The sequence below is a fragment of the Ambystoma mexicanum genome, chromosome 3p (assembly GCF_040938575.1).
Source record: "Ambystoma mexicanum isolate Mex_15411 chromosome 3p, UKY_AmexF1_1, whole genome shotgun sequence".
Lineage (NCBI taxonomy): Eukaryota > Metazoa > Chordata > Amphibia > Caudata > Ambystomatidae > Ambystoma > Ambystoma mexicanum.
In genome coordinates, this window is record NC_090925.1 from 833,480,954 (window position 1) to 834,456,128 (window position 975,175).

Below are 975,175 nucleotides of genomic sequence, written 5' to 3' on the forward strand. Positions count from 1 at the left end.
AAAACAACGATCTTACTATGCTCAGTGACATTGAGAATTTGCAAGTGCAGGGGTGATGGAAGGGGAAACTGCAGGGGGTTGGGGGGAGGAAGTGGAAAGTGCTGAGCTATGGACAGAAAAAATAACAACAGTGGTAGTGCAGCCAGCAAGTGGCAAGTGCTAAGTTTAGGGCACAGACAGGGGGTGTCTGATAAGTGCAGAAAAAGGGGGGGACTGTAGGGTTACAGGTACAGACCCAAGTGCAAGGGTTGCCATGAGGCAGTGCGGGTGCGTAGCAGGGTGAGCAAGTTCCTGGGCCTGAAATCAGAGGGTAACCAAGTGCATGATGCCAGAGCAGAACAGATGAGCAGGAGAGAGGAGGAACGAAGGCAGAAGCAAAGAGGATGGTCTTGAGGTGCTTCCGGAAGCGGATATGGTTCTCTTCAAGTTTCAGAGCGGCAGGGAGGCTGTTCCAGAGCGAGGCCCCAGCCGAAACAGAGATCTAACCCCAGCTGGTTTCATTGAGAAACGACTGACCCTGAGGGAGTTGGAGGTGGAGGAGCAAAGAGCTCGAGAGGGAAGGTATTTACGGAGGGAGAGTTGAAGGTATGTTGGACCAAGGCCCCAGAAAGCCTTGTGGACAATGCAAAGGGAATTTAATTTAATCCTTGCAGCCACTGGGAGCCAATGAAGAGATTTCACGGCTGGAGAGATACAATCCCAGTGCTTGAGGCCAAGGACAAGTCTCACAGTCCTGTTCTGGATGAGTTGCAGAGGGCAGAGAGTAGAAGCAGGTAGATTTAGAAAGAGACTGTTGCAGTAATCAACCCCCAGAGAGAACCAGGGCTTCTCGTGGAAGGAGAGGAAAGGCAGAATACCTCTGAGGAGGTGCAGTAGGAAGTTGACTTTTTAGAGACATCAGAGATGTGCGCAGAAAAGGAAAGCGTGGAGTCGAAGATGACCCTGAGGTTCCTAGCCCCGCAGGTGGGGGTAGGCAGAGGGCCAAGGGAGGCCGGCCAGAGAGTGACATGAAAGGAGGGTGAAGGTCTGCCTATGAGAAGGATCTCCGTTTTGCTGGCATTCAGGCAGAGATTGTTGGCGGCACATCAATCCTGAATAGCAGACAGGCAGTCAGAGATGACAGAAGGAGAAGAGGTGGCCGAGGGAAGCCTGAAAATGAGTTGAGTGCATCAGCATAGTACTGAAAATCGGAGCAGAAAGCGGCAATGTGATGGGCGAGAGTTGCCAGGTATTGGTTGAAAAGCCAGGGTGAGAGGTTAGACCCCTGGGGAATACTGCAAATAGAGAGGGAGATAGAGGAATGGCAGGGCCCAAGTTGAACCTGGGAGGGTCGATCAGAGAGGAAAGAGGTCAGCCATGCAAGAGCCTAATCAGTGATACCCTGGTCATCATGTAGATGATTGAGGAGGATGGCATGGTTGACCGTGTCAAAGGCAGAAGAGAGATCTAGTAAGATGAGTATGGATGTGAGATTAGAATCATGGTTAGACACCAGGTATTCACAGATGTTCAGGAGAGCAGTTTCCGTGCGTTTGGCTGCTCTGAAGCCAGGCTGATGGTCATGGAGACAATCAACAGATTCAGTGTGAAGATTAAGCTGGGAGATGGCCAGCTTTTCCAGGTGTTTGCCCAGAAAAGGAGTGATGAGATCAGCCGATAGTTAGGTGGGCAGGAGGGGTCGGCTGAGGGTTTCTTGAGAAGAGGGTGCACAAGAGAGTGCTTCAGGGGGGGAAGGGAAGGCTCCAGTGGTGGAGGAGTGGTTGCAGAAGTCAACTAGGGCAGGAGCAAGGGTGTCAATGTGGTCCTTGATGGATTTGGAAGAACAGGGAAGAACCTGTTTTGACAAGACTTTCTTTCTAGAAACCTTGTCAAGGGAGAACAGAGGAAAGGAAGAGAAAGAAGAAGGAGAGGTGGCCACAGGGGGGCCGGAGGCAGATGAGGGAGCAGAGGGAGGAGGAGGAGTGGACGAGAGGGTGGACAGGATGTCCTGGGTTTTAGAGATGAAATGAGAAGCCAGGGTCGTGCAGAGGGTCTGGGAGGGGACACTAGAGGTAGAGACTGCAGCAGGATTGGCCATCTCCTTGCAGATTTTAAAAAGTTCGGCCAAGTTGTTAGATGCCCCAGAGATGGGGGCTTGGATGTGGGCTCTCTTCTTAGTGTGGACAGAGAGCCGGTATTGCCTTTGGAGTGGGCGGCAGGCCAGTTTGTCAGAGGATGCGTAAGAAGCTAGTCATTTCCTCTCAGCCACCCTTCACTTGTGTTTAAGGGTGACAAGGTCAGGGTCATACCAGGAGTTGTACTTGGCTTTGGGCTTCAAACAGATCATCATGGCAGGTTCAAGAACATCAAGGGTATCAGAAATAGAAGAGTGGAGCATGGAAAGGGCTGTGTCAGGATGTGAGTCAGCGAGAGGAGGAGGAGGGGCCAAATAATCTGAAATATTACCTGTTTGTGTTCTAGCTCCAAATCCCTATAATTGACCGTAAAACGACTGAAATGCAACCTTGGAGGGGGACCAACAAGGCTGATGGATCTAAAGAAGTCAGTTCCCATTGCTCACCAAATGTACCTAGCAGACTTCTGGATATTTGATGGAATGCTACTGAGGCTTCAAACCTATTGCCTGTCTGTTGTTGACAAGTACATTCTGCACTGATCAATTCATCCTGTAACGCTTACAATGTTCACTGTGCTATACATAGTTTGTGCCTTCAATACAACACAACTTGTATACCATCCTTACCTCTCTGTAGGAATTATATTGATCATGTGCTATAACCAAAGTTGAAATGCATATTGATAAATGTGAGTGCTGCTTTTCTTCAGTGGATATTAAGCTCTCATTGCACAGGTCTGTGTTCATATGCAAGATTACAATACCAAATTCCAGCAAGGGCGACTCAGCCTTTCCTATGTCTGAAGTTGATAAACCTACACTTTTGTTTGTGGCACAACAGGTGCTATTGTTAGTCATGTGCCTACATCAGATAGCAGTTTTGATTAAAAAAACGAACATATCATCATTTTGGTGAATATCTAGCAATCAGTTTGCTTCAGATGGGAGGGGTATAAATCCTTGGCAGCCACCCCAATGATGAGCATACGTGTTAGTCCTAGAGGTGATTAAGTATCCAAATCCAAGACTGAGGAACCAAGGCATTCCGGCTTGTATCCTGACTTTGTCAGCAAACAATACAGTAATCATGGATATGTCAACTTATTTCACTGACATTACTGTGCTGTGCTCTGTGAAAAGGTTTACCATCTGACGTGCGGGTGGCATTGTTTAGGCCACTACCTGATCCGTCGGGGTGGAAGGGGTTCTAGACAGAGGGGAGCAGACCAGATATCGCATCATCAATCAGCTCAACAAATACGGTGTAAGATCGTAATGCCAACTATACGGAGCGGCCTATTCTTGAATTTAAGCATCAAAATAAGGCGATTAAATCTTTCGCTTCCAAAATGGAATTTAACCGCTCAAAAGCCTTGATGAAAGATGACTCTCTTTCCCTGATCTCACATTTAATCCCGAGGTTTACTCAGGTGCAAATTAAAAAGGAGGGCAGAAATAAATCTGAAAAAACAAATTTGGGACATAAAAAGCATCAGCCCGGAAAAATAAAATTACTTCTTGAAAGCATCTTACAAGAAGAGGAGGAAGACAATTTGAACAGATGTAACATCATGAAACTTATGTATTGTGTACCCTCTCTCAGGACAATTAGATCAGAAGACATTGACATCGTAGAGTATGTCTCCGAAGAGCGGGCCGACCAAGTGATTCTACATATCCACTCTAAATTGATTGAAAACACCTTACTGGCTGCCAAAAACAAACTTCTTCTGTTTGGTTATGAAATTAGCAGACATCAAAACTTAGATTCTCCACTGGAAAATACAACCCATGCAAGTAAATCATCTAATTTGCCGAACTTAACAAGAAATGAACAAAGGAGACAGATCTTACATGACAGAAATGAGAAATCACATTCTAGGCTTGCTGCACCGGATCATTCTATTCAACCAAATTCCAGTCCAGACCTAATGTAGGTAGATGTGGCCACAAGTAGCTAAAGACTCAAAGAGCTCTATTGGAAGATTGCTCCTTATTGTCATGGAGCACACAGGGTTTTTTACATTTGTTCCAAGACTGTGAAAAAAGGAAGGAGAATTTTGCAATTCTTTGTTTCCAAGAAACCTGGCTTCGACGGTCACCAGTGTGCGATGGCTTCACAGTCTTATTAAATAAGGCCAAAAAGAATAATGCTGGACTTCCATTTTCTGGTCTCTTAACTTTGATCCGCAACAGATACGTTTGGTCTGTACTTGAATCAATTAATCCTAACATCTTTGTTCAAGCTAGTCCGATCAAACTGACGATACCTAAAAATAGTTCCTGTGCCCACTTGTTGATAATAAATGTATATTGGAATACGGGCATTATCGCTTCAGCTGACTTATCGATTCAGTTATGCAGATAATCAATGAGCACATGATCAAATTTCAGAAAATCTATATTTTGATCCGTGGGGATTTCAACTGCACCTGGGTTAATGCCAATGGATCACTTATGGATATGAGCTCAACCCCTAACTGCATCAAAGGGAAACGTTGGCTCAATGAGATGAATATAAGAAACTTCACGATGTTGAATGGTCAGGTTTTAGGCAATATTCCAGCGAGCCACACTTGGGAACGAAATGATGTCAAAAAAACATTGGATAAATCTGGGTCTCCAATGAATTTTTTCAGAAGATCAAATTTCTTAAAATAAAGTGCATGGATAAAAGTGACCATGATGCTGTTTTGACAACTTAGGTGGAGCCAGTTGGTCCTGAGTGCATATGCTATAAAGAGGCTTTGGAGATTAATCAAGGACTGAATTCCATAAGACTAACAAACACAGACATAAAAAGTTGAACTCATGCTTTTGCATCCGAAGATCAAAATGTCTCTGCAGCTCTGGAATATGATGCTCTACTATCCGAGTTTCAAAGTAAATCAAGTGGTTTTCGCTTAAACTTTGAAAAGCCAATTCATCCCTTTAGCCAAATAATTGTTGATGCCAAGGGTTTATTGCAATGAGAAATCCAGCAAATTAATGCTAAAAATTGCAATGAATACATTCTGGCTAGAAAGAAATGTCGCCAACCTTATCGAAACTGGGCAAAATCATTTAAAATGATCCGAGAACAAGAGCGCGCAGAGACAATGCTCAAGTTGATATGCGCTAATAAAAGTCATGAGACTAGGTCAATAATAAACACCGGCTCTTTAACCCGGCAAGCACACTTGAGTATTGCAGTTGATGCTAATACATGGGTCACCCATTTTACCAAGGTATTTAGTAATCTTTCCCATATACCTGTTGCTTTCACCATCGATGATACAGTTGATTGGGATCCATCGCCTACGAAAGAGGACATCAAGATCGCAATAATGAAGCTGAGAAACTCTGGTGCTGCTGGTCCCGATGGACTAACAAACATAATGTTAAAAATTAACATCAACGAGTGGTCCAGCTTTATGTCAGCCCTGTTTGGTTGCATAGTAAAAAGTAAGTCTATCCCGACCACTTGGCAATCGGTGGTGGTCATACCCATTTTTAAGAAGGGAGATCGTTCCAACCCCAACAACTACCGGCCGATTGCCCTCTTAGATGTGGTTGGGAAGATATTTGCTACATTCTTGGAAAAGAGGTTGGCTAAGTGGGCTTTGGAAAACGCCATTATTGATAAACGCCAAACAGGATTTACTAAGGGCATAGGAGTTGAATAAAATCTATCCCTCCTTTCGTTCTTAAAGATCGAAACGTTGCGTGATCAAAAGAATTTATTTGTTGCATTTGTAGATCTGCAACAAGCATTTGATAGCTTGAACATATCTCTGGTATGGAACAAACTCAACTCTTGGAATTGCCCAGCTCATTTACTGCAAGCTATAATGCTTTTACACACAAATACATCTATGCAAGTAAAAATCAATGCTCAAGGCGATTTAACTTCAAAGACCCCTACAGATAAAGGTGTAAAACAAGGCTGTCCCTTAGCTGCGACTATATTTAAACTATATATCTCAGATCTTCCATCAGCGCTATTGGACTGTCATTGTTTCCCTCAAAGATCAATGGACAACAATTGAGCTGGGTCACCTATCCAGATGACCTAGTATTGATGGACCGCACCCAAGTAGGGTTACAATGCCTGCTGGCTAGCTTGGAAATGTATCTGGTACAAAATGATCTAAAAATCAATGTCTTAAAATCAAAAATGTTATGTCTCGGTTCTAATCAAGGAAAAAAAGGGAAACATTTAAATGGTATGTTTCCAATCAAGCCTTAGAACGAGTTAACAGTATTTGATATTTGGGAGTACACTTCAACAACTCAATTAGAGAACATAAATGGGTTGTAGATTTGTCATCGAAAATGAATAATTTGAAGCTCCAGGGTGCAAAATTGCACTTTCAATATGGAAAGTAATCGCTTACTCCGGTAATTATGTTTTACCGCCAAAAAGTCATTGCAGTCATTGCAGTTGCTACATTTGGAAGCGAGGCAGGATTTAACATAAGTAGCCAAATTTGGCAAAAGGTTCTTTCCTTGCCTAATAGTGTATCTATAAAATCTAATAGATACAAATTAGGGTTGCAATCACTTCACTCATATGTGATTTGGAAATCTGTCTCGCTATTAAGGAAAATACTTATAAGCGACTCTCCAATTGCTTACCAAATACTGAAAGGTGCAACAACTATCGGACTATTAAAGACATGTTCTGAGAAGGTAAATCAAAATTGAATTGATGCTAGGGCGAACACACAAATGTTGTTGGAGAACCCTTGTAAAAAAAAAATGCACGCTCTGTGACTGGATTAAAACTATAGACCAAAGATCAAGTTTAAAATCTAGTCTAGTTTTAGAAAGTAAGGTGCGTGCTCTAAATGAGCCCTACAAATATCTAATAAAATTTCCATCCAAATATCATTGTAATCTACTATTTCTAAGACATACAAAAAACAGCTTTAAAAACAGCTGTCATTTTTGTGATCTCGCAAATGAATCTCTTAAACATTTGGTCATAGACTGTCCAGAGACCACAACACAAAGGTCAACATTCCTTGGAAATGTTGCTCCTTTGAATAATTACTTGATTGAGTGGTAGTCATATATATTGTCAGGCCGGAATTGTTTTTTAACATGTGCGGTAATAGATTATCTTGATAATGCGCTGCTGCCTAGAACATAGACTGATTGAGTGATGGTTTTGTTATAAATTACTTGTAACTTTTTTTTGGGTGAAATGATTGTATAGGACGGATTGGAATGTAAAAAACATTTTGTAATAAACTATATTTTACAATTAAAAAAAACATTTTGAATACTGAACTAAGATAAGGAAGTCACATTGGCATAATAAGAACTTTGTAAAAAGACAGGAAGAGAAAGGTTATAATAATTTCTACCAATGCCAACACCATTGACAAAGTAAAGAGTGGGCAATACTGAAGCAAGCTAACTATAACCACCATTGCCAAAGTAGGGAGGGGGCAAAACCTAGAAAACCATTCAATTCACAGTGGCAAAATAAGAAAAGAACATTACTGCGAAAAGATTGTAACCATTATTGCCAGAGGGATGAGGCGGCAACAGTTAAGCAAGATGTTAACAAGCATTGCCTAAGGCAAAGAGAGGCAAGTGTAATCAAGAAGCATTGTCAGCAATTATTTGATGTGAAAGTGGGAAAACAAAAGTGGCAGGAGAAAAGGCCTCCTCATAGAAAAGATCAAGGCAGAGGGCAGCATAACGTGCATTGCATGTGGCAAATACAAAAGTGGAACAAACAGCTCCAATGTGTATCATGTCTTCCCAGAAAGAGTTGTACATTTTGAAGTTGTTGAAAGTCTAAGACTTTTACAAAAGGTTTGAAGTAAGCCTCTACACAGAGAATTTGTAGTAATGTTAGGAGCGTTTGTCCTGACAGGCGAGAATACCAGGAAAGGGTTCTTTTAGTGGTAGTCCTGGCAGGTTCGTGGACCAGGAGGAAATCATTGAAGTACTGCATTGTGGTTGAAGGTTGGGCAGAAGAAGTGGTAAGACCACTGAAGTGTTTCATAAATTGTGGTTGAATCCTCCTGACAAAATATTGTTGTTGATACAGAAGAATTGTGAAAGTGTTTTAGTTTTATTCAGAAGAAGAAGTTGTGTTTCACTCTTTTCTAACAGTGGAGCAATAAACACTTGTCATCTGGTTGAACTTTTGGTTAAAGTCCAAGTGAAAGATTTTTGGAGTAAGAAGAACTTTATGATCAGAACTTTGCTACAAAATGGAACTTTCTTATTTGAACCTTTGATTGGAAATCCTGCTTTGAATCTGTGGAAGCGGATCCGACCCAGGTTACAAGGATGCACAGTTATTAGGTTTATAAAATAACCTAACTGTTATTTATGTTACATTTGAATTGCCATATATAAATCCTCTTTAGGTTAGGTATAGTGGGTCATTTGTCAAACCTTATGAGTTAATAAAATGGCTTCTTGTGAAAAACCTTTACCAAGTTCTCCGCCTCACGTTTCTGACCCCTCACATCTCCCAAACCATGACAATATGAAAGTACTTATCTGAAACTGTAAAATGAGACAGGTTTTGTAGCTGCAGATTGAAATATTCTAGTTGAAACATCAATGAAATTAAAAATTCTGGAGAGGTCTCCCAAAAATGAACATGCAGTAAAGAATCTGAAGATTACCTCCAGGTGTGGAGCTAAGGGAGGCCCTACCTTTGGCTAGAGGATAAATGACCCAAAATGAGATTAACAGAACATTAAAGAGAGTACAGCTTCGTTATGTTTCCACTGAATCTTTTTTATTTATATACCAAGGATTTCCAACCAGACGACAGGGAATAATGAGTACCATGTGAAGCTATGAAAGATGAATGCTGGAGAGTGCTATGCATTTTTGAGGGTATAGCATAACTTGGAGGGTTAATAGAACATTTTAATGTTGTGAGCGGACAGCGGTGTCAATGTGTGCATAGTAGGGAGATTTGGCAAGAGTCCTTGTGTGTGTGAGTCTTCGCAGGCAGTGAGCAGAGTGGGTGAGCAAAACGTATGCCAGTGGTGTAGGTGGAGATGCATGGTTGTCTTCAGCTGTTGGATGGCTACATAAGTGCTGCATAAAGACATTCAGAACCTCTATCAATGCTGCCAGAAATCCCAGGGAGATAAAGACACGTGCAGAGGAGCACACAGTGTGGCCATGGGGAAGCCGGGAGTATCTTGTATGCTTCCTTGGCTGCTGCTTCACAACATAAAATCTCTCCAGCTAAAAGCGTTGTCTGAGCACTGAATGTTTTCCTTACAGGAGGCTGCATGGTCCAATGGAAAATCAATGCTATTTGCTAGCAGTCTACCAAAGCATTGAGGCTGGTAGGGTAGAAGTGCAGTATTCATGGAGAATATTGAAATTGAAATTGACATGACAGTGGACGATTAACTGAAATCTTGAGACAGGCAGATGAGAAGTAGTGCTATTTAAACAGTGGTGAAGCTGGAGACCCTGCAGATTCTGAATATCAAACCCCCCAACCATATTTGAGAATGAGTATGCAGGAATGTGGCAATGGGTGGTCAAAGCAGGACAATCGCTATATTTCCTAGCCTCCACCCAGCATTTCCCTTTCAATGGCACCTCAGCTTTAATCGCTTTCTACTTTCTACTGAGGTGCAGGAGAAGGGAGGTGATAGGCAGGGTGTGGTGGAGGCTTTCAGAGGGTGTCTCAGTCCCATAATATTGCACCCAGAGACACAGCCATGTGAGGCTCCCATCAGTAAAGAGATTCCACCTGTGTTAAGTGGGTGTGTGTGCTTGTGCTGGGACCAGCCTAGAACAGCCACACAACTCTGCAGGTTTATAGTTGTCAAAACAATTAATTCACTAAGAAGAAAGTAAAACGCTTCATGACTTGAATTTATTTTGCAATAAGTATATATGACGGCAAATTAACACTACAAACTGCACAAAAAACTATGCTGACAGAAAGATAAATGCACAAATTAGATGAACACAGTCGTATGTTCTTCAGGTATTTGGCTATGCCAGGGACCCCCTCGACTGGACACCAGACTGGACTGCACATTTTGCTACCCCCTCAGGCCAGCACCCAACGAGACGCAGCAAACAGGAACCGCCACTTGAAGCCTTTTTCCCAGAACGCCCTGCATGCAGATGCTAGCTCACTGGACGAAGCCCCCCCCCCCCCACACAAGTAGGTTTCCTGCTTTTATCAAGTGTTCTTGTCTATCAAGTGTTACGCAACTCTTCTAGAAGCTTTGGTGACTTGTTTGTGATGGAAAAGCACTTGTCTGCACCTGGCTTCCCACTCACTCTCCCCCCTCCATCCCAGAGGATGGCCACTGTCTAGGAAGCACCTCTGGAATGCGGATTTATCACTAATCCAGATCGCGCTGGACCTCTGGTGCAAACCCATACCTGTTTACAGGGAACATCGCTTGTGAAAAAACAAGAAAAAGCAGAAATCTGTAAGCATTCAGTGTGCGTTCTGAAAATCAATTAGCCCTATCATGACTCAGGCAGGCTGTGGACCTGTGAACTGTTCTGTCATTATACAATACCACTACAGCAGCATTTCTAACATAGTGGTGACCTGTCCAGATGCTGTGGCCAGCACAACTGTCAGTGCTTTGAGCTGGGAGGACAAATCAGTCAGTGAAGCGCCTGTTGTAGCAAGCAGCTGTAACAATGGGCCTCATTACGAGGTTGGAGGTAGCCATGGTGCTAGCCATGGTGCTATTAGCACCATGGCTATCCCCTTACCGCATTCCGGGTCCGGGTTTTCGGAATAGGGACTTACCGGGTCATTCAAACCTTGCAGGACCCGGTAAATCGCCATTCTGAAAACCATTTCCCATTCCCATTTGAGCCCCCATAGGGCTCAATGGAAATGGGAAGGAGCTAATAACGGGCCCGCAAATAGCGGGCCTGTTATTAGCTCCATGGTCCCTTAGCGGTTCCCGCTAAGGGCAACTGGTAAAACCAGCCGGCCTTAGTAGGACCCGCTAAGGGACCTCTGAATACGGAGGTTAGGGGTTACCGGCACCGGCATCCTTACCGGTGCCGGTAACCCCTTACCTCCAACCTCGTAATGAGGCCCAATATATTGGAAGATCACCCTTAACATGGGAGGGGAAGCAGGACATTTTGGGGCGAGGGGCAACAGGGAGATGCTCCCTGTTGCCTCCCCACAATGGGAGGAAAAAAAAGAAAATGCCACCCTGGGAAGGGCCTCAGTTGGCTAGGGCAGCAGGTGGTGATTGTAATCACGCCCGCTGTTCCAGCCACCTGATGGGCTGAGCGCCCTTCCCTTGGTGCAAATGGGGGTTGATGCCCAACATTATTCTATTGGTTTAGGTAATAAAATCATTGAATCAATTGCAAACAACTGTTTCGACACCAGCAACAATATTGCTGCAGAAAACCGGTCATAGTGGGAATTTCCTGGTATACTCTTCCTGCCTTTATGGGGTGTAAGAGGTGACCTGTGACATCAGGAAGGATGAGGAGGTATTTGGTGTAAATAACAACTACCTCAAATCCAAGGTCCAGGTCAACACCGTAAAAAGAGATCTCTATACTCAACTGGAGGATACTGTTGAAATTGCCAAGCCTGAGGTCTTTCCAGGTTTCAAGCAGATTGGTTGAAGAACTGATCAATTCTGCCGATGCCTCTGAGACTGAGGAACAAAAACAAAAGCTGAAATGGGTATTCCTGGACTTCCAGGATATCTTTTCAGTGGACTCATATGACTGTGGATGCAAATCTATTTATTTCACCACAATACCCACGGACCCAGAGATGGTTCCAGTATTTGTTAAGCAATACCGGTTACCTCTTTCATCCATGGAGTCACTCACAGAGATTATTAAGAACTTAAAATGCTGTGGGATAATTGATCCAATCCACAGTACCTTTATCAACCCGGGGATACTAAAACCAATTGGCCAATGGAGACTCTTTGCAGACCTGAAGGAGTCAAACAAACGGGTCCGCATGTCAAGATAGCCACGTCCCTACATCGATTAAGGCTGGCACAGATCCAAGGGTCAAATGTGTACACAGCCATTGATTTGACCAACGGTTACTGGACAGTACCCGTGAGTAGGGAAGACCAATACAAGCTTGCCTTTACCTTCGGGGAGGCAGCAGTACAGGTGGACCCAAACCCCCTTTGGGTACATAAACTCTGGCAATGTGTTCAACATCTTTCTGCATAAGCAATGCCTGGTTTGGGTGAAAGGGGAAACCTGGCCTATGTCGATGATGTTCTGATCAAGAACTCAACTGTGGAGGAACATATAGCAGGAATTCGCTATGTTCTGACCCAATTGCAGAAAGCTGAACAAATCTGTCCTTACAGAAGGCACAGTGGTGTAAGTCCCAAGTGAACATTTAAGGGCACAAAATCACACCTCGGGGTCTCAATCCCCTGGCAAAGAAGGTAGAAGCCTTATTGAAATTAAAAGACCCTATGTGGAAATCTGGGTTCATGTAGAATGACTCTGACATCATGGTATGGATGAGTGACTTCTTTATTGTGTTTCCAAGCATAACATCCAGTTTCTAGAGTCATATTAATCAAATAGTAGATTCCAGTTCACATAGGCAAGCACCGGCATCCTCTCTCTCAGGCTTACATCTTCAACTCCCCTCCAGAGAACACCAGTCATACACAAACATTCCATCCAGTAACATTCCAATGTCACTCATAACACTCACTCCAGATTCCACTAGGATGCAGGAGAAGACAGATCCTTACATATCTCCCCTCCTTAGAGATATCAAAAACACGACCAGCTAACTCAGCATGACAGCTATATAAAACACCCACACACACAGACACCTACACGTTTAATGCACATGCATCATCTCACCAAACAAAGACATTCTGCTAACAACTTCCCAACACCAATGAACGTCCTCACAGCCGTGGGACACACTTTAAAACAATGCCCCTTCCCCTTTCTGCTAAGTGAAGAAGAGGCACCTCCGACTACTGAAATACCATAACTAAACTTTCCACACATAGAGGCACCCAGACCTCTCATACAAATCCTAACTCCAACATCCCACAATAGAACACACACTTAACTCCCTTACACACTGCAATCACAAGACCCAGGTGTGCCTAAACACACACCACTTCCAACCAGGCTGAGTATATCTAATACTCGGGTAACTACTTCACAAACTCAGTGACCCCACTACCCCTCATTTGCCCGTGTTGAAAGTTCTCTTCACACAAAAACCTAACTCCGGGAGTACTACACTACATACATACCACTAGTGTATCACATATCACTAGAATCACTCACGTTATACTCATTACCTAATCTTCACATATAATGTTCCTAACATTGCACTTAATAACAACATTGTACACACTACTTTAAAACTCTTAAAACTCTAGCATGTATAAACCGATCCACCTGAAAAATTAAAATATTAGTCAAGTCATAGCATTTGAATTTAAAACATCAGTGTTTTCCACTCTCAACTAAAATGTCCATCCTGGAAAAGAAAATTATTAGTGCAGCAAACACGTGTCATATCAACTTGAGCCAGATATCTCTACCATCCTGGTCAATCAACACTGTAATTCACTTTTGAGACCATCTGTGTGAAAAACAATTTGTTATACACGCCAATGACCTAGAATCATCATTTTGCTAAATACCGATTAAAAGCACAGCGGCTACTACATGCACTCTACCTTCACTCCATTTACTCCAATTCATTCACACAGAAATGACCAATTAATCAACAAGCCTCACATGACAATGACATATAAGTCAACAACTAAAATTGACTGCTTAAATCAAAATCATCAAAAGCAAAACTCAATTTTCTTCTTTTACTGTTCCTCGTGGCAGCATCTTTTAAAGTCAAAAGTACCTCTGGGGATTCTTGTATAACGCAGTTCCCAAAACAATAAGCACATAGTTCTCCAAACCATAGGCAAAGACACTGCCCCTCTGCTATCCGGCAAGAGACACCATGCCCCTCCTAGGCACATCACAAACTCCAAGCTCTCTTCAAGTCCAGTCAAAGCTCACAGGTGCTGAACCACGAATTCACAATGCCAGCAGAACGTAGCAAACCCACTTGCACAGGCTCCCAGCCCCACAAGACGCTACTGTTGTGGGCTCCAACTCATTATGGTGTTGCTGCAAATGGGCTCTGAGCCCCTTTATAAGCCCAGTCACAGGCTCCAAACCCCTCCAAGCGCTGGAATGGCCATCAGGACCCTCCTCTGCTCCAGGCGCCTTGCACATGAGCCACAAGTTTCTTCAGCTTCTTCATCCAACTTCTCTGTCACTTCTAGGCGCAGCTGAGGTTCCAAACCTCTTCTAATACTGCTGCCCTGGGCTCCAAGCCCCCAGCTGCGCAGCATGGCTTCCCATATTTCCAGGCGTAACTTAGACCCCAGGCCTCTTCACTTGCTACTGCCCTGGGCGCCAAGCCCTCCATGCCGCAGCTTGATTTTCCAAACCCCTTAAAACTGTTTATGGGCCCTCAGCCCTGCCAACGTCTCTTGACTTTCTCTGTGCTTGACCTGTCTAACTGTTGACAGGCCAGCTGGCATCTGGCCCTGGCGCAGCTCCTTATTGCCTTCGCCTGTGCCCTTGGCGCTAGGCCCTTCTGTGCCTACTGCATTTAGCGCTCGCCTTACCTGAGAGAGAGGGTCTTCCTTGGTTTGGGGGGCGGTGCTTGTCTCTTCTTCTGTGCTGTCCCCCCAGCACAGCCAGCATCCTCGTCGCCAATGTGGAAATCTGGGTTCATGTAGAATGACTCTGACATCATGGTATGGATGAGTGACTTCTTTATTGTGTTTCCAAGCATAACATCCAGTTTCTAGAGTCATATTAATCAAATAGTAGATTCCAGTTCACATAGGCAAGCACCGGCATCCTCTCTCTCAGGCTTACATCTTCAACTCCCCTCCAGAGAACACCAGTCATACACAAACATTCCATCCAGTAACATTCCAATGTCACTCATAACACTCACTCCAGATTCCACTAGGATGCAGGAGAAGACAGATCCTTACACCCTACTACCCTGCGTGAGTTAAGATGTCTTCTTGGACTCACTATAGTCAGAAGTTCATTGAGGACTATGTAGAGGTCACTCGAGCCTTGGTCCATTTATCAAAGGCCAGAATCAAGTGGGAGTGTGGTCTGGAACAATCTGAGGCAGTGAAACAAGTGAAAAGAGGCCTTTTCCAAGCTCCTTCTTTAGCTTGTCCCATCAAGAATAGGGAGTTCTTGTAGGGCTTTTAGATACATGCCTAACAGCTGTGTTGTACCAAAAGCATGACAAGGGTAACAAAGTTATCTCGTACGCGAGCAAGTCTTTTTCCTCTGTGGAGGAAAAATTCAGTGACTGTGAAAAGCATTCCTGGCAACGTTATGGGCATTGAAAAATGACCATCCATTTATCCAGGGGGAGCACATCATCGTAGAGACTCCACATCAACTCTTGAAATACTTACAAATTGATTGAATCCGGGCAGGGAATGTAAGAAATTCCAGAATTACTTCCTGAATTCGGTCTATCCAAGGCTTTCCTGTGGAGGCCAGATATGGCCAAAACAAGAAGAGTCCTCCAGAGCATGGTTTTGCGGCCTTGCATGATTGTACTCAAGAAAACTGTCTCACGGACAAAAATCTATTGTCCAAAAATAATATGGACACATACTTAACTTCCCCACACAAGGTCTATGAAACAGACACATGCCAGGGGATACCCAGAGTTTATGTGGATCGGTGTTCCTACCATGTTGGTAGTAAAGGGGAAAAATAACTAGTGGCTGGCACTGGGAATGCCTGGGTGAATGATACCCCAGAGCACTCTGCTGGTTACAAAATAGGACGCTGAAGTAGTCAGGTGGCAGAGTTGAGGGCCGTTTATCATGCCACCCAGCAAATCAAAGAACTGGTTGAAATCAAAGACTCTGATTATGTCAGGAGTGGGTTTGCGGAACACCTTATTAACTGTGCCAACAACAAACCCTTTAAGCATGGCAAACTGATCAAGTCGATCGATTATCTGGTGACCTCTAATGAGATGATCATCTATTGGAAAAAGACAAGTGGTATTACCTGGCTGACCAGCTGGCTAAATCCAGAGCTCTGCAAGGGAATTTCATGGATATGGAATCCCTGCTGGGTGAAATCCAAGTCACTGCTGTCACCATGTCACAAACACGTGCCAATAGTGAACTTTCGACTGCCCAGTGGAGGAAAGATAGCCCGGCCGGATGCAGATTTTATCACTGCACATAAAGAGGGCCCGATCATTGGAAAATTCTATCAACACATTGAAGACCCTGTGAGTTTTCCTCTAACAGAAGCAGATTATGCTGTTAAAGAGGATCTCTGGGTGTTGATGAAATTTTCCAAGATGTTCCGAGTCCAAGACAGTTTATTGGCACGGCAATCCCTATCTGGTTGTGACCAGTGGGTGGTACCTACCCCATTCAAAGCCTGAGGTTGAACCACACACATGACACAGCTGCTGCCATATGATACAGGGTTACATATGCCATTGGAAATCTTGCGTGAGGTTCCATACTGGCCACTCATGGGCCAGGACCTCAACATTTATTTAATAGGGTGTCTTGGGTGTGCTCAATTTCATCACAGTTCACTCACACACAGAGCTCCCCTACAGAAAAGGCAAATGACACTGCCTTGGTCATATTTGCATGCCGATTTCATCAGGCCAGTGACTCGCTCATCTAGAGGAAACAAGTACATGTTGAATGTTACATCCTTGTTTACGAAGTAGGCACAATGGGCCTCATTACAACCTTGGTGCTAAGTGCACCAACTTTATCACCATGGCGTAAACTCTGTTTACACCATGGTGGATGGCGGATTTACCGCCCCATTCCAAGGTGAGTGGGGCGGTAAATCCCCATTTCCCATTTTCCCTTCCCCATTCCCATTTTTGCCCCATAGGGCATAATGGGAGTGGGGAAGGCGCTAATTACGCCGCCGTAAATTACGGCGGCGTAATTAGCACCATGGCAGGTTAGCACCATGGATTTTAACGCCTGCTAAAAGCAGGCGTTAAAATCAGAATCAGGCGTTAAGGGTTAACGGTGGCGTTAACCCTTAACGCCTGAGTTGTAATGAGACCCAATGTCTTCCTGCTCCGAATTGTAAGGCAGAGACTGCTGCTGCACTAATGATCAACCACATCTTCTCTCCTTTCGGCCTTCCACAAAGGATTGAGTCAGACCGAGGAAGTCTTTTTACCAGTGAGGTGATGGCGAAGATGTGGGAGATGCTATGAGTAAAAAGAAAACTCCACATTGCCTACCGCCCAGCCTTGAGCATGGGGGTGGGGGGTGAGATACCTTAAGGTATTCTCACTCCTACTCCCCATGGATCCTCTGCGCAGGTGACCAGGGAAAGGTCATTGCTCTTGGATCCTCATCGTGGGAGTCGAAAAGCGAGAGCTACAACATGGTTGAAGGGTCCTAAAGGATTGGGAGTTGAGAACCCTTCAGTGAAACATGGTACCCCCCTTTTTCTATTGATGACAAACTTAACACTCCCCTCAACCTTTATGGGCTATTATAAGCCAGATCCCCTCATTTTCATTTTTCCACACATGACATTTGACAGTACTGAGACGAGGAAGAGACAACTAGGAGTTATGCACACCAACATGCAGCTACACCACTTTGGTACTGAGATGAGGAAGAGGGCCTGAGAGGAGTACCATTGCCAAAACCAGGCATGTCTTACTAATCAGTCTAACTATAGTCAGGCAATTAAGGGAAAGGACTCACACCTGCAACCCTTTTACACAATCCAGTTGTATTCAAGGGGTGTGGAGAGAAAGGTGCGAAGAGAGAGGCAAGATGCTGATGGGAGTCAGGGTGAGCTGTTCTGAGGAGTGAGTACTGAAGCAGCTGAGGGCCCCACGAGTATGAAGTGGGAGCAAAAAACTATGTGGCTCAGAGGTGAGGCAAAGGAAGGAGGCCAGATGATGAGTTGTCCTTCATTCCATCAAAGAGATTGCTTGTTCTCCCACAGCATTGTTAGAACGCGAGAGGGCATAAGGGGTGGAGAAAGCTCCCCTGGATGGAAGCCATCAGGTTTGTGGCAAGTGAGACATGGAAATGGACTTCAAAGTGAACCGGTGAGTTTCCCAGATGGAGAAATCCAGTATTACTGTAACCGCGAGGCTCGTAAAGTGAACTGTTATTGTTCAATGAGAGCTGAGACTGGTACAATGTAGCAGAGTGGTTGCGTGCCTTGTTAAAGGAACAAGCATGTTTTCGAAAGACTCCCAACATTATGAATCCTTCCTTTTGAACCAATTAATTAAAGTAAAACACGTGAAGCGTGAAAACTGTGAATTGGTTGAAAACCAATACATATTGAATATCGAACGTAAGGAAAATTTAACGTTGAAGCAAATGGGTACACTTTGAATACTGAATGATTTTTGCACAACGAATAAACCCAAACTTTGGAACTGAATAAATTAAAGCCTGAAGGAAACCCAAACAGCCAACCCTAATAAGTGAATACAGTGTGACAAGGCTACCATTTGAAAAGGGGTGTGTGGCACATGGTGGCAGATCAATTTAACAGATCACTGTTATATTTTCCTTTAGTTTGGTATTCAATATGTGTTGGTTTTCTCCCACTTCACAGTTTGTTTATGTGTTCGACTTTCATTAATGGGTTCAAAAGGAAGGATTTGTAACATTCAGAGACTTTTGAAAAAGTGCTTGTTCCTTTAACAAGGCACGTGACCACTTTGCTACATTTTACCAATCTCTGTTCTCATTTATCAATAGCAGTTACTTTTGACGCTCGTGGTTACAGTAATACCGTGTTTCTCGATCTGGGAAACTCGCTGGCTCACTTCGAAGTCCATTTCCATGTTGCGCTGGCCACAAACCTGATGGCTTCCTTCCAGGGGTCTTTCTCCACCCCTAAGAACCTCTCGTACTCTTGCAGTGCCACAGGTGAACGAGCAATCTCTTTGATGGAATGAAGGACGACCCGTCCTCTGGTCTCCTTCCTTCACCTCACCTCTGAGCCACAGACCTTGGCTCCCATGTCACACTTCCCGGTACCCTCAGCTGCTTCAGTCCTCAGTTTGCTTCTTCAGCTGCAGAATGGCTCACCATGGTTCCCATCAGCGTCTCGCCTCTCTTTCCTCACCTTCCTGTCCACACCCCTTTTATACACCTGGCTTGTGTAAAAGGGTTGCAGGTGTGAGTTCTTTCCCTTAATTGTCTGACTATAGTTAGGCTGATTACTAAGACATGCCTGATCTTGGCAACAATGCTCCTCTGAGGCCCTCTTCCTCATCTCAGTACCAAAGTGGTGCAGCTGCATGTTGGTGTGCATAACTCCTAGTCGTCTCTTCCTCCTGTTAGTACTGTCGATTGTCACGTGTAGAAAAATGAGGGGAACTGGCTTATAATAGCCCATGAAGGTTGGGGGGTAGATTTGTCATCAATAGAAAAAGGGGGTGTACCATGCCTCGCCCAAGGGTTCCCCATTCCCAATCCTCAAGGACCCTCCACCCAAGTGATCCTCCCTCACATTTCCACCCCCAGGGTCAGGATCCAAGAGCAATGGCCTTTCCCTAGCCACCTGCACATCCAAGGGGGTCTCACATACCCTTACACAATGCGGGTTGGACCGAGGTGCTTCACAGGGAAACCAGGAGAGGAAGTCTATGTTACCTTGCTAACAGCCTTTCCGGTGTTTCACTGTGAAGCAATACGGTTGAAGGTCCAAGAACCACTGCATTACCCGAGGGTTGGATTCTTTCCTCTGACTAATCCAAACTAGAGGAGAGTGGTCTGTCACCAAACAAAACCTAGGACTGAAGAGGTAATACTTTTGGTGGATTATGGCCCATTTGATCGCCAGTGCCTCTAACGCGAAGACTGACTAATTTTTCTCCCGGGGAGAGAGCGTTCTGCTGATGTATATGTTTGGATGTTCAAACCCCTCATAGTTTTGTGACAGAACAGCTCCTAGTCCTATCAAGGAAGCATCAGTGTGAAGAATACATTCTTTGCAAAAATCGTCAAAGCCTAAAATAGGGCTCTGGCATAAGGCCTGTTTCAAAGTCATATAACAGACTTCATCCTCCTGATCTTTGGGGCACAACATTTGTCAACTTGTCTGTCAGTCTGGATGTTTTTCTAGAAGAAGTTGGAATAAATCTGTGGTAGAACCCTATTAGTCCCAGGAAGACTCTTAGATCTTTCTTTGTTTTTGAAGGGGGTGTGTCCAAGACGGCCCTCACCTTCTACAGTTGTGGTAGGATGGTGACATTACCCACAAAAAACCTCAGATTCATTAACGCTGATTGGACCAGCTTGCACTTGCTTGGGTTAGCGGTTAACCCCGCTTTTATAATACTCTCATGATGGTGTAGAGGTAGCACAAATGGTCTTCCCTTGTCTTGCTATGTATTACAATTTCATCTATATAGACTTCGCAAAATTCTGAGTATGGTGGTAAGATTTTGTCCATGAGTCTCTGAAATTTTGCAGGAGCACAATGTAGCCCAAAAGGTAAAACCTTTAATTGAAACAACCCTATGGGAATGGCGAAGGCAGATTTTTCCTTATCAGGCCCATGCAAAGGAACTTACAAATATCCCTTTGTAAGATCAAGTGTTGACAAGTATACAGCATTGCCCAGCCAATCTATCAGAACATTGATACAGGGCATCGGGTCAGCATCAAAAGCAGAGATGGCATTCAATTTGCAGAAGTCTATACAGAATCTCCAACTTTCATCAGGTTTAGCCACCAACACTATGGGGAGGACAAAGGGCTATTAGAAGGTTCAATGATGTTAGCCTCTAGCAATATTTTAACCTCCTGAATTATGGTTTCTCTCCTAGACTCAATTAACCGATATGGTTTTAGATGTACACCTTTACCTGTGGGAGTGCAAATATGATGATAAATACCCTTCACTCTTCCTGGTTCTTCCCGAAACACATCAGTATACTGCCTTACGAGCTAATATACATTTTGTTTCTGATTATTATTGAGGTCATATGAAATTAGGGCCTTCCTTTCTGTGCCTTTGGGCAAGAGACAAGATGATATAATGGTCGGAGACTCCATGGAATTTTCTTTCCACTGTTTTAACAAATTGACATGATAGATTTTTGTTTTCAGGTGGCAATCAGGTTGTGAGATTTTATAATTACACTGAACCGTTTGTTCTATTACTTCATATGGTCCATGCCACTTAGACACAAGTTTATTTTCTGAAGTAGGTAACAGGACGAGTACCTTTTGACCTATCAAAAAGGACCTGAGGGAAACCTTTTTATCGTAAGAGACCTTTTGTTGTTCTTCTGCTTTAATCATGTGAGCCTGTACTAAGGATCTTACAACCTTCAAGTGCTCTTTTGACCGACTTGCAGTTTGAAAGAGAGAGGAATTGGGGCTTCCTCTTTCTACTCCCAGGTTTCGCTCAACCGATCCAGGACATCCTGTGGTTCTTGTCCATAAAGGAGATCAAACTGAGAAAATCCTGTTGAGGCTTGAGGGGTTTTCCGAACTGCAAACAAGGCCCAGGGAATCATCTGATCCCAATTGTTCCGATTTTCTAAGAGTGGAAATGTGTAATAGTTCTTTAACTTCCCCCATAAGCTTGTACAGGAAAGTTGAGCCTTGATCCATTGAGATCTCCTTCAGAAAACCCCACCCGTGAAAAGAAAGAGAGTAGGTGTTTCAAGATCTGCTGTGTTGGACTGGCTTTTAGGTGAAAGGCATCTGGATAACGTGTGGTGTAATCTGCAATAACTAATATATATGTATTCCCCAATTTAGAAGTCTCCAGGGGTCCCACAAAATCCATACCAATTCTGGAAAATGGTACCTCAATTATTGGTCGCTGATGCAAGGGAGCTGGTGGTGGTGTATGGGTACTAGTTTTCTGGCAGACATGCTTGAATAAAGGTTTAAATGGCAGCGTAAATTCTGAGCCAATAGAACGTATTCGCTATATGTGCTTGAGTCTTGTATTGTTCCAAATAACCTCCAGTCAGATGTGAATGAGCTATCTCAAATACCACTCGCTTATGACTCTTAGGTTTCACCAACTGAGTTTTTGCTAGATCCTCTGAAGTGATTTCTCCTCTACATAGAAGTCCATACTTAAAAAAAGAAGGGTCCCCCTTTCTCACCACCCTCGGGCTCCAATACTACCTGCATGAATGCTTCAGCCAACCCAGGGTCATTTCTCTGAGCAAAAGCTAAATCTGGGAGTGTTTTGGGCTCTTCCTCTGTAGGATTTCTCAGTTCAATTCTGGCCGGTTCATCTGTTACCTGACCCGCCTCCCTGAAAACGTGAGTCCCCCTATCTGTACTCTCCTTCCCAGATTCTTCTTTAAGTCTAGTGAACATGGCTTCTTCAAGTATCCCTTGAGTCACCTTATCCCTTTGGTGAATCTGGAAGTGGTATTTTCAGCGAATTTGTAACAATACCTTAGCATCCCCCTGAAGTCTGGGTCTATCACCCCTGCTAAAACATCAATCCCAAATATCCATGCTAACCCCAATTTGGAAGGTAGTCTGATGTATGTATGGGGGAGAATGAATATGAAGTCAGTGGGTATCAGTCTTCTTTCACCTGTAGTAATTTTCTCATTCCTGCTACTACAGATATCAAACCCAATAGAGCCTGAAGTGGCCACTGAGGGGTTTGATGCTCTGGTACTTAATGTTTCAAACTGTAGGATCCCACACCTTGTATCAGTTGAGCTGTATCCCACTCCGACACCATTTGTGAAGGCATCATGAGCAAGACACAGACAACAGACTTAAAGTTCAAACAATAAATATTTATGAAATGAAATGTCAAGATCGTTCAAGGCCTAATTTGCCACCATGATTGCCAGATGATTGTTGAACAACAAATAAACCCAAACCTTGAAGCTGAATACATTAAAGGCTGAAGGAAACCCAAACAGCATACCCTAATAAGTGCATACAGTGTGACAAGGCTACAATTTAAAAAGGGGTGTGTGACACATGGTGGCAAAGCCACAAGGCGGCTAAAGAGAAACCAGAGGAGCCCAAGAGCACACCCTAAACCCAAAAACCAATAAAGGAAAGCAAGTAAAAGCGACTTGGTGCACAGGAGTAAGTACCAAGGAACTTGTGTGAGACATTAAAGTCTTCGGGAAGGGAACCCTGAGATTCTGCAGGCCAATGTGTGTTGTCTTGGGATCAGAGTCTCAAAGCCCCTTTTTGTTTGGATTGTGTTATTGGAAACTTGGCGAAGGGAAGCCCAGGATTGGTTCTGAACAATAGGTACATCGCAAGACTCATTTTCATGTTATTTTCTTATGATGGGAAAGGGGAGCTGAGAGAAAGTTGTGAGCTGGAAGAAGCTCAGAATTTTGAGTTAAACATTGTTTCTTTTGACTTTGACATCACCACACATTTGTGTATTCTAGTTGTGAGGACAAGAATAGGTTTTGGACACAGTCGGACTATTAAGTTGAACCCTATGACTCAGACTTTCCTTAGTTTCATTCAGGTAGGGAAATCACACCTTAGCATAGGGCAAGTTAGTCCTTCAACCATCTTGACATTTGATTTAATAAATATGTATTGTTTGAACTTTAAGTCTGTTGTCTGTGTCTTGCTTCATGATGCCTTTACAGGGGGTAGTGAGGTACAACAAAACAATTGTGAGCATCTTAAAGATGTTTGTGGCAGACTCTGGGCCCAGTTGGGACATTCGATTACTGCTTGTCTTGATGGATATTAGGTCTACACCATCTTCTGCAAGTAAAATGTCTCAATTTGAGCTTATGATCGGACAAAACATTGTTTTACCTCAGCATTTGCTCCATAGAACTCAGAAGCAGACACTGATAAATGCGTCCACCAGGCATGAGTACATTGAAAATTAAAGGAAGCATCTCAAGCATGCTTTTGCTTATGCTTAGAGCAATTTAGAAAAGTCGTCTGAAGGAATGAAGGCATATTATGATCTAAATACCACAGGGAATGAGTACAAGGTAGGTGACAAGGTTTACATGTACAATTTTCAGAGAAATCAGACCAAGGAATGGAAATGTCTTCCATCGTTGAAATTGTAGATACAAACTCACCTGTTGCCTACAAGATCGGCATCCCAAGAGGAGAAGATACAGAAGGGAAATGGGTCCATATCAATCAGTTAAAAAGCTGTCATCATAGACAAGCTTTATGACTGACTGAGGAGCCCAAGGAAGGTCAAGCTGAGGAACCATCCGATGAACGAGAAGTAAGGATGAAAACCCTGGATGAAAACTAAAATATATATAACAAATGAGTAATTTAATTAATATTCATCGGAAATGTTAAGAAGGAAATTGAAATGTGATGTCTCTTATCTGCAACGTCGTATCCCTTTCTACATAATTATGCTTTTTCGAATTCTATGTCCTATTTTCTGGGGAAATATGTTTTGATGAAAATACTGAACCCCTCTTTTTATTCCTATCTATAGAAAATTAAACTCCTTCCCTTCCAGCCTGGGCAACCGCAGAAGAGGAGTGCGGGGAGGACCCCAAGGACTCGCTGGGGGGGGGATAAACGAACAAGGAAACACAAGAGAGTAAAGGGTTGCAGGACAATAGCATGGAACAGAGGTGGAGGCTAGAGCACCCACTCAGGAAGGAAGGACGTGCTCCATGGAAAAAAAATGGAGAGAGAAAAAAACAATCCCACTCTTCCCTGCTCTGTCCCAGGTGGGAATCAATGGACAAGAGATTAGGGGGCGGGAGAATCTTTTAGCCTAGGAAAATGAACTGAAAGGCCAGGTTAGGCCTATAATTCAAAATACATTGGTCTGATGAAAAAGGGCACACTGGAAAAATGGCATGCCAGCCCCAAAACCTTAACACAGCAAAGGCGTCTAGTGAATGCAGAGTATGTGTCTTGCTGAAAGTGACACAAGGATCATTGTAGAATGGAAAATGCAGATTGTTAATAACAAGGAAAGGGCAGCCTGTCCATTTCCGCTGCCACATTAAGAATACTGGAGGCGCAAATCAAGGGAAGCACACTGATGCAGAAGGGCCATGTATTTTTTGCTTTTTTTAAAAAAAATGTATTAATTTTATTCAAACCAAACAACAATACAAACAAACCCAACACGCAGTGCAGTTTACAACAATTTGTATTTCCATTTTTGCCACTGCTCCCATAGTCCCATCCTCCATTATGAGCCTATTTGTACTTCGCATTCAGTATCTGCTGCATGTGACCGGGTCTCATTATCCTCGGATTCCGTTGGGTCCGATATAGATCCGAACAGTTCCGCTATTAATAATTTCCATGCCATCAGGGTACCCACTTCTTCCTCCCCACTCATGTTGCTCGCCTCCTGCCATACTGTCGTTTCGGCCTCTGCCCATTTCTGTAACTCCTTCCACCAAACCTCCACCCGTGGCTTGTGGCACTTCTCCGTTTTGCTAGCACGTATACCAAAGTCTTTCAGTTTCTCAACATGTTTAAGTTTCCGTGGTCTGGGGAACCCTCCCAGCAAGCAAGCCCAGACCGTATCTATGACGAGCGTGACCCCCTTTGTCGCTACTTTTTATGCCACTTCACCCCAGAAACATTCGATTACTGGGCATGACCAAAACATGTGTGTCATGTCAGCGTTTTCCATGTCGCACTTAGGACACGCCTGCCGCCCAGCGTTTCCAAACTTGGATATCCTCAGAGGGGTCATGTATGCTCTCTGCGTTATATACAGCTGTATTTGTTTAAGTCTGGCGTTTCTTGACACTTTCTTGTGATATCCCACGGCGCGTTCCCACATGCCATCTCCCATTGGGGCCCCCACCTCCTCTTCCCAATCCAGTCTCAAATGTGTCAATTCCTTCCCAACCTTGGTCATCACCATCTCATACGATCTAGAAATCTCATGCCCCCCTTCCGATATGTCATATATTGCCCCCACAGTAGCATCTGGTTCCTCTGTCAATACTGTTTCAGGCCACGTTTTCTGAATTTTCTGGACCATCCTATGGTATGTAACATATTGGCCAGTATGTAATCCCACCTCCTCCCCAAGTTCTTCAAAATCTCTAATGGTCCCCTCTTGCCATATGTCCCCTAACGTTACCAGCCCCACCGATTCCCAGTAGGTTCTGATAATCACCCTCAGCTGTCTATCCCCTCCTGCTAAAGCAACCAGCGGTACTTGCGGGAAGCATGGGAATGGGTCCCCCATCACCCGACACGCTCAACGCCACATTTTCCACCCCAGCATCATCATCCTAGGGCGCTCCTTCATATCTGACTCAGATAACCCTATAATTTCCCTTAAGTAAAATAGGATACAATCCTGCCCAAACAACCTAAGTTCAGGGGTCACTTCGTCGGAGAGCCAGTTGGCCACATATTGTAGTTGACTCGCTACATAGTAGACCTCAAAGTTGGGCAGTTTAATACCCCCCCCCCTTTCGTAGAAGTTCTGCAACTTCCACAGCGCTACTCTATTCCGGGTACCATGCCACAGGAAGTCCCAACACACACTATTCAGTTTAGCAAAAAACTTCCTGGGTATCATATATGAGATGTTACTAAAATAATGTAAAAGCCTACGTAGGACCACCATCTTAAGCATTGCCCCCGTCCCATCATTGCTAGGGGCAACTTCTCCCAAAACTTCATACATTTCTGGATTTTCTCAATAGCTACCTCGGTGTTGTGCTTGTGTTCCTCTTCTGCCGTGTGATACACATCTATACCAAGGTAACGGAAAGAACTAGTCACCCGTGGTATCTGTAACACCGGTAGCCTTTCCACAGGGGTCCCCTTATAGCTACCTAGCGGGAATATACTAGATTTTTGAGGATTCACCGCTATGCCGGACAACCCTGCATACCTCTCTATCACTTCCAGGATATATTGAAGATTTTCTTCTGGGTATTGCAAGTAAAGTAGCAAATCATCCGCATATAAGGATATTAGGTGCCGCTCTCCCCCAACCTCAATACCTATCGTAGCATATTGTTGCCTGAGGTATATCGCTAGGGGCTCCAGGGCTAGAATGTAAAGTATCGGGGACCAGGGGCACCCCTGCCTGGTGCCTCTACTAAGCTGCCATCTCTCGGATATCACTGATCCCGTTCGAACTCTGGCTAGCGGCTTGCTGTATAGCATTTTCGCCCACCTAATATAACCCGGCCCTACTCCGTATCCTTCCAGGGCCGCCAGCAGCCATGTCCACTTAACGGAGTCAAAAGCTTTTACTGCATCTAGGGATACAATCGCCATTTCACCTTCATTCCTATCCGCCCATTCGATCACCCGGTGGAGTCGCCTATGGTTGTGGGTAATATTCCTATTCGGGACATAGCCCGTTTGGTCTGGGTGGATTAATTTGCTAATTACTCTTTGCAGTCTGTTTGCCAGGACAACCGTCAATATCTTGCTGTCCTGGTTCAGCATCGACAAAGGCCTGTAGGAGCTACAGCTATGCCCCGGTTTGTTGGGTTTAGGGAGCGGTACTATGATCGCTTCTCTGGGTGACTCCGGCAACCCCCCATCTCAAACGCCTCGTTAAGCATTTCTAGCATTGGGGGGAGCACTTCTTCTCTATACACTTTATAAAATTTGCTAGGGAACCCATCTGCTCCTGGGGTCTTACTGGTAGGCAACTGCCTCAAAAACCTCCTCCGACTCCTCCAAGGTAATTGGTGTGTCAAGCTCTTCTCTTTCCTCATCACTTATCTTGGGCAGTCCTATATCTTCTAGTGTTTCAGCTATCTCCTCTCGACTGCCCCCCTCCTTGTCTCTGTATAGCACCCTATAATAATCAGCAAATTCCTTGTTGACTCCTTCCTGGGTGTCTACTACCTCGCCATCTTCTCTAGTTATTGTCCTAATCGGGGGACTAGGGGTTTCGCTCTTGTACAGCCACACTAAAAGCCTACCCGTTTTATCCCCTCCCGTGTGCTGTCTTTCCACATACTTTTTATAATTGAGGTTGCAGAGCTTTTCCCAGTGTTCCGCACACTGCTGCTGTAGTTTAAGTACTAGCTCTGTGTCCACACTGCCATTTTTTAATGTTCTTTCTAGTTCATCTTCTACTCTTTGCAGGTCAGCCAGAACCCCATCTTGCAGGCCCTTTGACTTATCTATGGCTACTCCCCGCATCACGACCTTAAAAGCTTCCCATAGTGTACCCGCCGAGTCAACACTACCAGTATTCATTTCAAAGTAGTTAATGATCTCATCTCTTATGTCCTCTCAAAAGACCGGATCTTTGAGTGCCTCTGCTCGGAGGCGCCATGTCGGGATCCGTGCCCTCGGGGGGCAGTATTGCCACCCAAGGACCAGGGGCGAGTGATCTGAGAGGACCCTCGCCTTATATTCTATTTGTGTGCTCTCTGTCATTACATCCGGCGTGGCAAAGACATAATGCAATCTTGTGTGCAGCTGCTGCGGGGCTGAGTAGTGCGAATATTGCCTACCATTAGGATGTTTTGTTCTCCACACATCCACCAAGCCAAAATCATCTAGTAACACCTGCAATGCTTTGGCCGCCCAGGTGGGCCTGTCAATCCTGCTATCAGATCTGTCCACCTTGGGGTTCATTACACAATTGAAGTCCCCGCCCCAAATAACCGCATTTCCCACACACATACTAAGGTTGGTTCACAGAGTTCTGAAGTATGCCGCCGTGTTTTGGTTGGGGCGTACGTGTTTGCGATGCATACCTCTTTGTTCTCCACCAGCCCTCTCAATATAACCGTCCTCTCATCGGTTTCCGCCACTTCCTGCAGTAGCTTAAACGGGACGTGCGGCGCGTCCCAGACAAGCACTCCCCTAGCGTAAGCAAAGTACGATGAACCCACCACAATCCCTTTCCATTTTTTCCCCACTAGCTCCAGTTTCTCCCTCGTCAGATGCGTCTCCTGTAACAGTACAATGTCTATCTTTTGCCTTTTCAAATACAGCATGACCTTATTCCTCTTCATATAGCTGTTAAGTCCCCTGACATTCCACGTTAGTATCTTAAGATCTCCCATAGCGCGTTGGTGTCTTCCTCCCACATTTCCAACCAAACCCTCCCAGTTATGCTATGCAGATACAACCCTTCAGCTCTTCCATGTAAGCTCATGTTTGAACTTAAACTCCCCATAAGTATGTACACTCCAAACTTCCCACCTCCCTTCCCTCCCCCACACATCACTTCCCCAACAACGCCTTCCCCAACTGTTGCCCAGCTCCATCCCTGGATCTCAGGCACCCCCACATCTAGCCCTGTCCAGCACAAGCTTATGCTCAGGGCTCAGAAGGGTGAAGTCGCCCTAATGGTCACTTAACTATTAGTATTTCGGGGGTGGGTTGCTTCCATCCTGTTGCTCCCATTTCCAAATTTATTACGCATTGTGTTAACCCTTTGCAGCTTCCAATTACATTTTGCCCACTATATTCCAGTCCATGCCGAGCACAGGGCCTGAATGCTACCCAATGTTCAACCAGTCCCGCTTTGTGGTATAATCCGGTGCCCCTCCCACTTACCCCCTCAATGTCCGTGGCACCAGTTCTTCATTCGTCCTGTTCCTGCCGGTCACCGTCCACTTCTTGTTCCGGGCAGCCTTGAAGATCCAGCCACGTTACCACCTCCTCAGGAGTGTAAAGAAAAAGCGCTCTGCTCTTATGTAGCACAGCACCTTCAGCTTTGCCGGGTACAGAAGCATGTACTTGATGCCTGCTACTCGCAGCCTCCTCTTGAGGGCCACGTAGCTGTATCTCTGTCTCTGCACCAGCATCGTGTAATCCGGGTATGCTGTAATGTTGGCGGATGCTTCCTGTATTGTTCCGCCTTTACGAAAATTTTCCAGGATCTTCTCCCTGTCTCTATAGTTCAAGATCCTCGCAATGATGGGTCTCGCGGAGCCCCAGGTCGTGGTTTCCTCATTAAGGCGCGATGCGCCCACTCCACCGTGAATCCCTGCGAAAGCTTGTCTGCTCCTATTTCCTGTAGGATCATGTTTATCCACATAGTTTGTGGGGTCTTGGCCCTCCTCCCTCTCCGGCAGGCTGACCACCCGTATATTATTTCTTCTCGCTCTTCCTTCCGCTTCTTCCACCTGATTTTCAAGGTTGCCAACCTGCTGTTTGAGCATGTGAACTTCCTTAGCATTATTTGTGCTGACATCAGTATTGGTCTTTACAGCACTTTCCAGACCACTTGTTCTCTCCGCCAGCCCCCTGACATCTTGCCGTAACAGGGCAAGTTCAGTTCCTACTGCATCAATTTTGTTCTCCAGGGCTGTCTGTAAGTCCTCCATTGCCACGCCCCATTTAGTGCTCAGCTCCGTTATGGCCTCCAGGATCTGGTGCTTATCTTCTTCTGGGGCTTCTTCCGCAGTAGTTGCAGCCACGTTCTGCCCCGATGTTGTAGGGGTTCTCTGCGTTTTCGCGAAGACCTCCATCGTGGGTTGTTTGGTCTTGGTTCTCAGACTTTTTACCGACATGATACAACCTTGTCCACGTGTCTGGCTCCGGCTCGGGGTCTCTGTATACCAACCTACACCTATTGCGTCACATGATATTGTTATTCGGGTGGATTGTAACTTCCCACATCACAATTTCCTCTCAGTGTCCGTGCCTATTGTCAGCAGGGTGCTGACTTCTGCATCCCTGATGCTTCTTTCTGGTCTCTGTGCCTATCAAAGGCTGGTGGTACATACAAGGTGCGTATGCCCACTTACTGCGTCTGCAGGCCGCAATGGTTGATCTAAGCAGCATGTGCGTCCCAATCCTTACGAGGCCGCTTCACGGTCCATCAGTGTAATCCTTTGTTCAGGATCGGTCGCCATTTTGTTTCGGATGGTGCGGGTCTCGACGTCGCTTGTTTTGTCCGTAGTTGCTCTTCCACTCCTTGGTGCGGCTTCGGGATGTAATCCCTGCGTGCCCGTTGCCTCGAACCTATTGTGGGTACGTTGTCATTCCTCTTGTCCGTTCAGTGTGTACATCGTCCCGGTTCAGTGGGAGCACCGAGGACGTGCCGCCGATCTCATGGCCAGTTAGCCCGACACTGCATACGTCCCCTCGTCAGCCCGGGCTATTCGTGAGCTCCTCTTGGGTAGTCGGTCGCTCACCGTTCCATCAGCTGCTGCGCGCCTGCAGCCCGTTCACTACCCGCCTGGCACCCGATTTCAAGTGCCACCGAGGGTCTCTTTGTGTTGGCGCGCCGCCATCTTGATATCAATTATGCTGCTCCCGGATCAGGACACAAAGTAGCCTAACTCCCGCTACTGTGTCCACCTTCTCCTGCCGATACGCTCATCTGCTGCCTGAGGTATTCACGCAGATACAGTATCTTTTTCTGCTGGAATCAGCCGTCAACACATGGGCTTTGCTTCGGATCAATAAGTCGGATCACGGAGCTCCAAGGAATCACAGCCTACTCCATGGCTGCTTGGCCACGCCCCCATGCAGAAGGGCCATGTATGTAGTTGATAAGGCCAAGGGAAAATAATATTATGATTCTACATGAAAAGCAGGGTTTTGCTAACCCTAAAACAGCAATTTCCAGAGGTGTGTGCATTTCAAAAAATGGGGGAAAATGTTGCAAAGAATGAACTCATCAGGATGATCAAATGAACAGTGATGTGCAAACATGTTAAAAAATAAAAGGAAGACTTCAGGTCTAAAGCAAAATATTGTGAAATGTGAAGTAAGGTATTTTGGTCAGTAGGGCTGACTTCAACACAGAGATTCAAAGCCACCTTCCCCCATTACAGGCTATGTTCAGCTGTCTATCTGAAAAACACTCCTTTGAAGTCAGGACCAGAGCAAAGAGCTGCATTTACGCATGACAGAACCTTTTATTCGGGGTAGCTGAGTAAAACAGTCATCAAGCCCTTAAATGGGGTGAACTTTGAACAACCATTAAAAATACAAGATTCTTAATTTGAATCATGGTCAGTTCAGAGATACCGATCGCAAGCTTGTTCCCGGAGGAATTTTCCCTGAGCATGGTGGTGGGACATCTGCTGTGCTCTTTCAGATAAACAGAACTATGGCATGATCTTTGAACTTACAAGAATTCTAATGTACCGTATGGCAGGAACACTAACCTGGTGGCCAGACCACTAATTAAAGCTTGAAGAGATGTAATGTGAAAATTGAAATATGCATTGGATTAGGTTTCCATAGAGTTGTAACCACATTGTATTCATTTTCTCAAGAATCATCAGTGGCACCGTAATGGTTCAGGTATCACCAAAAAGTTGCTGACAGACCCACATATTGATGTGATTCAAATGCGATTTGGGGAATTTCAGTTACATCCTAAAATGTGTTTCTAGCTTCGCCGAAAAAGGTTATGAATGCGAATGTAGGGGAGCTAGTGGCTTACTAAATTTTCTATCCTGTTAGAAGTTTCACATTCCTGACTATAATAATCTTTGCATAAAGGGCAAACTACCATAGCTCACATGTGCAATACCCTGCTGAAACAAAAATGTGTTCCACATATCTGTCATGATTAGGGCAACATTAATATCTATGTATTATGGCATTTACTGGCAAATCTCTAATTTCTGCCACGTAGAGACCATTTGAGTGCAAAAGCTGACATGTAAAAAAAATAATTTAAAAGACAGAAGGTGTACCTCTTTACATCACTTTCATAATAGAACTCCAAGGGCCTATCAGCAGATAGGGGTTGGACCTTGGGAGGAGGAAGAGGGGATAATCCTCCAATGAAAAATCGGAAGCCATAAACTTGCACTTTCTAATTGTAATAAGAGGGGGGTGTCTTATAGAGTAAAGTGCCTTGCTTTATGGGAAAGGGGGACAGAAAGAACCTGCCTAAAAACCAACTCGGAGGAACTTGCCTAAAAAAACATCTTGATGGGGGAGCTGCCTAACATCTTGAAGGAGACTTGGCTATAATATGTCTGGGTGAATCCTGAGACAGCTGACCGATCTTACCTGGGTGGAGAAGCCTTAAAATTTATGGAGACTTAACCCTGCTTGGGATGCAGAAACTGTGAAAGCCTAAAAGCTGACAGGACCCATGATTACAGAGAGCCAAATGAGGGATGGATGCTGGTGACTATCTCTGACTGAAGTGCTTGATCAGACCCTGTGCTGTCCCAAAGAGGCGCCCTGACATCTTTCCTGAGTGCCCAAAAACAGAGGTTTCCATTGTAAGTAGATTTATCCAAATGTTACCAAATGTGCGGGGGATGTGCCTGCCTTAATATTTTCCCTCAATAGTGGGTGGGGGCAAATTGTGTAGAGACTTAGCATATTTGACTGAATATTTATTTAAGTAACTCCCAAATAGTTTGGCGCAGGGGGAGTTTCAAACCTCTGCCCTCTTTGCTAGTGGGAAGTTAAGTTGTAGGGCCTCATCACGAGTTGGGCGGTAGCCCTTAAATGCAGAGGTAACAGTATTAACACCTGGAATAGCACTTCGCTGATCACGACCCTGCAAAATTAGGGCAGGTCCAAAAGGGACCGACGTCAATACAGCTGGAGGTATTACAGCTGATGTTATTACAGCCAGCGGTAATACCGCTGTCAATACAGCACGTTATCACAGACCTATCACAATCCCATTTCTAGTGGTATTACCGCCTGAAAACCGGCGATAATACAGCTGGAATTACCCCCAGCCTCCAGCTGGAGGTAAATGAACCAAGGTGCCAGGAGTAAAGTCACAGGTGCATACAATGAACACCAGATGGCTACAAAAGACCCCAGGCACCCTTTAAACACCATGTTGCCATTCTCTGCAGGGAGCTTTGACAGGCAGTTACACATGCTGCACCTGGAGCTTTAGATGCTGGACAACCAGGGCAGGTCACAGGGAGCACAGGGGGGAGGGTGGAATGAGAATGAGGAGGAGGAGAAGGAGACCTGCAGCAGCAAGGCTTGCACCCATTCCCAGGGTCAGGCTATCACACTGGGCCTTCAGTGACACCCAGATAGTAAGTAGTACCGGCTGGATTGGGTTACCATCACTGAGCTGCAGGCCATGATACAAAATGACATTGAGAGCAGGATTGCCATCTGCACAGTGGTTCCCCCACTGATCAAGCTGGTAGCAGTCCTGCAGTTCCTCGGGATGGGCACCTTCCAGCACCCTGTGGCCATGATGCATGGTATGGCCCAGTCAACATTCAGTGCCATCCTGGGCCAGGTGCTGGATGCCCTGCTCCACCATGTCAACCTGCACATCGCACTGCCCACCACCCAAGCCCAGGTGAATGACCTCATGGCATGCTTCTATGCCACTGGACAAATGTGCCCAATGTTATTGCAGTCATCGACTGCACCCATGTTGCATTGGTTGCACCCCAGGCCCTTGAGGCAGTCTTTCGGAACCGCAAGCACCATCATTCATTGAATGTGCAGATGACCTGGGGACTTGACCTAAACTTCAGCCACTGCTGTGCCTGCTACGCTGGATCCACCCACGACTCGATGGTTTTACGCAACAGCACACTGGAGGTCTACATGGAGAGGCACAGGGGAAAACAGACCTGGATAGTGGGTGAGTACAAACCCTGATAGAAATGCATTTTTGAGCACAAGTAAAAAAGGGGGTATCGCCACAGGAAGAATTGCATGGCAACAGGAGGCAATGTCAGCACCTCTGCAGCACCTGTGCCATAAACAGGGGGCATCCAAGGGCACATGCACACGGCCAGCAGACCTGGACCCACACATGGTGATTGACACACATCGCTGCCCACACAACAAATCATCAGACCAGAATGCACCTGGAATGTGCTACAGTGCAGATCCATCCCCCATCACCCAACAGCAAGTCCACCCAGGGCCCCAGATAGGAATCTGAAGTGAGAGGATACCACTCCCTATTCCCTAAAGTACTGCATGAAATTAATACAGAGGAGTAAACATGAACATCACAAAGAGAGTATCCCATGAGTGCTATCAACTGTTAAACTAAATTGTTGGTGCAATGAACATTTACCATCATCCAGTGATACAGGCACATCAAAATATAAATGCCTACTTCCCCGGATCTTGCAGTCAGAACAGTAGCCCCAGCATGTGGGACACCATGCACCACTGACCCAACCATATCCAAGCAGCGTTGCAGGTGGAACCTGAGGCACAAGGTTCCCGGTGTTCCCTGTACAATAATGGAAGGGAATATTCCTACACCCTATTATCGGTCCAAAATGTGAGTTCATGCCTATTCATTTTGTGTAAAAGTGGCCCATGCACCCCCTTACCTGTAGTGCCGTGTCCATCCGGGACACAGCAGTCATCCCATGTGCAGTCAACCGTCAGCCGCCAGAGAAGAGCCACCTCAACAACACAGGGTGCATGTACAGGACAGATAATGCATAGCAGGAAATAGGAAAGATGGGTACCCTTCACACATTGCATGACTCTGTTACTCACAGGAATGCACACGGTGCGTAATGGCTGAATATTCTGAATCTGCAGATTCATGCATGGTACAAATGCCTGATGTTGTCATCCCAACCCAGGCATGTGACTCAGGATAACCGCAGCTCACCTGGCTGATGACCCCTGTGCGTGACCCTACAACACCACATGACCACGCATACAAGCATTCCCACAGCCGGTAACTCATCTGCATTGAACATGCTTTTGGATTTTTGAAGGCATGATTCAGGTGTCTGGATAGTACTGGAGGGGCCTCATGTACGCACCGGACAAAGTTGGCAAAATCGTCTTGGCATGTGCAATGCTGCACAACATCTGCCTCAGGTGAATGTGCCTCTACCCCTTGATCAGACAGGCAACCCAAGGGGCTGATGATGACGAGTACCATGTTGCCAGAGCTAGGGCTGATGCACAAAGGGATGGGGTGAAGGAGGGGAGGCTGGCCCGACAGGTAGTGATTGATAATTATTTTTAGCACAGTGACTGGACATATAACACAGTCTGCACATTTTGAATAAAGGGCACTAGTACACAATCATGATTGTCCTTGCATTTTGTCAGATTCCAATGGGCTTTAATGTATGTGAAACTAACCCCCTCCCCCCTGCCCCACCCACCGCCAACTCCCCTGCATAAAGTGCCCCCACCCACCACCAACTCCCCTGTACACAGTCCCTCCTGACCCCACCCACCACCAACTCCCCTGCACGCAGTCACCCCCACCTGCCACCAACTCCCCTGCACACAGTTCTCCCTCCCCCACTCACTACCAACTCCCCTGCACACAGTGTCCCCTACCCCTACCCACCACTAACTCCTCTGCACACAGTGCCCCCTTCCCCCACCACCACCAACTCCCATGCACACGGTCCCCCATCCCCCACCAACCACCAACTCCCCTGCACACAGTTCCCCCTCAACCCACCCACCACCAACTCCCCTACCCACAGTCCACCCTCCCCCCACTCACCACCAACTCCCCTGCACACAGTACCCCCTCCTCCCTCTCCCCAACCATCACAAACTCCCCTGCACACAGTACCCCCTCCTCCCTCTCCCCAACTCCCATGCACACAGTCCCCCATCCCCACCCACCACCAACTCCCCTGCACACAGTCCCCCCTCCCCCCACCCACCACCAACTCCCCTACACACTGTCCCCACTCCCTCACCCACCACCAACTCCCCTGCACACAGTCCCCACTCCCCACACCCAACCATGTGTCCATGTGATGGCCCTTCAGACCGACAGTGCACAGACCAATCACTCGGTACGTGGCTGCTTCCCATGTGCACCAGATTTGGGAGAGCGTTGTAGAAGCCTGAGCTGTAACCTTAGTCGTGGGGTTCCCAGTTGGGATTCCTGGGTGGGGGTGGTGGAGGTAGATGGGATGGAGGCAGGGATTTGTATTTGCTGCCAGAGGAATTGTTGGTTTCCCTCATTTGTTCTGCAAATGGAGAGAGCCCCTCACATAGCTCCCTTACCCTCTGCCCGAACCCCGTGAGGGATGCTGTGCATGCCTCGACCACCATCCTCTTGCAGGCATAGTCCCTGGTCATAGTCCTTGTCAGCCACTGGGGTTTAGGGGTGACAACGGCGTGCGCGGCCCTGTGGCCTTGGGATGTGCACCTTCACACGGTCATGGCTCTCTGGTGGTGTGCTCATTTCCGGCACTTGCATGTGTTCAGGTGTGGGGGCCACATCAGCCTGCTAGTTGTTGCTGCTTGCCCCTCCCTCCACTTGTGTTGTTGATACTGGGGCCGCTTCAAAAGCCTCCTCCTGGTCGGGCCTGGTGGGGTGTGCCCTCGGTGATGGCGTGGCCCTGGAGGGTTGGGCCGTTGCTGTTGGTGTGGCCCTGGAGGGTTGGGCCATTGCTGTTGGCATGGCCCTGGAGGGTTGGGCCGTTGCTGTTGGCGTGGCCCTGGAGTGTTTGGCCCTTGGTGATGTGGCACGGCTGCGGTATGGAGTGGTGTGGTGCATCTTCCACCTTGTGTGCCCTGTTGGCCCCTTCATGGGTTGCTGGTGGAGGCATGGGTGGGCGCTCGATGAGATGGCCCCGCTACCTCATCCACCATGGACACCTCAGGTGATGCCTGCGTGCCTGTAGGTGACATAGGGGATGGCATCAGGTCACATGCGCTCATGTGGTTTGGCATGCATAGCAATACTCACAGGGGGGTTTGCACAGGGTGGTTGGACACATGCACAGGACTGGCCTGCTTGCATTTTTCAGTGGGTTGGTGTATATGGGGCATGGTGCGGGAGGGGTGACACACTTGGGAATGTGGCTTCCCGGTGGTGGCATGGCAGGGGTTGATTGTTGGCATGGGCATTTATTGTCTGGAAAGCATCTGGTTTTCACGGCCAGCTGACAATGGTGCACTGCTGTGCCCACGCCATGGATGTGTGTTGCATGGCACTTGGATGTGTCCCTTGGCTGCCCTCCCCACAGCTCTGGCTCCCAGGGGTGGCCTAGGTGAACTGGCACATGGGTGCTGCTGTGGTTGCCTGTGGTGGCTCCCACACACTGCACTCATTCACAATGCCTGGCTCATGAATATCCACACTGGGGAATGGTGTGGGGGGCTGTTCACATTACATTTGGTATTGGGGGTGTTGACTCACCTTTCAGCCTCCTGAATGGCAGCGCCTGCCTCCGCTCCTCCGGCTCCCTCTATGCCTGCCATGTCGATGATGCTGCTGCAGCACTCCTCCCATGACATGAGCTCCAGTGGTGGTGGTGATCCTCCTCCGGTCGCCATGCAGTCTGTCCGGTGCTGGGCTAGGATGCCCCTGACCCAGAACCGCAGGTTGTTATAGCGCTTCCTGCAGTCTTCCCCATCCCTGGGGACAGGGCCGACTGCATACACCTTCTTGCTGATGGCGCCCTAGATGTGGTTGCAGTGCTTTGAGCTTTTTTTTTTTGAGCTCAGACTCTGTAAATTTTTTTTCTGATCCTGGGCTGACTTGCCCCTTGCACGCTCCTGTGACATTTTTTTCTATTAAATTGCTCTTGATATCTACCAGGGGCACTGATTTTTAATGATTGTGATTTCCAAAATGGCCGCCGCTTTGTTTCCACGGTGCCGGCAGCACTAGTGCTATTTAGGCTGTGAATTCGGCCGCTAGCGTTATTTGGCTGGAGCGTTATTAGCTTTAACGCCGGGACATGTGCCCGTGTCCACAGACTGGTGATACAGCGGTTTCTGTGCGACGAATCCCAACGTTAATGCTAATAACGCTCCATGGTATTTAAGCCCAGATACCACCCAACTCGTGATCAGGCCCATAATCATTAAAGTAATTGGGTACATTTATTTTTCCTGTCAACCCCAGACTTCTCTAATGAACAGGGCCGTCCTTGCCACAAAATGAAATTCCCAACTGTCCCTGACGCCCCCCAGACCTTGCCTTTAAGCAAAGCGGTATCCTTGTCACAAAACGAAATTCCTAACTGTCCCCACTCCCTAGATGGGGCCTTTAAGCAGAGGGGTGCAGCATATAATTGATGCTTGGGTTTTTGGTGCAGGTAGACGTACTTTGCAAAGTGAAACCAATTGCAATTCTCCATTGAAACATATGCACTCTTTACTGAGTGTGAGTAACCCTGATAGAACGATTTTGTATTGCGTTTGGGTAAAAAAGGAAGAAGTGTTCTATCCCTCAAAAGTATCCTGAAAAGGTCTGGGTGATTTTGAAACTGGTAGTATTTTTAAGTTTGCTGGGAAATTAAACATACCCAGTACTGCATGTGAAATTGTTTAAAAACCAAAACTGTGATTTGTTTTAAATGTAACCTTTATAAAGCAACATTGACCTGTTTATTACAAAAAGGAAAAGAAGTGTGTTTTGCATTGGGGCTTTGTTTTGTGCCATAGAGAAGGTGTGTAAACAATTAGTGCAAGATTGATTGAACCTATACTTTAAATACATATATAGTCTCTCTATACCCAAACCTGGTTCTTGGCTCGTTGTTGGCACAGTGGATGGGATCTACGTGGCTCTATATGAGTCATAGATAGGGCTAGCTGAAACAAAATAATCGGTGTGTTGTGGTCATCTTGACTGGGGGAGGAGGAACTCCCCAGGTTAAGTGTGGTCTCCCAATATATCGTTACAATTGACACTTTATTGTGTAAAGCAAATGAAAGATCCACAGGTGTGCACATACATGTTAACTTTTAAAACCAGGAGGGTTCTAAAAGAAAAATAATGTCGGAGTGTGGCTATGGGATAACGGGGAATACAATAACAGAGGCATAAACCACTTCTGAAACAATCTAAGCTTTCCTGTATTGTAAACAAAGTCTGTTTTAAAAGAAGGAAATAACCTCAGGCAACCTCCCTCTATGATTCCAAAAGACAGTGTGACGTTTTCACACACCCCCTTGAATATTGGAACTTCTTTAACCATTTTGAAAAGTCTTGACTCACCCCTCCAAGAGAGGGCCAGGAATTTCAACATGTGTGTATTAGAAGGCAATACAAAGACCTGTATTGGAATGAAAAGGGGTCAGGCATTAACAAAGTAAACACAAGCATTTGCAAAGCCATCGGTTTGGCTTTTGTGTAGGTATGTGATAGGCTTTTACCAAGAAATGCCATAATGGTACTACATGGCCATACAATGGAAACAGTTGCGTGTTTGGGCTTATAATGTCAGTGCCTAGCAAACATCCAATATTTGTATAAAAGCCAAAACCATTGGCTATGCTGATGCTTGTTTTTACATGAGTTCAGCACGAGGAATGGATGCCAAGTTTGCTTATTAACCAAGTGGCTGAAGGTGGACATTTGTATTATCCCAGCAATTCATATACATAATTCAGCCATCAACACCCAGAAGACTGCTTAGAAAAAAACACCGGAGGCCCTATACAGTACAAAGTTTAATGTTACTGCATAATAGAGCAGCTCATAGAGATCCCCGGGGGATGCTGTGTTTTTGGCCAGGAGGGGATGTAGTGGGTCAGAATGACCATAGAGATTAGGATGGCCATCGGCAGTGAATGGGTAGGAAAAAAACAACTGTAACATCCATTGGGCCTCATTCCGAGTATGGCGCTAACCAATGGCGCTATTAACGCCTTGGTTGACGCCGTACCCGGACCGGCAGCGCCTTGGTGGATGGCGGAATCACCGCCCCATTCCAAGGTTGGCGGGGCGGTAATTCCCCATTCACCAAGGCTCTTCCCCATTCCCAAATGAGCCCCCATAGGGCTCAATGGGAATGGGGAAGATGCAAATAACGGTGACCGTTCATTACGGTCACCGTTATTGGCTTGGAGGCCCCTTTGCGCCCTCGACTTTAACACCTGCTCAAAGCAGGCGTTAAGGGCGAGGGCGCAGAGGGAACACGGAGTATGGAGGTAAGGGATTACCGCCACCGGTCTCGTTACCGGTGGCTGCTATCCCTTACCGCCATACTCGGAATGAGGCCCATTGTCACTACCCCTTCTGATATTGCTGGGTACTATCTTGACATGTTCACCCATAGACAACTCACTATTACAGACGTAATTTGTATCTTTTTTGTGTTAATGTTTATTGGTTAAACCAAATTAACCTTCAACATATATATATAGCAAATAAGTAAACCTCAATTACAACACTGTTACTCCAAGTAAACTTACAAACAAAGGAAAACAAGAAACAATACATTCATTTTTTTCAAGCTTAAGAGATTATAAAAATGGTTGTCACAGCAACCACCGTAGAAGTAATATGGCCCGACAGACTTTCAGACCAAACTTGCTCACCCAGTCCCACCTCCAAAGCAGACCAACATATTTTTCAAATGGTTCCATCTGAGCCCCTTTATGACAGGGCATGCTATCAGTAGGTGCTCAAGAGTTTCATCCTCACCCACTAACTTATAAAAACAACAATCCAACTGATAAGCTTCCAAATGGCTGAGTCTGATCAGAATTTGTTTTGTCGGGTGCAAGTTACAGCAGAAACGCAGGAAGGCAAGCCTTTCCCATTTAGCTGGATATATGGCCAAAAAGGGGGCTAAAGTACCTGGACTCTGATGGTCCCCTCTCAGTTGACTCAAGGAGGGGTATCCATGCATGTTTTCAGTAGTATTAACCAAGTCATATTCAAGAGTTTCTTCACTCTACAGGGGTTCTCTCTAAGTTCAATTACAGACCTAGTTATTTCTAATAAGAGAATTTCAATGATCGAAGATCTCGTTCTTCCAAATACATTTCCCTGACACAAGAATGCTTTCCAAATCCTTAAACAGGGCATCAGGGACTGACATCAAATGTTCCTAAACAGGGACAGTATTTTCCATTGTGCCCGTGCTAATAACGAGATAATGGGCCTCATTACGACCCTTGCGGTAATCCGCCGTCATTACCGCCATGGCGTAATGAGCGTTAACGCCGTGGGACGATGGCGTAAAGTGCGCCACATTACGACCCATCGCGCACGAGCATTACGCCATGGCGGTAATGTAAACTGCGCCATGGCGGTAATGCCCCCAAAACGGCACCTACCGGCATCGTATGCGGCGCAAGGTGCACCACCGCCACCCCGACCACCGTACATAGCGGTGACCGTAGTTAGCGGTCACCGCAATTAGCGTTGACCGTAGATAAGCGGAACCGGAAGTAGCGTCACCGCGGCGGAACGGGAAAGAGCACGGCGGCCATCTTTAAAAACACAATCCATTGCCATCCTCCGCAACCACTGGACATCCGAGCCTGAGACCCCGCAAATACCAGCATCAACCTTCTACCTGCAGGAAAATGCCTAAAGTGGTGAAAAAAGCCTGTGACCGCCAGCGGCAAGACCGCTTCACCAGAGAGGAGCTTACCATGCTAGCGGAGACCCTCCAGGAGAACGCCGCAGTGGTATTCTCCAACCAAATGACAAGACCGGCCATATCCAAGAAGAAGGCCATATGGGCACTGGTAGCTCAGCGGGTCAGTGCCGTGGGAACAACACCCCGCAATGTCAGACAGTGCCGCAAGCGGTGGGACGATCTCCGGCTCAGAGTCAGGAGCATACTATCAGCAAACATGAACCAGGCCATGGCAACTGGGGGAGGATCGGAGTCCCCTATTAAATTGCAGCCATGGGAGGAAATCTGTGCCTCCACAATCGGAATGCAGAGCATTGAAGGAGTAGGAGGAATGGAGAGAGGAGCCCCGACATCAGGCGATGCAGTTAGGTGGCTCAAATCAAGGCATGCAAATCTCACCTAAGTCCATTCATGTGAAGTACAATGTTGGCCCATAGTGTAAATGCAACACATCAGCAGGAGACTGCCCACAGATACATCCGATCTGCACCCTCTACACATGCAGTATGCACACCCTAACTGCAGGCACCCACATACCTCCATGCTACTTCCACACAAAAGGGAGACAACTTTTTTCCCCTGCATGAAATGTGCCACATGTACTAACTGATAAGATGCCAGTCGCCACAATGCCCGGCCAATGTCCGCAGACCCATCAATAACACTCTCCCTCCTTTGTCCCACCACAGGCTCAAATTCCGACCTTGAGGAAGAGGACACCACTGCCTCCACACCCACCAAGAGGGCCAGGACAACTGTGCCAACACCACAACCCTCCACCTCTGCCGTCCCGAGGAAAACCCCACAGCAGCCAAAATCCATGCAAGGAAAACAGGACAGGGCACAGACAGCCACCCCAGCAGGCAGTACAGAAGCAGCAGCAGCAGCAGCAGCAGACATCACACAAATCATGCCCACAGAAGGCACAGCCTCTGCTGCAAGCAGCACTATTGGGGAAACTGCTGCCATTGCAGCCTCCTCCGATAGCGAAGCAGGGATCTTTGAGGAGAGTGATGTCAGAAGCCCCACAGCCCACCCTCATTCCCCCTACCTATCCCTAAGCAGCCCGCATGCGGATGCCACACAGGGTCAGCCAGAGGATGACGATTGGCCAGCCACTCCATCCCCGCTGCAGGGGGTGATCAGCCCAATGGGAATACCACTGCCATTAGCCATGGGCCAGAATACCAACCATTCCCTGGAGGCGATTGTCACCCGGCAGCAGCAACTTTCCTCGCTGCTCGAAGAACATGTTGCAGAATGTGGGGGGTCAAGTGCAGCAATGGAGAAATGTGCGGAGACAGTGAAGGCCGCTATAGAGTCCTCCACAAAGGACATCTGCGCGGAACTTGCTGCTGTGCGGCACGCCATCACTGAACTTGTGCAGACAATTCGGGACATGCGTCCAAATGAGCAGGCAGGATCCTCCTCGGTTGCCAGCTCGACACCGAGCAGCCCCATCCGCCGATCGGGGAGGAACCTGCGCAGCACAGGCAGGGGTGCCCCGGGGGCCAGTGGAGGGGGCTGCCAATAGTGGCCGGACAGTGTAGGAATCCTACTTCAGACACTGCTGCACAGACTAACTCACACCTTTGTTGGGATTCCAGGGGGGGGGGAGGGTGGAGGGGGGAGTGGGTGTGTTGGGGTGTGCAGGGGGGTGGCGGGGAGGTGTGTTGGGGAGTTAAGGGGGGAGTTGGGGGGGTGGGGTGTGCAGGGGGGAGGTGGGAGGTGGTGGGTCACGACGTTCCATGGCTTGAATACACTTTTACCTTGAAAAAAAACCCAGAGTGTGTTGAATTTTTCTTTGCGCATGTGTGCTTTATTGGTGTACAGTCCACAGTGTGCATGTCCCAGTGCCACACAGTGCCCCAAGTGCAGTCACCATGTGACACACACCAGCCATGTGTGCTAGAAGCAGTGGTCGATGATAGTTTGGCGCATTGCACGCCCCTCCTGTGCATCGCCTCCTCCATGGGGTGCCGCCCCATCTGCTCCCTCCTCATCCTCATCGTCAGGTGGTTGTAGTTCTGCGTCAGGGGGCAGGGGCACATTCTGCCTGACGCACATATTGTGTAGCATTACACATGCCATGACGATCTTTGCCACCTTCTCATGGCCATACAGGAGTGCCCCACCAGACCTACTGAGGCTTCGGAACCGTGCCTTCAATAGGCCGAATGTCTGCTCTATGACCACACGAGTACGTGTATGTGCACGGTTGAAGTCCTCCTCGTGCTGGTTCTGCGGGTTCCGGACTGGTGTAAGGAGCCAACTCTTCAGGGGATAGCCTGCATCACCTGTATGTAGGCGATAATGTATGTGTCAGTCATGTTGTCTGATCAAGAACATGATGTTCCATCATGGCTTGCATCCAACTGTTAATTTGGCTCACATCTACATGTCCTAATTTATTCACACAATGCTACCTGTATATGCTCATGGCTTCCATGGCCTGTTTTGCATGCCATCACCCAATGTATGCAGAGGGGTTGTGTGCATTGTGAGTGCCCATCCTCTGTCTCCGTTCTCCGTGTTACTCACAGCCAGGTGGAGTATGCATCCCCCCCCTTTCAGCCAGGTGGAGTATGCATCCCCCCCCCCTTTCAGCCAGGTGGAGTATGCATCCCCCCCCCCTTTCAGCCAGGTGGAGTATGCATCCCCCCCCCTTTCAGCCAGGTGGAGTATGCATCCCCCCCCTTTCAGCCAGGTGGAGTATGCATCCGCCCCCCCCTTTCAGCCAGGTGGAGTATGCATCCCCCCCCCCCCTTTCAGCCAGGTGGAGTATGCATCCCCCCCCCTTTCAGCCAGGTGGAGTATGCATCGGTACGTCATTCACCTGCCCACTTCCATTACATTGGACTCACCGAGTAGCCAGGATCTTGGGCCTGCATGTCGCTCCATGTAGCGTGGTATTGTGGAGTTCCTCAGGACCATGGAATCATGGGTTGATCCGGGGAATCGGGCACAACAATGTGTGATGATCTTGTTGGAGTCACAGACCATTTGCACGTTGATTGAGTGGAACTGTTTCCGGTTGCGGTACGGTACCTCCACGGCACGTGGAACCACCAATTCCACATGGGTGCAGTCGATGGCACCAATGCAACCGGGTATGCCGGCTAGTGCATGGAAACCCACTTTGGTGTTAGCTATCTCCTGGCCAGTCCGTGGTAATGAGATGTGGTTGTCTGTGTGCTTGAGGAGGGCATCGAGCACTTGGATGAGTGTTTGCGAGAATAATGGTTGTGAAATGCCATGCAGGTGCCCCACTGTGTGCTGGTAGGTACCTGTGGCCAGGAAGTGGAGTACAGCCACTACCTTCAGTAGGGGGGGGATGGCGGTTGGACTTTCTATCATGCTGACGATGTCGTTGTGTGTCATGTCTACGATGGCGGTGATGGTGTCCCGGTCCAAACGGTACAGGGTGTGGATCTGCTCAGCAGTGAGGTTGAATGGATTGGCTCTGATGCGTGGGATTGGGGGCTTGCGTGGTGGCACTGGCTGTGCTGGTGGGGCTTGCTGGGCCTGCCTTGCCCTCCTTCTCCTCCTGCGTCTCCTCTGTGCTGCCTGTTGTTGTTGTTGTTGTTGTTGTTGTAGTTGTTGTTGTTGTAGTAGTTGTTGTTGCTGTTGTAGCACATGCATTGCTATCAGGTCCTCCAGCCCCAACATTGCCATTCGAATTGGTATCATTGTGGAGTGTGTCTGGGTGTGGGAAGGGGTGGGGTGGGCTCTTTTTGTACTTCCTGAGTCTGTATTGCCTTCACCTGTGCTGTTTCAGTGCACCTGTGGCAGCTGCATTCACTTAACATGGCCCTTTACGGTTGCTTCGCGATGGCGTTGTTAGCACCATGGTGGTAAGGTACTTAACGGGCTGGGTGATGGCGTTAGGTGCATGTCCGCTTGGGTCGGCATTTGCGTACCTTTCCGGCATGGCGCTAAGTACGGTGTGGGCGGGCGCGGGCGCGCACCCTTGGCGCAGTTAGCGGCAGCGTTGACTACGATGCCGCTAATGGCATCGTAGTTAACGGTCACAGGTCATGATCGGACCTGGCGGAAAAAGATGGCGGTAACCATTTACCGCCATCGTTTTTCACTTAGCGCCAGGGTCGTAATGAGGCCCAATGTCCAGTTCATAACGAATTCCCTATATAGGAACAAAATTAGGAACATGCAGAACCCGATGCCAAACTAGGGCCTCGAGTCTAGGCAACATATTTATCAATGCTAGAGGGTATATATCTATCCTGTACAAGATATTGGGGACGATTTTGCATTCCTAGACTTTTAGTGCCATAACGGGCATCCACCTGAGGATTTGATTAGTTAAGGGCATAATACGCTCCCTCAGCCTCTCTTTCAGCCTAGTCAGCGATGGATTAGCCATATAAGGAATCCCAAGTATGCCAAGGAATTCACCATAGCCACAGATTCTGTACCTATGTGCCATCTAAAGGTTGATTTTTTGCTGCCTTTTGAGCATTGCAAGATCTTGCTTACAGACTTTAGTACCACTCCTGTGTCATTAAGCAACCATTTTGTAAGGTATTTTACTCTTGCATTTATGGTCAAATTGAGCAAACGGAATGAATCATGATCATTTAAAATCTCATATAGAAAATTCAAAATCTACTTAACAACGCGTTGCAATGGCTTCAGGCTGCCTTACCTAGCCCAGAGTTAAACTGTGAAAGATATCTAGATCAAAGTCTCTCAGTATTTCAACTGCTGGCTGACCAATTTGCCCCTTTTAAAAATGCTGCACCCAAAGGTAGGTATAAACCTTTGTACTCGTCCAGTTTAAAGATTCTCAAACAATAATTCAGGAAACAAACAAAAAAAGATGGCCTCCAAGAAAAGACTCCTCCTCCTGCCTGCTTGCATCTAACAGTTGTAAAACCTATAAAAAGGCAATTATGGAAGCTGAATCTTCACAATTGTATACTTTGAGTGGGTAACAAACCTAAGAACCATTTACTGTAATTATAAACGTGATATACCCAGACTGCCCAATGCAACCCCCAAGCCTTCCTTGCTGTTAGCTAATGATTTGAACACATTCTTTCCAGACATACCTACGCATGGACACAGCGGCCCAGGCAATCTACTCCAGATGCAGTATTCCTGCTGCTGCTAGTACACCCAGCTTTGCTATGGCACTTTCCCTGCCCATCATGACATGCCACCATGCTCCGAGCTTATCCAAATTTGTGTCTATGCTTGCCAATCTCTACTTTTGCACAGAGACCATCGCAGGAACCCTTAAATTGGTGATAATTTCCCCTGTGTTAAATAAATGGAATCTTGATACGAAGCCCATGTTATGTTATGTTATAGTGCATTTGTATAGCGCTTTAAGTACCATTGGTATTATCTCAAAGTGCTGTGGGTTGAATGCCCTCAGGGATCATGGTCTGTATCAGTTGAGAGAGTAGTGTAGCATATAGTGCTTGGATGCACTTGGTATGTGAGCAGCCAAAGTGGTTTGCAATGGTTGGCTGCATTCTTAAACTAAGTTTGGTATGGTGGATGTGAGAGATCAGTGTTATGAGCGCAGCAAGGAGGGTGGTCTCCAAGGCTGCAGTTTGGCTGCCGTGGGGCATGTGTAAGAGATTATGCGTGCTGCTGGCCGATTTTTTCATGGGGTATAGCTGCGTTCTACCGGGCTGTTGAGGTGTTCTATGAGCGATGTAGGTATGTGTGCAGCTCGGCCGAATCGATCGAGGGCTGTAGCTGCATTCTCTTGTTTCTTGATGTAAAGTGGAGAGTGAGCATATTGGTAGCAATGAGTGTCTGTGGCTATCGGTGGGTGGCCCCCTTACTTGGGATGCTTTTGTAGTTAAGTACTAGCCGTGTCTGCCCTGGGGGTTCATGGTAGTGGATTTCAGAGAGAGATAAACTGGTTGGTGGGGTATGTTGTGTTATCTCGGTCATGCTGTCCTTTTCCAGGAGCTCTGCAGTTGGACTCGCAGGGCCCATTTTTCAGGTCCCTGGAGGAATTATAAGCTGGGTGCTTCTTGGGTTATTGTATGATTCTTCAGAGAGTTTAGCCAAGCATGGTTACTTCTGTGCCGCCGGTGCAGGGTTGTAGGTTCTCATTCCTAGGTAGTCAAGGGTTGCCTCTATTGATCATATAGCACCAGCTGTGCTTTGGCGGTTGAGCTAGGTTTGTGCGGCTTGCAGCTGCATAGGCCGGAAGTCCTTGGTCAATAGGCCGACTTCCGTGCCCTGACTGTTCCTGCTTTTCCGGTGAGGTAATTAATTAATTGGTCAGCTGTCTTCCATGGCTCTCCTGTTGTGTTTCAGGTTAGTGCTGATTCTCACAGGCATTTGGTTATTGGGGATGGGTTTATGGCCTTGGGTGGACTCTTTCATGGATTCGGGAAGAGCCATGATTTAACATGTTTTTACCACTTTTCTGGTTGTGTCAAATAAGGGGAGGTAGTGAATTCTATAGAGTTGGTGCCAAAGTCAAGAAGGCTGGCCCTCTAAGCCTGGCTGAATTGGAGGCTGGTATCATTATTAGGAGGCCCATGCTTGACATTAGGGTGCGTGTTGGACCGGTAGCGCATAGCCTTCTCTTGGAGGTACGTCGGGCCAGCCTTGTGCACTGCTCGGTGGGTGATGCACAGGATTTTGAAAGTGGCTCTTTGTCCGATAGATAGCCAGTGGAGGGTGTGGACAACAGGTGAGATGTGGTCTCTTCGGCCCAGAACAAGGAGGAGTTTAGCAGCTGCCTTTTGGACTCTTTGGAGTTTGTTAGGCTGGTATGCCGGAGCACCCAGGTACATGGAGTTCTCATAGTCCAGTCTGGACATGACAATTGACATAATAGAGGTCAATCTGTTGGGGAAGGAGAGATAAGGGAAGATGCGTCTCAGCAGCCTGAGGTGATAGTGACATGGTAATTTTCTCTAAACAATCTCCCATTCAACTTTACTACCTAAAATACTAGACAAATTGGCGACGATCCAACTCCCGGAGTTTATTGAGGAAAAAAGCATATAAGAGATATATCTATTCAGCTTTCACTCTAAACATAGTACTGAGTCTGCATTGGTCAGAGTGGGGGATGACATTTTAGCCTTCGACATTGTGGAAGGATCATACCATCTTAATATTTCACCTCAAGACTTTAACGAGGATGACTGGCTCCTTGTAAGACTGGTTCAATGGTTTTCTCACTGAGAGACATCAACAGGCTCGGACTGGCCGATAGGGCAATAGGGCAAAACCTGAACCAAAAACTCTGCTTGTATGGGCCAGTTTTTTGGGTCAAAGTGGGCCACTTTTTTGGCCCATGTGGGCCAGTTTGATATGTTACTTCAACATGTGACTAGCAGTTTTGACCAGTGATACAGAATAAATATTCTTTAAAATGCACAATTTGCATCACATTTTATCAAAAACCTTCCCCTTGGGTACTACTCAAACAGCCTGTCACAAAAGGAATAAATGTAACACTCACCTGGTATCCACAGGGACGTCACTCAGCCTGTTCTGACCTCTTACAACCTCGAACCCTTCCCTGGAGTCTACTCGACTGGAGACTGGGCCTGAAACACAGGATTGGTAGAGTTTAACTCCCTATTGTCTCTGTGTGCTTGAACCCCTTCTTCCCCGGGGTCCAACCCTTCCCTTTGATCCACAGCTCACCTTGTTTTCTTGGAAAGTGTGCTCTCTGTCCTGCTTTCAGCGCAGGGGTGTGTTGATTGATGCGGGCTTGTTGCTGCCTAGTTACTTCACTGGCAAGAGTCCGACAGGTAAGTATAATGATTCTTTTGAACAGTTCTCGAACTTCGTTCCTTTCCTTCCTTAGATGATGGCCGGCGTCCGGGGATGGCGACGTGCTGGTGAGATGAGTAGCGCTGAAGGTGAGTGAGAGCGCGATGGGACCCTTTCGTATTTGTATTGAACTGAGTTCTTTTTCTGTGTCTTTTAGGTGCCGCAACGTTTTCAGCGTGGATGCCGGTTATGAAGAAGAAATGTGGTGAGTAAGCGCGGTATGCAGCGCCTCTAGATGTTTCCACACTAACCTGGAGTGTCTTTTCCCTCTTGCAGATGGATGAGAAGTTCTGGAGACAGAGTTCCAGAGCGGCTGGGATTCAGGTAAGCATTTGAAGCTCGTACAGTATTTAAAAAATAAGCGAAGATTTGCTAAATGCTTACTAATGCCTTTTTCCTGTTCTTTTCCCTTTTCTTTAGGAAGCGGCGTGCCGGGATGGGAATGACACCGCTGAAGATGCCCGCAGAACAGAAGGAGCGATGAATGATGGGCAGAAGCGCCGCAAGGTAAGGCTGTTCCTAACGGTGTTCTGAGCGCAGAAGAAAGATGCAGGCCTACTGAAGACCGATCCGAACACGGTGAGTGTCATGCTGCAGGTGCAGAAAACACAAAGCATGTTTCTCAGCCTGGGCGTGGCTTAAATAGTCTCTGGGTATCCCAGGTGTCTCTGGGCTGAACCACACCCAAAAGACTAGACTGCACATGCAGTTCTGGGAACCGCAATATGTGGGGGCATCCATCTTGTCCTCATCAATGCACTACAAGTCCAATCCCCAATGTTATCCTATGGGAGTGAGTCTCTTGCCACAAGCGCCAAGTCTGACTCCAAGTGAGTCTTTGGAGGGATGGAGAGGCCCTTGAGGGCCATGTAGGTGATTGTGGTCTGGCTCCAGCCTGATATCTTGGAGGTCTGGGGACATGAGGGGCAGGAATCATGACAATAAATTGCCATTTGCAACTGTGGGGCACTTTTTTATTGGTGCCCGAGACTATTTTATGCTCGAGTCTGGCCCTGGACATCAATTGATAAAGATGGAACCACACACATCTGGCCCATCTTGTATCAAATGTGGTGACCCTCAGGGTTCCCCCTTATTCTTCATGTTGTTGTAACATTTAAATGTAACCACTCATGGTCATCCTTTGTAATGTTCAGCTCATATTCCTCTCTTATGCTGACAATATGCACATTTATGTTAAAGCAGCTGGTCGCCCATAGAATTATTTTGCGCTAGACCATTGCCCTAATATGATTCGGCAACAGATGACTGTGATTGGCGTCCAATTGAACCTTTTAAAAGCCGAGATCATGCTACTAGGCCCAGTCTATCGGCTTAAAGACTTGGTATGCACACTGTCGCCCATGATTCTCTTTGACCTTCTCACCTCTTTCACCAGCAAAGTGAAGAATTTGGGGGGCATTTGGGACTCAGACTTCTCTCTTACAGCCCAAGTGAATGAGATTTCTAGAGCTTCTTTCTTCCGGCAGCAGCTGCTTCGCAAGACTCTCCAATTCGTCCCTAAATAACTACACTTTCTTGTAGTGGGCACATTAATAAACTCCCTTGTACACTATGCCAATGCTCTTTAGAATGGCATTTCTTAAACTTTGTTTTATAAACTTCAAATGATTCAAAATGTACTGTGTGGTTTATTTTTCATCTTTAATCTGCTTCAGTGTCTATGTACAGTATATAACTTAATTGGCTGCCAATTCAGCAAAGGATCACTTTCAAGCTCCTTTGCTTATTGATTGATTTGTTATTTATTATGCGCATATACACATGTGTTTCAAGGCGCACAAGGCAAGGGAGGGGGAACAAGGGGAGGACACGACAGCGATCTTACTAGGCCTTGTGTCATTGAGATTGTGCAAGTGCGCAACAAGAGGTTCAGGGACGAGGGTACAAGGAGAAGTGCACCCAGTGCAGCAGGGCCCTGAATTAAGTGCAGGCAAGGCTGGGATTACAGGGGCAATCCCTGTCATGATGCCCGCTTCCGGGGAGCCGGTTCAAGCCCTGCGTCCCCGAAAGCGGACATCCAGTCTCCAAGGAAAGACCCAGCAACCCCATATAGGGGCCCTTTGGACAGTGTCCTGGCGCCTATGGTGCCAGGCTCATAAAAGACATCAGTCCTGGCGCCATAGGCGCCAGGCCCATTATGGGAGTGCTTGGGTGCACTTACCTGATGCAGACCATGCTGCAGGATCCCGGCCTCCTTGAGGCCTGAAAGGAACTACTTTACCTGTGGGACTAATTTACCATCCGGGCGTGGTCGGGGAAGGATACATACCTGGAACTTCTTCCAAGGCTATTTAAACCCCACCCGAACAGCCACACGTGCTTCGCGTTGTTCTGCATCTAGCAGCTGGACGCTCACAGTGTCTGCTCCTGCATCCTGACTTCTGCCACGCCTGCCAGCATCCTGGATCACCTGCAAAGGAAGAGAAGAAGAGAACAGAAGAAGGAAAAGTTCTTACCTGCTAAATCCACATCCCGGAGACATTTCGCCGACAATCCTGAAAAGGAAGACTTTTATTTAAAAGCTCATTGCGTCGATCGCTGCAGCGCCGCATTCCACTCACCTTTACAGGGCTCCTCCATGTTCAGCAGCGATCATCCGGATTCGCAGTCACGCCCCAGCGCCTAGGGAGAAAAAGGCAAGAACAAAAGGTGAGAGAGAGAAGGGAATAAGGAAAGCTAAATCTCCATGTTAAGACTTACCTGTTGATTCATTCCCTCTTCATTTCGGGTCCGCACCGCATCCTGGCATTTCCGGACCCCGGCCCCTAAGGGGAAAAAAGGACATCAGCGTTAATGAGCGAATGAAAAGACATTACCAAAAAAACGCTCATTAAAGACTTACCTGATTTCTACAAGGATTTCACCTCTCATCTTGGGTCGGTGCCTGTTCCCCGGCATTCCGTACCCCGGCCCCTATGGGAAAAAGACACTAGCATTAGTACATTAATGCATGGACACAAGGGGAACCACTTATCAAAAAACTTACCTGGAAGCCAAGCAAGTTTGGTTCTCACCAATCCGAAAATCCAGTGAAGTAACTGGATACCAACGCGCCCCTGCATCAGAAGCAGGATGGAGAGCTTGTCCTTCCAGACCCTAAGGTGAGACGCAACGGGGAATCACAGAAGGGTTTCGAGGAGGGTGAGAGGGGAAAGCGGGAGGCTGATTGCATTACCCCGCAGACAGTTAATCCTCTATTTTCGCCTACAGAAGGATACTTCTGCGAGCCAGACAAGCCAGATTTGGGGGCCCGGTCCAGTCCGTCTTCCGAACCCAGCGCATCACCTTAGAAGAGGTCACAGCAGCGCGAACCAGGCCAGTGCCTCCGTGGGAGTCAGGTGAGCGTTACAGAACGCGAAGCCTTCCTACAAATTCCCACCCAGGCGTTATGGAAAGTTCTGAGACTGATCAGTTGGCCCAGTTACTGGGGGAATTACGGGCCGAAGTACATGCCGCTCGTCAAGAGACTAATGCCCTCAGGAGGGAATTAATAATATCAAAGGAAAGAACTGATGACCTGGCCAGACAGCTTTTGCAAGGTCAAGCTGGGCAAACTCCTCTACCCGGTTCCGGAGGGAACCCCGCTCCTGTGGTTTCCAGTAATCCTGTGCAGATTAATCTACCCGGAAACATGCCGCTGGCCCCACCCGAACGCTTTGCTGGGGACCCCAAACGATTCGCCGTATTCATGAATCAGTGTCGTTTGCACTTCCTATGCAGACCTGGGGCCTTCCCTAATAATCAGACCAAGGTAGCCTTTGTATTGTCATATCTCAGCGGCTGCGCTGCCGATTGGTCAGTTCCACTGGTTACTCAAGATGACCCGATTCTCTGTGATTTTCAAGGGTTTCAAGCAAGCATGGAAAGGTTATTTGCTCGACACTCTCAGGGGCAGGCTCTGGATGACGAACTTCTATCCCTGCGACAGGGCAATCAGGACCTCCTATCCTATATTGCAACCTTTAATAGACTAATTGTGGAACCGGGATGGCCAGAGGATAAAAGAGTCACGTTGTTTTATCGAGGCCTACGCGGAGAACTTAAAGATGTCTTGGCCCAAGTTGTAAATCCGCCCCAAGAATGCACAGAGTATATAGACTTAGTGGTCCAATTGGATCACAGACTTCAAAACAGAAAAGCAGATCGGTCCAGGTTTGAGACCCGGGTGTTGGTCAAGACCCATGCTAATCCCAAGGGAGTTGATGTCTCTGAGCCTATGCAAATTGGAGGGGTTAAAGGACCCTTAACTCAAAAGGAACGTGAAAGGAGGCGGCAGTTAAAATTATGTCTTTATTGTGGGAATTCTGGACACTTTCTACGAGATTGCCCGGCAAAACCGCCCCGAAATGGGTAGGAGCCGCTGATAAAAACCATGAAGACTCTGTTTCGGGAAACGACTCCGCCCGACAAGCGTAGGGGTCCGCTTGCCGAGCTTGAAAACTAACTCTCAGACCTCGCATTTCATTGTGCCAATGGTTCTCGTAGATCCAGAACAGCCTAAGCCGTTGCATGCAATAAAGGCATACATCGATAGTGGGGCTGTTGGAAACTATGTGGATCGTGAATTGGTCTCTAGGATTAACCTCCCTCTCCGTCCTAAAACCAGCAAAGATGTCATCACCACAGTCGATGGAACTGAAATTGCCTCTGGACCGGTAACACATTCCACTACTGAGGTGACTCTTATTGGTCCCGACGGCCATCGGGAGGGTGTTGTGTTTGATGTAATCAAGGCTCCACAGTTTCAGTTTATTCCTGGAATCCCTTGGTTAGAGACACATAATCCTTGAATTGATTGGCGAGCTATGAGAATAACCTTCCCGGATTGTACACAAACTTGCTACCCAGAAAACCTGAAGATAAATCTAGCATCTGTAACCTCTGCCTCCATGCAACTACCTCCGGAATACCAAGACTTTCAGGACGTCTTCCAAAAGGAACAGGCCAACACGTTACCTCCTCACAGATCGTACGATTGCCAAATCGATCTGGTGCCCGGTGCACAAGCCCCTTGTAGCAGGATTTATGCCCTTACCGAACCTGAGAACCTGCATTTGAGACAATATTTGGATCAATACCTAGCAAATGGTTTTATTCGCCCGTCAAAGTCCCCTGCATCCTCGGCTTTGTTCTTCGTGCCCAAAAAAGAAGGCGACCTTAGAACTTGTATCGATTACGGCGCATTGAACCAGATAACGGTTAAAAACCGTTATCCTCTGCCTCTGATCCCTGAACTTCTTGACCAGGTGAAGGACACCAAGTTAGATCTCCGGGGGGCTTATCATCTGGTACGAGTTAAAGAAGGCGACGAATGGAAAACTGCCTTCCGTACTAAATACGGATTATTCGAGTACCAGGTGATGCCTTTCGGATTGTGTAACGCGCCGGATGCCTTCCAATACTTCATGAATGATGTCCTTCGGGAACTCATAGATGTTTGTGTTGTCGTATATATCGATGACATTCTGGTGTACTCCTCTTCGGAATCTGATCACAGAAAACACGTCAGGGCAGTACTTGAAAAACTGCGCCAACACAAACTATTTGCAAAATTGGAGAAATATGTTTTCCATACCACAGAAGTCGAGTTTCTAGGTTTCATCCTGACACCCAAGGGAGTCCGAATGGACTCAAGAAAAGTGGATGCCATCCTCAAATGGCATTCACCTAGCTCTGTAAAAGGGGTTCAAAGTATGCTCGGCTTTGCCAATTTCTATCGCAGGTTTATCCCGGACTTTTCGTGGTACAACCCATTACTGCACTCTTGAGGAAAAATAAACGTTTTGAATGGTCTGAAGAAGCCGAGCAGGCCTTTCAGGATTTAAAAGCTAAGTTTACCTCTGCACCTATATTGAAACACCCGCGTCCAGATCTCCCTTATGTCGTCGAGACTGACGCATCCAGCCTAGCCATGGGAGCTGTCCTGTCCCAAAGAGATCCCGAAACCAACCAACTGCATCCCGTAGCATTTTGGTCCAGAAAATTCTCGGCACCCGAGGTTAATTATGCAATCACTGACAAAGAACTGTTAGCCATTAAGTCCGCTTTTAAAGCCTGGTGGCATTATCTGCTTGGCGCTCGACATACCATCACAGTGATCACTGATCACCGGAATTTACAGTATTTGAAAACCGCCAAGGCTCAGTCATCACGGCAGCTCCGATGGGCTTTGTTTTTCGCTGAATTTGATTTCGTGATTACCTATCGACCTGGCTGCAGGAATGGCAAAGCAGACGCCTTATCGCGAATTGGAATGGGAGAATCTGATACAAACTCAGAACCAGTACCAATAATTCCCGAACAGAGGATTCTAGGCATGACTTTGTTACAGACGCTAGAAGACATTCAAGCCAGAGTGAAACAACTCCTGGACCCTACAACCTTACAGGATTGGATACAAAAGGGATCAGACTTTACCATAGATAATGGTTTACCTTATTTCCGAGGATACTTATTCCTGCCACATAAGGAATTACACGAACTAGTTATTTCCGGTTATCATGATACATTAATAGATGGACACCCCGGTATTGCCAAGACAGAGGAAAAGGTGAAACGACAATTTTGGTGGCCCTCTTGGCGAAAAGATGTTAAATCTTTTGTGATGTCCTGTGGTGTTTGCGCCCAAAATAAAAGTCAAAAGAAAAGACCAGCCGGTCTCCTTCAACCTCTAGACATACCACCAGCACCCTGGCACACCCTATCAATGGATTTTATTACGGACCTGCCTCCTTGTTCGGGGTACAATACTATTCTGGTAATTGTGGATTTGTTTTCCAAAATGGCCCACTTTATTCCTTTGAAAGGTTTACCTTCAGCTTCTGTCCTAGCCAAAGAATTCCTCGAAAATATTGTTCGGCTACATGGATTCCCATCTATACTAATCTCTGACCGGGGAAGCCAATTCATTTCCCACTTCTGGCGCAAATGTTGTCAAATGGCGCAGATCGACGTAAGATTATCGACCAGTCACCACCCTCAGACCGATGGTCAGACCGAGAGGACTAATCAGACCCTTGAGCAGTACTTACGGTGTTTGTTACAGCAATCTGAAAGCAACTGGAAAGACATTCTTTGGATAGCCGAATACGCATATAATAATTCGGTACACTCTGGAACTGGCCACAGTCCTTTTTATACTTTGTTTGGGCATCACCCTCGAACCTCAAACCTTGACTCACCTCAGAACCTCGGAATGCCTGCAGTAGAACATCTGCATTCTACAATTACCCAAGCCTTCAAAGAGGCAACTACGCATTTACAACAAGCCAAGAGAAAATACAAGGAGAATGCTGATCTACATCGGAGTGAAGCACCTCAGTATCAGATTGGGGATCAAGTGTGGTTAGCTACCAGACATTTACCACTCAAAGGGCCTCGAACTTTTAACCCAAAATATCTGGGACCTTATTCTATTACGGCAATAATTAACCCAGTGGCTGTTAAACTTGATTTGCCAGCTAGTATGCGAATTCACCCTGTTTTTCATGTGTCACTTCTGAAACCAGTGGTACCCGGAACCCGACTACTCAAACCTCCAGAACCTATTCTAATAGATGGGGAGCCCGAATTCGAAGTGAAGAACATTTTAGACTCAAAAATGTTTAGGTCAAAACTGTTCTACCTAATTGATTGGAAGGGGTACGGACCTCAGGAGAGTTCGTGGGAACCCAGCGACCATGTGCATGCACCTCGATAAGTCAGGAAATTCCATCGACTCTTCCCAGACAAACCAAAACCCCCGGAGGGAACAACCTTGGGAGGGGCCTTGGGGGGGAGTGCTGTCATGATGCCCGCTCCCGGGGAGCCGGTTCAAGCCCTGCGTCCCCGAAAGCGGACATCCAGTCCCCAAGGAAAGACCCAGCAACCCCATATAGGGGCCCTTTGGACAGTGTCCTGGCGCCTATGGCGCCAGGCTCATAAAAGACATCAGTTCTGGCGCCATAGGCACCAGGCTCATTATGGGAGTGCTTGGGTGCACTTACCTGATGCAGACCATGCTGCAGGATCCCGGCCTCCTTGAGGCCTGAAAGGAACTACTTTACCTGTGGGACTAATTTACCATCCGGGCGTGGTCAGGGAAGGATACATACCTGATTGGAGGAAGGATACATACCTGGAATTTCTTCCAAGGCTATTTAAACCCCACCCGAACAGCCACACGTGCTTCGCGTTGTTCTGCATCTAGCAGCTGGACGCTCACAGTGTCAGCTCCTGCATCCTGACTTCTGTCACGCCTGCCACCATCCTGGATCACCTGCAAAGGAAGAGAAGAAGAGAACAGAAGAAGGAAAAGTCCTTACCTGTTAAATCCGCATTCCGGAGACATTTCGCCGAAAATCCTGAAAAGGAAGACTTTTATTTAAAAGCTCATCGCGTCGATCGCTGCAGCGCCGCATTCCACTCACCTTTACAGGGCGCCTCCATGTTCAGCAGCGATCATCCAGATTCGCAGTCACGCCCCAGCGCCTAGGGAGAAAAAGGCAAGAACAAAAGGTGAGAGAGAGAAGGGAATAAGGAAAGCTAAATCTCCATGTTAAGACTTACCTGTTGATTCATTCCCTCTTCATTTCGGGTCCGCGCCGCATCCTGGCATTTCCGGACCCCGGCCCCTAAGGGGAAAAAAGGACATCAGCGTTAATGAGCGAATGAAAAGACATTACCAAAAAAACGCTCATTAAAGACTTACCTGATTTCTACAAGGATTTCACCTCTCATCTCGGGTCGGTGGCTGTTCCCCGGCATTCCGTACCCCGGCCCCTATGGGAAAAAGACACTAGCATTAGTACATTAATGCATGGACACAAGGGGAACCTCTTATCAAAAAACTTACATGGAAGCCAAGCAAGTTTGGTTCTCACCAATCCGAAAATCCAGTGAAGTAACTGGATACCAACGCGCCCCTGCATCAGAAGCAGGAGGGAGAGCTCGTCCTTCCAGACCCTAAGGTGAAACGCTACGGGGAATCACAGAAGGGTTTCGAGGAGGGTGAGAGGGGAAAGCGGGAGGCCGATTGCATTACCCCGCAGACAGTTAATCCCCTATTTTCGCCTACAGAAGGATACTTCTGCGAGCCAGACAAGCCAGATTTGGGGGCCCGGTCCAGTCCGTCTTCCGAACCATGCGCATCACCTTAGAAGAGGTCACAGCAGCGCGAACCAGGCCAGCGCCTCCGTGTGAGTCAGGTGAGCGTTACAATCCCAGCCTAGTAGTGCAAGTTTGATCAGGCAGCAGTGCAAGTAGGGCCAGGCAAAAAGTGCAGGGGGACTGGTTAGGCGGGGCCTGGTGTCCTGTAAGACTCAGAGGACAACCGAGCAGCCAGTCAGCAGACAGAGCAGGAGCAAGGAAAGGTTACCAATGAGAGGGAGTGAGAAAGAAGAGGAGAAAAGGTAGGTCTTGAAGAGCTTCTGGAACTTAAGGAGGTCTGGCTCAAGATGGAGAGGGGCAGGGAGGCCATTCCAGAAGAGGGCACCTGCACAAGAGAGAGTTCCACCCCCATGCTCTGCTTGGAGAAGCGACTCACCCGCAGAGAGTTTGATGTAGACGAGCCAACGTCTCTAGCGGAAGGTACTTAGGAAGAGAGAGTTGAAGGTAGGGAGGGCCACTCCTTCAAAAAGCCTTATGGATGATGTAGAGTGTCATAAACCTGATCCTTGCAGCCATCAGGAGCCAGTTGAGGAATTTCAGGGCCGGCGAGATGCGGTCCGTGGGCTTGAGGCCAAGGATAAGTCTTGCAGTCCTGTTCTGGATGAGGTGAAGAGGGCAAAGAGTAGAGATAAGCCGATTGAGAACGAGACTGTTGCAGTAATCCAATCTAGAGAGAACCAGGGATCAGGAGAAAGTGAGCTTCTGGGGGAAGGTGAAAAAAGAGAAAATACCTCTGAGGAGGTACAGCTGGAAATGGACCTTCCTGGCAAGGTCTGTGATTTGTGGAGAGAAGGGGAGAGTGGAGTCGAAGATCACCCCAAGGTTTTTTGTTTCACAAGAGGGTGAGAGCATAGGGCCCAAGGAGGGCAGCCATAGTGTGAGAGGAAAAGGGGGAGTAGGGGTCCCAACAAGAAGGATCTCAGTCTTACTGGCATTAAGGCAGAGATCGCTAGAGGTGCACCATGCCTGAATAGCTAATAGTCAGGGATGAGCGAGGAGGATGATGTCGAGGGCAGCCTAAAAGAGAGCTGTGTGCCATTTGCATAACACTGAAATAAGAGGAAAAGGTAGAGATCAGGAGGGTCAAACGGGCCAGATAGACATTGAAAAGCCAGGGGGAGAGGATAGAGCCCTGGGGATTTGTATGTGCATCCACAAGCAAGATCCACCTTATCTTTGTAAGACAATTTCTCTGTATCTTTCCATGAGCGCAGAAGATAAGAGGTTACCTCTGGTTCTCCGTTCACGCTTCCATTCGCAGGGCAACATACGGTTTTCCACTGCACATTTGAAATCCTGGATTCTCTTTTGCAGTTTAGAAAAAAAGGTAATAACCTACCCTTTTCAGTAGTACTTTCTGGCTCACGCTCCTTTAAGTTCATATGCGTCCAGATGCAGACTTCCTGTGAGGTTCCTCACACGTGGGCATATGGGCACTACAAACGGGAAATAATAAAACATAACAAAAAAACTAAACACCACAGGCTGTGTGACCCTGTTCACATCCTGTCCCCCTGCTATCTAACTTAAAATTAAATAGTTTTGACTTCTGGGTGGTGCTTTTAACAAAAACTAAAAAACTTGCATTGCTGAAAAAACCCAAAATGACAGCTGAGCGTTATTGTTAAAGCACACCAGTGTCAAGCAAGTCTCACAGAGTAAAGGATGTGGAGTGTGCTCAAAATGCGCACATAGATTTAAATTACAGTAATTGATACTTGAAAATCTAATTCAGAATCCATCACAACATCAAAAATCATATTCATAGATAAAGCCATTGGATATGTGAAAGAGATTTTAATCTAAGCACAGCCGACACGTGTTTCGACCACTGGGTCGTTATCAAGGCAGGCTAATGAAGTTGGGCAAATTTCCTAATAGGTTAATGGTTCTTGAATAGAAAGAATGGATAGTGTGCTGCAGGGAAAGTTCCTCAGTCACAGAGACCTTTGTAGTAGATCATCTGAATTCACAGTATGAGTGCCTGAGTAAAATTTGTGTGTTATGGCATAGTGGCCAGTCAGTCAGTTCCAAGCTTCCTTAATTATGAAGGTGCCAATACCTCGAATGTGCGATTGTTGGGATAAATCCCAGAACCTGTTATCCTATTAGGAAATTTGCCCAACTTCATTACACTGCCTTGATAACGACCCAGTGGTCGAAACACGTGTCGGCTGTGGTTGGATTAAAATCTCTTTCACATATCCAATGGCTTTATCTATGAATATGATTTTTGATGTTGTGATGGATTCTGAATTAGATTTTCTAGTATCAATTACCATAATTTAAGTCTATTTTTGCGCATTTTGAGTACACTCCACATTCTTCACTGTTCATCGCCCTGGAGGTTCTGAGGGGAACCTTATGTGTACTCTTTGCTGCATACAGACAAGACTTTAGAAAGTTGAGAGCACCACACCAGTTATCTCCCCAGTTTCTGTTATTTACAAGTCTCACAGAGTCCTGCTCTGCCCTGGTAGGAGGCACCTTCACCTCTTCCTGTAGGCAGTGGACTTGGAGACTAGTATTTTCTCAGTCAGATTTTAAGAAAAAAAGGAGCACACACAGGGCTAGATTCATGGAATTATTTGTGTGAAAAAAGAGTACTTGCGCGCCAAACTACATGCAAATCCACGTTCGTCGATTGATATAATCGAATGCGCAGTACATTTCCTGGACTTGTGTGGAGTTTGCACAGGCTCGGCACAACTCTGTGAGCCGTTGATGGCCTTGCACAAGACTCCACGCATAGCATGAGCGTGGCTTGCGCAGAGGGCGGAGAAGGGGGCGGAACACCAGAAATGAGGAAGAGCCTGTGAAAAAGTCGGCATTCCGAGAGACGGCCGACAGGCAGTCCCTTGCATGCCCACAATTGCGCATCACAAGAGGTATTCATGGATTCGATTGCGCAACCTCTTGGCCTGACAATGTCCACGCAAGTCCTTCATACTATCTGCCACCTGAAGGCAGGTGTGAGTACACTTGCGCATAGGAATGGCAGATTTCAGTTACATGTACGCAACTGGGGTTTCGATCCAACGGTTTACGAGGTTCGCAGGCAGACTGTTTGAGATTTTAACTGAGTTGCGATTTTTCATACGCATGTTGTCGGGGTGCTGGATACGGTTAAGAGGGACCCTGCGTTCCAGGCACGACTTGCGAATACGGTTACGTTCCGCAGTAAATTCCTTGAATACGCAAGGCATACATTGTTTTATCTGCGCGCAGTGTCCTCCTCGGCGCACGGCCCATGCAGGATTTCTGTGCACGTTTCCATGAATCAGACCCACAGTATTTGGCACCCACACCATGCTTTGGACGCAAGTGTTGAGGTATTCCCTACCGAGCACGCATTTAATGCATGTTAAGAGATGAAGAGGGGGAATAGGTGCCTGATTTGCTGTTGCTCCTCCTAGGCGCGACCCATCTCTTTATCCCACATGCTAGTGCCTCGCAGCCAGTAATTCCCGTGAACCGAGAGTGAACTTCAATATGCAGGTTAGTTCCTTCTTGTATCGATTTCATGCTGTACACTTTTATTGATGTACGAGATTGCGGAAATATTCCTTTCTTGCCCTTTAGTCACTTAATGATTGAAAGGATTTAATTTTCCTTGCCTCTGTAGCTGATAAGAAAAGAATAAAAGCCGTGGCCTGCTTCCTCATATCCAGAGACGCTAATGGAAGAGCGGTCCTAAGGTAAGCTTGACCCTTCAATGATTAGCCACCCCCTGTACAGACAAGTATGGCGTAAACAAGACAGCAAACATTGCCCGCCGAGGCCCAGATCACTAAACGCCTCACCTCGGAGCCTATACGGGCTGTGGGGGAGAAAGAGAGGAGGCGGGGAGGACAAATGTAAGATTAGGGGTGGGCAAAACAGCGAGACTTTACTTCATGAAAAAACGATCAAATGCCGGGCGAATTGAGCCTGCCTCCAAGAGACCAACAGATCTGCCTCTCTGTATAGTGTCAGGCGGGACTGGCATGCCTCCGAGTCTCTGCAGCAAGCCTTCGAGCCTTTCAGAGGTGTGGAGGCTGGAGGACCTGCTCTGGGAACATCTCACCCACTGCATACTGGCTGGATGACAGCGTGCGTGGGTGTGGTTTTCTGTGAGAGGCGTCAGTGGCGGCATAAGAGACCTAACCTTCCGGATATTGGACGTTATTTTCCACGTCTGTCGTCTTGGTTGTGCTACAGTGTGTGGCTTAGACGGGGCACTGGAACTTTATACAGTTGGTTCTTGGGGGTTTTGGGGGCAGAGGTTAATAAGCCATTGGTGTGGTCCGTTTTCATGGTGTGGTCCTCATGGTGGAATGTGGAGAGGTTGCTTAGCAATCTGGTGATGTCATCCATGTTGGGGGAGGTGCCGCTTGTGCGCTGCACTTCATTGATAAGGTGGTGGAAATATTCCCGTCTGGTTTTGAATACTGGGGGGTCGGAGGGCTAGCAGAGGAAGGAGTTACAAGTGGAGCACACTGTTTGGGCGGACAAATACTGGTGGTGACCCTTGTCAGTTTGCTTTCTGGAGTGTGTTTCAATGGCCTTCCCTTTCTTTCTTTTATAAAGCGACGCCATGTTGCCTTGCACTCTCTTCATAGTACTCAATTCGCTTAGTGCAGGTACAGGTAATGTGTCTGGCCATCATTGCGGTTTCTTATGAGGTGGTAGGGCCTTCAATGATCAACTGTCGGTGTGCAGTCTCTTGAAACAAGCTTAAGCTTTACTGTTTTGACTCTCATGTGGGGGGGGGGGGGGCGGGGTATAGGCAGTGTCAATGGACTGTGTTCAGCCAGTCAAGCATATGAACTGGTCCGCGCTTTTTTACTCGCTAGATGTTACCGTTGGCAAACCCCTCGTTTTGGGATTCCGTGAGCTCCTCAATCACGCGCCCCTGTGCAGTTCCACCACGCCTCCCATATGTCAAGGTCGAATTGTTTTCCATAGTGTACCGCTCTCATTGGTATGGGTTTTCTAGTGCTGTAGCCTTGAATAACAAGCATTGGCAATGACAATAGTTTTGGCGTTTACGTCTGTTCTTTGCATTTATAGGCACCAGGTTGCAAGGAGGAGAGTGCAACGTTTGAAAGGCGGATACAATAATGGGTGCAGGTTTGCAATAGAATGAGAAGAGGAATAGAGCAAAGGAAAAAGCCATTGACAGAGGGTGCCATCGATGATGAGCAAGTGGAAATGTGAGCGAGAAAGGGTGAGAGTGAGAGGGTGAGAAATAAAGCGAGTGTGTGAGCAAGAAGGGTGGGTGGGTGGGGAATAGAGGAAGTAGTATGAGGTAGTGTGGGTGGGGAATGCAAGGTGGTTGGTGGGGGTAAAGAGAGAGGTGGTAGTGTTGAGTAGAGAAAAGGGGTAGTATCAGTGATGGTAGAGAGAGGGGGGTAGGGTGGGTGGGTGGGGATGGTGAGGGTGGGGTGGGTGCGTGTAGAGAGTTGGCTAGGCTCGGTGGATGGGATAGAGAGTGGGGGTGTTGACTTGGTGGGGGTAGATAGGGTAGAGGGGTGGGATAGAAAGAGTAGGGGTGGGTGTGGGTAGACAGAGTGAGAGTAGGGTGGGTGGGTGTAGGGTGTGTGGTATGGGGGTTGGGTTGTTGGGGGTAGAAAGGGTAGGGATAGGGTGGGTAGGAGTACACAGAGTGGGAGTACGCTGGGTGGTAGAGTGGAGGTAGGGTGGGTGGGGGTGGAGAGAGTGGGTGTAGGGTGGGTTGGTGGGGGGAGAGAGAGTGGGGGTGGGGGAAGAGAGTATCGGGGTAGGGTGGATGGGGAAAGAGAGAGTCGGGGTAGGGTGGGTGGGTCTAGTTAGGGTGGGTGAATGAGGGTAGGGTGGGTGAGTGGGGGTATAGAGAGTGGGGGTATAGAGAGTGGGGTTGGGTGGGTGGGGGGTCAGAGAGTTGGGGGTAGGGTGTGCAGGGGTCAGAGAGAATGGGGCTATGGTGAGGGGAGAGATTGGGGGTAGGGTAGGTGGGGGTAGAGAGAGCGGGGGTTGGATGGGTGGGTGGGGGTAGGGTGGGTCCGTGGGGGAGAGAGAGTGGGGGAGGGTTTGGGGAGAGAGAGTGGGGGTAGAGAGAGTGCAGTAGGGTGGTTGGGGGTAGCGAGAGTGGGGGTATGGTGCATAGGTGAGGGTAGAGAGTGGGGTGGGATTGCTTGGTGGGGATAGAGAGAGTGGGAGTAGGGTGGGTGGGTGTGGGTAGAGAGAGTGGGGGTTGGGTGTGTGGGCGAACAGAGAGGGGGGTAGGGTGGGTGGGGATGGTGAGGGTAGGGTAGGTGTGGGTAGAGAGAGTTGGCAGGCTCGGTGGATTGGGGTCATGAGAGTTGGTAGGCTGGGTGGATGGGGGTAGAGAGAGTGTGGGTTGAGTTGGTCGGGGTAGAACGGGTAGTGGTAGGGTCGGTGGGCGTAGACAGTGGGAGTAGGGTGGTTGAGGTAGAGAGATTGGGGTAGGGTGGGTGGGTTGGGGTAGAGAGATTGGGGTAGGGTGGGTGGGCCTTTGGGTAGAGAGATTGGGGGTAGGGTGGGTGGGTTGGGGTCGAGAGAGTGTGGGTTGAGTTGGTCGGGGTAGAATGGGTAGTGGTAGGGTCGGTGGGCGTAGACAGTGGGAGTAGGGTGGTTGAGGTAGAGAGATTGGGGCTAGGGTGGGTGGGTTGGGGTAGAGAGATTGGGGCTTTTTGGGGTAGAGAGATTGGGGGTAGGGTGGGTGCATGTAGAGAGATTGGGGGTAGGGTGGGTGGGGGTAGAGAGAGAGTTCGGGTAGGGTGTGTGGTGTGTTGTATGGGGTAGAGAGAGTGGGGGTTGGGTTGGTGGGGGTAGAAAGGGTAGGGATAGGGTGGATAGGAGTAGAAGGAGTGTGAATATGGTGGGTGGTGGAGAGAGTGGGGGTAGGGTGGGTGGGTATGGGTAGAGAGAGTGGGGGTAGGGTGGGTACAGGTAGAGAGAGTGGGGGTAGGGTGGGTGGGGGAAGAGAGTGTGGGGGTAGAGTGGGCGGGGGAAGCGAGAGTCGGGGTACGGTGAGTGGGTGGGGGTAGAGAGAGTGGGGGTAGGGTGGGTGAGTGGGGATAGAGAGAGTGGGGGTAGGGTGGGTGAGTGGGGGTAGAGAGTGGGGGTAGGGTGAGTGGGTGGGGGTCAGAGGGAGTGGGAGTAGGGTGGGGAGAGAGTGGGGGGAGAGAGAGTGGGGGTAGGGTACGTGGGGGTAGAGAGTGGGGGTAAGATGGGTGGGTGGGGGTAGAGAGACTGGGGGTATGGTGGGTGGGGGAGAGAGAGTGGGGAAGGTTTGGGGTAGAGAGAGTGGGGTATGGTGCGTGGGTGGGGGGATAGAGAGTGGGGGTAGGATGGGTTGGTGGGGGTAGAGAGAGTGGGGGGTGGATGGGTGGGATAAGAGAGAGTGGGGGTAGGGTGGGTGGGATAAGAGAGAGGGGGGGTAGGGTGGGTGGGTGACATAAGAGAGAGTGGGGGTAGGGTGGATGGGTGGGGGTAGAGAGAGTGGGGGTAGGGAGGGTGAGTAGGGATAAAGAGAGTGGGGGTAGGTTGGGTGCATGGGGTAGAGAGAGTGGGGGTCAGAGAGAGTGGGGGTAGGGTGGGTGGGGGTCAGAGAGAGTGGGGGTATTGTAGGTGGGGGGGAGAGAGAGTGGGGGTAGGGTGGGTGGGGGTAGAGTTAGTGGTGGAAGGTTTGGGGGTAGAGAGAGTGGGGTAGGGTGGTTGGAGGTAGAGAGAGTGGGGGTATGGTGCATGGGTGGGGGTAGAGAGAGTCTGGGTGGGGTGGGTGGGTTGGGCTAGAGAGAGTGGGGTTAGGGTAGGTGGGTGGGGTAGAGAGAGTGGGGGTAGGGTGGGTGGGAGTAGAGAGGGTAGGGTTAGGGTGGGTGCATGGGTGGGGTTAGAGAGATTGGGGGTAGGCTGGGTGGGTGGGGGTCATGAGAGTTGGCAGGCTGGGTGGATGCAGGTCCTGAGAGTTGGTAGGCTGGGTGGATGGGGTAGAGAGAGTGGGGGTTGGGTTGGTGAGGGTAGAAGGGGTAGGGTGGGTGGAGGTAGACAGAGAGCGAGTATGGTGGGTGAGGTTACAGAGATTGGGGTAGGGTGGGTGGGGTAGAGAGAGTAGGGGTAACGTTTGGTAAGGGGGTAGATAGAGTGGGGGTTGGGTTGGTGGGGGTAGAAAGGGCAGGGGTAGGGTGATTGGGGTAGACAGAGTGTGAGTAGGGTGGGTGGGGGTAGAGAGAGTGGGGGTCGGGTGGGTGGGGGTAGAAAGAATTGGTAGGCTGGGTGAAGGGGGTCATGAGCGTTGGTAGGCTGGGCAGATGGAGTTTGTGAGAGTTGGTAGGCTGGGTGGATGGGGTAGAGAGAGTGGGGATTGGGTTGGTGGGGGTAGAAAAGGTAGGGTGGATGGGGTAGACAGAGTGGGAGTAGGGTGGGTGGGGTAGAGAGATTGGGGTTAGGGTAGGTGGGTGGCGGTAGGGTAGGTGGGTGGGGGTAGAGAGAGTGGGGGTAGGGTGTGTGGTATGGGGGTAGAGAGAGTGGTGGCCCTAGAGAGACAGGGCCGGCCTCAGAATGCCTGGTGAGGAGGTGCACAGAGTAATGTGGGGGCGCAGCAGGAATGCACGATAAGCACACTGGGGCCAACTACAGATCCGCCAGCACCAATGCAAGGCAGAGGAACACACAGACCCGGCAATAACCCATAACAGACCAGTGGGAACACGAGTGACCCTAGGGCCAAACACGAGCTAGCAGCAAGGCCAGAGAGTGGTGGTGGCACCCCAGGGAAATGTCACAGACAGCAAGCAAGAACCAGGGGTAGAGAGACGGCCACCACCCCCCCTCCAGATAGACGCACGACAGGCTACCCTTGTCTGTGGCAAAGTGGGTAACACGGTGAGGCCACCAAGGGTTAATGGTCGGTGAGAGCACAGGGAAGGAGACAGAGGACACAGAGAGGAAGAAGGTTCCTCCAAGCCCCGCTACGTTCCGGTGTGAAACAGTGAACAGCAAGAGACCCAGATAGAAGAAAGACAAACAAGGGAAGATCATCTTGGAGGATACCCAGTGACACTAAACCCGCGCCAAGTGAATGAGCTGGAAGGCAGCTCTCTCGAAGGTCCACTACTCCGACGAGGGAGCGATGGTGGCAGAAAAGGTAGAAGAGGGATCCCAGCCATGTGCCACTGAAATAGGGGCCATAAAAAGTGACATCCAAATAATACTGGAGAAATTCTGCGGAATGCATACAGACATTGGGACTAAAATGGCAGAACTATCCGCTAAGGTGGTCACCCTAGTAGAAAAAATAGAGGGAGTGGAAGCTAACCAAGCGTCGGCAGGAGTGCTGGAATCCCAAATAGAGGTCCGCCTATGAGATATTGAAAGGAATGAGTACGATCAAGGGCTCAAAGTGGATGATATAGAGAACCATGAGAGGCGCAACAACCTCTGCTTTTTTGGACTAGAAGAAAAAGATGGGGAGTCCATGGCCGGACTAGAAAGAAAAATACAAGAAATAATGTGAATGGTCCGGGGGGTCAAAGAAGACGAGCAAGTGGCTATAGATCGGGTCCACAGGGCAGGTGGGGGCACCAGGGGACCCGAATCGGTCCTTGCCTAACAGCACTAATATCGAGAGAAGGTTGAAATCTTGGATAAAGCAAGAAGAATGTGGGCCATCGACTACGAGAACTCCAACGTGACCATCCTTCAGGACTTGTCAGAACAAACCCTCTTGAGATGCAAATAATGTGCTCCCCTAACAAGGTGGCTCCAGAAAAAGGGGTACAATACAGATGGGGATAACCCTTTGCACTCATATTCAAAATAGGGGGAGAGAAACATCACTGGGTGCACGAGGAGGACATCGAGAAGGCCACGAAGGACTTAACAGGAAAGGCCCAAGATCAACCGGGGGACAGAGGAGGGGTAGAGCTATCTAAAATATGTGAACCTAGAGGCCCAAGGATGAACCATGGCAGGCGCAAAACACAAGGGGCCAGGAAATATCAAAAGCTCAACACCACCCTCCTAGGCAAAGGATGACCTGAAGGGAGATATCTCGCCGATGCCATTGGATCACACTAGGGGGCCCAAGGAGCCCAAGTTGCAGGGGCCCGCTTGATGATGTTAAAGGCGAAGCGCGGGAGGACGGTAATGAATACAGTTGAGAAGACAAAGTTATTGGCACTTGCTATGTTACTGTTTGAACTGTTCACTGGGGGGAAGACGACTGAGAACCACAGACCAGGTAGCGGGGGAGGTGGGGAACTGTCCAATGGGGTGCACACCAGGAAGGTAAAACGGGGCAAGAGAGGCATCCAAGGCTCGAAAAAAATGTGCTATGGGGAAAGTTGCAAAATAAGGTGCAAGGGAGAATAGGACAGGGAACAACACCATGGTGGTACGCAATAATGCCCGGATACAGGACGACGGGAGGCCGAACGCCCCAACAGGGAAAGGGAGGGCAGGGGAAGGGAACGGAGAGTGGAAAAGGAAACAAGGGTGTGGGGGGGAAGGGGACACAAAAGGGGATTAGCAACATGAGCAGAAGTGAGGTGGACAAAGGGGGGGAGGTGGGTACATAACGTGGAAGAGGGGAAGGGGGAATGCAGTATAATTCCATGATCGCACCGGCGGAAATGTCTAACTATGGGTGGGCGCACAGAGAGAAGACGAAGAAGGGGAAATGGTTAAAAGAAAAGTAGCAACACTAATCATAAAGGGATTAAACCAGCGGTATTCAAACTGTGGGGCGCGACCCCCCCAGGGGTCCGTGGGTGCATCCCTGGGGGCCCCTGAGAGCTCAGCATGAAATTCTAAAAAAATATATATATATATATATTTTTTTTAAATTGGAAGAAATGGGCAGGGATGGCTCACATGGTCGAGCTGAAGCATGGAACTGTCTCAGGCAACAATGAAAAAGTGGCCCGCAGTTGTAAATAAATATTAATTTCTTTAGTCACAGACTGGGCCTCATTACAACTATGGCGGTACGGTAACAATGGTGCCGGTAATCTACCAGCGCTGTTGCTACCGTACCGCCATAGTAAGAGTTGTGCTCGCGGGTGCCTGACAGCCTGCCAGGTCTGACCTGGCAGGCCCTGCGGCACCCACGAGCACAGCTCGTTGGATGCACCGGCACCGTTATTAACTGTGCCGGTGCTTCCGAGCTCCCCATTCCCATTGAGCTCTATGTTTTAGAAGAAGACCACTCTGCTGGGAATTAGTAGAGACCAAGGGATTAAAGGGATTATTACTAACTGCATAGTTAAGTAACTCATCAAACTGGGCCTCATTGGCCAAAATGGTGGCCCATTTTGACTGGCCCACACTCGCATTTAAAATTTTTGGTACAGGCATTGCCCTTTAGGCCAGTCCGAGTCTGGCGGCTCATCCATAATGGCGAGGGGGCGCCCACCCAGTGGCCCCTCACCCATTATGGAGGAGCTAAGGTGTCATGATGCCTACCCCTGGGCATCCGGATCAAGCCCACCAGCACTGGGAGCAGGCATCCAGATATTTATTAAAACCCAAGCAGCCCCGGCTGGGGGCTGTCTGGGTTCAGTCCTGGCGCCTTAGGCACCAGGCTCATTATAGAAATCAGTCCTGGCGCCATAGGCGCCAGGCTCATAGACATTACTTACCTCATGCAGACCATGCTGCAAATGAATCCAAGCCAACGTGAGGCCTGGATGGGACTATTTTACTACAGGGACTATTTTTTACTCGGGTGTGGTTCTGGGGAACTTCTTACCTGGAACTACTTTGGAGGCTATTTAAACCACGCCCGAACAGCAGCACACGCTTCGCGTTATTCTGCACTCAGCAGCGTAACGCTCACCGTGCCTGCAAGTCAGCATCCAGTCTTCTGCCACGCCCGCCTCGAATCCGGAGCTCCTAGAAAAAGGGGAAAGGAGGAAGAAAGGTTAGATCACGGACATTATTTTGATTCCTTACCTGATTCCGGATCCAGCACGTCTCCGAGCCTGGCAAAGACATTATTTCTGCACGCGTCGCATCGCCAGCGGCAGCGCCGCGCCATACTCACCAGTCCTCACAGCACCTTTCGATTCAGCGCTGCCTCCATTATTTTCTTCGCCGAACTCCAGCACCTGGGGAACAAAAGAAATAACAAGGTGAGCCGAGAGAGCCAAATACAATCTCTTTTACCACCATAGACTTACCTGATTACCACCAGAGGCATTATCCTTTAACACGCCACATATTCTTATGCCGCACCTGTAAAGAGAGAGAAAACAACAAGTTAAACACATGCAACTTTTACCGGACAGTGTTGGGTAATACAGAGTCTTACCCGAACGCCATCAGTTGCCTCAAGGCAATATTCTCCTGGACCGCTGCAATTCAAAAGGGATTGGAACAAGAGTGAACATCGGACATATTGAACTCTTTGAACTTTATACTTACGGGTCCTCGCCAAGAACTTCAGAGTCAATATTCATCCAGAACTCTTCCAACACCTTCAAACCAGTGAAGTAACTGGTATCTACGCGCCCCTGCATTCCACGCAGGATGGAGAGCTCATCATTTAAAAACATATTGTGAGATTACTGTAAGGGGATATCGGAAGTAACTAGTGGGGAGAACAGTGGGGTGCCATCACTAAATCCACGGGTGGCTAAATCCCTTTCTCCACTTGCAGGAGAATACTTCTACGGGTCAAGCAGACGAGATTAGGCGGGCCAGTCCAGTCTGTCATCATTGCACCACGCATCACGTTGGTGGAGACCGCAGCTGTCCGGGTCCGATCGACGCCCCTGTGGGATCCAGGTGAGCGTAACATAAGGAGCCAGCCCAGTGAAACAGTGAGCACTCCCTCATCTGCTTTTTCCAGCGGATGGAGTGCTCCTGGGCTGGCTGAACTGCCAAAGGGAAACAGTGTTTCCCTTTGACACTTCAGTTTAGTTCCCCAGCCGCACATGCTCACTGAGCCATGCAAGCGCTGGGGCGTTTTGCTTCGTCAGCATTGCATAGCTCATTGGAAATGCTGGCTAGGGCACTGCATGTCTGTATGTCCGAGGGGGAGCTCCTGCGCCTCGCACATACGGACAGAGCAGCCTGGAGCAGGGCGTTTCAGCACCCACACGCAGGCCAATGCAGAAGGTACGTTTATGTTCATTGGCTTTATTTAAACATGTGTATGGATGCGTGTATGCTTATGTTATGAGTGAGTGTATGGTGATGGATGCTCGTGTGAATGATAGTGATTGCTGTATGAATATGCAGCACCTTGCATACACACATAATCATGTTGATTGTGTTAGGCCCAGTGGGGCCCAGGGGACAGGGATGGTATCTTTTTACTGGACATCTATAACAGATGTCCAGTAAAAAATCTCAAGCCTGCCCCCTGGGCCCCCCAGCACCAATTGCAAACTGTTTGGCTATTTACCAATTGTTTTGTTAAAAGTATGCTCTACAATGCAACATATTAACCCATTATTTTAAAAAAATTCACAGGGGGAAACCCCCCCGATCCCCTCTTTATTGGTTCGGGCTCCCTCACTATGCTCGGTCGCTATGGCATTTTTGGGGAAAATAATTATGCCCCTCCACTTAATAAAATCACCAGCCGCCACTGGCACTCAGACTGTGTTGGGAACCGGATGGGGGGGCCCAGGGACTATGGTGGGAGCAAAATGGGTGGGAACCATGGGATAGTGGTGGGAGTAGAGTGGGGAGAGCCCAGGGTCTGTGATGAGGTGAGGAGAGGCCAGGGACTGGGTAGGAGTGGGATGAGGGAGCCCAACGAGTGTGATGGGAGCAGGTGACAGCACAGAATATATACAGTCCATTTGGCATTTCTGGGGGATCCCGACCTGCCCAAATTTTGCTCCGGGGGGCCCCGGTCAAAAAAGTTTGAAGACCACTGGATTAAACTCACAGAATAAAAGGTCACTCACATCAAACATGCTCCACAAAGCCAACATAGCAGTGCTGTTCTTACAGGAGACACACTACAGGTAGGGGCAGGAACAACCCCTCAGATGGCCAGCAGTGGGACAGACTTTCGGGGCCTCACATAAGACAAGTAAAAAAGAGGGTGTGGGGATTGTCCTGTCAAGATCCATGCAACTGAGGGAGGTACAAGTTAAGAGGGGGTTTGGCGGGAGGCTGGTGGCGGTCAAAGGGCGGATTGAAGGACGCCTAATCACCCTAGCATCCATATACGCACCTAACACGCACCAGTTGGTATTCCTGCAATCCTGCGAAAGGTATTCTTGGAACTGGAGGAATGGGGGGAAGGCATGTTAATGGTGGGAGGGGACTTCAACCTAATAGCAGATTCCACAGTGGACTGGGGGTCGGTAAGGGGGAACAAGACTAAAGCAAAAGGAAAGGAACACAAAGCATTTGCCCAACTGCTGGAAGACCACTTATGGGTAGATGTGTGGAGATCCAGGTTCCCTCAGGCGGGAGGGTACGCCTTCTTCTTGTCCCCATACCACACATACACCAGGATAGACCTCCCACTGGTTCCAAAGCTACTGAAAGCCATGGTGTCATCACCAAGGGTGGAAACGGTAACCTGGTCAGACCATGAGATGGTTACAACAGATTGGTGGTTGGAGGAGGGGAAGAGTGGACACCCGCACTAGAGGTGTAACAATGGCCTCCTTAAGGACTCCAGACGTAAATCACCCAATATTTTGCAACAAATTATATGGGGAGACGGGTCCAAAGGCAGTATGGGAGGCAGTCAAAGCAACAGTGAGGGGCCTTCTCATAGCAGAAGGGGCATGGAAAAAGAGGGAAAGGACAGTGATGGAGCTGAAGATTTGGGAGCAGTTGAAAGACATAAGGGCGAGGCTTACACGACTGGGAGAAGACAGGTGTGGTCTACTGGACACAATGCGGGACAAGAGGCAGAAATTGCACTCGCTCCTGATAGGGGAAGTGGTAAATAAGTTGAGATATGCCAAACAGAAGTTCTACAAAGGAGGTGATAAGGTGGGGACACTGCTGGCAAACAGAATCAGGGAATGCAGGGCAGAAGGGTTCACCAGCTAAAGGACGAGAACGGGATGACACTCGGACCCGAGGACCGCATCCCAGACTGCTTTGCAAACTTCTGTGAAGCACTGTACTCCCAACCGGCAAGGCCTCAGCTGAAGGAGATTAAGGAATATCTGGGCAGGCTCCCCATCCCCTGCCTTACAGCAGAGGGGAAATCCATGTTGGAAGTGGAAATAACATGGGAAGAGGTCAAGAGGGCAATAGGCCAGTTGAAAACGGGGAAGGCACCAGGAGAAGATCGTTACATAGCAGGTTTTTATAAGCAGCTTCAAGACGAAGGCCCTTAACTCTATAAGGGGGAGGCAGAGGACATGCCCCCTACCTTCTGGAAGGCACTAATAATGGTGATCCCCAAGCAAGGCAAAGACAAGACGAACTGCACTCATACAGGCCCGTGTTGTTACTTAACGTGGACGCAAAGATCTTTACGAGGATCCTGACGTCCCGCCTGGAAGTACACCTCCCTGGCCTGATAGACCCAGACCAGACTGGGTTCATTCAAAATAGGCAAGGATCTGACAATCTGAGAAAGGCCTTACGTAACCTATGCAATCCAAAAACACAGAGAGAAGGGGGCGTGTAACTCTTATATGTTGAACCAGTTGGTGTTATTGTTGATGGATCGAAACTGCAAAAATGTATGATTTTTAAAAAAAATTAATGGTTCCTGTTATTGTTTTATATATAGGGCAATATCACGAGTGAGGCTTTATAAGAGTACCAGGCAGTATCAGCTGAATCACTTGTAGAGAAGTCTAATTTTGGCAAATAAAGTAATTTGCCCGAGAGCACACAACTTGGTTAAGTGGCGAAGCCGGGATTGAGGACTAGTCTGCAACTCGGAAAATTCTACACTTCTTACCAGTTGTAGTTGATAGAAATACTGTTTGCCGCAGGTCCTTTTGCAACTGGCTTTAGAGTGCACCGCTCGTGATTGTGTACTTCTATCTGAAGTAAAATGTTAATGTAGCAGTTGTAATGATTGCATTTATTTTTACTGTTTATTTATACTCTCTAAGCAGAGTTTTATGTTGATTTTTAAAACATAAGGCGAGCTACAGAGCTTAACAGTGTCTTCTACTATGACTGCGGGTTCCAAGGATGGAATGCCTAGGGTTTGGTTTACGGCACACAGAGCAAAGGGATTCTGCTGCAGGGTTGCCTTATCATGTGATCAGAACTGGACCTTCTTTATGGGAGGGAGAGAAGCAGTGGATGTAAGCATGTTTGTAGGTCTATAAACTGTAACAACATCCCCACAGGGCCGTGATCAGGGAAAATGTCATGATCACTGCTTCCAAGGAGTCAGGACCAGCCCAACGTCCTTGGAAGCAGGCCCCTAACCCTGATCCTAGGCACCAGCCGGTCCCCACAGGGACCTTTTGGACCCTGTCCTGGCGCCGGTGGCACCAGGCTCATCAGAAGCATCGGTCCCGGCACTGGAAGCGCCGGGCTCATCATTGGTGTGAAGGTGCTTGGGTGGACTTACCTGTGGCAGACCATGCTGCTTACTTACCAGACTCTTAGAAGTCCTCGGTGAACTGGGACTACTTTCTTACCTGGGTGGGGCAGCTCCACTCCCTGGATACAGCACTGGAACTCTTCTGGAAGCAGGAACTCTTTTCTTACCTAGGCGGGGCCGTGGAAGGAGACGCCTCATCACTCCTAGGCTATTTAAACCACACCCGATTGATGAAATGTGCTTCGCGTTATTCTGCATCTGCAGCAGAACGCTCACCGAGTCTGTTCCAGCCTTTCTTCTTTGGATCCTGAACCTGCAAGAATTATACTTACCATTCCTGTACCCGATCAACATCAGCACCTGCAAAAGACCAGAAACAACAGGTTAGCAGAACGAACTTTAACACGCAGTGTTTACTTACCTGATCCATCGGCAGCGGCCGTGTCTCACGCTGCACCTTCGCCTGCAAAGATAAACAGCATTATCATACTTACTGGCACGCTGTGCATTCCGGCTTCTTCACGCTGCATCTTCACCTGCAAAGATAAACAGCATTATTCTACTGACCGGCACGCTGTGCATTCCGGATTCTTCACGCTGCATCTTCACCTGCAAAGATAAACAGCAGTGTTACACTTACCGGCACGCAGCGAATTCCGGATTTCTTCATTCTGCATCGTCGCCTGCAAAGACAAAGAAAGAGACAGTAAGAGCGCTTGCCATACTTACGCAATTCCAGGCGCTTCTCCGCCACGCATAAAAAGACTATAAAGAGTAAAGGTGTCCAGAAACTTACCGGTCGTGCAGACAACGACGGTACCCATCCTCTGAAGTCAAGAGGCCAACGTTTCACCAGTGAAGGAACTGGCAACGGCACCCTGCACTAGACGCAGATGGAGAGCCCAGCATTCACCTATCTAAGGTGAGCACGTTGACCTGGGAGAGGGGCTCAACAGTCAGGCTGAGAGGAGAGAGATAGGGACATTCACAACCCAGACCTTTAACCCCCATATTATTTCACCTGCAGAAACCTCACCCTTCGAGTCCGACACACAGTGCGGAGAGGTTCGACCCCAGAAGCCAACCGAATCCTGCACATCACGTTTCGTGTTACAGACACCTTCCTGCCAAGACCCGTGCCTCCGTGGGAATCAGGTGAGCGTTACAGAAAACAACCTTTCAAGTCTCCAGGCCAGCAACCTCTCTTCCCACATCTCTCTAGCTGGCAAATCAGCAATGCTCACTTGCCCTCTCCAAATGCCCATTGTTTGGCTTTCAGCAATTTTACTCTGTTTTTGGGAGATTACTTGAAAAGTACTCCAATCATAATAAATCACTTGAAACATATATAAATCTTTACGGAAATATGTGAAGCGGAAATAGTATGACTGCAGTGCCCCCGACATCTTGAATGGAAGAATACCAATATCAGAATGCCATTTAGCATGGGGATAAAAAATGGCCTGTGGGTTTTGCAAATGTACTCTCAAGACTTAAAGACGACAAAAGGTACTGTGTGAATAGGTCACTTGGTTGATTTCCATTTTTTGACACAGGCATCCTTCACATATGCTATCATAAAATGGGACACTTTACACACACAAAAAACGCCTTTTGGTGTGTCAGAGAAGCATACATGAAAATAAGGGAGCTAGTTCAAAAGAATGTTGATGGCAGCATTTTAAATTGTCTTTAACGAAGGAATACCTATTGTATTTGTTATTTATATAGCGCTCTTTCCCCATTTGTATGGCCTCAATGTGCTTTGATGTTGGAACGCCCTCAGTGACTGCAGTCAATGTGTAGGAGGTTCTAAGAGTTTAGATTAATCAATGCTTGTGTGCATTTTCGCCGGCTTCGGACTTAGGAGGCTGGTTAGGCTCCAGTAAGCAGCTCAGAGGTCAGGCACGTGGGTGGGTGCTGTTAGTGGTTTAAGATAGAGTGCTATTGCTGACCATTTTGTTGGTAGTCGCGGTATGCTAGTGGCAGAGGTGTTGAGGTACACCAAGTGCTTCAGTATAGACGGCCATGTGCGCTGCTAGACCAGAATAGCATAGCCATAGCTGCATTCTATGGTGCATGGATGATGGCCATGCCTGCGGCCTGTGTCCACAGACGGGTAAGGTAAATGTACTGTATGCTTTGATGTAGTTTGGCTGCAGTGTTCTATTTCTTTGTCCAATGTGGGCGGCATGGTTTTGTTATTCATGGTCTCTCTGGAGCGAAAGTCTGAGCAGCGGGGCGAGTCCCGGAGAGGGGAGGGTGTGCAGGATGAGGAGGACAGTATGGGGAGAGAGAGGACAACTGTGAGCGCGAAAGATTGTTGTGGAGTGCCTTTGCGAAAGCTGCTGGCATTTGTGAGATATTTAGTGGGTAGAAGTATTGTATTTCTTCAGAGGAGTAAGGTTTATTACGGTGTGCCTCAGCGAATGCTGCCGGCTTCCCTCCACTATTGATGGGTAGGAGTGTTGTTGTGCATGGGGCGGGGGATATTTTGTAATGGTAGGCCGCTGCAAACGCAGCCGGCATCCATGCTGTAATTGGCGGATAGGAATGTTGTTGTGTTTGGGTTCAGCGATATAGTTGTGAGAGGGTGGAGGGTCCAAGTGGATGTTGGGAAAAGCAAGGTTTTAAGGACCTTTCTGAATTTCAGGTGACTTTCAGTATTGCGAATGTGCAGGGGTAGGGAGTTCCATATAATCGGTGCTTGGACAGAGAGTGAGGATCCACCCAGCCTGGAGGAGTTGTCAAGTGGGACCACTAGGGGATGTGCTGCGCAAGATCTGAGACACCTTAGGGGCTGGTAGCGCAGGATTTTTTCATGAAGGAATTTGGACTGGTGTTGTAGATGGCCTGGTGGGTGATGCACATGGCTTAAACGTAGTGCGTCGACCAATCGGAAGCCAATGGAGGACTTTTAATGTAGGGCTGATGTGTTCTCTGGGAGGCAGATTAATGACCAGGCGTGCTGCAGCATTTTGGATTCTTTGCAGTTTGCTTAGTTGAAACGCTGGTGCGCCTAGATAGAGGCAGTTTGTGTAGTCTAAGTGGGACAAGATGATGGAGTTCATGGCCGAGAAGCGGTGACAATAGGTTAGGTAAGGGAAAATACGCCTGAGAATCCGTAGATGGAAAAAACAGGTTTTAAATATGGAGGTGGTGTGTTGGGCGAGGGATAGGTGAGGTAAGGGAAAATACGCCTGAGAATCCGTAGATGGAAAAAACAGGTTTTAAATATGGAGGTGGTGTGTTGGGCGAGGGATAGGTCCATGTCCAATGTTCAGCCAAGGTTTTTGTACCAAGTTTGTAGTTGCCGGTGCAGGTCCTAGGGATTGAGGCCACAGAATTGGTTGGGGAAGGAGCGCTGTTTTTCCGCAGACTAGGATTTCAGTTTTCCCAGGGTTGAGGAGGAGGTGGTTGGTAGTCATCCAGTGGTCAATATCCGAGAGGCATGATGACAGGTCTGGACTGTGGTAGCATGGAGATTTGGGGATTTTAAGGATGATCTGTGCGTCCTCTGCGTAATTGTAACAAGATTGTGGGAGTGGACGATTGCAGCCAGGAGTTATAGGTAGAGGTTGAAGATTAGGGGAGATAGGGATGCTCCTTGTTGGACCCCTTTTCTTACTGGTCGTGAGATGGAGGTGAACAGGTGGAGGTTTGTGATTTGTGAGCTGTCGGGGTGAAATTCTCCCGGGGTCGGCTGAGCCGTCCATGGACCTCCGGGCAGGGAGGCCCCAACTCCTCCCGTGTACCCTAAAAATGAGTATGAGGCACACGCAAGAAGCAAGGTGATTCTGCTGTTTATTGGACAAACGGCAGGGATGGGTCAAGGATCGTACGCATCCGTCCTGACACACACTCTTCATCATGGGCTCGCAGGCCCTTTTTACCTTAGTATGACGCGCTACTTGCGTCACCTGGGAAAGTTAGCAAGAAACCTATTGCCACTCTGGATTGGCTCCTCGAGTGGTAGGGTTAGTATAGCATACGTATAGAGAGCATTGTTAGTGGTTAAGGGTTAGTCAGGTGGTATACTTGGGTTGTCCCTTCAAATTGATACATGAAAATTGTTACATGGAGACCCCTGAGGATTGGTCAATGTTAGTGGCGTCAGTGATAAGAGCCCCATGTTCTGATTGGTCTACACACGAGCCCCCCAGTCAGGGACCATCGCTGTTCCCAGCTCGCGGTGCACCTGTCATTTGCAACAATGTTTCACTATGGGTATGTACAGACAATGTGAGATTTATTCATGTGCTGGAAGGCCGGCTACTCCCACAGCTGCAGATGTCCTTCGAGACGCTTAATAGTATCTGCCTGAGTCTTGAAGCGGGGAATCCAGGCGTCTCCCTCCTCCCGGGCCTGGCACCCTGTCAGATTTGGCTTGATCACGTGAGGTGGGACCGTGGTTAAGGCAGAATTCTGCACGGTTAATATTGTTTTTTTTTCCACTCTATGCCTGGCTTGACTGCAGGTGTGACCTTGGCGTCGGCTTGTGGCATGCGAATTAGCAACATTGTGCCCTTGACTGTCTGCTTTCGCCGGGCTCATTCTGCGGGATCAGCAACTGAACTCTGGCTCATTCGATGTTCAAGGGACTCTTGCTTGAGGTCTACTTGGGCCTGGTTTATAAGTGGAGCCATCTGATACACAGGCGCTTTAGGTTATGGTATCATATTGCTTTATCTCCAGTATCGTGTCTTCATTATACTTTTCATTATTGCGCATGGTTTTAGGAGAAGCGTGAGCAAACTTTTTCAGATGCGTTCATTGTGCGTCTGGCGTTTCTGCATTTTGAGAGGCCTATGTGAAAAATAATAAAGATGCGCGTCTGTGGGTGTGTCTGTCACCTATGTCGTAGCACTGAGTATGTTCTTCGTGTGGATTGGTGTGGGAGTGTCCAGGGTGTATGTTGCACGGGTATTCTGACCGTTGGCTAGGCCGTCATGGCATCTCTAACGATGTGTTGAGTTAGTGCTGGATGATTCAGTCGAGTCCTTCCATGCCGCAGGCATCGGCAAGGGTATGGCAGGCTGGCGGGCACGCGGGTGGGCATGCGGGGGGACACATCCATATGTTCTTGTACCAGGGTATTTGGTCGTCTGGTAGATGGGCAAACTCTTCTCGTGGTGGGTGCCTGGGCCGCGATCGTCTAGGCCAAGGGAGAGAGGGGATTGGTGGGAGCCTTTTCTTCCATTCTCCCACTTTAGTCCCCCCTCTGGTCGACTTGTCGACCACAAACATATCCTTTTCCTTATCTCCTCTCACTCTCCATATTTTAGTTACTCCTCCCAAATGTCCATAGTGGTTCACATGGTCTTCGAATGACCAATACATATATAAACACGTTCCTCCAGGTGTGCAGTATACCCACTTCCCTATGTAGCTCCTTGGGTTTCTTGGGTTTTCGAGCTTCACAGATGGTGGGTCCAGATGGTTGGTGATGATCTGGTTGCGCAACCTCTCTCTTTCCTTTATTATTATGCCTGTGTGTTGACCGTCATCTGCTGGCATCAAGGGGTGCATACCAACCATTTCGATCATCTCGTCAGTGGTTCGTGCCTTCCGGGCCTTCCAAAATCTTACCAAGATCAGTGCAGCTCCAGCCAAAATAATGCATCCAACTATAATCTTCAGTCCATCTGACAGCCAAGATGGCATCCATGACCATAATATCGAAAACCAGCCGTCGTCCTTTTTCATGCCTTTACTTTCATCCATCATTTTGGAGTGCATCTGGGCCAATTGTGATACTGCTTCCGTCAGTGTAACATTGTCAGCATCGTTAGCAGGAATAAATGTGCAGCATGATTGTCCTATCTTTGCGCAAAATCCTCCTTCCATTGCTGTGAGGAGGCCCAGTACATATCTGTTCTGTAGTGCTACCATCCTCACTGCTCTTAGTTCTTCTTTTATTGCGTTGAATCCATTTACTGTAGAATTAATTGTCATCATTAGTTCCCATCGAGTTATCTGGAGCCATTTTGCGTTTGCGTAAGCCTGTAGTCCCGGATGTATTATTGAGGAGAAGAACATTGCTGCTCTGCTGAGTAGTCTGTGCTCTGGCGGGATTGAAGTGAGTGCTGTTTCCGACCGTCCCCATAGGTAATTTCCTGTCAAAGGTTCTCCTTGTCTTGTCTTTCTATTCAGGACAGTGTTGTTGCCGCTGTGTTGGTTTTCTGGTTCCTTCTGGGGGTGTACAGATCTCTTCTTCCTCTTGTTTCCTTCATCCATTTTGGGAAAGTTTGCCACATTCACATGTTTCTGGGGCACCACTAGTGATGGTACATTGACATGTACCATTGTGCATATGCCATTCCACAGAGGGGGCAGTGTGTGGTATGCCTTGTCTCCGCAGGCCCAGTAATGGTCCATCACCACTGCTGTTCCTGCTCCCCCCTCAGGTAACTTCGTCACACTTGCACAGTTGGTGTTGTATCCCACGTCCACTTCTCCTTTATGTTGGTAGCATAATTTAGGCGCAGTCAGCGGCAGTATTGTTATTGGGTCTTCATCCTTCTCTATCCACGTTAGCAGGGGTACGTACTTGACCCAGGTCATCCAACATCTGTCGTTGTGTTCAGCAATACTCTTAGTATCCTCTCTCGTTATCATGTTGCTGCCAACCACTCCTATGTCCCATTTGCACCCAGGTACACCTTCCCTGTTATTTTTATTATTAGTGGTCTTTCCCAACAGCTTGTTTGCCAGGAACTTCAGTGGCGTATCAATCACATGGTAGGTACTGTAATGTTACTTTCTTTGTTTCTCCTTTTTCAGGACCGCTTGTTATGTAGCTGAATGCTTCAGCGTGCAAACTGGCCTTGTGGTAACTCAAGTAACCCTTGAGGAAGTTGTTTTCGTACGGGTATGTGTCTCGTGTTTTCCATACCAGGTGCACTGTGTTCCCTTGAAAACTCCCTTTCGTTTGGCACAGTGCCAAATATATTATACATCGTGTTGTTTTTTCATCAATTTCCGTGGCAACGAAAGTTCGGGAACCGCTCATGGCGTATGGGATCAATGAGCAGACGTAGCAGCTGTCTTCTGTTGTCTGCTTATCTATTTGAGTCATGTGTTGGTACCACATGTTGTTCGAGACGTGTGCTGAATCTTGTATGTAGTTGTCAATACCTTTGTTGTCTGAGTATGTGCTGCGTTTAACTCTATTTCCCTTGTATGGGATTTTGCTAGTACCACCTGACGTTACACCTGTTGCAGCTGGGGGTGGGGGTATGTTAGATTCGGGAACAGCCAAAATATGGATAGCACAACTGTTCTGCCATACAGAGGCAGCCAAGAACCCAGTGATCATCAAAATCCCTATCATTTTTATTACAGATGCTAATCCCACCGGCATTTTGCTCTTACCTTGCTGCAGTCCGGCAGCTAATTCTTGCGACGTTAAAGTTGCCCGCCTGAAAATTCTCAATATGCTCGTTATTAGTGTTAGTTGTTGTTTTCAAGCTCTCCCTATCAAGTAGTCGTTCAGTGCCCAGGCGAAGAGCTGTTCCCACGCCAATCTAAGTGATCTATCTCTTAGGACAGGCAAGTAAGGGTGGAGATGGGGCATCGACTGTTCTATGGCCAAGAGAAATGCTGTGTAGTAGACACGTACCCTCCTTCTTTTTAGGTACTTTGGCCTTGTTATGTGATAGACAAATTGGTGTGATAATTCTTCAGGGTAGTTATCGTCTGATGGTAGCATCTACTCCTGGGCAGTGAACTTTGTTAGTTATTTCATTTCTTAGCAGAATAGTAATACACGGTACCTGCATGTGCGAGAGAAAAAAAGAGAACATTCAAGTGTTTACATGTGTAAGTGTGCAAAATAATGTCCTTCAGTTGGGTTACTGCTGCAGTGGGGGGGGCGTCGATAGGCAGGGGGTTTACGGCTCAGCTGGCGGAAGTCTCTTTACTCTTTGATCGTGTGACCATGGGGTGGGCGGTGTGGGAATTACCCTTCTCTATGCCAGTAGTTGTCTCTGGGGAATCTAGGGGGTGGTGGGGTAGGGAGACACTTGGGCCGTTGGCTGTGGTAGAAATCTCTTCCTCCGTCGGTGACGCTGTTGCTGTTCTTCCAATGGCCCTGTTGATGACGCTAGGGCGGGTCTGGAGTTTGCAGATCTTTACGTCGTGTAGGTGATTCCAGGCACGTTTGTCCTGTAGCTTTACTGCTCTTGTTGATACTTCCTCTACCAGGTGGGGGCCAGTGAAACGTGGGCTGTTCCACTTCCTGTTGAAATTGCGGAGTAATACGTGGTCACCTTTAGCAATTTTGCACAGTTTTTCTTTTTCTTGTTCTCTGTCCTCGTCTTCTTGTTGATCACTCTTAGACCCGCCCCGCGTGCGCTCGAGCTGTTGAGACACAAACACTACACTAGTAATCAAAGAAGACACATATTGGTACATTTCATCAACAAGAACAGCTGCAGTGCTCTCATAGTCAGTAAATGCTCTTGAGGTTGGCATCAGAGGAAGGCGCATTTGACGTCCGGTCACCACCTCGTGAGGGGTGAGGTGGTGGTCGGAGCCTGGTCTATTCCTCAACTCAAATAGGGCTAGTGAAAGGCAATACAACCAACTCTTCTTTGTTGTTTGCTGTATTTTTGCGATAGCCTCCTTTAGTAGGCCATTCAGGCGTTCGCATACACCGTTGGCCTGTGGGTGATATGCACATGCAAATTTGTGCTTGATATTCAGTAAGGATGTGATGTGCTGAAACATTTCATTGGCGAAGTGCGGGCCATTGTCTGACCGCAGTACCTCGCACACTCCCCACCTGGGGAAGACTTCCCTCACTAGGAATTTAGCTGCTCTGAATGCGTCTGGGTGTGAGCAGGGTCCAGCTTCAATCCACCTGGAGAATGGGCATACTACTACGATCATATACCTATTCCCTTGACATACGTTAATCATATCAACATAGTCAATATGGATTTGTAGGAAGGGTCCCTCTGGCCGGGGTATAGTACCTTTAATCACCTTCAGTGTGTGGCCAGCCGTGAACTGTTGGCATGTGAGACAATTGCTGATGAAGTTTGTCACATGGGAGTTTAACTCGGGACAGAACCAGTCTTCCCTAATACGTGCTGCAATGACCTCCTTCCCTGTGTGGGCTGGGTGGTGTAGTTGGCTCAGGGCGGTGTTCAATAGTGTCAGTGGCATTACCATCTTTCCAGTGTTACCCTGGCGCCATAGTGCGTCAGTTGGGGACATCGTACATCCTCTTTTTACCCATATTTCTTTTTCTGCCATTGGTGCAGCTGCTTGTAGTTCCATTATCTGTGTGGCCGGGAGATGTGTGTACCCTTCTCTTATCAACATCTCTTTAGCTATCCCCCTCCCTCTTCCTCTCTCTGACTCTGGGGGGTTCCATATCTCACCAAAATATGCAGCATACTTTGCATGTGCGTCTGCTGCTGCATTTCCTTTTGAGACATGATCTTCTCCATTAGTGTGTGCGGTGCATTTGACCAATGCTAACTCTTGGGGGTCATTTATTACTTCAATTAGTTCAGCCAACAAGAGGGCATGTTGTACTGGAGTGCCGTCTACTCTCCTAAACCCTCTTCTCCTCCATTTTGACAAACCTGAGTGGACTGTGGATGTGACATATGCACTGTCCGAATATATGGTCACTCGTTTGTCAAAACTTTCCTTCAACGCCAAGATCAGTGCAACTAATCCTGCTGCTTGAGCAGAATAATGCTGTGGTAATTGTACACATTTCATCGCCACACACACCGGTACCTCTGTCATTTTTACCACTGCTGCCCCAGTTCTCCTTATACCATCACTTTGGTCAATTGTTGATGACCCATCAATGAACAAGAGCTCACCTCCATCTAGTGCGTTCTCTTCAACCTTTCTAGTGCATGAGTATATTTCAGTAGTCTGCGTACAGTCGTGTACATAGTCTCCTTCCTCAATTATTTCTGCTATGAACCTTGCAGGGTTAACAGTGCTACATCTAACAATAGATAGTTCTGGTCTGGATAAAATTATCTCATAACCTGACGCCCTCTGCGTGGTCAGTGTGGACTTAGGCTTGTTCAATATAGCAAATAGTGCATGCTCTACAAACAGTGTGGTTGGGCACCCCATGGTAACTGCTGATGCTTTCTCTACCGCAAAGGCAGCTGCGGCGAGACCTTGTTTGCAGGGGAAATGTCCTAACATCACAGGATCCAGGTGGCCGCTGTAAAACGCTACTGGTTTGTAGCCCATGCTTGTTTTTTGAGCCAGTACTGCTTTCATCACTGCTGAGTCGCAATGTGAGAATATGAAAAATTGTCGTTCATAATCTGGGGTGGCCAGTACCGGGGCAGTGGATATTGCATCCTTCAGTTCATCAAAAGCCTCTTTCATTTCCATTGTCCACCCCGACCTTTTCTCCCCTCTGTTAGCTTCTTTCAACCCCTCAAGTAGGGGTCTTATGTATGAGCTGTAGTCAAATACCCATGCTCTACAGTAGTTGCATAGTCCCAGGAACTGTTCTAGTTCCCTTACTGTTTGTGGCAGGGGCGTTTTTGAAATGGCTTGTGCCCTTTGTGGTGCAATTTTTCTTCCGTATTGGGATATGAGCTGACCAATGTAAAGTACCTGTTCCTGACAGTACTGTAATTTTTCCTTGTCTACCTTGTAACCCTTTTCAGCCAGTATTGTCAACATCTTCACTGAGTCTTCTCTGCATCTCCTCTCACTGGTGCTACAAATTATTATGTCGTCAACATATTGCAACACTGTGCTTTCCTCTTCAATGTTGCCTAGATCCATCTCTATTACTCTGTTAAATATTGAGGGTGACTCGCAGTACCCTTGTGGTAATCTGGTGTGTTTCCACTTTGTGTTTCTGTAAGTGAAGCTTGTCAGGTCTTGTGAATCTGGGTGTAGGGGTATTGAGAAAAAAGCATTTTTGAGATCTATCACTGTGAATCGTGATGCCTCTGCTGGAATGCCGCACAAGATTGTGGCCGGGTTTGCTGCTATAGGGTATTCTGCTTCCACTATGTTGTTCAAAGGCCTGAGGTCCTGTATGAAGCGCCAAGACCCCCCCTTGGCCTTGCGCACTGGGTACACAGCTGTATTACATGGTGATTCTGATGGGACCAATATGCCATTGTTAATAAGGGCCGTTATTGTTTCATATATGCCCTCGTCTGCCTCTTTTGATAGTGGGTATTGTTTCACTCTGGGTAGTATTGCGCCATTTTTCAATTTTATCCTTACTCCCCCAATGCTTTTTATGCACCCCACGTCGTAGGGACTGGTAGTCCATAATGATGTGGGTACTTTTGCCATATCCTCCTCGAGGAAGGGAACTGGGGTGGACGTGGGTGCCTCAAGTGCCATTGCAATTTTCTGTGCCACTTGTTTGTACGTCACTCTTAGCCATATTTCTACAATCATCATAAACACCATTTCTCCTTCTTCCTTTTCTTGTGAGAAGAGCTCCTCATCTGACACCTGGGTGAGTCTACATCCTTCTGCTAGTGCTATCACCGCCCTCCATGCTCTTCCTTCTCTGTCTTGGGCATGTACTGCGATGTAATCAGAGTTGCTATTATACTCTCTATGTTCACCGAAATCACCTTTCCTTCTTGTTCATTTGTGGGCGTTTCAGGTCTAAACAAGTAGGCTGCTGGTCTCCTCCAAACTTTTCCTTCAATCCCTGGCATCCATGCAAATGCCATGTCTGTCCCGTATTGGAACAGTTCACCATCCACTGGCTCAGCCCTAACCACTGTCTGCCCACAGTATGCTTGCATAATTTGTCGTGCAGTGAGCATGTTAATTCCTGGGGTTGAGCAAATTATGCCGTCCTCCGTAAAGGAGATCGTCATATTCAGTCTGCTCATGATGTCTCTCCCCAGTATATTTACTGGTGAGGCCCTATGATACAAAAGTGGGACTGACATGTCATAATCCCCTATAGATAAGGGAATGTTATTAGTAAAGGGAACCAACCCTCTAGCCCCAGAGAATCCTTGGGTGTTCATGGCTTCACCTGACATCTTAAACTTACCTTCCCTTATGCAGGACCGGGTCGCCCCAGTGTAAACAAGGAATGATAATTTTTTGTCACCTATCGTTACCTCTATGCGTGGTTCCTCCGCACTATTAGGTGTTACTGACAGGATGGGACACACCAAGGCCGTCTGTGGGCTGTCCTATTGGGGGTATAATGATTGACCACTTCCTGTGTAAGGGTTGTGTCCCAAGACCGTCACCCTACCCAGTTGTGTTTGCTGTAGTTGTGTATTGGTAGACGATATGTTATTATCTTGTGTGGGTTGTTGTACCTGCTGTGTTTGGGGTTGTTGTGCTATCGCTACCTCTTGTTGTGGTAGTGGATATACCTGTGGCTGTGGTTGTGTTACCAGTTGTTGTTGTTCATTTCCCCGTTGCAATGTCTGCTGTTGCTGGATGCCCTGCTATTCCTCTGTGTGTCCTTGTTGTCCGTGTTCACTCCATGATGGTGTGCCTGTTCTCATTCTGCATGTGCGTGACATATGCCCTGCTAATCCACAGATCCAACACACCGGTGGTTCCCTGCTCTGCCATGGGAAGTTTCCTGTATTGTCCTGGTATACTGGTTGTCCGGTGGGGTAGTAATTTCTAAGTCCTCCCACCTGCTGTTGTGTATTATATCCGTTTCCTCTCCCTCTCATTATTCCTCCCTGCCCCCTGTTGTAATTATAATACCCAGCTCCTAGTGTTGAGTATCCTCCTCCCATGTTAGTTGTATATGGCGGGAGTGGCGGCTGCTGTTGTGTTATGATCTGTGATGATTGTATTTGAGAGGGATCTTGTGCAGCCACTACTTGTGTGGGGTTTTGGGTCATTGTTGTAGGTGTGGTTATTAGTGCACCTTCCATCGTATATTTATTAAGTTTTTTCTGTACTAATTTAGCCTCTTCCGTTTTTCTATCCTCTTCCTTTTGTTTCATCTTTTCTTGCCATGTTCTGCAATGATGCACTATCGTCAGTTGTATTTCTGGCCATGTTTTTGCTTCCACCCCTACTACTTTCTTCAGTTGTTTCTGAACTGCTTCTGGGAGCCCTTGTATTAGTATATGGTAGAATATTGCTGGTGTTTTGTCCCATTGTTCTCTAGTTTCCATGCGCCACTTCTCTTGAATTTCCTGGATATAATCAACAGGATCTTGCTCCTATGTCTGATGTGTCCGGGTACTGTACCCTTAGTGCCTGCCATAATGCATGCCTGCAGTTTGCGAATGGTGCCCCATCGTGTGATGTGTTTGTTATTGTGACCCCAGGGAAGCCTGCTCTCTTCCAGATGTCATCCGCTGCATCCCCTAATATTGATATTAGAAGGCCCTTTACATCTCCCACTGCCAACTTCTGTCCTGCAGTGTGTTTTTCCATTTCATATATCCATTTACCAGCACCTCTACTTAATGATGGGAGTCTGCACTTTATATTTTCCTTGTCTGCATGCTTCCAGGGGACGTATTGTGGTCTAACCCCTCCCCTCTCCAGGAATGGTATTAGGTTGTGTCCTTGTTGGTTACTGTTTGTAAGTCTATTAAATATATTCCTTCATTTCCTCCTTTGCCACTTGTTCCCCCTTGTTGTGATGTTGCTGCTGCTTCTGTGTCTCTGTATATGCACTTTCTTACTTCACTCCCCCCTTTCCTTTCTTCTCTCTCCCCTTCATTTTCTTTCTCTATTTCCTTACCAATTTCTTCTCTTTTCTTTATAAATTCCTCCATTGCTTTAATACTCATCTTTTCCATTATTCTTTCTTCTTCTCTCTTTCTTTCCCATTTCGCTCTTTCCTGTTCTAATATGCCCTCTATCATTCTTCTTTCTTCGTAATTCCTTGTCGTTTCTGATGGTAATTTTCTTCTATATATTTCCAATTTCTTTTCTTCTTCTTCTTCTTCCCTCATTTTGTCACACAGTGCTGCTCTGGATACCCTTTCTGCTACTGCCTTCACCCTTTCCGCTTCTCTCTTTTTCTCCTCGTTTCGTTCCCTTATTTTGTCCAGCTCATCCTTGCTTTCTTTCTTTTTTCGTGCTCTCTCTCTTTCCTCTTTCTCGAGCTGCTTGATCAGTGTATTCTGTTCATCCCTTAATCCTGCTAGTCGTTCTTTCAAGATCTCTTCCGTCTGTCTTAACAGCTCTTCCCCCTTTCTTTTCCCCTTTTCCCCTTTCCCGTTGCTCCTCCTGGTGTCATCCTCGTCCATCTTCCTCACTACCTCCTCCTCCTCTTCTGTTAATGAACCTCGTAATTTTAATAATATCTGCGCGGCTACCCACTCATCCTGTCCTATTCCTGCGATCCGTTCCTGGCCAATCCCCCCTTCGCCTGCGGGCATTTTCGTGCAGGCGGATCCCGTCGTGCTATTCTGTTCCCTTCCTGTGTGGCTACCTGAGGCTATATATGGTGGCGGGCTGTATGCCGGGTTCGAGTACCCCTCAGCCGCCCTCAATTGAACCATGTCTCATAGTTCTGTTAAAGGATACAACCCCCCTTCCTCCTTTTTCACCACTTTCGCTAGGGGTATATCGCCGGTCTGTTCCTTTTTTATTTCCTTTTCACTTATGTTGCTGCTCTTCTCTCCCTCTTCTCCATTCCCTGTGTTCTGTGGGCTTTCACTCTCTTTATCCCCATTCTCTCCTTCCTCTTTAATCTTTTCTCCCTCCGTTGTTCCACCCATAATAAACATTCCGTTTGGTCCTGGTCGGGACCCTTGGAACATTCTCCATAAGTTAAACACCTCCACGTGGTGTGTCCACTTCTTCCCCTTGTATGTGTTATGCAGATAGGTCAATAGCGAATGTTGGGTATATGGATCGAAACTACCATTAGGTGGCCATGGTGTCGTCATTTTGTTATCCGTCCCCTGTGTCCATTCAATGCTATACTTGATCAGTTTCTCCCTATGGGGCGACAATGTTTTACATATGTGTTGTAGCGGGGTAGTGAGGGTGTTCCCCCACCCTCCCGATCCTGCCCCGTATGACATGGTAGCTCTTTACTTGCTGTCCTTCCTCTATTTGGTAGCCGCTATCTTACTGACAGTTTATAATATACAGCCTCTTACCTGGCCCCGAAAATTTGGGGACTTGTGATAATCCGATAACCAAAATTAGTAAAATATAGCATTCACGTTTGTATATTCTTTTCTTTCTTTTCCACCCTTATGGCCCCCTGCGGCCGAGGCGCACGTTGCCCCCTGCGGCTGCGTGCCCCTTATTACGTTCTTATACAGCCGCCCCACTTCCACTTACTCCTCCTCTCTCCTTTACACTTGCCGTGGCCGGTGTTCTCCGTGCGCAGCCACGCCCCCGTTTCCGCCTTTCCCCCAGTCGATTCACTACCGTTTACCTTTGTTTCCACTCCCCTACCACAACTCTCTTCCCCCCCCCCCACTTTCAAAAATAAAAATGCCTTGTGCTCGAGATATCCTATGAAAACCCTACTGGTGACGTCACCGATTTTTCAAACTACTGGTAAGTTCTTCACATATTTTTCAAAGTTCAAAATATACTTTCAATCCACCCCCGTTAACCCCACAGCTGTCTTCCTGTCACGCCTGGAACAAGGTAATCAACAATATAATCGGACTGCGCACACTGCGTCGCCTCGCGTGTGATACGCCCCTCGACAGGAGGGCTTAACCAGCCAATTATCTTCCGTATTGGGCCACCAGCTAGCTACCGCCTACAGGGAACCGTCATCTATCTATCGAGTTTCCTGCTCGATCAATAGGGATCCTCATCTACTCATTGATCAATAATCACCAAATCGTAGGAAACCGCGCACGCACACACACCCTTACACGTGGTCGCGACCTAGGCCAATCAGTGTCTCCGAGCAGTCGCACGTGATGTTTTCGTGCTCCGCCCCCTTCTCTCCCGTAACGTAGCGGACTGCTCTCGCACTTGTATGGCTACCATTCACTTCATTGCCAACACTAATTTGTCAAACCTTTGCTGCACACCTGTGCAACACCTCCCACCTCCCGTATTCAATTCCTCCCCCCTCCCTCACAATTTCACATTGCTTGTTGTGCGTGGCATACTCACCAAGTGCTCTTGATGCGGGGCCACTCGACTGTGTGCACCCCTCCAAGCGGCTCGCCACCTCGCCTCGTCTGGACCACGTCTGGACACTCGCCAACCGCGGGCGGGATACTTCTCAACCGGCTCCCGAAGGCCAATATCCGGATTGCGCTGTCCGGTCTTCTCGCAGTTCCGCGATGGTCCTGTAGTCCTCAAAAGGGGGCAGCAGCAGAGGGGGCCGCGCCGCCGGGCCTCCTCGCAACGGGAGTACTCGGAAAAATAAAAATAAAAGCAGACCTCAAACAGATCTCAGCAGTGCCTCCAACTTGTCGGGGTGAAATTCTCCCGGGGTCGGCTGAGCCGTCCACGGACCTCCGGGCAGGGAGGCCCCAACTCCTCCCGTGTACCCTAAAAATGAGTATGAGGCACACGCAAGAAGCAAGGTGATTCTGCTGTTTATTGGAAAAACGGCAGGGATGGGTCAAGGATCGTACGCGTCCGTCCTGACACACACTCTTCATCATGGGCTCGCAGGCCCTTTTTACCTTAGTATGACGCGCTACTTGCGTCACCTGGGAAAGTTAGCAAGAAACCTATCGCCACTCTGGATTGGCTCCTCGAGTGGTAGGGTTAGTATAGCATACGTATAGAGAGCATTGTTAGTGGTTAAGGGTTAGTCAGGTGGTATACCTGGGTTGTCCCTTCAAATTGATACATGAAAATTGTTACATGGAGACCCCTGAGGATTGGTCAATGTTAGTGGCGTCAATGATAAGAGCCCCATTTTCTGATTGGTCCACACACGAGCCCCCCAGTCAGGGACCATCGCTGTTCCCAGTTCGCGGTGCACCTGTCATTTGCAACAATGTTTCACTATGGGTATGTACAGACAATATGAGATTTATTCATGTGCTGGAAGGCCGGCTACTCCCACAGCTGCAGATGTCCTTCGAGACGCTTAATAGTATCTGCCTGAGTCTTGAAGCGGGGAATCCAGACGTCTCCCTCCTCCCGGGCCTGGCACCCTGTCAGATTTGGCTTGATCACGTGAGGTGGGACCGTGGTTAAGGCAGAATTCTGCACGATTAATATTGTTTTTTTTTCCACTGTATGCCTGGCTTGATTGCAGGTGTGACCTTGGCGTCGGCTTGTGGCATGCGAATTAGCAACATTGTGCCCTTGACTGTCTGCTTTCGCCGGGCTCATTCTGCGGGATCAGCATCTGAACTCTGGCTCATTCGATGCTCAAGGGACTCTTGCTTGAGGCCTACTTGGGCCTGGTGTATAAGTGGAGCCATCTGATACACAGGCGCTTTAGGTTATGGTATCATATTGCTTTATCTCCAGTATCGTGTCTTCATTATACTTTTCATTATTGCGCATGGTTTTAGGAGAAGCGTGAGCAAACTTTTTCAGATGCGTTCATTGTGTGTCTGGCGTTTCTGCATTTTGAGAGGCCTATGTGAAAAATAATAAAGATGCGCGTCTGTGGGTGTGTCTGTCACCTATGTCGTAGCACTGAGTATGTTCTTCGTGTGGATTGGTGTGGGAGTGTCCAGGGTGTATGTTGCACGGGTATTCTGACTGTTGGCTAGACCGTCATGGCATCTCTAACGATGTGTTGAGTTAGTGCTGGATGATTCAGTCGAGTCCTTCGATGCCGCAGGCATCGGCAAGGGTATGGCAGGCTGGCGGGCACGCGGGTGGGCATGCGGGGGGACACATCCGTATGTTCTTGTACCAGGGTATTTGGTCGTCTGGTAGATGGGCAAACTATTCTTGTGGCAGGTGCCTGCGCCGCGATCGTCTAGGCCAAGGGAGAGAGGGGATTGGTGGGAGCCTTTTCTTCCATTCTCCCACTTCAGAGCAATTTGAGCTGAAAGAGGAGATCCATGAGAGGGCTGTGTTTTTGATTCCTAGTGTTCGTAGCCTGTCTAGTAGGATACTGTGATCAACGGTATCGAAGGCTGCAGAGAGGTCAAGGAGGATGAGTACAGCGTCAGGTCATCCCAGATGGAGACTAGGGAGGATTCTGCTCCTCTGAGCAGCCTGAAGCCCGATTGCGCAGGGTCAAGGAGGTTGTTGGCGTCAGTGAATAGACCAAGCTGCTTGTATGCTGTGCGGTCCATGAGTTTGGCCATGAAGTGTGTGTTGGCGATTGGCCAGTAGTTCTGAGTGTCATTTTCTTGAGGATGGGTTTGATGTAGGAGGTTTTATGGGCTTCCGGGAAGGATTGTGATGTGAGTGAGTGGTTGAGGATTGAGCATGCGATACTACCTGCACAGGTTGAGGCTAGGATGCTTTTGAGGAGTGTGGCTGGCCAGGGTTCCTCAGGGGAGCCTGAAGGGTGCCTTTCTGCTACGAGCAAGTGGAACTCCTCATCTGAAATGGGGGAGAAAGAGTCGAAGGTTTGTATCGAGGGGGAGTTTTGACAAAGGTCAGCCTGTGGGCGGGTAGGGGGCGGGGGCATGTATTCCAATTTAGAGATGTTGGCAGAGTGTCTGTCAATAGCAACATTGTGGAAGTATAATGATATGGTGTCACATAGGGCTTGGGAGATGGGTGGAGGGTGGCTTGAGCAGGCGGGGGACTTGAATTCAGAAATGATCCTATGCAGTTCCTTGCTTGGGTTTCGAGCATTTAGGATTCTGTTCCCATAGAATGTTTTATTGGTTTTTCTGATTTCCAGTCTGTATGCTCTGGATTTTCTTGCTAGGGCGGTTTTGTTGTGGGCCATAGGGGTGGTTCTCCAGGTCCATTCCAGGCGGTGCTTGTAGGTTTCTAGTGATTTGATATTGGCGGTGAACCACCTGGGTGTGGGTCCTGATCTCTGAGAGGTCCGTTTTGTTGAAGTGAGGGGTGTAAGGGCATTTGAAAGCCAGAGGTCGAAGATTTCGATCGCTGAGGTCCATCCTAGAGGGAAAGTGTAGAGAGAGAGAGAGTTGAGGAGGGAGTTTGCTAGATCTTGGGTGATTATGACTTCAAAGTGTGTTTGCAAAGTTTTTGTTGTAGCCAGGGGGTCTTGTAGATGAGTAGGAAGCTGTGCGAGGTTGAGGGTGAGAGTTGGATTTTACCATGAGGGATTCGTAGTCTGTGGTGTTGGTTGAGGTGTCCTTAATTATTAGTGGGAATTGGTGTTTGTGTAGTATCGCAAGTCCTCCACCCCTTTGCGATCTCTTCCAGACAGTAAGGTTGTAGACGGGTGAGAAGGACTCATGCAAAATGGACTCGTAATCATCAGCAAACTAGGGGCCTAGTCTGGTCTGACTACTTTTTTTGCTATTTCTTGTTTGTTAGTTCCATCTGGGCTTTTACTCTGTTGTTTTAACTAGGTTTAGGTCCTTTGTTTGTTTTGCCTTTGGCCGGTTTCAGCCATGAAGCCCGCCCAGGCTTCAGTGTGTCTGGAAAGGCAGGAAGTGACGGAGGAGCCCAAAACCTCACTGACCTTTGTTTGTAGGCACGCCTGACTGAAACCAGTTCCAACTGGGCTGATGGCTGCCCTAGAGGATAGCCCCCCCCTATGTGATTGACAGCGGTAGGGCTGTGAATGAATGGGATTTTGAATAAAAGCAGAGGCTTCTGGGACTACAGGCAGAGTCGAACACTGGAATATCATACCTGATGAAGCGGACAAGCAGAGATGCTAGCAGCACATTACAGGACTGCGGAAGCATCAGTGAAGCCTTGCAGCTGTGCTGGCCCCATTTTCATTTCAACAGGGAAGATCCGTGAAGGACGACTTCCTCCCTTGGGCTGGTGGGACCAACTAACCTAGAGACCTGCTCATTTTGGCTCATCCCCCGACTTGCTGCAACTTTCCTATGCTGCAGAATCCCAATGCCTGGGGGTCCCTGAACATTATTGAGTGCATCGTTGTTGGGAAAGATTTCCTTAGTCTTGCGATTTTGTTACTATCCTGTAGTACCTTATCACTTGTGGTAACTTTTTATCATTTTACAATGCATCTTACAATGCAGTACAATGGGGTCCACTTTTTGTTTTGCCCTAGACTAACACTCAAAGGACTTTTGGTTACTCTAGGTATGCTAAATGGACACACTGGTGGCAGCAGTGACTTTTTACCATTTTTTTATGCTTTTCGTTTTAGCCTTAATGCGTTTACTGGCTACTAAACGCATTAAGGCTAAAACGAAAACCATAAACCGTGAAAACTACTAACCGTGGCTAGTGACCAAACATGGCCATGCCACAAGGTTTTTGGCTTGGCCTTTGGTCATCTCGTCATTTAGCAAAAAAAAAGGATGATGGCTGGAAGGTTTAGTATAAATCTTAACCTCTGGCATTGCTCTATGCAACCCTAGAGACCATCGTTCTTCACCTGCCAAGCCATTACAAATGGGGAAAAACCATATGCAAATCAGGCTTGGTCCCACCCAAAAAGGGGCAGTTCAGCCCGAACTGCTTGGTCACATCCCTTCTGCATGAGACCACAAGCATCCCCAAACATGTTTCGGCTTTGTTGGGCCTCATCAATGAGGAGAAGCTTGGGTCTCTAGGCTCAGCAGGCACGGGATGCACGTCTGACCAAACCCTTCCCAGTCAGGGTGACTTATGCAAAACAAAAGAGGTGATGGCTGGAAGGTTAGAATGAATCTTAACCTCTGGCCTTGCTCTGGGCAACCCTCCAGACCATTGTTCTTCGCTACACCAAGCCATTACAAAAGGGGAAAAACCATATGCAAATCAGGCTTGGTCCCATCCCAAAAGGGGAAGACCAGCCTGAACATCTTATCTTTCAGCCTTCTCCTGGCCTGTGAGGCCAGGAAAATCCTTATATGGACTTCCATTGCCCGGGAAAGCAGAGGCTTTTGGCAGTCTACTGGAGGGGCTATGTGTGTTTTTGCTGGCAGGATGTTTGCTGGGACTGTCTGGTCCCAATCCACAAACTGGTTTTAGTGTGTCCTGCGTGAGAGGCATGAGTGTTCCTGCCAGTGGTCCTGATTGGACCACTGCTGGGGTGTGTGTGGGGGCTAGTTCTACTATTGGCCAGTGGGAGTTTCAGCTCTTACCTGGCTTTTGGGTTAAGAAGAGGACCCTTGCACCCACTCTAGAGAGATCCTGGAGAAACCCAAAGGAGCCAAGACCTGTCCAGCTGTGAGACCAGTGAGGAGACCCATGACCTGTCTGAAGGAGGCCTGGCAACCATCTTTTGATGCTGTCCTGGAAGAGCCCTGTCTTGCTGTCGATCTGCAGCAGTTGGAGTGGAGGGAACATCCATTCCCGACTTCTGCCCGGAACCCTGAGAAGAGCCTTTGGAAGTGTCCCGGGACCGTGCCTGACCAGCTCTGAGTTTGGGCTATCATGCTTCCTGAAATTGCAATTCCGATTTGAGGCCTGGAACTTTGGGGGTCCTCAGCTTGTCCTGCAAGACTTACCTCAGCGGAATTTCAGAGTCCTAGAGTCAAGGGGGCCCGAGATAGGAGGGAAAGTCTGACTGTGACAAGTGAGGTCCTTTGCATCGCTGTGCTGCAGTGACCATCCAAAACAGCTTACCTGCACTGAGTCTAGTCCTCAGAGGGGTCCTGCATCATGCTTTTCTGCATTCCTCGGAGAGTCCTTGCACCAGCGAAAGACACTGACCAGAGATCAGCTGGAACCTGCAACCCCTGCGAATCAAGTCATGAGGTTGATGGCGGGAAAAGCAACCTAAGACCTTCTTACATTGACCTGCCAAGTCTTGGGAAGAATGGGAGTACGGGGGTAAGTTACAGAGGTTCCTACCTGCCCTTAAACTCCCTTTAAAAGTTTTCCTAACTTCAATAAAACTTTTACTATACTTTGGTTTTACTGTAGCTTGCTAGTGCAAGCATTCTGAACATTGGGGACATTTCTATTAGTTAGAATACACCAGGCCTCATTACGAGGTAGGTGGTAAGGGATTACCGGCACCGGTAAGGACACCGGTGCCGGTAATCCCTTACCACCCTATTCCGAGGTCCCTTAGCGGGTCCCTTCCTTAATGCCTGGTTTTACCAGGCGTCATGGATGGGACCCGTTAAGGGACTTCAGAGCTAATAACGGTACCGCAAATTGCGGTACCATTATTAGCTCCATCCCCATTCCCATTGAGCCCTATGGGGGCTCGAATGGGAATGGGGAATGGTTCCCGGAATGGGGATTTACCGGGTCCTCCAAGGTTGGAATGACCCGGTAAGTCCCTATTTCTGGAACCCGGACCCGGAATGCAGTAAGGGGGTAGCCATGGTGCTAATAGCACCATGGCTACCTCCTACCTTGTAATGAGGCCCACTGACCTCTAACTCTTGAAACTTCATTGGACCCCGGAGACCCTACCTTTATTGTCCCTGCATCACAAACTGTATCAGAACTTTCCTGAACTTTTGGGGCATAAGGCTTCAGACAACTTAGGGAAGGACTTTTTGAAGTTAGGGTTACCTCTCTGTGGCCCTGTAGTAGATAACCTATTCTGCGCTTTCTTTTACAGAGGTTTGATTTGTCTTATGCCCTACATCAGTGACTGTATATATGTAATCTATTGTTAGTGTTGTGTGATACTTCTACCTGTTAGTAGTAATTTTTCACAGTGATATTTGACCAGGAATAATTAACTGTATTTCTATACATACTGGCTAAGTGTAATGTGTGATTCCCAGTGTGTGCACTCATTGTGGACCATTTACAAGCTCACCATCTCTTGAGCCTAGACCCTTGTCACTGCTACCTTGAACTGGTTTGGCTACAGCTCCCCAGAGTTGTCGTCACAATATAGGTTGGCCTTCTATACATCTGTCCAACAGACCAGAGTATAGAAAATCAGTCCTAACACTCATCTTCCAGAGAATGAATCAGGCCAAAACTCTGTGAGCACCTTCAAGGAACTCCAGAAGCAGGAATTCCTCGTCCAGAATCCCCTCACCAGCGTCCAGGACCGAGGAAACTACACCCAGAGAGAATCGTTTCTCTTTGGCCCTGAGAAAAAGGACCAAAGCCACAAGGAGCCATTCAATTGTGTGGATACCATTCATGCCAAGTCCCTCTCCAGAGTGCTGCTGCAGAAGCCCCCCAGACCAAGGGGAGTTAACTGCTGCTTTGCATGTGCATTCTGTATAAAAACACCCCAATGCAGTTATTATCTCCTAAACGCTAAAAGTTAAGGTCCTGTGAAAAACAATGGTTATTCAAATGAACCATCACGTACAAAGAGCTACCCCTCACATCTTCATGCAGGAAAAGTAGAAAAAAGCTGCTTACCTGGTAATCGGGACATTTGTATTCCGAGAAAAGCACAAACAAAGCACCAGTTAGCTACCAAAATCTATGATTTCTTTCAAAACAATTGAAATATGTCACACAGATTTTGTTTTTTAACATAGTCCTTATTTTCATTTACAAATTTACAATGAGGAGGGGTGGGTGCGGAGGCCCTGGCTGAGGGATCAGAGCCATTAAGGTGAAGACGGCCCCATAAAATGTACCAAAAAGCTATTATTACCCACAGCCTTCCTTCAGAGCGATAATAGTTTTTTAAGGACATCTGGTGCCATGCACACTTCCCCTAAAAAAAACTACAAACCAAAATGGCCCCTTCCAGAAATAGGAACAGGTGACACCAGACATATATCTCATCCTGCACAAGGGGGCAGTGTGTGCCCGGGAGCAGTCTATCCTCGAGTTGCACAATAGTTCAGTGTTTAGTTTATGACAGAACTGCTCTGATTATTCAAGTGTGAGTGTTTGGGCTATCAAGAGCAGAGCTCATCCTATTGCATGTTACAGATGTGTTGGGTAGCTGTGTGTTAGACAGGGCAGTTACTCCTTAGGAGCACATGTGTTCATGGAAAGCTGCGCTATTATTTGTTGTTCTCTTTTTATCCTAGGCTGGACGCCATGATGTTTTTCCGAGGAATGTTCCTTGCGTGGGCTTGTGGTCTCATGCCTTTCCTCCTCAGCCGAGCAGTTCATGTTCAGTACTCCGAAGGCACGGCTGAACGGTGCAGGACGGTAGATTTTGTTCCTGGTCACAACTTGGGAGGGGAAGGGTTCGACATCACAACCATGCAGAGAAAAGCTGCATACGTCATAGACATGGAGAGCTTTCTGACCAGCAATGGGACTTGCACTCTCTGCAAGAATTCGCAGTTCGGCAACCAAGAGCAGAAATTGCCACTGAACATGGTGGACTGGCGTGTGGAGGTCAGCTGCTCCCTCGAGGTTGCCAGCACAGTCCACGAGTCCAGCCTGTCCTTTGCCAACTCTACCAGCAGCAACATCGAGAATGACTGGCGCCTCGGACTCGAGGTGATGCCCACGCCGGGATTGTCGGTCGGCTTGGTGACAGCTGGCTCACATTCAAAGCTTTCTGAGTTTGCCATGGAGCGCAGCACGAGAGACAAGTACAGCTACTCCAGCCAAGAGGTGTTCTGCAAACTCTACAGGTGAATATGTCAAGATATAAAATATCTTTAACACCAAGTCTCCAAGATGGAGGTATCACACTAAAGCGATATCCATAACCATGGCACTTGGCCACTTCTTGGTTCATACATCCCCCCTTACTTTTCTGGTAACCATGTATTACTACCAATACCTGCAACATAACCGTTTTAGCATGATAACAAATGTCCAGGGCCAGCTTATTTTTTGTGGCTTAAAAGGCTGCACGTTTATTACATGCACACCAATCAAACTATATTCAGTTCTACTTCCTGATTGTCAGCACTGGAAAATCACACTTTGGTTAAACTAATACTCCTTGGTTCAAAACATTATATTTGCAATAAAAAATACTTTTCTCCTCATGCAGCGAACAGCCGACTAAATCAAAATGTTCGTACTTGCCCCTCGAAGCAATCATCTCCATATTTCATTAGGCCAAAGCTCCCCAACCGAAAGTCTCATTGGTCTGCCTACCCTTGCAGAAGATCCTGGGCTGGAGGATCGATGTTCCTGACGGGGAAGCTGAGCTTTACTCCTTTATTAAAGCCTCCTGGCTGCTGGACTTCCGAGGGAGGCCCACAAACCCCTCCTGGTTACTGCCAAGCTCACGACACAGGGCCTCATTACACGGTAGGCGGTAACCATGGCGCGATTAGCGCCATGGTTGCCGCCGGTACCGTACCGAGTCCGCCGTGGTGAATGGCGGAATTACTGCCACATTCCAAAGTGTGTGGGGGTGGTAATTCCCCATTCACCATGGCACTTCCCCATTCCTATTTGAGCCCCCATAGGGCTCAATGGGAATGGGGAAGGCAGCAATTACAGTACCGCAAATTGCGGTACCGTAATTGCCTCCAAGGTCCCTTTGCAGGCCCGTTCCTTAACGGCTGGTAAAACCAGCCGTTGAGGTCGGGCACCGCAAAGGGACCTCGTAGTAAGGCGGTAAGGGTTTACCGGTACCGGTACCCTTCCCGGTAACGGTAAACCCTTACCGCATTCCGTGCAATGAGGCCCACAGTCTTTTAAGTCCAACTGGTTGTTTGCATATGGCCATGTCACAGAGGAGTCCACGCCCTTCTTTGGCTCCCCTATGATGCTCCATATCACAACTCCACCAACTTGATAGTTAACTTCCATTAAATAAAATCCATGCCCTTCTTGGAAAGGTGCACCCCATCTTCTTCATAATACTCTGGTGTCTGTAAGTTAATCAGCCCATAGCGTATCTGTGTGGAACCCATTTCCTTGCAAAACTGTGCCATCACTTTCTTCAGTTGTTTTGGGGATTTTCTGACTGCCTGGTGTGAAACCGACCCTCTCCATACTATTCTCTGTATTATTTCCGACCATAAAATCTCTGTCCCCCGGGCGGGCCCCCAGGTTCTGCAAAATTCCCAGCATGCCTCTTAATAGCATCCCCCTCCCTTGGCTGGTTCGGTCATTGCCCACTAGGTGTACTATCAGCACCTCCGGTTTGCCATGCATCTGTGACAAAGTGTCAAGACACTCCTCCAGTTGCGCCCATCTCATACCTGGTTTTCCCCACCACTGGACCTTGAATGCTTGTGCCGTGATTTCCTCTCTCGGGCCTGTCCATTTCGGTTTGGCCCTCATCACAAACGAGTGGGAAACCACCCAAACTGATCTTATGTTCCTCCTCGCTCCGGTGAAGGGAGGCACAATATTCAAACCTTGTTCAGCCTCACATACATCTTATAACAATCCTTTTCCAACCTGCCACTCTCTTAATCAACTCTGGACACATGCTCACCCCACTGCTGATCTGTTTCTATACATCCTTTCTATAAATCCGATGTGATTTTGATATCAAATCATTTAGATATCACATTTTTTGATCTTGATATTAACAAACGGATATAATTTTTATATCAATTTGTCTGGTGATAGAATAGCCTGGAAGAAATGCCAGAGATAGTGCATGCCAGATTTTATATCAATTAGATGATTTTTAATAAACCTTACATCCACCACCAAGCATGACAACTCACGCTTCTTAAATAGCCTAAGGGCCAGAGGGCCGGTGGTCGAAGTGGGCGGGAGCTGTCGGGAGCGGTGCTCCTCTACTTCTTTTAATTACGCTTTACCGTTCCTATACTTCTATTTTAAAAAAAAAACCATTCCGGAATGGTTTCATTTTCAAATAAAAGTGTAGGAATAAGTTGAAGCTTGCACTTTCAATGCAATGCACTGGACGTTCCCTTAAACAACAGGCACATGTGTTCTGGGGTTTGTATCGTGCATGGGAGGGGGCGTGGTGATGGTGTTTGTGGGGAGCGGTGTAGGCCAGTAGGTTGTATAGTTCCACTACTTATTTTCGTACACTTCGACCACTGCAGATGGCATGATGCCCTGTGATTGGTAATGGCTTGAGCTATGTACATGCTATCAGAGAAGAAAGCCACGCTCCTATTTTGCAACTCCTTCTGCCACACTGTCAAAGGGTATCCAGTGATTTTACCAAAAACACTTTTTTCAATTGATTTTTTACCGAAACAAAATCGATCGAGAAAACATTGATTAAAAGAAAATACATATATGGGAGTGGGGTAAGGGGTTAAACCAGTGGGGAGGGGTTAGGGTGGAGTTAAAAACATAGGGAAACAGGCGGGTTGGGAGGAGGAACCCCCCAAATAAATTAAAATGAAAAGTTCTGTGTTTTTTCTGATGGATTTGTTCGGTAAAAAATCCTTTGAAACAAATGTTTTCGGTAAAATCACATAAAACCTGTCAAAGCTACTACAGTGGGGAACAGTTTAAGGAATGTTAGGTTTCACACAAAGCTCACACAAGACCACTGTACCACTCAATGTGCCATGCACCACTTTGTACCCAGAATCACCCCAAAGCCCAGGCTCCCGTCTGCATCCATAAAAGCCCCAGTGTGCTGTTTTATACCTACACAGGCATACCCACGACCCATCAAAGTCTGCCAAAAATGCCACTCACACCCTCAAGTCATCTTTCACCTCCAGCGACAGTCTTGTTTGATGGTGCTTCTCTCTCAAGTCCCTCATTGTGTACCGATATATAGGGAGTTCCTTACCCCACTTAAGAGAGCCCACACATACCCTTTGTTTAGGATCCAAATACACCCCACTTATGACTCAGTGCCTCAGAAGCGGTGCTGCTTGATCTAGATATTGAAAAAAATCGATATAATTTTTATATCAATTTTTTTTATTTTTATATAAAAAAGTGACATAATTTAGATATCATTTTTTTAAAATGTTGATATACAAATGTCTAACATTTTTATATAAACTTTTTTATTTTGATATAAAAAAACATTTGATATCACATTTCTAATCACATTTTTAAATTTTGATATAAAAAGTGATATCCAAAACATTTAATTTGATATAAAAAAATCTGATATTTTAATATTTAAAAAATCTGAAAACCAAAATGTTTGATATAAAAAACAAATTTTATATCAAATTTTAAAAAAGTTTATATAACATATTTTTTATATCAAACCTTTTTTGATATCAAAGCAAATTTTTTATAGCAATTTTTTATTTTTTTATTTTAAATATAGAAATAATATAACATGTATATAAATGTATTCAAAGGCTTATCAAAGGCCAGCTTTACATAACATCATGACGTCATACCATCACAGCCACAACCCACTCCCACGTCATAAAATCATCACCAACATCTCGCCGGCTAACTCCTCACAACTCACTATGCCCTCGACCAAACAACAGCGCACATGCGCTCTCCCACATTACAAAACATTTTAATATAAACTTTATATTAAAATCATTTTAATATAAACTTTATAGCAAACTGATATACATGATACCCTTTTCATATCAAAACATATCAAAACACACTTCCTATAAAAATATACATTTTGATATCAAACATTTTTTATATTAAAATTCATATAAAAAGCCTATCAAAAGGGGGCGGGACTAAAGACACAAAGGGCGTTCCCACCTGTCAAAATGTACTTGAAGAGAAAAGGGTGTCCCATCTACTACTAGGGCATGCAAGCGGCAGTCAACAAAGGGAGAGAGCTGATTAGCATGCAGTTGGAACAGTATGATAGGGCCACAAAGTATGTGTTACTAGATGACGAGAAAACTGGCTTTTTTAGGCAAAGAAGAAACCTAAGTATATACATACACATGGGTCTCAATTGACCCTCACTTGGAGCATCGGGCCAACTTTTTTCTCTCCTTATCTGTGAAAAAAATGACCATTTATACAAAAAATATTTGGAGTTCCTGGGTACTATGGCGGGGAGGTTATGAAGGGATTTAGAGTACGAAGTTGTTTTAAACTATTCCAGATGTGATTGATGTTTGCAGGGTTAATTCGAAAGAGATATGGTTACAGACTTCATAATAGTTTTGCCATGGGCTGCGCAGGCGCCAAAGGATGCCAAGAAGACTGACATAGAGATTCTTTTGGATGTAGTAGTAGGCAGTGATTATTATCAGCAAAACGCACCAAGAACATCGTATTCAAACATTGCAATTTCACGTTATTCACAATTTAGCTAGGTGGTCCATTTCAATCTGCAATCCCACAGTGTGTGTCATGGGGAGTGGGTCTGGATCCCTGAAATGCCCTCGGGACTCTGGACCTGAACCGAATGCTTCCTGATCCCAGTTCCCAGGCCCAAAGCCTTCCAGTGAGTGACTCTTTGTCCACTTCAATGGCTGACTCCAAGCAGTAGGCCCCCACAGGGGTAAAATACCATCTTATTAGACCACCACCAACAGCCACAGGGACCTAGACAAACCGGCCCGAGCACTCCACCATCCCATGCCACATTAATGAATGCCAACATGTCCTGTAAGAACATCCTTGATCTCTGCTCCCACAGGTGCACTCCGTCTTGGTGGAACATGTCAGAGTCTTTCAAGAAGTCCATGGTCCACTCTGAAGTGCCAGTGGCTAGATGACAACTGGGCCAACTTGCAAGCCGAAACATTCTGAGGGAGTAGACACCCCCCTTTGTCCCAGCATTCTGAGGTATTCTCTGGGACCACACAGTGATAGCCCCAGAACAAAACATACAGAAAAGGCCAAAACCAAGTCCTGTCTTAACTCCTTTCACCCCAAAGACAAGTTGTTGCCCCAAATTTGGAGGATCACCAGATCAGGGTGAGGCAGATAGCGTCTGCTTTTCTCTCCGACCACGTCTGCCCTCAACTGATGCACTCAGAAGCCATTGATGCTGATCCACTATACCTACACATCTCTGCTAAAGCCAATACCACCAGGACCTTGCTCTTGCACCAGCTGGAAGGCTCTTCTGGCAAACAAATGCCCCACAAACTATGCCACTTGTTGCATTGCCATGTCCTAAATACAAGAATAAAAACAACTTGTTATCGACCAAACCGAGATCACAATGCCTCCAGGCAATCTGTCCTGCCTGGTATGTATATTACTGCCGCAACCCTCCTCCCCGCATTAGATCTAACTCAACAGATGAGAAACATAGCGTCTGAACGCATTGCATTTCCACCTCCGCACGCCAATATCTGACTATCACCAAACCCCAGTCCAGCTGCCATAGTAGCTGCCCCAATCATGAATGAATGAGAAGCAAACCATGCTCCACTGCGTACAGCCCTTCCAGCATGCAGTAAAACACTCTCTTGAACTGAAATCAGGAGAGACTGAGAATGTCCCGGTGCACCCACAGTGGCACCTGTTTCTCCCCTCATTCCACTATGTAGTCAGTCCAGTCTGTCCTTAGGATCCTAAGCCAACACTAGAACGATCCGGGCCCCTCTCCCTTCTTTATCAGTCTTGGATCTCCTCACCCACAGGTGCACTACTGCATTTCCTACCAGCTTCACTTTGCTCCTTGCGATACCCCCTGTCACGACCCATATAAAAAAAAACCCTGGCCACACCAAACAAACTCAGGCATCCTTTGCTGAAGCCCTCTTGGGGCCAGTCCTGGCGCTGTTGGCGCCAGGCTCATACTTCGTGAGGACTTGTGTTTTGGGACTACTTTATTTCCAGTGCCAGCCAACATGGAGGCACCCACATAGCATGGTTCCCTTGGAACCAAGCTATGCGGTATAGTGTTTTGGGTGTGGTAGCCTAGGAACTACTTTACATGGACTACTTTTCTGAAGCTATTTAAACCACACCCGACTTGAAGGACACGCTTCGTGTTACTTTGCATTCCTGCAACGTGACGCTCATCGTGTTCAGCTGCACCTGCGAACCTCGTAAGAACAGCATCTGAAAAACAAAAGGACATCGTTAATAGCAGCAGCTTACCTGTGATTCCACCGCTAGCTGCCCTCCGCTCCTGCAAACAGCATCCAAGGAACAGCGAGCCTCTCGGACCGCCGGATCTGGAAAAAGGAGAGAAACAGGACATTTTACAATTGTGCCGGCAGCTTACCTCACGAGTTGCCCATCGACCAGCATCGCCTTGGGACTTCTTGCTCCGGGTGAGCACCGCAACCTACGGGAACAAAAGAAAACAGGTTAGCAAAGGCAAGGCATCATAGCTCTGCGCATAGCGCCTACTTACTGCATCAAGGTGCTCTCGAAGCACCATCCCCTATCGGCGAGTCCCAACTCAGCCAACGTTCCACAGTGAACTTCCGCGCACCTAAGGAGAGAGAAAAGACATTACTTAAACCCAAGAAAGGCAAACAAGTATAACAGTAATAAGACCTACCGGAAAGACTCTAAAGGGCCTGCATCAGTGAAGTAACTAGATCGCACTCGCCCACAAAGGACAATGCACCCCTGCCAAGAAGGCAGGGCGGAGAGCACGCCAAAACCCATAACAAGGTGAGGAAAGGTCCAGGGAGGGGCTGCGGGCATACGGGATGTTGGGAGGCTCTTACCCCAGTTGCCCAGTCTTGAACATTACCCACCTGTATTCCAGGCAGAACTTCTCTGCTGATCATACCTGGGAGTGGCTGAGAAGAATACCAGAGTCCCCACAGCTGGGTGGCGTCCCCGTGGATACCAGGTGAGCGTAACACCCACCCCCCCATGTGTCACATTTACTGGCAAGCCCCAATTCCCTGATATGGAATGTGGCATAAAATGCTCTGACTAAAGCCTTCTTGAAACGTGGAAGTTTGTACCCATCCCAGCATTTCCCTGTGATTTCCCCCACTACATGCTACCATTTTCCTGTACCCTGGCCTTTCCCCTGTACCTTACCCCACTATGACAGCGCCTTCCTGACTGCAAAATCACTGGATGGGCTGACCTCACCTACCAGGCCGGCAAAGAACCTAACCCTGACACATGTTGCCTAGTTTAAGCTACGGAAACCCTTTGTGAATGCAAAGTCCCCAGATATCGCAACATGGTTTCCCCGCATACCATGGGACATTGCCCTTTGCCATGCAGAATATATGAAAGTCTCTGAAGGCCCCCTCATAAGCCAATTTATTTTTACCCGCCCAGGACCCCATGATCAATAGAGAGAGTGCTGAACACCAAGCCTCCACAGTCACTGGAAAGGGGTCTCCTGCTCTGCTGCCTCCGTGTGCCATCCGCTGAATAACTCTAAAAATGAGAAAGAATCAGCAGCATTATTTTGAATCCCAATGACATGATTTGTTCTAAACCTTACATCCACCACCAAGCATGACAACAGACGCTTCTTAAATAGCCTAAGGGCCAGAGGGCATGATGCCATTTGATTGGTAATGGCTTGGGCCATGTACATGCTATCACAGTAGAAAACCACGCTTCTCTTTTGCAACTCCTTCTGCCACACTGTCAAAGGGTATCCAGTGATTTTACCGAAAACATTTTTTTCAGATGATTTTTTACCGAAACAAAATCTATTGAAAAAACATTGATTAAAAAAATACATATACGGGGGTGGGATAAGGGGTTAAACCGGTGGGGAGGGGGTTAGGGTGGGGTTAAAAACATAGGGAAACAGAGGGTTGGGGGGAAACCCACAAATGAATTAAAATAAAAAAGTCAATGTTTTTTCCGATGGATTTTTTCGGTAAAAAATCCTTTGAAACAAATGTTTTCGGTAAAATCACATAGAACCTGTCAAAGCTACTACAGTGGGGAACAGTTTAAGGAATGTTAGGTTTCGCACAAAGCCCACACGAGACCACTCTACCAGCCAATGCGCCATGCACCACTTTGTACCCAGAATCACCCCAAAGCCCAGGCTCCCGGCTCCATCTGTAAAAGCCCCAGTGTGGTCTTTTATACCTACACAGTTGGCCAAACGCATGACCCATCAAAGTCTGCCAAAAATGCCAATCACACCCTCAAGTCATCTTTCACCTCCAGCGACAGTCTCGTTTGATGGTGCTTCTCCCGCAAGTCCCTCATTGTGTACCAATATATAGGGAGACCACACTTAACATAGGGAGTTCCTTCCCCCACTTAAGAGAGCCCACAACATACCCTTTGTATAGGATCCAAATACGCCCCACTTTTGACTCATGTAGTGCCCTGTGGACCCCTCCCTCTGTGCCAACAATGAGCCAAGATCCAGGATGGTGTCCAGTATAGTTACAATGAAGTTTTGTTTATGTTACACACTCCACCTTCTTTGAGGCATAAAACTTCAACTCAAACTACTTTCTCCTTTTTGTTTCAGGTACAGGGAACACAGGCTGCATAAACTGTTCAAAGCTCCTGAGCCACAAACCCCTTTGGTATCAAACTGAAATATTAATGACACAGCACATTACTAAAGCATAAGCCTTAGCCTTTCTTGAAGCGGTTTAGTTTTAAAACGCAGGCACACTTTTTTTAATGTAAATTACATAATACATGGGGTTTCTCAGCACACTCGCAAATGCTTGCGGTTCTGAAAACACAGATTTTTAAAGATATGTGTGATAAATAGCACCCTGTTTCCTTGTCACCCAAAAGCAGTACACATTAGTTCTGCTCTCAGGGTCACTCACTCACTCTCATAAGTAAGTGTATATTGTTCAATGGAAATTTCACTAGTTTCACTTTGAAAAGCACTTCTCCCCCACCACCGAAAACCTGGGCATCAATTACATGCAGCACCCCTCTGTTCAAAACCCAGGTCTAGGGAGTGGCGACAGTTTAGACACTTTGTTTTTGGGCCAAGGGCACCCCTTTGTTAAATATAATGTTGAAATAGTGGTGGCAATTGGGATTTTAGTTTTGTGCCTACCCATCTTTTTGTTTAAATACAATGTTTAAAGAGTGGTGAGAGTTGGGAATTTTCATTTTGGGATGAGGATACCTTTTGTTTAAAAACAAGTTTTGAAAAGGGGTATCAGTTGGGAATTTCATTTGACAAACAGTACCTTTCTATTTCAAAGGTAAGGTTTGGGAAGGATGTCAATTATACATTTCGTTTTTGTGGCAGGGACACCCCAGTTTCTTTAGGTGACTATAACATTATTCCTGCTAGGAGAGAAGGTTGAAGTTTCAAACTCTTCCAAGCTCCCCGTGGGAGTTAATTACATTAATATATAGTCAAAAATGCTAAGGTCTACACAATTTGTCCCCAACCCACTATGATGGGAAGATATTGAGGCAGGCAGATTCCCCACACAGTTGCTTTTAAATGGATCAGTTCAACTTACATACATGGGACCTCTGTTGTGGGGCTCTCAGAGTAGACAGCAAGGCCCCTATTTGGGCAGCTCAGGGTCTGGTCACTTCAGTCAGAGAACGTCACCAGCTTCCCTCCCTGATCAGGCTTCCCCTTAAGGATCAAGGCCTAGTCAGCTGTTGACTTCCCCAGTTTCTCTCTCCCAGGCAAGGTGTATGGCCTCTCAATGCTAAGGCCTCTCCACCCAAGATTCTTTCAGGCAGCTGTCTCAAGATACCCCAGGGGCAGTTCTCCTTCAAGATGGCAGCTCTCCTTCCCCACAATGGTTATTAGGCAGGATCTTGCCTGTTCTGCTCCCTCTGTCCTTCTGCAAGGGCTGTGTAAGCCACACCCCAGAAATCCTGAGATCAGGAGGTGTTAACTTATTAGTTCTACATTTTCATTGGACATTTAATCTCTTCTCCTCCCCAAGCTCCAACTCCTTTCTCCCTGATAGGCCCTTAGATTTCTAAGTGGAATTGATACAAAGGATGCATCCGCCCACCAAAGTTGTCATTTAAACTTTTCAGACTTCTCACCCAAAAAGTCCCAACATGTCAACTATGTTTAATTTCCATTTACCTGCAACAATGTATATATATCTAAACTCTGCAAATCATGACGGACCGGGTGTCATGACTTCTGTGTTTGCACCATGTTGCATGCCCACTTGGTGGTTTTTCATCAATTACATGAAAACTTTACCAGTGGTCATCATCAAAAATACCTTGCGTACATCTGTAAAGCAAATGAGACCATCAGACACGGAGTAAGGTAAAAACAATGTTTTATTTTCACTCGAGTTGGCTCAGGTTCAACCACAACCCGTATCTCAGGGAGAGTAGTGAAGTGAGCAATTCACAGAAGAGAAATCTCCTCTTTTATACATATTGGCTTACTGAAGCTGTCAGTTGAGTAGACAGTTTATGATTTCCTGTAATGTACACAATTTCTGAAAAACATACATTTGTCAGTTCTTTGCACAAACATTCTGACCTTGCTAGATAACAGACAATTTCCAGAAGAGGAGGCGTTTCCACTCCTCCGATCTTTGTTTGCGCGAAAAAAGGTTACTCTGCAGCTGGAGCTATAGTTTGTTAAAATAATCCTTTCCTGTCTGCTCACAGAACTGTTTCAAAGAATAAGGGGGTTTTAGTTGTAAATCCTTCACACAACATGCAGGGGGTTTCAGGCATAAATCCTTGGTACATATACATACACCGCTTCTCACGCAGTTAGCAACTGTAGACGTCAGATGCTTTTCCTGTCCTGTCTCATGTCTCTGGCCTTTGGTTATGATGACGAAATTTAAACAAACATGCATTTTGCATTTTGCAGAAACCAGCATGTCTTAGGAGCAACATGTTGTTATGAAACAAATTTGCTTCATGCTTAAAGGAACAGCTAGCAAGAGTACATGTAGTCGGATTTATGAACAAAATGGAGTAGCTTAAGGCAAACCTGAATATGTACATTTTCACAATCAAACTTCACGACCAGTTATGTGATACACTTAGCCACCATTGTCCAGAGTTTCAGCTTCTTCCCACTTTCTGGGGAGCAGTGGCCACCTTTTAGCTTGGTACATGAGTTCTAAAATTCTGATTTTTATGCGAGCTACCCCCACAGAACCACCTTAAAATAACCTTTTATATGACACCATTCGCAAGTCTGTAAGAATAACCGTTCACTCATTAAGAAATAAAATAACATTTCCAATGTAAGTCTATGGCCCCATGATTAACATATAGAACATTTAGTTTCACATTCCAGCCTCCATTTCATGAGTTTCATTTCCTTGAAACCAAGTGGTTCAAAGTCTGTTGGGCTGCAATTTAGACATAGGGCCTCATTAGGACCCTGGCAGAATGGGTTTGATGGTGCCGGTAAAGGTGCCGGCGCTGTTAAACCCATGCCACCCTATTATGAGGTCCCCTTGCGGGACCTGCTCTGGATGTCTGGTCAGACCAGACATCCTTTGCGGGTCCAGCGAAGGGACTAGCATGTTAACAAGGGCCCGTCATTAACGGGCCCGTTGTTAACATGCTCCCCATTCCCACTGAGCCCTATGGGGGCTCAAATGGGAATGGGGATGGTTTGGGTCCGGGTTCACTGAATGGGGAAATACTGGGCCCTCCAAAGTCAGAATGGCCTAGTATTTCCCCATTCAGGGACCACGGACCCGGACCCAAGTTTGGAGGCCCAAAGTCTGCTATTAATGCATTAGCTCTCCTCTGTCCATGGCTAATGGTCATTTGTATGACTCCTGCCAGAGACCAAGCCCTTCAGATCATTTGATACTTCCTCAAGGGTTCTGCATAGTAATAGGCTCAGGAATCAAAACTCAAAGCCATCTGTTTCCTGGGCCCACCAAAGCCTTTCTTACTTCACCTGCTAAAAAATTGCTGGTTCACTCTATGACGTGTATTTTGCATGAGAAGCCTATTATTAATTGTAGTACATTGCATATTGCCGTCACACACCAACTCTTTTCCCTGATATTTGTATTTTATTGCAGTACCATTTTTCTTCATGTCTGCAAATGTACATTTAAGGCCCTTTACATAGAGTTCGTTTCTGGGCTGGTGAATGGCACATTTCCCATGGATAATGAGCCTTTCATTTGTTTGTGCCAGATACAAGTGAAATGCTGCTGTTGTCTCCCAGCCAACACAGTGATGTGCCTTGTCCATGTTACAATGCTCCCTGTGTCAACTGCAGAAATACCTGAATTTCAATTTGTTAGGCGCATTTAACAGTATTGAAGTTTTAAGGCAGGCTTTTCTTTCACCAGTGGGCCTAGCCATAAGAACTTGCATTTCACAATAAGGCCTTACCTGGCCTTGCAGTTATATGTGTTTGGGCTGTGATTAAACCCCACAATTGCCCCTTCAATTGATCTGGTGAAAGGCCTCCCCACTGCCCCACTAATCTTTGCAGCTGGCCCAAGGTCACCTTCCGGGCCCACAGGCAAAGGTCAATTGAAACCTGAAATGCCTGGACCTTTTCACCTGGCAACCAACATACCACTCCCAGAGAATCAATCTCGACCCCCAGAAATGTCAGCCTCATTGTGGGGCTTTCAGTCTTATCCATCGCTCTACGGACACCCAAACCCCATGCAACTTGCTGGGAGGTCCAAAGAGATTGTGCACAGTCACCCACCCCAGCTAGTAACCCACTTCAAGAATGTGCTACACAATACCAAACACATAATTTACATGCACTTGTCAAAGTAGTGCTGTTCATCGGCCTGGAAACACAAAAAACTATAGTCGTGCGGGTGCACAGGTAACAGCCGAAAGGTGGGCTCAATGTCAGCGTTCACCATCAGTGCCGCTCTTCAACAGTTCTAACGCTTTGTCAAAAGATCCGTATTGCACCACACGTAAACTGGCATCATTGACCGAGGACCCCCTCGGAAAGGAAAGGCTTGTGGATGAGTCTAAACTGCCCCTCTTCCTTTTTTAAGCGCTACATAGCACCTGCCATTCACCTCTGTCTAGTGGCCTCTGGGATTCCCATGCCAGCGCTCCCTATTCGACCCGCACCCTGTCGCTTCAGATCCTTCTCTTTAGCTTGTTTGAGGGATTGCACTTCTGGGTGTGCCCCAAGACCACAAAAGGAACATACATTCTTGAAATTACAATTGGGCAGAGAGCAGGCCTTACTATCGAATGCCCAAAAAGTCCCCTTACTATCAGAGGTTTGGCTACTGTTCTGAATGGCCTGCCCTGTCCTGGAGGTCCCTGCCCAGATCTCCCCACCATCACCTGTTTAATGGGAGTGCAGTTAAGCCAAATATGCACAGCCTTTTTGCCTCAGTCCAGCTCCCCAATCCTTACTTCTCATCCTAAACAAGCCATGCACCATGCAAACAATCTCGGTATGTAAACAAAATGACATGCTGATAAATACGCAGCTTCAGGGACAACTCATGAAATGTTTCTACCATGACTGCCAAATATCCAAAGCCCGGTTTACAATTGACTTTTCTATGGGGGCTTCCTTTTCCTTATTTTCAACCCCTTTAATCTCCTTGCCCTCCTTGGGCACAGTATTTTCGAGAAGAGAAAACCCATCTATGAATTTCTCCTTCCAAATGTTTTGCTTTATTTCCTGCGATATATCCCAGGTCAACATACCTGCTCTGCCGAGTGGGCTTGGGGGTTCGGGTGTTGCCCTTTTGTCACCACGAGCAGTCACCATTACCTCTCCCTGTGTGGTCTTCTTTGTGCTGTCTTTGCTGTCAGAGACTAGACCCGCTCCACCGTAAGCCCCTGGGATGAAGTCTCTTGTATCGCAGGGGCTGTGCCCCTGCTACTGGGAACCACGCCGGCTGCAACCATGGGCACGCCACTCCTCTATTCCCTGAAATGCCTGGACCCCTGACACTGCAGAAGGTGGTGCTCCCTGCTGACAGCCATTACCCTGTCGCCTCATCAATTGTTTACTAAGCCTGGCCAATGTGTGTCGGAGCCACCAATTGCCCACGTGGTGCGGCCCATGAGGGCGGAAACCCGGAAACCCTGGCCAAATCCCCCTTAACCCCTATGGGCACCGCAGGTGTAGACCGGTCCAGCCCCAATAAGAGGCCCTGCCTGCATCCCCTAGGCATGGCCAGCACTGTGTGACCCAGGCCCACTCCAGGAAGCTGGGGCCGGGGGAGCCCATGCCTGATCGACCCCATTAGTACCCGAGCCAGGCACCCCTAAATGGGTTGAAATAGTAGACTGGACTGCGCTCTTGCACTCAGGCCCTGATTCCTTTCAGTGCTATGGACCGCTACTACCTCCTCCTGTGCCAGAGCTTCCCCCTGCACTCTGCATTTCTAGTCTTCCTGATGATCAATCTTACCCCCTGCAATCCCTGTACTGTGTTGCTCGTTTTTTACAGTGCCCCATTTAGATGTTTTCAATGTGGGGGTAGAACATCCCTAGGAATCACAGTCTTTTGCCTGGGCCTGGGGGCTGGGAACCCCTCCGCTGGTGGCCCCCTTTACCCTGGTGTACCTGACCCATGCTCCCACTGGGGCACTGCAATTGGGAGAGTATGCTCCCCATACTTCTTTTCTGGACTAACGCCCGCAGAGCACTACATTGCCCTGAGGCATCAACTCATAGCCAAAACAGTTTAAGCCTGCCCATAAAGGGGCAGCTAAACCCAGATGACCCAGTTGACATAATGCCCACAACCAGTGATACGGTCCTCCCCCACAGATATAAAACAGGAGCAACAAGCTACGTCACCCCGATGACCCTTTCTCCCCTGCTGGACAAGTCGCACTAACATGGCAAATCCTTTCCTCTCCCGGCTCCCCCAACCACGTTCCCTGTGCCCCCTTTGCCCCAGCATCCATCGTCAGGCCGCCTCACCAAGGCCATCCCCCTCCCGCACTTACCTTTCCAGTCTCCCACACCAGGACTCTGTGCAGACAAACAAACTCCTCTTCTCCCAACCTGGGGGACTGAAGGTGGTGCAGGGTGGGCTTTAAGCAGCAGACAGACATGGCAGTTGTGCGATATGGTGGTGGGTGGGAAATTCAAGTGGCAAGAGGGGCCTGGAGAAGGGGCCTTATATGCCTCCCGTTTCTGCTGCAGCCCCCAAATGCCTACCGATTCGTCCCTCCACCTGGTGCTTCCCCATCTGGTGATCTATCTCACCTCACGGTGCGGGAACGAGGGGTGAGGGCACAAGGAGGGGACCAGGCATGCCCCTTGGCATCTCACTTCTTGGCATCTGTGCGGAATCTCAGTACGTTCTCACTTCCTTCCCCAACATATCTTCCCAGGTGAACAGGGAAAGACCATTGCTATCGGATCCTGACCCTTGGGTGGATATGCGAGGGAGCATCACCCGGCTGGAGGAGATTCGGGGATGAGGCAACCTTGGGTGCGACACAATATCCCCCATTTCCCTTTTCTGATTAATCCAATGTCCCCCAGTCCTTTGTAGGTTATTACCAGTCCCCTCCCTATCTTTTGCATGACATCTCTCAGTGAACACCACTGTGGTACTGGGACGAGGATGAGGCACACCAGAGCCATACATCACACACACAAATACGACTTTGGTACTGGAATGAGGAAGATGCAACAGAGGCGGACAACAAACTTCATAACTAAATCTGAGCAGCCTAGGTGTCGAATGCGTAATCCAGCTGGCAGGATTTTTTTTGAAAGGCCAGTGCTGGAAGCAGAAGCGGGGCGTGAAGGAAAGCAGTCGTGTGGAAGCAAGACAAGTCCAAAGAAGTTGGACAGGGATACAGAGCAAGGTGGCGCAACAAAGCTCTGCAGAGGAAAGCTTGTGCTTCCCTCTGAACTGGAGAAGCATCCAGAGAGGCTGGGGGAGAGCCAGAGGAGCACCGCCGAACGAACCCGCAGCAGAGAAGGAGCTGGCAGTGTCATGGGGGCAGTGAGGTGCATCGGCTATATCTGCGGGGTGAGAGAGAAGCTGTCCACAAAGCTGCGGAAGGACCGGCAGGACAGAGATGCTTCCCGCAGCCATGAAAAATGCGCTGCAGCTGCACACCACATGCCAGATATGCCAAGCAACATCAGTGAATCTGCCCAGGAGCCCTGGGAGCCCCAGGGCATACCGAAATGGGTTTCAAAGGGATATTTGCTATATATGAAAAGTAGATAAAGGAAAGAAAGTAATTATTTGAAATCCCTCATTTAAGTCAATTTGGGGACACTACAGGATAAGTACAACAATGGAACAATGAACAGTGTTAAAACCAGTGAAAGTATTAATACCAGTCAAGTGAATTGGCAATACACTGACATGAAAGCAAGGCTAAGAAGCAAAGCCAAGTAATCAAGAATAAGCAAATGACTTGGATGAACATTGCCAAGAGTCAATTGTGCATTGCCAAGAGTGAAGTAGATATTATTGCACATTACTGAGAGAAATGAATGGTTGAGAAAAGTAAACCTATATGCAAGAGAAACCTGGCAAAAGGGTGTCAGAGGCTGTAATCAGAAGAGTTCAAACAGTGATATATGTTTCCTAGCAGGAGAGTGTACTGGGAAGCTTATGATGGCTTGTGGGAAAAGGACTCTATACTGAGTTTCCTAGCAGGAGAGTGTACTAGGAAGCTTATGTCGGTCATTGCAAGTGAAAGCAAATATGCCAGCGAATTGTGAGAAACGAATAAACAATAAAGCTTCAAGGACAAGTGAAAATAATAAGTCAAGCCTTTTTGTAAAGCTGGAACTGTGGCAAAATACCTAAGAAGCAGATGCAAGTAAAGTGTGTCGGTTGCGTGACCTGTAACGGGTGGACCGTGTGGTCTGACAACTGCGCCTAGACCAAATACACCCACCTAAGGAAAAGCCACTTTGGGGTTGAATAATGGAAATTCTGTGCAAATTGAAATTGAGGAACTGAACTTTATAAACCAAACTGAAGAGCTGGGAAGTGCCCCAAGGAATTGTGCCATTTTGGAACATTGACAGACTTGACAGCTTGGGGGAAGTGAACTGTTTAAACCTTGGGGAAGGAAAAACCCCTTTCCATCCGAGAGCTGGAAGAAACTCTGAACTTTCATTTGACCACTTCATATTTGATGCTGACATCCCTACACATTGTATACAGTTAGTTCTGAGGACAAGTATAGGTTTTGGACACAGATGGACATTTGCTTTGGACTTGCTTACACAGACTACCATTAGCTTTATTTAGGCAGGGAAATCCCACCGTAGCATAGTGCAAGTTAGGCCGTTTTCCAACCCTCCATTTTTAGTTAATAAAAGTTTGTACTCAAAATCTTATTCAGTTGTCTGTGTGTACTTCTTGATGCCTTCACACAGCCGGACCTGCATGGCTAATCTGGCCGCCCTGCCAGGGTGCCAAACTTGTGACTGATGTTTTGCTATGACCTGATGGGTGTTTCTGGTGCTGCCTAATTTTGGCTTCCCGAGCTGACTCTATTAGTGCAGGGTGTGCTGGGAATGCTGGTGGGAGCTTTTCCTGCACATTTCCCAGCAACAATGGCTTTCATGGCTCAGAATAGGATGGTAAGGAAATTATCAATAGCACTGTAAAGCTTGGTGTGAATTTCTGTTCAAACATTTTTATTGATAATTTGAATAAATACAAAATACATAGGCATACAAAAATAGATTCGGTAAACTAATGGAATGTAAAACTAAAAACCTATAAATCAATCCTAGCATTAAATATGAGTGGCATACAAGCACAATCATAACGACCACTGATCATATTACATAGAAGACACTGATTATGCATAGTCATTTACATTACTTGATTGTAAATACAGGTCAAGACTAAAAAAGAGAGACAGGAATTCATATTGAAATGTCAAGAGGTGCCCTATGTGGGTCTAAGTAAGTGCTAACAGGATTTCAAACATTGGAGGAAGCATATCCCAATTGATTAAGCTTTTTAGTTTTAAGTATGTCAATGTCTCTTTTGATAAAGATTAGCCATGCCCACCAAGTATGTACAGAAATAGCACCAGCAGATTTCCAGCTAGATGTTACAGTTTTGATTGCTGTGGACGATAACAAATCCAAACATTTCTTGTGGTATGATTTTAGTGAGTGACAAGTATCTGGTGATTTAAGAATCATACATGCAAATTAAACAGTTCCTTGGATTGGGGGAATATCAGATATCATTTCCCAAATTATCTTTCCAGAAAGAATGAATGACGGGACAATCAAATCACACGTGCTTTAGGGTTCCTGAACCAGAGTTGCAATGCCACCAAGATGCGGAGGAAATCAGTTTCCTATTGTACAATTTGCAAGGCGTCCATAGATTAGTTTGAGATAGAGAGATGATGGACCAATTGACTTAATATTTGCCTTCCAGGTATTACTCCATGAGAACTCTACACCCACGTCTAAATCATCAACCCAAAAATTGTGTAATGAACCGTAGAATTTAAAGATAATCTCTAAGGTACTATAAACTTTAGTAGCCACATGTATATCGGCCCAACTCATCTGGGGAAAGTTTGAAAAGAGACTGTAATTGTGCACAGGACAAAGGCTTAAGTGAACCCCAGATACCGCTTACAGTAACAATGCCTTTTGAGATCAAAGAGTCCCAGGAGAGGACATGCCCTCCAATTCTGATATGAATTTCAAGTCGTTAACAATGGGAGATTGATAACTGAAGGGCTCAGCTGGTGAAAAGTAGTGGTCCCTTTTAATTAGGTGTGGTGGGGATTTCTGGTTCTTTGCACTATTGGGCATACAGATGGAGTAAAAGAAAGGGTAATCTAACCAGGAAGGTTGTTCAAGACTATTACATTTGACAATGCATACTTTAGAGAATAATTGGCATGAAATAATGACGAGTAGCTATGTATGTTAGATAGGAGATGCGGGTGAGCCATCTTGTGATTGGCATCTGTTGTCTGAAGGGGAATCCATGTGCACAGTGAAGAAGCCTAGAATTAGCGCTAGCATGGGTTCTGTGATTGACGAGTTAAGAAGTTTGGTAAATGAGGTGGGTAGTTGTGGTTAGCGACAGGTACTGTGCCAACACTGATCAGAGGGAAAATGGTTTCTCTGTTGCCGGCACACTTCTGTGTCAAAGGTACAGTGGGCAGTGGCGAAGGCAATTTTAATGCCTATTGCCCTCTGTTCTAGAATAAACAAAAGGAAAGATTTAGGGCAAACAATTCAACGAAAAAATTGCAAACTCCAGCAGAGGCACTGCTGAGAAAAACGGGACTTTACAGTAGTCACTGAAACCTCAGAAAGGCTACCTAAAAATATTAGCAAATCTGAGCAGTGTTATCCACGTTTGAGGGTTTATGTTGCTCTTTTGGCTCTGTATTCCTAATTATGGCTTTAATAAAATGCTGCTATGTCGATTTGTGCTTCTGATAAAGTCATGGCTAACAGCACTTTCTCCCGTTTCCCCGACAGGTATCGAGTACATGACTTCCCAACGCTGACCACAGTCTTCGCCAACCAGCTGAAGTTGCTTCCAAACGCATACAACTCCACGACCCAGAATCAGTACCGAAAACTCATTGACCGTTATGGCACCCATTATATTACTACAGTTTTCTTGGGAGGCAGGGTCAGGGAGGTCACAGCCCTGAGAACCTGTGAACTGACCCTTGACGAGCTCACCACCCACGAGGTGAGGGACTGCCTCGGCGTTGAGGCTTCTATCAACATCAAGGCCCTATCAGCCGAGACGGAGCATTGCAAGCAGCTTCGCGAAAAGAAGCTGTCCAACCGGAAGTTCTCTCAAAAATACAGTGATAGGAAGTCAGAGATCTTGGGGGGGAGCTTGGATGCTTATACTGACCTCTTGTTCCCCACTGAAAGCCAGGTCAGTCCGTACAAGCCCTGGGTGGAGTCTCTGAAAGCCCTACCAGATTTGATCACCTACTCCTTAGCCCCGCTACACGAGCTTGTGCCATATGGGGATCACAGGAAGGAACTGCTCAGACGGTCCATCACGGACTACGTCATAGAACGGTCCATTCAGAAAAAGTGCCCAGCCTGCCCTGGTGGGGCGGTGCCCAATGAGGAGGTGAAATGCAATTGTGTCTGCAAGTCTAGCAGCATACTCTCGGCAGACTGCTGCGCCAAAACGTGGGGCCAAGCAACGATGAGCGTAATGGTGGATAGAGGTACAGGTTTGAAGGGGGACCCGGCAGGGAACCCACCTGACCCATATGTGAAGGTGTTCTACAGTGGAATTATGCACCGCACAAACTGGGTGAAGGATAGCTCCAACCCTAAATGGGATGCAACGTTCTCCTTCGGGACTGTGACACTCCGAGAAACCGAGAAGCTGATTTTTGAAGTTTGGGATAAGGATATCACCTACGACGACCGACTGGGAAGATGTGAGGTAACAGCTGACGCTGCGCCAGGTGAAAGGGCAGGAACGTGCTATTTAAGCAACGGGAGCATGAGTTTCAGATACAGGATCGAGTGTGGGCCGCACCTCACTGGGCCTTATTGCTCTGACTACCAGCCTTCAGTGCAATGAGAAGGAGCGCGTGCTCCACCTGAAGATGAAATCCTGGTTACTTAGTTAAAACGTAATGTGTTGGAGATGTCCTAGTAGCAGTCCATAGGCTGCAAAAATAATTTACATCTAAATTGCATGTTTAAATTGCATGAAATGCGCTTCAACTTTTAGCCAATCAAGCCAAATAAATTCACGACAATTTAATCCGTCATGCAGAAGGCATCATTTTTCTTTAGATCCCAAAAGACAACATGGGCTGTCTCCACCATGATGCCTCTGGCTCCTGTTTCACCATTGGGAGCTCACATATTCTATTCAAGGCGTCATATATTTCGAATCATCCGAACTTTGGTAAGCAGATACAAATTGCTAAACTCTAAAGATATTATTATTCTGTTAAGCACACACAAAGTACCACTTAGCCACCAAAATCCATGCCTTTTACCAAAACAATTAACATATGTTGAACTACCTCTCTTAAATTCATGCATTCTCAGTTGACGCAAGAAAAGCTTCTTTTTTTTGGTGGAATGTCACATTTGCCTCTTATCATTTATGAAGAATACCCTTTTCAAACAATGAAAAACAACCAGGTTACCTTTTCACACATCATCTTTTAGTGTGAGGCTTTCTGGCTTGAAAGCACTCTTATAAAACCCACATGCCATTTGTTTAGCTTTCCGCTGTGTTGCATTTTGGTATTTGTAGTCTTGGATTCAGGGGAAAATAATGCTACAATCTAACTCTTTTAGGTTAACAGATCTCTGTAACGACGTACATATTTGTATAAATACTTTATCATGATGTGTACTTTTAAAGGGCCCGATTCATAGAAAAGTGCGCATAGACCCTGCAAAGTTGGCGCAGCGAGAAGGACTTTGCATGCTCCATCGTGGATGAGGCACCTGTGCGCGATCCGCATTTTCATGGAATCTTTCCAGCATACTAACCCTATGCACAAGTCGCAGCCGGAACACCCACGACATGCCCCTGCAAAGCAAATGTAGCCACTAACACCTACCTATGCATAGTTCTTCACCAGGAACTCATGCACCCCAGTAATCCTGCATGGGGTCCCCCGCAACCAAGCCAATTCCCCAGCGACACTGCGTAGGGTCCTCCATAACTGGGCACGGCACCCTGACAACATGCGCACCATGTTAACTCGCTAATTTCAAAGTCGATCTGCATGTGGATCCCCATAAACCGTGCCTGCACCCCGCTACACTTCTAACGCGCACCAGTAAATTCGATCGGAACCCGACTGCCTGGATGCACCCCTAAATCCAACATGCGATCTTACCTCTGCGCAGTGATTTCTATGCACAAGTGTCTGTATGCCTGCCTTCGGGTGGTGGTTAGATCGGGAGCTTTGAGTGGACATTTCACTGACGTGAGGTTGTGTGGTCAGTTAAATGAATATGCTTGGTTGTGCACAGTTGGGGGCGTGCGATCTCCTCGCGGCAGGTCATCGCTCGACACGCCCACATTTTCCCTTGTTCTTCCTCATTTGCATGTTCTGCCCCCTATTTCAGACTCTGCGTAAGCCCAACCGACACTGTACAAGGAGTCTTGCGCAAGGCGCTCAACTGCCCACAGAAGTGTGCAAGACCTGCGCTAAGTGCACGCAAATCCCAGAAAAATCACGCGCAGTTGATTCCATGAATCGACCAATTAGGTTTGGTGCACGGTTTGGGTTTGTCGCGCAAAGTCCCTATTTACCACGCAATTTATTCCATGAATCAGGCCCTAAGTCTTTATAAAACAGAGTATAGTTAGTATAGTTGACAGCAAACAAGGGAGTCAGCAAGTGTGGAGGAGGATAGGGAAAATGGGTCATGATGATTTGCCAAGGAAGAGAGGTTTCTATCCTGGAGACGTTGTTTTCCCTGGCGCTCCTGAGTGCTGATTTTGTTAACAAATGAAGATCTGTATAGTTGCTTGCTCCCCCTGCCTCTAGACCTACAGGTGTATAGGCTCTACTTCAATCACACTATAAAGCAAACCGCAGTAGAGGCGCTTGCCCTGTCTGCTCCAGAGCAAATCCCTGCCATCAATGGAACCTGTACCCACAGCAGGAAGACATAGGTAAGTAGCTCACTTAACGTTTTGAAAATAATGACAAGAAGAATTGCTTGGAGATTAGTTCCTTTTGCACGAAAAGTAATCCTCATATGTGGCTGTTGAATGAAAATCACATTGCTAGTTAATAGAAAATGCTAAATGTACACACCAGAAAAAATAAAACCAATCATGAAAATGTTGCAAAAAAATGTCCTTCAACTTAATCACATTTTTTTGTACTGCATTCCAATCAGATGTTATTTTCAAGCTAGAGTTGAAAAAGACTGATCACAAACACAGTTTCCAACCGACTAGGCGTGGGGATTTATGTTGAAGTGTTTCTGCAGACTGCTCTCAAATCCCGGCTTTGCCACTTATCCAAAGTGACAAAATAAGAAGAACCTAAAACGGATTCAGATAACACTCAGCTTCTGCAAAACAACTCACCCATGATATTGCTACATATGTACTAATATGTAAAGATTACAGTTCCCAGACATATACTAGACATCATAAAGTTTGTATTTTGGATGACTTCTGGTTATTTCTTTAAATATAACTTTCCACGATCCCCTTCATAAAGACTCGTTCCTTGAAGTTAGTTTCTGTGATGTCGGTAGAACCCCCCCCCCCCCCCCCCCGCCATCGTCTGCTGTCAATGGCCCGCAAATCCTAGGCTGCAGGGCTTTCAGTTTCTACGGCAGGAAGAGCTGGCCAGAGCACCTCAGCTGCCTTGCTGTAGCAGAAGGCACCTCCGGGGCACACTGTAAACAGGCGTTCAAAGTCGCCTCACCCCTGATCGCCAGAGGTCGCTCCTGATGAAATCAGTGCTGCCCATTTCTAATTTAGGAATTGGAGCCCAGGTGCACCTATTGCAGTACACATCATTCAAGCCCGTGGGAAAAGGCGCACGTGTTTGCTGCACCGGCGCCCGCCAACACCAGAATTCACGCAGGAGACTTGCTGTGCTGAAGTCACGCCCCCTCCTCCTCCTCAAGGAAGCCAGACCCCCTCCGTGGGAAAGGGCGTAGGTAGGTGTTTGCTGCATCCCGTTCCCACCAACACTAGAACTCTTCCAGGAGACTTGCCGTGCCGAAGTCACGGCCCCTACCCCATAAGTAGCCCAGACCCTCCCCACAGGGTGAAGGGTGTGGGTACGGGGTTTGGGTGTTTGGTGCCTGCAAGGCGTTTGGCACCCACAGGGGGTGGGGGAGGAAAACGCTCCAAGACAGTGGTGATCGATAAGGTGAAAGCAGTCCTCCAGCTACCGTAATGTTTTATCTGTATGAGACTCTTCCCAACTTACCTATCGCCTCTCCCCTGACCATGCTAAGCCACGCAATGCCAACATGGAAAATATTGACCGTCAAGCAGAACATTTGACCACAATTCACTCCAATTGGGGGTGAACACATACAACCCGCTGCCCCATAAGACATTCTGGAGTGGCATACACCTTGATCAACTAAATCTTTCAGTTTCTTGATGCCAACCAGGATGCATGGGGCACCAAAGACAAAGACAAAAAGTCCCAGGGTAGCCTATGTTCCATCATTAGCAGCAGAGCTGACACCTCAGCCCTATGCACTGGACCACTGACACCGCTATAGATAATGATACAACTCACCCACCAACGCCTGAGGCTCACCTTTGTGACTCGCTCATTGCCCCAGGTGGATCTATCCTTCAGGGGGTGATAATGAGGGTGTTAATGATACTACCTCGACCTAACCACTCTTGAAGGCCCTGCTCCACAACATGCACCTAGTGTCCAGTCTTGATCGCCCCGTTACCTCCCCGATTAGATCCTGAGTGGGTGAAGATGAACCTGTGGCAATGCGGGCCAGCACAGCCCAGAACCCCAAGACCAGTGTGCTTTTAAACTGGCCACAGGAGGAATCCATTGTCACGAACAGCACCAAAAGAGCCAAAACGGGTAATGTGATTCCAACAATGCAGAGGCCGCAACCTGATCTCACAACGCTGGCATTGCCCCCGGCCCCCAATGGCCCTGTGTCACCCACGGAAAATGCTGACGGCGAAGGTGCTGACAAATATTGTTTTGCTAAAGTTGCAATCCCATTGCCTAGGGGCCTCGACTCAACCAAGAAGGGGTTGGATAGCTGTAGAGGGTCCACAGAGAGCTGCCCCCTCCTGTGTGGCAACCTCCACTGTCCACCCCCCCCCTGCTCTCCCCAGAGTGCACAGCCAGAATCAGTATCTAAGGGGGTACCTGTGATCAGTGGGTGCAAATGTAGTCTTGTTTTGACTGATTTGGCAGATCTAAAAAGGCTACTCTTGAAGCCCAGCGAAGGGGGTGCAGGTCAATGGGGGAGCCACTAACTAGATTGAATGAAGTTGTGGAGGCCCTAAATCACTCGGAGGCTTCAGACCATGATGATCCCACACATATGACTAGCAGGCCCAGCAGGGAAATTGCAGAGAATTCAGGCTTGAGGGTGTCCAAGGCTCAAATCCATCTCTGGCCCCTTTGTCCTTCTCCCCGGAACATTGAACCCTGCAGGGCAATCCTCACAGCAGATTCCTACTCAGTGGGAAGATTGTGCCTTTAATGCTTAACATCTGGCCGGTAAACCGGCCGGCAGGGAAGGCTATGTGGCATCTAGCTCTGCCCCCCACGGTGCTCATCCTAGGACTTGCAGACCACAGCATGGGCAGGGTATGATAAACAGCAAGGTGAGAGGGGGCATCATGGGGACAGTATTCTTGCACAAGGTCCCCAAATTGGCCCTTGACCACTTGGAAACCAGGGAAGCGCTTACCAACAAATGTATCTCTTGGTTCTGTGCTGAATGTATCCATTGGCTCTGTGCTGTGCGCGGTTGTCTTTTTGTAACCCACAAGGACATTTCAACTGCACTAGATTTCACTACTGGTGGGCGGGTGCTCCAGACTGTGTTCTAGTTGACTTCATGGGCCAGGGATCAGCTAATGGCATATTGGGCTTTGATAAGAAAAGCTGCCCCTCGCAAAACAGTATGATCGAAATTGGATCCCACTTTACGCATAACAATGTCCACCCCCCTGATAATACATCACATTATTCTGTACTCTTTGGTGCCAATGCGGCCCGCTGGGGAAAGGAACTTGGGGAAATATCTCGAGAAAAGTGGAATCTGTGCTCTGGCAGAGCTGAAGAGATCTTAAACGCGACTTGAGTTTGTTGACTGATATTCGGGCATTGTTAATTGGCCACAATGTATTACGGAAGGATGTACATTAATTTGCTCTATTGCTTTTGTATGTGTTAGGATGTACTTTTATGGCGTCAAGGCCGAGATAAAGTTATTGACTGACTGACTGACTGATCATTCAAACATTCACACTTACCAGGAATGGTTGTCATTGGCAAAGAGGTCAAGTTCACCACATCAGAGGTTTTGCAACATTGTGAATAAAAAATGTTTATATATCACCCAACCAAATGATATTCATTTTATTGATTGCGTAAAGATGAAAGTTAGAGATGGGGTTGCCAGAATTTAGAGCGTATGCATGTTTTCCCCATCTGCTGCACCACAGTAAAATGCATGCTAAGTAACTACTGAGAATCAATATTCGAAAGCCTATGAAAGTTACGGGAGGGTCATAGCAAAAAGAGGGGAAGGAGTATGGGGACTTGCCCGCCGTATTCAATAAAAACAAAACAAACAAGGAATGCACACAACGATGCTTTAACAATGATACAAAGACATACAGATGTCTTTGCATCATCATCCAAATGCCTTTATTCTACTTACAGTCATCTCAGCACATACAAATTCAATACAGGATAAAGTGACATACATAAAATTGCATAATCGAGCTCATTAGCAGATTTTAAAAACCATAGCTAAGATCATGGAAATACAGATTGGTCTTTACAACACATGTAAGAGTCTTGCTCTATACAGATAATGGCCCTCATTCCAAGTACAACGGTTTGGAAATAAGGGTGCAGGTTTTTAGGCCCATACCGTCATGGTTGTCACGGAAGCACCAGCACCGTTAGCAACAGTTCCAGTGCTTCTGGGTCTCCATTTCCATGGAGTCCTATGGTACTCCACGGAAATGGGGAGTAACCAGTACCGCCGCCCAGTTTGTTTGATTAGCAACATTGCCTGATAAGTGCAGCGAGTACTTGATGGATTAAATAACTGCATCAAGTATTTCAATCTTAAAGCACTACAACCATTGCCGAACATCACTGCTAAATCAACACTGAACCGGTTAATCACTTCATACCCTTATATGGCACAACATAAGAAAATGTGCAAACTATCCTATGGCTGAACTGGTTTTAGACTGCCCCCAACAGAAAAGAGCCTGTGTTATGGTCACCTGTTTGCAGCCATTGTTTGACTTGTGCAATTATCTTGGTGCTAGACATACTGTGCATGACATTTGTAAATCTGCAAATAAAGGCGTTAAGTGCCCCTTCAGTAAAGGCCCAGTGAGAGACTCATTCTCTGGCCTTACTTGGGAATACACACAAGCAATAAGCCCCGAGCCGCAGGCCACTACCTAGTCAGGTAATGCCCCGGGGTCATAGTTACAGGCCTGAACGAAGCGGTAATGGTCCAGCAGCGAGGGGCTTATTGCTATTGGTACCCCGGCCCGCAAGACCGGGTTACCAATAGCATTTTTTTCTGTTCCAAAACACTGCAGCATTTCAGAACTGAAAAAATTTTTTTTCAACAAAATGGCCACCGGGGAAGGGAAAACAGAGTCCGTTTTCTCTTTCCATGGCGGCCATCGGGAGCAGATGGGCTGGGGAAAGAAGTGTTCCCAGCGCATTCAATATCGAAAACAGAAGAAAAAGAAGCTAAGTGGGGTTGGGAGGGCGGGCAGGGGATTGTTTGGGGGGGTTGGGGATGGGGGTGTGGAAAACACTTAGACGAATCCCCAGCGGGGGAGCATTGCAGCCTCCAGCCCTGCAGAGGCTCGGAGCGGGGATTACTCTGTTCTGCTAAAGCTTTGAGGGATTCTGCGTGGGTTATGGACCAGGTGATGGCCAATCAGATTGTTTGTAACATTCTGATTGACCCTCGCTGGGTACTAATTATCAGTAAGGCGATATGTTACAAGGCGGTGTGCAAACCTTGCCGGGGATGGGGTGCTGCCCAAATGAAAGGCCTGAGCAGAACAAGGGTTCCTTTACATGGGTGCTGGTGCAGTTAGCGCCAGGGTCGGGCCGCCGCCGAGATGTATGTCGCCTTTAGGACCTGTGTAATTACCTACATGGGTGCAAATGGTATATTTTTTTTTAAAGAAACACAGCTTGCTGGGCTGCCCGGCACTGTACCATGGTTCACAGGTCTGTTTTCAATGTTGACTGCACAGCAAGGTACGTGTCATGACGCCTACCCCCGGGCATCCGGATCAAGCCCATCAGCACCGGGAGCAGGCATCCAGATATTTATTAAAACCCTAGCAGCCCCGGCTAGGGGCTGTCTGGGTTTAGTCCTGGCGCCTTAGGCACCAGGCTCATAATAGGAATCAGTCCTGGCACCATAGGCGCCAGGCTCATAGACATTACTTACCTCATGCAGACCATGCTGCAAGTGAATCCAAGCCAAAGTGAGGCTTGGATGGGACTATTTTGTTACAGGGACTATTTTTTTACTCGGGTATGGTTCTGGGGAACTTCTTACCTGGAACTACTTTGGAGGATATTTAAACCACGCCCGATCAGCAACACACACTTTGCGTTATTCTGCATCCAGCAACGTAACGCTCACCGTGCCTGCAGTCAGCATCCAGTCTTCAGCCACGCCCGTCTCGAATCCTGAGCTCCTAGCAAAAGAGGAAAGAAGAAGGAAAGGTTAGAACAATGACATTATTTCAATCCTTACCTGATTCCGGATCCATCACGTCTTCGAACTTGAAAAGGACATTATTTCTGCACGCGTCGCATCGCCAGCTGCAGCGCCGCGCCATACTCACCAGTCCTCACAGCATTTTTCGATACGGCGTTGCCTCCATCATTTTCTTCGCCGAACTCCAGCACCTGGGGGAAAAAACAAAAGAAACAACAAGGTGAACAAGAGAGCCGACAAATACAATCTATTACCATCAAAGGCTTACCTGATTTATCACCGGAGGCATTACCCATTAATACGCCTCATCTTCATTTGCCGCACCTATAAAGGGAGAAAACAACAAGTTAAACTCATGCAACTTATACCGGACAGTGTTGGGTAATACAGACTCTTACCTGAACGCCATCAGCTGCCTCTAGGCAATATTCTTTTGAACCAGTTGCAATTCAACAAGGGAATGGAATAAGGGTGAACAACGGACATATTGAACTCTTTGAACTTACAAACCCTGGAGTCAGTATTCCTCTGGAACTCCTCCAGCACCCTCAAACCAGTGAAGTAACTGGTATCTACGCGCCCCTGCATGCCATGCAGGATGGAGAGCTCATCTTTTAAAAACATAAGGTGAGGTTACTAAAGGAGATATCGGAGGTGGCAAGAGGGGAGAACGAGAACAGTGGGAGGGGGCCATCACTAAAATCCACGGGTGGCTAAATCCCTTTCTCCACTTGCAGGAGAATACTTCTACGGATCAAGCAGACGAGATTAGGCGGGCCAGTCCAGACAGTCATCTCGGCACTACGCATCACGTTGGTGGAGACCGCAGCTGTCCGGGTCCGATCGACGCCCCTGTGGGAACCAGGTGAGCGTAACAGAACGCAAAGCCTATCTACAAATCCCCACCCGGGCGTAATGGAAACTTCAGAAACTGACCAACTAGCCCTATTGTTAGGGGAACCTAGGGCAGAAGTGCACTCCGCGCGCCAAGAAACTAATGCCCTCAGGAGAGAACTGATTGTGTCAAAGGAGCGCACTGATGATCTTGTTAGACAATTGCTGCAGAACCAAGCTAGGCAAACACCATTACCTGGACTCAGGGGGAATCCAACTCCTGTTTCTTCGAGCAATCCTGTGCACGTGGTTCTACCAGGGAGCATTTCTTTAGCTCCACCCGGACGTTTTGCTGGAGACCCAAAAAGTTTGCCATGTTTATGAACCAATGCCGCTTGCACTTTTTATGCAGACCTGGAGCTTTTCCAAACGACCAAGCCAAAGTAGCCTTTGTATTATAATACCTTAGCGGCAGCGCAGAGGATTGGTCAATTCCACTAGTCAACCAGTATGACCCTCTTCTTCGGGATTTTCAAGGTTTTCAATTAAGCATGGAAAGACTATTTGTCAGACATTCACAGAGACAGGCCCTGGATAACAAACTTTTATCCTTACGACAAGGTAACCAGGATCTACGAACCTATATCGCAACCTTCAATAGGTTGGTGGTGGAAACCGGATGGCCAGAGGTAAAACGAATTACATTATTTCATCGTGGACTTCGGGGTGAACTCAAAGATGTTTTGGCACAAGTTGTGAACCCACCTCAGGATTGCGCAGAACATATAGACTTAGTGGTCCAGTTAGACCACCGACTTCAGAATAGAAAAGCTGATCGAGCTAAGTTTGAGAATCAGGTATTGGTTAAACCCAATGTTACCCCCAAAGGAACAGATGCATCAGAACCGATGCAGATCGGGGGGTTAAGGGACCCTTAACTCAAAAAGAAAGAGAAAGGAGATGACAGATGCAATTGTGTCTGTACTGTGGGGCCTCAGGACATTTTCTACGGGATTGCCCTATAAAACCATCCAAGAAAATAGTCGGAGTTGCTGATAGAAATCAGACAGAGCCTGATTCGGGAAATGACCATGCCTGACAAGCGTAGAGGTCCGCTTGCCGAGCTTGAAGAAGGATACTCAGACCTCGCACCTCATCATACCAATGGTCCTTATTGATCCAAGGCAGCCATCACGTATGCACACAGTAAGAACATACATTGATAGCGGGGCCGTAGGAAACTATATGGACCACGAATTGGCTTATAGGATGAATCTACCACTCTGAAAAAAGACCACCTTTGATGTCATCACCACAGTCGATGGAACTGAAATTGTCTCTGGGCCTGTAACTCATTCCACCGCAGAGATGACACTGTTGAGTCAGGATGGGCATCGAGAGACTATTGTGTTTGATTTAATCAAAGCCCCGCAGTTCCAAATAATACTGGGGATACCTTGGGTGGAAACACATAATCCTTGTATTGATTGGCGAGAGAAGAGAATAACCTTCCCGGATTGTGCACACACCTGTTACCCGAAAAAACCCTTGAACAAAGGCCTGGCCACAGTCGCTACTCCAGTTGTGCAGTTACCTCAGGAATATCAAGAATTCCAGGATGTTTTCCAAAAAGAACAGGCAAACACCTTACCACCTCACGGATCATACGATTGTCAAATCAACCTCATACCCGGTGCACAACCTCCATGTAATAGAATCTACGCCCTTACGGAACCCGAAAACCTTCACCTATGACAATACTTGTACCAATGTAATGCTCACCTGGTTCCCACGGGGGCGCTGGTCTAGTCTGGATTGCTGTGGCCTCTTCTAGCGTGATGCGCAGGACCCGGAACACCGATTGGACAGGACCTCCAAATCGTGCTTGCCTGGCCCGTAGGAATATCCTTCTGCAGATGAGAAAGGGGATTAACAGTCTGCAGAATACTGTGCTAGCTCCCCCCTTTGCCCCTTCCCCCTTCGTTCCTCTCTAACTTCCTCCAAACCCCGGTTTAAGCTCACCTTATGGTTTGGAAGGATGAACTCTCCATCCTGCTTCTGGTGCAGGGGCGCGTGTTCGTCCAGTTACTTCACTGGTTTTCAGAATGGCGCTGGCAAAATCCACTTGACTTTCCTGAGCGATGCGCCGTAAGTATGAAAGTTCAAAGTTCAAGTGAGGCCCCCTTTATGTTGTCTTTCTAACCTGTGATCTGTCCTTTATTTCAGGTGCAGAATGAAGGCGATGCGTCGAGGGGTTAAACTGCCGAGGTGAGTAGTGATGAGGGCGATCCCTCTAAATGTCCTTATCATTCCCCAGAAATGTCTCTTGTCCTTTCCCCATAGGGGCCGGGGTACGGTATCTGCCAACGGGGCGGCGCCGACCCGAAATGTGGAAGAAAAGCCGGTAAGTATTATGGCTGTTAATCAGGCTTTCCTTCTGTGTTCCTTCTGCTCACCTTTTGTTTCTTCCTCTCTCCCCTAGGTGCAGAGATGTGGCGTCCGATGCTGACAGCCGCGATGGAGCCGGGAGATGTCTCAAGGACAGGTGAGTAAAGCGTGGCGCTGCAGCGAGCAACGCGATGCTTTTAAATGGAAGTCTTTCTTCAGGGATGCTGGCGAGAAGATTCCGGATGCAGGTAAGAAGTTTGAAATAGTCCTTGGTTTTCACCTTTCTCTTCTCTTCCTTCCTTGCAGGTCTTCCAGGTTCGACGCCGGCGTGGCTGGAGTCCAGGAGCAGGAGCAGACACGGTGAGCGTTAAGCTGCAGGAAACAGAACAACGCGAAGCATGAGCTGCTGTCTGGGCGTGGCTTAAATAGCCTCCAAAGAAGTCCCAGATATGTATCCTTCCCCAACTAGGTATGTATCCTTCCCTGGCCACGCCCCAGTGAAAAAATAGTCCCTATGAAAAAAATAGTCCCTTTCAGGTCTCAGGGAGGCCTGAAGCGTGCAGCATGGTCTGCATCAGGTAAGTGCACAAAACACCTCCCTTTATGAGCCTGGCGCCTATGGCGCCAGGACTGATGTCCAACATGAGCCTGGCGCCAAAGGCGCCAGGACTGAGTCCAAAGAGCCCCTATAAGGGGCCGCTGGGCTTTTACCCGAGGGCATGATGCCTGCTTCCGGGGGTGCTGGGCCTGGCCTGGTGCTCCGGGGGTAGGCATCATGACAACCAATACCTTGCTAATGGCTTCATTTGTCCATCCAAGTCCCCTGCATCCTCAGCTTTGTTCTTCGTGCCTTAAAAGGAAGGTGACCTCAGAACGTGCATAGACTACCGCGCATTAAATCAGATCACGGTTAAGAACCGATACCCATTGCCTCTGATCCCAAATTACTAGACCAAGTAAAGGACGCTTGCATCTACACTAAATTAGATCTCAGAGGGGCATATCATCTGGTACGTGTAAAGAAAGGCGACAAATGGAAGACTGCCTTTCGCACCAAGTACGGGTTATTCGAATACCAGGTGATGCCCTTCGGGTTGTGCAATGCACCAGCAGCCTTCCAGTATTTTATGAACGATGTCCTTCGTGAACTCATTGACGTCTGTGTTGTCGTATACATAGATGATATTCTAGTGTACTCCTCCTCAGAATCAGACCATGTGAAGCACGTTCGTGCAGTCCTCGAGAAACTATGCCAGCACAAGTTATACGCAAAATTGGAGAAATGTGTTTTTCATTCTACAGAAGTTGAATTCCTTGGATTTATCCTGTCTCCAAAAGGAGTTCGAATGGACTCTCGAAAGGTGGACGCAATCCTCAAGTGGCCATCACCCAGTTCAGTTAAAGGGGTACAAAGCATGCTTGGATTTGCTAATTTCTATCGCAGATTTATTCCTGAGTTCTCACATATTGTACACCCCATCACAGCACTTTTGCGAAAAAACAAACATTTTTTGTGGACTGAAGAGGCTGAAAGAGCCTTCCAAGAGCTAAAGTCGAAATTCACGTCTGCACCTGTTTTAAAGCATCCACGCCCTGAGCTTCCATACATAGTTGAAACCGATGCATCCAGTTTAGCCATGGGAGCTGTCCTGTCCCAGAAGGATCCTGAAACCGGTCAACTTCATCCAGTAGCTTTCTGGTCAAGAAAGTTCTCAGTACCCGAGTTAAACTATGCGGTAACTGATAAGGAGTTATTAGCCATCAAGTCCGCCTTCAAGGTTTGGCGGCATTATCTTCTCGGTGCTAGGCATACCATCACTGTAATCACCGATCACAGGAATCTGCAGTATTTGAAAACAGCCAAGGCCCAATCATCGCGTCATTTTCAAAGGGCATTATTCTTTGCCGAATTCGACTTCGTGATCACTTATCGACCAGGTTGTAAAAACGGCAAGGCAGATGCCTTATCCCGAATAGGGATGGGAGAAGCATATTCGAACCCAGAACCGGTGCCTATAATTTCAGAACAAAGAATTCTTGGCATAACTACTCTACAGACTTTAGAAGATATTCATTTAAAAATCCAACAACTTTTCGATCCTGCAGCCCTGTAGGACTGGGTAAAGAAAGGCAAAGATTATTCAGTCAGCAATGACCTACCTTACTATCAAGGGCGTCCATTTCTACCACACAAGGAACTACAAGAACTAGTTATCTCCAATTATCATGATGCTCTGATGGAAGGACATCCAGGTATTGCAAAAACTGAAGCTAAAATTAAAAGACAATTCTGGTGGCCCACCTGGCGAAAAGACAAAGTCATTTGTGCTATCTTGTGGTATCTGTGCCCAAAACAAAAGTCAAAAGAAAAAACCAGCTGGTCTTTTACAACTTTTGGATATTCCTCCTACACCTTGGCACACTTTGTCTTTAGACTTTATTACTGATCTACCTCCATGTAATGGATTTAACACCATTCTAGTTATTGTGGATCTTTTTTGCAAGATGGCCCACTTTATTCCTTTAAAGGGATTACCTTCCGCTTCAATTTTGGCCAAGGAATTTCTCGAAAACATTGTTCGAATACATGGATTTCCTTCTGTATTGGTCTCTGACCGAGGTAGCCAATTCATTTCTCAATTTTGGAAAAGATGTTATCAATTAGCGCAAATCGACGTGAGGTTATCAACCAGTCACCAGCCCCAGACTGATGGTCAGACGGAGAGGACCAACCAGACTCTTGAACAGTACCTACGTTGCATGCTACACCAAACCGAAAGCAATTGGAAGGATATTTTATGGATTTCCGAATACGCATACAATAACTCTGCACATTCTGGAACCGGACAAAGCCCCTTTTATACCATATATGGACATCATCCTCGAACATCAGAACTCGATTCGCCTCAACACTTAGAAATGCCCGCAGTGAATCATCTGCACTCTACTATTACACAAGCCGTTAAGGAAGCAACAGAACATTTGAAACAAGCGAAAGAGAAATGCAAGAAAAATACTGATCAACATAGAAGTGAAGCCCCACAATACCAGATTGGAGATCAACTTTGGCTGGCCACAAAACACATACCTCTAAAAGGGACACAGACTTTTAATCCTAGATATTTGGGACCTTACACTATTAAGGCCATTATCAACCCGGTGGCCGTCAAATTGGAATTACCTACTAATATGCAGATCCATCCTGTCTTTCATGTTTCACTCCTGAAACCAGTTCAACCTGGGACAAGACTAGCCAAACCACCCAACCCCATCCTAATAGATGGGGAACCCGAATTCGAAGTTAAAAATATCCTGGACTCTAAAATGGTTAAATCAAGACTTTTTTATTTAATCGACTGGAAGGGTTACGGACCACAGGAAAAGTCATGGGAGCCTAGTGACCATGTTCATGCACCTCGGTTGGTGAAATAATTCCATCGGAAATTCCCAGACAAACCAGGACCGAGGGGAAGAACACCTTTAGGAGGGGCCTTGGGGGGGAGTGCTGTCATGACGCCTACACCCGGGCATCCGAACCAAGCCCATCAGCCCCAGGAGCAGGCATCCAGATATTTATTAAAACCCCAGCAGCCCCGGCTAGGGGCTGTCTGGGTTCAGTCGTGGCGCCTTAGGCACCAGGCTCATAATAGGAATCAGTCCTGGCGCCTTAGGCGCCAGGTTCATAGACATTACTTACCTCATGCAGACCATGCTGCAACTGAATCCAAGCCAACGTGAGGCTTGGATGGGATTATTTTGTTACAGGGATTATTTTTTTACTTGTGTGTGGTTCTGGGGAACTTCTTACCTGGAACTACTTTGGAGGCTATTTAAACCACGCCCGATCAGCAACACATGCTTCGCGTTATTCTGCATCCAGCAGCATAACGCTCACCGTGCCTGCAGTCAGCATCCAGTCTTCAGCCACGCCCGTCTCCAATCCTGAGCTCCTAGCAAAAGAGGAAAGAAGAAGGAAAGGTTAGAACAACGACATTATTTCAATCCTTACCTGATTCCGGATCCATCACGTCTTCGAACTTGAAAAGGACATTATTTCTGCAGCGTTGCATCGCCAGCTGCAGCGCCGCGCCATACTCACCAGTCCTCACAGCATTTTTCGATCCGGCGCTGCCTCCATCATTTTCTTCGCCGAACTCCAGCACCTGGGGGAAAAAACAAAAGAAACAACAAGGTGAGCCAAGAGAGCCGACAAATACAATCTCTTACCATCAAAGGCTTACCTGATTTATCACCGGAGGCATTACCCGTTAATACGCCTCATCTTCATTTGCTGCACCTATAAAGGGAGAAAACAACAAGTTAAACTCATGCAACTTATACCGGACAGTGTTGGGTAATACAGACTCTTACCTGAACGCCATCAGCTGCCACCAGGCAATATTCTATTGAACCAGTTGCAATTCAACAAGGGAATGGAATAAGAGTGAACATCGGACATATTGAACTCTTTGAACTTATAAACCCCGGAGTCAATATTCCTCCGAAACTCCTCCAGCACCCTCAAACCAGTGAAGTAACTGGTATCTACGCGTCCCTGCATGCCATGCAGGATGGAGAGCTCAACTTTTAAAAACATAAGGTGAGGTTACTAAAGGAGATATCGTAGGTGACAAGAGGGGAGAACGAGAACAGTGGGAGGGGACCATCACTAAAATCCACGGGTGGCTAAATCCCTTTCTCCACTTGCAGGAGAATACTTCTACGGATCAAGCAGACGAGATTAGGCGGGCCAGTCCAGACAGTCATCTCGGCACTACGCATCACGTTGGTGGAGACCGCAGCTGTCCGGGTCCGATCGACGCCCCTGTGGGAACTAGGTAAGCGTAACAATATGTTTCTTTTTTACATTTTTGTTCTGTTAAATTACGTTGGAAACTAAACAGTCGCTAAGAGGTGAGGAGGACGTGGAAGAGCAGGAGGAGCTGGGAAGGGAACGGGGCGCTGGCTAACAACACCTAGGCTGCTCGGAACCAGACAATCTATCCTGCGTTCCAAGCATCCTGATTAGCCAGTGTGCTAGTGAGCTTTATTTTGCTTGTTTTCAGAAATGGAGTCTATTTGCAGATGATTCCCATGACTTCCTTTACAGCCAATATCTCCATATATGAAAGAGCATTTAATATGGAGCTTCAGCTCCTGTTCACACTCGTACATTGGGCTTCTAACGTCCTTCAGTCAGAGATGGGAGATACTGCTCAACAAGGAGGGGGGCACTGGAGGGATGTGTGTGTACCCAGGGTGTATTACCACCCATGGAAGAAGCAGCAATATCTGCAACTCTTTTATTGTACCCTATGGAGGAAATTGAGCCCCATACAGCACTCTATTCATTTATCTTGGTGAGATGCCACAATTATTGCAAACATGTGATATGCAATAACTTGAAATGTAGAATATTAGGTGTGCCTTTATTTGCTGTAATATTATTATTGTGATAAAGATTTTAGAGATGAAACAAGATTAATGCAGTGAATAAAATCAATGCTTTCAAAGTCATATAATCTTTGTCCATTGCAGATGTGAAACACACACCCATGTAAATGTCACAGAATAAATTAACTGCTCAAGGTGCTGGAAAATGCACGTGTGTGCAACATCTTCTTCTAGCTGTGCAGGTGAATTCAGAAAAGGCTCTCCTGTTTGAAACTGCATCCATAAAATGTCATGGTTTCTTCTTTGAAGGACGGGTGAGGACCATAATTGTGAGGCTGTGCTCGAAAAATGATCATGGGACCAGTCTATACCTGGCTTTAGAGGCCGGGTTATACATGTGATGGCAACTCGGCATAATAATTGTGGATTTCAGAGTGTTTATTCTGCTGTGGTGAAGTGGCTTTGTTGTGGGTGCGTGATCTGGGTTCATCGTCGCATCGCTCTCTCGTGGGTCAGGTGTTCTTTCTTTCACTGCAAGGCTTTCTGGGCTTCTGAAAAGGAAAAGGAGAACACTGGCCAGCATGGGGTATGGCAGGCATTGGGAGACTGACAGTGGTACTACCCATTTGTAACCAAGCCCATAAAGCATGGGCAGAGGCTGTGACCCTCCCAACTCTCTCACCTGCCACTCGAACAGGGCAGGCTGCAGCTCACAGCCTGCTAGCCCCCCCGTCATCCGCCAGTATGGGATGGCTTCCTGTCAGCGTCAGATTGACTGGTTGGGCATTCGGCCCCTGGTCAAATTGAATGACCTAATGTTGTGTGCCGGTATTATTTTACAGTGAATGGGCTGCTATTGTGACACTGGTTATAAACTCCAAATTGAACACTCCAAGACACTGGGCCTCATTACTAGTCTGCCAATAAACCTGCAAATAACGGTGCCGGTCCTTCCGTGAAGCCTGCAGAGACTACTGTGCCAGTCCGGTAACTTTGTTACCGGACCAGCATAGTCATAATGAGGCCCACTGTAGATTTCAGTTTTAATACAATTAAGTTAGCGTAATGAGCTTGTAACACCCGGGGCTTCATTACGTGTTTACCGGTATCCTGGCAGTATTACCGGCAGGATACCGGAACATGGAATTACCGTTACTGGCACATGCTCTACTTCGCCACGACGCGGGACGCGGAAACGACATTTTCAGTTGGGATTGATCCCAGTTATTACATCTTCAGTAATGGTTACAAGAAACAATGCTGGGTATGCTCTGATTCGAGAAAGGCACCTTGCCGAAACACGTGTAATCTATAGGGAAATGTAATTAAACCTTCCTATCACATAACCCTACCTGGATTCAGACTTATTTTCCTCTGGTGCAGTAATATGGTGCAGTCACAGCAGCTTGTTTTTTGAGTTACTGGCACATGGTCTGCCAGAATAACTGGCAGATTACAAGTGTTGGCAAGGGTGGGGTGAAAAACCCCTATTCCATGGAGTCCCATACGGGTAGTGCCGGGCCAAGCAGTTGCAAAGGCAGGATGCCTGTGTGGGTTCAGAGGAGGGCAGGGTGGCTTGTGAGGAATGGACCGCAGGGAAGAGTGGGAAAGGGAGTTGGGGGAGAGAATTGAAAAAATAGTGGAGGTTTGCAGAGAGGGGGTACAGTTGGTAAAAGGGGGAGTCTCAGTGGGGCAAAAGGGGGTAGTGTGGGGGTCGTGGGGTGCCATGTCTAGGCGGCGGATGGGCGCTCGGGCCCTGTGGGGGGCACTGAGCCTCATAAGTAGGGCATCAATGACCCAGCTGGAGGAGGAAGTTCAAGAGGTCACATGGGAGAGAGGACCTGAGAGGATAGACCTCAGCACAGTTCGGCCTTGGATGGGGCACTTGCAGCAGTAGTGACTTGCAGCCCTTCAGCTGGAACAGAAGAGGTTAGAGCAAAAGAAAAGATGAAAGGGGCCAGGAGAAGTAGGGTAGACATCCCACGGCAGCCAGTCGGGGGCGGGGGGCTTCCTGCGATTAAGGGTAGTGAGGCGAATGACAGGCAACGTGTAGGGGGCATGGAGGAAGGTGGTTTGTGGGAGAACATTGGAAGGGGTGATGATAGGGCAAGGGAGCAGAGGTTGGTGCCAATAAGGGGGGGCCAGTGGAAAAAGTACCTGCGGAAGAGTACAGGGTGTATGAGGCGGACACCCTCCCCGGTATTGGGTGAAAGAAGGGGAAGGTTCAGGTCTCGCCAGACAGTGAAGAGGAGCATGTTAGAGGGTGCATCACGGACCCTAACACCAAAGACAGGTATAATAGGGAAGGGATCAGGACGGTCCCTTAGGCCAGTAGGGATGAAATGCTTAGAGGACGCAGCATGGCCCCTAACACAACAGAAGGATGGGAAGAGGACGGGACATCTCTGCCAAGAAGAGTAGCGCAGGAAGGGATTGGGGCGGGCCCTCCACAAAGGCATCACAGAAGCATTGGGGTGGATGCCCCTTGTTGGCGAGAATATGATCTTCCTGGCCCAAGGGGGCTCCCGGGCCAAGAATGGTATATGGGGGTTGAGAAGGAGGGAGAGGAGGAAGACTGGAGAGTTTGGGAGGAAGGAGGTCATGGGGACTGGGGAAATGGAGAAAGCATGAACAGGTGTGGTAGGGTGGTGTGGGAGGATGGAACGGCGGCAGAGGAATGGCAGCTCTGAGGGAGTCGTTGTCTAAGGGTGGGCCCAGTGGTTGGGCAAACAGGCAGAGACAATCTGCCTCTCTGTTTTGTCCCCACAGTAGGAGTCCCATCAGGAAGGAGGGGTGGTGGCAGTGGTGCGGCCAGGATGGCATAAGTGGACAGCATGGGCCGACCGCTAAGAGGTGAGCAAGGTAGGGAATGGTCAACTGCGTGGGTTAGCTTGGGGGTGAGGTGGGTATCGCAAAGGAGTGGGGGCAGGGAGCAGATTTTGGGAGTGAAGATTGTGTGGGGATTCAGGGGCATTGCTGAGAGCATAGGCGAGGAGTGTGAACACAGTAGAGGTAAAGACAGACAAGGTACAGACAAGGAGGCAGTGGTGGTGGCGGAGGTAAGCGCTGCAGGGGTGAGTGCTGACACCCTTAGAACAGCCACGTTTCTTGTCAGGGAAGTTTTCCCGAGATGAGGTGTGTCTGAGGTCCTGCGGTCTGACAACGTAATTAACTATTTCAGCACATCACAACCTTGCTAGGCAGTAAGCACGAATTCGCCTGTGTGTCCCACCCACAAGCAAATGGGGTGTGTGAACGCTTGAATGAACTCCTAAAGGAGTGCATAGCTAAAACTCCAGAGCACCAAAAAAACGGGCTACATCGTGTATCTTTGGCCTTGTTTGAATTGCGCAATAAGCCAGGGGCCGAACACCATTTAACCCCCCCCCATGAGGTGGTGACAGGATGGCGCATGCATCTTCCCCTGGCTCCTCCCACAAGAGCATTGAAAGATTGTGAGAGCAGTGCAAATGTGTTAGGACAGGAAATGTATGAATACATTACTTCTCTGGTTTCTAGTACTTACCTCTCACCAGATACAGCGGATCCAGGGGAGCCCATAAGAGAGCGCAGACATCGACAGCGACGACATACTGCCAGACAATGAACTAAAGCACTGTGTAAAAGTGGGAGATATTGTTCTCCTGTGGAATTTTGTGCGCTAGAATGCGCCTCGGTTCACCAGCCCTCACGTGGTTGAGGTTGTAGCAGACAGGGCTGTTAAATCAGTAGGGAAGTCTGTCTGGAATCACCTTCAAGACATCAATGTCATGATGCCTGTCCCCGGGGATCCAGATCAAGTCCAGCAGCCCCGGAAGCAGGCATCAAGTTATTCCAAGCAAGCCCAACAACCCCTGCTAGGGGCCATTTGGGTGCAGTCCTGGCGTCTATGGCGCCAGGCTCATATGGAGAGTCAGTCCTGGTGCCATAGGCGCCAGGCTCATAGTTTAAAACTTACCTGATACAGACCATGCTGCAAACTCACCTGATGCAGACCATGCTGCAAGAACTCCAAGCCAAAAGAGGCTTGAAAGGGACTACTTTACCTTGGGACTATTTTCTACTTGGGTTGGGTCGGGGAGGAATACTTACCTGGGACTACTTTGGAGGCTATTTAAACCACGCCCGAAGAGCAGCACACGCTTCACGTTATTCTGCATCCAGCAGCGTAACGCTCACCGTGCCTGCAGTCAGCATCCAGTCTTCTGCCACGCCCGCCTCAATTCTGGAGCTCCTAGAAAAAGGGAGCAAGAAGGAGACAAGGTTAGAAAAGAGCAATACCTTTGATCCTTACCTGAATTCCCGATCCACTACGCTTTTGAGCTGGAAGAAAGAAGTTATTTTATGTGCGTCGCCTCGCCTGCTGCAACGCCGCGCTGAACTCACCGGCCTTCGCAACATCTTCATTATCCACCACATCCTTCTGCATGTTCCCGCTGCACTCCGGCACCTAAGGGGAACACAAGAACAGCAAGGTGAGCCAAGGGAATAAACAGAGGCAATATTAGTCACCCCCATAGACTTACCTGATTTTACCACCGGGGGTACTATTCCTCTTCACGGGTCGGCGCAGCCTCCACCGCATCCTCGCCGTACCCCGCCCCCTAAGGGGAACAAAAGGACAGCAAGGTGAAACAAAGGGACAAACAAGGGGAAACCTCCTCGCCACAATAAGCTTACCTAATTTTACCGCCAGAGGCATTATTCCCTGAGACTTCATACTTTCTCTCAGCGCCTGAATAAGGGAGAAAGCAACAGGTTACATACTGACATTATTTTATCGAACTGTGTTGGAAAATACAAATCCTTACCTGAATATTACCGGTTGCCACAAGGAACTCTTCGCTAGGGTCAAGCTGCAACCTGCAAGGAATCGGACAAGAGTGAAAGTCAGACATTGGAACTCTTCCGAACTACATACTTACGGCGTCTTGCCGGAAATCTCATGTTCTGGAACTCACTAATTCCTTCGAACCAGTGAAGCAACTGGTTATCTACGCGTCCCTGCACTCAATGCAGGATGGAGAGCTCATCTTTCCAAACCATCAGGTGAGACTAAAAGAGGGGACATCAAAGGTGATCAGTGGGGAGAACAGCGGGGGTGGGGGGTTTACGCTCAACTCCACGGGTGGTTAATTCCCATTCTCCATTTGCAGAAGAATATTCCTACGGGCCAAGCAAACGAAGCTAGGTGGGCCAGTCCAGTCCGTCATCTCGGCACTACGCGTCACATTGGTGGAGACCGCAGCTGTCCAGTTTAGATCGACGTCCCTGTGGGAGCCAGGTGAGCGTAACAATCAAGCCATACAAAGCAGTGTCCGCACCTGGTAGCAGAGTAGCAGTAACCGACAGGGCCAACGTTCAGGACCTTGATGAACTACAAATGCGTGTGGACCTCACCGAGTTAGGGAGACATGGTCACCCCGTAGTCAGACGATCCCAAGCAGCTGAAATGGCCACTGAAAAACAAGTACAGATTAATGAATGAAACACTGGGCCTCATTACAGGTTTGCCGGTTCGGTAACTACCGTACCAGTGAGCTTGCTGGTACCGTATTTACCAGACCAGCAACTACGAGTGCCGCTCGCGGGGGGCCTTTTTGCCCACCAGGTCAGACCTGGCAGGCGTACCGGCACCCGTGAGCAGACACTGCCGGTAGAACCGGCACCATTCCGAATGGTGCCGGTGCTACCGGCCTCCCCATTCCCATTGAGCCCTATTGGGCTCAAATGGGAATGAGAAGTAAAAGTTTCTGGCCCCTGGCAATGGGGAAATACAGGGTACACCAGGGTTGTAATGGCCCTATATTTCTCCATTGCCAGGGGCCAGAAAAATTCTCAAGTTAGGCGGCAGGGCTACCGCCGAACTTGTAATGAGGCCCACTGTTTGTTATTTCTCCTTTCTGCACGTGTAGGTTAACGTGTGTGTTGTGGAAATTGTATAAGTTGTTGTCTTGATGTTACCCCCATCCTTCATCCTGAACATTTTTCTAATCAGTTTGTGCACTATATAAGGAGATCCAGAAGATTCCGAGCACGATTCCCTGCAGTATATTATCTTGTCTTTGTAGAGTATTTGGCCCAAGCATACCCACAAATTGAACACAGTGTTTTCCCAGTGGTGGCTACATTGCGAGTCCCCTCAGTAAGAAATGTCTGGGAGGAGGTCTTCGACATCGCCATAAGTGATTATTTGGTTCGCGGGGCTTGAGGTTCTGACAAATACTAACACAGTAATGCCTTTCTTTGCGAATTTGAGGCAGGCAACTTTATCACCAGGCTGCTCGGATCATGCAGCGTAAGTGGATATAAAAGAAACAATAAAGAACATTATTATCTTGTCATGTCTATTAATTCCTGGTGGCTTGATGGGATTCATATTCTGGCAATTATATGTTGTTTTCAGCACTACCGCTGTACCATATACTAACATTCCCCCGACCCAAGCAGGAGGGACGCCCATTTCAGGTGGACGAGAAGACACTGCTGATAAGGTAAGGAGAGGTAGGCGCAGTGTTGACACAGATATGAAGGGAGTTGACATCGATCTCACTGACACAGCATGAGTATCTAACACCATGTGGTATAAACAAATGATCAAAGTAGGTAAGAATACCACCGGTGAGAGCTGTTACATCTACTCTTTAATCCCCTATGCCATGAGTGCCTCCAGAATGTTCATAACAACTGAAATACCAGTATCCAGAGCACAGTGCCTGATGTATCTCGCAATGGTGTAAATGCAAGGAAGATTCCAAGGGAGGACAGCAACATTGAGATGGATGTCTAAAGGGACCTTCCCATATGAAAACAATTACATAAAGACATTAGACATGATGAACAATTACTGGCAGCTAAATAACTGATGGGCCTGAGAAAGGAGAGCAGGGGCGTTGCTAGAGGGGGGCTAAGGGGGCTATAGCCCCTGATCTTTTGGTTGTAGCCCCGGATAGAATCTCAGGAGCTACAACCAAAAGACTAGCTGGCCCCCAGCCCCAACAGTTCCGACATCAGCGTAGCCCCGGATCTTTTCCAGACCTAGCAACTCCCCTGAAGGAGAGACAACGACTATCAAACTGAAGGAATTGTCATGCCCCTGGACAAGAGTGAAGGAGATAGGAGAAGAGCCTGGTTGCTGGGAAAGGCCACAGATATTAGTGTATGGACGAGTGTACACCAACGATGGATGGCAAGATGGAGTGATGAGAAGCAAGGCACTGACAGTAGCACAGTCATCACTGAACAAGGTGCAGGAAGAGAATTATAAGTGCCTGAAGGAATGGGACGTGAGTGCAAGGTTGCTGACATGGGTAGAGAATGAAGCTGGACCAATGCCAATTATTCCCCTGAAGACACAAGCCCTGTACTATGAGAACAATGGTGATGTCGAAATTGGCGAGAACGTAGAATGCAAAACAATTGAACAACTTGCAGCAATGAGAGCGGGAACGGCAGTGCTGATGGATCACTATTGGGCGTGTTGATCAAAGGCGTATGAGAAGCTGCCACCTGAGTGGGGAGGAGTATGTTCGTTGGTACACATCAACATGACTTTGTTGGTTGCACCCAAGAAGGATGTGAAGCTCGATGACTTCACAAAGATGAACAACAACAAGAGAAGGAAGAGGTTGGTCAGGGTGGTTCCAACAGCCAAGACAGAGAAGGCAGAGAAGCAGGATGGATTGAGCAGAGTGAAAAGAGGTGGCAATTACTTCTCCTAAGAAATGGCATTGGACGAGATCCCCGCAGAACATAGACTGTTTAGCAGAACACAAATGTTCTTTGCATCAATAATACCAGGAATACAGACGTACACAAATGCCAAGTGGTTACAGACCACTTGTTGGGAGCTGATGGTAACAATTAACTCTACAGTGAATGTGTTCAACGCCATAAAAGAAGAGCTCAGAGCAATGAGGTTGGTGGCACACCACAATAGGTATGTTCTGGATTTCTTCACGGCTATTGAACGAGGAGTTTGCCCGAAGATAGCGATTTCCTGTTGTACATTTATACCAGCTAACAACAAAGATAATGGAACTCTCTCAGATGCAGTAGCACAGTTGGCCCAGATGCATGCGAAAATGGAGGATGAAGCATGAGTAACAGGGAAGGACAAGAGCTAGCCAGCGTATATGGTCATGGATGCCATGATGGCTGTCAGAGGGACTGAAGGTGATAGCAGGAGCACTCGTGCTGGGAGCAGCACCAGTGTGCGGGATCAAGATCTGCATGGCAAGGTGCAAGAAAACAGCAGAGGAGGCTATCGGAATGCAAATCCTGATGGATGTGAACATAGGAGGGACAAAAGATGAGATTGTTGCAGAACGAGACAAGCTGAGAATGAAGATTGCATAGTGCAAACTATTTCCCGCAGGAATCATAAAGCTGGACAATCCACATGATCCAAAGTTCTATGAAGGGAAATGGGTTTGGTGCAACCCTGAAGGACTATGCTGTTACATGCACTGGTGATTTGATGATCACATAAACTATTATGGACATCTTGGAGGAATAACGGAGATATGGAACCCCAAAGCAAAAGGCCTGACATATAAGTATGTGGTCGACAAGTCGACCAGAGGGGGGACTGAAGAGGGATGGGGAAATTCACCCCCTCCTCGCCCTCCTATAAGGCACATAATGTGGAAAAAGGCCAGGAGAAACAGTGAATGCCCATACTATTTCGTACCAATTCCCATTGCTCCAATGATCGATAAGTATGTTGAGATGTACCCACTCAGCCAGCCCTGCAGGCCAGGTGCATACACGTCTACCCCAGAGTGGATGAGGAGCCCCAGGCTGCAACCAAAGAGACCTCAATTGACAGTATTGACTAAAGTGCTGAGAAGCCACATTACTGATGTCGTTAGAGACAGCACGACCTAGCAGCGTTGTACATGAAGCACACATGGCATCCGCACATCGGGACACAAACACACACTCGAATACATGAAGAACATGAGCGTACAGTTCTATAGTCAGAGGGCAGATACATATACATACTGCCATAGCTTTTATTATTTTGTCATTAGCTGAATGCAGTAATGTATAAACCGCAAGAAGCAAGAGATCCTGGGTAAAGCTTGCAGATGCTTACACGCAAATAACCTTAAGGAACTGCAGGAGCACCTATGGAATCAGACACAGCCAAGTGTGATGAACATATGGAGAACATAGAAGAGCATGGACACTGTAGGAACCGCATAATGGTTTAGGACAATTACAGAAGGCCACAAGCCCCTTAGCAAGAGCTGGGCTGAGTTGAATTCAGGCTGGACAAGGCCAAACATGTGAGATGGGACCCGCTGCTAAGGCCACTAGATACGAGTGACATTCCATTCCCTGAATGACAGTAACACCAGCGGCAATAAATGCACATAATTCTTCATAAATAAGAGCTGCAGAGCTCCAAATCATGGTCTCTGAACACGTGACCCAGCCGGCTCAGACAATGGACAGACACCAGCGCTGGGAAAGGGAGTTGATCCCACACTGCCAGACAAAAACTTACAACAAAGATGTTACAACATGAGACAAGTGTTGCACGAGATGAACGAGCACTCTCATAGTCTAAAGTGGTGCACACAAGCTACAATGCAGACACATAGTCGTTCTTATTACCTTGAGAAGGTACACCAAGAGCTGAGCACCTTTGCAGATCCCAGGCCTGGGGAGATCAGCTCTAGCCAATCACAGTTCAGGCTCCTAGGGGTGGGTTGTAACAGGCAAGAACCAATCGTAAGACCCTCACACTGCAACATTGTTAGAGACAGCAATTTGGGGATGGACCAGGCCAGCCACCTGACATGCGAGAGCCAGTAGATTAACATGTACAGTGTCCACTATAAGTGGACTATTACTCAGTAGCCAGCCCAGTAGTGCGATACGTTTTCTGGAGAGTGGCCCAGGTTGTGACATCACTACGATGTAACTATAGGGCAAAGCTGAGTGGTCCTTGGATTCCTTCGATCCTTGTATTGATCCCTGTTGGTTTTGCCACGGTTTCAACTTGCAATGCAGGCAAGCTCACATGACACAGGGCCTGATAGTGAACCGAGAAGACACAAGCGGGACGAGGGGGAATACAGCAGATCCCGCGCACAAGAAGACCACAGGCCGTCCAAAGGGTCCAAACACTGGGGCCACAGACGATACGTCAGATACATTGAAATGGGGTCACCCTCCAGTAGAGACTCCATATCTTCAGGTGATGAACAATGAAAGAAGGGATATGTCTTGGTGCTGAACAACATGACAGCAAAGCAACACAGACCAACCCTCATGCTCCACGCCAACGACACCCTATTGGAATTCCTTATAGACAAAGGGGCAACGGTTAACATCATCAGTGAAGAAGCGTGCAAGGCACTCCCGCAGCCCGGAAAACTCAAGCGGTCCACCATCAACGTTTATCCCGACAGATCAACCTCAGCTGTACCATGCAACATAGTCATCACCACCACATGCACTCACAAGTCACATGCAGCCAAAGTTCAACTACACATGCTCAAGACCGAAGTAAACAGCAGATGAAACCTCATTTTCAAAACTGCTGTAGACATGGGCCTAGTGCACATCTTGTACCAACTGATGGCCCACAAATACATTGCAGGACCGGAAGACATAGAAATGGCATTCCCAACATTTTTTTGAGGTTTGGGGAAACTGAGAAACCATAAGATTCAACTGCACATCAATCCCGACAGTTAAGCCCGTCAGTCAACACTACAGGGGCATACCAATCAATATACAAAGGCAGGTTGAAGAAGAGATCGACAAATTGCTGAAGCAACAGGTCATTAAACCAGCGACAGGACCCACTCCCTGGGTATCGTTCATAGTGCCCATCCCCAAAAAGTCAGCTGACGGCTCCATCAGGCTTTGCGTGGACATGAGGAGGGCGAATGAAGCAATACAGCGCGAAAGCCACCAAGCACCAAGGGTAACAGATATGATCCACCTGTTACATAGCGCAACATTCTTCTGAAAACTTGGCCTAATGAAAGGCTACCATCAAGTTGAAATCGCTCCCGTTTCACGATATAGCACTACTTTCGTGACCCATATGGGCCTTTTTCAATACAAGCGACTCAGCTTTGGTATCTCGTCCACAGCAAAGGTTTTTCAGGACGAGATCCATAAGGTCATACGGCACATTCCGAACTGCCTCAACTATTCGGATGATGTCCTTGTATTTGGCACGTCCAAAGAAGAACATGACGCTGCACTCCACTGGTTCTGCGCGGCACTCAAAGCAGCGGGTTTAACACTTAACAAAAGCAAATGTGAATTTTAGAAGGATTTGCTCAGATTCTTCGGACACATATTCTCGGAGAAGGGGATGCGACCCGACCCTGACAAGGTGGCAGCACTGAACACCGCCAGGCCACCAAAGACTGTGTCTGAGCTTCGCTCTTTCTTAGGGCGTTGCGAGCTACTGTTCGAGGAACCTCCAGGACTATGCAACCATCAGCACTCCTCTCCGATGACTCATGAAGAAGGACCAGCCCTTCAAGTGGTCTGTGGACTGCCAACACTCCTTCGAGACCATCCGCAATAACATCTCTAAAGCCGAAGACCTGGCATATTTTAATGCAGAGAGGAAAACAGAAGTGATAGTCCATGCCAGCCCAGTTGGCCTAGGGGCCATACTGACACAGCGAGATCCTACAGACTCGAACAGCACGTTCATCGTGGCGTATGCAAGCAGGAGTCTCACACACATGGAACAGGCGTAATCCCAGGCAGAAAAGGAAAGCATGGCTGTCGTCTGGGCCTGTGAATATTTCCACCTGTTCTTATACAGCAAGGCCTTCACCGTCGTCACAGACCACCAGGACCTCTTAATGATCTTCTGCGACCTAAAGGCATGGATGCCACAGAGAATAGCATGGTGGGGATTAACGCTGCTGGACTTTAAATTTGACATCATTCATTGGCCAGGCAAGGAAGACAACCCAGCCGACTACCTGTCGAGACACCCCACAGGGCCGGCACAGGCAGGGCCTTCCATTGCAGATGCGTACATCAACTACGTGATTCAAAACTTACAACCCCTGCCCATAGACTGGGCCACCCTCCTGAGGGAATCAGAACAGGACCGCACCCTTTCCAGCATGGCTCACTGCATCAGGACTGGGAAGATGAAACACACAAAAACTAAAGCAGAAGACGAGTCGGAGCACATGAGAGAAGATATACAGTGCCTGGAACTAGTTAAGGATGAGTTAACGCTAGTAGAAGACCACATCGTCATAAAGGGATGCAAGGTGGTGATACCTAGAGTGCTCCGAGAGAGAACGGTTATGCCAGCGCACGAGGGCCACCAGGGGATAGTCTCCACGTCTCCTGAGGCAGAGGTATGGTTCCCCAAATTGGACGCCATGGTAGAAGATGTCATAAGTTGATACAACACCTGCTGTCAAGTAGCCCTACCCCCTCATCCCAGCCCACTGCAAATGTCACCTTTCCCTGAAGCGGTATGGGAAGAGTTGGCCGTGGACCTCTTCGGCCGCTACGAAATTGAGCATATGTGATAGTACTGATCGACGAGCACTCATGCTTCCCAGACGCTCAATTGATAGAATCCACATCAGCCACCTGCGTCATAACAGCCCTTGACCGCATGCTCTCAACATACGGGATACCAAAGGTCAGTAAGTCAGATAATGGCCCACCCTTCACCAGCCAGGACTTCGCAAATTTTGCAGGGTACATGGGCATCCAATACAGGAGAATAACACCATGATGGCCTCAAGCTAATTGCATCGTCGAGAGGTTCATGGCCAATGTCAAAAGAATGCTACAAGTGGCCAACGTCCTCAACAAGCCATTTGCGCAAGCCCTGTTTCAACTCCTGCGAGAATACTGACACACTCCCCACAGCACTACGGGAATCTGCCCATTCGACCTTATGTTCCAGAGAGCCATGCAAACCTGGCTACCAGAAGGTATCACACAGCGTCGCACAGGTCTACTAGAAAAGCAAGCGAGCACCCGAGACCAAGAGGAGAAAAGGAAGATGAAAGTCCAAGCAGACACCAGTCGAGGAGCAAAGGATGCTGACATAGAAATAGGAGACCAAGTGCTGGTGCGTCAAGCAAGAATGAGGGAAGAAGACCCCACGTTCGCACCTGAATATCTGGTAATAACCAACAAGAAAGGAACCATAATAACCGCTCAAGGTGAACAGCACGATTCCATAAGGCGGAACTCAACCCACTTCAAGAAACTTCAGGGCACGACACCCCCTGCCTGATAATATTCCTGAGATTAGCAAAGTGACCAACTCTCTGATGACTCCTAGCAAGGGGACGGAGAGTAATCGAAAGAGGAACCCACTGATGGAGAATATGACAAGGGGAAAGGTTAGTGAACTGTACAGTGGTGTGTAATAAAGACGTGACGTCTTACACCGCACCTGTGTATGTGTGGCTATTGAAGGAGGCCCCATCTTGGAGTTTACCCCTGTGGTCTGTGGAAGGCTAGACACATACCTCGCATGGCAGGTTTTATTCAACAAATTAATGTGTTATGAAGGACAAAGTTCACATTTAAGTGGTGATGCATATTCATAATGTCATAATGTGTAGTTAATGCAATGCTAGACATATAGCTGCTAATCTGTACACTAGTACAATCATGTCCAACCATGGTCACACCATAAAAACTCTGGGTTCCAGGTACTACCTAGGAACACCAGTAGAGAGTTTAGCAACATAGACTAAACCCATGTGTGTCCACATCGCCCGATTCAATGGCAGTTTGAACTAAGCCACATAACAATCCATGTGCCTGCAAGCAATGCCCTTGCGGGTGACCTCTTGCAGAGAAACAGCAACCAGCCATTACAAAGTATACCATGCTAAATCATTATATAGCATGACATAAAATCTTGACACAGAGCATTGTGATTCAATGATGGCAGATATTCATGAATGAATACTTTCTGTCACACAATACCTGCATGCACATAAAACAGAAGAATGTATCCAATGCATGCATTTGCTAAGTGAAGATGTTAGTCCACTTTGAAGGGTCTCCAAACCCATGATCATGAAATTCATACATAACGCGTATGCTCAGATGCAGAAGACAACCCAATACGACCCACAAACTGCATGCCATAATAACAAGCCGATCGCGTGTGGGGGTATATGCTATTCACAACCTCTTTTCCTACTAAGGCCCCCATGGGGACGAGGGGATCTAGGACACTCCCATGCAGTTGGAGGGTAGACTCTGGGACATAGAGGTGACATGGACCTAGAATGCCACCTGCTAGCTGGCATTAGCCACCATACAAAAGCATATGGCAGACGAGAATAGACCTTACCGATGAAGGTAGCTGAGGCAGTCAAGTACTGCCCATAATACGCTAATACTTCTACAATCAGGTAGAACCATATACTCACTGAAAGCAATATAGCCCTGCTATAAGCCATTTAGGCAAAAATGCCTGATAGAAAATGTCCGAATGCGTGATTTGGCCGATTTTCGGCCGTTCAAAAATTCTGAACGGGCGAAAAGTTTGACCACATCACAAATTCAGTGCCCCACGCACCCTTGCTCACTATATTGTGAGCAGGCATTGAGGGGGTGTCCTTTGCAGCAATCCCCAAAAAAAACAACAACAAAAAAAAAAAGGACCCTGCGGCGCAGGTTCCCAACCACGGAAGTGAAAGCTAACAGGCGTTGCAGGGACACAAGGTAAGTAGGTGGGTGGGGATGTGGTGGGGCTGTGGGAGGCGGCCAAGTTGTAAATGTTCACGGGAGAAAAGACCAAAGATTATTTCAGAAAAATAATCTTCGGTCTTTTCTCCCTCGAACATTTGGATCGCAGGTTTTCAACCCCGATCCCTGTCAGCAGGCTGAGCGACCTATAGCGCATGCATGTGGGGCTGATGAAAAAAGTAACATAGGATCAATAGCAATATACAAAGGGTGAGCTTAGCTTGATATGTGGAGAGCATAAACAGCTGAACAGCTCCTAGGTATATATGTGGCCACCAAGGCGCTATAAGTGATTCCTAGCGGAGCAATCGTGTATTTGATATCTGTAGAAGCGTAGATAGGGAACTAGGTTCTGAATCTCGATGACTGATAATTGTGCTTAGCGATAGGGTTAATACAGCTAAACTTGATAGACCCTGTTTGCAATGGGGTACACAGGCAACTAGTTACATTCTACTAGAATCTCTTTCCGCAGACAAAACTAGAAAGAGTTCTGAACTCCTAGAAACTGCTGAGGTTTTCCAGTGTTCAGACATTCATTAAATAGACGTGTGAATACTATATGTTTCCTTAGGTGTTTAAAGATCAATGTGGGATCACCCAGGGACAGAGTACAGACTTTAATTCAAATGTAAATGAAGTTGTATATAGTGCAAACTAATACAACATAAGGTGTACATTTGAACATTGATATTTGCAATTATGGATTTTGTCGAATCAGCAAATTCCCCCCTCCCCAAAATAAAATCCAATCAATAACACAAATATAAGAACAGCCACCTCAAACGCTTGAGTAGGTCACACTGGGCATTGTAGTTGTGTAAAATGATAGCAAGAACCCATGCAATCACGTTGACACAAACTTAGTGCTTAAGCCCAGAGTCACATGACGACACTATCATTTTCAGTTTTTTTATCTGGCCTCTTGAAAACAATGGGAGGTCATTGATGCAATACCTCCTTATAGAGTGGCTTGTTAACATTATAACATGTTACATTTACCTTAGGGTATACAATCAAGCCTTCTCTGATGAGTAGAGAAACATTTACAATGTGTATTCTGCTTGTGCCACGCAGAGACACGTGTGTAGTGAAGTTGGGATCTATGTGATTATTGCGACGGCCGAAAATGTTGACTTTTTACACCACATAAATATGCGAGGGAAACCCCCGCAGCCACCCCCCATAGTAATAGTATACTCTAAACCCCCCCACATAAATATGTGGTGTAAGGGATGGGGGTTAAAAAAAAGTCGCCATCTTCGGCCGTCGCAATTCCCAGGTCGACAGTTTTGTACGATTCGGTGAAGTTGAGCTTTTCTTATTAGAGCCCGGTGCAATACTATAAATTGTGCATCACATTGCATGCACTCATTCTCACAAATATGTATATGCACTCTTACACTTTTAAATATAGGTGTTATACACATTGTGCATAGAGTCTAAACTCTAGGCTCCTCCATTTTAAATTTGCATTTGGCCTTCAGGGAAATTGAAAAGCAAACTAATATTGTTGCTGTTCAACAGCATACATGCAGTCATCAAGTGCATACATTATATTAACATTGTAGTCTTTATGATGTACTAATACGCCAAGGCAAGGGGAGCTAGAGGTTCCTATGTACTCATACAGCAATCAATGAGGCTACACATTCAAACATAGAGGAGGCATGTGCATTGGCCCTGTTTCAGCCATTTGAGCCTGGGACAATGGAGGTCAATAGAAAGCAAACGTGAAACAAATGCAATACATAGGGTTGGACAAGTGGGTCCCAACAAAATAGGTAGAGTATCAAATAGTTGGGTTGTCAGCAACATCACTATTTAAAGGTTACCACCTATCCACGCTAGATACACTAGCAGGCAATAATGTGTTTGAGACCTCAAAAAAGGGACCTCAATTGCAGCAGCATAGAGGAGTACCGAGCAACGTATCACAATTGAATCTTGTAATTCAGAGGATTCAGAGAGCTGTTTGATCTTGGGGAATTTCCTTTTTAAGTCTAGAGACAAAACAAGACACATTCGACGTGTAAATATGTTTAATATAGTTGACTCGCATGTCCCATATGTATATCAGCTTTCAGAAACGCCAAATCATATTCTCTAGCGGCACCCTGCATCTGGCAGACCTGGTCCTGGGGCGAGGCTTAGCTCTCTGCTGTGCACAAGGGCGACTGCAGCTATTGCCTACACAAGCATCCCAGACCGCACCAAGACGACTGCAGCAACTGCATCAGAGGTTTAAGCACAGCGCCTGGTTCCACCATCATGCTGGCCCAATAGGCACCACAATCTGCAGCCAAGCAGTGAACCTGCATCCAGAGGCATTGCTAGGGGGGGGCTAATGGAGCTATAGCCCCGGACCTTTTGGTTGTAGCCCTGGACAGAAGCTCAGGAGCTACAACCAAAAGATTAGCTAGCCCCGAGTCCCGACAGTCCCGACATTAGCGTAGCCTCAGATCTTTTCCAGACCTAGCAACACCCCTGCCTGCATCCATTCTGGGGAGACAATCAATCCCACATTTACAGAGATGTGAGAACTTAACTTGTATCGGTCAAGGGGAGAATGTCCTGAACATCCCCTTCCTTACAACAATCGTGGTCCAAAGCAGCGAGAAAAGTGTGTATCTTCCTGCTACATGTGGGAAGCCTTCGGCCTTGCAGCTTAAGAACAGCATGAGTCTTTCTGCCTAGAGAATAGGCTGGTGAGCTTCCCTGGGTTCAGAAAGACTTTGGCTTGTGGCCTACTACGTGTAGCATCCATGGTGCAACCAACTGCGAGAAGAAAACAACATTCCAGTCTCTTGTCATCCAGCCTCACATTCACCACTGGCAAGTGATGCCACCAGTCCAGTCTTTCCAACACAGCAAAGAAGAACTGATCCTGGCCCAGAAGCCCATCATTGAAGTGTATGAACAATCACAAACTAATGAACTGTGAGGTTTCGTTGGGGTCTGCACTGTGGATTGAGTAGCAGGGTATCAGGCCTCATTCACATCATCATTTTATTGTTTTGCCAAGACACAACAAAAAAAGTGATTACAAGGCCTACACAAGATCAGCTTAAAAAGCAGAGAGCTTCTGCACAGAACCCGACACTGGAAGCCAGAGGAACAGCATCCTGGAAGTATTACCATGCTGCGTTGGGGGGCGAGCTGATTGGAGACATCAAAACATACTACACTATGACGTTGTAACCTGGAAGAGTCGGGGTTCCTCTGATGGTACAATGGTCTTCACTAGGTGCTTTATAAATTAAATGTATTAACAAGACTGCCAAACTATGCTTTTGCATCAAGGAAACACTGCATACAGAAACGTGGTGAGTAGAAGTACCTGCTGGATCTTCATGTCCAGTGCGGTCACAGAGAAGAATTGCACATCGAGCAGATGCAAGAAGCCAGCATGGAACCTAAACAAGAGATGCCAGACGAATCAGTGAGGATCCAGCCGGCTAACGAACTGATTGATGATAATGGTCTCATAGATCAGGACCAGCTAGTAGATTCAGGAAATGGTTTAACTGATGTAATGTTGGTTGATAACAACACAGAGGAAAATGGCAATAGTTCCGCCACCGCAGCCAACATAAATGCGTTAATCAATGTTGTTGATAGTTTTGATGATTTAGATGCAAGCAAGGGTCTTTTAGAAAACAATATCAACCAATGGGATATACATTATATGCTCATTTATGTTATGAATGCAGATTCAGAGCAGGAATCACAAACTCTTGAAGAGTAACTCGAGACATTGATAGTCCAACACAAAATACTACCAGTTGGAACGCAATGGGGATGTATTGAATGTCAATTTGTATAATAGAATATAGAATTGTGGTAACACAAAGAAGGCATCAATTAGTGATTAAACATGGGTCCTGCCAAAGCATTGCTGAATAGGGATTTATATAGATCTAGGATGTATGGAAAAAGAGGCAAAACAGCACAAGTGGAGAAGGGTGTGAACTGGAGAACTCCCAGCCCTTTAAGACGTGTCAGCAATACATTTGAGAGGAATGGGGATGGAGAGGTTACTCAAACATCAATAAACAAAACGGCTCAGGAAGTTGGCAAAAAGATAACTGTTTTAAATCAATTATCTAAAACAAGGAGTACAACAAACGTCCTCCGACGTATCATAGTAAGGTCTCTCAATGAACTTCATAAAAAGCACACCTTTATACTAAAATCTCATCATAGGTGACGTACAACCTTTGTATTACTAACGTCATCCTACGTGGCAAACTTCAAAAACCTACTAAAGAGAGTGATAGGGTCTATGGGAACATCTAAGTATATAATCCATACTCGTCTAATGGGCGTGAGAAAGGTGATAGGTTTCTTAACATCAGGTGGGGCAACTAAGCCCTTCCCTCAAAACATGTCACTATGAACGTCACTAAATATACAACTTCCTATGTGTTACAAAATGATAGGACCCCCAATCATGTGATCCTCTGTCATTGGTTGGCTTCTAACCTCCGTCAGCATCCTTCAGCCCACGCTAGCCGCACGCAGGCCAGATTGCCAGGTGCTGGTGAGTTAGTCTTAAACATCCGCTTCCCACCAATTAGAACATCATCCATCATCGCCTCAATGGTCAGTTGTCAATTAGAGCCTTTGAAATTGTCCTTAGAAGTGTTCTTTTTCTCTGGAAGATACAGGGGAGTAGAGGCGCGCTCTGCCCTCATGCGTAGGTGTGACCATCATGCTCGTCCAACTCCTTCTCCCCACTTGACTGGAGACCACAAAATTGAAGTTTCAGTGTATTAAAAAGACTATTTTCCAATGAGCCTCTGACGTCTTCCTTGTTCTCTCCAAGCTTCTGAACAGGAGGTTCATTCCTTCACAAGATTGTAACTAATTTCTGTTCTTCTCAACTGAATATGACCTTGGCTTCATGGCTCGTTCAACCTCACCTTTCTGAAATTCGCTTGTAATCCATTTGCTTTGTAACTGCGCCATTGTTTAAATAATCATCATACTGGCCCTCATTACAAGTCAGGCGGTGGACCATGGTGCTATTAGCACCATGTACCATGCCGGATTCCGCCATGGTGGATGGCGGAATTACCGCCCCATTCCAAGGTGAGTGGGGCGGTAATTCCCCATTCACCATTTGCCCTTCCTCATTCCCATTTTTGCCCCATAGGGCATAATGGGGATGGGGAAGGCGCTAATTACGGCACCATAAATTACGGTGCCGTATTTAGCACCAAGGTCGCTTAGCGCCTTGGACTTTAACGCCTGCAAAAAGCAGGCGTTAAAGTGTGAATCAGGCGTTAAGGGTTAACGGCGCAGACGGCGCCGTTAAACCCTTAACGCCTGACTTGTAATGAGGGCCACTGTCTTGAATGCAAGTATGGTTTTCTCAACAGGAACCTTGCCGCCAGGATTTGCTTTGGCATCTGTCGTTTCAATTGTTCTTCATAGGTCACATACTCTGGTTTCCAACATATAGGCATTCTGGGCAAAGTGGTTGAAGTAGGGGTACTTAGCCCCTCCTCTACAGGTGAACAATGATGTTTCTATATTAATAACACAGAAAAGGTAGACAAATGATTTGGACTGCCAACATTTCATGCTTTCTAGGGGAGATGTAGGGGGCACACATGTTGTTCCCTATTGGGTAGAAAAGGTGCATATGATATACAATAACATGTATAGCTCCCCTCATATATGTACCCTAGCTTAGACTGAACAAGGTCTGTTAGTAGAATGTAGTGCTTTAAAACAACAGCGACCACTCAAGGCGCACAGTGCCTTTATTAACCAGTATTAGCTTTACATTTGCAAAGCAGCCTCTAGTGAGGTGTGTGTGTTTAAGTTACTTACACATAGATGTTTGATTGTTTACTCAAATATACATGAACAAACACCCATTTAGTTCTGCATAGAATCATATTACTTACACAATAAACCAGCAAGAAATGAAAGCATATTCATCTTTATTCTCTGCATGAATAAAAGTTAAGAAATGGCAATTTCCTGAGGAAGTCAGGGCAGTGAACAAGGCCTTGACATTTCACCAGACATAAATAAGAAATGTGCAGTGTTTGTGTAGGTAGGAAGGAAATCAGGGACAGAGAACTGTCAGAGGACAGCAGACAAGTAATTCTCGAGTAGCAGAGTTCTTTGCTTGTAGCCTTATTTTTGTGCGATTCAAACTTGTTTTCCTCGCAACAAATCTCTTGGCCTTTTTTTCCTAGCAGGTTGTATTTTTAGTGGCGTGAGCGTACAGGGGTGTGCCTTCTTTTGGTGATACTGACATGATCCCAGCACCCCTGTACCCGCAGAGGTATCCAGGCAGCCTCTCCGGAAGGGGCACGCCCACCAACAGCGACCAGCTCCAAAAACACGTAGTTCCAAGTGGCCGTGCAGGAGCCATCTTTACAGAATCCTTTCTGCTCTTTGCAGCAGGGTGTCTGTTGTTTGGAACGAGGTGCGGTCCCAAGGAGAGGTGTAAGCCGGTGTTGTTGGAAACAAATGATGGAGGTGTTTGGGTGAATGCGCGCACATAGGTATGGAATTGAAAGGGAAAACATGAAGGGGACAGATGCATGGGGAAGTGTGAACAGTGTGAACACAGAGAGATTGAATTTGGAAGTGTGGCATGTATGCGGCTTGCTTGGTTTTTTGTTTTTATTAACTTTTTAAGGAGAATAATAAGGAATGGAAAACGAAAGGGTAGGGAGCCTCCCCGAGTGAGGGGAGAAGGTGGCGCCACTCATGTTGTTTAATGAAGAACAAAAGAGGAAATACATAGGAGCCCCGTATAATCAGAGGGCTCGGGAATAGTAGTGATTGTTGTTTTAGCTTGTAATTTTAGTTTGTTTTATTTGTATATTTTATTGTGTGGGGAGGAGGCCCAGGAGTGGCGTTGTGTGGTTTGCGTGTATGTAGGGAGTGTGGTCTGTGTGAGTAAGGAGACCAAAAGGAAAAAGCTGGGGGGTGGGAGAGGAAAAAAAGCATTTTTTGACAAAAAAGAGGTGGGAAAATTGAATGTGTTTTTGACAAGTATATACAACTGTAGTGCACTAGCACAGGTGTAGCACCAGTGAGGGAGCACCAACGCGGCTATGGGGAGAGAAACGGCCATAGAATACATGTGCAAGGCCCTACCGTTGCACTGTGACAGGAACAAGAAATATAACAACCAATGGGTGACTGAGACTAGGGGATGGGGGATGCCCCGCTCGTGGTCAGAGCTGGGCTCCTATGACAGAAGTATTCTGGAACACATGTCCATCTTTCTGACAGCAAAGTACAAAGGGAAACACTTGCAGAACAGAAGGGAAATATTGAACTTCTGGAAAATGTTTGAGGATTCAGAGGAGCGAGAAGGAGAAGGAGGGGCGTGCAGCGAAAGTAAGGGCGCAGGCCGAAGCGAGGATGGTAAGACATCAGTGGGACACAAGGGAATATATCCTATAGCAACCCGTTCCACAGTGGGATACACAAACCCAACTTATGTAACAACACCGATGACAGCCGAATCGCCCCTGTATGTCTCCACTACAGAGGTCACAGCGCACGCAGACGTTAATCCTAGTTAGAGATAGCACTAGCATCAATGCACTCAGAACTCACCAGACTAAGGGCAGCATGCAAAGTGACTAAGGCAGACATACCAGTATAGCGGGGGGGAGAGGAGTGGAAGTCAGGGGAATTTATATTCAGGATAGACAAGGTGCCCATCAGAACTGTACACGTAGAGTGTGACGGTGAAACAGACAGCTTGGGTTACAAGAAAGTCGGTTCCCGTAGAGGAGACAAAGCTGAGTGGAGCATGTTTGATGAGATTTGGGAGGCAGAGCATGCTTCTCGATGCACCCCTAGAGTAGAGAACTTCTTGGACGGTAGATTGAGAGAGAGGTTTGGCGGGATGGCAGTAGCAAGAAAGAAGGAAAGTGCGAAGAAGGGCTGGAGAACCAAGCTAAAAATGCAAATGCCTCTAATACACAAGGGTACAGGGAGCCCACCCTATGTGCCGTGGGCACAGATGGACAAGAACAACCTGATAAAGGCATTTACGGCCCTTACGGCAGTCGCAGGGAAATGGATGTGCACATTTGAAAAGCAAACGGTGGGAGTACCCCAGGCAATAGGAGACATGAAAAGTTTATTGCTGGCCGCTATCAGAGATCAGGCTGCCGATGTGTGGGTGAAGGCGGATACCCGGGAATAACCCTGAGCAACGATGCACATGGCAGAGCATCCTTCAATAAAATTAGAGCAAAGGTGTGGAATGCATTGTGAAGTGGTTTCCCGGACACCCGATTTACAGTCCATTATGCAATGTAGCATGGGTGATGATGAAGATGGCGCCCAGTTTATTCTTAAGGTCCAAGAGATGTGGAAGGCAGAAACGGGCAATGCCCTTCTTTTATTTTATCATCAAACAAGGCCTACCCAAAGAGGTGCAAAAGGCACTCGACAAAATTGTGGGTGTTGAGGCAAAGGGGTGGCCTGAAATTTAGAGCATAATAGTGCACCATTGCCGAAGGATAAAAGAGAGTGAGAAGGAAATGCTTCAGAGGTGACAGGCAGAGGAAGCGAAACTGGTACAAAAAAGATCGCTAAAATAACTGTGAAGGTGTCAGTATCGACTCCAGCACAAACAGAAGTGGCAAGGTGCACTCCTGAATTCACAAACGCCTGAATAGCTGTGATGTGGGCTGAAGGAGGACAAGGGCAGTAGGGCGGAAACCCACAGTACCCTGAACCGCAGTGCCAAGCAGGGCAGCAGTGAGGAAGAGGTAGGTTCAGAGGAGCAAGGGGGGAGGGTTTGAAGGGATGGGACCCTGAGGCAGAGGAATGGGGCAATGTTAGAACTGTGAGAAGTGGGGCATTTCTCAAGGAATTACAGAAGCAGACAAGGAAAGGGGTACAGTTATGGCCAAAAGAACTACAGCTCACTACCCCAAGGGGCCCCTCAGTGCTCACTCCCAGAATGACCTCTATACCATATGAGATACACCAAGTTTACACACAGTTGCCCCTGCAAATACCGGGGCCTCCACCTCCCTCACAGCAACACCCCCAGCAGGCGATGCAACAATACCCACCTCACAACAACTTCCAGCAGGCAGGAAATGCAAATCCCTTTAATGGTGCACCCAGTGGCACGGCGGCCTCATTCCAAGGCACTACAGTGGTGGGGAGAAACCCCTTCTCATTCCCGGGGACAAATACTTATCCTGACTAGGACAGCCCACAGAGAGCACTTGCGTGTCTGGTCCTGACGATAACCCTCAACCCAGAAGAGGAACCCTTGGTGGGGGCAGAGATAGGAAACAAGCAATTCATCTTTGTGGTGGATTTGGGTGCTGAGAAATAATGCATCAGTGAAGGTGACTTCCCGTTATCTGGCAAAACTCTCGACACACAGGGATTCTCTTGGGCTATTTCTATAGTTCCATATACAAAAGATTTGGATGTAAAGGTGGGAGGAAGGGTAGTTTGGGCTCCCCTGTTGTATTCTGAGAGCTCTCCTGTCAACTTGCTTGGCAGGGATCTGCTTAGCAAATTAAACATGACAATCTCATTCACCGACAACAGCATTGTCTGCGCCACACCAGGAAAGTGCTCAATGAGGGTGATGCTCATAATACACCATGACATGTGACGTAGTATTGCGAGGAATACCTGTTGACCCAGACATGTTTATCTATGTCATAACAGTACTTCTGGAAGCAGTACCACAAATTGTCAAAGCCTGCTGGAGAGTCCAAACTGATTTCATTTTCCGCCCGTAGTGTCCCCAGAATTGGTAGCAGGCACAATATTATCCCTAGATCTACAAAGGTTGTTAGTATCTGCAAAAAGAGTAGTTGTTCTCAGAACAGACAAACAAGGGTGCCAGTGGTGTACTGTATTGTGCATTGATCCCACTGTATCCCTTCAAGGAAGTGACAGAGGCAGAACATTTTGAAGACAATGACAATTATGGGGAGATAGTACTCGAGATATGTATCCCCTGTGAAGTAATGGTGCAGTACAGAAGAGTGCAATGCCCCCTAATGGCCATTGTTGCGACACCTCCCTTCATCCAGGCTGACCTACAGTATGTGCCAGCGCAATTGTGGACAGCCAACCCGCATGATATAGGGCTATTGAAGGAAGTGGCCCCAGTGCAGATTACACTACAACCTGGAGCGCTATTACCCTGGGTTAAACAGTACAACTATTAAGCGAGGCAGAAGAGGGGATAAAAGACACAATACAGGCTCTACTCCACCAAGGTATCATAGTGCCCTCTACCTCACCTGGCAATACAGCCATATACCCTGCGAAAAAGGCAATGGGGTAATTGGAGAATGATCCAGGATCACTGCCCTTTAATGACATAGTACAGAAAGAATTTCCTTTCGTTCCGAACCCGTCTACCATTTTGTGCAGCATCCCCAAAGAAGCATCGCAATTCATAGTGATTGACTTAAAAAATGCCTTCTTTTCAATACGCACATTTATTTATTTATTTAAAATTTGTATAAAGCGCCACAAGCCCGTAGGCCTCAGAGCACACAAATAAACAAAACAAACGAACAAGGAGAAATCAGTGGCGAGAAGCCAGAGATCAGCATGGAGAGTTGAACAGTAAGGTTTTCACTTCCTTCTTGAATTTAACCAGAGATGTAGATGATCTCAGAGGAACGGGAATACCATTCCACTCCAGGGGTGGAGGGTTTCAAAACATACCCCCCTGAATGTCTTCAGTTTAAACCGGGGTTGGTATAGGACGTTTGTGTTGTTCGAGCGAAGTACTTTATATGAGTGTTGGAGGCAAATCCTATCCTTAAGGTATTTAGGGGTAGCAGAATTCAAATATTTGAAGGGCAAAGCAAGAATCTTGTGTTTAATTATTTGTTATACAGGCAACCAATGGAGTTCCCTCCAAGAGTCAGATATGTGGTCCGTTCTGGCCAATCCGTAAACATCCCTTATGGCACCATTTTGAGAGTATTGCAGTTGGGTCAGGTTGGCTTGAGTAGCACCAGCAAGCAGGCTATTACAGTAATCCAGTTGAGAATTGACCAGAACAGTAGCCAGGAGGGATCTGTTTCTTAATGTAAGGAAATGTCTAATCTGATGGAGGAGCATAGTAACATAGGCACAGGAAGCACGGATGTTAGAAACACCTTACACTCTAACTGTCAGTACCTCACAGCATTCACACATGGCAGAAAGTACTACAACTACACTTGTTTGCCCCAAGGGTATTGCGAGAGCTCAAGCATATTCAACAGGATATTACATAAAGACTTAGGCAATATCCATGTGCCCAGCACGGTCATCCAGTACGTGGGCAACTTATTCATTTGCAGCGACAGTGAGAAAAACTGTTGCAAAAATTCCACCATCCACCTACAACTGTTGGCCGGCAAGGGGTACAAGGTAGATAAGGCCAAACTCCTGTATTGCCAGCTTGAGGTTCTTTACCTGGGACAGCTCATATCAGAAGACAGCAAGAGGATAATACCAGACAGAGCAGCCACTGTACGCACTACTCCCAAAACTGTGACAGTAAAGGACATGCAGAAATGCATTGGGTTATGTAATTACTGCAGGACATGGATTCTGGACTATGCAGCATACACAAGACCGCTCTTGGAGGGTCTCAAGGAGGCACAAAAAGGCAACAATAAATTAGAATGGACAGCAGACATGGTACAGAATTTTAATGAGTTAAAAGAAGTAATTTCCACAACCCCAGTTCTTGCCACCCCAGATTACACACAAGTATTCAATGGGCCTCATTACCACCCAGGCCGTAACCATGGCTCTAGTAGTGCCATGGTTGCCGCCGGTATTTTACCAACTCCGCCATGGTGAATGGCGGAATTACCGCCCCATTCAAGGTTGGCGGGGTGGTAATTCCCCATTCATCATTGGCCCTTCCCCATTCCCATTTTTGGCCCAATAGGGCTCAATGGAATGGGTAAGGCGGTAATCACGGTACCGCAAATTGCGATACCGTAATTACCTCAAAAGTCCCTTTGTGGGTTCCTTCCTTAACGGCTGGTAAAACTAGCCATTAAGGTCGAGACCCGCAAAGGGACCTCGTTTAACGGCGCCAACACCTTTTACGACGCCGTTAACCCCTTACCGCCTGGGTCGTAATGAGGCCCAAAATCTTTTCACACTTAAATGGCACACTCATGACTGCCGTCCTAACACAAAAAAGTATAATAGGCTACACACCATTGGCCTACTACAGCGGTACACTCGATTCAGTTATGCAATGGCAATTTGCATGCGAACAAGCTCTCGCTGCTGCTGCCTTTGACATTGAAAAAAGCTCCACAATTGGGATGGAATGCTCAGTAACATTGTATGTGGAGCACTCAGTATTTGCGATCTTGGAAAGATCGTAGTCCACCCTGACCATCCAGAGAGCATCAGCCTACAAGATTATCACCTCCAGCCCAAGAGATGCAAGAAAGTCAATTCTGCTACATTCCTAATGGTAGTGTGCACTGATGAAGACTTGCAACAAGATGACTGGGCCACATATGAAGGCGAAGAGGATGACATCCCCAAAGCAAAGGACCGTCCACTAGAGGAGGGTTAAGTACTTTTTGTTGACGGGTCGGCAATGATTCACCAGTACACATGCCAAAGACATACGGGTGCAGCAGTAGTGTGCCTCAAAGGAGGAGACTATGAAACATTAGTAATGAAGAGATTACCCATGCACTGCTTAGCACAAGCAGCAGAGCTTATAGCACTAATCGAGGCACTACACACCTCACAAGAGTGCCACTAGACCATTTATTCAGAATAGGCACACATCACTACAACAGTCCATGCCGGTCTGTCATGATGGAAAAGGCGAGAGTTCCGCAGAGCAGACGGTTCCCCAGTACAACACACTGCACTCCTAAATACACTAATTTCCGCACTATCGCAACCCTCCTGTGATAGCTGTCGTCAAGTGCGCCGCACACATGGGTGGCACTGACGAAATAGCATTAGGAAAAGCGGCAACAGACACTGTAACCAAAATGGCAGCCTACTTTTCCTGTCCCCGTAATCTCAGAATACATCATAACTACACAACCGCAGGACTCCAAGCCAGCAGCGTACACACCGCTGACCATAACGCAACTAATTGAACTGCAGGCAAAAGCACCAAATGAGAAAAAATAACAATGTCCAAAAGAGGGTGTAAACAGTGCCCCACAGACCTACTCTGGAGACAAGAGTGCACTGTCAAGGCAGTGATGCCTGTAGAGCTCTTGCCAATAGCATTTGACCATTTACACCACTCATCCCACAGCTCCAAGCAACACATTGCTGCAGACATTCAGGAAGATTGGTTCATACCAAATCTTCAGGAGCATCTCACGAATCTTATTATACATTGCACCACCTGCCACATTTTCAGCACTGGCATGACGCTCCGGCCAATACGGGGAACAATGCCTTTCCCTTTTGGGCTGTTCCATGAGTTACACATCGATTATGCAGACATGGGAAAAAGATGTAATGGTTCATGATATCTAATAGTTGTAGTGTGCCCATTTTCATGGTGGGTTGAGGCTGTCCTTGTGCACACCCAGAGGTATTCCCATGATGCGGCATGTGCGATATGTTAAAGTCTGACAACAGCACCCATTTTTCAATTAACTCTCCAAAGAGATCACAGCACTTCTTGGCATTAACACTGGATGTGTTCAACTTACCACCCCCAAGCAAACAGCATTGTGGAATGAATAAATGGCCTCCTCAAAGGCAAACTCTCCAAACTCTGCCCCACCCTACAAAATAACTGGGTGCATTGTTTGCCCCTGACATTGTTCAGTTTGTGCTCTCAGCCAAGTAAAGACCATCACCTTTCACAACATTAAATAGTAACTGGCAGGCGCAAGCACACACCCATCTCCCCAGTAAGGAGGGCGTCAGATGAACATAGAGCTGCAGTGCTTTTGAGGGAGGAATTCAAAGAATATTTAGCAAAACTGACACGTGCAATGAAATATGTCTCTCGACAAACTGCACCACCTCACCCAGAAAGTACACAGGACCCTGCAGAGCAGTCTGCCACAGATACCACTGCCGCCCAACCAATACTGCCAGGTGACATGATATTCATAAGGAGCTTTGTGCACAGATGGAACAACCCTAGGTTCCATGCCCCTTAGGAAGCAGTGTTTTCCACACCTCTCGCAGGAGCTTTGATATTGGATATACCTCTCTGTATGGCACCCACAAACTCCTCACAAATACTCTAAAAGGAAACAACCGATATACCTCACAATAGCTGCCTCAGAATAAATAATACAATTGCATGTCCCAGAAAATAAAACATACATTGCTGCAATAGCATAATCACTTTGAAGTAAAAGAAATGTTCTGTATTTCTCTCTCTCACTCTCTCTTTCTTTCTTTCTCTCGCTTCCCTTCCTCTTTCTCTTTCTTGCTCTCTCTTTACCTTTCTCTCTCCTCCTCCCATTTTTGTTTCCCGACAGGACTATACGACATGGAGCGTTCAACGTTAAATTCTTAGTGCATGTTCACAGTAATACTGTTCGTGCCACCAGGTTATATTCCTTCAATTATGGTTTACACTTCGTCACAATCCTATTTACCCTATTAAAGATTGTGATGGGACTTTATTGGGGTACATCTTTTATCTGGGCAAGCCATCTAAAAGAGGGCGGTAGGAGGACTATGAATGGAAGTACTCACCTAAAGGCAAGTAGTCTGTCAAATGAAACCAGCAACACAACTGTACACTTGTATAATACTTCCCAAATAAGTAATAATACTGTCAACCATGTGTGCATTAGCAGAATGTTAGAAATATTTTCCCCCACAATTAAAAATCTTTTTTGTAGCTCATATATTAGTAAAAGCAACAATGTCAGCAGAAGTATAGTCCCAAGGAGATATGCATCGTGCTATGATAGAATGAAAAGACATCCCAAGCATTCGAATGCCTTGTATGCTGACATGAGGGCAGTAGGAAGATGGATAACCAATACCAACTGCTATGTATGCTCATTGATACCGCACGAATCAGGGGCACCCAAGGTTCTAGTACCACAAGAAGTACCAATTATAGAGGCACTATGCCTGGTTCATCTTGCGCTATGTAGGATACAAGGCAGCTTCCAGGCACACAACGTGCAACTAGAGCTTGTCGACCCAGATGCCCTGCAATGCAAGAGCAACCTGAAGATCCTCAACTGCTTACAACAGCTATACTTAGTGATTGATGGGGTGAAATACGTAAACAACAAATGTCAAGAAACTATGTTCAGTTGCCGAGCTGAAGGCCGTCTGGGGTACGAAGAGAAAACAGTTGCGTTCGTAGGGAAAACATGTGCATGAATATGGACAGGGCAAGTCACCAAACTGACATGGGTTGCAGCAATGGAGAAGCCAGTGAAAGTGCACAGAGCGGAGAGTTCTGAGCTGTGCTTCCACAGCCACGGGACTATCTTTGTCAGCTTCAAAGAGCGATGCATCGGGACATTGTTGATCCAAGACTTGAAGAGGGGCACGACAGCCGTGATGGACTACTACTGGGGGTGTGGCCAACAAGCATACTTGCACCTCCCACCATCGTGGAGGAGCTACTGTTTGCTGGCCATGCTGCACTCAGCACTACTGGTAGTCCCAGAAGAACATTTGAAAGGGGGGTCAATACATGACATAGCACCAACAGTTTCCCCAGTGGTCAAAGAGCAGAACCCAATGCCACCGCCAGAATTTAGTATCCAATATGATAAACTACAAAGGAAAAAGAGTGCCTCAAACTATCTATTAAAAGACTTGACAGCACCCCTTGAGAAGATACCTGAAGAATACTGGTTATTCAACTTTGCTGAAACATTTTTCGCATCGCTCTTGCTACCCAGCGTACAAGCCAGAACTAATGCTAAATGGCTGCAGATCGTACGATGGGAACTGGTTCAGTTGGCGATCAATACTGAGCAGGGGTTCATCAACATAAAGGTCCATCTGCGTGCCATAAGGTTAATGACGATGCAAAACAGGTACGTCCTGGATATGCTGATGATAATGGAAGGAGGCATGTGAAAAAACATTGGGGATTCATGTTGCAGATTCGTACCTCCCAAAAACGCAGAAAATGGGTTGTTGGCCCACATAGTAGCGAGAGTGCACAACCTGTGGGTGCGCCTGAAAAAAGAAGCTGGTATCCAAGGAGATGATTGGTTTGATACCATTTTCAACTTGCCACCAGCCTGGCTAGGAGCCCTCGTGAAGATGCTGGTTCCTGTTATCGTGTTCATCCTTGTTCTTTTCGGCACGTGCCAAGTGCGACTCCGATGTTGTGCCAAAGCAGTGCCTAGTAGTGCAATGATGATGGTTTCAATTGGCGTTTCTAAAGTACCTCATAATACTAAAGAAATAGACATATAAACTGACCACCCTATCCCCTGCATGGTCCCCATACGCTATGGAGATGAAGTAGACAGACTGTACCACACGGTCATTGTTCCTCCGCCTGAAAATTACAAGGAAGTATGGGTAGATTTAGCAGGGGATGGGGGATGTATCTACATGACATGCACCCCCAAAGAATATGCGCAAGCAGGAGAAAGCCTGCGGGGTGTATGTAGGGCATGGATGCCAAAAAAGGGAACGCCACCATATGAAGCTGGTGAAAGATTTCAAAATGAACACAAGTATGCAGAGGAATGTGTTACTGTAGAAGTAACGAAAGGGGGAATGTTGGGAAGAAAATGAACCTTTCCCACCCCACTAGGCACTTTAGAGTGAGGTGAGTCCCATAAATAAGATATGCGATATACCGGGGGGTAGGGCTCTGCTAGGGAACCCTCAACAAACACAATACTGCACGAAAAACAGATGTATAGACATAGTGTTTGCATATAAAGAGACGCCATTTTTGTAGTTATGGTAGATACATTCAGTCCTGCATGGCTGCACGGTAAACACAGCCCGAGCACTGATGGTAGAAGGACCTGCACTGCTAATTCCCATAGCAACTTCCCTATGTTCCCTAAATGTTGCAACTACTTGTTATCCCGAAAAGGAAGGCACCCTGCAAGGCCGCGATATAGCACCAGGCTCCTCGCTTTGCACATTCATCACAACCAGGCCACCAGCAGACCTCAAATCCCCACCCAACCCATCAGGAGTTAATGCACCCACAACCAACCCAGTCCTAGACCCCTGAATTCCGCGATAGTGGGTGACCTCAGACCAACAACCATAAAACCAGTGGTCAAGAAAGATCGGAAAGAACACGACCATTTCACATTATCCAATGATAACACACTTTGTAGTACGAGGTACAGGATAGAATACATTATAGTTCCAAGAGAGGGTGGAAACCTTGGGTGCGGAGAGTGCAATGTGAACTGAGTAAAGAATGTGTGGGTCAGCATGATCGTGATCCTCCTCCCATGCAAGTCCCAGAGTTTCCCAGGTGCACGTCAGAATGATATAGTAGCATTGTCTTGCAATAGTAACTTACAAGGAACACAACCTTCAGTCACTGGAGAGATGAGCCCAGCTGACCCCACATGATGGAAGACAGACGGACACGGCTGAAGTCAATCATAGCCTGGCATCCCCTATGGAGCAGGCCCATGTATAGGGTCTCACAAACCAGCCACGCAGGTTTTCTACTGTATGTGATGATAATGTGCTGCCTTATAACCTTCTGCTTGTACCATTTTTTGGCACAACGTTCTCGAGCAGCAGAGTTCTTTGCTTGCATCCTTATTTTTGTGCGATTTAAATGTGTTATCCTTGCAAGAAATCTCTTGGCCTTTTTCCCCTAGCGGGTTGTATTTTTTCTGGTGTGAGCGTACAAGGGCGTGCCTTCATCTTCAAAGGTGCATGGATTATAGTGAAGGGGCATTGTAATATAATTTCATTATATGCAGACGATAAACCCACTGTACCTCATCCCATTTTTGTTGGGGTGCTAGATAATTTTGGAATATTAACAGCATTTAAGATTAATCAGGATAAATCATGCATCGTCCCACTAGCCGGTCTTCAGACGAAGCCTAAAGAATCATTACCAGAGCTATGTATAAAACAGGAATGGGATTCATTTTGCTATTTCGGTATTCAAATGTTCCCCTCAATGGAGAAAACATGTTTGCATTACATAGGCAATGCACTCATAGGAATAGCCGAGCACATACAGTTTTGGAGAAAAAAACTCCCATTAATGTGCAGGATTGCAGTATGTTAATGGTCATACTCCGCAGACTGTTATATTATTCACAAGCATATGATATATGATAAAATAACCCTTCTTCAAAATGCTGGACATGAAAATAACAGATCTGTTGTGGGCAGGGGGAAGATACAGAGTAGCATCATCAACACTGCAGAAGTCAAACCATGAAGGAGGCTAAGCCCTCCCAGATTATGAATCATACTTTTTGGCAGCACAACTGCAATATGCGGTGAGATGGAAAGACATAACTGAACCAGGAGATGGTTAACTGTTACAGACACACCCAGAAAATAGAGAGGGACTGAAATTGATCTGGGACCTTTCTGGTGGGGTTTGGGGACACCTGTATTGAAAGAGTGGTTCAGCAAGGCTGGGAAAGGGTCACAGTTAAGGTAGGCATTGCAGAAGGCTACCGTTCGGATAAACCACCGCAAGCGGACACACATACAAGGACATACTTGAAGATATGAATAGGCTGAAGCTCTGGGGGCAGGATGCATGGATTAGAGGGATGTGTTTGTGGACTGGAAGTTATTAACATTTAACCAGTGGAGTTTAAGATAAAATATGCTGGAGGGTCAATTTCTGAACTACGGCAAAGTAGTGAAAAGACTGGGGGATAAATGGGCAATAAATGGCAACGCATACTGAAAAACCAGAAACAAACATGCCCTACATAAGATACTATCGAACAAAAAAGAAAGAGAACTCATCTCTAACCTATACAAAGAGATGATGAATGGCAAAAGAATCCTTAGAGCTAAAATATAGGGTAAATGGGAACATAACCTAGGAAAACCACCATGAGTGGAGAAACATTCGCTCTCAATTAGAAAAGGTTTCTAGAAACACAATTTAATTGCAGCACAGAGTGTATATAACACTGATAAAACTACATACATTTCAAGCAACCAGGTTGCATGAATTTCCCAGATGTCAACGGGGATGGGTGGGCTATTGGCATATGGTCTGGGAATGTCCAGTGATCCAGGAATACAGGCAAAGAATCATTAATAAAATCAACACCCTAACAAATGCAACCCACACACATGTTTATTGGGGGTCTTTCCCAGGGGTAAAGAAGAAAAGAAACAGTGCTGAAGATAGCTGCCTTTTTTGGCCTAATTGGCCAAACGGAGAAGGGCCATATCATGGAAATGTGAGAAGGGCCCACCAATTGAACAATGGCTAAAAGATCTTCAAAGATGGATAACAGAGCTGAGAGGGAAATTCTACAAAATAAGAAAACAGATGAAGAGGAAGGGGGCATGGAACTACACTGGGGCCGATTACTGAACAAGCACACATCTCTGCCAGATGATAAACCTCTGTAATCTGGTTATTTCAATGTACTGTTGAACGGTTATTGACATAGTTATGTAGAATGTATGCTCCAAGATTAAATAACTGCTGATCGACTGCTATCAAAATCTTCTATATATGTTTTGGGGTAATTAAGGATACACTGTATCAGATACATTATGTAAGTTTAGCACTGAAGAGTCAATGAGATGTAAATGACAGTGATTTTAACAACACCAGTAAAAGACTAACATACTTGGATGTGGAACCAAGAAGTACTATGTTTTGGGAGGGGTTGCGGAAGCAAGGAATAAGACGGATTGATTGATTGATTGTTTATTTATTATGCGCTTATACACAAGTGTTTCAAAGCACAAGATGACTGCACCGTTCCATATGCAGTATCACATTCCTTGTTAAGACATTTTTGTTTTGATGACAGTTATATGTAACTAAATGCAAAAAAGAAATGTTAAAAAAAGGAATCATGAATAAATGCGCCCAGGGTTGATGTATCAATTCAATAAGGTTGTAAGGTGAGATTTCCACTGGCTGTTTGCAATATTTGAAGCCTTTGCTTATAAGATTGAGGTTATTAGCTGAAATACTATAAAGTGAAAATATGTGCTGACAACTTTATAACCATGCAAACAAGGGGGGGTCTGGGAATCTCTCTACCAGCACGAACACAGCCCAATGACCTGTTCTTGGGTGAATAACCCCTGGGAGAGACTCTACCAAGTCTTTAGCTCACTTTCCTTTTCACAGAGAAGACATTTCCCCGCATATCAGCCTTTGTCCTGCCTAAGTTAACAGGGCAATCCAGACGTGGACCCCTTGCTCACTGTTCTTAGAGAGGCAACAGTTTCACCTCACTGATGATGCCCAACAAGGCTGAAACACGTGTATGGGGTTAGTGATGGTACTCTTGTTCAGAGGAGAATTGCCTAGCATTTTGACGCTGGACTGCCCCTGGGCAGGACAAAGGCTGATATGCGGGGAAATTTCTTCTCTGTGAAAAGGACAGTGAGCTAAAGACTTGGTAGAGTCTCTCCCAGGGGTTATTCACCCAAGAACAGGTCATTGGGCTGTGTTCGTGCTGGTAGAGAGATTCCCAGACCCCCCTTTGTTTGCATACATTAACTTTGGGTTTCACCCTAAGTTAACAGGGCAATCCAGACGTGGACCCCTTGCTCACTGTTCTTAGAGAGGCAACAGTTTCACCTCACTGATGATGCCCAACAAGGCTGAAACACATGTATGGGGTTACTGATGATACTCTTGTTCAGGGGAGAATTGCCTAGCATTTCGGCGCTGAACTGCCCCTGGGCAGGACAAAGGCTGATATGCGGGGAAATTTCTTCTCTGTGAAAAGGACAGTGAACTAAAGACTTGGTAGAGTCTCTCCCAGGGGTTATTCACCCAAGAACAGGTCATTGGGCTGTGTTTGTGCTGGTAGAGAGATTCCCAGACCCCCCTTTGTTTGCATACATTAACTTTGGGTTTCACCCTAAGTTAACAGGGCAATCCAGACGTGGACCCCTTGCTCACTGTTCTTAGAGAGGCAACAGTTTCACCTCACTGATGATGCCCAACAAGGCTGAAACACGTGTATGGGGTTACTGATGATACTCTTGTTCAGAGGAGAATTGCCTAGCATTTCGGCGCTGAACTGCCCCTGGGCAGGACAAAGGCTGATATGCGGGGAAATTTCTTCTCTGTGAAAAGGACAGTGAGCTAAAGACTTGGTAGAGTCTCTCCCAGGGGTTATTCACCCAAGAACAGGTCATTGGGCTGTGTTCGTGCTGGTAGAGAGATTCCCAGACCCCCCTTTGTTTGCATACATTAACTTTGGGTTTCACCCTAAGTTAACAGGGCAATCCAGACGTGGACCCCTTGCTCACTGTTCTTAGAGAGGCAACAGTTTCACCTCACTGATGATGCCCAACAAGGCTGAAACACGTGTATGGGGTTACTGATGATACTCTTGTTCAGAGGAGAATTGCCTAGCATTTCGGCGCTGAACTGCCCCTGGGCAGGACAAAGGCTGATATGCGGGGAAATTCCTTCTCTGTGAAAAGTACAGTGAGCTAAAGACTTGGTAGAGTCTCTCCCAGGGGTTATTCACCCAAGAACAGGTCATTGGGCTCTGTTCGTGCTGGTAGGGAGATTCCCAGACCCCCCTTTGTTTGCATACATTAACTTTGGGTTTCACCCTAAGTTAACAGGGCAATCCAGACGTGGACCCCTTGCTCACTGTTCTTAGAGAGGCAACAGTTTCACCTCACTGATGATGCCCAACAAGGCTGAAACACATGTATGGGGTTACTGATGATACTCTTGTTCAGGGGAGAATTGCCTAGCATTTCGGCGCTGGACTGCCCCTGGGCAGGACAAAGGCTGATATGCGGGGAAATTTCTTCTCTGTGAAAAGGACAGTGAGCTAAAGACTTGGTAGAGTCTCTCCCAGGGGTTATTCACCCAAGAACAGGTCATTGGGCTGTGTTCGTGCTGGTAGAGAGATTCCCAGACCCCCCTTTGTTTGCATACATTAACTTTGGGTTTCAACCTAAGTTAACAGGCAATCCAGACGTGGATCCCTTGCTCACTGTTCTTAGAGAGGCAACAGTTTCACCTCACTGATGATGCCCAGCAAGGCTGAAACACGTGTATGGGGTTACTGATGGTACTCTTGTTCAGGGGAGAATTGCCTAGCATTTCGGCGCTGGACTGCCCCTGGGCAGGACAAAGGCTGATATGCGGGGAAATTTCTTCTCTGTGAAAAGGACAGTGAGCTAAAGACTTGGTAGAGTCTCTCCCAGGGGTTATTCACCCAAGAACAGGTCATTGGGCTGTGTTCGTGCTGGTAGAGAGATTCCCAGACCCCCCTTTGTTAGCATACATTAACTTTGGGTTTCACCCTAAGTTAACAGGGCAATCCAGACGTGGACCCCTTGCTCACTGTTCTTAGAGAGGCAACAGTTTCACCTCACTGATGATGCCCAACAAGGCTGAAACACGTGTATGGGGTTACTGATGATACTCTTGTTCAGAGGAGAATTGCCTAGCATTTCGGCGCTGAACTGCCCCTGGGCAGGACAAAGGCTGATATGCGGGGAAATTTCTTCTCTGTGAAAAGGACAGTGAGCTAAAGACTTGGTAGAGTCTCTCCCAGGGGTTATTCACCCAAGAACAGGTCATTGGGCTGTGTTCGTGCTGGTAGAGAGATTCCCAGACCCCCCTTTGTTTGCATACATTAACTTTGGGTTTCACCCTAAGTTAACAGGGCAATCCAGACGTGGACCCCTTGCTCACTGTTCTTAGAGAGGCAACAGTTTCACCTCACTGATGATGCCCAACAAGGCTGAAACACGTGTATGGGGTTACTGATGGTACTCTTGTTCAGAGGAGAATTGCCTAGCATTTCGGCGCTGGACTGTCCCTGGGCAGGACAAAGGCTGATATGCGGGGAAATTTCTTCTCTGTGAAAAGGACAGTGAGCTAAAGACTTGGTAGAGTCTCTCCCGGGGGTTATTCACCCAAGAACAGGTCATTGGGCTGTGTTCGTGCTGGTAGAGAGATTCCCAGACCCCCCTTTGTTTGCATACATTAACTTTGGGTTTCACCCTAAGTTAACAGGGCAATCCAGACGTGGACCCCTTGCTCACTGTTCTTAGAGAGGCAAAAGTTTCACCTCACTGATGATGCCCAACGAGGCTGAAACACGTGTATGGGGTTACTGATGGTACTCTTGTTCATAGGAGAATTGCCTAGCATTTAGGCGCTGGACTGCCCCTGGGCAGGACAAAGGCTGATATGCGGGGAAATTTCTTCTCTGTGAGAAGGTCAGTGAGCTAAAGACTTGGTAGAGTCTCTCCCAGGGGTTATTCACCCAAGAACAGGTCACTGGGCTGTGTTCGTGCTGGTAGAGAGATTCCCAGACCCCCCTTTGTTTGCATACATTAACTTTGGGTTTCACCCTAAGTTAACAGGGCAATCCAGACATGGACCCCTTGCTCACTGTTCTTAGAGAGGCAACAGTTTCACCTCACTGATGATGCCCAACAAGGCTGAAACACGTGTATGGGGTTACTGATGGTACTCTTGTTCAGAGGAGAATTGCCTAGCATTTCGGCGCTGGACTGCCCCTGGGCAGAACAAAGGCTGATATGCGGGGAAATTTCTTCTCTGTGAAAAGGACAGTGAGCTAAAGACTTGGTAGAGTCTCTCTCAGGGGTTATTCACCCAAGAACAGGTCATTGGGCTGTGTTCGTGCTGGTAGAGAGATTCCCAGACCCCCCTTTGTTTGCATACATTAACTTTGGGTTTCACCCTAAGTTAACAGGGCAATCCAGACGTGGACCCCTTGCTCACTGTTCTTAGAGAGGCAACAGTTTCACCTCACTGATGTTGCCCAACAAGGCTGAAACACGTGTATGGGGTTACTGATGGTACTCTTGTTCAGAGGAGAATTGCCTAGCATTTCGGCGCTGGACTGCCCCTGGGCAGGACAAAGGCTGATATGCGGGGAAATTTCTTCTCTGTGAAAAGGACAGTGAGCTAAAGACTTGGTAGAGTCTCTCCCAGGGGTTATTCACCCAAGAACAGGTCATTGGGCTGTGTTCGTGCTGGTAGAGCGATTCCCAGACCCCCCTTTGTTTGCATACATTAACTTTGGGTTTCAACCTAAGTTAACAGGCAATCCAGACGTGGACCCCTTGCTCACTGTTCTTAGAGAGGCAACAGTTTCACCTCACTGATGATGCCCAGCAAGGCTGAAACACGTGTATGGGGTTACTGATGGTACTCTTGTTCAGGGGAGAATTGCCTAGCATTTCGGCGCTGGACTGCCCCTGGGCAGGACAAAGGCTGATATGCGGGGAAATTTCTTCTCTGTGAAAAGGACAGTGAGCTAAAGACTTGGTAGAGTCTCTCCCAGGGGTTATTCACCCAAGAACAGGTCATTGGGCTGTGTTTGTGCTGGTAGAGAGATTCCCAGACCCCCCCTTTGTTTGCATACATTAACTTTGGGTTTCACCCTAAGTTAACAGGGCAATCCAGACGTGGACCCCTTGCTCACTGTTCTTAGAGAGGCAACAGTTTCACCTCACTGATGATGCCCAACAAGGCTGAAACACGTGTATGGGGTTACTGATGGTACTCTTGTTCAGAGGAGAATTGCCTAGCATTTTGGCGCTGGACTGCCCCTGGGCAGGACAAAGGCTGATATGCGGGGAAATTTCTTCTCTGTGAAAAGGACAGTGAGCTAAAGACTTGGTAGAGTCTCTCCCAGGGGTTATTCACCCAAGAAGAGGTCATTGGGCTGTGTTTGTGCTGGTAGAGAGATTCCCAGACCCCCCTTTGTTTGCAACTTTATAACCATGCCATTGGATCCTGGCTTACCCCTTTATGCCAAGTTAAAAAGCTAGTGTATGCTTGGTTCACTGTCTGAAGACACGGTTCGGGATCTTGCCCATGTGGTAGGGATAATGGTGAGCTCATCATTGAGGGCTAACCATCCCTTTTCAAATCGCTCTAGACGGTCGGTGGGCTGATATTCCCCTTTAATGAATCCCCCTGAACATGATTGCAATCTCTAAGGCGCTTCAAAATCTCCAATGCTACTGTTTGCTTTCTAAATGCCTTGTTTAAACAACTTAACTCTTCTGTCTCATTGAGCATTTGGGCTTAGAAGGTCTTGCGTTTAATACAGAAGAACCTCAGGGACTCTTGGATAAAAGATTGGACTATGTGTCCTGACTTCAGGAAATAATTTTGCCCACAGCAAAATAACAAGCTTAAGTTTTTCATTAGCCCAAAATGTTTAATATATACAGATATTCAGATACTTCAGGTTTTGGTGTTAAGGAAGGATCTGGCAGAACATCTAAGACGTTTCTGGGAATCTAAATTTTTTAAATAAAAGTCTGTCTGAATCTTTGGAGTGTCTGGGTACATGTACATCTATATCTATAAACATATATTAATCCCCCACCCACTCTCTCCTCTTTCTCACGTATAACAATGGATAGAGAAGTCCGCTCTATGAAGGTGTCATCCAAACAGGCGTCCCCTTGTTCTTCCAGAACCTTCCAGTTCTTCCAGAACCATCAAGGACAACATCTCCTCCCACACTTAGGCTCTTGCTGACTTCTGCAACCACCCTCCTAGAATCTGGCTCTTTCCATTCCTCTTTCAAGCACTCTCTTGTGCACCCCCTCCTAAAAAAACCTTCTGCCGATCCCTCGTGTCCGGCCAACTACCGGCTTAAATCTACTACACCCTTCCTTGGGAAACTCCTGGAGAAGTTAGTCATCCCCAACTGACCCAACACATTGGGCGCATCGGCTGCTTACATGACCATCAATCTGGATTCCGAGCATCCAAGGGCACGGACATTGCTCTCTTGGACACCTGTGAAGAATTGCTGGCAAATGTTGACTCTAACTCTCCTGTTGTTTTCATTCTCCTTGACCTCTCTTCCCACTTTTTACATGGTCAATCATTCTATCCTCATAAAGCGGATGCAATATATAATTGGTATCTCAAACTGGGCACTGGATTGGCTGACCTTCCTTACTGACCGCCCTTCCCAGGTGCTCCTGGGCTCCTTCTCCTCCTCCACCACTCTCTCTACAGGTGGTTTTCCCCAGGGCTCTATCCTCTTGTCTTGGCTTTTCAACATCTATCTACCACCTCTGGCTAACATGATCTCTGCCTTCTCTCCTCATTCCCAGTGTTATGCAAATGACACACATCTCTTCTTCAGGTTCCCCTCTTCCTCCTCTATCATCCCTGATGGCCTGTCTGCTTTTCAGTCTTGGAGCACCTGCAATGATATCTCTATTAATGCCTGTAAGACCAAGATCCTGCCTATCGGGACACCTGCTCCCCATTTCCCTCTTGCTTTCTGGCTGCCCTCTATGGGCTCACCTCCCGCTCCTTCCACTGAGGCCTGAAACCGCAGGGTCATCTTCAACTCATATCTCTCCTTTACTCCTCACATATTGGACCTTTCCAAGAAGACTGACTTTAACTTCACCTCCTCTATGGCATTCTTCCTTTCCTCACCTACCACCAGAAGCTCAATGTCTCTACCGCTCTGGTCCTCTGCAGGCTAGACTACTCTAACAGCCTCTTCCTCAATCTGCCTATTTCTTCACTCTGTCCTCTTCAACTAATCCAGAATAGGGCTGCAAGACTTATCCATGGCCTCGAGCCCCTGGGACTGTATCTCTCCAGCACTACAATCTCTCCACTGGCTCCCGGTTGTTGCAAGGATCAAATTCAAGACCCTCTGCATCATCCACAAGGCTGTCTGGGCCCTGGGTCCACGCTACCTGCAACTCTCTTTACTAAATACTCTCCTTCCAGATCCCTTCGATCTTCTGGCTCCAATTCTGCTAATCAAATGCTTCTCCAAGCAGAGAGCTGGGGGCAGATCTCTCTCCTCATCTGGCTCCATCCTATGGAACAGTCTCCCTCTTTCTCTCTGTCTTGAACCGGACTATCTCAAGTTCTGCAAACAACTCAAGCCCTTTCTCTTCTCCTCCTTCCCCTTGCCCCTCCCATGCTAACCATCCCCTCTGCCGCTGAGATTGGCAGCCTGGCCCCTCAAGAGTCAAAAATGATCCTGGCCTTCTGGCCTATCGCCCACAGCATCGCCTGTACTGCCCACTGAGCCCACACCTGCCTGTCGGGTGGTTTTGCCTACGCCCCGGACTTGCCTGTTGGGCGGTAGACCTCCCTCTTCCCTGGGATGTCTCTGCCACGCACTTACCTGGTGCCTCCCCAATCGGGCACCTCTGCCACTTCCTCCCCTAGTGGGCCCTAATAGCACTTACCCTCGCCCCACCCCCCATTATTTCCTTTCTTTGTCACTGCACTGGAACACTCTGAATGACACAAGGCCTAGTACGACCGCTGTTTCTTTCTATTCATTCATAGTTATTTCCATTGTTTATTTTTCTCCCATGCTCCCTTCCCTTGTGCATTGTGCCATTTGAAACACTGTCTTGTTGTATAAGTCCCTTATGAATGTCCATTAAATAAATAAATAAAATCTGACAAATAACCGCCTGACTCAGCATTTGGAGAAACACAGCTTTTCCAGAGGCCTTTTAAGGGAATGAAGGATTTCCAGGGGAGACGTTCTTGTCACAACGAACCTCTGCGATGCCTATGGGTACCTCCGTCCCCAAGAACCAGCGAAGGAGAGAATGACTCCCCCGCCAGTTATTGAGGCCACCGGCGATAAAAGGGTCGGGAACACGGGCACCAGGTGCTGCAAAGGAAAAGCAGGTGAGTGTAAGTACAAGGCTATAAATTTCGGAATAATCAATACTCTTGATAATGGAGTGGGACCTACCGAACCGGGAGGACAACCAGGCCGGGAAGACAGCCGGGGAAGTTGGTGTTCAGGACCCCCACCCTTAGGGGCTGGACGTGGTGCTGAGCCGAAGTCCAAACCAAACACCCTTGAGCCAGGGAGTTTCAGAAGCAGGTCCAAGAAATGTCCAGAGCAAAAAGGGGTCCAAGATCCGAGGAAGATAATACTTGAAAGTTCCAAAAGCCAAGTCCGAAATCCGTATGAAGCAGGTCCAATGATGCAAGCCAGAAAGTCCCAAATTCCGTTTAGACAATAGTTCAGGCAACCAAATCCAAGGAGCAGGCAAAAGCAGTCCAGATAAATCAGAAGCCAGAGTTCAAAAAGCCAGAGGTTCAAGATCCAAGAAAACACAACGCCACTCGAAATTGCTGAGAACAGCTGAGAAGCGCGGAGACTCAGCTTCCGTGTTCATTTAAACCGGTGATCGAGTCACGTGATCGCTTCTTCACTGGGTCACGTGAGCGACTCAGCGTATCACGTGACCCTCGCAGCCGGGGAGCAGCAACATGATTGGATGAGCGGGCCGCTCCTACGGCAACACGTGGGCGTTGCCTATGTGACCAGGACGCCGGAGTGGTGAGGCTCAACCCACCCCAGCGCCATTGCGGCCACAGTCTCCAAGCTGTCGTGCGCCGCCTCCCTCTTCCGGGGAGCCCGGCACCATGGCCTCTGAAGGGGAGCGCCCGGCCAAGGCCACCGCCGCAGGCAAGATGTCTCTGGGAGGTGGGCGGTGTTGCGCGGCGCTGGGAGGTGGGCGGTGCTGCGCTGGGAGTCGGATGGTGCTGCGCGGATCGTAACAGAACCCCCACCCAAAGGCCCACGTCCACGTGGGCAAGACGGGTGCTCCCGGTGGAATCGAGACACTAACAGGGGGGCATGAACATGAGACGCGGGCTCCCAAGATCTCTCTTCCGGGCCGAAGCCGGCCCAATCAATCAGGTAGTACAAGACCGCTTTACGAAGGCACGAACCCAATATGTCCTTTACCTCATATTCATCGGAGGACCCTTGCACTAGAGGAGCCGGCGGCAGCAGTGGTCTCGTGAGGGGCCGGCAGGGTTTCAACAGGGAAGTATGAAACACGGGGTGTATGCGCCAAGAGGAAGGAACGGTCAGGCGAAAGGCCACTTGGTTAATGACCCTCGAAATTCGGTACGGGCTAACAAAACGGGGAAGGAGCTTACGGCAACCAGGTATCCGTAGGTGGCGGGTGGACAACCACACCCTATCCCCAACCGAGTAACAAGGGCTCGGGGCACGATGTCTATTGGCCGCACGGCACATGGCAGTCTGGGCGTCCTTTAAATGCACCAAGGTCTGAGCATGTACGTTTTTCAGATCCCTAATGCAGACAGCTGCCGCAAGAGTTAATGTATCGGAGAAGTCAGGAATGGGAAAAACTCTGGGATGTTGCCCATACATAGAATAAAATGGAGAGAAACCGGTGGCAGAATGAGGTGCGTTGTTATATGCAAATTCTGCAAGGTGCAAAACTTGGAACCAGGTATATTGATGTTGAAGTGAAAGACAGCGAAGATACTGTTCTAGTGTTTGATTACAGCGTTCGGTCTGGCCGTCAGTCTCGGGGTGGTATGAAGACGAGAACCGAGCATCAATGCCCAAGAGGCGAGTGAGGGAACGCCAAAACTTAGAGGTGAATTGGGAGCCCCTATCGGAAATGACTACTGAAGGCAATCCGAAGAGACAGAATATCGATTGAAAAAACAATCTGGCTAATGTCGGTACTGAAGGGATGCTGGTGCATGGGACGAAGCGTGCCATCCTGGTGAATGCATCCACCACAACCCATATGGTATCATGACCCTGGATCTTCGGCAAATCAGTTATAAAATCCATGGTTACAGTATGCCAGGGTCGAGGAGGAATGGGCAATGGTTGAAGCAGACCCAACGGGCGTCCTCTGGTATTTTTACATTGGGCACAGATTGGGCATTTTAGAACATAGTTAGTTACATCTCGACGCATGGACGGCCACCAACAACATCTCTTTAATAATGTGAGGGTTTTTTGTAGTCCTGGATGCCCGTTGACTGGGGCGTCATGAGACCACTCAAGAGCCTGAATGCGTGTGTCCGTAGTGGGGAGAAACAAGAGGCCTTGCATGAAGGGTAGCCCTTCATGATACGCTAAATCCCATTCACTCATTTCATTGGAATGCGTAGAAGCCCAAGTGCGAACGGCACTGACTAGGTCGGTTGAAGGGGTGCATAGACAGATGACATGATTCTTTTCTAAGATGTGTTCGGGGAACACAGGAAGAGACTCTCCACCTTGTAGGCGTGAGAGAGCATCTGCTTTACCATGACCGATGCCAGGACGGTGTCGTATGACAAAGTCATAGGCGGAGAAAAACAGGTGCCAACGGACTTGTCGACTGTTTACGCATTTCAGGTTCGCCAGATCTTGCAGGTTGCGGTGGTCAGAATAAACAACGATTTGGTTTTTTGCTCCCAACAGGTGGTGTCTCCAAACCTGAAATGCGTCCTTGACAGCGAGCAACTCTTTTTCGGTTACAGTATAATGTAGTTCTGTAGTGGTGAACTTGCGGGAGTGATAGGCGACGGGGTGTAGTAACCCCGAGATGGGACAATGTTGCGACAGCACCGCACCCAATGCGAATGACGAGGCGTCTGCCTCCACTATAAAAGGTAGCTCCGGGTTTGGGTGTTGCAGAATGGGAGCGGAAGTGAAGGCTGCCTTTAGGGTCTCGAAGGCCAGATCCTGTGCTTTCGTCCAAGTGTAGGACTCTCGGGGACTGGTCAGGCGGGTAAGTGGTGCAGCTATGGAGGAAAACCCTGCAATAAATCTCCTATAAAAATTTGCGAACCCGAGAAATGATTGCAACGCCTTAATTGTCGCGGGTACAGGCCAGTTCAAAACAACATCAACCTTGGTAGCGTTCATGGACAGACCTTTAGGAGTGATGCGAAACCCCAAGAAATCCACCTCTGTGACATGAAAGAGGCATTTTTCAGGCTTGGCAAATAAGGCGTTGGTCCTGAGTCTTTGGAGTACTTCTCTAACGTGAGTTACGTGTAAAGAGAAAGAAGAGGAGTATATCAGGATGTCATCTAGATAAACTATGACGAATATATCTAGGATGTCATGGAAGATGTCATTTATGAATCTCTGAAATGTCGCAGGGGCATTGCAGAGTCCGAAAGGCATGACGGTATATTCGAATAGTCCGTGTTGGGTACAAAAGGCGGTTTTCCACTCATCCCCTTTCCTTATTCGGATAAGATTGTAGGCCCCCCTGAGATCGAGCTTGGTAAACAGTACAGCGTGAGTAAGATTGTCTAGAAGGGGGTTTATTAAAGGAATCGGGTATCGATTCTTAATGGTGATTTGGTTGAGACGGCGGTAGTCTACACATGGACGTAGGTCCCCTTCCCTCTTGGGAACGAAAAAGATGGGACTGGCAGCAGGGGACTGTGATGGGCGAATGTGGCCTATTCTTAAGGCGGTCTGTAAGTAGTCCTTGAGAGCCTGATCTTCCGTGGGTGACAAGGAATAGAGTCGACCACAGGGAATTACGGCATCCGGGACGAGGTCGATGGGGCAATCATAAGGTCTGTGCGGCGGGAGTTCTTCAGCTTTTCCTTTGTCAAAAACATCCAGGTAATCCCTGTATTCCGCAGGTATGCCAGAAGCGGTGACACCTATGACATGGTTAGGAGGATTTAACTCCATATCCTGCTCATCCGTGAGTTGCAACTGGGCCAAAGCACCCAACACTTGGGAAGTGGAGGTCACCGATTCAGGGCATACCAAACAATGATCTTGACAGTATGGGGATTCAAAAAACACATTACTCTGGGTCCAATCAATGATTGGGTTGTGGGTTCGTAACCATGGAAGACCCAAGATGAGACCGTACTGTGGTGTCGTGATAAGATCAAATGGCAGGGTTTCTTTGTGTTTGTCGTGAATGACCAGGGTCAATGGAGCTGTCTGTTGCTTGATGGGGCCCGAGACGAGCGATGAGCCATCAACGGCTTGCACAGGCTCCGGTCGTCGTTTGTTCAGGACGGGTAAGTTAAGCGAGGCAGCGAGGGCGATGTCGATGTAGTTCCCCGTGGCTCCTGAATCGATTGCCAAACGCACCTGATGTGGAGTGTTGCCGGGGAAAAAGAGAAGGGCCTGAATATGCATGGGTCCCGCAAACGTTGCAGGCGAGGAGGAAGAAAAGGGAGGACCCGTCCGAACCCCCTCATTTAGGGACGGGCTTTCCGAAAAACCTCCGCCTTAGGTTTAGGATGTCGAGGGCACTCCCGGACATAATGGCCGTTCAACCCGCAGTAAAAACATGCGTTGGAGGTTCGACGGCGTTCCCTTTCGGTAGCCGTGATGGGACTACGTACCCCACCGATTTGCATAGGCTCAGGAGGGGAATCGCTGGTACTGGGATTTAAAAAGGGAACGGTTCTTTTAGCTTCAACTCTTCTCTCAGCCCTTTGGGCATCGACCTGTAGTGCCAGATCCACGAGTTCGGGATATTGAGCTGGCAGTAAAGGAACTACTGCTAGTGCATCTTTCATTGCCTCATTTAGGCAGCGATAAAACACCACAGCCTTTTTATTCTCTGGCCATGCTGTCTCTACAGATAATTGATTAAAGCGAGTAATGTAATCCACTAGTGGACTCTTACCCTGAACCAATTCTAACAATTCTAGATCCCGGGTCTGTGCTTTGTGTCTAGTATCAAACACTCTTGTCATTTCCGTGATTAACAAATCGAAATCATATAATACGGGACTGTTTGTTTCTAACAGTGGGTTGGCCCAGGCGGCTGCTATGCCTCCCAGGTGTGAGAGTGTGAATGCCGCCTTCGTTGTGGAATCGGGAAAGGCTAGGGGGTGGCATAAAAAATGGAGTTTACATTGATTAATAAATGTACGGAATTTACTGGGGTCTCCATGAAACTTTTCAGGGGGGGCCAAGGGAAACGGTGTGGGAACATAGACCGGGGTAGGAGTCGGAGCAGGGGCTGGTGGGCTCATCTGGGGAATGCTATCCCCAAATTCCGGATCGGGAGGGAGTGCATGACGTTCGCTTTGTATGGTGTCAAGCCGCTGATGAATAGCGGCCGTAGCGGCAGACATGTCGGCTCTGAGAACCGTAATAGCCTGTACCAGAGCAGCTACCTGGTCCCCGGCGGTGGCATCCATAGCCAAGGCAGAGAAGGCTTCTCAGTATGTCACAACGAACCTCTGCGATGCCTATGGGTACATCCGTCCCCAAGCACCAGCGAAGGAGAGAATGACTCCCCCGCCAGTTATTGAGGCCACCGGCGATAAAAGGGTCGGGAACACGGGCACCAGGTGCTGCAAAGGAAAAGCAGGTGAGTGTTAGTACAAGGCAATAAATTTCGGAATAATCAATACTCTTGATAATGGAGTGGGACCTACCGAACCGGGAGGACAACCAGGCCGGGAAGACAGCCGGGGAAGTTGGTGTTCAGGACCCCCACCCTTAGGGGCTGGACGTGGTGCTGAGCCGAAGTCCAAACCAAACACCCTTGAGCCAGGGAGTTTCAGAAGCAGGTCCAAGAAATGTCCAGAGCAAAAAGGGGTCCAAGATCCGAGGAAGATAATACTTGAAAGTTCCAAAAGCCATGTCCGAAATCCGTATGAAGCAGGTCCAATGATGCAAGCCAGAAAGTCCCAAATTCCGTTTAGACAATAGTTCAGGCAACCAAATCCAAGGAGCAGGCAAAAGCAGTCCAGATAAATCAGAAGCCAGAGTTCAAAAAGCCGGAGGTTCAAGATCCAAGAAAACACAACGCCACTCGAAATTGCTGAGAACAGCTGAGAAGCGCGGAGACTCAGCTTCCGTGTTCATTTAAACCGGTGATCGGGTCACGTGATCGCTTCTTCACTGGGTCACGTGAGCGACGCAGCGTATCACGTGACCCTCGCAGCCGGGGAGCAGCAACATGATTGGATGAGCGGGCCGCTCCTACGGCAACACGTGGGCGTTGCCTATGTGACCAGGACGCCGGAGTGGTGAGGCTCAACCCACCCCAGCGCCATCGCGGCCACAGTCTCCAAGCTGTCGTGCGCCGCCTCCCTCTTCCGGGGAGCCCGGCACCATGGCCTCTGAAGGGGAGCGCCCGGCCAAGGCCACCGCCGCAGGCAAGATGTCTCTGGGAGGTGGGCGGTGTGGCGCGGCGCTGGGAGGTGGGCGGTGCTGCGCTGGGAGTCGGATGGTGCTGCGCGGATCGTAACAGTTCTCCATTAAACAGGTCATAGACTTCTTTCACGTTAAGAGTAGTTTTTGGGATATAGCTCAGTTATGGGATAAGAATTCAATAGCTATTTATATGTTGTATGTTACAAAACATTCTCGTAAAATGTCTAAGTATCAAAAGAAGATATTGGCCCAGTAAAGTGTAACATTTACACTCAGAACCTAATTCTCAGTTCTCTAATATGCTTTATGATCTTAAATAGGTCCCTCCTAATAAAATATTGATCAAATGGCAGGGCAACCTCACACTTACTACTGGGAAATGGCATTACTCGCATGTTGAGGCTGTCAAAAATGTGGTCAACCCCGGGAATAAGAGAAAGCATCTCTTTGACTATTACCATCTGTACTAAACACCCTCCAAATATAAATGCTTTTGAGATTTGAGGGCAGAACTCCAATTGTGGAGTTCCTTTTACTAGCTTCAGCAGTGCCCTAAACATTTTGCTTGCTTGCTTGACTTCGTTTTTCTTGTCAGAGGGATTTACACAGAAGTCCCCCTACAGCAGCTGTAACCCGTGTATAGTGTGCTGCTATAAGGAGCTGATAGGACTACCTGAGCAGGTGTGCTCACATAGCACCCATTTGTTTCCTTGGGCGAGTGTACTCACCTAGACTGTGTGTCGTGGAGTAGGTTGGTGGCTACACATGATTTTAACCTGGCTACGCTATTCTGTGGCCTTTGTACTGTTTGGTAACCACTTGTATGGTGTCAAAGTGACCACCAAAGCATTTTAAAAGCTCTACTCCCCGATGTTTGCACCAGTAGTACATATAGTGCTCGAGGAAGAAACTACTATTATTACTGTCTGATCCAAGTGGTAAACATTTATCTTTCAATGTGCATAACAATTGTTTATTACAAAAACATTACTGATTTACAGTTAAAACATATTTTTACTCACTTATTAAAAATACTCCCATTGTGAATGGCACTTATTGTTTTACTGCCTACAAAATAATGTTATTCCCAACTTTAAAAAAAGTGGGTAAAATACTCCCACTGCAAAATCTTATCTGGAGCACTTCACCCACCAAAAGATCCATTCTTCAAAAAACCCCAAAGGAATAGCATTAGGAATTCATGCACAAAACTAGAGTGCCACTCTCAGGTTGCCTTGCCTAATGCTGATTTAGTAGTAGAAAACCACCTAGCGCATACTATTGTATTGTTGTATTGTACTGTATTGTTTATTTATTTATAGAGCACGCCAGGCCGTCAGGCATGTGGGTGCTCGCAGCAAAGATTTTGGTTACAGTTACTATAGTAACATTCGTCCTGTTCAACCCACTGCAGACATCAAAATAACATCCCACATGCCTATCCTTCAGAATTAGCCTGCCTTGACGGAAAGAACTGAGTGCTACACGGCCTGCTTGGCTTCGGTGTAGATCGTGTGAGGCACCCATGTTGATTTCAGGAACTCTGCAAATGGGCCTGGGTAGCACCAAAAGGGAGCCTAGGCAGCGAGTGAGCGAGAGGGAAAAGAGCATAGGCCTCAGACACATGTTCATACCATCCAGCAGCAATGTATGCATTTGAATGACAGCTCCTGTGACCATGGATGTTAATATTGGCACCGCTGTGGCTCATACACCATTGGTCGGTTACATTCCTCAGCAGTTTAACAGGGCTCCCACTTGCCAAGGATAAAAGTGTCTATTTCTTACTACAGTGTGTCCTCGGTTTCATTCTGGAAGAATCCTTCCCCTACGTGCTGGCGACTTTCTTCATCAATGATCAGTTAACTGCTAAAAGAGTTTAACGGCAATCCTAAGAGCACCCATGGATGTGACTATATGGTGCTTATAGAAATGGCTGTTGGATTATTTGCGCTACTGTCTTTTAGGCACAGTTGAAAAACCGGCATAGAAATTTGTAACATTCAGGCATTAACCATTGGTAGACCACAAACACAAACAACAAAGTTTGTGTTTGAAGTTTTTTTTTTAGAGTCTTTGCCAGAGAAAGTTACCTCCTCTGCCGGTGGTATTTCTTAAAATCAGCTTAATTCCGGGTTTACCACCGGCAGAGGCGGCCTTTCTGGAACACTCCAGAGGTACTTTAGAAATACCACCTCTGCCGGTGGGAACGTAAAAAGGGATTCTTTTTAAAACGTTTTTCAGTAATTTCCACCTTTAACCTGAGTGGTCCAGAAAAGTGTAGTTGTGGGCCAGAAAAGAGTTCTTGTTCCCCTGGTCAAAAGTTGCCAGGCCTCCCCTAATTGACCCCCATGCGATTGCAAATAGAGTGGGCAAGAGCCCTTTATATTAATAATTTACATACAGCAGAGTACAAGAATAAATATAACAGAAAATTGTTTAATAGACAAAACAATTGTTTTAAATACTAAACAAACTGCAATGGCACCCCGTGGACGGTGGTTTCCAATATGTAACTTCAAAGCTTTTAACAAAACCTCTATATGCCCAATCGCCATTAACATACCAATGGTTTTCACTAAAACAGGGGAGTTGGACAAGTTCCATGGGATAGCTTCAAATTCTCCCTTTTTTATTCAGTATCAATAAAAACAATCGTTCCTCAATAATAGCAGGTATTTCCTTCCAGCTGTCCCTATTCTGTATTAGTGCGGCGGTTTTTCTGCGACCTACCAGGGGTTTCATTTGGTGTTCTGCTACAAGGCACCCTGCTGATGGTAGACCCCAGAACAGAGGAACGTGTATGTTTGGTGAGTGGATACGACTGGTAGCACGTGACCCCGATTACTTAAAGTACCAGCAATCTTCATTGCTCAGGGTCCTAATCTTCCTCGTCGCAGTACTCAACATAGTGGTGAACTGGGGCCAGGAAGGTAGGATGATGGGGCAATCTGAGTCTTCACCACTATGTTTAGTTCTGGGACTGAGGCGGTAGATGGACCGATGGAACAATATCAGACAGTCCTCAAACCTCTGTTTAGGACTAGGACGAAGAAGATGGGACAACGAGGCAACATAACTATTTTTTTTCTGCAAGGTCTTGGCATAGCTCTCAACTCACACGCTTTTGGTGGGTGTCACTCACTTTGTAAACAACTGACTCACTCGTCAAGCCTCCTGCACGCCCATTCGTTTCAACGGGCCTCTCACCCGACAAAAATAAAATCTGGTGTTTTCACCCACCTTTGCAACATAAATGGTTGAGAGCTATGGGTCTTGGTGTTCCTGATCAGCTATCTCTCACTGGTATATATATATATATATATATATATATATATATATCATAAATGGACGGACGGAGTGCGGGGGGGGGTCGAGGGGGTGGTGAGCAGGTGGGGTGGCGGGGGGAGTCAGCTTCTTCCAGAATATCTCTATGACAGGATTAAGGACGGAAAACACCCAACTGGCACACTTTCCTTGGCAAAAGAGCATACATACCAACCCTCCCGATTTAGTCGGGACGCTCCCGATTTTAAGGTGAAAAATATTGCTATTTTTCAGTCTCCTGCCTAAAATAAGTGTAGCCTCAATGCATTCCTATGGTGAAATATGTGTCTTTCGATTTCCCTGCGGGAATCTCCCTCCCAGGTGCATCTGAATGTTGGCATGTATGTCAAGAGTAAAGTCTAAACCTATGGGGCCCCTGAGGACAGATACATGACACTGAGGCTTACACATCCACAGGGTGTGGACTCCAGCCACAGAAAGAACTGGTCAATGATTTACAGAATGGTCAGAAGGGATGTCAACATGCACGGCAAAGGGTGGGTCTATAGGTTAATCAGGGCTAATGCAAAGAATCGCGGATTGGCTCTCCTGTTCCTGTCCCCTTCAAGAACCCAGGCTGAAGGGCAGAACAAAAGGAGAGGATTGGAAGGCAAACAGCTGAAAGGTCACTGGACAGAAGGGCCTTCGAGCGCCTCGGCTGCAAGGGCAGCACACGGCAGATGCTGTCCCGGAAGGAAGGAAGTTAGGGCCCGGGTGCCACGTGACAGGACCACAGGCAGCTGAAGTGAAGCGCAGTGCGGGTGAGTGTGAAAATGGCATCTTAATTCCGCAAACGCAGGCACTTGCTGTGCTGTCTGTCTCTTTACATGGAAGACCTCGTTTTAGACGGTTTCCTCAAAAAACACGAGCCCTAACCTCCAACGCTGTGGGGCACTCGCACTGCACAATACTGAAAATATGTCAGCGCACAATTATAAAAAAATGATCTCAATGTTTTCAACAACAGTATAGCAAAGGATACGCAGATAAAAGAAAATGCAATCGTCTTTAAAAGTAAATTCTTGCAGAGCCGCTAAACCAAACACGAAAATGACACTAAGGGCCCGATTCTAATGTGGGTGTTAAGTACCGAAAAGGTCGGATAAAGCGCTAACAACCTTTTCCTGTACTTAAGACCTATTCTGAAGGTGGCGCATTCTTCCGAAGTCGGAATGAATGCGCCACTTTTGGAATAGATGTGGCGGTTGCTTTGGATGGGTGGGAAACCAACCTAGCGACCACCACATTCGTTACCTGCCATTTAAGACGGGTATTCTTGTGGCACTCCTCCACTTTTTTATGTGCGTTAAAGTGGCGCACAGAGACAGTACTATTTCGGTGCCGGTATTTTGGTGCCGGTATTGTGGAGGAGTGCCACAGGAAGCCGGTCGCTGAATGCATGTGGGTGGGCAAAGATTAATGGTCGTGGGATGGGTGGGTAATTATTAATGTAATAATCCACTGGTTTAATTGGGGGTTCAAAGCACATTTAATGCACATTTCTATGCATGCATACATTGATAAATTAAGCTTCAATCACGCACACACTTATACGGTTAGGTGTTTTTTAATAAATATGTGTATGTTTTGCCTTTTTGTAAGATGTGTGCGTGTTATTTTATCTTTATATTCTTTTTGATTGTTTGACAGTATTGCTTTGTTTCATTTTGAAATTAAGTAACCAATTGCTGTTCCATACTTAATCTGGGAGCTTTAATATTTTTTGAAACAGGTGTTTTTTACATTTGTAATAATCCACATGCTTCCTCAGGTGCCTTGTTTTCGGCAACACTTTTGTTAAATAATGAATATGTCGTTATTTAAGGAAAGTGCTGACGAGAATTTCCATTGCACTTGTTGCTGTAAAAAACAGCCGGAATGACGGCGGTGCACTGTCGTGCACTACGAGGACGCCCAGGACCACTTGAGAATAGTGGTGGAGCCTGGCCGTCCAGATTTGGCGCATTGTTTCCTGCTCTTTTGCACGCCCCAACATCAGAATCGGCCCGTAAGTGGTAAGCACGAGGAAACATACGAGATTTGAGAGCCTCACAAAACAAGCTTTGGCAATGGCAGCAGTTTTGCCTTTTTTACAGACATGGGAAAGGCATTTGCCAGGCAATACCGTAGTGATATTAACTGGCCACCGATGGTAGCAGTTGCAATATGGTGCGAATATCTGGGCATATAATAGCAGTGCCTTGTCTAATACTTACTCACAAGCTAAAACTTTTGGCTTTGACAATGCTTGTTTTTAACAGGACTTCAGTGAAGGACACGTGTGCTGCTTATAAATCAAGTAGCTGAAGGCAGACCTGATAAAGACACTTATATTACACTAGCACATTGACAGCTCTATTTAAGTCATTAACTCTCGGTCGACTGCTTTGACAAATCACTGGCAGGTACTTCGAGGGCAACGTTTGATGGTAAGGCTTGATAAAGTTAGATCAAAGAGATCCCTGGAGGCAGGGCCATCTTAAGCACTTTTGGGGCCCTGGACACGGACATCTTTGGGGCCCCCTCCACCAAACCAAAGGAATTAAGGGATCAAGAATACTGGTCACACCACCTACCTCATAACTGTTGCGCTCACAACCTATAGGTTGATATGCTGTCTCGCAGCATAATAAGCACGTTTACTCCCTTTAAGTGCCCTCGCCATCTTCATTCTTGCTCTAATCAGAATGAATGATAAACAAGTAGCATTTGAAGACCAACGTTAGCAGTCTACAAAGGGGTTACTGCTCTAGTAAATACAGGATACTTTTTATCAATTACATCCAGGAAGGTAGATGTAGTACTAATGCAGGACTGTATGTAAAAGGTACATGTAACCCATAATAGACAGATAACTCACATTAGCTGCCTCACAGAATGCAAAAGTGCTCATGCATGGATAGAGACCACCAATTGGAAGGAAGGAGAATGCTACACATACCGACGCATGGATAGTGGTGGCAGATTAGAAGCTACCAGGAAGGTGTCTTTATCCAGACAGACTGAGATTAGAAGTGGGATATGGTTTTCAAATAGTCTTGCCATTAGATATCAAAGGAACAAATGCCTGTGGAGTGCGATACAAATATGTTCACTATTAACACAGTGAAACCATGAATAAGGCTTTTATGAAGATCATACCATGAGAAGGAAATCACTCAGAAAGGCTGACAATTTTGAAAGGTTTAGGGACTGGCAATATGGAGAGGTTCGGCAATACAAGATTAAATGAGATGCTCAGGATCACAGATTGGTTAAGGGGTAAAGGGGTAAAGCTGGGATTTGTACCAACTCTGCAATTTCTGCATTTGAACACTTTCTTTTCCAGTTCTTACCATGAATTAAAATAATCTCATTTTTATTTAAAAAAAAAACAGACTTGGAAAGTACACAAATCACATTACCAAACATGACCATTTTTAAACAAAATATTATAGAAGAGTGTTATGCAAAATGGGAATGATTCTAGCTTCATTCTCTCCATCATCAAGGGAAGTATATAGAAACCAGCATACCAATCAATGTCATTTAACAAATTTAATTTGGGGTTGTCTTTTGTATTTTAAAGCTTTAAATACTTCCAAAACGATGGCTTGTGGCATTTTCATTTATAAACGTGCATAAAAACCTTTGACTTTAACCAAAAAGCAAACCGTTTTTTGTGTCAAACAAGAAGACCTTAAAATATGCTAGCCTGAGGCCTGCAACATATGGTCCGCTCTCTTCTGTCTACCAACCCTTCCACCCAAATGGCCTACATAAGAAGAAAGAGCAAGTAATGGGCTAAACGATGGTTTATAGTGTCTTTTTCGACAGTCAAAGTTTCGCAATACAAAAGTTTCGACAACAAAGCATCGAGAAAAAAAATGTTGAATGCATTTTTTTTATGGGGGGTGCCCCTCCAAACCCCCATTTAAAAAAAAAAACACTTATTTTACTATACAAAACTAAACTAAACCTTTTAACATTAAAAAAATGCATTCAAATTTTTTTTTAGAAACTTTGTATTCGAAAGTTTTGTGTTTAGACACTTTTTTTTTCGAAATTATAACTGGATACGCTAAACAATACCAGTATGCAAGAAGGCAAACCTCACAGAAGACAGCACAGTAATGTAAGATATATTAGATGATTTGACCAGGATCACTATCGTCTGCTGGAAAATCCAGGATACAAACATGAACGCTGTTGTTCCATAGTCTTGAAGTTGGATACTTATACACCTCTGTACACAAACACAAACAGTTTATGCCATTGTTGGAGGCAATTACCTAAGTTTTACATCACCCCATCTGAACAAACCAATTTCTAGACCTTCACCATACGAATATGTTAGTTTTTATAGCAACCCCCAATCTGGTACAGGTGCATTCCTGATAAAAAGCAGATGTTGTTCTGCAAAACCAAGTACATATGCAGGCAGGTTTATAAACTTCAGACATAGGAAAGGCTCAGCCAGCCTTGCTGGAATGTGATATTCTAATTTTGCATATGAACACATATCTCTGGAATGTGTGCTTCACACACTGAGCTAACTTCTGAACCAATGAGGCGCTCAATTTTTCAATATGCATTTCACCATTACCTATTGCACGTGATCAACCAAATTCCCACAGGAAGGCAAGAATGCTACAGAGTTGTGCCATAAGGAACACACAAACTGTGTATACCAAAGTGAACACAGAAAGCAATACACGATGAATGGATGAAGTCGGAATGCACTTGCCAAAACAGAAAGACAATGGGTTTAGAGCCTCAGCAGCACCCCATAACATATGCTGACGTGTGCTATTTAAGACTGGTGAACAATGCAATCTTACTTCTTCAGATCAGCTAGTCTTGTGGGGCCCCCTCCAAGGCGGGGGCCCTGGGCAAGTGCCCCTTTTGCCCTCCAATAAAAACGTCTCTGCCTGGAGTGTGTTTTTTGGGTAAGGGGGCGGGCAGAAATGTGTTGGAATGGCCACAGGGATTATCATCGCCATTGGCAGTCAATGGCTGGGTAAATAACCAATCAACACCTAGAAGCGTTGTGTCCCTCCTCATATGCCATTTCCCTGGGCTGTACTTTAGTGCAAAAGTTTCGACTTTTAGGTGTCGCTAAAATACCACCTAACAGACAAAACTATAAACACCTTTGGACAAAATGCCGATATTGTTGAAGGCTAGGGGGGAAAGTTTAAAGGGATACAAAAATAATTACGCTTTCACACCTGTAGTGGACAGGAGGGGAAAACAGGGGGAACAGTATAACCATAATACATATAATTGCAGCGCCTAGAAACCAGTAAAGTCCAGCATTGAGCATTATATTAAACGTGAAATGATTTTTATTATTATATGGTGGTTTCCCGCAGGGCCAATGATTATGTCACCAAGAGTTCGACAACGAGTGAGAAGAAAAGGCTCTTTTGGGTGGAGGGGGTTCAGTCCCCAGCAGAGGAGGAGGCCGCCCCCCCCCCCTTTCATCGGTTAGCGGCTAAAGGCGCTGCCACAGTTACCCACCCTACAGACACTAGGGGCCCGGAGAAGCAGGTTAACTGCTCGTGGTAACCTCGCTACTGGGGGTTACCTTAAGGGCAGAGGGCATGACACTCCGCCTGCTTCCAGGGAGGGGAGGGCGTGTTGCTTTGGGGGGCTCATCCCTCACAACTCAATGGATGTGGGCAGTGTTTTGAAAGGTGCTGATTTTTTGATCAGAGGGGTTCCATTGTAATCCACGGCAGGTTAGATTTCTTCGGAAGGTAAAGGTGATATCAAGGGAGTGTGACACCCTCCAAACGAGGATGGGCTGAGAGATGTGACCAGGTACCACTAAGAGCTCTCAGGCCAAGGTCAGAACGAGGGCGACACTATGGTCACAGGAGCGCCACTCGACACCTCTTCATCAGGCGTGCACATCGTTCGGCTAATTGGGCTTTAGTCTCCACCCCTTCATACCTCAGGAATTCTGGGCAATTTGTCACGTGATCAGGCTCGACTCCAGGTGATGGACACGCTGTGATGCCAGCAACTTTGGAAGAGCCTCGCAGTTACTTTTAAGAGCATCTCTTTGTATTCGGCCATGCCCAATCTCACGTGTTAATGAGAAGCAATTTCCAACTGAAAGCGCGCACACAGCTCCAACAACCTAGCAAATGCAAGCCTTCTTCCAAGACAATTAAAGTGAGTCACAAAATAAAGCCCTGTTTTAATACCCGGTTTGGATATATGACGTTTACCAGTTTGACATGCCAAACAGATTTTCCTTTCACACGGATATACAGAATGTTTAAACTTCATACAATAGGCAGGTAATCCTATCACACAATGAGCCTCATTACGAGGTCAGAGGTAACCCGCAAACACAGTTTCCGCCGCCTAATATCCTGGTGCTACCGGGATATTACAAGTCCTGGCGGCCCGGGATGTCAGGCAGCGGGAACTGTAAGTGCCCATTCCCGTGGAGTAGGACTCTGCTAACGGTGCCACTGCCTCCATGGAATCCATGCCTGCAGGGGGCGGTGCTCCCGGCAGATCAGACCTGGCACCCTTATTTCCAGACAGCCAGAGACTTGTAATGAGGCCCAATGTCTTGTATTGTATGCCTTTAAATTCGGTAACAGGAGATTATTCTGGCTTGCATTACATTGCATTATGGGAACTGTAGTCTTCTATTCAGGATGTGGAAAATCAAACAGTGGCCCTAAAAACATTATTTCTATACTTTCCCATTCTACTAAAGAGGCAACAGACTTTGCACATATGTTTGGCCACATATGTATTACAATATTCATAACCAATTTATCACAATCCATTCAAAGTAATCAGCAGACTTCTCAAGGCGCTATTGCGAACCGCAAACCATGACTCGGGCAATACCCCTTCATTAAAACAAAGTCAAATACGCAGCAGCGGCATCAGGCAAGCCAAGCTGCCACCGATATTCCCTTTGTTTCACTAACATTGCAACATGGGGCGGCGGCGGCTTAACAACATGAATCCGCCACGGCACATATTTGCAACGTTAGTAAAACAAAGTCAAAGTCATCGGTATCGGCATCAGACAAGCCGCAGACGACATTCTCGTTGTTTCAACTTTGTATTCCAACTCTCCAGCTGTTCTCATTCTACTTGATCTCTCCTCTGGATTTGATACGGTCAACCACGCCATCCTCATAAAACGGCTCCACGATACCCTAGGTATCGCAGAGCGGGCCCTGGACTGGCTGACCTCCTTCCTCAATGACCGTCCACTCCAGGTTATTCTGGGCTCTTTTTCCTCCCCCACCTCTATCTCCACCTGCGGTGTCCTCCAAGGCTCCTACCTTTCTCCCTGCCTCTTTAACACATATCTAGCTCCGCCTGCACACCTCATTTCCACTTTCTCCCTCAACTTCCAATGTTACGCAGATGGCACAACTCTTCTTCAAACTTCCCTCTGATCCTCTCCTTACGTCCTCCATCATTCCTGACTGCCTATCTGCCATCCACTCCTGGTGTACTTCCAATGATCTCTGCCTCAACGCCAGCAAGACTGAGATCCTTCGTATTGGGACTCCTGCTCCCTCGTTCTTCCCCTCACTCTGGCTATCTTCTATGGGTTTACCCCCTTCTCCTTCATCTGAAGCCAGAAACCTTGGAGTCATCTTCGACTCCTCTCCTTCCTCCTTCACATTCAGGACCTTGCCAAGAAGGCCTGCTTTCAACTACACCCGCCTCAAAGGACTTCTTCCTTTCCTCTCTTCTTCCCAGAAGCGCAATGTCTGTAGAGCTATGGTTCTCTCTAGGCTAGACAACTGCAATAGCCTCTTCCTTAATCTGCCCTGTTCTTCTTTACGACCGCTCCAGCCAATCCAGAATAGGGCTGCAAGAATTATCCTTGGCCTCAAGCCCAGGGACTGCTTCTCTCCAGCCCTAAAAACACTCCACTGGCTCCCGGTGGCTGCAAGGATCACATTCAAATCCCTCTGCATCATCCATAAGGCTGTCTGCAGCCAGGGACCACGCCCTCTACAACTTTCCTGTCACTAAATACTCTGCCTCCAGATCTTTATGTTCCTCCGGCACCAACTATCTGTGTGTCAAGCGCTTCGCTAAACAGCAAGCTGGTGGCCAATCTCTTTCCTCAGCAGGCTCCCTTCTATGGAGCAGCCTCCCCCTTCCTCTTTGCATAGAGCCGGATCTCCTCAAATTCCAGAAGCTACTCAAGACTTTCCATTTTACCTCCTCCCCCTCAACCCCCTCTGCTAAGCCCCACAGTTGCTGAGATTGGTGTCCAGGGCGCTTATGTGTCCACATGGGCCCCGACCTACCACACCCAATCGCCTTCAGCCTCCGCCCGCTCCCAGCACTTGCCTTGCCACCCACTGGCCTATGCCACCACAGGCCTATTTATTATTTATTGGCAGCTGACCACTCTCAACTAGGCACTTACAGCTGCTCAGTTCCTAGCACTTCCCTCTTGGTACACCTAACACTTACCCCACTCCCTCATCCCTCTTCTCTCTCTGCACTTGCATGTTCTGAATGCTCACAAGGCCTAGTAGGTCCGCCTCTATATTTCATTGTTACATTTTTATTTTCTTCCAATGTTCCCTCCCTGTTGATGTATAAGCGCCTTACAAATGCACAATAAAATAAATAAATAAATAACATTGCAACATGTGCCGGCAGCGGGTTAACAATAATTCACTGCCTGCACATATTTGCAATGTTAGTAAAAACCAAGTGAAAGTTGTAGGTGCCATCGGGAAAGCCAAGCCGCCACCAACATTACATTAATTTGACTAACATTGCAAATAGGTGCCAGCGGCGGGTTAAGAACATTAATCCGCCACCGGCACATATTTCTAACGTTAGCAAAACAAATTCAATGTCGGCGGTGGCTTAAAGCCGCAGACACAAATTGATATAAAAACATTAAAAAAATAAATTGAGTGCTGATGACGGCTTTATATCATTAGGCAAACTAATTCGTCGCCGGCACTAAATTAAAGCACATTTAAAAACATTACGCAAAATCAAATATGTACAAAGAAAATGGCTTACCAGAAACAAAATGGCTTACTTGTACAACAAACACACACTGCACATCCAATCATATGACAAACTGCACAGTCAAACCGGTGCTCGCTCCTTACACCAAAAACACTAAACCAATCCCCCACAAGTCACTAGATGTACATTTTCAAAGCTATTTTAAACCAAAACATACTATTACACTGCCTTGTTTATTTTTAATAAAAAATACTGTGAAATCTATAACATAACATGAAAGCTGCAATAAATATATTTTAAAGCATCAATCAAGTCAAATAACGTTTAAATAACATTAACAGATGGCACTTGCCATTATGAAAGTAAAAATGGCTGACAAATTCACCACACAGTAGACATTCTGCCAAAGAGTTCAGAAGGAGGTGTGGTTGGAGGGAAAATGGGTGGGAATGGGAGGAAAATCCTGTAGATTTCACTTAGCAATGGGTGTTAAATGGGTGGGACACATAGCCAAATTACGTAAATCCATCCTCATATGTCACCTCCATTGAAAAGCATTACAAACCTACATTCAAAGCCCCTATTTCAAGCTCTTTTGTTAGAGCTCTTATTTTAATGACAACAGTTTCGGCTTCATAGCTAGCGCTTTCAGCGCCACCTAAAAGCCAAAACAAAAGAATGGGAAGGAGTGAGGCAAATGTCAATTGTAAGAGCGGGCCAGGCTCCCTCTGAAATTAAAACTTGAGCAGAGAGACGAGACCTCAGAAACCAGTTCTGTACGGCTGTTTTTTCTACTCAATTGGGATCCTCAGTGGCTGTAACGCAGCCTCATGACTTCTTGAGTAGCCCTGATATGTAGCATTTCCGCGCTTGGGAATTCTCCGGTGCTATCAGTGTTTACATTACTAACTTCTTACCCCGTGTCTCTGTGTCTGATGCCTTCTCTCAGGACGTGCGGTGTATATTATCCATGCCTGGGAACTACCAGTGTCTGTCTCACAGTCCCAGGAGATGCTGCTGGGCTACACCTCCATTATAATTATAATTGTTCTTTTATAATGTGCTTAATACTGGGGACCATTTTCTAAGCACAAGCACGGGATTTGAACCTGTGCTCCTATGCGTTGTCTTGCTTCCAAGACAAACGCGTTGCATCTGAGCTATCCTCCCAGCCTTCATGCTGAAACACCCTCAGGGTCTGCACAAGTGATCAACTATAAGGAATTGGTTAATGTCCTGGGTTTGCGGGTTGCCATCATGCCTACAAGCCAAAGAGAGCACCCAAAAGAGGTCTCACACATTAAACTTAAAAGGAAAAACCATTGCTGTTTGGTTATATGGGATATTACTGAATCCAATTTCAGAGTGGTACATTTAATTGTGGACAAAATACCGAAAAACACAGTATTTTAAAAATGTAAGCCATCTGTTTTTCTATCCTTATAACCCAAGCCCAACCCGACCCATTTTAACCCCTTACCCCTCAACTATATATATATACTCTGGGTCCAGTGTGGAATCACCACGTGGGTTCGTTTTCTGAAGTGCACTCCGATAGCCTTATACTGTAGTACAAGGCTATTCTACATATATATATATATATATATATCAGTGTTTTGTCAGGGATGACATTTACCACTCTGAAATTGGCTTTGGTAAAATGACTAGGTACCCTGCTCTGCTTGGGTTACACAACAAGTAGCCAGACTATATGGCATTTGTGTAGATCCTAAAGGGAGCACACAGACAGAAGTCAGTTCCTATCATCTACTGGGCAGTAAGGCTTCACTGGACCTCTGAGACTATGCATCCAAGAGGAGTCTGTTTGCTGCGGGTGTTCTCATCATGGTGGGATCCTAAACCAAGGAACAAAGAAAGCTCCTCTACGGGCAAGGTGGTGGGTGTGCGGGGCACACACGATCCTTGGTCGGAAAATCCCCAATTCCTTTTCAACCGTTCTCCTCCGGGGATACCACAGCCTCAGTCTCACTAATAGACGCTAAAAAGAAGGTCCTGGTGCTTAGGGGGTACTACGTCTGCTAAAAATCTAATTCTGAGATTACAGAAATGTACTAAACTCCTCGAAAAACCAATGAAAAGCCAAACAACCTCCCCGAGTGTTCAAGAAGTGCTTAAATAGAAAGGCAAAAAGAATTCGTTTTTTAACAAATGGTGCAGATTTCTTGGAATATAGAACTGACTGACTTTTTGTAATACAATATTTACAGTTGTCGCCCTTTACCCATTGTCTGTACATGCTACCGTTTTAAGCTTTTACAAGATAACATCTAACAACCCATGGTTTTGCCAAGAGTTCTTCGGTCACCGTTCAGATATACTTGTTATACCCACGTTATGAATAATGTGTCATGTAATGTTATTTAGCTAAAATAAAACTATTGACAACAAAAGGAATTTGACATTGGCTGTAGCTGGCTACAGCCTACTCTGGTAGGAGGAGAGAGTCCTTTGAAACACTAACACCAATTGCTAGGCGCAGTACGCTACTGATGAGACCCTGGAGCGCGCACGTGTGCGCTGCTGCAACAGCGACACTCACTGGCTCGTCACAGTCTGGCGTTTGCCGGGTATTTGGTACACCTCTAGCAGTGACTGATGCAGAGAATGAAGATTACCCCTGCTAAATAGCGCAGGTACTCTTGATTCTATTAAAGACAAGGAGGCAAGCATTATGCTTCATCTTCCATTTTATTCCTTTCTCCAGCAGTTTCAACAATAAACCATTTTCTTAACATTTCTTCTGGAGTAAGAAAAAAAATACATCTTTTTTTTTTACTTTTTCAAACAAAAAACTACATTTCCCTTCTGTTCCAGGTCCACTGTAGTCCCCATGACCTGTCCACATGACCGTAGTCCATTCACTTCCTGTACTCTCCCTCCTCTTGACTGCTCTTTAACTGCAATCCAATTTGAACTGGGTTTTCAACTGGTCCCAACTTGAGATTTGTCCTTTTTTAACTGTCTTGATCTGCAATTCTTCCGCACAAGAACTGGTGGTCTTGCTCTCAACAGCTCTTCTGTCTCAACCCTTTGGTTCAACTGTTCTTCTGGTCCTCTCCTATGGAAAGATACAACAAATTATGTTAGGGAGGCGGATACACACCCTATTCTGAGAGAAATGTTTTCATGAGTGCAATCATTATCATTTTACATCAACTATCCCGTGTATCTAGGGCGGGAAAGTAATGCTTGCCTCCTTGTCTTTAATAGAAGCAAGACTAGCTGCGCTATTTAGCAGGGGTAATCTTCATTCTATGTCAAGACGGAGGCGAGTATCATGCTTGTTCAAAGTTTGTCATCACTGTCTCTGCAACTGACTGTACAGGCTTGAAATAGAATGTTCTAAAGGTGGTATCGCTAGCACAATCGGCCACTTGTAGTATATCCTGCAATCTTGTGCCCTGCGCTAGCGCTTTTGAAGCCATCGCGCTCCTAACAGAATGCGCTCCAAACTTAGCCATATTTATTCCTGCTAACTGCATTATTTCTCGGACCCATCTAGCTATAGTGGCTGTAGCTACTGCTTTGTAGGCTTTTCTGCACGCGATAAGCAACTGTGTTCTTCCCATTGGTCTCATCTCTGCTGTCCTACGCTCATATTCTTTTATGCAGGCTGCTAAGCACCACTTGGGATGCTCCTGCAAGTAGGGGTAGACAGTTGTCGCAGAGTCTGTCTTTGTTCTTCTCACTAGAGTGAAGGTTAATCCTTCTGGTCCGTATGGTCTCCTATTCACGTCTAAAGCTCTGACATCTGCTACTCTTCAACATGACACTAGGCATAACAGCATTGCTAGCTTCCCAGATAGTTGTTTCAGTGACAAATACCTATTCCCTGGCCAGTAGTCTCAGGACTACTGCAACATCCCATAAAGAATCATATTTTGGCTGTGGTGGTTTTCTAAATCTTATTCCTTTCAACAGTTGAACTACTGCTTCATTCTCCCCTACAGGAAATCCCTCTATGGTTGTGTGGCCTGCTGATATTGCTGATCTGTATACTCCAATTGTTCTATAAGCCCCCCAGTCTTGTAGTAACTCTGCAGAAAGTTTAATACCTCTACTAAAGGTGCTGAAATGGGATGAAGATTTCTCCTTTTTCACCACCTTGACCATCTATTCCAAGCTGTGTCGTAGCTCCTTCTAGTCGATGGTGCCCATGACTCAGCGATGAGGCTAGCAGCTTGCGCTGAAATCCCAGGGAGATGCCATCAGCGGGAGCATCTCTCTCACTCTCAGAGGATGATATGACCCAACTGGGTCCGTGAGTAGGCTGTCCCTTGTTGGTAGGATTCTCAGGTAATCTGTCACTAGTTCCATCAATGCCGGAAACCATACTTGTGACTTCTATATCGGCGCTGCCACTATCAATGTCGCTGTCTCCCTGCACACTTTCGTTAGTACTCTGTTCCTCATAATGAACAGCGGAAAGGCGTAGTGCATTTCTCCTCTCTAATCCTGCAAAAATGCATCTACTCCCGCCGCCGTCGGGTCCAGCCTCCAGCTGAAGTACTTGCTCTTTTGTGCGTTCAGTCTGGACGCAAACAGATCTGTATGTGCTGGTCCCCAAATCTCTTCCATCTGCCGAAAGATCTCCTTGTCTAGCATCCAGTTGCTGATATCTGATAGATATCTGGAATTCCAGTCCGCTATTACATTTTGCGAGCCTGGGATATACTCCGCTACAACTGACGTCCCTGACTCTAGGCAGAAATGCCAGAAGTCTTTGGCTAGTTCTGCTAATAACTTGGACTTTGTCCCTCCTAAATGACTGATGTACCAGACTGCTGATATGTTGTCCATTTTCAGCAGGATACACAAATTCACTTTGTATTTCGTAAAAGCTTTGATCGCAAAAGATCCGGCTAACAGTTCTAGACAGTTGATGTGTAATTTGAGTTTTTCCGAACTCCTCCTGTCTCTAGTTCTCTGCAACAGGCTCCCCAGCCTGCTCTGCTGGCGTCTGATTCTATCACCAGGTCGAGGCGGTCGCCGAATATGTCTTTCCCGTTCCAGGCCTCCAAGTTCTGCAACCACCATTCTAGTTCCGTCTTTGACTCCTCATCTAGAGGTACAAATTGATGGTATTGTAAGCCCTGCTGCAGGTGTTTTATTTTCAGCTGTTGAAGGGCACAGTAGTGTAGGGGTCCTGGAAATATTGCTTATATCGATGCTGCTAGCAGCCCCACTACTCTCGCTATCTTCCGCAGAGAAATTACGGTTTTACGTCTCTTATTTTCCTGAGTGGTAGTTCTAGAGTCGTCTTTCTCATATCTATGATGAACCCTATAAATTCCATCCTCTTCGCTGGTGTCACATCTGATTTCTCTTGGTTCACTAGGAAACCTAACGACCTCAGGAGGTCTGTCACCCAGTCTGTCTGGTATAGGACCGTCTCCCTGCTGTTTGCCATCAGCAAGATGTCGTCCAGATATATAATCATTCTTATCCCTTTCTCTCTCATCGTCGCGGCTACAGTCCTCATTAGTTTCGTGAATGCCCAAGGCGCTGAGGCTAGCCCGAATGGCATTGTCGCAAATTGCCAGAATTACCCGCCCCAGTCGAATGCTAGAAAGGGGCGATAATCTTCCTTTACTGGTATCGTGAGATATGCATCCTTTAAGTCTACTCTTGTGAGCCAGTCGCCCTGTCTGAGGGTGTCTCTGAGTTGATGGATTCCCTCCATCTTGAAATGGTGAATCACCATCCACCTGTTCATTTCTCTCAAGTTTATCACTGGCCTTACTTTGTCTTTTCTGTGAACCAGGAATATATTACTTATAAACCTGGGGGTTGTCATGCAAGGCTCTATCGCCCTTTTGCTCGCCAGACTTCGCAGCTCTGAGTTTAAGGTCTCCTTCTACGCTAATATTGAATACAATGGGCGGAGGGGAGGTTGGGATTAAGAGGGTATCTCTGTGAATTCTAGCTGCAGGCCCCTTACTGTCTGCAGTACCCAGGCGTCGCTGGAAAACGTGCGCCAGTTTTCCCAGAATCTCGATGTTCTCCCCCCCACTGCTGGGTATGTGTGCTGTCTCACCTGTGGGGAAGTTCTGTCCTCTTCCCTGTCCTCTGCCTCTCATTCCTCTTGGGAAACGGCCTCTTGGGGGAAAGAAGGTGTCCTGCTGCCTATTTTCCCAATAGTGGGCTCTGTTGTTGTGAGGCCTTCTCATGGCTTGGTAGCGACTGGTCGATCGGCCTCGGTACCGACCGGTCCCGGCAAAAACCCTCCCAGGAAATATTTTCTTTATTGAGGCTTGAGCCTCCCCATTTCCTTCCCAAAGGTTTCTCCGAATAGCAGTCCTTGGGCTGCTTCCCTGACCTCATAGGACGCTAGGTAGCCTAGTTTAGGGTCTATCTTGAGGAGCAGTCCTCTTCTGCGCTCGGAAGAGATGGCGCAATTAGTGTTACCCAAGAGGCAAACCGCTCTTTGGGCCCAGTTGGCAAGTACTTCTGGGTCTGCTTCTTCCCCTGTATCTTTTGCTCGCTCGGCTAAGTCCATGATCATTGCTAGCCGTCCCGCTATGTTGAGCACTTTTTCTTGGCAACTTCATCAGGATTGGTCAATCCCTTTTCTGGGATCCCTGGTGGCATTTGAAACAAAGGCCAACCTTTTTGGATCAAGCTCCGGTGCTTCCGCCACCTTTCCCGATAGTTCGGGTTTTGGGCATTCTGCCCTCATCCTCTGGCGCTTCTCTCTCTCTAGAGCTTTCTGTAGCCTGTTGGTCATGTATTGTGTGACCCTGGGCGATGGTAGCCAGTCTGAGGACCTCGGGTTCCATATGTCCTCTGGTTGGAACATATCTGATGTCCCTTCTTCCTCCTCAATGTTGTTGAGTTTGTTTCCTCAACTTTTTCTTGGGCCGAGGTTGAATCTCTTCTTCTTCTTTGTCTATCTCTTCTTGTGAGGATTGTGGGGACCCTGCGGGTTCCTCTTCGGAGCCTTGCTCCTCCTCGTCCATATTATCTTCCCCTGGGAAGGGGGTATTGAGGCTCAGCACTGCTGACATCTGGATGAATGCGTCTCTCAATTGTTTGAACGTTTCAGTAGCCTCAGGGGCCTTTGGTTGGTAAGTGTCTTTCAGAACCTCTTCAGGTGTAGTGGCACGTCCACTGCTCACTTTATGATGTGGTTGAGGCTGCACCTTGTTCTGCAGAGCAGATTTTGGAATATTGCCCTCTGTGCTACTATGAGCCAGTATGTTCTTAGCTCTGTGTATTGAGCGTTCTTTTAATGAGGGCACTGCTGTAGTAATCCCTGCTTGCGGGTGTACAGTACACTGATTGTGTGTGTAATGCTCTTAGGAGTCACTCGTTTGCCTCTGGTGCTCCACGCGAATACAAGCGTTGACATTTTCTTGTTGGCGTGCTGAGGCCCCTCCTTCGCGAGGGTGGGTGCTCTTCCCCCTCCAATGAGCTTCACACGCTTATCTGGCTGCCGCAGAACCTCCTCGTGTTTGTGGAGGTTTGCTCCACCCCCACGAGGGTGGGCGCTGCGAGCGCGACTGCGGCCCCTTTGCTTGGTTTGGCTCCGGCCTGTGTGGGGCCTGCTTTGCGTTGCGAGCGAGACTGCGGCTCTCTCGCCTGGACGGCGGGGCCTCGCTTTCGTTGAGGAGGAGGCTGGCGAACCCCTAAAGTGCCGGTAATGCGACATGGGGCCACCGCCTCCTCCTCACTCAGTAAATAACTCTCGCAGCCTAATACGCTGCACACTTACACGGACCTAGATTCTTGTTGTGAATGATGCGCGCGTTACTCTTTCTATCAAATTCCTTATCTACTTTAGAAATTCTTAGAACAATCACGTAACAATATTGAAAAGCTCTTGCTTGCGCTACTGGTGTATGTTAAGCAGTTTTCTAAAATACATTAACTCCTTAATAGCGTCTAACCTTACGCAGCTAGACATAAAGGTACTTATCTGCTTGGAGAGCAGGAAAAGAAGAGGGAGAGTACAGGAAGTGAATGGACTAAGGTCATGTGGACAGGGCATGGGGACTACAGTGGACCTGGGACAGAAGGGAAATGTTTTTATTTTAAAAGATAAAAAAATATATATATATATTTTACTCCAGAAGAAATGTTAAGAAAATGGTTTATTGTTGAAACTGTTGGAGACAGGAATAAAATGGAAGATGAAGCATAATGCTCGCCACCATCTTGACATAGAATTGTAAACATTGATAAGTCTCTTAGGGAGGAATGCTTCCAGTTCCTCGTCCTCTTTCACATAGAAATCGGGAGCCCGCCACATCGCAAAAGAACTTGTGAAAGGGAAGAAAAACACCCATGTCTTCTGTAACACTTCTGTACCGGCACGTTATAAATGGCATATAATATCATACACATCTCTGTTTTAGCACGCGAGGAGTGAAGGCGGGATGTGCAATCTTATCCACATGAAAGATGTTTTTTTGTTCATTAACGAAAGGGGCTTTTATTTCACAGTGGTGGTTCCCATTATTTAAGCTGACGTTGTGAAGGGGGTGGAGGAATTACGGCTGCCCATGTATGTCGTGGGGAAGCCAGCGTTTCTGGTTTTGGCGCTTTTTGACATAAGCCAAAATATCGCCAACACCATTGCTACAGTAAAGAAGGGTTCCAAGAAACAGTGTTTGTGGTTGGCATGACAACAAGAAATGCTTTGCTAAGTGTACATTTCTGTTGTACTTCGAGGAGGAAATCCAATAGTGGCTTGTTTGATGCCTTTTGCCCCATTCAGGGGTACGTCCACATGTCACGTGGATGTGTGACTTGAGGCCGCAGAGTGATATGTTTGCAAGACGGACACGCTCTTTCTCCTCGCCGACCCCACTGCTGCTGGCCAAGCTTTGTCCTGCGTTTTTCGTGCCATTTTTTCACTTGTATGCAGGACAGAGCGCAGTGGTAGAAGAGGGGCCCTCGCCGCACTTTGCACAGAGGACGGACGGCAATGAGCCTTTCTTGAAAGATTTCGGTAAGTTAAGCCCTGCATGGGGGCTGATGGTTTCGGTTGGCAGCGCTGGGAGACTAACGCCAGAGACAGCAGTGGCGAGCCGCAGCCCAGGGGCTATACCAGCAGCTGCACGCTGTGTGCAAAGCTGCAGCAACAGGAGCTGCCCTGCTGATAGGCTGGGCTGGGCCCTGGGTGGAGCCTGGGCCCCTCTATTCAGCCGCTGTCCATTCTGAGCACAGCTATTTACTATACTAGCGTGAAGTGACCAGCCTCTGGTAGTCTGCTCGAATTTACTTGTGGCACGAAGCCCTTAATAAACTCTGTTCTGTCATTTTTCGTTTATACTACATTGTGGACTTAAGTAACACAGGGTTAGCAGAGCCACCCGGAAAAAGGATTTTTCAGGCCAGGCATAATAGTGGCCTGAGCAGGGCTAGGACCGCCCGTTAGGATGACTCCAAGAAAGTGACCATGTGTTTTTCCAATAAAAATGACCATATGTTTTCCAATCAGAAAGGTTGTGTGTGGAAACAATGTTGATAATGTATTCCTGTGTTTGGGGGGCTGCAGAAGGGGTTACATTGCTTGTAGGTGAGCCACCTATTCTTTGTTTACCTTAAGAGCTTTTAACGGTAACGTGGGGTATTGCGACAGAGCATTGAGTGGTGTATAGGTTAGGTCCGGGGCAAGACCATATGGTTCGGGCACTGCATCTGTGGATAGACCTGAAGCTATTTACCTTTGCTTTTTGGCGTGCACTGAGATGCAAAATGAACTTCCTTGCGCTTTCGAGCTGCTCGACTTGTTGCAGTAACGATTGAATAAAGGAATACATGCCCAAAAGGCACCATTGATTGAGCCCGCTATTTTATGCTATTCAAAGTTTCTATAGTTCTGTTCATCAGTTATTTATTTATTTTTTAAATTGTAATCTCCGAACAAGTCACGAGAATACCTAACATAGGGCCTCATTACACGGTAGGCGGTAAGCCATGGCGCTATTAGCGCTATGGTTCATGCCGGTAATTTACCGGTACCGCCTTGGAGGAAAGGGGAATTACCGCCCTATTCCAAGGTTGGGAAGGCGGTAATTCCTCCTTCCTACATTGCCCTTCCCCATTCACATTTTTGCCCCATAGGGCATAATGGGAATAGGGAAGGTGCTAATTACGGTACCGCAAATTGCGGTACCGTAATTAGCACCCTGGTCCCTTTGCGGGTTGGATTTTTAACGCCTGCAAAAAGCAGGCGTTAAATTCCCCAACCCGCAAAGGGACCTCGTAGTAAGGCGGTAAGGATTTACCGGTACCGATAAAATACCGGTACCGGTAAACCCTTACCGCCTACCGTGTAATGAGGCCCATACTCTTTGGAAGGCTCACGGCCATACTTGAAGAAAACAAGCCTGAATGAGTGAATCAATTCATGACAAGGGCTGCACAGAAAGTCACAATTATTGTATCGACCTTCAAAATCTATCCAGTATGTATACTGGCTGCCAACAAAATCTGAAGTATGTATACTGGCTGCCAACTAAATCTGGTGCTTCAAGAGGCCCCACACTTGCACAACCTGTGTATATAAATGTGCATTCTGTGTATATAAATGTATATAAAGGTATATAAATGTGGACTGTTTATTATGTAAAAATGTTTCAGGGCAACCATGACGCCATGATCCAAACAACTGTAACCATATTCTTAAGCATGTAACAGCGCCTAGCTGCCTCTGGGCTTTGTGCGCTTTATAAATGAATAAATAAATAAATAAAGAGGGATAGCTCGTGGTTATTAGTAATGTTACTGCTAAACTACAACTGGGCAGGGAACTATTGCACAATATTGTGCCCGGAGTTGTTTCGACAAGATGTTGTTGCTGGGTGCTTTGCGGCAGGTGGCGTGTGCAGTGTGGTGTCTAAGCCGGACCGGTGGATATTGGGGGCTGATGGGGCAATAAAGACGCCGGCCAGAGAGCGAATTAGAAACGTTGGTAGTAGGTAGTGGGTGAACGGTTCGTGGGCTCCCGGTGCCTTGGCTTTATGGGGGCTCTAGGCACAACCTTTTTGTGTCTGTGAGTAACCCTGACTGTGCCTGCTGCCTTTTAGATCTGTGGCCCCTGTGATGTGAAAAGTATCCAGTGACTATGTATATAATGATAACACTGCATGCTTTAAAACTGAAGTAAATGTGCACAGTAGCCTAGAAGGTCGATGCTCCTGCTACAGAGATCTATACAATCAGATGTTTGTTTCATTAAAAGATGAGTATGTTAATGCAGCTGTTCTAGTTATCTGTGTGCCGGGACAGCCTCAGGGCCTTTCAACACATTCACATAAAAGGAGCCTCAGGTTGGCCTAGGAAGCTGCCCTCATTTGCCAGTTAAAAGTCTTCTCCTACAGCAACATTTTCCTTTAGTTCTGGGGCTTAAAATGTGCTCTGTGCAGCACTCTCATTACAAACTGTGTTTTCTGGGGCCCTCCTGGCTGTGACTTCCCTTGGGGCACACAGACGTGTTATCACCTCATTGCCTTTTAACCCTGAAGCTGAAGATGACAAAGAAGAATGTATAGCTTTCCAGCGGTCATTTAGTGTTGCAGCTCCCTGCAGGCCATCTCGCAACAATCAGCGGGTATCAACTTCTCGCTGTGTTTCTCTGTCTCCATTATAATGTATGCGCCTCCGACTGATTTCCTCTCTAAGCAAGGATGGCCCACAAACCTTGTGTTGGAATGGGCCCCACGCATCTTAAGCCAGACCTCATATCTCAGCAGGAAAATGTTAGCCCTGATGTGGCCCTCCGCTTGCTGTCGCTCTCTCTTTCTCTCTCCATACATGCAGCCACTCTCTCTCTCTCCATATGCGCTGTCTCTCTCTATGGCAATCTTGGAAATATCCCCTTATTCCATCTTCTCCAACTCTCACCTGTGCTCTCAGCCCTTATTTTTTCTCTCATCCTTCCTCTCACTCTCAATTTTTCTCATACTCTCACCCTTTCTCGCTCATGTTTCCTCTTGCTCATCATGGGCATCCTCTATCAATGGCTTCCTGCGTTGCCTATTCCCCTTCTCATTCCATTGCACCTGCACCCCTTGTCGCATTCTCCTTTAAAATGTTGCACTCTCTTCCTTGCACCCTGGTGCCTATAAATGCAAAGAGCAACAGTAAACACCAAAACTATTGCCATTGCCAATGCTTGTTTCATGAACTAAATGACTTTTAGCTTTTAGCAGGCGTTAAGGATGGGACCCGCAAAGGGACTCCGGGGTCAATAACGGTACCGTAATTTACGGTACCGTTGTTGCCACCTTCCCCATTCCCATTGAGCCCCATGGGGGCTCAAATGGGAATGGGGAATGGCCCTGGTGAATGGGGAATTACCGGTTCCTCCGACCTCGGAATGGACTTGTAATTACTCCATTCACCAGGCCGGAGTTTGGATGAGTTCGGAGGCAGCCATGACGCAAATAGCGGCGTGGTTACCTCCGAACTCGGAATGAGGCCCAATGACAGGTCGGCACTGGGAAAGGGGTTTAGCTCACAAAAATAAAATCGGTTTTGATTCAGAATGACAGGTGCAAAAAGGAATGCCACTGGCAAATGAAAATTCGCTTAGCAGGGCATAATTTAAACACATGGGGGGTCATTACGAGTTTGGAGGTAGCCATGGTGCTATTAGCATCATGGCTACCTCCAAAGTCATGTCCGGGTTCTCTGAATAACGGGTCATTCCAACGTTGGAGGACCCGTTAAGTCCCCATTCAAAAAACCCTTCCCCATTCCCATTCGATCCCCCATAGGGCTCAATGGGAATAGGGAGGGAGCTAATAACGGGCCGTAAATTACGGGCCCGTTATTAGCTCTCTGGTCCCTTAGCGGCTCCCGCTAAGGACGGCTGGTTTTACCAGCCGGCCTTAGTAGGACCCGCTAAGGGACCGCGGAATGCGGCGGTAAGGGGTTAATGGCACTGGCATCCTTACTGGTGCCGTTAACCCCTTACCGCTGCACTCGTAATGACCCCCATGGACAAATTCGTTTTTCAGCTAACAAGGGGAATGATTCTTTTGGCCAATGCTTTAATGACTATAATAATTAACAACAACACTGGGGAAAATATTGTTGGTTTTGAACACCACCAATTCCAATCCTGTGAAATTCAACTGGGGAATTAATTGATTGCCTTACAAAAATACTAAGGATTTACGCAGACAAATGAGGGGTTTTTCAATGGGGATATGCTAACATACACAGGCAAACAAGAGATTCTTCTATGGGGAGATGTCTGAACTACACTGGCAATTGGTGGTTTCAATGGGGAAATATTGGGTGCACTGCTACAAAATTAAGGGCTTATGCAATTTAGGGCTAGGGTTATTACTACTTACATAGCAAGCCTGTGTTTAAGTTTCAGGAAAGCCAGCTGCATCTCAGGACAATCTGGAAAGATAGGGCAGGGGTCTGGTCACTCCACTCTCACAGATGGTAAGTCTCAGCAGCCTTCTCTGTGTCCTCCTTTTCTGTCTCCACATTTTTTCCCTGTTCCTGTGTCCTAGTACACACCCCTTATATAGCAGAAATGACATAACTGATTTTGCAATCTAGGGCAAGTATCCTGCAATAATCCCTGCTGCTAGGATTCAACAGTTACCCTCTCTCTCTCTCCGCCCCCAGTCAGTACTGGTTTAGGGATTTTGGAGCAACATCTTTTCCCATTCATCACCATCCTTTGTTCTCCTTTCAACTTTTTGGCAAAAACTAGTTACGTATCATAACTTCATAATTGTACTAGCCACTGCCATATGAAACATATATTCTGTTTAAGCTGATCATGGGGAATCAGATAAGCCGGCCACCAAATCCGTACTATGTAGCATTGCCCTGTGTCATATGTTTGTCATTTTCATAAAATGTACAACAATTGTGAATATGTAAGTTATCAAGCATATTCCTAATTTCATTTTCCACCTTTTCATCAACTCTCATATTTGTCACATGTTCAGATCAGCCAGAAACGTAATCCAACTGTCCTTTACAGTTCCCAGAGTCACACGTAGATGCATTTTATACACCCAAACCGCCTGGAAACTACATGAAAAATGGGATCAAAGTGAAATTAATCCTCGATCCGGTTGTTGCGCAAAATTCCTAAAATGACTTTTCCCTACCCATTTTCCCTTTACCTGGTTCATCTCCTTGCTACCACTCTTTTTCCACAACTCTCCACATTTGGTACACGGTCAAACTGGCCCTGGGCATTTTCAGTGAGCAATACAGCCTTTGATTTTGAAGTGATAATGCCCTTCCTTTTTTTTTTACTCAATTTGTTAGTTTTATACATCAACGCTTGCTGTGTTACTCTGTTCTTCTTTTTACCACCTTTCTATTTTGCCTTGAACTGTCTCTCTGGAGTATGCCCTGTTAAATCAATTTGTTCCTCTACTCTATCATTATCATTTAAGTTTGTTTCTAATATATCTTTATTTAAAACTTTGGCAATTTGCTCCATGCGAAACGGATCTCCCCCACTAGTTTGTTCCTTTTCGTGAATTGAGACAGGATTCTCATAAATACTGTATCCCCTACTATCTATACCAAAAATAAGATTTGGAATTGTGTTGGGGGCCATTTAACTTTACATCCAAACCCTTGCACTTGTTCACCAAAGCAATGAGCAGATTTTCTAAAGCTGCATACATTGTAGTAGATGATCTGCTGTCACCACTTCCGTGCGAGACTCTAGAAATGTTAGGATGTAAATCAAGTTAGGATGTAAATCAAAAACCAGTATACCATCCTCTGTCCAAACCAACTACTCTATCCCCTACCATTAACAAATAAACCAAGAAACAAAGAGTTCAATGAACCTCTTACCCAAGCCACAAACCAAGAGAATGGCTCCCTTCTCCTGGAGAAACAATCCAGTCGTAGGTTGACTTAACAACAGTCTCTTGCAATAGGGTCTGATTTACCAAATATGCCTAGACCAGGAGAATGACTCCCTTCTCCTGGTCTATCTGGAAGAGCTCTGGAGACTGTTCTTTGACAGTCCTATGGACAAGCCTTTAGATGTCTCTTTACTTCCTCCCATGAGTTTGTGGACAACAGAATTAAGACTTTATCAACTTGTCTTCCTATTGCTGGAGCTTTGTTAGGACTTTGTGTATCTTGACTATTGGGGAGATTGCTCCCTGACAGTTCCTGGTCCTTTTGGTGTCTTTAACATATGTCGGGTTTCCCACTGTGAAGAGGGAGTTCACTCCCGAGCAGTACTGGGCTCTTGGTTTTCTGAGTATCACTACAGTGCTGAGGGGGATCACTCTCAAGGAATACTTGACTCTTGGGTCATTAGGTATCACTACTGTAACGAGAGAGATCACTCGTGAGGAATACTTCAGTCTTTTTGCTCCCTGGATGCCACCAGACTTTCCTGCAACTTCTGTTACCTGTATCTTCACTGGGGAATGCTGCCGGTTCTTCCCAGGCTATCATGTTGCTGTTGGCCCTGCACATGCTCAGCGCGTTTTATTGCTTTTCTCCTCTCTGGTCAGTGCAGCTTGCAGTAATGTTGCTGTGGCCGTGTCTGCTTATTTTATGGAACAGACAGTCCACCTCGGAGAGGCCACCCCATTGCTGGATTCTTCCTGCTTTTTCAGTGAGTCGGATTCCCCCTGGCTCCAGTAATTCCTTTCGACCTCTTCTTCAGAGACAGGCTGTCTCTCAATGGTTCGGGCAGCTCTTTGAATTTCCTGGGCCCTGCAGGACAGAGGCCAGCTTCCCTCGCTGCTCTTCCTGCTCCCAAACAATCTTAGTCCTACCCTGGTCTTTACTTTATACTGATTGGGCCGCCCCAGCATAGCATCAATGTTTGTTGTCAAAAGCTTTGAAGTTATCTTCATGCCTAGTAGTGCCCACCTCGTCCCAGTTCTTGGGCAATCCTTTCTACTGTTGTTCTGTATGTTTCTTTAGTTCTTCTTCAGCTCAGAACTATCTTGTCTTGCAGATGCAATAGTAGAGTATTCACAATAACACACAGTAGTAGTTTCAGGTATGGAGGGAAATGGAGTAAATAGAGCCATAGCTTCTGTGAACAATGGTTTAGGGAGGTCTTTCACAGGATTGGAGTCCTTATCTTCACAAGGGCAGTCACCCCCTATGAGGTCCTTCTGCTTTTTACCAGCCCTTGGGGGGTTATTGGGTAGTGACCTCACCTCCCTAGTCTCATAGGGAAGCGCTCTCCTCTGGGAAGAAGTGACGAGAGCCTGTGGATCGTCACAGTGGGCGTGAGAGAATTCAAAACCCTTTTAGTCATTTTGGCCCTAAACAAGCCAGAGAGGCCGTGAGTTCCAAATCCACTGGCCATACTTCGAAAATAATCTCATTCTCGTTCATTGGAAAATACTTTGTAATATACCTAGTTGCATTCTCTTTAGGCTCTACATTAGGGGCTCTAATAGTTTTGGGTATATACGTCCTTGTTGGTAAACACATTTTGGTGAATCACATTGACAATCCTTACTAATTCACTGTTGTCCATAAAGTTATTTTCTGGCTGTTTCTGTTCCACAAGCCCCCTCTAAGATGGAATGCCATCAGCCACCTCTGCTATTCCGCCTAACGGCATAACAGCGGAGCGGCGCTGACGTGCCGCTGAAGCATCACTGGCACGCTGCTGAAGCTCCACATCAGCGCTCTCAGCTGATTTTATAGCTGACAAATAGGCAGATCCAAGGGTCAGCCACCACAGTCGCAACACAGAAGTATGGAATCATTTCATCAAATGCATGGGTCAAGTACCATTGTAACAACTTGTTCACAGAGGACACAAAATTGGTACAGACAGAGAAAACCAAAAACTACTACCTATGATTTAAGTAACCATTACACCACTTTTGCAAATAAAAAATTATCCACGATTTTCATAAACAGATCACATGTGAAGTAGTTGGATGATCATTATTCATGCGTTTGATTGACAACACTAACCAAAACTCAAACTGGGTTAGCAACCAAGAACTCTGAATATCCAAGGACAGGAGTTGCATACCAAGCCAGAATACAGCTGGTTTTCTCATGCACACTTGTGAAGGAGAGGTAAACATGCTCACAAACAACAGGAACAGATGACAGCCATCTCACACTCACCAGCAAGACTCAGGCCCTCTCCACAGAGCCACATACCAGAACCATTGCTTTCACCTGACTTCAAAAAGAGGCACAAAGCTTTTGATTGCCATTGTGGAAGTAATCATGAACAGAAAGCTAGAAACCAGTCCCAGTCAGAATCAGTGAGTACATTAGGAAGAACCCTGGTGCGGATGGATATTGAAAAGAGGGAATAAAAAATCACTGACAGGGATGTCAGGGAGAGAAAAAGGAAAATTCTATTGGAAAACAGATTAGAGAATCAACATAATCAGCTGTCCAATAAAAGCACACAGAGCCCTGCACACAGGCGCACAGTCTGGCATACCGACTTGGAATTAGAAAGGAGGAGAGGGAGCCTGATCCATAGAGAGAGCAAGACTCAGGAAAACAGGCAGAACGTGGAAGAGACTTGAGGCAGAGAATGTAGAGGTAAATCCCAGAGCATAGGGCCGGCTATACCTCAGACACTGGCAAAGACCAGAGAATGAGTGAAGACCAGGAGCCTGCTGAGGGCTACATCTCAGACATTAGCAGAGTCCAGACCCCAAGGCAGAGAAATCTAAGAGCATGCCGATTGCGCTCCCTCATGCAATGGCAAAAACAAGACAAAGAAGGGTGGAGAGAGCCAAGAGTCTGCTGAGGTCTATATCGCAGACACCAGAGATGGGGAAGGCGAGTAAGACAAGAGCCTCCCGAGACACTGGCAGGGGCCAGATGCTGAGGAGGAGAGAATTCAGAGAGCCTATTGATAGCTATGTGATACAGAAAATCGGTCCAGCTGTGTCCCCCCCCCCCCTGTGGGCCAATACCAACCATCTCCCGAAGTCGGAACCCAACTGATTTCTAAGTAGGCAGTAGTTTAGTTTAGTTTAGTTTAGTTTAGTTTATTACTTGTATTGCGCACCAAACCCACAGGTAGTCGGGCGCATCACATAAGATTACTCACAGCTTAGTTGTACATAGATAGAATACAGTATAGTCAACAAACATAGTAAGGATAACATTTTTACAATTATTTACATTTTACATAAAAATAGCGCAGAGAATATATATACAATGTGTATAAGAAAAGTTTATGCCCAGTCTTTATAGACGGCATACCAGTAGGGACTCCCACTTGTGTAGCACGTGGGTAAATTGTGCCCTGAACAATCTAGTTGGGAAGAAACCAACATGAAATCACTGCATGAACTGCAAACCCTGCCTCATTCGACCAGACTATACAGAGAAGCACTTACCTGACAAGAGACTTTGATGATCCAAACAAGCTAACACAGGACAGGACCAGGAAAACCGACAACACGGCACGAGGATGCAAAACAAAAGAAAACAGAAGGACGTCCCGGGCGGCTTGATGACGAGAATAAGGGTGCTGCAGGTGATAATCCAAGGTCATGAAGTCAGGTCCAGACAGGAAACAAGATCAGAGATCCACAGGTAGGTACAGCAGGGAATGAGCTAGGCAATCCAGTAAGCAAGGCAGAGTTCAGTACACAGGTAGGCAAGCACTGAGAAAGGATATGCAAGGCAGTCCAGGAAGCAGATAGAGGTCAGTAAATACGTAGATAGGTATACTGAAGGGACAAACAAGGCAATCCAAGGGACAAGGCAGAAATCTATACACGTGTAGATAGTCAAGAATGGGTCAGGGAATGGCGAAAACAAGAAGGATTCACTGTAGCATTGTTGAGCGTGGCGTCGTTCTGCAGGGATTCTTTCTAGATACTGCTTGTCCGAAATAGTGTATCCTGTGATTGACACTACGTCGCATCTAGGGGTGTGCTGGAGACATGCCATGGTGAAGGTTATCCGGAAGTGTAGTACGGGCACGTAGACACCAGAGAAGGCACCATCTATTCCACTGCTGTCGTCCTGAGCTGGCAATAAGGCCTGCAATCTTGAGACTATGTCCTGGATGCTGTGGGGGGTGCAGATGTGAAGGGAGAATAGAAAAGACCCTGCCTCAGGAAAGCAATCCACGGTTCGTGGTTTAGAATAATATGGCTTGACAAAGCCACTAAGGAACGCAGGAGAAATATATGTTTATGGGAGTGGGCGAACATTTTTACCATCAGCTCTGAGTTTGGAGGGTTGTAATATTTAAGAGGGTGGCGGAGAAGTACATGCTGGTATGCAAAACCGAGAAGATGCTAGAAAAATTGAGACTAGAACGCCAAGAAGTGGACTAGGTGCTGTAAAACTAATACTGTGAGGGATGTTGTGCAATATAACCCTGGCTCCGTAGGTGTGAGTCAAGAAGTGTGTTGGGCTTAACCCTTATTCTGTACATCAGTGAGTACCATGTAAGATCAACGTTCCTATAGTTAGGTACCTTAAATCACAATGCATTAATTATCCAGACACCGAGTATCTTTTATTGATTCTGGTAAATGCTTCTTGTAGGAGTCAACACCAAACAAACTGTCCCATTTAATACAATTGTTGTACTTCACTGAAGACTCCTCTGTGTTTGTTGATATTTCATCACACAGCCTGAAAGCAAATTGTGGACAGTAATACACAAGGGGGGGTCAGAACTAGTTCTCTAAACCATGAATACATCACAAATCAATGACCAATTAACACCCAGATTATTTAACATGCAACACTGTAGAAAAACAGACATTTTATCCTAGTACATTACAGGGGTACTGGAGAAAATTGAGATACAGATTTTCTTTTTTTTAATAACAACTTTGAGGCGATTACCATGCAAGAAACACGGCTCATATGAACATAAGAACTTTGCGGATATTTGGATTTTACTAAATCTGCCATTACATCGAAAAAGAAAAGGAATCAGTAGGCCTCAACATTTCCCAAAGGATGAAGAACTGGAAATCAGTTCATGAATAGAAATCAGCCTGATTATGCAACCATAGGGGACGCCTGACTCCAAAAGGATGATTTATTGAGGATTAGAAGCATTGTTAACATACTTGCAGTAGAAAAAAGGGATGCAACAGATCCATTTAAAAAAAAAAAGATTTTCAATTAAAGTGTTGTGTGGTTAAATAAACATGTTAACACTACATTCTAACATAATATAAACATTACAATAATAATCTCAGACACTTGTCTCAAATTGTTAATAACTAATAGAAAAGAATCATAAAATCTGAATAAAATAACGATCAATAAAATCTGAATAAAATAACAATCTTAAGCATTATTATCATGTCATATATAATCCCATGTAAAAAAACAGATTAAAATACATCATTAAATAAGGATATAGAAAATAGGAAAGATCATATCATCTTATCACAAGGACCACAACTCTGGCCCGTCGTTTCTTGATTTTCAACCAAATATGATAGAAGGTGAAATGCAATATTGTACTACTACCAGAATATAAAGACCCCAGGGTTGATCTGATTTAAAATTCTCTAATGTAAAACGTAAATTGTGATACCCTTTTATTGCTTTTGGTAAATGCTACTAGTAGGAGTTAACCCCAAGCAAACAAGTAGAAACGTAATATCACACATTGATCGTATAAGAGAATAGGGATAAATTAAGGAAACCATACTTGGATGCACATGGCAAGCTAATTTCAAATCAGCATTTCCCCACCAAGGATGGATAGTGTGATTATTTGCCCCAAATCTGTGACTTGGACAGAACTTGTTACCTTTACCAAAAAGACTGGTGGATCCAACATACAATTCAAGAGGGTCTAATTAAATAATTAAGTGTATATTTCTAACCCTGAACCAAGAATATGAATATTTTGAAATACATAGTAGGATTGAAAGTGACCGTATTGCCCTAACTTTACAAATGGCACACTTTCGGGAGTGTTGGATATCCCATATGAAATAAAGAAAACATAAGTTGGGGTTTTAGTTTAGAGGAAGCATTATTGGAAAGGCTCTCATATATAAAAACACATTACTTACCCCCAAGAATTCAGGACAATTAGATACATCAAGTAAAAACAGAGACTCACAGGCTAATGCTATATGAGTAGCTAATGAGCTCACACTCAGTTAGTCAAGAAAGAGAAGTGGGTAAGAAATAAAAAGGTTGTATGTCAACATGACGGTAATGACGTATTTGATGAGGACAGTGCCAATCGCAAATCTGAGCTACATAAGAGCTACATAATTTAAAAAGTCCTGCGGGGAGAGGGCAGAAAACCTACAGGGCTGTGGACAATTGTTTTAAAAAGTAACACCCAGCCAGACATACTTATCAAACAGCACACAACAGGGCCCAGCCACCACCATGATTGCAGGGGTAAACATAGAAACTACCAGTGTGCGTAGTAGTTCCAAAAGGGCCGGCCGCAATTCCAATGGTTGGCAAAAGTTCAAATGAGGGCAACAACTAAAAGGAAACTTTTCATGATATCTTAATCAGGAACAATGATTCTAAGTAGGACAACGTGCACAAAGGGAAATCAAGAATCTGAGAGACTAAGCTGAGTTCAAAAAGGACATAAGACAAGCCTTTTAAAAAATGCCGAATTAATTCAACAAGTACATCATGTTAAGGCTTTCATCCTTGTCCTTGAAGTGTTGCAACCTTCGAGAGAGCACAGGATTCAGCCACCATAGACCTCCTCCGGCACCAAAGAGCAGAATGTGCAAACAAGCACTCTACCCAGGGTTAGTGGCCAAGGTAAGCAGGGAAAATCTAAATCCCCTGAATGCCACCTGCAAAACAGAAAGAAAAGAAACAGGATAGATAATTGAAAGTTGGAGAGAGGGAGGAGCAATCACCCTGTAACCATGGGAACATACCCTTGCGGCCCCAGGCCCCCTTGCTCCCCATGTTCCCCGGCTTCCCTCTTCCCCTCCCCCCGCCCGCCTCCCGGACCTCCCTCCCCCTGTGATTGGCCTCTCGGGCCTTGTACTGAGCGAGGGCCTGCAGCTGCACCTGGGGAAACGCCATTACCAGCACAGCGACCCCAGGTGAGCTGCAGGACCCTCTGCCCCACGCTTTCCACCTTGTGGCCAGGCTCGTGCCCCCTTGCGGCCCCAGACCCCCTCGCTCCCCATGTTCCCCGGCTTCCCTCTTCCCCTCCCTCCGCCCGCCTCCCGGACCTCCCTCCCCCTGTGATTGGTCTCACGGGCCTTGTACTGAGCGAGGGCCTGCAGCTGCACCTGGGGAAATGCCACTACCAGCACAGCGACCCCAGGTGAGCTGCAGGACCCTCTGCCCCACGCTTTCCACCTTGTGGCCAGGCTCGTGCCCCCTTGCGGCCCCAGACCCCCTCGCTCCCCATGTTCCCCGGCTTCCCTCTTCCCCTCCCTCCGCCCGCCTCCCGGACCTCCCTCCCCCTGTGATTGGTCTCACGGGCCTTGTACTGAGCGAGGGCCTGCAGCTGCACCTGGGGAAATGCCACTACCAGCACAGCGACCCCAGGTGAGCTGCAGGACCCTCTGCCCCACGCTTTCCACCTTGTGGCCAGGCTCGTGCCCCCTTGCGGCCCCAGACCCCCTCGCTCCCCATGTTCCCCGGCTTCCCTCTTCCCCTCCCTCCGCCCGCCTCCCGGACCTCCCTCCCCCTGTGATTGGTCTCACGGGCCTTGTACTGAGCGAGGGCCTGCAGCTGCACCTGGGGAACCGCCATTACCAGCACGGCGACCCCAGGTGAGCTGAAGGACCCTCTACCCCACGCTTGCCACCTTGTGGCCAGGCGCGTGCCCCCTTGCGGCCCCAGACCCTCTCGTTCCCCATGTTCCCCGGCTTCCCTCTTCCCCTCCTTCCGCCCGCCTCCCGGCCCTCCCTCCCCCTGTGATTGACCTCTCGGGCCTTGTACTGAGCGAGGGCCTGCAGCTGCACCTGGGGAAACGCCATTACCAGCACGGCGACCCCAGGTGAGCTGCAGGACCCTCTGCCCCACCCTTGCCACCTTGTGGCCAGGCTCGTGCCCCCTTGCGGCCCCAGACCCCCTCGCTCCCCATGTTCCCCGGCTTCCCTCTTCCCCTCCCTCCGGGACCTCCCTCCCCCTGTGATTGGCCTCTCAGGCCTTGTACTGAGCGAGGGCCTGCAGCTGCACCTGGGGAAACGCCATTACCAGCACGGCGACCCCAGGTGAGCTGCAGGACCCTCTGCCCCACCCTTGCCACCTTGTGGCCAGGCGCGTGCCCCCTTGCGGCCCCAGACCCCCTCGCTCCCCATGTTCCCCGGCTTCCCTCTTCCCCTCCCTCCGCCCGCCTCCCGGACCTCCCTCCCCCTGTGATTGGTCTCACGGGCCTTGTACTGAGCGAGGGCCTGCAGCTGCACCTGGGGAACCGCCATTACCAGCACGGCGACCCCAGGTGAGCTGAAGGACCCTCTACCCCACGCTTGCCACCTTGTGGCCAGGCGCGTGCCCCCTTGCGGCCCCAGACCCTCTCGTTCCCCATGTTCCCCGGCTTCCCTCTTCCCCTCCTTCCGCCCGCCTCCCGGCCCTCCCTCCCCCTGTGATTGACCTCTCGGGCCTTGTACTGAGCGAGGGCCTGCAGCTGCACCTGGGGAACCGCCATTACCAGCACGGTGACCCCAGGTGAGCTGAAGGACCCTCTACCCCACGCTTGCCACCTTGTGGCCAGGCGCGTGCCCCCTTGCGGCCCCAGACCCTCTCGTTCCCCATGTTCCCCGGCTTCCCTCTTCCCCTCCTTCCGCCCGCCTCCCGGCCCTCCCTCCCCCTGTGATTGACCTCTCGGGCCTTGTACTGAGCGAGGGCCTGCAGCTGCACCTGGGGAAACGCCATTACCAGCACGGCGACCCCAGGTGAGCTGCAGGACCCTCTGCCCCACCCTTGCCACCTTGTGGCCAGGCTCGTGCCCCCTTGCGGCCCCAGACCCCCTCGCTCCCCATGTTCCCCGGCTTCCCTCTTCCCCTCCCTCCGGGACCTCCCTCCCCCTGTGATTGGCCTCTCAGGCCTTGTACTGAGCGAGGGCCTGCAGCTGCACCTGGGGAAACGCCATTACCAGCACGGCGACCCCAGGTGAGCTGCAGGACCCTCTGCCCCACCCTTGCCACCTTGTGGCCAGGCTCGTGCCCCCCTTGCGGCCACAGACCCCCTCACTCCCTATGTTCCCCGGCTTCCAGTCCTCTGCCAGTCTGCCCTGCGGCAAAGGCCCCCAAGGAAAAGGGCGGCTCCTGCACTGGCATCTCCGAGACGTGACTCCGGGTGTCCGCAAAGGTAGCCAACAGACACCAACAAAACTGTAAGTGTGGCATGGGTGGGGTGTAGAGCCATTACTCTACACCAGAAAGCCCTCGCCACTCTACCTTACCTTCCATAATGTAGACTGCCATAGACTTACATCATGCATACTTGGAGAGATTTGTGACCACCAATCCAAATCCACTCTTGGGTGAACCGTAAAGGTTGCATTCCATCACACACTAACATACTAGCCACACCTATAGAAAATGATCAAGATTAGCCTGCATCACCTTTAGAGAGCTGTAACAATGTTAGTATGTGCCACACTTAGATGTCATCTCTAACTTAAGCACTCATTGCATCTAGATAGAATATGAATGTTAGCATGTGCCACACTTAGATGTCATCCTAACCTTAGCTTCCGTCACTTCTAGATAGAAATGTGAATGTTAGCATGTGACACACTTAGATGTCATCCTTAACTTTAGCCCTCATCGCATCTAGATAGAATATGAATGTCAGCATGTGCCACACTTAGATGTCATCTTTAACTTTAACCCTCATCGCATCTACATAGAATATGAATGTCAGCATGTGCCACACTTAGATGTCATCCTAACTTTAGTTTCCGTCACTTTAGCTCTCGTTGCATCTAGATAGAAATGTGATTGTTAGCATGGGCCACACTCAGGATTCTTAACTTTAGCGTGCGCCGCATTTAGATAGAAATGTGACTGATAGCATGTGCCACACTCAGGATTCTTAATTTTAGCTTGCGCCACATCTAGATAGAAGTGTGATTGTTGGCATGTGCCACACTCGGGATTCTGAGATTTGGCTCGCGTCGCATCTAGATAGAAGTACGATTCTTGACATGCACCACACTTAGAATTCTGAACCCTAGCTTGCGTCACATCTAGATAGAAATGTGATTGTTAGCATGCACCACACTCATGATTCTTAACTTTAGCTTGCACCGCTTCTAGATAGAAATGTGATTGTTAGCATGTGCCACACTCAGGATTCTTAAATTTAGCTTGCGCCACATCTAGATAGAAATGTGACTGTTAGCATGTGCCGCACTCAGGATTCTTAACTTTAGCTTGCGTCACATCTAGATAGAAATGTTATTCTTAACATGCACCACACTTAGAATTCTGAACTTTGGCTCGTGTTGCATCTAGATAGAAATTTGATTGTTAGCATGTGCCACACTCGTATGGAATTCTGAACTTTAGCTCGCGTTGCATCTAGATAGAAATGTTATTCTTAACATGCACCACACTTTGAATACTGAACTTTAGCTAGCGTCGCATCTAGATAGAAATGTGATTCTTAACATGCACCACACTTAGAATTCTGAACCCTAGTTTGCTTCGCATTTGGATAGAAATGTGATTGTTAGCATGTGCCACACTCAGGATTCTTAACTTTAGCTTGTGCCGCATCTAGATAGAAATGCGATTTTTAGCATGTGCCACACTCGTATGGAATTCTGAACTTTAGCTCTCGTCACATCTAGATAGAAATGTGATTGTTAGCATGTGCCACACTCAGGATTCTTAACTTCAGCGTGCGCCGCATCTAGATAGGAATGTTATTCTTAACATGCACCACACTTAGAATTCTGAACTTAAGCTTGCACCGCATCTAGATAGAAATGTGATTGTAGCATGTGTCACACTCAGGATTCTTAACTTTAGCTTGCACCGCATCTAGATAGAAATGTGCTTGCTGTCGCTCTCTCTTTCTCTCTCCATGCACGCAGCCACTCTCTCTCTCTCTCCGTATGCGCTGTCTCTCTCTATGGCAATGTTGGAAATATCCCCTTATTCCATCTTCTCCAACTCTCACCTCTGCTCTCAGCCCTTATTTTTTCTCTCATCCTTCCTCTCACACTCAATTTTTCTCATACTCTCACCCTTTCTCGCTCATATTTCCTCTTGCTCATCATGGGCATCCTCTATCAATGGCTTCCTGCGTTGCCTATTCCCCTTCTCATTCCATTGCACCTGCACCCCTTGTCGCATTCTCCTTTAAAATGTTGCACTCTCTTCCTTGCACCCTGGTGCCTATGAATGCAAAGAGCAACAGTAAACACCAAAACTATTGCCATTGCCAATGCTTGTTTCATGAACTAAATGACTTTTAGCTTTTAGCAGGCGTTAAGGATGGGTCCCGCAAAGGGAATCCGGGGTCAATAACGGTACCGTAATTTACGGGACCGTTATTGCTGCCTTCCCCCTTCCCATTTGAGCCCCATGGGGGCTCAAATGGGAATGGGGAATGGCCCTGGTGAATGGGGGATTACCGGTCCCTCCGACCTCGTAATGGACTTGTAATTACTCCATTCACCAGGCCGGAGTTTGGATGAGTTCGGAGGCAGCCATGCCGCAAATAGCGGCGTGGTTAACTCCGAACTCGGAATGAGGCCCAATGACAGGTCGGCACTGGGAAAGGGGTTTAGCTCACAAAAATAAAATCGTTTTTGATTCAGAATGACAGGTGCAAAGAGGAATGACACTGGCAAATGAAAATTCGCTTAGCAGGGCATAATTTAAACACATGGGGGGTCATTACGAGTTTGGAGGTAGCCATGGTGCTATTAGCATCATGGCTACCTCCAAAGTCATGTCCGGGTTCTCTGAATACCGGGTTATTCCAACCTTGGAGGACCCGGTAAGTCCCCATTCAAAAAACCCTTCCCCATTCCCATTCGAGCCCCCATAGGGCTCGAATGGGTATGGGGAGGGAGCTAATAACGGGCCCGTAAATTACAGGCCCGTTATTAGCTCCCTGGTCCCTTAGCGGCTCCCGCTAAGGACGGCTGGTTTTACCAGCCGGCCTTAGTGGGACCCGCTAAGGGACCTATGAATGCGGCGGTAAGGGGTTAATGGCACTGGCATCCTTACTGGTGCCGTTAACCCCTTACCGCCGCACTCGTAATGACCCCCATGGACAAATTTGTTTTTCAGCTAACAAGGGGAATGATTCTTTTGGCCAATGCTTTCATGACTATAACAATTAACAACAACACTGGGGAAAAGATTGTTGGTTTCGAACGCCACCAATTCCAATCCTGTGAAATTCAACTGGGGAATTAATTGATTTCCTTACAAAAATACTAAAGATTTACGCAGACAAATGAGGGGTTTTTCAATGGGGATATACTAACATACACAGGCAAACAAGAGATTCTTCTATGGGGAGATGTCTGAATTACACTGGCAATTGGGGGTTTCAATGGGGAAATATTGGGTGCACTGCTACAAAATGAAGGGCTTATGCAATTTAGGGCTAGGGTTATTACTACTTACATAGCAAGCCTTTGTTTAAGTTTCAGGAAAGCCAGCTGCATCTCAGGACAATCTGGAAAGATAGGGCAGGGGTCTGGTCAATCCACTCTCAAAGATGGTAAGTCTCAGCAGCCTTCTCTGTGTCCTCCTTTTCTGTCTCCACGTTTTTTTCCCTGTTCCTGTGTCCTAGTACACTTCCCTTATATAGCAGAAATGGCATCACTGATTTTGCAATCTAGGGCAAGTAGCCTGCAATAATCCCTGCCGCTAGGATTCGACAGTTATCCTCTCTCTCTCTCTCCGCCCCCAGTCAGTACTGGTTTAGGGATTTTGGAGCAACATCTTTTCCCATTCATCACCATCCTTTGTTCTCCTTTCAACTTTTTGGCAAAAACTAGTTATGTATCATAACTTCATAATTGTACTAGCCACTGCCACATGAAACATATATTCTGTTTAAGCTGATCATGGGGAATCAGATAAGCCGGCCACCAAATCCGTACTATGTAGCAATGCCCTGTGTCACATGTTTGTCATTTTCATAAAATGTACAACAATTATGAATATGTAAGTTATCAAGCATATTCCTAATTTCATTTTCCACCTTTTCATGAACTCTCATATTTGTCACATGTTCAGATCTGCCAGAAACATAATCCAACTGTCCTTTACAGTTCCCAGAGTCACACGTAGATGCATTTTATACACCCAACACCGCCTGGAAACTGCATGAAAAATGGCATCAAAGTGAAATTAATCCTCGATCCGGTTGTTGCGCAAAATTCCTAAAATGACTTTTCCCTACCCATTTTCCCTTTACCTGGTTCATCTCCCTACTACCACTCTTTTTCCACAACTCTCCACATTTGGTACACGGTCAAACTAGCCCTGGGCATTTTCAGTGAGCAATACAGCCTTTGATTTTGAAGTGATATCAACGCTTGCTGTGTTACTCTGTTCTTCTTTTTACCACCTTTCTATTTTGCCTTGAACTGTCTCTCTGGAGTATGCCCTGTTAAATCAATATGTTCCTCTACTCTATCATTATCATTTAAGTTTGTTTCTAATATATCTTTATTTAAAACTTTGGCAATTTGCTCCATGCGAAACGGATCTCCCCCACTAGTTTGTTCCTTTTCCTGAATTGAGACAGTATTCTCATAAATACTCTATCCCCTACTATCTATACCAAAAATAAGATTTGGAATTGTGTTGGGGCCATTTAACTTTACATCCAAACCCTTGCACTTGTTCACCAAAGCAATGAGCAGATTTTCTAAAGCTGCATACATTGTAGTAGACGATCTGCTGTCACCACTTCCGTGCGAGACTCTAGAAATGTTAGGATGTAAATCAAGTTAGGATGTAAATCAAAAACCAGTATACCATCCTCTGTCCAAACCAACTACTCTATCCCCTACCATTAACAAATAAACCAAGAAACAAAGAGTTCAATGAACCTCTTACCCAAGCCACAAACCAAGAGAATGGCTCCCTTCTCCTGGAGAAACAATCCAGTCATAGGTTGACTTAACAACAGTCTCTTGCAATAGGGTCTGATTTACCAAATATGCCTAGACCAGGAGAATGACTCCCTTCTCCTGGTCTATCTGGAAGAGCTCTGGAGACTGTTCCTTGACAGTCCTATGGACAAGCCTTTAGATGTCTCTTTTCTTCCTCCCATGAGTTTGTGGACAACAGAATTAAGACTTTATCAACTTGTCTTCCTATTGCTGGAGCTTTGTTAGGACTTTGTGTATCTTGACTATTGGGGAGATTGCTCCCTGACAGTTCCTGGTCCTTTTGGTGTCTTTAACATATGTCGGGTTTCCCACTGTGACGAGGGAGTTCACTCATGAGGAATACTGGGCTCTTGGTTTTCTGAGTATCACTACAGTGACGAGGGGGATCGCTCTCAAGGAATACTTGACTCTTGGGTCATTGGGTATTACTACTGTAATGAGAGAGATCACTCGTGAGGAATACCTCAGTCTTTTTGCTCCCTGGATGCCACCGGACTTTCCTGCAACTTCCATTACCTGTATCTTCACTGGGGAGTGCTGCCGGTTCTTCCCAGGCTATCATGTTGCTGTTGGCCCTGCACATGCTCAGCGCGTTTTACTGCTTTTCTCCTCTCTGGTCAGTGCAGCTTGCAGTAATGTTGCTGTGGCGGTCTCTGCATATTTTATGGAACAGACAGTCCACCTCGGAGAGGCCACGCCATTGCTGGATTCTTCCTGCTTCTTCAGTGAGTCGGATTCCCCCTGGCTCCAGTAATTCCTTTCGACCTCTTCTTCAGAGACAAACTGTTTCTCAATGGTTCGGGCAGCTCTTTGAATTTCCTGGGCCCTGCAGGATGGAGGCCAGCTTCCCTCACTGCTCTTCCTGCTCCCAAACACTCTTAGTCCTTCCCTGGTCTTTACTTTATACTGATTGGCCCGCCCCAGCATAGCGTCAATGTTTGTTGTTAAAGGCTTTGAAGTTATCTTCATGCCTAGCAGTGCCCACCTCGTCACAGTTCTTGGGCAATCCTTTCTACTGTTGTTCTGTATGTTTATTTAGTTCTTCTTCAGCTCAGAACTATCTTGTCTTGCAGATGCAATAGTAGAGTATTCACAATAACATACAGTAGTAGTTTAAGGTATGGAGGGAGATGGAGTAAATAGAGCCATAGCTTCTGTGAACAATGGTTTAGGGAGGTCTTTCACAGGATTGGAGTCCTTATCTTCACAAGAGCAGTCACCCCCTATGAGGTCCTTGTGCTTTTTACCAGCCCTTGGGGGATTATTGGGTAGTGACCTCACCTCCCTAGTCTCATAGGGAAGCGCTCTCCTCTGGGGAGAAGTGACGAGAGCCTGTGGATCGTCACAGTGGGCGTGAGAGAATTCAAAACCCTTTTTAGTCATTTTTGGCCCTAAACAAGCCAGAGAGGCCATGAGTTCCAAATCCACTGGCCATACTTCGAAAATAATCTCATTCTCGTTCCTTGGAAAATACTTTGTAATATTCCTATTTGCATTCTCTTTAGGCTCTACATTAGGGGCTCTAATAGTTTTGGGTATATACGTCCTTGTTGGTAAACACATTTTGGTGACTCAATCACATTGACAATCCTTACCAATTCACTGTTGTCCATAAAGTTATTTTCTGGCTTTTTCTGTTCCACAAGCCCCCTCTCCGATGGAATGCCATCAGCCACCTCTGCTATTCCGCCTAACGGCATAACAGCGGAGCGGCGCTGACGTGCCGCTGAAGCATCACTGGCGCGCTGCTGAAGCTCCACTTCAGCGCTCTCAGCTGATCTTATAGCTGACAAATAGGCAGCTCCAAGGGTCAGCTGCCACAGTCGCAACACAGAAGTATGGAATCATTTCATCAAATGCATGGGTCAAGTACCATTGTAACAACTTGTTCACAGAGGACACAAAGATGGTACAGAGAAAACCAAAAACTACTACCTATGATTTAAGTAACCATTACACCACTTTTGCAAATAAAAAATGATCCACGATTTTCATAAACAGATCACATGTGAAGTAGTTGGATGATCATTATTCATGCGTTTGATTGACAATACTAACCAAAACTCAAACTGGGTAAGCAACCAAGAACTCTGAATATCCAAGGACAGGAGTTGCATACCAAGCCAGAATACAGCTGGTCTTCTCATGCACACTTGTGAAGGAAAGGTAAACATGCTCACAAACAACAGGAACAGATGACAGCCATCTCACACTCACCAGGAAGACTCAGGCCCTCTCCACAGAGCCACATACCAGAACCATTGCTTCCACCTGACTTCAAAAACAGGCACAAAGCTTTTGATTGCTATTGTGGAAGTAATCATGAACAGAAAGCTAGAAATCAGTCCTAGTCAGAATCAGTGAGTACTTTAGGAAGAACCCTGGCGCGGATGGATATTGAAAAGAGGGAATAACAAATCACTGACAGGGATGTCAGGGAGAGAAAAAGGAAAATCTATTGGAACACAGATTAGACAATCAACATAATCAGCCATCCAATAAAAGCACACAGAGCCCTGCACACGGGCGCACAGTCTGGCATACCGACTTGGAATTAGAAAGGAGGAGAGGGTGCCTGATCCATAGAGAGAGCAAGACTCAGGAAAACAGGCAGAACGTGGAAGAGACTTGAGGCAGAGAATGTTGAGGTAAATCACAGAGCATAGGGCCGGCTATACCTCAGACACTGGCAAAGACCAGAGAATGAGTGAAGACCATGAGCCTGCTGAAGGCTACATCTCAGACATTAGCAGAGTCCAGACCCAGAGGCAGAGAAATCTAAGAGCATGCCGATTGAGCTCCCTCATACAATGACAAAAACAAGACAAAGAAGGGTGGAGAGAGCCAAGAATCTGCTGAGGTCTATATCACAGACACCAGAGATGGGGAAGGCGAGTAAGACAAGAGCCTCCCGAGACACTGGCAGGGGCCAGATGCTGAGGAGGAGAGAATTCAGAGAACCTACTGATAGCTATGTGTTACAGAAAATCGGTCCAGCTGTGTGTCCCCGTGGGCCAATACCAACCATCTCCCGAAGTCGGAACCCAACTGATTTCTAAGTGGGCAGTAGGTACTCCCACTTGTGGAGCACGTGGGTAAATTGTGCTCTGAAGAATCTAGTTGGGAAGAAACCAACATGAAATCACTGCATGAACTGCAAACCCTGCCTCATTCGACCAGACTATACAGAGAAGCACTTACCTGACAAGAGACTTTGATGATCCAAACAAGCTAACACAGAACAGGGCCAGGAAAACCGACAACACGCACGAGGATGCAAAACCAAAGAAAACAGAAGGACGTCCCAGGTGGCTTGATGACGAGAATAAGGGTGCTGTAGGAAATAATCCAAGGTCATGAAGTCAGGTCCTGACAGGAAACAAGATCAGAGATCCACAGGTAGGTACAGCAGGGAATGAGCTAGGCAATCCAGTAAGCAAGGCAGAGTTCAGTACACAGGTAGACAAGCATTGAGAAAGGATATGCAAGGCAGTCCAGGAAGCAGATAGAGGTCAGTAAATACGTAGATAGGTATACTGAAGGGACAAGCAAGGCAATCCAAGGGACAAGACAGAAATCTATGCACGTGTAGCTAGTCAAGAATGGGACAGGGAATGGCGAAAACAAGAAGGATTCCACGTAGCATTGTTGAGCGTGGCGTCGTTCTCCAGGGATTCTTTCTAGATACTGCTTGTCCGAAATAGTGTGTCCTGTGATTGACACTACGCCGCATCTAGGGGTGTGCTGGAGACATGCCATGGCGGAGGTTGTCCGAAAGTGTAGTATAAGCAGGTAGACACCAGAGAAGGCACCATCTATTCCACTGATGTCGTCCTGAGCTGGCAATAAGGCCTGCGATCTTGAGACTATGTCCTAGATGCTGTGGGGGTGCAGATGTGAAGGGAGACTAGAAAAGACCCTGCCTCAGGAAAGCAATCCACGGTTCGTGGTTTAGAATAATATGGCTTGACAAAGCCACCAAGGAACGCAGGAGAAATACATGTTGGTGGGAGTGGGCGAACATTTTTACCATCAGCTCTGAGTTTGGAGGGTTGTAATATCTAAGAGGGTGGGGGAGAAGTACATCAGTCATTTCTCCAGTATGGTTTAAAGTATGGCAAAAGGCATGTCTTTTCCAATTCTCCAGTTGACAAAATGTTCAATTGAAACAGCAACTTAATATGACAAAGTTCCTCTTTAACACACCAGTTCAAAATTGGTTTTCTGGTATACTCTCCTTCCGGAAAATGAAATTCTTGATATCCTGGTTTACTCTCCTGCCAGGAATATCCCCCTTTTGGCTCATGCAGATTCCCTGGTGTACTCTACTGTCAGGTATCTCTTAACAAATTAGGTTCACAACCTGGGCCTCTTGTCAGGTATTCCTGCAATATTGACATTCCTCTTAGGAATCACACATTTATACTTCTTCAATAGTAAAACTTTGATGACTTCAGTTATTACTTGTACCAATTTCCCCCATTCTGACATCCCATATATAATGGTTTGTTCAAGCTCTGTCTGGTCTGTCAACCTTTATTTCAACACCTCTTGTCTTATGGCAATGCTGGGTTTTCTGGTTTCCACTAACAGACTTCTCATATTAGAAGAATTGTACCATATTTGCCTTTGTTGTTCAATTCTATATGGTCGTTATTCAAAAATGCTTCCCAAATGTTCGTCATGATATTTACACGTCCATGGGCCCCCGACCCATTTAGGCTGACTCACTGGTGTCCTGTGCGGCTGCTGCCAGGAGGTACAGTCGGGCAAGCTTTCCTTTCTTGGCAGAGTCTTTTTTGGCTACATCGTCGGCGTGTCAGCCCTTTACAGATGGAACCACTGCCTCTATGCACACGGAGCACCTTGACTTTACCAGAGTTCCTCCTCTCGAGTCATGAACGCCTCCAGTTTGTTACCAGCAGAAGCTTCCTGATCTTCCCACTGCTCTTCTCTGTGAGTTTGCCTCCGCCTGCACACTCAATTTCCTCTTTCCTTCTCCGGTCTGTCAGCTGCATGTGATTTCCAAGTTTAAATGTCCCATGCAGCTGATTTGGATCTTGACAACTAGACTGCATGTTGTACTTGGTGTCACATTCCCTCCATATTGACTCCTTGTTCCTCTTCCTCGCCTCATTAATTGCTGCTTTCTGGCGCTTGGAGTCCAAGGAAGTTTCAAATGATCTTAAATTACATTGTTGGACAGTTGTATTTAAATTACAATTACCATAAACATTAGTTGTTAAATATGTTATAATCAAATGGTTTTGAATAAAGACAACAGGCCAACAAAAACTCTGGAATTAAGGGATCTTCTTCGCAAGAAAGAGAAGAATACTGCTTCTCTCCTGCTGGAGTCACCACTCTCCCCTGACAGCCATCTCCTCCCATGTGATCCACCCTTAGAATATCACCCAAGATCAGGATCAAGTAGCAGCTGCCTTCCCCTGGCCACATGGGAGGAGACTTTAGGCTGGGGATCAGTGAGGACTCAGCAGGATTCATCACACTGCCCCCCTTCAAGGGGAGTGTTTATTCTGATGCTGAATCCCTACCTTGAAGTTGGAGAGTATATTTTGCTACATAGCCTCCACCCATAAGTGGGATGATTTATTCTGACAAAGTCTCCCCTTCAAGGGGAAGAGTTCATTCTGCTACAGAGTCCCCCCCCCCATCAAGGTGGGATGTTATTCTGATACACAATCCCCCTTAAAAAATAAATGTATAATCTAATCTCTTAGAGTCTGTCCCCTTCAAGGGGTAAGCATTATTATGACACAGAGTCTCCCCATTCAATTAAGAGAGTTTATTCTATTATCAAGCCCCCCCCAATAAGAAGGAGGCTTCATTTTTTATATAGAATATTAAAGGGGCATTTAATCCGATACATCCCATTAAAGGCAGAGGGTGTTCTACTAGAGTATCACCCTTTCAATATGGGAGGGTCATTCTGATTCAGAGTCTTCCGCCTAAAGTGGGAATTTTTTATTCAGCCACAGTTTCGCCGTTATCAAGGGGTGGGGAAGTATTCTGATACAGCGCCCCATACCTTCAAGGGGTAGAGTTTGTTCTTCTACAGAGTCTCTCGAAAGACTTTAGAAAGTTTAATTTCTTTTTTAATTTTTATTTACCTGTTATCTTGGTTACAAATGTAACCTTTTAACATGAACACAAAACAAAATGTCAACATTACTTAACATCAATCAATCATTCAAATGCATTCCTTAATATCAATCACTCATTAATATGATCCAATATAATACAACTAAATAGCGAATAATCAGTTATATAAAAATGAATCATAAAAATTGTCAATTCAAAAATTGATTACCTATAATAAATATATCCACGCATAAACTTGGTTAAAATAAAATTGGTTAAAATGTAATTTAAGAATTATGAATACCTGTAGCAAATGTAACCAGACATAATACACTTTATAATTCAAAGCCATATTTTCCCCAGAATAAACTTAAATCCATGTCCGATCACTCCCCAAAATATTCTATTTCCAGGTAGCCCATATAGCTTCTTCTGTAAGCCTCCACCAATTGTTGGCACCCAGTTAGTAGGTGCCTTGAGGATTCTTTGTCCATCTTACAGTTTGTGTATGTTCTTTCTTGGAGAGGGTTTTCAGCCTATGCACCCAGACAGGCCATGGTAGGTAATTGTTTTAGGCGAAGTTGTAGTATACATCTTCTAGTTTTTGCGTTCTTAATTTTGATGATATATGTACAAAGCAGGTTTATTTTAAAACTCTGTTTAACATAATATATCAGAGTGATATTTTGGCTTAGTTTCATCATATTATTGTCTCTGCCCCATGCCAAAGCCTTCTGTTTGAGTTATTTTATATCTATCCCTAGATTTGTAGGGTAGATTACTACAAAATCAATATATTTGAAAAACGAGGTCATTTCCTGTATTCAAGGTCTAAGAGCTTAATGTGGGATTTGATTGTCCAATAATTTATCAAAGATCAGGTATAGTGACAACACTTCCCCTGTGCTGAAAGTACTTTCAACGTAGAAATTTCAGCCGCTGTTTTCTTTTGTAGAATCATCGATGTCAAATCCAATTTTCATCGAATTGCTTCGATAGGAGTGGAATGTGACAGGCCTAATGTTGGGTGCAAAAGTTTACCTTCTAATTTGGTCAACCATGTCGTCTCTTTATTGGTGAATATTTCAAGACCATAAAGGGCACAGGGAGCAATGTTGACCTATACACCGCTAGCAGACCTTCAGTGGAATGGCCGCAACGATTCGAAACAGCATCTTTTCAATGCTTTAAATCTTTTTTCCACTTTCCCCAGTAAGTGTGTCTGTATTTAACGTATTCGTAATAGGAACACCTAAGCTGGTATATTTCTTTACCTTCTCTATGGGGTCTCCTTAAGCTTTCACGTGTAGTCAGATAAGTTCTTTCTACTTGGGTTCACAACAATACATTTTGTCTGTCTGCGGTTAATGAGAAGGACATTCCTGTCCGCATATTGACTTAACGCGGTAAGACTGCTTTGGCGCCCAACCTTGGTGCGGTCAAATATTACAATGTCATCAGCATATGATAACTGCACCATTGATTGGGCTTCCATGCGAGGAGGAACATTTTTACATTTAGTCAGTGTTTCTCCCAAATCAGCAACATATAGGTTAAATAATAAAGGGGCCATCATGCAAACCTGCTTTAACCCATGGCTTGTATTCATCTTGGGGTTGAGCACACCTTCTTGATTCAACCTTATCTGTACGGTGGTATCTGAAAAGAGGGATTTATTGAAGGATATGACCATGAGATGGAGGCTCCCACCCATCAATTTTGCCCATACAATATCCCTATTCACAGTATCCAAAGCACTGCTCTAGTCTACAAAGCATATATTTTTTTTGTAATTTAAAGTGCAAGTTGGTTAATTAAAACCTTATACACTAAAATCAAAAATCATACACATTACTTTCAAACAATACAATTATAATGATTTCTCAACAATTTAAAAAGAGAAAATTGATTCATTTATGCATTTACTATATAATCCCTTTACCCACTATTTCCTTTCCATTAAAACAATTTTTCTTTTGTACCTAACTTATATTATTCATATACATACTTATACATTCATATACATTCTCTTCACCCTCCTCTATTTCTGTTAAAATCCTTATAGCACTCTAGCTGTTTCAGCCATTAATCTTTTCCAGATATAACATGCTGCCCCTATGAATACCAACGGATCTGCCATTTATATATAGGACCAGAATTGGTCCGTTGCAATAATGTTTACATTGTGTGTCAGCTCCTTATACCCTTTCTTGTAACTCTTGGCATTCTGTCAACAGGTGTGTTGAGGTTTCTATTTCTCTACAACCATACCTACACAGCCTTTCCTCTTTCGGTGTATCCAACCAAGCACCAGTATATTCATGGCAGGGTAGTATATTAAATCGTAGTATAATTATAAACCTTGCAAACTGTCTATTTCTGACCTTTATTAAATAGTTTCGGGGAACAGAGGGCTGTAGCCATTGTGTTGAGTCCATCTTATACCTCTGTCTTTTACTCAGAATAGTGAGGTTTTCAATGGCATCCCAAGTGTAAGCCTTCTTTTTCAGTTCTTTATACATCGGCCAAATATCATTGGAGGTTGAATGTAATTTCACATTAACAGCACTAAGGAACTTTAGGGTTGTGGATGTGAGGCCTTATATAAGTGTATTCCCCTTTATTTTTTTACTCAAGTCTTCACCTATTAGACTCACCAATGTTACCTCTTTGTCATTTTTAACCACCATTTAAGCATACAGTTTACATCAATTTATTTTCCTTAGTGTTTCCAAAGATGTGATGCCCAATTCACATCTGATCGCTTCTATAGGTGTGGCTCTGGGAAGACATAATGCTGTTTTCCACATTTTCCCTTCTATCTTTCCGAGATTCCCCATAATTCTTTCCCCCATAGTTTCCAATGCATATAAGGCCCCCAGTATTATACAGATTTTATATACAGATTTTATACATTTCTAGGAGACCTTCCACAGAATATCCTCCTTTCTCATTCATATAACTATGGAAAAGATTCCATTTTTTGGTTACTCTCAGTTTTACCATGTCGAAATAAAAATCACAGGTAGGTTTATTTACAATCAGCATTCCTAAATACGGATAGCTTTTCAACCATCTCAATTTTCTTGGAATCAATTTTCCATACACATGTGGGTTTTGAAGATCTAATTTTCCCTCCGCCAAAAACCATTATCTTCATTTTCCCAACATTAATACTAAGGTTATTCTCTTTTGAACATTGTCGTAACGCAGATTTACAGCAGTACAGGGGTGTTGCTAGGTCTGGAAAAGACCTGGGGCTATGCTAATGTCGGATCTGTTGGGACTGGGGTCTATCTAGCCTTTTGGTTGTAGCTCCTGAGATTCTATCCAGGGCTACAACCAAAAGACCAGGGGCTATAGCCCCCTCAGCTCACCCCTAGCAACGCCTCTGCAGCAGTATTTCCTTCGCTAATGAAAAGATTTGAATTAGGAATGTTAGGGTCCAGAGATTTGTTAGGGTGCCTATGCCTTTCCTTTAGAGAATTGACTCTGACGGAGAATCTCCCCCTTGAATGGAGAGGTTTATTTGCAATAGTGTCCATAACATTCAACGATAACGTGTTTTCTGATACAGGGTCCACAACTACAATGGGAAAATTGTTTAGAATCTCCCCCTTCAAGATGGAAGTTTTCATTTTGTTAGTCTCCACAGTCAACGGAAACAAGTTCTTCTGCTACAGAGTCTCTGCTTTAAAGGAGGGGGTTCCATTCTGCTGCGGAGCTTTCACCCTCAAGGGGGGATTTATTCTGCTACAGTCTATCAGGAAGTAGAGTTTATTTTGGTACAGAGTCTCACTTTTAAGGGGGAAGCTGTATTGTTACACAAGGTCTTCCACATCAAGGGGGAGACTGTATTCTGCTACAGAGTCACCCCCATTAAGAGGGAGGTTCTATTCAGTCTCTCCATTCAAGGGGAGATGTTCTAATATTCGACTTCAACGGGTGGATTTGTTTTGATACAGTGTCTCCCTATTCAATGGGAACCCTTTTGATACATAGCTTGCCTTCAAGTGGGAGCAGTGCTTCATTTGTGGGGGGGCTTGCGAGGGCTCAGCCCAGGCACTTCTTTATAAGCCCAGCACTTATTGCCTCAGACTCAGTTTGATTATAATGTGGAGTTTTGGCAACTCCTTTATTCTGGCTGTCAGTGACACAACAAGCAACAACAAGGTGCACTGGCCACATGTCTCTGCATCCTGGCCCAGCTCATTGGTATTCATGAATGGGATGACAAGCTCACGTAGCAATGCTAGTTATCAGTTTTCATAAATAACAATACGTTGGAAGGGAACAATGGAGGGCGCGCATGCTGGCCATGCTGCACACTTCTCCACTCAGCCTGCTTGACATTGGTTCAGCTCTGTACTCGAACAACTGGCAGCGCTCAACAGCAGGGTGAGTTGACAACAACAGGGCAGTCACCAGATATCAGTACCAACAATCGAGCAAGGCCAGGAAAAAGGACATGGTGCCTGTTTTAGAGGGCCACCTATACAAGAGGATTTTGCTGCAGTGTTTGCTGGCAAGGTCATCAGTTCAGTAATGATTTTGCCTGCACTTGTCCATCAATTCACCATAGAAGGAAAGCACGTTTACTCTATTTGCCGAGGCTAGGTGGTTAAAATGTTCCACTTGGCACCTTAAAATCCAGCGCAAAATGCTACCGATTTGTACGTTTAAAAATGCACTTAAATATTTGTCTTAGATCAAGATACGAATATGCTTTTAATGTATGTTTTGTTGATTGGCATTTGTAATTCACATATCTTCCATACTCAGTGCAGCCATCAACTACAAAGAGCCTGTGGGAGTTGCAGTTTTAACCCAATAAATGTGGACACTGTGCGTAGCAGCTGTGGGTTGTGGCAACTGTGTGTGGCAAGCAGAGTGTACTGATTTTGTCACAGGAGTACTAGAAATTATTTGAGCCCTGGCACTTATTTGTTTATTATTTTGACAAATTAAGCAATGAGGGAGAGATTTTATTGTGGTACAGTCTTTCCCTTCAAGGTGGACATTTTATTCAGATGCAAGTCCCTACCTTCAAGCAGGAAAGACTATTATGTTGAAGTCTTGTAGAAAAAGAAAAAATCCGGGACTCAGCGCCACCAGTTTAACAGTCATTTAATTGAGTACAAAGAAAAGCCAACGCGTGTGATTTTCTTTGCCCGCTGATCTAAGATTTAGTTCTGGGGATCTGACCCCGTTACTACCACATTGACATTTAGTCTTTCGGATTGGTTAATTGAAATTCCGCCCAGATTTGAAAAAGGCTCTGAGCGAGCCGAAACATGTTATCATTCATGGGCTTTACCTTATCATTTAATGTGTGACAATAAAACACAATTAAATGACTGTTAAACTGGTGGTGCTGAGTCACTGATATTTTCTCTTTTTCTACATTACATGTGGTGACGGTTAGGCTTTACTACCGTCTGAGTCCAGAGACTTACGACACCCATTTACTCACAGATGCAATTGTATCAACACCAGTTTCTCTATTGTCTATAATTGGGATTGTAAGGTGTCGCCCCACAGAGCAGCTTTCTTTAAAGCCAGACTTCCCTTTTTATTATGTTGAAGTCTCCCGCTTCAAGGGGGAGAGTTTCTTCTTGCACAGTGTCCTCAAATAAGGGGAGGATATTTTGATACAGAGTCTCTTCCTGTAAGGGGGAGAATGTATCCTTCTATATATTTTCCTCCATCCGGGAGAGGGTTTTATTCTGCTACAGTGTCTCCCACTTCAAGGGTGGGGTGGGGGATTCTACATCATTTGAATACAGGGACTTACCTATCCTGGCTGGACTTTTCCAACACCCTTCTAGGAAGGAAAGAGTATCACAAAAACTGCCAGAGGGAGCAGGATATAATATGAGGGCAATCCAGTTCTTAGCATGGGCAAGAAAATATTTCTTAAGGGGTGATTCTATTGCACAACAGATCATGTATTTCACAATGAAGCCTGTTAGGGGGTCTTTGTTACAGGGGCGGGTTTATTTCAAAGGTGTTGTTGGAGGAAACTGCAGTCTGCCTTTAAGCCACAGGAATTGCTGCTTGGTTCTTAGTACTACTGTTTTATTTTGAGAATAAGACATTTTCATAAAAGATACAATTACGACGAGGTTACAAATACACCACACGGACAATAGGCAGAAATTCATAAATACATGAGTACAATCGGAACATAAAAGCCATGCATAATGCGGTGCTAGAAACCGCTTACCTTTTAACAGGTGACTCCTTTAATAATAAAGAGCATTCAATATAAGAATAAATACACTGGGCCTCATCACGAGTTGGGCTGTATCCCGGCTGTAATACCGCCTGACTGTAATAGCCTTAGCACCCATCGGTCCGGCAGTATTACCGCCGAATCACGGGTTGGGCGTTAACGGTAAATCCCCATTCTCCATTGGGTCCATTGGATCCAATGGAGCATTTTCGGCGCTAATACTACAGCCGAATACAGTCGGCTGTAATACCGCTGAAAACAGGGCGCTAAATGGGATTATCACCTCTAGAAAAAAGCTGTAGGTAAAACAGCCCATTTAGTGCCCAACTCGTGATAGGGCCAGCCCTTAAATTCGACGGTAACACCGTTACAGCCGCATTTAAGGGCTACAGCCCGACTCGTGATGAGGCCCACTGTGTGGAATGTAGGTCTGGATTTGCTCAAATTAAATGAAAGGCTGTGTGCGCATGCCCCACACCTTAACTTTACAGCATTGGCAGGAGATATTTTTTTCTTAGGTCCGCATAAACTGGGCTAAGTAACATAAAATGCGATGTGTCATCAGCGTTGGGGCATTTACAAAAACATTTCCTTGTTCAGCTAGGGCCATTCTTGGCCTGGAGGGCTGTGCCTTTTGTGAATAGCTGACTCAATCGAAGACGAAGAAGGGTAGCTCTCTTCCTAGGATTTTGAAGCCATATAACATAGCTTGGTCTGCTTTATTTATATCTGTACTATGGGATTTATTGGGGCCAGGAAATCAGCCATGAGACCAAGGAGAGAGTTGTCAGAGGTTCTCGAACTTTCTCAAACTAACATACAAAATACTGGAGAATGGAAAATTCAACATGTTTGCATAATTCTTTGTAACATTGACTCTCTGCCTCTTTTAGGTGGAACAGAATTATAAGCGTCAACCAAAAGACTGGAGGAAACTCTTTGTATCGGCACACATTTCCTGAAAGAAGATGGCCGCCCGCTTCCTTCCAGCAGTGCTGCTAACCTCTTGCTGCTTGCTCACTTACCACCTTCCTGTGGTCCAACCAGACTGCACCACAGGGACTTACCAGCAATGCCTGGAAGCAGACTTCATTCCAGGCCATGATTTGACAGGCACTGGCTTCGACGTCACCACCCTGCGCCGGACAGCAGGCCGCATCACACCACTGGACAATGCTCTAAGTAGCGCCAAGACGTGCACGCTCTGCCCTAACCGGCTTCTGAATGGCAGGGCACAGAAGCTGCCACATGGCATCGCAGAGTGGCGTTCCTATCCCACGTGCGCCCTGCGCGTTTCCAATGAACTTTTCAAGTCAGCGGCCTCCTATGCGGAGTGGCTGAGTGCTGAGGTAGGCAGTGACTGGCGGTCTGGGCTGGGCGATGTGCTGCCAGCCAGCAATCCTGACGAGATGGTCCTCGCTGCTGGCTCCCGTGCTCCACTGGTTCAATTCACCATGAAGAAGGAATACAATGGAGGCTACGTATTTGCCACACGTGAGGTCGCCTGCGTGTATTACAGGTACAGATTTCTCCCCTTTATTGTGTTCTGCCATGTAGTTGACAGTAAGGTAAGTGGGTGAATTGGTGGGAACCAGGGGTATCAGGTGCTATCCCTGACAATCCCTCTTGGTATATCTGAAACTGCCTCTGTGATTGATGGCCCAGTGACCAAGCACTTAGATGTCAAAAATGTGATGTTCTTCAGCCAAACTGGTTTTCCAAAAGACACAGATTAGTCTATATGGTAGGCCCCACTTCAGGCATCCCAACCTCCTGCATCTGACTCCGGTTCGCAATTTGTTTCACCCTTCCAAACCCAGCAGACACCCTGGCCACCATCATCTCTTTAGACCGACTACTTTTTAACATTCGTTCGATTAATTTGTTAATGTTACATGTTTGCATGTTTCAGGAACATGCATACTTAAAATTCAATTTGATAACTGTTAGGAAGTATTTCCATTTATGTGTAATTCTCCCTCCAGTTGTGACCCCCCCAACTTTTTGCTGTTGTCTGACCATCCTAGCCTGACTTTTGGCAGTGGAGCCCAGCCTTCTGCTTTACTCTGCTGGGTTTTCGCTCACTTTGTTATGGGGAAACTGACAGTCCGCACTGGGAGACTTTGTTTCCCTTAGTCTTTCACTTTGTTGCTCCAGCATTTGGAGACTGTAAGCTCTGGGTATAAGGCACTCTCCCGCCGCGTTTTGTATACCTAGCATTCCTAGGTTTGGAATTAGGAGAGTACGCCTGAACCTGAGCTTAAGTGGTCACCCTGTCGCCATGCTGTGGTGATGAACTTTGTGGGTGCCTTGCTGCAGTGCCCTCCTCTGTCCTCAGACCTGCTACAGCAGAATTGGCCTGATCCCTTCATCAGGAGCAGAGAAATCGCCACTGTACCACCACAGAATCATCCCTGGAACGCAGCCCCTGAAAGCCGCAGAACCGCACAACTGAAGGATTCAAACCCACAACCAAAGTGTACTCAACTGCCGAAGTTTGGTCTGGAGTGCGCTCAAGGGTCGGTGAGTGCTTTCAACCCTTACCGGTGGCCCCAGGCTCATCGATCCATTTTTACGCATGAGTGTCCCCGAAGGGCCACTCTCCCTTATCGAGGTAGCCTGTGCTCCCGAGCTATTCGCAACTCTTGGATCCTGTTCGGCCCTCTTGGGGAGACCCTCCTCGAATAGTGGGAACGTATTCTTCACTGCCTCCCCGCCTTCCTGAGCTAGTACAGCCCCTGCAAGAGACCCTGTTTTTGGCCCAACCGCACGATCGCGTGCATCAGCACCGAAAATAATTTTGAGCACAAGGCTCCTCTCATCGTAGGGATTGGACTGCCTCTCAATTAGGGTTTGATAAGTGAAGGACTGCCAAAACGTTATTTGCACTGTATGCTCCCTTTCTTCACAGGTTATGGACCCTTACTGTGCACTATTCCTTTAGGCAATCGGTAACTGTATATATGCTCATTATTAGTGTTGTGTTGGTTTAGTTATTATTGCTGAGATTTGCTTTGTGTTTGATTTAAAAGGCCTTTAATAAATGTATATGTATTTTTGATACACCTGACAGAGTAATGTGTAGTGTCATTTACTGTGTGTGCTCATTGTGGGCTTTTGATCACTCTCACCCCTCCTGAGACCTAGCCTTGACCACCGCCAATGCTACCTTGATTGGTCTGGCTTGTCCTGAAGGTTACCCTGTTCCAAGAAACTTGGCTGGCCTTCTGAACCTCTGGCCACCAGGTCAGAGTTCAGAAATCCATCTTAACAATAACATACCATCAGGATATCGACAGCATCCCATGTACAACATTAGAAAGCACTTATCTTGGTGTACTTTTGTGCATTTCCGAAATAACCCTGTTTTTCTACAGCATGTAGAAAGGTGTGGCGATAGCTCAGCGGATTCCATGCTTGCCACTATGCAACCTGTTACCAGTTTGGATCCCAGCAGGGGCAACACAACCTTTCATCCTTCTGATGTTGAATCGTTTTAATCATTTAGTTTAGATGATAGTAAGACACATTATTTACATCACTACAAAATAGAAATATTTCTGCAAGCGCTATATAGAAATCACGAAAATTAAACATACCCCTTTTGTGCAACATGTTTCGATAAAGATTCCATCTATTATTTTCTGGTTGATTTGGATTGTGGTTTGGTTCTTTGCAAATCAGCTTTATAAAACACAAACAAATGGTGTGAACGCGCAAAACAACTTAAGTGCTTCATAAATGCTACATGACAATATATTGTATGTTGGTAAAAAACTATAGATGGTGTCCAGGGAGATGCAAATGACTGGAGAACAAGAAAGAGAAATCTCTGGCAACCCAAGAATGCCCTGGAAAATCAAGCCGTTCCACTCTCCTGCCCATGGGTAATCATTGTTCTTGGTTCAGCTATCTAGATTTGGGCGTCCCAGGTATATTTCTCTTGGATATCTATCAGAAAGAGATTCACCAGGCCCACGACAGGTTGGCTTCTGGGCCATCTTCCTGAGAGCTACTCCGAGTCACAGAGTCACCTCCAACAGTTGTAGGTAGTAGTGGAACTTCTGAAGGACGGAGAGTGTGAGCCAGGCGTTCTCCAATCTATTGCCAAGAGGCTCCTTCTCTGTTCAAGATACGTTTGAGATCCCACTGGCATCTAGAGCCCTCACTACTATGACCTTCTTGCCTGGCTCTCGTGCCTCCTCAAAATGCCTTTGGAGAACTTTGCGGCTTCCTTGCTTCCTGTTCAGACTGGGTGCATTATTTGCTTAAGCTTACCTGCCTCTCGCTGTTATTAATTACTCCCACAAGCTCTCCCATCCTCCTCTTTCCACCACCTTTCAAATCTTCCACTTTTCATCCACAAGTTGCCTCCTCCTCTGCTTTTCCCCCAAGTACCTCCTAATGCCACCTCCTCCTCCAGTCCTCCAGCTCATTCACAAGATGTCAGTCCTCTCCCTCCTGATGTGACATCCTCCAAAACTCGTTACCAACACTTAGCCGTACCTAATCCAGTCCTTTACCTCGTCATCTGACTCCTGGCTCATTCTACTCCTATTACACCCAGCAAACCCTTCTCCTGCACAGTCCTCACAATGCCTTTGATATTCCTTTCGTATTTCATTGCAAGCCACAAACAGCACCAACCACTGTGATGTGAAGTGCCCTGTTTGTCCAAGAAAGTGGGTTGTGGGGTCATAAAAGGGGGCCTTTATCATAGGATACTGGTTGATATGCTGGCCCTTTTAAGAAAATCAAGGAGCAGCATCCCTGTGGGGCCGGAAGCACTGGTACATATGGCTCCCCTTGCGGGGGCTGGAGGGGTCAGCTTCTCCCAGAACCTTATAAACCAAAAGAGGTACCTGAGCTAGACCAAGATGACCCCAAGACAGTTAGCCAGCAGCTTGAAGAATATGGATTTGGGAACCCCAGTATGGCGGATGTTGCTCTCAAAGATGCTGTCCAGGTCCATCCAGGCCCAGCGAACTACGATTCCCAAGTTTGGCACATGAGGGGCCAGATCCATATAAAATCTCAAGGGCTAAGCTACTAGGTGGTGGCTGGAGAGAGGAAGAGAAGAAGCTGGGATAGAGCAGGAGGCTGGTGACTGGAGCAGAGCCTCTGGAGCCTAGGGAAAGCAGGAGGCAAAGGGTTGGAGGAGTGACCCAGAAGGATGGGTGTAAGGAGGGAGTAGGAGGCTGCTGGGAGGACCTAGTTGGCTAGTTAAAGGAAGGCCCAAAGGGTGTGGAGTGTAGAGACCCAGCAGCCTCGGAGAAGGTCCAGAAAGAGACAGGGGAGAAGTGGATAACAGTTATGTTAAGCGTGAAGTGCCCAAAAGGATAAAGAAGGGGTGAAGAAGTTGGGAGAGTTCTAAGATACTTTACAAGCTTTTCATCCTTTTGATCTTTTCTCATCCTACCTTCTCCCATCATCCCCTCTCTTTTTCTTTCAGTCTTTCTTTGTTTCTTTCTTTCTTTCTTTTTTTCTTTCTTTCTTTCTTACTTTCATTCTTTCTTTCTTTCTTTTTTTCTTTCTTTCTTCTTGGGGATTTTAATCTCCAAGCTGCTAACTCATCATTTCCCTTGCTGCTTTCACTCGCTGACTCTTACCACTTGTACTTCCTTTCTTCTCCTACTTCTCGTCAATCTGGTTCTTGCCTAGACTTAATTCTCTCCTCACTTTCTCCCCCCCCCCACCCTTCCGGTCTCCTCCTCGACTACCTTTACTCGTCGTAATCTCTCTTCTTCCGATCCTCCATCTTTTCTCTCTTCTTTGCACTCTTCTCTTTCATCAATCTCGCTTTTCTCCTGATTCCGCTGTTAGCACTCTACATTCTTGTGTGCTAGCCGTTCTTGACTCAACTTTTCCTTTGCACCCGTTCTCTCTGACTCGTAAAACCTCCCAGCCCTGGCTCTCCCCAGGTCAGGTCTTATCGCCCTACACCAAAGGCTGCATAAAGCCGAGCAGCTATGGAAAATTCTCGTTACCCTCTTAATCACGCTATGCTCTCTATGTTGCACTCTTCTTTTGACTCTGCTTTACTTATTGCTAAAAAAATCCAATTTTTCAGAACTCACACTTTCTTTATCTCACCAACCTCATTGTCTCTATCAACTTCTTCACAATGTTCTTTCTCCTAAAGCGCCTGATCCATTTGCCTTCTCGCCTCTCTTCTTCTGATTTTGTGAACTATTTTACATCTAGGGTAGCAAATCTCCATTTTGCTTTCACCCCTCTTGCTACTCCTTCCCCTTCTTCTTCTCCTCCATCGCTACACTCCTTTTGATCATTTTCTCCCCTTGTTGACTCTGACACATCTGCCATCTCAACACATGCTCCCCCTACTTCCTCACTATACCTGGCCCAGGTACCTGCTCACCCTGCCACCCTTCTGCGCTGCCTTCCGGCCACCCCTTGCACTGGGAACTGTTTCTGTACCCATACACTCCCCCACGCCCCATTTTCTTCTTTTTATGCACTTATCAGACTTACCCAGTTCTGCTGCCGTAAACACAGCACTTGCCACTTGCTGGCTGCACTACCCGTTTATTGCTGCATTATCTATTTAATGTGTATTTATTATTATTTCTCTGTTTATCCTCTGCTCCGCATTTTCCACTCTCCCCCTTCCATGCACTTTTACCCTTTCCCTTTCCCATGCACTTGCACGTTCTCAATGTCACTGGGCCTAGTAAGATCGTTGGTTTGTTCTCCCCTGTTCCCCTCCCTTGCCTTGTTGCGCTCTGAAACACTTGTGTACGAGCGCGATACAAATAAAATATCATATCATACCTCGTCCTTTCCCCACTTCTCTTTTCCCTAAAGTGTATTCTCATCTTTTCCTTACCCTACCTCCCTTATTAACTTCTCTTTTGCACTTTCTTGCTTTCCTGCTGCCTTTAAGCACGCACTTATTCTTCCTATCTTGAAAAAATATTCTCTTGACTCATCTATTCCTGCTAATTTCCAAACTATTTCTCACCTACCTTTCCTCTCTAAAATTCTTGAACGAGCTTCCTATACCACAGTAACCTGTTATCTTAACCTCCATTCTCTCCTCCTTCCTCCGCAGTCTGGTTATCGTCCTTCTCACTCGACAGAGACTGCTCTTCTACATGTCTAAAATTCTCCCCTCACAGCCCGCCACTCCAAACATTCTTCTATTCTTATACTTCTCGACCTGTATGCAGCATTAGACATTGTGGGACACCCTCTTCTTATTGCCTCTCTTTCCACCTTGGATATCTCAGTGTCTGCTTTCGAATGGTTCCATTCCTACCTCTCGCTATGGACCTATTCCGTTACCTGGGCTGGTCATTGTTCTCCCTCACTCCCTCTTCTTTATGGTGTCCCTCAGGACGCAGTACTTGGGCCTCTTCTTTTCTCCCTTTACATTACTCCCCTTTCTGCCCTTATCTCTTCTTTTCATCTCTCTTTTCGTTTGTGTGCCAATGACACCCAGATCTTTCCCTCCTTTTCCTCTTTTAAAACTGTCTTTCTGTTGTTCAAAACTGGATGTCCTCCCAGTCCCTACATCTTAATCCCTCAAAATCGGAGGTTCTGTTCTTTCCTGCCTCTACCATTTCTCACACCCCATGCCCCTCTCTCTTTCCTTTCCCCCATTCTTTCTTCTCTTTTCGCCATCTTCGCGCAACCTGGGTGTTATCTTTGATCCTTCTCTCTCCTTTTCTCTTCATATTTCTTCTATTGCCCGCTCTTGTCACTACACACTTTTTAAACATTCATCGTGCTTGCCCCTATCTTTCTTTTCATGCTACGAAACATGTTCTTTTCTCTCTTGCCTTTTCCCGCATTGACTATTGTTCATCTTTATTGTTTGATCTTCCTCATTCCTACCTTCCCCTTCATTCCGTTTATAATTCCTATATGCGTCTCCTTTTATCTTTACCCCCTCAGTCTTCCATTACACCCTCCCTATTCTCAGTTTCCTTCCTTTTGAATCTCGTCTTCTTTACCACTTCCTCTCGATTGTCTTCAAATGCATTCATGATCTGGCCCCCCCTCTATCTTTCTGCTTTACTCTCGTCTATGTCCCTTCGCGCCCCTTACAATCACATAATGTATTTCTTCTAACTGTTCCTAAGCCTCCGTCTTCCGTTCTTTTACTCTCCTGGCTCCCAAACACTGGAAATGTGCTTCCTCTTTCACTTCGTTCCGCCTCATCTCTTCGTATCTTTCAAACAAACCTCAAAACATTAATCTTCTCTTGTCTCTTATATTCTCTGGCTTCTCTCCCTTCTCATGTAACGTGTCCCTATGCTAATTTTTTATCATGAACAATTGTACTGTTTTTTTATATTTGTAATTGTTCAGTGCCTTTGGCGAAAGGCGCTCTATAAATTAAATAAATTAAATGCTATGTGTGGGGGCCCCAAAGAGGTGAAGAAGGAAAGAAGAATAAACAGCTATTGAAAGAAACTATTGATGAGGGATGGATGAGGAAAGGCCATGAGATGGAGGAAAGTGAAGCAGCCGGGGAGGAGGATGTGAAAGAGCAGAGAAACCACAAGAGAGCAGAATGAGAGGTGACAGAAAGAAGTAAAGGGGGAACATTGGATATCCTTCTGTAGGGTGAAGGAGGAGAAAGTAGGAGAAACTGAAGGGGGAGGACTGTGAAAGGACTAGTAGGGTTGGTATTAGAGCAAAGTGGGGAGTGGAGAACTCTTAAGACAGAAATAGTGGACCCGAAGATGAAAAAGGTACACCCAATATGACAAATAAAGGGCAATGATTTTTAGGGGCAAAACTTGAGGCAAGACGTGGCACGGAGAGGGACTGGAGCAAGGCAGCTGGAGGAGCAGAACCCTCAAAAGAGAGGAAGGGAGTGGGAAACCTAAGAACCCTGTCCTATCATCAAGGCGGCCTCCGGTCATCCTTTGGCTCAAATCCATCCTACAAGGCCTACCTCTAACGACGCCACTTATGTAATCCACCCACAAGCACCAAGTACAGTGCTAAGAGCCAAGAAGAAAAGAATGCAAGAAGTGTGGGAAACAGTGTGTGGGAACTCTTAAACCTGAGAATGCACAAATGGTCTGCATCTGTGGACCCAGAGTGTTCGAGCATTGTGATAGCTTAGCGGCAACATGCTCGCCTTGGAAACAAGACGACACAAAGCAACACAGGTTTGATCCACGGGTCTATGCTTAAAAACCTCTGGGTATTAAGCGCATTATAAATACGCAACTAAAACCTATTCCTGTAACAGCGCCTTTTTGCCCCCGGGCTGTGTGAGTGCTTTAAAAATGCAAATAAATACATAAAAAAATAACGACGCTGATGGCCCGTCCTGAAATTATATCGGCTATGGTGGCTATTTTGGATTTGCTCAGTTTACCTGACTGGACAAGGAGGTGTTGGCTTTGTAAGCTAGTGGTCCCAGTGCTTAGTGAATAACCTTTCTTATTATGTTGATTGCCCTTGGGGCTGTCCTTCGGGTCTCTGGAGGCTTTTTTGTGGCCCCTGTCCACATGAATATGCCCGGTGTTAGGGCAGGCCATGGCTGCTGCATATGGGTTTACGAACCTGCGCAAGCTCATGAACTCTGTTGGCAGGTTGGTGGTCCAGAGAAGCTCCACAAACAGATGTAAGAGCTTGTGTATTTCGTGGATACTTGCCACCAGAGTTGAGTATGTTTTGCAGAACCTGACATGTGCTTCAGGAAGAGGTTGCTGTGTTGAATCTGGGTGGTGGAGGGATTCCGTAATGTCAAGCATACTATGGTGTCCCGGGAGGATAGCTCAGTTGCAACGTGCGCGTCTTCCAAGCAAGATGACACGAAGCAACACAGGTTCGATCCCCAGTCCGCGCTTAGAAACCTCTCGGTGTTTAAGCGCGTTATAAATACATAACAAAGACAAAAAAAGAAAAACAATTACAGAAGAAAAAAAACACACACTTTATAAATGTAAAAATATGGGTACAGGATATTGCGGTCCCACTGTGACTGTTCCCTGCCATGTAGCCTGAGCAGTGGCAGAATGTCCCAGGGATCCTCTGCATCCCATTCCTGGGCCCACCATCCACTAATTCAGGGAGGTACCTGGCTCCCCAAAGTCACTCGCCCATCTGCACGGAGAGCCAGTTAGGTGACTTCGTCAAAAAGGGATGGAAAGATATGGCCTACTGGCTGAATTTGAAACTATGAAAACAGGGCACTTGAACTCAAATCCTGGCGTCTCCACTTAACCGAACTGTGTGACCCTGGTCAAATCACATTAAAACAAAACACCTTAAAAAGAGTGGCCTAAACATTATAGAATTTTGCCCTTTTTGACATTCTTGACTGCAGGGCATTTGTGTTGATTCTGACACTATTTAATAGGGGGAGGCATGCATAGGTCTTGAACAAAATGTGCTACACTAAATATATGAGGGAAATACATATTCATGTGACATTTCTCATCATTATATGTTCCCTACATATGACTAAACCTAGCATAATGTGCTAGTTACTTGGGCAGTCCTGCACTTGGCATGCTATGGCAGGGCCTCTCCAAGTGAAGGTGTATATAGTATCATCCAATGATACCTGGCATGTAAGTCTGTAACTGGCATAACATGGCAGTAACTGGCCACACATTGCTGTACCGGCATATGAGTGCACATGGCCTGTAAAGGTCTGCTGTGTGTGACCCTGGCATCGAATTACTACATTTCGATTAATGAAGGAGAGTGAATTGCTTCAATGAGAACACTCTACAAAGGTCTATATTGGCGAAAGCATAGCAATACTGTTAGGGTGATTCTCCTTATGCCCTGTGGTCTTTACGTGTATCTTGCTGCGTTAGGTACTGCTAGCGATTCCCTCCAGCTCACAAGGCTCTGAAAGTGGTAGTCATGGATGGAGTAGGGTGGTACACAGGTACAGTACACATGTTTCATTAATACAGAGTAAGAGAATGTCCACACACTATGCTTTTAAAGAAACTACATCTTTATGTAATTAAAAGGCAACACAGTCACAGTTAAGTGACTTTCTATAACAGAAAATGCCACCATGGATCAGGAAAGTAATACCGTTTTCAGTAAGAGTCAACAGTCACGCCTAGAAGCAAAAAAAGCAGTAACATGGATGTAAATGCTTTTCTATGTAGGCTGGGGAGTACCAGAGGAGGTGAATGGGGACCAGTAGTGCGAATAGGGGCAGTCTGTGACAAGAAAATCACCTTTGTAAGAACATGGCCCAAGGAGCAGTTCTTGCAATTCCTTTGGAGGGAAGCCCTCAAAATATCAAGGAAGAAAAAGAAGTGGCCCAGAAATGAATAAATTCATGGATAAAAGACTAGCCAGCATCACAGCAGAGCCAGGAGGGAAGCACCCTTGGACAGAAAAGGAGTTCTGCAGCAAGCAGTCACTGGTTTCCAGAGGCAGCTGCTGTGCATGCAGTTCAGTGATCACTGTCCAAAAAGGAACCAGAGACCCTTGGGATGGGTGATTATGCTAGATCTAGTGATTCCCACGTCTGGGGTCTGTGCCAGAGCAGAGGAAAGGCGAGTTGGCTGTGGTTGCTGGTAATGAAGGGTTTCCAACTCATCCCTGGGTACAGGATTTGGTTTCTGAGAATGTGGTCAGCTCGGGGCGACCCCAAGGGTGAATAAATGTTGAAGAAAGGTTGAAGTCAAACCAGAGAGAAGCCAGCCATGGGAGAAGGACCCAGAAGGTGATTTCAGCCATGTAGTTGCAAGAGTTGAGACAGCACAGGCCCCTGGAGCTTCCTAAGGGACGGGATCACAGCACTTGCCTGATATGCTGGGATACAGATGCCTGGGTTGGTCTGGCACTCAGAGTCTCCGGAATCCTGGTAGTAAAGTGGCACCTGCTATGGGCCCGGCAGTGCAGGCATGGTCAGAAGCTTCAGTATACTGGGCCTTTGAGCAGGAACTGTGATCCAGTTGTTCCCATCGGGAAAGTGTGCCAATGTGTCTTCCTTTTAATCATCCTCGAGAGGTAGCGTCAAAGGATGCTGGGGCAGAGCGTCAGTCCTTCCTCAAGCAGCAGGCCTTCCAGAGTTCAGGTTCAGATTCCCAGTTTTCGACAAGGAAGGTGAAGCAAGAGACCTGCTTCTATCCCCCTCAGAAGGCAGTGAGTGCATTGAAACAGAGGGGTAGTCAGCCAAACCCTGGTGTCTGCTCTAAGCACACTCCTGCACAGAGGAAAGGCGCGGGCACGAAGGAGTGAATCCACACTGTCTCAGACAGGGATCTGCATCTTCCAGTCAGAACTGGATTCAGGTTGACGACAGTCCCCAGACCTGGGACACACATCCAGTGTCCAAAGGTAGCCACCTCCTCTTGCATGCAAAATAAAAAGGGACATAGCTAGTTTTGCGACCCCTCAGGTCTTCAAGGAAAACAAGGACAACCATAATTTTGATCAATGGAAGAGATGGGCCAAAAGGACCGAACCAGTGAAAATAGAATCCAACCAGTGGAACCATTTTACTCAGGAGAAAGAAAAAACACCAACAACCTAGCCAAAAGAGAGAGAGGGGACTCTCTGGGAAATTAAGGGGTACTTTTGGAGTACCCCTGCCTCATGAGTAATGATGTTGCTTAAGGCAGAGCAAAGAAAATTAAAAGCCACACTCTGATTGAGGCTTTGGATTAAGAGTAGCTGGGACAAAAGAAAGTAAACCTATTTCACTAACTTGAAAGAAAAACTGTTTTGGATGTTGTCTATGCCGTACCATCTTTTATTTACAGTGCCTGGAAATATAGAGTGCTATATGAAATATGTATTCTAGCATGAAATTGAGTTTGAAAACATTTAGTCAAAATCTATCTATATTAATTCCAGTTTGTTTTATTGTTGGTCAATGTGTTATTTTAGTGATGTATTTATAATTGTGATGACTTTTTCTGTCAGTGCTTTGATGGCAGTTTCTCGAATAAATCTATTTAATGTTATCAGTCAGTCACGCCATATGTATATTAAGGCAGCGAACTAGTTAATATATCATAAGCACCTAAAACACCCTATATTTAGCTATAGTACTATTAGGTATGATATAAATCTTGCACTCATTATTGGTGTTTTATTTTACATGTGTGATGTCACTTCCTGTGAGGTTATTGCTTGATTGATTAGAAATGTATGAAGTGCAAACATTTGCCCAAGGGCATCATGGCGCTAAGCAACAGTGGAAGGCACAGCCGGAGAGCAGTTGAGGATCAAAATAGATAGGTTTTCAGGGAATGCCTGAAGGATAGGTGGTCCTCAATAATACAGAGTGATAGGGGAAGGGAGTGCCACATTTTAGCGGCCACAATAAAGAACAGCCACAATAAAGAACGCACAGCCACCTATCCGTGCATACCTAGTTCGGGGGACCACAACTAGGCAGGAGTGAGCCGAGCGCAGGGCCCGGGCAGGGGCGTAGTGATCGAACCTTTGTTGCAGATAGGTTATGCCTCTGCCATAATAGGACCGATGGACCAGGCAAGATTTTAAAGCGATCTGCATGTCCACTGGAAGCCAGGGCAAGTGGCTGGAGAATAGGGTGGCATACGACAATCGGGGGACCAAAGTATCTGCCCTGGCTTCTGAGTTGTGGAGGACCTGGAGCAGATGAATGGGGTATGCAGGTTTCCCCGGACAGAGCACATTATAGAAGCCCAGGGCGGAAAGCACAAGAGAGGCCACCACCAAGGCCCTGAGCTGTTTAGGCATAAAAGGAAGAACCTTCCTTAGGATTTTTAACTGAAAATGGCCTTGCTGGCACACCGCACTAATCTACTTATCCGTGGTGAGGGTGGCAGAGACTTTAACTCTGAGGTCTTTCACAACTGGGACCAGAGTTGGAAAGGGACCAAGATAAGGGGGTCAAAACATATGGGTCCACAGAGCAGCTGCAGTAGGAGGGCCCAACACCTCCGTTTTGTTTCCATTCAACATGAGCCAGTTACTACTCATCCAATTTCCCACGGCTGCCAGGCATGCCCTAAAACAGGATGCGGTCTCCGCAGAGGAAAGATCCAAATGCACGATGATTTCAGTATCATTGGTGTAGAAATAGCAAAGGAAGCCATGGGAGGATATGAGTTTGACCAGAGGCTGAATGTTGATGCTAAACAAAATAGGTGAGATGACAGACTCTTGAGGAACACCACAGGTGAGGGTGAAAAGGGGTGGACCGGAAAGGGGGAGAGAGAGTGACTGAGTCCAGCCAGACAGTAAGGAACCAAACCAAGCTAAGATGGCACCAGAGATCCCTGCCCCTGCAAGGCACTCCAACAGGATCGAATGGTTGACCGCGTCAAAGGTGGCAGAGAGATCAAGTAAAATGAAAGTTCCCATGCTGCCTTGATCCTGAAGACGCATGAGGTTGTCCACAGCAGAGGCAAAATTCCTTCAGTGCTGTGCCCAAGACAGAAACTGGACTGAGAGGCATAAAAAAAGAAGAACTTTACAGAGAATAACTGAGACAGGGAACCACTAAAGATTGCAGGAGCTTAGCCAGAAAAGGCAGAAGAGAGATAGGGCAGAAATTGGCCAGGACCGAGGAGTCCAGTGAAGGTTTTTTCAAAAGAGGCATAACCAACGCGTGTTTTAGGGTAGCAGCGATAGTGCCAGAGCTGAAATAAAGATTCATTGCCTTGGTGATCAGAGGGGCAACAAGAGGCATAATTTCCTTCATCACACAGAGAGGAATATGGTCAGTAGGTAATGCACGTCTGAGCTTGGCCATGGCCACAATAATGTCCTGAAGGGAAAAGGCCGGAAAAGAGAACCAGAGACAGAGACTCAGAGGGCTGACCAGTGGAAGAAAACAGCTCCATTGACACCACAGGGGGATGAGATCTGATTACAAATGGTATAAATATTTTCCACAAAGAAAAGGGCTAAAGAATCACAAATCACAAAGATTGAGAAGGTGCAATCACCTCTGGGGATGGAGGGGCAGTTGAGAGGGAACATACAATGCTAAACAGCTCTCTAGGATGATTAAGGGAACCTTCAATCTGAAGGGAGAAGTAGGCACACTTAGCCTCACGAACAGCTCTAAAGCGCCCAAAGAGACAGTAAACTAAGGTTCAGAGCGACGGACTCTGGGTTTCTTGAGTTTAAGAGGAGCCAACGCCAGGCAGACCTGGGAGGCGCACTCCAAACACAGTATAGAATGGACTGCACAATGGGCAATCAGTGAGGCAGCAGTCTCGGCAGAGGGAGTGAGGCACCAGTTACGGTGAGCAGTCGAAGATGTTTTTTTTGAAGAGGTAGTGGAGGAGGATTTCCACACCAATGGTACACGAAAATGATTTGTCTAAGTAACTGCAAGAGAGGAAAAAGTAGCAGTACATAGTTCAGATGCAAAAATTAGATCCAGTGTATTGCCCTGAGTGGGATTATTCCCCAATTCAGGGAGAGCAAAATCAAGCAAAGCTGAGATAAGACAGTTACCAGTGGAATTCGAAGGATCATTACGTTTAAAATTAAAATCACCTAACACCCAAAGATTGGAAAAAGTGAGCTGAAGATCAGAAATCAGGTCCACAAAGGATTCGAGAAGCTTCGGGTCCAAACCTGGAGGGTGGTAGATAAGTAAAATGTGAACATAAGAGGTGGGAGTAAGGGCCAGATGAACAAGAGCAGCCTCCATTTTAAAGCTATGACATAGCGGCAGAAGGGTACCAGTAAACCTGGAATTGAATATAATAGCAACCCGCCCCCAGGATGTGTGGCTACCCTGTCTAAATAGAGGATGTTAAACCCCGGGGGAACAGAGTTGGACCACTGCCGGACCGGGAGAATCTCCTAGCCATGTCTCAGTTGAACACATAAAGTCCGCTCCATGATCCCATAAAAGCTCATAGCAGTCATGAGACTGGGCTCCCAATGAGTGAGCATTTATCAAGAAGCAATTTAATGTTTGATGTACAGAGCTGGAAACGTAGGGCAGGGATGTCTCACCCATCACAAAGCCAAATGGGAAATACGGTGGAAGGAGGAGTCAGCTGTATTAATCTCCCCTGTGGCAGCCTTCCTGTGTCCTCAATGTTAATAACTGCCATGGGGTCATGGCCCTGTCACCCTGCCCCGCCACAGACAAGCACCATCGGGTTCGCATTTTGCATGCCTTCGGCATACATTCATGAATAGCCATGTTTGCTTTCATGCTAGCTGTGAGGAAACAGCTACTGCTCGCACAAGTACAGGGATGAGTAGTTGCTAAACCACTTACTAAACCAGCAGTGAAAGGAAAAATAGACACAGCCAAACAGGTATACCTAATTAGCCTTCTGTGGTAACTTGGGCCATGGGCAGGCTATACTCTTCAGGAGGGCTGAGAGCTGATAACAGTATCAACCCAAACAGCTAAAGTACAACAACTCCAAAATAAAAGAAAGTCCAGTGTAGGTTCTATAAGAATGTGTACTTTAACAAAACATTACAAATGAAATCAACTAACTAAAAACACAAGCAAAAACCCACCTGTTCAAAGAAACACAGAATATGTAGAAGCGTTGAAGAATAGTACTCTAGGTAGATGAGCAGGGGTGTTCAGGCACTCAAATGGCACAATGTCAGTTTTTAAGAAGATATCTTCTATATATCCTATATGTTGAAAATCCTAAATCTCAGAAAGTTCTTCACTGATTGCTTTGAAATTTTGACACAACGTTGCATTCGAATAGGCACGTGTTTTTATGTACCGACTATACATCGATGTCACACCTGTGACAGGTAAAAGCATACTTTTTTCTGAAAAACAGTGCCATCTTTTGGACGTAAAAGCAACACATGCTATACTAAATATTTTACGATTCCATTTTAATGTTTCTGTGGCTCAAATACGTGCTGAGGAAGCAGCAGAGCGATGTGCGGCCAGACTTCAGGATGTACGGTTGCGAGCACGGCGATCGCATTCTGCAGCTTCAGCTCTGCTTTGTTCTCAACAGAATGAACGCGACAGGCTAAGAGTGGCTGAAAGATGTCAACGAGAAACAGCGCATCAGCATCACACACGACTCCATGCTCAGCAATAACGCAATTACAATCGCCTTGCAATCCGGTACAACCCAGCTGATGATTATAGTTTGAGCCGGCATGTTCTCATCGGCACTATGACTGATGTGTGTCCTTATTGCAAGGCTCTGAAATTTAATGGAGAAACTAAAGGAATGTGTTGCACCGCCGGGAAAATTAAACTGCCTCAACTTGGAGAACCGCCAGAGCCATTGTGAAATTAAACATATTAGAAACGTGCACTTTCTCTTTTCTTTCTTTCCATTTAACCAGACTATGCCATAGCAATGCGTGGCCGGGGGGCAGCTAGTCTTCTAAGAAAAAAGCAGAGAAGGGGGGCTTAAAAGATACTTTGGGCCAGTTCACAGAGAATTTTCCTATGGGTTTTTGCCATTATAAAACATTTCTCTGAATTAGGACAGAGCCTCTTCACAGTACCTTAGTTCTTGTCTTTGCGGCTTAATAGCATTGAGACAGATTTTTCATTATTGAACCAGAAGTCTGGGCGCTTTCGGCACCGGGCATCAGTGACCGGTCTATGAGACAGGCATGGTATCAAGAGATGACACAGACATCAAAGGTTTACGTTTTAAACAGTAATCTTCTTTATTTAAGGTCAGGATGGTGTCAGGCCTAGCTTGCCCTATGTCTAATTTTGGATTTCGCACAACTGATGCAACTAAGGAAGGTCTATGTCTGTAAGTCCAAAACAACAATCTGTCTGCGTCAAAACCTAAGCTTGCCCTCACATCTAACTAAACACAGTGTATGGAATGTTATGCTCAACTAAAATAGTGTTCAAAAGTAAAATGCAAAAACAGAGTTCTGCTGGAGTTCTTCTCTGGTTCCTTTCTGCAAGTTCAACGCATAATGGTTAACAAAGTTCACCAAGGTTTCTCAAGGTTCCCTTACTCAAGCTTTGAATCACTCTGATTCATAAAGGTCAATGGACTTGTTAGGGTTCTTCCCTTCCCACGCATAAACCCCCCTGGTTTCACAACGTTCAACAGGATTCTCAGGGCTCCTTTCCCCAAGCACTAAATGCCTTCTGGTTAATTTAATTGAATGTATTTGTAACACGCTGGGACAAGGCCCTTGGGCAGGGAAGCCCGGACAGTACATACAACAAATAACACAAAAGGAAGATGTCATGAAACATTAGTCTTCATGGCACGTTTTGAAGGACACCAGTGAGGAGCAAGACCTCAGATCCGGTGGTAGTGCATTAGGAACCAGCAGGAAAGCAGAATTGTTGGACCTTAAGGCACGTCTAACTGGGAGCTCGTCTAGCACAGAGGAGAGATAAACCGTGCTCTTCCCAAAGCGGCAAGTGTGCGCTATGCTGAGAGTACGACACATTATTTGTTCAGAGAATTCCTGGCCATCAAAACGTGGTCAAATTTGTGCAGTCTACAGACCATGCAGACTGCAATATTTTGGACCACCTGAAGGTGATTAAGTTCTCTCTGACCCATGCCCTGCAATGGGCCTGAGCAGTAATCTAAACGGGAACCGATGATGGCTCAAGCTACTATGGCACAACTGCTTGGATTAAGAAAAGGACGAATTGGAGCTAGGAGCTTCAGATAGTAGGAAGAGCATGAATCTAGATGGCTAACATGAGCTTTCATGCTCAGCTTTTGATCTAGTATGACACCTAATGTCTTAACTTTCAGTAGAGTTTTGAGTATGCATTCAGCCACTTTCAAAGACTGAAATGCTGGGTCTAAATTACATAGCCTGTGTGTTGTGCCCATAATCATGATTTCTGTTTTTGAGTTGTTAAGCATTAGCCCATTTAAGAGCATCCATCAGTGAATATGGTTATATGTGGAGTTGATTGTTACAGAATCATTTGCATGTGTTATCCCTGAGGGGGATAAGACACTGGGTGTCATCTGCATAGTTTGCGCAAATACCTTTGAATCCAGCATCTTGAACAGGGGCAAAGTGGAGATGTTGGACAGTGTGGGCGACATACATGATCCCTGTGGAACACCACAGGGAAGCACAAAGCCTTCTGCAATCGCCTCCTCACTGTACACCTTGGTGGTTCGATCAGACAGGAAAGACAGAACCCAACTTGCAGCTTCATGGGAGAAAGCGGTAGATTCTTGTAGCCTGGTTACTAGTGTGGCGTGATTAGAAAAGTGATCAATACACTAAGCACACCTTCTTCTGAATAAAGTAGTTTAGTTTTAGCCATACGAATTTGTTTGGCACTTTAGATTAGTGTTTTGTTAAGTACAGGTGCGGGGGAGAGGTACTCGGCCTTGGTATCTAGGCCGGAGGGGAGAGACAAAAGAAAAAATGCTTTCCTATTTAGGAAAGCTTCGTCCCCTGCACACTATCTGCGAGGCCAAGGCCTAATGGTTACTTAAGAATTAGGTGGCAAGAAACCTATTAAGAGGTCCCTAAACAATGGAAACACACTAAACAGGTTACCACCCTTGGTTAATTGAAATAGAAGACATTTTTTAGGCAATTTCAAACATATTTGTTCTGGGATCTAGATGTGGCGTGATTAACCAGATCAAATGCCGCTGTTAGGTCCAGAAGCATCAGAAGGGTAGTCTGAACCGCACTCAGCTGGTTTCTCAGGATTCGCTTCCCCAAGCTTTAAGTACCATGATTTACAAGTTTCAACAAATGTTCTCCATTATTCAACACAGTCTTTGGATTCTTCTTCCCAAAGTTCAAAATCTCTTGTCACGCTATTCAATAGTCTAACTATATTCCTTTCCCAAAGCTCAAAGCACTTTGAATAGTTCACAATATTCAACAGCAAATTTCTTGGTCTCCTTGATTACTTTCATTGTTGCTTGGGGCCCCCTGGTCTAGGCACAGTTGATAGATCGCACCGTCCACCCATCACAGGGAGCACAACCATATGCCCTTAGCTTGCTAAACTCTCTTTGTTGTGTTTTGCTCTAATTTTGCTCACATTTCATTTTGCTCACACTTCATTGTACTCCCGTTTTCTGTTGCTCATTAGTCGTCCTTGATACTTGCAAGGGTTTACCCATTGTTCAGAGACCTTCCAACACGTGTCCTTCCTTGTAAGTGGTCACTCTGATACAATGTTTTACACATTTTAGCTTTCAGGTCATTGTTCACCACTGCACTCGATTGCCCTCTTGTTAAGGCTCCTCGGCTTCGTTCAGAGACGTTCAACAACGTGCCGACTGCACGCAACCACTCTGCTATACTGTATCCATTCAGTTATTCACTTCTGCACTTGATTGTCCTCTTGTTAAGGCTTCTCGCCTTTGTTCTGAGACTTTCGACAACGTGCCAACTGCCCGTGACAACTCCGCTACACTGTATCCATTCATTTGCATTCACTTGCACGCTGGGTTTCTTAACACATGAAACCCACTGGTCACTCTGTGGGATCTCGCTGCTTCTTCGCTCCCACGGTTTCTGCCCTTGGGAACTCCAGGGTCACTTCTCCACCCAGGGGAATGAGCACTCTGAAGCCACCAGTAAGGGACCGCCTGCCAATATTGCTTCCTCTTACTCTTGCTGCCAGCTCTCTGGAGACCCAATTCTCCCGCCACGCCCCCGCAGACAATTACTTTCTGCTTCACCATAGCGTCCTGGCGTCCTAGTTTCTTCTGCTCCATGACATCTCAACTTGGCTTCCTTTCTGCTCCTCTCCCAAAGTGCACGACTTGGTCTCGGGAGTTTCTCCTTTTTTACAGCTGCCAGTAAATAATAGGTTGCAGGTGCAAAGTATCAGACTCAGTAGCCTGACTTTGCCTGACACTATTAATGGAACATGTTTGGTTTGAGTAATGGTATTCCTCTATAGCCCTTTTTCTCATGTCCGTACTATACTGATGTTTCCTAAGGGAGTTATGCATTACTCTTTGAGGCTTCTTCTTCGTCCCAGTACTTGATGTAAATTCAGAGAGTAGGACAGGATATGAATGGCAATATCCTATAAAGGCTGAGGAAGAGTAGGGCAAATCAGTGTTGTAAAAGGGGATACCACGTCTCGACCTCATGCACCCTCTCCACAATCCCCAAGGATGCTCCACTCAGGTAATCCTTCCTCATTTGTCCACCCCCAGGGTCAGGATCCAAAAGCGATAGTCCTTTCCTGTCACCTGAATACAAGATCCCTGGGGAGTAGGTAGGAGAGTGCCTGTAGGTTTCTCACAGGTCCCAATCATGTGGTACTGCTTGGCAGTGGCATCAGCTTGTGGGTCGAAGATACTGGAAATGGCAGGCAGTGTCAGCTCGGTGGTGCTGGAAGACTGTGACCTCAGAGACGGGGAAGCAGAGACTTGCCTTTGGCTGGGAGTGGGATCACCTACTCAGCCGGCACTCTACCACAAACCAAGAGTTACCCCAATCATAAAGGTGAGTCCATAGATGAACAAGTTACTTACCCCTGGTAAAGTTCTTTTGAATGGATGTTCTCCCCACATATTCCTCATCTTTGATATATAATATCCAGCTTCTTCGGAAAAAACTTTTCGGCAGATGGCGCTGTGCATCGATGCAGTCGGCTTGATGTCCCTCGAGGGCCTCCTTTTCAAGGATGATGTCATTGAAGGCATATATAGCACGTGCAGCGCCCGTTGGCTTTGGTTCTGTTTTTTTGTGTCATTCTGAAGTAGAACTACCCACATCAACACAGGTTTGACCGTACTAGCCTCTGAAGGAGCGAAAGCTGAAATAGCATGGGAAATTCTACTAAGGGGTATGTTGGGAGGGAGATGAGGAATACGTGGGAGGAACATCCAGTCAAAAGAACGTTACCAGGGGTAAGTAACTTGTTCTTCAAATGGATTGTCTCCTCCCACGTATTCCTCATCTTTGATAGACTCCCGAAGCAGTGTTAGTTTTGGTGGAAAGAGCAAGAATTTTGTCATCAATGGTTTCCATGAATGCAGGACAGCGTTTCCAAAGTTTCCATCCTGACTTAGGGTAGAATAAAGGCAGTAATGCTTAGTGAAAGTGTGTATTGTGGACCACGTAGCTGCCTCACAAATGTTTTTTATAGGAACACCTCTTTACAGAGCAGAGGAAGTAGCCATGCCCCTAGTGGAATGGGCCCTCAAGCCTTCTGGAGGATCCTTGCACACCAGTCTGTAGCATTCGGAAATAGCTAGAATTATCCGTCTGGATAAGGTTTGCTTTCTCACAGCCTGACCCAGTCTATGACCCGTATAATCTATGAATAGTTGGTCATCCAGATGAAGTTTTGACAAACTTGAGATGTAGAAGCTCAGAGCCCTTCGTGGATCGAGCCTGTGCAACCTCTCCTCCTCCTTGCCAGGATGAGGTGGAGGATAGAAAGTGGGTAACACAATCTGTTGTCCTAAATCAAAGACTGAAATGACCCTAGGTGAAGGGTTAACCCTCCGGTCAACCTTGTCCTTCTGAAACACTGTAAATGGAGGTTTAGAGGATAGTGCCTGCAACTCACTCACTCTACGGGCTGAAGTTAGTGCCACCAACAAGATGGTCCTCAAAGTTAGAAACCTTAAGAGATATGAATGGAGAGGTACAAATGGTGCACACATAATTTTAACACCAGATTGAGGTCCCAAACGGGAACCTGAAAAGGAGAGGGAGGGAACACATTAGTGAGTATCTTCAGAAATTATGTCAAAGATATCTTAAAATAGGAGGTTTCCTCCGACGAGTGCTTGAAGATGTATAGCGCCGCCAAATGACCTTTAATGGTTCCAACCTGGAGTCCCAGATTGGCTAGGTACAGGAGAAAGGATAACACCTCCAATGTTTTGCATAGCAGGGGTGTCCACATTCTTTTGCCTGCACCAGCTGCAGAATTTGTTCCAACAGAAGCAGTACAAAGACTTTGTTGCTGGCCTTCTGGCCAAAACCAAAATCTCCATTACGTCATCTGGGAGGTCCCAATCCTCGTACCTCAGCCTCTCAGAAACCATGCCTGAAGGCTGAGTGTCTTGACCTCTGGATGGAGAACCCGACCCTCCTCTCGATAGAGAAGGTCCTCTCTTTGTTAAAGACGTATTGGAGGGCAGATGGACATGTCCAGAAGGTCCGGGTACCACATCCTCCTGGCCCAATCCGGGGCAATTAGGATAATGGATTTCCTGAACTTTCTCAACCTCCTGATCACGTGATAAATGGCAGGGACTGGAGGAAACACATACAGAAGTGGAAAGTCCCAGTCCACTACGAATGCATCTCCTAGAGCTCCTCTTGGGAGAAATTCCCAGGAGCAGTACAGTTCACACTTCCGGTTGATACTGGTCACGAACAGATCCATTTAAGGGGCTTCCCAAAGGGTAAAGATCTCTTGAAGGACTTCCTGAGCTAGTTCCCACTCGTGGGAGACTGTGCTCTGCCTCCTCAGAGCGTCCGCCGCCGTGTTGTCCTCTCCGGCTAGATGAACTGCCGATAGGGAGATTCCTTCTTCATTTGCCCAAAACCAGAGCTGCATTGACTCTCTGCACAGTGGTAGTGACCCTACACCTCCTCTCTTGGTGAGGTAGTACATGGCCACTGTGTTGTCAGTCATTATCAGGAAATTCTTTCCTTGAACAGAGGGCAGAAAAGCCTTCAGCGCAACTCTGATTGCTCTCAGCTCCAAAAGATTGATGTGTAGTTTGGATTTCGATGGAGACCAAAGACCGGTGATAGTTAGATTGTTGGAGTGGGCTCCCCACCCCGTGAGTGAGGCGTTCGTCACTACTGGTATCTCAGGCCATGGTTGCCAATAAGGTTCTCCCTTCAGAGATCCTGTGTGACCCTGCTTGGAACCTGAAGTAGGTCTGACATGTTGCCGAGAATTGAGACCATTGTTTGTTTGTTTGTTTATTGATTTGTATGGCGCACCAAACCCTAAGGTAACTGGGCGCAACAGAGAACAGAAAACATGGGCATACTTCAAGTTTAGTTACAGAGTAGGGCATAAAGGTACAGATTGTGACCTGAGAGCCCATTGAAGGGATCTCACTCTCAGGTGAGCCTCTGGCACCAGAAAAATGCAGTATTCCATGAGGGCGAGCAAACTCAAAAAGTCAAAGGCCGGGAGACGCTGGGCACTCTGAAACTTGGACACCATCTGCAGAATGTCTTAAACCCTCACCTTGGGTGGTAAGCTCTTTCCCAAGGATGTATTCAGTACAGCCCCAATAACCTGGAGCTTTTGAGATGGTGTCATATGGGACTTCTTGTAATTGAGAGAGAAGCCCAGTCTGTGAAGAGAGTGGCAGGTGATGTTGAGATGATCCAGGGAGAATGCCTCGTGATCAGCCGATCATCCAGGGAGGGGTAGGCGTGAATCCCCCCTTTCCTACGACTCGCTGCCACCACTGCCATCAGTTTGGTGAAAACCCTCGGGCAGAGGTCAACCTGAATGGCAGAACTCGAACCTGATAGTGAGAACCACCAACACAGAACCTCAGGTAATTTCTGTGCTTGAGAGAGATTAGCACATGAAAATAAGCATCCTGAAGGTCCAATGACACCATCCAATCCTGGAGTTGGAGGGCCTGAAGGATCTGAGAAAGTGTGACCATCTTTAACTTGTCCTTCCTGAGGAACTTGTTCAAGTATCTCAAGTCCAAGATGGGTCTCAGTCCTCCATCCTTCTTGGGGATTAGGAAATATGAAGAATACCATCCTTTGTTCATCTCCACTATAGGGCCCAGCTCTATAGCACCTTCTCTAGCAAGGTCAAATTTCCTGCACAAGGAACGGATCTGGAACCTTCACAAAAATTGCTCCGCTGTAGATGGTTCTGAGGTTTCTGAATGAAGGGAAGGCAGTATCTTTGGACTATGTTTTCTAATGGCCAGGCATGCAAAGTAATGTCTCGCCATTCTTGCAGATGCTGAGACAGTCTGCCTTCCACTGGGGTGCCGTGACACAAGGAGAGCAATGTGAAAAGTAAGATGGGATCCTTTTGAGGACTTTATCTAGGAGGTCTGTAAGGTCATCTTGTTTGAAAGGGAGGGCAGGTCTGCTCCATCCCAGGTAATCCACCATCCTGGTCATCAACTGCCTGTAAAAGGCATCTGCATGCTCATCTGACTCAGGATTTCCAAATTCTCATTCCGGTGAAGTGTCTACTCGACTGGTTGTCTGCACATTTTCATATAGATCTTTCAGTCTGGACACCTCTGAAATTAAGCTATCAGGGACATTTAGTGTGCCATACTGCAAACCAAAGGGCGCATCATTATCAGATGGCTCATTTTCCTCATAAATAGAGGTCAGAGATTTAAAGAAATCCTTTCTTGGTAAAGGAGTCAAGGTTTTTTCAGGTAAAGGCATCAAAGGCTTCGAAAATTTCGATCCCAATGCCTGAGGAGCCATCGATGTCTTTGAGGAACAGGTTTTCGACTTCGATGGCACTGAAGGCTTCGATGGCATTGATGGTATTGATGGCACCACTGGTGTCGATGGGCCCGCTGGCATCGATGGCACAGCTGGCATCGATGGCGTCGATGACCTCGACTTGTCTTTCAACTTATGACTCAAAGGAACCCTCAATGATTTCTCATCGTGCCGAGGCCTCAACAGCTCTCGGTGTGGATCTGGCCTTTGTCCCGGGCTCGAGGGCATGCAAGATTTGGCTCGAGCCCTTTCCTTACCAGCTTTATAAGGCACGGTTAGAGCATGGCTTGTCAAGGGTTTCTGGTTCTCAAATATTTTAAGCATTTCTTGCCTGAATGCTTCCCATTCGGCAGAAGTGGAGGCCTTAGTGGGACAGGATATAGCTCTCTCAGGAGAGGAGTCAGATGAGGACATCAAAGTAGGCGACCTATGGTCCCTCTTCTTCGACTTCCTCGATGATGACGAGGAGTGGTGGGAGCCACTCCTTGACCTGGACCTTTTTGCCTTCTTTCTTCAAGGAGATGTTCTGTTGCATCGTCAGAAGAAGGTTTCTTTGACGGGTAGCTGATATTTTGTAGGGAATCTACCTACCACCAATTTCCCTTTACACTCCCTCAGAGCTTTCCCAGTCATCGATTGACACTTTGAACACGCTGAGGTCTTGTGCTCCACACCGAGACACAAGCATACTCAATGCGGATCAGTCAGCGACATCTTGGCATCGCAGTCTTGACACTTTTTAAACCCGGTCTTCGGGGTAATCGGTGTTGAAGATGAAGACATTTTCGTATATTTCACGAGGAAATACTGTAGTGCCCCATAGTTCCCGAAGCATAAGCTTACTCGGAAAAACAGAACTGAAGCCAACGGGCGCTGTGCGTGGTGTATATGCCTTCAATAACATCATACTTGAGATGGAGGCCCTCCAGGGACATCGAGTCGACTGCATCGATGCACAGCGCCCTTTGCCGAAAACCTTTCCCAAAGCAGCTGAAGCTGAATATTATATATTAAAGATGAGGAATACGTGGGAGGACACAATCTATTCGAAATAACTCCTTCACCTTTTCTGGTTATATGGGTAGAGGGTGACTCTTAAGAGGAGTGTGAATGTGATAACACTGGCAACCCAAACAACAATACTAAAAAAGGCCAAAATAAATTAATGTCTAATCAAGGGTCCATAAAAATATATACTTTAAACCCATCAATGTGCCATAGAATTGTCTCTTCAAAACACTAGAAGAATCTCAGCCCTGTGCAGAATATACATGATGTACACACTGTGGGTAATGTAGCAGGGGTGAAAAAGAATACATATCAAACAATGGTACCAAAAAGGTTGTGTCTTGTTGAAAAAGGTGCAAATGAGAGACTTGGCAGTGTCTAGGGTCCCAAAATTGGACCAAGGACTAGGACCTCAAAACAGTACCTTTCTCAGTTCTTTGCGGTTCAACAGCATTGAACCAGGCTTTGGGATGTTATCTTTGTGGGGCCAACCAGGTTTGGGTGTGATGAGTTGTGCTGGTCCAAGCAGTGAGCTTGCATTGAGTTGGTGTGAAGCAGTAGCTTGTGAGGTTAGAAGATGGCGTTTGAGCGATGCACATGTGAAGTCTCACCAAGGACACTTCAAAGATTGAGCTCGTTCAAGACATTGGTAACCGATGGAGTCGGGTCAAAGAGTGGCTCCATGCTTCCAGCGGTTAAAGTCGAGGATCGGGGTGTACGAAGCTGTTACCTTGATGGTCCAACGTGATATTCAAAGAGGCAACAGTTTAAAGTCATCCGCAGTGTCAAGCTGGTTGTTACAGCCGAACAGGCGACGTATTTGGCATACTTCGCTGCAGCGTCGAGCCGTTAGAGAAATGCAGCAACAGTGCCTTATTTCATCATACCCAAAGTACTTTGCTCTGCAGAAAGTGTAGGAGACAGGAAGGAAAGGGAAGTGCACGGAAAACTAAGATGGAAGAACCTTTCATCCATTGCATTCTGCTCTTTCCAACTGTCCAATACTGCCCAGTTCCTAAGCGTGCAGTTTCAAAAGCTGTTTGGCATGCAACAATCTGGTGTGAGGCTGGTCCTTTTGTTGTGGGTGTGCCACTTTGAATCTTGGATCCCAGGAGGCTCCTGCTGGTAGTTTGGGGGTGGGAGAGGTGTTACTCAGCCACACAAGGGATCAAAGGAGAGACAGCCTTCCTGTCCATTGTTCTGCTGGCTGATGTGAGGAATCTGGGGTCGTCCTCATTTCTTTTTCCCCTGTATGCTCATCTCAGGTGGCCAGGGAAAGGCCATTGCTCTTGGATCCTGTCCCTGGGGGTGGATATGCGAGGGAGGATCACCTGGGTGGAGGAAACTTGGGGACTGGGGAGAGGACATCCTTAGGTGAGACATGGTATCCCCCATTTCCCCTTCATAGGCAATCAAATATCCCCAGGCCTTTATAGGTTGTTACCAACCCTGTCCCTATTTTCCCATTGACATTGACTCACACACCATTTTGGTACTGGGACAAGGAAGAGTACAACACAAACAACAACATGGAAAAGGCACTTCCGCAAAGACAATGAGCGGTCTAGTTGTAAGAAGACCAATCAGTTTTGCAGGGACTTTAAAATCCCCAGGACCCATGAAGGAGAGGTCAGAGTTGCTGAGGCCAGCTAGGAGAGCCGGAGCCACAATCTGTTGCATGCATGGACGCGAGAGGTTTTCAGGATACCGCAGAGTGCATAGCTGAGGCAGTGGAAGGAGGAGGCGGTGCAGGGCAGAGGTCCAGGCTGAACTGCTGGAGTGAAGCAGACGAGAGTCGGAGGACCCGCGAGTAAATGCCCGTCCCGCAGACAGCCTGCTGGTGGAAGAAGCAAAGCCGCAGAAAAACAGCACACCACAGATGCAAGACGCTGCACAGAGAAGTTGGACCGTGGCAGGCAGAAGACTTGCAGAACTGCCGTACGGATAATCTGGTGAATCCACCTAAAAAAGAGGGCAAGGGCACAGCGAGGGGGTGGTTGAGCCCGTATGAATTGTTGAACTATTGTATGTAATTTGGAATACTGATCTGAAACATTGAAAACTCAACAAGGCACATGAGAAATTGGGATAAGAGAAATCTGTTGTAATCAAGCTCTGGCTTCTGTTGAGCTCCAGCACGTGTGTGTGTGAGCACGTGAGCTGGTGGCGGTGTGACATGTGCGAGGTTAAGATTCCAGAGGAGACCGTTGACAGTGCTGAGGATTGCCGGGTGGGATGTCTAGTGTTTCTCCATCATAACATTTGCGTATTGCATATGAACCGTGTAATTTACCAAGTAAACTTACGTTAACAACACCTTTGGCTTTGTTGGTACTAACCCATGCAGATTACTTCAAAATCCTTTGACCTTGCAGGAGAGTGAAAGTCATTACAAGTACTTTTGAATACTGAATGAAGTGAAAGCCAAATGAAGTACTTAAGTTGAATACTGAATGTAATGAAAGCAAGTTTGGGCACTGTTGAATATTAAGCATAATGGAAGCAAGTTTGTGTACCTACTTGATATGCAGAACTGGATTATATGTGAACACAAGCATTGGCAATAGCTAAAAGAGTTCGAACAGCAGTATCTTATGAGGAAACAAGCATTGGCAAGAGCCAGGAGAATGCAAGAAAGTGTAAGACATTCATAGTGCCCAAACTAGCCACGATACAGTGTCAAGAGAGTGTGACACAGGTGAATAAACCAAGCATTACTGTCAAGTTGAAGCAGTGGTACTGTGTTGGTGGAGAAGCAGCTAAGAAGGGGTATTGGTTGCATGACCTGTTATTAGTGGACCCTGTGTTCGAACTACTGTGCCTAGACCGAGTGTACACCTGTATGGATGAGCCACTGAAAGCACCTATAAAGAAGCTTGGCTTTTACAATAACCTCTTATGTGTTTTTAAGTCAAGAGACTGAACTGCTTATATGAATTAGTGAAAAGGATCAATATCATAAGAGCTGGGAAGTGTCCCAAGGAACTGTGCTGTTATGAAAAGCTGGAGGATTTGAACTCTTGGGGAAGGGAACCGCTATTCCTTTTGAACTATTTTGCACTTGGGGAAGCGGAAGCAGAGTGCAAGCCGAGAGCTGGAAGAAGCTTGGAACTTTACATTGAACACTATTTATTTTGTTGCTGACATCCCTACACATTGTATACAGTTAGACGTGAGGGCACGTATAGAATTTGGACACAGAAGGACATTTGCTTTGGACTTCCTGACACAGACCATCCTTACTTTTCCTTAGGTAGGGAAATCCCTCCTTAGCATAGGGCAAGTTAGGCCTTACTCCATCCTGCATTTATAAGCTAATAAAACTTTGTGCATCAAACGTGAACCTGTTGTCTGTGCCTGCTTTGTGATGCATTGACACTGAGCAGAGGCAGGCAGTCTGACTGGAATCCACATAGCCTTTTCATGGCTAGCCTGGGTTGACAGTGTTGACATGTGTGTGATACAAATCTGATGTAGCATTGAAAATCATGGGAACAATCACTGACCATACCAACACCCAGGCATGGCAAGTTATTCAAAAGTACCCTACCACCAGGCAATAGTTTATCTTAGTTATTATAGTTTTGGATCAGAGGGGCAGATTAAAATGCAACCTCTGTCTGCAATGACTTTGCTGTCACAGCAGCTGTGACAAAAAGCAACTGCGACCGTTGAACCTGCTCTGTGCCAACAAAGAGCACAGATGAAGATCAGGGAGATTGATGCAGCAGGGCACAGGTGTACACTATGCTTTTGGCTTGAAGCGGTCATAAAAGGGGTTCTGATTAGCAGACCACCCTTTTCTGGGATCGAATTACCTGCATCATATTTTATTTAATTAAAAAAAAGAGGGTTGCTACACTCTTACCAGATGGCAATTCCTCACACACCAGTTTCTTTTCGAGTAACAGGAAATCCTCAGCGGAGTAAGTCTAATATATTTTCACCTTGTCAGAAGAACAAACAGAGTTCCAACTTGCACGAAGAGAAATTCTAGAAGATGTTTTCCAATGCAATGTGATTGATTTAAAAACGAAGGAAATAAATAAAACCATTAATGTGTAGTTAGAGCACAGAAAATACACACTATTATAAGTATCTGAAAGTGAGTCTAGGATAATGTTCGCGAATGGGATCCCTGTTGCAATTTTGAAAATAGATTGCATGCAAAGCCAGATACTACAAACTGTTGGGATAGTCCCCCTTTGGGGGATGAAGGATGTTCGGGGGTAGAGGGGTGTCAAGATATGGCATCTGGGGGCAGTGGGCGGCAACAATTGTTTTACTCAAGGAGGTTCTCTGCAACAACATGTTTACTGAAGGGGCCTCAGCATAAAAAAAGATTGAATATTACTGCCTTAGAATATTCATAGAGCATATGTTTTTATGAGTCGTTCTCGGCATTGCATGGCCAACCGTTGCTCTTCATGTTAGTCACAAATCTTGAAATTATTTATAGAGTAAAAGAGATTTTATGAAAAATGAAAATCAGTGATTGAGAAATAACCACTGCTACTGGGGTCTTGAAAAGATTTAGCCAAACCTTTTGCCAATTTTCTGAAGTTAAATGAAAATCCTTTTCCCAAGCTAGCTCTATAATGCTATTAACAAACAAGTCTCGATGATTAGAGATCAACTTATGAATCTTTCATGTTATGGGTAAACCATTCCAATAGAAGGGAGAAGACCAATGAATAGGTAATTATAAATTAGGAGAAGCAACAAAGTACTGCACTGCATCTGTAATTAAGCAACACCTAGAGGGAGGAGACCCTCAGATTTGAGGCCAAATCTATACATCAAAATATCAAAAGGTATAGAATAGTAGTTGTGCTTACAATGTTTAATCCTGTAAATCCAATTTTCAAAATATTGAAATGTCTTTTCCTCGGATATATTTGTTATACCACATAAAAGTGTCACGAACATCAAAATCATTTGTATTTTGTATTTTTATTTTATTGAATTTATATAGCGCTTTAATCCAAAGCGCTTTACAAGAGGAACAGGCAAAATACAACAAGCATTACATAATAATTGAATCAAAACCTGAAAACAGTACGAGGAACAATTTACATTATTGGTAAGGTTAAGCGTGAGTGGAGAGGGTAGTGGTAGTAGTAGCAGAAGTAAGAGAGGAAGCAAATGGTGATAGGGAGGTAAGTGGAAGAGATAAGAATTAGAGAAGATCGGAAAGTGAGTTAGGAGGGATAAGAGCTGAAGGAGAGGGTGAGGGGGTACTAAAGTGAAAGAGGGAGTAGGAGCTGTAGGTAGAGGTAGAAGCAGGAGTAAGAGAGGAAGCAAAATGTGTTATGGAAGTAAGGTAAATGGAAAATCATGTTTAAGCTTGGCAACAATTTCACACCGTACTTAAACATTGAATTTAGGGCAAGTCATTTTGGAGCTGCAGATATATGGAATATCTGTGTGAGCTTGAAAGGATCAACAAGGGCATTATCATCCAAAAACCATACAGATATGCTGATGTCATTAATGACTTAAGGAAGATGGAAGGTTTGTCCAATAAGAAAAGCTACATGATATCATTCAAAATTAGTGAAGCTGCCCCTGTCCAGATTTGAAGCAAACAAACAGTTTGCTGACATACTAGCACAAGAGGTTTTATTTTGTGAAACAAATCAGGATAAAAGTGAATCTAACTTTTGGAACAAACCTTCAGGGAGACTGAAGAGAATCATAGAAAGTGTGTATCCGAAGATAGGCACAATCATCATTTTAATTGCTTGTAGACAGCCCCACCACGACGAGCACATGGGAGACATATTCAAATAATGTTCAACCTTATCAAGAACATGTTTAATATTTAGTCTGATAGATGTTTGTATATCTTTGCCAAACATGATTTTCAGGCATTCAATTGAATAAGGTCACCAATTAATTCCTGGAAAGGAAAAATCAGATTGGATACAGTAAGCCATAATCTTGCATTTATTAATATTTAATTTCTAGCCTAAAACAGTACTATAATTATCAATTCATGCAAGTGCCGCTTTAATGGAATACCTAGGGTTTGCTGCATAGAGAATTACATCAGCATAAGCCAAAAGTTGAAACATGTTCTATTAATGCCAGTCATCCCATCAGGGATATCCTTGTAATGTGCCTCTCGAAAGTTTAAAAGAAATCAAAAAACAGCCATGAGCACAGTTTCGAAGAAGGAGGTTAATAAAGCATTTCTATATATGAGTAAAAATGAGGATCAATCCCATGCCAAACCATAAAATCTTTAAGGAAGTCCAATGATACACGATCAAACGATATTTACCAGCAATGAATAATCGGGGCCTATAATTTGACTCTCAAAGTGTGAAAACAGAAAAATAATATGAGCCCGGGAAGCCCAAAAGGAAACACACCAACACAGGTTACAAAGAAACATACAAGTACTTTATTTCAAGCTATAACAGTTACCAAGTCAACTGACAAACGGATAGCTATTCGGCTCTCAGTATAACATAACAAACTTCAACAAGGGTTCGATGTGTTCAGTGAGAGACCGCACATTGGAATACCCAGGCTATTTATACAATTTGTCCAGCCCTTGGCCAACCCTCTTGCGGGTTAACCATTCTGCGAAATACAATACTGGTCTTAGGGTTCCTTGCCAGGTCAACCTTTAATATATGCATTTTGATTAGTTTCGCTGATATAAGTAGTACATTTACATATAGGTCAACAGTAGGACAAGGTCTCTGTTCGCGACCCTGACAAGTGGCCTGCAGGCATATTAATCATTCAGCTGTACGGAGGTCACAAAGGCCAGAATCTTATTTGGAATGTCATTTGGCCTCCATTTTGATGTTCAGGGTGACTTCCACATAACAAGAGAACCTAAAATGGCGGCTTAATCCAAGATGGCGGCTTACATTGATTTCTCTGAGGTCAAGACCTTGCCGTGGAGTTTGTTCGCGCATGATGTTTAGACAACTTGGCGTAGGCCAATACACATACAACTATTACAATAGGAGGCATAATATTATTTCTATTCCGACAAACCCTCCTTTTGGCCTATGCCAAGTGCTAATACTATTTCTGATGTCTTTGTAAATAGCTCCATGCATTGTCGTCCATACATCCTGAATCGTTATCTGTAATATCTATAGCCATTAGGTCGTTCACCAGAACCTCTTGCAACACAAACTCTTTAGATGCTGTATCTGGGGCATACACTTTATGTCCTATCGTGCTCACCGCCTGAGCGCAACATCCCCCTAGCATTGCACATATACTAGGTAGACATTGGATACAGCAACAAAGGAATAGCAGAATTCCCAAAATAACCAGTATGACAGAAAGCACCTTCCAATCCCAGGATCGTAAGGAGCCCCAGAACCAAGCACTAATATTCCAATCTCCCACAGGAACATGCACTTCTGAACTAAGGACGTGCAAGTTCTGTATTGCTTTGAAAATTGTCGGTGAGGAATCCGGTACGAAAACACGACAAGCGGACCCCACTAATTTACATACTCCACCACGTTCTGCCAGAATGACATCTAATGCCATCCGGTTTTGGAGCGCTACCAATCTTATTGCTTTCTGTTCCAGTGTCATATTATAGAGTATATCCGTGGTCCGGTTGATGGTTCTCTCCAGTACTCTTGCTAGCCCCCTAATATTTTCAGAATTTGCTATCTGTCCCCGAAATGGCACAACTGATTTTGCTATATCTCCCAATATTTGCCCAGGGGTATCTCCATTCTCGTCCCGCCGTGGGCGAGCCTTAGAAACTTCCAATGTACTAGCTATAAATACCCCAGATAACAGGATTCCTAAATAACAGGTTCCCTGCCAATCCTTGGGCAACCAGGGAAATGCTGTACTACCGCAAACAAAATAGACAGGCCCCCCTACATACAAAGGCCTGTTCTCCCCGGTCAAATTTACAACGTTCACACAACCTTCAAAATCTCCCATTGACCGGGTGCCATTCCTTTGTACACAGAAGGGGACTGAATCGGGGCTATGGTTAATAGAGTAGGAAGGAGGCGCGGCATCCTTATTGCCTATCAGAGCCATTTTAAAGGAAATTAGAGTTTGGAAAGAAAGAGACAGTTTATCAGATGGCCTAATAGAAGCAACATTAGGCTTACTTCTATTTGCAAAAAGCGAGCATCCCAGGGGAGTCAATACATGTTTCTCAAAATCATTTAAATTAGTTCCATCAAAGTTCCCTGAGATGCTATCATTCCAACGGCCAAAGAATAGTGCTCTAAGAGAGGCATAGCAAGCAGTTGTTAAAGGTAAAGGGTGAATATACCATCCTAGCCCCTTGTTCCCATGTTGCGGTAAATGGGTGCAGATCCAGCAGTTATTCTTATTAAAAATGGCATGCGTTGAATTCATTATTATCATTAAAGTGTTATTATGATACTTTCGTCTATGCTGGGAGTCCCTAGGTGACAAAGTATGAAGGTGTACAGAGGGAGTCAGAGCAGTAGGTACAATTTCAATTGGCAAAAGAGGCTCTAGAGGATACATTTCTTCAAAGTACCAGAGTCCCACGGCAGTAACTATACAAATTCCAATCACTATCATCACAGCAATACGTTTTCGGGGCCCAGGCACATTGTTCATTGTCAATGTTCGTTGCTGGCGACACTACGGTCGCGCAACTTCTTAGTCCTTCCCCAACCCTAGCCAGCAGAATCCCTTTTTTTTTCCAAAATTTTCCTTGCAAGAACAAAACTCTCAATGACTCTTTTTTCCACATGCACAGGCAAAACCCGTGCCGTAGTTCTATTTTCTTCGTCGAAGGTCGTACCTTGTGGTTCCCGGTACTGTTTGATCCTGAAATAAGGTAACGCCACTTCCTGAGGGAAGCAATGTATCAGAGGCGACGGAAGTCGCAGAACTTGAAACAACGTTTTCCGGAAGTGACCTTTCCAAAGAGTGTGGAGACAAAATGGACTGTTCCCCAAGCTCCACAGGCTCAGAGAGATTTGCCGACACACTCACAGCGCTATTTGCTACTCCAGGATCTGAGATTGTAGCATCAGCAAGGGGTTCTGCTTCAACTGTAACGTGTGACGTCGGGTGAGGAAGTTTCTTGACATGCGTCACGTGGATCCAATGCTTCTTTCCAGCCACCCGCACTGCTGTCTGGGTGACCAACAGCACCTGGTAGGGTCCCCGCCAGTGAGGCGCGAGGCAGGAAGACCTTTCGTAGGCCTTCACCAGGACCCAACTTCCAGGCTGAATATTGTGTCCTGGGCCCGTAAACCGTACAGGTAAAGCTGATCGAACCTGATGATAAATGAGATACAGATTTTCAGTCAATTGGTTACAGTAGTCTACAAGCAATACATTTTCAACATCTCTGAGCGCTTTATGCTTCGGAAGACCCCAAATATTAGCAGGCCTCCCCATCACCACCTCGAATGGAGAGAGCCCAGTCTTAGTTTGATGTGTGGCACGCATGGCTAACAACACAATAGGTAAGGCGTCTGGCCATTTCAGTTTGGTGCCGGCACATGTTTTAGCAAGCTTATTCTTTAGGATACCGTTATGTCTCTCTACCAACCCAGCACTTTGAGGATGTCTAGCCGAATGAAATCGCTTTTCGATGTGTAATGCTGTGCATATCTGAAAAATTACTGCTGCAACAAAATGTGGACCGTTGTCCGACCAAATTACTCTTGGCAGCCCAAATCGTGGGAAGAATTCCTTTACCATAGTCTTCGCAGTGGTCATGGCAGTAGCATCCTTAACGGGGAAAGCCTCAACCCATTTACTAAAAGCACAAATGATCACAAGGACATATTTTAGATTGTTACACCGTTCCATCTCAATAAAATCAAAGTGGATGACCTCGAAGGGAACAGAAGGAGGCCCAAAACTACCCCTTGGAGTTACTGTCCCCTTCCCCACATTGTGCTGCAAGCAAATCATGCAATTTTGCACATAACGCTGAGCGATTTTCAAAATGTTATCATTTACCCAGACTTTTACTAATATTTTCATGATCTGCTGAGCACACACATGCGTAGGACCATGTGCCATCGTTACCATCATCAGCACATATGAATCAGGGAGCAACCATTTCCCTTCAGATGTATAAACCCAACACCCATCTTCATCTAGTTTCCCCATCCCTTCAGCCCACTTTTTAGACTCTTCTATTGTGGCATCAGCGTGGATATCTCGTACAGACCCAATACCCTCATCCATTACATAGGCATCTCTTGTTTCTCTTAGAGCATACATGTCAGTGCTAAGGTCTGTGGGCGTTTGCCTGGCTATCTGGTCAGCAAAAGCGTTCCCTTTCCCCACATCATCTATGACCTTACGATGCGCTGCACATTTCATGATCGCTAACTGACTAGGGAGCGCGAGTGCCGAGAGCAATTGCACTATCAGGGGGCCATGCTGAATCTTGGTCCCATGTGAGGTTAGGAACCCTCTTTCCGACCAGAGCCTCCCAAAGTTGTGAGCCACCCCAAAGGCATACTGGCTGTCAGTATATATATTTACTGTACGCCCTTCGGAGAGTTCACAAGCTCGGGTCAACGCTATAATCTCTGCAGCCTACGTGGAGTTATGCGGAATTCTCTTAGTCTCAACAACCATACTCAGTGTAGTGACTGCTTAAGCAGCTGTAGATGTACCATCCGGAAGTTTGAAGCAGGAAGCATCACAAAACAGCTCCCCTTCCGCATTATCCAAAGGAGTATCTATAAGGTCTATCCTGCCCTTTGTTTCCTGTTCAGTAGTATACAGGCAGTCATGTGATTCTTCGTCACCGCAAACAGTATTTTGCAGGAGAGGTAGGAGTTCAGCCGGATTAAGAACACAACACCTCTTAATTTGAATGTGAGGGGCAAACAAAGTCAATTCATACCTCGTCAGCTGTGCAGAGGTGAGGTGCTGTGTTTGGGTTTTATTCAATAGGACATCTATAGAGTGAGATACCATCAGGGTTAAATCATGGCCTAGGACCATTCCCTCACTCTGTTTTACAGACGCGGCAGCAGCAGCGACGGCTCTCAAACATCTTGGCAAAGCGCATGCGACAGGTTCATGGGCGGAAGAGTAGTAGCCGCACGGTCTATTCTTCCCTCTGTGTTCCTGTGTTAACACAGCCAAAGCACATCCATCACATTCATGCACAAACAACACAAAGGCCTTATTGTAATTTGGAGTACCCAGAACCGGTGCAGAGCATAATGCGGTTTTGAGAATCTCAAATGATCGTTGATGTTCCGACTTCCATGGCAGCGGCGAAGAAATGCCCTTCTTCGTCAAGGCCAACATCGGTTTTATCACTAGTGAGAAGTTCGGGATCCACAGCCTACAGTAAGAAGCCATACCTATTAAGGCTCTGACTTCCTTCTGTGTATTTGGAACAGACATGCCATAAATGTGTTTTATTCTTTCAGGTGTCAATCTTCTCCCCTCCTTTGACAGGAGATAGCCTAAATAGGCGACCTCCTGCCAACAATATTGACGTTTCTTAAGCGAAGCTTTATGACCATGTTCAGCCAAATGAATAAGCAACAATACAGTGCCTTTTTTACAAGCACTTTCAGAATCTGCAGCTAAAAGCAAGTCATCGACATACTGAAGCAGTGTACAAGTAGATGGCAATTCAAGGGTATCAAGCTGCTCTTTCAAAGCCCTACTATAAATGCTCAGACTTTCAGTATAACCTTGAGGTGCACGAGTAAATGTGAACGAACGTCCCCCCAAGGTGAACGCGAACAAATATCTACTATCCTTGTGTATAGGAATACTGAAGAAAGCATTCTTCAGATCCACAACACTAAAGTGAGTAGCTGTAGCAGGGATCATCGTTAGTATCGTTGTCACATCAGGCACAATTGGAAATTGTGGGGCGACAACTTTATTAATAGCACGTAGATCAATTATGAAACGGAATGGGATTGCATTGTCGCCTTTCTTGTACACGGGTAAAATCGGACTGTTACATAAACTACCTGCAATCTCTTCGATCACCCCTTGATGCACAAAATCGGAAACAATGCACTTCAAAGCACGCTCGCCTTCAACTGATAATTTATATTGCAGAATGCGTGGTAGTTTAACTCCATGTTTCAAAACTATTTTAACGGGTTCAACCTGTAATACCCCGACATCATTGTCGTCAACCGCCCACAAAAATTCTGGGACAACGCTAAACTCAGGAGGCAATGGTCGAGTCAGAAACTGAGAACCGGGAAGTTGCTGTGGTGAAATCGTCAGTCGCACTCCGTCAGAGGAACAATGAATCACTGCATTTAATTTCTTCAACAGATTTAACCCCAGCAAATTCTCTCCACAGTTTGAAGTCAAGAGGAATGGACAGTGGTCAGTAAAGGGACCCAGAGAAACAGGCACCGGCGAAGAAGCCGGACAAGCAACTGGTATGCCAGAAAACCCTACAGAAACATTAGTTTGCCCTGACAGTGGAATGTTTGGAACCCGAGAATGATCAATGGAGCACTTCTGTGCTCCAGTGTCTATCAAGAACTGATGTTTCCTATTCCCCACTAACAGTTCAGCGTAGGGACCTTTTTGAATAACGGGAATAGGTGAAGGTTCCAAATCCTGCTTCGGGCAATCCTAACGAAACAAAATGTCGTCGAAAGGAAGCTCTTCAGAAAGGTAGGCAGCAGAAGGGTGATCAAATATGTTTCTTGTGTCCACACTCGAAGTGTGATTATCCCGTGAAAAAGGTTGCTGAGGATCTTGTGAGAACTGACCTCTATCAGGGCCCCCCACTCCGAGGCGACCTCTAGGTCGTCTACCCATACTCCCAAATGTGTTGTTTGACCTCTGTCGAAGGATGGGGCACTGTGCACGCCAATGACCTTCCTGGCGACAATAGGCACATTGATTAATATTCACAGGACCCAAGGGGACGTTCCCCTTCGGAACATACTGACCTCTGGTCTGTGAATTACCCCCTCTGGGATTTCTAACAATTTGCTGTAACAATACTTTAGTCTTCAAATCTCCTTTCCTCTTCTCAATTCTCTCTTTTTCATTATTAACACGGTTCTCATAATACTGAGCCATGTGTAAAACTTCAGATTGGGATTTCGCCTGCCAAGCGCTCTCAGAGGTCATAATCTGTGACTGGATGTCAGGCAGCAATCCACGCACAAATTTGTCCACAAACAACCTTTTCCCAGACTCTATGCCCAAATCCTGTCACTGAAGTCAGAGAATACCTGTTCAAATCTATTAAAGAATTTGGTGGCACCTTCAGATTTTCCTTGAACACAGGCTGTAAGCTTGTCCCAAATAATTCTTTTCTCAGGAATTATGGTTTTCAATTTTGCAACAATTCTATCAGGCAAAGTGAGTATTACCTGAGGTGATTTCTCACCAGCTGGTCTTTCCCCATCAAACCTAGTTATGTTAGCCCACGTATCTCCCAACCCAGGCACATCGTCTATTGTTCGAACCTGCTTCCATAAATCTACGGGCAGGAGTACAGGGAATAGCAAGTCAATATCACTTAGGGTGAACACAGAGGACTGTAAAATGAACTCTATCTCTTTGTAGAATCCTGTCGGATTTTTCCTAATATCAGGAATTGATTGTCTAATAGTGTTCACTTCCTGTCGCGAAAACGGGACGTGAACAAATTGTGATACATAATGTGCGGGAATGTCCACAGCGGGTGCACCTGTCCCAACGTTAGCAGGAATCTCAACCTTTGGGACAAATGTCGGAGGAACCTCTCTCATAGGCAACTGAGATATAGGTCATTCCGATCGCTTACTAAGCAACAGAGCCAGGTCGAGCGCTAAGGCAGTCGAAGAAGTGTCGGGCGAAAAAGCCCTCTTACAAATACCCCATAACTCTGTAGGACAACTAACCTTCTTCCTTACACATTCATCCTGCAGGTTCTGCACCATTACCTGAATCACCCCCCTCTGCATTTCTACTGTATACTGACTATACGTGTCATACACTTCATCTAGCGGTATCGATGAATCCGAGATCCATCGAATCGCATCTTTTGTACAGATTCGTACTTCCTCAGATGCCGATTTACGACACGGAAGGAATTGTTTCTGTACATACATACTGTCGTCTTCATCATCCCCATCCCGCAATTTTTCTAAGTCCCTCCTATACTCAAATAACCTCTCAACATGACCATGTACTTTCTCCTCAGTGTCCCTCGAAAGCGCTAAAGTATTCAGATCCCTCAACCCTTGTGGGAGATCTGCATTATGGAATTTACCCCACATTACACATAAATAAGTCCCCAAACCTTCAATAAAAACATTTTTCTTGGGAAAATTGCCCATATTTGATAATGTGGAAAAAACATCAGCTTGATCATCTCTCTCCATGCAAGGCTTAGCCCATGCAAATAATTCCCGTTTCTTTTCTGCAGAGACAGTATTTCGAGTGACAATCTTTGACCCCGCACCCTGATCAACTTCAGTCGGTACAGGACCACTCGGGAGCGGAGGTGCGGGCAAATTCAATGGAGGTATTACTATCGGCGCAGGGGGAAGAGGTGGTAGCGTAGATGGAGGAACAACAACTGGAGGAATGGGAACAATAGGTTGTACAGGGGGAACAGGAATAACAGCAGGAATAGCAGCAGGAATGGGCAGAGCACCAGGGAGAGGATCATACGGAGGTGGCGCAGAGGCACCAGGCCTTCGTTCGTTTAACAATTTATCAATAAATTCTTCGGAAACATGAAAATCTTTAGAGGGATAGATTTTCTGGATACCGAGTGAGAAAGCCCTATCCATATTCCTGACTGACTCTGAATGTTTTTCCTTATCATATAACAACGCCTTTTCAGCATTCGTTTTATGAAGGCGTGCATGTTTATCCCTACTTTTAAGCTGCTGCAACGCTTCTTTTTTCCAATTCTGCAAAACATCAAATGCTGCAGGTCTGGCCTACTTCTTTAACAAGACCGTTTCTAGGTATTCAATGCGGTGGATCTCGAAACTACCATTGATTGGCTACTGAATTTCGGAGGCATGCCTGGTTTGTCTGTGCCAAATATCATTAAATACTATACTTCCAATGCCATGCTTACAGTACATAGTACACGCCGGCGACCACTCCTGTGGTGCCGGGCAGCTAAATTCCAAAAATTGTCGATCGCTGCGGAAGAGTGCCCTAAAGCAGCTAGACAATTTCCCAGGCATTTCACAAAAAATTGGTGTTACCTGGTCAGTAATTGTGTCTGCAGATACAATACGCCAAATTCAAATTGTCAGGGTTAAATTAAGAGTCGGGTCACGACTACACCTGACCAAACCTGAGGAGGACCGTACGGTTTACCAAAGAACTTACCTAACAAATTTTACCTTGTGTTTGGTGGTTTCGACAAATCTGCCCGCCTCAAAATTGGACCCTCGTCAAGATGCCGTGTCAGACCACACGACTATCATCCAAGGATCGGATCGTGCAGCACTGCCGAGGTATCGCGTCTCGTTCGGTCGGGCCCGCAGTATCACAATGTCCGATCCCTGTTCGATAGCCTGCGTCAACCTTCAATGATCCGGCATCAATCTTGAGGGTCCCTATTCAGGCGCCAACTGTGAAAACAGAAAAATAATATGAGGCCGGGAAGCCCAAAAGGAAACACACCAACACAGGTTACAAAGAAACATACAAGTACTTTATTTCAAGCTACAACAGTTACCAAGTCAACTGACAAACGGATAGCTATTCGGCTCTCAGTATAACATAACGAACTTCAACAAGGGTTCGATGTGTTCAGTGAGAGACCGCACATTGGAATACCCGGGCTATTTATACAATTTGTCCAGCCCTTGGCCAACCCTCTTGCAGGTTAACCATTCTGCGAAATACAATACTGGTCTTAGGGTTCCTTGCCAGGTCAACCTTTAATATATGCATTTTGATTAGTTTCGCTGATATAAGTAGTACATTTACATATAGGTCAACAGTAGGACAAGGTCTCTGTTCGCGACCCTGACAAGTGGCCTGCAGGCATATTAATCATTCAGCTGTACGGAAGTCACACGGCCAGAATCTTATTCGGAATGTCATTTGGCCTCCATTTTGATGTTCAGGGTGACTTCTACATAACAAGAGAACCTAAAATGGCGGCTTAATCCAAGATGGCGGCTTACATTGATTTCTCTGAGGTCAAGACCTTGCCGTGGAGTTTGTTCGCGCATGATGTTTAGACAACTTGGCGTAGGCCAATACACATACAACTATTACAATAGGAGGCATAATATTTCTATTCTGACAAAAGGAGGGTACTTTTAAGATATTACAAAGAAGTCTGGTGTTACAAGATAACATTCTACTTTTAACAAATCCTGTTTGCTTTTCACCATTCAAAGAGGGAATACATTTGTCGATCTATTAGCAAAGATTTTAGCATGCATTTTACTTTCAACATTAAAGAGATCAGTTTGTAGTTTTTGACATTGGATGCATCTTTCTTTTTTTTATGTATAAGGATGATATTCACATGTAGCAATGCATCAGAAGGCAGGCAAAATGCAGCCACGTTTTTAAAAGTGCCATCAAGTAAGGCAAATGATTATCACTAAATACAAAGGTGAATTCCACAGAAAAGCCATTAGGCCCAAGTATTTGCCTTCCTTAATATCAAATAAGGCTTTTTTGAGTACCTTCATCTTAATGTCCTCTTCCATTCAGGAGTAGCGGTACCACCCGGCGCTGCCCAGGTCTGTAGCTGACATGCACGTGGGAGTCTGCTAAAGCCTTGTGTGTGTTTTATTGGGTCATAACTTCCTATTTTTGAAAAATCGCAAAATTGGCAAACTCCCAAAATCACCTAAACTGATAGCACATGGCCTGACCTAGCTTCACCCCTGTGCATGGTGAATGGGTGGTTTTGGTCAAATTTCACTATTGTCAGTACACCCCAGACTGGTATGCCGACCTTGTGTCCTAACTTCCTATTTTTGGAAAATTTGCAAAATCGTCAATCTCCCGAAATCACCTATACTGATAGCACATGGCCAGAGCTCACCCTATGCAGAGTGAATTGGTGAGGTTGGTCAAATTTTACCATCACCAGTCCACCCCAGACTAGTGCGCCAACCTTGGGCCAAAATGTCAGCCCACCAACTGTTATGGGGCTGGAACCAACCGCGAACATACAGACACACTTTCACAAATATATATATATATATATAGATAGTTTTAAAAATATTTGTATTTAGTTTATTCAAACCTTTACAAAACATCAAAGACAAGTAAAAAAGATTAAAATACTTTGCAAAAAAAATGAACACAAAAAAACAAATTCCAATTCATCGGCATCATTAGTAAAAAAACACAATACAGAGAGAAAAGAAAGAAAAATGTTCAGTCATCAGTGCAACCAAGCTTAACAGATAATCATTCAAGGTAAAAAAATGTATACATCCTACCTAAAGCAGAATACTAATATACATCAAATAAAAACAAATATTAAATTCTTATAACCTAAACCATCCTCCTGACAAAATACATCTTTAAAAGTAAGAAGTGGAAGAGATCTAGCTCTGTGTTATAGCTTTACATTTTTGATGAATCCAGATAACGCCAAACCCTCATGGATGGTTTGAATGTTCAGGCACCATATCCATGCCAATTCCTCTTCGTATAGGATGGAATTTACATTAAGGTGCTCCAAAAATGTAGCCCTAAGTGGCTGTAATGGCACACATTCCATGACCAGATGTTTTAAAGACTCTCCCTTTGCCGAACAGAACCTGCATCCGGCTTGGTCCAGAGGAATCAGCGATCTTCTGACTAAGATATCTCTGGTAGGAAGGATATTCCATCTGGCTCTAAGAACAATACCTCGGAAAAATCTATACGGAAATTATAGGATGACCTTAGTGGGCGAGCCCGGGGCTCTATATTCACAGTTCAAATGGAAAAAGGAGGGGTATGAATGAAATCTGTCGACAGTTTGACACCAATCAAAGTCAAATAAGGCATGTTTTACAGACGGGGGATTAGAAATCAAGCTCTCTATAGACATTCCGATCTCCTCGAGGATGGCTTCTGACTGATCCCTCAAAGAGATCAGTGTGTAAGACAGATCCAGGTTTCTACCCATCAGATGGTAAAGTGTATTTGGTGATCCAGTTTTAATTTTGGAATACAAGGATATACAGGCCCTCTGTACCCGTGCCCACATTGAAACAATACCCAATTCAAACCTGATTGCAGACACATTGATTGCATTAGGCATGCCCAACAATCTTCTCCAAATGCGACCCTCAATCCGATTGAGTGTTTCGCGGACTCTCTCGGATAACAATTCAAGGCTGTGTATTAATTTAGGTAAGATTTTGCTCTCATAAAAAATTAGAGCAGGTTTCAGAGAGAACTTTCCAAACTTTCGGTCAATCCTGACCACCTGCGAATCGAGCAGTTTGGCCTTATGTAAAATGGGCACAATTAAAACCTTGAGAGCTGGGTAGGCTGAGAAATTAAATCCCCAATATCTCACTGCCCTAGCCAATTTCAGGGGAGCCTCACCCAATTTACCAAATAAAGCCTGAAGTCTTTACACTTGCTTTCCTGAAGGATAGAATTTTTGATTTCAAAGGATTAATTGTTAACCTATTGGCTTTAGCATATGCTTCGAAGTTGGTAAGAGACTGTTGCAGCCCTACCCTAGTATTGTCAAATATTAGTAGATCATCTGTATATGCAAGCCAAATTATTTTATCCTTGCTGATCTTAGTGGCCAGGATTGCGTCTTTAATTAGCCAATTAGCTACATCGGAAAAGTATTGGTTGAATAGCAAGGGCACCAATATACAACTCAGTCTGACCCCTTGAAATGATCTGATTCTCCTCGAAAGATCACCTCCTTGATTTAGATGAACGCCGACCCCACAGTTTTCATAAACCCTCCAATTAGCCTCAAAAGCCCTGAGGGCAGGCCCCAGCTGGCCTGTTTTTGCCATAATCTGACTCGATCTACCCGTTTGACGCGGCAGGAAGGTCGATTGAGGCCATGTACGTGCAGCCCCCTGATGTCAACCACGCTGCCTCTTGCACACACTTCAAGGCAAGCCCATTAATGTTGGTCGAGTAGCCCTTTCTGAAGTCTGTCTGAAATTGATCCAGCGAGTGGCACCTATGTGCCCACTCCTCCAGGTGTGAGAGCAGGAAGGATGAAAATATCTTGCAATCCTCATTGATTAAAGAAATCGGTCTATAATTCCACGGAACCGTCCTGCTACCACACTTGAAGAGCGGGACTACATGAGCCGTGTTCCAGGATACAGAGGTCACCCCTGAGGAAAGGATGTCAGTGAACTCCAGGCGCAAGAGATGGGCCCATAAGTTTGCATTGTCCTTAAAGGTATTATTTGTCAAGCCATTTGGTCCAGGGGCTCTTTATCGCTTGCACCTAGAGATCAATTTTTGGAGGGTTTCTAATTCCACATGGGGATTCCACCTTTCCTCTTTAGTTAAGTCCAAAACCAGTGGAGGGTCTATTTGAGACTTCCCAAATCTTTCTTCTAAGAACTCAATCCAATCTGGTTCAGATATCGAGTTCGATTGGCAGGTGGTGAAATTGGGATCAATTAGGGTCCCAAGCATCTTTTCTGCATCCTTCTGAAGCATTGCAGACTTAATTGATTTACAGTAGTTTCCATACGTTTGTTTGAGCTTCCCAATTAACTTCTTACGGATAACCTCATCATGATCAGTACACTGAATCTGTTTCACAGATCTCCGTAGGTTCTTTTTTGCAAGTGCCACATTGGCATTATAGCAGTGTACATGCCTAACTTGACCATGAAATGTGGCTCCACCCCTCAGAACCAACTCGTCAATCATCTGACCAACAAATGATTGGAACTCAAATGCATTGAAGTTTTTGAGTTTCCACTCATAAGTCGAACGATTCAGTATATTGTATATGTTGGAAATCAGATGTTGAATATTCGGTTCAGTCCATCTAACAGCATTACACCCTACCTTAGCAATCAATTGTAGTTTTTGCCAACATTTCCTGATATTAACAACCCAATCAAATTATGCATTGAGGATACAATGGTCACTCCAATCATTCTTAAAAATGTGAAATGCCAGACAAGAGTTCATTAGAAGAGTATCAACAAAAATATAGTCAATCAAGGATGAGTTATCCCCTCTGTGTCACGTGTGCCATTCACTGATGTTCCGTGAGTTGTTGGTTTTTCCTACCAAAGGGAATAGCCCCCGCCGCCCAAACCTATACTCCATTTCTGACCCACCAGTTGCTTCTCTGAGTTACCCGCATACATCTCTGCTGGTTCCCACAAATGATGGGAGTGAACACAATCTGCATTCAAATCAACCATGGCAGTAACCCTTCCATCAGGATGAATTCCCATCCACTCATCCACCACCCGGCAGATCCCATCTCTGAATGGATCAACTGGTTCGATTCCCTTATGCCAATAGATGTTAAGCAATAAGAGATTAATAGATCCGTCCACGGACCTACAGTCAACCCACAAGGCATCAAAAGGGAGGCCCTCCAAAACCACCCCACTGAGGCCCATAGAAATGTCCACTGCAGTCAAAAGGCCACCTAAGGGTCTCCCCCCATCCCATCCCTAGTGGGATGGATGAACACACTGTATCCATCAAGAGTGGGTACTGATGTTAATCATGTCTCCTGCAGGCAAATGCAATTAGCCATTCTCAACATATTCATACAAACAGTATTAGAAAAAAGATGGACATTGCCTCGGGTGTTCCAAGATTTTAAACATAGTGGTACACTCTTCCAAAGATCTCCTAGGGAGTTGTCCTTCTCATGGGACCAATTTTTGCCATAGGGAGGAGATGATTGATGCCCAATCCATATCGTTTGGCACTCCGCTTTGGGCCAATTTGTCAGGGATAGCTATAACCTACCCTTAGGTTGATTAACAATAGGTTGAATCGCCCCATTCTGATGAGTTCCAATACTTGGTTCATTGATCTGAGAGATTTCAAAACCCAATCCTGCCAACGCTTCCCTTTGGGTAAGAATAAGTTCTATTGCCGGGGGAGGGACAGAAACATAATACTCGTACTCAAATCCTCTCTCGCTGGGCAGGAGACCCTCCCAATATCTGCCGATGACACCAGGGTCAAACTTGGGATGGCAGCGAAAATGGCTAGAATATTTGGCCTATTCATACAGATCCGATAGTCTGGGCCCAGGTTACAATGGATCTTAACTTGGGGAATTTTACGACCACCACCCTTCTCAATTTGTCTTGTAATCAGCCCCTTATATTCCCTCACCCCCAGCCTGCATTCTAAGTACGGTGGGGATCCATTGGAATTCCATTCCTTCTGTACATAATTCTGGATACATTTCTTAAATCGACCCTAGCTGCCTGAGATCAGGCCAAAACGACTTTTATCTTAACTTTGAGGAAACTGCATTGGATTCGGCAACCCTGTATATTGATAAGTGCACCCCATTCTCAGTCCTATGCAGTCTTCAGGGCTAGGTTTGCACCAAAGTATGCCAAATCAATCAATAAGAAAAAAGTTAATAGACATCCATAAAGGAGGAATGGAATTGCTCACTTATACAGCTTACATTTGGTTACTGGAATCAAAGGATATACAGCTCACCAGACACCATTTTCGTCTCAATGGTGACCTAAAGGATGCCTTGCACCAGTTAACATCCCCACAAAGAATACAAGAAATGAGGAGTGAGTGGAGGAGGTAAAACCTAAGGAGTTTGTGACCCAGACAGAAAAAGACATGTTTGGACCAGAATATATGGAACTAGGTAGCACCAGGGATCCTCTTACTAACTATGAGAGAGAGCGAAGATGCAAACTAAATATCTGATTTTACTGAGTGGGGGGGGGTGCGAAACTACATAGGGGCATGAAAAAGAACACCACCCCCATGACGCAAAACGAGGTTGCTTGTCCATAATGGGGCATATATTGACAAACCAATTCCAAGTCTCCCCGATCCAGTATTGCCCAACGGGCCCCGGTAATTTCCTATATTATTATATTCTGGTTGATATCTGCACTGATACGCAGGGATGGTCTGGAATCCTATCCCTTATAGATTGTGGGTCTATGGATATTCCCATAGACTGGAGTATCTCAAAGAGAAAATAGGACTCTTACCCCTAAAAGCAGGGTTAACCTATCCTCTCAATTGACAGGTCAATGTCACGTGCAGACCTATCTCACTGCCGATGCTGTGTTCACATCATCAAGAAATACTTGAATTTGATATTGTTGTCATGCCCCACTTTCAGGTGATATTCTCCATTCACTGGTTGGGATTCCACAACTCACATACTGATTGGAAGGCCTGGAAGGTGGCCTTCCAGGTGGACCAAAGTCTGTTATGTTCACAATCAGAGATCCTAGTGATACCAAATAGCGTAAGTTTATCTTGTGTCTTCACCCAAATTCCTTTCAACATGTGTGTGGCTCAGGAGGGCTTCCCTCAAAATACCTTTACTACGTGGATGTCTTTGCTTTCAATTTAAAGCCCAGGTACATAGCTAACTTCTCTTATGTACATGTGCTTTGAGTTGAATATGATCCAGGTCAGGTAAATGACAACTCTTTACTATCGGAGACTAATATTTCTTCTATATTCAAATGTGCATTTACCTTGTAATGAAGTGCACATTCGTTGCAATTACCCAAAGGGTAAACAACCTTTTTTAATTTAATTTTCTAGATGAACATATAAGGACTTTGGAATCATGTTATTTGATACTTGCTCCTGATTAAGGGTGGAACCCCAAATATGTTGAGCTCAACATTTTATTTGCTTATCTTTCTGTTGGATTAAACTTTCTTTTTATCTTTGTATATCCTGTTTTCTTCAAATGTTGACTCTTCTCTACACTGTTGTATACGATTGACTGATTTTCAGTATAGTGCTGCGAGGGGACGCTACCGTCCTTAAGTCTAGGACTCTTATCTTTTTCTTCCGGACAAGCTGCAAGTCTCCCTGAATTGCCCACATACCTCTTATCCTCTTCCATCTTAGATATTCTCTTCTTACTACTTTCCAACTTCCAACTACATGCAGCTTCACTACTACTACCAGCATCTTCTTCCTCTGCCCCTCCGATGTCTCTCTCACAGTCTATGCCTTGCCTCCACCCTTAGATGTTTTACTGGCTCCTCCACACTAGTCCTTCCTCCACAGTTCAACTACAAATCCAACCCATCTTCTTCTCAGGCACCCCTCTTTCACTCTCACATTCACACCCTACTCTCCTTTGTCTAATCACACTCGCTAGTTTTTAACACACACTCACAACACAGTACCACTTGCATTCACCAACCAATATCTCACCTCTATAATTTTGCGTGCACGTTCCTCTCCACTGTCCGTCCTCCTGTTGGTTCCTTGGTCTGCAACCACCTCCCCCTCTGAACTCACCAGAACAACCCACAACTTCCTGCTTTCTTGGGGTTCTTTTATCCTTTTCCTCTTTCTCTGATTGGACATCAGGCCAATCTGGCCGTGTCTTCCCCACCCAGGATTGATCAGAATTGCGAATGATTTAAAGAGTGTGTTAAGCCCCGCCCCTTTTCTCTGCTCAGGCCCGCCATACTGAAACTATGGCGGCCCACACTGCAAGGTGTCTGTGAGACAGACATGGTATCAAGAGAGACACAGACTCAAAAGTAACAGTTTGAAAACCTTTATTGTAAAACTTTGTGGGGTTGGTCTAATGCCTACCTGGCCCTAACTCTAGGGGGTTGTTTCCTCAACTGATGCTTCTAAGGGCCATCGATGTCCGTAAGTCCAAAACCAAAATCTGTCTGTGTCCAAACCTATGCTTGCCCTCACTCTTAGACCAAATGTCATAGGGGGTTGTCTTAAAGGAAAAATGGTGGCTCAAAAAGAAATATAAACTACATCTGGTTTCAGGTAGCCTTACCAATAGGTGTGGTTCTGCCAGTTTCAAAAATATTTAAGTTGCCCTCAGAACCTTCCATGTAGGGCTTTTGCAGCAAGTCAATAAAGTTCACAAGTTCTCTGGGTCGGCACAAGAGCAGGCACTAGACTGTAGAGAAGACGCTTTACAGTGGCACCCAGAACAAGGACACTGTGACAGAGGGGAAATGAGCTGATGAATTGGAGCTTCTATTGTCTAAGGATTCTCAGCATGCGTCACTGAGACAAGTAACAAGACTTCAGCAAGACTGCAGCACTTTCACACAGTCAAGGTAAAGCGTGCAAGATGCTCAAGCAGTTTGGGCCCTGGTTTAAGTAAGGAAAGGGGTGAGCAGTTTGTTTATTCAAGCTCGGGTAAAAGAGTTACCAGCAAAGATCAATAAATTGAAATTACAAATGACCATTTTCGCAATAAAGAGAAGTGTAGGAAAAATCAGAGGTACGCAGTAAGTAACACAGAGATGGTGACTTAGCTTGTACTGCGGAGCAGCAAAGAAGAGTGATTCAATAACTGCTATTTTATTAAACCACTGGGCCGTGCCTAATTTGTTGGTTGCAGGGCGTTATCTTGTCCTCCATTTTGATATGAAAAATGTCTCGGTTTTTTTCAGATGCTGTGATTTTCAAAAAGTTTAGGAACAGAAAGCCTCCTGACTAGAATTAAGATCCAGGGAACTGTGATAAATCTATTATAGTTGCCAACATTTTATTTTTGAAGGACATTGTTGAAAGTCCTCTTAGACATGGATCTGGTTTAGGTTAACTTGGTAGCAACACTTACGATTCCACCGCAATGTGCAAACCTGTAGGTAATGCTGTAATTCAAAATCTGTGCTCTCAACAAGGGCCTGTAATCAGTATTTAGTCCACCTTTGGAAAAGTGCAGGGACTTTATGCCCTTGGGAGGTCTACCTAATGTAATGCAAGTGATGTTCTATAGTGCCCTAATGCCACTACTGGTGAGCTTGTTGCATGTGGATCTGTAAGAAAAATGGGAGGGTGGTGGGGATCATTAGAGTGACAGTGGGTGAGGCAGATGCAAAACCTGAGGTGTTGATGTGCACAGGTCGAAGTACCCCATTCTTGTGTTCCAATCCGCTTTCTCTGTATTTGGCACAGAAACATGGGAGAATGCTATTGCTACCCATAGGGGAAAACCCAGGATCTGATGGACTAGAGCACTTTGATTCTGGTAGCCTGCTGATATGGGAGACTGTGAAACGGATCAAGACGAGAACTTAGTCCTGGTTCTGTTAGTGTTGATGTGTGAATGGCTAGGCCTGTGGGGGAGTTTGTGGGGGGGTGTCGTTTAAAGTGCTAGGTGGATCTCAGCTGGGAGTCGGTAAATTGGGGGGAAAGTCAGAGTAATGCTTACAAGGAAAAACAACATGCAATCCTGCACTCCTACCCCAGGCCATTTGCAGACAGGGTCCATTTCTCTAGCTCACAATGCCACCTGCCAATCAGCTCTCTCTCTTTCCATCTCTAATACATTCTCTGCATCCCGTGAGGAACAAAAACAAGTGTCTGCAAGTTGGCAGATGAGGGAAAGATGCGGTCTGGAATCTCCAGACAGTACCATGAGCTACCTGCATAGGTTTATGGGAGATAAGCATGTTTGGTTCAGAGGAAGGGCTGCTTGAAATTTGAGGTCCGCATTCACCCATTTCACCTTCCTTTGTATGTTCGTTAGCAGGCCTAGAGATGCTTAAAAAAAACTCACTAACAGGCTCAGGTACTTTGCTTAGTGGTCTGCTGGGACTTTTTACCCATCGAGGGCAGGGCCTGTCGAAGCTGGGTAAGGTGCTTGTCAGGGGAATCGTACAAAAATGTTGACCTGAGAATTGCGACGGCCGAAAATGCCGACTTTTTTAAACCCCCCCTTACACCACATATATATGTGGGGGGTATGGGATATTATAGTAGTATACCCATACATAGTATTCACAATTCTCAGGTCAACATTTGTGTCTCCCCCCACATATCTATGTGGTGCAAAGAGGGTTTAATTAAAAAAGAAAGTCGCCATTTTCGGCCGTCGCAATCATGTGTGGTCTCAGTGATCACATAGATCCCTTGTCAGGCATTAGTCAGGGCAGGGGCCAGAATCCCTACTTGTATCTCCAAAAGGTCTATCACGCTGTCTCGCACAACCCCCAAAACATTTCCTGCACAATCCAACATGAAAATTCCACTCCCACCGACAATGACCACAATTCAGGTTTTGAACCACCAGGACTTGGAATCACAGGGGTGTGGTAGCCACATAGGATCTTTTCACGATAAAACAAGCAGAAAAATCATAGAAGTTGGAGCGTAGATTCTTCAAAATGAATGGTACTTTGGCCTAAAAGGGGCAAGAGTGCCGTGGCTGCTGGAGAGCAGTATATTGGCAGTGACAGAAAGGTGTGTTGGGTGGGGGGAAAGCGTGGACTTTCCAATGTATTTTTAATAATTTATAATTGTTCATTTATAACGCACTTAACACCAGGAGTGGTTTCTAAGCACGGTATCGGGATTTGAATCTTGTGTTGCGCTGTGTTGTCTTGCTTCCAAGCGAAACGCGTTGCCTCTGAGCTACTCTTCCTCCCCCAATAACAATGGAATCTTGGTTTTGCAGTCTCTCTGGCCCCTTGTCCAAGCAAGAGTATCAGGGTGATTTTCTTACAGATCTGTGTGTCACGCCTTAATGACATATCTATTGTTTGCTGCAGCAACCAGTGTGTCCCACACGACAGCACCTGTTAGGAAATATTTCCATTTATGGGTAATTTTCCCTCCAGTTATGAACCCCCCTACTTTTTGCTGTTGTCTGACCATCCTAGCCTGACTTTTGCCAGTGGAGCCTAGCCTTCTGCTCTACTCCACTGGGCTTTTGCTAATTCTGTTATGGGGAAACTGACATGCCCTTAAGACTGTCAGTACTGGGAGACTTTGTTTCCCTTAGTCTTTCACTTTGTTGCTATTTCTTAGTAACATTTTATCAGTGCACAAAGTACCTTACAGTACAGTGTGCTTGTGTCCCTTGTTCCTTTTTAAGGCCCTAGACACCCTCGAAGGATTTTTGGTGAATGTACAATTGTGCCTTGGACAGAGCTGGTGGCAGCTGTTACTTTTTTGTATTTTCAACTCTTTTGTATGGTCCCAACTGCGTTTACCACGTTTGACCCAGGTCAGTGGCCAGTGCCTAAAATGGCCAAGGCCCGAGGTCCTTTGTTCTGTCCTTTGGCCATCTTGCCCCTTTGCCTTCCCCAGGTTGAGCAGACGCGGGAAATGCCTTGTTTGGTCATGCAGACCCCTGCGCATACCAATGTTTTTGCAGGCTTCTGCCTGCCTTGTGTGTGTGCGCCCAGGATGTGGGCTGGAGCTGTCTAGTTCCAATAGACATCCTGGGTGGCAGTGGTCTGTGATTGGTCCACGTCTGGAATGGCTGTATGTGAGAAGATCTCCTATTGGTTTCTCTTCATTTTGGCACAAAGGAGATTTTGGATAAGAGAAGGCATCTTACACCCATTCCAGGTTGATCGTCTGAGTTCATACCAAACTTAGTAAAGGAGTCAAGTATCCTGAACCAAAGAAGCAGATCCGTGGAACCACTGGTGACCCGCTCTAAGGTTTGGCACCCTGAGCCTGCTGTTGTCCTGTCGGGCCCTCTGTTTCTGATCGAACTTAAAAGGCCTGCAAGGGCGCTTTGACCCATTGGAATAGTGGGACCAGCTATTCTCGGCACCACCTGCTTAACCTGTAAGCAAGCCTTTTCTGAAGTGTTCCTGGACCGCCCAGTGAACTGACCAGCTTGTACGGGACCTTTGCCCTGGAACCGCTGCCATCTCTAGTTTTGACTTGAGCCTTTGAAGCATGTAAGCTCTGGGTATAAGAAACTCTCCAGCCGAGTTTTGTACACCTAGAATTCCTAGAGTACGCCTGAACCCGAGTATGCGCGGTCACCGTGTCACTCAGCTGTGGTGACAAACTTCATGGGTGCCTTGCTGCTGTGCCCCTCTGTGCCCCCCTGTGCCCTCAGACTCGCTGCAGGGGAACTGGCCTGATAACTTCACCAGGAGCGGAGAAATCACCACTATCCTGCCACGGAATCATTCCCAGAACGCAGGTGCTGAAAGACGTAGAGCCACACAACTGCAGGATTTGAACCTGCGACCATAGTGGACTCAACTGCCAAAATTTGGTCCAGAGTGCGCCGAGGGTCAGTAAGTACTTGCAACCCTTACCAGTGGCCCCTGGCGCATCCATAGACTTTTACGCATGAGTGTCCTCTGAGGGCCACTCTTCTTTATCAAGGTAGCCTGTGCTACCAAGCTATTCCCAACTCTTGGATCCTGTTCTGCCCTCTTGGGGAGACCCTCCTCAAATAGTGGCAGCTTATTCTTCACTGCCTCACCCACTTTCATAAGTCGCTACAGCCCCTTGAAGAGACCCTGTTTTGAACTTAACCGCACACCCGCGTGCATCAGCACCGAATGTACTTTTGAGCTCAAAACTCCACTCATTTTAGGGACTGGACTGCCTCTTAGCTATTCGCACTGGGTGGCCTCTTTCTTTGCAGGTTGTGGATCTGTACTGTGTAATATCCCATTAGGCCATTGGTAACTGTATATATGTTTCATAGTGTTGCATTGGTTTCATTAATACTGCTGAGATTTGCTTTTTGTTTGATTTAAAAGGCCTTTAATAAATGTATATGTATTTTTGATATGTACATCTGACTGAGAGTAATTTGTGGTGTTGTTTACTGTGTTTGCTCATTGTGTGCTTTCGATCACGTTCACCCCTCCTGAGACCTTGTCTTGACCGCCGCCAATACTCCATTGATTGGTCTGGCTTGTCCAGATGGCTACCCTGTTCCAAGAAACTAGGCTGGCCCTCAGAACCTCTGCCCACCAGGTCAGAAATCCATCTTTACAGCACCTGTAACATTTCCATGGCCAGCCAATGAAATACAACATTGCACTGACAAATGGGAAATAGTCAATATTCACTGCACTTCTACAGGAAAGGCATTCTGCTTGATAAGTCTGTTCCAAATGTATTGTTTCATTGTGCTGTTTCCTGTGCTTGTATGTAAAAGCTGACAAATACATGCTCTAATTTCTGTATGCCTATGGTGCCCCAATCATAGCATGGAAGTATTTGTAATGGTTAACTAAACAATACAAATACAAGTCATACGTGGGGTTGTGGGTTGGTATTACCCAAATTGACCTTTTACAATTGGCCTTTTGTCCTAATTGACCTAATAATAGTGGTCCTAATTGACCTGTTGCACACTGGACCTTTACCTTAATTTTACTATATATATATATATATATATATATATATATATATATATATATATATATATATGTGTGTGTGGGGTGGGTTTGGGGTAATAAATAATATAATGGGATAGGTTAGGAGGTTGTGGGGGGTTTTGGATTGAGTGAGAGGTTGCATGGGGTTCCCCCCGCATATTTGTCCTAATTGACCTTCATTTCACGATCAATTGTGAAAAGGTTAATTCTCCCGCGAGTGAGCGGTAAACCAGGCATAGTCAGGCAACAGTATAATATATAATTACTTTGAATAAATGAAAAGCTGTGACTCAGCAAACATACTTTCTTTGATGGGGACATTAAAAGTATGGACCGAAAAAGTATGTACATAAAGTAAGGATGGAAAATCATGGTTGAACTTAAAATGATATGCAGGAGAAGTTTCTAGAGCTTTACTGTTTGAATATTGTAGAGTGAAAGGCGCACAAAGGGAACAATGTTACGGGTACAAAAGCATCACATCCATCTTGGGAAGGTGCACAATCAAAGGTGACTTAAGCTTAGTGTTTGGATTCCCCAAAATCCCTGTCCTCAACATGGTTCATCTGTGGAATCAAGCTCTTTGATGCAGCTCCATAGACCAGGATCTTGCAGTCAAGTCCTCTTCGTCGTACGCGCCGCGCTTCACCTGAATGCAGCCACTGCCCGTTGTTCAATGTTTCTCCTTACTACAATTCAATGGGTGGGGCTATTTTCCAGAATAGGCCCACTGCTACTTTTCTGAACCTTGCAGTCAGGTCTTTCCCAGAAGTTGCCAGCAGGTTCAGGCATTTAGACAGTTCTTCTGATCGCAGCTGCAGAGGTACCAGCAAGGACTTTGACGGGTTACTTGCAGTCCTCGCACGTGATGCATAAATCTACAGCGTCATGGGTTGTAGGTCAGCAATCAAGTGAACCCAGGAATACAACAGAGGTTGGAATAGGTACCCATGGGATATAACCAATTTGGACAACTTCATAGGAAATTCCCTGTAAAATCACAGGTCGCAGATGCCGCTGGCTCAGTTGTGTGCTGTCCTCATACATGTGGAGGCAGCCAAGAGTCTCAGAGCAGGGCGCTTTCGGGGGGTTCCAACCTGACCTCTCCTGCTGGGCCTAAGGTGGGAGGAAGGCACAAAACTGGTCCTACTCTTGTGGCTGGAGAAGGTTGACCCTTAGAGAGCTTCTCTGACTGCAAGGAGTCTTGGAAAATGTGTCCAACCAGAAGAGCTTCTTCACGAAAGGTCTTCAGATCAGCTACTTCTGTTCTGGGCGACTCATCCCCAGGGGCGGCAAGGTATGGGTAAACACACTCCAGCGAAAGAGGAGTCTTGGGAGCAAAGTGCAGACTCAGCTGCGACTGCGCCGGTTCAGACTGATGGCGGCCACCCAATCACTCAGGATTATCACTGTCGACCAGCAGCCATGTTGTTGTAATTCCTCTATGTCTGTAACATTGCCTAAATTCTAGCGCCCAGATGCCCCAGGGCTCGGTGTGCGATATAAATAGTAAACTAAACTAAACATTTAATATTTGCCGAGGCCTCTTCTGTGGCTTTCATTCCAGGAGGGGGTGCAAAGTTGAATGCAGATTGTATCCAAGTGTTCAGCTGTGTCTTGCGCACAGAGGCACGCAGAAGCCGTGGCCATCCATGGCAACGTCAGTATCCCAACCATTCTCCTGGGGCGGAGTGTTAGGCTAGATTGTACACAGTGGTTTCTAGAAGGGAGGGACGCGGCCGGGGCTGTAAACTGTATGCTGTCAGGCCCATTTCTTGGCCCGGGCGAAGCGGGCGGCTGCCTGGGGCACAATTGCACCGGGGGTGCGCAATTGCCTGCCCTTGTGCAGGCTTGAATTGCCTTGGGGGTGCGATTGGCTTAGGGGCGGGGCTGCGTGATTTCAAGGGGGTGAGGCGACCCGGGCGAGTAGCAGGCAGCCGGCAACAGGTGCTAGTGCTGCCACCTACGTTACGAATACTACGTGCCTGGGTAGGGCCCTGCCTTCATTTTCATCCAGTTCTGTCCTCGGAGAACACCACGCGGACAAAGACCCGAAAATGGCGTGTGCTGAGCACAATGGCAGAAATAGTTTGAAGTAAATTGAAACGACACAAAAGAGCATGCCCGATACAGCCATAGAGGGATTAAGGGGTAAGCATCATTGATGCAATTGGACAGAGCTTAGCCAGGCCCTGGGGATCCGAGCCACTGATTACTTGCTCATCCCAAAAACGCACAGCGCATGCGTTCCCCCCGATGCTTTAGTCGTATTTTTGGAGGCTGCCCGTTCACACCTTGCATTGTTCCGGGAGGCAGACCTCTAAATGAAAATACTGGCATTGAAACACTGCAGCCTTGAAGAGTGTCCCAAATCATTTTGCACCATTCTTGAAATGTATATGGATACGTCACAGGGAATGGTATTTCGCTCGCCCTTTGCCTGCAAAGAATGGCACTGAAATGAGGTTCTCCATCTGGCTTTGAATGAAGAGCACCTCAGACAATCTTTGATTTTGATGTCCATCCTGTTGTAAACAGACAACATCGAATTCTTTAACATATATTTTGTGTTGCTAAAGTAGGGTGACCAGATTTTCAAAAAAAGAAACCCGGACGGGCCACCGAAATAGAAGTAGGACTAAGGTAAACACACATACAACTTTAGTCCTCCTTCTATGTCGCTGGCCTATGGCGGGGGACGCGGATGGGGTGTGTAACATGCACACTCCTCTCATTGGAGGAGAGCGCGAGGAGGGGAAGGGGGAGAAAATGGGGGCGTGCAATACTTCACGCCCCCATTCGCGCAAAAAGATTTGCGCTGGGAACCGATTTCAGGATTTCGAAACCGGGTCCCGGCAAAAAAAAGTGACGATGTCCAAAACCCCGGACGGGGTTTATAAAAGTAAAAAACTTCCGGGACCCCTGGACATCGGGTGATTTCACCGGACTGTCCCGGGAAAACCCAGACATCTGGTCACCCTATGCTAAAGGCAAGCAGCACGTTCCAGCTTCTCGCTCTCTAAGCTTAGCTGACCATCTGTCGTTCAATTAAGGTTTAAAGGCAGTTGAGGGAGAAGCACGGTGGTCCTTCTGCCCACAAGCAGTGGAAGTTCAAGTGTTAAATGCTGCACACTTTCCTGAATCTGGCTCCACCCTGAGCATTTGTCTTTGGATACGGCAGCTCAGAGGGCAGCAGAGGGGCGAGGGCACTGGTCATCAGCACTTCCTTTTCAACCTGAAAATCATTGACCCCTGAACAACAGGCAGAGGTGGAAGACGTCGGTAGATCTAGCCAAACTAGCTGGTCCAAGAGAACAGCGTTTCATAGAGTGAAAAGCATATTTTAAACATCAACGCAAAAATAAATGATCGCGCAGCAGTGGGGGTCATGGAGTAAACTCGAAGCAAAGGGAGGGGGGCTGCGCAATCGCGATGCAAGACAAGTGCAGAAAGGATGATGGCATGCAAATGGTTCTCCAGAGTCGACGCTTCAATTGAGGTCACTGATTGGCTCAAAGGACTAGGCATAGGCATCTTCAAGTGTACTAGGTTTACATCATATAACCTATGTATGTGTATACTGGTACACACACACACACACACACACACACACAGACACACTCTCACTAACACTTTTATCCCACCACAACTACGAAACACTGTCAGGAGTTATTTACTCTAGTCAACAGGGTAGAGGCTGGACACGGTTTACAAAATAGTTGCTCACTTGTTGGTAGCTATGGCTGAGCAATCAGCCACACTTTCTGCAGTGGAGTGGATGGAGATAGCAGGTAACTGGCTATCACATCTTATAAGCAGATATCCAGAGGAAGGCTTCTTTCCCATACTTACTCACTCTACTATTCACATTGATAGAGAATAGATGGTCAAAAGTAGCCTTGCTCTCTGGGACTCCACATTGGCCATAGGTGAGGGAAAGATCAATAGACAGCTCTGTGTCTCTCCCAGATTGTGGTCTAGCTTTGGTCTCTCAGTTTAAGCCAACCCAGGGCTCATTGAATTCGCACAAGATGATTCTGTTGAGGAGTGTTTTTAACATGGAAGTTTATGGCAAGGTCGCCGGTTTTGCCCATGGCAGCTGGTTTGTCCACTGGTTCTGGCAGAGTTGTGAGCATTGGCTGCTGTGTGGTTTTAGGAGAGTCTGCCCCTCACAGTGCAGTTCTTTACAGCCCCCCTCCTGTGATTAGCTGATCCTCAAATGTATGGTTTTGAAGAAGGAAGATGAGTTCAGCCCAAAACCAGAGATTGTGTGGGTTTTAATTGCTGATCTGAATCTTGTGGTTGCAGTTAGGCTAAAGCTTTAAAATCCTTGGATCTTTAGGGTCAGGAAAGGCCACAGTCATACCTTACAGGTTCCATCCACCCCAGAAGTCTTGACTTCATCACAGTCCAGTTCCATCCATGTTGGTTCTGGTATGAAGTAATGGTCATTCTTGAAATTCAAGTCCTATCCTCAGGTCCCCAGGAAAGCTTGGATAAGGTCATCCCATGAGGATATTCTTTGGATCTCTCAGGGTCCTGCCAAACATTGTCATACCCACCCCCTGCGAGCATTGATTCACATATCGCTTATATGGATAGATGAAACTGTTGTGTGTTCTCAAGGACCCACACTAAAATGTCAGGCCTTTTCTCTGATATGCCAATGACACAAACCCTAACTCAGAGAGGGCATTGGCGCTCTCCTTCTCCACCATATGAAAGGCCAGACTGGTATTCTGGAGACAGAGGCTCTGTAAGACAATTAGGATCCCACCTTTGGTGGTTAAGGTCTCTGCAGATCAAGCAGCCCTCAGAGCCATTGGCCTTTCCATCATACTACTGATGTGTTCCTGCTTGCATGCATCCTCCATAGAATGTCCCATCTGGTTCGGGGTCCTTGACAGAAGGGGAAACTTTGGTGCCACTTGTTTAGGTCAGCAGTCTGCAAACTTTGTCTCACCAGATATTTTGGACTACAATTCCCATTGTACCTTACTATTGACTATGCTGGCTAGGGATGATGGACATAGACTACCAATTGACACAAACTTTCAAAATGAAGACTAGTATATACTGTTTGTGTACTCGGTCTGATGAATTACTGCAAAGTTCTTGAATCACATGTAATAAAACCTGTTTCATTTGTATAGCAGTGATTTATTGACGTTGGGTAGGAGATACTTAACCGTGGACTGTAGTTTGGGAGTGGCGCGCATGCCGAGCGTGCAGGGGCGGAAGGGGCGACTAGAAACTGCTCTGGCTACTGTAACACACAACGGCGCCATCTTTAACGGCGCCATCTTTAAGCGGAGGTTGCACGTCATAACGTGCAGGGAAACCTTAACATTGCGATGGTTAGCTTGTCTCAGGGGCACGCATTTCGATGTGCACCCCATTTTAGGGCCGGAGATTAGACCGGATTAGAGAAAGTCGGGATAACGAGCCAGGAGACTCGACATCTCGGGGGGCACTCCTGCCAGTGCGGCGGTTTAGGGTTTTCAATCGCACATTGATATGTTTTCGTCTTTGTATCAGAGTCATTTACAGTTCGCTTTTTCTGGGACTTGGATAATCTCGGCTGTTACTGGCAGCCAGTTGTTTTAAAAATCTGGCGGGGGCGGCGGCAGGGTCAGTCCCATGACGGCAGTCATCTGATTTCCACAGCCGTTCAGTCACGCGCGTTATGCGCATCCTCCTCGTTTTACCACAGCCCAGACAAATCCTGAGCTTGAGGAAGCCCATTCCTGGCAACACTGCTGATGTCCTCCTTATAGTTTCTTGCCCAGAGGCCACAGTCAATGGGGGTCATTCCGAGTAGGGCGGTAAGGGTTAACGGTCACCGGTAACAAGACCGGTGCCGTTAAACCCTTACCGCCCTAATCCGAGTTCCCTTTGCGGGTTGGTACTTAACGCCTGCTTTTTGCAGGCGTTAAAAAAACAACCCGCAAAGGGACCTAGGAGCTAATTACGGCACCGTAATTTACGGTGCCGTAATTAGCGCCTTCCCCATTCCCATTGAGCCCTATGGGCCAAAAATGGGAATGGGGAAGGGCCCATGGTGAATGGGGAATTACCGCCCCCGCCAACCTTGGAATGGGGCGGTAATTCCGCCATTCACCATGACGGAGTCGGAAAAATACCAGCGTCAACCAAGGCGCTAATAGCGCCTTGGTTAACGCCAGGGTCAGAATGAGGCCCAATGTGTGTTGCCCTGACTGCTGCAAGGTGCCCTGCCGAACCCAACACTATGTATGAAGGGGAGAGGGTGTAGTAGAAACGAGCTGTGCTCCGCGGGGACTGCACACCTACTCTACTCCAAGGTAGGAAAGTGTAACTTCATCAGAGGTCGAAGTGGGCGGGAGCGGTCGGGAGTGGGGCTCCTATACTTTTTATTTTTAAGTTTCACTGTTCCTATACTTTTATTTTTAAAAAGAAACTGTTCTGGAATGGTTTTGTTTTAAAATAAAAGTGTAGGAAGAAGTTGAAGCTTGCACTTCAGTGCACTGCACATTCCCATGTATGGCAGGTGTGTTTGTTTGGGGGTTTGGGTTGTGTGTGGGAGAGGGCGCAGGGATAGGGTTTGTGGGGAGCGGGGCAGACCAGCAGGGAACATAGCTCCACTACTTCTTTTCGGATAATTTGACCACTGAACTTCATGGGAGGATGATCCAAATAACCTCAGCAACAGCGTACGTTCAATCGAACACACAGCATTACAGTCAATTTAGAAAACAGTTAAGTTAACAGAAATGGGAAACAATTGTCAATTTTGCTGCTTTGGCCCTCCCGGGAAAACTGAAATCACTATGCCGGAGGAAGGAAGGGATTTATGTCGTCTTGAAAGCTAGACGCCCCAAAAGTAGTCCAGTGAACGTTGTTTTAAACATCATGCCCCTTTCTTCGTCACGGTTATTATCGCCGTTTCATATTTATTTTGGTTGATTTCTGGATTCGGTCAGTTCACTAGTGACATTCAGTGGTTATATACTGCCATCTAGCGGTTTATAACAGAATATCACTCCTCTAATACAGATTCTACCTATAAACCATATTTATTATATCTCTCAAAATCAATTTTATAGGCGCACAAAAATACCCCTCACCTCCGCCACCCCTCCCGTTGCTACTAAATATTACAACAAAATATATATATATATATATATATATATATATATATATATATATATATATATATATATATATATATATATATATATATATATATATATAATGTGCTTGGGGTTAATCAAAACCTTTTTGCACGTGACACAATATCAAATGTATCAACACCTATATATATATTTGAAACAGTGTTATCAAATATAGCATCATAAAAATCAACTTTGTATATTAAATATTAAGATCATAATTTAAGAATACATTAATATTACGGATAATAAATCCATACCATACAAAATGATAAAACAATTCATCAATAAATACAAAACAATAAGTATTACAATCATTATTAGACACACGACACAAGCATTCCCCAATTGCACGGCAAGATAAAAGAGTCACCTAAACCACATCTAGAGGGCCTAAATGATCCTTTTCCAAATATGATATGCTGCACCGGTAATAACCAGAGATTCAGCCGAGTAACGTGTTGCCCAGAATTGATCAAGAGAAATCCTGGACGGGCAGCTAACCAAATTCATATAACTAAAAGATAAAAGGACAACAAGGTATGGCAAGCCGTCAGAATGTGCCTTGCTGTTTCAATCTCACACTTAGAAAAGCGGCTCTTCCTGTGCTCGCTGGGAAGCCCGACCAGGCAGCACTATACTCATTGCAGGGGAGAATAGTCAAACGAAGATATACGATGAAACGTTTAAAATCATAATTACAATATTTCATCAAATAATCACAGGGTTCCCCCCCCCCCCCGCATAAAACCCCGAGCTGCATACTGTGTGTTGCCTGTCTCCCCTGTTGAGAGACATGGTATCGCCCAGTGTGTTGTCTTGGTCACGTGGGGAACCACGTGACCAAGTTAATAAAGAGAACAAACCGTTTCCAGCTCGTCAGTCAGACCATCTCGACTCCGCGTGGGTGTGTGTGTGTTAGCACCACAAGTCTGCCTCACCACGTGTGCTGGGCCCAAGGACGGGGCCCAGCTCCAGGGCGGTGCCCCTGCCGGGAAACACCGTCCGGACGGTGCCCCTGCTGGGCAACGCCGTCCCTGTGTGTTCCCCTGGCCCTGTGAGTCGGCCAGGGTGGCGACCCCGGCCTGGGTAAGCCGGTTGCCACCCGGCCATGTGCAGAGATCTGGTGATCCGGATCGGGTGGGGTGACCCCCACCCTTTGTGTCAGCGGCATGATCGCCGCCCCTGTGAGTCCCATCAGGTGCTCCCCAACAAGAGTATGGGGCTGCCCGGTGACCCGGAGCAGCCCCCAACACTCTGTATATCGTTTTTTTTTTTTTTTTTTACAAAGTCTATCAAGGTTTTTTGTGTCTTATTCAACTCCATCGCTTTGATTTTCAATCTCACCAGGAAGCGCGACAAAGATTCATCCTGGTCTGTGGTAAAAGTCAAGCAAATTTCCTGCAAGAAAGCATTCACCGTCCCACTTGAATCCTGCAGCAAGGCATTAGTGTTACTATCTCAAAATAATACCCACGAGTGTGTCCTGCGTGCCCTCCACATACATAATTTTGCATATAGTTTACATCGTGGAATCTTCCATAATGTGAGGGGTGAGGTAAGCCCCAACCTGCATCTTAACAGCTTCTACAGGGACTGATCTAGGCTACCTCAGAACCCCTTTGCATAGTTTTCCTTTTAACTTGTCAAGCCACAATGTATGTTTTCCAGCCAGAATCCCCAAGCCATAAAGAGCACTGGGGATTGCATGTGTCTTGTAAATCTGTAGGAAACCTTCTAGCCAGTGACCCCCTTACCCCCCTCCCCCAACCCTCTCTTGGAGAGAAACCTTTTGATCACATTCCATGTGTTCACAAACTTCCCAGTCAAGGCTTTTTCATTGAAAGGAGCAGTGGGTCTATTACCAATGGCCATACCAAGATAGGGGCAAGTGCCCGCCACCTCTAGTCCGACCCCATCAATCTTCCAACTAAATGGATTCTTACTGCGTGCCTTGGCCCCAGTAACCATCCCCTTGATTCTCTTGAGGTTAATACTGAGATTCCTCCTAGAGGTGAAACAGTAGAAAGCGCCCAGGGATCTCTGCACACCAGTGGGAGCATTATCAAGTAAACCGATGTCATCCGCATGGGATAACCACTGTATCCTTCACTCCCAATCCTAGGAGGAAAGCTACGAATACCCCTGAGCGCAGAGTCCATAGCCACAACATACATATTATATAATACAGGAGCCATAACACAGCCCTGTGTCAGTCCACTGTTCATATCTAAGCATCCTGTAAGGGAACCTCCCAAATCAAGGCTTACTGCCACTGTGGTCATAGTGTATATAGATTTGACAAAATGGAGTAAGAGGGGGCATACACCCCATCCTTGTAGTTTCTTCCAGAGTATTTATCGGTTAACACAATCAAATGCAACTGTATAATCGATGTAACCAAGATACAGGTTTCTCCCAGGCATGCCAAGAGTATTAGCAATAATACTATAACGAGGCGTCAGGATATTATCAAGCGTGCTGTATGCAGATCTAAAACCCACCTGTAGCTTATTCTCCGGAATCCACCTGTTAGTTCTATCCAAAAGCAAAGTCGAAACATTTTTGGAACAGGAGTCTATCATCGCCAGGAGGGGATAATTAGATGGTTGTGTCCTATCCTACTGAATATGCAAACATGGTGCCAAAGCGAGAGTGATGCCATGCACTTACAAAAAAAAAACACTGCATTGATACAAGTCTCATATTTTCATTTGGTGCCCCCTGCTCTCCCTCTTTCCCCTAACGCTCACCAGCCACCCAATTTGTAAATAGGTAATTTGCCTTGTCAATGTACAAAACGACATTTAACAATGATCTACATACAACACGTTCATTTGAAACGACGTTGTATGGAATCAATATTTGATTCTGTTTTTTTCAAACGGTGATTTTTTTTAAACAATTATATGACTGGATTACATACTTTTTTAATCTGGTTAACACGTTACCCCCGCCGCTCCCCAAGAAAAATGTTGACATATGTAATTCGTGTGCTTTGCAAGTCGGATAAATTGAACATAATATTAGGAAAAATAATGACACGAATTGAACTCTACACTCAACTCTATCCTCACTTGCCAACACTCTCTAATGATAGTCCTGGGCAAATTACACCACATCACTGTGCCTTATTTTCATTGACTTGTTGAAACTGTGAGCACCAAGTAGTCATTCAGTTAATATTTAGCGCTATACCCAAAATCCATAGTCTCTTTGATGAGCGGAGCGGGTGCGAGCATTCTCCGGTAGCCCTGTGTGTCCAGACTTCAGGCTAAACCCTGCCAGGACCCGTGGGCCTCCTGTGAGTGTTGTGTTTATTTTAAAAAAAAAAGAACTGCATTGTTTTTACTCGTGCTCCGAGCTCGTTGTACTGCCCTCTGCCCCCTGCCCCTGCAGCCACTTCCTGGTGGTCCTCTCCCTGCCTGCCCACACCCCCTCCCCTTCCTCTCCTCCTTCTGCCTTAAAACTTACCCTCCTGGGCAGCCCCCCTGCCTGGCAGCCAACTCAGCTAAGTGCCCCTTAGGCAAAGGGCGGCTCCTACAGGTGCGGCTCCCGTTGTGTCTGCAGGTGTCCGCAGGGGACACCAGGCGCCGTTTCATCATTGTCAGCACCACCTGCTCTCCCGGCCCACCCCACCTACACCTGTGTCACTTCATTACGCATTGTGCCTATACTTACTGTTGTTTTTGCAATGTGGTAAACTAGGCCTTTTTCTCCCCTCTCAGGATTCTCAAACTTAGGTGGCCTCTCCACTGGTTACCTAATACGCATTTACTGTTGTTCTGCAATGTGGTAAACTAGGCCGTTTTCTCCCCTCTCAGGATTCTCAAACTTAGGTGGCCTCTCCAATGGTTACCTAATACGCATTTACTGTTGTTCTGCAATGTGGTAAACTAGGCCTTTTTCTCCCCTCTCAGGATTCTCAAACTTAGGTGGCCTCTCCACTGGTTCTGATATTGAGCACTGTGAGATCTTTAACCCTGAGAGTCCTTCCTACTGCACTACTGGCTTGCCGCTCGCTATCTTGTCCGCTTGCTCTCGTCTGTCTTCCCCCCTTCCTCTCCCTCCTATTCTATGGTGCTCTCTATCTTGCCTATCTTCTCTAACTGCTTCTCCATCGACTATCCTGCTCTCCTCACTAAATCTGGTAGGAAAAAGTTGAAAAAGGACATCCTGGTCTCCAACCCAGGCCTCCCTATCGCTGACACCTACACTAGTGCCTCCTCCAAGGAAACTCTCACCGACATACTCTTTTTCGTGCCTTCACCTGACCTATGGACCCTTTGTATGGTCTCTGTACTTTCTCCTTTCTCCTCTTCTCCCATTAATGGTGGCACCCGTTGGGATGTCCTCTTGGCTTCCTTCCACTCCTCTAAGGCCATCATTAATGTCTACTCTAATGGGACCGTCTTGGTCCAAGGCCCTCAGGCCAACCTTCACCTCTTTGATAGATGCTTCCCGCACCTCATCAACATCCTTTCCTCTCCTGCTGTTCCCCCCTCCTCTGTCCTCGGCTACCTTGTGCCCCCCCCTCCCCCCCTCCCCCCCTGCCCCCTCTCGTGCTCCTTCTTCACCTCCGCAGGGCGTACCTCTGATCTGTACCCCTCCCCGGAAGTCCTTCAAGGAGGGCAACCTTCTCCACATTGCCACTCTTAACTCTCGATCTGCTGTCAAACATTCCTCTGATATCTGCTGCCTTCTTGAGGAACTGGACCTTGATGTCCTCGGTCTCACTGAGACATGGTTCATGGCCAGCTCTGTCACCAGCTTTGACACACTCCTACCTGACGGCTACAAGATCCTCTCCGTGCAAAGGCCCAACCGTGCTGGGGGGTGTTGCCCTCATCTTCCCCGAGTGGATTCCTGCCACTGTCACTCCTACGCAGACCTACTCCTCTTTTGAATGCCTTGTCTGCCGACTCTCTCCCTCTCCTAGCCATTCCCTTACTGTGGCTACTATCTATTGGCCACCCGGTCAAATTTCCTCCTTCCTCTCAGAGTGGGCGGACCCCTCCTCCTCACTCCTGTCCTCAACCACTCAACTCCTCTTTCTTGGAGGCTTCAACATCCACCTGGATGCCTCCTGCCTCCTGTCCCCCCTCTGGACACCTTTGTGACCTCTGCGACTCTCTCTCACTCTCTATTCTTCCATCTGGGCCGACTCATTCTGCAGCGCACAATCTTGATGACTGATCTCTTCTGACCTTCCCCTCTCTGTCCTTCTCTCCACTCCTCTCTCCTGGAGTGATCACTTTCTCCTATCCTCCCATCTCACCTTCCCTACCCCTCAGGCAAAGCCACCTTCATCACTGCCACCCTCCTTCTCAGTCATCTGACCCATGAAGCGTGTGTCAGTCGAGGCTTTCGCCGCCACCTTCTCACCCCCCGTCCCCCTTCGGCTGACTCCCACCATGACACAGCCCTCTCCACTCTCCACTCTGCTATATCTGATACTCTTGATGTCCTTGCCCCTGTCATGAGAATCCGCTTGAAGCCCAAAGCCAAATGTAACTCCTGGTATGACTCGGATCTCGTCACCCTAAAACGCAAGTGCAGGGTGGCAGAGAGGAAATGGCGTGCTTCATGTTCATCCTCTGAAAAACTGGCCTGCCGTCTGCTCCAAAGGCAATACCGGCTCTACGTTCTCACCAAGAAGAGAGCCCTTATCCAAGCACGCATCTCTGCGGCATCTAACAATTCGGCCGAACTCTTTAAAATCTGCAAGGAGCTGGCCACCCCTGCTGCAGTCTCTACCTCTCCTGTTCCCTCCCAGGCTCTCTGCACGGCACTGGCCTCTCACTTCATTTAAAAAACTCAGGACATCATGTCCTCACTCTCCTCCTATCACCTCCCTCCCTCTATTCTCTGCTCTTCCTCTGGCCCTTCTGCAGCCACCCCTCCTCCCTCCTTCTCATCCTTTCACCTTTTGTCTGCTGACGAGGTTTCCAGACAAGTCCGATCTATGAAAGTCTTGTCAAAACAGGTTCACCCCTGTTCCTCCAAAACTATCAAGGACCACATCAACTCCCTGGCTCCTGCCCTGGCTGACTTCTGCAATCACTCCTTCACCTATGGGGTCTTCCCATTTCCCCTTAAGCACTCCCTTGTGCACCTACTTATTAAGAAACCCTCTTCCGACCCCTCCTGCCTGGCTAACTATCGCCTAATCTCCATCACTCCCTTCCTGGGCAAGCTCCTGGAGAAACTGCCATCTCCCAGCTTAATCTCCATGCTGAATCTGTTGGTAGTCGTCATGACCATCAGTCTGGCTTCAGAGCTGCCAGAAGCGCGGTAACTGCTCTCCTGAACATCTGTGAAGACCTGCTCTCGAACCTTGACTCTAACACTCCGTGTGTTCTCAGTTTGCTCGATCTCTCTTCTGCCTTTGATACTGTCAACCATGCTATCCTGCTCAACCGTCTCCGTGATAACCTGGGTATCACTGGTCAGGTTCTGGCATGGCTGACCTCTTTCCACTCCAGTCAACCCTCCCAGGTCCAACTGGGTCCTTCCTCTCTGACATCTTTTTCTCTACCTGTGGTGTCCCCCAGGGATCTAGCCTCTCTCCCTGGCTGTTCAACCAGTATCTGGCACTTCTTGCCCACCACATCGCCGCTCTCTGCCCCAACTTTCAGTGCTATGCAGATGATACCCAGCTCATCCTCAGGCTACCCTCGGCCTCCTCCTCTCCTTCCCTCATCTCTGACTGTCTTTCTGCTATCCAGGAATGGTGTGCCGCCAATGACCTCTGCCTTAATGCCAGTAAGACTGAGATCCTACTCATCGGCACGCCCACTCCCCCCTTCCCTGCAGCTCTCTGGCCGGCCTCTCTTGGCCCTCTTCCTGCTCCTACCTTCAATGCAAAAAACCTCAGGGTCATCTTCGACTCCACACTCTCCTTCTCTCCTCACATATCTGATGTCTCTAAGAAGTCATACTACCAGCTGCACCTCCTCAGAGGTATTCTTCCTTTCCTCTCTTTCCCCCAGAAACTCACTGTCTACAGAGCCCTGATTCTCTCTAAGCTGGACTACTGTAACAGCCTCTATCTAAATCTACCTGCCTCTACTCTCTGCCCTCTGCAACTCATCCAGTACAGGACTGCAAGACTTGTCCTTGGCCTCAAGCCCAGGGACCGTAACTATCCAGGACTGAAATCTCTACACTGGCTTCCAGTGGCTGGGAGGATTAAGTTCAAAACCCTCTGCATTGTCCACAAGGCCTTCTGGGGCCTGGGGCCAAAATACCTTCAACTCTCTCTTCCTAAATATCTTCCTTCTCGAGCTCTTTACTCATCCGCCTCCAACTCCCTCAGGGTCAGCCGCTTCTCCAAGCAACGAGTTGGGGGTAGATCTCTCTCCGCGACAGGGGCCTCCCTCTGGAACAGCCTTCCTGCTTCCCTGAAACTTGAGGAGAACCATCTCCGGTTCCAGAAGCACCTCAAAACCTTTGTCTTTGCTTCTGCTTTCTCTCCCCCTCCTCCCCTGCTAAATTCCTGACTGAAACTGCACTGAATCTGCAACTGGGCGACTCTCACCGATCTCGGTCCTTGGCCCAGCCACTCTCCCCCTGCACTGCCTCCCTGGCAACCCCTGCACTGCGGGACTGTCTCGGTATCCTTACAGCCCCCCTTCCCAGCACTTGTCTGCACTTACCTTGCACTTGCGACCAGCTGGCCGTTATTATTTATCTTGTTATTATACTACCCGTGTACTGCACTTTCCCCTCTCCCTTTCCCCTTGCACTTTTCCCTTCCCCTCTACCCATGCACTTGCGCAATCTGAATGACACCTGGCCTAGTAGGATCGTTGTCTGTCTTCCCTTTGTTCCCCCCTCCCTGCCTTGTCACGCCTTGAAACACTTGTGTATAGGTGCGTTACAAATGCCATACCATATCATATCATTAACTAACATTATATTGTTGCCCTGTATCTTCTATCTGCCCTGTATACAGCTCACCTCATACACTGAATTGCCTCCTGCATCACTCAATACGTTGGCCCTCATTAGGAGTTTGCCAGTATCATCGCAGGAACTGGAAGTTTGCCGGTGGCCATTTTGGAAAACTCAATCCATTTAAAATCGTGCACTTCCTGTTGTCATCCACTCACACAAACACCAGCAAAATGGCAGGTACCACCAAGTATCATGTTCCAGAGGTCCGGCAACGGAAGCCCCACTTCACTGAGCCGTAACTGACAGCATTGACGGACAACATTGTGGCCAATGCAGATGAACTCTTCAAGAGGGACAATCGGCTAACCAGCCAGCACAGCAAGACAGCCATATGGGAGGAGGTAGCCCAGAAGGTCACACTAGGGGGTCCCGTCACACGCACACCCAGAGACTGCCACAAGAGGTGGGATGACCTACATCTCTGAAACATCCTATTGGCACATCGGAAGGAATCCTTGGCCACCGGAGGCGGGACACTCTCACCCCTTAAACTACTTGTGGGTTACTTATAGTTTGCATAGGTTTGCATGCAGTTTACCAAATTTGTAAACCATGATTTTCATGCAGTGTGTACATGGAGTGGATTGAGGGAGTTACGATCTTCAGAGGCCGGAGCAGGGATATAAGGAGAGGGCGGTGAGTACAACAAGCCACATCCAAATGCCAAACACGAGACGTATGTGAAATGCACCAAACTCATTAGGGAGATGTGTCCAAGTAAATGTGAACAGCACTTGACATGGACACCAATATGGCCCATGCACAGACAGATGCCAGGGGTGGGGGCCAGAGTAAGACATGCACAAGCATGGTAAACAAAATGCATGGATACACACATGGGCACATCAGTACTAGTCATGTGCGCAAAGGGACAACATCACAATTAACACATCCACGATGCACAGACCACTACAAGCCAGCGTGGCAGGACAACAAGCAATATGCACTCATACTACAAACATATGCAATCATGCATCAGAGCATATTTGACAACCAGCCATCATGTCCTGGCCAGGTCACGCACAATGACAACAAACAGTGAAGAAATGAGGCAGGTGGAGACCGCAGCAGGTAAGTGGGGGAGAGGGCAGGAGCGGGTGGAGGGGGGCAGATTGTGCCACACAGCTGTGCGGGGCTGGGGGGGGCACCTACCATAAAAGAGGGGTGTTACCTGAGGAATGCAGCCTTTCGGTCTGGAATACTCAGGTTCGGCATTGTGTATCTGACCTTTAGACTTAGATCCTTGCACCCGTGGCTGTTACGAATAACCTTGCTCCATGTATAAACGGCTGCCAGTTACTAGTGCTATTTCATGCGTCCAAGGGCCCGAGTCTTGTATTAGGAACTAGCATTAATGACGTATTAGCCAGAGTGGAAGATAGCCTTTCTTTCTATGAGTGTTAGTTGTGTGTTTTCTTTCCTTGTTATGTCTGATCCTTCCTTTGTTGGGTATTTTTAGCCCCTGCCTGTGGTACTATAATGGCAATAATAACACATTTGGTGGGCTTCACCGGCCCTGGGCCGAAGTTATAGGCCCGAGTGAAGTGAGTGCCATTACCGGCCAGGGCAAGGCCACCGAACATGTTATTATTGGCATTAACACCCCGAGGTAAACCTGAGGTACTAATAGCAATCATTTAAAAAAGAACCCGGCCACATTGCTTCGTTCGCAGCAACGGCCGGGGAGAGTCAGGATTGCCATGGAAATGGAAGGTGGGGCTCTTCCATGTCAATGGTGTACACTGGAAGCCAAGCGGAGTGGCCGGGCGAAGGAGCCCCGTTAAGGTAAGGAGATGAGGTGTGGGGTGTTGAGAGGCTAGATCTGGGGCGGGAAGCATGGGAAGAGCATGAATAGGCAGTGCCGGGTGGAGGGCAGGTGCGCAGAGCACTCAGGTTGCTCCATATCCGGGCTTGCAACATTAGATTCAGCCAGGGTGTAGAGCAACCTGACTTGGTGTCGCACCCGCCAAGGGTGCTAATGTTCCAGAAATTGGCTACGAAGATCCAGCCTAGCTTTTCCTTAACACTCTGAGATTCCCTTTCAGCTTTGCCCATTTATCGATACCTTTCAATATGTATTCTGTTGTAATATTAACCTGCTTCAAAGTGCTACCTATCTTTTACCAAGAGTTAAAATTAGTAGGCACACACAAACAACCCTATCACACTCTCCCTATAGAGATGCTGGGTCACTGTGCAAGGACAATGGCTGCAATGCAAGGAGTTGATCGCTCTGCAAGTCCACGGTGGTCACATTCATGCAGCTAATGAACACACATCTTTCCTGGTGGTTTGCCTTACGTGCTCTTCTTCTTTCTGCCTTTCACTGGTTCTATTTCATTTTGCCTAGGCCCTAATATTTGTGCCTGCTCTTCCTGTGCTCTTTACACTGCAGGTGCCAGCCGGTCACAGGCACCTATGCCAGTCCAGTTCTCATCTCAGTCCAGTCCACAGGTACTGTCCTGTCCTGTCTTGTAACACCATCCCGCCCACTGCCTTGCTACTCTACTACTAGTGACCCTAGTGTGGTATAAGCTAAACGATCACTCCTCCAAATTCCTTTGTTAAAGCTCTCTGTAGGGGCCTCTAACCCTGTCTTGCCCAGTGGGTCCAGATACCCTTGGTGTCCATCCACACCCACTAAGCTAGAGCCATGGTGGTCTAGCCCCCGTCTCCAAGATCAGAACCAGGCTGACCCAAAGGGCTGTCCTTCCTCCTTAAAGCCAAAGCTTGGTTGCACCGGCATGTTGCTGTCTTATTAATCCAGTGCTGGGATCACTGTGGCGGGTTATCCTGCCTCCGTAAGGACTGAGCTTAATGGCAGACTGACGGGACACAAGGAGTACAGTTTTACCCTGTGCTTTACTCACCAGCAGGAAGTTGTTGGGATAAACACATAGAAGTACTAGGATTTTATCTATAACTAAATAGGCAGTTCCTCTTGTGGAACGATTTAAGCTAATAGTATAAGGATGGGAAACTATAAAGTATCAGGGTTTCCCAGTAAGGTCCTTCTGCACTTCCTTGATAGATGGGATGCCTCTCTCACAGGAAAGAAAAATTCACTAGTGTGTTTTAGGTTACTGTACCGGGGAAGGGGCCTATGGAACCCGAGTTGTCGTTCTAGCTAAACAATGTACTACCCTCAGGATTAATCTAAGCAAAACAAAGTGTCAGATTGGGACAAACTGAAAAGTATCAGGGATCCCTCTCTAGCGGAAATACTGGCCTCCTCTAGTTTCTGGAATCTCAACACAGTCTCTGGGATAGAGCTGCCAGCTACTTCTTTGCCACAATTCATCTTCCCAAGACATAGCGCCCAGATCACATTATGTGATCTAGCTGAGAGGATAGTGCCTGGTGCACATTTTCTTGGTCAGTATGTGAGAGGTGTATGCCGAGGGTTGATTGTTAGTAACAGTTTGGGTTGTTAGTGACCGTTGCTGATCTTCAGCTTTTCCGGTTTATTAATTTTATTAGTTGTATCTTCCCTTCTTCCATGTGCCCTTTTTAGTTGTATCAGTAAATTCGCCTCTGGGTGAAGGGTTCTTGCACTACTTTGCTACTCTGTTTGTTGCCCGAATTCTGAGTGCAGTCCCTATTTCTGATTAGATGCCTGTTCCTAGCCCAGAGAGTGATCAGCGGGGCGGGGAGTTCTTTAACTGGATTCCCGTGGGGGGGGGAGGGTTAAGTTCTAGTAGGGGCGGGGTTAGTGTTTGGTCAGTTACTTCTTGTTGCCCTTACTCATGGCATGCCTGGGGGTGACCCTCCCTTTCCAGTTTCCATCCTTGGGTTTTCCTTGGCCTACTTCCTGGTATCAAGTGATTTTAGTGAAATGAAAATAATGAATGAAAAGTTACCGGAAAAAAAACAAATAAATATGTAGGGGCGGGGCTAAAGGGTTAAAAGGTGTGGGGGTGGTTTAAGGTGGGTTTACAGGCATGGGGAAATGTTGGGTTTGGGGGGACCATTTAAAAATAAATTAAAAGAAAATCGATATTTTATTTTTTTCTGTAATTATTTATTCGTTGAAATTCATTATGGTAAAATCACATGGAACCCTACTTCCCTGGCACTAGCATTTCTGGCTTATCAACCTCTCTTTTCCGGGGCTCTATGTTGGTCGGGGAGGTGGGTGGAGTGGTGGTCTGCTTCTCTTTCCGGTCCAATCACTACATTTATTTTCCTAGCTGGCTGATCGGTAGGTGCGCGGAGGCGTTCAGTCGGCTTGGTTGTATTCAGAGTTGAAGAGCCAGGTTTTCAGCAATTTCCTGAATTTTGCAAGGTCCTCCATGGTTTGAATTTCCCTCAGAAGGTAGTTCCATAGATTTGCGGCTAAGCAGGAGAATGCTGAGCTTCCCAGTTTTTCGTCTGTTACCATTTGAGTTCAAGACAGTAGTCGTTGCAGGATCTCAGGGTTCTAGCCGGTTTGTAGAAGGAGAATTTCTTTCGGATAAAGTCTGCTCCCTGGCCATTATGCACAGAGCTTTGAAGGAGATTATCTTTTTTGACCAGGAGCCAATGTAGCATCCTGAGTGCTGGTGTAATGTGATCTCTTCTGCTGAGTTTGAGGAGTCTGGCTGCAGCGTTTTGTATTCGTTGTAGTTTCCTCATTAGGTATTCTGGCATTCCGAGGTATATGAGGTTAGCATAGTCAATCCTGGACATAATGAGGGATATGATGGCCAGTGTTTTGTGCGTGAAGGAGAGGAACGGTAGGACCCTTTTTTATTGTTTGTAGGGGTAAGAAGCATTTCCAGATTATAGCATTCACTTGGGGTTGAAATGTTAACTCGTTGTCCATGAGGATTCCAAGGTATTTTGCCGCTTTGGATGGGGTTGGTTGGTTTCCCAGCTCTATTGGCCATCGTATGTGCTGCTTGTTCCCCCCTGTCTTCCGGTGTAATCATGATTTCAGTTTTGTCAGGATTGATTTTGAGTACCTTCCGCAGTGAGGAGGGGTTCATGACCAAAATAGTCTACTTCAAAGTTATTTCCCAAGTGATTCAGAGCATCCTGTTCGCAGGACTGCAGCACGTATTGCTCCGCTTGTAACAAAATGGGAAACAAGAACATAAGAGAATGTTGTTTAAAGCTCTGACTGAAGTTCTTGGAGTGAATATTTCTTTTAAATTGTTTCCCTGTGTACAAATTCTCTCTCATTGCATGTACTGCAAGGGCTGTAATGTCTGTTTTTCGTTTGCAAACAAATATCAAAATCCAACAACTCCTCCTTGTCTGTGAAACCAATTAGGAACCTGAACAATGTTACTGTGGGCAACTACATCTCTCAGAGTCCCTATTTTCCGATTACCTACCCAAGTACTCCCAGTCATTCTTCTCCCCGTCACTCTGATTATCATTTTCCGAACTCCCAGTCGACTGTGACAAAACACTATCATTCCCACAATCCCTCCTACAAATTGCACACAACCCACCCTTCCAAGCTCACCACAAACCCTAGGACGAGGGATAAAATACATTTCTTATGACACTTTTTCTCCATCCTGCCCAGCAGCATATTTAGAAATTCTACCCCCCACCCATCTACTTTTCCCATATGAACACTTTCTCATACATTGATTGACCATGGACTCACAAAAAAGCCGTTTACCTGACATGTCCCAGTCAGGCAGAGTCATGCAATTGACAATAACCACACACACCCGACGTCCCTTTCCAGTCCCCACAGGGATAAAAGGAGGAGCACAAGAGCACACTTCAAGCATGACAAACCACACAAGGAAGCAGCTATTGCAGGACAGCAGTTCAAAAGGAGGAGAAATACGGCAAGAGCAAAAAGGACGACAAGGAGGGAAGTGCCTTTGCCCTTTTCGACCCAGATCTGCAAAGCCTCTTTGAAAGGAACCATAAGACCGGTAACTACATCTAGCGTGTGGTGTAACAGATGTCAACGGTGCACGGGGCCCTCCCATACTGATAACCAAGCCGGGGAGAGACGCTTGCTACCGTGGTAGCGTCCTGGACTCCAGAGACAAGAAAAGCGAAGCGGTTCATCACAGCTGGTGAGTTGGAGGGAGAACCGATAGTAAATGGAACTGTGTTGAGTGAAGGTTGCAAATGGCAACATAATGTGACTCAAAGAGCAAAGACTTTGTGTGTTAAGGAGCTGTTGAAAAAGTCTAGGGAGAGACCAGCTGCGGAGTGGTCTGGCGCCACGTGGGCGCTCATTCGAAAGACTCTGACTGGTCCTCGTTTGTTAAAACTACAGATCCCAGGAGGCCCTAGGAGTGCTGATGCAAAAGGTCGTAGTGGTCATATAAGGGTCGAGTAAAAGCCCTTGTACAGTCAAAAGTCTTTGACCTGTAACCAAGAGGAAAGCTGGGAACTGTGGCAAATGTGAACCCAATGGAGGGATGCCAAGAGAAGGCTAGGGGAACGGAACCCCCGCTTTCTGGTGAGATTGTGAAATTGCAAACTAAGGCAAGTGTGAATCTGACGGAGGATGTTGAAAGAAAGCTAGTGGAAGAGAACACCGCTTTTCTGATGAGATGATAGAATCATGAACTGTGTTACAATGGCTATGTGAACCCAATGGAGGGATTCCAGGAGAAAGCTAAAGGAAGTGAATCCTGCATTGTGTAAAGCAAAGTGAACTGTGTAACTGGCAAGTATGAACCCGGCTGAGGGGTGTCTGCAAATGTGTTGACAAGAGTGAACCCGGCTGAGGGATGTCCACTATGAAAGATTGTTTAAAAAGATATTGAAACTCGTGAGTACAAGTGAAATATTCTGAGCAAAAAGGCCATAGTGAATCGGCCGAGGGAGGCCAAGGTTGCAAGAAGGATCGGAGCCCAGATGAGGGAGATGCAAGGGTGAAGAAAAATCGCCCAACGTGAAGATATATTGAAGATACTTTTTATTTGTTGTTTATGGTCCACCAGGCCTTGTAAGGCAAGAGACCTTTGCAGGAAAGAGACTTGGCCCAAGAAGATCCTAGTATTGTTGCAAGGAACTATAACCTCGTGCTGGCGAGGCCCAGGATTGTGCTGTGCTCAAGAGTCCCACCTTGTCCCATGCTAAAAACGTGGGGAAGGGAGACCCCCACCGTACCATCCTGACTTATTATTTGGTGAACACTTTTCTTTTCTGGTGAACATTATCCCACACTATTTTACAACTTAGAGGTAAGGATTGCCAATAGGTTTTTTAGTATAGGCCCTTTATATTTGACAAGACACCACTAGGACTGCATTATTATTATTTGATGGCTGTAGCTTGCTCCTGTCTTAGATTTAGGTTTAGATTAGGCGTTTTGATCACCCATTCCTACAGTTTAATAAACACCCTTGAACTGTGATCACTTGTGTCTGTCTTAACTGTTGCCACCATGAGTTCTTTACAACTGTCAAAGAGGACCTTAGCCTCCAGCAAACTGAGTGCATCCATTGTCATGGGTACAAAAGCCAGGTACATTATCCTAGAGCAGTGGTCTTCTAACATTTTTATGCTGAGCCCCCTTGACTCCCCCACTTTTCTTAAGTTAGGCCCCCCAAATGCTGGGCATGGGTTGGCAGTGATAAGGCATCAGGAACGATCCATACTCAGAGACCACCTGCCCCTGATCACAGTGGCTATCTGGAAAAAGCAGGCCAGCCTGAGGTGTAGGAAGGCCAAGCAGTGACACAGAAAGGTTGTGCTTCAAAGAAGTGGTTTTAATTATGTGTTGGTCATGGGAGGGGTGGACCAAATACGTTTTAGTGTTTCCTCAACACATTGGGATGAAAAAGAGTGATGTCTCTATCATAGGGACATACATCCAGTTTACGACCTTTTATTTTTAATCTACTAGTAATTTGGTTCTGCTCTCTTTTCCTTAATCCCATGATTTGTTGTAGTCTTTGTTTATTTTCTTATATTTTCTTTTTCTTGGGGTTTTTAATCTACTATTGGGGTTTTTGTTCTAGCCCCTTTTATTCTTAATACAAGCCACTTTTACTCTTGGAGCCTGTTTCTCCTCATGTGGTACCTTGGTAATCAGCGCCGCAGCCCAGTTTGCCCATCAGCTGTTTGGCTGGTCATCGTGGTTGTGAGGGATGCCGCCGACTCTCTTCATCTCGGAACTGCTGATACCAATTAAAGAAACTTCCGTTTTCTGGGCTTCTTCGCAGAGCTCGTACCGGAGTCACAGGTTGTGGCCCGGCATGTTGAAAATGGCTCCTGGTCTCCAGGTACCCAACCACGGTTGCTGACTGTGACCTTAATAGGTACACTGTGGAGCATTCCCCACATTCTTACAATGGTTTCCAGGTCTGTTTTGAGTTCGCTGTTTACGGTGCCTTGGAGCAGTGTTCGTGTTCACACACTGATGCTCCACTTCCACGTGAGGCAGTTGACCGCCCCGGAACTCATCTGCTCCCTCTGTGTCTCTCACTTGTCTTGGGGATCCCGAGTCAAATGCCAAGTATGCTACAGTGTTTTGTGTCTCGAGGAGACGATAGCCCCAATTTTCTTTATGCTCCCACTTTCCACAACGCCTCCTCTTCTGCTCACTTCCAGTACTCTGCTGCTCATACTAGACCGGACCAAGTCCTTTGTCTCTTTTATTCCCTCCTTGGTTATTGAAAAGAGCTTGTAGAGTAAACTGCGGTGGGCAGTTCTCTCGTTCCTTTCCATTAGCATTAATAAGCCTCCTCCTCCCCCCAGTACTGCTCTTCTACCTAAACAGGTTTACGTTACAGAAATACATATACCCATAAGGCACTTGAGGGTTACTGCCAGAAAATGATTTGGGAAATCTTTGGAACTGCCTGGGTTCGGGTCTGGGCATGGGATTCCACTTTTCTACAGGAGGGACGAGAATCTCCGGCTCATCACATACCCTTGCCTATAAGACAGAGGAACCGCCATCTAAGACTGATGACGGTGGGGTTTTAGATGTTTCTCCCCAGAAGCAAAAAGGTGTGTCTTCGACCAAATCCCCTTCTTCCCAATTATCAAATGGTGAATAAGAGGACTCTGTTTTATCGAGGTCACCTAAGATATTATTGAAGTTTGGGAAGTGTATCCCTATTATAACTTCTTTGCAGAGTCCTGGTAAAACTGCAGTGTTAATTCTCTCCTCCTGATCTCGTATTTTAATTACCGCTGGGGTTTGATGATACACTTCTTGGTCCCCATGTACACAGGTGATTTGAACAGGGTCCCTTCCCAGTAGATCTTCAGGATAGACAGTCAGGTCATACAGCAGTCAGTTTACTACCAGAATCTACCATGGCGATTACTGCTTGGCTGTTTACCATGGCTTTTTTCATGGTTCTTCACAGGGACTGGTAAGGAGAGATAATTGGTGATGTTATCTGTCTCATCCTCATTCTGTTCCTGTAGGTCATCCCAAGGGTCTCCTACCATCCACCCTATTTCCATAGGTTTTTCCTTACTGTTAGTGGGACAGTGTCTTGCTATGTGGCCCTTCTCGCCACAAAAAAGCATAGGACAAGGGGGGGGGGCTTTGTGCTGGCGTTTTTCATATTCCCAGATCTTTAGGAGGGGAAACATCTTTTCTTCTGTTTCTTTAGGTCTCGACTTAAAGGTTCAGGGAGTTATTTCTTGGGTGTACTGTTTTATTCTGGGTTTTCCTTCTATGGCTGGTGTAGCACGGGGACCAGGTTTCATTTCCCTCCAGGCCTCCTCTGTCTTAAGTAAGACCCTTATCCGTTTATTAGCCTCTTAAAAACCTTCTGCTATTTCTATGGCAATGGTTAGTGTCAGCTTGGTTAGTTGTAGAACCGCTTTTTCTTTTTAAGACATAGTGGTAAACTTTCTACAAATTGTTGCAGTGCTAGGGCTTCTAAGACTTCACCAAGGGTTGTCTTCCCCAACCAGAGGGATAAGGTGTTCTGTACTCAGGCTCCCAACTCCACTGGGGTTTCTCCTGGGGCCAGTCTGAGGTCTCTGAACCTATTCCGGTAAAAATTTTATGTCTGACCCACCCAATGCGACAGACCCAGTTTGATTTCATTGAAGGTGGTGGTTCCCAGGGGGTTTAGACTTTGATAGCCAGTCTGTAACTCTCCCTTCAAAATAAAGGGGCTAAGTAGCTTGTCTCGACTTCCTCAGCCCGATGGAATGTTGGTCCAGGCGTTCAAAGTTCAGGAAAACATTTCCTAAATCTAATCCCTCCTAATATGGTTGTAGAATTCCGTGGGGTAGGATCTAGTGTTGGTGGACAGCTGCACCCCTCTCCAAACCCTCCCGGGAACCTCCGTTCTGCCTGGATCTGATGGTCAACAAATGCTGGATTAAAGCCTCCAAGGTGGCCATATCTTCAGGTTCCTGTTCTACGGGCGCAGGGTGGGGTTTGGACCAAACAAGAAGATTTCTTCCTCGAACCTTCTTGTTCACTAATCTCAAGGGGTCCCTCTAGGAGTTCTTCTGAACGGTTCCCCTCCCGAATCAAAGGGTATTCAGGGACAACCTTTTCAATTATTTTGGAGGGCTTCAACAGACTGGGTTTAATTCCAAAGAACAATATTGGTCGAAGGCCGTCAGCTGCCCTGATGACAGGGATAAGTTTGCTATTGGGATCTATAGTGTAGTCTGTGTAGTCTGACAATTTTGTGGCATCGGCTAAAGGTTGTCCTTTAAAGAGAAGCCTTTGAAGATCGATTGGGATTTGGGTTTTTACTGAGACCAAATCGTTCAGATTCAGTATAGGCTCTCCTGGAGAAGCGTCTACTTGAAGTTCTTCCCTTTGCAGTTATTTAATAGTAAACAACATAGATGGAGTTGGCTGACAAACAATGTGGGTTCCCAAGTTTTTGTCAACTAGGCCACATCCCACGCCTGACACCATATGTGAATGATCTGTGTCAGGAGTCAGAAACAGTGCTGTTTGTTTGACCACATGCTTTTATTCAAATAATAATGGGTATTGGAAAAATGCCTCGCTAGTCCTAACTCTGTGAGGGGGTTCCCTGACTCAACAAAACTAACTGATGAAACTGTCTTTGTTAGGATGTCAAAATAATGTTCCTGGTCTTGTGTCCAAAACCTAATCTGACCCTCACACTCTATACTCTACCAAAAGGTGCAACAAGAGAAAACGAAATGTCTCTTCGCTAGACTCCTACAGACTAGCCTTCATACTCCAAAAGTGAAGTTTCAAGAATAAGCATATATTCCTGCCTTTTATCCAAGATATGCAGCAACAAACAAAAGTTCCAAAATGGTGTTCCCAAAATAATTTTAATAAAGGATGGCTTCCCTTGAATCTCCTCTGTTGTACACAAGAATGTCTCTCCTTCTCAAATGTCAATAACCTCCCAGGGTTTGTGGAACCACCTTTGTGAAACCAAATTGGATGGTATATTCTGTGGGGAAAAAGAGACTGGTGTGGGTATACTTCTCAGTACTGACTCACAGCTTTGGTTTACTCTCCTGCCAAGGTCTGTAACCTTTACTCCTTAGCCCAGTGTACTTGGTTTACTCGCCTGTCAAGTCATGTTTTAGTGGTTCCTCAACAAACTGGGATGAAGAAGAGTGATGTCTCTTTCATAGGGACATACATACCGTTTTTATGCCCTTTTATTTTTAATCTACTAGTAATGTGGTTCCACTCGCTTTTCCTTAATCCCTTGATTTGTTATAGTCTAAGTTTATTTTCTTATGTTTTGTTTTTCTTGGGGTTTTCGATCTACTATTGGGGTTTTTGTTCTCGGGGGGATAGCTCAGGAACAACGTGCTTGCCTTGGAAGCAAGACAATGTGTCACATAAGGGGGTACCCACCTAACAAAGTTGCACCATACTATAACTTGTGTATGTGGTGGGTATTATAAAATTGGTGGTCTGTGCAGAAATTAACCTATGATTCATCCTAGTGATGTAATCTGACATCCCCTGGGGGTTGAAAACAAGACAATATACTTTGTATTGTATAGGCAAGTTCTATTACAAGAAACCAGTTTTGTATGGTGCAGTTTATTTAAATTTTATTGCACTCAATTTTCTTTAACAAAACAACAAAAACAGAAATGCAGTGTTCTGATATGATGGAAAAGCAAAAGAATTTTTCAAGGCAATAGTAGAGCATTAGTCGCAAACCAAAAAGAAAAATTACTTATAGCATCATCATTTGCATGGTAAGATTCTTTTACCAGCAACAACAGGGTAACACTTGTTTTAGTTACAAGGAAGGTTTGACAGATTGTTTAACAAATTGTTTTCCCAATTGGGAAGCTCTGTAACACCAAATAAAGCAGGACAGAGTGGTGAATGTTAGTAGAGTAGTGTACATTTACATATAGGTGGGCAACAATTTTCCTCACAATATCAATGGTGAATCCTATGTAGTTGTACACTAGTATACAGATCTACAAGTGACCAATCCTCAGTCGGTTGGAAGCAAGACAATACAGAGCAACACAGGTCCGATTCCCGGGTCCGCGCTTAGAAACCTCTGGGTATTATGTGCGTTATAAATAATCAATTTTAAAAAATCCCCTTTTATTCTAAGTACCAGCCCCGTTTACTATTGGAGTCTGTTGCTTCCCATGTGGTAACCTGGTAATCAGCACTGCAGCCTGGTTCGCTCCTTAGCTGTTTGGCGGGTCCTGGTGGTTGTGAGGGAGGCCACCAACACGCTTCTACTTGGCGCTGCCGACACCAGTTGAGGAAACTTCCGTCTTCTGGGCTTCTTTGCCAAGCTCGTACCAGAGTCACAGGTTGTGACCCGTGTGTTGAAAACGGCTCCCCGCCTCTTGGTACGGTGCCTCCATTGCTGGCTGCGCCCTTGAATTGGTCCACTTTGGAGCATTCCCTGCATTCTTACAGCCTTTTCCGGGTTCGTTTAGAGGTCCCTGTTTGAGCTGCCTGGGAGAAGCATTTGTGCTCTCCTCACACTGACGCTTCACCTCCCTGCGAGGCAGCTGACCTCCCCGGAACTTCTCTTCTCTCTCTCTATCTCTCTTGCTCGTCTTGATGATCCCAAATCAAATGCCAAGTTTGCTGCAACGTTTCGGGTGTCATGGAGATGACACAGCCAGTTTTCTTTATGCTCCCACTTTCAACAACTTTTCCTCTCCTGCTCACTTCCACTACTTCTCTGCTGCTCATACCACACTGGACTATTGTCTCTTTAATTCCCACCTTGGTTTTTGAAAGGGGCTAGTAGAGTAGACTGCGGTGGGCAGTACTCGTGTTCCTTTCCATCAGCATTGATTAGCCTCCTCGTCCCAGTATCGTTCATCCACCTAAACAGGGTTACGTTACAGAAATACATATGCCCATAAGGCATTTGAGGGTTACTGTTGCAAGATGTTTTGGGAATTCTTAGGAACTGCCTGAGTTTGGGCATGGTCGTGGGATTCCTCTTGTCTTCAGGAGGGATGAGACCCTCTGACTCGTCACACTGGCCACTTTACAAATCCAGACAACATCACAAAGTTGGTAGGCGTTGAAACTGTGGGACATCTGAGATATTTCTCATTGACAGAACGAGAAGAGAGGGAACTCGGAAAAAATAGCCAATCATGCTGCTTATATAGTTCTTAGGTCTATTAAAATCTCTGACCATCTCTTATGGACTAATCTGAAATTTGAGCATCCTTTGATTACCGGACATAGATTCAACGTATTACCCCTTAGGGCAATAACAGTGAAATGGCATAGCAGAGGCATGATTAATGACTGAGGTAAGCTAACATTATGCAACCCCCCTGCCGGATATTTACTGCATTTGGTCTTTTACTGCCCAGTGTTTGCGGAAATTCTAAAAATCCACACTGGCGCCAGTGCTACTTAGACAATGTGGACCTGCCCTGGGGCACCTTTATTAGCAGATGCACCTCTGATTGCCTTGTACCTCCTAACATATTTGAGGCAGGCACTTAAATTAAGAAGGAGGTTTTTGAAATGCATATAGTAGCGTTTCTTCTTTACATGAAAGTTGCTCTCTGATTTTTTTTTTTTAAATTCTTCTGACATTTAAATTTTTTAAAAAAGACATGTGTGAGTATGTTATTCTAGAAGCTAAATCATGGATAGATGCTACTGACTCGGCATGACTCTTGATATAGAGGGTTCTGTTGTTGTATTATTGTTGTACAATAACTGTAATGAATGAAATTGTTCGAATAAATTATAGTGTATTGTATTTTAGATATATATATTCCAAAGTTTATTAATTTGAGTGCTTTCTAACATCATATACTGTACAATGCCAATATGAGACAGTAAATAAATTACTAATACTAGTGCAAGTTGCATGTGGACAGAGGCGTTGCTAGAAGGCCTGGGGGCTACAGTCACAGTTCTTTTGGTTCTAGCCCCGGATAGAAGGTGAGGGGCTAGAAACAAAAAGCTAGCTAGCACCGAGTCCTGACAGTCCCAACATTAGCATAGCCCCAGATCTTTTCCAGACATAGCAACACCCCTGAATGTGGAGACACGTATTTCGCCCACGTCGGGCTTTCTCAAGGCTGCAACACATATATGCATTGCAATGGTTGATTAAAATAATAATAATACGTTGGGATGCAAATAAACATTATTGGGAATCATTAAATGATAGTAAATTATAAGCATAACGAAACTAAAGGAAACAAGGAGAGTAGAAACAGAAGAGAAATTAAGATTTTTGATTAATCTAGTGTGTTGCAACATATGTTTATAATATAGTTAAATGCATTTTCTCAAGATATTGTTTTTCTTCACTACATATTGCAGCTAGAAAGCTAAAATCAAACAATTACAAAATGTGTTTGACGATAAAAATGATTATCAATTCTCTATAATGAGCAGCCTAAATTATACAATTTTGTGTAGGTACATTTATCTGCTGAGTTTACATGTTCCTGTGAGGTACAATGCACCACTTCATAGCTTGCTTCTTAGATAAAGTTCAGCATAGAATTACCCTCATCAAAAACATTCATTTATTAGTTTGTGAATCTAGAGAGATATATACATAAAAATGGCCTGGGTCAGAATTGTAAAGAAGCAATGAATAGTTTTAAAAATATTGATCGATATATTAAATATGCATACATATTTGTGAGTTAATATGCTTACCACAACAATTATGTCTGTGGAGTCAAAGAATTCATTTAAATATTCCAGCTTGTTCCAAGTAAAGTGTTTCCTTAATTCACTGTATTGCCAGGGGATCGGATGTGTAGAGTGAGAAATGGTGAACTCCGATTTTGTAGTTGATGGAACATTGAGTCTGCCAATTTAAAATATATCCTTTCTCCTTCTGTTTTTCAGATTAGAGGTGGCAGAGTGCCCGACGCCAGAAACCTACTTCTCCGATTGGCTAAAGCTACTTCCGCCAGTATACAGCAACAGCAGCAAGCCCCTCTTCTATTCATTAATTGGGAAGTATGGCACCCACTACATCAGAAAGGCAGAGTTGGGCGGTCGCGTTAGGGAGGTCACTTCCCTGAAGTCATGCGAGCTGGCACGGGACGGAATCTCTGGTGACGATGTTAAGGACTGCCTCGGAGTCGAGGCATTTGCCAGTATCAGTTCTGACCTGGCCAGCAAGACTGACCACTGCCGTGTGCTGGGTGCCAGTAAACTGTCAAACTGGACGTTTTCACATAAGTACAGCAAGAGGGCAATCGAAATCACCGGGGGGAATCCAGAGGTGGCCCCCACCTTCAGTGACACAGAAAAAGGGCAGACCTATCAGAAATGGGCAGGTTCCTTACACAAGGCACCAGATGTGGTCTCTTACACGCTGGCGCCCCTACACGAGCTTGTGTCCTTTGCAGGCCCCACAAAACAAAACTTGAAGCATGCAATTATGGACTACATCACAGAGAGAGCGGTGCACATTGACTGTCCAATGTGTCCAGAGGGTGCCCTCCCACGGCAGGTCGGAGGGTGCAGCTGCCAATGTGTACCCAGCTTGGAGCTTACAGAGGACTGCTGCCCAAGTCAACCGGGGCTGGCTGCCATATCCGTCATGGTGGAACGGGGCAATAGCCTACATGGGGATACAGTGACTCAGACAGATGGGTACGTCCGGGTCACTTTTGGCATGAAGCAAAAGCAGACGTCGGTCATTGACAACGACGACAACCCTCAGTGGGACCAGGAACTGGATTTTGGTGCGCTCCGGCTTGCACCTAATAAGCTGCTGACCATTGAGGTGTGGGATGAAGACGGCTTGTTTGGGAATGACCTGCTGGGGAGCTGCGAGTTGGAAACCACACCCTCACCGGGCGCAAAGCAACACACCTGCTCGCTGACAGAAGGACACATAACCTTCAAAGTAAAGATCCAGTGCTTGCCCAATCTGTATGGACCATTCTGTGAAATCTACCAGTCCACAGCATAGTGAAGCAGCTGGGCAGTCACAACATGTCAGATGTGAACAGTCTTTTGTTTCTGCCGAAAGTATGGAGTCCGTGCAACCGCCAAATAAAGGGGTTGAAACTAACATTGCATGTTAATTAGCATTGGGCAGGGGGGAGGGGGTTTCTGACTGTTAGCAACAGAAACGTTGCATTGTGTGATCTGTCTGAGAGCATGCCTTGTACCTTATAGTCTTCCATAACATGCCCAATTTCCTTCTAAACAGAAGGATTCCCGGCTCTGCCTGGCATGGCGCCTCAATCAGCTCCTTCCTAGGTTCACGCCTCGCCCCGTGGTCCTCTTTCCTTCCCTTCCTATCCCTCCCAAACTCCCGCCACAAGCTTTCTCACAAACCTCCCTCCCAAACTCCTGCCACAAGCTTTCTCACAAACCTTCCTCCCAAACTCCCGCCACAAGCTTTCACACAAACCTCCCTCCCAAACTCCCGCCACAAGCTTTCTCAGAAACCGGCAACCCAAATTGTCATGCGCTAAATCAAGCGTCTTGCATGCATGGAATTGACCAGGTGACTGTCAGTTTGTACTACAGCAATGCAGTACAAGACAACTCTTGCTAAAGAGCTGCAACCTTGGGAGACCAAACCCCCTTACCGGCTCTCTGTGCATGGGTGAATGTTTGCTTTCGTAATGTGCTTTGTGGCCACCAATGGCCAGAGTGGAGTGCAGACGCAGCTCGGGTACAGGACTGCATCAGCGGCAAGGTAAAACCTGACTAGTTCTGCATGCATTTATCCATACTATCGCATACTTCTGGGTTTCTTAAGTGAAGCTTCGCTCAACCCCATAGGGGGTTTGACCCCTTCACAGGCAACAGTGCGAGGCTTCTGAGGCCTTTCATTTGGATACCTCTGGATTTCGGTACTACAAAGAACTTCAGTATAAACAATGTAACCTGCCAAAGACCACTTAATATCCCACAGTGTCAGAAATCAGAGACAAAAATTACTTTTTCCTGGCTAATCCACTCTCTTTCAAAGGATGCTAAACTTGGCACAACGCCAGAGACATGTATATATAATACAGCACAAGGGTCCACTTTCGGTTCACACCAATTGGTTCAGAGGAACCTCTGACCAAAACATATCACCTTTTATGGTAGCATAGGTCTGTGTGCGTCTGCTAGGGGAATGGAGAACACGGAAGTCCAACAAAAACATCCTGGATTGTCCAAACCAAAATCAATGAACTAACATTGCAAAGAAAGTCTTAAAATAAAGCAGACTCATGGTAAAGGAAGGAGATATATAGGGGTTGGAACCAGGAAGTAAAACCTGCAGGGCACGACCAGGTTCAATGTTCTCATGATTCTGAAATGTTTACTCTGCAAAGGTAGGATATGGGCGGCTTCGACTCAAGGGCTCCTTGGCCAATCTAGAAACCAGTAGCAGTCTGAAGAGTGAAGTAAATGATAGTAGAATAGGGGCTGGAGGGCCCTAATCATATGGGGACTGCGGTATTGCATAGAATACACAGGTTATTCCCAATGGGAATCTCTAGGATTGTAACTTTAATAATAGTCAAAGAAAACACAAATGTATTATGTAAGGCAATCAGTATCAAATTGAATTCTATATTTACTGATAATATCACATTTGATTATTTTAATTAATATCAAAAATTAAATTTTTATTCTGTGTGCACTAATTTACCGGATGTATAAGCGCCTTACAAATGCACAATAAATAAGCAGTGGAATACTCGAATACACTTCCCATGACAATCACAGCTGAAGCCTTGTTTTTGTCGTTCAGAGCCAAGGTGAAGGAGCTACTCTCTTACTCAGCAATAGCCCATTTCTCGCCTTCTGTTAAGTCTCGATTATCCATAGCTGTGGATCTATTTGTAACCCGGCCCTGTTGTCATTTCTGCTGCCTCTACTGACATGGACCTGCCTGTTACCTGGTCCCTTATGCTATTTATTGTATTGTATCTTTCTATGTTGTGCAACCTTCTGTAACTTATGCTGTTCCTCAAGTCTAATGCGCCCAGTTACCGCAGGGTTTGGCTGCGCTATACAAATAAACTAAACTAAACTAAAATAAAAAAAAAGTGTCAATCATGAACACAAAAACAAATAAGAGAATATACAACAGAAATAAATTAACCTATTGACATGCATGGAGACATGCATGCACAATAAAGAAACCTTTAGTGACATTTGCAAGAGTGTCACGTGTCAATATTAGAAAAACAGGATTTTTGCATAAAGTTTGCAAATGGTTCATATTTCCAGTGGTAGAATGATTGTACCAAACTGTGACCCAAGGGGGTTTCTCATGTTGCCAGGTGCCTCTCTGTGCCAGTGGTTGGTGGATCCGTAGTGGTAAGGGAAGGGTCAATAACTATAGTAACCTATTTTGGACCATATGAGGAAGCCTTGACTCTCACCCCTGCTGTAGTAGGTCTGTACGGGACAGTCTGAGTAGGCTTTACTCTTCCCAGTCCTTTAGTAGCTCAAAGCAGAGCAGCCACAATAACCACGACCTGCCAAACAGAGACCCTAAAACTCTTTCTAGGCAGATCGAAAGTTGCAGCAAGCAAAAAACAAAGGCACCCCTTCCTCCAAAGTCGATGGATTTCACCCAGTGGTAGCAATGTTAGACCGAACATGAGTGGAATACAATGGGTTACGGAGAACATATCTAAATATATTGATTTGGCCATTAGGACTAAAGTATATGAGTTACCATGGTACGTCAGATGATATGCACATTCTCCAAATATTGGAAACTACAATTTGGGAGCCAGAGTATATTAGTCACTTTAAATGGCAAAGCACGTTATACTCTGATAGGGCATGGCTAAGCCATTGAGGCACTAGACTTTACATATGCTAATACCTCAACAACATTTCTGCTCCATTTACAAATCATCAAGGAACTACTCAGATTCACTGTAGAGAATAACATTTTTTATATTTAATGAAGTACTGTATACCCAGAATAAAGGTATAGCCATGGGTGCCAATTATTCTCCCACATAGGCCAGCCTCTTTATGGGCCAATTTGGAAAGAATGCATGCATGGTAATGATCTACTGCTTTATGACATGCCAAGGCTCCTCTTTCAATGATAGACTAATTCGTTTCTTCTTCAAAAGCTACTACTATCACTTGCACTTCTCTCATTTGTGTTAATGACGCTCCGAACCTCACACTACTGGCATTGGTTGTTAATATGGTCTTGTTCAAGGGACTAACATGCTCAATGATGGAGCTTTTACAATATTCCTCTTCATGTGTGTGGAAACGTGATGATGTGTTTCAGTCCATATGAAATTGATGTTCTTTTTTAGTAACTTTCGCAGTGAAGCACTCAGTTGCGATACCTTCAATACATTTGGAGTAGTACTCTGTGAGACCCAAGAATGCCTTCAGCATGTCTTTATTATGGAGTGCTGGTGCTTTTAATACAGCATCTACCAAGTTTGGTTTTGGCCAGATGCCCTGATCATTAATTACATGCCCTAGGTATGATACTTCTTTGACTTTAAATTAGCATTTTTCCTTTTTTAGTGTACGGCCTGCTTCCCTGAAAATGTCAGGTATCTGCCCTAAACACTTAGCATGGTGTTGTGAGTCTTCCGTGAATATCAGGATATCATACTGAAAGCATTTAACATTCAACATCTTGCTAAAAAGCTTTTCCATCCCCCTCTGAAAAACAGCTGCCGCCTAAGCAAGGCTGAAAGGCATCCTCTTGAATCTACAGGCCCAAATGTTGTCACTAATTACGTTAAGTGTATTGTAGGGGTTGCAGAAGAAGGAGGCTGACACAAAGGTGGCTTGATTGGGGCTAAAGACTTTTATTGAATAGGAAAGAAAAAGAAACCCCTATCTAGCCCTATTCCTAAGAGGGGGTTCCCTGCCTCAACTAAAGAGAGAAGGTTGTCAGGATGCCGGTCAGCTCAAAAGTGTCCACCGTCCCCCTGTATCTTACACTAGAAACTAAAGAATAGGACAGCACTGTTCTGGTCCCAGGATAATGACTCCCTTCTCCTGGGTTATATTTCCTGGGTTGTTCAAACAGTTCCCAAACCTTAGAACCATCTCATGTGTCACAAGTTGCAGGGGGAATGGCTCCCTTCCACTAATGGTAGAGTTCCAAACAATAGTTTCTTGGTGAGCCAGGAGAATGTTTCCCTTATCCTGCCATCCGGTCTCAAATAGCCTGGAGGAATGACTCCCTTCTTTAGGACTTTTTGGACCTTACTGCCAGTCCACGTTACCTGGAGAATGGCTCCCTTCCCCTGGTCTTCTTTTCATTAGGCTTCACACCTACAACACCCAATTCAAAGTGTTAGGAGGGTCTGCGTCCCTGGCTTCTCTTCTTCTTGAATCTGGCTCACTTGGTTCGTTCCCTGCCAAGTACTGCAATGAGAAAAATTACTCATTTTGTTTAGGGCCTGTAAGGGTGCAGAAGTATGAGTAGGACACAGTGATGGCATGTTTGTTGGCAAATACTTTTTTTTAATATAAATGAAAAAAAAGGAAAACCTACCTAGCCCTATTTCTAAGAGGGGTTGCCCTACCTCAACAAAAAGACTAAGGACTTGGTCAGGATGGCCAATAAAGTAAAATGTCTCCCGTCCTGTGTCCAAATACATTTCCATCCCTTACATGTTAACTAACGAAAAAGTGGGTATCTTGTTGATTTAGAAGGAGGCTTCTCTCGTTCTGTATACTGCGGTCAAAGTTCAGTTCTTGATGAAAAACACAACAAAGAGTTCTTAATGTTTGATGTTCCTCCAACGGGCACAAAACATAACAAGCGTTGCTGGGAATTGTCGTCCCTGCTCTTCCCTTTCAGAGTTCATCGTGATTATCAAAATACAATTTCCAAGTATCAAAAGGGGGGGGGGGGGGTTCCTACCCCTGTTCTTTCTCCAATTCACAAAGGTACTCTCAAGTTTGGTTCACTATCCTGCTAGACTTGGCTGTAGCCACCTTTTCACAAACACAGTTCTCAAGTACAAAGGGGGGATTCTCTTCTTCTGTACTCTTTCTCCAGTTCATAGGTGTGGTGTCAAGTCAGGTTTACTATCCTCGCCGACTTGATTGTACTACTTATGGCCAAAAATCATCCTTCTTTTAACAGTGGGCCTTCGACCCCTTATCAATGCTACTTGCACGTTTCTCTCTCTCATGTGGGTCCCAAAACCTTTGGTGTTCTCTCGGGTTCTCCCCGACTGGCTGTGGGCCTCAGCCCCATGGATCTGTGCTTCTTTTGGCTCTTGTGGGTTCCAGACCCCTGTACATTTCTTTGGCAGGGCCTCCCCGACTCTGTACGGGTCCCTTTCCCCAGTGTCATGCATTTGCAGGGCTTCGCCAATTTCATATGTGTTCCAGACCCTTCTCTCACATTTGCAGTGTACCGCACCCAAGCCTGGTTCACCAACCTGCCAAGCACTGGTTCTCATGTGTGTTCTTTCTACTTTTCCCGTAATGTATGAGGGGGATGCAGTGCTTCACTCTACCCCAACTGCCTCCTTTGGTCTTCTTTAAATCCACCACCCACAACGATAATCCAGGTACCTCTTCTGGAATTTCAAGCTTTCTCGGGCGGTTTAGCTGAACTGCTTCTTTCCGCTGCAGGCTCCTGCAAGCCTGCCAACAGTCTCTGTATGTCCTTGACACATTCCCAGGACTGGTCTCTCTCAGCTGGTAATTCTCGGTCCGACCCTCCCGGATGCCCCAGGACCTCCGATTCTCCAGCCTGGGCAATGTCTGACACAGCTTGTGTTCGGCAAATGTTCAGATAGCCACTGCTGCTCTCCATAGCAAGTCTCCAGCCGGCTCTTGGTTCCTCCAGTGCGGATCTGTCAACATGCATAGTCCTTCTTCCTTTTTAATGTTGTGCTCCAGCACTTGATGACTGATCCGCGTATGTTGGTTCTGCAGTGGGCTTTTGCCTCCTTGACTATTCTTTGTGTCAGTAGCTGTGTCAAGTCCATGTGGGTATGTCTCAGTCTTCCTCGTCCTAGTATGTCTGTATAGATGGGTTTCTCTATACTACAGTACTACAGACATACATAGGTGAGTGGAGTGGGGGATTACAGAGGGGTAAGTGGAAAGAGGGGACAGAGATGGAGTTCTGTATACTGTGTTCTACCAAAATATTCGTCACTGGTCCCATGGATGGTTTCCCTCCCCATAAGATCCACCGGCTGAGTACCACCCCCAGGGGAACTATTGGGTAGCAGCTTCACCACCCTGGCCTAATGGGAAGGGGCTCCTCCCATAGGAGCAGTGACATTACTCTGGGATTCGCACAGGTCTCTGACTCTTCTTTGGTTGTCAGTGGGCTCATCTCTACCACAGTCATGAGGGACTCCCTCTCAAGTCCTCTTTATAGTGCTTGTGGTCCTCAACGGGCCTCGTTACACCACTGTCGTGAGGAGGAGAAGGTTTGGAGGCTCTCTGCTGTGCCACCCAAGCATTATGCTTGCAAAGGGGCATAGGGACAACTGCATGCGCCCATCCCATGTCCACTGTCTCCCGGGCCACCCTTTACCTTGTTGGGGTTTTAGGCACGGCACTGGGGCCTTCTTGGGATTGCGGGCATTAGCTTTCTCCAGCATCTTGCTTCTCCTGCGGCGGCGTTCCCCGCTGCCTTCTGCGTTCCTTCCTCCTCTCGACACTGCTGCGCACATGTCCGCTCCTGTGGATCTTCCGATCATCAGATGCAGCGGTCCGACAGCGTCTTTGGAGCTCACTCCCTCTGGATCAGCGATGCAGGTTTGAATCTCCACTGTTCAGTGTGCAGCACACCTGCCGTCTTTCGTGACTGTCCGAGACCAAGTGTTTAGTCCATTGTCGATTTTTATACAATGTTGGCAGCAGTGTCTGGACCCACTGTATACGTCCTTCATCTCTTTCACAGGTTTCATCTTCAGTGCTCCATGGGGGCCAACTTGTCCCAGTAGTTGTATTACCTAGGTTCCTGTTGTCGCTCATCGTCTCAATAATTGGCACTTTGCCTTATAACAGTACATGGGTCTACTGTCTACAAAGAGGTTAGCATTAGCTAAATGGTCTAGCCTAGTCTTAACAAGAACAGGAGCTTCATTAGAAGTTTGCCTGTCTAGAAACAAGGGTGCCAGTGAGTTTACCGGCACCCTTGTTTCCGGACCGGCAAACTACGTGTCTGCCGTAGCCGCTCTGCTAGACAGGTCAGACCCTGCCGGGCTCTGTGGCCATGGTAGGCAGACTGTTCACGGAAGCACCGGCACCGTTAGCAACAATGCCGGTGCTTCTGAGTTCCCACTCCCATAGAGTCCTATTGGACTCTATGGGATGGGGACTTACATTTTAACGGCGCCGGACTTGTAATAGCCCAGTGGAAGTCGGGCGCAAGTAAAATATTACGATTCCGGTAGCAACAGCAGGGTTACCGCCGGATTCGTAATGAAGCCTCAGAACTAGCATACTTAGATGACAAGCTAGTACAAGAGCATTCTGTGGCACTTTCAAAATAACACCTCCCAAATATTATAAACTTAGGGTTCTCAAGGTATGGAGGGTAAGGGAAAGCTGTGACAGGACAAGAATCTTTATGTCTAGAAGCGTTTGCTGTGGTTGTCATCCAGTAGGGTTGAAAGTAAGAGAGTTTGCCTCTGACTTACGTCCTTACCCTCTGGGGTGTGGGGAGGGGAGCTCCTCTCCATGAGGTCCTCCATCATGCAGCCACCCCTAGGGGGAGGGACTATTGATTAGCAGCCTTACCACCATAGCCTCATGGAAAGGGGTTCCCCTCTAGGGAGAATTGACAAGAGCAAGTGAATCATCGCGTCTGGAATCAGGATGCAACACTGTTTGGTGGTATGCATTAGACATATCTGTGGTTGTAAAATATTTTGCTCCCTGTAAGACATCCTCTCTTGTACTTTAGGAAGGGGATGACGATCTACTCGTATGTTGACATTAAGGGCTCAAGTCTACAAACATCATTATTGCTCCATCCTGTTTCTTTGCTATTACTACAAGGGACACCCACTCACTGCCTCCATTGGTTCAATTTATCTTATTCTTCTTTCAATGTATCTCTCAACATGAGAGGTACTGGTCTCCTTTCATTTGCATGCTCCCTTATTTGATATCTTGTGATTGAAAGTCCTTAGACACCCTATTTTATTCTCAAAGGCTCTTTGGTTTTATCACAAATATCCTCTACCAGCATAACAGGGTCTGTAGCGTTAGGATATAATATGATCTTTAGATCTTTTTGCTGTTTCCAACTCAATAAGGATACTCCTTTTTCTGCTACATACAATTTTCCAAAACACTTTCTTTTCCTTAAATTCAATTCCTGCCATACACGACCGTAGGTATCTGATGGGCATTCCTCCATAGCCCTTCGGATTTATATCTGAATCCTTAAGCTCTGCTAATTGGAATCCTAACTTCAGATATGTATCCACTGCATTCACAGTGGAGCCCAAATCTGCCATTACCCACAACTCCTTTCTATTCAATTTCACCATCGACGAAAGAACATCAATATCATTCTCTTACGCTGTCACTATTAACAACTCACTCATATCGTCTCGAAGGAAATGCATTTCTTTATCTAGGTACTTCTCCTCTCCTCCTGACTTGCTTCTACAAATATTTTCTAAGTGGCCACACTCCTTGCATCTACTGCACATTATTTCCTTGGCTGCAGAGCGTGGGCTGGTAGCGATGTGATCATCACAACCCCCACATGAAAAACACAATTCTATTCATGGAGATCTGCCATTCACATTTGCATGAGAACTCTGTTGTACTGGATTTATAGCTCTGTTATTGGTGCTGCTCACTTCTGCCTTAGAAGTGTTCATTAATGTCAGAGATTGCTCTGACATTTTAGCCTTTGCTATTGTTTGCTCCAAAGTGAGTTAGTCTTTCTTACAATCTCTTGTCGGCCTGATGGGTGAGCAAATAATGAGATGCACAACTATCTGCAAGTAGTCCACAGTCACAATTCTTTGCTAAACCATGTACACGCTCACTTTCTCAACTTCTTGGGCAGAACAGAAAAACAAGTGGCTTTGCATAACTACATTTACACTGGGCTCAAACTGTTCCATCAAAGTACACTCTGCTTCCTGGTATATGTCATGTGCGTCTCCTGCTTCTTCCCCAACTGGGACCTTTGGCAAAGTTTGAAAAAAGGCGATTTCTCAGCCACAGCTCTCTTGGTTGCTGCTCAGTAGAAGCCAACAGTATATCGCTGAAGCATACCAATTCCAGTGTTCAAGTCAACGGTATGGGAGTTCCAGCATCTGTTACTGTGGACCGGAATGCCTCTCGTCAGGGACCACTAGGGGGAGCAGTTGCTTTTCCTAGAGCTTCAGTTGGCGCCCTGTGGGTCCTCTTCCCCGCTCGCTGCCAATGTTGTGGGATAGTGCCAATGGTGCAGCACCATTGAGCTGATCGGGCTATAACCCCCCCACCCGCCAGAAATTTAGGGCTATGTTGGACTTGACTTGGCTGGCCTACACAGCTCTGGCTGGACAGGACACAGAAGTTAAAAGGCACCTGGGCTTCATTGATCATAAACACCCTGCAATTTCTGACAAAGCATTTCACGGTTAGCACCTGCATTCATATGCATACATTTTTAGGCAATTGAAATCGTGATGTGAGGTTAGCACTTGCATGCCAGGGGAGTGATTGGAAGGGCAGTGGGGACATGAGACATCTCATTCTCACAGCAGTCCTTAAGTGGGTGCTTTCAGAGGTAAAGGGCAGAGGTAACTGCTTTTAACATTGAAGCTTCACTACGTGTAAAGAAGTTAGATGCCCCTACACAAGAACGTTTGCCCCACCCCCACATTCTCTGAAGTTAGTGGCTCTGCCAGCATTTGAGGCACTCTTAGCCTAGGTGCACCCCTGGAAGGAGCTGATGTGCGCACTTGCTATTTGCAGAGCAGTGAGGGAGGAAGCCTATCCTGAAACTGGTGGCAATAAAGTTTTACTGCGTTTGTGCAGATGCAGAAAAATGTACTTGCACAAACGCAGTAAAACTTTAAAGCTGCTACGATCAAGACTTCCATCGGCCCATCTACCTCAACAAAATCAAATGCTCACATCAGCCCCCTCCCCACGGATGGGAGCCAACATATAACCCCATTATGTGTACATTCACTTCCGAGGGTGGGGGGCCTTTGTGCACACCTGATTTTTCGGCATATGTATTATGTGGCTAGAATAGTATTTTGGTACAGTCAGTCTAGTCACGTATAACTGTAGCATGACCTTATATATATTTTTTATAACTTTTTTTAATAGGCATCTATAACAAAGTAGGCATGGCATCTGTTACTGGCTACACTGGCATGTTGGTGTAGCCAGTCTACTTGTTTATTACTGTTGTAGGACCTCATATGTACAAGCGTTATGGTGTACAGTCTACTTTTTTCCCCTCCAGAATATTTTTCAAAAGTTGGTGTCTATGGCCTGTACAAATTATCAAAGCAACTAAATGTGTTTCCCGTATTTAAATCTTACTGGCATATTGTGCTTTAAAATGTACCATTTGATTCTTGGTCCCCACACCACACGACCCTTGGGGGTAGAACAGAGGGGGTGGAGCCTCCATGTTAGCCCTGCACAGTTTTTGAAGTGGCCCCTCCCATTACCAGTTAGCCCCACCCCCAAAATGTAGGTTTCGTTGCACCCCTGGGTTGTGCACACAGGAACCGGAGGAAGCAGTGATGACACCAGAGGCAGAGAGGCAAGTACGTTTCCTTTATTTAAGTATTGGCATGGAGAGCCACGCCACACCTTCTGCACTGTATCCGCTCTTGACCGACCGACTGCTCACGTCCCTGCGCTGTAACCAACTGCCAGTGCGGCATAGTTTGAATACCGCACTGGCAGAGGGAGATGTGCAGCGAGACAGGCTGAGTCGCGGCTCAGCTCCCACTACAGAATACATAAAGACAAGGAGGAATTGTAGTCAAGAGACATTTTAAAGAATGTGACAAAACTAAAAGGTTTCAAGAAAGAGGATACACAAAAACAGACCTAAAAAAAAGGCAAAACAGAAATCCTCTGTGAAAAACGTATCACAAGTTACAGCAATGACCGCAACATGACACTTAAGATACTAAAGAAACATTGGCACATCTTAATGAAGGGTCGAAATCTTGTAAAGTTTATTGGCACTCAACGAGGACTGGCATATACAAGGACACCCACTCTAAGAATAACTCTACGTCCTTCATATATGCAAAAGTATGAGAAAATACACAAGCAAAGGATTGCATGGTGGAAAACGGAGGGTAACTTTTTTATGTGGAGGCTGTTCTATGTGTGATTACACAATGACAAATGCAAACACCTCACATGTTAAAAATGATGAGACAATGGAAATTAATACATTGTAAAACTAAATGTGTTGTCTATGCTACAATATATGTGTCTGTGAAATAATTTACGTTGGCAGTACAATCAGGGAATTGAGGATCACAATTCAGGAACATCTAAATATGATTGGAAGCCAGGACCCCAATTTACCACTAGCGTTGCATTGGCAGAAGTTTCACCAGAATGACAACAAGCAGCAAGTTAGATTTGTTGTATTCATATGATATGATAGGTTATTTATAACGCGCTTAATACCCAGAGGTTTCTAAGCGCGGACCCGGGGATCAAACCTGTGGTGCTGTGTCGTCTTGCTTCCAAAGTGAGCATGTTGCCCCTGAGCTATCCTCCCGAGACAAAGTGTAAGCAATGATCTCATTTTATTATTTGTTTTTATTGTATTGTTTAAAACGTGGACCTAGCTCAAGAGTAGCAGAGCGCTGTACAGAGTGGGTAGCCAGCATTTGGGCTGGCATCTTTTTACAGTAGAGCAGTACTGTGAGTTGAGGTCTGTGTTTCCATTGGAATTACTCTTTGGGCAGGTATTGTTGAAAGCCATGTTTGAGAGATTGGATAATTGTGGGAGCATTCTAAGTGAACACCGGGATCGAGTTCAAGAGGGCAGGTGAATGACAAGAGAAGGATTGTTTACAGGTCCTCTCTTTGAGGATGAGTTGTGATTCAAGGGGGTTAGTCGATTTGCAGCAGAAGGACTGTGTACCCCCAGATATGTGGAGCTTAACCACCAGGTGCTCTGCTGTGCTACTCGTGAGTGCTTTGTAGATGATACATGTAATCTTGAATAGTATCCTGACTTGGAGAGGAAGCCAATGTAGTTTGCATAGGGTGGGGGTGATTTGGTCAAATTTCCATGCTCTGTAGTAAGATGTGCTGCAGCGTGGTCGACTGCTTTCAGGGGAGCCAAGTGAGCAGCTGGGAGCCCTGTCAGGAGAGCATTTCTCCCATCGATGTGCAAGACCACAAGGGTCTGCACTACAGTTCGGAGTTCCTGCAGTGGGATGGTGGGTTTGGTTTTTCAAAGGGTAAAGATTCAGAGCCAGGCTGCTTGGATCTTCTTTTCTGTGCGTTTCTGGAAGGACAGGCAGCTGTCAATAGTGAAGCCTCTCGCATTCCGAGAGTTGTAGATCAAATTCTTCTAGGTGCATATCATTGAGCCACTGTAGGACACGTTGTTTTTTAGTGGGCAGACTGCTGAGGAGGAATTCATTCATGGATGGGTTTAGTTTGAGGTAAGCAGTCGACATCCAGGACTGGATGATGGCTAGGTAATCGCAGAGATCAATGATGTTCTTACTCTAATGTCCAACAGAGTATTGTCTGCGTATTGGTGGATGGCTATATTGGGATCTTTGAGGAGAGTGCCGAGAGGCTCCATGTAAAGGATAAAAAGGTTTGGTGACAGGATGGAGCCTTGGGGGACTCCAAAGGAGACCTGAAGTCAGTTAGAACACAACACGTTCATGTGGATGGTCTGGTGTCTGCCTGAGAGGTAGAAATTAAACCAATTCAGGAAGGTATGTTATCCTATAGATATTTGTAAAGCGCAGTATACACCAGCTAAGGCATCAAGGCGCTAGGGCAAAAACCGTGAGAGCAGGAGACAACAGAAAAAGGTGAGATTACACAGGCAGTTCATCAGAAAGAAAGTATTTTTTCTGCGACCGCCTAAATGCAAAATGATCCTGGATACAACAAAGAAGGGGGAGTGGATGCCACAGCCGAGCCTCACAGACCGAGAAATAGCGGTCCCCCGTTCAGGAGCACCTGACCCAGGGGACAAAGATGGACAGCATGGAGTGGAGTGAGTGCGAGGAGACATAGCAAAATAATTTCTCATGCAGGTATTCTGGTCCAGTCTTATGCAAATGCAAACTGCTTTGAAGTTAACCCGGCTGGCAACCGGCAGCCAGTGTAGGGATTTGAGAATAGCAGAAGCAGAAGTAAGACGTGGGACCCCCATAGCCAGGGGGGCCACTGAGTTCTGAAGAACTTGAAGCCGATGAACAAGATAGTCCGGTTGGGCCAGGTAGAGGGAATTGCAATAGTCAAGCAACACAGAGATGAGGTAGGTGACAAAATCCGGACAGAGAGAGGAGGGAAAAAAGGCAGTACTTTCCGAAGAACCCGCAGCTTGAAGTGGAGGATTGGCAGCCCATGCTCACTTGGAATAGCAGGGAAAGGGCAGCAGATAGCTTTCCGCCCACAATTTTTAACAACCAGGGTGTGAGAAGACAGGGGCCAAGCTCCATAGGCCAAAAAGTATCCGACCAAGGCAAGGTGTCAGACTAGGTGCCAACTAGGAGCACCTCCGTTTTGTGGCATTGAGCCAAAGCCAATTTTGGTCCATCCAAGAGTAAATAGCAGAGAGGCAGGAACGGCAGCGAGCGGCTGTATGGGGAAAACCAATGTCCAGACGCATCAGGATCTGGGTGTTGTCTGCGTAAGAGTAACACTGTAACCCAAAAGAGTGAATAAGAGTGATCAGAGGGTGACTGTAGACATTAAAGAGAAGAGGTGAGAGAGCCGAACCCTAGGGCACCCCACAGGTGATAGGAAGAGGGGTGAGGTGAAAGGGGACAGAAGGAGAGATTGTGAACGATCAGAAAGAAAAGAAATAAACCACTCCAAGACCCGGTCAGACACCCAACTGCGAGAGTCTCTGGATCGAGATTGCGTGGTCTACGGGTCAAAAGATGCAAGATCATCGACCACTGACACCAGTACAGACTCTTATTTCTTTTCTTTCTGACCATTCACAATCCAAACAACCAGAAACAGAGAAGAAGGGTGACAAGAGTCTCGAGGAGTTTCATAGAGTAGAAAAGAAGTGAAAAAGGACGGAAATTAAAGGAAAGAGATGGATTAGAAGGGGATAACCAGTGCATGTTTAAGTGAAGGAAGAATAAAGCTACTGCAGAAAAAGATTTACCGCTGATGACACCACAGAGGCACTGTGAGGGACAATCTCTTTCACGGGAGAAGTGGACTTCAGGCGTGTGGTGGCTAAGGTAATGTCAGCCGCGGTAAAAAACCAGGAAAGCAGACCAAGAGGATGGTAGTGGCTCACAGATGGGAGCAACATCCGATGCCACGGCCGGGAACATGGAGCAGACAATCTTCTGTTGAATAAGAGGGATTTTATCCTGGAAAAAGGTAGACCGGGAAGAACAGAGACCGAGAGGGAATAACTCAGTGAGCCGAAGGAAGAGAAAAGCGAGATTTTCCATTTTAAAAAGTACCTTGAGAGCATTAGACCCAGACTGAATGGGCGCATTTAGCCTCAGTAAAGTGCCAGAGAATCGTATCCTGTCAGCAAGGAGGGGGGAGAAGAATGCGGTGGTAGATGGTCTCGAAAGCAGTTAAGAGATCAAGGAGGAAGAGGCGGTATGAGTCACCCTTATCCATGATTTGGAGGGCATCCTCGATCACCTGGATGGTGGTTGTCTCAATGCTACACCTGGTGTGAAACCCTGACTGATAGTCATTTAGGAGGTGGAATTGGTAGATTCTGGCGAGTAGTTGTGTAGCAACTACTTTTTCCAAGATTTTGACAATCAACAGGAGGTTCATAATAGGCCAGTAGTTGGCTTGGTTTTCTGAATCTAAGCTTGTTTTTTTTCAAAAGAAGTCATATAGAAGTCTAGCCGGTCAAGTGGCACAGCGAGTAGAGCGCTCGCTTTGACATCGGTGCAGAGCCTGCTGACGCAGGTTCGAATCCCGGCAGCGCCAAACTCAGCGTTTCATCCTTCCGAGGTCGATAAATGAGCACCACACACCGTGGGTAATAATAAGCAGCGCTCAGATACCTGAGGGTTCGTAGCGCTATATAAATGCCGAATTATAAATTATTATATGAGAGGAGTCTTGGAGTGTCCGGGAATGACCCTTCTGTAAGGGAGGCATTGTAACGCTCACCTGATTCCCGTAGAGGCGCCGGTCTTGACTGGGCGTATACCGTATCTTCAAAGGTGATGTGTAACACACAGCTGGCTCTTTGGGCTGGACCTCTGTGCACTGTATGTCTGACTCGAAGGGTAAGATGTCTGCAGATAGAAAATATGGGATTAAGGAACTGGGTTATTGAATGTCTCTCTCTTCTTCCCTTTCTCTTCTCCTGTAGAACCCCAAAGGTTAACGCTCTCACCTTAGGTAAGTGAACGCCGTGCTCTCCATCTGCCTCGGGGCAGGGTGCTGTAACCAGTTTCTTCACTGAATAAGGGGAGCAGGCCTCTTGACTTCAGAGGACTGCTGTCCGTCGTTTACTGCACGAACGGTAAGTTTCGAGTAATTCTAATGTCTTTAAAGTCTTTAGTAATGATGTTTCTTGTTTTGCAGGGTTCCGGCGATGGCGGATGACGGGCTGAAGTGAGTTGAAGATGGAGCCCGTTTGATGAATAGAAGCGCCTGGAAGCACGTAAGTAAGCGCTTGTTGCCTGCTTCACGATGCGCTCCAACTGTCTTTTTATTTTGCAGGTACAAGTTCGGAGCGGCTGCAGGGTGCCGGAATACCCACTGGGTTAGATGTGGAAAGGAGTAATGGCACGTGAGTATTAAAGTTCCCCAATGTCTTTAAACGCACCTTGTTTTGTCTTTCAGATGCGGGATGCAGCGCCGAAGGCCTCCGGAGCGTGCAAAGAGTTGGTAAGCTTTTGTCTTTCAGATGCCGGAATGCAGTGTGAAGACCTCCGGAGCGCACGAAGAGTAGGTAAGCCTTTGTCTTTCAGATGCCGGAATGCAGCGCGAGGCGTTGGTGACAGCCTATGGACCAGGTAAGTGAAGAGCTGTCACTGAAGACCGTAATGCTAACCTGTTCTTTCTTGTCTTTATAGGTGTTGCTGAAGACTGGATTCAGGATGGTAAGCCTTTTTCCTTAGGCCCAGGATCAGATGCAGAAGACACGATGAGCGTTCTGCTGCAGAGGATGCAGAATAACGCAAAGCAAGATTCATCCATCGGGTGTGGTTTAAATAGCCTCCTGTAGTGCTTAGGTGTCTCCTTCCACAGCCACGCCTAGGTAAGAAAAGAGTTCCTGCTTTCCAGAAGAGTTCCAGTGTTCTGAATCTAGGGAGTGGCTCCTGCCCCACCCAACAGGAAAAGTAGTTCCAAACAGAAGAGGATCAGAGGCTCAACTGGCAGGCAAGTAAGCAGCATGGTCTGCTGCAGGTAAGTCCACCCAAGCATTATGAGCCCGGCGCTTCCAGCGCTGGGACTGGGCATATTTATGAGCCTGGTGCCACTGGCGCCAGGACTGGGTCCAAAAGGTCCCAATTGGGACTGGTTGGCACTCGGAACCTGGGTTATGGATCTGCTTCCAAGGGAGTTGGGAAAACCCTGACCTTTTGGAAGCAGAGCTCATGACAGTACCCCCCTCAAGGCCCCTCCCAAACCGGGCTTCTCCGGGGGTTTTGGCTTGTCAGGAAATGTTCGGTGAAATCTTTTGATTAGGCGAGGAGCGTGGACATATTCAGCAGGTTCCCAGGATCTCTCTTGGGGGCCGTAGCCTTTCCAGTCAATTAGGTAAAATAGTTTAGATTTGGAGATCTTGGAGTCCAGAATGCTTTTGACTTCAAACTCGAGTTCTCCATCAACTAGGATAGGTTTTGGAGATTTAGTTAGTCGGGTTTGAGGTTGCACGGGTTTTAATAGAGAGACGTGGAAGACCGGATGTATCTTCATGTGCGGGGGCAATTCCAACTTGACCGCTACTGGGTTTACTATGGTAGTGATGGAATAGGGACCAAGGTATCTTGGGTTGAATGTGCGTGGCCCTTTTAGAGGTAGATATTTGGTGGATAACCAGACTTGATCCCCTACTTGATATTGAGGGGCTTCCTTCCGATGTTGATCTGCTCCTTTCTTGTATTGTTCTTTAGCCCTTTGAAGGTGAGAAACAGCTTCCTTAAAGGCTTGGGTGATTGTAGAATGCAGGTAGTCTACTGCTGGTGTTTCAAGATCTTGGAGGGGATCCAACTCCGAGGTTCAAGGGTGACTGCCGTACAAAAGAAAAACGGGGTTTTCCCAGTTCCCGAATGGACAGAGTTATTGTAGGCATATTCGGCTATCCAAAGGATGTCTTTCCAAGTTTTTTCAGTTTGTTGCAGCATGCAGCGTAAATACTGTTCCAGAGTTTGATTGGTCCTCTCGGTTTGTCCGTCGGTCTGAGGGTGGTGACTGGTCGATAGTCTCACATCAATTTGAGCCGACCGACAGCAACTTCGCCAAAAATGAGAAATAAATTGACTACCTCGATCCGAAATTAGAACCGAAGGAAAACCGTGCAGTCGGACGATGTTTTCGAGAAATTCTCGGGCCAGAGTTGCTGCTGTTGGCAAGCCTTTGAGCGGAATGAAATGTGCCATCTTGGAGAATAAGTCCACGATTACTAGAATCGTATTGTATCCGGAGCATGGAGGTAGATCGGTGATGAAGTCCATAGAAAGCGTATGCCAAGGGCGAGGTGGGATGTCAATAGGGCGTAAGAGGCCTGCTGGTCTTTCCTTTTGACTCTTGTTTTGGGCGCATACTCCACAGGACATTATAAAGTCTCTGATATCTTTTTTCCAAGACGGCCACCAGAAGTAGCGCTTGATCTTTTCTGAGGTCTTGGCCATACCGGGATGTCCTTCCATTAAAGAATCGTGATAACAAGAGATTACTTTTTTCTGTAAATCTGTGCTGGGTAGGTATAATCGTTCTTGGAAATACAATAAGTTGTCCTTTACTGCAAAGTCCTTTCCCTGCAGATGCCAATTCTGTATGTCTGCTGGAGTTACAAGTTGCCTGGCTTTATCCTTAACTTCCTCTATGGATTCTGTGGCGATTACACCCAGAATTCTTAGTTCGGGAATGATTGGTACAGGTTTAGGGTTGATCAAGTGTTCTTCCACTCCCATCCGAGAAAGGGCATCAGCTTTACCGTACTTTGTACCAGGTCGATAGGTAATTATGAAGTCAAACTCGGCAAAGAATAATGCCCAACGGAGTCGTCTAGAGGATTGGGCTTTTGCGGTTTTCAAATATTGCAGGTTTCGGTGATCCGTAATCACAGTAACGGTGTGTCGGGCCCCCAGCAGATAATGCCGCCAAGCCTTAAAGGCAGACTTGATAGCCAGAAGTTCCTTGTCAGTAATCGTGTAATTGATTTCAGGAGGCGAGAATTTGCGGGACCAAAATGCCATGGGATGCAACTGATTGGTTACCGGGTCCTTTTGTGATAGAACCCCCCCCATGGCAAGGCTTGAAGCATCAGTTTCCACGATGTAGGGGAGTTCGGGGCGAGGGTGTTTTAAGATTGGTGCAGAGATAAATTTAGTCTTCAAATCCTGGAAAGCTTGTTCCGCCTCGGTAGACCATTCAAAACGTTTGTTTTTCTTTAACAAGGCAGTGATGGGCTGGACTATTCAAGAGAATTCGGGGATAAACCTGCGTTAAAAGTTAGCGAAGCCTAACATGCTTTGCACACCTTTTACGGAGGATGGTGATGGCCATTTGAGAACTGCATCGACCTTCTTTGAATCCATACGCACTCCGCCAGGTGATCATATGAATCCCAAGAATTCAACTTCAGTCACGTTGAAAACACATTTTTCCAACTTAGCGAAAAGTTTGTGTTGACGCAATCTTTCGAGGACCATTTTCACGTGTTTCCGATGTTCAGATTCCGATGAAGAGTAAACGAGGATGTCGTCAATGTAAACAACAACACACTCATCTATGAGCTCTCTGAGGACATCGTTCATAAAATATTGAAAGGCGGCCGGGGCATTGCAAAGTCCGAAGGGCATGACCTGATATTCAAATAGCCCATACTTGGTGCGGAAGGCCGTCTTCCATTCATCGCCCTCTTTTACTCGTACCAAGTGGTAAGCTCCTCTAAGATCCAGCTTTGTATATATGCATGTTTTCTGACTTGGTCCAGGAGTTCAGGGATCAAAGGTAACGGATATCTATTCTTAACTGTGATCTGGTTCAGGGAGCGATAATCTATACAAGTTCTAAGGTCTCCTTCCTTTTTTGGAACGAAGAACAAAGCTGAAGAAGCAGGGGACTTGGAAGGACGAATAAACCCATTTGCCAGGTATTGATCCAGGTATTGTCGAAGGTGAAGGTTCTCAGGCTCGGTGAGGGCATAAATTCTACTACAAGGAGGAGTAGATCCAGGTATCAGGTCTATCTGGCAGTCATAAGACCTATGAGGAGGTAGAGAGTTAGCCTGATCCTTCCGGAAAACATCTTGGTATTCTAGGTATTCGGGAGGTAACTGGGGAGTCTCTGAAGAAATTGCTGCCAGTGCAACACCAGGTGGAGGGTGACAAGTAGAGACACATTCTGGAAACTGGACCGTTCTTGCTCGCCAATCGATCAGAGGATTGTGTTTCTCTAACCAAGGTATTCCTAGAATAATCTGAAACTGAGGGGCCTTGATCACATCGAACACGATCTTCTCATGGTGTCCATCTTGACTTACTAGCGTCACCTCTTGAGTGGTATGCGTTACTGGCCCGGAGGCTATCTCCGTACCATCCACCGTAGTAATGACGTCCTTTACAGCCTTGGGACAAAGAGTTAGATTCATCCTCAAAACCATTTCATGATCCACATAATTGCCGATGGCACCGCTGTCGACGTAAGCTTCAATTGCATGTAATCGAACCGGATTATCAGGGCTAATGAGGACCATAGGTATCACGAAATGCGAGGTCACGGAACTGGTTTTCACGCTCGGCACGAGGACCTCTATTCTTGTCGGGCGAAGTCGTTTCCCTGCTCAGAGTTTGTAACTTTGGTAACTGCAGCTCCTACTGCCTTCTTGGCAGGTTTCACCGGACAGTCTCGAAGAAAGTGCCCTGAGTTTCCGCAATAGAGGCATAATTGCAACTGTTTTCTCCTTTCCCGCTCCTTTTGTGCTAGAGGACCTTTCAGACCCCCTATTTGCATGGGTTCCCCGGAGTCTACTCCTTTGGAAGGAGTTGGCGGTTTGCAAAATACTCGAGCATCAAACTTGGAACTATCGGCCTTCCTGTTCTGCAGTCTGTGATCTATTTGAACGACTAAGTCTATATAGTCCGAACAATCTTGTGGGGGATGCACTACTTGGGCTAACACATCTTTGAGCTCTCCACGTAGACCTCTATAAAACAGCGTAATCCTTTTGTCCTCAGGCCATTGAGTTTCCACTATCAGTCTGTTGAAAGACGCAATATAAGCCAAAAGGTCTTGATTACCTTGTCGCAACGAAAGAAGCTCATTGTCCAAGGCCTGCCCCTGTGAATGTCTTGCGAACAGTTTTTCCATACTGAGCTGAAAAGCTTGAAAATCATGGAGGACCGGATCATCTTGATTTACTAGAGGGATCGACCAGTCTGCCGCATTGCCACTAAGGTACGAAAGCACGAAAGCTACTTTAGCTTGATCAGTTGGAAAGGCTGCTGGCCGGCATAAGAAATGCAACCGGCACTGATTGATAAATACTGCAAACCTCTTTGGGTCACCAGAAAATCGTTCGGGCGGAGCCAGAGGTACATTCCCAGGTAGGTTGATCTGCACTGGATTCATAGAGGATGTAGAAGGAAGATTTCCCCCAGATGCGGGTAACGGGGTCTGTCCGGCTTGTGACTGTAGCAATTGTCTAGCGAGATCATCTGTTCGCTCCTTGGAAATAATCAGTTCCCTTCTTAGAGCGTTCGTTTCCTGACGGGCTGCATGCACTTCTGCCCTTAGTTCCCCAAGTAACTGGGCTAGCTGGTCGGTATCCGAGGTTTCCATAGCGCCTGGACGGGAGTTTTGTGGTAGGCTTTGCGTTCTGTAACGCTCACCTGATTCCCGTAGAGGCGCCGGTCTTGACTGGGCGTATACCGTATCTTCAAAGGTGATGTGTAACACACGGCTGGCTCTTTGGGCTGGACCTCTGTGCACTGTATGTCTGACTCAAAGGGTAAGATGTCTGCAGATAGAAAATATGGGATTAAGGAACTGGGTTATTGAATGTCTCTCTCTTCTTCCCTTTCTCTTCTCCTGTAGAACCCCAAAGGTTAACGCTCTCACCTTAGGTAAGTGAACGCCGTGCTCTCCATCTGCCTCGGGGCAGGGTGCTGTAACCAGTTTCTTCACTGGATAAGGGGAGCAGGCCTCTTGACTTCAGAGGACTGCTGTCCGTTGTTTACTGCACGAACGGTAAGTTTCGAGTAATTCTAATGTCTTTAAAGTCTTTAGTAATGATGTTTCTTGTTTTGCAGGGTTCCGGCGATGGCGGATGACGGGCTGAAGTGGATTGAAGATGGAGCCCGTGTGATGAATAGAAGCGCCTGGAAGCACGTAAGTAAGCGCTTGTTGCCTGCTTCACAATGCGCTCTGTCTTTTTATTTTGCAGGTACAAGTTCGGAGCGGCTGCAGGGTGCCGGAATACCCACTGGGTTACATGTGGAAAGGAGTAATGGCACATGAGTATTAAAGTTCCCCAATGTCTTTAAACGCACCTTGTTTTGTCTTTCAGATGCGGGATGCAGCGCCGAAGGCCTCCGGAGCGTGCGAAGAGTTGGTAAGCTTTTGTCTTTCAGATGCCGGAATGCAGTGTGAAGACCTCCAGAGTGCACGAAGAGTAGGTAAGCCTTTGTCTTTCAGATGCCGGAATGCAGCGCGAGGCGTTGGTGACAGCCGATGGACCAGGTAAGTGAAGAGCTGTCACTGAAGACCGTAATGCTAACCTGTTCTTTCTTGTCTTTATAGGTGTTGCTGAAGACTGGATTCAGGATGGTAAGCCTTTTTCCTTAGGCCCAGGATAAGATGCAGAAGACACGATGAGCGTTCTGCTGCAGAGGATGCAGAATAACGCAAAGCAAGATTCATCCATCGGGTGTGGTTTAAATAGCCTCCTGTAGTGCTTAGGTGTCTCCTTCCACAGCCACGCCTAGGTAAGAAAAGAGTTCCTGCTTTCCAGAAGAGTTCCAGTGTTCTGAATCTAGGGAGTGGCTCCTGCCCCACCCAACAGGAAAAGTAGTTCCAAACAGAAGAGGATCAGAGGCTCAACTGGCAGGCAAGTAAGCAGCATGGTCTGCTGCAGGTAAGTCCACCCAAGCATTATGAGCCCGGCGCTTCCAGCGCTGGGACTGGGCATATTTATGAGCCTGGTGCCACTGGCGCCAGGACTGGGTCCAAAAGGTCCCCATTGGGACTGGTTGGCACTCGGAACCTGGGTTATGGATCTGCTTCCAAGGGAGTTGGGAAAACCCTGACCTTTTGGAAGCAGAGCTCATGACAGGCATTGATGATTGAGGAGTGAGTTGAGCATTAAGCACATCAATTATTTAATGATGGAGGTTGGGATTATATAGTCAGAGTAAGATGTAGGTGTGTGGCGGGGCAATCATTTTTAGGAGATGCAGGGGACCGAGAGGAGAGAATTCTGTCCAGAGGGGCAGTGTGCATGCTGTGATACAGGGGGTGATAATGCTGTGAGAGGTTGATTCAATGGTCTCTTGTATTTTGTCTATTTTTTGTGTTGATTCTGCTGCATTTTTCCTGAGTTGCTGGTACCTCAGGGGTCAGGTGAGGGTTTGGTACAAAGCTTTACTAATTGAAGAAGGGCTTTGCACCTGTTAGATTACTCCAATTGTGGTGGAGTAATAAGCAGCTTTGGTCTCTATAATCAGATTCCTATGGTTTGCACTGAGAGATTTGAGGTTGGTGAGGTCTTCTGGGTTATTGTTTTTGTGCCACCGTTTCCCTAGGGCTCTAATTGCGCATTTGTTGGAAGCTCGCTTGGAGTGTACCAAGGAGCGGATGGTTTGGTCTTAAACTGGCTGGTGTTTAGGGGGGCATGAGTGTCACCAGTTGTATAGCAGAGTTGTTGAATAATTCTAGGAGGCCCGAGACATTCCCTTTGGCTGGGAAGTCTGCAAAGTTTGCTCATAGCTCATGGACCAGGAAGGTTTTGAAGGAGCATTGTTGATTGAGGGGGAGTTTAGCCTGACCTTTGTGGACATTAGTCCAGTGGGTGACGGATAACTGGATGGCATAGACAGACCAGTCAAGTGGGATATGGTCTGCACAGGTGACCACCTACACCTTTGTTGTGCAAGGGGGAGAGCGCAATTGCCTTAAGGTCCATGGAACTGGTCAGTGCAAAAAGTGTGCTTCAAGTGTGGTTTATCAGCCTGTGACTCAGGGACGTTAAAATCTCAGAGAAAGGCATTATTAGATTGTGCTAATTTGGCAGAGGACCATAAAGCAGGTGGAAGGTGATGGATTCCTTTGCGATAAAGGCAACCGGCAGACGAGTGATACAAACAAGCTTGTTCTTGGAGAGGGGATGATGGAGCATGGCCAATCGTGCATGTGGATGCTTGCCACTCCACCTCCTGCCCTGGCTGGTATGTTGGATGCAGTAGCCGTGGGGTAGGAGGGCATCTGTCAGGAAACAAGCTCCTCGTACCGCCAAATGTTATGCCAAACATGCAAGTCCGGAATCCCCAAGATCTTTGGAGCCGAAGCGTTTCATCTCCTCACGTTTCCAAACCCTCCGACAACGCTGGGGGTTGCCTTGGAAACGCTGGTTGCCTGAGCACGTACGTGCACGACTACGGCGTGTGCAACGTTCCCCTCACGGTCACGTGACTCTGTATAAATCTCCGCCCTGACCGTAGAACGCTGCTTCTGAATTTTGTCATTTTGGAGCTCTCTTCTAGTTGTTACCACTTGCCTTGAACCACGACCATGTTTTTGCCCTACGGATTGATATTGGACACCCCTGGCCTTGTACTTGATACTTTGTATTCATTGACTTCGGAACGAACAACCATTCCTCTTGCCTTACGTTTTTCTGTCTTGTCGCCTCAGAACTCACTTCCTGCACGTCCTGATACTCAGAATCAATCATCTGTTTTTTCCACGGACCTTTCGCGAGCACGAACTCTCCTCTTCATCCAGAAAGGAACTCTTTTCACTTTTGGGGACTTGTCACACGGAACGCATCACTTTGGGAACTTGTCACAAGGAACACATTTACTTTGGGAACTTGTCACAGACTTCCATTTCCCTACAGGCGTCCGCGTGCCGGCAGGTACAGGTTTAGGTTGGATTGTCTTTATTTTGGAACCACGTTCCTCGGACGGACTTCCTATTTCTTCTGGGTTTCCACTTCCACTGCTGGAACATTTTCACGGACAAACACCAAGACTGGTTTCCTGGATATCTCTGGCCTTCCGCTCTGTCTGACTTGCTATCATTGCCCAGAGGTATCCCACTACGTGAGTACTTTGGTTTGCTCAGTTATTGTTTTCTCTTGTTTGTTTCGTGAACCAAACTCCTGACACTGTGTTCTCTGTCTAGGCAGCTGTGTTCCGACTCACCATAATCTTCCGGGCAATTCCCCTTCCAAACAGTCCTTTGGTACTATTGGGAGTTGCATTGTCAGGAAGATTTCTACGGCTACACTACGCGCTCAACTGAACCCCGGTCTCGCCACCAGGTCTACGTGGGTGATTCCTCACAGCATCAAACACCTGGGTAGGATGGGATAAACCATGTTTCAATGATGAATAGGGCATCAATGTTGTTGTACAAGATGAGGCCAGTGATCTCTGTAGTGTCAGCGACTAGTAAGCGAGCATTGAACAACATGAGAGGGCATATGGTCTGAGTGTGCTGGATGGGGGCAAGGGCAAGATTAATGAGGTTCACTAGGAAAGTTTGCCAGGGCGCTTCGCCATTCAAACCCTAGTGGGGATGGGCAGTGGCGGGAGGAGACACATGGTGATGTCTTTTGGTGAGTAACAATAGTAGCAAATAGTTTGTAGGTGAAATGCAGGATAGTGGGTCTGGCCCTTGGCCCCATCACACCCAAACAGGTGAGGTCCTTGTCTTCGCCTTTCCTTTGCAGAGGACACTGGTGATTAGGACAGGAGAACTGGTTAAATAGGAGATGGGCAGAGCAATTGGGTGGCAGTGCCAGGTCACGTGACCAGTAGCCTACCTAGAGCTGGCCTAGAGTCCTTAGGTAGATGCTTGGAAGTGCAAAAACTGGTGGTGGTAAGAGGTGGTGATGAATGGAAGCCAGACTGATATGCAAGTTACAAACAGTACAAGAAGGTCTTCATACAGAACATGAGATGGATGTCTTTCTATGACATGCTAGTACCGAGATTACCAATATTAGAGCAAATTAACTTTAATTTTATGTCTCATTTGCCATATTATATCAGAACATAGGGAGGTTTAATGGAATCTTGGATAATCATAATGTCACACAAACATGAAACAAAGATCCGATTAATTAGTATTGAGTTGCATGAAACTAAGGTACTGATTGATGGTTAGATTGGCTTAGTTTGATAATTATCAACAATTTTCACTGAGTGAGAGACTATGATAGAAATGATCTCTTATAAATATAGAGTAATTAATGTGAGAACCTATTTTGATTTATGAACATTAAAAGAAGTTACCAGTGATAAATGATCATCGAATAAGAAAGGAGCAAATAATGCAATGATTATTTTTAAGTGGGACAAGGAAACGCTCAATGCACCTAAAATGAAGAAAGACTATAATGCATCAACAGTACAATAAGAGCCTTAAATAGAACATGAGACAAAGGTCTTCCTCCAACAAGTTTGTCTATTAGACACCTGGAATAAAATCAAATTAATTCTAACTGGATGCAGTCTGTATAATATTTTAATTTAGATCCTCGGCCTTTATTATGAATGCGTTATACTAATATGTAACAATGCTGTATGATTGACATGGAGTTTAATACCACAACCAAGGCCAGTTTTGACCTTCAGTATGTCTCAGTCTTATGTAAATAGAAAAGATTAAAATAATGAAATAAGTAGACTTTTATAATGTGGAGCATGACACATTTTTCAATAGATATATAAGTAATAATAGTTTGCAAAAAGAAAGATGGGAACAAAATAATAAAATTGCATTAAGAATCATTCCACAATGGCAATATGTGATAAAGATAGCATGTTTCGTAGTGTCATCACACGCAATACATGCAACATCCACTTTCGTATATATGTTTCAACAAAATGGCGACTGTGGTACAACCACACGGTGAGCCAATGCTGAATACGGCAGCGATGAAGCATATCCGGCAATGCAAGTAAGATTTTTCCCTTATTTTTGAAAAAAAACGGTCTATTTCAAATAATGGCAACCAGTAGGATTAACTTCCTCAAAGCCATTTTGTGGAATTTATATCAATAGTGTCATTCATCTAAAGTATTGGATCGAAGGAAAAAATGAATAAGGAAATATCAGATGTTACCAACTGAACTAAACTTATCTGAAACATTTAAAAGCGTGCTAATAAATTAATATTTGTAAGAATTAAAAACTTTTCCCATAGAGTAAATACATCAGTCTTTCAATTGCAGATTAAAGGATTGAAGGGAAAACTAGAACATATAGACCGAACATGATTAGTTCTTCACATAAATTATGATAATTTATTAGGTAAGACTAATGTTTGGGTCGATGGAAGTCAAAATATAATGAGAATGAACCAACATTCACCAATTCTAAAACTAGAAGGTCTTGTTGGTCTTCCCCTACCTTTATTTACCCTTCTTAATCCCTTGCATTAGTGTTCACTTACCAATGTTTTGTACTGCATCAATGCTTTGAAAGGTTTTTTAAGGATACTAGCTCAAGCAATACTAAAATGAGACTTACCTTTCATATTGTGTAAATAGGATAGAAACTGCCTTAATTAGCCCTGAAAAAGAACTTACGGTTGAAACACGTGTCGATTCAAGGCTCAGCTTAACATAATTATCTTAAGGTATAGCTCAACATAATTGATGTGGCTTAAGGCTAACATTAACATAATCAATGTATGAATATAATTATTTGGAAGAAGGTAAAACTACTGGATACAGGAATGGATTAAACTGGCCTTTTGGGTCTGCATGATTTGAATTTAACATTGTTTGAAAGAAATGGTTACATGTTCTAAATGTAGATTGGAGCAAACTTTATTGGCAAGAACGCAATGTAGTAGGATTGAACAGATTAGAACATAATTGGATTGAATGTGTTCATTTTTATAATTAGACTAAATTGAGTGATTACAACTTTTTTGTTGGTGTAAAACATATAAGACCTCACGAAAAATACAAGAATAAACTCATGTAATTATAAACATGAACATTGGAAGTGTGCATTTCACATACCTAAAAGTTAATAGAGTAGTGCAGTTGAATATAGGACAATTATATATGTTCATATTAGTGGATTAGGGTACAACCACTCTTCCAATAGGTACACAGTATCCACTTCAACTTGTACTAAGATTCTCTGGCGCAACTAATGTGTGTTTTTGCCCAATCTTCTCATTACATTGCTCTGGAATCAGCACGTGGAATCAGAGAGGACCCTGCCAAAACCCACATGGATGCTGAAGGAGCTCTGGAGACATGCCCCTGATACAATATTGCAATTTCACAGGTCTCCGACATCTTAGTTTCTATGAATGTGAGCAGCAGACAATTTTGCTTGAAACAATGTTTCTAGATTGCAGTTTCCCAGCTGTGGATTTAGTTGTGCGATACAAAAGTAAGTGTCTTCCAACAGAGCATTCCCTTCGCTGGAGATACAATGTTGTCCATTCACAGTGGGAACATATTCTGTAGACATTCAGAGATTTTGACATACATTTTTGAGCCTATGATTTGCATGCTGAAGGAAGGGGAGAGTCGAGTCCTAAACAGGCAGCCATAGAGAGAGGAGAGAGTGCAAACCAAGATGGTGGAAAGGTCATTTGAAGGCTTCATCTAAGGCCCCTATGCCCAAAGTTAGGCCAGGTGTATCGAGGAGCAGCAACCATTACCAACAATGCCACAATTACAAGGCACAGGTGCATACACTCTCTAGTAGCACAACCCATGAGGAGGGTGAGCGAAATCTAAAAAACAGAGACCCAGTCAACTAGTGTGAGTTAGAGGAGCAAGAGGATCAAGCTAGGCAGTGGCTGGAAATCGGAAAGAGGTGAAGAAAGCAGAAGCTGTAGAGATGGAGGAGCTTCAGGAGGTGACAGCAGCGGAGAGAAGGAGGAGTTGTTGAGAGCTGAGAGAATGAAGGTGGAAGTGACAACATTAAGAGGAGCAGGATTTAGTCAGGAGGAAGTGGTACAACCAAGGGAGAATAAGGAGGTGGTAACATTTAGTGGAGAACATGATACATAGGAGGTGGAAATGCCAATGGGGAAAGGAAGAACTATGAGGAGGAGGAGAAGGTGGTAGCCCTGATGTGAGAACACCAAGAGATGGAGGTGGTAATGTGCAAGGGATTGCATCAGGAGGTGAAGGCGGCACAAAGGAGGTTTGGATATCAAGAAAAAAGGACGAGGTAACTCCAGGAGGGTAAAGTAATACAGAAGAGGTGATGGTTAACATCACATGGTGAAGGTGGGACTGAGGACATACATGCCAACCCTCCCGATCTAGGTGGAAGACTCCAGACTTTTGTGAGAAAAATATTGTTATTTTTAACGTTCTCCCACCTAAAATACTTCTAGCCCCAGTGTATTCCTATGGGAAAATTTAAGTCTCCCGATTACTCGGATGAAATCTCACTTCCAGGTGCGTTGGAATGTTGGCATGTAAGTTAGGAGGAGGCAGCAAATAGTCACATAGACAGATCGGAAAGGAAGGTCCCTGTGAGCCAGGTCAGTTGTAGGCAAGACCATGTGGTGGGAGCAGAACAAGAGTGTGCAGGGGAGGCATGATACGATCAGAGATGTAAGCGGGGAAGCAGCAGGAGAGTCCCTGGTTAAGGACGATGTCAAGGGATAATTCTTCAGCTCTCCCTGCCAGCTATTCCCACTGACCTATCTGCTGGGCAGCCTATGCACCCAAATGGGTTTTGGAGTATATAATCCCAGAAAGCTCGCAACTAGACAGACAATCAGATCAAGGTTTTGGGCACCTCGAAAGCCCACAACTCCGAGCACAAGATGGGGGTGACAAAAATCCTTTCGGAACTGTAAGGAAATGGGCAGGACATTCAAGAAGCTGTGGTGATCTGAAAGCCCAGAGGATTCATTGCGGGTGTCTTACAGGGGTGCACAGACCTGGACATCGAGAAAAAAAAACATCCTGACAATTCTGTTTATTAGAATACCAATTATAGTCTGTGTTTTTCTTTTTTATAACCTATCTCCCTAATAAAAGGTTTTCAACCCAAACATATGTTCTTCTTGGTCCCAAGCAAACATGCAAAGGTTGGTGTCTGAAGTGGGAATGGCTGATGACAAAGTGCAAAGACCTCTTGGACCCATGAGAAATCGATCAACATGGAGCGGCAACTGTTGGCATCAGAAAGAGCTTGGGCCAGACTATGGCGCTCATCTGGGAAAACTCTGGTGAAACAGGTCCTGCTGAAACCGCAGCCTCAGTTTCCCTTGTCGAGTGCTGTGCACAATTCCAGGAGGAGGAGGAGAGGGGCCAGATGCAGCAAGGGAAACTTGTGTCTGCCCATGTCAACAATATCTTTAGACAGTGCCAGTGCTTTGCAAGCCCTGGCAAGCCGCAAGTTGATGCAGCAGTCTCATCACCAAGGACAAAGAAGAAACTTCAACAATGGCCACTTTCCTATACAAGCTGGTGACAGGACAACTGGCACTTCTAGGGCAACAGCAGACTGAACACCAGTGCCCTTGGTACCAATGCTGCAGAAGTATGTGGAAGGAGGGGACCAACATTGAATGCTGATGGCCGAATCGACTAACACACCCTCTGGAATGGCAGCCACAAGCGATTCAGCCGACACAATTTCACAGACTGCATCTTAGCAATGTAAAGCTACAAGATTAGGATATACCAGACAGAGGTCATACAGGATCCACTTTAGGAGGGAAATAACATATGTAGAGGAAAGAAAACAGAAGAAATGCAGGAAGAAATGGTCCTAGAGCAGTTTATGGCCTCTTTTTTAAATTTTTTAATGTAACAATTTTATTGAGTTTTATCATTCATAAATCGAACAACTGGGTGAATATTACATCTTCCATCTATGCCTCAGAGCTGCGACAACAATATTAACCACCTTATCTCAGTCGGTCTTGTAGCTTTCAATTATTTTGCTGTGCCTTTCTGCTCTCTCCTCCCACCTATGCCAGAGTCTGTTTGCCTTTAGAGGACATCCCTGTGCAGCGTATACACTTTGTTAAATAGATATATAGACATTCACATCAGCAACCCATTGTGCAAAAGTAGGACAATCCAGAGCACCCCTCTCCCCCCCATCTTATTGCAATATTCAGTCTGACCAGGCCGATTGTCGTGGATAAGAATAACTTTACATTTGAGGGCGTGGCTAGATGGCTACACGAGAGGACGTGCTCTCGATGGGCTCCCATAGATCCGCCACAGATCATTAGGATTAAACTGGGTTTTCCGGATAAAAAGCATGCTGGCAGCACACCCCAAGATGTAGGAAGGTCTGGTTCATGCATCGAGCGACGTGCAAGGCTGATCAGCGACAAGCTAGAGGAACCATGGCCACGGAAAAGAAGCTGGGCTCTCGGGACTGGGGGACGTACAAGATGGCGGACCGAGGACAAAGTGCCATAAACTGACCGCAGGGTCCCGGCCGTGAGCGCAGGCTGGTGCAGCCCGATTGAGCCTGCTGCGGCTTTGTGTGAAATGTGGTGCCCAGCCCATGAACAGCACTAGGACCCGGTCCGGGAGAGCCTATCGGACCAAGTGACGGACTCCGAGGCCCAAGATGAGAAGATGAGCGACGGGAGCGCCCTGCATATATCGATTCCTGGACACAGCGGAGGGCAAACGCAGATCGGTGCGGTGTGGTGCAGCGCAGCGGCTGGCACTGTGCTTGCCGAGCCCCGCAATTGGATTACGAGGTGCCCGACAGAGCGTCGGGTGGACAGTGCTGGAGTCAGGCTAGGACGACCGCGGAGAGGTCTAAGCACAGCTGACTCAGGCGGGGGCCCTGACTGGGTGTGTCGTGACCTGACACGCCAGAGGCGGGTGCAGGGAGGCCAGGAGTGGAGGCCTCCCCGGACACTGAGGCTCCAACGGACGGTGGATGCGCCCCGAAGGTTGCACCCTGCCGGGTCCCTCGGCGGCACATAACAGGATCGAAAGGTGGCATTTGCAGCCCTGGAGTGCGCAGGTGAGCACGGGTCCCCAGCATAGTGCGGCATCTGCAAGAGATGAGCAGTTGCTGCAGCAGAACACAGGTTGGAGAAAAGGGGACCCTGTGTACCCTGGCTTGAGGACGGAAGAGGGTTGCAGCGGGGCTAAAGCCATCTACATGGTGGCGGGGCTCCCACACAAATACCCAAGCAAAGTAAACAAAATAACAAGCCGCCTGGACGAGATCCGAGTTCTGTGGGACGCCGCCACCAATTGAACGTGGTAGAACAGGCAGCTCACCCCGGGACATTTGCTGAACCCCAGGGAACACACAAAAGGCAGCCTGTGCTGGCACAGAGTTCGACAAAGGCGTTAAAGACACTACTGTGGGCCACATGGCTGTGGGGTCCTGTCGGGTCCCGGAGTAGAAGTGTGTGGAACCAGCAAATGCGCGCGACCACCAGTAACTGAGGGAAACATGGCGTGGGCCTGCAGAATAATACTGAGCTAGAGCAGGCACGTGGGAGGACACAGCCCATTCCAGGAGCGCACAGGCAGTAGGCATATACCCCCAACACGGTCGAAGAGGGCCCTAAACATCAGGAACAGTCCGACACTACGCAGACCTTCATGCGAGAGGTTGCTGTGCTGGCCCACATCTAGTGGGCGCAGCACGATGTCTAACAAAACTAAGACCAAAGAGCAAGCAGCCCACGCTGGATGCCTGTGCCAAGACATCTCCAGGGGCAGAGGGGGCCAGGACTAAAGGACAAAACTACCACTGTGATGGAGGAAGCTCCGGGCACAATCCAGGAGGTGCTGGCTGCGATTGCGGACCTGAAAGTTGCCTGGGAGAATAAATTGGGCCTGGCTATGAACGAACTGAAAGTCGCACTGGACCTTAAGGTCGGAGCGGTTCAGGAAGATGTGAACCTACTTATACTTAGACAAGATGTGAGAAAACTTGCGCAGCGCATTGGAAACTTGGAAAGGAGATGGCCCCGAACACAGCGGAATGCGCCGCCCATAGATCGGAACTCCATGCCCTTGTGCAGCAAGTGGGCAACCTAGAAAACAGAGCGAAAGAAGCAGAAGGACGTGCCAGACGCAATAACATCTGCATTGTTGGATTGCCAGAAGGAACGGAAGGGCCTAATCCAACGGAATACGTAGAAATCATGTTACTGCAGGAAAGAACTGGAGGTGTACTGACCCAGGGGTTTGCTGTTGAAAGGGCACACATAGCTTTGGCGAGGAAGCCGCCCCCGGTAACCCCTCCCAGGCCATTGATTGCAAAGATACAGAACTACTGGGATCAAGAAAAAATACTCAAATTCTTCCGGAAGGGTGGAACGAAAGGGGGCCAGCAAAAAGTACTGCATACCCAGACTACACCTTGCAGGTACAACGCAGCAGAATGAACTTCGGAGCGGTGAAAAGAAGATTGCGGGAAACAGGCTACAGATATATGCTGCTTTATCAGGCCAAACTGAAGGTGTTCCACAGGAACAAAGCTTTGTTTATTGAAACTCCAGAGGATGCCATGGAGTGGCTGGATATGCAGAGCCGCCCCCAAGAATCTGGTATCCAGACAGGAGCCGAAGAAGATAAGTAACATGCGGCTGTGGCGCCGTAGGTGACATAGCGCGGTTATAGGTCAAAGGATCGAAAAAAAGGGTCGAATGACAAAAGGGTCGAATCAATTCGACCGAAAAAAAGGATCTAATTTATTTTTTGGGGTAAAAAAACCCTTTTAAAGCTACACTAGAGCAAAAAAATATATATATTCTAAAAAAAATGTAGATCCTTTGGTTTTCAGTCGAATGCACTCGACCCTTTTGCATTCAACCCTTTTGCTTTCGACCCTTTAACTGGACACCACATAGCGCAAGACACTGGGACTGAAATATAGCATTAATTATGGCTCACAGGGAATGTGCTGCTTGGAAAGTACATGCTTGCAAGATCCGTTTGAACTGACTAATCCTATTTGTATAAGCGGGAGCTCCTGGGAGCCAACCCTTTAACCCCCATAGCATTACGCTTAGTTAGGTCACTAGTAGTCCGGTGACACCCCGCAGGGTCCTAGTCCTCGGTGCTCCGAGGAAGGACCAGACGCGTGTGGGCCTAAGATCCAGGGAGGGGGAAGTTGTTGGGGTTGGGAAGGAAGTGAGCCAGAAAACGAGTCACCGGGAACGACATGGGAAGCGGAGGGCAGAGGGAGGACATCAAGTCAATGGAATCGAGTAACCTCAGAGTTGTGACCTGGAACATGCGGGGCCTCAATAGTTACCTAAAACATAATAAAGTGATGATGTACCTAAAGAGGATGAGGATTGATATAGCCTTGCTACAGGAACCCACCTCACCAAGGAGAAACTGGAAGTGGTTAGGAGAAAATGGAAGGGAAGCGTCACGGCAGCCACATACTCGGCATATGCAAGAGGGGTGGTCATATGGGTAGCACCACATGTGCCGTTTCATCTGCTCCGGTCGACGACAGACCAGAAGGTAGAATGGTAGTGGTGGAGGGACTCCTGGAAAACAGAGAAGTGAACATCATAAACTTATATGCCCCTAACCATGATATCGCAGCTTACTTTAGGTCTTTATATAGTAAAATTAGCCCCTTGTTAGGCGGCACGATATTGTGGGGAGGTGATTTCAATTGCACCCTGTACCCCGGGATAGACAGGTCAGATAGCAAGCTAGCAAAACCCACTCCAGCAGCTAAAGCGTTGGGTACACTGTTTACAGACCTCAGACTGGAGGATGTGTGGAGATGGTTGCACCCAACAGACAGGCAATACTCGCATTACGCAGCGCCGCATGACCTGCATACTAGGCTGGATTATGTGTTTGCCGCAGCCGCCGAGATAGCGGGAGAAATGGTGGCCGCAGAATATAAAGAATATAAAGCCAGGGTACTTTCGGACCATTCACCTTTGGTCCTGGAGTGGCGACACCACCCCGCTAGGGCGATAATCCCAACGTGGAGGCTCAGAGCTGAGGCCTTACAGGACCCGAGAAGACCTGAGGGACGCCATCACAGAATATTTCAACATTAATACCGGCAGCGTACGATCTGTGGGAACAGTATGGGAGGCATTCAAGATGGTGGTGCGTGGGGTAGCCATATCAAAATCCAAGGGGCTCCAAGGGAGTATAGAACTAGAATTGCAGGAAACAGAAAGAGAGTTAGAGGACTTGATGCGAAGGGGGGGGGGGACCACCCGGTAAGACAGTGCAAAGACAAGAGAGTTACAAAAGGCTAGCAGCGAACTCTGGGACAGGTTGTGTAAACTGAATTATAAGAAATATACAGAAAGGCAACATGCGGGTGGAGACAACCCGGGCAGACTGCTGGCCCGGTTATACAAAAATGAGACACCCCGTCCGGTGATTAGAGAAGTCAGGGATGCAGAAGGCCAGATCCGCAACATCCAGGAAGGTGTAAACGAGGAGTTCCTTAAATATTATTATAAATGTTTGTATGAGGACGCAGGTGGAGACATGGGTCAAGAAATTCTGGAAACACTAGAAGATATAGGTCTGCCCACCTTAGACGACTTAGAACGAGCAGATTTAGAGGCCCCAATCACCTCAGACGAACTGGAGACAGTGATCCAACACCTGTCCACGTGTAAAGCGCCTGGGTCGGATGGGTTACCCAGCGAATTCTATAAAGCGTATAGGCAGGAGTTACTCCAGCCGCTCCTGGCCATGTTCAATGAGGCCTACGAACAGGGGGAGCTGGCAAAATCCCTCCGAGAAGCGGTGATCATCCTGCTCTTGAAACCAGGCAAGCCGAATGTGGACTGTGGATCCTACAGGCCCTTATCGATGCTTAATCAAGATAGCAAAATACTCACGGTGGTGCTTGCCAACAGGCTTAAGCGAGTAATTGGCAGATTGATAGCCTGTTTGGTCCGGGTGTATGTCCCCGGCAGAAACATCACGGACAACCACAGGAGGCTACACCATATTATTGATCAAACTGAGAAAGACCTGGGCGAGCTGGCCATTGTGTCGCTGGATGCGCTCAAAGCCTTCGACTCCGTGAGGTGGCCATGGTTGATGGCGACCCTGAAAGGGTATGGGATAGGGCTGGTGCACATTAGATGGGTCAAGATGTTATATAGCTCCCCGATTGCAAGGGTCAAAACAGGCGCTATAATCTCAGACAAGTGGCGACTCAGTAGGGGGACTAGACAGGGATGTCCCTGGTTGCCCATGTTATATATTATTGCGTTGGAGCCGTTGGCAATTTGCCTTAGGCAACAATACGGTGAGATGGGGATTCGTAGGACAGGAAACACACACTTCATATCACTGTATGCTGATGAAATGCTCCTCTATCTGCGCTTCCCGGAAGAGAACCTGCAATATGTGCTGGAGGTGATGGATCGCTGTCATGATGCCTACCACCAGGCATCCGGACCAAGCCCATCAGCCCCGGGAGCAGGCATGTAGACATTTAGTAAAACCTCAGCAGCCCCGGCTAGGGGCTATCTGGGTTCAGTCCTGGCGCCTTAGGCGCCAGGCTCATAGTAGGAATCAGTCCTGGCGCATAAGGCACCAGGCTCATAGTCATTACTTACCTCAGGCAGACCATGCTGCAAATAACTCCAATCCAACATGAAGCCTGAAAGGGACTATTTTTGTACAGGGACTATTTTTTTACTCGGGTGTGGTTCTCGGGACTTCTTACCTGGGACTACTTTTGAGGCTATTTAAACCGCGCCCGACCAGCAACACGCTTCGCGTTATTCTGCATCCAGCAGCGTAACACTCACCGTGCCTGCAGCCTGCATCCAGTCTTCTGCCACGCCCGCCTCGAATCCGGGAGTTCCTAAAACAAAGAGGAAAGAAAGGGACAAGGTTAGAAAACAAACTTGTTTCTATTCCACACCTGATTCTGGATCCATCTCGTCTCCGGACCTGTAAAGAACATCATTTCTGCACGCGCCACACCTCCAGCTGCAGCGCCGCGCCATACTCACCGGTCTTCACAGCATCCTTCGGGTCGGCGCTGCCTCCATCATTTCTTCGCCGAACTTCAGCACCTAGGAGACAAAAGAAAACCACAAGGTGAGCCGAGGGAACCAACAAATATAATTCTTACCACCATAGACTTACCTGATTTACCACCGGAGGCATCCTTTTGTGACTCCATATTTTCACGTGCCGCATCTCTAAAGAGAGACAAAAACAACACGTTTTCCTCGTGCAGCATTTACAGGACAGCGCCGGGTAATACAGACTCTTACCTGAGCGCCACCAGCTGCCACAAGAGCATCTTTTCATGAGCCAGCTGCAAGACAAGAAAGGAAGGGGGGAACAAGAGCGAACATCAGACATATTGAACTCTATGAACTTAATAGTTACTGGTCCTCACCAGGAACCTCAGAGTCAATACTCTCTGGAACTCTCCCGAGCCTTCAAACCAGTGAAGTAACTGGAATCGACGCGCCCCTGCAAATCCACGCAGGATGGAGAGCTCATCTTTCAAGAATATAAGGTGAGATTGCTGTGAGGGCATTTCGGAGGTGATTAGTTGGGGAGGACTGTGGGGGTGCCATCACTTGAATCCACAAGTGGCGAAATCCATCTCTCCACTTGCAGGAGAATATTTCTACGGGTTAAGCAGACAAGATTAGGAGGGCAGATCCAGTCAGTCATCGCTGCACTACGCATCACGTGGGTGGAGACCGCAGCTGTCCGGGTCCGACCGACGCCCCAGTGGGAGCCAGGTGAGCGTAACAGAACGTGAAGCCTATCTACAAATCCCCACCCGGGCGTTATGGAAACCTCAGAAACTGACCAACTAGCCCTATTGTTAGGGGAATTTAGGGCAGAAGTGCACTCTGCACGCCAAGAGACTAATGCCCTCAGGAGAGAACTGATTGTGTCAAAGGAGCACACTGATGATCTTGCTAGACAATTACTGCAAAACCAAGCTGGGCAAACACCATTACCTGGACTCGGGGGGAATCCAACTCCTGTTTCATCGAGCAATCCTGTGCAAGTGGTTCTACCAGGGAGCATTCCTTTAGCTCCACCGAATGTTTTGCTGGGGACCTAAAAAAGTTCTGTGTTTATGAACCAATGCCGCTTGCACTTTTTATGCAGACCTGGAGCTTTTCCGAACGACCAAACCAAAGTAGCCTTTGTACTATCACATCTTAGTGGCAGCGCAGCGGATTGTTCAATTCCATTAGTTAACCAGGATGACCCTCTTCTTCGGGATTTTCAAGGTTTTCAATTGAGCAAGGAAAGACTATTTGCCAGACATTCACAGGGACAGGCCCTGGATAACAAACTCTTATCATTACGACAAGGTAACCAGGATCTACTAACCTATATCGCCACTTTCAATAGGTCAGTGGTGGAAACCGGATGGCCAGAGGTAAAATGAATTACATTATTTCATCGTGGACTTCTGGGTGAACTCAAAGACATTTTGGCCCAAGTTGTGAACCCACCTCAGGATTGTGCAGAATATACAGACTTAGTGGTCCAGTTAGACCACCGACTTCAGAATAGAAAGGATGATCGAGCTAAGTTCAAGAATCGGGTATTGGTTAAACCCAATGTTACCCTCAAAGGAACAGATGTATCAGAACCGATGCAGATCGGGGGGTGGTCAAGGGACCCTTAACTCAAAAGGAAAGAGAAAGAAGACGGCAGATGCAATTGTGTCTGTACTGTGAGGCCTCAGGACATTTTCTACAGGATTGCCTTATAAAAACATCTAAAAAAGTAGTCGGAGTTGCTGATAAAAATCAAACAGAGCCTGATTCGGGGAACAACCACGCCTGACTTCATCATACCAATGGTCCTTATAGATCCAACGAAGCCATCACGTAAGCACGCAATGAGGGCATACATTGATAGCGGGGCCATAGGAAACTATGTGGACCACGAGTTGGCTTCTAGGATGAATCTATCTCACTGCAAAATGACCACTTCGGATGTCATCACCACAGTCGATGGAACTGAAATTGCCTCTGGGCCCGTAACTCATTCCACCGCAGAGATGACACTATTGGGTCAGGGTGGGCATCGAGAGACTATTGTGTTTGATTTAATCAAACCCCCGCAGTTCCAAATAATACTGGGTATACCTTGGTTGGAAACACAAAATCCTTGTATTGATTGGCGAGAGAAGAGAATAACCTTCCCGGATTGTGCACATACTTGTTACCCAAACAAACCCTTGAACCAAGGCCTGGCCACAGTCGCTACTCCAGTCTTGCAGTTACCTCAGGTATATCAAGAATTCCAGGATGTTTTCCAAAAGGAATAGGCAAACACCCTACCACCTCACAGATCATACAATTGTCAAATCAATCTCATACCCGGTGCACAACCTCCATGTAGTAGGATCTACGCCCTTACGGAACCCGAAAACCTTCACCTACGACAATACTTGGACCAATACCTTGCAATGGCTTCATTCGTCCATCCAAGTCCCCTGCATCTTCAGCTTTGTTCTTCGTGCCTAAAAAGGAAGGTGACCTCAGAACGAGCATAGACTACCGCGCATTAAATCAGATCACGCTTAAGAACCGATACCCATTGCCTCTGATCCCCGAATTACTAGACCAAGTAAAAGACGCTTGCATCTACACTAAATTAGATCTCGGAGGGGCATATCATCTGGTACGTGTAAAGAAAGGTGACGAATGGAAGACTGCTTTTCGCACTAAGTACGGGTTATTCGAATACCAGGTGATGCCCTTCGGGTTGTGCAATGCACCACCAGACTTCCAGTATTTTATGAACGATATCCTTCGTGAACTCATTGATGTCTGTGTTGTTGTATACATAGACGATATTCTAGTGTACTCCTCTTCAGAATCAGACCATGTGAAGCACGTTCATGCAGTCCTTGAGAAACTATGCCAGCACAAGTTATATGCAAAATTGGAAAAATGCGTTTTTCATGCTATGGAAGTTGAATTCCTTGGATTTATCCCGACTCCAAAAGGAGTCCGAATGGACTCTCGAAAGGTGGACGCAATCCTCAAGTGGCCATCACCCAGTTCAGTTAAAGGGGTACAAAGCATGTTCAGATTTGCTAATTTCTACCGCAGATTTGTTCCGGATTTCTCACATGTTGTACACCCTATCACAGCACATTTGCGAAAAAACAAACGCTTCTTGTGGACTGAAGAAGCTGAAAAGGCCTTCCAAGAGCTGAAAGCGAAATTCACGTCTGCACCTGTCTTAAAGTATCCACGCCCCGAACTTCCATACATAGTTGAAACTGATGCATCCATTTTAGCCATGGGAGCTGTCCTGTCCCAGAAGGATCCTGAAACCGGTGAACTTCACCCAGTAGCATTTTGGTCCAGAAAGTTCTCGGCACCGGAGTTAAACTATGCGGTTACCGATAAAGAATTATTAGCCATCAAATCCGCCTTCAAGGCTTGGCGGGATTATCTTCTCGTCGCCAGGCATACCATTACGGTAATCACCGATCACCGGAACTTGCAGTATTTAAAAACAGCCAAGGCCCAATCGTCGCGTCAACTTCGATGGGCATTGTTCTTTGCCGAGTTCGATTTCATGATCACTTATCGACCAGGTTGTAAAAAAGGCAAGGCAGATGCCTTATCCTGAATAGGGATGGGAGAAGCATATGCGTACCCGGAACCGGTGCCTATAATTTCAGAACAAAGAATTCTTGGCATAACCACTCTACAGACACTAGAGGATATTGAAGTAAAGATCCAACAACTCTTCGATCCAACAGCCCTGCAGGATTGGGTGAAGAAAGGCCCGGATTACACAGACATCAATGACCTACCTTATTATCAAGGGCGACTATTTCTACCACACAAAGAACTACAAGAACTAGTCATCTCCAATTATCATGACACCCTGATGGAAGGACACCCAGGTATCGCAAAAACTGAAGCTAAAATTAAGAGACAATTCTGGTGGCCCACCTGGCGAAAAGACGTAAAGTCATTTGTAATGTCTTGTGGCATTTGCGCCCAAAACAAAAGTCAGAAGAAAAAACCAGCTGGCCTCTTACAACCTTTGGATATTCCACCTATACCATGGCACACCTTATCGTTAGACTTTATTACAGATCTACCTCCATGTAATGGATTGAACACCATTCTAGTTATTGTGGACATTTTTTCCAAGATGGCCCACTTTATTCCTCTAAAGGGATTACCTTCTGCTTCAATTCTGGCCAAGGAGTTCCTCGAAAACATTGTTCGAATACATGGATTTCCTTCCGTATTGGTCTCTGACCAAGGTAGTCAATTCGTTTCACATTTTTGGAAGAAATGTTGTCAACTGGCGCAAATCGACGTGAGGTTATCAACCAGTCACCATTCCCAGACCGATGGTCAGACGGAGAGGACCAACCAAACCCTTAAACAGTACCTACGTTGCATGCTACACCAGACCGATAGTAATTGGAAAGATATTTTATGGATTTCCGAGTATGCATACAATAACTCTGTACATTCAGGAACCGGACAAAGCCCCTTTTATACCATATATGGACATCACCCTCGAACCTCAGAACTAGATTCGCCTCAACATTTAGAAATGCCTGCAGTTAGTCATTTGCATTGTACTATTACACAAGCCTTTAAAAAGGCAACAGAACATTTGAAACAAGCAAAAGAGAAATATAAGAAAAATGCTGATCAACATAGAAGTGAAACTCCACAATACCAGATTGGGGATCAAATTTGGCTGGCTACAAAACACATACCTCTGAAGGGAACTCTGACCTTTAACCCTAGATATTTGGGACCTTACACTATGAAGGCCATTATCAACCCCGTAGCCGTCAAATTGGAATTACCCTCTAATATGCACATTCATCCTGTCTTTCATGTTTCACTTTTAAAACCAGTTCAACCAGGAACAAGATTAACCAAACCACCCGACCCCATCTTGATAGATGGAGAACCTGAATTCGAGGTAAAAAATATCCTGGACTCCAAGATGGTTAAATCAAAACTTTTTTTATTAAATCGATTGGAAGGGCTACGGACCACAAGCAAGGTTATGGGAACCTAGTGACCACGTCCATGCACCTCGGTTGGTGAAAAGATTCCATCGGAACTTGCCAGACGAACCAGGGCCCAGGGGAAGAACAACTTTAGGAGGGTCTTGGGGGGGGGGAGGTCGGGGGTGGGAGTGCTGTCATGATGCCTTCCCCCAGGCATCCGGACCAAGCCCATCAGCCCCGGGAGCAGGCATCTAGACATTTAGTAAAACCTCAGCAGCCCCAGGCAGGGGCTATCTAGGTTCAGTCCTGGCACCTTAGGCGCCAGGCTCATTGTAGGAATCAGTCCTGGCGCCTAAGGCGCCAGGCTCATAGTCATTACTTACCTCAGGCAGACCATGCTGCAAATGACTCCAATCCAACATGAAGCCTGAAAGGGACTATTTTTCTACAGGGACTATTTTTTTTCTCGGGTGTGGTTCTAGGGACTTCTTACCTGGGACTACTTCTGAGGCTATTTAAACCACGCCCGACCAGCAACACACGCTTCGCGTTATTCTGCATCGAGCAGCGTAACACTCACCGTGCCTGTAGCCTGCATCCAGTCTTCTGTCACGCCTGCCTCGAATCCAGAGCTCCTAAAACAAAGAGGAAAGAAAGGGACAAGGTTAGAAAACAAACTTATTTCTATTCCACACCTGATTCTGGCTCCATCTTGTATCCGGACCTGTAAAGAACATCATTTCTGCACACGCCATACCTCCAGCTGCAGCGCCGCGCCATACTCACCAGTCTTCACAGCATCCTTCGGGTGGGCGCTGCCTCCATTTCTTCACCAAACTTCGGCACCTAGGAGACAAAAGAAAACCACAAGGTGAGCCGAGGGAACCAACAAATATAATTCTTACCACCATAGACTTACCTGATTTACCACCGGAGGCATCCTTTTGTGACTCTCCATATTTTCACGTGGCGCATCTGTAAAGAGAGAGAAAACAAAACGTTTTCCTTGTGCAACATTTACCGGACAGCGCCGGCTAATACAGACTCTTACCTGAGCGCCACCAGCTGCCACAATAACATCTTTTCATGAGCCAGCTGCAAGACAAGGAAGGAAGGGGGGAACAAGAGTGAACATCGGACATATTGAACTCTATGAACTTAATACTTACTGGTCCTCACCAGGAACCTCAGAGTCAATACTCTCCGGAACTCTCCCGAGCCTTCAAACCAGTGAAGTAACTGGAATCGACGTGCCCCTGCAAATCCACGCAGGATGGAGAGCTCATCTTTCAAGAATATAAGGTGAGATTGCTGTGAGGGCATTTCGGAGGTGATTAGTTGGGGAGGATTGTGGGGGTGCCATCACTTGAATCCACAAGTGGCTAAATCCATCTCTCCACTTGCAGGAGAATGTTTCTACGGGTTAAGCAGACAAGATTAGGAGGGCAGATCCAGTCAGTCATCGCTGCACTACGCATCACGTAGGTGGAGACCGCAGCTGTCCGGGTCCGACCGACGCCCCTGTGGGAGACAGGTGAGCATAACAATCGCTATGCCGCCCTCTCGGGCATATCGGTAAACCCCGGGAAGTCCAGCGTGTTGCCCTTGGAGAGATACAAAAGTATTCCACTAGAAAAAGTGCCCATTCTGCAGATACCCTGGCAGACCGAGATGTTTCGATATCTAGGCATAAACATATACCACAAGATAGAGGTATAGCACAAACACAACACGAAGCAAGCCGTTGAAGGTATTAAAAATAGCATGGTGTTTTGGTCCAGATTGCCCCTTGCCATGATGGGAAGAGCAGCACTGCTCAAGATGGTGGTTTTGCCCAGACTGCTACACTTTTTTGTGAATGTCCCGTACTTGATCCCCAGACGTTTGTCAGACTTCATAGCCTGTGGAGGGGCTTCATATGGCACAATTCCCGGAACAGGGTGGCCCGGTGGCCCTTTGGAAACTACAAAGCCTGTGTGATAAGGGGGGCATAAACCTGCCGAATTTTGAATTGTATTACTTGGTGGTACTGCTACTATATGTAGCTAGGTGGTTGTCCGAAGAGGAATCTGCGGAAGCCAGACTTTTGCAGGGTGATTCTGCCCCATACTTCCTAAAAGAGACAGTGTGGCTGCACAAAATGAAAGTGTCGGAGATGGGGAGACTGTTGGTGCTGGGCTGGGAGGTCTGGCGCAGGGCATGGAGAACTGTGGGTGACCCGGACCCGCTCTCTCAGCAGGTCCTGTTGGTGGTGTTATGTGGGGGAGACTCCCAACTGATTAAAGGGGTCCGCAGATAATGGGAACCGGTGGGCCTGGCCACCCTTGGAGACATATGGAAGGAGGGGGAGGCATTGGAATTCCAGAGGTTACTGGAGGAGACAGGGGTGCACAAAGGCCAATACATTACTTAATCCAGGAATATGAAACGGGTGAGGGAAAGATGGCCTGAAACAGCACTTGCAGAAGAACCTGATGTCACCATAGAAATTATGTACGATGTCTCGGAGGGCGGGCACGAAATATCTCGGATATATGAGCTCTTGAGTACGAAGGCAGGGAAGGAGCTGCTCTAATTGAGGCTTGACTGGGAGGAGGAGGTGGGGGAACCCATGAAGGATGGACAATGGGATAGAGCCCAAAGGTACCACAAGAAGGTGTCCCGGAATGCGAGACTCCAGCAGATCCAGCTATATGTCACCCACAGAGCTTATTGGATCCCCGGCAGAATAGCCAGGTTTGGTGGCTCGGCTATACAGAAATGCCCCAGGTGCGGGGAGGAGGAGGCTGGGCTGTTGCATATGTTCTGGGCTTGCCCAGAAGTGAATAGATTCTGGGTAGAACTGAAGACTAGAATGGCCAGCCATGGGGTGGTGCTTGACGTGGGGTCTGCTTGGGCATGTATGCTTGGGAGCTTCCCTAGGCCACGTAATCTAAAGCATATTAGCAAGATGAAAGACCTGGCTGATATCTTGGCCAAGCGCAGAATTGCAATGTGCTGGAAAGTGGCCCACCAGCCTAGAGTGGAGATGTAGTGGGCAGACCTCCTGAAATTGGCTGAAGCAGAAACTGCGGCCTGGTATGAAGCAGTCACTAGAGGGGGGGGGGGTGAAGAGGTGGTTCCCCCGATAGCCTGGAGACAATTGGTGACTTCGATGGCAAACCCCCACCAGGTCAAACACAAAACAGAAGACTGGGATGGGTTGACGATAACTGAGACACCTGAAGATGCTCAGGTGGATGGCACGGATACGACGGCTCGAGATATTGGGGAGGGAGGGGGGAGGGAGGATGGAGGAGAGCATTAAATAATGTAATGTCTTAACATTGATCACGAACGTCCTAAATGGTTGTAATGTGTGGAGTGTTTGTTTAAAATATTAAAAATAGTTCCAAAAAAAAAAAAACCTTTACATTCGAAAATTCCTCTCCCCACATCTCCAACAATAGTAATTTGGGATCCAGAGTTCATGGCCTCTTTAACCATTCCCCTGCAGAGACCAGTTAGACAACCAGACAAACCAACCTTGGAGATTGCCTATCAACATGCCATCGGAGCAGAAAGGGCACATCGGTGGAGACCTGTTGAATGAGGCCTGCCAACCCAGATACAAGATCCAGTACCACAAAAAAAAAGAGACCTAGGGTTTGTTGGAGGACTGTGGGCAGAGTTTGATACCAGACCCAGGAGAAGGGCCCGACCAAGTACACCATTTAAACCCTGGAATATTTCTATAATTGAATAGCAGTATTGAATAGCAGTGAAATCCAAAGGCCAAAACCATTGAACACATCAGTGTCTCCTGGAAGTGGCATTGATGTATGGAAGCACGCTACATCACCAGAAAACACTACTATTCAGTGTTACCCCTGCGGTCAACTAGAACATCTGATGGTGTCTGTTCAACCATAACATCACCAGAATAAACAGATGTGTGGGATTGTGTCACAGATGATACAGGCAAGGCAGAAGTGACCTGGTAGTTGAAGCAGGAATATCAACCCTAGAAATAGCTGGATTAGCAGAAATTCTTGTGCAAGGACAGCCAGGGCAGACCTATTATATTTCCAACAACTTCAATGTCCAGCTAGTATTGATGCTGTCAGACTCAGGAAGCTGGCAGATCACAGTACAGTTGGACCTAGTACTTGTGAAGTAGGTCATCCCACTCTGCCCGGTGCGAGTTACTTATGGCCGCAATGAACACGACATGTTCTTGATGGTCTCCTGACTGAAATTTATCAAGAGACCAGAACAATGTGAAGCAGAGATAGTAGTATTTCCTAAGAAAAGGATAAGGTACCTTCAGGAATTGAGGGTTATACAGAATAGAAGGAGGTAGCAACATCAGGTACTAAGGGTGGGACTGGGGAGAAGGAGGGGAACAGGCCCATAGGCAGACATGAGAAGAAGGCTCTAGTGGGCTAGGTTAGCCCTATGCAGGACCAGAGAGAGGGAAGGAGGAAACATCCAAAATGCTCCCAAAAATTCATACTGGATGCATTTATTCTTTCTCCCTTTCCTAGGTGGCACAGTGCCAGTCTCTAGCTTGATAGGACTTTTGTGATAATGCAACGCTCCTGCTGTATGTTTATTAGTCAGAATGTCCATGGAAGAATCATCCAGAGCAAATGTCAGAATCTAACCAAAAATACTTCACATTGCATTTGCAGAGACGGCCTTCCTCAGCAGCCATCGGAGGGATGGAGGGTCCATTGACACTGCAATATGAAACTCCAACACTGCTGAGCACGTTTCCTAAAGCAGAGGCGTGCAGGATCATTCAATTAACTCCCTGAAAGATTCTATGTTTCTCTTGTTGACAATGTATTCCAAACACAAACTAAAGACCACCAATTGATTTAGGTACGTACAGTAACTTTAGATTTTGTTTGCAGGAATGCAACTGGTATTAACTTTACGCACACCATACAATGCGGGCTGTATCAAATCATGACTAATAGTAGGTGATGTTCACACATGCGTAACCCAGAAGAGACAAAGACATCTCAAGATGGCCATCCCCAAAGGAAGATGCTCATAAAGTGCTAGCATTTACCCTCCCAGTGCATTGTATTCTGGTATTTTTAGTTCAGGCACACATTGTTTAGTCAAGCCCAACTGCAACAACACTTTTGAGCCAATAAAGATTGCTGACCACGCCTTGCTTCTTGCTCCCGCACTCCACCTCCCATCTGCCCACCATTTCCTCTTTTTGGGATGCAGCAAAAGTATTTTCCCCACTTTGACCACTGGCCAGATCAAGCCTTCATCTAGCCTATCCACCAGCTCAGCTTTCCGTCCCTCTCTAGGACTGGTCTCCTGTCCCCCTTAGCATGTGAGCACTATTCCGAGAACTCTTGGTAAGGTATTGCTTAGTTAAACTCGTTGATGTTTAAAGAGTGTTGGTTTTGCTACAAATTGGAACTGTATCCGATGCAAAGCTCCAGAGCTCACCCAGAAACTCCAGGTCTCAAACCCATGCTCTTGCATTGGTCTCCAGATCTCATGGAGCATTTCACTGGTGCTTGGAATGGATTTCGCCAATGCCAGGCAAATTGGAACAGTATCCTAAAACACATGAGGGGTATCAGGAGAAATTAATTTACTTTGCAGGAGTGGAGTATTTGCTTTTCCTTGCTAGAAATTCGGGTCTCACTAGAGCCCTTTAGGCGCTCTGTTAGGGAGCAGGTCCATCGCTGGGAATTCTGTAACTGTCTCCTCTCAAGCAACAAGATTCAAGGGAGGGTGATATGGGTACCCTGATGCCTTCCCCAGATCATCATCCAGAAGCTCGCAGAGATACGTACTGCCTTCCCTAATTCTACTAAAGTGGTGAGCTTAGGGCCCTTTAGGAATGTGCATATGTAATGGATGGGATCACATAGAATAACTCCAAATCCAAATAACTGAACCAACTCAGGAAGATGGCAAAGTACTGTTATATGAGCAATTATCTAAAACAGGGAGTTTACAACGAACATCAACTGATGTACGCTCAGGTTCCCTCAGCAATCTTTTCACAAAACATAGTTTAGATATCAAAAATACATCAGAGATGACGTCATACTACATGGCAATAATGAAAAACCTATTAAGGATCAGAATTGGCTTAAGGGGAACATCCAAGTATGTTTTCTGTAGGAACTAAGATTGTGATTGGATGCCCACTATCAAGTGGACATCATATGCCTACCTCCAAAACATGTAATCTTTAGAAACATTAGATACACAGTTTCTTATTGGTTTTCAAACTATAAAGGTCCTTCGTTATGTGGACTACAATTGGTTGGCCTGCTTGTGACAGGTCTGGAACATTTGGTTCACTTGGCAGCACGTAAACCCAGACCCAGGTGCAAGGAGATGAGGCATGATACTACCTCGCCACCCAATTAGCCCAGCATCTCTCATCGCCCATGCCTTCTACCATAAAGATCGTCTTTGAACTTGGCCTTGCAAAGTATCCTTGTCTTTAGAATACATGGGAGTCAGATCACTCACTATTGTGTTCTTGGTCTCCAAGTTCAAACTCTATTTTTACCTTTGGCTCATGTGACAGGAGACCATGATTTGGTCTATTTTACAGGTTTTAAATGCTCTAAAGGAATTAAACTTGCCACTCCTGGTGTCCTTTCTCTGCGCCTCATTTTTGTGCACGTTCGCTCCTTTCCAGAATAGATAGCTGACCTTGGCTGCTTCAGTCTTGACTGCAGGCCAGAAAACCTCATCATGCAGCTCCACGATTCTGCTTATTCTTGCTGCGACACAGATTTCCTTTCCTGCTTCATGGGTCCTGCTTACTAAATTCATGATACCGATGTCCAGCTTCTACACAATGGCAGCTTCGCCTGCGCTCTATTCACTACGTATAGCCAGCTTCTATGATGACTTAGTCTACCTTGCGTTTCAGCATCTGTACAATTATTGAATGCTTAATTTTCAGCAGCACTTCATGCACGTGTATTCTCCTTTTTCGTATTTAAAAATTCACTTGATTCTTTACTTTGTCATTAGTCTCTTCCGGATCTATACATCTTCTTCAGCCAGTATCTTGGGACATTGTACAAGCTTTTTGTAATATCACTAACTTCTTTTGTTTGCTATTTCTCATATTCCTTCAGGGAATTCCTCCCTTACGTTGTCATCACTTTAGGGAAACATTTGGTAGGGTTGTCTCAATGGGTATCTTCTTTCGAACACTCGCTGCGGTATTGGCACAACTGCTGGTGTCAAACACGGCACAATCTCAGGTCTCCAAAATATGGAAGGAAGGGGGGGCAGGGTTTCCAGCAAAGGCATGCAGCTGTTCCTCTACAGTGGGCATGGTTAGCTCATTGGAGTTGGGTGATTAACATAATCTGCCCAACTGTTGTAGATCAAATTGGATTATTTTGGCAATACCATAAAACATACACATTAAAGATGTATCAGCCCAAATTAAATTATGAATTGGTGCAAAATGCCATAAAACAAATGAATTGCAATTTGGTAAACCACACATAAAAGTGTTCCTCACAATGTAAAATACAAAGTCATCCAAAGAGCCATTAAATCATAAATGTGCATTATAAAGTGCCATGTGCAATAACAAATGAATAGAACATCACAATATCTTCCCATGGAGTAGGCTGAAGTTGTATACAATTAGTCGCCTTCCCTAAGATCAGAGTTAAGCTTCAGTGTTACAGCTCAGAGAGATTCATAGAATAAAACTGAGAATACAAATACTATAGCTGCAAAATGCAGTAAAACAGTTATAGAAAGGGGAGGACATAGGGCTAGATACTCAAAAATAAAAAGTGGGCAAATCTGAGCTGTGCCACAAACGTCCCACAAATGTGCCAGAAATAGATGCAGCTCATTCAGAGAAGTGCACATCTCAGAGATGTATCACTTGTGAAAAGGAGCGCAAAATGTGTGCAAAGGATGGGCAAAGTGGGTGAAAAGCATGCACATACACCAAATTAAGGGGGAGTGACCAAAGAAAGTGAGTAAAGATGCACCAAAACCCTTATTCACACAACCAGTTTACTGGATTTTCTGCACCAAATGCTTTTCAACACGACTTTGGTATTCAAATAGACCAAGGGCCTCATTACAAGGTTGGCGGGAAACCGGCGGGTTGCCACCAACCCTGTATCACCATTTATGCCACCTAACTTCCCGGTGCCGCCGGGACATTACAAGTCCCGGCGTGCTGGGCAGTCAGGCTACGTAAAATGTTAGTCCCCATTCCCGTGAATAGGACTCCACGGGAATGGGGACTCGGAAGCACCGGCACTGTTGCTAATGGTGCCTTCCACCACAACTCTGCTTTCCGGGGCCGTTGCGCCCGACAGGTCAGACCTGCAGTTTGCAGAGGCCCCTGAAAGCAGAGTTGTAGTCTGACAGTCCGGAAAGGGTGCTGGTACATTGCTACCGGCACCCTTATTTCCAGACCAGCAGACTTGTAATGAGGCCCTAGCACTGGTTAGGGCTTGAGGTGCATGCCAATTTCTTCCCTATCACCATAAGGACCAATGTAGAGACTATTAATTTGGTAATATGTTTGCTCCCCATATAAACACTGACCGTCTGAGATTAAAGTAGTCTCAGGTTAAACAAACGATGTGTAAGGGATCAAGAGTAAGACTCAGACACATTGGCATCTTGAGTGTGGGTTACATTTGGCATGAAAGAAAACAGTTGGAGAACTCCTATCTGTCTCTAATTTTAAGAGGGGGTTCCCTGCCTCAACAAAACTAAGGAACGTCTATGTCAGGATGTTAAATCATAAAGCGTCCCTGTCCTGTGCCCAAAATCTCTAAACTGACCCTTAGACACTAAACTTAATATAATGTGTACATGGGGTTTTCTGTAACTAAACACTTGTAACTTTCCCAACATTACCAAAATAAAGTTCTAAGATGCAGCAAAACAAAATAATAGAGTTCCACTAGGAAAGGGGTCTTCCCTTACCCTACATTTCCTCTAGTGGTCCAAATGTCACTTTGTTAAATTTCCAGTTTTGTTCAAGGGGGGAAATGCTCTTCTCTAGAATTTCCTTTAAGTACACAATTAACTTCAAAGTAGATCATTCTCTTGAATACACACAGTTCTCTTCAATGGTTTACTCAAGGGGGAATGCCTTTACCTTGAATGTCCTTGAAGCACATACAGAACTCTTGTTACTGTTTTCACGACATTATAGATGGGTATTGACCCCTATACTTTCTCAGACTTTCTCTTATATTGGGGTACCCTCCTGCCAGGGTAATGCAACTTTATGACTTCGCTTTTCCACATTTCATTGACTCTGGTGTATCCAGAAAACAATCCTGTTCATGTACTGGATCACTGACCCTTTCCTAACAATGACTGCATCAGTTTTACTTCTCTTGCTTTGGCTCTTAATAATGTGGATCTTAATAATGTTCGTATCAGTTTCACTGCTCTTGCTTGGACTTTTATCAATGTTCGCATTGGTATCAACTGTTTCACTTCCTTTGCTTGGGCTCTCGCACACCGAGTATCGTACGCAGCATTCACCCTGAAGCACCTCGGTAACCTGTTCACTCTCCCCGGGCTTACCAGTCTTATGTGGCTTCTTCAGTGTTCCTCATGTTTCACCATCAGCTTTCGGCCAGATCACTAACAATGAGTTCTGCAAGCCACTCTGCTTCCGCCTTCCCTCCATAAGCAAGCCGCAGCTCCAGATGCCGGCGACAGATGCAGGCAAACTTCTCCCGGTTTTACTTTTCTGCATGCTGTGTCTCTCCTCTGCATGGCATTCCACAGTCCGCTCCTTCCCAGGCCTTCTGAACAGCACCAGAACAAGTTAGCCACTGCTGCAGCATCTGCCAGTCTCGCTTCTTCTCTGCTTGCTTCTCTCCCAGTTTCTGATCAGCTGTGTGTATTTTAAACTTCCTGGCTTCATTTAACACTTTCATAAGACTAGAATGTGGCTCTTGCTTACCGTTTCTGATCACCCTCATCATTCTATCCCTCTTCCTCATCTCAGTATTGTTGGGAGAAAGCCTATAGTTAGCTGCTTGGTGAAGTAGAGGCTGAACGGAACTATGACTAGAATACTTAAAGGAGAGGACATCACAAGAGTATATTTTAGTAGTTTCAAATCGCATTAAGGCTTTTCATGGATGGATGGGCAGCTTTTCCGCCCGTTCACTGTACAGGCTTCACCAATTCCAGAATGAAACATACTAGGAGTTTCGAAAGGGGAGGCAGAATTGTGGTTAGAGCATGTGGGGAAATAGTCTGTGTTAAAGGAGAAAGGGGGATGGGATACCATGTCTCAACTGGTGATGTCTGTCCCCTCCCCATGAGGGTCATCTCCCCTCATGTGGTCCTCCCTCAGATAGCCATCCCTGCCCACAAGAGATTTTCTCTGGGAAAGGAGTGATGGCATGGCCAGATTCATCACAATTGTTAATGTAAATCATTGTTATGTCGTTGTCGTAAATCATAGTCCCTTTCGCCATGCTGCTACCATGTATAGAGCTATGGTCTTTATTTGGTCCATATCTTGTCTAGCCTTGCAATGGGATATTGCACTTATATTCTTAATTCCTTTCGCATTAAATGGGGGTTTAAGCCATTGCGCTCTCATTCTCCTATAGAGAAGGCACCGAATTCAGAAGTGAGCTACCGTTTTGTCATATGATACACAGTATTGGCACTTTGCAGCGTAGTTGCCCCGGGACCGTGCAGTAAAGGCTTGTAGAGAGAGACCACAACCTTAACTTTAGTACATGGGAGTGTTCTTTAATTTACAGAATGCGAAGGTAGTTCTTGAAAGCCGGTGTACTTTTACGATTCAGGTAATCTCTTGATAGGCGAGCTCCAATGCCGCCTGACCAAGCCACATATATTGCCCCTTCCTTATAAGCCTCCTTAACGATGGCTTTAGCATGCATTCCATTGCAGCATGTATTATCCCACAATTACTAAAGACAGATGACACATAGCATTGGCCTGACATAGTGGAACCACAGCAATTTGCCAACACCTGTCGTAGGCAGGAGGCCTTGCAGTTACCAACAATAGACCCCGAGGTTCACACAGGTCCAGGTCTTCACCCATTATGTGTGAGGTGTTACTCTCAAGGTATATTCCATTCTATACAGCCCCAATTTCATCCTTATTGGAAGAGATGGATAACTATATGGGAGCCCCAACAATCTCTTTAGGGTTTTGTCTTCTTTAATGTTTAGCCCGTTTATGTTATTAAGCCCCCACAATTCCAATCCATATACGCTAGCAGATAACGCATGTATACCATCGCTGCACCTGATATTGCCCTGACCCCATTTTGTTTAGAATTAAGTGTTTTGCCCCTTCCTGTCAAAATATGAATGCTTTTGTCTAATTGAGGTGTCCAATTAATTGAGCTATCAATTTGTATCCCTATGTAATCATATACTTAAGAAGTCACTTTGGTTAGGCCGTAAACAGCAAACCTAGGCTGTGGTACCCTCTTCATCCGCAGTGGTTGACATACCATGACCTTTGTTTTAGCGAAGTTCAGATGTAAGTCTCTAGCTTTAGCAAGATCATTAAAGTTTACTGTTTGTCGCTGGAGACCCATTAGTCTTTTTGATATTAAGACAGCATTGTCCACAAGAAAATAGAGCTGCTTGTTTACATCCCTCTAGGCTTAGTGCATCGGGATCCAGATTTGAAATAATATTAATCACACCATTAATATAGAGGGAAAACAGGAGGAGCACCAACATACAACCCTGTATGACATTCGCCTTAATCTCGAACAGGGTAGTAGGACGTATATCGAGAGTTCACTCACATTCTGGATATCTATGCAGAATTGCCAACTGTAGTCAGGTTTGGAATCCCCAGCAATTGACGATGGTTTCATTGGCAGTGCGTGATGACACAGGGATCCAACATCATCTTTACTTCTGGATCTGCCTGCTCTATGCATGCTTCTGGAAGGCAATGGGGTAAGGGCCAAATGGACTTTCCTGGTGGTGTTCCAGCGTCATTGTCTAAGCCAAGGGTTTGCCCAGTTACTCAGAGGAAACATTTGTAGATGCACCCATAAATCTTGTTTCTGGTCACTCAGGATCAACTCAACCAGACCAGTGAATTTAGGAGAAGTTGCCAAGGGGGCCATTTGTGCAAATTCACTGAATTGTCACATATTCAACCAATTGAGGATGTACACATGACTGGTTCTTCTACAATCATCTTGTTGAACAAAATATTTGTGGTCACTAGCACCTGTGTAATTAAATTGCATCCATGTCACTTGACCAGCAGCTTATTCCCCAAGTTAAGTAGTAAGACAAACAAAAGGTAAGGGCCCTCCCACCACCTTGAACTCTTAGTTGGGTTCCTCGATTGTACAACCTCTTCGGTTTCTCTTGACTGTTCTTTCAGCTGTTGAGCCAAGCATCTGAATATTCCTAGTCTTTCTTTGGTGACTTGGATGAACTCTCCAGACTCCAAATGTGCCCTCTCCTCCTCATCCTTCTTTTAGAATGCCCTGGGGTTCCCTTTGATAGACCACTTGGGAGAGAAAGAAAGCTGTGGAGGCTTGCAGTGTTTTCATGGCAACAAACCAGGCAGCAAGCTTAAGCCAGATTCCAGAACCCATCAATACCAATTGCCTGAGAAGGTTCTTTAAAATCCGGTTAACGTGCTTCACTAGGCCGTCTGCCTGTGATGCTAAATGATGTAACGGTTTATTGAGAGGCCACACTCAACACAGGGATTCCTTCCGTCCCCAATCAAGGTGTCGCACAGCAAATTGTTGAATTGATTCTTTGTTCAGAGCTGTTTCATATTCTAATCATGCGCCTTGAATCCCTCCCCCTGTGCCACCGATGAGCCAAGAACCAGGCTGTTGTACATAAAATATATTTATATTTATTTGAATTACAAGTAATGGAGATCGCACTAAAATTACACACACCACCTTCTCTGTGGCTCACAATGAAACTTCTTTTTACATAAATGAATCACACAAGTTGGTTGGTAAAACACAAATAACAATACTTAATACAGATTTCAATTCAAGGATTAATCAACACTGGTCAATGAACAAAATCATTGTACATATGCAGTGCTGTGCAATTTCAATTTTCCTGCACGCTTAAAAAGGCTAGCAGTTTGGTTTCCAGTGTTGGATACATGAGGTCTCACTTTTTGCAAGTTCTTCGCCCTCAAGCCCCAAAAACCCAAGCATCAACTGCATTAAACACCCTTCTATTGAAAGGCCAGGTCTAGAGAGTGGGGACAGTTAGGTTTTCAGACTACCCCCCCCCTCACTAAAAGGCCTGTGTTGGGGAAGTTGACCGTAGGTATTTTTTTGTAGTTTAGGGATAAGGACACCCCTCTTCCTCAAAGAAATCAGGTCAACAGGAAACATGGGATTTCACAATTGCATTACAGGCTATAGATGTTAGCGTACAATAGGTATGAGCTTTGTTAATTTTGAATGTTAACTAACATTGTTTTGCTAAAGGGAAATTCATTCAATTAATATTCAGTCAAATAGGCTAAGGATCGGGGGGCGCTGTTGTGCTCGAAGAAGATGGCCACCTGATGCTTTGCTCCGCTCCATGAGGCACCTTCCTCTCACAATCCTGCCTTGCTGCCTGCACAACACTAATACCCGACCACCCACTCAGGCTGCTGGAGGTATCGGACGTGTGCTGCCTGAACGCCGCCCTTTAACTCACCCCCGCTGCGGAGCTACAGCCCACTGAAGGCGTGCCGGGAGCTGGCGGTTCTCCGGCCCCGCTCTTGGTTCCAGGGGATCGCGCCTGTGACCCACGGCTCTGAGGCCTGCTGTGGGGAAGGGGCGCTGTGCCGCCCTCCCCCGACTGTCGCGGGACCGCAGCGACTCGCGCTCTGCCCTTCTATCCCACCTGAATGCACTGCAATTTGTGGCCTCCCACACCGCCTTCACTACCAAGTCAGGACTCCTGGTGCCCCTGCTGCCCCTTGGCGCCCCACGCCTACTGGACTGGGTGTTTGGCCGCCCCATTGCTCGACACAGGGACTGTGCCAGCAATCCGCTCTACTACACCAGAACCCAAGGCCTCAGCTTCTTTCATCTCGGCTGCGGAATACTGATCCCCGGGCCCCGGCCCTCTCACAGGACTTTTGGGGCCATCTGCACCGGTGTGCTCATTCACCGACTACTTGGTTCCCCATGCACCTACTGGCCGGGGAGGCCTCCCCGGCACTTGATCTGTCAGTCATCGGTGATCAGCCCCCCCCCCCTTTTCAATCTGTGACACTACATTCTACCTTGACATTGAGGCCCTCTGAGCGTCCACAACACCCAGGACAGCCCGATTGTCCCTTCTCCGGTGCCCTGTCCGCTCCCTCGTCCGGCCCGGAGCCCTGGCCACCTTCTGGGCTTAAGCCCACCCTTCATCGGCATCATGAAAAAGGGAGCTGGAAAGAAACAATCCTCCATTAACATGTTTACAAAGACCCTGGTGGGACCAGTGGCGGAGGCGTCGGGTCAGGAACCATCCACTTCACCAACGCCGGAACAGCCTGACTCCCAGAAAATGATGGAATACATCCGGGAAGGGTTCACTACACTCCATAGCAAACTGGACGACATGAACGGCACGATATCCTCCATCAAGGGGTGTCTAGTCAAAGGATCGAATCTAAAGGGTCGACAAGTCAAAGGATCGACACCAAAGGGTTGACAGGTCAAAGGGTCGAATTTTTTTTTTGTATTATATATGTTTTTTTAGGTTTTCGTTTAGGGAAAAAAAAGTGTTTTTTAGCAAAAAAGGGGGTTGGGGGGACCGTCCCAAAAAAAAAAAAATATGTGAAAAAATATCATTATTCGATCCTTTGACCTGTCGACCCTTTGGTGTCGATCCTTTGACCCGTCGACCCTTTCACTGTCGATCCTTTGACTGGCAACCCATCAAGGCACATATGGAGAGGACCGACAGCTTGAGTTCCCTCCGGGCGGAGGTCTCCACGCTCTCAGCCCAAGTCACTGAGGTGGAAAAGAAAAACAAGGACCTCGAGTCTTGCTCGAGACGCAACAACCTCTGCATTATCGGTGTACTGGAGGACGGTATACAGGAACCCATGGAGGACTACGTAGGGGGCATGCTATTACGACTGCTGGACTCCCCAAAACTCTCCCCGCAGTTCGCAGTCGAGAGAGCCCACCGCACACTCTTGGCAAAACCAAGACCGGGCGCACCACCACGGCCTATTATAGCCAGAGTCCTAAATTTCCGCGATCACGACGCCCTCCTCACGGCGGGGAGGGCCAAGGGTGAACTTCTTTTGGGTGCGGCTAGGATCCACCTATACCCGGACTTCTCGGGGGCGGTCAAACGTCAGCGCAAAACCTTCCTGGCGGTGAAGAGGAGGCTGCAAGACCTGCAGGTCAAATATGCCATGCTATATCCCGCCAAATTGAGAATTGAACATGCCAACCGGGTGTACTTCTTCACGATTCCGGAGGAGGCCTCCAGGTTCATCGATGAACACTTCCCTGGCTGAACCCCATTTGCAACATATATTGTCAATGTTTTGTTCCTTATCGCTTATGCTCACGCACTGAGACATTGATTCACTACAACATAGACTAACTGTTGAGCAGATGATGTTGGGAACCGTTTCAGAATTCATCTAGCACCATGACATGCCCTTATTACGTATTGTTGTACCCACACATCGTCATGATCCGATAGAGAAACCATTCATCCCGGATTTGTGCAAGCTGTCTCCCTATGGTGCTACCGTGCCTTGCTAATCTGGAGAGATCCTTGCCCGGGTCACACTTTATACCACCACTAGGCACCACGTTATCCTCATATTGCCTCCCGGTTCAGAGCATCGCCGACAGGCCAGCTCACAGGCCCCCCAGGCGTTGATGCCATTGGTTTGGATTTGGTTGTTTGGTTATGGGGTTGTTATTCCTCTGTTTGGGGGAGGGATGTGGGTGAGGGTGGGTGGTTCTGGGTTATATGTTAAAAAAGACTTGGCACACGCAGTTAGGGTAGAGTACGGGGCATTATGGATCCAATGGTATTGCAGACCTAACCAGGCTGTGCACAGTCCACGGGGAGCACCGCTCCATTTACTTGCAACTCCCAATGGCTGCCCCGGACCCATTGAGTAAAGACACTTTGACATTTATGAGCTGGAATGTGCGGGGGCTGGGAAACCACAAGAAAATGAGACTACTTCAGCTCCAAGCCAAGTGCCATGGGGTTAAAGTTCTGTTCCTACAAGAGACACATGCCCGCACTGAGTTCTGTGAAAAGTTTGCTAAAATATGGGGCCCTCAAAGGTATTATACCAACTACTCCACCCAAAGCCGTAGGGTTATGACTCTAAGGGCCTCATTACGACCCTGGCACTAAGTGTTTAACGGTCTACACCAGCCGTTAAAGTAGGGACCTGCAAAGGGACCTTGGTGCTAAGTACGTTACCGCAATTTGCGGTACCGTACTTAGCGCCTTCCCCATTCCCATAGAGCCCTATGGGGCGAGAATGGGAATGGGGAAGGGCCATGGTTCAATGGGGAATTACTGCCCTGCCAACCTTGGAATGGGGTGGTAATTCCCCATTGAACCATGGCGGACCTGTTACAACACCGGCACCAACCATGGTGCTAATAGCGCCATGGTTTAGCGCCGGTGTTGTAATGAGGGCCTAATTCACAGGAGCCTTAGGTTTAGCCCCATAGCCACATTGATCGACCCCCAAGGCAGATAAGTACTACTCCATGGTATCTTGCAAAGCAAAGAGGTGGTCCTGCTAAATATTTATGGTCCCAACATTGATGATCCAGAATTTTATCTACACCTCACGTCTCTCCTTGATAGTTTACCGTTGTTACCAATCCTTTGGGGAAGTGATTTCAACACAATATTCGACGTAAACCTTGAGAGATCGGGGTCTAGACCCCGTCGGCTTTCTAAAGCTGCCTACTCTACACTTTCGTCTCTCCCCCGCCTGTCCCTTGTGGATGCGTGGAGGCTCCTTTATCCCGAATCTCGCTCTTACTCCTCCTACTTCTCGGTGCACGACTCCTATTCCCGAATTGACAGGTGGCTGGTGTCTGATATACTCATAAGGAGTGTATTGTCCCTTGCGATCCTACCCAGACCCTTTCTGACCACTCACCGGTGACCATCACCATGTGCTGGGGCCCAGACCATGGTCGGACCAGGCACTGGAGAATGAAACCACACTCTCTTCTTGACTCTGTTTTCAGCTCAGAGTTGGAGTCGGCGATCAAGGAGTTCTTCGAGATCAACACCGACTTGGTGTCCTCACAGACCACCCTTTGGGAGTCCTTTAAAGCCTATATCAGAGGTATTGCCCTCTCCAAGGAAAACGGTATCCTTAAAACTATTCAAAGGGAAATTGCCGAATGTGAGGCCACTTTGTCCGCACTGGAAGCCCAATGCGCACTACACCAAACTCCCAAAATCCTTGCGTCAATCGGTGTAGAAATGGATACCTTCTGTTCCCTTGCGGACCGCGAACTGAGTTTCCTGGACAGCCCAGGCTTTGCGAGGAAATATGGTGAGGGTGAACGCCCAAGCCGCCTCCTGGCTAGACTCCTTTGCCGAGAATTTGGCACCCCTCCCATCCCTGGGATAGAAAGACCTGACGGAACCCTGGCTACTTCACCCCCAAGATATTAACTCTGAATTTCTCTCCTTCTATGAATCACTATATGTCCAAGCGGACAGTGCCACGACGTTGTAAATCGACGCCTACTTAGATAATCTCGCCCTCATGATCCTTTCCCCCCCACCCGAGACCATTGGCTCCCTTGAGAATCCATTCACCCCTGAGGAGTTCTCGGAAGCTATAGACTTGCTCTCCTCAGGTAAATCCCCAGGTTCGGACGGAATCCCCATCAAATTTTACAACATTTCAAATCACTCCTACTTTCAAACTTGGTGGCCCTCTGGGAGGAGTCCTTGGAAGTGGGTCAGTTCCCCCCCTCGCTACACAAAGCCATAATAACCGTCTTGCTAAAACCTGGTAAAACCCCCACTCAATGTGGTTCCTACCTCCCACTTTCACTAATCAACTGCGATGTTAAGATCTATGCCAAACTCTTGCCTTACGTCTCACGCCCTACATGCCACACATCATTCACCCTGATCAAGCGGGATTTATTCTTGGATGCTCCACCTCCCTGAACCTGAGGCGCTTCTTCAATATTATAAGTGGGGTGAGCCCAGATGTCCACGCAGTAGCTGCGACACTTGATATGCAAAAAGCTTTTGACTCCGTCTCGTGGAAGTACCTTTGGCGGGTGCTTGATAAATGTAAATTCTGCCCCACCTTTCGTTCCTGGGTCAGGTTGCTCTACTCCAACCCTGTGGCCAGAGTTCATACCGAAGACCGATGGCCTCCCCTCTTTCACATAGCTAGAGGTACAAGACAGGGCTGTCCCTTTTCTCCCTCAATCTTCGCTGTGGCGATGGAGCCATTTGCGCACATGCTTCGCCAATGCCATGCACACAGGGGCCTGCGTACCGCCGGTTCTTCGGACATAGTTTCCCTATACGCCGAGGACGCCCTCCTCTTCATCCGCTCCCCGGATACTAACCTAGCCCCGATCTTGGAGGACTTTGTCCTCTTTGGTCGAATCTCAGGCATCAAAGTGAATTGTTCTAAATCCATCCTGTTTCCACTCACTGCCAGCACACCCCTCTCCCACTGATACCTTGGGATTCACATGGGCCCAATCTGTCTTTACCTACCTGGGCATTGTCGTGTCACGTCAGACTGAACAGGTCTTTGAGGAGAACTACCAAAAATATCTCAGAAATCTCACAGTTAAATCACAGGGTTGGAGCAAACTCCCACTCTTACTGGCAGGCAGTACCATCTGACTATTCCCATTTTCAATCAATTAACTTTGTTTTTTGGGTCGTCTTCGAAAATGTTAATCGTGATGCACACGTTGTTCTTTTCGCATACGCAAAGATTTTGCTTTCCATAAAGCAACCGCTTCAGTCGCACAGTGATTTCCAAGACTTCGGCATGCACTTCGGCCAACACCACCATAAAACAAGGAACAAGTTACTTACTTGTAACTGTTGTTCTCCAGCATGGGTCTGGCATGGATTCACATGCTCATGAATATTCTCCGTCGTCAGGCTGGGAATCCTCGGTAAAGAAAAAATCAGTATCAGTTTCGTTATTGATCTGTCTTTCGTATTAGTAACCAATCACTGACCTCTGCGTCATACTGACCACAGCCAATGACTGCCCTCTACCTAAGCCCCGGCTCTGGCAGCCATCTTCAGATTTGGTAGCACTTGAAGTGGCAGTATGACCAATTGAAGAGCCGCAGAGGGGTAGGCGGGAGGGTTCGCATGTGAATCCATGCCAGACCCATGCTGGAGAACAACAGTTACAGGTAAGTAACTTGTTCCTTCTCCAGCATGGGGTCTGGCATGGATTCACATGCTCATGAATATAACAATAAATAGCAGTACACACATACACAACCACGGGGGGTGGTAAAAGGCTCAACATTAAGCAATACAAAAACTCAACATTAAGCATCTCTTACCTCCTCATCAGGCTCACCTTAAGCGAACAGGTTGCGCAGCACTGCTTGGCCGACCCTGGACTCCTCCCTGGAATCCCGATCGACGCAGTAGAATCTCGTGAAGGTGTGCGTCAACCTCCACGTAGCAGCCCTGCAGATGTCCAGCAGGGGCACACCAGATCAGAACGCCGTAGTAGCAGCGATTGCTCTGGTCGAATGGGCTCTCGGACGGCCTGGCAGCGGTCGGTTAGCCGACCGGTGACAGTGCATGATGCAGCCGGAGAGCCATCTGGAAATAGAAGACTTCGAGAGAGCCTTCCCTTGATTCACAGGTCCAAAGTTCACGAACAGCTGTGATGTCCTCTGGAAACTCTTTGTGCGATCCACGTAGAACTTCAGCGCTCTAGCCACATCCAGCGAGTGCAAAGTCGTCTCGGCCGGCGACGAAGGAGACGGGAAGAAAACAAGTAACACCAAGGGCTCGTTAAGATGGAAGTCCGACGGTACCTTGGGCATAAAGGAGGGGTGCGTCCTAAGCACCACCCTCGAGGCATGGAAAGTCAAGTACGGTGCTTTGCAGGATAGGGCCTGGATCTCTCCCACTCGTCGTGCAGAGGTAATGGCCACCAGGAACGCAGTCTTCCACGACACAAACTTCATCAGTGCAGAGTGCATCAGCTCGAATGGGGGCCCCATGAGGATGATCAGCACCACGATAAGTTCCCACGCTGGGGCCGGGGCCTTCACCGGCGGGAACGACCGGAACAGTCCTTTCATAAATTCTTTCACCAGTCGATGGGACCACAGGGACGTCCGTCTTGTGGTTCTGGTATATCTGGAGATCGCCGCCAAATGAATCTTAATGGAGGCATGGGCTAGCCCAGCCTTTGCCAGCGATAGCAGGTACGGCAGCACTTGAGGGGCCGTAATCTGTAGGGGGTTGATCTTCTGTGCTCGGCACCAGATAGAGAACCTCTTCCACTTATGACAGTAGCATTTGAGAGTCGAGGACGCCCTGGCCTTTGCAAGAACCTCTCTGCAATCGGCCGGTATATCGTAGCCTCCAAACTCTACCGCTGCAGGAGCCAAGCCTGCAGGTTCAGCGACACCGGGTCGTGGTGGAAGATGGCGCCTCCTTCTCTGGAGAGAAGGTCCGCGTCCGCCAACAGCTTGATGGGAGGGGACGTTGACAAGTCCAGAAGGTCCGGGAACCAGATCTGCCTCGGCCACGCCGGTGCGACGAGGATCATCCAGCACCGGGACCTCTTGAGCTGTCGAAGTCGAAGCAGCAACGGCAACGGAGGGAACATATACAGGTATAGGCCGTCCCAGGGGAACGAGAACGCATCGCCCATGCTTCTCGGCTGGGGAAACCTGCTGGCGAACCTCTTGCACTTCGAGTTCGTCGCTGTTGCGAACAGGTCGATTTGGGGTTTGCCCCATCGTCGGAAGAGTTGGTCCACCTGATCCTGGCGCAGTTCCCACTCATGACACACGCGCAGCTCCCTGCTGAGCGAGTCGGCGATGGTGTTTCTTTCTCCTGCCAGGTGGAAGGGAACCAGGAACATCCCCTGGGTGACCGCCAAGTGCCACAGATCCTGTGCCTCCTTGGATAGGGCTGGGGATCTGGTGCCTTCCTGCTTCCGTATGTAAAACATTGTCGTGGTGTTGTCCGTGAAGATCCGCACCACCTTGCCCTTGAGCGACGGGAGGAACGATTTGAGAGCCCAGAACACGGCTCAGAGTTCCAGGACGTTGATGTGCAGGAGCCTCTCCTCCGGGAGCCAGAGGCCTCTTGCGTGGAGATCTCCGGTGTGGGCGCCCCAGCCTTCCAGGGAGGCGTCCGTCATCACCATCTCCTGGTACGCTGGTGTCCGAGTCCTTGCCCGCCGTGAGGTGCGCTCGAACGCCCCACCACTGAATCGCCCGCCGGAACCCCTCGTTGAGGGGGACCCTGTCTTCGAAGGTGCCCGTCGCCTGCAACCAACGGGCGTTGAGAAATTCTTGAAGAGGGCGCATCCGTAGTCTGCAGAGGCGTACCAGGTAGATGCAAGAGGACATCATCCCCAGGAGGGACTTGATGGACCTCACCCTGGCCATGTCCGTGTCTAGCAGGCGCTGGACTTTGCCTAGAATGGTGTTCGTCCGTTCTTCCGACGGGGCCGCCAGGCGCCTCACTGTATCGAGCTTCGCTACCAGAAACAGGGCCACCTGCGACGGCACCAGGTGGGACTTTGGGTAGTTTATGGCGAATCCCAGATCTGTGAGTAGCTGGACGGTCCTCGCAGTGTGTTCGACGGCGAGTTCCCTCGTCTTTGAGCGGTTGAGCCAGTCGTCCAGGTAGGGGTAGACGTGAATCCCCTGCAGGCGCAGCCGCGCCGCCACTGGTGCCAGGCACTTGGTAAAGACCCTGGGGGCCGACTTCAGTCCGAACGGCAGTGCTCTGAATTGGTAGTGGCGTCCCTGGACGACGAACCTGAGGAACTTTCGGTGACTTTTGAGGATGGGAACGTGGAAGTATGCATCCTCCAGGTCCAACGACGATAGAAAGTCGCCCTCTTCCAGCTGTCCCAGTACATGCTGGAGGGTGACCATCCTGAACTTTTGTGATCTGACGTATTTGTTCAAACGAAGAAGGTCCAGGATGGGGCGCCAACCGCCCGTCTTCTTCCTGACGAGGAAGTACCTTGAGTACACCCTGGAGCCTCTTCGGGACCAGCTCGATGGCGCCTTTCCTGAGCATCGCCCGTACTTCCAACAGCAGTTGCGGGACGTGATTTTCCTTCCTGGCCACAGGTGGAACCTGAAGGCACTTCTTCAGGAATTCGATAGTGTCCTCTTGCCAGGGTATCCAGCACCCAACGGTCGGTGGAGATGGATTTCCACACGCCGACGAAATTCATCAGCCGGCCTCCCACCGGGGTGCTTCGGTGGGGGCCCGAGACCACGGCCGGTTCAGTCCTGCTTGGAGGTGGAGGCCTTGCCGCCGTGGCCACCTTGCCGATGGCGGCGAGGCACTCCCTGCTTGCCGCGGCCCCTGTAGGCCTCCTGAGACTAGGAGTGTGCCGCCTGGCGGTAGGACAAGCCACCGCTGGATCCCTTGGAGGCACCCCGTCTGCCTCCGGGGCTCCGAAAGGGCCGTCATTGCTGAAGGGCTCCTAGGGCGCGGGCCGTCTCCGTTTTAATGGCTTGGAGGGATTCGTCCACCGCCTTCCCGAACAAGTTGCTGCCGTCGAACGGCATGTCCAACACCCTGGTCTGGACGTCCCGAAGGAAGTCGGTCGCCCGGAGCCAACCCCGTCGTCGCAGGCAAACACCGTTGCCCAGCTGGCGGAACCCGCTAGCGGCAATATCGGTTGCCACCGTTATGGCGTGGTCCGACGCCACCTCGCCCTCCTGCAGTATTTCCAGGGCCTCGGACCTCTTGTCGTCCGGCAGGAAGTCCAATATGGGGGCCAGCTTAAACCAGAGCACCCTGTCGTAACGGGCCACGATCGCCAGGGCGTTGGCCGCTTTGATCGTCGTCGCCACCAACGAAATGACCCGCCGCCCCATGGCGTCCACGAAACACGCAGTAAAAGCTCGAGAGCTAAGCACGAGGACTCCCAACACTTGAACGTGCGGTAAAAATCTGAAGATGGCTGCCAGAGGCGGGGCTTAGGTAGAGGGCAGTCATTGGCTGTGGTCAGTATGACGCAGAGGTCAGTGATTGGTTACTAATACGAAAGACAGATCAGAAACGAAACTGATACTGATTTTTTCTTTACCGAGGATTCACAGCCTGACGACGGGGAATATTCATGAGCATGTGAATCCATGCCAGACCCCATGCTGGAGAAGTTATGTTACTCCTAATGGCCACTCCAGCGTATGGACAAATGTGTCCGGGCCTGTCGTCCCACAAAACCGTAACGGTTAGGCAGCCGGTCACAAGTACGTGCATCTGGCGTGGAAAGAAACCATCACTTGGCATTTGGAATCCACGGCAATCACAGTACGGCAGAATGTAGCTGGTCGGAAAACGTAACAGAAAATGCGTATCAAAAACCAACCTTCATCATACAATTGCAAAAAAGACAAAAATAACATGGAAACGGCTACACAAATCGATGTGGTCATAAATGATATTTTAAAGAAATAATAGCGGTGAACATGGGTTAACCTAGTGATAGTCTACAAAGGGCGAGAATCTGCACTCTCCATAAGTAACAAAAAAAATGCCAACTACCCCTCTGTTACAATGCCAAATTATTGTTGTGGTAATAAAAAATTAAAACTCGCTCCGGTGTAGAGTCATCAAAAATAAACAAATACGATATTCACCGTCTCCATTGTCTTCTTTAAACCCATACAGCAATGTACGTGCACCAAAGAATCTTTTTAGAACAGATATTACATGAGTCTTACAAACCTTTTTCAATACGCAACCTTATCAAATGGTATTTTGTCCAAACTTTCACTCCCTGCATTCTTACTGAATTTTCCCTCTGGTTCAAGGTCAGAAAACAATTGACCCTTATAGGTTCAGTCGCATGCGTGGGCCTACTGAGCTTGCAACCAAAAAAGCAAACCAAGTGACCTTCACTCAGAATGAAAATACATTCTGCTTTTGCAACAACATATCTGAATGCATGCATGACAACTGGTACTCCCATACACTTGCAGGCCCGCTGTTTCCATCAAACAGTGCAGGTGGCTGCCTCAGATTTCAAAGTCTGGGACGCCAGTCTGTCTGCAATATCATTTTAAATACATTGTAACACAGACACAGTAATCCTTCGCCTGTACTTAGTGGACACTTTATGGAGCAGCAAATTCCAATTTACTGTATGACTTTGGTGACAAACCCCACTTTTTGACTTTCTGCTGCCACACCCCATCCCAGCCTCATTAATCCTCACCTTCTGAAACAGTATTTCCTAAGGTTAACAAGTGGAATGATGTTTTTTATATGTGTTAGCAGCGATGTCCGCATACACCAAGACACGAATGTAAGATGGCGGGCGTAGCGAAAGAATCTGACGCACTTCACGCCGTTCAACATCCAATCAGTGAAGGTGCCACATGTCTGCGGGCAGGACGCTATTCAGGGAAGTGTGTCCCGGGAGCGGACATAGATATCACTAATTTTTTGAGACACACTTTCTGGTCATTTTAAAGAAAATTACTGGACGGATTGGCACCAAATTTACAAAGCACGCTTTTGGGACCAAGCCGCTGCTCCTGCCGCAAATGTGGTGAAAATCCATCCAGCGGTTTGGGCTGTAGGCGTGCACAAAGTTTTTCCCCCATTCAGTATATGGGGAAAAAAAGACGTTTTGGGACCCCTCTGAATTTTTTTACAAAGTTTGGAGATGTTTGGGCCGGGGGGGGGCAAAGCTATGGGGGGGGGGGTCCGAAAACGTCTTTTTCCCATAGACTGAATGGGGGGAAAAAAACTTTGCACACGGCTACATATGAAACCGCTAGACGGATTTGCACCAAATTTGTGCCAGAGGCCGGGGCTTGGATCCGAAAGCGTGCTTTAGTAAATTTGGTGACAATCCGTCTAGTACTTTCCTATAAACCAACCAAAAAATATGTCTGAATAAATTAGTGATATCTATGTCAGCTCCGCAGTCACATTTCCCCGTTCGCTCCGCGGACATAATAACCATTGGTCAGGGGGTTGGAGTCATCACCGCGGACACGCGACGTCTGTGCCGATTGGCTACAGTGAGCCGTGATGTACGTCAGAATGTGTGGATGCGCCCGACATCTTGTTCCGAAGACAGCAAAATACTTACCAGAGGCGAAATGCTGTTTTCGAAACTCTCCTACAGTGCGTGGGGAGGATCACAGAGTAAGAGACGGATTAAATACTGTACTTGTTTGGCCCGCAATTGTCTATTATATATTCTGCATTGACGCCTTCTTCAGGATGTTTGTACGTGGAGAAAGTGAGGGATCTAACAAGGCTACTATTTGAGTCCGTGCTGTGTAACAGGCACCTTGAAAATGTTCGCAGGACACGCATGGCGTTCGTGACCATTAATTTTGAGTGTATTTCCCAATTACATTACATTTTCCTATGGGGGTGTTATTCCTTAGTACGCCACCATGGTCGTGACATGCTGCAGTGGTTGTGGACAGGGCCTAGAGTCTTGGATACATGGCCGTAGGCCGAAGGCCATATTTCCAAGACTGTAGGCCCTGCCCACAACCACTGCTGCATGTCACGACCATGGCTACACGTGTACTATTCATTATCGCTTACATGGTTTAGGGGAGAGTGTACAGTGTTGGGTGCATGGCCTTAGGCCATGCACCCAACAAGAAAGTTATAAGCACTGGAGTTATAAGCCAGTGCACATCAACACATTGCAATAATATCTATGTACAAACAGGTAGGAGTGCAGTGTCTGGCCAGAATAAGTGAAGCATAGCACACCTATCAATACATCCGTACTACTGTACATCACTGAGGTGATTGTGGGCAGGATATAGAGTTTTGCTTCCATGGCTGCAGCACGTAGCCCATACATCATTCTCGTAAAACCCTAGGCACTGCCCAGAAACACCACTTCATATTACTGCAGTGTATACACTCGTCCTATAGGTTAGCATGTCAGATGGTTCTGGGGAGGGTGTACAATGTTGGCTGCATGGCCGAAGCCCATGCACCCAGTAACAACCTTGTTAGCGGTGGAGGTATAAGCCGTTGTACACCGATACATTCAAAAGTACGTGGACATATATCTTAACCTCTAGGTCCTGCCGGCACCCACTGCAGCACATTCGAAAGGGACGTTAGTGACTGTTGCTTTGGTGGAGCGGCTAGTTTCAATAGAAAGAACTGTTTTTGGCTGCCTTATAAATGTCCTACCCTTGGACTAATCGTCGCCAAACTTTGGAAAAAAAATATATCGCCCACTCTGACTTTGGTTGCAATGTTTGGTGCAGGGGGCGAAAGTTAGGGGGAGGGGTTCTCAAAACGTCTTTTCCCCTTACACTGAACGGGGGAAAAGGTTGTGCGCACGATCATGTGGCCCTTTCCCAGATTGTTTGCAAAATAGCATGCTTTAAGGTAGGTTTGTTCGGTAGCCCCCTCTCTTCTACTAATGTGTTCATGTGCGCGGATACCGGCAGAAACAGCTCCAAAACAAGAGAGCATTAGACTTTTCACACTCAAGTAATAGTATTTCACAAGGTGACCTTTGAGGGGGCCCAATGAGATGTGGAAGCACAAAGTGAAAAAGTGCAGTTTTCTTGTCTGCAAAATGATACGTTTAAATTACATTTTCCTATGGGTGTGTTATTCCTTAGTACGCCACCATGGTCGTGACATGTTGCAGTGGTTGTGGACAGGGCCTAGAGTCTTGGATGCATGGCCCTAGGCCGAAGGCCAGACTTCCAAGACTGTAGGCCCTGTCCAAAATCACCGCTGCATATCACGACCATGGCTACACGTGTACTATTCATTATCGCTTACATGGTTGAGGGGAGAGTGTACAGTGTTGGGTGCATGGCCAAAGGCCATGTACCCAACAAGAAAGTTATAAGCACTGGAGTTATAAGCCAGTGCACATCAACACATTGCAATAATATCTATGTACAAACAGGTAGGAGTGCAGTGTCTGGCCAGAATAAGTGAAGCATAGCACACCTATCAATACACCCGTACTGCTGTACATCACTGAGGTGATTGTGGGCAGGATGTAGAGTTTTGCTTCCATGGCTGCAGCAGGTAGCCCATACATCATACTCGTAAAACCCTAGGCCCTGCCCAGAAACACCACTTCGTATTACTGCAGTGCATACACTCGTCCTATAGGTTAGCATGTTAGATGGTTGTGGCGAGGGTGTACAGTCTTGGCTGCATGGCCGAAGCCCATGCACCCAGTAACGACCTTGTTAGCGGTGGAGGTATAAGCCTTTGTACACCTATACATTCAAAAGTATGTGGACATATCTTAAACTCTAGGTCCTGCCGGCACCCACTGCAGCACATTAGAGAGGGACGTTAGTGACTGTGTTGCTTTGGTGGAGTGTCTGTTTCCATTGAAAGAACGGTTTTTGGCTGCCTTATAAATGTCCTACCCTTGGACTAATCGTCGGCAAACTTTAGAAAATAAATATATCGCCCACTCTGACTTTGGTTGGAAAGTTTGGTCATGTTTGGTGCAGGGGGGCGAAGGTTATAAGGGGGAGGGGTTCTCAAAATGTCTTTTTTCCCCTTACACTGAACGGGGGGAAAAGGTCGTGCTCACGACCATGTGGCTCTTTCCCAGATTGCTTGCAAAATAGCGTGCAGTAAGGTACCTTTGTTTGATGGCCTCCTCTCTTCTACTAATGTTTTCATGTGCGCGGATACCACCAGAAACAGCTGAAAAACAAGAGAGCATTTGACTTCTCACACTCAAGTAATAGTATTTCACAAGGTGACATTTGAGGGGGCCCAATGAGCTGTGGAAGCAAAGTGAAAAAGTGCAGTTTTCTGGTCTGCAAAATGATACGTTTAAATGGAAGTTCTTGCTCACTCCACCACGACCAATTACAGTGTGTGGATTAAAATGTGCTTTGCACTAATGTTTCCCTCAGATAGGCCTCTACAGTTTTGAGAAATAAGGCTATCATCTGCACTGTTTGCTTGAAACAGCGCTTCTGAAGCTGTATGGGAGTACAGGTTCTCATAATTAGATTTCATTATGTTGCTTAAAAGCGAGAATGTATTTGCCTTCTGAGTGAAGGCCACACGAGTTGCTTTTTTGGTTGACCGCTCAGTATGCCCGCGCATCCGAGTGAAAGTAAAGGGGCAATTGTTTTTTGACCTTTCGCCCAAGCGAAACTTGTGCGCTATTCGCGGAATGAAAGGGTAAAAAAAAATAATGGATTGTTTGATAAGGTTGTTTTAAAAGGTTTGTAAGTGACATGCATATCAGTCAAGGAAGATTCTTCGCTGCAAACACATTTGTGACTGATTTGCCAAAAAAGAATGGAGGCTGTAAATATTTTGTAAGTTTATTTTGGCCCACTCTACAGCAATCCATGTTTTATTTTTACATAACTGCCCATCTAATTGTGCTAATATACTTAACGTATTATTTTTCTGCCCTTGTACAATTTTCCTGTAATGTTGCAGAGTGCACACATTGCTCATTTGCAGGGTATGACTGTACTCAACCTTTTTTACTATTTATATTTCTAATTTGAAACGCTTACTTTGTCCACATAGATTTGTGTATAACTTTTTTTGGTCTTCTTTGAAATGACGAGATGAAATGTATTTCTTATTTGGCCACTCTTTTTTGTTTCATACCTACATTATCGTCTTTCTGTGTACTTGCCATTTTGTTTTCTCTTACGGCGCATGCAAAATCTCGCCGTTTTTCTAACCTCCACCTATAGGTACATTTGGACATTAGTAACATATTACTAAACTGTCAACTTTGAGCCCGTATTTTTGTGTGACACTTTGCACAGTTTCAATTTCATCTTTTAAAACATTTTGGTACAGGTTGGTTACTGACACTTATTTTTTGTAACTTTTACCGAATGGGTATATTTTGCCGTACTGCGCGTGCTATGGTTTTCAAATCCCGAGTGAGGGCTTCTTCGGACGGCAAATACAACTGCTGGTGAGCGGTTGCCTGTCCATAACAATAATGTGGAATGACACTAAGCCCGCTTTGTCCGTTCGCTGAACTCATTATTCGGAGCAACGTGACATCATTTATGGTGATGTAGGCTCAACGTCATGACGTTATGACGACTTTTGGGAAATAACTGTGGAAACAAAGCGACTGCTTCAACGAAGACCCCAAAATGTTTGTTTGCGCAAAAAAAACAGCCTGTTTATCTTCAACATTTGCAATGTCTCCCTAACCAGCATTGTAATCATTGCATTGATTATGCGATTATTCTGATGGTCTCTGCAAGTTTGTTATTAAATAAATCTAGTTTGTAACCTGTGAAATGGTCACGTGTTCTTTACCATTCCTCTGTTTTATTTGCAAATGTAATTTATTACCTTGTACGTCGCTGAATGTTTATTTACAGGTTCTGCGTCACGCCACATCCTTGTGCTTTTTGCAACCTACAATGGAAAGGGAAGAGGGGCTATGTATGCAATAACCGCCTTCCCTTTCTATGGCGGCCATCTTGAAAGAGGATTTTCTTTTGTGATCCTTACTGCCAAAGTCGCCTCGGATTACAACAAGTACACGTCCTTTTTAGTAGCACACGTTACTGCATTCGTAATTTAGACTATTGCTGGCAAAGATTATTGTGCCTATGTACTTTACAGAAAAATAAGGAGTGTGTGAAGTGCATTCAGGTTTTATTTTTTTTTCAATTATACTGTGAAAGGTTGTTGCTAACCCAACTTTGTTTACGGGTGGCTTTATTTTTTGCCATGGCAGGCAATAAGGTAATATGCGCCCGGCATTGAGCAAACAGGCATCAAACAGTAATATGAGTGACTGTATGTGTGGCAACAATTTTTTCCATCTGTTATGTGCTAGATAGCAACACAGTTTCTTATGCTTTTGCAATACACCACTGCTGCTGTTTCTTAGGGAGGAAGGCTGCATTTAGCGGATGTCTTTTTCAGATAAGTACAACTTTCCCTACCAATATATAATGTGTAGTGCATTCGCAGTCGCTGCATACCAGTATGTGTTGGCGTTTTTTAAGGCAAATGTTGAAGGTGGACATTCCTACATAAATATAAAATCCATTTCCACATTGCCCAACAGGCATACTTCGTTCAGGTAAGTGTGTACTGATTCTGGGACATGTCACGGTGCTGTACGACAGTATACTTTCATGTGGCATTCTTCGGAAGCTATATATTGTTAACCAAACAACCCTTCCTAAAGGAACCTTTTGGTTATGTTGCACTACTGAAAATTTGTGCCATGCAGTACAACATTTTTTTCTTAGGTACACCTTATACGTAAATTGTACTACTAAAAACCCGTACAATTCACTAAAAAAAAAACTTTGTTGAGGGGACGTTATGGTTAAGTTGCCCTAACAAAGACTTGTACACTTCACTACAAAAATACTTTCCACCTCCCCTTTATGCTTCAAATTACAACCGAAAACCCCTGAAATTCGACAGTTAGGGTAAACTAAGCCCCCAACCCTGCAACACCCAGACCATGAAAGATGTCATCTGAAATGTCAATGATGATATCACTTGTTTAGCCCCTTTCTTTTCCTTCCCTGCCATACACATATATATGTGCGTTCACTAAAAACATTTCACTAAAAGAATGTTATACTTCACAGTGCAAATAAACACCACTGCACATTCCCCCATTATAATAAGCTAAGCAACCATAACTCGCACCATCTACGTGCATTGCTAAGACTAACACCCAGGACATCAAAGATGACATCAAAAATATCATTGATGATATCACTGATGACATCACATGTGAAAATAATATCCCTAAAAAGTTCCTGCCTACAAGGGGTTCTTTCTATTATGTTGGTAGCAAGATGTCAGGGGTGATTGTGTAATGTTACACATGTAATAACTAGCTCACAAATGTACACTTAATACACACTTGTTCTAAAACAAACAATATATATGCCGACCCAATGCATCTAGCTGAGTGGCACATACAGGGATATTGAAGTAGGGTAGAAAGAACTAGCAGCATTTCACAGTTTATCTTCCTGTATACAAAGTAATTGTGTGTTTGAGGCCTGCCATTGCCCCATGCATATGCATCATGAGCTGACACCAGACCCTAAGGAATGTACTTTAAGAACACACGACAAGGGTAACGTTTTGGTATACAGCACCTTTTCAATTTTCATATTGTTCTGGTCAGTGAATAAAACCACCTAGCCTACATTTTTCAATGCACCAAAATAAGTGAGGCACACATGTGATGTCATCAGTGATGTCATCAATGATATTTGTGATTTCATCTTTGATGTCCTGGGTGTTAGTCTTGGCAATGCACGTAGATGGTGCGAGTTATGGTTGCTTAGCTTATTATAATGGGGGAATGTGCAGTGGTGTTTATTTGCACTGTGAAGTATAACATTCTTTTAGTGATTTCTTTTTACTGAATGCACATATATATGTATGGCAGGGAAGGAAAAGAAAGGGGCTAAACAAGTGATGTCATCATTGACATTTCAGATGACATCTTTCATGGTCTGGGTGTTAGTGTTAACAGTGCACAGGGGCGGTGGAAGGGTTGGGGGCTTAGTTTACCATAACTGTAGAATTTTAGGGGTTTTTCGGTTTTAATTTGAAGCATAAAGGGGAGGTGGAAAGTATTTTTGTAGTGAAGTGTACAGGTCTTTGTTAGGGAAACTTAACCATAACGTCCCCTCAACAAAGTTTTTTTAGTGATATATATATATATATACATATACACACATTATATTCTGCTTGAGCTAATCATGGGGGATTTAATGAAACGACACCCAGGTTTTCACCAGGTTGCACAGGCATATGGCAAGATTTTGCTGTTTATCCAAAAAGTATAATCGTTTAGAACATACAATTTACTCTCACAATTCTTAAATTCAGAGAAGCCAGAAATACATTTTAGCTTGCTAAATATCCATAAATTGCATGTGGATACATTTTATTTCAACAAACTCACCTTGAAATTATCTTACAAATTACACATAAATGCAGTGCAACTTGTGGTTACTGAGAAAATGCATCAGTTATGATAGTCCATTTAAAATAATCTAAAATCTTCATATATATATGCAAATCTGAGATCTCCTTTCTTCATGCCAGTTTCCATTCTTGGGCAGCATCTGACCATAGCCTCCTGGACTGCGTTTTTTTTATGGCCGGGGTAAAAGTCATTAGCCTCTTTGGTTGTTTGAAGTTGGTGTGCTACAGCACCGTAATTAGTTGGGATGCATTGGCTACACAGAGATTGCCCACATTCCAGTCACGCACTGGATAGACCATTTGTCCTGCAAAGAAATTAGCCTTCAGAGACAACCAGTGTTGCCATGGGGGGAAGTAATTTCCAAATTCTGCCAAGGGACCCACGTGGTTGAGTTTGCTTTTGCATCAGTGGATGTATGCTTTCTTTTCACACAGCAGTGGTTTTTAAATAGGACAGCTGAAAGTACAGGGCTGTTTTTTTCAGTCATTAATAAAATGCATTTTTATTTATTTGCTGTTTGTTTTTATGCCGAAAAGTGGGTCTGAGATGTCACAGTGCACCACCTTTTGATGGGGGGGCAGTTTCATTGAAAATGTTGCATTTTTCTCAGCCAGCAATGTGATGTGCCTTTCCAAGCTTTCTCTGGGTTTCAACTACAGAAAGACACCCACATAGTCTGCCTTAATAGGCTCATTTTTAGTGTGCAGATTTTTAAAGTTTGGCAGGTAATTTCTGCAGTGGGCCTTTGACTCCTGTTTGTTTGGGGCTCTGATCAATCCCGCAATGGAGGTGCCAAAGGTCTTGATTTTAACAATTGTTTTAGTTCAGTCATGACACTGATACTCCTTTCATGTCCTGAATCTCTTTTGGGAATACCACCCAGGTGAAGTATGGTATCTGGTACATTACTCTTCATGGGGAGTGCTTATGGGTACAGTGGCAGAATCTAACCTGACTAGGATGTACTGGTTCCCTGCTTTGGAGAGGTTCAGGGGTCCCATGATATCTATGTGAATATGGAAGAATGACAGGAACAGGCTGGAAGACCCCCCCCCCACAAAACATTACTGAGGGTTTTCTGGCACGGGGGGCAGGCAGCTCAATATTTCTGGATTTGCTTGTGGACTGTGGGACAGAAATATATACTAAGCACATGTTCCTGGATGTTGGTGACCCCTCCACTGCCCTCATGCCCTGTAGCGGTGGATTTGAGCACAGTTGAGGACAGCTCTATGAAAATGGAAAGGGCCCATTAGTTGACTTTTTTTTTTTATAAATCTTTTTTTATTGATTTGTTAAACAGAGAACAAAAGAAGAAAAAGAAAGGCAGCACGCACAGTCAGCGCACAAAAGGACATTAGGAGACCTATCATCGAGAACACAATAGATAGCAGAGCTTAACATATTCCTTGGCATAAATCCGCACCCCCACCCGGCAGCTGCGTAGGGCGTCGCCGCTGTCCCTTGTTTTAGTCTTAGCATTTATAGTTCCCATTTTCCCCATATTTTCTGGAACTTACGGGGGGAACCCCTTGCATTGTAAATTCGCCTCTCCAGGGAGGCGCATCTGTCCATTTCATTGGACCATCTGTCAATGGATATCCTGTCCCCCGATCCCCATGTGGCTGCCGTGAGTCTCTTTCCTGCACCAAGTGCTACTCCCAGAAACAATCTCTCATACTTGTTAAGGTCAGTTTCACCTCCTATACCCAGCAGGATAAGCTTAGGGTCTCTCGGGATTGTGGAGCCAAGTATTCTGGAGAGGCGGAGTAAACACGCAGTCCAAAACTCCTGCAGCACCCCGCATTCCCACACCAAATGGTAGAAGGTGCCCTCCGCCCTTTTGCATCGACTGCATTCTGCGTTTCCATCCCCACTCCAACTGGCCATTTGCGTTCTGGAGTAGTAGGACCTGTGCAGGATTCGGAGCTGAATCAGCCGGAGTTTGGCATCTATCCCTATTTCCCTCTGGGACATCAGGGCTTCCACCCACTCCTCCGTCTCTAATGGCCCCAGGTCCTGTTCCCATTTAGCCCTGAGGTTGTCAAGCTCCCTGGATCCAAAGGAGTTAATTGCCTGATAGAGGGTGGAGGTTACCTTGTGGGGGATGTGGTGTGGAAGTATGTTTGTTTCCAGGGGAGAGCAGGCGGGTATATCGGCCAGGTTCGGGAGTTGGGTATTAATGGCGTGTGTAAGCTGGAGGTATCTGAAGCGGTCCATGGGTGACAGCCCGTGTCTCGTTCGCAGGGTTTCAAAGTCTGTTATTCGCCCCTCCTGGACAACGTCCGCCAGAGTAGATATCCCTTTCCTCTCCCAGGTTTCGAAGTGACCCATTTTTTGTATTTCGGGAAGGTGTGCATTACGCCAAAGGGGTTGGATCAGGGTTGGTCTGTCTGCCCAGCCTAAGTATTTGTGTATCTCCCTCCAAACTCGCTGTATATGACGGGACCCGGTCGGCGCTGCTCTTAGGTTCCTTGGGCTATCATATAGTACGTGCAGGGGGGATGGCAAGCCAGTGTCCCCTGTCTCCACGCGGATGTGTGGTAGCAACGGGTCTCCGTGTAGCCATTCATTTGCCACTCCCGCTTGTGCCGCCCAATAATATGTGCGAATGTTGGGCAGTCCTATACCCCGATCCCACACAGAGCGATAGAGCGTTTTTAGGGCAATGCGCGGCGGTTTCCCTCCCCAGAGAAGTGTACGGAGAGTCCGGTTTATATCTGCGAATATTGTGGCCGGGATAGGGAGTGGGGCATTTTGGAGGACGTACAGAAATCTCGGGAGTGCCAGCATCTTAAACAGTGCCGCCCTCCCGAGTAATGAAAGTGGGAGGGAGTGCCAGTGGGCGACATCGTTCTCCAGTTTTTGCATTATCGGGTGTAGGTTCAGTTTGGGGAAGTCCTGTGTTTTGTTAATACGTATGCCTAGGTAGGTGAAGCCCAGAATTGAAACGGAGTATGGACAGGGATCTGGGATTGCTTCCTCCCCTCCCTGTACCGGGAAGTAAATTGTTTTCTGTGTGTTGACCCGTAGTCCCATGAAGTGTTGGTATTCCTCCAGGGTTCTGGCCACAATCGGACAGGAGATTATTGGGTTGCTCAAATATATCAGGTGGTCATCTGCGTACAGCGAGACCCGTTCCTCCCCGCCCCGTGGCCAGGCGAATCCTGTCCATCGTGTGTCCGTTCTCAACCGGATTGCCAGAGGTTCAATGGCGAGGAGAAACAGCAGGGGAGAGAAGGGGCATCCCTGCCTGGTCCCCCTACTCAGCTGGAATGTGGCGGATGATGTCCCATTGACTCTTACAGAGGCCTCGGGGAGGGAGTAAAGGAGTTTAACCCATGACATGAAGTATTGTCCAAAGCCCATGCGTTCCATTATGTCCCACAGGGCTTCCCATCCCACCGAATCGAAAGCCTTCTCGAAGTCCACCGCCAGGAGGGCTAGTGGAGACTGGATCTCGTCAGCTCGGTCGAGGGCAATCTGGACCCTGCGGAGATTCATTCGGGTGCACTTGCCGGGCATAAAACCACACTGATCTGGGTGAGTTAGGGATCCAATCACCCCCAGCAGTCTATTGGCGAGGACTCTGGCTAGCGTTTTTGCCTCCCCATTTATTAAAGAAATGGGCCTGTAAGAGGCGCAGAGCTCCGGGGGCTTCCCTGCTTTGGGGATCACCACTATTGTCGTTTTCCGGAGGTCTGGGGGGAGGGTGCCCTGTTCTCTGCTACGGAGGAACATGTCATGCATGTGTTTCGTTGTCGTTGCGCTCAGTTTTTTCCACAGTTCTACCGGGACCCCATTGGGGCCAGGGGTCTTCCCTGTCTGTAGTTGTGAGAGGGCTTCTCCTACCTCATCCTCAGTGATGGCAGTGTCTAACTGTTCTGTCTGGAGTTCAGACAGGCGGGGGATCGTGATCTCGTCCAGGAAGTTCGGGACGTTTATTGTGGGGTCTCGTATTTGTGGGGAGTATAGTTCTCTGTAGTAGTTTGCGAATTCCCCTGCGATCTCAGCTTCCCCCGTTAGTAAGTTCCCGTCTTGGGTTTGGATGGCCCGTACTTGTCCTTTGCTCTGTTCCCTGCGTTCCAGCCAGGCTAGTGTTTTAGTGGCTTTGTCTCCTCTCTCGTATATCTGGCTCCGGGCCTGCCAGTGGGCAGTTCGGGCATTATCTAAGGCCCTGTCTCTCAGGATTATTTGGGCTGTTACCAAGGCCTCATGCGCCTCTTGGGTTCCCTCTTCGAGGAATTGCTCCTCCCGCCTAGTTACCTGGGCTTCTGCTTCGGAGATTGCCTCGCTGTGTTGTTTGCGGTGAGCTGCCACCAAGGATATTGCTTCCCCCCGTATGACGGTCTTGTATGCCTCCCACCTTGTTATTGGGCAGTCTACTGCCTCCATATTTAAATCGAAGTATTCCGATGTCTTGTTTGCAAGCCCCTCCAGTATTTCGGGTATCCCTAAGTAATAGGTGTTTAGGCGCCAGGTGGGTTCTTGTTTTGCTGATAGGCCCTTGAGTTTTACCAATAGGGGGGAGTGGTCAGAGATCCCTCTCGCCAGGAATTCTGCGGACAATAGTCGATGGCCCATATTCATTGGGGTGAGGATATAATCACGTCTGGATAGGGACCGGTGTGCGCTGGAGTAGAACGAGTAGCCCCGATCTAGTGGGTGGGCTGCCCTCCATGTGTCAGATAGCCCCATAGCTTCTGCAAAGGTGTGGAGTTTGGTCGGGACGTCTACCGCTCCGCTGCCCACGCGTGTTCTGTCCCGAGCTGTCTCCATGACTTCACTGAAATCCCCCCCTATCGCCCATGAGTCCGCCCGTTCTTCCAGTATTATATCCTGGAGCTCGGCCAGGAGTTCCGCTGTGAGCGTGGGAGGTGCATACACTGCCACGAGGCCCCAAGTCTCCCCCCTCAGTTCACCCAGTACCATCACAAACCTGCCCCGAGGGTCTGCTTTAACTTTCCTCGTAGTAAACGGAAATCTCTTATGTAAGAGGATCATTACACCCCTAGAGCCTCTGGAGAACCCAGCAAGGTATGTGTGCGGGTAATTTGATTTCCTAAAAAGCCCACAGTTAGTACCGATCAGGTAGGTTTCTGTTATGAATGCAATGTCTGGGGAGTGGCGGTTAAGATATTGGAGTACCAATTTACACTTTATGCCCGACCCCAGGCCGTTCACGTTCCAGGTCAACAGGGATATTTGTTTCTTTTGTGTTATATCAGCATGGGATTTGGATTGGGGTCATATGTAAGGATGCGGAGTGGTTCCCTTTTTTCCCCCCCTATCTTGTCTGCCGTTCTAGGGTGCAACAGACTCCTGAGCCCTTCTGTCGTGTTCATTTGAGGATCTATGTCGTGTGCTTCATGTGCAAACTCTAGAGCCCTAACCTGTGAATCGTAGGCTACGTCCGTGCAGGTGGGTATGTGCTGGCCAGTGGGGGGGACGTGTCGGTCCCTCTCGTATCTTGTACAAGGATTTCTGTGAACTACTGTTCTGCTGCCCACTATTGCTGGTGGTTGTGACATGAGGCCCGTCTCTTCCTTCTCTAAAAACCCCAAACTCCCCCCACCCCGCACTTCCCCCCAACCTGAAGTACCTGTTCCCCTAACCATTTAAACTACTAAAGAGGCGAAGGCCCCAACTCGAAGGCGGGGGGGGGGTCAGGAGGACCCTACCCCGCAACTCGTGTGGTTCAAGAACCACTGAACTTAGAGTAAAGCTAACAGTGAAGGGTTCCCCTCAGGGGGCACAGAGGTGGTAGCCGGCCAGGGCCGCCGGACGCAAGGATCTCATACTGTTCCTTATTCCTGTCCCTCAGCAGCTGCACATTTTCAGGTGTGATCTGTGTGACCTGTGTCGATCGGGGGGCCGAGTCCTCCCGTCTCCCCACGTGGTGGGATGCCCTGTCCAGTAGGGCGGTTGTTGTCTCCATCGTTGCTGCGGGGTGTGTTTCCATCCGGTCTATTCGGGCGTGGAGTAGAGAGGACCTGTGTTTCCAACCAGTCCCAGGCCTCGCGGGGTGTGTAGAACACCTGGAACTTGCCGTTGTGGTATACTTTGAATGTTGCCGGAAAGAAGAGTGCATATTTGATGCCCAGGGGTGACAGTTTCTTTTTGATGGAGTCGTAGGACTGACGCGCATTCTGGACCTCCCTCGTGTAGTCGGGGAAGAGCCCGATTCTGTGACCATTGTAAGTGATGGGGCCGGTCGCCCTTGCCATGTGCAGTAGTGTGTCCCGGTCCCTGTAGTTCATGAGTTTTGCGATCACCGTTCGTGGGGGGGCCCCCGGGACTGGTCTGCCCGTCGGAACTCTGTGTGCTCTTTCAATTGAGAAGAATTTTGAGAGCTGCTTGGGAGCCATCAAGTCTGCCAGCCAGTGCTCCAGAAAGAGCTCCATAGAGGGCCCTTCCTCCTTCTCGGGGAGGCCGAGTATGCGGAGGTTGTTCCGACGGGACCTCCCCTCACTATCTTCGGCTCTGTTTTCCAGTGTGGTGATTTTCCGTTCCATTTGCTCAAGGCGGCCTCCCAGGTTTTTAACCGTGTCTTCTGTGTCTGATATTCGTTGTTCCGCTTCTCCGACCCTGGTAGTGAGGTTCCTTAAGTCCTGCCTCACAAAGGACACCTCGGAGGCCAGCCCGTCTATTTTGGTCTCTACCGAGGTTCTGGAGTCGTTGATTGCTGCCATGATGTCGGCGAGGGACAGCGTTTGGGCCGCACCCCCCTTCATAGCCTCGTTGTCCACCCCACTAATTGGGTCCGGGAGAGCCGCCGGGGTGCTCGTCGTGTATTTGTCTATTTTGTTTTGGGTCGCTCCCCTGCGGGGCTGGTCCTTGCCCATCCTGACCCTGTGGGGCGGCTCTTGGTGCGGGTATGTCTCCTTGGGTGGAGGTTCCTTCCTGGGTGGTCCTCCGCCTCCCGCTCCGTCCCTGTGGTCTCCCGTGGGCCGCCGGTTGGTGGCCCTATCACTGTTTGCGCCGCGCCGCTCAGACCTTCGTCGGGCCTTGGTCTGCGCAGTTTGGTTCTATGTTCCGTATAGTCCAGCTCTGGGCATGCTTTGGCGTGTGGTTCCGGAGGTGCGGGAGATCTGCAGGCAGAGGGTGGTGTTGGCCTGTGCCTGGGGGGGGGTGGGGCGAACCCCTAGTTTCTTTCCCAGTGCGTGGCGGGTGCTTTTTGGGTTGCTCGACCGTTGGCAGAGGACCTCGGTTGTAGCAGGTCCGCTTCGCTCCGCTGGTAATTGTCACCTCTCCCCTCCAACCGCCGCGTGTGCCTCCCCCGCACTCGATGTTCCCCCTCGACCCAGGCGGCCCGCGCACAGCGGGGGCCGGGGAGGGAGAGCCCGCACGAGAGTCGCACCGGGGCAGGGGGGGGAGGAGGCAGCCTCAGGTCTGGCGGGCGGCCCACGGGAACGGCCAATTCGGCGGTGACGGTCCGCGGCGGCTGCAACGGAGGCCCAGGGGGGGGGGGTCCTCACCTCTCGCTTCGGTGGGCGACGACTCCGGTCCCGCAGCAGCAATCCCACAGGCCCTGGGGGGGGGCGAGCCCACAGCGATCTCCGATGCGTCCTCTACGGGGCTGCGCCGGTCGCGGCTGGTGTTCGCGCCGGCTCGCTTGCGCGGCCTGCCTCGCGGCCGGGGCTTCACACGGTGCGGGAGGCTCAGGCAGGTCCGATTTTCTTCCGGATTTTTCGGAGGGGATGCTGGTGCATTCCCCTACCGTGATACGTGGTGCAGGTCAGCAAAAGGTTCGGAGAAACGGCAGGATTATGGAGGATTTAGGCGGCCCTGGCGGAGCGACGTGAAGCTAGGTCTTCATTCAACGCCCCCTGGTGATTATTCTCCCCATTAGTTGACATTTGATCTGACCATCCTCCTCCACATTCTTGGTAACCTGATATAACAATTACCTATTTTCTACAAAGTAAATCCCCCCTTTGTGTTTGGCCTCTTCTTTGGAGAGCAAAGTATCAAACAATTACTTCAACCAGGGGTTGCAATATTAGACAGAGAAGAATATCTCCCTGGATGTTGACAGATGTTGCCTAAGGGGGCAGGGGTGTCAGGTGATGAGATGAGGAATGGGGACAAGATTCACCCTTAAGGCCTCTATCTCTTTTTCTGGAAGTTGGGAGAAGCCAACCCTCCAGTGCTTTCCCTTCATCCTTCTCAGTCTCCGGGGTCTCATCTGCATTTAAGTGTTGCATTATTCGTAAATCAACTAAGCTGTAGGACCCCCTTCCCTTATTGTCTGGGCCAATGACACCGGCCTACACATTCATGCCTATCTAATGGCTAGCCCAGACTTTCAGGTGAGACGGGCTTTAGTCCATTCGAGTGGTGCCACTTTCAAATCAGAGGAGATCAGGACAGGGTCAATAAGAGGTATATGCAAGGTTCTGTGCTGTGTTGGCCCAATCCGATAAAACCTTGGGTGGTTTGGTGGGGAGTCAAGCCAGCGAAGGGGGGGGGGGTCTCGGGGGAAAAATCACTCGAAGGCATGCATAGATTTGGTCACATACCCGTGAACTTCTTCATTCCTGCCATGTAGTACTGTGCTTCTGACCCACGATTTACAGGCAGCGATACAGGAGAAAGAAAACAATGTGGCATGATGAAAACTGCCCCTCCTCCCCTTGTCCGCCCGGTCAGCCCTCATTTGCCACAGAGGATCCATACCCTTGGTTTAACCAAGGTCCTTCTCACAGACCTGTAGGACAAGCACATCAGGACCCACCATAACAACGGGCATTACAAAGCCTCAAGTGGGCATCTTTCTCAGCCCATTTAGGCCAATGATATCCATGTCAGTGGATGTGGAAGCCAAGGCGTTCTACCAATCACACACCTTGGTTAAAAGGAAAGCACTGGAGCAGGTGGTTCCAAGACTCCCCATTATTGAGATACTCTTCAAAAGCACACGGGAGGACCAACAACTTAAAAATGAACTAATTACACACTGGACGCCAACTAAAAAACACACACACAGGATGCACATTCAAAGCTTTCCTTGGTGCAGTAAATCATTTTATTAACATTATTGTCCTAGCAACCTAAATAATATGCAACATGTGGCATGCGCAATGCAAAGGAACACGCAATTAGACCAATGCCTCACATTGCATAGTCACCACCAAAGCCTCACTGCAACCATACAAATTGCATAGCCACCACCAAAGCCTCACTGCAACCATACACATCGCCTAGTCACCACCAAAGCCTCACTGCAACCATACACATTGCATAGCCACCACTAAGCTCGAACTACTGGCATAAGCGTCCTCTGCATATTCGCTCAGCATGCATGCCCTCACAGCTGTTACAACAATTACCAAATTAAAGTTTTTACTTTATACAAATGACACTTCTACATATATTCGCACACTCTTATATCCAACATACAAAAGTACAGTGTTCTCCTTTTATGTCACACAATGTCTACCATACAGAGACTTTTGCAATATTCAAACTCCAACAATCAGGCTGGTAAAGCCAGTGCACACACCAAACAGGGACCCGAGTATAGCAAATTGCCAGGGTTAGCGGAAGGGACATCACACACCCAATGACTTCACAGAAAATGGCATCACATAGCCTTTTGACTGATTTCACATGAGATGGTGCCATATGACGGCTGACCGTCATGACATCACAGGAAGTAGCACCACCAGTAGAAGAGTATGTAAAAACATCCCAATGTGGGATATATATATATATATATATATATATATATTTTTATTTTTTTTTATTTGTGTGTAATCCAAATTGGATTTTTACAAAAGAAGAGTTGAGGGTCAGACGTTTTCTTGCATAGTATTTAGAAGTCAAGGTATTTGCCAGGTAGCTCTGTCACTGCCTATCATTCTGTGCCACCATTGTTCTTCTTCCAACTGTTGGCCGTCGGTAAGAAAATGCTGGAGGTAGGCCGATCGGATTGTCTGGTTTTTTGGGCAGGACAAGAGCAGATGGCAAATTGTCTAATTTCCTGACCCGCATAAGCGGCACTCGCTGGTCACAGAGATGCCTCAAATTTTCAGAATTTCATTTGTTTCCAGTAGATTCAGTCTGGCCCTGAGAAGGCAGTTGCGAGCTGGTCTACTTGGAAATTTTGCTATATATCCTTTAACTCGTTGATCTTGCACAAAGTTTGTGGTATGTGTGTGATAAGTTTGTTTGCAGCCGCAGCATCTTGAGTTGTCGAACAGTCTAGGTTTTTCAGTTTTTGAATTACTCTGACCGGGTTTGTGAGGAGGTCTTCTTCAGTGCAGGCGACAGAGTTCAGTAAGGATTTATTGTCATTCTTCTATGTAGATAACATTTTAACCGTTTCCTCTTGCATTTCTTTGCCCATCAGTGCGTAAATTGTTTGGCTGCTTTGAATGAGGCATTTTCGGTACAGAAGTAGTGAGTTGGCATTGATTGTTCCCATTAGGGACAGAAGACTGAGTTCTCGCCGTACTGCGGGCATCGATGTTGATTTAGGCAGGGACAGAATTGTCCTCCGGAAGTGTGCTTCCAGCCTTGACCAGACTTTCTTTGGTATTAAGGACATTGCCGCGGCACCGTATGTGATTGATGGGACGACTTTCATCTTGTAAAATTGTATTGCTGAAATGGTTGAGAATCGGACGAATTTCAGATCGATTACCTTTCTTTGAGCGGGCAGTTTTTTTATTTTGCATTTGAGGTTTTTCTGCATTGAGGTTTCTTGTTTTGAACTGTCGATGCTTACACGAAGATATTTGAACTCTTATTTTTTCGCTTTCTTTGAGATACCATCTTTGTTTTTCTTTTTTTCTTGGGACGTTTTCCAAAGTCATTATTTTTGTTTTTTCTTTGTGGATTTTCAAGTTGTTTTCTGTGGTGTAGCGGAGCAAGTTGTTTAGCTGTCTCTGGAGACCGAGTGGGGTCTGGTCAAAGAGGATAAGATCGTCCACGTACAGAAGTCGACTGATTTGTACACTGGCCAGTTTTGGCAGAAATATCCTGGAGAGATCTTCAGTTGCCCTGTAATTGCCCATGTAGGCTAGGAACAGAGCTGGAGCAAGGGGACATCCTTGTTTGACCCCTCTTCCGGTGGGGATTTCTGCAGAGATGTGGCATATGATATTTATAACGTGCTTAATATCCAGAGGTTTCTGAGCGCAACCCGGGGATCAAACCTGTGTTGCTTTTTGCCGTTTTGTTTCCAAGGCGAGCATGTTGCAGCTGAGGTATCCTCCCGTGGATATTGATCAAATAAAAAAGGTTATTAAAGCAGATGTTGGGTTGTTAAAGCAGAAAAAAGACTTGGAGTAACCAACCAAGCTTTAATTAGGAGGCTACTGGGATACGTTACTACCTTCCATTTCATCATGTCTAGGCTGACCAAACCAACATGCAGGGGATGATGTGACAGCATGGCTAAGCCGGCCTGCATTTTGTCTCCAATCTTCATCCCATGGCTTTTTATAACTGAAATGTATAGTTTTGTTTTAATGGCAACAATGTAATTTTTAAACTGGAATTGATGAATCCAAAAGAAATTCTACATGTAAGCTATATGTAGGGTTTCAGCAGAGCTGTGCAAGGGTAAACCAAGCAGAGCCATCATAGGCCAGGGAACACGCCTTCATGTTACACTGCATTAGCTTTCTATGTCAGGTACAGTCATCATATTCTAAATGCAACGTCACATGCTCACAGTTCCTCCATCATACGCAAAGCACTGCAAACCTATTACAGATAAAGCCTCATACGCCAGACACTATGACCCGTTGAAATACTGCCGTAATATGCCAAGTGCAGACGCCAATAACAAAAACATTTAGTGTGCTTGGCAATTATGTCACAGCATTTCAAATTGTCATGCCAACCACAAAGTCGGCTTTCTGGCACCCCTTTACTCTCCCTCTTCTCTGTAGCAATGGTGATAGTGATATTTGATTTGCTGTGCTACGAAAAAGCACCAAAACCAATGATGTGTTGTGTTATTTCAAAACGGGTTCAGGTTCATTACCTTATCTTTCATTTAGATCAAGAGTATTCTCAGCCCCACTTGAATTGCTTTTTCTCTCCCCAACGTTTTACAAAAATTGCTCTACAGCAGAATTCTTCATTAATGTGCTGCCATCTGAAAGAAACCGACTAGCCAGTTTGCCCATAAAAAAATACCGAAATGCCAAAGGTGAAGCTTATATTTAGTACAATCGTAAACGATCATGAAGGTATGGCTGTAACAGATTGGTTTCGCAGATTATAAAATGCACTCATGCTTTACCTGTCCTTTGTTTGAAGAAAGTTTCCTCTGCCTTTATTTATTTTATTGTTCATTTGTAACGTGCGTTATACACAAGTGTTTCGAGGCACAGCAAGGCAGGAGGCTAGAGGTGGCTGGGGGGAATAGGTAGGGGAAAAGTATCGATTCTAATAGGCCTTACGACATTCAGATCGTGCAAGTGCAGTAATGAGAAGTGCATGGGTGAGTGGGGGTGGGGAAGGGCAGGAACTGGGTGGTAGGGCCCATGAGAAAGGAGAGCGCCAGGTGGACAGGGCCAGCGGGAAGCAGAGAATTAGGGGGTCCACAACTAATTGCGAGTTAAGGGGCTCGAATGGCTCTAAGGGGTGCAAGCCAACCAGCCAAGTGTATGTGCAGGATGAGGGTTCGGGGGGGGGGCGAGATCACGAGAGAACAAGTGCAGAGGTAGACTGGGCAGGGGAGGCCTGGCACCCTGTATGACTCTGCAGGACCAAGCCACCAGTCTCAGGCAGAGGGGACATTAGCGGGGGAGGGAAAAGGAAGGAGGGGGAAAAGGAAGAACAGAAAAGGAAGGTCTTGAGGAGCTTCCAGAACTTAAGGATTTCCGGCTGAAGTCTGAGGGGGGGCAGGGAGGCAGTTCCAGAGGGAGGCACCTGCAGAGGAGAGAGATCTACCCCCCATTCTCTGCTTGGAAAAACATCTGATTTGCAGAGAGTTAGAGTTGGAGGAGCAAAGGGCTCTGGTAGGGAGGTAAGTAGGGTGAGAGAGTTGGATATAGTGTGGTCCCAGGCCCCAGAAAGCCTTTTGGATTATGCAGAGGGTCTTGAATTTGATCCTGGCAGCAATCGGGAGCCAGTGGAGAAATTTAAGGGCTGGAGAGATGTGGCCCCTGGGCTTGAGGCCAAGGATAAGTCTCACAGTCATATTCTGGATTAGTTGAAGGGGTGAAGGGAGGAGTTGGGTAGGCTGAGGAAGAGGCATTTACAGTAGTCCAGCCTGGAGAGAACCAGCGCTCTAATTGAGTTTCTGGGGGAAGGTGAGGAAGGGAGGAATGCCTCTGATGAGGTGCAGCTAAAAGTGGGTCTTCTTGGCCAGGTCCATGATGTGTGGAGAGAAGGAGAGGGAGGAGTCGAAGATGATGCCAAGGTTTTTTGCTTCACACGAGGGTGAGCAGAGGTGGCCAAAGGAGGGTGGCCAGAGTGTGGGAGGGAAAGAGGGAGCAGGGGTCCCAATGAGAAGGATCTCTGTCTTATTGGCATTAAGGCAGAGATCGTTAGTAGTGTATCATGCCCCAATAGCAGACTGGCGGTCAGGAATGATAGTGGAAGAAGAGGAGGTAGACGAGGGTAGCTTGAAAGAGAGCTGTGTGTCACCAGCATAACCATAAAAATTAGGAGAGGTGACGATCAGATGAGCTAGAGTGGTCAGGCACATATTGAAGAGCTGGTGGGAGAGGATAGAGCCCTGAGGGACACCACAAGCGGAGAGTGAGATGGTGGAGAGAAAAGGGCCCAAATGAACCTGGGAAAGGCAGTCCGAGAGGAAGGGGGTCAACCAGTCCAGAGCCAGGTCCTTGATGTCGAGGGTGTCATGGTGCCTCTTTATCTGGGTGACGTGATTGACCAGGTCAAAGGCAGAGGAGGTCAAGAAGGATGAGAACAGAGGAAGAGAGCTGGAATTGTGATTAGTGAGCAAGTCATCACAGGTTTCAGGAAAGCAGTTTCCGTGCCCCTGGCAGCTGCAAAGCCAGACTGATGATAGTGGAGGCAACCGACAGTTTCATTGCGGTGGACAAGCTGGGAGATGGCAAGCTTCTCCAAGAGTTTGCTCAAGAAGGGGGTAGTGGAGATGGGGCACTTATTTGCAGGACAGGAAGGATCAGCAGAAGGTTTTTGGAGGAGGGTGCATAAGGGAATGCTTACAGGGTGAGGGGAAGAATCCAGTGGCAAAGAAGTGATTGTAGAAATCGGTCGAGGCCGGAGCAAGGGAGGCAATGTTGTCCTCAATAGTTCTGGAGGAGCAGGGGAGCACCTGTTGGAAGAGACTTTCATAGAGCAGACGTGTCTAGAAACCACATCAGGTGTTATGGGAGAAAAAAAGGGGAACAGAAGGGGAGAGGAGGGGGGCAAAGGAGGCCTGAAAGAAGGGGAGGGGGAGGGATGTGGAGTAGTGGTAAGTGAGGAGAGGATGACCTGAGTTTTGGAGATGAAGTGAGAGGTTAGAGAAGGCAAGAGTGCCGGAGAAGGAAGTGGAGAATGCAATAGGGTTGGCTAGTTCCTTGCAGATTTTGAAAAGTTCAGCCGTATTGTTAGTAGCCTCCGAGATGTGGGCTTGGATATAGGCACTCTTCTTAGAGCAGATGGCAAGTCTGTATTGCCTTTGGAGCAGGCGGTAGGGCAGTTTGTCACAGGTTGTGCTCGAAGCCTGCCACTTCCGCTCAGCTACTCTGCACTTGCATTTCAGAGTAGCCAGATCGGAGTCATACCAGGTGTTGCACTTGAGGCAGGCTTCAAGCGGATCCTCATTACCGGGGCAAGGATGTCCAAATTGTTGGAAATTGAGAGTTGAAGGTGAGAGAGGGCTGTATTAGAGCAAGAGTCCAGGGAAGGAGTAGGAGGGGGCAGGGGAGAAGGTGGCAGCACATATTCCGTGTGCAGCAGTAACAAATAACAATTCTGCCAAAACTCATATAGCTCCTATGCAGGTTGTATCGTCTATCTAAAAAAAAAAACAAGTGTACAGTTTGGCGGCCGCATACTGTGCTGCTCTGTAAGTGCAGGACCTATGTACAGGGGCTGTGGCTGTGCTGCTCTGTGGACCAAAGTGGTTTCCTCGCAGCAATTTCTTCGAAGCCCATTTACTTGCATTTTCTTTACCACATTTTACCACAGAAAATGTAGGAGATACCCCCGCCCCAACATCCCCCAGCTTTTCTAAATACCTAAACCCAACAATCACCATCAACTTTTTGCGGTAACATGTGGTGAAAAACCTGCGAGCAAATGGGATTCAATCACACTGTCCTTCAAGGAGACGAGGTAGTACACCTTTAGGTAGGTATTACAGTAGCAGCTTTCTAAATACCCTGCTTCCATGAGGAAACATATATTTGCCCAAGATCACAAAGTATATGATGTGAGTAATCAGGAATTCTACATACTATTTAAGTAGTAAGATACCTCCGTAACGTGCGGTCATCTCAAGGTTACAGAGTTGAATCCCTTGCCAACTCTGCGTTTTACTTTTAAGGTCTATGAATGACTTCATTAGTTTGAATTCATTTAATACCATGTTCTCGTTGGCTAAAAGAATGACCTATGCAAACACATGATTTATTGGTTTTCGATACACCATCTAAGCCCAATCACTCCCCATGGGAAACGAACGTGGAACACAGCTGCACTGAGATTTTGGGGTCTGTTTAGAAATTGCTCTTCTCAATGCCTGGGTACAGCGGCATGAACATGTGGCATCAAGCCCAGTGACAGGAAACATTGGGTGCTGGTATTATAGCGCCAAGAGCGCTGGTGACCATTGAATCTCCACTGAGGTCGACCGTTGTGCTCGTGGTTTGTTAGTTCTCTTTAGAGACCTTAAATACTGTCATAGATGTGGTCTAGTGGCTAACCTTATGACATTGGAAACGGCAGACAAGCTTTAATCTCATTGTGTGATCCCGGGCAAATAACTAGCTCTCATGGGTCTCAGCTCTCGCATAGGCCAAAACAGGTAGTGCTTTGAAATACCTAGAAAAGACAAATGGTTTACCCTTGTGCTATAGTACTGCATCTTGAGAGTTAATGCACTCACATACAGAGCTATGTTTTAAGAGTCCATGAACGCTGGGCCACCCGTCCGAGATGAGGGACAATCAAACAGGGGTAGGATGCAAGACGCATAAGGCTGGGTGTCAAAACTGGTCAAACAGGCAGTGGGGAGCCAGGACAACATTAAAGTCAATGAGGGAGCATCAGCCAGGGGAAACCGGAGCATAGTAAACAGAGAATCTAGCTAGTCATATACCCCAGGGAATTATTGAAACTACAGTTGGAATAGGTGTGCACAAAGTGTTTGCTACAGAGTTGGATTTTGACCGGGCATTGTCAGCCTTTCCGACTTGATAAGTAAGCACCAGAAAAGGATGAACAGCCTTGCCTTCAATGTACAGCACTGCAAGGCAGGACGACTCTGGCCACAAGCACGACATAAAAAAGAAATCATGTTTTTTAATCTGCTGAACAGGGATAATTGACGAAGTAAGGGCAGTGCAAAGGACACAGTTCAATGGGTGCCTGCCTGCTCTGCATGAAGGAAGCTTGCAGTGCAGTAGGCCATGCAGTGGTGTTCTATAAGTACACAAGGCTTGCGTTTCGACAGCCCATATTGCATGCATGCCATTTTCCGATCTGTTATGTTAGTTCAGATTGTTTTTAGTTTTGGCTGTTGGGTGGTACATCACTGCCACCTATACGCCGAAACTATTGCTAGGAGGGACATGGCGTATGAGCAGCGACACCCAGGACATGGGTGTTGGTTATTCACCTCCTCATTGACTGAGCACAGCCGTACCAATCCCTATGGCCATTCCCACCCCCTCTCCCGGACTTAAATGCATCTTAACTTTACTTTAGGAATGTATAACGCGCACCTCAGAACCCAGAGGCTTATAAGTGCAAGCAACACATACAAACATACAACAGGGAGGGATGCCATTAAAAACCAAAAGGCAATTCTTCATTTACTTGAAGAGGAAAGTCTTCAATTTCTTCTTGAAGTTTTCAATCAGGCTGGTCTTTCTGAGCTCTTCAGGGGGGACATTCCAGGCCATAGGAGCTGCTGCATCGAAGGCCCCTCATCTTGGCTCTTAACTGTAGTATATTATTTGATCGGAGCATTCTCGTGTTAGTCTTCACAGACAAAGTCTCACTCAAATACCAGGGCCCAGTACATGCGAGGCTTTTGTGCACCATAGCTAAAAGAGCACTTAATCCTCTCTTCAATGGGTAACCTGTGTAAGTTTCTTCTTGTTTTGGTTACATGATCACTCTTTCTGAGCTCCGCGATCGCTCTACCTGCACTGTTTTGTATGACCTGGAGTATAGAATACTCCGACTTGTTAATGCCCACAAGAAGACTGCTACAATAGTCTACCTTAGACCCAAAAATGGCTCTTGCAATTATCTCGACATTTGTTTTTCAAATGAGAGGCAGGATTTGGGTAAGCAATTTGATATAGTATGCTGATGATGACACCAGGCTACTCACTTGCGCCTTCATGCGAAGATGTTAATGCAGCACGATTCCCAGGTTTGTAACCTTTGTTTTAACCATCCGGCTGCCATCATTTTAAGGTGGTGTTATCAAGCAGGAACATCAAACTTTAGTCTCCCAGTGTTATTTCTAAGCAGTCTGCTGAGAGTTAAAAGCTTAATTCCCTACTTGTGCAAATAAAAAGTCTTAACTAAGTGTGCCTTCAACCACTTGATTTATATCTGTTCCTTCCTCTTAAAAACAAGCATTGAAAAAGCCAACAGTTTTGACTTTTGTGTAGGCATGGGATAGATTTTTGTCTTGCACTGCTATCCTATACCCAGGTCACCTCACCATATTCCAGCTGTTACCATTTTATGGCCAGGTAGCACTATAATAGCACCTGGCAAATGCCCAACAATGCCTGTTGCCTGGCATTCTGGGGCTTATAGTGCTGCATTTATAATGGGGAAAGCCAGAATCAAAAAGCAAAGAAAAAACAAGCCGGGATTATCATAGCTAAAAGCAGAGGGGGATGCAAGAGTTAAAGGCAGGGGAACTCGTGTCTCTTCTCGTTGTGGGATGGGTCCCGCTGTGCTGGTGCTATCTTCACTCAGCTGGCGCGCTGACTGGCGACACTCATTTGGACCGGAAGTCAGGGCCTGGGCGACGCCTCTTCCGCCTTTCAGGGGACGAAGAGTAGAGTGTGACCACCCACGGAAGGGTGCGGCCAGAGGGGACAGCCCGCTATGTAGCCTGTCCCTCTGGTGCCCCCTGCGGGAGCCGGTCAGCCTCTGAACACACATCTCGCCATCAACAACGGACAGTTTGTGTGCCAAGCCGTGGCAATGCTGGTCGTTAGTTTCCTCCTAGATTCACGCTGCACTGCTCCCTAACGGCATCCATACTGTCCCAGCGCTAGGAAATCTCGTACCTCGAGGACAGCCAGTCCTTGTGTCTAGCGCGTAGCAGGCAGTGCTGAAAGGACACACGCAGCTATTCCCAAGAGTGGAGAAGCAAGCGGTCTAGGCCAACTTTATTGGGTCCAAACACCAGATAGTTTGCACGGCCGAGCTGGCGCCGCCTCGGCACCCCAGAACGAGCACAAATAAGCCCAACAATACATAAACACTGCAAGTGTGTGACTGTCCTACCAGTCCCATCAGCTTAAACCTCCTGGGATTCAACTGCCTGCTGCCTAGTGCTGACCCTCTAACATCAGACCCAAGGGACGCGAGGGCAGGGCCAGGGGTAGCTACGGAAGAGTCGGAGTTAGCCTTAAATGATGTCCAGGTCATCAAATATGCAACCTGGAAATTCACCTAAACTCATTGAAGCCAATGCATGCAGGAACCCCAACTAATAGAGAAGCCATGATCACATGTGCTCCATATACCAAACCAATCACGCAGAACAAGTAGCAGCCACAGAACACATCATTCCCACTGCGCTTAACATGCACACCGTCGCCAGCAGGCAGGCCTGCAACATCACGCATGTACCATCTGACAAATCACATGAAAAAAGTTGCACTTTCACAGCACATGAAAAAACACACTGAAACACTTATTAGCAAGTGATAGATAATCCCTCAGAGACCCCCAGCATTGCTCACACCCTACTCAAACACAATATGACGTAATCAAGCCACACTTTCAAGCATGCAATATGAAAACAAAGGTCACATTTGAAGTGCATCAAAATCACAATTTAACAACTGTGATGATGCCATCACACCTTCTCCTGAGGTCGCCTCTCCCTATGGGGCCAGGGGACGGCAGCCGCAACCTGATCCTGACCCTGGGGGCGGCTACATGAGGGAGAACCACATTGGGGGAGGCGACTCAGGGGGATAACACAACATCATTGGAGGAAGTCCTATAGCCCCCATTCCCTTTTAGGGAAGTTTCCTCCATTCCTCATGCCTTGGCATATTTTAACACTCTCCCTCAACCTCTTACTAGATCTACTTTAAGTATTCCTCAACACCCCACCAAGAACACTATATTAACAATTGTGACGAAGGAGAGGCAAGAAGGAGTAATGGTCACTCCCAATAAGGCCCAATATCAACTTCAACATCATACCATGAACAGCCTAGTAACGACTAAGACGAGAAAGTGCAACAAAGCAGTGAAGATGAGTAAAACCAGTAAACCAACTTGACGGTCTGGAAACGATGTAATCATGCCAGGAAGTTTTAATCTGCTACAGCTGGCAGGCAGAAGAGAGATATGCAGACGCTGGGCGGCACCGCAACCTGTGGTAACATCGAGCACCACACTGAGGGAAAGCACACTGTGGGAAACGGTATGAAGGCGAGTCCAAACAGCAGGGAAAGAAAGCCGGTTACAGATGGCCCGAGAACAAAAAGCAGCAGGAACCGTGCATTGTGAAAAAAGGACACAGCGAAGGCGCAGCAACTAACAGGAGGCACGCCGAGCCAGCAAGTTGAAGGTAAGCAAAGTGAAAGAATGCAAGAAGCAACCAATAAGCCCAGTGGCGACAGATGGGTTACCGGTTTGCCTGAAAGCATTTGACACTCCCTAAGAATAAAGCGAGAGAAGCAAAGTGAAGAGATCTGAATCGAAGGAACACGCAGAGCAACCAGTAAGCCCATGCAAGACAGATGGGTTACAAGGTTGCTTCAAAGTGTGTGCTGCTCCATAAGAACTAAGCGACAGACCAAAAGAGGCCAATAAGGAAGTTAAAATCTTTGTGAAGCATACCACAAACAGCTTGTTGAACCAATATCTCAGGGGAGAAAGCAAAGTAAAAGTGAATGCTCTTGGGAAAGGGGCCAAGAACTTTTTGGTGAAAAAGGCAACAAATATTGAAATGAACTCTATGAAACAAGGGTTGATAAGCCACCGGTGGGCTAATCTCATTTCATGGATAAAAGGAAAAGTCATAGCATAAGGTCCTGGCCATAGAGTACACCATGTGAAGCTGAATGGAAAGTGAAGTCCTGGCAGGAGAGTGCACCAGGCTAACTCAAGTGTGTGTACAAGTAATAAGAGAAGGAGAATCTCAAGGAAGGCCCCATGCCCTTGGGAGTGTCAACTGTTATAAAGGAATAAAGGAGACTCTCAAGGAAGATCCTTGAGATTGTGAACTATTGTAAATATGGAAGAGGAGCCTGGTAGGAGAATATACCAGGTGACCGGCAAGTCTGGGACCCACATTCAAGTTGCAATAAAGTGAAAGGAGAATCCCTAGGAATCATATAAGCCCTTAAGATTTTTAATTATATTGAAGGTGAAGAGAAACCCAGGAAGGGAGCTATTTCCATGAGAACTTTGAACACGCCAAGAGGAGGGAGTGATCCTCTTGGGTCCTAATGGACTTGACTAGTCTTTATTTTGAACTTTTCATATTAGTAAAAGGAGTCTAGGGAAGGGAGGTATTCAGTGGAACTGTGAACATTGTCCATTTGGAACCTTTTGGTTGGGTGTATACCTTTCATTTGTGCACTTTGGAGACCCAGAGACAGTACCCTTTGCAGCTTAGAATACGTTTTAGAGTGTGAGGGCCAGACTAGGATTCCATACACAGGACATATTTTTGTTTGGACATCTTGACAAAGGACAGATCTCCTTAGTTCTTTGTTTGAGGTAGGGACAACTCCTAGATTAGGGATAGCGAGGCATTTTCCAACGCCATTTGTTTCAATAAATGTTTATAACCAAAAACTGTACATTTTCTGTGTCCATGTCTCATTCATGGCTCTTGACACAACCCAAAAGTTAGCCGACAGCCATCCCCCTGCACTCAATCACACGAAACCCAAACACAACATCACATAAGATTTGATATATATGCCAAGCATCAGTAGGATGTCTCCAAGCGCATGGTAAAAGACCCTCAACTTCATATACATCCCCAGCTCCATGCTGTACTAGTAAATGATCCAAGACATTATACCAAGGATGTACAACATGCAGGCACTTCTCAAAAAGAGGAAGAAGATACCATTTACAACATTAAAGGGGCATGATCCCACACACAGCCCTCCAATACGCATATAAGCACTTAATCAGTGCATAGCACTACATAAGGTAACAGACCTACAACTACATACAAGTCACACATTCACATCACACCAGAAAATATGAAAAATTACACCACTGATGCATGAGGCTGCAACATGCACCCCTGAAAAAAACAGCACATGGAATAAATGATCTGCACTCAAAGCCCAGTAAAAAAAAGCACACATTTTAATATAAAGGTTTGGCAACAGTCCTCTATACACTCCAAAGAAAAGCCACACGTTCATGTCACAGCTTCAAACTACAAACAACATCACTTCACTGCTTATTAACAGATCTAACTACAAGGCAACACAAAAATAATCAATAAATGCATTTTAACCATTTTCTTTTTTTTAGTAAAGTACATGTATTTACAGAAACACTGTCTACAACCCTTCAGTGAAAGCAAAGCATGACTACAATAAAATGACATTAATTAAAATATCTTCCTACAACGGGATCATTTAATCCGTGTATCTACTTCAAATCCATATCTGCATAGAAACAATCATCATTTTCATAGACATGGCAGATAGACTTGTAGAACTCAACAAGTTAATGATTTAAGAATCTCTACACATTTCCAATACAATTTCACAAGATAAAAAATCATATGATCACATCCATTTAAAAACACTGGCCACACCAAGGATAGATCATCCCAATTAAAACCACTGTTATAGGATTTCAGGTATCTACTATCAAAAAGGAAAGGAGCCTGCAGTAATGGAAATCAGTGCATGCCTACAAAAGAGTACCCTCTGTTACCAAACTTAGCAAAAACAACTTTGCACTTAAATCGCATGTGCAATTATACATGACATTAATTCCATTGGAAGCAACATTGTTGAATCATGTTCCCTGGTGGAAAAGAATGTCATCAATGAGGACATCGATCTAAAACACCTAGATAAACCAAATCCAGAAACCTACAGCAAACAACATATTTCCAAATGTAGTGCCTGAAAAGAGCATACACATGTGTAAACCTGCCCCCCACTTACAGAACTGCATAATAGACCCACTTGGTGCATCTTCCTTTAGCAGTGCCCCATTTCATGGAAGCTTCCTCCAGCAGTGTCCTGTCAATCTACAGAACCCGGCAGGGGGAGCTCTCTCCACTTCTGATCGGTCAGTGCTCTTGTGTTGTAGTACCGAGGCGAGAGCCTCCACCGGAAGTACTTGCATTGCCATAGGACCTGAGCAGAGCCATGGCAGTGCCACAGGACACCCCTGCAGGGGGAGGGTGGGAAGGGTGTTGTCACTTATGCGGCCCCAAGTAACTGATTGGACATCTTTGGAGGAAGGAGATAGCAGGAGAGGGAAGATGTTAACATAGTGTTGTGTTGGCTACGACATAGCTTTCAACTCACCCGCTTTTGGCGGGTGTCACCCGCCTTCCAATGGGCGTCACACCCACCAAAAACAAAATCGGGTGATTTCACCCACCTTTGCGAGACAAATGGTTGAGAGCTATGCTAAGAGAAGAGGGCGGGTGCCACTTCAAGTGCTCTTGTGAATAAAATGAGGTTTAGATCCCATATGGGAGACACTTGAGAGCCTCACTCAGCCCAATCCAATCAAGGAAGAAAGGTATTATGAACTGCCCAGAGACGGCAGCCTGAGGGGATGAAGGGTGAGGACAATCGGGTAAGAAACATTTATAAGTATAATGAGTTATTTATAATGCGCTTAATACCCAGAGGTTTCTAAGCGCGGACCTGGGTATCGAACCTGTGTTGATTCTCGTCGTCTTGCTTTCAAAGGGAGCGTATTGCCCCTGAGGTATACTCCCGAGAGAGGAGCATAGCTCGTGGGCTCTGATGTAGCCTTTGTATGTGTACACAGACCACCACCTATTTCCATGTTGCCTGGAACATTCTTTACACTTTTCTGCAGCCTTACACTTTGTGCTATTGTTGATATTTCTCCTTAATACAATTGATGGGCTTGTTGTAGTTCGGTTATTAAAATTGTTTTTATATTACTGCAGCTGTTAATGTGGCTCAAGCCTAGAATAAGCAGGTTGCCAACTAGATGCTCTTTGATGGAGAGATCGCCTTGCAGCTTAAGGAAAGCAGTGTTCCCACCAGTGCCTGGGATTATTGGGCCTGCCAGACAATGTTGCTACTTGTATAGGTCAGCTCTCTGATGTTCCTACTCAGTTTGGGTTTCTGTTATTAAAACACTGAGCGCTGCAGCGTGTAACAATACACTTTAGTGAATGGATCACTGAATTCTATTGTAAGAAACATTAATGCTGTATGTTTTAAATTTGATCTCTATGACATATAATGAACAGGTAGATCTGTCTGTAGGAGAATGGTTACCCCTTCCTTAGTATAGGAGCAAAAGCAAATTTCGCACACAGTCTAATAAGACCGCTGTATGCTGTTTCTAGTACATGCAGCTAGAGAGAGAGTGAGGACCCCAGAAGTCTTATATCACTGATTTATTTATGAAAATTCATATCCAGTGTACAAGACTAGCCGTAAAGATTGGCTAAACCAAAAACATAAAATAATCAACATTAACAATATTTCAAAGATGAAAAAATCATTCCACATTACTACTTAAAATGGAACCTTTTAACACAAAAATGTGCGACTGGGGTTAGTATACAGTGACTTTTGCATACTTCTTAACATGGATAGCACAGTCCAAAACCGCTGTTGGATGCAATTCTGTGTTGTGATTTTGTTTTTCAACAGATGTCTCTTATGGCACGTTGATTTAATAATGCTGCATGAAATACTGTGCTATTACTCTGTGTCCTTTCTTAATTTTTAAGAGCACAGAACAGAAGACCATCTGCAAAATTGGCAGAATGACCACAGCAGTAATTCCACCAAAATCCCCAATGCACTTCAGTGGACTCCAAAATCATGGGGACTAACACCACCACTTATAATCCGCAATAAATCCCCCAGACCAAGAGGCGGTAACAGTATTCCGTTGGGCAGTATTCCACCGGATTTACCAGCGGAATAGCACCCAACCCGTAATGAGGCCCATTACAGTGAATAATTCTCTGCAAAATATTCTAGGAGAGCTTTTTTAGCTTACGCATTGTTATTGCAAGATACATGCATTCAGCGGTGCCCAACAAATGGCCTGTGGACTTCATGCAGCTCTTCAGAGCATGATCAATGACCATCCAAATCACTAGCATTTCACAATGAACTCAAGTTGTTTGATCTCTACAGCAACCAATCAATGCAAGAGCTGAATTCAATATAGCAGAAGAACACATTCACTAAACAAAGATAGAAAACATGTCCATCAAAAGGCCTTATTACAGCTATGGAAATAGCACCTGTCTTAGCAATCGCCCCTCCCCCCGCTACACCACAATAAACAGATGGAATATTTACCACTAGTTATATTTCAAGGGCATGCCACCAGCAGTAAATACAGCCCGATTATAAGGTAATTACTGCCACAAAAAACACAAATGGTTACCGCAGCTCAAAAGTGTCAAACATTTTAAGAGGTTACGCTGAGGGTTTTAAGTATTTTTCCCCAATGGTGGTTGCTCCCCTACGAAGCTGTGGACCTATGAAGCGGGCCTGGAAAACAAGGGGACATCTTTCAATTCTTGAAGTGTGTTCAGTAGAAGGCATCATACAAAGAAAATGTTATATTTGCCTTCGGTCAAGGGTCTCAACCCTGTGGCTCTCCATATTTCGAGAAACCCACAGGATCTCTGACCGTGGCCTATGCTGCCTAGGTCTGATGGGAGTTCCAGCCCAAAACATCTGGAGAGCCAAAAGGTTGGCGACTCTGACGTAGGCTGTTAAAGGGGCAGAAAGACATGCGCACAAATTCCGATCGCATTAAAAGAAAAAACTGTTCTGGTCACACAAACACTTTCACAGGACTCAAACAAGCAAGGTCCCTTACATTTATATCTCTCATAAACACACAAATTTACCAAAGTGTGGTATATTAATCGTACTTCTAGAGAACAACCTATCTCTCCAAGGAGGACTCTTGGCATTAAGGAGCTTGAGTACCCCATCCAGCTAGCAGCCTAAAGGAGTGCCCTCCACCGAGTAAAATAACATTATTAGAAAATGCGTCAGTTAATCAAGGAAATAAGGTTTTAAATGCCCGTCAGAAGAGGAGATATGACTGTACCCTGAGATCACTAGCTAATATATTCCAGAGTTGGGCAGCCTGCACCATGAAAGCTCTCCCGCGCCAGCACACCTTGTCACTATTTGGTATTGCTAGAAGTTTTTGATTTGGACTTCCTGAAATCTGACAAGCCCCTTTAGTTGAGGGTCCTATCCTATCGAACGATTTCTTTATGTCCAAGACAAGGAACGTGGCCATGTACAGACAACAAATAAAACACAGTGCTTTAAACTTGGCTCTGATATTGGTAGCCAGTGTGGTCTACGAACAGTCAGCGCAATATGTCCTCTATTGCAAAGCTTCACAACAAATAAAGCTGTAATTTGTGAATGGATGTGTTGGGAAGGCGTGGATATGGGGCATTACAGTATAAGAGGTGATTTAAGATGAACAGATTGAATAATTGAACTCGATCTTTACTAACAAAGAAAATCATTATACCGCGAAGCGTACGCAACTGGAATATGCATGGAAGAGATGACGCTAATTTGAGGTTTTATTCAAACTAACAAATTCCGAAATAGAGCAGTTTTATTTTAGCAGAACAGGGCAGTTGCCGAAGATCTCTGGTAAAATCCTAGAGAGGAATGATGTTGCCTCTGGGTTGGAAGCTACTTAGTCTATAAAAAGTAGTTTTTTGGTTTTGGAAGCTCACGGAACATCCACTCAGTTTTATTAGGACGAAATTGTAGCCTATTTTATCAAAGTTCAGTGGCTAACTTTACCCATAAATTGTTGAAGTACTTCTGCCGTCAGCATCACTATCATCAGCAAACATGAACAACCATAACAGGGTCTCGTGTTTAGATTGAAGAGTAGAAGATATAGTGTTGGGAGCTCTACACGTCAGTGCTGTAAATGTTGCTGAAAGTGGGGGAGTGCAATCCTCTAGGATCCTGGACAAACTTGATGTTATCCATGGTGGCAATGTTCTGTGCTTGCCGCAGATGCTTTGGATGACCCACACGAGTAGGATGGCTGAGTGCGCATGACAGGTCTCATAAAATACATGCAAAACCAGTGCCCCCATCTTACTGCTCTTTTCCATCCACCTGATGAACCAGTACTGTGGCAGAAACCAACTGGAAAAATCAAAAACTGCAGTTATTTGCAAAGGAATAAAGCTGTTGCGTTAGCACGTTCTCCAGCAGGTTAACATATGAAAGCAGTGAGATCGGGACAAAACTAGCGGGGTCTGCTTTTAGTTTTGTTGGTACTATACCCTTCTCAAGAAGCTTTTAAACTGAAAGAAGATCTTCTCCAATGAATGATCTAATATATTATCCTGGGAGGACATGAGCATGAGGGGAACCAGTCGGGAGCAGAATGTACTTATTACATGATGCAATACCTAGAATTCATTGGTTGGAAGTGTGACGAATCACAGGGATTCACCTCTTGTCCCCAAGGTGGAGACTCGCCTGTGAGGATAGGGAGGTGAGCCAGCTCCGCAAGACCCTCCCTAGGGGTCAAGGCAAGTGGCACCTCACGAGGAGAGAGACTGCCTTTGGGGACATGGACTCCTGTTCCTGTGAGGAACTACTTAAGTCAACTACCATAGCCGCCTATATGGACTATATTCTATAAAGAGTAGTGTGGCAACTTTATGTTTGGCTGAAGACAATTTGAAAAAATATATGTGGAAAAAAAAGGAGGCTGTCTCTTTAACCAGTGATGTGTATTTAACCGAGACGAGTCAGGGCAGAAAGAGTAGGAGAGTTCTATGCGCAGGGGAAGCCCCCAGACATCACGCCATGTGAAGGTGGAGTCAAGGCAGGTTGCAGAGCCCACGACTTTCGAAGAGCCAGAGGGAAACACAGTGTGAGACTCAGGAGTTCTGGTGTATGCAACCACAAAGGAAGCGGTACAAGAAAGAACAGAGGGAAGATATACCTGGGAGTGGCATGACTATGCTTGCAGAATGGTCGGGAGGACACCTGAGGAACAGGGCCGAGACTACCAAGACGGGAGGCGTGAACATAATCCGATTGCCATTATTCTGGAGAAGGCAGGCACCCAGCGAGGAACCGAAAACGTGAATCAAGCAGCGAGAAACCATACCAAATGAAAGCTGAGCCCTGCAACCTTACCCTGCATAGTGAAAGGTACTTGGGGAAACAGGAATAGCTGGAGGCTGCCGGGTAATCATATGCGTGAAGGAACTCGTCCCACTCATATGGACAAGAGCAAAAACATAAAATTTAATGATTTGAACTGTAAAGACCCAAAAAAGCAAAAACAACCTGGTCAGGGAAGAACGGTGTCACTTGAAGAGAGAAACTCCTCCCAGTCCTGAGGACAAGATAGCATTGAAGAAAGCAGTTTGCAAGGAAAGTGAGCAATATATAAAATATTTAACCAACCAAGGTGCAGAGCCAACAGACTGGGAACTAAAACCCTTGGAGGAAGGGCAACCATATCTGCAGAGTTAAAGGCTGGAGAAAGTACAACCCAGAAACATATAACAAGAAAGGCAAGATAAAGCTTGCCAGTGAACAAGATAAAAGAGCATACAGCTTCATAACAAGAATCCTTGGCAAAGAAAGCCTTAAAGGGAATCAAGGCAAACAATTTAGGAAAGCCTAAGCAAACAGACTGGGAAGAACATATATGATGACAAGAGTGTGTGGATTACTGGAAGGAAAGGTACTCCAAAGATAGGGCCACATAAAGCATGAGACCCTAGAGTCATTATGAAGAACTACAAGAGTTGATAAGAGAGGCCATCAAAGGAGATTATGCTAAGAATTATATGTGCCAATAAGAAACCTGTATATAAAAAGACTATTCAACAAGAAGAAAATACCATGGGAAGAAGAGACATTCTATTGGCCTATTCACTTTAGTTCTATTTAGTGATAGGGTCAGATAGAGTTAGTTTGGACAGAGGAAATATTTACTTTGGACTTCCTGAAATCTGACAAGCACCTTTAGTTCCTATTGGATAGGGAATGTAGTACCTTTAGCAATAGGGAGAGATAGGCATTATTCTTATACTTTTTATTAAAGAGTACAGAATGTCCTCACCGTGTCAGACTCCTTCTTCCGACCCACCCCATTTGGTGTTAGAAGTGGGATGTCAACCAACTGACAGAAGTTGGCGACCCGTGCGGTTTACTTAAGTAAGCCCTAAAGCCAGATCTCCTAATGTAGCCACGGTAGAGTCCATAGGCTCTGACTTACAAAGTACAAAATAAATCAGGATTCTTCCAAATGAGACGATTGATACCCATGGGACTTACTCTTGACCCACCCCAGGGTACCTTTATTAGGCTAACCTCAAAGACAGGATTAGCTTGATGATATGGCTTAGATGTTATAGTAGGAGTCAAAGACCCTGAATTTAGGGGGACATCAAAGTTCTACTCCACAATCTCAGCAATAATCCCTATACCGTTAAAGAGGACAAAAAGGTGTCCCATGCATCATCCCTCGTCGGTGATGATGACACAGTAGACCGGGTGTCCTGTGGAACACTTGGTCCAAATCAGGTAGCTGGCCTTCTTCAGGATGAGACCATGGACGACCCAACCCCACCAGCAACGGCAACGGTGCCAGAGGAGACTTCCTAGGCACCTCACCATGCAGCACCTCGACCACCGCTGGACTCTGAGGAGGCAACCTTGCATCCATTTGCCCCAACAAAGATTGAAGCATAGGCAGTACTTGCTGCAACAGCAGAGATTGAGGGTTAACCAATGGATAAAGGGGCAGCCCAGCCCCTACCCCACTCGACGTCAAAGGCATCACACTCTGCAGACCCAAGACCGACGGGTCAAACACCGGCTCCTGTTCCTCGTCCATCCCAGAAGAAACAGAAAACTTGGCAGGATCTTGCTGCAAAATGTTCTCAGGAAGGACTGAATCAAAGGCGGTGGACTGCCACGCCCCACCTGTCGTGAACAACCCTTCCAATTCCATCTGTGACGACAACAGCAGCGGACCACTATCCGTCACAGTTGTGGATGGCGCCGATGACACCACCGCCGACGACGGGCACGTAGACTGCAGCACTACCGTTGACAACGGAACAACCGTCAACAAGCTCGTCGTCGGAACCACGTCCCCAGGCCTTGATTTTACCAGAGACCCAGATTTCTAGGAAGACCCAGAACGATGTTTCGAAGACTCCCGGCTTGACGAAGACTTGTGATGGTCCCTGGACGACAAGTGCTTCGATGAAGATTCCCACGGCTTCGCCAGGTCTTTCTACGACACCGTAGACTTCTTGGGCCTACTCCCAGACCCCTTGAACTTGTCTGGCCGACCATGCTTAGACAACGAGGAGCCATTCGCCCCCTTCGACTGATGCGGCCTCGACGAAGACTTACTGCCACTCCCCACCAGCGATGCAGGCACTGCGGCCCGATGCTTCTTAGCAGGGGGTTCTGCCGACACAGCTCAGCGATGCTCTGCGGATGTCTCTGCCCTTCTGGAAGACTGGCTCCCTGTGCCAAATCCATCTCAGAAGCCGGGTACGTGCCCTCATTAAGCCAACCTATAAGCCGTCGATGCTGGTCCTTCAAGGTCTTCTGTGAAAACCCCTGACATATCTCGCAGGTATCCGCTGAGTGATGAGGGTAAAGACAGTAAAGACAGTCCATATGACCATCCCCTTCGTACACCTTCATGCCGCAGGTAGCACACGGCCAAAAAAAAGATTATTTCTGGGCTACAGACGACATCCTAGCCCACGAACCAAACGCACGTGCAAAAACATAAAGAAACACGAGGTGATCCCAACAGTTTGGCGACGGTTGAAATCTGAAGGGAAGCCGCGGAGGCAGGGCTATTTATACCAGGCGTCGCATTGGTGACTCCTAAAGCACCCAAAAAGGACATTGATAGGGCACTAAAGTGTCAAAGTTTTCCATAGGAAAAAGCCAAGTTAAAGTTACTGAGGTTTTGCAGCCTGACGACGGGGAAATATTCACAGCATGTGAATGAATGAAAGATCCAATGCTGGAGAAATTGAAGTATCTGCTACCCTTTTTGTCCAGGGTTGGGCTTCCCAAGGAGATACTTCCTGATTAAGGTACCAATTTTATGCCACGCCTAAGGAAAGAGGTAAAGGAGTTGCTTAACATCAAAACGTTCTGAACATTGGTCTACCATCCCCAAAATGATGGTTTAGTAGAGCTGTTCAACCAGACCAATTAAGAGAATCCTACAGAAGATGGTGGAAACCAACGGGAAGAAATAGGATTTAATGAGGACCTGGGCCCTATTCACAGTCCGGAAAGCCCCTCAGACTTCCCTGGGATATTCCCCCTCCGAGTTTCTCTAGGAGAGGGAACCTCAGGATGTTTTGGATAGGTTACAGGAAACCTGGGAAGAGAGAGGAGCCATCGTATCTATTTCCCAATCAGCACAAACATTGAAAACACACATGGCAGCATTAAGGTGGATCGGTAAAAAAACTAGGTCAAGAGCAACAAAAGGCAACATATAACAAACATGCTGTGACCCGGTTCTTTTCCATTGGGAAATCAGTTTAGTACTTCTCCCAACATCTAATAATAAGATGATTTCCAAGTGGCATGGATCATGTTAAGTACTCAGGGGGATGGGGAGAGGGGAGATCCACATGACTATCTGATCCCTCAACCTGATAGACGTCAGAGAACTCAAGCTGATCATGTTAATTTACTGAAGGAATGGAAAGTAGATCCTCAGTGAAAACACCACAGTCACTATAACTGCACTCCTTGTTGACCCTGAAATTGAGACCCAATTGATTTTGCCTGAATTGCTACTATCCTACCAAGAAGATCTGGGCGACGTACTGGACAAATTAGCCAAAGTGTTTTCAGAACAATCCAGCAGAGTCCCTCATTTCTTCCATTACGTCCACGCACCACCAGGGAAAACTGTTAATCTAAAGCCTTATAGGATCCCTAAGGTCAGGAGAAAAATCATTGAGCAGGAGGTAGAGATGCTCACGGTGGATATTATCGGGCCCTCTTAAAGTCCTTGGTCCTCCCCTATTGTCCTAGTTCCCAAACCTGATAACTCATAGCAATTCTGTATAGACTTCAGGAAACTAAACTCAATTTCCATATTTGACAATTATCCAATGCTGCATTGATGATTTAATTGAGAAGCTAGGTACGGCCAAGTACAATTCTATTCTTGATATAACAAAAGGATATTAGCAGGTTCCTTTAAATCCAGGAGATGGGAATAGTTTCTTACCTGTAACTCCATTTCTCCAGCATTGGTATCTTTCATGGATTCACATGCTTAGAATATTCCCCGTCGTCAGACTGGGACCCCTCGGTACACATATATAGCCTTTTCCAATAGGAAAACTTACGACACTTTTGTGTCCTATCTACGTCCTTTTAGGACCCACCTACGCATGCTCCGTAGGCCGTCCCCGTATAAGAGGCCCGCCCCCGCGGTTCCCCTTCAGATTTCGGCCCCTCCAAAGTAGGAAGGGTTAAATTTATCAATCAAATACATTACATTCCGGGGAGGTTGGCGGGCGCATGTGAATCCAAGAAAGATACCAATGCTGGAGAAATGGAGTTACAGGTAAGAAACTATTCCCTTCTCCAGCAGTGGATCTTTCATGGATTCACATGCTTAGAATAGATTGTATAGCAGTAACACTTGAGACGGCGGTGAGAATGTAATGTAATATACCCTCAACATACTACACAATGCATATGTACAGTAGGAATAAGTTACCTCATATAACCTTACCCACATAAAATAAACTGTCATTAAAAAAGGTAGACCACAGATTCTCCACAGCGTGGAGCTTACCTTACTGAAACAGATGGCGCAGGACAGCTCTTCCCATCTGCACCTCGTCCGCATGCTGCCTGGCAAGGCAGTAGTGGCGGGTAAACGTGTGGGGCACTGACCATGCCGCAGCTTGGCATATGTCCGTCAACGGAATTCCTGCCCATAAAGCTGTTGAGGAGGACATCGATCTTGTAGAATGGGCTCTAGGATGTCCTTGCAGTGGCCTTCCGGCCTTAGAGTGACAAAACGCAATCGTCGATGAGACCCATCGAGCCAATCCTTGTTTAGAGATTGCTTTTCCTCTCGTCGACGGACCATATGTGACGAACAGTTGTCTAGTAGACCTGAATTCCTGTGTACGATGTAGGTAAAATTTCAGAGCCCTCTTAACGTCCAGGGTATGAAGAGCTTTTTCTGCTGCCGATGATGGTGTGGCGAAGAAAGTAGGGAGAACAATGGACGAGTGTTTGTGATACACTGTCGGAACTTTTGGGACGAACATAGGATTAGTTGCCAGGACTACTTTGTCCTTAAAGAATCTTAGGTATGGCGGGTCTACGACCAGCGCTTGCAGTTCCGAGATTCTTCTAGCTGATGTGATAGCAATCAAGAATGCCAACTTCCACGAAATGAATTTTATGTCGGACGTGGCCACAGGCTCAAAAGGCGGTTTCATTAAGCCTGCCAACACTGTGTTGAGACTCCAAGTCGGGGGGAAACGTTTTTCCGGGGGAAAAGCTCGAAATAAACCCCTCATGAAGTGTTTTACAAGTCTGTCGCTAAATAGAGGAGACGACTGCCTTTTCCTTGTGAACCTCGAGATGGCCGCCAGGTGCACCTTTATCGATGTGAAGGATAATCCCCTCTCCGCCAAGAGGAGCAGGTAAGGTAGAACTTGTTCCGGCGTCACCGACAAAGGTTGTAGGCCCTGTTGTCCCCTACACCATTCACAGAACCTCTGCCACTTATAGGAGTAGGATTTGTTTGTAGAAGGGGCTCTAGCCGCCTGCAGAATTTTTTGACAATCCTCTGAAACTTCTAAGGCACCGAACTCTGAGAAGTCAGGAGCCAGGCTGTAAGGTTGAGACTGTCCGGGTCGTGATGCCACACTGTGCCTTTGTCCCGGGATAGTAGGTTCGGGACTTTCGGAAACCCTATGGGATGTTCCAGCGACAAGTGAAGCAGGTCGGAGAACCACGGTTGCCTTGGCCAGTATGGCGTCACAAAATTACCCGGCAATTGTATCTGCGTATCCACTGTATTGTCCTCCGTATGAGGGGGAACGGGGGAAAAGCATAGAGGAACATGTCCGTCCATGGGAAGGAGAATGCCTCCCCCCTGGAGCCCTCTTGAGGCCATCTGCTTGCGAATTGCTCGCATTTCTTGTTGTCTTTGGTCGCGAAGGCGTCCAGAGGGGGGTGACCCCATTTCTCGAACACTTTATTCAGGTGAACTGTGTCCATTTCCCACTCGTGTATCTGGGCCATGCTTCTGCTGAGGGAGTCTGCTTGGGAGTTCCTCACTCCTGGAAGGTGATGAGCCACGATGGAAATTTCGTGCTTTAATGCCCAATGCCATGTTTTCTGAGCTTCTATGGAAAGAGTTCTTGATCGCGTCCCTCCTTGTTTCCTCAGATAAAACATGGCCGTTGTATTGTCGGTCAGTATTCGTACTCGCAAGCCCTTGATGTGTGGTAGGAATGCCTTCAAGGCCCATCGTACTGCTCTGAGCTCCAACACGTTTATGTGTAGGAGTGACTCCGTTGGAGACCAGCGACCTTGCGTTTGGAGAGCACCCATGTGAGCTCCCCATCCGGTTAGGGACGCATCCGTGACTATGGTTCGCTGAAACTCCGGCTCCTGTAGGGGTACGCCGTTGTTCAGATTGTGGAAACTCTGCCACCACTGAAGGGTCCGAAGCAGCTTGTCGTCGTCGATGGTTATCTTGTCTGACCACGATCCTTGAGCCTGCGTCCATTGGTCCGCGAGGAATTCCTGGACTGGCCTCATGAATAGGCGACAGTTTTCCACCAGATGGATGCAGGATGCCATGGCCCCTAGGACCGAAACGTATTTTCCCACTGAGATCTTGGTGTTTCGCCGTAGTCGGCATGCTTGTTGATTGAGTCTTGAGGTTCTGTCGAGAGAAGGTTTCACTAGCCCTAACTGGGTCTCGAACTGTGCCCCCAGGAATACCAGCGATCTCGATGGCTGCAGAGAAGATTTTTCGAAGTTTATGGCGAATCCCAGCTGTTGTAGAAGCTGCATGGTGGCTTGTAAACTTGTGTTGGTCGACGCTGGGGTGGATCCCCTTACCAGCCAGTCGTCGAGGTATGGGTATACATGGTGGCCTTGCTTCCTTAGCCAGGCCGCTACTGGAGCCAGGCATTTCATGAACGTTCTGGGGGAGGTCTTGAGCCCAAAAGGAAGAACCGTGAATTGGTAGTGAGTCCGCCGTATTACAAATCTTAGGAATTTTCTGTGTTTCCGACACATTGGAATATGGAAATACGCGTCCTGTAAATCCAGGGACGCTAGAAATTCCCCCTCTTCAACGGCGCGGATCACTTCCTGCAGAGTGAGCATCTTGAATTTTAGGCTCTCTAAAGACCTGTTGAGATCCCGGAAGTCTAAAATGGGACGCCATTTGCCGTTCGGCTTTTTTACGACGAAATATCTTGAGTAGACTCCTTGACCTCTCTGTGATGTTGGAACTAATTCTATCACGCCCTTTGCTAACATGAGTGTTACCTCTTGTTGCAGTATCTTCAGATGGGAATGAGCGGTGAACGCAGGTGGAATTTGCAGAGGGCTGTGTTTGAATTGTAGAGAGTGTCCGTTTCTTATAGTATCCAGCACCCATTGATCCATCGTTATTCGTTCCCATTCGTCGACATATGCTGAAACTCTTCCCCCCCCAGAACGGTGTGTTTTATGTCACTGCTGATCTTTATTCTGCTTGTCTCTCGACGACGACGGATATGATGGTCTTTTCCTGGAAGTCTGGAAGTTCCGTCGACGGTTTGCCGTTTGGGAGGCACGTCTGTATCCCTGGGAGGGGTAAGCTGATCTGCCAAAGGATCTGTCTCCAGATGCAGAGAATCTTCAACTACCTGAAGCCCCTCTAAAGGGACGAAAAGACTTGTAGTTTCTGCCACTCTGGAGGGCACCCAATGAACGTGCCGTGTCCGAGTCCTCTTTCATTCCCTTTAGGGCTTCGTCCACCTTCTCACCGAAAAGAAGGTCTCCCTCAAAGGGCATATCTAAAACTTTGTATTGTACTTCTGGCCTGAAGTAGGTACACTTAAGCCATGACTGTCGACGTAATACGACCCCATTATTGACTTGTTTGAAGCCTGACTCAGCGAGGTCCACCGCGATGTTTATTGCGTGATTTGAGGCTTCCTCACCTTCTCGGACGAGTAGCATCGCTGCCTTCCTATGCTCTTCCGGAAGATGATCAAGCAATGGAGCTACCCTGTGCCACATCTCCCTATCGTATCTGGCAACAATTGCCAGAGAGTTTGCGGCCTTTACTGTGGTCGCTCCCACGGATAGCACTTTTTTGCCAAAGGCATCTTGTCGTCTCGCTTCGTTCTCAGGAGTCGTCGTGCACTTGTGCTGGGCCTTCGCCTTCCTCGCCGCTGCCGCCGACACCACCGAGTCTGGCGTTGGTTGGGAGGATAAACACTTGGGGGTAGACTCTGGAGCCTTAAACTTTTTTTTCCAGGCGTCCTTTCACTGCCGGCTCTGAAAACGGGTGACGCATTGTCTGCAACCCCTCCTTCCATACATGGTCTAGTATTGGTATCGAGAACACAGACCTCCTTCTCTTACCCATGCGGTCGAACAAAAAACAGTCCTTTTTCTGTTCTTCCTGGGACAAACCAAATTCTTTGCATGCCTTCTCCATCATAGAATGGAATGACCAATGTCGTCAAAGTGGACGGGTGAGCTGGGCTTCTAGGGGTTTCCAACTCCACCTCTGACTCCCAGGTTGGATCCCTGGAGGGGGATGATGAGATATCCGACATGGCTCCCCTGTCAGACTCCGAATCTGGCAGCTCACCTTCCTCTTGTGCCAGTGCTGAGATTGGCGTGCGTAGGTGCGTCGGTTGACGGGACGGGCCTGGCTCGTCGACTGGTGACTGTGGCAGGTTTGCCTGAGGTAGTCTCTGGTCCAACGACTAACAACGACTGAAGCGTGGACAGAATTTCCAACGACAAAACAGATTGAGGATTGAGAAGAGGGGCAGATACCGGTATAACGGATCCCCTCGTCGACGACTTTTCAGCCACTCGTAGCCCTAGGTCTGCTGGGCCAGCTATTCTTTCATTCTCGTCATCCGAGGACAGCAACACAGCCTGTTCTTGTAGTAAAGTATCCGGGGGGGTCGGATCAAAAACTTCAGGCCTCCAGGCCTCCTGTAGAACCCCCGTCGACGAGGCCATCGTCGACGTCGTCGTCGGTGGGACGGTGGATGCCACCTGCGTAAGTGGCAGGGTGGAGGCCGATGACTGGGCCGCCGTCGACGACGGTGACTTAGCAGGTGGTTTTGGCGGTCCCGCCTTTTCCACACTTGACTTGCTTTTACTCGACTCTCGACTCGTGGTCGATCTATGATGATCGCCCGAGGAGGATTTCCTTTCCTTTTCATGCTTTTTTGATGAAGATGATTTCTTTGACGAGGAGTCTCTTCCAGACGACTCTTTTTCCGTCGGTCGAGATTTCTTCACTGGTGGTTCTGACGAGGTAGCGCGTCGTGATGTTTTCGCTGATTGTGTGGAGCCTACCTCCGAAGGGGGGTATGCCCCCGCTCCATCATTCAGCCATGCCACCAGTCATCGACTGCGGTCTTTGAGGGTTTTTTGAGAAAACCCTTTGCATATGTCGCAGTTATCCGCCGAATGATGAGGGTGGAGGCAATATATACAATCCATATGTCCGTCCCCCTCGTAAAATTTTTCAAGCCGCACGTCGCGCATGGGCGGAACAGCGCTTTTCCTGACACGGAGGACATTTTCTGTACTCAAATTCCAGTAATGCAACCTTGTACAAAATAGTAAGACAACGCGAGGAGATCCCACTACTTTGGAGAGGGTTGAAATCTGAAGGGGAACCGCAGGGGCGGGCCTCTTATACGGGGACAGCCTACGGAGCATGCGTAGGCGGGTCCTAAAAGGATGTAGATAGGACACAAAAGTGTCGGAAGTTTTCCTATTGGAAAAGGCTATATATGTGTACCGAGGGGTCCCAGTCTGACAACGGGGAATATTCTAAGCATGTGAATCCATGAAAGATCCAATGCTGGAGAAAGGGAGAAGACCACTTTTTCAGCACCACAGGGACTTTTTTAGTTCAAAGTCTTACCCTTTGGACTGCACAGAGTTCCTGCTACTTTTCAACAACCGCTCATGGATAGAGTATTGCAACCATACACTGCTTTCTGTGGAGCATACTTAGACGACATTGTGGTCCATAATAACAGCATGCCTAGCATTTACACCATCTTTACTTGATAGCCCGGGCTCTAAAATGCCTCAGATACTTTGTGGGGCATGGTCTAATCCAACCTCAAACTGAGAAAGTGAAGGCAGTGTAACAAACACCAACCCCTAAAACCAAGCATGATCTTCGAGCCTTCCTGGGTCTAACCAGATATTACAGGAGCTTTATCCCCAACTACTCCACCCTGGCCGATAATCTAACAAACAGACAAACATTTGTATCCCCAGAAAATAGTTTGGAGTAAACAAGAGTAAGCAAACTTCGAAAGCCTGAAAAGCATCCTGTGTCAGGAACCGGTTCTCAAGATGGCAGATGCCAGCAGGAAGCTCTTCTCCTGAGAACAGTCCAATGCCACAGCGGGCCTCAAAGCACTAGCAATCATGTGGGTTGTTGGACACCTGAAATACTATTTAACATGAAGGAAGTTAAGACTGATTACCGACCACACTCTGTTAACCTGGATGAGCCTAAAAAAATATACTAATCTAAGGGTGTAGGGTGAAATAGCCCTGCATGCGAGAAATAAAAAGGCCAGAGTCGTCATTGGGGAACATGCCTCTAAGTAAAAGGCCTGCCCTGAAATGATGTGGAAAATGAAGCCCATGAAATGAAATCAAGGAGGAGTGAAATTGGGCCTCAAAACGTCAAGAAGATGCCAACTGCCTGGCATAAGGGAAAGACGTGTGTCAAGGTTTGACAAATTCTTGGAGAACTGAATTAACATTCTCAGAAACAGGAGTGCCCAGCATTTTAAATGAAAATGTCAAGATTGTGCTTCAAGCAGCTGCTGTAAAATGGAGTTTCTTTTAATGGTGAAATGAATCACATTTCCTTTCATGTGTCCCCCAAAGTGACAATGTTCACCAAAGCCTTTAGAAATGTAATCATGATGCCCTCATTTAACCACTTTATGCAGGGAACAACTTTACAGTGACACTTATACATGTTAAAATTGTGTGCCTTTCAAGAGTTCATTTTAAAGTGAAATGTGAATTAAAAAGGCAATTTTGGTTAGGTGGGGGGGAAGGCCGTGGGTTGCTTGTCATTGCTTAAGTGGTTAAACTGCATTCCTTCCCTTGGTTGTCCTGGAGACCTGGGCCTGTAACTTCAAACCTCAGTGTAGTCCCTTAAAAATACAACTTTAAATACTGTTGGAGATCAAAGTAAATGAGGAAAAACTATCTCTGCACAGGAATAACCTACAGACTCCCAAGTAGGGTCATTGGGCTCACAGCAAAATATAGGTTTCGCAAATGCATTAATAACTGTCAAAACATGGAGATTAAGGGCACTTGTCATGCAGTGAGATTTCTATGTTCCTGAACCAGACAAAACCCCCTGTCCAAGTAAGATGCTGGAGTGCTCTCCCCCCAATCCAAAGCTCTCCCACAGTCCCTGGACCTATCAGCACAAAGATGGGAATGGACTTGTGACACTCAACCAATTCCTTCTGTGGGAAGTATGACACATTTGTGATGTCATTTGCACTATAACTAAGGTACTCCGCCTCAGAGCAGGGCTCTTGCCACTAACCCCGGAGGTGAGATGCTGCTGAATCTGGAGGAACATCCCAGCACTAGCAGTGAGGCCTAATCTTGCACAGTAGCCAGGAAATTTAGAAGCTGGCTTGGGATCCCTTGCAGGACTCAGCAGAGACCTTGACTAACCCGTTTGCTGTCCCAGCAGTGTCCTGATGCTCTGGTGTGCAGCAAAGACCTCTCCTGTAAGTAGAAATACCCCAAGCCATAGATTGCATAAGCCCTTTATTCTTTCAGCACTTGCCTTAGAGATTTCCTCATTGAAAATACCCTCCCCTGTTTGCCAGTGAATGTTAGCAAGTCCATATTAAAGAATCCCCTGCTTGCCTGTATATTTCAGTCATTTCCATTGAAGAATCCCCAGCTTGCCTGTATATTTCAGTCATGTCTCCATTGAAGAATTCCCATTTGCCTGCGTAGATCCTTAGTATCTTTCTCTAAGTAAATCAATTAATTTCCCCATTGATTTCACAGGATTTGTATTGTTGGAATTCGAAACCATCCATCTTTCCCCAGTGTATGGTCAACTGGTATAGTCCTAAAGATTTGCCAAAAGACTTGACTTCAAAAAGCCCTGTTTCCATGTGTGTGCCATTGTAAGGTGCAAACTAAATTGTTCCCATTGTAAGGGGCCAATCGAAATTGTCCCTATTTCCCCATTTTAAGGTAAAAATGAATTTCCATTTGCATTTTCTTTCCAATTGAAAGTGTGCGCAACATCCCAAAAATCGATTTTCCCATTCTGTTCCTCTTTCCCCATTGTGAAGTACAAACAAATTTCCATTTGCATTTTCTTTCACATAAGCCATGTGTTGAAAATCCCAAAACAGATTTTCTCTCCTTGTATGCTGATTAATATTCTCTAAAGCCCTGTTGGTCTTTCTCAGCCCAAGCAAAATGAATTCAATTTCTTTCTATTCTTTCCCATAGCAGTTGTGATAAGTAATACAAACCCCTTCTTCTGTAAGTGCTCTAAAAACGAATTTCCCATTCTTTGCTTGCTCCCCATATGGTTTCTGTGAACCCTATCGCAAATCCGAGTTTTTCTTTGTGTTCCCAATCCTTGCCACTGCCTACAATCCAAAAGAAACAAGCCTAGTGGATGTTTGGGAGGGGGGTTGGCGGAGAGGTGAGCGTTGCTGGGATCCAAGCATAATTCTGTGTGCCTTTATTTTCCTGTTTGTTTGCATTCATTTTGTTGGTTTGTTTTGAACGGTTAACTGATTGCAGTGGTGGGAGAAGTAAAAGGAAATTCATGTCACTGTATATTGTTGAGTTATCTCAGTGTGCTGCTTGACCAAAAAGGATATTTTGTCTTTGTGTTGCCACAATGTTGTTGGCTCATATAAGCTGTTTATTCTAATTTGACATTAGATAATAAATTAATAAATATCTTTTTAATACACACTGGCCTGGTTCCTCGTCCATTGTGACACAGGATGTTTGTGGAGGTTGGGTGCAAGACAGGTTGGAGGCCTTCTCAAGAAAGAATCAAAAATTTAGAAATAAAAGGGTTTTTATTGTGCGCCACATTCCTTGTCTGGGAAGGAGATCTCTGACCTGTGTGCCGTGCAATAAACTGTGACAAATTGTGGGCTTGTGTGCCAGGATTGATGAAGTGTTTTAACCCATGACAGTGCAACAGAGCAGACTAGTCATTGAAGGTATGGTTACATTTAGTGAATAGAAAGCTGGGTTGCATTGTGAAGGCACCATCCAAACCTGTACCCTGGGTTTCAGGGCTGTGTGTACACATAAAAATAATGAGCAAGTCCATTGTTGTGAATACAAACTAAGCAGGAGCAGGGTGGAGATTTTGTTCTTGCATAGAGAACCGATTGGGTGCAGAACACATTTCATAATGAGCACCGTAGAAATTAACATGGCTGGGAAGCACCTTTTATTCAAACTGTTCTTTAAAGGTGAATGGATAGAACAGGAACCTGAAGCATGGCAATCTAGAATGATGCAAGAGGTTACCTCTATAAATATGAATGTGCGGCAGAATAATAGCCTGTTCTATCAATCCCTGGCAGTTTTTTATATGACAGACCACCAGAAGTGAGCAAATTAAGATGGCTCAGCTCACAGCATATATGTACTTCCATATGATGATCATGGAAGACAGATAACAGGAGAGTATAGCCTCTGTGCAAAATTAAATCTGAGCTTTTGGACCAAGCCCAGAGAGTTGAAACAAGTACAGGAGAAAGCGCAGAGTGAAAAGTCTGCGCTACAATTAGAAAACATCATTCAGCAGCTAAAGGATGAGTTAGTGGGACAGCAACAAATGAATTTAGAGCGAGAGTCCCAATTTTCTGCACTAAGAAAAATGTCAAGAAGGAGTTGAGAACCTGAGAGAGAGTCAACAAGTGGTACACACTAGAGCCTGCTTAGAGGACATGTGTGCATTTCAAATACAGATTAAGCAATTGAAAGTGGAGAATAGCCAGTTTATCATAAGGGAGGTTCATTCCCAGGCGGAATTCGATCAGGAGCGCCAGAACTTGAGCACTATGAAACAGAGATCACCTCAGCGAACAGAATAGCAAATGTGTCAGGCGAAAATTGCCCCATGTCAGGAAGTGTGCCAGTTAAAGACATACATGGAGAAAAGCGAGTCATGTTTCCAGGAAAAGACTGACACAAGGGTAGGACATGAAAAGTTAATGGGGCATGGGAGGCAAGTAGAATTTGGCCTAGAGCAGGCAACACAAACCAAAAGTGCACAAAGTGAGGAGATTAGTCTCTTGCAAAAGAAGAGGTCCGAGTATGCTGTGATAATACAGGCCTCAGAGATGGAAAATGAGTCCCCTTGATAGGAAAACAACGGACTGAATGGCCAAGCAGTGGCACAAAGTATGGTAGCAGAAGCTACTCAAGCCCTGATAGAGCTCAATGCTCAGGCCTCTATATATCACCAAGAGGGGCTGAGAAATATAAATCAGAGATTGGAGAATGAAATGGCTAGATACAAACAGGCTTTGAGGCACCCTGAACAGTTAGGGTATGAAGGGCAACCCCTGACCATTGTGTGATGTCCTCTTTACCGGGGGCCTCAAGTCAACTCACCACATCATATGCGCAGGGCGCTGCTAACAGCATGCCTGCAAGTTTAGAACAGGGAAACATGAGGCAGCTGGACTCAATCAGGCCTAGCAGAACTGACCCGGAAGGCCAGTCTCTAGCAGATATTAATGGATATTCATCTTTATCCAGGTTTAAAAATACACTAGCAGACACTTCTGACCAGGAGGGCTCCTTTGATGAGAAGATCAGGGAGTTGTACTCGCAGAAACTAACTGCAAAAGGGACCACTTGGTCCGCTTTGCAGACAGAAGGATCTGAGTCCAGGCCTCAAAAGAGCATCTTGAAAGCCTTCACCCCGTCAGGGGATTGGGGGGGGGGGGGAGATCTCCACCACACCCGGAAGAAGGGAGGAGGAAGACAAGTACTCCCCTGTGCAAAAGACAGAGCCCAAGGGAAGTGACCCGGAGAGCCCACAGTGCCACACAGGAGAAGAGACCAGACCCTGTCATTCTGGGAAGGATTCCCAGTCTCATGGAGGCAGGGAGCACCTAGATGACAGGGAAGTGGACCACAAACAGTTGCAGCTCTGAGTCAGGTCGAGTGGACTCCGGTGCACCGGAAGAAGGCGGCTGCCAAACAAAAGCAAGCTCTTTCCAATTCGGCAAATAAAAGCCACCTGAAGCTTTATGACACCCTCTCACAAAAATGCAAAATACTCAGTATGGTAGCATCTGGAGCTGTAGGACCAGATGATGACATAATTTGGCATCAACAATGATCACAATTCCATGGAGTTTGTCAAGTGGACATTCAGCCCGGAATACTCCAGCTTCTTTGCTGGGCTGGAGGATCAAGATCATCAAAGATGGTCCACATATAAGGCGGCATCTTGAAACACTTCTCTGTGCACAGGAACCCCAAGGAGGCACGCAAAGCGGACTACAACCTGCAATGCGGAGAGGATCAGGCACCCAGAGAGTTTGTACAATAACTGAAGCAGGCCTTTGTCCAGACCTCTAGATGGGTGCGCCCCAATAGGATGGAGTTCATTAATACTTGTTTTCATGCCCTCCCTAAGTAGATCATGACCCAATTGGCAGGGGACTTCCATGAGCAAAGGACCCTGGATTGGATATTAGAACAGGCTAACCAGATCTATGAAGTCCAAAAGCCAGTGTAAAACAAATCATCCGAAAAATCCCAAACCATCAACCACTCCCACTGCTGCAAAGGTGTCGGAGGTGAAGAATACCCCCATTTTGGACTAAGAAATGGGGGGGCCTAAAAATACTCCTCCGACTAATAAGCCAAATGAGAGGCAGAGACCCTCTGATCCATCACAATTGGGTGGTAAACAGGCAGGGTATCCAACAAATGTGTCACCTGACCCTGTTACCTATATTAGCCCGAGATACAAGAGTAACAGACCCATCTTGGGGTATGTGTGAACTCCCCCGGCACAAGGGGTGGGGGTCCAATCGGGTAAGTACGGCCACAGGAAATTTCCCTCAAAACTTCCATCAGGAGGGAAGAAATATTCCACCTTCAAACCTGTTTCTTTCCCAGGTACCCTCCAAATCCCAACTTCCAGAACAATCCTCTCTCTCCCCGCTTTCAGGATTCTAGTCCCCCAAGTCAGGGAGAAGGGAGACCAAGCATGGAGGGCTACCAGGGAAACCCTCAATATCCAAGCTACTCTGGGAGAAGGGACAGTTGCCATTTCCGAGAGCAGCAAAGGTATGACTCTAGATCCCCATAACAACCAGAAAGGATGTCGCAACTGGAGCGCCAGGTCCAAAGTCCGACACAAGACCTGGGTCGCATGTTCAGCGCCCAGCAAAGCCCTCAAATGGACATGGCTGCCCAGAACAGCTCAAACCCAGGGTCTGGTGCCCGGGAGTAATGACAGGGAGAAAACCCTGACAACCAACAGGTTCCAGAGGAGGAGGCCCATAGGGTAAGGGGTGTAAAGCACTAGAGGAAACGTCCATCCTTAACCATGAAAAACCCCTAGAAACCTCTGAACCTGAACCCAAATCAACTACCCCGAAAAGCTGCAACCTAGGGAACAGAGGGTAAGTAGGAGAAACCAAGGGCAAAAGAAAACCCATTTCGTGTAGGAGGTCCGCGTTATCCAGTTTGTAGGGGAAGAATTCCTGGAGGATTCAGGGAAGAAAATCTTCTTTCAGGGATGGGGGATTCCTCCCAAAGACAAATGGATCCCAAAAGACCCTGCTTAGACAGGGTAAGTATGGGGACTGAACCAGAACCACCAATTCCTGAACCCCAAAAAGGTCACCCCAAGGACTTTGAAATAAATGAGGGCCCCCCCCCTGCCCTTCAAACCGGTTCAAGTGACTGTCTCCAGGAAAAGGGGGACAGCAGAGAATCAGGGGAAAAAGGGGATTCCACGATCTCACAAATATCTGGGTGCCAAATTGTCTGTAGAGATTCCTGGACTCTGACACAGAAAAATGCCCAAGATCACACAGTGTCGGAGTTCAAAATAAAGAAATGAACTGCCAAGCTAGCCCAAAATGCACATTTGCTTTGCCCACTTGAGGAGAGAGAAGGCAGATATTATGCATCCGTCAAGGTACAGGCCCAAGATACATTATCAGCGCTGGTGGACACTGGATCCCAAGCCACGCTCCTGTCCAAAAAGGTATTTGACCTAATGAATTCAGGAAGGGGGGAGAGTCACCAAATTCCCCTCACACCTCTTCCTAGACAACTCCAAAACTTTGACGGAAATTATATTTCCGTCGAGGGGACTGCAGATGTGGAGATCAAAATTGGGCGACATAGGGTGAAACACCCGATAATAGTAGTCACTCGAGAGGGCACACCTTGTCTACTGGGGAATGACCTCCGGAGGGTATCGCCCCTGATTGATTGTGTGAAAAAGGTCCTCTGGACACAGACTAACTGACCAATAAAATTGAAATAAAGCACAAACTACGCGAGTTTAAACGGCACATGCCACATGGCTGAGCAGCGGTCTGACCAAATCAAATTCCAATTTAGGAACAATCAAGTCCCTGACATCACTGTCATCTCTGTAGGAGAGCAAACTGGTGATGGGAACCCTTCTCAATTTTTGAAAATCAACCCCTTCCTTCCAGTTTTAGGTGGCATTTCACACTGGAAGGAAATACCTTGAAATATTATACCGATCCACAATTTGAAGATAACTCAAATCCCATGATAACGGATGATGAAAAACCAGCTCAAAGGTCGACTGACATCCAGAAAAAGGGTGAACAGTTCTTCCTCCCCATTCAGGTAAACGAGGGGGTTGAAGGGGCTTGTCTCGCCAGAGTATGCCTGAATAATGGAAAAAGCTTCATCAGCAAATCATATTCAGGAAACTCCCAAAAGATCAAATCATTCCCACATTTAAGTTGATTGATGAGTGGGAAATGGGCCTGGAAACTCCACATTCCGAACATCTCCTGCCTAGCAGGTACATGCTAAAAATGTCTGTTGTCGACAAAAGTATAGAACTAATTGCTGGGTTTTAAGAGATGTCCCCTCTGCATTTTAAATAGGCAGTGACATTCTCAATTGATTCACAATTCATTTGGACTTAATTACAATGTCTGGTCCTGACTGGGGGGGGGGTAACCCCATCAGCTTTGACAACCCTGAGAAAGCATTTCGGTCAGCTCAATTGCTGCCGTATGCAGTTGAAGTTCAAACGGGAGAAGAGGTCACCATCCCAGGACTGGTATGACCATTTACAATTCTCCTATAAATTAAGAGTGGACAGAACCTCAAAAAACAGGACGCTTACATACATTTGAACTATCACCTCCAGCAGCAAAGGTTGTATTTGAACCCGACACCACTAGTTGACCTAGAACATGACACCATACGAATATTGGTGGACAACAGAGACCCTAGAAGAACAAGTTACTCACCAACTGTAATGTTCTTTCGACTGGATGTTCCTCCCACATATTCCTCATCTTAGATATTGTCTGCCAGCCTTGCTGCTGCTTTGGAAACTGTTAGTCATAAGGTGCTGCGCCTGAGGCCGCGGAGTCGTAGCCCCTCGCGGGCCGCTGTCGAGTGTCAACGTTATCCGTCATATAAAGGTCTCAACCCACGCCCATTGGTCTCAGTTCTGTTTTTTCGGTAATAATGGTTGCATCAGTTATCGGAAGGATGTCAGGCTCTTAAGGAAGTACAAGTGCAAAAAGCATAAAAACTGTACGGAGGGGTAGGTTGGGAGGGTCGATGAGGAATATGTCGGAGGAACATCCAATCTAAAGAACATTACAGTTGTTAAGTAACTTGTTCTTCAAATGCATTGTGCCCTCCAACGTATTCATCATCTTAGATAGCCTCCCAAAGCAGTTGTAATTTGGAGGAGGGAGTACCAGAGTTTTTAATTATGTACTGAAAGGACGGTTTTTGCAAATAGGCCTCCTTGGTAAGAAGTGGAATCTAAAGAGTCATGTTTTACAAAGGTGTGCATGGATGTCCAGGTGGCCGCCGCACAAATGTCCTTCGCCGGAAGACCCCTCTTAAGAGCCGTAGAAGTTGCTATACCCTTGGTTGAATGAACCCTTAACCCATCTGGAGGCTCTTTCCCAGATAATTTGTAACACTCAGATATTGTCAGAATTATCCATCTGGATAAAGTTTGTTCAGACACTCCAACGCCCAATTTGTGTCCAGTGTAAACAACAACTGGTCAGTTTGTCTAAATCTCTCTAGTCTAGAGATATAGAAGCTGAGAGCCCTTTTAGGGTCCAGCATGTGGAATGTTTCCTCCTCTTTACTAGTGTGCGGAGGAGGGTAAAAGGAAGGTAAAGTGATCTTTTGTGACAGATGGAAATCAAACTATTTTAGGTAAGAAAAAAGGTTTGACCTTCAAAATGACCTTACCCTTGTGGAAAATGGTGTGAGGAGGCTTGCAAGAGAGCACCTCCAAATCACTCACCCTGCGGGCTGATGTTAAAGCCACTAGTAAAACAGTTTTAAAAGTTAGGAGCCTTAAAGGACAAGAATGTAAAGGCTCAAAGGGGGCACCCCCAAGACATTTTAAAACTAAATTTAAGTCCCAGATAAGAACTTGAAAAGGTGTTGGAGGGAACACATTTGTTAGCCCTTTAAGAAATTGAACAACTAAAGGCCTTTTAAAATAAGAAACTTCTTCGGAGAAGCGATTGAAGATAGCTAGCGCTACTAAATATCCTTTAATAGTGCCAACTTGGAGCCCCGAGTTGGCCAGATGTAAAAGAAAAGAAAGCACCATGGGAGTGCTATATTGAAAAGGGTCCAAGCCCTTATCCCTGCACCAGTTACTGAATTTCTTCCAACATCGGTACAAGGAATTTGTTGCTGGCCTTCTGGCCGAAAGCAAAATCTCCATGACGTCGTCCGGAAAGTCCCAATACTTATACCTCTGCCTCTCAGAAGCTATGCGTGAAGGCTGAGAGCTCTGGATGGAGAACTTTACCTTCCTTTTGCGAGAGGAGATCCTCTCTTGGTGGAAGACGAATTGGAGGGCATATGGACATGTCCAGAATGTCCGGGTACCACGTTCTCCTGGCCCAATCCGGGGCTATTAGGATCATGGTCTTCCTGTACTTTCTCAACCTCCTGATTACGAGGAGTCACGGGGACTGGAGGAAACGCGTATAGGACTGGAAATACCCAGTCCACTACAAACACGTCCCCTAGAGCTCCTCTTGGGGGAATTTCCCTCGAGCAGTACTGTTCGCGCTTCCGGTTTGTTTCGGTTGCAAACAGAGCCACTTGAGGGGTTCCCCAAAGGACTTCCTGAGGTAGTTCCCACTCGTGGGAGGCTGCTCTGCCTGCTCAGAGCCTCTGCCGCCGTGTTCTTTTCTCCGGCCAGGTGAACTGCCGATAGAGTCCTTCTTGCATTGCCCAAAACCAGAGCTGCATTGCCTTTCTGCACAGCGGGAGTGAACCTACGCCTCCTCTTTTGTTGAGGTGGCACATAGCCACTGTGTTGTCTGTCATTATCAGGACATTCTTTCCCTGTACGGGCAGAAAGGCCTTCAGCGCTAGTCTGATTGCCCTCAGCTCCAAAATGTTGATGTGTAGTTTGGACCCGATGGAGACCAACGACCGCTGATTTTCAGATCGTTGGTATGGGTTCCCCACCCTGTGAGTGAGGCGTCCGTCACTACTGTTATCTCCGGCCATGGTTGTCAAAAAGGTTCTCCTTTGAGGATATTTTCCTTGCAAGCCCACCATAGAAGATCTTGGGCCAATCTGGCCTGGACTTGCAGAAGATCTGACATCTCTCCCAAAAACTGAGACCATTGAGTCCTGAGGGCCCATTGAAGGCAATGCATCCTCAACCTGGCCTCTGGCACCAGAAAGATGCAGGGTGCCATGAGGCCTTGGAACATTAGAAAATCAAGAGCCAGCAGATGTTGGGCATTTTGAAACCTTGTTACCATCTGCAGAATGTGGTGAGCTCTCTCCTCGGAAGGCAATGCTTTCCCTGAGGTTGTATCCAGGACAGCGCCGATGAATTGGAGTCTTTGGCTTAGAATCATTTGTGACTTTTTGTAATTGAGGGAGAAGCCCAGCTTGTGAAGGAAGTGACAGGTCATGGTTAGGTTTTACCGGGCTCGTTCGGGTGAACTTGCCCTGATTAGCCAATCGTCTAGATAAGGGTAAATGTAAACCCCCCCCTCTCCTGAGACTCGCTGCCACTACCGCCACCAGCTTGGTGAAAACTCTTGGGCGGAGGTCAGCCCAATTGCGAACCTCAGGTACTTTGTGCTTGAGATGGATTGGCACAAGAAAGTAAGCATCCTGTAGGTCCAATGATACCAGCCAGTCCTGAAGTTGAAGAGCCTGAAGGATCTGAGAAAGGGTCACCATCTTGAACTTGTCTTTCCTGAGGAATTTGTTCAAATTTCTTAAGTCCAAGATGGGTCTCAATCCTCCGTCCTTCTTGGGGATGAGAAAATAAGGGGTGTACCAACCCTTGTTCCTCTCCACTACAGGTACATGTTCTATTGCACCTTTCTCTAGCAGGGTTGACATTTTCTGCACAAGTAGCAGGTCTGAAATTTTGACAGAGTTTGCTCCCAGTGGATGATCTTGAGGCCTTTGATGAAAAGGAAGGCAGTAACCATGGGTCACTATCTCTAGCGCCCAGGGATCTGATGTAATGCCCCGCCATTCGTTCAGATATCGAGTGATCCTGCCTCCCACTGGGGTTTTGTGGGTAAAGACTTCAGAGTGGCTTTGCAGCAGCTGCAGAAGCGGCTGAGGAGGAAGTAGCCTCTGCTGGGGCTGATCTAGCACCTTTTCCCTTTCCACCATGAAGGGGTCTTCTCTGTTGTCCTTTTTGACTGGCCTGCCTCTTCCTTCTTCCAAAAGAGTTGTAGAAACGAAAGGGATGGTTTCTCCAGGAAGAGGACCCTGCATATCGATGTTGTTGGGGCTGTTTTAGAGTGGTGCTGAGTGATTTAGTTGCTGCTTTTGAGGTCTGCAGCTTTTCCAAACTCTTGTCTGCCTTGCTCCCAAACAGCATCAAGCCGTCAAAGGGCATATTGAGTAAACTGGACTGTACATCAGATGCAAAACCAGATTTGCTCAACCAAGCAAATCTGCGTAAAACTGTGCTAGACGCCATGGACCTGCTCACACTTTCAGCAATGTCCAGTCCTGACTTGAGGCATTCCTCCATAGCTTCCTTTCCATCCCTTACTATCGCCAGGAAACCATCCCGTTCCTCACCCTCCGGGATATGTTCAGCCGCTGCGTTCAAACAGTCCCACAAGGTGTATGTAAATCTAGCTAAAGTACAAGTTACATTAGTAGATTTAAGGGCCATACTGCCCGAAGTAAAGACTTTCCTCGCCCAAGCATCAATCTTCTTGTCGTCCCCCCTGTCAGGTGGCATGGAAGGTTAAGCTGATTTCCTATTTGCAATCGCAGCTTGAATCGCCAAGCTCTCAGGTGAGGGATGCTTAGACAGATATTGTGGATCTGAAGATGAAGGTCTGTACTTTCCCACAAATGTTTTATTGACAGCTGGTAAAGATTCTGGGTTTTCCCAATTTGCCATTACTCTTTTTTGCAGAGCTTTGTGGAAAGGAAGGATCGGGTTCTTCTGTGACCCTTCATCAATCATATCTGTCATGTCATCCTGGTCGTATCTCGGGGACACTGTCTTCCACCCCATGAAGTCGATGACTCTTCCCATGAGATTCCTATACCCAGGGTCTGGTCTTTCAAATTCTACCTCAGGTGAGGTATCTAGGCCACTGGCCGATTGAAGACAGTCATAAAGGTCAACTATTTTGGTATTTGGGTCTATTAGTTCCTCAGGAACTTCCCTTGTCCCAAATTTAACACCAGCTGATGTAATATCCTCATCAGAGGAGTGTTCCTCAAAGATAAAGGACATGGATCTAAAGAATTCCTGCCTGGGCTGAGGATGAAAGTCTATCTGGTAAAGCTGGTGGCATTGATCTAGATTTAGCCATAGGTGTCGCTATGGGTATTGTTATTAAAGATTTCCTCGACAAAGGCATCGAAGGCGTTGATGGAATAGACGCTGGCTTCGATATATTCGAGGGAATTCTCAAGGTCATTGAGGGAGGCTTCGATGTCTTCAAGGGAGGCTTCGACACTGTGGCCGAAGGTATTGACACCATCTTGGCTAATGGCTTTTACGTAGTCGTCGAAGGACGCGTCGAGTCGATACTCTACTTTGACGACACCATCTTGTCCTCGGTCAACCTCAATTTATGCACCAGAGGTTTTTGTTTTTTTCTCATGAGGCGCCAGAGAATTGTCCTCTGAGGACACCCTCGACTTTTTGTTGGATTTTGCATGTTTAGTTTTAGATTTCCCTCTTGTTACTCTTGGAGTGGACAGGGGAATGCTCTTCACACAACTTTTGAGGGGTTCAGGGCCACGTCTCAAAAATTCTGAGTATTGAAGCCCTACAGGCCTCCCATTTTTTAGGCAAATCATGCTTTGAAGGACATAAAATAAATCGTCTCCAGGCGAGGAGGAAGAAGAGGAAGAAGATATGTGACGTCACTCCTTCGATTTTTTACAAGGTGGAGGAGGATTTCCTCGAGCGACTCTTCGACCTCGACTCGTGTCGAGATTTTCTACTCTACTCTCCCGAGTCTTTTTGTGTTTTTGCAGACTAAAAAGACTCCTCTTCCACCGCTAGCTTACCTTGGCGTTCCTTAAGAGCCTTATTCGACATCGCCTGACACAAACCGCACTTGTCGACCCGATGGTCAGGGCTGAGGCACCAAAGGTAGTTGCGGTGAGGATCGGTAATGGACATCTCATCTTCCTTCCACACTTCAAACATTTTTTAAAATCCATCTTGGGTGTGGTAGGAGTTGAAGATGAAGACATTTTTAATGAAAGAACTGACACGCTGTTTCGAAACACAAAGCAGCAGCTCTGAAAAACGGAACTGAAACCAACAGGCGCGGCTTGTGCCCTTTATATGACAGATGACGTAGACACTCGACGGCGGCTCTCGCGGGACTTCGACTCTGCGGCCTCGAGCACAGCACCCTCTGGCATAACATTTCCAAAGAAGCAGCAAGGGTGGCAGACAATATCTAAGATGAGGAAAACGTGGGAGGACACAATCCATTCAAAGTATCACTTTGGGCGCAGACACCTTTATTGGAATGGCTGGTTGATGCCCAACACTTGCAATTGACTTAGGGAATGAGATCATGGGACAAATTCCAAATGACTTACCACTGTGACAACGATATACCTCCAGAAAAGATTTTCACCCGACAAGGGGGGGGAGATTTCTTGGCATGCTCTTCCTGCCCTTATGTGGGTAAAGAGGGGAGTAACCTGTGACATCAGAAAGGAGGAGGTGGTATTTCCAGTGACTGCCTCCCCTCCTTGAACCCTCATGTCCAGGCCAACACCATAACAAGACTCTCCACTCAACTGGAGGATACCGCTGAAATTGCAAAACATGAGGTATTTCCAGGCTTCAGGCAGATGGTTGAGGAACAATTCTACCTCACGGATGCCTTTGAGACAGGTGCAGAAGCTGAAACTGGCATTTTTGGATTTTCAAGAGATCTTTGCCGTGGACTCGTATGACTGGTCACATTAAGATACATTCCACCTCCATACCAACAGACCCTGGGATGGCCTCCGCGTTTGTAAAACAATACTGGTTGCCTCTCGTGTCTATGGAGTCACTCACAGAGATCATCACTGCCCGGCATCTAGTGGTAGAGTATTGCATGGCTTGTTTTTGAAATTCGAAAAGGGATGTTGACTGGGCGTGTTTGTAATACTATCCCTAGTGTGAAGTCTACTGTACCAATGGTCCTTCACGCGTCGAGGTCCCTCAGATTGTATTGTTTCCGACTTGAGGGTGAATGAAGTGTTTGCACGAGTACAAGAAAGGTAATGTAGAAAGGCAAAGAAAAACATCTATGCACCTTCAAACTCCAGGAGGGGAGAAAGGGAGGGTGCAAGTGAATCCAAGCAGATACAAGCATCAGAAATATGATTACGGTGAGTAATGTATGGCTTCTGAGGCTTGTGGATCTGCTTAGATCACAAGCTATGCATAGATTAGCAAGCAGTACATGGGAAGGAAGTGGGTTGTGAGACGGTACAGCATCAAACAGATGTTTCAATACCGCTTGTCCCAAATGTGAATCTACTTTAGAGTGTGCGTCTGAGCAGGAACACTGCATATAGGTATGAATGGTACACCAAGTAGCAGCCTTGTAAATTGCATCGAGGGGTACATTTGCAATAAATGCCAAGGAAGCCCTTGTCACTCATGTAGAGTGAGCTCTTGGTGTAAAAGGTAAAGTCTTTTTTGATAATGTGTAGCAAAGCTGCATGCATTTCACTACCCATCTGTAGATTGCATTTTTAGAAACATGTTCTCCTTCTCTGCCAGCTGCTATGGAAATGAAGAGTTGATCTGTTTTCCTTAGGTTTAGTTTTGTTCATGTAGTACAAGATCTCCCACCTTGAAAGTAGGCTGAATTTGAAGGATGTTGGAAAAAAGTAGGAAGTTCAATAGATTAACATGGAACTTTGATATGAATGTAGATGACAATCTAGGATGTATTTGTTTTTTTAATAAACGCGCCTAATATCATACCTGAGTGCGGTTTCTAAGCGCGGATCCGGGCTTCGAACCTCTGCTGCTCTGCATGATCTTGCTTCCAAGACCAGTGCGTTGCCCCAGTGATATCCTCCGTTCACAAGAACCACCTTGTCTTGTGGATGATAATGAAAGGGTCTTGTACTGAACATTCCTGTTGTTCACCAACTTGTTTTATGGAAGTAATAGCTACCAGTAAATTTTATTTACATGCTGAAGCCACTTCCTTCCCAAGCCAAAAGGTTTCAGTATGTAAATATATCAGACACGTTTTCTGTGCTGCTTGGGCATTTTCTGCCCGATTTGTAAGAGTGAGGGCTCGTTGGAAAGGAGAGACTCCCCTTTCCAACGAGCCCTCCCACAAGCAGACTTCTGTTCGAAGTTCATTTGATCCTCGACCACTAGACCACCAGTACATTGATCCCCCTACCAGGCCAAACAACCCCCAACATCCACCAAAAAAGGGCACAATGGTTTGCCTTCTTTGGGACAGATTGGTACTGTTTTGCACCCATTTGCCACCAAGGAAGGCAAAACAACATTACATGCCAAATATAGGGTAACGCTTGGGGATATCGGGGGGGGGGGGGCTGGCCCCATGCCTGAGGCCCAGCCTCCTTAGCATTCCCCCACAGACCATTGCAACTTCCTGGGGGTTAGAATTGGAGTCCTAGCACCATTTTGCCACCCAGGGGAAGCAGCAAGGACCATTAGGCCACAAGCGATATGATCTTGGGGGTGTGCTCTCTGGTTGGGCCCCCCAGGCCAATCCACCCCTCACCCCCAAAACATGGCAACCAGATGGCATAATGTTGATTTGCCTTCTTTGAGGGCAAGTTAGTGCTGTTTTGCACCCATTTGCCCCCAAGGAAGGCAAAACAAAGCAATTTGCCAGAAGCACACTTGGGGGAGAGGGTAGATCAGTGGGCTGGCCCTATGCCTGTAGGTAACAACAAAACTGGAGTCGAAATGTGGTCGCCTCCCGTCTATACCTTAATTGTTATAACACAAATGACAGGATGATTGTTAAAAAGTTATTCCTACAGCTGGGTCCCTAGTGATAATTTGGTTAGCCCTATTTTTAGGGCTAACCAAATTATCAGCCGCACTAGGGACCCAGCTGTAGGAATAATTTTAACAATCATCCTGCTGGCGGACAGCCGCCTCAGGATTCCCTCCCGCCCCCCATGGAGGGGGCAGATCCTTTCAGCTTCCCTGCGGAGTGGGGGGGCAAAATTAAGGGTCCATTTTGTCAACCCTGGGAAGCAGTAAGGAGCACTAATCCACCAGGGAAAATATTTTGGCATTGGGGTGCTGTGTTGCCCGTTGCAGTACCCCAGGTCGTCCTAGTTCTCTGGCCGGGCCATGTTAGAGCTTTTCCCTCTGGAAAGGGATTGGGACCCAGATAGGGCTCCCTGGGGACCCTGCTGTGTCTGGGGAGAGGCGACCCACATCGGAGACTGGTGCCCAAGGACAGAGGGTCCTCGGCTATTCTAGAGCTCTGGCCATGCTGCGTTACAGCTTTTCCCGCGAAGGAGGGATGGGGACCTTGCCGGGGCTCCCTGGGACCACAGCTGGGCCTGGGGAAGCACGACCCAAATGGTGGACAGGCGCCGAAGGCTGGGGGACGCACCTCCGGCTGTCCTGAAGCTCTGGCTACACTGTTACAACCTTTCCCTACGGGAAAGGATGTGGACCTGTCTGGGGCTCCCTGGGACCATTGCTGGATTTATGGACAGTCGACCCACATGGGAGACAGGCAACCATGGCCAGGGGCAGCACCCCCGGCCATTCTGGATCTCTGGCTGGGCAGCGTTACAGCTTTTCTTTCCAGTGAGGGATGGGAAGCCTGCCGGGGCACCCTGGGACTGCGGCTGGACTTGTGGACGGTCGACCTACATGGGAGAAAGGCGCACAGACCCGACAGCCACACCCCTGGTCGTCATGGAACTCGGGCCATGCCATGTTACAGATGTTCCCTCCTGGGAGGGACAGGAACCCCGTTGAGTCACCCCATAACCACCACTGGGCTGGGGGGCAGCCGACACGTGCAAAGCAGATGCCCACGGGCGGGGGCAGCACCACTGGCTGTCCTGGAGCTCTGGCAGGGCCATCTAACAGCTCTTCCCTCTGGGGAGGGGTGGAGACCCTGCCAGGACTACCTGGGACCACGGCTGGACTTGTGGACGGTCGACCCACATGGGAGATCGGCACCCATGGACGGGGACATATCCCCCAAACATCCTGGAGTTCTGGGTGCACTAGAGCTTTCCCCTCTGGGTAGGGATGGGGACCCTGCTAGGGCTCCCTGGGACTGCCACTGGACTTGGGGACAGTCGCCCTACATGGGAGAAAGGCGCACAGGCCAAGCAGTCGCACCCATGGCCGTCATGAACTCTAGCCATGCTGCGATGTTCCCTCCTGGGAGGGACAGGAACCCTGTTGAGTCACCCCATGACCGCCACTGGGCTGGGGGGCAGTCGACACGTGCAAGGCAGATGCCCAAGGCCAGGGGCAGCATCACTGGCTGTCCTGGAGCTCTGGCAGGGCCATCTAACAGCTCTTCCATCTGGGGAGGGATGGAGACCCTGCCTCGGCTCCATAGGACCACGGCTGGACTTGTGGACGGTCGACCCACATGGGAGACAGGCGCCCATGGCCGGGGACATAACCCCCGAACATCCTGGAGTTCTGGGTGCACTAGAGCCTTTCCCTCTGGTTAGGGGTGGGGACCCTGCCAGGGTTCCCTGGTACTGCGGCTGGACTTGTACACAGTCAACCCATATTGCAGACAGGGACCCAAGGCCGGGGGCAGTAGCCCCCAGCCATCCTGGTGCTCTGGCTGTGCTGTGTTGAGACCCTCTCCCTCCGTGAAAGGATGACGACCCTGCCGGGCCTCCCTGGAACTGCAGCTGGGCTTGGAGACAGTCGACCCACATGGGAGACAGGAGTCCAAGCCTGGTGGCAGCTCCCCAGGCTGTCCTGGGGCTCTGGCCATGCATCGTTAGAGCGTTACACTCCTGGGAGGGATGGGGACCCTGCCGGGTCGTCCAATGATAGCCGCAAAGCTGGGGGGTGGTATACCCACGTGCGAGGCAGACACCACACAAGCCTTAGGACCGCACCCACAGCCAGCCTAGAGCTCTGCCATGCTGTTACAGCTTTTCCCTCCGGGTAGGGATGGGGACCGTGCCAGGGCTCTATGGGACTGTGGCTGGACTTGTGGACGGTCAACCCACATTGTAGACAGGCACCCAAGGGTGGGAGCAGCACCCCCCGGCCATCCTAGAGCTCTGGCCATGCCGTGATACAGCTTTTCCCTCCGGGGAGGGATGGGGGAACCTGCCAGGGCTCCTGGGGACAGCTGCTGGGTTTGGGTATGGTCGACCCTTGTGAGAGGCAAATGCCCAGGTCCAGGGGGCACCACCCCTAGTTGTCCTGGAGCTCTGGCTGGACAATGTTACAGCTCTTCCCTCTGGGGAGGAATGGGGACCCTGCCAGGGCTCCGTGGGGCCGCCGCTGGACCTGGGGACGGTTGACCCACATGGGAGACAAGCGCCCAAGGGCAGGGGCAGCACCCTCGGCTGTCCTGGAGCTTTGGCCATGCTTCATTACAGCTTTTTCCACCTGGGAGGGATAGGGACCCTGCCGGCACTCTGGGGCCGCTGCTGGGCTTGAGGATGGTCACCAGGTGAGAGGCAGAAACCTAAGGCTGGGGGCAGCACCCCCAACCATCCTGGAGCTCTGGCTGTGCTGCATTAAAGCATTCCCCTCCAGTGATGGATGGGGACTCTGCCAGGCTATCTGGGGCCGCAGCTGGACAATCGACCCACATGGGCGACAGGAACCAATGGCCGGGAACATCACCCCAAATCTGTGGATTGTCCAGACGGCCAAATTCTGTATTCCCCAGGGCGCTTGATGTACCAGTGGTTTAGCCTTTTCCATTTGCGCCCCGGTCAGTGCACCTACACGTGAGGTACTGTTTTCATCAGACCACCTGTTGGAACGTGGGAAGGCAGGACATGTGTTGTCGCCAGCATGTTTCGGTTGTTTTCTGTTATGAAATGCATGAAAATTGTGTTTTTCTCTACATTTTAGACTTTGCCGGGCCTGGTGGGTAATAAATTCTAGGGCGATTTGTGAAAGTCAAACCTCTATGGATTCCCATGGGTGCCTTTCCAGAAATGCATGGGATTCCCCGTTTCTTTAGTGGCTGTGACAACACGGGGCCAAATCTGTGAGTTGTCCACAAGACCAAACAACAAACATTTTGTCTTCCAAGCCCCTTTTTGTTATACCTGTGGTTTAGCCTTTTCCCTTTGTGCCCAGGTCAGTGCACTGACACATGTGAGGTACCCTTTTTATTGGGACACCAGTGGGAAAGTGGGAAGTTAGGACATTTGTTATTTTCTCTTTGTTTTGGTAACACTTTCATACATTTCCTACTGCACTTTGTTACACAACCCTTTCATTTCCCAAATGTGACCTACATTTAGTTTCTGCTTTAGGCACTGTACGCTTTTGTAAACTGCGCAAGTCACCTATCCTTCAAAAGGTCTGCTGTGTTCTTTCAAAAAATGTATGCTTGCCATTCGTCATCACATGTTTTCCTTATCATCAAATGCTAAGTACGTTTATTTAGGCTGTCAGCATAACATCCATGGCTCCGTTTCTGGCTTGTGGTATTGCTTGTTTTGTGAAACATTACGAAAAATGTGTTATTTCCTAACTAGAAGAGTCTGAGGAATGTAGCGATGCATTGCTTTTCTCAATATTCACAGAAGCCATTAATTTACAAGTCCAAACATGTCCACTGCATACCTTTTTTAATGCCATTTTTCCAATTTTTCCCCAAACTATGGCAATTTTAGCTAGTTGTTGCCTGACCAGCGCAAATGACCCCTTCCTGAACATGGAACTTTGTCTACTTTCAGAAATGTATGACTTTCTTTATTCCCATTTAACTTTAATACCCTCCTCTTCCATTCCATTCAAGCATGTGCTATTGAAAAAAAAGGGATAAATCGCCTCTCACAAATGGTGGCAACCTTATAAAAAAATGTTTTTCGTTTCCACTCGACCTGTTCTTGGAGGCTTTGAAAATGGCGAATTCAGAACAGCAAACCATTTGTTCCTAGCTCTTAAAAGGAAAAAAAACAGGCTTCTTTGTACCTCATTTTATTGGCATTTTCTGAAAAAACACAACATATGGTCACTTTTTTGTTAATTCTCATACCCCCCCCTGCAGCAAACTACAAATCCTTGGCGGTGTTATGACCGACTACACGTGAGAAGAAAAGGGTAAACATTTGGCTAAGATATCACTTGTAACAATGTCACAAGGGACTGAAATGTCCAAAAAAACAGCTAAGAGTTGGGAGCGAAAACCCTCAGTATTTAAGAGGTCAAGTATATCCATACACTTTTGTGGAAGATTTAAGTGCCCAAATTCAATGACTTCAGGAACCAAGTTGCAAAGTTCAGAGTCTGAGGGTTGGATGGAATGTCGTCCTTGTGTTGGGACAGCATGTTGAATGGGCATGGAAGCTTGATTGATTTGCCCATTGCAAGTTTGAGTAGGTGTGGAAACCATGGTTGTCGCACCCACATTGGAGCCATTAGGATTAGCGTGACTTGATCATGGTGCATCCTGCGCACTATTTTGTTCCGTAGTGGTGTTGGTGGAAAAGCATAAGCAAATTTCCCTGATCAACTCATCCACAGGGTGTTCTCCCTGGATAATGGTTGGGGAAACCTGGATGAGATGCATGGGAATTGTGTTTTTTGCTTTCTTGCGAACAAGTCTAGAGGTGGGCGCCCCTATTGGGTATGATATGATTATGGCATTTATAATGCGTCTGTACACAAGTGTTTCTAGGCACAACAAGACAAGGAGGGGGAAACAAAGGGAGGACAACTAGGCCTTGTGGCAATCAGATTGCACAAGTGCAGGGAGGGGAGAAGTGCAAAAAAAGGGGGGGGGGGAGTGCAAAAAAGGGGGGTGGAGAAGTGCAAAAGGGGAGATGGAGAAGTGCAGGTAACAGAGTGCAGCCAGCGGGTGGCTAAGTGCCGGTAATTAGAGGGTATAGCCAGGCAGGGACATGAGCCCAAATTCAGACGGTGGCCATGTGACCAGTGCGTTGAACAGGCGGGTCATCAGCAGGGTAGGGGAAGAGAGAAAGTGCAAGCAAAGAGGAAGGTCTTGAGTTGCTTACGGAATCGAAGATGGTTCTGCTCCAGTTTGAGGAAGGCTTTTCCAGGGGGAGGCCCCAAACGAAGAAAGATCTGCTCCAAACTCTCTGCTTGGAAAAACGACTGACCATCAGAGTTGGAGGTGGATGAGTGGAGAACTCGAAGGGAGATCCTTTGATTGATATTTTATTTCTATCGCGCTCGTACACAAGTGTTTCAGAGCGCGACGATACTTAGGAAGACAGAGTTGGAGGTAGTGTAGCCCCAGTAAGCCGTGGACAGTGCAGAGGGTCTTTAACTTGATCCTTGCCACCACTGGGAACCAATGAAGAGACTTAAGAGCTGGAGAGATACAATCCCTGGGCTTGAGGCCAAGGACACGTCCCTCAGTCCTGTTCTGGATAAGTTGTAGAGGACGGAGAGTAGAGGCAGGAAGATTTAGAAAGTAGCTGTTGCAGTAGTCCAGCCTTGAGAGGACCAGAGCTCTGGCGACAGTGAGCTTCCGGGCGAAGTGAGGAAGAGAAGAATACCTCTGAGGAGGTGCAGCTGCTAGATTGACTTCTGAGAGCCGTCAAATGTGACGAGAGAAGGAGAGGAAGGAGTCAAAGATGACCCAAGGTTCTTAGCCTCACAGGTAGGAGAAGGAAGAGGACCCAGACTGGGTGGCCAGAGAGAGATAGGAAAGGAGGGAGCTGGTGTTCGGATGAGGAGTATCTCCGTCTCACTGGCATTAAGGCAAAGATCATTAGCAGCAAACCACTCCTGGATTGCAGACAGTCAGGAATGAGAGTAGGAGTAGAGGCGGCCGAGGGGAGCCTGAAAGAGCTGGGTGTCATCCACATGACACTGAAAGTTAGAGCAGAGAGCAGCAACACAGTGGGTGAGTGGAGCCAGGTATTGGTTGAACAGCCAGGGGGAGAGGTTAGACTTCTGGGGAACACCACAGGTAGAGAGAGTTAGAATAGAGGATGGACCTTAGCTGGACCTAAAAGGGTCAGTCAGTGAAAAAGGAGGTCAGCCAGGCCAGGGCCTGAACAGTGATAACCAGTTTATTGTTAAGATGGATTTCTGAACTCGGTCCTGGAGGGGCAGAGGTTCAGAAGGCCAGTCCAGTTTCTTGGAACAGGCTAACCTCTGGACAAGCCAGACCAATCAGGGTAGCGATGGCGGCAGTCAAGACTAAGTCTCAAGAGGGGTGAGGGTGACGGAAAGACCTCAATGAGCACACAAAGCAAGGGCACTTACAAATTACTCCAGACAGGTGTTATATTAAAAATATAGACACATTTATTACAAGGCCTTTGTAACATCGACCATAGCAAAGAATCACAATAATACTAAAGTAAACCAACACATCATAATCAATACAATATATATACAAGACCGAGGGGTCTAAGGAGTTAGGAGCATGTAATATGTAAACCACCTAGATGGGGAGGAAAACTGGCAGTGCAAGTAATCATTAGACCCAGTTCGACATCTGAAATACACCTAACTAGGAGGAAGTCCGAGCCCTACGAAGAGAGGAGCCTTATGCTCAAAAGTACCTGCACGCACTGGTGCCAATGGACAAAAGAGGCCCTCCTTCAGGATATCAGGCAGTTCAGGAAGGTGAATGAAGCGATGCAGAACAAGTCCCCACTACTCAAGCAAGGCCTCCACTTGTGGGCAGAGGCAGGGTGAGAGTTGCTATTTCGTAACAGCGGTAGAAAAGAAACGGGCTCCTGCGCGAGAGGCCACCGGTTGGGGTATGGACTACTCACCGGTCCCCGACGCAGGCAGACCCAGACTTCTCCAGTTCAGTTCACGTTGCTGGCAGGTTCAGCTGCGATGATCAGGACGTCTTGACACTGTGTAGATTCTGCGTAGCAGGATGCAGGGTCGAGGGTGTCCCAAATGCTGCAGACGTGCACAGGTTGTTACCACAGCCGGGCAACACGGCCACCACATTTACTCTGGTCCGGGCGCCCTCGTCTCACTTCAGACCTGGGAATGCCAAGTGTACGAAATTCGGTGTGAGGGTGCCGTGGACGCAGATCAAGCAGTAAACCAAGTTGAGGGCTTCCCCGAAACGACAGCGGTGACAGAGCAAAGCGTCCTGCGTAAGCTGGTCAGCCCACTGGCTGGCCCAGGGACACTTCCGAAGAGGCTTACTTGCAGGGTTTGATGAAGGTGCCGGGAATAGTTGATCCCACTATTCTAATGGGTCGAAGAGCCTTCGCAGACCTTCTAGGACGATCAGATGCAGAGGGGTCTCGCAGGACGACAGCAGTTCAGGGTGCCAAACCTTCAGCAGTTCCTCGACTCAGCTTCTTGTTGCAGGATACTTGGCTCCTTATCCCTTGTTCGGAGTGAACTCAGGAGATCGACATGGTAGTGGTGTTTTCAACCTCCTCTTATCCAAAGTTCCCTTCGCGCCAAAACGGAGAGGACCCAATGGGAGATCTGCTCACAAACACTCACAGCATACGTGGACCTATCACGGACCACGGTGGTCCCAGGCATTCAAGGACACTCCAGACTCTCTGGCACCCAGGATGTGTATTGGGAACAGACATCCCTGCCCACATCCTGGAGGCACACACAAGGCATGCAGAAGCCGGCAAAAGCTTTGGGGTTTCGGAGGAAAGTGCATGACCAGTTAAGGACTGCCCTGGGTCGGCTCGACCTGGGGGAAGGTGAAGGGGCAAGACGGTCAGCGGACAGGACAAAGAACCTCGTGGCATGGCCATTTTGGAGCCAGGCCACTCATTTGTGCCAAACGCGGATAACATGGCGAAAAATGGTTCAAAACACAAAAGAAACGATAGCTGCCACCAGTCCCGTCCGTGACACACTTGCACAGTTCATAATAAGTCCAGCGAGAGTTTCTAGGGCCTTTGGAATGACTAGAGACCTCAGAGCGCAGTAATGTAAGTTACGGTGCACTCTTGTTTCATGTTACACAAAATCTGCAACATGAGAAAAGGACTAAGGGAAACAAAGTCTCCCAGTACTGACTGTCTTAAGGGCATGTCACTTTCCCCATAAGAATCGAGCAAAAGCCCAGAGGAGTGCGGCGGAAGGCTGCGCTTCTCTGGCAAAGTCTACATCAGGGTGTAAAACAACAGAAAAAAAGTTTGGGGGTTGCCACATGGAGAGAAAATTACATACAATTATGAAATCTTTCCTAAGATTTATCATGGAGGCGCTTGAGCAGGATGGCATGGTTGACCATGTCGAAAGAAGAAGATAGATATGGAGAATGAGGACACAAGGAAGGTTACAGTCAAAGTTGGAGAGCAGGTCTTTACAGATGTTCAGGAGAGCAGTTTACGTGCTTCTGGCTGCTGTGAAGCCAGACTGATGGTCCTGGAGAGAACCAACAGATTCAGTGTGAAGGTTAAGCTGGGAGATGGCCAGCTTTTCCAAGAGTTTGCCCAGGAATGGAGCGATAGCCGAGAGAACGGATCGGCAGATGGCTTCATAAGGAGGGAGTGCACAAGGGAGTGCTTCAAAGGGGCTAGGGGGAGTTCCAGTGGCAAAAGAGTGATTGCATAAGTCAGCCAGGGCTGGAGAAAGTGTTGATGTGGCCCTTGATGGCTTTGGAAGAACAGGGAAGAACCTCTTTTGACAAAACTTTCATATATCTGACTGGTCTAGAAACATTGTCTGGGGTGAACAAGGGAAAGGAAGAGAAGGTAAGAGGAGAGGAGGCCACAGGTAGGCCAGGCATGGAGGAGGAGGAAGAGGGTGGACAGGATGTCCTGAGTTTTAGTGATGAAATGAGAGGCCAAGGCCCGGCAGAGGGCCTGGGAAGAAACAAGAGAGGTAGAGACTGCAGCAGGGATGGCCAGTTCCTTGCAGATTTGGAAGAGTTGGGCCGAGTTGTTAGATGCCGCAGAGACGCAGGCTTGGATGTGTGCTCTCTTCTTGGTGAGGACAGAGAGTCTGTACTGCCTTTGGAGCAGGCGGTAGGCCAATGTCAGAAGGTGCTCCTGTAGCCTTCCACTTCCTCTCAGCCACCCTGCACTTGAATTTCAGGGTGAAGAGGTCTGAGTTATACCAAGAGTTGCACTTGGCTTTAGGCTTCAAGCGGACAGGGCAGGTGCATCAAGAGTGTCTGAGATAGAAAGATGGAGGTTAGAGAGGGCCGTGTCAGGATGCGAGTCAGCCAAAGGTGCAGAAGGAGGAGCAAAAGCCTCAACTGGGTAAAGATATTTCTTAAAAAAATATTTGTGAATTTGCCACTCGTGGTCTGTGGGTAGCTGTAGGCTTCTGCTCAGTGTGTCTGCTAGTGAATTGTGTTTCCCTGGAATGTGTTTTAACACTAGGACAGGTTTCATTTGAGCGACCACTTCCAAATCTCTTGAGATAACTTGAACAGACTTAGAAGTGTGTGCCTGCCCTGTTTCTTTAGATAAAACATGGCAGTGGTACTGACAGAGGACTAGCACTGTTTGCCTTACTAGGTGTTGTTGAAAACCTTGCAAGACTTTAAGGATTGCTAGGGATTCCAGTAGGTGTATGAGGTTTTCGTTGCCGTTTGTGTCCACGCGCTATGTGCAGAATGAAGGTAATGAGCTCCCCATCCGAGAGTGAGGGGTCTGTTTTTAGAGTGTCTTTTACTGGTGCGGAAAGGTTTCCCTTTTAACAGGTCTTGTCCACCAGCATAGAGCTTGTAACTAAGGTTAGCAAAACTACTACTAAATCGTCCCACTGAACGCTTGCCTGAGACCATCGTTTCGCTAGCCACTCTTGCATTGGGCGTATACGCAGCCGTGCATGGGGAACAAGATAAATACGTTTAGCCTTCATCCCAAGCAGGCACATTCCTTAACACATGGTTATCTGACAACCATGTAGCGAGGCACTTGAAATAAAATGTTTTGCACTCTCATTTGAGGGGGAAACTAACTCCTCCGAGTCTTTATACTTGCTCCCAGGAATTGTTTTACTTGACAGGGGAACGAGATTTGATTTTTTCCTCACTGTTGAGAACCCCAATTTGAACAACAGATTGATTGTTCTTGGGTGTTGTGTTGGCAAATGTGTGGCGTTTCCCCTGTTATAAACCAGTCGTCGAGATAAGGGTACACAGGGATAAATTCTCTGCATAGATGCACTGCTACTACTGCTAGTGTGAAATGCTGAAGGGGAGGACTTTGAATTGGTAGTGATTGTCTACAATCTTGAAGCGCAGGTATTTGAAATATGAAGGTATGCATCTTTCATATCCAATGTTGCCATAAAATCCCTGCTTAAAAAGAGGGATAATCTCTTACATCGTTGTCATGCAAAGCTTTTGAGGCTTGGCATATGCGTTTGCTGGACGCAAGTCTAGTACAGGGCGCATAGTCAAGTCTTTCTTTGGCACAAGGAAGTATGTTGACTAGATACCCTTGTTTACTGGTCTGCTGGGACTAGTTTGATTGCGCCTTTCTGCATCAGGGACTTTTTTTCGTCTAGAAGAATTTGCTTCTCTTGCAGCAACATCTTCCGGTGTTTTGGAGGATGTTTTTGGGGTCTTTTTAGAAATTGGATGCAGCAACCCCGTGCCACTGTGGATAACGCACACTGATCGGACGTGATCCCCTCCCATGCATGGGTGAACTGGCAAATGCGACCTCTGACTGGAGTTGCATGGGAGGGAACATGTATCCGGGCATCATTGTTTAGAGGCAGGGGAACCTCTGGTGGCGGAGGCTCTACCCCCAATTCTTGTTTTTTTATATCCTCTTTGAAAGGTGGGTTGGTAACTGGTGCACGGACCCTGCGTGTTGCTTCAGGAAAATTTCCCTTCATTATATCCCATAGATCGTGGGTAACCTTCCCCGCCAAAGGAGTGTCTGGTATTGAAACCCCTCCCCTCCCCCGTTGAACAAACAGTTTGTTATAAGGCCCAATGATTTTAAAGTTTCGTGCTCCATCTTCGCACTCTTTAGTGCATCATCGACTGCCTTGCCAAATGGCGCATTAAGTTCTATCAACATATTCAAAAGGGTGGCCTGGGTTTCTAATTTGTTATTTTGACTGTCATAGCCATGTGTGCAGTTTAATTGGGGTGCCTTCTGCTATTTTGCATCCAGCATTATGTGCAGCATCTAAATTATTCTTTAGGAGGCTGCTGGTGACCTGTTTTCCTCCTGAGATGGTCTTTAGGAGCTGAGATGTTCAGGACTCTGGGACAGTGTCAATTTATTGCTGTATTGTATTGCAGATATGGCTGTTATAACTGGCAAGCATAGTGGTGTTATTGGCAATACAGGTTTGGTATGCCGAAGAGGATGCTCCCTTCCTATCGAATGTATAGATGTTCTTACTCTCCTTGTCTGGGGGTGCCCACTCTTTACCTCGTGGTAGTTCCCAATAAGGAGTCAGGTTTTAGTTCACCCCTGATATAAAGGGGGTCAGTTGGAGCAGGCTTGAACATCTTTTCTATGCCGGGTTAACCACTCTTGTCAGGGTGGGATTAACTAGAGATGGTTGAATGAGTCTCTGTACAGACTGGAGAAGGGGAATAAACTGGGTCACAGATTTTTTTTGTCCCAAGATTGTTGTCCACAAAGTCTGCATCTTGTGTCTCTGCGTATGGATTTTAAAGTGCTGGGCATCGTTAAAGAGTGAGTCGCAAAGGGTTGGTGTGTGTGGAAGTGCTAGGTTGTGAGCCGTCTAGTCTCTGTACCTTGGAAGGTGGTTCCACACTTGCCTCCCCACTACCCTGTGGCGCTGCAGTACCCCGTGGGTGCAGGAACCCTTCTGCATGCCTGTCCATAAAATAGACAAAGCAAGACATTGGGCCTCATTACTGTGTGGCAGTAACCCTGCCGACGCTACATCTGGGTTGCCGCCAGACCCATAATAATTTACTGGCGCCTGACCTCGTGGGGCCACCAGCTAATTACAAGTCCGGCACCCTGGAAGTCAGGCGCCAGAAAATTGTTAGTCCCCCAAAGGCACCAACAACATTAGCAATGGTGCCAGTGCTGCAGTGAAGCGTCTGCCTACTGTGGTCGCTGCGCCCGGCAAGATCAGACCTGTTGGGCACAGCGGCCGCGGCAGGCAGACCCTTGTTACTACCGATCCAGAAACAAGGGTGCTAGTGAGCTTACTGGCACCCTTGTTCCCAAACTGGCAAACTCCTAATGAGGCCCATTCTCTTCATCACCTTCTCAAACATTTCAGTGGTCTACTCTGTGGATCTTGGAAAGGTGTCTGGGTGTGAAGCCCGTTTTTTGTAGTGTAAAGCCTCTATCAAGGTGTCTTGAGAAGGTGTATATTGTATTCTTGCGATTTTGTTTTCAGGCATTGAACTTTTTTGCGTGTTTTCATCGTTTTACTCTTAAAGTGTTTTTGGCCACGTTTTTGTATTAACTGTTGTATTTCCGACAGGCCTGAAGTGTGCGTCGAAGATTTATGTTTCGACGTATGTTCTTCAGCACATGAAAGATGCGCCTTTTAGGAGCGGCATTGACAACGGCCTACTTGGTGCCTGTTTGGGAGTTGTCTTGCAGTGATCGCGAGCGCAAGGACCCAGAGGACAGAGGGCGTTTTGATTTTTCATTCTCCCTCAACACTGCATGGCAGTTTTGCGACAGTGTGGTCGGTAACCCTCTTGACATTCTGGCCCCAGTCATGAGGATCTGCCTAAAGCCTACCAAAAAGTACAATTCTTGATACGACTCTGCCCTGGTTGCTGAACGGAAAAGGGGAGCTTCAGGTTCACCCTCTGACAAACTGGCCTGCCGCCTACTTCAAAGGCAATATAGACTATCTAGCCTCAAAGTCTACATTCAGGCCCATATCTCAGTGGCATCTAACAAAACGGCCAAACCTTTTTAAAAATCTACACGCACTGGCCAAGCCAAATGCAGTATCTTCCTCTACCACGCCCACCCAGAAGCTCTGCTCGGCCCTGGCCTCTCATTTCACTACAAAAACTCAGGACATCCTGTCCTCACTCATCTGCTCCCCTCCCTCTCTCAGGCCCTCCTTGGTCACCCCTTCTCCCCTCCTACCAGTCTCCTGCCACACCTGATGAGATTTCCTGACAGGTCCGGTCTAAGAAAGTGTCATCCAAACAAGTATATCCCGGCCCCTCCAGAACCATTAAGGACAACATTGACTCTCTTCCTCGAGCCTTGGCCGATTTCTGCAACCATTCCTTCGCCACTGGTGTTTTCCCCTCCCCTCTACCACTCCCCTGTACGCCCCGTGCTCAAAAAGCCTTCTGCTGACCCCTTCATCCTGGCAAACTATCACCCAATTTCTATTACTCCAACTAACCATCCACGCTGAATATGTTGGTTGTCTCCATGACCATCAATCTAGCTTCATTGCAGCCAGAGGCACGGAAACTGCTCTCCTGAACACCTGTGAAGACTTGCTCTCTAACCTGGACTCAACTCTCCCTCTGTGCTCATCCTCCTTGACATTTCTTCTGCCTTTGAAACGGTGAACCACAGCATCCTGATCACCGGTCTTCGAGATACCCAGGGCATCACGGATCAGGCTCTGGCGTGGCCATCCTCTTTCCTCATGGACTGACCTTCCCAGGTTGAACTTGGGTCCTTCCCCCTCCTCCATCACACTCCCTACATGTGGTCTTGCCCAAGGATCTATCCTCACGCCCTGGTTCTTCAATATCCATCTGGCTCCATTGGCCCGACTAATCTCTGCCCTTTCCTCCTACTTTCAGTGTGATGCGGATGAGACACGCAGCTCTTTCAGGCTACCCTCGGCCTTCTTCTCCTTCTCATCGCTCATCCATGACTGTCTTTCTGCTATACAGGCATGGTGCGCCTCTAATGACCTCTGCCTTAATGCCAATAAGAGAGATCCTTCTCATTGGGACCCCTTCTCCCGCCTTTCCCCTTTCACTCTGACCGGCCTCCCTTGGCCCTGCTCCCTCACCCTCTTTTGAGGCACAAAACCTTGGGGTCATTTTCGACTCCACTCTCGCCTTCTCTCCACATATCAAAGATGTCTCTAAAAAAAGTCCCATTTCCAACTGCACTTCCTCAGAGGTATTCTACATTTTCTCACCTTCCCCCAGAAGCTCACAGTCTACAGAGTCCTGCTTCTCGCAAGGCTGATCTATTGCAACAGCCTCTTTCTCAATCTGCCTAACTCTACCCTCCGCCCTCTGCAACACATCCAAAACATGACCGTGAAACTTATCCTTGGCCTCAAGTCCATCTCTCTGGCTCTGAAATCCCTAACACTGGCTCCTGGTGGCTGCAACTATATAGTTCAAGATCCTCTGCATTGTCCACAAGGCCTTCTGGGGCCGGGGCCCGCACTATCTCCAAAGCTCTCTTCCCAAGTACCTTCCTTCTAGAGCCCTCCGCTCGTCTACCTCCAATTAACTACAGGCGAGTCACTTCTCGAAGCAGAGACTGGGTGGTAGATCTCTCCTCTGCAGGTGGCTTCCCCTGGAATGGCCTCCCTGCCATTCTCTGCCTTGCACAGGACCTCCTTAAGTTCTGGGAGCTTCTCAAGACCTTCCTTTTCTCCTCTTCCTTCTCTCTGACTCTCTCCTGCTAACCTTTCCTTACCTTCCTTTTCCCTTTGCTTTCCCTCAGCTATCGCCCTCTTCCTCCTGAGGTTACTTTGACTGGCTGCCTGGTGCTCCTCTTAGTCATATAGGACACTTGCCCCTTCCCTCCCCACCTGCCCAGTCCCTAGCACTTGCCTCCAGGCCCTCTTGCAAGGCCAGCTGGCCTTCCTTGCACTTCCTGGGTATGTTCCCATTGGAGGCCCTGCCTTCCTGCACTTATCCCAGGAAACTGTTCCACTGGGTGCACTTCTCCCCCTTCCCCGCTGCTGTACTTCTTGTCTGCGCACTTGCACAATCTAAATGATACTAGGCCTATTAAGATCGTTTTTATCTTGTTCTCCCCCGTTTTCCCTCTCCTTGCCTGGTTGTGCCTTGAAACGCTTGTGTGTAGGCTCATTATAAATAACCCATCAATCAATCATGGCTCGGGTTGTGTGCTTAGTGTATTTTTGGTAATGTATGCTTTTGCCGCCAGGTGCTGACTCCATTACAGGGCAGCCGGCCTGTTTATCGGAGTCGGGGGCCAGCATATGGGGATCCGCGGAACCCTGATCACCCTCTGCATCACTGTGTGCGCTCTACCTGCCTTCGTTGGATTCACCTGCAACGTCGATGGACGCTTCAGTCAGCATGGAGTTGGCAGCCCAATGCTTTGTGCAGCGATCCTCTAAAATGTTGGGCTTGAAAGGTTTGTAAGATTTGCAATGCTTTTCGGCATGGTCTTGTGGAAGACAAGGATTGCACACATGGTACGTGTCTTTACAGGGGTACTTGCAATTGCAAGGACAATTTTAAAGGAGTGTTTTCCATCTCTAAATGGAAAGGTAGCCTGACTAACAGGAAGTGGTGTGAGGGAAATAGGCATTCTCTAAAAGACAGAGCAGATATCCTTCCCCCACTACCTACTGTGATGTATTGAAGCCTGGTGAAGGCACGTGTAGGCCGATGTCAACAGTCATCGAAAAAGAGGATTTCTCATCTATGAAGATAACTGGAGTAGTCTGTCGAGATTCGCCAAAGGTTGCTTGATAGCAAGAGGCGAATAAAGGATGGAACAGCAATATAGTAAACTTTGTAATAATACCAGCGTACAGCCAGGAATCTCAAAAAATATGTGACAGTAGGATGGCGGCGAAAAAAACAATCGGAGGGACCTCGACATGTGAAGGACCATGGGTAAAGTAGACGTCACACACTAGTGATAGTATTACCAACACGCCCAGTCGACAACCCTTTTCGAATTTCAAAAACAAGTTGTGCAATACTCTGCGACTACCACTAGATGTAGGCCCATGCATAGCATGCGATCTAAGCAGATCCACAAGTCTCAGAAATGTATATAATTTATATATAAGCAATCCACTCATTCATCATTGGCCAGTTAATCTTTTATGTTAAATTGTTAATAACTATTACTTCAGAGTACACACTCTAACCTGGTCAGACCGCAAATCCAGTTGAGGAAACAAACGCAGAGTTGAAAGATCTCCCAGGCAGTCCTGCGCCTCCCTCACCAGGAATAATAAGACCAGCGAGGGAAGGCACAAGGCCCCCCCCAGGGAAACCCTCGGGGGGGGGGGGGAGGGAACCTGTGTAGGCGCAAGCAGCAGGACTTCAGGATCAGGTCTTTGGGATAGGTCACAGTCCTCTGGAGTATGGAAGGCGTGATGGCTGTGGTAGATTCTCGAAGAATGAGAGACAGAACAGGTAAATATTCGGAAAGGAGTAGGCAAATTGAAAATAGGAAAGGCAGGAAAACTAACACTTACTTAGAAATCCTAAATGGGGTTTGATAAAGTGCATACACAGACCCAAATTGCTGCAGATAAGAGCACCTATGTCCAGAAGAGCTGGAAGATAAACAACCCTAAGGAGAGAGAAAGCGTTACTGTCAGAGGACAGAGGATGAAGATCTAATGAGTGAACTATTGGCAGTAAATGAAGATTCACTTTCCTATGAAAGGCGGGAAATGCTATGTGGTAGATGAAGACGAATAGCTTGGTAGAATGAGCGTAAGGAACGGAAGCCGCTTTGGGATTTCGATAGATGAAGAATGCTGTTGGGAAAGTCTAGATGTAGGAAGAGTCAGACAAGTAAGTTTAGAAAGGAGAAAGTTCACACTTTAGTGGAAACAAAGCTGAAACCTAGGGACGAATTTACGGAGCGCCGGTATACACAATAGCAACACATCGGGTTGCTGTCCTCCCATCCGTATATGGACTCACGTGATCAACCGGTAATGTCCCTTGTGCACGTGAATTGACTGGACCGCTATCTCCTGCCCAGTCAAAGAAGTCGGCAGCCATATTGGGCGTATTCATTCGTATCTATCCACATAGCCGTCTGCGCTGCCAAAGAGACCAGCGCCGGAATGGTGTAACACTTTCAGCATTATCAAAGTAATTCAAAACACCTGATCTTCCTCTCCTGCCCTTCCTCTTGTAATACCCTTCCCTCCTCCAGCTCACCCTCTTTTTTCCATCAAAATTCCCCCAATGTGCCTTTCTCAATCTCGCATCTCTCAGTGCATCTTTGTATCCTCCAGCCTCTGATCTCTATCAATTCTCTTTCAAGCCCCCCAAACTCTCTTCACTCCTCATCACTTTTCCTCTGCCCCTCCCTCTACCCTTTCAGCCTCTCACCTATTTCGGCCTTTAGTTCTCCTCCCCCTTACTGATCATCTCCTTCCTTTTTTTACCCCTTCAGTGGACATGGACACCTGTAATGCTCACCTGGTATCCACGGGGACGTCATTCAGCCTGTTCTGACCTCTTATGACCTCGAACCCTTCCCTGGAGTCTACTCGACTGGAAACTGGGCCTGAAACACAGGATTGGCAGAGTTTAACTCCCTATTGTCTCTGTATGCTTGAACCCCTTCTTCCCCGGGGTCCAACCCCTCCCTTTGATCCACAGCTCACCTTGTTTTATTGGAAAGTGTGCTCTCTGTCCTGCTTTCCGCGCAGGGGTGCGTTGATTGATGTGGGCTCGTTGCTGCCTAGTTACTTCACTGGCAAGAGTTCGACAGGTAAGTATACTGAGTCTTTTGAACAGTTCTCTAACTTCGTTCCTTTCCTTCCTTAGAGGATGGCTGGTGTCCGGGGATGGCGACGTGCTGCTGAGATGAGTAGCGCTGAAGGTGAGTGAGAGCGCGATGCGCGATGCAACCCTTTCGTATTTGTATTGAACCGAGTTCTTTTTCTGTGTCTTTTAGGTGCCACAACGTTTTCAGCCTGGATGCCGGTTATGAAGAAATGCGGCGAGTAAGCGTGGTAAGCGGCGCCTCTAGATGTTTCCACGCTAACCTGGAGGGTCTTGTCCCTCTTGCAGATGGATGAGAAGTTCCAGAGACAGAGTTCCCCCAGAGCGGCTGGGATTCAGGTAAGCGTTTGAAGCTCGTACAATCTTTAAAAAATAAGCAAAGATTTGCTGAATGCTTACTAATGCCTTTTTTCTGTTCTTTTCCCTTAGGAAGCGGAGTGCCGGGATGGGAATGACACCGCTGAAGATGCCCTCAGAACAGAAGGAGCGATGAATGATGGGCAGAAGCGCTGCAAGGTAAGGCTGTTCCTAACGGTGTTCTCGTTCTTGCAGGAGCTGAGCGCAGAAGAAAGATGCAGGCCTACTGGAGACCGATCCGAACACGGTGAGTGTCACGCTGCATGTGCAGAAAACATAAAGCATGTTTCTCAGCCTGGGCATGGATTAAATAGTCTCTGGGTATCCCAGGTGTCTCTGGGCTGAACCACACCCAAAAGACTAGACTGCACATGCAGTTCTGGGAACCGAAATATGTGGGGGCATCCATCTTGTCCCCTTCAATGCACTACAAGTCCATCTCTGACGCCAAATGGTTCTTTGGAAGGATGGAGAGGCCCTTGAGGGCCATGTAGGTGATCGTGGCCTGGCACCAGCCCGGCATCTTGGAGGGCTGGGGACATGAGGGGCAGGAATCATGACAACACCACACAACCCTCAACACTTCAAATAGATGATTCACATACACCTATATTGTACCATCCCTCAGTGTACCTTAGAGACACAGTCCTCAGCTACACAAACTCAATACACTGTTTTACAGCTTTCCATATCTCGCCATGCTCCTAGTGCAATCTCTGCTGCGGCTGGGCCTCAGGCCCAGGCCACACCACCACATTGCTTCTGGTCAAGCCTAGAGAGGTTGGGCTATGGGGTATGAGCTCTGCCCCACCGCAGCGTATCGGGTCTGGATAGCGATGGGCATGGTGTCTGGATCTCCAGCAGAGCACATGTTTGTACTGTCTGCCAGTGGCTCCATCCATGCTTGGCCAGGCATGGCATGACCACCCATCTGTGGAGACAGAAGCTGGTTTCCATTGCTGCAGCACCCTATACACTCCAGGTCTTCCTCCCGCAACAATCTCCTACCATATACACTCCTCATTTGCAGGAAGGCCCACTCGTGCAGGAAGAGATCCGTGCTCTCTGACTATTTTCACGACTTCAGAGGCCTGAAATTTCATTTAAATGAAGGTTGAACTATTTCATTTTACCATAAAATGCTCTCTTGTTGGAAAATGCTCTATTTTGTAATCTGTGAGGTTTATTTCTCTTAATGAAGTACGTCAATGTCTCATGACAGGTTATAACTCCAGTCTTTGTAATATTCTTGCCACACTAACATAACATATTTGAGCTTTTTGCATAACTCTTGTGCGTTTTACGATACTTGCTCTTACAACGAATTATGTACACATACCTGCACATTCAATGTTTGGGGAAGCACTGTAGTGCCTGCAATTTGCAGGCAGTCCGGTAGTGCCTCCCTAAAGATCATCCACTGGAACTTCTGGGACAAACCTAACTGCAACTCTAGTGAGCCTCCTTGTGGGTCACGATTGTACCAACCACATACAGCAATTAGGTGCATAGCTACCACCAGCACTACTCTGCGGTCAGGAAATGGTAAGGGGTACATCACTATGTAGTTGCTCTTCATGAATGATTTTCTTGCAATATTAGGCCAATGGCCATGTTCTCCAAACATCCAATTGTTAAAATGTATATTAAACTGCAATATATGCATGTATTTTTGCAATGCAGGGCTACGGACCCTCAGAATCCTAAAACCATTAACCACTGCACATGCAGACCTTCCAGTGCCACAATGCCCGATCAATGGCTGATGAGCATTTAACAGATGACATGTAGCAACATTGAAGCAGCTCCATTAAAATGATCGCTTTACAAACAACCTAAAATAACAATTTGCCTCAGTTTTACAAAACCTTACAAGTGGATAAGCTACAAAACAAACCTAAGCATTTGTGACTGATGGATTTGCTAAAGAGACAACACTTTTCATTCTGAACTTTAGCGAATTTAAGGAAGCTTTGCATTGGAACATAAACCGAGGCAACGTGTATCGGAGCATAAACAGTTATTTGGAGAACAGAGGTTACTGTTAATGTAGACCAGGAGGGCTACTTCTCCCATAATTGCTGCATTTCGGCATCAAGCATGTCCCCGTAAAAGGGTGAAGGTGGCCACTCTCCTGTATAATCGGATGTTTTGGTTTTCCCTGCAAACGGAATCGTGTCTCTTGCTTCAGCTCATTAAAAATATAGATTAGGCACCAATGAACAAAGACACTAATTTGTTTCATGTTTTTTTAATAACATTTCATATACAATAGACAAATAAAAGGCAATTTATCCCAACAAACTTGAGTGTACACGATCTGTGCAGTGTTTCGAAGGCAATGATATAAAGCAGTATCTAACCCCTGACTGCTCCCTCCTTCCCCAAACTCCTCCTCACCCCGCCAACACCAGAAACAGAGATTCATCTAGAAACAATGTAGACACAATTGGGGGCATTTCCTGGAGACATGACCCAGGTCAACCTAAACGACGAAGCTGCCAAAAATACACTGACCCAAAACAGTGACGAGTCCAATCAAGGCGCAAGTGCTGAAATGTTACAGGCGAGGGCATCTTAGGTTCCACCCGATGTGTGGTCTATGCTATGCCAGCACTGCCACACAATCTACAACTCTTACGGCAGTAGAATTAACCCTCCCTAACACCACATAAATGTGTTGGAGAAAGGATGGGGGTGGTGTTGGAAAGCTGATGCCTTAGCAACTCCTCTGCACTCCAGAGTGGCAGACGGGAACGCCAAACAATTGGGCCAGGAGTGTAAGTGTCTGGTAATACACCACCCCAGCCAGATTTCCCTGGTAACCGTATAAAAAAAAAAACTGTCACAGGATGTGCATTCTGGCCCCAGAGCAGAAGCCAGGTTTCCTCTTGGAGTTGTTCCACTGCCCACCCCACAACACCTGGGGAAGACTGTAAGAAGAAAGAATTTTGAGGATGTGGGCGCAGAAGACATAAGCATCAAAATGCTACTGATGGAAAAGCAAGGAACCGGCAAATTCAAAGCAAAGACGCATGTCTTTTAGTGAGAACGGCAAGTGGGTCCACAAACACCAGCCCAAATAGTGAACAGTCTCAGCAGGGTTTCCAACTTTGCACAGCTATGAAATTCTCACTTCCATTCACTGCAGATACAAACGGCACCAATGTGAACAGTGGGGGCTGGCAGGGAGGATGGAAGTGAAGGTGGGGGGACTGCAGCAGTGCTTTGGACAGCTGCACTATTATGCAATGCCTGGGCATGGAGGAGAGAAGATGGGAGAGCAGCATCATTAGCGGCAGAGAGTACAGCACATCACTAGCACATCCATTTTAAGCAATAACGTTAGGTTAAGAGCACAGTCCGAAAATTCCAGAACAGCTATGGCATTCATAGACAGAGCCCATGGTCCTTTCCACAGCACAACCTGCGAAGGTTGCAGAACCCCGCTTTTGGCGAGTAGGCAATCATCCATGCCTTATCCATTGGCCCCTCCTCCGACACTGCACCAGCACGGGCAATTTAAGCATAGCTTTTAATCGCCACTGTTGAGGTGCCCAATTTCACCAAACTAGGCTGCTAAACATGAAGACTGGCAGCATTTGAAACAGCAAACACACCAGTGACATCTGGGACTATGACAGTCCAGTTCTGGTGCTCAGGAAAATGCTGCTTTTTAGCCAATGTCATTTTAATTTTAATATTTTTTTTTCAACTATCTGGTGTGATATTTTCTTGAATGATCAGCCACCTCTCAAGCGAACTCCACTAACATATGGCAGAGTAGCGAGAAGAGGCAAGTACTGGAAACTGCCATGTCAAGCAGTTGTCGTTGCCACCTTCCTCAGGTCCCATTACAGAAAAGGCAACAGGTAGCTTAAGGCACCATGGATACAATAGAGATCAGAACCACTGAATAGTACACACTATTCAGGATGTTATGAAACAGACTCATGCAAACACTGCCCCAATATCCTCAGAACCAAACAATTCCACCCATAACCAATCCATCCAGACCCTACCCAGAGTGCATGCTACACCTGGATCCAGAAAAAATGTTTTGCTTCGATTTCTGGATTATTAAACCCTTCTTAAAACTGAAATGTATGCTCGTTAATAAAAGTTTGTTCATATTCTCATTTCACAATTAACTGAGGGGGGAAATAGCCAGAAAGGAGTGTTAAAACCCGTAATCCTAGTCCGGCAAGGGAAATTTCATTTTTTTAGTGACCTTTAGGAATATTCCTTTGGGCAAAGGATGGATTGTGCAAATTTGCTTTTCTCAAAATGGCAACTTTCTTTGTTAAAATTAGAGACCTCCATAGAAAACAGAGTGTCTGCACCTTGAAAATTGAGGATCATAGAACCCACATAATGTCTTGCTCATCGGCATTTCAGGTATAATTCAAAGCATAGTGATCAGTGACCGATAACTTGACAGTCAGATGTGGATTGCATGGGGGCGGCTGGATAGAACAGGTTGTCAAGAAACAGGATTCCATCTAGCTACAATCCTATTCCTAAATTTCTATCAACGGATCATCATTTCATGACCACTCTAATAGATTAGCAATCAATACTGTGAATATTCATAGGGAGAAGTGAACCTGAAAGAAAACGAAAATAGGACTATTGTCCAATCCAGGGGTACAAAAACATGCTCCGACGAAGTGAGTACATTTGCTGATTGCAGCACATGCAATCCTGTAGTATTTTATGTCGCACAGAAGCTAGAGAAGATATTAGATCAACTATATGTGAAGTCTGTTTCGCTGGGAAAATGGATTATAGACTACAACTAGTAGGCCAACTGCTTTTCATGAAAGCCCAAAATGGTAATGAGCTGGGAAAGAGACGTGGGCCCAATTTGCTTAGGAGGCTTGCATTTTACTAAACCTTCTACCTTGTATGGACAAACTGTAATCGAGAAGGCATTTAATAACTGTGTACATTTTACATGCGTTAAGAAAGAGGGCTACTAGGTTTAGAAAATGCTTGTAAACAACCCAAAAAGGCTTTTGATCAATTTGTTAACAGAAGTAACTAGGCTTTTATTCAGCATTCTTCTGTAAGAGGCAGATAAGACCCCCCCCCCGCTTCCCGTTCCCCCAACTCATCCTTTGACAGAGTACTACATGCAGAATTACACAGAGTAATTCCTGTAAGCAGTGGATAGAAAATCTTAATTAAACACAGATTCTGGAGAATGATCGCCTCAACCTTTTTCAAGCTGTCCGTGCATTTATGCTTAAAGTGCAAATGGCTTGGGAGTCAAGCACTTGAGTTTAAAATTGTCAAGTTGGCAATCACTTTCTTTATGGATAGAAGGTCCTGCTGCATAGTAATCTCACAAGAGGAACTTTAAATGGGTAGAGGAGACTGGGTTACCATAGTTGGCGGAGACTTAGAAAGGAGCCTAAGGGAACATTCATGTGTGTAGGTTTTCGCTTTGGAGTAACACTCCAAATCTGGCCTATTAGTGAAAAGACAGGTACAAATCTTCCTTCATCACTAATGCAATCTGGCATCCCTCAAAGAGTTTGAAAATCTAGATGCATAATTTTAACCGTGAAACTTTCGAGGTGTCTCAGTAACAAGGGTTGTAGAAGTAGTGGTGACCAAAGATCCACTCAAGAATATATCAGGCACGATTGTGAAGTCCAGCATCAATTTTATGTCATTCAAGATACCAACTGGCATGCTAAAGAAAGACTCCTATTGCCGTTTGGAAATTAGGATTTGGTCCAGTGCCAGAGAACAATTACAAGTGCTCCAAGTATCCCGGTAGAATCCCATCATGCAGCCTAGTATAGGAGAACTGAAGCAAAAGGCCATTATAATAAACAAGGCCTTCACAAAGCATTTTGACGGAGGAAAACTCTCCCCTTCAACAGAAGCACTAGCTGATACCCTGTTAATCAAGGATAAGTGTGCTGAGTTATGCTGAATGAGATTGAAGAGTAAACTCAGTGGGAATAGGAAGGCAGCGTTTCAGAACTAAACAAATGCTTGTCAGGACAGATCCATAGTGGTACTGGAAAGCAAAAAGGGGAAATGCTGGTGAACTAATAGTTACAAATGAGGGGGTGGTGAGGGAATCACCTCTGTTCATGGAAATGGAGATATAATAGGTGCGGAATTAAGAAATATAAACATGGCCTTTTACCAGAGCCATGTGACCAATGGTAGCAATCTCACTCTATACAGTTTAAAAATGAACTAACATTTGAATGTCAAGTCCAAGTAAAACGTCTTCAGTTGCCACTACATTTTAAAAAGATAAGGGTCTGGAGGATATGCATCTCTCTTTCAAGAAGAAAACGGGCTTTCCTACTAAAACTCATACATGGCAGCCCACATTAAGCAGAGGACTGGCCCAAACAATGTAGGGGCACTTACAGGCTTTTAATTTAGTTGAGGATTTAGTGGTTTCCAAATATATATCCAAAAGTCTTGTGGGGCAAGGTACTCCCATTTCCCTGTGAAGGAAACTGCACGAGGGAATAATCATTTTAGAGGACTCTTCTGAATTTGCTAGATGAACCTGGGCGCAAGGTTCAGCATTGTTACAACCCTGCCCCGCTGGAGGAGGAATAATCCTTCAGAGGTAGGTGCTGCCTCCATGACCACAGCTACAACAAAGCATTCAATGACCTACTGTTATTGACGGGGAGGGGGCAAGGAGGATCAAAAGAAAGACACCCAGTGAAGTCCAGCAGAGACGCAATCAAAACGGTGGCTAAAGGAATGACTCCCTCATTCCCCTGATTGTTTACATGTGGCTGGAATGGGTCTTTCTTTGTGTAACAGATAACCTAAAGCAGACCCAACAGATGTTGGTGCCAAGTCTTTTCCAGCTCTGCCACCTTCAGGCTAACGTAGGACATCATGCTGCAATGTGGGCAAGCACTCAATTTGTAGCTCTTCTTGCAGAAACAAAATACATAGAGCAAATTCCCCATACTTTTTAACACTAACATTGGAGTAGTCAATCCTAAAGAGGTTTGATGGTCAGACAATTCTGGATTTCTGAGAAAATCCTGCCAGTAATCACTGATCTGAATGAAAAAAATGAAAGACTCGGAAGCAGTAAAATGTGTCAAAATACGTAAAGGGTACAGATCTGGTGTAAGAAACCCTAAGAAGGGGAAGTGGGGTGCAAGAACGTCCAGCTGGGTGTAGCTAAAAAGGCTTATACATAGAACAAGCATTTGAATTTACCCATCTCAAGAGGAAATCTAGAACAAAAGGTGGCTGCTGATGAGCAAAGTATTATGTGGCTTCTTCAAGCTTCGTTTTTGTCATATGCAAATCAAATGGTTTCAATGTTTAGAATTGTATTGGCCAGTGGTCCAAGATCTGCCCTAGGCATGTGTGCAATTCTATGATAAAGATTAACCTTATAATGGATCAAAAGCAGAAGATAATTGTTCAAAATAACTGTAAAAGTACAACAGGGAGGCAGCATTAGAAGTCAATGAGGAAGGGGCAAGTCATAGAAGACGCACCCACAAACCAATCCTACTGATCACATACTGTACGAATATACACAACAAACTACACAATTCTTCTCAAATTGAACATAGAAAGACTGCTGCACACCCAAACGAACTGACTCCTTAAACAGTGTTTGATAACGAGAAAGAAACCAGCCAGAAAGATATTGTAGAAAGAGAAAGGAGAAGGATGAAACAGGTAGATGCAATAGAGCAGGAAGACTTCAATGCACTCAAATCTAAGTTATCACCATGCCAAATGTACGCCAAATACCAATCCATCAATTGCCAAACAAAAATGTATCCTGAAAAAATGAATCCAGTTTATTTAAAGCAACCAAGAGGAATCGATGAACAGTGAGGATTCTTGATAGCCTGTTTCACGTCAGGGGCTTCTAGGCGTCTCAGCTTCCTGAATGGGCTAATCTCATGATCATGCTCCAAGGATACCTACCTCACCACATGTTTTAAGACACTCAACAGCTATGTTCAGTTGTGGAGAAATGGACACAGCCTGCCTAAAATGTGTTTTGAGGGGTGGAACTCTGCTTCCTTGGTGTACTAACCTTCGGACCAAATCAGGATGCAGGATAGACAACCACCATAGATCCTCAGGTGGAGGGGGCCTGAGCTTTTTGTTATAATGAAGGTTGACCCGATAACTTTCAAGCTAAAGTGTCTGATAAATGCCAATGTAGATCAGATGATAAATTAACAGTCTTGTTTGAACTGCCCCACAGGGAGAGGCCATTGCAGCAACACAGTGAGCAAAGAAGGACATGTTCAATCCAATTGTGCTGTTGTCAGCTGAACAAACCATGGGCAGCCAGGTACTGTGGAGAATCTGTATGCTTAGTAGGACCTGTGCTGCCGGTCTGAAGAGGGTCACAAAGGTTCTGGATGCACGCACCCACACAAACACCATCCTCCGTGAAGTCTGATAAGAATCAGAGTCCATAATACAACTATAAAAGAACAGGATTATGGCAACTCATGCCACAAAATGTTCAAGCACCTTAAGCCAGCAGATACTGTGTCCGACTGCCTCCAAGGCGAGGAGGGGGGGAATACCAATATAGAGCTAAGTGTTAAGGCAAATGGTGAAAGAAGCATAGAGGATGGTTTCGCCATTGCTCAACAACCTTATGTGGCTCGGAATATGTCCCCCTTGCTCAGCTCGGTTCCCTCATGTTCTGTGGTTTGGTTTATTGTCCTTTTCTGTTAAATGTCCCATCAGTCAGTGCGGGTATTTCCAATGGGCATGGAAGTTCGTCTGACACCACCGCCCCTGAAAGAGAATATATAACTTTAACAAATGAGGCAAAACAAGCAGAGCAAATACAAGTTTCATACAAAGCATCCACCTAGCCTAGTTCAAACATACAAGAGCAACACATATTCCTCTCCACATTCCAGGCAATGGTAGACCTACAAAAGGAACACAACCCTTCTGCACAACCTAACCAATGGCTGTTATCAGTTGGTGTTGGGAAATTTTGTGTGTGTGGTTTTCCTCCCTTAGACCTCAATGGGACACCCTTTCTTTTTGCTTTGTTTTGAACCCTGTCCTGAGTTTTTGGAGGCGACTAAAGTTTTCTGCTTTACGATCATTGCCCGTTGGCTCATTCTTATCGGGAAACTGTTTAGTCCCTGAGATTATCAGCACTGAGAGGCTATGTCTCGCTTTGTGAATTCTTGTATTGTTACAAATGCACACATCACTTTACAGTGAAGTTCAGTGAGGACATTTTGTTTCCTACTTTTTTTTAATATAATGTCATTTTGGTTCCTTGTACAATGTGCCCAAGACAAGCTGGTCACAGCTACATTTGTACTGTTTGTGTCATTTTACCAGTGCACTTTTGCATTTACTGTGAATGGGTACTAAAGGTGGCTTGCAACCAGAGATGGCCGTGCCACAAGTTTTTTTGTTTGTTCTTTGGAATGAATTCCTGCCTTTTATGGAAATTTCTACTGGGGAAAGCTGTGGCTTTCACAGGCTACGGGCGGTTACTAGGTGTGGCCAGAGGAAGGGGCTGGGACCGTCTAGTCCCAGTCCAAATCCCTGGTGTTTGAATGCTTGTTGCTGGGCAGATCTTGTGGCCAGTGGCTATCCATGATTGATAGACACTGCCTGTTTAAATTGTGCAGATCATTACCATTGGTGGGCTTGGGCGTGCTACCAGCCTGAATCTTGGATAAAAGGAAGGATCTTTCAACTTTTCATCAAATCATCGTTGGAGCCAAGTCCCACACAAAGAAGAGCAGCCTGCTGATGACCCGAAGACTACCTTTGCAGCTGGCAGTGCTGTCCTGGTGAATCCCTGCTCCTCTGCCTGATCTTAAGAAGACCATTGTTGGTGCTTCAATCCCTGTGGGAACAACCAGACTAAACCCATGCTCAGTGATCCATGCTGGCAGATCCTTTGGAAGTGTCTCTGGATCACCTGGTGGACTGGGCAGCTCTATCCTGCGCTACCTCACTGCAGCCGTTGTGTTCAGAGTACATCTTTGGAACTTTGAGATTCTTCAGTTTATGGAACAAGATGCCGCTTCCTGCACTTTCATATTTCTTGAATGTACGGAAACTGTGCTGGGCCTGCTCATGTATTAGTCACTGGAAGATTGCCTGTCGTTTCCTGACTGTGGTGACACCCTTGGCAAAAAATTACTTCCCCTAAATCACTCTTTCCTGACTTTGGCCAGTGGAGGCCTGGTTGAGGAACCCTTCCTACAACTATCCCAATGACTGGGATTTTGTGATTTTACTTACTGAACTTTAACATTTTGACTCTTGTTAATCAAAACCACTGGCCCTGCCAATCTCTTTAAAAACCTACATTAAAACTACTTTGGAACTGGTGACCTTTGGGCACAAGGTCCCAAACCATCTTAGGGTTGGACTTTATACAAGCTAGGAAGCGGTTTTAGGATGGTCTTGAAGACCTTCTAAGGCACATAAGCACTTACCTGTGTTTCACTTGTCATTTAATCTAATGGTATTCCAGTTCTCCTAATGGCTAGTGTATATGTCCGTTTATAAGGTTTTACTTGCTTAGTGTGTATTTTAAAGGCCTAATACAATATTGTATTTGTATACTTTCCTGTCTAACTTAAAGTATTGGTGTTGCTCTCTGTGGACTCATTTTAGCACTAGACCACTCGCACCATTCCTGAGACTATGCATTGTGCTTTGCTACCTTACATTTGGGTTTGGCTAACATTCCCTAAAAAGACAGTAGCACTAATTACATTGTGGGGTGGGGAATGTGACCTGCTGCTTAGATCTATACGCTGAAGGCATGTTAACCAACTGAGCAATGTTAGCAGTTAAAACCCTATTCACTTTGAGGACTAATGTGGTGAAATCATAGTCCCCCCACCCCCAATTGAATTTAGAAATTAAATATTTGATTTATTCTGTTGTCTTTAACCATCTTGTTGAAGTAAAAAGAAACAAAATTAGCCAAGAGGTGATGTGGTCTAGTGCAGTGTTTTGCATACTTTAATGTTCACTTACTTTCTCCAATTCACCAGTGTAGCGACACATTCTCAACATTACTAGATTGGTTAGGACTCCCAATTGATTCACCTAGCCACACCAGACTATCCCACCACAACCTTCTATCAACCCAAGTAGGGACCTGACATGTGATTTTCCGAAACCCTGCGTCTACGTTGCTGACAATCCTGGAAACTCGTATTCCAATGCTGCATTTAACAGGCTACACTGTGGAAACCTGGACAAACTACAGCTCCTTGGGCATCAGTTACTATATCTGTCAAAATAGAGCCTTTAAAGACGACAGTGGCAAGAAGTGTTCCATACAAATTATGCTATAAATTAGCCCTCAACTCTAACGCAAACCGATGTTCGAGGCCTTACTGTGTGCCAGCCTTGTAGGCTAAATGTAAAGTTGTAACTACTTTGAGGTGCTCATTTCCCATTAGTTCTGTTTGTTCCCAGGGGCTGGGAGGAGGACAGGTAAAAATAGAATATTGCCAACAATGGGGAGGCAAATACCCAAAACAGAAGGATAGCTATTTAGCACAGTGGAATTAAACTAAGGATTTGCTGATCATTTGGCCCCATTTTGGCCCTTCGTGAGAAACCTTTAGAATATGTCTTATTTATTTTATTTATTTATTGGCTATTTGTAAGGCACCTATACAACAAATGGTGTGTCAAGACACCACAAGACTAAAAGTTTGCGCGAAATGCAAAGTGCTAGGATGGGCAGGTGGTGCATGGTAAGTGGAGAGTGCGCCAGTTAAGTGGGGGTGAGGAGGGGGGGGGGAAGAAGGTGGTGGGGGGAAGAAGAGGGTTAGGAAAGTGCAAAGGGGAGGCCAGGAAGACAAGTGCCAGGGATTGCATGGTGTGCAGGGGGTGAGGATTCACATGCTAAGTGCATGGAAAGGGGTGGACTGGGCAGGAGCAGGTGGGGCCTGGTGCCCTGTAGAACTCATAGGGAGACCAGGCAGCCAGTCACTGGTAGAGATGATGGCGTTAGCAGTGGAGGGGGAGAGGGAAGAAAAGAGAAAAGGAGGCTCTTAAGGAGCTTCCAGAACTTTAGGAGATCCGGCTCAAGCCTGAGAGTGGCAGGGAGACAATTCCAGAGGGATGCTCCTGCGGAGGAGAGAGACTAACTCCCCACTCTCTGCTTAGAGAAGCATCTGAACTGCAGAGAGTTGGAGGTAGAAGACTGAAGGGCTCTAGCAGGGAGGTATTTAGGGAGAAAGAGTTGGATGTAACAGGGTCCCAGGCCCCAGAAAGCCTTGTGGATGATGCAGAAGGCCTTTAACATGATCTTCGCAGCAACCGGGAGCCAGTTGAGATAATTTAGGGCTGGAGAGATGCAGTCCCTAGGCTTGAGGACAAGGATAATTCTTGCAGTCCTATTCTGGATTAGTTGAAGGGGACGAAGGGAGGATAGAGGAAGATTGAGAAATAGGTTGTTGCAGTAGTCCAGCATAGACAGGACCAGAGCTTTGGCGCCATTGACTTTCTGGGTGAAGGCGAGGAAAGGGAGAATGCCTCAGATGAGGCACAGCTGATGGTGGTCTTCTTGGAAAGGTGTGCAATGTGAGGAGAGAAGGAGAGAGGAGTCAAAGAAGACAGCTAGGTTTTTGCCTCACAAGAGGGTGAGGGGAGGAAATCCATGGAGTGCAGCCAGAGGTTAGGAGGGAGCTGGGGTCCCTATGAGAAGGATCTCAGTCTTACTGGCATTAAGGCAGAGATCATTGGCAGCACACCATGCCTAATTAGCAGTCGGGGATTAGAGGAGGAGGCAGTGGCGGGAAGCTTGAAGAAGAGCTGTGTGTCGTCTGTATAACACGAAGTGAGAAGAGAAGGAGGAGATTAGGTGGGCCAGAGGGGCAAGGTAGATGTTGCAGAACCACAGCGAGAGGATAGGGCCTTAAGGGACACCGCAGGTGGAGAGTGTGATAGGAGAGAGAAAGGGCCAATTGAACCTAGCAAGGTCTGTTGGAGAGAAATGAGGTCAACCAGTCCAGAGTCAGGCATGTGATTCCAAGGGTATCCCAGAGCCGATTTATTAGGGTGGAATGATGGACTGGGTTGAAGGCAGAGGAAAGATCCAGAAGGATAAGAGGGTTATGGAGATAAGGTGTTAGTTAGCAGGGCAGGCGGGGCAGACCGAGGGCTTTTTTAGGAGAGAATGCACAAGGGGAGTGCTTGAGGGGTAGTGGGAAGGAGCCAGTGGCAAAGGAGGGATTACAGAAATCTGCCAAGGCTGGAGCTATGGAGGCAATGTTGTCCACGATAGTTCTGGAGGAGCAGGGGAGCACCTGTTTGGACGAAGTAAAAATATGTGAGAGCAGCCTTAAAGCAACCGTGGGCGAATCCTATGGTGTAGATTGGTAGAATGTGGTGTCTTGATGAGGTAAGAGGCAGCAGTGAAGGATCCCTGCTACTGAGGCTGCCCAGTAGAAAAACTAGAATTTTAGAAAAGAGTTGGAATCCATTTGTTGCGCCAATTAAGGTTTGTTTTTAATTAAGGACTTTCAAAGTTAAACTGAAGAAAAGAAATTTGAATTTTACATGTTGCCAATTGTGGCAAGTTTTAGTTTAGCTTCTCCAAAAACTAATTCTTTTCAATGTTTAGAATCATATTTAAGATAACATACTCCGAAAGGTATATCCTCAACACGTGTTTCCCCGCATTAATTTATGCGGTTCATCAGGAGGAAAAGTATACTGTTATGTAGTCTAGTCACCAATTGCAGTTTTGGTTTTCTTTTTCAGATTCAATAGTAATAGTAGTACTCCACTTAGTTCAAATTGCTATTGGTGGAGGTACCAAAATGTTGTGGCTAGCAGGGTTTCCCCATATCATTTTTGTACATTTCACAAAATTTACAAAAATTATATGGGGATGAGGGAGCTTGCTGCAAGGGAAAAAGAAACACCCAGCCTGAAAAGGCCCCAGGTTTTGGGAGCTCCGTCCCCGGGGCTTCGTTGCCATCTGCCCGACCACTCCACTGCAGACAATGCAAACGCCCAGATAAATCAACGCCTCCGTCAATAAGGCCCTGCCAGTAAGGCCCACTCCGTGATTCAGGCACTGTAATCCACCCCAGCAAGCAGCAACGATAGACCATGTGGGCCAGTAAAGACATCACTGCATCTCAATCAAAGAGACAAGGAGGGTCAAATCCCAGAGGCTGCAAGAGCATGGTTTTGCCTGCAATCAATCCTTCCATTTGAGGCTAAAAGCAGAAGTTGGGGGTCTGGGGCACGCACTAAGTGCAGCATTAAGGGGACAGAACAGAGGTGACAAGGCCCGCCGCGCACCCCCACATGCCTGCCCGGAGCCATCAGGTGGCCAGACCAGAAGCCTGTCCGCGGCCGGGGAGCCGGGGGACACATACAAGATGCAGAGCTAGCCCCCTTAACACTGTGAACCATTCTCTCTGAGCTGAGGCTGAGGCTATTGCATGCTTAGCTGGGCATCATTTCATCGTGGTGAAACGATACACCACCACAGCAGGCACAAAGTAGCGCCGAAACCAGGGAAACACCAGCACTACCAACCAGGTCGTAAGCTGCCCACCTCCAGTATCGGCTGATCCTAGGAGCATTTTCCAGGTGAATTAGATCCCGCAACAACACTCAAGTTATAGGGATATCGTCGCACAAGCCTCAACATAGCTGCCCACACCTCAACAGACCCACTGTATATTCCAGGAGCAGACCAGGATACTTCCACAAAAGCAGACATTTGCCTACTCTTGGATGAAATCAGGTCCCTAACTAGCAGTATGGCAAATATGGTAAATGCCCTACAAGACGGAGTGGGCCAAATTGAGGACAAAGTTGAAGCCCTAGAGAACTATCAATTGTCAACTGACCTGGTAGAAATGAATACAGAGGGTGGCTTCCAAGACCTATAGCAAAGGAACGCAGATCTAGCGGCAAAGATCGATCTTGAGAACAGGGAGAGGAGATGGAATTTTCAAATGCAAGGCCTCAAGGAAACACCAAACGAAATCCCATCAAGCATGGAAAGGTAGGTGAAAGCCTTGGTCAATTCTCTATTCCCCCCCCCCCCCCCCCGACACTGGAACTTGAGAACGAGAGAGTGCATCGATCAGGAGGCCCTCAAAATGGACCACGGTCTGTTCTGGCTAAATGCCATCACTACAGGCACAAGGTTATATTGTACAACGGGCAAGAGAACAAGACCACATCGTCTTTGAGGGCTCACGTGTTAGAAATGTCCGGGATCTCTCAGCATCTACCCTCACCAAAAGCAGAGATTGCCGCCCCCTAACCACATGGCTACAAGAACAGAACATCTGATATAGATGGGGGAATACCCCTTTGCGCTGTCCTTCGAACACAGCAACGAGGAATACAGGGTGGTTTCGGCAGAAGAAGCAAACAGCGTCTGACAGCGGGAGTGAGTGGAGCTGACATGGAAGAACTACCGTTGTGCTCGGAACCATCCAGGAAACCTATGGGCCCTTTACCTAAGAGGGGGCCTGCAAAAGGTACAAGGCAGTTCAAGAGATCCAACACCCCATGAGACGCTGGTGGTACATAAACCGACATGACCGGATCACCTGGCGGTCGAAGGAAACAAGGAGGAACGCCCTGCCACGCACTTGGAGCTTTCCTGCAACAGCAGGAGCCCCAACCTTGGTCTGTGAACTAAGACCAGATCTTCTAGTGTTCTTTTTGCATTTATCAAACCAGGCTAAACAGTTAAGTGCTGGTATTGAGATAAGCGCCGGACATGAAGTACATTGCAATCTGAAGTTATGGGGTTCAGAGTATTCCCTGCATTGTGGCCCTATGTTTTTTCCGAGGGCGTCTCCAGTCTTAAGGGGAATTTGTCTTACCTTCTTTTTGGGGCTTCTTGGGGGTAGGGGTGAATTGAGGGAGGACTAATGGGAGTGAAGGGGTCAAACACAAGGAAGCTTCAGCATACATCACTAACTTAATCCCGTACGCAGTACACATACACGGGTAGCACATCGAAAGAGACGCAATATGGGCCAGGTCATAGCGATTGAGAATTTAAGAAAGCAAGCAAAGCCACAAGTATGGTTTACCATAAAAATATTAGCAAACCTGGGGTATGGCAAATAACTTGGTGAGATTCGGGTCACTAAATGTGAAGGGCCTTAATTCCTCCCAAAAGAGATCAATGCTGATGAGCATTCAACCAGACCAGCATAGTTGTACTCTTTGTACAAGAAGCCAGGTTTTGAATTGGAGAGGAAAGTCTCCTGAAGGGAAGGCACTTGGGAGGAGCAATATGGGCATCGGGAGCAGTCAAAAAGGGAGGGGGGTATTTTATTACAAGCATCATTGAAGCTCTAAATCTCACACCCACAGAAATTCGGATGGGAGGTACCTGGTAATAAATGGCATCATTCGAACCAGGCAAGTCAGATTGTGCTCCGCGTATGCGCCCAACAGCCAACAAATCTCATTTAGTAGATAACTCTTTGCCTTCTTAGAAAAATTGAGAACCGAGGATCTAATCTGTGGGGGTGAAGGGGGGTTTCAACATGGTGATGGACCCGGCCATGGACTGGGTTTCATCCAGGAGGCGAGCTGTACCACCACAAGGGAGGGGTCTTTCCAGCTCCTTATGCAGGAACATTTCTTGATAGACACATGGAGATCCCGTCAACTACAAACAAAGCATAGATTATAATTTTTTTTTTTTAGAGGCGGCACTGGAACATAATGTAGAGAGGGCAGCCATTGAACTAATGGGCTGGTCAGACCACAACATGAGCACCTGGACTTCGGTACAAGCACGAGGATGGATAAAAAGTGGATCTGTAACGATACACACTGTTTAAAAGATCGGGTCTTTAGGGAATCACTTGATGCTGCCATTAGGGAATTATTTAAACAAAACATAATGGATCCTTCCAGAACCATAGTGTGGGAAGCGGCGAAAGCAACAATGAGAGGGCTTCTGATAGCGCAGTGGACATTGACAAAGAGACCCAGACTCCTGCGGGAGACCAGTCTGAAGGGAGAAATTATAAAAAAGAAAGGCAACCTGTTAGGAGGGGTAGGAGATGCAGCTAAAACATTGGCAGATATAAAGGAGCTTAGAAAAGAGCCAAAAGAAGTGTGGAGTGGGAAAGCATTGACACACCTCCGATACACCAAGCAAAACCTTTATGAAAGATGAGACAAAGCCCACACCCTACTAGCTGTGAGTCAAAGAGGGCAAAGAGTAGTAGTGGAGGAAGTGAGTGCCGCCATCTCCAAATTGAAGGCAGGATCAACTCTGGAGCAAGATGGCTTTACCCCTGCTTTCTATAAGACTTTTAGCAGTGCCATTGCGCCCTTCCTGACACTAATGATATCATGGAAATGGGACAGGCCCAGCATCCTTCACGGAGGCTAGAATTATTGTTCTCCCCAAAGATGGAAGTGATAAGCTTGAGCGTGGCTACTACAGGCCAATATCCATGTTAAATGTTGATGCCAAAATGTACGCCAGCATACTTGCTAATAGGCTGTCAGTGGTATTGACAAAGCTCATATATAGCGACCAAGTTGGTTATGTAAAAGGAAGGCAGGGCTCAGATGACATCTGCAAAACCCTAGATCTAATTGTTTCGATTGACCCCCAAGACTCATGCACCACCCTAGTCTCGTAGACGCAGAAAAGGCTTTTGACAGGGTGGTGTGGCAGTTTATGCTGCAAGTCCTGCGGAAGGCGAATCTGGGTGCACACTGAATCACGGGGGCACAGGCCCTATATCGCAACACCAGAGCAAAGGTAGTGGTCAATGGGATGGCATCTCCCCCATTTGCCTTGAGTCAGGTAACCAGGCATAGCTGTCACTTATCGCCCTTGATTTGTGTGCTGGTGATGGAGCCTCTGGACCAATCCATCCGGGCAGATGCCTCACTCATTGGGATTAAAAGATTTGGGAGGGAATACAAGCTGGCTTTGTTTGCTGAGGTTTTAGTTTACCTGATGCACCCGTCCCGGGCCATCCCTGCACTTTCTGCCGCAGTAGAGGAATATGGGGCTCACTCAGGTTTTCCTGTGAATCGTAGTAAAACGGTTGTCCTACCGCTGAGTGTCGGTGGAACTCAGCAAGACAACCTCCTGAAAACCTGGGGTCAAACAAAAACACAATCACATTCGATACCTAGGGGTCACCATCACAAACGATTAGAAGATTTACATCAAGCTAACTATGCCCCACTCTGGACGGCGATTAAAGTGGACATCCAAAAATGGTCAAAACTAAATCTCTCGTGGGCGGGGAGGTTCAAAACGACTAAAATGAATGTGCTACCACGGCTTCTCTTCCTATTTCAGTCTCACCCAGTAATACTCCCAGACTCCTTTCACCTAGAAGTCAAACAGTCCCTATTACACTTATGGGAAGGGAAAAGACCATGAATCGCTTACAAAACTATGATCCTCCCGAAATACAGGCGGGGGGCAGGGTATGGGATATCCTGATATCTACGACTATTACAGAGCAGCACAGCTCTGTGTGCTACTGGACCATTTAAGGGAATCAGAGGAAAAGCAGTGGGTACAATTGGAGAAGAACAAGTTACTTAACAACTGTAACGTTTTCGACTGATGTTCCTCCCACATAGTCCTCATCTTAGATATATTCGTCAGCTTGCTGCTTCTTTTGGAAAAATTTTCGCCAGAGAGCGCTGTGCTCGAGGTCGCATAGCTTGGTCCCTCGAAGGCCTCCGAGCATCGATGTCATCCGTCGAATAAATGGCTTGAGCCGTGCCCGTTGGTTCAGTTCTGTTTTTTCAATATTAATGGACACATCAGTTGTATTCTGTGTCAGCAGATGTCAGGCTCTTAAGGAAGTACAAGTGCAACACGCTTAAGAACTGTACGGAGGGGTAGGTTGGGAGGGTCAATGAGGAATGCGTGGGAGGAACATCCAGTCGAAAGAACGTTACAGTTAGTAAGTAACTTGTTCTTCGAATGGAATGAAGGACGGCTTTTACAAAAAGGCCTCCTTGGTACGAAGTGGTGTCTAAACAATGTTTTGCAAAAGTGTGCATTGATGACCAAGTGGCCACAGCTCAAATGTCTTGCACTGGGACTCCCCTCTGAAGAGCCATAGAAGTTGCTATGCCCCTGGTTGAATGAGCCCTTAAACCATCTGGACGCTCCTTCCCAGCCAATTTGTAACATTCAGATATCGCTAGGATAATCCATCTGGGTATAGTTTGTTTGGACACACCAAGGCTCAATTTGTGTCCAGTATACCCGACAAACGTCTGATCGGTTTGTCTAAATCTTTCTAGTCTAGATATGTAGAAACTGGGAGCCCTTTTATGGTCTAGTCTGAAATCTTTCCTCCTCTTTACGAGCATGCGGAGGAGGATAAAAATATGGTAAAGTTATTTTTTGTGACAGATGGAAATCCGAAACTATTTTAGGTAGGAAAAAAAAGGCTTGACCTTTAAAACAACTTTATCTTTATGGAAATCCGTGTGAGGAGGCTTGCAAGAGAGCACCTGCAATTCACTCACCCTGCGGGCAGAAGTTAGAGCCACTAGTAGAACCATTTTAAAGTTAGGAGCCTTAAAGGGCAAGAATGTAAAGGCTCAAAAGGGGCACACAAACTTTAAAACTAAATTTAAATCCCAAATGGGAACTTGGAAAGGTGTAGGAGGGAACATATTTGTTAACCCTTTAAGAAATTGAATAGACATTTTGAAATATGAAACTTCTGAGGAGCGCTTGAAGATGGATAGCGCTGCCAAATATCCTTTTATAGCTGCAACTTGGAGCCCCGAGTAGATAGGAAAGCACCATGGGAGTGGTACATTGAAAAGGATCCACATTCTTATCCCTGCACCAGTTACTGAATTTTTTTCCAAAGACACCAGTATAAGGATTTTGTTGCTGGCCTTCTGTCTGAAAGCAAAATCTTCTTAACGTCATCTGGGAGGTCCCAATCCTTATATCTCAGCCTCTCAGAAACCAAGCGTGAAGGTTGAGTGTCTTGACCTCTGGATAGAGAACCAGACCTCCCTCTTGCGAGAGAAGATCCTCTCTTTGTGCAAGACGTATTGGAGGGCAGATGGATATATCCAGAAGTTCCAGGTACCACGTTCTCATGGCCCAGTCCCCGGCAATGAGGATCATGGTTTTTATGAACTTTCTCGACCTCCTGATTACTTGAGGAATCACGGTGACTGGAGGGAACGCGTAAAGGAGTGGAAATATCCAGTCCACTACGAACGCTTTGCCTAGAGCTCCTCTCGCGGGAAATTCCCTTGAGCAAAACTGTTCGCACTTCCGGTTGGCCCCGGTCGCAAACAGATCCACTTGAGGGGTACCATAAAAGGGGGAAGATCTCTTGAAGGACTTCCTGAGCTAGCTCCCACTCGTGGGAGACTGTGCCCTGCCTGCTCAGAGTGTCCGCCACTGTGCTCAGCTCTCCAGCTAGGTGAACTGCCGACAGAGATTTCTTCTTGCATTGCCCAGAGCCAGAGCTGCATTGCCTCTCTGCACAGTGGGAGTGATCCTACGCCTCCTCGTTTGTTGAGGTAGTACATGGCCACTGTGTTGTCCGTCATTATCAGGACATTCTTTCTCTGTACAGAGGGCAGCAAGGCCTTCAGCGCTAGCCCAATTGCCCTCAGCTCCAAAAGCTTGATGTGTAGTTTGGATTCCGATGGAGACCAACGACCGCAGATTGTCAGATCATTGGTGTGGGCTCCCCACCCCGTGAGTGAGGCGTCCTTCACTACAGTTATCTCCGGCCATGGTTGCCAAAAAGGTTCCCCCTCTGAGGATATTTTCCTTGTGAGCCCACCAAAGGAGATCTTGAGCCACCTTGGACGGGACTTGTTGAAGATCTGACATCTCCCCTGAAAATTGGGACCATTGAATCCTGAGGGATCCTATCCTCAGTCGAGCCTCTGGTACCAGAAAAATGCAGGATGCCATGAGGCCTAGCAACCTTAGGAAGTCGAACGCTGGTAGCTGTTGGGCATTCTGAAATTTTGTTACCATCTGCAGAATATGGTGAGCTCTTTCCTCGTGAGGCGAGGCTTTCCCTGAGGTGGTGTCCAGGACTGCAGCGATCAATTGGAGTCTTTGGGTCAGAATCATTTGTGACTTCTTGTAATTGAGGGAGAAGCCCAATTTGTTTAGGAAGTGACAGGTCATGGCTAGATGTCCCTGAGCCAGTTTGGGTGAACTTGCCCATGATTAGCCAATCGTCCAGATAAGGGTAGATGTGAATCCCCTCCCTTCTGAGACTCGCTTGCACTACCGCCATTAGTTTGGTGAAGACCCTCGGGGCGGAGGTCAGCCCAAATGGCAGAACTCGAAACGGATAGTGAGATCCACCAATTGCGAACCTTAGATACTTTCTGTGTTTGAGATGGATTGGCACATGAAAAAGCATCCTGAAGGTCCAATGAAACCAGCCGGTCCAGAAGCTGAAGAGCCTGAAGGATCTGAGAAAGGGTCACCATCTTGAACTGGTCCTTCCTGAGGAATTTGTTCAAATTTCTCAAGTCCAAGATGGGTCTCAAACCTCTGTCCTTTTTGGGAATGAGAAAATAAGGGGAGTACCAACCCTTGTTCCTCTCCACTACAGGTACATGTTCTATTGCACCTTTCTCCAGCAGGGTTAAAATCTCCTGCACAAGGAGCGGGTCTGGAATTTTGCCTTTGATGAAATGGAAGACAGTAACCATGGGTCACTATTTCTAGTGCCCAAGCATCTGACGTAATGCCCCGCCATTCGCCCAGATACTGAGTGATTCTGCCTCCCACCGGAGTCTTGTGGGTTAAGGCCTCAAAGTGGCTTTGCAGTGGCTGCAGCAGTGGCTGAGGAGGTAGTAGCCACTGCTGTGGCTGATCTAGCACCTCTCCCTTTTCCACAACGAAAGGGTTTTCTTTGTTGTCCCCTCTGAATGGCCTGCCCTCTCCCTTTTCCAAAAGAGGAATAGAAGTGAAAAGGGCAACTCTTCCAGGAAGATGACCCTGCGCAAGAGTGCTGTTGAGGTTGCCTTATAGCGGCGCTGAGTGATTTTGCTGCCGCTTTCGAGGTCTGCAGCTTCTGCAAGCTCTCGTCCGCCTTGCTGCCAAACAACCTAAAGCCGTCAAAGGGCATATTAAGTAACCTGGATTGTACATCAGATGCAAAACCAGATTTTCTTACCCATGCAAATCTACACAAGACTGTGCTAGATGCCATGGATCTGCTTATACTCTCTCCAGTATCCAGTCCTGACTTGAGGCACTCCTCCATAGCCTCCTTCCCATCCTTTACTATCGCCAGGAAACCATCCTGCTCCTCACCCTCCAGGATGTGATCAGCCGCTGCATCTAAACAGCTCCACAGGGTGTAAGTGCACCTAGCTAATGTACAAGTGACATTAGTATACTTAAGGGCCATACTACCAGTAAAAGCCTTCCTCGCCCAGGCATCAATCTTTTTATCGTCACTGTCAGGGGGCATAGAGGGATAAGCCGACTGTCTATTCGCAGTCGCAGCTTGGATTACTAACTTTCCGATGAAGGATGCTTAGACAAATATTCTGGATCTGAGGGAGCAGGTCTATACTTTTGTTAGGGAGAATTCTCTGTTTAGGCTGAATTTCCTAACCTAGTGAGTCCCCCAGCAGCTTTGCTGGATTTCTGGAGTTTATTTGTTTCTCCTGCCAAGACTGAGACTCTTTCTCCCACTCTTGGACATGATTTGTGGTGTTCCTTTGACTGTTAATGTGTTTTATGGGCTATGGGGTCCTTTAGGGTCTCATGTGTTTTTACTATGTGTGTTACACAGTACCCTCCGTGCAGTGACACCCCACCATAGACTCCATACCCTGGGACTGACTACTGTCTCCCAGGGCATGTAAAGTCACCATTGGCTTTACTAGTCCCAAATTATGAACAGAAACCAGTACAAACCATCATATTGTGGACGTACTGGTCGGGGCAATTCGATTGCCCCGGGGTCTGTTAGTCGAGGGGGCACGTCTCCGTCCCCCCTGATCGAGTTTTGGCTGGTGGCAGTGGATACTACTTTTTATATTCGACCGCAAATATATCTCTATGGGATTTTCCCATTGTTCGAGGCTACCAACTTTAATTATTTAATTCTCATAGCCTCGAACATACTGCCCGTTTATTTAATATTAATTTGCCGGTTGGTATTTTTTGCCAAGACTCAATTCTAAAATGGCGTTTGTGTTCTCTTCTGTGACTCCAACCCAAGTCGAGCCCTTTGTTCCACTTTTTTGGCGGGCTTCTCCACAGAAGCCTCCAAAAGTGGTGCCACTGTCTGTGTACCACAGGGGTTGTGGGAGGGGGTTTAGGCACCCTGGACTGAGTTACCTTGGTAACTCAAGTCGCACTCTTGTGTGATTGGCCCAAGTGGTGAGCAGGCCGGCTCACCAATTAGCATGTTTGATTGACAGCTAGGCTGAGTGAATGGGGGTGTGCTGCATAAAAGCAGGGCTTTTGGGACTGGAACTTTAGAAGTCGCCACAGGACCTGAGAATCCGACGAGGGAGAAGCTGAGCCGACCTGCTACGACGACACCACCGATGGAGCCCTGCAGAACCGACTCACCACTTCCCGACGGCAGAAAAGATCTCACGGCTGGAGAGTCTTCTTCCCCTGACTGGTGGGCACAACCAGTTTACCTTCTTTTCCTCACATCCCAGGACGTCTTGTGGTCGAACAGCCCGTGCCAAGCACCCCGGCAACCGGATAGCCACTTACCACTGGACTGCGAATAGAAGGACCGCTCCTTTTTGACCCGAGAACTCTGCGGCTGGTTTCTTCCCTGGCAGTGCAACGGACTCCTGTCTTCCTCCCCGACGAGATCCTCTCTTCCCCGGACGAAGCACCGACTTGCATCTGCTGCCAGGAACAACTGCCCCCGCTGGAGTATTCTCACCACTTTAAGGTACCGAGTCCACCAGGCCTCCCTTTCTAAAGATTTCTACAAGGTAATAATAATCCCTTAACATTCTGGACTGGGCTGGCCGCCTTGACCATCTAACTGGTCCCTTTCTTTTGGTCCAACTCTTTCTGAACCTTTGAGACTTTTGTGCATTTTTCAACCGTGTGACCTTGGACACATTTCGTTCTGATCCTCTTAAAGTGGATCCGGATTTCTGAACTCTAACTTCACGGTTTGACTCTGCCTTCCTCTCTTGCTGTATTCTTTTGAAAGTGTTGGGATCTGTTTCAATTTATGCTCTGCCTTTCTCTCCCTTTTAAACCAAATTATTAGAGTGCCATCTGCGTTAAGCGCTCACCGCTGTCTGAAAATAAGTGGGGCTTTACTTAAGACTGGTCTAATATTCTTTTAAGGGAGAGTATATCTTTTAGTGACCGTGTTTTTGAACTGCTTAATATTAGTGCCTGTGTGTTTTATTAGATGTGGTTTCAAATAAATAATGACATCTCTTTTACACCAAGCTCTGGTCAGTGTTTGCTTGTTCTACTGTGTTCTTTTTACCTATTGTGAATACTCTGTATACTGCCTAACTCTTCTTGAGGGAAGTCTGACTGCTCGGCCACAGCTACCAAGTGAATTTGTGTGGTACAGACTGCTACCAAGTGGGTTTACTGCCAAACACCTGTAGTCTTAAATCTTTTGCAGTGGTCCCAGAGGGAACTGCACAGGTTTCTGCCTAACAACTTTCCTACAAATTTCTTATTTACAGATGGTAGGGATTCAGGTGTCTCCCAATTTGTCATAATTCTCTTTTGAAGAGCCTTGTGGAAGGGAAGGACTGGGTCTTTCTGAGGTCCTTCATCAATAATGTCTTAAGTGGTCCTTGTCATATCTAGGGGACACTGACTTCCACCCCATAAAATCTATCACTCTTGCCATGAGGTTCCTATACCCCGGTTCAGCATGGTCTGTGGGGTCAAGCCTTTCAAAATCTACCTCAGATGAGGTATCTAGGCCACTGGCCAATTGTAGGCAGTCATAAAGGTCTGACATTTTTTAATTAGGATCTACCAGTTCCTCAGGGACTTCTCTTGTCCCAAATCGAACACCAGCTGATGTAATTTCCCCATCAGAGGTTTGTTCCTCAAAAATAGCAGACAGATCAAAAAAATTCTTGCCTGGGCTGAGGGTGGAAAATAATTTCTGGCAAAGGTGGAACAGACCTAGCCTTAGCCATAGTTGTCATCTTGGGAACCGGTATGAAAGATTTCCCAGACAAAGGAATCGACACCGGCTTCGACATACTCTAAGGAATCCCCAAGGTCATCGATGTAGAGTAAGGCTTTGACGCTGAAGGTATCGACGCTATTTTTTGGGGTCGTCGGACGAGTCGATAGCCGACTTCGCCAATGAGGATGCCATTTTCTCCTCAGGCAACCTCGATTTATGAACCAAAGGTTTCTGTACAGTCTCATGAGGCACTTGAGAATCATCGTTCGAGGACGCCCTCGACTTTGTCGGATTTAGAGTGAGACGTTTTAGATTTCCCTCTGTCACCTTTAGAGTGGACAGGGGCATGCTCTTCACGCAGTTTTTTTGAGGGCGTCGGGCCGCCTTCTCAAAATGTTTTACCATTGAAGCCCTAAAGGCCCCCCATTTCTTTGTGGAATCATGCTTCGAAGGACAAGAAATTAACCTTCTGTTGGGCGAGCAAGAAGAGGACGAAGATCTATGACGTGGCTTTTTTGATTTTTACGATGACGAGGCAGAGGACTTCTTGGAGCGACTTTTCCACCTCGATCGCCTCATGACGAGATTTAGATCGCAATTCTCTCGAGTCTTAACCTTTTAACAGACTTGAAGGACTCTTCCCGCACTGCTAGCTTACCTTGGCGTTCCTTAAGAGCCTTGTTCAACATCGCCTGACACGACCCACACTCGTCGACTCTGATCAGGACTAAGGCACCAAAGAATCGGTGAGGATCCGTAATGGACATCTTTCTTCTGCCGTCTTTGGTGTTGTCGGGGTTGAGGAAGAAGACATTTCTCGTTGAAAAAAACTGACGCGTCGTTTTGATACACGAAGCAGAAGCTCGGAAAAACGTAACTGAACCATACGGGAGTGGCTCGAGCCATTTTTACGACGGATGACGTCGACGCTCGACGGCGGCCTTTGAGGGACCAAGCTACGCGACCTCGAGCGAAAAAATTTCCGAAAGTAGCAAGCTGACGAATAGATCTAAGATGAGGAATACGTGAGAGGACACAATCCATTCGAATGGGTACTTTGCACCAGTCACACTAGGTGAATGGCTTTGGGTCCCCCAGAAATCTCTGCCGAGAAAAGTACGTCAACACCCAATCCTTGCTGTTTTGTGGCCTCTTTGGAAAAATAAATCAGAAATGAGTGGTGTTACCACATGGCCCTCTCCCCTAAACTGCATCTGGGCGCTCCCGGTCAGAGGTCTCATAGCACACCTAATACGCTTTCAACCGCAATATGAAAAGGGTTTTGTCAGGATGGGGCAAATGTGGAGGGAAGGAAGTTTCCTGACCAAGGCAGAGTTGGACAGCGCTCAGCAGGGCCAGCAGATCCAGCCACTGTTATACTTGCAATTAAAGGGCGCACTCACAGACCCGCGGTGGGACAACCAGCCACAGAGGCAACTTTCCCCCCTTTGAAATCGTACGCAACTCACACATGGGCACCAAAGGGTTAATGGCAAAATTGTACGGTGCCTTATTGGAAAGAGGGCATTTACCAACACCAAATACGCAAGTGCAGTGGAAAAAGGACTTGGGATGGGAAAGTAATCAAGAGGGAAGGGCTGCAGTACGTAGAGCAGTTTGGAATTCCACCAGCTCGTTACAATACAAAATGCACAACTGCAGGCTGCGCATGCAATGGCACCTCACTCCGTAGAGATTAGCAAAAATGTACCCGGAATAAGCCCTCACTTTTGGCAGGGATGCTGACAGATTAGCAACTATTGGCATCAATGGTGGGACTGCCCCATGGTTCAAACTTCATCGGAAGGAAATCTTGGTCTTGGGCTGGATCCACAACAGAGGGAGTTGAGGGGAGGCCTGTGACCCCACTCCTGATGTTGTTCGGGGTCGATGACCATTATTTAGTCTTGCCCAACTTGCCCAGGAACTTACTCTTAGCAGAGTGAGTGTGTTTAACCATACGTTGGAAAGGTAACATGCGCCCGACAAAAAATGAATGGTTGTGCAAGGTCATAGAAATATACGAAATTGAGAGCCTCACTAATGGAATCGCATTTGCACTTAGATGCAAAGTGGCTTCCATTTCTAGGGTATTGGGAACAGAATAAATTGGTGCTCTAATGCCCTGAACGAAAATGAATATGAAAAATGTTTATCTTTGTACTTCAGAGTAAGTTTATCATTCCATTCATCAACTCAAGCAGCTACGCAAACAGAGACAATCCTGAACAAAGCTGCAAATCAAATGTGAAGTGTACATGCTAAGTGCTGAATGTTTGCTGTCTTTCTCAAAGCTTGCTATGCGCTGGGAGGTAGGGAAGGGGAGGTGGGGGAGGGAGGCAAGAAGTGGGGGAACAAAATGTGATCAACCATTTGCACTGTTTGGTTACTGTAATGCACTTATTTTTTGCACTTGTTGGTCCTTAATAAAAATCTATTTTTCAACAAAAAAGAGTAAATAGGGGAGATTGAGAGCACCATGGTCGGAGAGCATACAATGTAGCAAAAGCTGGGTCACCACAAGCAGCTGTCCTCCAAAGGGGCAAAGAGTAACAGTCACTCTAGCAGAAGTGTAGAAAGTCTACCTTTAGGTAAACCAAACAAATTCTCCTCGAAATCAGGAAACATTTGAAATAGGTGGTGTTTGAAAGGTGTTCCGCTTTCTGTTGTAGTTTCTCCCAATGTGACAGATTGTTCTTCCTCAGGACACAAAACCTGACACTTTTCCTTCTAATATTGTAACTGAATGAAAAACGCTTCATCATTCCCCTAATTCTAATAATTCCAATCAAGTTTACTAGCAAGTTTTTGGAAGTGTTTTTTTTTTTTTTAATAGCATCTTTCCTCTTATGAAATCCCCTAGTGATGGCCTTAAGGCACCACTTACGTCTGACCCTATAAAAACAGCTTGACCTCAAACGCTGTCAAAGCCTGTTTATCCTCACAAAGAGTTGGGTGGGAAGATGGAAAGGACCAGCAATTAGTCATACAGGTATGCCTAATTACAGGTGTATTTAGAGGGATTGTCCTTGATTGGACAGCAGCAAAAACGTAAACACACTACCTTGCGCAACTCCTGTGCAGATATTTTGGGAGATTTAAAATAAACATATTTGCAACGCAGCAATTCAGGACAAAGAAGGGGCCATGATCATAAAGTACACTAGTGAGAATGAATAGCAAAATCTACCATAAGCATACAGAAGCAAATCCAATTCTTCATACCAAAAGGGCACACCGGACAAAAGTAATTCAAAACATCCTTTAAGATTAATTTCTATGGGCTGAGAGAAACCACGGTGTGACTGCCCAATCTGAACAGGAGGTCAAAAGATGCACATAAAAATTCAGAAATCGAGAATGAGGCCACTACCATTAAGAAAGCGATCACAGCAGTAGCAAAAAACCTTGCACTGACCTGCCGGAAGCAAAACCCAAACCAAGGCCTGAAGATCAGCCTTCACCAAGAAAATAAATCACAATGAGCAGTTCTCAGCATACAATCGTGTGATTAGAAAACGTTTACAAAAATAATGGAACTTGTTACTGTTGGACAAGGACTTGGGACAGTATATTGGTGATGGACCAACCATGGTGTTTACCAAAGTTCAACTCCTTAACCAGGTTGTCAGTTCAAGCCATCTTAAATCTCCAATAGCACAACCAACCACATGGCTTGCTAATACGCCACTCGGCTTCGACAAATGCAGCACCTTCAGCACTTGTGAACATGCAATAAATAGGGTAGTCTCTGTAGCTATCACTTAATTAGAAGACTGCAACTTTGAATCATTCATTAACTGTAGGGTCACATTTTGTCAGGAATATGGGGTGGTGGAGGCGAAAGAGGTGTTTAAATCTGAAAAGAGCTTAGTATTTGTACGCTTAGTATTTATACTTGGGTTGGATAAACTACATTTCCCAGCAGCCCCTTGTCCATTTGCACTCCTTGCCGTGCACGTTGACCAGCTGTCAGTAATTAATAGTTTATCACGGGCGCACGGCAGGTGTGGCTTATTGTTTCACGAGGCGAAGCCATGCCGGAGGTTTGTGCGGTCTGCGCACGCCTTACATCAGGATTCCGGGTATGTGGTCTCAGCAGCACACGGTGAACTACGCGGTCCTAGCAAGAACAATCGGCGAAGCAAGGAAGTACAAGGAGGACTCGCGTCGCTTCGTTCAGGCTCCGCTCCCATACCGGTGCTGACTCTGAACGGGGCCTCGCTCGCTTCTATCAAGGAGTCATCATTTCTCGTCTGGGACGGCTTGCGAGTCTCCCAGACGCACAGATAAGTGCTCAATGATTTTGTTGCTTTCCGTGTGTTAACGTGGGGCAATGCTTGCATATGAAAGACTTGGAGGAGCATATCATATGGGCCGAACACTTTGATTAGTCCATGTTTAGGGATTACTGAATGTTTCTACTATGGAGGCAATAAGCGGTCAGGATGTAGCACACAGCTTGACATTACGCTGCTCCGTCAGTGTATATGCTTGTTGGAATCCATTCTCTGTTGGTGTTGAACTCGCACCTTTGGTCCTACATGTTCTATGAATGTTTATGTTGCTTCTGCTTGCCCAAAGGGCCATGTCTCATGTTCTTCATGTTGGGAATCATATCCCATGAGTTTGTTTCATTTACGCTTGCATACATGTATTCTATGTCTTGGTAATTACTAAATGTGCCTGTACCCAGTGGCTATTAGAGAGCACAATTACACTAGCTAAGGTCCTTATTCAGCCTGTATTAAGGGGGCATATTTTGTGATCTATATGTGTGTTGTGCCATGGTTTACTAGCTACATATTAGACAGTGTAGGGTTTTTTTCCCTGGGTTTCCCCCTATCCTATCCACTGTAGACGTTTCCTAAACCTCTATCCGGTTTCCCTTAAGCTCCCCTTCCCCGTCCACAACCTCTCCCTAACCCTCTTCCCCTCATTGGCTGCCACGTGGTATCCTGTATTTTAAATATCAGGTATCTGTGCCAACCACGGGTGGAGGGTCGACTTCATTTGGCTTCCCTCTCTTATGGTGTTTTTGACACATTTTGTGCGTAAATCATTGTATTTGCAATAATAAATACATAGGCAGCACTATGCAAGCTCTCAAGGACAGATTAATGTCAGATTTATGGGCTAACAGAAACTACGACGCACGCTACACCTTGGAAACACGCTGGATAGAACATCACAATAATGACGAATACAAACTGATACAAATTCTGGGCCTTTATACATAGGCAAAATGGAAAGAGGAAGCAACTGAGCTTACACACCACCAATGTGAAACAAAATGGATATACAAGATCCATGCATGCAGTGGATGACTGAAAACTGTAAACCAAACGTCTATTGTGAGGTTGTGTGTTCAATTTGACATTGGTGCATTTGTAACCAAAAACGCCTTTACAGAGCCTTTATCTTATTGAATACTCTGTCAAACTATGTACCGCATGCCTGTATAATACAGCACATCTGTGAACAGCAGTGAATGACCTAACAAACATTTATGAAAATACTCTGCCTCAAAGTTAAGACACACTCTTGTATTGACATTTAAAAGTCTGACGCCAAGAGTTAAATATAATTTCTTGATTGATTTACATTCAGTTAAACATCGATTGGGAGACTATGTGTAGCAACTAATAAGTGGATAATTCCCAGATATCTGAAAGCACACAAAGTATGATTTAATATGGCCGATGTACACATGCTTCAAATCCATTTCAAGCCATTGGGGTTATTTGAAATTCTTATAAACTTCATAATTCACTTATTGCACAGTTCTACCTCTTAGATTTATTACATGTCCAACTGTTAGGCCATGTAATATGAATGCCATTTGTAATCAATAGTGATAATTCTCCAACACTACATTTGTTGACCAATAACTCACTCCAAAAGTATTGCAATGCTATGTTGCTCCTCCATCTCTGCCAATGATCTCTGCCTCAACGCCAGCAAGAATGAGACCTTTCTCATTGGGATGCCTGCTCTTAGTTTCCCCCTTATTATCTGGCCAGAATCCTTGGGCCCACACCTACCTCGGAGGCAAAAAACGTGGGATCATATTTGACTCCTCTCTCCTCTATACACATCATGGATCTTGCTATGAAGTCCAATTTGCATCTCCTCAGGGCCATTTTACCTTTCCACACCTTCCACCAGAAGCTCAATGTCTCCAGAGCTCTGGTTCTTTCTAGGCTGGACTACTGCAACCACCTCTTCCTCAACCTTCCTCAGAATCGTAACATTACTGCGACTTCATAATATCGCCCGATACGAAAATCACCTTTGTGAAGATCTCTCTCTTCTGTGATGTGTTCTCTTTTTGTTTTGCCAGTTATGGTTCTTATGGCGTTGTTCTGAATCACCTGGCACTGTTTGATGCATTTGTTACTAGCGCCCAGTAACAGGGTATTTCCATAGTCTAACCGTGAGAGAATAGTGGCCCTGGCAATTGTACTGTTTTGTTTATTTAGCAGGGGTCTCATTTTCCTCAGGAGTTTCTGGTGGTACTGACAATTTCTTTTGAGGTAGGCCACTTGAGCCTCAGCTCCCAAAGAGGCCTGCAAGTATATGCCTAGGGTCTTAACTTTTTCTGTAACTGGAATTGATGTCTCTTTGATGTCAAATGTGGAGTAGGCTGGGCTATGTTTTTTTTCTGGCACAGGGAGAGCCAAAGATCATTAGCTCTGTTTTGGTGCCATTAAGACACATCCAATTAGCTTTCATCCAGGATTCGATTGTATTGTATATAGATGTTAATTTGTCACTATCTTGGTTGTAGTCTCCACTGAGTTCAAATACCAGTTGGGTATCATCAGCAAAGTCAGTAAAATATATACCGAGATGAGTCAACAGGGTGCATAAGCAACGCAGGTATAGATTGACCAGTAGCGGGGAAAAACTAGCTCCCTGTGGGGCGTCACAATACACTGGTTTGGATGATGATGCGCGATTTCCCCAGATTATTTTGGAATGATGACACCCAATCAATGGCTCCCTGGGAGATGTTCCCCCACTGATTCCAGGGCCTCTCGGCCGCCAAGAGGTCCAATAGAAATAGTAAAACTGCTTTACCCTTGTCTAGTAAGCCCAGCATTTCTGTCTGCAGGTCGAGTAGTGCAGACTCTGTACTATGGTCTTTTCTGAATCCTGACTGTTGTGGATGGAGGAGATTATTGCTATCCACATACTCTTGGAGCTGTTCTGTAGCCATTTTATCTAGTATTTTCAATAGAAAATTACAGTTGGTGATGGGTCTGAGGGGTCCTGTTGGCTTAATTCTGGCTTTTTTGGTAGGGGTGTGACCGTGACCTTTTTTATAGCCATAGGTACAATGTGGTCTCTAAAGGAAGCATTTACCATTCTTCAAAGGAATGGGATGAATGTTTCCAGGTTGTCCAGTATCAATTTTGGTGGGAATATGTTTTCTGTACAGGAAGTGCAATTTATGTTAGAAAGTGTTTTCCTCAAGTTGCCTATAATGATAGGTGTGAACTGGAATTTGGGACTGGTGGGTTTATGATTTTCTTTCTTGGTGTAATTAGGTTGGAGGGGACTAGTTGTCTTGCAATTTGTCATGGTTTCTCTGGCTTTGAGTATTTTATTTTGAAAGGCAGTTTGGACATTTCCACAATCATTTTCTGTGGGTTGAAATGGCGTAGAGAGGATTGTGGGTTGCTCTATGGTTTTGAGTATCTGAAAGAGCTTCCCTGTAGAATGTGTCGCTGTGGCAATCTGTTGTAGTGATTTTTTTTTTTTTGTAGTTCAGTAAGTTTGATCTTATATTTAGTGTCTGTGTTCTTCCAGTTTATTTTTTCTCAGTGGGATTTTTTATCCATTTCCCTTCTAGTTTCCTTTTCTCCTGTTTAAGTGCAACTTAATCAGCATGAAACCATTTTTGATGGTTTATGTTAGGCCTCACTTGTTTGTCTTTTACAGGGGCGTGATGGTCTAATTTCTGAAAGTGGTTATTGTATATTTTTATAATTTTGTCACGTGTCGTCATCAGTGGTGGTGTTCATGATGTGCACGATACCTTTAGAAAGTATAAAAGTTTTGATTTTCTTTAAATTCCGTCCTTGAATCTTATTTGGAACATTGTTAGGTTTCTCAATTTGTTGTTTGGTGTTAGTCTGGCTTTGATTTTATAATGGTCAGACCAGATACAAGGGTAGGTTAATAAATTTGTCACATCAGCGTTGTTACTAATGACCCAATCGAGTTGATCTCCTGAGATAGCGGTGGGATCTTAGTTTATGATTGAGTAGGAGCAGTTCAGTAGTTCCTATCCCAGATTGATAGCTCCTGGATCTTTAGTGTTACCTCGCCATCTGTTGAGGTCACCAAGGATTATCGTTCCTGCATTTGGTGCTTTGAGAGTATTCAAAATAGATGCAATGAAGTCAGACCAAAGAAGGTGGCTTGTAAATGACTATAATGTTCAAACAGCTATTATGGGTGGGGGTCAATTGGGGGTGTAGTACTTCGCAACCAGTGCATTGTAAGGGTGTGGGAAATAATTTGAAGTTTTGTTTGTCGATTGTTGCCTCCAACCTCCTTTTCCTGTTTCTCTATTTTTAAAGAAGATGGTATAATCCGCGGGTACTGCAATATTGATGGTAGGTCCCGTTGGCTCCTGAGCCATGTCTCAGTAAGACAAAGAATATCGATTTTGTCGTCCGCTATGTAAGACAAGCATTACTTACCGTAAAAGCATTTCTGATGATTGTATCTGCTTAGATTCACATGCTGTGCATATGGTCTGACATCCAGTGGTAACCGCAGAGTGTTGCATCTTGTCTTTCGGGGAACAAAAGGGGACGTCGGCACAGGCGTGTCTGCAACACTATCCCTATCGTGATGTGTGTAGTACCCAAAATCCCTCACGCGCCGAGGTCCCTCCAATTGTATTTTTTCTGCCATGAGGGAGCCCAAGGCTATATAGTGAGTGAGTACATGAAGAGAGAAAGTAGTAAGAAGTCTATGTTCCTTCCACCCCGAGCGGGGAGGCAGGAGGGCACATGTGAATCTAAGCAGATACAATCATCAGAAATGCTTTTACGGTAAGTAATGCATGTCTTCTGATGCTTGTTAATCTGCTTAGAATCACATGCTCTGCATAGACTAGCGAGCAGTACCCGGAGTTGGAGGTGGGTTGTGAGAAGGAACAGTAGAAAAAAGAGGTCTTAGTACTGCTTGTCCCATCTGAGAATCGGACCTAGAATGAGTGTCTAGGCAATAGTGTTTTGTAAAGGTGTGTACAGAACTCCAGGTTGCCGCTTTGCAAATGGACTCTAGGGGAACATTTGCAATGAATGCTATGGATGCCCCAGTGCCTCGAGTAGAATGTGCTCTAGGCTTGAAGGGCAGTTCTTGCAAAGAATGTAACATAGTGTGATGCATTTGACAATCCACCTTGATATTGCTGATTTAGAGACAGGGTCCCCTTCTCTACCAGCTGCCACTGAAACAAAGAATTGTTTAGTTTTCCTCAGTGGTTTAGTTCTATCCATGTAGAACATGACTGCCCTGCGCACATCTAGTGTGTGAAGGCTTCTTTCGGCCATGTTAGTAGGTCTCTGGAAGAACGTGGGTAGTTCGATTGACTGGTTCACATGGAACTTCGAAATAAATTTCGGCGCAAATCTGGGATGTGTGCGCAGAACTACCTTATCTTTGTGGACTGTAACAAATGGGTCCAAAACTGAGGGGGCCTGTAGTTCGCTAACTCTTCTGATAGAAGTGATAGCTACTAGAAAGGCTGTCTTGTAAGTCAGGTCTTTAAGACTAGCTTTATGCATAGGCTCAAAAGGGGGTCCCATGAGCCTAGTTAAAACCACATTTAGATCCCACCGAGGGGCTGGGTGAGTGATGGGGGGGGGAAGATACATTATTTTAACCCCTTCCATAAAGGCTTTAATCACAGGTATTTTCCACCACAACACCTTCTGCTGCGACGTGGTGTAGGCTGACAACGCCGCTAGGTGAACCTATAAGGAATTGAAAACTAACCCAGAGTCCAACAGATGGGTTAGATATAACAGAACGTGTGAAGGCGAGCAATCGGTGGGATTGACGCCTTTGGAACTGCACCAGATGACAAAATGTTTCCATTTGCTGGCATAGCAATAACGTGCGTTAGGCTTTCTTGCCTCCCTCAGTATGTCCATGCATCTTTGAGGGAGTTGCAGATGTCCAAAGTCTATGACCTCAGGAGCCAGGCTGCTAAGTTCAGAGTTTGTGGGCATGGGTGCAGAGTCTCCCCCCTGTCCCGAGACAACATGTTGTACGGGCAGGGCAGCTTGACTGGTGGGGAGAGGGACATTTCCATCAGGTGCGAGAACCTAGGTTGGCAGGCCCACATGGGAGACACCAGAATCATGGTGACTGGTTCCTGGTCGGGGGGGGGGGAGGGGGAGGGGGAGGGAGGTGGGGAAGCGTAGACAAATTTCCCCGACCAAGTTATCCATAGACCGTTCCCCTTGGATCGGTTCTGGGGGTACCTGGAGGCGTAATCTTGGTATTGGGCATTCTCCTGAGTAGCGAACAGGTCGATCTCTGGAAACCCCCATTCTGCAAAGACGTTGGATACAATGTCTTCGTGCAGTCGCCATTCGTACTCTTCTGGCAGAGGAAAATCTCTGCGGAGTACGTCTGCCAGAAGATTGAGTTCCCCTGAAACATGTTGGGATATCAGGAACATCTTGTGTTTGAGAGCCCATATCCAGATGTTTTGGGACAGCTTGGATAGCCCTGGAGAGTGAGTGCCCCCCTGTTTGTTCAGGTAATACATTGCTGTTGTACTGTCGGTTAGGACCAGCACTGTCTTCCCTTGCAGTTGCTCCTGAAAGGCTTTCAATGCTTTGAACACTGCTAGTAGCTCCAGTAGGTTTATATGGTTGGACGCTACCTAAGGGGACCACACTCCGTGCGCCGTCTGTTGAAGCAGGTGAGCCCCCCACCCCATGAGAGATGCGTCTGTCGTGAGAGTGGCTTCCACTGCAGGGGTGGTGAAGGTTTTCCCTTCAAGAGGTTCTCCCTTGACCACCACTGCAGAGAGAATGAGGGTTGGCGAGACAACTAACAGATCTTCCCATTGTTCGCTGGCCTGACACCACTGGCTGTTGAGCCACTCTTCCATGGGACGCATGCGCATCCGCGCGTGGGGAACCAAGTATATGCATGACGCCATCATCCCTAGCAAACACATAGCTTTGCGTACCGTCGCCTCTCGACTGGCTACATACTGAGGAACCTGAGAGAGCAAGTTCTGAACCCTCTCGCTGGAAGGGAAGACTAGACCGTCTTCCGTACGAATTAGAGCCCCCAGGAACTGTTTTACTTGGTTGGGGACTAAGCTGGATTTCTTTTCGTTGATAGAAAATCCCAGGCTGAACAGTAGGTCTACTGTTTTTTGTTTTTTTGGGTGTTCGAAAAACAAACGTCGAACGAGTTCCCCCGTGATGAGCCAATCGTCGAGGTAAGGGTAAACTGGAACTGAAAGTCTGCGCAGGTGTTCCGCTGCCACTGCCAGGACCTTGGTAAACACCCTTGGCACCGAGGCTATGCCGAAGGGGAGTACCTTCAACTAGTAGTGTTTGTCCTGAATCACGAACCTTGGGAATTTTGTGTGTGCTGGCAGCATTGAAATATGAAAGTATGCATCTTTCATATCCAATGTTGTCATGAAGTCTCCCTGTTTTAGCAATGGGATCACCTCTTGCTGTGTTACCATGCGAAACTTCTGGGGCTTTATGAACTTGTTCGCTGGGCGCAGGTCTAGAACAGGACGCATGGCGAGATCCTTTTTGGGTACAAGGAAGTACACTGAATAGATACCCTTCTTTACCTGAAGAATCGGGACGGCTTCGATGGCGTCCTTTCCCAGCAGCGCTTCCACCTCTTGGATCAAGATCTGCAGATGTTCCAGTGAAAGGCATCAATGTTTCGGCGGTCTGAACTGTGGAGGTTGGGCGAATTCCACGCAGTAACCGTGGGCGACCGTCTTTAAGACCCACTGGTCTGAAGTTATCCCCTCCCATGCCTTGAGGAAAGATGTTAATCGCCCCCCGACCGGGGAGACATGGGAGGGGACCTGGACTTGGTGGTAATTTCTGACCCGAAAATGATGCTCCTCTGGAATTGGAGCTTCTGCCTCTATTCTTTCCGCACTTCTGACGCCTATGGGGATAGTAAGTGGGGCTTGCAGCAGGTTGACTTGAGTTGAAGTTGCCCGTGCCGAAGTTGTTTTGAGCAGCGCAGGTTTGTCCTTGAAAGGACCACCGAGAATTACTGCCTTTCTGAAGAGGGTTTCTGGGAAATTTGGTGCAGCGACTTATTAGTCTCGTGCTTCTTGGCTGTCTCAAACGCATCGTCTACCGCCTTCCCCAAGAGGTTGGCCTCTTCGATGGGTTTGTTGATAATGGATGCCTGGGTCTCAGGCTTGAAGCCTGACGTGCGCAGCCACGCGTGCCTCTTTAGGAGAGTACCCTGTGCGAGAGACCTGCCTGCTGTCTCTGCGGTGTCCAAGGTATTCTTTACCATTCTGATTGGCAAGTTTGCCCTCCGAGACAATGGCGAGAAGCTTGGCTCTGGTTGGTTCCGGAACCTCTTGAAGGCCTTCCTGGAGAGGTTCCATTGGGCGTCGACGTAGCTTGCTAGTAACGTCGTGTTATTGGCAATCCGGACGGTATAGGCCGCCGCCGACGTAACGCGTTTGCCTAAGGCATACAACCTTTTGGACTCCTTGTCTGGGGGTGTCTCTCCCGTGGCAAGGGGAACCCCTGCTCTATTGCGAGTGTTGGTCACCACCAGCAAGTCTGGAATTACGTGTCCTTTGATATAAAGCGGGTCGGTGGGGGAGGGTCGGAAAAGTTTTGACCCCTGGGTTCACAGCCCTAGTCTGAGCGGGAGTAAGGAAGGGGCCAGCCATCTCTTTACAGAGCTCAAGAGAGAGATAGACTGGTTTGCTGGAGGCTTTTCATTAATAATGTACTCCCCGAAATCTTGTTCGGGCAAGGCTTCAAGCGTGGCAATTTTAAAGATTTCCGCTGCTTTTTTCAACATGTTGTTGAAAGCCATTTGATCATCCACCGGGGAAGCTTGTCGAATCGGGGTGGATGGGGGGGGAGAGTCGAGGCAAACAATATCAGAGTTGTGATCGTCCTGCTGAGTGTCCTCCCAGTTGTCCGTTGCTCCTTGATCTTCCCCATAGTTGTCCAGAAAAGAGGACTCTTCTTCTGTATAGATGTCTCTATACGTGTCCATCTGGACATCTTCTTGATAGTCAACTTGGTGTTGGGACATCTTGTGTTTGAGGGTTAGGGTCTACCCGAGCTTTTTTCGGCGGAGGTTCATCAGAAGCCCTGAAAAACTGCTCCAGCCAATCCATACACCTCTCGAATTGCTCCGTGGTCCACTTGGATGACCCAAATGGACCTAGCTGAGTAGGAAACGTGTTCTCCGCCCTAAGATGTTGAGAGGATCTCCTCAGGGTGCTTGAGAGGGTTACCTGGCTTTCTTCGTAAGAGTCTTCAGGATCGTCTTCCAAATCCGTGGAAAACTTTTTGGCTGATTGGCCCATAACTGTGGGCGGAACTGGTACTAGGCCCACTGCCGTAGCAATCCTATTGATGCTCTTACGGATAGTCACCGAATCTTCGGGAGACAACGCCTCAGATGATGTCGGCAGTGGAGATGTCTTCCGCGGCTCCAGAAGGGCCAGCGGATGGCTTCTCGGGTAGAGGCCTACTCTTAGTTTACGGGCCTGTACAGGCCTTGGAATCCGTCATAGTTTCTTGTTCTGAAACTTCGGCGCGTGAAGTTTGGGGAGTAGCGCCCTTGTTATATGTGTTATGCCCAGTCGTCATGCGCTGCTGCGGATGCGGGGAAGGCTTTGGACCCGACTGATCCGTGGGCACCGCTGAAATATCCGGCTGGCCCGTTGGCGCTTTCGCCTTCACAGACGATCTCGTCGAGGACGGCGTTTGGGTTGTGTGCTTGGTGCGGTGCGATTGTACGCCCCCGTCACCGGGTGTGTTCCCTGTAGCTAGACCGGAGTCGAGCCTGGAAGGGTCGGGGACGGGCGTGGCGGCCCTAGAAGTGTCTGCCTCAAGGTCTATAACATCTGCATTGGACGTTTGGTCCTCCGAAGTGCCCCCGTCACTTCGGCTGCTGTCGCTGCAGGGGAAGGAGGCTCCACGCGTGACATGCCATACGCAGCCCACCGCTTTAACCGGCGCTCCCTAAGGGTCTTAGGTTTAAGGAGTTTACACGCCGAACACCGCCTTTCGTCGTGCTCTAGGGGGAGACAAGCGTTACACGAGGTGTGCTCGTCTTTCCTCGGATACCTAACCATGCACACAGGGCAGAATCTAAATGGAGTCCTTTCCATAGCAGAAGGGAAAGGTGACCAGACCAAAAGGGAAAGCAGTGGAAAAGAGGAAAGACATAATAACAGTATGGCAAACCCCAAGCCCACTCTCCCTACTGTGTAGGTCGGCCGGAAGGCCCGACCACGTGAAGTCCGAACGCCGAATCTTAGGCGTCGGAACCCACAGCCATCGATGATTCCCCCGTAGTCTTCGTCGATGATTTCTTGATGGGCGAAGTGACTTAACGGGGATAAACCGACAATTCGGTAAGATAAACAATGTCTCATGAAGAGCTCCGCTATAGGCGACCAGGGGTCTGGGCGGAAAAAAACAATCTGAGGGACCTCGGCGCGTGAGGGATTTTGGGTACTACACACGTCACAATAGGGATAGTGTTTCAGACACGCCTATGCCGACGTCCCCTTTCGGTCCCCAAAAGACAAGATGCAATACTCCACGGTTACCACTGGATGTCGGACCATATGCACAGCATGTGATTCTAAGCAGATTAACAAGCATCAGAATCATATATATCCTGGGCGTGTTTATTTAATGATCTTGTATTGAGTAGTGCTATGCTGTAAGTTGGTGGTTGTATCCACTGTCTTGTTGCTTGTGTGTTTTGAGTCTGTCTCATTAAGATAAGCAGTTTGCTTTAGTATCGGCAGGTCTTCTGTAGCTTCCTGCAGTGGTTTATGGTTAACGTCATTTCTCGTGTTTAGGTAGGCTGTGACTGATTCTTGATTTTGTACTACTACTGTCTGGGCCAGAAGATGGCAGATTTTGGAATACCCCATACCTGTAAGTTTGTTTCAGGAGCTGCGAGAGGTGAGGCAGAGTTTTCCCCCCGATATGCCGATGGACTGGCGTAGACTGGCTTTGCCGCGAAGCGCCAGCGCTGAAGCGCCTGACGTTTCGCTAAATGCGATGTTAATATGCCTACTAGCCCGAGCAAGTTAAGGAATGAAGTAGAATAAAGTAGAAAAACGGTGAAGGTAAGAGATGGGTGGAGAGAGTGAGAAAGCGTAGAAAGAAAATAGGGGTATGGTAAATAAAGGACTATTGTGAGAGGTTAGAAGGGGGGGAGAGAGAGGGAGTGCTAGAGAAGGTTAGGAGGGGAGACAGTGGAAGAAAGGAAAGGAAGGTGGTTCGATCCGGGAGAAGAATAAAATTCAGGTCCCAGCGCATATTCCCACTTGTCGGGCACTGGGGACGATTGAGCTGGAAGTTGCTGCAGCGCTTAGTAGACACCCCGACCACCCCGCGACATTGCATACTTGGGCACACAGCCAATCTGGCACCAGCTAAAACTGAAGTAAAATTATTACGTTCCAATGGACTCTCTCCTCAATGGTTTGAAACTGTGCGAGCAGCGTCTGTTTCAGTCTGCTTATCTGGCATCCCAGTTCCCTGGCTCTTGTTTACCCAGGCTGCTGTGGATTACCCTACTGTGGAGCATCCCTGTTGGCACACAGCAATTTGTTGGACAGCTTACTTGGAATGGACCACAATCACACTCCTTGCACTGCTCCATTTGATCTACGTTTCTTTTGGGCTTGTATCACCTGGATTGGAGTCCAGCTTTATGACTGCACTCCCTTAACTCCCGCCCTCGTTCCATTCGGTTCAGGTCCTGTGGACGGTGTCTTTTTTGGGTAGTTTTCTTTACCCTTCTGCTAAACCTGGTGAACAGACTTGACACCAGGTGGTTCATCTGGTCAATGTGTATTTTGCGTAGGTTCCACGTTCCTTCTTCCGCCTCATTAAGATAGGATAAGAGAGGGAGAAGGGGGGGGGTGGAGGGAGTGTGGAGATTAATCCACAAGTGAATGACCGCATCTTTTTTCCCTTGCAGCCTGGGCGAGTTGTGCAAGAACACCTCTGTGTTTTCGCTGGACTCCTCCCATCAGCAGAGCGATAGTGGTTTGTAGGGGTGCAATCTGGAGGAAGAGTACACTCCTCCAGGGCACTGGATTATCTTGGTATATATGCCATAGCATATAGTAACGTTGACAGAGAAATGGAGTGAGACTGAACCAGAGCCCTTCAGATTCTCCAAGCCACACTGACAACCCTGGTGTTAGGTTAGGGCATCTAAAGAAAATTCCTGAATAGAGCCAGCTAGAAAAGGCTACTTCCTTTAGGCCCGCCTTACCAGCTAGACTTAGATAGGTGCTACAGATTGGCAGTGGGGAACCCTTGCATTGAGGGACGACTGGGACAGGGAGGGAAAGCCCACAGACTACAAGAGAGGGCCATTCATTAGCATATTTTCCCACCCCTTCTCCAACCCAATGCATTACATTGAACATCTGCCTATGAAACACTGAACAAATTGAAGATGGTTACAATGAACAATCTGCACGATTTATGTTAAAAAAATTAAAACCCTTGAACTTTTGGAGACACTGCACATTTTGAAGACCATCTGAGATAAGAGTATACTTTTGGTGTGCATGCATCAACAAAACCGCATAGCTTTCTTGCATTTTCCCCCTCTCCTCACTAATCTCACCCACCCACCTCTCTTTCAGATCCACCAGAGCACCTAGAGACAATGCAAATGGCAGTGGTTCACAGTATAAATCCCTGATATAAATAGAAGTGTATACATACACTTTAACACCAATTGTTCCAACTTAACCTTGAAGTGGATCCAACCTGGGACACTATTGATTTATGAGCAGTCTCAGACTAGAAATGCTTATGTGCTACAGGCATTTATTTCCTTCCTTCCTTCCTTCTTTCCTTCCTGTTTTGTAAACTAGGGATTTTGGTTGGTGCAAGAGCTCATATTTGCCATGATTGTGAATAGACAAAAAACAGGTGAGTAGACAAGAATGGAATCATCAGTATTTGTATATGTGCAGGGACAGTTCACATAGCCATGTTTGATTAATGAGATGCTTCTTTGCAAATGTTTGCTTAATTGTGAATTTACCAGTTGGTATTTGATAATCTGTAAATCGCCAACATCGAAATTATACATGTGCAAGAAGTCTCCCAGAACATTGATTGAATAACTAATTGGATTCTTGCAAATACGTTTGACAAGGATATGCTTTTATATGGTTCTACGACATTCGTAGACCCCTTTTTAAACATGTGCACCTTTGGTCGAAATTATTGACTTTTTTTCCTTTTTAAATGGGGGTGTCCATCCTCATGGCCCCACTCTAACCCATACCACCATATACGTCAAATATATATGAAATTGGTAGATTGACAAAAAATTCACATGTTCAAATAGGGGTCTACAAATGGACATATTACCGTTTTATCTTGCTACCCACATGTAGTGTTATGTATGTGTAGTAAAAGCTGTAACACTAAGGGTATGACTAATGACCTATTGGTCTACATTGCATTCCTACCGTTAAAATGCAACTTTGTAACGGTCTCTGGAGAAAACATAGAAATAACAGTGTGTAAGTATCACCAACTTGTTATTACTGTTCATTCACACACACATACAGACTGTCCCTGCTGAAAGAACACCCTGTCCCTATCCCCAACAGGCTCGCCCTAGGGGTCAGGTGTTGCACCGCCTATCTAAGAGGTATAGAGTGAAGAGACTTTCCCTAAACAGCAGTGCTTATATAAAAGACCACATACAAATCGCAAATACCAAATTTCTAGACATTCTACATTAGATAATGTCTAAATCTTGAGTTTACTCAGGCTCAATATTGGATGGAATGTATGCTCCTTCATTAACCAGTGTAATATCAGCTTGTAGATAGCTCAACTGACTTGTTCTGGTGTTAAAAACGTATCAGCTCCTTTGTCCAGGAGTCTAAAAACCAAAAGCTAGACCTCATGAGCCTCGTCAGCACCACATTCAGTTCCCACGCCAGGAAAGTAGCCTTCAGCGGCTGAACAATCAAAACAGTCCTTTGAGGAACTCCTTGACGAGACGGTGGGATCAAAGCAAAGATCATCCTGGAGACCTGGTGTAGCAGGAGATAGCCACCAGATGCACCTTGATAGAGGCATGCACCAGCCCCTCCTTGGCCAAGGACAAGTATGGAGAAACCGTGGGGCCGTGACCCTCAAGGGTTGATCTTCTGCACCCGGTACCACATAGCAAAACGCTCCCACTTGTGCCCGTAGCACATAAGAGTCGATGACGCTCTGGCCCTGGCAAGGACCTCCCTGCAGTCTGCTGGCAACTCATACCCTCCGAACTTTGGGGCTGAAGGAGCCAAGTCCTCAGGTTCAGCGATCCTGGGTCGTGATGCAGGATTGTGCCTCCTTCTCTGATGAGCAGATCCGCGACCACTGGCAGCTTGACCAGAAGTGATGGACAGGCTGAGAAGGTTCCAGTACCAAATCTGCCTTGGTCATGCCAGGGTGACTATTATCAGCCTGCATCGGCACCGTTTGAGTTGATCGACGGCTCGCTGCAGGAGCAGCAATGGAGGAAACGCGTACAGGAACAGGTCTTCTCACAGGAACAAGAACGCCTCCACCCACGCTCCTCGGCTGGTGGAACCTTCTGGTGAATTTCTGGCATTTGGAGTTTGTCGCCGTCCCAAACAGATCGAACTGGGGTGTGCCCCACTTGAGGAAGATGCGGTCCACCCTATCGTGTCGAAGTTCCCACTCATGGCATTCTTGACTCCTGCCAGGTGAATGGGGATGAGGAACCTCTTTTTGGCGACGGTCCTGCGCCTCTCTGGAGCGTGATCGGTCTGCCTTAGGTTTTACCCATCTAGAATAGCATTTTCATTCAAAAAGTGCAACATTGGGTTTTGCTTGCCCTGGTCTGTTTTTATAAAGATGCCAAAACAGTCTTAGGTTTATACCCACTTTAAGTTGCTGGTAGTTCCTTTAAAAAGTATATAGGTTTTACTTACCCAAGATAAGTTAGAGTTATTGCTTGCCTCAATCTGTGCTCCACTAAGCAGAAAAGCAACTGTAATGAAATACGATTACGGTGAGTAATGTATCCCTGGTGCTTGTATCTGCTTAGATTCACATGCTCTGCATAGTCCGACATCTAGTGGAAGTCGTAATTCAAGATTTGTTTGAAAAACTCAAAAACAGATATCAACAGGGCATGTTTAGTAATGCGATCCCTAATGTGATGTGTACTGTACCCATGGTCCTTCACGTGTCAAGGTCCCCCAGATTGTTTATGACATGAGGTTGCATGAAGTATAGCGCGAGTACAGATGTGAAAGCAGAAACCGTGATAACCCAGAAAGCATCTATGCACCTTCTACTCTTCTACTCCAACAGGGGAGGAAGGGCGGGCGCTTGGGAGGATAGCTCAGGGGCAAAGTGCTTGCCTTGGAAGCAAGACGACACGGAGCAACACAGGTTCGATCCCCGGGTTTGTGCATAGAAACCTCTGGATATTAAGCGCGTTATAAATAACTTACATATCATATCATGTGAATCTAAGCAGATACAAGCACCAGAAATACGATTACGGTGAGTAACGTAACCCTTGTCGAGCTCGTGGATCCGCTTAGATGATATGCTCTGCATAGATTAGCGAGCAGTATCTGGAGAAGGAGGTGGGCAGTAAAGAGATGTTTTAGTACCACTTGTCCCACCTGTGAATCCACTTTAGTGTTTCAATGCAATAATGCTGTGTGAACGTATTGACGGAGCTCCATGTAGCAGCTTTGCAGATGGCGTCCAGAGGGACGTTTGGGCTCTAGGTGTGAAAGGTAGAACTTTCCTGAATAGCAGAGTTGTATGCATTTGACTCTTCATACATATGTGATCGCCTTCTCCATCAGGCGCTATGGAAACAAAGAGCTGGTCCCTTAGGGGTTTTGTTTTGTTCACATAGTACAAGACTGCTCTCTGAAAATAGGATGCGTCCGGAGGACAACCTTGTCCTGGTGTATAATGAAAAAGGGGTCTTGTACAGATCAAGCTTGTAGCTCACCGACCCATTTTATGGAGGTCATAGCTACCAGGAATGCAGTTTTATAGGTAAGATCCTTTAGGCGGCCTTGTGTATAGGCTCAACGGGTGGCCCCATGAGCTTGGAGAGCACAACATTGAGATGCCAATCTGGGGGAGGGTTGGAAATTGGGGGGTATACCCCTTCCATGAATGCTTGAATGACCGGGACTTTCCACCAGCACACCTTGTTCTGTGAAGTGGTGTAAGCTGATAGGGCTGCCAGTTGCACCTTTAGGGAATTAAATACTAGGCCTGTGTCTAGTAAGTAACGCATGTAGCGTAGAATGTTAGCTGGAGAACCTTCTAAAAAGGCCTCAGTGATTGTGATGTGCACCAAATCACAAATCGTTTCCACTAAAACAGCAGTGTCTGGTGTTGGGTTTCCATGCTTCCTTGAGGATATCCATACACCTTTGTGGAAGGTTTAAGTCTCCAAACTATGACTTCAGGAGCCAAGCTGCCAAGTTCATTGATTGCAGGTGCGGGTGGAGGGATGCCCCTTTGTGTTGTGTCAACATGTTGTAGAGGCACATGAGCTTGATTGTGTCGCACATCGCCAGCTTGAGCAGATGTGGAAACCAAGGCTGTCTCGCACACATAGGAGCAACCACGATTAGGGTTACTTATTCCTGGTGCCTCTTGTGCACTATTCTGCTCAGGAGTGGTGTCAGCGGGGAAAAGCGTTAGCAAATCTCCCTGACCAGTTCATCCACAGGGCGTTCCCCCTTGGACACTGGCTGGGGAAACCGGGATGCAAAGTCTGGGCATTGTGCGTTTAGCTTTGTGGCAAACAAGTCTAGTGGGGGTGACCCCATAGTCAGAATATTCTGCCTAGGATATCTGTTGAGATGCCACTCGTGTTTTTCTGGTAGAGGGTGTTCGCTTAGAGGGTCTGCCAGAGAATTGAGTTCCCATGGAACATGTTCAGATGTTAGGAACATGTTCCGCTCGAGTGCCCACTGCAATATTTTTTGGGATAGCTTGGACAGAGTATGTGCCTCCCTGGTAGTTCAGACAGAACATGGATGTGGTGCTATCTCTGAGGACCTGCAGTGTTTGACCCTTGAGATTTTGTTGAAAGGCCTGAAGAGCCTTGAGGACTGCCAAGAGGTCCAGGAAGTTGATATGTTTTTGGGCAGGCGCGCGTGAGGAACTAAATGAATGCAAGTGGCCATCATCCTGAGCAAACGCATTGCTTTACGTACAGTCATCTGGTGACCGACCTTGTTTTGAGGTACATGCAACAGCATATTTTGTACTCCCTTGCTTGAGGGAAATGCCAGCTCCTCCCTTGTGGTTAAAATAGCCCCTGGAAATTGTTTTATTTGGCTGTTTTCTCATTGATGGAGAAACCCAGATTGAAGAGAAGGTTTATTGTCTTTTGCCTATTTAATTTGCAAATTTGAGGAGATTTCCTGGTGATTAGCCAGTCGTCCAGGTAAGGGTATACAGGGATGGGCCTTCTGCACAGGTGTGCCGCCACTACTGCAGGCACCTTGGTGAATGCTCTTGGTGCTGAGGCGATGCCGAATGGGAGTACTTTGAACTGGTAGTGTACTCCCGCCATGCTGAAACGCAGGTATTTTGTGAGTGCAGGGTGCATTGAAATATGAAAGTATGCATCTTTAATGTCCAATGTCCAATGTCGCCACGTAGTCGCCCCATTTCAGGAGTGGAAACGCCCCTGGAGCGTGTCATGAGAAACATTTGTGGTTTGAAATATTTGTTCGCAGGGCGCGGATCTGGTACTGGGCGCATGGTAGGGTCTCCTTTGGCAAAAGGAAGGACGTTGAATAAATACCCTGGTTTACCTCGTTTGCCGGGAGATCTCTATTGTGTCCTTGTAGAGTAGCGCCTTGATTTTCTCCAGCAGTATTGTTTGTTCTTCTGCTGTCCTCTTTTCTCGGTGGGCGGTAGGGTGGTCTTTGTACCAGCTCGAATTACTAGCCGCCTGCCACAGTGGACAACACCCACTTGTCCGATGTTCTCCCCTCCCATTCTTTGGTGAATTGGGCGATTCAGCCTCCTACTGGAGTGGCGTGAGAGGGGACCTGAAACGGTGCGTTATCGTTTGGAGGAGCTGAGCCTCTCCCAGGTGGGGTTCTGCCTCTACCTCTGTGTTAGGGAGAATTGTGCTAATTCCCCTCTACCTTATAGACCCCCAGCACATAGACCCTTTTTTATAACTCTCTCATGTAATTCTGTGATTTTGACTCCATATCCCCTTTGTCTAGTTTCTCATGTTACCCTTGCTTCAATTAATGGCTGGTGGCAGTGGTTTACTTTTTACTACCATTGTGTGTTTTTACCACGGGCTGCAATTGCAGCCCTGGTAAGCCACCCGTGGGTGCCGATTTTGTCAAAATGGCCCTGGTTGTCTTTTTTGACCATTTCTTGCTGGAAAGGTCCTTCTTGAGATTTACTCGGCGCGCCAAACCAGGTTTGGTCCCTTTGTTCGCTTTGTCTTTGGCAGGATTCACGAGTGAAACCCGCCTCTGGCTCCAGTATGTCTAGCAGGGGCAGGAAGTGAGGGAGGTGCCCGAAACTCCCTGTGCTTAATCCCCTTGGTTACAGGAATGTACCCAAAGTTGATTGGCCTGCTGTGTGATTGACAGCTAGGCTGGAATGAATGGGAGAAACCTGCATAAAAAGGTGAGGCTTTTTGGCTTGAAAGGCAGAGTCGACCACTGGACGAAAGAATCCGAAGACAACTTGGAAAAGACGACCTGCTGCAACTCCTGGACCGTTGGTTTGGCTGGTGAAGCCCTACTGCTGTGCTGAAGCTCCGAATTCATTTCGACTAGAGAAGCCCTGCAAGGACAAGTTGGTGGGACCAATCAACTCCAAAGTGAACTCGTTTGGACATCCTCTCAGAGCTGGCTGTACTTCCACTACTGCTGGAACTGAAGTGCCAGGGAGAGGAACACCTAACGGAGTGCATCACTTTTAAATTGGACCCGAGATTGTGGAAGATCCCCCGGACTCCCAGTAAGCAGGACTGATCAAGCCTGAGCAACCTCAGAGGGCTGGACCCCAGATGCGAGGAAAGTCCACAGTGGTATCTGTGAGACCACAGTGGTGCCATTTGCTGAGACGCGTGGAGCTGAAACCCCAAGTGCCGCTGAGTAGAAGTTGGTCCATTTCTGCTGCATACTGTCCCATTGCAGTGCAGGAGTCCCCAGATGTCCTCCCTCTTGTACCCATGACTGAGGCACAGGAACAAAAGGATATGCAGAGCTGTACAGGAACAGAAGCCAGCTGGAATAATTTCTTCTAACCAAAAGGTACTGTAAAGTTTGAGAGGACTTACCTCTTGTTGTTGTAGCCTCACTTGATCTCAGTTGAGACTTGTCTTGGTTGCTTCTGTAGAGTTGCTTGCATCTTCTACCTATCACAAGCCTCCCAGCGCGTGGCCCTACATTGATTCTTTTTTCTACAAAGACTTCTAAAACTTTGTGCAACACTTATTCACCTACAAGAAGTGTTTCATCTCACCTAGACGTTTGCCCAATTGACATTGGCTGGCCTGGCTCCCTGAATAACTCTTTCCTCTGACATTGTTTTTTACCTTTCCTTCGAGGAAGGGGTTAACTTACTTTGCATTGGGGGGGATCAAAAGTACCGCCTTCAGAATAATTGTGTGATCTCTTGTTCTATTCTATATCCCGTTTCTTTGACATGCTTCTCAGTATTGCTCTAAATTCAAGTTACCTGAGGGTGTAGAAATTGTCTGTGTGCACCCCCAATGGGCATTTACTGATTTAGAGAAAATAAGAGTGTGTATTTTGGAGTGTATTTGTATTTTATCTATATATTGCCCCTTTTGAAGAAGGCTTATTCAAACAGACTGTTCAATAAATTAATATTTGTTTAATCAAGAAACCTAGAGTATAAGTGTTTATTTGGATACTCGTTACTGTGTATTTCTGTTTAACCAACCTACTGCTCACATTGACCCCTCTTGAGATGAGCCTGGCTGCTCAGCCACACTACCAACCTGTGTAGTACAGACTTATACCAAAATTTGGGCTCCTATTGCCAGGAGGTCATGGTTGTTGTAGTGCACCCCAAAGGGTACTGCACAAAATCTTGCCTAACACTGGTCGCATGCAGTGAGGATCTATTGTAGAGTTGTTACACTAAGAATTTGCTTTGCTTTTGTTCAACTAAAGCCTTCACAAGTCTAAGCTCCACTAGAACAGCAATTGTAACATGCGAAATATGGATAACTTCAGTCAGGAAGCACTGATCATTTTAACAGTAGATCAACTGAAGGAAATGTGTAAAATCAGAAATCTCCCTGTTAAAGGAAAGAAAAATGAATTGCTTGCAAGATTGTTGAATCATCAAAGTCTGGGTATTAGGTCCGTCACACCTACTAAGCCAGGAAATGTGGAAATGGATACTGAAGATGATAATTCAGAGTCTAACTCATGTCTTAGAAGAGTCAGAGGAGTCCCAGCAAGGGAGCTCCTCTATGCCCCAGCCTGCCCTTTTGCCTCAACCCTTATCCACTGGGACCCCACAAAGTCCATCACTGTGTCCAGAGTATGTGTCTCTTGAGAAAATGAGACTTGCATTGGAATTTAAAAGGTTACAAGCTCAACCTGAAGCCAAACACATCAAACTCAGGGAACTGAAAATGCAACATGCTCTTGAAATGAAAAGATTGTCTTCTAGGTCTTCCAGCACAAAGAGGCCTTGACTGCCCAAAGAAGCAGTCAGTATGTATGATGTGAAACTTGATATTTTGGATTGGTTGGGTACTTTTGAATACAATCATGGGATTCAGGGTCTCACGTGGCATCAGTGGATTCCTTGGCTTTTGTCTAGGCTCCCCCAGGTTGCAAAAGATGCTGTAATGGAGGTGGGCGGACCTTTAAAGATTGGAGTATGAGAATGTGAAGCTGGCTCCAATAGCCAGATTTGGCAAAACTCCCCAGTACCTTAAGAGGTTTAGGACGCACAAAAAGACTGATGGTCCCCCTTGGGCTACCTGGGTGTGAGAATGTTTGAAAAACTTAGATGGTTGGATTAAGGGTTACATAGTGAACTCCTTTGAAGGAATGAAAAATCTGGGGCCACTCATTAAAAGGATGAGGGGAAGTAGCACAAAAAAGATGAGAATTCTAAATCCTCCCATCCAAAAGAGGGCCACAAACATAAGAAGGGTAAGCTATTTGGGAAACCAGGTCAGCCTAGTGAAACCTCTGGTGATAAACCAGATGAAGGTCAGCAGGAGCCCAAATTTGTCAAAATATTTGGAAAAGGTTATGCTTGTGGGTCAACTATGTGAAAGGGGATCCCAGATGCAAGGGTAAACCTTCAGGGGTCCACACTGCCTTCTTAGCCTTCATTCCTGAGGGAGAAGTCCATATGGCAAGTGGAATCTTTCATCTATTGGCCGAGGACCCCATTGGAGTCTTAGCCAGTGTTTTAGTGTCCCTGGGTCTGTAGGAACAGCAGAATGTAGATGTGTATAACTCTATTCCAGATAACACAAAAGAATATTACAAGGACAGTGTACTTCTGAATGGACAGGAAACCGTTGCCATTAGAGACACTGGGGCCAGCATTACAGTGGTGGATGAAACCTTTTTCCAACCTGCGGATTTTGCTAAGGCACCCACTAAGCTTGCTGGAGCCCTGTCCAGATGGTTCCAATACTACCAGCTCTCATCCAGTGCAACAATATGACTGCAAGAATACCTGTCAGTGTACAGAATGAGGTGCCTGGGAGAGACCTGTTGGGTAATGACTTAAAAGTTCTTGGAGTTGTATCAAGCTCACCCAGGCCTTCCAGCAAAAGGAAGCAGGAGCAGACTAGACTGGCCAGAGAGCAAACTTTGAATGACTCTCAATGGGAAGTTACAGAGGTACCTATAACTCCCAGTCCACGGGAAGAACACCCTTCTGATTCCAAGACAAGGACAGAGACAAAGGGGAAATCCAAGGTCTCAGGAAGGAAGAAAGGCAGCACCCATGTGCACAAAACAAAGACATCCCCGAGAGGACAGTCCAAGGTCTCACCTGTGACCCCACCACCGGCTGAGTGGGAGGACCAACCAGAGGATGGTGATCCAGTTACTGATAACAGAGCTGGAAGAAGCCCTTCCCCCCTGTTGGAGATCTGGATCCTAAAGACCATCCTGATCCTGAGCTGCAGACCTTGCTTGCAGAAGGTGGCATCTGTAGGGCAGACTTCAGCAGAGGAGTGTACTACTTTTGAAGGACTTTGCCAACAGGCAGCTTCCCGGCTGGATGGGCAAGAGCCAGGGAAGCACAGGCTGTACTGGGAGGATGGCCTCCTTTACAGTGAGCCTACTGAGTCTACAGCCGGAGACTACAGAAGACTTGTAGTGCCCCAGGAGGTGAGACCTCAGTTTCTACAGTTAGCCCATGAGATTCCTTTAGCTGGTCACTTAAGTTTTTAGAAGACCAAGGAAAGGATTTCTCTGCATTTCTACTGGCCCAAGATGGGATCTGATGTAGATAAATTCCGTAGAAGCTGTCACACTTGTCAGACATCTGGCAAGAGTGGAGCCAAGAATGTGGAACCCTTGGCGCCTCCTCCAGTGGTGGGAGTCCCTTTTGAGAGGGTAGGAATCGACATTGATGGTCCCTTAGACCCTCCCACATCTTCAGGCAACCGATTTATATTGGTTGTGGTACACCATGCTACTGTCATGCATGCTGGACGCTACGCTCGTAGAACAGCTAGACCGTTCTACTCCAAATGGAGGTTATTCGATACGTTACCGGGAAAACGACGTTTGCACTTTTCACGTCGCTAACTTCACGTGACTTTTGCTTCGTCACGTGAACTACGGTATTATGTATTATTACGTATTTAAGCAGCGTAGAAACTTCACTCGCTGCTTCTGATCGCATCTATTGGCGTTGTGTAGCTGAACCTCTGATCTGCATCCTGGCATATTTCTACAGCTACCTTTGGGCCTTCAATAGCGTGTGTTCCGCCACACGCTGATTCCTGGAGCTATTCCTTCGCGTGATATTTCACACGCGCTCTGTCTTCAAGCGCGGCTGGCCAAGGCTGCGTAAATCCTGCCCGCGTGTAAAATCCACACGCGCTTTCTGTCTTCAAGTGCGGCTGGCCAAGGCTGCGTAAATCCTGCCCGCGTGTAATTCCACACGCGCACGCTGTCTCCAAACGCGGCTGTTCCGGACTGCGGGAACACTGCCCGCGTGTTATTCCACACGCGCTCTCTGCCTTCAAGCGCGGCTGGCCAAGGCTGCGTAAATCCTGCCCGCGTGTAAAATCCACACGCGCTTTCTGTCTTCAAGCGCGGCTGGCCAAGGCTGCGTAAATCCTGCCCGCGTGTAAAATCCACACGCGCTTTCTGTCTTCAAGTGCGGCTGGCCAAGGCTGCGTGTATCCTGCCCGCGTGTAAATCCACACGCGCACGTTGTCTTCACACGCGGCTGGCCCAGTCTGCGCGAATCCTGCCCGCGTGTAAAATCCACACGCGCACGTTGTCTTCACACGCGGCTGGCCCAGTCTGCGCGAATCCTGCCCGCGTGTAAAATCCACACGCGCACGTTGTCTTCAAACGTTATTTTCTTCGCGGCTGTTTATAACCGCGTGTACTTTGTTTTTCTAACTCCTGCATCTGTGGAATTAACAGAAGGATTGATCCCTATAGTGGGAAGGACGCTTTTCAAGGATTATTGGAAGGTGACATTGAACTGAACTTTTGGACGCTATCCTGTGGTGAATTCAACCCGTATCTAGCGTGAGCCTCGTTCCGTTCGGGATAAGTCTCCCTTACTAATTTTCCCTTCCTTGTCGTTTGTTCTTCATTCAAATCCATCAAGAGACTTCTGGATTATTCTACCCTAAACTAAAGGTCAGTGTGAACATTCCTGTCTTTATCTAATTCATCATACTCAGGTTGGAGCAGTTATTCATGATACTTTAATTTGTCCTAGGCTGGCTTTCTATACCTTACCCACGCCCTTTCCAGTGATCCATCGCTCTGCCTGTTCTATCAGCCAGAGGGTTGTATCATTTGGAAGGTCTTCAATTGACTTCACAACTATCAAATCGTGTGAACAGGGATCCGGAAGACCCTACCTCCTGTATCCTTTTGAGTATTGTATCCTTTTCAGTTAATACTTTGGTACATTCTGACAGAATCAGAAGCCATGGAGGGTACGGATCCTTTAGCTGTTTTGACACAGTTGATCAGCGATTTGAGAAATGAAATGGTTACAGCACAGGACATGTTACGGCACCGTATGGACGTTATGCAAGACGCCCTACATGGTAGTCCTCAGGGAGCACAGATGCCGATGGCTACTGCATCTGGATCTGGGACTCCGGCACCCCCACAGGAAACTATTAATGTGGTTATGCCCACTCAGTTTCCCTTGGCCCCTCCGGAACGGTTCACGGGTGATCCCAAAACCTATAGAACCTTTGTAAATCAGTGCCGACTCCATTTTCTTTGCCGTCCTACATCTTTTCCTGATCTAACCACAAAAGCAGCCTTCGTGCTTTCCCATTTAGGGGGCACAGCTGCTGCTTGGGCTAACCCTTTGTTGGAAACAAATAGCCCTTTGTTGTACGATTGTGACGATCTCTTGACTGCTATGAGTAAAGTCTTTGACATGCGTTACTCTACTCAAGCCACAGATTTAGAGTTGCTTAACCTGCAACAAGGCAGCCAACCCCTTATGTCTTACGTTGCCCGGTTCAATCAACTGACGGCGGAGACCCAATGGCCTGACAGCAAGAAAACGGCTGTTTTCTACAAGGGTCTTTCTGAAGAACTGAAAGATGCCTTATCTACAGTTCCTGTGGTTCCTACGGGTTTTCCAGAGTTGCTCGATTTGGTTCTACAAATCGACGCCCGAAGGAATGCTCGAAAGGGAGAGAAAAAGCCCTTCATGCCAGTCTCGGGGCGGTCAGAGACACCAGCAGTCATCTCTAACGACCCTGAACCCATGCAGATTGGCGCCGTGAGAGGCCGATTGTCCAATGCAGAACGGGAGAACCGAAGAAAAAACCACTTATGTATGTACTGTGGTTCTTCCGAGCATTTATTGGCAACATGTCCTAAAAAACCCATCAAGCGTGCGGGAAACGCCAAAACTCGACAATAGCAGGAGTCCCTATGTCGAGTGTTTCACCGGACTCCAGTACCATTCCTAAACATGCACCTGTTATAGTTCAGGTGACGTTACGTTGTGATGAGCGAGAAGTGGTTTCCAAGGCCATGGTTGATTCTGGAGCCACCAGCAATTACATAGACATCACTTATGCCAAGAACTGTTCCTTACCCCTTGTAAACAAAAAAAGACCTGAAACGGTGAACACCGTGGACGGATCTGTTTTGACTTCTGGTATGGTAACCCAGGAGACGGTACCTGTTCAGATGACGTTATCGAATAATCATTCAGAAGAAATCATCTTCGATGTTATTGCTGCTCCACAGTATGAGATCATACTTGGTCTTGCTTGGTTAACCCTTCACAATCCTGCTGTTGACTGGGTTTCGGGATCGCTCCAATATCCTTCGATTCATTGCAATGCACATTGCTTTACCAGTCAGGAGGTGTCAAATAAACAACACATATTGGCCTCTATGGTGGAGGATTCAACTATCAGCGTTGTACATCAATGCGACAATATCATACCATGCGAATACGCTGATTATGCTGATGTCTTTGATAAAGGCCAGGCAGAACAATTACCTCCTCATCGACAGTACGACTGTCCTATCGAATTGATTCCTGGTGCCAAAATTCCTACAGGCCGTGTTTATTCACTAACACCTAAAGAAGATGTTGTGTTAAAAGAATACATTGATAAAGCGCTAGCAATGGGCTTTATACGGCCCTCACAATCACCTGCTGCATCTCCTCTATTCTTTGTTCCTAAGAAAGAGGGAGATCTCAGACCATGCATTGATTACAGGGCACTTAATGATATCACCATCAAAAACCAATACCCCTTACCACTAATAAACGTTCTGTTGGATCAATTAGGCACTTCCAGTTATTTCACCAAATTGGACTTGCGAGGTGCATACAATTTGGTTCGCATTCGTGAAGGCGACGAATGGAAGACCGCTTTTAAGACACGGTATGGTCTTTACGAATATTTGGTGATGCCTTTTGGTCTGTGCAATGCTCCCGCTACATTTCAATTCTTCATGAATGATATATTCAGAGACATAATGGACCAATTTGTGGTTATCTATCTGGATGACATTCTGGTCTACTCATCATCTTTATCGGAACACGTCAGACATGTTTCTACAGTCCTACGAAGACTCAGGGAGAACCATCTTTATGTGAAAGCCGAAAAATGTGTCTTTCATTCACAGGAAGTGGAATTCCTTGGTTACGACATTACCAATCTAGGTGCTCGAATGAGTCGTTCCAAGGTAAAGGCCGTCTTGAATTGGCCGATTCCGCATAATGTCAAGTCACTACAGTCTTTCTTAGGCTTTGCGAATTTCTATCGCAGATTTATCCATTCCTTTTCCAAAACAGTAGCTCCTTTGACGGCTTTAACTAGTTCTAAAGTTCCTTTCTGTTGGAACCAACATGCCCAAGCAGCATTCGAAAAGCTGAAGGAAGCATTTACCACTGCACCCGTGCTTCAACATCCGGATCCTGATCGCCAGTTTGTCGTTGAAGCGGATGCATCCAGTGTCGCTATTGGTGCAGTACTCTCACAAGTTTGCACAGAAACCAAGGAGGAACACCCAGTGGCTTTCTTCTCTCGCAAACTCACCTCATATGAACGGAACTACACCGTCACTGAGCGGGAACTACTGGCTATCAAAGATGCTTTCCGAGAATGGCGTCATCATCTTCTTGGGGCCAAACAGGTGTTGGTGTACTCTAACCATAGAAATCTCCAAGCATTCAAATCTATGAAATGCCTTACGGCCCGTCAGGCCAGATGGCATGTCTTTTTTGCCCAATACAATTTCCAGGTCACATATCGTCCTGCCCGAGAACATGTTAAGTTGGACGCTTTGTCCCGCATGAGTGAAGAGGCGCAGGAAGAAAAACAAGTACAGATTCAGCTGCTGGCAGATCATGTAATATGTAGTTGTTCGGTTCAACCATCCCTAAAAACCGAAGTACAAGAGTGGGTAAAAACTCATCCACAAGTAGTCCAGGATATGAATCTGGACGTACATAACGGTTTACCATTCACACAAGGAGTACTTTATCTACCAACTCCTTCAATGCGGAATAAAGCCCTCAAATGGAATCATGATTCCTTGATTGCAGCCCATCCTGGACGGAAGAAAACACTGGATCTGCTCAAAAGGTGGTGCTGGTGGCCATCCTTGGCAAAGGATGTTATAAACTATGTATCTTCTTGTTCTGTATGTATCCAATGCAAAAATACTCCTGGTAAACCAGTGGGCTTACTCCAGTCCCTACCTGTCCCTAACAAACCATGGGACATGATATCTATGGACTTTGTGGTAGAACTCCCCCCAAATCAGGGATATGATACCATATGGGTCGTAGTGGATTATTTCACTAAATTGGCTCTTTTTATTCCCTGTATTGGTTTACCAACTGCTGCTGTTCTGGCTGAACTATTCATCCATCATATATTTCGTTTCTTTGGTCTACCATCAGTAATCATTACTGACAGGGGCTCACAGTTTGCGTCACGCTTTTGGAGAGCTTTAACATCTGCATTACTGATTGATGATAGAATGTCCAGTGCTTATCATCCTCAAACTGACGGACAGACTGAAAGGGTCAATTGTACTATGGAACAATATCTGCGGTGTCTGTGTTTGCAATACCAATCAGATTGGCTCACGGTACTGCCGGCGGCTGAATTCGCCTATAACAACTCTTATCATAGTGCCATAGGCACTTCACCGTTCTATGCTCTCTATGGACAACACCCCCGATCAATACCTCTGGATTCCGGTCTATCCTTGGACACGCCTGCCGCAGGCCGTACTTTTCGTGATCTGAAGAGATTACAAAGAAAGGTGAAGCAGCAATTGGAGCAGGCTAAACGACGTGACAAGTTCTATGCCGATGCTCATAGAGTATCCGCACCTGTCTATAAGGCTGGTATGAAAGTCTGGCTATCCACTAAGAACTTAAGAATTCCAGGCAAAAAGAAATTGTTGCCTAAATACATCGGTCCGTATGTAGTGCTCCAAGTTCTTAATCCTGCTGCTATACGTCTGGCTTTGCCACAACGATGGCGGGTGCATCCGGTATTCCACGTGTCACTCATTAAGCCATTCTCTGAAGCCACTAGACTGCCTGTACGGCCTGTTGCTATTTCTGTGCGGGGTTCTGATGAATACGAGGTACAAGACATACTGGATATGAAACTACGTTCTGGTAGACCATATTATCTGGTGGATTGGAAGGGCTATGGTCCCGAAGATAGGTCCTGGGAACCTCTTTCTAATATTCATGCTCCTGCTTTATTGAAGCGCTTTCACACAAGAAGGGGAGAGGTTGTCCCTTTGGGGGATGGCACTGTCATGCATGCTGGACGCTACGCTCGTAGAACAGCTAGACCGTTCTACTCCAAATGGAGGTTATTCGATACGTTACCGGGAAAACGACGTTTGCACTTTTCACGTCGCTAACTTCACGTGACTTTTGCTTCGTCACGTGAACTACGGTATTACGTATTATTACGTATTTAAGCAGCGTAGAAACTTCACTCGCTGCTTCTGATCGCATCTATTGGCGTTGTGTAGCTGAACCTCTGATCTGCATCCTGGCCTATTTCTACAGCTACCTTTGGGCCTTCAATAGCGTGTGTTCCGCCACACGCTGATTCCTGGAGCTATTCCTTCGCGTGATATTTCACACGCGCTCTCTGTCTTCAAGCGCGGCTGGCCAAGGCTGCGTAAATCCTGCCCGCGTGTAAAATCCACACGCGCTTTCTGTCTTCAAGTGCGGCTGGCCAAGGCTGCGTAAATCCTGCCCGCGTGTAATTCCACACGCGCACGCTGTCTCCAAACGCGGCTGTTCCGGACTGCGGGAACACCGCCCGCGTGTTATTCCACACGCGCTCTCTGCCTTCAAGCGCGGCTGGCCAAGGCTGCGTAAATCCTGCCCGCGTGTAAAATCCACACGCGCTTTCTGTCTTCAAGCGCGGCTGGCCAAGGCTGCGTAAATCCTGCCCGCGTGTAAAATCCACACGCGCTTTCTGTCTTCAAGTGCGGCTGGCCAAGGCTGCGTGTATCCTGCCCGCGTGTAAATCCACACGCGCACGTTGTCTTCACACGCGGCTGGCCCAGTCTGCGCGAATCCTGCCCGCGTGTAAAATCCACACGCGCACGTTGTCTTCACACGCGGCTGGCCCAGTCTGCGCGAATCCTGCCCGCGTGTAAAATCCACACGCGCACGTTGTCTTCAAACGTTATTTTCTTCGCGGCTGTTTATAACCGCGTGTACTTTGTTTTTCTAACTCCTGCATCTGTGGAATTAACAGAAGGATTGATCCCTATAGTGGGAAGGACGCTTTTCAAGGATTATTGGAAGGTGACATTGAACTGAACTTTTGGACGCTATCCTGTGGTGAATTCAACCCGTATCTAGCGTGAGCCTCGTTCCGTTCGGGATAAGTCTCCCTTACTAATTTTCCCTTCCTTGTCGTTTGTTCTTCATTCAAATCCATCAAGAGACTTCTGGATTATTCTACCCTAAACTAAAGGTCAGTGTGAACATTCCTGTCTTTATCTAATTCATCATACTCAGGTTGGAGCAGTTATTCATGATACTTTAATTTGTCCTAGGCTGGCTTTCTATACCTTACCCACGCCCTTTCCAGTGATCCATCGCTCTGCCTGTTCTATCAGCCAGAGGGTTGTATCATTTGGAAGGTCTTCAATTGACTTCACAACTATCAAATCGTGTGAACAGGGATCCGGAAGACCCTACCTCCTGTATCCTTTTGAGTATTGTATCCTTTTCAGTTAATACTTTGGTACATTCTGACAGCTACCAGATATTCTGAAGCTATACCTATGAGAACTGTTACTGCTCAGGCAGTGGCTAAGGCCCTTTCTGGTATTTTTACCAGGGTAGGTTTCCCTAAGGAGGTTACCTCAGACAGAGGGACTGATTTTATGTCCCACTACATGCAAACCATGTGGGAAAACTGTGGAGTGACCTACAAGTTCTCAACAGCCTACCATCCCCAGACCAATGGGTTGGTGGAGAGGTTTAATATAACTATGAAGCGCATGATAGGTGCTTAGAAGAACATGGGACCTTCTACTACCATGCCTTTTATTTGCTCATAGAGAAGTCCCTCAAGAAGCGGTTGGCTTTAGCCCATTTGAGCTCCTCTCTGGTTATCTGGTTAGAGGTCAATTGGCCCTAATCAAGGAAGGGTTGGAGAGTGCTCCTTCCCACAAGCCAGTGAGAGTCACTGACTAGGTGTTAGGTCTCCGAAGGAAAATGACACACATGATGACAGAAGCATCATAACTTGAAAGCAGGTCAGGCTCTGGTTAAACACTGGTGGCCAACATGGTCGAGTTTACTCAAGACCAGCTAGTTCTAGTTATGGTACCTACAAGGCAGAGGGCCTTACAGGACAAATGGATTGGAACCTTCAAGGTTGTGGGCAAACTTGGAGAGGTCAATTATTTGGTGGACTTAGGCAATCCTAAGGAGGCCCCTAGGGTCTTTCACACCAAGCGCCTAAAGGCCTTCGTCTCTGGACCAGGACTGGGAGCTTTGCTTCAAGCCCCTGGTCAACAGGAGGAGGAGAGTGAACCTCTACCTGACCTCCCCAGGGCACAACCTTTGGATGGAAAGATAGAAGGGGTTAATCTCTTCTGATCTGACTCTGCAACAGCAGAGGAGTGCAAAGTTATGTTGAATCAGTTTGCCTCCCTGTTTTCACTAACACCTGGCTTGACCCTTGGGGCCAACATGATAGCCTCACTGGGGACTGTCCCCCTGTTAAAAGCAGAGGTTACAGAATGTCAGACCATGTAAGAACCCACATAAAGGAAGAGGTCAAGAAGATGCTTGATCTTGGGGTAATAGAGCCATCTACCAGTCCACGGGCTAGTCCAGTTGTGTTAGCACCAAAAGGAGGATCCAAGGAGTTGAGATTCTGTTGGACTATAGAGCTCTTAATGCAGTGACCACAATTGATGCCCATCCTTTACCTAAAACAGAGGAGCTGGTGGACAGATTTTGTTCAGTTAAGTTCCTCAGTACATTTTACCTAACCTCAGGCTATTGGCAAATAGCTCGGACAGACCATGCCAAGGAGAAAACTGCATTCTCCACCCCCAGGAGGCCTCTACCAGCTTAAGGTTATACCTTTTGGACTAAAGAATGCACCTGCTACATTCCAAAGGATGGTGAATCATGTTCTGTATGGGATGGAGGACTTCTGCATGGCATACTTGGATGACATTGCTGTGTTCAGCCCTAATAACATCTTGATCACCTAAGAAATGTTTTGCAGGCTCTGGAGCAGGCCCATCTGACCATAAAGGAAAGCACATGTCAAAGTGGTCTACCTTAGACATGAGGTAGGAGGAGATGAAATAAGGCCATTGCCTAGCAAAGTACAAGCTGTACAAGACTGGGCCAACCCTACTACTCAAACCTAAGTGAGAGCCTTTCTAGGTCTTACAGGATACTATAAGAACTTTATTGAGAACTATGGGACCATAGCTTCTCCCTTGAATGTGATCTCCTCACCCAAATTTCCCCAAGAAGGTCAGGTGGAATGAAAAGTGCACAAAGGCATTTGAAGGACTTAAGAAAGCCCTTTTTTAAGCTTCAGTATAGGTGCAGTTCTGAGTCAGATGGATGGGAAAGGCAGTGAACACCCAATCTGCTTCATCAGTAGGAAACTGAAGGAACCCGAGACAAGGTGGGCAACCATAGAACATGAATGTTTTGCTATTGTGTGGTCACTGAAGAGGTTTAGGCCATACTTGTATGGATCTACTTTTGTGATTCGGACAGACCACCAACCCTTGAGATGGTTAATGCAGATGAAGAGGGAGAATCCTAAATTGTTAAGATGGTCAATCAGCCTACAGGGGGTTGATTTTACCATTGAACACCGGTCAGGGGGTAATCACCAAAATGCTGATGGTCTCTCTAGAAAGTATGACCGACTGCAGTAAGGAGATTCATCCAGGGGTGGATTCAATCCTCCTGTCCCTTAGTCCACGGGGTTAAGGGGGGGGGGGGAAGAGAGAGTGTTAGGGAGACCCTTTTTCCCCCCACTCTCTCGTGTATTTTAATGTGATTTCTGAACTTTGCGTTTCTTTTGGTTATGGAGCCTGACAAACTCCATAGGCATCATCTTTTACATTGTGTCACACAACACCCTCAGTGCACTGGCACAGGGAACTCTTGAGGATTTCCCAAGGTTTAAACACCTTCTCTGGGATTAATTACTGTTACCCAGAGCAGTAAAGTGAAATTGATTTTATTTACATTTGTAAATTTCTAAACCAAGCACACACTATCTTACAATAGGGTGCTGGAGGGGTTACCTAGTATCCTCTTTGTCTAGCTTCTCATGTAACCTTTTTAATGATACCCTTTCCTCACTGAATGGCTGGTGGCAGTGGTTTACTTTTAACTACCGTGGTGTGCTTCTACGTTCGCAGCTGCAGTAAAGCACCCAAGGGTGCCATTTTTGTCAAAATGACGCTGGTCTTTTCTCGCATTTCTTTGTGGAAAGGTCCTTCTTGAGATTTACTCTGCGTGCCAAACCAGCGTTGGTCACTTTGTTCGCTTTGCCTTTGGCAGGATTCATGAGTGAAGCCTGCCTCTGGCTCCAGGGAGTCTGGGGTGGGCAGGAAGTGAGGGTGGTGCCCTGTGATTAGTCTCCTAGGAGACCCACATGCACTCTGTAGTGATTGGCCGGCTGACTGTCCGGCAAGGACAGCCACCCTGCTGTGTGACGGACAGCTAGACTGGAATGAATGGAAGAGAACTGAATAAAAGGCAAGGCTTTTGGCTTGGAAGGCAGAGTCGACTACTGGACGAAGAAACCGAAAAAAAGAACTTGAAGAGGGCGCCTGCTCTAACTCCTGGACCGTGTTTGCCCGGTGAAGCCTTGCTGCTGTGCCGAAACTCCAAATTCATATTGACAGATAAGCTCTTGCAAGGACGACTTCTGCCCTTGAGTTGGTGGGACCAATCAACTCCAAAGTAAGCCACCTGGACATTCTCTCTGAGCTGGTTGACTTTCCACAGAGATGCTGCTGGAAACCGAAATACCAGGGAGAAGAACACTAGATTGTGTGTGTTGCTTTTAAGCTGACCAAGACAAATTGCGGGACCCCAGCAGCAAGGAAAGACCATCTCAACAGCCAGGAACCGCAGTGTTACTATTTGCGGTAGAGGCGAGGAGCTGAAACACCGAACAGCCACTTGTTTGAAGATTGCTGGTTGCGAGGGGGGACCGTGCTATTGTAGTGCATGAGTCCCCAGAAGTCCTCCCTCTTATCCCCACGACTGAGGCCCAGGAACAGTGAAATCTGCAGAGCTGCTCAGGAATAGGAGTCATCTGCTGCACTTTTTATTCAATTCAAAAGGTACTGTAAAAGTCTGAGAGAACTTACCTCTTGCTGTCGAGTTGCTTGCATCTTCTACTACTCACAAGTCTAACGGTTTGTGGCCCTACATTGATTCTTCCTTTTCTTCAAAGACTTCTAAAACATTGTGCAAAGGCATTTCTTACTTACCTGCAAAGAAGTGCTTCAGCTCATAGACTTTTGCCCACTGACTTTGGCTTAGCCTGTTCTACTGAATGATTCTTATTGGGGGATCTGAAAGTATTTGCCTGCTTAAGAATATGTGTAGTGTCTTGTATGTTCTAATAACCTTTTTGTTTTGACTTACTCTTAAATGACTCTAAATGCAACAGTGATATATTAATGTCCCCCAGCACCCTAGCTATTGAAGTCACCTGGAGGGTGTAGGTTGTGTCTGTGGGCCATCCCGAAAGGGTACTTACTGATTTAGAAATATTAAGAGTGTATTTTGTGAAGCATATTTGAGTGTTACTATTATATTGCTCCCTTCAGAAGAAGGCTTACTCTGACTGATGAATAAATAATTGTTTATTCAAGAAACCTTGTGTGTAAGAGTTTATCTGAATACTTGTCACTGTGAATCTCTGTGTAACTCCCCTACAGCTCACATTGACCCCTCTTGATATAAGCCTGGCTGCTCAACACGCTACCAAAACTGTGTAGCACAAGCTTATAGCAAAGGTTGGGTTTCCAATTACCTGTAGTCAGGGTTGTTGTAGTGTTCCCAAAGGGTACTGCATACAAACTTGCCCAACAATCCCTGGTCACTCCATGGGCCTCGATATCCTTGGTATACTACAGGTACAGTGTACTTTCCTACAGCCCTCTCTCCCAAGATAAGCCTGGCTGCTCCGTCTACACTACCATATACTCAGGAAGTACAGATATTCCCCCAATCTAAAACAGTCTTGGGTGCTCCCGCTCCTCAAGAAACCATCACTAGATCTGCTTATCCCTACTAACTACCAACCTATTACTACGGTACCATTTCTATTGCAGATACTGGATAAAGTGGCTTACACCCAGATTCAGAAACATCTTGAACTGTACAAACTACTAGGTGCTAGACAATCAGGTTTCCGTCCCCTACACAGGACAGAAACAGCCCTCATCGACCTAAAGACCCTGCTACCTTTGGGTCCGGTGCGCATTACAAATTAATAAACAAAGTTGAGTCTTGTACTGTCTCAGTTGAATGGTTTTGCCAAGCCTTTAGTTGGACTTCAGAAAAACTGTCCTAACAATAGTCACTAGTGTTCTCGATTTACAAAAATGTTGCGTTTTCTGTAGACCACATGCTAACAGTTTACAGGGCAAAGGGTGAGGCTGAGGGGTCCTAAGGTAGTGAACTGCGTGTAATTTAGATGGGCTACAGTGCAAGGACCATTAATTTCTCTCATGTTTTTTGGGTGCCCCCCCCTTTCCACGTCTACATATGCCACCCACTTGGAACCGGGGCCTCGCCTATTTTGGAATTCATTGTGGCCGAGTAAAGACTAAACTAACTAAAACATTAGTAATACAATTTCTTTCCTTACGAAGTTGGTATACAATTGGGTGGCTGGCATTTGTTAAAAATCATTGGAAACAGTGAGCTTGTGACAGTGTTTTGATCTTGTGACAGTGTTTTGATAATCCTAAAATATTGTTGAAGTCTCAAAAAAGATCTTAAAACAGAGGTTCATGACCCTGAGAGGGAAACAAAGGGAAGATATGAATTCTGTGAAATCGTCAATTAGGCACCATTGTCCTCTTTCCGCTGCTTAAGAGCAGTAAGGTATCTTACCTTGGTCACATTCTTTACACTGTAAAAGCAATGACTGGTAAATGGTCAGGGCCCATGATACACAAATGATTTTCACTGCTTTTAAGGCATAAATGGAAGTCTAGCCCATTTTGGAAAGTTTTGTCCTTTGTACAACGATGTACGGAAACTATATTGTTTTAAGGTGATGTGGTCTCAGACAATGGGAACCTGTATTTATGTTGCTATTGTCCCTCCAAGAGGCGAAGATTGATTAAGACTTGCTTGCCATTTACAATTTGCCTGGAAACGTAGAACATTAATTTCTGCTTTGATTTTTTAGCTCTTTTTTGGGCAGGCTTTCACATGTATTATCAGTGCAAAAGTGTTTTTACTGTGTTTTTATTTTTTGCTTTAGTTGTGCCTTATGATTTTTATTGCACGATCCGGGTATTTTTACTGTGATGTTTTATGGGGTATGGTAAATTAGAAATAAAATGATTTTGACTGACAATTTGCTGCAAGCCAACTTGCTTTGATGATAAAACGTTATCACAGATACAAATAATTCCCTACAGCAAATCAAAGTCTTGGTGCTATAAAAGACCAACACCTATTCTCAGGGCACTTTATGCCTATATACAGCTCAGTCTGTGGAAAAGAATTGCTGCTCCATGATGCATACTGATAATTCCAAACAAAAAAGGCAAGGTTACAGTACATATCAGTTGGCCCCATAACAGTAATACCACCACAAAGCAGGTAAAAATACACAGAACAGGGAAATAAGGTTGTTTTAATGATTGAGCAGGAAGGGGAGCACAGTTGGTGGTATTGAGGAACATGTATACCCTCATCGGCTCTGAGAAGACAGATCTGGTCTCATCACATGGGTAAGGCCTCAAACAGTTGGTGGGAGCATGGTGGGAGCATGACATAGAAGGAGAGAAGTGTTGCAGACATACACCCCCCTTCTCCAAACCTTGCAGTAAAAGAGCAGATATGTGGAAGAAAAACACAATTTTTCAGTGCCCTTGCTGTTCTTCAAAACAAAGAGCGTATCTAATTAAAGGTGCACAACTTACCAGAACAAAAAGAGGCAGTGGGTAGTCGAGAGGCTGTATAGCATCCCCTATCCAGCAGCAATAGCTACTGCAATGATTATGGTGAGGATCAACAACAGGACAGCAACGCAGATGCCAATCATAATCTTTTTCTAATAAATGGAAAGGAAGAGAAAAGAGAAAGAGCAGGCACAACATTAGGGAGGAGTCTGTATAAAAATGGGACATATGACGGAACACAGTGGGAACAACAGGATGCATTGCCAGTGCAACTATTTCCACCACTCTAGGAAAAGATATATTTTGCATTCCCTCCTCCCCAGTGCCCTGCCGACAATCTGTGCCCAATTCTCCAATGTTGAACAATTTACATATACCATTACCACACAGCAACTAAACACGTACAAAAAATATATGCTGAACTGCCTCTGATTTTGTTCAGAGCGCCACATGACGCCTCTAAAGTTACTGGGGAGACTTAAGGAGTGCGAACTCCAACTCATTGCTAGGGCACAGTGCTAGCGAGATTTCAGTGTTATGCTTAATCCCCTCTCTTAGTGAGACCCCCAGCACCTTTTGCTGGACATCTGGACCTTTTTCTTGTTCTCCTGAATGAGGGGAGCCTTTTTCCGCATTGTTCGTTCTTTCGTGCTCTGATCATGGGAACCCTATTCTGTATGTTTTACTTTATTTAATGGAGTCTGGCTTTCCTCCATACCTTGTTAAAGTCATCTGTGTTTCACTTTTGCAGCACGCTATGTGCAGTGTTGTTGGGAGCACTTGGGGCTCTTCTTTTTTGTGTACTTTTATATTCCCCCAAGAACTACTGTTCATGGTACGAGGGGTAGTTTTTATCCTTCTTAGCTTTTCCTTTTGAGAGGTCAGCACACACCACCCTATGAGGAGTGCTGAGGGGTTACCTAGTATCCCCTTTCTCTCAGCTCCTGTAACCATTCTGTTACAGTAACAATGCTACAGTTATGGCTAGTGGAAGTGTTCTACCGACTTTTGTGCTATTTTCCACCGCAGGTTGTATTCACATCTGTGGCTTTTTAATTCTTTTCTTTCATTCTTTGCCATTTCTTGTGAGGTTGTTCTTTCTTGGTACTTCTACCATCCTGGGAGGGGGAGATCCTGATTTGAATTTTGTTTTCAGCAGGAACCCTTCTAGAAAGAACATGGCATAATACCCTGTTCTGTGTTTTTTTTCTCCCACTTTCAGTCTGCAGCCATCGCTTTCTGCTCACTGTACCTTTCAAAAAGGAGGAATATTTGCATATCAGTCTTTGTCCCGCCTGCAAGGGCAGTCCAGCACCGAAATGCCAGGCAAACCTCCTTTGAACAAGAGTGCCAACAGCAACCCGAGACACGTGTTTTTGCCTAGTTGGGCCTCATCAGTGAGTTGGAGCTGTGCCTCTGAGCACAGTGAGCAACGGGTCCACATCTTGGTTCCTCCGTTGTGAAAAGTACAGTGAGCAAAAAGCGATGGCTGCAGACTCTGAAAGTGGGTAAAAACCACAGAACAGGTTATCATGCCATGTTCTTTCTAGAGAGGGGCGCCTGCTACCTTTTTTGCAACAAAGAATGCATACTGCATCAGGTCACCACCACAGTAGTCTCGAGCAACCAAGGCTTGTTCATTTGTGAAAAGTGTTTAGGACATGAACACTGCTTTGGACCCAGTTAAGTGAGACCAGTTTCAAGGAGGGAGTCCCTAGAACCCTAGGTCCTTTAGGCATTAATCGTATTTGTGGACTGAGCCGGGAACTGTGCTAATCCTGCCACTTTGCCCACACCTTGCAACCCGCATTCTTTTGCACCTCAGCAAAGATGATTTCCCCCATAGGGCGCATGCATCCCTTAAGTGCGCAAGTGTCCTGGGTGAGCTTTAGGAACCCACATTGCTAACCACAATCTCATACCATTAAGGCCCTTTTCTACCTTGCTACTTTTATTTATTATTTGAGTGCACAGAGCTGGCCACTTGGCAGGTGTCTGGCTCCAGAGGTTGAGCAGCTGCACACTCGCCCCTCGCTCTGCAGTAGGAGCTTCTAAAGGACTTTAAAGAGTGGTGTTATGCATAATTGTTGCTTTAAAACATTCGAGTAATCAGCGATAATGTGGTGAATCGCATCTCAGAGCGCAACAACATTGCCACACGTGCACTGGATTCGTTCCCAAGCTCCTCCCAGCAACTACTTTGCCTCGTCAGTGGTCTGCACTAGTCTCGAGATCCAGGCCTCCGAATAGAACTGAAAGACACAAAGCAGACTGCAACAGCTTTAGTGACTGACCAAAGCATTCCCACATCACATATTAACTAGTACCCACCAGCTAATAGAAATTGCCTTAAAATTATTAATGATACTACTGGACCAGTCCCCAAGTCAGAAGACTGCATTGTTACATTTCACACTGCAACACTTGTTCCTATGTAGGGTCATCTGACATTTGTGATTGCGTAGGGTCATTTGTGAGGTCTGCTCTTAGGGGAGACGCCATTTTGATAGCTCCGTCGTAATATCAGTGGCTAGAGCTGTCCATGGTGATGCTATAAATAGATTTCATTTGTTACTTTGAATGGCTCGGTATTTCGATTCTCTGTACAACTCACTAACCCCCCCCCCACCCACACCATAGACTACTTTCAACCACATACTACGCACATCTATGGACACTGACCACCAGCTAAGATCGCCGTCCCCAATACACACGAGCATCAGAACTGTACAACTCTCTCACTGGGCTTGTATAACAGCCAAAGGCCACCCCATCCCCTTCCACAGGAACAAACTTTCCTCTGGTTACAAATACTGCAAGTGCCATTATTGCAAAACTAGAAACATATCAGCATGCATAGACAAACTCCCCCAAAGCTGTATCCCTCAACACAATAACGTCTTCATTATTACCGTAGACCCTACTAACCAAACACAACCATCTTTTCTTGCAGACCCCAGAGTGCCAGAAGATGAAAACCAGTAATGCACACCAGCATGTGCGCACACATCAAAAGCAGATGCCTAATGTCACCCAAGAAATAAAACACCTTGCAGCCTGTGACAACCCCAACTTAACTCTTCGATCAAATTGTTGCACATTTAAAAATAAAGATCCTACAAATCCAAGAGCACCTGAATAGTAAAGGAACACTGACATCCTCCCAACCAACGAACTAGCCTCTACAGCACCAACTACCCTTTATCTAACAATGTTCAACCTCTTCGCCATACAAGACCTATTGTGTACTTGACTAATGCAAACTAGAGTGATACAACAAAGGCTCATGTCCCCCACACCCCAAACTGATGCTAAATGATCATGAAACAGCAGGAGTTCACCCATTTTCTTAGCCTTCCTCAACAGCTCAATCACCACTGAGTATGTCCCACCATCTTTGAGCACTGCTTTTGACAGGCCAGTTCTAAAAAAAATTAAAAACTGAGCTCATCCAAAAACGTCATAATACTGCCCCACCTTAAAAGCTCCTTTTATCAGAAAAGTCCAGGTGAAAAAATATCACCAGTTCTGCGTTTGTGCAGAAACCAAGTACCTACTTCATGAGGCCTAGCATGGGTTTAGACTGATGTGGGCAACAGAATCAGCCCTCTGTGCATTATGCGACAAGTTAAAGATAAACAACAATGCAGACAAAAGCTCAAAGAGCATACTTATCCTACTGGACCTCTTGGCAGTGGTTGACACCACCTGACATGAAATTCTTCTAAGGACACTAGAAGACATAGGAATAAAAGGAGCTGCGTTACGCTGGATCACCTCATTGGTAGCAGGGAGAACTGAAACCACACCAGTATGGTCCATACAAATCTTCTCCAAGCCTCTTTACCTGTGAGCACACAGGATACGCAGTTTCAGCTCTCCAGTTTTAACATTTACAGGGAACCCCCCCCCCCAAAGGCTCATTAGCCTGGCTTGTCTCAGCTTCTACAATTACGCAGATGAGGGCCAGTTAATCTACAAACTCAAAAACAACCTCTCCACAGTCACTGGACCTAAAACTATAAATGGCTCAAGTGGACATTTGCATGACAAACACATAAAAGCTTAAATCACACCAAAAACGAAAATCCAGATCTGCAGTGTGGCTGCATCAAGCACCACAATCCCTTGGCCCGACGAGATAGGCCCATGCCCAGTACCATCCTTCTAAGTAAAGAATCTTGGAACCACAATGGGCAACAACCTCATACTTGAACCACATGTGAGTCATAGTCAATAATAACTTTTTCCAACTTCAGACCATGCGACACATCATGCCTCATCTGTCCTTGACCCACAGGACCATGGCCTTGTTAACACTAATTCCATTAAAACTATACAAAAGGCCTGTATCTCCGGTACCCCGGAGTACCTTATTGAAAAATTCGAGATCGTCAAAAATGCAGCGGCCAGACTACCCCTGGAATACAAAAGTTAACAAGCATTACCCAGCACTACATACGCTATTGGCTCTTTTTAAAGATGAGAATACACTTAAAAACTCTCTGCATCACCCACCGCACTTACCATAGAAAGGAATCAGTTTCCTTCATTAGGAAGATCCAGCACAATGCAGCACAGAGGGTTCCAAGTTCCATTACTACCGCTTTGGTACTAGTTCCTAGGTTCAGCAGGAAAAGGGGAGGATTCTCACTTCTCCCTACTGGCCACCAAACTCTGAAACTCACTTTCCCAAGCCAGTTCGTATAAAGCGGACCATAAGAAATTCAGGACTAAGTTCAAAATGTAGCTTTTCCTCATTTTGAATAGGTTAAGCTTTCACCTATTCAAAGCTTAACAACAAGTTGGTCTACTATACATCCCATCTGTAGAACACAATTGCGTACCTTTGTCTGAAAACCTATCCCCAGTCTAAAACCTTTAAACCGCACCAATCAACAAAGGACCCCACCTTCAGTTTGAGAAAGCGTTTGTGGGCACACTAACTTCCTCACTGATTAAAATTTAGCATGTTGTACACCCCATTCACTCATTAGATGGGCCAATAGGCCTAACTTACAAATCACAGACCCACCCATGCTGCTATCAACACACTGTAAACATTGCATCTCTCCCAACCCAGAGGTCTCCTTTATGGCTAACCCACTCAGCAGTCAATCTCCCCTTTAACAGAGACTCCCTAAACAGGAGCTTCTGACCTGCACTCATCAATGACACTTTACTGCATCTGCCTCTCTCTCTATCTATCCCACCAACAGCCCCACCCTACATTTAAAGAGCCACACACAACAAAACCAACATTCTCATCACAAGGGCGCTTAACTAAACCACTTTACTTCAACTTGGCATGTGCACACTCACGTTTCTGTACACAAAGCAATCAGAGGTCTGTGCTGACACGTGTGTGCATGTAAGCTCCTCCAAACAAGTACATGACTCTGTGTGCATACAAGTGTTGTGCACCTGTAAAAAAGGGTGTGTGTATACTTCTGCACATAAACCTTCCAAAAAACACACTTTTGTACCCCCCCCAACACACACACACACACACACACACTGTGCAAGCTCAAATTCCTGCATGTTCCAGCGTGCAAACACTCCAACACCCTTTTTCAAAGCATGTGCACACCACCATTAATTCTCACACCTCAGTGCAAGAGCTCACAGACTTTCTGCATGTTGAAGGACAAACACGTCTGTAATGCGATAAACCTGAAGGCGTCTCACCCGCTAGTCCCCGGAGATATGTCATCCAGGTTGCCAGGACACAGCCATCGCTATTGGATCCAGTTCCTGGGTGTGGAACTGTAAAGGGAGAGGGGGGGGGGGGGGACGGGACAGCGTCCCCCCCCCCCCACTTCAGGGAGTGGAAGACACCGACGGGTGAGACGCGGTACCCCCTATCTAATGACACCTTTCCCAATCCCACCCCATAGGATACTTACAAGCTCTGACCCCCCCCCCCCCCATTTCCGACACAAACACTTTCTTACACTGTGAAAGGCCACGGACTAACACCAGAGCCGTTTATCCAACATGTCCAATACAAGGGTCAGGCAGTGTCAGGCAACTGACAACAACTATACGCACCCGACAGCCCTTTCCCTTCCCCACAGGGATGAAAGGCAGACCACAAGAGCACACTTTCAGCAAGGACAAACTAACAAGGAAGCGGCTATTTCAGGACGGCAGTTCAAACGGAGAAGAAAGGCGACGGGACCAGAATGCATAACAAGTAGGGAAGTACCCTTGCCCTTTTCGACCTAGACCTGCCAAGCCTCCGCGAAAGCAATCATAAGACCGGTAACTACAGCTGACGTGTGGTGTAACCGAGGTGGGGAGGCGCGCTTGCTACCGTCCTTGACTACAGAGACAAGAAACGACAAGGAAGTCAACACAGCCGGTGAGTCGGAGGGAGAACAGATAGTAAACAAGATGGTGTTGAGCGAAGGTTGCAAACGGCAACTTGTTGTGTGATAGTGAACTTTCAAAGCCCGGGGAAAGACCAGCTGCAGAGTGGGCCGGCGCCACATGGGCGTCCATTTGAAAGACTTTGGCTGGTCCACTTTTCTTGTGAATATTATAGTAACAAGAGGCCATAGTTAAAGCCAGCACAAAGTTAAGGTGGCCATATAAGGGGCGAGCCAAAATCCCTTGTACAATCCAAAGTCCTTAACCCATTACCAATGTTTTGACATTGTGAAACAGGCATGTGCGCCCAGCTGAGGGAAATGCCGTACTAATGATGAATGTGGAAAGCCTGACTGGAGGCTTCAGAGAAAGCCTGACTGGGGCTAGAAAAAGCGAAGGGAAGTGAATCCTGCAAGGTATTACGAATAAGTCAACTGTGCAAAACTGGCAAATGTGAACCCGACTGAGGGAAGCCAAGGTTACAAAAAGGATTGGAGCCCGGTTAAGGGGGGGGGGGGCCCACGGGTGAAAGGAAAACGCCCGACAGGAAGATTACTGAAAGGAACGTTTGTTTTGTTGTTTATAGTACATCAGGCCCTCTGAGGCAAGAGACTTGGTGTAAAAGAGACAGGGCCACAGAAGGCTCTGATATTTTGGAAACTGTAGGCTTGTGCTGGAGAAGCCCAGGAGTGTGTTGTGCTCAAGAGTACCGCATTGTCCCGTGCTAAAAACGTGAGGATGGGAAACCACAGTTATACCATCCTGACTCATTTTGTGAACACTTCTTTCTTTTCTGATTAACATTATCCCCACACTATTTTGTAACTTGGCAGTAAGGATTGGCAACAGGTTTTTTTAGTATAGGCGTTTTTGATTTGAGAAGACGCCACTAGGACTGCTTTATTATTATTTGATGTCACAGCTTGCTCCCATTACATTAGTTGTTTTTCTCACCCATTTATACAGTTTAATAAACACCCTTGAACTGTGATCACTTATGTCTTTACTGTTGCCACCATGAGAGCCTTACAGTAGCGATACAACAATGTTGCCTCAGCAGAAAAATGTCAAATTTCCAGCACTCAATCTATTTTTGTTACTTTGTGTAGGTGCTGTAGAGTGCCAAAGATTCATTCTAAAATAGTCGCTTATGGCAATCGATTTGGGAGCCAATTAACGTATTTTCATTCACTCTATTGCTATTCGCCAAGGTGCTGCTGATGACACCACGCAATACTGCTCCCTTAAGTGGTGCTGCACTTCAATACATCTGGCCATTACTCCCCCTATGCGCCTGCACAATAACGGAGTGTCCTAAAGATGCAACCCAACCCTAGTATATGTGGAAGGCCGTAGAGCTAATGGTTAGGGGCTAACACAAAGTCAGGAATTGGGATATAAAAATGTAAAATAAACTGACGCACGATTTACCTGCAGGACAAATGTGTGATGCCTAAAACAGTAATCCAAAATCATTTGGACCCCCTAGGGCATAATATTAAAATAAATGCATTTACACACCTGAAAATACATCAAAGCCTTAGGCGGCAGGAAAGAATGTTAAACCAAAGCCAAATGCTTTCAAGAATTACAATAACATTTTAGCAACAGTTGCCTTGTTCATAGAGTTCAGTGAAAATGTAATTCAGGGTTATTAAGTTTAGTGACAATGTTAAAAATGAAGCCCCATTGCAGAAAAGTAGAACATGACTAAATTTAAAAAAACTGGAGGTAAGTTCGAAAACTAATGAGTCTTGTTCAGGAGCTCATTGGACGCTGACGGGACAGAGGCAAAATGTCCAGGGGACGTTAAGTACCCTAGAGAAACTACTGCAGAGTTCCAAAGCAGGTTTGAAGTTCTAGAGGAATGAAAGGGAGAAGTTACACGTCAATCTGCTTCAGTGGAGGCAAGTCTCTTTGACCACAGAAGTGCAGATTATATGGCGAGCAACCCCAGGGAAGGCCAAAGGAGACCCCAAAGAAGTGTTGCAGAGATCAGAAGACGGACCCAGAGCCCCATAGGAAGATGCAGCAGAAGAGGAGGACCCCCCCCATTAGAACTCTATGGGAACTGAAGTAAAGACTGCTCCCAAGGAATCTCTTCCCCAGTCTAGAGGCACACCAGATGGTGAGTATCTCAAGTACTCACCCACCCCAGCCCAGGACACAGAGGTAAGGTACTCATAAATAGTTTCAGTGAAAACGGCACCAGCAGCATGAAATAACCCACTGAATAAACTGCCTTTTTCACAGGTGTGTTTTTCAGGATTTGCTTGCAAAGGACTTGCACCCTGAGCCAACTATGATCCCACTGACCCAGGAAAGGGCAAAGCATCTTCCCAGGACCTCGACCCTCGGAGCTGCATCAGATATTTTGGCTACGAGAACCCCAGGAAGACAGGAACCATCGAAAATGGCTTCTGGCAGCATGATAAAAGAAAAGCAGCACAGCAGCAAAAAATCCCACGATGGAGACAGCAGCTAGAGGCCCCCTCCTATGTCCTAAACTGGAGAAAACTGGGGCTGATGAAGTCTCAGCACCTCTCTGGACACCAGCAGTGACTAAAAGTCAGGCGGATGATCCTGGCGGTAAATGGGCAAGAAAAGAGTTTCTAAGTGGATGGCTTGACCCAGCAGATGTGGGGAGTTATCAGGAGTTTTCTGGAACCCCAGACTAGACCTCCAGTGGCAACAAAAGCCAAGCCAGAACATGCCCAAGCCACTGCACTTCGAGGTCACCATGCACAAAGGAAGTCCTACAACACGAAATGGCCGCAAAGAGGATATGGGATACATTACTCACCGTAATCGTATTTCTGATGCTTGTATCTGCTTAGATTCACATGCTGTGCATAGGCCGACATCTAGTGGAAGCTGCGGAGTATTACAGTTTGTTTTTCGAAAGTCGAAAATGGGCGTCGACACAGGCGTGCCAGTAATACTATCCCTAGTGTGACGTCCACTGTACCCAAGATCCCTCACGCGTGTAGGATCCTCAGATTGTATTTTTTCTGACATGAGGAAGCATGAGGAGTAGCGTGAGTACAGATAATCCAAGCAGATAGACAGAAAGGTAAGACTACAAGCAATCATGCGCCTTCTCTCGGAGGGGAGGAAGGGTGGGTCGCATGTGAATCTAAGCAGATACAAGCATCAGAAATACGATTACGGTGAGTAATGTATCCCTTCTGAGGCTTGTGGAATCTGCTTAGATCACATGCTGTGCATAGATTAGCGAGCAGTACCAGAAGAAGGAGGTGGGATGTGAGAAGGGTCATGAGCAAACAGGTGTCTTAGAACCGCTTGTCCCACTTGTGTATCTGTCTTGGAATGAGTGTCAATGCAGTAATGCTGAGTAAAAGTGTGAATAGAGCTCCAAGTAGCCGCTTTGCAAATGGTGTCGAGGGGAACATTTGCAATGAAAGCCAGAGTGGCCCCAATGCCTCTAGTAGAGTGGGCCCTTGGCGTAAAAGGCAGAGTCTTTTCAGAAAGAGAGTAACACAGCTGTATACAGTTGATAATCCACTTCGAGATAGCGCCCTAGAGACGCGATCCCCCTCTCTGCCTGTAGCTACGGAGACAAACAGTTGATCTGTTTTCCTTAGCGGTCTGGTTTTATTTACATAGTATAGGACCGCCCTACGCACATCTAGGGTGTGTAGTTTCACCTCAGCCGAGCTTTGCGGGTTCTGGAAGAAAGTCGGAAGCTCGATGGACTGGTTTACATGGAACTTGGATATGAATTTAGGTGAGAACCTAGGGTGTGTGCGTAAAACCAGTTTGTCCTTGTGGATAGTAAAGAAAGGATCCTGCACTGACAGAGCCTGAATTTCACTGACCCTTCTTATGGAGGTAATGGCTACTAAGAAGGCCGTTTTATAAGTCAGGTGTTTGAGACTACTTTTATGCATGGGTTCGAATGGGGGTCCCATGAGCTTAGCTAGCACCACGTTGAGGTCCCATCCTGGCGGTGGGTTCGAAATAGGAGGGTGAAGTCTCTTTACTCCTTCCATGAAGGCTTTAACCACTGGTACTTTCCACCACGAGACCTTGTTATGGGATGTGGTGTAAGCCGAGAGGGCTGCCAGGTGTACTTTCAGCGAGTTAAAAACCAACCCTGCATCCAGCAGGTGGAGCATGTATGTCACAACGTTGGAAGGAGTGCAATCAACCGGGTTGATTTGTTTATTCTGGCACCAGATAACGAATCTTTTCCACTTATCAAAGTAACAGTGCCTTGTATTTGGTTTCCTGGACTCCTTTAGAATGTCCATACACCTCTGTGGTAATTTGAGATGTCCAAACTCTATGACTTCAGGAGCCATGCTGCTAGGTTCATAGAGTTGGGTTCCTGATGCACTGTTTGACCCTGTTGCTGGGACAGTAGGTTGTACCAGGCTGGGAGTCTGATGGGTTCGCACACCGCCATCCTGCGTAGGTGTGGAAACCATGGTTGTCTCGCCCACATGGGAGCAACTAGGATGAGCGTCATCGATTCCTTGTTCATCTTGTACACCACCTTCCTGATGAGAGGAGTTGGTGGAAAAGCGTACGCAAACATCCCTGACCAGTTCATCCACAGGGCATTCCCTTGGGAGTCCGGCTGGGGGAACCTGGATGCAAATCCTGGGCATTGTTTGTTTTCGCTTGTGGCGAATAGGTCTATAGTGGGGAAACCCCACTGAGAGAAGAGATCTTCTACTACGTCTCTGTGAAGGACCCATTCGTGTTCTTCTGGGAGGGAGTCTCTGCTTAGAGCATCCGCTAGGGAATTGAGCTCCCCTGGAACATGTTGCGATGACAGGAAGATGTTCCGTCTGAGTGCCCATATCCATATTTTCTGTGCAAGCTTGGACAGATTTGGCGAACGAGTCCCCCCTTGCTTGTTCAGATAGAACATGGCTGTCGTGCTGTCCGTCCTGATCTGCACCGACAAGTTCAGTAGATGGGGCTCGAACGCCCTTAGCGCTCGGAATACTGCCAGAAGCTCTAGCATATTGATGTGGTTCTTGGCTACTGAGTGAGACCAGAGACCCTGAGCTGTGTGGTGGAGATGGTGAGCTCCCCACCCAGTCAGGCATGCATCTGTAGTCACCACGGCTTGTACTTCGGGATCGTAAAAGGGTTTCCCCCTTGCGAGATTCTCTCTTGTCCACCAGTGTAGGCTCTGTACGAGTGTTGGCGAAACGACCACTAGATCGTCCCAATGACCACTTGCCTGAGACCACTGTTTCGCCAACCATTCCTGCATGGGACGCATGCGCAGACGCGCGTGGGGGACCAGGTAAATGCATGACGCCATCATGCCCAGTAACCGCATAGCTTTGCGTACTGTTATCTGTTGACCTGACTGATAATGCGGAATTTGCAGAAGTATATTCCGAATTCTCTCTTCTGAAGGGAAGGTCAATCCTTTCTGAGTATCTAGGATAGCTCCTAGAAACTGTTTTGAGGTGCTTGGCACCAGACTTGACTTTTTCTCGTTGATGGAGAAGCCTAATTCGTGGAGGAGGTCGATAGTCCTTTGAATGTTTGACCTGCAAATTCCTGGGGTTTCCCCCGTTATGAGCCAGTCGTCCAGATAAGGGTACACCGGGATTGCTTCCCTGCGTAGGTGTGCAGCCGCCACCGCCAGTACCTTGGTGAATACCCTTGGTGCTGAAGCTATCCCGAAGGGCAGTACCTTGAATTGGTAGTGGCGACTGTCCACCTTGAAGCGCAAGTACTTTCTGTGCGCTGGGAGCATGGAAATATGAAAATAAGCATCTTTCATATCCAAGGTTGCCATGTAATCCCCCTTTTTTAGGAGGGGGATTACCTCTTGTAGCGTGGTCATACGGAATTTTTGGGGCTTGACATACTTGTTGGCAGGCCATAAGTCCAATACTGGGCGCATTGTCAAATCTTTCTTTGGCACAAGGAAGTAAGTTGAATAGATACCCTTGTTTACCTGGTGTCCTGGGACGAGTTCTATCGCGTCCTTTTCTAGCAGAATGGCGATCTCCTCGAGAAGGATCTTTTGATGCTCTAGGGAGTGCACTCTTTGTCGTGGAGGATGATTCCGGGGACGCTGCAGTAGTTCTATACAATATCCTGCGGATACTGTTGACAGCACCCATCTGTCTGAGGTGATCCCTTCCCAAGCCTGGGTGAAGGTGGAAATGCGTCCCCCTACTGGGGTTGCGTGGCAAGGGACCCTGAACTGAGCGTCACTGTTTTGGTGGAGGCGTGCCACCTCCCTTGTTGGGGCTGCCTCTGCCTCTTCCACGACCTCTCTTGTTACCCCTGCCGTAACTCTGGGTAGACTGCTGGTTGTTATTCCATTGTGTACCTTGTCCCTGGGCATAGTTGTCTCTTTGTGAATTTTGGCCGCGTGGGCGACGAAAATTATTGTTCCCCCTCTGGTTAGGGGGTTTGTTGGTAAGCTGGCCAAGGGATTTGAGAGTCTCATATTCATCTTTGGCATTTTTAAGTGCGTCTTCGACCGCTTTCCCAAACAATAGGTCGGGTTCCACTGGCTTGTCTATTAAAGAAGCCTGGGTTTCTGTCTTGAATCCCGACTGCCGTAACCACGCATGTCTCTTGATAACAGTACCTTCTGCTATCAATCTCCCTGCGTTGTCAGCGGCGTCGAAAGTTGCTTTTAAAATGCAACCAGACACGGCTCTCCCCTCAGCTGAGATCCGAGCCAGCTGGCCCTTTAACGGTTCTGGAGCAGAGGCAATGAGCGCCGCGACTTCTTCCCATTGATGGCAATTGTAACTAGCCAACAGGGTGGTGGAATTCGCAATCCTTGCTTGGTAGGCGGACGTTGAGGCTACCTTTCTGCCAAACCCGTAAAGTTTTTTGCTCTCCTTATCGGGAGGAGCTTCTGATGAAGATAAGGATCTATTCTTCGTTGGATGGATTTGAGGATAGGGATGGTCTGACCGACCGGTCTTCTCTCTCCTACAAACTCCTCCGCGAAGTCCCTTTCCTCCTGTACACCGTGGGTGTCGATGTGGAAGTGTTCCGCTGCTCGAGCGAGAACCTCGTTGAGGAGGGGCTGGTTATCAACTGGAGAGTCAGTAACTGAGGCTTCGCTTTGTACTGGGGAATCTACTCTGTAAATTTCCTGCTCATCTTCTCCCTCCTCCAGGTCCTCATCCTCTGCATAGTAATCTGTCCCGGTTTGTTCTTCCATAATTTCAAACTCCTGGTCCTCTTCAGGGAAAACTTGTCCCTGGTAACTGGGGAGTGGAGTAGAATATGGAGTGGAGTAAGGCTGAACCTCGAAGGGTTCAGGTCTTTCGACCCGGGGCTTTTTACTTAGCGGGATAGGATCGGAGGAGCCTGAGGGTGTGGCCCCTTGAGGGTTATATGAAAGAAAGTGTTCTGGGTTCTTATCATAAAAATCAGCCAAGGAAGACATCCTAGACATAACCCTGTCTATGTCTTCACTGGACCATTCCCTGGAACAGGGTATTACTTTAGCAGGAGATGATTTATGGGACTTTTCAAGGGTAGACTTGTGTTTACTTGTCTGCCTAGGGTGAGAGGATGGCTTTACAGGGGTGGAAGGTTGTGCTTTCCGCTGTTTCCCCCCCTCCCCGTGCGTGGAAAAATGTTTTCCCTGTCCCTTGGAGGCCCCAGAGATTTTCGACGCCTGGCGCCGAGGGTCTGGAGAGGTATCTGTGTGCTTCGGGCGTGGGGCCTCACTGGTGTTAACCGCGGTCTCGGTATCTTGGAGCGCGGCCTGGGGGTGGAAGTCGTCTTCGTCTCCCGACGATCGAACTTCCGTTAATGTGTGTAGCGAGGCACTCTTGGCAAGAGTGGATGATTGCCTTGCGTCGTGAGGTGATCTCGATCGAGAGCGCCCAGAGGACACCGAGTCGGACCGTTCTTTTTGTGCCTCTTTCCGGGAAGTCGACGTCGTCGAGGTCCGGTTGGTCTTAGTGTGTTTAGTGTGTGTTAGGTGTGTAGCGCTTGCGTCGCCGGGGGTCTTCCCCATAGCCGCCCTGCCGGACGACCTTCCGAGGTCGGGGACCTGCGCTCGCCGGCTGTCTTTCGACGCCATAATGCCCTCGCCGTCCGAAAGTACGGCGTCGCTGCCATCGCTGAAGGCGCCCTCCGCTGCCATGGCCTCCTGCCTGGCGTGGTGGGCCCAACGCTTTGTCGAACGGTCCTTAAGTGTCTTAGGTTTAAACCTACTACACGCTCTGCAGTTCGCTTCGGGGTGATCCCTCGGCAAGCAGAGATTGCACGTGGCGTGCCTGTCGACCCAAGGGTATTTGCGATTGCACTTGGGGCAGAATTGAAAAGGGGTACCCTCCATACGCACCTTAAGGCAGCGGGCTGCTAAGTGTAGGAATATATAAAATGTAACTATATATTAAGAGTGAAGAGTATGTACCACCCCCCACTCTCCCTACTTGTAAGGGCCGAGGCCAGCGGCCTACTAGGCCCGGGCCGAGGCCAGCGGCCTTCCGAGGCCCAGATCCGTCGTGCAGCAGTCGACGGTCGATGACTTCTCCAGCCGTCGTCGAGGTTGAGGGTCGACGTTGGGGTGGGGAAGGGAATGAATAAGAATTATAATTATAATAACAGCAAAGTATGGCTAAGGCCAGGGAACTCCGCAAGATGCTTCCGACCAGTATGGCGGAAAAAAACAATCTGAGGATCCTACACGCGTGAGGGATCTTGGGTACAGTGGACGTCACACTAGGGATAGTATTACTGGCACGCCTGTGTCGACGCCCATTTTCGACTTTCGAAAAACAAACTGTAATACTCCGCAGCTTCCACTAGATGTCGGCCTATGCACAGCATGTGATCTAAGCAGATTCCACAAGCCTCAGAAATATATATATATATATAAAAAAAAAAGAATGACTACCAAACGGCATAATGTGCTACCAATACCATAAAATGGCTTGCACCCCTGGTAAAGTCAACATGAAAGTATAGTTTAGACCATCCTACTATCTAAAACCTGTGTAGGGTGACAATCACTCTATGGCAGAAATGAGGAGCCTACGGCACTACTGGAACTGTGCACTCTAGGAGCAACCCAAGATCATATGCCTCAAGTAAGGTAGAATGGGACTTATGGCAGTGGAACTTCAGGAGAAGTCCCTCTGGCCACCAAAAAGAAGTCAATGACCGAATAAAATCAGAGGCCGAGGGCCCTATAATCCTCAAAACAGGAATTCTGAATTAGCAAGCAGAATGAATGGTAAGGAATGCTGGTTCGTTCGGCGTCCCTAAGTGGAATGAAAAGGTAAGAGGAACCCACTGGACTAGCCATTATGTGCTTAAAATCAGGATGACATTTCCAGGTGTTGGACATTTGAGGTTACATTTATATAGTTTCATTGCCATTTCTTTGATAACTCTATTGCTCTTGTCAATTCTCGGACATCCTCTGAAAACATGATTGTTCCCAGTGTCGAGAGCCCCTGTTGTAATGTGCTCCACGTTAGGAGTATGTAGCTCACAATGAGTTTCCCTTTTTTACCTGCCCAGCAATGGAGAAGATGCCACATGGGATCCAAGGGGTTAAAGCTTTCAGAGCAGTTCCTGGGTTGATATCCTGTTGAGTTTTCATTGGTTGGGTAGCAGTAGCTGGCAGCATGTTATCTACAGTGAAGCTGGAAAGGAGTAGCTGTCATAGTGGCTGCTGATTGATAGTTGACTGAACCAATGACAGGATTGGGGTCATGACAGGGAAGCAGGAGCCATTTGTTAGAGGAAGGTGTGAGGTTATAAAAGTGAACAAAGTGGTTTCTGGCAAGTGATCCTGTGAAAGAAATTCCTTAAAATGAGAGGAGCCCCTCATAGAATTTCTTCAGATTATCCAGTCCACTAGAGGATAGGTGAGAATACGACCACAATGTCAGGCAAACTGCCTTTATATGGATCAAGCCATAATAACTGATCCCTAGGAAAGGGCTAGCTCATGCACTGAGACATGGGTGAGGCAACCAAGAAAGGTATTGGATAGCATTGTGGATGAATGAGATACACTGAAAAGTAGAGTAGTATATAAAATGCGAATCTCGAGCAGCTGGCTTGAAGAAAGTGAGGAATATCAGTTACCCTGTAATTCAGGGGAGTTGCAATGCCTCCCATGTGAAAACAATGAAATGGTTTTTAAAGGTGATCAGAAGGGAAAGATCAGTGGCAGCTGGTCATTTAACATCCATATAGGCACACTCTGGAATGCGAGTATAAGGATTGGGTTGCTGCAGGCAGTTAATGAGGAAACCTAACTAGACATGTGCATTCCCTTTTCTCAGAAGGAGAGAGGTTGACGAGTTTTCCAAGACGAACTGTAAGTAACTGGAGAGGGACACACTACAGGTAACCCAAACTTTAAGACTCTAGTAACATCAACCCTGACAGGTCCCAGGTAATTATAATGGAAGTAGATGTGGCTGGGATCCCCCATAAATATGGAGAAATATTAACCACATACGGTGAAGGGTAAGTACTGTTTAACAAATTATCTGCCCTAAAAAAAGATGAAGATTACACCTATTAAGGTACGTAACCACAATCCTAGGAATGTGCCATTATCTTTCATTGTAAATCGGTTGCTGACGTTACACCAAAATTGTTCATTTGTTAAGAAAATTAATTAACAAGACGCCATATACATTCCATATGTTTAATTGTCTGATGTGCAAGTAGGTTAGTACACTTATTAAAGAGAAGAACAAGTTACTTACCATGTGGTAAAGTTCATTCGACTGGATGTTCCTCCAACGTTTTCCTCATCATAGATGTATTCCATCCAGCGTTAGCTGCTTCAGAAATTTCTTCTCGGCAGAGGGCACTGTGCGTCGATGGCGAGTCGAGGTCCCTCAGAGGCCTCCGTCGAGGGTGACGTCATCGGGTATACAAGTAGCACGCACGGCCCCTGTTGGCCTCAGTTCTGTTTTTCCCCCCCTCTTGCTTTGTTGTATGGATAATGTAGGTAGCCAGGTGTCAGCCTTGCGAGAGTTGAAGTGACAATAACCCGGAAAATCTACAGAGGGGTAGGATGGGACGACGATGAGGAATACGTTGGAGGAACATCCAGTCGAAAGAGCGTTACCAGTTGATAAGTAACTTGTTCTTCGAATGAATTGTGTCCTCAAACGTATTCCTCATTTTAGATAGACTCCCAAAGCAGTGTAGAAAGCCCTCTGGAGGAGATTTTTAATACGGTTATATGGCCGAATATAGCACTGCTTTACCAAAAGCAAGCTCTTTTGACTGGGAAGCATCTAGACTATAGAATTTAGAAAAAGTGTGCAGCGATGACCAAGTTGCTGCCTCACAAATAGATTTTATGGGAACACATCTTTGAAGGGCTGTCGAAGAGGCTATGCCTCTGGTGGAACGGGGCCTTATGCAGTCTGGTGGGTCTTTTCCCGCCAATCTGTAGCATTCTGAAATGCAAAGCACAATCCAACGTGATATGGTTTGTTTTGACACAGATTGACCCAATTTCCTTCCGGTGTAGCCCACTATAAGCTTGGAAAGCCTAGAAATGTAAAAGCTTTGAGTTCTTCTCGGATCCGGCCTGTGCAATATTTCCTCCTCCTTACTGGGATGAGGTGGAGGGTAGAACGCGGGCAGAATATTTTTCTGATTTAAATGGAAATCCGACAACTTTAGGCAAAAATGAGGGTTTAACCCTCAATACCACTCTGTTCCTGTGGAACACAGTATAGGGTGGGCAAGAAGACAGTGCCTGCAATTCGCTCGTTCTTCTTGCAGAAGTTAAAGCAACTAGGAAAGCTGTTTTCAATGTTAATAATCTTAATGGACAAGTGTGCAAGGGTTCAAAAAGGGCCATACATTAAAAACTTTAGAACCAGATTGAGGTTCCAAACTGGGACTTGGAAAGGGTAAGGAGGGAACACATTGGTGAGTCCCTTTAGGAATTGTATTATCAAAGGAATATTAAAGTAGGAACCTTCTTCTGAAGAGCACTTGAAAATGGAAAGTGCTGCAAGGTAATTTAATGGTCCCAACATTGAGGCCTCTATGTGCCAGGGACAAGAGGAACAACAACACTTCTGGGATAGAACGCAGAAAAGGATCAACATTATTTTCCCTGCACCAGTTGCAAAACTTTTTCCAACGGCAACAGTATAGAGATTTTGTTGCTGGCCTTCTTGCCGAAAGCAACACCTCCATGCCGTCATCTGGAAGGTCCCAATCCTTGTATCTCAGCCTTTCAGATACCAAGCATGAAGGTTGAGAATCTTGACCTCTGGATGGAGAACCTGGTCCTCCATTTGTGAGAGAAGGTCCTCTCTCTGAGGAAGACATAACGGAGAGCAGATGGACATGTCTAGAAGGTCTGGGTACCACGTTCTCCTGGCCCAATCCGGGGCAATTAGGATCATGCGGTTTCAGAACCATCTCAATCTCCTGATGACCTGAGGAATGACAGGAAATGGAGGGAACGCGTATAGTAGTGGGAAGTTCCACAAAGGCACCCCCTAGGGCTCCTCTCAGAGGAAATTCCCTTGAGCAATACTTTTCGCACTTCTGGTTGATTCCGGTCGCAAACAAGTCTACTTTGAGGGGGGGGGGGGGGGATTCCCCAAAGGGTGAAGATCTCCTGAAGGACTTCCAGAGCCAGTTCACACTCATGGGACACCGTGCTCTGCCTGCTCAGAGCGTCCGCCGTCATTCTCCTCCCTGGCTATATGAATTGCTGTTAAAGAGATTCCTTCTTGAACTGCCCAATACCAGAGCCGCATTGCCTCTGCACAGAGGTAGTGAGCCTACACCACCTCTTTTGATTAGATAATGCATGGCCACTGTGTTGTCCGTCATTATTAGGAAAGTTTTTCCTCTGATAGATGGCAGAAAAGCCTTCAGCGCTAATCTGATTGCTCTCAGCTCTAAAAGGTTGATGTGTAGCTTGGACTCCAATGGAGACCAACGACCGCTGACTGTCAGATCGTTGGCATGAGCTCCCCACCCCAAGAGAGAAGCGTCTGTCACTACTGTAATATCCGGCCATGGTTGCCAAAAATGTTCTCCTTTTAGGATGTTCTCTGTGCCCACCACAGAATATCCTGCCGAACCTTGTTCGGAATCGGAAGGAGATCTGTCATCTGACCCGAGAACTGGGACCATTGAGTCTTTAGAGCCCATTGAAGGGATCTCATCCTCAGGCGTGCCTCTGGCACTAGGAAAATGCAGGATGCCATGAGTCCGAGTAACCTTAAGAAGTCGTAGGCCTGGAGATTTTGGGCATTTTGGAATTTGGAAACCATCTGAAGAATGTCTTGAGCCCTCGACTTGGGAGGCAAGCTCTTTCCCAAGGATGTGTCTAATACAGCCCCTGTGTACTGGAGCTGTTGGGAAGGTGTTATTTGTGACTTCTTGAAATTGAGGGAGAAGCCCAGTCTGTGGAGGAAGTGGCAGGTGACTTTCAGATGATCCAGGGCTTGTTCGGCAGAATGTGCCCTGATCAACCAATCGTCCAGGTAGGAGTAGATGTGAATCCCTCTCCTAAGGTGCGCTGCCACCACTACCATTAACTTGGTGAAGACCTTTGTGGCGGAGGTCACCCCGAATGGCAGGGCTCGAAACTGATAGTGTGAGTCGCCAACTACAAACCTCAGATATTTTCTGTGCTTGAGATGGATTGGCACATGAAAATAAGCATCCTGAAGGTCCAATGACACCAACCAATCCTGAAGCTGAAGGGCCTGAAGGATCTGGGAAAGAGTGACCATCTTCAACTTGTCCTTCCTGAGGAACTTGTTCGAGCTTCTTAAGTCCAAGATGGGTCTCAGTCCTCCGTCCTATATGGGAATCAAAAAATACAGGGAGTACCATCCCTTGTTCCTTTCTGCTACAGGTACTGGTTCTATAGCACCTTTCTCCGCAGAGTCCTTGCTGTTGGAGCGGATCTGGAAACTTCAAAGAGTGTCTCCCTGGTGATTGCTTTGAGGTTGCGTTGGAAAAGGAAGGCAGTAACCTTGGGTTATTATTTCTAGATCCTAAACATCTGAAGTAATGGCTCGCCATTCTTGCAGATGCTGTGAGAGCCTGCCTCCCACAGGTTTCTTGTGTTGCAAGTCCTCACAGTGGTTTTGTGGTGGTTGCTCCGGCCGCTGATGGTAAAGAGGCTGCAGCTGGGGCTGGCTTTGAAAGTTTTCCTCGTCCACCACGAATGGCTTTTTTCTGGCCTCTTTGACTGGCCATTCTTCTCGCCTTTCCATATGAGGAGTAACAATAGGATTGTCCCCTCCAAGACTGTCCTGATGCACGAAAAGGCTGAGGTTGCCAAATAGCAGCTCCTAAAGATTTGGCAGCCGCTTTTGAGGTCTGCAACCTCTCAAGGCTCTCGTCAGCCTTGTTGCCAAAAAGGCGAGTCCCGTCAAAGGGCATCTTCAAAAGACAGTTTTGCATATCCCGTGCAAAACCAGACTCACGCAAATCTGCGCATTACTGTACTAGTGGCCATGGACCTGCTCACACTATCTGCAGTGTCCAACCCAGACTGAAGGGATTCCTGCATGGCCTCCTTTCCATCTCTAACAATGGCTAGAAATCCTTCCCTTTCATTCCCTTCTGGTATGTGCACCGCGGCCATTGCAATGCACTCCCACAGAGTGTACGAAAATTTTGCCAAGGCACATGTGGAGTTGGACGAATTTAACGCCATACTCCAAGCTGAAACCTTACGTGCCCAACCATCCACACGCTTGTCGTCCCTATCCAGAGGGATGGAAGGGTATGCCACCCTATTTTTTTTTAAACATATTTTTATTAAGAGAGCAGTTCATAAGCACGACAGTAATTTATACAGTTCCATTAACATACAGAGAAGGAGCATTCAGAAATAAGACGCCACAGCATCCAAATTGTAAGTACAAAAACATCACTTGCAAGATAAGCAGATATCACAGATCAAGGTGTATGTTCAGATGCTACATCTGAGTCTGAGTCCAGGTCACACAGATAGAAGCGCAACAATGGCCAGATGTCCTTGGGACGAGAGGGCGATGGCACTGACAGTATGAATAATTCCTCATCATCATTTACCATACAAAGTTCCTTCAAGAAGGAGGCCCTGGTTGGGGCAGTGGGGGATTTCCAGCATTTAAGAATACAACATTTTGCGATGATGCATGATATATTGAATAACCTCCTCGTGGTTTCCTTTACCTTCCCTATGTCGCCCAAAAGATATTTCAGGGGCGAGAGATCTGCCGGAATGGCTGTGATGTCCTCAAGGAGTACTGCCACTTCCCTCCAGAATTCAGTAACCCTAGGACATGTCCAGTACATATGATAAGGCCCTGCGTCAGGGGAGTCGCATTTAGGGCAGGCGCCCGTGGAAGTATTCACAAATTTAGCTACCTTGGAGGGGGAATAGTGGAGTTGGTTCAGTACTTTAAACTGGATTAGTCGTAACCCAGAGTTCATAGACACCGATCGGGTTAATTGACAGTACCGGGCCCAACGGACCTCATCTATCTGGGTGCCCCTGTCTCGTTCCCAGACCTCTATCATCGTGTTGCGTGACGGGGAGTGGGCCTGAACCAGGGTATATAGCATGGAGATCCCCTTGCCGCAACTATCCGTGGACACCATTGACCTAATACATTCATGGGATTGGGGTTCTTGTGGGAATGTTGGCCATCTCGCCAAAAAGGCTGCCCTCATTCTATAGTATTGAAGGTGTTTAAGTTGACCCCTGCCCACCACTGCAATGAAATCCATGAGATCACAGAACTCCCCGTCAGGGAACATATCGCCCAGTGTAAAAAGCTTGTTAGGATCCCAGGATTGCTGAAGGGCCCGATCAAATGTGGGGGAGATGCCAGGGAAGTCCCATAAGGGAACCTCCGGGTCATAGGAGGATTCCACGCCGATTCTTCCATATATCTTGGCCCATGCTTGAGTGGTTGTATATAGTGGGTCAAATGGGCATATGCCACCATAGCGTGGGTTAAGGAGGACTGAACGTATGTCGTTTGGGCGGACCGAGTGTCTTTCAATAAGTATATGTGGGGCTGTGTCCTCAGGATCAAACCAGTGTTTTACGAATTGTGCTTGTGCACATAAATAATATAACTCAAAAGTCTGGTGCAGCAATGCCACCCTTAACAAAAGGTTCCACCATTTTATCCCAACCCATCCTAGCTGTTTTCCCATTCCAAATGAACGAGGAAGCAAGAGATTTAAGTATAACGAAGAAAGGTTTACCAGGCCAGAGAGGGACATTATTGAAATAATAAAGGCGCTTGGGGAGAACCACCATCTTTAGTAACGCCACCCTCCCGTATAATGATAGTGGCAGGTTAGCCCACATCTGAAGCTTAGTCACCAGAGTTGACAGCAATTCCCCATGGTTGTGTGCGTATAGCAGGTCTCTATTTCTAGCCACTAGTATCCCCAGGTACCTCACCTTGGAGGGGGCAAAACGAAATCCCTCTATACCAGCCAGGTCCCCTGTGCTATCCGTAAGGGGGAATATTTCAGACCTGGGCACATTAATTCTGTATCCAGAATGTTCCGAGAATTCCTGTATGTCTGCCATGATGTGTTTTACGTTCTCAATGGGGTCTCGGACGTATAACAGGGTATCGTCCGCATAAAGCGAGATTATCTGAGGCCCAGACATCCTAAGCCCCCTATGTGCGTGGTGTTGGCGTATGTATTCCGCCATTGGTTCAATAGTTAGAGCAAAAAGTATGGGTGAAAAGGGGCATCCCTGCCTAGTCCCCCTGTATAGGCGGAAAGCGGGGGAGAGAGTGGTGTTAGTCAAAACCTTAGCTGTCGGCTGTGTGTACAATAAACGCACACAGTTGATGTAGTAGTGACCCAGGCCAAACCGCTCCAACACCAGAAAAAGATAGGTCCAGGACACTGAATCAAACGCCTTCTCGGCATCTAATGCGACCACAGCCGCCTTGGCATCCGGGTCTAACTGAGCCATAACATTAAAGAGACGCCTCAGATTGATAGCAGTAGATCGAGCTGGAATAAAGCCCGCCTGGTCGGGGTGGACAAGGATCGACATGTACGGGAGAAGTCTAGTGGCCAGCACTTTTGCAAACATTTTTGCATCGGTGTTAATTAGGGATAAGGGTTGTAAGACGCCATGTCTTGTGCCGGTCTGCGAGGTTTCAAAAGGACAGTAATAACTGCCTCCCTCATTGACTCCGGAAGCACTTGCAGGTCCATCGCCTCCCCCCAGACCTTCAACAACAGCGGGGCCAATTCATCACTGAACTCTTTATATAGTTCCGCAGGCAGGCCATCAGAGCCAGGAGAGCGACCATTCGATAAAGCTTTTATGGACTCAACAATCTCTTCCACAGTGATAGGACTATCTAGCGCCCCCCGGGTCGCAGTGGTCAGTGTGGGAAGGTCAAGGTTGTCCAGGTATTAGAACGTATCCTCTTTATTTTTCTGATCGTGATTAGAATAGAGAGAGGAGTAAAACTCCATGAATGCAGAGTTGATATCCCGTTCTCCATTCACCAGTGTACCATTAGGGGTGTGTATACTCGGGATCGGGTTGTGGTGCCTGTCAGTTCTAAGCATGTAGGCGAGGAATCTCCCAGCCTTATTACTCTCCCCATATCGTCGCGCTCTGGCCGGTGCGGCCATGTACAGGACTTCTCTGTGAGCCAGTTTATGGAATTCTCCCAGTGTTTTGTGCAGTTGTGAAAGGGTTTCCTTGTTCTGTGTAGTACTGTATTCAGTCTGTAGTAAATCAAGCTTCGCCTCAGTAGAGCCCAGTTCCTCCCGCACCGACTTCAACATACCCGTCGACTTGCCCAGGATATTACCCCTGACCCAGACCTTAAATGCATCCCACAGAGTCGCATAAATTGGAACTGAACCCTTGTTTATTTCTAAAAATTCTGCGATCTCAACATGCAGCGACTCACATACATTAGGGTCTCTTAGGATTGTGGATGGCATCCTCCATCTTCTCGCCGGAGGGAGAGCGTCCCTCAAGTTTATGTCAAGTGATATCAGTGAGTGATCAGAAAGGGTACGGGGGTGTATATCACACCTAGAGATAGCCCCAGCTAGTGATTGACTAATGATCCAGTAATCAATGCGCGAGTGAGAATCGTGCACCGACGAGTAGAAAGTATATTTCTTCTCCCTCGGGTGTAGTACCCGCCATGCATCAAACATGCCCATCTGTTCCATCAATTGTTTAACCACTAGTGCCGCCCTGGTGGGAGTCCTGGGGACCGTCGACGAGCGGTCTAGGGATTGGTCTAGTATCATATTGAAATCCCCACCCCAGATGACCCGCACCTCCCCAAATGAGGTTAACATATCTGCTAGGGCACAATAGAACTGTGGATCGTCTAAATTAGGGCCATATGTGTTTATCAGGACCGTCTGGTGGGTCTATTTTGCTGGACTGGTATTTAAAACACAGTTTAGGGTGTATAAGAGTCAACACTCCCCTGGATTGTGTCGAATGATCAGTGTAATACCTGTGGGGTCCCCATCTAGGCAAAAATTTAACATTGACCTATCCAAGCGCATGTGTTTCCGGCATAAACAGTATTTGGGGGTTGTGTCGTACCACATACGCTGAGATCTTTCTTGCCTTAATTGGGTTATTTAACCCCCGGATGTTCCAAGAAAGGAGCTTGACGTCTAGTCCTTTATTGCCCCGTGTCATGTTCATACCACAAATCAAGTGGAAGCCCACACTCTCGTCCCCCCCGCAAGGGAAACGGAGGCCCTGCTGTAGAACTGCTCTCAGGTTTAATCATAACAACTCTGAACGTACATTCCTCAAACAGGACCGGCATAAACGCCGGCCTAACCATACCAATTTTCCATCCCCACCCGCATCATCAACCCCAACTGGACGATGTACCCTTAGAACCATAACCTAGGAACACTCCTGGGGGGTATGAGCGACACTCACATGGCCTCCAGCCCAAGAGATCTGCATAGCTTCGTTAAACCAAACATTAACATTCAGGGCCGCCCAGTGGCCAACAAGCCGCAACATTATAGTGGTGCAACATCAGGGGAACCGCATCAACCCTCGGGGACATTGGGTTCCGCTACACCCCGGGGCAGCAGTTCACGACCCCCAGCCCGGTCCCGAGCCGGCAACGGGATGGAGGCCTCAACATACAACATGGCTTCAGTTGGATTCTCAAAAAAGTGAGCCGGGCCACCATGCTGTATTCTCATTTTCGCCGGATAAACAAGTGAATACGGGACCTGGCGCAGCCTTAATTGCCTCTTGACGGGTTCATAAGATCTTCTTAGTGTTTGGACATTCGTAGAAAAGTCCGGATATATGTGTATCCTGTTATTCTCATGTAGTAAGGTGCCCTTTTCCCTGGACATTCGCAGGATAGCGTCTCTGTCCCTGTAGTTTAGGAGGCGGGCGATTATTGTACGAGGCGGAGCGCCCGGTTTGGGCGGAGGTGCCGATGTGCGGTGTGCTCGCTCAACCAGAAAGTGGTCTGAGAATGTATCCGGGCCCAGCAGATCTTTCAAAAGGGCTTCTACTTGGCGCTCCATAGCTCCTTTACCAAAGGTTTCGGCCACCCCGACCAACCGTATGTTATTCCTCCTTGAACGAGATTCCAAATCTTCACACTTATCAAGGGTTTTTCGGAGGTCCCCCTTCAGTTGGGCAATATCGCGGTCATGTTGCGCTATCGCGTCTTCGTTGGTGGCGATTCTACCCTCGGCCTCAGTGGTGCGAGCACTCTCCTTGTCCACCCTCACCTTAAGGGAACTAATTGTTGCCCCAATGTCATCCTGTTTTGTGTTCACCGCCAAGAAGCCACTCTGGACCATAGCCATCAGTCTATCCACCCACTCCTCCATTGGCAGCTCGGGTGAGCCAACTGCCCGCTGTGACGGTGGATCTGTGGACCCACTGGGCTGAGCACTTGCAAAGGAGTCCATTGGGCCGGTTTTCTTGGAGCGTACTCCCTTCTGATGGTGGCGGCCCATATGCAAGAGGGAGTGGGCCGGAATCTCTACTACCTCCAGTGTCTACTGTGTCTGCGTGGTGTAGATGCGTTTTATAGGGTAGGTAGTGTGTTAATCTCAGTCGCCGTGTGACAATTCAGGGGGCTGAGTCCAAAGGGGCCGCAATGGGCACCAGCTAGGCAAAGTGGCAGTGGCCCCTATAGGGGGGAGTTGTGGGTAGGCGACCAGACCTTCAGGGTCAGCAGTACAGTGTATGCCGTTGTGTTCAGGCACACGGATAATATTGTGGCGCGTAGTCTAGTGCCCCAGTTGCCTAAGGCCTCAAGCCCGCACCAAGGAAGCAATCTGTGGTGAGCAGGCCTGGCCCGAAAGTGTCACGCTATGTACGTGGCGGCTGCCGGGCGCCGCGATTTCCAAAAGAATTATTGTCCGGGGGAGACCTCCCCGAAAGTGATCACACCCTCCAGTGCCAGTTCCCTATTGAGGACGGTCTTCCCCTCACCAACCACCACACCCGACCTTACTTGTGGCGGGATTCCTCTTGGGAGGGGGCCCCTCGCCCAACCAGAAACAGCAGATGTCGCTGCGGGTGTCTTCCACAGGTTCCGGGCCCCACGCAAGTCTCAGGGAAGGCAGGGGAGGCAATCATCCGGTAGGGCCAGCGGCCGGCACAGCCGCGGGCTATCTCGTGCGGCGTCGCGGTCGCCTCCGTCCCGCGAGACCGCCAGCAGCGCCCGCCGCCGCCTCAGACCCCCCCGTCCGCAGGATCGAGACTCGACGCCAGCAGGGAGCACCCGCATCTGCCAGGCCCCGTCAGGCCCCGCCAGGTCCTCCTGTCGTGCCGGCGCTCCGTGCGAACAGGATGAGTAGCCGCGTGAGACCCCTCCCCCCGCGGCTCCGAATGGATTATGTATGGAGCCCGCAGGCGGCCAGCGATGCGGCTCCAAGCCGCCGGATTTTCTGGGCGGTATATCTACCGCACGGTCCAGTGCCCAAGCCCCAGATTTGGATGAGTGGGGGCCACGACCGTCCGCCACACAACGGTGTGCTGATTGTACTGCCAGGGCGGCCCTGAGCAAGGATGGTTGGTCTTCAGGATTGATCGAAGCCGGAGCTCACGGGCTAGTTGGCCATCTTGTCGTGCGCTGTGGCTGCCTGGACCACCAGACTCTCGGGAGTAGGGTGTTTGGACAGATAGCCGGGGTCGCTACTGGAAGGGCGGTATTTTGAAGGGAGGGACTTATTCACCGGCAGAATAGAGTCCGGGGTCTCCCAATTTTTGGCCACCCTATTTTGTAAAGCTACATGGTAGGGTAAAATCGGATCTTCGGTGGGACCATGATCCAATATATCGGTCAAATCATCTTGGATGAGCTGAGTCGGTGGTCTAGCCCATCCTAAGTACTCTACCACCTTTGTCATTAATTGCCTGTATGAGCAATTGGCATGTTCCCCTGTTTCTGGCCTGCCAAAATCTGTTTCAGGTGAAGTATCAATTCCACTTGCATTATGCAAGGTTTCAACCAGATCCCTCATGTTGCCTTCCTCAGAAATCAGGCATTCTGGGACATTTGGGGTGCCATATTCCAGTCCAAAAGAACATCCTCCTCCTCAGACCTTTCCTGTTCTTCAAAAATGGAAGTTAAGGATTTGAAATATTCTTTCCTCGGAAGAGGTTTAAAAACCTTTTCGGGAAGAGGTGCATCAGTGGAGCCTGAAGGCTTTACAGCCTTTGCAGCTTTTTTCGAGCTGTTATTTTGACAGCTTCTGGCTGAATTGGAGCCTTTGGGACATTTGGCGCCAACGGCTTCGGGGTCGACAAAGGCGTTTGTGGCGCCGATGAAATAGTGGTTGCCGACGGAGCTGGCTTCGAAGCAGTCGAGGCTCTCATCGAAGGCTCACCCTTCGAGGTGTGTCCGGTTCCAGACGGCGTCTGTGACCTCAAACGGTCGACTCAATTCGAGCAGTCTTTTTCGCTCGGTGTCCTGGAAGGTTCCGGATCCTTTCTCCTTCGATCACCCGGGCTCGAGGGTGCACGAGTGTCAGAACGGTAACGCTCCTGGCCGGCTTCCGAAGAAGGCGCAGACCGAGGCTTAGCCTTTTCAAACACCTACATAATTTTTATTCTAAATGCTTCACATTCTTCGGAGGAAGAATGTTTTGTGGGGCATTTCATTCTTTTGGGGGATTCATCCGAGGACGAGGTGGAAGGGGACCGGTGGTGTCTTTTCTTGGACTTTTTCGTCGAAGAGTGGTGTGAACCACTTTGTGACCTAGACTGATGCTTTTGCCTTTCGCGTAGAGGTGATTTCTCCTCGCGGGACCTCGACTCGATGCTAAAGGGTTTTCGGTTGGGTTTTTGACCTACCTGCAGGTTTCCCTTCCTCTCTTGCAAGGCCTTCTCCGTCATTGCCTGATACTTCGTACAGGCCTTCATGTCGTGACCTTCACTGAGGCACCACAGACATTCTCGGTGCCGGTCCGTAATGGACATTTTTTCAAACCGCAGGATTTACACTTTTTGAACCCCGAATGCGGGGTAGTCGGGGGTCGAAGACAAGGACATTATCGAATATCTTCTTCCGTAACTGCATCACAGAACTACTCGAGGCGTGCCGAGTCTCCGAAGCAAAACGTACAGCGGAAAAAGGGAACAAGATCATTTTTCCAAAGCAGCTAAAGCTGGATGGAATACATCTAAGATGAGGAATACGTTGGAGGACACAATCCATTCGAAAGGGAGGGTCCTATAGTCTTCTAATCAGAAGGTGGAGGCATTAAATGCCATTATAACTTCACAGATAAAGGGAGACCTATCCAGCCTGGTTCGGGATCACTCAGTGAGTGAAAATATACTCTAAATGACTCTTCCCCAGAACACCTGTTATGGTCAGGTAGCACCAACCGCCCTTAGTAAGGAAGGGGTTGCATGCAGTCTGAATGACCCACTGTGATATGCCTTTGCCCACACAATCCGTTATATGCATTATCATTCTCATCTAGTCTGCCTGCCCCCCGTATACTGTAGCGAGTCTTCCTCCACAGCATGTGTTCTATATGCCATCCCGAAATAGTGATCCAGTCCCCATGACATTTTCATCCCAGTTCCCATTGCTCCCACCAAGTGCTCCTTCACCACTTGTTATCTGTGTGCTTTGTTGGGGTGCGGATATAAGGGCATGGCTTTAGTGTTGCTTATCCCCAGAGTGATTGCCATTCCCTTGCTGTGAGTGCTTCCTTAAACTCTTGCTTTCCTATTCCCCCCAGCCCCATGATAAATGCTATGCATGGGTACCAAACAAAGGGATACGAGTCTGGGGAAATGAATTCCTTTTTGTAAACCCGAAACTGTTGGGTGTGCCAATGCTTGGTGATATATCGCTGGCTACCAAAGATCTGCAATTACATAAGACTGTAGTAACAGGTTGAATTTTTCAGCATGATTGACTTGCAGTCTTCTAGGAGCTGGAGTAGCTGTGGACACATTTTGACATTATATTGTTTTTTCATTGTTAAGACAAAGTAGATAACGCTAGATATCAGTCAGGTAGTATTGAAGCTTTTGCTGCCGGTGAATCAATGATCACAAGCAGGCTCTTCTGTTTTGATCACCACAAAGGGTTTTCAGTACAGGCTTGTACATAATAGTGATTAGTGGGCCTACACCCATGCACTCTTCTGGTTACCATGGGGGAAGAAGATGGAACACTGAGCAAAAGCAGAGAGGGGCTCTAGCTAAGCAACTGATTTATTTGTGTCTGTTACATATTATATATGGCTGTTAATGTTGCAGTGCAACATGGGAGGTCAGCGTCTATAATGGACAAGGAGTCTGGGGTGGGGCAGCAGAACCATATTTTGCCCATGGCAGTGAAACATCCTTGCACCAGGCCTTGATTGTGCATGTATGGTAATGTGCCCCAGAAAGCCCTACAGTTGCCAGTGCCCCTTACGGCGGACAACGGTTAAAGAGATTAGGATGCTACCCCCAAAATAATAGGGACTTCTAGTAGGGTACTGCCTTTCACTGTACATCATAATGTTTAAAGGTTGCTACACTCCTAACAGACAAACTCTATGCACCTTGCATTTGGTCTAATACAAGGTAACGGTTACCTGCCTCACCCCCCACCCCACCCACTCGAGATTAACAGCTCAAACTCTGCTACCAACAGGCAAACCAAGGGAAGCTAAGGAACCCTTTTCTGCCCATATCGAACAGACTATCCAGACTACTAGGTTCTTTGGATAAGGAGTATGGAGAAAGCAGGTGGGGTATGAAGTATCCAGTGTGAATGCACAAAGCAAATGACTGGCTGTTAGGGAGAATTCTCAGAAATGTGACAATTCCCTTCTACATTAGAGACCCCCAGCACATTTTCTGTACTTTAGAGGAAGGGACCCTCCCACACTCAGGCGAGCAGACGACAAGCCGCACTGCGAGACACTCCTCACTCTCCCAGCCACTTCCGACGCGCTGCCTAGGAGATCTAGGACTTTACATTTCTAACCTGGATAGAGAGCTTTTTCACACTCTGTCATAGATTTGAACACCGTTCTTTTGACTTTGGAGTCTGACAAATACCATAGGCGGCATATTTTTACATTATGTCACACAGCACCTTCAGTGCAGTGACACAGGGCAGTCTTCCAGATTTCCCAAAGGTTTAAATACCTTCTCTTGGTTAACTAATGTTTCCAAAAGAAGTGAAGTGAAATTGACTTTACTTACATTTTGTAACTTTCTAGACCGAGCACACACCATCTTACAATAGAGTGTTGGAGGGGTTACTTAGTATCCCCTTAGTCTAGTTTGTCATGTAACATTGTTATGTTACCCTTTCTACAATTAATGGCTGGTGCAATGGTTTACTTTTTACTATCATTGTGTGTTTCTACAGCGGGCTGCAATTGCAGCTGCAGTAACGCACCCATTGGTGCCCATTTTGTCAAAATGGCGAGTCTTCTTTTTTCGCCATTTCTTGTTGGCAAGGTCCTTCTTGAGATTTGCTCTGTGCGCCAAACCAGGTTTGGTCCCCTTGTTCGTTTTGTCTTTGGCTGGTTTCACTGCTAATCCCCTTGGTTACAGGAATGCACCCAAAAGGTGATTCGCCGGCTGGCTGTCCTTGGAGGACAGCCACCCTGCTGTGTGAGTGACAGCTAGGCTGCGAACGAATGGGAGAAACTTGCATAAAAGGCGAGGCTTTTGGCTTGGAAGGCAGAGTCGACCACTGGACGAAGGAATCTCAAGAAGAACTTGGAAGAGACGCTTGCTGTGAATCCTGGACTGTTGGTTTGCCCGGTAATGCCCTGCTGGATTGCTAAAACTCCAAATTCGCCTCAACTAGAGAAGCCCTGTAACAGACAACTTCTCCCCTTGGGTTGGTGGGACCAATCAACCCCAAAGCGAACTCGTCTGGACATTCTCTCAGAGCTGGCTGTATTTCCATTGCTGCAGCAGGAACCGATTGCCAGGGAGAGGAAACACCAGATCGAGTGCATCATTTTTAAGTCAGACCCCGAGCTCCAGGAAGATCCTCTGGCCGCACATGAAGCAGGACTGATCAAGCCTGAACCACCTCAAAAGAGTGCTCGACCCCAGATGCGAGGAAAGTCCATCAAGGTATCCGAGAACCGCTGTGGTGCTATTGGAGAGAGCGGCGAGAAGCTGAAACCGCGAAATGCATCTGATTTGAAGTTTGCCCATCGCTGTCGCAGACCTTCAATTCGTGTTGCAGGAGACCCAGACATCCTCCCTCTTGTCCCCAGGACTGAGGCCCGGGAACAACAGGGTCTGCAGACCTATAACTGGAACAGAAGCCAGATAGAACCAATTTCTTCAAACCAAAAGCTACTGTAAAACTAAGGGGTTGCTTACCTCTTGTGTAGCCTTGCTGGCCATCAGTTGAGACTAGTCTTGGTTGCTTTTGCAGAGTTGCTTGCAGCTTTGCTCCTCACAAGCCTCTCAGCTTGTGGCCCTACAGTGATTTCATTTTCTACAAAGATTTCTAAAACACTGTGCAAGACTTTACCTACCTGCAAGAAGTGCTTCAGCCCACCTAGACTTTTGCTCAATTGATATTGGCTGGCCTGGCTCCCTGAAAGACTCTTACCTCTGACTTTGTGCTTTAACTATCACTCAACAAACCTCACACATTAGAAAACTTGTGTAGCTGGGAGAGGGATAATTTACTTTGCATTAGAGGGTTAAAAAAGTACTTACCTGCTGAAGAATATTTGTTAACCATTGTTTTATTCCCTCATCTTTTCCTGTTGGCACTAACCTCAGTATTTCTCCAAATGTGCCAGTGATCTCTCAATGTCCCCAGCGTCCTAGTTATTTAGGTCACCTCAGGGTGTAGGGAGTGTGAGAGTGTGAGAGTGTGAGAGTGTGAGAGTGAGAGAGTGAGAGAGTGTGAGAGTGTGTGTGTGTGTGTGTGTCATCTAAAATGGGTATCTACTGATTTATTAAAACAGAGTGTGTATTTTGAAGTATTTAATTGTGTTACATATTTTACTCCCTTCTAAATGCGGCTTATTCAACAGACTGTTAAATTACTAAATAATTGTTTAATCAAGAAACCTTGAGTGTGTTTATTTGGATACTGGTCACTGTGAATCTCTGGGTAATAAACCTACAGCTCACATTGACCCCTCTTGGGATAAGCCTGGCTGCTAAGTCACTCTACCAACTTGTGTAGTACATGCTAATACCAAAGGTTGGGGTTAGCTATTGCCAAGAGGACAAGGCTCGTGTAGTCTCCCACAGGGTACTGTATACAATCTTGCCCAACACTGGCAGTGTAGACTGATGGCATTGAAATGAGCTAGGCCAAGTTGTACAGAAGTGAAATTGAACAGTAATTTTTCGCACAGGCTTTCAACTCCAATATGTATTAAAAAAGTGTCATTCATGCTGCTGAAAAAAAGAGGCTAAGCCACATCTGCAAAGATTGATGACTGGGGAAGAGTTTAAGGCGCATTTTAAGCAATATAAGAGTGTTAAATAAATGAGAAGTGGATGTCTGTGAAAAAATGTGAACAAAAGTATAAGACAAAATAGTAAAGGCCCTCTTTACTTGGCGAAAAGAGAATGGATGGAAAAGGAGCAATGTGACAATGTTACTGGCAGACCCTGTGATTGTTTCAAGTCACTCACATACTTGCTTATTTCAGTGCCTGCTGTGGCTCTTTGAGCAGTCTTTATATAAAATCAGTCTTTGTTCCTTTTGACCCAATACCACTTGAACTGAATGTATATTTCTTAAACTAATCTCAACTGTACCGAGTGGCTCAAATGTGTAATCCGTCTACATTGAAGAACAGCGTTACAATTGGGCTCCTCCCACAAAATCAGCGACTTGAAAAGCTTGGTTATTGCACTGATTTACGAAATGTCAAACATTCTCAGGTCTGAGTGATTTTTCAGTGTGCTGTGCTCTAGTCTAGCCCTGTTCTGGGAAAGTTTACAACAAGAAGACCAACATACCTTCCTGGACTTCTTCCGATTATCGATGGCCGTCTCAAGCTGCATCTTTGCCTTTTCCACATAGTTGGAGGAGGTTAAAATATTCTTTTCAATGCGGTCAATCGTTTCGCCCTGAAGAGAAAAAGGTGTTGGAGACTCATTTAACCACAATATGGCAATATGAGACAGTTGAGGGGTCCTCAGCAACGTCTGCACTTCAGAAAAGTACAGTGGCAACTCTATTCCAGTTTAAAGCTGTTTTACCATAGACTTTGGAACTTGTATGCACTATTCTGTAAAGGTTACTTACGGTAGTAGCTACTGCATTCCTAGCTGCCCGTCCAACATAGTTCTGTGAGGTCATCCTCGGAAGGGGACTGGATGATAGAGCAATGCACACAGCATGACTTAATTGGAAGGACAAACAGTATGGGTCATTACACAACCCTGCTTACCCCGCTAGAGACATCCCTCACCCATGCACCTTGCTCCAACAGTGAAATCCTTTGTCACTGTAGAACATGGCAACTTATTAGGGGGCAATGGGAGGGATAAGAAGGAAAGGCGCTTTTGGACTAGTAGAGTAGTCACACATTGAGTATCTTCTGCATACTCCTACATCCTGTTCCCTTTCTTCATACTTATGAGAGATTGCAAAGAAACCCAGCCACCCCTGGAGGAGACCACCAAACAGGATGCTGATAGATAATCAGTGGTGCCTACCCCATGGGGTCCGATGTGCCAGGTCTTGCCAGTGCTACCATTAGCCATGCAGGTATTCACATTCTGCCAGCTTTGCCTCACGTGTCTTTAGCATGCCACAATTGTAGTGTAGGCCTGTGCACAAGTCTGGGGTAGGAAAGGGGATTGCAAAGGGGCAGGAAGGAGGCCGGGAAGGGGTGGGAAGTGAAAGGGAGTAATGCAGCGAGGGAACAAGCAATCAGGGACCAGGAGGAGTGTGACAGGGGAGGTAGCAGGGAGTGAAGGGGGATACGCCACATTCAAAAGGGGAGAAAGCACAAGGCGTGGGGTGGGCCGAAGCTGAGGACCAACCAGAATTAGGCAGTAGCAGAGCACGGTTAAGGGAAGCGTGGTAAAGACCTGCGTGTTCAGACCGGGCGGAAAACATAACGTGACAAAAACATGGAAGCGTTTCTGAAAAAGCTAAGGTTGCTGGCCTGCAAACATCGTCAAGAAGAACATGTCACTGAAGCAGGAAGGACAAATGGCTGGGAAAACACTGAAACAGGGGGTGTCCTTCCCTCTAGAATTCAAATCTATGCAATGATTTAGTGCAGATATATTCAAACCCTTGTGAAAAAACTTTAATGGGGCACTAGAACATTTGTCCTATTGGTAAGTATCCTGGAAATACACATAATCATTCTGTTGTATTATGACAGCTTTTTATTATTTAGCTGTTATTTTACTTATTTAAAGTATAATGTCATTCAAAAAATTGTGCCCATAATATGATACTGAAGTATAAAAGTTCTTGAGCATTGAAAGGAGCATAAAACTGTGGTACATTTACAGCAGAAAGCCCAAGAAAAGGGGAAAAAGGCCACAGCATGGTGTGGCCTCCAATCTAAAGGCAAACCAGTCAGCAAACGTAAGTCTTACAACTCATCAATAAGTTCACATTTGTTAAATGAAAATTGATGAAAGAAACAAACTGATGCATTGATTCCACAGTCTGAGTTAGTACTCTGATAAGGAGACCTCAGTCGAGGTGCACCTATGCCCGGCAGAAGTATGACCTCATGATAGGTCGACGTCTAGGTCTTAGGTTAGAAATGTAAGTGCAGACTTGATCGTCGCCCAGAGTGGTGGGCACGGTGGCTGCGGACATTTCGGCTCAAAGGTGGGAGGAGCCTTCTTCTAGAGCCATAAAAGGCAGGTCCCTCTAGCTGGGAGCTCCACACTTGACTGGCTCGGAAAAGGTAGAGCGCAGCAGGTAGTAAAGTAGATGTCTGAATATGAGCTGCAGGCAGTGTCGAGGCAAACGTCTGGTGCGGGAGGAGGGCCCCATTTGTATTTGTATTTTATTTATTTGTATAGCGCAAACCAGGCCCGGAGGCTACCGGGCGCATATCTTAGGGCAGTGGTTACATAACAGTATGACATTACAAAGAACATTAAATTGAACAGTGGAATACAATCACATTACAGATTAGACAAACAATACATATGTAATCAAGTTTTTACAGTGTCAATTGGTCGTCTGAGGTGACTAGCCAAGGTTTAGCTTTGTGTTTCAATAAGTTCAGGGAGGGGTTTCTGATAGTGAGCGGCACAGAGTTCCACAGTTTGGCTGCCAGAACTGGGAAACTAGCCCCACCGGCTGTTTGGAGCTTGTATCTAGGGATCAGTAGGCTCTGGCTATGGTCAGACCTTAGTGACCGAGGTGGGACATATTGAGTGAACCGTGAGGATAGATGGATGGGGGCCTGGTTATTTATGCATTTGTAAATTGGGGGAAAAGATTTTAATTAAACCCTTTGGGAGACTGACAGCCAGTGAAGGTTCTTCCTAGTTTCAGAGATGTGAGCTGATCTAGGGATGTTGAGGGCTGCTCTAATGGCGTTATTTTGTATAATCTGGAGTTTGTCAATGTTACATTGGTTAGTGCCTTGGTACAGTACGTTACAGTAGTCCAGTTTGGACATGACAAGAGTCCTAGCAAGGGTTATGCAGTTCTGAGTACAGAGCAAAGGGCGACATGCTATGATCAACTTGCATGTGTAGGCAGAGGCAGCTGCAACTGCATTCGTTTGTCTGTGGAAGGAGAGAGTGGAATCAAGGTAGATTCTGAGGGTTTTAGTATCTTTGGAGACTTATGGAATTTCCGTCGATATTGAAGGAGCTGAACATGGGGTTCAACTTGTTAAGTCTTTGCTGTGTACCTAGGATGAGGAGCTCTGTCTTGTCGTCATTAAGACAGAGCTCATGTTGTGCCATCCAAGTTTGAATGACATGGTAGATGTCATTTAAAGTTCGAGTCTACCGTGTAATCACCAGTGATGGGGATGAGTATCTGGGTGTCATCGGCATAATTGGTGTAGGTGACACCCAGATAGTCAAGCACATCAAACAATGGTTTAGTGAAAACATTGTAGAGGGTGGGGGAAACGCACGATCCTTGGTGGACCCCGCACGGGACAGGCGCAGGCTCGGCCGAAGATGTTGGTGAGAATACTCTCATATGTCTGTTGTCCAGGAATTATTTAATCCAATTAGTGGCATTATCAGAGAAGTGGGCTGCAGTTTTCAGATGATGACAAAGGATTTGGTGGTTGACCAAGTCGAAGGCAGCGGATAAGTCTAAAAGTATTAATAGGGCTAGTTTGCCTTTGTCTTTTAGATCCTCAATTTGGGTTTTGAGGTCTAAAAGGGCCGTTTCCGTACCATGCTTAGGTCTGAAGCCGGATTGTCTAGAGCCTAGTAGATTGTTGGTTTCCAGATAGTTCTGTATCTGCAGGTACACTGCTCTGTCTAAGATTTTTAGGAAAAATGGGCCCGTAGTGATTGGCCTATAGTTGGTTGGGACCTCAGGATCTAGGGTTGTTTTTTTTTTAGAAGAGTGATGACCCAACCATCCTTCAAATTATTAGGGAGCAATCCCGATTGAAATGAGGAGTTGATAAAGGTTGTTATGAAAGGAGCGAGATCATGGGCCGATTCCTTAATGATCGGAGCTGGACAAGAGTCCCCTTGGCAGTTGGATGGTTTTAAGTTACAGATGATTTTTTCAACCTCAAGAGTGGTGAGCGGCGTAAAGCTGAAAGGCAAGGGAGAGTCTGGGGTGGTTGTTTTGGGTGGCAAGGTTTTGCTTAAGAGCGGAGTATGAAGAGAGTTGTCTAGCGTTAATTTTGGATTGCAGAGTGGATATTTTGTTGAGAAGTGCATTTTGTATGTTGTTGCACCAAGTGCTGTCTTTAATGCACGAGTCGGGGCAGGTGAAGGGGATTCTAATTCGTTGAGAATTTTGAATAATTCTTTTGTGTTGGATTCTGCTTGAGTTATGCGTAAGTTATACGTTTTCTTTTGTGTTGGATTCTGCTTGAGTTATGCGTAGGTTATATGTTTCTTTTTTGGCTTGAAGGATGGCTTCCTTATAGTTAAGTGAGGTGATAAGGAGGGAGGCTTTATTAGTCGTGCTAGGGTGACTTTTCCAGAGAGCTTCGGCCTTACGCTTTTGTTTGCGCAGAGCGTTAAGCTGCAGGGTGAACCAGGAGTTCAGGTGAGAATGTTGTTTGGCTTTGCGAATTTTTAGCGGAGCTATGGTCTCAATGGCTTTGAGCAGAGTGCTGTTGAAGGTGTCTACTAAGACTGTGGGGTCCTTATGCTGCACGGCACAGGAGTTCAAGATAGGGAGGATGAGAGGAAGCAATTTCTCCCTGGTAATGTCCTTTTTATTTCTCGTGGGTATAGAGGGGTGGTAAGTATGGGCTGAGGGTTGGTGGCTGGCACGAGGAAGGTAATGACATGATGGTCAGACCAGGCACAAGCAATGTTGGAGCTGACCGTGGTATTGCAATTAAAGTCTGCTAACCAGTCTAGCGTTCTGCCCTTGTTGTGGGTAGGATCGCGAATGAACTGCTGGAAACCTAGGTTGGCGAGGGGGGTGGCAATTTCGGTGGCCATATGGTCTTTAGGATCGGAGAGGCCGAGGTTGAGGTCACCTAATATCAGTACCTGGGAGTTAGGCTTCGTATTGGCGGACAATGTAGATGTAACATCATCAGTGAATGAGCCAAGTGGACCTGGAGGTCTGTATATAAAGGTGGAGTATTGCTGTGTTAGTAGGCGAGAGGGATAGTTTCACTGCCCCTAGGAGGGCAGATATCCTTGGGATCACCCCAATATAGGTAAAACAATCATGAAGGCAGGATAAGGCTCCCTTGGGAAGTGGGATGGATGTAGGGAAGGTAGTCGTCCTGATCCTGGGATGGAGGATCCAAGCGGTGAAGCGGGCAAAGTAGAGGTCTGGAGCAGTGAAAGAGCGACCTTAGGAGTTCGGGCGCTGAGTGCGGAGGCAACGGGTTTATGCGGGAACCTGTGCTGTGCTATACTTTCATCAAGTTAATGAATGGACCTCTCCGCTCATAAATCTGGGTTTGGGATGAAGACAAGGAGGGAAATCAGATAAATGTGCAATTCAGAGATCCCTTTTGGCAGGAAGGGTGCATTTCAAAGAGCCCTTTGTCTGTGAAAACAAAATCAAGTAGAGATCATTACAGCACAGAGCATTAAGCTTGCAGATTTGCCTTCCCAAGTCACCAATGCAAGATCAGAAAAGACCAATGGCTTATGTATTAAATCCGAAACAACAACTTTTACGTCATAGGGCAGGTGTGGTTTGCACACCAGAGGAAAAAGATCAAGCAACCCACTGAAATGCCCCGTACCAGATTGACGGGGAGAACAAAACTGATCCCTTAGTGAAGTATGACCCAAACAGTGGGAATTATGTTCTACACTAATCCAGCATAATGCTCAAAATGACCAACAATTAGATGGTACTATATTGTAAAGCAAAGCCTTAAAAAGATTAATTTGCCCACCTATGCACACATGGCAGAACATGGTACACAGATCTAGTAGCCCGTTTCCTTGCCGCTTTTAAATGGCCAGATTCTCCTGCGACAACCCTAACACGCCAAGCATCAGACCATCAGGGACCAGAGGCCTGAGGCTTGTGACTGAGGGTAAGGGTGAAGATCTTGACCTTCCTGCTGTTACACGAGGTCTTCCCTTCCCAGAAAACCTATAGCCAGGCGATTCAACAATTCTAGGAGCACTGAAAACCAAGACCTATTAAACCAACAAGGAGCCCCTGGAATGACCCAATGACTGCCTGGCTTTGTGAAGTATCTTCACCATCAATGGAACCAAAGGGAATGCATACAGAGTATCTGTCCAATGGAAGGAAAAAAGCACCCCCCCCCCCCACTGAGTCTGGTTCCCTGCCCCTCCAGGAGACATAAAAGGGACATTTCATGCGTGTTGCTAAATTCTTGCAGAGAAGGACCCCAACGCACGAAAATCTGAACTAGAACCAGCAACACAAGTTCCCATTCATTGGAAGTGTAACTCAACCTGCTGAGGGTATATACTTGAACAATGAGCAGCCAGCCAAGTGGGCTGCAAGAGGGGAAGGCTCCATTCTCGTAGCACCACTTCCATTGTTCCACTGATTGCCAAACAGTAAAGGACCAGTTAGCTCATACTCCCTTGTTTGCCTAGATAAAACATAAGAGCTGTATTGCCCATCAAGACCACCTCCTGCATCCCCAACCCAAAGAAATAAAAGCCTGCAGAACGGTAAAAATTGCCTTCAACTCCAGGACATATATATTTAGTTAGAGACTGCTCCTGAGCAGACAATAAATCATAGGCTAAGTGATCGAGGGTCTACCACAGAGCCCGAATGTGACTTGGCCATAGAGATCCCAATAGTAGGCTTTGACATGAAGATGGCAGAATACACTGAGACTTAACCCCATCCACCAGCTGAAGTCTGTTTTGGCAGTGCCCCTCACCGAAAACCAATGTCACTCTCATAATATAGTATGTGCGCTAGAATGGATTTCTAAACTTTGGTCTGGCAGACAGATGTTTAGGAGGCAACCCTTGTTAGCTGAACAAGGGACACTTCTGGGAGGATAGTCAGACCCAATTCACAGAGCAGTCAAGGCTAAATCTCAGGAGGAATGAGGATGATCACGGCTCTCCAATGAGCACACAGTAAAATACCAAGAATTATAATTGGTCATTAATACACGAAAATATACTTATTATAGGCCCAATAACAAGACAAATGAATAAATGCAATAGTAAAATGCCACACAAGCAACAAATTATGTTATATACGGGATACATTATTCTCCATAATCGTATTTCTGGTGCTTTTATCTGCTTAGATTCACATTCTTGGCATAGTCCGACATCTAGTGGAAGTGAGAGTATTACAAAATTTGTTTTCGAAACTCGACAAAGTCGACAGGGCGTGTTTAGCAATACTACCCCGAGTGTGACGTGTACTGTACACATGGTCCATGCAACAAGGTCCCTCGGATTGCTTGTTTCTGACATGAGGTTGCATGACATGAAGAGTAGCGCGAGTACAGCTGTGATAAAGCAGAACCAGTGGTAACCCAGAAAACATCTATGCGCCTTCTACTCCAGTAAGGGAGGAAGGGTGGACGCATGTGAATATAAGCACATAAAAGCACCAGAAGAACAAGTTACTTACCCCTAGTAACATTCTTTTGACTGGATGTTACTCCAACATATTCCTCATCTTTGACATGTAGTGCCCAGCTTCGGCTGCTTCGGAAATGTTTCGGCAGAGGGCGCCCTGCGTCAAGTCGATGTCCCTCGAAGACCTCAGTCGAGGGTGACGTCATCGGATGTTATAAGTAGCACGCACGGCGCCCATTGCCTCAGTTCTGTTTTTCTCTCCTCGTGTAGCAATGATGCCCATAAAGCGGGCCTGACCATACTCAGCCTTGTTGGAACGAAAGCTGTAATAGCATGGGAAATTCTACAGAGGGGTAGGTTGGGAGGGCGATGAGGAATACGTTGGAGGAACATCCAGTCGAAAGAATGTTACCAGGGGTAAGTAACTTGTTCTTCGAAATGGATTGTGTCCTCCAATGTATTCCTCATCTTTGACAGACTCCCAAAGCAGTATCCACGATTGGAGGAGGGTGAAGAATTTTAGATATTTGTTTTAAAGGGCAGAGTAAGGAACTGCCTTACCAAAAGCAACATCCTGAGCATGGGAAGTATCCAGGGAATAAGGATTACTAAACATGTGTATTGATGACCACGTTGCAGCATCACAGGTGTTTTTAATAGGGACACCCCTTTGTAGGGCTGTCGAAGTGGCCATGCCTCTGGTGGAATGAGCAAGCAAGCCTTCAGGAGGGTCCTTATCGCCCAATCTCAGAAATAGTGAGGAGGATCCACCTAGAGAATGTCTGTTTATAAACCGCCTAGCCTAGCTTGTGTCCTGTATAGCCCACAAAGAGCTGGTCGTCCACTCTCACTTTGGACATTCTGGAAATATAAAAGCTTAAAGCTCTCTTAGAGTCCAACCTATGGAGCCTTTCTTCTTCCTTACTAGAATGCGGAGGATAGAAGGCTGGTAGCACAATTGTCTGACTTAAGTGAAAGTCCGAAACTACCTTAGGTAGGAAGGAGGGTCTTAACCTCAACACCACCCTGTCCTTGTGGAATATAGTAGGGTGGCTTGGAAGAAAGAGCCTGCAACTCGCTCACTCTACGTGCAGATGTAATAACAACCAATAGTGTAGTCTTAAAGGTCAACATCCACAATGGACATGAGTGAAATGCTTCAAATGGAGCATCCATCAGAAATTTTAAGACCAAGTTAAGGTCCCAAAACCAGAAACCTGAAAAGGCGATGGCGGGAACACATTCGTGAGCCCTTTTAGAAAATGAGTAACCAGTGGAATCTTGAAATAAGATCATTCCTCGGATGAGCGCTTAAAGATAGAGAGTGCTGCTAGGTAACATTTAATGGTTCCCACCTGAAGACCCTTGTGTGCTAATGAAAGCAAAAAGGATAAAACATCCGGAGTCGAACACTGAAAAGGATTAACATTCTTTTCTCTGCACCAGTCGCAAAATGTATTCCAACGGCAACGGTACAGAGACTTAGTTGCTGGCCGCCTGGCCGAAAGCAACACCTACATCACGTCATCCGGGAGGTCCCCATCCTTACATCTCAACCTTTCAGAAACCATGTGTGAAGGTGGAGAGTCTTGACCTATGGATGGGTAACCGGACCTTCCTCATGCTAGAGAAGATGCTCTCTTTATGGAAGATGTATTGGACATATCCAGAAGGTCTGGGTACCACTGTCTCCTGGCCCAATACGGAGCAATGAGGCTCATGTGGGTCCCAAACAGTCTTCACCTTCCTGAGCTAGTTCCCACTCGTGTGAGACTGCACTTTGCCTGCTCAGAGCAACCGCCGAAGTGTTCTCTCCTGCCAGGTGAACTGCAGCCAGGAAGATTCCTTCTCGAATTGCCCAGTACCAGAGCTGCATTGCCTCTCAGCACAGTGGTAGTGACCCTACGCCCCCTCTCTTATAATGCATGACCACTGTGGTGTCGGTCAACATTCTTCCCCCGTACAGATGGCAGAAAAGCCCTCTGTGCTAGCCCGATTGCTCTTAGCTCCAAAGGATTGGTGTGTGGTTTGGCCTCCAACGGAGACCAACGACCGCTGACCATCAGATCATTTGCATGAGCTCCCCACCCTGTCAGTGAGGCGTCCATCACTACAGTTATCTCCGGCCATGATTGCCAAAAGTGCTCTCCCTTAAGTAGATCTTCCTTGCAGGCCCACCACGGAAGATCCTGTGAGACTCGGAGAGGAATATGAAGGAGATCCGACATCTTCCTTGAGAATTGGGCCTATTGTGTTCTGAGAGCATTGAAGGGATCTCATTCTCAGGCATCAGAAAAATACAGGATGCCATGAGGCCGAGCCACCTCAAGAATTCGAAGGCTGGAAGACTCTGGGCTCTCCGAAAATTTGATTACCATCTGTAGAATGTCTTGAGCCCTCACCCTGGATGGTGAGCACTTTCCCAGGATGTGTCTAATACAGCGCTGATGTACTGGAGCTGTTGGGAAAGCATCATATGGGACTTCTTGCAATTGAGGGAGAAGCCCAGTCTGTGAAGGGTGAGGCAGATAACGTCGAGATGATCCACTGCTTGTTTGGGAGAACGTGCCCTGATCAGCCAATCATCCAGATAGGGGTTGACATGAATCCCCCTCTCCTGAGATGCACTGCCACCACCACCATCAGTTTGGAGAAAACCCTCAGGCGGAGGTCAACCCGAACGGCAGGACTCAAAACTGATAATGCGAGCCGCCAACTGCGAACCTCATGTATTTCCTGTGCTTCAAATTGATGGCACATGAAAATAAGCATCCTGAAGATTCAATGACACCAACCAATCCTGAAGGTGGAGGGCCTGAAGGATCTGAGAAAGAGTGACCATCTTGAACTTGTCCTTCCTGAGGAACTTGTTCAAGTATTGTAAGTCCAAGATGGGTCTCAGTTCCCCATCCTTTTTGGGAAACAAAAAATATGGAGAATAGCAACACTTGTTCCAATCCGCTACAGTCACTGGTTCTAGAGCACCTTTCTCTAGCAGGGTCATTATTTCCTGCACAAGGAGCGGATCCAGAATCCTCAAATAGTGATTCCCCAGTGGATTGTTCCGAGGCATAGTTATAAAATGAAGGCAGTAACTGTGGGCTATTGTTTCCAGAGCCCGCGCATTTGAAGTACGGTCTCGCCATTCTTCTAGATGCTGAGACAGTCTGCCCCCCCCCCCACCGGTGAGCAGTGACCCAAGGCCTCAGAGCGGTTTTGAAGTGGCTTCGGCAGAGGCGATGGCAAAGAGGCTGCTGCTTGAGCTGGATTGACACCTCTCCCACGTCCACCACGAGGAAACTTACGTTGGCCTTTTTGGCTGGCCATTCCTCTCGCCCTTCCAAATGAGTAGTAGTGAAAAAATATCTACCCCTCCCTCCACTTCTGTCAATTAGGATGTAAAGGCTGAGGTTGCCGAACAGCTGTGCGTAATGACTTGGCAGCTGCTTTAGAGGTCTGCAACTTCAAGGATCTTGTCAGCCTTGCTGCCAAAAAGATGAGACCCGTCAAATGGCATGTTCAGAAGCCTGGCCTGCACATCAGGTGTCAACCCAGACTTCCGCAACCAAGCAAACCCGTCGATCACGGTGCTCGAAGCCAGGAATCTACTTACGCTATCTGCAGAATCCAACCCAGAATAAAGGGACTCGCACATGGCTTCCTTGCCATCCTTAACAATAGCTAGGAAGCCGTCCCTTTCTTCCCCTTCTGGAATATGCTCTGTGCCATAGATATGCACTCATACAGAGTGAACGAAAATTTAGCCAAGGCACAAGTGGAGTTGGCCGACTTCAATGCCATACTCCCAGCTGAAAATACCTTACATGCCCATCTATCCACGCGCTTATTGTCCACATCAGGAGGAATGGTAGGTACGCTGCCTGTTTTGAGGTAGCCATGGCTGCCTGGACCACCAGGCTCTCGGGAGTGGGGTGAGTTGACAGGTAGCCGGGGTCACTACTGGAGGGGCAGTATTTTCTTTCAAGAGACTTGTTCACTGCAGGATTAGTCTCAGGGGTCTCCCAATTCCTGTCCACCCTTTTCTGCAGAGCCACATGGAATGGTAACACAGGATCTGTAGGTGGATCCTTGTCCAAAATATCCGTAAGATCATCCTGATCATAATCTACAGGAGGTCTAGACCAGCCTAGATATTCCACAACTCTCGACTTAAGTTGCCTGTAAGATGAGTCGGCATGCTCCTCTGGGTCGGATTTGCCGAACTCCAGCTCAGGAGAAGTGTCTATGCCACTAGCATTATGCAAGAACTCCGAGATCCTGCATCCTACTTTCCTCCGGAATGATGCATTCGGGTACATTAGGGGTACCAAACTGGAGACCAAAAGTGACATCATCCTCATCCCAACGTTTCTCCTCAAAAATGGAAGTGAGGAACTTAAAAATAATCCTTTCTCGGTAGAGGGGTACATCTTTTCTCATGTGTAGTACCCAGAGGCTGCAAAGTTGACTAAGACTTAGTAACTGTGTTATCAGAGGTTCCACAGTCACAGGTAACTGTGCCAGTAAAACTGGCATCGACGGTCTGACCAGGTTGGAGGACCCAATAGGCACTATCCACTGGCATGGCACCGATATCATCAACACGCCGACGGCTTCGAAGGTTTCGATGGTGTCCAAGACCTTGACCTATCTCCACGTCTCTAATGATCCTTAGAAACCTTGTCCGAACTGGGCCGCGAAGGCTCCCGATGTGGATCACACCGTTGACCCAGGCACGAGGGCGCGCGATAATCCAGCCGAGACCGCTCCCTACCAGCTTCCACAGAAGGCGCAGACGGTGCATTGCCCCGGTTTTCAAAAACCTTAAGCATCGTCACACGGAATGCTTCCCATTCTACCAGTGTCAATTTCTTGAACGAGCATTTCACCCTCTCGGGTGTGCCGCCTGAAGAAGACGATGAGGAAGGTCACCGGCGGTGCCTACACCTCTAGCGCTTCAACGAGGATGATGAGTGGCAGGAACTACTCCTGGCCCTCTTCCTCTGAGGAGAGTCGTCTCTCGACTCATCGGTCGAAGGCCGAGCAGGTCGGGACTTATGGGGCTTGGACATCCTGCCCAACTTGAGCTTCCCCTTTAGTTTCCTCAAGGACCTCCTCGGTCATATACGGAGATTCAGGGGGGGCGTGGCCTGAGCGCACAATGTGAGGACATGTGGCGACTGAGCTCCTCGGATGATCCTCGAAAAACTACAGTGTAAAGTTAGCAAAAGGCTGACCTGCAAACGTTGCTGCAGCAGAACCGATACCACACGTTGTGTGAAAAGAACGAGGCGAATTGGAGCATGCAAATCTGTCTGCTGGGCGATTGAAACTGAGCCCCGGAGACAGCCAAGATGGCGGACGAAGTGGAGGCCTGAAACCGCCGACAACTTGAGGGTTGCGTACCCCTGACAGCTCGAGAACAGCGAGTGCCGCTGAGAAGCCAAGTTCGAGGCCAGTGCGACCAGCGGAGGCAGCCTGAGGTCCAGGAGAGTGGGGACCGGACACCAGGCTGCCAGACAACAGCGGAGGGAGCGGAACAATCGGAAGCAGTCAGAGCAGCCACAGAGACTATAGCGGCGGTGCCCTGGGAGCCGGAGCTCGGGCGGAAGACCATACCGGAGGCTGCAAAGGACCTGTGGGCCCGCAGCTGGAGCGAGGACGTGGTGGGGAGGAGGCGAGGCATCAGGACCCGGACGGCGGTGCTAGTATCCCGACGACACTGAAGCCCAGCAGGCACAGAGTGGCACGGCCCACGAGAGGTGAGGCGGGGACCAGCAGAGGCTGGGGGGAAGGTGGGAGAAGCACCCCTCACACCATACAGCACCTTTGACAAAACAAGGACCCCTTGGGTGGGACGATCGGTGACCACAGCACTTATTGGCTGCCTGCAACCACACAATCAAGCACGCCGCCCCCACCTGTGGCACACGAAACAGCGCATCAGGCACAGGCCCGCACAAAGGGGCAACACCAGAAGGAGTAAAACCCTAAACGACAGCCGTAGCGGGAAGCTACACTGCGCACGCCGATGAGTGCTGGCAAACAACCTGGGGGCTGCCCTGCATAGTAGAGGGAGGGCACGATACCCCTAATCAGCCCTGAACAACTGCCCAAGGGACAGAGGCAACACTCAGGCGAGGCGGGGCAAGACATAAAACAGTCATGTTGCCTAAATGAACACAGGGCCAGGCCGCACCCAAAAAATCTGTAAAAAAATGTAAAAAAACAAAGCCAAAACCAAGTGTTCACATCATCTGGTGGCCTGACCGCTTCATACACCGAGCGCCCGCTTCACCTGGCGATCAGACTGCCCCTGGAAAACATGCACCCGCACCAGCCAACATGGGACCATACTGCCCCACCAGGGCAGCCTACTACCCGGCGTGAGCAGTAGAGAAGCACGCCAAACCAATTGTCACTGCACCACACGCGTGGCTGAGCCGAGCACTGAAGGGAAACATACCTTGAGGGCACAACCACTCAGAGTGTCCACGCCACTGGCCCCGGAGCAAACACCGACCAATAAAGTCAGCAGAAGCACCTGCCCACCATCACCCTCCCCCACTAAGGAGGCACCTTCCTGTAGAGTAACCAACAGCACAAACGGCCTGAAACAGGCTTATACCAAGTGGAACTCACAGAGGCACACATACACGCTGCCTCAAAACACAGGCAGCTCAGCCACGACTGGTCGCCCATTACAGCCCTAACCTGCAGTGCATGGACATGTCCCCTCTTAAAGGGAAAAGCAAAACCAACATCATGGAATCCTTCGCAGTAGTCAGACCAAAGGGTCTGAACCATCTCAACAAGCTCCCCCCAAACATACCCAGGATGAGCAAATACTGGAAGCAATATCAGGGCTCCGCTCTTTCATTGACACCAAGATAGAGGAAGTGAAATCAGACATGCAACTAATGCGCCAAGACATGCACAACCTTGCGGAACGAGTAACAACCACAGAATCAGAACAACACGTTATGTCCACAGCGCTGAAAGATGTGCAGGTCAGAGTAGAGGAGCTAGAAAGACGCAATAAGATACTGGAAGAAAGGGTCAAGGAAGGAAGATCCAGACGCAACAACGTCCGTCTACTGGGTGTACCAGAGGGTCTTGAGGGTCCCAACCCTACGAACTTCATAGAAACCCTACTACAACAGGGCAGGCGGACTCTCTCAAGGGTTTTCTGTTGAAAGAGCGCACAGGGCCCTTCAGAAAAAAACGCCACCCAACTCGCACCCTCACCCAATCATAGCCAGGATCTTCAACTTCCAAGATAGAGAAATCATACCACGCTACTCACGCGAGGGGGCGCAATAAACAGACAACGCCAAGATCACAATATACCCAGACTACACCCCGACGGTCTAGAGAGAGAGAGAGAAACTCCTTTGTCCCAGTTAAAGCAAGGCTACGCCAGTTGAACCTCAAGTACATGCTGCTCTACCCATCCAGGCTCAAGGTCATATATAAAGGACGAGCACTCTTTCTAGAGACACCAGCTGTGGCAAATATGTGGCTCGAGCACAATAATATGGCAAGTGATGAGGAAACTGCAGCATGACCAAATGCTGACCCAGCGGAGCCCTGCCGAGAACAACCTGTCTGCAATATATAACTAACTTCGCCACTACCTTGATCAACAAAGACATGAGGCACGTCACACAGCCTGACCCGAGCAGGATGGCACGACCCCGCGAAAAGATTGATGCAGGCCTGTTGCCCTTGCATCACAACCTGCCAAAGACAGCCCGGAGAGGTCACGCAGGGGCACCTGAGCGTTGCCCACAAGGCGCAACTGCTAGGTGCAGATGGTTGAATTCACCAAGTTGTTGTTTAAAATGTTTCTCAGTCTTCACCGCGACATACACATGGAAAAAAACTGACACCGGAACTACTAATCTGGACACCACAATGCATGGATGGTGGCTGACATTAAGGTGATGACATGGAATGTCAGGGGGATGGGTTCCTATATGCGCAGGAACAGGATCAGAGCCGATCTAAAAGCAAGTCTCCATCGCACTCCTACAAGAAACACACCCAACATCTGAAGGCACTGCCAAAGTGACCGAATAGTGTGTGGGACAGAGCTTTTGCGCGGCTTACTCCAAATATGCGGATGGAGTATACACTTGGATAGACGGCACAATACCATTCAAGCTGCTGTCAAAGGAGGAGGATGGGATGGGGAGGTACTTGATACGGAGAGGCAGCATCGAGCAACTAGAAAAATGCATAGTGAACTCTTACCTCCCCCAAAAATGGCGCCTCGCCGTCTCTTATTAAGCTAAGTGCCAAGTTAACACCCTACCAAGACTGCTTTTTCATATGGGGAGGGGAGGGGATTTTAATAGTGTACAAGACCACATGCTGGACAGATCTAACCCTCCAGCGCTGGCGCCTGCCCTTGGCCAGTCCTCACTGAACAAGGTAATAGAGAACTTGGACCTTGCAGAGGTCTGGCGGGAACTACACCCAAACGACAGGGAATATTCATATTTCTCATCCCCCCACACACACTACACCAGGATTGACTACTCACTAATAGACAAACAACACCTATCCCAAGTGGAGTCGGTATATTACCTGGGAAGATCAATATCAGATCACTCCCCACTCCTTATTGAATGGAAAACACGGGGACCTAAACCACCCATACCAATGTGGCGAATGCCAACAGAAGCCCTCACAGATTGTGCTTTCAGTGAAGGCCTCCAAGACAAAATACAGGCATACTTAGACATCAACATGGGGAGTGTAAAGGGATGGGATATAATATGGGAAGCACTGAAAGTGGTGGTCAGGGGGGAAGTCATTGCCAGTGCCGGGGGTATCAGGAAAACCCTGAGGAATGAACTATAGGCGGGAGAGAGGCTGATCACTCAGCTTGAAAACACTGCACCTAGGACGAGGGAAGCAGAGGAAGAACTTTCCGCGGTCAGAAATGACTGCCAATGTGCGTGGGCCAGATTAGCGAAGTTTGAATACATAACCAAGACCACTAGAGCACCCGCGGATGGCGATAAGCGAAGTAGACTCTTGTTGTGGCTGTGCAAAAAGGAACACTCGAAACTCCCGATCACCGAAATTAAAGACCCCGATGGCGGCGCATATACATCGCAGCTAGAAATGGACAAGGCTTTCGGGAAGTTCTATTCCCAGCTGTACAGCCACACGACAGTGGTACCACAGAGGGACATTTTAGACACGCTAGAAAAGATGGGCCTGCCAGCACTGAACGAAGCCCAGAGGGCCACCCTAAATGGGGACCTGGCCGTAGAGGACATAACCAAAGCAATTAAGTTGCTGTCCACAAGTAAGACCCCGGGCAGCGATGGATTATGCTCTGAGTTGTATAAGGCGTATGACACAACCTTGGCCCCCACTCTTGGAGGTATTCAAAGAAGCCTATGAGAAAGGGATGTTACCGAAAAGCATGAGGGAGACACTTATAGTGCCAATACCCAAACATGGGAAACCCAGGGACGAAGGTGGCCATGCTTAATTACGACATAAAAATATTAACGACCATATTGGCCAAAAGGCTGACATGGGTAATAGGTACATTAGTGCATGAAGACCAAAATGGATTTATACCAGGACGGAGCACAACAGCGAACCTACGAAGATTGCAACTCATATTGGAACAAACAAAAGACTCACATGAATCATATGTGGTGGTATCCCTAGACGCCACAAAAGCCTTCGACTCCATATACTGGGAGTGGTTGCTAGAGGTCTTAAGACAATTCGGGTTGGGGGAACCCTTCATCCGATGGATAAAAATACTATATCAATCACTGGCGGCCAGAGTCAAGACTGGGAGGGGAAGTGTCCGGTCTATGGGACATCCAAAGAGGCACTAGACAGGGCTGCCCACTATCCCCAATGCTCTACATCCTAGGCCTAGAACCACTAGCTATATACATGAGAAAAACAGTTTTTTGATGCTGGCATCAGAACTGGGGGTGAACACCACATTGTCTCACTATACGCAGGCAATGTGCTGTTATATTTGAGAGACCCCCACCTTAACCTACCAACAATCCTAGAGGTCCTAGAGAACTTCGCCCGGGTGTCAGTGATTTCAACAGGGAGAAGTCTAGTGCGTGCTCGCTGGCCGGCCAGGTTGGGCGAGTAGAAGCCGACCTCACAATGGTGGGAATACAATGGAAACTGCACACTTTCAGATACCTAGGTGTCAACATCTGGCACACACCTGAACAGATGCACAACCAGGTTGCGGTACATGCGCTAAGAAAATCAATGATGTTCTGGTCTAAACTACCACTATCGGTGATGGGCAGGGCCGCAGTGGTTAAAATGATAGTGCTCCCAAGGTTCCTATATTTTTTTCACAACATGCATTGCCTTATCCCAGCCTCCTCCTTTTGAATACTAGAAAAGCTACTGAGAGAGCCATTATGGGGCAACACCAGGCACAAAATATCCCTCAACACATTAACATTACCATACAAAACAAGTAGAATCCAACTCCCAGACCTCAAAAGGTACTTCCTGGGTGCCCAACTAAGTCACGTGGCCAAGTGGCTAGCGGACGAATGCACCTCCGAAACCAGGGAGGGGGCCAAGTCACAATGAAAGGAATGGGCCGGCGAACCAGAACAAGATCCATTACTAACCCTATTATACAACCTGGCGGACAGATGGAAACCAGTGTCTAGGCTCTATGCCCAACTATCGGACAGACCCCAACCCCAAAAGGGAGGCCATGAAATTGAAGTGGGAGGCGGACCTGGGTGAAGATACCACTGAAAAGGAATGGGAGAGAAACCTAGTATTACCCCCCCCGCCTGCACCCCCGAGAGGTGTCAAGAAACGCCCGGTTCAAGCTGATCCAATTACAGGTCCTATACAGAACATACATGACACCAGAAAGGATAGCTAAATTCGGTAAGAACACTGTGTCCCCGATGTAATTCAGAAAGAGCCGGGATGATGCATATGTTCTGGGAATGCCCGAAGATTCAAAACTTCTGGTCCAAAATAGAGCAGACCTGTATAAAAGCAGAGGTGGTACGATACAAATGGTCCCCGAAAGAATGCCTCCTGGGAGCATACCCAAGAATAAGTAAGGTGCGGCACATAGTGAAACTCATGGATATGGTGCGGGTGCTAGCCAAAAGATCTATAGCTATGACATGGAAATCTGCCAAGGGCCTGCAATTTGACAGGTAGTCCAGAGAACTGGAGCACTGGACCGGGGCCGAAACATTATGGGGAGAAGGAGTGGACAGAGCGGGAGGAGAGGCAAGCCCAGCATACAAGGACTGGAAAGCCCTAATATGGGACCTGTTCCACCCATCGGACGATGAACCCCCCCCCCCCCAAGCCATCCCTGCCCAATGGAACACCAACAGACCAAAGATAAAACCCGAGACCCAGCAAATGAACAATTAGGCTTGACATTGTCAGCCAACTCATCACCTAGGAGCTTACGAGGTCTGAAAGGTCAAATAAGCTGGGTCACTAGCCCCAGCACGCTCATGTGCCATCGAAGACTGGTTGTTTAGTTTGTTTATTGTTCTTTATTTTTTCTTTTATGTTAATCATTATTATTTAACTGTTTATCATGTAAATGTTGTCAGATGCTAACAAATGTACACTGAACTGGTGACGTACAATATAAATGCCAATAAGGGAATAGTTTACCTGTAACTCCATTTCTCCAGCATTGGTATCTTTCATGGATTCACATGCTTAGAATATTCCCTGTCGTCAGACTGGGACCCCTCGGTACACATATATAGCCTTTTCCTATAGGAAAACCTCTGACACCTTTGTGTGCCATCTACGTCCTTTTGGGGCCCGCCTACGCATGCCCCGTAGGATGTCGCGGTATAAGAGCCCCGCCCCCGCGGCTCCCTTCAGATTTCGGCCCCTCCAAAGTAGGAAGGGTCAAACCTATCAAGCATACACATTGCATTCCGGGAAGGCTGGCGGGCGCATGTGAATCCATGAAAGATACCAATGCTGGAGAAATGGAGTTACAGGTAAGAAACTATTCCCTTCTCCAGCATTGGATCTTTCATGGATTCACATGCTTAGAATAGATTGTATAGTAGTAAACCTGAAGACAGCGGTGAGAATGCAATGCAATATATACTCACAACAATACACAATGCATAGGTACATAAGAAATAAGTTTACCCATATATCTGTACCTACATAAAGCATACGGTCACTAACAGGTAGAAAAAACTCTACACAGTGTAAAGCTTACCTTATTGAAACAGATGGCGCAGGACTGCTCTTCCCATCTGCACCTCGTCCGCATGCTGCCTCGCAAGGCAGTAGAGGCGGGTAAACGTGTGGGGCACCGACCATGCTGCAGCCTGGCATATGTCCGTTAGCGGAATTCCTGCCCATAATGCTGCTGAAGAGGACGTTGATCTTGTAGAATGGGCTCTAGGATGCCCTTGCAGCGGCCTTCCAGCCTTGGAGTGGCAAAACGCAATCGTCGACGAGACCCATCGAGCCAATCCTTGCTTAGAAATTGCATTTCCTCTCGTCGACGGACCATACGCGATGAACAGTTGTCGAGTAGACCTGAGTTCTTGTGTACGATGTAGGTAAAATTTTAGGGCCCTCTTAATGTCCAAGGTATGAAGAGCTTTTTCCGCTGCCGATGATGGGGTCGCGAAGAAAGTAGGAATGACAATGGGCGAGTGTTTGTGATACACTGTAGGAACTTTCGGAACGAAAGTAGGATTAGTTGCCAGAACTACCTTGTCTTTAAAGAATCTTAGGTATGGAGGGTCTACGACCAACGCTTGCAGTTTCGAGATTCTCCTAGCTGACGTGATAGCAATTAAGAATGCCAACTTCCACGATATGAATTTCATGTCCGACGTGGCCATAGGCTCAAAGGGTGGTTTCATTAAGCCTGCCAACACTACGTTGAGACTCCATGTTGGTGGGAAACGTTTTACTGGGGGAAAAGTTCGAAATAAACCCCTCATGAAGTGTTTCACTAGTCTGTCGCTGAATAGCGGAGACGACTGTCTCTTCCTCGTGAACCTAGAGATGGCCGCCAGGTGCACCTTTATCGATGTGAAAGATAAACCCCCCCTCTGCCAAGTGAAGCAGATAAGGCAGAACTTGCTCCGGAGTCACCTTTAACGGGTGTAGACCTTGTTGTCCTCGACACCACTCACAGAAACTTCGCCACTTATAGGTGTAAGATTTGTTGGTAGAAGGGGCCCGAGCTGCTTGCAGAATTTTCTGGCAATCCTCCGAAAAGTCTAAGGTACCAAATTCCGAAAAGTCAGGAGCCAGGCTGTGAGGAGACTGTCCGGGTCGTGATGCCACACCGTACCTTTGTCCCGGGACAGTAGGTTTGGGACTCTCGGAAACGCCATTGGTTGTTCCAGCGACAGGTGAAGCAGGTCGGAAAACCACGGTTGCCTCGGCCAGTACGGTGCCACTAGAATTATCCGGCAACTGTACCTGCGTATCCACTGCACCGTCCTCCGTATGAGGGGGAACAGAGGTAAAGCGTAAAGGAACTTGTCCGTCCATGGGAAGGAGAGCGCCTCCCCTATGGAACCCTCCAGACGCCATCTGCTTGCGAATTGCTCGCATTTCTTGTTTTCCTTCGTTGCGAAGACATCCAGTGGGGGGTGACCCCATTTCTCGAAAACTTTCATCAGCTGAACTGTGTCCATTTCCCATTCGTGTATCTGGGCCATCCTTCTGCTGAGGGAATCCGCTTGCGAGTTCCTCACTCCCGGGAGATGGTGAGCCACGATGGATATCTCGTGCTTTAATGCCCAATGCCACACTTTCTGGGCCTCCATGGAAAGGGTCCTGGATCGCATCCCCCCTTGTTTTCTCAAATAAAACATGGTCGTCGTATTGTCCGTCAGCACTCGTACTCTCGATCCCTTGATGTGTGGTAGGAACGCCTTCAAGGCCCATCGCACTGCTCTGAGCTCTAACACGTTGATGTGTAGGAGTGACTCCGTTTGAGACCAACAACCTTGCGTTTGAAGAGTGCCCATGTGAGCTCCCCAGCCAGTTAGAGACGCATCCGTGACTATGGTTAGCTGGAACTCCGGTTCCTGTAGGGGTACACCGTTGTTCAGGTTGTGGAAACTCTGCCACCACTGAAAAGTCCGAAGCAGTTTGTCGTCGTCGATGATGATTATCTTGTCTGACCACGATCCTTGGGCCTGTGTCCACCAGTCCGCGAGGAACTCCTGAACTGGCCTCATGAATAGGCGACAGTTGGCCACCAGATGGATGCAGGATGCCATGGTCCCTAGGACCGAAATGTATTTTCTCACTGAAAGCTTGGTGTTTCGCCGTAGTCGACTCGCCAGTTGATTGAGTTTTGAGATTCTGTCGAGGGAAGGCTTCACTAGCCCCGACTGGGTTTCGAACTGTGCCCCCAGGAACACCAACGTTCTCGATGGCATCAGCGAGGATTTTTTTGAGGTTTATGGCAAATCCCAGCTGTTGTAGAAGCTGCATGGTGGCTTGCAAACTTGTGTTGGTCGACGCTGGAGAGGATCCCCTTACCAGCCAGTCGTCGAGATATGGGTATACATGGTGGCCTTGCCTCCTTAGCCAGGCCGCTACTGGGGCCAGGCATTTTGTGAACGTTCTGGGGGAGGTTTTGAGCCCAAAGGGAAGAACCGTGAACTGGTAGTGAGTCCGCCCTATCACAAACCTCAGGAACTTCCTGTGTTTCCGACACATTGGAATATGGAAGTACGCGTCCTGCAAATCCAGGGATGCCAGAAAATCCCCTTCTTGAACGGCTCGGATCACTTCCTGGGGCGTGAGCATTTTGAATTTTAGGCTCTTTAAGGACTTGTTGAGAACGCCTAAGTCTAGAATGGGACGCCATTTTCCGTTTGGCTTTTTCACGACGAAGTATCTTGAGTAAACCCCTTGACCTTTCTGTGATGCTGGAACTAATTCTATCACACCTTTTGCTAACATGAGTGTTACCTCTTGTTGCAGTACCCTCAGATGGGAATGAGCGACGAACACAGGTGGAATGTGCGGAGGGCTGCACTTGAATTGCAGAGAATGCCTGTTCCTTATTGTGTCCAGCACCCTGTCGTTATTCGTTCCCATTCGTCGACATAGGCTGATACTCTTCCCCCCAGAACGGTGTGTTGCTGGTCATTGCTGATCTTTATTTTGCTTCTCTCGACGACGACTGATAGGATGGTCTCTTCCTGGAGGTCTGGAAGTTCCGGCGTCGGTTTGCTGTTTGGGAAGCACGCCTGTATCCCTGGGAGGGGTACGCCGACCTACCGAAGGATCTGTCTCCTGACGCAGAGAATCTGGAATTACCTGAAGCCCCTCTAAAGGGACGAAAAGATTTGTAGCTTCAGCCACTCTGGAAGGTACCCAATGAACGTGCCGTGTCCGAGTCCTCTTTCATTCCCTTTAGGGCCTCATCTACTTTCTCTCCGAATAGAAGGTCTCCCTCAAAAGGCAGATCTAATACTTTGTATTGTACCTCCGGCCGGAAGTAGGTACACTTAAGCCATGACTGTCGTCGTACACAACCCCATTATTGACTTGCTTGAAGCCCGATTCAGCGAGGTCCACCGCAATGTTTATTGCGTGATTGGAGGCTTCCTCACCCTCTCGGACAAGTAACATCGCCGCCTTCCTATGCTCTTCCGGAAGATGATCCAGCAACGGAGCCAGCCTGTGCCACATTTCTCTGTCGTATCTGGCTACAATAGCCAGAGAGTTTGCAGCCTTTACTGTAGTTGCTCCCACAGATAGCACTTTTTTGCCGAAGGCATCCGGATGTCTTGCCTCGTTTTAAGGCGGAGTCGTGCACTTGTGCTGGGCCTTAGCTTTCCCCGCCGCTGCCGGCGACACCACTGATTCAGGCGTTGGTTGGGAGGATAAGCACTTGGGGGTAGACTCTGGAGCCTTACATTTTTTCTCAAGGCGACCTTTTACCGCCGGTTCCGAAAAGGGGTGACGCATTGTCTGCAAACCCTCCTTCCACACGTGATCTAGTATGGGTATTGAAAACACTGACGACCTTCTCTTACCCATGTGGTCGAAAAGAAAACAGTCCTTTTTCTGTTCTTCCTGGGACAAACCGAATTCCTTACACGCCTTCTCCATCATAGAATGGAATGATGCAATATCATCCGGGGGGGAGGGGGTGACCGATGAGCCGGGCTCCTTGGGGTTTCTAACTCCACTCTGACTCCCAGGCTGGATCCCTGGAGGGGGATGATGAGATATCCGACATGGCTCCTCTGTCAGACTCCGAATCTGGCAGCTCACCTTCCTCTTGGGGTGCCTGTGGTGCTGAGACTGGCGTGCGTAAGTGAGTCGGTGGACGGGACGGGCCCGGCTCGTCGACGGGTGACTGTGGCAGGTTTACCTGAGGTAGTCTCTGGTCCAACAACTGTACTAAAGACTGAAGCGTGGACAGAATCTCCAACAACAAAACAGATTGAGAAGAGGGGCAGACACAGGAATTCCGGATCCCCTCGTCGACGACTTGTCAACCACTCGTAGCCCGAGGTCTGCCGGGCCAGCTATTCCCCCGCTCTCGTCCTCTCCCGAGGACAGCAACACTGCCTGTTCCTGCAGTAAAGTATCCGGAGGGATCGGATCGAAAACTTCAGGCCTCCAGGCTTCTTGTAGAACCTCCGTCGACGAGGCCACCGTCGCAGTCATTGTCAGTAGATACCACATACGTCAGTGGTAGGGAGGCGGGCGATGACTGGACCGCCGTCGACGACGGTGGCTTAGCAGGTGGTTTAGGCGGTCCCACCTTTTCTGCACTTGGCCTGCTTTTACTCGACTCGTGGTCGATCTATGGTGATCGCCGGAGGAGGATTTCGGTCTTTCCTCGTCATGCTTTTTTGACGAAGATGACGATTTTCTCGTCGAAGATTCTCTAGCTGAATGACTCTGAGATGACTCTTTCTCCGCCGGTCTAGATTTCTTCGCCGGTGGTTCCGACAATACAGCGCGGTGTGATGTTTTTGCCGATTGTCTGGAGCCTACCTCCGAAGGGGGGTATGCCCCCGCTCCATCATTCAACCATGCCACCAGCCGTCGATTTCGGTCTTTGAGGGTCTTTTGAGAAAACCCTTTGCATATGTCGCAGTTATCAGCCGAATGATGAGGGTGGAGACAGTATATACAATCCATATGTCCATCCCCCTCGTAAACTTTTTTCAAGCCGCACGTCGCGCACGGACGGAACAGCGCCTTTCCCGACATGAAGGAAAAATTCACCTAACTCCAACTCCAAGTACACAACCTTGTACAAAATAGTAAGACGATGCGAGGAGATCCCACTACTTTGGAGACGGTTGAAATCTGAAGGGAGCCGCGGGGGCGGGGCTCTTATACCGCGACGTCCTACGGGGCATGCGTAGGCAGGCCCCAAAAGGACATAGATAGGCCACAAAAGTGTCAGAAGATTTCCTATAGGAAAAGGCTATATATGTGTACCGAGGGGTCCCAGTCTGACGACGGGGAATATTCTAAGCATGTGAATCCATGAAAGATCCAATGCTGGAGAAAAACATTTAAAAATAAGTAGACAGAGACTTTGAGCAGGATACCGTGTCATGGCCCTCGCAGAGGTTACACATGCAGACTCGATGCAGGTCTGCGATAGACATCTTGGAGCCGCAGTCCCGGCATTTCTTGAATCCGGACTGAGGAGTCATCTGTGTTGAAGACGAAGATAAAGTGAAAACTTTAACAGCAAATTCTTCAGAAGTACGAGGCGCGCAGATATTCACAAAGCTAACGGGTTTGCAGAAAAACGGATCCGAGGCAACAGGCGCAGTGCGTGCTACTTATAACATCTGATGACGTCACCCTCAACAGAGGCCTTCAAGGGACATCGACTCAATGCCATCGACGCAGGGCGCCCTCTGCCAAAAAAATTCAAAGATGAGGAATATGTTGGAGGACACAATGCATTCTAAATACGATTACGGTGTGTAATGTATCCCTTCTGGAGCTTGTTGATCTGCTTAGATCACATGCTCTGCATAGATTAGCGAGCAGTATTTGAAGGAGGTGGGAATTTAGAAGGTACAGCGGTTATATTTTAGGACTGCTTGTTCCACCTGTGAATCTGCTTTAGAGTGTGTCAATGCAATAATGCTGTGTGGACGTATGGACGGAGCTCCATGTAGCAGCTTTGCAGATGGCGTCCAGAGGAACATTTGCAATGAAAGCCAAGGTAGCTCCAGTACCTCTGGTAGAGTGTGCTCTAGGTGTGAAAGGTAGAACTTTCTCGGATAGGGAATAACAGAGTTGTATGCATTTCACTATACATCTGGAGATGGCGCCTTTTGATATGTGATTGCCTTCTCTACCAGGCGCTATGGAAACAGAGTTGGTCTGTTTTCCTTAGGGTTTAGTTTTCATCACATAGTACAAGACCGCCCTCGGTACATCAAGTGCATGTAGGCTTCTTTCAGCCGAGATCGATGAATTTTGAAAGAAGGTAGTAAGTTCTATGGATTGAGTTTAACTTAGGTGAGTGCCTAGGATGTGTTCGGAGGACAAACTTGCCCTGGTGTATAATGAAAAAGGGGTCTTGTACAGATAAAGCCTGTAGCTCACAGACTCGTCTTATGGAGGTGATAGCTACCAGGAATGCAATGGCCTTGTGCATAGGCTCAAAGGGTGGTCCCATGAGCTTGGAGAGCACAACATTGAGATTGCAACCCGGGGGAGGGTTGGAAATTGGGGGATATAGCACATTTACCCCTTGCATGAATGCCTTAATGACAGGGATTTTCCACAAGGCCACCTTTTTCTATGAAGTGTTGTAAGCAGATTGGGCCGCCAGATGCACCTTAAGGGAATTGAATACTAGGCCTGATTCTAGTAAGTAAAGCATGTAGTGTAGAATGTTAGCTGAAGAACATTCTAAAGGGCTCAGGGATTGTGATGTGCACCATATCACAAATCCTTTCCACTTATTAAAATAGCAGTGTATGGTGTTGGGTTTTCTTCCCTCCTTCGGATATCCATACACCTTTGTGGATGTTTCAAGTGGACAAACTATGACTTCAGGAGCCAAGCTGCCAAGTTCATTGTTTGTTGGCGCAGGTGGCGAGATGCCCCTTTGTGTTGTGTCAACATGTCGTATGGGCACGAGAGCTTGATTGGGTCACATCGCCAGCTTGAGCAGATGTGGAAACCAAGGTTGTCTCGCGCACATAGGAGCAACCAGAATCAGGGTTACTTGTTCCTGATGCATATTGTGCACTAAGTGGTGTCAGAAAGGGTGGCACGGGGGGGGGGGAGCGTAAGCAATATTTCCCTGACCAGTTCATCCACAGGGCGCCCCCCCCCCTTGCACCCTGGCTGGGGAAACCTGGACGCGAAGTCTGGCATTGTGCATTTAGCTTTGTGGCGAAAAAAGTCTAGTGGGGGGGGGGATCCCATAGTGAGAGTATTCGTTTAGGATATCTGCCGAGTTGACACTCGTCTTCGTCTGGTAGTGGGTGTCTGCTTAGAGTGTTTGCCAGAAAATGGAGTTCCGCTGGAACATGTTGAGATGTTAATAACATGTTCCGCTTGAGTGCCCACTTCCTTATTTTTTGGGATAGGTTGGACAGAGCGTGTGCTTACCTGCTTTTTCAGATAGAACATGGCTGTGGTGCTGTCTGTAAGGACCTGCACCGATTGACCGTTGAGAGGTTGTTGAAAGGCTTGAAGAGCCTTGAGGACTGCCAAGAGTTCCAGGAAGTTGATCTCTTTGGCAAGTGTCCACTGTCTGTGGGCTGTGTGGTGGAAGAAGTGTGCCCCCCCATCCAGCGAGTGAGGAATCTGTAGTTGGGATCGCTTGAGCTGGTGGAGCGTGAAAAGGTTTTTTTTTTTTTAACAGGTTGTCCTTGGACCACCAGCGAAGAGGGTTACCGAAACAACCACTAGATCGTCCCACTGTCCGCTTGCCTAAGACCACTGTTTCACTAACCATTCCTGCATTGGATGCAGGCGCACCCGAGGAACTAAATGAATGCAAGAGGCCATCATCCCGAGCAAACTCATTGCTTTGCGCAGTTATCTGGCGACCGACCTTGTATTGAGGTACCCGCAACAGTATATTTTGTACTGTCTCATTTGAGGAGAATGCCAGCTCCTCTTTTGTGTTTAGAATAGCCCCCAGAAATTGTTTTATGTGGCTGGGGACTAGACTTGATTTTTTCTCGCTGATGGAGAAACCTAGATTGAAAAGAAGGTTTATTGTCTTTTGCGTATTTAATTTGCAAATTTGAGGAGATCCTCCAGTGATTAGCCAGTCGGCAAAATAAGGGTATACTGGGATGGACTTTCTGCGCATGTGTGCTGCCACTACTGCAAGCACTTTGGTGAATACTCTTGGTGGTGAGGCGATGCCGTACTTTGAACTGGTAGTGTACTCCTGCCATCCTGAAAAGCATGTATTTTCTGTGCATGGGGTGCATTGAAATATTAAAGTATGCACCTGTCATGTCCAATGTCGCTATGTAGTCTCCCCATTTCAGGAGTGGAATTACCTCCTGGAGCGTGGTCATGCAAAACATTTGTGGTTTGAAATATTTGTTCGCAGGCTGCAGATCTAGTACTGAGCACATGGTAAGGTCTTTCTTTGGCACAAGGATGTACGTTGAATAAATATCCTTGTTTACCTCGTTTGCCGGGACAATCGCTATGGCGTCCTTGTCGAGCAGCACCTTTATTTCCTCCAGCAGTATTGTCTGTACTTCTGCTGTCATCTTCTGTCTCTGCGGGCAGTAGGGTGGTCTTTTTACCAGCTTGATACAATAGCTGCCTACCACGGTGGACAAGACCCACTTGCCCGATGTTATCCCCTCAAATGTGTGGGTGAATTGAGTGCTTCGGCCTCCTACTGGAGTGGCATGGAGGGGACCTGAAACAGCAGGTCATTGGGAGGGGCTGCGCCTCTCCCAGATGAGGTTCCTCTTCTAACTCTGCCCCTTATATTTCCTCTTTGAAAGTTAGACAAGGAAACTTGGCCTTGTGACTGGCCTCAGGATGAGGACTGCACTCCCCGAGAATAGCTTGAGGAGCGTTGCGCACCCAGGCCCCAAAAGCTCCTAGAGTTAGGGGAATAGGGTCCGTTAGTTAACTGCCCAAGGGATTTAAGAGTGTCGTAATCATCCTCGGCACTCGAGGGCATCCTCTACGGCCTTCCCAAATAATACATTTGGCTCTATTGGCAGGTTTAAGAAGGTAGCCTGAGTCTCTATTTTAAACCCTGACTGCCTAAACCAGGCATGTCGCTTAATGAGCGTTCCCTCCGCTATGATGCGTCCTGCGTTATCCGCCGCATCAAGATTGTTCTTCAGGATGTAGTTCGAGATTTGTTTGCCATCTGAGATAGTTTTAAGCAGTTGAACATTTAGTGGTTCTCGGACGGTTTCAATTTGTTGTTCCAGCTCATCCCATTTGTCTCAGCTGTAACTAGCTAAGAGTATAGTAGTGTTAGCAATTCTCATGTTATACGCTGCAGAGGAGGCAACCTTTCTCCCAAACGTATACATCTTCTTGCTCTGCTTGTCTGGTGGGGTTTCTGCCGATGCCACGGGAGTGCCTGCCCATTTTCTAGTGGTTGTGACCACTAGGGAATCTGGTTTAAGCGGGCCCCCGATATAAATTATTGTATATGTGGAGAATGTGTTCCTTTCATAGAAACGGCTTACTACCTCAGAAGGGTCTTTGATGAGCACGCGTTCCGCTTATATAAATACTACACCACACAAAATCATGAAATCATGGAAAATGAAAGTACAAGATACCATGAACATTGCGGATATTACTGAAGAGCTACTTAAAACAGACCAAGTCAAAGCTAAAAAGAAAAATGTGGCAAATGGACTAGATAAATACAAGGGAACAATGCACGACAGGAAAATTGCTCCAAGAGCATACTATTTTGAGCAAAAAATTAAATGCTGTGGAATCTTATCTTGTTAAATTTCCAGCTCCCAAATACAGAGATTGTTATCTGAGATTCAGGCTTAATTTATGACCAAGGAAAAATATATCTGTAGATTTTGCAAGAAACCTGGCCAACCTGAAACCATCAGGCATTTACTTACTGATTACACAAACTTAATAACAAGACAACAAATGTATTTTCAGCATTTTTCTGGGGGGGCTTACTGTATGTTGACAGCTTAATTATGGTGTCTCCTCTTTAATTGCCAACAAACATTGAAATTAGCAATTGTAAACTACCTCGATTCTCTGAAATGAACATAAGCCAATCCAAAGGTTCAAACGGTATGGAGAAAGACTATTTGACAACTCTTAAAAAATGAAGTCCTAGACAATGAATCTGTAGGCTGTGCACTGACGTATTAGTAGACCAACTTTTAAATGATTAATAGGTCTAAAGTTTTAGAGTTATACAAATGTATGTTTTGTGATTTTTAATGTTTTCATTTTTATGTACAAGTGTGTACCCATATTAATTGATTTAAGTTACAAAGATTTTACATGTATGTAATGTGAATATTGAAAGGTTGATCTTCAACTATATCAATTTCATAAAAAGAAAATACAGTGGGGTCAGTGGGCGCGGGTCTCTCTATCCTTGGGTTGACCGCCTTCGCAAGATTAAGCGTTAGTAGGGATGGTTGGATACGTCTCTGGACTGAGTGCAGGAGGGGTATAGATTGGGCGGCAGACTTCTTGTCCCCCAGGATATCTTCCACAAAGTCCTTGTTGACCTGTGTGTCCTGAGTGTCGATATTGCAATGTTGCGCCGCCTTTAGTAGCAGTTTGTTATACTGGAGTTGATGGTCGACTGGCAATCTGCTACCGGATGGTCCTGATGGTCTGGCGACTGTACTATGTAAATAATTGTCGTAAAACTGGTCTTGGCCATAGAGCTCGGCCGTGGGGTATGTCCTTAGTGTGTTTGGGTTTGTGTGTGCCTTTGCCGCCGGGTGTCTTCTCCATCACAGGACCGCCGGCCTGCTTATCGGAGTCGGGGGGCGTGCACTTGGGGTTCCAACTAACCCTGATCGCCCTTGGCATCAATCATGACCCCAAACTGTCCTGGCTGGAGTCTTCCCTTATGTCTATGGAGGCCTCAGCCTGCATGGCATGAGCGGCCCAGCGTTCGTCCGCCGATCGTTTAGGATATTTAAGGGTGTAAAAGCTGACAGGATTTACAATGCTTTTCAACGTGATCCCCCGGGAGACCGTGATTGCACACTTGGTGCGTGTCCTTCCACAGGAATTTACGGTGGCCGGCGGGGCAAGATTTAAATGGGGGTTTGTCTGTTATATTTTAAAAGGGCAGCTAGGCGAAAATAGATGGGGATGATGTAATTCACATTCTCTAAAAGAGGTCAATATAAAGAACCCCCCCCTCTCTCCCTACCATAAAGGCCACGCCTGGTCGATCGATCGATCAATCAGTCAGTCGTCCACGATGTGGGTGTTCATCAGGAGCCGTTGAGTGGTTTAGCAATCGTGCGGCGAGGCGAACAACAAAGGAAAGGAAGAAAGTCTACAAGTACAACTTTAGTTAATCAAAGGCATCAGCCTGGAAGAGAACTCTGCATTTGCGACCGATTTTGATGGTGGACAAAACAATCTGAGGGACCTTGACGCGTGAAAGACCAATGGTACAGTACACATCACACTAAGGATAGTATTACTAAACACACCATGTCGACCTCCATTTGAGTTTTGAAAACAAATCTTGTAATACTCTGCGACTTCCACTAGATGTCAGACTATACAGAGCATGTGATCTAAGCAGATACACCAGCTCCAGAAATATATGCGATACATTACTCACCGTAATCGTAATTCTGTTGCTTGTATCTGCTTAGATTCACATGCTATGCATAGGCCAACATCTAGCAGTGGTCGCAGAGTCTTACATTTTTTGTTTACAAAACTCGAAAAGGGACGTCGACTGGGCGTGTCAGTAATACTATCCCCTAGTGTGACGTCCACTGTACCCATGGTCCTTCACATGTCAAAGTCCCTCATATTGTTTTGTTTCTCAGGTAGCATGAAGTGTAGCGCAAGTACAGATGTAATAAAGCAGATAAGAGGCGATAAAGGCAGAAATACCTTCTACTCCAAGAGGGGAGGAAGGGTGGGCGCATGCAAATCTAAGCAGATGCAAGAATCAGAAATAAGATTACAGTGAGTAATTTATCCCTTTTGAGGCTTGTGGATCTGCTTAGATCGCATGCTATGCATAGACTAGAGAGCAGTATCTGTAGAGAGGTGGGTTGTGAGACGGTACAGCAGCAAATTTAGCACTGCTTGTCCCACCTGTGAATCTGCTTCAGAATGTGTGTCAATGTAGTAATGCTGAGTAAAGTTATGTATGGAACTCCAAGTAGCTGCTTTGCAAATGGCGACTAGATGGACGTTTGCAATGAATGCCAAAGCAACTCCTGTACATCTGGTAGAGAGATCTTGGTGTGAAAGGCAGTATTTTTAGACATAGAATAGCAGAGCAGTATGCACTTAACTATCCATTTGGAGATGGCGTTCTTTGAGTTGTAATTCCCCTCCCTGCCAGGTGCTTACTTAGCGGTTCCGTTTAGTTTACATAGTACAAAATTGCCCTCCTTACATCCAGTGTATGGAGGCTTCTTTCAGCCGAGTTTGTTGGATAAAAAAAAAATTACAAAAAAAAAACATGTCTAGTTGAACGGACTGGTTAACATAGAACTTGGATATGCATTTAGGTGAAAACCTAGGCTTTGTTCTAACTTTGTCCTTGTGGCTAACAAAGAAAGGGTCTGGCACCGACAGTGCTTGCAGCTCACTGACCCACCTTATAGAGATGATGGCTACTAAGAAATCTATATTGTAAGTTAGGTGCATGAGGCTAGATTTGTGCATAGGCTCAAAGGGGGGACCCATGAGCTTGGAGAGTACAACATTAAGACAACATTAAGATCGCAACCTCGAGGAGGGTTGGAAATGGGGGAGGGGGGTAAAGTCTCTTTACTTCTTCCATAAAAGCCTTAATAATGAACTTTCCACTAGGACACCTTGTTTTGTGAAGTGGTGCACGCTAGGTGAGCCTTGATGAGTTAAATACTTGGCCAGAGTCTAGTAAGTAGAGCATGTAGTGCAGAAAGTTTGATGGGGTACATTCAATTGGATTTAGATCTTTTGATCAGCACCATATCACAAATCTTTTTCATTTGTTGAAATAGCAGTGCCTGGTGCTGAGCTTGCATGCCCCCTTGAGGATACCCATACACTGCTGAGGTTGTTTTAAGTGTCCAAACTCTATGACTTCAGGGGCTAGGTTGCCAAGTTAATAGACTGTGGATGGCTTGTATTCCCCCCCCAACCCCCACGTGCTGGGACAGCATGTTGTAGGGGCATGGAAGTTTGATTGGGTTGTAAATCACCAGTCTGAGCAGATGTGGAAACCATGGTTGTCTTGCCCACATAGGGGCTATCAGGATTAGTGTGGCTTGTTCCTGGTGAATCTTGGTGTACTTTCCTGCTGAGGAGTGGCATTGGAGGAAAAGCGTAAGCAAATTTCCTTGACCAACTCATCCACAGGGCGTTCCCCTGGACTGTGGTTGGGGAATCCTGGAGGCTAAGTCTGGGCATTGCATGTTTAGGTTTGTGGTGAAAAAGTCTAAAGGAGGATAACCACACAGGGAGAAGACTGTCGATAATTTCTCTGTTGGGTTGTCACTCGTGCTCCTCGGGTAGGGGATTTCTGCTTAGAATGCCTGATAAAGCATTGAGTTCCCCTGGAACGTTTTGAGAGACTAGAAAAATGTTCTGCTTGAGTGCCCACTTCCAACTTTTTTGGGATAGCCTGGATAGACTTGAAGAGTGTGTGTGTGTGTGCCTTCCTTCTTGTTTATATAAAACATGGCAGTGGTGCCGTCTGTGAGGACTTGCACTGTCTGACCTGCTAGATGCTGCTGAAAGCTTGCATGGCTTTGCGTATAGCTAGTAGCTCCAACAGGTTGATGCGATTTTGGGCTGTGATCCGTGTCCACAGGCCATGAGCTATGTGGTGAAGGTAACGGGCTCCCCATCCGGAGAGTGATGTGATTCTCGCGTGAACTGGTGGATTCCAAAAAGGGTTTCCCCTTCAGCAGATTTTCTTTGGACCACCTCTGTAGTGCTTGTACTAGGGTTGGAAAAACAACCAATAGATCGTCTCACTGACCGATTACCTTAGACCATTGTTTCGCTAACCACTCCTGCATTGGGCGCAGTCGCGCGTCTGGTACTAGATAAATGTATGAAGCTATCATCCCTAGCAGGCGCATTGGCTTGCATACAATTATTTGGCAACCAGTTTGATAATGAGGTATTTGCAGTAGCATGTTCTGAACTCTTTCGATTGAGGGGAAGACTAGACCCTCTTGTCTTTATGATAGCTCCTAGAAACTGTTTGGTTTGGCTTGGAACGGGGCCCGATTTCTTCTTGTTGATTGAAAACCCCAATTGGAAAACAAGGTTAAAAGTTCTATGGCTATTTTGCTTCCCCCGTTATCAGCCAGGCATCCAGATAAGGGTGCACTGGAAGAGATGGTCTGTGTAAGTGCCCCGCAACTACCCCCAATACCTTGGTGAATACCCTTGGAGCTGAGGCTATGTCGAAGGAGAGCACCTTCAACTGGTAGTATTGATTTGCTATTTTGAAGAGCAGGAATTGTCTGTGTGCTGGAACATTGACATATGAAAGTATGCATCTTTCATATACAATGTTGCCAAGTAGTCCCGTAGTTTTAGCAGGGGGATTACTTCCAGTAGCACATTTGTGGCCTGACATATGTGTTTGCAGGACGCAAGTCTAGGACACGGCGCATTGTAAGGTCTTTCTTTGGCACAAGGAAGTACGTTGAATAGATACCCTCGTTTACCTGGTTTGCCGGGGCGATTTCTATAGCGACCTTTTCCAACAGTGCTTTGACCTCTTAGTATAATGAGTGTTCCTCCTGAATTGTTGGTCTCTGTCTGGGAAGGTTGTTGGATGGCCTCTGTAGGAGCTCTATAGAATACCCTCCCGCCACAGCGGATAATACCCACTCGTCTGAGGTGATCCCCCTCCTATGTGTAGGTAAATTGAGAAATGCAACCTTATTGGAGAGCCATGGGAGGGGACCTGGAGCTGGTCATCATTGCTTGGTGGTGTGTGTGTGTGCATGCGTGCGTGCGTGGGCGGTGGGGGGTGTTGTAAGAGCCTCTGGTCTCTACTCTTAGACCTTCTGTGTCCCCTTTGAAAATCCTGCTGGGAGGACTGCCCCTGCGAGGACCCCCAAGATGAGCTTTGTCCAAACAGACTATAGTTACAGGAGAGTTGAGAATTGTGTCCTCGAAATCTGTGTGCATTAACGCACCTTTTTGAACAAAGGGTTTGTTAGTTAACTGTCCCAAGAACTTAAGGGTGTCATTCTCTTAAGCACTTTTCAGTGCGTCCTTGACTGCTTACCCAAATAAGGCATTTGGTTCGATTAGCATATTGAGTAGGGTGGCTTGAGTTTCCAGCTTAAAACCGGATTGTTTGTGCAATGAAACCCACCTCCTGTTTGGGCGATAGTTGCCCGGTCGATATCCTCAAGGGAGCAATTGACCACCTGATACACTTCTTGACCAAACTTGTTAATCTCTACTTTAATGAAGGATGGGTTCCTTCATCTCTTTAGGAGGCAACTCTGATCCCCTAAAGGACAAGAATTAATCGCCCCCATTACAAACGTCCCCTTCCTCCTTAAGATCAAAGATAAAGTAGCCTTCATACATGGCTACATTGAAGAACGCAACATCCTAGGGGTACACCAGTCAGTTTCAGAGCTCACCATTGGACAGAACCCGCCAACCTGGACCTTAAATCCACCTTGGCCAGTATAGTGGATCAGGGTCATCCTGCCCTGCTGATGCTTCTGGACCTCTCTGTGGCCTTCTAACTGCTAGACCACTCCCTTCTCGTTTCCAGGCTTAGATACTTTGCACAATGGATTACTTCCTTTCTTGGCCCTCTGACAGCTAGGGTGGCTGTCAGTGAGTGGAGCTCCTCCCCAGTTATACAAACATATGGTGTACAGCAGGGATAGTGCATCTCCCTGTCTTTGTTCAACATCTATATTAGGCGACTGCTTAGCCTGCTGGACGAGCTGGGTGTACAGTATACCAATTACGCTGATGAGACACATCGTCCTCGAGATCAGTGGTTACTATGATCAGGAATCTAAAGCAACAAACAAGGTCTACGGCGCAGTGCAGTCCTGGATGGCTAACAACTCCTTGGCGCGGAACAATGGCAAGACTCAGTTAGTGATTGTAGTTTCCGGCCCACAGCTGAAAACGACCCAGCTTTTCGCAGCTTCTGTATTGCTGGTAATAACATCAGTGTCTCTAAGAGGGAAGACGCTAGGCGTTTTTCTGGATGCAGAAATTATTATGAAACCACAGGTCTCCTACATTCGCTCAGTTTGTGGTTATATTACTAAGTTACTGAATCACAATCGCCCTTTTAGCTCAGTCAGTAACTGCTCCTTACTAGTCAACTCTAGGTTGGACTATTGTAACAGCCTGTTGGCAGGCACAACTCTGACCAACCTGCCCTCACTACGTCACAAAAATGGTGCGGATCGTGCCATCTACAGCCTGCCAAAGCGGACTCGTGTCTCTGATGCCAGAAGGAAACTGCACTGGCTCCCCGGATCACAGACAAGATCCTTACCCAGACGTTTAAATGGCAGTCTGACGAAAGTCCTAAATACCTCAAAGAACATCTGAAATCTTACTTCCCGGGAAGACTAACGCTCCCTTGCCAACCCTACCCTACACCAACCCAGATACAAGCTGGCTCCGTTTGGAGGGACTGATGAACAGGCTCCCCTGGAATGGAATGTTTTACATGGGCCAATCAGATAGAATAAATAAAAAATAAAAAAAAATGGTGAAACACCATCTTTTTAATGTCAGTCCCGACTAAATCGTAGTCCTCTCTAATGGCTCCCCCGTCTGCCCGGTCTTGATTCTCGCCTGTCTTTGTCTATTTGTTTTGTGTGCGCCCTGAGGCCCATGGGTATCAGCGCGCGCCAAGAATTAAATAATTGTCTTAACCATGCTTGGCGCTTAATAAGAGTACCATCTGCTTCTAAACGGCCTGCATTATCTGCTGCGTCCAGATTATTTTTCAGGATGCAGGTGGCCACCTGCTTACCCTCAGCCACTGTGTTCTGGAGCTGTGATTTAAAAGGCTCTGGGACAGAGTCCATCTGTTACAGCATCTCATCCCATTTATGGCAGTTGTAACTCACCAAGAGAGTGGTGTTATTAGCTATTCGTACTTGACATGCAGCAGAGGATGCTACTTTCCTGCCCAGTGTATATATCTTTTTGCTCTCCTTAGCAGGAGGGGTCTCAGCAGAGGCTAAGGGCGTACCCGCCGTCTTTCTTGTGGTAGCTATGACGAGAGAGTCAGGCTTTAATTGAACCTTGATGTGTACGGGGTTGGAGGGGGCTGGCCTGAACATTTTCTCAATACTGGGGTTTTACGGCCCTCGTAAGGTTGGGGGTGAGTAGAGCAGGCTGAATGTGCCTCTGGATAGACTGCAAGAGTGGTATAACTGTGCTGCAGACTTTGTATCCCCAAGGATGTCTTCTACAAAGTCTTTGTCCACCTGTGCCTCTTGTGCATCGGTCTTGAAATGTTTAGCAGCCTTTAGGAGCAACTCATTATATTGCAGTTGATTAGCCACGGGTTGGTCATGGTGGTCCAGAGATTATATGATGTAGACAACTGTCCGTGCCATATAGGTCCCCTTGGTCTCCTAGCGAAGCAGGATCATGAGAACCTAAGTATCAATGTAATAGAGATCCTTGGAAGTGTCCTGCCAGGTGCTGGGCAGTGAGAATAAAGAAAACACTGATGCATCAGGTCTCTGGGTACAGGAAAGAACATGGGGAAAACAACCTTCAGCGACAGTCACCGTCACACAGTAACGCAGGGGAACCGAACTTTCGCTGTATGACACTGCCTCCTATCTTGTAGCCCAAAGGTGCTGAGATGAAGAAATTTGGCAGAAAGGTGCTTTGTTGGATAAGCTGGAATTCCCCAGAGTCTCGGAACGGTGATGTTCCTGCACTGCAACCAACAACTGAGCTGGACAGCCCACTGTATGACCCAAGGACACTTCCCGAACAAGATCACTTGCAGGGTTACCAGGAGGCGTCAAGAGTGACTGGTCCTACCACTCAAAGGGCTCGAAGCACATTCACAGGTCTTCTGAGATTAAGCGCAAAGCAGGGCTCAACTGGGACAACAGCAGGAGTTGGGCAACAGCCTTCTTTAGTGCGTCCCCGGATCGCTTTTTGTTCAGCTCGGCTCTTGAGGATACTTGGCTCCGTCTGAAGGTCAGTTGCACCAAGACAACCGATGGGAAGATCTGCTCCATGCATGCACACCAGCAGTGGTCCAATCAGGGACCACTGGGGTTCTCGTGCACGCCAGACACTAGCACCAGTAACGTGTATTGGGCCCCAACCGTCCCAGCCCTCTTCCCGGGGACCACATACGTGGCCTGCAGGGGCCTGTGAAAGAAACAGCTTTCGAGCACAACTGCATGCCCAAATAAACAGCTCCTGGCCCTGGAAATGCAGGGGGAAGGTCAAGGGACACAATGGCCAAAGGAACAGGCAAAAGACCTTGTGGCACAGCCAAGTTAGACACTACACACAGTCATGAGCCAAATGCGGTAAACACGGTATGGCTCAGTATAAAGTTAAAGAAATACAAGATAAAGCTACTGCTGCCACCAGTTTGCTCCAAGGCACATTGTACCATCATCAAAGTTTCCTCAGAGGGTGTCTAGGGCCATAAAACACAGACCATATTGCAACTTTGCACAATGATAAAATGGTACCAACAAGTGGCAACTTGTTTTGAATGCGGAGAGTGAACAACTGATCTACTGCGCCCGACACAGCTGCTACGCAGATAAACCCCGTTACTGATATATTGTACTAGTGAACTGCCTTATGTTGCATGCACGTTAGTACTTGCTTTTGAAGCAGCTCTGCATCTTCCTCTGATCCTGGGTTAGCAACAGCATTTGGGAACTACATTTACCAGCCGCCCCAACCCAGCACAAATTGGGCTAACAGCCGCACCTGCCCTGGTGCACCTGGAACAATCCGGTTTTCGCCGGTCCGCGCTAGGTCATGACGCTTGTCTGGATATACTCCACATTCCATCTAGACCTGGCAAGACCAAACTTCCATTTCCATCTTATCTCAGCAGCGTCAAGATCCCACCCCGGCACAGTGTAATCCCGCCTTGCCGGCCCTCTCCGGATATATGGGATACCTTGATAGCCTGCATCTGCTACTAGCAGTCCAAAAAACGCACTGCTTGGCTATCGTTGAACAAAATACCCCTCAATGAGATTAGAGCTCTCAGCCGCTCTGCTTCCAGAGCATTCTCCTCTTCCCCTCGCCGTTATCCCTCCTTATGACTCTACCTTTGAGGCCTTCTGTAATAGGACTCCCAGCTGAAATGCCTCCACATGTTTCACCTCAAAGCTCAACATCAGCCCCATTCCTCACCATCAATATCTCTACCCAATGCTCTGCTCCTTCCATCAATCGCACAACAGACCGATAATGAAGTGACCAGCCCTCCTCACGATCGACTAATCCTCCTCATACCCATGGCCCTAGAATACACTGCAAGAAATAATCCAGCAGCTGGCCAGAACCCCAGATGCTAACTCCTCTGAGAAACCACCTAACATTAAAAAGCGAGCAGCGGCACATTGAAAATGTGCGCTACTAAATACACGCTCACTCCCAAAACATGCGCCAACATTCGGGATTGCATTATTGAGAAGGTCTTAGATCTTTTGTGCCTTACTGAGACATGGACCAACAAATCTAGTGGCCCAATATTTGCTTTAGCCTCACCTGTGGGCTACACCACGATATGCCAGAACCGACCCTACAGCCATGGCGAGGGGTAGCCATTATCGCTTAAGACCATCTGAAACTATTCCGACCACATTGTTCCTGCACCAACTGCGACATTCTCCATGTTAAAATGACATCTACGCAGAATAGTTGCATTAACTTTGTATTACTGTACTCCTATAGACATGCCTAACTTCGAGGATGACCTTGTTCAAATTCTTAATGATTACATGCCCCCACCCCCAACTGCTCCACCCTGCTAGTCAGGGATTTCAATAGATGGCGTAATGACAGCGCTGACAGCCAAGCAACTGCCTTGGAAAAATCACTAAACAACATTGACTATGCACTTAACGACACCTACCCACAATAAAAGGTATACTCTCGATTGGGTAGTGGCTAGGAACCTCAGAGTAAATATTGTGGATACCCTTCCTTGCAACTGGTCTGACCATTGTTTCATTACTTTTGACATCTTTATCCACCTCTCAAAGATAAGAACTCTGTGAAAATGGTAAAGAACCGTAAGTTTAAAGTGAAAGATCTGAGGGGCGCTGTTGCGCACGGAAGAAAATGACTGCCTGATTCAGAGCTCCCGCTAAACTAACACATCCTGAGCCTAAATATCCTGCTAGGAGCTGCCCGCAGAACTAATAACTACATGAGTAGATAGCTCAGACACCCGTGAACACACGGTATAAATCCTGGCAAGCTGCACCCGATCCGTGCTGTGCTGAACGCTGGGGAACATCCGCTGACGTGAGGCGGAGGTGCGAGCCGGCTGAAGGGACCACGAGAAACTGCTGTAGAGTCTGGGAACACAACGAGATGGAAGGCCACAGGTGGGCGGAGCCTGGGTCTCTGGATCGCGGCCAGAGCTGAGAAGTGCATTTTGGCGGCTGGGACGCGTGTAAGGATAAGACAGCTGCCGCGTGAGTACCTATAGAGCCCCTTGCGGACCCGATACCCACAACAACCTCCTGCAGTGGGTGGGCCGACACCCTTACATTGACTGCGTTGCTCGCCACCTCGTGAGGCGGGCTCCCAAAGGTGCGACTGCCCAAAGACGCTGAGGAGCTCTGCAGCCCTGCTGCGCTGGAAGGGGCGTGTGCCGGCCACATACACACTGCAAGCAACCCAGTGAGTACACCAAGGGCGCCACGCAGGGGAAGTGCGCCTACGGTGTCATACGTTACAACATCGCGGGGCTCGTGGACAGTGTGTGCAGGGAGAGCTCCACAAGAATCACACTGGTCCCATACGCCACAAACAAATATCATAGGTGCAAGAGCGGATAACGATCAGGCGGGACGTGGTGCTGGCGAGTGGTGTACTGCTAAATCCTGGGTCCTGCTTCTAGGGCTGCAAGCAGACAAGAAAACCCTACGGAAGCTGCCACTTGAGGATTCAAATAGACATAATAACATTGGTTAACACAGGCGTGACCGCAACATAATACGTGGGGGGACACAGTCCACTCGAGGCATCCACTTACGGAACAGCTATATCCGAACCTAGGCGTGGTACCGCCGGTCTGCGAACTCCCTCAAACACTATATATAGAAAACCAATAAAGACTATTGGGGTTCTGTACAAGAGTGCAGCAACCTAATGACTGGACTGGGAAACCGTGGAGGCAAACTACCACGTTACACTACCACCCCATTATGGGCGAGCTGCAAAAATCTGGTAAAGCAGCGAAGACCACAGGCACCAAAAAAAAGGGTCCAATTGACACATACACAAGCAGTCAGACCCAGACCACCACTGTGGAAGTTCACACTAATCCCAATACGATGGCAGAGCCCGGAATTGGTGAACAAGAGGACAGGCTAACTACTATAGTTCAAAATGGATTCCTCGCAGTTAACATTAAGATGGACAATATAGTTTCCACTATTGACTCGCTGAAAACCAGAGTGGACAAGGAGAGTGTACGGATCACCGAAGCAGAAAACAGAATAAGCACAAGTGAAGATACCATTGCACACCATGGCCGCAACATCACCCAGATAAAGGAAACTATGTCCAAACTACAGGGCAAATGTGAAGATCTCGAATCGAGATCAAGAAGAAATAATGTTCGAATAGTGGCCATTTCGGAACCGTTTGGGAAGGGACAAATGGAAAAACAAGTTGAAACACTGCTCAAGTCCCTCTTCGGGCCTGAATCCTTTTCCGAACACTTCCTGGTCGAGAGAGTGCACCGTACGCTGGCACCACTGCCCAAGCCTGGAGCACCACCACGTACGATTATTGCCCGGCTCCTTAATTATAGGGATAGAGACACAATCCTGCGGCTGGCGAGAGAACATGGAACACTGCACTATGAGGAATTTAGTCGGTTTTGTAGAGCGCACGTCAGCCTGGGGGCATCGTGGCACTTGTTACAGACATATTTTAGTTGCATATAAATGAGTAATACATACATTTACAGGAGCAATGATGACATTTGTGCAAATTTACAAAAATGTACAGTGCAGTATATTTACATAGGTTAGCGAGTGTTACATATTATTGTGCAAGGAAAGAGGTCTTCAGTTTCCTGCGAAAAAAATCGGTAGTGAGTTTTCCGCTCTAATGTCTGCAGGTAGAGCGTTCCAGGACTTGGCAGCAATGTAGGGGAAGCTTAGGCCACCGGCTTTGGCTCTTTTGATGCGTGGGATATCAAGTAAGTTGGTGTATTGCGTCGTGGTGGGACGTGAGGCGGAGGGTTTGGAGATGGTCTCCGATAGGTAGGATGGGGCGGAAAGAGGCATTTGTGTGTGAGGGTGAGGATTTTGAATGTGATCCACTCTTTAACCGGGAGCCAATGGACTGAGTGCCTGGCCTGGAAGATATGCTCTCTTTTTGGGATGCTAAGAGCGGCCTGGAATGCGTTTTTCTGTGTGACTTGTAGTATGTTTAGGTTTTTTGCCGATGTGCCTGCTAGGAGGGCATTGCAATAGTCCAGTTTGGCTCCAATGGTTGCTCTGGCTATTGAAAGGCAGTGGGTTTTGAGAGGTATGGTTTGATGGCGTTTATAAGTTTGGTGGTATGCGCAGATGAGGAAGTGATTGCGCCGACTTCTCTGGTCATTGATAATGAGGAGTCTAGGTATACTCCCAGTGTCTTGACAGCTGTGGATACGGGGATGATGGAGTTGTCAATGGACAAGTTGGTGTACAGTTTATCCAGTTTGTCTAGGGTGCTCTGTTGACCTAGTAGTATGGTTTTTTTTTTTAAAACATTTTTTTAATTATTTGTTTTGGTTTTACATGAAAAACCTTTACAAAACCACAGTAAAATATGAAACTAATGAATACATACAATAATAAAACAAGAAGAAATATTCCGAGAAGAAACCAGGGGTTGCAAAGGGAGACTAATCCAGGCCGTTTTATGCTCATTTAGAGGAGCAGTGTCTTAACTTGAAAGTATGGAACATTTTTCCAAAACTTTTACAATTGCAGCCGTGAGCATAATTTCTTGACCAGTGATCAGTCCGTCCCAAAAAAAAAATCATGTGATACTCTCTTCTTTGGCAACAAATCTCCCAAATAGAAGCAATCTTGTTTCCCAGGTGCCTTCGCACTCCATTAACAAGTGTCTGAGAGATTGTTGGCTTGGTGAGTCACAATGTTTGCAGAATTTTTTTGCTTTGTCCCCCTGGTTTCTTCAGACCAAAATTTCGGACCAAAATTTCCCCCGTGTGAGCTATGTTCAGTCTTAGTCTGAGGACATTATTTCTTATGCTTTTTTCAGGGAACTTTTGAAGATAGCGCAGAAGAGTGCCAAGCTTTCTGTCCACCTTTAAGAGGAAATTTGAAGGATTGAGGTTCCTTTCTCCATCAATCGTGGCGATCCAATCTCTTATTTCTAGTAGTTTTTTGACTTTCATGGGATTTAGAGCAAGGGTTCTGATGTCAATTCAAGCCTAAGCAAGATACCTCGTACTTTCTTCTCCAAACCGAGAAGTTGCTTAGATTTTGCTTTTTTAAGATGTTCATTTACATCAAAGTAGAGAGTGGACTGGCTTGCTGTTATTATTTTGCGATATAAAGACAAACGTTTCCAGTCCGCTCGACAACCCAGAGAGGTCAATCTCGGTATCATGATTTCAGTCTTGTCTCCATTAAGGCAGAGGCCATTAAACGCCATCCAAGCCTGGATGATGGAGTAAATCATGTGGAGTGCCTTGGCGTCTTCGTGGTATGATCCTGAGAGAGGTAGAAGTACTTGTGTATCGTCCGGTTAGTTTGTGTACGTGATACCATGTGAGTCGAGTTTGTCAAAGAGAGGCTTAGTGAACAAGTTGTAAAGTGTGGGTGCAGTGCAGGATCCTTGAGGTACTCTGCAATGGATTGTGGTGGGTGTGGCGTTAGCAGTGTCCGAGAAGACTTTCATGGCTCTTCCCTCGAGGAAGGAGGTGACCCAGAGAGCCGATTCTTTAGAGAAATTAGCTGAGTGTGTGAGGTGAGGGTCTTGTGATCAACCAGATCGAATGCGGCTGAAAGATCTAGTAGGAGCAGTAGGGCTGGCTTGCCCTTATCCATGATTTGGGTGATCTGACTCTTCAGATCCACCATGGCTGTTTCGGTGCCGTGTCCTTTCCGGAAGCCTGATTGCCTGGTCCCTAGGATAGAGTTGGTTTCCAGAAAGTGTTGGATTTGGCAATGTGCGCCTTTGTCCAATAATTTCAAGAGGAATGGCACTGTGGTTATCGGTCTAATTGTTGGGTTGTAGGGGGTCTAAGGTTTTTTTTTTTTTTTTTTTTTAGGAGGAGGCGGACCCATGCCTCTTTGAGGCTAGCCAGAATAATGCCCGTTTTAAAGGACGCATTGATGAAGGCAGTGAAGAGCGGCGCAAAGCAGTCTGTGCAGTCTTTGATGAGCTTGTGAGGGCATATATCTCCTTTACAAGGGGAGGGTTTGAGATTTTTTAGTAAGTTGATAACTTCTGGTTCAGTGACATCCCTGAAGGAGAAATCAGGTATGGTGGGCTTGGACGGGGTGGGTGTGGAGTTGCTAGGCTTGGTCCCGGTCTGTTGAGGCAAGGCTTTGTAGAGGTCCTTGATTTTCTTTTGGAGAAGGTCAATTTTGTGTAACATGGCAGCTTGGATACTCGCACACCAAGCTTCATCTTTGATTATTTCATCAGGTGTATTGGGGGGAGGGAAGGGGGGGTGAGCTCATTAAAAATGGCAAAGATTTCCTTAGAGTGCGATTTGGCATTAGAGATTCGTGTGTTGAAGTCGTTGGCTTTGGCAGCGGTGATGGCTGTTTTGTATTGGTGGGAGATTAGGTTGAATTTGTTTTTGGCACTGCTGCAGGGGTTGGTTTGCTCATTTTTTAGTGCTGCTCTTTTGCATGAGCGCAATGAGTGCAGTTCTTCAGTGAACCAAGAGTTGGTGTGTAGTGATTTCTTTTCTTTTTTCCATTCGAGTGGTGCTATTTCGTTAATAGCTTTAGTGATGACATCTTTGTAGATGTCCGCTAGAATATTGGGGTCGTTAGCGAATGGGGGTGCTAGTTCGGGGATGTTGAGGTAGGGGCGCAGGTTATCCTCTAAGCTTTTTAGAGCTTCTGACATGTGCTGAGATTGCAGAGGTCAGAGTTTTGTGGTTTTTGGTGATGGGAACAGAGAATTCGATACAGTTGTGGTCGGTCCAGAGCAGTGAGGTGATAGAGAGGCAATTATGGTCTGCGATCCAATCTAGAATGTAGCCTTTGGAGTGAGTTGGACTTTCTACTTTCTGGGTGAAGCCTAAGTCAGTAAGTTCCTTGGTGAGGGTGACCGTAGGTTTGTCTTTAGCATCATTGAATTCCAGATTGAAGTCTCCTAATAAGAGGGTTTTAGTGGAGCTTTTCATATTATTACTGAGAATGTGGATGATGTTTGCCTGAGAGTCTAGGGTGAGGCCTGGGGGACGGTATAGTAAGTGAATATTGATGGTGCTGTTAGGTGACAGAAGTCGGAGCTGGAGGTTCTCTTTGTAGATGAAGGCTACTCCGCCTCCTGTTCGTTCAGGGCTGTCTTGTCTGAATATGGTGAAGCCTGGTGGTAGTGCAAGTGCAACGGTGGGGCCTGATGCTTCATGTAACCATTTTTATTGGGTTAGCTAATAGGTCAATAATGTTGTTGGTTATGAGGTTGTGAATATCTGATGCACGAGCTGGGAGGGAGCGTACATTGAGGAGGGCACATTTGATGTGAGGTGTGTGTAGTTTATTAGTGGAGGTGTGGGTGGCGGATGTGTCTGATATGTTATGTGTGGTGACATTGTGGGGTATGGTTTGGTTGGTGGGTAGTTGTTTGCAGGTATGTGGATGTTCAGTGCGAGGGATGTGTTTGGAAATGGTGCGGGAGCTCAATCTATAGTTTGTGTTCTATGGGAGGGGGTTGTGTGTTGAATTCAGCAGTCAGTGTGCGAGCTCGAAGTCTTTCATTATTGTGAAGCAGGGTGTAGGGGGGGTGCATCTGTATGAGGCGAGTGTGTTTGTGAGGTATCCAGGGCAGTGGGTTGAGTGGGATTGGTGAAGGGGCTTTGTGGAGTAGGTGTGAGGGGGCGGAGTGCGGTGTACGGTTGGAGAGCAGCGAGTGTTGCAAGGAGGGTGAGCAGCGTGGTGATGGCAGCGGAGAGCTTGCAGGAAACTATGGGCATGATTGTATGCTATGGGAGGGCTGGGGGCAGAGCTGGGCACAGTCAAATGGCAATCAAGTGGCGGGGAAGCTAGGTGCAAAATACAATAGTCAACTGGCAATCAAATGGCAGGGCGGGTAGCTACTAGATGCAACATGTATACAAAATGCGATAATCAAGTGGCAGGGCAGCTATGCACAAAATACGATTGTCAAATGGCAGATGTGACATGGCTGCTAGGTGCAACAATCAGCGGTAGTACCAGTATGCCACAGTATGGTACACAGAGTATGGTGAGGCTCCTGGGTGTCCTCATGGTGTTATAACGTATGTGGGATTCAATGGTGTGCAAACTCTTGCACATGTCATGAATGAGAAGCAGAACAATGGCTAGTGACAAGTCAACAATGCCGTAAGTATGGCCAAATTCGTATATATATATATATATATATATATATATATATATATATATATATATATATATATACACACACACACACACACACACACACACACACACACACACACACACACACACACACAGATGGCGCCTGGCTTGAGGCTAGGTTCTCAAGCAGCACTATAGTTCAAGTACAAGTGCTTAATAGTTGAAGTGTGGGCATTTTACAAATTACAATTGCATTACAGTGTAGCAGTTAGGGGCATAGGCGCAGGCTCATAAATGCAGTGACGATGAAGATAACAAGAGAGGACAGCCACAGTGGCTGGGATCAGGCAAGTACGCTAGTCAGAGTAGCAGTGGGAACATTGTGATATGTGGATCTATAGTGGTGTGAGCTGGACAGGGTGTAGTGGGCGCTCAGGGGTGGGACAAGCACAGTACCTTTGTTGGCGCCTCTGTGGCGGGGCCTGTGGAGTCCAGCAGGGGTTCTGGCAGTAGGCTGTTCAGGCAGGAGACAGGCGTTGGCCTTATTGGGCGGGCCTTGGTGTAGTCGGGCCGGCTAACGCCATCCGGTGGCGCTGCGCGATCGAAATGCGTGCCGTGGCCCAATCAGGGTAGTTTCCTCGCCGGGTGGTTGCTTAGCAACCTAATCAACAAAAACACAGTTGGCCATTTTCTGTGGCCCGATCTCGTGTGTGGCAAGGGCGGCTCACAGGGCGATGCAGTAGAATGCAGGGTGATTAGGCACAGGAAGGCGCTCGCAGCAATCAGGCAGCTGCAGTCTGGAGGAGGGGCACGGATCTCCGAGTCGGCTGGTGCTCAGGCGGGTGGTTAGCTCTGTCGGAGCTGGCCTGCTGCAGGATGGAAGGGCTCCTGCCCTCCCAGGGTGCTGGTGACTGTGAAAAAGGAAAACCGGATACACGTATACCCGGACTTCTCGGCCGGGGTCCAGGCAAGCAGAAGATTCTCTGAACCAGTCAAGAAACTCCTGAAGGCACGCCAACTTTCATATGCCCTGATGTTTCCAGCCAAAATGAGAATTCAACACGCAGGAAGAGCGCACTTCTTTGAATCCCCGGCCGAGGCCATGACCTATATTGAGAACTACATACCCTTGCCTCCTGCCGGGGGCAGACCGGAACAGAACAGACCCCAGTCAGCGGACTAAAGACAAATACCGGATGAGCACACACAACGCAAACTATATCCTTAACAACAGCTTCCGTGCTGCACTGTTTCCGAAGGGCGGCCCGGCAAACCAAGGTTAAATAGGGTAGTGGGGCCGAAACTGGCAGGCATGTGAAGCAACATGACTACCCCTGGAAAATTCCATAAGTTCACTGGGGAACGTCATCAAGTTGGGGTGGATGATGAGGGTGGAGGGGAGGGACGTTAGGATAAGGGTTGTTGCCTTTCTGAAATGGGAATATCAAGGCACATAATGGGAGTTGAGGCCCACTGGACATAGTTAGGTCCCATTGGAAAGTTGATGGAAGTAAACGTTTACTGTTTTATATGTTTGTGGTCACTCGGCTGCAGGTGGTGTCCTCATGGTATAGACGCTAAAACCTTTGTAAACGAGCTACCGTCAAAATATTTGAGTACAAAAGACCGATGATGGGTTAAGGATTAGATTATTATCATGGAATGTCCAGGGCTTAAATAACCCGATAAAAGCTAAGAAAATTGGCAATTATATTACTAGACATGCCCCCCAAATCTTAATGTTACAAGAAACGCATACAATGGGGCCTAGCAACATGCATATACTGCCTAAATGGGGCAAGCAAAGGTTCCACACTGATTACTCCTCCCAGTCCAGGGGAGTCATCACCCTCATACACCCAGGGGTGGGATTTAAGGTTTTTGGTCAGAAGGTGGACCCGCTTTGGAGATGTGTTGGTCTGGGGAGAAATAGCAGGCACACAAATCATTTTGGTAAACACATATGGACCTAACATTGAAGACCCATCCTTCTACATGAATGTATATCAGTTGATTAATTCAATAGAGGTGTCCACTATAATCTGGGGAGGGGATTTCAATGGGGCTCTGGATCCCATACTAGATAGATCCGCGAAAACCATAAGGGCACCAAGTAAGACGGTGCAGGCGCTGGGGCACATTATACCACAACTGTCACTAGTGGATGCATGGCACAAATTACACCCTGGAAGTAGAAGGTACACATATTACTCCTCTGTTCATGACTCTGAGTCAAGAATTGACTATTGGTTTGTCTCCTCTGCTGTGGCTACATCGCTGAAAATAGGTGAGATCTTACCCCGAACATTGTCCGATCAGTCCCTGGTAATGCTGGAGATAGTGATACGAGATGCCCCCAGACCTGCAAGAAGGTGGAGGATGCCCAGTGGAATACTTGGGGACCCAGGTGTAGTGGAGGCATTACATGTTGACATAGCTGAGTTTGTCACTAACAACTTAGGAACCGTCAACAGATGCTCCACTGTGTGGGAAACTTACAGCTTTGGTCAGCGGTGTCCTGATATCGAAATCCGCTGGCCTTCTGAGGGAGGTGCGCCGAGAGCTAGCAGAGGTTGAAAACAAATTAGACACACAAGAGGGATCCTATAATCGTACACAAGACAAAGATACTTGCGGAAATACACAAACTTCTCAGAGAATTCAACAACCTGGCCACTAGAGAGGTATGCTATTTAGCAGAACCCACACGCGCACGCAGATACAGCGAAGGAAATAAGGCGCAGCAAGCATTGTCCAAACTTTTAAAACACGAAAAGGGACTAAATCAGCTTGCCAGTATCCAAACACCACAAGGGGAGGTACTTCTTAGTGAGGAGGTGATAAATGGGGAATTCGTCAAATTTTATAAAGGAACTATATGCAAATAAAGATTAAAAAAACGAGCACCGAAATAAAATCCTACCTTGCGGCACTCGAGCTACCGAAGCTCCCAGTTGAGGATGAACTAGCAATTGATCAACCCATAACTGCTGAAGAAATCAATGAAGTAATTAAAGCACTGTCATCTGGCAAAGCACTGGGGTCGGGCGGAATAGGTGCTGAATTCCACAAGGAGTTCCGCAAGGAACTAGTACCCATACTGTTAAAAATATGGGAGGAAGCCTTAGAGAGGAATACACTACCCCAAACAATGAGGGAAGCAATAATAACCGTGTTGCCCAAACATCGACGGCGCCTCACAGGATGTGTCGTACAGACCACCATTGCTCATAAATACAGATGCTAAAATATATGCGAAGGTACTGGCGAACCGTCTTCTGCCAGCCGTACCTACGCTGGTCCACCCTGAGCAGAGTGGTTTAATTCCCGCAAGGTCTATGGTTCTGAATCTTCGAAGGCTTTTTGGTATAATGGCACAAATAGACCCGGACAGATGCGCGGTGGCTATATCCCTTGATGCCGAAAAGGCCTTCGATTCGGTCCCATGGGTTTACCTCCTGGCAGTATTGGAGGCATTCGGAATAGGGCCCAACTTCATTGGATACGTGAAGCTACTATACACTGATCCAGGTGCTAGAGTATTAACAAATCAGTCCATCTCTGAACTGTTTCTCCTGGGCAGGGGCACTAGACAAGGTTGTCCATTTTCACCCATACTGTTCGCATTAGCCATAGAACCAATGGCAGTGGCGGTAAGACTAAGACATGCAGATAGGGGGATAAAAATGAAAGGCTCCACCCAGCTAATCTCGCTATATGCAGACGATACGTTATTGTATGTCCAGGAATCCGCGAGGAACATTGCACCCATTATGGCAGAAATACACAAATTTGCTGCATACTCTGGTTATACTATAAATAGTGCCAATTCCGAAATATTCCCGCTTACCCCTGCTACTAAATGCCCCGATACGATATGTGGACTCAAATGGTCAGAACACCACATTAGATACTTGGAAATCCTTTTCTCCAGGGACAGACATACTTTATATGCAGACAACCATGAAAGCGCACTACAATTATAAACACTTAACTTCAGATGTGGGGACACCTTCCCATCTCCCTATACGGTAGGGTTGCTATTCTTAATATGATGGTACTTCCCAAGCTGTTATACTTCTTTGTGAATGTCCCTATATGGCCGGATAGGGCCTTCTTCACCAGGCTCAGATCTATGGTAGTGACCTTTCTCTGGAACGGGAAACCGGCTAGGATAAGGTGGGAAAAGATGACTGAACCATACTGTACTGGGGGTACAGTACTTTGAACTCTACTATTATGTTGCCCAAGCACAATCTGCAAAATATTGGAATGATGCGTCAGATAGATCACCCCACACTTGGATAGAAGAATATACTACGCAGCCTACGAACATACAATCGGTTATATTCGATCCACGATACAAAGACTCATGTGAATATAATCCAGTAAGCTGTACAGTCTGGGCATGGGAAGCGATATACAAGCAGCTGAAAATAGAAACACCTCATAACCCAGAAATACCCCTATGGAACTTCCCAGGCAACCCCCCCAACACATGATGGTAACTTACAGGAATCATGGGACCCCGGTAGAGAAATGAGGCTGGGAGACATGTTCTGCAAAGGGAAATTTGTAGCTCTGAAGGAACTTGTGCGAGCGCTGGGTGGGGGACCACTCAAGACACTCCAATATTACTGTATGTATTTGTATTTATTTTATTTATAGAGCGTACCAGGCCCTTGGGCATCTGGGCGTGTAATTTAGTTACAACATAAGGCAATCATTACAAATTACAGTTACAGTTATAAACATATATACAAAATGCAGTTACCGGGTGAGCAGAGAGTCATAACATATGTACATGAGATGAGGCAGGTGGCTAACGCATGGGGGATGAGTGGCTTGTAGAAGGGTCTTGGGCGGTGAGCCAGGCTTTGGCCACGTTTTTGAATCTGTGGAAGGAGGGTTCAGCTCTAAACAAGTTAGGGAGCAAATTCCAGAGTTTCGCCGCCATTACTGGGAAGCTGGCTCCACCAGATTTTTGAAGGTTGAAACGTGGTATAGAGAGGCAGTTAGTCTGAGCAGTTCTGGAGGGCAAATTTGTTGGCTAAGTAGCAGGGTGCTTGGTTGGATAGGCATTTGTGAGTGAGGGCAAGTGTTTTCAGTGTAATTCGTTGAGAGACAGAGAGCCAGCGTAAATTACGTCTGGTGTCTGAGATGTGATGGTTCCTGGGGATGTTGAGTGCTGCTCTAATGGCATTGTTTTGGATGATTTGTAGCTTGTTTAGGTTATATCTGTTAGTGCCCAGATAGAGGGCATTACAATAGTCAATTTTTGACAGCACGAGTGTCCTGGCGAGTGTGACACAGTTGGCTGGAGATCGGAAGGGGCGGCTAGCTGTAATGAGCTTACAGGTGTATGCCGCTGTAGAGGATACTGCATTGGTTTGTCTGGCCAAGGATAAAGTAGAGTCAATGTAAATCCCTAACATTTTAGTGTCCTTGGAGGCCTTGATAGTGTTGCCATCGATGGTGAAGGATTTGCACTCTGGGGACAGTTTGGATAGCTTGAGGAGAGCCGAGAATGAGAAACTAGGTCTTCCCATCATTCAGACAGTCCGTGCTGCGGCATCCAGGCTTGGATGACTTGGTAGATGACATTCAGAGAGAGAGAGTCGGAGGCGTAGTCTCCCAAAATTGGAATGAGTATCTGGGTGTCAGCAGCATAGTTGGTAGATAGTCCAAAATATCAAATAGTGGTTTTGTGAACACGTTGTACAATGTGGGAGAGACACAAGACCCTTGAGGTACCCCGCAGGCGACGGGTGCAGTTGATGCTGCTGCTAGGGGGTAGAAGACACGCATCGATCTGTTGTCCAGGAATGAACTGATCCAGGCCGTGGCTTTATCAGAAAAATTAGCAGCTAGTTTGATGTGACAACACAGTATACGATGATTGACGAGATCAATAGCCGCAGAGAGATCGAGAAGTAGTAAAGCAAGTTTACCCTTGTCTCTTAAACCTTCGATCTGTGTTTAGAGGTCGATATGGGCAGTTTCGGTTCCGTGTCGTGGCCGAAACCCAGATTGCCTTAGACCCAGGAGTTTATTAGATTCGAGATAGTCTTGAACCTGTAGGAATGCAGCTTGGTCAAGGATTTTTAGTAGGAACGGCACCGTGGTGATGGGCCTGTAATTTGTGGGTATATTGGCATCCAAAGTAGTTTTTTTTTATTTTTTATTTTTTAGGAGCAGGATAACCCAGGCGTCCTTCAAATTGTTCGGTACGATCTCCGTGCTGCAGGAGGAATTGATAAGTGTGGTGATGAAGGGAGCTAGCTCGTGGGCCGCTTCCTTGATTGGCGCTGGGCAGAGGTCCTCTTGGCAGTTGGAAGTTTTGAGGCCATTGATAATATTTTCCACTTCAGTGATAATGGTGAGAAGCTGAACAAAGTCAAATAATCTGGGATAGAGTTGTTTACAGTTGGGAGAGAGTTGGGATGCAAGTAAGATTGTAGATTAGTCTGTTTATCATTAATTTTGACTTGGAGAGTGGCTATCTTACCAAAGAGAGCGTTTTGGATATTAGTGCACCAAGTGCTATCTTTGTCAGGTGTCAGGTACAGCGACAGGGGTTTCCAATTCTTTTAAGATTCTGAGGAGTTCTTTAGTATTGGATTTGGCTTGCTCAATACGTTTTTTGTAAGTGTCTTTTTTCGCCTGGAGTATAGCTTCCAGTTTAACGTTGCTAGGACAATACTAGTTTTATTGACTTCTGTAGGGTTGCTCTTCCAATGTGATTCTGCGATTCGGTTTTCTTTACGAAGAATTCTGATTTGGGGTGTAAAGCAAGAATTGAGATGAGCTCGTAGTTTGGGTTTTCTCAGTTTGGATGGGGCAATGAGGTCAAGGGCTTTTAGCATAGAATGGTTGAAAGTGTCAACCAGGACGGTAGGGTCCGTACTTCATAGTGCTTGTTCGTTCAGAACTGGAAGAATGACAGGGAGGAGTTTGTCACGAGTTATGTTGCGCTTATTCCCTGTGGGAATAGCAGGTGCAACGTCTGGAGTGGAGCTGATGGTTTCGGCAGGGATGTTAAAGGTGATTAAGTGGTGGTCGGTCCAAGCACAAGGTTGGTTAGATACCACATTGATTCCGCAATTGAAGTCCGCTATCCAATCAAGGATTCTACTCTTGGAATGTGTGGATGTGTTGATATGCTGAGCAAAGCCTAGGTTCGTAAGCAGGTTGTCAATCGTCAGGGTAGCAGAGTCGTTGGGGTCGGCGAGGCCCAGGTTACAGTCAGCTAGTACAATAATTTGGGAGTTGGTTTTAGTGTTGTCTGTCAGAAAGTTGGAAAGGTCTTCAGCGAAAGTGGATAATAGCCCAGGGGGCCTATAGAGTAGGTGAAGTGAAATGGTGTGGTTGGGGGCGAATTTGACCATTGGGCTTTCACAGATGAGATTTGATGTGCAGTGGAGTGGTGGAAGTTAAGGGAGCTTTTGTGGATAATGGCGATGCCACCACCTTTAGATTGACTAGTATTGCGGTCATGTCTGATATTATAGCCTGTTGGAATGGCTAGAGAAAGTAAAGGCCCTGAGGCAGCGTGGAGCCAGGTTTCTGTGATAGCCAAGAAGTCGAGGTCATGAGTAAGAATGAGATCAGCCACATCAAGTGCATGGGCTGTGAGGGATCTGGCATTAATTAGTGCCCCTTTGATGGTGTTGGTATCAGGGTTCTTGGCTTGGGTGTTGGGTACGTGTGGAGAAAGGACATTCTTTGCGTTGGGCTGTGGGTGTTTTTTATGACGATTGGGTGTCATGTGGTGGTAGGAGGCATGGGCGAGTCTTGAACCTAGTCTAGAGTTACTCAGTAAAATAGAGCATGGTTGGTTCGAGGTGGGTTTGGTGAATAAGTGGTGAAGCCATAGGGCGGAGTTGTTCAGGTAAGGGTTTGTGCGGTGAGGGGTAGTAGCCATAGTTGTAGTTATGTAATAGCGAAGGTTGGGAGATGGGGCAGAGTTGCGGATAGGCGCAGGAGCCGAGAGGACAGTGAGGTAGAGGGTGCATACAACAGCTAAAGCAAGCAGTTTGGGGAGAGATGGTCAGTGGCAGTGATTGACTACTGGAGGTAGGTTGCGCAGGGCATAGTGGCTAGACACGAATGTGAAGTCGCAGGTAGGTCAGGTCGCAGTGTATACTAGTACCAGGGAGGAGATGGCGCCGTAGGAAGGGCTAAAGTACGGTTACAAAGAGGTAGGCTATAAGATAGTAGATGCCGTCTCACGAGTTGGTAGAGTTCCACTATGAGGGCAAGAAGCAGTTCAACTAACTTAGCACAGGAGTGGTTGTAGCTAGGTTGGCTAGGCTACCGTGTGTTACATCACAGTAGCACGGAATGCAATGGCAAGCAGTTAGCTAAATGGGTGCAACATGGCAGACCCAACCGAGCGGGCTAAGGAAGGTTTCACAGGTGTGGCACAAAATACAGTTTCAGTAGCGTGGCAGAACATATAGTTCAGCTAAGTGAGTACTGAGAAGCAGTTCTAGCAAGGGGGCTAGATGAGGTTTGCCAAACGTTACACAAAATACAGTTTCATTTAATGTACACAAAGTAGACGACATGCAGTTCGGTTGCAGTGAATACTATGATAAGAGACCTTGCTCGGATAGGCTAGGTGAGGTTTCCACAGTATAACGCAAGAATTAACATCACCGTTACTGTTAAATTATGTCTTGGCTAGGTCAGATTAGGGGAGACTAAGGACCAGATGCGTTGTGTGGGACAGCGTGCACACGCCGCCGAGTAGAAGTCATGAGTAACGCCAGCTAGGCGAGGCAAAATGCAGCTATATTATGTAGCGCAGAATAATGTTGTCAGGTTTAAATGGCACAAGCACGGTTAGGGGCGAAGACGGAGCATATACCATGCACGATAAGGCCAAATAAGAGGCGAGTGGTCAGCACTTCGATGTACGTGCACCAGTTCAGGGTACATGTACAGCGTTAATTAAGCCCCGGTAGTAAAGGAGCTTGAATAAGGTGCTTATTCTTAGGGTGTGTAGTAGAACAGCGTCTTGGGCATGTCACAGTGCCATCGGCAACGGAGTGCAGGCGAACATAGTTATGGGGTACATTGCCGTCTCACCGCGTGACTGATGATGTCAGTGGGCCGTTGTTCCAGGATAAGTGGTGCGCATGCAGGCAGATTATGAAAAGGCAGAGCTTGGAGACCTTGAGCAGCCCGCAGCACGGCACGTTCGGTCAGCACAGTCAGCAGCCTTTTTCCTCGGCCTTCTTCCGAGGGGCAGCGTTCGCCTGCTGGCGAGATGGGAATGGCTTTGAAGTCACGGGCAATCAGATCAGAGCATAGCCAGAAGCCTCATGGGGACAAAGCTAGCAGGATACATAGCGGCTTTCTTGGAGAAGGGTACCCACGTGCAGATCCAGTGGCAGGAAGCACTCCGGTGCATCCAGGCAGCCAGCAAACTTCGCTATATAGCAAGCGTGGGTAATTCTGATGCAAGTCGCGTCTGCATCAGGAAAAAATGAAAATAAACGGCGGAATGCTGTGCGACCATGCGAGGGCCTGGGGGCAATTGGATAAAGAGCCCAGGGGCTTACCTTGCATCAAGCAGGGTAGAGGTTGGGAGAGGAGTTGCTCCTGCAACTCGAGTGAGCTCAGCTAGAGCTCCTGCTCTGCTGGGGAGGGACTGGCACTAGAAGGCTCAGTCAGCAGCCTTTTTCTTGAGACCTGCCTTCCAAAAGAGATGGCCACTCTTTCTGGATGAACCTCCCCCACACCCATGTATACAATTAGTTACGTCTAAAGAAGGCCTGGGGATCTCCAAATTATACATGTCAGTGCAGGCTCACACCCCCACGACAAACCAGATCAAACACAAATGGGAGAGGGAGCTACAGATGCCCATCGGAGAGAAGAAATGGGGCAAATATTGTGTTCTCACAAAAAATATATCACTTAACGCCGGGCTACGCTGAATTCAATTTAAGGTACTAAACAGGTTACACTACACCCCTGCTAAGGTAGCAAAATTTGTCGCCAATAGCCCAGACGAATGTCCCAAATGTAAGGCACCTCAGGCAGGATCATTCCACATGTACTGGGAATGCCCATTGGTAGCGGGATTCTGGAGTATGGTGGATGTGATGTTGGAAGAAATCACAGGTTCCCCCTGATCTAACCCCCCAGAAATACTTGTTTGGGGACATTGGCAAGTACTCAGAAAAAACTAGAAGATTGTTCAACATTTCATGTGCGGTGGCCAAGAAATGCATCTTACAAACATGGAAAAGCTCCACACCACCGAACATGAACCACTTCCTACGCGAACTGACACATGTTAATGAATGTGAGGAACAATATGTATTAACCCAGCCTGCGACAAGTAGGCCCAAAGACATCTGGGGCCCCTTTAGAATGTACTTGTGTGACATGATCTCTGATGATAACGATTCATTGTAACCTATATGGAATTAACAAACCATGAAATGGGTCCTTGTGTATTGTGCGAGGTGCGATGTGAGAATGGTGCTATGTAACTGTTGTGACCACCAATAAAAATGTTTTTTTTAAAAAGTGAAAGATCTGGAAGACTGTCTGGATGACATGACTGCAACCTCAGATCTAGATCCCCCCCCCCAATCCCCTAACCCCCTAACACCCTAACTGATGATTTTACTCAATCGATGCGTAATATGCTGGATACAGTAGCCCCCATCAAGAATAAGACAATAAGGGACAATGCATTGCATAAGAATTGGTATACCCAAGATCTTAGCTCAATGAAAACAAGTAAAAGACAAGCTCAGACAAAGTGGCTAAAATGCCCCAGCAAAGAGAATAAAACTATGGAAGGCTCTAGACAAAGCCCATAGATTAGCGATCTACAAAACGAAATGCGATGTTTACAATAAGCAGATTGAAGAGGCTAGCAATACAAAAAAGCTCTTAGATATTGTCAAATACCTAGGGAAACCCAGTACTCTTTCCATGCCCATTGAGCATACTGACCAAGTATGTCTCGAAATACAATGTGCTTTTCAAGCAAAGTGGATAAGGCACTTTCTAAAATTAGGATTGAACCCTCTAAAGTTTTGCCATTGCTCTCTCCCAGTCTTGCAACAGACACTAAAGATTGTATTTGCAAATTCAGTTTCAGAATCATCACGGTTTCTGACATGATGAACATTCCGTCCTCTTTACACCCCTCCCAGTGACCGGAAAACATTGTCCCGCCCAACCTATCTTGGTTAATAAAGTAATCTTTGTACCTTTTTTTTGTTCTACTAGTTAACTCGTTCCTGATTCTATTAAAAAGGCCACCATTACCACCATTACCCCACTGATTAAGAAAGCCAGCCTAGATAAAAAAAAACGAATCTGGGCCCCATCACCAACTGTGCCACTCTTCAACTTCAAGCCTTCATTGAAAAATCTAATATCTTGCACCCTAGGCAGTTCAGTTTTCGACCTTCCTATGGCCCAATTTGAGATACAAAACAGCACTTTTGGACCTTCAAACTCATGTTGAGAATCTCAGACGTAGGTCACACCAGCTGCATTCGACCTCCTAGAGCATGATCGGCTACTGCTTACCTTAGAAAATACTGATCATTGCAGCCTAGACACCACCCAATGGATTCGATCTTTCCGCTCAAACTGCTCCTCTAGAGTAGGTAGGGGCAATGCCACTTCATATCTCGCCCCCATCTCTTGTGGGGTTCCTTGGGGAGCGTGCATGTCACCTCTGCTGTTAAATTTGTATATCCGATCTTTTTATGACCTTCTAGACTAGCTCAAAGTGTTTTTTACTAACTACGCTGATGACACCCCAGTTGGTAGTTGAACTCGCAGGAGATTACCATCACGATGCGACCCTGCTCCAGACCATCTACGGTCGTATCGAAGGATGCGTTTCAATGGGAATAAAACTGAGCTGCTGATATTTGGTACTGCACACTCTAGATGTAAGCGCGACTCCAAATAACAGTTTTTCCACATTCATAGATGCCCGATCGAGCTAAAACTCTGGATTTTAACCAGGAAACTCTGCTTAGCGCAGAGGCCTACATTAATCAGATTGTGAAAAACGGTACCCATTACCTCAAGATACTGAGGAACCTCTGTTCCTTTTTGTCTAAATCCAACTGTTCATCTGTGGCCCGGGCAGTTATTCTGCCCAGACTTACTATAGAAATGCGCTGCTGATTGGGGCTCATAATGAGAATTTCGAGGCCTTTCAAGTGATCTAAAACAATGCTGTCCACATTGTAAAAAGGAAATCTAAAAGACCATATCTCAGACGGCAGTAGAGACCTCCACTGGCTACATGTTGCTGCGCACCTAAAATTCAAGGCCCCAAATGGCATGCTCCCTTAATACATCAAAGAGCTTGTCTCCCCGTAGGACTCCCCCTGCCCCCCGGCCTTAGCGCTGGTTAAAAACCTTAAATTCAACGTTGCTAACCGCTTAGCTAGATCCATCCCTGTTGTGGCTGCCAAAGTTTGGATCTCCCTTCCCTTAAATCTCAGACCTTTGAAGGAATTCAATAGGTTTCGTCGGAAACTGAAGACCAAGACTGTTCTCTTCAACTGAGCATCCTTGATGACTTCACCTGCCGTCCTGTCTTGCCTCTTGTCTGTGTGTTAATGTTCCGGCGCCCAGATGCCTGCGGGCTACGGTGCCTCACAAATAAAGTCAATAGATTAAGAGAAACAAAGTTTCTCAGCACTGAGCCTGAAGGACATGTCAGTTTCCCCATAACAATGAGCAAAGCCCAGTGGAGCGCTCCACTGTAAAAAGTCAAGTTAGGATACAGAAACAAATGCAAAAAGTTTGGGGGACGGTGTTATGGGGGGGAGGAGGGGTTCGGGTCCATGAACTACAGACAAAGTTGCTTCTCGAGAAATCTTTTCAAACAATGTGACCACAAGCAGACACAGGCCATGCGTGCCAAAATCCTTTGGAACAAGCAAGCTGGTACCTTAGCCAAGTTTCGCCTTTGGGCAGCAGAGATCAGATATCTAGAATCCAATCCGGAGGACAGACTTTTCCTGCACATGAATCTCAGTTCAGCCTGACATACTGTCGTACTGTAATCTCTGAAAGGGCAAGTGAGATTTATTCGCAAATAACTGAGGCACAGTGCATGAACTAACACCATTGTGATTTGCAGGGAGGAAATAACTCTCCTGGCTGGACTCCAAAAATAGCCAGACTTCCAAATAAGGGTAAATGTGGACACCCTACTGCCTCAGGAAAGACGCTTTTATGACCTTAATGAAGACCCTGGAAGCTAAGCTGAGGTCAAAGGGGTGGACCTTGACTGAAAGTGTTGGTCCCCCGAGGAACCGGATTTGTTGACCACTTATCAGAATGCGCATATACGCAGCCTAAAGATCCCGGCCACACATTCACTCGCCCTTCTGCAGTGTTGCCAAGATCAGGGCCAGTATAACAATCTTGAACCTTTACATAGGAAGGAACTTGTTGAAATAGGAGATGTTCAGTACTATCCAATTAGGGCTTCATTACGGCTCTGAATGAGGTAAGATGGGAGCTCCCCGTCTGGGTCCTTGTCTAGAGGGTCAGAGAGGTTCTGCCAAACAAGCCGCTCCAGGTTGGGGCACTGAGGGTTCCCCATGTCTTGACCACCCTAGCATGGGGAGGACAGTAGATGCAACGAGCTACAGGCACGGACCGGTGGCCCAGTTATGCACGGAGCAAATGAAAGAATGAGTGGATCAGGATTGTGCGTCTTGCAAAATTCTGGGTAAGTCTCTGAACCGGCATGGGGAGCAAGACCCCAGCCTTGCCGACTATAAGCACCAGACAAAGAGTAGCTTCGTGGTGAACCTGGGCAGTCTGATCTACCACCCTGGAAGGATTCGGTCCAGAGAGCAACTTGGGACATTCCCCAGGAAATGCGCTTCAATCTAGTGAAGGCCCTGAAAAACGACTACCAGTTGCATGGCGCTTAGCGAATTCAGGAGAAAAGTGTTATAAATCATCCTTATTGAATTCATAAACATTAAATATATTTGACCATGTACAGGATCCTTTTCAAAATAGAGGAGAACAATCTGACTATGTGGCATAAAATCTGGTTTTGACAAATTCCCTTCCTTAAAACCAAGCAGTGCATCTAGCTGACTTTCTGCTCTGGCGTCTCTTTACAGTAATCTGAGCAGCAGCGCTGGGTCTTACAGACGCAGGCAGCTTTATTCGCCGACTCCGGCATGGAAGGGAATAGTTTCTTACCTGTAACTCCATTTCTCCAGCATTGGTATCTTTCATGGATTCACATGCTTAGAATATTCCCCATCGTCAGACTGGGACCCCTCGGTACACATATATAGCCTTTTCCTATAGGAAAACTTCCGACACTTTTGTGTCCTATCTACATCCTTTTGGGGCCCGCATACGCATGCCCCGTAGGACTTCGCGGTATAAATGCCCCGCCCCCGCGACTCCCTTCAGATTTCGGCCCCTCCAAAGTAGGAAGGGTTAAACCTATCAAGCATATACATTGCATCCTGGGGAGGCTGGCGGGCGCATGTGAATCCATGAAAGATACCAATTCTGGATAAATGGAGTTACAGGTAAGAAACTATTCCCTTCTCCAGCATTGGATCTTTCATGGATTCACATGCTTAGAATAGATTGTATAGCAGTAAACTGGAAGACGGCGGTGAGAATGCAATGCAACATACATCCACAAAAAATACATAATGCATAGGTACACAAGAAATAAGTTTACCCATATACCTGTACCTCCATAAAGCATACGGTTACCAACAGGTAGAAAAAACTCTCTACCTTATTGAAACAGATGGCGCAGGACTGCTCTTCCCATCTGCACCTCGTCCGCATGCTGCCTCGCAAGGCAGTAATGGCGGGTAAACGTGTGGGGCACCGACCATGCCGCAGCCTGGCATATCTCCGTTAGCGGAATTCCTGCCCATAATGCTGCTGAAGAGGACGTTGATCTTGTAGAATGGGCTCTAGGATGCCCTTGCAGTGGCCTTCCGGCCTTGGAGTGGCAAAACGCAATCGTCGACGAGACCCACCGAGCCAGTCCTTGCTAAGAAATTGCATTTCCTCTCGTCAACAGACCATACGCGATCAACAGTTGTCGAGTAGACCTGAGTTCTTGTGTACGATGTAAGTAAAATTTCAGGACCCTCTTAACGTCCAATGTATGAAGAGCTTTTTCCGCTGCCGATGATGGGGTCACGAAGAAAGTAGGGAGGACAATGAACGAGTGTTTGTGATACACTGTAGGAACTTTCGGAACGAAAGTAGGATTAGTTGCCAGAACCACCTTGTCTTTAAAGAATCTTAGGTATGGAGAGTCTCTGACCAACGCTTGCAGTTCCGAGATTCTCCTAGCTGACGTGATAGCAATTAAGAATGCCAACTTCCACGATATGAATTTCATGTCCGACGTGGCCATAGGCTCAAAGGGTGGTTTCATTAAGCCTGCCAACACTACGTTGAGACTCCATGTTGGTGGGAAACGTTTTACTGGGGGAAAAGTTCGAAATAAACCCCTCATGAAGTGTTTCACTAGTCTGTCACTGAATAGAGGAGACGACTGTCTCTTCCTCGTGAACCTAGAGATGGCTGCCAGGTGCACCTTTATCGATGTGAAAGATAAACCCCCCCCCTCTGCCAAGTGAAGCTGATAAGGCAGAAATTGCTCCGGAGTCACCCTTAACGGGTGTAGTCCTTGTTGTCCTCGACACCACTTACAGAACCTTCGCCACCTATTTGTTGGTAGAAGGGGCCCGAGCCGCTTGCAGAATTTTCTGGCAATCCTCCGAAACGTCCAATGTACCAAATTCCGAAAAGTCAGGAGCCAGGCTGTGAGGTTGAGACTGTCCGGGTTGTGATGCCACACCGTACCTTTGTCCCGGGACAGTAGGTTTGGGACCCTCGGAAACGCTATTGGTTGTTCCAGCGACAAGTGAAGCAGGTCGCAAACCACGGTTGCCTCGGCCAGTACGGTGCCACTAGAATTACCCGGCAACTGTACCTGCGTATCCACTGCACCGTCCTCCGTATGAGGGGGAACGGAAAAAAAGCATAAAGGAACTTGTCCGTCCATGGGAAGGAGAACGCCTCCCCCATGGAACCCTCCTGAGGCCATCTGCTTGCGAATTGCTCGCATTTCTGGTTTTCCTTCGTTGCGAAGACGTCCAGTGGGGGGTGACCCCATTTCTCGAAAACTTTCATCAGCTGAACTGTGTCCATTTCCCATTCGTGTATCTGGGCCATCCTTCTGCTGAGGGAATCCGCTTGCGAGTTCCTCACTCCCGGGAGATGGTGAGCCACGATGGATATCTCGTGCTTTAATGCCCAATGCCACACTTTCTGGGCCTCCATGGAAAGGGTCCTGGATCGCGTCCCCCCTTGTTTTCTCACATAAAACATGGCCGTCGTATTGTCCGTCAGCACTCGTACTCTCGATCCCTTGATGTGTGGTAGGAACGCCTTCAAGGCCCATCGCACTGCTCTGAGCTCTAACACGTTGATGTGTAGGAGTGACTCGGTTTGAGACCAACGACCTTGCGTTTGAAGAGTGCCCATGTGAGCTCCACAGCCGGTTAGAGATGCATCCGTGACTATGGTTAGCTGGAACTCCGGCTCCTGTAGGGGTACACCACTGTTCAGGTTGTGGAAACTCTGCCACCACTGAAGAGTCCGAAGCAGTTTGTTGTAGATGATTGTAAAGGACCGGTAGGGGGTGGTCTGTACTTCTGCTCTCTATATGGTAGAGGGGAGGCACAGAGGACCCCAGCCTAGATTCTCTATTCGGTAGTTATGGTCGAGCAATCAAGGCCTAGCTTCTCAGGAGGTGATGCAGGCTGGTTCTTAAGTACAGTGTAGTCCCCAAGCCCCCACAAAGGAATGTCCGCACACTGTATTGGTTAGAACACAGTCTTTATATAATCAATAATCAAGGTTATGTACACTTATCATAATAACTCACTTTGTACTTAGGAAAATCAACAATGGCAAATATGACAATGCATTACTTACCGTAAAAGCATTTCTGATGGTTGTATCTGCTTAGATTCACATGCTGTGCATAGGTCCGACATCCAGTGGTCACTGCGGGGTATTGCATTTTGTTTTTCGTAGTCGAAAAAGGGGACGTCGACAAGGCGTGTCTGTAACACTATCCCTATAGTGACGTGCGTTGTACCCACAATCCCTCACGCGTCGAGGTCCCTCTGTTTGTATTTTTCTGCCCTGAGGGAGCCTTCTAGACGTGAGCGAGTACAGAAAAGAGAGAAATATAGAAAAGGATGTCTATGTTCCTTCCATCCAAGCGGGGAGGAAGGGTGGGCGCATGTGAATCTAAGCAGATACAACCATCAGAAATGCTTTTACGGTAAGTAATGCATTGTCTTCTGATGTTTGTTAATCTGCTTAGAATCACATGCTGTGAATAGACTAGCGAGCAGTACCCGGAGTTGGCGGTGGGTTATGAGAAGGAACAGTAGAGAAAAGATGTCTTAATACTGCCTGTCCCACCTGGGAGTCAGATCTAGAGTGTGCATCTAGACAGTAGTGTTTTGTAAAGGTGTGCACAGAACTCCAGGTAGCAGCTTTGCAGATGGACTCAAGGGGAACATTTGCAATGAACGCTATGGAAGCCCCAGTGCCTCGAGTGGAATGTGCTCTTGGCTTGAAGGGTAGTTCTCTCTTAGCAAGAGTGTAACAGAGAGTGATGCATTGAACAATCCATCTAGATATAGTGGACTTTGAAACTGCATCTCCTTCTCTTCCTGCTGCCACAGAGACAAAGAACTGATTAGTCTTTCTCAGTGGTCTGGTTCTTTCCATGTAGAACATGACAGCTCTGCGTACATCTAGTGTATGCAGACTTTTTTCTCCCAAGCTGGAAGGGTTTTGAAAGAACGTTGGTAGTTCTATTGACTGGTTTACATGAAATTTCGATATGAATTTTGGTGCAAACCTTGGGTGTGTGCGTAGAACCACCTTATCCTTGTGAACTGTTACGAAGGGGTCTAGTACAGAAAGAGCCTGTAGTTCACTTACTCTCCTAATGGAGGTGATGGCTATTAGGAAAGCAGTCTTAAGAGTGAGGTCTTTAAGAGTTGCCTTGTGCATGGGTTCGAAAGGAGGGCCCATGAGTCTAGAAAGTACCACATTAAGTCCCATCCGGGAGCTGGGTTAGCTATTGGAGGGTGTATTCACTTTACCCCCTCCATGAAGGCCTTGATAACTGGTATCTTCCACCACAACACTTTAAGTTGGGAAGTGGTGTATGCAGAAAGTGCTGCTAGGTGGACTTTAATGGAATTGAACACTAGACCTGAATCCAGTAAATGGGTCAAGTACAGAATAATGTTAGTGGGAGAGCAGTCAACCGGGTTGATGCTCTTACCTCTACACCAGATGACAAATCTTTTCCACTTGCTAGAATAGCAGTGGCGAGTATTAAGTTTTCTGGCTTCCCTGAGGATGTCCATACATCTCTGCGGGAGTTGTAAATGTCCAAATTCTATGATCTCAGGAGCCAGGCTGCTAAGTTCATGGTCTGAGGGCATGGATGCAGTGTCCTGCCCTTGTCCTGTGACAGCATGTTGTACGGGCAGGGAAGTTTCACTGGGGGAGATAGGGACATCTCCATCAAGTGAGCGAACCATGGCTGCCGGGCCCACATTGGGGCCACTAGTATCATGGTAACCTGCTCCTGGTGCATCTTGTGCACCACTTTGTTGAGAAGGGGAGTCGGGGGAAAGGCGTAAACAAATTTCCCTGACCATTGAATCGACAGACCGTTCCCCCTGGACTGGTTCTGGGGGTACCTGGAGGCGTAACTTTGGCATTGTGAGTTCTCCAGAGTTGCGAACAGGTCTATTTCCAGGAATCCCCATTGCGTGAAGACGTCTAAGACGATGTCTTCGTGCAATTGCCATTCGTACTCTTCGGGCAGGGGGAAGTCTCTGCTGAGTTTGTCTGCTAGCAGATTGAGTTCCCCTGGTACATGTTGTGATAGTAGGAACATGTGTTTGAGAGCCCACTTCCATATATTCTGGGACAGCTTGGACAGTCCTGGAGAGTGAGTGCCCCCTTGCTTGTTGAGGTAGTACATGGCTGTGGTGCTGTCTGTGAGGACCATCACTGTCTTTCCTTGTAAGTGTTCCTGAAAGGCTTTCAGTGCTTTGAACACCGCTAGTAGTTCCAGCAGGTTTATATGCTTGGATGCTAAGCTCGGAGTCCACACTCAGTGAGCAGTCTGATGGGATAGGTGAGCCCCCCCATCCTGTAAGGGATGCGTCTGTGGTTAGAGTGGCTTCCACTGCGGGTGTGGCAAAAGTTTTCCCTAATAACAGGTTTTCTTTTGTCCACCACCGTAGCGAGATAACCAAGGCCTGCGAGACCACCACTAGATCGTCCCATTGTCCGCTGGCCTGACACCACTGGCTGTAGAGCCACTCTTGTATTGGGCGCATGCGCAGGCACGCGTGAGGTACCAAATAAATACATGACGCCATCGTCCCTAGCAAGCGCATTGCTTTGCGTACCGTCACCTCTCGACCTGCCACATAATGGGGGATCTGAAACAGCATGTTTTGGACCCTCGCGTTGGAGGGCAAGACGAGGCCGTCCTTTGTTTGAATTAGAGCCCCTAGGAACTGTTTGATTTGGCTGGGGTCTAAGCTGGACTTCTTTTCGTTGATGGAGAAGCCCAGTTGGGACAAAAGGTCTACGGTCTTTTGGGTATTGGAGAAGCAGGTTTCGTAAGAATCCCCTGTTATGAGCCAGTCGTCGAGGTAAGGGAATACCGGGATGGATAACCTGCGCAGGTGGGCCGCTGCCACTGCCAGTACTTTCGTGAATACCCTTGGTGCAGATGCTATCCCGAAGGGTAGTAGTCTGAACTGGTAGTGTTTGTTCTCTATCTTGAACCTGAGGTATTTTCTGTGCGCTGGCAACATTAAAATATGAAAGTATGCATCTTTCATGTCTAGTGTTGTCATGTAATCCCCCTGTGATAACAGTGGGATTACTTCCTGCAAGGTCACCATACGAAACTTTTGGGGTTTGACAAACTTGTTCGCTGGGCGCAGATCTAATACAGGGCGCATGGTTAAGTCCTTTTTGGGTACAAGGAAGTACAATGAATAAATACCTTCTGTTACCTGAGTTAGGGGGACAGCCTCTATAGCTTCTTTTTTCAGTAGCTCTTCTACTTCTTGAAGAAGAATAGTGAGGTGTTCCGGTGTCATGCGTCGGTTCCGTGGGGGTCTGTACTTCGGGGAACCGTTGAATTCGATGCAGTATCCGTGGGCTATGGTGGATAATACCCAGCGGTCTGACGAAATTCCCTCCCATGCTGAAAGGAACGATGTTAGCCGGCCCCCGACCGGTGATGCATGGGAGGGGACCCGAATCTTCGGGTCATTTGTTGGTATTGGGCGTGGAACCTTTGGGGCTGGAGCCGCGACCTCTTCCTTTGCCATGACGTTGGCCGCTTTGACTGAACTGGGTGTTGTTACCCTGGTTAGAGGGCCAGTTGGTAGCAGAGTAAAATTGCTGTTGGTTTTGCTGCTGGCGTTGGCCACGAAAGGAGCGTCTATTGCCATAGCTGCGTCTGTTAGGGGGTCTAGAAATTTGGTCAAGAGTCTTGATGGTATCAAACTCTTTCTTCGCATGTTCTAGGGCCTTATCAACTGCTTTCCCAAACAGATGTGTTTGTTCTATGGGCTTATTTATCAGGGAAGCCTGGGTTTCCGGCTTAAATCCCGAATTGCGCAGCCAGACATGGCGTTTGAGAAGTATTCCCTGAACCAGGGAACGGCCAGCCGTCTCTGCGGCATCTAAGGAGTTCTTTACGATGCCCTGGTTTACAAGAGTTCCCTCTGAGATTATAGCTAACAGGCTTGAACGCAGGGGTTCTGGTGCGTCCTCTGCTTCGCTGCGCAGCTTGCTCCACTGTGCATCTGCGTAGCTAGCTAGTAGGGAATTGTTATTTGCAATCCTAGTTGAGAAGGCGGCGGAGGTCGTGATTCTCTTCCCAAGTGCATAGAGCTTCTTGCCCTCTTTGTCAGGTGGTGCCTCACTAGTGGATAGTGGTACCCCCGCTCTTTTTCTTGTATTACTAACTACGAGGGAGTCCGGAATAGAATGTCCTCTGATGTACAAAGGGTCAGAGGACGAAGGGCTGAAGAGCTTTTCTATCCGAGGGTTGACCCCTCTGACTAAGGCAGGATTGGAAAGGGAAGGAGTTATTCTTCTCTTTATAGAAGCCAGGAGCGGAATAGACTAACAGGGGCTTTTTCTTTAATAACTTTCTCTACAAAGTCTATATCAGGAAGAGTTTCCCCTGTGTCTATTTCAAAATGCGCTGCTGCCTTGCGCAATAGTGCATTAAGTGAAGGTTGGTCATCTATGGGAGAGGTGTTTCCAATAGGTGAATCCTTGGGAGGAGAAGGGTGAAAGACATCAGGGTCTGAGTGCACTGATGGGGATTGCCAAGGCTGCACTGATGGGGATTGCCAGGGCTGCGAGGTAGCTGTATCTTCTTCAAAAGCTCCTGCACTAGTGTAAGGATCTTCTTCAAACCACTCTTCCTCATGTTCTTCCTCTCCACCCAAACACTCCTCATCTTCCTGGAGGTATTGCTCCTCTTCAGTGAGGTCATATACGTCTGTAGAAGGGGGAAACAGCCTAGGAATCTTGACCCTAGGGTCATCTTGGGGCCATTCTCTTGGTCTTGTGTGTGGGTGGGTTTTGGCTTCCCAAAAACCTTTCCATTTTCTCCATACAAGAATGGAGTCTTTCAAGGGTCTCATGGTGGACCCCTGAATAGTCTAGAGGGGGAAATCAGTGTTTTCACCTTCAAAACGCTTAGAACGCTCCCACAACATCGAAGAAAGGTTTCCGTCGCCCTCAGAAAAGCCCTCCGGTAGTTCAGAAGTGCCCTTAGATGAAGGGGGCAGTTCCTGGCTACTTTTGTGCTTTTTCGGCGTTTCTATAGCTTTTTGTGCGATATTCGACGTTTGTTTCGTCGTCCGCTTACGTTGGTCTTCGGAAACAATTCTCGCCAGGCTCTCGACAACGAGTTTGTCAGTAGAGGGATCTGGTGTCGACGTTGCCTGCGTTACGCGTTATTCCTCGACGGCCGCTCTATGGAGCGTTACGTCGGATGATTTTGAGGTAGCGCCCGTGTTTGATGAAAGCCCAATCGCTGGCCGTGGCTGCGTTTGCGGGTGGGGCTTGAGACCCTTACGGTCTGAGGTAGATGCCGGAGTGCCCTGCGTCCCCTTCGGCGCTGATGGATCCTTCGTCTTCGACGAAGAAGAGCCGTGGGTTGTGTGCTTAGGCCTATGGGGTCTATGTGCGTCCTTGTCGCCGGGGTGTTCATCCCCATAAGCAGGGCGTGAGCCGAGCCCGTAGGGGCCGGGGACGGACGTCGAGGAGCGCGAGCGCTCCTTCTGGGGGTTAATGACTTCCATAACGGACGTCAAGTTATCACCCTCCTCGTCACTTTCTGTAACAGCGGCGGCGGGTGAGGAAACTGACTTCGACATAGCGTAGTCCGCCCACCTCTTAACTTTCCGTTCTTTAAGAGTTCTTGGTTTCAAGAGCTTACAGGCCGCGCAGCTGTCCTCCTTATGATCGAGGGGCAAGCAACGATTACAGAGCTTGTGCTTATCCTTCCAAGTGTATTTGCCCCTACAGCGTGGGCAAAACTTAAAAGGTGTCCTCTCCATAGCTGAGGCAATAATAACTGGTGATAACAACCCCAAGGGAAAGATAGGGGAGAAAGAAAGACATTCTCAAAGAGAAGATAAAAGTTCGAACCCCCACTCTCCCTACTGTATGTTGGCCGGCGAGGCCAGGCCACGTGTTCGGCAGCGCCGAAGGATCTCCTCCGTCGAAAACTTGCTCGGCGGAGAAACAGCTTCACAGCTAACGTCAAGGGGAGGGATCTTTAACAATATAATAAGTATAATTAAGGACCGAGGTCCGTAGTAAGTATTTTGCAATGTCTCTCTAGGAGCTCCGCGTAAGGCGACCAGAAGCTGGGCGGAAAAAAACAATCTGAGGGACCTCGACGCGTGAGGGATTGTGGGTACAACGCACGTCACTATAGGGATAGTGTTACAGACACGCCTTGTCGACGTCCCCTTTTTCGACTACGAAAAACAAAATGCAATACTCCGCAGTGACCACTGGATGTCGGACCTATGCACAGCATGTGATTCTAAGCAGATTAACAAACATCAGAAATACAATTCTAAAGTGGTACCACCCTTTGTATTAGATCTCATTAAAGTGCATCAACAATACTGTAACAATGTCACACAGATCAATAGAGTGAAACCAGCAATAGAGAGAGGAGAGAAAATAAGATGGTTGAGCAATAGGCAGAATACTGGCCCCTACCACTAGACACAGTTCTGTGTGGAGATCCCCCCCACCTGGGCAACCTGTAAAATAAAGATATAGCACAAGCCCAGTCCATATATTGTTCTCCAAGTCTTATTCCCTCCTATAATGTTTTTACCCCCCCAATGTACCTGGTGGAGTCGAGTTCTTCGAAGAGGCATCGACAGATCCTTCGTGAGCGACCCCCTTTCAAGCGGGAGTCACGGATCGTCGAGAAGCGTAGAGGAACTCGGCGTTCGGCGGCGGGGAATCGACGGCCCTTCTTGAACGCCTCCCCTTTCAAGCGGGAGACACGGGGCGTCGAACGTCCGACAACAAACACGGGTGTACGGCGTCGATGAGGCGGCAGCTTCGTCCGAGCGGTGCTCGTCGGCGGAGCGTCGGCGTCCTGCAAGGCAGAGGCGTGCGGGGCACCTCGATGACAATGGTTCTGGACCGCAAAGATTCGTGAAGACGGGGGCCCAGCAAGGGCGTCGAGTCGTTCGAGTCTTTGTAGTCTTCGGGTGGCGGGAAACCCACCGGCAGGTTCCTCCTCGGCGCGTTGGTCGTCCTCGACTTTCTCCGGCAGGATAAAGCGGTCGACGATGCGGGCGAGGGAGTCCTTCGATTCAAATGTTCTTAGGCAAGGAGCGGACGGCTCCGGTCGTCGGCGGCACGGCGTCAAGTGGTCCCCACGGCTGGGCAACACAACTTCGACGGGCCTCCAGCGGTTACACAGACCTGCGAACCCTGGTCAACGGCAATGGACTTCGATGGCGGCGATGTCCGGGTGCTTCACTTCGATCTCCTCGGCGGTCCCGTCTCGGGTCGGCAGCCTTTCGAGGGTCTGACTTCCAGGGCGCTTCGGCGAAGATGGAGCGGTGCTCGATGGTCCCTCGGAGCACGGGAAGAGGGCGCCTTACCAGGTCCTCTCTCGGGTCAGTCTTTGACGATTTCGGCAGCCTTCGGATCGGTCGAAGCAAATGCAGCAGCAAGTCTTCTTCTTCCAGCTGGACGTCGAGGATCAGCAGTTCCAGTTACTCTTAGAGTGGAGACTCAGCTCCAGAACGCTTCTGAACGCTTCTGAACAATTACCAGTGGTGAGAGGTCCCCAGATATTCTATTCTGTCTCTCATCCACACTGCTGGCACACACTCAGCAGCCAATCATACAGAAGGGCATTCATGCAGTCAGTCAGCCAATCAGGCACACAGTGCATTCAGGCCACACTCCTCCCTTTCAGACACTCGCAACAAGGAATGTGGATTGGGACAAGTACCCAGCCATTCAACACTACACACTGCATTCAGGCCAGTTTCGGGCAGGGCTGTCTCAGTCTTGGTCTCTCATGCCAGAAACCAGACAACCACAACAAGGAGTGTATATTGGTCACACACTCCAATCACCCAGGTCCCACCCACAGGAGGTACCCACAACATACAGTCACTGGGAAGGCTCCAGTCAGTCTAGCTGGGCCTTCACAACAACACCATATATGGAACTTCCACCCAACAGCCAGTCAGGGGGAAGGGACAGAGTCAGGGCTTCCCAGGACTTTGGGAAAACAAGGTAACAGGCAATAGAAGGCAAGAGGCCACAGGGGCCATCTTGTTTCCTATCAGGAATCAACTGATCCCAATGGCAGGGCCTGGGTATCCCAAAATGGAGGACACCCAGAGCACCTGTCAAATTCAGCATGGAGCTGCCACCAGCCCATACCCTGCTCTGTGGGCCACCCACAGGTGCCCAAAAACATACACTAGGGGCACAGGGTTGTACCCCTACCCATGGGTGCCATAAGGGTATCCCATGGGTCTGTTCACCAAACCAAAAGAGAGCTGCACTGCCAGGAGTCCCACATGGACTCCTGGGCAGAAAACACGACAGAACACACGATAAAAAGCAGTAAAGGACAAGGATTCAGAGGCCCTGTCCCTCTGATGCATTTCCAGCATCACAATGATTATTGTGTCTGACCACGATCCTTGGGCCTGTGTCCACCGGTCCGCCAGGAACTCCTGAACTGGCCTCATGAATAGGCGACAGTTGGCCACCAGATGGATGCAGGATGCCATGGCCCCCAGGACCGAAACGTATTTTCTCACTGAAAGCTTGGTGTTTCGCCGTAGTCGACCCGCCAGTTGATTGAGTTTTGAGATTCTGTCGAGGAAAGGCTTCAATAGCCCCGACTGGGTTTCGAACTGTGCCCCCAGGAACACCAACGTTCTCGATGGCATCAACGAGGATTACGTTTTTGGCGAATCCCAGCTGTTGTAGAAGCTGCATGGTGGCTTGCAAACTTGTGTTGGTCGACGCTGGGGAGGATCCCCTTACCAGCCAGTCGTTGAGATATGGGTATACATGGTGGCCCTACCTTCTTAGCCAGGCCGCTAGTTAGTGGGGCCAAGCATTTCGTGAACGTTCTGGGGAAGGTTTTGAGCCCAAAGGGAAGAACCGTGAACTGGTAGTGAGTCCGCCCTATCACAAACCTCAGGAACTTCCTGTGCTTCCGACACATTGCAATATGGAAGTACGCGTCCTGCAAATCAAGGGACGCCAGAAAATCCCCTTCTGAACGGCTTGGATCACTTCCTGGAGCGTGAGCATTTTGAATTTTAGGCTCTTTAAGGACTTGTTGAGATCCCGTAAGTCTAGAATGGGACGCCATTTTCCATTTGGCTTTTCACAACAAAGTATCTTGAGTAAACCCCTTGACCTTTCTGTGATGCTGGAACTAATTCTATCGCACCTTTTGCTAACATGAGTGTTACCTCCTGTTGCAGTACCCTCAGATGGGAATGAGCGACGAACGCAGGTGGAAGGTGCGGAGGGCTGCGCTTGAATTGTAGAGAATGTCCGTCCCTTATTGTGTCCAGCACCCATTGATCTGTCGTTATTCGTTCCCATTCGTCGACATAGGCTGATAGTCTTCCTCCCAGAACGGTGTGTTGCTCGTCATTGCTGATCTTTGTTTTGCTTCTCTCTCGACGACGGCGGATAGGATGGTCTCTTCCTGGAGGTCTGGAAGTTCCGGCGTCAGTTTGCTGCTTGAGAAGCACACCTGTATCCCTAAAGGGACGAAAAGACTTGTAGCTTCGGCCACTCTGGAGGGCACCCAATGAACGTGCCGTGTCAGAGTCCTCTTTCATTCCCTTCAGGGCCTCATCTACTGTCTCTCCGAATAGAAGGTCTCCCTCAAAGGGCATATCTAATACTTTGTATTGTACCTCCGGTCTGAAGTAGGTACACTTAAGCCATGACTGTCGTCGTAACACGACCCCATTATTGACTTGATTGAAGCCCGATTCAGCGAGGTCCATCGCGATGTTTATTGCATGATTGGAGACTTCCTCACCCTCTCGGACGAGTAACATCGCCGCCTTCCTATGCTCTTCCGGAAGATGATCCAGCAACGGAGCTAGCCTGTGCCACATTTCTCTGTCGTATCTGGCTACAATAGCCAGAGAGTTTGCAGCCTTTACTGTAGTTGCTCCCACAGATGGCACTTTTTCGCCGAAGGCATCCCGACGTCTTGCCTCCTTTTCAGGCGGAGTCGTGCACTTGTGCTGGGCCTTAGCTTTCTTCGCCGCTGCCGCCGACACCACCGATTCAGGCGTTGGTTGGGAGGATAAGCACTTGGGGGTAGACTCTGGAACCTTACATTTTTTCTCAATGCGACCTTTTACCGCCGGTTCCGAAAAGGGGTGACGCATTGTCTGCAAACCCTCCTTCCACACATGATCTAAGATGGGTATTGAAAACACTGACCTCCTTCTCTTACCCATGTGGTCAAAAAGAAAACAGTCCTTTTTCTGTTCCTCCTGGGACAAACCAAATTCCTTACACGCCTTCTCCATCATAGAATGGAATGATGCAATATCATCCGTGGGGGGGGGATGGCTGAGCCGGGCTCCTTGGGGTTTCTAATTCCACCTCTGACTCCCAGGCTGGATCCCTGGAGGGGGATGAGGAGATATCCGACATGGCTCCTCTGTCAGACTCCGAATCTGGCAGCTCACCTTCCTCTTGGGGTGCCTGTGGTGCTGAGACTGGCGTGCTAAGTGAGTCGGTGGACGGGACGGGCCCGGCTCATCGACGGGTGACTGTGGCAGGTTTACCTGAGGTAGCCTCTGGTGCAACGACTTTAATAAAGACTGAAGCATGGACAGAACCTCCAACGACAAAACCGATTGAGGATTGAGAAGAGGGGCAGACACCGGAACTCCGGACCCCCTCGTCGACGACTTGTCAACCACTCGTAGCCCGAGGTCTGCCGGGCCAGCTATTCAACCGCTCTCGTCCTCTCCCGAGGACAGCAACACTGCCTGTTCCTTCAGTAAAGTATCCGGAGGGAATCGGATCAAAAACTTCAGGCCTCCAGGCTTCCTGTAGAACCTCCGTCGACGAGGCCACCGCCGCTGTCGTTGTCGGCGGGACAGTAGATACCACGTGCGTCAGTGGTAGGGAGGAGGCCGATGACTGGACCGCCGACGACGGCGGCTTAGCAGGTGGTTCAGGCGGTCCCGCCTTTTCTGCACTTGGCCTGCTTTTACCCGACTCTCGACTCGTGGTCGATCTATGGTGATCGCCCGAGGAGGATTTCGGCCTTTCCTTGTCATGCTTTGACGAAGATGACGATTTTCTCGTCGAAGATTCTTTAGCTGAATGACTCCGAGATGACTCTTTCTCCGCAGGTCGAGTTTTCTTCGCTGGTGGTTCCAACGATACAGCGCGGTGTGATGTTTTTGCCGATTGTGTGGAGCCTACCTCCGAAGGGGGGTATGCCCCCGCTCCATCATTCAACCATGCCACCAGCCGTCGATTTCGGTCTTTGAGGGTCTTTTGAGAAAACCCTTTGCATATGTCACAGTTATCAGCCGAATGATGAGGGTGGAGACAGTATATACAATCCATATGTCCATCCCCCTCGTAAACTTTTTTCAAGCCGCACGTCGCGCACGGACGGAACAGCGCCTTTCCCGACATGAAGGAAAAATTCACCTAACTCCAACTTCAAGTACACAACCTTGTACAAAATAGTAAGACGACGCAAGGGGATCCCACTACTTTGGAGACGGTTGAAATCTGAAGGGAGCCGCGGGGGCGGGGCTTTTATACCGCGACGTCCTACGGGGCATGCGTATGCGGGCCCCAAAAGGACATAGATAGGACACAAAAGTGTCAGAAGTTTTCCTATAGGAAAAGGCTATATATGCGTACCGAGGGGTCCCAGTCTGACGACGGGGAATATTCCAAGCATGTGAATCCATGAAAGATCCAATGCTGGAGAACACTAGTAACGCCAGTGATTGGTCAAATGTTCAGCTACAGCCCAGCAGCATATCCGCTTGACCCTACATGCACTCCGTGGAGGAGGCTATCAAATATCCTGCTGAAATTAAACATACAGGAAACCCCCAGAGCAAGAATTCAGCATAATTCCTTCTCTTCCACCAATAAACTCGAAGTGGATTTTTGAAAATACTGAAACAATGAAAACACGAGAGAAACCGGACCATCACCGAACCCCTTCTTCCCGTCCTGATGAAGGCCATCCATTCCTCAGGGCAATAGATCAGCTCTCAATTGGCCGAAACACGTCTGTGTTGACATCCCCCTCAGTGTTTAATGTCAACACAGTAAAGGTTCTAATTTGGTTTACACTAATATTGTTTTTGTTGGATTAGATCACCTTGATCCTTTAATGTTATATGGGACCCTGTTTTCCTAGAAAAATGTCCAGGCCAAAATGCATGGACTAAAATGTTAGTGTATCATGTTTGGATACTGTATCTTCACTATTGTATGCCCTGTTATAATTTAGTCTCGTCACGTATGTATGCATTGAATCAATTGGTTAAAACAAATTCATTTTACCCAACCTCAAAAGTATGGCATTCACTGTACGAATAGAATGATCACTGAAGTGTGTGTTTCGTTCGGTCACCCTTATCATCAGTTGTTATTTTTGTCTTCTACATAGGATACTTGGCTCCAACAGTGATCTGAAGAAATGGCTTGCGGGGTACTCTTCCTATCCCATATCTTGGCTGGAAGAAAGCCCACCAATTCAAACAACCAGCAGTGGTCCAATCAGGGACGACCGTGTGTCAATCATGCACCCCCCAGCCCCATACACCCAAGAGACTCTGCACCACAGATGTGGAGTGGAACCAGACAGTCCTACCCACTTCCTGAGCCCACACACAAATGGCATGCCATAGCATGTGAAAACAGCAGCTTTCTCGGACGAATGCATAACCATATAAGGAATATCCTGACCTGAGAAGGCAGGAAGAAGGCCAAGAAACAATATGGCCAAAGAACAAGCGAAAAATCTCATGGCACAGCAACTTAGGGCACAAGCCACGTTTAGTAGCCAAACTGGAATGTGCATACTAAACATACTGCAAAAATGGTAGGAATGCATCTGCTGCCACCGGCTTGTCTTTAGGCACACATACAAGTAACCAAAAATTCCCAATGTGAAAGACTGGGGTTATACAAAAGTGCATGTTTAGTTAAGACAGGTTAAAAAGTAAAGAAAAAAGGGTATAAAAAAGCTTCCCAGCACTGATGGTCTTAATTACTGATCGGTTTCCCCATAACAAAATGAGCAGAAGGCCAGGGGAGTGAAGCTGAATGCTTCCATTCCATTTAAAGCGTCACAACAGGTTCAGAAACAAAAGCAAAAAGTGTGGGGTCCATAGAATATGCAGGGAATGTTGCCCAAAAGAGAAATCCTTCCGAAAACAAAGTACTGGTCCTTGCTAACCAGAATATAGATCGCTTAAAGTAGCTTGATAATTGCTGGTTTGCAATTATTCAAAAAAGTAACCTTTCTTGACTGACATTCCCAACGCAGGTCCTTTTAAGGTGCAGAGGACATCATTTCTGCTGCTCTTTCCATTTGCCAGTTTGATCTTGCTGGGAACAAAGGAAGGAAGGTGGGTGGGGGAGAGAAGAATGTAGAGCGAGCTGTGTTTTCTTTGAACAGGTCATTTAAATCGGCAGCTTTGCTACCCAAGTGTCACAAGGTAACAGCAATGAAAAAAGCCATTTTCCAAGAAAGTTTCAGAAGATCAGCCTAGCCAAGACAATATTCAGCTCCCAACAAGGAGAGAGTTTTCTTATTGGGAGTGTGGGGGTGAAGGGGCAGTTCTTTTTCTCAGCATTTCCAAAATAGCCTTGATTATAGGAACCTTGAAAAGGGATCTCTCAGAAGTATTTTCCTGTAGGCAACTATGGTAGAGAGGCGCACTTTTATGGGTTCCATGAAGGGAACAGTGACTCCCATTATTTAAAAAAACTGAGAAAAGTCCCCAAGATGGTACTAATCTTTGCCCTATAACAAATACACTATTTTTACTAAAAATACTTAACAAAGTGGCCAGCAGTCAACTACAGAATTTCCTAAAGGATTCTGAAAATTTGCATCAGAAACAATCCGGAGTGAGCCAACAACATAGCACTGAAAGCGCTCTGCTGTACAATCCATCGATTGTGGCAAATCTGGCTTGCTTATCCTATTAGCTTTAACTGTGGCTTTCGATTTAATAGAGCACAAAAAAAGTCAACCATGTTGGAAGCAATTAGCAAATGTTCCCCTAGTGCTGTTAAATGGACACAATCCTTCTTAACACATAGGATATCCGCTATTCACTGGGGCGAAAAAACCTCTTATTTGCCTATTAGATGTGGTGTCCCTCACTGAATTTGCTTATCCCCAGCTCTGTTTAATATCTATATGAATCCTTTGTGTGACATCTTGGATAACATGAACATTACTTTCACAAATTATGCAATGATACACAGCTGCTTATCTAACTAACTGGAGACTATGACCATGACGCTCTTAAAAAAAATCAATTCTGTCTATGGTACCATAAAACAATGTATGCAGGAACACTGGATGTGCTTGAATGAGATGAAAACAGAAATGTTGATCTTCGGCTCCTACCATTCAAGAGCCAAGTTAGATCCAAGATAAGTCAACTTGTGTATAGATGACTGCATTATCGAAACACAAACCAGAGTAAAAACCTTACGTACTCACATGGATTGCTTCGTTAGCTCAGAAGTCCAAGTAAACTGGCTAATTCAAAACTCCCATTATCACCTAAAACTCTTGAGAACAATTAGGCCTTTAATCTCAGATAAAATTGTGAAACCCTAGCAAGAGCAAGTATGCTATCCAGAATGGATTAGTGCAATGCCTTGCTTAGCGGTGCCCAAGACAGACATGCAGTCCTTGCAGACTCTACAAAACGATGCCATACGCATTGTGAAAAAGATTCCTCATGGTGAACACATCTTCAACCACAGAAGAAACCTACACTAGTTACCTATAAAAGCCAGAATTCTATTTAAGATCTTAGTTTTTACCCATAAGATTATCCATGGTAACACCCCAATCTACATCAACGAGAATCAAACTCTATAATGGTATTGTTTATTTATAAAGCGCCTATACACAATCCGTGTTTCAATGTGCTCAAGGAGGGTAGGAACATGGAGAAAAAACAACAGTCATTCAGAGCCCCTGAAATTCTGAGACGATAATAGTCTGCACATGCAGAGGAGGTGTGTAAAATACATTTTGCAGTTTGAGATACAGAAAATCGGCCTGACAGCAATACTGCAGTTTTACCACTGCAATTTAGGGGTGAAGACAAGGGAGAACAGACAGACGAACTTCAGGGACGGTGCATACGGATCGTGCAAGTGCACAGACGGTTAGAGGGCGGGGGAGGTTCAAGTGCACCCGGTCGGTGGAGACTGGGCTAAGTGCAGAGAGAGCCACTCCCTTGGGTTATTTCTCAAGTGCAGGTAGTGTAGGTGGCGAGTAGGGTCCTGAGGCAAGTGCGAAGGAGGACTGGCGGGGTGCCAGGCACCTGCGAGACGGTACACCAGGTGGCCAGTCAGCAAGCTGCATGGAAGAGGAGGGAGAGAGGGGAGAGCAGATTACTAGGTTAGCAGGGTCGAGAGAGAGAGAAGGAGGAGAAGGAGAAGAGGAAGGTCAAGGAGTTTCCGGGAATTTAAGAAGATCAGGCTCAAGACAGAGGGTGGCACCTTCTGAGGATAAGGATCTCCCTCCAAATCTCTGCTTGGAGAACCGGCTTTCTCGCAGAAGGTTGTAGGTAGAAGAGCGGAGGGCTTGTGAGGGACAGTATTTAGGTAGCCAGCACTGCAGGTAGGTGGGTCCCAGGCCCCCAAAAACCTTGTGGAAAATGCAGAGGGTCTTGAACTTGATCCACAGCGAGCCAGTGAAGCGATTTCAGCGCCAGAGAGATGCAGTCCCTGGGCTTGAGGCCAAGGATAAGTCTTGCGTTTCTGTTCTCGATGAGCTGCCGAAGGTGCAGAGCAGAAGAGGGGAGGTTGAGAAAGAGGCTGTTGCAATAGTCCAGCTTAGAGAAAACCAGTGCTCTTGAGACAGTGAGCCGCTGTGGGAAAGTGAGAAAAAGTGGAGTACCTCTGAGGAGGTGTAGCTGATACACTTTTTAGAGATTTCCAAAATGTGAGAGAAGGAGAGAGTAGAGTCAAAAATGACCCCATGGTTTCTTGCCTCACAGGTGGGTGCAGGGGAGGCCGGCCAGAGTAAGAGGGAAGGCGGTAGCAGGGGTCCCAATGTGAACGATCTTAGCCTTACATGCGTTGAGGCAGAGGTTGTTTGCAGCACACTATGACTGAATAGCGGACAGTCAGATATGAGCGAGGAGGCGGCTGATGGTAGCCTGAAGGATAGTTGCATGTCATTCGAAAAACTTTGGAAGTTAGAGGTCAAAGTGGCAAACATACGTGACAGGGTGGCCATATAGACATTGAAGAACCAGGGGGATAGGTTAGATCCCTGGGGGAACGCCACAGGCTGAGAGAGCTATAGTCGAGAGAAAGGCTCAGAGTTCCACCTGGGATGGGTGGTCGGAGAGAAAGGAGGTTAACCACACCAGACCCGGACATCCGATTCCCTGGGTGTCTAGGTGACGTGCAATCAGGATGTTGTGGTTAACTGTGTCAAAGGCAGAGGAGAATGAGGACAGAGGGAGTGTTAGTGTCAAGATTTGAGAGCAGGCCTTCACAGGTGTTCAGAAGAGCAGTTTCCGTGCCTCTGGATGCTCTAATGCTAGATTGATGGTCATGGAAGCAACCAATAGATTCCATGTGGAGGGTCAGCTGAGAGATAGCCAACGTCGCCAGGAGTTTGCCCAGGAAAGGAGTGATGGCGATAGTTTGCCAGAATGGAGAGGTCAGCAGAGCGTTTTTTGAGCAGAGGGTGCACAAGGTAGTACTTAAGGCCAGTTGGGATAACTCCAGTGGAAAAGGAGAGGTTGCAAAGATCAACCAAGAGTGGGGCAAGGGAGTCAATATTGTCTTTAATGGTTTTAGAGGGGCAGGGGTGCACCGGTTTGGATGAAGCCTTCATAGATCAGACTGGTCTGTTGACCTCATCAGGTGTGACAGGAGAGAGAGAGAAGAGAGGGGAGGGGAGGGGAATGGAGAGGGGCTAAGGGAGGCTCCAGTGTTGGTGTATGATGTGGTGAGGAGGAGAGGGTGGAATGGATGTGTTGGGTTTTTGTGGTGAAGTGGGCGGCCAGGGCTGAGCAAAGGTCCTAGGTCCGTGTGACAGAAGAGGCTGCTGCCAGTAACTTGCAGACTTCGAAAGGTTTGGTTGTGTTTGATGAAGCAGAGATGTGGGCTTGAATAAAGACTTTTTTTGGAGTGGATGCAGAGTCGATATTGCCTTTGAAGGAGGCGGCAGGCCAGTTTGTCAGATGGTTCGCCCAACACTTTCCATTTCCACTCTGCTGCCCTACACTTGCGTTTAAGAGCAGACAGGTCAAAGTCGTACCAAGAGTTGCACTATTTCTAAGGCTTCAGTCGGACCCTCATGACAGGGGCAACAGTGTTGGAGATAGAGAGATTGAGGTTAGCGAGGGCTGTGTCACGGTGGGAGCCGGCCAACGGGATGGGTGGCGGAGAGTAGGTGGAGGCAAAGGCAGCCACTGTCACTTATTTCATGGGTCTGGTAACTTTGAAGCCGGGTGTTTGCTGCAAGAGTAGAGCTTTGGGTGAATTGAGAGAAGAGAGTGGTCAGTCAGAGAGGCAGTGAGAGGGATAGAGAGAGGGATGTCAAGAGATTAGAGCATCCAAGATGTGGCACGCGGTGTGCTTGGGGCCAGAGGGTAGGCTACAGAGAGAGTCGGAAAGGACCAGAGGAGTCAGGAGAGGCCAGATGGAGTGGAGGAGGAGAGTAGAAAGTAGGCCAGGTCAGCCCATTCCAAGAGGAAGAGAGTAGACTGACCTGGTGGCCGATAGAAGGTGGCCATAATGAGAGAAGATTTAGGGGAGAGCGAGAGTCTGCAAACTAGGCACTCAAAGGAGGAGTAGGCCAGAGTAGGGATGATGGACACAGGTATTCATTCTGGGAAGATAAGCGCCACTCCTCCACCTGTCTTCTTAGGTCTGGGTGCAGGGAGGACTTTGTAGCCTTCAGGGAAGAGTGTGTCTGTCAAAGCTTGTGACAGAACTATCCTTGAACCAGGTCTCTGATGGCGAGCAAAGCAAGATCCACGAGTTCGAGGAGGTTGCAGATGTCAGATGAGGGTTTGACGGCAGTGTGAGTGTTGAGTGGCAATGTGGGACAGCTTACCATCTTTGAGGGTCTTCCTCTGGGGGAACAGTGGTCTCCCCAGAGGGTGGCAAGAGGGCCAGGGGTATAGTGGAGGATGGCAAAGAAGCCAAGGCCGATATGGGAGCCGGGACAGTACGGCGAGGTAGGGAACCTGTGTAGAGGAGCAGGAAGTCACAGAAGGCAAGGGAGCCTGTGCAGGGGAGGAGGAGGGCACAGAAGGCAAGGGAGCCTGGCCAGAGGGAGAGGTGAGGTTAGAGAGGCGAGGGAGGAGCCTGTCAAAAAGAAGAAGGTTGGGTTGAGGACCCTGAACCATGATGGTTCCATTGAGATAAACATTAATTATGACTCTGGAAATGGCAAAGAGTTCAAGGAGAACCTCCCAGCGAGTGCCACCATTAATGGGAGAAGAAGCAATAGAGAGAAAGCCGCTCATGAAGCGGGTCTATAGGTCAGGTGCGTTAACGAAGAGGAGGATGTCAGTGAGTCTCTCTGGCTGAAGCTGTGACATAGGTGTCTGCAATAGGACGGCCTGGGTTGGAGGCCAGTATGTCCTCCTTAAGTTTCTTCCAGCCAGATTTAGTGATGGTAGAGGGACAGGCGATAGTGAAGCAGTTGAAGAGGATAGGAAAGATAGATAGTGACACACTAAGCTGTGGATATTGGTAGGGGCATGGACCAAAGAGTTGAGAATGAAGGCAGACATCACTCCTGGACATAATGCAAGCATTAGCATCGCCACATTCCAAAGGGGGTAGGAGCGGTAACATGAATGACCAACCAAATAAGATGATGAATGTTGAGCAGGCCCCAACAAATGGAGGGAGTAAACCTGGGTTTACCGATGCCGGCCTCCCATTAGATTAGATTGGGAATGCTTTCTGGGCTAGACTGCAAGGGACGCACAAACGCCTGGCCTCCCCGCATACAAACAGGGGCCACGTAGGCGGCCGGTACCCAACTTGGGCAAGGTTATGCATATGAACGGATACCATTTGGCAAAGGGACCATGAGTGCCGTATAGCCCGGATCTTGACGTAGACATCGATGCCCACACCCCACCTAATTAGAAATACAGAAGTGTAGGGCCTCACTTCAAGACAGCAATGCCAATTAACCAACCCACTAACAACTTTACCCTCTGCATACACCTCTCAAATTCTAACCAAACAACCACAAACCTACAACACAACAATCTGCACAAACTTCACTGCACAACAAACAAAGCACACTCAGACCCACACAACAGCACACGTCGTCTTCTAACAGTATAACACCCCAAGCCCAGCCAACGGAATTCCAGGCTGAGGCCACCAACAGCACATCACTGCTCTCTTTCACTTGTCCAGCTCATCCCACTAACAACCCCCCCTCCCCTTTTTTTTTCCAGTGTCGCCAGAGCACCATGGGCCCACTCCAGTGGAGATAATGCATGGTACAAATATCCTTTAACATTAACATTAACCAGTGGAATAAGTCAACCAGGGAATTAAGATCCAACTATTCCCTATGCCTCGACCTCAGAATAAAGGAAATGGTAGCTCTATCTTATCAAGCATCAAAAGCCTGGAACGCTCTCCCACGGGACTTGCGGCTCAAAAACCACCTACTTTCCTTCTAAAGCCTAAAAACAGACCTTTTTAATAAATCCCAGAAATTTATCTATAACTTTTCTTGGATCTCCTTCCTTTTTTGAACTTCATCTAGTCTTTCGTAGTGAAAACATAAAATCACATTTTTCCATACAAAATTACTTTGCGAGAATTTACTTCGAAGTGATTACTTTGAAATGCACCTTTGATTTATTTTTATTTTTATTTGGGCCCCCTTGCGCCCCCGTTCTTCTTCACTACTACCCCAACCCCAAACCCATCCCCCAACCCTATTTACCTCTTAACCCACAAATACATATACATTTTGAAGTAATTTTTAAGTGATCTCCGATGTAACAACCACACGATACTCATGATAGAGAATATTTATCACACAGATTTAACCAAAAAGAGAAGGTATGGCGTACTCCATTCTCTTTACAGGTGGTCACTTCTTCTGATACCACTGGAAACATCTATTCCACTTTCAGGTATAAGATATAAGATGCTTGTGTGGAAGAAAGTCTGGGTTATCTTAAGACTTCCATGCAGTGATCAGGGATATTCAAGTGCCCATACTGCAGGTGTTCAGGAGCCATGCTGTCCAATTCATCGAAGAAGTTGTTGTGCAAGCGGTACATTTTGTTAGATGTAGTCTGCATGGAAGAATCCACAGTGGAGCAATGGACGGATGGTTCAGGTCCAAATACCAAAATTGACGGGAGCCAAGCTTGTACTATAAATATTATTCTGGCGCTGGATTGTTGCGGTACGATATTCACCTTGGAAACAAGAGGATTTCAAGGGAATGCGCAAGCAATATGCCAGACCAGTTGGCTTCTGAAATCTGGAGGCATATGCCGAGCACTTTGTGTCTGACTGTCGTTTAGTCACCACTCATGATCTTTTGGTAAGAATGTGCCCAGACCATTTGCTTGCATATTCCAGGCCCCTCAAGGCAGATTGCTCAGATTGACAGACTTATCATATGCAGTCCATTCCAGATCCTCTGGATTCCTTAACAGAACTCAGGACCTTCATTTTTCTTGATTGTAGATGTACCACATTGTCAGGGTGCTGTCTTTTTAGATCAGTATTGAAATAATATTGTATGGATGAAAGGAAGGCTTGTAAGGCCAGATGTACCGCTCCGATTTCCAGCATTTTAATGCAATATAACTTTTCTTTTTCTGACCAACATCTTATGTTGCGAGTAAGCGCATGTTGCTCCCCAACCTTCCATAAAGGCATCCATGAAAACTGTTTCATAACTGGTTTCTGGACGGTAACCCCTTGGTTTCGATTAATTGCCTTGCACACCCAATACAACTCTATATTGTTTGTTTTCTGGCACCATAGGCCCTTAAGGCCTTCCTGCAGTGGTTATATGTGAAGACATGCAGGGATCAATGGACCCCAGAAGTGATGACACCTTCCTGGCTGTGATGAACTTCTGGCAATATTACCAAGCATTTCTGTTTTATTGAGGATAAGCTATACTCTGAAGAAACCTTTACTACTACAGTGTCTAGGGTAGTGCACAGGCAGTGGATCTTTCCAACAGGGTTTGCCATGGGTTTTTTTTTTTTTTTAAGTTGACAGAGTCCTAGGCCAGCCAGCACTTGAGCTTTGAGGTTGAGGCGCTTTGTGGCTTTCCTTGCTGCATCAGCCTTTATCAGCCAATCATCTGAGGGGCGTGGCCAGCGCACATGGAGTGAGGATGTGTTCTCCTCACGCTCCTGCCTGAGATCCTACAACGGACTGAATTGTTTGGCCTGCTTAAACTGAACAAGCACGCCTGAAGTAGCTACGGGAAGAAGAACCGTTTCCCTACCCTCGACGAAGTTTCTGCAAGAAAATCGGACTGAGATAACGGTAATCCGAAGCGAACAGAGGGGAGGCCCCGGCCCAACAAAATGGCGGCGCCCGCCGGTCCCATCTGAGACGCACGGCTGGAGGGCGGATAGCCTCCGGAGGCGAGAGAGGAGGGCCCACAGCGTCCAACCCAGTGATCCGTCGACACCCCGGGGGGGACGGATCCCCACGGCCGGCTGTGACCCGGGTCTCTATCTCCGAGAACGAGTGCCGGGAGGAGGAGACGAAGGGGGGGACCCTCGGCGCGAGACCGCGTGCAGGAGAGGCGCTGGCTGGCGGGAGGCCGCGAGAGACACGGAGAGACACAAAGAAGAGAGAAGGCGACAGGCGTTTCCGTCCGGAACATCCGCGGGCTGACGACTCCCCATCTGCAACGACCGCCCTTGCAATCGACCCTACATACACGTCCCCGCTGAACGGCAAAAGGCCGCGGAGCACGCCCAAAGGCAGGCGATGTCGCCCCCCCAAAAGCAAATTAAAAACCCCGACCATGGACTCCTTCAACACTGTCGGGGCGAAACAACAACAGGGGACAGAGGCAGCAGACGGCTAAGGAGGACGATCCTCCAAATACGCAAGTGCTACAAGTCATAGCAGCGCTTGTAGCACGAACGTCCATCGAAACCAGGATCGATGAAATCAAGTCGGACATGCAACTGATGAGACAGGACGCCCGTAACCTTACAGAAAGGGTGACCACAACGGAGGCAACGCTCCAAGACAATGTTAACGACACCACAGAACTTAAATCTAAGGTCCAAGACCTTGAGTTGCAAGTAGCATGGCTAGAGGCGCGATCAGAGGACGCTGAAGGACGTGCCCGCCGCGGCAACATCCGAATCCTGGGGGTACCGGAAGACACGGAGGGCCCAGACCCGACCGAACTCGTAGAAACAATGCTATTGCAAGAAATCGGGGCCGGCAAACTGACCCAGGGCTTCTCAATAGAACGGGCCCACAGATCACTTCAGAAGAGGCCCCCTCCGGGCTCCTGACCGCGCCCTATTATTGCAAAAGTCTTGAACTTTCGCGACAAAGCGACTATACTGAGATTCTCAAGAGAAGGAGGGAGGAATCGAGAAACATGGCGCCAAAATAGTCATTTACCCAGACTATACCCTTGCGATGCAGAGAGCACAGATCTCATTTGTACCGGTGAAAGCTAGGTTCCGCAAGCTAAACCTCAAGTACATCCTACTGTACCCATCCTGCCTTAAGGTACTATACAAGGTGAAAGCTATCTTTCTTGAGACTCCGGCAGCGGCAAATATGTGGCTTGAGGACAACAACCTTGCTGATAAGGAAAGCACTACGCATGAAGTCACAGGCCATTGAAAGCACCAAACGACAGGAAAATGAAGGTTCGCACAACTGCAGAATGAAAACCGGACCGCTTGAGATCTACAACTCTACGTACGCCATGACGAGCAGGAGCGCACCGACCCATGCAAATTACAACGAAGCCGACGCACCCCCTGGAACACGTGGAGGCTGACTGCCGACACACCACCCGCACCGGGAGGCCCGGAAAGGCCTGGAAGGACCGGGTGCCCCCGAGCGCTGCAAGTTTGAGGCAACTGCTGGGGGCAGTTTTGAGTTGAACGGTTTGTTACCCTTATTCACTAGAGTGAGGATTGTTAACGTTAATAAGTCTCCAATTGACACTGAGAGGAAGGGGGCGGGGGGGAGGGAGGGAGGAAACGATGAGGCTCGTGCCCCAACCCCAACACAGACCGACCCCTGGTTAACAGGCCCAGGCCCGGGGGCGGCAGAGGCAGGGAGACAACAGATCCGTTACTAAACCCCTATGGCTGCGACCACCATAAAAATAATGGCATGGAATGTAAGGGGCCCAAGGACTTCTCGCCGAAGGAACAGGATTAAAACCTACCTGCACAGAAAAGGGGTAATGATAGCATTACTACAGGAGACCCACTGCACGGTGGACTTGGTGGCCAAGCTACAAACACATTGGGGTGGAGAGGGGTTTGGTACCACTTATTCTAAATACGCAAGAGGGGTGTTAGGGAGTATTCTCTGTTTAGGTTGAATTTCCTAACCTAGTGAGTCCCCCAGCAGCTTTGCTGGATATCTGGAGTTTGTTTTTGTCTCCTGCCAAGAGTGAGACTCTTTCTTCACACTCTTGGACATGATTTGAGGGTTCCTTTGACTGTTAATGTGTTTTATGGGCTATAGGGTCCTTTACTCCATAGGGTGTCATGTGTTTTTACTATGTGTTACACAGCACCCTCCGTGCAGTGACACAGGGGTGTCATAGTGACACCCCACCATAGACTCCATACCCTGGGACTGACTACCGTCTCCCAGGGCATGTAAAGTCACCATTGGCTTTACTAGTCCCAAATTATGAACAGAAACCAGTACAAACCATCATATTGTGGATGTACTGGTCGGGGCAATTCGATTGCCCTGGGGTCTGTTAGTCGAGGGGGCACGTCTCCGTCCCCCCTGATCGAGTTTTGGCTGGTGGCAGTGGATACTACTTTTTATATTCGACCGCAAATATATCTCTATGGGATTTTCCCATTGTTCAAGGCTACCTACTTTAATTATTTAATTCTCATAGCCTCGAACATACCGCTGGTTTATTTATTTAATATTAATTCGCTGGTTGGTATTTTTTGCCAGGACTCGATTCTAAAATGGTGTTTGTGTTCTCTTCTGTGACTCCAACCCAAGTCGAGCCCTTTGTTCCACTTGTTGGCGGGCTTCTCCACAGAAGCCTCCAAAAGTGGTGCCACTGTCTGGGTACCACAGGGGGGTATGGGAGGGGGTTTAGGCACCCTGGACTGAGTTACCATGGTAACTCAAGTCGCACTCTGGTGTGATTGGCCCAAGTGGTGAGCCGGCCGGCTCACCACTTAGCATGTTTGATTAACAGCTAGGCTGAGTGAATGGGGGTGTGCTGCATAAAAGCAGGGCTTTTGGGACTGGAACTTCAGAAGTCACCACAGGACCTGAGACTCCGATGAGGGAGAAGCTGAACGGACCTGCTACGACGACACCACCGGTGGAGCCCTGCGGAACCGACTCACCACTTCCCGACGACAGAGAAGATCTCCCGGCTGGAGAGTCTTCTTCCCCTGACTGGTGGGCACAACCAGTTTACCTTCTTTTCCTCGCATCCCAGGACGTCTTGTGGTCTAATTGCCCGTGCCAAGCACCCCGGCAACCGGATAGCCACTTACCACCGCGAATAAAAGGACCGCTCCTTTTAACTGAGAACTCCGCGGCTGGTTTCTTCCCTGGCAGTGCAACGGACTCCTGTCTTCCTCCCCGACGAGATCCTCTCTTCCCCCGGACGAAGCACCGACTTGCATCCGCTGCCAGGAACAACTTCCCCCGCTGGAGTATTCTCACCACTTTAAGGTATTGTGTCCGCCAGGCCTCCCTTTGTAAAGATTGCTACAAAGTAATAATAATCCCTTAACCTTCTGGACTGGGCTGGCCCCCTTGACCATCTAACTGGTCCCTTTCTTTTGGTCCAACTCTTTCTGAACCTTTGAGACTTTTGTGCACTTCAACCGTGTGACCTTGGACACATTTCGTTCTGATCCTCTTAAAGTGTATCCGGCTTTCTGAACTCTAACTTCACGGTTTGATTCTGCCTTCCTCTCTTGCTGTGTTGTTTTGAAAGTGTTGGGATCTGTTTCAATTTATGCTCTGCCTTTCTCTCCCTTTTAAACCGAATTATTAGAGTGCCATCTGCGTTAAGCGCTCACCGCTGTCTGAAAATAAGTGGGGCTTTACTTAAGACTGGTCTAATATTCTTTTAAGGGAGTGTATATCTTTTAGTGACCATATTTTTAAACTGCTTAATATTAGAATATTAGTACCTGTGTGTTTTATTAGATGTGGTTTTTAAATAAATTATATTTCTTTTACACCAAGCTCTGGTCAGTGTTTGCTTGTTCTACCGTGTTCTTTTGACCTATTGTGAATAGTCTGTATACTGCCTAACTCTTCTTAAGGGAAGTCTGACTGCTCAGCAACAGCTACCAAGTGAATCTGTGTGGTACAGACTGCTACCAAGTGGGTTTACTGCCAAACACCTGTAGTCTTAAATCTTTTGCAGTGGTCCCAGCGGGAACTGCACAGGTTTCTGCCTAACAAGGCGTCTACACCTGGATTCACCCACAGCTCCCATTCTGGGTGGGCAAAACTGAGATAGACCTGGAAGGTAGGTTTGTCGTAATTTGGGGATTCATTCAAGAAGCAGTATGCATCATGAACTCCCATCTCCCTAACAATAACATACCGTCCTACCTGAACTCACTGTACCCTAGAGTTGCACAGTACAGGAATGATCTCTTTATTTGGGGTGGGGGGGGGGGGAATTTTAATTGTGTACATGACCCACGGCTGGACAGATCCACACCACAGCTAGGAGGCCCATCGACCGCTATGACAGCACTATCCGTCATGTTGGGGAGGCTGGAAATGACGGATGTGTGGCGGGAAAAACATCCTGAAGCACGCGAATGCTCATTCTACTCATCCCCACAAAGTTACACACAAGACTAGATTATATATTCATAGACAGGGAACACTTACCCCAGGTGGAGGGAGCACAATACTTGGGGAGGACCATCTCTGATCACTCCCCGCTTCTGATAACATGGAACCACAGAGAGCCCAGACCCTCCATTCCAATGAGGAAAATGCCCACATACGCCCTGAGGGACCCAGCCTTCCGAGAAGAATTACGCGATTCTATTGATGCATACCTAGAGGATAACACCGGTAGTGTAGCTTACAATAGCACAGTGTGGGAGGCTCTAAAGGTGGTAACCAGGGGAGAAGTAATTGCAAAGGTGGGAGGTTATCAAGAAGCTGCTCAGGAAAGAACTAGACCTAGTGGAACGGCAGATTGAGCGACTTGAGGCTACCCCCGTAGACACCCAACAGAGGGAAGAGGAGCTTGTGAAACTTAGAGAGCGGAACATAACTGCGTGGAACAGGCTGGAAAAGTTCGACTATACTGACAGAACAAATAGAGCACATGTTGAGGCAGACAAACCGGGCAAACTACTCACCTGGCTCTGCCGTAAAGAGCACCCCAAACACCCCACCACCTCAATACAAGATGAGGATGGAAACACACTGTACGCAGCAGGGCATAAATGACACTTTCACTCGCTTTTACACCCACCTGTATTCACATGAGGAGCAGGTCCCCCATGAACGTTTGATAGAAACACTAGAGGAGATAGGGCTCCCCAGGCTGTCCCCTGAGCAAGCAGACTCCCTAGAAGCAGAAATCACGCCTGAAGACATTACCGATGCAATCAGATCCCTGGCCACAGGCAAAGCACCGGGAACAGACAGGTTGCCCACAGAGTTTTTTAAAACGTATGAGTCTCCCTGACCCCCCTATTACACGCAGTATACCAGGAGACATACGAAGAAGGGATACTACCCGAAAGTATGAGGGAGACGCTTGTGATCCCGATCCTCAAGCCCAATAAACAGGCAGACCAATGTGACTCATATCGCCCGATTGCAATGTTAAATTATGACGTTAAAATCCTGACTACGATCTTAGCGAAGCAGCTGTCTAGAATAATAGGAGAAATAGTTCACCCAGATCAGTGCGGCTTTGTGCCGGGCCGAAATACGTCCATGTACCTACTCAGGCTGCAGCACATTATAGCGCAAACCGATAAAGACAAGGACTCATACGCGCTGCTGTCCCTAGACGCAGTCAAAGCGTTTGACTCCATTTACTGGGAATGGCTTGTGGTAGTGCTTAGGGAGTTTGGCTTTGGGCCCGGGTTTATCAGGTGGATTAACATCTTGTATGCTAAACCTAAGGCAAGGTTGAAATCTGGGAAGTATGCGTCGGAGGCCTGGGATATATGCAGGGGGACTAGACAGGGTTGTCCACTATCCCCAATGCTTTACATACTGGGACCAGAACCCATAGTGGTCTACTTTAGAAAGCAATTCTTCGATGCAGGCATTAGACTGGGAGACGTGGATCACATTATCTCGCTCTACACGGATGACGTTCTCATATACGTCAAGGACCCACACCTCAACGTACCAACCATGTTAGAAGTGCTGGACAATTATTCCAAGGTCTCTGGGATAAGTTTTAGCAGGTCAAAGTCTTGTATGTTCCCCCTAGCGGCCCTGAGAACAGAGTTTAGAAGCACTCCCTGAAGTTGGGATCCAGTGGCAGAATACGTCATTCCGCTACCTTGGAGTGCACATTATGCATACCCCCGAGCTAATGCACGAACGAAACACAAAGGCAGCACTCCCCGCCCTGCGCAAATCAATGGCGTTCTGGGCGAAACTCCCCCTCTCGATGATGGGCAGGGCTTCGATAACTAAAATGATCATTCTCCCACGTTTCCTTTATGGGTTTCAAAATGTACACTACTATATACACAAGCCCTTCTGACTGCTTGAGACCATACTGCGAGAGTTCCTATGGGGGGAAAGGCAGGCATAGAAGAGCGTTGCAATTGCTAACCCTACTATATAGCCAAGGCGGTATTCGACTTCCAAACGTAGAAAAATATTACATAGCAGCACAGCTTAGTTTTGTGACCAAATGGCTAGATGATGAACCCACATCTGAAACACCATTGCTACAGGCCATGCTGCCCCAATTCCATCTGAAAGAACTGGTCTGGGCACCGTCCAAACTACTGGGAACTCTACACTTTTTGGCTGACCTGGGAAGGAAAATTTGGCACAGGGCGAAAATGCTCACTAACTCACCGAACTCCCATACCCCAGAAGTCCCCCTGATCGCAGACCTATGCACAACACTTTCGGATTTGAAACATATCAGGCTCTGGGAGAGGGAAGGGGTCTACACCTGGGGAGATCTGTATGATGAAGGCACTTTCAGGGAGTTCACCTCGCTGCATGAGACGGAAGGCATACATACCGGCCAGTTTCTGTGGTACCAAAGAACTCGTGCTGTGGCCCGACGCAAACGAGACTCGTGGCCGATGGAACCAGATACAGACCCACTCCTCACCTTGATGTACAACTTGGGAGAGGGCGGTAAACCTGTTTCGCAAATATATGGCCATCTGATCGACATGCCAAATCCTCGGAGCATGGAAATGAAAAGCAAATGGGAGGAGGATATAGGCCGGGAAATGACTGAAGGGGAGTGGAACAGAGGTCTCACATTCCCCAAAACGGTGTCCAGAAACCATAGATTTAGGCAGATTCAGTTGAACATACTACACAGAACTTACCTGACCCTGTGCCGCATAGCCACCTTCAATCCCCAGGCACAACCGACCTGCAACTGGTGCAAGGGGGAAAAGCGGATCTGATCCACATGTTATGGGAATGCCCCAGGACAAGGGCTCTGCGGGATAGGGTCCAACAAACTTGCGAAAAAGCAGGCATGAGTAAATATAATTGGACACCCGGCGAGTGCCTCTTAGGAACCTACCCCAGACCAGCCAAACTCAAGCATGCAACAAGGCTCATGGACATATCGTGCATACTGGCCAAAAGAACTATAGCAATGGCCTGGAAGAAACCCATGGGCCCTCAGTTCAAACTATGGCACAAAGACTGAACGGTGGGTGCTGGCCGAGACAGTGGCATGGGAGGACTGTGTGGCCAGATCCACGGATGACTCTAGTATGTCACTCGAGGCATGGAAGGAACTCACCAGACATGTTCCACCCCTCGGATGATAAACCCCCCCTGAATCGGAACTTAATCCAGGCCCATGTGGGACCTGTCATAAAGCCAGCAGCAGCGGAAGTACTGCAGAGGATAGAGACCTTGCGGAAGCCTTTCCCCTATTGTAGTTGGCGTATGGTTCCCCTTTGCTCCCACTCTCCCCCCGAAACAGTTAACGATATATGAAACAGACAGAATATGGAGCCAGTTATGGTTGTTTTGTATTTGTAATTTTTGACGTTAAGTTAAACATATGTTTATAACTATTTGAGATTGGCTCCATTGTACACAACTTGTTTGGTATCATTGAAAAATGCCAATAAACAAATTTGAAAATCAATAAATCAGCCAATCGTCTAGGTAGGGGTAGACTAGGCAAAGATCTTTTGTCTTTCGTAGGTGTGCAGACACCACTGCCATCCATTTTGAGAACGCCATTGGGGCAGACTGAGCCAAAAGGTAGGACTTTGTATGGATAATGATAGTTTACCACAGACATATCAGAAACTTGTGAGGAGTCTGGGCTACGGGAATGTGAAAATATTCATCCTGAAGGTCTATGGCGCATTACCAATCCTCTTCTGCCAGATGAGGAAACATTTGTTAGAGAGGGCATTTTGAAGTTTTCTTTATTTAAAAACCTGTTTGCAACTTTTAGATTTAAGATGCGTCTCCTCTGACTGGTCTTTCCTTTGAACTAGAAAATCCCTTTTCCACTATGCCCTCTGTAAAGTTTCTCTATAGCCCACCCTTTATCAGCAATGTTTTGTTCTGCAGTTTATGATGGAGAAAAGCTTTCCCAGGTCTTGACAATGGAGGAATCGATTTAGGACTCTAAGAAAATATTAATTTGTAACACTTTTTTTTACCATATAGGGCACCCAATTATCTTTTGTTCGGTTTCGCTATGGTGTGAAATGGCTTTTTAGGCTCCACCCCTTCTCCCCCCCCCCAAAAGGGCACTCAAAAGCAGGAATTGTCCTTGACCTTGATTGTTTTGCTGGTGCAGAGGGTTTACCTGCTGCTGCAGTTGCATGCTCCCACTTCACCTAAACCTTCTGGTGGTACAGTGTTAAGGACAGTTTTCTAAAGTCCAACTTTTTATATTGTGTTTATGATTCCATGACAAAGTACTTACCCACCAAAATGTACCTTGTGCTATTTGTATTTATATTAAATCATTATTTTCTATAATACTTATATAACTGGGTGTTGGTGTTTCATTTGAACTATTTGTATACTGCAGGTTATTTGTACTTTCCTACAGCTCTCCCTCCTAAGATAAGCCTGGCTGCTCTGTCTACACTACCAAATACTCAAGTGGCATAGCCTTGTAGTAAGAGTGGAGTTTTGTACGGTCTCAGTTGTATTGTTTTACTAAGCCCTTAATTGGGACTTCAAAAAAATTGTCAGAGTTCCTAAGGAGGTCTGTTCAAACAGGTAAGTATTACATTTCAGAGAAGTTGAAAGGGTCCAGGTACTTCTAAGACACCTTAAGAGGATTCCAGCAGTGGGTCAGGGGGAACTGGATGAGAGGACTCACTCACAGAAACACCCATAAGCTTTACAAAATCACACAGGTTTAAGGTAAATAAATATCCCAGCTAACACAGTACCTCAGCACAAAAGAAGAGTTGCAGCGGGGGAGACTTCTGCAGCCAAAAACATGGTCGATGGATTCATGTCATGAAGACAGAAGACAGGACTCTTTTCTAAATATGTGCTGCTGCCGGTCATTCTCCAGTGCCATCCCCTTCCTGGGGATGACATCCCATAAGTATTAAGTGAAGGGGGCAGGATGTAGGCATACTATTTATTAGGGACAGGGTGAACATAAATGTGGCTGTGGACCTGTGGTGAAGCGTGGAATAATAAGTGAAATCCCAGCAACAAAAAAAATCCCAAAAGCCTGGGAAGCCACCTGGGGGCGCAGAAATGTGAATGACTCTTCGCTGCTCCTCAGTGGGCCGATTCCGGAACCGCCCCCCCCCCCCCATTCGCCTGCACTCAAGGTGTATATCCTCCCCCTCCCCCCAAACCTGGCTATCCCGGGGTTAACAGAGTCCTGAAATCTGCCATCCGGCATGGGAGCCACCTCAGCCCGCCTTTTATGCACCATCAGTAAAGAGTGGTGCCCGACCATTGTCGGGTGGCGAGAAACGGCGCAGCAGCGGTCTAGCGACAGGGAGAGATCCCCTTCTGGAGTGCACCCCAGAAGGCATTACTATACTGCCGGAGCCAGCAACATCGTAGCTCCATCACCCCACGCCGAAGCGGACCGGGGGGGGGGGGGGTGCCATCTCCACCCCTGCTGCAGCCCTCCGCCGTGGCCATACGGGCCAAAAGGAATGTGAAGATTTGGTCGCTTTGGGTGCCAGACCTGCTGACGCCCCCTCCCCCTCAAATCCAGAGTTCGGAGCTAGGGTACGACAGGGGGCCTCGGAGCTCCCGTGGAAGGTGCCAGCGCCCTGAACAAGAACCGGTTCCGACCCAGCGACTGGTGGAGGAGGCACTGCAGATCCTGCAATCTACCCGTTGGAGGACAAAGGGAGAGGGGATTTGCTAGTCAAGCCCCGCCTCCATTTGGACTGTGGCAGTAAAAGAAAAGCGAGAATCTGAGGCCCCGGGACCTGGACTCCCCACCCCCCCCATCTGAACCCTCCCTGCTCAGAGCAACAATAGAACTCGGATTGTGGAGGGTCCTGGAGGCACCCCAGGAGAGATCCACTTAACTGAGCCTCAGCCCGGGCAGCAGGGAGCCTCACCACCACCCTCCTTGGACATACTGGACCCAGTTGGCACCTGCAGGGCTCTCCTGTGGATAGAGCGTTAGATGGAGGCCAGTGCAGAGCCTAATAGTGCCGGGGGTGACAGACAAGCCTGTGCTCACAGGGAGCTTACCAGTGCTGTCCCGCTAGCAGCCCCTGAAGCAGGTGGGGATTGGGGGGCTCTGCTGCTGGGGCTAGTCCCCCCCCAACCGATAAGGAGTACCAGACACGGCGGAAGCAGTAAACCCCTGTGCATCAGGCCTTACCTAAAGCATGACCCCAGGGTGAAGGGCGAGACCCTTGCACCCTGTGCCTGCCAGGGGGGGCAGGAGTGTGTCTGTAGATGGACTTTCAGTTGACCCAGAGGAACCCGCTCATCTGAACTGCTACACACAGGGGGACCAAGCCTACACAAAAGTTGGGCTGCGGCCTTCCGGAAGTACCAATACGACCAGGCTCACCAGGAAGAACAGGCAGCCATGTCCGAAACAACCCTGCCACCCCCATAAGACCCAGTCTCAGTGAGCAAAGGGATGGCAGCGCTCCCAGAGGAAACAGGGTTTTAGGACAGACATCACCAAAAAGACAGGATGGCCTAGACAAGAAGGTTGACAGCATGGAAGACCGCATCCAGGGTCTGGAAGCGAACCAAACTTCGGTGGATATTTTGGAGGCCCAGATTAACAATTGCCTGACTGAACTGGGAGGGAAAATGCGCACCGAGAATAGATGACGGAGAACCGCGAGTGCAAAAGCAACCGGAGATTCTTTGGTATCCCGGCGTGAGAAGGGGAGACTCAGGCGGACATTACAAAAGCCGTTAACGAAATCATCAGGAAGCTTTTTATTCGAGGGGAACACAAGCAAACCCCCCCCCCCCCACAATGACAGGGCCCACGGATGAGGATGGGGATCCTGTGGCCCCAGATCTGTCCTGGTCAAGTTCCACTATTACACGGAGAAGGCCAATATCCTGGAAAGGGCACGGAAACAGGGCCCGGTCGAGTGGGATGCCTCTCAGGTCACTGTTTTCCAAGACCTTTCGGCATTCACTCTCGTGAGAGGCTCTGCGCCCCCTGCTCATGTAATGGCTGAGCTTAAAAGGGAGTGCACTACAGGTGGGGATTTCCTTTCGCCCTCCCAATCGAACTGGATGGCTACAAGCACCAACTGGTGACCGAAGATGACATACAGAGGGCATCACAGGAACTTCGAGGAAGCTACGCTGGAGAAGGTCTGACCTCTCAGGGAAGACCCCGAGATGAGGAGGTGGCCCCCAGGGGCTTCTCTGACAGACGTTGGGTGCGAGGTCAACAAAGTTTAAGTCGAATCCGGAACCTGCCTCGCAGCCATGAGGGTATGTATAGCGTTGGGGAGAGGGAGCCTTTCGACCTTTTTCTTGTGACTTGAACGCGAGGCCTGCAGAGACGTGGGCCTTTTCACCCACCCAGGCAGATGCAGGGAGAAGAGGAGCGTACCGTTTTGGGGTCTGAGGGGTTTGGGGAGGTCTGGGGTTTAAATTGTTAATTAATGACTCAAACTATGCAAGAAGTTAGGTAATATTACTTTGTGGAGTTGATGTTGGGCAGGAGGGGGGGGGTCATTTTGTGAGGTACTAAATTGATTGGGTCTGCAGGGGGGCTCAGAGGGGCTTATTAAAGATATGGGGCCCGCAGATGAGTGAGCCGATGGTGGTCTGACCCAGCGATATATACAATGTTGCATGGAGATCAGGCGCCCAGTGGGGGGTGGGAGGGCTAGATAGGGGAGTTTAGTTTTGTTTGCACGGGTTTCAGGGGACGACGGGTTAAGCGTACTTCAAGATTCTTACCAAGAACCAGCAACACAGGCGAGGGCTGCTAATAAGGTCACAAGACGTTCTCTTTTGTTTTTGTTATGGCGCGGTACATTTTCTTCAAGAGACCCACTGGCGGAGTGTTATGGAGCCACATCGGGTTAGGGAGCCACATCTGAGGGCAAAATCCATAGGGGCGGATTTCCAAGCATCTAACGCTTCAAAAAAGAGAGGGGTGGCAGTGGTGGTTGCAAGTGGGCTTAGCTTCATTTGGAAGTCACCCTTGAAAGACCCGGAGGGTCATTATGTGATGGTGAAAGGAGAAGTCAGAGGGCATGCTATAAGTATGATATCCATTTACTGCCCCAATGAGGACGAGGAACAATACTGGGAGTCAATGAGGGGCAAGGTCCAGAGGTTTGTGGAAGGTGCTCTTATAATAGGGGGTGACTTCAACATGGTCCTAGACCCCGACCGTGGCAGGAAAAGAGTAACCCCCTAGGTCAGCAGCCCCACAGCAGGGCAGGAGTGCCGACCGGTTCCATCGAGTGAATTCAAAGCTGGAAGTAGTGGACTCCTACACTCTAGTGTGAGACAGAGACCCCCCCACCTCTTTACCTATTATTCAAGGGTGCACAACTCTTTCTATCATCTACTACTACTGGTAGATGCTTTCAGCCGGGTGGGAACCAGGAGGCCACAACAGAATCTGTCCCTTGGTCAGATCATGAACTAGTAAAGATTAGATTAGAAGAAATGTTGGAGCGCATCCGAGAATCTAGGTGGTCCTGTAACAACTTGCTCTTGAAAGACAGGGATCTGGCCCAGAGTGTATTGAAGGCGATTAGGGGCTACTTCGAGCTGAACGACAACAGGGAGGTGACCATCCAGGGAGTATGGGAAGATGGGGGGCAGGAGGGGTGGGTTCCTGATAGGGATGGGGGCCAAGAGGAAAAAAGAGAAACTGGCAGTGGAACAAGCTCTTAGGATGGACATAGAAGTCTTTCAGCCAGGCGGGAAGCTGAAAAGCCAGATGTTCCCGAGGGACCTCCAATATACACAAAAAATTAAAACGTTACAAGGAGCTGGCCATTGCTGAAATTTCAGCACTGGACAGCTCCATGTAACATTTTAAAGTTTAAAAAAAAAAACATTGAAATGCTATCTATCTTTTACATGTAAAAGTACATTTCCGTTGAAACCAGTCAATTTATATTTTAGATGGATTGGTTTTGATGGAAAGGCACTTTTACATGTAAAAGATACCCTGTCGATGCTATGGCATTCGATGCTTTTTATTAGCTGCTTTGGTTTGTGGTTGCTTTATTTTCAATGTAATCACTATAAACCCTCCCGAGGTCCATGTTATCAGCAACCATAGTGGTAATCCCCAAAGAAGGGAAAGACCTGTCACAATGTCAGTCCTATCGCCCAATCGCCTTACTTAACATGGGCGTTAAAATCTTGGCGAAGGTGTTGGCCAACAGGCTCAGCCACCTTATGACAACCCTCGTCCACGGAGATCAGGTGTGATTTATCCCGGGCCGCCAATGGGCGTACAAAGTGCGGAAGAAGATCGACCTGATGTATCGAAGTGGGACGCCAGCAAATACGAGCTCACCTAATCTCTATAGACTGAGATAAAGCATTTGACCAGGTAGAGTGGGGATACATGGTAAAGTACTACAGAGGATGCGGTTTGGGGCAACTTAATGCGCTGGATCGTGGTGCTGTATGACTCTCCGGTCACTCGTGTGGCAGTGAATGGCACATTTACTTCCCCCGTCTCACTCACCAGTGGGACGAGGCAGAGGTGCCCGTTCTCTCCCCTGCTGTATGCTCAGACGATGGGGCATCTGGCCATCGCAATTCGAGAAAACATGGGGATTCCGGGAATTTGATGTGGGGCAATCGAATTTAAGCTCTCCCTTTTTGCCGACATCCTCTGTTACGTAACTAATGTAGAAACAACTCTGCTTGAGCTGCTTCGCCAGATAAGATGGCTTTGGTGCCTAAATCCAGTGTTATACCCATAGGAGACGAGGAACCAGTAACAAGAGGCAGGACCTCGATTCACGGCATGAGAATTGAAAATGTAGCCACTCCCTCCCTAGGCGTTAAACTGCCCAGGGACCTCGCTAATCTCAGGGAGGTGAATTTCCCCCCCCCCCCCACTTCTGGGGAAAATGAGGTCAGACCTTACATGTTGGGCCCCCCTGACGTTGTCATGGTTCGGGCGTATGGTGACGGTGAAGAGCAACATTCTCCCACACCTACTCTCTGTGTTCTGTGTCTCTTCCCCAATCTTTTTGTGACAGCGTGAAATCCATGATCAACTCTTTTGCTCACCAGGGCAAGAGGCAGAGAGCCAAGCTCACGACCCAGACATGCCAGAGAGACCAGGATGGGTTTGGTTTCCCGGATTTCTGGCGACCCAACTCTGCGTTCTTCTGGAACATCTGAAGGACGATCAGGCACATACTGGTCCTACTAAGAGGACATGCACACGCATCCTAAAAAAAAGGATGGGCCTACTGGCATCACAGAAGAAAGGGACTTCGGACTCTGTTGAAGTCACCCAACTTTGCTATATTATGGGAACTTTGGAAAAAAAATAAAGCAAACCTATGCCTTTCCACGTGGCCCTCCCCGCCAAGTTCTTTATGGGCGGGGGAACCCTTCGTCCTGGGGACTAGGGGCTTTTGTTTTTCGCAGTTCTGGTCGGATAAACGTCTGGAAACTGTGGGTCAGCTCTTCCTGGATGGGACCTTTATTGCCTTTGAAACCCTGAATGGGATCCTGGGGGGAGGGCGACCTGACAGTGTTTCAGTATCCGTGCTTGAAAGGTCTTGTGACTGACCCTAAATGGCGCACAGAGGAGGCACACAGTGTCACGCCCTTTGAAAAAATACTCTGACTCCCCAGGGAGAGAGAAAAGGTATAATTTCAAGACTCTATAAAGAGCCGGCATCTTCTGAATTGGAGGGCAGGCAAGGTTTCAAATGCTTCTGGGCTGAAAAACTGGGGAGGGAGATCCCAGACACAACCTGGAAGCCGATTTATAAAATATTGTTCTCGGGCAAATTATACACCGCAGCAATGAAACACAACTTTAAGCTCCTCCATTGTTGACATCTTCCCCCACTGCGATTGTCTAAGATGTTTGGGGTGTGATCCCCACTCTGCCCTAGGGAATGTGGTCAGGTGGGATCGTGGTTTCACATGTGGGAGTGTCCAAAGGTGAACGTTTATTGGTCGGAGGTACTTAGCTAGGTTAAGGACAAGGCAGGAATGACCCCAAAGCTTGACCCCATCCACATCCTGCTGTGAGCTCCGGATGCTGAGAATGGTGAAATTAGGCTCCCGAGGCTAGTAGAAGGAATGTTGAGAGCCGGGAGAGTAGTGCTGGCCCAGAGCTGGAAAGATTAAAAAAAAACACTCCATCAACCACGCAGCTGATGAGGAAACTATGGGATAGTTACACATATGAAAAACATGCTGCATTGGTCAATAACTCATTTGAATCCTTTTCCTTCAAATGGGGTGCCTTTATGCTGAAATGGCGTGATGGGGATGCCAGTAGGCAAAGATCACCTTGAGGTCGGGAGGCCAGCCCAGGTTTACCCATCCCGATTGAGGTGTGAAGGGACGCCCAACAAATCTTAGGGGAACCCACGCCTGAGCCAAGAGGGCCAACCATGCTGTCGGTGCCAACCTGAATAGCAGCCTCTCTGTTTGCTTTGCTGCAGCTTAATGTGGTAAGGTTCTCGTGCTCTTTTTTGTCTTCGTCGTCCCGCGTAATGTAAGAGGGGTGGGTTCCAGGGTGGGTGGAAGTTGGATAATTTTATTATGTTGATCTGTGATGCATATTTTCTGTTTTAAAAAGATCAATAAACGCCAAGTTTAAAAAAAAGAAAAATCCTGGAAATTGCTTTACGATTCATATGAGCAGGGGGAACCAAGTGTAGTTATCAGCAGGCTGCAACAGTAGCCCAGTAATCAGTCACCTAAAAGGAAACATCCTACACATAGATCATCAGAATGCATGCATACGTATAGGCTATATGCTTTTGAGCACAGAACATTAAAGCGAAGGATAAATAGAAATGGACACCACTCCCCTCCTCCCCCATTTCTCCTTCATTGGTCAAACCAATTTTTCCTCCTTAGTCAAAGAAGGGGCCTGTTTTAGGGCATTTCACCATGCTATGACTAATTCAATGATAAACATGATGCATCATCGGACATTTGAAGTAATCGCCTCACCTGGGCCTCCACCTCCATGGCCAGGTACATAAACATGTCATGCAGCTCCTGGATGCTTTTCTCCAGTTTCATAATCTCCCCATGCCGGATCTCAATTTCACTGAGGGCCTCCTTCGTTACCTCCATGTCTTTCAGGATCTTGGGGAGAGGGAAAATAGGAAAAGGGTGAACCAATCAACTGGTCAACGAGGTTAGCAGAATCTAAAAGTGCAGTATGGTCCAGCAACCAAGGTCCACTGAACCCATGTAACAAGATGCAACTGCCAAACCCATTCTCTCTCACTCCATGTGCGACAGGATGATGAAAGATGGATTCAACATACTGTTTTATGTCTGGAGATTTCCCATTCACTCCAGGCTTTTTTGCTTGATTCATCGAGAGTAGATTAATGGATTGGGTTTTACATAGTGCGGACCTAGTGCTGTACAAGGATATACAGTAGAAGGGTATACTAATATGGATCCAAATAGTGTAGACTATTGGAAGGGCATGGGCAGAAGGGATACATAAGGTTACAGGGAGGGTAAAAAGTTGAGAGGGATAAGCAGATACATTCTGGATTACTGTGTTGGTAGATCTGTAACTATTCTCCCATTGAAGCTATATACCTGTGAGTTTTACAAAATCTGACCGTGATAATTATAGTGGTGATCCCTTGGGTCTGCTTGAGTATTTCCCTAACTTACTTTCTTCCGCTTTGGCAGAGGAAGCCATGCGCGTTTCCTTTCAACACCCTCCCTCATGAGAAGACCCCAATGGGACAAGTCACTAAGCAGCTCCTCCCACACATTTCCTTTTTCTATGCTAATCCCCCAGAAAAACCATAAATGTGTTGTCATTAAGCAACAACTCCCACATTTTTGCTGCCTTTTTCCATGTCAGCATTTGCTGGCTCGGGAAAGCAACTGGAGCGTTACGTTTCATCGCCCTTTTTTTTCTGCTGCACTTTTTGCCGAAAAAAAAATCCATTTAAAAATATGGAGGGATGGGGGGGGGCATATAAGGTGGAGGGGTGTTTGGGCCCCCCCCGCAAATAATAAAAAAAATAAGATTTTCAGCAGGACAATTTCGGCAAAAAGTGCAGCAACCAAAAAACGGCCGATGAATGAACATAGAACCCTCAGAGCATAAATATTTTCCCCTTTCGGACAACAGAATGTAGTGACAAACTATGCATTTAAATACAAGTAGGATATATTCAGGAGAAAATGCCCACCCAACATTGAAGTGCGTACTTAAATGGAAGCCCACTGCAGGAACAAATCGCACCAAGCTGTTATGCTAAAATGGTAGAGGTCAGCCTGACCGAGCTGGACGGGCATGTCCAACACTGAAGTGAAAAGACAGTTACAGATGTGAAAAAGGGAAGCATGTCAACATCAAGATTTCAGGGCGGCAGGGTAAAGGACTGCTGGAATTGTCCGTTCGGCCAGGAGAGGGAACAGGATGTCACATCTCAGGATAGGCCGCAACCACACCAGCGCAGAAATCAATTGTGCTTTTAAGAAGCAAAGCAGACAACACATTTAAAAGCCAGTATTTTAATTCCAGACTTCGTCAGGCATTATTCAAACCATCAGAGGTGGGGTCTGGTCCATGGCCATTTGCACCTCCAAATGGCTCAGGTCAATTCTCCAAGACTCTGGGTACTGAGCTAATAGGCTCTCCATGTATGAGTGAAGGCTGGCAGGGGTCGGAGTTTGAAGGATTTGCTTCCCGCTGTCTGGAGCAACAAAGGGTGAGAGAGCTCAGCCTAACTCGCATATAACGTCCTCCTTTAGCAAAATAAGTCCCTCTCAAACATCAGAGACACCCACCAACAGAAGCACACGCAGCCACAGGTTAAAAGAACCCTTCTTCCCCTTTTATGGTGCTCATTGTGATGCTGGAAATGCATTGGAGGGACAGGGCCTCCATGTCCTTGTCCTGTTCTCCCTTATGTGTATTCTGTGTTGTTCTCTGCACAGGAGTCCATGTGGGACTACTGGCAGTGCAGCTCCTCCTCTTTTTGGTTGTGGTGAACAGACCCTTAGGATACCCTTATGGCACCCATGGGTGGGGGTGCAACCCTGTACCCCTAGTGTATGTTTTTGGGCAAAGCAGGGTATGGGCTGAGCTGGTGGCGGCTCCATGCTGAATTTCACAGTTGCTCCGAGTATCCTCCATTTTGGGATACCCAGGCCCTGCCATATCAGTGGATTCCTGATAGGAGACAAGATGGCTCTGTGGCCTCTTGCTTTCTATTACCAGTTACCTTGTTTTCCCAAAGTGATGGGAAGCCCTGACTCTATCCCTTCCCCCGACTGGTAGTTGGGTGGAAGTTCCATATATGGTATTGTGTGGAAGTCCACGCCAGACTGACTGGAGCCTTCCCATTGACTATGTTCTGGGTACACCCTTGGGGTGGGACATGGGTGAATAGAGTGCGACACCAATTTGCACTTCAAGTTATGGGTGTCTGGTTTCTAGTGCATGACACAATGGATGAGACAGCCCTGCCCTAAACTGGTATGAATGCAGTGTGGTGTGCTGAAAGGCTGTGTGCTTGTCCCAACCCACATTCCTTGTTGCGAGTGTCTGGATGGAAGAGAACGGCCTGAATGCATTGTGAGCCTGATTGGCTGGCTGCCTGCTTGCCTGAATGCCCTTCTGCATGATTGGCTGCCTGAGCTTGGCTCAGCAGTGTGAAAGAGACAGAACAGTATCTGGAAACCTCGCACTTACTGGAATTGTTCAGAAGCTGAAGTCGAAACTTGATCCTTAACCTTGAAGCCCAGCTGGAAGAAGGCGGCTCTGCTGCCGCTTTCCTTAGATGCAATCCGAAAGCAGTCATGTCTCTAGAACTGATCCAAGAGAGGACTTGGCTAGGAGACCTCATCCCGAGCTACGAGGGACCATCGTGCAGCTCCCTGAAAGTCAGTCCTCGAAAGGCTGCCGACTGGAAACAGGGACCGCAGAGGAATCCTGAATTAGAGCACCAGGATGTCAAGGCCATCGACACCATCACGGTCGACCGAGGTTCGGAGGACCGCTGTAACCTAGTCAAACGGAGCCGCAACTCTCCATTGCCTAAGACACTTTGAAATCAAGGACTTGCTTGCTCATCACCGTCAACCGCTTTGTCCTGCTGGAGAAAGTCAAGGTCGCTGATGACGCCTTGAAACACTTGTGTATAGGCGCGTTACAAATGCCATATCATATCATGAACAGAGGAGAATCCGCCGGTGGGTTTCCCGCCACCCGAAGTCCACAAAGACCCCGACGAGTATCCGAAAGCCAGCCGTGGGCCTACATTCTTCATTGACTCTGTTTTGCAGCAACAAACTCTCGTCACTGAGGTGCACCGCAAGCCTAGTCTTTGCAGGACGTCCCAGATTGATTGTCGACGAGCACCGCCAAGACGGAAGCTACTGTCTCAACAACATGGTTCACCTTTGCTTCGAGGAATCTCGACGACACGTAGGTCCTGCCTTAAAGGGAGTCCACTCAAGAGGGATCCGTCGACGACCCGTTGAAGAACTCTGCTAAACCAGGTACATTGGGGTAGTAGAACATTTTGTGTCAGAAGACTATTCTAAACAATATATGGACTGGGCTTGTCAATACACTTTATTTACAGGTTGCCCAGGTGGGGGGGGGGGACGGGATCCTCACACAGAACTGTTTCTTGGGTAGGGACAAAGTATGCTGTCTTTTTTTTTTTTTTAACCTAACCTGTCTTCCTCCCCATGTCTATGGTTGATTCACTTTACCATCTGCTTTGTATGCCATTGAGACTGTCAGCAGTTGGTGCATTTTAATGGAATCAAGAGTGAACTGTGGTACCACACAGACTTTGTACATATTTACCATATTAGTATTGCCAAAGAACAAAGTGTGTTATTGATTGCGTATATATTCTGAACCTTATTTATATAAAGAACTGTGTTATCACCAACATAGTATTTGGACATTCCTTTGTTGGAAGTTCGGGGGCTACACTGTACTTATGAACCAGCCTGTACCACCTCCTGAGAGCTTAAGCCTTGATTGCTCATCCATTGCTACCCTCAGAGAATCTTGGCTGAGGTGCTCCCTGCTTCTAATCTGCTATATAGAGGGCAGGAGTACAGAAACCCCCATCCAGTCTTTACACTCATTCCTCTGAAAGGGAGCTAACATGTTAAGGTGTATGTGTTTGTTCGAGTTGGGACGGATTATATGCTTTGCCACTCTTCTGTGGGTTCCCTGTGCGGTGAACACAAATGTATGCACCTGAGATAAAGTGCAATATGCTCCAGGTGACATGTCTTTCCATCAAATTTGTTTCATCGAAGGTAAGTACCATCACATTTTTTCCAAGGAAAAAATGTGCATCGAATGTTTTTTTTTTCCGTTTTTTTGTGTTTGGGGGTCCCCGCCCCCAACCCCCCCCCCCCATTTATAACCCTTAACACAACCCAAACCAATATTAACCCTTTACCCCACAAAAATATGCATTTGATGCACATTTTTTTGTTGGTAAAAATTTGATGGAAAAACCCCTGATGGAACATTTTCCGATGGAAAGTCTGCATACCTATGCACCAGTGATTAGTGAGGATGCTGTTAAAAAATGTGTCACCATTTAATGTACATACAAACGTGAAAATATGTTCCATATTTGACCTTTAGCTATACGGTCTGCAGCTCACCACATATGTGGTGTTACAAAGCTTTTATTCTGCACCAATCACTACCATAGTCTGGTGGTGCCAGTACATGGTTTAAGAAAATTGGTGTATTGTGCCCTCATCCGGGGTAGAAAAATTGTATTCTGTGGAGGAAAATGAAAGAAGTGGGCTAATGAAGATCAGCATCCATTTTGCACTTGGCCCTGTCACAAGAGGAGGTGGGGAGAGGTCACATGAGAGAGAGAGAAGGGGGGGCAGAGATCAGGAAACCCACCCCCTGCCCCAACATGGGGTAGGATGCCTACCAGGGTATAAGCCAAAGTCAGTCCTACCCAAGAGGTGGGGTGGGAGGGTCTCACCTATATATCATTATATCATGCGATTAGAACTGCGACAAATCCCTAGATGTTGTCACTTCTCCCCAAGGGAGGAGAGGGAGTCCCTTCTCATGAGGCCAGGATGGTGAGGCAGCTACCAAACAGTCCCCTGGGGGTGGTGCACAGCAGAAGGATCTCATGGAGAGACCGACATCTCCCCCCTCCCTCCCCCCCCCCCCCCAACACCGGGATGACCATCTAGTGTTCGTATTGCCTGGGACAGCACACCACAACCACACCACCTCGCCCTCCTTTCTCCTTTTCTGAGAGCTCAGTACCTTGTAGAATCATGTACTATTGTAAATCCCAAGACCTTGTCTATCTGGGAAGTATTGGGAAGAAAAAGAGCATACCAGATGCAAGTAGATCTAGGACTGAGACAAGATGGCTCCAGGGAATGATGAACACACCCGGGAAACAGAAGGAGGACTTAACCCTTTCACCAAGAGTATGCGTGCAACACTAGACCTTTTCGTCAAATCCAGACAAATGCGGCATCAGGTGCAAGGGATCTCCAGTGCAGGAGATTCAAATCCTGTCTGGGAACCCGACATGGAACAGAGGACGCAGGCGGGAAGGCGCAAGAATACCTGGAGGGCTTTGCAGGAGCGCAGCGTCAACTGCTCAGAACGGAAGCTAAGCGGCCTGAGAACAGGTGATGGTGGACGACCACAGACGAGAGGCTAGTGAAGCAGAGAGGCGGAGTCCAGCTCCACGAAGTCTCGGCAGGTGTCGAGTCATGAAGCAAGTTAAAGGGAGATACAGGGAAGCCGGAGGGGGCACAAGGACAATCACGGTGGTAGCAAGCAGGCAGCTACAGGCTCACCGGAGGAGCAGAAATGTGCTAAGTGGGCACGTAAGACATACAAGGTTTAGGGGGAACCCCCAACAAATAGAGAAGAAGTGTCTGGCACCCTAACAGTTACAAAGAAGCAAGCCATCTTCCTTGTGTCTGTAATTGGCAAGTAAGGAGACCAAGTAGGCAATACTGGGGAAACCTGGGTCAAGGATCATACTTGTACATGAACTGTTGATAAAGAAATAAAACAATAAAACAAGGATCATCAGGGGAAGGGAGTCATCCATGCCCTGCCCCCATCCCTGCCCCTCTAGTCCGTCCCCACTCAGAGTATCAAGGAGGGTAAAGTGACTGAAACCAACACACCTGGAGAAAGGAGTCATTCTCTAGGTAGTACTATTTTCACAGGGAAAAGTCCAGAAGCCAGAGAAAGGGAGTCATCCCCCCCCCTCCACCCCAAGTTAAATAAAAGCCACAGTCTTGGGAAGGGAGTCGTTCTCTCGACAAGAGAACTAAGTACAGAGCCTTGAGGCCAGGGCAAGAGAGACATTTCCCCTGGAGTGAAGAAGGTGAGAACTTTCGGATACAGAAGAGCACCAGGGGACCACAACGGTGGTGATAGTGCGCGGTATAAATATCCTTTAAGATTATTAATTAACAGAGTGCTATAGGACTGGCAGCCCTTTTAAGTATTGGGACCAAGGGATGGTGTCATTTCCCCCTGGTTAACAACTTGCAACTGTGCCACCCAGTCCAGGAGAAGGGAGTCATTCTCCTGGACCAAGAACATTGACGCAACCTTCTAGTTTAGTTATACGTGTAAGGACAGAATTAGAGATTTTGACACAAGATGGTGGACTCTTTAGTTTACAAGGGCATTCTGACAGACCTATTTAGTATTTTAGTTGAGTCAAAGAAACACGGAAACCTCTCATAGAAGTAGGGAAAGTTGGGTTTTCTCTTTATTTTCATGGTGAATATAAGTCTATAACAATCACTATGCCACTGGTGTGTTAGTCTCCTTCTGCACCCAACCTTGGTACCATTGTCCTTTTTTTTTCTCCAAAAAGAAACTATTTATAAAAAAAATTTAAAAAACATCCAACGAACCAAACAGGACAGAAGTCATTCCCCAGCCATGCAGCATAATCAAGGTAGCAAATCAACTTCCCTAGTATTGAGACAAAGCATCCTAGGTAGTACAAATACCCACCCTGTGGTAGCAGACAGCAGCCATTACCACATTGTTGTCATTATTAAGCATCTGACCAGTTATTCCAAATTTCCTCGAAATCATCAGGGTAGATCCATTTCTAGGTGACTAGAATCCGCCAAGGAGGATAGGAGCCCACCCCCTCCCCACCACCCAGGCTGCTTCAGGAGAAGCAGGCCCGCCTGTGACGACCGCGTCGAGATTGCCGCTTCCTGAGAATCCTTGCACGCATCACATTGCATGCATGCCATCAGCTTCCCTACTCGCCAGACTGCTACCCAAGCTGACTCTTCTTCTTCTGCTGTACCAGGAATCCTAACGGCAACGTAGCGAAACCGCATGGCCATCCCGTATAATGGCCACCGCCTATTGTTTGCATTTGATTACCAGGCAACCATCGGTGTGAGCCTGTGTGCTCGTGCCCGATTGGAGCTTTGCAGGCATATCCGAGGAAGGAAGCGACCGGAAGGCTTTAGCCGGCCACTTCCTCCCAAGGCCCACGTCTTAAGGCCAGAGCCTGTCCTTTGCCTCTCCAGCCACCTGTCGCCGCAACACTATGCCCGCAAGACCATCATACCCACAAATCCGTCTGGTAAGAAACATCTATCGTTTATGCTCACCCGAGGTTCCCCCACCCAGCACCTTCCGAAATCGACTGTCAGCACATAACATGCCCCATGCTTAACAACTGCTGCTGCCCTCCTATATCACATACTTAAACACCCAATAGTTGCATCACCCTCTCAAATGCTCAGCCCTCGAACGCGCGCCTGCCTAATATGCGCACTACTTGCTCTGCTGCCATTACCACACCTATGCACCTCCGTATTCTAGGCCACTGAGCCCCTTATGATTAGTTTGCCTTTGTTGGAGCACTAAGTCACTGTGCACACTACGTCTCTTATTCTCTATGTATTCCACTGAACAGCCTTCTTTGTCCTACCTATGGCCCTACCCAGCAGTCTCTTTCCTTTGTTCCCTTGAATGAGCCCTCGGTGATCGCAATTGTTCTGTACCGCCGCACTCATCAACGTAGCCCACTGTGCCAACTTTGAACTACGCTGCTGCAGCTCACCATGTCCATTTCTTTGATCTAGCCTTCCTATTGCACACTGCCCATGTTGCACTACGCGGTTGCATTTTTACTGTGCCCACTCTAAACTGTGCTGTTGCAGCCCACTGCCTTTCGTGCCTGCGTCTAATGTACTAGCCTATTTCAAGACCACTGTGCCCATCTTTTGTACTAGCCTACTCTGCAGCCCACTGTGCCTGTTTTTGAACTAGCCTATTTTGCCTGTTTTTTTGAACTAGCCTATTCTGCAGCTCACTGTGCCTGTTTTTGAACTAGCCTATTTGCAGCCCACTATGCCTAGCCTGTACTGACCTGCCCATTACGAACCAACCTGCTCTCTCCCCAACTCAAACTAGCCTATCGTCCCAAGTCAACCGCGCCGGACTGCACTCTTAGACTCAAACTGTCTGTTCATGGCAAACCTTTACTTACCACTCTCACCTTGACGGCAACTCTCTCCCTGCTCCACCTCAACACCACCACCCTCCCTAAACCACAATCACCCCCACCTCAACATCCCACACATACCTCGACTATGGAGTATGCCGAGACTAAAAAGAATTGACCAGCCAAACTTTGCACTTAGCCCTCTAGAATGGATCCGCCGATTTGCTGCTCCGCCCACACCCTGGATCCCATGCCCAGTGAATGACAGAAACCTGAGACTCGGTTCTTAACCCCCCAAATCACCCACTAAAAAACACCCTCATCCCATGCACAACCAAGTCCAAGCCAGCGCAGCGCAAATCTTGGACAACTCCCAAACCACCCCCACTGGCATCACTGAACACCCCCTGATCAAAGGTGCTCTCATCAATGCCCACTCACTGGTCGCCCATGCGCTAGACATCGCAGACCTCATCTCCGCTAACAGCCTTCACTTCTTGGCCATCACTGAAACTTGGCTGCACCAGGCAGCTGGCCCAGCTCTCTCCCTCGCCATCCCAGACGGCTACTCAATACTTAAGAATGACAGGGACTCAGGTAAAGGAGGTGGTGTAGCCTTTATCGCCAAAACATCCCTTGGCCATGGAATAACCCCACCTTCCAGCTTCCGGTCTGCAGAACTATTGTCAACCAAGCTTCAACTCTCTGCCACACAAACCGTACTTCTGCACCTCATATACAGAGCCCCAGGCCCCATCTCCTCATTGAGGAAGAGATACCCGACCTCCTGACCACTAACACCAAAACAGGATCTCAAATCATCCTACTAGGAGGCCTTAACCTTGGCCTCGGCGATCCAAATGACACCAATGCACTCTCTCCCTGGAGGAAAATACCATATCCCAACTAGGGTTCAAGCTCAGAATCACAGCCCTAATACACAAAGATAGAACCCTGGACTGGTTAGCGGATCTCAACTGTTCCACAGCCATCCTTAAAAACGAGCCAATTGCATGGTCAGACAATCACGCCATCTCCTTCTCCATCCAAGGGAGGTCACAACCAATCACCCTTCCAGCCACCATCCTGCAAACCCTCACCAGGAATAACCACAACATCACCCTACAGAACCTTCGCCCTCTTATTCACAACATCCTCACGCCCGCAAACTATGCCAACCTAGATGCGGATAAACTCGCTGACCTCTATAGTAAAACTCTTGAATCAGCAGTAGATATAATCGCCCCCATCAAACTCACCAAAGCTAAACCGGCAGCCCAACTGAACAAATGGTTCACCCCGGAGCTAAAAACCCTCCGGAATACCAAACAAGCTGAGGAAGCCACCTGGAGAAAAACACCAAACCAAGCCAACAAAACACAACCGACGATAGCAGCTACCACCTACAAAACTTCCATCCTCAGTGCCAAAAAAAGATTTACGACAATAGAATTGAGAGCGCCAAATCTAAAACAAAGGAGCTCTTCACCATCCTCAGGGAACTCCCCTTCCACACCCTCCGAAACTTGCGTAAAAGATGCAGACTAGTGTGAGAGGATCCAAAAAAACCCTGGCAGACAAAAATGCCATGCTACAATCCAAAATCGAACAGAAAAAGCTCAACATAGCCAAAAAAGCAAATACTTCACCGCCACCCACCTCCGAAGCCCCAACCTGCCCTCCCCTTCTCCTCTGTATCTACGGAGGAAGTGGAAAGCATCATCAAAGGCCTCAAGCCCTCCAGATGCCAAGGGCACTCATGTCCAGCTCCCATCATCCAGGAAGGTGCCAACAATCTGGCCCCTTTCATAACTGCCCTAATTAACACATCCTTCAAATCAAGCTCAGTCTCTAGCAGCCTCAATGAAGCTTGGGTCATGCCTCTACTAAAAGAAAATAACACCTAGACCTTAACAACCCAACCAACTACAGGCCAATCACCACCGTTCCCTACATCCTAAAGATCTTAGAGTGGCCTACCTGCAAATCCAGAAGCACCTGGAAGAGAGTAACCACCTGGGTCTTAGACAATCGGGCTTCAGACCTAGGCACGGAACAGAGCCAGCCTTCCTGGACCTAAAAATCCACATGGCCGAGGCAAAGGATAAGGGCAATTTAGCCATTCTCTTACTGCTAGATCTTTCAGCAGCCTTTGACCTTGTCGACCATCAGACCCTCACGGAACATCTGACAGCATCAGCGGCTTTCTCTAACCAGGCGACTGCCTGGATTCAGTCTTTCCTACCCAACCAAACCACCCGGGTCTTCTCCCCGGGGGCCTCCGCCCACCCCATCCCCATCCTCTGTGGCGTTCCTCAAGGTTTGGGCGTCTCGCCGACCTTGTACAATATCTTCACCAAGATACTGTTCGACCGCCTTGTTAACCTGGGTGTCACATACAGAAACTATGCTGATGACACCCAGGTTCTCGTCACCCTATCACGGTGCTATGAAGAGGTTTCCACAAGGGTCAACAATCTTTACTTAGAGATCCACGCCTGGATGGCAGATTACAGTTTATGCCTCAACGACGAGAAAACTGAGCTCCTTCTTGTCGGCTCCCAACCACGGCTAAACAAACTGGACCCCCGTTATGCTTCTATCAACAGACGGTAACCTAATCACTGTGGCTAAAGAAATTAAAACTCTTGGGGTCTATCTAGACTCCACTCTCTCACTCAAGACAGGTGAACGCCACAGCCTCAACCACAGCTTATATAAATAAGCTCATCAACGCCTGCAAATCCTTCCGTTCTCCATCCAGTTGCATTACCCTAGCCAGAGTGCTAGTGCTCTCAAAAATTGGCTACTGTAATACTCTCTTTCTCGGCACCTCAGAACGCAATCAAACTGCAGATGCTCAGAACAATGCCCTCAGAGCCGCCCTGAGTATCCCGCGACACGCACACATCTCCAGTATCAGACAAGATGCTCACTGGCTCCTGGTATGAGACAGAATCACTCTCAGATCCCCTGTTATCGTCCACAAATGCCTCTCCAATGACGCCCCAAATAATTGGCAGACAAGTTCTCTAAAACACCTCAACCAGAACGCCATACTCACACTGCCTATCCGTCCCCAAAGTCTCCCTAAAAAAAAGCAGGCAGCTCAAGCTTCCCGGTCCTTGCCACCCAAGTAAGGAACGCTATACCACTGAACCTTAGAGCAGAACCCTCCTTTTGGACTTTTAGAGCCAAAACAAAATCATGGCTCGACAAAAAAGAATTCCACCGCCATCTGACTCTCGTCTTAAATGTACTTGTCTCCTGTCGACCATCATGAAACCCGGTCAACCGCACTTATTGTTATTTTTCTGTATGTCTATACTACGCTGTAACCTCCTCTAAGTTTCTGGCACCCAGTTACCCCAGGGTTCGGCGTGCGGTATGAATAAACTAAACTAAACCCATGTAGAAACCTAAGGTGTTTCCCTCGACCCCCAAAAGCATGGCAATGTGTCTTTTTGCAATTATAAAGGCGTTTCATATAAACAGCTTCTCGTACCTGGAATATGCAGTTTCCCCTCAAATTCCAAGTAGTAGTAATTTTGGATCCAAAGCAACCGGTCGTGGCACAACGGTTCACACTTAACCTGTAATTCTACGCCAGAAGTTTTTAATCTTCAAGCATACCCAGATGGTGTGATAGAACAACCCCAATGCAGTACATCATAGACAATTTGGTTCAACCCTCCGCCCCCAACTGAACAATGCTTCCCTCGTGTAACATGTTATATGACGATGCATTACTTACCGTAAAAGCATTTCTGATGGTTGTATCTGCTTAGATTCACATGCTGTGCATAGGTCCGACATCCAGTGGTCACTGCGGAGTATTGCATTTTGTTTTTCGTAGTCGAAAAGGGGACGTCGACAAGGCGTGTCTGTAACACTATCCCTATAGTGACGTGCATTGTACCCACAATCCCTCACGCGTCGAGGTCCCTCTGTTTGTATTTTTCTGCCCTGAGGGAGCCTTCTAGACGTGAGTGAGTACAGAAAAGAGAGAATATATAAAAAAGGTGTCTATGTTCCTTCCATCCGAGCGGGGAGGAAGGGTGGGCGCATGTGAATCTAAGCAGATACAACCATCAGAAATGCTTTTACGGTAAGTAATGCATTGTCTTCTGATGTTTGTTAATCTGCTTAGAATCACATGCTGTGCATAGACTAGCGAGCAGTACCCGGAGTTGGCGGTGGGTTATGAGAAGGAACAGTAGAGAAAAGATGTCTTAATACTGCCTGTCCCACCTGGGAGTCAGATCTAGAGTGTGTATCTAGACAGTAGTGTTTTGTAAAGGTGTGCACAGAACTCCAGGTAGCCGCTTTGCAGATGGACTCAAGGGGAACATTAGCAATGAATGCTATGGAAGCCCCAGTGCCGCGAGTGGAATGTGCTCTTGGCTTGAAGGGTAGTTCTCTCTTAGCAAGAGTGTAACAGAGAGTGATGCATAGAACAATCCCTCTAGATATAGTGGACTTTGAAACTGCATCTCCTTCTCTTCCTGCTGCCACAGAGACAAAGAACTGATTAGTCTTTCTCAGTGGTCTGGTTCTTTCCATGTAGAACATGACTGCTCTGCGTACATCTAGTGTATGCAGACTTTTTTCTCCCAAGCTGGAAGGGTTTTGAAAGAATGTTGGTAGTTCTATAGACTGGTCTACATGAAATTTTGAGATGAATTTTGGTGCAAACCTTGGGTGTGTGCGTAGAACCACTTTATCTTTGTGAACTGTTACGAAGGGGTCTAGTACAGAAAGAGCCTGTAGTTCACTTACTCTCCTAATGGAGGTGATAGCTATTAGGAAAGCAGTCTTAAGAGTGAGGTCTTTAAGAGTTGCTTTGTGCATGGGTTCGAAAGGGGGGCCCATGAGTCTAGAAAGTACCACATTTAAGTCCCATCCGGGAGCTGGGTTAGCTATTGGAGGGTGTATTCTTTTTACCCCTTCCATGAAGGCTTTGATAACTGGTATCTTCCACCACGACACTTTAAGTTGGGAAGTGGTGTATGCAGAAAGTGCCGCTAGGTGGACTTTAATAGAATTGAACACTAGACCTGAATCCAGTAAATGGGTCAAGTATAGGACAATGTCAGTAGGAGAGCAGTCAATTGGGTTGATGCTCCTATTTGTACACCAGATGACAAATCTTTTCCATTTGCTAGCATAGCAGTGGCGAGTATTTGGTTTTCTGGCTTCCCTGAGGATGTCCATACATCTCTGAGGGAGTTGTAAATGGCCAAATTCTACGATCTCAGGAGCCAGGCTGCTAAGTTCATGGTCTGAGGGCATGGGTGCATTGTCTTGCCCTTGTCTTGTGACAGCATGTTGTATGGGCAGGGAAGTTTCACTGGGGGAGATAGGGACATCTCCATCAAGTGAGCGAACCAAGGTTGCCGGGCCCACATTGGGGCCACTAGTATCATGGTAACCTGCTCCTGGTGCATCTTGTGCACCACTTTGTTGAGAAGGGGAGTCGGGGGAAAGGCGTAAACAAATTTCCCTGACCATTGAATCGACAGACCGTTCCCCTTGGATTGGTTCTGGGGGTACCTGGAGGCGTAACTTTGGCATTGTGAGTTTTCCATAGTTGCGAACAGGTCTATTTCCGGAAAACCCCATTGCGTGAAGACGTCTAAGACGATGTTTTCGTGCAATTGCCATTCGTACTCTTCGGGCAGTGGGAAGTCTCTGCTGAGCTTGTCTGCTAGCAGATTGAGTTCCCCTGGTACATGTTGCGATAGTAGAAACATGTTGTGTCTGAGAGCCCACTTCCATATATTCTGGGACAGTTTGGACAGTCCTGGAGAGTGAGTGCCCCCTTGTTTGTTGAGGTAGTACATGGCTGTGGTGCTGTCTGTGAGGACCATCACTGTCTTTCCTTGCAGGTGTTTCTGAAAGGCTTTCAGTGCCTTGAACACTGCTAGAAGTTCCAGCAGGTTTATATGTTTGGATGCTAAGCTCGGAGTCCACTCTCCGTGAGCAGTCTGATGGGATAGGTGAGCCCCCCATCCTGTGAGGGATGCGTCTGTGGTTAGAGTGGCTTCTACCGCGGGTGTGGCAAAAGTCTTCCCTATTAGCAGGTTTTCTTTTGTCCACCACCTCAGCGAAAGTACTAAGGCCCACGAGACCACCACTAGATCGTCCCATTGTCCGCTGGCCTGACACCACTGGCTGTTGAGCCACTCCTGCATTGGGCGCAGACGCGCGTGAGGTACCAAATAAATACATGACGCCATCATCCCTAGCAAGCGCATAGCTTTGCGTACCGTCACCTCCCAACCTGTTACATAATGGGGGATCTGAAACAGCATGTTTTGGACCCTCTCGTTGGAGGGGAAGACGAGGCCGTCCTTTGTTTGAATTAGAGCCCCTAAAAATTGTTTGGTTTGGCTGGGTTCTAAGCTGGACTTCTTTTCGTTGATGGAGAAGCCCAGTTGGTACAAAAGGTTTACGGTCTTTTGGGTATTGGAGAAGCATGTTTCGTAAGAATCCCCGGTTATGAGCCAGTCGTCGAGGTAAGGGTATATTGGGATGGATAGCCTTCGCAGGTGGGCCGCTGCTACTGCCAGTACTTTTGTGAATACTCTTGGAGCAGAAGCTATCCCGAAGGGTAGTACTCTGAATTGGTAGTGTTTGTTCTCTATCTTGAACCTGAGGTATTTTCTGTGTGCTGGCAACATTAAAATATGAAAGTATGCATCTTTCATGTCTAGCGTTGTCATGTAATCCCCCTGTGATAACAGTGGGATTACTTCCTGCAAGGTCACCATACGTTACTTCTGTGGTTTGACAAAGTTGTTCGCTGGGCGCAGATCTAATACAGGGCGCATGGTTAAGTCCTTTTTGGGTACAAGGAAGTACACTGAATAAATACCTTCTGTTACCTGAGATAGGGGGACAGGTTCTATTGCTTCTTTTTTCAGCAGTTCTTTTACTTCTTGTAAAAGAATGGTGAGGTGCTCCGGTGATCTGCGTTGGTTTCGTGGGGGTTTGTACTTCGGGTAACCGTTGAATTCTATGCAGTATCCGTGGGTTATGGTTGATAATACCCATCGGTCTGACGATATTCCCTCCCATGCTGATAGGAACGATGTTAGCCGGCCCCCGACCGGTGATGCATGGGAGGGGACCCGAATCTTCGGGTCATTTGCTGGTATTGGGCGTGGAACCTCTGGGGCTGGAGCCACGACCTCTTCCTCTGCCACGCCGTTGGCCTCTTTGACTGAACTGGGTGTTACCCTGGTTAGAGGGCCAGTTGGTAGCAGAGTAACATTGTTGTTGGTTTTGCTGCCGTCTTTGGCCACGAAAGGAGCGTCTATTACCATAGCCTCGCCTGTTAGGGGGTCTAGATATTTGATCAAGAGTCTTGATGGTATCAAACTCTTTCTTAGCATGTTCTAGTGCCTCATCAACTGCCTTCCCAAACAGATGCGTCTGTTCTATGGGTTTATTTATGAGGGAGGCTTGGGTTTCGGGTTTAAAACCTGAATTGCGTAGCCAAACGTGTCGTTTGAGAAGTATTCCCTGAACCAGGGATCGGCCAGCAGTCTCAGCGGCATCTAGGGAGTTCTTAACGATGCCCTGGTTTACAAGTGTTCCCTCTGATATTACAGTTAGCAGACGTGACCGCAGGGGTTCAGGTGCGTCCTCTGCCTCGCTGAGCAGCTTGCTCCACTGTGCATCTGCGTAGCTAGCTAATAGGGAGTTGTTATTAGCAATTCTAGTAGAGAAGACGGCGGAGGTCGTGATTCTCTTCCCAAGTGCGTACAGCTTCTTGCCTTCTTTGTCAGGTGGTGCTTCACTAGTGGATAGTGGTACCCCTGCTCTTTTCCTTGTGTTGGTAACTACAAGGGAGTCCGGAATAGAGTGTCCTCTGATGTATAAAGGGTCAGAGGATGAAGGGCTGAAGAGCTTTTCTATTCTAGGGTTGACCCCTCTTACTAAAGCTGGATTAGAAAGGGAAGGAGAAATTCTTCTCTTAATAGAAGCCAGGAGTGGAATAGACTGGCTAACAGGGGCTTTTTCTTTAATAACTCTTTCTACAAAGTCTATGTCTGGAAGAGCTTCCCCTGTGTCAAGCTCAAAATGCGCTGCTGCCTTGCGCAATAGTGCATTGAGGGAAGGTTGGTCATCTATGGGAGAGGAGTTCCCAATATGTGAATCCTTGAGAGGAGAAGGGTGAAAGGCATCAGGGTCTGAGTGCACTGATGGGGATTGCCACGGCTGCACTGACGGGGATTGCCAGGGCTGCGATGTAGCTGTATCCTCTTCGAAATTAGTGTAAGGATCTTCTTCGAACCCCTCTTCCTCAAGTTCTTCTTCTTGCCCACCCAAACACTCCTCATCTTCCTGAAGGTATGCTCCTCCTCAGTGAGGTCATATACATCTGTGGAAGGGGGAACCAGCCTAGGAATCTTGACTCTAGGGTCATCCTGGGGCCATTCTCTTTGTCTTTTGTGAGTGGGTGGGTCTTGGTTTCCTAGAAACCTTTCCATTTTCTCCATGCAAGAATGGAGTCTTTCAAGGGTCTCATGGGGTACCCCTGAATAGTCTAGAGGGGGAAATCTGTGTTTTCACCTTCGAACCACTTCGAACGCTCCCACAACGTCGACGAGAGGTTACCGTCTCCTTCTGAAAAGCCCTCCGGTAGTTAAGAAGCGTCCTTAGATGAAAGGGGCAGTTCTTGGCTACCTTTGTGCTTTTTCGTCGCGGTATTCGACGTTTGTTTCGTCGTCCGCGCACGTTTGTCTTCGGAGACAATTCTCGCTAGGCTCTCGACAACGAGTTTGTCAGTCGAGGGCTCTGGTGTAGACGTTGTGTGCGTTGCGCGTTGTACCTCGACGGCCGCTCTATGGAGCGTTACGTCGGATGTTTTTGAGGTAGCGCCCATGTTAGATGAAAGCCCAATCGCTGGTCGCGGCTGCGTTTGCGGGTGGGGCTTGAGACCTTTACGGTCTGCGGTAGACGCCGGAGAGCCCTGCGTCCCCTTCGGCGCTGATGGATCCTTCGTTCTCGACGAAGAAGAGCCGTGGGTTGTATGTTTAGCCTTATGGGGTTTATGTGCGTCCTTGTCGCCGGGGTGTTCATTCCCATAAGCAGGGCGTGAGCCGAGCCCGTCGGGGCCGGGGACGGACGTCGAGGAGCGGGAACGCTCCTTCTGGGGGTTCATGACTTCCGTAACGGACGTAGAGTTATCGCCCTCCTCGTCACTTTCAGTAACAGCGGGTGAGGAAACTGACTTCGACATCGCGTAGTCCGCCCACCTTTTAACCCTTCGTTCTTTAAGGGTTCTAGGTTTCAAGAGCTTGCAGGCTGCGCAGCTGTCCTCTTTGTGATCAAGGGGCAAGCAACGATTACAGAGCTTGTGCTTATCCTTCCAAGTATATTTGCCCCTGCAGCGTGGGCAGAACTTAAAAGGTGTCCTCTCCATAGCTGAGGCAATAATAGCTGGCGATAACAACCCCAAGGGAAAGAAAGGGGAGAAAGAAAGACATTCTCAAAGAGAAGATAAAAGTTCGAACCCCCACTCTCCCTACTGTATGTTGGCCGTCGAGGCCAGGCCACGTGGTATGAGACAGAATCACTCTCAGATCCCCTGTTATCGTCCACAAATGCCTCTCCAATGACGCCCCAAATAATTGGCAGACAAGTTCTCTAAAACACCTCAACCAGAACGCCATACTCACACTGCCTATCCGTCCCCAAAGTCTCCCTAAAAAAAAGCAGGCAGCTCAAGCTTCCCGGTCCTTGCCACCCAAGTAAGGAACGCTATACCACTGAACCTTAGAGCAGAACCCTCCTTTTGGACTTTTAGAGCCAAAACAAAATCATGGCTCGACAAAAAAGAATTCCACCGCCATCTGACTCTCGTCTTAAATGTACTTGTCTCCTGTCGACCATCATGAAACCCGGTCAACCGCACTTATTGTTATTTTTCTGTATGTCTATACTACGCTGTAACCTCCTCTAAGTTTCTGGCACCCAGTTACCCCAGGGTTCGGCGTGCGGTATGAATAAACTAAACTAAACCCATGTAGAAACCTAAGGTGTTTCCCTCGACCCCCAAAAGCATGGCAATGTGTCTTTTTGCAATTATAAAGGCGTTTCATATAAACAGCTTCTCGTACCTGGAATATGCAGTTTCCCCTCAAATTCCAAGTAGTAGTAATTTTGGATCCAAAGCAACCGGTCGTGGCACAACGGTTCACACTTAACCTGTAATTCTACGCCAGAAGTTTTTAATCTTCAAGCATACCCAGATGGTGTGATAGAACAACCCCAATGCAGTACATCATAGACAATTTGGTTCAACCCTCCGCCCCCAACTGAACAATGCTTCCCTCGTGTAACATGTTATATGACGATGCATTACTTACCGTAAAAGCATTTCTGATGGTTGTATCTGCTTAGATTCACATGCTGTGCATAGGTCCGACATCCAGTGGTCACTGCGGAGTATTGCATTTTGTTTTTCGTAGTCGAAAAGGGGACGTCGACAAGGCGTGTCTGTAACACTATCCCTATAGTGACGTGCATTGTACCCACAATCCCTCACGCGTCGAGGTCCCTCTGTTTGTATTTTTCTGCCCTGAGGGAGCCTTCTAGACGTGAGTGAGTACAGAAAAGAGAGAATATATAAAAAAGGTGTCTATGTTCCTTCCATCCGAGCGGGGAGGAAGGGTGGGCGCATGTGAATCTAAGCAGATACAACCATCAGAAATGCTTTTACGGTAAGTAATGCATTGTCTTCTGATGTTTGTTAATCTGCTTAGAATCACATGCTGTGCATAGACTAGCGAGCAGTACCCGGAGTTGGCGGTGGGTTATGAGAAGGAACAGTAGAGAAAAGATGTCTTAATACTGCCTGTCCCACCTGGGAGTCAGATCTAGAGTGTGTATCTAGACAGTAGTGTTTTGTAAAGGTGTGCACAGAACTCCAGGTAGCCGCTTTGCAGATGGACTCAAGGGGAACATTAGCAATGAATGCTATGGAAGCCCCAGTGCCGCGAGTGGAATGTGCTCTTGGCTTGAAGGGTAGTTCTCTCTTAGCAAGAGTGTAACAGAGAGTGATGCATAGAACAATCCCTCTAGATATAGTGGACTTTGAAACTGCATCTCCTTCTCTTCCTGCTGCCACAGAGACAAAGAACTGATTAGTCTTTCTCAGTGGTCTGGTTCTTTCCATGTAGAACATGACTGCTCTGCGTACATCTAGTGTATGCAGACTTTTTTCTCCCAAGCTGGAAGGGTTTTGAAAGAATGTTGGTAGTTCTATAGACTGGTCTACATGAAATTTTGAGATGAATTTTGGTGCAAACCTTGGGTGTGTGCGTAGAACCACTTTATCTTTGTGAACTGTTACGAAGGGGTCTAGTACAGAAAGAGCCTGTAGTTCACTTACTCTCCTAATGGAGGTGATAGCTATTAGGAAAGCAGTCTTAAGAGTGAGGTCTTTAAGAGTTGCTTTGTGCATGGGTTCGAAAGGGGGGCCCATGAGTCTAGAAAGTACCACATTTAAGTCCCATCCGGGAGCTGGGTTAGCTATTGGAGGGTGTATTCTTTTTACCCCTTCCATGAAGGCTTTGATAACTGGTATCTTCCACCACGACACTTTAAGTTGGGAAGTGGTGTATGCAGAAAGTGCCGCTAGGTGGACTTTAATAGAATTGAACACTAGACCTGAATCCAGTAAATGGGTCAAGTATAGGACAATGTCAGTAGGAGAGCAGTCAATTGGGTTGATGCTCCTATTTGTACACCAGATGACAAATCTTTTCCATTTGCTAGCATAGCAGTGGCGAGTATTTGGTTTTCTGGCTTCCCTGAGGATGTCCATACATCTCTGAGGGAGTTGTAAATGGCCAAATTCTACGATCTCAGGAGCCAGGCTGCTAAGTTCATGGTCTGAGGGCATGGGTGCATTGTCTTGCCCTTGTCTTGTGACAGCATGTTGTATGGGCAGGGAAGTTTCACTGGGGGAGATAGGGACATCTCCATCAAGTGAGCGAACCAAGGTTGCCGGGCCCACATTGGGGCCACTAGTATCATGGTAACCTGCTCCTGGTGCATCTTGTGCACCACTTTGTTGAGAAGGGGAGTCGGGGGAAAGGCGTAAACAAATTTCCCTGACCATTGAATCGACAGACCGTTCCCCTTGGATTGGTTCTGGGGGTACCTGGAGGCGTAACTTTGGCATTGTGAGTTTTCCATAGTTGCGAACAGGTCTATTTCCGGAAAACCCCATTGCGTGAAGACGTCTAAGACGATGTTTTCGTGCAATTGCCATTCGTACTCTTCGGGCAGTGGGAAGTCTCTGCTGAGCTTGTCTGCTAGCAGATTGAGTTCCCCTGGTACATGTTGCGATAGTAGAAACATGTTGTGTCTGAGAGCCCACTTCCATATATTCTGGGACAGTTTGGACAGTCCTGGAGAGTGAGTGCCCCCTTGTTTGTTGAGGTAGTACATGGCTGTGGTGCTGTCTGTGAGGACCATCACTGTCTTTCCTTGCAGGTGTTTCTGAAAGGCTTTCAGTGCCTTGAACACTGCTAGAAGTTCCAGCAGGTTTATATGTTTGGATGCTAAGCTCGGAGTCCACTCTCCGTGAGCAGTCTGATGGGATAGGTGAGCCCCCCATCCTGTGAGGGATGCGTCTGTGGTTAGAGTGGCTTCTACCGCGGGTGTGGCAAAAGTCTTCCCTATTAGCAGGTTTTCTTTTGTCCACCACCTCAGCGAAAGTACTAAGGCCCACGAGACCACCACTAGATCGTCCCATTGTCCGCTGGCCTGACACCACTGGCTGTTGAGCCACTCCTGCATTGGGCGCAGACGCGCGTGAGGTACCAAATAAATACATGACGCCATCATCCCTAGCAAGCGCATAGCTTTGCGTACCGTCACCTCCCAACCTGTTACATAATGGGGGATCTGAAACAGCATGTTTTGGACCCTCTCGTTGGAGGGGAAGACGAGGCCGTCCTTTGTTTGAATTAGAGCCCCTAAAAATTGTTTGGTTTGGCTGGGTTCTAAGCTGGACTTCTTTTCGTTGATGGAGAAGCCCAGTTGGTACAAAAGGTTTACGGTCTTTTGGGTATTGGAGAAGCATGTTTCGTAAGAATCCCCGGTTATGAGCCAGTCGTCGAGGTAAGGGTATATTGGGATGGATAGCCTTCGCAGGTGGGCCGCTGCTACTGCCAGTACTTTTGTGAATACTCTTGGAGCAGAAGCTATCCCGAAGGGTAGTACTCTGAATTGGTAGTGTTTGTTCTCTATCTTGAACCTGAGGTATTTTCTGTGTGCTGGCAACATTAAAATATGAAAGTATGCATCTTTCATGTCTAGCGTTGTCATGTAATCCCCCTGTGATAACAGTGGGATTACTTCCTGCAAGGTCACCATACGTTACTTCTGTGGTTTGACAAAGTTGTTCGCTGGGCGCAGATCTAATACAGGGCGCATGGTTAAGTCCTTTTTGGGTACAAGGAAGTACACTGAATAAATACCTTCTGTTACCTGAGATAGGGGGACAGGTTCTATTGCTTCTTTTTTCAGCAGTTCTTTTACTTCTTGTAAAAGAATGGTGAGGTGCTCCGGTGATCTGCGTTGGTTTCGTGGGGGTTTGTACTTCGGGTAACCGTTGAATTCTATGCAGTATCCGTGGGTTATGGTTGATAATACCCATCGGTCTGACGATATTCCCTCCCATGCTGATAGGAACGATGTTAGCCGGCCCCCGACCGGTGATGCATGGGAGGGGACCCGAATCTTCGGGTCATTTGCTGGTATTGGGCGTGGAACCTCTGGGGCTGGAGCCACGACCTCTTCCTCTGCCACGCCGTTGGCCTCTTTGACTGAACTGGGTGTTACCCTGGTTAGAGGGCCAGTTGGTAGCAGAGTAACATTGTTGTTGGTTTTGCTGCCGTCTTTGGCCACGAAAGGAGCGTCTATTACCATAGCCTCGCCTGTTAGGGGGTCTAGATATTTGATCAAGAGTCTTGATGGTATCAAACTCTTTCTTAGCATGTTCTAGTGCCTCATCAACTGCCTTCCCAAACAGATGCGTCTGTTCTATGGGTTTATTTATGAGGGAGGCTTGGGTTTCGGGTTTAAAACCTGAATTGCGTAGCCAAACGTGTCGTTTGAGAAGTATTCCCTGAACCAGGGATCGGCCAGCAGTCTCAGCGGCATCTAGGGAGTTCTTAACGATGCCCTGGTTTACAAGTGTTCCCTCTGATATTACAGTTAGCAGACGTGACCGCAGGGGTTCAGGTGCGTCCTCTGCCTCGCTGAGCAGCTTGCTCCACTGTGCATCTGCGTAGCTAGCTAATAGGGAGTTGTTATTAGCAATTCTAGTAGAGAAGACGGCGGAGGTCGTGATTCTCTTCCCAAGTGCGTACAGCTTCTTGCCTTCTTTGTCAGGTGGTGCTTCACTAGTGGATAGTGGTACCCCTGCTCTTTTCCTTGTGTTGGTAACTACAAGGGAGTCCGGAATAGAGTGTCCTCTGATGTATAAAGGGTCAGAGGATGAAGGGCTGAAGAGCTTTTCTATTCTAGGGTTGACCCCTCTTACTAAAGCTGGATTAGAAAGGGAAGGAGAAATTCTTCTCTTAATAGAAGCCAGGAGTGGAATAGACTGGCTAACAGGGGCTTTTTCTTTAATAACTCTTTCTACAAAGTCTATGTCTGGAAGAGCTTCCCCTGTGTCAAGCTCAAAATGCGCTGCTGCCTTGCGCAATAGTGCATTGAGGGAAGGTTGGTCATCTATGGGAGAGGAGTTCCCAATATGTGAATCCTTGAGAGGAGAAGGGTGAAAGGCATCAGGGTCTGAGTGCACTGATGGGGATTGCCACGGCTGCACTGACGGGGATTGCCAGGGCTGCGATGTAGCTGTATCCTCTTCGAAATTAGTGTAAGGATCTTCTTCGAACCCCTCTTCCTCAAGTTCTTCTTCTTGCCCACCCAAACACTCCTCATCTTCCTGAAGGTATGCTCCTCCTCAGTGAGGTCATATACATCTGTGGAAGGGGGAACCAGCCTAGGAATCTTGACTCTAGGGTCATCCTGGGGCCATTCTCTTTGTCTTTTGTGAGTGGGTGGGTCTTGGTTTCCTAGAAACCTTTCCATTTTCTCCATGCAAGAATGGAGTCTTTCAAGGGTCTCATGGGGTACCCCTGAATAGTCTAGAGGGGGAAATCTGTGTTTTCACCTTCGAACCACTTCGAACGCTCCCACAACGTCGACGAGAGGTTACCGTCTCCTTCTGAAAAGCCCTCCGGTAGTTAAGAAGCGTCCTTAGATGAAAGGGGCAGTTCTTGGCTACCTTTGTGCTTTTTCGTCGCGGTATTCGACGTTTGTTTCGTCGTCCGCGCACGTTTGTCTTCGGAGACAATTCTCGCTAGGCTCTCGACAACGAGTTTGTCAGTCGAGGGCTCTGGTGTAGACGTTGTGTGCGTTGCGCGTTGTACCTCGACGGCCGCTCTATGGAGCGTTACGTCGGATGTTTTTGAGGTAGCGCCCATGTTAGATGAAAGCCCAATCGCTGGTCGCGGCTGCGTTTGCGGGTGGGGCTTGAGACCTTTACGGTCTGCGGTAGACGCCGGAGAGCCCTGCGTCCCCTTCGGCGCTGATGGATCCTTCGTTCTCGACGAAGAAGAGCCGTGGGTTGTATGTTTAGCCTTATGGGGTTTATGTGCGTCCTTGTCGCCGGGGTGTTCATTCCCATAAGCAGGGCGTGAGCCGAGCCCGTCGGGGCCGGGGACGGACGTCGAGGAGCGGGAACGCTCCTTCTGGGGGTTCATGACTTCCGTAACGGACGTAGAGTTATCGCCCTCCTCGTCACTTTCAGTAACAGCGGGTGAGGAAACTGACTTCGACATCGCGTAGTCCGCCCACCTTTTAACCCTTCGTTCTTTAAGGGTTCTAGGTTTCAAGAGCTTGCAGGCTGCGCAGCTGTCCTCTTTGTGATCAAGGGGCAAGCAACGATTACAGAGCTTGTGCTTATCCTTCCAAGTATATTTGCCCCTGCAGCGTGGGCAGAACTTAAAAGGTGTCCTCTCCATAGCTGAGGCAATAATAGCTGGCGATAACAACCCCAAGGGAAAGAAAGGGGAGAAAGAAAGACATTCTCAAAGAGAAGATAAAAGTTCGAACCCCCACTCTCCCTACTGTATGTTGGCCGTCGAGGCCAGGCCACGTGTTCGGCAGCGCCGAAGGATCTCCTCCGCTCTTCCTCTCCGTCGAAAATCTGTTCGGCGGAGAAACAGCTTCACAGCTAACGTCGAGGGGAGGGATCGTTAATAATATATTAAGTATAACAAAGGACCGAGGTCCGTGGCAAGTATTAGCAATGTCTCTCTAGGAGCTCCGCGAAAGGCGACCAGAAACTGGGCGGAAAAAAACAATCTGAGGGACCTCGACGCGTGAGGGATTGTGGGTACAATGCACGTCACTATAGGGATAGTGTTACAGACACGCCTTGTCGACGTCCCCTTTTCGACTACGAAAAACAAAATGCAATACTCCGCAGTGACCACTGGATGTCGGACCTATGCACAGCATGTGATTCTAAGCAGATTAACAAACATCAGAAACAAGATTTTCATTTGGACCAATCTGATTCTGGTGGGGGAAATCGCCACGTCGCGGGTTTGGGGGGGCCAATGTTGAACTCTCACTTTGAAGACTCACCAGTGAGCGTCTGGTGAAGCTATTGAGCACCTTGTATAGGGTTGAGATCACCTTCCTGGTCAAAAGTTCCTCTGTTATATTGGCCTCCACAGGGATTGAGCCCGACAGTCATAATTCCAGCTGAATGCACCCACATGGCATGATGGAACCGGATATATTGATAGAAATCCCGCCCTAACAATTTCAAGGACTGCCGCAGTTCCTGAAATTACTGTAGTCGGCCTTCCATTACCACATCTGCCACCACCCTTCTGCAAGGACACCATTTCATCAAAATGCCAGGGGTGGCGGAAGTGACATCACATGACCCTTGACCTCTGATAACATCACCAGAAATTATGCAATTTGACCCCACCCCAAAGGGATCACAGGATGTGATTGAACATAACCTTTAACCCCTTGACAAAATAGTAAGTGGCATCACATAGCATTGTTCCTAAGTACAGAATGAAAAATATGGTTATGATAGCACTGTAATGCGATATTCATTTCATACAAGAATAGATCACCATATTTATCGTTAATGTCAGTGGGTGTATAGGCCCATATTACCAAATTACTGTGAATGCAAGCAGACGTCCAAGGCCAAATGATAATGATGTATTATATAGTACTTCCGCTTAAGCGCTTCATATAGAACAAATATACATGCAATATCACCCAACCTGCGTTGGCCCTCATTTATCAACCTCAGAAGGACGAAAAGCTGAGTTGGCCTTTCCGGCATTCGAATCTGCAACCTGCAGATCTCACACAACGCAGTAGTGTATGCTCAACCCACTGAGCTATCCTACTGGCTATTGCCATCTTACCGGCTAGAGTAAAATGAGCAATTACATGTCCGACTGTTCTCAAAATCTGAAAGCAAATTACACTCTGTAGTTGAGACCATTAAACTGGTAACAGATAGAACAGCAGGCCAGTTCATCTGCAGTCTGGTGCAAAGTTGGCCACACGTCAAGCCTGCGAGGCTCTACTTTTCAGGCTTCAGAGGTTGGCAAAACACATACCATTAGGAGGGTTCATAACTGTGTAGTAAAGAATTTAGGGAAAGCAGCGCACTCACGTGTACATCCCACACTCTGGGCACTCGTTACCTCTAACATGCAAACAAACATCCTTAACAACATACCATGGAGATAGGAAAGAGACACACTACAACAAAGCATTAATTGTGGCACAATGAAATCAACGGCCACTTTATGTGCTATGGTCAAACCTACATCTTAAACAAGCTTTTAGGCACAAGGATTTTGTCAAGTGACCGAGGACACCGAGATGGAATGTGTTGTGATGATCGTAACAGAGAATGGCAACAAAAAAAAAAAAAAAACATGCTATAACTGCAACTTACGAAAAGCAAAACACCTTGGGCCTCATCAGGAGTTGGGTCTTATCCCTTAAAGGCGGCAGTAACGCTATTACCACCGCATTTAAGGGATAAGACCTAATCATGAGTAGGGCGGTAAGTGGGAGATTTACCTCCAGCTTTCAGCTGGAGGTAAAAATGTCCCCTTACCGCCTGTTGGGTTCCATTATCGCCGTTGCAATTACCACCAGCAGTAGTAGCACCCACAACCCCATTGGGTCCAAGGGGAAAGGGGAACTTACTGCTGTAGCGCTACCTCTTGATCCGGCGCTAATAGCGCCAGACCGAGTAGCGGTAACGTGATTTGCATTTGCGGTATCCCGGCAGTATTACCTCCGGGATACAGCCAAACTCCTGATGAGGCCCCATAGTCTGAAAGGACTGCTTATTCTACTCTAAATGCTTTTTGGACGTTTTTGTCTGCATTGTGAATTTGAGGTTTAAGAACTGACTAAATCAGTGACTCCTGCCCTGCAGTGTGCCTGAAATAAACCTTTAACGAGTCTAGCAATTATTGTATAGAATTCCAGAATGACAAATGAGTTGTTATTCCTATTCGTTCTCATTTAGGGTCACTGCTCAAAGTGTTACTTGTGAAAGCCCCCCCGTTTCAAAAAAAAAAAAAAAAAAGCAAAAAAAAAAATAATATGAGGCCCGATTAAGAAAACCAGCTTTCCAGAAACAAGGAGCCACATGGTGCTGGCCAAAGCCCAGGAGCATGAATTAACATAAAAGGGTTAATTTTAGGGGTAGTAATGAATACCTCGGGTGACTCTCCCCCAAAGGACATCCCTGCCCTTATGCCTTTACTATACCAGTGATTGGTAAATGTCAATTTCCACTGCACCATTTTCAATCACACATGGCCTCATAACAAATGCTTTACCAGTGGTTTAAATCGCTGGAAAAACATTGCAGAGGGTTCGATATTATTTTAAAGCCACTATCAAACACACTTTCCCCACTTATTCTACGACAAGAGTTTGTTTATATAATTGCACCAGTCCTAAAATATGTTGGGATGGAGGTTTAGTGGCTTTGAAAAACAAAACAAAAAAAACCAAAACAAATAGTCAACCTCAACATTTTTTTCCAGTGATAAAAAAAAAAGAAAAATCACATAAACCACCAAATCTGCTCGCCAGAATTCTTCGAGTCTTTTCAAAACTCAAGGGACCAAAAGGTGTAGCAGCCACACAAGCACACAACAGAACAAAGAAAGAATCCAACAGTAGAGATTCAATCTGGAAAGCACCCGCACCAAATACTCGCAGCTCACAAAATGAGTAGCACCTACCACGGCTAATTCAGACAAGCAGCACGCCAAATGAACACCACCTGCTGGCAACATGCAGATTCAAATTTTGCACACAGGTGGGGTGAAAAGGGTTCTTTGAGGATTCCCCAGGTGAAAACCCAACCCAGGGTGGAAGGACTAAATGGATTGGGCCCCAGAGACAGGTGATGAACAGAATGGGGCAAGGAATGTGGGTATAAGAAGGCCTGCAGAAGTACAGCAGGTGGAAGGTGTTCTGGTGAGGTGAGGAGGGAGACCAAAAGACCAACAGGAAGATGGAAGTTTGAGCAGAGTACTGAGGAGTATTTCAAATTGCTGGATATTATTACAGGTGATTTGTTGATTCTGAGAAAGAGCTACCAAGTTAGGAAGAGGGAAGCTGTGAGTGGTTATGAGAGTGTATGTGGTAGGGACTGGGAGAGAGAGAGGTAAGTTGTTAGTGGAAAGAAGCGAGAAGAGAGTTGAGGAAAGAATAGGGGAGAACGACAAGTTAGGAGAGAGGAGATGTCAGGAGAAGGAGAGGGGAGAGATGGGAGGAACAACAGTGTGGCAGGAATAGAAGTATAGGAGTGTAGGACTAAAGTAAGAGGGAGGGTAGGAAGGGCAGGGAGAGAACTTAGGGGAGTGAGTGCAAGATAGAAAGAACCAGTGATTGGAGTGGCCACAAATACCATCTGTTCTGAAAAATCAACTTCCGCAGATTTCAAGAGTAGGGAGTCAATAAGTGAGTCAGAAGGCCACAGCCGGCCTTGCCAAAAAGGTAGACGAAGTTGTAGACAGTAGTGGTCACCTGTCAATAATCTTCAAGATCTATTCTGGGGGTAGTGAAGCCTGGCCTAGAGTGGAGGGAGCCCATGGGAGGTCGAGAAAGGAACAATCCTTTTTTTGCCTTGATAAAATACAGACCCTTGAATCATCCTTTGGAGTTTGGTAAATTTGTGAAGCCATCTATGACAAACTGAGCATAGTATTGTTTAGGCCCAACACAGAGGCCGGCCACAGGAGACATGAGAATCTCAAACGGGAGACTGCTGGGTAATGGCAGTCACTGAGCCGTTCAATATCTCCATTGATTTAGGGATCTGAAAGTGGAAATACAATTCCTCAGCCTGGAAGAAACATTGAAAGGGTCACAAAACGCCTCGGAACAAACTGAGTCAGAAGAAACCCAAACAAAAGGGGAAGCTCTTGCAAACTCAAGGATCCTAGCACAGGACTCGAAGACAAAACTGGGGAAGAAGATCTAGGAACAGTCCAAACAATAGAAACGTGCAAATGCCAGGAGTGGATTGACAGTTAGCCCCAGTACGCTGGCATTCAGAGAGCAGACGCGCAGGTTCAAGCGACAAAGTGGACAGACACCCTACCCTCCAGTGGAGCATCAAGAGCCCAACCCCAGTGATTTTGAACAAACCAACAGAACAAATCAACATGGACGAATTATTGAGGGCCCTGGTGGAAGAGCAATTAGCTATGAGTAAACAACATTAGGAAATGCTTATGGCCCTGCAAGGGACCCTGGACTCAAGGCAAGGACAACCCATTGTTTCCTTTAGTATTCTGCAGAAACAAAAAAAATTGAGACGTCCCCCACCGCCTTCTTTGTAAACTTCAAGACGGTGGCTGAGACCACCAGGTGGCACCGTTATCTTTGGCCCTGGTATATTGTAGCCCCTTGTGGGCGAGTCCCAACATGACTAAATCCTGGTGGAACCACCCCTTATGAAGACAAATAGAGGGCTATTAGAGCTAATGGCATGCGTCCAGGAACAGTACAATTGGAGGCTCCGACATCTTTGCCTTCGACAGAGAACCCAAGACAACTCGGGTCTGATAACTTTTCAGCCCCAACTACATATCCAGAAGTTATGAGGAGGCCAAAGAATTATTAAATCTGGAGCAATTCACAGATCCCTTACTGCCATACCTACAGAAAGTTGTTTGTCAACTTCACAAGCCAGGTATGCTGTCCGGACCGCTAATGTCCATCAAAGCGCGATGTACACTAGAGAACTGCCTTAAGGAGAGAAGACGCCTGGGGAAGTAAGAACAAATTACTTGCCTCTCGATAATGTTCTTTCTGATGCATGTCCTTCCCATGTATTACTCATCTAGGATAGCCCATCCACATCACAGCTGTTCTTCGGAAACCTTTATGCCACCAGAAAGGGTTATGTGGATTCATGTCTGCTGCACCCAAACACCTCCACGTGCCCGCTGCAGACAGGACGTCAGGGCCAGTATATGTTTTGGACCGGCACCCCGTGACCTCAGATTCACTGTGGTTCCCAAGGACTCTGACGCTGAGGGACCCCAGAACCAATTGTGTACTGCCAGCATGGGCACCAGCATAATCAATGAAAAGCTGGTCATTCTTCCTGGCCTCTCTTGTCCGAGACACAAAGTAGCTGAGGACCTGAACTGGGTTGAGGCGATTAAATCGTTCCTCTCTCTAGGAAAGGTGAGGCTGAGGACAAAACACACAAGGATGGATCTTTTGAGAGATGAAAATCTGACACCACCTTTGAAAGAAAGGAGGGTCTCACTCTAAAAGGCACCTTCTCTTTGGAGAACACCAAATCAGGAGGTTTTACAGATAAAGGCTGGAGGTTACCCATCCGCCTCGCATGAGTGAAGCCAACTAGGAAAATCACCTTATGGGTGAGCAATCTAATAAAACAGGAACAGAGGGGCTAAAACAGAGCGCCCATAAGGAATATCAAAACCAAATTCAAATTCCATGCTGGAACACAAACTAGCGTGGAGGCGAAAGGTTACACAAACCCCTTAAGAACTGCGCAACTGTGGGGATTGTGAAGAACAAGTCCTGTTCTGACGAAGACTTAAAAACCAAAATGGCGGCTAGGTACCCTTTTTTAGTGCCGTTCTGCAGACCTGACTGGGCCATGGATAGCAAAGAAATCTAAAATAGGGGGTTAATGGACAGGATAAAAGGTCCACAAGTCCCACTCCTTGTATTCCAGCCTCTTTGTAGCCAAGTAAGAAGGTTCAGGCTGCTGAGGTTCAGATGAAGGATCTGTTCCCTCGTATTGGTAGATTGAAGGTCCTTGTAAGGCACCAGGGAGCGCAGATGGGCATGTCCAGCAACTCCGGACCACCTCCTCCAGGCCCAGTCCTGAGTGATCAGAATCAATGTGGTCCCCGACAGGCGCAGTGTCCTCAGAACCAGTGGAATGACAGGGATCGGCGGAAATGCATAAAGGAGCTTGAATGTCTACTCGACCGTCAGAGTATCCCCTATATCCCCCCCAGTCGAGGAAACTCCCTGGAGCATAACAATTGGCAGTTCCTGTTTACACTGTCAGAGAAGAGACCCACTTAAGGGCTTCCTGGCAGAGCTCCCATTCGTGGGAGGCAAAAGTCTGTTCAAAGCATCCACTATGACATTCTCTTTTCTGGCAAGACCGGCAACCGCAGGAGACTCAGTTTTCCAGAGCCCGGAACCACAGTCGCATTGCCTCTCTGCATAGTGACAAGGACCCTACTCCACACTGCTTGTTGAGGTAGTGCATGGCCACTGTGGTGTCCATCAGGATCAGCACAGTTTTGTGCTACACATAGGGGAAATTGATGTGCTCTCGAGACTCTGAGAGAGACCACAGTCTGCCCACTGCCAGATCATTATTTGTGGTCAGGGTTCATTAAACAATGCGCCTCAGCATATTTTCTCTCCCGGCCCACCACGATAGGTAGAGTACCACCCCTTGCCTCATTCGGAGCACTATACCAATTCTATCATACTCTTCGAAAGAAGAGTAAGTACCACCTCCAAGAAGACGGGATCCGCAGGCAGGGTGCTGGTATGAGAGGCCTTATCCGGGTGACACTGCACAAATGGAAGACAGTAGCCAAGATGGATGACCTGTAAGGCCCAGGCATAGGATGTGCTCTTGCACCATTCTGAGCTGAAGGGGAGAGCGCCACCCACCCCTACCCCCTCACCACTGGGGATTTGCAACATAAAACCTCAGAGGTTTGGCCCCTGGTGGTGCAGAGGGGACAGAGCTGTACCATCTCTGGGGGACCCCTCAGGAAACGTCTGCATTGCCATCTTCCCAGGACCGCCTGATCTTGACTGCGTGGGATGTAGGAGGTTGAGGGATGCAATTCCCCCCAACCTTGTAGAAGGAGCAGAGGGCTATTGCATAACCAGACCCCAGGCCGTAACGTTTGCGGACTGGAACTTTTGAAGAGAGTCATCTGCCTTCCATCTGCCAGATTCTGTGCATCAAATAGCATGTCTTTGCTTGAACATCATACAGGAAACCCAACATCCTCATCCAGAAGGGACATCTGACCACCTTACTCGTGGCCATGGATATGAGGACACAATCGGCTGTGTCCAAACCAGACTGCAGGATCTGGCTAGAGGCTTCTCTACCGTCCTGGAACATGAACAGAAAGCTCTCCCCCATCTCCCCTTACGGGACATGTTTGGTTGCGTTGGCCACCACAAACCACAGTCCGAAAGAGAATTTAGTGAGGGCACAAGAAGAAGCGCTAAGTGTACGCAGGGTAAGGCTACCCGATGCAAAGACTTCCAGTCCAGTCTCTTATTTTCACTGTCCCAGGAAAGAGAAGGGAAGGTGGATGATTTCAGGTTTGCAGTTGCAGCCTGTCCCTCTAAGCTCATTTGGGGGTTTGAGGGTAGGGGTGGGGCAGGGTTTTTGATAAATGTGGAAATGAGTCGACAGGATATATTTTATTTGTATCGTGCTCATACACACGTGTTTCAGAGCGCGACGAAGCAAGGGAGGACAAAAATAATTATCTTACTAGGCCCAGTGACATTGAGAACACGCAAGTGCTGGGGAGAAGGAAGGGGGCAAGTATAAGGGAGAGGTGGAAAGTGCTGAGCAAGGGATAAAACAACTGGTAGTGCAGTCAGCAGGTTGGCAAGTACAAGGTTTGAAGCGCAGACAAGGAGTGTCTGATAAGTGCAGGTAAGGGGACTATAGAGTTACAGATACAGACCCAAGTGCCAAGGGTTGCCAGTAGGCAGTGCGGGTGTGTGGCTGGGTGGGCAGGGACCTGGGCCCGAAATCAGAGGGTAGCCAGGTTCACGGAACCAAGCAGACAGGTCAGCAGGGGAGAGGAAGAGCAAAGGCAGAAGCAAAGAGGACGGTCTTGAGGTGCTTCCGAAAACGGAGATGGTTCTCCTCAAGTCAGTGGCAGGGAGGCTGTTCCAGAGGGAGGCCACAGTCGAGGATAGAGATCTACCCCCAACTCGTTGCTTGGAGAAGCGACTGACCCTGGAGGGAGTTGGAGGTGGAGGAGCGAAGAGCTCGAGTGGGAAGGTATTTACAGAGGGAGAGTTGAAGGTATTTTGGACCCAGGCCGCAGAAAGCCTTGTGGACAATGCAGAGGGTCTTGAATTTACCCTTGCAGCCACTGGGAGCAAATGAAGAGATTTCAGGGCTGGAGAGATACGATTCCAGGGATTGAGGCCAAGGACAAGTCTTGCAGTCCTGTTCTGGATAAGTTGCAGAGGGTGGAGAGTAGAAGCATGCAGATTTAGAAAGGGGCTGTTGCAATTGTCTAGCCCACAGAGAACCAGCGCTGTAGAGACGGTAAGCTTCTGGGGGAAGGAAAGGAAAGGAAGAATACCCCAGAGGAGATGCAGTTGGTAGTTTAACTTCTTGGAGACGTCAGAGATGTGAGGGAAAAAGGAGGGTGTGGAGTCGAAGGTGACCCTGAGGTTCTTCGCCTCACAGATGGGAGCAGGAAGAGGGCCAAGGGAGGCCGCCCAGAGCAGGACAGTAAAGGATAGTGCAGGTGTGCCGATGAGGAGAATCTAACTGGTATTACGGCAGAAGGCCAGATCAGAGGGGGCTGGACATTACTTGAAAGCAAGTTCCCAGTCAAATGAGGGCACAAAGGTGGGGCTCTCACTGCAATTGTGAAAGGAAACAGATTTCCCTTTTGGGGCCTTCATCCAGGACGTCAGTAAGTTCAAAATAAATCTGTGTAATTTTAGTGGCGTAATGAGCCAAGCGATTGTGACAATGTAACTAATGTGTTTAACTTTTCTGTGAACTGCTTTTATGACTTTTGTCAAAAATAAAGCAATAAAAGTAAAGTAAAATAAACCTAAGGCCTGGATGAAGCAGATAGCTCAAAACGTATCAGTCACCTATGCCATCAGTCTTTGAAAAGATTTGAGGCTTACCAGGGGTCTGGGACAGATGGATGTCCAGTTTAGGGGGAGGTGTCAGGACCACTGGCTTCCTGGAGCTCAGAAGCGAGTTGCTGGAAATCTTCACCTTCCCCGTAAAACTCCTGCGAGAAATCCCTCTTCCTTGGACACCAAAGGGCAACTGATCTTCCTCTTCATCCTAGATGTCATACATCCTAGACATGAGGGTTTCAGCGGAAGAGGAGCATATTCCAGAGAGGTCTCAGTGTTCCAGACGCCGATTGGCAGCTATTACACTGTCAAAGCTGTGACATCGAAACCCAAAGGCAGAATCTGATGGTGACAGTAGATTTCGTCCCTTTTTTGGCTGGGGACAGAGCCCGTAGACATACAGAAGTGAACCCTGTGGGAGCCCTGCCGACCCTTAGATGCCGAAGAATGCTGGTGCCAGGATTCGCTCAGAGATCAAGATCTCTTGCAATGCTTTTTCTCTTCCTCCTTTTCCTTGTGCAGGGGCGATCTCTCCTTGGATCAGCGCTCTGCACAGCACCACCTTATACTTCAGCCGCACGACTTCACCTTTCATCATGTTGATGTAGGTGAAGATTTTGAACCACAAAGTTTTCGTCGGGTTGGGCATAGCATTGAATTGATTTTTTTCCAAAGACTTCGAACAGCGTGTGCAGAAAAAAAAGGAACCGAGGTCACAGGGCACGGCAGCACCTCAATATATACTGGACCCCTAGCGTCATATCTGGGGTGGGGTGTGCACAGGCATCTGGTGGGGCTGATGCAGAGACATGCAGCACCCCCTTGTGGCAGAAACATTTTCGAAGAACAGCTGTGCTATACATGGGTTATCATATATTTAGGAATCTGTGGGAGGATAGCTCAGAAGCAACGTGCTCGCCTTGGAAACAAGACGACACGGAGCAACACAGGTTCGATTCCCGGATCCGCCGTTAGAAACTTCTGGGTATTAAGCGCGTTATAAATAACATAACATATCAAATCAGCACCTGGCCAAAATAAGGAAGTTCCCTGGGAAGTATAGTTGCTCTGATCAGAGTTGGCAGTAAAAGGAGAGCAGAACTTCCAAATGGAGATGACAAGAATAGTCCAATATCTGAGCCTCGCCTGGAATCCGAAGTCTGGTGTTTCACATGTCGAAAACTAGGGCACATAACCAGGTTCTCTCCCGAGCAGAAAAGCGAGAGCCTATGGAAATCAGGCTTCTGTACACCGGACTCCAAGAAGACTATCCCCTCGCAATCTATTTTCTGACAAACCACAGCCCATAACTTTCTACTCCAAGGGAGAAATGGTTTGAAGGTTTCATCTCCCCTGTGAAGATCCAGAGGAAAATAGCCATAGCTTTTTATGATTCTGGGAGTCAGAGAACTGGCATAAGAACCGATTGCGCAGTCCATGAAGAGTGGAGTCCAAACCCCCCCACCCCCCATCTCCAATCATATGTGTACGGATATTGACCTCTATCCTGAAGCATAAGTGAAGATCCAGGTGCTAAAGGAGCATCTGATGGTACCCATGATCGACCAGAAGAGGTACTTCAAGGTAGAGATTTCACCACTTTTTATTAGCGCCTAATGACCCTCCAGGCTCGACAAGAAAGCCAAGATACTTACCCTCAGGTAGTTAGAGAGCAAGAGGGTGGAGGGAACTCAAAGGAAAGGGTGGAGATATGTAACAGGGTCAGGGACTTCACACTGTCAGGGGGGAGGGGGAACAGACAGGGATCTCTTTTTGGAGTCCTGGGTGGTGGGCAGAAATAGATCACTCCCAACTTGGGGTATGAGCCCTATCAGGGCATAAGTCAAAGCCACTCCCACCCCATAGATGGGGTGAGGGAGTACAGAGGGACCCAGTACCTAAAACCCCTGTATGTGCTGTCCGTTTAGGCTTTGGCACCAATTTCAATAACACAATGCCTCCCAACACATTTGCTGGTTAGCGCTATTGTGTGTCTTTTCAGAAATTCATGACCAAAATGCTTAGCAGCCACGCGAGTGCACAACGGGCCGAAGAAAGAAACCAAGGGTCCAGATTTAATCTGCAAAGCACCTGCACTACACAGGATTAATGTTTCACAAAACGAATATCACCGTCCACAACTAAAGCAGACTAGCAGCATGACAAACGCCATCCGCAACAGGGGCCGATTCAAATTCCACGTGGAGGGAGGGGATAAAAGTGTTTGAGGATTCCCATATAATAACCCAAACCAGGAGGAAAGACCAAATGGTAATTGGGCCCCTACAGTCAGGTGATAGACAGAACCAATGGAGGGAGACGACGAAACTGGAATAGGCGAGCATGAAAAGGTCTGCAGAAGTACAGCAAATCGAATGGGTTCTGAGGTCATGAGGTGCGGAGGGAGACCAACAGGAAAGTAGACAGTGAAGTGCTGAGGAGTTTTTTGTGTTTCTGGATGTTAGGAAAGATTTCATGATTGCAGGTAATTTTCCTTCCATGTGGCAACCCCTAAACTTTTTGCTATTGTTTTTAACCTTGTTCTTGACTTTGCCAGAGAAGTACAGCCTTCTGCCGCACTTCTCTGGGCTTTCGCTCCTTTCTTACAGGGAAACTGACATGCCCTTAAGGCAGTCAGTACCGGGGAACGCTGTTTCCCGTAGTTTCCTTTATCATGTTGCGGCTTTAGTGCAACATGACACAAGAGGGCACTGTAAGCTAAGTTACAGCTCTCTTGGGTCTCTAGCCTTCTACAGACCCTAGATACTCTTTTAGGATGGTATTTGATCGGTGCAAGTCATTCAGGGACTCGAATGGTGGCAGCGATCGTTTTGTTTATTTTGAGCTCCTTTTGGCGTTCTGAGCACGTTTTTCGCACTGAACCCAAAATGGTGGCCTGGCTCCCAAAATGGCCAGACCACGAGGCTCCTTTGTCTTGTCCACTGACCGTCTTGCTCCCTTCACCTTCCCCAGGTCGAGAGACCCGGGGCCTTCCTTATTTGGGCATGTACTTTCCCGCGAAACGTGGTTGCTTTCGCGGGCTTCTACATGTCGTTTGTGTGCCTCCAGGGTGTGGGCTGGGATGTCTGGTCCCAATACACATCCTGGGTGCCAGAGAGTCTAGGGTGGTGTGAATGCCTGGGACCACCGTGGTCCGTGATTGGTCCACGTATGGTATGTGTGTTGATGAGCGGATCTCCCATTGGCTCCCCTCCGTTTTGGCGCGAAGGGAACCGTGGATAAGAGGGGGCTGGAAACACCACTACCATGTCGATCTCCTGAGTTCTCACGAACGAAGGAATACAGGAGCCAAGTATCCTGCAACCAAGAGGCTGGACCGAGGAATCGCTGGTGACCCGCTGAAGGAATCCTCCTTTGCACTGCTGTCGTCCTGTGAAACCCTTTCCTCCTTGGATCGAACCAGAAGGCCTGTACTGGTGCTTCGACCTTTGGAATAGCAGGAACAGCTATTCCCGGCGACTTCATCATCTCCTGCCAAGTAAGCCTTCGGAAGTGTCTCTGGGCCATCCAGTTGACTGACCAGTTTACAAGGGAGTCCGGCTCTGTAACTGCCGCCAGGTTGTGTTGTATTTCGAGTCCTTGTCACTCTCCCACGCTTCGTACGCTTGGCGTTCCCAAGTCTGAAGGGAGGAGTGTACATTTGGCTTGAATACAAACGGCCGCTCCGTTGTCCTGCTGCGGCAACAAAACTGTGCTGGTTTCGTCGATTGGGACGTCTTTTTGCTCTACACGACTACGAGGCGTTCCCTGCTCTTCTGAACCTGCCAGCTGCTGAAACTAACGTGGAGAAGCCTGGGTCTGCTTGCTTCGGGGACCGGTGAGTAGTTTAGCTAGGATCTGGTCGCCCTCCTGCAGTATCCCATTGCTTTTCCCTGCTGTGTAAAAACAGCACCCTTTTGGCCGTACTCGCGCTCTGCTTCTGCCCGCTGTGGAGGCTGCGCTTGAGTTGCGGAACCTGTTCTCCTTCTGCTGTGCACTAACCCGAACTGCCCGACTTCCTCCGAAGAGCTTCCCCTTTTGCCCGTTGGCACCGGCGTGGCAGGTACTTTGAGCACAAGGCTCCACTCTTCGCAGGGCTCGGACTTCCATCTAGTTAGGTGCATCTGAAGGCGAACTGAGTCTAAAGCGTTATCGCACTGCCTGTTTTCCTTTCCTTTCAGGTGGACTACATATTTCGTGCTTTAAACGCTTGCGACTGTGTATTTGTATATATATTGTGTTGATATGGTATGTGTTGGTTTAATATTGTGATATTGTGATTTTCTCGCTACGGTCATTATTTTAAAGGCCTTAAAATAAATGTGTATCTATTTTTGATATAACAACTGTTTGGAGTAGTTTGTAAGCGCTCTTGCTTTGTGTGCTCATTGCGGGCTTTCAGTCACCCTCACCCCTCTTGAGACCTAGTCTTGACCGCCGCGATCGCTACCTTGATTGGTCTGGCTTGTCCAGAGGTTACCCTGTTCCAAGTAATTAGGTTGGCCTTCTGAACTTCTGCGCCACCAGGACAGAGTTCAGAAATCCGTCTTAACAAATTGGTGTACAGCGGTGGGATACGACTGAAGGTATCCAGTGTTGCGCTCGAACTAAGGCATTTCAGGTTATTCCAACCAGTACACGTAGTGAATTGTTGTAGTATAACTTTAAAAAGGCCATAGTCCTATCAAACAGTATGGAAACAAATACCTTTTTAACTTTAAATGCTTCCAAGTCAGAAACATTGAAGAAGATGTGTGCGGAGAGAGGTGTTTCCTCTCAAGGCACTAAATTGGAAATGATCCAAAGAATCGTGGCGTGGCAAGAAGCGCAGCTTGACGCTATTACTTCTGAGGACAGTGCAGAAGGTGGTGGGGCTGCTCTCACTGGTAGAACCGACGGTTCTGCCGCTGCACTGATCCATGGCGACCACGAGGACAGGGAGGACGAGCTGTCTAATGTTTCCTCTGCCAGTGTTGATGGGGAGGCTATGCTTGAATTCAAGAAGCAAGAGCTGCGGTTTAGGCAGCAGGAGCTTGAATTCAGCATAGCCAAACTAAAAATCGAACAGGCAGAAAAACAGAAAGACAGGGATCACCAGTTGGAACTGGCCAAGCTTCAGGTTGCAAATGGGTCCAAGGGTCCTGGACATGGGTCTGGGGCTTCCTCTCATCCACGGTTTCCAAAAGATCTGCTCAGTGTGTATGAAGAAAGGAATGACATTATGGATTGGCTGAATGCGTTTGAGTATGCATGCGAGGTTCAAGAAGTTGACAATGCTGATAAGATTGCGTGGTTGCTCAGTAGACTGCCCCATTCTGGCTGTAGTGCCATTATGGAAATGTTGAAGGCTGAGCGGGCTGATTTCGCAATGTTAAAGCAAACTCTCATTTTAAAGTTTGGGAAGACTCCGGCCCAATATTTAAAGCGTTTTCGAGAGTACAAGAAAAAGGAAGGTGGTACTTGGGTATCTTATGTCGCTGAATCTTTGAAAAACTTAACTGGCTGGGTCGAAGGTTATAAGGTTTCTACCTTCGAAGGCATGATCAATCTTGTCATGCTGGAACACATTTTTGCTTCTTCTTCCCCGGAGCTTAAGCAGCATTTGGCCGATTCGAAGGAGATAGATCCTAAGCAGCTGGCCATTGCAGCAGACTTATGGGTGTCACATCGAGTGTCCCATAAGGACAAAACTCATCCTGGTAAGCAGGAGGAAGGGAAAAAGTCCAAAGATATGGAGGGTGGGGAATCTGCTAAATCTTCTTCCCATAAGGGCCACAAAAAGAAAAACAAGGGTAAGACACAAGAGAACTCACAGGGTAGTGGAGGTTCGCCTCCGAAACAGAACTCTGGTTACAATAAGCCTCCCTACGTAAACAGACCCAATGGGGCTTGTTTTTCTTGTGGAGCAACTGACCATGTGAAGGGGGATCCCCGTTGTAAGGTTAGACCTTTGGGGGTCCACTCCGCTAATCTGGCCTTCTCCTCCTACGAGGAAGAAGAGATTACAGGAGCATCCTTCTCCTCAGACTCATTTCCCAGCGGAATAGAGGCTGAGGTAGTTTTAGTGTCCCTGGGTTCCTGGGAGCCTAAAGTCGCAGAGGCTTATGCTAGGATTCCGGATAATACCAAGCACTACTTTAAAGACAGTGTGCTGATCAATGGAGTGGATACTCCAGCTCTTAGGGATAGTGGGTGCAGTCGAACTGTAGTGGATTCTACCTTGGTAGACTCAGAGGAAGTTGCCAGAGCTACTCTGATGCCCACTAAGTTGGCTGACGGCCCCCTCCGTATGTTTCCCGTGATCCCTGTAAATCTTACTTTAAATGGTACAGCAGTCAGGATTCCAGTGAGCATTCAGAGAAACGTCCCGGGAAAGGTCTTGTTGGGTAATGATCTCAGAGCTTTAGGGCTCGTAGGAGACACTGCCGAAAGACCCTACACACGGTCTCAAGCACGGGCAGCATTGGCCAAGTCCAATACGCCGCCCCAGCCGAAGGGGAAACCCAAGGCGAAAGGAGTCTACAAGTCAAGACGAGGGAAAGAGAATATTCCCCCGAGCTCGCCTACCACTGCGGTGGAGGAAGTTGGTCAATCGCCCGGGCCTGACGAGGAGGTGGCGATGCCTGAAGTATTCGATCCCAACGATCATCCTGAACTAAAAGACTTGTTAGTTGAAGGAGGTCCTGATAGGGACGAATTCAGTAAAGGCCAACGTGAGTGCCCATCTCTGGAAGGCCTAAGGAGACAGGCCTGCTCCCAGCTTGAGGGTGAACCTCCTGGGAAGCATAGGATTTATTGGGAAGGTGGACTCCTGTATAGTGAGCCCACAGAGTCTACAGAAGGAGACCATAGGAGGTTGGTGGTTGCTGTTAGGCCCTTCCTCCTGCAGTTGGCGCATGAAGTTCCCCTTGCTGGTCACCTTGGTATGAAGAGGACCAAGCAAAGGTTATCCATGCACTTCTACTGGCCCAAGATGGGGGTGCAAGTAGAAAGTCACTGCAGGAGTTGTGCCTCCTGCCAGTTGTCTGGTAAGGTTGGCGCGACAATCCAAGCTCCGTTGGTACCGCTCCCAGTTGTGGGGGTACCATTTGAAAGGGTAGGGATCGACATCGTCGGTCCCCTTGACCCGCAAACATCCTCGGGCAATAGGTTTATCCTGGTGCTGGTCGACCATGCAACCAGGTATCCTGAGGCCATCCCATTGAAAACTAACTGCCAAGTCAGTTGCAGAAGCTTTACTCGGCATATTTACTAGGGTTGGCTTCCCTAAAGAAGTTGTGTCGGATCATGGCAGCAACTTTATGTCGAAGTATAGGCAGGCTATGTGGAAAGAATGTGGGGTCACCTACGGGTTCTCTTCTGCATACCACCCCCAGACCAATGGTCTGGGGGGGCGTTTCAACAGGACGTTAAAGAGCGTGATTGGGGCTCTGGAGGAGCCTCAGAGAAGAAAATGGGATCTTCTTGTTTCATGCTTACTGTTTGCCTACCGAGAGGTACCACAGGAGGGTGTTGGCTTCAGCCCCTTCGAACTTCTGTTCGGTCATCCCGTGCGGGGACCCTTAGCCATCGTCAAAGAGGGATGGGAGATGCCCACTCCCCCTGTTACTACCAATGTAGTTGATTATGTGCTAGGGCTCAGAAAACGGATGGTACTTCTGATGGGCTTGGCTAGTGATAAATTGAAGGCAGGGCAAGCGCTGGTGAAACATTGGTACGACCAGAAAGCTTCCCTCATTAACTTTACACTTGGTCAGCAAGTCCTGATCATGAATCTCATAAGGCCTCGAGCTTTACAGGACAAATGGTCAGGCCCTTACCCAGTGGTGGAGCCCCTGGGTGAGGTTAGCTATTCAGTGGACCTTGGAAGGCCTGGACAGGCTCTAAAAGTGTTTCACGTGAATAGGCTGAAGGCTTTCGGCCCAAGCGTCGAAATCGCAGCACTGCTACTGGCTTCAGACGTTGCGGGAGAGGAGTCTGAACCTCTCCCCGGCCTGTTCCCAAGCAGTCCTTCAGATAGCTCTTTTGAGGGTGTCCGAGTGGCCCCTCACCAAAATGGACAAGGCTCAGTGGTTTACCTTGGACATGAAGTAGGTGGAGGGAGGAGACAGCCTCTACTCAGTCAGGTACAAGCAGTACAAGACTGGCCTACCCCCACTACGCAAACCCAAGTGAGAGCCTTTTTAGGACTCACGGGGTATTACCGCACTTTTGTGGCCGACTATGGCACCATAGCTGCTCCTCTGACTGCCCTCACAACTCCGAAGAAACCCAAGAAGGTAACTTGGACCGACGAGTGCGAGAAGGCCTTCAATGGCTTAAAAGACTCCTTGTGCCAGGCCCCTGTCCTAAGGGCCCCTGATTATCAAAGACCTTTTATCGTGCAGACGGATGCCTCTGACACTGGGATAGGAGCTGTACTATCACAAGTAGATGAGAAGGGTAAGGAACACCCTATCGGTTTTATTAGTTGCCAGCTTAAGGACAGAGAGCTCAGATGGTCCACGGTAGAGAAAGAATGTTTCTCTGTTGTGTGGGCCCTAAGGAAGCTGAGGCCCTACCTCTATGGGACCCACTTCACTGTGCAGACTGACCATAAGCCGTTAAAGTGGCTAATGAACATGAAGGGGGAGAATCCAAAGTTGCTTAGGTGGTCCATAAGTCTACAAGGCTTCGACTTCACTATTGAGCACAGGCCAGGTGTCCAACATAGCAATGCTGATGGGTTGTCCAGAATGTTTAACCGACCTGAACAAGAGACTCATCCAGGGGTGGATTAGTTCCCCCTGTCCATAGTCTGGGAGGGGCGAGTGTTAGGAAAGATTTCATGATTGCAGGTAATTTTCCTTCCATGTGGCAACCCCTAAACTTTTTGCTATTGTTTTTAACCTTGTTCTTGACTTTGCCAGAGAAGTACAGCCTTCTGCCGCACTTCTCTGGGCTTTCGCTCCTTTCTTACAGGGAAACTGACATGCCCTTAAGACAGTCAGTACCGGGGAACGCTGTTTCCCGTAGTTTCCTTTATCATGTTGCGGCTTTAGTGCAACATGACACAAGAGGGCACTGTAAGCTAAGTTACAGCTCTCTTGGGTCTCTAGCCTTCTACAGACCCTAGATACTCTTTTAGCATGGTATTTGATCGGTGCAAGTCATTCAGGGACTCGAATGGTGGCAGCGATCGTTTTGTTTATTTTGAGCTCCTTTTGGCGTTCTGAGCACGTTTTTCGCACTGAACCCAAAATGGTGGCCTGGCTCCCAAAATGGCCAGACCACGAGGCTCCTTTGTCTTGTCCACTGACCGTCTTGCTCCCTTTACCTTCCCCAGGTCGAGAGACCCGGGGCCTTCCTTATTTGGGCATGTACTTTCCCGCGAAACGTGGTTGCTTTCGCGGGCTTCTACATGTCGTTTGTGTGCCTCCAGGGTGTGGGCTGGGATGTCTGGTCCCAATACACATCCTGGGTGCCAGAGAGTCTAGGGTGGTGTGAATGCCTGGGACCACCGTGGTCCGTGATTGGTCCACGTATGGTATGTGTGTTGATGAGCGGATCTCCCATTGGCTCCCCTCCGTTTTGGCGCGAAGGGAACCGTGGATAAGAGGGGGCTGGAAACACCACTACCATGTCGATCTCCTGAGTTCTCACGAACGAAGGAATACAGGAGCCAAGTATCCTGCAACCAAGAGGCTGGACCGAGGAATCGCTGGTGATCCGCTGAAGGAATCCTCCTTTGCACTGCTGTCGTCCTGTGAAACCCTTTCCTCCTTGGATCGAACCAGAAGGCCTGTACTGGTGCTTCGACCTTTGGAATAGCAGGAACAGCTATTCCCGGCGACTTCATCATCTCCTGCCAAGTAAGCCTTCGGAAGTGTCTCTGGGCCATCCAGTTGACTGACCAGCTTACAAGGGAGTCTTGCTCTGTAACTGCCGCCAGGTTGTGTTGTATTTCGAGTCCTTGTCACTCTCCCACGCTTCGTACGCTTGGCGTTCCCAAGTCTGAAGGGAGGAGTGTACATTTGGCTTGAATACACACGGCCGCTCCGTTGTCCTGCTGCGGCAACAAAACTGTGCTGGTTTCGTCGATTGGGATGTCTTTTTGCTCTACACGACTACGAGGCGTTCCCTGCTCTTCTGAACCTGCCAGCTGCTGAAACTAACGTGGAGAAGCCTGGGTCTGCTTGCTTCGGGGACCGGTGAGTAGTTTAGCTAGGATCTGGTCGCCCTCCTGCAGTATCCCATTGCTTTTCCCTGCTGTGTAAAAACAGCACCCTTTTGGCCGTACTCGCGCTCTGCTTCTGCCCGCTGTGGAGGCTGCGCTTGAGTTGCGGAACCTGTTCTCCTTCTGCTGTGCACTAACCCGAACTGCCCGACTTCCTCCGAAGAGCTTCCCCTTTTGCCCGTTGGCACCGGCGTGGCAGGTACTTTGAGCACAAGGCTCCACTCTTCGCAGGGCTCGGACTTCCATCTAGTTAGGTGCATCTGAAGGCGAACTGAGTCTAAAGCGTTATCGCACTGCCTGTTTTCCTTTCCTTTCAGGTGGACTACATATTTCGTGCTTTAAACGCTTGCGACTGTGTATTTGTATATATATTGTGTTGATATGGTATGTGTTGGTTTAATATTGTGATATTGTGATTTTCTCGCTACGGTCATTATTTTAAAGGCCTTAAAATAAATGTGTATCTATTTTTGATATAACAACTGTTTGGAGTAGTTTGTAAGCGCTCTTGCTTTGTGTGCTCATTGCGGGCTTTCAGTCACCCTCACCCCTCTTGAGACCTAGTCTTGACCGCCGCGATCGCTACCTTGATTGGTCTGGCTTGTCCAGAGGTTACCCTGTTCCAAGTAATTAGGTTGGCCTTCTGAACTTCTGCGCCACCAGGACAGAGTTCAGAAATCCGTCTTAACACTGGAGGGTATTACAGGTGATGTGTTGAGTGTGAGAGTGGTGCCAAGTTAGGAAAAATGAAGCTATGTGCGGAGCAGAGAGAGAAAGAAAGGTGAGGAGAGAGCGAGAGGTAAGATGAGAAAGAAAGGTGAGACGAGAAAGAAAGGTGAGGCGAGAGAGAAAGGTGAGGCGAGAGAGAAAGGTGAGGTGAGAGAGAAAGGTGAGGCGAGAGAGAAAGGTGAGGCGAGAGAAAGGTGAGACGAGAAAGAAAGGTGAGACGAGAAAGAAAGGTGAGACGAGAGAGAAAGGTGAGGCGAGAGAAAGGTGAGGCGAGGCGAGAGAAAGGTGAGGCGAGGCGAGAGAAAGGTGAGGCGAGGCGAGAGAAAGGCGAGGGGAGAGGGAAAGAAAGGTGAGGCGAGAGAAAGAAAGGTGAGGCGAGAGAAAGAAAGGTGAGGCGAGAGAAAGAAAGGTGAGGCGAGAGAAAGAAAGGCGAGGTGAGAAAGGCAAGAGAAAGAAAGGGGAGGCGAGAGAAAGAAAGGTGAGGGGAGAGAAAGAAAGGTGAGGGGAGAGAGAAAGAAAGAAAGGTGAGGCGAGAGAGAGAGAAAGGTGAAGTGAGAGAGAGGAGAGAGAGAGAAAGAACGTTGAGGCGAGAGAGAAAGGTGAGGTGGGAAATGGTTTAGATAATGCCTTCAGTGAATTTCATTATATAATGCAGGTTGGGCCTTAACTTGGTTAATTAGAGCATTGACAAGTGCCCAAGCCAAAATGGAGAAACAGGTCAGTGATCTGGTTGGTTAAGAACTCCTTTTGTCCTATTGGAAGGAGTTCTTAACTGCCTTTGATTGTCAATGAGAACATTCAGCTGAGCAAGTCAGGATTTGTGAAGTTCCAGTTTACAAGGCCTAGGTTCAGGTGCCTATCCAGGATTCAGGGTGTCAGGAAGAAACTTTCAAAGAAGTGCTGAAGAGCAAGGCTGATTGGAAGCAGTGAATCATTCATTTAAAAAGATAAGTGAAGTTATCTGTCCTTTGGTTTTCATCTGCAAGTACTTTTTAACTGTGAACCGTAAACTTTATTTGAAATCATATCCTTTCATAAGGTTAGAAACTGAATGTATTCCAATCGGAGTGCGGAGCTTCGTATTGTAAAGACTCTGTCTTGTTTTCCAAAACTGTAGGTTTTCACAGCGTGCGTGTATAACATTCAGTGCTTGACAGTCCTCGCTCACAGAAGGCTTTCGCTGCGTTTGCAGTAAATTAGATTTTCAAAATGCCCGCTGAACTACTGTGGGGCATTGTATATTTGAAATCTAATGTTTACTTTATTTCGCCCCACGGCTGCTGAGAAGGGGGTGTATCAGGTTTCCTTCGGACTGTAATCAGCTGTGCTTTGCTCGCGAGCGCGGCACCTATGAAGCAACCGGCTTCGCTTATTTAATTTTTTGGTTGCGTGGCTGGCCGTGTTGTTTTTGCTATCTTCCTTTGAAATAGAATATGGAAGGAGGCAAATAAGAGCAGCTAATGATCAAAACCGCACTATGGCGTTCAGTAACTTTTGCAACGGTTTGCTTTTGGTCCAGTAAGACTTGAAAGCAAGCATTGGGCCACGTGGAAGCGCGATGACTTCCAAAACAGTGGAGACAGCAGCGCAGTAATTTGACAGAAACTAAACCAAGAGGCACAGTGCTTGACTTAAACCTAAGAACTTCCTTACATCTACTACATTAAGAAAATACTCACTGATGTATTTGACAGGAGGTCCCATTTAAAGCCAAGCTGTGCACAACTGAGGAGTCCAGTTTCAGTTCTTTTACTGGGCTGGAGTAGACAAGGCACTGGGCATGGGTCACACTGGGCACTGTACATAATTAAATTAACACACACAAGAAGCAATGTCCAGCCATGTACTTTTCTTTCTCACACCAGCTGATCAGTAATGAAAGTATGTTCATAGTTATTCATTGAACTACCACTACTATCCCATTGAATTGACCCCACACTCCCTGCCACACTACCCCCACACCCAATACTCCCCCCACACCCAATACCCCAACCTCCCCTCTCCCACTACCCCCACAACCAATACATCAACACCCCTTCCCCCCACAACAACTTCACAACTACTACATCCCAACATGCACTTGTGAGTTCTCCTATTCACGCCCCCTTTTTTGGAGGAGGGGGCTGAACCTCTGGGCGGCAAACAAGTCGCTGTGAGCGACGCAAAAGGCTTGTTTGGGTCGAACTGGCCGGTGTCGTGCTGCATGATGGACCGGGTTGGGGGGGAGGAGGGAGGGTCTGTGGTGACATTACGTTGTTCCGGTATTGCGGTTGCCAACTGTGTGATGGACTAGGCCATGGCAGCCATGACTGCATTCCCTTCACGCACGCGCCTGGCCATGCGGTACATAGCCCTGCTGACCATCCTTGCATTGTCTTGCAGGGCATCCTGCATGGCCTGCTGTGTTAGTTCTGCGTCCGTCACGTACTGGGTCACCAGGCCTGCATTGCCTGCTGCCGCCCTTCCATGGGTGACAGTCGCTCCTCGATGTCCATGATGTGCTGTAGACCAGGTACTGGCAAGGGAGGTGGGGTGTGAGGGCTTCCGGGGTGAAAACAGCTTCATCGCTGTAGGTGTCGGGGCCACTGGCCTCCACTGCACAGTGTTCACCTGAGCCATGTACAGGTGCACCACGTTTGCTTGCCTGCCTGAGGGGCGTTCATTCATCCTCCTCATGCTGGCTGTGGCCTCGGGAGTCTGCTTCCTCCTCACTGTGTAGTGCGGATTGTGCCTCCTCAAGCTCGCTGGCCACAGGGGATTCTGGCTCTTCCACTTGAAGTGGCTCCTGTGCCCCAGAAGCAGATGTTTGCCGGGGGGGGGGCCTTGAGGAAGGGGTAGATGGGGCCCAGGGGGGCTTTGCTGCTAGGCGTCGATGTCTGCCAGGGTGCTTTGCTGCCAGGAGTAGGAGTTTGCTGGGGGGCCTTGCTGGAGGTTGATGGGGGCGGCTCAAGCTGCTGGCCAGCATGCATTTCCTCTTGGTGGGGTGGCGGGGGAGAGCTGTGCCTTGGATGGTGTGTCAGCTTTCTGTCTTGCCATGGAGGTAGATGGCTCCTGGCTGGAGGCGGTGTCTTCGCCGCAGGGCCGACCTGCTGCGGCTCCCCGGGGTGTTGTCGCATGTTCACCCTTGCTGTCTGTTCCTGTGCTTGGCAAGGGGGGGGGGGGGCAGTGAGGCAGGGCATTAGACATTGGTGTGCATACATCTCACATACATCGATGCTAGTACATTCTGAATCAGGCGCGTTTTCATGGACATGTTGGAGTGCCTGGCATGGTGCACACAAGTATGGGGTGGGTATGCAGCATCGGAGCATCCTTCTGGTGCAGTCATGTTGTGCATGGTGTCTGTTGGGTGGGCTACAGGTGTATAATAGTTTGCATTAATGTTTACTCTGAGTGTATAGACATGGTGGGTGTGACAGGTGTGCAACTGGTGGTGGTGATCTGTGCATCTTGCCATGAGGCGACACGGTGGTGAGGGCTGCAGTTGTAATGCGATGTGTATGTATGTGTGCGCGCATGCAGATGGTGCTTGCGTTGCCAATTAAGGGGTTAGTGGGGTGTGTCAGTGGGGTTTCTTGGGTTCGTGGCAGGTACATTGGCTTTAGGTGGTTGCAAATGCTGCAGGAATTTAGTGCCACCTACTTGGCATTTGGACTTCGCCATTGGCGATGGAGATGGAGGTGTGCAGTGTGACTTTGGTATTACGGTAAGGTCCACTGACCATCACCATCCGTTGTTGCAGCTGCCATCTCTGCATTTCCAACACCCTCAATGCTCTTCATGTGGATGATGGTGCTGCAGGTTTTTTCCCAGGGGACAAGTTTGAGGGGGGTTGGAAGTCCACCTCCTGTGGCCAGCCCCTGGCTGCGCTTGGCAGCAAGGAGGATGCGGATCCACAGACTGAGATTGTCCCAGCGCTTGGGGCAATCGCGGACAGTCTGGGGTGTGGTCTCCACTGCTGATACCTTGCGGGCCACCTCCTCCCATATGGCTTTCATCCATAGTTGGGCTGGCCGCCGCATGTCAGCACAAAAGACGTCTGCATGTTCGACTAGAGTGTCCGCCACCATGTTTAGTTCAATGTCGCTATATCTTGGTTTCTGACGATGGATGGTGCTTTGCCTGGTTGACATTTTGCTCCTGTCCCTTCCTGCCTACTCAGTTATCCTGTGGCACTGCTGTAGACTGAGGATTGCAAGGGATTGCAGTTTTTAAAGATGGCTGCCGGTGCATTTCCCGTTCCGGCACAATGACGTCGTTTCCGGTGCCTTTATTACCGGCATCGGGGTACCAGTAATTACTGCATCGTCGGTACCGGTGCCTGCAGCATCAAGGATGCCGTATCGGGGGTTGGGGGTGGTTGTCGGCATGTCGGTGCTACCATTTCCGGCATGCCTGGATGCGCGTGCACACTGACTCAATCTACCGTAGATTCTGGCAGCAGTGCTACACGGAAGCACCAGCATGACAGTATTTTGCTTTTTTTACTGGCAAACTCGTAATGAGGCCCAATGTGTAAAATGTTGGTGCGCAATTGCCACTCGTGTTCTACAAGAAGTTGTACGTTTTTGCTGAGCACATCCGCTAGAAGATTGCACTCCACTGAAACATGTTAGGATAGGAGGGACATGTGACTCAGTGCCCAAAACCATATCTTCTGGGCTAGTTTGAACAGACCTGGCGAGTGTGTCCCACCATGTTTGTTTATATAGAGCATGGCTGTTGTGCTGTCTGTTAGGACTATGACTGTTTTCCCTTGAAGCTGGTGTTTGAAGGTCTTCATGGCTTTGAACACTGCTAGTAGTTCCAAAAGACTGATGTCCTTGTCAGCCAACGACAGTCCACACGCCGTGTACTGTATGGTGAAGATGGTGTGCTCACCACCCTGGCAGGGATGGGTCTGTGGTCAGAGTGGCTTGTACTGTGGGTGTGTTGAATGATTTTCATTTAAAAAAAAGATTCTCTTTTGTCCACCACAGCAGAGATAGTACGACGGACTGTGAGACAACCACTAGATCGTCCCATTGACCGCTTGCCGGAGACCACTGTCTCGTAAGCCAAAGAGGCATGTGCAGGCAGGCGTGTGCCACTAGGTAAATGCAGGAAGCTAGCATGCCGACTACATATTGTAGAATTTGGAATAGCATGTTTTGGACTCCCCTATGTCTGAGGGGTAGACAGGTACATCCTTTGTCCGAATTAGAGCACCAAGAAACTGTTTTACTTGGCTGGGAACGAGACTATTTCTTCCCTTTAATTGAGAACCCAAGTTGGAACAGTATGTTGATTGTATCTTGGGTGTTTTTAAGACACGCCTGAGGTGTGTCTGCTGTAAGGAGCCAGTCGTCCAGATAAAGGTACACTTGAATGCACTGCGTGCGCAGGTGGACTGCCAACACTGCCAGAACCTTGGTGAACACCCTTAGCGCAGAGACTATGCCGAAGGGAAGCACCTTGAATTGGTAGGGTGCATCTCCTACTTGAACCTTAGGAATTTCCTGTGCGCAGGCAATATTGAAATATAAATGTATGCATCTTTCGTATTTAAAGTTGCCATGTCATCCCTGTGTTTTAGAAGAGGGATTACCTCCTGCACAGTTGTCATCCTGAATTCTGAGGCTTGACCTACTTGTTTGCAGGACACAGATCTAATACAGGGCACACAGTTAAGTCCTTTTTGGGCCCTAGGAAGTACACTGAATACATACCCTTGTTTACCTCTAGAACAGGGACAAGATCTATCCCTCCTTTCTGTAGTAAGGTTTCGACATCCGCCTGTAGGCGGAGATTGATGGTCTTGCAGCATCCTCTTGGATCTTGGCAGATGGTAATGGGGTCTTTGAAGGAACTCTATAGAACAACCTTTGGCTACCGTTGTTAACACCCACTGATCTGAGGTATCTCCTCCCATGCGTGGGTGAATGATGTAATTCAACCTCCTACTGGGGATGCATGGGAGGGGACCCGGAAGGGTATGTCATTTATTGGCTGGGGTAGGGGAGCCTCTAATGGCTGCGCTCCTACCTCTACCCTTGCCTGAAACGTTGATGCTGAGAGGTTTGGAAATTGGATGATTTACCATGGGATGAGTACCAGGGAGAAGAACCTGAGATGAACCCTGATTAAGTGGGTCTGGAGAATGTTAATGGCAGGTGTGAATACTTTGCATTGAAAGTATGGTTTATTGGACATCTGGCTCAAGTTCTTGAATCATGCTAATTTTTGGCTGTTTCCAGGGCAGCGTCTACAGCTTTCCAAAACAAGATTGATTTTGAGTGGCTGGAGTCTCCGGTTTAAAAACCAGAATTGCAAAACCATGAGTGTCTTTTTTAATAAAGTACCATCTGCAAGCATCTTGCCTGCTATTTCTGCAGAGTCCAGAATATTCTTTAAGATGTTATGTGTAACTTGCCTGCCTTCGCTGAAAATTTTCTGTAATTGACACTTTATAGGCTCAGGGACATTATCTAAATTGTTTTGAAGTTACCCCCATTGCACATCATTGTAACTTGCCAAAAGATTGGTGGTGTTAGCAGTGTGTGTCAAGTAAGTGGCAGAAGTAGTCGCTCTCTTTCCCGAGTGTAAAGCTTTCTGCATTCTTCATCTGGAGGTGCCTCTGCATTAGATAAGGGGAACCCAGCAGCCTTTCTAGTAGCTGCAACTACTAGAGAGTTGGGTGTAACAGCCCCGAATGTAAAGAGGGTCCAAAGGTGCCGGTTTAAAAATAAAAACCTATTTGTGGGTTAACCACCCTTGTAAGGGATGGTGTAAGAAGGGAAGGTGCAATTCCCTTTTTAACAGAATTTAACAAGGGAATAGACTGGCTAACAGTTTTCTTTTAAGTCTTCCACAAAATCAGTGTCTGGAACTGACTCCTTACTTTGAACCTGGAGGTATTCAGCTGCTTTTTTAAGTAGGCTGTTAAAAAGAAGCTCTATAGGAGAAGAGTCGCCGGGCTGATCTGTGGGATCAGGGTCTGCAAAGATGTCTGGCTCATCTATTTCATCACGAGTCGGAGTGGCAGTCCACGTACCCTGATCGGTACCCCCCCTGCCATCTACCCTGATCTTCACCTCCATGGTCCAGGTGATAAAGATCATCTTGTTTATCTTGAAAAATATTTAATGTCTGGTTTTTAACATCAATAGAAGATTAGTAGGGGAGAAGTGAAGCCTCAGGGATTTTGGAGATGGTTCACTTTCTTCTAAAAGAAGCGTCTTATTTAATAGGATATTTTTCCATGAATGTGACAAATTCTGATGCTTTGTCCATGTTAGTTCAAAATGGTCTTTAGTCCACGTACCTGTTCTTAGGTGTATCCGGGAGGGAAACAATTGCTTCTTGGTTAATAGATTCTTTCTTACTTTGCAGGGACTGGGACAAGTTATGCAGTGAAATTATTGAATAGAAAACAAATGGATTTTTGAACGCATCCAAAACATCTATAAAAAAATAACGCATTTTTGAAAAAATATACATATGTGGTTGGGAATATGAGTTTTTGGGTTGGGGGAAACGGATTTAAAAAGGAGGGGCTTAGGGGGGGATATTTTTTTTGTTCGTTCAAAATTTGTTCTCTCATTCAATATAATCACATGCAACCCTGGGACAATGCCTCTGCTGCTTTAAAGTAACTTGGTATAGTCACTGGTGTTTTGGTGCGATTCTAAGCAGATCCACAAACCTTAGAAATCAATATATTTTCTAATTGGTTTTTGAGATTTGAAAAATATTTAAGAAAAGCCTTCAGATTAGAGTCGTGGGCACAGCGATTCAGTGTTAATGAATATCAAACTTTCAAGTACCCATCCCAAAGAGTGCTGAAGGTGAAGGCACCAAAACTAAGATTTTGCCCATGTGTTCCCCCTGACAAAGAATTTAAGGTGCATGTCGCAGGGTGGTGGGGGGATAAAAAAGGAACTTTCATGTAGGTCTGAATGAAGTCTAAGAATACGGTAGGTTGCCTGTACCGTGTTGGGAGACAGAGAAATTATAGCAAAATTCCTCATATAAATTAAATTATTTAACGTGTTATACAGCTGAACCAAGGACAACTTTTCAACACAGTGCAACAATATTAAAACGCATCTACATCCCACCGCCCTTCGCACAAATTCCTCTGGCGACTAGGACAATTCCGTGTGCCAGTCACTCCTCCCAAATAAAAAAAGAAAAATTAGACATAGCAGTGTCCCCCCCCGCCCCTTTGCAACACAACTTGGCAGACCTAACACAGCAGCGACCGCCCAGTCCTTCCCTCGAGCCCTCACAACCGTAACCACAGAGAAATATCACAGATCTCTCCTCCATGGTTAGCAAGTTAGATATTTGGCAATCTTCCACACACAACCGCTATGCACACCTGCTCTGCCCACTTAATGCACGCCAAATTTTCAGGGTCAATTCTATCTTTCTCCTCAAGATGGTGAAGAATATAATGCAAGACTCACCATTGCCATTCATCAGGGGGTACTATAGATCTTCCTCCCCTAAAACATTAATAATTTCGGCACCTTTCAAGGCAGTCGATCTCAGTTTGATAAGGGCGTCACAGTTCATCAATAACCATTTGCAGACAACAATCTCCACACAAACGGCAAAATCGTTGGTTTTGCGCAGATGTTATTCCAGTCTCCAGTCTCCAATAATTTCAAAGGTTTTAATCGTGTTCATTTTTAGCCTCAAGTAATCCCAGACCAGAGTTTCCCACAAACTGCTTTAGATAGCCAGTTGGGCACACTCTGTGCATAATGTATTCGAGGAACTGCTAACAGTTATTCTTAGTCTGGATTTCCTTGGTTTGCAGCTCACGGTTAAATGGGACAACCTTCCATCTCATCTCAGATTTATAACTTTAAATTGAAGCTGCAAAGGATCCATCGAAGCCATAGAGTGCCAGCTAGCAGAGGCAGGATGATATTAGCCAAATTGCTGTGGGGCATAGAGGGGACTTTGGTCCGTGCAGCTTCAAAAATTAGAAGGTTTAAACCTCCAATTTGAGAGTTGGCCAATTTCCAGTGTGTGTTAAGGTTAGAGTGATTGGCTCTCGCCACACACTGAATCATACCCATTTCTAAGTAAATCATTTCAGCCAGTGTACACGTCGGTAGTCGGAACAACTTCTTTAGCAGTGCATCCTCCAGTTTAGACAGTTCGGTGTTGTTGGTAGTAGCCCAACTTTCCAAACTGTACATGAAAATAGCCAGGAGTTTGGCCAAATGTAGTTGTGCCAGAAAGCCCAGAGTAACCCTTAGCCTTGCAAGCCAGTTAGTTCAAACTCCCGATAACCTGGACACCTTTCAATTTAAGATGTTCCATAAGGCAGGAGCCTGATAAATTACGGTTGAAAAGAATGCCAAGATATTTGTATTCATGCACCACCTCCATTGGGCTTCCATCCAGACTATCCCGTTGGATTGGTTTTACAATGACAGGCACTGAAGACTATAACCTTGGTCTTATTGATGTTAATAACCAAGGAGTTGGCACCAGAAAAGGTCTTCAGACAACTTAAGGCGGCCTGCAGGCCAGCCAGAGTGAGGTCCATCAATACTGTATTATCTGCATACCCCATCCACAACAGTGGCGGGGTACCCAGCTTTGGCACAATCGAGGTAGAATTGCTCAATGCTGTTCCCAGGTCAGCTAGATACAGGTTAAAAAGGAGGGGCACCAAGTAACATGCTTGCTTTAATCCCTTTTAAGTGTGGATCCAAATTGACTAAATCCCTCATATGTACTTACATTCGCAGTGAAGACAGAGGACTGGCCACTCTCCAACATCTCATCCAACTTTTCATCTGTCACGTCTACTCCCGCTACAGAAAGAAAATCAAACGCATTAGATGTTCACCAGGTACACACCATTATTGGTTTTACATCGAACACATGACGGTACATATACATTTTGAGCAGCGTGAAATGCATCCAGTATATCTCAATTCCTATTGTGAATGTACTTGAAAATACTTGGTCAACTAAAAGAAGCACTTTCGAGAAAAAACAGTAGGGATTGAAAGATCATGGTAATGGTACATTTTAATAACAAAATCCATGACAGACGGCAAGCGACAACATGATGGTTGGCAAGAGATCCACTTGGGCGATCATTTCGAGTGTTGGAGGTGGGAATGTATGATGTTCATACCACTGCAAACATGTGGGTAGAAAACGGAATGCAAACATGCACTGCCTGGGAAGATTCTCTACAGGATTTCCCTCCCTACTACAGTATTATATATCTTGACATCAGAAGAGGCAACCCCCACCACCATTGTTAGAATTAATGAATAGCCAAGTTTTAGAGCAATTCAAGATCCAATTAGCACATCAAACTAAGGGATTATCGAGGCACAGTTGAACTCTACCCTCTGCATATCGGGACAATCCACTGTTACCAATGCCTTGAGGAAGACCTAGTGTCGAAACACGTGTTGGCTTAGGTCAGAAGAAAAGAAGAATACAATAAATCCAACAATTTTGTATACCTAACCATTGTATAGTGATATCTGTTCATAATATTTTTACTCAATAATTCTAGTGGCAAGCATGGATTACTAGTCTAATCTGTTAATATAATTCAAACATGCACAACAATCTACCCATAGAGGTGGTGATTGCAACAGAGGTTTCAAAATTGCCGTGAACTACTTGGCTCCTGCTGGTTGCCTAGGAGAGCCTGGTTTGCTTATAAAACAAAATCGCTAGACAGAACTACTTTTGAGACACCAGGCCAATTGGTGCCTGTTAGGCAACATTTCCCTTACTGCTATTTTACCTCTATATTTGTGGACCCCTCACCCCCAACTTTTTGCTTTTGTTTTAGCCTCCTGTCCTGACTTTCTGCCGTATGAGGGAGAACGGATTAAACTACACAGCTATGCCACCTGTGATATGCAGATCATCATCTATGCGATTAAATGCCCATGTGTGTTATACTACATAGGACAATCAAGAAGAGCTGCAAAAACAAGATGGAATGAGCACAGGTCATGCATCCGAAACCACAATTTGAATTCAGCAGTTGCCAGACACTGGGACGGAAATAAACAATCTGGTGCACATCAGATTTCTCATTCTTGAAGTTGTGAGGAAGATTCATGTTCATGAGAACCTTCAGAAAAAACGTGATGAAAGAGACCTTTTGGATAGACAGGATGAGAACTCTCGCACCAAATGGACTAAACAAAGAAATTAATAATAGGTGTTTCATTTAAATTAGCATGCCTAGAGGACTGAACAAATTGTATGTAGAAGAAAGTGATATTAATCATTGTGTTGTGACGATCATGACTAACTGACCTTATGTAGTATTCAGAAACAAACTCAATTTTCAGAAAGTGTTCCAAATAGATGCCCACATATGTATACCTGCCTGTTATAGTTAGGATTGTGTCATATACCCTATGGCAGAATAAGTCCCAATTAGACACCCATTGGCGCAAAGATACGCGTCTGTTATGCTAATGCTTTCGCCAAGACTGGTAATTGTGAATTTGTTTTGTCTTACTGAGTAATTGCTAATAGATAATGTGAGACATAGGTTAGTTATCACAGAATACACAAATGATAAATGTATAAATTATGATTGGAAAACAATATAAGTCGGTTCAGCGGTGGTGGTGTATTTATATACGTAACGCTGTGTGTACATCTGAGTATGCAAGACGATTCTTTTCATTTAAGAAACACAGAGGGAGGGAGCATAAGATGATCATTTTAATTTTAGTATTTGATTCACAACATTTCAGCATGAGACACAGTGACAGTACCACTATTTGAATTCAGTAATTTAGCATGAGTATTTGAACATTGGTGTCTTGAAACAGATTTTACGCTTACAATTAGGGTTCATATCTAGCTAAAAATAAGCTGCGTTACACCACATTAGCTTGAGCGGTGAGGCCGTTATGGAAACCGTCCCGCCGTTGCCATGGGAGGGTGGGACGCGAGGCATACGTGCGCCGGCTCCTCAGAGCCAGAGAGCGATGCCTTCCTCCCGTTTCCATGACGACGTATAAATACAAAGAACAGCCGTGCGTCCTTGCGGCTACAGTTCCATTACGTGTGAATACGTACAGTGAAGGTAAAACTTGCCGGCATGACTGCGATGCGCCTCTCCATTTAGCAGTTTCACAAGCTTGTAATTGACAAAGGCTTACATTTTTAGGCACTGATCTGATTGTATCGTCATACGAGATATATGGCAGTCAGACTCCCCCCTAGAAAACAGAGGTATGAATTTTTGGAATACACTGGAGCATTGATTTGTAACTTTTCACTGCATACATATTTATAAAAATGCTGATTGAGATTTCTTTTTCATATCTGGGTGGCGAATGTTTTTGAAAATGTGCGCGCCTGGGTATGTGCTTTATTTTGAATTAATCACACCTTTGGTATACGATTGTATTGGCCCCATTTGGTTTAAATGTTTATGTGTTAAGGTCCGCATAGTCCTGAAGATGGTGTGTTACACACCGAAATGCATTGGCTAGTTGTACCTAATAGACCACTGTGTTTAATGACTGCCTAGGAATGTGAATAAACATTACCTGTATTTTATACAGGAATTTCTGCTTCTTATTTGGAGTTCTAATTTTGAGTTTTTTCTGGAACAACTTTAAACAGATATAAATCTTTAAACAACAAAAAAGGAAATTAATACAAATTATATGACAAAAATGGAACAATGATTATAAAATCTACATATTTTTGCTGATTGAGCTAAGTGAGAGCGCCAGAAGTAATGAGATAATCTCGTCTCGCTTTTCTTGTTTGTAGTATTTTTGGATCCATGTTTCACAGGATCCTTTTTTCTGGCAGCACCAGGTTAAAACATTAATTGGGAATTGATGGTACATCAAGATTGGACTAACTCAATAATAATTTTGAAGTAACAAAGTGTGGTGCCCACCCCTTCCTTGCCTTTCAGTTTCAGCCGGTGAAGCACAGCCTTCAGCTGCACTACGCTGGGCTTTTGCTCATTGTTCTGGGGACCTGACTTATCCACCAGGCAGTCAGTAGTCTTATGACTTTGTTGCCACTTTTGGCTACTGTATTTCAGTGCGCAAAGTACATTACTGTACGGCGCACTGGGGTCCTTGCGTTTTCAGGCCCTAGACATCTCAAGTATTTTTTGGCAACTGGACAATGTGCCTCTAGGAGTAGACTGGTAGCAGCATAAGCTTTTTGTGTATTTTTATGAACTTATACCAAACCATACCACGCTTGGCTCATAACTGTGGCTAGTGTCAGTCATGGCTGTGCCAAGAGGTCTTTTGTCTTGTACTTTGGCCATTTTGTCCTTTTGCCTTCCCCTTGCGTTTTGTAACCTGGGGAGTACTTATTTGGGCATGCATTCACCCGCGAAAGCCAGTGCTTTTCGCAGGCCACTGGATGTCATGTGTGTGGGTACCCAGGAAGTGGTCTGGGACTGTCTGGTCCCAATCCACACTAGTGGTGCCAGCATGTCAGTTGTGCACGAGAGCTGCAGAGGTCCCTGATTGGACCACTGCTAGCGTGCATGAGTGGGGCAGATCCCCTCATTGGCCAGCTGTGGTGCGAGCACTCACTGGACTCTAGGATATGAAGATTGGCTCTGAGTGCAGACCTGCAGATCACCCCGAGGTCCGAATCGACCTCTACAAGGAGCCAAGTATCCTGAAAAGCAAAGTAGATCCAAGGACTGTCCGCAACCGCCCAGAAAAGGTTTGGCACCGTGAGCCCACTGTTGTACCTGTAGAGCCCTGCGTTGCACTGGATACCTGAATCCTGAAAAGGTGCTTCAACCTTTTAGAGTGGTGGGCCCAATCACTCATCTCCTTGGTGCACTGCAAGCGAGCCTTCTCTGAAGTGTCCCCGAGCGCTCCAGCGGACTGACCAGCTTGTCCCTTGGCACCTGTGCTGGAGTGTTAGAACTCTAGTTTGCATTAAAAGGCACCTTCTTGCAAAATCTCGTCCCTACTGCCTTGGGCCACGGGAGAGAAGCGTGCGTCAGTCCGCGAGACTTGGGTGCTCCGGCATCACTGTGTGACGGTGGCAGTCGCTGCTGATGACTTTCCTGCCTTTCTTCACGTGTCCAGAGACCAGCTGCATCAGTGTTTTTTGTCCTGCATTTGTGACAAGATACAGCTCCTGATCTAAAATCAGGCCCGCATCCGCAGCGCCTCTGCACTTTGAAGCGTAACCAAGGAGGGGATTTCGTAGTCCAGGCAACCTTCTTTAAACATGCCAGGTTTAGGCATGAAATGAGCTAAGAGTGGTGAGTAATCATACCACTTCCCAATGGCCCCTAGTTAGCCCATACTGTTTTTATGCATAATGGAACTCTTGTGGTCCTTGTCTTGACTTGGGTGGCTCTTGCTTCCTATAGTCGTCCGAAAGATGGGGACAGCTTTATTCTCTGTAGCAGACCCGGCTCTGATCTTGGGTTCAAATTCCTCACACTCCAGTGTCCTCTTCTAACTTTTTCTTCCCATTAAAGTTTGTCCCTTGTGATACGCATCGACAAGCGCTTTTTGTGCACGAACATAACATTGAGCACAAGGCTCTGAGTCGGCCATTGTGTTAAAGTATGTGTTTTCCCTACTCACAGATTTTGTCAGGAATCCACACTTTACTGCATTGACCGAAAAGTGACTGTACATACATTTTACATATTGTGCGTTTAAGTAGCGATTCACTGTGTTCATTATTCAGGTGGGTTTGTTAAAGGCCTAATAAATTGTATATTTTTGACATACTACTGTCTAAGAGTAATTCTTGTCTCCTATTGTGTCTGCTTGTCCAAGACATCAGATCATCTACACTACTCCTGAGACTTAGCCTTGTGTTCCCTGTTTCACTAAACTAGGATGGCCTCCTGAACATCTGTACACCAGAACAGAGTTCAGAAATCCATTTCAACAGCAGCATATAAACATTCCCATGGAACACAGACTGTTTGGGAATATATAAAACGGAAAAAAGGACACATTTAAATAGTCATTTGAAGCATAATGGCACATAAAAGGGACAGAAATGTATAATTTCAATGTAATACAAAAGTTAGATTTGGAGCTCACTATGTACTAAATCCTGGCACCTGAGAGGTAGCTCCTGCCTACCAGTTGATGCACTATTCCTAGGAGCTGCTTTCAACACCTAATTAAGTTTTTATTTCGAACCATGCAGCAAAGAATACACATCTCGCATCTGTTGTAGGTCTATAGACATTTCAAATATACAAAGGGAATGTTAGCAATGACGGTGGGTAAAGTTAGAAAGTGATGCAGGATAATTATTGTCCAAGGTGGTACAAACCAGATCACTTATGAATGATTGATTTGTTGCATATTTAACATCATTCCTGGGTAACTGCAATTCCGACATCAGAGATGGGAGCACACAGAGGACATTTTTTGAAGTCAAATAGCAGTCACAAACTATGAAAGGCAAACCTTCTTTGAACTCTGGTTGTGTGACCCAATGCCTCGACTAAATATATACCTTTGTCAGATTTCCATAACCCAAATTGCTTATTGACAGGCGAGCTGAGAGCTCACCAGAAAGATAGTGTTCAGTTGGAGGCACTGAGAAGACTGCATACCTGAAAATAAAATAAGAGCAGCAGAGGTAGGCAAGAAGTTAGTCAAAGGGGCTGCATCGGTAGGAAGAACCCCCGGAACATCAGGTCTAGATATATCCATACCCCACAGTAACCTATGCATCACATTTTGGGCTGCATTCTTCTCAGGAGTAAACCTGAGACCATCTGTGCAAGATGCCTAACACTCTGGGGCAGTTTCCATCTGTGTTGCAAATGCTTATCTTTTGGGATTGATGGTTGCCAGGGATCAACAGAGGACTCAATACCACGTACACATTTATTTTTCGACCAGACAGGAAAAAGGGAGTTTATGTTTTTGACCGGGCACATCAGATAAAATCAGGGTTTCAAAAATTAGCTTAGCTTTTATTTAGGACAGTCATCCACTCTACCTTAGCTCATCTCCCACATGGTTCAGGTCTACCACATTCTGGCATTCAACCAGTCTTTGGAATTTATACGGTACCGCACTTCTTTCATGATGGTGTCGGGATCTGGTTATGGATGACGTGGACTCTGCTAGCAGCGTCCCCAGCTGGTACCTCAAGGCCTTCCGATCGTGGTCGAGCATCAGTAATTAGTTAAGCGTTAAACTATCTTTCCTTTGCTCGTGTCCTCCCCTTCTCTGATCTAGATTGCTAATCCTTTTATCTTCCTCCGCAGCGCTCCAGCAGACTCCTCCTCTTCCCCTTTTTACCCTCTCTTTTCTGCCGCCGCACTACTCTGTATTTTCGCTGACTCGCAGCTCACTTCTGTTGCCATTCTCTTTTTTCCCCCCTCTCCTCATCTTTCCTCTCTGCCCACCACCTCTTTGCCACCACCGCCCCTGCTCTTTTCTCTTCACAGCCTCCTCTCCCCTCACATTCCTTCCCCTCGGCACCGAACCACCACACTACAAGCTGGACCTACAGTGCTGTACTCCTAAATCCCATACCTAGCCTTCTTGGCATTACCACTTCATAGGTCCAGTGATTAGGTCCTCGGCCTTGGTTCTGGGGCCTGCCACAGTGGCGAATAAGGGGGCATTAATACACACAGTGCTAGTGGATGTTAGACCTGTGGGTAGTGTGGGGAGGATCCCTGGGTCGCAGTCCTTGTTCCTCATCACATACAATCTCAGTTTAGATTACTTTAGGATTCATGTTGTGCATACCCGACGAGAGGACCTCACAGCAAACCTGCATCTGGGCACACAGATGAAACTACAAATGGCTCAAAGCGAAAGACTCACTGAAAAAGAAATGTTTTTAATTGCTTTCTACACATTATAATGGAATCTATGTTGAGGAGGTCAAGCGGAAGCAGGTTGCACAGTTCTGAGTCTGCAACTAGTCGATCACCACAGGAATGGAATCGATAACGGAGCACCATTATACGATTCCCTCAGATTGAAGGGACTGTGTCAGATTGTATCGAAGATATGGATAAGCAAGACCATGGCAGCACTTCAACATAAGGCAGACCAGTTTAAACTTAATCCTCTGCTGGACAGGCAGCCAATGAAGTTTTCTACGATAAGTAGAAACCTTGGCACACCTGGGAAGTTTGAAAATTAAACGTGCAGTAGCGTTTTGAACAGTTTGCATCTTGTGCAACATGTTCTTATCGATATCTGCATAAAGACTAAGCATTGTCAAGGTAGGGGGTTATAGGCACCCCCACAACTTGAGCATGTAACTCTGCAGGGACACATTGGAGAGTCTTTCTGAAGCAAAGATTTCCAAATCATCTCACCACTTAAAATTTTCTAGGTACAAGGAATACTTGGAGGTAGCACCAAAGAGTACCAAGTTGGATATTCAATGTGAAACAGAAATGTCAAATCTTAAAACAATACCGTGAAGGCAATTCATCTTGAGTGAATGTGTTCCATCTGCCATTTGTATAACTTCCAGGTCAAACCATATCTAGTCTGGGATAACCAATTCAGCAACGGATCATTACACTTGAGTGGGTGAACTGGCACAAAATTGAGTAGATGGAACACAAGTGTGCATTTCAGTAAAGGCATGTTTACATCAGCGTTTTTCTGGGAGCAGGATTTATTGTGTGTTATTTTACCCCCTCAAAAAGGCTTAGAGCACAAACGTCGGTTGAAGAGGAGGTATTGACAATCTTGCCATAGCTGCCTGATGTTACCAACTTTTCAAGTTTTGGACACAGTTCAGATGTAGCACTCAGCCACCCAACTGAGTGAAGGATTAGTGAACAATAGCAGAAGGGGCATTTCCTTCTGCTTTGTTATAAGGATTTGCAGGCAAACAAAATAACTGCCCAACAGAGAAAAGAGGCAGCAGGCTACAGGCTGTGTGCAGCAAAGTACCACAAGACATCGGAAATTAAAGGTGTTCATTTAGAACTATTGGTTTACTCATTTATTTTATGGATGACCTACTGCAAATGTTAATTTTGTCAGAATAAGGTTTCATTTATTTTGTGTGTATACATTACAACTTTACATGTTATCAGCAGCATTCAGAATCTGGGCATCCCCTATGTGAGCTACTCGCAATGTATGTGAAAAGACATTTTGCTTATGCTGCATATTTGTAAATGTGCTGTGGGAAATCTAGACTGTATGCCTTCAATCAAAGTTTGAAACACTATTTAAACTACACTGTTGTAAATATTTGAGTGCATGTTTGGAATACTGTTCCCAAATAAAGCTATATTTGAATTGATTTGGCTTTAAGTGTACGATTTAGCCACCAATCCACTACCCATCCTCAAGGCCAAGCCAAATACAACGTCTTAATGGCGGAAAGAGTTTTAGATGCCTTCGTGGAACTAAAGGGAAGAAAGCCAACAGGTTATCACTGGGCAACTGGCCAATAGGCTGTGCAAGAGGATGAAGTGAAGAAGCTTGCACAATCACTCTGTTTTGCAGAAATAGGCAATTAAATTCCATTGTAGACGTGGCTAAGTGATAAATGAACAATTGGACTGCCCTGCGGAAACATATTTTAAGTGTTTATTTATGGTGTCCCAATTACCACCATGGTAGTCTCAAAGCGCTGAAGCTTGTTTCTGAGAGTAGTACATTGTGCCACTACCAAGAGATCTAGACCTTGGTCTGTGAGAGAAAAGAAGGGGTGAAGGGGAAGAAAGGCTAATGCACATGAACGAGTTGTGCATGTAAGAATAGGAATGAGAGATAGGGAGGGAGTTGGTCATAGTTTGCACACTTCTATAATATGTACTCACCTGGATAAAAACAGTCCCGTTTTGCCCCCAGGGACCAGAATCACAGGCTATGCATATTCTGCCATCCAATGGTTTATCCAGGAAATTAAAACTAATTTACTTTAAAAGTAAAAAGGTGTCTACAGAGAAGTTCCAGTTAGACTATACCTATACAATGCATAAGGCAGCCACAATGCCCCTTGAGCTGACACCATTATCTTGTTAGTTTCCGTGAGATGCAACAGTTCTGTAGAGGAAAGCAACAATAGTGTGCTTTAAAAAAAAAAAAAGGCACAGATAACTATATAACTACATTTGACCAGTGCAGTGAATAGCCACGTTCTCTCTTCTGGTCTTGTGTACACGATAAGGAGGATAGCCAGCGCACAACACGGTTCCAATCCCAACAAAAAGTATATACTCAGAACTTGGACTGCAGGAGCTCTGTCCATTTGGAAACCCACATACAGGCAGCTGGAGATAACCTGTACACCATAAATCAAGTACTAACAAAGACTCACAACCTAGCAGAGATCCACAGTTCCAATAAGCTCCAACCGCATTTCACAGACACGATAAAGAGGAGACTGAATGGGTGCACTAGATTCCTATCAGATACAAGATTTTGGAGACTTAATGGGTAAGTAGCATTTGTCTCATGAGGCTTGTGAATCTATTTAGATTCACTTACTTTGCTTAGCATAGCAAGCAGTCCATTACTGTGGAGGTGGGTGACAAGATGGGGCGTTTAAAATACATTCTTAACACCAATTGGCCCACTTGTGAATCTGCACTGGTTTATCTGGGAAGTAGGGGTTCCCTGTGTTGAAGGAATAATAACAGTTAATCCCACTATAGCCCCTGCCTGCATCTGGATTGGGCCCTGGCTCAGAGGGCAACATTTGTGGTGAAAAATTGCAGCTTTCTTGAATTCAGCATTCAATCCACCTTGCACTGCTTGCTGTGACTAAATGGCATCCTCCTTGGCCCAAGGCAAAGGGTTTACTGCCTTGTCTTGTGCAGTATCTTGGCTTGGTCCACACAGAACATAACCACCCTGTGATTTCTGAAGACTACCAGTAATTCAACTCAATATTTCCCATGAAATATTTAAAAGAATGAGGAAACACTTGGCAAGGTGGCATTTCATACACACCCAAAGGTCTCGTCTAGAGTATGAAGTTCAACTGACCCTTCAATTGGAGGGCATTACTACCAGAAAACCAACCCTGCATGCAAGATGTTTGGGTAAGTATGTTTGGGTAAGTATTTTTATATCAGTTGAAAGGGCTGTCACATTAACCTAAGTTACATTCCCAGGATGTTTGTTGGCGTCTCGGCTTCTCGTCCCTCGCCACAACCCTTCCTGGGTTCTCTTCCCCTCCGGTCACAACTTTTGCACCGCTCTCTGTGATTCTGAATGTCACTTTTTATATGTTCCCTGAATACTAATGGTTGCACGTGGAACACGGTATTCCTAATCGTCTGACCTTGGGTAAAGCCATTAGTGTGACATGCCTAACCTTTATAGCAATATGCCTCTAACCTCTCTTTGTCACAGTACTAGAGTGGTTTTTACAATGGGAAATCTGCACTGCTCCTAGTTGTCTCTTGTACTCAAGGGAATGTATAGGGGAAGATGGAATGTGATTGGCAATAGCCCATAAAGGCCAGTGGAGGAGAGGATACGTCAATGTCAGGAAAGAGGGATACCATGTCTTACCATCAGGCACCCTCTCTCCAATCCCCAAGGACCATCCACTCAGGTGATCATCCCTCGCTTGTCCACCCCCAGGGTCGGGACCCAAGAGTGATGGCCCTTCCCATGCCAACTGAACAGAGGATCCCAGGGAAGTCGAGGTGAGAGTACCTTCAGGTTTCTCAGAATGCCTTCTTTGCTTTCTCTAAACCTTGTCTACACATTCCCCAAGCAAATGTTCTCTACCAAGAGTTTTATTTATGAGCATTGTTGGTGCCTACGTCTAAAACATGTTTGTCACAGCCATGACTCATTTTAGAATGGCTGTGTTTTGTCCTGCAGTTCCAGCTGCATCAGGGCTACTCTTCATGACTACATCACAACCAATGGCCCCTCCCGAATGATTGTTTGCACCTGTTCTAGCTGATTTGGGTACACAGCTTTTAGTAGGGTCTGCAAGTCATCCCATTAAGCTCTATTAAACCTCCCGACTAGCGCAGCTGCATTTCCAATGCACAGGTAATAGGCTGCAGCAATTGCAATTTTTCAACCCATAGAATAGGTTGCATTTCATTTTGTAGCAGCATCAGCTGTGCATGTAGGAGTTCCACAGAGTTTGGGCAGTTGGTGCTACAAGTGAGTCTGGTTGCAAATGGCCCTATATAATGAACATGTCTATTGAATCCATAATGAAGCCGATGGTTCTTCATCGAGCCACCTTCTACTGTAAATTAATTAACCCACAGATTGTAAAGAAGCCTTTACTCAGACACGACTCTCTTGCTTCATCTCTCTCGCTCAGATTCCTAAACCTTGTGTGAGTAAAGCACACAGATGTTTCTGTGCCACTGGAGTGGAGAGTTAGTTTCTCACGAAGATGTGGTTGGCAAACTTCGGGGATACAGGGCACTCTACCAGGATTCTCCAGCTCATCATGGTTCTGGCCTCCCCGCTCCTCGTTTCCTCTCTAGCATAAGGTCCCTTCTCGCCACAAGCTGGTTCTGCCTTCAATACCTGCACTAAGCAAGATGGACCATATCATACCACCTGAAGATGTCGGGGTACCTGGATTCCCCTGAACATTTCTACTATACACCTTCCACACAGTCTTCCTCTGACATCTTAATGTGTTTAGGTTTAAGGAGCTAAAAACCAATCTCCCCATCCTCTGTCTTTCCACCCCTTGATCTTCTATTCCACCTTGCAATATCTAACAGCTCTTGCCATTTCCTCCTGTAGTGCTTCATGTACCTCCACCTCTTAAAACACAGCACAAACTCAATTCAAACTCCTAAAAAACATCCTCCAACTCGGAGTGGTCTTGACATACCCCTATACCACCCGGGGTCATCTCCTCCAACCATCTCCTCCTGACGAAATGCTTCTGCTCAGCAGGAGAATAAGGAGGAGTGGCTATACTGCATACGCAGCCCCCACACTTTTACAAACCAACAGTGATCCCAATCATAAAGGTGAAGCAGGCATGTCATGTAATGAAATTGCCATATGTATAGCACCTTTTCCCATTTGTATGGTCTCAAAGCACTGTAGGTGAACGCCTTCGGAGGACCGAAGTCTCAATATGGTAAATTTGTCAGAGGAGTTTAGAATGTGGCGTGTGTGTGCATTTAAACAAACATGAAGATAGGTATGGGTGTCCAAGTCCCTGCTACCTACCCATGTCAAGCTGGCATGTGGATGGGTGCTGGAGTGCATGCGAGAGCAGAAGACAGGTGTGCAGCTAGACCGAAATTTTGGAGACTAGCTGCATTCTTATGGAAGAGGTGTTGTGCGATGTGCCTTAGTGTAGTGTATGATAGCAGAGGCATGCTGGCCATGCCTTTCGCCATCTTCCATAAGCATAGTGTGATATTCACGTGTGTCCTGGCTGGCTTCTTGGTTTTCATAGATGCCGCAAAATTTAGAAGGGGGCAAATTCAATGCGCTGCAACATTCTAAAAAGTGGCTGGGTTAAATTCAGTGGGTACATTTCAAAGTGGATATATTCAGGAATGCATCTAAATAGAACTCAGTGGCTATACTCAAAGGCAGCTAGGTTTAAAGGGGGACAGCTTTAAACAAGGCTAGATTCTCCTCAGTGGCTATACTCAAGAAGCAGCTAAATATAACAGCAGATCTACTAAAAAATACATCTAAATAGAACAGTGGCTATACTAATAAATGTGGCTTAATAGGACAGTGGATGTACTCTAAAATGTAGCGGAATAGGACAGTGGCCATACTCAAAGGCAGCTAGGTTTGAAGTGGGGACAGTTTTAAGCAAGGCTAGATTCTACTCACTGGCTACACAAATTGCAGCTAGATAGAACAGTGGATGTACTAAAAGATGCAGATAAATATAACATTGGCTATACTCAAAAGCAGCTAGATGTGACGCAGATATAATATAGTATTTTTGTACTTGCCTGTCCAAGTAGAATCCTAGTGTATTTCACTGTGTGGACTCATTGTGGACCCCTGACCCCACTCCCCTCTCCTGAGACTTAGTCTTGACCACTCTCCACACTTATCTTGATTGGTTTGGCTAAACACCCAGAGATCCCCTGTTAACTAGGACGAGGGTATCCTCCTGAAATCTGTTCGCCAGGGCAGATGTTAGGAAACCATCTCAACAGGCGGTAGGACTTCTCAGGGGATCCTGATGCCCGGCTGAGTGATAGTAGCTTGATGAATTCCGGGGGGAGAGGAGAGAAGGTAGAGAAAAGTGGGAGGAAGCGTTTTCCCGATGTGGTGGGTGGGGGGTATTGAGATATTAAAGAAGACACATTTGTGACTGTAGGGCTATGTAATGGAAGTGGACTGGGAGAGAGTCACAGAGGTATTGGGTGTGGTTGGTGGCGCAGGCAGAAGTTTTCTCGATGGGTGCATGGCTTTGGAAATTGTTCCAATAGTAGGATAATTTGACTTTGCGCATTTCTGCGCAATATAGTTTGAGCTGGGAGGCGTAGGCCATTCTGCTGGATGACGATGGGTCTGCATGCCATTTACGCTCCAGGATAAGGTTCAAGGTTTTCAGTTTTTTTAGGGCTGGAGTGAACCATCTGGGTGAATGACCTTGTCTGTTAGAGAAAGATCTGATGAGGGTGATAAGGAGCCGATGGCTAGTGATTTAAGTTAGATATGGTGATCTGAGCAGTATAAAGGGGAGTGTGGGAGGGTCAAAGTCAAGGAGGAGAGAAGGGTCTATGCCAGCTTGGGAGTCACTGATTCCTTACAGAGACAGGATTGTGTTGGTAGCCCTGGAGCTGCGGCAAGTAGGAGAGGGGTCTACAGAGGATAAACTGAAGAGGATGGCAGAGTCGTCTGACCAGACAAGATGGTGTGGTGGTAGTGTGGTGAGGAGGTCTGACGAACGGAAAACTGCGTCTAGGGTGTGACCAGCAGAGTAGGTTGGCCCCAAGACTAGCTGCGTTAGATGCAAGTTTCCAAGTTGTCCAGTAGTGATCGGGTCATTGGGTTATGTGACATGTCGAACCAGATGTTGACATTTCCTAATACGGTGAGGTGTTGGTGGTGGGAGACCATGATGGCTGCTACATAGTCACTAAGGGCTACTCAAAGCTTCAATTGCATCCCAGGTGTCGACCGATCAGCAAGAAGCTGCAAATATAAAAGCAGGGGAGAACAGGAATTTTACCAAGATGGATTTGCAGTCTGTGTTGAAGGCCTGTTCGCCAGTGTGTAAGGTGGCTGGGGAGGCTTTGTGAAGGATGACAATACCACCTGCACTTCTGGTCATGTTTTGCACAATACGTTTGTAAACACAGTGGGAAGGCTTCATGCACAATCAGCAGGAAGTCTTGGGAGAACCAGGTTTCAGTGATGAAGGGGCATTCTGATCAAATTAGGTTGTAAATAGTCACTATTTTTATGCAACAGAACTGGCAATGATGAGAATGAAATTCAGCTGACTGGTCAGTTATTTGTTTGAAGTAGTGGGGGTTAGATTCGGGGTGCGTGCTGGGAGACGGAAAGGTTGACAGAGGTATAGAGCTGGCTTGATGCAGAGGCATGAGAGAGGTATCGCAGATGCAGTGATGGAGGCTGAGAAGGCAAGGGAGGGCTGTAAGGAGAGGCAGGGAGGCTGGCTTCTAGTGTGGCAGAGGGGGAAGGTGGAAACCGGTGCAGGGTCTGCAGTATGTTTGAGGGAGGCAGTGGGGTTCCATTGGAGTGAAGAGACAAAAAGGACCTACTCGTTATTGGTGGAAGTGTGGTGAGGGCTGGGAAGGTGGAACAGTTCTGGTTGTCGGAGGGTAATTTGGAAACACAGGATGGGAGACGGCTGGGTCGCCATCGGTTAGTGGAGGTTGATTCTGTAGTGTTAGAGGGGGGGGATGAAGGTCCGAGATGGGGGAAGGATTTTCAGTCTGGAGAGGTGAGTCCAGCAACAGTCTTTTCGAGGCGGGTGGAGTGCTTGACGCGAGGATCTTGAGGGCTATTTAGCAGGTTAAGGAGCGATTTTGCTAGGTTTGGAGGAGGCGAGGGTGTGGGTGCGAGTTGATGTTCCTTCTGGGCATTAGGTAGGGAGAGTCTTGCTCGACAGGAATTGCATGGGAGGCGATGTTTCTATTCTTTAGGAATTTTGAGGGAGCTGTGAGCCTGTGGGTAAGAGTTCGAGAATCATCTGAGCGGGGGGCGGAGGAAAGAATTGCATGTATGGTGCTTAGAGATGCAAAGTACCAATCTAAGTGGGGTGGTTTCAGTGCTGGTGGGCAGGTGAAGCTAATAGGGGTGGAAGATGAGTGGTCAAAAGTGGGGTTGGCCTGGTGGGAGGGAGAGAGCTGGAAAGAACCTATGTGAGAGACGGTGGAGGGTCAAAGGGGTTCTTAGAGGTGGGTTGCCTCAGCAACAAGTGGGGTTTGGTCATTGCTTATCATGAGTGCTAGGTCACGTGGGTGGTGGCGACATGTACGGATGTCTGATCGGATGAATATGAGCTTTTCTGTATTGCCAATTAAAACCTCCGATTCTGGAGCAGTTAGCACCTGCACACTCGCAACCTCCTACTATGGCTATCTTAGTGGGAGGGTGCAATTAGTTTATGCAGGTTCTTAGGACGTGGGGGAAAATGACAGACAGCTTTACCTGGTTCTGCGTGGGTGTTGAAGGATCCTAGACCCTGCTGTGACGCCAAGAGGGCAAATGCGAGTGCGGCAAAATATCAGAGGTGAAATGAAACATGGCAGACTTGCATCAGTAAATTCCGGGATTCAAAATGTATAAGTGGCAGAATATTGCAGTGGCGAGATTCAAAGTGGAAGACCTATGTTGGGACACTCCGGGAGGCAAAACGCAAGTGTGGCAAGATAACAAGATGCAAAATGCAAGATGCAAGATGGCAAGAGTGTGCTGGCAGGAAGTGAGAGGGGCATCCACATTCCTCTAGGAGACTTGGCCATTGCTGGGCAGATTCTGGGATGCTGGATGCCTCCAATTGGACAGCCATCTCCATATTTAAATGTTGCGTGTTCTTATTGAGGGCTGTGGTTGCCCACCAGACCCTTTCTGGATAGGAGACAAGTTTGACCCAGGAAACAAGTCGACCAATGGACCTGAAGATGACAACCGAGGGACGCCGGGGGACTGCTGCAGTGATCCGTACTGTGCACATCAACTTTCAAAATCGGCAAGGAAGACCTCAATAAGGTGCCTTCCTCTCCAAAACTAGTAGGACCTGTACTGCTCTAGGTTTGCCGCCTGTTTTCAGTCACTGGAGTGTGCACCGCTGCATTTGCTCTGAAATCAGACATCGGTCGTTGCAACAAGGACTTCCAGTTAAACACTGTTGGAACTCATCGTGGTCATCCTCAAGGCTATGCTGGGACTCTGCAAATCAGCTGTGCTGCCCTCCACCAGGAGATGTACCTACATGAAGTTCAACCAGTGAGTTGCAGAGTGCTTCCTGTCCCAGATCAATGCAAGAAGTGCATCCATAAAGGTTTCCATGGGGGTCCCTTCTTCATGGAACAGTGGGTTTCCCCTATAATTGAAGATCTCCAGAGGAACCCGAAGACAACCGGGGGTAACAAGACTAATCCATGACCAGACAACCCTGCACAGCAACTACAATGGGGAGTCTTGCATATGCCATCGATTTACTGCCTTGGACTATTTTTAACTTGCTAGGGCTTGGGGAGATCTTTTTTAGCTCTTCAACCGTCACCCCGCCCCATAAGGTTTGCATTGGGTGTAAAGTCCTGCTTATTTATGCCATTATCTGGTGGTGACCCAGGGAGATGGTGTTTGGGTCAGTCCTCCTGAAGAATCCCACGGGTGTTCGTTCTCACTGGAACGAGACCCAAGTGCTCACCTGTCATGATCTCTGCTTCCAAAAGGTCACGACTTACCCAACTCCCTTGGAAGCAGACCCATAACCCAGGTTCCGAGTGCCAACCAGTCCCAATTGGGACCTTTTGGACCCTGTCCTGGCGCCAGTGGCACCAGGCTCATAAATATGCCCAGTCCCAGCGCTGGAAGCGCCGGGCTCATAATGCTTGGGTGGACTTACCTGCAGCAGACCATGCTGCTTACTTACCTGCCAGTTGAGCCTCTAATCCTCTTCTGTTTGGGACTACTTTTCCTGTTGGGTGGGGCAGGAGCCACTCCCTAGGTTCAGAACAATGGAACTCTTCTGGAAAGCAGGAGCTCTTTTCTTACCTAGGCGAGGCTGTGGAAGGAGACACCTAAGCACTACAGGAGGCTATTTAAACCACACCCGATGGATGAATCTTGCTTTGCGTTATTCTGCATCCTCTGCAGCAGAACGCTCATCGTGTCTTCTGCATCTGATCCTGGGCCTAAAGGAAAAAGGCTTACCATCCTGAATCCAGTCTTCAGCAACACCTATAAAGACAAGAAAGAACAGGTTAGCACTACGGTCTTCAGTGACAGCGCTTCTCTTACCTGGTCCATCGGCTGTCACCAACGCCTCGCGCTGCATTCCGGCATCTGAAAGACAAAAGCTTACCAACTCTTCGCGTGCTCCGGAGGTCTTCGCACTGCATTCCGGCATCTGAAAGACAAAAGCTTACCAACTCTTCGCACGCTCCGGAGGCCTTCGGCGCTGCATCCCGCATCTGAAAGACAAAAGAAGGTGCGTTTAAAGACATTGGGTAACTTTATTACTCACGTGCCATTACTCCTTCCCACGCCGAACCCAGTGGGTATTCCGGCACCCTTCAGCAGCTCCGAACGTGTACCTGCAAGATAAAAGGACAGTTAGTGCGCATCGTGAAGTAGGCAACAAGCGCTTACTTACGTGCTTCCAGGCGCTTCTATTCCTCAAACGGGTTCCATCCTCAACTCACTTCAGCCCGTCATCCGCCATCGCCGGAACCCTGCAAAACAAGAGACATCATTACAAAAGACTTTTAAAGACATTTGAAATACTCGGAACTTACCGTTCGTGCAGTAAACGACGGACAGCAGTCCTCTGAGGTCAAGAGGCCTGCACCCTTATCCAGTGAAGAAACTGGTTACGGCACCCTGCCCCGAGGCAGATGGAGAGCTCGGCGTTCACTTTCCTAAGACATCTTACTCTTCGAGTCAGACACACAGTGCACAGAGCTCCAGCCCAAAGAGTCAACCGTGTGTTACACATCCCCTTTGAAGATACGGTATTCGCCCAGTCAAGACCGGCGCCTCTGCGGGAATCAGGTGAGCGTTACATCACCTTTGCATTGCTGCAACTGCGCTGCACTAACTGAACTTTGGAACTTAAACTGGACTCAAACACTCCCTCTGTTCTATTCCTCCTCAATCTTTTTTCTGCCTTTGACACAGTTAACTACTCCTTCCTCAGTCTGTCTCCATGATACCCTAGGCATCACAGACAGGGCACTGGCAATGCTGACCTCCTTCCTTTCAAACAGACCCTCGCAAGTGTAATTGGGTCCATTTCTCTCCTCCACCTCACACACTCTACCTGTGGCGTCCCTCAGGGTTCTATCCTATCGCCATGGCTCTTCAACATCTACCTGGCACCTCTGGCCCACTTGATCTCCACCTTCCACCCTCATTTCCAGTGTTATGAAGATGACAGCACTCCTTCAACCTGCCATCCTCGCCATCCCCCGCCCCCCTTCCCCGACTGCTATTCAGGCATGGTGTTCTGCCAATGATCTCTGCTTTAATGCCAGTAAGACTGTGATCCTGCTCACTGGGATGCCTGTTCCTTGTGACCCCCCCCCCCCCGTCACCCTTCACTCTCTGGCCAGCCTCCTTAGGTCCCCTCCCCTCACCCACATGAGGCAAAGAACCTTGGGATAATTTTTGACTCCTCACTCTCGCTCTCCACACATCACATACCTTGCCAAGAAGTCTAACTTTCAGCTCCACCACATCAGAGGCATTCTTCCTTTCCTCACCTTCCCCCAGAAGCTGAAAGTCTCCAGATCCCTGGTTCTCTTTAGGCTGGAATACTGCACCAGTCTTCCTGCATCTGCCTCTTTCCTCCCTTCTCCCCCTTTAACTCATCCAGAATAGGAATGCAAGACTTATCCTTGGCCTCAAAGCCAGGGACCGCATCTCTCCAGCCTAAAAAGCTCCCCACTGGCTCCCAGTGACCTCAAGGATCAACTTCAAGACCCAGGCTGTCTGGGTCCTGGGACCTCTACATCCAGCTTTCCCTCCCTAAAAACCTCCCTGCCAGAGTCCTTCGGTCCTCTAGCTCCAACTCTCTGCAGGTCAAACGTTTCTCCAGGCAGAGAGTGGGAGGTAGATCCCTTTCCTTGGCTGGTTCCTCCCTCTGGAACGGCCTCCCTGCCCCTCAGACTTGAGCCGGATCTTCTTAAGTTCTGGAAACTTCTGAAGACTTTCCTTTTCTCCTCTGCCTACCCTCTCTCCCTCACGTGCCGTCGTTCCCTCTTCCGCTGCGACTGGGGCCTGGTCCCTTCAGTCATACAGGGGCCAGACCACCCCCCTAGCAGTCCCCCAGCATCCTTTGCACACTTGCCCTCGGGCTCCCTTCCCTAGACTAGGTCCTCCCTGTCCACTGCAGTCATCCTCCCTTCCCACCCACTTTCCCCTGGCACTTGCCCACCCCCACCCCTTGATCACCCCACTCCTGCACTTCTCCCTCTACCCCCCGACCCCCTTACCACCTTGTCTTGCACAGTAGGATTGTCACAAGGTCAATATAACAGTTTGTTCTACTTCTTCACCATGTCCCCTCCGGCCCCCCTCTGCCCCCAACTTGTCTTGTAGCGCATGGAAAAACGTGTGTATAGGCACCATACAAATGTAAAATAAATAAAACCTGCATTAGTATAACATGCCCTCCCAGCTACTCGCCTCCATCCACAAACCTTTTGTGACACCTAAAAGACTCAGAGACTTGGAGACTTGGAGTAGATTCGGGCTGGACTTATAAAGTTTAGTATAGGTGGCTGGGCGCCTTATCATACATGACATTAGGCCTTGAAATGAGAACCCCTTTCTCCCTACTTAAAAGATCACATTCCATTTGTGTCCCTGCTACAATAATGGGTAAGCCCATAAGGGTGACCGGAGTTGTATATATGTTCTAATGTATTTCAACTTACCTTATAATAACTAAAGTGTTCCTTACTGTACTATTGTAATAATATATTTGTATAGCTTACCTGTGTGGGTCTTTTACTTACATGATCCGCTAAGGATTAATTGTATAACACAACAATGCCCCATGTACTGTCATGGCGATTTCAGGTGTGTTTGTGTACTTGAAGGTCTGCGTAGAATGTGCCCTGGGAGTGGTTAGGGAGCAGAGCCTACCTCTGCCTTGGAACACTCCTTCACCCCAATGGCTGAGGGCTTTGGAAAGATCAACTGTCAAAAGGTCCAAAAAGTCATTCACGTTCCAAAAGTGAATCAAAGAAGAGGTGGGAGATCCCTTCTTTTATAGACAAAATGCCTGACGGAATTGGAGGAGATAAAGCCTGCTCTCAAGGGTCCAAACCTGTATTTGTGACCAGTGCCATTTGCATTCTGATGTCATCAGAAGGCATCGCATGATCCACAGGAAGTGGTGGGGAAAGGAAGGGGAGAAAAGTCCTCAGAAAGCTTCCTTGGCGGTAGTAAATCTGCCCTTTCGCAGCCTGCAGCTTGAAAGGCTCTCTCTGGTGGGCAGCCACAAGAGTGAGACTGGCCTTTGGTATAGAATTGACTCTTTCAAGCCAGGCCCTCTGGGCATCTACAGCTGGGAGATCCCGGGCCTTGCAAGGTGGTTTCCCTCCCCACCCCCACTAGAGAGCCAAGAGGCATGCCATCCTGCCCCTTTATTTCATTGACTGGAAAGCAGGTGCATGAAATCCAAATAGCCTCCTATAGCTGTCTGAGCTCAAAGGGATGACACTTGTATGCTACACATTGGATGTGGCTTTAGTACCAAAAATGTATGTTATATCAAGATTATCCCATCACCAGGTGTTTATGTTATGTTAAAGTATATTTATACCATGCACTATCACCACCGGAGTGGTCCCCTGGCGCTCTGGTAGATCTGAAAAGTAAGATGGTAGGGTAGGGCAGGTTAGGTTAGTAGGACTAAGCGGGAAAAGTGAAAGAGCCAATATGTGCTGTTGGCAGGTTCAGTTCGGTTTACACCCTTCGCTGCGCATAGGTGTGATTTTTCGGTCAGTAGTTACGTGCTTTTGAGCGAGGCTATGTGTGGTCTGTTTCGTTATTGTGGTGTAGTGAAGTGCGTGCGGTTTGTTGCGCAAAATACGTATGTTGTGTTAAGTTTAGAGTTTGAGAGGTGTAAGCAGAGGGATAGCTTTTTAGTGGGTTGATTAGTGGTGGTGCTCCATCATACCTCCCTCCACTCTGGCTACCTGTTGTACACCTCCCTGCCATATTGTTTCGTATTGTGGTGTACTGGGAGGGGGGGGGGGTGGCAAGTGGGTCTCCCTCCTATATTCTGTGCCAGGTTGTGGGTGGTCTGCAGGGCTATTCACTGGTGACTACTTCTCTCCCCCCCCCCCCCAAGCCCCACCCATTGTTCAGACTAAAGGCTGTTCACATCGTTTTGGCCCATGGCATATCCTGATGGGCCGCTGCCCTCACCTCCCTGTGGCCCCTTGAAGGTGGTGCCAGGGGCTCTTTCCCTGTGCCCTTGAGCTACCTGTGTCCTCGAGCTACCTGGGCCCTGTGGTTTATCTGTTCAGTCGCCACTCTTTCCCCTTTAACTCTTATGCCCTCCGTCAATAGTTCACCTAGGACTCTCCCATATCTGTCGTTAGCATCCCAGGTCTCCCTTCCATTTCGAAGTCTCCACCTTCCAGCACTTGTCTTGGTACGGTCTAGAGCTCCGTTTTGCGATGTGTGTTAATTCCGAGGGGTGTGGGTGTTGCTCATTAATTTTCATCCGGTTCTGAGTTGAAGAGTCATGCTTTTATGAGTTTCCTTAATTTTATATGGTCCTTCACGTTTCATATTTCTCTCGGGAGGGAGTTCCACATTTTTTCAGCTAGGCAAGAGAATGCTGATTCACCAAGTTTTTTCCTTGTGTACGTTTAGGTTCCAGGTGGATTTCATTGCTGGATCTGAATGTTCTGGTCGGCTGGTAAATGGCGATTTTCTTTTGTAGGAATTCTGCTCCTTGGGCGTGGATTGCCCCGTGCGTTATGCACATTGTTTTGGATGAGATTAATTTTTTAACTGGTAGCCAACATAGCATTTTTAGCGCAGGAGTGATGCAATCTCTTTGTGAGATTTTGAGGAGAAGTCTGGCCACTCCGTTCTGTATACGTTGCAGTTTCTTCAGTAGGTAATCTGGCATTCCAAGGAAAAGGCGGTTTACGTAGTCTATCATGGACGGGATGAGGGAGAGGGTGGCTAGTGTTGTGTGTAAAGGAGAAAAGGAGAGGAATGGTAGGATATTTTGATCGTGTAGATCTGTTTTTAGAACACTGCAATGACTGGTCAGAGCAGCTGTCAAAAGGGCACCAGTGACCTTTGAACCAGCTCTGTGCCATTCGTGAGCAGGTGCTGCAGATCAGTCACCTGGGAGGGGGGCGTATTCTTGTGCGCAGACTGCGTTTTCTGAAACTGAATTGCCCACATCGTGCAATTGGTTGGAGAGGAGCAACTGAGCAGCCAAGCAGGATGGCTGCCTACAACGGAGGCCCCGAGGTACTGAGGTAGATCGGTTAGTCGCTCAGTACACTATCTCCTCGATTTCTCATTGCGATCGCTCCGCCCTGGTTAGTTAACATGTGAGGATCTCAAAAACGCTCTACTCAATGAAAATTCCAGTGCATATTGTGTAGTTCCAGAGAGGCGCTGCAAATCCTCTTTCTCCACCGGTTGTAGTTGTGCAGGTTCTCCCCATTTTGCGCTGGGCGCAGTTTCTGCATCACTAGATCTGGAACAGAAAGAAACGTGGCGCTGATTCAATGAGGATCATGCCCCACTGGCTGTAGAACTGGCTTTGGCTGAGAGGCTGGGCAAGCGATCTGGTGTGGGCATCACACCGCAATTATCCACACACTGTAATTTAAATCTAAGTGTTTTGTGATGAATCCTATGAAGTCATCACTAATTCCCTTCCAAATATCTCCTCTCGTGTGGCCAGGGGATGGCAGCCGCTACCTGATCCTGTCCCTGGGGGTGGTATTATGAGAGAGGATCATGTGGAAGGAGACGACCATCAGGGAAAGGTGGTGACTCCATCAGGAGAGAAGAGGTATTCTTCCCTTTCAAGAGAAGAAGACTTCATCATTCCTAAATTCTTGATGGTTTGTTGTCACTATACAAATCCTTTCAGTAGTAAATCCCAAAAAAGCCTCCTTGAAAATCACTGTAGGCAAAACCTCATTCACACCTCATAACACACATTTAGCATCTCCTATCTCAAACGGTTTTCTGAATCGAAACTCTAAACAATATCACACTGGAAATCACAGAAACACTGTGGACGCCAACTCCCAGAAAACCTAAGGTACTGCAACAAGGAAGAGGAAAAAGGAGTGAATGTGGCTCAGAAGAAACAGAGTCAAGCACACGCATGCACACTAGTTGTTTTGATGAGGCCCCAGTGAGCAAGACATTTAAAGATGGTATCCGCATTCAGATCACCAGAACCAGATCCGGAGAAGGAAGCAGAGCCTGAGACGAGGGAGAAGCAGAGCCGAGGCAGATAGCAGTACGAGGAAGCACCGTGCTGGGGGGGTACTCTGATGCTTGCAAGCTTGATGTACCATTGTGGCGCGAGGCCAGAAGGGACACCGTAGGCACCGAGAGAGCCATTGGGGAACTGACAGCAGTGGGCGAGGGAAGACGGTTGTGCAGAGATGAAGTGGACGTGCTGGCAAGTGAACGCAAAGCTGTCCAGAGAGTGGGAAAGTTCTGCAGTGCAAGAAAGCCCGTTCTGAGGCGGGAGCTTCACTGCAGTAATGTGCCACCGGTCGGGGGCGCTTCACTACACTGGTTAGTCCACATAGAGCCATTGGGGATCTCGGGGCATACCAACGTGCATATAAAAAGTTAGACAATTGAATAGTAACTAAGTGAAATACAAAGACAGAACTTGTACACATTTCCATACATGAGATGTCAGAAGAGGGAAAGTTGGAGCAAGCCTTACCCTAAGCAAATCAATACTACAAAAAACGCAAAACTTGAACAAGTCTCCATACATGAGGCATCAGTGTGGGGGAAAGATGGAACAAGTAGTACCTAAAGCCAACAGTGGAGCGCAGTGAAATAACAACTGTGCTGAAGTAAAGGACAGTGAACTCAAGCAGTCCTGGTGAAAAGGAACCCATCAGGCAGTGAACATGGGGCGGCAGGAGAGTATACCAGGGAATCTATAACACCCAGAAATGGATTCCTGGCAGGGGAGTTCACCAGGCGGTCCAGTAAAAGCTATATAAGGAAAGTAATTTATTTTTTACAAAGTATATGGCAAAGAAGTACACAAGAAACATTGTGTTATCCTAAAAAGGAACTGTTATTTGAAAGACAATTTTTCCATCTTTAAAGCACGGTTATTTGGGAGAGATACTTTTGCCATTCTGAAGATATTGATTGAAAGAGGCATTTGTGCCATTTGAAAGGAAGGAAGAAAGGAAGAATCAACCTCTTGATTAAAAAACGGTTTCTGGTCATCTATTCATTTTTGGTATGAGCACTTTTTGCCAAAATATAAAATCGGATACATTTCCTTGCACCCTTAGTTGTTCATTTCTCAATGTAAGAATCATAGTAGTACGTTTTGGACACAAGTACAGTTTATATGTTTGATGGCGAGACACAGACTCATCTTGAGTTTTAGCTTCATAGGTAGGGAAATTCTTTAGGATAGGAACATAAAGGCTTTTATCCACTGATTTTACTTTAATAAAAATGTCTGATGTCGAAAACATTACAACTTTGTGTCCGCGTTTTATTTCTGACCCTTCACAGTTTGCTACGATTGTGGCAATTGCCCATTTGTGCTTTCCAAGACTGCCACATTGGGTGGATTTTTGCTGGAGTACGACCTCTCCGCGGGGACGGTGGAGGTTAGCGCAAACCTCTTAATATGACATTACAGATACAGTAGGTATGCTATTGTTTATTTGTAAAGTGCCTATACACAAAGCAAGTGTTTCAAAGCGCTGAAGGAGAGAGGGAACAAGTGGAAAAAGTCATTCAAAGCCCTTGAATTTCTGAACAATACAAGTCTGCACGGGCAGAGTGGGTGCATGGACCAAGTGCATATAATACAATTAACGGTGTAGATAACAGCAAATAGGTCGGACGACGATTCTGAAGTTTTTCCAAGTCCATTGAGGCGCCACCATGCAAGGAGGGGAGACAAGAGAAAAACAGATAGACGATCTTAAAGGCATGGTGAATTCAGATTGTGCATGTGTGCAGACAGGTGCAGAGGGGGAGACAAGTGCAGGGGATGGGGGAGGGGACCAAGTGCGCCCAATCAGTCAGAAGCTGGGGTAAGTGTGGAAAGATGCCACTCTCGGGTCATTGAACAAGTGCAGTAACAACGAGGCAAGTGCAAGGGCCGGAGGCAAGTGCCAGAGTATTGGCGAGGGTGCCAGGGACCTGTGAGACTCACCAGGCAGCCAGTCAGCAGGCTGTGCAGAAATGGTGGGTGAGAGGGATAGAACGGAGAGAAAGGTTAGCAGGGTAGATGGTGAGAGAAGCAACAAGAGAAGAGGAATGTCTTAAGGAGTTTAGTTTATGGAACTTAAAGAGATCAGGCTCAAGACGGAGTGCGGCAGGGAGGCTATTGCAGAAGGAGGCCCCTGCAGAGGATAAAGATCTCCCAGCAAATCTCTGCTTGGAGAACCAGCTCACTCGCAGAAGGTTGGCGGTAGATGAGCGGAGGGCTCGGGAAGGACAATATTTAGGTAGGCAACGTTGCAGATAGGCAGGTCCCAGGCCCCAGAAAGCCTTGTGGACAATGCACAGGGCCTTGAACTTGATCCTAGCAGCCAGGGGGAGATTCGGTCCCTGGGCTTGAGGCCAAGGATAAGTATGCAGTTATGTTCTGGAGGAGTTGCAGAGCGCACAGAGGCAGGGAGGTTGAGAAAGAGGCTGTTGCAGTAGTCCAGCCTGGAGAGAACCAGGGCTCTGGAGACAGTGAGCCGCTGGGGGAAAGCGAGAAAAGGAAGAGTACCTCTGAGGAGGTGTAGCTGGTAGTTAAGAGATGTCCGAAATGTGAGTGGAAAAGGAGAGAGTGGAGTTGAAGATGACCAAGGATTTTTGCCTAGCAGGTGGGTGCAGGCGCATGACCAAGGGAGGCCGGCCAGAGTGAGTGTGGTACAGTTCCAATGCGAGCAATCTCAGTCTTACTGGCGTTTAAGCAGAGGTTGTTTGCAGCACACCATGACTGAATTGCAGACAGTCAGATATGAGCGAGGTAGAGGAGGTGGCTGACGGTAGCCTGAAGGAGAGCTGCTCGTCAGCCACATAACACTGGAAGTTAGAGATGAAAGTGGCAATCACATGTGCAAAGGCAGCATGTAGACATTGAAGAACCAGGGGAATATATTAGAACTGTGGGGAACACCACAGGTTGAAAGTGTGATAGAGAGAAAGGACCCAAGTTCCACCTGGGATGGGCGGTCGGACAGGAAGGAGGTTAACCAGGCCAAAGCCTGAGCTGCGATTCCCAAGGTGTCATGCAGACATGTGATCAGGATGTTGTGGTTTACCATGTCAAAGGCAGAGGAGAGGTCAAGCAGAATGAGGACAGAGGGAGTGTTAGTGTAAAGATTTGAGAGCAGGTCTTCACAGGTGTTCAGAAGAGCAGTTTCCATGCCTCTGGATGCTCTAAAGCCAGACTGATTGTCGTGGAAGCAACCAGCAGGTTCAGTGTGGAGGGTGAGCTGAGAGATATCCAGCTTCTCCAGGAGTTTGCCCAGGAAAGGGCTGCTAGAGATAGGGCGGTAGTTTGCTGGAATGGAGGGGTCAGCAGTGGGTTTCTTAAGTAGAGGGTGCACAAGGGGGTACCGTCCAATATTTTGCGTGCTGCATCAGCAAGTCTATTGTACTGCTCTCTTATGTTTAATCTCAATTAACATACCAAAAGGTAACAATAATAGCGAAAAGCAAGGCACTATGAATACCTACACTAAATCTGCTGCTAAATCAAGAGCCAATGTATCAGCTATCAGGACAACGATAATCTGTGCATGGGAAGTGAACTTTGATCTACAAGTCTCCCGCAGTATGCAAATGGGGTAATTCTCTAAACGCTACACTGGATGAAAATACCGGCAGTATTCGCAGACTGAAAGGTAAACAGAGCCAGGATCCCCGAGGCTAAAAGTAGAATAAGCAGTGTGGAAGACTGCATATCAAGTTAATAGTATCAGATATCGCTTAAAATATGGGGCAAACCAAGATGAAATGCGACTATTTGGAATCGTGTTCTCGCAATAACAGGTGCATTATTGGGATACCGGAGAATGCGGTCAATTGTCCCCTGAAGAGTTTGAGGAAAAGCTACAGAAAATCCTAGATAGCCCATGCCTGTTACCTAATTCTACACTAGAGCAGGCCCACCGCTCATTAACACCCAAGCTTAAAAACCAGGAGCTCCTCCGTGGCCTATTGTTACACGCATATTAATTTTAGAGATGAAGACAAGATTCGGTGTACTGCCATAGAGAAAGGAAAACTGCAGTATCAGTCCAATAGAGTTTACCTATATCCAGATTTCTCTACATTGGTACAGGTGGAGCACAGATCCTTTACTGTAGTAATGAAAACTGCTTCTGGAGAGACCCTTAACTTATGCAATGCTGTTAATGGGGAAATTGAGATTCCACTTCAAAAATAAAAACATTTCTTTACGCTACATGAAAAGGCTGTAAACTTTATTGAACCCAATATCCTGCCATCAGATGTATCCAATGATTGTCAAAAAACAATGCTGTGGTCACAGAGAGAATGAGAACCTATAGAGAACTATTAGATATCCTTGAATTAAGTCAAATTTTCATTAATTAGATTCTGTATTGCATGCTTAAAAACACAGATCATGTCAGAGAAGCGCGACCCCTGCAGTTTACCCGATGCAAGATGATTGCAATGTGTTTTTGGGTCAAAGGTTATATTTTGGGGAATGGTCCAACATTGACAAAGTTTGGGTGGCAGTGAGGTTGGGGTGGAGCTTATTTGGGGTTATAAATTCCACATAAAAACCTAGCCGGATTACACTCCGATAGATTACGTATGACACAGTATTCCATTTGCTTAAGTGTGTGGTGAAAATATTATTGTTGCCATGCTACAAACGTGAGGACTAAAAACGACGTTTTGTTGGAAGGCTAGAGGCCTGAGAAACCCTGTTAAGGTTTGTAAAGTACCAGCTTATATAGAGCGACAAAGCCAAAATAGTTTTCTTTCAAGAAATACATGCATTAGACAAGGGCAATGTAAATGTTGTGTGATGAACCAGGACCGAGACGCGGACACAGATGACTCATCGATTGCTATAGACTTTTAATCAAATAATAAAAAGGGGTGAAAAATGCCAGACTTTATCTGCCTTAGGAGGCATTTCCTTACCTCAAGTGAAACTAAGGCTCTGTCCAGTGTGAAGATGTCCAATATGACCTGTATCCACAATCCTATCCTAGCCCTCACACTTCAAAAGTAACTATAAAGTTCTAAGGGTATTATCTCTGACCTGGTAAGTGTACAATGTTAAAAATAAAAAGAACAAGCAAACCCCAATAAAAATGCTGCAAATGAACAAGGTTCACAGATCCAGGGGATAATGCTCTTTCCCTGGTTTTCTTCCAGCGCACCAACAGTTCACTTCCTGGGAATGACTCCCTTCCCTAGGTTTCTTTCCACAACAGAGACAGTTCAAATAAATCAGAATCTTAAGGGTATACGTGTTCCTTATGATTCCCTTTTCCAAAACAAAATGATCCAACTCAAAGGCGAGTCCCAGACCCGCAGGATGTCTGGTATACTCCCCTGCCAGCCTCCTTTTAGCCTCAATATTTACTTCACGGTCCCAAGGGCATGAGTCTTCCTTAGGGCTACCTTTATGTTGTTCACTTTAGTAAAGTTAACTTTGCCTGGTATACTCTCCTGCCAGGGCTTTTTCTTGTATAATTCACTCTCGCACTTGGGAACTTGCCTTTACCTGGTGTACTTCCCGGACCAGTCTGGTATGCATTTCCCCAAGCTTTTGACTGTCTCTTTCAAATACTGGACTTTGCCTGGTATACTCTCTGCCAGGCCTATGCAGCTCTCCTTCTCGCCCATAAAGTAATATTTGCCCAATATTGGTATGACGACTCTTATTTAATACAGTTCGCTTCACTTTCTATATTACTTTGCTTCCCCTTAGATATGAGACCAGTAACCTGTTCATGGTCTGTTTCAAAGCACCTTTAAAAGCTTTACAAGCTTCACTTGGGGTCTCTTGTTATTGGCATGGAGCAGCATTCACTCTAAATCAACCTGGTAATCCTAGATTCCCCGGGATTACCGGAGGCTTTAGCGGTCCCACGGGTTTCCGTTCCCTCTCCTTTCAGGTTGCTAGTGCTGCATGCGGTCCGTCAGTTGCTGTTCCTTCGCTGTGCCTTGTTCTGCGGTATGTGGCTCCCACTGCCACTCGCTTTCTAGCTGCAGGCCGCTTGTCATTCATTCCCCCCCGAGCCCCCAAATGCCAGAGGGTTTTCTCCAGCACTGCTGGTTGCTGCATGCAGTCTGGAGTCTCTTGAGCGTGCGATATGTTCCCGTTTACTGTTGTCAGCTGGGGTGAAATTAAACTTACGGCCAGGTGCAGCACTTTCCAGAGACTAGACCGGTGTGTTGGCTTTTTATCATTGCTCCGGTGTTCTTGATCATCCCAGTACCCACATATATGTATTCGATTGAAAAACCGCTCTGGGCATATTACTTTGACAGGTTTAATCAGTAAGGTTTATAGGTGACCGATGGGAGCTAGCATACCAAAGCCATTAAAACATGAGACATGGAGGGGATATGCCCAAAAGGAAAAGCGGGGGTATGAATTTTCATACAAAGATGCCATGATATCCCCATGAGGGTCGCCTCCCCCTATGTGGTCTTCCCTCTAGCAGCCACCACCAGGGTTGGGATTAGGTAGTGACTGTCCTTCCCTGGCCACACGGGGAGAGACTTTCCTGGTGAGACAGTGGTGACATCACTAGATTTATCCCAGTTGGTAAAACATTAAAATATGGATTAACAATAAATAATATACGTCCAATTCATCTGAAGCAAGGGGAGTATTGATTATTATTCATAAATCTTTACAATTCTCATGTATTAAAATATTCAATGATCCATTAGGACGTTAAGTTATTGTAGATGAGAGGTGTGGTGAGGCGGCCAAGAGGGTATGTTAACAATGGAGGTTTGGTAAAGTAAGATGAAAAAGGGCCTATTCTGTCCCAATCTCTAAGGTGGAATTCAACCCCATCTAAAAATAAAAAGTAGAAGTGGTGATCATCAGTAGGTCTTACAAAACCTAAGTCAGTCCATCCCCAAAAGCCTAGTCTACCCTTAGTGCTGACCCTACCACTGATACAAAGGATAAACATCTATCTGATCAGAACGGATCTCAAACGGATTCCCTCCTAAAGCCTAATGGTGGTTAGCTTCTGACCCCCACTGAAATGTCTCTGTAGATGTTCCCATGCCTTGCGCCTGGCTGTACAATACAAAGTTCCAAAAACAATGCATTTGAATCCTCCTTTATTTTAGGGCACGATTGTCCATAATTATATCAATGGACTCGTGATCAATTTGTCCACAAATGTGCTTTCTCGCCAACAACTTTGACGTTATGTATTGGAGTTCAGTCTGGCCTCAATCTTTCTTGAGGTGCTGTTCTCTCAGCCACCATGTGTGAACCGAACAGCTCGTCTGCCATGGAGGACTGTTTGCCCCTTCTTGGGGTTGTGTGCCCTTTAACCCTGCTACGGCTTCTTGGTTTTCTACCACACTTGGGGTTTCTTCACCCGACCATGGGTGCGTGGATTCCTTTCACCGTGTCTGGACCGTTTGGCTTTCCCCTCCTTTCTCTAGGGTTCTTCGATATCTCACCCCACCGTGGGGTCATTTCACCCTACCACAGGTGTCAGTACGTCTCTCCCTTCTTGGGGATGTTTGGTTTCAACGCTCTCTAGATTTCATGCGTCTTCCTCTCTGCGGTGGGAAATGACTGTTCCTCTCCACCCTCCTGCCGGGATGCCTTCTCTTTTCGGGCAGCATTGCACGCAGAATGCATTTTTCTCAGCAGCCACAGAACAGCGGTTCAACCTCTTCCTATACTCCCCTCAACAGTTCATTGCATCAACTTTGTCGGGCCGCCATCTGCTGGTTAGTCGGAGCAGTGGGCGCCAGTTGCCTACGGCAGGCTTAGGTGGCCTTTCTCTGGCTGTTCGGTCGAGCTTGCTAACTCCAGACCTTCCAAGAGAGCTGCGTTCTACGGGTGATTCGTATGCTCTGCATCAGACATCTGCTGCAACAGGCGGCTTCCTGACACCACCCTCGAGGAGGCCTTCCACTCTGGCTGTCTCCTCCATGGGATGACTTCTTCACTCTCCTCTCATGTTCCATGCAACACATTTACGTTTCCAGCGAAAACAAGATTGGAGGAAATGTTAATTCTGTGTTTCTCGCCATACAGGTCTGATAAGATGGTCAGAAACCACATCAGCCATTATCACAGGGTCATACATATAATTACAATGGCCAATCCCCATATAGCCAGCAAATTCATTAGACTTTTCTTGCGTGAGAGGATGAATAAAATCCCTTTCCAAGGATTCCTTGTCCAACGTGGGTTTGGAGGAGAATCACCCACAGTGGGATCCTGCTTGCTACATCACCTCCAGGGGTAACACTTTGCAGGCTCACATCCCTAGACCCATGGGGGGGGGGAGTGGGTGGCTCCCCCCCCCGCTTCCCCCACCAGGGGAGAAGGGACACATTTCCTGGATTCGTCAGAGGTTAAAAGGTGATGAAATGTTGATTAAATATTCCAAAATATTGATCTGCAATTTTTTCTGAATGTGTGTTAGGGAGAATTCTCAAAAAAAGTGTTATTTCCCCCTCTACCTTAGAGACCCCCAGCAACTTTGCTGGATTTTACACACTTGATTTTTTTAAGCTGGAGAGAGAGACCCTTTTTCCCCCCACTCTCTCATGTATTTTATCTGATGTGATACACGGTTTCTTTTTGGTTATGGTGTCTAAGCAGATACAAGCACCAGAAATATGATTACGGTGAGTAATGTATTCCTTCTGATGCTTGTATAATCTGCTTAGATCACATACTATGCATAGATTAGCGAGCAGTGTTATGAGAAGGTGGTGGGTTGTGAGAAGAAGTAGCAGCAGATGTTTTAGAACCACTTGTCCCACCTGTGTATCTGTCTTGGAGTGTGTGTCAATGCAGTAGTGCCGAGTGAAGGTGTGAACTGAGCTCCATGTAGCTACTCATCAAATGCTGTTCAAGGGAACGTTTGCAAAAAAATGTTAAAGTAGCCCCAGTGCCCTGCGTGGAGTGGGCTCTTGGTGTAAAGGCAGTGTATTGTTTGATAAGGAATAGCGTAATTGTATACATTTGACTATCCATTTGTAGATGGCTCCTTTGGAAACGCGCCCTCCTTGTAGCCATGGAGACGAACAGTTGATCAGTCTTCCTAAGTGGTGTGGTTTGGTTTTATCTACGTAGTAGAGAACCGCCCTCCTCACATCTAGTGTGTGGAGTTTGACCCTCACCGTCCGAGAAAACGGCATCGCTGGATGCTCATTCGACGTCCCTTGCAGCCTCGGCCTGCATGGCGTGATGGGCCCAACATTTCATCCTATTCTTGAGGGTCTTGGGTCGGAGCAGTTTACAGGCCTGACAATGAGCCTCGTTGTGGTCCCGATTCATGCAAAGGTTACACACCTTGTGCTTGTCGACCCACGTACGTTCCATATTGGGGGTAGACAGCCGGGTGACCCAAGGAAGGGGTGGGGAAAATGCATGTTTTGACCACCCCCCACTCTCCCTACTGTAAGGCCAAGGCCGGGTGGGCCTTCCGAGGCTGGATGGTTCCGGCGAGATCTCAGTTCGACGGCCAGTTCTGTCGTTTCTTGAAGTCTTCGTCACATTGAGGCACGGCATCGATAAAGGACAGAAAGATAAACTAATATTAAACTTTGTGTCAATGGCGTAAGCCGAAAATGCACTCTGCTTATATGCGACCGCTTACGATGGCGGAAAGAAAACATCTGAGGGACCTTGACGCATGAGGGATCATGTGTACAGCAGACGTCACACTAGGGATAGTATTACTGGCACCCCCTGTCTACGTCCCTTTTCGGATTTCGAAAACAACTAATACTCTGCAGCTTCCACTAGATGTCGGCCTATGCATAGCATAGCATGTGATCTAAGAAGATTACAAAATCATCAGAAAATGCTAGACCCAGCACACACTAGCTTACCATAGAGTGCTGGGGGAGAGGGGGGGTGAGGGGGTTACTTAGTAACCCCTACGTCTAGTTACTCTTGTAACAGTCAAATATTATCGGAATGGCTTGTTGCAGTGGTTTTACAATGAACTACCATGATTTACCCCGACCGTGCACTGTTTGCAGCTCCGGTAACATTAAATTCGGGGAGCCATGTTTTTCAAGATGTTGTCCGAGCCTCCTTTGTTAAAACGGGTTCCGGTCTTCTTTTTTCACCATTTCTTTGTGGAAAGGTCATTCAAGTTTTTCTCTGCACGCCAAACCAGGTTTTGGTCCCTTTGTTCATTGGCCTTTGGCAGGCTTCAGGAGTGAAACCCGCCTCTGGCTCCAGAGTGTCTGGGGTAGGCAGGAAGTGAGGGAGGTGCCCGAAACTCCCTGTGCTTAGTTTCCTAGGATACCCAAATGCACTCTGTGGTGATTGGCCGGTTGACTGTCCGGCAAGGACTAGGCTGGCCACTCGGCAGCTAGGCTGGAATGAATGGGAGAGAACTGAATAAAAGGCGAGTCTATTGGCTTTGGAAGGCAGAGTCGACCACTGGACGAAGGAACCAAATAAGAGCTGGAAGAGGACGCCTGCTACAACTCCTGGACCGTTGGTTTGCCCGGTGAAGCCCTGCTGCAGGTCTGAATCGCCAAGTTTGCAGCGACAGAGAAGCCCTGCAAAGGACGACTTCTCCCTTTCAGTTGGTAGGACCAATCGACTCCCAAATAAGCCACCTGGACACCCATCTCAGAGCTGGTTGAATTTCCTCAGAGTTGCTGCAGGAAACCTTAGAGCCAGGGAGAGGGACACCAGATTGTGAGCTTTGCGTGTAAACTGGCCTAAAGCTTTTGGAAGATCCTCCAGGCTCCCACAAAGCAAGAATGACCGAGCCTGAGCCCCCTCAGCAGAGTGCGGGACCCCAGACGCGGAAAGTCCACCTCGACAGCCAGGAACCTCGCTTATTGCTATTTGCTGAACTGCAAGGAGCTGAAACGCGAAACAGCCACTGAAAGTAAAGTTTGCCGGTTGCCAGCTTTGACGGTGCCAGTACAGTGCACGAGTCCCCCGACGACCTCCCTCTTGTCCCCACGACTCAGGCCCAGGAACAGTGAGATCTGCAGAGCTGTACAGGAACAGAAGTCTTCGGCTGCATCTTTTTCTTCTTTACTAAGGTGCTGTCCGACTAACCTAAGAGAACTTCCCTCTTACTGTGAAAGTGCTTGTAACTTCTACAACTCACAAGTCTAATCAGCTTGTGGCCCTACATTTGATTCTTCCTGTTCTCAAAGACTCCTAAGAACTTGTGAAAATACTTTTCCATATACTTGCCTGAAGTGCTGCATCCTATACAAAGACTTTTGCCTATTGACATTGGCCTAGCCCATTTAATTGAATGACTCTTCTCTTGCTATCTGAAAGTATTTGCCCTGCTTATGACCATTTGTATTTCTTGTGTTCTAATAACTTTTGCCTCTTACTTACTTTTTAAAGAGTATTCTATATGCCAACAGTAAGGTATTAATGTCCCCAGCACCCTTGTTACTGAAGTCACCTGTGGGTGTAGGACGTGTCTGTGGGCCATCCCAAAAGGGCCTTGTTGGATACAGAAACTCACAGAGTATAGTATTTAAATATATTTGTGTTACTCTTCTATTGCTCCCTTCTGAAGAAGGCTTTATAACTGACTGATAAATTATTAATTGTTTATGCAAGAAACCTTGAGTGTAAGTTTGCTTGAATACCTGTAACTGAATATTTGTGCAACTCCACTACACCTCACAGCTCCCCTCTTGAGATAAGCCTGGGTGCTCAACACTACCAAAACTGTAGTACAAGCGTATACCAAAGATTGGGTTGCCTATTGTTAGGGAGAATTCTCATAAATGTGCCAATTCCCTTCACCTTAGAGACCCCCAGCAACTTTGCTAGATTTTGAGGACTTGATTTTTTACCTGGATAGAGTGAGCCTTTTTTTCCCCCCACTCTCACATGTATTTTGATGTGCGTTTTACTCTTGTGTTTTGATTGTGGAGTTTTATACAGCTCCATAGGCATCATCTTTTCAAGTGTGTCACACTGCACCCTCAGTACAGTGACACAGGGAAGCCTTGCCCCAAGGTTTAAATACCTTCTCTGGGATAAACTACTGTTTCCCAGAGAAAGTAAAGTGAAACTGACTTTAGTCTTTCCAAATTCCTAGGCGCAGCACAAACTATCTTACCATAGAGTGCTGGAGGTGTTACTTAGTATCCCCCCATGTCTAGAAACTCATGAAGCAGTCAAATGCTACCCTTTCCTCTCGAAATGGCTGGTGGCAGTGGTTTTACAACGAACTACCATGATTTTTCCCGACCGCGAACGCCAGTAGTGTTAAATCGCAGGAGCCATGTTTTTCAAGATGGCGTCTGAACCTCCTTTGTTTAAACGGGTCCCGGTCTTCTCATTTCCCAGTTTCTTTCTGGAAAGGTCCTTCTAGAGTTTGTCTCCGCGCACCAAACCAGGTTTGGTCCCTTTGTTCCTATGCCTTTGCGGGCTTCAGGACTGAAGACCGCCTCTGGCACCAGAGTGTCTGGGGTGGGCAGGAAGTGAGGGAGGTGCCAGAAACTCCCTGTGCTTAGTCTCCTAGGAGACCCAAAATCACTCTGGCGTGATTGGCTGCCTGACTGTCCGGCAAGGACAGCCACCCTGCTGGCTGAGTGGCAGCTAGGCTGGAATGAACAGGAGGAAACTGGATAAAAGGCAAATCTCTTGGCTTGGAAGGCAGAGTCAACCACTGGAACGAAAGAACCGAAGACGGCTGCTGCAATTCCTGGACAGTTGGTTTGCCCGATGAAGCCCTGCTGCAGGTCTGAAAGCCTTCAAGGACTTCTCCCTTTGAGTTGGTGGGACCAATCAACTCATAAGCCACCTGGATACCATTCTCAGAGCTGGTTGTATTTTCCTGAGAGTGCTGCAGGAAACCGAATAACCAGGGAGAAGGACACCAGTTTGTGTGCTGGACTACAGCTACCAGAATTTAAAATGTGCCTTTGCCAGCTTTTTGACCAGTCCCAGTGCAGGAGTCCCCTGACGTCCTCCCTCTTGTCCCCACGACTGAGGCTCAGGAACAGCGAGATCTGCAGGAACTGCCAGGAAGAGACGTCTTCAGCTGCATCTTTTTCTTCAATGTAAGGTACTGTGAAAACCCAACCGAGAGAACTTACCTCTCACTGCAAAAGTGCTTGAAACTTTGGAAACTTGCAGGCGCAGTCAGCTTTTGACCCAACATATGAATCTTCCTTTTACAAATTACTTCTGAGAACTTTGGCAAAGACTTTTTCATTTAACTTCCAGAACTGCTTTATCCTATACAAGACTTTAGCCCATTGACTTTGGCCTAACCTATTGCATTGAATCAACTCCTCTGGGGAACTCAAATTATTTGCACTGTTTAAGAGTAACTGTAATAATCGTTTTATTAACTTCTGCCTTTTTGCTCCTACTTCAAATGCTCTGAATGCCATTTTGCTCCTCCTTCAAAGTAGTTTAAATGCCTCAGAACCTGATATTGTGAAGTACTGAAGTATATTTGTGTGTGATATAGATTGCCTCCTTCTAGTGAATGTTTTATAAATGACTGAAATTTTATCAAGAAACCGAGTATAAGAGGCTATTTGAATACTTGTAATTATAGACCTCTGTAACTCCCTTACAGCTCACATTGCCTCTTGAGATCAGCCTGGCTGCTCAGCAACGCTACCACAAAACTGTGTAGTACAGACTTATACCAAAGGATGGTTTTGCTTACACCTGGAGTCCTAGTTTTGTGGAGTGGTCCCAAAGGGTACTGCATTCCAACTTTGCCTAACCCTGGTAGAAGGCGGTGAGAATATATTGTAGAGTTATTACATTTAGAGATTACTTTACCTTTGTTCAAATAGTAACCTTCACAAGGCTAAGCTCCACTAGAAAAGGAATTATAACATGCCAGATATGGATAACTTCAGACAGGAAGCCCTGATCATTTTGGCAGTAGAGCAACTGAAAGAAATGTGTAAAGTCAGGTCTCTCCCTGTTAAAGGAAAGAAAAATGAACTTCTTGCAAGATTGTTAGAAAATCAAAGTCTGGGTAGTAGGCCTGTCACATCTACTAATCCAGGAAATGTGAAAAATGATGAGGATGATAATGATTCAGAGTCTAACTCTAATGTAATTGAAGAGTCAAAAGAGTTAGGATTCTCGGGAAGAGAGCCCCTCTTTACCTCAAGCTCTTAGGCCTCAACCTTTAGCCACAGGGACCCTACAATGTCCAGTACTGAGTCCAGAATTTGTCTCTTGAAAAAATGAGACTTGAGTTAGAGTTTAAAAGATTGCAAATCCAAGCTGAAGCCAAACATGATCTCAAACTAACGGAAATGGAATTACCACATGCTCTTGAAATGAAGAAATTGTCTCTTGAAAATATCTCTAACCCAGAGTCTACAGGTCTTCCAGTCCTAAGAGACCTTGCCCGCCTAAGGAAGCTGTGAGTATGTATGAGGTTAAACTTGATATTTTGGATTGGTTGGGTGCTTCAGAATAGAACTATGGGATTTAGGGTTTCACGTTGATTCCTTGGCTTTTGTCTAGGCTCCCCCAGGTTGCAACTGATGCTGTAATGGAGGTGGGGGAACTTGAAAGATTGGAGTATGAAAATGTGAAGCTAGCTTTGATAGCTAGATTTGGAAAAACTCCTTCGCAATACCTCAAGAGGTTTAGGACCCTCAAAAAGACTGATGGTACCCCTTGGGCTACCCGAGTGTGTGAATGTTTGAAAAACTTAGATGGTTGGGTGAAGGGTTACAGAGTGAACTCTTTTGAAGGACTGAAAAATCTGTTTTTGTTAGAATCTATTTTTGATGCCTGCTCTCCTGAGCGGAGACAGCATTTGGCTGACTCTAAAGAGATTGATCCAAAGAGGCTAGCAAAGGCTGCTGACCTATGGGTTGCCAACAGGGCTACTCACAAGAATTCTAGGGCCACTCATAAAAAGGATGAGGGAAAGCAGCACAAGAAAGATGACAAAGAGAATTCTAAAACCTCCAATCCAAAAGAGGCCCAAACAGAAAAGGGTAAGCCACATGGGAAACCAGGGCAGTCTAGTGAAACCTCTGGTGCCAAACCAGAGGGAGGTGAGAAGAAGCCCCCATTCGTCAAAACATTTGGAAAATGTCATGCTTGTGGGTCAACTGACCATGTAAAAGGGGATCCCAGATGCAAGGGTAACCCTTCAGGGGTCCACACTGCCTCCTTAGCCTTCATCCCTGAAGGAGAAGTACATATGACAAGTGGAAACTATTGGCTGAAGACCCCATGAGTCTCTGCCGGTGTTTTAGTGCCCCTGGGTCTGTGGGAACAGCAGAATATAGAGGTGTATAATTCTATTCCAGATAAAACAAAAGAATACTACAAGGACACTGTACTTGTAAATGGTCAGGAGACCCCTGCCATTAGAGACAATGGGGCCAGTATCACAGTGGTAGAGGAACACTTATTCAAACCTGATGATGTTGCTAAGGCACCCAAAGGTCCCACTATGCTTGCTGGAGGCCCTATCCAGATGGTTCCAATACTACGAGATCTTATCCAGTGCAACATGACTGTAAAAATACCGGTTAGTGTACAAAGTGAGGTGCCTGGGAGAGTCCTGCTGAGGAATGACTTAAAAACCCGGAGTTGTATCAAGCACCCCCAGGCAGCCCAGTAAAAGGAAGCAGGAGCAGACAAGAAAGGCCAGACAGCTCACTTTAAATGACTCAGTGTGCTGTTACAGAAGAACCTATAACACCCAGTCCACAGGAGAACCCACCTTCTATTTCCAAGAAAGACAAAGGGTAAACCCAAGGTCTCAGGAAACAAGAAAGATAGAACTCCTGTGCATCTAACTAGGACATCCCCCGAGAGGACAGTCCAAAGTCACACCTGTGACTACTCAACCAGCTGAGACGGAGTGTGAGAAACAACCAGGAGAGGTTGAATCAGCTGCTGAAGATTCAGAGCTGGAAGAAGACCTTCCCCCTGTTGGAGATCTGGATCCTAAGACCATCCTGAGCTGCAGTCTTTACTGGCAGAAGGTGGCCTCTGTAGGGCAGACTTCAGCAGAAGTCAAAGAGTGTCCTACTCTTGAAGGATTTCGCCAACAGGCAGCTTCCCAGATGGACGGGCAAAAGCCAGGGAAGCACAGGTTATACTGGGAGGATGGCCTTCTCTACAGTGAACCTACTGAGTCTACCCCAGGAGACTACAGGAGACTTGCCCCAGAAGGTGAGATCTCAGTTCCTACAGTTAACCCATGAGATTCCTTTAGCTGGTCACTTAAGTTATAAGAAGACCAAGGAAAGAATTTCTCTATAATTCTACTGGGCTACATTGGGGTCTGATGTAGATAAATTCTGTAGGAGCGGTCACACTTGTCAGACATCTAGCAAGACTGGAGCCAAGAATGTGGCACCTTTGGTGCCCCTCCCAGTGGTGGGAGTTCCCTTTGAGAGGGTAGGAATCGACATTGTTGGTCCCTTAGATCCTCCCACATCTTCAGGCAACCGATTTATATTGGTTGTGTAGACCATGCTACCAGATATCCTGAAGCTATACATATGAGGACTGTTACTGCTCAGGCAGTTGCTAAGGCCCTACTTGGTATTTTTTCTTTACCAGAGTAGGTTTCCCTAAGGAGGTTATATCCGACAGGGGATCACATTTTATGTCCCACTACATGCAGGCCATGTGGAAAAACTGTGGAGTGACCTACAAGTTCTCAACAGCCTACCATCCCAAGATGAATGGGTTGGTAGAGAGGTTTAATAGAACTATTAAGAGCATGATTGGTGCTTTAGAAGAACCCCTTAGAAGAAAGTGGGACCTTCTACTGCCATGCCTTCTCTTTGCTTATAGAGAAGTCACTCAGGAAGGGGTTGGATTTAGTACCTTTGAGCTTCTATATCGTCATCCATTTAGAGACCCATTGACCCCAATAAAAGAAGGGTTGGGGAGTGCCCCTTCCTACAAGCCAGTGAGAGTCACTGACTACGTGTTAGGTTTCCAAAGGAGAATGACACAAATGATGACGGAAGCTTCAGAAAACTTGAAAGCAGGTCAGGCTCTGGTGAAGCATTGGCATGACCAGAAGGCCAAGATGGTTGAGTTTACTCAAGACCAGCTAGTTCTTGTTATGGTACCTACAAGGCAGAGGGCCTTGCAGGGCAAAAGGATTGTACCCTTCAAGGTTGTGGAAAAAGTTGGTGGACTAAGGCAATCGTAAGGAGGCCCCCAGGGTCTTTCACACCAACCGACTAAAGGCCTATGTCACTAGACAGGACCTTGGAGCTTTGCTTCTAGCATCTGATCAGGAGGAGGAGGAGCGTGAGCCTCTATCTGACCTCAGGGGACAACCTTTAGATGGAAAGATAGGAGTTAATCTGTCTTCTGATCTGACACTGGAACAACAGGAGGAGTACAAAGCTCTGTTAAATCCATATGCCCGTCTGTTTTCACCATCACCAGGCTTGACCCCTTGGAGCCATATGAGATTCTCACTGGTGACTGTTTACCTGTTAAAAGCAGAGGTTACAGAACGTCAGACCATGTAAGAACCCACATAAAGGAAGAGGTCAACAAGATGCGTTATCTCGGGGTAATAGAGCCATATACAGGTCCTTGGTCTAGTCTAGTTGTGCTAGTACCAAAGGCAGAATCCAAAGAGTTGAGATTGTGTGTGGACGATAGAGCCCTTAATGCAGTCACGAAGACCGATGCCCATCCTTTACCTAGGACATATGAGCTGGTTGACAAGCTTGGTTCAGCCAAGTACCTCAGTACATGTGACCTAACATCAGGCTATTGGCAAATCGCTCCGACAGACCATGTCAAGGGGAAAACCTCATTTTCCACCCCAGCAGGCCTCTACCAGTTTCAGGTTTTGCCTTTTGGATTAAAAAAAAAAAAAGCACCTGCTACATTCCAAAGGATGGTGAATCATGTTCTGAATGGGATGGAGGACTTCTGCATGGCATACTTGGATGACATTGCAGCGTTCATCCCTACTTGGAAAGAGCAGGTTGACCACTTAGGATATGTATTGCAGGCTCTTGAGCAGGCCGATCTGGCCATAAAGGCAAGTAAATGTCAAATTGGTCAGAGTACAGTGGTCTACCTTGGACATGAGGTAGGACGAGGTGAAATCAGGACATTGCCTAGCAAGGAACAAGCTGTCCAAGACTGGGCCACCCCTACTACTCAAACCCAAGTGAGAGCCTTCCTAGGCCTCACTGGTTATTATAGAACTTCACAGATAAATATGGGACCATAGCTTCTCCCTCAAATGTGATCTCACCCAAATTCCCCAAGGTGGTCAGGTGGAATGAGGAATGCACGAAGGCATTTGAAGGACTTAAGAAAGCCCTTTGTCAAGCTCCAGTCTTAGGAGTTCCTGACTGCAGCCAATCCTTTATTGTACAGACAGATGCTTCCAATACAGGTATAGGTGCGCACCCGGAAGTACGCTGTTGGCTGTAAGGATTGCCCAGGCTGATCGCGGAATTCTCCCTGCAAAAGCACTCATCTCGCATGCATCCGGCGTGAAGAGGACGTCTTAGCTGGCAACACGGAAGTTGCCTGACTGAAGTACTAACACTGTCCTTTAAATTGTTAAGTCCTTGGACGCACAGTGAAGATTTAATGTAAGTGTGAATCGGTCACACTCATTAGCCTATAAGTGTACGTGAGAACGTCCTTCCTTTCTATTGCTTCCAGGTATTGCGTGATTTGCTCTGCGGCCAAAGGCCCGCCCCCGACCCTCCCCTTCACCAGTTTGAAATACAGAGTGTGCAGCGCACCCGGAAGTACCTAGAAGTACGCTGTTGGCTGTTTGCTGCTTTGCAGCGTGCAGCAGCCACACAGCATCTTATAGGAAATCCGATTTGTGAGATCTCTAAGTGCTGTCAGTGGATTAATGAAATCATTTGTGAGGGTGCATCTACTGGTTGAAGGTATTTAACATGGTACTGCTTGTAAGAAGTAGATGATGTTGGGTAGTCCGAAGTGTCTGGCTCCGCTGCTAAAGTCAGTGTGTTTTCCCCTATTGACGATCAGTGTCTGCTCTATTGTGTAATGAAAAGAAAGATTCTGTGGGGTTAAACGTGATTGTGCTATTTCAACTAACACCATAAAAACGCGGCGAATGAGTATTGCTCATGCCATAGCACTTCCACTCCCGGAATCCTCAGATACTAATGAGGATTTATTGGAGTGCGCACAAAATTCTTCCAAAAAAACTTGTGAGGATATGGGTGTGAACGATTTTCCAGAGTCCTTGCAGTCCTTATTTACTGAGGAAAAAAGACCAGGTAACTGAGGGCCCCGTTGAGGGTCCGCCTGATATTAATAAATTAAGAAACTTCGATCTCGGTCTATCCTTCATGGATACCCCCCCAATATTTGTGACCGATGAGTTAACGATGCCTGATCTATCTGAGCACTTTCATGCATCTACACAGATCTTGCATCCCATAGGTCTATCAAAGCCGGTAACCCCTTTAGGCGATCCAAGCATGAAAACTTGCATATGTGATGCTAATGAAAGGAGACCAGAGGACTTACAGCTACTTAAGGAAATTAAAACAGACCAGAATTCTGAATGAAATACTGCGTGCATTAACTGCTTGGCCTGAAATGTTTGCGGATAATATTTTAAAGATGATCCTTCCAGTAAGGGGAGATAACGGTGATGCACAAAACAGCTCCCTGCTGTAACTCCCAATGCGCAATATCTACCTGCTGATGTTGCTCCCAGTTTCAGGCCAATGGTTAAATCAAGGGAGAAGGAACTCAGTGTGATTGTAGTACCTGATACTCCGACTGTGGGACTTCATACTGAGGATTTACAGATCCCAACTGCAGCGAATGCTCCCATTAAGGTTGATGAAATATTTAATATAAAAACAGGCGCAAACAGGCGCAAGAACAGAAGGCATTAAATCTATCCTCTCGAAAGTTCTTGAGGGATTGTAACTTGCGTGTTGTTATGAATGGGGACACCACTGCCAATGACGCAATATTGGTAACGGATTCTCCAGCAAAGCAGCTAGCAGGAAAGCAATCCAATGAGGCTCCTCTGCCGGGGGCTGCTGATGCTTGCCTGTAATGAGTGGAATCAGCTTGGTTATTCTGAAGCTGAAAATAACTTGTCGGATGCCCTGAAAAATAAAATAGTAACAGACAGAATTGATAACAACTTAAAAGAACCTTGAATTGGGAATGATGGATGTATTCGATCTATTCAAGAATCCGGACGCCCCTCTTCATATAAAGATCCCGCCAAGGGATGAAGAGAGGCGTTAGGTTTTTCCGGCTCTATTGGAAGGTGTACGTATGATAGAAAGTAAACGAGTGGAGGCAAAGGAGCAAGTGCAAGAAGATGTGGCGATTAAAGAACGAAATGAAGGAATAAATGCTTACACTGGGGGCATGATGTTGGAAAGCAATGTTGGCCTCCAAAGGCATTTGGAAAACCGGGAATTACCTTTAAATCCTCGACCCGCTAACAGCTGCAACTCGGACCCTAGAAAAGTTCCTGAACCTGTGACAACAGGCAATATTCTCCCTGAGGATTTTGGGCGAACCATTATTAAGGACATACGTAACCAGAAAGCTGAGAAAATGCCTGTCATAGAAGGCTTAGTAAATGGAAATCATAAAATCCCTGATACTGTTATTTCTGAACATGAGATAAGAACACACATAAGCACTCATGAAGAAATCAGAGGGCAAGTGGGAGGAAATGTTGAACCTAAGATGGGAGTGAGAGTGTGGTTCAAACCCCAGTATGTTCTGGGGGAGGGGGTGACCAAGGAGAGCATACATGAACGATAGGCCGGCCCAGAGTAGACCTCTGAATGGTGGTATTGTCAAGTTTTATCTGTGTGGAAATGGTTCCCAGAACCAGAATCTTATCTGGTAAAATATCCCTCTCGCAAACTACGCAACAGTGTTATGCGATTCAGGTTTAACGTTATGAATACTAACGAAATCTGCTTCGTTAGGAAATTAATACCTGAGAATCGGAAGATTTGTAGATTCTGCATCAATGCGGATACCACTGAAACACTGTTGCACTTGTTGTTTGTCTGTCCAATGCTGATGAACGAAAGGCTTGTGTTTTTTCTGAATTTGTTTATGATATATATTTTGTTATAAGGGAACAAATATGGTTTGAAATGCTTCACGGGACAGATATCTCGTTAAAGATCAAAGTTACAGCCTTTCTATCGACCATGTGTCCTGATTGTCAAATTGCTAAAGAAAAAGAACCTAAAAACAGGCATTCCATGACTTGGCTGAACGTGTTATGATACAGTTGATCTGTGATGCAATGTATTACTGATATTGTGTGAACTGCAATTAATGTAGGGTTTAAAATGAATTTAAGACTATGTTGGTATCCAAATTTTATTGAAAAGAGGGATACGTAATTTTGTTTAATACTGAAAATCGATTTTAGCTTAGTTAAAAGTGTGTATGAATTAATGTTCTGTGAGATCTGAAAATTTAGCAGAGAATTGTGTAATGAACTTTTTTTCCTTTCTAGGAAGTTTTTATACTTGTGTTTTAATGTTTATGATTTGTTACTCTCTACGATTTGTCATGTGAATTTATGTAAAGGTTTTTTCAAACCAATATACATGCATACAAAAAAAAAGTATAGGTGCAGTTTTGAGTCAGCTGGAGGAGAAAGGCAGGGAACACCCAATTCTGCTTCATTAGCAGGAAACTGAAGGAACCTGAGACAAGGTGGGCAACCATAGAAAGAGAATGTTTTGCCATTGTGTGGTCTTTGAAAAAGTTTAGACCATACTTGTATGGATCTACCTTTGTGATTCAAACAGAGCACCAACCCTTGAGATGGTTAATCAGCCTACAGGGGTTTGATTTTACCATTGAACATAGGTCAGGGTGTAATCACCAAAATGCTGATGGTCTCTCCAGAAGTGCGACCGACTGGAGTAAGGAGATTCATCCCGGGGTGGATTAAATCCTCCTGTCCCTTAGTCTGGGGGGGGAGGGGCGAGTGTTGGGGAGAATTCAGCAAAAATTGCTAATTCCATCTACCTTAGAGGCCTCCAGCAACTTTGCTGGATTTTGAGGACTTAATTTTTTTTACTTGGAGATAGTGAGACCCTTTTTCCCCACTCGCGCATGTATTTTATCTGATGTGATACACTGTTTCGTTTTGGTTATAGGCATCATCTTTTACAATTGTGTCACAAAGCACCTTCAATGCAGTGACACAGGGAAGTCTTTCAGATTTTCCAAGGTTTAAATAACTTCTCTGGGATCAACTACTGTTTCCCAGAACAGTGGAGTGAAATTGACTTCACTTAGCCCTGTACATTTCTAGACCCAGCACACCCTATCTTACCACAGAGTGCTGGAGGGATTACTTAGTATCCCCTATGTCTAGTTACTCTTGTAACAGTCAAATGTTAACCTTTCCTCTCAGAATGGCTGGTGGCAGTGGTTTTACAATGAACTATCAAGATTTACCCCGACCGCGAACTGTTTGCAGCTCCGGTAACATTAAATTGCGGGAGCCATGTTTTTCAAGATGGCGTCTGAGCCTCCTTTGTTAAAACGGCCCGGCCTTTTTTGCCATTTCTTTGTGGAAAGGTCCCTCAAGTTTCTCTCTGCGTGCCAAACCAGGTTTTGGTGTCTTTGTGGATTCACCTTTGGCGGGATTCACAAGTGAAGCCCGCCTCCGGCTCCAGTGTGTCTGGGGTAGGCAGGAAGTGAGGGAGGTGCCCTAAACACCCTGTGCTTAGTCTCCTAGGAGACCCAAATGCACTCTGTGGTGATTGGCCGGCTGACTGTCGGGAAAGGACAGCCACCCTCCTGGGTGACTGACCGCTAGTCTGGCATGAACGGGAGAGAACTGAATAAAAGGAGAGGCCTTTGGCTTGGAAGGCAGAGTCGACCACTGGACGAAGGAACCGAAGAACTTAAAGAGGACGCCTGCTGCAACTCCTGGACTGTTGGTTTGCCTGGTGAAGCCCTGCTACTGTGCTTAAACTCCAAATTCTTATTGACAGAGAAGCCCCTGCAAGAAAAACTTCTCCCTTTGAGTTGGTGGGGCCAATCAACTCCAAAGTAAGCCACATGGACATCCATCTCAGAGCTGGTTGAATTTCCACAGTGTTGCTGCTAGAAACCGTATAGCCAGGAAGAGGAACACCAGTTTGTGTGCGTTGCTTTAAGTTGGCCAAGAGCACCAGAAAGATCCTCCGGACTACCAGAAAGCAGGACTGACCAAGCCTGAGCCCCCTCAGAGTGCGGGACCCCAGAAGCAAGGAAAGTCCATCTCGACAGCCAGGAACCGCAGTGTTGCTATTTGTCGTACACGCGAGGAGCTGAAACACTGAAAGTGAAGTTTGCTGGTTGCAAGTTTTGACCGTCCCAGTGCAGTGGTCCCCAGAAGTCCTCCCTCTTGTCACCACGGCAAGAGGCCCTGGAACAGTGAGATCCGCAGAGCTGCACAGGAACAGGAGTCATCTGCTGCATCTTTTCTTCATTTCTAAGGTACTGTAAAAAGTCTGAGAGAACTTACCTCTCACTGTAGAGTTGCTTGCATCTTCTACTACCCACAAGTCTAATCAGTTTGTGGCCCTACAAATGATTCTTCGATTCATCAAAGACTCCTAAGACCTTGTGCAAAGACATTTCTACTTACCTACCAGCAGTGCTTCATCCTATAGAAGACGTGTGCCCATTGACTTTGGCTTAGCATATTGTACCGAATTACTCTTCGTGGGGGATCCAAAAGTATTTGCCTGCTTAAGAATATTTGTGGTCGCTTGTATGTTCTAAATAATCTTTTCTTTTCACTTATTACTATCTGATCCTAAATGTTAATGTTAAAGGACACTTGTACCGCGCACTATCACCAGCGAAGTGTTCCCCTGGCGCTCTGCCGGCTCTGAAAAAGGGGAGGAGAGGGGGTGGGTTAGTGGGAATAAGCTGGAAAGGTGCAAGAGAGCAGTGAAGTGCTGTTGGCAGCCTCAGCCCGGTGGGTCCGTTTGCTGGGCTTGGGGTGTTTTATGGTCCGTAGTAGTCATGTGCTGTTGTGCAAGTCTATGTGTGGTTTGTTTTGTTGTTGCATTGTTGTGAAGTTTGTGCGGATTGCTGCGTTTTAGGCTTGTGGTTGCGTTTGGTTATAGTTTGAGAGGTGTATGCAGAGGGCGGGAATTGTTAGTTGGTTAGTTAGTTGGCATTGCTGTCCTTGTAATTGTGGGATTCCATCTAGGTGCGGTACATGCTAACAGTCACATTTCTATCTAGATGCGACGCGAGCTAAAGTTCAGAATTCTAAGTGTGGTACATGCTAAGAATCACATTTCTATCTAGATGCGACACGAGCTAAAGTTCAGAATTCTAAATGTGGTGCATGCTAAGAATCGCATATGTTAAATCATATTTCGGAAATTCCGTCTGAGTGTGGCATATGCTAATAATCATATTCTATCTAGATGCAGCGCGGGCTAAGCATGAGAATTCATCTAGGTGTGGCATATGCTAACAGTCCCATTTCTGTCTAGATGCGACGCAAGCTAGGTTCAGAAATCTAAGTTTGATGCATGCTAAGAGTTACATATGCTAACAATCACATTTCTGTCTAAATTTGGCACAGACTAATCTTTGTGGTTCTCTCGGGGTATGGTACTAGTTAAAACTATACTGCAGGCAGTGTTAGCAGTCCAGCCATAATAGGTTTAGGCTGGTGGTCACATATCTCTCTAATAATGCATGCTGTAGGTCTGTAGCAGTCTAGGCCAATGAAAGGTAAGTTAAGAGTGGCATGAGCTTTCTGGAGTAGAGTAATTGCTCTACCCCCCACCCATGCCAGCACTTACAGTTTTGTCAGTGTCTGGTCGCTTCATTGGCTTCCCCTGCTGACACCTGCAGACACATCTTGGAGCCGTCCATGTAAGAGCCGCCCTTTGCCTTGGGGTCTTAGCCGGAGGGGGCTGCCGGGCAGAGGGCTGCCCTGGGAAGATGGGTGATGAAGGTCAAGATGGCCAATCAGAGCGGGGGAAGGCGGGTCGGGAGGGGATGCAACCAGGAAGGGGGAGTGGGTAGGGAGAGCACAGTAGCTGGGAGCTGCAAGGGCCCTGGGGGGGCACCAGCAAAAGGAGAAGGCCCGGAGGGGCCTAAATAAACATTTTACTCACCGCGCATCCACTGGGGATTGGATCCATAAAGTCTCTTGGATTCCTTATCGGGTGGTGTCTGTCGACCGGGGAACACCAGCCCGTTTTCTAGTGATGGTAACCACTAAGGAATCAGGACTGTCATGACCCTTGATATAGGCAGGGTCGGGCAGAGATGGCCGATACAGTTTCTCCACTCAAATGTTTACCGTCCTGGTCTGGGCTGGTGTCAACAAAGGGTGCCAACCGCTGGCCGGAGGTTTTTCTTTGAGTATATACTCCACGAAATCAGAATCTGGTAAGGCCTCTTGAGTGGCAATCTGAACATGATCAGCTGCCTTCTTCAAGATGACGTTGAATGCCATCTGATCATCCAATGGGGAGGCTTGCTGAGCCACAGTAGAGGGGGGGATGGTGGAATCTAAGCACAGAATATCGGGGTCCTGGGTGGGAGTAGGGGACATCCAGGGCCAAGCATCAACCGGACAGCTGTCCTCCCAATTGTCCGTAAAACCTGTCTGATCAGCCACATTGCAGTTTTCCAGAAAGTTGCCATCTTCATCCTGATCATAAGTGTCCATAACATCTTCATCTGTGAGGACACAAGTAAGCTGTTCATGCGTATCCTCCTCCTCCTCCTCCTCCAAAGTCCTTCGAAACTTAAATACAGGGGTAGAAGGAAAGTCTTTAGGTCTCTTGGGAGCAAGGGCCTCAAATAAGACATTTTTCTAATCTGTCCATACATCCCTCAAATTTCTCCCTGATCCATGAGGATGAACCATAGGGGAGGAAAGGGTGCATCTTCCTCCCTGTGGCGTTGAGATATATATAAATGCAACAGTGATATATTAATGTCCCCAGCACCCTAGCAATTGAAGTCACCTGAGGGTGTAGGTAGTGTCTGTGGGCCATCCCCACAGATATCAGGAGTGTATATTTTATAAAGTGTATTTGAGTGTTACTTTTATATTGCTCCCTTCTGAAGAAGGCGTATTCTAACAGACTGTTAAATAAATCAATAATTGTTGCTGCAAGAAACCTTTAGTGTAAGAGGTTATTTGAATACTTGTAACTGTAGGGGTGTCCAGTGCATCGTCCTCTGTTGCAGCTACAATGTTTACAGAGTCCTGGGATTTCCATGAAATATCTGGACTATCAGGAATCTCGATTGCCCTTCTTGAAGTATCCTGTGGTGTATCATTATTAGCCTTAGCCAACTGGTTTGTGCTCATATCTAGCCTTCGAGGCTCAGAATCCCTTATAGGCACAGACATCGTCAAAACTGGAGTACTTTTAACTGGAGTACTTTTTGGTTGATTTATCTGGGGTCGTACTCTACCATTAGGTTCCAGTACTCTACACATCATAGTGTGTAGGATGCGTTGATCAGAGGCAACAACTGTACATAATGCAAAAAACTGCTTCGATTTTAGCAAGAAGCTCTGTTACTAAATCAGAATGTAGTCCCTCTTAATCAAGGTCCCTAAGGGATGAATAATATGCTCTGCGAGCACCATCTTGTGCTCCAATATCGTCACCAGGAGACATCAAGACATCTAAATTAGGGCTAGCAGAGAGATTTGAAGGTGTCCTTGCCGTATGAAACACTCCCAATGATTTCAGTCTTATACTTTTGCAGAGATTTAACAAGGACCCATTGTTATCCAATGAATGTTTTGACCAGGAAAGCAAGCGGTCTTGAACTGAATTCATAGGAACATCATCCATATGCAAAGTACTTGTTACTAAGTCTGACCCCTGGTCCTCGTTGGAAGTAACTGTAGGGCTCAAAGCATCTTTTGACGTTTGTGCTTCGCCTGATAAAAGCCAGTTATACTGGTCTGTGCAAGGAAGCCCACTTTTGAATTAACAACACTTGTTCTTTTCCCCTTTTTTGAATTGGGGACATTGAGTATTTTTCTCGATTGCGCAGGGCTTCTTGGGCGTTTGCCTTTAATCACCAGTTCACTGTGTAGTCCACCACCTCAAGGGCAACTTTAATTTCATCTCCCTTTTAATGTTATATGCTTTGTTCCACTGTATGTCGTGACTGAAATCCACATAGGTACAATTAAACAAGTCAATTGGAGTACTAGTCAGTTGCACGAGACAATGTAAGTTTTCCAAGAACAAACAGCCTGGTGCTATATAGTTGCCGTACAGAACAAACCAGGAGCTATACTAGGCATACCGTGCCCACGCTGAAAATAAGAACTTATCCACTTACTTGAAATTCAAAAAATAAGCGCACTCGCAGTGCCCAAAATAGCCTCATAGTTCTTTAGACCAGCCCAGTAGAACAATCCAGCGGTACAGCTCCCATCGAGGAAACAGGAATTGAATTCAAAGTATGTAAAATAAATTCCACCGGCAGCGGCGAGCCACCAATCCGTAGCAACTTACCTTAACAAGCTGCTATATCCAGTCACAAGTGATTTAAACTCCTGGCTCTGGAGCAGCTTTTTGACCAACCAATCCGTCGTTGGGTCCACCGCAGAGTGCATGTTCAAAGTCTGAGGCAGCAGCCCGGAAGACACACCATCACATCCTTCACCCCAGAAACACAAAAACACACTGCAGCACACCACTGCGCTCCGCAAGGCTATAACGCTTTAAAGGCTAAGCCGCCTCCTCCTTCTGCATGCAACACTGTGGAAGGACTCAGGCAGGCTCTGTAAGCCGTAGAAATGGTCTGATACGAGCAGCCAACCATAATATTAGATCTAGGATTGTAGACCCTAAGGTTGTAAAATCTGAGCAAGTCTTACCAAAAGAAAGATCTTTTGGGGTATCCCAAACTAAACACCGTCCTCAATCCCAACGGTAAAATGTAAAGGAAATGAAAGTTACTCACTGTAGTGACTAGAGTACTAATAGTCACAAAGTCCCCTTTCCTCCATCCTTGTGGGTGTCACCCAACATGGGAATGGTACTGGAACCTTTTGCAGTGAAAATATTATAAGTTATTCACTGTAGTGACTAACGTACTCGTTAGTCCCATACTGCATGGGCGCCCTTTCCAAGGAACGGGAGACGAGACCTTTTTCACCAGAAAAAAAACTTCTTCCTCTTTAAATTTAGAGGAACGTGGGGGTACGGCCCTGGGAGCATGCGCTGCCCCGAGTCTGCCCTCCAGCGTCACACCTCAGTCCCCATTGACGCGTCGACAATAGATCATTGCCTAATACACGTATTATTAGGGGGGAGGATGGTGGGACGTATGGAGGAAAGGGGACTAAGGACTAAGAGTACGCTAGTCACTACGGTGCATACCTTATAATTACTCTTTCGTCCCGTCCCCTTTCCTCTATAATACTGCATGGGCGATTACAACTGAACATAGCCGCAGGGTGGAGAAGAGACCCTCCTTAAGCAAATAGGTTCCTGAGAACCGCCTGTCCGAAAGCCGAATGAGATCTAAAGCCGGTATCCAAACAGTAATGCTTGCAGAATGCCGAGGGAGTGGCCCAAGTGGCCGCCCCGCTTAGGACTTACCAAGGTACATGGCGCTGGAAAGAGATGGCCGTTGCCTTGGCCCCGACTGCGTGGGTGTGCATGTTTGCCGGAAGCGGCTTGTGCTGCCCCTCGTATGCTTCTTTGATGGCAGAGACCATCCAGCGGGATATGGAGGCCTTGGAGGCCAGATAGCCTGGTCTTGCACCTCCGAAAGTGACAAACAGGGCATCCGATTTGCAGAAGACCTTCGTCCTGTCAAGTTAGAATTTCTGGGCACGCCTGACATCCAGTCAGTGCAGCACTCTGTGCCTCGTCCTTAGGATCGGCAAAAAACATAGGAAGCACTATTTCCTCGTTCAAATGGAAAGCAGACGGCACCTTAGGCAGAAATGCTGTGAAAGGTAGTATATGGTTCTGAGGCGACCAGTGCCTGGATCTCGCCGACTCTGCGAGCCGAGGTGAGGCTGACTAGTAAGGCTGTCTTAATGGTGAATAGCCCGATGTCCACGGATGCCATTGGCTCAAATGGTTTGTGCGCCAGGATGCACAAGTCTAGGTTGAGGTCCCACACAGGGTGCAGCCTATTGATGGGCGGGTAGAGCCTTGAGAGCCCCATCAAATGTTTGACGATCGGACTGGAGGAGGAGAAGAAGAAGATCCCCCTCCTCCGAGTTCCTGCACGCCCCAATGGCTGTGAGGTAGGTGCAGCAGGTGTTCACCTGCCCGCCAGAGTGGGCGGGGTGTGCCGACAAGGAGAGCATGTTGTCCAAAGCACATGCTAAGGGGTCAATTTCCTTGGAGTCTGACCAGTGGCAGAACCTGGTACATTTACTTTTATACTGGCCCTGGTAGCCTTGCTCCTTGCACCCTGTATGATTTCCAGATTAGCCTGGGAGAGGCTGAGGTGCCATAGCGTTACCTGCTCAGGAACCACGTGAGGGCTAGTTTCTGTGGGGTAGATGACCATGCCTCCCCCCCCCCCCCCAGAAGATGCACTGGGCCCGTCGGGAGGTGAATCGGGGGCATCTCCGAGAGGCTGAGGAGCTCTGAGAACCATGGCCTGGCCAGACACCAAGCCGAGACACCTTGATCCTGCAAATTACTCTGTGGATCAGTGGTGTGGGTGGGAAGGTGTATGCAGTCATGCCGTTCCACTGGATCTGAAATGCATCGCCCAGGGAGCCGGGGCCCTGTCCCTGCCAGGAGGCAAACTGAGGGCACTTCTTGTTGTGCCAGGTGGCAAAGAGATCCACCTGGGGGGGGACACCATCTGCTGAAGATCTCCTGAATAACGAGGTTGTTTAGCTGCCACTCATAATTGTCTGCTCCAACCTGCTGAGCCTGTCCCCCTCCAGAATGGCTTCCCCCGGGAGGTGGACTGCCGTGAGGTAGATGTTTTTCAGGGCCCACTCGCACATGTTGATTGCGAGTCTGCACAGTGGAGGGGATCTGGTCCCTCCCTGCTTGTTGACATAGTACATGCTGATCGGGTTGTCTGTCTGGATGAGGACAACCTTGCCCCTCAGAAGTGGAAGGAATGCTCTGAGCGCTAGCCAGATGGCGTTCAGCTACAGCCAATTGATGTGGTATTCTTGCTCTTGTCAAGTCCAGGTGCCATGGAACGAGAGCTCATCCAGGGCGGCTCCGCAGCCCTCCAGCGAGGAGTCTGTGGTGATGGTGAACTGCGGGGAGGGAGGCGAAAGGGCTTGCCCATCCATAGGTTGCAGTCCCTGGACCACCATGTTAGGTCCGGGTGGAGAGACGGAGGACCGCTGATTATCTCGGATTGAGCGCCCCTCTCCTGGTTCCATGATGCCACGAAGTGCAACTGAATCCTCCTCATCCTCAGTCTTGTGTGTGGAACAGCTAATGGGACCACCGCCAAGAGACCCAAGAGATGCTGGTACAACCATAAAGAGGTCACATATCTGCTGAGGAAGTGAGTGGAGGTCTTCTTGATAGCCGAGATCTTGTCTTCCAACGGAAATACCTTCTCGGAGCACGTGCCCCAGATGAGGCCCAAGAATGTCAGTCTGCATGGGTTGCAGCTGCGATTTCTTGAGATTGAACGAAAAGCCCAAATCGTGCAGTGTGTTCATAAGGGCATGGAAAGTGTTGAACCGCTTCCAGATATGTAGCTCTGAATGAGCCAGTCGTCGAGGTATGGGTAGATGTGGAGGCCCTATGCTCTGAGGAGGGCAGCCACTGTATTCATGAGTCTGGTAAAGACCCTGGGGGCCCGAGTTGAGGCCAAAAGGACCTTGTATTGAAAATGGTAGCCCAAGATCCTGAACCGTAGGAAAGAACGATGGGGCTGCCAAATCGGGACGTGCAAGTACACGCCCTTCAGATCCATAGAGCACATCCAGTCTCCCTTGCACAATGTCTGCTATAAAAGCTGGCGTAACCATCTTGAATTTTTTGTAGGGGTAAGGAGAGGTTGAGAGTGGACAGGTCCAGCACAACTCTCGGGCCCGCCTGGTTCTTTTTCTGAATGGTGAAAATCCTGGAGTAAAAGCCCAAGCCTCGCTGGGAGGCTGGGACTTCCGCCACTGCCTGGCTCTCTACGAGCGACCAGATCTCCACCAGAAGAGTTGCTGTCCCAACTTGAGAGAGGGGAGGGGAGGAGGTAGGAGAGGCTGGGATGAGTAAGCGGTACCCTGTGGATAGTACGGAGAGGATCCAGGGGTCCGCGAAATTCTGGCACCAGAAATGTGCATGGAGAGCATGTCTTCCCCCCCCACTGGAGACACGTGTGTGGACCCGGAGGGACGTGTCAGGCCTTCTTTCCCCTCAGAGGCTGTCGCAGAGGAGGGAGACTGGAAAAAGCCCTTACCCCCCCCCTCTCTGTGGCGATACAGATGGCACGGCCAGAGGTGACAATATGGGCATGGTGGATTCCATGAGGTCCTGCGCCACCAGCTTGGCCTCAGCCAGTCCCCCCTTGAAACGCGATTGGCTCTGCGTAGGGAGTTCTGGGAGAAAGTCTGCAATTTCCCACCATAACCTTTGGTTAGCGCCCACCAGCATGGCGTCAGCGTTGGCCTGACGGAGATGTAAGGACGCATTGGAATAAAGCTTCTTCCTGTACGCCTTCAAGATCTTCTCCTTGCCTAGCAGCATCAGCGCAGAGGAGGCTGAGGACGACCGAGGCTTGGAGTATAGTAATGCCGCAGCGATCACTGAGGAGTGGCTGAGGGTGGGCCGATAGCAAGAGTGTATCCCCCTCCATCTGCCTGTACTTGGCGTCCAGGAGTCGATTGACTGGCTGGACAGAGTGGGGCTTGAGCCAACCCTTTTTGGCCAGGGAGACTACATTGGTCTGCAGTGGAATTCCCATTTTGGCAGAGAGGTGTCGCGTGAGGACTTCAGCCAGAACCCCCTCTGCTCGACCTCGGGTTGAGGTAGGTCCAGGTACTCCGCCAGCCCTGCAAGACGTTCGTGGAAGGCCCTGGCTGAGGATGGCGTGTCAGGATCCTCCTCATCAGTATCCTGTGGGTCAGGAGGATCCTGCGTAGGTGGAGGAGTAGCAGGAGCCAGAGGCTGGGGTATGGGGACCGAAGCCGGAGGCTGAGGCTGGTACGGAACCGCCTGAGGAATTGGCTGGGGAGCCAGAGGCAGAGGCTGCGCCGGGGCTGGAGGAGCCACCTGTGGTGCCGGTAGAATCGGAGGTAGCACGTCTATGATGGCGTCCCCGAGGATAATCCCCATCTGAGGTGACTTCATGAGCCCGAGGAACCTCTCTTCACAGGCCGGAGAGGTGGTAGGGGTACCAACGGGGTAGCGGAAGGCTGCTGGAGCCGCTGCATACCCTGCCCGTAAGGACGCAGTGGAAACTTGCCCTGCGCAAATGAAGGACAGGCTGTAGGCCATGTACCTTGTTGAGGCCAGTCCCACCTTGACGCTCGTTCTTCGCTGAACTCCTGGGATGGCGTCGGACAGGTGCCGATGTCTGGCGCGGCGGCCATTTTGTCGAGCTGCCTGCCACGTGCCTGTGTCGTCTTGCTCGGCACGCTGGGCCCAGCATCCTCCAAGACACTTGAGTGTGGATCGCGAGACCTACCCTGCTCCTCGAGCCTAGGCCCGGTAGGTGCGACACCCTCGACCCGTAGGCCGGTATAGCTGCGTTTAGGCTTACCCTCAGCAGTATTGCCGGTGCTAGGGCATGGCCCCTCGGACATAATGCCGGTAAAAGGGTGAAGCCCCTTGGGTGGAGACCTGGTCAAAGAACCTTCTGGTCCCTCAGCACGGTCCCTTGGCCAGTAGGCCGGTAGCTGGATCAGCCTCGGTGCACATGCTCGTACAAGGACCTGAGCGATCCCTCCCGCACGGGCGAGTCCTTGGGAAGGAGTCTCACTTACGAAGTGCGATGGAAAATAGAGGCCCTACCTTGGGCCTGGCTCGATGTTTTGCGAAGTTCTTGAGGTCCTCTGGAGGCGACTTCTGGAAGAGCTCCCTCCACCTGGCTAGTCTGTTCTTCAGCGATCTCGATGACAGGGCGTGCTACGCTGTACAAGCTTGCCAACCGTGGTCTGGGCCAAGGCAACGTAGGCAGAGGGCGTGTGGGTCTGAAGTTGGGAAGAGCCCATCGCAGGATGGACACCTGCTGAACCCTGTGGAAGTCGACATGCGCAGGGGAGGAGTGTGACGCCTGAGGACTGAGTAACTGAATGATAAAAAAAGACCAAAAAAAGACAGAAGTATCTACACTTGGAATTACATGGCCGAAGCCAAACCCAGGAGCGCTGGTGAATTCAGCTTGTTCCCGTCGATGCGGAAAAGGGGACTGGGGTGTGGCGCCGGAGGGCAGAATCAGGGGAGTGCATGCTCCCACGGATGCACCCCTGCGTGCCTCTAAAGGGCAAGAAGGTTTTTTCTGGTGAAAAAGTTTCCGTCTCCAGTCCCTTGGAAGGGACGCCCATGCAGTATGGAGGAAAGGGGACAGGACGTAAGAGTATTGAGCTTACCCTTTAAATTTAGTCTAGCATGCTAGGATGCGGCCCCTCCAGCGTCTCACCTCAGTCCCCTTTTTAACACATCGGACGCTTCAATACCTGCTATGCCGAAAACTTTAAGCCCTCGCATACAAGCAGGGGAAGGTGGGGACGGACGTATGGAACAAAGGGGACCAAGGACTAGGAGTACTCTAGTCACTATAGTGAGTAACTAATTACTTATACGTTCCATCCTCTTTCCTCCCTCCATCCTTGTGGGCGATTCCACTGAACAAGATCATAGGGTGGAGCTGTGATAACCTGCCTCGTATCTAGGACGAAGCAAAAAGGTTCTTCAGAACCGCCTGACCAAACTCTGCATCTCGCTTGGAGCTGGTATGCAGGGAATAGTGCTTACAGAACTGACGGAGTAGCCCAAGTAGCCACCCGGCTGATGACTTCCCAGAGGGAAGGTCTCTGAGACGCGACAGTCGTGGCCTTAGCTCAGACTGCATGGGCACGAATCCCCTAATGAACTGGTTTGGCCATGGCTGTATATGCCTCTGAAATGGCCTGGACCATTTTACAGGCGATACAAGCTTTGGAAACCTGGGTGCTGGGAGCCATGCCCCCAAACGTGATGAACAATGCCTCAGACTTCCAGAAGATTATCTGAGAGAGGTAGAACTTGAGGACTCGAGGTCCAAGGAATGCAAAGCCCTTTCAGCATCCAACTGAGGGTTCAGGAAGAAGACCAGCAGGTAGATCTCCCGATTCATATGGAATGGAGTGACCACCTTGGGAAAAAAATGTGGATGGGTGCACAAGATGACCTGGTCATTGTGAAACCTGGTGAAGGGCTTCCATGGTGAAGTCTACAGCTCGCTCACCCTGCACGCCAAAGTGAGCATCACCAGCAACACTGGTCACCAGTCCGATGTCCACCGAGGCCATCAGCTTGAAGGGCTTGCGCTGCAAGGCTGCGAGAACCACATTAAGGTCCCAGACCAGTTGAGGCCTGTGTACCGGAGGAAAAAGCCTGGACAACCCCCTTGAGGTGGGCCTTAACTACCGGGTTGGCCACTGAAAGAAACATGCTCAAGGGAATTCTTGTGGTCTCCAATTGCCACCAAATAAGTGCGGCAGGTATCAACCTGAATGCCAGAACGAGCCAAAGAAAAAAGCCAGCACGTAGTCCACGTCGTCTTCACCTGTTCCTTGTGGATCTTGTTCATCACCTTCCTCATTAGAGGTGTTGGGGGGTTAAGCGCAGGCAAATTTTCCCTGACCAGTTCATCCATAGGACATTCCCCTTGGAGCCTGGCTGGGGGAACCTGGACACGAAGTCTGCGCATTGCCCGTTTTCGCTTGTAGTGAACAAATCTTTTGTGGGGAAACCTGATTGAGAGAAGAGGTTTTCTACGATCCCTGCGTGTAGTTGGCCACTCGTGTTCTTCTGTTAGGGGATCTCTGCTCAATGAGTCTGCAAGAGAGTTTAGTTCCCCAGGAACGTGCTGTGACGATAGGAATTTTTTCCATTTGAGTGTCCATTTCCAAATTTGTTGCACAAGCCTGGATAGATTTTAGAGAATGTGTGCCCCCCTGTTTGTTGATGTAAAACCTTGCTGTAGTGCTGTCTGGCAGGACTTGCAGATTGGTTCGCTTTGTGAGACTCGAACACCTGAAGGGCTTTGAATACTGCCAGTAATTCTAGTAGATTGATGTGGTTTTGTGCGGTCTCATGAGACCACAGACCCTGAGCTGTCTGGTGAGGGTATTGAGCCCTCCCCCCCACCCAGCGAGTGAGGGATCCGTCATGACAATCGCTTGTACTTCCGGATCTTGGAACAGTTTCCCCTTTAAAAGATTTTCTCCTGTCCACCTGCGAAGATTGTGTACTAGTGTTGGTGAAACGACCACTAGATCATCCCACTGACCACTCGTCTGAGACAACTGATTCGCCAACCACTCCTGCATGGGTCGCAGGCGCGCGTGAGGTACCAGGTAAATGCAAGATGCCACCATGCCTAGCAAACTCATTGCTTTGCACATCCTTATCTGGTGGCCGGCCTGAAAATGTGGCATTTGCAGTGACGCATTTTTGACTCTTTCCTCTGATGGAAAGATCAACCCCTCTTGTGCGTTTACGACGGCTCCTAGGAACTGCTTGGTTGTGCTTGGCACTAGGCTTGATTTTTTCTCGTTGATGGAAAAGCCCAATTGGAAGAGTACGTCGATCGTTCCTTGAATGTTTCTCCTGACAATTAGGGGAGACTCCCCTGTAATCAGCCAGTAGTCCAGGTAAGAGTACACTTGGATTGCCTCCCTGTGCAGATGTGCTGCCACCACCACCAGTACCTTTGTGAAAACCCTTGGAGCAGATGCTATTACGAAGGGTAGCACTTTGAATTGGTAGTGCTGGTTCGCAATCTTGAAACGCAAGTATCTTCCATGCGCTGGGAACATTGAAATATGAAAATAGGCATCTTTCATATACAGTGTTGCCATGTAATCCCCTTTTTTTAGTAGAGGGATTACTTCTTGTAGCGTAGTCATGCAGAACTTTTGTGGCTTGACATATTTGTTTGCAGGGCGCAAATCTAATACTGGGCGCATTGTTAGTTCTTTCTTTGGCACAAGGAAGTAAGTTGAATACATACCCCCTCGTTTACCTGGTTTACCTGGTTGGCCGGGACGACTTCAATGGCGTCCTTTAGTAGAAGGGTGGCGATTTCCTCGAGGAGGATGTGCTGGTGTTCCCTGGAATGGCTCTTGTCGTGGGGGGGTGGTTACTGGGTTGCTCGAGGAGCTCTATACAATATCCGCTTGTTACGGTGGACAGCACCCATCTGTCTGTGGGGATTTGCTCCCATGCGTGGGTGAAGCTGGATATGCGCCCTCCTACTGGAGAGGCATGGGAGTGCACCTGGAGCAGATAGTCACTGCTTTTGAGGTGGGCTGCCACCTCGGGAGGAGTTGCCCCTACTGCGACCGTGGGATCTGCGCGCTCCTCTCGGGTAATTCTGGGAGGACTGATACAGCTGGTTTCCCCAGGCAGTACCTTGGCTCTGGGTATAGGTGGAAACCCTCTGACTTTTGGCTGGGTGAGAGACAAAAATTCCCCATTTCCCCTCTGGCCAGTAGGTTTATTGGCCAGTTGGCCCAATGACTTCAGATTATCGTATACTGCATTGGCCATCTTTAAGGCATCCTTGACAGCCTTGCCAAAGAGCACATTGGGCTCAGCGGGCATGTTAATAAGGGTAGCTTGCGTCTCTGGTTTAAAACCCGATTAGCGCAACAAGCGTGATGCTTGATAATTGTCCCTTGTAACTGGCCAACAGGATAGAGTTGTTAGCAATCCTTGTCAGGAATGCCGTCAAGGAGGCCACCTTTCTGCCCATTGTGTAAAGTCTCTTGCTTTCCTTGTCAGGCGGGGCCTCAGGGGAATCTATGGGAGTACCAGCCTTTTTCCTTGTTGTAGTAACAACTAATGAATCAGGCTTTAGTTGCCCTCTGATATACAGCGGGTCAGAAGGGGCAGGTCTAAACAGTTTCTCTATGCAGGGGTTTACTGCCCGTGTAAGATTAGGGGAACTCCAGCGATGGCTGTATTTTTCACTGAATGGACTTGAGAGGGATAAACTGAGAAACAGCCTTCTTATCTCCTAAGATTTCCTCTACAAAATCTTTATCTTGTTGTTCTTCCTGGGTAGCTATGTGAAAATGCTATGCCGCCTTGACAAGCACTTCATTTAGCAGGAGTTGATCGTCAATGTGTGAGTCCATGACAGGGGGGTGGGGGGGGGGGGCAGGGGCGGTTTGTCCCGATTAACAGGCGAGTCCATGACATACATATATTTGTCTCGGGGGTCAACCTCAGGGTCCTCATCATCCCCGTAAAACGGGTCTGCTGCCTCTTGAATAGAGAGGTCTTCATGATCATAGTCCGGGTCATATAGGTCAATGCCTTGCACTGGATTCTAGAGGAAAGACCTCTTAGTAGGGGGTTGAGCAGGGATCTGCGACCCAGAGGGTGCTGTCGTAGGGGGGTTGGGGGAGGGGTGGACGGTGGAAGAGTGGAAGCTCTTGAAATAGTCAGGGTCCTTTTCTTAAAAGTTGGCCATGAATGACATCCTCCTCATGACCCTGTCTATATCCTCAGCCGACCATTGGGCAGAACTAGGGATGACCAATGGTTGAAAAGGGAGCCCTAAATCTTCATTTGTGGGAGGAAGTAAGGTAGAAGGAGGAGCCTTCTTTTTGAGGGTGGAAGTCAGTACCACATTGAGGGCCTACCCTGGCGGCGGGTTAGAAATGCGAGGGTGGAGTCTCTTTACTCCTTCCATAAATGCTTTGATGACTGGTACTTTCCACCATGAGACCTTATTGTGAGAGGTTGAGTAGGCTGACAAGGCCGCCAGGTGGACCTTTAGGGAGTTAAAAACTAACCATGCATCTAGCAAATGGAACATACAAGTTAGAATGTGTGATGGAGTACCTTCTATAGGGTAGATTTGTTTAGTCTGGCGCAAAATTAAGAATCTTTTCCATTTGTCAAAGTAACAGTGCCTAGTGTTTGGTTTTCTTGATTCTTTCAAGATATCCAGGCATCTCTGTGGCAGGTTGAGAGGTCCGAACTCTATGACCTCAGGAGCCATGCTGCCAAGTTGATCGAGTGCAGCTGCGGGTGCACGGTTAGCCCCTCGTGTTGGGAGAGTAGGTTGTACTGGCACGGGAGTTGGATGGGATCGCACATAGCCAGTTTGCGCACATGTGGATACCATGGTTGTCTTGCCCACATAGGAGCAACTAGGATAAGTGCCATCAATTCCTTGTGTATTTTGTTCACCACCTTCATTAGAGGGGTTGGTGGAAAAGCGTAGGCAAATATCCCTGACCAGTTCATCCATAGGGCATTCCCCTTGGAGCCTGGTTGGGGGAACCTGGATGCGATGTCTGGGCATTGACTGTTTTCGCTTGTGGCAAATAGGTCTATTGTGGGGAAACCCCACTGAGAGAAGAGGTGTTCTACGACATCTTCGTGTAGTCGCCATTCGTGTTCCTCTGGAAGGGGATCTCTGCTCAGAGAGTCTGGTAGCGAGTTGAGTTCCCCTGGAACATGTTGAGCTGACTCCGTTTGAGTGCCTATTTCAAAATTAGTTGGGCAAGTCTGGACAGATTTTGAGAACGAGTGCCCCCCTGCTTGTTTATGTAAAACATTGCAGGTGTGCTGTCTGTAGGGACCTGCACCGACTGGTTCGATAAGAGAGGTTCGAATGACCGAAGCGCTCTGAATTCTGCTAGAAGTTCCAGCAGATTGATGTGGTTCTGAGCAACCTTGCGAGACCACAGATCCTGAGCTGCGTGGTGAAGGTAGTGAGCTCCCCACCCTGTTAAGGAGGCGTCTGTTGTGACGACGGCTTGAATCTCTGGGTCGTAGGAAGGTTTTCCCTTTTTTTTTTTTTTTTTTTTTTATTTATTTGCCTTTAGTTCAATTACAAGAATAATTTCAAGTAGAACCTTTGCAAAAGAACAAGTTAAAATCCATGTATAAAGAGAAGAAAATTTAGACATTTGATTTTTACATTATTTTACATTATCACATAATACTTTAAAATGCTTTAAAATACAGTTTAAAATACAAGTGAAAAAAAAGATATACCAATCAGTTTATCAGCTCAGCAATTCATTCTCCCGTCAGAATAAGTTCTTTTTCTATATGCTTACAAAAGCTTACTAATTCATAGATTAAGCGGTTGTGAGTTCCTTGCATCATACGAGACCATAAAAACTCAAGACAATCTTCAAACCCTATATCAACAAATTTCATAAATCTTGCTGTTCGTAATTTGTTAAAATGAGGACAGTAGAGAATGAGATGCTTCATTGTTTCATATGGTTCGTTACACTCATCAAATCGACATCCCACAGCAAATGTGGTGGTATTTGTTCGCCAATTTTTTATTCTGTCTCTAGTATGGAATAGATTAAATCTAAATCGAATATAAGCCTTCCTGGTAATTTCACAGGGAAATAAAGTGATATGTGCATAGCGAGGGATGCGCTGTTTAACAAAGGCGCCATAATCTTCATAAGATTTATAAGTCATAATCCGATCAATAGTTACACACCAGTCTAAATCAAAAAGTTTTTTTTTTGCATAGCACGGGCGAAAATGGATATCATTCACTGTAATATTCACTTCACTTAAAAGTTGTTGCATTTTCAATTGATAATTATAAAAGGAAGGAGGACAGTGGGTACCTAGCATCTTATGCAAATCCGCATATAGCGAGTTATTCGGTGGATAGTTCATTTTTGCAAAATGGGATAACTGTCTCCATTTCCATCTAGTTGAAAGTGCCACTAATCCCAATTCATGGCGAATGATGGCATTTGGAATGGACATAGGCAAAAACATTGCTGCTTTTAAAAGTGAGCCTTGTACACAATCCAACATGTTAGACATGTCACACAAACATATATCTAGGGCATAAAGAATAATACTCTCAGTCTTCAGGGACATAAATTCAATTAACGGAGTTAGTGAAAATGTTAGATTCTCTCTCCTCCAACAGCGAAGATTCTGTACTAGTGTTGGCGAACGACCACTAGATCGTCGGACTGACCACTTGCCTGAGACCACTCGCCAACCACTCCTGCATGGATCGCATGCGCAGGCGCGCGTGGGGAACCAGGTAAATGCAAGATGCCATCATACCTAGCAAACTCATTGCTTTGCGCACCCTTATTTGGCGACCGGCTTGATATTGATGAATTTGCAGCAACAAATTTCGAATTCTTCCCTCGGACGGAAAGGCCAACCCCTCCTGAGTATTTAGGACAGATCCTAGGAACTGTTTGGAGGTGCTTGGCACGAGGCTTGATTTTTCTAGTTTAAGGAGAAGCCCAATTGAAAGGGGGGGGGGGGGAAGGGGGGGTTGATGGTTCTTTGGATGTTTTGTCAACAAATTAGGGGGGACTCCCCTGTAATGAGCCAGTCGTCCAGGGAAGGGTACAATGGGATTGCCTCAATGCGCAAGTGCGCTGCCACCACTGCCAGTACCTTGGTGAATACCCCTGGAGCCTAGACTATTCCGAAGGGCAGCACCTTGAATTGGTAGTGCTGGTTCACTATCTTGAAAAGCAAGAATCTTCTGTGCGCTGGGAACATTGAAATATGAAAATAGGCATCTTTCATATCCAGTGTTGCCATGTAATCCCCCTTTTTGTAGGGGGATTACCTCTTGTAGCGTAGTCATGCAGAACATTTGTGGCTCGACATACTTGAAGGGCGCACATCTAATACTGGGCGCATTGTGAGATCTTTCTTTGGCACAAGGAAGTAGGTTGAATAAATACCCCCCATTTACCAGATTTGCCAGGACGACCTCTATGGCGTCCTTTGATAAGAGTTGCGATCTCCTCGAGGAGGATTTTCTGATGTTCCAGCGAGTGTACTTTGTCATGGAGGATATCGTGGGGGCGCTCTAGTAACTCGATGCAGTTGCCTCCGGACACTGGACAGCACCCATCTGTCCGAGGTGATCCTCTCATTTGTGTCGGTGAATTTGGTAATGTGCCCCCCTACTGGGGATGCATGGGAGGGGACCTGAAGCGGAATGTCACTGTTTGGCAGGTGGCGTGCCACCTCTAGCGGGGCTACCTTTCCACGCCCACGACCTCTGCGCTGCCCTCTTGGGTAGCCCTGGGAAGATTGTGACAGGCAATTCACCCATGATGTCTATCAGTGTCGCCCAAGTTTCTGACTTTAATCCCCGATTACCTTAACCATGCATGCCTCTTAATGATTATACCTTCACCGATTATTCTACCGGCATTATCAGCCGCGTCAAAGTTAGTTTTCAGGAGACTGCCCTCCCCTCAGCTGCCACTTGCGCTAACTGGGACTTTAAAGGTTCAGGTGTGGAGGAAAGCAAAGCAGATACTTCCTCTCATTTATGGCAATTGTAGCTTGCTAAGAGGGTGGCACTGTTGGCTATCCTAGCCTGATAAGCCGCAGATGAAGCAACACTTCTCCCTAGACCATAGATTCTTTTGCTTTCCTTATGCGGAGGAGCCTCAGAGGAAGCAAGTGGGGTTCCCCCTCTCTTTCTAGTGGTGGCAAAGACCAGTGAATCTGGTTTTAGTTGTCCCCCGATACATAAAGGGTCAGAGGGAGCAGCGCGAAATAACTTTTCAACACATGGATTTACTGCACGTATGAGGTTAGGCGTTTGCAAAGAAGGCAGAATTCTGCGCTGAACTGATTTTAGTAACGGGATGGACTGAGTTACTGCCCTTTTGTCTCCCAGGATTTGCTCTGCGAAATCCCAGTCCTCTTGAACTTCCTGTGTATCTACCTGGAAGTGTTCAGCAGCCTTAGCCAACACCTCATTAAGGAGAGGCTGGTTATCGGAGATTAACAGGAGGGTCCTTAGGAGTTGGTGAGTCTAAGGTGTAAGCTTCAGCCTCCTACTCCTCATCATCATCATCATCCCCGTCATAGTAAGGGTCTGCAGGCTGTTCCTTCTTGAATTGAGGGTCATGTTCATCATGGTAAGAATTTGGGTCATAAGGGTCCACAACAAAGGGGTCTATGACTAAGTCCTGAAAGGGAGCATCAGAGCAAGCCCTCTTAGGAGGGGGTTGAGGGGACACAGGAGTGGCCCTGGACCCACAAGGAGCTGAGGTGGGAGGGGTGTTCATGTAACTCTGAAAATAGATGTTTTTCATAATAATCTGCCATAAAGGTCATACTTTTCAATACCCTGTCTATATCCTGAGAGCCCCATTCTCTGGAGCTTGGTATAATAACAGAATGAGCGGTAAGGCCCATGTCCTTATCTGTGGAAGGTGTAACTTTTGTTTTGGGGGCTGACTGATTTTTTAGCAGCCTCGTCCCCCCTATGCTTCTCTTTAGAAGTGTGGGTATTTTTAGATGACTTTGAGGTGTTTACCCCCTCCCCCATGGCTAGGAGTGGATTTACTAGACTTTTTGGGGCCTTCTGATTTGTCCGATGCATCGCGCCGACTGTCGTAGGCGTGAACCGGCAAGGAGCATCGAATTTTGGGTGTAGGGTTAGACGCAGAGCGTCCAGTTTCGATAGTGGGTCGAGACACTGTGTCTTCGTCAGACGCCCAAGTCTCAGTGGCAGGCTGAAGCGGCTTGTGCTGCCCCTCGTATGCTTCTTTGATGGCAGAGACCATCCAGCGGGATATGGAGGCCTTGGAGGCCAGATAGCCTGGTCTTGCACCTCCGAAAGTGACAAACAGGGCATCCGATTTGCAGAAGACCTTCGTCCTGTCAAGTTAGAATTTCTGGGCACGCCTGACATCCAGTCAGTGCAGCACTCTGTGCCTCGTCCTTAGGATCGGCAAAAAACATAGGAAGCACTATTTCCTCGTTCAAATGGAAAGCAGACGGCACCTTAGGCAGAAATGCTGTGAAAGGTAGTATATGGTTCTGAGGCGACCAGTGCCTGGATCTCGCCGACTCTGCGAGCCGAGGTGAGGCTGACTAGTAAGGCTGTCTTAATGGTGAATAGCCTGATGTCCACGGATGCCATTGGCTCAAATGGTTTGTGCGCCAGGATGCACAAGTCTAGGTTGAGGTCCCACACAGGGTGCAGCCTATTGATGGGCGGGTAGAGCCTTGAGAGCCCCATCAAATGTTTGACGATCGGACTGGAGGAGGAGAAGAAGAAGATCCCCCTCCTCCGAGTTCCTGCACGCCCCAATGGCTGTGAGGTAGGTGCAGCAGGTGTTCACCTGCCCGCCAGAGTGGGCGGGGTGTGCCGACAAGGAGAGCATGTTGTCCAAAGCACATGCTAAGGGGTCAATTTCCTTGGAGTCTGACCAGTGGCAGAACCTGGTACATTTACTTTTATACTGGCCCTGGTAGCCTTGCTCCTTGCACCCTGTATGATTTCCAGATTAGCCTGGGAGAGGCTGAGGTGCCATAGCGTTACCTGCTCAGGAACCACGTGAGGGCTAGTTTCTGTGGGGTAGATGACCATGCCTCCCCCCCCCCCCAGAAGATGCACTGGGCCCGTCGGGAGGTGAATCGGGGGCATCTCCGAGAGGCTGAGGAGCTCTGAGAACCATGGCCTGGCCAGACACCAAGCCGAGACACCTTGATCCTGCAAATTACTCTGTGGATCAGTGGTGTGGGTGGGAAGGTGTATGCAGTCATGCCGTTCCACTGGATCTGAAATGCATCGCCCAGGGAGCCGGGGCCCTGTCCCTGCCAGGAGGCAAACTGAGGGCACTTCTTGTTGTGCCAGGTGGCAAAGAGATCCACCTGGGGGGGACACCATCTGCTGAAGATCTCCTGAATAACGAGGTTGTTTAGCTGCCACTCATAATTGTCTGCTCCAACCTGCTGAGCCTGTCCCCCTCCAGAATGGCTTCCCCCGGGAGGTGGACTGCCGTGAGGTAGATGTTTTTCAGGGCCCACTCGCACATGTTGATTGCGAGTCTGCACAGTGGAGGGGATCTGGTCCCTCCCTGCTTGTTGACATAGTACATGCTGATCGGGTTGTCTGTCTGGATGAGGACAACCTTGCCCCTGAGAAGTGGAAGGAATGCTCTGAGCGCTAGCCAGATGGCGTTCAGCTACAGCCAATTGATGTGGTATTCTTGCTCTTGTCAAGTCCAGGTGCCATGGAACGAGAGCTCATCCAGGGCGGCTCCGCAGCCCTCCAGCGAGGAGTCTGTGGTGATGGTGAACTGCGGGGAGGGAGGCGAAAGGGCTTGCCCATCCATAGGTTGCAGTCCCTGGACCACCATGTTAGGTCCGGGTGGAGAGACGGAGGACCGCTGATTATCTCGGATTGAGCGCCCCTCTCCTGGTTCCATGATGCCACGAAGTGCAACTGAATCCTCCTCATCCTCAGTCTTGTGTGTGGAACAGCTAATGGGACCACCGCCAAGAGACCCAAGAGATGCTGGTACAACCATAAAGAGGTCACATATCTGCTGAGGAAGTGAGTGGAGGTCTTCTTGATAGCCGAGATCTTGTCTTCCAACGGAAATACCTTCTCGGAGCACGTGCCCCAGATGAGGCCCAAGAATGTCAGTCTGCATGGGTTGCAGCTGCGATTTCTTGAGATTGAACGAAAAGCCCAAATCGTGCAGTGTGTTCATAAGGGCATGGAAAGTGTTGAACCACTTCCAGATATGTAGCTCTGAGTGAGCCAGTCGTCGAGGTATGGGTAGATGTGGAGGCCCTATGCTCTGAGGAGGGCAGCCACTGTATTCATGAGTCTGGTAAAGACCCTGGGGGCCCGAGTTGAGGCCAAAAGGACTTTGTATTGAAAATGGTAGCCCAAGATCCTGAACCGTAGGAAAGAACGATGGGGCTGCCAAATCGGGACGTGCAAGTACACGCCCTTCAGATCCATAGAGCACATCCAGTCTCCCTTGCACAATGTCTGCTATAAAAGCTGGCGTAACCATCTTGAATTTTTTGTAGGGGTAAGGAGAGGTTGAGAGTGGACAGGTCCAGCACAACTCTCGGGCCCGCCTGGTTCTTTTTCTGAATGGTGAAAATCCTGGAGTAAAAGCCCAAGCCTCGCTGGGAGGCTGGGACTTCCGCCACTGCCTGGCTCTCTACGAGCGACCAGATCTCCACCAGAAGAGTTGCTGTCCCAACTTGAGAGAGGGGAGGGGAGGAGGTAGGAGAGGCTGGGATGAGTAAGCGGTACCCTGTGGATAGTACGGAGAGGATCCAGGGGTCCGCGAAATTCTGGCACCAGAAATGTGCATGGAGAGCATGTCTTCCCCCCCCACTGGAGACACGTGCGTGGACCCGGAGGGACGTGTCAGGCCTTCTTTCCCCTCAGAGGCTGTCGCAGAGGAGGGAGACTGGAAAAAGCCCTTACCCCCCCCCCCCCCCATCCTCCCTTTTTGTTGCTTGCGCCGGTTTTGAGACGGCGAGCGGTCAGGCTGCCTGGATCTCCGTTCCTGGAAGTCGTGGAACCCTCCGTACGTACGCCCCCTGTCGGAGCACTGCTGTGACTGGGTGTACGATTTGGGCGTGGTCTTTGTCAAGATGGATAAAGACCTGGCCGTTTGTGAGACATTTTTCTTTTTGCTTTTGTCCAGCTCCTCGTCCATGAAGTGGAAGAGGTCCCCCCCCGCCTCCCCTCGAACGGCAGATCTAATATGCGTTCCTGGACGTCCGGGTTGAATTTCAATGCACGGAGCCAGGCTGTCTGTGGCGATACAGATGGCACGGCCAGAGGTGACAATATGGGCATGGTGGATTCCATGAGGTCCTGTGCCACCAGCTTGGCCTCAGCCAGTCCCCCCTTGAAACGCGATTGGCTCTGCGTAGGGAGTTCTGGGAGAAAGTCTGCAATTTCCCACCATAACCTTTGGTTAGCGCCCACCAGCATGGCGTCAGCGTTGGCCTGACGGAGATGTAAGGACGCATTGGAATAAAGCTTCTTCCCGTACGCCTTCAAGATCTTCTCCTTGCCTAGCAGCATCAGCGCAGAGGAGGCTGAGGACGACCGAGGCTTGGAGTATAGTAATGCCGCAGCGATCACTGAGGAGTGGCTGAGGGTGGGCCGATAGCAAGAGTGTATCCCCCTCCATCTGCCTGTACTTGGCGTCCAGGAGTCGATTGACTGGCTGGACAGAGTGGGGCTTGAGCCAACCCTTTTTGGCCAGGGAGACTACATTGGTCTGCAGTGGAATTCCCATTTTGGCAGAGAGGTGTCGCGTGAGGACTTCAGCCAGAACCCCCTCTGCTCGACCTCGGGTTGAGGTAGGTCCAGGTACTCCGCCAGCCCTGCAAGACGTTCGTGGAAGGCCCTGGCTGAGGATGGCGTGTCAGGATCCTCCTCATCAGTATCCTGTGGGTCAGGAGGATCCTGCGTAGGTGGAGGAGTAGCAGGAGCCAGAGGCTGGGGTATGGGGACCGAAGCCGGAGGCTGAGGCTGGTACGGAACCGCCTGAGGAATTGGCTGGGGAGCCAGAGGCAGAGGCTGCGCCGGGGCTGGAGGAGCCACCTGTGGTGCCGGTAGAATCGGAGGTAGCACGTCTATGATGGCGTCCCCGAGGATAATCCCCATCTGAGGTGACTTCATGAGCCCGAGGAACCTCTCTTCACAGGCCGGAGAGGTGGTAGGGGTACCAACGGGGTAGCGGAAGGCTGCTGGAGCCGCTGCATACCCTGCCCGTAAGGACGCAGTGGAAACTTGCCCTGCGCAAATGAAGGACAGGCTGTAGGCCATGTACCTTGTTGAGGCCAGTCCCACCTTGACGCTCGTTCTTCGCTGAACTCCTGGGATGGCGTCGGACAGGTGCCGATGTCTGGCGCGGTGGCCATTTTGTCGAGCTGCCTGCCACGTGCCTGTGTCGTCTTGCTCGGCACGCTGGGCCCAGCATCCTCCAAGACACTTGAGTGTGGATCGCGAGACCTACCCTGCTCCTCGAGCCTAGGCCCGGTAGGTGCGACACCCTCGACCCGTAGGCCGGTATAGCTGCGTTTAGGCTTACCCTCAGCAGTATTGCCGGTGCTAGGGCATGGCCTCTCGGACATAATGCCGGTAAAAGGGTGAAGCCCCTTGGGTGGAGACCTGGTCAAAGAACCTTCTGGTCCCTCAGCACGGTCCCTTGGCCAGTAGGCCGGTAGCTGGATCAGCCTCGGTGCACATGCTCGTACAAGGACCTGAGCGATCCCTCCCGCACGGGCGAGTCCTTGGGAAGGAGTCTCACTTACGAAGTGCGATGGAAAATAGAGGCCCTACCTTGGGCCTGGCTCGATGTTTTGCGAAGTTCTTGAGGTCCTCTGGAGGCGACTTCTGGAAGAGCTCCCTCCACCTGGCTAGTCTGTTCTTCAGCGATCTCGATGACAGGGCGTGCTACGCTGTACAAGCTTGCCAACCGTGGTCTGGGCCAAGGCAACGTAGGCAGAGGGCGTGTGGGTCTGAAGTTGGGAAGAGCCCATCGCAGGATGGACACCTGCTGAACCCTGTGGAAGTCGACATGCGCAGGGGAGGAGTGTGACGCCTGAGGACTGAGTAACTGAATGATAAAAAAAGACCAAAAAAAGACAGAAGTATCTACACTTGGAATTACATGGCCGAAGCCAAACCCAGGAGCGCTGGTGAATTCAGCTTGTTCCCGTCGATGCGGAAAAGGGGACTGGGGTGTGGCGCCGGAGGGCAGAATCAGGGGAGTGCATGCTCCCACGGATGCACCCCTGCGTGCCTCTAAAGGGCAAGAAGGTTTTTTCTGGTGAAAAAGTTTCCGTCTCCAGTCCCTTGGAAGGGACGCCCATGCAGTATGGAGGAAAGGGGACAGGACGTAAGAGTATTGAGCTTACCCTTTAAATTTAGTCTAGCATGCTAGGATGCGGCCCCTCCAGCGTCTCACCTCAGTCCCCTTTTTAACACATCGGACGCTTCAATACCTGCTATGCCGAAAACTTTAAGCCCTCGCATACAAGCAGGGGAAGGTGGGGACGGACGTATGGAACAAAGGGGACCAAGGACTAGGAGTACTCTAGTCACTATAGTGAGTAACTAATTACTTATACGTTCCATCCTCTTTCCTCCCTCCATCCTTGTGGGCGATTCCACTGAACAAGATCATAGGGTGGAGCTGTGATAACCTGCCTCGTATCTAGGACGAAGCAAAAAGGTTCTTCAGAACCGCCTGACCAAACTCTGCATCTCGCTTGGAGCTGGTATGCAGGGAATAGTGCTTACAGAACTGACGGAGTAGCCCAAGTAGCCACCCGGCTGATGACTTCCCAGAGGGAAGGTCTCTGAGACGCGACAGTCGTGGCCTTAGCTCAGACTGCATGGGCATAAATCCCCTAATGAACTGGTTTGGCCATGGCTGTATATGCCTCTGAAATGGCCTGGACCATTTTACAGGCGATACAAGCTTTGGAAACCTGGGTGCTGGGAGCCATGCCCCCAAACGTGATGAACAATGCCTCAGACTTCCAGAAGATTATCTGAGAGAGGTAGAACTTGAGGACTCGAGGTCCAAGGAATGCAAAGCCCTTTCAGCATCCAACTGAGGGTTCAGGAAGAAGACCAGCAGGTAGATCTCCCGATTCATATGGAATGGAGTGACCACCTTGGGAAAAAAATGTGGATGGGTGCACAAGATGACCTGGTCATTGTGAAACCTGGTGAAGGGCTTCCATGGTGAAGTCTACAGCTCGCTCACCCTGCACGCCAAAGTGAGCGTCACCAGCAACACTGGTCACCAGTCCGATGTCCACCGAGGCCATCAGCTTGAAGGGCTTGCGCTGCAAGGCTGCGAGAACCACATTAAGGTCCCAGACCAGTTGAGGCCTATGTACCGGAGGAAAAAGCCTGGACAACCCCCTTGAGGTGGGCCTTAACTACCGGGTTGGCCACTGAAAGAAACATGCTCAAGGGAATTCTTGTGGTCTCCAATTGCCACCAAATAAGTGCGGCAGGTATCAACCTGAATGCCAGAACGAGCCAAAGAAAAAAGCCAGCACGTAGTCCACGTCGTCTTCACCTGTTCCTTGTGGATCTTGTTCATCACCTTCCTCATTAGAGGTGTTGGGGGGTTAAGCGCAGGCAAATTTTCCCTGACCAGTTCATGCATAGGACATTCCCCTTGGAGCCTGGCTGGGGGAACCTGGACACGAAGTCTGCGCATTGCCCGTTTTCGCTTGTAGTGAACAAATCTTTTGTGGGGAAACCTGATTGAGAGAAGAGGTTTTCTACGATCCCTGCGTGTAGTTGGCCACTCGTGTTCTTCTGTTAGGGGATCTCTGCTCAATGAGTCTGCAAGAGAGTTTAGTTCCCCAGGAACGTGCTGTGACGATAGGAATTTTTTCCATTTGAGTGTCCATTTCCAAATTTGTTGCACAAGCCTGGATAGATTTTAGAGAATGTGTGCCCCCCTGTTTGTTGATGTAAAACCTTCCTGTAGTGCTGTCTGGCAGGACTTGCAGATTGGTTCGCTTTGTGAGACTCGAACACCTGAAGGGCTTTGAATACTGCCAGTAATTCTAGTAGATTGATGTGGTTTTGTGCGGTCTCATGAGACCACAGACCCTGAGCTGTCTGGTGAGGGTATTGAGCCCTCCCCCCCCACCCAGCGAGTGAGGGATCCGTCATGACAATCGCTTGTACTTCCGGATCTTGGAACAGTTTCCCCTTTAAAAGATTTTCTCCTGTCCACCTGCGAAGATTGTGTACTAGTGTTGGTGAAACGACCACTAGATCATCCCACTGACCACTCGTCTGAGACAACTGATTCGCCAACCACTCCTGCATGGGTCGCAGGCGCGCGTGAGGTACCAGGTAAATGCAAGATGCCACCATGCCTAGCAAACTCATTGCTTTGCACATCCTTATCTGGTGGCCGGCCTGAAAATGTGGCATTTGCAGTGACGCATTTTTGACTCTTTCCTCTGATGGAAAGATCAACCCCTCTTGTGCGTTTACGACGGCTCCTAGGAACTGCTTGGTTGTGCTTGGCACTAGGCTTGATTTTTTCTCGTTGATGGAAAAGCCCAATTGGAAGAGTACGTCGATCGTTCCTTGAATTTTTCTCTGACAATTAGGGGAGACTCCCCTGTAATCAGCCAGTAGTCCAGGTAAGAGTACACTTGGATTGCCTCCCTGTGCAGATGTGCTGCCACCACCACCAGTACCTTTGTGAAAACCCTTGGAGCAGATGCTATTACGAAGGGTAGCACTTTGAATTGGTAGTGCTGGTTCGCAATCTTGAAACGCAAGTATCTTCCATGCGCTGGGAACATTGAAATATGAAAATAGGCATCTTTCATATACAGTGTTGCCATGTAATCCCCTTTTTTTAGTAGAGGGATTACTTCTTGTAGCGTAGTCATGCAGAACTTTTGTGGCTTGACATATTTGTTTGCAGGGCGCAAATCTAATACTGGGCGCATTGTTAGTTCTTTCTTTGGCACAAGGAAGTAAGTTGAATACATACCCCCTCGTTTACCTGGTTTACCTGGTTGGCCGGGACGACTTCAATGGCGTCCTTTAGTAGAAGGGTGGCGATTTCCTCGAGGAGGATGTGCTGGTGTTCCCTGGAATGGCTCTTGTCGTGGGGGGGTGGTTACTGGGTTGCTCGAGGAGCTCTATACAATATCCGCTTGTTACGGTGGACAGCACCCATCTGTCTGTGGGGATTTGCTCCCATGCGTGGGTGAAGCTGGATATGCGCCCTCCTACTGGAGAGGCATGGGAGTGCACCTGGAGCAGATAGTCACTGCTTTTGAGGTGGGCTGCCACCTCGGGAGGAGTTGCCCCTACTGCGACCGTGGGATCTGCGCGCTCCTCTCGGGTAATTCTGGGAGGACTGATACAGCTGGTTTCCCCAGGCAGTACCTTGGCTCTGGGTATAGGTGGAAACCCTCTGACTTTTGGCTGCGTGAGAGACAAAAATTCCCCATTTCCCCTCTGGCCAGTAGGTTTATTGGCCAGTTGGCCCAATGACTTCAGATTATCGTATACTGCATTGGCCATCTTTAAGGCATCCTTGACAGCCTTGCCAAAGAGCACATTGGGCTCAGCGGGCATGTTAATAAGGGTAGCTTGCGTCTCTGGTTTAAAACCCGATTAGCGCAACAAGCGTGATGCTTGATAATTGTCCCTTGTAACTGGCCAACAGGGTAGAGTTGTTAGCAATCCTTGTCAGGAATGCCGTCAAGGAGGCCACCTTTCTGCCCATTGTGTAAAGTCTCTTGCTTTCCTTGTCAGGCGGGGCCTCAGGGGAATCTATGGGAGTACCAGCCTTTTTCCTTGTTGTAGTAACAACTAATGAATCAGGCTTTAGTTGCCCTCTGATATACAGCGGGTCAGAAGGGGCAGGTCTAAACAGTTTCTCTATGCAGGGGTTTACTGCCCGTGTAAGATTAGGGGAACTCCAGCGATGGCTGTATTTTTCACTGAATGGACTTGAGAGGGATAAACTGAGTAACAGCCTTCTTATCTCCTAAGATTTCCTCTACAAAATCTTTATCTTGTTGTTCTACCTGGGTAGCTATGTGAAAATGCTATGCCGCCTTGACAAGCACTTCATTTAGCAGGAGTTGATCGTCAATGTGTGAGTCCATGACAGGGGGGGGGGGGGGGGGGGGCAGGGGCGGTTTGTCCCGATTAACAGGCGAGTCCATGACATACATATATTTGTCTCGGGGGTCAACCTCAGGGTCCTCATCATCCCCGTAAAACGGGTCTGCTGCCTCTTGAATAGAGAGGTCTTCATGATCATAGTCCGGGTCATATAGGTCAATGCCTTGCACTGGATTCTAGAGGAAAGACCTCTTAGTAGGGGGTTGAGCAGGGATCTGCGACCCAGAGGGTGCTGTCGTAGGGGGGTTGGGGGAGGGGTGGACGGTGGAAGAGTGGAAGCTCTTGAAATAGTCAGGGTCCTTTTCTTAAAAGTTGGCCATGAATGACATCCTCCTCATGACCCTGTCTATATCCTCAGCCGACCATTGGGCAGAACTAGGGATGACCAATGGTTGAGAAGGGAGCCCTAAATCTTCATTTGTGGGAGGAAGTAAGGTAGAAGGAGGAGCCTTCTTTTTGAGGGTGGAAGTCAGTACCACATTGAGGGCCTACCCTGGCGGCGGGTTAGAAATGCGAGGGTGGAGTCTCTTTACTCCTTCCATAAATGCTTTGATGACTGGTACTTTCCACCATGAGACCTTATTGTGAGAGGTTGAGTAGGCTGACAAGGCCGCCAGGTGGACCTTTAGGGAGTTAAAAACTAACCATGCATCTAGCAAATGGAACATACAAGTTAGAATGTGTGATGGAGTACCTTCTATAGGGTAGATTTGTTTAGTCTGGCGCAAAATTAAGAATCTTTTCCATTTGTCAAAGTAACAGTGCCTAGTGTTTGGTTTTCTTGATTCTTTCAAGATATCCAGGCATCTCTGTGGCAGGTTGAGAGGTCCGAACTCTATGACCTCAGGAGCCATGCTGCCAACTTGATCGAGTGCAGCTGCGGGTGCACGGTTAGCCCCTCGTGTTGGGAGAGTAGGTTGTACTGGCACGGGAGTTGGATGGGATCGCACATAGCCAGTTTGCGCACATGTGGATACCATGGTTGTCTTGCCCACATAGGAGCAACTAGGATAAGTGCCATCAATTCCTTGTGTATTTTGTTCACCACCTTCATTAGAGGGGTTGGTGGAAAAGCGTAGGCAAATATCCCTGACCAGTTCATCCATAGGGCATTCCCCTTGGAGCCTGGTTGGGGGAACCTGGATGCGATGTCTGGGCATTGACTGTTTTCGCTTGTGGCAAATAGGTCTATTGTGGGGAAACCCCACTGAGAGAAGAGGTGTTCTACGACATCTTCGTGTAGTCGCCATTCGTGTTCCTCTGGAAGGGGATCTCTGCTCAGAGAGTCTGGTAGCGAGTTGAGTTCCCCTGGAACATGTTGAGCTGACCGGTAAATCTTCCGTTTGAGTGCCTATTTCAAAATTAGTTGGGCAAGTCTGGACAGATTTTGAGAACGAGTGCCCCCCTGCTTGTTTATGTAAAACATTGCAGGTGTGCTGTCTGTAGGGACCTGCACCGACTGGTTCGATAAGAGAGGTTCGAATGACCGAAGCGCTCTGAATACTGCTAGAAGTTCCAGCAGATTGATGTGGTTCTGAGCAACCTTGCGAGACCACAGATCCTGAGCTGCGTGGTGAAGGTAGTGAGCTCCCCACCCTGTTAAGGAGGCGTCTGTTGTGACGACGGCTTGAATCTCTGGGTCGTAGGAAGGTTTTCCCTTTGTTAGATTCTCTCTCCTCCAACAGCGAAGATTCTGTACTAGTGTTGGCGAACAACCACTAGATCGTCGGACTGACCACTTGCCTGAGACCACTCGCCAACCACTCCTGCATGGATCGCATGCGCAGGCGCGCGTGGGGAACCAGGTAAATGCAAGATGCCATCATACCTAGCAAACTCATTGCTTTGCGCACCCTTATTTGGCGACCGGCTTGATATTGATGAATTTGCAGCAACAAATTTCGAATTCTTCCCTCGGACGGAAAGGCCAACCCCTCCTGAGTATTTAGGACAGATCCTAGGAACTGTTTGGAGGTGCTTGGCACGAGGCTTGATTTTTCTAGTTTAAGGAGAAGCCCAATTGAAAGGGGGGGGGGGGGGGGGAGGGGGGGTTGATGGTTCTTTGGATGTTTTGTCAACAAATTAGGGGGGACTCCCCTGTAATGAGCCAGTCGTCCAGGGAAGGGTACAATGGGATTGCCTCAATGCGCAAGTGCGCTGCCACCACTGCCAGTACCTTGGTGAATACCCCTGGAGCCTAGACTATTCCGAAGGGCAGCACCTTGAATTGGTAGTGCTGGCTCACTATCTTGAAAAGCAAGAATCTTCTGTGCGCTGGGAACATTGAAATATGAAAATAGGCATCTTTCATATCCAGTGTTGCCATGTAATCCCCCTTTTTGTAGGGGGATTACCTCTTGTAGCGTAGTCATGCAGAACATTTGTGGCTCGACATACTTGAAGGGCGCACATCTAATACTGGGCGCATTGTGAGATCTTTCTTTGGCACAAGGAAGTAGGTTGAATAAATACCCCCCATTTACCAGATTTGCCAGGACGACCTCTATGGCGTCCTTTGATAAGAGTTGCGATCTCCTCGAGGAGGATTTTCTGATGTTCCAGCGAGTGTACTTTGTCATGGAGGATATCGTGGGGGCGCTCTAGTAACTCGATGCAGTTGCCTCCGGACACTGGACAGCACCCATCTGTCCGAGGTGATCCTCTCCTTTGTGTCGGTGAATTTGGTAATGTGCCCCCCTACTGGGGATGCATGGGAGGGGACCTGAAGCGGAATGTCACTGTTTGGCAGGTGGCGTGCCACCTCTAGCGGGGCTACCTTTCCACGCCCACGACCTCTGCGCTGCCCTCTTGGGTAGCCCTGGGAAGATTGTGACAGGCAATTCACCCATGATGTCTATCAGTGTCGCCCAAGTTTCTGACTTTAATCCCCGATTACCTTAACCATGCATGCCTCTTAATGATTATACCTTCACCGATTATTCTACCGGCATTATCAGCCGCGTCAAAGTTAGTTTTCAGGAGACTGCCCTCCCCTCAGCTGCCACTTGCGCTAACTGGGACTTTAAAGGTTCAGGTGTGGAGGAAAGCAAAGCAGATACTTCCTCTCATTTATGGCAATTGTAGCTTGCTAAGAGGGTGGCACTGTTGGCTATCCTAGCCTGATAAGCCGCAGATGAAGCAACACTTCTCCCTAGACCATAGATTCTTTTGCTTTCCTTATGCGGAGGAGCCTCAGAGGAAGCAAGTGGGGTTCCCCCTCTCTTTCTAGTGGTGGCAAAGACCAGTGAATCTGGTTTTAGTTGTCCCCCGATACATAAAGGGTCAGAGGGAGCAGCGCGAAATAACTTTTCAACACATGGATTTACTGCACGTATGAGGTTAGGCGTTTGCAAAGAAGGCAGAATTCTGCGCTGAACTGATTTTAGTAACGGGATGGACTGAGTTACTGCCCTTTTGTCTCCCAGGATTTGCTCTGCGAAATCCCAGTCCTCTTGAACTTCCTGTGTATCTACCTGGAAGTGTTCAGCAGCCTTAGCCAACACCTCATTAAGGAGAGGCTGGTTATCGGAGATTAACAGGAGGGTCCTTAGGAGTTGGTGAGTCTAAGGTGTAAGCTTCAGCCTCCTACTCCTCATCCTCATCATCATCATCATCATCCCCGTCATAGTAAGGGTCTGCAGGCTGTTCCTTCTTGAATTGAGGGTCATGTTCATCATGGTAAGAATTTGGGTCATAAGGGTCCACAACAAAGGGGTCTATGACTAAGTCCTGAAAGGGAGCATCAGAGCAAGCCCTCTTAGGAGGGGGTTGAGGGGACACAGGAGTGGCCCTGGACCCACAAGGAGCTGAGGTGGGAGGGGTGTTCATGTAACTCTGAAAATAGATGCTTTTCATAATAATCTGCCATAAAGGTCATACTTTTCAATACCCTGTCTATATCCTGAGAGCCCCATTCTCTGGAGCTTGGTATAATAACAGAATGAGCGGTAAGGCCCATGTCCTTATCTGTGGAAGGTGTAACTTTTGTTTTGGGGGCTGACTGATTTTTTAGCAGCCTCGTCCCCCCTATGCTTCTCTTTAGAAGTGTGGGTATTTTTAGATGACTTTGAGGTGTTTACCCCCTCCCCCATGGCTAGGAGTGGATTTACTAGACTTTTTGGGGCCTTCTGATTTGTCCGATGCATCGCGCCGACTGTCGTAGGCGTGAACCGGCAAGGAGCATCGAATTTTGGGTGTAGGGTTAGACGCAGAGCGTCCAGTTTCGATAGTGGGTCGAGACACTGTGTCTTCGTCAGACGCCCAAGTCTCAGTGGCAGTTTGATGGACGACACCTTTTCCGTCCGAGGACAGGTGGGCCTTGTCATGAGGCGACTGCGATTGGGAACGGCCAGAGGACAAGGATTCGGTGGACCGCACTCTAGGTGCCAACCATTGCCGATCTATCGACACACGTGTCGAGTCTCAGCTGGGGCTAATGTGCTTGGTGGTGGATGAACGTGATGTGCTTTTGCCACCGGGTGCGGTCCCCACAACATGGCCGCCGGCCAGTCCTACAGGTTCAGGGGTCTGCGCCTGGATAGCTGAAGCCGCCCTGTCGCCGTCCGATTCAGCAGCGTTGCTGCCATCGCTGAATGCTCACTCTTCGTCCATGTCCTCGAGCTGCCTGGCGTAGTGGGCCCAGCGCTTAGTGGAGCGGTCCTTCAGGGTTTTAGGCTTAAATAGTCAGCAGGCCAGACAAGATGCCTCAAAGTTGTCCCGAGGTAGACACAAATTGCAAACAGTAGGTTTATCTACCCAGGGGAACGTCTAGTTACATCTTGGGCAGAATCTAAACGAAGTACTCTCCATAAGGTCAAGGTATGGCAGCGGAGTGAATTTATGTAGGAAAAGGGGAAATATATATTTATGACCTAGCCCCACTCTCCCTACTGACTGGGTCGAGGCTAGAGGTGGCCTTCCAAGGCCTGGGGTCCGTCGCAGCAGTCTTCAACGGAAGGCTCTCCGATCGTCACCAGCGTCGTTCTTCGGCGTTCGGTGAATAAAGGATAGGAAGAGATTTAACAGTAATTTAAATATAGATACAAAAGGAACTCCGGACACATGCGTCCGACTAGCATGGCGGAAAAAAACTATCTGAGGGACCTACACGCGTGGGATCATGGGTACAGGGGATGTCACACTAGGGATAGTAATACTGGCACGCCCTATTCGACTTCCCTTTTCGAGTTTCGAAAACAACTAATCCTCCCCAGCTTCCACTAGATGTCGGCCTATGCGCAGCATGTGATCTAAGCAGATTCCACAAGCCTCAGATATATATCTATATCTCTAGCTATATATATCTATATCGCTAGCTATCTATATCTCTAGCTATCTATATATCTCTAAACGAACTAAAATACTCAGTAATCGTCTTAATGTTGCTTGCATCTGCTTGGATTCACATGCTTTGCATAGGACGACATCTAGTAGTTGGTGTCGAGTAGTACAATATTTCTGTACAAAGTCGAAAAACAGGGCGTTCCCATAATACTATCCCATCTGTGACATATACAATAACCATGATCCTTCATGTGTTTGTGTCCTCCGATTGTGATTTTTCTGCCCTGGGGATGCATGAAGTCTGTAGTGGACCGTGAGTGTGTCAACTGATTAAGTGTAGAAAGTTAACTCTGAATAAAAAATTATTAAATCCGTTTGTGAAACATTCATTTTCACAGCAGGGAGGATGGGCGGGTGCATGTGAATCTAAGCAACATTATTGAAAGGTAATGTTCGTCTTTGGAGGCTTGTGGGTCTGCTTATAATCACACACTTTGCATAGATTAGCAAGCAGTACCCGATGAAGGTGGTGAGTGAACTAAAGGATCAGAATCAAAATACATTTTTTAACATGGTTTGTCCCACCTGTGAATCATTCCTTGCTTGTGGGTCAAAACAATGTTGTGCGAAAGTGGTTACCGAACTCTATATAGCCTCTTTACAAATAGCCTCCAGTGGCACATTTACGATGAAAGCCAGTGTAGCTCCTGTACTAGTGTAGAATGTGCGCTGGATGTGAAATGAAGAGTTTTGCTTGAGCGGCTGTAAAACTATTAAATACACCTTACAATCCATCTGGCGATGGTAGACAGACAGGGTCCCCTTCCGTTCCAGCTGCCAGCGATGCAAATATCAGTTTTTCTCAGTGGATTTATTTTGTTATGGTGGTACATACCTTCTGCTTCTTTTCTTCCTTTGGAGCGTGACCTGTCGCAGCACCCCTCTCCCCTGACATCGGGAGCCCTCCGGAACGCCAGCCAGCACTTTAGAGGAATCAAGGTAAGCCCTCCCTGGGCGTTTTCCATCGTGCGTGCTGGCGCTTGTTCCAGATTTCATCTTAAGGATCACCTGCTATTAGACCTAAAACAGGTTTTTGCCACCTTTGACTAATGCAGCCCGGCCATTCCAAGATGGCGTGTCCCATTTCATCGTCTGGAGCACTTTGTCCTTGCTTGTTGCTGCTTGCATGTGATTGGTCCCAGGCCTATGAGGTAGCTGGCAGGCTTGGATGGCCCTCCTCCACTCCTCCCTTCAAAGGCCTACTCCCAAGGCCCCTGTCAGCTACCTATCCGCTACAGATACGCTACGGCACACTATGTGATAGCCTGTGTGAGCCCCCTATGGCCACCTGTGTGCCATGTGAGGCCCCCCCTATGGTCACCTGTGTGCCATGTGAGCCCCCCTCATGGTCGCCTGTGTGCCGTGTGAGCCCCCTTCCACCCCTATGGTCGCCTGTGTGCCCCCTCCCCCCATGGGCGCCTGTGAGCCGTGTGAGGGCCCCCCCCCACCATATGGACCCCCCCCCCCTATGGTTTCATCTTGCAATGCTGTGTGCCCCATCCCCCCACCCCTTGAATTGACTATATGCATTTGTATGCTGCTGCCACCCTGCAACATGGGGTTGGTCAGCATGTCTTTGCCGCCAGAACTGTCTTTATGCATTTGTATGCTGCCACCCTGCAACATGGGGTTGGGCAGCATGTTTCTGCCTCCTGAATGGACTTAATGCATTTGTATGCTGCTGTCGCCTTGCAACATGGGGCTGGGCAGCATGCATCGGTTACCTGATTTTGACTTTATGCATGTGTATACTGCTGCCACCCTGCAACATGTGGTTAGGCTTTCTGTAGGCCCTAGTTAGCACTTAAGCAACCAAACTAGCCGCCCTGCAACATGGGGTTAGGCAACATGTAGGTTTGCCTTTGCAAGCACTTCTGTAACTAAGTAAGCTTTCTGTAACAGCGCTGCGATGCCCGAGGGCTGTTGTGCGCTTTATAAATTCAAATAAATTAAAACAGGACTGCCCTACGCACCTTCATTTCATGAAGAGCTCTTATGCCAGAGTTCTTAGGGTTTTGAAAGAAAGCTGGAAGTTCAACGGATTGATTGACACGACATGTAGACATGTCATTTGGTGAAAAACAGTTGTACTTCAGACCGTCTTGTTTTTATTCACTGTAACAAGGGGTTCAGCCACTGATGAAGCTTAAAGTTAACTAATCTGTAAACAGATGTGATGGTTTACTAGGAAAGACATTTAATAAGTAAGATCCTTGGGGGATGATTTGTGCATTGGCTCAAATAAAGGACCCATGAGCTTTCTTGGTACAACATTTAGATCCCAACATGCTATTGTTTTACTCCTTCCACGAAGACTTTGGAATTCTTCATCAAGGGACCTTGTTTTGAGATGTTTTGTAAGCTGACCGTGCCACCAAATTAACCTTTAAAGAATGAAGGACTAGTCTTGTATCTAGTAAACATATGTGTTGGTGAACAATCAATAGGAAGAAGGTTTGGTTTTCTACACCACTCAACAAACCGCTTCCATGTATCAAAATATCAGTGAATAGTGATGGGCTTGCATGCCTCATTTAAAATGTCCATTGATGTGCCCAAACTCTTCCTGTCCCTGTGATAGCAGGTTGTAAGTGGGAGTCAATCTTATTGATGGGCACGGAGACATCTTGAGAAGGTGGCAGTACCATATTTGCGGCGGCCGCATTAGTGGAGTATCATTGTTAGATGTTCCTGATGCATCTTTTGGATCACCCTGTGACAGAGGGGTATGGTGGGGGTAAGTAGGCAGTGGGGGTTTTATTTATTTTTGCATTTGTAGAGCGCCTAGCAGCCCGGGGGCATCAGGGCACTGTTTCAAGGAAATTACTTTGTTACAGTGCAGGTTGCAATAGATGGTGCATGTTACAGAGAACGCGGGTCTAACATTAGCCTGGACATGGGTGGTTGCCTTACATTAGCTATACAGTTGGCAAGGTGAGCACAGACATAGGAGAAGTGCGTACATCCAGTACCAGGTCAGAGTGGGGTTTACACGAACAACATGGTTTTTATTGCTTTTCTGAAGACCAGGTGGGACTCGATGCCTCGGATAGAGGCAGGTAACAGGTTCCAGTTGGTAGCTGCGAGGACTGGGAAGGTAGCGCCGCCTGCTCTGGTCCTAATGCTTTTTGGAATTGATAGTCGGTTGGTGTGGCTGGATCTGGTCGATCTGTTTGAGGGGGGGGGCCCAGAGAATCTTTGCGCAAGGTAGCAAGGTGCTGTGTCGTGGCAACATTTGTGGGCGAGTACCAGGGATTTGAAGAGGATCCGTTCCTTGACGGGTAGCCAGTGGACGGATTTCCTGGTGGCCGAGATGGGGTCTCTTAGAGACTCCAGTGGCTGCTCCGAGGGCATTGTTCCGCACCTTTTGAAGTTTTTTGCTGAAGTGCCTAGTAGAAGTGCATTGCAGTAGTCTAGGCGGGAACCTACGATTGCTCTAGCGATGGTGAGGGAGTTTTGCTGTGAGTGGAAGGGCCTTGCAGCAGTGATAAGTTTCGAGCGGTAGGCAGCTGGGGTTTGGGGTGGAGGAAAGCATAAACCATTAACCCTGTTCAACTGATCCATAGTGCATACCCCAGGGATCCCCTCTATGGATACCTGGATGTGTAATCTGGGCATGTTGAGTTTTTTGCTGTTTCAAAAAGCTCAATTGTTGGATGTCCCCAATGAGTGAAAATGTGCGAGTACATCGGAATGTAGTTCCCTCTAGAGTTTTAAAGGTTGCACTCTGCGTAAACTGTCTGCAAGACAATTGTGTTCGCCTGGAACATGTTGGGCTTGGAGATGTATCTCCCTTTGCAGACACCATTTCCAAATTCTCTGAGCACGTTTCGGCAACTTTAGAGTGTGTTCTGTTTTGTTTGTTGTAATCGACCATGGCTGTTGTGCTGTTTGTTGCAAGAAGAACGTCCTTCCCCTCTAAATGATGTTGGAAAGCCTCAGTGCATTGCACACTGCCAGTATGTGTATGTGAGTGAGACCATGTCCCTTGAGCTGTGAGGTCTAGGCAATAGGTGCCCAATCCGGTCAGGGATGCGCCCGTTGTGATGGTTGTATGACAGGGTAGGTTGACAAAGGTTTTCCCTTTTAACAGGTTTTCTTTTGTCCACCATTTTAGAGACAATACCATTGTGTGTGAATCTTCCACTAGATCATTCCAATCACCTGCAGCTCGAGACCATTGTTGCACTGGGCGCACAGTCTGGCATGAGGCACGATGAAGATGCAGGACGCCGTCATGCCGAGCAGATGCATGACTTTTCTGAATGTTATCTGCCGTCAGGCCACGTAACAGACTCTAGGTTAACAGCTTTTGAACCCTATCCTTGAAGGGAAATACTAGTGATGCTTGTGTTGATCATTGCCCCTAGAAACTTTTTCTTGGCTGGGTAGTAGACAAGATTTCTTTTTGTCGATTGAAAACCTCACGTGATGTAACAGATTGTTACCAGAGTATCTGTGCAGCATACCTTTGCGCTTTCCCCGTTATTAATCAGTTGCCCAGACGAGGGCACACTGGAATGCCCTTCCTGCGGAGATGAGCTGCTACAACTGTCAGTATCTTTGTGAAGACTCGAGGAGCCATTGCAATTCCAAAAGGGAGCACCTTGAGAATTGATAATGAACAAGGCAGTTTCAACCCTAGGTACTTTCCATGTTCTGTGAGCTTTGAAATATGGAAATGGGCATCTTTCATATCCAGTGTTGCAAGGAAAACTCCCTCCTAGAGTAGGGGAATGACCTTTTGTAAATTTGTCAGTTTACATATGTCTATGGTATGGTAATGTCCATTTATAAAGCGCCTATACACAGGCAAGTGTTTCACAGCGCTCAAGGAAGGTGGGAACATCGGGGGGAAAAACAACCGTCGCTCAAAGCCCTTGAAATTCTGAGACAATAACAGTCTGCATAGGCAGAATTAAGTGCATAATACATTTAACAATTGAGACACACCAAATAGTAAAACTGCAGAATCGCCATCAGGCCCAATTGCATTTTGGGCTGAAGACATGGGAGAACAGACAGACGATCTTCCGGCACAGTGCATTCGGTTCGTGCAAGTGCACTGACGGTCGCAGGGAGGGGGATGACCAAGTGCACCCAGTTGGTGGAGACTGGGGTAAGTGCAGAGAGGGCCACTCTCTAGGGTAAATTATTTAAGTTGCAGTAAGGGTGGGTGGGGTGTAGGGCCCCGAGGCAAGTTTAGGAGAGGACTGGCGGGTGTGCCAGGGACATTTGAGACTACACCAGGCAGACCGTGAACATGCTGTAAGGAAGAGGAGGGAAAGCAGGAAAGAGCAGAGAGCTAGGATATCAGGGTAGAAGTAGAGAGAAGGAAGAGGAAGGTCTTTAGGAGTTTCCGGAATTTAAGAAGATCAGGCTCAAGACAAAGGGTGGCAGGGATGCTGTTCCAGAGGGAGGCACCTGCTGAGGGTAAGGATCTCCCTCCAAATGTTCGAGGTTGAAGGTAAATGAGCAGAGTGCTTGTGAGGGACAGTATTTAGGGAGGCAGCGATGCAGGTAGGTAGGTCCTGGGCCGCAGAAAGCCTTGTGGATAATGCAGAGGGTCTTGAACTTGATCCTTGCAGCCATGGGGAGCCAGTGAAGGGATTTCAACGCTGGAGAGATGGAGTCCCTCGGCCTGAGGCCAAGGAGAAGTCTTGCAGTTCTGTTCTGGATGAGTTGCAAAGGGCACAGGGTAGAAGCAGGGCAGTTGAGGAAGAGGCTGTTGCAGTAGTCTAGCCTAGAGAGAACCAGGTCTCTAGAGACAATGAGCGGCTGGGGGAAGGTGAGAAAGGGTAGAGTACATCTGAGGAGGTGTAGCTGATAGCAAGACTTTTTAGAGCTGTCCGAAATGTGAGAGGAGAAGGAGAGAGTGGAGTCGAAGATGACCCCAAGGATTTTAGCCTCACAGATGGGTGTGGGTGCAGAGCCAAGGGAGGCCGGCCAGAGTGGGTGGGAAAGCGGGAGCAGGGGTCCCAATTCAAATGATCAGTCTTACTGGCGTGGAGGCAGAGGTTGTTTGCAGCACACCATGACTGGCCTTAGGGTCTAGCAATGATCTTTTTGTTCTGCCTTTCTTTTGGAACAGGGAAGTACACAGAATACATACCCTGTTTACTTGTTCGAGAAATGCCAGTTGTGGCATTCTCCTGTTTTTTTTTAGGGCAGATTGCATGGTTTCCCGATGAACTCTATGCAATACCCCCTTCTTCACAAAGGATAACGCCCTCTGATCCAATGGTATTCCCGTCCATGCGTGCATGTATGATGCTATTCAACCCCCTAAAGGGGCGACATGGCAGGGTACGTGAACCAGAGTGTCTGATCTGAGGCAGAGGGTGCTCCCCTGGCCGATTGCTCTCTACCGTGGCTGGCTTCCTCTTCTGAACTGCCTTTGATAGGCTGAATGTGCTGCGCTTTGTGGACTCTGGTTTGTAAACCAAGTGCTTGCGCCGGGTGAATAGCGGATTGAGTAGATGTTCAGGCAAGGGTTTGCATATAAATAAAAACCACATCAACTATTTGTAAATCGTCTCTGTTATAAGGTCTTACTTGTGATCAGTCCTAAGGTCTTGATTGACTTCTGCTCCTTTTTGGCTTTTTCTTGGGCCTCATCAACCACCTTGCCAAAAAGAACACAGTTTCTCAACCAGCAGGGTGGCATTAGTTTGTGGCCTAAATACTGACCTTCGCAGCAAGGCAGGTCTCTTGATAAGAGTACCTTCCGCTACCAGCCTGCTCACAGTATCGTCTGTCTAGTGCATTTTAAATAACTGCGTAAGCAGAATGCTTGCCTTCTAGTAAACCATGAGCATTTGAGATTGCAAATGTTTTTGGACGTCCCTAAACAGATCCTCCATTTGATCTCACTGTTGCTGGTTAGAACTGGTCATCAGGGTCATGGTTAGGAACAAGTCTCATATGCTGCAGAGGTTGATACTTTTGACCTCAGAACATATATCTTCTTGTTTCCTTATCTGTGGGGATTAGTAGGATGCCAAGAGAGTCCCACCCCTTTTTACGAGTTGTCAACACTACTAGCGAGTCTGGCGTAAGGGGACCCTCAATGTAGAAGGCCAACTAGCGCAGGTTTCAAGCGCTTTTCTATGCAGGGGCTAACTGCTTTAGTGAGAGCAGGGTGACAAGTGACGAGATATTCTCTTTACTGACTGTACTAAGGAGATGTCCCGCCCAATCTACTTTTTTCATTCAGAATCTGTTCAACAAAATCAGCGTCCTCCTCTGATTCACGAGTGTCTATCTTAAAATGTTCACAGCCTTCTTTATTAACAGGTCATTGTATAAAATATGAGCATCAGTAGGAGACTGAAATTATATTGTCCATTATATCTGGTGAAAGCATAGGGTAGTCATCAGGTTCCTTAACGGGATCTTCCTCAAATGTGCCTTCCTCCTCATCAGTATAATCCCCATGCTCAATGGGGCCTTTGTATCCTGGTGTTATGGTCCGTTTAGATTATTTAGGAGGTGAAGGTCTCATAACAATATGCTTCCTCTTAATTGGGCTTATTTTTTTTTAAACTCCATAAAGGAGAACATCTCATCCATTGTTTTTGAAATCATTCTATTGTACATGAGGTAGAATGAGATTCTAGTGGACAAAGAATCTTGTTCCTCCTCAGATTCAGATACCTGAGGAACACTTTCTTTAAAGCATTGGACACAGCGTCTTGTACCCGTTTGTGGCTAGATTTGTGTTGTGTTGATTTCTATTTCTAAGTTTTGTAGTCGGCACCGAAGGCGATAGTTTCAGTGGTTGAGATGACGAATGTGATGCACTAGAGCTGAGCGCTTTGTTGCAGAGTTTTGCTCCACGCGGGCACATGCACCGAAACGGTCGCAGTTTTTGTGCGGGTCACCTTTTATCGTTCTTGGGGTAGAAAGATCTGGAGCCAATACAGACCGCTCAACCTGTGAGTGTTTTATGTGCTTAGCCCTTTCGTTGCCAAGGGTACCCTTCCATAGCTGGGCCGGATGCCTGATTTTCTGAGCTGTGGAATGGTTTAAGGGAATCTAAATCCCTAACAGTTGTCTCCTCACTTTTGAAACCCAGACTGGACTGTCCGGTTTGACCTCAATGGTTTCCGCAACTGCGGAAGGATCAACGGATGCATCAGCCTGGATTGCGTAGGCCGTCCAATCGATCCTGGAGCGTTTATGTTTTAAACACCTCTACTCCTGTGATCTCGAGGGACATAATTACATACTTGTGCATCTATCCTGCGGAATTTATTTTTACAGGAGGGTCAACATTTAAATGGAGTGCTTTTCATTCTCGAAGCTGGAAGACCGGTAGAATATTTTACAGGGAAAACAGACATTCTACAATAGCAAAACTAGTGCATGTTTTCCCTCACTCTCCCTCCTGTAATATTAGCTTGAGAAGGTCCAGAGACCTCAATGATCGCCGATCCTCCAAAGTCACGCTCGATGGAATCGTGGCAGACATGTATACTCCAGTCAGGCGATCTTTGTTGCCAATGTAACAATATCAATAATATTCTCAATATTGCTCCACATCTAGCATAACAATAGTACATCTAAGAACTCCTAGTATAGCGACCAACCCGATGGTGGAAAAAATAAATCCGAAGACCTCAACACGTACCGTACAAGTCACAGTAGGCATAGTATTACGGGAACGCCCCGTCAACACCCAGTTTTTTCTTTACTTCGAAAAGAAACAAAATTGCACCAACCACTAGATGTCCGCCTTTGCAAGGCATGTGATTCTAAGCAGACACACCCACAGACACAAAGGCGCCCATATTGGGCATGTTGCAGTCAAAGTGGTATTCTCATTCAACCACCTAGATAAGAAGATTCTTTGATGCAGTAGGACCAAGTGGCCTCTTCTAAGGGAGCACTTACTGATCTCGAGCTGGCGGTGGATACGCTTCACGTTTTTATCCCGGTAGTGTGACTGTGCAGCATTGCATTTGTTGATGGCCTCTATGAATTGTTGCGAGAGGATGCCGTGCTGTGAAGTAAAGAGAAGGGAAGGTCACATAGTGAACACAAAAAGGCAGTAGAGGGCAAACTATACCAATACGAGATGCATGTAGGCACAGGAGTTGTGGTCTAAACTATTAACAGGGTATTGTAAGGAAGGCATGGTATCAACATTAAGACGGACAAAAGTGACCATAGCTCAAGGGCGCTTACTGAACCTTAATTGGGTTTGAAAAACACCCATCTAATCCTAAATCTAAAGATGGGAGCAAGCTACAACCATCAAATAATAATAATAATAATAATAATAACTCAGTCCTAGTGGGGTCTTGTCAAAATAAAAGGGCCTATACTAAAACTTATTGTCAATCCTTACTTCTAAATACAAATAGTGTGGGAAACAATGTTATGCAAAAGAAAAGTGTTCAAGAAATATGTCGGGATACTCAAGCCGTTGGCTTCCCCACGTTTTCAATACGGGATAAGGCGGCACACTCAAGCTAGCACATTCTCTGGTTTCTCTAGCATGTGGGTGCAGTTCAAAACTCCAACATCACAGCCTTCTGTACCAAAGTCTCTTTGCCGTTCAAAAGTCTCTGCTTTGAGAGGGCCTGATGCAACAAACAAATCACGAAGTTCCTTTACTTTCAGGATTCTCCTACACAAACTTCTCTCAGATGATTTACTGTTCACCTTCCATCCCCCTCTGCCGGGCTCAGATCCACTTTAACACAAAGTTCTTTTTTCACATATTAATTTTCTTAGGATTTACACATATCCAATTGCTCGGGTGATTCATGGTTCACCCCTGATACCCCTCTGCTGGGCTCAGACCCATTTATTATAACACAAAGCTTTCAATTGATCTCCCTCTGCCGGGCTCGGACCAACTTTCTTACTTTGCCATCAACTTGCTTTACTGTATCAATATCAAAGACTTTCGATTGTGCACAGGATTTTGCTTGACCCGTTGCAGGACTGCTTCAATTCACAATACTTTTTTTATTTTGTATTGATTTAAGTTTTTTTTATAACGCGCCTAATACCATACCAGAGTTCAGTTTGTATGCGCAGATCCGGCATTCCGACCTTTTGCTTTGCATGGTCTTGCTTCCAAGACCAGCGCTTTGCCCCCTGTCTATCCTCTGTAATTGCCACAATCTTTTGCCACTCTCAATTTTGTCAACTCTCAGCTGGACACCTTACAGAGACCTTTGATTGAGCATGCACGCAGCATGGCACCACTGTCGGATATCATATATTTTGGCTTCAAAGTTCGATCACTCATCTGCAGTTCAACTTTATTCGCATTGTATAAGGAAAGTTTTTCTGAAGATCAACTAAGGGCTTAGTAAAACCATTCAACTGAGGCAGTACAAGACTCCACTCTTAGTAAAAGGCTGATCCACCAGAGTTCAGAGTAGCGTAGACAGAGCAGCCAGGCTCATTTTAGGAGGGAGTGAGGGAGGGCTGTAGAATCAGTAAAAATGAAATTGTAAAACAAATGGTACAAACAAACACTGAAACACTATGTATGTAAAAAATAAATGATTTGTTTAAATACAAGTAGGCCTAGATAAATCTAGGGGAAAGTAAGTACCATCACACCCTATATGTAATCACAATTATAAAAACACAACACTATACTTGAAGGTACACAGACCAAAGTATGAACCTTATTTGGAACTCCTAACATTAGTTCTAGGGAAGTCCAACCTTTTCATACACATTCAGTATAGGTCAATGGTTACTTTCACAATTACATTCAGTAATGTATTTATTTAATTTATTGATTAATGCAAGGGCAGTAGACCCTAATAGTTGTACCATGATGCTCAGTAACAAATCTCAGTCAACTGGACAGTATACATTTTGTGAATAGCGGAACACTTATTCCAGGTACAGTAAAAACCTATAACTACTTTTGTGATAACACAGAGTTATACTAAGTGAGTAAAACCTAAAGATGTGATATTCAATTACAGGTGCTTTTGAGATCAGTGAAACACAGATTGAGATAAGCAGTAACTCTTGTAACTTATTTGTAGATGGCACACAGCTACCTCAAGGTAAGTAAAACCCATATACATCTCACAATGGATTCCATGTAAATCTTTCCCAGCTATACAAGTACCTTATGTATGAGTTATGAGGGACAGTTAGAACCAAAGACTCTCTGGGAGTCTGTCTACAACAGCACATGGAAAGCAAAACCCAATGTTACACTATACTGAATGACTCAATGTTATTCTAGGTAGGCAACAAACTAATACAGACATATTCTGGACAGGCTAGCAACCATTCAGGGGAAGCAAGACCCAGTTGGGGAACACTCATACAATTATCCTAACCGGCATAATCTGGTGAAACCAACACACTACTTTTGGGAAGAGGCACAACCTAATCAAAGCCGAGTAATACACCTTCACATCTACTTTCTATTAGAATGGCAAAACGGTTTCTAAGGAAAGAAAGATGTTCACCATACTTTTAAGAATAGTGCATCCCACATCCAAGGTAAGTAAGAACTTGTCTAACTGTTCACTCTTAGAGTTAAAGTTACCAACCAACTCTCTTACAAGTAAGTAACTTTTAAACACGTATTTTCTTTTCTAGGCAAAAAGGTCCAATCCTTTAAAAGTCTTTCCCTTATTCTTGGAGCATGAATGTTCTCAGTGGCAGAAGGGGAGGGAGGGGGGGCACGAGGATGTAGTGTCAAACAGGCAGTGTCAGGATAGGTTCTTAAGTAGCAAAAGTCAGAGTTCCTCAGGAAGACTGGGCAAACAGGTGAGTACTTTACTTCTAGAGTTAGAAGAGAGTCCAGGGACTTAGCAGAAGACACCCCAGCAGGATTCAAGCAGTGGGACAGGGTTCACTGGATGAGAGGCTTCCCCGTCACAGAAAACACCCGACAGCTACACAGAAATCCTAATAGACTTAAGGTAAGTGCATACCCAAGTCAACACAGTACCTCAGCATTGAAGGTTTTGCAGTAGGAGGACTTTAGGATCTGCGGCCAAATACCCGGTCAGTGGATTCCTTGTCGTGGTGACTGAAAACAAAACCTCAGAAGGAACTTTGCAGCAGGGATCAATGGGGAAGGCTCTAGGAGAAGTTTTCCTCACGGCTGAATGTGGTTCTGCGGATTTGGCACCTTTTCAAGGAGCACAGAAGAAGACAGAAAATCGTCGTTACAAAAGGTCCAGCACTCTGAGGGGACTTTTCAGACTATTTGTGTCTCTGGAGATACACCAGGATGCCCACGAAGTTTCAGCGAGATTCGGAATTTCGGAAAACCGTGCACCGCACAATGGCTCGAGGTCCCAGGGTATTGCAGTAACGCTCAAAATGCAGGTCTGGAGTCTGGTAGGTCTCACCATGCTCTGGGTCAGGGCCATCATTTTCGGAGTCCCCAGGGCGATTGAGGGAAGGGCTACAGCAGGCTCCGGTTACAAAGCAGGCTCTCCAGTCGATGGACATCGTTTCAGCTTTTCCATCATCCTCCTCTTCGGTTTCGGTTCCAGTGGTCGACTTGTCTTCAGCTTCCAGGTTAGTAGTATTTAACAGAAATTACTACACAACTTCTGCATTCTCTCCCTGCTTTTTACAAGAAGGGGGCGGTCTGGTTGTCCAATCAGGACAGCCAGCCCGCCACTGGTATTTGTCCCCATTCAGGCAAGGAGGAAGACAAAGGGCTTTCAAGTGTTGGACTCCTCCCTCGCTTTCTGCCCTCACAGACAGACTAGAGATTGATTCCCGCCGAAGATAAAAAAAAAAATAATAAAAAAAAATTTAAAAAAAAAAAAATCACACAAAGGTCACACACATTTCCCACCCTGGATGTCAGGGAAAGGAACAAAGCAAAAACAAAGGTGACGGCTGGAAGGTTTAGAATGAATCTTAACCACTGGCATTGCTCTGGGAAACCCTCCAGACCATCGTTCTTTGCCTGCCAAGCCATTACAGAAGGGCAAAGACCATATGCAAATCAGGCTTGGCCCCACCCAAAAAGGGGCAGTCCAGCCCGAAATGCTAGGTCACATCCCTTCTGCACGAGACCACAAGCATCCCCAAACATGTTTCGCCCTTGTTGGGCCTCATCAGTGAGGAGTAGCTTGGGTCTCAAGCTACTCCTCACTGATGAGGCCCAACAAGGCTGAAACATATTTGGGGATGCCTTCTACCCTTGGGAACTGTAGTTCTCTCAAGGTTAGCCAGAGAAAGTTAAAAGGGGATCCCATAGGGCAACCCAGTTACAACAGGCACTTATTGGCAAGAAGTTGTTAAAGAGGATAGCTTTAAAAAGACACTATGGAGAGTCTAAAGAAATGACACCCATAAAAGGAGTAAAAGATTCTGCAAGTGTGTGAAAAGGTTCCCACTCATTGAGGTATTAAGGAAAGATATCCCACTAGTAAATCAAAATGTTCGGGGGTTGACCCAGTTCAGAAAGATTTACCATTTCTATGAAAATCTTACCCAACACATTGGTTATCACACGCGGTTCACTCCGTGTTCTCAGATCCAGTGCTAGCCATACAAAGTTGCTGCTTGCAACCTTGGCTTCAACACGGACCAGTCTTGTATCGGTCTCCCCAACTCACTGGCTGTGTTAATTTCACAGATTCTGCTTTCTTGTTGGAGCCAAGGACAGAACCACAACAGCTGGCGATTCTTCCCGCTTTAATTATTGACGTTGGAGGGCCCTGGGTACCTCCGACACAATGCAGAATTCCTCAGCCTGGTGTTACGCTTTCTATTCTTGATGTTTCATGAAAGTAACAGTTCCTTGTCAAAAAAGTCAAGGTAACTTCCCCCATTTGTGATCCCGTTCGGTTTCGCCGTCTTACTCTGTGTTAAACTGCCATCTTGAAACTGCTGTTTCCTTGTGTTCTTTGCCTCACTCAGAGTGTGCCCTCGTGCTCCGCCTTTTATCCGTGTGTGGAAACGTAATGGAAGTCAGGTGAGCATGAAGGTTAGTAATTGCCGACCATTTTATCGGGACAAGTCAGGTATACAGCTTGGGTGTTAGTCCATTTTCTCTCATAGCAGGCTGTCCGTTAGAAAGTGTGTGTGTTGTCAAGGGGAACGGGGGGTTTAAGTAGCCTACCTTGTAGGACGGGGTAAAGATGTTACACGGGAGGGGATACCGCGTCTCACCATCCAGTGTCCCACTCCCTCAAGACCGCTCACCCAGATCATCCTGCACTGGTCCACCCCAGGAACTGGATCCAAAGTGATGGCCGTGTCTTGGCCACCTGCATGAGAGATCCCCCGTGGACTAGCGGGTGAGACCTGGTTTCTCACAGTATAGATTTCTGGCCGGTAGCAAACTCTGGTTCATTGGTTGGTGGGGAGAGAGGAAGGTGAGAAGACAACTTACTGCTGCCAGAACATATGGGGGTTGGTGGTCAATTGCCATGCCTCTCAATCTGAAGTCTCAGGCATCAGCTAGACCTGTATGCTGATGCCTGAACTGCAAGAGTTTGTATTGGGAAACAACAACCCTGCCCAACTTCTGCTTTTCAGATCCCCTCAGCCTTAACTCCGTCATGTCCAATAACCTAGTCAAAACATACATTCGGCTTGCAGTCTAGCGTGGAAGGGTTTTCCCCTTTAACAGGTTCTCCTTTGTCCACCAGTGTAGATTTTACAATAGTGTTGGCGAAACAACCACTAGATCATCCCACTGACCGCTTGCCTGAGCCCATTGTTTAGCCAACCATTCCTGCATGGAGCGCATGCGCAGACGTGCGTGTGGGACCAGGTAAATGCACAACGCCATCATACCTAGTAATCGCAATGCTTTGCGTACGCTTATCTGGCGACCGGCTTGATACAGAGGTATTTTTGCCGTAGCATGTTTTGAACCCTTTCCATAGATGGAAAGACTAACCCTGCTTCCGTGTTAAAGCAGATCCTAGTAACTGTTTTGTTGCGTTTGGTATAATGCTGAACTTTTTTCTTGTTTATTGAGAAGCCCAATTGGAAGAGAAGGTTTATGGTTCTTTGCGTTTTTTGCTTGCAAAGATGGGGCGATTCCCCTGTGATCAGCCAGTCGTCCAGGTAGGGGTACACAGATTGCCTCCCTGAGCAGGTGCAGTGGCACAAACGCCAGCACCTTGGTGAATACCCTTGGAACAGATGCTATTCCGAAGGTTAGCACCTTGAATTAGTAGTGCTGGTTTGCCATTTTGAAACGCAAGAGTTTTCTGTGCGCTGGGAACATCGAAATATGAAAATCGGCATCTTTCACATCCAGTGTTGCCATGTAGTCTCCCCACTTTAGAAGGGGGATTACCTCTTGTAGCGTCGTCATGCAGAATTTCTGTGGTTTAAGTGTTCGCACGGCTTAAGTCTAACACTGGGCGCATAGATGAACAAATTACTTACCAACTGTAACGTTCTTTCGACTGGATGTTCCTCCCACGTATCCCTCATCTTACGATATTCGTATCCTGCCAGCTTTGCTGCTTCGGAAAAAAATTCTCGGCAGAGGGCGATGTGCACGAGGTCGTCGCGCCGATGTCCCTCGACGGGCTCCGTACCGTGTAAACGTCACCATCAGTATAAATAGCTTGTGCCACGCCCGTTGGCTTCAGTTCTGTTTTTTCAAGGAAATATTCGAGGAACACCCAGGCGTGCTTCATGACTGGTATTTATTTATTTATTTATTTATTTCAAATTTGTTGAGCGCACATCAGCCCAGAGGCATCGTGGCGCTTGTTACAGACATCTTAGTTGCAAAGGAGACCGTAGTTACAATCAACACATAAATTACAGAGGAAATATATACAATAGCAAGGCAGTATATTTACATGGCTTCCAGAAATTTGCTAGTTATTTAGCAAGGAACGCGGTTTTCAGTTTCCTGCGAAAGATGGGAAGTGAGTTTTCCGTTCGGATGTCTGAGGGGAGAGCGTTCCATGTCTGTGCTGCAATGTAGGGAAAACCAAGACCTCCGGCTTTGGCTTTTTTGATGCGTGGGGTGCAGAGTAGGTTAGCGTATTGCGTCCTGGTGGGGCGTGTGGAGGAAGGTTTGAGGATGGTATCAGAAAGATAGGACGGGGCGGAGAAGGAGAGGCATTTGTGAGTGAGGGTGAGGATTTTGAGGGTGATCCGTTCTTTGACTGAGAGCCATTGGGCTGAGAGCCTGGCCTGGGTGATATGCTCTCTTCTTGGGATACTAAGAGCGGCCCGGAGAGCGTTGTTCTGTGTGATTTGTAGTCTATTTATGTTTTTGGCTGATGTGCCTGCTAGGAGAGCATTGCAGTAGTCCAGTTTGGCTCCTATGGTTGCCCTCGCTATGGAGAGGCGGTTAGGTTTAGAGAGGTAGGGCTTGATGGCGTTTATAAGTTTGGTGGTGTGCGCGGATGCGGAAGTGATAGCGCTGACTTGTCTGGTCATGGATAGTGAGGAGTCGAGGTATACTCCCAGTGTCTTGACGGCTGTGGACACGGGAATGATGGAGTTGTCAATTGAGAAGTTAGTGTACAGTTTGTCCAGTTTGTCTAAGGTGTGCTGTTGGCCTAGTATCAAGATTTCGGTCTTGTCACCATTGAGGCAGAGGCCATTAATTGCCATCCATGCCTTGATGATGGAGTAGATGGTGTGGAGTGCCTTTGCGTCTTCGTTGTATGAGCCTGAGAGGGGTAGAAGTACTTGAGTGTCGTCCGCGTAGTTCGTGTAGGTGATGCCGTATGAGTCAAGTTTGTCAAAGAGGGGCTTGGTGAACAAGTTATAGAGTGTGGGTGCAGTGCAGGAACCTTGAGGGACCCCGCAATGGATTGTTGTGGGTGTGGCGTTAGCGATGTCCGAGAAGACTTTCATGGCCCTACCTTCGAGGAAGGAAGTGATCCAGGCAGACTCTTTGTGAGAGGAAAGTGTAAGTAACGTAAACTGTACTGCGGGGTAGGATGGGAGGGGCAATGAGGAATATGTGGGAGGAACATCCAGTCGAAAGAACGTTAGTTGGTAAGTAGCTTGTTCTTCGAATGGATTGTGTCCTCCCACGTATTCCTCATCTTATGATAGACTCCCATAGCAGTGGTAATTTTGGAGGTCGTAGTACTAGTTATTGTTCTCACGGATGGAATAAACTACCGCCTTGGCAAAAAAAAAACCCTCATTGGAGGGAGAGGCATCCAAGCAATAATGCTTGATGAAGGTATGCATTGATGCCCATGTTGCAGCTGAACAAATATCTGCTGCAGGGACTCCCCTCTTCAGAGCCGCAGAGGTAGCCATACCCCCTAGTGGAACGGGCTTGCAGGCCATCTGGTGGGTCTTTTTCCCCCGCCAATCTGTAGCACTCAATTATAGCTAGAATGATCCAGCAGGATATGGTTCGTTTGGTCACTGCTAATCCCAATTTATGACCTGTATAACCCACAAAAACTTGGTCATCTTGACGTAATTTTGACATTCTTGAAATGTAAAAACCGAGAGCCCTTTTGGGGTCTAATCTATGCAGTCTCTCGTCTTCTTTGCCCGAATGAGGAGGAGGATAGAATGTTGGTAATATGAATTTTAGTGACAAGTGGAAGTCAGAAGCTACTTTTGGCAAGAAAGATGGTTTTAACCTTAAGAACCACTTTGTCCTTGTAAAAAGTAGTACATGGAGGTTTACATGAGAGAGCCTGTAGTTCACTAACCCTGCAGGCTAATGTTACAGCCACAAGAAGGACAGTCTTCAATGTTAGAAGCCTCAAGTGACAGGAGTGCAGAGGCTCAAAAGGTATACAAGTTAGAAACTTAAGTACCAGATTTAAATCCCAAATTGGGACATGAAAAAGGACTGGAGGGTATACGTTAGTAAGCCCTCTCAGAAATCGAATTATCAATCGAATTTTGAAATAAGAAACCTCTTCTGAGGATTGCTTGAAAAAGGAAAGTGGAGCTAGATAGCCTTTAATTGTTCCAATCTGGAGCCCCAGATTGGCTAGATGCAATAGGAAAGAGCACCATTAGGGTGCCATATTGTAAAGGGTTCACATCCTTATCTTTGCACCAGTTACTGAATTTGTTCCAACGACACTGGTACGAAGATTTTGTTGCTGGCCTTCTGGCCAAAAGCAAAATCTCCATTACGTCATCTGGAAGATCCCAATCCTTGTATCTCAACTTCTCAGAAACCATGCGTGAAGGTTGAGTGTCTTGACCTCTGGATGGAGAACCAGACCTTCCTCTTGCGAGAGAAGATCCTCTCTTTGTGGATTGGAGGGTAGCTGGACATGTCCAGAAGGAGTACCACGTCGTCCTGGCCCAATATGGAGAAATTAGGATCATGTTTTTCCTGAGCTTTCTCAACCTCCTGACTACTTGAGGAATCACAGGGACTGGAGGAAACGCGTACAGAAGTGGAAACTTCCAGTCCACCACGAACGTGTCTCCTAGAGCTCCTGTAGGAGGGAATTCCCTTGAGCAGTACTGTTAGCACTTCCGGTTTACCGTGGTTGTGAACAGATCCACTTGAGGGGCGGACTTCCTGAGCTAGCTCCCACTCATGGGAGACTGTGCTCTGCCTGCTCAGAGCGTCTGCCACCGTGTTCTGCTCTCCGGCTAGGTGAACTGCCGATAGAGCGATTCCTTCTCATATTGCCAAGAACCAGAGCTGCATTGCCTCTCTGCACAGTGGTAGTGACCCTATGCCGCCTCTCTTGAGGTAGTTCATGGCCACTGTGTTGTCCGTCATTATCAGGACATTCTTTCCCTGTACAGAGGGCAGGAAGGCCTTCAGCGCTAGTCTGATTGCTCTCAGCGCCAATCGGTTGATGTGTAGATGGAGACCAACAACCGCTGTTTGTGGTGTGGGCTCCCCACCCCGTGAGTGAGGCGTCCGTCACTACTGTTATCTCCGGCCATGGTTGCCAAAAAGATTCTCCCTTGAGGATGTTGTCATTGCAAGCCCACCATAGTAGATCCTGAGCAACCGCGCTCGGGACTTGCAGAAGATCCGACATACTCCCCGAGAACTGGGACCACCGAGTTCTGAGTGCCCATTGAAGGGATCTCATTCTCAATCTGGCCTTTGGCACCAGAAAAATGCAGGATGCCATGAGGCCGAGCAACCTCAGAAAATCAAAGGCCGGCAGATGCAGGGCATTCTGAAACTTTGTTACCAGAATGTGGAGAGCTCTCACCTCAGGAGGCGAGGCTTTGCCCGAGAAAGTATCCAACATTGCTCCGATAAACTGGAGCTTTTGGGATGGTATCATGTGAGACTTCTTGAAATTGAGGGAGAAGCCCAGTTTGTGAAGGAAGTGATAGGTGCTCGACAGATGTTCCTGAGCTTGTTCGGGAGAACGTGCTCTGATCCACCAATCGTCCAGGTAGGGGTAGATGTGAATCCCCCCTCTCCTGAGACTTGCTGCCACAAGCGCCATCCGTTTGGTGAAAACCCTCGGGCGGAGGTCATCCCGAATGGCAGAACTCGAACTGAAAATGAGAACCGCCAACCGTGAACCTCAGGTACTCTGTGCTTGGGATGGATTGGCACATGAAAGTAAGCATCCTGAAGGTCCAATGATACCAACAGTCTTGGAGTTGGAGAGCCTCAAGGATCTGAGAAAGGGTTACCATCTTGAACTTGTCCTTCCTGAGGAACTTGTTCAAGTTTCTCCAAAATGGGTCTCAATCCTCCATCCTTCTTTGGAATGAAAATGGAGGAGGGGGGGGGGAAAGAGTACCAACCCTTGTTCCTCTCCGCTACAGGGTACCTGTTCTATTGCACCTTATTCTACCAGGTTAAAATTTCCTGCAACAGGAGCGGATCTGGAATTTTGACAGAGTTGGTTCCCGGTGGATGGTCCCGAGGCCTTTTTAGGAAGGGAAGGCAGTAACCTTGAGCTACTGTCTCCAGTGCCCAAGCATCTGAAGTGATGTCCCACCATTCTTTCAGATGCTGAGAGATTCTGCCTCCCACCAGAGTTTTGTGAGATAAGGCCTCAGAGTGATTTGGAGGTGGCTGCAGGAGCGGCTGAGGGCAAAGATGCCGTTACCGAGGCTGATTTTGCACTTTTTCCTCGTCCACCACGAGCGACATTCCTCTTGCCTCTTTGAATGGCCTGTCCTCTTCCTCTACCAAAAGAGAAGTAGTACCGAAAAGGACGACCTCTCCAGGAAGATGAGCCCGAATAAGGTTTGAGGCTGTCGCATGGAGGCGCTAAGAGATTTAGGTGCCGCTTTTGAGGTCTGTAGTTTTTCTAAACTCTCACCAGCTTTACTACCAAACAGCTTCAAGCCATCAAAACGCATGTTGAGAAGTCTGGCCTGCACATCTGGTGCAAACCCCGACTTCCTCAACCACGCAAATCTGCGCAGCACTGTGCTTGCAGCCATGGATCTGCTGATACTATCAGCAGTATCCAGTCCAGACTGGAGACCCCCATTGCCTCCTTTCCGTCTTTGACAATATTCAGGAAGCCTTCCCTTTCCTCGCCTTCGAGAATATGTTCAGCCGCCGCCGAAATGCAGTCCCACAGGGTATGGGTGAACCTGGCCAGGGTACAGGTGACATTAGTTGACTTGAGAGCCATGCTACCCGAGGTAAAGACCTTACGGGCCCAACCATTCACTTTCTTATCCTCTATATCCGGGGGATAGATGGATATGCTGTTTGTCTTGAGGAAGTTGCAGCCTGAATAACCAGACTTTCTGGAGTGGGATGCCTGCTTAAATAATCAGGATCAGAACTAGAAGTTCTATACTTCTTTGGAAAATTATTGTTGACTGCAGCAATTGTATCAGGAACTTCCCAGTTTTTTTCTACCGTTCTTTGAAGTGCCCTATGGAAGGGGAGAACTTGATCCTTCTGGGGGCCCTGATCAAGTATGTCAATTATATCATCCTGATCAAAAGTGGGTGAGGCTCTAGCCCAGCCCATGTATTCAACCACTCTATTCATTTAACTCCTGTACCCTGAATCTTCATGTTCTGCAGAGTCATGTTTTGCAAACTCCAGCTCAGGTGACATATCAATGCCACTAGCAGAATGAAGGGTATCACACAGGTCTCATTTTCGATTCAGGATCGATTAATTCTTCTGGGAACTCTAGTACCATATTGTACTCCAAAAGGAGAAACTTCTTCAGAGCCACTTTCTTCAAAAATAGAAGACAGACTTAGGTAAAGGAGTAAATCTCCTTTCCTGTTCATGAGTTTGGGTCGAAGGAATCTTCGATGGTATCGATGGAGTCTTCGAAGACAGCGAGGTCTTCGACAAAGGTGTTGAAAATGCTTTTGGCTTCGATGTCAAAGCCGTTGGCGCCGACGAAGTTGTTGAGGGTTTCAACAACTTCTGTTTTTTTATACTGTGTCGAGGAAACACTCGATTCGAGGAATCTTTAACGATTTGACGTCGATTCGAGTCTTTAGAGTTTCACCCATACTACTGGGTTTTACCACAGTAGTTCCTGACTTTCCTGTGTCGTCTGACGGGGCGACCGGGGTCTGCTCCTTTGAGGGGGTCGAGGTCGCATTCTCAAAGACCACAATCATATTCCTTCTAAATTCTTCCCATTTTCTTAGGGAATCCGACTTAGTTGGGCATTGTACCAATTTGTAGACGTATCCGAGGAAGAAGAGGGAGACCTAGGTCGCCTCTTAACCTTTTTTGAAGTGGAAGAGGAAGATGAAGAGCGTCTCGATCTACTACTCTTTCGAATCACTCGACTTCCTATGTCTTTTTGATGAGGCCTTCGAGGAGGCCTTGGAAGCTTCCCGCCCCACCGCCAGTTGACCTTTCCTCTCACGAAGAGCATTCTCCGTCATCGACTGACAGGAGCCACAGCCGCCGGTTTGATGGTCTGAACCTAGGCACAAAGACAAACGCGGTGAGAATCTGTAATAGACATCTTCGATCCGCAGTCGATACATTTTTTGAACTCCGTCTTGGGAGTAGAAGGGGTGAAAGAAGATATTTTGTGAAGAAAATTTTGAAGCATGCCGTTTGAGAGCGAAGCAATTGGAAAAACGGAACTAAAGACAACAGGCGTGGCACAAGCTATTTATACTGATGGTGACGTCAATACGGGACGGAGCCTGTCGAGGGACATCGATGCCATGACCTCGTGCACAGCAGCCTCTGCCGAGAATTTCTTTTTCCGAAGCGGCAAAGCTGGCAGGATACGAATATCATAAGATGAGGAATAGGTGGGAGGACACAATCCATTTGAAATCTCCTTCTTTGGCACAAGGAAGTAGGTTGAATATATATCCTTGTTTACTTCGCTCGCTGGTACATCTCTATGCTGTCCTTGTGTAGCAGCGAGCCGAGTACCTTGGGAAGGATGAGTTTTTCTTCTCTCGTTTATCTTCTTTGATACAGGGGATGGTTTGATGGTTTTTGGATGAGCTCCACACAATAACCTCCCGCTACTGTCGTTGACACCCACTTGTCCGTGGTGAATCCCTCCCATGCGTGGGTGAAGTGAGATGCGCCCTCCTACTGGAGAGGCATGGGAGGGGACCTGTAGCGGGCTGTCATTGCTTAGGAGGTGTACCTCCACCTCTAGATGTGGAAGACATCGCCCGGCCACGAGATCGGCACTGGCCTCTTTGGTATCCCTGTGAGGGTTGGCCCTAGTTGTTATTCCAGGAAGAGTCCTGACCCTGTCTGTAACCGGATCCTCTTTTGGGGAGTTTAGACCACGAAACTGACGAAAATTGACTGCCTCCCTGGCCTGGTGGTTTGTTAGTCAGCTGGCCCAGAGATTTTAGGAAGTCATAGGGGGTCATATTCTTCCTTGGTGGACTTTAATGAGTCTTCTCCGGCCTTCACGAATAATACAGTAGTTTCCACCGGCATATTAATTAGTGTAGCCTTGGTCTCAAGTTTAAAGCTGGATTGGCGTAGCCACGCGCGACGCTTGATTATTGTCCCGTCAGCAATAATCCTGCCCGCATTGTCTGCGGCATCTAGATTGTTCTTAAGAATGCAGCTGGATGTTGCCTTGCCGTCCGCTGCTACCAGGGCTAGCTGTGACTTTAGAGGCTCGGGGGCAGATGCTAGTAATCTTGTCCCATTTGTGGCAATTATAACTTGCCAACAGCGTTGAATTGTTGGCGATCCTTGTTTGGAAAGCTGCTGATGTCACTACATTTCTCCCTATTGTGTAGTGTTTTGCTCTCCTTATCTGGGGATGCCTCAGAAGAGGCTGTGTCCCTGCCCTTTTTCAGTTTGTGGTAACCATAAGCGAATCCGGCATGAGCTGGCCACTGATGTAGAGTGGGTCCGATGGCGTTGGGCTTTGACTGCCCGTGTCTGGTTTGGTGTCTCCAGGGAAAGTTGAATCGTTTTTTGGACAGATTGTAGAATTGGGATGCAGCCTTCTTATCCCCCAATTTATCTTCTACAAAGTCCTTGTCTAGCTGAGTTTCTTGGGTTTTTATAACAAAGTGTTCAGCTGCCTTGATTAACATCTAATTATGGAGAGGCTGACTGCCCACTGGCGAATCAGCCACTGGCGAATCCTGCTGAATAGGTGAGGCAAGGTTATCCTCCTCCTCCTCCTCCTCCTCCTCCTCCTCCTCCTCCTCCTCAGGATCTGTCTCTTGATAGGTCTCATTATCATCTGTGTCTGTGTGAACATCATACAGATCACTTTGCATCGGTTGGGCTGGACTTGGGATAGGGAGAGTATCAGGTCGAGCTTTTTTTGCTGGGGACTGGGAGGTGGAAGCCTCAGCTGTAGGAGGTGTGCTTTGAACATTTTGGTATGCCGGTGTTTTTTTTTTTCCAAAGAAATTGGCCATAAAAGGTCATCCTAGTCATGGCTCTGTCTATGTCTTCCGCAGTTCATGTGGCTGAACTGGGAATGACAACAGGGTACTGAGGGGTAGAGTCCTGTCCTACGGGTATAGGATGGGCCTGGAGTGTAGACTGGCCGGAGTCTGAGGCTGGCCCTTGTTCTTTAGGGCTTCTGCCAAGGAACCTTCCTCCTGTGGGACAGAGTGTTTCTCCCTAAGGGTAGACTTGTCCTTCTTAGGCTTATCTTTATGATTGCGGCTCTTGGAGGAGCGTTTCTTGGAGTTTGATTTTAGCAGGCTCTCAGGTTTCATGTTTTTTCACTAGGTGTGACAAACTACTGTTTTTGGAACTTACAATGGTTTTCGATGTCTGATGTTGACCGTGGGGCGGACTGCGGCCTCGTCTCCCGCCGTTCGGTCGATGTTTTGGGGACAGCGCCTTGTTGGTCTTTAGACTTGTGGGGCCCGTCATGGGCGATCCGGACCTCGAGTGACCAGAGGACAGGGATTCTGTCGATCTCCCCCTTGCCGACGCCGTGTGTGGGCATTTGGTCGACAATGTCAAATCCTTGCCCCGGGATGTGCGTTAGGTGTCAGGGGCTGTGGTAGTGCTTTCACTGCCGGGTGTTGTCCCCGTAATTGAGCCGCCGGCCTGTCTCTTGGGGTCAGGGGCCTGCACTTGGGAACCCAACGGTTCCTCGTCACCTTTACATTCTATAAAGATCACGACACTGCCATCAGTGGAGCCTCCCTCCACGTCATTGGCAGCTTCGGCTTTCATGGCGTGATGGACCCAGTGTTTAGTTCTCTGGTCTCAGAGTTTTTGGTTTGAAGAGCTTGCAGGATCAACAATTCCCCTCGTCGTGATTGCATGCTAAACACAAGTTGCACACCTGGTGCTTGCCTATCCACAGGAATGTTTTATTGCACATGGGGCAAAATTTAAAATGGGGTATTCTCCATGTTTAAGGGGAATGGCAGCCAGCTGAGAATGGGAAGAGAGGGGAAATGCATTCTACAATGACTACCCCCCCCCCTCCACTTCCCCCACTCTCCCTACTGTTAGGCCCTAGGCCCAGTGGGGCCTTCCAAAGTCGAAAGGGTCAGTTGAGTCTGGGATTTGTCCGGCGGTCATCCTTCCCACCGCATCGATGAATTAGTCGAAGTCGGTTTAGAAAAGGACAGAACGAGTATACTAGACTTAATTTCTTATAAGCAAATGGCATTAGCCGAAATGAACTCAGCAATAAGCATCCGCTCACGATGGCAGAAAAAACCAATCTGAGGGACCCCGGTGCATGAAGGACCATGGGTACAGTGGACGTCAGACTGGGGATAGTATTACTGGCACGCCCCGTCGACGTCCCGTTTCGAGTTTTCGAAAACAAGTATAATAATCTGCAGCTTCCACTACATGTCGGCCTATGCATAGCATGTGACCCAAGCAGATTCCACAAGCCACAGAAATGTATATATCTTAGAATTATTAAAATTGTTTTTTTTTTTTTATAACACATTTAATACCAACGAGTGGTTTCTAAGCGTAGTATCAGGGTTCAAACCTGTGAAGCGCTGTGTTTTCTTGCTTCCAACACACATCATATTGAAAATATATATTGGTGTATCTCCAAAACTCGATATATCGCCAGCACACACACACAGCACCAGTTAAGTTCACTCCTAGATTCGGGCCTACAAGGCAATTTTTTCAGATGTTGCGCCTGTTGTCTTTGGCTGGTAAAGGACGCCTGCCATTTTATGCACTTTGAAATGATATAGTGTCCATATTGTGTCCCGATAGGATCTGCTGTAGGTGGCCTTTCACAAGTGTGCCATTAATGTCTGCGGGGCGCAATGCCTTTTTGTGCATCTCGCACCTGGCTAGGGGTGCTTTTCTGGAAGGTCTGTGGAGAACGCAATTGGGGCTGTGGGTTCCTTTCTCAGAAGTGCCTTTGTATCTACATTTTATAGTGCAAATGTAGCAAGAACACCGAGACTATCCAGAGCGGGTATGTGATGTAGAAGAGCAGTGTGCGTCAGTGTGCAGGCTATAACAGCGGTCAACCAGTGACAAGATATGATCCTTTAAAACAGTGTCTTCTGCAGAGATGGAGCTACTTTCATGTCTCGAAGGCAGTGTGTACCTTTCAGGTCAAAAAATACAGGCTGAGCAAAAAGCCTACAAACAGGTAAGTGACGGCTCGGGAAAGGAGGACAGCAAATTAGATCACAGAACCACCTGCTTCCCACTGCGAAGCTGGAGGATCAGCTGGGAAACCCTGGTCAGGGGCAAGCTTCCCGCCAAGACCCCAATTTGAATTTCAACTATTAGCGGCACGGCCGGCCCGATAGTTGAAATTCAAATTGGGGTCTTTTTTCACTGTGCCCTCACTCCCACAGGCAGCGCAGGGCTTGCCTTTTCTGCTAGTTGCGCATGCATGTAGTAGCAATGGCAAGCCATGGACTCCGACTGCTGACCCTCGCCGTTGTGCTGCTGTTCTGTGCGCACCTTTATGGTGCGTTCTTCACTGCATTTGCCATGCCCATATCCGGTCCCGGCGGCAGCATTGCAGCCATATGTATTGCGGCCCTGTGTGTGTGCCGTGTGGGCGAACACCAGGCAGCACTGCAGAGAGCAGCCCAGGTAGGGGTGCAGGGGAGTAGGCAGCATTGCAAGAGTGGGGGAGAGCCATCAAAAAAGTCCTGCTTCTCCTCCCTCCAGCCCCCCCCTCAAATGCAGTGTGAGTAGTTCCATACAGTCTGATATGATATGGCATTTGTAACGTGCCTATACACAAGTGTTTCATTTGTGCCCCCAAACCGCCCACTCCTGCACCAATCTACCTTTTTGGTAACATCAGTGGCAGCTAGCAATTTAACACAACAAAAATAAAAACACTAGAATCATTACAGATACAGAAAACTATTAGAGCTCTGTCCAGGCGCTCTGGGACAAAATACTTGCAAACCTCCTAATTTGCATACGGATTGCACTAACAGAAATTACTTCACAGAACAGGACATCACAAGGAACATCATCCGTCTGATACTTGAAGGCACCATGGAATTGACTTGAGAATATGTTGCCATAAGTAAGCCAAGTGGCAAAAACCTTTGGTGTAAAATACCTAAATTGCACCATTATATATGGAGCAACTCTATAGTCATTAGGCTTTTTTTTAAATAACAGCATGATACATTAACATACGCTAAGAAGCAAGCCACATTACATAATAAACTATCCTTTCATAGAAAACTACACACTATACATGGTCATAGAAATATGTTGAGCAATACGAGTATGGCTTTAGTTTTATTCTCCCCATCCTGCATGCAAAGGTACAATAGCATCATGTAGATTAATGTGAGTTTAACAAATACCCCTTGGGTTTTAAAGCCATAGTAATTTCATAAAACATGCAACATTATGCACCCTTATCACTTCTGATCACTCCCTCCCATTCACATTTCTAAAGGGACAAAAGTCCCTGCTAATAGTGCCGCCCTATAATCCCCCTCCCATCAGTGCCCAATGGCTCACATTGAAAAGCTCTGTTGACACAGAGCAACATGAGAGCCCCTCTTGGGATATTGTCCTGGCAGCGGGACACCTCTCCCGTTGGGCAACCTCAATGAGGTGCCTAACAGGAGAGGTGTCCCACTGACAAATATCCTGGTCTGGCTCTCAAAAGAGCCTTGGGAGGAGTGGGGGCAGCTTTCACTCACTGCACTCCGCTTTGTATGCACTGTAGAGGGTACCCTAGCGAGGTCACTGACTCAACAACATCCACCTAGACTGCCTTCACCTATAGGCTTGGAAGGCAGGCTGAAAGCCCAGATAATGTTGATTTAAATGGAGCACTGCTGCCAGCTAGAGACCAGCTGCCAAAAGTGTAATTTGTCAAAATATTTCAGAAGAGACACTCGCCCACAGGGCCAAGTACTGCAAAAATAATACTCAATTCTACTAAAAAGTAAACAAAAACGGAGTGACATTCCTAAAGCACTCAACCCTAAATCTAAAGAAAAAATATAAAGCGAATCCTAATTTGACTGAAAAAGTTCCTTATACCACATGAGTCAACACAGGTTTCGAGCCAAAGTCTCTTCTTCGGGGCTCTATGAATGTCTACTTGAAAATTCCAGATCAATCAATTTTGCTAAATGGCACTAAATACCAATCTCCCATCCAGAACGCCAGTAGGCTCGTCCAGATTCACATGTACTGATAGATTCACTCAAGCGCATGGTATGCCATTACACCTCCGGAATGCCTGTTATCTCGTCCAGTATTCACACGAGTTGATAAACAAAGTGCATGAGCACACCTGGTGTCAGCTACTCCTAAATCAAGGAGGATCTGGTCTCGAACTGTCCTAAAAAGTACACGGCAATGCCAGTTGTCAAGTGTATTTTGTAAGGCCTGTTGAGTATAGGATTGATCAGTGAAGTGGCTCAAACCACCCACCTAGACTCATTGCCAGACAATCTACAAAAGTTGGTTACTGAACACCATTGCCTGAACCTGGCAGAAACATTTTGTGAGCATACCAGAAAGATTAGACCAGAAGGAAAACAAACCCTTAACATCATCTTCAATGGTAAACAATGTCTCTATCAAGTTAAAGAGGGCCCGGAGATGGATCACTGTATTCTGTAAAACCATGCACCAAAGCACCCATCAAATGTTTTCAAAGAAAGTGCTCCAACACTGCATTCTGGGAAACAAACTGAATTTTGTGAAGGATCACCAAGAGACTGATAACAAAAACATTCTTATGACTACATTAAAGAAACTCCAATCTGACAATTTGAATAAAAAGCTTGTAATTAGACATCATAACCCTTTTTGTTAGCTTTTTCCCACAATATGTTACAGATCATGCTGGAAAAGATTAGCTATGCTTTGTACCGTCAAATGTGTAGGTACCTCGATGTATTTGTACAGTCAAAAGGACATGGATTGGAGATCACCTGCAACATTTCACTTCTGCCAAAACATCAAACCACACTGGTACACTTCCAGACCTATGATCTGCCGCACACATTAAAAGGGTCTGTATGCCTGTAATAATCATTGCCAAAACATCATATTTCCAATTATTAGGACAATGTTTTGACGCAAAACATACTGTAGATTTTTGTCCAGTAGGGACTGGTTAATGCGAATCTGTTACCAAGGTAGGTAGTAGCAAATGAGAATATATGCCTTTTTACTCACACAAGTAAATTGTTTCCACAGTGGTAATAGGGAAGGAAGTCTTTCGATGAGTTATGCAAAGATCAGAACCATACCACTCGGGTCACCTTATTCTAGACTATTTTTATCTTATCAGGTGGTAGTTGAAGAATACCCAAGATGCAGTAGTCCACATGTTCATTCCACTGTGTTTCTAGAATATAAAGTATGTTTGAGATCCCAAAAAGGATCAACCCTGTTGCTAGCCAAGAATTAAACACCATTCTCGACCCCACCAGTTCCCAAACACAACGTTGCCGATATTTCATCCCACTAATTCACCTGCATAACTCAACCATTAATGCCTTGTGACACTGCATTCTAGCTACAAAGCCAACCCCTAAAATACCTGTGTCCTTCGTATCCTCAGGTTGACATCATACAGCCCGTCTTGTGTTTCCTCTTTACTTGGCTCCATACCTGATGGAAATAAGATACAGGAGAAAGAGTGGGACCCGGGAAATCAGGCCAGAGAAGAGACAGGTACATCTCCAAGAGCATTTGACAAGGAATAAATTAGTGGGCTGGGCAGTGCCCAATTAAGCCGACATACTCTGTAATGTGGTACGGATCCCTTTGGCCAAGTTCTTGATCTCCTCACGGAGGGTCTGCAAAGTCTTCTTCAAGCCTATCAAGAATAAAATGGAAAATACAAAATATGAACAATGTAAGGCATTAATCCCAACCCTCAAATTAATGTTGAAACTTGAAAGACATTTGTGGTCATTGAAGTCAGTGGGGGAGACCTGGAATCTCATCTCTATGCTGTGATTATTAGTGCTCCGGTAAGGTACAAAAGAGGTGGTCATGAAACTACTCTGGGGCCAGCTATTGAAACAGAATTCTTACAAGTATATGCAAAAATAGGAGAAATGTCAGTAAAAATTTGCACCATAATTGCCTAGGACCGGATCCTGCTTTGCTCCAGTAGGCAATTATTCTCATGTGACAATATGTGCAGTCAGTCAGATTCTGAGGAAGGAGAGGACACTGTATTCTATACCTTAGGAATACAAAATGTCAGATGCTGAGCGCATATTACTTCCCGCTAGGCTGTAAGAACTGAACAAATATACAAATTCTAAAACTTTTAAGGGGAGTGTTCAAACTTTACATTTTGGAGGACTTTTGGCCATCTGACACTGATATCTTGAGATCGAGGAGTTGGAGAAGTGAATACAAGGAGAATCTGACCTTGTAGAAAACAGACGTTTTGCTTGTGTGCATTTACTGGGCTTCTCAGCCAGTTGCTATGTGCCAAAAATGCAAAAGACATTTGTAAGACGTCTCAGTTGTATTCACATTTAAAAAAAAAAAATACATAACTTCACAACCATGGAGGTAAGATTGTGATCAGCAGGGAGGGGACTTTCAAAATGTTTGACAGGAATTCATCCATACTTTGGTAGGTAAAAACATTTTTATAACTACATTTTCGTTTATTATAGCAAGATTTAACTTGGGGTTGATGAAAGATCTAGCCGACATGAATGACTGTCGGGTGTATGACAGCTTTGCAGGTGCTCTGCACAAAGGTTTCATTTTCAAACAAAACGTATTCAAGACCTTACATATTGTTGAATAGCCCTTCTCACCATCGTCTCGATTGCAATGAATGTGGTATGTGTTTAAACAGCAAATCACAATTGTATCACTTGGAAAACAGTGTTTAGTGCCAACCGTTTGGCCTTCACTGTAGAGAAGTCTAAACTGCATTTGAATCTTTAGCTGCAATTTCTAGCTATGCAAGTTGCAATAACAGTACATTTGATAATTGGACAGATGCTAGACATACAAGTTTTATTTTTAGCACAATTTAAAAAGGAAATAATGTTTATGAAAACATGGGAGGGTGCGCTGAAGGATTTTCCACAGTGCGCCAAACATGTGACTGGCTCATTTCTCCAGGGCCAAGTAGTCATTTGTTAAATAGAACTTGTGGAGAGTGATTCTGGTATTCTACACAACTGAAGCAGCCCAGGTTTGTTCAGCGCAAAAGAGCAAGCTAGGGCTAAAGAGTTAGCAAAATGCTTTAATGATCGGAAAATCCCAACAGCATAGATTTCTGTCAAATGTTATTGGAAATGTAAGTCAAGAAAGCTTTTGGGAGACTGGCTCAGAGACTTCAATATTTGAAAAACCAATGCCGATACCACAGCGTGACAGCGGATTCCATTTTGTGAATTCAATGCATCTACGCACACAGGCTGCAGGATGCATTAGGGAGAGGCGATAAAACATCTGCTTGCAGCAAAACAAGGGTGAACAGAGATTGAAACCGATAAACCTGCCCATGTTGGCGTGCTAACATTTTTAAGCAGAAGTGGTTGTTTTGCTGCTGCATAGAATTTGAAGGTTTGTGGCAGCGTTTAACATACAAGTGCATCCACAATGGGGACAGCAGGCGACATGCCCTAGCAGTCATGCCCCTTGGCATTCTCAAACGAAACCCGAGGTCGTTGCCACAGCATGGAACCTACAAAGTTCCTCATCAATAGTGACTGTCTGCCAGGTGGCCGCAAGAGAGAGAATGTGATATTGTTTATAACAGGGGTATGGGTTGGATGAACTCCTACAGGAGCTAGGGAAACCAACTAAAATCCACAAGGACTTAAGAAAACCGTGTTAATGATAGCCCAACAAAGTGGTGGTTTGCCTGGTGCTCCTTCATTGCCAGCTGGTGAGGGCTTGAAAACAGCATGCCTTCAAATTATCCTTTCAAGCCGCTGTCGTTCTGTGCATACCCTAGTCTAATATTCAAAAGCAAAGCGATGGTTAACATACATTTCCAACCTATCTTTAAGTTCGTTAGCCTTCTGGCTAACCGCAAGCTACAACAGAAGAATGATATCCATGCTCGTAAACATGGTCTTTCTGACCCCATTAACATCATATGCAAAGATAAGGTTTCTTGTACAGTCCCCTTCAAGTGTACCCCCAGTCTGTCAAGATGTCAGTACACTCACAGTCTTTCAGGGCCTGCGGCACCTCCTGTGACCCTCCTTTTATCAGTGGAAAAAAGGATTTTTAAAAATAAAATGCAATACATATCGTTTTAAAAATGTGGTTGAAAAAAAAAGGTCCGACCGTACAAAACGACCAAAAAATGCTACCACCAAAAGTTCGAACACCAAAAGTTTGAACCTTTGGTGGTAGCATTGGAGGCAAGTCCCTCGCAACACCCACTCACTATACTGTATGGCATCGTGAGCGGGGTGTTGCGGGGGACACCCATGTAGCACAACCGCAAAAATAAATAAATGAATTAATAAAAAGATAATGAGAAGAGATAGTGAGCGGGTGAGGGGTGTTGCAGGGGAAACCCCTGCAGCCCCCGTAGTGTGTAAGTGTGTTTGCATTACAAAGGTGCAAACTTTTGATAGTTTGCACCTTTCTCATGTGAACATTCCGGCCGCGACAAAATCAGCTACAGTCGCCCCACTTAAAATCTGAAAAAACATGATAATAGCAAAAATATGACTGAATACCATTCTAAAGTAAAAGGCATTGGGTGTGTTGGCTTGAAGGGAGAGAAGCGGCAGTAAAAGGGGTGCAGAGATGTGTAAAGGTGTAGGATAGAGGTGGGGAAGGGGCAGTAAAGAGGGTTCGGGGGCTATGAATTAAAAAAAAAAAGATGGAATATATTAGACCAATTTAATGTGTGAAGGGAGACTACATTTTGTTGAACTGTCTTGTTATGCCATAAAAGTCCACTGGATGGCACAACATGAGAGAAACAATATGTAATAAGATATTATGTTCAATGAAAATGCCTAAAAGTTATTGATCTAAGCAACATGGACGCATTAAGGCAGGAAGTCAGGCAGTCAGGTATTGAAAGGGGCCCTTAGGGGTCCCTCGCGATATGGAAACAAGGCAATAACCACACACGAAAGGATGCGCCAGACACGAGGTTAAAGGCATGGTCTAGTAAAAATTTTTATTGTCCCAACGGGTCGGCCATGTTTTTTTAAGCCTAAGTGGCTCGATTTTAGAAAACTTTCCTATGGACCTTACCCGAGTTTTCATCCATTAAACGCACGCGAAAACAAGAACCAGGGAGCCGCCATTTTCTGATAATCCTATCTTTTCCCCGATCGCCCTGGCTGACCTGCTTTTGCAGCACTAAATCAATTCCTCCGCCCCTGAGCCTGTCATCAGCAGACTCGTACCGCCAATTTCCCAACGCCAAAGCACGTCTTGTGTCAACATTCGCTGCGCTTCAGCTAATGACGTGTCGCCATGGAAATGGCAGGACGCCTCTCTCCTCAATAAGTATAAACAGACCGTTTCACAACACACAGCAGCAGATTTTCGATTCCATTCCTCTCTCTGTGTTACTTTGAGTATTCTGTGACTCGTTTCAGTGCTCTGGTCAGCTACCTTCGCCACTTGTAGCCCGTGTGAACAGATATCAGTACCACCGCTATAAATTATTTTAGTTTGTTTAACACACAATGGCTACAATAAGGCCCTACATGTACGAGCCCGAGTATACCGAGGAGGAACTACTGGAAAGGGAAGCACGCGAAAATGATGGGGATTCGGACGGCAGTTGGCAGGACGAATCAACAGATGAAGAGCCTGGGCCTAGTCGAATGGACGGCGTCTCCACCTGGTGCACATGCAATCGGTGCGAGCTAATGCCAACTGAGGACGAGAACTGCTGCTGCCGAGAAAACTCGGGATGCCTGGCCTACATTTCGGAAGGCGAGCCACGACCGCAATGCATCACCGAGCTGCCAGACTTCAGGGCAGCCTGCCTCACACGGGCCGTGTTGAGAATAATGATGGTGCTTATGCACGAACTTCGAGCAACTGTTCGTCCTCGTAATCCGAGTAACGAGTAAGTATACTCTGCTCGTCATGCCACTCCTATTTCATGTTCTTCTACTATATCCAAAATTACATCTACATATCATTGTAACGCATGTAAGTCATTCAATAGTGTGCATTGTCTAGATAGCATTTGTCCGTGTAAAATGCCATTAGTTACAAGAATTGTCATTGACAACAAACGTTTATTAAACTCATCTGGGTCATTTAAAAACAGTTTGTTTCATTCCTTTTCACAGGTGGTACAGGCTGGTGGCCTATCGTTCCTTTACATGGTGGCTTCACGGGAGGCTTGGACACCGCGTTCGAAGAGTGATACCCGCCTGTGCCGTTCGTGCCATTAGAGAAACGTTCCCGAGTGACAGCGGTCAGTACAGGGGATTTTCTCTCGCTGTGCTGCAACCTGACCTGTATAATCTTTAAAGTCTTGTATTTTTGTAACATGAAAATAAGATACAAAATAAAACGCCACATATATTTTTAACAACGTTTGTCTCGATTTTTTAAATGAATCAAGTGTGTCTCCATTCAAGGATGGACGTCAGACACCTGTGCAGGGTGGTCACTATCTATCAAAGCTAACATAACATATTCTCGATAATGCATGCACTAAATAACACTTGTTCAAAGTCTTTCAGTCGGTTATGTCTCTATAAAAGTCACACATATATCTATACTAACAATTACCATTGGATTATACAGGCCCTAGGGTCTTGGCCACTATAATACACCGGTTGAAGTGTGGGTCTGTGCTCACAAGAATCTCCGGTATGTGGCATTTGTTATTGATAAGCAACGATATACTATCATTGATATAAAGGCGATATACTGTATATTGATATAAAGGCGGTTCGCGCCGGTGGATGCGCGCTGGCATGGGGGGCTGCGACGGGCGCAAACGGCCAAGGTGCCAAACTACATGTACACTTCAAAAGGTGTCCCACGCCAAGGGGCCATCGGTCACATGGCCCCCTCAGACCCCGTGTCTCCAGGCAGGCCTCCCCCCTGAGGCAGGCCGCCCCCCTAATACCACGACATACATACGTCATTCATTCACAAACACACCCCAGTTTCTAATACTTTAAAAACCACTCGATATGTCTCATGAGAACATCTTTGTGCTTTGCAAGTCAACTCTTGAACGTGCTACCTGGGAACCACTGAGATCTATGCTAATCTGCTTGTCGTCGTGCTATCCGTGAACTCTGTGACCGACCGCTTCGAGCATACCCATCAGTGCGCAACCTGTGGCCATCCACCTATTCTCCCGCAACATACTGCTCTGCTTGCTGAACCCAACTGTTTGTTGGTCAAGGTAAGGCCATGTATCCTGGTTATATTTCGCAGATTTTTAAATTTCTATTTATTTTCCAGTAGAGTACAAAATAGTGCTATGTTCATTGGTCTCATTGGTATTGACTTCAGTTTCCATTGCTATGCTATCAATAGATCTATTTATTTTCATCTGTGACTATTGTGATTGAATTACATCCTTCAGGGGTCCAGTCAATAATGTTAGCATGTTTCCTTCTCATGCAAGACAGAACATCCAAGGGACAAGTCACATGTTCAGATTTCAGTCACATCAATTATACATTTCTGCAACTTATGCAAATACTTAGCCGCACATAATGAACTGGTATAGTTCCTGCGACCAAAACAAACCTTGCATTGATCATTGTATGATTCATTTACTTTTGTATCAAATCTTTACTCTTGAAGATTGTATAATAATGTCGATATTTACTTTTCAGATTCATCAACAATGCCTGCCTGTTCGATTAGCGGTTGCCCTTCGAAGATCCATGCGAAATCTGAAGGAATTACAATGCATGTATTCCCGAAAACTGTTGATCGATTAAGAGAATGGGTCAGACATTGCGGATATCCACTGGATGAGCTGGAAAGTAGAGTCCAACAAGTCTTAGAGGACAAGAGGGGTGATCGATACCGCATCTGCAGCCGGCACTTTTCCTTGGACATGTACACAACTTCTTGGGTAACGAAGAATAAACGGCGAACGACACGGAAATTGCGCGAAAACGCTATTCCCACTCTATTCGTCCACATTCCGCCACCGGTGAGTCAAGTGTCCGGATTTAGCTTTAGGCCTTGCGGTAGTGTGTAGCCGAATGGATTAATAGATATTGTAGGTGTTCTATCCCTTGTAATAATTTCGATATTGATATGAGTGTATACTTTTTTGAATAATGACATTTATCAATATATTCTTTTTCGATTTCATAACCCACAAACGCAATATATATATATATATATATATATATATATATATATATATATATATATATATATGGGACAGGGAACTGTGCTGTATTGAGCATTTTTCAAGTATTCTGGCGGCTTACATGGCTATTTTTAATATTGGCATTTCATTATCAATCATTAATTGACCTTTACAACTTCTTGACTATCCCTTGAATCTGAAGCAAGAACATTCTACATCCTTGACGTGGTCGCAGTTATCAACCACTTCTAGCGTGTATCAGGTAATCTTACTAGGCTAATCCGTTACAGACTTGTTTTATGCATGTCAAGTAATAGTTGTATTCTATCGTGTAATTATTTTACAGAATGTTTGGTTACTGCTTTCCAATTAATATACACCTTAGTTATCGTCCACTGGTGTTTGTTTTCAGTTATAATTAGTGTTATCCATACTAATGCAAGTACTGTCTTTCAGGGAGATGCTGAAGCGTCCGCCACATCTACAACGTTTCTAGATGTTCCTCACCAGCAGGAGGTATGGATACTGACAGCTCCATCGAGCGTCATCAACAGAGCTGGAATTCTTGTCGTTTGATTGTTCTACACAATGTTTCATTCGTGGTTAGCCGTTGATATGTACCTGTGCTGTTGACCCCAGGTGTATTTTATGTTTTCGCAATTGTAATCCTCACTAATGCAAGTACTATGTTTCAGGCAGTTGATGGAGCGTCAACCCCTGCACTTGATGCAGAGCCCGACATTCAAGTATACGAATCCATAGATATTCTTCAGCAGCACGAGGTATGGATAATGACAGCTCCATCATGCGTGATCATATAACGTGATTCCATTTGCTATACTTTATTCCCTATTAACGCAAGTGCTGTGTTTCAGGGAGACGACGGAGCTTCCACCACAATCACAACATCTCATTTAGATGATGCAGATGTAAAGGAATCGTTGAAATAAGTCGATGAAATGTGATCATATTTGGATTTTCCTTGATTCTTTTGGACAATGCATCTTTCGCAGTTATCTCTTTATATGTACCTGTGCGTTTGACCCCAAGTGTGTGTTATGTTTCCAATATTGAAAACCATACTAATCCAAGTGCTGTGTTTCAGGGAGACGACGGAGCTTCCACCACAATCACAACATCTCATTTAGATGATGCAGATGTAAAGGAATCGTTGAAATAAGTCGATGAAATGTGATCATATTTGGATTTTCCTTGATTCTTTTGGACAATGCATCATTTGCGGTTATCTCTTTATATGTACCTGTGCCGTCGACCCCAAGTGTGTGTTGTGTTTCCAATATTGAAAAGCATACTAATGCAAGTACTGTGTTTCAGGGAGATGCGGATACCTCCTCTCCAATACAACCATTCATGGCAGTCCATGCAGAGCCAGAGGTATGGATACTGACAGTTCCATCGAAATAGATCATCACTGGTCGAATACTTGTCCTTTGATTGTTGCACACAATGTTTAAATCGTATTTGGCTATTGAGATGTACCCGTGTGTTCGTCCTCACGTGTGTGTTATGCTAACAATATTTTGATACATAGTAATGAAAGTACTATGTTTCAGGGAGACGATGGAGCCTCATTCCGTGCTGTCTATGCGGATACAGAAAATATAGTCCTTGCAGCGCAAGAGGAAGGGAGGACATGCGGAAACGAATCGGAGCTACAGCGTGCAGATGTTGAAGGTCGAGTCAAAAAAGTTGCAAAGAAAAAAAAACAAAAAAAGGTTAGTTACAAACAGTTCATAACTTTCAAAAAATTTTTGTGGTGGGGACTATTTTATGTTTTTTTCCAGTCAATTCTACTACACTCCATCTTGTGTTTAAACTGAACATCCCTTTTCCAATATCTCCTCCAGTTACCCGTGGGTGTCAGAACTATACACACACAGACAGTGAAGCGAATGAGAGATGTGGCTTGCCAAACCGTGTACACTATGGAGGAACTATTAATTGAGGCGAGGCGTGTTCAGGCTCGAGATGCTCATGTCCAATGGCCAGAACATGAATTAACTGTGTTTGGAGACTACAGCAAAGTTGCATTGGACAATAGCTACAGTGCGACCGGACCACCACAAGAAGATGTTATTGAATGTATTGAAGATAGCTCTGAAGTAGTTGCAGATCAATTTACACAATCTACACCCGCCAAAAATTTGCCACCAAAAAACCTGTCGACATTGTTGTGTCCTCCCATCAATGTTGAAGTAATAGATGTTGAAATGACAGTGAATGAACCAGCCGCAGCATCCATAGACGCATCAGAACTTGATATCAGCGATATTACTTTCCAATGTGTTGAAATCTCCACAACGTCAAAGGCCGAAACAACGTTGACGCAGGATGACAGTCTAATGAAAGAGAGCAAATACATTGTATTCGACAGTTGTTTGATGGAAATTATAAGTATGCTGAAATGTGTGCGTTCCATTAGAGGGAATGTATGTGGGAAGCCATTGATTAATGTGACTTGTCAAATAAAAGGCAGTAACGTCAAAATAAATGCCGCCTGTAGATTAAATCATAGGTTCTCATGGTCTGCACAACCAATGCTGGGGAAAATGCCAGCAGGCAATCTACTGTGTGCAGCTGCATCACTTTTTAGTGGCTCCAGTTTTAGAAAGTTAGAGGCTTTCTTTCAGTTTGTGGGACTCCATTTCATTTCTAAAGCGCTGTACTCCACATACCAACGTGATTATCTGTTTCTGGCCATTAGTGATGCTTGGAAAATTGAACAATTGTCTCTAGCAAGTACATTCGAAGGCAAACGATTCAGGCTAGCCGGCGATGGACAGTGCGATAGCCCTGGATTTTCTGCCAAGTACTGCACCTACCACTTTCAGGACATGGATAGTAAGATAATTGTGAGTTCGGTGGTTGTGCAGGTAACACAATGTACATCATCAGTGGCCATGGAGAAACTAGGATTTATAAAATCAGTGGAACATCTACAATCGAGGGGGATGCACATCGACCTCATAGCCAAGGATAGACACGTTTCAATTGCCAAGACAATGAAAGAGCAGTACCCACATATTAAACATCAATTTGACATATGGCATCTTGCTAAATCAATCAATAAGAAAATCTTGGCTGCAGGAAAAAAAAAAAGGTTTTGAAAGTATTTTGCAGTGGTCACATTCTATCACCAACCATCTTTGGTGGAGCTCAAAAACTTGTGAGGGGTCAGTGGAAATACTACTTGAAAAATGGCGGTCACTGATGCACCACTGTACCAACGTTCACTGCTGGACAGCAAATGAACATTTCCACCAATGTGAACATGGCCCTTTGTCCCCAGAGGAGACACGGAAGAAGAAGTGGTTGATTCTATCTTCACCGACACACAAAGCCATTGAGAAGATTGTTTTCGACAAAACTCTATCAAGAGATTTGAGAGGACTGACAGAATTCTGTCACACAGGAGATTTGGAGGTGTTCCACAATATGTGCCTAAAGTACAGGCCAAAGCGCTTGCATTTTAGCTTTCGGGGCATGAAACATCGCACTCTACTAGCGGTCTTGGCCCATAACAGCAATGTCGGACGTGAACAATCTAGGACTAGGGGTAAAGTAAGGATGCCTCGCTACACTAAGGTGTTTTCAAAACTAAGTAAGCAATGGATGATCAAACCAGTCTATGATGAAATGCAGTTCGACTTTGTGAAAGGCCTTATTGTTGCTGTGTTAGAGAAGCACAGATATGGAATTTTGGACGTTTCTGTACAGAGCAGTGATCCATTGCCACCGAACATTGCGACTGTGCCATGCCCACCCGATGCACAGCTGATTGTGAAGTACAAATCCCGGTTTAAATAATTGCAATACGATTGTCTTTTTGTAAATAAATGTTATTGTACAGTGTACCTGTAAACCTAATCCCTAACTTCACCATCATGGGTGGCGAACAAGCTGGGTGTCACCTTTGAATTCTCTCTATTCACCTCACATATGTGTATGTATATATTTTTCTCATGTAAATGTAAATGCTGCGCACTGTTAACGGAGGGGAGGCTTGCGTATTGCAAATAATAAAACAAACAAACAAACAAACAATAAATCTCACTTTTAACTGAACTCCTGTGGTACTTTATACTTTCCCTGACCTTCCGCCAAAAATTAAATGTCTCAATTTGGGCTGCAAAGCTCGCAGACAACGGTGACAAAATTGGGGCACTTAGAACGCGCCAGCCAAGTGGGCCGTGGCATTTGGGAGAGAAGCCAGTTCCCATTTGCACATTGAGGCGCACTACATAGACGGATTCTAAACTTCAAGTTCTCATAGATGCCTATACTACGTGATGTTGCAAATAAAGAATGCGAAGGACAGCGCCCAGATGGGGCCCACAAGTCGCACTGGAAGTATAAGGGTCTATTGTTTTTTGACCTTGAGACAGGGACCATGCCGAAAGAACTACATTTGAAGGGAGTGCGCAATAACGTAAGAGACGATAAGGCAGAACATTCAGAAACTAGACCGAGTTTCAGTTTTAGGTCAGTATACGAAAAATCATTGTTAAGAGCACGGTCCGTTTTACAGACTGCATTACGAAGAGACACAATGGAAGAACAAGTTACTTTCTTACCTGGTAACGTTCTTTCGATGGGATGGTCCGACGACGTATTCCATATCTATGACATGTAATCATCACAGCTGTGCTGCTTCGGTAACTTTTCCGGCGTCTGCGTCCTGCGTCGATGGCGTCGATGCGCCGACGTCGAGGACCTCCTCCGACGTCCGACGTCATCCGATGTGATAAGTAGGACGCACGACGCCCGTAGCCTCAGTTGTAGTTTTTTCCCCCCAGAACGTGTGACATAAGTCAACTGCCAGTCAGACACAAAGCCTTGCTGAACGTAAGCTGCAATCGCAAAAGAAATTCTGCAGCGGGGAAGGCAGGGCGGGAGCGATATGGAATACGTCGTCGGACCATCCCATCGAAAGAACGTTACCAGGTAAGAAAGTAACTTGTTCTTCGAGGGGATTGGGTCCTCCGACGTATTCCATATCTATGACAGACTCCCAAAGCAGTACCAAAACAAGGAGGAGGGAAAGAATTTAGAAGCAAAATTTTAGAATAGCCAATCAAATAGCCGAGCAAAGGACCGCCTTGCCAAAGGCCAGATCCTGCCCTCTGATGGAATCGAGGGAATAATGCCGTACAAATGTATGTACTGAAGCCCAGGTGGCTGCATCACAGATGTTGCGAATAGGAACACCCCTCTGCAGGGCAGTAGATGCAGCCACACCCCTGGTAGAATGGGCCCGCAAGCCAGCCGGTGGGTCCTTACCCGCCAAGCGGTAACACTCCGAGATGGCCAAAATAATCCAGCGGGACAAAGTCTGTTTCGTCACAGCTTGCCCCAAACGCTTTCTAGCGTAACCAATAAAGAGTTGATCGTCCACTCTGACCCGGGACATGCGTGAAACATAAAAGCTTAAAGCTCTCCTAGGATCAAGCCTATGGAGCCTCTCCTCTTCCTTACCAGGATGCGGAGGAGGATAGAATGCCGAAAGAACAACCTTCTGGGCTAAATGAAATTCCGTCACTACCTTCGGAAGAAAAGAAGGACGAACTCGAAGGACAACCCTGTCCTTGTGAAAAACAGTGAAGGGTGGCTTAACTGAAAGTGCCTGTAACTCACTCACTCTGCGAGCGGAAGTAACCGCAACTAAAAACACAGTTTTCAGAGTTAACAGCCTCAAAGGGCAAGAATGTAAAGGCTCAAACGGAGCACCCATAAGAAACCTAAGAACAAGGTTTAAATCCCAACCGGGCAGCAGGAAAGGTGACGGAGGAAACACATTAGTGAGCCCTTTCAGAAACTGTGAAATTAAAGGGATTTTAAAGTAAGAACACTCTTCAGACGAGCGCTTAAAGATGGACAGCGCCGCCAGGTAACCTTTAATGGTACCCACTTGCAAGCCCCTGTGGGCCAGAGAAAGCAAAAAGGACAGAACCATGGGGATGTCACATGCAAAAGGATCCACATTCCGAACTCTGCACCAGTCGCAGAACTTACGCCAACGGCAACGGTACAGAGACTTCGTTGCTGGCCTACGGGCCGAAAGCAACACCTCCATCACGTCTTCAGGGAGGTCCCAATCCATATACCTCAACCTTTCAGAAGCCAAGCGTGAAGGTTGAGGGATCCGACCTCTGGATGGAGAACCTGACCCGCCTCCCGTGAGAGCAGATCGTCTCGGTAGGGAAGACGACGTGGAGGGCAGATGGACAAGTCGAGAAGGTCCGGGTACCACGTCCTCCGAGCCCACGCCGGAGCAATGAGGATCATCCGGGAACCGAACTTCCGTAACCTCCGCAGCACTTGCGGGATGACGGCGACTGGAGGAAACGCGTACAGCAGCGGGAATGACCACTCCACCACGAACGCGTCTCCCAAGGCTCCTTTCGGAGGAAATTCCCGCGAGCAAAACCTTTCGCACTTCCGGTTGACACTGGAGGCGAAGAGATCCACTTGAGGGGTCCCCCAAAGGGCGAAGATCTCCAAGAGAATCTCCTGAGCCAACTCCCACTCGTGAGAGATCGCGCTCTGCCTGCTCAGAGCGTCCGCCGTCACGTTTTCGTCTCCGGCTAGATGAACTGCCCAGATCGAAACTTCCTGCTGGATGGCCCAGAACCCGAGCTGCATCGCCTCCCTGCACAGAGGAAGTGACCCTGCCCCCCCCTTTTTGTTGAGGTAGTGCATGGCCACTGTGTTGTCCGTCAGGATCAGGACATTCTTTCCTCTCACAGTCGGCAGAAAAGCCTTCAGGGCTAGCCTGACGGCCCTCAGCTCCAACAGATTGATATGGAGTCTGGACTCCGACGGAGACCAACGACCGCTGACTGTCAGCCCGTTGGCATGAGCTCCCCCATCCCGTGAGGGATGCATCCGTCACGATTGTCACCTCCGGCCAGGGAAGCCAAAATGGAGCCCCCTTCATCAAGTTGCCTTCGACGGCCCACCACAGAAGGTCCTGGGCGACCGAGGGCGGCACCTGAACCGGGTCCGACATCCTGCCGGAGGACTGCGACCATTGCGTCTTGAGTGCCCACTGCAAAGATCTCATTCGCAGGCGAGCCTCTGGCACCAGAAGAATGCAGGATGCCATGAGGCCGAGCAACCTCAAGAACTCGAACGCTGGGAGCGTCTGGGCCTGCTGAAACTTGTGCACCATCTGCTGAATGTGAAGAGCCCTCACCTGGGGAGGAAAACACTGCCCCAGGGAAGTGTCGAGCACTGCTCCGATGTACTGGAGCCTCTGTGTTGGCGTCAAATGGGACTTCTTTAAATTGAGGGAGAAGCCCAGCCTGTGAAGGGAGTGGCAGGTGACGGACAGATGATCCAGGACTTGCTCGGGAGAGCTCCCCCTGATCAACCAATCGTCCAGGTAGGGGTAGACGTGAATCCCCCCTTGCCTGAGATGCGCTGCCACCACCACCATGAGCTTGGTGAAAACCCTCGGGGCGGAGGTCAATCCGAACGGCAGGACCCGAAACTGAAAGTGCGAGTCGCCAACCGCGAACCTCAGGTACTTCTTGTGCTTGGGATGGATCGGCACATGGAAGTAAGCATCCTTGAGGTCGAGTGACACCAACCAGTCTTGAAGCTGAAGGGCCTGGAGGACTTGAGAGAGAGTAACCATCTTGAACTTGTCCTTCCTGAGGAGTTTGTTCAAACCGCGCAAGTCCATGATGGGTCTCAATCCCCCGTCTTTCTTGGAAATCAAAAAATAAGGGGAATACCATCCCTTGTTCCTCTCCGCTACAGGCACCAGTTCTATAGCGCCCTTCTCCAGCAGGGCTTGAATTTCCTGCGCAAGGAGCGGATCCGGACACTTCAAAGAGAGGTTCCCCGGTGGATTGTCGCGAGGCCTGTGCCGAAAGGGAAGACAGTAGCCGTGGGTTATGATCTCCAGAACCCACACATCCGAAGTAATGGCTTGCCACTCTACAAGATGCTGCGCCAGCCTTCCCTCAACCGGCGAACCATGGGACCTGGCCTCATGACTGAGTAGGAGCGGCTGCGGCGTTACCTGAGGGCAAAGAGGCAACGGCCCGAGCGGCCCTGGCACCACGGGTACCCTGTCGTCCACCTCTGGTACCCCTGCTTTGGCCTCTTTGACTGCCAGCTCCCCTCGCTTTACTGAAGGACGAGTAATAGCGAAAGGAACCACCCCTCCACTGCTGTCCCCTAGGACGAAAAAGCGGAGGTTGGCGAACTGCAGCGCCCAACGACTTCGCTGCAGCTTTTGAGGTCTGCAACCTCTCAAGGCTCTCGTCAGCCTTGCTGCCAAAAAGGTGTTCACCGTCAAAGGGCATGTTGAGGAGCCGGGACTGCACATCAGGAGCAAACCCCGACTTCCGCAACCACGCAAACCTGCGTATCACGGTGCTCGCCGCCATGGACCTACTGACGCATTCAGCCAAGTCCAGACCCGACTGAACGGACTCACACATGGCATCCTTACCATCCTGGACCATAGCAAGGAAACCATCCCGTTCATCCCCTTCGGGAATATGTTCAGCCGCTAACGCAACACAGTTCCACAGAGTGTGCGTGAAATGTGACAAGGCACAAATGGAGTTGGCCGCCTGAAGCGCCATACCACCAGAAGAAAACACTTTCTTCGCCCAGCCATCAAAACGTTTGTCGTCCCTATCAGGAGGGATGGTAGGGTACGACGCCTGCTTTGCCGGGCCCGTGGCCGCCTGCACCACCAAACTTTCCGGAGTGGGGTGCCTGGTCAAGTAGCAGGGGTCGCTACTGGCTGGACGGTATTTACGCGACAAGGATCTGCCCACCGCCGGGAGACTCTCCGGAGCAGTCCAAGCCGCCGCCACCCTTCTCTGTAAAGCCATATGGAACGGCAGTACCGGGTCAGTTGGGGGACCAACATCAAGGATGTCCGTCAGATCATCCTGCACAAACTCCCCTGGGGGAGCAGACCATCCCAGATACTCAGACACCCTAGCCATAAGGCGCCGGTACGAGGAATCGGCATGGGAGCCAGGCTCAGGCCTACAAAATTCCACCTCCGGAGAGGTGTCCAGTCCACTGGCATCATGCAGTGACTGCCTCAAATCGTCAAACTGACTATGGCCCGAGACAATTTCATCTGGCACCTGACTAGGAACCAGGCCATCAGAATCCTCATCCGCCTCTGAAATATATTCCAGGTGGCGAAAAGGCACCCGAGAGTGCTTGCTCTTAACCAGAGCCTTCCTAGGGGGTACACCCGTGACACGGGGCACCTCCGACACGAAAGGCGTCGAGCGAATCGGCGCCGACGTCGAGAAAACCGGCAACGGCGCCGAGAGGATCGGCGTCAACGTCGAGGAAATCGGCGTCGACGTCAGATGCAGCGCCTCCAGTATCGGCGGCGTCGACACAGCCCTCGAAGCCGGAGCCCCGAGCGTGTCCCTCGACGACCTGATCGTCGACAGCGTCGACGACTTCCTCGAAGCCGGAGCCTCGAGAAAGCCTGTCGACGCCCTCGACGCCTCAGACGTCGATGTCTTCCTCGAAGACTTCACAGGAGCACACGGTCTCGAACGCGTCGAGGACCGGGACCTGGAACGGGTACGGCGAGAACGAGCCTCCTTGTCCGAACGGGACCGCTCCCGCGACTCGTGCCGACCACTCTTGCGAGCGGTGTCTCTCGACCTCTCACGGCCGACCCCACTCGGGGGCGCGGACGGCTGAGTACCCTGCGACTCAAGAATCGCCAACATTTTCTTCCCGAAGGAAGCCCATTCCTCCGGCGTCGCACGGCTGGTGGGGTAACCGACGTGCCGTGCAGAATCCTCGGAAGAGGACCTGGAAGGCGACAGGTGACGGCGCTTCCGAGAATGCCTCGAAGAGGCTGAGGAGTGGCGAGACCCACTCCTAGAAGAAGACCGACGAGACTTCCGACGATGACGCGGAGAGTCACCCCTCGAATCATCCGTCGAAAGCCCCGCCGACTTCGACTTCTGGGGCTTGGACACCCGACCTACCGACAACTTCTTCTTACGTTCGCGTAAGGCTTTGGACGTGAGCGACTGGCAGTTGATACAGTCATCCGTGTCGTGGGCCTCCCCGAGGCACCAGAGGCAGGCGTTGTGCGAGTCAGTCACCGACATCTTGGACCCGCACTTCTTAAAGCCCGGACGCGGGGTTGAAGACGAAGTGGAAGACATCGCCGAAGGAAATTCACAAACGAACAGGTTCGAAGAACCAGAAAGAACAGAACTCCAAAGAGTCGAGGCTTAGAACCGAGAAACACGAAGCAACACGTTCGCGGAAAAAACGGAACTGAGGCTATGGGCGTCGTGCGTCCTACTTATCACATCGGATGACGTCGGACGTCGGAGGAGGTCCTCGACGTCGGCGCATCGACGTCATCGACGCAGGACGCAGACGCCGGAAAAGTTTCCGAAGCAGCACAGCTGTGGTGATTACATGTCATGGATATGGAATACGTCGGAGGACCCAATCCCCTCGAAATTTCAAATATAATATAAGTAAATCTTTACACGCTTTTATACCGGAATGAAGGTTTAATGAATGGATGCATGAATAAATGAATGAACGAAGAGCTAAGAAAAGCAAGTAAAACTGTTCGTAGTGGGCACATGGGCATGCAGGTCCACTGGTCTCACCGATCTCGCTCCATGGCCCAGCCACTTTTCCCTGCACTACGGGACTGTCTCTGTATCCTTCAGCGCCTTCTCCCGGCATTTACCTTGCACTTGCCACCAGCTGGCCCGATTATTTAATTTGTATTTAACTAACCGTGTACAGCCCATCCCCATGCGCGATCAGAAAGACACCTGGCCTAGTAGGATCGTTGTCTGTCTGCCCTTGTTCCCCACCTGCCTTGTCACGCCTTGAAACACTTGAGTATAGGCGCGTTACAAATGCCATATCATATATCATATCATTCCTCATGCATGTAGACTGTCGTTTATCATTGTGTGTTGGCTTCGATTTATCTCGTTACTTTTCGCATTGATTTTAGAGACGAACATACTCCATTGAACTACCCTTGCAAGCAAATAGTTTCTGATCGGCCGTAATAAATAAAATGAGTAATATTAATGAAGTTCGGCTAGCGAGACTAATTATCATTTTTTTGTTTTCATAACAGGTATTTGATCCCTTACTGCCACTGCCATCTGTTTGAGACACCGGCGGATGGATTCTTCAGCAGACACCTGCAGCTTCGTGTCAACAACTGGAGCACGATCACCATATTATGGGACGATCGCCAAGGGCCCACATGCCCTTACGCTGTACTAGTGGCTAGAAGCAACATAACCTTTAGGCTGGACTAGTGCCTAGTTGATGGAACAGCCTTGCAGTTCACCGCGCTTCCAAAGTGATTCTTTTTACGAAAATGAACACCCTGTGTACCATAAAGGAACAGATGAAACGGAACAGTTATTGCGGATACAGATAAAAGAAAATAAATGGCTTCCGGAGTTCATATGGCAATTGCTGAATATTCTCTAAACATTTAATGTCAAATGAATGTACTTTACCAAATGTACCGTGTTGCTGTTTCATTGTAAAGTACAGTTTCATATTCCGAATTGTGGCGCGCTGTGTTGTGAGTTGATCTGTGTTGGTTTCCGGGATCTGTGTGGAATCGCGCAGAAGACGACTGGGCGCGTTTGCCTACGCAGCACAGTAACGTCATGGGGAGAGGCGGGAATATGAATGTTTTGATAATGTCAGGCTCAGGGGCGGGGGAATTGATTTAGTGCCGCAAAAGCAGGTCCGCCAGGGCGATCGGGGAAAAGATAGGATTATCAGAAAATGGCGGCTCCCTGGTGCTTGTTTTCACATGCGTTTAATGGACGAAAACTCGGGTAAGGTCCATAGGAAAGTTTTCTAAAATCGAGCCACTTAGGCTTAAAAAAACATGGCCGACCAGTTGGGACAATAAACATTTTTACTAGACCATGCCTTTAAAATTCCCAATGCTAGGGTTTATTGCAAGCAAAATAGTCCCAATTGGCCAATTGTGGTCTCACGCCCCGCGACGTGTATTCTCTAGACCTCGAGGGACGCAAGAGAGCGAATTACGTACATCAGTTACATATATACAAAATGCATATCCTACATCAGTTATGACATGTTTAACACCCCCTTTTATTGAGTTTCTTTGAACTCTGGATGATGATGGACATTTCCGACGAGTATGACAATTATGACACTCTCGATGTCTATTCTAGTAACAATGTGCAATTTAGAAAGTGCGGAGGCATCTTCTAGTTGTTGAACAGAACACGGTACTTCTGTTCTTGGAAGCAAGCTGCACACGGGGGAAGAGTCACATTCCAAGCTTTGCTATCTATGAGATGCTATTCGTGTCCTGGGAGCGGACACGCTCTAAAGGGTTTTGTGAAGGGGGGCCGTAAGAGCATAATTCAAGCCTTTAGCTGCTTTATTCTAACATATTCTACCACAGTAAGAGCCTGGCTAGCAGCTGTGAAATGATTAAAATGCCCTGCAGCTCTCCCTCAAGGCTACAGAGAGGGAGCGTGGGCATTCCTTTCTGGGCTGCTCATGAGGAGTTTCAACAAACTCCTCAGTCCCGCGGCCTTGCCCTTTCATATTCAGACAACAATGTTAACAGTTGAGCAGAGTAAGCAGAATTTGCAAGGATTGCAAGCTGCAAAGCAGTTTAGACAGAAAGCAATGAGCAATGGTTAACAAGCAAAATGGCGATTCTTGCTACGTTTAAAATGGCCGCTTGTTGGTCAAGCATAGCAGTCTGTATTTCTATAATTCTGTGCATAAAACGGTTGGCCTTCGGCCATCAAGATACGTCTATCATCCAAATGAAGGGTATTCACTTTTCCAGATTGACAGTATGATAGAGGCGGAAGAGGAGGAAAGATTAAAGGAGAGCTGTGTGTCATCAGCATAATACGAAGTGAGGAAAGTGGAGATCAAGTGAGCCAGAGGTGCAAGGTAAAATTTGAAAAGCCATGGCAATAGAATAGATCCTTGAAGAACGCCGCAAGTAGAGAGTGAGGCGGAGGGGAAGAGAGGATCCAGTTGCATTTGGGAAGGCCGTTTACAAATGAAGGAGGTCAGCCAGGCCAGTGCCTGTTCCATGATGTCTAGGGCGTCACATTGACGATTTAGGAGGATGGCATGATTGACTGTGTCAAAAACAGAAGAAAGATCAAGTAGGATCAGACCAGAGGGATGGTTGGAAACAGATTTGCAAGCAGGTCTGCACTGGTGTTCAGGAGAGCAGTTTGTGCTTTTTCAAATGCTCTGAAGCCAGACTGACGGCCAACAGATTTGGTGGATCAGTTGGGGAATGACCAACTTCTTCAGGAGTTTGCCCAAGAAAGGGGTGAAGGAGATAGGGAGATAAATCGGACAGGAAGGGTCAGCAGATTACTTTTTTAGGACAGTGTGCACAAGGGAGTCCGAGGGGTTGCGGGAAGAGCCATTGGCGAAGGAATGGTTACAGAAGTCAGCCAAGGCGGGGGCAAGAGAGGAGCTGTTGTCCTTAATAGTTTGGAGGAGACTTTCATAGAGTGGACTGCTCTAGAGACCTCATCTGGTACAATAGGAGAGAAGGAGAGTGCTAGGGAGAGTGAAAGGGGGGGGTCCAAAGAAGACATGAGCCGACAGGGAGGGGAGTAGAGGGGAGAGAGAGAGAGGACAGGATTTGCTGAGTTTTGGTGGAGTAGTGGGTGGCCAGTGCAGTGCACAGAGCCTGGGAGGAATGAAAATAAGAGGAGACTGCAGTAGGATTGGCCAGTTCCTTGCAGATTTTCAAGAGTTCAGCTGCGTTATTGGTGGCCCCAGAAATACAGGCTTGGATATGAGCCCTCTTCTTAAAGCGGATGGAGAGTCGATATTGCCTTTGGAGCAGGGAGCAGGCCAGTTTGTCAGACGATGTGCCGAGACAGGCCACTTCTGCTCGGCAACTCTGTACTTGCATTTCAGGGCTTGCCAAGTCGGAGTCATACCAAAAGTTGCACTTTGAGGCAGGCAGACTTCATGCAGATCCTCATAACATGGGCATGACAGGACAGTCCTTAGAGCAACCACATCTCCCACCACATGCTTCGAAGTTGGTGGCCTTGGAATGTTGCCGTTACCCTTTTTTGATCTGTAATTTTCATAGAAGTCCAATTTCGTTCAGATTACCCACTTTACTAGACTGTGCCAAGCATGGTCTATGCTACCTGCCATCTTGTGAAGAAACCTGCAACTGGCCTACGAGAGACTCTGGCCTCTAAAAGGCTGTGCAGATGTGCGAAGGAAGAAAGAGCACCAGACAACTACACCTTTTGGAGATGCCGGAACATTGATCCTTCCCTACCTACGCAAGCATGATCAGTCACAGGGTCCGGAAGCAGATAAACAATCTTGATGTCCTGCCTTGCAACTGACCTAGATCCATTTCTCACATAAAAATGGCATCCGAAAGTCTGTATGCGACAATATCACATTAGTTTTTGGCAGCAACTTTGTGTTCTTCAGTAATATAAAAATGGAGCTCAAGTCATTCTTTGCCCTATCCAATTGAAAGAAAAGCAACCCAAACCTGCACGAAAAACAATCCAAAAAGTAAAATAAGCATTGCAAGAGAAAACAAGGTTTATTACATGCAAAAATGTCCGGGCAGGCCCGTAGAACCGAACTGACACGCAGCTCTCTATTTTTTCAAAGGGTTGCATCTTTTATAGGCTGATGAGCCATAAATAACAATACTAACAATCATGAGATACAGCATAATCCCTCCACCCTCATTTGCTGCCACCTATTTAACATGCTAATGTCCCCCTATAGTCCCTGGACAGATTCACCACATCTTATCTAAAACCATTCCCCTATACACGTGGTTCCCCTACATCGTCACTTGCAAATCCAGGTACAAGACTGGTGGCTTCCCCCGATTGATCTAGTCATGAATTAAGACCCTCACAGGATGTGCACCCCTCACAGTTCCAGATGCGATCAAAGTAAACTGGCGTGGCCAACTCTGCTGTGATAAAACAATAGGCCTTCTGATTAACCCGGACAGCACACACAAGCTGCACCCCCAATCTTGCACTTAATTTATTGGCATCACCTCTGCACCTCCCATCACAAATCACGGAACATTCCAGACACGGCTCCGCCCCCGCTCCGCCCCCACCCCCTTTTTTTCTCCTCCTAATTCCAGGTGCCCAGTAATAACGTGACTAAAGTACCGCTCTGGAGTCTGAATTTCATGGATTTATTTGCTTTTGGTTAAGTGTCTACTTGTAATTCATATGGGAGGGCAGTAGTGCTCTAAATCTTTGCCTTGCCCATTGGCATCACAAATCCTTATACCCTATTCTCATGAATTCGTCCTTCAACGGGCGCACCCCTACCAATTATCACTGCAGCTCACATTTTGTTTCCACCCTATTCAGGTTCTGCAGCTGGATACAATTAGCAGTTATCTGCACAAATGGAGCCTCTGACCTCAGCTTCTCTCCTGGGGACTGTAAAGGGGATTTTCTTTTGTTTTTGGAGCCGAGCTACACAGCCCCATCTCCACACCCGGGCCTGCATTCTACTGTTTTAAAGTGTACGAGGCCTTCGATACTTCTGCCATGTTAACACGCTGACCTCGCTTCTACCACAATACCATTCTGACCCCATCTTTCAACCGCTTCTACTCTTTCCGTACCTCACTGCCATTCATAACTTAAAATGCATCAACTAAACACTGCGCTATAATACTGCTCTAACTAGAACCTCTGCAACCGCAACAGTAGTATATTTGTTGCTCTTTCTGTGTTGCTATATGTAAGCATCTAATATGGGTCAAACCCAACTAAAAACAATAAACGCACCTTCTACTGCGCAACCCTCAGTCTATTGCCACAATATTTGGTGCAAATACATTTTCCTATATTAACCTTTTTACCTGGCAGTGATGCTAAACGTACAACCCAACACCTTGTTGTGCAGAACAGACGCAAGGCTGACCCCGACCAAATTCCCAAGGTAGGCCAACATGGCAGGCCCCATCGGTTTCCCCTTCTTTTTGGTTATACTAAGTGGGCAAAACTATCCGTCAACAACTTTATCTAAAAAGGACCCACAATTGTGGATTGGATTATACATACCTCAATTTCTAGACTGACAGATAACCTGAAATACGGCTGCCTTCTCAATTACTACCTCTTCTCAAAAATCAAGGATATTAGTGATTAGCACATAAGGCAGGTCATCATTTAAAACTAACCCTTACCTCTAGACAAGCATGCACGATTATCTCCATAACTTAGAATGTAGTATACAAATTTACACCATAACCAGCATTTTATATTTTCACAGAATCAGAACAAGAAATGCTACACATTCTTTGAAGTACTAAAGAGTTAGGGCCTGATTCGATTAATGGAAGTGTTTTATATAAGTGTTTCCCATAGGAAAACGTTCCATGAATCAGGCCCATAGCCGGTACACCTAATTGTAAGCCACAACATTTTGTATTTTTCTACTCTGCGTGAGAGTGGTTCCTGGAAGTGTAGTTGTACATGAAAGAACAGTAGGTATGGGGGCACAGAGTGACAGCAGGTGTACTATGAGCAGGTAGTCAGGTGCCATGGATCCATGGCATTGGGATCAGACTCCTGCTCTTCAGCAGACTACAGAGATGCCAATTCCCTTCTGCATGAGTAATAAGCAACCCAAGATACATGTTCTTTTTTGGCCTCATCAACTAGTTGCAGCATAGTGCACTAGGGTCAGCAAGCCAGGGATCCAGATTTGGGAATACCCGTGCCAATACAGGTTCCTTGATCACTGGACTCAGCCTATAGTTGCTTGCGCTCCAATACAGAGTTGAATGCGCCCCACCCTTCTGGCTGTACTTAGTGGCGGGTCAAACCTGTCTTGCAAATGATGTTCCCCTTCAGTAATAGCAAACACAAAGCAACAAATGATGGAATGGAAAACTGGCTAGTGGAATTCTCAGTGTTAAAGATTCATAAGCTTTTCAACTATCACTATTTGGTATTCATCAAAGGCCCAAACATTAGAAAGTAACGGTTGCTTTAGGCCCATACTGATGAGTTATAAGGCCACTGAAGGTCGCTGGTTGCAACACTAACAAGATAAGTTAACATACCTGCTGTAGGCATCTCACTTTACCATACAGGTCACAGGCCAGGATACACAGGAAGGACTCGAAACATGGTCCCAAATTGTGTGTTCTTTGGCAAATCGTGTATTTCTTCCTTCCCCTCACAGTCAAATAGTGTGTTATAGGGCAAATTACTATCTTCAAAACCTCTGCTCCGACACCTGCTGAAGCTGGCTACATGTTAGCAGAAAACCGCTGTATAATGTATACAGGACCCAAATATGCTGACCATTACTCAGCCCACCTCGCTACCAAATGTGGTGTAGTGGGGATGTTGTCAGCTTCACCACTTGACCAATGTGCAATCTTGATTATATTCCTATCTTCCAGAATACATTTTATTATCAGGAACAGATCACTTTGCTTTGGATGTGTGAATGTATGCTTAATATTTTGCGAATTCAAAGTTAAACCAAGTGTGACAAAGTTACATTGGCGGGGCATATGCAGGGGCTGGAAAGACTGATGGAGGAGTCCTCGTGAAATGTATGCATAAGATGATGTTAAAAGCAACTGAGCATGCACGGTCACCAACATCATCCAAATTTAATAGCATTTGCAGGAGTTCATTAGGTATAGTAAGAGGAGTCACTGTTGGAACGTTTAGCCATGAGGTGGATGCAACAGTGGATAGTGAAATGAGGAAGGTTGCCAGAAACGGATGCAAGAAAGACCTAATGTAGGAGAGGCACTTGGACCTCAAAAAAGCGAGCCACAAAATAAAATGATGCTATTCTTGGTTGACAATGGACGAAATTGCACAACACTGGCAATGGATCACTGAACAAGAATGGCTTAAAATGTTTTTAATCAGCATTTCATGACCACCTGTAAACAAGCAGCCAATGGATGGAAACAGGACTTACATAGGCTAACAATGTTAAGGGCTGAAAGTTCACAGGACAGTGTTGTACAGTATGAACTTCTCTTTAAAGTTAATTTGCAAGAACTTTCCAGGTGCCCATGAAGCCTTTACAGACAAGTTATGCCTTATACAGTACATAGTTTAGCAAGTGCTTCAAGGTCCGATACAATGGTGTGTGTAGCATGTCTACGTAGCTCTGTTAAGTCAAAGGATAGAAAGTGCAGCGAAATGGAAGACGAGAAAAATCGGTGTGCTCCTAATGCTGAATTATAGTTTACAAACTCACTTTCGTCTGGAAGCGGAGTCCCCAAGATCGTATTCTGCATGACTTCCAGATCCCGAACTTTCTCATTGAGGTTATGCAGCCTTTGGCGCACATCTCTAGCCTGCAGAGGAGAAGGAAGCCATCAGGTGGATATGAAAGCAAGGGAAACAAGAAACTGACAACATGCCACAAAACTGCAAACTTAATTTGAAGCCTATCACTCTTCAGACCATTACATAGCCAGGCCAGGCCAGGAAGGGAAGGAAAACAAGTAGCAGTCTAGTAGGTTTGTAGACAGACCATTAGCCTCGGGTGCCTTACATCCCTCTTTCCCTTTGATCGTGACTTTAATCTCATCTTCTGTAGTAGGCACCTCCACAAAGGTCCAACACCTCCTGCAGAAGCTCAAAAATGGAAATACCAGCCAGATGTTCCCATAGCACACATTCACTTTTCGCCTCATTAGACCTATTTAAAACACAAAAAATGAACAATGTCTCTGTCTTATGTTTCCAGTCACATCCCGAATCCCAGATACAGACCGGTTAATGTTCGGGTTTGCAATCTGCTGGTCAACAGTTAGCTTTGTCGTACTATTTTCACCCAACAAGCAGAATGAAGACTTGGCTTCAGTGACTAACAACCTTAACACTCACTGCCCCGATATTTCACGTTTCCTTATGTACCCTTTGCAACTTCACAACATCCTCTAGCAAGGTCTCGATATACATAACAAAAAGGTGTTTGTATGTGGCGTTCTTGGGGACGCAACTCCTCATGAACAGTGAGGTCTGGTGTCATGAATTTTGCATGGAATATTCTGCATTTCATTGCCGAATTAATGCAACTATTTCTGGCTCGACAGGTCATCCTGTTCCCGAGATAATTCATCTTTTTTGTTTTCAGCTTTGTTTTTCGGCATTGCGTTTTGTGGTGTTACAGCGCAATCTACAAGTCTTTTGTGGAAAGTGCTCATCGTCACACATCGAAGCTGAAATGATCAACATTCTGAATCAGAATTCATGCTGCTAAAAAACAAAGCAACGGAATAGCTGAAGAAACTGAAACATGACTTGCCGTGAAGAGAATTAGTGCTGCTGAACAACAAAAGATCAAACTGCTGAAGAAACTGACGTGAGACTTACAGATCAGAGATTTAAAAATCTGAGAATTGAAATCCCAGATGAAGCCGGGTAGTTAAGCTAATAAAACATAATCCAGGAATAATAAGGCTCCTTCTAATAGCCTTAAATAAAAACCATCCTACACAGGCACCATGGATACCATGCCAGTATTGTTTTCTTTGACAAAATGCATCGTTTTATGCCATTTCTTCTATCCTCATCTTTCCTGGAGGCATTTTAAGTGGTAACCCATCAAACATATCAGTCAGACCAGGGCACACAATATATTTCTGCAACAGGATGGAGGAATATAGTGTCAAAGTTGGACTCTTAAACATGTGAAATGCAGTAAAAAAACTAATTTCTTCCCTTTCATGCATTTCTCACCATGCATCACACAAGCACACCTCCGCAGTCGCTCTGCTAAATAATACCAAATCACGTTCCTGTGTGGATATACACCCCTAAATTCCTTGCATAATACACAGTTGAAGGACACACCCATTCTCCAATTAAGATACTAGACACACCTGGCAATCCCTCGCTGCCTTTATCGAGAATTCCCCATTTCTCCCATAGTGGGTTTCTTGCACCCGACACCTCCCCCGTCACCCCTCACCCCAGAACTGCCAATCTATCTTGTTTAAAACCTGTATGAAGCATTGAGTATTTTGGTGGACTGTTTAGACCAGACATTTAGCAAGCCAACACACGCACATCTCTTGAACACAGTGCCAGATACAGATATACGATTCAAGCAGTATATAATACTAAAAGCAATAAATTCAACCTACACATCTTTCACACTCCAATACAAACATTACAGTGATTAAGTTCAGGCAGTAAAGAACTACAGCCAAAATCTATAGGTGCCCACAGTCCGCCCTCATTGCTTTCAAACAGTATACAATTGGTGTGTTCATTCTTTAGTCTAATGGGTCTAATGGGTCATCTTTCCCATCCATAGGCTTGGTAGGATGACCAGGGAAGGAGCAACTCCCTTGCTTGTGGCATCAGTGCTCCAGATAAGATTTTGAGTTGGGAGTATTTTACTCCCCATTTTTAAACTTTGAGAGTAAATGTGATTGCAAGAGAGTAAAATGTATGTGACAGCCAGCCAACGTGTGCAAAAACTGTATGGAAATCATTACAATGCGGCAGCTTTCTGCATCGTGGCAGAATACACCTTTCATCATTTCTCTAAGGTCTGGCCATTTGATCTCTCCTGCATATATTTAAATGTTCAAAACACAAAAATGTAGACAATTACATAGTAAAGCAAGCATATATTGTATTGTGTGTTTTGAGGTTTGATAGCAGAATTGTCTTCCGATGTTTAATGAAAGGCTTCATTTCCTGGAGCCATTACTACCTAATGGTATACCAATGTTATGCTACAACAGTGCAAAGAGGTAAAGACTCTGCTAAATTCTATATCTAATATCATGGTTCAATGGTTATCTATAAAGTGCTTTTGGCAAAATGCTGTACATTGAACATATTTATCACAATTTTCAGAAAACCGAAGTTGGTACTCCTTTATCGACCTTGCCCGGATTCGAACCTGCAACCTACAGATCACAGCAAAGAGTGCTCAACCAGCTGAGCTATCTGATTGGCTAACATCCTTCATAGGTCGGTTAACTGAGTATCGACTGAGGTATAATAATCACAGTGGTTAGATGTTTGACCAACCATGTATGAAGCACTACATAAGTTAAACACATATCTGGATTATCAGAGGGACTGGTTTTGCAGAGTTTCTATTTCAATTACAAATGTAATCATTTTGAACAGCACTTGCACTTCCTGGATAGTCAGGTTTTGGATGTTTTAAATGTCTTGAAGATTTGAGAGGCTAGAACACCTGTGATTGGTGTGATGAAAATCACTCACCCTTGAACAAAGCCTCTGCTGCCACTGACCCTTTATAGTAATGTACCCCATTGATTGCAAGGTTGAATGGATGTAAACTAAACCATGCATAGTCATCATTTTACACACTTTTTATAATTACAGTGTAAATTAAATGATAAGTGTTAAAATGATCTGCCTCTGAATGATTATGCACACAGCAGAGGAACTCTAAAAAAATACAATTGTGCAATACTGGTTTGCTTGTACTGGAGAAGAAATAAAAAGTATAATTTGTTACAAAATCTGAATTCTCAATCGCAACTTAGTTTTCCATTTTATTAATTTCAGAATCCTAAAATGCTAGGAAAATAAATATGCACAGTGATTCGGTTTGCTCCATCAGCATCAACAAAGCAGAAGCTGAACGGCAAGAACCCATTCCTTTTATCATTGTGTGCAGTTTCTTTTTTTGAAAGGCTTCAGAGAAATACATTCTGTTTCAGAGGCGTTTATCCATGGCTTGCACTTACATCCATGTAGATAAACATCAAAAGAAGCGTTCTGGTTTCCATCAAGTAACCTGACCTTTGCACTGCCCTCTGCTCTAAACTTGTGTGTAAATGTACACAGGGAAATAAAAAACCTGCCGTATTTACAAGATTTTCATACGTAAAAAGGCCTGTTACGCTCCTTATCTGCAGGCCTGCATGGCATATTCAAGATGGTCTCAAATCTGATGGAGTCTGCAGTATATCCCAAGCCTCATGCCAAATACGGACCATCTGCATTCCAGACCTGCCAATATAGCCACCATATTCAGTTCAGTCTTGACATCTTCGGAATACCCCGATCCAACCTTCCGGGGTTGGGTCCCGTATGATTTCCAAACCATAGCAATACTACATTTAGCCAGGCTCAACCCCAAATGGATCACTTGGTTGAGCCGTTTACTTCTCTTGGCTTTCCTTTTCCATAATATGCCCAGAGGCCGATTTTAAGAGACGCCTGTACCTGCAACCCAGTAACCTCATTTAGTTGGTTAACTACTTGGTCCCAGAATTCCCCAATCTCATCACAGCTCCACCACATCTGCAAGACCGTTCCAACCTCCTTTTTGCACCACCAGCAGCCCTGGAGACCTCAGTGACATCTTTCCTATTCCAACCACAGTGATACACACGCTTAGTGCTCTTACACTGTACCCACTGAAGTCTAGCGTTTGAGACCGGCTTGTTTGTTTGTTTGTTTGTTTATTTATTTATTGTGCGCACCAGACCCTAGGGTAGCAGGGCGCAAGAGAACAAGGAGGTTTACAGCTTAGTTAACGTTTACAGGTTACAGATTAGTTAACGTTACAGGTTACAGGCATAGTGGACATTTCGAATCTGCAGGGTAGGGCAAGTGCAAGTGCAGATAAGGCGTAGCTAAACAGTCAAATCTATGGCGATCAAACAGTAAAAGCAGGTTAGTACAAACATTATAAGAAGACGTTACGTATAAAGTGACATACGCTATGTCGCATTCTCAATAAGCCATTTTATGGTGTTCTTTCTGAAGTTATTGAAGGTTTGGTCAGATCTGAGTGCAAGGGGTAGGGAGTTCCATAACTGTGCTGCCTTAACTGGGAAGCTGGAACCTCCAATGGTGGCTAGTTTGAATCTGGGCACTAGGAGGCAGTTGGGGCTGGCTGTCCTTGTGAGTCTCGTTGGATTTTTCCTGTTGAAGCGTTCTGAGAGGTATCGGGGAGCTTTGTTGTTTAGGCATTTGTGGATAAGGGACGCAGATTTAAGGTTGATTTTTTCTTGGGTGGAAAGCCATTTGTGTTTTCGTCTTATTTCTGAAATGTGTGCACTTCTGGGGATACTTAGGGCCGCTCTAAGTGCATTGTTTTGGAGCACTTGGATTCTGTGGATGATTTGTTTGGTAGTCCCTATGTAGAGGGCGTTGCAATAATCTAATTTCGATAAAATGAGGGCTCTAGCTAGAATAAGACAGCTGTCCTCTGAAAGGAATGGTTTCCCAGCTCGTATTAACTTGCATGTATAGGCAGTGGATGATGACAGTGAGTTCACCTGTTTGGTGAAAGATAGTGTCGCATCAAGGTAAAAACCTAGGGTTTTTACTTCTCTGGCGACCTTGATAGTGTTGCCATCGATGATGAAGGCGGAGTAGTTTTGGTTAAGTTTGGAGATACGGGCTGCCGTGCCCAGGATGATGAGCTCTGTTTTGTCATCGTTCAAGCATAGGCCATGGTTGGCCATCCATGCCTGAACGATGCTATAGACTCTATTCACCAGAGCCAGATCTTCGACGTAATCCCCAGTAAGTGGTAAGAGAATCTGAGTATCATCTGCATAGTTAGTGTAGGTGATACCCAGATTATCAAGATCGTCAGAGTGGCTTGGTGAAGATGTTATAGAGTGTCGGCGAGACGCAGGATCCCTGGGGCACTCCGCAGGTGATTGGGATAGGGTCTGCTGCCGCTGCGGGGGAGAACACCCTCATAGTCCTGTCACTAAGAAATGATTGAATCCAGACTATAGCCTCCTCTGAGAAGTGGGCTTCAATACTCGCACAAGGAACGCCATCAGAATATTACAGAAACCTCTTAAATCTGTCGCTCACAACAGGGACTGTACCAAAATCGTTCAAATCAGCATTTATTAAGCCACTTTTTTAAAAAAAACTCAATTGGCGACGTGGAAGACCTCTCCAACTACTGACCGATTTCAAACATTCCCTACCCGGCAAAACTCCTAGAAACATACGTATACAAATTAACCCAAGAACGTGTAGAAAAACACCAGTTGCTAGACCAAGCACAAGTCGGCTTCAGACCCGCAAGAGGAACAGAAACGGTAATGCTATCCATCTGGGATGACCTAAAAACATATGCAGAATCCAACACAACCTCAGCTCTGATTCTGCTCGACCTCTCGGCAGCCTTCGACACAGTAAGCCATGACACCCTAAGCAAAAGATTAGAAGATATAGGTATAACTGACATGGCACTACTAAATCATTCCCACCAGACAAAACAGAAACTGTATGGATCCTCACGATCACCACTATACTTCAACATCGACCAGACTCCATTAATCAGGATCTTCAAAAAATACATTACATGTTACAACTACGGAGACAATACTGAATTCATCTACACAATCAAAGATACACACGCTGATCACTCAACCATAGGAGAATGTCTAAAAGAAATCTTTGACTGGATGAATGCCAACAACTTAAAAATCAACCCAGGAAAGGAAGAAATCCTGATTATATCAAAAAACCAAGAGACCACCACCTACATTCCCTTGCTGACAGAAATGGGAACCACACCATCTAAGGTAATAAAAAACCTGGAAGTCCTAATGGACAACGCTCTAACCTTAGAACCACAAGTAAACAGAAGAAATGCTTCCTTCTCCTTCACACAACAAAAGTATCCTACCTTTCCTCTCCTTCACCCACAAAACACTGACAATCATCGCCCTCATCATGTCAATAATTGACTACGCAAACAGCCTCTACCTCGGGATGCCGACATACCTCCTGAAGAAATTACAATGCATCCAAAATGCAGCAGCTAGACGACTCCTCAAACTATCCAGAAGAGACCACATCACACCAGTGCTAAGAATACTACATTGGCTCCCAATCAATCATTGTATCACGTTCAAAACAATGTTCATAACACACAGGGCAATCAGCAGACAGGGAGCAGAATTCCTACAAAAAAGAAACAATCTACAAGCCAATAAGACTCCTCAGATCAAGCAATGAAACACGCCTGGAACCAAAACCATATATCAAGAAAGAACTAGGGGGCGCCTCTTACTCCCACCTAGCCACAAAACTTGGAACAACCTCCTAAAAGAAATAAACACCAAAGACCAAATCAATTAAGAAAACTTCTAAAAACCTGGGGCTCTTCAACACCTCAGAACCAAATTGAAACAGCTACAACAATCAAACAGGAAACACAAAGAACAGACAGATAGAATATATGATGGTACAGACAACACACAGGACCGACCAAGGGAAACTCCTACAAGAACCAGAGCGGAACAGAACACAAGCGACAACCCCATGATGACAGAAAAATAGCATACATGCCCAACACTACCAACAACCTTACCCAGTCAGAAAGGAAGTAGTGTACGGGCGTAGCTTGCAAGTAAATCAATCGGAATACACTAGGTTGCAGCAAAGAAACTGGGATGAATGGGCTGGCCGACTACAAAGATGGGAACACAAAAAGGAGCTGACTTAGCACAATGACAGAGAAAACCTTATGCTAAAACAATCACCGAAAGGAAACAACCTTCTCTAAATCACAAAGGAGACTGAATAGGAATGTGCATTTCTCCTAACAAGGCTACTAACCAACCCCCAAAAACTACAAAAAAAACCTCACCACCCCTCACACACCTCTCACACTCTAACCAAATACAATTACATCTCTTAAAGCCGCAGCAACCCACATGCACTTCACAACACAACCACCACCCCACACAACAACAAACTATGGCCTCAGAACCAAATACCGCACCAATATGCGCGGCGAACGGTGTTAACCGAACTGAAGCTGCCAACAGTACTTCACAGCTCCCATGCTCTTCTCCAAACTTTGTCCTATTAACACGCCTACCCTAACCCCCTTTTTGTTTCAGATCCACCAGAGTGCCAGGGGACCACTCCAGTGGTGATAATGCATAGTACAAATATCCTTTAACATAAACATAGAGTAGAGCCCTGCCCCACTGAGACGGATTCTTCCAAGTCACCCATTTATTCCACACAAGGGCCTTCTCTCATCCTTCCTAACCCCAGTCTCAGCAACAGAAATCCAATGTATGCGTTTACCCCCTTATATCTACCCTCACATCGTAACATTAATAACATTCTGGTATGGTCTAGCCAGGAATCACTCCCACAACTGACTTATATTGGCCATCAGTTTAGCAAAGAAAATTAAGTCAGATGCTTGCATGCAGAATAAGAGGGATATAAGAGGGTTAGGTCATCATAAATTCACCCTTCTAACCTTGTGGCCCATACGAAATATTGTCACATTTCCCCTTCCACTGGGAGCATATCCCAATCTACTGCTAGACCAACACATCTAAGAGAGAAAGGGCAACCTCGGACCCAGTAGTCTTGTTGCACGCCACCAAACTATCACGGTGGCCAATGGAGAGGGGAGGGACAAGAAAACTCTTGCGCACCCAGCAGCTCAAACAGCTGATGCAGCTTACACATATCCCGAAGTAAATGGGTGTTCTCATGTACGAGCGTGAACCGGTCAACCAAATGCTGTAATGTAGTATCCCAGTAATATATTTTAAAATTGGAGCCCCCTGTACCCCCCTCCCTCCCACCAGCGGGCAATTTTTTTTCTTTCCTTCTTCTTTATTTGGTTGGTTGATAAATCAACTTTTCAAATATAACAATAGAACGATTATTTAGGAACAATTGAGAACAATTTGCAATGCACAATATACATCGTACAATTAAAATTGCAAATGAAACATTTTAAAAACTTTTTTTTTTTTCACAGCTTTTGAACAGTTGCATATTTCAATATCCGTAACAATTCACGGGGTTCTGTATTCAAACCACATTTAAGTAGGTTTATAATAAATTTCAGTGTCCCCCGACAACACTATGTCCAAAAATTGTACAATTGCAATTCTAAGTCCCAGCTTGTTGCTTGAAAAGATTCTGTGCCAGATTTCATCAACAGTCAAAGGTACATATGTTCGCAGTTGCTTACTGAAGAGTTTCTTTCTTGTCACATCTAAAGCTGGGCAAACCACTATTAAATGTTTCAATGTATCACGACACATTTTGTCATGGCAGAAGCGACAATAATTTAAATCATCAGTGACCAAGCCCCTCCTAGCCATGATTTCCATTGTCGGATATGGGTTAAACCTGAAACACAGATATTGTTGCCTTATGTAAGGTGATGGAAATTTCAGTAAGTAATCAGACATTACCCGGAATCTTTTGCGACCAAATAGTTGAGTGTCAAAGTCCTTGTAAGTGCAACATTTGTCCCTGGTGCAGATCCAATCTTTTTGATACAATTTTAGTTTAGCTCGGTTTGGATTTGTCAAAAGCACAAGTATAGGTATAGAAGCATCAGATAGAGCATTCAAGACGCAGTTTCTCCAAGTGCGTGGAAAAAGATGGTTAGAATTCACAAGGTAGTATGCAACAGGACTCAAGATATTACGATGTTCCAGACCTAAAAGACATTTGCGTAGGAATGAACACATTTTCCATATTAATTGTACATGAAGTGTAATCAAACCAAGTTCATACCTTATGAGTGGCAATGGGGTACAGTTAGGAAGTTTTAGCAATGCTTTCCAAAATTTGGACTCTAGCATGTCCCATACTGATGAGCTATGTATTAGTTTAGTTTCAGCACCATACAATATTATAGGAACCACTTTTGCTTGATAGAATGACATAACATGGTGAATTGAGAATTTACCGAATTTGGACATTAGGATAGTTGCCTGTGATTTTAATGTTTGAAGCTTGTATGACAAAGAATCTATATATGATTTTTCTGAGATTTTGTTATAGATTGAAATGCCCAAATACTTATATTCAGAAACATTCTGCAATTCAACGTTTTGCAAATGCCACTTAAATGTTCTTTTACCGGCTGCTTTTGCATTTGTCAAACAGGTCACTACTTGTGTTTTTTCCAAATTGATGGTAAGATTGTTATTTAAAGAATAGGTGGATAAGGTATCAAGTAGATTTTGCAAACCTCGTGGAGTTGTTGATAAAAGAACTAAATCATCTGCATATACCATCCATGGGATGAGTTGTTGTCCCAGTTTTGGTGCATCAGTTAGTATGACAGAAACGGACTCGCCAAGATCTAAAATAAACTGGTTGAAAAGAAACGAGGCCAGGATGCAACCCTGCTTAAGGCCTCGAGCTGTATGAATAGGCACAGATAGCAATCCTTCTGTTGTCAATCTAACTTGTAGGGTGGTGTTAGTATGAAGAAGTTTAATTATTGCAAGAAGTGAAGGTGGACATTCATATCGCAGTAGTTTTTCTATACAAAAGACTGCGGTCAATAGAGTCGAATGCAACCCGAAAGTCTATGAATGCCAGATATAAGGGTTGATTTTGTGTAAAGCAGTGCGATCTTATCATGTTCAAGGCAAGTATGTTGGGGGTAATACCCAAACCAGAAACAAATCCTGCCTGGAAAGGATCCCTTCTTTGGTGATTGGTGGCCCAGGCATTAAGGTCTCCAAGTACAATGCGGTTGAAAATTTTACTGGGTGCATCCAGCAGTGCTATGGGCCTATAACTAGCAGGGTGAGTTCTGTCACCTTTCTTGAAAACTGGTAAGATTATGGAGTGGGTCCAGGTTTCTGGCAATGTTTGAGTCTGAATAATATTGTTGAACATGTTCCACAAAATGTCAGTCCAAATATCTGGATGCTGTTTCAAAGCAAAGTTGGACAAGCCATCGGGTCCTGGAACCCTAGAGGTGGTAGCTTTCTTTATGAAGTATGAGATGTCCTCTTTATCAAACTTCAAAACGAATGTATTTGTTTCCACAGATGCTAAATCATTAGATGAAATTTGCGGGAGCTCGTACAATTGGGTAAAATGTGTGACCCAAGCTTGATGTGGGACATTATTACATTGTAATGCAATTTGGTGTCCTGTTGAACTCTGGTTAATAGTCGCCCATATTTGGGCAGTGTTTTTCCCAGCAAGATTCCTTAGCATACAAGCACTATCATTTTGATATAGAGTGGCTTTCATGCTTCGCATCCAATTCCTATGTTTAGTTTTTAACTTTAGCAATAGGCCATTATTTTGTTCTGAAGCTGTTTTAAGAATTTGCCTTTTGCAGGATCTGTATAACTTTTTTGCAGATTGAATTTCTTTGTTGAACACATGCAAATGTACTGATTTTGGCTTTGCCTCATGTGATATTTTGCGTTGAAACAATTGCATCAAGTTGTGATAATCAACATGTTTTGTTTTCACCCCACTGGCTTCGAGTAGTTCCATTGCATAAAATTGATTAAACCGTTGTAAGGACGTTGCAGACCATCTTAATCTATTGCAGCCTGGGTTGATGTAAAGAAGGCCAGCTGCACATTGCGAATATGGACTTTCCACAATGTCTGATATAGTCCAATTAACAAATAGAATGTTGTGATCGCTTAAGTTAGTGTCTATGACTTTAAATTTGGTCACATTATTAATTAGGTTCTTGTTGACATATATATATATATATAATCAATTACTGCCGTGGATGTGCCTCTATGCCATGTGGGGTGAGGGGGAATGTCATCAGCAAAAGTACCATTTAACATTTGTAGACTTCGAGAATCAACAAAATGCAACCACAGATCCAATCTAGATTTGTCGTAGAAAGGTTCTAAACAATGTAAATTAAGGGCACCAGCCAGGATAACATGCGGCACCGGTTTATCAATACAGATTAAATCCAGTAAATGATTTAAATCTTTCATGAAAGCATGATCGGATATTCCTATCGGGTTCCAGTACATGTTAATTAGAACATAGCTGGAACCACCAGCGTTGAGCTTCACGGCTTGTAGAAAAGAGCTAGGAGAGAGCCAGTGTTCAGATGAAAATGAGGGAAGTTGTTTAATGGCGATAAGCAGGCCTGAGGTTGGTCTTCCCAATTCTTACTTAAGAGCGGGATTAAGATATAGATCGTAGTTATCCCAAATTGGGAGATCCACAAGCCATGTTTCCTGCATCATAATTATGTCGGCATTCGCAATGGCCAAATTGGGATTGTTAATGAGATGACGATGTCCTCTCGTGTTCCAACTGGCTAAGGTGACCAATAATGTTTTTGATTTGGAGTGGCATAGTTAATGCATGTGAGACTCTCTATTACATGTACAGTTCGATTTGGTTGAGTCCTTTATATTTAATTCAGAGTTTTTTGATGTGCCACACTTAATCTCAGCTGTAGCTGATTGTGGTACAACTTCTGGTAAAGGTATGATCGATGAGTTTACTTCAATGATAAAACCTAAATCATAGAGTTGTCTTTTGGCAAGCCAGATTGTATTTAAAACAACCCGTGAATTGATCCATAGTTTCAATGAAGAGAGTGAATGCTCCTTATCAAATTCAACTAGCTGTAAATCAACCGAATTAATATCTTCTAGTGCAGGGATTTCTGCGAAGATTGTTAGTATTGACCTGCGGTTCAGTTCATATTGAACACTCGGAGAAGGCCTGCAAGCTATGGTTAAAGAGTATAAAGCGGGTCTTTTAATGTTTGATTGCAATTGTTTTTTCGCAGTGTTTGGATGAGGTGGTGCATCAACAAGAGGCGGGGCTACTTGATGCGAGACCTCATTGGCTTTCTGCAACGCCAATTGGAGTATTTGAAGAAATTGGGGTGGTAGAGAAACCGTACCACCTTCATGTCCAATCCTCGTATCCAGTTCCTCAACAGTTTTTGATAGACAGGGAACATGAGATGGAATACTGTCCTGGAGGTGTGCAGTGGAGGATGGACTCCAAGTTGTTTGTTTTTTCTGTTGTTGGGTTAAACAAGAGCAATGAGCATGACAAAAGTCAGCCCGTAAAGGTAACGTTGGAGGCGAAGTAGGCACATTAGTGCCAATAGCAATAGATGGAGAATTATATTCAGTGTTTGCATGCTTTAAGGAAATGCTAGCCGCTAAAGATGATTTTGTCGGAATTGCATGAGGGAGCGCTGTTTTTATGATGTCTGTTGTACCTTTAGATTCACAACAATTTAAAGCTTTCTGGAATGGCTGTTTACTCATATATTCATCAACAGCATGTCTAATTTCCTGCCTTCTGGGATCAAGTGCCCCTTGTGTAAGTTCATCAGACTGGTCTACAGGACCTGTCTTAACAACTGGGGGGACAGTTGTGATCTGTGAGCTTTCAGCTCCATGCATGTCGGCCACCACCGCTAACAAATCATTGAGAGGAGCGTAAGATTTAACCTTTTTTGGTGTCCTAACTCCCGCACTATCTTTCCGAACTTGTGCTTGCTGTTGATATTTTTTTGCAATGGCAGTAGAAGCTAACATTTTTCCTTTCTGTGTATTTGTAACTGCTTTTATAAACTGTTTAGTTTTTGAAGTGCCATTATTCTTTTGAGTTGGCATGTTTTTGGTTTTCTTCATATCCAAAAATCTGACAGTCTGTTTGTCAGACCGCTTTGATTCAAAAAGTGTGTATACTGGTGTCTGAACTGGCAGCTCTGAACTGGTCTGGGGATTAACCTGCAGCACCTCAACAATGCTATGAGGAGTCACAGATGGTCTGTCCAGACTTGTATCCATCGGATTAACCATGTCTGTAAGGGGTTGTGTGAATGTGGACGGGGCTCCCATATTAAAAGGAAGGAGCCATTTGAAGATTGTCTCGAATAGGTTCTGAAAAGTGCGGGAGAATGGGGCGCTTGTTCTGCAGAGCTACAGGAAGAGTGATAGATGGACCAGTGGCAAGAATGGGCCAGCAGACAGTTTGTGTGGCCACGTTAACATTGTTTGATTTACATTTGGCACCACTCGAAACAACCTGTTTTTTTAACGTCGTAGTTTGCATGAAGGCGGATTGCCACGCTAACACTTTTTCGATTTGCAAATTTTGTTTTGACTGTTTCGAATCAAGGGTCTCAAACAGTTTGGCTATAGATTGGATGGCCAAATTTACGGAATTTAGGAATTTAAAGTGATTTCTAGTAAATTGGGCCTTAGTATGGCATCATCCTTTTTGGGGGTATTAGGGCCAATAGTACGCGGATTACGTGGCGTTGGAGCCATGTATGAGATTTCAGAGGCAGAACGTGAATGAGTATTGTTTGTGAATAAGTCAGGTGAGGCAGAAAGATTTTGTATAGATGAATGGGATAGGTGAGAAGGAGTGACATTCTCTTGTGGTCGGGCTGCCAGATCACTGATTGTGTCATGTATATCTGCAATGGTCTCTTGGGCAGAAGCTGTAAATATGTTGCCCAATATGACACTATCAGTGAGTGACCCATCAGTAATAGCAATTGTTGCGGCAGGGGCGATATTTCCATTTATGTTAGCAGACCCATTTGGAGCACCAACAGAACTAATATTCACATTTGAGGGAGTCGGAGGTATTGAATCTGAGATGAGCAGAGGAAGGTTTCCTACCGCCCTGCTGTTAATGGAATTTTGCATCATTTCAGATGGATCCTTGCAAAACAGACGGATATCAGCATTTCCAACGGGTTTCAAGCTCCGCTTTCGTAACATGTGAGAATTATGTGCAAGCGGGGTTGAGGTGCCCGTACAGTTTCTAGGCAAGCTTTTTAAGGCATAAGCCTGTGGCCTGTGCTCATTAGTGCTTCTTGTTAATGGCCCCATGTGTGGCATACCTGATTTAAGGGACATTAACACACACTGCATGATTTGATACTTAAAGAAACAGGTACAAAAACAGTGTTGGGGACCGAAGAGCAGCCAAAATAGCAGTACGTACTTGAAATTAAGAGGCTGCGTATGCTTCAAACACCAGACACAGAGTCGGTGCGCGCCACTCTCCACGCCTCAAAGCCGCCAAACAGCCCAACAGCTTAACTCCAGCCCTTCTACCTCAGGGCTTACGCCGCAAGGGCGCTCCAGGCGTGTTAATGAGCCCAGCTGGATGTCACGTGGCTCGTGCTTCACACGGGATATGGTTCGTACTTTTCAAGGCAAAGGCGTCCTTTTCACCTTTCTGCCTTGATTGCCTTTAATGATAATAGTGCAGGCAGCTGCAGGGGAGCGGCAAGCGGTGCTGAGTTATGCTCCTTTTGTTTTCTCAGACCACAGCCCTACAGCAGATCAGGGCTTTCAAGTCTCTCTACAAGAATAAATGAAATGACAGTTCACAGCGCCGCCACAGCCCAACAGCTTAACTCCAGCCCTTCTACCTCAGGGCTTACCATGTCTCCAGCGCCATCATTGAATTCCCGCCTTTCCATTTTAGCTTCCACAGTATCATATGACGTTTACAAAGTACTCGTTCGGAATCGGCATCACCTGAAAGAACTATAACCGTCTTAGTGGTACTATCATTTTCATCAGTGTTGCTCAACCCAATACAAAGGGAATTTCATCCAGAATTCCACTGATGTGTCGAATACAATCCGTTTGTGTTGAACGTTCAACCAATCCAAGTTCAATCCCAAAATACCAAAATAACAAATTCCCCATCAGGAATTTCCATGTCCAGATGCGTCAGGCTATAAATGCGGGCAGCGCATATAGTGCAGATTTTGAACGATTGACAGGCCAAACAGCGCCTCAAATTCCCTAATCGATTCAAGTACCCATTCCAAGCTCACCACCGGGTCAAGTACATATCACAAAATATGTGCATACAATGATATACAATGAGTCCGCCCCCCCACATGCACAGCCCAACCGCTTTGTGTCTTACGCACTACCCCACCAAGCGGTTCCGCCATTAGTGCAAAGATCATTGGGGACAGAAGGCACCAGTGATGCAACCCTCCATTCACTTGCCAGTCACAGATACAACCCAGTTAACTACTGAAGTGTCCTATGAGGCATACGCATTTAATAAACGCACTACCGAGTCCCATCCTCTGCAGTATCATCTACCTATCAACAGAATCAAAAGCCTTCTAAGAACCAAGACTGTCCACCACCACCCCATCTCTTTCGTTTATAAAACTGGCTAGTATTTAAAAAAAATATAAATTAAAAAAAAGCCTCCCTAGATTGTGCACAGTGCTCTTGTCTGGGTTTAAGCCAGTTTGATACGGATGGACTAAATCCCAGATTACTGGCATCAGCAGGCCTCCAGATAAAGGTGCGTACTAGGCCCTTTTACGCATGAAAATCTTGTAACTACGACAGCTTATTATTTTCCTGTGTACATTTACACACAAGTTTAGAGCACAGGGCAGTGCAAAGGTCAGGTTACTTGATAGAAACCAGAAGGCTTCTTTTGATAATTTTTTTTTTTTTTTATATATACGTGGGTGTAATTGCAAGCCATGGATAAAAGCCTCTGGAAAAAAAATATATATATTATAAATAATTTCACTGAAGCCTTTCAAAAAGAGAAACTGCACACTGATAAAGGAATGGTTTATTTCCATTCAGCTTCTGCTGTGTTGTGTGTAGATGCTCATGGAGCAAACAGAAGCACTGTGCATATTTTCCTAGCATTTTAGGATTGTAAATTTAATAAGATGGAAAACTAAATTACAATTGAGAATTAATATTTAACAAATTATGCTTTTTTCCCCCCCAGAGTTCCTGTGTTGCGTGCATAATCATTCTAAGGCAGATCGTTTACACTTATGATTTAATTTACAATCCAATTATAAAAACAGTGTGTAAAATGATGACTAGGCACAATCTAGTTTACATCCATTAAACCTTGCAGTCAATGGGGTACATTACTATAGTCAGTGGCAGCAGAGTCTTTGCTCAATGGTGAGTTTACACCAATCACAGGTGTTCTAGCCTCTCAAATTTTCAAGATTACAATTAAAACATCCAAAACCTGACTCTCCAGGAAATGCAAGCGCTGTTTAAAAAACAAACGATACATTTGTAATTGAAATAGAAACTCAGCAAAACCTGTCCCTGGGATAATCCAGATAAGTATTTAACTTTATGTAGCGCTTCATACATGAAGCATCCAAAATCTAGGCACTTATTATACCTTAGTCGATGCTCAGTTAACCGACCTCTAAAGGATGTTAGCCAATAAGATAGCTCAGTTGGTTGAGCACTCTTTGCTGCAATATGTGTGTGATCTGTACGTTGCAGTTTCAAATCCTGGCAAGGCCAACCCAGCCTTTCATCCTTTCAAGGCCGATAAAGGAGTACTGACTTCGGTTTAGTTAGAATTGTGATAAATATGTTCCATGTACAGCGCTTTGCCAAATGCGCTATATAAATGACCATTTGACCAAGAGATTAAATATAGAATTTAGCATGGAGTCGCTGTCTCAATGCACTGTTGTACCAGAACATTGGCATACCATTAGGTAGTAATAGCTCCAGGAAATGAGGACTTTCATTAACCATCAAAAGGCAATTCTGCTATTAAACCCAAAAAGGGGTAGACTTGGGATTTCATCCATTTCACAAATCAAATTCCTTATGTTAAACACGAGATCTCTATTAAAAACACATTCTTCAAGTAGCCACTTGTATTGAGGAAAACCTTATTGATTATGCACAATTACTGAAATTTGGGCATATGATGCTGCTGCCCCCGCTCTTCACTTGGCTATTCCCATTGGTTATGGGATAAGATAAGATGTGATAGGACAAAGGGCAGGGGTGGTGGTGTGGCTTTCATTTATAGACTGCCTTTTAATATTTGGGAGACCAAAAGCCATATCATGGATGGAGTAGAATCTCTGTGTAAAAATTTGCTTGAATGCAGAAGTGACTATTAATGTTGTGCTGATATATAGGCCCCCTAATATGGCAGAGGACTTTATCGCTGGCCTTACTGGTTATCTTCTTCCTTTACTGAAACCTACGTTGAGTTTCATTGTTATGGGTGATATCAACCTGTGGCTGGGACACAAGGATGATGCTGTAGCACTGGAAATACAAACTGCCTTGACAGATCTTGGTTTTGAGCAACTAATTGATGTTCCAACTCACCGTTTAGGGCATATTTTAGATTAGGTCGTATGTCATAAGGTCAAGATCTCTGATGTATCTGTCTCACCGTGTCACTGGTCGGACCACTTTTTTGTGGAATTTACAGTGGCAGACATTTTTCCTAGGAAAAAGGAAAAACAAGTACAGGGTGAGGGTTCTGACTCAGAACCTTAAGCACATCTCTAGAGATAGAGTTGAACCTATGCTATCTTCCCAAGAGTCACCTCTGGATTTAGTCTCGACGCAAGGCATGGCAGAACACATCCTCTCTATTCTTAAGGTAGTTGCACAACAAGCAGGATATAAAACATAACTTTAGTTCCCCAGTAAACCAAGGGTTATTAAAGAGTTCCACCCTTAAAACTCTTCTTCGAATGGAAATCAAAGCAGTCTATGCGGGCCTTGTCAGCATATAAGACTGCCGCTAAGGGCTATAAAGTAGCAAACATTGAAGCTAAAAAAAAAAGAATTTCAATAAAAGGATTAAGGATGCTCAATCTGACACTAGGGAGCTTTTTAAAATCCTGAAAGAACAATAATCTACGGACCGAGGACTGTTAAAGGATAAAACCTAGTGCATGGGGATCCAGCAGGCTATGCAAACCAAGCTTTCTAATATTCAGGTAGATACGGTCAAGAAACAAACCAAGATTATGGGGGTTGATGCTCGGAGACCAGATTGTTTTTATTTGAGAGATGTCCATCTATTCCGCTCTTTGATTTTACTCCCCTATCAATTGATGAACTAGAACCACTCATTAACCAGCTAAAGGCCACAAATGTAAAAATGACATCAGAAGCCATGATCATCAAAACTTGCTCTCCAACTTCATTGGTGTCAATTTGTAAGTTTATTAGTGCTTCTCTGGAAACGGGGGTTGTCCCTCAGGATTTGAAAAAGGCTTGGCTCACTCCCATACTAAAAAAGCCTGGACTATCTACCGACATTCTTAATAATTTAAGGCCCATCACAAACACCCCATTTCTCCTGAAAATGTTGGATCAGGTGGTGCATAGAAAAATTGCTATGCACATGAAAAAACGCACCATTCTGAATGACTCTCAGTCTGGGTTTAGGGCCGGTTTTGGTACAGAGACGGTGTTACTAGAACTTAAATCCAGGCTACTGAAACGCATGGATAGCAGGGAAGCCTCTTTGCTGATGCTATTGGACTCAATAGCAGCCTTCGACCTGGTGAACCATCACATTCTGGCCACCAGGTTGTAGGAGTTTGCAAACTTTTCCTCTAGAGCAACTAAGTGGATCTCATCTTTTCTCAATAATCGTGAAATCTGTGTATTTGCCCAGCAGGTGGAAGCTGCTCCCATAGCAGTCAACTTTGGGGTACCTCAGGGCTCCTGTACTTCACCCTGTTTGTACAGCCTTTTTACAGTGCCCTTCTTTGCCATGTTCGCACACGAGAGGGTGAGTTTTACAAGTTATGCGGATGATACGCAGTGTATCATCCCCCTGTCGGGTAATCATGATCTAGATGAAGCTCTGATTAATGAAATCGACTTATTGATAGAGACGTGGATGGTACAAAATAACCCTTAATAAAGAAAAACAGAGCTGTTGGTAGTTGGTCACCTAACATGATACGGAAATTGGGTGTAGCATGTGAATGCTTCCATATAGGATCTGTTATAATGAGTCCGCTCAAAAAAGCCCAAACCGTGGGAGTTATACTGGATCAACATCTCAGAATGAAGTCCCATGTAGGGACTAATGTGTCATTGTGTGCTTATTACTTCAAGCTCCTGGTCCACCCGAGACCCTATATATCCCAGACTAATGCAGAGACTATTGCAAGGGCAATAGTGGGCTCCAAGATAGATTACTGTTCAAGCCTTCTGATTGGTATTGACAAAACTACATGCAAGAAACTGCAGGTTGTTCAAAATGGAGCTGTTAGGGTGGTAATGGGTCTCTCCCTTAGAGATCAGGTCTCTACCGTAAGACATACACTGCACTGGCTTCCGGTGGAATCAAGAATTCTGTTCCGGGTCTTAGTCATTACACAGAAATGCAGACAGGGTAGGATGCCTGGATAGCTGCAGACTCTTCTCTCAAATAAAAATCATGGAAGAACGCTTAGGTCTAACACACAGGACCTCTTGGTGATCCCAATGTGTAGGACTGAGAAGACCTTGAGAGGAGCCTTCAATGCCACGGCCCCTAGGGCTTGGAATGACCTGCCATTGGAGTATTAAAGTACAGTAAAAGCACACAATATAATTCATGGTCGATTTACTATGTAATTGGCTAGGTTTTTGTTTTTCAACATTTAAATATATACAGGAGAGATCAAATGGCCAGACCTTGGAATAACAATGAAAGGTGTATTCTGTCACAATGCAGAAAGCTGCCACATAGTAATGATTTCCATACAGTTTTTGCACATGTCGGCTGTATTATCGCATGCATTTTACTCTTGCAAAGGAGAAAAGTAATTTTTACCCTCTTAAAATCACATTTACTCTCAAAGTTTAAAAATAGGGAGTAAAAAACTCCCACCTAAACAATCTTATCTGGAGCACTGGGCATCAGCCACCTCACCAGAATCTTACAAAGTATTTTCATATCAACATTTATAATACACAGGGGTCTATATAACCCACAGTCTCTGGCATCCCTGTTCGGTGTAGGGAGAACTACCACCAGAGCCTCAAGCATAGGAGCTTGTCTCTGCGAACACCTCCAATGGTTTAGGAGCAAGTAACTTTATAGGCCATTTACACTTCTACCATCAACCCCAGGAGTCATTCCTAGTCGCTAATTGTTGATTGCCCATTCAATATCCTGCAGCTCAATAGATGCACTGAGAGCCTCTCCTTGTTCACCAGTCACCCTATTCAGGTCAGCTTTCTCGAGCCGTGCAGCCACATGGACGCAATTGATCCCATCCCTAACGGCATATAGCTTACTATAGAATTTCTGAAATACAAATTCTATCCGCATCGGTCACCAGAACCAATCGTTTACTACCCTCCCTCTTCACTAACCAGGCAAGAAGCTTACCCGCACCGTCTCCCTGCGGATGCTGTTGGTTTACATACCCAGCATCCTAAAACTCCTAAACAACGTCACTTTTAGCTGCTCGTACATCATCCCCCCCCCCGTTAAAGCTCTACCATCACACTTTCAAGGCAAAGAGAGATATCAAATCATGGCCCTTCGTATCCCCCCCTTTAGACGAGATACTAAATCCCCCAGAAACACCTTCAGCACTAGCCCATTAGTTGTACCCAATGTTCAGTGGAAACCAAATTATGTTCCAAGAACTGACATCTCGTTCCTCATATTTACTAAAAGCCAACTCACCCAGCATATGGCTATTAAACCTACACAGGGATCAGAGGAACCCAATCACGTGGCTGAACCTCCATCAACAATGGAGTATCACCAGACCGGGTTTGTCTAAGAATTCCACCTCCCTCCCGACCAGTGCCGCTACCTCCTCCCCTATAAATGCATGACCAATCCTTAAGAAGGAACCATATGCCCTGGAGTAAAAGGAGCAGTAGCTTTACAAGCCATGCTTCATTCTCCACACACCACAAGCAAATCCGTAGTGACTTTAAACAGAGTCCTAGATGCACCAAAGTCCGACACTACAACTGCAAGTTTCCAGGTTCCTGCACAACACAAATGATGTCCCTTAGCTACAGCACCCAGTTTCCCTTACGTTGTGCAATTAAGTTACTCACTGCCACAAAACAAATCAGTTTGTTCCGAAGTTGGAGCATATGTTCCCATAAGTAATATTCCTTGCCCCAGTTAGCTACCTTTTATACACACGTACCTATCCTCAGGATCAAATCAGTGTACGTTGGATTGGCCGCAATACAGTGTCCCTAACCCAAATGAGCACATGAATAAAAGGAGGTGCCAATTACACTACCCTTCCATCTTGTCCTTAGTTGATCAAGTTCAAATCCCATGAGGTTTATCGCCTGCAGTTTGGCTACGTCTACCATGTGTCGAATCATGCAAGATTACATCTTGCTTCTTTTAGCTGCATGTTGAATTCCCTGTATGTTTCAGCTAAGTATGTTTAAAGTTGTCATAACTGTAAGGGCTCAAGAGTAACACTCGGACACAGTCACATTATGGTGATTGTTAAGACTTTTATTGATCAAATTAAAGAGGGTTGGGGAACTCCTACCCATCCCTAACTCTAGGAGAGGTTTCCCTCCCTAAATAAAACTAAGCAATATCCATGTCAGAATGTCCAAAACAACAAGTTCTGTCATGTGCCTAAAATCCTAACAAGACCTTAACACATTAAACTCAACATAACCTGAAGGGGAAAATGTCTTTTAGCTGATCACCTGAAGCTCCTTTCCAAAGTTGCAACGAAGTTGCAAAGTGTAAAAGAAACCAAGAAAGTTTGACCAGTTATAGGGGTTCTTCCCTTCCCCTGGAATTTTCTAGCTTTCAATTTTCTTCACTTTCACATAACCATACTCCACAATCTCAAGCAGGTCTATTCGTCCGAGTTTCCTCTGGTTTACACAGTTCATCAACTCAAGATATACGATTACCATTTATCTCCTTTTGGGTTATACGATTCCACATTCTAAAAGGGGTATGACCCTTCCCTTGAGATTTTCACTGTTCCACAATTCCCAGCTTCCAGGGCTATGCTTCTTGCCCTGAACATTTAGCTTTTCCACAGGTTACAGACTTCAGTTTCACAATTCGTGCGCACCTCGGCGAGTACCGCTTGGCCGCGTTTTTCTGTTCCCTAAGGATTGTATTCTATCAAGTTTTTGAATCCTGGACTTACTTTGGACTTCATATCCCACAAGGTAAAAATCCAAGAACACTGAACATTATAATATTACTGTTAATCCTCTGTTAACATTAGTAACGCCTTATATTCTTTACTTTAGGCTTTATCCTATTGTTTGGAGGTGGGACTATAAAATCAAGCTTGCGCGCGCACCTCGGCAAGTACCAGAGAGTACCGGTCGGTAGGCTGTGCTCTCCGCTACTCGCGTTATAAAATTGTAGTCTACCTCTGATTTAGTTAGTTTAGCCTACTTGCATTTACAATGAAGAGAACTCTGCTGACTCTGAAGTCTGGTATGCCTCCTGTGCCGGGAGTCTCGAGTACCAACGGCGTGCTAGCCTTATCACCATGTCCAGTTAAGAAACTTTGTTTGAGTTCCACTCCCCGGTCTGGACTGCCCAAGTCAAAATCGACTTTGAAATTACAAAATGTTCTAAGCAGAGACATTCGCCCGTTCTGTGAGGATCAATCTTTTGCACTTACTCATGCAGAACAGGGCGAAACTCCGATGACAACCGTGACATCAACATCGAAAACGGACTTAAATTGTTATCCGACAACTAGAACGTCATACGAAGCAAACAAGAACGAGATACCTGTAGTCGCGAAACAACAAGAAAGTCAGGGAAAAGAAGACGTTGTCGCCGACTCATCTGTTTGCTAAAGAAAATGTTTCCGTGTCGGAGAGCATATTACGAGGCAATGTACTAACTGGCACGGCTGTTAAGGGTTGCAAAACATCCAGCCTGAATACTGCTAATGATTTGGCTGTTATAGACATAGATATAAATAATTCAGAGTTTTCTATGCAGACTTTACCAGAAAACTTATCCAAATCCCCTGATCTATTTAATAACGCCAGTGACATAAATTTAGATTCAATTGAGAAACTTTCTTTCATAGCACCAACTCCACGCAAATCCATGGCTTTCAGCCAACAGTCGATACAAACATACATGAAAATAATACAAGTGGTTTAACCGAAATAGCCCTAAAATCAATGAATGCTGCAATTCACTCGCTAGCCAGATTGTTCGAAACGCTGAGTGTAAAATGTGACAAACACTCGCAGCAGCTAGAAGAAATATAACATGGCAGCATAAAATGAGCAAAAATATCTATTCTAAGAGTGCATCTTTCAATCCTTCTATTGAGAAATCTTCTGTGAGCTCACAAACTGATGCATATTTAAATAGGAAATATGATTTGAAACTCCCTGATCACCCGATCCCACTTATTTTTAAACCCATCATAGATCTGGTCTGTGACAGTACCACAGAATTTTATCCTCGCAGTAAAGGTGAATCTGAGATCAAACTAAATTATGCTCTTTTCGGAGGCAATAGTACAAATGCACCCGAATTGGCTTCCAGAAACACACAGAAAAAAGCCAATTTAGTTAAAAAAAATCTAAAAATAAAAACGAAAGTTAAATTAACATCCTCATCACAAACCAAATCATCTGTCAAGAATCTAACTCATCCTCGGACAGCGGCTGTTGCAGTGTCAAAGGCAATAGCAAAGTAAAAAAAATAAAAAATAAAAAAAAAATCTGATCATTTTTAATAAGACCAATCAAATTGAATCATATGGTCCTCTAAACGATCTGGTTGAGGTCGCTATAAATAATATAACTACACTAACTGTCAATCAAAACGAGATACCCATACTCCAGATCTCCAAATCTGTGCCAGAAAATCAGAGCCTAATTGATCGTCGTAAGGAAGTCAGACATGCCATAGATGACTATGTGTCTACTATACCAGCACAGGGAAATCTAAAAATATTCACAAATGAGGAAACGGAGCCAAAATTAGATGCTATGCACCCTACTGCTAACTCTCGACCGAATGTTGTAAAGTTTGCAGACATATCACCGAAGGAGGACCGTGATAAAGTGCAGCAAAAAACTAACCATATTGAACCTCCTTGTCAATTACTCACTGAAAATTACAAAAAAATTGATACAATCAACAATACTACAGATTCTAAACAAAAAAACCATCATAACTGGCGTAGAGACCAGAACTACTCCTGCTAGTAATTTGAACCAAGTTCCATTGGACCAATTAAAACAACCTAAATCTGTGACTTGTTCACTAAAACGTCCTGCTGTCCATTCGTTAACACTGGTCTGTCGACCTTCTCCAGAAACTCAATACAATCTGAATCGTGCTTCAGTCTTATCCATTTTCAGCACGATTCCTGCTCTAGATGACATAGGGACAATCGACATAGAACTGGTAGAATTCAGTGATGCTCCAAACAGATCTTCAGTAACCCTGTGGTTGAATTCTAGAGTAGTGGTCAACACCATCTGGGCTGTCAAAATGCAATGTTTTGATCTTGGTTTTGTACTTTTATCAGGGCCCAGCTCCCCAGGTATCATCTATAACATGATAGGCAAACCTTCTAAAAAAAAGAACTAGCACCCAAGTATGCAAGTGTAGTCAACAAAATGATCAATGTTAGCTAACTTCAGATGATTCGCAAAGCTTGACCTTAATCAGCTGGAATTCAAGAGGATTCAAGCATCTCATGAATAATAAGAACTCCAACTTGCAGTTGCATGATGTTATCATGCTGCAAGAAACCTGGCTAATGTCTGCTCCCTCATGGGATAAATACGACATCTTTTTGAACCCAGCTAATAAGGGCAGTGCTGGTAGACCTGTCTCTGGGCTACTTGTAGCAATTACACAAAGCTCTTTTACAAATACTCATTCATGGTATTCACCAAATCCTTTTGTCCAGATGCTTAAACTTTTCAGAGACGATGCATTGTATGTGCTTATAAATGTATATTGGAACCCTCTAGGAATATCTGACGAGTTTCTAGAAAGCATGCATGAGGCTCTTGATTTGACCACTCGTGAAAACAAAAACATCAAACTAATATTAGCTGGTGATCTAAATCTGCATTGCCCAGAACCAGCAAGACAAACAAATCAGAATCGTTTATTAAAATGGAACAATTTTGTCAAAGCCAGAAATCTATTCATGCTAAATAGATCCTGTTCGACAGATATTCCGCCAAGGTCAACTTGGTGTAGAGGTCTCAGCTCAGGGATCATAGATTATATCTATGTCAATGAAGAAATGCTGAATCTGACTGAATCCTTTCGAGTCATCCAATCTGACGCGAGCGATCACAATCAATTGAATGTTATTTTGTCACCTAAACGTAAATTGAAAAGAACTTGTGAATATCTTCATGGCCTTACTACTATAAACACTGCTCGCAATAGACTCATCTGGACGGAAACATCTGAGAGCATTCAGTGATTGCTCTGGCTCACAGATGATAGACGATGGAAAAGTTAATCCGAATGCTTCAATTTTGTATCCCGAATTGATGCAAATGTTCCAACCAAAATCTAAGGCATAAAACTAAGCAAACACCGCATTTACATACCTACAATCATGACATCAGAATTAGGAAAACACAAACTCGCTCCGAAAAAAGGAAAGCTCTGAAATTGCCCAAAGCTGAACGAACCATAGCTCTTATTCAAATCAGAACTAAATATAAGAACTGGTTAAAAGAAATGAAATCTAAACTTTACCAAAACGATGGGAGTCTCATGTTAAAAATATTGTGCTCTAAAAATTCTGCTGAATCCTGGAGAATAATAAATCAAGCAACTACTGGGCATCAAATAGCAGTTCAAACAAACGTAGTAAAAGAGGAGACTTGGATTAAATATTACTCAACCATATACTAGGGGTGTCACGGTATTAGTTTTATGACGGTACAATAACCTTCTTGCCAAATGACGGTATATCATGGTTATCGCGGTATAGCAGGTGGAGTTAACTAATCTTAACAAATATTTTCTAAAAGGTCATAAATTGTCAGATTTATCATCACAAACAAAACCATGCACCCAGGGCCAGAATTGGGCTTTTCAACATACTTTCCACTGAAATGCCACCCCTTGCTTGCACCAAACACAAACGCACGTGTGGAGAGGAGGGGGGGGGGGGAGCCCTGCTGCGACTGGCAAAGCAAACTGAATAGCTTTTCTTAAGTGGTCATTTAGGCTTTTAGCTCCCCCACTGGCTACTGGTGAAGATGAACATGTTGCCATATTGATAATCTGCATGCCACAGATCAATGGAGTCTGATGGTAGTATACGCTTGTGCGCATACACACACACACACACACACACACACACACACGCACTCTCTCTTTACGTTACAGCCTTTAGTTTACTTCTGGGCCAAAAGGTGTTCAGTAATCACGGACATGTTACCCTTTGGTATGGCAGCAGGGAATACCCACAGAGATGATTACATTTCGCAGTGTGACTTATTATATGTAAATTCAATGATAGAACCAGGGAAATCCGCCATTGTCATATGTTTAGAAAACATTATCCATTATAAATATATAAACCCCAAAGCCGCCAACCCAAAGTCCCGGGAGGATAGCTCAGCGGCAACGTGCGTGCCTTGGAAGCAAGACGACACGAAGCAACACAGGTTCGATCCCTGGGTCCGCGCTTAGAAACCTGTGGGTGTTTAAGCGCGTTATAAATACGCAACTAAGACAAAAACAATTACGCAACTAAATAAACAAAACCAATTTCTTTAACAGCGCCTCGATGTCCTGGGGCTGTGTGAGCGCTTTAAAAAAAAAATGTAAATAAAAAAAAGTAAACCCCTTTCCTTCTTGGCACTGTATTTATTCTTCCTATTGCTAACATGTTGATTTTGTGTCAGGCACGTGTGGTTTATGGAATGGCATTAAAAATTGCTCAAACTGAAACTACTTGGCAGACGGCACATCCAACAGTGCAAGACCAAGACTGCGCAGAACTTGCTTACTACTGCCTTTCCAAATCAGATTGAAAAGCACACTTAACGGTATACCGGTATAAACAATGTGACGGTTATTATTGTTCAATTAAGTGGTTCACGGTATCTTTAACGGTATACCGTAATACCGTTACATCCCTACCATATACTCTGGATCCACCTCTATTCCGACCTGCTCAATTCTCGAGAGTGATGACCAGATTCATCTAAATTTTGAAAGATGACATTTTATATTTCATCCTTAAAGCTAGCAGATCGAGAGCCCCTGGGCCTGATGGTTTATCAAACATGACCATGAAGCAATTTCCAGAGCTATGGGCTGACATATTGAATATCATGTTTAGAAATATTCTTTGTTCCAAAAAAATACCAATCTCCTGGAAACATTCAATCACCATTCCAGTGTATAAAAAGGGTGACCGAGCTAATCCCGCAAGTTACAGACCAATCTCATTGCTTGATGCCCCTGGCAAAATATTCTGCTGTATCATTTTACGAGAACTAAATGAGTGGTCTAATATAAATCATGAGAGAGACCCCTTTCAATCTGGTTTTGTACAGGGACTCGGCAAGTTACCAAATATGACTACCATAAACTTACTTAAATCACAATATGCCTCCCAAAAACAACCGTTGTATTTTGCTTTAATAGATTTCCGTATGGCTTTCGATTCCATAGATCAAACTATATTGTTTCATAAACTAAGATCCTTTGGCTGTCCGTCGTCCATACTAGCTTTGATAGTACAACTCCACTCTGATACTACTATGCAAGTACGTTTGTCAACAGAAGGTCTTCTATCAGCAAAGTTCAATACTTACTTAGGCCTTAAACAGGGTTGTATTATGGCGTCCATTCGGTTTAACCTTTTTATTCTACATATGGGAGTGTCCTTTTTAGATATTGTTTCTGATGCTCCGAGACTTGGAAACCAGCGTATAGGGTGGTTGCTCTACGCTAATGACCTGATATCCCAGACCCCACAGGGACTACAAATGTATTATCAGCATTAACAAACTATGTCAATAAGAATAATTTGGTTGTGAATCTTGAAAAATCCCAGATACTGATCTGTAAGAACTCTCCGAAAATTGTAAAACCTGGTTTACAAAATTGGATGCCTCGGGCCTCATAACACGGATGGCGGAGAACCATGGCGCTATTAGCGCCATGGTTCATGCCGGTAAAATACCGGCACCGCCTTGGCGGAAAGGGGAATTACCGCCCCATTCCAAGGTTGGCAGGGCGGTAATTCCCCCTTCCACCATTGCCCTTCCCCATTCCCATTTTTGCCCCATAGGGCATAATGGGAATGGGGAAGGCGCTAATTACGGTACCGCAAATTGCGGTACTGTAATTAGCTCCCTGGGTCCCTTTGCAGGTTGCAAAAAGCAGGTGTTAAATTCCCCAACCCGCAAAGGGACCTCGTAGTAAGGCGGTAAGGATTTACCAGTAAAATACCAGTAAACCCTTACCGCCATCCGTGTAATGAGGCCCTTCATAAAGAACCTTTGAAAATTGTAACAGAGTATAAATATTTGGGATTAACAGTACAGAATATGGGTCACAAATCCTATATTTTTCATTAATATACAGTCCAAATTGTCATCTTTGATTTCACAAGCAAAAATCCTGGTCTATAAATATGGGAAATTTACATAGAAACATCTCTTTCTCTTTTACGAACAGAAAGTAATTCCCATTCTCACTTATGGAATCGAATCAATGTTATACACCACAGTGTGTGGAATAAACTAGAAGCACGTTTCTGGAGAAATGGGTTACATCTTCCTAATAGCACTCCTATGCCCATTTTGAGATTTGAACTGGGCCTAGAATCCCTAGAAGGTCGAGTTATGTGGCATATGTGCTCCTTCAGAAAATGTCTTTTGGGTCTAGAAACCAATAACATGCTGAGTGTGGTAGCCCGGGAATTAATTTCATCTAAACTAGATTTTCCCTTTAAATGGCATAATACTGTTCTCAATGCTTTAATTGAAGCAGACATTTCATTAACGCTTCTACTTGAAAATCAAACACGAGCCAAAAATAAGTTCTATTATTGGGACTGGATTTAAAAAAATAAAAATAATAATAAATCGGGAAACTTGTCTAAAATATAAAGACTTTGATGCTGCTAGCTTTGGACACAAAAGGTTATGCCATATGCATATGGCCTCATATTTACTAAAATGTCCATCGCCCATTATAAGGAGAAAATATTTACATTTTCGATTAAATCTGTGGCCCACCGGAGATATTCTCGCAAGGAGGAAAGCTATATCATCCAACATGAATTACTGTCGATTCTGCAAAATTAGTACTGAAAAGGAAACGTTACAGCATGTAATAGTATCATGCCCTCAACTTTATGTTCAACGAAAGAGGCATTTATCTAACATGTTGATTTTATCTGATATTGCAGGTGACAAATACATATGGGTTCAACTATTTGCAAGTACAAAATTCACTGTAATGAAATCTATAGTACAATTCCTTGATGTAATCTTTCTTGAGGAAAAAATTGTTTATGTAAATTGATTTTATTTAAGCATTAGCCATAATCTAAAGTTAAGTACTTTTTATAATGAATGTGATGACATTTATAGGTCTAATATACAGGAGGAAAATACTGTTTTGTTGTAAATTGAATGTGAACTATCTTTTAAATTCTGTATTTGAAAAGTTGATCAACTGTAGCAAATAAATAAAATAAAAAAATAAAAACAGTTTCACAATTCATAGGCTCAAGGGGTATGCCCCTTCCCCTGAGCTTTCTTGCCTTTAACAGAGTTTACAAACTTTACCTGCAAAAGGGGATTGAGACTCCCTTCCCCTAGATTCCACACATTTGGGGAACCACTTTCCCCCTTTCCAAGTTCAGCAATCTTGATTGGGTGCAGGTCCCAGGCTCGCTGCATGCCTAGTTTACTCTGCCAGGACTTTAATTGGTTCAGTATTTGGGTGCGGTTCCCAGACTCGCACCTCATCAGTAACCACCTTCTCTTTTATATAGTTCCAAGATTCTCTCATTATATTTTTCATATATTGGGTCAGTGACCCCTCTTCATTAGTCTTAGTCTCTTTGCTCAATCACCCCTGAGTCCTAGCTCCCTTGTTTGGGCTTACCAGGTTCATCAACAGTACATGGCATCTGTCATGAAGCACCCCAGTGTCCCAAACTCACTCTCTGGGCTCACCGGTTTGCGTCTGCTGCTTCGGCGCCCTTTCCAGCTCACCTTTCTCGCTCTGGCTTGCTTGTGAGCTGGAAGGGCATCCAGTCTGCTCTCCAGTTCCTGCTTTGCCTCCTTGACCCGACAGCTCCTGCCTCCTGTGGCACAAGCAGGGCAAACCTTCCGCTTCAAGACTTTCCCGGACAACACCTCCAGCAGCTTCTCCGCACTGCAGCCTCCTTTCCTTTGGTGTCCTGACCGACTTTGGGAGAAGGGAGAGTCTCTTTCTCTCCAGGTGTGGTGTTTTTAAATGTCCCGGCACCGTTCATCTTTTCCAACAACTAGAGTGCTGCGTTTGCTTTCCGGGTGTAGTCCGGTTCCTCGTCTCAGTGTTATCAAGCAATGGGGAATGTAAATACAGTTACTGATTGGCCATGGCTGGAGGTTCTATACCCACACTACAGTATGCCATCCAGGAATAGGGAGGCAAATGGGTGCTACCAGAGGCAAAATAAACAGGGAAATGCCTGCCTTGAACTAGCGAGTCTACTCTACCCCCGCAAGTGTTGTTTTTCCGTATGTGGTCCTCCCACAGATAGCAGTGGTTAGAGTCCGGTAGCTTCTGCCTTTCCCTGGCCACATGATGGTAGATTTCCCCCGGTGAAGTAGTGACAACCTTGCTAGATTTGTCACATAACCTTATCCACTGTAAATCTCCAGTGCTCCCAGCACGGTCTACCAACCCAGAACAATAAGGCCTGAAAGCAAACACCCCCCAAACTACTAACTTATGTCCACTCTCTACCCCCACATCAGACACCCCAATCTACAGATGCAAATCCCCAACAACACAGGCAACAGGCCTGCTAATGCCTTCCAAATAAGTCCCCCCCTACCCCACACAGGCAAAGCAGCTCAGCTAAGCCAACCACCAAAGGTCAGGGAAGTAAACGCACCCAAGGAGAGGGACTCAACCCCAAAGAATACTACAAGCAAAGTCCCAATTCCCCAGTTGTGCAGCTTCCATCAACCCGCCCCACAAAAACCTCATGCCCATTCATCACATGAACCCTCCAAGTTCCAGAAGTCCACACAGTCACATGTGTAGCGAGAACAAAACCAGGATAACTAACAGTCCCCTGTACATGTATATATCCCACAATGTGACCTCCTGGCAACACATGCATACCGGGTACCCAGTAGCACCTCCCCGCCACCCTCCGGTGTCAGTCAACTAAATCAACATGTTTTCCTGTGTGTTGCGCACTCCAGAGCTACAGGCCATCTCATCCAGTGCAAAGGTACCATCCAGGTTAACAAGTATTTTCCCTGTCTGCGTTTTTCTGGCCACTTCATTGGTCGATTTCCATGCACATCCCATTCCAGTGACACAGCGGCTCATGCATCCTCGCCTGCTATCCACAGCAGCATGGCCGATGTCTCAATCCAAACCATACACGTCTGCCGGGTTTATTTTAAAAAGTAGGATTTGTCCTGCACCAGCATCTTCAATTTAGCCAGGTAAAGCATCATAATTCACATTGTTCTTTTCACTTCAGTTGTCGCTGAACTTTCTGGGCGAAGTCCAGAAACATTTGTATTTTGTAAATTGCAATTGTGTTTATCGAGTGCCCCCTGACATCCTGGAGCACAGCATCTCAATCACAAGAGTTCTGCAATTATACCACGAGGCGAGGTACCAACTGGCAGCCTTCTGCCAGGAACCGGTGAGCTCGTTCTATGGTGAACCACTTAATGCAAGTATCAATAATTAGTTTTTCCAGATATAACTCTGTACTATGTCCTCTCCTTCAGCGAAACCTAGTACTCCAATATTGCAACATCTGGAGTGGTTTTCCGAGTCCTCAGCTCTTTCTTCCAAAGTCTGTAGCTGTGATGCTGGAAATGCATTGGAGGGACAGGACCTCCCAGTTATTGTCCTGTAGTCTTTTTTCATTTGTGTTCTGTATCGTTTTCTGCCCAGGAGTTCAGTGGGACCCCTTGCAGTGCAGCTCTTCCTGTTTTTGGTTTGGTGTACAGACCTATGGGATACCCTTATGGCACCCATGGGTGGAGGTACAACCCCTGTGCCCCTAGTGTATGTTTTTGGGCACCTGTGGGGCTGGTGGCTGCTCCATGCTGAATTTGACAGGTGCTCCGAGCATCCTCCATTTTGGGATACCCAGGCCCTGCCATTGGAATCAGTTGATTCCTGATAGGCAACAAGATGGCCCCTGTGGCCTCTTGCTTTCTATTGCCTGTTACCTTGTTTTCCCCAAAGTCAAGGGAAGCCCTGTCCCTTCCCCCCTGACTGGCTGTTGGGTGCAAGTTCCATATATGGTGTTGTGAAGTCCAGGCCAGACTGGACTTCACAACACCTTCCCAGTGACTGTATGTTGTGGATACACCCTGTGGGTGGGACCTGGGTGAATGGAGTGTGTGACCAATATGCACTTCTTGTTGTGGATGACTGGTTTCTGGTGTTTGACACAATGCCCGAGAGAGCCCTGCCCCAAACTGTTATGCATGCAGTGTGTAGTGTTGAATGGCTGGGTATTTGTCCCAATACACATTCCTTGTTGCGAGTGTCTGAGAGGAAGGAGTATGGCCTGAATGCACTGTATGGCCGATTGGCTGACTGACTGCTGAATGCCCTTCTGAGTGATTGGTTGCCCCGAGTGTGATCCAGGAGAATGAATGAGAGATCAACTAGTATATCTGGGGGCCTCTCACTGCTAGAAATCGTTCAGAAGCTGAAGTTAAAACTGACGCTTAATCACGAAGCCGAGCCTGAAGAAGGTTGACTGCCGTCTCCCTTCGCCGAAAGACGTCTAACCCGATCCAAGAGAGGACCTGGTTAGGCGCCCTCTTCCCGTGCTCTGAGGGACCATTGAGCACTGCTAACCTTCGCCAAAGCTCCTTGGAAGTCAGACCCTCGACAGGCTGCCGACTGGAGACGGGGACCGCTGAGGAGAACGAAGATAAAACACCGGACATTCCGTCCACCGCCGTCAAGAGTTAGCATAACCGCTGGACGCCCGTCAAAGCCGTGTTGCCCAGAAGAGGGCACCGCTTGATGGTGTGCCATCGACGACCGGAGCTGCACACTTCTTTGCCTAAGACTTTGGATTCACTGAAGCGTTCATCCGCACCGACGCTCGCCTTATCCCGCGCCACAGAAGGCCAGGCCATCGACGCGCAGAGGAGCATCAACTGGTGGGTTTCCCACCACCCAATGAACGTAGAGACGCGAGACGACTCAACGCCCTTGCTGGGCTCTTTGCGGTCCTGAACTATCGACATCGAGGTGCCCCGCACACCTCTTCCTTGCAGGACGTCTAACCGTCGTCGATGAGCACCGCTGGGACCGAAGCTGCTGCCTCGATGCCGACTTTACTTTCTTCGAGGGATCTCGGCGATCCGTGGCTCCTGCTTTAAAGGGAGCCGCTCAAGAAGGATCTGTCGACGACCAGACGTCAAACTCTGCTATTCCAGGTACATTGGGGTGGTAGAAACATAATACAAGGAAATAAGACTTATAGAACAATATATGGACTGGGCTTGTGACAGATCTTTACTTTACAGGTTGCCCAGCTGGGGATCTCCACACAGAACTGTGCCTAGTGGTAGGGGCCAGTATTCTGCCAATTGTTCTAACCAACTGCTTTCCCTCCTATGTCTATTGTTGGTTACCTTTATTAAGTGATGTGTGACATTTAACCAGAGTACAGTAGATACACTTTAATGAAATCGGTTAATAATTGTGGTACCACTTAGAACTGTATACATTTGCCATTGTAGATTAACTGAGCACAAAGTGAGTTATTGAGATTGTGTATATAACCTTGAACTTTAATTATATAAAGACTGTTTTAACTAATACAGTGTGTGGACATTCCTTTGTGGTGGCTTGGGGACTACACTGAACCAGCCTGCATCGCCTCCTGAGAAGCTAGGCCTCGATTGCTCCACTACGTTACCAATAATAGAGAATCTTGGCTGGGGTCTTCTTTGCCTCTACCCTGCCATATAGAGAGCAGAAGTACAGACCCCCCCCCCTCCAGTCTTTACAGTAGCCTTAGCAGCATGTCAAACAGAGCAAGTCTTCTGCTTCAGGACACTCTGGTTCACTTTTGAAAGATATGCTATGATCAGTAAGGAACAAGTTATTCACCTGTAACTGTCGTTCTCCAGCATGGGTCTGGCATGGATTCACATGCTCATGAATAGTCCCAGTCAGGCTGGGAATCCTCGGTATAAGAAAAAACAGTTTCACTTGCGTTTATAAATTGTCTTTCTCCTCTAAACCAATCACTGAGCTCTGGGTCATACTGTCCCCAGCCAATGACTACCCTCTCCCTAAGGCCCTCCTCAGGCAGCCATCTTCAGATTTGGTAGCACATAAAGTGGCAGTAGGACCAAGCGAAGAGGGGCAGGCTGGAGGGTTTGCATGTGAATCCATGCCAGACTCATGCTGGAGAACAACAGTTATGAGTAACTTGTTCCTTCTCCAACATGAGGTCTGGCATGGATTCACATGCTCATGAATAAAGAATACACAGCAGTACATACGCCACGGGAGATGGCAAGGCTCAACAGAAGCAATTACTCTTACCTCCTAACCAGGCTCACCTTCAAACTAACAGGTTGCATAGTACTGCTTGGCCGACTCTGGACTCCTCCCTGGAATCCCTGTCGAAGCAGTAGAATTTTGTGAAGTTGTGCGTCAACCTCCTTGTAGCAGCCCTGCAAATGTCTAGCAGGAGTACACAAGACAGGAACGCCGTCAACGCAGCAATCGCCCTGGTGGAATGGGCTCTCCGACAGCCAGGCAACGGTCAGTTTAGGGAAGGGGAATGTGCACCCCATGCTCCCCGGCTGGGGGAACCTGCAGGTGAACCTCCGGCACTTAGTGTTCGTCGCCATCGCAAGCAGAACGATCTGAAGACTGCCCCACTTGAGGAAAAGGTTGTTCACTTGATCCTGCCGAAGCTCCCACTCATGGTAAGAGAGCAGCTCCCTGCTCAGAGAGTTGGCAACAGTGTTCTTTACTCCTGCCACGTGAAATGGAATGAGTAACATCACCTGGCGACGGCCCAGTGCCACAAGTCCTGCCTGCACCAATCTGGAGAGGTGCTGGGGATCTGGTGCCCCCATGCAAGTAAAACATTGTGGTGGTATTGTCCATGAAGGCCCTCACCACTTTGCCCTTGAGGGACGGCAGAAACAACATGAGGGCCCAAAACAATGCCCGTAGTTCCGGTATGTTGATGTGCCGGGTCTTCTCCTCCGGCTGCCACAGGCCTCGGGCATGAAGACGTCCAGTGTGGGCTCCCCATCCTTCCAGAAAAGCGTCCATCGTGACCGTCTGCTGGTACGGTGTGCTCTGGAAGTCTGTGCCTCCGGTGATGTTGGAGCACACGCCCCACCACCTTATCGCTCGACGGAACTCCTCTTCAAACACAATTCTGTCCTGGAAGCCTCCGGAAACTTGGATCCAATTGGCGTCCATGAATTCCTGTAGTGGGCGCATCCACAATCTGCAGAGCCAGATCAGGTATATACATGACGACATCATGCAGAGCAGCAACTTGATGGTCCTCACTGTGGCGATCTTCAGTACTAACAGCCATTGCACCTTGCCCAAGATGGCCGCTATCATCTCCTCCGATGGAGCCGCCAGGCAGGACACTGTTTCGAGCCTGGATCCCAGGAACAGTGCGTCCTGTGATGGAGTCGAGCAGGACATTGCATAATTCACTGAAAACCCCAGGTCTGTCAGCAGTCGGACGAGCCAGTCATCGAGGTAAGGATAAACATGAATCCCCTGTAGTCACAGAATGGCCGCCACCAGAGTCAGGCACGTGGTGGAGATTCTGGGCGCTGAAATCAGTCCAAACTGGTAATGCTGGTAATGCTTCCCTTGTACGACAAAGCGCAGGAACTTGTGATGCTTTTCGCGTATGGGGACGTGGAAGTATGCATCCTCTAGATCCAGGACAGAAAGTCTCCCTCTTCCAGCTGGCCGAGCACGTGCTGCAGCATGACCATCCTGAACTCCTGGGACTTTATGTACTTGTTGAGTCGTCACAGATCAAGAATGGGCCTCCAGCCCACAGTAGTCTTCTTTATGAGAAAGTATCTCGAGTAAACTCCAGAGCCCTGGAGTCGCTTTGGAAACAGCTCTAGCCCCCATTTTTTAACACAGCCCGAAACCTCCAGCAGCAGCTGAGGGATGTGTTGTTTCTGTCGGCCAATGGTGGCATTCGCGGACACTTCAGTTGAAACTCCAAAGTGTGTCAGTGGGCGAGAGCATCCAGCACCTATCGATTTGTTCGCCAGCCGGCCTCCCACCAGGGTGCAAGGGTGGGGGACCGATGTTTTGGCCGGTTCAGTCCTGCTTGGAGGCCAGCGCACCACCCTGGGAGCCTCGAAGACGCAAAGGCCTTAGAGCAACCCCGGTTGGCTTCCTGGGTTGTGGAACGGGAGGGTTGGCGGTAAGAGGTTGAGCCCCTGCCGAGACCCTTTGAAGACCTGCTATATTTCCCTCCTGAGGAACGAAAGACCGACACGGGCCATCTCTGTGTCGGTCTTGATGGCATGGAGGGATTCATCGATGGCCTTCCCGAAAAGGTGGTCTCTGTCGAACAGCATGTCCAGGACCCTCGTCTGGACCCCTTGTCCAAAGTTGGTGGCCTTGAGCCAGCCATAACGATTAAGGCAGACCCCGTTTCCCATCTGGCGGAAAACCCTCATCCGCAATGTCCAGGGCCATGGTGATGGGGTGGTCCGATGCCACCTCACCTTCATGAAGGATCTCCAAACCCGCGACCAATTTGTCATCGGGGAGGAAATCCAGGAGTGGAGCCATCTAGTACCAAAGCTCCCGGTCGTATCTGGCCACGGTCGCTAATGCTTTGGCCGCCTTTTCCGTCGTTGCCGCTGAGTAATGACCTTTCTACCCACGGAATCCAATTTTTCTTCCAATCGTTGTCCGGGGGTGCAGATGAAGAAGACGACGACGAGTTCGATGACTTCTTCCTGGCAGCCGCTGAAAGCACCGAGTCCGGCGATGGTTGAGATCGCAGACACTTTGGCGCAGACTCCGGCACCCAGTATTTCTTTTCAGGTCGGTCCTCCTTTGCTGGGGCGGTGTCTGTCGTCACCGTGTCCGTCCCACGGGGGAAGGGTGGAGTATAGAGACAGTTGGAATGGAGGTGTGGGGTGTCTCCTACTTTTCTTCGACAGTGTCAACAGGGTCACCGCCGGTGGTGCCGTCGGCATCCTCTTCTGAATCCCTGACACCAGCGTGTGGAGGAACAAGAGAGTATCCTGTGACAGGTCTCTAGAAGGTACCTGGGGAACAGGGTCATGGCCACCTCCGGCGGGCAACTCCTTGACGTTGTCGTCACCACCCTCCTCCGGTCAGACGAAGAAATATCCGTGCCCTGGAGTTCTTCTCTGACCCCCCCCCCCACAACCCCTTTTTTGGGTCCTGAGGGGTCGTTCTCAGGCTAAGGTCCGGCATCCTGTTCTCCAGACTCTTTCCTACTGGCTTGGACGAAGCCTCCCACCTCAGAGGAAGAGCCACTCTGGGATGCCACTGGGGCACCCTGTGCCGGGTCAGCCCCTTTTTGCTTTCGAAAGGGAGGCCACCGCCAACTCGATCGAGGAGGACACGGGCAGTTCGGACAGCGTGTCCTGCTTGGCCTTCTCCAGTTTCTCATGCAGCTTCCCTGGGGTATCTGACTTTCTCTTTGACTAAGAGCTGGAGCGGTGGGTAGAGATCAAGGCAGACAGACTATGAACGCGCCCTGACCGTTGCAGGAACCGCTTGCGCAGCAACCCCGACAGAAGCAGACTCGCAGTGCTTGGCCCCGTCTGGGCCTCCATGGATGGAGCAACCTCAAAGGACTTAGAGGTGTGCTCTGACTAGCTGGATCCAGATGAGGCATGCCCCTGTGAACCACCCTGGGTAGAGGCCCTGGCTTTGAGCCACGTCACCAGCCGGACATGTTGATCCTTCATCGTTCGCTTGGAGAAGCCACGGCAGATCTCGCAATCTTCTTCCTTGTGCGTCGAGTGTAGGCAATACAGGCACTGGCAATGCTCGTCTGTGAAAACATTCTGCAAACCGCATCTGGAGCAAAGGTTGAAAAGGGAAGCACCGTCGTCCTCCTCCGACATGGTCCGGTGCGATGTAGGCCTGATGGTCTTCTGGAAACTTCCAAGAAGAAAACACTTGACGATGTTGCCCTTGAGAGGAGCACCTAAAGGCAAAGAGGCAGCTGCCTGAGCTGCTTTGGCACCTCTATTCCCCCGACCACCACAGGTATTTTTAAGTTGACCCCTTTGACTGGCGGCTCCTCTCGTTCTACCAAAGGAGGAGTAGTAACGAAAAGAACCTCCACTCCACTGCTATCCCCTAGGACGAAAAGGCGGAGGTTGACGCACTGCGGCACTCAAAGTTTTCGCCGCCACTTTCGAGGTCTGCAACCTCTCAAGGCTCTTGTCAGCCTTGCTGCCAAAGAAATGAGTGCCATCAAAGGGCATGTTAGAAAACCCGACTTCCGCAACCACGCAAATCTGCATACAACGGTGCTCGCCGCCGTGGACCGGCTAACAGGGTCGGCCGTGTCCAAGCCCAACTGATTCAGACATGGTATCCTTGCCATCCTGCACAAGAGCAAGGAACCCATTCCTTTCTTCCCCTTTGGGAATATGCTTAGCCGCTAGAGAAACAGTTCCACAGAGTTGTGTGAAAACCTTGCTAAGGCACAAGTGGAGTTGGCTGATTTCAACGCCATGTTCCCCGCAGAAAATAACTTGCGAGCCCAACTGTTGAAGCGTTTGTCGTCCCCATCAAAAGGGATAGTAGGCTACGCCGCCTGCCGCGCGGTGGCCATACCCGCATGAACCAAACTCTTGGGAGTGGATAAGTAGCTGGGGTCACTAACAGAAGGGCGCAACTTCTTTGTCAACGATTTGTTAACAGCCGGAAGAGAATCCGGTGACTGCCAAGCAGCCGTCACCCCTTTCTGTAAAGTGAGATGAAAAGAGAACACCGGGTCAGAGGACGGACCTTGATCTAAAATGTCTGTTAGATTATCTTGTACAAAATCTTCAGGAGCACTGGACCAGCCCAGATACTCTGACCCTAGCCACGAGCCTCCTGTATGACGACTCAGCATGAGCCCCGGGCTCAGGCCTGCCAAATTCCACTTCCGGAAGAAGTGTCCAAACCACTGGCATCGTGAAGAGTTTGCCTCAACTCCTCCAAGGGACTGTCTCCAGAAAAGACAGGAGCCACATCAGGCTCAACGGGGTCCATGCCAAAGTCAGACCTTTCCTCCTCCTCATAAATGTCATCCAGAGGGAGGTAAAAGCCCGGCCTCGGGACAGAAGAGGGCCTGGAGTCCACCACAGGCCTCACAGACTTAGACGTAGCCTTCCTCGGATGATCCACAGTATCAAGGATCTCCAACAGGAAATTTCGGGCAATAGCACCGAAGGCATGGTGAGTGCCGATGGCTTCGGCATCGACAACAGTGCCAACGGCGCCGACGGCTGGTACGAATGCAAAGCTTTGACGCCGGTATCCAATGGACACAGCTCTGACAGAGTCGACGCCGACCTCGAGCCCTTAGCAGGTTTCAGCAGTCTATATGGGGACGAGGACCGAGACCTGGAAGCACGTCTCTTGCGACCATCCTGAGCCTTGTCCCAACGGGACCTCAAAGGTTCCCAATGAGTCACGTCGAGGACCCGAGCCTGAAGGCGTGCGAGCCACGGTACGAGACCGTTCCTTGCCAGCTTCATCAGAAGGCGCGGACGGAACTGTGCCCTGCGATTGAAAAAAAATCGCCAACATCCGCTTCCTAAAGGCAGCCCATTCCTCCGGAGTCGTGGACTTAGTAGGGCATGCCACTTTCCTCGCGACACCATCCTCCGAGAAGGACAGGGTAGGCGACCGGTGACGGCGCTTCCTAGAATGCCGAGACGAGGAAGACGAATGGCGGGAACCACTCCGGGACCGAGATCCCCGGGCTCCCTCCCAACACAGAGAATCGCCTCTCGAATCGTCGGACACCCCTTTGGACATAGATTTTGTGGACTTACAGGGTATAGAACCCCTACCTACCTGAAGCTTCCCCTTACGCTCTCGCAAGGCCTTAGCAGTAAGCGACTGGCATTTGGAACAGTCGTCGGTAGCGTGACTCTCGCCCAAGCACCACAAACAAATGCGATGCGGGTCGGTGATCGACATTTTAGACTTGCAGTCCCAGCAAGTCTTGAAGCCAGACCGCGGAGTCAGAGGGATCGAAGAAGAAGAATTATTTATGATGAAATTACACAAGGCATTCCGAGTTCTGGAAGCAAACACGTTTGTGGAAAAAACGAACTGAGGCTATGGGTGCCATGCGTCCCATTTATAACATCCGGTGACATTGCCTTCGACAGAGGCCTTCGAGGGATATCGACCCGACGTCATCGACGCAGGACGCCCTCAGCCGAAAAAGTTTCCAAAGTGCACAGCTGTGGACATTACATGTCAAAGATGTGGAATACGTTGGAGGACACAATCCATTCGAAAGAAAGTTTATCAGCAAAAGTGAAACTTTTTTTTACCAAGGATTCCCAGCCTGACAACAGGGAATATTCATGAGCATGTGAATCCATTCCAGACTTCCAGACCCCATGCTGGAGAATACTCCACTCCCATCAACTGCACCTTGCTCCCCAGGGAGGATCCAGCCTTCATTTGTTGGTCCATGAAGCAAACCCCACAGGATCCCCGGGCCAGCTGTGGGGGTGATTTAGTTTGCTTCCCTTTGGCACCCATAAAGTGATCTAGCCTCTGCTGCCATTGTTGTTGATCCTTCACCATTTTGAGTGCAGAGTAGATACTACTCAGTAGTCCAGCAAAAGTGGGATGCTGAGAGCGCTACTTTAGTTATTAGCAGGTTCCAGGACCACAAGGACAGAAATCATCAGCGTGCACTAAACACAGGCTGTACCGGATTGCAGAGGGAACACATTCAACAGCTCATTCACCCTCGAGTCATGTACAGCAGGCCCAGATCTCTAGCAGTTGCAGTCATCACTGTGGTGCCAGCCCCTCTTCCTTCAGCCAACCGACCTCCTGTCTCCGTTGTTGCACCCAGTCTGCAATAGCCATCCTGTGTTTCCTTCTATGAAGGCACCTACGCTGCACACCACGGTTCCCACAGAGTAGTCAGTTGAGTAGACCTTGTCGTTCAGACTTTCAAGTGTACATCTCTAGGGCTTACCCACAAATGATCTACTCTCATCTTGCCCATTACCTCACCTTTCTCATTTACTTTGCTTAATATTTCTGATTTCCTTCTCTTTTTAAACACACTCATTCTCCCTACTCTGAAGAGACCATCGCTTGATCCCTCAGTTCCTGACAACTTTTGTCCCATTTCCCATCTTCCCTTTTTATCTAAACTTCTGGAGCGTACTGTTTACTCTCAAGTCTCCAATTATATTCATCTTCATTCTCTTTTACCACCACTTTAGTCAGGGTTTCAACCTTTCCACTCAGAGACGGCCCTCGTAAATGTATCCAATGCTCTTCTTGCTGCACAACATTGTAAATGCTCCTTTATTCTTAACCTTCTTGACCTTTTAGTGGCGTTTGACATGGTTGATCACTTCCTTCCCAGGTCTTCTCTTGCCACTCTTGGGCCTTCTGGTTTGGTTCTTAAATAGTTTATTACCTTTCTCAACATTCTTACTTGATGACCTGGGCTGGTCAGACTGCCCCTTCCTATCCTCTCTAGGGTGTTCAAGGGTCTGTTCTTGACCCCTTGCTCTCCCTATCTCCATACTGCACCTCTTTCTGCCCTTAGTTCTTCCTTCAATCCGATGACACTGAAATCTTTTCCTTTTCTTCCTTTACGGATAATTAACATTCTGCCTCTCTGCAGTTCAAAATTGGAGGTCCTCGCATTTTCTTCATCTAACTCCCTCAAAAACTGAGGTTCTATTCTTCCCGTCTACTATAATTCCTCCTATTAATCCTCCCCCTTCCCTGTCTCCGCACCCCGCTCATAATCTGGGTGCAATTTTCGACCCTTCTCTTTCCTTACATATTTCTTCTACTGCTTAGTCCTGTCACTACGCTATTCGTCGCGCTCTTACAGTTTTTTTCACGCTAAACTTCTGGTTTTGTTTTTTCACATACAGACTACTGCTCTCCCCTCCCATGTCCTTCACCCTTTGTTCTGTCTAATTAATGTTCTCATCTTTTCGCTCTCTTCGCGCTACCATTACTTTCCATATCTCTTCTCCCTTTTGAATCACATCCTATCATTTACTTTCAATTGTCTTCAATTGTATCCATGGTCTCCCTCCCTTCCCCCCATTCATCTCTTCACTTATTTCAAATTATTCTCATCCCAAAGTCCTTTGCTCCCAGAACCAATTTGTTTTATTTCTGTTGCCAGGACGGCATTGTGCCTCTTTTCATTTACAATCTTTTGCTCTACTTGCCCGTACAAACTGGAACGCTCTCCCTCAGTCTATTCGATCATCCTCTTCTCTTTGGTTTTTTCAGACTTATCTTAAAATCCATCTTTTATTTGCTCTCCCAATTAATTGATCTCAATGTTTTCTCCCTTCTACTGTTGTGATGTATTTGGATTCTTTATTGCTTTTCATCCTGATTGTACCATTTAATTGTTTGCATTAGCGCATTTGGTTAAAGGCGCTACATAAATTCAAATGGACGCTGCGTCGTGCTTCCAGTTCCTCCACCATCAAAGCTTCCTTTCACCTGCCATTATATCAGTCTCCAGGGACATGGAGTACTGTCAAGACCATTTGAGAGACTCAGCTTATCGCAGCCACCAGTGTATTTCACGCAGCTTGCTCAAGAGTCCATCGTGGAAGACAACAGGTGGTTCACACTTTGTTAGTACGCATCCGGGCATAAAAGGATCCCCGATCCCCAGCATTCAGCCTACACAGCTCTCTCTTATCCCGGAGCTCGGCAAACAGCACACTGGGATGGGCAGATCTAAGATGGCGGCCACGCCGGCCCTGCCACCACCCCTGGACTACACTGCCAGTCCCTCCCCAACTCCTTTCAGATCTGGTGGGGAGGCTTTATCAAGACGTTTATGGGGCACCTAGAAACTATATCTGATCCACTTGGCATATGGGCATGCCCCTCTCGGCCAGCGTAAAGTAGTAGTTGCTCACCAGCAGGAGATCTAAAACGACAAAACACTGATTACCAAGAGAAGTACTGAAAAAACATCTGAGGAACCCCCAAGATAGACAAACATGAGGTAACAAATGAGACAAAACCCAACAAAAACAAACCCAATCACAAACTAATAAACCTTGACCAAACTCTTGGGAGCCCCATCTATATACAATCTCTTTTGGCCTCAGCTAATTAGTAAGGGTCTCAAACTGTTGATGTCTCTGTAGGGAAGCAACCCTTGGCTCTCCAGGTATTTTGCACTACAACTCGCATCATTCCTTACCAATGTAGTCAATACAGGAAAATCATGCGAAAATTGTGAGTGCCGCAGGTTGCAGACTCCAAGTGGAGTAAAGGCAGGCAAGCCTTAAAGAATTCCTATAGTGTTACTATGAAACTAAACCTCCCCCCCTCACTAATTTCCTCAGGAATGCCTCAGTCACGATAGCAGTGAAATCATCCCACATCGACAGACACACACACACACACCCTCTTTCTCTGCGTTCAATACGGTAGCAGTGCCCGAAGTCACATACATTTTAGATTCCAGAGAGTCAAAACATTTTTGAGTAGATAGCACATGTCCTGCCAACTCATCCATGTAAGACGTATGCAGCTCAGCTGGTTTAGTGACCATATTGCCCATATTTTGGCCAGCAACCACTGGGTATCTCTTTATATATGCCTTTTCTTCCTTTCTATTCCGTCCTTTTGGCACATCTGTAATCTCCTAACCAAGGTTTCCTGCGAAGTCTCCACTGTAAGAGTCCAGTTTGCACTTCCAAGTTATCCAAAATGGCAGTGTGATTAATCCAATGCCATCACTTCTTTCCCTGGGTTAACCTCTCGCTATGGGTCCAGAGGACGGCAGCCGCTCCTTGATCTTGTTCCTTACCCTGGGTGCACCTACATGAGTGAGGACCACGAGATCTGTGAAGAAGCCACTAAGGGGTTGTTGAGCCTGCACCTTAAAAGAGAAAGCAAAGTAATTGTGAAAGAAATCCAAGTGAACACACTGGAAAAAGGGGCAAAGGCCGGTTGTATGAAAGATGTATTATTAAACAAACACTGTTAAACAATGACCAATACGCCAACAGTGGGCAAATATTGTTTCATGGATAAAAGAAAAACTCCTTGTGTGAAAGACCTGGCAGGAGAACATGCCAATCAAAGTTAAGTGTGTAATATGTTGAAGAGGTAAGAGTATTTCAAGAAAAATCCATCTAAAGTGTCATAGAAGTAATTGTGTGAAAGTCCTGGCAGGCGTGTATACCAGGTGAAGGTTAAGTGCTTGAAAGACTTCAAAGAAGTCTTGGCAGGAGAGTAGAACAGGCAGCAGGTAATAAGTTACAGTAGGAGAAGTCTCTCAAAAGACGTATCTCAAGGAATACCCATGCCCTTTAGATTGTGTAGTGCAACAAGAGCGAAGACAGTAATAGGAGAACTCCTAGGAAGTCACATGCCCATAGAATTCTATATGATTTGAAACGTGAAGAGAACCCTGGGGAAAGGATCCATCTACCCAACAACTGTGAATTCTTTGTTTGAACCTTTTGGTAAATGTTAAGGATTTCAAATCAGGCGACATGCACACCGTGGTCTCGGCCTAGTATGTAGCACCTAACTGAGGTTCTTTTCTCTTTATTTATGTGGATTCAATTTTGGGATGGTACACCACTCTATCACATACCCTTTTCAAATACCCCGGGTGACAATGGACCATGAACCAGGCTGGTTGGTCAAATGCAATATTTATTTAAAATTCAAAAGAAATCACACTTTTAAAATAGGGCAGCAATCACCAATGGAGTGATAGTTACAAATGAGAATGTGAGCAATGCACTGGGTTTCACTTTTTATTGGAGTACATACACAGCACAGCAGAATAGGAGAACTTTTAATTTCGGACAGATAGAACTCAAGTTAGGACTTCCCCCTGCAAAGTTCCCTCAACCCACCAATAATCAATTCTGAATGGATATAAGGTAGCAGAAGGTGATCAGGAATAAGAAGCTGAAAATTGAATCTAAATCTGACCGTCCCTACCCAAATAAGAGAGAAAAACGGATTTGGAACCCTTGCAATGTTAAAAAGGACACTCGGGGATGGATGAATAGAATAATTAATGTGTGCAAAAACCTTGAAACAAATACAGTTCTTCACTAAAGCAACAATGTAAAGGTATTAACAATCACAAGCAATGGATTAGCGAGAGCACACAGTTCGAAAAATTAATGGAAGATTTAAAACAGTTGCAAATATTTCTGTTTTCCGTGTAAATTTACTAAAACGGTTTCTTTGAAAAACGTGTGAAATATTGTAAATCGCAATGCAGTCTTTAGGTAGGGAGATCGATATGTGAAAATAAGTCTCTAGCTGGTAAATTGAATGAGTTATGCAAGATCTAAGAAGGTGCACCTTGAGTAAATGAAGGTGCGAAAAAGGAAGGAAAATTAGTTGTGACAAGAATCTCTACACTACAGTATTCAAGCTAGGCCACCAAGAAGGGACACTGTAAGCTCCAGGGTTGATTCGCGAGTTCAACCCTCTCGCCCCAGCGCCCACCCTGGCAGAACCAGTCCTATCACTCTAAATAGGATTAATAGCTTAGGATTTCACAAGACAAAGTTACTAAACAGACGGCGCTAGCACTAGAAATCAAGGCAGGATTGCAAGAATGATTGTGACAGTTTGAACAAGGTACCAGGATATGGATAGGGTGACTTAAGGGAGCATGATCATGACAAAAGACAAGATAAGCTATGGGTTTAGGTGCTGTGGCAATTGATACTCTCAGTCCACTTTTTAGTTTTGGATTTGGGACAGCAACGGTTCTGGTCACTACAAGGCAGGGCAGGGCGCCTGACGAACAGCTGGGCAGTTCTGGTTACCGGGTAGTACTTGTGGGCTGGCAATTCTGGTCACTGGATACCATAGATCATCAGTGTAGCAGGATTGCAGCAGCCTGCAGTGAGTGGCAGCAAGCCAGGCTGGATCAGGATGCCAAAAGGTACCACAGTTTTCCCCTCGTTAATGGGACATTTAGTGTTTTTTTTTTATATTGTAGGCCTTGCTGGGAATGGGATCAGCACCGCTTGGCCTTGTAGTTGGAGTCTGGATCTGGAAGAGGACAGGTACAGGAAAGCAGTGCAGGAAATCAGGAAGAGTGTGTCGAGTCTGGTCAGGGACCCTTATTTATAGTGAATAATGACATCAAAGTATAGGCTGGGCAGGGTTAACCAGGCACACCCCTAAACTATTTGGATTGGGCAGGGGTGCTAGTCTCTGCCTTGCTCTCAACTGGTTGGATTTTCAAAGGGAATGATGTCAGATTTATGAGGCGAGTTTTACAATGTCCAAAAACTCCCACATTTACTTTACTTAAAATCATATTTTGCCAAAAACAGACTTTTATACAATTGCAATACACAGGTTACATATTATGTGCCGCACATATCAGTCCAATCCTCAAGTCTGTGGGACCTTATTTTGCCCTTCTGATACATTTTGGTAATTTGTAGCATTAAAGATTGGCCTAAAACGGACAGAACTGGGGGCTGGTATCCCAAGACTCACCCGAGCAGTGCTAAAACACTTGTGTACGTGCGCGATAGAAATAAAATTTCTATCAAACCAGAGAAATGTGGTTAAAAATAATTACTCAATGGCACTACACACCCGAGAGGCTCAACACTATGTACCCGGAACCGACCGATCATTGCTGGAGGGGTGCCCAGAAGCTGGCACGTGGAGGCACATCTGGTGGGACTGTCATGGGGTCAAGGGATTCTGGATGGAAGTGTGAACGGAAATGAAAAAGATGTTCCCAGAGGTGGATCAGCTGAGGGAGAAAGTGTGGCTGTGCAGATTCAAGGATCAACAGGCAAAGAGTCTTCACAAAGCACATTGGAGGAGTTTTATGGGCCTGGTCATTGCGGCATGGGCAACAATTGCCCAAAACTGGAAAAAACAAGACCCACCTATGGTATACACATGGCTGCAGAAGGTTTGGTCGCAAATGACCATGGAAAAGATCATGCACCACCTACAGGGCCAGAAGGAATCGTTCACAAAGGAATGGGGGCGGGGTGGGGAGTTTTGGAATACTTACAGTCAGACTATAGGGAACAATGGTGCCCGCACAATATCAAAATATATGGCTCAGACATTCCCGTGTTATAACGGAACATTGCCCATATCTTCCGGGGGGGGGGGGGGTTGAGGGCTATGAGGGATGTTTTTTTATTGCTTATATATGTGAAAAACAAAAACATGTTTAAAAAAAATGGGCCTAAAATTCCATAACTTTCTACACAGATGCAAATTATCCCCAGGGATGTATGTGCCAAATGTTATGTTTGCAACACTGATACTTCGATTTATCCTCAATACTTTGCCCTTTCTGCCACCAATGTGTCAGTGACTTCTACCACGTCTCAAAAGAAAGCACAAAAAAAATCATTTTTTAAGTGACATTTTTACAATTTTTCAAAGTCTTGCTGCAAAAATAGAAGTCTTTAAAGTTTATTCCTGAAATAGTCTTTGGGACCAAATTGCAGTCTTTGTTCCTGGTTCCATTTAACTGCAACTGCTGCCAACTGCCATTTCCTTCAGAGCATGGTGGGGGTTTCTCCCTTGATTGAAGTTATATTGCCCTCTTCACACCTCAGGCTTCCTTCCCTGGGAGCTTCATTGTTTGGGTCCCAGCAGAGGCAAAAGTCTGTTCAACCCCATAATTATCATGGGGTTGTCAGTATCTGCTGAGAGAGAGTCCTCCTTTTGGTGCCATCCTTCCAAGCAGAAAACTGTTTTTCAACTTGTAGCTCCAGCCACCATCGTTTTTATCCTTTTCATTTCTGATCTTAGATCCAGAATTAAAGCAAGCCGGTTGTATAAAATAACACAGGTTATATAATCTCACCAGCAACAAACCCCTTCATATTGCAAAAGACTGGCAGGCTTTCATTCACCAGTGTACTGTTCAACACAGGCATTTGTTTTTCTTTAGTTTGTAAAAGCCTTTTTAAACATGTGGTGTAGCTGGTCTTCCTTTTTAAATTCAACTTTTCATCTCCAGCAGATTCACCCACTGTCTGCAGCTATTATTATTCTCTTGAAATGCAGGAGTTGGTCTGAAGCACGGATTCATTGAAGCAGGCATGGGTCAGCTAGTTAGCGTCTCTCTCTGAACAGCTAAGTTTTGGATACTTTTGCAAAGAAAATGACTGTTTCTTTCCCGTGTGAGTAAAAGTAAGGTTCCTGGTTGATATTTGTTTTTAGTTGGTTTGACTTGGCTTGTCAATTCAGAATCACAAATTGACAAGCCACGATCGCAAGAGCCACAATTCTATCTCGCCTCGATTACGGCAACGCGTTAATACTGGGTTCTAACAAAAACTGTTACCACAGCTACCAAGTCCCGCAAAACAATGCAGTGAGAATCATCAAACAAATACCTAGGAACCAGCACATTAGCGAATCCAGGAAAGAACTACACTGGTTAAAAATCGAAGAAAGAGTCCAATTTAAGTCGCTCACACACAGATGTATATATGGCAAAGCTCCAGCTTACATGAGAAGTAAAATCATCCTATATAAGCCCTCCAGAGAGCTAAGATCAGCCGAACAAGGACTGATTACGACAGCCCCTTTCAGACTCAAAAACGGAGCGGGCAAATCCTTCCCTGTCACTGTAGCAGGCCTCTGGAACAACCTCCCGGGCCAGATAAGGATGTAAGCCAACTACCAACGCTTCCGAAAACAATTGAAAACTTACATCTTTAAGTAAAACATATAATTATTTCCGGCCCAGTTCTATATCTTCTATATCTGTCTTGTGCTTCGTGTATGTTATCCGTCACTTGTCTCTCGTGTTCCTGTCTCTGCGTCCCGAAGCTTGAGCTACCGGCGCAATACAAATAAATAAAATAAATAAATAAAATAATGCCTGGTCTTGTTGAGGCACAGTGAAACACACAGGGCTTGGTAGGCCTTATTAATCAATCACAGTGGCTCTAAGGAACAGAGGGAATTTAGCATCAAAGCCGCATTTACTTAAAGGTGAAAAAGAGTTTTTCAATGGGGATTTTGGCTTTTGCAGCAAGCAACCCGGATTTTTCCACATTCTTCCTTTTATTTATGTCAGAACACACTGGCAATCTCCTTCAATGTGCCCCCTAGTTCCATCCTGCCCGATGTGTGCTTGACAGGACAGTGCAGCCATTTTTGTTGCTGTTGCAAAATGCAGTTTTGAGCCAATGGCGCTCACAGGAGCCAGCGCAACCCTTTTGTTGTTGTTTCTGCGCAAATGCAGTTTAGTGATGTGGGGCAATGCTGTTGAGTGGGTCAATATATCCCACATAAAGGAAACCAGGGGAATTGAGTAATTCCCTGAAACTGTGAATATTATCCACTTAGAACCTTTTAGTTGGATTTTCATCTTTGTGTTGAAGTTGAACATTTGTGCACCTGGAGATCCAGAGACATTATCATTTGCACTTTAGAGTTTGTCTTTAGAGAGTGAGGGCCAGAATAGGATTTCGGACACAGGACACATTTTTACTTTGGACATATTGACAAAGGAAAGACACCTTCATTTTTTGGTTGCGGTAGCCAAATACCTCCTAGATTAGGGATAGCTAGGCATTTTACAACCCCTTATTATTTTGAATAAAAGTGTATAACCAAAACCATGAGTCCTCTGTGTGCACGTCTCATTCCTGGCACCTCACAGCAGATACGACAAAAATAATCGCTGTCTCTAAGCCCCCGTCCCTCCGCCCCGCTTGCAGGAAGACACATGCCTCAAACTAGATACCACCTCAATGATCCTCAAAAGCAGGGTGCATGATGAACAGAACATACAGCACATTAACACTCCTCACCTTATCACTTTTGAAACAGTGTGTCAACTATCAATATCTGAAGCACTTTTCTCTACTTAGGCCAAGGCAGGCACGGCAATTAAGTGCCAAGAGGGATCCATAGACAAGTAGGCAGATCCAATCGCCAAAAATACATGAAACACCACAAGAAACTAAGAGCCTGTTAGATTCAATTGCCTCATTCATAGGTCTCCAATGTATTCAATAAGCGTACCTTTATCTTTACACTTTAAGCGCACATTCAGATGTAGAGGGAGGTCAGCAGGAGGATAGGTGGACCCACGATGGCCCAGGCAACACTGAATCTCACCAGTCTGCTATGCATCTGCCACTCTTGCTGCACTTCCAACAGTTTAAATACCAATCTCTGGGTGTCGCACCACTGAAACACGTGGGGCATCCATACAATTCCACAAAGCCCCACCCAGCCTGCACAGGACTCTGCCGATTTCAAGGATGGCCCAGCAATGCCAAAAAAGCAGGCCTTGCTGCTTTGCACAGTCCTCGATATCAAGCAGAAGGGTACTAACTGTGGGACAGGTAGTGCCATGGAAGGCCTGACCCCTTCTCACCCTAACCACCAACAGCTTCCCGTTTCCTGCCACCCCCTTTGCCCCTCCCCCTTTATTCTCCTATTGGACTTCTGGACTGATCCAATCTTCCCCACTCGAGAGATGTTACAACAACCAAATGTTTACAAATAATGTGCCAGGCCCTGCCTTTTTCTTCCAAACCATGCTGCATAAATGGTTGCCCGCACTGCAGAGTGTCCCAGTGCGTGTTAGGGGGCCACGTTGTACTGAAGTCCAAATTAGCTAAGTGTTACGTGAAAGCTGCTCCAACACTGTACTGCATTGACTGGGTTAGGGGTTGTGCAGCTGTTATTGTGCAGTTGGTGCTGGGGCCTGGTAGAATGCTTTTCTTTTTTTTTTTTTTTTTAAAAACACTAGAGGTGCTGAACACTTTCTTGTTGTAAGACATGTCTGCCAACGCTGGTATTAAGTTACCAGGCAATCAAAGTTTTGCAGGGCACATAATTCCAACTTAAAACAATCAACATCTATTAATAGCTTAGATTGGACTCTAATTGTAAAGGCAGGCAAGGACGTCCCCTCACACGGAAAGGTTATTGTGGGAAAGCTTTGACAAGAAAAATAAACCAGTCAAACAAAAAAAAAGGTGGAGACAAGTAACCAGAAAACAACAAGAAGAACCCAATCCTGTGTCAGGACTGGAGGTGAGCCTTATGCTTCTCCTTTAATACAAGCCCAAGCAGCAGCTACATTTAAGCAAATATAACCCTTCTTAAAGAACTGCTTAACTGCAGATTTACTGAAATCCTCCAACTCGCAGAACAAATCAATGAAACCAAGTCTAAAGAGTCTCTGTTCTGGCCTTGCTCAGATCACCAACCACATGATCTCAATCCTCCAATCAGTTTCAGCTGGCTGAAATAGCTTTTCCACTCTTGTGTTCACTGCCCGGGCCTGTGCTGGCAACATCAGGGAGGGGGGGAAATCTTCTTTTAACAGAATTAAGGAGGGGAATGGCCTGGCTTGAGTGGGGTTTCTGCTCGAGAATGTCCTCTACAAAGTCCTGCTCGGGTACCGCTTCTTGAGTAGTGATTTGGAAGTGATCTGCTGCCTTCCTTAAAATGGCATTGAAGGCCTTTTGGTAGTCTACTGGCTAGCCGGGGTGGACGGAGGAGAATTCAGGCACAGAACATCAGTGTCCTGATCTTGTCAGGGGGAGCGTTCAATTGTCCGTCCCCACTTGCTGGGTTTCTTCCCAATTGTCCCTGGCATCTGCCTGGTCCTCATTGTAGCCCTGCAGGAAGGAAGGTTCTTCATCTTCACTGTAAATGTCCTGATAAGTGTCCATCTGGACGATGTCTTCATGATGGATGGGGCCCGAGGGCTGACCTTCCCGGAAAAGTGAAGCCAATTTAAGATTAGGTTCTCCACAAGATCTTTTCGGGAAAGGATGTTCAGAAAAATTGATCATTTTTTCAAGACGATCCATGCACACTTCTAATTTCTCCCTTGCCCACTTAGAGGAACCAGAAGGGCCTTTGGGTGGAAAAACAGTCTTCCGCCCTTTGGCGCCGACATTTGTCACTCAGGGTGTTGGAAAGAGGCTCAACTGTCCTCGTAGTCCTCACGAGGATCGGGGCACCATGGCGTATCTATAGATGTGCCTGCGGCCTGCCCCATGTTTTTCAATGGAGTAGGCATCAACCCAGCCGCCAAAGTAATTATTGCGATACTGTGTTCAATCACTGCCGAATCAGCTTGAGTTAGTGGGTCCGAAGGTCTCTCGGTTAGAGGGCCTAGCGGTAGGTTTCTCGCCTTGCGGCCTAGTCGATTTTGGTCCTACCGGACCTTTAGGGACCATTGAAAGTCTGCGCTTCGATCTGTAAACCAGATTATGGGGTAGCGCCCTCATTTGTTTTGGAATGCCCAGTTGCAAAACGCTGCTGCGGATGCGGGGAAGGTTGCTGATCCGAACGATCAGAGGAATCTGGCAAAATTTTCGACGGCCCTGCTGGCGCTTTCACCTTTTTCAACGTACCCGTCAAAATAGGTGGGGTGGTTGTGTGTTTAGTGTGATGCGTTCTTTGTACGCCCCTATCGCTGGGTGTTGTCCCTGAAGCGAGACTAGCGTCAGGCCTTGAAGGGTCGGGGACGGGCGTGGCAGACCTAGAAGTGTCAGCCTCAAGGTCTATAACATCCGCAAAGGATGTTTGGTCCTCGGAGGTACCTCCGGCATGTGTGGCGGTGGGGGGGGGGGGGGAAGAGGGTTCCGCCCGACATACCGTACGCGCCCCACCGCTTTACACAGTGCTCCTTAAGGGCCTTAGGCTGAACGAGTTTAAGCCGCACACTGCTTCTCGTCGTGATCTAAGGGGAGACAAGAATTACACCGTCTGTGCTCGCCCTTTCACGGGTATCTGACCCCACACTTAGGGCAGAACCTAAATGGAGTCCTTTCCATATCGAAAGGTGTAAACAAAGAGGACCAGACCTAGAGGGTAAAGAGGGGGAAAGAGGAAAGACATAACGAAGATATGGCCACCCCGACCCCACTCTCCCTACTGTGAAGGCCGGCCAGAGGGCCCGGCCACGTGGATGCTTCAGCCGCCGAAATCCACCACCGTAGACCAATCCCCTGCAGTCTTCATCGAAGTTGTTCTTATAGGGGGAATAACCGACAAGTCGGTTTAAGATAAACAATGTCTCTTATGTAAGAGCTCCGATATAGGGCGACCAGTTATATGGGTGGAAAAAAACAATCTGAGGGACCTCTGCGCTTGAGGGATTTTGGGTACACTACACGTCACAATAGGGATAGTGCTACAGACACACCTATGCCGACGTCCCCAAAAGACAAGATGCAATACTCTGCGGTTACCACTGTGAAAGGGGCCCCTAGGGGTCTCTCGTGATATGGAAACAAGGCAATAACCATACACGAAAAGATGCGCCAGACACAAGGTTCAAATTCCCAATGCTAGGGTTTCTTGCAAGCAAAAATATCCCAATTGGCCAATTCTGGTCTCACGCCCCGCGACGCAAGTTTCCTAGACCTCGAGGGACGCAAGAGAGCGAATTACATACATCAGTTACATATATACAAAATGCATATCATACAATCAGCTATGTCATGTTTAACACCCTCCTTTATTAAGTTTCTTTGAACTCGGGATGACGATGGACATTTCCGACGGGTATGACAATTATGACACTCTCGATGTCTATTCTAGTAACAATGTGCAATTTAGAAAGTGCGGAGGCATCTTTTAGTTGTTGAACAGAACACAGTGGTTCTCTTCTTGGAAGCAAGCTGCACAGGGGGGGGGGGGGGGAAGAGCTACATTCCATGCTTTGCTATCTATGAGGTACTATTCGTGTCCTGGGAGCCGACACGCTCTAAAGGGTTTTGCGAAGGGGGGCCGTAGGAAAAGCATAATTCAAGCCTTTAGCTGTTTTATTCTAACATATTCTACCATCGTACGAGACTGGCTGGCAGCTGTGAAGTGATTAAATGCCCTGCAGCTCTCCCTCAAGGCTACAGAGAGGGAGCGTGGGCATTCCTTTCTGGGCTACTCATGAGGAGTTTTCAACGAACTCCTCTGTCCCGCGACCTTGCCCTTTCATATTCAGACAACAATGTTAACAGTTGAGCAGAGTAAGCAGAATCCGCAAGAATTGCAAGCTGCAAAGCAGTTTTAGACAGAAAGCAATGAGCAAAGGTTAACAAGCAAAATGGCGATTCTTGCTACGTTTAAAATGGCCGCTTGTTGGTCAAGCATATCAGTCTATATTTCTATAATTCAGTGCATAAAACGGTTGGCCTACGTCCATCAAGTTACGTCTGTCATTCAAATGAAGGGTATTCACTTTTCCAGATTGACAACTGGATGTCGGACCATATGCACAGCATGCGATTCTAAGCAGATTAACAAGCATCAGAAATCACTGGTGAATTACTGCAACTGGAAACTGCACAGGCAAACCTTTCTCCATCTGTTGCACAGATGAAGTCCACTGAAAGCGCCGTACCCAGATGTCTTCAGTTGGAGGCCGGACCTAACGGCAAAGTAAGTTGACGCTTTTCTGCAGCCCTATTCGTCAGGGGTGAACTATGTTTTTTCCCCATTCATTCTAACAGTGAGGACCCTGGCGAAGGTCCATCAGGAACAAGCAGAACTCCCCTTGATGGCCTCCATATGGACCTCTTTATGGTTTCCAGCTCTTCTGGAGCTTTCCTCGGATTTTCCAATCCCACTACCCCTCAATCCACATCTCCTATCTGCGAGGAGGGGCAGCATCCCCTTATTCTGAGTGGGACGTTATCCCAGGCAGCTTGGGCGATTTCAGGTCAAGATTGAGTGTCCAAGGTATTTGTAGGGAGGCAGAGGGTCTTATCAAGGACAGCTGGACTCCATTCAGATCAAAGGATGGTTTAAGTTACTTACCTGTAACTATTGTTCTCCAGCATGGATTCACATGCTCATGAATATTCCCAGTCAGGCTGGGAACCCTCGGTTATAAAAAAAATAAATTTAAAAAAAATAAATAAAAATCTGCCCTCTGGGTCTCACCACCCCATCCAATGACAGTCCTCTCCCCAAGCCCCTCCTCTGGCAGCCATCTTCAGATTCATTAAGCACAAAGTGGCAGTATGAACAAGAAGAGCCGCAGAGGCGTCGGAGGAAGGGTTTGCATGTGAATCCATGCCAGACCCATGATGGAGAACAATAGTTACAGGTAAGTATCTTCAACCTTCTCCAGCATGGGGTCTGGCATGGATTCAATGCACATGAATGTTATGTTATTTGGCATTTATATAGTGCTCTATATATCATTGGTATGACCTCAAAACGAATACATAGCAGTGCAAGATTGCAACCACAGGAGGTGGCAAGGGTCAACAGAACCAATACATTCTCACCTCCGGAAAAGTCGCACCTCAAGCAAACAGGTTGCGCAGCACTGCTTGGCCGACCCTGGGGTCCTCCCTGGAATCACGGTCGATGTAGTAGAAATTTGCAAGGGCCTGCATGGACGTCCACGTAGCAGCCTTACAAATGTCCAGCAGGGGCACACCCGGACAGGAACGGTGTCGTTGCAGCGATTGATCTGGTAGAGTGGGCTCTCGGACAGTGTGTGATGCAGCTGGAGAGCCACATCGAAATGGGAGCCTTGGACAAGGCCTTCCCATGGTGTACAGGACCAAAGTTCTTCCACAAACTGTGTGCAGGTCACGTAGATCTTCAGGGCACGAGCAATGTCCAGCGCATGCAAAGGCCTTTACGCCATAGACTAATGTTTCGGGAAAAAGCCAGGTAGCATCAAAGGCTCGTTGAGACAGAATTCACCGGAACCTTCGACATGAAAGAGGGGTGCATACGCAGCACCCGCCTCGATTCGTGGAAACTCAAGCATGGTTGCTTGCAGGATAGGGCATGAATCTCACCTACCCTTCTGGCAGAGTTGATGGCCACAAGGAAAACCTTTTCCACAAGAGGAAGTTGAGCAGGCTCTAATGCATAAGCTTAAGAGGGGCACCCATGAGCCTCTTCAGGACCACGTTGAGTTCCCACACCAGGACAGGAGCCTTCATTGGCTGGAAAGATTGAAAAAGTTATTTGAAAAACTTCTTGACGAGTGGGTGGGACCAAAGTGAAGATCCTCTAGGAGACCTGGTGTAGCGGGAGATGGCCGTCTGATGTACTTTGATAGAGACGTGGGCCAGTCCGGCCTTCGCCAAGGATACCAAGTATGGAAGGACCTGCGGGCTGTGACCCTCAGAGGGCTAATCTTCCGAGTCCTGGACCACATAGTGAAACCCCTCCACTTGTGACCGTAGCACTTCAAAGTCGACAACGCCCTGGCCTTGAAGAGGACCTCCCTGCTGTCCACAGGCAACTAAAATCCTCCAAACTCTAGAGCTGCAGGAGCCAAGTCCTCAGGTTAGAAGGCAACGCCGACAGGCTGAGAAGGTCCGGATACCAAATCTGCCTCGGCCATGCCGGGGCAATGAGTATCATCTCGCATGCGCACTGAGCGTGTTGATAACTCGTAGAAGGAGAGGTAATGGAGGGAACGCAAACAGGAACAGCCCTTCCCATGGGAAGGAGAATGCACCCCCCAGGCGTCTCAGCTAGTGGAACACGCTGGCAAACATCTGGCACTTGGAGTTCACCACAATTGCCAACAGCTCTATCTTGGACATGCCCCATTTGGCAAATAGGCAGTCCACCTCATCCTGATGAAGCTTCCATTTATGGCAGGTGCGCAGTTCCCAGCTGAGGGAGTCTACGATGGTGTTCTCGAATCACGCCAGGTGTAGAGGGACGAAGAACATCCCTTGTCCAACAGCCCAGTGCACAAGTACTGCGCTGCTTTAGAGAGCGCCGGGGATCGAGTCCCCCCCTACTTCCTGATGTAGAACATGGCGGTGGTGTTGTCCGTAAAGATCCTCACCACTTTGCCTCTCGCAGTAGGAATGACTTGAGGGCCCAGAACACTGCCCGCAGCTCCAAGACATCGATATGAAGAGTATTCTCCTGCAGCAGCCACAGGCCTCTGGCATGCAGGTGTCCGGTGTGGGCTCCCCATCCCTCTAGTGAACAACTCCTGGTATAGCAGGCTTTGAAATCCAGTTGATGCAGACACCCCACCATCCTATCACCCAATCAAAGTTGTTGTTAGCGAGATCTTGTCCTTGAAGCTTTACGGACCCCAGTGTCCGGCGGGTGTCCAGGAATTGCTGAAGGGGTTGCATTTGCAATCTGCAGAGCTGGACAAGGTAGATGCAGGACGTTATGCCCAGTAAAGACAGCCATTGCACCTTCCCTTGAAGGACTGCTATCCACTCCTCCGAGGGCGACGCCAGGCAAAACACTATAGAGTCTGGCGCCTAGGAACAGCATGTTCTGTGATGGCGTTAAGCAGGACTTTGGATAGTTGGAGAATCCCAGATCCGTTAGTAGCCGGACAGTCACCTACGTGTATCCTTCGGACAGTCACCTACATGTATCCTTCGGCCAGCTCCCGTGAGCAGGCGTGAATCAGCCAGTCGTCCAGGTACGGGTATACGTGTATGCCGTGTAGACGTAGATGGGCCATCACTGGGGTCAGGCATTTCGTGAACACTTTGGGGGCAGACTACAAGCCAAAAAGGTAGAGCCATGAACTGGTAGTGCTATCCCAGAACCACAAAACGTAGAAACTTCCAATGTTTCTTGTGAATGGAGACGTGGAAGTAGGTATCCTCCAGGTCAAAGTCACCTTTTTCCTGTTGGCCAAGCAACTGTTGCAACATGACCATGCTGAACTTTGGCGATTTCAATATTTGTTCAGATATCATAGGTCTAGAATGGGCCTCCAGCTCCCCCCAGCTCCCCCCCCCCGCCTCCCCTCCCCCAATCTTCTGTATGACCAGAAATTAACTGGAATAGACTCCAGAGCCATTGGAGAACTAGCTCGAACGCCCCTTTTCACCGGATGGCCCGTACCTCTTCCAGGAGTGGAGGGATGTGCTCCTCCCGACGAGTAACCAGAGAGATCCGCAGACACCTGGTGAAGACTCCAGGGTGTGTCTTTGGGCGAGAACGTCCAGCACCCATCGTTGGTGGTGAACTTTCTCCACTCGCTGATAAACCTCATCAGCCAGCCTCCCACCGGTGTGCACGAGTGGGGGCCTGATGTCCCAGTCGGTTCAGGCATCCTGCCCTGCGGTCAACACTGTCCTCGCTACTGTAGACCTGGGAACGACCTCTGTAGGCTTCCAGCATTGTGGATCTGGACGGCTGGCGATACGATTTGGAGAAACCTTTTGAGGACCTGTTCGAATTTCCCCTGGAGAGCAAAAAGAAGAGCGGTGCTGCTGGAGAGTGCCCAGGGAACGGGCTGTCTCCGTATCAGTTTTAATGGCCTGGAGGGACTCGTCGACGATCTTAGATTCTCTCCAAAGGGCATGTCCAGCACCTTTGCTTGGACTTCCTGACAGAAATGTGTGGCCTTCATCATCCAACCTTGGCGACGAAGGCAGACTCTATTCCTCATTTGCTGGAACTCCTGTGTCGACGACCCAATGCCAGGATCGCCAGTGCGTTCGCCGCCTTGATAGCGGACGACACTGTGTAAATCACCTTCCTTCCCATGGCGTCCATCCTTTGCCCCCTCACTGTCGGGAGGGACCAAAGCAACGGGTTGGCTGAACGTTTCCTCACGGCCGCTGATACCACCGAATACAGTGATGGCTGCGACCTCTGGCACTCGTGTGCAGACTCCGGCACCCTATATGTCTTCTACAGCCTATTCCATTTGGCTGGAGCGTGCAAAGGTTCTTCATGAGGGCCAGGCCCTCTTCCCAAACATCGTCCAGAAGGGGCACCGCCATGATAGTCTTCCTCGCCTCTGGTACAAGAAGCCCTCCTTGTTGGTTTCCTCGGGCACCAGTTGGAATAGTTGGATATCATGGAGTGGAACAATCCCAACTCATCCGGTGGGGACACCCTATGTGGAGCAACTGTCCGCTGCAATGATATCCTAGTCATCCGTCATCGTATCCGTCCCATACCATTGTCTAGGTCTGCTGGGGAGAAGGGACCCAACGGGGTGGCAGAGGTTGAAATGGGGGCATCGGATGGCGTTTCCTCTTCATTGGAGCGGATTGGGGACCTGTGGTCCCCCACGTCCCCCAGTCATCCCCATCTGGATCTCTGACACCGAAGGTGTGTAGAGTCAAGAGAACATCCAAGGAGATGTCGCTTGGCAGAGAGGGCAGAACAGAAAAACTAGGCCCTGCGCAGTCTTCCTCCTCTTCAACGTCCTCATGGACCATATGCAAGGATCTTCATCGTCCGTGGACAAGACCTCCATGGTTTGGATGATGGCCTGGGAGGGCTGTTTCGGGGAGCTCCTCGCCCTACCCCCTCCCCCAATCCCCCCCTGAAGGTCTTAAATTGGGGCCTAAGCTGGTTTCACCCCTTCTGGCATACCTGCAGACTTTGCCAAAGTCACTGCAGCGGTGTTGCGCCTTGGGGGTAGGGACACCTGAGCCGTGGGGGCTACCCTCGCAGGATCAGCGCCCTCAGCACGTGTGGCAGTAGCAGTCGTTGACAACGAGGTCTTAGTCTGTACCGGTGGAGCCTGCTTGGGCCGTTCAGCCTTCTTTCCCCCTGTCTGCGGCTGCTCAGATTTCTCACGTAGTTTAGCCAGGGTAGAGGACTTCGTCTTCGAAGAGGAGCTCGATTGTCGGCTGGCAATGGATGCAGAAGGTGAGGTTGATCCCAACCTATCCACTTGGAAACCCGCTTCTGCAGTGAACCCGGTGGACTTGGGCTTGTGGCTCTTGGCCTCATCTTGGGCCTCCACAGATGAGGCGCCCTCAAAAGGACTTGGACTGCTCCTCAAACCGGCCGGTCCTGGATGAGACATGACCCTGCTCAGAGCACGTGTCAGAGGCCTTGGCGTTAAGCCATGCCGCCAGCCTACTATGCCTGTCCTTCATTGTTTTCTTGTAGAAACCGAGGGAAATTTCGCACTCTACATCCTTGTGGTCAGGGTGCAGGATGTAGAGGCATTGCAGGTGCTTGTCCTCCACAAACACATTCCATAGCCCTCATTTAGTACAGGGCCTGAAGATAGATCTTCCTTCTCCTCAGTCATGGTCGGAGGGCGCGAGGTAGGCCAAAGGCCTTGTAGAATCTTCGATGATCTTTGCCCTTGAGGGGTGCTGAAATTCACCGACAAAGAATCCCCGCTGTCAGCAGATGAACCAAAGAGCACATGGGTTTCTTTGAAACAAAAAATAACTTTTTCCATCGAAAACACAAAAGAACCTACACATAGCTCAGAGAGTAAACTCGAGAACTCCCAACACTGAAGCATGCAGTAAAAATCTGAAGATGGCTGCCAGAGGATGGGTTTAGGATGTCATTGGATGGGGGCAGTATGACCCAGAGGACAGTGATTGGTTTAGAGGAGAAATACAGTTTTTAAGTGGACGTGAAACTTTCTTTTACCAGGGATTCCCAGCCTGACCACGGGGAATATTCATGAGCATGTGAATCCATGCAAGACCCCATGGTGGAGAAACGCTAATTCCCAGGCAGCTTGGACAAGCTGGTGCTTGGGGCAGGGGGCACATCCAGTTTCAGTCTCAAGCAAAAAGGGGGTGATTTTTAAGCAGAACTTTCAGACCAGGGCTTAGCCTAAAGGACAGTTAATGCAGACCGCTGGTGTTATCAACAGGCCATGACCCGGTAGACCGGCGACTGACTCCACTTCCGGCAAGAAAATTGGAGAGGAGACATGAAAGTATTCCTGTCCTGGACTCAAAACTCTGAATTGTCACTCAGCGCATTCGGGCAAGCTGACAACCCTATAGCTCTTGCATCTTGTAGAAGAAGAGTGCCAGACATTTGTGCCCTGCACTTGGTTGGGAGGGTGTACTTGCCATGTTTCCAGGTGCACAAACTGTAATTCTAAGATTATTTCTTATCCAGGCTTTAGAGAACATCTGAAGTTATGCACGGTGCAGTGTCTGAAAGCCTTTGAAGCAGCAACAGAGCTGCATTTGGTGGTCAGGTGGCAGCTGCTAATTGCAATCCGAAAGCCACAAAGTGGTATCTGGTCCTACGCTTAACGAGGTAAAATCTGGCACAAGCAGGGGTCAACACATTATCGCTTCGGAGCTCACTCCTTGCGGGGAGGCATGGCTACCAAAGTGTTTCAACTGGGAGTCCGGGTGGAGGATATTAAGAAGATGGGTGAACGGTCAGAGGAGTCAGTCTTCAGAGATTTGATCTCAAGCCAATTGAACATCCAGCTTCATTGGTGGGGAGTAAGCTTTAAATGAGCATCATGAGCGCCTCCAGTCTTGACAGAATGAAGATTACCCACAATAACTTTTAGAAAAGTCTTGATTCTGTTAAAGACACATAGGCGAGCATTATTCCCCACCCTATAAAATGTTGCTATGTAAATTCTGGAAAAGTAGGGCACATATAGAGTATTGCATACTCTATAGAGCTGTAGTATATCATAACAGCATAGCTGGGTGCGCATGGTTCGTCACGGACTGATGCTAGTTATGATGACATGATATGGCATTTATAACGCGCCTATACATAAGTGTTTCAAGGTGCAACAAGGCAAGCGGGTGGGGGGGGGGGGGACAGAGGGAAGACAAACAGCGATCCTACTAGGCCAGGTGACATTGAGATTGCCCAAGTGCAGGGGAGGGGAAAAGTGCAGGGGTAAAGGGGCAGCGCTGTACATATAACAGTAAAATAAAGACAATAAATAAAAGTGCAGCCAGCTGGTGTCAAGTGCTAGTAGGGGCTCTAGGGATACAGAAACATTCGCCGGGTGCAAGGGGTGCCAGGGGGGCAGTGCAGGTGTGCAACTAGCATGGGAGGGGGGGCAGAGGAGGGTGGGGGCGGTCACCTGGGCCCGAGATCAGAGGGTAGCCAGGTAACCAGTGCAGTTTCAGATTCATGATTATGATTGCAAATTATTCCTTCTAGAACGTCTATCTTTCACAGGGCCGGAGGTGAAATCAAGCTGAAGTGGTTGAAGACGGCCTAAGAGAGACACGTAGGAGTCAAAGTTCTGTCGTTTTTCAAAGTTCATTCCAGTCAGTCTGCAACTCGCAGCAGCAAACAAAGAGGTGGAAGGAAGTAGAGGGCTCTTACAGATCGGAGGGTGGAACTGATTGGAGGATCCAGGTCATCTGGTTGGTGACCTAAGCAAGGACAGAACAGACTCTAGTGCATTGCAGTTTTTTTTAATCGAGTGGCTTCATTGATTTGTTGTAAAATCAAAGAGTGCAGCAAACATGCAGTTAAGCAGTTCTTTAAGAAGGTTAGACTTGCCTAAATCTAGCTGCTGCTCGAGTTTCTAATAAAGAAAGAGAAGCATAATGCTTGCCTCTAATAGAATCAAGACATTTCTCAAAGTTATTGCGGAAAATCTTCCTTCTCCGTTTGATAGGAACACAAGTCATTGGTGAGGTTTACACTAAGCTTAGAAAAATGTGCCCTCCATGACTCTTCCTCCTCATAGTCTTGTATGACGCGAGTTGTGTCAAACAGAGACCATATGCAGGAGCACTGTTCTCCCCACAAAGATGGAATACCTTGTATGCACATTCTGGCACAAGATACCAATAGACCCACAAAGGGGTCACCTCCTCCCGAGGCCATGACATCTAGGTATGCAGAGGAACCGCAAGGATGCGGCATCCACACTCAAAAACCAGAAGGTGTATACATGTGCTCTAGAATGTATTTTCGGTGAGATTAATGCAGAGCATGAGGAAGGCAAGCCATTGCATTTAAACCTGCTGGTTACTGGAAGAATCTGCAACAATTGAGAAGTGCCAGGAGGCTTGTGGGTATAAGGTACACTACATGTGACTCTCCTCCCAAAGTACAATTGCGTAAATACAAATATAAAAAGGAAGCAGATGATGATATATCACAAAGCTTCCCGCACCTGCCACTAGTCCCAATGTTCCATGCTATGCACCTTGGAGCCAAAGTAATGAGAAAACCGTTGATGCCTTCATGGCAGGAACAGACCATGCGGAGCCTTGGATTAAAGGGAAAGAGAATGAACGGGCAAGCAAATGTGATTTAGGAATCCGATGAGGTGGGGGATCATGGAGAGAATGCAATGCACAGCTCAACGTTCAATTTCAGAAAGGGTAAACATAAGCCCATTTATGGCTTCTGTGGTAATGAGACACTGTCAATTACCCAATAAAGAATTCAGATGTTTCACACTCATGCTTATCCCCTTTAAGACTTTGAGGCTCCCAACGGTAGCACGAAGGGATGCATTTCCATCATACCCAGTTAAAATGTACTTCTGCAGCCTCCAATTTTCTGATTCAGGCATCTACACATCTACACGTGCAGTTAGCCAGCTCTTTCGCAGTCTGGACCTGTACAGACAGGCGCCAGAGGATGAAAAAAAAAACAAAAAAAATGAAAGAAAGCTGAGACTCTGCTCTGATGTTACACGTGATACTCAAATTTACACCTGGCTCGAACTGCTGATGTTAAGGTATCAATATCTGTTTTTATTACCTTAAAGTGGATGAGGCTCAGAAAGCTTTACCTTCCATAGCAGGGCCAGAAACATTTTGAGTACAGGTTAATAAACTGTAGCTGATAAAACTAGCTTGTAAACTGGCTTTCCCTGTCAAGCCTAGAGCTACCACCACCAGTTGGAAGGGTTCTTTATGAACGGCAGTTCCACTACTTCTGGTTTTCAAATCTCCAAATGCGCCTCCCCGACCCACTTATGGGCTATGGGGTGTCAAGGAAGGGACAGTTCATTTTCGTTCTGCATCTTATCCACACTCTCTACCACACCAGCAACCACAGTGCTGACCATTCAAATATGGCCCCTATTCTGCCTCTGGAGATATAGAGTATGGTTGGGTGCGTGAGTAAAGTGGAATATATTGCATTCCACGATTCTTTAGAACTGGAGCTAGTTTTCTTTCTGACCAATGGATTCTGGCTGTTATTCGACAATTTGCTCATGATCAGGACTGACCAGTCTTCATGATAACTCCTCTTCCCAAGGGTATTCAGAAAGCCCACGCATTGTTGTTTCTGGGTATCCAAGATCTTTCACAAAGTAGTGCTTGATTCCAGTCTCACACCACAAACTTCGGCTGTAGTTTCACTCCATTCTATTATTCATCCTACGGTGTTCGGTTTAGCAGGAACCAACCCAGCATGAAATCAGGTGGTGGTCAATCTCACCCATGTTTGAGAAGGGGAGTTTATACTGGGATTGATTTACAGCATGCTTATTTCCATATTTCAATTTACAAGAAAAGATGGTTTCTGGTTCTCAGTGGAAGGAAACCATAACAAGTTTCAAATGTTCCTTTTTGGTCTTCCCACTACTTTCACATTTCTATCAAGGTGTTGGCCCCACTGGTCGGTCTGCCTTACAAACGGGTAATTTTACTAAACCGTAATCCGATTCTTTGAGCCATGTCACATTGTTTCAACAGACTCTCAGGAAGAGCGCAAAGTCCTCTCCACTCAAGGATGGTTGATCAATTATGCCAAATCACATCTTCTACCATCTCAGTTAATAGTGGTCATGGTCATATTGTTCAAGGTTGCAAGCCAAAATTTTACTCCCATATCGTCGAGAGCATGAGATGAACTGATTGACATTTCTGCATGGGCATTCCGCTCACACAGCTCATCAGGTGGTCACAAGTACAGAAGGAGAGGTGGGCAAGCATTGGTGCAGTCCCTTGAGCATATTGTCACCAACCTTACCTGGTGAAAGGCATTCGGGCTTGTTCGGAAACTTACCTTAATTGGCGCTCCTAGAATTTTCTTTTATTTTAAGCCATGCAGTGAAGCTTGGGATGGTTCATTGGAACATTGAATGTTTCTTATCCTGAATTTTAATGGCGTCAATCTTCTCTGTATATCATAAATACATGATTCGTTAAGTGAAACTATTCAACGCATTTGTAAAAATTGTGCAAATGAGTATTCAAAGCCTGCAGCGTCTCCTAGAAACATTTCTCCGATTCACAAATCACACTACGAGAATACCAAAATAGGCAGTGATGGTCCGACACCAAATATAATTATATCAGGCACCCTGTTCCAAAACAAAATGTACTTGCACAATAACACGTATTTGCACATAAGAGCCAATATGACCTTTGTAAAACTGCATACCCTCCTCACAGAAGGACACAGAAGGACACGCAGGGCAGCAACGGTGAGCAGTAGCCTCGGCATGGTGAAGCCTTGAAGGAGAGCCCGTGCGTTATAGAGCAGGGGGCGGAGCATTGCAGCAGCGCTTCCGCCAGCGCCATGCTGTATTATATGGGTAGGGATAGCCACTACAGTAAGATGTGTACAACCACTTCACTCTGACGCTTAAGAGGGCAGGAGCCCCCTCACCGTGCACCTGATGCACACCACCCGCGTCCCACCGCCTATCTACAACACGGACTGCAGGAGCAGCCGTGCATCATCTGAAGTTAATTCCAGAAGCGCGTGGAAGCGCCCAGCTGGTCCCCCCCCCCCGTGGCAGGTGAGCCCTAAGCCCACCGGCGATGCGCACCCACGCCGTGCCCCCTTTCGCAGGCACTCGGAATCGTGTGCACGATGACACGAGTTCCCGAATCCAAGATGGCTGCCGCCTTTATTGTTTATTGTGTTGCCTAGCAACACCGTACTTCTCCCCCAGAGGGCCACCGGCAGGCGGAAGCCGGCCCACTTTGAGGAAGGTTCGCCACTTTGCGCCACTAGCCCGGCAGAGTGAAACCTCCTGCAAAGTCGGAGGAGCAGCTTTCATTCGGCTACCAGCGAACAACACCCGTGAGTACATATCTGCTGTTAAATTCTAATCGCACAGCAAACAATCTTCCTTATCCAGCACTTCTCCTTGACTTATTTCCAAACTGGTATCTGCTAAACTCCAAACTACCACCACTGCCGGTTATGATTTGCGCCCAACGTTATTTGCATAACTACCACCCTGACCCATTGCATACAGTTGGCTCCTGATTATGCTACCCTGGCCTGTCATGCCTTATGGTCGCCAACGGACCACTGCAACTGTGTTGTGCCTTATGGTCGCTAATGGACCACTGTAACTGAGTGGTGCCTTATGGTCGCTAATGGACCACTCTCACTGTGTTGTGCCTCTGGTCGCTACTAGACCACATTGATTGTGTTGTGCCCTCTGGTTGCTAGCCAGATACTACCCAAATCCACACTCAAACCATGCCAGCCTGGCTAATACTCATCATGTTCCCCTTTTGCATGATGCCTGACTGCACACCATGCAGTAGAAATAGCTATATCCCATTCAGTAATGGACTCGCTAAGCTTGGCTGTCCTAGACATCACCCCATTCTTTGCCCTACTTTCCTACCTTCCCTACCTCCTTTCTCCCACAGCGCATCCATAGACCCTAGTACTAAAACGAGCGCTACTTTAGGTAATACCCCACTCAGCCTCGTTACAGATGTCCACTCTGACAACATCCTAAACTTGCGCAGTTCGACTGAACACTACCCTGTAGCCTACCCCAACATCATGACCCGTAACGGCAGACTAGGTTGTAGACTCCCTACCCTACTTAGCAAAATGACCACGAATCATATCACCAAAATCACCAATAAAAACACCATTACAAACTCTGTGCCACTCAAAGGAGCTTTACTCAATGTTAGATCCCTTGTGGCCCACCCTACGGAAATTGCAGACATCTGCTCAGCAGACCTGGATTTCCTCGCCACCACAGAAACTTGGCTCCATACTGCAGCAGGCCCCTCTCCATCTCTCGCAGTTCCAGACAACTACTCCATCCTCGGGGCCGACAGACCGGATGCCCGTGGAGGAGGTGCATTTTCAAATCTTCGCTCGACATTAGATCGGTGACCGCCCCTCCTTTAAAGTCCTGCGAATATCTATCCATCAAAATTCAAACCTCCCCCAAGAACTCCATTACCTTGGATCTATTATACAGACCCCCTGGGCTCATAGGTTCATTCGAAGAAGATATAACCACCCTCATAGCCGAGAAATCCAAACCTCTATCACAGAACATTATCCTCTGTGACTTCAACCTGGGTTACAATGACCCTCATGACACTCCAGCTTCCTCCCTCGCCAATGTACTTGGTGAACACAACTACACTCAACTTAACACCTTACCCACACATCAAAAAGGCAGAACCCTAGACTGGCTCGCTGCCCATAACTGCATCATCATCTGCAGGGACCTACAACCACTGATATGGACTGACCACTTCCTACTCTTATTTGACATTAGTACTAACAACCCCCTCCACAGACAACACCCGCCTGCACCAGCATGCCTGACGAGAAACAAACGGAACATCACCGCTGTAGCCCTCATCCCACTGGTTCTACCCACCCTTAACATGATCCCCAACACATCAGACCCTACCCTTCTATTAGACACCTACAATAACGTCATTACCAATGCTATTGACCGCGTTGCTCCACTAAAATTACGTAAAAGTAAACCTAAAGCACACCTCAATTCTTGGTATACTCCAGAACTCAAAACACTAAGAAAAAATAAGTCCAAAATGGAAACTCTCTGGAAAAAGAACCCATCCGCGGAACATAAAGTCAATCTTATAAATGCATCTGCCCTCTTTAAAAAAAGAAATTATCCGCACAAAAAAGGAAGCCTACAACACAAAAATAAGTAATGCCAGCTCCAGTACCAAAGAGCTATTCACTATCCTGAAGGAGCTAGAAAACCCCAATCCACCTATGGACTCGTCTGTGAAGGACCAATCTTGGTGCACAAATATCCAAGATGCCCTGGCAAACAAAATTACTGGCCTACAAACTAAAATCGAAAACAAAAGACTTCAACTCTCTAATAGCAGCCCCACCTTTAGCCCCATCATGCCCAGCCCACCTACCACCCCTAACACCAACCAGGGATTCACCTTCAAAAACGTAACCGCACTAGAAGTGCAAAAAATTATAACATCCCTCAAACCATCAAACTGTAAAGGGGACAGTTGCCCTGCACAGATCATAAAAGATGCTGCTAGAGACCTCGCCCCCTTCATTTCCAAGCTCATAAACGCATCCTTCTCAACTAATTCGGTACCCAACAATCTGAAACAATCATGGGTCCTCCCGCTACTAAAAGAAACAGACTCTGGATCCCTCCATCCCCACAAGTTACAGGCCCATTACAACTGTTCCCTTCCTGCTAAAAATACTCGATAGAGTTGCTTACCTGCAAATACAGCATTACCTAGAGTCTAACCAATTACTCGGATTGCGTCAGTCTGGCTTCCGGCCTCAGCATGGAACAGAAACTGCCCTTGTTGACCTTAAGTCAGATTGACGAAATCAAAGATAAGGGCAAGGCTGCCATCCTATTCCTATTAGATCTCTCAGCGGCCTTCGACCTGGTTGACCACAAAATACTCTGTAACCACCTCTCCACGGCCGCCCACTTCCCCCCCTCTGTTGTCTCGTGGATACATTCCTTCCTAGCCAACAGAACTATAAGGGTCTTCTCTCTGGAGGCAGCAGCAGACCCTATCCCCATATCTTGTGGTGTCCCACAAGGATCATGTGTCTCACCCACCCTTTACAATATCTTTACAAAGCCCCTCTTCGATAAACTGGACCGCCTGGGTGTCATCTATACAAACTACACGGATGACACCCAGATACTCCTCACTATCTCGGGCAACTACGATACTGATGTAGCCAGGTTCAAAAATGAAATCTTCTCCGTCATTCAGGCATGGATGGCCACACATGGCCTCTGCCTCAATGACGAGAAGACCAAACTACTCATTGTTGACTCACCAAACAACCTACAAAAATTAAGTCCCAACTACTCTAACATCATAACCGATGGCAACACCATCCCGGTCACCAAAAATGTGAAAACACTTGGCTTCTATCTGGATGCCAACGTTAACTTCACCAAACAAATTAATGCAACCACCTCAACCACGGCATATACCGGAAAACTCATTAGAGCCTGTAGACCATTTCTCTCCCCTAACAGTTGCCTCATACTATCTAGAGCCCTTATACAATCGAAACTAGACTATTGCAATAGTCTCTACTTAGGTGCCAATTAAGCGATAATTAACAAGCTCCAAGTCCTTCAAAACAATGCACTACGGGCAGCGCTAAATATCCCCAGACGTGAGCACATCTCGGCCACCGGAACTACATGCAGATGGCTCACCATCCAACACAAAATCGACCTAAAAACACTTTGCCCGACGTACAAAGCTCTCAAAAATCTAGCACCCCCCATACCCGACTAACAAACTCAACATGAAACCTTCCGTTAAAACCACGAGATCCTCTAACACCTTATGCCTTACAGTGCCTAGATTTAACTCCAAAAGAGCCGGAGGCTCTAGCTTTACTGTTCTCACCCCCCAACTCTGGAACTCCCTGCCACTGAGCATAAAATCATCCAACTCCTTCCAGTCATTCAGGAAACTTGTCATTGGGTGGCTTCTGACAAATAGTCAACTTTGAAGTCAGACCTAGCTATATAATGTATTGACTGTTTATGCCTCACTTATGTTACTATTGGGTGCTTTCACCCCCACTGCCTGTATATAACTGCTATTTAAATTGCTCTAGCCTCACTGTTTATTACCATGTACTGTGCCTTGTAGCCTTGTACTAAGCGCCCCTATACTCCCGGGTCCGGAGCGCTATAGAAATAAAATAAACAAACAAACAAACAAACAGCCACCCAGGTTAGTGGACAGACCCCCCTGCCATTTCATACATGTAGATTCCACTCATCAACCTTGCACTTTATCCTCTCTAAAGTGTCAGAGTATTATTATTAGGGTAACTATTAAGCACAGACCCAGCTTTGGGAAGCAAGAGAGTGCTTTACAATCATGGGACAGGTGAGATGCATAAATAACTGCCTGCTGACCACAACTATATTCACAATTGAGTCTGAGGAAGTCAAGAAGGGGCAGAACCCAAAAGCTACCCGTACCTAAAGTAACCGATACTAGAAGCCACGGACTAGTGACTCACCGTAGACACCATTATTGTCTTGATCTTATCCGGCTTAATTCATAGCACAAGGTAAAAATCAATCGCCACATTCTATTGTCCCATTTAGAGTCATTGTGAAAGGTTTGCTTGTTGTTACTTTGTTAGCATTCACTTGAATATTTGATAAAGAATGATGAAATGCATACATTTTACAGAAAGCTAAAAAGGAGTATAGATGTGTGTGGCGTACAGTGCTAGGCGTGTCAATGCAGAAAGTAAGAAGCAAGGTTTCAACACTGACAAAGCCAAATGGCATAGTTCTACAGACCAGGAAGGGTCGCAATTTGGATATGAGCCATCTGTCATGCTAGCACAGTAGCAATATAAATCAAGACAACTGCAATACATGTTGTAGAGAACAGAACTTGGGACCTTACCTTTTGAAAGAATAATTCATCTTCTGGCTTTAATGTGTGGTTATCACCCAAGGCACTTCTTTCCAAGAGCTTCTTTTGTTCGATGCTGCCATCATCAGAGTCATCATCCACCTGAAACAAAGATAAGCAGTCAGTCGATCAGGATGCAGGCACAGGACTAAAGTGTGTAGTGGGAGTTGTGTTGGTTTGTTAGTACTGGCGAGATGGGATGCAATATAGTTTTGTAAAGAGGTTAGCAGAACTGTAATGGAGTAGCAGATACTGCAGGCCAGGACCATGGTGCAATGGAATAGCTACTTGTGAGTTTCAATGATAGAATAGCAGAGAATCAAACGGGTACATATGCAGAGATACATCAGCAGAAAACTACGCGCAGCTTGTGCGTTCTTCTTTACGAAAAAAAAGCTATTATGGTGCAACATCAAGTCTCCAAACGTAAGACCCAGAGATTGAATCACAGAAGCCAGTTCTTGGAACATGTAAGATTGGTTGAGGCGAGTACCATACTGTAGAGGAGCGCGTTTATCAAGTGAAGAGACTACACAACCTGGAAAAGTGATACCATGATATTTCTGATAGATGCCCCGCAAGGGAAACAAAGTCATTTCAGTTTGTGTTACTTAGGCTGTTTTTAAGTCAAACTGAAGATAAACTATGGGCAGGTCTATGTCGAAAAACGGGTACCAGCCTATTCCAATAGTCATTTGCAACCAACAGGAGTTGCACAGCATCTCACAAATGTAAACAAAAAGGAAGAGAGGACGGCCTATTGTTAGTAAAATGATCCTCGTCAGTGGCAATTATGAGATCAGGTTAGCCGGAGATCAACTGGGCATCTCAATCTATGTCCCTCGCAAACCTTCTTAGAGGACGCATCGACAATCAGACCCACTATTGTGCATCCTATGCAGCTGCTAACATCTAAGCTGCACTCTGGACACAAAGGACCAACATCAAGAGACTGGCGATTAATTGGCCTAATCACCCACATGCCTTCCCCTATTCTCTCTGGGTGTCTGCAATGATTAGGATAGGTCCAGGGACACAACCCCTGGTACCGGCAAATATTACTGGTGGGGCCCTGAAATATTCAGATAACCACACAGCGTCACTGAAGCTATTCTACCATTCCATAACTACCCAGAAATCATCACCATTGAGGTTATCACGTGTGACAAATCTGAAGATGTTGTCACTCCCCCTCAGTCCCCTCCGCCATCCCAAGCAGGAGCCCCTTCCCATGAGGCCAGGGAGTTGAGGCTGTTACCCGATAGTTCCCCATCGACCCTAAAATATAGGAAACTAAGAAAAACTCAGCGTCTTCTGTCAACTACCCAGGAGTTTAGAAGCAAGCGAAAGGAGCGAGACGTCGCCAATGCCTAAACAGCAGAGAAGCCGGCAGGAGGGCGACTTATACCAGGAATGCAGAGTGGCAGTCCCACACCTGTTGTGAAGTGGACCACCAGATCCAAATCGAGTGCTGTTCCAGAGAAGGGAGCAAGAGGGCGAGCGGGGCGGTTCACAGAGGCACTGGAGGAAGCTGGTCAAGTTCGTAGAGGACCACAGAGCCTAGCAAGAAGAAACATGAATCCTGGAAAAGCTAGTGACTCATCCTATTTGGAAAGCAAGTAATGGGGAACACGGGAGACCTGGCGGGGTAGAGCAGAGAGCCAAGCATAGCCTCAGGGATAGAATCCCTCATCCCACTGGGAGCAGATATACCGCGGACCACCACAGAAGGGCCTGGGAACAGTCAGAGGGAGCCTCCCTCATGCTGGAGGTCAAGTGAAGGCACTGACCACCAGGGACGGGTCAAGGACCCAAAAACAGAAACGTAATGCAAGCTTCTTTGTGGTAGTACCCAGCAGGAAAGCAACCCAGGTCTGCCAAGTCCAAAAGACAGACACAGGTCTGGGACCTGCACCATCAAGGAAAGATCAGCACAAGTCATCTTCCTCAGGGCAGTACCTGGAAGGAGAGTTAACCAGGCCTGCCAGAGCCAGCCAGCAGAGGGTTGAACGGTGGAACTAAGTTAATAGGAATCCAGGAGAAAGGAGTCATTCCCTCTGGTGTTTTGAGCTGTGAAACCAGAAGCCAGGTGAAAGCCAGGGAAGGGAGCAATTCCCCCTGGTGTTGTGAACTGTGAAAGCAAAGCCAAAAAAGGCAAAGAGAAGGGAGATAACCTCCAGGTAGTTGAGCTCACATGGAGGATAAAACCAGTGACCCAGGTGAATGGAGTCATTCCCCTCTGGGGTAAAGGAACTGAACTTCAGGGAGGTGGGGCGAGTCAGGTGGAGGGGCTGCTGCGCAGGGAATGCAGTCACAGCCTTTCACATCGCTCTGCCCCGAAGCTGCATTCAAAGGCTGAAAAACTGCTTTTGGTGTGTTCAGGCCTGCCTAAAGATCACCAGAGCTGTGGGAATAACTGCTGTCACGTAGGGTGCAGTTTGAAGGGGCTCCCGATCTGAGAAGCAGAGGAACTTTGAATGCCCAGCAGGATGTGCAGTCGAGTGCCGGGGAGCCGAAAACGGTGGCAGACGAGTAACGGAGTGGCAGAGAACGTACTCCGGAGATGCTGCAGCTGGGCCCCGATAGAAGGTCAGAGGGGGTTCCAGTGGCGGCAAGCGAGAACGAAACACACCCCGCGGTGCTTTGATCAGTGGCAGAGCCAGAAGGGCCCTAACAGCGCATCACCACTGCCGAACTCGCTGGACACAAACAGGCAAGCCCTGCGCCAATAGCTCTGATTCCCTCAGCCGCAGAAACACAGCAATGGCCAATGCACAGGGTATTACAGTAAAAGAAGCGGGGCTCAACCCAGGTAAAGCGAGAAAGCACCTACTGGGGAGAGAGGCAGGAACTAAGGGGCACAGAGCTACAACAGAGCGGTGGAGGGGTCATAAATAAGGCACATCTTTGACATAGCCCTAGGCTAGCCTTGACACTGTGCTCCAAGAAGGGCGGGAAAAAAAAGCCTGCAATCCCCATCCCAACACCAGCACTGAAAGTGGGACCACCAGTATCACAGCCTCCATGGGCTAAGGGGGGGCAATATGAAAAAGGACTGTTGCTGAGGAAATCGCCGCTTTAAATATATGTGAAGGAGCCACGGTTCACCGCAACCACGCGTCACAGGCACATGGACCTACGCGGCGCATGTACCTAGTACACTGGTTGGGAGGCCCATGGGTCCAAGAGACGATGAGTCTAGCACTGGCATGGATGAAATGAACACTGAAAGCAGGCCCCAACAGACCATGAAAAAAAGGTACCTCTTCCAAAAACGGTGGGAAAATAAATAAAAGGAAAGGAGCTTAATATACTATCTACAGTCTGCTGGCGCCTGCCCCACAAGGCCTTACAGCAGCAGATAATCACAGCCTCTAGTGGGTGTGGGGGTCGGGGGCATCACAGAAATGAATAATATAAGGAATGTGTATACTGGACATAATTACAATGACCTGCAGCAGCTTGTATGGGCCGGGCGGAGAGACTTATGGAGATGACCAAGGACAAGGAAAAGGCAAAGAAACCAGGCAGCCAAAAAAAGATGGATACATTTACCACAGGGGGCGCGTCGGGAAAACCCACGTCAAGCGCCAAGGCCAGGAGAAGCCAAGGAAAAAAAGAGAGAGACTCAAGGACAACACAGGACATTCGGAGGACAACTCAGGAGGCCAAGACACAACTAGACACATAATTGAGACTCTGGGAATAGATGTGGGACTCCTGAGGTAAGATCTTCCAAACGTATCATTCAGGGTACAAGTCGTCCAAGGTCGCCTCTCGACAATCGAAGATATCATAACCCACCCTACACAGAAAAAGGCAGACAATGCTGAAAAGGACAGAACTGGAAAGCAGGATAGAAGATCCCCCAGAAATAACCTGAGTCTTAGTTGCCTGCCCGAAAAAGCAGAGGGACCCTCCATGGAGCCGTTCCTGGAGAAATGGATCTAGGGATAAACATTTTCAATTGAACGAGCCAATAGGGGGGTGGGACGGGAACCAACCCCCGGGGCCCCGCCCTGACGAATTATGACCAAACTACACAATTACCGAGACAAATGTCATCCTACAGATGGCAAGAGAGAGGTGGCAGCAGTCTACCCGGGCTTTACAAAAGCAGGCCAAAAGGAGAGACATTCATTTGATGCAGTACAGAAAACAACTCAGGGAGAAGGCAGTTAAATATGCTATGATGTTTCCAGCCAACCCGAGAGTATGAAGCCTGAGCGGTTGCACTTCTTTACAAAACGCGCGTCATGGGACTGGGCCGAAACGACCAAAGGATCGACAGGGGAAAAGACACAGAATACTGCACCAAAGAAGACCTGGGAAGAACAGCCCAGCACAGAGACCCTGGAGGGCAAGGACTTCACGGACTCTCCCACTGCCGCCTCCACTAGGACTTTCTGCCTGACTCAGCCTCCTCTTCATTGCTTTTGTGCGCCCTGTTGGGGGGGGGGGGGGAGGGGGTGTCACCTCTTGCAATCCACATTTCACACTGCATTTATGTGCTCCTCCTGTAACTACTAAGCCACCTGGTGAGTTTGGGCCAGGACTGTGCAGTGCAGCCATCCCGCTTTCCTTAAACTTTCCTTTGCCACTTACCATCTCTCCCATCTTCTCTGAGTGGTACACTATCACCTACCCTCCCTTTCACGAAATCTGGAAGAAAAAAATCACAAGAACCTTCCTTCCTTCCTTCCTTCCTCTGGCCACATTTTATGCCCGATCAGCCAACAAACACTCGCCGACATCGGTCTCCTGCTTCAAGACATCGATCTGGACATTCTCGCTCTTACCGAGACGTGTTTTTTTTTTACTCCCTTCTCCTCGATGGAGACAAGATCTTCTCCAAACCATGACATAACTGTGCTGGTGGTGGGGTTGCGTTAACGCTTTGTGGGTTCCTGCCTCCCTCATACTCAATCAGCCTTACTCTTCCTTCAAGAGCCTGGTCTGTAAATTGGTCATATCTCCCTCCTCCTCTCTGACCATTGCCACCATCTACAGGCACCCTGGCACCACCACCACCACCCTGCTCCTCTCTGAGTGGGCCGATTTCTGCTCCTCTCTCCTCACTACAACCCCCAAAATCCTTTGCTTGGGGGACTCCACATCTATTTGGACCCATCTACCACAACTTACACCCTCTTCCATGACCTTTGCACCTCACTCTCCCCGTCTGGTCCAACCCACTCAGAGGACACACTCTTGATGCCCTCGTCCACTCTTGTATTTCACTCTGCCCCCTCTCTGATCAAACCTCTCTCATGGTCAGATCACTCTTCAGTCTTCTTACCTGGGTCCCACTGGCCCTCTGCACCTCCTCCAGCCATGCCAACCTCGTTCACAAACATTCGTCCGATGAAACAAGTGTGAGCTGCTGCTTTCTCATCCACCTTCACACCCCCCTCCTCAACCCTGACTCCGTGATCAGCAACCTCCATCTGGCCATTACTAACACTCTGGACAGTCTTGCCACAGTCAGGAAGATCCGCCTGAAACCTGCCACCAAGCATAATACCTAGTACGACTCCCCACTTGCAGCCCTGAAACACAAGTGCAGAGCTGCAGAACGGAAGTGGCAAACCTCAGGCTCAACCTCTGACAAACTGGCCTGCCGCCTGCACCACTGGCAATACAGACTCTCCATCTGTACCAAGAAACAGGCCCACATCCAGGCACGGGTATCTGGTGCATCTAGATCCATTTGAGAGGTTCCCCAAAGGGCAGAGATCTCTAACTTGAGCCAACTCACACTCGTGGGAGATCATGCTCTGCCTGCTCAGAGCATCAGCTGTTGTCTTGCACAGCTAAACGAACAGCGGACAGATTCCATTTTGTAGAGCACAAAGCCAGACCTACATTGCCTCTTGAACAGTGGTAGTGACCCTACACCACCTTTTTTGTTGAGGTAATGCATGGCCACCATGTTGCCCATCATCAGAAGCTTCTTTCCCTGGACGAACGGAAAAATGGAAAATAGGCCAATCGCTGCCACATCACCCTCAGCTCTAACTGGTTTATGTGTAGTCTTGATTCTGCAGGGACCAAAGCTGGATGCATCCGTTTATCTCTGGGCAGGGTTGCCAAATAGGTTCCCCGATCATCATGTTCTCCTTGCAGGCCCACCACAGGAGATCATGTGCTACCCTGCTCAGGACCCAAAGGAGGGTCTGGTGTCCTGCCTGACAACTGTGACCATTGGAACTGTAAACCCACTGGAGGGACCTCATCATCAGGTGGGCCTCCCGGCACCAGGAATAAGTAGGATGCCACGAGACCCAGCAACCTTAGAAAATCATATGCTCGTAGACATTGGGTGTTTTGAAACCACATTACCATATGAAAGATATGTTGAGCTCTCAAATCTGGTGGCGAAGCACAAGGACTAATACAAGACTGCCCCCAATAGATTGAAGCTTTTGAGAAGGTGTCAACTGGGACTTTTTGAAGTTGATGGAGAAGAGCAGTTTGTCGAGGGAGTGGCGGATGCTGTTGAGATGTTCCAAAGCCTGTTCGGGAGAAGGAGTTCTGACTAGTCAGTCGTTCACGTAGGGAAAGATGCAAATACCTCCCCTCCTTAGATTAGCCGCCATCAGCGTCATCAACTTGGTGAAGACCATCTGGGCGGAGGTAAGCTCAAAAGGAACTGGAATTTGATAAGGAGAACCGCCAATGGCAAACCTCAGGTATTTTGTGTCTGATGTAATGGCACATGAAAGTAAGCATCCTGAATCCATTCCTGGAGCTGAAGGGCCTTGAGAATCTGCGAAAGAGTGACCATATTGAATTTGCCTTTCCTGCGGAACCTGTTCAAGCACCTCAGGTCCAGGATGGGTTGCAGTCCTCCATATTTTTGGGGGGACCAGGAAGTAGGTGTAATACCAACCCCAGTTCAGTTCTGCTACAGGTACCTTTTTCCATGGCACCTTTCTCAAAAGGGATACAATCTCCTGTAATAGTGTATCTGTACCCTGAAGTGTATGCTAGCTCAAGGGACAATCTGGAAGCCTCTTTATTAATGGGAGACAGTACCTTTGGGCAATTGTTTGCAATGCCCATGCAGCTGAAGTAAGGGTGCGCCATTCTTGTAGATATTGGGTCAATCTGCCACCCACTAGAGTCTTGTGAGCAAAGTGCTGAGAGAGGTTTTGGGGCTTTGGCTGAGGTCATGAAAGGGGGGGGTTGCTGCCTGGGCACTCTTTCCTCCATGACCTCTTGGGGCACGTGCACATCTTCTTTGCCATTCTCTTTGTACAGACTGACCTCTTCCTCTTTGATTGAAGGATTAGAACCAAAAAGGACCACCCTAAAGTTCTGTGATGGCAGATGTGGTTGGCAGATAGCTGCCCCTAAACACTTTGCTGCAGCCATGGAAGCCTGCAGTTTTTCCATGCAGTTATTCACCTTGGGGCCAAATAAATTAGACTCATCAATGGGCATACCAATAGTAGAACTGCTCTAGATGTCATGCACCTGCCTACATAGTCCGATGCATCTGACAGAGATTGTAGGGATTGGCATGAAGCCACCTTTCCATCATTAATAAGATTCTTAATTCCCCATATCATCTCCCCTTCTGGAATATTTTCAGCTGCATGTGCAATCACATTCAACAATTTGTAGCTGTACTTGGCTAATGCACATGACCTGCCGATAGCTTTTAAGGCCATACAAACCTTTTATGCAAGGGCGCCTCAGCACTTATCAACCCTATCTGGAGGGATGGATATTGAAGTAGTAGCATGTACCACTAAGCTTTCTGGTGTACGGTGCTTAGAAGTTGGCCCTCCATGATTGCCAGACGTCTGAGACTCCCGACTTCTCAAAATGGACAAAGCATCACAAATTGACCATTTACATGTCAAGAGGAAATTAAACTTCGTTATTTCCTCTGACATGGGTTTCGGTTCCATGTGATGTTACCGAATCAAATGTTACTGGAAAAAAAAATACCAACAAAGTTATATTCATTTGGGGACAGGGGTCCCCCCCAAACCTTGTTTCCCTACATCTTAACCCCACCCTGAACCTACCCTTTCAACCACCCCATATCTATTTATTTCTTCAGTAGAATTTGATTCTGTATTTTATTTTCAGTAACATCACTGGATACCATGGGTTCCCAGCCCAGCTGTTTTAGGTACGGAGAAGAGGTTGCAGAACTAGCTGGATTTGGGGTGCACTTCAGGGCCCTCCTCCGAGATGGCTGCTGTTTAGGAGATCGCTATTAACCTGCTGCCAGATTACTGAATTTTCCCTGCTATCCCGCACCACTGAATAGTTGCTTTACGAGATTTAAGTGTACGAGATACTAGAAGATTCCTCGCTGAACGATCCAAACAGACAAAGAGCGAGAAGGCACACCCATTATGAAATGTGAAAAGAAGGCCAGGTGCAGATCTCCACTAGGGGGCTCATAACAGCACTTTATGCAGAACTACTCAATCAACTGGTAGATTGCAAGGAAAGGAAGAGCTTGGCATAAAGCTAGAGGAATCAGACTCGTTTCAGGTTTTGAAAAAAATGGTTTGAACTTCTTCTAGCCAGCAGTGAAAGCTGCTATTGCACTGGTACTGATCCCCTGTGATGCTTAATAAAATGTACATGAACAGATCTGGAAACTGTTGGAATTATTGTGAACATGCATCAATATCAAGGCCTCAAGAAGGTTCTGGCTCGAGATTTGGTCCTCTATGGAGGAGCCCAGAAAGTTAAAAACCCTTTGAAAAGGTTAGCCATTACCAACTCTGGTGAGACATCTGTGGATCCTAATGAGATGTGCAATTGATCATCAGCATGCTGCCTACAGAAAGGTTATGCTTTGGGAAGGATCCACTGAATAAGATCAGGTAGATGACTAGTTGGCAGATGATGGTGACAGAACAACTTAAGTCAGTCAAAGACATTTCACAGGATATTGTCTCCGCTTCAAACTGTAGCAGCAAAAGCGGGCTTGAACCCAACATGCCCGATCAGACTGAATGATTGGCTGATTTGAACCCACAAGTAGGAACCGATGACGCTATTATTTTTGCTTCACAGCAACACATGTGGAGGGACGAGGTTGAAAGTGTAATTGTTGCAGCCTATGTAAGTTTGCATTACTGCCTCAAATACATTTAATATATATATATATATATATATATATATATATATATATATATATATATATATATATTTTTTTTTTTTTTTTTTTTTTTTTTTTTTTTTTTTAATTACCTTTCTTACATTACATTCACCATATTTTCTTGTAATTGTTTGGTCAACATCTCTATGGACTCCACTCTTGAGGACGTTTGTCCTATTCAGGGGCATCCAGTCTTTTCACAGGACTGATTTGATAAGGGTGTTTTATATAATAATATAGTGATTTGTTTGATCCTCAAATTTCTTGCTAGCGAGTTTCAATATTGAGTAATCGTCTGATCACTCATGCCGTTATGGTAATATAACTTGTTGACAAGGTTGCCCCCAAGTTGCTTGCCGGTGTGAGAGAAGTTTGCCTACCTAAGGACTCCGGTCTTTATAAGCTTTTCGGAAGATAGAAGTAAAGTCTTGCGAAAAATAGACATTGGAAATGACCCTGCCATTTTGATATATCTTTGTGCATGTGGGAGAAAATCTGACATTCAGCACATCTGTTGCTAACAATTCAACACAGTTGACTTTAGTTTAATTCCATATAAAAGTCTCTAAATCTGCCAAGTTGTCCTGGTTTATTGCTGATTTTCCAAACTCCTTTTGGGCAGATTCACATTTTTGGTAGATCCGGATGATTTAAAAAAATGTTCTTTTCTTTACTTCTGTTTTATTGGTTTATATCAAACCTTTAACATTTTCAAATCATTACAAATATTTTCCATTATTCTGCACTCGTCCTTCAACATTATTTTGGGGCCTTTCAGCGAGTATGACATTGCTACACTTAAATCCTCAAATTGTAAAAAACGTTCAACCTCTACTGCATACCAAGCTACCACCAGGAATTCAATGTGTTTTGAAAAAGTGTTGCCCGATCGAATTATAGTTAGTTGATCTTTGCCTGACCCTCATAGGTATTCACATTTAGGCATTCTTGAGTTTCCTGTGGCCACACTACCACGGCCCTAATCAATAGCAGTTCCTTTAATAAACCGCCACGGATTTCCTTCTGTGCCATTTAACAATTTATTGGTATCCCCAACAATATACTTGAGCATTTGATTGTATGCGCCCTGACAACGGAGACATGTAATCACTGGTTTGTGTCCCCTTCTTTGTTCCTGTGAGAGTTTTTAAAAGTTACATTATTTCTAAAAATGTCAATGCCATTTAGATAATGCATACCAGTATATGAGAATGGTATATGGCACAGGTGACAAAATCTGCACTCGCCACTGGCGATCGAACAAAATTGGTGTTTTGTGCATTTTGGGAGCTGCCAATGATTCATGGGATAAGTGACCTATGCCCAGCTAGTACCTTGCAACTTGATGTTCTCTTAAAATATTTATCACTACAATTTAAGGAACTTGAACCATACAGATGTATTTCAATATAAATAGTATGTTTGCCATTCTGTATTACGTAAACACTGTGGCTGACCCAACAAACACAGGACTCAAAAGACAGTTTAGCATTCTAGTTCAGCTCACTACATGGTTGCGATAAATGCCTAGGTCATCTAAGGGAGTGTGACCTACAAAAATGGGGGTTCCTCTCTGGGAAACAACCCAGTACAAAGTGTTCGGATATGTCAAACTAAAAGCAGTCAGCATGCTACTCCAATTAAGGATAATTTTCTCCATTAAGCCCTCTGCTCTCCTACACAATCTGAGATATACAGCACAGCACACTCAAGTTTCAAAGTTACAAGGTTTTAGCACACAGCCTGCTATCTGTTATCCATCCAGGTGGATAACACATGGTTCACATCTTACTGCAGATGACACCTAGCTCTCCCACAGAAGTAAAAAGTAAAATTCCAAGCTACTGGTCTGGTATAAAAGGTCAGTTGTCCTTTCAGTTTTATACATGCACACACCCACCCATTTCTTACGATAAAATGTCAATTATCACTCGCCAATAGTTAGGCCAATTGTGAGGCCTGTAGGCTAGAGATATAGCGCCCCTTTCACTTCCTGGCAGTCCCAGGTCTCCCTCAGTTTCATCTTTCCAGTGTCCTAGGTTTTTCAATTGCCAGCAGAGTGCCGGCTCGCTCAGGTTGATTAGCTTCTCCAGGGATTCTAACCTTTTCAGCTGTGCACACTCCTCCAGACTTCCCAGCATTCCCCAACCTGTTCAGCTTCCCCCCCCCCCACTACTAGCTCTCCAGCCCTCTTTCAGGTCCTCACTGTCCTGGCAAAGATCTCCGAGAGGCTCTCGCACCATTATCTTTCCTTTTCCTCTGTTGCTGCTGAGAATCCAAAAGTATTGCTGGCCATCTTTCTTCTGGAAGAAATTCACATGAAGCATCAGCAGCCCCACTGCAACAGGTCACGGTCCTCTTGCTCTCTGGCTGCACTGCTGCATTCCAGTCCTGGTGTGAACTTGCAGGGGTCCATTCTGCCACAACGGATACTGCAGAGTGAATGTGGGTAGGTCAGCTCGCACCGTCTTTGCTCCCAGATCGGAAACCCTCTACTTTTGCTCCAACTTGTTCCACACAGGGAACAGAATCTCATGGTACCCCAGCAAGATTTCGATCACAGGGTTTCCGATTGGGACCAACCCGACGGCAAGATCATATGTTGCAGTACACCATTTATTTTTATCAAGAGGACATGATCCAAGAAGGGCCCCCTCAAATGAAAATTGCCTTTTCCCAAACAAACAATCAAGATGGTTTGCTCTTAGTTTGGGTTGGTCCCTTGGTCCAGTGTCTTCGCTACTGGTTGCTAAACTTTCCTGACCTCAGGGGCAAATATTCAGAGTTTGTGTAGTTCAAGAAGGGTTTCCTCACTACTTCCCAGTATTGCTGGCTTCACACTTTTTCAGTGGGAGGTCTAATTGCGGGTTTCTAAACCCTTTTTCCATTGGCTAACCTTTTGAGGCTTCAGGGTTTTGAAGACCAACTCACTCAGTGCAGTAGTCTGTCCAACAGGTGACTCAGTTGGTCTAGGCATCGAAGAGGTAGGCCAGGGGAAGCAGAAGGTATTTATATTGCTGGTCTCCAGTCACCTCTCTACTCCGGGGAGAGAGGGGCCGACTCTGTTGGGTTGCATGTCAGGTCTGCCCTTTACAGAAAAGATGCATGGAAAGCCTGGAATAGATGGCAGCATAATAAAAAGGTAGATGCTTACCGTTATACGTAAACACTGGATTAGAATTCTCTTTCAACAAGGACTCGAATAAAATTATTGGTTTTTTCGATGCTGAGAAAGCCTTTGACAGGGTTAATTGGAAATGTATGGATTATACTTTGAAAAGGATGGGATTTGGGCCGGTTTTTATGAAGATGATAGAATGTATACATCATGATGTTAGAGCTCAGGTATTGGTCAATGGAGTTATTTCGGGTTCATTTCCATTGTTGAAAGGTACGCGGCAAGGGTGCCCGTTGTCACCATTTTTGTTTGACTTGGCGCTGGAGCCTCTTGCTGCATATATATGACAATGTAAATTGATCAATTGTGGTTGGGGCGGGTGGAAGTTAAAATGCTTTTGTTGTCGAATCCAGAAGTGTGTGGAGATGTAATTAAGGATATGTTTAAAGGAGGTAGGTGACATTTCGGGTCATAAAGTAAATTGGGATAAAACTGAGATTTTTCCGTTGTCTAGAACATGTGATAATAATATTTTAAGCTCATGGAATTGTAAGTGGTCACCAGGGGGGGGGGTCACGTATTTAGGAATACATATTATTGGGGATTTAAACAAATTGTTACAATATAATTTGGATCAGGTAACTACGAGCATATCATTACTAATAAAGAGATGGGAGAGATTGACATTGAATTTATGGGCAAAGATGAATGCGATCAAAATGGTTCTCTTACCCAAACTCTTTTATGTTTTGCAATCCATTCCTTTCATGTTTTATAAAAAACAATTGATAAAGGTTGATAGACTATTCCAATCCTTTTTGTGGGGTGCTGGGAAAAAGCCTTGGGTTCCAAAATATATAATGATGCAAAGTGTGGAGAAAGGGGGATTTGGTTATCCAGATTCACTGAAGTATTATAAAGCATTTTTACTTAAAAAGAGTTCATATTATTTTAGGGAAGTGAATGAAAAGGAGCCGATTTGGCTGAGTATGGAAAGGGGTATATGTGCACCATATGATCTGGGGAATATTTACAGTATGGGTAAATTGCCGAATAAACGATTGAAGCTAATTCCCGTGGTGGCAACTAGACAGGTGATAGGGTCATGGTTTCGAGAAAATGGGCAGGGCTATGGCTTCAGCCCGGATGCTTCTATTTGGTATAATGAAGCTCTGCAAATAAATAAAGAAAAAAACAAAGGGGTAGACCTGCACTATAGTTCCTGATCCTTCAGGTATTATGCAGCGAAAAACTATAAGTTGGATCAGTGAAACGGGTTAACTCTGGCAGAATTTAGAACATATCACCTTTTATTTAAGTTGTTTTATTACAAAAATATATCATTAATTACATAAGAACTCTAAAAAATCAACAATTCATCATCTCTTTCATACCTTCAGACAATCCCCATTCTAACATATCTATCTAAAAAAACACATCAAGTGATACCCAATGCTTAATTTTTTTAGTGGAGCATCTATTATTGCTGTTTATTAGCATTTTTCAGCAATGACCCAGTCCATAGTTTCAAGTGTCATTGTGTAACTGGTGTGATGTTTGACCAGATATCGTATTTCTAGAGAAAAGCGTCGACACGTGTTTCGGTCAGAGACCTTCTTCAGGACGTTGGGCAGGAGGACACTTCTCCGCCCTATTATATGCTTGTATGGGCCAAAATTCAATCTAAAAACAATAAGAAAAACCAGAATGTCAACCCTATTTCTTTTAAAAGGTGACGCATTAGTGTCACATTTGTGTCAAAATTAAATCGAGACACTCGCCTTACTCACCCCCAAGAAGCAATTCCTAGGATCGTGAGAAAGGACCCAAGGGATTAATCCTCCACTGGTCTCGGTATTTATATCGAGCCTGTGGAATCAACACATACCAAAAACACACTTAATATTTATTCCATGAATCAAAATGAGACTTATAACTATACATCTGTCAAGCTAAGAATGATATATAAAAGCCACTTACAACTATCTGATGGCACAAGGAGCAACTCGTGCGAAGACTGCACGGTTATGTAGGTCGGACGTGCACTGATGTATTGCAAGCACTAAATCCTTACTGGACCCATCAACAACTGTAATAAAATAAAAATATACGGATTAGCCCCCGTAAATCACACGGTGTCACTTTGTTTTCTAATATACGATCACCATCGTGCTGGACTCATCTGTTATCAACATTATACTCGGAGTGCCGTCGCTGTAACCATCTTTCACATACTTCTTACCCCAGTGAGAACATTATACTCGGAGTGCCGTCGCTGTAAACATCTCAGCCTACTGGTAATCTATACCACACTCATATAGACAACATAAATTACATGTTGTTTTTTACACTGCGTATGCCCTCACCATACTGCCGTCATCTAAATCATGCCTGTTATCGCACATACTTCTTACCTCAGTCCAGTCAATCGGCAACCACAAGCAGGAAAACCACTGCTCCGGACGGCGTTCAATTCGCACGTAACTGCCGACTCAATCGAAAGCAATGGACATAGAAAAGGGGACAAACTAATATCCTCATGTGTAGACACAAAAAAGGGACTCTATCCGGGCAAAACACTAATGTCACGCAACCAGACTGTGTATCCAAATCGTGGGTAATCAATGGGTAATGATAAGGGTGCGTATATCCACTAATTTTAGAAAAATGAACGCTCCATGGTTCTGTGTCTCGAACCCCATGCCCGGCTGAACAACAATGGTCGATCACATCCGGGCGGGCTCTAAAATATTAAAACCGTGGTGAATACACGTACACGATGCTTAAGATATATTAGCCCTTATCCTACTACAACACAGCTTGATTTTAGGAACTGGGTGCTTTGTTGAAGTCCTGCGTCTAGCAGATAAAGATTATCATACACACAATTTATATGACGCATCACAAAACAAATTCATAGGTCATACATAAACAGCTGACTAAAAAGCTGACTAAAAGAATTCAATACTATTCATGAAGTGAACCTGTATTATTCATTATCAGCGGTGTATACATCAATAGCAAAGATGTTAATTGCTTATAACACGTGTTAATTGGAAAAAATGGGAAATGTTAATTATTTGTAACAAGAGTGTTCCACTCTACTGAAACATTCAGTCCTTCCTTGACGGTATTCAAAGTATGAATCCATTTCTGTTCTGTACGGTGTAGTATTGTACTAATGTCCCCCCCTCTCATATTACTCCTAATATGTTGGAGTACGAACCATCTCATTTCTATATCTTTATGTTTCATTTTCAAAAAGTGGTCGACAAGCGGTTTATCCGCCACACCATTCCTGATGCAGCTCCTGTGTTCTGATATCCGTTGTCGTACTTCACGTGTGGTCTTGCCAACATATAGGAGTTGACAGGGGCAACTGATAATATAGATCACGTTTTTTGTCAGGCAATTAGTGTGGCAATTCATCTTCCACACCTTTTCGCCATATTTGAATTCCTTTTTGGTTACTGTCAGAGGGCATGCTACACACTTGCCACATTTATAGTGGCCCAATATGGGGGGCAACCCCCACTGTGTATTGATGGTGGTAGCCCTCTTCGGTTCTCTATACGTATGCACTAATCTCTGTCTTAGATTCTGATTGCGTTTAAATGCATACATTGGTTTCTGTAATAATGACCCCGGGTGTTTTACAAGATTCCAGTGTTTATTGATTATTCTCTTTATGTCAACGCTCACTGGATTAAAAGTTGTAACACACACTAAACGTTCATTCTTCTGTCTTTCTCGAGGGGTAAGACAAATTTCTCTATTTGTATTTTCCGCTCTTTTAAGTTGGTCTTTCACCAACCTTCTCGGGTACCCCCTCTTTTGTAACCTTTCTTTTAGTTGTTCCGCATGGATCTTAAATTCATCCCTTACAGAACAGTTCCTTTTGATACGTAGGAACTGACCGTAGGGTAGGTTCTGCCGTAAACTCGCTGGATGGAAACTATTAAAATGCAGTAAGGTGTTTTTATCTGTGGGCTTTCTGAATAAGGTAGTCGTGAGATGATTCCCAGTTTTTTTGATCACAAGATCCAGGAAACTCCCCTGTAGATAACTATATTCAATGGTGAATTTTATGTGTGTATCACATTGGTTCAACCATGTATGAAATTCGTTAAGGGATGCAGCTGTCCCTTTCCAAATTAGAAAATCATCAATGTAACGGTGCCATATATTTAGATGGCCACTCAGAGTGGGATGGCTAGTGAGTAGATTATGTGGTCCCACAATAAACTTCTCCTCATAATCAGCCATATATAAATTGGCAACGTCGGGAGCAAAAGTGGCGCCCATGCTTACCCCTCTCTCTTGTTTATAGAGTTGGTTCTTAAACAGGAAGAAATTTTCAGTCATTGCCAGCCTAATACATTCCTGTATAAACTCAGTAGGGGGCAAATGAGGTCTCATTCTTTGATTTAAAAAGTGGCCTAGCACTTGTAGACACTCTTGTTGTGGAAAAGCCGTGTATAATGACTCTACATCCGTGGTCACCAAAATATCGCCCTCATCAATTTGGACTCCTTGGATGATGTTGATCATATGAGTCGAGTCTTTTACATATGAAGGCATAGCCTGCACAAATGGTTTTAAAAATACCTCCGCATAAACTGAAAGTGGCTCCAAAAGGGAGTCTATTGCTGACACAATAGGTCTCCCGGGGGGTTTTGTAGAGTTTTTGTGAATTTTGGGTAGTGTGTAGAATGCGGCCTTCTTAGATCCAGTTTTATTAAGAAACCGTCCTTCTTCCACACTAATCCATCGTTCATTTATTGCATGATTAGTTAAACTTTTTATTTCTTCTTGCAGTCTTACCGTGGGGTCTCTCGCTAATTTTTTGTAGGAATTTTTATCTTCCAATAATCGTGTACATTCTGCTTCATACATATCTGTATCGAGTATGACAATCCCGCCACCCTTATCGGCGGGTTTTATGGTGATCGATTCATCACTGCATAGTCTATTTAGACTCTGTCTTTCGTTAGATTATCTGGTTTGTGATTCTTGACCTTAATAGCGTCTAGTACTTCACGCGTCACCATATTTTCAAACGCTACAATCTCAGGTGCAATAGTGTGTGGGGGCGGAGTAAAACTAGACCTAGTTTTTAGCCCACTTACATTGGGTACCATATCTGATTGCAATCCCTTCTCGTATGGGTGAGCCGGCAAATAGACTTCAAAAAAATATTTCAATCGTACATTTCTAAAAAATCTATGTAGCTCTAGTTCCGTATTAAAGACATCAGCTCTCATAGTTGGGACATATGAGAGCCCCTTGGATAATAAATCAAAATCTGATTGCTCCAAGGTATATTGTGATAGATTGAATATAGGCATCTGGTCAGTGGTTCCTTCTCCTACTGGTTGGAGTACCACTGTCTGGTTCTCATGCCTTGTCCCTGTCCATATTGGGGTTGTTGCTGTCTGGGCCTGCCTCGTTGTCCCCCTCTGAAAAAAACCCGCTGTGGGTTCTAGCCCCTTCCTCCGGTGCCAGTCCCCGTTGGTATATTGGATTGCCCATTGGTAGGGGGGTGATCCGACCCACTAGAGGATCCTGAAGTATTGGAGAAGTTGGAATATCGGTTGTTTCTTCGGAAATTGTAACCACCAACAGGGGGGTCCGTAAAAAATCCTTTTCTTAAATAGGGGTAAGTTTTTTCCTCATTATAATTTGCAACATCTTTTTTTAGTTTGTTAATTTTTCTTTCCAGATTCAGATTCATATTGGGCCACTATAAATGTGGCAAGTGTGTAGCATGCCCTCTGACAGTAACCAAAAAGGAATTCAAATATGGCGAAAAGGTGTGGAAGATGAATTGCCACACTAATTGCCTGACAAAAAACGTGATCTATATTATCAGTTGCCCCTGTCAACTCCTATATGTTGGCAAGACCACACGTGAAGTACGACAACGGATATCAGAACACAGGAGCTGCATCAGGAATGGTGTGGCGGATAAACCGCTTGTCGACCACTTTTTGAAAATGAAACATAAAGATATAGAAATTAGATGGTTCGTACTCCAACATATTAGGAGTAATATGAGAGGGGGGGACATTAGTACAATACTACACCGTACAGAACAGAAATGGATTCATACTTTGAATACCGTCAAGGAAGGACTGAATGTTTCAGTAGAGTGGAACACTCTTGTTACAAATAATTAACATTTCCCATTTTTTTCCAATTAACACGTGTTATAAGCAATTAACATCTTTGCTATTGATGTATACACCGCTGATAATGAATAATACAGGTTCACTTCATGAATAGTATTGAATTCTTTTAGTCAGCTTTTTAGTCAGCTGTTTATGTATGACCTATGAATTTGTTTTGTGATGCGTCATATAAATTGTGTGTATGATAATCTTTATCTGCTAGACGCAGGACTTCAACAAAGCACCCAGTTCCTAAAATCAAGCTGTGTTGTAGTAGGATAAGGGCTAATATATCTTAAGCATCGTGTACGTGTATTCACCACGGTTTTAATATTTTAGAGCCCGCCCGGATGTGATCGACCATTGTTGTTCAGCCGGGCATGGGGTTCGAGACACAGAACCATGGAGCGTTCATTTTTCTAAAATTAGTGGATATACGCACCCTTATCATTACCCATTGATTACCCACGATTTGGATACACAGTCTGGTTGCGTGACATTAGTGTTTTGCCCGGATAGAGTCCCTTTTTTGTGTCTACACATGAGGATATTAGTTTGTCCCCTTTTCTATGTCCATTGCTTTCGATTGAGTCGGCAGTTACGTGCGAATTGAACGCCGTCCGGAGCAGTGGTTTTCCTGCTTGTGGTTGCCGATTGACTGGACTGAGGTAAGAAGTATGTGCGATAACAGGCATGATTTAGATGACGGCAGTATGGTGAGGGCATACGCAGTGTAAAAAACAACATGTAATTTATGTTGTCTATATGAGTGTGGTATAGATTACCAGTAGGCTGAGATGTTTACAGCGACGGCACTCCGAGTATAATGTTCTCACTGGGGTAAGAAGTATGTGAAAGATGGTTACAGCGACGGCACTCCGAGTATAATGTTGATAACAGATGAGTCCAGCACGATGGTGATCGTATATTAGAAAACAAAGTGACACCGTGTGATTTACGGGGGCTAATCCGTATATTTTTATTTTATTACAGTTGTTGATGGGTCCAGTAAGGATTTAGTGCTTGCAATACATCAGTGCACGTCCGACCTACATAACCGTGCAGTCTTCGCACGAGTTGCTCCTTGTGCCATCAGATAGTTGTAAGTGGCTTTTATATATCATTCTTAGCTTGACAGATGTATAGTTATAAGTCTCATTTTGATTCATGGAATAAATATTAAGTGTGTTTTTGGTATGTGTTGATTCCACAGGCTCGATATAAATACCGAGACCAGTGGAGGATTAATCCCTTGGGTCCTTTCTCACGATCCTAGGAATTGCTTCTTGGGGGTGAGTAAGGCGAGTGTCTCGATTTAATTTTGACACAAATGTGACACTAATGCGTCACCTTTTAAAAGAAATAGGGTTGACATTCTGGTTTTTCTTATTGTTTTTAGATTGAATTTTGGCCCATACAAGCATATAATAGGGCGGAGAAGTGTCCTCCTGCCCAACGTCCTGAAGAAGGTCTCTGACCGAAACACGTGTCGACGCTTTTCTCTAGAAATACGATATCTGGTCAAACATCACACCAGTTACACAATGACACTTGAAACTATGGACTGGGTCATTGCTGAAAAATGCTAATAAACAGCAATAATAGATGCTCTACTAAAAAAATTAAGCATTGGGTATCACTTGATGTGTTTTTTTAGATAGATATGTTAGAATGGGGATTGTCTGAAGGTATGAAAGAGATGATGAATTGTTGATTTTTTAGAGTTCTTATGTAATTAATGATATATTTTTTGTAATAAAACAACTTAAATAAAAGGTGATATGTTCTAAATTCTGCCAGAGTTAACCCGTTTCACTGATCCAACTTATAGTTTTTCGCTGCAAATAAATAATAAATGTCTAAACTGGATTAGTTGGATTAATAAGGGAATTCTGAAGCTAGGGGATGTGATGGATGGGAGCCAATTGTTGGGATTTGAAGATCTACAGTGTAGATATGGTTTGAATCGGAGAGAATTGAATAGATACTTGGCTCTAGCTCCATGATTAATTTAAGGATAGGTATGGCTGGGGGTTCTGTTGGGGGAAAACCAGAATTTAGCAAATTATTGGAAGGTCAGGAATATTGTGTACGGACTTATATACAATGTATGCCTATTGGTGAAAATATTCAATCAGCGTGGACTGGACTGAAGGAATGTTAGTCACATGATATTGGGAGGGTTATTACTGATGAGGACTGGAGTGACATACCGAGGGTGAATTTACATTTGGGAGCAGACATGGGTTTGCGTTTGATTTGGCAGAAGATCATTGGAAGGCTATATTGGACACCGGTTAAGATGTTTAAATTGGGTCTTCAATCGTGTGATTTATGCTGGTGCTGTGACATTGGTAGAGGCACCCTGTTACATTTACTGTGGGAATGTCCGAGAGTGCAATTGTATTGACGGGATGTCATTGATAGGATTGATCTGATTTATGGAATAAACTTACAAAGGTCTGCAGCTAATATAGTGCATATTCTATCACAGTATGAGAAGGTTTCATTGGAAAATAAAGATAAAGGTGAGGAATACATAAAGTTATGTGGCCCATTTTTGGCTCTTTATGATTAATGTGACAGTGGAGCTGATCTGGTGGATATGCCATCTGAGGAGGAAAGGGGGATAAGGCAGAGGTGATGGTGTTTTTTTTTCTCTTCGCCCCACTTGTGTTGTCTCTTGTGTTGTTCTGTGTATATTTGTCAGTTTGCTGTTATGTTTCGCAGGATAAAGCTATTATGACAGATTGAAGATGTATGATGCTTATATTGTTCTGTAAATTAAGTTGTGACGCTTTACTGTGAGACATTGTTTACTTTATTGGTAGTTGTCCATTGCAAACTTAATAAAGTGTTTTAAAAAATAAATAAATAAATTCTCTTTCAAGATGGTGCTCTGGGAGGATTAGAGAGAGGTCTATAGAATTGAGGGAAGGTACTTTTATTTTATTTTTAATATAAAAGAGTAGCAGGCGCCCTTCTCCAGAAAGAACATGGCATAACAGGTTGAGAATTCACAGCCATCACTTTTTGCTCACTGTACCTTTCACAGATGGAAAATATCAATTTGCATATCAGTCTTTGTCCCGCCCACATGGGCAGTCCAGCACCAAAATACTATAGGAATTTTGTTCTGAACAAGAGTACCAACAGCAACCCCATACACTGTTATGGCTTAACAAGGCTGAAAGACGTATACGGGGTTGGTGTTGGTACTCTTGTTTAAAGGAGGTTTGTCTGGTATTTTGGTGCTGGACTGCCCTTGTGGGCGAGACGAAGGCTGATATGCAAATGGATATTCCTCCTTTGTGAAAGGTACAGTGAGCTTAAAGCAATGGCTGCAGACTCGCACAGTGGGTAAAAACCACAGAACAGGTTATCATGCCATGTTCTTTCGAGAGAGGGGTGCCTGCTACCTTTTTTGCATCCTTCATTTATTATCCTGTAGGATTATAAAATTGGTTGCCAATCAGCAATTATTAGGGTATTTATTGAACACAGACCTAGCTTGGAGAAGCAACAGAGAGCTTTACAATCATAGGGGGCAGAACATGTTGAGGGGAGCAGCGAACCAAGCGATTGGGGTCTTGACCTCCTTCCTGAAATGTAAATGTGAAGGGCGAGTTTGATGTTGAAAAGGAGGTTTCAGAGTATTGGGGCATAGACAGAGAAGGCCTGCTTTCTAGCCGATTCTTTCCTTCCTGCACCAGCAAAGTTAAAAGTCTGCACATGTCCTTACTTCTGGTGGATCATAGGCCTCCAAAAATGCACAATTTCTCAGTGAGGTAGTAAGGGACTTGAGGGCGACAGCCTTGTTGACGAGATGGGCTTTCAGCAGGAGCCAGTGCAGTTAGATAAGGGTCGGCTTAATGTGGTTGAATTTGCAAAGTTCTTTGATGAGCACGTTGGACATCTCAGGGTGCCAGGGTTGTCACCAGAAGGCCTTCCAAATGGCATTGTCAACATCCAGGTGGGAGAGGACCAAAAGTAGGACAGCAGAACTGAAGCAGTTTTATGGGATGAAAGGCTTCATTTTCTGCAGAACAGAAATTGGCAACAAACAGTCAGGAAGTCTTCTATGTGTTGCTTGACCCTCTGGCTAAAGTGCAACTCTTGTCCCGAAACACTGTTTCATAAGCAAGCATGTGGAAATCGTGCCTCTGCTTTCTCCTCCTATTTTCTTCATCTTATGGCTAGCTTGGTCTTTGACTAAATCTCTGTCCTCTCAGACTGCCACTGCAACAGTCAGTTTACTGCCACTTCCAGTGCTACGTTTCTCTCAGTCGTACCATAACTCGAGTTATTACTCATTCCCACTCCAATGTCAGTTCTTAGGCTTCTTTCATCGTTCTGTACCCCTGCACGACAGACCAGGTTTCTTGCCCATTCCTTCCACAAGGACTACCTTGGATTATAAACAAGAGTTTTTTCGCCCTGACCCAGAGCGATGTAGAGCTGCTCAGATTCCATTGGATTAATGGGGAGGTGTCCGTTACTTACCTTCTTCCCTCTTTGAACAACGGATGCCTGTCCCTGCAGGCCTACTGCTGACTTCCCTGTTCTTTTGCCTTTTCATTGGCAAACGAGCCAGGCAGGGAAATTCATCACAGTCCTTTGATGGTTGGGTCTGCTGGGGAGTCTCCACCGATCATCAGGACCCTATGGAGAGGGGTTTTCTAATGTAGAACATGTCCGAGAATAACCATAGGGGTCCTACTGGCACGGGGGCCCTCTACCTAATCTATTAAAAGCACAGCAGAGATGTTTCAATATAGTCAGAGGCCACATCCTCAGGACCAGAGAGAGAGTGTAAAGCCACATTCTGGAACAGGAGTCAGGCACATGATATTACGTGTTATATATTATAATGTACCATATCTATAATACCTAAAATACCTTTAAATCTGTATCCAGCTCATATTTATTTTTATATCCCAGATCTTATTTTATGAATTTTGATAGATTCTAATTCAGATGAAATGCTGCACATTTTAAAATAGATTGGACATTTTTCTGTTTGGTGCACAATTTAAGAACATTATATTGCCATTTACTAATTTGCTGCTGAGGTTTAATTCAATGTTTTAAAAGTAAGGCTTGTACAATGCCCCTTATTTAAGCTATGCAATATTTATTGCAAATTGTAAAAAGTAATACAGAACATCTGAAATGTGTCTTCAGCTTCACGCTCTGTCAGTCTCGCTCCGAGTCTCTCTATCCACTCTTTAGTCCACTGTGAGGGGTCCGAAATGTGGGAGGCGGACAACTTAGTAAACTTCTCGCAACAAATGCCATTTTATTTGCACATTAGGTTAGATGAACGCCTCACTATCCCTACCCTGAAGAGGATTTCCCTGCATAAAAGAAACTAAAGGAAACACTCCGATAAAGGATATCTGTCCCTCACACTTGTACATATAGAAAATAAACAATGAAATGTATAACAATTCTCAATTATTGAATTCGAATTGTAACCAGTGTTATTTTGTAACTTGGGCGAGTTTCCCTTCCTCGCGTTTCCACGAGGAAGTCTAGATTTACAATAACGTTCAACCACATTCTCTTGCCACTTCAGTTCATCTATATACAGTTCCACAGTCCGTTTGAAATAGTTGCACTTTAAGTTCCAACTCCTCTGGGTTTAACTTCAGTTTGTCAACAGAAAATTCAAATCAGAAATGAGAACGTTTCTTTCATTTCTTGAACTTTCCTTCAATGGAAAAATATCACAATATTGGTCAGGAGGACATGCCAAAACCTCTTTAGTAGTTTATACTTTGTCATCAGATCTCAACTTAGTATACCCTTTGACAACTTCAACTGGTGAATTAACAATTCCAATTCACTCTGGTATAGATAGCATCTCAGTCAAAAGGATTTGCCACAATTATATTTAGCTTCACATTCACCATAGATTGTATTGATCAAAACCCCTTTTTAAAAAACACGTGTTCAACTTCCACCTGGTGTTCTCCCACGCCAGGCCTACTTCAATAGTTTGCAGTTCAGGTTTACTCCCCTGCCTTGAACAGCAATTCACAACCACTTTTGCTTCTGGGGTTCTGAACCTTACGATGAATGTTTTACCACAACTTTGTTCAGCAATTTGCAGCTTCAACACTTCCAACACCTCTTCAGGGAATACAAGACTTATTTTAGTGCTCGGACACCCTTCTCACAATAATGCTCCTCTACCTCTGCATTTTTTGCTTTCGGAAGGGCAGCTGCTGTGACATACTCGTTTCCCCCACTCCTTAAATCACCAATGACTGATGTTGAAAGGGCTTTGCACTGTCCTTTCTTTGACTTGTATATAGTGAGCTAACACCAACTTTCACCACAGGCTGGATAATTTATGAGCTAAGTTTGCCACAGTCCATAAATGTTGTCAATGGCCACTGGTGGTAATTGGCTATTTAGAATTTGTGTGGTTTTAGCTCTTTTCTGGCTTGGGCAATACTTGTTTCCGTCTTGCCAGATCACCTTGTTGGGATTTCCATAAACTCTCATTTATACTATCACAGTCTGTATGACTCTGTATGATAATATCAGTGTCCGTTGGCTTCTGTCGAATTTGGTTTTGCTGCTCTTTAGAACAGGACTATTCCAAAATACTTTGTAAAGCTTTTTCTCTCACTCCCGAGTACAGCTCTTGCTTAGCTTTAACAGCGCGAGTTTCGAAAATGCTCTTAGATTCTCTTTTAAACACACGCAAGAGACTCTTGCTGAAAACGTTCCTCGCATATGCTGACAGGGAAGGAGCGCTCCGGTTAAGGCAGCCTCTCCCATCTGCCACATAATGGTCCCAGTGTCTTCTATCGCCTTCAAAGGTTTGCACAGTCTGCCTGCACCAGCCTGCTATTGCTCTCCTATGTGGACTGCAGCGGAGGGGGCTTTTTAGTCCTCCCAGTCTCCCTCTAGTGTTGGTCATTTACCTTAATGGCCAGACCACTCCTGTAGTACTGTGCCTCTTCAGTCATGTTCCTCGTTCCAGTACTAAAAGGATTATGGCACTTGTAGTTCCTAATGACAAAATTAGGTTTTCTTGCTTTTAGTGTTCTTTCAAACTCCAATTTGTTCTCGATAACGTATTATTGGAATAGTAGGAAGATTGGTTAAACGTCATTGTACAGAAAAAAGGCACTTCTTTTACACTGTTATTCTTGACTTTCTTTTCATTGCCTCCTTGGGTGTAGGGGGAAGTTCTTAATTATATAGTTTTCCTCAACTTTAGCAGAATTTAGATTCATTTCCAAGTCCAGGAATGTGAGGGGGTTTACCCTGATTGGTAGGGATATCTCATGAACCAACCATATGTTTATTACAATGAGCCATTGCAGAACACCACCCCAAAGTCAGGAAGCATCTGCCTTTCCCTGGCCACCTGGGAGGAGACTTTAGGCAGGGTTTTAGCGAGGGATCCATAGGATTCTTCACACCACGTACCGACTTGCACACTCCCTCATCATCCCCTGGCTCTACTACCATGTCAGAAAACACGCTCCATACCAGCTGCCTTTCCCTGTAACACTATTCCCCCTTAAATTGTTTAAAAAGGAACTCATTTACTCATGGCTTCACCCGAGCGTCTGATCCAGCCTAATCTCACTTCATCCCTCAAACCTGCACCCTGATCAATAACGACGCCCACTCCCCCACCTCTCTATACAGTCTCTCACTTCTGACTTACCCTTCGTGTTTGGAATTCCTTCACCGATTTCAAAATGATCACCACGGTTGCTGCTTTCCCCATCTGCATTTATACTCCTGTGTCCTCTGCCTCGATGAGGACCAATCCACCAACACACCCCATTGCCTTAATCTCCAGTCCTCGTGATTCTCACTTTTTATTGCACTCTTTTCATAGAACCATATGTATGGACTGCACATTAGGTATATAGTTAAGTCAGTGCTAGCCAATGTAAATGCCTCTTGCTCCTCTCCACCAGACCTTGACTATTACCTGCCCATCAAGCATTACTACCGCTTGCAAAGCCCGCTTCTCAAGGATTGCTCTGCTATCTGTTTATTACCTTGTACCAGAGCTGTGGGGCACACAAGACAAGTGCTGCAGGCCACCAGCAGCATCTGCGGGTGAAGAGCGGAGCAACCAACAACCCACAGCGAATTTCGCAGAAGGCAGCGCTGTTCACAGAGCTCCAGAGAAGTGTGCGCGGAGCAGAAGGAGGTCAGGGAAACAAAAAGAGCGGATGCGCGGACGAGCAGCTGAGGACCAGCGAGTGAATTGAAGGAAACACTGTGTCCAGCCATATAACAGAACGGTTTAAAATTCCTTTGGACTACCAAGTCCCAGAAAGCCTCAAGTAGAGATGAAGAAGAGAAATAAGGAGTTAATGTGGAATGAAATGAACATCAAGTTCAATGCGCAAACAGAGAGAGGAGAGCGGCAGAGAAAGCGAAGTGGAAAGCAGACCCAAAGGAGGAAGCAGACACACAGGGGTGAGCTGTGTTAGAAGAGCCTAACACTTAAAAGGCAACCACCTGGAGGCGTACCTTACCGGAGGAGCTGGTGTCTGGTAAACCCACAGAAAGTGCCCTGGAGGGACCGCTGGAAGAAAGACAGTTGCCACAAGACCGAAGATGACACGGCTCTGGGGGTTGCCCTTGTTTTTCTGTGGGGTTACCCTGGTTCCATCGGTGGGTAGATGGAAAGCAAACGCAGGAAACTAACAAGAGTCTGCCAGACAGGGGACGCAGCCCAATAGTAAACCTTTGCTGCAGCTGCACATTACAGCAGTGAGTCAACCCAGAGAAGTTGGGGGCCTCGGGACATGCCTACAAGCTTATGAATATTTTGGTAATTATTTTGAATACCGACCAAGTAGAATTGAAGGGAAACAGTGATACAAATCTCTTATATGAGATGCCAAGTTGGGAAAACTTGCAAGCATTGCCATAAACCAAGAGACACTATTGAAGTTGAAAGGCTAAAGTTGTACAAATCTTATGTGAAACCACAATTTGGGGAAAATTGGAACAAGCATTGCCAAAAGACAAGCGATACTAAGAAAGACGTTGACAGAAAGAACTTCAACAAACCCACATATATGGGATGTCAGTACATGGGAGGTTGGTTGGAACAAGTAATATCTGAAGTCAATGAGGTAAACAATGAAGAAGTGCAACTGTGTTATGTTTACATTAAGTGAACATTGTAGAAAGACACACATCAGGCACTGAACCCTTTATGGAAAGAGATACCTGGCAGGAGAGTACACCAGGGGATCTGCAAGAGACAAAATAGGGGGGGATCCCTGGCAGGAGAGTAAACCAGAATCTAAAGATTCAGTTGAGAATTTTCTGGCAGGAGAGTACATCAGGAAGTCATTTTGGAGCAGTTGTGTGAAAGAGAAACTTGGACATTTCAAGCAGTTGTTGAAATTAAATATATTGTCATCCTGTAAAGTAGAAAATACTTCCTTTTTGCTATACTCCAAACAGTGTTGTGGAAAAGACATTTGCTTTGCCATCCTGAGAAAAGTATTATGGGAAAGAGACATTTTGATAAGCTTTAAGAGAACATTGTTGGAACAGAACATTTTCAAAGGTTTTCCTTTAACAATTCAGGGGAAGGGAACTAACCCCTGGATACGTGGATTGTTTTGTTGGAATTATACATTCTGATTTCTACACAATTTTGTTGAATTTTAAATATAGACATTTACCTTGCACCTTTTGATTGTGTAGGTTAATGTGAGGGTCAGATATTTTGGACAGAAGGTCAGCTTATTTTAGTTTTAGTTTCAAAGACGGGGACACTCATTAGGATAGGGGCAGATAGGCCTTTGTCCAGACCCCTTTTTCACTTACTAAAAATGACTAATGTTGAAAACATTACAACTTTGTGTCTGCTTCTCATTTCTGACCCTCACACTCAGTAACCGATTCAAATTGCATTGTGCATGTAAGGTAGGTGAGCACTGAATCCATGGGCTTCACCATACTGAAATTACAATGCAGGTCTGGACAGACATGCATTATCAGGTATTAGATTGTGAGCACGCCAGTAGGGTGGTGCATTAGAAGAGATTTGGGTAAAGGGCCTTAAAAGAATAGGTCTCAGTAGCGGGAAGGTGGCGCGAGTTACAGGCAGATGGATTACTTGAGAGTCCTACATTTAGTAACGCTGGGACAGGCAGGTACTCAGCAGATCATGACTGAGACCTGTGAGAGCAGCAATAGCAACAAAGTAGCATAAGTATATGCATTTCGATTTTTTTTCATACACAGCTTGTACATTATGTGGCAGACATTTGCTGTACTATGTCAATTTAGCAACAGTACTGTTGTAAAGAGCAAATCAAGTATTTTCTTGTTATACTATTCACAAAATGTATCAGCCTTTTTCCAGCTGGAGCGCAGCACTGTATTCTTGCACAGCTGACGCAAACCTAGCTGGCAAGCAAGACAATGCTCTACAAAAGGAGGCAAAGGAGGTGGCTAATTGAGTAAGAAAGGGGGTTGTTGTTGCACCAGACTTTTTTGAAGAATAGGTTTTTGGGATGTGACAATTTTTTTTTTCTTTGCATTTCATAGAATCCAGAATGGCAGCATCCTTGCTCTGTGTGGTGTGGTTCCCTGGTGACCAGATTTTCAGCTAGGTTGGGGGGACGGGGTGGAGCCCATAGTTACAGCCTTGAATAAAATGCATGCGGTTTGTGAAGTGATGCAGACCTGTGGACACAGCCAATGTGATTGCTTGTTGGTTAATTTGATAAATGCAGATCATATAGCATTGCCAGAAACTCCATCCCCGATGCAAATTAGCTGTAGATTGTTGTCAATGTTGGCGTTTGCATCTCTTTGAAGATGTAAATATGGAAGGCTCCTCATGCATGTATCCTGCTGGGTGTGTGCAGAGGTGCATTTCAGTGCACACCCAACATTAGACATAAGTTAAGACAGTTAAGGGTAGATCGCTGGTGGGTGTATTCTGGCACTTAAAAAGATACAATGAATATATCAATTCTTGCCCGCTGCACTGCCAACACAAGGAGGCTCTAACCCAGTGCTCCAAAAAAGTAAGAGTGTATCTGGATTTGGATGGTGAGTCGAGCTAGGCCAGCAAGGTCTCTATTGTTTAGTAACGGGTATCATGATGTCTTCTACTCGTAACAAAGTTTGGTAATCTCATGAATGTAAGAGGGAAGATGAGTGGGCACCACTTTAATTGTTGAATCCGCATTCGTCCAATTTTCAAAAAGTTGTAAGCAATAGATTTGCTTGTTTGTACAATCAGAGTTCAAATGTTCAAAAGGAGCTGGCTGTGACAAATTTGGAGACACCCAAATGTAAAATACATGTACAGCAGAAGACCAAGTGGAAAGCAAGGTCACACAGCCGCTCACAAAAGCACCCCAGCAGGGTGTGTAGGTAGTTGAATCTATTCGAAATTGCTTCCAAAAGTAAAAAGTAAAAATGATCTTTAATAGAAAATAATGATAGTCTTGAGATTCAATTGTTTTCCAAAGTTGGTTTATCCACCGAGAATTTGAATAAGAAAATTATATACATATCATGCGATGAAAAGTCACTAATAAATCCTTAGTGAGGAGGAAACCGCCATATATGTTTTTTCAATCAGACCATAAAAATTGCCAATGCATTTCGGAATAATATTTCCTTCATCAGGGCAGGTCTATAAGCAATATACATACAATTAATCGATAGTACATAATCAAACCCAACAGTAATGACATAATATAATCAACATACCATATTGTTGTGATTGTGGGGGTACGTAGATGGTAAACAAGGAAAAAAGAAAAAAGAGGAATGAGGCCCTGTTGGATGTAGATAAAGACCATTAAACAATATGTAAAGTGAATGCAGCGAGTATTCACGGAAAGCATTTTACCTGAGGCGGGTTGTAAGCACAGTTTGGCGTAAGTGGCTTAAAGAAGCCTTCGAGTGTTCAGACTGTCTACAAGGAGTCAGCGTTGAAGCACAGCCTCCTGGAAATGGGCTGGAATCAAAAAGGTGTATATAGTTGCAAAGACGGGTCTGATCCGTATATAGAGACAAAATTCTAGCAGTAATGCAAACTTACCCTACGAGTCGCAAGGAACAGGCGTTCTCCTGTGACCGGCTCGCGTACATCTGAGGCTATCGTATCAAAGCGTCGCCAAGGCAACGCTTCCTTTTAAAGACACGTGACCGCGAAGCTGCCGCGAGGAGCGTGCGGTCAAAGTAAAGACACTGTAATCAGGCCAGTGGGCTTGAATTGCAATGATCCACATATTTAACATACCTCATCTCTACCCAGGCGGAATTGTGGTCACTAAAAAATCTAAAAAAAGTCGTACTGTAATGAAGATAGAAAAAATACTGTGATAAAGCGGCATCATATGGAAAAGGGGACCTAGTGCAAGATCCAAACCATGTAGAATATATGGATCGGTATGTGTGGTTCTGAAGCTGCCGGTACAAACACTATCGACTGGTAATATATTCTTAAGTGGTCTCCCTCTCCCAGCGGTGAGGGTCCTAAAATAGCTACATTGCGAATAAACTCAAAATAATGTATCATTATTGCGAAATCTACGCATCTGCATGTAATCAACCCTGCTGGTGGTGGTGACATCCTAAGATGGCACCTTGCGTCCCAGACAATCTGTCCGGGAGGTCCATCAGGGTTCCATTGTTGCAATGCAATTATACATTAATGTCATGTTCATGGTAATACTTAGGGTCAGGACGTATGTCCAAGAGATACAACAAAGTTCCATTGCTTGGATACAGTTACACATCGTAGTAATCATTCACAAATATAGTGTGAAGAGCAGTGTCATCCTGGTTCATAAAGGGGAATACTCTTCAGGTACAAGGATAATCGTACAATATAGTTACTAACATTCAGGCATGACATACAGGAAATAGTGCCAGCAGTCCAGAACGTATTGAACAAATGTTAGGATCATAAAAAAACAGTGGTAGTTGATCTCTTCATTGATGCCATTGGGGGTCAAGCTACTTAGCTTGTCGATCCAGAATGCCTCTCTGCGGTTCAGACGTTGGTTCAAGTCTTCATGGGGACTGTTCTTCGTAAGTGTCTCTAAAATCACGAATCTCATCTGGGTCAGATTGTGCCCATTGTCAACCCAATGTCGGGCTACAGCTGAGTTCATGTTTGCATTGCGGGTGCATGACCAATGTTCATTCCACCTAGTTTTAGCCATTCTGGTGGATTGACCTACGTAGAACTTGCCACATGGGCATTTGATACCATAGATGTGACAGTGCCGTATGTTTTTAGTAGAATCTTTTTCCCTGTTCTGGGATGGTTGATGATATTCCCCTAGATTACTGAGTTGCAGTTAATGCAATGTAGACAAGGAAATGTTCCAGTCCTTTGAGTTATAGGCTCCTTGAGAGGCGGCCTTGTGTGTACCAATTTGTCCCTAAGGTTTCTACTCTGTTGGTAGGCGAACACTGGTAATTCACTAAACAAACCTTGAACTCTAGTGTCGTTTCTCAAAATGCTCCAATGTTTATTGATGGTTTTCTTTATTCTGTTGCTCTGGACAGAGAATTTAGAAACATACACAGGTGTCTTCAATTCTCTCTTAGTCTTTGGATTCTGAGTGGTAATCGAAGTGTCTCGTGCCAGGCTACTCACTCTGGTGAATGCTGTGTCGAGTTCATTCTGTTTGTAGCCTCTCGCTAGAAACTTATCCTTCATCACAAGCTGTTGGGCTAAGCAATCTTCTGGGTCACTAACTATTTTCTTCACCCGAAGCAATTGGCTGTACGGGAGGTTCCTAAGCAGACTCGGTTGATGGAAGCTTAGACGATGTAGGAGATTATTGCGGTCTGTGGGTTTCCTGAATAGCGAAGTACTGTAGCCAGTTGATTGCTTTTTGATAAGAACGTCCAAAAAGGTAATTGTGTCATGGGAAATCTCTCTCGTGAACTGGATGCGCTGATCTATGTTGTTCAGATATTCAAAAAACGTGTTGAAGGCGGTCCTAGTGCCCCTCCACACACCAAAAATGTCATTGATATACCGCGTCCACAAGTGGATGTCTTTGTTCCATACTTGCTGGTTCAGTACATTGTCCATTTTAAATTTATACATGAAACAGTTGGCGTATGTGGGTGCCATAGTGGCCCCCATTGAAGTTCCTGAGGTCTGCAGATAGAACTGATTGCGATATTGAAAATATGAATTTTCGGAAATGAATTGTAGAAGTGCTAATATGAACTCCTTTTGTGCACGGATGTCGGATGTTTGTAGTAATAGCCACTCAACTGCTTCCATCCCTAAGTCGTGTGGTATTGATGTGTACAGGCTTCTGACATCAATTGTGAACATTAAATCCTCTTGTTGAAAACCCGTAGAACTGAGTTTTTGGAGAAAATGAGTGGTATTGCGTGTGTAGGTTGCGGTTTTTTGGATGAGAGTCTGTAAGAAGAAATCTCCGACCAACATTGTGCAAGGAGAACAAAGAATTAGTTCGCAAATGGGAAGCGATTTTGAACAGGTGCTCTCTGGATCTTATCTTGTTAACCATCCAAGAACTCTCCAAAAACCTAACAACTCTGAAAATAGAAATTGAGGATATAGAAAAGGAGCTGGTCGGCTCACTAGGTAAAGAAGAATACGATGCCATCTTATCCGACATCAATACGAAGCTTGATGATTTTAAAACAGAGCTTGAACAGAAGAAAGTTAAGAAATTCAGACGAGACACCTACGATTATATTAACGACGAAGTTTACACCTGGATGGACAGATACGGTCCCGTAGCACCAAAAAAGCTTTTCAAGTACACATCTGACAACACCAGCAGCTCTGATTCAGAGACCCAGAGAGACTCCGTAACAACAACAGAACCAACAACCGAGGGGTTGAACCTACCAACAAGTCCCCGAGCCCAAACATCATCAACGACGGCTTTTTTAGACGCCCGCCCAAGAGAACCCGCAGGGGGAGGAGGAAACCAAAGGAACAAACCTCAAACAAGACTTCAGCAGAAGAAAACTTAGTTATCAATATATCTAGCCGAATACTAAGCAAATCAGAGACTGACACGTTACAGAAAGGTTTAAATTTCGTACCGACCTATGGGACTTCCCTGTTTGACACGAAGATTGAACTTTACAAGTTCATTAGAAAACTGAAATTGAAGGTCTTTTTGAAGAACTAGAGGTCTGTGACAAACCAGTTGAGGGTCCTGATTTCCAGGAATTCAGAGCAAAAAGTGGGTTTATACCACCAATCACGGTCCCGTCTATTGATATTTTTCAGAAATTGATAACTTGAGACTTAGAAAAGATCAATTACAGGACTCCTGTACGGAAGAATTTGAAACCACATGAAATGAGACTAATCAAGGACTTATATAGTGACAAGGGGATAACGATTCGGCCAGCCGACAAAGGAGGTGCATTAGTGATACAGAACACGGCTGATTATGAAACAGAGTGCACAAGACAACTCCAAGACAGAACGGTATATGCCATCTTGGACCATGACCGAACTACAACCATCAAGCAGAATCTGAAGACTCTATTGGATAAAGCTCTAGAGCTGGAATGGATCAACGAACATACCCAAAAATTCCTGTTAAATAATCATCCTAGGATTCCGAATTTTTATACTCTACCCAAGATTCACAAAGACACAATGAAACCACCAGGTAGACCCATAGTCTCAGGGATGGAAAGCATTAATCAACCGCTGGGCATCTATATTGATTTCTTCTTACAGCCTCTCATCCAAAAAACCGCAACCTACACACGCGATACCACTCATTTTCTCCAAAAACTCAGTTCTACGGGTTTTCAACAAGAGGATTTAATGTTCACTATTGATGTCAGAAGCCTGTACACATCAATACCACACGACTTAGGGATGGAAGCAGTTGAGTGGCTATTACTACAAACATCCGACATCCGTGCACAAAAGGAGTTCATATTAGCACTTCTACAATTCATTTCCGAAAATTCATATTTTCAATATCGCAATCAGTTCTATCTGCAGACCTCAGGAACTTCAATGGGGGCCACTATGGCACCCACATACGCCAACTGTTTCATGTATAAATTTGAAATGGACAATGTACTGAACCAGCAAGTATGGAACAAAGACATCCACTTGTGGACGCGGTATATCGATGACATTTTTGGTGTGTGAAGGGGCACTAGGACCGCCTTCAACACGTTTTTTGAATATCTGGACAACATAGATCAGCGCATCCAGTTCACGAGAGAGATTTCCCATGACATAATTACCTTTTTGGACGTTCTTATCAAAAAGCAATCAACTGGCTACAGTACTTCGCTATTCAGGAAACCCACAGACCGCAATAATCTCCTACATCGTCTAAGCTTCCATCAACCGAGTCTGCTTAGGAACCTCCCGTACAGCCAACTGCTTCGGGTGAAGAAAATAGTTAGCGACCAAGAAGATTGCTTAGCCCAACAGCTTGTGATGAAGGATAAGTTTCTAGCGAGAGGCTACAAACAGAATGAACTCGACACAGCATTCACCAGAGTGAGTAGCCTGGCACGAGACACTTTGATTACCACTCGGAATCCAAAGACTAAGAGAGAATTGAAGACACCTGTGTATGTTTCTAAATTCTCGGTCCAGAGCAACAGAATAAAGAAAACCATCAATAAACATTGGAGCATTTTGAGAAACGACACTAGAGTTCAAGGTTTGTTTAGTGAATTACCAGTGTTCGCCTACCAACGGAGTAGAAACCTTAGGGACAAATTGGTACACACAAGGCCGCCTCTCAAGGAGCCTATAACTCAAAGGACTGGAACATTTCCTTGTCTACATTGCATTAACTGCAACTCAGTAATCTAGGGGAATATCATCAACCATCCCAGAACAGGGAAAAAGATTCTACTAAAAACATACGGCACTTGTGACAGTGTAAATACCATCTATGGTATCAAATGCCCATGTGGCAAGTTCTACGTAGGTCAATCCACCAGAATGGCTAAAACTAGGTGGAATGAACATCGGTCATGCATCCGCAATGCAAACATGAACTCAGCTGTAGCCCGACATTGGGTTGACAATGGGCACAATCTGACCCAGATGAGATTCGTGATTTTAGAGACACTTACGAAGAACAGTCCCCATGAAGACTTAAACCAACGTCTGAACCGCAGAGAGGCATTCTGGATCGACAAGCTAAGTAGCTTGACCCCCAATGGCATCAATGAAGGGATCAACTACCACTGTTTTTTATGATCCTAACATTTGTTCAATACGTTCTGGACTGCTGGCACTATTTCCTGTATGTCATGCCTGAATGTTAGTAACTATATTGTACGATTATCCTTGTACCCGAAGAGTATTCCCCTTTATGAACCAGGATGACACTGCTCTTCATACTATATTTGTGAATGATTACTACGATGTGTAACTGTATCCAAGCAATGGAACTTTGTTGTATCTCTTGGACATACGTCCTGACCCTAAGTATTACCATGAACATGACATTAATGTATAATTGCATTGCAACAATGGAACCCTGATGGACCTCCCGGACAGATTGTCTGGGACGCAAGGTGCCATCTTAGGATGTCACCACCACCAGCAGGGTTGATTACATGCAGATGTGTAGATTTCGCAATAATGATACATTAGTTTGAGTTTATTCGCAATGTAGCTATTTTAGGACCCTCACCGCTGGGAGAAGGAGACCACTTAAGAATATATTACCAGTCGATAGTGTTTGTACCGGCAGCTTCAGAACCACACATACCGATCCATATATTCTACATGGTTTGGATCTTGCACTAAGTCCCCTTTTCCATATGATGCCGCTTTATCACAGTATTTTTTCTATTTTCATTACGACTTTTTTTAGATTTTTTAGTGACCACAATTCCGCCTGAGTAGAGATGAGGTATGTTAAATATGTGGATCATTGCAATTCAAGCCCACTGGCCTGATTACAGTGTCTTTACTTTGACCGCACGCTCCTCGCGGAAGCTTAGCGGTCACGTGTCTTTAAAAGGAAGCGTTGCCTTGGCGACGCTTTGATACAATAGCCTCAGATGTACGCGAGCCGGTCACAGGAGAACGCCTGTTCCTTGCGACTCGTAGGGTAAGTTTGCATTACTGCTAGAATTTTGTCTCTATAAACGGATCAGACCCGTCTTTGCAACTATATACACCTTTTTGATTCCAGCCCATTTCCAGGAGGCTGTGCTTCAACGCTGACTCCTTGTAGACAGTCTGAACACTCGAAGGCTTCTTTAAGCCACTTACGCCAAACTGTGCTTACAACCCGCCTCAGGTAAAATGCTTTCCGTGAATACTCGCTGCATTCACTTTACATATTGTTTAATGGTCTTTATCTACATCCAACAGGGCCTCATTACCCTTTTTTCCTTGTTTACCATCTACGTACCCCCACAATCACAACAATATGGTATGTTGATTATATTATATGTCATTACTGTTGGGTTTGATTATGTACTATCGATTCATTGTATGTATATTGCTTATAGACCTGCCCTGATGAAGGAAATATTATTCTGAAATGCATTGGCAATTTTTATGGTCTGATTGAAAAAACATATTTGGCGGTTTCCTCCTCACTAAGGATTTATTAGTGACTTTTCATCGCATGATATGTATATAATTTTCTTATTCAAATTCTCGGTGGATAAACCAACTTTGGAAAACAATTGAATCTCAAGACTATCATTTTCTATTAAAGATCATTTTTACTTTTGGAAGCAATTTCGAATAGATTCAACTACCTACACACCCTGCTGGGGTGCTTTTGTGAGCGGCTGTGTGACCTTGCTTTCCACTTGGTCTTCTGCTGTACAATCTCATGAATGTATCCAATAGTAACAGTCAGGTGGCAATGCCTGCATGCAGCCGACAGGCGTTTCGACCATAGGTCGACTTCAAGGCTAACAGTTTCAACATGGATGTTATAGAGCCTAGATCCGCAAAATAAACAATTGCAAAATGAGAAATATTAATTGGCCATCACATACCATGTTTGTAATTTTGGGAAAGGCAGGAAAAGCATTGGAAACAGACAGAAACATGGAAAATAGAAAAGGCATATGTTAATTGAGCGATCCCCGATTCCTTGGCATTTAGTATATTTTAGGTTCTCTTTTTTAAGCCTCGGCTAGTGCTGAAAGTGGTTCTTATCCCGCATTGGAAGATTTGTAAGGTGCGCCGTGAAATTGTCATAAGTAGTGTCCCCATTCTAGGTGCTTGCATAGGCACTGGGTGTTGTAGAAACTGGTGTCCTATAAATCAGTACAGGGCGCTTGGTTGGTGCAATCCCATGGAGACCCTTGTAGTCCGAGTACTTAATTTTTTGCCAGAATTGGCACACATCAGCTTACTGTACTGTGAATGTGTATAGGTCAGCAATATCAACAAACCACGATCTCGTGGATAGTTTTCCTATTTGTGAACATGCCTTAATACAAAGACTTATGACTGGGATTAGAGTTGCCAAGCTCCCACTGTCGAAAAATTTCAGAATGTGGGATGTTAATTAATTTGGTATTGTCCTTATTCTGATCCTGACCATGAAAAGAGCTCAAACCTGTTACAATGGTCTCCACCATATTGGTCACGTTAAGTGTTTATTTGCCTTTGAGGTTTTACACCACTCAGGGTAACCTTTCATATCACGAAGTGTACTTCAATGGTTGAAGACTATTGAATTCCCAGCATTTACTGATAATGGTGTGATGCATTTCTTAAACGGTCCGAGGCATTTATAGCTAGCACAAAACAATCCTGGGATGATCCTTTTTTTATGACAATATGGTTAAAAGTAAATCTTTCACAAGTAAGAAAATAATTTTAAAATGTCACAATTTTAATTACATGATCATACTGAACTTTCCCAGAAAACATTCACTCAAAATACAGCCTACAACATATAATAGATGAATAGTAAAAAACAGTCAGGTCATAAAACAGAAACAGAAGAGTACAGCCATACAAAGTATAAAACCTAGAATTGCCAAGTGAGATAGTCTTGGTTGTTGTACACCTGAGGCATGGACATCTAAAGTCCTTTCACTATAATTTGATCAGACTGAGATGACATAGGAATCTCAGTGCTGCAACTATAAACTGATGTGGATGAAGCAACTACAATGTGATGCCAAAATGTATCTTGATCCTTTATCCTAAAATCTCTTAAAGATCTTTCAAAAAATTATTGCTGCTTTTCCCTCAAGTCCAGGCACTGGCAAAGTACATCTTTTAGAGATTCAAGCGACTCAGACAAGTTACAAAACCTACATAGTGGGCTAATGGGTTCGTCTTTGATTCTGATATTTAAAATGGTGTTTGAACCAGATTTAATTGAAAACATAAAAATGTCTGCCTCTAATGCATAGTGCAAATCTTTCTAGGGATAATGGTAAGCAACCCCACTTTATGTGTTCCAGGAGTCAATCTTGATGAATCTATATTGACTGAGCGCCTCCCGCATGGTGATCTTTTTATGTCTCTCCACAAACAATGATGGTCATTGGCGTGGATTTTCCCAGATCGGGGAGACATTATTTTGTCAGATCTGGGAAATCCAGTTGCACCCTTTAAGAGTTAAATTCGCTTTTGTTGCTGAAGCAGGGATTCAAACAAGTGTAGTCAGGACAAAGCTTGGGAGACTTGTCCCCTAGACCGTTTTAACATCTAGTCATAAGGCATGTCAAGATGCTTGTTAGGATTATTCATACATGTGGCTGCAGCACCACTGCATTATATAGCAATTTAATATGTTATTAACTATCGCAGAACGGTCAACGATATGTATTATAGCACCTAGTACACTATATACAACGTGTGTACTGTCTGCTGGTGCATAATGGCATTTTAACAGTGTGTAAGTGGTCCACGCATTACGCACCGCTTCAGTGATTTGCTTACTGTGCCTCCTTTCATAAGGTGTAGTGTTTTCTGAAATCAGTTGCTCTGGAAAACCGCCCTTTGCACTGGCAGACCCAGCCTATTCATGTAGCCAGTTTCCTGTTCATGTTATAGATTGTAATCCAATGTCTTCTGAACATATTCCTAAAAATGCACTATGTAAACCCACTATTTCCCAGTTCCGCAAAACACCTTGGAGAATCTACTCGAGGCAGGACAGTAGTTATGTTAACCAGCCTCACCTAAAATGTCACTATTTTATGCACGCATCCAATTTCACATGGGCTTGATCCCCTCCCGCATCTAACCCTTTTAACCGTGGACCTCCATCTGGCTGTCCTACTCCCACATGGAAAAGCCATGCCCCCGACCGCTTACAATTCCACTTTGCTTACGCAGCTCCCCATGCTATAGCTGAACGCCCCTCTCATTGCGCCACTTATGGCTACTTTAGACTATGGAATGACACGCCCCCGCTTTCCGACAAGTGGGGGTGCAGCCAGCCTCTTCTCCAGCAATTAACATTCCTGTTAGGAAACGACACCCCACGAAAAAGATACACCCCAAATAATCTTTCTGACATTACTCCCTCATGGAGGGACTACACCCTCTGGATCCTTTAACAGCCATGTATTCACGCCTCCAAATAAAAGGCATTCTTTTGTAACTATTTACGTCCTTTTGGACTCACCTTCCTCAACTCGCTGGTACGGTCTCTCATGCTCCCTTTGGTGCGGGTCCAGCTGAGCTCAGGTTGTTTCGAAGACCTTTACAAGGGAAGGAAACGGTATCAAGTCTTGCCCTTAAGAGAAAGGGACCTAACCGTGTATTTATATCACGTGACTTCTACTTCACTTTGAACGTAGTGTACGTGTGCTCTATCGCCTGTTTCTATGTAGTGAATAACCGTAGTCCGACTAATCTGCAAATTGTGGGGGAAGACCTATGCTCTTTTCCAGAAAGTAAGGGTGAGCGACAACTACCGTAGTTCAGTGTTACAGGGAAAGGGGCAGTCCCAAAGCTGTGCTCTAAGGATGGAAGCTTACGGACCCCAAAGTTAGCTTCT

The 975,175-nt window shown here is 46.8% G+C and overlaps 3 protein-coding genes and 1 non-coding gene across 4 annotated transcripts; 3 read left to right on the forward strand and 1 right to left on the reverse strand.

Moving 5' to 3' along the window:
* The first annotated feature begins 59,762 nt into the window (after positions 1-59,762).
* LOC138579989 (perforin-1-like) lies at positions 59,763-120,873 on the forward strand. The gene is made up of 4 exons (XM_069650219.1): positions 59,763-60,000; positions 62,914-62,986; positions 99,669-100,226; positions 119,716-120,873. The coding sequence occupies exons 1-4, from the start codon at positions 59,763-59,765 to the stop codon at positions 120,797-120,799; spliced, it is 1,953 nt and encodes a 650-aa protein (XP_069506320.1). The 3' UTR covers positions 120,800-120,873.
* A 69,116-nt stretch (positions 120,874-189,989) lies between these two features.
* Positions 189,990-326,793, forward strand: LOC138579623 (perforin-1-like). Its single transcript, XM_069649880.1, has 3 exons — positions 189,990-190,153; positions 240,619-241,244; positions 325,621-326,793. The coding sequence occupies exons 2-3, from the start codon at positions 240,694-240,696 to the stop codon at positions 326,696-326,698; spliced, it is 1,629 nt and encodes a 542-aa protein (XP_069505981.1). The 5' UTR covers positions 189,990-190,153; positions 240,619-240,693; the 3' UTR covers positions 326,699-326,793.
* LOC138581611 (small nucleolar RNA SNORA31) lies at positions 208,029-208,158 on the forward strand. The gene has a single exon (XR_011304672.1). It is a non-coding gene; the product is annotated as a small nucleolar RNA SNORA31 (small nucleolar RNA).
* Positions 326,794-475,369: 148,576 nt separating the features above from the next.
* On the reverse strand, positions 475,370-974,932 carry STX4 (syntaxin 4). The gene is made up of 11 exons (XM_069651919.1): positions 974,801-974,932; positions 934,766-934,876; positions 863,689-863,788; positions 838,852-838,926; positions 838,648-838,718; positions 818,231-818,339; positions 728,594-728,667; positions 673,904-674,041; positions 572,775-572,885; positions 538,991-539,121; positions 475,370-481,918 (listed from the first exon to the last, which is right to left on the reverse strand). The coding sequence occupies exons 1-10, from the start codon at positions 974,828-974,830 to the stop codon at positions 539,038-539,040; spliced, it is 903 nt and encodes a 300-aa protein (XP_069508020.1). The 5' UTR covers positions 974,831-974,932; the 3' UTR covers positions 475,370-481,918; positions 538,991-539,037.
* Between the last annotated feature and the right edge of the window lie 243 nt (positions 974,933-975,175).

Bases quoted from the DNA above. Each gene is read 5' to 3' on its own strand.
- LOC138579989 (XM_069650219.1), top strand. From the start codon at position 59,763: ATGGATGATGTAGAGTGTCATAAACCTGATCCTTGCAGCCATCAGGAG. The intron at 60,001-62,913 runs GTGAAAAAAGAG...TTGCCTCTGTAG, and splicing joins AAGTGAGCTTCTGGGGGAAG to CTGATAAGAAAAGAATAAAA. The intron at 100,227-119,715 runs GTGAATATGTCA...TTTCCCCGACAG, and splicing joins GTGTTCTGCAAACTCTACAG to GTATCGAGTACATGACTTCC.
- LOC138579623 (XM_069649880.1), top strand. From the start codon at position 240,694: ATGGCCGCCCGCTTCCTTCCAGCAGTGCTGCTAACCTCTTGCTGCTTG. The intron at 241,245-325,620 runs GTACAGATTTCT...TCTGTTTTTCAG, and splicing joins GTCGCCTGCGTGTATTACAG to ATTAGAGGTGGCAGAGTGCC.
- STX4 (XM_069651919.1), bottom strand. From the start codon at position 974,830: ATGAGAGACCGTACCAGCGAGTTGAGGAAG. The intron at 674,042-728,593 runs GTAAGTACATAT...CCTCTCCCCAAG, and splicing joins CCTCTGTCTTCACTGCGAAT to ATCCTGAAAGACATGGAGGT. The intron at 539,122-572,774 runs GTATGTTGGTCT...TCCATTTATTAG, and splicing joins ATCGGAAGAAGTCCAGGAAG to AAAAAGATTATGATTGGCAT.